The sequence below is a fragment of the Larus michahellis genome, chromosome 3 (genome assembly GCF_964199755.1).
Source record: "Larus michahellis chromosome 3, bLarMic1.1, whole genome shotgun sequence".
Taxonomy (NCBI): domain Eukaryota; kingdom Metazoa; phylum Chordata; class Aves; order Charadriiformes; family Laridae; genus Larus; species Larus michahellis.
The window spans coordinates 5,335,487-6,488,919 of NC_133898.1; the positions used below are offsets into that span (position 1 = coordinate 5,335,487).

The 1,153,433-nt window shown below is 40.5% G+C and overlaps 5 protein-coding genes and 1 non-coding gene across 16 annotated transcripts; 3 read left to right on the forward strand and 3 right to left on the reverse strand.

Moving 5' to 3' along the window:
- Positions 1 to 68,780: 68,780 nt before the first annotated feature.
- MACROD2 (mono-ADP ribosylhydrolase 2) lies at positions 68,781 to 959,406 on the reverse strand. Of its 6 annotated transcripts, none has more exons than XM_074578434.1 (19): positions 958,824 to 959,406; positions 954,134 to 954,250; positions 934,461 to 934,568; positions 766,673 to 766,702; positions 687,220 to 687,336; positions 439,648 to 439,769; positions 361,469 to 361,499; positions 333,018 to 333,091; positions 158,793 to 158,874; positions 144,409 to 144,450; positions 135,526 to 135,609; positions 123,024 to 123,086; positions 119,518 to 119,586; positions 109,945 to 110,022; positions 109,249 to 109,323; positions 108,543 to 108,632; positions 79,052 to 79,126; positions 72,362 to 72,430; positions 68,994 to 70,418 (listed from the first exon to the last, which is right to left on the reverse strand). In XM_074578434.1, the coding sequence occupies exons 1-18, from the start codon at positions 958,867 to 958,869 to the stop codon at positions 72,369 to 72,371; spliced, it is 1,365 nt and encodes a 454-aa protein (XP_074434535.1). In that variant the 5' UTR covers positions 958,870 to 959,406; the 3' UTR covers positions 68,994 to 70,418; positions 72,362 to 72,368. The 6 variants fall into 6 exon arrangements, with proteins under 6 accessions (XP_074434540.1, XP_074434538.1, XP_074434539.1 ...); XM_074578435.1 differs by having other exon boundaries at positions 135,526 to 135,606; positions 958,824 to 959,098; XM_074578436.1 differs by having other exon boundaries at positions 954,152 to 954,250; positions 958,824 to 959,073.
- Positions 554,363 to 554,552, reverse strand: LOC141741523 (U2 spliceosomal RNA). The gene has a single exon (XR_012586398.1). It is a non-coding gene; the product is annotated as a U2 spliceosomal RNA (small nuclear RNA).
- On the forward strand, positions 841,872 to 854,928 carry FLRT3 (fibronectin leucine rich transmembrane protein 3). Its single transcript, XM_074578432.1, has 3 exons — positions 841,872 to 842,079; positions 849,709 to 850,447; positions 851,571 to 854,928. The coding sequence occupies exon 3, from the start codon at positions 851,616 to 851,618 to the stop codon at positions 853,563 to 853,565; it is 1,950 nt and encodes a 649-aa protein (XP_074434533.1). The 5' UTR covers positions 841,872 to 842,079; positions 849,709 to 850,447; positions 851,571 to 851,615; the 3' UTR covers positions 853,566 to 854,928.
- A 50,191-nt stretch (positions 959,407 to 1,009,597) lies between the features above and the next one.
- Positions 1,009,598 to 1,017,495, reverse strand: NDUFAF5 (NADH:ubiquinone oxidoreductase complex assembly factor 5). Of its 5 annotated transcripts, none has more exons than XM_074578442.1 (11): positions 1,017,222 to 1,017,490; positions 1,017,057 to 1,017,097; positions 1,016,715 to 1,016,778; positions 1,016,004 to 1,016,051; positions 1,015,800 to 1,015,903; positions 1,015,270 to 1,015,309; positions 1,013,330 to 1,013,527; positions 1,012,744 to 1,012,804; positions 1,011,428 to 1,011,511; positions 1,010,989 to 1,011,071; positions 1,009,598 to 1,010,862 (listed from the first exon to the last, which is right to left on the reverse strand). In XM_074578442.1, the coding sequence occupies exons 1-11, from the start codon at positions 1,017,453 to 1,017,455 to the stop codon at positions 1,010,776 to 1,010,778; spliced, it is 1,044 nt and encodes a 347-aa protein (XP_074434543.1). In that variant the 5' UTR covers positions 1,017,456 to 1,017,490; the 3' UTR covers positions 1,009,598 to 1,010,775. The 5 variants fall into 5 exon arrangements, 2 of the variants coding, with proteins under 2 accessions (XP_074434543.1, XP_074434545.1); XR_012585908.1 differs by having other exon boundaries at positions 1,010,515 to 1,010,862; positions 1,011,428 to 1,011,528; XR_012585907.1 differs by having other exon boundaries at positions 1,010,515 to 1,010,862; positions 1,012,740 to 1,012,804.
- A 70-nt stretch (positions 1,017,496 to 1,017,565) lies between these two features.
- ESF1 (ESF1 nucleolar pre-rRNA processing protein homolog) lies at positions 1,017,566 to 1,049,488 on the forward strand. Of its 2 annotated transcripts, none has more exons than XM_074578440.1 (14): positions 1,017,566 to 1,017,639; positions 1,018,207 to 1,018,903; positions 1,019,642 to 1,019,979; positions 1,020,660 to 1,020,773; positions 1,021,336 to 1,021,436; positions 1,022,845 to 1,022,997; positions 1,024,470 to 1,024,584; positions 1,025,562 to 1,025,700; positions 1,032,629 to 1,032,790; positions 1,040,655 to 1,040,776; positions 1,042,148 to 1,042,238; positions 1,047,434 to 1,047,501; positions 1,047,743 to 1,047,889; positions 1,048,484 to 1,049,488. In XM_074578440.1, the coding sequence occupies exons 2-14, from the start codon at positions 1,018,207 to 1,018,209 to the stop codon at positions 1,048,781 to 1,048,783; spliced, it is 2,547 nt and encodes an 848-aa protein (XP_074434541.1). In that variant the 5' UTR covers positions 1,017,566 to 1,017,639; the 3' UTR covers positions 1,048,784 to 1,049,488. The 2 variants fall into 2 exon arrangements, with proteins under 2 accessions (XP_074434541.1, XP_074434542.1); XM_074578441.1 differs by lacking the exon at positions 1,017,566 to 1,017,639 and adding an exon at positions 1,017,860 to 1,017,877.
- An 11,362-nt stretch (positions 1,049,489 to 1,060,850) lies between these two features.
- Positions 1,060,851 to 1,145,818, forward strand: TASP1 (taspase 1). The gene is given in 16 exon segments (XM_074578445.1): positions 1,060,851 to 1,060,947; positions 1,063,324 to 1,063,541; positions 1,065,254 to 1,065,321; positions 1,066,894 to 1,066,962; positions 1,075,338 to 1,075,458; positions 1,076,807 to 1,076,891; positions 1,083,198 to 1,083,277; positions 1,095,199 to 1,095,305; positions 1,096,378 to 1,096,431; positions 1,096,433 to 1,096,468; positions 1,101,190 to 1,101,309; positions 1,102,224 to 1,102,302; positions 1,116,816 to 1,116,926; positions 1,127,238 to 1,127,348; positions 1,132,630 to 1,132,703; positions 1,144,308 to 1,145,818. Coding segments are annotated over 15 exon segments (1,353 nt in total). The 5' UTR covers positions 1,060,851 to 1,060,947; positions 1,063,324 to 1,063,396; the 3' UTR covers positions 1,144,401 to 1,145,818.
- Positions 1,145,819 to 1,153,433: the final 7,615 nt, after the last annotated feature.

Here is a 1,153,433-nt window from a genome sequence, read left to right on the forward strand (position 1 = left end):
ATCCGCAGGTTAGACTTTCCTGTCTGTACAGACGGTATCTGGCTGTGTCTGTAGCTGTATCTGATTCTGTCTTGCTTGGGCATCTGAACACCTTCGGTTGGGAGCCAGGTTTTTTAGCTAAGCGTTCCAGTCAAACCTGTTGATTCCCAAACTGGTTTTGCACCCTGTCCCAGCTGTTCCTGGTCTCCCTCATGCACTTCTGCACTGGAGTCATAACTTCACCTGCGCTTCGTCACCGACAGGGAGCTAGCCTCCTGATCCTTACCGTGACCTGTGCCTCTACTGCACCTCTCCGGTCTCTCCCAGGGCCTTTCTGTGCATGGATCATCCCCCGGCCCCAGAGGCTTTGTCCTCTCTCCCTTCTTCACCGCCAGTTGACTTTGCTCGTGCTTCCCAAATCAGCAAGTGGAGGCTGGGTGCTTGCTGGGTTCCTACGTTGAGCTGAGTAACGAGTTTGATGTCACTGCACAGGTTAACGGAAGATGGGTAACTTCACTGGGCTATATTTAGACCCACAGGGAAGCTTCAGAGGCAGAAGCTGGGCACAATACTGCTGGTTTTCATAGGGCGCTGGGAAATTTGACCCTAAATCTCACTTCAAAACCAGAAAATCTTTTCTGTCTCTCCTTCTCCCTTGGCCTGCTTCCCCTCCTGCCTCATTGCAGTGTAACATGATAAAGAATTAATACTGAAGAGTTTAAAAAAAAAAATGGATTTTACTTAACTGTAAAGCATTGTTTCCCGTGTGCCACTTCTATGAAAGGACCTGGCAGGCCAGGAAGCGGCAAGCTGCTTTACCTGCTCCACAAACCCAGTTTCTGCAGGTTTCCTTCCTGAAAAAACCCCTCAGTGGTGCCAGGTGCTTTGCCGTGACAAGCAGCGCGGAGCCTGATGAGCGAAACTCCATCACCGCCGTATGGCAAATGCCGCTCTGCGGGAAGGGTTGAGCGTGCAGCACTCCCGGAGGTAAGTCCCACGCTTTGTGTCACTTCGGAATTGGAGAATCTGTTGAAGAAAAACACAACTAGACAGGGAGTTAAGTCAAGTGAAAAATATGAATATTCGTATTTTTCACATGAATTTAAAAGAAGACTTGTACTCGGTTTCTGTCCACGGTACAAATTAATTCAGGGAGGACCAGATGCTCCAATGGCATAAACCTGCCAATAAGGTGGCTAATTTATGTTGGCTAGTTTATCTGGCCTGCAGCGTTAAATGTGTACATTGCAAATAACAAAGTAAAGGCTGATTAATCACTCCATTTAAAATGTCATCAAGTTAAAAGCTACAGAAATGCAAGTGTAAGCAGGCAATTAGGACCACAACCCCGGGCTACCAGCTTTTCCCACCTTCTTATATATCCTTCAGTGGTACCCAGAGTTTAATCAATGACTGCAAGCTTAGGCTAGAAAAAGAGGCATCTCTTAATAATTTCATGAGTAAAAATATGATTGCTCTTTATAACCTACAGCCTTTAAGCCCAGACTCCGTAAGAAGTTTTCAACAGAAGCTGAGCTGCATGTCGGAATTATTAACCATATTCAAGACGTTCAGACTGCATTTCTGTAGAGGTACCCTCAGGCTCTACAATTCTCCATGAATTTTACGTTTAAAATATTGGTACTTTCAAAAACATTGTGAAGGTCATCTCCAGGGCTCGTACAGTTTTTTTTTTTCAAAGCGCCTCTGTAATTAGGCTCTCATCAGCAAAGTCCTTAAGCAAAAGCTTGATTTCTGTATCAGGTCTATTTATATTTAAAGCGAAGTGTGTATTTAAGTAAGTGCTTCACTGAACTGGGGATGTCATTCCTACCCATGTAACCGAAGCTGTGCTTCCATTTAAGCCACCAAACCACTTGGCTCATCTCCTTGCTGACCCTACAGCAGTTTTTCATCAATAGGGATGCACAAAAAAGGCCAAAAGGCGTACTGGAGATAGTGCTGGGCTATTTTTCTGCATGATAACTTGGTCAAAATGCAAAAAGGCCTCCTTGTTGGTCTTGACCCCACACTCCTTTAATGGGAAGCGCTTTTCTTCTGAATATGCTGCCTCACATAGGGAAGAGGTAGAGCAGCCCCCAAAGCCCTGCTGCTAAATGGCTCCTGGCAGCCCCCCTCGCTCCACGAGCTGCCCTGTCCTCAGAGCCCACAGGGTCAGTCCGAAAACTGATGCTCAGCTGCTGCTGTTGGAGATGATGTTGGAGATGAGGGTCTTCAAAATTGCCCTAAAAATGTGAGGGGGGGGAACCCACCTGTGTAGAACTTGACTGGTTACCTCAAGGTTTTGCAGTTGTGTCAGATAAAATAAGGAACTGAAATACATAAATTAAAAATAAATAAACAAGTGGGACACTAAATGTGTCACTCTGGACAATCAGAGCAAATCATTGCAGTTTAACCAGTGATCCTTTAAAAGCTATCCCAAAATTTCCTATTTACTGTCGATGCGACCTCTCCTGTATGTGAGAAGTAAGAAACGCATTTGTAGTAGATTGTTATAAAGCTTGAAATGTTATATGCTGCGGGCTCACTGAAGCCCCCAAATTGGAAGAAAAGAATTACTCTTTACTTAGCAAGATTCTTATGTCCACCCCGGGGTTTGTTTTCTCTGTGTTTCGATAGATCCTGGGAGGGGGGCGGAAGTTTGATAAGCTGAAGAGCAAAAATTTGTTGGCTTCCAAACCTCATCATGGGAAACAGATGTTCCTTTGCAGGGAACTCTTCAAGAGCAATCGAGCTTTCTGGAGTTGCATAGGTCCTGAGATCCAGTTAAAGGGGTTGAAGCTGGATATATTTTTCTTGGCAGAGCTATGAAGTGAATTTTTGATATTCTGGATCCCGCCACTGTTGCTTTTTATTGCTGTTTCATTATATTAAGAGAGTGTTTGGTTGTCATTGGTTGCAGAGCAGAATGTTCTTGTGGATGCAATTTTGGCAAAACAAAGACAATAAGGTTGATCAGAAAAGAAACCCAAAACCAAAGCAGGTAGGGGAAGTGAGCTGTGACCCCAATATGCTTTTTTGTGGGAAATAGGTAGACTTCCATGATGCTGTTCTGTCTGCTGCGGTTAAATCGGTAAAAGAGCTTGTCCAACTGGATAAGAATACCAGATGACAAAAGATATACTTCTTTTGCCATCTCAAGATTGAGTTTTAAAACATTTTTAAAGGAGTGGGCGTGTGGGGAAGCCTTTTTAGGGGATCACATTAACATTTGATAAAAAGGAGGCGAGATTTTGGATCAGAGGCTTTAGCGTCATGTCTCAGCAAAAAATGCTAGGTCAGCATGGGAAGCCCTGTTTCCATTTTCTTCTTTATAATTTTATTTTCTTTCTAAACACTGACATTTTTCTCCCATGTCATGCTGACAGCTGAAGTGTCAGCTCCCTGTAGCACAGCTTGGGCACTCGCGCAGAGTTTCGGCAGCGTTTTTGTTGTTGTTTTTTTAAGAAAATGGTCTTAGAAAAAGAAATAGGTCTAAGAATAAAAGTCTACAGACTTTTTCAAAGCCCTTCTCCGTTTCTTTTGATAGCTTCTTCTGTCTTCTCGTAACAGTTTTGTCCAAATGGCTTGTTCTCATTCTTCCTAAGTTTTTGATTATTTCCTCTCTGTTTTCTTGTTTTACAGATGGTCTAGAAGAATGTGCTGGGAAGAGTTGAAGAAAAAGAAAACCCTTTATTATTTGAAAAGAGGTAGTTATCTCCTCATCTTCTGATCTAGCAAAGTGGAACACGACGTTTTGATCTTTTTACATATTTTGAACTTCTGAGCCTTCAAAGGTCTCGCATGCTACAGCTTTTTGGGGCATTATTGTACTTTTTCGTGATCATTCGTGTATTCCTTTCCATTGTAATTAACATTTGACATGAGCCTTTCTTCAAACGATGTGTTTGAGGAGAGGGAGCCTTCTGCTTAATGATATCTCCTTGTTTAGGTCAGGAGGTCTTTGTGAGACTCTGCCTTTTGTGACCATCCTTGCCCAACAGTATATTTTCTTTATGTTATCTCGTTTTAGTGTTGCCTTGGGACAGGGGTTGCCTCTGTGGTAATCTGTTTTTCTCCTTCCTTAAGAAATGGATTGGAGATCACAGATTAAAACCAGGTTTTAGTCGCGTTCTGCAAGAATCAGTGTTCTTGCTCTTTGGTATTGTGGATTACACCAGAAATCAGAATCTCAAAAATGAGGGGGGAGGGAGACTATTATTATTATGCTTAATAGTTATTACTATTATTGTGTGCCTTCTCAGTGTGTTTTCAGGATTTCTGCATCACGGTTGTCTTGTATTCCCAACAAAAGGATAGCTAGGAGATACACGGGTTGGAAATTATTCCTTTTCGTAGTGCAAATGAGCATACTAATAATGGGGGCTTCAAGAATTGTTCTATGGCAACTGCAACCATTTGTGTACCAAATCACCTGTTGTTCCCATCGAGTTCAACAGGAGCCAAGCCTGAAAAACCAAGCCATGGCATATTTCCATCCATAACAGTCTCTAATTCTCATCATTTTAGTAGCCAAGCAACAGGGGAAGAGTGCTGGACAATGTAGGAGCAATAAAGCCATCATAAAGGTTAGCATGAAGACTGTGTGAGCAATTAGATATGTATCTCCGTTTGTCCTGTATTCAAATCTGTCCAATTTTGAGCTTGGGAGTGTTCGTTAGTGCAGTGTGGATAAAAGAAATTGCCAGTTCTGGGAAGCAAGTGCTTCCAGGAGGTACAGCAAACGCCCTCTGTGCTCCGACACAAAAAAGGTTGCTCAACAGCGTGTGAAATCAGACTCTTGGCCAAGCTTCCAAGCTGCCCCAGCATATTGATTCTGGCACCTGCTTTCATAAGCAGGTGCTCAGGTTTATGTGTCCAGATGAAGTTACCTCTTAACATCTTAATTATATGCCAGACTTTGGCTTTATCTGCTGTGCGAGTAGCACTGGGTGTTGTTAGGAAAAGTGACGGAGAAGGGAAGTATGCCAAAAAAATTGCAAGAAAATTAAAAAAAAAAAAAAATCCAAACCAAACAAAACCAAGCGCTTGTTCTAAAAATACGTATATCACAATTTTCTTAATCTGTGGTAACAATAACATTTGCGTAGTGTTATGTACTGAAGGGAACCAGAATTGTTCAAATGTGGCAAGCCCACCGGCAAATGGGAGCATCCTTCAGCACAGCTCAGCTCCTACGCAAGAGGATTTCACTCCCCCTGTTCTCTTGCAGTGGTGGAGCCAGGTTTTAGTGTGGCAGTGAGAAACGCTGCGGGCTTCCCAGTCTTCACTGGGACCCTGTTAGGGTCTATTTGCAACATGTATTCCGTTCTGCGTGAGTTAAATCAAGGGTGGCACTTGAACGTTGTACGGGGTAGTCTGGCCTTTAAATTCGGGGCGGGGGGGGGTGGATTTTACAGGGTGAGTTTTGGCTGCTTTATTAACACCCATCTGGCATCCTGCACATGGCAGGACAAAAAAGCAGGCAATAATTTCCACTGGACCGTTACGAAGGCTGTTCTAGTACCTTTCCATCAAGAACTCGACAAGGCTGGTAAACGATGTTCTGGAAAATCAGTGAGAACAGGACTTTCTTGGGTTGAGTGATTTATTATCCAGGTAGGAGGCGTTGGGCTGTGGTTATTGAGGCTGCACAGAGCTCTCTGCTGGAAATTTCATGGTCAGTATCTCTCTCCTTGGAGATATGCTGAACTTAAAATAACTAATTTGTTTTGTGAGCCTGTGATCTCTCTGCACTTTTGGCCAATATTCACTTTTCAGGTAGAAACTTTTCTTCCTGTGGTAGGTGCCCATTCGAAATGCAAGAAACTAGTGGGGGCAAGAGGGTGGAGGCAGAAGGGGACCAAGAAAGGTGCTGGTGCCACTTGGGCACCTCGAGAGCTATGTCTAACGCCCTTCCCCAGATTAACCTGCCTGAAAAAGGTCAGGACTCACCGATTATTTCCTATGACTTCCCACAAGTTGCGGCAAAGGACCTGCCCTGTGGTTTCTCTGTGCGTTTCCAATGACATTCAATTCCTCTGGTTCCTTTGTCCAAGCCCTTTTTAAAGGAAATCACGTTTCAGTTGCAAGTTGTTTTGGAGATTAAATGCATGTGTTGCGTTGATCCTTTTTCACTCCCTTGGTGTAATTTGTTTACTGTCCCCTTAGATATTGCTGGGGATGTGGAAGAAAAAACCAAGCAAGCTGAAGTACCCATTTGTTTTTGTATTTCCTCCCTGTTCCTCCGGCTTTATGATGTTCAAACCCCCCTGTTTTCACCTTCACATAGAAATGCACCTTCAAGGACAATATTACCTCTGTTTGGTCTCCAGGTAACCTAAATTTTTCATTCCCTTATTATTAAACTTAAGCTTGTAACCGAAACTGAACTCTCATCCCTTTTCAAATTAACCCCTTGGTGCAAAATGTCAAGGGTTTTCCAACTCTATCAAATGGAAGTCACTGAAGCTGGGCACCTATTGACACCAAGGGGTTAACCCATTACCCGCTATTTAATGTCCTCAGCTTTAATCTACAGAATCACAGCTAGCGCTGTGACTTACTAACCCCGCCACAAAAATGTCCAAGAACTGGTGTTATTAGGTCTTTTATTCAGGGATAGACTTGGGAGAAAACCAAACAACTTCAGAGGTGTAAAGGAAAACGAATAAAGGGCCTGGGAGTGGAAACCAGCAGGAATGACAGAGAGAGGCATCCCATGTTAACCAGCCTTGAGGCAAAACCAACTGTTAATTATAAAAAATTCCTCCGTGTTTCTAATCTTGGTGCATGGCACGGCAGGGGCTGGGGCGGACTGGGCAGACTGGTCTGGAGTGGCTGCCCACAGGAGGGCCGTGTTGGGTTTGGCCAAGGTGTCCGCAAATCTCCCAGCTCCGGGCGCATTTCCAGCTGCGTGACCGCGTGTAGGTGAGACCGCTGGGATGGGCGCAGGCGCTGCTCTCGGTAAGGACACGTGGACGCTCCAGAGGGCCACGCCAGGACAGGAGAGCGGAGGAGGGCTCCAAGGCATCCCGCCACCCCTGCTCCCAGCGCTGGAGCTGTCGACAGGTGGTTTGCTTCTTTGAGAAATCAAAGCCAGGATTTATGCAGACGTGTGGGATACCCCGAAGGGCCCCTTCTCGGCAGCTCAGGTAACACAAATAGGCCAGCGAGCAAAAAACCCAAGCTTTTCCATCTGACTCCATCTCCAAATGCTCCTTGCCCATGGTGCGTGGGGTGGGAGCGAGAGCCGCATCCAGACAGCGAGGAGGACCCCAAGGGTGTGGGCATCCCCGGGATGAGCACTGCCCGGCCCTGCTCCCAGCTTCCCACAGCGATTTGGCTCATTCCCTGTGCCACACGGGTACGAACTGGGAACACAGCGTCGTTTTCTGGCCGCACAAACTGGGAGTTAATTTAAAAAGCAATATGTGAATGTGAGGCAACAGGGAGATGGGCAGGGGAGGGGAGGGAATGGGGCAGTGAGTTCGGATTGGCAGCGGATGGTACATCTTCAGGGATTCAGGTTTTTGGAGGAGTGGGCTCAAAAAAAGATTTACGTGTATTATTTCTTCTTTGGTGAAATGTTGATTACAGGTAATTCTAAGGTCCCTAAGGCTGGAGACTGGCAGTCTCGCCTTATGGTATTCAAAATGTGCTGTTTTCCTCTTACCGTCGCCTGGTTTTTCTTCTACAGAAATGCCTTGACAAGGTATCGCAGCAATTTTCTTGACAGACCTGGTAGTCCGTCTCTACCACGGAGGCTTTAGAAGGCATTTGCTGAACGAGAGCGCATTCCCGGTACCACCAATTCTGTGAAAGTACTAAATTAGGATATTAGTTATTAAATTCGACTACACAAATTATCATTTATATCAATATAAATCTGTCTCTCCTGAGCGACCGTTTTTATGGTGATGATCCTAGTATTTACATAAAAATTGCAGTACACAAGGTAAATTATGTATTCCAACCTGCAATTTTTGCCGAGGATTTACACATGCAGAATAAATTATTTTCTCCTTCTTAAGCAACAGTAATCATAAGTAATGTGCAGAAACATTCGTAACCGTGGTCTCACATGAAAGCTACATTTTTTTCCCTCCGTAACCTGCTGTAATTACAGTGTACATCAATTCCACCATAGGTAGATACACCAGGGGTTTTTTCCCCCCTTTTCCTCATACAATTTTAATGACTAGCCCTGCTTAGAATACAACATTTTAAATTAAAAAATTAAAAATTTAGAAGTAGATTGTTTCCCTGACAGCAGCGACGGCAACATTTAATTCCCCCCTGTGTCATTTGTAAATAAATACATACAGTTGCTGATACTAGTGAGATAATGTGCCTGAGGCTAATTGTGCCATTACAAATATTTTGAGCCTGCGCTTGATAATGCAGGTCGTGGTACTTAAATATGTATGAACTGCACTAATTTAACCTTCTTGCTGCTTACCAGCATATTGACAAAACCCTTCGTAACAAGGCTACATGGACATCACGAAGCAGCTGAGTTATGTTGGCTTGGGTTGAACGAGGTTTGGGTTTTTTGGGCTCCTGGTGGTAGCCCACGGGAAGATGCTCATGTGGGATCATGGAGGGTGCGGAGCAGATCCTGCCAGCTTCCTTCCGCCCCATGGATGTCTTCTCCTGGGGGTCTTGGGGTGGGATGTACTTGTGAGATGCCCCAGCCCTTTCAGCACATACGGTGTGTTCGGAGGAATGCCTGTAAGAGAGATTTGCCTTCTTAAGCCCGGCCTAAAGCTGGCAGGCTTGGCTCTTTGTTTTATTTATTAGTCTCTAGGACTGGTCCCAGGAGAGGAGGAGCTGGGTTTTTACTCAGAACCACGAGCCGTGTTTGGAGTCTGTGGCTCTGCAGAGCAGCTGCATGGTCGTGTGTGCTTAGCTCCCGATGGTGGGGCTGGCCGGGACGCGGCCGGAGGCAGGGTCCCCGCAGGGTGTCTGACAAAGGCCAGACGACCTTTTGGCACTGCGAGTTAATAAGTCATTACGGTAGAAAAAGATGAGGAGAGAAAATGCCAGGTTGTTTGGTCTAATCCCCACGTCTTGCCCTGTGGCTATATGAGAAGTCATTTACTTTTACAAGCTCCCTGTTTGCAAGATATTCCGCCTGCCGGGAACTCAGCTCTCTCGGTTTTGTCCTACTGAACATCAGGCTCAGCTTTAGTGGAAAAATTCCTTTTAAACCCCTCCGTGAGCTTTGCTCTTGGGCTCAGGGCTGCTGATTTAGCCTGTGAAGAGCTTTGGCTGGGCTCGGCGGTGCTGTGTCTCTCTGCAGAGCACAGCTGGAGGCGAGGAAAGCAGATTCCTCGTCTCTGCTCCTCTGATCTCCGGGTTGAGCCTGGCTGGGAAGGGAAGTGTCTCCTGCCGGGCTTTGGTTCCGTGCGTTCCCTTGGGCTGGTGGCAAACGAACTCCTGCAACACCGCTGGAATGTCGAGTTTGGCTACAGATAGAGTGAAATGTTTAAGGGACAGGTTCTCTTAGATTTCTAATCTCCACTTGTCGCGTTCTTTCATAGCTAATTAAGCAGGTGCTGAACCAAGTAAAAGTTTACCGATGGGGCGGTTAATGCTAATCCCAACTCCAGCATTAGGAAACCTCTGAGACCAAATTGTGGTCACCTCCCTCTTGGCTGGTGCATCCTCCCTGGGGCTTATGTGTGCCAGCTGAAGGTTGGAACCAGCACAGCATAGAGGAATTTGCTTGGGAAGGGTTATTAAACATTGGAACAGGCTGCCCAGGGAAGTGGTTGAGGCACCACCCCTGGAGGTATTTAAAAGATGGACAGGCATAGTGCTTAGAGATACGGTTTAGCGATGGTTTTTGTCAGAGTTAGGTTGATGGTTGGACTCGATGATCTGAAAGGTCCCTTCCAACCCGGGCAATTCTGTGATTCTATGGCCACTTTGGTAGCTGGACAGGTTTGTTGTCCTTGTTGCATCGGCAAAATCTTCAGCAGGACTGCGGAGGCTGGCTCAGATCCCCAGCCCATGCCTGCTGCTGGGGCTCAGCTGAAGTCAGCGGCATTCCAGTGTTTTATAGAGTCTGAGGCACTGGCTGTGTGCGGTGGGGAAATATAATCCTGAAAGTGGCGTATTTTAGGGGATGCAATTTCAGCAGAGCAGAGTGTTGCTCCTGCAGGGCTCTTAGTTGGGAAATGGGCTGCCACAAGTCACCTAATAAAGCTTGGGGCAACACGCCATGATGTACCATGATGGAGGGGAGGAAAAGCAGACATAAAGGGAGAAGAAGTAATGAGAGAGGAAAAGCTTGAAAACCAGACCATCGTGGTTCGAGTCACACTAAAAGGATTATTTGGTTGTGAATAACAGGGTCAGCAATTCTGTATCTAACTGGGAGAACTGTGCGCTGTCCCGTTACAGCAAACTCGGCTTAAAGCTTGTTAGATTTAATGTGTTGAAATAATGTTGCACACAGTCAGCCGTGGTCCGTGCCAGTAATTAACATGAGTGCAATTAATCTGCGTGGAGATGACACCTTTTGTCAGCAACAGGTAATCCTTTCTAGCAAAGGTAAAGCTGCGCAAGCAGTTGAAAGGGAAATCATTAGCAGTGTTCCTCTGCGATCGCAAAGTTGGTCGTCACACCTTGTTACTTCCCTAGATGGATGAGCTAAACGCAGAGAATAACAAAACAAGAAAAAGCCTTTCACGAGCTTCTGAAGCCCTTCTTGCTGGTTGAAAGGAAAGCTTTCCTTTGTATACATGGGTATTTTTTAAATGAGATGCTTTGATGGCCCCTGAGGGATTTAGCTCATCTCACAACAAATGTGGAAATTATAGGAAGTACGCAATTTGTAAGACAATCATATTGTTTGAACTAAGATTGGCTGCAAGTGCTTTTGCTCAGATTTAGCGCATTTAGGCATGTTTATACCCATTACTTCTTTGCTGGAGTCTCTGTCAGAAATACGGTCCCCATTTGGGTACCATGTGTTAGACTGCTTCCCATGGCCCGGCCAACCAGCGCCACCTGCCACTGTCGGGGGACCTCTGCAGAAATGTCAATTAGCAATAAAAGTTCTGCAAACAGGCATTATGCCACCTCCTTATGCCTCCCCTGCCGCTGCTCACGCTCGCACAGTGATGTCCAGAGCTAAAAAGTGGATGTCGTGGGCTTCTGCGGCTCCTCCGCTGCTCTGAGTTCAGGGTGGTGTTTTTCTGGATGCTCTCTCGTGTGCAAGTTGGGATGTAAATAGAGGGTTTAGCTGTTGGTATCCTTTCTTAAGGCATGCTTTTCAGATTGGAGTGCCTGTAGCTTGCATCTAATTTCTCTTGGGCTAAACCTCTTTGCTTTTGGTTTCTGTCTGTGCTTTTCTCTTGGGTGGCATTTCTGCAGGTGACTCGGGGATCTCTTAGCTCCTGGGTGTCACCCGCGCAGCTCAGAGGGGCACAACAGGCATTATTTACCATTTCTATCCTCAAATACCCTTGATTTTACAAAAGGAAAAGCCCATGTGTCTAAGCAGTGTCTGTCTTTTCTCCAGTGTAATTAATTATCTCTTCAGGGTGCTGCATAGATTGCCCCGTCAGGGGCTGTGTAACTCCAGGGAGGTTGTCCCAAGTGGAAATCCCTTCCCTGGTTGCCCCAAGGGGAATGAGCTATGGCTTTGCTCTACCTGCGTGGGGTGGAAGGAGAAGGCCGGAAGCCTTCCCAGGGCTGCCATCGCGCAGGCACAGAGCTGGCTGAGTGACGCACCGCCCGGAGAAAGGACACAACAGCAATCACCACATTGGTGACAGCCTTGATGAGATGAGAATTAACAGAGCGGTTAAATCAGGGACTGCAGAGCGTGCCTGTTTGCCACTCTGCGGCATCGCCTGGAAAAGCATGCCTTGAGGGACAGGAGAAGGGCTTGGGCTAAACCTTTCTTCCATTAGGCAAGTGCTTAGCTGCCAGATGTCATGATACTTCCCACGTAGCAACCACGAGGCTGAGGTGAGTCTTTAGGTGCCTTTTTCCTACCCAAACATGACGCGTCTCCTAGCCTTGGGCTACATGTCTGATGCATGTCATCCACCTGGCGCTGAGTTTGTCAGGCAGCGCTGCATTTTGGCTCCAAGCTGACATTTGAGATTTTGGAGCACCGTCAGCAGTCCGGTGCTGTGCAGATCTGGTTTTAGCACTTCTTTGCATGGAGGTGCTTCCTCCCGTTTGAAATAGTCTTGCGAAGCCAGTGTGCTCCAGAGGGGAAGGGTGCTGCGGGCGCACCCGTGCATTTTACTTGGCTTAACTCATTTGTTCTTTTAATTGTTCATTATCCAGTTGGGAGCAACTTCAAAGTGCTGTTTCCCAGCAGGACACGTTCACCCCTATCACTCAAATATGCTCAAAGCCAGTTTCCTGCAGGACTTAACTTTTTTTTTTTTTTTTAAATGTATAGTATTTCAAAATTGCTTTGTGATTAGACCAGGCTCGCTAGCAGTTGAATCTGTCACGATCCAAAAGTGTTTCAGGGCATATTTTTCCTAAGCCTGGGTGCAGGCAGAAAGGGCTCAGCTGCAGAGGGCCTCCAGGTGCTCCGCTGCTCCACATAAAAGAATAATAATGGATGTTTTCGTTAATAAAAGTGCAGACCATCGCTTATGCCCTCCTAATCCTGGAGTAACTAAATGGCTGGAGAGGAGGATGATTCATACCAACACTGGCTATGCTCAATGTGTGCTTTCGTTGCTGCGTGTTTGAGTATGTCTCTAAGAGGGAGTTTGCTTTGTTATATTTTGTAAATAATTTATTATGCTCTTGTTAAAGAGCTGCTTTCTGGTGAGAAAGAAAATAGATCACTGTATTTGGAAATCGCTGTATTCGGTTATGACAGTGTACCACACAAACCTAAGGCTGGCTAGCGAGCCTTCAGAGGGAATGGGATGAGATCTTGCAGAAGAGCATTTCTGGAAGAAGCAGTCCAAGGCAAGAGGGCTCTGCCTGCCAGCGGAGGCGCAGCCTTCTAAGGGTTTTACTGTTGTGAGCTCCTGCTGCATATCTCACGGTGTTTTAGGGGGGTTACAAAACACCCCGGTGCTGGGAATTCTTCATTTGTCTGCAAATATAGGCTTTCATCAAAAAAGCATTCTTTTTTTTTTTTCCTCTAGTCCTCATGACTGAAGAAAAATGGTCACAAATGTGACCCCGCAGGCTCAAAAACCCAACAAAAAGAACTCGGGTTGACTTAACATTTGTCTCATGATTAATATTTAGGGCTGACTGGCCAATTTATACTACTTGAATGGCCGACTTAAATAACCTGTAGCATTTATATACTACCCTTCAGATGTGGATTGAAAAGCCCTTTCAGATGTGAAACTCTGTCCCTTGTGATACACTTGTGATAGATTGTTACTGTGCATTTTGGCTAATTCGGTCTCATTTTTCTACGGTGATTTTTCTTAATTCTGTCTCACTTTTCCGTGAGTGATGGGTTGTACATACGCCTTGCTCTCGCTGGGATCTATAGAAGCCTGCAGCATCCAGTGATTTCACCGCAAAATTATCTGGCTGGGGACTTCACCTGCCCAAAAGTTAATCTGGAAAAGGGCATGTGTACAGGGAAGAACTGACAATTGAGAGGTGATATTGAGAAAACCTAGCAAGGAAATCCCCCGGGAAGCAGAGGAGCTCCACGTATTCCCCAGCTGAATTAGCTCACAGCTCTTGGAGAATATACCCAGCTTGGGAGCAAAACTGAGGGCCTTTCTTCTGCCAACTTTTAAAAATGATCCCTGCTTGAGTAATGCCAAGCTGCTTCAAGGCAAATGTATATAGGAGCAAAATGTTATTTGCGAGAGAAATTTGTGGAAATAGTGGCGGTAGGTGGCAGAGGGAGACACAGGATTGTCCTCGTCTTTGCCGTGAGCTTTCTCTGGGTGCGGAGGGGAGGAGTGGGCTCCACCGTCGAAGGACGCTCCAAGGACCAGCAGTGGCGCAACCAGTCGGTGTTGGTGAAAAGCCTCTGCAGTTCTTCCGCTGATGTGTCGGTATGGATGGGCAGTGCCATCCCTGCACCACACAGCATTTCGTCTGCAAGGACCCCCAACTCGCCTCTTGTCTTGATTGGGCTCGACAAACCCAAACTGCACAAAAACCCCCCTTTTCCTTTGCTGTCTTTTTCTGCGTAGACTCTAAGGAGAGCTTCCCTGTGTGCATCTGTGTATTCATAAACGCCTGTTAGGGGTGGCTGGGGTGGTAACTGTGAGTTAGCTGGCCCGGGAAGGCTTGGAAGCGAACAAACCCAACCTTGCAGCTAATCCCCTGGCCAGATTCTTAGTGTCTCCTCACGTAGCTTTGCTTCCCCCGCTTGCTCAGAAATTTTCCACTGAGAGATAATTTATAGGGCAGACGAGCTCTCAGCAGCAGTAAGAGCTAAGCAATACCCTCCAGAAATCTCACGGCTCTATGGCACATGTAGCACCAGTTGCTTCTAGGCTGGTACTGGCATCTCTGGCTCCACTGTAAATATTTTTACCCACTACCATTTAGGAGGAAATTTCCCTCCTGCGTAGCTGTGAGCTGTGGTGGCTCAGCAGAGCTCCCTCGCCAAACTCTTGTCGTTGTTTGCTTTGCATTACCACCCAGCAGCATATGATTTGCAGTTCATATCTTACTTCCCTATGCGTACGTCTTGTGGAGCAAACCCTGTTGCCTCCACCTGTCCCTCAAGTGTCCCAGATAAAGCACTGGGGAGGGGATAAGGGAAATAAGCCCCGGGAAGCTGCAGGGGGATTTATGCAGCAACGCTCTAGAGCATGTGTTTGCGAAGTATGAAGTACGTTTGTCACGTTTTAGGATTATGCTTAGCATCAACCCACCTCGGAGTATATGGGGGAAAAAAAAAAAGCCCACCCTGATTTATGAGACCAGGCACTTAACAAACGGAGCACCGCACGTGTGTATGTTTGGATATGTTGCCTGTGCTCCCAGGGCTCGGTTCGTGCCTGTATGTGTGCTCCACCGTGTAAAAGCAAGCCCGTTAATAACTCTGCCCATGAAAAGGAGCTGTGTGCGAAGGTTTTGCAGGAGCACCAGGCACTTCCCTGCGCAGCCCACTGTGAGCCGCGGCCGCCATGGGCTGCGCTCCCTCCCCGCGCCCACCTGGCAAACAGAGCCCAGGACGTGCTGCAGGGAAGGGGTGATGTTTAATTCATTAGCCAGCATAATTAAAGCAGATCCAGTCTGCAAAATCAGCTTGGGAGGGCGCTCCGATTGCTGCCTCTCTGCTCCTCTCTCAACCTCCTCCTGCATAAAAGGCAGGGATGGCGGGAGCCGGGCAAACCTCCCATCATCTGCTGAGATTAAGCTGTGATTTGCCCACGCATCTGAGGTGAACAATATCGCTCACCAAATCTGATTAGAGAAAACAGCGGAGAGACTGGCACAGCCGTGGGAAAGATGGGAGCAGGAGACTTTTGAAGGCTGGAGTTCTCCTCCCAGCGAATGAATGAGACAAGATGAAAGGATGAGATCAGTGAGCAGATGAAGTGCAGAAGTTGATAAAATCCTCAGACTTTGGAAGGTTTACCTGAATCTATTAAAATGCAGCAGGTTTTCCTCACCGGGACCACGTGAATGAAAAAGCAGCCGTGCCTTTCACCTAAAAGCAAAATTAGGAGGGCATGAAAAAATAAGCGATGCTGGTGCTTGGAACGCCCATGCAAATGACTCTAAGGCAAGAAAAGGAGAAGGGATCTGTCTGTGCAGGCAGTGTGAATGCCAAATCAGCGCTATTAACGGCGAGGGTTGTAAAAGGCTTTGTGGTCCTGCTAGAAGCAAAGCGCCGTGGTTGGCATCCACCTTGTCACACCAGGCTTGGCGCTGGGAGGCCTGCGGAGACGGGCCAATGTGTTCCGCTTAATATTTCCTAATAATTTGGTCAGAAACACACCTTAGGTTTATTGAGACGCTGCGCATCCCTTCTTCACCCTGCGCACAGGAGCCAGGATTTTCCACGGCTGTGCTGTTGGCGTTACTCACCTCCGGGGATGTAGCCGTGCCCTTGCTCCGTACGGCGGAACTGTAAATCACGGCAGCAGCATTCACACTGCCAGGATTGGAAACCATTGCGGACGTTTATATTTTCTCCTGTCCCGTTGTATCAGTTGGGCTTTCTTGAGATTGCCTTTGTTTTTGTTTTTGGTTGTTTTTTTTTTTTTTTTAATTTGTTAGATCATCTCCTTATTGCAGTATGTATGTTTAACTCCAAAATAATGCTTTGGAATTAGTGTCAAGAGAATTAACCAGGCTTTGGTGAGAAGACCATTAACATGCACAGCGAGGAATCCAGCATGGGGACTGATAAAAATCAGAAGTCAGAGAGCTCAGGAGGGGAGGCTTAATTAGCCTGTGAGGTTTTTCTTTCAAATTTTTTAAAAATTAGGGATCTTCTCCAGGAGTTTATTATGGGCTCTTAAATGACTTTCTGTTATGAGCTAAAGGCTTTGACCCAAATCTTGTCCTTGTTACACCTTAGAGAGATTGCAGCGTTAAGTGCGGGTAAGCCTGCAAGCTGAAGACAAATCTTCCGAGAAGTTGACCCAACTCCAAAGCCAACGTGGTCAAACTCTCCTCCCTTGAGAAATATGGAGGCTTTGAAGCCAAGTTCTTGGTGTAGGACAGGTACTTCTGGAAAAGGACTTCGTTCTGCTGCGTAGCTGAGCCTGCTGTGGAAAAACAAGGACGATAAGACTGCAGGCTGCTTTCCCAAGTTTACACGTTGAAGGCGATTTAACTGGAGGCTGCAGATGAAACACCGAATTTCTTTAGTTGTTATCTCCTGGGAAATTACCAGAGCCTTTGAGGAACACTGCAGACCTCTAGGCAGGCGCTTGCCGTCCCTCTTGGGCACTCAGCAAATCGGCTTGTTAGAATTTCAGCTTGTTCCCAAGAGCATAAGTAGGAGAAAACTGTGTTTGTGAGAAGGTAACCCTTCCCTGGAGCATGGGGGCAGCTGAGCTCATGGCTGAAGCATTGAACACCAGCCATGGTGGACAGCAGGCAAATACCTTGAGCCTCCTGAAACCCGGGATATAGGTAGCGTTTCCTTTATTATTTTGTGTTCGTGTGAAGAAATTAATTACTTAACCAAACCGTACTGCAATTTGATTCAGTCAGCTAATGGCCCTGAAATTCAAACAGGGGGCATGAATTTCTGCTTGCTGTGAGTCTTCAAGTCCTATTTCTTCACTATGTTTGGGTTTCCCAGTGTGGCATGGAGCAGCCAGAGGAACTGCTCGACCTTCGGCCCTTGCCAGGGGCTGACAGGTAAAAGGCTGTCATAACTATGCAACTGGAAGGTGTCAGAGGCCGAGTGAGAGGAGGAGAAAAGCCCGTTTGTGCCGGCAGAGGTGTGGGAAGGGGCTTGCAGACCTTTGCCTATTGCCCTGTCTCATCCCGAAGCGACGTTAGCCTGCGGTCTCTAGACTTACCTCCCTCTGGTTCAGGTTCTGATCACGCAGAGCGTCGGAAAGCCTTTTACCACTAGAAGCTTTACTTCAAGGCTCTGGCGGTGCAGCATCCTGGGCAGAAACCACCCCGGTACCTTCTCCCTTTTCCCTGCTGGTCCTGCTGCCGTCGAACCCACAGCGAAGAGCCTGGGGTGCCAGCCCAGTGCGTGGTGTTAGGTGACCCCTCTCTCGTACCACAATGCTTTCTCAGTTGCTGCTGTGTTTAGGCTGCTCCGCTCTGTTTTCCACCCTAAACACCTTGTTCAGAGTTTGGTTAATTAAGCGTCTGGGCGCAGCGAGCTCCTCAGTTAATTTGCTCCATGCTGAGGGGTGTTTATCGCTGGGTAGCGTATGCTCGAATTTCTGCATCAGCAGAGGCTTTACGTGTCCTTCGTGGTTTTCTGATTCTCCAGGCGTCTTTCTCAATATGGCATTTTTGGCTGAGGGAGGCTGCTTTCCTAGGCACCCCTGGTACCACGGTGATGTTACCATTTTCCCCCACTTTAACACGTGCTTTCTCATTTTGTTTGCTCCTCCCGCTTCTCTCTTTTTCCTGAATCTCTTTGGACGACATCCTTCGTTTTTTGCCCCGCAAACTTTGTCGTTTCTCTCCTCCTTCACACATAAGCTGACGGCAGCGAACCTTGCTGCCCCCTTCCCTCTTCCTATGTACACAGGTTGGGTTTCTTTTGATTCCAGTTGTAAAAACACAACAAGCAGGGACCAGAGTGACGTCACCCTCGCATTTATACCAAGAGGGAAAACCCCAGCCAATGTGGCAATTAGAGATCAGGGAGCTGATTGATTAATGCCTGATGCACGGGCATGTTTGCACTAAGCATGTACTGTTAATTACTCATCCTGCCCAGGCAGACCTTATCTTCGGCTCAATATCCAGGGAAGCTGCAGAGTCCCCTGTGGGCGGAGGAGACGGGGAGAGGTGCAGAATGAGGTAGCACCTCATGTTTTACTGTCTCCTGCTGCCACCGAGGAGCTTGACAGGGTCAAATTGCTGTTTTGCTTCTGCGCTGCTCTCGAGGCATTTTGTTGCAGGGAGAGATTTATTAGCTGGGCAAACATTTCACGTGGGCCGCCTCTGGCAGCAGTAATCACGAGTGGGCTTTGCTGGGATGCTCCCTCCTCCCGCCCCGTTAAGACACTGATCCCTGTAAGGATGCAGCTGTATATTAAACAGTATACTTAGGAAAGGCAGCATTCGTGTTGGAGGGGCCAGCAGGAGGAAGCGGGAATGGTGGATGGGGACCTAAACACATACAAAATAGATGTCGTTTGTTTTCTACTGCTCTAACCCTGAAGAAAGAGATGTTAATGGTGTCCCTTGTTGTTTTGCCCCATGTGTTTTGTGTCCTTTCTCCTGTTCACAGAGTTGGCCACTGTCCATGCGCCGACCAGAAGTGCTTTGGTATATAAAAGCCTGCAGCTGACAGCAATATCTTTGCATCATATATGAAGAGAAGATATATAGTTACTGCTTCACCTTGGCTTTAGGTACCTTCTTATGGAAATCTCTCCTGTTCCTCTCATGCCTGTTGTGCGCATTTGCTTCCAGAGCCCACGGTTATGTGAAGCAGTGCTGCACCAAGCTGAGCAAGGCTACAAAATCATGAAGAGGCGTCCAGTAGAGAGTCAGCAAAAGGGGAGCAGATCCTGAGGGCAGCGAAGGAGCCCAGCTCCAGCTCCCTTGCATCAACGGCACCTCTCAGCTCTTTGGAAGTCTCGGTTGGTCTATGGTACAGATTCCCTCTGGATATCCCCCAGGCTGATGGTACCTCACAATTTTTTTAGGTGTTACGTTTTAACCATCTTTATTAATAATCTTTGATCTTATCTCCTGGTCTGCTCTGTAAGAGTTTTTCAAAAAAAGTTTAAAACAGTTCAACCCATCTAATGGATGAGTTGGAAACTTCATTGACTGATTTACCCAGGAGAGATGTGTGAAGCTCATCACACCTAAATTAAATTTTATCTTGAGCACCTTTCCTTTGAGCGCTGTCATTTTCCTCCAAGAGGCTGTATAAATTGCTTTTTCTTTTTATTTGATGTGGCAAACAGCCAAGACTGGAATCTATCGTTCTCCAAATCCTGAGCAGTGGTGATGGGTCAAAGCAATCTAACATGAAGGTTATTATCACCGTGCGTGTGGGTTAGCACGGTTGAAGAAAATAATGTATTTGCCTGAATTAACACCTGAGTGCACCCTGACACAGAAATTCTGTTCTCTCAAGACTTTTCTTGATTCAGGAACTCCTCTGAACTTCATTGATTATCTCAGTCCTTGATTTCCCATGAGTGAAGCAGAAGGCAAATTAAGTTTATGGCAGAAAATCTTCTAAAGATTGTGTAAATCTTTATACTAATTCTGTTAATAAAATAGGTGGGATAAACTGAAGTGGTGCGTACTGGGCGAAAGTGGACTGCATAGTCAAACTATACAGGGGATGAATTCTGACTCACTTATGAAAAAATGAACACTAATATCAGAATTTGCTTTTTTTCCAGCCCAAGTTTGTTGAAAAAGGGTGCTGGTCCATCATTTCCGTGACGACCAGAGCTCTTACACCGCAGACTGCAGGTCAAGCGAGTCAATAGTGCCATGCTCCAGATCTGCTGTCCCACCAGCCTGGAGATCTCCCACTGCCAAAGGTTTGCAGGGCATCTCACTGCGGGCAATGGGGGTGTTAATTCTTACCTTACTGTAACCTTTTCGTTTTACCTACCTGGGGTGTACATCAGCCGGTGCATACAGCGTCTGTTCCCCTTGCAGAGCCTCTTTGTGCACGGCAACAGCTGCAGGAGCTGAAGTGACCCAGCGATGGGTGGTTGCCCTTCTTCTGTTCCTGCTGCATCCCAAACTGCTCTTCTCCGTCTTCCTAAGCCTGAGACAGGACAGAGCATAGAGCTGAGAGGCTGTGTGGCAGTGACAACGCTGTGAAGGAGGAAAAAGAAGCAGGAGATGAAACCATTTAGTTCTGCTCCCATCTGGATGCCTTCCAGATGCACACATGTGCACCTAGATTTGTGTGACATGGGTATCCCAGGACAGGCAATGAGATACACTCGGTGTGCAATCAGGGCTCACTCAATGAGTTGGGTGATTAGTAACTACTTGTCCTAGTGTAAATTGAGGAGGAAATTAAGCCATCATTTTTTAATACAAAGGAGGTTTGAATAGTTGGCTAGGACTTTAGTTTCTTTGGTAATATGTATATTTTCATACATGTGTATTCTCATCTATAAGTCTGAATGGCTCCTCTATGAATCTGACATAGTAAGGAGGGTGGAACTTTAGCATTTGAGCTGAAAGAGGTTAGAGTGATGCAAGTGCAAATTGTCTCCGATGCCCAAGTATTTTTACTACTAGTACTTTGTGGTTAAAACAGGGTTTGTGTCTTTCAGTGCACTGAAAATACTACTAGTCTCCACAACAGCTGTGAAGTCGGTAAGCATTACCACCCTGTTGTTGTCGAAGACTAATAGATTTCTCTTGGCTTTTTTATAGCTTTCTATATTGGCAAGAAATGAACAAGATACGTTATACAGTGATCAGGTCCAAAGGCTATTAGAAACAGCGAAAAGATGACCACTGACTGCTGAGCCTTGAATCAGACCCAAATATTTTCTTGGAGACAATTTTTGTGGCAGTTCAATCCCATTTATGTTATGTTCCTTCCTGGTTTATGGTTCTTTTTGAGTTTGATTCAGTAAAGGGCCAGATAAGGACCAGAGTTGAGCTAAGGCTGCTCTTCCCCAGCTCCTGGCCAAGGGTTTGCTTCTTGCAGGAGGAGGGTTTTCCTGAAGCTGGGAATCTACGCTGGCTGTGTGCCACTTCTCCCTTATGGATCCTTCCCACTCTCGGCAGAGGTTCCACCCTGCTCCAGCTCTTGGCTCATCAAAGGTATTCTCTATCCTCGCTGCTTTGCAACACCTCATGAACATTAGCAGAGCATAAATCTATGCAAGTTGTCTCCTATGATGTTAACAGCGCAGATGTGCTATTCATTTTCAGGCCATCACTGGCCACCTGCCACTGGGTTTTATCATTTGCATGAGGTTGATGGACAACCTGCAAGCTCTCTGGCCAGTTTTGAAGCATCGCTTTGAATCTGCGGGCTTGCTTTCCTTTCAGGTTTCTTCTGCCTCTCTCCTGGCAAGCTTTTCCAAGGCTGGCTGCAGAGTGGAATGAGTGGGGGGAGGTTTTTTCCCGGGTCTCTCTTAATTTTTAATTAATCAGTGAGGTTTCTTTCTGGCTTGGGTTCTTTCTAGCTTCAGTGCCGCTGTCTCATTAATTGCAGCCAGTTAGCGCAGTGGAGACGCAGCCAAGTGTCAGCTGGTATGTGCTTTTTGTCTCTTTTGTCGGCATAATTAGAGAGTATTCACTGACTATCGTGTTGCTCAAACACACTCCTTTGTGTTGTTTCCTCTGTTCTGTAGCTGTATCTCATGGACCTTTGGCTGAACTTTGGCTTCTGCAGTGGGGAAAGGTGGCTGGTGGTGGGGGGGGGTTGTTCATGATGCTAAATAAAAACATGGCTCAGGATATAAAAAAGCTGCTGGGAAGGATTTGCAGGCTGATGCCAGCGTGTTTCCTTGGCAATCCAGGACCCCATGCACAGCGCCCAGCTTCGTGACAGCAAGGCAAGCACGTTGCCCTGACGCGTCGAGCGGGGCCGGGGCATTTGGGGTACGTTATCGGTGCCCAGGGTGGCCTTCTCTGGCTGCTGCAAGGTATACGAAGGACCGCTTGAGGGTTAGGAGGTGCAGAAAGAGCCTCTGTGGGGCTGAGCACTTGCCTTGCTGGAGAAACCTCAAACCTTGGTGCTTCTCCCTTTGGCTTCATTGAGTAATGGCCTGGGAGTGGCCGGCTGGGAGGGACTGGATGGGAGCCTTTGCACGAAAGCACCAGGCTCCCAGTTCTGGTGAGTATTTTTCATAATGTTTCTCAAAGCCTCAAAACCAAATGGCTTCTTTCTGGTTGTATGAAACGTCTCACTCAAGTCAATTATGCAGCCAAATTAAACGAGAGTGGGGTTTCTTAGGTAGCCTGCGACCTACAAAAAATGCTGATACCTTATGCGTGGATTCAGCCTCGTTTATTCTCCCAGTCTGGTACCTAAGGCAAGAGCAACTGTAAACCAAAACCGAGGCAAGGGAAAACTCGAATCGTCCAAGCTCTTCTCTCCTCCAGCACCAAACCACCGAGCATGGCCCGCATGCCTCTGCCCCGCCGGGGCATCTGCTCACTGCGCCCAACTCTGCTGCTGGCATGCGGCCCTTTTTTTTTCCCCCCGCTCCCTTTTTTCCCCTAATTTGGAAGTGAAGCCTCATGCGAGGGTGGTAAGTTACAGTTCATCTCCACTACGTATTTCTCTCTCTGTCTTCTCTCTGTGATCAAAGGGAGCAGATGGAAAACTTTGCGAGGGGAACAGACATCTCTGCTCCCTGCTGCAAGTCGGGAGGGGGCTCAGGTGTTATCTCTCATACTTCGTGCTGCAGTTAACTGGATTTGTCCAGGGGATTTGGGTAGAAAAGATGCCATTGCCAGGCATCTGCGCACGGGTAATTTGTCTTGATATGTTTTCGGCGTTACTGATGAGAGAGGGAGAAGAATGCTTAATTAGGGAATTAACCGTCTTTTAAAAGATTAAGTTTTCTTTGAACTCATTTATCAAAAAGAGAGAGGGGGGGAAAAAAAAAAAGTGCCACAAACCGTCTGACAGAAATCTCTTTTCTCAATATGAATGAGAGGCTGAACAGCTAGAATAAAAGACCAGTGTAATTCCTAGATAAAGCTGGGACTAGGCTTGCCCTGCAGAAAACTCTGCTTTCCCTCGCGCTGGCGGTCTCGTGTGCTGGTCCTGTTTTCTTCCCTTCCCAGAGCTACTCCGTCCAGCCCCCCAGGAACGGGGGGCACCTGCAGGTAACGCCAATGCTGCAGGCACTGATCACCCCCCATCACACCACACAGCGCTTGGCTTTGCTCCCAAAGCCCTTCCGTATTATCTACTACCTGTTAACTGGAGTGAAGCAGATAATAATTTCCTGGCACCTGAGCGTTTTTGGGGGTGAAATTTGGGGAGCTCGAGCACAGGCAGCAGTGAGGGGTAGTTGCGGCTATCTCAGGGTGGCATAGAAAACGTTTCTCTGATGCAGTGCTGCTTCTCACAGCTGTACCCTAAATTACGCCTCCAATCTTTAAGTCAATCAAAAAGTTAATTCATCCCTCTCCCATCAACGAGGATGAATCCAGTTTGGTATGTGAGAGGGGAATAACTCTTATTCCCTGGGATGGGCACCAGGACCAGATGTGCGCACACCCCATGTTCCAGTGTGCATCCCTCTGGTTGAGACCTTTCACCTTTTTTGAGCAGAATGTTCACCTTTTATGAGCAGAAAGTAGCATCGTACAAACTGTGACAGAATTTTTTCCCCTCTATGAGCTAAAACCAGATATCGATGTTTTTCTCTCCTAAATTCCTGCCTGGCACTTTGTGGAGATTCTCTAATTCAAATTGACAGGTGCTTGTACAGCGGGCTGAAATGCCAAATAACTAGCTATGTTTTACATCTTTATGCACGTATGAGTAGAATATGAACTATTTCAAATGTATTGTGGGAATGGCAGGCAGTTAGACAATGTGGACTACCTTTTTTTCTAGTTTCTGATGGACTTCATCTGCCGCTCATGAACCTCAAAGAGCACACCGCTATTAGCTGTTTCCATTTGCAGCAAAGGAACATCTCAGAGGCTTCTCTAATATTTGCCAGCATTTGGCTGGAGCGGGGGAGGGCTGATTTTTGACTCTGAAATGCCACACTCAGACTCTGCCCCAGGTCTTGCTTCGAGGCTGCGTGTAGGAGCGGGCTGGCACACGGCCGCGCGTCTGCGGATGTCCGCTGGCCCTGGGGCGATCCCGCAGTCTCATCTCCTGTGCGTCTGGAGCAATGGTTTAATTTCACTCTTGGCAGTAAAGGCTGTTACTGGCTTCTTGTAGGAGCAGCAGCAAGACCCATCCCAATGCGGGTGATCCCTGGTGCTCCTGTGCAGGTGGGTCCGTCGCGAGTGGCTCACGGCTGGTGTCAGCGAGACACAGGGTCCCTGGGGGGCTGCAGGTGCTGTGCATCTTTTGGGTGCCCTGGGCATGGGGGCTTCCAAAGCAAACATGTTCGGAGGGGTCAGAGTGTAAGCAGACGCCCATCAGCCCAGGATTAACCTCACCATCAGGTGCTCCTTTGGGAAAGCGCTGTTTGAGTCCCCACCTCCAGGTGTCCCAGTCATGGGACATCCCATTGGAGCCCAGAAGAGAGGACCCGTGTGAACATCTGCGCCAGAGCTCCCTTCTCTCCTGCAAGCCCTTTTCAGGCAAAGAACCGTTCCCTGCACCACACGTGGCAACCAGGAGATATTTGCAGGACAAAACCCCCAAATGTTTGCAAGCATGCCGGGAGTTCTCTTTGGAGCTGTTGTCAGTTGTGTGCTGAGAAAAACAATGTAAAAAGAAAAATCAGCGCAGCTTCACTGAAAGCCAACAAAGCGGCTATGTTCCACTGGAAAACTGGAGCAATAATTGGCACCTCATTTGCTGTATATAGCTACAAGAAGAGCTTTTTAGCCTGATTCAGTGCTCGTTAACACCTTTATAAAATGAGGGTTATGACCATGAATTTACCTAGGGGTGGCACTGAAACAAATCCCTTTGTGTCTACTCCTTAAACTAATAGAGCATCCTTGGTAATCCTCGGTCATGCTAAGAGAGCTGAAAGCAGACTTGGCCCCCCAAAACGGGGGGGTGATGCTCCTGTAGAGCAGCTGGGCCTCATCTCTCAGGCAGGATTCTTGAAGGCCATACCCTTCAGGGCAGATGATTATTTTAGGATCGTTGCAGTCATAGGTGTTATTTACCATGAGTAGATAAAACCATTTCCGACCCGTATCCATCGGCACAGGATCACTGAAGGGTGCCAAAGCTGGGTTTTCTTCTTTAATGAAAGCTGCTAACAAGGTGTCCCCGTTGCATGAGGGCTGCTCTGCCGTTGGAAATCCCTCACCCTGGTGGGAATGACGCGTTCATCTCTCCTTCCCCTCAAAGGCACGGCTGCGACTGCATTTCCCGTGGAATAATTATGTGGAATCGTTTAAATACGCCATAAAATGAAAGGGCTGAGGGGGAGACACAATAGGCAGGCTCCTGTGTTGGCGGGGGCTGCCTTACCACTGGAAAATTGCTGCCTCTGGATGTAAAGCGGGGTTGAGTCAAGCCAGACCCTTTGTCCCTATCCGTAGACCAGAGCAGGCTGAAACTAAAGGTGTTTGAGTGATATCCGAGGGGTCCTTTTGAGCAAGCCCTCCGCACCGGCTGCGAGCTCATCCTCATGCCAGCCCCTGCAGAAGACTGACCCCAAGTCTTTTGCGCACTAAGGAAAACTGAAATCAATGGTGCGGGTTTATCAGACAGCTAAATCTATAGCGACGGTCCCCCCACCGAGCTTGGTATTCTCTGTGGGCAATACAATGATGATTAATTAAAACTCCCCGACCCTTTCAATGAAAACTTCCAAAGCCCTTGCTAAGCATGAAGTACAGTAATGCCATACGAGACGGACAACGTATGATCAGCCCCAATTTGCAGATGAGAAACCCCCAGTTTGGTAAAAGAGCCTGACTGAAAAGCCAGACCTAAAATCCTGTGCAAATCAGTGTTCCAAGTCCCTTGAAGTTCAGTAGCTCCGAGGTCCACTTCAGGGACCTCCTGTCCCCAATAACCCTCACAAGCAAATGTCTCGTTCAAAATGTGAAGTAGAAGAAAATTTGTTATGTTGTCCGCAGACTTCCTTCAACATTTTGAATAATTTTCCAATAACTTGTGATGAGGCACCTGTAATTACTGTGCCAGTTTAATTTAGAGTAGGTATTTACCAATCAAATTATATCTGACACAGTTCGTGAAGGGATGGAAGTTATCTTAGAAAAAAATCACTATGTGCATCAGTAATATTCCAAAAATCAATGTTGTTTAGCAAGCCATATTGACCACCTTAGAAGCTGAGATTTTTTTTAATTACATCTCTGAAATAAGATTAAAACCTTTCATTATACCTTTAGAATAGCCTTAAAATAAATAAATAAAAAGCACCAAAGCATTTCTTATTGATTTAAAAGTGTCTTGAGTCTCATAATAACAGTCTTTAAGTCCAAACAAATCAAAATGAAAAAAAACTCCGCAAAACAACCCTCCTCTATTATTTTCTGCATTGGAGGGAAGTTAAGCTTTGACATATATTTTGTAAATGTTTTATTAATGGTACCTTCCCTGGCTTTTTTTTTGTTGTTTCTCCTTTCGCTGTGCCAGCAGTAAAACCTACCTTTAAGCTCCTGAGCCCTCAGTAGAGATGGTTAATAAATGTTGTTATTTTAGCACCTGAAACTATGCAGCGAGTAATGCTGCTCTGTTAGTGCCGGCGTCGACATCTGCTGCTCATGAATCATCGCTCGTCCTTCGAATGCATAACTGAGGATTTGTTTAAATAAAAAAAGCTATTAGCAGTGGGAGAAAGGTATCTAGAAAGAAGGTTTCAGCTCTGCGAGGAAGAAGGAGCATCCACTTACTGAAACGTGCCTCAAGCTCCCATGAAAGCCCACCCTGGGACCCAAGGCTTGTGCAACTATGTTAGGAGGTGGCAGGCAAAAAGAAAATCAACACATCCAGGGAGTTTTAGCTGGTTTGCAGGTTTTCTTTTGGGGTTTTAGCTGCTCTGGACCAATCTGACCTTTTAGATTCTGACAGTGGCTGGGATGTCCCCAGGTGTTCCTGGGGCAGACCACAGCTGTGTGATGCTGCTGCCCTGTGCCAGGCACCGTGGCTGGTGATGCTACAAACACAAAAGAGATGATGTTAAAATAAGCAATACAAGCAGACAGATTTGTGGGGTGTATTTAAGCACTCTTCAGTGAACCCAATGCAATATTCATACCCCAGCTGGCGCCTGCAGGAGGACGAGCAGACTCTGTCCTCACAGGGAGGGCAGGCAGTGTCCTGGGGACACACCAGGGCCCGTCGCGGTGGCCGAGATGCACAGCTTCAATGGGTGGCACCACATGGGCAAAGTTCATCTGCAGACCAGCCAACTCGACCTCCGGGGCTGTGGGGTGAGATTACACCGGAGTGTCACCCCCCCGCCCCTGGACATCCCACCCTCTGCTCCCGGGACACAAGGCAGGTCCTTGGCTCACCTCTGTCATAAGCACAGAGCCACGCGTGCGCAGAAACGAACACAAATCTGCCAAAATGAATCCCGGGAGGAACAAGCAAGTGCCAAATGTTAGTGACAAATGTTGTTGATGTTATTGTGACCTTAATGGAGCTACATTATGTAAGCTAACAACTGATCCTTGTCCCATGTTTTTGTTTTGCCAATATTCAAATTTGCATAGCAGCAAATTTTGATCACATGGACAATGTAACAATTTTGGCTGTTCAGGCAGATCGTAAAGTTTAGCAGGTGCAGAAAGGGTGCACTCGTAGCCCTTTCTCACTGTGAGGCATGCCTTTGTCGTTAGATGTTCAGCAGTGATCATGGCAGTTGCCTCTACATATCCATCCTTCCAAATACATGTCTTCTCATCACCTCTCTCCTTTGCCCAGTTTGTCACAAATACCTCTGCCCCCAGCCCTGTACCTCTGGTTTCTCTGCAATTGCTGTAGCAGCTTGTTTTGAGCCTCCTTTTCCTCCCCCCAGTGGAATTCCATCAATTGCTGGAGACACCGCTGATATCTTCTGCTGTAGAGCAGCATATAATAAGAGCAGGGACCTGAAGCATACGGAACATGGTTTTTAAAAACTGATCCGTTGTCTGGCCTCGTGTCTTACTTGCACCCCTCAAGTCTACCTGGGTGTTTGATGGTTCCAGATGGGCCAAATGGGCACCAGGAACCCCTTTTGTTTTACTGGAGAACCCCAGTGGTTCAGAAAAGTCAACAGGTTTTTCTGAGAAAACTTACTGCGTCTTAAAGAAATTACATATTCGATGGAGATCTAAAAAAACGTGTAAAATTTGCAAACAGCTGTAGCAATTTTAGGAACTTCACAATATGTTGTTTTGCTTCCAAAGAGGGGCCCGTGTTAGTGTGAAAGGGGAGCCCGTAACTTGATTATTTCTGAGTAATTTTCCTGTCTTCCATTTCATACCTTTAAAGATGTCGGGGGATGCGAGCGAATGTGTTAATTTGCAGTTATGTTTTGTTTTGGTGGTTTAGTTTAAGCAGTACTGAAACTCAAATTGAAATTGGTGTGAAAATGCAGTAGCATGGTAGAGACAGTCCTGAAGGGGAAAAAAAACCCTTTCCATGTTGCTAACTTCACTAGGGAATTTCCCTTTGTGTTCTGAGCTAATCTTCTTTATATTATGCCTCCATTGTTAAACATTTAAGGACCCAGGCTGCGAAGAATTGATTAAAAATCTTGGCAATTGCTGTGTGCCATTAAACTTCATTTTTGCTCTAACATACTTTGCTAATTTGCTATGATGTGTTTGATTTAGTAGTTCATTTAGCCATTGCCAGGAGTGTTAGAGGAAAAGGTAAATTTTCAGCTTGTTGACTTGTTTAATAATTTGATTTAGTCCTTCCTCTTTGACAAGTTTATATCGATGGCAGCAAGAGCTGTAACCATTACTCAGTCAACGCTTGAGTTTCCCGTGCACTAAGAAATACTTCGGTCTATAACGGGGTCAGGCTTGTTCGTGACCGAGGCTTTCTGAACAAACAAATGTTGCAGCAGTATAACCAGTTCCTCCATTTTTTATTTGTTTTTTTAATGAATGCAGTACTTGTAAGCTACTTTGCAGAAACAATCGCACACATTAGGTCCGTATTAATGACTTTATTTTCCTTATTGTACACGTGCACAGCCTTAGGGTGGATTGCAGAGGCGAGGGTTATAGCGTTCCTCAAGAAGAACCCCGTGGGAAGGTGAGTTTACTGTGAACTTTGAGGGGAGAAGGACCTTTTCTTAGAGAGGTTAAGTTAGGTGAATACCGCTGGAAATTGTCTCTTTGCCTAAAAGTAAAAATAAATTTGTTTCCAGGCTTTTGGCGTTTGCTTACCATGAATATTAGAGCAATCAAGTTCGGGAAGGAGAAAATTTCAACCCTCAAATATTTATGAATTTTAAATACGCAGCTAGAAATGCTCCTAGTAGATGTGGTGGTTGGGTTTTTTCCCCCCAAAGAAGTGGTCACAAATTACTGGATGAGTGCATTTGTAAGTGCTATACAGAAGGCTAATGGTTGGTAGACATTTTATGCCACAGTTAATCAGCTGTTGCAAGCAAACTAGCCAAACGATTATCCAGTGTGGGGCAAAAAGCACCAAACCGCTCCGGATTGACGGGCAGTTCAATGAATCACTGTAGGATTCAGTAGATCCTGCAGAACTGCCAAGAAACCCGCCGTGTCATTTTGGTTTGCGCACAGGGTGCTGTTAGTGCCTATATCATACTTATCCATTGTATAACATTTGTATTTTATTATATTTTATATAATACTTATATTTTATGTATGTGTCTATTTAGCTTATCACGTAGCTATGTGCTTCACTATTTAGCAGTAATTATATCATAAACAGTAGAAAAGTGGACGTTGATAAATGCACTGGAGTCGATGGTGGGGAATACCGTGACTTGGAACTTATTCAGGCATCCAACTTGCGATTTGAAGTGCCTGTTGGGGAGACACCTTGGCGTTTTGGAGGTGCGTAGAGGGAGAGCCTCAGGTAGGCATTTAACCTAAAGATGACAAGCTGTCCCTCTGAGGCCCATATTTCTCTCCGTTGACTACCTAGGAAATTAAGGCCCTGCTTCTCTATGCCAAAGGAGGTTTTTCTCCACTGATGTGACTCTTCTCATCATTGGCTTTTCCACTTGCTGCTATAGCTTGCTGGTAGATTATGTAAACGAGTCCAAAAAAGGAAGAAATTGTGCTCTGCTGAAAATCTGTGTTAGCCAGGTGCTCCAGGGATGTCCCAATCCAGGGTGGGGGCAGATGCCCCTACAGATGCCAGGGTGTCTCGGATACCTCTGCAAGCAGGCCTTTTAATTATAGAAGGTTCATTAAGTTTATTTGCTTTAAAAGTCAAGCGTTGGGTGTCCAATTACAGATTTGGAGAACCTGTTCAGAAGAAAACCAGGAAAACAACCCAAGCTAAGCTTGCGTTATTTGCGATTTCCCCTGGTGTCCCACAATACCCATTTCACTCCACGGCTCCCATCTGTGGGCTCCTCTTTTCCATTTATATTCTGGAATTCAGTTGCTTCTTCAGGTTTGTTGCCATGTTTCAAACGTACCTTTCTTCATCTCCTGATTCAGGTGCTCTCTTCCTGGTGAGGCTTCTCTTTCCCATGTTGGAATCTGCAAAATATTGAAGACACCTCTGGGCATACAGGAGTACTCCTGTCATTAGCAAACTGAAGGGGTTTAGACTGGACAGTGGGAAGCATTTCTTTACCAAGAGGGTGGTCAAATACTGGAACAGGCTTCCTAGAGAGGTGTTCGATGCCCCAGCCTGTCAGTGTTTAAGAAGCATTTGGACAATGCCCTTAATAATATTCTTTAACTTGTGGTCAGCCCTGAATTGGTCAGACAGGTGGACTAGATGTTCGTTGTAGGTCATTTCCAAGCGAAAATATTCTAGTCTGTTCTAGTCTACTCTGTTCTGTTCTGCCCTACTCTATACGTTATGGCACATTCCAAAGCTGGATGCCCCAAGAGAATCGTGTAGTGGTTCCACCCTCCCTGGAAAACATGACTTGCAGCAGGCTCGTTATGACAAGCCTGCCGTGGAAGGCGCTATGGAAAAGCATTATTTACACAATCTTTTCCCAGTCTCTCAGTTCCAGCGCCGTTGCAGCGTTTCCAAATAGCGCGCATGTAATATTAATATCAGTTACTGACTTGGCGCATGAGTGCCTCATGTTTCCCATTTGCAGGATTTAGGGCACTCTGCCACCACCCATGGAGAAGCTTTGGGATGCAGAGTCCTTTCTAGAGCCGTTCTCTCAGGCTCTCCGAGAGAACTGAAAAATTATTATTACATTGATGACTCCTGGGCCACATTTTCAATTTTTTTTCGCTTTAGCGCAGTAAAGCCTGGAAAACCATTTTCTTTAACACTTCATCGAGTCTCCCTGACATTTTCTTTACTGCGATGTAATTATTACAGCTGCTTGTGTTTGGCTGATATTCATCTTTTCCCGTAGCTGTTCTACATCTTGATGTTCATCTGTGTGCATTCACCGTCATTGTACGATGACTGGGCACATCGCTGTCAACAACAGCTTTGCGCGTCCAGTTTTTCTCAAGCTTTTTCTAGAAAACGAAGCCTGAATGCAGGTTCAGATACACTTGAAAAGCTGAATGGGGTCCTCTATTTCCAGCATCTGAAGGGAGGAAGGGCGGTCTTTAAGTCTTTGTAAATAAACTGGGAGCAAATTAGCAAGATGCCGATGGAGAGGGTGGCGCTGAACAGGCTGTGCTAGGGCAAAGTGTGGTGCCGGGGCTGACAGCGAGGAAGGCTCCGGAGGAATGAAGGACTCTCGGAGGTGCTGGCTGCTGCCAGCAGCCTTTGCTAGACCTGGCGTTGGGGCAAAACTGCTTGGAGCAGCCGGACTGCAAGAGCCAATGGAAACTTTTACAAAGGACATCTTCTACCTGCCACCAAATGGGAACCTAAACCAGCCAAACCAGGTGAAACGCAAGCTGAGGGCATTCTGCCTCCACGGAATCCGCCCCGTAAATGAATACCGAGCGATGGAGGCCAGGGATACAGATCTCCAGCCCGAGTGTTGTTCTTGAGAGGATGCTCCCTGCAGACGGCTTTCTGCAGGAGGGCAGAGAGTCCCTTGGCTTCTCTGAAATTGAGAAAAGCTTTGGAAAAATAAACAGCTCCTCTTCACAGCACCTGAGCTGACCTGTCTCCAGCAAGCATTTAAAGAGTGCTGGCCTCGCTGCCGGCATGTGACTCCATGTCGCCAGAACCGAGCATCTTGCCCATGCGAAAAAACAGTTCGGAAAACATCCCAGATTTTGCATTTCGTCTTCTACCAGAGGCGATCGGCTGAAAGAGGAGGAAGGGTGGCAGAGAAATGCCTTCAAAATGCTAGAAAGCAGTGGCTACCTCGCCCCACAAAAGCCTGACTGCTGTCGATGTCTGACCACCAGAAGAGGAGCGCCCACATCTCCTGCACTTTCCTGCTTGCAGAGAAAAGCTTGGAAACATCACTCAAGTAAATCCTAAAATTCATAAACATAAACCTAAACCATGGGGCAACCTTAGTTCCTGTTGCCTTTTTTTCTTTTTTTACTCTTTTATAACTCGTCTTATGATGGTTTAAATGTCTGACTCGTGGGGGTTTTTGTGTGTGTGTTTGGGGTTGGCAGTACTCCGTAGGACACAGTGTAAAAGCAACCCACACGGAACAGGTCAGACTTTTCTTCTGCAGAAAGTATTTGTGAAAAAACATACCATGAAAACACCCAGTAATTTGTTTTAAAATAAAATTTCAGTGGGGAATGCTGTTTCTTTTATCCAAACTCAAGGCACGATTTTCCCTCACCGACAAAGTTTTTTCATAAACTGAGAACATCCTTCTGAAAACTAGATAAACCCATACCATGTTCCAGCATATTTTGGTTTAAAAGAAGAAAACAGCTTATCTCACGCTGACCTTGGGGAAATATGGCAAATCCGCTGGGGAATCTGGAAACTTCCTTTCCAATGATTTTTTTTTAAAATGGAGTATGTGTTATTGAAGGTTCTCAATTAAATTTATTGTCCGTGGCACCTTGTTTTGCAGCTCAGTGCCAGAGAAGCGTCACAGGGGCACAGAACAAGCAGCAGTGGCAATGACAGATCTCTCTGGAGAAAAGGGGAGCAAGGTAAGAAGCCCCAGGAGAACAACGAGCAGCATCCACTGCCCCAAACACTCGTGTAATGAGTTTGCCGACACCTTTTTTCTTGGGCTGCCAGTGTGCACAGCCTTTCATAGACCATCCTCAGAGCCTGGCTGGACCATCGCTCCAGTCCCACCTGCACAGGGCACTGCTGCAGCCACCTCTGCGGGACCAGGGTTACATTTCACTTGTGGTTTCCTCGATGAGCTGCCACTGTTGCTATGACAATTCTTCTGTAGCTTATTAATAAGGGAAGAGTAACTGTTAATTCAGGAAAAATGAAAACATGAAATATTTATGGCTGATTTCTGTTTTGTTATTGCTAGTTTTCTTTTTTTTATTTTTTCCCCTTATAAGCAGCAAAAAGAATGCCCAGTTTGTGAAAGGACAGATTGGGTTTCTGTTTCAGGACTGCTTTATGTAATTAATTCATAGTCATAAAACATAAAAAAAAAAAATAAAATCCAATCTCCAAAAAAAGAACAACACAGAGCATCAGCCAAAGCCAAACTTATATGATGTTTTTCATTACATAACTGTAAAATGCTCCTACTGAAAGGGTTTATTGAGCACCCAGTAATGAAGGAACAAGACTAAGCTTCCAAAAACGCAGCACCCAATCTATATGGACTGATAGACATAATTGATTCCTTTCAGCGTGGAGGTGTTAACGTAGGAAAAGATTAGGTTATCTGAGAGGAGCAGCCTGAATGTTTAGATTGCTATTCAATAAAGGCTTTGTATGGTAGCGGCACTTTGAGGGGGCTGTTTCATATTTTCAGTCTTATCTGTCAACAGCTGTGCATAATCCGCCACGGGTGGATCAATACGAGCCAAAGGTATTGCGTTACAGGGTGGTAATTCCTCAGAAAAGAGAGCGTGCGTTTAGGCGGCTTTGATAGCATTGATGTCAGTGGGCAAGCTAAAAGCTGGTAATTATCCCTCCCTCAAAAATTGATTATTTAGAAGTTACCATGGATTGGCAACAAGCGGAGCACAGACTGCGTGGAGGCAAGCAGCAGAGGACCCTTGCGTCCGACGTGCCCCATGGTGGCCAAAGGCACCTCTGATGTGCATCACGTCACCGGTCCATGTGCTGGTGGAAGAAACCTCACCCCACGCATCGCAGCGGGGTTTCAGCAGTGGGATCTGCGTCCTCCAGGCTCTGCCTTCTGACACAGCACGGCAGTGCCTCCTAGGAGAGATGGTTTTGATGCTTGGCGTCTCTTGCACGAGTGCTTTCGTGGGGCAGGAAACTCCGCTGACAGAGCTTTGCCATCCACCTGCCATCCTGTGCAATGGAGCAATTCAACCCCAAAAAGGGTGACGCGTCACCCCAGCTGCCCGCTGCGGGGCAGAGGAGGGGAAAGCAGCACTATTTTCATGCTGACTCTGAAGCAGCTGTATCTGAACTTGTCCCCCCATTAAGGCCAGTGAAAACAACCCATAAATGGATTTCGAACCCTCTCCTCTGTAAATCCTCACTCCAGCTACCTCTGCCGGCATCCTGGATCCCCCTCCCCAGCGGTCAGGGCACCATGAGCAGGGGTGGGTGATGCTTTGTGGCTCTGGCAGAGGTACAATATTCACTTGCATTGATCCATCCATCGATTTTTTGGGCTTGTCTCCAGCTCTACCCATGTAGAGTCATGTAATCCACATGCTCAGGCAGGAGCTCTAGTGCAAAGCACCAAGTTCACTGCTAAATTATAGGTATGTACTAAAGAGGACGCACATGTGAATGCATGTGTTTATTTTGCACCATGAGGTTTTATTTGTAAGATTTGTGGCGTTTTCCCCCCCTTTTATATAAGCAGAGGCGACAGCTTCCAAATAAAAATCTCTTTCTCAGCAGTAACCATAAAACATAATGAAACATAATGAAAACAGCAAAGCCGGCGTGTGAATTTTTTCAAACTGGGGCTCCACACTGGATCAAAGCAAGAGCGCTCGTCTTCAGAGGGCCAGCAAAGAAATGGCAGCAAAAATGCTGGTGCCAAGCAAATGCCACAACGGTACCCAGAAAAGCCCGGGGACAAAATTATACAGTCTGGGGGGAGAGCTGAGCTCCGCCGTCTGAAAGGAGACGGTCTAAAAAAAAAAAAAAAAAAATTAAAAAATCTGTTTCTGCAAGCTCCAAAATCCAAGACGGAGTGATTACTGGCTCCTTGTTCCCAGCCAGGGGCAAGGCAGCGCCGAAAGCCCTGGCCGTCGGCCAGCGCCGGAGTAATGAGAGGAAAGCCGGCCGCCGGGCCCTGCTGCGCTCCCTCTCCCAGCCCCCAGCGGGGGAAAACCCTTCTGGCAACCCGCTTCCTCATCCATCAGCTGGCCTGGCATCTCTGGCATCAGCTGCTTGGGGGGGATTAGGAGCTTTCTGCACCGGCGGGGAGAGGAGGGCATCCCCGGGGAGACGTCAGGTGAGAGTTTATGGTAATAACCCGTTGGCACCACACATTTTTTTATCCAGTTTTTCGCAATGTTGTTCCGCAAGCTGCTTAGTTTAATTAAAGCTCCCCAGCATGGGCTTCTCCCTGCACGTACTAAGTGCTGCCTTTAGGTCTTTCAATGCGCTAACTATTAATTTCTGTAAGTTAATCTGCGTGCCTGCCTGCTCTTTTGCCTGGGGGGACAGGAGGTTTCTGCGCTCCCCGCTGTCCCGTCAGCCACTTCGTATCCCTCTGCGGATGGATGTGGCATCATCAAACCTTCAGCTGTTAATTAGTGCCCGAGGGCTGCACTCGGCTTTGCCCAGAAGTGCTGGTGGAGAAGCTACGACCAAATTTTCCCACAGAGACAAGAGATCTTAACGTGCAAATCTCTTTCTTAAAGAGTCATGAGGTGGCCAAACACCCAACAATAATTTGGTTTGTCTACCCGTTGTTTTATAAAGCAAGCACATGAAGGAAAAGCCTTGCCCTGGTTACGTACATCTATTTACAGATTTAATACACCCATCAAAGCGAGCCAGTTGCTTGCACCGAGGTCAGAGCCAGCCTGTTTGCGTCTCCTGGCCTCTTGTTCCTGAATTTCCCTCGTATCCATATTTATAAATCCCACTGAAGAAGAACAGAGCTGTCTCCTCCTGTCGTCAAAATGCCAGAAAGAGCCTTTAGCTCCTCAAAAACTAATAACCAATATGCTGGGATTGTTTCGCTCTCCGTCCTTCCTCGACAGCACATTAAATAGATGTCACAGCCCGCACCAGCGAGAGGCAGGTGGATAAGCAACGACTGTCTGGAGTTCAACAAAACCGAGGGAGAAGGAAAAAGAAACATATGGAGGAGGAGCTAGTCAAAATCTGATTACCAGGACCTGGTGGGGATGCCTGCCCTCTCCACAGCAAAAAGAACCGAAGCCTCAGAGGAAGCGGATTCATTTCTGTTCACGGGGAGTTCAGCGCCCGCAGGAGCGGCTGCACCCGCAGCAATGTCTGCGCGTCTCCTGGGGAAACGCTGGGTACGGACACATCTCCAGGCGCTCCACTACTGCATTTCCCTTACAGCCGCATTTTCCTTAGGCTTCTGCCCAAGTCTGTGAGCATGCCACATCTGTGAGCAGCCGGAGGAGCAAAGATGATCTGAAAATACATCAGGTGAGGTCCCTGTGCTCAGCACTGCCCCTGCTGCAGTGAAGGGTCTTGAATTTAATCTTTGAAGCAAGCTGGTCCGCCACTTCCCCGATGCCCGAGGAATTCACCCTCTCTAGACCCAAATCCAGGGTGGGAGGGATGGCACCAGCTCATTGAAGGTGTCTCCAGTAGCAGTGCTGCTGGGCGATTTCCTTTTCTGGGAAACCAGTATGTATGGACCACGTTCAAAACTCAACACAGACCTCCTGCTCCCCTGGCCCTCACCCAGAGGATCTCAAAGCAACAAGTCCAACAAAAGGACATGATTGATGAATGAATGAGGGTATAACCAGGTTGTATCCTTGGCTAGAAAATATGTAGAGGCGTTGATTAGGGGTACATAGTTTGACTCGAGATGCCATGATTGTGATCTGATTGGGAGTTTGGGGATAAGACGTATTTCTGGCCAAGAGAAGAAGTCTTTTTCTTAAGTGACAATCATTCTGCTTGTGCCCTTGTGAGGTTATGGAGTTGATGTAACGAAGGTATAATACAGTAGGTCTAATCCACTCTATGGGTGCATTGCATTTAGCACTTCCCATTTCCGAGCCAGCTGTTCATGAACTCAAGCTCATCTCGAGAAATCCAGAAGTGGGCTTGGCTGTGGCACTCAACTAACAGTGGCAAGGCTATTGTCCTGATGAGATATCAGATCAAACGCTTTCAAGCTGCTTCAGGTGACCAGGCCATAAGGGGTGGCACAGAAGGCAAAAATAATTTACTGCTGGGGTCACGTACTTTGCAAGGGAAGGCTGTCCTGCTGACGGTGAGCTCCTGGTGGCCAGCTGACACCAAGCATCGTTGTGTTTGGTGGGGTCTTTGTTTGTTTAAGGACTTCGGCATTCACGTAGGGTTTTACCAGGAGAGCAAGGGTTTGCTAGAAGCTGTCTCCTCCTTCAGCTGTAGCATTTTGCTCTTGTGTCCACATAATGCAAATTCTGGAACGGTCCCGTGTATGCCTTTTCCTGAAGCCGTGATATGTAGCATCATTGTTGGCAGGCCGTTACTGTTTCGTGTAAGACCTTTACTGGTTCTTCTGCCACATAAAGAAAGGCTTGTGGTTATGCCTACAAGCCTCAAGGTTGCTTTGCCCAGCCCACAGGCACCTGCTAGCTGGAGCAATCTGTCTGCATGCTTTGCTTACTCTTAAATTTCTTTTTTTGGCCTAATTTAGACTGATGGCCCAAGTAATGAGCTTTCTCAGAAAACCTTGAAAAGCCCTGGAAGCAATGTCAGCGCCAGGAAGAGAGACCAAAAGAAAGGTACATACTACAGGCAATCTGAGAGCAAGAAGTGACACAGCTCAGCTTCTTTATAATGAAGAAAATGTTAATTAAAATCCTTGTAAGCCTAGAAAGAGCAGTTTCAAAAATTAAGCACCTATTTTGTCATATAATGAGGGGACATGAAGGAATATTTTGCAAAGGCTGAAGCACCTGCTTGCTGGGTTTGTGGCAGTCTCTTTTTGACCACAGAAAACCAATTCTTCTAATTCGCCCTGAAATGGGAACACTTTCTGCCTTCTTTTTTAATGCTGCTGCTGGACTGCCATTACTTTTACATATCCTGAGGTGAGGGAGAGAACGGCTCCGGTTTGTCAAGGCAGCGATGGCAAAGCCTGACATGGCTGCGCTGCAGCCTATTTGTGCTCCTCAATGCTTCGGAGGCTCACGAAGGGAGTGAATCACGCCAGAATAATAATGCCACATCTTGCAATTCATTCTCATCAGTTTTAATGAAGATAAAGGGGCTCACTTTATGAATCCACTTGGGCTTAACAAATTAAACATGCTGCTGAAAGGGTACATGTGAACAGAATATTTGTCCTTACAATGCTCATTTAGGTGGATGAAGTTAACTAACCTTATTCCATATATTTTTGTTTTCTTCTTGCTGCCTAAAGAAGGCCTCACAGCCACACAGTCAGCTCTGATCTTGTTCCCTGCTCGTTAAACACATTGTTTAATTATCATTTTACCACCGTTCCTGACGATTTAGCACAGTTTTGCTTTGAAAAAGTATTTTGTGTGTCCGTCATTCAGAAGAAAAGAGTGGCGGGGGGTAGGGGAGAGGTGACAGCAGCATGAGGAGATCTCCCTGGCTTTCAGCAGCAGCAAAATCAAGCACCGACCAACCCGGTCCCACCTGCAAGCAGTTCTCCAGCTCCTCCACGAAGCTTCATTTCATGGCCCCGTGTCTATCGACGGCTGTCGCACTGCAGCAGCCACCTGGAAGGGAAAGGGTAACCCTCCCGCCCTGCTGGGGAGCTTGGCTTCAATCTGCAAGTTGCTCAGATTTGCTACAAGCCAATGCTACAGGGAGATCTGATGGATAATACCAGCTTTGCCTCCAGAAACTCGGGGGCAAAGTAAGCAGTACCTATTCCATTGAACCCCTTTTTCTGTAAACCGTGGAGGAGAATAAGATAATAAACACTAGAAAGGAGGTCAGTTAACACCCTGACAAGATTTATTTTCAGCAATAAACAATCTCCTGCAAGTAGCCAGAGAGGGGCTGCCAATACTCGCTCGCCTGGAGCTGTGACCTTGGATGAAACACAGAGCAGAAGTGGAGCAGCCAATGGGAAGCATCGCCGGGCCGTGCTGGGGATTAGCATTTATTCCTGCCGGCTGGGCAGCAAGGCAGGAGCAACGTCAGGATGAGTCCCTACCAAAGCCGTGCCTTGGAGCAGGTACAGCCGCTTCCTGCCCGCAGCGTGCTTAAAACCACAGTGATGCCATTGACAACTTGCTTTTTCTGCCCTACTAATGGTAGGGAATAAATAGTTACAGGGAGTCGCAGGTGATAACTTGGCTTTGACACTTATGCCATGTAGCTAAACGAGATCCGTGATCAGCCTTGACCTCTCATAGACACTCACTGGCATTAAAATCTTATTTTACCTTTCTTTTTCTTTTAAGAAAAGGAGATGCCCCCGGGTTCAGCTGTCTGTTGAGACGAAGAGAGGGCCTGAATGTCTTCTGGGAGGACAGAGGGTCCAGGAGGGAAAGTTACTTGAGTTCTTGCAGTTGCTTTTGTTACGGAGAGCGGATCCTATTTTCTTGAAGGCAAAGCAGCACGTGCAAACGCCAAAAAGGAGAGACGAGAACACCGACTCCAGAAAATGACATTTTCCTCTCTGCTGTTGTCTTTTCCTTGCAGTTTCATTGCTGAAGAAAGATAAACACAGTATGTGGTATTATCAGTCACTCGAAACCTCGGTCAACGTGTACCAGCATCTGTCTGTTCAAAATATTTCAAGCTTTGTTTTTGGTCACGGACTCACAGCAGTTGTTAGAAAAAAACCCTCTGGCTTGGCTGGTGGCATCGGCCTGTTACTGGCAGGAGTCAGAGAGGGAGGAAGAGGAGGAGAAAGAAAAGGACACGCAGCAGGCGTCCCGCAAATTGACTTCGAAGATCAAAACACATTCAGTGGCGCTGACTTACACCAACTTACACTTATTCATAGGAGCTGCCTTGAAACACTTGCCCGTCACCAGCACAGGCAGCATCCGCAATTAGGATGCAGATGTGTGGCACCCCAGCCCCACAGAGTGAATTACCTTAAGATGTTCCAAAATAAAATCATCCCCCTGTGGAGCATGGACAGATTTGTGTGGCCACAACATTTAAGTCGACGCTATTAAAGTCAATAGCTCATAAAGGAGAAACTAGACCAAAAGTTAAAGTACTTATTAGCCTAGTGGTTATTTAGCTCGGTGATTTTCTTCTAGAAAGGAGCAAATATTTTGAGGCCGTTATTTAAGACAACCTCTCTGTGGCTTTTAAGAAGCAACATTTGAGAAGAGCTGCCAGTGATTATTTCTGAAGTATCTCTAATAATGATTTACCACCATCCATCCACTCATAAGGAAGAACAAAATCATCTTTTATTGTTGCCGGCCTTTTGCTTTTAATGATAAAATGCCTTTTTTTTTTTTCTTTTTCATGGTGAAAAGCCTTCGTTGGCAAGAATTCCTCATTAACCTGATAAGCAAGCTGTCCCCTTCCTGAACCTTTTCAAATGTGTCCCCCCAGGTTCTGAGGCGACTTCAATCTCTAGGTCATGCCACGGCATTTCATCTTGTAGGCAAGACCATCCAAGTCAGGAATAATAACATAAAAAATAATGAATAATAATAATAATAATAATAAAAAATAAAATCTGACTGAAGCCAGAAAAAAGCCCTCAGCACCTGTGCCTGGTGGGGTTAATCACAGTGCAGATCAACCTGGCCAACACTGCGCCTTCTTTCTCATTTTCCTGTCCCCAGCATCGTCTCTGAGAGTCCATCAGAAAAATACGGCACGGTTGTTTGCTTGCCGTGTGCTCTGGCTATCTTTGATTTGCTTAACACTCTTTGACCTTTCGATCCCTTGTGTCTGTGTCTGAATAGATTTTGCCCAGTGAACTGTTGTGGAAAGGAGTGGGATCGCGCAGCCCCCTCCGGCATTTCTGAGCCAGGATGGAGGCACTCTTATTGCCCTCCGTGGGGTGATAACACATTAAAAACCCTCTTTCGCCATCTCATTTATTACCTGAAATTGCATTGCACTGAAACATTAGAAAGATCCAGCATCCACCGAGATAGGCTAATTTTAATGATTAACTGAGGAACTGTTAAATTTTACTTCAGTGCTCCACTGTCATTATGGAATTAGTATTAACGGCCATGTACTGTGAGAGCTGTAATGAAGCTGGCTGGAAGTGACAGTGCCAGGGAGCTGGAGCTCTATAAATATAAACTTAGCACATATCATTAAAAAAGAAAAAAAAAGGTGAAAAAAAAACCCTCAAGGCCTCACTTTGTTGCCAAATTGCGCTTGAGTCCCTGGAACGTGAAGTCCAATAACTTTATTTTTCCCCCCCTCCTCCCCGCTCTGTCTCGCTTGCTCTCTCTAGTTGCTTTTAATTAAGCCTGGATGAAATTAGCAGACAGAAAATCAACACTTGTAAAAATGTCTCATTACAGGCTGATGGCGGGGCAGCTTCCTGAAAACTCCGGCAGTTTTTTCGCCGTGCTGGCCGTAAAGCCTGTGGTGACCCCAGGCCTCCCAGTGCTCCTGCTGCGGCCGCTGGGGAGAGCAGGTGAACAGGGGCACGCAGACACTAAATTCAAGACTTACGGTGTCGCCCTTTCCCCCCTCCCGACTGTACGTTGAGCCTTTAAAATTTGCTGCCGGTCAAACGGTCTATTTTATCACTGTTCTGATGCCTGCGTTCCCTCCCGTCTCTGCTCGTATCTGCCTTTTGTTAACGATCAGCCCGAATTTGCTGCCGGCAGAAATGCCCGTTGCCCCGAGGAGGTTGACATGCCGAGGCCGTGCCCCTTGCTTTGGTGGCGCTTCCCGCTGCCGCACACGGAACACGGGCTCCCTTTGGTCTCCGCCAGCGCCGCACTTCGTGTCATCTCTCTTTGGCCCTTGACTTCATCTCTGTCTCCTTCCCGCTCGGTCCCCACCCCCTTTTGAATACCTTCCTGACTGTATCCTTTGCTTCAAAGCTTCTCAGTCCTCCAGCGAATAGCCTGGCACTCTTTGAAGATCTAAGCTCCCCCTTCATCACTTGTTTTGACTGTTTTCACTTTTCTGTCATAAGCATCTGATCCACCCACTGGAGCTTCCTATTCTCTGACAGCCATTTATGCCTCATTATCTCCTTGACGGTTGCATTTTTCACTCTGTCTTTTCTTCTTGATCTTCCCAATCTTTTTCAAACATTTGTTTTCAAAGTTATTTCAACTTTCTCCATTTGTTTTCATGTGCTAATGTCTCGTGTCCTTACACCATCTTCAGGGCGATGCTCACCTTGACAGGCCTCCCTTCCACTGTGGATAATCTACCTCTCATCTGAAGTCCTGAAGAACCTCCTCATACAGTCTCTTGTACACCGAGCAAGTGACCCCTCTGGACAGATTAATCAGGTAGGAACAATGTTTCCATGATGAGTCCTGGTCCTCTTCTGCTGAGGGGAAGAACATCCTCTTGATGGCAGAGGATGTAAACTGGAGGCCCTTCCAGTACAAAGAGACGTCTCGGGGCTTTTTGCTTTTCTTTCCCATTCCTTTCCCCAGGAAGAGGGACGAATGCAGTCCTTGTTGTTACCTTCAGTTCGTAGTACCCAGAGGCGCTTGATGTGCAAGGCTGCCCACTTTCTGCGCAAAACTCCATTTTGTCTCTACTCCTGCATGTGTTTTTTTATCTTAATCACAGGAGTTATTTATCACTGACCTTGAATAGCAGCTCTCGCACCATAAAAGGTCTGCTGTTCCTTCCTGCAACCTTACTTAAATTTTTTTTTTCCTTTGTCACTGTTACAGTGCAAACACCTGTACACCACAAAACCAATTTTTTTTTTAAACACTCTTCCTTCTGCAAGGTGCAGCCTGTGCACCGTTCAGTTACCTGCAGGGGATGCCTTTGCGATGCTCTCCCTTTCCTAAGTGCCCCCACCAACCTTTACAACAACCATGTCTGATAGTGTCTTAAGCTATTGTTTTTCAGCTGAAAACATGGGGCAGTACTTGGCTCCAAAAGTTTTGTCAAGTTCTCTTCTGTGTCTCCTCTTTATGGAGAGAGGAGATCTCTTCTGGGAGGGTAGTGTCTATAGTGGTCCTGGAAGAGATGTCCTGAGATGTCCCAGAGCTTGCAGGACCTGCCCCTATCCATGCTTTAAGGCTGATTTCTAGACATGTCCTTCAGCACTCACATTTGCAAAGTTGTTGAAGGAAGGGCTGGGGAGCTGGCAGCAAACCAGCGCTCCAAACAGTGTACCCAAATCATGTTCAGTGTTAGAGGCCATTTCTGCATGAGCCACAAGAAATGAAATATCCGAAGGGGTTTCCACTGCCAGGAGGCAAAACAAAGGAGAAAAAATGTTTTGTGTTGAAACGCCACCTCTGAAAAATAAAACAATGCCAACCCAGTTAACCCAATGGCTCCCCATCTGACCTTAGACCTTCAGGCCACACCACATCCCATGTAACAAAAAAGTAAGGAATTTTTTTGCACAGCTGGAAGCCCTCTTTCTTTAACGTACCTCAAAATGCAGTGCTTTACCATGCTGGGGATTTGTTTAGGCCCAACCAAGTTGTGGGCAGTGGTTGATGTCTGGTCAGCACAAGATTTTCGTACTTTCTTTCTGCCGGTACAGGTGTTAGCATGGAGTGGGGGCTCAGAAGCAAGGTCCCGCTTTGTTAAGTATGTTACGGACAAACCCTTGGAGATAGCGCTGCCCTCCTGAAGAACTGCAGTGTAAACAGCGAGGAGGGCTCGCTGCGAAGGCAGAGCTGCGATCCCTGCCCTGTTGATAGGGAAAATCAACCTCACGGCATTCACGAGGCGGTGCTTGACGCTCCAGGATGGGGAGTGACGAATCTCCCAGGGGCTTCAACAGCGGCAGGATTTTTTCAAAGCAGTCTGCCCTGCCGCACTTACTCTGCTCACGATAAACCAAAACATCTATCTATATGTCCTTTTTTTAAATTGTTGTCAGAGTTTCTGTAACTCTTACAGAACCCCTAAATCAGAACAGAGGGAGAGCTGCACATGGCAACGCAGTTAAATAGCTGTGTACTTTATCTCTGGAGAAAGAATGGATTAATGGACTTTAGATGAATCTAACCTATGCCTCATCAGGGACAAAACAATGACAATTTTTCAGGTCACATAGCTCTGGGACTTAAACGACAGCAGAAAGCATCACGAGGACAGAGAGGCTGGTGCGCTCCATGGATTTGTGCCCCCCCTCCCCATTTTACCTAAGAACTAATTCCTTCCTTAGAAAAATTAAATAAATTAATACCTCTTTACCCTTTCCATAGAGATTCATTTCCTATCAAATGCATCTTAGATTTGTCCTGTTCCTGTGGTTCCTTGTAGAACCAGGATATCGCTGCGTTTAAACACTGCAATTCAACGGAAGCCAAGGATTCAAATGCCTTAAAGAAACTCTTTAAAACTAACTTGAAAACCCAGCTTTAGGTCACAGGCGTTTATTGATTTTTTTCTATATATCCTCCCTCTCATGTTCCTTCCGTTAGAAGAATTTTTCTGAAACAGTAGTAGCTCGCTGCCATAATTTAAGCAGGCCTTTAAATTTCTGCAGGTATTGCGAACTCTCAAAACAATCTCATGATAATCATTTATCTTAATAACCTGCTAACTTTCTGGGGTATTGATCTGGCTTCGTATCCTCGTGGGGCCTCTTGCATCTGTAGGTTTCTGCGGCACTCCGTTGTCTCTTTGACTTGCGTTCATATGTTCATTAAAACCTCTTCCCTTCAGAAAACTGTCACACCGGTGGATGCACTGCACCATTTTTCTCCTGAAGGTAGTGGCTATTACGTGCCACCAAGCATAAGCATTGCTGTAGCACTTCAGAATACCTTGGCCAGTCGAAAGGATGTGAGAAAGTTGGGGGGGGGGGGGAAAGAGAGCTAGGACCGAATCTGAGATTTTACCAAGTCACTAGAAAACTTTTATCCATGTACAACTGTGACATAGTTTATGACAACACTCTTCAAAGATTTAGCGTATTTATTTTACTGACAAGGTGACACCTCCCCCAGAGGTAGATCTGTGAGAATTGGCTTAGTGTTGATGAACTGCGGCAGTCTGAGCAAGGGACAGTGTTTGGGCCACATTTACCATTTCATGGATTATCTGATTTGCTCATTGAGCTCTCCAAAATCAATTCAAATGGGGTCCAACCCTCCCAAACGCTTCCTGTGTGATTTATCAGGCTGGTTATGCAGTGATCAAGTACATCATCTAGAATGAAGAAAAGCCCAGACCATTATGATCTAGGGCTCTATATACACAGGAGAGAAAAGATAAGAGAGGCAGATGTCTAGCTGAGATACTCTGACCGTCAAAAAAAAATGTGGAGGAAAGGAAGGGTGTCTTAGGAGTGACGTCCGCATCCTTAAGTGTTGCACCGTAGACAGATCGTGTGGGTCAGAAAGGAGCACAGTGGGAATAAAAAAATACATCCGTGCGAATGAAATAAGCAGTTCACTATTCTTGTGTGGCAATTCAGAAAAAAGTAAGAAGCGGGCTAGAGATATAAGACATCATAGCAGAGTGAAAGTGATGAAACGGTCTGCAGCAGGGAAATAAAGGAACATAAATGTTTGATAAGGATTACCCAAGTAGGGGATGGAACAAAGACAGAGGGATAAACAAAGGTAAAAGAAGATCTGAGCTCCTAAAGCATGCAAGAAGCAGGAACCCAGGCAGTGTCACTGGGGCTGTGGAGAGCTGAGCAGGGGAAGCTAGTGACAAACGAGCCCTGGGCAAATCAGCAACTGTCAAACACAACAGGGTCCTTGGAAATGACTAATAGAGTGGTTGTACATCCCATGACATTCCAAAAATCCAGGGATCTCCTACAGGACATCTGGCCTTACTGATGTCAGGCGTTGGTATGCCTTCAGCATCAAGAGAGCCAGATTTCTCCTCTGGACTTTGGGTGGTGTGTTCCTGAAGCAGGTACTTTCTTGACCACACTGTTTATGCTCAGACATCTTGACTCAATAACCAAATCTGGAGGAAAACATCATGACTCTGTCATTGGTTGGTGTATATTGGCTTGTACGCTTGTTGTCTCCAAGGACCTCTATCAATTCAGGCCATCCAAAGGGTCTACGTTGTTGGATCTGATATATTTTGCACAGAAGACAGCAGCAGAGATTAGAGTCAATTACTGTAATTGATCCAAACTAGATCACCAGATAGCTATTGTAATGCTTCGACAGCTTTTTGTCGGACCAGAGGAGACAGTTTCTAGTCTGAGGATTGATGTTTTTGTAATAAGGTACACACTGATGTCTTTGGGGTTCAGAGGAACCTGCCTACTCAGAGCTCCCATTAGAGAAGGCTCTGCAAGGCTTTCTCCAGCATTAACAATTAAGCGTGTTTTCTTGTGGGGTAAATTATTATAGCTTGTCCAAAATCAGGCGGTTAATGGAAGGATGAGAAATGAAATGGGAATCTCTTTGTAAAGGCCATGAAAAACAGAGCCTGTTTCACAATGTTGTAAATACGAACCTTACTTTTTCTTACTGTTGCATATTTTTATTTGAAGATTGACTTTTCCAACAGGAAGTTCACTAAATCATTGCAGGGTGTCTCATTTCAGCACACTAATAGCTTCTCCGTTTTCCCAATGAAACATCTAGAAGGGCTTTCTAAGAATTCAGAAGTTTTCTGGAACTAAGTGACATTTTCAAGACATTTTCTCGGGGACTTTATCCAGAATGGGTGAAGTCCAGGTGAGTCTTTCACTGGCTTTTAAGGTGCCTTGAATTAGGTCTGTCTGGCAGGTTACCTTCCAGTGCATCTCAAGCTTGGTGAGAATTTCTGGTCTGTGTAGGCAATGCATGCAAGAGCTTTCTTCCAAACCAAGCGCCTTTATCCAATTTCTGTTTCCTGTAGGTTTCTTGAATACAAGTTGCTTGGATCTCGCACTTGGTTAGCATCAAGGGCCTCTTCACTCCCCACTTCTCCAGCCATCGACTTTGCACTGGCAGATGCTCGCTAAGGCAAGCAGAAGGGCTCTTTAGAGAGGACTGTCTTTGGGGAGCTGCCATTTCACCATTTGGCCTTCTTGCTTCCTTATTCTGCTGCCGGCTCGCACGCCAAGTATTTGAGGACCCGCTTTGGCTGAAAAAGCAAGGCTTAAAAGTTAAAGAAAGCTGAGAATGCGTCCAATTTGCACCAGAGGGAGCCTCTGTGATTCATTCTGTTGGAAGACAGCATCCAATCGGCAGTACGCATATGGCATAAGTGTTTGAAAAGTTCGTGGCCTGGCAAGCGGAGTCACGCCGCTCTCATCCAGGCTAGAGGCAAAGAGACCGGCCCATCTGTGAGCTGGGGGCTGTTCTCCCCTTCCCTTTCTTTTTTCTTTGGTTGTTTGTTGGTTTTGGTTTTTTTTATAATCCTCTTTCATTGTCATTTTTTAAAGGAAGTAACAGCATTTCAGGAAGATGGTGCAGACAGTACAATTGGATTTATAGCATTTCCACTGTCTGCTTCTCATTAATATTGATTTTTTTATATTTCATCTCTGACAGCAAACATGACTCTTACCAAAAAAAAAAAAAAATCCTCTCTTCAGTTCCTAGCTTTTCATGAATGGGAGATAACGTGCCTTACTCACTCCGAGCAAAGCATGTACTGCTTCTCTACATGCTTCATTACAGTTTTTGGCTTTATTGTCTGGCACTCCTAAACAATCGCTGCAAGTTTCTCACCGAAGTCTGCAACTGAGGAAATAATTTCAGAGGTAAAATACAGAGAACGGTATTCACTAAGTTAAATCATAATGTGCCACTCATTTTTCTAGACTTCAAGTCTTGTGTAATGCTGAGGCGTTACAATGCGCTCTTGTCATTAATAAGATTGGAGATTGCTGGGAAATAAGCTGGAGAAAAGTTCCAAAGGGTAGATTATTTCTTGATGCCAGAAGGTGATTTTTTTTTTTTGTTATTACCGCTCACACATGTTCAGACTGAGGAGTTAATTCCCCTCCCCACCAAGTGAAGGCGACTGGCCTGAAGTAGTAAAGACAGATATGAGAGCATTTGGCTTTTTATTTTTTTTCCCCATCTGATATCTGCGCAGCTGGAACAGCTTGAAGCGCAAAGGAAACACCTTTTTCTCCACCAGCAAGGGTGACACAAGCTCTCCTGAAAGCTGGAAGCTGCTGTTGCTGCCCAGCCGGCTGCAGACGTGGCCGATGTGAGGACCGTCCCCTCACGTAACTGCTTTGGACCCCACACCAGGTAAACGGGGTTTGCTCACCACGTGCAGCGTGACCTCCTCTAGACAAGAAATGCTGTGATCTGCCTCCTTATTTAAACTTGAGCTGGAGGGGAAAGGGTGTGTGTGTGCCTTCTCTTAACCCTTTGTATATGTTTTTTTAAAGAATGGAGATTTGGGGAGGAAGGGGAAAATCTGTTAGATGAGCTTATCAGCCTGTTATTTCCCCATGCTGAGGCAGATGCCTGTGTCTCTGGGGAAGCGGGATGAGCCTGAGACCGTAGCCCCCTGGGAAATAAGGCCCAACGGACTGAAATGGAAACTCCCTTTTATAGACTATTTAAGACTCTCTGTTTTCCTGAAGGCAACTTGCTTGTCACAGGCAAAACAAAATAGGGACTAGGCCACCGTCAGCAAGCGAGTTAGTCCTTTTCTTACTCCAGACAAATCCCCGACCTGCCCAAATTAGGCAAACTGAGAAAGGTCAACCCTTCTTCACAGACCCTCCTCTGCCCGTAAGCCAGGGTGTCCTTCAGGGATGCTCTGTGCCGCCGCTCTGCTTGAGGGCTGGGGGTCAGGAGGTGTGCACTGCGCAAAGCAGATTAAAAAATAAATAAATCCCCTTTTGAGAGCTGATGCGCTGCTTACAGCGGTAGCTTTTCTTCCAATATTGAAAGAGACATTTAAGTTCCATTCAAGCATCCACACACAGCCCAGCAGTCATACTTGGGTTCTTCCCACCATGCTTGGGGCTGATTTCGCATTGCAAATCCCCCAAAATAAGGGGAGCGAGGAGGATAGGAAGAGTCATAGGGAAACTGGAAGGAGCACGTGGTGATGGAAGACTGGAATGATGGCATCGACACCTTTCTGGTCGCTGGGTGTTTGAAAGGGGTTCGAAACAGGGTGTGAAGTTATCAATAGCTGTCAGGAAGCGTTGCCCAGGTTTGCTGCTTCACTTGCGGCTCGCAACTTAAAACGGAAAGATTGATTGGTTTCAGAGCACGCCGTAATCGATACAGCACCTTTGGATGAATATTGCAGCTTTCCACTTAATTAGAGGTGACTCGGTTGTTTAGTATTTCAAATCAGTAAAATGATCGTGTCAACGCTGTAATTTCCTAAGAAGGGAAATATCGCCTTGTTTTCTGGTCTTCGCTTTGTGTTACGCGTATGCATCCTTTTTTCTGCGGTTGCTTATGCTCTACTGAATATTCTTTGGTGGTTTTGCAGGCTAAGATTGAGCAGAATTTGTCTTTGAGCAGAGCTTGACATAAAAGCTTAATCTGCAGCCGAAACGCTTCTTTTTCTCACAGGGACGTAATTGCATGGACCGTGGTCACCCTACTCTGGTGCTCAAGCCCCAGTGGCAGCAGCCTTGGAAGGGTTTGCGGAGCCTCCAGGATGGGCACCGGCTGTCACCACCCGCAGCGCTATAGAGACAACGTCTCCAAAAACAGCCTAAGACTTACTTAGGGCTTTCATTTGTACCGTGATGTTTTAATGCCACTATAAAATGCCAAGCGATGCCCTACAGCATCATGACTGATGAGCACATCCCCTGTGCCCCGCGTGGCCCCGGCAGCCCTGCGGCTGCGAGGTGAGCAAAGGGGGTCACGCGACCTCTCCAATTATCCATTTCTCCAGCACACACCGCGGCTGCCCGGAGGGGATCTGTCCCTGCAGGGACATGTGCTAATGAATTAATCATGCAGGACTGAAGTACACTGGTGTGAAGGAAGAGCAAAGGACCCTGCTGTCACAGGTGAATTTGGGGTTAGAGGCAGAGTTATGTTCCCCAAACCAGACCTTTAACAAATTTCAGGTGGCTAACGCCATAAAATCTGGATCAGGACAATGTCATCCAGGATCAGGATGCCTCTGACCCTCTTGACTGGAGGGTATTGGGTCCTTCCCAAGTGTTGTTTCCTTTTAAAGATGTGTCTGTCAGAGAAAGGGGCAAACCAGATTTTGCACGGGGGGAGAGTGAGATCCAAGTCACAGCCTTGGACCATCCAGGTTATCGTCTATCCCGTGGGAGCGAGGGGACAGGGAGAACGATCCCTGTCTTGCAGAGCTGAAACCAGAGGCCCGGGCAGCGTGGAGGGGGTGTATACGCCTGAGCAGAGCTTTGCTGCCACACCGAGAGCAACATGCTTAATAAATTCATCCCGGAGGCACCCGTGTCACCGTGCGGAGGAGCCCGTAGGTCCTGCCCTTTCACAGTTAGTGGCAACCAGCGAGTCATAGAATCATGGAAAGGTTTGGGTTGGAAGGGACCTTAAATGTCACCCAGTTCTAACCCCCTGCCCTGGGCAGGGACACCTCCCACCAGCCCAGGTTGCTCCAAGCCCTGTCCAGCCTGGCCTTGAACCCCTCCAGGGACGGGGCAGCCACAGCTTCTCTGGGCAACCTGGGCCAGGGGCTCACTGCCCTCACAGGAAAGAATTTCTTCTTGATATCCAACCTAAATCTACCCTCCTTCAGTTTGAAACTGTTACCCAGTGTCCTGTCATTACACTCCCTGATAAAGAGTCCCTCCCCATCCTTCCTGTAGGGTCCCGGCGTGGCCGGCAGTTGTCTCGCCCAGGTGCCAAGATGGATATGGCTTTGCCCTGCCCGAGTGCAGGGAGCATTTGCAGAGACACTCTCTGCAAGAGAGCAACTGATGAATGGACCCGGGGGGACATGCAAAGATAAATGAGCTCCATAACCCTTGGCTTTGTCCACTCTTCTAGTCTTTAATAACACCCCAGACGAGGTTAATCTGCATCAAATGCCTGCGGCAGCAACCCGAGCATGCTGAGACAGACTATTACAGAGGCTTTCAGCACGCTTCGTCGCAGTTTTTTTTTTTTTTTTTCCCCTGTCACAAGGCTATTTAAGCTTGATGCCTGGCAATCTGCTGCCAATCTGCTGCCTGGAGAACCGGTTCAAAACAGGACGTTGGGTTGGTGGTCAAAGAAGCCTTTTTTTTATATATGGCTACATTATATATATATATAAATACAGCCTTACCCCCTCCCGGCAGCTGGGTCTGTCCAGCCGTCCCCTGGCTGTGAGCGTTCGCAGGGTATCCCCCTGTGTCACCAAACCCCCGCAAAGGCATATTTCCTCTGAAGAGAATTAAAAAAGGGCCATAATCCATGGCTGAGCTGCAACAGGAGCCTGTCTGGGGGCACCCAGCAGCAGCCAGCACGGAACACCTAAGGAAGCAGCCGGAGCTGCCTGCCGACTTCTGCTGCCTTTGCTTTCACAGCTGAAGCTTCCAGTCCTCCCCAGATTGCACCCATGCCTGCGAGCAGGCACAGAAATGGAAAAGGGAAAGTAGGAAGAAAAGGACAAAAAAAAAAAAAAAAAAAAAAAAAGCTTTTGCCCATTTTGGTCTGGTTTTAATTGCTGACGTGTCAAAATTTGAAACACTCCAATTACCTCTCAGCGACGCGTCGGAGATTTCGAGTGGCTCCTGTTGGTATTTAAATGTGCCTCAGGGTGGTGGGGGATCTAATTAGGGGCTGTCTAATTGTGATGATGTGGTCCCGAGAAGCAGCGGTCTCTTGGAGAGCAGAACGGTCTCTGAGGTAAGCAGAGAGAGGGGCTTGCCAGCAGAAAGGGGCTGCCGTCATTCCCCGAAAAGAAAGAGATGAAATTGGACCCTCCCTCATTTCAAAATGGGATTTCTTCACCCATGGGTTACCAGGACCGAGCCTGCAAGCGGTGAGCAGTGGAGATGGGTGGTGATGAGACGGTGGCGACTTCCAAATGTTTCTTTCATTGTAATGGCTTGAAAAATCCTGTGAAGCCGTGAAAGCTTTTTTCTTTTTTTTCCTGACAGATTTGGACTTCAAACCAGCCTTTTCTAAGAGTGTTTTCTAACACAATTGTCCTCTTTTTCATCCCTCCGTTTCCTCTCTCTCTCTCTTCCCCTCTACAATCTCTCTCCTCTGCCTGTATTGTCCACCAGCGTGTTACACTTCCCCCACCACACGCTGCCTGCAAGGCGACTGGCAGGAGAGAGCGGGGGTCTTTCCAAGGGCAGGGTTTCCCAAGCATCGCCCGCCAGCAGGACCGGACCTCTGCGGGCTGTCCCTCCAGACACCCTCACCGTCACCATTCCTCCTGCCGAGGCTGGAGGAAATCATGCAAAGTCAAATGAAATGAAATTCGATTTTGCTTTCCCCCGCCCCTACCCCTGTAGTTCTGCTGGCCTTCCCCAAACCTTCCGGCCTCAGCTGCCATCTGCAAAAGCAAAAGTGTAAAAAAAAGGTCACAAAACGCCCCTCCAGAGTGCAGCGGGTGGGCCTGTGCTTGGCGTTCCTCTCCAGAGATCTTTCTGATCCCGGCGGTTTTGGTAAGAATTAAATCATCTCGGTTCCCGAGCGGTTTTATTTGCATGTTATCGATTCCCAGAGAGGCAGGAAGTTTAAATTGGAGTGATTGATCAGCGCAGCATTAGCGCTGGTCAATATGGCACCTTTAAATGAATACAGTCATCTTGCACTTAATTAGAGATGACTTGGTTATTTCACTGAGCGTTTCGCGTCAGGGTGGGTACAGACACGGCTCTTCAGCTCGCTGCAAGGTGGAACATGGCCGGAGAGTGGTTCTGGTTTGCCCATAGGTGTATAAAAGCAGATGGAGAGAGAGCAACAGAATTTTGGAAGGGGAGGTGTTAGCTCAGTACCGCCGAACCGCACTGCTTTCGCTGAGAGACAGCGAAAATGAAAAGGAAATTACCTTCTGGGCAAGTAACCAGTGCATGTGGCGGGTAACCAGTGCATGTGGCGGCGAGGTGGAGCACTGCGTCTTGGCTTCGTGCCACGGTGAATAGTCAGGTGTCCCCAGCATCTCCGCCAGGGCAGGGGATGCAGCAGGGCCCCAAATTCCTCTAGGAGGTAGCCGAGTCCCTTAAGGCAGGAGAGGAGGGGTGGGGAGGGTATGGCACCATGGCCCCTGTGCCACTGTCACTCAGTGGGGTAACCGCCGAGCCGGCCTCTGCCTCATTTGTCATGGAGAACGGCCGCAAAAGAAGGTGATGTGTTTCTCAATGAAACGAAAATCTATTTGGCCCCTAGGAAAATCTTTTTTTTAAGTGACACCCCCCCCCCCCCAAATAGACAAAAAAACATATAGGCATATTACTATTATTTATTTCCACTCGGTCTAGTTGACAGTGTTTATGAGAGCACCAGTTGCTCATCCTTGTGCTCCGAGGATTGTGAAGTCAGGGGCAAAAGTCCATGAGCTGCATGCCGGCGTGCAGCCAGACACGGCGAGAGATTCCCCTGGCACGCTGAAGCACGGCGGTCCCCGGGGCAGGGGACGGGGTTCCCCCGTCCATCCCTGCCCCGCGCAGGCACCCACCTGCTGGTCACCGCTTCCAAAGGAGCTTCCCGGGCGCCGGCATCCCCCATGTTGGGGGTTTGCCCCAGGCGACGGGAGGAAAGGCCAGGTCCAAGGCCAGCACCCGGGTCTGCCGGCACTCCCTCCTGCAGGAGCCGGTTTAACTCCCGTGCCACTCAGCGCTGGATGTTTAGTCACAGATTCCCCAGTTGCGCACGGCAAAGCACAGCTGAGCGCTCATCAGGCATCGCTATTAAAATTTTATTATGTAAATTAATTGCATACATAAGCACTGGCACAGCACACTGGAGCGCAGGCTTTGCAGGCTGAGAGAACGCCTGCAACTTCTCTGGATTTCCACAGTTTGAAAATGGTTCCTTTCCCTTCCAGAAAGACCAAAGCACACAAATGGGTTTTCCTTACCTGCGGGCAAAGAGGTAAATCGTCCAGCACAGAAAAAGGGCATCGGACCTACAGAAGGAAGGACGCAGCCCACAGCTCCTCGCTGCAGCGGCGTTACGTACCCCCACGCCACCGCCTTCCCCGGTGTGCTTTTCCAAGGTGTATTCCCCGATTTTGGTGCAAATTGCTAAAGGTTGGCCTGGATCCTCATTAACTGTTTCCAAACAAATGTTCACCGCAGCTCGGCTGTGTTTATTAATAGCAAATTGTTCCTCCCCCTCCCTCTGTTTGCTTGTGCCATTGGTCTTTGGCCACTGTCCCCCCGCAGTGGCTCGGGAGCCGTTCCTCTGCTGGCGCTGGGTGGGCAGCCCGTGTGTCGTAGGAAAAGGGTCAGTCTTGGAATCTGTTGGGCTGAAAAATTCTCAGAAACGAGCTCCACAGCATTTTTTTTTTTTTCCCCCTCCCCCTCTGCAGACGTAATCCCACGCCGGGTGGAAACAGAGTCTGACTGCACCATGGCATCTCCCGTGTAATGACACTTTGATGTTAATTTAACTCCCCGGGAGCCTTTTGTGAGCGTGAGGCCATGTGATGACACAGGCCCTCCAGTGGAGCAACTCTAACCTGTCTGTATCTTCCTCCTGCTCTATGTAAAAAAAAAATAATAATAAAAAAACTGTGGTTGGAGCATTCCTCATTAGTTCATGGAATTAATGAAGTTGCATCTGCTAAGCTGATTTAATAAAATAAAATAAAATAAAATAAAATAAAATAAAATAAAATAAAATAAAATAAAATAAAATAAAATAAAATAAAATAAAATAGAACAGTGGATGCGGAGGGCTCGTCTTGGTAGCAGGGGATGGGAGATGAGCTGAGGAGACATGGGTGCACTGGTGGGGCAGAAAAGAAGCCCCGTGTGGGTGCCACCGCAAAGAGCTGGAGATAGGAAATGAGGGACCCACGGATGCAGAGGAACCGGTTGTCAGGTAAATTAGCAGGCAAATTAAAACAAGCCACACTTCCTATCAGCTGCTTTCAGTAATGGAGTTTGACACTAAAAAAACCAGACTTTCAATTTTTTTTCACTCCTTCTGCTGGAGGAAAAGCTGTGGGAAGGCACCAGGAGCCAACGAGGGTCAGAACCGGCTCTGCGCATGGCGTCAAATTCCCCTCTCAGCTTTTGTGGTGGGATTTTTTTTTTTTTAACCATTTTATTTAATACATGGCACCCACCTGGCACAAGCCTTTTGTTGTCCTGTGCAACTCAGACACAAAGAAAAAAAAAAAAGGAGCACATACTCCGTGTCCATTGGGAATTTGCAATAAATAAATGTGGGAAAACTAGAATAAACGTAGGCATGTGTCCAGCACAGTGGGCTTGGGAGATGTCTTACAAAGCCACGTAGCCCTGTACCAGCAACTCTGCGGTGCCATAGAGGATGGCAGACGGCAAAGTGGCACAAGTTGTGTTTCCTCCGTGGCACATCCCTTCTTAAGCCCATCCGGGTCCCTCCGTGAGCCTGGAAAAAATGGAAAGGTTAACTGAAAATCCATGAGATTTTTTAAAAAAAAATAAATAAATTCAAAGCGTGTTAGGAGCCAGGCAATAAATAAACCACCAACATTGCTCCCGAGACTTGGCACGTGTATGCAGGGCTGTGAAAATCTTCCTGCACCGCCCCTTGCACACCATCACCCTTCAAGGTCAAGTATTCCCTCTTGGATGTATGGGATACTCAGATACACACACACACTCAGATACACACACACACACACACACACACACACAGAGCAGGTAACAGAAGAGTTTCCTATTGAAACTGTTCAATTTTTGGATAAATATAGTTTTTACTTCTAAAGCCATATTTAAATGTGTTCAGTGTGAGACTGGGAACTGAGAGGGCAGGAGGGGCAGCTGGGAAGGCCGTGGGGATCTCAGGAGAGATGTCTTGGGAGGAGAAAGCCATCTCATCACTCTGGTCAAGTGATCCCCTGCAGTGGCACCGCCACCACAGCTCCCCCGGCGTCTCTGGGTGGGTTAAGTAGCTGCAGGTGGACTCTTACAGAGATTAGAGTCAAGAGGATTTTTTTTTTTTTTTTCTCCAATATGCTTTTTTTTAAAATCTGCTCATAAGCAGACCCACTCAAAGCAAGACATAATTATTTTAATACCTTTTCCCCCCGCCTACTCTGCAAATACACTTGGCTTTGCCAGTCCTCAGAGGCAATTTTGTGGAAGAAAACATGCTCTTTTTTTTTTTTTTTTTTTTTTGTATTTATTTTAGATACATTCCTGACAATGTATTTTGGGTTTATCCTACTTTCTTACGAGAGATAAAAATGCTGGCACAGGCTACTATGGATCAATGCGGTCTGGCACACAGCCACAGCAGGCTCCCGACCGTGCCGTGCTCTTGGCCGCACACCCAGCGCGCAGCTCCACGCAACCCTCTCTGCCCTTGGCCTCAGCCGCCACGTGGACGGAGATCCCCATCCATCAGCCCTGCCTCCCTCGCTCCTTCGATGGCAGCCGCTCTGTCACCTGGCCGTAATTGCAGACTAAGCCATGCAGACTCGCCAGCAAACACTTCCCTTGTGCTTGGGTTTGGTGGTGGTTTTTTTGTTGAAATTTTATTTGTCCGTTGTGTAGTTACAAGTCAAAACTTTCAGCCCCCCCATCTTTCTGTGGGTTCCCTTTTATTAAAACCCAGAAGAGGGTTTCTGCAGGAGCCCACGCCCTTCCTGGAGCAACGTGACATTTGCGGAGGAGCCTGAGATCTCGCAGCCCCGAAAGGTGCACTTGCAGCCTACGCTGCCAGAGGTGTTTGCAGGAAATTTTTCCAGTTACCGTCAGGTAATGATGTGAAGGGAAGAGCTGCCTCCCAGAATAAAAAAAAAAACAAAAAACACCAACCAACCAACCAATCAACCAATCAACCAACCAAAAAAAAACCCCAAAAACCCCAACGAAACCAAAAGCACATTTTGGCTGGGAGATCTCATGCCCCACAGGTGCAATTTGTTCCATCAAACAAGGTAACACCTGGCAAGGCAGGGTGAGGCCGAGTGGCCACAGCTGAGGGAGACTTAGCACCAACAGGCATGGCACCTTAAAAGGCCCCGTGGGGTTAGATGGGAGCATCTCCTTTGTGGTGGGAGTACTGTTGGGGTTGTGTGTGGTACCCTAATGTGAGGCTTGGAGGAGGTGAACCTGGACCTGGGAGTCCGGGTTTGCTTGAGACTTGAGTTTAGGTTTGCTTGGGAATCCGGGTCCAACTCTGCTTTGCTGAGTTGGATCAGGAGCTGTGTTTAGGATGGGAGCTGTGATGCTGCATCTCCTGCCAGCCTCAGTTAAGTGGCCACTGACTGCTTCTCGGTGGCCTATGGATATTAAGATTATTTTGCTTTTGATTAAGCATATAGAAAGTATCTCTGTGCACAGCGAGTCTCTCTGCAGCTTGGCATGTCTACAGGCTGGTGTTAGATTTCTACTGAGGCTTTTAAAGTAAAGGGCTGCAAACCAGTTCCTCAGGGAAACTCACGTTCTTGGAGAACGCCTTTTGATCTTGTCTTCTCCCCCAAAGATGGGGGAAGAGAGGAAACAACAAGAGCTGATCTGTGTGTGACTTGTGTAAAAGTGCCTGCCAAACAGGCAGTGTAGCGCACTGAAGAGAAGCTGGTTTTACTGGTGTGACCTTCAGCTGTAGGGAATACATTGAAACCAAGACACAGGTCCTTTCCCACTTCTTTGCTGCTTGCCCTGATGAGGGGCAGCAGTGACCGGCCATGCTGCCGCAGCCCTGATGACACTACAAACCTGGCCAGAAGTTGCTGTCTTGTTTCAACAACTTATTAAACTCTGCCCTCAGTGTATGACTTTATTGAAGGGTGGCTTGTCGCAGTTGAAAAGCTGATGCTGTAATTAAAGCAGAAGCTGCTACAGATGAAGGAACCCAACCCCAAGGCTGCTGTGGGGCAGGGAGACCCTGCTTGGTTATATCTTCAAACCCAGGGAGGAGAATACATTGCGTACCAGGGCGAAGAAAAATGCAGCCTGTAAGATGCCTCATTCCAAGGAAGAAAAAAGACACCTTCAAGTTTTCCTCCCCTGCCAACAATTACGAATTCGGCCCAAGGTGTGGACGTCCAACCGAGTGGGAAGCTGGTGAATGCAACCAAAAGAAAACTCATTCTCTGGCAAGGCCTGCTGAGCCTGTGGCACTGCCTGCTCTGCAGAAGCAGTGAGGGCAAGAGCTTAGAGCTTAGCAGGATTTAAGGTAAATGCCTTAATTTATTTACATAGAGATAAGGAGCGTAAAGGGATGCAGTCATCCCCCCCCCCCAAAAAAAAAGGTAAAGCCAGATGTGGGAGTGTGGGAGGGAAGAACCACTTCCTGGCCCACCTGGGGTGTAGATGAGTACCTGAACTAGGGTCTAGCAGCACTCTATTCTGTCTCTGGAGCCAGATGCCAGGCTGTGGGACCTGTAACCCGGGTTGGGGCCAGCCAACCTCTTGGCCCTGCAAGCCCATGTCCTCCCAGTGACCTGGGCCTTCAGCTCAAAAGCCACGTGGCACTTGGCTGCTTGATGCCTGCAGCTGTGAACTGAGACTTCAGCTGGAGCGTCAGCCACAACCTTGGCAGTAACGCTTGTGGGCTTTCTGAGATTTTTTTTTTTTCTTTTGTTTTTTTTCTTTTTTCTCTTGTGTTCTCCCTTGTTTTCTTCCCCCTGGCTCCTGCCAGTGTTGGCGGACAACCTTTGACCTCCTCTCTTAGAGGTACCTGGCCCTGGGTCAATGTGTATATTGGGGTCATTTCAGCCGACTTTGGGACTGGTGTTTCCTGCTCCCCTCTTGGCTGTGCTGTGCTGCGTTGTGGAGGTAACTTTGGCCCCGGTGCTGCTCTCCATCTGGGTCAGCAGCAGTGGTGCTTATCCAGCCCACCCTGTGGAAAGGGGCTGTGGATGCACCTCACCCAACTCCGTCCCTCTGTGAGGCTGCAAATCACGGCACCTCTTTGCTCCCCACAGTCTTGCGTGAATGTGTGCTTTTTCACACCGCCTGCTCGTGTGTCTGTCCTTAACAAGGGTGTCTTTGGGTGGTTCGTTTAACAATTATGACACTGCTTCAACCATCTTTGTTTATGGTTTTTCAGAATGAAGAAGTGCTCCTTGTGTTTCCTGGATATTTCATGCCCTGGAAATACGCTGCAATACAGAAAGGACATAAAGGCACTATCAGGTAAATCAAAATATGGGACTGGGTCTTATTTTGGTGTAAGGTGCTGCAGCTTCACCGAGAGCAAAAGGTTTATGTTTGAGCTGACTGTAGACAGCAAGTATTAGGTTGTGTCAGATGAGTGTCTGCAAGACAGGCTTTGCCACCTTTTCGTGCCTCCCCCCCTCCAAGGCGGGGGAGTTTCGGGCTCAAGATGAGATGAGGGAGAGAGGATCACAGGAACCCAAGCATAACTGAGGCAGTCCAGCATTTGCAGGTGGCTTTGGGATATCATCTCACCCAAACAGGTGTTTGGGAATAAAGGGCTTGAGCAAGGGGCCTGCTCTGTAGCACCTCTGGACCAAAACTGGCATTTGCTGCCTTCAACTCTTTCCTAACTCTCCCTGGGAGATGCTGAGAGCTTCTGCTTTCTTGTGACATACCGTCTTTTTAGACATTTTAGCCACGGGTGCCAGAACTTAGGTAGCTGGTTGGTCTGCTAAGCATGTCTGGGTAGAACACAAGTTGGTGAAAGACATACAGCTCCTCGAAATTTTGGCTGTATTTTCGGGGCTAGTGGTGGTATAAGAGCAGCAGAGCTCCACAGCGGCTGTGTGGGAAGGGGAGGCCTCCCTATTTTGGGCAGGCTGGAGCTGAATATGCGCCAACAGTGTGCCCAGGTGGCCAAGAAGGCCAGTAGCATCCTGGCTTGTATCAGGAATAGCGTGGCCAGCAGGACTAGGGAAGTGATCGTCCCCTGTACTCAGCCCTGGTGAGGCCCCACCTCAAATACTGTGTCCAGTTTTGGGCCCCTCGCTACAAGACGGACTTTGAGGCACTGGAGCGTGTCCAGAGAAGGACAATGGAGCTGGTGAGGGGTCTGGAGCACAAGTCTTGTGAGGAGCGGCTGAGGGAGCTGGGGGTGTTCAGCCTGGAGAAAAGGAGGCCGAGGGGAGACCTTTTCGCTCTCTGCAACTGCCTGAAAGGAGGACGTAGAGAGGTAGGTTTCAGCCTCTTTGCCCAAGTAAGAAGTGAGAGAACAAGAGGAGATGGCCTCAAGTTGTGCCAGGGAGGTTTAGATTGGATATTAGGAAAAATTTCTTCACTGAAAGGGTTATCAACTATCGTAACAGGCTGCCCAGGGAAGAGGTTGAGTCGCCACCCCTGGAGGTATTTAAAAGACAGGTAGATGCGGTGTTGAGGGACATGGTTTAGTGGTGGGCTTGGCAGTGTTAGGTTAATGCTTGGACTCCATGATCCTAAAGGTCTTTTCCAACCTAAATGTTGGAACGGCTGTTGTACGGCTCGGGGACCAGGATTAGAATCATAACCCATCTCTAAATCTCCCTTTCCCAGGGGTTCAGCAACGCAAGTCAGAGCTTTAGAAAAATAATTTCAACTATGCTGCTGCCCTTGCCTGGCACAAGAGGTCAGCCGTTGTGGGAAGGGTCTAGGCTATTGTGCCCACCAGCGAGAGAAATTGCTGGTGAGCTGGGTACTTTCTTTGTAGGAAAGGAAGCAATGGTTCATCTCAGTCCTGTTTTCTCCAGCCCCAGCGAGGCTGAACAGCGGGAAGCATTTTCGTTGCTCATAGCTCCAAGTCTCTTTTCAGCTAATGGCTAGTGAAAAGCACAGCGCTTTTTCTTGGGGTCATGCCGCTGGGGCTGCCGTGCAACCTCCAAGGCTGGCTTGCTGTGCCTGTCTGCTGCTGTCATGTTCCCACCATCCCCTCTCCTTCCCAGGTGTGCAGCCATCTCCATCTGCCTCCCACCCAAGTTCTCCAGCCTCCTGCTGGGCCTTTGGCCTGAGTTTTGGGCAGTGGCTGCTGTCTGGGAGCCCTCGGCTCCGTGGTGGGACTAGTGGCTGGCTGGCCGGAGCTCAAGGGCTCCTGCGGTACCCACCAGCCTGAATAATTTCCTGCTCTCCCCAGGTCTGACTGTGCGTTGACCAACACAGCCCAGGGCAGGGGTGTGCTCCAGGGCCGCCTCTTCCCAGCAGGAAAAGAAACAAGTGTGCAGATTTGCCAGACAACTTTCTCTGTATTTAAGGTCATGTCAAACTTGCTCTCTGGATAAAACCAGAGAGGATTGCCAGCATTTTTTTATTATTTTATTTTCAAGTGAAACTCTAGTCCTGTCTTTTGTATTTGTCACTAGGTTTGACTGGGAAAAACAAAACAAAACAAAACAACAAACCCTCTAAAAAAAAAAAACCCAAACCCACCTTGCTAACAAGAAGCATTTTTTTAAAAACCGTGGTTTCTGTCTTCCAGGTCATGGTACAAATCAACTTAATCGCACAGAGGCAGACACGGATTTCAAATACAGAGATATAAAGCAACAACCCCCCGCCATGTCTAGTGGCTTTATTCAGCTCAAATATTGGCTATTCAAGTCACGGTGCCGAGGCAATCAGGTGGGGACTAGAGTTCACCTGCTGCCCAGCTTCACCCAGCCTCTCCTCCGCCATGCTCGCGCCTCTGTTTTCTGTGGTTTTCCTATGTGTTTTCTCTGTTTTCATCTTTTTTTCTTGGTTTTTATTAAACGGATATGCTGCAGAAAAAAAACAACCCATCAGCAACATAACATATGCTGCATTGATAATATACGCAATATGATCTGCATTGAATATAAGACGACAGTTGTATATCAGCACATGAGATGTGCTGATACTAAATTTTACATACAGTGTAAGATTTGATATATTAATATAATTTATTATGTCATTATATTACCTATTCTCTGTAATGTTAAGTCTCGAATCTTGCTAATGACACAGTATACAAAGAGGCAATTTAGTATGATGATGTAGTTACTATATAGCGCAATACCTTTTATATAGGAATAGTTCAAAAATCAGAGTATTATAGCATAGAGCTTATACAGTACATAACATATTCTGTTTTGTACAGATGTAGTGCCTAAGTTACATATATATTTCATAAAACACCACTTTGTGTTATAGATTATATTTTGTTACATATCATAAACAGTGTATAGTATATATTTTATCTATAATACCTGCCCTATAACACAGTATTTTAGTAGATAGTGGGTATATATTACCTCCATACTAGTTGATATCTGTAGGCTATAAGTTACATAGTATTTACATACAGGCCGTTGTTTACAGAGTGTATAAAAATTAGTTTAATCTAAAATACATTTTCTATAGAGTTAATAGTTTATCTAATTGAATTAGATATATGTACAGCACATAATAATATACATTATACTATCTAAAATGTATTAACTAGACATTATCTAATACACAGTAAATACAGAATATTTACCACATCATGTATTACGTAGCGTATGTCATACCTATACGTATGTAGTACATATATACTATTACAGAATGCACTATTTAAATCCTGTATTTTAGATGAATTGGTGCTCTTGGGGCACTCATCACTCAGATGCTGAACCCCCTCTTCGTGTAAAGTGCCCAGGGAGGGGGAGAGGTAATCACCCCCTCCTCAGCACCCGGCCTCTCCACGTTCACCTTTGGGTGCAAAAATAAACATAACCTCCCTCCGGTGCCGAGACGATGCGAGTTGCAGGGCTCAGGACGCCCGGTGGATTGCTACTTGGTTCGTGGGTCTTTGCTGCTCGTTTCAACTTGATCTTGCTGTGTTCCGTCGTTCTCTGAAAATCATGGTCTTTTTTTTTTCCAATACTAGTTTCCTGGCTTGCTGGGGGGGACGGACGGACATGGCAGGGGGAATAGAAATAAATAAATAAATAAAAAATTCAAGTTTAGGGCTTACATTTCCCCTCCAGAAGGGCGCTGCTTGCGAGCAGTGCTCAGCAGCTGGTGTTGGACATCCGCTGCACAGACCCAACTGGCTCCTCGGACTCTGCAAAACCCAGCAGCGGTGGTGGGGCTGCTTCCCAGGCTTGTGCTGAAAAACATTAATAAAAGCTTCCTGCATTCTTGCCCCCATTGCGCTAGTTTGGGACAGTGTGGTCGATCTCACTGGGCTTTGGCTTCCTTGCCCTTTTCCATGAACACTCATGTTGACTAAACACCATTTCTACGGGGTGGGAGGCGGGCTTTTCTCAATCGCTTCTACTGACCACCATATTTCTGATGAAAACCAAACTTGATGGCAATGTTGTCTTCTTGGTGGTACCGTTTCTAAGTCAGATGTGTCCAGACACAGCAGGAGGGAGTACAGCAACCTGTCCTGTAGCAGCATTTAGGTTGATCGAGTGCCGCTTCCCCTACAATCTCACAATGGTCCCAGGATCTTCTTGAGCACACTTGTCTGGTCTCACAAGAGTCCTGCAAAGCTCCTTGAGCACCGCCCTCTCCAAAATGTTGTTGAACTCATTGAGACAAGGCGTATTTCAGCCCAGAGCTCCTCTTCCACCGAGGAGAGGGTGATGCTCCATAGGTTTAAACCAGAGAGAAACCTCACCTGCCCCACACTCAGAAGGTGCCCCCAAAGCAACGAGCCCTCAGCTGCCACCAGACAGATCAGCGTCCCCGGATACCGCCTCCACCAGCTGTGTTTTCATCAGGACTGTTTATTTCCTTTTTTTTTTTTTTCTACAGGAATTCATTACGATAAATGTTTTATCAGTGAATTCCAAAGGAATTAACAGAGATTTGCCGCTTACTTTAAGGGTTTGCCGATAATTCTAATGGAATGAGAAATTAGTTTTTTTAAAATGTCTCCTGACGCTTATTGCAGGAAAAAAATAAAAAATACAACCCCCAAGACCAATTAAAATCCCAAAGCACAGATTTCACCCTACGAGATAGGATCAAGGTCATAAAGACCCTTCGGAAGCTGCTGTGCAAGAGAAGGGGGGCGGGGGGCAAGAAATCAAAGCCAATTTATTTAAAGCGTGTACAGAGTCCTCCGAGGAGTGGCAGTTCGCATGGAAATCCTGCAAGACAACCCAGTTCCTCCGGGAGAATCTCTTCAAGAAAGCAGAGCAGGAAAAGTGGCAACCAGGCCTCCGCTTCTGCAGCCTTAGAGTGACCTCCGATGTTTTCAGCTCAGAAGAAGTCTTCCCCAGGTGCAAGTCTACTACTTTTCCAAGCAAGATCTGGAAGGGGAGGTGTCAATCTGGCCAGCAGCAACAGGAGTGTAATCAAGGAATAGTTTATCGCTCATCTCATCCTATCAGACTCACTTGCTCTTTGCTTAATCCACATCATCCGGGCAAACACCCATCGCTGCGAGGGTCTGAGCAGCCTCAAACACGTGCCCTTCTTTGTCCTCCAAAACCACGGGGGTTTTCCTCTCAACCTTGTGCTATTCCAAAAGGGTGGGACAGAGAGTACTTGCTGCTAGATGAGAGATGAATTTCTTTTTCTCCTTTTGAACATGAACACCTGCCATGGACAAAAAGGTTCCCTTGCAGCAGAAACAGGCTACAGCATGGGGAAAGCGAGCGCCTCCTTCCAGGCAGTACAGTTGTTGAGATACAGTGAAAACCGAATTCCTGACGAACTACCTCCAACCCGGTGCTGTGTTACAGCTATTGCTGGTATTTCTCTCACTCGGGTTAGCTTGCTGCTGCCCCGTACATGACAGTTGGATCCTGTAAAAAGGCAGGCATTCCCCATACCCTGCCGTCTCCTGTGCCTTGTCCTCTTCCATTTGGCCGTCAAAGGGTTGCAGGCGAAGAAAGGTCCCATTTCAGAGAGGGAATCCATTCATCGGAGAGCTTTGAACACACAGAGCCAGCCCTCTAGCTTCGGTTATCAACGATTAAATCCTTGGCCTTGGATAAGAAGAGCAAGACAGCGTCGGTATATGCGTGTTTTCATCTATACTGGTGCCGTGGGAAGAAAAAAACCACCTTCCTGATCTTTGCAGTATCTTCTACCCTTTCAGTCTTGAAATCAGCGATAGCATAAAGGGCAAATAACATCTAGCGTATGTTGCATCTTCTCTATTATGCCTGTGGATTGCATATGCACGGGAGTATTCTTTGACAGATGATAGATGCCGAGGATTTTAGTACTGCTACAACTGCTGGGATGGATTTTGTAACATCTCTGGTGCAGCGATGGAACCAACCGAGCAACCTTTTCCCTTCTGAGCTGCAAAGACCCCAGTCTTTTGGTGATGCCGTCCAAAAAAATCCCTCCAAGGTATCCATGCGTCACAAGACTCCGCCATCAAGTGAACGATAAATTCAAATGGGGAGCCGGCTGCGTGCGCTGGCGATCGCATGTCCAAGCTGAAACATCGACAACTGAAGTGACCGTCGGTTGTCACCATCAGGAGGGAATAAACACAAATAATGATCAGCGTGGTTAGGAGGGAATAAACACACAGGCGGCATCGCCTTGTCTTCAGGACGAGCTTTATTAACATTTTGCTTTAACAAACATCATAGTATGAAGGCATTGATTCTAAGTTTTCCAAGGCAGGGCACAGACAAAAGGAAAAATAACAGACTTGGAGGCAAATTCAGCATGTAAACGGCAGAGTAACAGAAGAGCATGTGTTAACCGATACAGCTGCTGGACCATCTATGAGAAAACATTTTGCAAGCAACAGTCTACATTTCTTCGCATCACAGTAAAAACGTATTTTTGGATCAAGAAAGTTACCCTTTTAAATTTTTTAATTTTTTTTTTTAAAACATTCCTTTATATCACAGATGTTATGGTAAGGCAAATCTTTGACGAATCCTGCGATAATACACCCTATTCCCCATGAAAATAGATCCACGTACTCTGTTAAGTTTGTCATTTTAAAAGCAAAGCTGGCATGCACTGCATATAGAGAAAAGTCTCCTTTTTTTCTTTTTTAAATATATTTTTATTCAAGTGCCTAAAGCAGAATGGTGTTAATTCACAGAGAGGCTTTCTCAGTGCTTTATAGAAAGACTGACAATAAGCTGCAGCAAACGCGTGACCCATCGTTACAGACTATGTCTCAAATATCCCCTTTGGATGTCTGTATGGAAGCAAAGCCATTCGTCACCGGAGCAGCCACCACCCCGAGGAACATTGTGCCTAATGGTAGGGATGAGTGCTCTCTCAGACATAGAAGCAGAGCCCGATACTGTGTATGCGAACACCAGCACCAAAGGGCTGCTACTCCCTTTACGCCACCCACTGCAAACGCCTTTTGGGTTTAAACCAAAATCCTTGACACAAATCCCTGCGGAGTGATTCTTGGTCTGACATTTGCTCTTCTACAAAACCAGCTCCCCATATTTCCGCAGCTCCGGCAAGAGCTGTGGAGACCGCATCGAGGGACACGGGTCCGGCCTCGACTACTAATTCAGCTGAAGACCTCACGCTGCCAAACTATACTCGCTTTGTGACTGGTAAAAACCCCCAATTTGAACAAAAACCCACCTGAAGAAAGATGGATATAAGACGCAGCTGCAAATTGTCTTGTAAGGACTTAATCAACTCCTACGTTCCTTGCTTTACATCTCCTACCTGGGCTTCACGCTTTGCCGCTGCATCCTTGCACAAATGGTTCACGGTTTCAAAGACCCACTGCTGTTTGAGGACCAAGGTTAAATGAAAAGTGCAATAAAATAACTGTCGGGGGTTAGAGAGTGTCTAATGTGATGCACCTTTGTGGTTATTTTTTTTTTTAAACTATCGGTCAGTCTTCACAAGGAGTTTAAGGAATCTTTGTTTCCTTGCTGAACTGTCACGCCTTGGCAGCCAGCCTCCTGGGGGCTCCCCCTTTGGCTCCCTCGCCAAAACTGAGGCTGGCGATGGCGAGAGTAACAACCGATACACAGATCATGGCAGCCTACAGCTCCGTTAACGTTGCCTGTGGGTGAGCATGATGGAAACAAGAGCGGAGCTAGATTCAGGGGACTGGATACTCCATCAGCTGAAGTCACCACAGCTCAGCGGAGAATGGTTCACCTTGGCCGAAGACCTGGCCGCCTCAGGTCTCCTTGACATTTCATAGAATCACAGAATGGTTTGGGTTGGAAGGGACCTTAAAAATCACCTAGTCCCAACCCCACTGCCATGCACAGGGACACCTCCCATAGACCAGGTCCCTCAAAGCCCCATCCAACCTGCCCCTCTAGTTTGGGGCATCCACAACTTCCCTGGGCAACCTGTTCCAGTGTCTGACCATCCTCACAGTTTCTTCCTAATATCTACTCTAAATTTACCCTCTTTCAGTTTAAGACTGTTACCCCTCGTCCTATGGCTACACTCCCGGATAAAGAGTCCCTCTCCTTCTCTCCTGTAGGGCCCCTTTAAGCCGAGCTCACCGACCCTGCGGGGCCAGTTCCCTCACTTAGCTAGACGGAGGGAGCCCTTCAATCCTGGTCTTTTCACAGCAACCGCACAAAGGGGAAACAGAGAAGAGACACCTAATGCGTTCAAATTCCTCTTCCTCCCAAGGTTTTTCTCCACTCCTCCTCCATCTGTTATGACAGGCGATTTCAATCAAAATCACCCAGTTCAAAAAAAAAAAAAAAACATAGGGAATGCGCACTGTGTAGAGGTACTACCTGCAAGGCCTCCACTGCAAAACTGCAGTCGGCTGGAAACGAGGTGAAGGAACAGGAGAGGAAAAAAAAATAAAACCATGTCCCAAACGACACGGTCTGTTAAGCACGAGCCCAGGGATGGGAAAGAAAAGCAGCAGAGACACCTCAAAGGGAACAAGGAGTCCCTTCAAGGGTGCTCTGAGAAGAACAAAGCCTAGAGGAGTGGTATTTAGCAAATTTAGGTAGACTTATCAATATTATGAACCCAATTTATAGGCTTACGTCAGCTCATTTGCTCCTTCCACAGTTGATCCAATTCAGAGTTACGCATCCACCGATCTCCAGGAGAAAGAGGTGATGAAGAAGCTCCTTGAGATCTTCTCCGGTGCTAGTGTCTCCTGAGTTAAAATGCCACAGGAGCTGGCACATGAAAATATTCTGATTCTTCTGATCCCACCACAAGCAAACATGCTGGAGCCCCCCCATAGGGAGCCAGGGGGCTGCCTTTCCCACTCTCTGGGTGACATCTGGGGCTTTTCTTGTTTTCCTTACCAATCCTTATTTGTCCTGATACCCCTTTGAATCACCCTGCAGCTCAGGGCAGCCATCAACTGCTGTGGCCAGTGCTAGGTGTGTTAGGGCCACATTTGACTCGCTGTTACGTCAGTGGGTGATTTATCACCAAACCTACTCTATAGCTGGGATAAACCCAGATGGCAGAAGGATAGAGATATGCCTTACCTTGCTTTTTCCTTTTTTTTTTGGACAGCTAGTGAATAACTATTTTGGGATTCGTGCGTAATTGGGGGCAAAAAAAAAAAAAAAGAATCAATTACTTCGCTTTAAATGATCAATTATCAGCAGCATTTTAAAATACAGTTTGTAGCACATCACACCCTGGACACAGGTTGCGTGCTCTTCCATCGAGTGTATTGTCTATCGGTTTCAGTTACAACATGGTTAGGAAATGCATGTGAAACCCTTTTGTTCCTCTTCTAAAAAATTTCAGTGCAGCATTTGCTGGCAGAACAATTGACATATGGTGAGACATTCTTATCCGAATAACTGTTAATTGCTTTGTAAAAAAAAAAATTAAAAAAAAAAGAAACCATGCATATGCAGTAGAGAATATAATGAGGGCTCACACAAGATACGGTGTGAAGTTGTTAAAGCCGGGAGCCGTATTTAAAGATGCCTTGAATGCAGAGCGCCCGTCATCCTCTGTCACTCGCAGGCTTGAGGAAATATTTGTTGCCTACCTGTACCCAAAGGTCATACTTACGGCACTGATTTTGAGGTGCGCGGAGCTAACTGGAAAAGCGCAGGACTGATTCGGGGTGCTAGAGCTGTTATTTTGGTGTATAGGACCCAAAGAGAGACATGGCACAGCTTTCCCAGGCCAGAGAGAAAGGGGAAGGGCAGAGCCACGGATGATGCTGAGGCATCGGGATGATGGACTTAACTCACGAACTCTGCTTCCAGCATGCTCTCAAGGGAATCTGGCCAGTGCCTCTTCCAGCAGCCAGGGTTCGGCCACGGTGACCTGCCGGCGGGTGCTTGCAGGGGGTACCGAACGACAAACCTGGAGACAGGCAACATGCGGGGCTGTCGCTATCAATATTTGTGAGATTTTGGAGTATCTAGTCTTCCAAATGCCTAGCACAAGGAGGGCGGTGGTTTATCAGCGTGCGCGGATTATAATCCTTTGTGGCAGTCCATGCTCTCGAAGCAAATCTCCCTTTATAACCCGGGGAACAGTTTTGAAAAAAAAAGGTGGAGGAGGAGTATAAACTGGCTCCCACAGGTTGCCTGCAGACAACTGGGAACAGAGATAAAGATGACAGAAAAGGGGTGGGGGCCTGGGAACAGGCTACTGATGATACAATGCAGGAGCTAAAGAGACCCAATATAAGACAGGGACTCACGGTTCAGAAGAAACTGTTGTAATTGCAGGGATAATTGCAAAACATTGTTAGAACTGGGAAGTTATGTTTCTTTCCAACAGGCTTATAGAACGAAATGCAATGAAGAACAAAGAGAACTTAAAGCAAAGAGTCATTTCCCCAAAGCGCCCTCCCTCCCAACCCGCGGAGCATCTCTGCGTGCTCTTTTCTGCCAAGAATGATGCCGTAGGATGTCAGTGCCTGCCCGTCGGGTGTCCTCGGGTCTCTCCTCTCCCGCATCCTTCCTGTACCACAGTAAGAGAAAGAAAAGAAAAAAAAGAAAAAAAAAAAAAAGGCAAAATTTCAAACGTCTGCACAGAATCCAGGTCTCATCTTTTTTTTTTTTTTTTTTAGCACAGATGCCTATGGGTTCTCTTTCTGCTATGCACGCAGCACGCGTATGTGTCACACGGTTTATATATAACAGCCACTATTAACTCTATAGCAAATTGGCTGCGCTCATTAGGGTTTCTTCATTTTCCACAGCACCGTGCTACCTAGCTCGATATCAGAGGCTCCCAGCTCTGGTGGGTGCTTCGGTGCTAGACCACAGAACTTCTGTTAAAAACAACACGTTCAAAATGCTAACCATCGTAAGCAAAAGGATCTCCTCGGCTCTGCAAGACCCTTTGAAGTTTAACAGGCTGATCAGTCCTCCCTGGGTACCTGCTCCTTGCAATTAAAACAGCAGCAACAGCGTCGCGAGGACTTCGATAGAGAGCCACGAAGGATTTAATGACTTCTTCTAGTCAAGCGCATGCCGTTAAAATGCTGGGTGCGCCCCGGCTCAGGCCCCTTTGCTTCAGAAAGGTGCTGGCAGAGCCAGACCTTTCAGTGGAATTGAAGGGATTTATAAATCGATTGCTAATTGTGATATTATTCCTGTGAACTCTCCCTTAGTACAGCAAAAATGACTCCAGCCCAAAACATTCATAGATATTTTTTCCCCTAGGAAAAGGCAGCATGAAACACAGACTTCCTACAGGCCACGTGAAAGCAGGAATAACCATCAGATATATTTTTTTTAAACTGAGGAAAGGTACTAACCATTCCCTGTATTTTTCACAGCGAGGATTTCAATAGTCCCTCTTCCTTTTCTGACCGAACAGAACATACAACCTTCCCACTCCCACCAGGGAGTGGGAAGGAAGAGCCGTGGAAGCCACATTTTAGTGGCGAGGGTGCCTTCTAGTTTTGCTTCAGTACTTTTTACCAGGGACCCCATCAGGCCTATTCCTCACTCCAGCAGTACGGCAGCACATCGTCTGTACGCTGACAAGGACAAAGGGCTACGCTCAGTAATAAGGCCTTGTATTTTAAATCTCTGGTACAGCTGCCGCCATTGAAAGCCGCTATAAGTTGGTCTTGAGCTACGTGGAATCCTGTTACAAGCACAAATAACGCATCTTGTTTATGTGATGTTGGCGTCTCACGATAACCCCACGCCAAAGGAAGGAATGTGCATTAATGCTTAAACACTACTTTTGAGGGAGAAACGGCAACTGCTTCTTGTGATTGGGGGTAAGCCTCGGACTTTTGTTGTCCTGCCAAATTATTCATTTTTATCTAGGGGGGAGGCTGCTTATGCTTACGACAAGCTCTGCAGCAACAGCCACCATCGCACGCTCCTGCCACGCGCTGCCGTTTAGCGTATTAAATCCACAAAAAGCTCCAAAAGGCAACAGAGCTACAGAAGGCAGCCCGCTGACTTTGCCTTGTTTTTCAGCACTATCGCTACAAGTGACGTTAGACATCGAAGAGCCAAGGGCAATAAAGCCCTCATGACGCCAACCTGTTGTTCCCAGAATACAGAACTGAGCTCGGTTCCAACCGGTATAAATTGCCTGTCATTTTCCTAAGCAATGCCAAAAATTGTTCACTCGGTTACTCTTCTGTTCCTTATCTCGGTGCTGTCTTGCCTTCTGATGATCTAAGACCGTGCGCTGTCTAAATCCATTACAATTGCAGACTGCTACTCTAATATTTACTTGACAAATCAAGTCTACTGGATATTTCTATATTTTTTTGGTGTAACACGGGCCATATTAGACAATTTCTTTTCCTTTGTATTCTGTCTGTTTTGTTGGGGGTTTTTGTGCTGAAGTCTCATTAAGGTCATTTTTAAAGCAAGTTTTCAAATAGAAACTGAATAGGAAATGGGAGGAAAAAATAGCCATAAAGATCTTACCTGTTACTTAAGCTTCCCGCTCTGTTTCTGTAGGATCATCTATACTTTCAACTTGACTAGTCATTTCAGCTGAAAACAAAATGAGACAGTCATCAAATGCTATTCTTCATACTTGTTAAGTTTATTATAGAATCACAGAATGGTTTAGGTTGGAAGGGACCTTAAACACTGTCTAGTTCCAGACCTCCCATTGGACCAGGTCGCTCCAAGCCCCGTCCAGCCTGGCCTTGAACACCTCCAGGGATGGGGCAGCCGCAGCTTCTCTGGGCAACCTGGGCCAGGGGCCCATCACCCTCGTAGTAAATAATTTCTTCCTGATATCTAATCTAAATCTTCCAGTCTGTCAAACAATAACCACTTCTAACTCAACGGAGACATTTATTGTATTAAAAATTCTATGTCGTAAATCCGCAAAAGGGTCTCTCGGGTCAGCCATCCTAATCTGTGCTTCCATGAAAGCCCCGACGAGCAGTCCCGCCCGGATGCAGGCTTCAGCGTGGCTAGAAACTCAAGCCTCTAGATCTAGTTTTTCCCTTGGGTCCGCATCCACCCAGTTTGACTTTGGCGCCCAACTTCAGTGCCCAACTCAATGATCCTCCTCTGTCTCTGTAGGCCACAGGCAGAGATACAGGTATCTCCAAAGGGCAATTTAGGGTTTCGCTGGGCTAAGTGGTCTCGACCCTGCAATTCAAACATCTATGGGCTTCTGACAAAGTCCCTGGCAGGAGCCGGGGCTGAGCTGCGGGCTGAACGCGGATCCATCTCCAGTTACAGAGATGCTGCCGCTGCCTCCGGGTGTCCTTGAACTGCAAATTGCTGGAGCTTAGGAGAGGATTCAGGGGCAATATCACTATACTCCTACCCACAGTAGTTCGCTCGTGTACTATCCATTTACAAAACCAATCTTTTTTTTTTTTCCCATTTAAAATTCCTTAAAACATAAGAAATAATTTAAATAGAAGGCTTAAACTCATTTCAGCATCGCTTTTGTCAAAAATATCATGTAAACTATGGCATGTGTGATTGCTCCTATCTAGGCCAAATACAAAAGGGTTACATCAGCACGTGCATTTTTAAGATTAGAATTTAGTATTTGTTCTGCAATGAATTTGAATGAAGCCATTTATGTTAAGACTTTTTTTTTATTTATTTAACTTTCCTTTATGTTGCGGTATCAACTGCAGATGATGAGTCATTTGACATGGGTGATGGGGAAAAACCCTCCAACCTGAATGGGACATTTGGAAACTAAAGGAAGATGGGAGGGGGGAGGGGAAAAAAGACAAAAATCAATGCTATGCTACTTCCAGCCAAGCAGTATGATCTCTTTCTGAGTCAATATCATGTCGATACACCTGTTAGGGTCTTGATGAATTATTTGTAAATTATTCATCATCCATATGCAGAAGAGATACCGTAATGGCTTCCTGGATGTATGCAATGAATAATAAGAAAAGTATCCGCTCCTGATTAAGAAGCTCTGATGCACATCGCATTTAGCGATGTTGTGTTCTTTACCCACATTTGCATAGCAAAGACAGGATGCTTAATAAAAAATCATTAAGGGAAGGCTGCTGCGCACTGATGACAGCAGCCTTTCTCAGCCTCATTATGCCGGCCGGTTTCACTGGCTGGGTTTTCTGAAAATACCATAAGGCTTCACTCAAGTTCTACAGAGATCTCCTGCAAAAAATAAAGCTTGATTCGAAACCTGAGGTTAGGCTCCATCAGCATCTCAGATGACTACATCTCCTTTGCCTTCCTTTTTTTTTTTTTTTTTTTTCTTTATGAGCAGTAGACCACCATCTGTCATGCTGACAGTACGTCACATAGAGGGGGACAAATTGCAAACCACCTGGGAATGCTTTAAGGGCAACATGAAAGCACAGGGGGAGCCCCCGCCAGCGGGGAAGCGAGAGGAATCACCGAGTCCCACTGTTTTGCAGTGGAAACGGCAGCCAGGCATCCTGCATCAGCGGCACAAAAAGCATCCGCCATGCACACCGCAGCGGGGAGGGGGCTCACAAGCGCTAAGGCACCGGCAGGTTTCATCATTAGCGTTTTCCTATGTGTTTGTGATTAAGCTTGGCTCTTTGTATCAACGCTGGCAGGGACAGGGAGATCTACCTGAAGGATAAGCTTCTGCAGAGCCCTTGGTGAACCTCAACAACAGATGTCCCTACAAGGCCGCCTACAATATCCTCTATATTTAGCTGGAAAATAACGTGGCAGTGAAGTACCTACCGCAAGAGCAGATGGAAGAGCTGCCACCGGGTATGGTGGGGATGTGACTCACAGCCCTCGCTGCCTCCCAGCGCGAGTCAGCGTCAGATCGACGCCGTTAGCCCTGGGCATGCTAAACAGTTGCTAAACATCGTTAAACGATGTTTTTAGAGGTGTTTAACTGCTAACTTAGGTTACTGGTCTCTTTGCACCTACAATAGCCAGCAGGTCAGCTCAGCACCTGAAGTTCAAGGAGGGTGAGCACCTCCTAAATTCAGTTTTCTGCTCCTCCTTCTGCAGTTTCATGCGGCACTTTTTACACCAGAAATGGACATTTCCGTGCAACGGAAATGGACATTTCCCCACATTCTCCCTGTGTGTTTTCCCTTAAGTTTTGGCCTGTTGGGGAGGACCCATCTGCACCCCCTCTCTCAACCTGTGAGCTGCTCAGCAGCTCTCAAGTCATAACCAGGGAAGGATTTCCCCCCAAAAGCAAGCAAGTTCCCTGCAAGAGGAGGAGAAATAACCCAGCACGCAGTTCACATCCGTCAAAGCACTGCAGTTGCTGCTGACCCGGTGGATGTGCGTCAGCAGCAAGGCATCCTGCCTCTCCCCTGCAAGAAAGCTACCTGCTTAAAAGGTCAGCTAGCCAGGAGTCACCATGTAGCATCTAAGTAGAGAAGACAGGCAAACGGGACACTGGAAAACCAAGTTTAGAGTCACCTGTGAGAGGGCGAGTGCATTTCCCCACCCCCAGGATATTATGCTGTAGACCTGGACGGCAGAGAAAACGGTCTTGATTTAAATAGGAGCTCAGTCAGACTCTTGCAAACACAGCTTATTTCTTCAGCCGCTTCCTAAACAATGTTTCCTCCCTGCATCTACATAACTTGGGTATAGCACGTTCAGCTATAACTCCAGACTGCCTAGAAAAAAAACCCATATATTTTAAATTCTACCTGCGGTGTGGTGATGAAACATTTTACTGTTTACTTGATAGTTACTTATTTCTTGGATATTACATCAACACCATAAAAAGCATGAGAGTGTTAGTCGTTGAGATCTTGCTTTTATGTTGCTTTGGTGAATCACGTGAAGGTCAGGTTATGAAGTTCAACAAGGACAAGTGTAAGGTCTTGTACCTGGGAAAACACAATTCAGGAGTGCAGCACAGGCTGGATCTACCCAGCTGGGAGCAGCTCTGTGGAAAGGGACCTGGGGGTCCTCATGGACAAGCTCAACATGAGCGAACGGTGTGCTGCTGTGGCAAAGAAAGTCAACACGATGCTGGGTTGCATCAATGAGGGCATCACCAGCGGAGATAAAGCAGGCATTATTCCACTCTACTCAGCGCTTGTCAGGCCACGCCTGGAATACCACGTTCAGTTTTAGTCCCCGCTATGCAAAAGAGATACGGACAGGATGAAAAGAGTCCAGGGAAGGGCCACCAAGATGATCAAAGGACTGGAAAGCCTGCCATATGGGAAAGGCCGAGAGACCTGTGTTTGTTCAGCCTTGAGAAAAGAAGGTTTAGGGGAGACCTCATCACCATATTCCAGCATTTAAAGGGTGTCTACAAAGAACGTGGAGACTCCCTTTTACAAGGAGTCGCGCGGACAAGACAAGGGGTAATGGGTACAAGTCACACCTGGGGAGATTCCGACTGGACGCAAGAAGAAAATTTTTCACAATGAGAACAATCAGCCATCGGAATAATCTCCCCAGGGAAGTGGTGGATTCCCCATCGTTGGAGACTTCTAAGGTTCAGCTGGACAGGTTGTTGGGTCATCTTGTCACCATGGTCACCATGCTTTTGCCAAGAGAGGTTGGACCAGATGATTCTCGAGGTCCCTTCCAACCTGGTATTCTATGATTCAGGTTGCTGATCATTCATCAGCCTGCACAAGCATATAAAAAAAATAAAATATGAAATTTCAGGTTTGACACTGCCTTCACCTTTTTCTTTTCTCCTATTGTGTCAGCAAGTAAAGATGCAGCTTCCCATGGGCTTGAAATAAAAAAGGCGAATGCATAACCCCATTATGAAAGGAGTGAAGAGTTTCGCCCACCTAATACCAGCTGGAAACTCACATCTACCTTAGTAATCTTTAAAGCTTTGGTGGCGTTAAAAAAAGAAAAAGAAAAAAATAAGAATAAAAAAAAGTTGCCAGCAGGGAAACATCGTCTAGGACACCAATCAGCAAAGGTGGGTTTTGTCATCATTAAAAACTACTCATCAGCAAATTTGTCCTGGGTACGAAAAATTTAATATCCGGGGGTGTTCACCCTGGTGGCTGATGGAGATTGTCAGCAACAACCTGCATCTCTGTATACACATGCCTATTTCCAGGCTTATGCGCTCACCGTCTGACAGCTTTCCTGACGGAGAATCACGCCCAGCTTTCAAATAATAGTAATTTCTGAAATATATCGCTATTACGGCCCTGCCCACTAGATGAACCAATATCGAGATCCACCTAAGCTGTCTAAACTCTCTGCATTTCTAAAGCACGCTTCACTGTGATATGGTACATGAAATTAAAACACAATAGCTGGGCTGCCAAGGGGTACCTGGTGATATATGCTTGTGCTTTCAGCTGTGAAGTGATGAGCTCTCCTGGGGCAGAAGAAAGGGGACTAGAGAAAAAATAGGCAATTTACATAAAAATTACTGACAAAGGGAACCTTTTTTGGGTTTGTTTGTTTTTTGTTTTTTTTTTTTTAATCTCGACTAGTACCCAGTACATATAAAAATTTTAGGGCTTTTTTTCAGCAAAACTTAACCCTTCAGATAAAACAGAGCATAAGGAGTTTGATTCTTCTGCCGTTCCGATTTTTTTTTAAACACTTAATATATATGTCCCCAAGAAAAACCGCCACTATGATCCCAGTAGCAACTTAAGCTGCAGAGAAATGAAGACTTCCCTGAACAGCAGAGTACTTTTCTGCAGCCTTAGCAAACACCCTTTTCCTGTCCTTGTGGGATGGTTCACAGAAAAGGAAATTACAAGCTGAGTTATACGTAGACGACCTCACAAGATAAGCAAGATCTGAAACAAAGAAACCTATCATGATTGTAATTTCAGAAGCTGTCAGCCGATCCAGCTGTGCTGCACCATGGCACACATTCAACAGCCACACCATCGCTTTTCTTTCTAGCGGGAAATCTCTTAAGATATTCTTTTAGCAAATTTGGATTTGTTTTCACTAAGCAGCCCAGAGCATTCCAGGCATCCAAAATCCAAATATTGTAACGTGACCACAAGTTTTTGATTGGTTTGTTTGGAAGAGGAGAGAGAAAGCGTGTTTGGCTTTATTCTGCACACTTACTAGTAAGAGCATAATCTCTAGTATTTTTTTAAAAAGAAAAACCATTATGCACACTTTCTTTTCCTGTGTTTGCAAAAACTTCCCTACAGGCCAGTAGCTAAGTCGGCCACCAGTTCAAACGCTGCACCATGGTCTGACATCAGCGAAAGGAAATCAGCATCAGATTCTTTGTGTGTAACTAACATCAAAAAGAATAACATTGCTTTGTCTTTGAGATGTAAAAAAAGCACGCCTGAATTTACACTACGTCAACGCTGAAGAGGCTAAAGGAGAAATCCAAAAAATTGGTCTTTGCTACAGAGAGGTGCCCACTTATGATAATAAAACAGGGACTGGAACTCCAGTTCCAAAAGCACCGCCCTTTTGAGCAGTAAAGAGGGCCTTTTGGGTAAAACCCAAGAAAGCCCCTTATGTAGCTTTGTTAAGCTGTAAGAGCCTATCTAGAGGTGCAATAAAGGGTTTGCCTCACCAAAACCTAAGCACAGGGACAGCTAGGTCATCTGCTCACTGAGGTCAAGAACAAAAAAAATTTCATTTCCAAGTCAGGAGATTCGGGTTGATAATGTCCACAAACCTGGCCGCAACTGCTGTTGGGTCACCAAATCGCGACAGTTTTATCAACGGTAAATGTTCTAGGGAGAGAACTTCCATCTGCTACCAGACTGAGCTACACAGGGACTCCGAAAGAGGAGGAGGAAGAGAAATCAGCTCTGAGCTAGAAGGCGGCCAACATACGAGTTCAGAGTCCTTATACAGCCAACACTTGCCCTGTGATGGGAGTCAGGCGCTAGCATAGAAATTTTCAGCATATTATCTTCTGACTCCCATGTGAGACTACACATCTTGGCCAATTCGACATCCAGACCAAAATTACAGTGGGGCCTAAAATATCGTTTCGTTAAAAGGTAAGCGGAGCGAACATACCGATTGATCACATAAACCCAGTCAACTAGAAAAGCAGGGCTATGGCACTGAAAGGTACTTCCACCAGCCCTCCAAAACAGAAAACTCTCAAGAAGACTTGGTTGAAGAGATTCTAAATATAACTCCTATTCTGGGGGGGAAGCATACAAACAAACCCCAGAAAGCCATGTGACACAGCCACCTCAGGACAACTAAAATATCAGAACAACATACCATCCTTATTTGAAATGTCTGCTGCTTCACACGCAAGGTCAACTTTCATGGGCTCCACAGAAGTTTCCTCTTTCCCTATAAGACAAGCCAAAGAAAGAGAAAAAATCAATACTTACATTACCCAATTAACGTATAATTCTCAGACTCTGTACGCCTGGTTTTTCTTTTCTTTTTCTTCTGGCATGCTCTTACCTTTAAAAGCTCTGCTGCTGTATAGTGGCAGCCATGAGAGAAAAGGGTAGAGGATACAGGGGGAGGAACAGGGTTTGAAAATAATTGCTTGGATATTTGTAGCGACCTGCACTCTTTTCTAACTGGGATTGTTAAAACCACATCATCGTGTGTGCCTCTGCCTCCCTGCCATTCTTTTCGCATTGTTTTTGAAGAATCCCTTCTGCTCATAAAATGCAATATATGATGGGGACCTAATCGCACTTATAAAGTTTCTCTAGCTAGCAGAATAAAAATAGCTACAGTGAGAGTTCAAATATACCGGGTAGTCAGACACAAACTAGAATCTGAATTTAGGAAAATGCATTTTATCGCTGTAACTCAACATTTTTATCTCTTCTGCCTTGGGCTTATCTGGAAGCTTAGATTCAATCTCCTACCGATATTTGAAATGGAAAAAAAACCAAAACGGTTCTGCTGTTTCGTACACAGTTCTCCTAATATTCTGTCATTCAGAGTGCCAAGAAGCCAATTTTTAGTTAATTTTCATCACGCTGCTTCTCTACTTTTGCGGCCACTACAAAGCCTGTTGCACGTATCCTGTGGTTGAACTACAGGATGTCAAGCTATTGGTTGCTAAGCGATCCAGACATTTGGGTGGTTATTATGAGACAGCAAAGTGTAGCGAGGACTGAGACATCTCAAGAATGGTCTACTCTTAAAGCTGAAATCATTTACCTCTTCAGCAACAGAGATTAAACGTTCACGGTCCCACAAATGCCGCCGCCTCCTTTCTGTGGAAGTCTGGAGTGAGTTTTTTAAATGCACTTCGGCGCATTACAGTTGTTTTGTCCATAACCATGTATCTACTGCGGAAGTTTTCAGCCAGTTTTCCTTCTAATCATATCTGCAAGCCAATGCATTGTCACGGAGATTTCAGTCTCCTCTGTGCTCGCTATGTTGGCAGTGCTATTCTCACAGGCGACTTCCAGCGCACTATCTATGGTGCTCCCGAGCGCTGAAATGCTAAACCAAGGACCCAGCAAATACAGAAACCAACAAAAAACAGCAACCAGAAAGCTCAATTAGCCATTTTAGTGACTGGGGGGGGGAAAGCGCAATGGATGACTTCATAGTGATGGCGATGTCACCCGTCATTTTGATAGCTCTTACTTCTACTGCAGAAATCCTTCAGTGCATTGTTGTATCACCAGCTCCACCTCTTCCATGCTGGCGTAAATCATCTCCCCGTACAAACAATCAAAATGCCTGTAAACATCTGTGATGGTGAACTCCCTGTGCCAGCGAGTGCCCAAGACGGTCCCTTTGTGGGCACGTCAAATCCCTGACGCTTCTCCGGGGAATTCAGGAGAGTGAATGTGGTTTTCTCCTCAGGTTTCTTATGCACCGACAGGCCCAAACTTTCACAGAACTCATCTGTGGCACTTTTTCGCGCACACAAAGGATAAACACATGTCACTCCATTGTGGAAGCGCATGCATACGCCAGGAGCGTGTCAAGTAGGAGGCTGAGAAGGTATGTTCAAAATCCCTGCCTGGCTTCCTCTGGCAAAACCAGTATGAAATTTGGGTGACTATGAAAGCGCTAATTAATCAAGGAAGATCCACTGAAATTTGGGTTGCACTACATTTCCATTAGCTGGAGGAAGGAGCTCTAGGAAAAGCAAAATTCTGGAACACCAACCGTCCCGCCACGAGTGCCGCCAGCAGCAGACACAGCCTTTCCCGCCAAGACACTTGGATATCTGGTGTAGGGATTCAGCTGGTGCCTCTGAGTCCGACTTTGCCTCCTCTAAAACACTGCCTATTAACCAAATCAAGCAGATAGGATATGACAGGTTACGTCTTGGCTCCCAGCTTCTCTAACCTACTCGCTCGGCTGTTGTCAGCTCCTAAAGGCACCCATGTGAAGTTTCCAGGCCCTATCCCAAGATCTCCCATTAACTAGCCGGCATGCCTGGCTTCACCACGCTGCCAAAAGGCTTCTCGCTTTCCGTTTCAGAAATCCCTCGTGCAGCTGACAGGTGCAAAGGAGTATTGGCACAGCGCTAGGTGAAGACGGAGCCTAATTAAAGACAGGACATTTTGGGCATACGCATGCATACGAGCATGTGCACATGTGTGCACATGTGCTAATTAGGGCTGCCATTGCAGGGACAAAAGCAGAAGGCATCGAGAGCCCTCGGTACGAAAAGCCACAGGTTCACCCCTCGCCATGGGCCGCCCTAGAGCAGCAAATTTGCAAAATTACTTTGCGAGAAGTTTAGGGCCATGAGCTCAGAAGAGCCCTGATAGGCATTCTGCATTTTCGCCTTCTTTCCAAGTCGGAATGGCTGATTCCCCATCATTCTAGAAGGCGATTGTGCCCGCATTAAGGTTTTTTTATAGTGTATGTTAGTTGCTGGATATCGTCAGCAAGAAAATGATAGTGGGGAAAAAGCGTTCAGGAACAAACAAGGCAGAAAATATTTTAAATCTTAACAAAGCCGAGCACCACCACAAACCCTGGGAGGAGGCTTGCGCATTGTATCGTCCAATTTTTGGGAAGACTTTCAAACGCAGTTCATATAAATCTTCATTTCTTCCCTTGCTATTACTGTGGGTGGGGGACAGGAGCATTCACTATACTGCTATGCCCGTGGAAAGGGTATTCTCCAAAAAGCTTCTTCCCCCCCGCGCAGTAAATCCAAGTGCCACAAAGAAATGAGCCCATTTCACATAAACAGCAGAACCCGATCAATACCAGAACCACCTCAACAATCAATTTATTCCAGAGGCCTCCCCTCACCCCCTTGTTTTGATTGCTTCACGTTACAGCACAAACAAGCGAGGTATTTCGGGTCTCCGAGCAGGAGCAGAGAGTTACCGAAGGGAGGGAGCCTGAGCGATACCACTTTCAATTTCAATTACCATTTCCAACTGCACTCCTGACAGAGCTCGTTACCCCAACTCTTTGCAGGCTGGTTACACAACCAGCCTCGCGCTAAGTGACAACAGGCTTCTGGTGCAAGCAAGGATGGCTCCCAGCCTTTTGAAACGCAGAAGACAAATATATACCGGGAAGACAGAAAACTCTGCACACTCTTATTTCATCTGTTTTTTCTCCTTTATAGTCACACTCTGTCAATAGTTCCACGTGATTACAGCTAATACACTGTTCTTTCTCTAGAGAAACGCAGTTCCAGATTCACGTACGATTCATAAGATTAACATGAAGATGTGGTGGTTGTTGGTACATTAGCATTAATTTTAAAAGTGCCCGAGTACAGAAGTCAGACATCTGTTCTTCACACCCCTGATAAATCCTAATAAGTAAAAAGTGTAACCTTCCTCCTCCTCCTCCCTTTGCACGAGGTTTACATCTATTTCAAATGATAAAAGCAGGCAACTATGCTTAGAAGCTGTGACACAGAGCAATCCATAAAACTCATTTTTACCTGATCATCAGCAAGGCTTTGCTGTGTATTGAAGAGCGCCTTTGTGAGCAGGACAAGCTTTGTACACAGGCTCCTCTCCAAGGTAATTCAAAGCAAAATCCCAACATAGCCTCCCTAGAATCGATGAATTGTTCCTGGAAGGTGCCTGAGCTGGGTTTCTGCTCCGAGATGCCCACCGTAAGGGAGTTCATTTCTCTTTACCAATTCTTGAGGGAGCCTGGGAGACCGGGCTCCCTCAGCAGAGCCCAGCCTTCCAGAGCAGCCTTGCACCAGGTGTGGGTAAGGGACCGTCAACTGGGCTCTGAATCAGGAATCGGGATTTCAGCTGTTAGATCCTAGCTTGTTACAAGGTCATAGACTAGCTTTAAGACAGACAGAAAAACAGATTTCACGCACACATAAGTTCTGTCAGTGCAATCAGGCAACACCAAGATAACTTAAAAAGTTCACAATTTTAGAAGCCTTGCAACAGGAAATCCTGGCCCTCGGATCATTCTGAATATTTGAGAAATAATACAACAGTCTAGACAACTACTTCTATTTTCACAGAGAAAACGGCAAGGTCATTACTCCTGTAACACGTCTGCCCAGCGATTCTGGGTGATGCCACAGGAATTCCAACCAAACGCTATTCTGGCCACAGACAATTCGCAATCAGGGGAAATTCATTCATCGTAAATTATTTGTAGAGCAATTGTTTCTATTCATGTTATATACTTTGGAAAAAATCACCTCTGTCATACAATACGAAAACCACATTGCAGCTATTCTGAATGATCCATATTTTCCTGATTCATACCCAGTCCCAGTGAATAAAATTTATTAGGTTGAGTTTAGCTGTAAATATGCTTCCCCTAATTGGAAGACTCCGAGAGATGAAAGCTTGTTGAAATCCAAATTTCTCTGGTTAAAATTTGAAGGCGCCATTTTTCATCTGCAGCAACAAAAAAGACAGACGAAGCTCTTCTGACCCAGAGCCGCATTGTCTTATGTGTCAAAACCAGTTCCATTTTTCTTGCTCTGCAAATAGCCAGAGCTGTTTTTTCCTACTTCCCAGTCATTTCACTGGAGCTCTTTGCTAATGTGACTGTCAAGCCTTCACGTACTTTGTTTACCGCTGTATTTTAGTAGCATTATAAATGCTGCTTTGCTTAGGAACAGAAGCTGTCCGTGATACAAGGGCTCAGTTTGACTCCTGTTTGACACCTCCATCTGGGATGACTGACCCCTTTAACCACACCAGATTCTAACACGTAGAAGATTTCTGCTGTCTTTTTGTATGGCTCTACATGCAAAACACCCAGCCTGCTGCTCTCGGGGCTCTAAAACAAACACAGCAATCACGAATCACGATCCGTCTTTACTTTGGTATGTTGCAATCGGTGGGCGCTTTTTCCCCTCGCCATCCTTGCGCAACACGTAGGTCAAGCACGGCAGTGCTGAGTGTGCTGGAATGGCACCGCTGCAAAGGTGCCTCTTGCTCTTCAGCGCGGCTTCGTTAACAACAAAGGTCTCCATCTGTTAAATCAGGAATATTCTGCCTCAACCAAACCCCCCCAGCAATTCGTCACCAGAGAGATGAAAAGAAAACCCAAGGATGTAGATTTCAGAGGAGAGCGTGCTGGCCGGGACGCTGGCTTAGCTGAGCTTCTGAACGCGCCGAGCATCGTTTCTTAATGCCACACGTGGGCTGTCAGGCTTCACATCGCAGCCCTTTCATCGTTAAACGCAGTGTTTACCCTCCCTTTTGGCATTTTGGCTTTGTCTCCCAGAGTAACCCAGTGCAATGAAGCTCCCTGGCCCTCCAGTGTAGGGCCCATCATCTCAGCGCTCTGTGTTTGTGCACGCAACTGTACCTAAAGGCATCGCACTGCTTCCAGCCACTGTTATTTCCAGCTCAAGCTGAACCGCAATTTTTTTTTTAACGCGATTTAAAAGTGTCTAAGATCCGCTTATCCCTATCCCCTTCCAGCCCTTTATTAAACACACTGTTAGTAAATCTCATTATGCCTCCTTTTCCCTAAAGGTGGGAACGGGAGCGCAGTGAGGATTGTCTCTCAGCAATATTGTCCATAAGACCCATACAAATTGGGCGCCTCTAAAATCGCTAATGCCCATCAGGAGCTCTTTGTATCTTTTGTCTCTCTGTAACAACAGGATAAACCTGCAACGCAGCAGGCTCTTGATAAATACGAGGGCATATCGTTTTAAGGAAAGCTGGGTTTGAATTTTTTCATTCTGAAAAAGCCTTGGCTGCATAAGAGGCCACGGTGCTGCTTTCCAGACACTCTTTCTGTGAAACCTCTCATCAGAGAAAGAGCCTGCAGCACGGAACAGCTGAAGTGGAGCACCCAGAAGCTTTCATCACGTTCCTCAATCGCGGGCTGTTAACACAACTAAAATGTTGCTGGGTTGTATTCAGGCTAGTAGACCACCTGTCCTGAATGGCTTCCAAAACCCTTGTGCTCCATTTCCCTGCTTACAAATAAGGCAGATAGCATACTCAGTGGTATTATGAGAAGTGAAAGGTTTCTGAATGAATAGAAATGGCCTGACTATTTACCTTTCTTTCCCGTTCTGTCATTTTCCCCTGCCACCTTCAACCACTTATGAAACTCTGAAGTGAATTGGTTCAGTTCCCGATCACTGGCTTCCTAACCCTAAAAAGCCGTGTAGGGGTGAGGTGTTACAGCACGGGAGGACCCACAGGAAACGCCCAGGTCTCCAAAGGCTCAGCTTTCACCAGGGGGAACGATGTTGGATGTTCAAAAATGTTTTTCTGATTTCACGGCCATGGGAGCAAGCCTGCTGAACGACCGCCGGCTGCCAGAATGATACCGGCACCTCCCCTCCCACCACAGCATTGCTTTCTCCGCACACACACCATGCTCATTATCGCGTACCGAGTCTGTCTCCAGCTGTCCTCATACGGCAAGTTTAATTCCTCTCTGCACCACTAATCTGGGGTGAGCATTCGGTCGTTAATTTTGAGGACCCAATCCGGAAGCCCAACGGCTTTAAGAGGCCTTGCTTTCCCCTCCATCACGAACAATTTAATAGCTCGTGCTGCCGCTGGATTTTCCATCGGCACATCCTATATGCCCCTATTCCATTTCAATCTTGCATTCGCTGTATTTTCTGAGCGTTTCAAACAATCTCGAAGCAACTGCAGCAAAGCAATAGACTGTGAAAGCAAAGAGGTCCTGGATCTCCTAAATAGGCCAGATTTGTCAGAACGCCACACTATTTATTCCAGGAAATGGAAACGAACTTTCCGTTCCCCTCCAAAGGAGCTGCTCCAAACAGAAGAGACCATGCCAGTTGTCAGCCCTGAGCAGCTGCACAAGACTAGGGGGGTGCTGGGGAGTGAAGAGAAACTGTATTTATGAAATAAATTATAAGGAAAAGGTGGGGAGGGAGAGGGTGAGAATTTGAGAGGACACAAATAGCGAATTGTCTGAGAACTGGAAGTTAGAAAAGTTCCTTTCAGACAAGCACCCTCATGGTTTATGAAGTCCCCACTCCCTGGCTACAGCGGAGAGGACGATGAGGTGAAAAAGCACGCCACGGGCACAGGACAAACTTTGCCTGAGTTTCTGATAACATACAGGCGGGGCTGCTCACCCTTATGGCTGCACCCATTTATTTCTGGGGTCACTGCTTCCGAAAGACCCTGAGTCAAAGGAGTCCTGGAAAATATCCTGTGCCATTCCTTTTCAAGGCGACTACTGCCAGGTATATGAAGAATGAGCTCCAAAGTAGCAGGGAACAGCAGCAGAAGGGTAAATAAGGAGCGTTATACGGATCTACCTGAAAGGCAGCAACAATATACAGTGTGGGAGAAAAACTCTTCCCTGTTATTTATCCAGAGACCCCAACCTGAATTTTGCAGCTTAAAATAAAACAGAACAGTCACAACAAGGAGAGGCACGTGAAGTTCAACAAACTTCTGCTAATAGATGGGACCTTACAGGTACAGTGTAATTTTCGAAGATACGACAGCCAGCACGAAGACTAAAAATTAATAAAAAGCCCCCAAACACCAAAAAACCAAACCTCAATAAAAAACGTGGATAACCAGAGGGAGAGGATACAACGCACCCGACTGAAAAGTCTTGCTGGTTTTGGGAAGAGTACTTGAATTTCTCAAGGCTCATCACCCCCTGACCGAGAATTCCGTTTTAATTTTTAGAAACCTGTTATCTTCCTAAAACCAAGCTGAACATAATAAGAAACTCATTTGCTTCAAAAGAAGAGGTAATTGGCAGTACTCAATAACAAAGACCTTATAGATGATATTTATCGTTATCTTTTTCCCTTACTGAGACACATGTTCAATAATGATCATTTTTCAAAACCAATTAAAGAAATATACCTTTTTTTTTTTTAACTGAGCTCTGCTCTGACTCCATTAAAGCCAAAATTTTACAGCTCAGCTTTAACTATATGGCGATAAACACAAATCTGCTATAAAGGACTAATTTTGGTACTGAGCTCCTCATCTGTTCCAGTTCTCCAGGCTGTTGTTTCGGACCTGGATGGTGACGCATCAAAATATAACAGATGTTTAAATAAAACACACACAGAGGCACGCTTGTGTGTATATATTTACATTCAAGGGCAATAAGCAATAAATGGCTGGGAGTTGTTTTCCCTCTGGAAAGAAGGGAATAGCTGAGCGAGAGATGGCGGTGCTGGATGTGTTACCCAAGGCGATGCTCCCCATTCTGCTTGGGAAGCGCCATGCGCCCCGTGGAGAGAAGCCATCGCTGAAATCCGGAGATTTCATGCAGCCTTCGCCGTCAGAGGATGTCATTAACGCTGATTGCTGCCCCCATTTCTCCGGTGGAAGCCTGGCACCCTCCTCTACAGCAGTGAGCGAGCCAACACCAGCCAGCCTCAAAGGAACGGGAGGGAAAGCAAACATATTGCAAACGCTGTATTATCTCCTAAGCGCGGATGCCATTTTTAATTTCTACTGATAACTGGAAGACTATAAGAGCAAAATTTTACAACGATGATATGGAGTAAGGTGCTTCCCCCAGGGAATAAGAGAACTACATCAGAGCAAGGGGTGGTCTTAACCTTCAGCTGCCCTAGGCCAGCTGCCCTACCACATCCTCCTCTGAACAGAGCACATGGAAATTAGCCATGAGAGGACCAAAATCCCCAAATCACAGCCCTGCCAGAGGGAATCGCATGCTGCCTACTCCTGAAAGAACAAGCCAGCTACCACCACAGGCATTTCAGCTCCGTGGTGCCAATCACGCTCTCCGCGCATTGCAGTGGCATGTCTAAAAAGTCAGCTTTTACCACTGACATTTTGGGGAGTGAGGGAGGTGCGGAGCCAGACGGCTATAGCATAGCTGGTGTTTAACACCCGAAATACCCACCCATCCTCCTGCCACTCACCTCCTCCCACGAAGCCAGGAGCGTTTGCAAGACACTGAAAAGCACAACGGAAAGGATGACTCCCGTGGGTTGCTTTTAGGAAAAATTCACCCACCAGCCTGGGCGTTATCATCTGCACCTCAGGAGTGTATCGCCACACGATGATTGGCTGGGCCGGTATTTCCTGGCAAGGCTAACGACTGGATTTAGATTACCAAAGCAGCAAGGTTTATTCACTGTATTTTTTTTGGATAAAATTTTAAGGCCAAATTCAAAATGCACAGTGGGGGGTACAAAAATTTTGCCCACAACAGAGCTTCCAGAAAAGCAATTTTGCAGGCCAGGAAAAAGCAAGCGTCAGTACTGGCAGTCATACACTTGCTTCTCTTCCTTGCAGAGAGCCATTATGTAGTGTTTTCTAAAATTGTAAATGTTCTTTCTGGCTCACAATGGGAAACAACACTAACATGCATCACAGGGTGTGAGATAAAATGCGCGGCGCTATTGTTGCCTTTGATTTGTCTTCCATTTATATCAGGTCTCAGTAAGAATTACACAAAGACAGAGCTAAGATTTTTCTTCTCAACTTTTTCACATTTCATCCTTTGTTTGGTTCATAAACTCTAGGGTCTAACTAGGATGCTACATCAGAGACAGGGATTTACATTTAGATAACATAATGCAAAGAATACTAACAACCATAATCCTCCCTGCTCCGAACAGCTCCCGAGTTCTTCCCAGCTGACCTCAGCTTTGTAAAACAGGGATCTGGCTTATTTGCTTTAAGCTGAACACGTCTGTCTTTCTCCTGTAACCTAACATGCAGGGGGGGTTTGGCTGGTTTTCCTTTTTTGCCTCCCCCCTTTTTTTCTTGATTTTAGCAAGTCTCACTCCCCATGCTGCCCCTGGCTTAGTCTCTAGCTGTGGAGATGGCTCCGGTTTGTAGCCTGGGGAAAGGACCCTGAGCACGGTGGGGGAGTGTGGTAATTACAAGAGGAAGGCCGCTTTGTTTCTTGCAAGTTACCTAAAAAAAATAGGTATCGGACACCACCAAGAACAGCTTTCCGATTGCAGGACGCTTAAGAGAGACAACTTTTCTTCTTCAGGACCCCACTCACTAGTCGTGGGCAAGCAAAGAGACAGCAACGTGCATCAGAGCCCCAGCAAATCACTCTGGAGAAGTCCTGGGTCAGGTTCATCAACTCTAATCACTACCAACATTGACACTCAGGTTCAGCGATTTACCAGATTCACAGCTCAGTCTAGCTGTAGGGGGACAAGCACTAGGGGCTTTTTTGTCTCCCAAACAGCTTCTAACACCACTTCCCCCTATATGAGCTCGTACCCACTGTTTGAAGTGGTCCATCCTGCTGTTACCAGTCACTCTGGGAACCTTATAAGCAGAAGAACAAGGGGTGAGAAATTTACTCTAGATTTCACACATATCAGAGACTTACTTGAATCAAAAGAAAGTAAATACAAATAGCAAGTTAGACCAAGGCTGGCTTATGACTGGACTATTACCGTTACGTTGGGTAAAAATTGGAGCAACTCATTTGGAAAGCTTAAGCACATTATTTCCTCAATCACCTCGCCTACACTCCAAATTACTGAAGGTTCCTCAAAGTCCTTTTGTATCTCAAAGCACCAAATAGAAACCTGAGGTCAAAAATACAAACGACGTAACACAAAGTCTGAACAAAAGTCTTTAAGAAAAAAACAAAGGCGTGGGGGGGTGGGCGGAACTTTCCATTTTGTCTCAATATGTTTCTTATCAGAGAATGTGTTTTCAAAAAGACCAGGATTTTTTACTTTAGCACCAGAGATCATATCCCCTCTCCCCATCAAATGCTCTCTTTTAACACAGAGGTTGTTCTAGATGTCAGCAGGCACAGGTCAGTATTTTCAAAACTAGGTGACTAACATTAGGAGCAATTTAAAACAGAGTTTAGATCCTGATTTTCAAAAGGTCCAAGCGCCCAGCAGCTCCAGCTGGCTTCAAACAGTCTCCCTTCATAAGGTGTTTGGGATGTGCTCAGCATTTTTGAAAATCAGGCCACGTAATTTCGGATCCTAAACACGGACTAAAAATTCAATGCCAATTCTCACTGCTTTAGGGATGACACCACCTCTCTAACCCGTGCTTAGAAAGCTTGGTGACATTATAACTAACAACATGGCTTTTGCCTTCTTTTTTCCACAACAGAATTTACAGAACTGCCAAAAAACCCGGTGTCTATCATGAAAACTGGCAGACTCTTGAGTCTAACAAGATAACTATAATTTTCCTTGAAGCTATTGAGCAAGTCTATAACGTCTCCCCAAATCCTCTTAATAGCTGACGGCTAAGAAGGGTTCCTTACAACGAGGTGTCCTGTAGGTCAGCCAGAATACAGCGGCCAGTGCTGTGGGATACTCGGAAATGCCACATGTCATATAAAAGTACTGAAACCCAGGCTGGCACGCTGCAGTACTCAGCCCTTCCGTAATGCCATCCCTCTGCCATGGGGTGCCAGAAAACGTAAAGGCTTAGACTTGGGATCTTAGCACCGAAGTCAAGACCTCTACCAATTAAGCCAGAAGAGAATAATTGTATTAGCAGTTGATAGCAGCAGACTTTTGTTCTGCGAAAGGAGCATGATACGCACACGTTAAAAGCATTTCCTCAAGCTAAACTCCTTCGGACTGCTGGATCTGGACCACGTTTTACGATTTATTCATAACGAAGAGCTTCTTCGCTCACAAACTTGCAGATGCCCAAAGCCTTTTCATAATACAGCTTTCAGCTGTTCAGGGCGTAAAAAAAAGAAAGAAACTGATATAGTGGTTCCGCCCTGGGGTCAGCCAGCAGCAACGTCTCCCCTCTTCTCCCTGTGAGCACCCGCAGCTGGAGGACGACACAGAGCTTTTGCCAGCACCTAGCACGTGGGTCAGAAAGAGAGGCTACAGATGTGTGCTGTGCTCCGGGTCTGCAAGAATTTGCACACCGGTGCAAGGATTGCCGCTGCCCACAGTCTCCACAAATGCCTCGGCGTCTGTTACTTTCATGGGAACTAGTGAAGCTTTCAAAAGAATGCGAAGATTGCTAATCCCCTGGTGCAAGTGACTTCAGCCTTGACAGACGTTTTGCCAGAGTCACAGATAAAACTGAAGGATTCTGCCATAAAGGATTAGGAGTGGTGTCATCTAGAATTAAGTCACTGGCCTTGAACCATGTTTACGTTCAGCCTTGTCAATAGCAAATTTCGCAATCTTAAAAACAAGGTTTATTGAGTTTCTTTAAATATATATATAACTCTTGATTTCCTTAGGAGGTTTAAAAGTCTAGACAATTCACGTTATATTGTTTTATAGTTTCCATTTTTTACTACACTTCAGTGCGCTAAAAACCATCAATCTGACAGACTGAGAAGACTCAAATAACTTCTTTTCACAACTACGCAGAGGATGTTTCTTATGTATATAAGGAAAGCAAGGAAAGAAAATAAACACCTTGCATGGCTCTTTTCACATAGAATCTATTTTAAATAGCACAGACTCGAAAAGGGGAGGGCCTGAAACATCGAAAACAGGTGGTCTTTGCCTAGAGGGTTTATAGTTCACAGCAAATCTAGATAAATACCTTGCCTACTTAGCTACCCTGTTATTCTGATGTAAGCACCTAAAAGAGGTCCCTACAAGAGCTGTGCTTTAAGTTAAAAGTCTGTGGCCTTCCAGTTATCAGGTGTTGAGATTATTTGGGGTGGTGGGGGAGAAATAAGCCTTGTGCCTTCATGGGTTGTTTCAATTCACACCGAGTATCTGTGACAATGCCGAGCCCTGATTGCAAATCTTACGAGGCTCTTAAGCGCAGGGTATCACTGAGCCTCAGCCTGATAAATCCTGCTGAAATTTGGGAGTATTGTGCAAAGCTAACTGGGACTTATTGTGCAGTGAAGTTCATGAGGAATTTGCACAATGGAGGCTAGCCTGATTTTACACGATAGCCACAGGTTTTAGGCTCATTCAATGAATATGGTCTTGCAAAAAAAAACCTCAACAGCCGAATAAAACAAAACTTCACCTAAACCTCAAACGTACCTTAAGCATAGGGAAGGAGGAGGAGAGGGAAAGTCTCCATGTCATGTCGCTTCATGCGGCACCTCGCAGAGGTTTTGGCTGCTTTGCCTCCCACCATCAAAGCTTGGGAATGCGCCTGGCTTAGGCTGGAGCCTGGCCGGGCAGTCGGCAGCAGCCCCAACACCGCACCAAAGCCACCGCAGCTACTGCATCCCGCAGGCAGCGGGTGGTCCTGCTGCACAGGGAACCGACTGGAAAGGCACATGTGGAGTTGATCAAAATATTTCTAACAAAACCTTTTTCCTGAATCAAATTACTTTTTTTTTTTTTCTTTTAAAAGAACAGATAGTTTTAGGGGAAGTGTCATGTTTTCAAGGAGTTGTACAAACGCAGCCTGAGAAGCCCAACATTCCAGAGAAACATTGCTGGCTCTTGCCAAATTTATGAACTGAAGCTATCAGATTTCTGTTAAAAAAAAAAAAAAAGTAAAATATCTCCCAAATTTAAAAGAAAATCAGTATTTTTTTGCTTTTGTAAAACAAACTTTCACGGAGGGAGGAACAGGAGGGAAGTGCTTCACTAGCTAGCAGGAAGCACCGCTGAGCGTGTGCATTGGGCATTCATGCAACAAGTATTCCTAGCAGAGCTAAGCGAGCTGATTCTTCAACCAGCAGGAGCTGGAGGAAGCCTGCTGGTCACAGGTGGTACATGTATAAGACAGCAGTACAACTGCGTTGGAAAGCCATGAAACGGATGCTCCAGGTAGGCTGATAAGCGTGCAAAGCCATGAAATTTAGGCTGTGCACTCCTGAGGGAGAGACAACTGTGTACGGCACCTTGCAGGATATTATCAGCTCTAGTTCAGGAGCTGTGCTGCATGGCTACATGGCAGTAACGAACAACGATGGTAGTAACAATACTAATGGTTAAAAAGATCCTGCTTATCCTTCTGCATTTCCCCTGCCAGCAAAGCTCTTCACTCAAGTTTCATTTCCTTAATACAGTGGTATTTCATAACCCAAGAGATGACTTAAGAGTGTACCAATTATGGTACAATAGAAAGTATAATGAAAATAGACCCAAACTAAAGCTCGCTACGTTCAGTTTACCAGCTCTTCACTCTCGTGACACATTTCCTTTAGCAAGCTTAAAAGTTCAGATTCATTTTAGTTCTGCCTCTCCTCAGGTTTACTAACTCTGAATTAATGCAGCTCCTTCCGCAGTCCAAATACGAAAGAACTCTGCAAATAGCTGAAAGAAACGATAAGAACTCCGGGTGACACAGATCACGTACTGTACACAGAATTACTATCCCCAGAGTGAGCCCACGGAGCAGCGTTTTGTGACATTCATCATTAAAGTTCAGTCCTCGGAGTGCTACCGTTATGGTCACGCGCAGCCGGCTCTCTGCTGATAGAGCGGAGCTTGTAACCAAAGGCCACCCCTCCCGAGGGTAGCGCAAAAGCGATTTGAATATCAGGCCTCGGGAAAGGTGGGTTTCTATCCTTAGCTGCTTTTATTTCAAACAGTCTTTCAAGGGCTGCTAGCGGGCCAATCAGTTTAAGTGTGCGATGATTTATAACAACAAAACTGTGAAGTCTCCGGAAACTAGAAACCAGTGAAATGTGGAAAAAAGAGCTGCCTTCTTGCCAAAACAAAATTCCTGGTGATATATAGTGTTGGATGAAAGGCAAAGTATTTTGTAGGAACACAGAACTTGCACAAACCTTGTCATGAAGGCTCTGAGGGCTGCTGGGTGGCAGCCTCTCTGGTGTCCTCGGCCACCGTGGCTGAGCACAGCCAAGGCTGGACTGGCCTCCTGCCCTTCCTCCAGCTTCCCTACGGACATATCCTCCCAGCTCTGATTTAATCCCGCCGTGGGGACACACAGCAGCAGCACCAGGGCTGCTCAGTGAGTGACTGGGGAGCCCCGGCTGCTCCAGGCAATGCCTCCTCAGCGAGAGGACAAGGAAGACAGCAGGTGTGAAGTGTGCCCGGCAATTCGTACCTGCTGCAGCGGCTCTCAAACGGTTACAGCTCACTCCTCCATTTCCAAAGCCCGCAGCAGGTTTAACTACTTCAAGCTATCATCAGACAGGACAGGGATACAGTAAAGCATGGAGCAGCTTCAAGTGGTGCCGCTTCGTTCTGCATACGCGTCCTTTGGGTCCTGGGGTTTTGCCCAAAGACTCTTCCACCTCCCAGTCAATTAAGAGAAGGTGCAAAATACCAGAGAAATGGCATTTTCTAGCAATTGTGATAACCAAAGCATATATAACCAGCTACTTTAAAAGCAGACTTTGAAATGCCACTGGCTCGCTTCGTTCTGAACGCGTTCCCAGGGAGAATGTCAGGTCTCATAACTCATTTGTTATCTTTACACAGAGGAGCTCCACTAAGCACCAGCCATCATAAAAATACTAACATTCCTTTTTGTGCAAAACAAATATAAAAGAAAAAACGCAGCATCTCTCTTAAAAAAAGCCAGTTAGCACTTCCAAGATTACCACATGGTCTGTAAATAGCAATGTCAATACGCCGGGGAGCTGCACTCCTCTTTGTTTAACGACAGCCTCAGTTACTCAAATAGAGGTAGCAGTGTTCCAGGCCTTCGCTGTGACACAAAACTACATTGCGCATTCATTTAGACACACTCTTCCCATTTTATTTCCCTCAATGGCTTAAAAAATACCAAAAATTGCAATAGCATAAGAACAGCATTTCAATCTAGCCATATATAAAGCACTGCTCTCCTCTGGGCAGCACGTGCCCGTCAACATCTAGTTATATATACTTTACATATATGAAGGGAGGTGTCAGGGAGAAAACTGCAGTAACTGAGGTCACGTCCTCCATGTTTGCGAAGAAACCCCCTCCTACATTTGTCCGTCATCCACAGACCGTTTCGTGTATTTACAGCTAGCCATTTTAATTATATCTAAATATTTATCTCCAGAGTGGCTAAATTAGTAGGTATTTAATTCTAGTGATACAAACACCTGATGGCTGGGTGCTCTCATTTGCCTGTAAATGCAAAACACAAGACACTGAATTCAATTATGTGGCAAATGTCCACAGGTACCTCTGAGGTATCCGACATCCCACACAAAATCTGTGCTTCACATGCTTAAACAGCTCGCTCTCGTGCTTTATTGGGAGGGAGGGGAGAAGAGAAGGACTTGTGTTTTGTGTTTTTTTTTTTTTTTTTAAATCTTGTTTGCAGTCATACAGCTAAAGCTTGGAGATTAATAATAAAAGTGCATATGTGACAATGCAGAAACAAATATTGTTCAATGTCAAATACAAAGCAGGATGCAAATTTATTTTTCTGTTAATTAACCAAGCTTTCATCTCAACTGCTCTGATCTGTAACTAAAGCTCCCAAGCTAGTTTCAAACAAGCCTGGGAATTAAGCAAACAAAAAACCCCCAACCGCCCTAAACCAAAATGCCCCGACCCAACAGTCTCCTAGCACTGGTTAGCTAATTAAGTTTGCCATTTTTTATTCTGGGGGACCTAAACAGATTAAAACAGGTTAAAAGGAACAGTCCTCTGCCGCTGACCTAAGGGCGACGACAGTCCTCCTCGGAATACCACCAGCTATCAGCTGTTGGCAAACACTGCCAAGAACCGAGGGGCATCCCTGAATATTCTGAGAGAGAAGAAGGGGAAAGGAAAGATGGACAGAAGGATGGAGGGGAGGACAGACAGAAGGGAACGGAGAGAAGAAAGAACAAACCACTGGTCCCCAGCACTAAATAACATTACATTGCCCTGCAGTTATGCCTAGCCTCTAAGGATTTGCTTTCCAAGCTCTTTATTGAAATTGTTCAGGTCCTTAACTCACCTCCTGGGGGGTGAATCGGGGCGGGGGGCGGGGGTGGGGAGCGGGGTTGCAGGGAGGAGGGCTGAAAAGCCTTAAGCTAATTAAGCGTGGCTGAAACATGTTTGATGAGATGGGAAAAACATGATGCTTTTGAAAGGGCGAAAAATCTCCGACCATCTGGTAGTGGCACTGCAGAGAGAAAAAAGAAGGACAAAGGGGCAGCTCTCCGCAGCGAGGAGGTACAGGACTTCTGTAATTACCAGGTCACTGAGACCATTACCGCTCCCAATGCCCGCAAAAGCCCGCGAAACGAGCTTAGGAGGCTCAGCAAAAACAACAGCTCTTAGCAAGAAAAGCATCTGTAAGAAAGCGAATCGGAGCAGATTTCCCCAAGATACGTCCGCTAATTAGAAATGATAGGTAATAGATGGGGGCGGTGAGGCCTCCGGATCAGAAGGAGACTTTTCCCGGCAACCTTTCTCCTCTGATTGCTGTTCTCCAAGGCCCTGCAGATGGTGCTCTCTTTAAATTAATACCACCCTGCCAGCCAGAAAGAAGCTTCTGTTGTACTTGGCAATACAGGTGAACAGCCTGCGTTTAGGTTTCAAAATGAATGCCCCAGGTGCTTCATCAATATGGCAAGCAGCTGATGCGCTCCAGCCTCTTCAGGCCTGGTTAAGGCTCATCTGTGTTTTCCCATCTCTAAGACTGGCTAGAGAAAAATCGCAGCGTTCAGAGGGCAAACTTTGCACACCGGAGCAAAATCTGAGCTACCTTCGCTCTAAATGGCTTTGTCAGCCATGAGCTGCGAATGTGCCGGTGTGACCCAAACGAGGAGCCCCCCTGCCTTCTCCTCTCAGATGAGCTGGATGCGGCGACGGCTGCCTACAGGTGGAGGATAGCAAGGAGCAAGCTGGTTTCGACACCAGAAGCTGTGACCAAACCCCTGCCAAAAAGCAGAGTGACGCTAACTCTCGCTTCGGGATGCGAATACGTGCAGCTGATTTCCTGCCCTCCCACACGCAGATCCTTCTCCAATTACTTCAGCTGTGTGCTGTGATCCACTCAGATTCGCAAGCTGCGCCAGAGCAGGCTATATCCATCCTTGGATGGGAGACCTCATTAAAAGCAGGAAGCGGTACTGGCGATCTGATGCATCGCCCTGCGCTGCTGCCTCCAGGATCAGATACCGGCCAAGCCAGACCTTGGCTACCTGTGGTCATTAAACATCCCACAGCAGTCGCGATAAGCACAAATAGCGTTAACCCTATTCTTCGGCCAAAGCTCAATGTGAATTTCTCTCCACTAGGCTCCCCTTGAAGGTTCATTTGGAAAGAGCTCCTGTGTCTTAAACTGTCACACTTTTAATTCAGCACTGTTAAACATTGGCTGCATGTAACGCCAGAGGGAACAGTTTCACAAGCAGATTCTGCGATCTCTGTATATATCAGTTTCTAAGATAAGTTGCGTTCCTTCAGATAGGTACCAGATATATACGTATTTCTTATCATCTGCTTTTCACGCTCACACACTTCAAGAGCCAACTGGATCTGCAAGCAGAACTGCACGCCGAAAATCTATTCCTCTCCACGTCCTATGCAACACTGGAAGCAGGCAGTATTAGAAATATTGTTTGAGGACTTTTTCCTTTCTTTTCTTTTTCAAGCAAACTTGCCCCTGTTGCAGGGCGGGGAGATTCAAAACGAAGCTAAAAAAGCACCCAAGTTTTTGGACGCTTACCTGGAAAGCAGCTCTGCTCCAGCTGGCCCTTGATGCTGTGGGGGGCTGCAGTACCACCACGTGGTTACTGATTCATCCAGTGCGGATCGTGCAGTTCAAGACTCAGGTTTATGTGTGCAAGCAGGTTTATGATGAGACAGGCATTTAAAAAAATGACAATTGCATAAAGTGACCACAATAGCTCTACTTACTACACACTGGACAGTTACTACTTTGGAAGACGGAGAGGTAAGACAAACAAAGCCACAGAGGATGCCCATTTTGCCAGTCCAAGACCAGTGTGGGAGTTGTTAGCTCCATTCACATAAGAGGAACTGTAAAATAACTGCTGTCCCAAGAAGGAGGCCCCAGAAAATGAGACCACAACTCTCCAAAAGAGACCACAACGCTGGTCTCTCTTGGAGATCCAGCTTTGCAGACCGATGCAACCACCAGAGAGAGGAGGCTCCTGCTATCCAAAGGACGGACTGGGTGTGCTGGTAGAGACCATGCCAAGGCACTGTGTGAAAGCGCAAGGTGATATAACAAGAGTTAGGGACAGTGACTGAACAGAGACACAACTATAGCAGCCATGAGAGCCCACACCCAAGGGAGGGAGAGGGACCGTGCCAGTGCTTACCATTGCCCTTGTACCCTGCTGATGAGAGGACGCTGGAAATAAACCCCAGTTCAATTCCCTCTACATGCTGGAAGGGGTCAAATCCTTACCCTCACATCCTAGAGATGCCTGCAAGGCAGTTGTGAGAGAAAGCCCCTTCCATTCTTCCCATGCACGTTGAGCTACCAACCTGTGGAGCCCTTTCAACACTCAGGAATAAGCAAAACAAAAGCGTAGCTGCTGCACGCTCAAAAGAGCAAGTCCTGCTCAGTCTTCCATCCTCTCCAGACCATCTGGGTCCTAGGGCTGACAGAGGCTCCACACTCGGGTACCGGCACCCCAGAGAGGGGGAGATGCTAAGACACAGCCCTGCTGACTATCTCCCCGTTTAGTCTGTGAGCTTTTCTGCTAATCCTCCCTGTTGCCTGGAGAGCTGGAAGAATCAGCCAATTTAATTTCCTTGAATCGAGCTGCTGGAGTTAGGTACTGATTTTTCAGCACTGTGACATCTTATTTTGAAGCACCTGGGGTATCTCCATTTGCGCTCATTTGACGCTTTTGTGCTACATTTCAGGCTGACAGATCATACAAACACATCCAGCGAATGCGTTTTAACTGACGGAACACCTTGTAACCATGATAGCATCTGGCCACAAATTGGGAAGCTCAATTTTTTCCAGCCACTGAGACAGTGTCTTTGCCGCCCTGACCCCCTACCTACACACTGTTGTTAGCCGTGACCAGGGGGCAATGGAGAAAAGATTATTGACTTTTTCTCCTTAGAATCCAGAACATGGTTCAACTGATTTTCTATCCAGGTAAGAATGGTATATCCTGTAAGCGACTGCTTATTTCCTCCACAGAGAAAATGCTGAACGTGTAAACATGCCGTCTTTCAAGGGCTGTCAAGTAATGTAGGTATCGAGTGTTTTTTGACAGGATGCTGTAAATGGAATAAAGGCGGGTTTGGCCTCTGCTGTAGCTATGATTACTGGCAGAGCTATGCCCTTCACACTAGTGATGGGGGAACAAACAAACAAGGCTGCACATCCGCAAAGGGGAATAATGAGACAAAAGGCTTACGTGTCCCAACATTTCAGGGGAAAGACCCTGCGCCAGTGAAACAATAACAGAGGGCGTTTTGTGGTTGATATTTGCTGGCTGCAGAAAGCTGCAGAAAGATCTTTTTAAGAAAGATCTTAAAATTCAGGACAGCAGTCACAAGTAAATTCTGAACCTGGCAGAAAAATCCTTAATAAACATTTGAGCAAAGAACAGTGTCAATCAGGTATGGAACAATAACACTACAAGCACCCCAGTAAGTATATGGGCAAGTAAAAGACAAAGTTATTCTGTACTCTTCATATTTCTCTTAGATCTCTCAAACAAAACCAGGTATTTTTGCAGCTGCCTATAGACTCTCTGTAGCGGCAACCCAAAGTGCATGGTCCAGAGCACCTGCTTTGCAGGACTGGTTTAATTGCAGCTACAAACACAAGAATTCTCCAGGAAAGGATGCTCCAAAGGTCATGCAAGACCTCAAAAAGGAGATGCTGAACTTTTTGTTAAATAACAGGAAGTCCCAAAGAGCTGCACCAATGTGCTGAGATACCACGACTGCGTGATTAAGATATAGATGCAGTCACAGAGACGTAGGAGGCGATATTAAATGCTAGCTTGCTCCCTGGCAGACAATTCACGGTGACTAGAGACAGCGTCAGCTTGGGCTGTGGGGCTAACGCTATGGACCAGGTATACTGGTGGTGACCTCACACGCTCAATCTGGAGGTGAAATGTGATGAAAGCCAACCAAGTGGAGGAGAACTGTTCCAGATGGCAAGATCTGCTCAAGAGAACACTCACCTGTCAACTGCGTTAGAGAAAGGTGAGGGGACAGAAAACTTGGTGCCAAAAAATTATGAGTAACAAGCAGAAGAAAGGAAGAGGAGATCCAGAAGTATGAGGAAAGGGTAATGCTTCAAAGATCTGAATGAGATCGGGTGGGAATTTTCCTGCTCAGGGTCTGCAGTAGTGAGAAGCAGATTTAATCTCAGTCGGGGTCATGCCCTATTCAAGGCAACCTCCGCTTTACAAGCTGTAGACACATCTTCCCCCTCCCTGTGTAACAGTGCCTCCTTGTACAGCACTGGCCTTCCTCCCCAGGTGCCAAGAGCAACTGTACCCCCCCAGAAGAGCCAACACCGAGGGGATGCACAGAGCAGAGCTGAATCAAAAAGTGTGCCTCCTGACCCCCCTGATAGCATGCAGAGTGAGTAAATGCCGCCCTTCTCATATGAAAACAAGGTTAACTACTCACCCACACCATTGGGCACAACTACAGCAATGAAGCTACTGATGGCAAAGCAACAACATTGTTTTCCCGCTCCCCTAGAAGAACAAGCAAGGGAATCTTCTGATCCTAGGACATATGCTGCTTGCTTTGAATTCCTTCCTGTTCTGTACTTGAAATAAAAGACAGGTCTTCCAAAACGTTCCCTCCCCACTCCCAATGCTTGTGGGTTTTTTTCCACACTTAGTTACGACCGCACTCCACTCGCGTGCGATTCCACAAAAATCACTGGCTAAGTGCAGTTTCTTCCCCTGCTGCCCTAAGTGTGTGGCCATTTGCTTTTATGAAATAGCTATAAAATAATGCAACAAGCCAGGCAGCGTGGTACATCCGTACACAACGTAAACAAGGGGGAGCACAGAATTTCCAGTTCCCAGAGCCAGCTCGGTTGGATCTGTGCGTATGCCATCATAAACACACTTTATTACAGGAGGTAAGACTCCAAAATTAATCAGTGCGTACCAAAATGAAGCCTCCTTTTGCAGCAGACAGGGCACAAGAACACAAAATTTGTCCACAAGGGATCAAATTCTTTCCTTGTGTAGCTCCCTGCACTCCACTGGTCTGCTGGACCTATTCTAATTTAAGACCCAAGTTCTCGCTGTCGCAAACAGGAGTTAATCCCACTGTTCGGACGCCTCTGTAGCTGTATAGTATATTTAAAAATGGTGCCGTTTGTCTGGAGGTGCTAAAGCTAATTTCCAGATATACTGTTAACTATGATGCCATCTGTAACAGTGCAGTCCTTGGCCAGCGAGTCCTACTTTTTCAATATGTTACAGGAAAAAGTTTCTAAGATGTCAGTGTCTCTCCCATATTCCTTTCACTTATTCCTTGGGTGCTATTTGAGATGAGTTCAGAGAGATACGTGATTCCTTCGCACAAGGCACCGCTGCCACTCTGGAGATTTGAGCTCAAACCAAAGCCTAGTAGACGTGGACACCACCAGATGAAATATGGATTCCATTATCTTTCCAGTTTTCATATGCTAAAAGGGCGCTATCGGTATCTTAAAGCTCTTTAAGCCTTGCAGCTCACAAGTACAAAACACGTAACATCATGTAATACTATTATAAATATATGAGGACTCAGAATGACTTCATAGCATCTGCTTTTCAGTCGGGTTTCATGACTTTATATTTTTTGGCATTCCTGCCATGGAAAATAAAAATGAAAACGGCACTTCAAAATATCCCATTAAAAATATCCAGTTTCTCCTCCAGCTTCTCAGAGGAATTAATTTTTTTTTATTTCTTTTTATTTTCTAGATATGGAGAAGAGTTCTAAAAATTATTTTACTTGATTTAACGCTGCGTGTGTTTCAATTCAGTACTGTAACATGAGTTAATTAAACTAAACAAAGGCTGCATTGTCAACACTTTCAGCAAGAACAAAGACATGATATTTTTAAATGAAATAAAAATTGCCAATTCATAATAGTATTTCTATTCTGCTTACTGAAAATGAAATGAAGAAAGCAATCAAATATACACAATAAACCTTAAACACTATCATTGTTAAAGTATGCCTTTTTCTTGTTTCTTTTTTTCTTTGCTTTTGGCTTTTTGTCTTGTACCCTACCATCAAGCCTGAGAACATAAAGTGACTGTGACAGCAGACAAAATGTCTAAGCTGAAAAATTCCTTACATTTTCTACTTTTTAAGCACACAGAAAAAAATATATCGTTTGTCATTGAAATACAAATGAAAAATAATTAAAACTTAAAATTGATCTTGCGCCATCTAGTCTTTACATACATTCAGGCTAGAATCTGATATATGGAGAGTAAGGAAAAGAAACAGATTCCTTCTGTGTCAGGAAAAAAAAGATGACTTTTTTTCCCCCAGGAGATCGAAATCAATATCTGGAGCAGACTACTGACAGTATAATAACCGCCCCGTCCTGCCAAGGCACAGTGCTGCTCAGCACGGCCCGGGCAGCACCCTTAGGGAAGGCCTGCAGGGGGTCTGCAATCCATTTGCCGCGTCTCTCAGAGCCGGGGAGGAACATCGTTTTGGGCAGCTATGTGCTGCCTGATTGTGGTATGACTTCTGCACTGGCCCGTGCTTAGAAAATGAATGATCCTCATCACCTCCACGGTCCTGCTGGTGCATACCACTGCTCATGACAACCAGCAAGGGGATGTGGATCAGCTACGCTGGTCCACAGAAGCGATGCTGCCTCCTAATAATCTTGCTGATCCTTCGCCGCCAGCGAAGCGACTGCTGATAGGTGCTACCCTCTGCTGATATAGAGCCTGGAGACCTCCCACTTCAGAACTGACAAAGCCACCAAAAACGTAACCACAGGCACTGGGACCAAAAAACCCGCTCCTCTTCCGCAAGCTGCAGCATGGAAGTGGAGCACAGAAGGGCACAGAGCCACTCACAGGCAGGTCAGCCTCACCCGTCTTCAGCTTTTAACAAAGCCACCCCAATTCCATACCTACGCAGGACATTTTAAGTGCGTTCATTAAATTCAACATGCTGTTTGCAAACTCTGAAAAAAATGCTGCCTCCCCTTCCAAAAGTAAGCTTTTGCTAGGCTAAAATGTTTCTTTTCCCTGCCTACAGTTACGGCCTTTGCTATGTTCACAAGGCATAGAGATTACCTGGACATACTTTTCTGCCACGGCTATGATACCTTCGGAAGAGCAAAGTGCTTTGCACTGGGAGATATAGACCGAACAGCACTTGGACCACCACAGATCCACCACAGCAGGCTGGCAAGCAGAATTTGGTTGCAAAAGCTCCTCATCTGGCTGATATCGCAGCTGCAAGTTCATCCAAGTTTCATGAAGTTCTCGAGAAAATAAAAGCACGTAAAACGAGGCTTCTTAAAACCTAAAAGGTATCCCTTGGATAAAGGCACTTTTTGGCTTTCCAGTGATCATCTTGTTACTCTGTACCTCCAACTACTTCCAGCTACTTGCTTTGCAACAGTCCACCCCTCTGCGTAGCTTCGAGCTTGAGGCGTTTTGAGTTTGAATATCCTTTCGCAATTTTCTAGTTCCACCGCACTTCCAGCATTTCTGCAAAAGGTCCAAAAGGTGCACCTTTTTTTTTTTTTTCCTTTGCCAAATATTAATACCTGTCAGAAGCAGATTTTAAAGATACATTTCATATTTAGGGGCAGGGGCCAGACTAGACCGTAACAGCCCAAAAAACGTCATCTGACCCATTCAGTACGGATTGTTATCAAAGACCAAACACACTGTATTTTGATGTGGGATGTTTATTCCTTTCTTTTTTGGGCAACTGAACAAAAGAAGTTGGAGCCTTTATACTAGGTCTTCAGAAGCCACAACACTCCAAAATATCTCTGTATTCTTTTCTTTCCAAAGAAAAAGAAAGTATCTTTTTAAGGACAGATAAGGAAGATTTTTAAAATGTCTTTCCCCCCCCCCAAAAAAAACATCTCATCCATTTCCACTTGAAGCTGAAAAGAAGTTTGGTTAAGACATATAAGGTAGTTACAATTGCCATGACTCAAGAATAAAGATGTCAGGTTTGTCTGAAAAGATCTTTCTCAAGAAGAATTTCGTTTCTCTACAGCCACAATGTCATATGCAAGAAAGTCATTATTTTGACATTATTTATGGCTGTACCAATGCATGTAAAATCCTATAAACGCCTGAGACTGAAACTATAAAAAATTGAGAGCTCTTTTCCTCCAAGTTTTGGAATATTTAATTCCCTCCAAGATTATGCCATAAAATTATCTCTCTTGCTGAAGTACAGATGGGCAAATGACCTGAAAATCCAGCTGTCGAAGTGAAGAATGGATGAAATGATGGCTACAGAGTTACATAGCTACTCAGGTAACAAAGACTGTTAAGCAGAACTGGGCTTAGCTAAAATAAAAATGAGACAGAATTCAAATTTACAGTAAACAGGCACTGACCAGAAGATGGGCAAAGGAAATCACACAATACTGCAAATGATTTAAATCACGAAACCTGCCCCAGCCTGTTCCCAAACCTGCCTGAACATTGCATGGTTCATACAGAAAAAAAAGACAGTCGATACAGTCCCCTAAACACGGCATTCAAACAGCCTAAGATGCAACTGCACGGAAATACCAACTGTAAGGGCTGTGTCCTGCTCCAAGCTAAATCCCTGGACACTTCAATATCCTTTCATTAGGTGCTAATTATAGCATTTTGCTCCTTGATTGTGCTTCAGCAATAACCCGCTTCTGCATTTCTGGACTTGTCCAACGGAAAATGAACGTGCCCTCTGCCTAGGAAGGATGCTACCCAACCACTCTAAGGGTGGAGAAACATCTCAGGTCAAGCTCTAATTGTGTTCCAAACAGCACGAGAAGACAAAATATTTTAGCCCGAATACAGAATAGAGCCAACACAGAAGTAATGGCTACTTCTGTTCCTATTCCAGTGCTCCCACAGAAATCCTATCCTCCAAAAAGTTAAGCAACTTTCAGAGATGATGAACGAGGGAAATCATCGCACCTAATGCCTCTACGAAGGGAGATAGTAAGAAGTGGGAAACAAGAAGAGAGAGGGGAAAGCAGGCGCAGAAGAGGAAATGGCTACCTATTCACACAAATAAACATGGGTTTTATTTCCATGTGCTGCAAATCGTGTTGTGGAAAAACTGTCCTGATTAAAACTACAACTACAGCTGAATACACGGTCATTACAACACGACAGGACTACGTCCAAGTGTACGTATAAAGGGACTGCCGACTGGGCTATTAAAAGCGTGTACACTTACCTAGTCAGCAAATAGGGCAGTGATCACCCCTTGCTCTGCTTTTTAATAAAGGGATTTGAGAATATTCCCTAATCTTATAAGAAACATAGATTTTCATTATTCTTTTGTGAACTAGAATGAGTGCATTATAGTAGCTGGGAAAAAAATTAAAAAGCATCTTAGTTTGTCTTTTTTCTTCAGTTGCTCCCTGGTAATATATAACTTTAAGTTACGGTAGGGGAAAAAAGGGAATAAATTGGCACATGCTGTATTTTATTACTGATTTTGGAAAAAAGCAACAGCAGGTTTTTTATGAAACACACACAGTGCCTTACATTGTTAAATTCTTCAGGGTAATCTGGCTTGTTTCTTACTGTTGGCAATGGAAAACAGTAGTGAGACTGCCAAGACTTTGATTCTTCGTTCCCTTCGTTCCTCTGGGCTCCCAGTGCCCCAGAACCTCAAAAGTGCCAGGATCCATGACTCCTTGGTAATACGCACTTCGGCATGAACCTGGAGCTATGAAGCCAAATGAGCTACACAGAAAGGACCCTGCAAGCCCTAAAATCCCTCCAAACACATCGATGAGCGGGTAGTAAAACTTGCACAATTAAATGAGAAGCTTACCTACGGATTGACAGAGGTTTGCAATCTCAAAATTAACAACAAATAGTCACTGTTCCATGGAAAAACAGATCACTGAAAGAATTCCTAGCACGCTTCAAAGCCACAATCAGTAACTAAGCAGAAATCTAGCTTTAGGTTGGAAAAGGGACTTTGATCTTTGTTGGCCTTTTAGTGGCTTCCACAGCTCCAGAGCTGGGGACAGCACAGGTCGCAGATGACTCCCATTAATCAAATGGCTCCCAGTGAGAGAGAGAGGGAGGGAAGAGGCGGCTACGTGCTACCCTTTGCTCCGGGATAAGCTTGGTAACACAAAAAGAGTATCCGATATACAACAGAAAGACCAGGTAGTTTGCAGTATAGCTGCTACGTTTGGCTATGCATCTAGATCCGGTACAGGTCAAAACCACTTAAGATCCTTGTATTTCTATTTACTGAGACTAGCAGCTCCATGGAAGCTTTTTTTCACGTGGTCTTAGACCAAAATATGCCATTTCATCGTATGTCAAATTTACTGTGGATGCTGCTGGAAAACTATTTAACTGAATCAGTTTATGAGCTAGCACTTGGGCTACGTGAAATAATGTTACATATTAAAACTATGCCAGGCAATCTCTTCCCATTAAGAGGAGAATATATCTTATTTTATCAGCCTGAACTTCAGCTGATTGTATTTTTTTACCTCTCTGTGTCTAGATCCACCTCGCCTTGTGGTGAACTTTCAAAATTCACGTCAGGGTATGCGCCCACCAGAACTGGAAGCATCTAGCAAGACGAGCACTGAGGGTGCTCTACATGTTCTTATACCCATAAGAATGAAAATAAGCAAGGGAAAGCTTTCATTTCCTTCCCTTCTCAAAACCCTGAAAAAGCACTCATTTACTTTCCCTGACCCAAAGACAGTATGTTCAGAAGCGGCAGCTAAACAGAATATCTATGCAATTACCTAATGTGCTGTTATCCCGCATGTAGACGAAACACATCATCTCTTCTTATCACGGAACTGACCGAAAGCTCACTTAAATCAATGAGAATCCTTCTCTGGACTTCAACGAGCTTTGGATCAGACGAATCCTGCACAGGAGCAATACCTGAGCCCCCAAGTAGGAACACATTCCAAAATGTTTGGAAAGAACCTTTTACTTAGTACTTGAACCTTTTAAATCAGGGACAGGAAAAGGATAAGTTCCAAGAACAACCCTTTTCTGACATTTCCTTCTTTTCCTTAATGTTACTTATTTTAATAGCAGGTAGAACAGATGGTGAAATATAATCTCTCCACGGAGAACTAAATGACAGCGACTAGCTGTAGGGGACACTGAAGTATTAAAGAGAAGGAAATGTACAAATAATGGAAGTACATTTTGTCCAACTTGCTTTTGATGAGGCATAAAATAAAATGTAAATAATTTCTATTAGGAGGAAATTAACATAACTACTTTGGTATTTGCAATCAGAACGAGCTGGTATTACACAACCTGGATTTGCAACTGAGGTAGCGCAATACCATTCACCTGGATTTGAAGTAAGGATTATATCAATTCTATTTTCACCATCAGTAATAAAGTACAAAACCGACACCATTAATATGACTGATAATCAAGAGATATGATTAGTCTCAACCTGGATAGGCGATTAAAAAGAAAAAAAAAAAGGAGAGAGGAAATGTTGTTTAGCTGTATATGAACAAAGAGGTTCTATTAACCTGGGTTTCCAGTGAAGAAAAGTGTCAATATTACTAACACAGGTGTGCAATTAAGTTGGTGTCAATGTGGCTGGGAAAAGGAGTTCATAATTAGGACAACACAGTTAGTATTGACCTGAATTTTCAATAAAAATCATGTCTGCATTTTAATTTGGAACTGTAGAATTCATCCCTGTGTTCTACGAATGACCATATAATTGTTAACTTGCAGCTACTTTACAATTAGACAATTATTTACATAAAATGTTATTTTTTATATTACCACGTGCCTGTTACAAAGGCTGAGCTGAATGCCGGGTTCCCAGAAGTGTCCAACACTTAAAATTAAACTTCTACGTTTCTTTGCAAAAGCATTACAAAGGATTTAAATACTTTGCTTCAGGAAGACTCTGTGTTCCTGCTCCAAATATTGGTTTCTTTATTATAATTGCTAGTTTTATTTAATTAGTAGTTAAATCTCTATTAATGACCTCACAAATAATTATCATACCCATTTATTGTAAATACTCTCAATGCTTCTAGCGAACATGATCAAGAGGGTACTTAAATGGACATAAATTAGTTGTTTAATCAGCCTTATGCACTTTAATGCAGAAAAGCAACAATGAGAAGAGTGTTTATTTTAAAGTCACTTTAGAACCTGAGTGTGCACTTTTTTGCACTTATTTTCCTATGTAAATCTAAGTCCAATATATCAAAACAACACTCACGTATAGGCAAAAAAGGATTTTTCTTAGGGGAAAAAATCCCACCGAAAGCTTTTATGTGCTCTTTCCACGTTTCCTCACAATAGAAAAGGAGAACATAAGCCCAGCAGAATTCTCTGGCTCAATCTATTTTATAAGGAGCCTCACCTCCTTCTTCTTTTCCTTCTTCTTTTCCCTCTGCACCACGAATCAAAGGTATCTCAACTTGCGTCATGTCTTCTTGGTTCACCAACGGCTCTGAATAAATTTGATAAAAAGAAGATGAACAGTAAGACTTTTCAGGACAGACATAAAAGGATCAACATACGCTAGAGATTACCATTAAAAACACCGGCAGAGGAAAAGGATCCTCTTCCCCAAGAGCAGAGATACAAAAGAGATACAGGGAAATCCAAGGGGCTGCAGTTGAGAGCAAGGCCTTGATCCTCCAAGATGCTGAGCTTTCTGGGATTTTGCACGTGTGCCTAGCTCCAAGCATGGGCCTTCACCGGGACTCGTCACAAGCCCAGACACACACATACACATGCGTGTTTTGCTGGACCGGGGGCCGAGCATTCAGTGCTCCGAACATACAAAGCTGAAGTGCTTGTCATTAGCAATAAGAAATGTAACGTTCGCTTCTTTCTCCAACAGCCTCAGTCATTAAAAAGTCAGCTTTTATCACTGAGAATCCATAGACACTCCCCTGCTCAGGGCTGAATTCAGAGTTACCATAAGGAGATCCGTCTCCACAGATTTAGGTTAGTAGGCACGGAGAAAGAAAGGGAACTTAAACACTACTGATAATATCCGAGCAATAACTAGTGGTTTTGCCTGTTAATCTTGCTCTTTGGTTTCAAGGCGCATGCAGTACCTTCTATTTCCATGCAGGAGCTTTGGGAGTCTGCCCCAGTCTTCATCTCCTCCTCTGCAGAAACATCCTGTTGTCCTGTTAACGTGACAAATTGACAATGGCATCAGCGTGATGGCGGCACGCAGGCAACGGCAAGTCCATCCAAACAGGACACATATAGCACCGCATTTTTCAGAAAAGTACAGCTTCTTTTTCTCTTAAACGAACAACGTTGGGACTTATTTTATATATGAAAATATCACTTAAACTCTAAGCATTAAGTATGTTAAACAGCTCATCAGAACTGACGCTGGATCACTTTCCCCCCCCTCTTCTTTTGTAGCTCAGCCTTGACACACTGTTTCTCACAGGAGCCATTGCAAAACGCTCGCACTTGACAGTCAGTTCAGCAGAAGGAACAGAATCGCCCCACAGGCTTCTAGAACAACAACAACCACCAAGAAGGACAATAATAACAATGCCCTGCACCTGGGATCAATATGGTTAAACCCAAGTATTTGGAGACACGTGTCTTTTCCAGCAACACCAGAGATTACCGCACCACAACGGGTTGGCACACGACCTCTCCTAGCCGACAGCATTTTCTTCAGGTGGCAGAGATCAGGCTGAAACCCACTGGATGCTGAAACTGGAAGAACTAAGGTTCCCAACTGGTTCATTATCTCCCTCTCAAAGAATTTTGATACGAAACTTTACCTTGGGCTTGATCTTGTTCACACCCCACAGGCTGCACCGGGTCACTCTCCCGTGCACCTTTGGAGTCTTTCAGGGAATCTGAGGAAACAGCAAACAAACAAACCAACCAACCCTGCAGCGGTTGTTCATGCTGGAAAAGTCTGGTAGTTTCTTCAGACCCTTAGGTGCTAGCTTCACATTTGGCATTGTGATCCGCTGACAGATTTTCTATCTGATTAACCACAGTCTTATATACTACAAAAGTATACTCACGGGCTTCAGTTATTCAAATTGATTTCAGAATGTGTACACTTACCAAGCAGTTTTTTGCCTGCAGTACAAACCTTAAAGAAGGAGCTGGCAAGAAAGGACGTGTAGGAATAATCAGCAATGCTACCAAGAATTCTATTTCTAATGAATGGAGTGGCACAAAGCTATGAGAAATAGCACGAACCATAGCACTTGATAAATAAAGTGGTTTCTTATTTGTTTAGAACAACGCTTTTCATGGTTGGATTTCCACAAGCTTGACAAACATTAAATCCTATAAATCCCAGTGCAAATCCTAGCCTTATTTCACTTGATGTCGGAACTCCCAAGGTCATTATCACGGCCAAGACTGCATTTCCTTTTGGGGCAGACCATCAGAACGAACTGCCCAAAGCCGTAATCTGAACCAGTGGCACGGTGAGGTTTAAATCAGATGATGGAAGTCCAATGGCTATGCCATCTGCAGTCTTCAGAAACACAGGGCACTACTTTGTTGTGTCGAACGACATTTTCTGACAACAGCCACTCCTTAGTTTTTGCGCGGGGATGGAGAAATGCATCATTCCACCGCTGTCAGGAAATCCCAGCAACACCGCCACCCGTTTTAGCTCTGCTCGTTCCCGTAACGCACCGCTTTCACTGGATAAAGAGCTCTCTTTGAGCCTTGTTAAAAAACCCCGCTGATCTAACTGGACATTTCTGCAAACTACAGGGGTAAGCACACTTGAGGTCATAATGACCGTAACAGATAATCACTATTGGCGTTCCAGGGTGAAGCACTTTCTAAAATGCTGCTAGATGAAACCGTTAAGTAACAGTGCCAACAGATCTAAGGTGCATCATAATAAATTATGCTATGACAGTCTCATTACAGTTCTACTTCTGGAAGGTCCCTTTCTACACTATAGCAAAGCAAACCCTGCAATACACCAAAGGATGCCCCGGTAAAACTGTTCCTGAAAGTTGCCAAGAATAATCTCTGACGGATAAGTGAGAAAGCTGGGTTGTTAACACCCGATCCAAATTTAATAATCTGTAGAAAAGGTATGCACTGAAAGTGTGTGGCTTTAATTAACTGCAAATAATCCCCCAAGGCAAATATTTAATTACCTGCACAGCTTCTTACTTCTTTCGTAGCATGACAATAAGTTTATAAATCCAAGTTTGAAAGCGGAATATCTCACTGATGTACAATTTGCTAAAATTTGCCCTTGCTGTGCTTTTTTTCACCCTACTGTGGACTTAGAATATTACTCACTGCTATCAGCTGGACCATGGCACTGGCCTTTCATACTAGGATGCCGCGTTGTGCCATGAGTTACTCGGGATTACCCTATCAGCCCGAATCAGAGCAAAAATAAATTAGAATTCCATCAAATTCCAAGTTTAATCAAAAAGCGAGTGGAAGGACGTCTTGGTATAAATGGGAATGGCACTAAAAGTCTGTAGCGAATTCTTCAAGCAAACTTTAAACCCATTGAGTGAAATTCTGGCTTTGCTGAAGTTTTTGACAAAGCTTTCAGGATATCAAACAAGCCAAGATTTGTATCACCTGTAGCCCCATACCCGAAATTAATATAATCTTTTTCCTCTATGGTTTGGTTGCATGTTTGTAAAAGGAACTGTACTGAAGAAGCCGGAATCAGATGTCCTCTGCCTTAAGCACCGTGCAGCCAGGGCCCGAACACAGCCCTTCAAACAGCCAAAAGTGATGATAAAGTGTGGTGTTACCTGTTATGGGTGGGAGAGATGCACGTGGCTCGGTCCCGTCAGACCTTTAGAGCTGTTTTATCCCACACGTACTGCACAGTACTTCATACTCCCAGACCTGTGCCTTTAATCTCAGTTCACTTGTGCCAACTTTTCTCCTAGAATGAGGAATGACTCCAATTTCATGCAAAAATCAATCCCCAGCATCAGAGGAACAATTACGCTCTTTGGTCAATAGTAAGAAATGGAGTTTAAGGAGCCTCGTGCTTGGCTGATGTATGCGCCCCGTCCACGCTGCTGTTTGTCATGGAGCATCACGTAACTTACGGCAAACCATGGTTAGCGCAGGGCGCGGGGAGTTGTCGCTACCCCCACCCGTCAGCACAGCTGTGACCCCGCGGCGGTGCTGAGCGCCAGCATTAGGCACCGCTGCTGGAGACCACCTACGCTATTTGGCACATCTTCACACATTCCCAGAGCTGGCTCTGCACAGGTTGTTATTACGGGGCTGTAATCTTGTGTTAAACTTTTGTTTTCATCATAAACAGTTTTCTAATTGTTCCAGGGTTCGAGAAAGCAATTTAATCGCACAGAATTCCAAACTATCCCAGGCAACACACAATGATAATTTTGCACAAGTTATTTTTCGCAAAGCATGTTTCTGAAAAGAGCAGAGCGTGGACAGGAGTTACTGCCTAGCTGTAAGAGTCCACCGCTCTTATTTCAGCAGTAGAAATCAGCCTTTGCATTAGTATGCAGATTCTGAGTTTCAAAATCTTTAAGGTCAAGACCATGTCAAAGATTTCTTCTTTTCAAATGCAAATATTAGATCAAATATTCAAGCCAAAAGGTCCAAACACAGATTTACTTTTAGGATTAACAAGAATGAAATAAAGGAATAAACCCAGATTTATGAAGAAAATCTGAGCCACGGAAGAGTAAAAGTGTAAGACCAAATGCACCGGTAAATAAAAGGTGTTCCAAAATTGGATATGAGGCAAGAGTGCAACCTCCACTTCAGCTGGTGAGTAGCGGTGGGAAGCCCACAAATGCTGAAGATGTACTACTCTGCACGCAAGTTTTCAATAGGCTAGCGGTATTCCTCCAGCTCAGCTGGTCCTCTGCGCTCACTTACCCCTTCAGAGCCTTATGCAACTGGGCATAAGCCAGTGTCACGGTCCTAAATGATTCCGGGGTTTACAAAAGTTCTGGCCATGCCTAAAACCTTCCTTCACCTCTAATTGGCCAGGAAACTAACTCTGATTTTTTTTTAAATGGCATAAAGCAGTGTTAGTCTTTTCCTGACACAGGTGCTTATCTGTTAAGTCACAGCGGACAATCCAAGTCAGGATATTACTTTGCAGCACAGTACGCTCAGTGTTTTGCTAAAACAGGCTGGGCACTATTTACCTTGCGTAACCTCAAATTGGGACTGTAAGGGTTAACATTCCTCCAGGCAGGACCGAAAATAACCAGTGTTTCTGATACTACGCTGGAGCACAGTTCCTAATGTCATTATTGATCACACATGGACGAACCAAACATGACATTTAACGACATAAAAGAACCAAAGCTAGGCCCCTTTGACTTACTGCACATCAAGCACTGAAGTGCTCATTGAAGTCTGAGCATCCCTTAGTTCCTTCAAACCTGCTTTTACTTGGTGGCTACAGTGACAGTGCCCACGTCAGGAGCGCTCGGCTCCACTGTATTGAAACGACTGTCTCATGGGGCTGCATGGTTGAACGCGCCTGAGAATCAGCCCCAACCTTTAACAACCCCTGAGGAAAATAGGTGGATTTTAAGCGAGCCGATCAGAATACTCCCCGACTATATTCACTTTTCCAATATATCAACTGTACGTTGAATTCGGCTCCAAGAAAACCGTGTAGCTTACCGTAAACTACCGATCCTACCCTTCCTGCCAATAATCAGACACTATTTTGTCTAAATACCGCATAAACCCCCACGCTTTTCCACGCCATTCATATTTTTTGACTGTACGAAGCGACGCTGTTTAAACACAATTTTGCAAATGCTAAAGAAAAGGAGAAATGGTAAGATCTGCATGTTAAGTGGTTTTAATGATCTTTTAAAATTCACTTCCCCAGCTACTCTCTGTATGGCTTATTTACTGAGTCGTTTCTAATGTGCAACACACCTGGGTCCCGCATACAGCACAGATAAATCACCATGTTTTAGGGAGCCGTAAGAAGATTAAAGAGGGAAAAAGCTGGTCATTATGAAAGAAAGAGGTTCAGTGCGTTTTATTTTTTAAGCATGATACTGTGAAAAATGACTGGAGTATTTCCAGAGTGAAAGAAATCAAGCAGGCGTCTAAAATTACAGGTAATGGTGTGCACGGAGGCTGCCACATGATTAGGGTATTCTTTTGCCTCATAAACCGAGGAAAATGTGTTAAAATGAAGTACTATAAAATGGTGATTTATGAGAAGTTAGGGAGATATTCTTGAGCTTTGACTTTAAAATGTTATTTTTATATCCACTAAGATTTCATTTTAATCTATCTTTATGACAGATTAGATTTATTGGAGCCCAAGTTTATACGGCTTGGTAAAACAGACCTTTTTAGGTGCAACAACCTGTAGAGATGTTTTTGCAAGTGTTCGGGTAATAGACCAGGCAGTTCATCTCCACAGGTGGGGTCCACCGAGTCACGCTCCCACCCGCTAATGCTTTGAGCTGACAGAAGGGCATCTCCTCTAACCTCCCCCTCTCTCCACAAAACAAAATTTCAGGTGCAGCCGGTATCGTAACGGTGGGCATCCTGCTGCTGCCAGAAGGGGCAGGGCCTGTTGTACAGGGCTCTGGGAATGAAAAAAAGCGGAGAAAAACCTGTCTGCCTCGGTTAGAACCTTCCCAGGAGATGATGCCGCACAGCTGAAGGTAAGGGTTGAGGTGGGGGGGGAGATGGAAGGAGTAGGCACTCGCATCAGACCGACAGCAGCGCAGCTGGATGGCTCCAGGTCAGCTCGTATGTAAAAATAAGTAGGATCTAAATAAACCCGCTAAGGAGATTAGTGTCAGCTGTTGCGGCTGCCTGTACTGGCGAAGGGTAGAACAGAAATACCTCTTGAGTAGTTTATGGGCTGGACCCCCTTTGGATGCGTGATGCTACAGATAGGTCAGATTAAAAGGACAAGTAAATAAACTGCATTATGTACAGCTCAAAGTGACCATTAGGGAGAGCGTTAGGAGCGTCCACTTGGTTGGACAGTGACGTTTATGTACCTGGTTTAAAAAAAAAACCCAAACCACACCATTTAGCTTGCGTTAGCCAATTTGCTTTCATAGAAATCCTTCTAACCAAGGGAGAGAAAAGTATTATCACTGTACCCGGCATACAGAGCCACGGCTATGGTTGGGGGTGTTGAAACTCTTCTATTAAAAAGGTTCTTTTTCAGTTACCTATAATCGAAATTTTTCAGGCTGAAATTTTCCAGGTCTAATCATAGCCCAAGGGTGAAGTAAAAACATTTCACTGGGAGCTGCTGAGCGCTCAGCACTTCTGAAAATCAGGTCATTCATTTAGATGTCTTTATATATACTTAAGAGCTGATTTTAAACACCTCTTTTTGAACATATTGGCCTTTCAGTCAATCTTTTTCACCCACTTATCAATGTCTAATTTACGTCGATTTGCACAGCTGCACAGCATTTGAAATGCTCTATCTTTCAATTTATCCTTTCTCAATCATTTATGTCTTTAGAATATCAAGATTTTTCCACGGTGAGAACTACAGCTGGCCAAACAGGAATTTTATATCCAGTATGTTTTACAGGCGGGATACTTAACAGGCTTCTGGGTTACACAAAGTGAGTTTTTAGGGCTAACCCCTAGCCTTAATTCTGTTTCTGAGAACATAAGCCCTCCAGCTGACTGAATCTGACTCCATTTCAGAGCATGTAGAAAAACAGTGACTTGCTTTAAATGGCACTCCCACAGGAGCAGAGACTTTGGTGAACACCTGGAAATAATTAATCGCTACTTTATTTTTAAAATTAATTAGCATATGATTTAATTTAGTTGACCTTCAAATGAAAATTCAGTTCTTATTACGCGCTAACAAATTCAAATCAGCGTATTGTGCACAGAAACTTTGCCGTGATAGCATAATGGGGAGTTCATTCTTCACCCGTACTAAATCTAGTTCTTTTTTTTTTTTTGCATTTTTCTACCAGAAAGCCCTATCGTTAAATCAGGTTAAACAGTAATTGGTAGGATAGGTAACCGAGATGAAGAACACTCTCCTCTCTCGTAACCACGCACACGCACACATACTCCTCTTAAAAAAAAAATAAAATCCCATGTTCAAACCCATCCACAGCTAAACACAACGTGGTCCATTTAAAATGAGTTTCTAGTCCCAGCACAATCGTGTATGGACAGGCACACTAGACCGAGTGCAGCCTGTCTCATACGTTTTATCTGCTGCATAAACATTAATGACTTTAATCACTTTGTTCTGCCCTTACACTTCATAAAGAGAAGCATCTCTAACTTGAAATACGCTGCGTAGAAAGGATCTACTTCCATATGCACAGTAATGAAGCGCTACGAAGGTGCTGCCTAGAGATGTCAGCTCTCCCCCCAAGAGCTAACAGTTATGCGTGCAAGTTTTCAAGGGTAAAATTGCAACATTTCTTTGCGGTATTTCCAGACAGTGGAAACAGAAACTTGGCACAGCCTGGAATAAGTGGCTACCTTCACAGCATAACATCAAACATCTTGATATTCTTGGAATATGACTGTTCTGCTTTTATTTTTTTTTTTTTTTGGAGGACAGACACAGCACTCAAAAAATTCAGTCAGCTCAAAGGCCACACGCAAACTGGGCCCACGTGGACTTTTTTCCCCTGTACAGTGTCTCTTCTATTGTGAGTAACAGAAGAGAGAAACTTTCACATTAATATGAGATTTGTAATCTCACAGTAGGTTTTCACTCTAATCAGAGCCCCTCAAGACATGATTCCTGCACGGTTCCATGCACTTATCACAAAACACCCCCTTTCATGTTCCCAATCCTTCCCCTTTTCCTTTCAAAAAAACTGCCAAAGACTACTCAGGTAAGACAAAAAATACTGGAACTTCATGGTAGCAGAGATACGCGTGCTCGGTTTTTGAATACCACCACATTTTAGAGCAATAAATAACTATTTCAATGTGTTTGCTATATTCTAATCCCAGAAGTATGAGAAAAAATAAGCAGAAAAACTACTAGTCAACTCTAATTGGAGTCAAAATACTTGTTTTGGTGCACTCACCAGAACTGACATTTGAAAGACTGCTATACTTCCATGGTAGGCCTGGAAACCTCCTATTCCGAGTGATTTAAACTATGCATTTTGGGAATACGTAGCCTAGACTTACTTGCCACCAATCTCCTTTCACAGTAATCAGGTGGAAGGACTGGAAAAACATAATTTCTATAAATGCTTTGCATCCAGTTCATTTAGTTGAAGATAAACCGCAGAAATGAGTACACTCCAGAACCTGGCAGGTTTTAGCTGTGTTAACGCAGTGGGCAAACAATTTGAAGGCTGAAATTTATTTCAGGAGCAGCAGGTGTTTTCAGAAATGCCAGGATTTTGTAAAAGCGCCATTTCCCAAGCAGTAGCAAGTTTTTCGTAACACTGGTATTCACTTTAAAACACCTCAAACTCTAAAATCTGAAAAGTTGAAAGCCTGCTAATGGAAATAAAGATTAAAACCACGGCCTGGTGGATGCGGCAGCGTCACCGTTCAAAATTCTTGGTTACATTTAAAAAACTCGCAAGCAAATCCCCAAACGTGTTCTTTTCCCCACCATTCCTTTTTTCTACTGGTACGACTTTACAAATAAAATAAGTGGAGGAGAGTCTTTCTTGCTCCTTTTTCCCTTACCAGATGCTTTCCGTCTTACTTTTGAGGAGAAGGTAGGACCATCGAAGAGAAACCGCCCTTCGGATTTCTCAGGGCACTATCTCTTCCGTCAGCCTCTCAAGAGAAGAGGGGAAAACACTATGCTCAGAGTATTACAGGAAAAGCAAGACCTATAGCACCACAATGGCTACTTCCCTGAGACGAGACAATTAACACAATGGGTGAAAAAACTGGAGTGGTTACACACTGAGACGGTCACTGAAAAGCAAAGCAGAAGACACTGGCTTCATAGTCAGGAACAAGCATTCAAAGCAATACCAGAACGCTGGGATCTTCAGTAAGACTGCAGACAGAAAAAAAAAAAAAAATCCAAACCCAAAGCCTCACCATGACCCTCACATTATGAAATATAAAAAACGCATCTGTTGGGGGATCTTATAGATAGAGGATACATAAACAGGCCAAATGTCAGGGAAAAAAAAAAAAAAAGAGAAATGAATGACAGGCAATCACCAACTATGCTGGGGCTGAATTTCTGCCTTCCACTAGCCTTGCCACGGCTTCAATCCGTGAAGATATCAAAAGCAAAAGCCAGTGCTCCAGCAAGGGTTGGTGCTTTTTTTTTTTTCTTTTTTTTTTTCCCCCCGCAGGATCAATCAATCAGTTAAGAAAGCACTTAAATCAACCTGCACAAGGCTTTGAACTCATAATCAGGTAAGTATGTGGGCTCTCTCGCATGTGTCTTTGGAACAAAAGGGCAAGATCTCACACCCCGTCACACTTATCTAGAAAAATGAGAAGAGAGTCAAGCAGCGACGCTGAATTACACATTAAGTCTTTTAAAATAAATAAGTTAATGGATGTTAATAATTATGTTATCTCAGTAAAATGCATTAAAATTTTCTATTAGTCTTTCTTGAAGGCTGTACTGATGGACTGTATTTATTATAGATAGCATAACTGTTTTGAATTACCAGTAGCGAACGTTTTATAAATCACCCAGGCTTTTTCCTGACGTACCCCCAGAAAAATGCCAAAAACCATAGACCGGCACAAGCAATTAATAGCGTGATATCATAAAAGTATCAAAACCAATACGTCTGTGCACTGGTTCCTATCTGTAAACCAACAACTCCACAGGAAAAATCTCAGCTTGAAACATTTAAATTAGATCATCTCTCTTTCTTGTTTCCTAAACTCCCTGTCATTTGGCCCCGTGACACTTTTAAATATTTATCACAAACTAAATGATCTGAGTGCCCAGCACAGTCTGCACAAGATAAACACTACTTTCTCCCTCTCAATTATGACTTCATCTCCTCCTGTCTCCTCTTGATGTGTTTATAGCTATTGTGTTTTTCTTTTTCCCCATCAGGAGAGCACGGAATAGGCAGCTAATATTGCTGAGATAGATGTGCACGCTCAACTTTACGCCTGTGAGTCGCCCCAGCGAGCCCAAGCTTTGGGCTTATGTCTGATATGTCATGTATGATATTTTAGTATTAGCTCTATAACAAGAGGACTTAGGAATTCATAACATCTCTCCTACCAGCATAACAGCTGGTGCCAAGTACTTCATTACAAAGACTGTTGTAAATGAAAATCCAAGCATTTACCTATTCCTGTATCCTTTAACTGTGATTTTGGCAATTTCCAGACAAAGGAAAATAAGGCTTTACAAAATGGCCTCTTGGGAATGGGCATTTTGAAAGACAATTTACAATCTGTACCTTTATCCTCGCTCAGCTCTGTTTCTTCTGCTGGTGATAGGCTGGCTACAGCTGAAGGTTTTGTCTCATCTATAAGAACCAAGGAAATGAAAGAGAAGTTATTCATTAGATAGCAAACTGATGAACCACTTTACTGAAAAAAAGCGTTACGCCTTATTGAGGCCAGATACTAGGCCTGAATTTGATTTTCTGGGCTTCCATCCATTCACCGGCCATTACAGGTCTGATTGTCTTCCCCCTAAGCCAGGGGTAAACTTACATTACGATACTGCCAGATCAAGTCTATATTTCAATTTCTCATAATACAGCGAGAGGACCAGCTAGCAGTTTCATGGGTAGGCTGGTGTTGCTATTTGCTTAGAGATTCTTTTTTTTTTCATTTAATCCATCTATTTTGAGAAAAAAAACCAATTAAGCCATTCTTAACTTTAATCATGTGCATGAATCCCATTGGAATCAAAATGATTACATGCAAATGCTTTCCTGAAAATAGACGCTTTCATGAATCAGGCCTGAAATCTAGCAAGTCCCTGAAAATCTGTGGCTTGGATTTTTTTCATCGGCAGACCATGCAGGTAAAACTATTGGAGTTAACAGATAAAGCTAGTACCTGAATTTAATAGAATTTTTAAACTTTCACTGTTGCTTTTTCTTGGCAATTTCTATAGTTCTAAAACCTTTATAAGCCTTTGTTTTCATTTCTCTCCTTGTATTTCTTTCATACAGACTTGCCTCTGATGATTCTGACAAAATTTTTTTTCCTAATACAGTTATCGAGTGTTTTTAACTAGCTTGAAACAAGAGCTCTGAACCACCTGCCATTTTGTTGTTCCACGTGTTAACTGGGAAGTTCACTGATGATAGACCGGAGGCCAGACTTTAAAAAAAATCCCACGGTAATAGCTGAAAAATTTCAGGGCAGTCTTTGTGCACTATATCCGTTTTTTTTCCACTATTCTGTAATAAAAATATATAAATCTTTATGTAACAGACTGGGTAAGACTACAGCGTCCATTTTTATGTAACAGACTGGGTAAGAATACAGCGTCTATTTTTGCTCTTGCATTTTCTTTCACAATATCAAAGTATATTGTTTGTGATTTGTCACACTCAGGTGAAGGTTATGCCTTTTTGGTTTAGAAAATACAAATAAGAACTGTAACATTTGATGGGATTGCTCCTTAGAGTGATCATTCATAGTGATTAGAAACATTTTAGGCGTACAACTGCCTAGCTTAGAAAATCAGGCCATTTTCTACTACCAAGAAAGGGCACAGAAGCAGCAATCTAAAAGTTCCCGACGATGTTTTGCCTCCACAATGAGTAGAGTGGAAAGCAGCAGCAGCAACTCATTAGCTGAACGTAACTAACTCGAGGTAATTATACACCTCTCCCTTCTTGTCACTATGTGAACCAGTAGGGATAAACGTTAAGCCGAGTAATTTTTTCCCGTAACACTGCACGCCTGTGGTTTAGGAGGTGATTCATGGACTATGCGTAGGCACAACGCTATCTTTAGGCATGTACCTAAAACGTGATCCTGAAGTATGAGATTTTCTGGATCTGGGACCTAAAATGTCTGGATCTTTTCTTTGACGCTTTTCATGAAAGCAACAAAACACGACTACCGACATGAGATAGGAAAAGAATGTACATCATGGCTCTGATAAACCAGCTCTGACAGCTCGTAACATAACGAGTCATAATGACGGTTTTGGGAAAAACACAATGCATTTAAGACACCTCCAGTAGCAAAGTCGTAATTTAGAGAGGTACACATTCCTTAATTCTCTTGGGAAAAATGAAACGTATCTCATTCAATCGAACTGTTTTTCAAATCAAAATACCGGGGAAGTACGCACTCCATCAGAGTGAACAGAGCTGACAAGCACAACGGGCTGTATTTGGCACCTGCCGACAGTAGTATAACCGAGTTTAACGGGAACCTCTGCAGGCGGAGCTAGGAGCTCTTACGCGAGCTAGCAGCCAAGCAGTACCTGGCATGGTTAAAAGCTCAATATTGCTTGGGCAAAGCTACGCATCTGCCTAGTCAGAGATTCAGAACAGAGTCTAGAATCAGAGCAACTCATTCCTCCCTTCTCCCTGGTCCCCTTTGCCTGTTTAAAATGTGGCTAGCATAAAAGCGAAAAAAATCAGGAAAGGAAACGTGGTTGTCCTCCAGCACTTACAGAACACCACTGCATACTTATCTTGGGGAGGATAAAGGGCCTAGGTCCAAAGTTTGCGGAGGTCCATGGGAGTCTCTTTTATTCTGTAATACTATGCGCCTATCGCTTCACCTCCTACTGACTGCCCCGCAGAAGGACATGAAGAAGAGGTGACAAAGGGGCATGAAACATAGAAGGACTTCAAGCACTTGTGGACAGCACGAGCTGTTAACACCTAGTTGCAGAAGACTGACCTGTGGAGTGCAGGGAGCAATGCTGCACTTCCACATACGCGCTGCCCAACACGCAGGACAAAAAGAAAGACCCTTATCAAATGAGTTGCTCATCTGGAAACAGCCACAATGCGGTAAGCAAACCAGATATGTCAAGAATCTAGGCCTTCTAAATTTTTTTTGCTGCATTTACTGGTCGGCCTTCTTCAGCTCAACCTCCCCCATATTGAAAACCATCTTCAATTCCGATTAAAGAAAAAAAAGTTCTGAAGAAAGCTGTTTCGTGCTCTCTGGATTAAGTATGTATAGGCAACATCCTGCACTACAATGAGAAAGAAACCAACCAAACAAGAAAAGCATTGTGTTACATGTAACACCACAGTAAAATAAATCCTTAAGAAATGAGGGAATTTACAGACATTTTGATTGTCACTTCAGCTCTTTTGACAATTGATTAATTCTACTTGTCCTTTGCACTGAACAGAGTTGGACAGGATGAAAAATACAACCATAAACAGAAAAAAAAATCTATTGTGAACACAGACTGACATTATATTTTAAGATATTGAACTCACTATAATTTATAAGCATGCCATCTGCAAACCCCACTGCTCGTGAACTCTGACATTCTTTTGCAATATATGCAATATCTTTCTGTATGGATTTAAATCTTCATAACCCCTGAGCTTTGTGTAGACAATTGATTAAAATCCGAAAATACCCTTTAAAATCTTCTGAAGTACAGTTTTCATGAATGGAAGGCTGCTTCCTCCTCCTCCAAATTTCCTTTTCCCCCATTTCTAGTCTATGCAGAAAGCTATTTTGCTGTAGACGGAGGGAAAATTCAGTCTTTCTAGTTAGAGGATTAGCTAGGGGTAGAGTCCACCTTAAAAGGAGAACCTAGAGCTGGTAAGCTAAAGAGGGAAGTCTGCATTCCCATACATTCATTCATAATGAATGGAGTTGTGGTCTCTGATGGGAGAATTGCTCGAGACCCTGAGCTAATCTGGTGAAAATGCACAAACATTCAATAGCATTGACTAAAGCTATTGTTCACCAACGTGGCTAAAACCTGGGAAGGCCCTTTAAGGAACTCAGTACAAACCTGCTTCTCGGCTCTGGCCCTCGGTTTCTTCAGTGTTTTGCTTCTCCTCTGTGCCATCACCACCTATAGAGGAAAACACATAGAAATTATTTATGACGTGTCTTTTTATTGGTAACAGCAGCAGCAATATTAACTGTAACCAATGCAGCACAAACTGCTAATTTACAGCAAGATGCTGTGATAAAAGGGGAGGGATGTAAAGGTAAACTGAAAAAACCTGCAATCGTAACCTGTTACATTTAAAACAGTCACATTTTCACATCTCAAGCTCAGGAAGGGGGATTAGACTGAAGATTTTTATCTCAATAGGCACACTGGAAATATCTGTGTACCAAATAAAGGTATGTTTCCCTAAATACTGTCTGCAACAGATGAAATTGTTGCTTGAGCTTAATCTATGTACATTATGAAGATTTTTTTCCTAAGATTATTTTCCTTCAGTAACATTTCCACAAGATCCCCGAAGTGGCTGAGTTTCTGACTTGCAGAACCTACTGTTGATGCCTATGGAAGGTAAGATTAGGAGGGGAAGAATCGCCCGAAATTTATTTTAAAGGAAAAAGCATAACGCCACTTAGCTGAAGCATAAAAATGCATCACAAACGACTGCAAAGAAGGGAGCAAAACAAACCAAAGTAAGATTGCTAGGATTGAATGCGTTTTCCCCCTTTTTACATTCACATTCATTCCCAATTTTCTCCACTACTTTACATTCGCATTCATTATCCATTTTCTTCCCTCCAGCTCCCTCCTTGGAAGGCAGGTACCAAACAGCGAATCACCACCGAGAAAAGTAACACCCTGGGGAACATCTATGGACGCAAGGATCAAGCTCTCTTAACCTTTGCTTGGCCTGATTAGAAATATATCAGGAAGTCTGTATTTTCAGCGATGGAGAAGGCTCTTTTAGGTTCATAATAATCTCAGGGGCTGCAGTGCAGCACGCTGGATCAGCTGCGATGGCTCCACTCCCTCTTTTCCAGCATGGCGAGATAGACAGCGAGAACAGCTGAGTACCAGCCTTAATGAGGCATTTGAAAAACTGACTGCTGAGCAGATACACTGGGAGAAAAGAAATTCATTTCCCGGTCTGTAAATGGCTTGATAACGGTACACATATTTTTTGCTGTGATCTTTTCTGGCTTCTGGGTTTTTCTGATTATAGCTTCTCTAAAGCAATGCGGTTAAAGTTCCTCGCGCCTCCACCTTGCTTTTACTTAACACATGGAGTCTGCTGAAGAGAACAGCAGTAGCCCAAGTGCAATTAGGTGGATGGAAGAAAAACAGAGAAAGCATGTGTTTTTCAGAAACAAACGTACATCTGGTGGCACGCCGCACTCGGCTAATATTTAAAGGCTGAGGTATGACGCTCTCCCTCTTTCCAGCAGGCAATACATCCCGGCATCCAGCAGATGGGACTAGCGGAGAAGTATTTCCAGGCTGACCCTGCAAGAAAGCTGCTCTCAGGAGCAGATGAGACGAAGCAGGAGTTTGACACCCCACCTGAGAGAAGAGAGGTGGGCAGGGAGCAGCTGATGGCCATCAGCAGAGACTCGGGCCTCCTGCCCACTTGGTAACTCTTTGTACCGATTACCAGCCCTGATGGATGGCCAGCTACAGGGATTTCTTAGCACATTAGTGAGCTCTAACTTGTAAAAAATCGCATTACATGGATGACCAAAATGGCGTGATAGAACCAGCTGGATTTTTTCCCTTTCCCCCTTGAAATCAAAAAGTATTCTTTTCAAAATCAGCGTTCGGCCTGTCCATGCCCATCAGGAGAACTGCACGCAAAATAGGAAGTTAGCTGTACTAGAAGATAAACTTCTCCTTCCCCCTCCCCTTTTCTTCTAAAACGTGGGCTTGGGAATTTGAAAGCTTTGCAGCAAGCAATTAATAAATAAGGAAAAAAATAATCCTTTGTATCACCAGGATGTGTCTCAAAGGGATAAAGTCATCTAGCTCAGGAAGTGTGGCAGGGAACAGTACGTTCAAGGCAATCCTGTAGCCCAACAGTGCAGTGACACTTGAAAAATCCTCACCGTTAGGTCAGATCCAAAGAGAATATTGCATCACCGTGAAACAAGCGGTGCCAGAGCTGAAAGGATTTCATTATGGTCAAGCGCAACGTGTTTCTCTTTGCATAGAAGGACTTTACATTCAGAAAAAGCAGGACAGCCATAAATGGTAACTACCAATATATCATTGAAAATCATTTCAGCAATTACCTTCCTGCATTCACAACGTAAAACTGCATTTCCAGATGACACTTGTTTCTACATCCTTTATAACAAGTACAACCATAACCATGAGTTATTTGGCTAACATCAGGTATTTCAAGGATTCATTCATGTTTATTGCCAAGGGACTACTTCTCTCGCTAAAGTCACTTACTCAGAGCAAACTTCAGCTACAAAAGAAAGTTCAAGTGATCATCTGGTTCATTAGATTATCAGATAAAGCACATATTCATCATAACATTTTGTCAACCCTAAGTCTACTATTTCACTGGAGATTCACTGCTTAAGACTGGTATAACAGAATTATAATTACAGCACTATATATTGGATTCTCAACATGTTTTCCATCTAATGCTTCATTTTATTCCTTTAGAAAGAAAAATGTAAAAGACTTTAAGCAGAAGCTTCACCTCTTGTACTTTGACCCAGTCCAACAGACTGACTGGATCGTGACATGAAAATTAATCTTGATCATCACAATGAAAGTACGTGTTGTGCCTGCCAAGTGACTTCAACAGAAACAGAGAAAAGGGAACACTAAAAAATTAAGAGTGGACAAGTGATCCTCGAGTAAATGACTTGCAGAAGGAAGGGTTAAGCTCTACTTGGCCTGGAGAATCTCTTCATCTCAGGAGAAAGGGAAGAAGCGGGGTACGAATACACCGATAAGAAAGCAAACTATACAGGGTGGAGAAGTGACTAATTCCAAAGCATCTGACAAACAGTTTTTCCATGTTTTAAAAACCGTTCCAATAAGCCTCTCACCAAGTGTCTTCTACTGATGAAGAGTCTTTCTGTAATTATTGCTCTCCATTGGAGCTGGATGCAGAACAAATGGGAAGGCTTTAAGTAGCACACCCTCAAGGCTAAGAGCTGGAAATATATTTTACAAGAGCAGCAAGCCAGTTTTTCACCATATTTTTATTCACCCCTGGCTCTCCTTTTCTTCAGGCAGAAAAGCCAGACCCCGTGCATTTCCCTTGAGTCTTCCCCATGACATTATTAATAATAAAAATGTCTTTTCCACTGGATGGCTTGTACAGTATCTGCCATCCTTCTCTTTCCACTACTGCAGCAATTGGCGATTGCATTTCCTTTAGGTGAAAGCTGTCCCCACAATATCTGCTGTTCCATTATACTAGTAATTGAACAGCAATCTGTCACTCACTCCAAAGGAGACAGAAAAAGTGGCAAACGGCATGTCGTGTCATTTTAGGCCAGCAAATGTAAATGATTTTGATCCACATCAAAAGACAAATGGGAACATCTGTTTCTTTTCCCCGGCATGGCAGTCAGTTGAAAAAACAGGAGTTTGAGAATTACAGTAGCACCTTACAAACAAAATAAGCACATCAGGCACTGAAATACCTACTTCTGGCCATATATTTTCTTTTCCCTTGCCAAGCTGACTACTGCCTGATAGGCGCTTGCCCTCTCCGCTTGGCCTTTTTCTTTGGGATCAGCAAGAAAATTCCCTCCCCGCTCCCCCCGTAATGATATATACCCTCATTTATATTTGGTAGAAAACAGGCTAAACAGCGATCAATCGGCACACTCAGCAAGCTGGCAGAGCAAGCAGAACTTCTAACTAAACCAGAAAACCGGATATTTTGCGAGTGCCTGCCCACTTTATGTTAAGGAGAGGTATTTAGCATGCACAGTGATATGCCAGCTGCAGTAGCAGCCCCCAAATGAAGCAGATGAGACGATAAATAATAAGCTGGCAGTCAGATAGAAGAGGGCTGGGACAAGATCCCTATGAAAGTCCAGAGGGACAAACTCTCAGCCGCAGCGTGAGAGCAGGTTTTAATATTCTGCCCATTTTCTTTGCGAGAGCTCGGCCTGGAGGCACACGGCTTTTTACATCTTTCACTGTTCTTGCAACAAACATGGCAAGTCAAAAATATTAATAGCCTGCTGGCCTCTTGGCTTTTCCCATTTCAGAGCCGAATAAGCGCCAGGTCCGCTCATACACCTACTCCTCTTCAGCAGTACCTTTCTTCACAGGCAGTCAGCGACGTACTTAGAGCTGAGGCTAAAGTCAGCGTCTCAAGAACTGGCGCAAAAAAAGACATTTTCCAGAAGAATTGCAGATAACGTATTTTTACTTAAAGGAAGAAATTCTGCATGTAACCTATACAAACCAGCCTACTTCTACCTCTCCAACATAGATGTTATTAATAATAAAATTGTTTTCGCTACTGAGAATGTGTACTGTACTTATACCATCCATAGTGTGTCACAAGACTACGGTTCCTTCAAACAACCTCCTCCTTCCTGGAGTAGAAATAAAAGAGACAGAGGGCCAGCGCCTCAGGCCCACGTCTCGTTTGCCACTCCCACGTACCTGCGTACGCGCCAGGTCACTGAGCACCAGGTTTGACGCTGTTATATCCCCACATGGCACTTGCCATGCAAGTCTGGATGCACCCTCCGGTTCTCCGGGTGGCCAGGGACCCTGCGTCTCTGCCGGGGTCTGGCCTGGGAATCTCTCCCCAGGCTGGGCCGCGCTTCTATGACAAACACAAATGCAAAGCAAGATCTGGCAGATAAGGGATGCCAGTTGTGAATTATCTTTTTTACAGCACAAAAATATTGCCACGGTAATCATACTAATGATGTGAAGGTCCTTCTAGGATAACAGGGAAACTAATTAATGAGAAAATTAAAAATATAGGCCTTGATCTTACAGCTGTTACATTCTGCACACATGAGTAGATATGCTGACTTCGGTGAAACTCCTAATATGCAAGAAGAAAGCACACATATATCCATGTATACACTCAAGATCATACAGCCTGCAACCATTTTCAGACTATTCCAGTGGCAAAATGATATCAGACATAAAACAAAAAGCACATACACCCAAAGGCCATTATTGCAGAACTACAAACGCATTAAAATGAATCATTAGGGTGGTGGCCTGAGGTTACTGAACATTTTCAGTTTGCATTTTAATTTCTTTTAATTAAATTATGATTTAGGTCAGTTTTAATCACTACTTGTATATAACCCCTTTGGGGTAAATTTTAAGAAGGGTTAGTAAAGAGTTATCTGCAGTAATTGTTTAATGGAGTTATGAGACTTCTTCCCTCCACGCGGCTTCAACAATTTACCTCACTGCAGAGTCAGACCTGAACGCGCTGCTGTCGATGCACCCAGCCTAGCGAAGTTGTCAGCGTAATAAATAACAGGTTTTCATTTTCATGCAGCATTTTGTCAAGAATTGTCAAGGAGTGTGGGAAAAGAATGAGAAAACTGTAGCTCCTGGGGATTATCTCAGAGGTTAAAAATAACGCTATTGTATTTCACCTATTTAACGTCCTGAGAAACAGAGGAGCCTAATCTGAAGCCCACTGAAGTCATCAGGCGTGTTCCCCTGGCCTCACCCCTCCACGGGTCCCAAGGCAAGTAACTCAGCTTCGTTATACCTTTTCTGGCTAGGGAATTACCAGGGGACAAAGCATGGGCCAACAGCTACAGCATCAAATTAGGTGCTCGGAAGACACGAGCCCTCAGATTTGTCCCAGCCCACTTCATACATAACATTGCTGGGAACGTTGTGCTAGGCTGGGTGTAATTCTTCTGTCTGACATACAGTGGGACTCAGATTTTGTAATATAGGTGCACCTGGCAAGAGACATCTAAAATTTCATTGCCAAAGATGCTGATCATCGCTATTTCCGACCATCTGCAGCTGCGACTGTTCAAAACAAATGAAAGCAGACATCTCCTGGAAGCTTGAGCTCTCCAACATAACCAGAAGATGGACATCACAGCCTAGACGTCATATGCAGCCCACACAGAGGACAAAGACAGAATTGGCATTTTGATGCCAAAAATACACACACAGTGTTGCACAAGTATTATCGCAATTATCATAGTATATAAAAGTGGACAGAAATCGCTCATGTGCGCTGATGCATTGGAAGAGCAAGCCGAGGCAGAGCTCGGAGTAGGACGGAGGAAGCCCTGACTTCGAGCCTTACAGGCAGTCCTACCTAAGAGAGACAATAAAAGGGTCCCCATATGTGAAGCTGTACAATACGATCACGAATTTTATCGTTACTATGTCAACTTACTATTTCTTCATACTTCCCCGGTGTGCCTAAGAGACCAGGTAACTGCGCACCGTTAAGGACTGTGGCACAGCTTCTTTTCCAAGCCACAGTCAAAATAAATCATGAGACCTCTTCCAATTTTTTTTGCATACAGGTCACAAAATGACGCGGTGTGGCAATGTAACAAAGTGAAGGAATGGACAAGAAGCCACACAGCAGATCACGCTTGTTAAAAACAGCATTCAAAGTGAACAAAACCATGCACTATTTTGCATCAATATTTCAGAATTAAGGGATTAGCCCTGTCTTCTGCGCTGGACCTGAACAATCACGATGGTTTACTGTTACTCACATCACGGTTAGAAATGAGAAATGAATTCCTTGACAGATGAGTCCCCTGCAGGTATGCTGGTTTGTCACCGTGTATAATTCTCCTCTGACAACATTGCATTAGTCACTTTAGTAACTTGGTATTTTGCACCTTAGCTCGTCTCAGGAGAAAGAAAATCTACTCTGAAGCATCTAGGGTGAAAACAGGAATTACAACTGTTTGCCTGGTTTGGTTTACACACACATACATTCGGCTGCCAAAGGAAACCCAAACGGGTAAACGGTGAAAGCAACAGGATTGCACGTCACCTGCGGAGGCCAAAATGAGCTGCGTTTTCAAAGTTGTCTTGTGTGGCTGCTGCACGGCAATTTAATGAAATCGTAGAAGCCACTTCAGCAATGAAAGGACTCTTCTAAGAAAGGTTTGCTCGGAGAGCAAATACAAATAAAAATACAGATAACCTCCTGGTTTTCCCCTGGCTAAGTGGAAAGCGATCACCCGATATTCTGAGAGCCGTAATCAGTCAAGACAGATGGTGGACTTCAAAACAGAAATGAAAAAAGCAACTATCAACCAAAGCAGATAGGGGTTAATAGCATCACTTTAAATATAACCAATCTGCATTAAGGTGAAACATTTTACAGACGTGTTTGATACACACGCTTCCCAGGGCATTTCTTCTGTAGTATTTTATCTTAATTTAAAATTTTATTTAAGGATTTGGTTTGGTGGCAAAAAGAATACAGTAACTTCTAAGCTATCTTAATAAGAAGTAGCACTTTTAAGGCTGAATAAGAAAGTGTGTGTTTTTGAAGTATAATTATGTGTCTAGATGTTCATTTTGAGTAGATTATGAGTGGAGCAGAAATTTATTGAAGAATATTACTGCCCTGTGGGATGCAAAGAAGATATGTAGCTACAATTTCTCAAATTATAAAAAAAAAGTGCTTGCTATAAACCGAAGAACGTTTTAAAAATGATGAGAAGTCAAATCTACTTAATATTAATCCATACCTTGAAGAGAGAGACAATCAGGTCTGCACAGTATTAGAAGGCCATTAGAAAGACGCTTTGAACGTCCCCGTGTAACGGTAAGACGGTGACACCCAGCTGCACCAGCACGCACCCCCCAGACCCAGGGAGGCGTAAGCCCACCTCAGAGCAAAGCAGCAAAGCCAAGCACTGTTGACTTTTGTGGGTGCGTGCGCTATATCCCTCTCTACGAAGCTACGGAGTGAGCAGCAAAGCTGCAAAAGTTGTGATCTATAAAGGAGAACCAGGCAGGGGAAGCCTTACAGCAGTCTCACAATTAAAGGGCTAAGCTGTAAAATGAGTTTTATTTTCTAGTCCCAAGACTACGTACTTTTTGTCACTGGACAAAAACCTTGTGGGAGAAGGGATGAGGAGCCAGGGCGCCTCCCTCTTGGTGAGCATCCGACCTAATCATCGTGATCTGCAGCACCGGTGCATTGTTGAGTAAGATGTGACTCCATTTCGCCTCATTTCTGCTGCGTACTCCAATCACTAGACTGACATCTCTCATGGACAGAGAGTCCGCTGAGCGAGGCAGGAGCCTGCTGGTGAGCCCCAGACTCCTGACACTGCCAAGCAATGTTTCAGACATTCGATGTTGGCCTTGAAAGCCAAGGGGTCGACAGCGTGATGACCTCATCAGGCAAAGGAACCAACTCTACCAACTCTCTTAAAGGTGATTTGTGTTCATTTTGACCTTCCTGACTTGCCTTATCCATCAAACCGTTCTGCTTCCCATCAAGTGAATAGAAAGCAGACAAAGTTCATTCCGGACGAGCAATTCCAACAGACCAGCTCCTCGCACATACACTGAGCCTCAGCCAAGGTGATCGCGTGAGACCAACACCCTATCAGTCTATCAAGAAGAATCTAGACATTCGTTTTGCAAGACGCTTATGAGAAAAGCTGGAGCAAGACAACTTGCAGAGGTCCAGTTCTGCCTTCACATCCCTCGAGGAAGGAGGGCAAGGAGGATCCTGACCTCAGGAGGCACAGGAGCAGCTTTTGCTGCACGGATTGATTATCTTTCTCCTGGAGGAGGGGAAAGATCAGGCATTTGTGCTGCTGTTATTAGATGTATTAGTTGCCTTTGATACAATATTGATCACCTGCAGACTATGGTGGGAATGGCGCAGCTTTTGGGCAGGCTCCGTTTTCTACCTCGCTGAGAAATCCCATAAGGAAAGAAAGGGCAAGCAGTTTTGCTTCTCCCAGTATCAAGAAAATCTATTGCATACACCTCACCGTTCAGCACATATAGGAGGAACATTTGGGGAAGGCAGCTGAGAGAAATAAGCAACATTTTAAATTTTTGGTTTGTTTGACTTTTGTAAAAATTGTTTGCTTTTGCTTGGAGACCATCAGTAGGTTGAGAACAGGTGACCTGTGGCATCTGTGCTACCTCGTGGCTGCTACGCTGTGACAAGTACTGCCATTTTGGCTACGGAATTACTTCAGGATTGTGTTATGAAGCTAAGACGTGCTAAGTTTTGTTTAGTGCCGAACATATTTTTCTCACCTGAGACTTTACAATCACTCAATCACTGAATGCACCTGACCGAGGGGAAAGGCAAAATTACCACTGGCTGATTTTACTCTCCCAGGACCAAGGAAAGGGGGAGCGTAGAAAATTACGCTGCATGTTTGCACACGTCAAACCTGAAATACTGCAGGGAACCTGGGAGTAAAGAATGCTTCTCCATGTATCCAGTCTATCCATTTCCCCAGACAATAACCTGCGCTACAATGAAAAACTACTAAATACAACCATTGCCAGGAGAATCTGCTACGCAGTTCACACTTGCCTTTCTCTATCAATGGTCTGAAGACAGAGAACAATATATCTAATAGCATAATAACAGACACCATTAATACTGTAGAGGTTCACTATAAAATCGCTTTCATTAGCATGTCAAGTGTTTATTTTAGCTTACTGCAAAACAAGCTCCTTACATACAGCCACTTATTCGACTTCTCTTGATTGCAGAGAGGGTAATAATGAAGGAGCCTACTTTCCCTCGTCTTCTGTGGCGATTCTTACACGCGCTGAAAAGATATTGCTCCATTACCTCTAGCCAATGAACCAGCTTGGCGTGTGGGAGACAAATATTACAGCAGAAATATTACCCAGCTCAGTGGAATAGTTTTTACAGAGCGCCACAAGGGCATGCATGAGGCTGTTGCATCAGCAAGTTACCTCTATTCCCATCTTCAGCCTAAAAGGACACCGACAGCTAAGCAGAGGAAAAAATTCCTGGTTCTTCCTGTGCTTCAGTGTGTATTTGTTAAATATTTTATATCTGGTCACGTTACCAAGGGGAAAACAGTATCTTATGTTAAACATAAGTATCTTTAGACTTGCTTTTAGCACTCAAAGCTCTGGGTTGTTTTTTGTTTCGCTTTGTTGGCTGGTTTTTTTATGTTTTGTTTGCGTGCTTTTTTTAAACTCGGGATACCTGAAGCCTGTGAACTCTCCCAAAGTTAAAACATGCTGAACACAAAGCACTTCAGTTTTACCATGAGGAAAATTCACCAAAGTTGACCTCAGGCAGAGTTTGGCTTTATTGTGTTTTATCTGAGACTGGTTACATGCATTAGCTACTCAGAAGTTTTTTAAAAAGAATGAAAAAAAAAAAAAAAAAGAAAAAGGCATTTTTTTGGAAGTGAAGGCAAACTCCTACCTAAATAAAATTACTCAGACATGTAGTTCTGGTTCACGTCACATATTCACAGCTTTCATAATCTTCAAGACTCCACATTAAAAGTTCTTTTAATTAGTCAAACCCAACAGCTAATAATTAGAACAGCAGAAACTAAATCCTATTCTCAGACAAATGTGTGCAAATCCCATTTACGTAAATGGAAATGGCTCACAGGTGTGTTACATTAGACTCTAGCCACTCGGCAACTTTATAGGAATTCAGTGTCTGGAGCCTAACGGCTTGACTCCTCTTCACAACAGAGGCACAGGTAATGCCACAGAAACCGGATCCAGGTTTCTTCCCTGGCCCCCCTCAGCAAACTCTTTAATTACCTTCCCCCCACACCCCCTCCCATCACAACCACCCTCAAGTCTAAATTTAGACTTTCAATGCTAAACATTACAGGCCTGATTTCTGCCTAAGGAGAAGAGGACTCCCTCACCAGCTAGATTAAACTCTGCAGCAGTGATTATGTGTTACAGCATCAGCAAAATCTACTGTACGGCATCAAATTCAAGGAGTTCAGGCATTTTACAGCTCGAGGGTAATGCAATCATTCCATCGCCACGCTATTTACTTCACCCTTCCAATGCATTTGTTTGTGCTTCACAAAGTGAGCTGCAGGTCACCAGGAAACACGGACAGGCATAGCAAACTAGGAAACCGTATCTAGCAAGCCACAGAAACTGTGGAACATCATCGGTTATTCTTCCAATGGAAGGAAAACCTTACAGCTTTGCAACTCTTTTTTTTTTTTTTTTTTTTTTTTTGACGCTGATACAATGAAAGCTTTTAGCCACGCTCCAAATAAGAATACATAATAAAAACTATTATTGTTTCGGTTATTTAGGAATATGGAAAATGACACCACGCTCCCGCACACCGTTTAGCCTGCGTACAAAACGACATGCGGTTTGTCATCACTGAATTCTCTAATCCAAACATAAAATTGGTATTTTAATGTCAGCTGGGTTTAGTGCAGCGTGAAAGGAAAGACGACCAGTCAGGATGAGATTTCTTGGGGCCCCCCCCACACCTTCCAGGCGATGACAGCTATTGCTTTAAGTACTTGCCATTAACAAGCAGTCACAATGTTAGTGACAGGATGTTACTTGCAGTTACTTAAAGTGATAGATGTTAACATTTTTCTGCTCTTTATGACTCACACTATACCCCAGTCAGAATATTTCAGGAGCTGAATGCACAGCGCTGGGTCAAAACGATGAAGAGCGTGGAGCCACTGGTTGAGGTGCAGAATGAGACGTGCCACTTGAGGAACATTAGGTCAAAGAGAATCCATGATAAGGAATTGTCATGGTTTAAAGATTAAGGCTCATCCTTTTAACTATTTCGCGTAAGGGGAATTCTCCAACATTGGGGCATTTTGCTCTTTCACATGTACGTGAAACCCTGCACTCTAAAAATAAGCCTTTGATGTTAACATCTTTTAACAACTCTCTCAGTGAGATACAGATTAAGAAAAGAGACTTTGATCCAATTTCAGAACGCAGACCGCATTCACCTCCGTACACACGGACAAGCTGCCCTGTGAAGACTCGAGTGCAGGAAAGCACTCTTACAGGAACAAAACTATATGCATAATGTTAAGCACCTGTGACTTCTGACCACAGTTAGATGTAATACGCTGCATAAGGTTTAGAGCCATAAACACTGTAACTGGAGCGGAAAAGGATACAGCAAAAATTTCTTGTAGAAAATGAGAGCGAGAAGGTTATTGCTCCATGTTTTGCAGCAGGTAGCCCATTTACCTGGCCGACTTAACCAACCAGACTATGACCCAAGCCCTGCACAACACGCATTACATTTTGTACTATTCATTATATAAAGTCAGAACAGGTTAGAGACAAAACAGCAACGATTCCTCCTTATATATCAGCAATAATCAGCAGCCCATCACATAAAACCGGCATTTGTAATTCTGAATCTACCTTGAGATGAAATACACTTCAGAAGAACTACAATCTCATGATCTAGGCCAGAAGGAACTTTCCAAGTGTTTGCAAACAATATTCTGAAGTGAAAGTTTTCCAGTTCTTTCCCAAGAATTCAGAGTAAAGCCTTCCCCCCAAAATACAAAACTGATTAATAGCTCCGAAAAGCTGTCAGACCACCTACCTTCAGCATCATCTTTCAGGTCCTCAGGCTGCTCTGCTTTGCTCTTTGTGGGAGATGGAGGCTGGCCTTTTTGTTCCAATCCTCCTTTAAACATAAAAAAAAAAATAATTACCTATATTATTTTGAAATTGTTTTATTGTATCAAATATTACTGAGCATGATACCACAACTGTGAGTACATTTTATCGCAGCACTCCATGCAGTACCCGACGCCTATCTTTCTGTTGTTAAAATTAATTACTGTGTCATCTGTTACAAAAGTCATAACAGGCATCTTCCAGCTTAGACTGGACTTTCCCTAACTTTCACGTGACGGCAGTGAAGAAAGCTCACACTAAAATTACGTACTTCTTCACAAGCTCTTAATCTCCTCAGAAATAGAAAATTTAATACTGCTTTAATTTGCAGTTTTAAACATAATATATATTATACTGCATTACGGAACTGCGGAGAAATAATCTGAACAAAATGATTTTCCCCTCTCAGCTCAATTCTCCATTCACCGTTACAACACAGTAACAAATGAATATTGACTGAAATTAGTAATGAAATGAAAGGTAGGGAAGCAAGTTTGATAGTGAAGCAAAACTAAGGAAATGAAAGCTTTATGAGATAGAAATGTTCTGGTTGAAAAAAAAATCCATTCCAACCTTTTAGACAGAAAGCACCAGGAAGGTGGAGGAAAAGGAAAACCCTCTAAGTAACTGAGGCCAGTGAAGTTTAAGATCACCTTTCTTTGTGGGGACTGAAGTTCACAGTGTTTAATACCAGCTGGTTAAACTTTAAAAATCATGATCTTTTTCTACAACATTTTCAAAATACCCTGTCATCTTAACTTAAAGGATGAAATTACTGTTTGTTCGCTATGATAGATCCCAAGGCACAAACTGGTAGCACAGAAAGCCCGTTAATACAAAAGGAAGGCCAAGCTGGAAAGGAATCATAAAAGGTATTTGTAAATTAAGATATTTAATGAAGGCAGGTTCACTAATTAAAACATTCTTCAAACATTGTTGCTTAATCACGAAAGCAGAGAACGGCAGACAATTAAAACTCAATTCATTCACCTGTTTAATCTATTCAACCGTGACAGGAAAATGACTTTCCACCAAATCTCCCCGTTCCCCGTGGCCAACTGAGGGCTTGGGTGGAGGAGAAGCCTAAAGAAAACATACTTCTGTGCACGCTGGAAAGAAAGCTTGGCCACTTGTAATCAGGAAATTCAGGAAGACATATGACCTTGCCTGATTTACCCCTCTTGCTGTGCTGTGAGAAAATAAGAATCACGGTATTACCTCAAACTAATTAGCACCTGAGAAAAAAAAGCTATCTACATGTGTATTATAAGTCGCTTAAGTGTTCCAAAAATGCCCATCTCTTCTGCTGCCATACGTAGCTCACACCATCATCTACTCTGTACGTTGCTGGATTTCTAAAAAACTTGCAGCAATCAGATGCCCAGTTCTCATACAGGACTTGGCTCCACTAAGAGCTGTAGATACTACCCTTTTCATAGAATCATAGAATCATAGAATCATAGGGTTGGAAGGGACCTCTGGAGATCATCTAGTCCAACCCCCCTGCCAGAGCAGGGTCACCTAGAGCAGGTTACACAGGAACATGTCCAGGTGGGTTTAGAATGTCTCCAGAGACGGAGACTCCACCACCTCTCTGGGCAGCCTGTTCCAGTGCTCTGTCACCCTCAGGGTAAAGAAGTTCCTCCTCATGTTTAGGTGGAACTTCCTATGTTCAAGTTTGTGCCCATTGCCTCTTGTCCTGTCCCCGGGCACCACTGAAAAGAGCCTGGCCCCATCCTCCTGACACCCACCCTTTAAGTATTTATAAGCGTTGATAAGGTCCCCCCTCAGCCGTCTTTTTTCCAGACTGAAGAGACCCAAATCCCTCAGCCTTTCCTCATAAGAGAGGTGTTCCAGTCCCCCAGTCATCTTTGTAGCCCTCTGCTGCACCCTTTCCAGCAGTTCCCTGTCCCTCTTGAACCGGGGAGCCCAGAACTGGACACAGTACTCCAGGTGCGGCCTCACCTGGACTTTTGTCTTCTACCTTTCCACAACTACATATATGTAGAACCAAAACGCTGAAAGTTTCCAAACAGGAGGTATGAAAGAAGTAAGCGAGGATGTGGAAAGGGAACTCGCATGGTCAAGGGGAATATTTTGTTCATTCAACAGTGAAAAAGGGATTGAATCGTTGGCTTTGCACGGAGCCCAGGAAACTCAGAAACGTTCCCTGCCCGCTCTCCTGGGAAACTGGTTATTCTACTGTACTTACGTCCAAAAATAAAGAAGAGCCACGGATTGGGAAGCCGGCAGGAACGTATATCAAGCAATAGCTCAAAATGGCAACAACAATTGCAAAATGGAGATCTGTATTGGAGTAATTAAACCCCATCTCACTTGCGCAATTTTAAGGAATGAGCATTACCCCCCCAAAAAGCCAAACCGAATATTGTTCTTAAAAATTTCTTCTAGAATGGAATTTCTTTTTCATTGCAGAATTCCATATAGTTCGGAGCGTGAAGGGCCCTTAGCGATCAGTAAATACAGGGCGTTACTGCAAAGCAGAACACGCTTTGAGGTTTGGCTTAGGATCAGGAGGTAGAACTTTCCTGACAGCCCTTAACAGAGGACATGTCGTGTGTCATGTCATCGCATTTGCTCATCGGAATTTGAAATTCAAATACAATATTTTCAGGAAAACAAGAGTTTTCAAGTGCTAAGATGAATTTATTTCTGGAGTGGTGAGAACGTAGGAGTAACCACAAGAAATACTGTGGGGAAAAATAAGGACAAACCCCACCAAATAAAGACATGCTTTTTCAACCCTTTAAAGGGGTTACTCAGGAGCAATGGTGACAGAGTTCAACAAGAACTTCAATCCAAAAAAGAGATCCTGAAAATAACCAGGCTTTTAAGGGTTGATTCCTGCCAACACTCTTCCATTCTTTTAAAAAATAACTTGAATATTTATAGTGGACCATAGTGATGTATGGCTTCTTTGGTTCTAATGCCACTCTGAACTACCTGCTATGTTTCCTTTTTTGGTTGACAACGATTCACATCAGGGAACCGAATCAATAGGAGTGTTTCAATCAACACTCACCCCTCTAGTGATGAATTTTATCATCTAACCAATCTGTGAGGCTTCCTCCAGTCCCACAAGTCAAATGTCAATCAAGTTTAAGTGCAAATGTCCAGCCAGGTCTTTCAGGAGTATCTGAATACATTAGATAATATAACCAACATCTTAATTGACAGCACAAAGACAGAGCGGGAGGAGGCTCACATTCAGAGAAGTCAGAACTGTTACCATCTCAAAAGAAATGATCTTTTTGCACTCTATGAAGAACCTTAAAATGCTCACAAAAGGATGTAGAGGCACTGCCCCAGGAGAACAAGATTTCAATCACAATTTCACTGCTTTTTAGCAGATTTCCCTCATTCCAGAGACAGAAAAGAATTTGTGCAGGCTTCAAAATAATGTCTTTTTATTACAGTCAAAATACAACTCTTAACCCTTTCTGCTCTCCAACAGTATGTACGTCTTTCAGAACAGTTAGCCAAATACTACAGAAATGTTGCCTGCACATTTCTGTTTAAAAACAGCACACCTAGACAGGTGTCTGAATTGATTGTATTAAAAGCTTTTCTAATCGTGATCATCTGTGCAAAAAGGCTTCTGAGCTCTAACACTGGGAGAAATGATTCTTCTTTATAGGCTAATTGAGAGGGTCAACAAGTCACTTAAATCTCACGGTGTGTCTCCAAGTAAGCTATTCCCCAAATCCCTCGACACTTCCAAATCTCCCTGGTTACAAGTGATTGCTACTTTCATCTCAGAAAAAAAGAGAACGTCTCCCCCCCAAAAAAAGTGGCCAAGTATAACAGTGTTCACACAGTGGAACATACAAAGAAATCCTGTATTTATACAGCATTGTTTATAATAGGGCTTGCTCCTTAGCATGAACGAGATCCTTCCTCCTGCCATCCTAGCTGCCTGTGGCTTCTGAAGTAACGAATAGGTGGTTAATTAGGATACTCAGGATAGAAAAGGGATAACCAGCAGGTCGTTTATTACGAACAACTAATAGATGAGAAATGAGAAACAGTAGCGTGGCAACATTCATAGAGGTGAGGTCAAAAGGTTTTGGTACCAGGTGGAGAGTGAAGCTGAACAAGTTGAGGGATAATATAGATTCAGAACTGAAACTCTTTTTCTGTGTGTTTCTGGTTTTTTTTATTATTTTTGAATGGTAAGAGAATTAACTTATGTCAATGCATAATAATGCAATACTATTGTGTAGGAATCTGGCCCACGCTTCTCATAATAGCACATGCTTCTATAATTTCCACGTGCAATCACTGCAACTGCGCACACAATTATGGCAGTATTAGGGCTTATTTTGCACGCTTCTGTGCATGGCTATGTGAACCTACGGGTATAAAAGCGAAGTCCTTCAGAAGTTAAAGTTTAGAATAATCTTCCCTTAATGGAGCTTAAAACATTAAGCCTCATGACTCTGCAGTGTTAAATCGCTGAAGGTAAAGGTAGACAAGAATATTAGGTCATCTGGTCTTCTCTTTGCGTGTGTAGGAAATCATTCATAAAGGAAAGCTGAGCTGTAGAACTGCACAGGTCCGTACCCGCTATTACTATATCTGCCCTTTTGACTCAAGCCATTCTAACAGCAAGCCCTATGACATATGATAACATCAAAGCGCTTTGCACTAAATGGTGCCGTTAAGTCAGCAGCTGCTACAAGATACAGCATCCAGAATAACAAGCTAATGGGTTAAAATCCCACGAGTCAAATGCCATTAAAAGAGTGGTCTTGAGCGTGTGTATTTCATAAAAGCAGGTTACTTTTATTTTTAAATGTTTTTCTTCTTCTAGTACATCCAATACATGCGGTGACGTTACGTGATTAACTGGCTAAAATGATCATTCATGCTTGTTGATTTTATAGTATTAATGTAGGTATTAATGGAGATTATCTGGCAGAAGTAATTAAGATATTCCCTTATTTATTTTGAAGAGACATCATAGAAAGTAAGGCCTTTCTGTGTGTAACGAGATATTTGCACTTCAGGGTGGTAGAAACACAAGACAGATTACTTTCATAATGTATCCATCACTCAATAATACACGCATTTGGTCATCTGTTAGTCCTTACTCCCAGCTAATTCTCTAGCTGTTCCCAAGGCCTAATCTGGTGTGCGCTGAAGTCGATGGACATATTCCCACTGATTTCAGCTGACACCAGACCAGGACCAGGTTTTTTTCCTCTAATCTTGCCACCAGGTTTAAATTAGGAGCGATTCTGTAACCTGCACCTTATTCTACTACATTCTTCAAATGGAAATGGGTGCAGATACAATGAGTCTACATCTCATTTGTGTCCCTGTACTTCTACGTGTTTTCTCTTGGTTTGATATTGGCCCTCAGAAACACCTAGCCAATAGGAAGTTGGAGGCAGGGGATTTTAGGACAAATTTAGAATACGTGAATCTCTGCGAAAGGTCCTACGCATGTGCGTAGTCTGCAACATGTGCTCTCCAGGAATCCAACATTTCTTTTTTCCTCCCTTTTTTAAATTTTACTTATTTTTATTAAGGACAGGATGGGAGAAATAACCCCAAAGCACATTGGATATAGACAGCTCAAAAAACCAGGGTCATCAATACTGGTGCCAACTGCTGGCTCCATCTGCTGCAGTCATGACCCATGAAGTCAAGTGGAATGAAGAATGATTATTCAACTAGTATCTTGAAGTGGCGACTAGAAGTTGCTACTCTATTTTTCCCTTAGAGCAGTAAAAAGCAAACACCCTTCAATTCATAAAAATCTGTGTATTTACCGTTCCCACAAACGCCTCCTACAACCATTAAAAGGTCCACATACAAATAGGTCAAAAGGGCATACCTTTTGTATATCTGCCCCATTACTGGCGCAGATATACAAAATATACTTCTCTTTAGCCATGTAGATATTGATTGCTGGCAATCAATGCACTGATGCCCAAAATATCTCCAAGTGACAAAGAAATATCCAAGTACGTGCTGTTGAAGCTCGTAGCACCCTACAGGCAAACCTGTCAGGGCAGCTATGATCTCATCTACCTCACTTGCACAAAGAAACAGGCAGGCAGGGAAATATCTTCCTCAAATGACTTAATTCAGTGATAATTTCCCAGAGCAGCTATGTAGCTTCACCTAAATTAATGAAGCTGTGAAGGATATAAGGGAAGAAAGAAGAGACTGGCTATTAAGTGGAAATGCACTTCCTTTTAATTCTAATTTAAAATGCTTTAAAAAAAAAAATAAAATGTAATTTGCATAATCTCCATAAAAGCAACAAGACAAAAAATGTAAAATAATTTGGCTTATAAAGATATACATGCCATGATAACTGTAAAAAATGAAATTGGAAACATTACGTGAATACTGCAAATTGAACTGTACGATAATCTTTGGCAAATGTTTGTTGTATAATGACGGTCTTTATTTTTCTACTTTTACGTATGTATGTACAACTATATCAATCACACTAATTGTATTAAAATTTCTAAAAGTTCCTATCCAGTAATCTTGACACGGAAAAGTAATTATAATTATACGTAATAAAATCAAGAGGCCAGAACAGCCATAAAAGAATGCGCTAATCCGTCAGTGTAACACATATCTAGCCGCGTATACCCATGTTTTCACATCTATGCATATACACCATTCTTCAAGTATTTCTAATTTCTAAGCTAATTAACTGGTTGCATAAACCTTCATAATCCATTTGTCTTTAGGACAATCTTGCCAATTTAAGCAACCAACACACTGCTTCAAAAGCTTTTACCTCTGTTTTCTGGCTGGTATATCTCTGCCTTTCTTCATGTGGCTCTCCTTTCTGATCCTGCATCTTTTCATAAAGAGAAGAACTGGAAGCTCCTGCAGAGTCACTGGGCTACGATGGGATCTGGGTCACAGAGACCCGGGGGACGGTGCACACGCCTGGTGCAGTGTCACGGATGGGTACTAGCTGGTTAGGAAGGAGAGGCAGAGAAGAAGAGTAGGGGGAGCTACCCTGCATGTAAAAGGAGATCCTTCGCTGCACACAAGTCTCTTACAGAACAGGAGATGTCCACTGAAAATAGCGGACACTGAGATGTCCACTGAGAATAGTCAACTGAGAATAGGACAGAGTGCACCCTCAGCAAGTTTGCTGATGACACAAAGCTGGGGGGGAGTGGCTGACACACCAGAAGGCTGTGCTGCCATCCAGAGAGACCTGGACAGGCTGGAGATCTGGGCAGAGAGGAACCTTATGAAACTCAACAAGGGCAAGTGTAGGGTGCTGCACCTGGGGAGGAATAACCCCATGCACCAGTACAGGTTGGGGGCTGACCTACTGGAGAGCAGCTCAGTGGAAAGAGACCTGGGAGTCCTGACGGATGACCATGAGCCAGCAATGTGCCCTCGTGGCCAAGAAGGCCAATGGCATCCTGGGGGTGCATCAAGAAGAGTGCGGCCAGCAGGTCGAGGGAGGTCATCCTCCCCCTCTACTCTGCCTTGGTGAGGCCGCACCTGGAGTACTGTGTCCAGTTCTGGGCTCCCCGGTTCAAGAGGGACAGGGAACTGCTGGAGAGGGTGCAGCAAAGGGCTACAAAGATGATTAGGGGACTGGAACACCTCTCTTATGAGGAAAGGCTGAGGGATTTGGGTCTCTTCAGTCTGGAAAAAAGACAGCTGAGGGGGGACCTTATCAACACTTATAAATACTTAAAGGGTAGGTGTCAGGAGGATGGGGCCAGGCTCTTTTCAGTGGTGCTCAGTGACAGGACAAGAGGTAACGGGCACAAACTCGAGCATAGGAAGTTCCACCTAAACACGAGGAGGAACTTCTTTCCTCTGAGGGTGGCAGAGCACTGGAACACCAGAGTGAACCACCAGAGAGGTGGTGGAGTCTCCAACTCTGGAGACATTCAAACCCCACCTGGACACATTCCTGTGCAACTTGCTCTAGGTGACCCTGCTCTGGCAGGGGGGTTGGACTAGATGATCTCCAGAGGTCCCTTCCAACCCTATGATTCTATGAGAACCTCCAGGTGAACGTCAGCAGGTAAAGTAACCCAGGGTGCTGTGGCGAAAGCCTGTTACAAAAATCCTGACCAAGAAGATTACGTGGATGAAGCTCTCTACAAAAAAACCCTAGCAGAATTCTTCTCACTAGAAGCTTTTGTCCTCATGAGAGATACCTGATCCTCTGTCCTCTCCTTTTCTTGTTCTCCTCAGGCCTTTCTTTCTTTTATACCTATCAGTCATTTCCATTTCAAGTCTATCCACACATATCCACAAATCCTAAACGTTGGCACTTGTTTTAAACAGCATACTAGATGGGCCACGAAAAAAGTCCTGTGAAATATTGTCCAATCAAGTCCATTGAATTTAAGAGTTTGGGGGAGAGTTTTGCTACCATTTTCATCGCAAACAAATCATGGCCACTAATCAGAATTGCAAATGACTCTAGAATTGCCGTATTCACACCTTTTTACAGACAAAGAAACTGCAGAATTTTAATTATTTCCTATTCACATTCAAACTAGTTATTAATAAAAAGCAACCGAGTATCACCCAGAGGCTCATAACAGACGATGACATTAAAAAGGTAATCTCAGCCATTCTTACCGTGTGCTATTTAGTATCAGGGATGGTTTACCCTACATTATGTTAAGACACAGAGATGACTGTCGTAACATTGGTAATAAATGATTGGCACTGCTTATCACTACGAAGGCAATTAGTTTCAAGAATTCTTTTAGTTCGGTTGATGCTTCAGAGAAGTGATATATTTTAGCATAAAATATTGTTTACTCACCTGTCTCTCCACTCAGCTCAGCCCCTTCTTCATTAGCATCATCTGTCAAAAAAATAGAAAGAAAATCATTAATAAGAATACCAGAAAACATCTAAAATGAAATATTCCATGTTTCAAATTGCCCTTTCTTAGTTTGCCTCCTCCCATTTAACATTTTGCAGTGAAATCTGGAGGTGGATGGGAAAAGAGGGTTTTGATACTAATCTGCTACTACCAGATACAGCAAATGCAGGGAATAAAGACAGGGAATAAAACTGTGCAAAGTTTACAGAATTCGGCAAATTATGACTTGTATGAAATGAAATTGCATTCTCTTTTCTACCAGAGTTTTGGGTTTCCTTGTCAAGTTTCACAGTTTGCTTTGTTTGCCAGGAACAGCTGGCTATGTTAAGGAGAGAACTAGTTATCCAGAAATCGTACCACATAAAGAAGTGGCTATAAATTTGCCAGACGTGACTTTGGTTTAAGACCAAACTTGGGCTAGCCAAGAATTGAACAATTGTCATTATTAAGATGATATATGAAAGAAAGCAGATTCTTTATGCAAAAAGATGCACTTCAGTAACAAAAGAATTTCTTCCTACAAGTTGTTTCGATGAGGAAAAAAAAAAAATTATCAGCCTTAGTTAACATCTAGGTAATTGAACGTTCCAGAGCCTTAATCATCTAACGGAGAGCTCACTGATCACAGAAGTTCATGTCAACTGGTTAATGTCATATAGACTCCATTTACGCTCTTTTAAATGGATTTGGGCACGTGCAAATTCTGTAGCAAGCCTACAATTTCTGTCTAAAGCTTAACATCTTTCGAACTTGCATACGTGCATATTATGAGGAACATTTGAACCCAAAGAAGTCTTGCAATACTATGGTAACAGAAACTAACAGTAGTATTTAGGTCCTAATTTACAGGGTCAGATCTTTACACTATAAACTCCACTGAGATCCAAACGCTGTAATACACGCTATGAGGATTAAGCTCTGCTTTCATCAAGATTTGGAGCCTGAAACTTTATTTGACATAGTATGAGAACAGAACAATTGGTTAATATTAGAGGCCTCCACTGGGAATTGTGTTTGCTACAAGCACTAAAGCCACAAGCGTGAGAACTTTCATGGATGCTTGTGAACCTACAGTAGATGGATCTGTATCCATCCGCCTCCCCCTTCCATCTCATTCAGACGTGATCTGGAGGGCAGGACTTTCAGAAGCCACTAGACGACAGCAGGTTATGTTTCTCTTGAGTACACTTTAGTCCGGCCCAAAAGATCAGAACATTTTATTTCCTTTCTCCTTATTCTGCAAACAGTTGTTCTGGAGATCAAAAAGGTACGAGGACCCTGACTGTACAAATACAAATTTGTAAACAGAAACTTTAAGCAGCTTTGACAAGTAATTTTTGAGATAAGAAAATGAAAAGTCTTGTTAAAGCCAATGGGAATTCTGCCATTGACTTCAACAGAGCCAGGATTTTCAACTGGAGTCCTGACATTTTTCAACAAACCAGTCGGAAAACATTTGGGTAACACAGAGATTATTAATTATTCAGCTTCCAATAACATGTTCTTTCCATGGAAGCGTTTATAATGAAACCATTGTGATAAAATTTAAAATTAATCTAAGACTTGACACTAAATCAGCAGAATATAATATCTTAACATACTTATATCACCTGGTTTTCTGCAGAAGTTCTTAATTATAGTTCTGCAAGTGACTTGGAATTTGAAATTCCCAAAGCAACAGAATAGCTTCTAAGCTGGTGATAATGGACACAGACAAGAAATCTGATGTTATTGAAATGTAGTGAAGTCATTATGCAATATAATTATGAAGAGGTAAAGACTGCTTTTGTGAACTAATTGTGAATTGAAGGCCGTTTTTTTTTTTTGGGAAAAGGAACGTAAGTCTCACCGAGAGACAGTAAAGTCCTTACGTCAGTTCTGAAAACGGGAGCTTGGTGACATGATCCCTATGTCATTGTGGTGCCTTTGAAAATTCTGCCCCCATCTAGATCTGAATCTGAGTTTCAGCGTGGCACACAGCACTCCCTGCTCGCTTCACGTGCCTGTAATTCTTACTCTCACACTATTAACGCATCTGGTGGAAGTCCCTGTCAAATATAAAGCAGGCTCTTTCACCGACCTTGGTGTGGCTGGCTGAAGTGACAAACACCATGTTTAGTTGACAGAGCTCCATGTGCAAACAAAACTATTTGAGATAAAAACCAGTGTTTTAGAAATCGATATCCCAAATTCATTCATTTCCCCCCCCCCCCCAAAAAAAAAAAGATATTACAGGCAGTTTCTTGGTTACTGGTTCTGAAGAAGGAAAAGCAAGTAAAAATATTTTTTACTCTAGGCTCTACATGCCTAATATAAAGGAAAATCAGCGCCAAGACTGCTATAAACTACATTTGCAATACCTAGGGTTCGGGTTGTTTTGTTTGTTTGCTTGTTTTTTTTAATGTTCCCTATATATTTTTTTACTGCATCTAGAAGAAGCCTTCTAGAGGTCTGCTTTGGTTTGAAATACGTACCACAGTCAATCCCAGAGCAAAAGTTGAGCAAAAACCACAGGAGAACCCAAGAGTGAATCTGTGAGACCAGTTAACATTTCCTTAATGACATCCTGTTAATATTTCTTGCCCAAGCTCCCCCATTTGAAACACCTGAGGCAAGGTCCTCTGTAACTCTCACCTTTACTCAAGAACTGTTGAAAAATAATTAAAAATAATTGACTGGGAAAACACATTACAGTGTGTGCATGCATGTTCCAACTCTTGGTTACTCTTCTGTCTACAGAAGAAGAACAGTGACCTTTCCCATGGCTTCCCCATTAAAGCCCTGGATTTTGGGAAGCTCTACCAAGATGACCTTGCTGGAAAAGGAATGACAGACCTTGCAGCCTGGTGTGAGAAGAAAACTGACAGTGACTCCCTGCAAGGGTCAGTCCACCCCCAAGAAAACTCGCATCATTATTTAGAAGGCTTAGAATACAAGGAAGCCGTCTAATCCAAAACGTGCCATGTGGTTGAGAGCGCAAAGTTTTCCAGCTTATAAATTGGACTCTAGTGTATAAAATTAAGGTATTAGATCTGTGATGTATGGGACAACAGTTTCCAGTCAAGTATAAAGTAATTTACAGTTGAGAGTCAACCTATGACTGAAACTCGCCCTCTAACACTCATGCCATCTGGGGTAACTATATCTCTCAAGATCACAGAGCTTTGCATTTGAGAGCAAGATGCACGCACATTTGTGTAAGTCACAGGTTCCCTGGCAGAGTCATGTACCAAGCGATGCCTCTTACTCTTCCATTTCCTTCTCCCTTGTTACCTGCTGAGCCCTCTGAAACAGAATAATTGCACCATACCTGATCTCACTGACACTGGAGAAGATGCCTTCTTCTGTCATATACTTTTTTTTTTTTCCTTTTGCCTTGCTGGTCAGGTTCTTTCTCTGGCTCACTGATTGTTGCATACAAGCAAACACAAGCCAGATGGCTAAAACCATCAATCTGTGTTAAGATTTATGTTAGGAACAGAGAGGTGAAAGGCTCTAAATACTGCTGCTAATCCCCAAAGCCATTAAACCGCCTCCTCCTTGTTGCTCACGCTTCTATTTGCATTCTTCTTCATGTTAGCACGTGGAGAGTCAACGCTATACAAACACCTTTTATTTTTAACCGTGTATGCGTTGAAGAGCCCTTACACGAGAGCCAGCTCTCTGTTGCAGGAGGCTGCTGTTTCATCTGCATTCAGGGTCTGCATCCCGGGCTGCCGGCGCTCCCCCAACAGCACTGCATGCTGCTAGCTCCTCCCTGCCTTCCTCTAACCTTTCCTCAGCTTGTCTCATCCTTCAGGATTTGCTCCTTTTCTCAAGCATTTTCTGCTGTTTCCTGATTGCCAGGCATTTCCTTATTTCCAGCCTACCCATGTGTCTCAGCCTGCTCCTCCTTGCAAGCGCGGCTCCACGTACTGAGGCTGGTGAGGGGTCTGGAGCACGAGTCTTGTGAGGAGTGGCTGAGGGAGCTGGGGGTGTTCAGCCTGGGGAAAAGAAGGCTGAGGGGAGACCTTCTCGCTCTCTGCAGCTACCCAAAAGGAGGTTGTTGCAAGGGCGGGGGGTTGGTCTCTTCTCCCAAGTAACAGGCAATAGGACAAGAGGAACCGCCCTCAAGTTGTGCCAGGGGAGCTTTAGACTGGATATCAGGAAACATTTTTACACTGAAAGGGTTATTAAGGGTTGGAACAGGCTGCCCAGGGAAGTGGTTGAGGCACCATCCCCTGGAGGTATTTAAAATAGACGGGTAGACATAGTGCTTAGAGATACGGTTTAGTGATGGGTTTTTGTCAGAGTTAGGTTGATGGTTGGACTCGATGATCTGAAAGGTCCCTTCCAACCCGGGCAATTCTGTGATTCTATGCCCATAACCAGGGGCTGGGAGGGCACGGTGGGGCCGGACCAGCCTCCCCTCTGCAGCCTGTACACACACGGCACTGGCAAACAGAGCAATGAGCTGTACAGAAGGTTGAAGGGACAAGTTGGTGTTCATACTACTGATGCCTGAAGAGAAGCGCAAACCAAAAAAGCAACCACAAAACCTTTCAGCACCGACAGCTGCAGCCATCCTGTTGAGCTTATTTGCTATACAAAACCAGCTGTCCAGCTGACAAAGTTCCTGCCCTCAAGCATTTGCCTAGCAGGTATTCCATCATCTGCCTGTACAGTTTCCACTAGAAGAACAGAGGATGTGCGGCACAACAGTCTCGCAACATTGAGGAAAGCTGATCCTGTTTTGGGGTGGCCTCTGCTTGCTCAAACAAAAAGCTTCTCAAGTCCAATCTGGGAGTGGGTGGGAGCACGGGCCAGCGTACCTGCCTGATGCAAACTGTCTAAACCATGACAATATCAGGTTTCCAGGGCTCGAAAGGGCTAAGAGAGTTCTCGGTCTCCACATTTCTCTCTACCACGCTTGTCTTCCCAAAGCTTTGTCCCAAAGCTTCAGCCACTTATCTATGTGATCATCTTAACATCCTTAGGGAGTTTTCTAATCATGCGTCTCACATCCATTTTCAATCGTTAGTAACTGAAAAGATCACTTTTTGATTGCTTATGACCCCTGCTACTACCCAAGAGGAACTTCACAATAGCGTACAGGCTCTATGTCAACATTTTTGTAGCATAGTAAACCACACGAGAACACCACAGGATTCAGTGAAGCCTAAACACACACATGAGGCTCACAATAACCAAGGAGCTCAAGGGCTCTTTGGGTTGCTCTGATCCCTCCAACTCAGCTCTCCACTGGGAGAATACAACAGACTGACCAACAGCAGAGAAGGGAACGTTTTCTTTGAGGAAAAGCAGATTTGGAAATCTCTGCCAGATGAGATCAACTAAACCCAGGCCTGACTCTTTTCACATCTACTTGTAATAAATTATATTTTCCATAAAGCTTTTCCCTCGTCCTCAGTGCTTCTAAGAGGAAGAAGAAAAAAAGAAAAAGGAAAACCAAAAAGATCCTTCACAAAAAAAGCACGTTTTTCTGCTTTGGAAAAAGAAATGGGACTTCTTTTGGTTCTGAACATTTGTATCCTTTAATCATACAATCCTGCATACAGAGCAATAGGGACGATATAAACCTCCATCTGACACTAAGCGAGTTTAATCAAATTTTTTAGTCTGATTATAAAGAAACTTCCACTGATACACTCCGTACATCCTGGCCTTACTGCAGCACTGGTGCAGTTTTTCTTCCCGTGTTGCTTAGTTACACCAGTCCCACAACACCGGAGTCTCGCTGAATGTAAAATGTGTTTGTAGCTTTTGAAGCCGTATCAAATAGAAATCCTTAGTACCAACCTCCTAAGAAGTTAGGCGCTGGGTTTTTTTTTGTCGCCACATCGATGGCTTCTTTTATGTACCGTATCACTTGATCTGCTGTAAAATACATATACCCACACGAGCCTCAGCTGCATATAAAGGCTACGCGGTAGCTGCCGCTCCCACTGCGAGTGAACTGGACAACATTGTTCCAGTGCGGGAAATGGTGCTCACAGCCAGGATCAGATCTGGATTTCTCTTTCGCTGATGCTTCTACCTTACACAAAAGGAATGAGGCACTCCTTGGGAAAATATACATCAGTTTAAAAGAAAAAAAAAAAATTTATTGCAAAACTTCCTTATTTCCTCCCTGCCCTAAAATACTGAAAACAACCAAGTTTTGTTTACACAAGTGCTAAAGTGGATTTCTCACCCATATGTATGCTAATGTAGTAGTCACACACAAAATGGTATGTTTTGCATGTGGCGACACATTTCCAAATACAAGCTTCTAGCAAAATCTCATCAGCAACCTAAGGCAGAGGCAATCAAATGAGACAAACGCAAATTTAACTGCATCCTTTGCAATTAGAAGCACTCGAGCACATGAAGTGACTCAGTGTCAGCGACCAGATAGGACAGGATATTTTTGAGCATGACATAAAAAGCATTTGGAATGCTTTACATGGGATGCCACAATACGCGACACAGCAGGAAGAAAAGATCCCTGATCAAAGATGTATTCACGTAAGGTATTACACAGAAAAAGCTTCTGCTTGTTCACCTTCTGGTGCCAGGCACCCGTGTGTGAAGGACTGAGTACAGAACAGAACAGCAATACATTTCCCTCCCCCTATCAGTCTCTCCCTCAGTCCTAAGGTTATGTACAGACCGCGGTGATTAATAGCCACTGTTGGACCAGTCCTCTTTTGGTTGAGCTAATCCTGTTTTTAACTATATTTAAGACCTACAGGCTCCACAGCACCTCATAGCAAGCACTCTCATACCCTAACTACGCGTTGGGTGAAAAACTACTTCCTTTTGCTTGTTTTCATCCCGATTCATCATTTCCTGGGACACCTTACGCTTCTTGCGTTACAAGAGATGGTAAATGATTGCTCCATATTCACCTTTCTAATTACCTCACTCGTCATCTTCCCTGGGCTCTCCCACGCTGATAACACACACAGCAGCCTGGTCCTTGCCTCTGCATGACCCCGTCGTGCCTTCAAGGGCATCCTCATCGCCTGCCACTTTACTGTTTCAACACAGCCCTTACCCAGGCTGGAGAGCTCAGGGATTTGGAGAGAGTGGACAAATACATAGAAACAGCCATCTCCCCTGACTTCTGGGCTGACTGCAGGCTCCATCCTCAGTCTCACAAAAGGAGACAAAGAAAATGTCTACGAGATGCTACTGGAGCATCTTGTTACGGTCCCATTGTCTGTCCATGCTCCGAGCAGTGGTGCTGCTTGGAGCATCAGGAATGAGGAGGCAAACAATTTTCCAGGCCGTATAGCAGCCAATATCACAAGCCTCTGTCAAACCATGTACAACCAGAGGATCTAAGCCCGAATTTTGGGGCGACCAACACTTGCAAGACACAGCCAAAGTCTAGAGCAATGCTCTCTCAGCAGTCAGCCAGAAAATAATTCAGAAGGGATCGTACTAGGAAGTTTTATTACGATTCAAACTGAAGCAGGAAACTGCCCATTAACATTTTACTACGTAGTGGAAACCCACTGCCATTTTAGAAACTGCTAGGAACCCTCTCTTGATCTGCATATCTCTTGATCTGCTGAAGACAGTACCCGAGCCATCAATACCCAGAGCCCAACTCTGCCTCCCAAGCACCGCTCCTGAGCTGCTGCTTGTTCATCCTCCTGCACCGCTCCTGAGCTGCTGCTTGTTCATCCTCCTGCACTGCATTGAGACACCGGCAAAAGGGGCTAAGACAGACAACCCCAGTGAGTGGTAGGACTGGCACAGTCATTGCCTTGGCAAATGAAGACAAAAAGCCATAGAAAAATTTTGCTTCGCGGTTTTACGAACACCTTTAGCTTTTAGTTAGCTTGAGATTTTACGAGGTGAGTTGTTTCAGACAAATTTTGAAATGGACAGATCTTTAAGCATTACGGCTATATTAAACTTTTGGACTGAGAGCAATTTTTACGGCATCCTATTTACATTGGAGTGTACTTTTATCAGGGTCTGTTGGTGCTGTGAGCGAACTAGAAAGCAAAGCCAACATCCTAGTCCAGTGCACAGGCTCCTCCAGCTCCCCATATGGGTAGTCTTCCTTTGAAGCCTCTGCTACTGAGGGACAAGGATCCATCATGGGAAACAGTGGGGTTGTGCTTCTCCCCAGCTGCTTTGAATTAAGTTCTTCAGTGAGGGGTCCTGCAGAAGCCGTCTGAGGATGACATCCTCCAGTATAAAGACAGCTCAAAGGGGCGGAGAGAGCATTTCGCACCCATGTGAAATTGCCAGTGTGCCACCGATACACTCTCAATTGCTTGATACGTAGCCCTGGAAAGGAAAGGGATACGTGCTCACAGCCAAGCAGGATTTCCAAGTGACAAGTCAAAAGTTTCACAAGCCAGAGAAACCAGAGGGTCCCCTGAGCATCCCAATACAACAGCAGGGACTGCAGCTCCATCAGAGCTGTGGCGTCAGGGAAATGGGACTCGTTTTGCTCCTTTCAGCCAACAGGCCTGGGTTGCAGGTGATCCTGCCCATAACCAGGGCGCAGGCCAAGGACTGTGACACCACATCCCAATCTGCTGCTGCTGCTGTGGCTGGTCACTTCAGCTCTGTCCCAGCTTCTGCTCAGCCCCAGACGTGTTCGTGTACCCACAGCAGGTGTCTGGATGCAAGTTTAGGCTCCGTGTCATTGGCAGGGACCCAGCCCATCCACGGTGCCTTGAAAGCTTTGTGGGGGAAAGCAGTGAAGAAAGGGAGATGACAGTCTGACTGCCTCCAGTTTAAACCTGTGAAAACACAGGCGGTTATCAGCTGTGAACACGACAACCTGAAAAAATCTGCATGGAGACAGGAAAAGTAGCTGCAACCAAAACCTTCAGGGCGGCCCTCATTGATCAGGGGAGAATGGCAGAGGGGTTTCAAACTCCCCCAAATCTTACTCCCTAGCATCTGTTTTTGGGGGGCTCCAAGCCCTGGTGGCCTTTGCACGCCTGCCTGAACTGGTCAGAACAAACAGAGCTTCGTGACTTACGAGGCAAATCACTACCCAGGTGAAATTTCAGATAAAGGATATCGGGTACTTCCAGTAAACTGCTTGGCACTTATCCACGTAGTAAAATAAAGCCCATGAAAAATATTTTGTGGAATACATTCAGGCGATGAATTAAGGAAACGAATCGCCTCATGAACACTGCAAATGCAAATAAAGAGGCTAAATTTATCAAACGAATTACCCATTTGATACAGAATTACTTACTAAGGGCTAACTTATGCTTCCTTTGTGCACACCGAGGACCGCTTCAGCCCCAGTGAAGTCTGCCATGTTAAGCGAAGAGGGCAATGCTTCTCAATACCAGTACAGAAATTACAATCTCTGCTTAAGAGTTCACTCACGTATTAGTGCAGGGATGTGCCTTTTTAATACAAAGCCCTTCATTCAGCCATTTAGACAGTTTCCAATTTGATTCCAAGCCTGGTAGATCTCTTAACAATGAATTTCCTCTGTAATTGTAATATATTTGCACTTTTATGCGCAACTAGGACGCTATGCATCCTCCTGAAGTAACAAGAGGACTAATATAAGACAGTAGCTCTTATCCATATGCTTCGGGTGGGGGGGACAGTATTTTTGTCAACCAGGATAAAAGAAGAAAATGCATTAAATGTCATAACCTGGAATCGAGGGAGAGAAAAATTTATTGAAGATGAAGCAATTTCTCTCTCTTTTTCCTAACACCAACTGAGATGGCTCAAAAAAAAAAAAAAAAAAAAAGAACAAGCTCTTGGGCTCAGCATCCTTTCATTAGCTCTGAAAGGACACGGAGTCTAAAAGCCTGCATCTTCCATCTATCAATTGGTCTAATAAAAGTGCAAACCTGTCCTCTCTCTAACAATTTTAGGGATGCTTTAGTGAAGTAATTTTGTTACTCTGTTTCAAGTAGTAAGAATGTAATATAACCTTGAATGCCGCCGCTTCACAGTACATACCCTTTATAACATTACTTTTGTCTGAAGAACATTTTCAGAAAAAATGATCCCCTCTCCAATCCACCGATAACAGGTGGTAGATCTAGAAATATTTTAAGCATTGCAACTTAAGATAAACCTTTCATAATATACAACAGCCGCCATGAAAAATAAGCATTTGCCAAAGGTCCTTACAAGATTACCTATCTGACATGGGAAGTAGCTAGGTATACACAGTATACACGAGAGAAAAAAAAGGTATCTCTGTCTCCAGCTGGCAACTGTTTACCAATACGCTTAATTTTACTCCTATGAATAGCATCCTAGAAGTACGTATCACTGTAAGGTAAATGTTGGTAAATATAGCTTTTCAAGGGGAACTGTTTTTATACCACTCCCTGGTCAGTCTTACAAATACATATATATATATATATATATATAAAAGTAAAAGCAATGCCTAGTATCTAGGCTCCATGTAGAATTCTGTTGGAAGAAACAATGAATTCCAAGAGAAAAAATGGGACAAGTATCAGCTCCTTTCCCGGAAAGCTCCCTCATAACACTAGTAGCAATGAATCCAGCGATGTAAGAACTACGCATCTGAGCCAGGACTGCAGGCAAGGATGTTTTATTTGCAAGACATTCTCTTGGATTAAGCAGAGAGAATTTCCCAACACAGCTGAAAGGAGAATGGCTGGGCTATCTCATTCCGCGAGGAGACAGGACTCCATTGGTAAAAAGAAAAAACACATCACTGTTTGCTGCACCTAATGTGTTAAAACCATGATCCATCTTAAGCACAGAAGGTTGGTTGTTCTACAGAAACCGTCTTTCATCTTTGCTCTTTTTCTACCAGGACATACATAAACTTCTCAGCAAAACCCTAGAGGTTCAACAGAAAATTCGGCGTGGACCAGGACCCTTTACCTTCTAAACCAAGGCTTCTCTGGACAACCAATAGGATGAGATCCTAAGTCTGAGTTAAAGATAAAGTGGAGCACGCTGGCTTTGGCTCGGGTTCTGTACAGGCCAGTACTGATTACCGAGATTAAATACTGAGATTAAATCGGAAATTCTGAGACTGTGACAACTGGTCTGTTACTGAACAGCTTTGCTACACTCCTAAGATAGAAAATTGCTTAGAAGTCTGCCTCTTCCCTCTATATATTTAAAGTTTGCAAATGACAAGGCTCTTGGCAGTTGTCTTAATATCAGTACTATTACTCGACTAATTTCTTTGGCATTCCACTCGCAAAATAGGCCTAATGATATGTTCAAGTAATGGAACAATTTCCCTGTATCTATATTCCACTTACTCTAATGCACTGAGGTGTAACTCTAGCTTCATTTCATTATCACTTGACTAGCTCAAGCACTTGGATGTCTTTTTGGATTTATTAATGCACCGGGTTTAAAGTAATAACTATTTATGTATATAACTCCATGAATATATTCTTCTTTCTAAGCATTTTTGTCCACATCTATTAAAGTAGATGTATTTCAGAATGTTTCTGAATGCAAGACACGCTTTAAAAACGTCACGATGTTTCTTCTCTAAGCTTAAAGTAATATCTCAGTGTTATTCTCTCCTGTGAGTGTTCAGATAGTGTCCTATCAATTTAAATTTCGGGCAAGACTATCCTTAAAGACTTTTCATTTCACTACCTTAATAGATTCACCTAAAGCCAAACCAAAACCACCACAGTTTTGGCAATTCCTCCACAGTCTAAATATCAAGAAATTATTGCCAAAGGTAGAGACAGTTGCTAATTCCTTGACACAGAGCCATGTCGACTACGTCCTCTGTGCAGGAAACCAGAGAAATGGAATATCCCTGCAGTAGGAGAGTCTGCTGATAGTTTGTCAAAGTCTACTACGTTAAATGCAGATGGCAATTCATAATAGACCAGAAAAAGGGAACAAGGAGCAGACATGATGGTCATCTGGTGATGACCATCCAGACCTTCAGCTGATGTTCTCACCAGTAGGCTATAGGCAATTTAAGACGGGGCTTACTTCAGCTGACATCTGTTGAAGTGGTGGTACCCTGCGGAAAAACGTCAATTCAAGACGGCAAAGAAAGCCTGAGACTGTATATTAATCATGAGGGCACTCCTCCAGGAGAGAGACCCAGATACTGATCCTTTCTCCAGGGACACTAATGGAGAGTCACTTTGGTAGCACGTATCTTTCCTGCCTCTCCCTGTCTCCTCACAAGTTGAAGATCTAAGTGACTCCTGTAAGGGCATACCAAACATCCATGGCGATACAAGACATTAAAATGACATCTCCCAAATCACTGACTACTGACCTAACCACAGGAAATCCTTCGCTGAGTCAGGGATAAAGTTTTAGATGCTACAATGGTTCCTTTTAAAGCTCCAGCTCACTAGCCAGTAGGTGCTCAGGTCCTTCTGGAAACCAGCATCATTAAGGCACATCAAAACTGGTATTCAGAATCATTAGTTATGAGAAAATTGCATCAGGGAGCCTATCAAAATGGGTCCTAAGATCTTTTAGCAATCTGTATCAAATTGTAGCTGCTGAGGTCTAAAACCTCCTTCTCTGGACAGCTGTCTGCATAAGCATCGGATCGACCTTTTACATAGTCACATACCTGCAAACCACTGGATTTGCAGCACCTTAGAGGGTCCCCACCACAACCACCTCTCTATGGTCACGTATCAAATTCACGGGTTTAATTTCAAGCCAAAAAAAAATTGCAAAAACTTCCCATGCAGGAGAAAAACCATACTTTTAAAACTATGGTAAAACTGATCATCTCTGTAATGCGGCGTAATGCAATTACAAGTTTTTATATAATGTGACACCCAACCACACAGGTTCTCTGTAGACAAAGAGTCCAACAATATTAGGTTTTGAACACCCCCCCCCACCAAATAAATAAACCTCCCATCTTCCTCTCTTTTCCCCTTTGGGCTTGCCAGCTTTGAATCACCTTGTCTCTTGGGCTTTCAAATCCAAGTGAGCTTTACGTTTATAACAACAATACACCAGGCTTTAATCCGTGATTTCAAAGACGTTAACGATCAAGGTGAGTATTAATACTCTAATTTGCTGGCAAATTGACACGATAGTCTGCTCTCACTTAATCTGAAGGGCAGGGACAGACCCAGCAACAGGAGGCAGGGTAGTGCCACTTTATCCTATGTGTTGGGGTACACTGCCAAAAAAGCCATCATCACACAATGAACGGCTTAGACGTGAAATGCAGTCTTTGAAATGCATGTTCAATGTGCTTCAGACAAAAATATTATTAAGCAGTTAGACACCATTCTATGCTACCTGAATTATTCAATAGGTCTTTAAGTTTCAGCTGCCAATCATTGCAAACTGGAGATTACAAAGTCAGCTACAAAAAGCTTTGTTCTAGTGAGATGAGACAGAAACATCCCAATTTCCATACTACCAGGAAAGGAAAAAAACACTGCAGCTCCTGTGACAAGATAGTCCAGTAGAATTAATGGAGACCCACAACACACCAAAGCTCGGCTTCCTATTACTCAACGGCCCTTTCCACCAGATAGACAGACAGTGTGGGGAGCATTTAAGTGACTGCCACTTCTGAAATGGGTGATAAAACAAAATACTAAAATCTGGATCTTGTCACATATCATGGAACTGATGTCATAGAAAACAAAATAAAATGGGAGAAGCTTAGGGTTGATAAAAAAGCTGAACACAGATTTCTAATGATATACAATAAAAATAAATCACAGGCACATGGCGGGGAGGGGGATTAACAAATTTACTATCCACCAGGTTTTCTAAAATTCTTAAAAAGTAACCTCCTGTGTGAAACGTAAGATGAATGGCTAACATTTCCCAAGTGCTCCGGCGAGAGCCATCTTTCTCCCATTCATTCTTGCACAGGGACAGCTCAAGTTTAAAGTTCTCATTCAGACACAGCTGGGCTCTAACCCCTGCGGTATCTTTTCAGACCCAGAGAAACCCTACCAGCATCGTTAATGAAAGAGCAAAGCATGTACAAAGTGCATGGAAAAGCAATATACGCTAGGAGCTATATACATGAGTGCAAATCATTTTCTTCTCAGAGTCAAGAAGCTGGTGCCACGTACCAGGTTTTGGGAGGAGATATGGCTACAGCAGAGAACGGAGAAACTAGCTGTACTGAGCAGAAAAAAGCGGGCCTTAATTTTGCAAAAGCAGTATCACAAGTAGTTTTACCGGTTCACAAATTTTGAATGTCTGCATTTGCCCAGGATCAGAGCCTCTATGCGCAGCTGATCGTTAAAGAAAGTTCCCGTTTTAATATTTGGCTTAAGCGGGGGAAGCAGAAAGGACGCCAACTGTAGTCTTTTTGCTGCGTCATTTTTTAAAGTCAGATGGCACTCGATTACTATGCTTACCTAGAGGGAAAAACTCGCCCATTTTCTTCTTGAAAATTTTGTAGTCGACCTCCAAAAATACGCAGAAGATGATACGATCCACCTGTAAGAAACAGAATTGTTCACAGTGAAATGATCGCAATCATAAACATTGGCAGTAATAGTTAATAAAAGCAAAGAAACTTTTAAGCCAACACACTTTTATGCTCCAGGCAAGCAAGAAAACATCACAGGGATGCATGTTTTGACTTTATTGTGCATCTGTGTTGTAATTTACAAAATAACATTTGCAATCGCAGCTCGCAACTGTATTCTTTGTTAACTGCCTCCGGTTTATGCAAACCACTCTTGAGCACAGTATAAATGACTTTTGGCATTCTAGATGAGTACTGGGACGCAATGTTTGATGAAAGAGTCACATGGGGGGCCTCTAATAAGCATACAAAAGAGTAAATGGGTAAGCAAAGAGCTCTTTTTCCAATCCTTGTCCGACAAACCTATTTGCAAAACCATTCAGTATTTTAAAATGTCTTTAAAAGGTTTCATGCGGTTTTAATTTACATGAAACCACTTACTCTTGCTATAATACAAGCAGAATGCAGCAAAAACAAAAGCTGATTAGATGACAGGTAGCACACGGGGTAAATAAAACATTTAATATGCCATGTACTTAGGGAGGCCGAGCATACCAATGAAACCACAGCTCATAATGTATGCGCCACCCACCAATCATTTCAAATAAATTGTTTGGGAGATCACTGCATATGAAAGGCTTTTCTAAGAGAAACCAAAATAAAAGGCAAACAAAACAAAAACCAAACAGAATTCCAAAGCCTTTAAGACTGAAAAACACCCACCCTGGACTTCGCTCTAGCCTTGCTATTCCTTTGTTTTATCTGTTTGCATAGCCCAGCACAAATTGCCTCCACAGCCAAAACCCAGCCCCAGGAGGAAGCTGTGGAAGTCAGAAAGGCCCTCCCACAGCTGAGCTGAAGGGCCCGCAACCCACTAATCAAGTTTTTCTCTGAAGCACATGAGAGCTTAAGCAGAAAGGGATGAAGCCCAAGCAATAGGAAATTCAGCATCTTGGCTGGCATTATGCTGTCCTCGCGTCTGCACGGGCAATAAGCCGATCTGTCGTAGCAGAGCTCTTCAAGAGCGCCTTTGCACATGCTAGAAAAAGCTCCAGCCTCCTGCCCTCTGCAGGGAAACCAGCGGGAGGAAAGCTCTCCAAAAAAATGCCTTCGTTCCCGTATCTGCAGTAGAAAATGCTGTCCTTTCGCTAGAGCTCCTCTTCGAAGCAAAGTACAAGTCTTGGCTTCAAAGGTATCATTACGCTGAGCAGCTCAGGACGTCATTTTAGAGCTCATTTTGGAGCAGCCTGGTAAAATACAGACAGGAACGAGAGCAGGCAATAATTGGTTACGCTGGAAAATGCGAGTGGTTGCTAACAAGGATATCTCTGAGTCAAAGCCGACTACAAAACCTGAAAGAGCAAACTAGGTAGGAAATATGAGACTGAAGGCACAGGTTACATGGGCGTTAAGGAAGAAAGAGGTTGCGAGCAGGAGAGAAAGCAGCAGGGCAGAGCTTGAGCCGGCACTGCCGGCCGGGAAAGCGTATCGGCAGATTTGTGAGCAAGAAAACTGCCTGTTGCTGTCTGCTCGTATGATGTTCACCGAAACAAGCTGTTCTGTGCATCCCTTGTAAACAAACCAGGCTAGACCTTAAAGCTATGCTGGAGCGTATCACCAGCCACTCTTCACAAGGGACATAATAAACAACCCAAATACTGGTTAAGTGCTCAAGCCAAAAAGCCTTACTCATCTGTGTACTCACAAATTTATAACATAAAGCACTGGTGGCAAGTGATGTCTTATTTTACCTGCATGAGAGCTTCCAACCTAAATTGTGTGTTTTCAGGAGGGAAGATTTAGACAGCAAATGCTTAAATTACATTTATTGTGAAAATTGGTTTAGCATAGTGCTGGGGTGCCCCTAGATTGCCATCTCCTACCTCCGCCTACAGAACGGAGCAGATATTTAAGCATTAAAGCGATAGGCCCAATACAGAGAATCACAGAATTTCCCAGGTTGGAAGGGACCTTTCAGATCATCGAGTCCAACCATCAACCTAACTCTGACAAAAACCATCACTAAACCATATCTCTAAGCACTATGTCTGTCCATCTTTTAAATACCTCCAGGGGATGGTGCCTCAACCACTTCCCTGGGCAGCCTGTTCTGATGCTTAATAACCCTCGCAGTGTAAAAATGTTTCCTGATATCCAGTCTAAACCTCCCCTGGCACAACTTGATGAACAAGGACAGACAAAAGAGCAAAGATGGAAACTTATAAACCAGAGGAGGAATACTATTCCCACACAGAGAAGTTCTGAGTTGTCTTGCTCTCTATACGGTCTCATATTCTCTGCTATAAATGCTACAGATATGTCCCTCATTTTATATAGTTCCACTTCTCAAGGTGTTCCCTTTACTTTTATTTATTCTGTGCAGTTCACAATGATAAAACTTCTGCAATCCTGAGAATTTCTACTACTTCTAATATAGTTCCTTAATTTAAAGATAGGGAATCTCTCTAGAAACGGCAGACTATTTCAAAATTTCTAGCCTGCTAACTGTATACATCCTATATATAAACCTGTTCAATTTCTTTTTGGTGTGAGAAAAAGCGCTCTATTTTTAAGTATGCATAAGATATTGTGATGACAGCTGAAATCCTGTGTTTATCTGATTGAATGGCATGTGTTGGCAGATAGTAAATCTGAAATTAAACCATATTCTATCATCCTGCCAGTCATTGACTATTTTATCTAACATCCCCAGCTATAATAACTCGAAATTAGGTATGGAAAGTAACCTTGTCCTCACTGTTCCTGTTCCAGCTCCAATAAGGAAAGATTTAATCCAAGTGACTCCAAACGTGCCTTGCCTGCTGACTCACAAAAGCTCAGCAGGCCTTTTGGGATGCACACTTATGAAAGATTCTCCCTTGTTCAAAGAGGAAATCTCTCCTCTGATGTGGCTAGGAAACGCCAACTTGATTAGATGTTTCATGCCGCCCCTTTACAGAAGGAAGGGAGTAGCCCCCCAGGACTCCCCCGAGCGTGCCCAAGGAGCCCCCAGCGCCTTTTGTCAGTGCCTGGCTCCTCCACAGCTGACCAAGCACCACTCAACTGCAGCAGAAGTTTAAAGGAGCTGCAAGTTGAAGGTATTAAAGCTCATCCTTGATTGACAGCTCTTTTTTTGGAGGCCAGTATTAAAATCAACCATCCCCTGTCAGAGCCTGATTAAATTCTGCTCGCTTCACAGCTACGAATAGGTGGATCAAAGAACCCCAAAATTAAGAACGCTGCAACACAGGAAGAAGGGAGTTAAATTGCATGAGCTGTTCACTTAGTAGGCAGCTTCACAGCTCAAGGCTGAGAGTACATTGATTTTTTTTTTTTATTTTTAATTTTTTTCTTTTTTTTCTTGGGCCCTGCTCTCCTTGCCAGGCTCCATTTCATTTTGAGGGGGATACTTGCCTGGTGGTTTTGTTAGCTGCACTGGATAAGGATCAGTAAACTTCTGGGGCTCTGCGTGGCTCATGGGGCCGAGGCTGTTGTGCAGAGGACCGGACCCAGACTCGGTCATTAACGCCAGGATTTTACAAGGATACAGCCAAATCTCACAAAGTGAAAACCCCTCCTCTGGGTATAACAGCACTGTTGGTCTTAAGAGCAGCAGCATTGATCTTAATTCAAAGAAGCTCGCAAAAATATTTCCTCCTGCTTTTTGTTCAGTGGGGTTTTGGCTGGTTGGTTTTTCCCCAGTGAATTTGCGAGCACTTTACATCTAGTGTGTTTTAAGTTTAGTGGTGGGTTAATGCACCTTGGGTTGGTTCACTCATGGACCACTAATGGTCTAGAAGAGCTCCATGGGAGGTTGGGGTGGGAGGGTGCTCAGGGACTGCACCTGCACCGTCACCGCCAGCACGGGAACAACGAAAAGCCGCGGAAGGTCCCAAAAAGCACAGGGCAGAGCTGGGAGCTCACCCTTCTGCAGCAGCCGACCTCCACCGACACAGAGCCACCGCCAGCGCTACCCACAGAGGGCAAACACAGCAAGAAGATGGACGCACGCCACTTGGAGAAATGGCCACAAGCCTCGCCGCATGCAAAGCCACGATAATACAAGAGCCTGCTGATGCTTTCTGGTAACTTTTACACCCTTTTCTATGGATTCTTTGAGAAGGAGAAAAGCCCGGCCTCCCCAGCAAGCTAAAAGTAAACACCAAGTTGCCCCTAAAGGACCCTTCCCTCTACTGCAGCATGGGAGAGGACGCGGCATGTGGCACATGCAGCCATAGATACAGGAGGAGTTTATACTCTACAGCTGTACCTATATACATTTTAGGATTGAAGATGTCTCCGGTTTTATCTCAGCTCTTTTGCTGTGGCCTCCAGCAGGTCGTCCAGTTCCTCTGACTTAATTTCCCTATCCGTTTAAGGGACAGTAATACTCAGTCGTGCACTTATGCACTGCTACAAAGAGGTATTGCCAAGCGCAATCCGCAGGACATGCCAAATGTTGTCATACGTATAGCTGTATGTATAAGCCAGGTGCCAAGCTGTATATATCAAGCACAGCTTTGAAGCAGAAAACTGGTCAAAAGACACTCTAGACTATTTTATCCGATGAGTGTTTCCATGTCATTGCCACCTTGTGTCCTAACAAAACAACAACTCGCAACAAAAATAAACCCAACTGCGTTTCAGCACTCCCAAGTATTTCATGCGTATCCCCAGTACCAAGGCATTTACCCAGCAGGCAGCAACTGCTTTTTATTATACGCGACAACAAGTTTCATCATAATTTAAATCTCTACCAGAAAATACACAATAGAAAAACAATGCTAACTTGTAAAAAATATTTCCCAATCCCAAATCAAATTAATGGCAACAAACAACAAAGAGAATGAAGCGGCTTTCTGCTCTTTGTACGCGTAGCAAATCCCTTTTATGAACCGCCCCTGCCTGATCCCACCAGGACCTATTGTCGTAAGGCGATGGTGAACACCAGAAGCTTGCTGTAACATTTTTAGTTTATCAAACATTCTGTGGACTTAATCCAAAACTCAGTGAAGCCAAACGGAGGCTTTTTATTGACTTCAGCGTGCTTGGATCAGCGCCTGTACTCCGTAATGCCAGAAATAACATTTGCCTCCTTAAGAATTAAAGTTCTTCTGATATCCAAATTTCCTTACTCTAAATTTTCAGATACTTCTTCAAACGTATCCTTAACAGTCACAGTTCAGAGCTGTCTGTACCCATTAAGTCTCCCTGACTACAGTGCCTGTAAGGAAGAAGTCCTGAACCTACAACCGTGCCGCAATCCCACATTTTCCCTCCGCTTGGACCGTGGCTGCTGGGGCAGCCCTGTTGGCTTTCACTGCATGACAAAGACTTCCCTTACGGAGACCAGTGGGAACAAAGCCACCTAAGTCAGGTTTCCAAGGCATGCTCTCGTGGAGTCCAAATCTCAGTTGTGGGAAGTAAAGAAGGAGGAGGAAGAGATTTTTTAATGCACCACAGGATCAGACTAGAACTGTCCTCGCTGGTCCCTGCGCCCTGGGTAAAATTTCTTCTATCTCTATGGCAAAGGCTCAGTTTGCTGTTCTGAAGTCCACATCTCTCTCTCTCTCTTATCTTCAGGGACCTCATTTTCCATCTATCTCTTTTCTGGTTTTCTGACAGAGTTCCTCCCTGCCCGGCACCGAGCTGACGCGTTGAATTGGCTCCATGCAGAGGTACACTTCAAAGAGACCAACATCTGTTTCTGCCCCCTTAAACTACTGGTAAATGATGCTCTTGATGCTGACAGTCCCCCCTTCAGCCTACCCTCTGCCCGGTCTGATCCGCTGGTAATCCTATTGCAACCAACTAACAGATGGAAATACCAGCTTTGTAAAATAACACAGGCATCTGCCCTATCCCTCGCAGCAGCTGTGATCCACTTCGCCAGAGGCAGTGCCTTTCCCGAGCACCGTGCACATCTGGCCAGCTGTCCAGATAGTAGTCTGCCTGCCCAAAAAGAAAGAGGAGAGAGGACTGCAGTCCCACTTGGAAATGAGTCGTGGTCGAGGCCAGAAGTCTTCACACACTCCTTCGAAAGGTGAATAGCTTCAGGCCCTATAAAAACTACTCAATTCACAGCACTGTAAATTAAAATTCAGCCTCCTAGTATTATTACTAATTTCACAGAAACCGTTAAAGCGTAGAGCCTAGCTGACTGTCTGCTTCTTTCTGCATGACATCATGGTCTATAATTGCAGAATTACTCTCAAAAAGAACTTCAGTCAAGTATTTATGGCAAATACAAAGCTTCGCCGCCGCTTCCATCCTCGTAACAAGATTTAAGCAGGGCGGAGGTGCCAGACTGGTGATACGGTGAATTTGACAACCAACGAACTGTGTGATGATGTTCACAAAGCAATTCACCTAGCCTTAAGATCCTTCCACCTGGCCCAGCTTCAAATCCGCTGCAAACCTGAGCCAAAACACTATCCTACCCCCTGTTTACCTGAACTTGCAGCTACCGAAAGGAGCCCAGCTTCAGGCAAACAGACGATCTCTAGATCATCCTTCAGTCCTGCTGGTGGAGGAGGACAGACGAACTCTCTCAGGACGAAGCTCTTTGATTTTCATGGATTTGAGTTTTGAGATTCTTTGAATCCAAAACAAAAATCTAAATAAAAATCCACGTTACTGTAAACCTCCCGCAAGTAACGGTATTAATGGAGCGTTATGATATCACATCAAGAGCAAATACCCATTGAGGACCAGCTGTGAGGAAGCAACTCTTACTTAAACCATCATGTTACTTAGGCAGTCATTGAAAGAAAAAATAATACAAAACACATGAGTTATAAAATGATTTATGCTTTTCACAAAGAGAGTGGAATGTTTTCTATGGTGGTCTTACTGAAGTTAAAAGCCAGAAAGTTATTATTAGTGCTTTAATATCCTACTTCATGATAGAAAGCATACTTTGCTGGGAGTGAAAGATAATTAGAAGTCCAAAGGCAATTTAAAAAAAGCCCCAACCAAACACAGCAAAAAAACCCACCAGAAATTTATTACAAGTTTAAAATATTAACACAAACAACATCTCAAAGGAACGGTACCTAAGGCTTTGCAGCAATCCCTGCCTCTAAACCAAAATGCAGTAGCAACACGCTTAGCAATGAAACTCAAGATAAATTTAAAACGCAGTCGGAATGTCTCTGCCTGTCTATTGCTCCTGTTCCTACAGCTCTGCTCATATTCAACAGATGAGGGCAAATTCCTCCCCATATCACATAGGTACCACATACACCACTACAGTTATCACTATGGCACAAGTCTATCTCCGTATTACCGAAACCCATTAGAAACTATAATACTTTCCAGTGGGGAAGCACTTTTGCCCACGGATCTCACACACAGGTAAGCGTTACGGTCTTGTGACACTTCTGATAGATCTTTTGTCTCCCGGCTGAGATTTGATGTGCCCAAGGTCACAGAGAATAAGAGTAGCAGAACTAGACCAGGATCCTGGGATCTTTTTCTCCTGTTCTCTATCAAGCAAAGATGCTACAGGAAAAAGAAAATCCTATCAATGGTCACAAGCTTCACTGCCCACCACCTTTTTTCCTCTGGCATATCCTTTCAATGTATCCATGCATTGTGAGAATCAATAATGATAACTCTTTTTCCCCAATACGCTGGTTGTTTTTTAAAGGTTACTTATCCTCCTTGAGAGAATCCACTTTGTGGTTTCAATACCTTTTTAATACAGTGTATTATTCGAGGACAGGTAGAGCTTTTCCTTTTGGACCTGGTGACTCTTTGTGCTGGGCTGTTACTTTTTTGTATGAACAAAGCACCTGCCAGACAAGCACAGTGGCTGTCCTAAAGAAGCAATCTGGATCTAAAATGGGAAATTATGGCAACATTTTCTGAGGAATTTACAAATGGTCGGCAACAAAATTGTACGCGTCCCAGTTACTTATATATCGCATGATTATACGACAACTAAGACATGACAGTCCGGTAGTGCTAATGTAAACACAGACAGACTATAAAATAACCAGTTGTTAATAGTTCGCATGTGGTTTTTTGCTCAACAACTAAAAGTTCTTCAGTTTTCTAAAGGTGAAAAAACCTGTAAAATCAGCCTAGGATTTAAGGCAGTGTCTCAGTATATTTCTTTCGATGGTCACTAAAACTTGTCAGGGAAGGGGCAAGAGAGTACTTTAAAAATGCATTTGTTTTTACCAAGATATCCATCAATCTGCACAATTCACTTTTATGCCACACAAACACGATGACATAAAGCCCATTCATCTTTTCCAGCTTAATACCTACTGTCCTTTGAAGATACATGTTTGGAATATCTGAAGGCGACCTCCATTTTTCACAGTTACCAGTCATAGGGCAGCTGACACAGCCAAGATAATCCTGTATTCAGCGAAACCGGGGGAATGAATGGATTCTGATGAATGTAATTTGCTATCTCAGTGACAAATGGCAAATGTGAAGAGAGGGTATGCATGCAAATATAACTGCGTTAAATAAGGGCTTGTGAAGGATAGTACTCTGAAAATATCTGATCGGCAGTTTTACAACAACCATGCGTTTTTGAGGAGATAAATCATCAGCTTACTTGAAGTTATCATTACAGCCTTGTTGTGGATCTCCGCCGAATACGATGATATTGTGGCATGCAATCAAGCAGGGCGTTGTAATCCCACAGGCCAACTTTTTGCACCACATTTTACTTTACAACACACATTTTTCAATATGTTTTTAGTACAATTTGGATTTAAATACCCTAAAGTTCCCCATGATTATGAGCTTCCTAAGTCTGTTTGGGCATCCAAGCTGTGGCAGACTAATTCCCAGAAGATGCCGTGTTCCACTAACACCAAAAGCTCTTTGCTGGATCCCCTGAGCCTGAGGTGTCACTTCGGAAGTTTCTTGTATTCTTGATGATTGTACCGGTTTTGTTGTACTAGCACGTAGTGTCTACCAATACAATTTCCACCGCTTTCCAGGGCCAGCAGGAGAATCGGCGCGACTTGCTCAGAGTCCACCACTCAAGAAAAACAGAATAGGCTCAAAAACAGAAACGTAATCTCCTCCTTGCCGTCATCTTTGTGGCTGCTGCAAGATTCTGAATACAAAACAGCCCCAGGATTTAAAACCACACAAAGAGACCAAGGGATGGTACCTGCTACCCTTCGGACAGGTACTAGTAATTTAGGTTTGGATGCTAGAGCCAGTGCCAGGAGGGGACCGAGCTGCCTGAGGCTGGGGGCCAGAAGGGAGAGCAATGGGGACTGATGCCCTTGGAAAGCAAAGCTCCCTCCTGCTGTGCTGCCTGGGCAGGGGATGGCAGTGACGTCCAGCCGTTATGGGAAGTCACCAGGTCCCTGGGTAGTGGGAACCCCGTGTCTGTCAGTCTCCAAAAGCTCTGCCTCCCTCACTCTTCCCATGGCAGGGGTGGGTCCTCAGGCGAGGACCTACTGCCAAAGGAATAGGAGCGCGCTGGCATCTCGTGGCTAGGACGGAAACGTTTATTTATATATATTATACATTATTTATATATATATTCTCTATTCTTTATTTGAGGGAGAACATAGGTAGAGTTAATACCGGTGTGGAAAGTTAATAAGTACTCCCTGTTGAGGGTTCGAAAACTCCTGTAGCGGAAGCAAAGTGAAGGGGTGACATACCTGCTACCTAGGTTATAAAGGGACAACATACACACAGAGTTTGCAAAGCTCTTATTCAAAAAGTTTGTTGTAGATAAAAAAAGAGCCCTTCAAAAAAACTAAAAAATTGCTTTCCCAAGAATATAGGCCACATTGCATAACTTGAAACAGCTCTGAAATCATTGCTTGTACTAAAACCTGGACTGAATCTCATTTATGTAAATATTACCTTATCTCTCTCCTTGAAGAAAATTTTTTATGATTGAGTTATCTGTCAGTTATAGATCAAATTAAACTCATTAATGCAAGCTATTAAAGACCATTTTTAATGGACAAAGGCTGATTTTCTCAAATACTGTATGTCTCTCATTCTAATGCTAGCGATAATCTTTTTTGCCATCAGAAAAAGACAGAACCAGGCAGAAAAGGAAGCTATTAAATTTCCAGTACGGCTAGAAAAAAAACCACTTTCATTCCCAGGATGCTCACTCCAGTGTCTCTTCCAAAAAGGAGGTCAACTCAGGATCATTTGCTTACTGTGTGTCAGATAGATGCCAGGTAAAGGATATGTAATTTTTTTTAAAAAATGCCTCTTTTTCTCCTTCCTACACAAAAGTTCTTTCTTCTTTTTGTAGAAAGTGACTTCTTACAGGCACAATTACACCCTATTCATGCCCGAGACACTTAGGTAGGTACGACAAAATAATGTGTGGTTTTGTTAAATAAGAATGATTGTAGAGTGATGAGTTATTTTCACAAGATTTCACAATGGCTGACTCCCATCATCCCGAAAGAAACCAAGTCGGGAGTCTGTATGATCTAAACGCGTGTTTCTCTGCGTGTTTCTTGCTACTCAGATGGGAGATCAGGAGGAACAATGAGCAGCGAGACAAGAAAATTTGATGTAAAATACTTATTCCCCAAGAACTTGAGCCAGCAGCTGGGTCAACTCGGGGAACGGCTGCACTTCAGAGCCTGGTTTGGGGATATTTACACCTGTGAGAGTCTGGGACCAGTAAGGAAGATCTACGCTTGAGAGCAGACGTGATTATAGATTTGGCATGTGAGCTCGATCTGTGATTCAGCCAAAACGTCCTCATGTGAAAGGTCATTAAGCCCGCTTGATACAATTGACGAATGTCTTCCACAGAGGATATTGCAACTTTAATATAGGTTGTTTAGAAAAAGAAATATCCCCTGGGACTTAAATGTCAACTGTATGCCAACATTTTTCACAAGGATTGGGAGGGGAAAAAAGAGATTCATCTCTAAGGGATCGCTTATAAATTAATTTTAATAGATGGTAATAGCTGACGGCTCTCTGAAAATAGCCAGCAGATGTTCCAGCGCTTTACCAAGTCCCGATGTCTAACCTTGGGTACACCAATTCCACAAAATCCATCTCCCGGATGGAGCTCTGTTTCCGCAGCTGGAATGCTAATGATGGCTCTTAGTGGTTTCTGACTTCTACCAGTGTTTTTATTTCTGTGTCAGATCACGGCTCACAAGCCACAGAGACGAGTACGCGCAGACTTAGATTTTATTAGGAAGGACGAGAAGATACCTTATTTATGGCACGTTGCTATCCACAGATAACCTTCGCTCTATCTATCCGCTCATCATAAGACAAAAAGCATCTAAATTACTAAGATGTTGCTCAAATACAATTGAGAACATTAGCACAATTTATACAGGCTGCTCAAATGCACTGATGCATATAAAGTCACCAAAACCATTTATTGTCAAAATGTCAATGCTAAATGCACAAAAATGTAACTTATTTTATGCCATTAATTAACTAATGTTTGCACAGCACTTTGAAAATGTAAAAGCACTTCGAACACTGAGAGCTAAGCAGTATTATTTTTACTCGTGTGGACTCACTGTATGAATCATACATAATAATCACCTCTTGTGGAAAGTATTTTTGGTCCACGGCCAAAACCTAACCGAAGATTTGGCACTTCTGTTCAGTAAAGCATCTGTAAATGGTCCCATTCGGGTTTCGGCTGGAAATTTTCTGCAACGCATTCGTTAATGAGTTCTTCACAATACATACCAGGTATAAGGTGCCTTCGCAGCTTTGCAATTAACATGAAGACAGCAAACGTTTTTGCCCCAAACATTTGAGAATAGTGACTCACTAGCGTTAGCTGTGACTTAACTCCTTCTCTTTGATCTGTACAAGATGCAACAGGCTTAATGGATATCACACAGGACTGGGATTCCCTTTCACCTTTGTGAGAGCTGTAGCTCTCAGATTATTTTGTGATCTCCTGCTGAAAAGCATTACGTAAGAACTAGACGGTATCATCATTATCTAACCCCTCTCTGTGATTTCCTTCCCTCTGATCACCCTCTGTCTGGGCTTTTTTTCCCCTCTTACCCTTTGTGACTGAAGAGATGCCACCACCAAGAGTTTTCCTTCCCAAGTGAGAGTGCAGGGAGCTTTCACAAGGTCACATTTTATACTTACAAGCACATCTGCTGCATCAGCCTTGAAAAAGATATGCTTGGCTTTCCCATCTTTGACAAAATCGCTTCTCCGTGATCACGTTCATGGGGGAAATCTAAGTCTAAAACAACCAGAAACCAACAAAACTTCACCATTCTCCTGTTCTGATTAGCTAACAAGAACGGTGATGACTTACAGCTGGCCTAAGTACCACCTGCAGTCAGGTCAGCCCCGGGTTTCCAGAGGTTTTGGCTTCCTGGCTGACCTGGTGGTGATATGCTCCTTCATTGTTATAACTCTCAAATCAGGAGATATTTTATGCATGCCTCATATTTATTTAAACACATGTCTATCCATAACACAAATTAGTCAGTGTGGGATTAACCTAGCCAAGAATTTCTCTTCTACAATCTGTCCGGATGTTCAGATTTAAAGAGTTTTAAAAAAACCTCGTCTGTAATACACTCCACCCATCTCCTATTAACAACTACCCTACTATACCCTTGATAGCTGATAAGTATCGGTATCCAGTATCGGTTTTTTATTCTTGAACTAATGGAGAAAGAAAAACAAGAGTGGGAAACATCTGATGTGGTTAACATTGCTCTATAAAGCTTGGACCTATTTTCTCCACTTGAAATAGAGAAACTAATTTAGAGATTTTTAAAAAGAAAGAAAGGATATTTGAACCGACTGACTTTGAACAGATGAAACGTTTTACAGTGTTTACAGTGTAAGTTTACAAACCACTCCAGGGCAGCTCCACCGCATATCTTATCCATAAGGTAAACACAGGGAGATCATATATTGGCTCCCAGCATCATGCGGCCATGCAGGACTAGCACTCAATCCGGCGCAGCTGCCAAGCTGGGCTCCGGAGGGGCCCCGCGCTCAAAAGCGAGGGGGGTGCACCGAGCCTGTCGAGAGGGAGCCGAACGGCTGGAAACGCTGCTCAGCACCTGCTCTTATTCTGCCTGGCTTCGTGGCGAGCTCGCGGTCTTTCCCACTCACAAAGCAACATCTTTATCTCATTTTAGCTAGACAGAAAAAGGGAAAACGCAAGGGAGGGCAGAGGAGAGCTGGCCGCTGTGAAAGAAGCAGGCTGACCCTGGTGGAAGTCAGTGTAGTTGCCGGGGGCGGGGGGGAGGCCACAGCAATTTACATCAGCAAAGTCTCTCATCTGGCACCTCACTTTCATGGAGTTGCTCTCCAGGTTCAGTAATTCTTGGTGTTAAAACTCTGTATGGTACAGTCAAGATTCCAGATACATACATTAATCAACGAGAATAAGCTACGGACTTACGTAATACTCTCCACTGCCTTTTAACGTGCTGTAGGTGGAAGGGGAACAAAAGAAATAATAAAAGCACATCTCCTGCAAATGCTGTAAATAAACCATTTCAACTCAAACAACCAAGTCCCATAACAGACGCGAGTCTAGCTGGCACCTCTTTTCAATAACTACTACCGATTCCCAACCCTCTGCGACCTCGAGTGCCAAGAGGACGGCGAGCCCTTGATCTCGCAGTCGGGCTAATTTGTGGCACTTTTCCACTTTTCCCCATTACACAGCCAGGACTTGACTGTGACTCCTACAGAGATGAGCAGCTCTATTCAGATTCATTACTACTGACTTGTCTGCAAGTACTCACGGAGCATCTGCAAAGCTGATCTCCGAGACGACTCCAACTGATTTAGCTTCCGACTCCAACATTCAATAGTCCCATGTTAAAATCCACACAGCATGTCCCTGTATTTGCATTATTCATGATTATCGAAACCAAATTATTACTTGCTGTGGATCACATAACACCCGCCCAAAGCTCCACGTTCTTGTATCTGGTAACTCACTAACAAATTCCGCTTCTCTAAGTCTGATGTGCTGAGCGACAACTTGAACACGACTAAATCTCTGAAAAGCCAAACCAATTTCCTCACGTATTTTCTGTTATAAAAATATCTGCTCCAGGGCTGTGATTTTTATGCCAAGTTTCAAAGCAGAATGACTGTATACAGTTAAATTACAACCCTCTAAAATGTGGATTTATAATACATATAATGGAAGTCCTATAACTATAACATTTCAAATGTGACATTCCTACAACTACCAGTTTTCAAGGGATGTTATATGATGGTTGAACTCCATGGCAAGATGATGCTTTCTTGAGAGAGGAAGACTTTCATTATTTTCCAATTATTGTACAGAATGAAGATGGCATCTTCTTCCTTAGAAGGCAACTCTGCCTACTAATAAGAGATCCCGTTGGAGTGATAGATGTTTGAGCTTCTGTGGGACTAACGCCGCTTTCAGTTAGCACGTGCCTCATTCTGTCTGCAGAACTGAAAACATACTGTTGCTGTAAACGCCATATTTACATCCTTAACCATCCAAAATCATGACAACAGCTTAAAAATCATGGCATTTCACAAACTCATAATTGTGGGTATCTCTTCTGCCTTGTCAATTCTGCGCTTTTAGGAACTCAGGTCGTGTTTTCACCTGTGTTTTCCAACCAGAAAGACTAAAAATATATTAAAAGCACACACATGCGCTAGCTTGAAAATCTTGTATGCCTCCAAAGCTCAGGCTTTGAGAAAAACATCAAATATCGCAAGAGCTGCCAACAATGGAGACTGCACTATCCATTCTTCAGAAGTACAGGAAAATGAGACAACCACCGAGGCAGAGGTATGTGACCTAGTTGAAACTCCCTGATATGATTTGCAAGGTTGCTTTGGCTCCAACCTGTTCATACTGAACTCGGTCGGGCTCCTTTGATTATGAGGGGACTTGGGTCAGGCTTTCCGTGATGGCCCTTGAACACTTCTGCTTCCACGGAAGAGAACGATGGGTCACGTCCCTCCTGCCATTATCTCTATATAAGCATCTCCACATGGATATTTTCTCTTTACTGCGCTGAAAAGGGAGGCAGCATTTTTTTGTAGAGCAGGTCATCTCCTCCTGAAGCATCCAAGGGGCTCTGAGGATTTGAAGCAGCAGCAGAAGGAACAGCTCTGGGAATGAGCTTTTTTTTTCTGAGGCGCTTTTTCTTACCATGTGCCCCAGGACGTTTGAGCTTGGATCTGTATTTCTAGGCTTCATTTCCCTGCAGAGCTCTTCCACTGGAGCCTGAAATGCGGCACTAGGGAGTAACACCAATGGTATGGAGGACTTGGCAGCAGCAAGGCTGCCAGGCACAGAGCGAGCAACGCAGCAGCAATCGGCTGTAGCTCACACTCAAAAAGCTACCACTATCCGAACCCTTCCTTCGCTAAGAAGTAACAAGAAAACTCGGAAATAATCTTGAGAGGATCCTCCCTTTCGCCTTGGAGGCCGCCTGTGGGACTTTCCGTATGAGGTTTCAACCTGACGTAATAAGTTTACCTGGCAAGTTAATGACTTCAATAATCTTGCCTGTTGCGAGCTCCTGTGAGCGCGTGTTGCTTGATTTGAGAGTCCATGATTCGAGGCGGTGAGTGGGGAAGTGCTGCAGACAGGATTCCTTCAGTCAATAGCCGTACAGCTCCAAACAAAACCACTCGCTTTACAGTAAACAGTTTAGCCATGCGCAGGTTTTAAAGCCTGCTACTAAACATGTTCTGGCAACAGCAAGTAGCTATTAAAAATATTTTCAATCAGAGGAACTGAAACGTGCTCTCTTTTGAAATGAGGCAAGTCTAAAAATCACTGCGTTTAGGAGGGTTTATGGGGTTTTTTTACCCTGTTGTAACATTCAGAACCATCTACTTCCCTTTTATTCATGTTGTGTTTATTTAAAAGGTTCAATCTGCCTTAACTCAGAGCAATTTTGATTGCAAATTTTTTTTCATCATTCTTTTATGTGCTATTCTTTTTCTTTTCTTTTTTTCTTTTTTTCTTTTTTTTTTTTTTCCCCCACTGTGAAGCCAGGCTACAGCAGCTCATCAAAAGGAAGCAAGGCGGCCTGAATTTTATCTTTTTTATCTTACTGTTATTGTGATATAGCTGCAGTGGGCAATCTGATCTCATCAAGAAACAATTGCAGTAAAGATATCTAAGTGGATGTCACAGCTCTGCTGAAAGATAATAAAGTGAAATGAAGCAAAAAAACAATCTTTCCAATACAAATCACAGAGTTAAGTTGTAGTGATTTGCACGCGGAATGTAAGTGTGGGAGGAGGAAGATATAGTCAGAAATGCCCGACTAACACTTTTAAATGATTTTTAACACATTTGGTGAGCGCATAATTAAGGGATTTACAACATTAAAACCCGGAGCCGTTGTGCAGTACTACACTAAATGAGACAATCAGTAACAAGGGAAAGGGTGAATTACACCACCTTCCACGGCAGTTTGAACTACCGTCTCCTAAGATAAACACTATTGATTGCTTTTAAGCCTCCTCTCTATTAGAAAGAGACTTCTAATTTTGGGAAATCAATAATAAAAGATAGCAGAAAAACCCCAGATTCTCTCCACATAAGCCTGCAAAGAGGAAAGGGCAGAACCTCGCATGAAATTGGAATATCATCCCTGATTTGCTGGGTGGAGGATTTGCCCTTTGGGCCTCATTCTTCTGCAGCGCTGAATCTGCATCAGCATCCACAAACTTTCCGACAGAACAAAAGTGTCTTGCCACACAGGTTTTAACGGGTTTTTTTTATTATTTTTTGCATTTTAATGTCAACTCTGCCTTCAGTGCCTGAAAATTAACTCCTTAAGTAGTTTAACAAATATCTCTTCTTTTCCAAAGCAAAGACTTTTGTTAGAGACGAAAATAGCATCAGCTTCCAAGCTGTGGGGTCCTTTCTACTTCTTTTGTCTATTTAACAGCAAAGGAATGGTGTTGCAGTATTGAATTACCAATGCTGATGTGCTAGGAGGCTCTTTGGGTCTCTGCTTTCTGGTGGGGGTGGGTTTTTTGGGGGGGGAGGGTTGTTTTTAAAGGCACATACTATATAAGCTAAAGAGACAATGCCAAATCTCTAAGAATAGATATACACAGGACACTTCATAAACCACATTTGGGTAGACGTTGTGCGTTATATACCATGCGAGATGCCCGACGCGCCTTCCAAGAAAAACACCAACACGGACTGAACGCAGGCCAAGGATTTTCTCATTAACATGAACAGAGGTTGGGCAGGCACCCAGCCTTTCCCCCTTCTGTTTTCCATTTACAGAGGCGACCACTCCTAGGCATATTATACCTAATACGCAGCTGGATCTTCTACAAAGAAATAGTTGTGGTTTTTGCTTGACTTTTGCTGCTAAACTCCTGTCTGCTTGGAATTCACATGATTTCCTCTGAAACTGGTGAGGTTTACCATAATATGACACCGCTTTTCTTACAGACTAATAGGGAACGGTCATCCCAGGCTAGTATTAAAACAGCTATTTCACTGGTGACTCTCTTGTTAAAACAATTACCTGTGGCCATTATTTAAATGCATCACTTAGTCTTTGATGGCAAATTGTGTAAATAAATAAGAGGGAACAAAAATAGCCAGCAAACGCCAGGAGACAATTGTGTGGTTAACCCTCTAAATGACAGTCTTACAAGAACAGCGGAGGAATTTTTAATAAAGTAATCACAAACAGATTAATAGCTTGGAAAGCAACCGGGGATTTTCTCTTTCACAGCAACGGGATTTTCAGCAGACCCAAACCAGTCCTCGTCTAACTAGAAACGTGCTTATCTATATCCATCTCCCCTGATGTCCTCACTTCTCACCAGAAAGGGAAATCAATATGAGGACTTGTTATTCAGAAGAGCCTCAAGAGTCAGGCACTGTGATTGCACCTCTAATCCTGCAGGAATCTATTTCCAACATCTACATCAAATTGAATGCAACAGGCACATTGTTTACAGCTGCTTTGCACAGCCTACGATATAGGGAAGCAAATAAAAGGAGTTATGGGGTATCCAAGCCGACCTCCTGCCTCTGGGTCTGACTCTTAGCACCAAGAGTACTTGCTCTAAAATAATCCTTTCGATTACGTGCATTTCTAGCATCGAGACCTCTGCGACTAGAGAAAATACTTGGATGCCCTGTACAGTGCCTACGTATGGATTGCTCTTGCACTCATTTGGCTGACCAATTAGGAAAACACAGGCAGCGTAAGGGTTAAACATCGATCTCCATGTTCCCTTGGCATGCTTGAGGAGCTGCTGCTAACAACACTGGTGGCAGTTTCCTGAGCTGTAACTCACAGCGTGATGAGAACAACTTCTGATCTGATGAAAATTCCTCCCTCACTGCAGAAAAACACCCTATCGTTTAAAAGTTTTGAATGTGCTAACAGCTAATTTATTAAAGGAACTCCTGCAGTGTCCGTGTTTACAGGGCTCGGGCTGTGTACAAAGGAAAGGCCTATTCGATGCACGTAAGGGGAGCAGAGTCGAGCTGTATTTTTGGAAAGGCAGCACAGCGTGCCAGAAGAAGGGCTGGACTGATGAAAGGAACAGCTATGATGTTGTGCTGAGACTTCTTTTAGGCTTGACTAAAAAGAGCACAATTACGGTTTGGAAAGGAAGAACAAATAAGAGTACATTGTATTTTACAGATTTCAAAATAAAGTGAAAGGAGTTCAGGCCAGGTTACAAGTACCAAGAAATACAGAACTTTCCAAGATGCTCAGATACGGTAACTAAGGAAAACGTACACGAAGACAGGCAAACATTTTAACTGATTCCTTGTTGTAGAGTGTCTTCTCTTTCTAGGAAGGTTTATACTTTTCCCTATAAATCCCGAGCTAAAATTTCTCAGCCCAAAAGCTAGTCTCTGCCTCCAAACCAGGGGCATAAAAGGGATGGGGGGGTAGGGAGGTTGCGTTTTCCAAAGACTTTTGCTTTTAACCAAGAAAATAAGATACCTTCCACAAATTTTAAATGAGACCAAATCCCCCTATCTTCTGCACAAAAAAAACCCGCTGTAACAGACGTTTTCAGCCATCTCCAATAACAATCACATTCCAGATGTCTCTCTCTGACAAGCTGTTAGACTGCCAAAGCCGGAAAATGGAAGAAGTCCAAGAAAGAATTAGGTGTCCTCTACATCTAACAACATTACCTCATTACCTGCAAGTAAATATTAGGCATAGCCTGAGTTTAGAAAATAAGGCTAAGTGCACGGAGCACCTGGTTAACAAGCTAATGGGCTAAATAATTCTGTATAATTTTCAGACACTAACACTTATGTGTTAGATTTCCTTCTCCCAGCTGTGTCACTTTGCTGAGAAGTATTCATAAAATAATCTTAACAACTTTGCAGTATTCATTTAAATTAAATATATACACTTCGGCTTTCACTAAAATACCATTGTTAGGAGCCAACCACTTGATGTGTTGTCAAGTGACACTCTAATGAGCATGATTTTTAATGGGCTTTAAGTAGCTGAGGGGAAAGAAGTAAAACCATGGATCGAACACCATGCTGAAGGTATGCGCGTCTGTTTGAGGTACGGCGTTGTCCCTCAGCCTCTGATGTATGCAGTATGAAAATGCATATTTTTATAATGAGTTTGCATAAATAAATATGGTGACATTACCTTTTCCGTACTTAATTCGGCCTATTTTTAAAGCATCAACTGAAAATATATTCACAATATTTTTGGCTCTGGGAATAAATCTACATACTAAGTAGCACTAATTATAAGAAGCAATGTTCTGCTCCTTGCCATGCAGAGTCCATGCCATTCACAGATGTCTACATTCACAACTTCCTCGCCTTGGTGGCGCCCCAAAACAAATGGCGTGTGGCGCTTCCAGCACAGCGCAGTCACGTGTATGATGGGCTGGTCCGTGCACAATTTCTTCCTCATTCAACTTTCCCTTTTGCCTGTCCCTTACTATTTTTAGCCCCTGGAGTCTCCTTGAAAGACAAAACAACGTCCCTAAGTCCTCACGGCTCCATCCCCTGAAGTCTCCTTAACTCTCCACTCGCCCAAGCTGCTGTCCTACCACCGTCTCGTGGTAGGACACCTACCCCCCACCTTTCAAAGCAGTCATGTCACAGCGTGTTGGCTAGTTTTATCATCTGAATTACTGTGAATATCTCATTTTACCTCAAAAAGCATAACAGTTATCTACCATCTACGAATTTCCTACAAATGGGCTATCTCTGCGCCTCTGCCCCAGCCTGTTTCTGTGCGCGGCTGGCCAGTTCCGCCTCACTTGCCCTATAAACGGATTTATATCCAAGTTCTCCACCAAGGACTCATTAATCTCCTGAAGCTGGTCAGCAGGCTTTTTAGTGCTTTTGCTCCCTGCACCAGAAAGGTGCCTAAACAACATTTTCTGCCACCGTTCTTCTCAGGGAGGCACAGTGGGAGAGTTTTAAGATCACCTTAATGCCCTGCTTGGATGTCCTGCTTGCTAAGCTTCATTAGTGCCTGGCATGATGGACCACGGGCAGATGTGGCTCCAAGTTGCTCTCCGGAAAGCTGAGTGGCGATGCCCCACAGTGGGGATGTTGGAAAAAAAATAAATAATAATCAGGTACAAGAAAAAGGGGCAAAAAAAAAAAACACCAGCTTGGGAGAATGCACAGAGAGCCCACAGAAGAGGATTAAACCTTGGGGTTTAATCAGCAGGAGACCTGTATGCTTTTTATAGTGGTGCCAGGGCTGTGAAGTATCTTGAGGCGTTATTTTGATGCCAGTGGCTGCGCAGCCTATGGATCAGCGTGCTTTTGCAGCTATGGATGCATCTATACCTCTTATCTTCTCTGCACCTCATTCACTGTGATGCTGGCTGGTAGCGCTCTTGGGCTCATCATTTCCTTTAGTCACCACATTACTGTCTCTGTTAAAACGCATCCTCTATCACCCTTTCGAGGTTTCTTAGATCGCTCCAAACATTTTGCTTATAAACAAGTCCGTGACATTTGACATGAAGTCATCCGTAATTATAAGGTGCTGAAAACACATTAAAAAGAATCCGACATTTTTTGTGTGTGTATATACTCTTGCATTGGTGATAATAAACACACACTAGGCTGAAAGGCCAAAAATACTTCAATATTCATTTGCAAAGGGCCAGAAAGCTTCCCTTCTGAAGGTTAGGTATTAAATTAAGACAAGTTTCTTATTTATGGATGACAGTCCTGTAAAAGTCACCACAAGGCCAGAGGAAGAGGGCGAAAAGATATTTTATACATTGCCCTTCTAGAGCGTAACAAGGGAAAAAGTCTTGATGCCAGGAAGGACAATTTCATTGCAGAGGTAACAACCGTCCTGTTGAAACCCACACATCCAAGCGTGCAATCCGGCCTGAGGTCTCCCTGGAGCGCAGCAGGAGTGTTAGCAGACGTTAAAAAGACTCAGAAGCTATGATTCACAGAGGGGATATGAAAATGCCCGAGCTCTAAAAGCACACCGGAGGAGCGAGGGGGCCCAAAGGCAGCCCTTGGCATTTCTGGGCCGGGGGGTATCTGGTTGTGGGAGCGAGCAGCACCTTCAGGGGCTATGGGAAGTTTGGGAGGTTATCCAAGAGCACTGCAGAAATTCTGCTGTCCCTTCCTACTGCATCATCTTCTCAGAACCATCATAATTTTACCTGATAATGCATGCATCAATCTGAGATATTCAGAAGAGCCTGAATAATTTTGAAGCACCTATCTGACACGCTTTTAGAAGCTCTGGCACTAACAAGCTGCTTCCTTCGATGCTTTTGCTTATTTTTCCGAAGCTGCTGGAGATTTTGATAGCAATCATGAACCAGATTCCACAACAGATTTTAGTCCATAAAACCAAATCAGGCAGAGAAAAATTCTCTCTACTTATTTGTTCTGCATTTCCCTGTTTGTCCCATATATTCGAGGAAATCCCGGTCATCGCATGGATCATAAAGGCTAAGCCAGGCACTGCATGAGGACGTAGCCATCAGTCTCCAATGCCAATAAGGAGCCATAATACCAAATCAAAATTAGTTAAAGGATGCTGGTGAGGTATGGGTCTGTTGGGTTTTTGGTTTTGTGTTTTTTTTTTTTTTTTTTTTTTGGAGGGGGGGGAGGTGGTTTGGTTTGGTTTTTAAGTTCTACCTTTTATTGACCAAGAAAAGAAAAGCTCCATCAGAGATCAGTTATTTCTAAAAGTACATTTAAGGTCAAAAGTCAAAACACTGATTTTTGACAGCCTCAAAAAATGATACTGCAGCAGGATTTGCAAACAGAAACAGCAGAACCAATATCCAGGGCAGTGTCTCTGAAGAGCCATGACAAATTTGTTCACTGGCTAAGCCCAGCAAATTCTGTCATCATTTGGTACCACAGAAACGTCTGTCAGAAAACAAAGAAAAGCCTTCTCCCAACAGTTAAAGAATATTTAAAGATTCGTTACTTATGCTTCCTCTCTAATAGTCTGCCCTGAGCCTGTGGCTGGGGACTAATTACAGTAACTACTGAAAAAACAAAACATATATTATGCTGTGTATTTTACTCAAAATATGCTATAATGAATTTCAGCGGGAGAAGAAAAACAGGGTATTTAAATGTCCTGGCAGAAATGTGTACTTATGAAAATATCAGCCCCTAGGATGAGGCGACGAGAAGAAACTGTTGTTACCTATGCGCTAACAAGATTTCTGACATATGTACCCCTGTAGGTGAAAAAATAGACAAAAAAAACTTCCATTCTTGGGACTAAACTTGCCCTTTAACATTCAACGAATTGTAGACTAATTCTAACCTGACAAGAACAAGCTAGACGGGACAATTATTCTCAGAGAACAAACAGTAATTATGAAACTTAACACTGCTTTAAAGGACCCACTTGCAGATGAGACAGGGGTTTCTAACGTTTTCTCTATTTTTTTTTTCATTCCTTTTTCTTTTCCATTAAATAAAAGACATATTCCTCCCCATCCCTCTGTTTTTAGACAGCCATAGTTTTGTTTTGGACATGATTGAAGGAAGAGAACTTGTAATTCATAACATATTGTTGTCAAAATCTTTACGGGGTACCTGGCAGATGGCTCGATAAATAAACTAGGAAGATAAACACAGCAAAGAGCTGTTCTTTAAAGCGGAAAGGACGGTCCCAATCCTTGCTAACGTACACAGTGCAGCTCTGGCATATGCAGAGGACACCCGTGAGACGCTCTCGCTTGCCCCAGCGAGGAGCTTGGCTCGCTCACGGCTTCCTTGGCTTAGATCAGCCGAGCCGTTCCCGGTGCAGGCGAAGAGAAAACTACCACGAGAGCGGGAGTCCCGGGGTGCTTCGAACCCTCTCTTTCTGCACAGGGAGCGGGTCACGCCTGGGTCCCTAAAAGCACCTTGCTCCAGAGGCTGGGGACTCACCGACGTCCCGCACCGCCTCCGTTTCCCCATTTCATGGGGCAGCTTCTCCGCATGACCATGGTTTCTTTGCTTCTCTTCGGGCACCAAAATGGTCCTAACCCCTAAGGCCCTTTGGCCTCTCAAACCGGAGAAAAGCTTTTCCTCGGCCTCTGTGCCGAGCTGCACGGAAAGGAAGGAGAAGCTGCACCAGTGTCAGCCGGATGCGAACGTGAAAAGACAGGCGATTCTGAAGTGAGAAATTACAATCAGAAAAGTCCCTCCTTTTATCTTACACATTAGAGAAAAGGAAAAAAAGAAAACCTGAGAATAAAGAAGAAATCATCTCAGCTTTCCTGCATAAAAGGGCAAAAAGCAGCTTCAGCTACCAACTTCATTATTTTTGCAGTCTTACAACTTACAGCTCAAACAAACTGCTCTCAGTTCTAACATTTGTTTCTGGTTTCAGACTAGTAGAAATCTAATTTCCTTCTCCCCAAGAGCAAATGTCAGCACAAGCGGGATCTGAAATTTGTTGCTTGACACCTGCAGCAAAGAGCTAAATTGAGAGTAATATTTCAAAGAGGTACTTGGGAGGTATGCGCTTAAATTTGGTTAACAGACAAGCAGGCTTGTGTATGTTTCTCCTGCATACTGCCTCTAAAACATATCCCCCATCACCCTGGATTGACGTAAGACAAAGGAAAGGGAACTGCGACAACCACTCTGATGGGAACCTGCAGTTTTAGGAAACTTCGTAAGTCTGGCTTCAGAAATGAGTTTTATGACTTTACACTTCTAAACACGCAGGCCAAAAGAGCCTGCCTAGCTTTTACATCACTTGCTGGGCTCACAGTAAAAACAAATAAAATGAATGTCCAATTATTTGTGACTCAGGATAATTCCAGATTAAAACCCTGACAGCTATACGCAGTTAGCATCCTCTCTCCTCCTGACCTTGCTTCGGCATCTGGACTCCTACACCACTGCGGGCAATCTGCCTGTGAGTTTTGCAAGAAGAAATCAGCAACCAGGACTGGCTGTGAGCTACTAACTGCAACCCAGGGATTTCTGGAGAGTTTATGACATCCAGCATCCTGTGAACAGGTATTCAGAAAAAAATCAGTATTTCGAGGTAGCAAATCAGGACATCTCCGTAATGATATTTATTGATATTTATTCTAGCTGATCTGTAAAACGCACTATTCCAACACAACGGTTGGGCAGCGCAGCATGTGAACTACCTCTAGTTTGGTACCTCCCTCCAGCCTGAGAAAGCAGGCTCACTCCTATCCTATCCGGACCTGACTTGGTGGAACAGAAGCTCACAAATTCACTATATTTCATTGCTTAACTGGTATGGCTTGTACAATCCTTTCGGTACGAAGATTTCTCATTTGGGGAATGGGTTCCTGAGCTGGAAACTGATGATAATTTAAACTACACTGGCAACTTCTGTTCGAAAATGTCAAAGTGCATTTTCAGTTGTCACATGAGCCTGAACAGACACGTATCTTATTTATATACAAACAAATGCACACTCAGGACAACCGAGACATTGAAATGTAAGCAGGGAAGCAGGTAAGATTAAAAATCAAATTGCCTGCCTTTTTGTCCTCTGCTCCAAACACAGAAGTACAAGAACATCTACGGCATTTCAACTTAATAGAGCATAAATGATGTAAATTAACATCGCTTCCACAATGCGAAAGAACAAAGCAAACCTAAAAGGATGCGACAGATCTTAAATCGATCTAAATTGGCATAGCTCCATTAAAGCCATAGGGACCAAGGTTGCGATCCATTTGTCTTCAATATAGAAATGGCAATATTTGGGTAGGCGAACAGTTATTAGAAATTCGACTGGCATGGAGTTTCTTTAATCTTAAAATCAAGTGATGTCTCAAAGGCGCTAACTGGAAGATTGCCATTACTTTCAGCACCCTCTTCTAAAGCTGCTACAGAACCAATAATTAATGCAAAGGGCAGATTATGCACATGCAGTAGTACAAACATATTAAAAGTTCTGATTTAAGTAAGAAAAAAAGATTGCCTGTAGCCTGCCACCCACAGGGACCATTCTACTATTTTTAAGTCAATTAGTTCAACGACTCTCAAAAGTTAGCCCTCTCTACCCTTGTTAGTGGTGACAAACAGAGTTTACTGCACTTATTATTCCTTTAGCAGCTCGTTAGAACTGGAATACATTAGTGTCGACGGATCTAAAGGTCATTTATCATCAATTTCTTTAAATAAAAAAGACAAAAGCGATCTAAAATCTGCAGAAGGCTTGCGATTACTGTCAATAGGATGACTTAGAAAATGGAAACAAATCCCCAGCAACATCTGTATTTGTTGATCATTACTTCAGAATTAAAAGAAAGTGGGAATCACTGTTTCCCAGCTCACCCTGAAAAAACAAGATTATTACATTCTCGTAACTTTCAAAAGTGGAACACATTCAAAAACCAAGAGGACGATTCTCAGACACTGCATCGATGAGGAGCACTGATGGACCCAGAGCAGGAAGAGTCTGACTGACCGATGTTACGAAATGCAGTATAATCTTATAAGTGCCATGTTGACCGTTAAATCTGGTTGTTTTCCAGGATAGTGACTGCACAGATCTAGTAAATGTCCACAGAAACCATAAATTTCATTCTTACTCACTTGCACTGGGCTTTTCCAGAAGTGTTGTATTATGATAAAAATCACCAGATGCATTTTAGGAAAAATAGTTCAGCTTTCTGCATGAAAAATTAATCATTATGTATAATTACAACGTAATAATAGAAATTACCGGATAAATAGTCTCATCAATTCCTATAAGGAAAATGCCTCTAGATGCCTTTAGTTGAAACTAATTGAGTTGAACAGGAAAATAGTCTGAAAGGCTGAAGAATTTATCAGAGAATGACAAGCTTTTTATATATTTTTGAACTATTTTATGATTTCTGTCCCATGGGCATAACACTTTGTGCTTCATTTTTTAAAAAACCTCCACAGAAATATTATCATTACCTCTTAAATCTTACAGTAATTTTTCATAAGGGAAACACTTTTCACATTTGGGGAAATCTTTAGTACATAAAAAAAAAAAGAAGACTTAAGCATGTATGCATTAGACTGGAAAAATACAACAAAACATGTATTTAAAAACAGGAGAACGAAACCAAATGGAAGGTCTTAAAGCCTCAGTGCAACAAAGATCCTACCCAAAATGGATCAAGGAAAACTGTTTATAGCCTACACCTGAAAAAAGAGACTATTAAAAATATAGATATAAATAAAGACTGGATAAAAGACCCTTTTCGATATCCATGCAGACCAGCGCTAGCGTGGCTCTGCATCATGAGCCCTGCCAAGGTGAGAAGGGAGAGCTGAGAGAGGAATGCCAAATGCCCACCACCCTAAAGGGCACGAGTGCCCTCTCCCCTTGGTTAGCAGCAGCGGAGGGTAGCTCAAGGTTCACAGCCAGCGTGTGAAAAACTGGCAGAGGGCTGAAGTGAAGCAGAGACACGTCCTCTGAGAATCTGGGGACCTCCGAGAGCACCGCTGTGTCCCACCGAAAGCATCCTCTGCAGGCAGGAGGAGGCCAACAGGCAAGAGGTGATTTACTACCAAGTTCCTTTCAGTCATAAAACACGATGCTTTTTGCCAAGGCTGGGATTTTACACTTGACAATTTAGGTTAGAAGCAAAGAAAGGTGATCAAGTTAATGCAAGTTAACAATTTACAGTTCCTCACCCGAGCACGGTAACCTGTCACTCCCAGCACTCACCATTTATAAGGGAAACACTTTAACTTGCAGCACAACGCTTTAACCTCATAACTTTATTTCACGCAGACTTTTTAAGCAGCATCATAAGCCATTTAAAATGGAGCATTATGGAAACACCCGCAATTTTTTTTCTATATGGACAAATTAGAGCCATTGACAGTAGCTTCTAATTTTACTCAAACCTAGGCAGGTCAAAAAGACAGCTTTATAAAAGCATTAATGCTTTCATGCTCTGAATTAATGTAGAGAAGCCTCAATTAGTCAACTTCTTTCCTTAGGGAGAATCTCTCGTCTCTCTGTTTATTTTAATTAAATACCAAACAATGTCACTAAAACGCATTCCCGGCACAGTGCGGGAAACAAGGCAGTTAATCCCACTTTTTTTTTTCTTTTTGAGGATATAAAGACAAATGCATTCAGAGAAAGAGATAACTGCTTTTAAAATGCAGAATTCCTATTCCCTACCTAATATAATAAATTGGAAACCACCAATACATCTAATGCATATTTATGAAAGGCAGCATTTAACTGCTCTGTAATATCCAGAATAAAACCCCGTAGAAGGTGTGCGCAGCTTATTCTGAAGGTGGTCTCACAGGTACGCAAGAGCAAAGGCGCAGACATGGCAGGTCAGGTGTCGGGCGTGAACCACCAAACCTCTTTGCTTGTTATGGACTAATGATGAAGAATGGCGAAGGTCCCCACACGGGCACCCGCTCCCACGTGCACACGGCGGCTCAGTGCTCAACACCCCACACAGGCGAGACCATCGGCGTATACGGTAACAGGTATACTACGTTCTACTGTTCTTGAGTATTCCCTTTAATTTCATTTAAAAAAATAAATAAATAAATGTTTGTTGTTCTCAATAACGGTTTGAAAAGTCCGCTTTTCAAGACAAGTAGTCCGAGACATTTTACAGGGCCCAAGTGTTCAGCATTATTAATGTTCTATAAGCTTTTTCATCGTGTCATTACTAAATAAAACATCAGCTGAACCCTTCTAAAGTTCTACAGATATATGAGGCAGTTGTTAGCTATATTTATATGAGACATTTCTGCCTTGCTGCTATAAACTATCCTTACTGCAGTAGATTCTGATTCAGCACTTCGCGTTCAGGTGTAAACTTCATGCAAAAAGGAAAAAAAATCTGGTTTGTTCATTTCCTATAGAAACACTAGGGAAAGTTGTGCTTAATTAACTCGGGTGTTAATACATTAATATTGTAAAAGTATGCATCCATACCTGATAAATAGCTGTAAGCGATACGGGCCAACATAAGGAAATTAATAATAAGGGGTCCCCTGTAGTTAAGGCAAAATTACTGTAAGCGTTGCAAAGACAGGTACCATTTTTCCCTGTCCTTAAGCCACGTCTGGACACCGCAGGTGCTTGGGGAAACAAAGGCAATGCCTCCAGGCCATAGATACTCTGCAGCAGAGGCTTCCGCTGGAGGAGAGGGAGGTATAGGTCCTAATCTACCAAGCTGGTGGCAGGGGACAAGGTGTAGCTCCCCTCCTGCCTGTGTCATCTTTTCAAGGGCATCCTGCAAGGATTTCCTTCCCTTCCGCTTCCCTTCCCCAAAAGTACCAGCCACAAGAGGACAGAGATGAGGATACATGAAAACAAAACACTTGCCACCCATTTCAAAGGAGTGAGAGGGCCAAAAGGAGAATAAATATAGATCAAAAGAGGGATGAAAAAGAAAACAACAGCTGAAAGAACAAAAAAGAACAGCTAAGATGGCAAGGACAAATATTACTTATTTATATATGCTGAAGACCACTTTCAATAGCAAATAGAGAAAGCCATCATGGGTTATAATCCCTCCCCTCCAAATACACATTTTCTGATCTGGCCAACCAGCCACAGGGCTCTCCCCTTTCCTACCTCCCCTCCTCTGCCGGACCGCTGAGGAAAAGGGAGAGGAATTTTCTTTCTCTTACGGACTGCTGGTTTGGAGTAGAGACGGAAGACAAAGGGCAATGCTGGTAAATTCAAGACAGAAGGTGAGGTGCCCTAAGCTAATAAATTCAGAATTAAAGCTTTTTTCTTGTTTCAGATCATATTTGCAGAGCTCTGTGCAGCAGGAAATCTCCCAAGACACAGCTAAATGTGGCTCTGCAACGAGACATACACGTACGAGTTAACGGTAGTAAAATCCCCAACTCCGAATTCTTAAACGCCCCAAGTTTAGTTCGGACCAATTTTTGAATTAAAGCCTTTCTGCATTTCGCAGCAATCTTGCTAACGGAAGCCCACTGGCCACGGGCTCACATCCAAAGTACGTTAACTTCAGTTCTGAAACCCGGGAACTGCGATGTTAGAATAGAGCGAGGGTCCAGTATCCTTGGCAGTGCCAGATGCTTCAGAACAAGTTCGATTAAATTTTGCTGCTAGCAAGATTAATTCACATACTAATCAACTCGGCTGAAACCAAGATAGTGGTGAGTTCTAGACCAGATTTTGACCCTTACTGTACAATTTACAGCACGGGAAAATAAGAAAGATTTCTTCTGACCGCAACAGATGATGCCCTGGAGCAAAGCGACTGATAAAAGATTGGCACGCAGCGCTAATTTCATTTAAGCCAGTGTATCCAATTTGGTGTTTTGATCTTTGGGGATAATGTTACAGGATAACATTTTCAGAAGTGCCCAGGCAACTTTAGCCTTTTGGCTCCGCTTGCTTTCAGCTGGGTTTAGACACTACATCACCCAGGGACATTTGAAAACTTTGCCAATGCACTCAAAGCTCTAGCCACAAACAGAGGCAGCCAGGCTTTGCACTGTGGGCTCCACAGGGCTTTTTTTGAGGGAGGAGAAGCGGCTTTTCTTTCCATCCCTGGTTCGCACCGATTTTTCACAGTCAGCGGAGCAGCAGTTGTCACACCTCCATGGCTTCACCCCACTGCATCAGGAGAAACATAGGAAATGTCAGTCCTTGCTCCTCGTCAGACTCCTAAGTCCCCAGTTTCGCTCCTCTGTCCGGTTCCAGAATGGAGCAAACACACTCCCACTTCCCAAAACTTCCCAAAAGTTAGCGGGAACTTTCCCTAGGGCAGCCTGGCGTTTGTTTTTTCCAGCTCCTCTGCTGGCATGAAGAGCTTTTAATAGGCACATTGTAGAGGCAGAATATTTCGTGCTTAGTGCAAGTACAAGAAATACATCAGAAATGCAGGTCAGTTAATTTTGAGCACTATTTTTAATTACAGACACTTCATTATTTATTTTGTACTCTGATCAGGTTATCAGGATGATCCATCCCTCGTATAATTAATTAAATTCTGTTGGCATAATGTAACATTTCAAGTCTCTCTTACTGCTCATTGTGTGGCCATATATGTTACCTCATCTGTTTGAATCTTCATTTCCTTGGAATTATAGGCTGTTTATTGTCTTTAATTCTCCCAGATTCTGTTCTCTGACTTTTCTTTTTACACTGCATTCATCCCAGGGCGTTAAAATGGCACACCCAGAACACCGCCGCCGCGTGTGTCACTGATGCACTCCCGGTTTGGAAAGTACGTGCCCAGTTTCATGGATGGGGAAAAGCTCTCTTTTTCAGGTGGAAACAGACTGCTAAATCTATGCAGATGGACTGTTTTCTTCTGTGGTAGAGCAATATGAATATGGATATCCAGCTGCAGTGCTTAGGTGTAATCAGGGAGGGAGATGCAAAAACACAATGACAAGAAGGTCAATATATTTTGGTCTAATAACAGGTCCTATTGTTGGTGCAGCTGAAAAAAAGAGGTGAAGGGGAAAGGCAGGCATTAAGAGAAATATATGTCAATAATTATTTCATTCCAGGAAATGTGATAATTGCGTATGCACAGAGTAGCCACCGGAGACCAACTGTAGAAGATACGTTGATTGGAAATGCATTAAGCCAACAGATTAATACTCAGTAAATATTGAAAAGATGTATTAAATGATGCATCAATTAGAAGAAATACGTAATTTACGTGCACCGAAGTATTCCTAAAAGAGGGGAAAGCCTGCCACGTTCACACATGCGCACACCTCTGGTTGCAAGTATACTCACAGCCAGCCTGTGTATGTAGACGTGTTAAATACAAACCGAGGCACCAGAGGAAGCTCAGCACAGGAAGACTCAGCTGCAAACAGCCAAGACTTGGGATTGCGTGGCCAATGCCATGGTGTGGCTGTTGCTGTGAATGGCAGCAGTCCTGGGAACAGCCCCATCTTGCCACCGCCTTCGCTGAGATGTCGACAGCCAACTCTATGGCCTGCGGTGGACACAAGGAGCTCAGTCCTATGACCTTCTCTTTGGGCCATCGTACCCAGTCCCTCCGTTTCCTAGCAATCCCCCACTACGACCTCCTGCACGTGCACCACACATAGAGGTGTAGGGCATCTATGTTGTACTGCTGGTGAATACAGCTTTTTACATTGGCACTGAACACACTGTGGCTGCAAGGGAAGAGCGGGAGGCTTGAAAACAAGCAAACGTCTTTATTTGCCCCTTCACATGCCTATTGCCACAAGAGAAGTAAAAACCAAGGCACTCCAAGGTACAAAAAAGCCACAGTTCTTTTAAATGTAAAGTCTCTTCTCCGGGCCTGGATGGACAATTGAGAATGATATCGCCACAGCATGAGCCACCACATTCCGCATTTTACCAATTTCTATGCTGCATCTGAATCCTGATAGACAAGAAATATGAAAAGATCGTACCAAAAGCAGAACCTGTTTTAAAACACTGAAAGAATTAGCAGCATCGCTAGTCCATATGAATCTCCAGTGCTCATTCATGCACCACTACACATAAAATCTGCCTGCTAAGTGCTGCAAAAGGCTAAATTGTTGACAGCAATTTACAATAAATCAATTCATTGATCCTTCCACCGTTGAACCAACATACATTCCCATACAACTTCAATTAGCCCTGTGAACAAACTGACACCTGGCAAACAGAACCATAAATTACCCTTTGATGTTATCACATCCTAAGTCGAAGTACACAGGGGCTTGTTTATTTTACTAGCTGATCCACATTCCTGAGTATACTTTACAAGAAAAAAAAGGAACGAAATGCACTATTAACACCTTTGTCTACGGGACACTTCGCTTCGTAGCTGTTAAAAAGTCCCTAGTCCTTTCTTCCTTCGAAAGGAAGAGAGCAATAAGGAGGTGTCTGAAAGGACCGCCACTGGAAGAGGTGTGACAAATATTATAACATCATAAAATAACAGAAAACACTGAGGTGTTTTCTCAGCACCCCTTCTAGTCAGCAAATACATAATGAAATGCAAAAATGGAAAAAAAAAAAAAAAAACCAAAACGCTGAATGGGGGGGAACGTTTGAAATGATAACAGGCAACAAAGCACGCGATTCAGAGCCCACAGCCAGGAGAGTGCTGGAGTCTGCCACTAAATCATTCTTGGGGAAAGCAGCCCTTAAGGGTCCCTCTCTTTATCTGCAAACTCTCATAACAGCAATTCCACTGAGTTTGGAGTAAATCACTTAATATTCAAGAGATATAAAGTCCTTTAATAGTGTGAAGTAATACTATAAAATATCACGGTTGCACAAACAAATCAATAACCTGAATAAGCGAGAACAGCCAAAGACTGAATCAAGGAGATGAGAGATGGCAGTCCAACACAATGAAACAATCAAAATGTGCTATTGATATTTCTGAAGCTCTTATGTTCTGACAAACAAAGGCCCAGAAGGTCTAAAAGTTTGGAGTCGACATTTGAGGCTTTCACACTGAATGTTAAGTGAGCAAGTAAGTTATGAAGCCATGACTCAGCTTTCACAATGACAGAAAGTTTCATCTATGTTGAGTGCTCTCAAATCCGTTCCTAAATCATCCATGGTGATCGCTCCCTAACCAACATTTTGAACAAGTGCTGTTTAAAAAAAAAAAAAAAATAGAGTCATTTGGAGCAATTTTTTAAAAGCATTTAAGTGTTACAAATTCTTGACCTATACCCAGGATTTTATCCTTTCTCTGCTTTGTTTTCTCAAGTTCACTGTCAAGGAGCCTGAGACATCAGGGATCCCCATCATGCCCTGGGTAGATGTTGCAGGTTTTTCACTCTCAATCAAATCAGCTTCTGGCACAGTTTAGCATTAGATTAAGTGTATCTTGCAAGATAAACGTAATGCACTCAATAATTGGTAGCATATTATGCTAAATTTGTTAAGAGAAAAGCAAGCAACTAAAGCATTAAAACCCACGATATACATTGAAGATTAATAAATAGGGAGAGTAATTAACAGCATACGCTGCTAGATATATTCCAAGTCTAATTGACGGAGAGGACAAAGTGACAGACAGACACACTACTTCACCAACACTTCAGAACCAGAATTTCTCCTCCAGGACAGTGTGTTCTGCAAAACTCAGTGCCAATGAAAAGTACAACTTTAAAGATTTAGCTCAACTATACGATACCCTTGTTTTTTGAAAGCCCAACTCTCTTTTAGCTTCCAGCTGAAACAGTGCAGGCCAGACCCTCATCTGCAGTTAATCAGCGTGGCTCCACCAAAATCAACAAATCTGTGCTATTTAACACTAGTCCAAGAACTGACCCTTATGTTATTTCCCAGCGTATTGTCTTCAGTTGGGACTGCAGATGTAATTATTTTGATTCTGGCATCTGAAATATTTGATCAAGAGTGAGTTAATTAGGTTACTGCCAGTAGAGTGTCTTAAACTCCCATCATTTTTGATGTTCGCTAAAACAATACATATTCCGCAGCTGAGTAAATATTTCTGTGGGGAACGTAACGTATGAATTGGTTCTCACTCCAGATGTAGATCACATTTATACAAATTTGCACTGTGGCTTTGATGTGAATCCTGTCATCCTCTGGTCTGTAATAACTGAACGCCTGTAGACTCCCAGCTATACCAAGAGCGATATTCTAAACTTCTGTAGTGCCTTGTTCTATTTAATGCTTTATACACATTAATGAACTAAGCCACAAGGATCCCCGTGGGGTAAGAATTATTCCATTCATTTTACATATGGGAAATTTGTGATGGAGAAAGATAAAGCCACTTGGCAAGGCTGTGCGAGAAGTCTGGAGTAAAGCTGGAGAGAACTGCAATCAATACATAAGAAAAGTTCCACCCTTACTGAACACTGAGAAATGTTTGCAGAATTCAAGTGACATTTTTAAATGTTGATAGGTAAGACCAGTGTGATTCCATGTTAAGAGCAAGAAAGAAAAAGTTATTATGTTATTTTGCTGAACGAGAATTAAATGCAGTGCATAGTTATTGAATATGAGAAGATTTTTTTTCCCCCAGCAAATCATTTTCCCAAAAGACTTGAACTTATATGTATTGGAATTTCCTTTACTGGGGAAAAACGTCTCCCTTAGTGCATCCAGTAACAAAACAGCACAAGGAATAACTATTCTGGGTGGAACTTGCTGGCATTCATTAACAGTATTGGCTCAGATGTATGGCATTTCTGCAAGTGCTTGGAAAAAAAAGGGGCGTTTCATCACTGACAGCAAAGGTAGACCAATCCTGAGCTATTTTTAAAATCCTGCCCTCTGTCACGATATGCCGAAGTACAACAAAAGCATGATTCACCAATCGCCCCGTAAGAAATCCAATTTTGATACACAGATTGCATTTCCAAGTTAAATAGCGCAAAAGGATTGCAGACAGGTATTTAAGAAGATGCTACAGATCATGCGGCTGATGTCAGACAACGTTTTCAAATATCGATGGTTAACTTGACAGTCAGTAAGACAAATAACTATCCGTGCCATTAACAGCTGTGGCAGCAGAATGAAATGCTCGGGGAGCAAACCACCCTTGACTCCAGAATGGCTCTGACTTTAGAGATGAGTATGACAGTGCGTTTGAGAATTACTTTTGGAAGGACTACCCTATCATTAGCCATACAGGCCCAGGCTCGGCGCGTGTAAGGACGGCATTGCAGATGCTGATTCAGGAAAGCTTCCTCCTTTGGGAGGGAAAAAAAAAACCAACAAGCCGCACCAAGCCAAAGTCAATGGGCTTCACCTTGTGCCTTTGAAGAGTTTTTGATGGGTGATGTACTAAGTGCCAATGTCAGTGTTCCAACAACACAGAAGAAAATGGCAACATCATTTATTTAAGGAGCAATAAGATTAAGCAAAATAGACTTTCTAATAAATACCTTGCTCTACCATATACAAAAAACCCAGCCTGTATACCAGATTGAAGTAAAAAACTATTGAATGTTTTAATTACTAGGTAATAGTCTCTCTTTAGTATGGAACTGTCTCTTTTCCTGACTAATGTTCTGTATTTCCAGTGGAAATATGTCAATTTATTGAAAATGAGACTCTGGTCTTGTACATTTTCATATTTCAGAGGTCAATTTGCATATTAATCACGCACCTCTTCTCTTCTATATTCCACAATATGAACAAGTTCATTTGCAAAATGTGGTAGAAATTGACAATTGACATAATAGTTTCTGTTAAAAATACAAATACATGAACCCTGTCAAGTTACAGCGTAAAGCAGATCATCTTTCTTCTTGGCAATGCTAATTTGCAAATAGGGTAGTCATGAAACTGCCAGAATTCCTGGTACAGGCAGGTTTCAGAAGAGGAAAAATGGAAAAAGTGGAGAAATAAAGATGCTAGGTAACACTAGAAAGCAGGACAGGGCACAGAGAGTAAAAGATGGAGAAAAAAAGATGCGGAAGGATACACGTGCTAACGAGAGCGTGGCAAATGAAGGGGAAACGGTAACAGAAACAAGGCTGATGTTCAGCACAGAAGTAAGGACCTCAGAAATAAAAGCTATTCCTTGACTGCTAAATTTTGCTGTTATATAGAACCAAATAATTCACTAACGTTCCCTGCTCTGTAAATAACTACTTGCAAATGTGTGCTTTCATTTTATTTTTTTTTTACTAGCTCTTCCGCTGGTGATCAACATTGGACAGACCTGGCTTTTCTTCTAATGCTCTTTTCTGACAAAACCATAGAAAAATAAAATTTGGAGGTTTTTTTTTTTACTCATTCTTCAGTGACACACAAAAACACTAACTGCTCATAAAACACTAAAAAGAAAGCATCGCAGGAGAGTTCTTGCATGGCTGAAAATAAAACCTAAAATCACATCAAAAGTGTTGGCCCAAAGTCATTTTCAGTGAACCACAACTGTTATTTCTCATGCCAGCTGGGAACATAAAGAGATTTTATTAATGCATGATTTCTGCGTTTACCTCATATTTCTAACTCGGAATAAATTAGAAACAGACTTAAAGGCCCCATTCCACAGCATGAAGTAAACAAATGTGTTTTACTATATATGCTTTGCAGAATGAATTAAATTCACGCAGCATTTGTTCTACTTGCTCACAGCAGACAGCTTTCATTCTGTGCAAAAGCCTGGTAAGAACAACAGACAACGCAGTGAAGGCTGGCACTTAACCTTTAAACAAAGGCAGCCCCATCTACTTCTGCCTCCTCCCAACCACTGCTGGGTCACTGCACTGAACAGCAATGGAACTAACTGCATTTTTTGAACAGCGAATGTGCTTCTGTGACCGCCAACTCTAATGTCTATTCAGCATCGTGTTATCAGGCAAGAACACTGATATCTCAAAATTTAACAACAATTTAACGCGGGAAGAAACATGGGGATTAAACTCCACTCCAGGCAGAAAACAGAAGCGGTAGAAGAGTGGGGACGTGGTGGCTGCCCGCTGCCCAGAGCTGGTTATATCTCATCCTTAACAGTTTCATCTCATAGCTTGTTCAGAGAAGGACTGTCCCACAGGTCAACACATGTGATCTGTTAACATTACCTAATGAGAAGAGCTTCCACTTTTATAAGCAAGCTGAAATGCTCGTGACCTTTTTTGGGGGTCCTCTGTAAGTTGAAGTTGGGGGGGTGGGGGGGGAAGCACTGCTGTTCCCAAACTCAAACCCACCAGATTCTTTTTTCTTTGTTCAAAAAGGAGCACCAAATTCTGCTCCAAATTCAACCTCATGGATCTGAGGTCGAACTGAACTGAAAGTTGGGTCAGGATCAGGCTGAAGCTTCTGTCTTCTCTCTAAAGAGAAGGACCCAAAGAACCACTGCACATGCTTCTCAGGCCACTCTTAGCAGCCGCTAGATCCACCACTGGGACAAGTGCTGCAGGAAAGTATAGCTCAGAAATGCAATAACTACCTTATAATAACATGTGAATTGCTTCTGTGAATGATGAAAGTAAGTTACGCTACCATCAACCACATTTTTCCCAATCCAGACTTTCAAAACATATTTCTATCAAAGAGACTAACTGATGATGCCTCTCACTGTAATCAAAAGCAACCACCACAGTCCATATGCACAGGATGTCTAGCTATCAATCAGGTAAATAACTTCAAAAAAATTTCATCACCAGAATGGATTTCGGATGAAATCCCTAAAAGGGAGCTAGCAAGTCATTTTTACGCACACCGTTTTGGTATTTTTCCTGAGCAACACATCACTCTTCCAAAAGACCCAAAGAAGTCAATAAAGTTGAACTAAACAACTTGAAAAAAAATACACTCATTATCTTACACCTGGACCAAAATCACCGAGGGTAAGTAACTTCTCTGGAAGATTTACTTGAAAAGAAAGGCTAAAAGGACCATCAATGCTCAATTCTTTTCTCATTTGCTGTGGGGAATATCTTAAACGTCTTGGTGCATATCCAATGGAAATAAAAGCAAACTCTTACTTAAGCTAGAGCATGAGAATCAGTTTAAATTCAGAATTTCTCCATTAATTGTGGTTTACAGTGAGACCTTAAGAATATACGCAACGAACAATATGTCGCCTACATGGCAGTTACTATTAAGTAAAAAAACGTACGGAAGAATTAATAAATGTGAGAAACAGAGGTGTTTGAAGTTAAACACACAAACGGTCCTTACACAAAATACATTTCCCTAGATGTTTTAATGACAATTTTTACAGACATATGGGATTTTTAGTAGCATAAGCACTTTTCCATAAAGAAGTCCTTAATCAGATTTCCCACACCTTCATTTCTGTTTCATATCAGTTTTTAACATCAATGACAATAATCTGGCTAGACTGGTGAAAGACTAGATTTGTATACTGGGGTGTCTCAATACGAGTTATTAATTTACTGACAGCAATTTATGTTCCAAAGGAGATCACGGAATCACGGAATGCACAACACATAAGAAACATAATGACATGATATAAAATAAGACGAAACATTAAATCTTGAGTTAGCCCCTCTGGGATAAATATATTCAGATGTTCTGAACGATTAATGAATCGGGTCATCCATATAAATCTCTCATTTCTTAAGTGGAGTGTCTGTTTAGGTCCCATGTATGCTGCCTTTATGAATAATGGAAAGGATTGTATATCTTGTTCCTTCACACTGCGCCGGACCTGGTGTTTTCACTGACAGGGATTCTACTTGCAGCGCAAACAAAATACATCCTAAATGCAAAAGCAAGCACATAATAAAAAAAAAAAAAAAATCCATCTATAAGCACAAATTGGAAGGAAAGATAATCACATTTTTAGCAGGCACATCTTAAGGTCACTGAATTCAGGTGTTAAGCAAATGTTTTAAACAACCTTTCATTACCCTGTTACCCGTATCCCTCCTAATCATCACTGGCAAGCTCCTGAGAAGGGCTAACCTGCCCGTCCTGTTAAAAGTATTGTGAAAGCCTAATGCCACTCATTCAAATCAATATCAGGTTACTGCACATTTCGAAGGCAGCACTATTTTTCTTGGAGGAAAGGAGATGGCATCTTTCAGGTGTATGTAACCTTTTGACCGCTGCGTGTGTCCAACCAACAGGCTCAGCAATACAATTAAGTTAGTGAAATGCTGTCAATCAGAGAACGTTTCTATATACAACCGAGGGGCAAGAGGAACGAGGGGGCTTGGGTACAAATTCTGGCTCCAGTTCAGGAGAGCACTTTAGCATATTCCTGAGCTAAGCACTGAGGGTCTTTAAAGCCACTGGACCATAAGCGACTGCTTAATTACAGAATTAACTATGTTCAGAATTCACTCCAAACAGCTTGATCTTGCAGCAGATAAACACTCCCAGCTGCCATTATATTGAGAGTTGTTAATGCTCGGTGCTAAAGCGGCTGAGAAGTTTGGGAGTGCACGTGCTAGCTGGAAACCACATCTCCGGCGTTACGGAAGAGAGACGGAGCTGGGCTACGGCTGAAGGTCGGTTGTGCTCCTTCCCTTAAAAAAAAATTCAGCATTTTGAAATGTGGTACACCCCCTTTTATCCTGTCAAGATAAGAAATACAAATAACCTCCAGGGTAAACCTACAGAAAGGTGAAAAACGCCGACAGAAATCCAAAATGAGAAGAAAAGTTTAAGATCGTAAAGTAGATTTGAAAACATCATTCTCTGTGGCCAGGGTAGTTTCTGTGAAAAGTGGATTGTAAGTGTTTTAAGTGAATTCTAATGAAAGACGCCTTTTCAGCCCCACCTTGCTTTCAGCCGCATTATTTCATCATTATTAGCGTTCAAGTTTATTAATTGTCCATCGCATGCCTAAAAGTACTTTTGGGGAGCTATAATAGCAGCACTTTCTGTGACGGAGGGAAGACTTTGTTAGCACTTAGGCACTTGAAATGTGTTAAGTGGTTTGAGAGTGGTGCAACTTGAGCCCTGGGTGAAACTATAAGTAGATTCCAGAATATCTGACAAGTAGGATTTAGATACACAAGTGTAACAAGCGTACACTAATGCAGATGAATGTCAAAACAGAAAGGAGATATGTCACCCTCAAAATGGCAGAATTTTTTTTAACTGCTTAAAACTTTAAGAATGCATATTTGATTGCTCATTACAGTGATTATTGTTACAGAGTTTAAGTGCATTACACTGCCTCTTTGCAAGATTTTCCATCCAAACCATTCAACTGTCTTTGTTTTCTGTTTAAACAACATTTAAATTATTTAACAGAAAGCTAGTGCAGTCTGGCGACCGGAAGTTCAAAAAAACCAAGCAGAACTTCTAATGAATAAATTGTGGGAGCAACTGGAAAATTGTAGGGCTTAAAGAACATTACAAGTCTCATTTGAGGAAAAAAATCTCTTCAAAGAACACTATTTATCATTTCAAACACATTTCCTTGCCTGCTGAGGAAGGAAGGAAGGAAGAAGTCTGAGATCTTTAAGACTGAGCAAGTGGATAAGATTTTGTTATGAGAATAGATTGCACAATTGGAGTAGCCCCAGACTCAACCTTCGAAGCTCAAATGTTTCCTGTTGACAATTTACGTACATCAGAGAGCCCAAAAACTTAGTACACAACAGCAAAAAGTAGGACCAGAAATCCAATTTTTTTTGAGTACGTATACATCTTTCCCCCCTTCTTCATGTATATCCATTATGCCATAAATGCATTAACCTGCAAGAAGATGCAGTCTGTACCCTAATTAAAAAAAAAAAATAAAAAAAATCAAGAAGTTTGCCGATAGAAATAATGGCAGTAATGTGATACATAGGCATGAATCCCCAAATTAAAATTTTATTTTCCATAGCTTGCCTGAATAGGAATCCTTTTAAAAAAACCTGTCTTTAACTGTGCAAAATGAACTGTGAGAATCTGGCCCTCCATGCCTGTTAAATCACTGACACTAAGACAGGTCAAGGAAAAGGTAAGGCACAACTGAAAACGATCTGAGGATACTAATTTACAAAAGATGGTTTCCATCTATTTTCCCTCATGGATTTCTTGTTAATAATTTACAGGAACTATAGCTGAAGTTCTGTATGCAGTATATTCCACACAAGCGTACCACATTACAAAATCTGCTTCCATTCTAGGAAACATTAATGAATCCAACAAGGGTTGCTCATTTTACATGGAAAGATAAGCTCTCAAATTACTAGAAAGTTTCAAAATAGAGGAAACTTTTGCAGTATATGTCCACGTCTTCCTCCTAAAACCGTGGGATTACTTTTCCACAGAAGTATACCATCTTGAGTACCACTGTGAAATTCAGCCGCGGCGCTGAGATAGCTTTCCTAGTCAAGTAAAGGTTAGAAATTTTCCAAAAAAAATGGCATTCACACAGATGGCAAGATGTAAGAGATTTACTTTTAGATTCCTCGTTTTTCAGTTATTTTGAGTACCGCAGACTTGGGTTCACAAAGAGTACGACGCTTGACTTTTCCTAATATTTCCCAAGTATATACAAAGCAGGTAGTGCAGGTAGTGTAATGGCATCGTCGAGTTCTTTGCAATGATAAAATTTACTTTTTCTCTACTTGTAAGATCTAGTATTACTCCAAAGAGATGTTTATTCAAAACATTTCTGTTCTTCACGAGTAGAGATTTTTAATCTTTGTAATCACACAGTTTTTCAACTTAGGTTGCAAGGAAATCAAAGGAAATTTTATAAGTGTATCTATAGTCCCATAAGTTGACGAACAGCCAGGTGCTGAGCACAAATCCAATGGATACTGTAGTATCTTACTTGGCCCTTATTCTCAGCAGGCCTCTATGGATACAGCTTCAGGCAGGTTTGTAGGAACTAAGGATTTGTTGTTTACAAATTAATATTTACATTAAGTCTCTTCAATTTTTACTAGCTCATAATTTATAGGCTGGAAAACAAATGATCATCTGATTAAATTTAGAGACCGCAGTCGCCATTCTATTAGTGTCACTACTGCAGCCAGAAGGACATCATCACATTATTAGTAAAATGTAAATATTTTAAAATATTCATGACTGGAAAGAAGAGAATATAAATTAAGCTTTACTGTGTGTATGCAATGTGCAGGGCATTACTGTTTGTCAGTTTGCTGTTGACAAGCCAGGACACTGACAGGACAGGCCCTTGACTTGCAGCACGCGACTAACGGTGCCGAGTCTCCGTCCTCCTTGTTTCTACTCTTCACAAGACGGCCGTGCCATTAACGCCAGTCCTTCGGGAGTCTGACGAATATTTGACTTTGTGTCTTATTATTTGCTATTGGAGTTATTGCTGAGCTATTCGCTGTTTCGGTCATGTACTGGACTTCCTGAAACACTGGGGTGTGGGGCCCAGAGGACACGGCCTAGCCCGTACAGAGAATTTTGCACAGCCACACTACGTGTGTTCAGCACTTGGGCCGGGTTACTTTGCAAGGCAAGCCTAACACAAAGTACAGTAAAATGATATGAATGCGTCTTCAATGAAACAAAACATCTTTTCCTTTAAGGGGTTTTCCTGAGGAAAACAACTAGATTTAATGATGCTTCCGACGAGTCTGGGAAACAAAAAGGACCGAGAGCCTGAACATTGCTGAGGAAAGCCAAAGGTGGCAGTAACAAACCCACTGTTTCCACCATTTCTCCCTCTTGGCCACCACGATGAGTGCCACACTTGCCGGGACGGCAGCTGGCTGCGGCTTACCCCGAGGCAGGCTGCAGGGAGAGCTGCGGCTCCCGCCCGCAGCACCCACAGCTCAAAGGGACACCTTGGAGGCTGGTCCCGAAGCCTGGCCCTGCTGAAAGGCCATTTTTCGCATTTGGTGGCAGTGTTTGGCAAGTCTCTCACCATCCGCCTCACCACCCTCCGCAGCAAGCCCAGATGCCAAGCACAGCCAACGGCATTGGGGAACTGATCCATCACGAGACAGACGTGGGGAAAAACGATGCTTTTTCAGCTGTCAGGCATGCAAAATGGCTGTCACAAGAAGCTGTGCTGGCCAAATGGGTTTTCCCTTCAGTTTGAAAGGTGAGATCTCCGTCCAAAGCGGAGACCTTCTGCAGGGTATTCCCCGCAGACGGCTGGCTACAAACCCCGCTGCAAACGGCACAGCAGCTGCACGCAGCCTGCTCTTTCCCTTGGTAATACATGCAATCTGGGTAGCTGGCTTTGAAGGAATAAAGAAAAACTTGCCGAGCTACAACCTGGCCTTTTATTTCTTTATATGTACCGTGCACTGTACAGCAATAGCAGTTTTCACTATCGGCCTCCCTCAGTCAGGGCTTAAACCAGACGCAGCAGATCTTCCATTTCACTTCCACGGGAACTGCAGAAAGCAGCAATCCTACCCTGGGCTTGTCACACATTTCCGAATGTTAACCTGCGCGGTTCTGAACACGTGCAGAAATGGCGGGTGTGTATTTGAAAGGAGGCTGCAAGCCCACTGCCAGCCCCCCGCTGGGCCGCAGACAGCACGGCCGGCCCCACGAGGAGCTCTGCACACGCTCGGATCCCGACCTGATGCACGGAGGACGATGGGGCAGAAACACCACCGAAGCGGGAGTTGTCTTAGTTCTCTTTTATCCACCATGACTTCCTTTGCCTCTGTGCAGCCTGTTTGCTTTTCACAGCTGTAAAATTCAAGCAAGGGACAGATTTATTGAAACTTCAGATGTCTCTCTCAAACAAACCATTTAAAGACGTGTTCTGATATGGCATGGTATCAACTCAGTAACGTTCCTTCAGCTCCTAGAGCTTACCTACTTTGGGTAAATGAGACAGACTACCCACAGCTTCCCAACAAAAAATCCAAACTCTTTCAAAGCCTAGTGTTGCTATGATAAAATGCACATGATGCAGGGAAGCCTGTGGAGCCCCAGTTACTCGGATGAACCTTTATTTTAGAACCAGGCAGTAATCAACAGTTATCAGAAGTGACGTCTCCTTGTTATTGCTCTTTGCTTTTTTTTTTTTTTTTTCAGGCACCTGGGTTTGCCTTTTGTATGATACCGTCAGCTGTAGAGGAAGTCACAGTACTTACAGGCATCTTTACTCTCCCTGGACATGAATACATCCTAACAGTTTAAAAATTCTCAAATCCTAGGTAAACCTTAGTCCTTGGAGCATCCTTCTGTGCTCTTACCTATGGCCTATCATAGAACGAAAACCCGCTTCAAAGCGAGTACAACACTTCTCCACAACAACGTACTCCTGCTGCTTTTAAAAGTGGGTGATGTGAATTTGGGACCATGCTGAAGCCCGTGGGATGAGCCCCCAGGCCCAGGTGCAGTGGGATGCGGGGGATGCAGCGGAGCACATAGGGCTGTGGCAGCTCAGCTCCTTTCCTGCGCCAGAGCCTGGGGCTGACCCGGGTTGTGCTGTGGCTGTGGACTTCACGGGCCCTACAAGGCTGGGAAATCAGCTCTGGTATGACTGCGCATCCAGAAATGGAAAGTAACAAAAGCATATGAAAAAAAATGAGGAAAAAAGCAGCATCTGCAGCAATTCAAGTTCTCCTTAATGGTGACCTCAGGTAATAGTCCCAGGACGCTCGTACACAGAGATATAGGACTCTCCGGCACAAGAAAGTCTTCATTCACTGTTTGCTTCTGGGTTTGGTAGACTAGCGTTCTCCTGAGAAGAAAGGGCAGCTGTTTTTTACCTCATTCAAGAGAGCTGTGGCTGAATTACTGAACCACGATCCAGGGGTTTGTGTGAAGAGAGAGCTCCAGCCCACAAAGCAAGTTTAAAAGGGGTGGGGACCCCTGAAATCACGCATTCAAACCCTGGCAGGGCTGCCTCAAGCCTTCAGCTTTCTAAGCCAAGCAAATTGCAGAGGTTGCCTTTAGGGCATGGGGTCTCCCTCACCGAGATGAAAGCGAGAGAAAGGCGGGGGGGGGGGGGCTGCCAGCCGCTTCCGACACAGCCCTGTCAGACCAGCCGCATCCCACCCGCCCCGCACTCTCCAACTAGGAGCAAAGTCGATTCCTGTTCTCCTGGGTACTTCAAATGGAGATGGAGAAATCATTAAAAGATGAGAGGGATGGGGGGAAAGTAAATACATGTTATTCCCAAACTCTATTCAGCGGTAAAGAACAAAGATGAGTAAATCTGAAGGTTTTATGCTCTTTAAAGCCAACGCTGGTGTCCTCCAGACTCTCATAAGCTAACCCTGGTGTTCCAAACACAGTCATAATATACCTATACATTACCCCTTTTGTCACTTCATCTGAATCATTAATGTCACGATGAAGAAAACAGTCTTACTTCCTAGGTAATTACTGTATATCTATTAAAATGAATTAAGTCTCTATTGAAAATGCTTGTTTGTTCCATATCCATCCTGTTAATGTGCGTCTTTTCCTTCGTTATATCTGGTAAAATGTCAAGCCCGCTATGTTGGGGAAATCAATAATTAAATAGCTTTACAGTAATTACTCCAATAACACACATTCTTGCCACTTAACAACACAAATTAAATCCACTAAATTAAAATTTACACTAACAGACAATGATGGGCCTGTCAAGCACTAGCCCTCAAAGAGCGTCTAGACCGGTCAGAAAGTCAGTACACCGAGCTACAAGTCTCCCGCAAAATATTTCACAGAGTATTTTATTTGCTCATCTGTCTTTATCGTCAGCGTGTTTCAAGGTACAAGAGGCGAGTCAATACAAAAATACAGCAAGCAGCAGCTGTAAGGAAAAGAGTGTGCTTTTCTCATCTGGCACAAACAAATTGAAATCATTTGCAAATAATTTCCGTGTAGCTGACCTCCCTGCACCTGATCCAGTATTTACAGCAAATGTCTACAGAGAGACAGACGTAATATGAACATAATTTGTAATATATACCTACAAATAAAATATTTTCATATGCTTATTTATTTATAAATATACATTGACTGCTTTGACAACATTTATAATCAGATGCATAAGATACTAGGCATTTCTCTTATTTCAGGAGGTTTTTTTTTTAAAAAATGAACCAAACACCGCTCATTTCATTATTTATCTGAGACTTAATACTTTGGGGCATTCTAACTGAAGAAAACCAATGTGTGCAAATAGGTGCAGCTGCGGACAGGTAGGCAGATTCATCCTGGATTACGCTAAATGCTCAAATTACAATAGTTCACTCCACCATTATTAATTCCAGCCTATAGTGGAGATTGGTGGCAAATTTTTAATACCAGGGGTTGATGGACACAAGCCACAACGGAGTTGCACAGCTAAAACACGGAAGCCTGTGCTCTCCAGCCCACTTTGACTGGTTCCTTACTCCAGAGTCACCCCAATGCAGCCTCGCACTAAAATTGATTTGGGATCAGAAAAGCTAATTTTAACATCCATCGTTGCCGTCCTCTGTCTCCCCGGTGCCGGAGTGAGGAGAAAGGCGGGCAAGGAGCCAGGAGTGTCAAACCGCTGCTTTCCAGGGTGGCAGAGACAGAAACTATGATCTGGCAATCCAAAATATGAGGTATCTAGAGTTTTGGTGAAGGACCAGCTCCAGACATTGTTTTCCTTTAGGCCAAATTCTCTATCCAAGGAGTAATTTTAATGGCTTAGTCATATCTGATATATATATCTGCTGATATATGAACATTTTCAGATTCTCATTTTAGAATAACCAATATTTTGGCCTTGCCTACCTCAGGGAAAACTCATATAAAAAATAAATAAAGTCACAGCATAGGCAAGAATCCTGCAATTACTTCAAAAAAAATGTGACACAAGTATACCGTATTCAAACCTACTCTCATTTTAACTATCACTTCTTCACAGATTGTAATAGGTATCTGTGCCCCACACACAGAGCTAACCTGCAACCCCAAATTTCCCAGTTGCACTACGTTACGTAGTAACATTGTCTTGATTTTAATATTATCATATATATGGAACTATTTCATTTTTTGAGCATCATTACCCAGGCTCGAGCACGGAGCACAGACGGATGTAGGAGTGACTTCAAGTGCCCTGTTCAGCGCAACGCTGCTCGCAGGGAAGCTTTGCGACGCGTTCCTACAACGAACTGGAGATCTGAGCCCACAGTTATTTAGGCTTTTCTCTCATTTATAGCAAAGATTAGATACTCTCATTTTTTTTTAGTTCAGCTAAGCCACTGATATTCAATTTTTGCTGAGGAGTTTACAAAATAATCGCTTGACATTTCACAAAATATCACAGTATTCTTCTTTATTAAAAAAGCCTTGCTCAAGCCTTAGGTACAGTAAATGGATGTACTAGACCAGCGCCGCCTGAAGACCCAAGGCTTCGAACCCACACACCCTTTGGGGAGCCAACCACAATTCCTTCTAATCTTTTGACTGTACCTTCACCAACGATGACTGAGTTAATTTCAAGGCCGCTGGTTCATGCAAGCATATACCAGATCATTTTACATGTAGACACGTAAAAATTTTTAGGTGAGATCAAGTGGAACGCAGAGAGAGAAGGCAGAGCTGCTATCCTGTCTTTACCACTAGAACCTTGCTATCCCACATGTTTCTGGTTTCACTCCACGCAGGACCCCCGCTCAAACTTAACAAGTCTGTTTTGGCAGTGGGGAAGCGATTCCCCAGAAGAGTCGGAGTGGGCTCTGCTATCATTGAACCTGAAGAAAGCGCTCTGCATTAGGGTGACTGATCCTTGAGACGAGGGAGTTTCAGATGCTAAGTGTACTTTCAATATCACACGGGTCAGGAAAGGCTAAGAGGTGTGGAAGAGACCAGAGAGGAGAGTAAAGTGTAATCACAGGGACAAAGGGGGGGAAAAAAGAAGCAAAAAGATCAGAGATATCTGCTGTGAAAAGCACTGTGTTATCTACTGATGCTTAACATAGCTATCACACAGAGCACTGCTCATATCTTTTTTATAATACATGTCTTTTTTCTTTGTGTGCTCCAATTTATATTTAACAAGACCTTTCATTCACCCTCTCTGCACCCAAATACTAAAAATAAAAAAATCAGAAAGCAAGCCCCGCTGGGACTCAAGCTAACACTTATATACTTTTGATGTTAGGGTAAAGAGACCAACAAATTCATGGTCTCTTGACCTAGATGGGAAGCACTGCTATTACGCTGAGGCAGCATAGGAAAAAAAGATAAAATGCTTTCCCTTGAAACAGCCATGAAATAATGCCGACTTTGCTGTGTGCTAAGCGTACAGCTACTGCTGCTCTGGCAAATGCTGGCGTGTTTTTTTCCCCACATATTGCTTCACGAGATACAAATTAAAAAAAAAATCCAGGAAAACACTTGCAATGAAGCTGAAGTTGAATTTTTTTCTGCCTTTTGAGTTTCGTTGCTAGATAGATGTTCAAAATCTCCCTTGACTGCATCTGTGTTCATCTAATCCATTATTCTCACCCAGATTTTAAACTGTACATTAATTAAGAGGATATGGCAGCAGCTTCTGAACTGGTGCCCTGATTGTATTACAACTGGGAAATGGGATTGTATCAGCCTTCAAAAAATATAAACAGTGTGTGAGATTTGTGAGTTATGAATTATCCATGGATACTAAATTAACAACAGATAACCGAAATGTACACTTTTCATCATATTCATCCACAACAGAAAAAGAGAGTGCCAAACTGCCATCAGTTGCATGATATTCAAAACAAAAACATACTTTCTGGGTGTCTGATATTTGTGTAACATATCGTGCCAGTTGCAAGCTATCTGTCATTTTGGGTCATGCTCTCCCTTCTCCAGATAGAGCAGCCCTCTCTGCCCATCCGCACTTACTCCCAACAGAAACGGTCATTACTTCAGAAGGTGAGAGTGTCTTGCTGACTGTTGTTCTAGCCAAAAATATCAGAAGTAGTCACGGACAAGCACCTACAGCAGCAGAGAGGTGATAGTAAAGACTGCCATACCTGTATATGCATGTACAGGACAGAACTGAGACTCCTGGAATCATGATTTAGCCAACTTGAGAACAGTTTACTCAGTCACAGAAGAACTCTTTAATATTTATAGAAGCAATGGACAAAGACAACAATTGCATCTCATTAGCTCTTTAGATAATGTTTATTCCAGAGCTGGGAATAACCATATGTTATTGCCCTGCAAACGAGCAATGTAAACCCGAGGCGCTGAGTGCAAATTCCCTGGCTATTTAACTGAGCCAGTTCCCAAATCCTGGTCTCGTGTCGTTGCCCTGGGGAGCCCTCCTGACACATGGCCGAGAGGCCCATGTCCTCAGCTGTGGCTCGATGGGCTGGAGCATGGCATCAAAGCAAGTGGCAGGAACCTGGCTCAGCCTTCCCCAGCATTTGGCACAGCCAGAGTCCTACCTAAGCTCAGGATCGCCAGAGCTCAGCCCCGTTCTGGTGTCTGCATGCAAGATGCCAGTTGTTCGTGTCAGCCCATTTCCCAGCATTGTACCCAAATCCCAACCAGTATCACTGAGTGCTAGAGACCACAGTGCAGCTTCTTGCTTTGCCTAAAAAGAAAATTTTCCAGCAATTTTTGAAATACTATGGTTATACCAAAAATTAATATACCTAGAAACACAGAGAACATTAGTGAATGTTAAACTTCTAAAAAAAAAAAAAAAAACAAAAAACTTTTTTAAATTTTTCCATATTTTCTGTGCATTTATTTAGGGTACGCATTTTCCAAGTGTCAAAACAAATACTAAATATGAATCATAATTAAACCTTGTGATGGTCCTGCAAGACGTAAATATCTGACATGGCGTGCTCTCAGTTTTTATATTGGTAAAGAATACATTTATTTTTTAACTACACGACGTATTTATTTCAGATGCAAAGGAAGAAAAGAATAACGTGTGCTCACAAAAGCACGCCAAATCTATACATTTGCAGTCCGCAAGTTGGTGGTTATGGCCGGTTCCCAGTAAGGGGATTTGTGGGGTGATAGCCTCCCTAGCCACAGTGTAGGGTTATAAAGACCAATGAAAGAAATTCTTTGTTCAAGCCAGTTCTTAAAAATAACAATCACAGAAAATGCAATCTTGCTTCTTATATTATTAAGCGGTCCCTTCGAGCAGTGGGATGGAGCTGTAATTTTTTCTAATTAAAATATCATTATTACCCTACGCGTACTGTTTAAAGGAGCTTGAAAATGTCAAGATTTCTGAAGAGAATCCCTTATTCTTTCTGCCTACTTACCAACTGCAAACCACGCACAGCTTTTATATCGCCAGTGAACACCTAAGATTCATTCAGTCCTAGTGAGCAGCAGGCTTATACTGACTGTCCAATTTTTATAGTTAGATGAATATTTGGGTAATAGAGTTTGTCTGAAGCCAAATTAGAAATCAAATAAATGATAATATTACACGTAATCATTTTCTGTGGCTGATAGCTTAATAATAAGGACCCATTTTAATGCTATGCCAACTCCATAATGCCACAAAATTGAATACATCGAAATGCATACCTCCTCTATTATATTTAGTTAGCAACTTGCTAATACTGTTCATCTGTTCCGGTATTTTCCCAAAAGCCTCTGCTTGGAACAGGGCATTATTTTATGATTCAAAAACAGCAATAATAAAAGGAGCAGCTGTTAACCTCCGCAATCACAGACCAGATGCAGCTATAAATGCATAAAGTATACATTTTTTTCCAAATTACTTTTTTCATTTCTCTCCTTTTGTTGAAACCCAAGTTTGGATACACCAAGATGTTGCCAATTAATCTAACACACACAGCAGAATGATCACTTAGCTCTAAGCAGATTATTCATATTACACATTACATCCCCATTCATATTTACTCTACAGCTTTACATTTGGACGTAGCCAATAACCTCATTGGTAGCATTAACTGCTCTGATATTTATAAATCCAGATCAAACAGGATGGACTGCAGTGGGAATCCACTGAACCATCAAAACACCACCGGGCTTCACACTTCTACTTTGCTCGGTGGTTTTATCAAATCTCTGCCAAGAACATTACTTCTAAATGTCAATTACCGAAAAAGGTTTATCCAGTGTCAGAGTCACCGACACATAAGTCATTCTAAAATAACTACTTGCCTCTCATTTTAAACAGTGTTTAAAAAAATGCTGATGAGAAACTAAAATGGCATGTGGAAAATGAGTCTGTGAAAGAGGTGGGGGGGAGGCAGATCTGCCAGGGCAGCAGCTCTGAGGAGAGAGCTGACCTTGCTCCGCATAAATGGGTAAACCCTCCACAGGTAAAAGTAAGCTGGGAGAGGAGAACACTAACAGGTGAGGTGGGCTGGCATCACATTAAAACTGGGTGAAGGTGGCGGGTACAGACACGAGGCGGGAGAGCAAGGCTAGGACTGAGTCTGGGCACAAAGACCATGAAGAGAGTTGGGAGCCTCACAAGCAAAGACTAGGCTTGAGTAGGCAAGCCAACGGAGCAGGGATAATTAGGGGACACCAAAAAAGTCCAGGTTAGGGGACCGGGCAGTTTCTCCTGCAGAGTGCCCGGAGGAGAAGTCACCACGGCTTCTTGCCATGCTTGCCTACCAGCAAATATCCCTGAGATGCTTTATGATGCCTCTCCAGCCCTGCGGCACATCAAGGCTAACGCTGACTTCTGCCACCAGCTCCTCTTTTAGTGAAGTACAGAGGGCCCTGATGACTAACAAAAAGCATTGAGTGGATGCCTCATCACGGTTTCTTCTTTTAAAACCCTAGGCAGCTGCATTTAAAGACCTACACAAAAGAATACCAGAAAGGCTGTCATCACTAAAAGTTAAGAAATGCACGAAATAAACGGCCCATGCAACCTTCCTTCAGCTCCCTTCTGCATATGCAGATGTCATGGCAATCCCGAACATGAGCGACACAAGGCAGCTGGATTCATATTGGAGAAATGCTTTTAACATTGGCATTTCTTAATTTCTGACTGCTTCACAACCATAATAAAGCTTGCTTCTTTTAAACACTGAGTCCCATTTTAACGTTCTTGAGCAAGGGGCTTCTGAATGCTATAATTACAGTGTGGTGTGTGCAATACCACGTTCTTTGTAGCTGCTCTCCGAGGCTTGGTATTGAAATCGAAGCCCCTTGAGATTGCCAGCCTTTTTGTTCAATGTATGTAATCTTTACTAATATGAACTTATATGTAGGTTTTGTAGCATAAAATTCCTCAAGGCACACGCTAATGCTTTTTCCTCCTGGACTAAATTGCTGGAATGAGCTGCTTTGAAAGCTGTCACAATGACATAAAACACTTACTCTATCTGCCTCTTCCTTCACCGCCAGTGGGCAATACTATTTCATAAACAGTCCACTTCACGGCTGCTGTTGCCCACAGTGAAAAAAAAAAAAGCCACAAAGCCAAAAGGCAGCCTTTTCATAACATACATTTTAAGCATCCCATAAGGTCTAACCACATGTACAGTGTCACATAAAAATAAATGGGAATATTTTTACACTACGAATTAAGTAGCTGGTGGAAGCAGAGGAGAAACAGTGGCAGAACAGTTATGGCACCTTGCTAGAGACGCAGAGGGTTTTTCCAGACTCACGGCAAAAATACCCCCCTACCGACACAGCTGTAATGGGCACCCATGTCCATGGCCTCACATGTGCTTTAACCAAGTGAGAGGGTCTACTGCCACTTCAGAGGCTTTGACCTTCTGATCACGAAGGCACTCAGGGAGTATTTATATTTCAGGCTGGACCCATCCTCAAATATGAAAGGTAGTTTTCTGCCAAGTCAATGCTTCTCCAAAAGTAACCACTCTGTAGATATGCTCCACTTCTTGTGAAAAGGATTCTCTTAGAGCGAAAAGCGTCAACCCAAACCAGCCATGGAGCATCCACCACTCCAGTGCCTTAGGGGAAGAGCTGCTCATCATCTCCTGCTCTCTTTCTTGATGCTCTGCACTCCTAAACCAGGCTAAAGCAGCCCTGGCGCTTCAGAGAATTCCCTTTTTTCAAGCACAGTATGAAAATCATCAGGCCATGGGGTAAAGAGGCATCTAAAGGAAACTTGTTATGAAAAGCATCAGTGACTTTTCTGACACAAAGTCTTTTTCCCCGAGATGTTGCCTTTTTCCCCAGAGAAAAGGAACCAAAAAAAAAAAAAGAACAGAAAAAAACCCCCAAATAATACATATTTTCTCAGCAGCTTCTACAGATGGATCTTTAACCAGATCATCTGAAATGGTAAATCACAACCAATCTTTGAAAATATTTTTCCTTTATGATAACATACCTGTTTTCACCCCCTTGCTCATGAATGTAGTATCTACCTGCCTGCAGCTGCATAGAAACAACTTTGAAAGCCAGCAGTAGTATCTTGATCCTGCTTTACTCAAACGACTGCTGCAATCAAAAGGAAAGCCAGAAGCAGATGAAAACCTATTTTCACTAATGCAATAACAATAATTCTATAAACATATTAACAATTTCCTGCCTCACTCTTAATTTTATTTTCTCTCCCTTATATTCATTTAGAAGGATAATGATATCATTTGTTATTCTGTCTAATCTTTGCTGAGCGTACAGGCTAGGAGAAAAGACAAATGAGATTGTTGGCATTTAGACAAAAAGGCAGATACTGTGGGACATAATTTGGGTATAACAAATTATTAGGAAGGTACATACTTGTAATTGGTACTTAGTTCTGCAAGTTTATTACAAATGTGGTTGCATTTGTAATGGGTCCACAATGTGCCTCCAGCTATTACTTGAGAGAGTAAATCTTACTCAGGCAACAGAATTCAAGGTAAACTCTTCCACGATGAAAGCTCGCAGAAGCCAGGGCTGCTCAAGTTGGGATTGATCAACATGTTCGGTATCATTTATGGGGTTTTTTTGTTTGGTTTTGGTTTTGATTGGTGTTTGTTTGGGTTTTGTCTTTACTTTATTACTTCAAATTAAATTTATCTGTAATTTCATTTGTAGAAAGTGGAGACAAAACATTAAAACAGCAGGCTTTCAAATAAATCCTAATTACTTACAAACGCAAATGCATCAACCAGGCTTGGACATGCAATTAGATAGCTAATTATTATTAAAAAAGACAACTGCAGATTGTAACACACACTGTTAGGTCCTGCGTTCACAAAATATAATATCGTCTTTGAGTGGCCTGGGAAGAAGCTTCTGCTATTTTTCACGGCATACAAATGATGGATGGAGTCACTGGGGGGGATCGATAAGAGCCTGTCACAGCGGGAGGTGCCGCTGTGTCACTTCGCGCATTCCCTGGCAGGAGCTTACAAGAGAAACAGCAGGACTGGGGCGCTGGCTGGAAACGTTTCTAAGTTGTGGCCTTCTCCTGGCAAAGAAACTCCTCCATGAAATCTTTTCCGTCCAACAGTCTTATTCACATCACAGGCCTACCTGTAATCCTTCAACGGCCTCACATCTCTTTTACAGACACGCAGCCTGACCCAGCAACACCGCTCCAACCACCACCGGCCGCAAGCAAAGCTGGGAGAAAGGGAAACCAAAGCTCTCTGGGCTAAATTTCCATTCCTAGGCTGCTAAAAGACCGTAGAGCTGACACAAAGGTAATAAAGAAGAAACCTGCTCTGCATGAGCCACCAATCAGCAGAATACGGCTAAACTGAGATCATGATAAAAACAGATTTGCCCCCAAAAAAGATTCTGCAATGGCAGTAACTCGCTAACGATACACCTCACGAGCTGCTCACTTGCTGATGTAAGAGAGATCTTAATCCTCCTAGAAAAATCACCAGAGATGAATAAAAATCTGTGTTTATTTTATATGTTATTTTTAAGCATTTTTCTGTTGATAAAGTCTCCACATTTCCAGACGCTTTTGAGACCTTCTATATCACGGCTCTGATAGCAATTAAGCGAATGCTACACAAATCCATCTGACATAAGTTATCTTTTTGTGCCAGGATTTTGCCATGTAATATTTCCAGCTGCATTCTTTTTGAAATGCTACTACCGCTTTACAGAAATGTAAAACAAATCTGTCATTTACCTTTTTTTTTTCCCCACTGTACCAAACACACCAAAAGTACAAAAAGACTGAAAGCATTTTAAAGCATTCCTGATTCGCTTTGCCTACAAGAAGCTGAAAGAGTTTTTCCAGATCGGCCCGTGAATCGAGCATCAATATAAAATGCAGATGGCAGGGCTACTCGGTGTGCGTCCACACCAGCCAACCTCCCCGTCGCAGCAGTCCTTTCACTGAGCATCTTGTAGCCCGTGGCACTGGTGTGAGATCGCTTCGACCGATTGATTCAGCTCATTCCTCAAGTTACACGTTAGAAACGGCAACAACAGCAAAAAAACCACGAGCAGAGACAGGGGCAGGAGACGGCGGGAGCCAGACAATGAGCCTTGGTATAAGAGGAAGTTTAGCCCAGCAATCTCAGCAGAGGCAACTTCAGCAAGATGGGATTTGCCAGAAATCCCTTTAGATCCCCCGTACAGCCGGTGTGAGTGTGTTCGGGAGAGAGAAATGCTAACGTCATCTGCACGACAGAGGTCGCACTCCATGTACCTGACTCTTTCTGCCCTTTGGGAGTTTTTTTGAAAGTCTCTCAGGGATTTCTCTGTGTATAAACCCTTCACAACTCACCTGCCACTTTTAAGGCTGTGCTTTGAAGCAGGTACTCAAAACAAATAATATCCTACTGTGTGAGTAGCCCTGTTCCAAGTGAGGAGACGGTACGTAAGGTGAAGTAGATCATTGTGATTAAAGGATTGCAGCACTTTTTCCTTACTCAGCAATTCACAGTCCCTTTCTTTTCAGGTACACAGTACCATGGCTACTCGAACTACAGCGTGAGATACTTTTCCTCTCAACAGCTCCTTTACTTCTGCTTCCCCTTTTTATCCCCCTCGCTCACATGCTTTCATATTATTTCTGTTTTCACAAAGCTCAACGTGGCTTCAAGACGAACTTCTGTTCTTATTTCAATATTCTGGGGTGTCATATGATTTTTTTTTTGTTTTTCCAGGTAAGAACAAAGTCAACTCCTGCCAATTCCAGCCACCACAAACAGAGAGAAAAACACTTACAGTCAGGAGTCACGGGGGAAAAAAACCCCTCAAGGTGCTTGAAATGCTATATAGACAGGACGTAGACACTGTGCCCCATCCCTGCTGAAATCTTTGATTGTTTAGGCAGCAGTCTATGTCAAAATCCATTTCAATAAAACCCTAACTGGTTCAGCAGCCTCCTCTCATTTAGTAGAGTCAATCATTTCTTGCTGATGGAAGGCAGAAATCACAACTAAAAGATGCCATTTACAGTACATTTCTCCCATGACTGTAATGTTTTATCACTTACAATCTTTTGGACAAGATTCCGTATCTTGCTCAATGTGTCATGAAAAGGGAAAACAAACATGAGGCGGCAGCAGCAGCAGCTTTGTCACATCTTTACTGAACTCATTAATCAATGTTTGTACCGTTAGTGAACCAAGAACCAGGCAGGACGGCAAAGGCCCAGAATGCTGCCTGCAGCCCTGTGGCTTTTTTCCCCCCCGACGCGAATAATTCGCCTGTATTTCATACTGCTAGAAGTCACATCTCTTAATTCAATTATTCAAAATACTTCAGTGTAATTCATATTTTATGAGCCCGAAGTAAAACCAGGTTAATTGGTTTGTGTCAGATTACGAGTCTAATCCAGGAACTCCAAGAAGTCAAGTCAGATTAACAGTACTTCATTCCTTCCTCAGAAAAATCCATTACACTGAAAGGTCCTGATCCTGTACAGTTGAAAAGCGTGGGAAAACTGTCATTAAACCAAATGAGAACACTTTCAAACAATAATACCAATTCAATCTTTGTTGCAGTAGGACAGAAATATATCTAAACAAAAGTAATTTAAAATGTTTTGCATATCTCTTTTCTGAAAAAAACACTACTCACCCAACAAAAAACAACCAACCAAAAAAAAAACCACCACCACCCTAGAAATATTTGGAAAACATTCAATTTTAACAGAAAACATTAATTTTCAGAGTGCTTTGGGGCTATATATATTTCTGGCTGGATAAGTAGATTATTGGAACTAATTTTCTTTCCCTGCACATTCTGTACGCTAAATTAAGGAGGAGGGAGATCTGGTGAATTTTTGCAGTAAGAAGCATTCATTCAAGGAACGCCTTCTGATGTGTTTATGGCAACATCAGCTAATGACTATTCACTACATCAAGTGAACAGCTTTACAACTTGCTCCCCAGGTCTGCTAAAAAGAGCAACAACAAAGCCATTCGGAAGAGCCTGAAAATGATGCAAGTATAACCCCCCTGGAAAGCCCCAGATGATGTAGTCTTCCCAGACGGTCTCCTCATTTCTCACGGGGAAAGGCCCTGGTGGTTCGAGGTGTTGAGCACCTATAATTCAGTCAATAAAATTTCTGCTAGAGGTTTGAAATGGAGAACTGATTTTGTAAAACTATTAAAACCCCGTAATATTCACTTTGCAAAGATTGCTTTTCCTGTTCCTATGTTGTGTCTTCAATTTCCGTGACAAAAACGCGTACAAGACATAAAGGCCACAATGGATTTAGGCTCCATCTTCCAAGGACACCACCTGGCAATAAAACACATAGCTGGATATTGCTTATTCACCAAGCGGCCAAACTGGCTTGCGCTGGCTACCTTCGACCTCCCCTTTCCAATGTCACCTCAGCTTTGCTTTGCCGTTTTTGTAGCTGATTTCTCTCTTACCTTATCTTATCTTATTATCTTATATTATTATCTTATCTCTTATCTTATTTCTCTCTTACACTGACTTCATCCTTTGCACTAGGGTTGTAGCAGCCAAGAAGGGGGCGCTTTAAAGGAATCGTCTTCAACTTTTTCTTGGAAAAAAGATACGAGAACCCCGCATTCACCCCGCATAAAGACCATGAGTACTTATTCTGTGAGGGACTGGAAATCCCTAGAAAACTCACAGGAAAATAACAGATTCCCATTACTGCTGCAAACATTGTTCAAGCTCAGATTTAAATAAGTAATTAATTTAGAAAAAGCAATTATGGTCATCCATTTTTATACTCATATCTAAGGCAAAGGCCACTGGATCACAGATGATTCTCAGCATCCCCACCTCTTAGCCTGACTCAATGCCTAATTCTATTCTTCGCGTCACCAAAAGTCTCAGGGAATGTTACTTACCACTATTTCATCAATTGCACCTGCATTCTTATCATCTTCAGAGATCAGGTAAATCAAACAGTAAGTAACCAAAACTCGTCAAAGGCTGATGGTCACAAAATGACAGCCATTTCTGAAGAGGATCTTCCAGCATCGTTTATATTGTCAATCAACTTAAAGGAAGTCAAGAGCAAATGCTTGAGATACAGCCACTCTTTCAGAAGGGAAACAAAATGAGGGGCTTCTCGTCTTTACATTTTGGTGATGCCAGATGAAAGGGAACCTATGGTCAGTAATAGCTGACTACCCACCCTGTATTTGCTGTAAGCGAACAATTGACCTGCAGATGCGACACACTAAAATCAGTAACGTGTACCTGTAGGGATGCTGTAATTTACCCCGCTGCGAGACACGGAGTGCAGGGCAACTGGTTAACCACAGAAGATATGATTACCCAGCATGAAAGGGAATTTAATGACCTTGCAATGCCCTCTCTTTGATAGCCACTTGCTCTGTGTGATCAAAAGTATGAGGCTGCATACCACACCATAGAGTTAATAAACAGTTTCTCCAGGAAATCTCTTTCCGAGCACCAAGAGACTACGGATTTCTACACATACAGTTGACCTTTACATAACACTTAATTCCCAGGTGGTATCCGAAAATGACGGACCCATCTGTAATGTCATTCTTTCATCAAATTAAATGTTTGACAGGATCCAGCAGATTTAACTTTCATCTAAGCAGAGATATAGTAACTTGCCCTGTTTTCAACAGTCTGAAATTTGAAGGTGAACACACTGATTAATTACCTCTTTTCTTAAACCATTGCCATTTTTAAGATAGAGCTTCAGCTATCTAGCGGGGAATATGCCTATAAAGTAAGGATTAAAAAACCTCAGAATTGAGTAGATGCTTTATTCAAGATCAAAAGATAGGCAGGTGTCAAAATTCATCTTTGATAACAGACCATCCATCAGCTTTGAGTCTCTTCCTAAAGTTTAAGTTTTTCTTTCAGCTGCTACAGTAACGACATTTTGCACAACACATCATGCTACACTTTATATTCTCCTACAAAAGCGATTTTCATTCTTGTTTCTAAGCCTGTATCCAAGCTTAACTTAAGCTTTGCATTTTTGATAAAGTAAATCATATAAAAGGTACACAATTGGCAAAAATGCATTCTTTCCCATTTTAAACTCCCCGGTGATTACTAGCAAAAGGCAGCACATACCCCATTAAGAAGCGTTGTGCTTCTGTATACAAACTTTACTCCTAATGGCTTGTTCTTTCAGAATAAGATTACCTCATTAGCATGGTGGAATGAGTTTAGGTAAATGAATGGTACCTCTATTGTCAGTAAAGCTGAAATACTATTACGTACATACTTCTCTAGGGAGATTCAAGTAAGATTTAAATCAATTCACAGCGCATTTTTTATGATATAAAAAGGGGGAAGAAAACAGGTACATCTGGTGTGAGCTGACCTTCCCTTGGGACACAAAACTATTGATCCCATTTTCTCCCAGCATCTGTTAGATGTCACGGTAAATGCAATTAAATATGTGGTATACTGTAATCCTCATTTGTCATGCTTTCCTGAAGCAGAAAGCATCTTTCCAAATTCTAATATTTACCCCTTATAATACGTGTCCCCACTGTCAAGTAATAACAGCTGGACTTCACTAATCAGGAGGAAAGTTCACTTTACATTCCCTTCTGAACTCAGACCTCTGATGTTTCTCTAATGAAGAGACGACAAATTCCTCTCTTCTTCATCATCTGATTTCTTTATCATCTATAGAGCACTGACCTGCTCAACGGCACAGGTGCTAAATGAACAAGCACCTGTAAGTAAACCATTTACTACACACGTAACAGAGTATGTAGTACTCTGTACATACATACATATGTCCATATGTACTCAATTACAGAGTAATTTAAATAAAGTATTTTAACCCAGAGAAAAAGCTGTTGTTAAAATGGTGGAAGAATACCTGCATTCACTTACATTTCTTATGATGCCTTGCCACGGTTAGATGTGGTATCACAAATCCAAAGGATTTTAAATGCAAACTTTGTTCCACTAACCGATTCATACGTGCACATGATACATAAAATACTCAACCTTTTACCTGTATTCCAAACAGAGACCATGCTCCAGGTAATTACTTCATTATTAGCCAACCATACTCACCCTGAGCTTCCGATCTTTTATCCACAGATGAAAGACTGAGACCTGTGCTATACACCCATGGCATTCAGAGACCATAACCTCCTTTTAATCACGCAACTCCCCCCACATTTCTTAATATGTGGTAGCCATCCAGTCCTGAATGGACCGAAAATCTACCTAAACTTGTCCTGTAACAGCCACTTCATCACCAGTGAGTAAGTCTTTTATTGAATTTTTTTTTGTGTGCAGTTTTGAAGTCATTCACGTAACTGTAGAAAATCAAGTCAATAGGAGGAAGCTTTAAAAGGATCGGAATTTTGCCCGTTTTCGAAAGAGTTCTTAGTCACTGCGAAGAATCAGAGCTTACAAAAAGTCTGACTGCTTGTTTTCAAATTAAAAAAAAACACCTTTTTTGTCTATGTAACACACACATCACTTGCACGAGGATTTCAGCAAAGTCTCATTGAATTTTGACTGCAGTAATTACAAAGCAGGTTTTTGGGTTTTTTTACAGGTGACTTGCTTAAGATTAATGACTAAAAAAACCCTCCGAACAACTCCTCCCGCAAGCCCCCAGCTTTGAAAATGCCTTCACAGAAGGTCTATCAGTTGATGCCACCCCAGTGTTACAAGCTGAAAAGCAAACTCCACACCGCCAAACCAAATCACCCCACCTCTGACTTTCAGCAGGAACCTCAGTCTGCATTTCCATGAGCACTGGAACAAAAGGTGGAAAAGACTGGCCACAGAGGTGCCATAAGGAATCTTCCAAAATACACTGACCTGCTCTAGGGCAACCTCTGAGTAAAACACCGTAATTTTGTCTTAGCAAGAGCTGTTATTCACAAAAGGTTTGTTCAACTTCAGGATGAACTTTCAGAGAGATTTACCTACAGTGAAAATCTGAAGGTTGAAAGAAGCCAGACTTCAGCATAAAAATTCCAGTTTCCAAACATGCTGTATTTTAAGATGCACTCTTCCTTCATGTTTTAATGGGACCTCGGATAGATTTAATAAATCTCAGATAGATTTCAGAACGAGTGGCTCATGAAGTAGAGCACCACACAGCAGGAATAAAGCTCTGACAGTGAGCGATCTGTAATGTAAAAACTGTCAGATTTCACAGGTTTTTACTAAATCTTCAGCCTAAATTACTTTATTAGTCAGAGTTACAGAGAGATTAATATGGCCTTAGAGCCCTAGAGCCAACTTAATTTGGAACTGCCGTCTGCACAGGCTAGTTAAATGGTTTTGTGTAGCTCTTTTCCCATCCCTCTCAGATGCTCAGAGCTATGGGAGCCTGAGCAGGATCCCAACTTCTATCAATCCGAAGAGCAGAAGGCTTCTTTTGACGGCCATTAAAATCAGAATTCATCATTTGAGAAAACATCTCCATCACCCCAATTAGGGCTGGCCCCATTTCCCATTCTTTTTGGGACAAAGACAAAAAAGAAGTGGGGTAAAATCACTCCTTCCGGAGAGGGTTTGTGAGTAAACAATTTTGGCGCGAGGGCAGCTGAGTTTACCCATCTGACCAGTTCAATGCAACGACTGTACATTTAATACACGTGCTATAACTAATTTTCTCATATAAAGGGCCATCCCTCCTTCCACTCCGCTTTTACAGGGAAAAGGTTTGGGAAATTGCCACATTTGAAGCACACGTTGGAACAGGTTTGGAGATCCAAAATTTGAGATCCAATTTGAACGTGATGAAGGAGTAGTCCCTGACCCAGGAAAGCACTTAAATGTATGCTTTACTTCACAGTAACAATCCTAATAGTTCAGTTTTAGCGAGCTACCACTTTACTACTAAACCCCATCTAGTCTGAGTATGCAAAAATAGAGAAGGTGCCTTCATGAATCTGTGTTTTGCTTTGTGAGGGTTCGAGGAGTTTTTCCCTTTGCTGATTTCACAGCTCAGAAGTAGCAGAGGAAGAACCTTGCCTCTCGACTGAAAAAGACGACTGTCAACTTCGCAAATAGAAACACGCAATTTTCTCTTTGCAGTTCAAAAGTAGTTTTTGAAAGATTGGAAAAAGTTGGTTTGGTATAAAACATTAAGGCTTTATTCTCAATCACCAACTTGAGTTTTTGACAGGAGAGGGAAAGGGTAGACTAGCAGCCCCAGAAGCTATCTGTGTGATAAACAAGTGGGAAACTCCTCGGGACAACTGACTTTCTGTTTAAGTGGAAACACAGGCTCGCCTGTAAACTCTGGGGATCCTGATCAAAGCAGGTCACCCGCCTTTGCAAAACAGACCATCTGATCTCCATTTTATATCAACAATAGATGAACTGACGAACCAGCCACAAGTCTGACATAATGAAGGCAAAAAGCTTTCAGCCTACAATAAACTTACCTTGAGGCTACAAGAATGTCATCTTTGAATGTTTTCTGGCATTACTTGGTCTGTCTCACCCAATTAATACTAATACACTACCCAGCTAATACAAGGACTTCAAGGATTTGTTGCCCATCATCATGATGGTAATGAAGCATTCAGCACAACATAACAGTCGTAAGGTGGTTTTGTTCTGTTTTAAAAAACGTATTCAGTGAAGTGAAATTCCAATGTTATGCTGCAATACACTTTTATTATGTGGAGGTTTATAAATTCTTCTTCAGCATCCTGTGGCTCAAGGCTTCTTAAAGCTGTTATTTAAAAGACGTGAAAATTCACCTGCCATTCAGTCTCAATGTCTTTTCCTTTTTAGGAAACTCAGTTTTAGACACACACACGTAAGTATGTACACATAAAGAGACAGACCTGTAAATACATATTCAAAAGCATGGTTTATAATTCCCAGTATTTCTATCAGCGCTATCACAAGTTAAACATTCTGAACGGTTTCATTCTTGAAAGAAAAAGATCCGTATTTCTTCTGTATGAGAGAATGTGAGATTCAGATTTCTTCCAGAAATGTGCATGAGCTAGCAGGCCTAGCTACGTCAACGTGAAGGTTCATTTACCTTGACGAAAACCAGGGGAAGGGAACCTAAGCAGAGCCTCCATACACTTCCAGGGCTAAATAGCTCCTCTAAAGCTTTTATCTACACTGAACTCCCACTGGGAGCGTCAACATACCTTGATCTCTTTGTACTCTATTCCCCATCTATAAAATGGGGATATTAGTCAATGCCAAAAAGGAGCTCTGTAATATATTAAAGAGTGTCAGGTTCTTCAATCACATGAACCACAAATTCCTAAGCACCACTGTACAAATAAGCTCGACTTCTGATTCCAATACCAAAAGTTTTGGGCTTTAATTCAGTACTATAACATCTCTTTTTAAAACACAAAACCTATCTCTTTTGCAGAATCTGAACAAAAATAATCTCCTGAGATAGCTGCAATCTCAGCATGGTAATTACTGCATTTTTTAATATGCTGATTTTTAAAAGGCACACTTACTGAGAAAGAAACTATGTGATTCACAGCATTTGGCAATACCATAAACTAAAAAATAGTGAAAAGGAGTCTACAAATGCATTTTATGGGGGGAGAGCAACATATTCCATAAAAATTGATCTTATTATTTTGCATATCTCTAGGTATTATTGGATCCCCTCTGTCACAAATGCTCTTACTGCCAGTTAACCTTCGATTTTAACAGGCAGCCCATGCCTGACATTTAATTAGTGACCCAATTAAATCTTTTGCTGTTCTCAGCTTATTTTGTCATTTAGAAGCAAAAGAAAAAAATCAAGATAGGCTTCCGTGAGGAAGAAATTACAGCTGCCTTTATTAGCTGTTAGAATAGTCATTCCGGCAGTATAATGAGATAAGGACTTTGACCGTTTCCTTAATATTGGGATGTTTGTCTTAGATCCTCAAAACCATTCCCAGAGATTCTTTCAGTAGTTTCACGGGAATAAGGCAACTGTAAAAAAAGAAGTATCAACGCACTGTGTGCTGGCTACGCTGACGTTAAGAATACCAACACATGGTTCACCTGCCAAGGTGTGATAGAAAGATGTCCATGGGGATAGTGGGCTGCCATGAACGGATAATGAGTACCTAAAGGCTGATCTGTAGAGTTCTGCGTCCTCTCTCTTGAGTTTAATTTTACTCACCCTACCGAGATTTCACCATTAGCTCGCTATACATTGTGAAGTTGTTGTGGCATCTGCTCAGGGTGGTTTCATTACGTTTATACAGCAGTTAACTAATAATCCTGCATATCTGCAACGGTATTAAGCTCCTTTCCCTCTTCCCAGTTCGAAGAGGGGAAGGTTTTTGTCCAACTGTTCCCTTTTTAGATACCTTTTCCCTGGAGTTTTGTTTCTGCAAAGATGCTCCCATAGAGGAAAAGTTTTCGGAAAGTTACAGCTTTTACTGAGAAGTCATTAGGAAAGCACTGGTGCAGTGTCCATGCTAGCAGCAGTGTCCCTAGCTGGCTGCCTGCCGCCTGCCTGAATGCGCTCCTGCGACAGTCCTGGGAATTACTCCATGCAAATGAACAAATTGAAGCCTAATCCCATGAAATCTCTCCGATTGTTACTGTTCTTCCATCTTCCTTGTGTATCATCCTTCATCTGGATGCCATCGTATATGCCTGCCATTACAGTGCTACCACAGGGTCACCCCAAAACGCTGCGGACATCAAAGATCTCCAAGAACGGAACCCCTCTGCATCGTTGAGCTAATGGAGGCAAACCGAAGTCCCCCAAATCAGTTTACAAAATCCAGCAGGTCACATTGCAGAACTGCACTCTTAGCGCGTTATCAAGTGCGCTCACATGAGAGTTAAAGCAGAGTAGCTAATGTTCTGTTAAATCCCACCTTGAATTACTGCACACAACCATCCCACGCAGACAAACCCAATTAAGGGCAACTGAAATCAACCATTCCTCTCTTGCTAGTGGGGAGCTGGGATCTGAGACTGATGCTCCTCTTTAGCAGGGAGGGGATATCAAGGCAGGAAATCTTTGTACCCGAACGCGCTAACTTCAGGTTTTATTTATGCCATTGCATTTATTTAAAAATCAAAGAGAATTTTCTTTTTTTAATAATTAATTAGGGAATTGTTGAGGCAACAGCCAGAAATGTCATCAGTAAAAGTTTGTGCTAAGGATGTTTTATTAGCAGATCTGTTTATAGATTTTTGAAATTTATTCATCTTTCTTTAGATCAATTTGAAAGTGACTAGCGGCACATAATCTTCTATTTTTACTAATTACAACTAAAGACCAATATTAGGATGAGACAGTTATAAATAAAGCTTGTTGAGCAGCATGTTGTCATTATTTTCTAAAGCTTAAGATGTGCCAAGATAATAGATGGAACTTAGAGCACATGTGGAAAAATCATATTTTGTTAACCCTTGCTGTACTAGTAGCTGAAGACCATTGCTATTTTATTTAAAAATGCTGTGCTGCCTCAGTATTTACATCGCTCTTTTGGTGGTAGTCAAGGAGTTAACGAACATCTGGAACGTGCCTTTTTAAAGATCATGAACACACTGAAACTACTTTTATCTTGGAAGTGATCCGGTGCATCTGATCTACTGCCGTATAAAACTGGAGGAGCTGTCACATACAGCAACTGAACGGTTTGAAGGGAAAAACATTTCCAGCTGTAACATACAACGGTTTCCATATAACCACACATACATTTAGTAAATGATCTTCTTCATGAGAAAGGGGCTAAGTTGTAGCACAGAACTGAAGGACAGTCAATGAATATACACTAAAACTAGGATTTTAAGTTTATTATTGAGGATTTGACAACTGGAATTATGAGCTCCGTCCTCCAATTACTGAAATAACTCTTGTTCCTTTCTGTATCAGTGCAGTAACGAAGTTTTGGGTTTGAGTGGAAGAGTTTTGATCAATTACTTTTTCTGTTGCCAACGCCACCTATACTTAATAGGCTCTGAGCAGGTTCCAACAGGCAATTGGTTAAACGATGGTAAATTCATAAACCTACACAAGTTAACAAGATCTGACAGAAGAACAAAGGGTCCGGCACTGAAACGAATTGTATGATGCAGAAATACATCTGTAGACTCACAGCACTGGAGATCCCTTGAATCACAGCCCGGTGAAGTTCTGGCTGTCAAACTTCCACGCAGTTAAACTTTGCAGTCTTTGACAGAGTGTCAATGAATTCTGACTACATATTAGTCTGCGCACACGCTCTCCTTTGCCTACCAGGCAGATTTACAATCTGCAGTTGAGTTGCAAATCCAATAAATGATGCTGGAGTAGAAGAAGATGGTCCTGTCACTTCAGGTTGGACTAGTAACAAGGCAGTCATCAGGACGATGCAGAATCTTTGCCAATATGGGTTTGTGGGTTAAAGCAGATAGTGGTAAGCGAACGCTTTGCTGTGGGGAACACTGGGTTCTTCTAGCTACGCGCTTGGTGGGAAAGAGGGGTGACCTACTTGGTTGGTCTATCTTACGGTAGGGTATCACTGCAGCTGCTGTTCACAGTTAATTTACAAATAATTAATATTTGTGACATTCTACAATGTATAAGGAAGTCGTTTTCTACTGGACTTGCTTGCTTTCTCTATTCTGCATTTCAGGATATAAGAACAAACCGCACTGCAATGAAATTAAACTGTAAATAAACTGTCAGGTGGTTTCTACCTGAATGCTCGGATAAGACATACACAGCCAGAAAAGCTGTGTCCGCTTTATTTTCTTAATATTGAGGAACATAACCTCTGCAACAAAATAGTCTTACCTGAAGCTAATCTACTTTATCCTCCTGGATAACAATTGCGTATTATTTCCTCACAAATATTTTGGAACTGCTTACTGCCGGTCACACGGGCTTATGTCAGACCTGGAACTAGCAGGTTGGACAGCCCTCTTCTGCTCAGTTTTCAGGATATGACCATAGAGGTTCTTGAAAAGTGTTCCACCACCCTGATCCGACATCAGGCAACTAATGCATTTGAGTCTGTTCTCAACGGATAAAGAGCATTAACCCGAGGAGTTCTCAGTAAGAATACTAAACACCACCCGTTAAGCGGTTTTTGCAATATGGCTTTGTTTGTAACACACTTTCTTCTCCTGTACTGTACGTTGTGACCTGCTGTAAAGAGTCCTAACGTGTACTATTTCAATTGACTACATCGTATTTTTGCTTATTGATTCTCAGTTTTGTGCAGTTGGTAAAACCTGTCCATCTACTGTGATGAAACAGCTTTCTTCTAATACTTCATCCATGTGAGGAAAATAACACATAATTTTGTCACTAAAGACACTCTCATAACATTTCTTAGGACTAATCACTCTGCATTTTCTCCCATTCTTCATCTTTATTGTATGCCAAATTATTCCATTATTTACCACTTTTTCCTTCTGTCTACAGATCTCCTCCCCTTGATTTGCCATATTCTTTCTTTTCATTGTTCCTTCCTCCCTTCAAATCCCTGCTTGTCTGCATATTCAGAAATTCCTATTGTTCCTTTGTTCTCATCACTTAGTCTCTCACATCTGCGCAGTGACACACATCTGCCAGTCCCAATCCTGCCCCTTGCTCCACTGTTGCTCTCCAAATTTTCCTCCCTTTCTCAGATACTTCCTGCAGACTAGCAGGGCTCGCTTATGATTCCAACTCTCTGAGGAAAGATGTCTTCAATTCGAAACTAAGGTATCTATTACCTGAGCCAAATAATTTGCTTCTTCGCTGTCAGCAGCAGCACACAGCCCAACTGACAGACAGCAATATTGCATTTTTCTGCAATTAGCAGGGTCTATATTGAGCCCTGAGTTATACCCTTCCAAACTCTACTTCCAGAACCCAGAAAATAGAGTCATCGATTTCCTAGAACTTTACTTCATCATCCTCCTCCTCCTTACTGCAAGATTACTTCATCTCTCGCTGAAGAGGGATCGGGGTCAGGCTGTCAGTCCACATGTGCTGGGAAATTGGCAGCCACATGCATTTAAGCATTATAATGGGTTCTGGAGCTTTGCTCAGTTAATCAGGCACAGAAGCAGCTATGAAAAACCAACATGGCATCTGCCATATCTAGAGAAGATCCTTCTCTAGCAGACACGAAAGACAAGCTGCCAAGTCCACCAGAGCAACAAAAAAAGATCTTGACCAAGTTTTGGCCCCAATTTGGCCCTAATAATTAAAGTCATTGTGCAGCTTCCCCTTTGCGCACCACAATTATTAAGAAAGCAGCGGTATCATTTGTTGGTTCACAGGCTGCAAGATGCACAGAGAGGAAATAATAACTCCATCTTACCCAAAAGCAGCGTTTTTACCCCTTATTCCTCACTACAGGTAACAGCCTATTCTTTTAAACAGGAGCCCTTTGCGCTCTGCACACACAGAAGCAACAGAGAAACGATGTCCCAACGCACTTGAGGTTGGCAGGGCAAAGAGGCAGCCTCTGCTCCCACCAGCGTGCCAGCGCTGCGAAGAGCAGTATAGCCACCTACGCACTTCAGAGACTCTTCAACGTTTCAATTTTAAATACAAGATTAAAATGGTCCACACGCTTGTTCCAAATGTCTTTGAACGAAGAATGAACTCTATCTTTTAAAGATTATTTGTTTTCATGTCATTCTATAATAAAAATAATGTGATTTTTATAAATTTCCCCGACAAAGGAAAGAAAAAGAAATAGTTAATCATCTTTTAAAACATTCCCTTTTCTGGTTGCCCTGATTTCTAAATGGTGCTTCTACCACAAATGCACTTCAGTATTTGAATTCGGGCACAAAACCCACTCTCGCTCCTCCCAGGAACCAGCTGGCCTGTAGTCAATCACACAACTCCCTTTTACAGCCTTGAAAACCATTTCAGCCCAGATAGCAGTGGAGACGGGTTGCTCCCTTTTCTTCCTAATTATCCCGAAGGTACCAGCGCTCAGCTGAGGTCTGTCTAACGCCAAGGATCCATTCGCTAGCGGGTACACACTTCCTCCTCAAAGTTATAATCTGCCTTGATAACAGAACTATTGCTGAGGAATCAATAACACTGTCACAAATAGACAACTTTAATTACGTTTGGACCAACTTACAGGTACCAAGGAATTTAAAATTAAATGCAGACAGCCTAAAAATACGGACAGAAATGAATATCCAACAGAAAATACAACGGACACAAGATTTGCTCAGCACATGCCCACACTGCAGCTCTTTAGGTCAATTTTGCACCTAAATACTGACTGTTCACACCATTAAAATGGAAAACCAGGCAAGACAACAACGAGGACAATTAATCTGTATTTTAAAAATAAATAAATAAATTGAAGGTTTTGCATTAAAATAGCAATTTCTAAGCGCTTACTTCTAAGGATCAATCATAAAAATATACCGCTTTAAGGCAGACAGTGCCAAAAAATACTGACTGTTAGTCCCTTTTGGGAAACAGTTGATGTATAACTTGTCAGATGTCACAATCAATAAGATATCTTTTATTTTAACATGTAACACTAGTGTTTACAAATGTAATCTTTTGCTGTCTCTTTGGAAAAAGACTCAACAGAGATAGCATTACACTGTAACGCAGAAACCGGTATAAACTAGGTCTTCTGATCCAGCTGCAATGAAAACATTGGCAAAAATATCCTTTAAAAAAAATAGCAACGCGCAAGTCCACCCACAAGATAAATACTCTAATGCCTTATTGTCTTTGAGAGGAACGGAAAGTCTGCATATATAAAGCTAATGAAAGGATTGCTGAATTTATCCGAGCAGAAGTGCTTTTAAAACCTTGATAGAACGTGCAGATACTCATTAAACATTGCAAGTAGCTCACAGGCAAATGGGCATAACTTTCTCCCATAGGAATATGCAGCAGATGATCAAAGACAAGCAATGAAGAATAAAACTGGCTAATATGACAGTCAAGGCTGGAAGGATTTGCTGAGATAAGAAATGGTTCTCATCGCTCTGGCAAGTGTATTGTTGTCAGACGTTCAGCGCTTTCCCTTTACAGAGAGTTTCATTGCTCTTTTTTATTTCAAGAATTAGCATATCAGAAGATGAAGCCTGGAGCTTTGTGTTATTTGCTTATTAGCTAATCAAAAGCATGTGTTTCTATACCTTTTGATTTAGAGTACAAAGAAAAAATGAAGAAAATAATTCTATCCATCTTTCAAATTTCTTGCTTCCCTGAAAATACAGGCTACCTTGGCTAAGGAAATGACATAAATCCTGCTCAGGTAATCAGAGACCCCATAATGGTGAGCATGAGCTGAATGGAATTTCACAACTAATATTATACAGTCAATTTGTGATCATTTTTTCAATACAGCCATAAATTGTAGGAACAATTTCCTCAGAATTTCCAAAACCTGCAGGTCAAAATTCTGAAAGTTTATCCAAAGGCAAATTCAGCATTAGATATTATCGTGAAAAATAAAAATAGACTGACCACATTTAAAAGTCATGAGTGCCTTCATGGAAACGATCAAGATGTGATTATTTTTATTGTACAAAGAAAATAATCTGTAATATTTTGAGGTTTTTAAGGACAGTGACTTCACTAAAACAAAAAAAAAGTCAATGTACCAAGAAACAAAAATAAGGATTCTGAATAAGAAATGTGCCAGATAATTAAAAACTGTTTAAATATATACCACCAACTGCCTCACAACTCACAATCAAGAAAGGAGGCTATCTATATACAGGGAAAAAAAAACCCAAAACCAAACCAGCCCAAGGAAGAGAGAAAAAAGCCTTCCATAAATAAACAGGCACACATACTCAGAACGGCTTAAACAGGGGAAAAAAAGGGGTGGCCACTGAAAACATGGAGAAAAAAAAAAAAAAGATTCAGTTTACGGATATGAACAGGCCCTGCAACAACCTACAATGTACATGTGCATTGGAGATATGCATATAAATAAATTCTATTACTTTTGTTACATGATGTATCAGTAAGGCACTTAACAGAGGTGATAATGCACTGCAAGTAGGAATTAAAGGAAAAGTAAGAGGAGACAAGAAATTGGCAATTATTGGTGATGTGAGTAAAAAAAGGGTTTTTTTTAAAAAACACATTAGGAACAAAACGAGTCACAGCAATTTTGCTTGTTGATTCGCAAATGAAAATGATTAGCTGTCAATACTGATGCAAAAGGGTACAAGATCCAATAAATTTCTGTCTCCTGTACCTGGAAAATAAGGCAGAAGATAAAGTCATACCATTTAAGGATGATGACATTTATCTTTCATTCTCAAAGTAACCGAGGGTGATGTTAAAGGTTAAAGAGAAGCTCCTAAAACGAGAACTTTTTAAAGCAGCAAGCCTGCATAAGCTCAGGCCAACACCTTCAAAGAATATTTATGAAGGAGCAATTTTTGCCATCAACATCAATTTTGAATAACTGTTTGAACACTAAAGAAATTCAAAATTTTGGAAGAAAGTAAACATGCTAATACAGCAAAAAGCGTACTTAGTGATGTAAGTAGGTGGAGACCTGCCACCTGAAATCAGTCCCGGGCAAAATTATGGAACAAGCAACACAGCCGTAATTAAAGAAGGACTGTATCAATCGCAAGTGTTTATGGTCTTGCCAATCTAGCTCAAGATATGTACTTATGACATTATACACTGCAGGGTTAATAAAGGTGCTGAGATGATAAACTTCCATGAGGTATGCAATTTGGTGTTGTGTAATATTTTCTCTAAGAACACCAAGAATTTAATGTAATACATTAAATACATGAAAGATCAGCTAACTGACAGGTTTTAAGATTGAATTGGATATTTTCCAAGCAGAGGCCAAAAAGGACCAAACCTCTACCCTGCTGCTACCGAACATAAATACAGAAATAAAGAATAAAGACCATATTTAAGGAGTAAGGACTTTACCCTAGGAAGCAGCAAGCGAAAAGGACATGCTGGTCACAATGACGAAGGGTGCCAGGCAGCAACCTCATGCCACTGCAATATCACCTTCAAAAACTTATGACAATCGTGCCCACGTGTAAGAAGGAAGAGGAGAAGGATACGAGGAACTGCAGGGCAGTCAGCCTCCCCTCATTTCCTGGGGAAATCAGAGAGGAAATCCTCCCAAAGCTACCTCCAAGCACAGGAAGGACAAGAAGGGGACCGGCAAAACCACCAGGGATGCAGCAAGGGCAAATCCTGCCTGACAAACCTGGGTGCCTTCTATGACTCAGAGGACAAAGGAAGACTAGCAGATACTGGTGGCATTCATTTCAGCAGAGCTTTCTTTCATCACTGCACTCACTATAGTATCCGGTAGCCAAATTCTCGTGACATGGTTTGGACAAATGGTCTAGAACATTGAATCTTGATCCTTGGAGAGATTCAAAATTCCACTGACACAGCCCAGAGCAGAGAACTTTGACAGAGTGTCTCCTTTCCACCCTGAATTACTCTTTGAATCTGACTCTGTAATCAATCAAACTTGAGCTCCCAATACAACATTACAGAGTCTTTAACCTTGCAGATTAAAGAAAATGGATACAAAAAGAAGTTAGGTAAATTCAGGCTAGAAATAAAACGCAAAAGTTAACAGCAATGTAGCTAGAACTTTAGCGACCTTCCAAAACAGTGATGGGTTTTTATAAGATGCATTCCAGTTCAAAATCAAGACCTTAAAGTCAAAGTACTTCCATATCTTGTCTCTTCCAGAAGGCCTATAAGCTCACCACAATCCCCTTCTCCAACCTTATCATCTATGCATATCTGACAAGAAAACAAGATTGGGGTTTTTTTCCCATTCCAGTTCTTGGAGAAGTATATTATCCCAGTGATGGAAGGAAGAAATAATAAGGGAAGGTGAAACAACTGCAGCGCAAATAAACCGAGAGTAATGTTGCAGCATTCAAGAATCCAAACACTGAAAGTAGTCCCGGCGGAACATTAAATCACTGCTCCAGGATGCCATCAGAAGTATAAAGCTGGGTAAACTATTAGGAACTCTACAATTGCCAAGTATCACTTGGGGAGAAATTCTGACAAAGAGAAGTGATAGACACATCATGTTGTGAATATACAGCATTACTTCTTTAATGTTTATATGCCCACAGTGTTTCGAAAACAAATGCTTTGCGCATAAAGAGACATAATAAAAACTCTTACTACTTCACAGGATCTCATTTTTTGTGAAAATATTTTTCCCTATAAACATTTGATGTACACATCTGCTAGAGCTAAAAAAGTTAGAAACTGTAAAAAATAATCAAAAAATCACTAGCACTAAAACCTGCAAAATGTAGTCAGGGAGTAAAATGTTACCTGTTACGTTTCCATAGACCCAACATTAAAAGATTTACAGGATTCCTTTCGTAACCTTCTCCATTGGAAACAGTCTTTTGAAAATTTTATTTTTAATTGTGTAACATCCATCATGTTATTCAATGCACTGAAGTCCTTGGATGCAATTTTCAAAACAAAATTAATTATGATTGGTCATAGTTTCACAGGCAATTTGAAGAAGTTAATTACACATTCAAAGTGCTTCTTTCTCTTTTCAAATTAAAAACAGAACTGACACCAGCATTACTTAACAGCTTATATAACATAATTATATCCTTTTATTCATGCACAGGCTACATTTTTATATCACTGATTTTGTCCAGTGTGTAAGTTAGTTCCTGCGACCAAGACAGTTACATCGTAAGATTCTGTTGGGTTTTTTCCAAGTAACGAAAGCAAATCTCAATGGATTTAACGTACGAAACACCAAGATATTGCCAGATTTGCAGAAGAGTGTGTCACGAAAGCTGATGCAGCTTCACTATTTCACCCTTCTTTGGATCTGCTCTCTCCTACACTCGACTTAGGAACACACAGTTTTGGCTTTAAATATAGCTAAAGACTGAACTGTCATTTACACTTATCTTTTACCCTCTTCTCTCTGCCATCGGATCATCCTTTCATCTCTGACCACCCACACAGCCTGACGGTTTGGATTTCAATGGAACAGACATTCTGCAATGTCCACAATATGTATAGTTTTTGCCATATGCACTTTTCTTACCGCTTTCTTTTTAAGGACTTTCCTAATGTCACTTTCTGACAACAGGCCAAATGTTTCCCCTTCCATGGAGAAAAACAAAGAGGAGACAGGAGAACAACAAAGACAAAATCCCATTCCTAAATAAAACAGAGACGATTTCCCTGTAACAAGTAGCAAACTGGCAAACTGAAGAGGCGATGAACCCAAAGCACTGGTGGAAATGGTGGCCCAGAGATGTAAACACCTGAAACACCACAGAGAAAAACATGTATACGTTATGCTCCAGGTCCTCATGGGATTGTGTACGAGTGCAGCTGATGAGCACCCTCAAAACATGCAGAGCTTGATCCAAGCAGAGTTCTCCACAGAGTGACACTGCCAAAATTGCAAGTTTAGAAACATATTTTCCCTCCTCCTTTTGTGATTTTGTTTTGCCTTTGTTTTCTAGCGCACTTGTAGGCCAGAAAAAACACCAAGCCAACAAATAACAGAGAGGTAGAGCGCATCTTCTACGTGTCCATTTCAGATTTTCTTAACTAGCATGCAGAATACACACCAGTTACTGTTTGGTTACAGTTACTGAACTAATGGGTTATTAGCCTGACAGTCATTTTACAACATTCTGGTGTAAGGATATAAAATGCTGCAAGAAAAGATGCAGTAAGAAAAGGAAAGGCAAGGTGCTTTACTTATAAATACTAAAATAATGGTCAAAGGGAGATGACTGACGCCTTTTTTTTTCACTCTGCAAAAACGTTCCATTGTGATCAAATCCTTCACATAATTAATTTCAACAACAAAGAAAAGGGATGAAAAAACTAAGAAGGAATACATTTGAACATATTTAGGTAAAAGAATTGTCAGTGGAGCCTGATGAAATCACTCCAGAGAGTCCGGGGAAATATTGACCATTCTCCTGAAGAATTCATGGATGATGAGAGAAATCCAAAAGGACAGGCAGGAAAGCAAGGAAGGAAGAAAAATCCAGAGAATGAGGATTTAGGAAGTCACAGAGCAATAAAAGAAATTGAAGAAGTTTTCATCTAGAAAAAACATTTAACCATTCCTAAGCAAACACCTAGAGGCTAACAAAACGCCTGAGGATGGCCTGCGCGGAGCTGCTAAAAACAAATGCTGCCGAACCAACCTAATTTGCTATAGCGCTACCGTGGGCTAAAGAGAAAGGATCAGGTGGGATCTACCTTGACTTCAGTCATGCTCTTGACATATTCCACATGACATGCTCCTAAGCAAACCGCAGAAATGTAGGTTAACATGAAACCGCACCAGAACAGGTGCCGGGCTGTCTGAAAAACTGCTCTCAGGGACAATTACCAACGATTTCCTGGCAAAACTAGAATATATATCAACGCAGGCATCAGTGCCTCTGTTCAGGGCTCTGATGCTTGATTGCTGATACCATCCATGATGGAATAAATACGCATATAAAATTGGCCAATAAAAAAAAAACTGAGCGGAAGGGTAATTAGTTTGGAGGATGATATTAAAAAACAAATGTTGCTGGATTGGAGAAGCGGTCTGAAATCAAAGACAAGTGAGAAGCACTTCACCTACCTCGCGTAGGTCATACATACAAATGGTTAGTGCCAGACTACGAAAAAAAGATTTTGAGAAATTTAACATGCATCACAGAATAAGCGAATAAACAACGTCATGCAAAATTTGCCACAAAGGATAAAAAACATTATTCTAGGAATGCTAGAATCTATCTAAAACTAGATAGCTATCTACTAAAACTAGCTAAAACTACCAGGAGTTTTATTTGTAATACCCCAGAGCAATTAATCCACTGCTATCCAACAATGACGAGGTCTCAGGTGGATTACAGAACAGATAGCACTGGGCAAACTGGTGAGAAAAAATGTGCTTTTAGAAAGGCTTAGAGAAATATATATGCGCGCGTATGTGTGTTTAGCCTACAAAAAAGATGGCTGTGGAACATGTTCCAGCAACACACTCAAACATGGTTGAGTGGACAGTGATCATCAACTGCTCCATGAATCCGGTAATCCATGAATCTCATGAATCCGTGAATCTCATGGGGAAATGAGAATTCATCAGCCGAACTTGCAGCAACATAAATTTAAGGTACAAGATCAAATTACCTCACTGTATATTCAGTTAAGCATTGGAACAGAGCAACCAAAATATATAGCAGAATCCACGTTAGCGGAGGGCTGTTTCAAGATGCAGGTTAGACACGTCTCCCAAAGACGTAAGGATACTCAGCACTGACTCTGGTCATGAGGATTCTCTAGACGCCTTCGTGAGGGCCTTCACAGGCCTGTCTCTGTGATCCGCCTTTATGTTTGCTTATTACCCAGGCACACGTTTCTGAATTGCCAGCTGCTTTAATACGCACATTACTCAGTAACAACTACATTAGTCAAATGAACTTGAATCTAGCTTTAAGAGCAGTTCAAACTGAAGCACCAAGAATCCCAATTCTTCACTTTTTTTTTTTCAGCAGAATTATATTTTGTTGCATTGCGGCATGTATAAGCCTTCAATAACTATGTAAAAAGTGTTTGTGCACCCACCTACCATTCCCTCTGACAAGACGCCAACGAGATACAACCATACAACACACGGAGCTCCATGCTTTAATGGGACTCGTTTAAAGCAGCTCACTCATGAAGCGACAAATCCCAAACCCGTCCTCTTTCTTGCCCCTTCAGGCTAAAGGGAAACTCAGATCCGAGTTTTATGATTAAGCGCCATTTCTGAAGACTAACTAGGACTCAATGTTTACTAATCTGTGCTTTCTGCTTGAAGCCCTGCTACAGATGCAGCGGTCGGTATGTTCAAGTTTATTCCCTATTTCAACAGGACAAACACATTAATCACAAAACACACGGGGGCAAGTGCTCAACATCAACAAGGCTGATAAAAAGCAAAAGTCTGAAAAGAAGATGTGGGGCTACCGACATGAACGTGTGGCACCTTCAGTAACTACTGGATGCCTAAATTTTTTCGGCTGGAGTCACAAGTTCAGCCAGCAACATCTGCTTACAAATCTCAGTGTGTCCCCTAAGGGTGAGGGCCATTAACTGTGTCTGCTTGGGCAAAAAGCAGTAATATAAAACAACACGTGCATTTCTGCTCAAAACTTTCTAAGGCCTTTTTTTTTTTTTTTTTAAGACTAGGAAGCTAAAATGAGCATGTGTCTAAAGCAAGTACAGAAATAGGATCTCTCAACCAGTAATTTCATGCCAGTCTTCTGCAAGGGATATAAACAAAATATAAAGTGCTATTTTAGCATACGTGCAGCCTTTAGGGTTTGTTTGTAAAATGTTCTGGATCGGATTTTCAGTATCAAATGCCTAAGTTATGCCAGGAAAAAAACACAACCCAGAGTGCAAAGCAGACTTCGCTGCACGTAGCTGTCGCTTCCAGGCACGCAGCAGATTCTGCCCCACACAGCGACCTGTCTGCAGTGTGGCATTCTCTGCTTCTCACAATTAGCAGGACATCAGGCCAGAAAAAAAAAAAAAACAAAAACGTGTGCTTCATCCCATCACCTTTGTATTTTTGTATATTTGGCTGGTGAGTTTGAAAATACGCATGCTTAATTCTAAATGTATGCTGCCATAGATAAATTGGCCGAAGAATAAAATGCAAAATGAAAAAGCCAGCAATGCCAGAAGTGACAGAAAAGATGCACGCTTACTTTATCTTTCAGAAAGAAGAGCAATTGTAATTAGCCTTTTCCCTTGTTCTTCCTCCATGAAAAAATGTGTTTTAACAGATCTTAAACATCAAACAGCTCAGCCTCACAATAATTTGTGAGACAGGTAAGTATCCCGTTTCTTTTTATGGAAGCAAGCAGAGACAGATCAAGGTCCAGGCTGTAAGCATTTACTCACCAGAATCATCACATTGTTTCAGTACTAATTCTGTGAAATAGTTGCTCCAATATGGAAGTAAAGGTTCACAGGTGGGCTTTAAATGATTCTCTTAAGTTCACAGTGCAAATCATTATCAGAAATTCAATTTAATCACAGGAGTTCCCAGGGGTGTTTTATATGCTCAGTCCATTACAGTAAGCTACCAACAGGAACAATGATAAGGTAATAAAGCGGCTCCTGAAAAACTTATTAAATGTGCTTTTTGCATTACCGATACCCACAGAGATGACTGAGTTTTTCAAAATCATCATGCCATTCTACAGATTGCTTTACACAGAAAGGGTCACAAATCCACTTCAGCTCTTTAGCTTTGCGTCTATAAACAATTTAAAGTCAAAAGTTGCTTTCTGGTATTATGGTCATCCGGGACAAGGCTATACAGAACAAGTATCAGGTCTGCAGAGAGCAAACAACGAAGAAAATGTCACATGTGAGGGGCACAAGCTGAAAATATAAGGTGAAAAGGCTGGTTCATAGAGACCACATTAAATGCGTGCCCCATATGTAATCCATTTGGAAAACAGAGTAGGCTAAAGGAAGGCCAAATTGCAGCAGATGTGGAAAGACGCAAGAGAAGACTTCTGGACCAAAGAAAGTTCAGACATAATTCTGGTGCTAGCATTTAAATGAGAGGTAACGGCTCCTTCTGAGCCAGAAAGCCCTGAAGAGGTTATATGTGCACAATAGAAAGACCCGCTGCCTATACAAGTGATTGCTCTGCATTTTCATAGCCTTCAGAGATGCACGTGCCTAACGCCATCCCCAACCTTCATTGCTCCCACCAGGGAGGGACAGCCTCCCTTCTCCTCTCTCTTTAGCTGCTTTCCTCATTTCTGTCACCATCCTCACGTTAATTTCAGCTAATTACACTCTGGCCTGTGTTCAAAACCAAGAGCCTGGGTAACCAGGCAAGCTAATGGTTCCTGAGAGCCACCTGAATTCCCCAGTATATATACATGTATCTTTTTCCGCTAGGAAACCTGCTAGTTCTTTGGATGCAGCACTTGGCAATTCTCTTTCCAACATTGCTGCACCTGAGAAAAGGGCTTTCATTAGGCTGGGGTACACTACACAAATGAAAGCAGCTGCCAAAAATCTACTCAGTTTGCACATCTAACAAAAATATTGCTTAAAGTAATTAGTTACAAAGTTATTTAAGAAATTCTCACTACAACTCACGCATACTACCATTGCAGTAGTAAGTATAGTATGTCTTTGTCAGGTTTCTAGGTGGTTTACACTAGGCCTGCTCTCTACAGGAAAGCAAGCTAGCGGAAAATGAGTCCGGACAGTAGTTTACAACATGCTATTTCACACCAATCTCAGTATGGCTGTTTTCTGTCTCCACAACTAGGATCTTTCACAGGTGTAGCTTAATGTGTTTGAGAACAGGTCAAGCATTGGAAGTACCTGAATCTACACAGGTAATAGGATCTCAGGTGGTGAGGAGTCACAATAGCTGATTTTGGGCACCTGAAGTCTCTTCCAGCAATTTGTACTCATATGGGATGAGCAGGCATCCGCTGGAGAGCTCGGGGCAGGTCCTTGCTCTCTACTACCACAAAAGCCTCCCCCACCTGCTAAAAAAAGCACCGAGGCAAGCAGGTCCACACCACGAGGCGGCAGAGAGCTGCCAGCAATCTGTCCTTTCGCATTCCCAATCCTACCCTCTTTACACCCTTGAGCAGAAAAGTCCATTAGAATAAAACAGCTTTCAGGCAAATAAAAGTCCCTCACAGAGGGACTATTTGTATAAAGGATTTTCCCAGTGACTGATGTCTTACGTATTTCACGCTGTCTTGTCTGTGCTGCGCATAACCTACCTAAAGGCACCCATAGTATTTAAGTCTTGCAATAAAAGTTATGAAACAGGGATTCCAGTTGTTATTATTTCTTAAATCCTGGGTAGCGTACTCTCCCAAACCATTTGAACAATTCATTGCCGAGCTATATATGCACTAAAGCAACTTAAGTCTGTTGTCAACAATTACAATACAAAATTACTCTCCAAGAAGCTCTGCAATTTATGGTAAATGCTAAAAGGAGATTAAATATCTGTGCTGCAGCATCACTCCTGCCTGAAAAACCATGGAGAAAAACCATTCATTTATTCTTGGCATTCTAACTAATACTTATCCATGGTGTTCAAATAAATTCAAAACTAGTTTTCAAGGCAAGCAAAGCCAGTGACTTCTAAATATTATACAAGCTATCACTTAAAATATTGGAAGATAAACTCTTCATTAATGACAAGTTTTATTATTACACTCCAAAACCCACTAATTCGTATCTCCACTGGTCACTTTTAGAAGGAAAGATGCAGTGAGTTAGTAATAGGGCATCAAGATGATGACAAGAAAGCTCTGATTTATAGCTTTAAATAAGATGAATAATGTGAGTTAGCACCAGGATTTAGAACAGTTGGCAATGACAGAGCTTGCAAAATTTAATACCTTTCATTTTAGATGTGCTTATTATAAAATAATGATCTCTTCTGAAAACCCAGCTAGATACGAGTGCCAGTGAGCCCACCACTACACGCCGCTGCAACACAAACAGGAAAGGCTACAGAAGAGAGGTTTCTGACAGTAAAATATGATGAGCAAATTTTTCAGCGTATTGTTTACAGTAACTCAAAACTGTCATGGACAGCGAAGTCCCAGGAGGAATTAATGAGGCGTCAGTCCTTGGACTGCAAACGGTAAATGTCAGACAGGCACTTGCAGTTTCTTACAAATTTGTTACAGGTAAAGCAGACATCTTATGGACAGGTGGCAGAGTTTAGACAACTCCTTTTACTGTGTTGCTACTAGCAACACCATATATCTATATGTTCTTGAATCCTGTCCCATATGAATACAGAAGATTTAGTCAATAAATTTTTATGAATCCCAAAGCATTATGCTGTACGTGATACAACTAAATCTTATGTTCCTCCCTAAACCAGACTATGAGATACTGTAATAACTGTTGGGAATGCCAAGCTGATAACATAAAATACTTTTTGTTGCCAAAATATCAAAACCCCAAAACAGACAACATTCCTCCCTGTCATTAATCTAATCCGCCTGCACGAATCATGCAGAATGAGATTTTATTAATTTTCCCTATTTCTGACCCTTCCCCAAACTCAGTACATTTACATGCCTGCAAAAAATTCATTGTTTGTATCAATATCAGATGATTTTCTGATTGCTTTGTACTTTTCTGTATTCACCCATCTTTATTTAAAACAAAATAAAGGCATCGTTTCCAGTCATTATACCCTGGAAACCTCTGGGTGGGAAATATTGGTTGGAAACATTATTTTTGTGATACAAATCACAGCTGCTTACTATTGTCAGTTATTTTCCTTCTCCTCCCTTTCTTCAAACTGCACTTAATCCTCCACATCATTTCCTACACCCATCCGTTCCCTCTTCCCGCCCTAAGGATAAATCTCTCAATCTACTTCTAATTATCCATCACCAAACTCCTCCGCTTGGTTATTTTGTACCAAACCGTCCCCTACCCAAAATGATTTTATCAAAATTCTCTCTCTTACTCCATACTTCATGGACATCAATCTCTATTTCTCTGTCTATATTTGATAGGTCCAAGCAAAGCTAGGGACCCACCAAAATTAAATTCTGCTTTGTTCTCTCAATTTACTACGCAAAACGGTAAGCATAACTTTGAAGTAAGCAAACTCAATGGTTTAGGGTTTTTTTTCCTCCATCTCTAAAACCTCTGCTGGTGTCAGAAATGGCGGCAGACACTCACGTATGGGAAAATCAGGGAAAAAATACAAATAATGCAGCTCTAGAGAGAACGATAAGCGATGGTGAAATGAGATCAAAAGGGCTTTCGCTGAGATCCTAAAATTGCACTGAGGTTCCGCTGACCTTCTGTGCAGCAGAGTTAAGAGCGGATTGCTGAGGGTAACGGATGAACTCTGCACCCATTTCGCAAACGCCCTCCTGTCAGCTAAATGGCAGCGGCGACAAAGCTATTTCACTTCTCCCAATCTGCCATGTCTATCAACGAGCACCTCCAGTAACGTTCCCAGTAAATTCACCTCCAGTTACATTTTTTTTCTCTCTTTCAGATACTCAAAAATTATGAATCGACTTTAGGCAGTAGAACGTTTTCCATATAAACTGTATCCATGACCACTTTGTGAAACTAGTACAATCCAATGACCAATCCACGGCCCTGCCCAAATTGCCGAAAACAGTAGAAAGAGACATGGCCATATCATGCCATCGATTTTCAAAATGAACTCCCAATTGGACTCAATAATGAAATATGCTTAAAAATCAATGACATGCCTACTGCATGGTGATTAGGTCTGGAAAATGAAGAAAATCCATTCTGACTTTGATACTTAAAAACACTCCCAAGTCACTAACATCCCTGTTTCTGAAATTAATCTTGACTGCGCATCAAGACAATATACTTGACTCAACTGCAGCTCTAAGAATTAATCTCACAACTCTCAAAAAATCCCCCAAAGCAATTTTTTTCAAAAGCTGCAACATAGAAAGGCAGTGCGTAAGTGGCCTCAAAGTGCCTCAAGTCCACCAATGATACTTAAAAACAAAACTCTTGTTGCAATGTTAAAATGCAAGGGCAGATGATGTCGGCCATGATTTCTCAGGATGAAAGTGTTGACTGAGTAACATTAGTTGCAGCTTCTGTCTAATCATCCATTTTTCATTTCATCACAACAAAAATTCCCAGCCCTCCCCCAGGAGGTTGTTAGTACAAATTGTTGATGTTACACTGAAATGGTACACAAAAATCTTGTCACTGCCACCGAGATAAAACCAGGTCCCTGGCTACATCACCTGCAGGAAAGCAGCACTGAGAAACACTGAATGTTAGCCAAAATTAGGGGTGGAGTGATCAGTTTGCATTGATGTCCCCATGCTTAAAAAGAAAAAGAATCTTTAGTTTTGGGTTCTGCAGCTCTGAGGGATGAAAGCGACATAAACTGGACTACTAGCTTGGTCCAGATGGCAATCTCTGTTCCTACGGTTTTCTGAATTTCACCGAAAACAATACTGTGTTGTTTTCTTGTTAATAAAAATGCAGGTAAAAAGCATGACATAATAGTGATTTACTGTACACAAGTGTGCAGCAACCATTAATTACCATTATCTTTGGTTGTTCCAGGTGCAGTCAGTAGCAAAAAGAGACATTTTTAATTATCCAGGGATTCTTCCTTAAAAGTTAAATACCACCATCCAAGTCCTCACCCAGAAACGCGGGAAAAATTGATAGCTTCCCTTGAGCAATCTTTATAGGTAATACTACTTTACTGAATTATATGGTTGCTTTACTGAATTGTGGGCTTTAAAACACAGAGAATTCTGTTGGTAGGTGGAAAAGGAAGAACCATCAGGAAAAAGTTGGAAAATTAGTACGTAATAAATCAGCACGAATCTTTCAAGTGAGATTCCAATCCCCAAGGGCATCTGGCAATTGTCTTTGCTTTAGCTCTCCTCCCACAAATTTGGGTGGTTAATGATGCAGAACTTATCAGCGTTAGTTGCTTTCCACCACTCTTTCCATGCCCAGGTGCGTTTACAGGTGGACAGAAGCCAAGACTGCTGGAAGAGCCCAGAATTTCAGCAGATAACTCTGGCCCTAAGGGATGTGCAGCTTGGGCAGCTCGTTTGCCACCTCACCTAGGGAAGCAGCTACAGGATTAAGCAGCCCATGCCAGAACAGTTCAGATACACATCTGTTTGTAGCTCCATTCCTGTACTTCAGAGAATACTTCAGTGTTTTACTGTACTTTGCCCGAAGCTCAAAGCTACCTGTCCACTATGTCAACACCTGCCCGGGCTGAAAACACAGCAGAGTTTCTGGGAAAAAATGCAACAGGCAAGAGCGCTGACAGTGGTACCCTTTGCCACCACAGAAACCACGTCAAAAAGAAGAAAGCATGTGCCCTTGTAGTCAATCATTTTCTTGCCACCTTTCTGGCTTGCAGTGGTTATAGTCATGGACATCCCATCTCCGCTGTCTCTGACCTTCACCTACACACACTACGTACTCTCTAGGGTTTGATTCCTCCAGCTGAACTTTTGTCCGCTCAACCAAGAACACCAAAACCTGATTCTTCAACTTACGTAGCCAATGGACACATTGGATCCTTTCCAGGTCATACACAATCGGAGAGACGGAAAACTAAGCCCTGAGTTAATTTTCATTCAAACACTACAGATTTGTGTATTGCTATAGACAGTAATCCTACAGATACCACATTCTTAACCAACGGGCATGAGAGCCCAGCCACTGAAAATATTGCTACCACAGAGCACAATTTGACTTGGCTACAATGGTTTCTTCGCAAGTTCTTTGCTTGAAAGAAAGAGAGCTTGTATTTCACAGAGTATTTTCTCTCTCTTCGCAGTTATCTGCTGGATGATCTTCCTTTCACAGCTTTAAAGTCACAGAAAAGGATAGTTTTTCGTCAAGTTTACCATGAAGCAACGCGGCAGGAAATGAAAGTTTACCTTTTTAATGGATTTTATTCCAGCATTTACATGTATGCATCATAACCATCTAAAAGCATGCATATAAACTGCAACAACAATTCAGATGCCGTTTCAAGAACCACTAGAGAATGTGCTTAAATCCAGGCCCTGTGACTAACAGCACGCCCGAAGCTAAGCAGCGTTGAAGTGTTTGTGAAAGAGCACCGTGTGCAGGTACAGACAAAAGACTCGTCTCCTCCTCTTCCAGTCGGCAGACACATCTACTTACCACCGGTGGCCCTGAAAAGAAATGAGCCTTCGCAATGTGCCCCGAAGGGCACCGTAGCAGATAACAGAAGGCGTATTTTAAACTACATGCTTTACAGTGAGCTATTAAAGCACCTGTTCAGCATTCACTTCTCCTAACTTTGTTTAAACGATTTGCAAGGCCTCTAATGTTTTAGTATATACATTCAAAACTCCGTTAACATCAAACTTTGGGGATGGTACTGATACCGTGCTTTTCACTCAGACCACTCTAGAAGCTCGGGACAAATTAATAGTTCAATTATACAAATACCGTGTGGAGCTTTGGTATTTAAGGTATTTTGCTCCCGATCTTTGTAAGACAGATTTATATTTGGGATGCATCAGCTGACTTAAAAAACAACCGGAGTTAGGCAGTTTTGTTGGCATTAACCAAAAGACTGGGTAAATTATGGAACCAATAAAATTGCCAAGATTTGTACTTTTCAAAACTAGTTGCTGCATTCCTGATTTATTAGCTAGAACTTCAAAGGTTTGTCATAAAGATAAATAAAAGAGCATGGATGGGAGCATAAATACACGGACTCGACAGCTCTAAAATACACTGTTTACAGTGAACGGGGAAAGAGCAGCATTTCAGGTCATATTTTATATCTAGCAGAGCGAAACATCAGAACTGATATAACTGATAACTGCTGTAAAGAGTGCAAAACCATTTTCCCAAAGATGGAAAACCTTTAGATATGGCTGACCAGTGTCCAACTTTAAAAACTAAAAGCAGCCAAAGTGTTAGAAACGGACTCATGTTCACTGCGATCCCAGACCCTTCGCAACAAAGATCGATAGCCCTTTGGGAAAGGGAAGAAAGCGAGGTATCTCTCTTGCATATGATAAACAGAATGTAAAAAATGCAAAAAGTAGCACAGTTAATTGATTACGAAGATTCATGTGTCAGAAAAAAAAATGCCATTTGTCCACCACCTCGATAAATTCCAGACAATAAAAATTATGATACTTTATCCTTCAAAATTCTCTATACTTGGTTCATATGCTGTAATAGATAGTACTTACAGAGCCATGTGAGCAAGTACCAGACGTATGAAACAAGCGCAGCAGTGCAACCAATTTCACTCCGCGCAGAAAAGAATCAAAGCAGACAATGGCTCAGAAATGACATCCTGGTACTCTGGTAAGGTCAATGCCAATTCTGCCATTCAATTTGCTGAGGTCAGGCTTTCACGATGTCCCCTCACATTGTTTCTTGGCCACACATGCCAAATACTTTTTCACTTTGAGGACCAAGCTGTCATTTTTCACTTTGTTACCCTGCCCTTTAACTGTCAGTAAAGTGACACTGATGTATAACCCAGGAAACAGGAGGACAATTTTTTAAATTATTACGTGCCAGGAACTCATCCCCTTTTAAATATTACAGTTGCTGAGTTGCTATTGCCTTGTGCCTTATTAAGACTAATATTTACAACGTTGGCGTGTACACACTACACTCATTAACTGGTTTTGCAGTTACCAAGTCTGGAGTTAGTATTTAATTGCCTGGAAACACTTCTTTATTTTTTTTCATTCAAGTTCTTCTCTATTCATGGTATTCCTCTTAAAAATGAATAAGTTCAGCATCTATGTCCAGTTTTACAAACATGAGGTTTTGGGTTGGTTTGGTTTTGGTGTTTTTTCTAAGATAACAATAAGCAATTAACTGGGAATATATAAACCAATAGTGAATTTTCAAATTACTGTTTAAAAGTGAAACTTCCCCAATCTTAAAAAAAAAAGCATCTCGAGAAACACATCTGTGATTTAACAGAAAAACTACAGCTAAACATAGTTAAGATTTGTCATACCCCAGTTGATTTCTGGACAGAAATAAAAATAATCATCCTGAAACAACAAGAATCATTGGCTGCAAAAATACATATCGATGAATTCAGTGAAGGTTTATCCTTCAAGGGATCAGATTCCAACAGGGACAACCTTATCTTGGGAGATGAGAGCCCCGCACGGCTCTTGCGGGCAGCCCAGCCAGGGTCGGGCTGGGGAAGGCAGCAGCTGTGTCGGCGGCTGCAGGGCACGCTCTTCGGCAGCAGCCACACAGCACTTCCGACTGGCATCCGCACAGACCCAGATTTTCTCCAACTCTCTAAGAACAATCCCCAGTTAGCCATTTTCTGCCAGGTGTGAGACACCGTTAATGAAGATCTTAGTAAGGCAGCAAAGGTCAGTTCCCGGAATTCATGCTCTAGGGGATCCAATCTCTAAACTCCTTGGCGCACCACTAGGTATTTTCTTTGAGAAAGGTGCTCCCCACCTGGTTTACACATCAGCAAAGCATCTTATACTTTTCACAGAAGGATGAACAGCTGTCAACTTGGTGATGTTTCAAACAACATTTTTATTCTCTCCAAAGTCTTTTTGTGCACCTACTTTTCAAATCAGTACTTGTCCTTTTTTTTTAACCTAAAGGCATACCCGCAATACTTAACGCATGCAGAATTTTTATGCCTATTAGTGCCATACACCAGCAAAAAATCTGGTAGACTGAGTTACTCTCCCCAGTGGCCCCGTTGCATGGCCTCCTGCGCATGGCATGGATCTTCAGCATCACATGGCATAGCAAAAAGGGATCCCTGCCACGCAGAAAAACGCGCTCCCAAGCATGATCCCAAGATCCCCGCTCCTGGGAAGGCCAGTTTCTTTCAGCTCCTCCAGTCAGAGCCATGGGATTTGGGGGCACCCACAGGAATTGGGAACATTCCTGAGGAAATTCAGTCCCTCCCCATACTGTAGGCATTGAGGACTCACCAAAGAGCGACACTCCCTCAGGCTTCCTCCTCATTTCCCCCTTACATCAAGTACATTTTGGCCTCTAGGAAGGAAAACCGACTTCCTGGCTCCGATGCATGTTCTAACAGTTCGTTTCAACGTGAGTTTTGACAATTCACAAGGAGATGTGGAATCCGCTTCTGCACGCTTCTTATATTCTCCATATTTTAGTTTAATTGAGATGTCTTTTTTAAAAAAAAAAAAAAAAACCAACAAAAAACCAACAAACCTCTCAATGGCTCTTTTATTTGAATAACGATGGAAATGGCATGTTATCATTCTCGCTAACATTTGGAATGAACAATGGTGCATTTACTTGGCCAGAGCCTCACCGTAACCCAGTGATCTGATGTTTTCAAACCTCAGAGTCCATAAATATGCGTGGAGGTTCTCAAAGGCTGCGAGTGCAGCCAGGCTGAGCTCACGACGCAAACAAAGCGAGCAAAAAAGCCAGTGCTCAAAATGAAGTTTTATGTAACTGTTCAGAGACTGAAAAATATATAAAAACCCCCAAGCTCCTTTTAGAGTAATGCCGCAAATTGAAGAGTTTAACCAATGACAAATTCAGTGAAAACTAAAACAAACGCTTCCAGCTGTCTTAGCCTTGCTTTTCCCCCTCCTTTTCCTAAATACTTTTAAAATGGCATTGCTCAAAAAGCCAAATTAACGGCCCTAGATCCTGAAATCCTCTGCCCAAACTTTCTAACAACGCCACTACATTTCAGAGCAAAGAGGGTTATCAGATTTTCTACCCATTTCACCACTGACCTCTCCCAAACCTGTGCAGAAGGGAAACACAGAAGAGCAGAAAAAAGCATGTGCCCACTCTCCAGATTGTTCACTTCATAAAATTGGCCATCCAACAATATCACAGTTTTCTCTAATTACCTGCCTGCACTCAAAGCGGTCGAGTCTAAAGCCTCTAAACTTTTCGTATTTCCCTTGCGTGTCTGAGACCAAACGTACCATATAAAACAAAATTCTAGTATTCAAAGCTGAAGTTATTCTTTGGCTGTGATTAATAAAACAAAAAAACTATTTTCTGAACAGCCTGATATAGTAAGTGTAGCAATCCCAACTGAAGTTTTAATTAAAAAATCTGAAACGTCTCTTTGTAAGAGTTTTTTTCACATACCAGCGCAAACTACAATGACCAGTTCTTTGCTACAATAAAATTAACGCTCTCCAGAAACATAACAATTTTGCTTAACTTCTGCCAGCGTCCTCACCAGCCTGAGGTGTTCTGTGACACAGGAACAGGGCGCGGCTCCCACCCGAATGCTGAGGACCACAGGCAGTTTTGAAAAAGCAGAAAAGGAACCGAACTAAACAACGAGACATACTCCAATTTGAAAACTTGTACTTTCGCATTTGATTAAACAAAAGACAGAAGCAGATAGTGAGAGGAAACCCAGTGCTGAGAAATCAGAATATGCAATACCCAATTTGCAGGCACATCTAAGCTTCAAATAGACTTCTAATACTTTTATCTCTTGGTGTATATAGTCCTATATTCTGAAGCTTATAATTGACACAATTCCACTCAAAAAGCCAGAAACAGAAAAAATAAAAGAAAAAATCTCTGATAATTGCAGAGAAGCACCAGATAGTTTCCTCCTGTAGCTGTGTGCTCAGGTAATGAAGTGGGATGACACCACAATGATTTTCTGCCTGTCACTATTGCCGAGCAACACGTTGTCTTCTAATGGCTAATGTGCCTGTGTCCTTACAGAAAGGGAACATACTGACACTCATTGCAGAAATATATATTTTCTTGAAATTGAGCCATTTTGCTGTCTCTCAACCTTACAAGCTATATCATTAGTTATTTTCAAAGCCACAGGATTTAGGGATGTAGGTAACTTGGAGAAACTTGAACTCCAGATGATGCATATTTCTAGGGAATTGCACAGCGCGCTGTTCTCCTCTCGGTGAGCAATACTCATAAAAGTTCTATTTCATGACATCTCAAACACATTCCCTCTAGTAGGTTGGAAGATTGAAATCTTCCTAAATATCCAATTCTCAGCAAAAAATTATATCCTGCCTCAAAGTTAAATGTAGTAAAAATATGGTATGAAGAAGTTGCAAACATTTATGAATCTATTCTCAGTTATATGCGCCAAAGACACTTTGACTTCAGATCAGCTAAAGCCATCTGACAATGCAGAAAGCTTTTCTTGTTGCTTCCTCAGACGGCAATCCTGTCTCTAACAATGCTACACAATCAAGTTGCCTATGCAAATTAGCACATCCTAACTGGCAGCAGCTGAGCTTAACTTCTAATGAGGCAATCCAATTGTATATGTAAATGTCTTCTGGGATTGATTATTGGAGCTAATAGCATTTGGAGTTTGGGTGGCTTGTTTGCCTCCCCCCGCCCACAGAGTTTTAAGATAGCCCCAACGTAAGCAACAGCATCTCAATTAGGCTACAAGTTATTTGGTCACGAACGTTGATTTTAGAAATATTTTATTTGAACAGTTCTGAATTCTGATTTAAGTGCATATAAAATAGTGTGGCAGCACTTTACAATTATATTTGTAAAATATACTAATGCCCTTCTCAAGAATCACTTGCTCCTACAACCAAATTGACTATCTGTCCTTGTTCACGATCTATCTCATTTTTCCTGAAACAGTTTAAAGAAAGCAGCAAAATTGCTGTCTTCTATTTACACGGCCCACAGTCTAGCCTGGCCTAGAGCACACAGCTTCTGTACCCAACGCCACTGCAGTGAACAACGCAATTACTATCCTTTGTGGCAACTTTGGCCTTTTAACCTGTACTGACCAGGTAGTTATCAATACCTAGCTGGGAGTGGGGTCAGCCTTCAGCACAAATCGACAACTGCTTTGTCAGAGTGCCTTCAAATAGGACCTTTTTAACGTAATAACCTTTTTATATATGCTCTTTGCTCTTTTATATATATAAAAATAAAACTCGTATAAACAATGCAGAATGTTGAACTTCGACTTTACCCATTTGAGCATAATCCCGCACTGAAGTCTTTACAAATAAACTTACAATTGCAAGGTAAAAGCAGTTACGCTGGGGCGAGACAAAGGTCTACCTGAGATCCGGCTAATTGCCTTTATCACCAGTTGATAATGGATGCTCAGATAAGAGAGGCTGAACTGGGCATACAAACAGTGGTACCTCTCCCATGAACGCCATTTCATTATCAGGGAGAAAGCGTTTCCGAAGGCCAACAACTCTCAGCGTAAAACCACTCTGCACCGAGACCGCAAGGTGACTTGGCAGCAGCAGCAGCTGAATGTGCTGGCAAAGTGGCGATGACTCATCCGTGGAAACGTCCCTCATCTGTAACCACATCTTGAGGCCACCAAACCTTGACTGCTTCTTTACAGGACACACTGCATGCCACAATCTGCGCTCAGATCTTTCCACTAAATAGCATTTCACTGCTTCCCCAGGACCCAAACGGAACCTGTTCCCACGCGCTTCCCCACAACTGGGAAGGATTTTGCAATCTGCCGGGCACCATTGCATCAATCCAAATAATGTCACCTACACAGTGCCTGTAAACTGAACAGTGAAAGGAGTCATTCGTTCTTTCAGGGAAGAATTTCACAGTCTGTAAGTAAAAAGCTCTGTTTTTTAGGAACATTTGCTTGCTGATGCTAAGAATTTGGAATCATGGAAAATTCAGATTGACTGGTCCCTGGAAGAAAAAAATGTCTGATGTAACACTGGTAAATGGACCGTGGGTATGGGCAGAAACATCTGTTTCTTGAGCAACTTGGGCTTTATTTTTCTTTCAACATGGTAATAGGAAGCACCAAAGAGAAATGACATCTGGCACAGAGTATTTCATTGTCAGCTAGACCTTTTGTGACTTGTAAATGCACTTAAACTGGGGATGCAGAAAACAAAACTAACAAATATATTCTGGAGTAAAAGCATTGAGTGGAAAACAGTTTAACAGATATTTCATTCGGTTTTATTTTTCCCCTTTAAAAAGAAGAATGGCTTTCTCCTTTCATACTCTAAATGCAAACATAAAAATGTTCTGGAAATCAAAACATTCCTGATGAATTTGTTTGTATAAGTAGAGTAGGCAAACCTCAAGTGACAGCTGGCACCTGAAATTTGGTAGGAAATACCAATACTATCACTCTTCTGTATTGTTACTGACCAGACGGTTATTTATGGGCCTCATGACCTCAATTTCTTTTAAGCTGGGAGTAGTAGAGTTGAACTGAATATAAGATAAGGGTAATTATTTTTAAAGAACTGCAATGTAAAACCAAAGCATTATTTTTTTCCAGACTGACATCAACTTCAATACAAACCAAAGGCAAATTGTCTGGCAGGAAATGAGACCATTTCAGCTGCTGATTCCAACTTTTACTTCACATTTTTTATTTCCCTAGGTAGAATATATCAACCATAGAAATCATCACCAAATTTTGCTAGAAATTACCCCAGAGAGTACTCAGTCTATATAGAGAAGTAAAAGATTTATCTTGATATCATTTTGAAACCACATGGAAGTGATATCTTTTAAATGCAACTCCTGTTAAAGGTGGGTTTTAAATCACATCCATGCAGTAGATAGCCAAACAACAGAGTGTGAGTAACTATGTTTTCTCTTTAAACAAAGGCAGCATAGAGGTTATAATCTTTCTAAAATCACCTTTTCAGACACACTCAAAACCTGGTGCATTTAAAAAAAAAAAAAAAAAGCTCAAAACAGAACTAGATAATAAAGTCTGCTTGGATATCTTACCTCTTTAAGCAAGAGAGGAAAAATCTGGTTCTGAACACACACTGCCGCTACAATTAGAAATACAAACACCTACACAGCTACAGCTCCACCAAAACCATGCATATTTTTACTAGAAGTAAATGTAGCTTGTGATATTTCACCTTTTCTTTCGAAGAATTCCAGACTTCACCGTAACCCCTACAGCCTTAGCCCAGAGTCTTTTCAGTTTTGTCTACAATGGTATTTCGTTATTTGTTCTGTAAATCCAGCACAGAAGACCTGTTAGCTTCCAGCTCCCTGCACATGTTACTTTGGATGACCATATTCTTAAAAAGCTGATATTCATTTATACTGAGACATGCCTATTTTAAAGGAGGCCACAACTGTCATTTCTGGTTCGTTCAGAGAGAGGAGGGGCTAAAACTGTTTTAATGATCTCATTCCAAAATTTAGTTACAAGAGTTTAGTATTAAGCCCTTTAAAGATGTATGGGAACAACCACTTGATGGATGAAGGTATGGAATAAAAGTAGCGATTTGTGCCATTAGAATATGTATTATTCTAATGCGCTATCTGGGCTCTGCAGAAGGCAGGGATGCAGTACACGTTCTCACGTACCTTTATAGGTCACACACATTTATGTTTTCCGTTTGAAAGTGACAGTGTACAACAGTATCCAAAGAGCGCATAGAATTGGTATGGCACTACTCTCCCACAACCTGCCTTATGAGCAGAGATAGACAGATGTGGGAAAAGTTACCCGGTATTTCACTGGCAGAAATAACAGCAAAGCAGCTAAGGAAAGGATAACCCCAGATGTGCTACCCATTGCCCACGTCTACAGAGCGGTTTGTTGCGAGAACTGGTGCACTGGAGCTGGAACGGCAATTACAACAAACACACATCCACTGAAACAATCTGGGACTGTTATTCTGCTTTATGGGGGCTCCATTCCCTATTTTGTTAGGGAGGAAGAAAGTGCTCTGTCTGACATGCCATAAAGAAGAAGAGAGGACACAATATGAGGAAATAATGCACTGTGTGCCTTATAAATAGGTGCCCCTCCAGATTTTGTCAGTATTGAAAAACCCTACTGAAAGCAAACATAAAATAAAATAGGTGGAGGACACAGAATCACAGAGAGGCATGGATAAAACACAGGAAACTTGTTTGTATGACAAGTAATGAAACCAACCTCCAGAGACAAGAAAGGAGAGCCGTGAAAGAAACACCGCAACAAAAAAAATGCACAATATAAGACCACAAATTCTTGCTCCCCCATAAAACTGCCATAGCTAACTTTATCATGTTTACATGGGATGTTGGCTTGAGTTTAAAGGAAACACTCACTATACTATATATAGTTGGCAAGAAAAAAGGTTCTCTCCAAAGCTTCTGGGAGCATATGTTTTTCTGAATACATGGAATAAAAGTAGCGATTTGTGCCATTAGAATATATATTATTCTAAAATGCGTCTGCGTGGCTCAATCAGATTTCTTCATTTAAAAATATAATGCAATGTAATTTTATTCAACTTTTTAGAAGTGAAATACAACCCATGAATAACCTCTTTCAAAACTCTGCCATGAGAGCAAGTTCTCCAAATGTTATTCTGAAGCACCAGATAATGACTCCCAGCATCTAAACCCCAAACCACTTGTGAAAATTCAGCCTTTCAAAGTGCTCTAACTCTATTACTTCCAGCTGCTTGCATCTGCCCAAATGTACTGAATCTCACACACAAAGCCAGTAAATCAAAGGAGGAAAGTGGAGGAAAACGAGAGTAACAGAACTCTAAACGACGCGGACCGAAAAACAATTTGCTGCTATTAGGGTCTACTGAATTCTACATATTTTCAAAAACACCACCAGCACTGAAGTTCCTAGACAGCTCTTTCCACAAAAGGAGTCGTTTCAATCTTAAACATGCCTTTATACTTCAAAGTCATTTTTCCTCTAAAACCTGCCCCTTACCGCAGTCAAGAATGAATCTCACAGTAAACATATATCCTAGTGCATGACGTTTTAAATATCTACGTATATATAGCAAGCAGCGTAAGACAGCTGAAACTGTCTTTCCTTTACACTACAAAGACAATCCGTTTTATAGAGGAAGCCTAAATACACATGTAGCCAGTTCAAGCGACCTGCACGTTCCTCATCAAATGCAAAGGGGCCAGTAAAAGTTAATGTCAGATTTCAGTAACTTTCAAAACAAACAGCTTAACAAATGGATACAATTTTTGATGCTTTATGATTTTAAGTACCAGACAATAGACCAACAAATGCTCTTGATTCTATTAAAGTGCTTAACAAAGGTTTTTTTAAACGTTAAAGCACTTTTGACTTAATTTTTTAAAATACTTTTCTAGCCTTCCTGGTTGGTTGTGATTGCAGTATTTCCTCACTCCCTTTGGATGGTTCATTTTTAACAAATATCTAACCGAGGCTCACATGCAAATGCACTCACTAACGAAGTCACCAGAACTGAACTCTTTACCCTTTACCTCTAAAACATTTGTCTTTCCATCAGCAGAGCTAAAGGACGCTTGTTTCATTTGGTACTAATAGCAGTATTCTCATCCTTCCCCTTTCTCCCCAACCACTGGAGAACCACCTCTCTCACACGCCTATAAAAAGACTGACATTTGACATGTGTCTCCGTACCATAAAACAGTTCAGTCCTTTTCATATTCCTTTTCAGTTTTCCAATTGAACTTCATCTTCAGTCCCAGGAAAACCTCAAATACAGTAAAACGCAAGGCTGGAAACATCTTTTTAAGGTAAGTACCTCCATAGGTCTAATTTTTTTAAAAATATCTAATTGTACCTTTTATTAGCCTAAATTAATTAGTCATTTTGATCTTATAATCATCAGGTGGGAGGTATGTATGTGCATTACCTAAATAAATCATATAAGATGGTATAGTTTCCCTTTGTTTTTAATTTCCCTGTGGTTTGCCAAATCTGGCAAAATGCTTTGAAGTACCGCTAAACACAGGAAATAAAACGAGTTTCACTGAAACGAGAGAATTTGCTATAAAATTCAATGGGAATAAGATTTCAGTTTAAGGACAGGCCTTGAACTAAGAAGAAATTAAAGCTGCAGAGAGATTTAAGACTAAACCAAGCTGAGAACGGAACAGAATGTCCCTAACATGACCAACCTGCTTCGAAAATATACCAGCAGACTTTGCCAGACCTCTTTGCTACCTCCTGCGCCTCTATACACCGTGGGTATACATGAGCAAACAGTCATTCTCTGAGATGCTCATCCCAGTTAGAAATGGGATCGTTTCACACAACAGGTGGTTGGTGAGGCGCTCAGACCTGACATATTCCTCACCTCACTCTTAATTGTTGCAGGTTTTCCCAAATTAACTACTAACATGTGCCCACGTAGAGATGCTCTATTATCTTGGAATCTAAACAGTAGGTAATGACAAAAACACTGAGTCTTAGGACAGTTATTAAATATTTGTGACGATTCTTTCCTTGTTAAAACTGAATGTATCAATGGAGTTGTGGTTACAGAATCCATTTCAACCTGAAGTAAGACTGTAATCTATGAGCATCTAACTCAATGAAATAATTGACCTCAGTGAATCAAGTGTCACAAGTATGGGTACCTCTCCAAGCTACTTGCGCATGCCAGCCACAGGCATTATGGAAAATGACCCATCCTTCCCTTTGCTTCTGTGTGGTCTTTTCACAAAAGGACCACTTTAAAAACCTGTGCGCTTGAAGAAAGCAAAATACAGACACGACTTACACCATTTGTCCTTTTTTTCCCTCATGTTAATATTTTAGGTTGTCTTTTACATAAAGTAATTACTGTTTCTGTAGTTAAAAAAAAAAATTTAAAAAATCCCTGTCATCCCTATCCCAAGCATTACATATTTCGTTGTACAGCTTTGAACTGTAGAAAGTAGGGCTTTGTTATCTTACTAGTCCCATTAGTAAGGGCTAGCGGTTACAGTAATTAGGAGACTAACATTCTGAGGAAGAAAAAATTATCCACTTCACCCTGTTACCTCAGTGAAATACAGAGAGACAAGCTCTTGCACTTTCCTCCCAAGAGTTCTGTCAAAGGAATCTGTATGGTTTTGAGCCTTAGAAGGAACCTGGAATGAAAGAAGGTGGTACACCACAACGTTTCCCAAATCCATCCTGTGTGCAGAGCCACCCATTCAAACTCCCACCGGAGGCTTCAGCAGACTCTCAGAGCACAGCTAACCCCCACCAGCGAGGATGATGATTTGTACCAAACATGGTCAAAATTTCAGTGATTCGTATTGATTGAACTGGAGAATGAGCCAAATCCACAGCACAGTTGAGCTGAAGGGGTCTGGGATGAGACCCGTTTCTTTGACAGCCTGAACCTGGTGTTGAATTGGCACTACTGCTCCCACCCAGGCAGGACAAAGAGAAGATATCACACTGCCAGTATGCTCGGTGTACGTGCTGCTAGCGAGAAGACTCTTGGGTAGCCACATTAGGCACGCTAACCACGCGTCACACTTTATTACAGACACTCACAACAAATACTCATGTGGCGTAAAGCAAGTACTTAGAGAAGCCAGCCCAAATGATATCCACTACAAATTGCTCAACATTGAAGAAAAGACACACTAAAACAACAGTAATGTATCTCAAAAACTATCAGGCCACTGGGTTAAATTTGAAATTTTATGGTGAGATACAGAAAAGGTGCACTGCATCTTGTCAGGTTGTATCTTCTCCTTGCTAACGCTCAAAAAAAAAATAGAAGTCCTGTCTAAAAAAAAAAAAAAAAAAAGGCATCAAATGAGGCCTAAAATGTCGGCACAAAACACGAAGGCAACGTCTTTTTCATGCAACTTTGACCGTAAGATATCAACACTTACAAAGCTTGCCAGTTCAAATACAAAAGGAAGGATTAGAGCCACAAGATAGCCAACTGAATGCGTTCATTTGCAATCTGCTTCCGTGCTCAGGGTCTCAGGTTTTAAGAGTCTATGTGGGCAACATAAACAAGCTCCTACAGGGAAAAGCCCATACTGCACTGCAAAGCGTGATAAGGAAATGTTCTTTATTTAGCTCCAAATGTAAGGCAGATAAATATTTACAAGATTAGCTCAGCACAGTTAACACAAGACTTCTGGGAATTTTGTAAATTTAAAGTTGCAGTTGTCACTCAGGACAAACAATTCCTCAAGCGGAGGCAAATTAAGAGAGTCTTTTCACCCTTATTAGCAAAGTTCATGGTGTGATGACGGCACACTTGCTTCAAGTTTCAGAGTCACTCTAAGAGTTAAACTACTGCTTTATTCAGATTCAGTTGCAGCCTCTTTCAAAATACTAAATCCTTTTCAACCATATACATATGCAGCCAAACATCTAATTATATTTTGCCATACAAAGTAGTATGAAATAAACATTCACTTTAAATATCATTATCTTAATTATGGTAATGGCTTCAGGAGAAACCCACAGAATTATGGCTGATGATATTAGTCTGCTCAGTCTTAGAAAATAATACACACCCAACAGCTATGTAGATCTAATAATGAGAAACAGCAGAGCAGAAGGGTAACTATAGCTGAAGCCATCCTGCCAATTTAGGGAATGCTGCTAAAATCGGTGGATAAAGATGGATAAAGACGTCCTGCTTTCAAAGGAACCAGACTTCAGCCTTGCTTTTTAAGTTTAGTCAATAGAAGAAGAGTTCTTATTTTTATCCTGATGGATACATGTTGGTTTCCTAGCTAATAACACGCTCCCTGCCTAATTGGGACAGCTCATTACTGAATGAGGTAAGACTCCCATAGACTAGAAATCCAGAAATACTTTCCAAGAGTTTTCCAGCCTGTACGCAATAGGCTGCACTCCACCATGAAAGACGATGGAGGGAGAAATAAAAACAGGACAGCAAGGAGGTGGACAAATCTGGCGTATGGATAAACATAAAGGATGCATGACTAGAGGAAAGATGGGGGCAAAGAGAATTCGGAATGCCTTTACTCTGTGTAGATGATGTTGCTTTACCCCTAATCTAATGCCATTGTACTGCGCCTCTGGCAAATGTCACTATGGGATAATAAAGCATAAACAGCATGAATGATGATACACAACCACATCTCTTATTTCAGACTTCAGCTTAAGAGTCGCTTTCTGTTCTTATAATAACTGCGACAGGAACTGAATTGGCTGCAGTAGGTCTTAACAAATAAGACCTACTGTAATTTCAGTTCACTTCAAACTCACGACGGTTTCTTTGCTGCTGCAGCAGCACAGGACCAGGACCACTGTCTGTGTGCTGTGCACTGCTGAGGGACATGCATCGGACAATCAGGGGATGCCAGCCCGTTTGTCCCACACTTACCGAATAATTCTGACATTCTCAGGATGCCTCAGAGGAGCTTTACCGTTCATGCAAAACTCCCTCAAATGTGTGCTGTTATTGGAAATTAACAAAAAGATGCAGATGTGACTCCTGCTAGAAAAAGGAGAAGGCCTTTGGTCATACTGTACAAATGGCTGGCACTGTTGTCACTTAGATTTCAGAGACAGCGATGTGCAGTTTTCATGCCATATGGTTTTCTGAATCTGAGAGAATCACCATCATTCTGTAAACACCTTGATTTTGGTGTCACCTGCAACTGACAAATGCCTGCTTACTATAAAAAGGGCACAATCGCTGCTAACTAATGATTAATTTTTTTTTCTTTTTGTTTACTGAATGATGAATATCCACCAAGAACACATTTTTTTCCCTCTCTTCCTTCCAAGGTCTTACAATGAATTGCAGAAAGTAGACTAGACTGTGCCTCATACAGATAACGACGAGATTTTACACTTCCAGCAGCAAATCTCAGCCTGTTGTTTTTAGAATGAAGAGCAGCTGGTTACCTACGAGGTGTATTTTCTGGATTGCCAGGGATGCTATGTATAGTATACTTTAGCAAAACATAAGGAGATACAGAGTCTTCTCACCATCTGGGAACATCCCCCTGGTGTCATTCAAAAATAGGTTATATAAAGGGGATGCTAATGGCAAAGACCATGATAACAATGCACAGGCAGAAACCCCTTCAGTTATCAACAGCCTGTCTGGGCCTGACAACAATAGCTGCTGCAGTACTCCAGGGGTCATCAGCACGGGCAAGGCTCACTTAAGAAATACTGTGCGAACACACACAAAAAATTAGTCCTGAATTTTACAGCCTCATTATAAATTAAGAGAGAACAGATGGATGCAGAGAGATGTCAACTATTTTGCGAGTATTCTGCCAAAGGATATTTCAAGGAAGGACTTCAAGGGTTTAACAAATTTAAACAAATGTTTTCAGGGAGAATGAGGGGAATAATTTGCAGGACGCATAAAAAGTCTTATCTCGGAACATAAAAGAGAGGGGCTGTCCCAGCTGAGGAGCTGACTTCTCAGTGTGGGATCATACAGAAAAAAGGCTGCAGAAGCGAACACGTCCATCTGTTGTGCTAGAAATAGGCAGTGCAAAAAAAAGGAGTAAGATGGCCAAGGCAAGAGATAAGGATATGACCTTTAAAGCAGCATCCCAAACAGATAAGAAGAGGCCACAACTGAATTTGGGAGAGCCAGAGAAAAAATAAAGATAGCTGGAAACCAAATGGGAGATGATGTTTGGACCAGAGTGTCAGTTCTGTGGCTAGCTAAAAAGAAAAAGTGTTTATCTTAAAAACCTCTGAGTGTTAGACACAGCATGGATGTGAGGCCCTAGAGAGAATTTTGCAGTGGCCCCTCAGAACAGGATGAGAGGCGGCAATTTCGGTTGCAGTAACCAGCAAAGGAGACAGTAAGAATTATTTTGGGCAATGTGTTAATGACTGTCAGGAGCTGAGGCAAGGATTTATGACCAGTAAACCTCAAGCTCAGGTAAGAGAGAGCCCACCCTCATGTATGTGCTTTAAACAGGTTTCTGAGTAACAGACAAAAAAACCCCACAGCAATTTAAAAATCATTGTTCTCTCTCCCTCAAAAAATAATTGGGGTGACAGCACTGGTGCAGTTTTCTAACTATACGGAACTGTAGTACTTTATTCTTATGAGAAATGGTTTCCTGAAAGAAACTCCCTAAATGCATTAAGCCTTATGTGCTTCAATCATAAAGATGCACTAAGAAAGTGAGGGGAGAGGGATGTATTTCAGGCAATTAGATACAAGATGATATCGCTGTCATTGCTCATTGACTTCCTTTGACAATATCTATTGCAAATGGCACAGATCCCTATGGGTGTCTTTCAAAAGCTCCCACTATTTAATCTGCAGGCATTTTAATTAGAAATAAAAGTGATATTTTCTTCAAACAGTCTGAGAAGAGGGTGAACAACAACGATCCAGACAGTCTTAAAGCACTTGAGGATAAGGCTTTCAACAAGTGATACGCCTCGCGCACGCTCACAAACCGTGTACGCAGCTTGGCATTTCAGAAGACTGAATGGCAAAATCAGGAATATGTTTTCAGTGGCATGAGAAGTGGGTGTTGTTTCATTCGTTCTCCAAAGGATCTGAATATCTTGTTTAGGTCAGAAGCAAAAACTAGAGATGAAAAAAAACCACCACCGCCAAAGAAAAAAACCCAACCAAAAAAAAAAAAAAAGCCCTAATCCAAGATGTGACTAGAACATCAAATCCTGTCTGGCGTACGTTATGGCATGTTATTGAACAAAAACATGCTCTGCCTACATACTGCTTATAAAGAGATGACCCTACCAGTCATTTTGTGAGAATGCCTCCTCTCCTGCCATCCCATGGAAAAGCTCCAAAAAGCCAGCTTTGGGCAAACGTCAACAGGAGGGGAGGACACGACCAACAGCGAAAAGCTCTAACCTACAGCACTTGATAATCAGCAAGTGGGTTTTCCAGGCTGAAGATGAAACAAGCCCCCATCTTCCTCCCACACTGGTAGCCACGGTTCAGCATTGTGGTGTTTACAATACAGAGCACATGCCTCGGGCATTCAGCCACGCTCCTGCCTTTCTGCTCAGTCAGCCCTCATGCCTGCAGAAATCAGCTGCCAGCGATTTCTGAAGTGGGACGTACTGACTGCGTTCAATGGGCACGTTTATCCAGGTTTTGCTTTATCCAGGCTATCCCATCCTGCCAACACCCCTGCAGAGCCCAGAGTTGATTGTCTCGGGCAGGTTCTCCCAACAACTCGCAGCTTCGACAGCAGTTGGCCATTGCCAGCCCAGGCAGCAAGCACAAGGGGTGCTACTCTGCCAAACTGCAGCATTAGCCCTTTATCATTAGTTGCCACTTTCCTCCCATTTTGTGTCAAATTCCAGACAATCAAAACCATATCAAGCAGAGACACAATTTACGGAAGTCACTATGTTTATTCCAGCTGTGTACCTCCTGGAGGAGAGGAAATACCTTGCTTATGAGCAAGGCATCAGGCGAACACAGAGCTACTGACAGTGTTACGGTTACAGAAGTAAACATTAATGCATGAAACCAGAAAGCTATCATAGGATTGATTTTGCACCAAATTTCCATCTGCAATCACCTGCGCACTGCAAGATGAACCAAGGGAACCACATAGTTTTCATAAATAGGTGATTTTCAATAAAGCCACAAGGCTGCTGTACTTCCTCTGGTTTGGTACTCCAAGATATAACCTCTAAGCAATTATTTTGTAACTTAAGTATTGAGAAAGTGGGACATATGGGTAAGCCAAAGGCCAAGCAGCTGTGAAGTTTTGTGGTAGACTAAAAGTTAAATAAAAATATGACCAGGTTGTTCCTGTAACAGGCCCAGTTCTAAGTTTCGCAGACTCCACTTCTAGCCCAGCAGACTATTCCTTTTTAGCAGAGAGGGATGCAGGCTGAATGGAAGAATTGCAGGCACAGCAGAACTCTCCAGGATCTGTTTTTGTCTTAAGCCCAGTATAGGTTCTGCTTCTTCAACAATTTTCAGTTCGCCACTCTGTGCCGTGTTTCTCAGCAGCACAAGTCTCAAGATTTTTCCTCTGGAGAAATCTTGCACAGATTGCTTGTACCAGTCCAGCCACAGGCTGAGCAATCTGTTCCTGGGTTTCTGTTTTGGTTTGGTTTTTCTTTTTTTTTCTTTTTTCTTGGCTTCACCGCAATGAGCTCTTTAAAGGGACCGCAAGCTGTTTCCTTCTACACCAGAAAACAAAAAATTGTCCTGAAATTTTAAGTTCACCCTTTGAATTCTTATGTTTCCCACTAAGAAGTACATGCTCTAAGAGGACGTTTAGCTGAGCAGGAATACAAAAGCAGACATAGATTGCTACCAGCAATTTGAGCATTTATCATTTTTGACACAAGACCTTGCAAAAGTTACAGCCGTATAGGAGTATAATTTTGATAATAAATTGCAAGGTGAATTTCTGAAAGCATCGTTTCCTCTGTTACGGACCCCAGACTTTTTAGGAGTTTTAGACACTTGTACCAGGCATCTTAAGGCAATGCAATGACACGCTTAGCTCATGTGTTTTCTTAGATCTACCAAAAGAAGTCTGGAAGCTTCTTGCTACTGTTATGGGATCAACAAAGAGGTTTGCCGTACTGTTAGCAGCCCAAACCATCGACCCATTGCATTACGCGTGATGCAGAGAACTTCCCATTCATTCCCATAAGAGAGACAAAAACGGCTGTCAAAAATTGCCTCAGAGTCTTTTAGAAAAAAAACCTTGAAACTCCATGCATCCCAGTTTTCTAATGCACAATCGACACAACATTGTTGAGAGATGAAAGGATTCTGACCCCCTTTGGTTTGTGTAAGTCTATACTATTTCCCCCTTTTACAGACAACAGTGAATCAGAGATTATCTGCTTTAGAAACCCAAACAAATCTGGGAGAGCGCCCGAAAGGACCTCAGCCTGCTGCAGTCACTGTCCCACGCACTGACCATGAAACTTCTCCTGTTATCAGCTGCCATCTCTCAGGACTGAGCTCTTAATACACACTCACAGAATCTTGTTTCATGACCAATAAAAAGTATATTGTTGTTGCCAGGGATTAACTGCTCTTGAAAAGTGGAAGGATGAATAACTAGGTAGCGAGAGAACAAACAACATTTCTAAGTATAGATGGCTTGTTCCTAATCCCACGTACCTTAGGACATCTAACTGTCTTTACTGATCTGTGTCAAAAATAGGGAGGAAGCTGCTCCAATATTGCTGAAAATAAGCATGAGCTGGTTTTTAACGCAGAACCACAGAAACAAACAAACAAAAAAAAGACAGTCGTCTTGACGAAATTACATTAACTTCAGATAACCACATGTGCTCATCAGGCAATCCTCAAAGCCACAAATAATGCCCTCTTTAACTCTTTATAAGTTCATTGATAGATCTCTGAGCATGCAGTTAAGCACTTTTTATGCTGTACGTTGCAAATGGCAGATTACTTCCCAAGACAAAATTTTCTTTCTGTCCTGCAAGAGGGGAGGGCCAGTGATCCAGCATTGTTCCAGAACAGAAGGATAAGTTATCAAGCTCACTTGTTCATCGGGGTTTTCTTGGTGGGCTTTTTTTTGTGGTTTCTTTTTTTTTTTTGTTCCCTCCCCAGGGCAGAAAAATATATGCTTTTAATGGAAATGAAATGAAAAGGAACATGGATTTAATAATGAGAAAGAGCAGGGGGAGAAATTCACATAATTCAAAACTCATTTTGTGATATCCAAAACGTTTGGAAAATGTTTTATCTGCATTACAGAACTTCAAGCTGTACTAACTTCCCCTATCCCTAGCTTCAATTGTTAGCTCACTAAATATTTTCCCAGAAGGAAAATGAATTAAACATGAAAGGAAAAATTCCACTAAATACAGCCTAGAGAAAGCAGGTGCAGCTCTTAGAGAAGTGCCTGGCCCCAGTTCAATTTGATGGTGTAAATTACATCTCCAACGTCCATGTTGTTGGCATTAGATTAAATTAGGAGTGGATCCTACGAAATCCAAAGAGTTATGGTGATGTAAAAATATGATAAGAGAAGGGAGAACTGGGAGTGGGGAAAGAATGATGAGAAAAAGTGACAGAGCGTGGCAGAGTAATGTAACGTATATGAACAAACTAAACCAGTATGAGTTATCGTCTCCATTAATTCCTTTCCTTTCTATATTTACTTTTTTACCTAGAGGGAATGTAACATAAAGGAGAATTCCTTGTTTTAGATTATACTTCTCCTATCCAAAAAAAAAAATAAAATTTCCAGAACCAACATGAGTCTGGAGACCTCAGTAATTGGACCCATACATCACAGCGGGTTGTCAAAATAAACTTTTGTTCCGCTTTGCAGAGCTGGTTATTTCATACGTGAAGACCTAGGAAGGGACCAATGCTAAACAGCGCTGAAGGCCTCCTGCAAGGTGCTAAGTGCCTTGAATGTCCATTAAAGTAAGTGAGAATTGAGAGCAGCCAGCACTTCACAAGAGATGCTAAAATGCTTTGCAACACTGAGCTACGGGTATGTCAGATTCCGAACCCTTTTTTTGTTGTTTTTTTTTTTCCTTTTTAACAAGGTCTGTGTGATGCCACTTTCATCCGTGTTCTTTAGAGGTGAAGACAGCACTGGAAATGTGCTTGTACGCAGCAATCTACCATCTTACAATCCCCTCCGGTTTTGTTTTATCCGGCTCATACTGACATGAAGGAGCAGGGCTCCCCGCACTGCCGATCGGCACCACGGGAACCCACTGAGCCGCAATGGCAGCCGAAACAGAGTCAGGAACCTCGGAGCTCCCCAGCAGCAGTATTTGGCCTTTTCAAGGAGCAAGGGCTCCTGCTGAGCTCAGGCATGTTTCTTTGCCCTCAAATGCCGGAGTGGGCAGCAGGCACCCTGCGGGAGCCAAGCTAGAGCCAAGTGCACCCTCCACACTGCAAACGCACCCTCTCCCTCTCCCCGCACAAGCAGCAGGCAGGCGATGACCCGCTTCACCCATCCACCAGCGCCAGGCTGGGGGACACTTTATTCAAACACATCCGGGACATACCTATCATCCTATTTACACAATGGCAAACAGCATGGAAAAGGTGAACTGCATTAAAAAACCTAGATATCCAGGCACTTCCAACAAGGGAATAGGTCCCCATTTGTGACATGGTACAACTTGAATTGCTGGACGGTGGTTCCTGACTAGCCCAAACATACAGATCAGCAAACAAATGAATCTGCTATAATCTGAGGGTATAAGCGCCCAGCTGTAATGGAGCGGGGGCTTTTTACAAGGAAATGCAGAAACAGACATTGGCTGTGGTGTACAGCACAATGCAAGGCACTTTCATCTTGTATTATCACAGCTTGTCACATTAACAGAAGTACTTATTTCAATTTCCATGGTTTGGAACAGCCAAAGGGAAACTTGCAGCTAATATAAAACCATGAAGCAGTCTGAGTAGCTTTGGAGCAGGCACAGTATTTTCACAAAGCAAGTACGAATGCTTTCTGTGAATATAAAAAATACTGCCGTGACATGACAGACCTGATCTTTAATTACCTCTATTCAGTACACGAGCATTTGTCTGACATAACGAACATCAGGAATAAAGCAAAGAGGAGATCCTGTGAAACAAGGGGTAGACACAAAAACTATTTCAAAGGGAATAAACTGACTCTAAACAATTTATTGTCCGCTGCTATTTTGACAATCAATTATACATTTCCTGTAGGATGCCATAATACACAAAACAAAGGCAGCGGCAGACTCACTAAAAGAAACAGACATTTAAAAAAAGAAGCCACACAATCCATTCCCTGAAAAAACAGGAGGAGGGGGAAGGAAGAGAAAGGAAAAAGGAGGGGGGGGAAGAGAATCATCTCTCTTCAATTTGACAACATTTCATTTATATTAGGTTAGATTTAAACAAAATTTAGAATTACATGATTTCAGCCTACAATTTAAAATCATAGGCTGCCTGATATAACGTGATGAGGCACTGAAAATATCCCTTTCTAAAGCATTGGTTCTAATTAATTGATTTCCATTTAGTGCTTGCCGATATAAAGCTTTGTTAAATCTTTTCCACCTTCAAATATCTGTCGAAGAACATAAAACCACTCCTGTGCTTTTATTTCTCTTTAGAAAATTTCTGACTTAGAGTGGTAAATGGGAATTGGTGAGACAAGTGCAAAAATAATTGGGACCTGCATGATCTCTGTTGGTATGAACATCCCAAACCACAACCCAGCCATTAATAATGTAAACTGCAAGGCTTTGGGAGGCCGAGAGCGTCTCCTAGGATACGTCCCAGCATCCAATCACGACCGTTTTGGAGATGAGCACCACTGGGAACGTGTGGATTCGGGAGGTGTATGAGTGCCGCGGCTGCATGAGTCTGCTTGCGATTGCCAGTGACATTAGGCAAGTGCAAACTTGCAAATAGAAGAGACGGTGCAAGCAGAGAGAAGCTGCACATGATTGGACGGGAACGGGATTATAATGGATCATTGTCGTAACAAAAAGACACGCCAGAAAAAGGATTTGTTAAAACATATAAGGAGGACGACTACATTTCCAACACTGAAACACAGTCCTAACCTCTTTTGGATTGAAAACAAAACCAGCAGTGACATCACCCTGCAAGCAAGACCCTGATCCAGGAAAGCAATTCAAACGTGCCACAGATGTTCTGGCTGTTCACAGCCTAAGACAGATATAACCCATTTAAATAGCCAGAATGAAATAACTTACAACACAGCAACCCTAAGAGTTCACCTGTAGTACTCTATGAAAAGTCCTAGGGTACTTTTAGAAACCTTTTGCTACTGAAATCAATTCCCTGATTCTCTTTAAGTCAGAATGTAATACCTGGCATCGCACCTGTAATTGCCCGGGAACCCTCAGAAAGGCACGTGCAGCTCTGCAGCTCCAAGGGCACAGCTCAGCTGTTACTTCTTTTTCCCCCTGCAGCTCAGGGAAGACAGGCACATCTCTCCGTAAACCTATGGTATCAGATTAAATTAAAGCTCTAGAGGGCAATTCTGCAGCCAGATCCTGACTAGGTGGCTGGAGACAGACGGATGATGGAAAAAAAAGGCCCTGACCTTACTGTTTGACTTTCTCCACTACCTCAAAGTAGGATGTGGAGAGTTCTGATAAATAAAATAAAAACCAGAGAAAAATAATCTGGCTGCATGGGTTTAAAAATTGTATTTTGCAGACCACTCAGACTGCTTTACCAGGCACTGGCCTTGAGCACTGGGAGCTGAAGAAACAGGAGGGATTTGTAGGAGTAAATACACTGCAGTGCTGTGGAAGGGGAGGAGGTGTTCTGAAAAACTGACGGCATTAGCTATGGCTTTAAGAGCAACTGTTAATCGGCTGCCTAAATGTACAGTATCCAGGGGCTCATATTCCATCTCAGCCACAACGTAGCACCCCCTGGACTCCAGATATGAACTAATACAAATGAAAGCACAACCCCCCCCACCCCCCCACGTTTTTCTCTTTGTAATTTTTTTTAATTATTGTAAAGGCAAGCTATCTCCAAATGCATGAAAGTAAAATCCAGGTATAAGACACAATGAATAGCAGGATGAATGTCAGGAACCCTCAACACACAAAGTCGGTTTATGATAAGTAGCAGAAGAAAAAAAGCATTTTAACAATTGCTGCCATACCCAAATACACAAATAGATCAGAGACTGCATTTACTAACATGGGGCAGGTGTCCTCATATGAACATGGCAGATATAAGTTATGACCTCACACCTACAGCAGAAGCGTATACACGTCTACATATTGGTATAGTGTTATTGAGATTACACTGGTAATCAGGGGTTCTACAACATAGGATGCGATTTGTCAAGACAACAAAAATAGTAAAGGTTACGCAGTAAATCCTGACCTACAGGAGCCAATGACACAATTCCCATTGGTGTCGACAGAGCGGGAGTCAGCCCACGGTCCCTGCTGCAAGAAGCCTGTGAATTAGATTCTTAGCAACAGCGTAGATGGAGTGGCATAAAAATGGCTGGACGCTAAGGATTAGTTGAATGTGAAATGAGTATGTCTGCATAATAAGTGGGAATCTAAATAGACTGAATTAGCAATTTTCAGAGTACTAGTATTTTATAAATCTTCTAGGTGAGTTGAGTTCAATGGGTGTATTTTACCTCCTAAGCGATGAAAGATAAGTAATGGATTATGACGATACAAGAAATTTTCAATTCACTTAAGTTCTTCATGTGATAAGGTTAAAGAAAGAGTTCAATTACAGTGCAACATTCAAGTTAACATGGAGATAACAATAGGCAGGTACTTGTTACGTGATTAACTGAACAAAAGAAAAATGAATATTTGCAAGGAAAAAAAAGATTGGCTAAAAATAATTAATCTTGAGTACCTACGCAAGTGTAGGTGACACTTGATAAGCTCATTCATTAGAATTGCAGAAGCATTCTTTTTTTAAGGAATTTATTTCACTAGGATTTCTAGGCTCTCGCATTCTCCCTTTCCATTAAACAAACGTGAGATCTTTCCCAAAAACCTACTCACTGATGAGAACTTAATGATTTATTATTATTTTTTGCTTAAGACAACTCTAATAAAGCTAAGGACAGCAGTGAATCTAATGTAGAAAATACAAAGAAAATAGTTCCTTTGCACATTACCTGTCAGTCTTTACTTTGATTAGTAGACAGTAAGAAAATGTAATTAATTCTCACAATCTATACCTACCTACATATAAATGACACATTGCCTAGGGCAAATAAAGAGATAATTCATCAGCGGTGTTCATATTTCTCTGTTCACACAAAAGGCAAACGTCTCTATCCAGAATGGCTATGCAGCAGTGAACCAGAGTAATCACTATTATTTATCACAAATACTAGAAATAGCTCTTACATAGAATTACATTGTTCCTAGTGAACAGTAGTTTCATTTCTCAAGTGTCACATTCTTCTGGATACTTGCAGAAATGTACGTTACATGTAAGCAAAAGCACTGTTGTTAAATACGCTTCTACAGAAAAGGGTATTTCTAGGAAAATATTTTACTCAAACCATCATCTCTGCCACTGTAAACCTGAATGGGAGATAATAATGATAATGCAGTATGAGCTAAGTATTTTAGCTGAGAGGAATGCTCCAAACCCAGTATAATAATATACAATCTCCCACTAAAGCATGTAAAGCCATGTACTAGTACTCGGGGTCTTTCAAGGCTCTACATATTTCCACATTTACAAGTTGCCGGATTCTTAAAATCGCATGCTCTTGGCAAATGACTTAGTGTTATCAGGTAGAGCTGGAGAGAAGGAAACTATGCGAACTATTGGGTTATCATTACAGAAAAAACCTCGTGTGTTTTGTTCACAGTGAGGCAGTGTTCCCTATTGCCTCCACAGGCTTCTGTTTGGCTTAAAAGCTGTTACAGATTTTCAGTGTCCACTGATTTATTCCTCTTCTTAAAAAGGAGGGCAATTATCTTCTAGCCTCAGACTCATCACCTAACAGATTTGTTAAAATGGCGATTTCAGGAGCAGCTATTTCTGGGAATAACACCAAAGAGCACAACTGCCTGAAGTATCTTAGGATTTGGCATGCTCTGCTTTGGGTGTTGGAGTGCCGCATTTCAGAAGCCCAGTGACTGGAGAGACTTTGACTACCTACCAGTTATTAAAACCTTTGCTTTTGTGCGTTTCATCTTTCTTTGTTAAGTTTTGGGGTAGACCAATCACATTTAGTGTTGCTGCCCCTCATCAGGAATGGAAAATCAGATACTAAAAGAAGGTCACTTCTAATGGCTTGACCTGGGAGAAATCTCCTCAAGGTTAGTGGCCCTATACTGATGTAAAACATCTTAAATATTAAGGGTCACTCCTGAATAAGTATCTGGAAAACCATTCCGGCTTAGGTGCTATGATAATCAGCTGAAAAGTATTTGATATCAGCTTCTCAGTTCTTGGTGCTGCTAAGGGTGCCTTTGACAGGAGCTGCTGAGCTAACTCAGCATACCAAATTAACTGATAATTCTATACACGGGTAGGATAGAGAGCTAATTGGAAAGTCCCCTCGCATTAAATAATGCCCATCTGTCTTCAAAAACACAGTATCAATCACAGCGACTGTTGCTCTGGCCTTCCTTTTTCTGGCGTTCTCCAAAGAGGAAATGGGAAAAGAAGAGAACGTATAAATCATTTTGATATAAAAAGAAAGTGCTTAGGCAGCCATGTAATGAATCCCCGGCACTGTCATCTAGGTTAAAGGCCAAGAAAAGTTTTGTACAGTCTTGGGTATAAACAGCATAGCATAATGGAAACCTGGTTTATAGCCTCACGCAGCGATATGAAACTCTATCTTAAACAAACACACAAGCTAAATTCTAAATAATCCCCCAAACCACAGAGTAAGATAAGGACTAAGCTGTAACTCTTACTCTGAATCTTTGGTTTTTTGGGGTTTTTTTGCATTTTAGTAGCAAATATTGGATTGCCAATGAGATTAGCTGCTTGCAATTATTTCCATATTGTGAAAAACGTCTGGGTTGTTTTCAAACAGTCCTTCTTTCTCTCCCACTGATTAGAAAGCAGGAACTCAAGCATTCAGTGGAACTCAAAATCCAAAGGTGATGCTATCTCACGCAGTACAGAAAGACTGCAGGTTAGCATTAATCATGAAAACCATACAGAACAATTATCAGATAAAGAATAAAATGGCTTGTGCCTTGTTCAGAACAGAACCATAATCCACTCTGTCAAAAAAAAAGAGAGAAAGAAAAAAAAACAGGTAGGGCTATTTTTAGAAATGAACAGGTTTTCTCCATCCTACTCAACACATGCCATCCTGGACAACTTCTAAGTCATGTCAGCAAATGTTTGCTGTGGACTCTGCAACACACTGTCTGTGTCCGCGATTGCATTCTGATTATCTGTATATTTGTGTTTCATGTACTTCTGTTTATCTAGAACCAGCGGCTCTCAATGTGAAATCAAAGATAATAGATACATTAAAATACACGTGCCCTTGAAGAAAAAAATAGCAAAATCATTTAGGTTTCGGTTGAGGTTTTTGTAAAGAAAAAAAGTTGACGCCAAAGGAGATTCTGCAGAGATCTGCAGACCTGAGATGGGTTGTGCCCTCTCATCATGGCCCTTCGCTGCTACGCCTGCCCCCGCTAAAGGGACCAAAGAAATGGCTGAGCACGGTGCTTGGGCCCCCACTGCCAATATCAGCCTCTTCCTTCTTACATTTAAGTGGGCATCTTAAACAGCTCAGTCTGGTGGTTTACTCCTGTATGCACGGAGCTGGATATAATGAGATATATGCATATATATGCACGTATGATGTCCTTTGTAATAACGGTTTGATATTTGCCAATGAAAATTAAAATATAAAGTTTGCATATTATTAATAAGTAATGTAAAAGAATAATTGAATGGTGGCTTGTAGGACTTGGAAGACTCCTTGGCCGAAGTATGATGCAGAACAATAGGCAATTTCAATAAGCATGGATATATTAAGCAGAGCATTTTAAGAGATACAAGAGTTTGACTTCACATAAAATTATCATGAGACTAAGTACTGATTAATTTTTTTAAAGTTAATTAATATAACGACACTGATTTCTAATATACTTTCTATCAAGCTGATAAATATTCATGTTACTTTAACGCTGTCACGCAGAGACGAATGAACATGACATACAGCTCACCAAGAAGCAAAATCTGAGCATTAAATGTATGCATTAGAGAAAGGATATTCAAGTATGACTATATAACTCTAAGCTCCATTTAGTGTGGTTTAATAAGCAATAGGCAAAAAGCCAAGGATATTTAATAACAACATTAACAAGGGTAACAAATTTTACTTCCATTTTCCGCAAGCTAGCAGCCAATTCCATATTTTAGAAGTTATAAAGACTCCCCTAAGCTGCAAACAACAACGTAGTGCTTACAGATCCGCAGATTACTCACATTACCTTGTAAAACTTACCTTATGCTTTCATCAGGCACCATTAGTCCTTCTGAAACTTTAGATGTTTTTACATACCTAGTCTCCTCTCCTCGTTCCTCCCTGTAGGATTTCCAGTAATTTACCTTTAGCACATATACTTCCATAGTACACTAAGCAGACTTCTTTTCCCAGCTTTTCAGGAACTTCTTTGCTCCTTCACCAGACACGTGAAAAAAGACTTAAAGCACTTCTGGTACTGACCGAATACTGACATTCAAATGGGACAATTTCATTGAGGTCCTTTACACGCCTAATAAACCTAGAAATCTTGGTACCTCCATTACTATAGCACTAGAAGCCCACATTTGCTTAATTTAATAATTTTCAGTTATATGGCGCAATTCTACCAAATGTGTGGGGGTCACGTTCAACTAAATATGGTGTACAGACCTTGTCCCAAGATAGACAACCCTGCAACAGAGCCCATCTGACAATGAGTTTGGGAAGATAGACCCCCAAGAGCTGTGGGGTAAATAATACAGAAAGACCCAGTTTTGGTTACCCAGCATTAAGTTAAGAAAGTCTCCAATTCCATGATGCAAAGACTGACTGAAATAAATTCAATCTACAAGATCACACAAGCCAAAAATTGTTTTGATGGATTAACAGTCCCTCAGAAGGCATTAAGCCGTATTAGGGATTATCTGTGTTTTCACCCTCATTCCTAATAATTTAAGCTATCATAAACTCCATATTCACATGCTTCAGGTAATTTGATCATACATCTACATCAGATCAGATAAAATCTGTACTTCTATTTGATGTATTAATGCATAGATCTAGTATTTATAGGCATAAAATTATGGTCTAAATTTCTAGTTCCAATTGTTATTTACACAGCCAGCAATTTATCTTGTCTTTTCCTTATTTCTTCAGAAACTCATTGATGATTTCCATCCACATCAGCAGTAATGATTTGGAACTCCATCAGACACTCATCTAATGCAAGCGTCCATATAGACAGTCTCAGAGAGGCTCAGTGTCAGGTAATCCTTTAATACAGAGAGGCAGGTCCACATATAATTCCTATTCTAAACTCTCAGGCTGAGGGTCACTGAACTAAATGCATGTAAGTATGTGGAAGAAATGGTATTTATGATAATTTTTAGTCAGGTGGTGTGGTGACACACAGCATGCATTTCAAAGTCAAAGGCTAAAAATACTATACCTCACTTGGAGGGGACTTTCCAAAGAATAAGCAATAACTTTTACTATTAAATAAAGCCTCTAGTCTATAAAGCTTTTGTTATACCTTTCAAAATGTAATTTTTCCATGAGTGTGCTGCATCAGTAGTTACCCATTGTTGTGGTTTCTTTTATTTAGCTGAAAGTGGTACAGGCCTCCTCTGCCAGTATTAAAGGCGCCACAGTAATTGCTGTAGCTATCTAGGATAAACATGAGAATTGTCCTCAATTTTCATAGCTTCTTACTTGCATTCACTTTTAAATTTGGCCTTTGATCAGAGCATCGCTAGCTACACTTTCCACTATTGCTGGAAACTTTTAAAATAACTACATTTTCTTTTATTTTCATTATAATTTTCACTATGAATTTAAATTTTGCGATTGATGAGACTCAAAAAGATGCAGTCCCAATCCTGAAACTGCCAGATTGGAATGAACAGAACTGTTAGCCCACTTTAAGTCATGGACACATTTCACTATGCACGTGGCTGTGGACCATGATGGTTTTGCAAACAGGGGCATTTGTCTGGTCAGGAAAGGAACACAGATTTTGGACTGTCACAGGGTGGGTTGTTATTCTCCTTCTGATACTCAAGATCCCAGAAAAGAGGTGACCAGGTGGAAAGGAGACAAGCAGAAGGGCTTGTAACTCACCTGGAGACTAGCTGAGCATCAGCAGCCTTTTGTCTGTTCTTGACAATGTTGAGGGAAAGCTGGAGATTGGAACTGTCTAACTCTTTCCTCGAGGCTCCTAAAGGGACCATAGAATTTGATTTCTCTCTGTTATGGAGCACATACTAAGCCCTTCCAAGCCCTGTAGTGGACAAAACCTATGCCAAGTTATAGATGTGTAATATACAATCTAGCCTGACATTTAATCCTATATGAGACACTCATATAGGCCTTTACCCGAGCACCCAAGCCAATGGTCTCATAACATCTGGCTGCAGTCTGGCTTACGTTATCACAATCCACACAAACTAAGAGCAAAGCTTATTTCATTCGGATGATGGGGTCACTGGCATTTGGCAAATGCTAGGCTAAGTGTTATTGATCGTACACAAGGGAAGCGGTAGAAAACTGCTATAGTCTATAGGATGATGTCTCAAACTTTTTGGCAACTTGACAAGTGCACTGCTTTTTTTAGTTGGGCCCCTCATCCATTGGTGACCACTACACGCACCAATACCCGAAGAAATGGATTATGACAGGATGGTAACAGTCTTGTAAAGGATGCTACCGGTATTTTTGCCCGATCTTTTCTTTCTCCAAAAACATATCCAACATACAAGAAACACTGAAACTCCAATGACCGCATTAAAAGTCTGCTTCTGCAAATTCCTACCGTATAAACGCTTTCTCACGGTTTTTCATATCTATTAGTTTAACTCATTTAAAACCCATGTTTAAAATATTCTGAAATAGGCAAGCAGCACTATGCATTTCAGTTGTCCAATTGAATGTGTTACTTGAAGAATGTCTTCCTACTTACATTGTTCATTTTTGTACTAGTGTAAGAAACAACCAGTCTTAACAGTTTATTTTAAGATGTAGACGTTTGGTGTAAAGCGATGCTGGGTTTAGAAAATGAGAAAGTTATTGAAGAAGTTTATAAAATACGTGTAAGCAATTATTAGGCAAACAATTTCTGTTTACTATAGTACTTCTGACAATAATCAGGAATAGGGGAAAACCACCTGAAACCATAAAGTCATTAAATTGTCATCTTGCTATAAATCCTCATTCTCAAGTATGTTTTTCAATTGCCACTTTGCCAAGTAGAAGATGTATTATTTGTTCTCACAGCTGGATGAGAGAGCTATATCAAAACACTTACTTTCTGTGGGGTTTCTTAGCCACATTCTTTTACTGTACCTTAGAACATTAGCTTGTACCAAGTGGTTGTGGCTTAAAATTAAGTCCCTGCACACCATGACAATTTGGGGTTTCTTGTTGCTAGCTGGAAATTCAGATCCTGTTACTGTAACACATACAGACATACTAAAAATATTTAGATAAATCAGAGTCACTAAAAACAAGCTTGGCAATAACGAGGGGCATTCACCATTTCATGAATCCTCATTGGTTTGGGATCTTAAGGGAAGAACTACCCTAAGGTTCATTTTGCATGTGCAATGCTTAAAGAACGGTGGGATTTATACAGGCTTGAGAATTGTATATGCCCCAAGGCACCGCTAGATGCTTACGTAGTCACTGAATAGAGAAACGCAAGTCCGGCTGCTCATCCTAGAGATCCAGCCATTTGTAACACAAGCACCGTACTAGCTGTCTTACAATCATTTTACCAAGCACACTTCAGTAAGAGCTTCTTAAAAATCTTAGTGCCTCTCACTGGGACTTCCAGCAATCCTTTAATACTCAGTGGGAAACGTAGGTGCTTACCCCCTCCGAAAACTAGGCTGTTCCTATAGATGTCCAACTTCAGACACCCACATCAAAAAAAGTCTGTAATCTCTCCCAAAGAGAACAGCAAAATGTTTATCATAAATCTTCTATTAATGTGTTACGTGTTTACTAAAAGTTTGAACTATTTTAAATTTGCACAAATGCTCAGAAAGATTTTCAAAATTTTGTCACTGATCTCCATTGAACAAGATTAGCAGCTTCATACAAGCTTTTGTCGCAAAGAACACGATTACAAGGATATTTTTAAGACAAAATTTCATTCCTGATCCTAAACTTCTCATAGCACTACATTAGCTCTGTGATCCTGAAGAGAAGCGCATATTTCTATGTTACATCTGTCGCCCGAGCGTAGCTTTAAGTCATTTCATCTTCCACAAAGTTACAGTCACACAGATGACTGAGGGAAGCCCAGGTAGGTGCAATGAGGTGCCAGCACCTGCGGGCCAGCCTGCCCCACTGTCCCCTTTGGTGCTCGGATTTCTTGGCCTTCAGCACAGCCTGAGCATGGGCTTCCCGCGCTGCCTTCCCAGGCTGGTAGCAGCGGATACTGCTCACTGTAGGCTCACGGTCCTAAATAGCACAGAGACAACTGCGCTGCTGCTTGCAGCAAGGCAGTAATGAACAGCTGAAGAGGCACAACTATTTCAAGAAACCTGACTGGAAGGAAAGGGGGAGGGTTTCTTCCCTGCTTCATTGACAGCAACTTGCACTTTTGTTCCTCCGCTTGACTCTTGATGTGACAGAGAAAGTGTTATGAGAGGAACAGCACGTGAGAAGTACTTTCTACCAATAAAAGAGAAACAGCAAACACTTCCTGAAGAAAAAAAGCTTTTCTTCTCAGTAATGAAACGATGACACAACTAGTGCAACTTAGCTTGGTGGCTTCTCTAACTAGAGTCCTGCTGCCACAGAAATCAGGGCACAAATCAATCTTGTGAATGACGGGACAAAAGTCTCATCAGGACACGCATTTAACAACGGCTGTAAATATCAGAGGTTCTCTTTCTAACACAGTGAAAATTAAAACAAGCCTTTATTATCAATCTGCCTGAGAGACTTAGGTGGTGCTATCTCACTGCATGAGATGATGATAACGTGCAAAAATAGTATGGGCATCGATATTAAAAAAAAAAAAAAAAAAAATAGGGTGATGAGGAACACCAGACTAATCCTAGAGGAACTCAAGTTACTTGGTGCTTGCCCTTGTACCCTGCCTTACAGGAAAGGCAGATGGACCCACAAACCCTGGGCACTGGGACGCAGGAGACCCCACCGCAGCTCCCAAATCCCTCCCTGAGCTGCTAAACTGTCACAGATGTAGCAGGACAAAGAGAAGGAGATGTGCTCTTTTCTCATTCTATTTTTTTTTTTTTCCTTTCTTAAGTTTGAGATGTCCAGGACAGGATTTATGCTATAAAGGGTGTCTATGCAGTGTCCAACGCTTTTGGTAGGCATTGCACATACTACTGGAAACTGAATAATAAGCAAATACATAAATGTACCCTTAGAAACCCCACAGCCTGGCTTGCTGATTTGGCCCTGAGGATCCAATCCATTACACGATCTCCTCCTCTTTTGCCTTGCAAGTACCCATTTAATAGTAGTCGCAATCTATTTTTTACTGCAAAAATAGAACAGAAAAATTTGTCACAGATTCAACTGAAAACTGTGTTTTAATATGAATCATACATATTCTATGCCACCACCACCCCCCCCAAAATTATTCTCTGGAAAACGAATCAGATATTCTTTTATTAGCATATTTCATTTCTAAGTCTTTCAATACATAGAAATAATATTTTTTAGCAAGAGACAGCTCTTAGACAATGAAAAGATATTAAATTGTAGGTTTAAAAATTTCCTTTCTACTGGAAGTCCATATATATTGGGAGGGCAACAGAACAATTGTGCTACCTCAAGATTCATTAACTGCTGATCTCACTAACAGACAGGCAAGAGAGAAAACTAGGAAGGGAACCTTTTGAATATTTCATTAACTCTGATATTCAATTATTATAACAATGCCGCTCAGGAGGGCTTGCACTGAATTTCTGTTAGAGATTGTTATTTTAAGAAAACGGTAACTGGTCAATTTGAACACTCACAGAATTGTTTTTCAGTGTTATTAGTAACATATATTGCTCATCCTTCTTTAGGAAACAGGAAAAAACCTGTTTATATTGCACTAAAATTCTTAGAATTTGAAGGAAAGTCACTTAAAAACAAAATTTGAAACTTCTGTATTATTCATGTAAAATACGTATGTATATACAATTTCTGTATTTTACATAACGGAACACATACAACAAGAGGACTAGTACTTTTTTTTTTTCTTTCTTTAACCTCAACAGAGCCTACTTATATGATACAGTGGCTTTTCTCAAATTCTTCCTATTTTTCACATTTTTACATTTCTTCTCAAAAATTTCAGCATTTCTCAACTATTCTCCTGCAGGTTTTGGTAGCTTGCAGCAAGTCTTTTCCTTTTAATAACCAATAGGCACATTTTTATTTTTCATTAACCAGACAACCGCAATATAAACGGGTCCCATGAAATACTTGCCATGTCATTAAAAGCCCTTAGCAGAAGTTATCTTTAAATGGCTGGTGTATGGAAGAGACGTAGCACTGTTTCCCCTGCTCTACTTCCCACCCTCCTTCGATATCTAGAACTGCAAAGGAAAAAAAATCTTGTTTTAATGCCTTTCAATTAAGCTAATTAGAAGCAAAACTGCTTCTGAAGGTAAATTAGCAATAACAGCTACACCGTTAGACCCAATGAAAGAAATCTTGTATCTCAGCTTATGGAAAACTGAGTAGAAGAAAATTACACGTTTATTTCCGAAAGTATGTTAAGTGAGCACCAGTGAGATGTTTTCAAAGGATGAACAGCCCTAACACCCACTGGAATCAGCAACTGTTTGGTACTTCATTGCCTGTGGAGGGGGCGATGGAGCAGCATCTCCCTCTACGTACCAGCGAGACTCTCCCGTCTCTGCAGATGACGCAGAGGCCTCTGCACCTCTTTGCATCTCACTGTTCAAACAATGGAAACTTTGCACATGCGTCACCTGAAAAACTCCAGCTTTGGGACCTATTTTACTGAAATCAATACCAAGATGTGATTCACGCACTAATTTTGAGGCTAGTTTGTAATACATGAATACTCTATAGCTCGTCACAATTACATTTCTGCAGTTATATTCAGAGTTCAATATGCATGAGAAGAGACAGGAGGTTACTGTTCTCCATGTTAATCTTTATTTTTTAAATGCTAGTTATTTTGCACTCTCATGATACATCTTGGATAAAAAAATCAGATGTCACAGCTGCAAGTGCTGGTTATCTAATTACACACAAACAAAGCACATATCTATATTTTGAAAAATACAGTTAATGCACACATTGTTTCTCATGCTGAAAGCCAATTTCCTTTAAATTCATTGACTTCAGCAATAGTGGATGAGCCAAACCATCCCTGAAACACAAGCAGACAAAACCATCCCAAGACAATCCTTTTATCTGCAGCTAACAATTATGTGCCATTAATGTTCTCTGAAAAAAATCCACACAAAACCCACACTGAAGCTAACGTAAGACATCAATTACGTTCAGCAGAAGCTAACCCCCGTATGAAAAAATGTATCTCTCCTGCACATAGCTCTAGCCTCAACCCAAGCTGTTGCAGTGTGGTCACACAGACAGCCATTTGTACAACTACTGCTAATGCTTAGAAGGTTTTAGAACAAGCTTTATGCCAAGAGTCAGGAATTCTGGTAATACTTTTGAAGTCCAACAAAAAAAACACTCCCCCCCTCCAAAGAAAAAAAAGCACATGTGAGTTCAGATACTTCAGTTAAAGCTGTTTGAGCCTTATGTTCCCCATTTGTAAAACTTAGATGATAATACCAATGTCACCTACCGGGGCTGTCTGACGTTCGTTGACTAATATTTGTGAAGAGCTTTGTGGTACAGAAGCCGAGTCCCAAAGTTGCTCTTTGATGCTGACTTTGTCAAGACTCTTACTGTCTAAGCCTATAGTCAAATAAGGCTTGAAAACAAGCCGATCACTACCAGATAAGTCACAATATGATAGACTGCATGTTAAAAATAGCTTTAAAAAACAATTATGTTTGCTGTTAACAGGATGTCTCTATATAGAATGATTGTACTTAATTACTGTTAAATATAATACATGTACACAGAGAGTTAAACAAACACGTTTAACTTCAGCTGCTTTTGCCACAGGAAAGGACTTTGTTCATATAACATTGAGAAAGACTATTTTTTTATTTTCCTCAACACCATTATTGGAAAAGATACTTAGTGTGAAAATTAGATACGCGTTCAAATTTTTTCTCTCAATAGATAAAACTGACATAAACATATAAATTCCCTTTATTTTCAATATAACCATTTTACTTCAGCTAAAAACATGTTTATTAAAGGTTCAATGATCGAAGATAAACTAATCTTTAACTACTGTTGACAAACGATTGCCTGGGGACGCCTGCTCATCTAATAAAGTGAATCTGCGCTCCCCACTTTTCTCCTTGCTATCACACCATAAACTATTTTTATAGCATCTTCCATGCAATGCATCACCAGGCACTTTACATTATAAGACTAATCAGCAGATAAAACACCACTGGAGCTTATAACACTGACGTAAAATTCAACATCTAGTAAAGTCTAAATCAGAAAGATAAGTTTTCTACATCGATTTGCAAACTAAGAGAAACACGCACTCCCTGCACTTGAGGATGGGAGAGAAGTCCAATGATGTGGAGCACAGCAATTCAAAGCTTACACTGAATAAAGCTTGCACACAAGCCTTAGAAGTTACTTTCAGAGATTTCAATGGGCCTAACACACACAGAATGAAAATGTCAGATGCTAAACCCACATAACACACATTCAGTTTTCTAAGAACACAGGTTTTTAAATGTGCATTACAGCCTTGGCCAAAGGCAATTCCAATTCTTTCAAAATTGTCTGATGATTGCTTGTATTATCTCCATTTTGGAAAGTAATAAGCAGCTGCTTCTCTCGCTACAGAAGCAGTCAAATTATTTTATTGAACCACTGAGAAGGTAGAGACGTAGAAATAGTTTGGAAGGTAAACTAACTCAGCCAAAACCTGAAGAGAAACAAAATGATTCAACACTTCAGATATTTTGAAAGTAGCAATCTAATCTGTTTATTTCAGAAATATTTGTCGGGAACACAGTACTCCCATCTTCACTTATCAGAATTTGTGCATATAATTACACAAAGTTAAACCAATCATAGACATCAATGAAGCACGGAGAAAAAAATAATTAACTGTGTTAACTTAGAGTTGAAAGAGATTGCAATACTTATCTAAGTCTTAGTAAAAATACTCATCTATAGCAATAGCACTCCTGCAATAGTGATTATGAACCAGATTATATGGACAGAATTCAAAACCCATATAAATCGATCTTCAGGGAAGAAGGAGCTTTAAGAGGCTCTGAAAAAAAAACAGCAATGAAATAAAAGTCAGGACTTGGTGCAAATCCAGGTCTCAGATGCAAAAAGCTCTATTCCATAGTGAGCTGAAAAAAGAATGGACCTTTCGCTAAAATGTGCTGAACTATACAACATCTTAAAATAAACAGTGGCAAAAGACACACTTCATGTTGGAAAACAACAAGTGTAGCAAGTTCTGCAATGTGGGATGAGGATACATCACACGCATCTCGGTAGGACTTTATATAGAGAAAACACCATTAGGTGGGCCGTACGTGTTAACAAAACTAGCCTGAAGAGTTTTCATACAAATCATCACATGGAAATATTTTAACTTACAAAATCAAATTAGAAGACACTCCCTACAGGAACAACTAATAAAGCATCAGAGAGGGAAAAGGGGTTTGAGACAGTATGGCTAATGAGTCCAAAGGATGGCCAAGCCTATTAGCAATGCTAGAGCTTGTAATAATAAAACAAGATCTTCTGAGATCTACGTACAATTCTATGTATTATAATTGGATTTGCAACTTAACAGTAATCATCTATTCAGTCATATACTGTGAAAGCAAAAACCTTCTATAATTTTCTTCTTCTAAATCCAACCAGTTAAGTCCCAGTGCAGTAAGTTTGTTATTGCTGCAGTTCTTTGCTTTTAATAAAAGCCCAAACTATACATCCTGTTACTTCCCACACAAAACAAAATCAAAATGTATTAGCCCACCTGATACATATCACTTGGATTTTAAAAAAACAAATTTTTGCACTCGAAAAATAAAAAGAAGCTGGATGCACATCACGGCTCACAAGCCCCAACCCCACCCGGAGCACTGGCCTCCCAGCAGAGGTAACGTTGGCACTATCCCACATGGGGTACACCAGCACATCACCGCAGCGAGGCCAGGTATCGTACCTCTGCAACAACCGAAACAGGCAGAGAGAACAGTCTGCCTTGACCATGCTTCCCTTTCCTCTGGCGGAAAGAGGCGATACGTTAACACACAGCAGTGGGTAAGGGAGGATGGCACCCGAGATTAACCTTTGAGCGTTTGACTGGAAGACAGAGAATCTGACTCCTTTCTGGGCAGCTGCTCCATAAGTACACTCAGAAATGAGAAACAAGAAGGTGTTAAAAAAAAAAGTATACCTTGATATGTAGCTTAAAATCCTTGCAAAATAATCCCCAATCCTCTTATATTTCCTAGATCTAATCCACTCCAATCACGAAGGCTATAACACACAGGGAGTAACCTTCAATATGGCCAAATGGCCTTGCGAGATACGGCAATGACATTCACACTGTTGCTTGCAGCCTCACAAGGTCAAAAATGAAGTGCTCCAAGGTGCTCGTGTGGCTCCTCACTGATCTCAAACTATCGAGGCAACAGACATAGCAACTGCAGTATCATCTGCAACAGATGCGGTAATACTGTATACTCGGCCAAATTCCCTCCCAAAGAGCCAAAACAGGGCTGTGAATAATTATAGGGGAACAAGTAACTATTACAGGGAGCGTGGCCTGCAAGTTGAACACCAATAACAAAGAGCTAGATTGCGAGGCTTTGTGATGAAGAGCGACTGAAAACCCCTGCTCAGTGGATTATGGTTTGAAAAGCTCTGCCTGAATTGGCCAGAAATTTACATGATGATCAAAGGTAAAATAAGTTTAGATGAAGAATAGCAGTAACGCGTTTCCATTTTTATAGGCAGGATAGGAGACGGCACACTGCAGGCAAAAAGATGGAAAGTAGCCTGAGTGATGCAAATCAAGGTTGAGACATTTGTCATTAGAACAAAAATTCAGCTGCACTCAAGATTTTTACTGATATGCAGGTGTTCGATCACTGTCACATTAAGGCTTGGGATGCCAAGCAATATGCACCCCCAACGGTCTGACGGGACACAAGTGTGATCATGACCCTTATTTACGGGGGATGTAGGGTGCAGAGGCAGCAGAAGCAATGAACTGAAGATCCCAGTTACAGAATTGGAGGGTGAGGGGTCCCAAGAGTAATTCTCCTTCGTAACTCCCTGTATTATCGCTACCACAAAAATCAACCTAATTGGTGCCCGAGCATTATAAATACAGATAGCTGTACAAGCATGAACGTGCAAATGTGAAGAGTCTAGAATAGAGCTGCTCGAACACCAGCCACTCCTGTCCCACTCCTCTCTGCATTCAGGACTTGCCTTGTTATGTTAGTAGGACATTTCTATTAATGGGCGGATATATCACCTTCGAGAATTCACTGTACCTTTCATCAAATAGACAAGAATTTTAATACCTAAGGGACAGCCTCGACCTTAAGTACCGCTTTGGTAACGTAGAATGAAAATAAGAATCTGTTGCTGACACAGAACTGGTCACCTTTTATGAATTCCATATGTTAAGTTCGCTGTCTTATTAATTAAGCAGTGAACTTTTGATAAAGCTGGTGTTCAATTCTGTTAGGTTAACTAGTAATAGGTAGTCACTTAGCTCACCCGTGCTCCATAAACTGAACTCTAGCAGAAGACAGAACAGATATATGCAACCACGTGTCAAGAATATAATGGAAGGCATTAATGGCACTATTGAGAGGCGCCGAGGATGCCAAGAGATTAACAGATTGTCATAAACTTAGTGTCCTCGAACAGCTTTCAATTAAAAGGCCTTAGACAAGTTTACAAGTGCAAATAGTAAATCATTACATATCTGAGCAGCGTAAGTAACTAAACACACTTGCTTCCTGGCTTAATTATGATCTAGTCAGAGAAGTACATTTTTATATATCAAAAAAGTCTATAATCAGAAGAATCATTATCCGGAAGTACACTGTTAAATGGGAGATGGCAGCCAATAGCTACATACATAATTCAAATAGTGAGCTGGGATTACTCACTGGTTCACATCCTCCTGGGTCTGCAACATTAGCTCCAACAGTCATCAAAACAGCAATGCAACAATACAAGTTGATGAACTCACAAAGGAAAATCATCTCACGACTGTGAATAGACATTTACTAATAATAAAACACAAAGAAATGAAAACTCAGGACAGTGTTAAGTCTAAAATTTGTACGGAACATAGATATGGGAGAGGAAGCATCTCCAACAGTTTTATTTCTCACAGAAGAAAAATTTCCGGACAAAGGTTGCTTCTAATTTCAGCTGCTACCTTGTTCCCAATATTTGGCATGCTCTGAGCAGATGATGAGGAACAGACACAGAGCCCTATGTCAGTACTGGAGAATTCATCAGTTGCAAAAAAACCCCCACGTTCTCTGCAAAAACCTGCTTGCAAACCTGCAAATTTTTTGACAGAGTGAAAACGTCTTTCCAATGTAGACAGATGAGCTCTGACCTACGACTAGCAAACATAACATTTCTCTACTCTGATGAAGTCTGGTCCTCTGAGGCCAGAAATAAAACCTGATAACAGAATCTCAATCATTCTTCTGAAAATCATAGTCTTGGTCTCTTTAAGTGAGCCAATGCTGACTAAAGCATGAGGTCAAAGAGGACCACCAGTGGTGTGACACTGGTTACATCAGATTTTCCGATGGGTCCTGATGGAAACGTGATGCACCTAATGGAAAGTCCTCTACCTGCATGGAGCATTCACATAGACAGCAACATGCTGTGCAAGGCATTTGGGTTCTCGGAATTACCTAGGAATATGAGAAAGAATGCTAGAAAGCTGTAAAAGAACACCTGGAAAACAAAGTGTAATCTTAATGAAAGAACAGAAGCAACCTTTGAAACAATCAATGGCGAGCAGTTACAAAAAGCGCTGGAGAGAAATACAAACTAAAGCCGTCAGTGCAACGTGAGCTGCCTCTCAGCTGCATTAGCACACTATGAAGAAGAAGAATCAACTTCCAAATTACAATGCAATTATTTCACCAGGTTCTTCCTCAGAAAGGATAATTATACTCTTGCAAATACTGAAAGGATATATAAGAATGTCTGAGCTGTTGTGTTTCAAGACGCAATTCATTGTCCAGATCTACACCTTCACCTGAGATCAGAAAAATATTTACAGGCAAAGTAAAGAGAAAAAAAAAAGCACCTCATGTTAGCGAAACCCTGATTCAACCAACATTTCATTTTAGGAGCATGGGGTTTAATTACATGCTAGGCTGAAGGAAGTTTAAAATAAGTTACTATACGAACTTAATGAAGAAAACAAGCCTGGTTCAATGGCTAACAGTTCCATTCTTCCATGCCCTTTAGCTGCACTTGCCAGTAATAAAAATAATCTCATTCCAGATTTTAAGCATGACATCCTGGAGAGGTCGGTCTGTCCCTCACAAGAAGTTAAATTCTAGTAACTGTATCATGTATGCAACATTAGGCAAAATGCAGAAGGAAAAAAAAATGTAGACTCAGGGTAGTTCACAACTCCTTTAGCTTCAGATGCTTCCAAGCAGAAACGATGCAAATAATAATAAAAAAGTCCCCTGTAGATTTTTAGGATCATATTTTGAAGTCATGTCTTTCACTCTTTCCATTACTTGAGGCATATGTTGATACGTTCCTGTGAAATCCACTTAAAAATCCATGCTCTGCACCCAAAACCTGCCAGAGGTTAGGGAGACTAATCTTCAAAAAATAGATAAAAATTTAAAAAATAAGCCCCCTCTGTACAACTCCTTATAAAAGAAAACAGACTTAAAAATGAATTTCTGAGATTTCCTTTAAAAAGTAGGAAAATTATGGTCTTTCCTTACTTCAGCCTTTGCTACTTCACGGGCTTTCTGCACCGTTTGACTTTGCTGCCTTGGGGGGAACAGTAACTATGATTATACAGTGCAAAATAAGTAGCATTAGCCTTAAGGTCAGATGAAACACCTAAAAATTTCTGACTCCTTTCAGGGTTATGAAAATGTACGCTGACTTTCCCCCTCCTCCCTTAATAAGATGAGTAAGTTGTGCCCGGGGCCAGTCGAGTTCCAAGCAGCTTAGCGAAGGAGCCCTGGTACAAGTGCCCATTGGCTTCTTCTGGATGACCATTTTGAGTTCCCTCTGCACATATCAAATATGCTTTAAAAATGTACACGTTTGTTGTTTTTTGTGGTTTTTTTTTTTTTCTTTTTCTTTTTTCTTTTCTTCACCAATAAACTTGCCTTTAAGGTAACATCGCGACAGTGCAGGTGCAAATTTGCCAGACCACATCACTTTTTTCGGGAAAGACTGACCTTTTATATTTTTTCAAACATCCTCAATATCCTCCAGTAAGAACAGGAAAAGAGACAAAAAGCTGCCTTCCCTTCCCCAGCTAGCACCGTGGATCTACGTAACAATGAACGCTGACTGCCCTTTTTAAAAACGAAACATGGAGAAAAGCAAAAAGACTCAATAAAGCGTTTGGCTGCACAGGCTGATAAAAGATTAATATTATAAAGAAACACTAGGAGTTGATCAAAATACTACTAATTTGGTCTAAATGCTTAGGATTTATAGCTGTGCCTGTATCGATTTATGTAAGTGGTTTTGGCAAGCACTCATTGCTACAACAAAAATATAGCGCTATTGTCTCCTCCTACAACTTAGCGTCACGCTGCAGTGAATATCTGCACAGTAGAAGCCCCCATCCCTACCTGTTTTACTGCCATAAAAGACCGTTTTAGCAGAAAAGATGTTTACGATCTTATCTCATACGTATCTGTTACAAACCTAGGGATGCATGGCGCAATAAGGACAATAGATATTTGCAAGTCCCATCATAGTTTCACTGTATCCAGAGGCACTTAATAACGTTGCTCACCCTTCTTTGGATATTGTACACTATCATCCTGGCACCCAAACAAATAGGTGAGGACAGTCCACTTAATGCTGTATGTAAAGCAGTATTTATCATTTCACAGATCTGCTATTTCACTTTAAATTAAGGGCTGGTTTCAATGACATTACTGTTTGCCCTAGGGAGGAAACTCGTAGCATTTTCAGGAGGTTATCAGAAGAACTAAAAATTAAATATTAGGGTTTGACAGGCAATTAGCACAAACACCTTTTCCAATAAAACTAAAAATGCCCTTTAAGTAAAAAAGAAAACATGCTTTCTTACGTTAATTCTTACCGCTTCACAAGATAATACTTGAATCAAAGCAGCAAAAGTGTAAATTCTGACTAATCCTGTTAAAACTAGGAAAGGACAATTGTTTTTGGCAATTCGGGGAAAGCAAGCAAGGCTTGCAAATCCTAAAAGCTTCTAAGAGAATGACATTGCACACATGCAAAGTGAGGTTTGACAAGGCAGACTAGAAAACCATCAGCAGCTTGTCTCAGCCTTTCTAGGCTGGATGAATTCAAACAGAAAACAGCACGATAGATTCTACCCGTGTACATATTTTTCAGTTCAAGGTCCTACCAAACCCTTTCTAACAAACTGTGAATTGTAGGTTATGGCTCTCTCCGCACAACAAGGCTCCTAGGTAAAAGCAGAGCTTGCCTTTTACTACGTTCAATTCAAACTTCTGTAATGAAACGATAATAGAATCAGGCCAAAAGCTCAGTCCATTTAATCATCTTTAAGTCACACTTGCTGGAACCAAATCCAGATAAATCACAGAATATCCCCCAGCTCAGTGGTTCGGCCACACCGTGCTCCTAAAGTACAAGAAAAAGATGAGTAAAATAATGTTTAGGTTTGCAGTATGTGCAGCATGCTCCCTGAAGACTTTGGTTTCATGCAGGCACCCTGATATTTTACAAACACTTGCCAGGCTCATTGCGCGACACTCCTCCCTCTCCTGACCCCCGCGGTGCCAAGCTTTCCCACCTGGCTCACGTAGCTAAAACGGTCCTACAGCTTGTTAAAGCCAATTTAAGATGAACAAAAATAAAAGCACTTTATTTGGAATATTCAAAATAAGCAGCACAGTTACACAACTTTATAAAAGACATAGGTGAAGAAATGAAAGGAAAGCAATGCTTTAATTATACCGTCTCCTTTATACATCTCTGCTATTGTACAGTTTCACTCTCTGTGCATAGTTTATGCCTGAGGTTGTATCTGCTAGACAGCACCTACATCTGAGTTTTGTCAGAAAATTTCCCTCTAAGGGAGAGTTCCCCCATGGAGAGCTTCCAATAAAAAGAAAACCCTTGGAAGCACCTGTCAGAGCTCACCCTCACGTGGCTCCATCTTCCCTGAGCATGCAAGCTTTTATAGCTAATCTCTCCTTTGAAGTTTCCCAGGTGTCCAGACAGATCTGATCTTTCATTCCAAAATGCACTCTAATCTCTCCTTATCCAGAAGACGGCCTTACTATTTTTTTCTAATAAAATAATCATTGCTTTCCTCCCTTAGAGATGCAAATGGCTCTGTAAGACACAATGCCAGTACGGAGTGGTTACTGAGCAACTCTCTCCTTGCTTTCACAAAAGGAGGAAACCTCTCCTGGCTTCCCTTCCCTGACTTACCGCAGTGCTCCTGCATCAATCACTACAAATCCATTAGATATAAACACGTGTAACTCCTGACTTGACTCTGGACAAACACGATGCTAATAAATTTCTCTGGGGTTATAAAGGGCTTGTGGTGACTTGACTTTTTTTTTTTTAGATTAAAAATACTACATTATATCTTTATTCTCATATTTAGAATCATGATGGTGTTATGGTGGTCAGAAATGTATCCTCTCACATCCTACCGTGTATCCCCCATTGCCTTTCTCAACTTTTGGGAACAGCACTAAAATATACCCCACCCATCTCGGGACTAATCCGCTTTTTCCTTCTGAACAAAACAAACTTTTGCAGTACACACCCTACAAATACATCACATCTTTCAGACACTTCTCCAAGTGTTTCCAGGGACTGAATACAAGAAGTTTCGGAGCAGAGAGTGGGTATGGATGTTTAACTAACTGTATAGTCAATGCTGATCTGATTGGGAGTAAAGCATGATACTTCTATTCTACTTCCCTTGTATCAGATCAGTCCTTTCCCTGGAGCCTGGGAAACAGGACTCAATGCTTATGCAGCACCCAGGAAAAGTCTTCTGTAGTTGAATAGACAAAAGGTAATTGGAGCCATTCAGAACTCAGATCAGGAAAAGCGACAATAGGTATTAAACGCACAAATCCCTTTCTATTGTCCTCGTGTGTAAGCACAAGCTTTGCCATGCTGTTAACAAATTCCCACGTGTCATACGGACTCTCCCCAAGGTAAGTGAATGAATGTCTCATTCTCGTAGCCAGTCAGTTTGATAGCCTGGAAGTTTTAATGCAGCCACACGGTTCTTGTGCGTGCCCTGTCATTCAGTAAGACCGTAACATTTATTTGGCAGCCCACACTACACAGTGAAGCAAGATAATCCACCCCTTGCCTGCAAGAATGCACCAACGCAAACCCTTGGTAACTTGCTCTTGACATTGTCCTCCATATGCTATACCCACATGTAGGAAATGTAAAGTTTCCTGTTTGCTCTGTTTACTGCCTTAAACGCACACAAAGTCTGCTAAAGCACTCAGATGGAAAGAGCTAAGTAAGCTGAATCATACAAGTATATGATCATATACTATATTTTTCCATGTTGTTCATTATTAACCAGTACTCAGACTACTAACACTCAGAAAACAAGCACAGGTTTAATATTCTTTACCTCTGAACAAGAGAAGGAACTAAAGAGGTAGGAACTCTTTCCCTACATCCCCATTTTGCTAACTGCATGCTATTAAACATATTCTTAAACGACGTTAACTTTTCCCTAGTATCCAAGTATGGTGTTTCTCCAAGCTTTACAGACATTTACGGATTTACGCCAGCAGGGTGAACAAGCAATATTGCAATACAACTTACAGACAGGGAACTGGGGACAACAGGAAGGATGAGCTAAAGAAATTATCCACTATTTATGAGCATCCTATTCGAGGTAACTCAGCTTTATCACTAATGCTGACTCTAGTCCTTTAGCTGTTGAAAGCCACATCTTAATGTTTCTCCTCGGACACGTAAAGAAGTTCTGTTAAAGTCATGCAGGCCCAGACAGGCCCTAGTTCTCAAGGCAGCTTTCTTGGCCACCATATGATCCTTTCTCTCTTTTACAAGCATCCATCATTTTTTTCCATCTTCTCAATTCTGCCACATATGGTGTGACACAACATCCTTATGAAGCTCCTTGAAACAACAGCATCTTTTTTCTACTTAGCTGTGATTTGTCCAAAGCACATGCCATCTGTGCATCCTGGAGAAAAAAAAAACCTGTAGCTAGCAAACGCTTGGCAAACTTTTCAGCAATGGAAAGCAGGTCATAAAATGGGACATAATGGGCTGTGTCAACTACAGATCTTGAAATCAGCCCTCCCTAAATTATATGCACTAGGACATTATATGTTAATTTTGCTGTTGCACATTGATGTGATGCACAAATCTAAACCACAGATCTTACACAACAAACCACTACCATCGTTACTAGTTATTGCGCTGTTGGAGATTTGGAGGGGCATAAGAATAAACTCCAAAGCCTTTCTTTCACATGACAGCAACACCCAAACTTCCATCACCACAGATCTCAAAGACCTGGCCCTTCTTCCTTAATGGGTACGGAGGGACTTCCATGTAAAATCACAAGTAATTTCACTCACTAAGAATAGAGAAGGCGGGGAAAAAAAGAATCCCCCTTACACTGAAAGTTAGAGACAGGCTTTCAGGATGCAAATGGACCCTGATTAACACTTATTAATGCTATCTCAAGCTTTTTATTTTCTATGCATTTTAAGAAATTAAAATAGCTAAAGTAAACGACAAAAGCCTGAAAAGGAAGCACTGTTCATCCACTTTTACGACATGGAGCTTAATGCTCTGCCAACACACTTCTCCACAGAGACCTCAAGGGGTGACCGTCCCCCCCGGACCATTCAATCCTTCACATCTCCTGCGAGGCTGCCAACAAGCACACTAATTACTGCCAATGACGATAACGCTTTCTGTGTGGTGAAATGGATACCTGGCACTGGACTATTCAGCTGATTTCACAGAGGCGAACAGTTGTCAAATGATAACGATTTCTGGCCACTACAGGAAGAGCCTCTATGGGTAACCCTAGGAAAAAAGTCTTAAGACAACGACACAGAGGAAAAGAGAACATTGTAAGATGTGACATCTTGTCACAATGTTACTTCTCTTTTCTCCTTTCCTCTTTTAAATATGCAGCACCACAAAAAGCCAATCACTCTTATCATTTTGCTCTGCTACTTGCTGGGGCTCACAAGAACACAACCGGGTGTGCTGCCACCTCAGCTAAAAGTAGAGGTGCTGGAAGGAGCAGCCTTGAGACCCTCCCACACCCCTGACCATCTCTATTTGTGTTCCTGATGCCAGTCCTGGAAGTGAAACGGGAAGGGATGGGAGAACATAGCTCAGAAAATGAACTATAAGACCCATGAGGATTTTTGGAATACCTGTGGTCCTCTCTGTTGGTGTTTTGTGTTTTGTTTTTCTTTTTTTATTTTTATTTTATTATATTGACATATTTTATTTGGGGTGGCTCCATAAGAACCAAGGAAAAGAGTGGAACATACATCCCTAAGGTGAAAAGCGCTGTATTTTTACCACCAGACTTAAGAGATTCAGTTCTTTTCCAACCTTCTTTTTATTTCATTTTAAGCTACAATGGTTTAAACCCAATGACTTTTCAAATTTTTACTTTATCAAAAAAACCCTGCATATGAGCAAAGTTCATCCTCATTAATGCTGCTTAAGTGTACATATGTCCTTGACATTTTGCCATATCTGTGCAATAACATTTATTTTTTATTAAAGCCTCGATGCCATTTTTCAAATACTTGAGCCAGTTCTGTTCAGATTCACAAGAAAGCCCTTTTCAGCATTATCATGCAAGATGATTCACTTACAATGCTGTCTTCTGTTAAAATTACTCAATTCTGCCAAAACAAAACAAGCAAATAAAATCCCTCTAGAACACCACCCAAGCTATTAGCCTACATAATAGAAACGTTTTAATGAGAACATCTCCATTTTTCTTCTGAAAGAGTTGATTATAAAATCCCACATACAGTTATGCTATAACATTTAGCAGATTTACAAGTTGTCCTTGGAAGCATCTTTTATGATTGTTTCAGTTTTCACCTATAGGCAACCTCTCTTGGGAATTCGGAAAGGAAATTTGCATTTGTTAAGCCTTCTGCTCAGAAACCTTTAAGGAGGTTAGAGGTTAAGCGTCAGGTTAAGTGGAGCTGCTGACAACTGGAAAACATTGAATCATTTATAAAAAGAACTGTAAAAATACCATGTGTAAATAAAGATTTTATTACAGACTATAGAGCAATCATCTCTTTGTTCCTGTGATCTGTAGCTCTGCTAACCGTGGCTTATGGTACCATCTACCTGCCTTGTACCAGCTATATCAACAGTACAACATCCTCAACAGGACGTGAAGTGGTTTAGAGCTTCATTCTGTGCAACGCCCCTGCATGGTGTGCGCAATCAGCCGCTGAAGGAGTAGAAGTAGTCTAAAATAAAAATATCGTTCAATATGCAGAGGGCAAAACGGTACTGAGGAAAAGAAAGCAGACTCATTTATATTCCCTCATGGGATAAGATACATCCTCTTCATAATTTCTAATTTTTTTTACATATTCTACAGCCTGTAACAAAAGATGACCTGCAGGCACTTTCTGTCAAATGCCTGTCAGAGTTATGTTGTGTATAACAACCTCGAAGGATAGCAACTAAAATGTGCTAACACTTCTTAATGCAGTATTTGAAACAGTTACTGGTTTGGGGCTGTATTGTAATATACTCACTGAATATCGTTATTGCTACGATTTAAAGTGATAGCAACTGACAGAGCAACTGGTGTAGCGAATACTCTTCCAGTGTCACTCACCGTTGATATTAAATTGGGAATATGTAAACCATCTGGAATAACCGTACACACAAGGAATTTTAGGGGGATCCAGCCCAAGCACAAGTTTTGGCTGATTTAAATGAACTTATTCAAATCTCTTTTTTAATACCAAGAAATAATATAGAAACAAAAGGAAAGAGGAAAAAATGCTGCCCTTTGTTTCAGCAATGCTAAAATCAGACCACATGAGCAGAAGATTGCATAGACTTCTGTTCTTGCCACGATGAGCCCAGGAGGCAGCGCACTCTTTTTCTAGCTAAATAGTTGATTGAGATTTTGTTCCAGTCCAGTATAAAGCTAATTTTTAAACTCTGGAAAATGACAAAGTATATTACCTTATCTGTATAATCCCTTCCTTATTTCTTCCACTCTGGGAGGAAAAATTCTATTTCTGGGAGCTGGTTTTTGGGGGTGTTTTTTGTGGGTTTGGGGTTTTTTTTGGGGGTGGAAGTGTTTGGGTTTTTTTATGGGAAGTGGTGGGAGAGTGATGAAAAATATTTTGATTTATCAGTTAGATGTTATTTTACTGTCAGAGGAATTAATACTGTCAAGATTTTACAGTTGTGTTCTGCTGCTTGAAATACATTTCTAAGTATTCCTAAAGGATGGGAGCCTCACCCATTACATGCATTTAAAAAACCCACAAATATCAAGAATGTGGAATATGGCCATTCAGAAATGTCAATGTGTACTTGCAGTAAGTCCACATAAAAATTACAAGCCTGTATCAGCATCACGTATAGACTGGAACAACACAGGGAATATGACATACCCGTTTTAGTAATTCCATGCAGATCCTAGTGAAGCACTTACTTACAAATATTAACTAAAGAAACATAGTCAATAGAACATTTTTATTTCTGTTAAAACACTGAGGTCAGACTCTGAAACCTCACATCTGGCTTCTGTAGATTTACGATGATCAAATATTTTGCTGCAGCAGCAGCAGCTCTTCTTGGTGTTAACTTCTGCAATGTGTTTAAATACCAAAGTAACTATGTGAAAGCCCAAGTTCTACAGATCTCACTAAATCCAAGCAGATGCCAGTACTTCCTGGAGAAACCAAAACCTAAAAAACCTAAACTATTTCTGTTCAGCTGCTTAAATACAGACTTAACACTGTAGCATTAGGTGTTCCTGTTTGAAAATTTAGACAAAGATCAACTTGGACTCTACAACTCCACCTCTCTGAATTCAGCCTCCTTTTGCCACTGGCAACAAACTCACGAATCCCATTTCCATAAAGTGATTAAGGTCTGTCTTAAAACTAATGGAGCTATTTTGTCCCCTGCTGGACAGGTTGCTCACAATTTCTCCATTCTGATAGTTAAACACCTTCTTGCCAGCTTCAAGTCATTTGTGGCCAGTTTATCTCCATTTGCTCCTGTGCTAGCATTACCCTCTAGCTTCAGCAGCCACTTTTGCTGTTTACCTGCCTGATGTATTTACAGAACGCAATGACATCTTCTCTCTCAGCTTACTTTTGCTAGGTTTAATAAGCCAAATTTTTTTATCCTCCCCTCAATAAGTAAGCTCTACCTGCTGTTTTCCAGTTCCAGTCTGTGTTCATCCTTCTTAAACACAAGTGATCCACAATGGCAAACTGATTTCAAGACCAGACCAGGTTTCTCTAGTGTCTTTCACATGACAACTGTGCCCCTCTTTGTACTAGAATATTTCACACCACACCTCCCTAAGACTGCATTTGCCTTAGCCATGGCTTCATCACTTTCCTCATTCTCAGTCATTTAATAATCTCAGTGATTTAATAAACCTGAGTCTTTTTCCTCTGTCATTTCCAGCTGATGAACCTACATGATACAGCAGAAATCTTTATTAACCACAGTGTGTATTACCTTATAACTGCCCTGAAAGCTTAATCGTGTTTCTGTTACTCAGTCTTCAATGTTACCCGTTATTGTTATGGATAGCAAACGCCCCACAACTGTCATCAACAAATTCCTTCGGTTTCTTCTAACTCTCACACCAAAGCCGTCAGTGGAAATAAAGAAAATCAAAAACACAGCTTAAGTTTGAGAATTGTGACCTTTCTCTAGCCCACTACTTGTTGTAGGCATCTCATCACCTCCACAGCCTTGGCCAGTCATCATACAATTTTCTACAGGTCTTCACCTTCTTCAGCTAATGAAAATTTCCTACACAGTGTGCTTTATCAAAATGCAGGTAAGATCTAATTTTTTCACTTCAAATAGGAAGTTAAGCCAATTATCAAAGAAAAGTATTAGGTAATATCTGAAACAATGTCTTTGGCAAAGTTATGGTTGCATTTTATGCCGGTTCCCCATTAACCTCTGTACCTTTAATTATTCTTTATTTCCTTTCTTGCTCAAAAAAATCTACATATTGTTCAGAACAGATTAACAAGTTTGTAGTGGGCCAGATCACTTTGTCTTCCTCTTTTGACTGGTCATCCCTGATTTGAAAGATTTATCACCAACCCTTGCTATTAGAAAAGTCATTTCATATTATCAGGTCTTTCTGAATTCTGGAAAGGAGATTATGTTGGCTCCCATGACTTCAGGCCGTTTATGTAAAGACTTTAGAGCTTGGCTTCCACCTTCATTATGATAATATTCATTTCCATATACTAATTCCTGTGAGGCACCCTGTCTCTGCCCTACCTTCTCAGTGAATGTCTTTATTTGAACCGTTATCTGTGCTAGCTTTAATTTTTCAGAGAAGCATACTTCCATGATGTAGTCAATATTAATGAGTACGATGATGCTATGCATGTGCACACTGACAATGTGTTACTTTGAAAGTGATGCGGAAATCAGCGGGGTTTCTCACAGAAGAGAAATTACTTGGTATGAACAGAGATGGCATGAGGCTTTTAAGACTTACTCTGAGGAACAGACCAGCTGAAAAGCATTTGTAGGATTAATCTGGAAGGAAAAAAAAAAATCAGTCTCCGGGAGAAAAAAAAAGCAGAAGTGTAATTGCCTCCACACCTCTGAGACAAGCGCAAGCAGAAATGGGGAGCCTTCTGCCAGGTTATTTGAAGGAAGGGTCAGGACAAGAGACACTTAACTAAATCAAAGCCTGCACCTCTCAGAGATAGGAAATAGCACAGGGCAACTGTCAGACTGCATAGCTCAGGAGGAAGGAAAAAAAAAGAACCATCGCCAGCACTGCCTTTGCCTTCTTGTGGTCACCCTTTTTTCTCCCAGGAGAGCGGAGAACAAGAGAGCGTGACAGCAGTCGAGGACAGGCAGCGTCTTGCTGGGTCAGAAATTTGAAACTAATCTCTACTAAGCTGAGAATATGAAACTAACCTATACCAGGAGGAGAGCTGCCGACTTGGGTAGCTAAAATTGACGGTTTGAGATAGCTTCTGAATGTGTGAACTAAGCCGGGATGAGAACCACTTTTATAGTGAAAGGTGTGATCAGCCATTGCTGGGAAAGGAAGGCTGAAATAAAAAAAACAGGAAACACCAACTCCATTACGGCAAGAAAAAGCTGTTTAAGATGTAGGAGGGCTCTGAGCTACTGCTATTGGAGTAGGAGTGCAAAGCCTGGCGATGGCAGCGAGGAGAGCGAACGAGAAGAAAAAAAAAGTGAAGTAACAAAGGCAGGAAGTCAGGAAGTTGCTCCTACTAAATAAGGCAGTATTGCCACATCTAGCAACAGTGTTGTGAGATGAAGCCTATCTGGAACACAAGAGGGGCAGTCAAATGAAACAAATTCCTGAAGAGGGTTTATTATCCTGGCCTTGGTCAATAAGTAGCCCTTCCCAGGGACAATCATGTTCTTACCACAGGAAAACCAAAGTACTTTTCCCAATTTGCTGTCAGAGTTTCATGTGTCAAAGACATACAAAAGGATAATTGCATCTATATTCCAACCTACTGTCCCAGCACGCAGCAAATAGCGATGCCATGGTCCAGCACAGATCTCTTTCCAAAGAATTGCTGGCCAGAAGACAAAATTGCCTCTAAACTGAATCAAGCTGCACTGACTCTCTCCCACTTCAAATCCATCCCCAAGATTCACCTCTACTTTGAAGCTGTAAAAAAAACAACAAACCAAAACAAACAAAAAGCAACTAACCAATTATGGCTAAGTAGTAGCTGGGGATAACTGATTAAAGAAATAAATAAGCTTTTTGCAAATAATGATGCAAAAAATAGCCAGCGTAACAGGGCAATATTAGTTTACGCTATTCTTTGTTTTGTTCATTTCATTAGTCACATTTGGACTTCAAATTTGACTGTTACTTCTTTAGAACAGGGACTTCTACCTACATGGCTCAATGATCTAAACGGTGATCATACTCAAACAATACATGACAATATGTGCTCAGAGCATTAAACAGGTACTTGTTTAACATCAGGAAGATGTCAGGAAGAGATTCTGCAGTATCTCTTACGACACCATGGTTTGTCTTGATATTTCTTTTAATTCCCTCAAAATCCCTCTAGGTTTATATTGTTACAAAGGAAAAAGCATCTCAAAGTCACTGTATGTGCCGGTTTAATGATAACTTCTGCTAAATAATTTACTGCAAACAACAAAGGCTAAAGAGTTATCTGAAGATGCCATGGGAGCATTCTGTGCACTTTCGCCACCTTAATTTCAGTGCCAAATGATTTTGTTTGATTTTTATCCAAAGGCAAAACCCCGTCACCGACAACGAGGTGCAAAAAGCATTGATTTCAGAAAACAAAGCAATCGTGGTGATGACAGCATTTAACTTTGGTCTACTGGTGGCAGATATGTCACTTTTATGCAACTTCATATAGAATACACTAATAAAACATGATAAAAGTCTGCTCTACTTATGGAGGCATGCAGCTCCACCCACAGTGGAAAGTCAATTTTAAAAAGTTCACATTTTAATTCTGCTAGTAAACTTTAATTCTCCATTTTAAAGAGTACATCTTCCTAAAAATATATTTGATTAGTGAAACTACATAGTCTGTCTTGTTATTTGAGCTGAGGTTCTAAAATATACTGTCATTTACAGCCAAGCACTCTGCAATTAAAACTTCCTGAACATTGTCAAGTGTATTAAGGTTTATTTTTTAAAGTACTAGTTTTTGAAAAAGCAGCTTACACTGAAATGAGGGAAAGTTTGTGTTTGAATACAGTTTAGTGTATCCTGCCTGACACAATACATAAGCACCAAAACATTCCAAACTTCTTCAGAGAAAATGCCCAGAAGTTGTAACTTACACCATTTTCTGAAGTGAATGGAACAGGCTTGATAATCTCACTAGAACAGCTCCTCTTATGTAGTTTGTGCCTCCTGCTCTGAGCTCTAGTTGGATCCCAGAAATGAAGAAATTCAAGACATGTAGGATAATGACATACTTTGAAAGTGAGACCGACTGCATGTTTTTCCAGTTCCCCCGATGTTCCTTTTTATTTCAGGGATTAAATTTAAAGACTACTCTCATTCTATGTGAATCACATCTCTAACATTTGCCTATCCACAGGAGGGGGGGGGGGAAAGGTAATAACATCTAGTAGTTTGGGGACCACTATCTGGCAGAATACTGGCAATCAAAAGTGGATCATGCACACTACATCTTATATAAAAAAGCCCACATGCCTCTTCGCACTAAAATAACAGCTATGCTATTCTAAGCACAGTGTTTGTCGTTGTCTTTTTCAGCGAAGCCATGACTGCAGAAGAAAGCTGAGCGTGGGGTGTTTTTATTGATTTATATGGAGTAAACATTTTTTTGGTCACAGCATCAGAGAAAACTTTCTTGTAATACATCTGAGTAAATGCTTTAAACAAATAAATAGCTTGCCAAAGTCTTTAGACCACCACAAATATCAACTCTGACTTGAAAACAATGGAACAAACTGCAGATTTCTTAAAGGTGAACAGGTATTTGTGATCATTATAAATACGGCACTTCATATTTTTTTCATTCGCTTCTGTGGTGTTTCTTTCCCTAGATCTAATCCAATTTCCCAGAAAAGTTCTTCTTTTTCTGTCTCATTCACATCCACACCCCAGCATTCAGAAGCTAGGAACATACACTATAGAGCATATGCTGATACTTGCAAATACCGGCATTGAAAGCAGTGTACTACAGTGCACGTCTCTGAAAAGAGGCCACAATGAATCACTTCAGCATGCTGATTAGCATTTTTACTACTTTTAAACTTCCAACTTTCATTTTTTTTACTCCATCTTAATGCACTGCTCTTTCCCTCTTTGGCTGCCTGCAACTCACTGTTTGCAACAGTCTTTTTCTAGTTTATCTCTGACTGCAAAGTAGTTTATGATGTTCTGCATGGTGAACAGCACATATAAGAGAGATTGTATGCTAAATATGCTCAGAAGGTAATATGATAGCAAATCAAGAAACAGGAAGATTTAAACCTCCCTCGCTGCCCAAAAGAGAAGTAGCTTAGCAGAGACGAGGGCTATCAGCTTTGGTTCAATATTCTGCTTCTCCTATAGAATATGTATTTATATTACATACATGTATATTATGTTTTATAACAATAAATAGAGGTTCATGCCACTCCAGAATACCAAATAAGATAAAAGGCTGGACAGGCAGCTGAATTTCAATTCTCCATACAAAGCAACTGCATTTGATTTCAGCTCGTATTGCCATTCCACATCTAAAGGAACGATGCGAGCCTGAAATGACATCGTGCAAGGTACTCCATCCCATGTTCAAAGGGGTGAGCAAGGCATCGAGGCATATACTAGTTATACACATGCTTTAGTGCTTTGCTGAGTGGGGGGCATGACTGTGGAGCAACGCCACTGAAAACACTGACTTTCCGTTAATTATTCCTGGTGCACGCACAGCTCGATGAGTGCTCACTGGAGCAAAGAGCTCTCCCCACGCTGCCCCATCCTCTCCCAGAACCAAACCAACTCTCCACCCCTCAGAAACAACTTTCTAGAGTGCATAACATATACTCCAAAAGGTTAGAAAGTGTTTGTGTATCTGTATACGTACTATTTATCAAATTAATTACATTTAAAAAAAAAAGAGGCTTAGCTTTGAACCAGGTCTTCAGAAGTTAAAAATAGCTATTACACTGTGCTACACACTTCACTACTCAAGATCACTGAGGAGGAAACATATAACCATAAATAACATACTACATTTAATAGGGAAACTATAAGAGGGCAGTATATCAAAACCTGCTATTTACTTGACACAACTCACACAGTAAGCTCATTTTTGTTGTAAGTAAATCACCTCAATATAAACAAGGACTTCAGAAAAACAAGCGAGAATTCATAGTCTAGCTCAGGAGAACCATAAATCTGAATGTTGCCATATGAAAAAAAAATGACACAAATCCACTACTTGCATCACATTTTCAGCATCCAAGAAATTTATCTTGTTAGTGTGCATCATATCATTACAGCGCTATTCATTGAGATGCCAGAACTGAAAGACTCCCCAGTCAGTCTGAAATGGACAGATGGGTAAAGCTTTTATGATGTTCCCAGAATGGCTGTTTTCATGACATGCCTGAAAGAAAACACAGACTTATATGACCCTTTTTAATTTTCCTCCTCCGAGTCAGTATGCTTCACTGAACAAGATGTAGTTCAGCAGCAGGCCTCAAAGAGTGACAGAAGTGAGCGCTCCATTTATGACTCCCAAGAAATAAAGATCGGGCACTGGATCCCAAGGAAACTGCCTTCAGTCAGAAACAGATACTTGTTCTCCATCTGAACACTCTGCAGAGCTGTAAATATCACACTTGTACACCCAAATTAATTTGCAGAATTGCTTCGGGTGAAGAATTCCCGTCGAACAAGATAAGCATAGGCCATAAACCTGAAGTGTCATCAGTTCTCATCAGCATCTCACTGGACTTTTGATGCTTACAGTAATTTATTTTTAGCTAACTAAGAGCAAACCTTCCTAGTTATAATACCATCTTCATACCACCATACAGTAAGCAACTTCACTGTAATGACTTTTAGATTAAATTGTATTGATAAAACATGAAATTGTTAATAGGATCACACAATGAATTTATATTTTGAATAGCTGAAACTATAGAAGCAGAAAACTCTAACTATAAATCTGCATTATATAATTTTACTTATCTTTCCACGGTTGGAAATGTAAATCACAGTGATCCAACCAATTCTCACAAAGTTGGAAACAAGTAACAGTGGAAAACATTCTCTGCAAATATCCATTCCACCATACATTTCTGAACATCTATTTTGTGCTCATTAACCACAAAAATCCAAGGCACACGAGTTTACTCACTGTGCTGCTCACCAACAGCACATTTTGATCTTACTAAAAGATTCAGAAGGAAATCATCTACAGTTTGTTCATGTGCTGACTTTCTGATTCATGCTGAGATGGCTGTTCATTCAACCCTGTAACATCAACATCACCATGTGACTTATAAGACTAATTAGCACTCCACAAATTATGAATGGCAAATATTCCCAGTGAACTGTTCCTAAATACTCTGGAGACTTAGAAATAAATACAGGAGAAGATTTTTATGACTTTTCATATTTAAGAAATTGGCCATTTTATTATTAAAAGTATTCTCTGCTATTTCTCAACGGAGCAATAGACCTGGCTACATTAACAAGTACAAAAATAAATAATAAACAAGAAGAGGAAGAGATTTCTGTTTAGATTTGTGACTGTATCTCACTTTGCCTTCATAGCTAGTGAGAGGTTAGCATCCTGTTGGGCATCAAAGAAAGGCATGTCAGAGGAGTAAGACTTAGAGTTGAAGGTTTTATAATGTCTAAGGACGCTATACAGGAGTAACTACTTCCCATGCAGAAGAACTCCATATATAACCACCATTCCCCAGACTTACTGGCTGATGGGATTAGCATTTGTTTTTTACTTAAATTGTATCAGCACTCGCTCTCTCCTCTTGTCATCGGTGCTCCTTAAGCAAAACTTGAAGGGTAAGAAATTTGAGTGAGGGCTGTTCTTCCGATGCTGAATCAGCTGATACATAACTAAGAGTCTAGTTCTCAGGAGTGAAGTATGAGCAGCGTCAGTGCGGCATTTGATCATTTCATAACAACAATAAACAAACAAAAAATAACGTATTGAGTAAACCAGAATAAAATTCTATTTACTCATGTAAGTGCAAAAACTCATATACAGATCCAGTTGAGGTTGGAGGATCTATTAGTGTGAAGGGCTGCTTGTGAAAATAAACATTCATAGTCAGATGCTCTTGGCACCACCCGGTATTCACTGAGTAAAATCCCCTAAAATTAGAGTAAGGGATAGCAGGAGACCCTCAGTTACACTGTGTGTGAAGTGTTTATTTCCCAATGCTTATCCAAGCTCACATCTAGCTTGCCTATGTCAAAACTCCATGATTGCTCTGGCACATACACAAATAAATACTTAATATTCTGTTTACATCAAAGAAGCTTCATTAGTGGCATCGATCAGCAACAAATAAATTTCATGCTGCCAACACAATCCAAATACATATTTATCTCTGATTTCTGCAGGCACGATTGGGCCACGACAAAAGACTCAAGGACAATCTTAAATCTAACATGGCACATCTACTACTTTCCTAAAAGTTAATTATCTTGTGATGCCAGACCAACAAAAATAAATCTGAGAAAGTACCAAAAATAACGACCGCTACAATCTGGCAGAAACGAACAGGGAGGTGAGGGAGAACACTTTGTATTTCACATATTATTTCTTATTTCACCTCGCATTGGTTACTCAGAGAAACAGAGCAGAGGCCAGCCTAACATTTGGTTTTAGTCATTGTGACCATTTCTACATTCTTATGTCACATTTTTGTAAGACTGGGGTTTCTTTTCTCTGTCTCCAGGTTTGTTAGACTTTTACACTGGGTCTTCAGTTTCCTCTATAGCCACCCAGAAGAGGAGAACTCTTGCCTTTTCAATGAAAGCTAAGATTCTTAAGTGATTCCAAGACCTCAGGCTTTAAGACGAGCAAGCAATGCAAAATTCACAATAAAATCATGCTAGAAAAAAAGCAAAATTATCACAAGCAACAATTACAAAGTATTTTTCCTAAGGCATCAAGGTCATTTGGCATATATCTTCTGCGTGTGCATACCGGGTAAAATTCATTTCTGTGCAGAAGGACGGCATAAAACCCGTGAACCACTTCAGTCTCATTTAAGACTTTAAATTAGGACGTAAGTGATGCATAGGCCTTCAACTGGACGCTAGCACGGAGCTGAATTTTATCCACAATGGATATTGATCTCATCACAACTGGTACTGCTCTTACATTAGGTGCAAATTCATGCATAATTCATTTTAGATAAACAAAATGATTCTACAGCTACCAGACATTAACTCTCTTGCCGAATAAGCCATATGAAAATTTCATAAAAAATGGAACCGATTTTTCAAACTCATCCTCATATAGAGAAAACAAAGAACTCCGTACTACATTAGTTTCATCTTGTGATTCCTTAAAAATACCTGCCCGTTAGCACGTGCCAAGGCAATAAACCCAGAGCTGGAATTCAGTAAAACAGTAAGATATTTCCCATCGATATGTCTGTAAGAACTAAGCAAGTATTTCATAATAAAAAGCCTTTGCTACTACAAGGAACACTGATGTGTGTATTGCTAAGGTTAGTTAGGGATATCAAATGGAGTGGTTCGAGACCCTTTGCGCATATTCTACAGCAGTAGATCACTTCAGGATGAACTGGGGGCAGCAGAGAAAAAAAGCACTGTTTTTATCAGGAAGTAACACCGTGTAAAAGCAATGCAGAAATTCTGACGGCGTTACCGTGGTTCTGCATAGATCCTTCCATTTACTTTGCACAAGGACGTGTGACCTGAACTCCTGCGCAGTGCAAGGCAATAGATGAAGAGAGGATCCCCCCCGAAAGTCAGACTCTCAAAAACTCACATTACAGAGGCTACAATTTAGTGAAAATTTAAAGGTTGCCTTTGGAAACTGCCAACCAAGTGCACAGCAGCCGAGAAGGCTAATGGAAGATAGTGACATGTTAACTGTGTGATATATGCAGAGGCAAGTTCAAAGCTGCAAATATAGTGCCTGAGGAGAGTGGCGAAGAGCCAGATGCTGCTTCTGGCAAAATGTCTAGGAATCATTGTACTGACATCCATCAGAAGAGGATGGCATGTCAGGAGATGGCGGATGTAAGCTGCATCTCCTCACATCAAACACCTAAAGCTGATTCTGCTTTCAGAAAGATTAATTAAGGAAAGGCTGATATTTGGACAAGGAAAAAGATAGGCAGAGCAAAATGTGATATCAAATTCAACAAAAAGGCACTGTAAACAATGGCACAGGGCATGCTCATGGCAATGGATCCCACCAGTACATCTTGTGGTGGCCAACCTCACCTGAGGAGTGAAGACAGGCTTCATAAAACAAGGTAACCAGATAACACCTGCAGAGATATTGAAACAATACAGTTGCTTGCCACTGAATTAGGATTCAGCAAAGAAATAGCCATGGAGGAAAGCTCACACATTACCGTGATGCAGAAAGAAGTTGTGCTGTATTATTCAGAGATTTTCTGTAAAGAGATTGATTCTAATGGGCTCCTGATGAGAAATATCTGGTTATTTCCTTGCTGGGCCAGGATAGTATTTCCATTGACACTTCCACTTTCTTGCTTGCAATGTGTAGGAGGGACGCTAAAAGTGTTGCTGACTCCCTTCAGCAACGGGGGGTGGGCAGGAAAAGGCACCAAGGTGGTAGCATCTTGTGGTGCAGCTCTGCTAGCTGACTCTGCAGGGGACTAGGGACGGCAGGGTGTTGAGCTAAAGCATTATTGGAATATATTTTGCATTTATTCTAAAAAGAATGGACACATTTTAAAAGTGTTTTTTCTGGCTCAAGCTAAGAATTTCTGGGTTCTTCCATCCAAGAATCTGACTCATTTTGCAGTCTGGCGAAAGACACAAGTAGGAACATTTGTAGTTCCCTTTTCTCTGTGGCACGATCTGTAGTTGAGTCCTCCTTTGTGGCAAGAAACATTTGGCTGGAAGTCTGCCTGGGAGGAAGGAAGTGAACATTACCTAGCCAGAGCTTTCTGCACCATGCCTTAAAAGCAGCATCTAGATAGAAGAAAAAAAAAAAAACAAAACCCAAAACATACAGGGTTGGTTCAAGACTCTAGAAGCCAATTAAATGCTGTGGATTTTTTTTTTTTTTATGCCATAAGTTAAAATTCAGTTCAAGATCTGCTATGACTTAGAGGTAGCAAAGGAAAAGGAACTCGATACCAAAATATAAGATCTATTCTGAAAACGTCCAGCTAGAAGAAAAACAGAGCGAGAGAAACAACCTTAGATGAAGACAGGAATGCAGCTATCCTAAACCAAAGCAAATTCAATATCAAAAAGTCATTTACTGAATAGGACAGGTAGAATACCTTCTAAGAAACAATACTCAGAAATGCAAGGGAGGAGGAAAGTTAGAAGATAAAGCCTAATGCAAAAAACTACTTCATCATATTTTGAAAACAATCATTTATATAATTACTAAGGATGGTATGGGATTATATATTCCAAGACTGAGGACGTAAATACTAACAAATTCATGAGAAATGGGAAGTCTATATCTTAGGTCCAGTAGTAACATACAGTTTGGTATGAACCCTCAGAAAGAAAAAGGAACAGTTTCTGACAGTTTGTTAACAGCAAAATGCGGGAGATGGTCATACTTTGATTCAGAAACTGCTAGTGCAGCTAGTAAGCTTATAGAGCTCTACAGCTATAGATGTTGTAGCTACAAGCTACAGCTTACTTATCTCCCAAGGTATCTTCCATAATTTCACTTCTACTGACAATGTTTAAGACTGTGGACAGTTCTTTAATAAAGTATTCATTAAAGAAAAATATAACTTTGCCTTTTACTTTGTATGTTAACATTTTTGAACTGGTGGTGTACGCTAGAGAATCGGTTACTCAGTGTGAATCTTTATGACAGTGACATCACAAATCAATCGAATCCTTTCTATGCCAAATCCATAGAAGCTATCAGTTTGAAAGCACACATAATATACAAAGGCATAATCCAAATAATTCACAAACACACATCTCAGTTACAAGCACATTAACAAAGACTCACAAACCATTTTTTTTTTTTACTTTAGTGCAGCCGATGGGGCACAGATTGCTAAATCATGACTTTTCATCATTTCTTCTGTTGCTAACTCCCAAAAGAGGGCTAATCCACATTTACTATCAAATATGAGGAAAAAAAATAATAACTCTATAAAATGTTTATCCATCTATACACATACATACACACACATACACACCCCTTTCTCTCTTCTGTGAAACACATTCAGCAGATGGCTTCATCTAAGCTTAAAGGACCACTGCAGTGCAATGGACTTAAATAAAAGATTAGAGAAGTAAGAGTTAAACAGATGTAAAAGGCTGGCCGCTTCCACCTGCCTGAGGGGCTTGATCCTGATGAGAAAAAGTGACAAGTGCTTAATGGATTCATAAAGGCAAGAGATTTATTCCCCCAAGCTGTTGTGCATGTGCCCAGCAATCCTGAGGGGTCAACTCTCTGAGCAACCAAACTTAAGCGAAAATACCTTATTATTTTCTTTCTTCTTAAAACTCAGGAAGAAGAGGAGCTCGGTTGACAGTCTAGGAGAGAGATCTGCCTAAAACAGAGAACTAAACAGTTTATCAGGATTACATTAGACGATCAACAGGGGTCTCATATAGCTGATTTGCAGCTTAATATTTACCTTGTACCACTGATTTACGGGCACACAGGTATTAACTGGCCTGTGAGCATACCATGCAATTCTTTCATCTTTCAATGTGCTTCTTGTACCTTTGCCAAAAGTCATAATTTTCCAGCATCCTGGACAGTTGCATAGCCAAATGATAAATGCTTTCTCAATGAAGAGAACATCATTTGATTGGATTTCTCCTTAAGCTCAAGCCTCCCTAATAATAAATATATTGATTAAAATTCTGCCTCCTTGGAAACAAAGGCCAAATTAAATAACTGCTTCACTGTAAGAATACGTGTGTGGGAATCTCCAGTTCTATACACAGCTTCATTGAATTTGGTGAGACTCGGTTTAAAAAAGATTTACAACATCCATAGACTGATGCCTCTGCAATTCAGGAAACCATAAATCAAGTAAAGAAACCTGGAAGAGGCAGAGTGCAATGGCAATACACTGTAGTTGGTTTAAAGGCATATCAGCTGTCAACTATTTTGCATATATTCTGCTGAAAACACGCTGTTTCACAATAAGAAGGTTTTTATATATAGTTCAGTGAGCTGTCCTGCTCTGTAAGTCATTTAAACAGTTCATTTTGGTTGAGTCGAATCTCCAGTCGCATTTCATTGTTATGCAAAAAAAAGATACAATATGCTACTTCAGAGGGTCTTTACTTTAAAAATAAAACATATTTGAATGAGTTGCTTCACATAAACAACGTTTATTGTTCCAGTACTGGAAATGGGCTGTGGGTAACCTGGAAACAAACCTAACATAACAGATTTACACCAGGGATTCCAGTGAGACCATCCATAATTCAGTCACATCTGTTAGTGCAGCCTTATCTGCTAATGGAAGCAGTCAAAAATGGTGAAATAATGCCAGCTTCAATGCCACCCCAAAGCTCTTATCCATGGCAAGGGACCTGACAGCTGCCAACTATGGACATCAACCATTACAATGGCCAGAGAGGCCCAACAGGGCAACACATACCTGTCACCACAAAACCTTCTCTGTAAGTTACAACCGTTTTAGGAAAAGCACTTACTAGACTCAAACGGAAGTTGAAAGATTTGGAAAAATCTGCCTTGGGAGTGCCACAAAGTAGCGACTGCCAACCTGTCTTTAGTCAAAGGCCTGAATTTCTGACTGATGGTTTCATAATATCAGGTCTTAAATGTCACTGATCCCACAGAAAAGCACTGACGTGCTTTGGCATTGGTGCAGCTCTGTATGGGTATGTACCGGGCCGGTTTAGCTTTCATTACCTGAAATGTCATTTTGAAGGGTTCCCCATTTAATATATAAATGCCAGATGCCAAAAAGATGTTCAGTGACCTTCTACAATAATAGTGCTATCATTTTCCTTTAAGGTACGCTGGTTTTCTCCTAGGCACAGTGCCAACAAACCAGCCTACGATGTAGCAGCACCATCATAGGACGATACTGGTGGGAGCAACCTTAGACTAGAAGTGACAGTGGACATACGGCAACAATTACTCTGAGGCAGAGTCTTGGCAGTTCAGGCATGTTTGTATTTCCATGTGAGGTATCCAAGTCCAGCTGAAGTAAAACCATCAGAGGTACTTCACTGTCTAGGAGCTTCAGTTGCATTTCCAAAGGTTACTTAGTCATTCCGGACACCGACTCTCATGGAAAGCTTTTGAGATTTCTCACTGAAAGTTAATGTGACTTTGGCTCCTAGGTGTAAGAGATATGCTTGGCATAAGACTTAGAAACTTGAGTACATAAGAATATGTAAAATATTTACCTGTATGCACCACATTCACCCTGAACTTAAGGGCTAACAGCAAAGTTTCAAAACCTCTGGTAATAAATCCAAGTTTCAGTCAGTTTCATTGGGTCACTGAATCATTTTATTTTTATAGATGTTACTCCCTACCCTTTGCATCCTGGAAGATGCTGACAGTATTATAAAAGCATCAGAAACTGATAAGAGAATTAATAGAGTAAAACCAGTAGGGATTCCACTAAGCATAAGGGTAGCATCGACACTAGATGCTACCTGAATCTCTACCTAAGAGACTCCTCTCTGACTCATATTTCCTTCTAGAGTTCATGTTAGTCTCAACATAGGGATGATAAAAGTGGGAAAAAAAAAAATCTGGCAAGGGAAGAAAACAGACAGTATTTTAAAGTAAATCATCCATGGCAAGATAACCACACATTGCTTCTAAACAGACGTGAAAGAAGCTGCTGCAGGAACACTTTTGATTATCCTCCAACAGCTTGCAAGCCCATGTTACGCAGCTCAATTCAGGAAAACTTCTATGGTGGCCACAGTCTTGCAGTTCACCTGTTCAGGAAAAAGGGAGTCTCTCCTGCACAGTGTCACTCAGTACAATCTTCCCCAGCAACAGGGAACGCTCTGAGACAAGTGAAAATTGAATCCTCTGCAACAGAATATTTGAAGTGTGAACATCACCTGCAACTTTCTTCTCAGATGCGGGCAATCACCCCTTCTGCTGTTCTACCTGTGCAAACAGCGTCTTTAGCTACAGGAAAGGGAGAGGTGTGTATATTTGGCCAATACTAGTAAAAAGGCAACTAAGTGAGTGTTTTGGGGAAGACCTTGAACTAGTGGGGAAAAAATAACACTGAAACAGCTACTGATTTCAATGAAACTATGTCTATTAAAACCACCCTCTATCTTTGGTGAATCATGCCTATACACATACATTCTAAGAACAGACAATTTTCAGAGTTATCAAAACATATACGCGACACACTCAGATCCATGGAGACTTTCAGCACAGAAAAATAAACCATTTTTAAACAAAGAACTGAAACCACAACATCCTCCACCCCATAACAATCCAGATGTAAGTTTTATCTGTATTTTTCAGATGGAGTTACAAGCTGTATCCGCCTAAACCAATGCAGAAAAAAGGGATAGAAAACTATCCCAAAACTTCAGCAGTTTCCTCTAGGTCTCAACAGAGGTTTTAATAATCCTTCAGGAAATTATAAAAATAGCGTGACATACTTGTAGCTAAAAAAGAATCACTCACTCGTGACTCTACTCTATTGTCCATTTATGACCTTTTGTTATGCTGCGGGGATATAAGTACCAAGAGGAAGAAAATATTTGCAGACAACATCCTCCTTATCGTTAGCTTAGTAGTGCAAAAGGTCTTGCATGCCTTGTCTGGAAGCATGGAGAAATTCCTACAATATAACAGTAATACCTACAGCAAATGTATCAGTGTTATGTCCAGATTCAAGGGGCTTTCTCTCCAAACCATGCTCTTAAACAATGTTCACCACCATCACCAAAAAAGAGAAAAAGTGCTAAGCTGCACATATTTGCATTATTTATTATTTTTAATTTATTCAGCTTTTTATTAGCTTAAAATCAAAGCCACGTTTCTTTTGAACTCTAACTTTTTGATTAGGAAAACTCATTAAGGAATATAAAATGAATCAGGTGAAATTCATAAACCTTATTCAGGAATGGCCCTGAACACCTAAATATGTCTCGTTACAAGTAAAAGGAAAAATTTTACAAGATTATAAAAAGAAAAAACACTAGACTGTTCATTCAAGTTGTATTCACTCTGAGAAGTGAAATGCTAAATTACCTGTGCCTGGGCTGAGATGGTTAAACTGGGGGGGGTAGGGGGGAAGGAAAAACTAGAAAAAGTAGCAAATCTCCACCCGGTCTTTAAAGGAAATTTAATTTCCAAGACACAACCCAACATCACGGTCCAGCTCTCTCATGAAATTTAGTTCTACACAGTTCTACAACGGGAAACTGCAGAGATATAGACACTACCGTACTCTGACAGGGTATAAAAGCCTCTAGCCCTATGTACAGGCTATATATTAGGTGACACATAGGGCCAGGTCTTCATGTACGATAAAGCTTCCAGGCTTCACTGACACAAGCTGGGAAGGGGCACTGATGTTGTAATGTTGTTCAGTGGCGAGAAACTTTCTTTATTTGTGTGTTGGCTCCACGTATTTTATTAAAATTATACTTTCACATTTTTTAGTCTATAGTTAAAGTCAAATTCTTCCCCTGCTTGGAAAACCTACTTTTCTAATACAACAAGTAGATTGCATATGTCTAGATTTAAGCAGCTTCCCTGTCAACATAACTCTAGAAGTCTCTGATGTTACTCAAAAAGACATATCCAACATCACGTTTTTTCACAGTAGGGCTTGGTTTCTAGGTATGATTTTAAATTGGCATCTGCTAGAAATATTTTCTGTGTTGCTTCTAAAAGAATCAGTATGTAAATTAAATTATAAATCTGCACGGACAAGTAATTATCAGTTTGCTGTAGCATCCGTCCATAATAATGACAGTCCAGGAGGACTTCATTTAGGATTTCTTCAGAAAGGGAGATGGCATTTAGGTCCCTTACAACTAACACATTTGTTAAAGCTTTTATTATGCAAGTGTTGCTACTGCAAAATGTTGATGGTATCTTGTCCTACATCAAAAAATAATTAGAATTATACAGAGTCAATAGGCTAACTCATAACTTTGCACTGCACGAATCATGGTTTGTTCCCCAAAATAACTTTTAATTCGAGATTGAAAAGATTTTGCCTTGCTTAGCCCAGAAAAGGAAGTTTTGAGATAAAGACATAGCCACTACATGCTCCCCAGATATATTCACCCCTAAGTAATTGGCTGCTTTATGAAATAAAATATTTATTCCAAAATCAAATGAACGCTCTTGATGTGTACTTCCCCTTACTTGCTGACCCAGTACCCCTACTTAACCATATTAATAATGAACCATTTTCAAAAAGCCAAAATGGTTAATACATTCCTCATAATCTCCTAGTCCTGGGAGCCAAAGATAGTAGTATAATTAATGTTCATGATTAAATGTCAGAAAGCTGCTGCTTTGTTTCTTTACTTCTATGGGGGGAAACGGGAGAGGAGGGAGATATAGGAAAACACTGAATAAAAGTCATTGAGCCCTTTAATATGTAGCTGTTTTCTTTTTTAAGTGTTCTTACAGAAGAGCAGTCTCTGAAGCATTGGAAATAATTGACCCTTTTCACTGTTTCACAAAATGAGAAACGAACGCCCAGTCTTGCAGTGCTGCCGTTGTACAGTAAAGACAACCCACGTGGAAGAGATAAAAAGCCTACACATTCCCAGTTCACCTCCACATGGATGGGGAAGAACAAAACCAGAGGGTGATGCATCTTTATCAACAACTGCCAGTCACTACTGTTTTGCCGCATGCAAATACATTAGCGTTCATTTGCTGAATTTGTTCATCAAAGAAAAATGCTTCTGGAAACAGCACAGCTGACAAATAAGGAGCTGTCACGTGGAGCACTTCGGCAGACCTGCCTTAAACTTGTTGCCTATTGTCATTTTTATTGTGCTTATAATTGCAATAAAAACAATACCTCGTGTTTTTCCACTTTCATTCTGAAGACGCGAATTCCTATTAAAATCCTAAATTCCCAAGAACAGCTTTTGATCGCATTTTCTGGGCCTGCCTTGTCTTAAGCATTAAAGGTCTTGCCATATTGTGCATATAGTAAATTGTATTATTTTTTTTTCCATTTAGGATGCAAAATTTGTAGGTGGTTTGGCAATAATCACACCTCAAATCTCAAAATCATCACCCAAAGGCTTAGCACAACAAAAAAATATTACATATTTGTGTGTGTTCATCCAAATTCACCCAAAACTGTAGGCCGCTGACTCCCTCCCCAAAAGTCTTTACCAAATGTAATCGCCAACGCTTCACTATGAACAAGCCCATGACCTCTCTACTGAGGTATTTTCATTGAAAGTAAAGCTATAAAACAGCTAATCTACTGTATTCCAAATAACAGCTGAATATCACTGACCTCAGAAAACACAGATAAAGAAGTTCACAGAAAAAAAGCTATGGAAATAATTACCCTTTAATATTATATTACTTATAGTCTTTTCTGTTTGCCACTCATTTCTCTAGTCATTCAAACATATATCTAGAACTGGTACTTGCAGACTAATCATCTAGCGCTGCTTGATTGATTCTTATTGCCCCAGAGACAATATAATCTGCAAAATGTATTGACAAATACTCTATAAAGACACCAATCTCATGTACGACTGGTACTACAATGATGGAGTATAAATTCATGTCATTATTAAGAACTGGGTCAGTTTAGTCCAACAGGTATTACTGAAGTCATGTAGATAAATCACGTTATGATTAGTGAACCCATAAGTCACAAAAAAGCTGATTTAACACATACATAGCAACTGTTTCAGCCTTGCCAAGGCCAAGATGAGCTGCTGTTTACTTTGGTGTATGCAAGTCTCTCAAAGCACCTTAGTCACACAATCATTTGTATACATTCGCCAGCATGATTTTCACTGGAGTTTCACTTCCACTAAATTTGTTCCCTTCCAAAGACAGCACGATCTCCTCATATTTCTTCTTCCACGTGATAAGCTCAGTCAATAGCTGAAAGATCCATATGCTCACAAGAAAGGTGAAATATGTTTAACTGCGTGCTTGCAATGGAAGTTACAGATGGCTGATTTTTTGTAATTACCTGGAAAACGTTTAGGTCAAATTTTTTTTTGCTTTCTTAATACAACTCCATGTTTTGTGATTTATTTTTTTATCAGGACCCACAAATAAACAATATAATTTGGCTTTTTTCTTCTTTTTGAGAAAATCCTTTTCTACACCCTTGTGAAATAGGAAGAGTCTATTAGGCATTGAGATGCAACGGACCCAAATATCCACGTGGCACCTTTACACAAAAAGTGTGATGGACGATCACAGAGAACACAGGTCTGACACTAACTGAGAGTACAACACCCTACACACAAAAAATTAATTTCCCTCTTAGTATAGTACAAAAATCATAATTTCAGTCCTTGCTCCCCTCAAAGAACTGTATCATAGAATATATACTTAACAATATTTTACCCCCAAGTGCTTGCTAAGGTTGCTGAAATTTTAATTGCTATTTAGGGGTAAGGAGGGAGTGTGCTTCATGACATATTCACAAGTCATCAATTTTAACTCTTTACATATAAGCACAAAACTTACACAGATGTCTACAAAGTGTGAACAACTCTTCCCTGATTTTTAAAACAGCATATATAGTGAAAATAAAAGAGAGGAAACAAGAGGACCTTCTTCACCCGAACTTTGTATATATTGTGTAGGTATGTGGAAGGCAGCTAAGCTAGGGAGAAGCAGAAAAAAAAGCAATAATACATACAGAGCAAAGAATTAACCATAACCTGGAGGCATGGAAATGCTTCCCTACCTTCAGGACACAGTGCTGTCATCCTTGCAGCAGTAGCTGCCTCTTGGGAGGCTCAGCTCTAATACCTTGCCTTAAGCCTGGAATATTACCCAGTCTTACAGGGACGCAGATTCCCTGCAGGGGACCGCATGGGCAGGGATGCTCATGGAGAGCTGGCAAACAGTCTGCAAGGCAAGGATGGTTGTAAAGCTGGCAACCTCATTTTCTCTTGGCAAACAAATGTCTACAATGGAGGGATCTAAACAAAATCCTTATTTGAGGTGTCAAATATCATTCATCTAAGGAAAGGAGGATAACTGCTTTTACTCAGTAATACACAGAGCATCTCTCCGCACATCTCCTAGACCTTCTAAGCAGCCAATCTCATAAAGACAGCCAAATAGCAACAACCATATTTTAAAAATACTTCAACTGAGAGGTTGCATACAATCCTTTTGAAACGAAAGAAAAGATGTATTTCTAACCCACCAGAACAGATTCATTTATACTGCCTTTCAGAGTGAATCTAACAAAGTAACTAGGTTCCCAGAAAACACTTCCGTGCACCACTGAAAAACCCTGGCTTAGCTGCCGAGGTGGACAATCTCAGTAGCACGTGGCCCCAGGCTAGCAACCCACAGCTCTCAACACACAAAAGTACTTCGAAGCTGAACTAGAAAGAGGGAGCAGGAAAAGATCACGCTACTGCTGAAACACAGAACTATGATCTCAGCTTATAATTTTATATCCAGCTTTTCAACTAAACAAACAAATCATTAGCAAAGAGATAAGACATAAACAAAAGATTTAAGTCAAGAACAAACTTCAACTTGGATCTTGATCTGCATTTTATATATGTTACAGTGGCACTTCCTGAACTTTTGAAGGTTAAACCAAATGTCCTGAAGACATTGTTTTAAGCCCAACTTGATATGATTTGAAACAAAATGACAAGAAATAGAACAAGCCAAGGGACCAAGCTAGACAACCAATTTTTTTACATGCCACTTCCTGCATTGCTTTTGTTTTTAACTGAAACGTGACCTGCCAGTGAATGAACAGCCAAGCGTTTATTGTCACCAGATCTGTGAAGTGACAAGTTTTTAATAAGGCTGCCTTCTGCAATAAACCCTTTTTGTAAGAAGAGATGAAAATTGTCCCTCAAAATATATTAGCTAGACTGGATTGATTTATATCACAGCACAATACAATAGCAAGTCATGAAGGATAAAATAATTATCTTAATAATGTCCACTACAATGATGAACTGGAGCAGTTTGTACATTAGTAGGCTATTTATGTACACTTTGAGTGCATTAGGTTTCTTTCCATACAGTCACCTCAGAAGCGCACCAACAGCTCTGTAATTCACATCACTTTGTGGTTTATTACTGAGAGTACAGCAACTAATATTTCACTTTCTTCCCAATTTTTAAAGCAAACATTTTTGCCTTTTTAGTAGTTGCCAGTGGAAGAATGACAGAAGGAAGAGGGTAACGTATACCATTTTTTGTATAATATTTTGATATTTATGATAAAATAATTCTTTGTGGTTTGATTTTTTTAACCCTTCCCAGATGGGTCATTTCCAGACACAGCTAGATCACATCCCCTTTTCTGTTGTCAAAAATACAATCCAAAAGTAATTCCTAGTAAAGAGAGATCATGTCTGGACTCACGGCATTACTAAAACAAGGAAATGCCACGTTGTCCATTCTCCAAAAATACTGCTTACATCCAGTCTTAGCCTGGGTGGCCAAGAATCTGAAATAAGGGGAACACTGTCAAAATCCCACAGCAAAGGGCAGTTCCCAACCGAATGATTCTTCCAGCACTGATAACAGCTGAATACAGGCAGCAAAGATGATCAGTCCTTTCCATTCGAAACCACGCCTCAGCAAGAGAAGTAAGAGCAGAAATAATTGTTTCCTCTCCTGGTCATCTGCAGCACGAAAAGAGCAGAAGATCAACAGAGAAATGTACTGTGGTCCGCAGGAGGATGAAAGACACACAAGAGGAACTGTTGGATTCACACAGGCTTTTGGTGGGGTTTTGTGGGGGGTTGGTGTTTTATGGGGGGGTTTTTGGTTTGTTTGGGGTTTTGTTGTTGTTGTTGTTTCTTAACAAAGAAAAGCATTGCTATCCAAAACTGCAAACTGGAAACAGACCTGCGTACCAGTGCAGATGACGCATATGGAGCGGTTTGCAGAAATGGAGCTATTATGAAGGTATAATCGAGTTACACTGAAACCACTGAATATATTTTTCCGTGGTCATTCAAGATTGCCTGTTGCAACTTCAGTTTTTCCACTGTATCTCATTCAGCATCCAAAATGAACTGTCTTTCTTTACAGACCACAAACCAACCTCAGTGCACAGGAGTCTCTTGTATGTAGGAACACATGTAAGGTACAGTTAGTAACACAATATTTTTATCTATTTATTATGGCATCTTGTATTACCTTGACACTTCAGAAAAACAAAGTGATACGTTTTGTTTAAAATAAACAGACATACCTTCTTTGTCATGGTTTTATGATGATTTCCACCTCCGTTTTCATTAAAATGGTATTAAACGTGTTTAGTTTTAAACAGCCTTAGAGAAATGATTAGTGCTAAAAACATTTAGATAATGGTTCATCTGTTTTTGTTCAGACTGACATATCAGATATGCCACTCTTCGCTGGATTCTGAAAGGACAGAAGCAGCGTTACACAATATCCACCACCCCCTAGTCTTTTTGTTAATCATCCCTAATCAGCTGTTGCTTCACAAATCAAATTTTTAGTCCTTTTAGGCATGCAGTGTGATGCTAATGTGTGGCAACAGAATGTTGATTATAGACCACTGGGTAGCACTAGCTGCCCCATTAGTGGCATCCAGCTGTCCAGATTCATGCATGAGTGAGAAGGATTTAATAAGTTAAGACGAGGAGCAGTGAAATGCCTGTGATGCAAATAAGGACAATCCAGAAATAATTAGTGTGAGGCAAACCACCTTTTCAAAGCAGAATTAGTTCTCAGGTAAATGAGTGTAACTTCATTAATCACTAGGTGTATTGTAAACTTTCAAACTAAACTGCTTTGACACCACAGAGAAATGCAGAGCGTTACAGAATTCCCATACACAATTATGAAAGTGAAATTAAATTATTTCAAAAGTGCATGAGAATACAATTCTGACAATCATGTGACTATTCTGAGATTATTAAAGAGCATCCCCATTTAAGAGCTAACAAAAGAATTGATTACTTATGCCACAAGGAATGATATTTCTTCTTGAAATATCATATTCTGAATGGAATGAAATGAGTACAGCCATTATTTGTGGATGCATGAACCCCACCACACAGTGCCAGACCAAGCACTGACCACAGTCTGCAGTTCTTGTCCCGCTCAGAAAAGCAGCCACTCATCGGGTGCAGAGTGCTGAGAAAACAGTCACACACATTCTTCGCAGAAACACTACCTCATCTTTATCGATGACAAAGTCAAGCGTTTCAGCCAAAGGAAGTCTACAATTCTTAAATTAAGGTCTCTCCAAGACGGGACAGCCAAGTTTGTTTCAATTCAACAAAACAGGACTTTGGCTCCGGATGATTTAGACATTGGTATTTTCTAAAATATTTTTAATGCTTCTGTTAACCCTCTTTCTGGCAATGGTGAACAGAAAAGCAGAGTGCAAGAAACTGGGCATTCCAAGGCCTTCAGTGGTAAAAATATCCATGAACAGCTTGAGCAGAATTTGAAGGATTAACTGTTTTAAAATCATTTAATTAATACAGAAGACTGCTACTCTTTTGGGATCTGCGTGTTTTCAACTCTAGGAAGCATTAGACTATCAGTGCCTCAAACTTACATTCTGATAACATGGGAAAGTTATTTTTAGTGTCATCTTTAAAATCAGGATCTGGAAGCTTGCACATGGAGAGTTTCTGTATTTTTCAAATGTAAAACAGTTCTAAAAGAACAGACATGAGCATTCAGAGTGCCGTCACTGTACCCTAGTTGTTCATTATCAAATACCATTTCTTCATTTACTACTTTGTTCCCCTGTTACTCAGTGATAAAAGACTTTTCCAGAGGTCAGTCTTCCCTTCCCCCTCAACCCCTGCAAAAACCCCACAACTTTCCCACGCCTGATATTTTTTGCCTTCTGATCGCAGCCTACAAAGATTGAAATCCCCTACCACAAGTTTCCTTCTAAATTGCAAGTACATCCCCAAAACATCATGGTAGTTCTTTAGTTCTATATCAAATTGCTATAAATTCTAACAAGCTTCAAATAAAAGTTCTGAAGGTTGAGATTAGCCCATCAGTACTTTAAAAATTAACACAGTACCATTTTTCTTACTTTATACATCTTGGCCTAAATTTCCTTAGGGTACAGAGCTTGGCCATGTGTTACTCTGGTATAATAAACAGTCAATGGTTCCATAAATACCAGGGCCCAGCTTCTCAGCTGATGCAAATTGACTTAAATAGAGCTAAGCAGACTGACACTAGCTGAGGAAACAGCTCTGTATATCTAATTATACACACAGAAAAAAGTCACTAAGAGCTCTATCTCAGTTCAGCCTATTTTACGTAATTAACTGTACAATAAAATGTTCTATGATCAAATAGCTCAGTTCCTTTGAAGTACTCACTTTCCCTTTCCTTCAATACGCACATCCAAGAATATATACGTCCATGAACATTTGAAACTATCAGCACTAGAGGCTGCCGTTTTCTATTTTGTGCCTAATCCCAGATACTCTGGAGAGAAAAGCAAAATCTCCAGCTGGGTGCTGTGACTGCAGAAACAGACTCTTTAAATACATAATGTTCATCAGTACAACCAGAGTCACGTCAGTTGTGATAGGGACCAAAGCCACATTCTCCGTTTCAGTCTTCACAGGCCGGACTAGTGCAAAGGCTGAAAAGCTCTCAGACATGAACAAAATGGTCTGGATTTGAATCGGTGACCTGGAGGTGAAAGGCTGGCTACGTAACCACCCCGGCTTCACTCTGGCTCTCTTCTTTAGACCTCACTCTAAAAACAAAGATGCATTCATTTTAAGCTCCGTTAACTTTGGGAGCAGGGGAAGACTGTAATTAGCATGCCTCAGTTACATATATGGCTCATTTCTTAAACTCCTTGTCAATTCATTACTCCAATTTTTGACAAAGCAGCCTGGATTAAATCCATAAGTAAATGGATTTATGTTGTTTAGTGACTCAGATTTTAAAACGCTACAAAGGCTCAGTGCATTGCCCTACTCCTACAGGAGCTTATGTGCTATTCCACAGACAAAATGTATTAAGTTGATTACATCATTATTTTCTAAATCAAAATTCTCTACATATTTTAGTAAGTTGCCTCCTAGAATCACGGTATACAGAGTCTAAGAACTGTTAAGTTAAAATAACTTCTCTTTGGTTATCTCTGCTTTATTTCTGCCTAGAAGCCTTTAAGCCACTCACAGCAGTCCCTGACAGAACATGCTGGAATACAAAAATATGTCAATTAACTACAGTCAACCAGCTGCTAATACTATTTCTCCAAAATGTCTTCATTATTAATGGAAGGCACTGTGGTGCGCCAACGTGCTGGAAGACTAACTGAAAAAGAAATTATGACCCAGTTCCATGAATAATTATATTGTATTTCCTAACATTTTCCTACCACGTTAACTAGTACAGTTGTGGTTTTAAGTTCACAGATCCAATTTGACCTCTTTTAGCAACAGCCCACAGAGGCCACCCAGCCAGCAAAACCCTATATTTGTCATATATTTTCATTTGATGAAGCTTTATAAATTATACACCATATACTATGGCTTTACATTCATAGATATTTTCAGTAACCACTGAACATTTCTTCCAAACCACTTTCTAGAGCGTTTAGAAGAAAACAATCTGGAATAAAGGTAACAGCTCTCAATGACTGTGTATATAATTACTCACACAGGTGCTAATTAATCTAGTCTAAAACTGGGACGTGACGGCTCTGGAGACTATTATAAAATATAAAGCCTTTTTTGCTCATACATCATTGGGTCAAACACAGCCCAGGTGATGCGTGTCTGAAAGCAGATAGCAGCTGGGACTCCTTGGTGGCTTGTGTGAAATGCACCAATTGTCTCGATCCAGTTCCAAAGCAACACGCGTCATCAACACAAAAAAAATGCTGCAGGAGCTGGCACAAATTGACACCCTTGTTGGCAGCCTCAGCGGTGGTGCCAAAGGCTGAAGAGGGTTTGTGATTGCTCTGTTCTTTTGCTCACAGACTTTGTCATTTCTGATAACGCTGACATCTCAGCACATCCACGGCCCAACACCCTTCAAACCCTTCCTTTTCACATCCTGCTGGGCAGTGTCATGGCCTTGGGTGGCAAAATCAGTATATTACCAAAATACCTTAGCTGGCACATATAGGCTATTTCTAGAGATACACTGTAATTATGTTTAAATCTCATTACTTTTCTAAACGAATGTAAGTTCGAGCAGTAATGCAGTGCATAATAAACAACAATACATCATTAAAACAGAGGACTGCTGCGTTATAGTTCAGAGATAGTAAATGGTTTCATAGCATTTCGTGTCCAATTTTGTTTTAAATAACAGCTGTCTGTGCATGCTTCTCTGTGTCCCTCCAGAAGGAAAAATCTAATCTAAAGCTAATACAGAAATCTAAAGCTAATACAGAAAAAAAAATACTACCCGCTTCCTCTTTTCCAAAAGGAATTCTTCAACTATTCAGTCAATTGAAATCTAAAAATAACTGTAAAAAAAATACTTGGAAAGAAAAAAGAATGCCTTCCTAATTGCATATTAATTGCTATACCCAATTGTAACTTTCTTTTGCACTAGCAAGTAACATCATTTGTGCCATTATAAGGCTCTCGAGAATCCTGCCAACAGAGAATGTGCATGTCAAATAATTGATTCAACCTGCCACTTCCCACAGGGTCAATAAGGAGCAGCTGGACTTGCAATCCCTACCTAAAAACAACAGCTGCCACACACAAGATAGACTCAGAGCAGAGGTACAGTCTTTGTTTCCTCTCTCCTGCTCCAAAGCACTTAGTTAAATGCCCAGGCAATAGAGCAGAATATAAAGAGACAAGTTCACCACTCATGCAGGGGGCAGAACAGGGATGACAAAGGGAAAAACTGCAAAGGGAAAGAAGGTAAAAAATGAGGGGAGAGCAAGACGTACTGAACCTGCCAGATCCCTGATTCAGGAGTTCATTTTTACTTTATGCAACTGCTCCGGATATGTAGGACATCCAAAATCAACTTTTTCCACCAGCAAGCTTCAGAAAACCCAGTAGCTAACGCTGCACTTTCAAGGTCTATGGCAGCTTTCCCTTTCAACTAGGCTATCTGGGAACTAAGAAACCGGATCAAATAGCTCCTCAGCACTTCACTCCTAAAGTTCCCGCAATACTCTACGTAAAAGGCAGTGTCAGCCTACCTTGCTCCTCTCTACTCCCAGTCCTGATCAAAGGGAAAACGCATACACGCTCTTCATGGCTATCCACAGCTTGACATCTGCCCTCTTTTGCCAGGCAACATCATCACCACATTTGCTCATCGGACCACAGCAGGATCCCTTTTTCCCCACATACAAAACATAAAAGGTAATCACAAATTGTCAATAAAGACAGGTTACTGACCATTTACATGGAAATCCCAGTGCATTGAAGCAATATTTATACTTTTTATTATCTGCCCATAAAGAATTCTTTATTTTCTTAATAGTCTCGGAAAAATCAGCTACTTATTTCCCTCAGCTTCTGCTATTTGGAGGCATCATACAAGCTAGATTTATTTTTGTAATACGATGGCTATAAATTGCATGTGATGGGATTCTCCCTCAAATACATCTCTGTCTCAAAGTGAGCATTGCAGAATCTGAAACATTACGCTCACAACAAAACAAGCGCTAGTAAATATACAACTATATTTTCTGTAAATACTTGCATGTTCAATGTGGGAGCAAATTTCATGTACGCCCTGTAACAAACATTAACACTACCATCATTAAAGATACTAAATACCCGCCGTTCCTCATTAGCAACTGTGATTCAAAAATTCTTTCACTGCAAAAATGCTCACTCTGCTGAAATTTAAGAGAGCTTTGAGGACTAGTGTTGGTCTATAGGAGTTTTATCCTCTGGATTTACACTCAGAGCTTTGAATTACAAGTGTCTTTGATCATCTGTGATATTGCAGTTTCTTATATATGCAAGTCCACCTTGGTAATAGGAGCTTCAGTACCAACAGCATCCCAGGCACTTTCCAAATTCCCATGAAGACTCAGACGGCATCCTGAAGGCCATAGACACACAATCCACCTGTAGTTACAATGAAATTTTATTCTCATATGCCCCGCAAAAATCACACTGGAAAAAAAATGCCTAGGGTATTCTACAAATATAAATATGCATATTAATTAAATATTGCACTTATGCTACATAAAGCTGTGTCAACACTCATATAATCCAACAAAAAAAATCAAGGGCAGTTGTGCCTCAAATGTCCGAAGGGAAATATATTTGCTTTGTAAATATTAATGAATTTAATATGATGTCCGTAGGGAGAGATTTTAACAGGGAACACAGAGCAGTGGGGCAACAGTCACAGTGAAAGCCAGCAGGACTTAAGCATGTCATTTCTATTGTGCCTTCTGAAACATTTCCCCCATCATGAGGTTATCATCGTACAGATCGTATATTATTAGTATGCAGTCCCCAAAGGAAGATGTTTGTTTAAATGTCCGCAGGGAAGAGGTTATCGTCTGACAGGTATCAAGATTAAATTCAGGGGATTCAAAGTGCTATGTGATACGTTTCTTTCATATTAGGGCAAGGTTTGTGCATTCACAACTTCAAAACAGTAAGCAGCAGTGCAAGTTCAAAGACTTCTTCCACGTCTAATGTCTTTTCCACGTACTCTTGCAAAACAAGGTTAAAGTAAAAAGAATTAATTAAATTAATCAAATATGCTGTATTTTAGCAATAAAACAACAGTTATTAATTAATATCTCAACTAAAGCATAAGACTATGAATATGCAAATAGAAGACTAAGGCTTTTTAACCTTTTGGCTTACAAAACCCAAAGGGACTTTAAATGAAAGGTGAGATTTCCAGCAGAAGAGGATGAAAGTCGCATATAAAACCCTTTCCCCCAACCTGAGAACACGTAGCTGGATTGAGGCTTAAAAACACAGTCCCTGGCAAGTGTGCAGAAAAGCTGGATGGAAGAGTGCAGAAAAGAATATGGAACCTGAAAATCCCTTCCTTGTACCTCATTCAAATCCAGGACATTTGGAGACGGGCTCATGAAAGACCCTAGTTTCTTGCAAGGGGGAGAAATCAGAAAGACACTTATCCCCCTGGATTTATTGTGCGTTGATCATGTGGATGACCACGTAGGAACTGGTTCTTGGGATTTTATTTCAGATTGCAGTACTAGAGAGTACAGCCGTGTATTAGCATGTGGTATTTTTAGTCTAATAGCAAAGAGAAGACAAATACACTGGCTCAGAAAAGTTCAATACTTCTGGTTCTGAAGAGTACCCCAAATTCAGTTCTGTTAATATTAAAATGCACTCCTGAATCAGGACGAAGACAGACAGAAAAGCAGAGAGACATGGGCAACAGCAACCTGGTTATTTATAAGGCATAGTTGCAAGTTACATCTATGCTCTGTGCCACAGTGACTTTCAGTTCAACTATAAAACGATGCTGCTTTTAAACCTTCTTAATTCTGCTTTAACCCTCAGTCAGTATTTGTCTTCTTAACCACTGATCGTTTTCCAGTTATTTTACTAGTCCCAAAGTACATTCTTTTTTTTTAATGTAGAAAAAAAAATAAGACTGCAATAAATTAATCCAATTCAGATTTAGTAGTTGTAAACAGCCTATGCTAGTAAAAATTAACCTGTGCTCTGTCATCTCATGAGAGATGGAGCAAGGTGAGAACCTGAACCAGTCTCTTTGTAGCCTTCGCTCAAAAACTCTTCTCAGGAAGCACTGTTTATTCCTACTGAAATAAAGAATTTTATAGCTCATCTAATAATTCTCCATTTTTTCATTAATCCCGAAAAATGAAAGAATCACACAACCTGTCCTGAAGTCTAAGTAGGAAGGTGATGCACACCCTTAAACTGTGCTAGCATTCGAATTTAAGCAGTTGTTCTGTATTAATTATCAGGTATTTTATCTTGGAAGCCCGTCAGTCATTCCCATGTTTCCACAGGTCCCTACCGTCAATGCTCCCCTACATCCACAGTGCTCTTCTCATCTGTTCTGTTATTTCATATTTAATAGGCAGACCCATTTTTCACCTTCCCAGGAATACAGTATGATACAGAACCTATGAAGTATGTGACCAATATAATCTAACCTATTAAATGTCAGAATCGTATATCTCACACTATATGTCAACATGCTGTAGTCTAGCAGCAATAAACTCATTTTGTTCCTCATAGGGAATGCACTCCGGCTCTAAGAATCCACGCGGGTTTCATTCTGTATAGATTTGATTGTGATCTACTGTTGATGGCTAACATGCTCGGAGATGATGGTGGGAGCTGGCCAGATAAAATCTCAGATGGGAAGACAGAATAAAACTTAACAAAATATCCCCTTTTTCGTTAGCTAGCTTCTACCAGTTTGGTCCCTTGCAGGGTGATCCAATGCGTGCTCCAGTGTGAGACTTGCCTAATTGTAGCTTTGTATTTTACTATTATTTCACCCTCACATGCCATACTGGACATTCTGCTTTGGGGAAAACTGTAGGCAACAGACCTGAATTTAAATTGAACAGAAGCAGCAGCTTTCCAGAAGCAAACCAGCTACGTGAATTTATTTGAAACAGAACACCAAAAAGCAGACATCGTACGCTCTGCAGGATACCAGGAAAGCGCCAACAAAACAAAGCATGTGCTCTTGGCTCGTGTGGAAGGGCCGCTGCCCATGCCAGCAGAGTGGCTTCACTTAGCACCGCATTGTGCGCTGCAGCTGGTCATGCAGCACAGCCGTCAGCTGGTAACCGTCCGCCCCAACCACATGTGCTTCCAGCACATGCTGGGCTGCACAGCTAAAGCACCTCCAGAGCACTCGCAGAAGCCCAAGTCACATGGACAGACATTTCTCATCTGCAAAGACCGGCAAACACGTCACCTGAGAGTCAATTCAGAGAACTGAAAACTCTGTGGTTGAAGGAAACCCTGTCTGCACACTGTGGCTGTGGAGCAAGAGGCTGGGCATTGGGCTCCCTGTCCTGAGGCCGAGCCAAAGGGACCCTCCCGTGGTTTCTGCCAGCACCCTAATGAAGTCTGGTGGCTGAAATGGCATCAGGGCCAGACTTCATCTGGCCACCTGGTTTATATGCTGCTGGCAGCTGCCTGGCCATACCCATCCTCGGCAGACAGCTTCGACTGTGAGTCTCCCAAAACTCTGTCTTCATGATGGGAGCCTCCTTGCAAACCTCCACAAAGCCAAAGGCAGACCTTCTCCTTCCTCTCACCCCGTCTCAGCTCAATTCCTGCTAAGATCCAGCTGTAAGCCACAAATACAGTTCAGTTGGACATGAATATATAACAACACATAAATCACAGGTTTATTAATATGAAGAGCTCAGAAGCAAAACAAAGATTGTAACAGCAATTCCTCTTTTACTCATAAAGTATTTTATCCATGTATCTCACTAGAGCTACATGGATGGCTACTCCTCATTTAATTGTCTGTTTATTCCTATGTACCCACAAGGTGAGTTTAGAGGAAAGTGTGTCCAGTAGGGCAACAACAATAACGGAATCTTTCCAAAATGAAGGCTGGAGCTCTTCTGCATTGGGCTTATTTCACAAGCCAGTTGAAATGATCGTGATTTCTGGCTGAAAACCAGTACTGAAAAACAGGGATGCTATCATGATCTTTTTTGTCATGCAAGAAGTAACAGGAAAGGAAAAAAAAAAAGTAATTTTGTTTCTATTTATTTTTAAGGTCTTTTCACACAGCTCACCACAGTACCCGGGCCCCTCAATGTACAGAAATCAGGAGGGGAAAAAAAAAATCATAGAAACAAGACAAAATCTCAACCCTGAACTAGTAACAATTTTGTTAACATAGCTACATGCCTGTACAATGCTCAAGCTATTCAGGTTCCTGCTATCATAACTGCCATCAAATTGTAAGGATAAAAAGAATAAATGCTCTGACAAAATTCAATTATTAGATAGTTAGCTACTGTAAACACAAAAGAACCCATGCAGAGACCTGTCTTGTATTAGTGACACTCATTAGCTGTAATGGAGTTACAGGAGTCATTATTTATGCAATACACTAATTGTATATAAATCTTTACAAAGATGTATTCACTGAAAACATCTACACTATGCATAGAAGTGGATTTCCTTGATCTTCAACAAATTTGAGGGGGAAAAGGTGACAGGAAACCATGTTACCAACTCTCCCCCCGCCTTTTATTGGCGTCACAAGTGAGTAACTTGGATATCAGTCACATGGGACGTCGGTCACATGGGACATTCACAGCAATCACGAGCTCTAACATTTTTTACCAAGAGGGATGCCTTCCTGCCTCGATCTCTCAATAGCTGTATCAAAACCAAAAAAGCTTCTGAACTTTAATAAACAAAGTATCATGTGTAATGAATATGGCCTTTGTCTGCTTCGCTTTATCAGCCTCCTACCTGAATGGCAGTCTGAAGAACATACAAGGAAGCATCACTGCCTTGGCAGCTTACTTATTTCAGAAAATAACTTGTCTGTTGGGACGGTAGTTAGGTTTGGGCTTTGGGGACAGCACTGAATCTCTTTGAGCCCAGTGAGAGAGCAGCTACACAGAGCAAGTAAATCATTTTAATTTTGTACAAGTTGAAAAGCATTTTTTCCTCGACTTCAGCTAGATGACAGTGGCATGATGGCTGATTTTCATTTCAATCAGAGCAGCATATGATTACCACCTAATTAGAATGTAGAAATAGAAAGGAGATCATTTTTTAACCTACCCAAGAGAACTGTGCTGGGGGAGGGGAGGGGATTATGTTAATCAAATGATACTGGCATATAAGAGCTACCAAAATAGCCGCCTGAATTTTTATTGGCACCCTTACTGTCCTTGAGGATCTGTCAGTGGCCTCAATTGAAACCTGTGTTTCAGAGCTTTATTTATGAGTAATAAACATACTTTAAAATAAATACATGTCACTGCAGGCCCAAACTTGTCATAGAAAATATCACCTTAGGCGTAAATACATTTATTTTTTTCAAAATTACGTACAGTTTTGTTGACAACTGTAAAACTGTAAGCATAAAAACTACCCAAGCAAACTCAAAAGTAATACTATCTAGGGGGAGCTGTTTGCATTATATTTTTAAAAAAAAAAATTAACTATATTTGCTTTCATTAAATATTGTCAGCCAGCTACTCCACTCCTTTTTGGAATAAACATAGAAACTTAATTGCTCAGCCTAGGGGAATATAACTGAGGTTACATTAAAGGAAACTGCATCAGACAACATTTTCCAAGACACACTGTCTCCATATCCATCCTTCTATAGAGATAAAGACAAGACCTCATCTCAAGATGCCACTTTGTTTAATTGTCTCTAAGGTCTAAAGGGCCAAAATCAGGTTGCCAAGACCACCAAAGGGAGGGGGAAAGAGAAAGTTTGTTTGTTTTTTTTTTTAAAAAAAGGCAGTCTGCAGAAATAATGAAATCAGGTTGCCCTGATGTTTTCGGAGGTAAAAGCAGCTTTTTGTTAGCTGCCTGACCCAATTTTGAAAGGCGAGACAAGAGAAATGTTCGTACCCTGCTGTTTTACACCTCCTAGGTATATGCCTACGTAACGTAACACTGCACAGCACAGATACTCCCAGACTAACGTGGTACCCAAATGGATAGCATGGGGTGCCATGCTTACCTGCAGAGTGCTGCACATAACACAAAGTTGTGATGTTAGCTTACCCCCAAAATAAAGCTCTAGTGCTTTTAAAAGCTCACTGAGACACACCTGTACTACCCTGCCTTGTGCAATTGAGAACAGATGGCAACACCCTTTGCTCTGTCCTCCCATGCAGTGGCTGTCCAGGAGGAGCATGTACTGCTCTCCAAACTAGGCACCGGTACCTAGCACCATTTTAGGTGCTTGGGATGTCCTGCCTGGCACACAGATATCCCTCTGGAGGCCAACGGCTCTCCTGTGGGTGCTGTGCCATATCTGCCAGCCCATGCAGCAGTCATGCCCTCCCTCGAGCACCTAAGAGCAGTGCTCTTTTTGTTACAGCAACAACAACTCTTTTGAGCTGAGATGCTTCAAGCAGGCTTAGGCCTGTGTGGCCAATACACAGCGCAGCTGGTTTAAGTCCTGCTGACACTGTCAGCTGTGTCTTCCTCTTGAGGAAGCTGCTCCCTCACCGCACTACTCTGGCCCTTCCTGACCAAGAGGAGACACCTGCTATAACATCAGGGTGACAAGCTCTGTGAGGACAAGGAAAACAGCATAATCCCTGAAGCTCTGCCTTCTCATCACAGCCCGTCCCCCTTCCTCGAATTCCTACACACCCTCTGCATCCTTAGAAATTCAATTGCTCATGCAACTTTTGTGAGCAGGATAAAAGTCCCTCCAGTCACATCCATGGTCCCCACTGCAGGGAGCATTTCCTCTGCTCTCATACGCCCACAGCTCCTGCTGGCGAGGCCACCAAGGTGCAAATGCATATGGGAATCGGTGCACAGGAAAGGTAATTCCGCTTAAACTATCTCAGTAGTGGAAAATGTCATTGTGATTTGGATGAAACACAGCACAAAACGAAGCACAGGTGCAGGGCACCCGTGTTGTGGTGTGCCTAGCTTGACAAACCAGGTGTTTCCTCCTGAAACTTTTTTGTAATGAGAAGTATAGCAACTGTGATCCTGCCACCTCACTGAAAACAGTTCCACTAATTTCAGCTGTACCAGGATTTGCTCATCCTGTTTTGCTGGAAATGTACATTTATTTATTTTAGCAGTAGGATGATGCATAACTACTTCCTAAAACATAGGGACCTAAATACCATACACTTCAGGCAAAATAAAAAAAAAAAAATCTCCCTTCAGTAGTGATTCTAATGAAAAGGAATCAGGAGTGTGTTGATTTATTTCCCATCTATGTGCTTTTAATCTGCATCAGTTATTTCAATGGAACATATATTGCAATCGCACTTTCCTGGTTGTTGTTCTACTGGGGTGAGTAATAAATGTTGTGAGATATCGTGCAAGAGAAAGAACAATACTTTGAACTAAATGTGCTGTTAAATTAAAGTCTTTTCTTGAGCAGTGAAAAAGTCCTGAGGCTTTTCATGTCAGTGACATAAGGTAAGGCAAACACTGAGCATTTTTTATTTTTCACCCTTCTGAGAAACATAGCATGGTACTGAAGTAAAAGCAAATAACAATTTCTAACATTGCAAATGTTCAAAGATACCCGACTGCAAAAAAACAAACATAACCTTCTCCCCACCGCCCCCCAAAATATAGGGGTGCAGTATTTAAAGGTGTCACAACTCTTTTGCGATACCATTATGGGAAATCAGGTGGCAATATCTCAAATCTTGCCAAATTATCCCAGAAAGAAACATTCTGAACTGTTCAAAGAGCATAATGTGCATTCTTAAATGAATCCCAGTATATAATTTCCTAAAGGATGGGATCCAATTCTATTTTGTGCTCTGAAGAATTCTATTAAACCTTTAGTGCACTTTGTGAAATGTGAAAATGCAGTTTGCTAAAGAGATAGCCTAGGTGGTCTGCAGTAAATTAACCCAGTACTGCTGACTGTGGCCATTCTTGTGAGTTTGCTCCAAGGGATTTCTACGCTTACGGTATAACACCATTTACCAGCTTCTAAACTAGATTTGCCCTCTGGCTGCCAGTCAGCAGACCTTGGTGTAAAACATGTCCCAAAATTAGTTTGACTGAGTTGCATTTCAAGACCAGAACAGTTCTGTGTTACATACAACTAAGTCTAAACCATTACTTACAATACCGTTGTTTTTCCCTAGTGGACTTTATGTAGTTAAGTTTTAGGCTGCTAGACTATGATGGCTGGGGCCCTGCCTAGCTGGTGTTCCCTGTTCAGTAAATTACAATAGATCTCTCTCTGTGTTGCTTTGTAACAATTAACCTCAGAAAGGAGCTAACTCCATTTGCATGGTAATGAGACATTCATCTGCGCAACACTGGAGTTAAGCATGCTAATAAGTTTTTACGCAAACACCTGAGGGGTCAAGCACAACAACGGACTTGGATAAGAAAACCTTTTATTAAATGCAAATCACTTTTCTTGTAAATACTATGACAGAGAACTTCATGGGACTCTAACGGTTTGCAAGAATGGAGTCATTTAGGTTGTATTTTCAGGCCCCAAGGCTCACTAAGGAATATAGCCACTGCTTTATATATATTTTGAATTAATATCAGTGTGCATAAAATCTTCATTATAGCATCAAAGGAGAGAAGTACTACAGGAAGGCAGAGAGGAGGAAAACAACAATATTGCCTTATCTTTCACAAATTTGTCACAGTTTCTTGGGATGCAGGAAGGCAGATAAGACACTGCTGCTGTAGAGCACAACAAAAGACTTACAAATGTTTTAAGTTTCCATCTTATTCACCTATCTGTTTTTGCCAGGTGTATTGTTCTGTAGGCAAATTTCCTAGTGAGCCGGCTATCATTTTGGTCTCTCTCTTGCACTAAAACTTCTCGAATTCATTCAATCAATTCACATTCTACACTCAAAGAGTTTGAGATTTTAGGACAACCAGCACCAAACATTACCAAGGGGATAACTAGCTGCCAAACGTCTTCGGGACTAAAGGAGCAGAACCTTTTCAAAGGCAAGGCAGGTTGCACAAGAAGGAATGAAGGAAAGAAGCTGCCTTTGGTAACATTTAACTCTGGCAGAGCCAAGTGCGGTAACCTCTTTCGCTCAGGAGAGGCTGTTAGCAGGACACACTGACTACATTTCGACAGCGCAGCCAGTGTCAGGGGAGTGGTTCTGGTTAGCGATCACAGGAGTGAAACATGGGCAGCCCTCTGAAAAGATGCCTCGTGGCAAATCGTTAGAGATTTTGCTCCCAGACTAGAACATGTGAATTTAAATATCCAGTGGGTGTAGTGGGAGTTGCTCTACCTTTATGACAGGAGTTTATAGAAAGGACTATATAATACGGTTTTCTGCAATAAGAGGAGACTATATTGTTGAAACCCAGAAAGCCCCTATCATTTCTGTTGCTGTATGGTAAGCTACTTTTTGGAAGAGTTTGGGCGATATATAATGTTACTACTCAAAGCCTAAAATTGAATCAGAGGGAGTAAGTGTACACAACATAAAATGGATCAGATTGACACCTATCACAGAGCTACATCCGTTCATTTAAAAAAGGTGAACTACGCTTACCTTGCTATATGCATTAAACAACAGACCCAACAACAGCATCCTTTGCAAAGACTCCCTTTCACTGTGTAAGTTACTTCTATTTTCAACAAAATTGTTGAGTATTGTTATTTTGCTGCTGACTGATTTATGACATGTAAAACCTCCTAGTATGCCATAGTCTAAAGTCCAAGCCAGTAGATCACAGAAAAACCTTATGGGAAAACTTTGTACAAGAAACTACAAAGCTATGAATAGCTGGACCCTCAAAATGTATCTTGACTAAAATCTAGTACTCCCTTTGAAAATGAACAAAAGCTCTTGGGATTAGCTCTGAATTGTGATATTAAACTGATATGTAATAATTGCATCAAATGCATCCCATGTACATCTTCAAGTGCATCAAACAGCATGAGCTCTCAATTTGGTGAGTCTGGGATTCGGGGTGTTAGGAAACATTTAATATAAAAGCTAGCAGCTATACTAGTCCAAATTCAGAAAACAGCAGTGACATGAACTCAGTAAGATAATTTTTAACAATTATCTTGTAGTCAGGAAAGCCTGGGCTCCCTTCACTGTCCAAACACTGTAAACTACAGCTACTTATTTACGAAGAGTTCAGATTAAATTGGAGTTTGTGGGGAGGAAGACAGAACGTTTAGAGTTAGGCAGCTAAGGATTAGAAGGGAACATGTTACAGAGAGTAAGTAAGGCGGAATCACGCATATTCAGTGTTCATAGTTTACAGTAATCTGTTTGGACCATAAATACAGTAGTATTTTGCAGACATGGGTCAAAATACATAAAAAATTATAACTCAGATAAGAGTCATGAATGTATATGGCAAACACTGTCACTTCAATCACTATCTACTATGAACCTTAAGTCCTCTTCTGAAACAGACCTGGAGGCTTTCAGATGACAAGGGGAGGAACTCGCTTGAAGTCTATGGAGGCAACCAGAAAAATGTGGAATCAACACACTAACTAAAAGAAAGATGGAAAGGTGACACGCAGGGCACACGGGAGTTTCCAGACCAGAAGCATAAGGTGAAAAAAGGGAAGACTCAAAGTGTACTGAAAGTTGTCTTACAGCTGAGAAGCGATGGCTGAACCACAGCAAAATACTTCAGAAAATAGTTTTTATTGAGAAAACTTCTACACTTTTGATAGGCAGGCTACCAAATGAAGTCAGGTTTCCTGTAATACCCCTGTAATTAAGGGGTGTATATACAATACATGCCCATCTTTTGAGGGACAAAAGCTTACTTCTGGAGCCAAAAATTATTTTTAGCCTATTTTTTAAATTATGTGGTAAAAATGCAATTAAGAGAAATTATAAAATGGCAAAGCAGCGCAAATGTAGGAGTTCTAGCTTTACACTTAAGGGTTAAAATTACACATTAACAGACCAGACTGCCAAAAATATATGTCTAGAGCTAGGCTGATAAGCTAACACCTAGGCACCATAGCGTTAACAAAGACTGTCCATCCAAAACTCCTGCTTCACCACTAAGTCACAGGAAGCTACCAAGAGCTCAGTGCTACAAAGAACCAGTGTCCAAACACATACACACTCGTGAGTGTACTTACTGGAAATCAGGTTTGGAAACTTCAATTTACTATTCACGTCTCAACAGAGTATTTCCTTTCAATTCCAAGTTGTTAAAAAAACCAAGCAAACCACAAAAATCTGCTAAATTCATACTCTCATGTATCACATTCTCTTGATAAAAAGGCCCCCTGAATATATTGCTAGAGGAAAAATACTAATTATGTCCCTGTATCCAGTGCTTCTCCACTGGATGCTTTGTTAAATATTTTCAGACAAAAATACTGAACTCTAGCTGTCTGAAATCTGTTGGCTGTCATCATGAGGAAACAGGCATATCTTCAGTTTAAGACATCATGATTATTTTATTTGTTCTGCCATTTCTATGTTGCATTTCTCCAATTCAACACTAGGAACTATCAGCCTGCTAAGAACTCAAACCAGAGAAAGACAAAAACTAGAAAGAGGAGATATGGAGATAGTTCTGTTGAAAGCATTTTTTTTGTCTTGTAAAAGTAATCACCATCGTGTTGCCAATGGAAGACGGCCAGTCCTGTCAAAAATTCACAGTTGTATCACGTATTTAATGAGCGTTCTGGGGAAAATGAACACTTAACTGTAAGCAAACCAAAAATTAAAGAAAATAGAAAATACTATCACACAGCTCTTTATTGTAAGGTGACCCCTGGAACACCACTGGCCTTTGGTGGCTGTTTCCACTGACAACTATTATATACATTTCCTTTCCAAGAATCTCTTCATTATTACATGAAAACTCTGACGCTCAGAAACAGATTAAGAAGAGAATAGTCTTTTACTTTGCCAGGAAAGATTAAAATGCACAGGAAATGCACAGTACGGTTTCAAACAAAGGTACTTCCCTTCAACTCCAGTGTACCTTTTAAATATAACAATCTTCCTCTGGCTATATTGTCCTGACCTGATTTCATTGGTCTTAGACTAAATAATAAATAATAAAAGACTTCAAAGCTCAAGTCTATGTTTACTCTTCACAGTTTTGGACTCAAAGACCATAACCTTGAAGAGAAATTTGGGAAATTTATGTTTTATTCCATACCTCATTATGATTCTTGCTCAACCATTCCTTAATAGTGTTAAGGGCAATGACAGCAGCAGGCTCATTTGGAAAACCTAAAGACAGAAGAAATGAGAGATAAATAAAAGGCACGCATTTTTCTACACATATCCAGTTTTTTATTTTCTCATATTTCCCTACCTCTCATCCTCCCCCCCATTTTTTGGACTATTTTGGGATTACAATTGGTAAACTCCCTTCTTCACAGATTCGTATAAAGGGTTTAGGTAACATCAATTACTTTTTTCCCCCAGATAAACAAATTGAAAATAGGAGCAGTCATGTTTTATTGGATTTTTTTTTTTTTTTTAAAACTCTAGCTAGGAAAGCTCCACAGCTCACAAGAAGTAGAAACAATAGAGCGCTATACACACGTCATACTAGGCAGGCAACAATATAACACACACATCACAGTAACAAATATTAGGCTTACATTTCATGGCATGAAAGAAAAATTCAGACGTTTCTTAAAGCATAAGAGCTTTCTTAAGGCTTTCCTTCTTTAATCCATCTGTCTGCAAAACTATACAACACTATGATTCCCAATGCCATAGGCCTTATAAGGATAGAAATTTTTGAGTTAGAAATCTCTTAATTTATGACGTAAAACATAACGAACAACTTTGGAAATTAACGAATTCATGAAGCATAAGCATATGAATTTAAGGCCTGATGCTGCATGATATACTAGCAATAATAACTCCCCCCAGCACTAAACAATACCAGAAATCTTTCCAGGGATACAGACTTTTTGCTTTGATGGTCTCTATCTATCAAGTCTAAACATGCTTTCATTACTTAGGCAGCCTTAATTTAATTTTCCTTTAGATTCCTAACTTGAGGGCAGCAAATCACTTTTGTGAGGATTTAAAAATAAAAACCCATAAGCTGTATGAATAGCTCTCAGGAGGTTAGATTAATAGAAGTCTTTGAAGAGGTGGAGCTGCAGGCACGGTGTACAAGCAAGCACCGGGGCTAGACAAAAAGTGTCATGAAATTTGGCATACAGCAGCATACATATAGCCTTTCTTACATCATACATCACCCTAGCACCATAAACTGAAATGCAGACGCTGCAAAAATTAGTAGATACGTCCAGCTTTTTGACCTAGCACGTTATCCTCCAAACTCGTATCTCCTTTAACCCTTTTTCAGAACTTGCACACTGCTAGATTAAAATAAAAAAAGGAACAAAATCCCTCCACCCTCTTTGAATCACATCCCCAAAACATTACTCCCTGTAACTGGACTCCACAAAGATTTTAGTACGCATGCTGCTGGACGTTTCAAAGTGACAGATGACAACTATCCAGCAAGAGTAGCAAGTAAAGTCAATGTTTGGGTAATACTGACATTTAGCACGTGCTTCCTTTGCATGCGTTTCTCAGTAAAGCGTATTTTTAATTTCTTAGAAATCTTTTTTCCAGGTCCAAGATAGAAAATTAGCTAAGATCCTACAAGTGTTACTGTGGATACTTCCACTGCTGCTGAGAAAACATATTCTTATGACATTTAATAATGCTGCTGATATCATCAAGGCATATGTCTTATGACACAAACTAATGAACACGAACAGAACCCAAAGCAGGGACTTCCAACAGCCTCATTTTCATCATATAAAAGAACAGACCTCTAAGCAGACCGGCTGCTCAAATTAGTAATATCCTCTCTAACAAACCAGGACTTTGTAACATAGAAATTCTGTACCCTGAGTATGGTGTATCTGCCCGGAAACACAACGAACACCATGCAGAGGGAGAAATGCCTATTTCAGACAACTGATATACCATTGTTTATGCACTGAATGGTTTCTTTTCAGAACAATTCTCTCTCCAGCAAGATTCACTTTTCAGGCTTGTTTTTCACTCCTTTGGAGCAGGGTATTTGCCCAAAACTGTGATAAAGCACTGGCAATTTTAAAGAAGCATAAATCTCTCCATAAATTGTACGTTATTTAGAAAACCGCTGCCATGCTAACCAATCTTAAGTAGAACCTTATCTAGAAAACTGGTGTTCAATTACTCTTAAGTAACCACAATGTCAAAGAAATAGTTCAACCACCAAAATAAAAAGCCTTGAATTCTGCATATGATTTCAGAAAGTATCTTGGAATCCATAGAAGCCTTTTATGACCAGTTACCAAAAAAAAAATACCTAATTAATATTTTACACACATTTCTGGTAATTTTAATGAAAGGATTACCTTATTGGCTTTATGCAGAAGCAGAATGGAATTAGCCTCCTGTTCCATAACCTGCACCAGCACAGAAGACTGTGTCTCTGTTTCTCAAACAGAAAAACATTTTGTTTTATAGGACTGGGTTAAAGGGAGATAAAGTGAGATGGGATCTTTTTTAACACGTTTTTGCGTTGTTTTTATCTCTAAGCTATATTTGTCTGCCATAACATTTCTGGTCTGCTCTCATACACGCACCCATCCCCCTTCCCCACTTTCCTTTCAGCGAAAAAGCAATCTCAGTGAGCACGTGGGAATCAAATTACTTGAGAGAAATGAGCTCAAGGAGCCTCACAGTTAACCGACTGCGGGAGCAGCAGCTCAGGCAATTCTGGCTAAAGGCTCAATTTCACAAAAGATAAAACAGGTAAAGTAATAAGAGTGACACTGGCCCATGTTACTGCAGTGAGTGCTCCTCCAGAATACTGAAAAGGACAAGGGCACAAAAAGGCAAAGAAGCATTAGCCATAAGGTGTGGGCAAGCGGTGCTTCCGTAGGACTTCACTGGGTTTACCTGGCTGGAGAAAAAGGGATGGCTGGCAGGTTGTACGTCATGGACTGGCGTGGGGTGAAGCATGTACCTACCCACACACAGAGGCCTCTAATTTGGGCCGCCTTCCTACATACTCCAGTGGCAAATCTGACATTTTGTCAACAAGTCTCGCTACACCACAAAATGGGCACAGGCTGCCTTTGGTTCCTGAAGAGCTGCTTCAGCAAGTGGGAATTGTACTGCAGCCCTCTGCATTTTGCAGTGCCTGCTAATCACATCTCACCATCTATTACCAGGGTCCACTCCCCTCCCTTCAAGTACAGCAAATCCTAGAAGCGAGCAGTCACTATCTCTTGTGCCCTTCTTGGTTCAAGAGCCTTCTTTTAAAGTGGTTTTATTCATTACAGCTGATGCTACAGCGGGTGCAAGCCTAGTAAGACAGCAGAAACCAGGGTCTACGGAAAGTCCTTCAGGGTGCAAAAGACATGGTGGGTGAAGGAGATCCCACATGCATGCATGGCCACAGCTGAGCTTTCCTCTGGTCGTTCAACGCTGCCAACTCTGGAAAGTATGTCCATGTTAAGCATCTCCACATGCCTGTCCCTCTGGCCATATGGGAAAGGGCTGTATCACAGCTGTGTCTCCAGAAACACTTGTTACTCCAAAATCTTTGTCATTTGCTTGGAAACTTATGAAAGCTTTCCATGTCTCTGCCCAGTTGCTCCACAGCTAAAATGACACTCTAGACAGGACAGCTGCCTTTGTATACACCTGTAGAGAAGCGAGTGCCAGCTTTAACACTGATTTAGGTACCAGCATCAGTCTGGCTACAGCCAAACTCCAAAACCTCCTCTCCCCTGTTGTTAGTAGATGTACCTAGCACTACAGTCACTCCCTAAAACGAATGACTATGCATTCCTACTCCCCACTACAAAAACTCCATCCTACTACCATCACATAAAATATACCTCATCTGAACTCTATGCTTTCGGTATGTCCTTGCACAGATATTACCACGGTGACAGCCTATGAAAGCTTTTAAAGGTCTTCAAACTTATGAGCTTCTGCACCTCTTTCCAGGACTTTACCACCTTATTCCTGGAAATTGTAACACTGACCTGAGAAATGGCTGCTGAAACAAGCTGTACACTGTGCAAGTTCTTGCAGTCATCATGGACATAATTTTCCAGAGAAGGCATGGTAAGATCTGGTAGAATTATTTTGAAATATTTGATATTAAATAAATGTGCCGTTTTAGACGAGGAGAGTGCGGAGGAGAACTGAGAAAGACAGTTACTGTAGAGAGACATGTTGAAGTTTCCCTTATATTTTGTATTTATTCCCTGGAAAGCAACCAGTAAGAACATAAGTCCCCCTGTTTCATCAATGTACAGAAAATATGCGATGAATTCCCTGTTGTTAGACACTCTAGTGTAAATGCTCGGCCTTTTGTGCTTGAGCGATTTAGCAGAGAAGCATTCACACTATTGTGAATATCTGTTACTGTATGCCTAATTTGTCTGTGCAGTAACTGAAAAATGTATACTAGAAGTTCTTCAATGAATAACAGTGCAACAAGAATGTTGTGAGATAAAATTAATAGAAATCTATTTAAGGGACTCCCAAATTGTATGGAGATGCTGGTAGCTTTATCTCTTTTACTGTGCTCAATCCAATGCTGCATCTTATTAAAAACGTCCAACTTACAATCAGGTAATGTCACCTCCCCACGAAAAGCCCATTAACAAAACATAAGTACTAAATAATCAACTTTTAGTATGATACAGCTGAAGATGACGATAACAGATTATAACAGCTAGGTTGTAATACTAACAAGCAAATGTCAATCCAGAAAATCACTTTAGTAGCTCCAGGGGCAAGTGTTACAATTTGTCAGTTTAAGTGAGATGCCTAATGTTTTCCCTAAATCAACTCATCCTGGTAAAAAAAGTTCTGCGTGGTTTTTTTTGTTAGCACAGCCTAAATGCTAGACAGGTTTTTATTCATTTAAGAGTGCTCCCTTCTCTATGGTTTCTGAAAGGCCCATCACAATCTTAATATTCTTATTTGCCAGTTTTAATGGTTTAGTTTTGAATCATGGAAAGAGCCAAATGCACACCAACACAAATATGCCTTATGTGTTCCTCATACTTCCTCAGAGGAATATGTACACTGGCATGTTTGTGCCTGTATCAAGATGCAATAGATTACGGACTGTTCTCATATTCTAAAATCAAATCTGAGTCCCATTGTTTAATCAACGTGACTGTCAAAATGTAATAACTTCCATTTATTTACTTTAGATATTTGTCAATGATATTTAATAATATCTAAAGGAAGCTCTTCAAATAGTAGCTCAACTGTCACATTTTGACACTGTGCAAGTATACTGAAGGCCATCTCTGCAGTACAACAAGGTACTTCCACCACACATCAAGTATTTGCTATGTGGGAATCATCAGCACCAGATGGTGTGGAAAATAAAGACTTTTCCCAGGTTTGTTTAAAAAAGAAAAAACAAAAAGAGGCACTAAGCATTTATTCCATATACTTTCCAAAACTCAATATTATTATCGGGAGCTAAAAATGCTTTCTGAATCACAACAGACATGTGAAGAACTGAGCTTCATTATGGTCATGTGGGTTAAGGCTAGCTATTGACAACACACTAATCGTACCACTTCAGCCTTATCGCTTTATGACAATAAAAGGAAACAAACGAGATGCACAGCCCAGCATGCCTGAGGTGGGGTTACTCAGTACACTCACTTGTCCTTCACTTGTGAAACTCGCAGTATAATCTTGCAACCAATCCCATATAATCATCTTGTCAAAGATATATTTTAGCAGCCAAAATGAAATCACTCGTGCTAGGTTGATTCCCATACCATGGTAAATCTGCTCTGCTCGGAAGCAGAGAGGGTAGTATTCTACCTACATGCTTAGGTTGTTGCTAATGTCGAGCTTTATTTCTTTTTTTTTAAATAACTATGGTCACATGACAAGCTGACAAGTTGATGTCTTTTTTGACAAGCTGATCATTTTTGTGGACACTCGCAACCTGGAAAGGAAGTGCCCTCATTTGGGTCAGCTGCATTGAAGACTAAACAGAAGAGCCATGAATCTTCTGCTAAATAACCTACCTTGCCTTATTGAACTCATTCAGACAGAGAAAACCTTATTTGCTGTCCTCTCAAAAAGTAACTCTCAGAAAGACGGTGAAATTAAATACCGTGAAAAGCCAGTAACCTTTCTGTTACCCCATTTACCCCCAAAAGCAAAGTTGCATGTGTTCACGGTATCCCTTATAGACTATGCTAGAAAAATTAATTAGCCTGCATATAAAACCTCAAGGGAAAATGAGAAATTTTCAAAATGCATAAAACAAAAAATTCTTCTGAAGAAATCATTATATGTATCTCGATTCGTCTCAAGCAAGGAACATGCCTTTTCATTTTCCTTGAGTGAGAAAATTCAGCAGCAACAGGAAAAGACACACAGCTCCTGAAGAATGATTGCCAATTGCATTCAATCGCTGACATGATAAAAAGGCAGCTGGCAGAAGATAGTTAATAAAGAAACCCAAAATAAGCATCTAGCAGCTAATGCCAGAAACCAAATGTCTCTGCTCTGATGCAGTGACACAAAGCCGGCAGAGTATTGAAATGATGGAGAGCCCTTCATCCACAGCAGCGCACTGGGTAACTCAGTGATCCCTGGTTAAGTCAACCAGTGTCAATGCTGGCACCAGGGCACATTGTAAACCTCGTGCAAGTCAGCAAAACCAGGACAAGTTGCAGGCCGAGATGCACTGGATCTCTTGACAAGAGGGCTGGCTCAGCCTTGGCTCGTCAGAAAAGATGCCCAGTGTGCGCTGTGCTGTCCCGACTGACAGTGGTCTCTTGTCTCATCAGCACAGCAACCCACCTCCATCTACAAGTCAGCCGCTTTTTTCCGTACAAGTTGCAAACCTGGACTCAGCTTACGGCCGCAGTCAAAGAGAGCTCAGTTACAAGAAGGTGGCTAAGATGCAAGAAAAACCACGTCATTGCTGTTTCTCAAACACACAGTATCACACCATGCTTCACTTCACGCTCTACTACATTCATATCATCAGGAAAATACCTGCCATGTAATGGTCTTAAAAGCATGAGCTGAGTATACGTGTAGACTATAATTATTTAGGTCATGTGAGCAGATAGAGAGGCTTGCACTAACAAGGCCCTAGGATTCCACTAAAAAACTAGATTTTAAGTTTACCAAGTGGTTTGATATTTGTTAGCATTGGGAGGAAAAAAAAAAGGAAAAAAGGAGAAAAGATAAAAACTTTTACTAAAAATACATTTACACTTGGGCTGCTGAAGAGGAATAGAGTTTCCCTACGAGTACCTTACTGCAGGACAAATTATACCAGGATTCTGCATGAGAGCTGCATATTTGCAAGAATTTAACTTCTCTGCAGCAGTCAGTAGATTTAAGTTAAGATTTTGGTTTCATTCTTTTTCCAGCATTTATAGGGAGTATGCTTGCAGGGGGACCGCATCATGGATAAATGGGTTCTCTAACAGTCTTGTAAAAAAATATAGTGAGCAATACTCAGAGACTCTCTGGGAAGCAAACTGCTTCAGAGCTGTGCTGTTTACTGTGCTATGAGATGGAGCTCTTCTGCCTGTCAGAGTATTTCTAATGCCCATGTGGAACATTAAGCTTTCAAGCTGAGCATAATAGGGGAAACAGCAGAAAAATACCACAACACTGAAAGGGAGAAGATCTCGCTACTCTGGCAATTAGCATTCTCATATGGTAAGAGAATGTATATACAATGCAAATGCAAGCAAGAGATACCCTTACGCAGGTAGTTTCACAATTATAAAATCTACCTATAAGAGCGTATATGCAATGTTTGCATAAATTACACAGCCCTTTAGACACATGTATGCAGCTGCTCATGAGCTCAAGTACATCGTTCTTCTTAAAACACTCTACGTCATATCCAGAATTGCTATTCCAGAAGCAAGTGCTGTACAGAGAAACGTTAATTGAAAGAGGTTTCAAAGTGTACATGAGCTCCTCAATGCTGAGTATTTAATCTTCTACTTATCCATACATAGTAAGCAAGTTGTTTTTTTAGGGTGGCAAGGTAACACAGGAAAAGTAATTTGAAACAAAGTATAAAGCACTAGTCAACTGTGAAATCTCCCATCATACACTGAATTGAACAGCAATGGGATATTGGCTTCACTGTAGTTACAATTCCAATAAGGTCAAACATTTATTCTACCCACTGATTTAAATAAAAATGCCTTGTTCTCTTCTGAAGCAATGTGTAGGGAATCAATCCTACCTTCCTCAAGTGCCTTGCTAATGCTGCAAGAGATAAAAACAAACAAAAACGCCCACACCCTCTGAATTCCACTTCAAACTGGTAGTTTTCTAAAAAAACCGCGGTCCGATGTGGCGACTCTTAACCTTTACTGACACTATTCCAGGCCCTCCTTAACATACAGTGCCTCTAATCATAAAGGGAAGCATAAGCACCCAGAGATCTGCTGTTCAGCAGTAGGAATGAAGTAACTATCCTGGACTTTGCAAAGCCCGGTTCCCTATGGAAATGCATCCTGCAATTGATTGCAAACTCTAATTGAAGTCTCTCGTGAAGCTGAGATATTCTCGACGTGCCTCTTCTTACTGGAGTCCCTGATGTCTACTAATGCATCTGCCACTACAAGCTGGGCAGGGGAAGAAGGAGGAGAAATTGCTATGAGAGGCTCACTCTTCTTTCTCCTTGCTGGCAGGATCTTTGTGCAGACAGTGGGAGCCGGGAAAGCGCACTGAAGTGCGGCAGAGGTTGGGGCAGAGGAAGAGGAGGAGAGGGAGGGAGCACAGGAGCTTTTCCTGCAAGACGAGGTGCAGGGTTTTGGGGAGGAGGGCTGAATTCAGCAGAATCAGGGCTGTCGGCTTCGCTGGAGCTCTCAGTATTTTGACTGGAACAGGCAGCACATTGTGACAGGAGTTACAAGTACAACTACTTGAGGATACACGTGTATATAAAGGACGTGAGGGAAGACAAGCTACCGCAGCAAAATGAAGGGACATGACAGTATAAAAAGTCTGAGAAACTTCATAGGAATAAAACATACACAGGCAATGGACAAAAATACAAAGACACATAAAGAAAACAGCCAGCGTTGCCAGCCCAGCTCTATCCTTTAAATCACTTCCACCACATTCAATTGCTCTGACAGATGCAACCCAAAGACCTAGCTGGATTATCTAAAACCAACAGAGTACTTGGTGAAGGCCATACGCGTACAAGAACAAACAAAACAATCTGACATTATTTCTACTGAAGCACCATTCTTATCTCCTCTCCAAGGGAAATAAAAGATTTCCGAAGAGCACATAAAGAAAATCAGCTGAAACTACATATACTCACTCCTTGTGAAAAAAAGTGGAAAAAACATAAAAAAAAGGGGAAACAAAGATGTTCTTTTATCTTTTTCCCCAAAAGACGTTTATGGAAAAAAGTTATAGGGCAGGTTGGGTGAAAAAGCAAGATACCGTGCGAGGCATATTTAATCTACTTAGTTTACACTTTTTAACAAATACATTATTGATTTTTGGTTTGTGTATATTATTCACACTGTGTATTTTTTTTTTCCCATTCTTGCCTCAGGCAGTGATAAACCATACTAAAGTGTCACACAGGCCAGCAGCTATTGTATTCAGGAAGTCTCCAACAGCTCCAAACTGAAATATATCCAGCTAATCTGGAATTCAAAAATGCCAGTACGTTTTGGAGGAACAGAGAGGGAGGTGCTTTTTATATGTGATGTTTAATGGCATCAGTTCTTCACCGTACAGTAGAGCACTTCATACTACTTCAACACCAGCTATGTGAATGCTACCAAAAAAAGTGCTTGTGCTGGATGTTTGACTTGACACATCATTGCACTACCTCGACATTTTACGCGGTAATTTTTTTAAGAGGAAGCATTTTTTCCTCCTTGCCTAGATACCGCTTCATTTCTGTAGAAGTCATTTGCCTGCCAAGAGATGAGCTCCATCTGAAAATACATATCCTTCTTTTTGTCCAGCAAGGGTCACAGTATGCCTTATTTGGTTTTACACCACTGTATGTATCAGCAACCAGCCCATCTACTCTAAGTGCATAACTTAATTTCAGGCTGTATTGCAGCAACTCGATGAACAAAAAGTACACGGAAGCCACCAACAGCCATTCTACCCTTCCTCCCAATGCTGCATTGAAAACTTTTTTGCTTGTTCTGTTACCTGAGGTTGCAGCAATATACACAAAAGGAGACACGCAATTAGAAAGAGTTTTAGGGATTGGATTAACGGGAAAACTGGTTTAAAGCAAGGAAAAGGAAAACTTGACATTTAAAACCCTGATTCTGCAAACCTGGACTGGTTACAACTGTGCATCTCATACTCCCAATGCTCTTAGCGAGTCCCTATATGCTAAAGAGAATAGAACAAATGATTAAAGGGTAAAATAAAAAAAAAAATACAATCTCTTGGAAAAGCCTGACTCTTCTTCTACCTTCTTTCTGTTTTTTAGGATTCAATCACTTACCTGCTAATTAAATATACCCACGTTAGCATCCCCTTATTGCAACACTTCTCTTGACTGACAATCAGCCCCTCCATCAGCTGCCTTTTAAATCTAACAATAGCAGTTGATCAACAAAATATCCCAGATCTCATCAGGTTCTTCAGCGTGTCAAAAGATCACAGCATTAACTGTCAAACCAGTATTTTTTTAAAAAATATGATTTCTGATAATATCTCTAATTTGCATTTCACTCACAATTATGCATTTACTGAGTCTTGCATACTTCAATCAAAAAGGAAATTAAATAACTAGTTAGTGGCACTTCCAATCCCACAAACTCAAATCCAATTTAGTCTTGATATGAACTTTAGGTCTTATTAAGACTTGTTTTAAATAACATTTTCAGCATGTGTTCTGACAAGTTGTCAGTATGATTTTTTATTTTTTTTTAATCATTATACAAGCAAATGTGTTCTGCTTTAGCAGGTAATGGAAATCCCTAATGTTTAGAAACGTTTAACAACTGTCAACGTTTCTGGTTAGACCAATATTGGTAAATCCAGCTTTTAAAGTAAAATGATTTCATTTTGTGAGATGCCATTCTCCAGGGGAAAAAAAACCCAAACATATTTTCCATGTCATTTTGAACAACATTCAAACTGTTATAGGAGAAAGAGAAAAACCAATGCAAATGACAATTACTGTAGTCAGAAGCAATGTGTCCATATTTGAAAAGAAGGAGCCTATGCTATGGCTGGTTAGATCAAGCAGCAAAGGATATGGAAGACTAAGAAGTTTCTTTTGTCCAACAACCCAGTACAAATAAAGAAGATGATCTAGACAATTTAAATGTAAATTTCTTACCACCTGTCAGACAAGTGAGATTAAAAGACCTCCACTTAAAAACCATACATCTCCAATCTGAGTCTTTAAGTGAAAATTGACCTCCCACCTCAATTTCCTTGTAAATGCGGCCACGGGGCAGCAAAAGGGGTGGTTCATTCCAGCACTTTATTAAATTTAGCTTGTGTGGATGCTCAGCATGAGATGACCCACACTATGCCTAGGGAAAACGACACTTTCGAGGCAGATCTCCACGCTGCAGGCAAACACCACCAGTCCTCGTGGAAACATGGCATCCCAGGTAGATTAGCGGCCAGCATACGGAAGAGCATTTAAACTTATTGGATGGAGAAATATCATTGATTATTAAGCAATGAAGCAAACTAAGGAAAATAAAAGACCTTTAATTAGGGCAAACGTAAAAAGAAGGTGTGTCAGTTCAAAAGAGCTTTTTACATAACCGAAACTGAATGGAAGCGTTAAGAGTCGAGCTTATGGAGCTGCTTTAGCAAATGTGATTTCTATTAATTTTATCAAAGGGTCCTCTCTATATACACAATTACATTCAAGATCGCTTGCATCAACATGATAGGTGCACATCTCCAGATTGTAAAAAAAAAAAATACCCCTGCAATACTGAGTTGGATGAGGATTATTTCAGTGGATTATCATTATGCAGACATCACCCTCCACAGCACAGTCTTCCCCACATCTAGTGGGGAAGTTTCACAGAAACTAGTGAAAAAAAACCTGCAAGGAGGAGGGAAAACTGTTACTGTATAGGATGAAATCTGGAGAAGTCAGGGGAATTCAGGCAGATTTACAGAGGTTTTACCTCAGCTTTCCTCGCAAGACTTACCCCGGAAGGGGAAAAGAGCACCTCCCAGCTCTAGGCCTTAAAACTGAAAAAAGGCATTTCACAAACTCACCTCCTCGCACTGCAGAGATCATGGAGAAGACGGCAAAGAATGCGTCTAAGCTAAAATAAAGCACTGTAATATTTCCTAGTCCATAGCTAAGTTTTTGCTCTCGTACTGCGTGCGAGCGCCGAGGTGCCGGCGGGAGGGGGCTGCGGGGCCTCTGTGAGGAGAGGCCGGGGCTGCCCTGAGCCGGACGCAGCCGGTTCCAGCCGGTTCCAGGCAGCTCCAGCAGCCCCACAGCGGGGTGCGGCCCAGACCCTCCGCAACGCCTGCCCTGCGGCGCCTCAGGGGAGGCTGGTTTTATAAAGGGCAAAACAGCACCCAGCTGCGAGGAAAAGAAAATAAAACGTGAGAAACAGCCCTCGAGCCCCCCTGGCAGGAGGGGGTGGGGAGGTTTTGGGTTGACTCAGCCTGGGAGAGAGGGGGCACAGGGAAGGCCTCCGTCTCTCATCCAATCCTATTTTAACTGTCAATAAATTAAATTAATTCTCCTCAAGACAAGTCTGTTTTGCCCATGATAGCACTTGGCAAGCAATTTCCCTGTCTTCCTCTCGATCCGCGAGCTTTTTCATCTTATTTCCCCGTCCCTGCCCCCCCCAGTCCTGCTGAGGAAGGGGAGAGTAAGAGAGTGGCTCGAGGCAGCCAAAGTCAAGCCACCATGCACCACAGATTTCTCTGTTGTAAAATATCCTAACTATTCTATTTTCTTTTCACCAAAACACACAATTTGAAAGACTGCAAAATTAAGTCACAATAACATGCAGAAAAAACTATAAAAGGCAGAGAAGGGAAATTCAAGGCATAAGAGTACTCATGCTGGTGAGACCAGCATAAGAGTTTGTCCAAAACCAAAGAACTATTTTGTGGGAATAAGGGAGCAATTCTAGTTAGACTTCTCTAGTTAGATTTAAAAAACTGACAGACTGCCATTCTACAAGAAACAAGGTTGATTTTTATGAATGAATTGCTAAAGAAAGGACCTCCTCAACAAAGCAAGAAAACTTACAGTACCGAAGACTCAAAACCAATGGGAACAATATCTATGATTATTTGAATTATACATATTTATATGAGCTTTGCAAAATAATCTCTTGCAGCTTGATGCTTATGCAGATAAAAGCTACTGAATTTACAGTAACTACCTAGAGACAGGAAAAGAGTAACAAACTTTGTAGCGTTGTGCCACTGAAAGTCTGAACATTATTACTTTAATTTCAAAAAGCAAACAAAGGTGCAGTTGCTATCTAAAATAGTTAAGCAAACTCAAACCAAAACAAATTATACTAACACTGTAATAGATACTAATCAAGCCATGTTAAAACCACCATACGTCCAGCACTCAGTTTTTTAATAACTTAAAAGTATTCTAGGAATAGAGAAAAAGAAGTAGCAGAAATCCAAATGAAAAAAGGATCTCCAAAATTCAGAAGGGTTAAAGAAGGAGGTTTTGTATCCCTTAGAAAATAGGAGATTACAACTAAACCTCTAAGACACAAATGAATTTGAACAAACAGAAAGACTAATTGCTACAAGGTATCTGAGTTCATGTAAACACCAAAAGAAGGGACATTAATTAAGAAATCCCTTCCCCAGTAGAAATTTGGGAAAAATTTCCCTGTACAGAGAGCAGAAAGGAGAAAAAAAAATGCTGAGGATAGCATTTGTAGAGACTAGCTTATGTAAACAGTTTCAAAACTGCTCAGAACACTATTTGAAGAAAGAGGTAGCGTGCAATAATAGTACTAAGTCAACGGAGGAAACAATGAGAGTGTGAACTTCTGGGACGTTTCTTTGGCTGAAATTTTAACATGGATCTGATGGTTCCAATCAGATTCTACATACACCTTTCTCATGTTCTGTGTATATACGAGTGGGATAATACCATCAGCTGAAAATAACTGATGATTCAAAAGGATTGAGGTACTTTTGAAAATTCAGTAAACAAATTAAAAAAGCCCACACGCTAATTTTAACAAAGCGAGTTCAGAGTGTGGAAAAATATCACCTTCTAAATCCAGTTTTAACAAATAAAGATGCTACTGCCTCAAGCAGCTCATCTCTGTTCCACAGGAGTTACTCCACACTCAGACCTGCTGGCCGAAATGTTTGTGTGAACATCCTTTGCTTTGGTCCAAATCAAGCAGGATGGGTTAGCTTCAATCTAGGTTGCCGGAGTTTTGTTTTCTTTTCCAGCCACGTTTATTGGGATTGGAATGGATTAGCAGTCAGTCACGCAGTCAAGTAGACAGACTGACAGACCTGAGGAGGTTGTGACTCCTGACACGGGGTGACTGAGGGAGCTGTTGGAGGGCAGGCACCCTCACAGCAGGTGGAACTGGAATAGCCAAATAGTGCTTAGATAGGATTGCTTGGATGTTTTGGTGGTGGTGGCTTTGGGTTTTTTTTAAAAAGCAAAGTATCTTTTCAGTAAGTACAGCCAGCGAGTATTAATGTGATATTGTCTTAAGCGCTGAAAATTATAGAGAGATAATTCAGAACTGGATTGAAGCATGTGATTACCTCCTAACATTTACTAAATGGATATTTAGATCTGTTGTGAAGGAAAAGGAAGAGAGTTTCATCACCAGTTCTGACATTTTAGGGGAAGAGAGGAGCCTTATAATTTAGAGATCCACAGACATTAATGTATTTAGTAGGCAGTGACAGAAACAAGCAATAAATACAGAGTAACCTAAATAGCAGGGATCATACATTAAAAGTTATAAAATTAAAACTACACGTGAAATTCAGGCAGAACCATTTTGTTTAGTAAGTAGAAAACCAGTGAAATATGTTGACAGTAAGAGTCATAAAAACAAATAATAAAAATAAGTAGATTAAAAAAAATTGTGGAGGTAAGAGAAAACTTAAGACACCAAGAATGATGAAGTGTGGAGCCAAGGCTGAAATATATTCAGTGCAAATATCAAGGTGACCTCTCCCTAGCTGGAAGCTTTGATACTGTGAAACTTCAATAATTTGTGAAAATTGGTCTATTAAGTAAACATAATTCATTATCCAATGTATTTTTTTTAAAGTATATAACCTCTTGAAATCATACGTAATTTAAACATAATATATGTTCATGAACTACAAGTCTATGTTTTATTGGCATAAGTGCTGGTGGAGAAACATTTCTATCTATTCCTTTTCAGAAAGTGTTTGGCTCAGTTAAGGTCAGCACAAATGCCATGTAATCAACACGGGAAACTCAGAAGAAGGTCAGCCACTAGGAAAAAGAAAGCTTGAAAACACGCAACAAGCTGAGAAAGGATTTGGATGTTAATTCTTTACCATCAAATGCATGAAATTACACAACTAGAACGTCACTGTCTGCCTTGGTAAGACAGTTTTGAATATATTTGCATTATTAAAGAAATTCAATAGTAGAGAAGTTAAATATTTCCAGTGTCGCTTCTGCACAAGTTTGAAAAACATCAACTGAAAAGATACATGGGAAGTTGCTAAAGCCTTGTGTGTGCACATAAATTAAACAGCTAGAGATTCTTGGACATTCAAGTTTGTCAATAGCATATTTTCTACTTCTTGGTTGCCAAGCATGGCAAATAAAATCACTGCTTCCGATTACCTATATTCAATAAAACGGTGACAATTAAACAGGCCATACAAAAGCAAGACTGGTATAAGATTCCACAACCCAAAATCCTCATTAGGGGTGACACAGAAGCACTGCCAATATGCACCCTCATTACCTTCATCACGGCTGAGAGCTTCGACTACAAAGGAGCTTTAAATCTCACATCTTCCTTTGTGAAGATCCTACTATACATCAGTAAACTATTGCTTTACTGAAACTAGTAAATTATACCTTATGAAGTAAACAGCAAAATAAAACTAGATTCCTAGAGCACTGACCAGCATGGTCAGCATTTAGGTAGCAGCACTGTTTTCTTCTATGTTGTATTTAGTACTGTGGAAAATGCAGGAACTTTTCCTTTCTTTCTCACATTGGGAACTAGGCTTTGTTTCTCTAAAAGGGACAAAAATCATCTTCTCTTAAATAAGTAATGCCTGTTTAGCAACTGAATTGTTCTTTTCTCTCATTCCTAAAGCCAGGAAAAAAAAAAACAAACAAGAAAACAAAACAGAAGACAACAATCAGCTAGCAAATAAAGCTCAAAATGTTGTTGGCCTTACAGCAGTAATGTTCCTAATGGCACTCGGCTAAGAAAAAAAAAGTTCTGAACTCATAATGGTCTGCTATATTGTGTTTACTAGCTACAACAAAAAGAATGGTTAAAAACCTATCAGTGGCATAATGTTTAGCACCTATTATGGACACAAATATAACTACCTTACAGTAATTAAAGGCATAAGAAAATGATTAATGTTCTGAAGCCATAAAACTGCATCAGTTGAAAAGCTATTATGATTGCACCGTCTACAGCTCACAGCCTACACTGGGCAATTTTCACCGATACGCATTCTGCATAAAACTGATGCTCATTTTTTTCCAACGTTGGATAAATGAACTGGAACATAAAGTTTACGCTACGCACCACACACTGGTCACTGCTGGTACAATCGATTCGCTCTTATCCTAAGGATGCAACTATATTTTGGGGTTTTTTTTGTGTTTGGGTTTTTTAAGATTAGGTTTTAGATCGCCCTATTCTGTATTATTCTTATCAGAATGCCCAACAATTCACACTCATCTTCTCCATTTTAGAAATATGTTTTTGATCATAAAAACTGAGAAACAGGAAAACGTATACAGAAAACATGTTACCCGCTTGCCAGCTGGAATAATGTGCTGACAGTTGTACTGGCTCTTCTTTAGCTCAGCGATGTCTGAACCAGGCTCTCCTCATGCAGGATCAGCATAACATTACTCACATTGAACAGTACCTTCCTCAACAAGAAACCTGTAAGTGCTACTCAATTTGACTAAGCAAACCAGAACTTGTTTTTTGACAGAACAAGTCACAATATGTGATGAAAGATGGTGTTTTCCACATGGGATACTTCCAGCTCCTTGACAGTGAAGGTTTAATGTTCTTATTCCAGAGGGAAATGAAAATAGAAGGGGACAGAAAGTCTTCCACTGCCACAGCATCACATACAGTAAGTTATTACCCTATAAATAGCATTATACATTATTTCTGTTAAAGGGTTCTTTCAAACGTCCCAGAGAGAAGGGAAAGGGGGGGGGGGGGGGAAGTGACATGCTGCATTGTCCAAAACTAAATTGGAAAATGATAGATACAGTTTATCATCTAGTAATATATAGGAAAGCAAGCACTCCGCATATAAGTAATGTTTTGAAAGGAATAAAAAAAGATAGAGACACAAATCATTTAAAAATCAGACTTTAAAGTAATGTTGCTTACAACGGGGTAGATACTCTTTCAAGAAAAGTAAGATAACAAAGTCATTTCTGCTCAAAATGAACATTATAAGAAAGGACATTGGACAGATTTCTTCTCTGCTGAAGTCAATGAAGTTAGAGTCAAAGCGAATAGGGTCAATTACAAAAAGCTACATCTATATTCCTCTAAATGCAATGGAATATTTCACAGCTAGTGCAAACCACTATAAGCTTCTCTGAAACCAAGGCATATTGATTTACTCCAGCATGAATTTAGCTGTTTCCACTTTAGTTACCAGATGAAAACCTAAAGTCATAGCAGTAGATAGTATAAAGAACATTATTATGAGTAGGTCCGTTAAAGTAGGGTCTCATATTCCAAATATAACCCTAGAACTGCACACATGCCGCGCCGTTCCAAGAATTGCGTAAGAAGGAAACTCACTAAAACATCTACCAAAAGATCTCAAGTTTTTTCCATAGCTGACAATCTGGTTCTTTAGACTGATGTTCTTTCCTTCCCATCTGGAACCAGCCTAGGTCCTATTCCCTGGGACAACTTCACAGGCTAGTTATCATTACTCAGACCTGCTAGCAACAATCACTGCTGTGACAGGCTTCTTGTGCAGTAGCCATAACACATCCACCCAAACCAAGGAGCTGTTTCGGTTCCTGTGGGATCAGACAAAAAAAAAATAAAAATAATCACTCCTCACAACACAATTTAGGTTGGGCTCTCTCCAGGCATCTTGTAAGCCACGGCACAGTGACTCTTCCTCCTCAGGACTAATCCAGGTGATCCCCATCCCACAGCAGTGATCGACGAGGTGCCGGGTGGCACTCAATAACCTTTATCATACCCGCCAAACCCTCGCGCTGAGAGTGAACAGTTTGTTTATGGGTGCTGCTGGTGACAGGCACACCAACAAGTCCTCTCGTTCAGTCTAACAGGGTGAATTGAAAGATTAGTCTGTCATGCCAGCATGAGGCCTCATTTTTCTTCCGTGCTACATAGGTCGCCCCCTTCCCGCAGCCTGTATTTGATTGTGATTAATTTGTCAAGGCTGGCTATAGCATGGAAATGAAGAAATGGATTGCCAATTACAGTTAGTCTTCTCACAGAATACCCCTCGAACCAGTGCTATTCTGCTGTAGTGACAGCTCAGAAATAAACTGAATTCAGCTCTATTGAGCAGAAACCTAACTCAGTGTATTTTAAAGCAGAAGGTGACTTTTCCCACCCTCCCTCTCTAACCAGCTCTATCAGTAAATGGTTGACTTCTATCCTGCCTGGCAGGTACACAAAAAGGCCATCCACATTTATTTTTGTAGTCACCTTGTTAAGACATACTGAACTTCTGACTTAACACTCTTCAACAAGGTGCACGTTTGTTTCTGAACGTCTCACCCTGAGTAAGCCTGAAGGGGAATTTAATATGTATACCATTACTGCTAAGTAAACAGAACCAGCAACGATTCTGCTCTGTAGAGAAGCTCTTAAAAGCATTCAAACTTTCTCCTGAACGGTACTCACAGAAAGGTAGATTTTTACCTCTTGCTGTATTTCCTCTGCTGTAAACCTCATGTGTTCTCACAAGATGTTTAATATTTCATTGATACATACAACTAGCTTAAATTGAATAATCAGATTCTGATAGATTCATCAAATAGGAAACAATTCCACAACCACCTGATTTTTATTAAAAATTATTAATATGGAATTTGAGAAATAATGCCTCATTCCCAACAATGCACGCATACAATTAATTCTATGCCCTGGTACAACCACCAGAAAATTACTCAAGCTGTATAAATTCACGTATACAAACCTACCATTCTATTACCTTAGAAATTCAGCTTAAAAAAAATAGATCTTTTTTCCCCTCAAGAAAATTCAGACCACTGCAATAGATGCTTCCTTCCATTGTTGTAATTCATTGTATTTTATACTATTGTCTTGGGTATCGCATCTTCAGACAGAAGAAAGGTGAACGTGTTTCCAGCAGTCAGCAGCGCACAATGGCTTTAAACACATTCTGAAGACAAAAAGGCACCACTCTCTTCCAGACCCAAGGTGGCCTTCCATTACCACCACCAAGACCTGTGGTGTGCAGAACTGCAGAATACGTCTTTGTAAATAGGATCCTGGCTTAGAAACGGGATTAGTCATTCATTACACTGAATCATCCGACTTTGCTATTCTTCTTCTGCCTCAGCGGCAGTTGCCCTTTCCAATGATATATGGTAGCATTCCTGTCTAACAAAGATGCAGAAAAAAGGACAACACAGTGAGCGACCCCTTGGAGGCAGACACACCTTTAAATTGTCTTTCAGGTACTTCGGGGAGACTCTCAATAGCAAGTCTATTTGGTTGATCTTTTCTTTCATTTCAGAAGAAAGAGAAAGTACTTCCCCTAACAGCAATACATTTTTACCTTTCACAGGCTGCCTAAAAGCCCCAATATTCTCACACATACTTCTTCCACACTCCTTGAAGCAACCTTCAGACACCAAGCATATGAATGAGAGATGATTTTGGTAACATAGAGAAAATTTATGTATATGGTGACTTTCTGTATTTGTACTGAGGTAGTATTTAGGGTCTCCCACACTGACTAGGCGCATTATGATAAGTATTGTATAATTACACAGTAAGATACAACGTCTGCTACGGAGAACAAAAAAAACAGGACAAATAAGGGGCAGGTCCACAATATTCTGTGGCCAGGCCAGACCAGAATATCGCTGTGTGCTAGCAATAACGAAAGAATAATAGGAGCTGTCTTCCCAAGTCATTTACTAGCTAACGCAGGCACAGAATTTCAATAAGATACAGTTAATACCTTTGCGTTACAACTAATTTATATACATCAGACTACAAATATTATTCCCAGTCAACTTTACTGTCTCAGGGCTTTTACAAACTAAGGACATACAAATACAGACTAGTATGCGCTTTCTGTTCTCAAGGAATAAGTTTTAAGTTGTGAGTGGGATTCATTTTTAACTGAATATACTTCAAAGTTTTCATTTGTAAATGTCAGATAAAACAACTGTTCGATATTAAAATGACTGTGAGTGACGATCTAGGACTGAAAATCTTACCCTAGACGCTTTTTAGATCTTTTTCTAGCTGCTGAAGTGTAGAGAATTTGTGAGAATTTGTGTTGTGTAACTAAGATTACATACAAGACTAGTTATGCCACAGTGCACGGGTAAATGAAATCACTGCTAATACGACACACATCAGCTCTAGTGCAAGTTTTCAAACCCAGGAGTAGTTTTACAGCTGTCAAGATGATATCTATTCTTCTTTAACTAGATTAATTTTATATTAACTTCCTCCTTTCAAGGAAGCTCAGTTGCATCATGAAATTTGACTGAAACCATTAAACTAGCTGTCTGTCTTTTTACAACGTGTTTAAAACTCAGAGGTAACATACTTCATATACAACATTTTCTGTAGAAACGGGGAAGGCATGAAAAAGATGTTCTTATAATTACCAAGTTGTCACACTACATTTAATCACGAATATGTTTAAAAGACACCCACAAGAACACAGTGTTTTCCTTTTGGAAAGAAAACCTGCTTTGCTATAGCACCAGATAAGATCTCACCAAGGAATCTAAGGTAATGGTGTGATTCCCTGATACGAATCTCACTTGCCAATGAAGAAAACACGTAAGGAGCTTGGAATCACAGAAAAACCCCAGTTGGAAGGGCCATGGCACCTCTGGAGGTCACCTGGTCCAACCTTCTGCTCAAAGCAGGAACAATTTCAAACTTGCATGATGTTACTCAGGGCCCCGGAGAACCCCAAGGGAGCGCATCTTTGTCTTTACTTCTGAATGCTGACTTCTCAGGATGAAATATAAATGTAGAAAAGTAGTCATGAATAGCAATTTACACACTTAACTGGTTGATTTAATTATCTGAATAGGTATCCAAATGCTTAGACTAGTTGCGAGGACCCTGTTAACTCTTTGAGACAGTTATTTTTAAGTTACCTTGGGCCAGTTCATTCCTTTATATACATTTAAAGCTAAATAAAGTGAAACTGCATAATTTTGAACTTGGGCATCGTTCTGCTGCTGGCTTCTTTTGCGCTGTGGGACATTCCATTCTTGTTAAAGCCAATGCAAATAGAGGAACTCACTAACTGACTGGGCTCCAAGTTTAGTTTGACAGACATGCTTTCTTTCTGGGGGAAGGGGCAAAATTACATCAAAGTAAGTTTTTGGACAGTGGTAATTGGGCCTTTTACCAAGAATTATTTTGTACTTCATGTATCATGTTAATTTAACGTCTCTAGGACCAGGTCCGTATATCTTTATTTTCTTACCTAAATTCATTCCTTAACAAATTAGCTTCTAAGAGCTTTAGCTTTTCCTGATTTGTAAAGCCAGAGAACAAACACATAGATTATCTTATTGACATTAGCCAGGAAAATTTAGAAAAGGGAATTAAGTGATACTGTTGGTATGTAACAATGTGGAGTTTTAACTTTCATCGTGGTAACGGAGACATTCTTAATCCTTTGAACAGAAAACCACAAATACCAAAACAAACATCATATCTGACCAGCTGAAGCCCTGTTTGTGATATCAGCAATATGTTTTCTGAATACCAGAGATTTTTTCCAACTCTTTTGTGCTTTGCAGAGTAGTTTGCCTCAGAAAAAAAAAAAAATACAAAAAGTGAAAGGAAAAAAGAGGAAAAGCACCCAAAGCGCAAAGTGTTTTTGATGCCTTTGGAGAGGCCACTGGCTTTTCTTCAACAGTCTGCAGATATCTATATAGTCCACTGCAGGAGCAACGAGACATGAGCCATGCTAGGAGCTTCGAGATGTAAGCCACCATGAAAGAAGAGCAAGAGAGCACACAAACAATTGTTTCTTGTAGAGTAGAACCAGGACAGTGAGGGTTAAAGACTGTGGGCAGAAGTTGCAAAATTGAAGGGGGCAATTAATATATGCAAATATAAACTCAGTCAGTGAGCCTAACAAAGGAGCCAGGCTTTTCAGGATTTACAAAGCCTTAAATTCTTCATAATTCTGCCCATTTTGAAAGAAAAAAAAAAAGTAACTACGTAGACTCTCTATCTCTTCCTAAAAAAAAAAGGAAGAAGACAAAAAGCAAGGCCATGAGGCAACTGAGTATTCAGTGTTCAGTCTAAGCTCTCAAATGGAAATTTTTAGAGACAGTCACTAAACCATTTTAATGAAGGACAAGATTTGTCCTCTAGTATTCAGGGGAAAGGCTGTAAAGTTGGACCAGTCAGCAAGAACTTCAGAATAGACAGAATTCTAGACAGTCTAACTACAATACCCATAAAATGCGAATTTGCACTGAAGAAGTGAGCTTATTAAGTCTCTCGTCTGGAATCGAGTTTGAGCTTCTCCCTGCTAAGTATGTCATAGGAATGTTAATTTTAGACTGTTGAGAGCTCATCGATTTACACTTTCCAGTAATAATTTTTTTAGTATTTAAAATATGGGAAGAGACCACTTAGTATCATGGACACTGCACTGTCTGAAATAAGAACACTGTTAAATAATGCATGCAACAAATTTTTATACAAGTAGTAATTAGATTTCTAGGATTATTTGAATATTATAATAGTCATTTCATAGCTGTTACTATTATTAATTTTAATAATAATCTCAGTTAACTGGTGATCAGTCCCAAAAGAAGCAACAAAAAATGACCTATTATACATCTTAATTTTTGCTAAAACATTACATTACACAAATTACAGAGTAAATAACAAAATGAAATTAACTTCCCAATGAGTTACAAAAAATGACTGTTAAAACCACACAGTGGTGTCAAAAAAGTTGATGTAGTCTGAGTTGAGGGATGAGGAGCTGCTGATCAGGTTAAAAAAATTAGCCTAGTAATAAGAGACAATCTCCTTAATGGGAACTTTCCTTGTGTGACCTACTGAATTTTTTTTCTTCCCTCCCTCATCACAGAGAATTTATATGATAATATCTATTTTCCTGGGTCACCACAGACATCATGATATTCAAATGCTGATGATTACATACAGCGTCAGGTCATCGTGATGGTTACAGGGACTCAAAGGACCAGAATTAGAGATAAATACAAGACTTCCCCATGGTTACTTATTATAGATTTGTGTACAGTGCCTCTGAAAAATCTGCAGCTAACTCCTTCCTTGGAAAGATGACAGTGCAACTCTTATTAGAATTGCTCATTAAAGAAATACGTATCTTAGGAATGAAACACCAACAGAAAATGAGAAGAAACAGATCGGAAAGATGGAAATAGATCGCCTCAACCTTTAGCCCTGTGTCAGGAATTTATTCTGCCTTTGAAAACATTTGGTTTAGTCCTCTGACTCAGATTTTCAGAGGGCTTTTATAATCCTTCAGTAGCGCACCTGTCGGTTAATCCCTTGTTTTAATCTATCTTGGATCACCTCACGGGGGGAAGAGCTGATGGATACGCTCCCAGCCCTCTGCGGACTGGCAGGATGAATTGTTCTTTGGATACTGAGGAGGACGTGCTGGAGGTCAGGACAGCTGTGACATGAGCCGGCACTCAACCAGGGGACCTCTCTCCCCAGATAAAGACAAAGCAGAGCAGAGGATCTGCGATACCTCCCCTGCATCCTGCTTTGAGCACGTATTATATGCTTCTATACACACTGCATACTTTGCCTTTTTTTTTTTTTCCTTTCCTTGCTTTCTAAGCTTGTATTTCAGACTCTCCTTTAGCAACACGTAATAAATTTAACCTTGCAATGTTTTGCCACAACCTGGCCAAAAGCTACAAGTAAGCGTAAGTGGCCTGATTCTAAAAGAAACAAGTCTCATTCCAATGTAATAAAGGTGTTAGAAATGCGGTGAACCTGTGTGCTTCCACTGCCTAAATCACCACAGACATTCTGCGCTCTCACAGGTTTTAGTCTTTTTCTTTCCCTTTCTGTCCCTGCGTTTTTAGCAGAAATGCAAACACCCATTCATAACAAAACCTAAGAGCTGCCATTATTTTTTCTTTCTCACAAAGGATAGATGATAGCGTTTTAGTGAAAGTCAAGCTAAGGTAAAATATACAGCTACACTCACGTAGAGACAAAAAGAAATACCAACTCGAGATTTCTCTTTTAAGTTTTATCTTTCCCCCCCGCCCCTTTCCTTTTTTCCCCCCTTAAGTTTAAAATAACATTTAAATACTTGCTTATGTTGCCAGAGAGCAGCTTATGTTGCCAACATAAGTCTCTAGGAACAGAAGCCAAACCCTGTATTACTGTAAAATAACAGTAAGAAGAAGAACAAATAGGTGTGCATAGACCGTAACATCTTCAACTCCTTCCAGATGTAGTCCACCCCATAATTATCTCTCAACAGAGTATTGTGACAAACATTGGAATTCCTGTCTTCTCATATCCATCGGCAGAGCCTTGTTTTAATTTTGCAGCTCATAAGGTTTGTAACACTATATCAGACATCCCTGTTCACTTTGCAGGCTGCAAACACCAGAATTGTGGATAGCTTCTTAAAGACACGATAATGAGGTGCTCTTCCATAAAACCTACTGAAGAAAGTCACTTTTTTTTCCTTCTGGCAGTACCTCAGACATAACAAGATGGTAATTATGGGGAAAGTGGATGTGTAAATGGTGATTCACTGTGTATAAGGTGAACGTTTGACACACTACAGCCTAAAATAACACTTTTTACCCTCTGGACTACAGATTTATCTGTAGATTATTGTTACCACTTTTTAATTTTTTTTTTTTTTTTTTTTTTTTAAACAGAGTAAAATTGCTTTGAAAAGGGAAAGAGACAAAACGTAAGAAACTCCCTAAAAATCTAGCTGGCCTACAGAAAAGCTGTGACAAGGCTAGGATTTCACTCTTGCTCATGTTTGAGTATTACTGAACAGCTACTGAGGATCCATGGCTTGATACTCCGATACCTCCCCAACGATATGGGAGTGACGCGAGTCCTCTGTACTCCTCCTGAAGCAGTTTTGTTTATGAAAACTTTGTGCTCGTGTTACAAAGGAAAGCATTTATGACAACAGAAGAGAGTAACCCAGGGGTCCATGTGGATATAAGTCTTCGCAACCTTTGTTTTCTTAGTCTGATTATCAGTTTATAAGCATATTAGAGGTGACAGTGATCTCTTAGGAAAACATAACGCCTCTTTTCCTTTCTTCTCTAAAATGCCTGTGGGTAGACCCTTACTTGTTTTGCACTCCTTACAAACATTCAGCATTGGTTCCTTTCTACTTCATTTTTTAAAGATTTCATCCCTCATTTGAAGCTATCAGACTTCTAAAAGAAAGGTCCCTCATGAGTGAATTTGTTGCCAGCGCTCTTTAAATAGGAGCACATTAAAATCAAAGTTTTGACTCCTGGCACAGCGTCTTAATGGCAAATGGCCTTCTCGGGGCTTTAACTCGTTCAAGCTGGAACATCCGCAGTGCTATGGGTGGAGATGGAGCGTCAGGGAAGTGTTTGGGAAGGAAAGGCAGACCTTTTCTCTATCCAACACCCTCTTATGAAATGCAATCTGCCCTCGGCCAAAACCTCTGGAAGGAGGTTTGCTTGCTTGTGTCTTCCCAGTTTCCTTTTTATGGGAGAAAAGGAGTGCTCTGCAGCGATGCGAACAGGAAAGGATTGCTCTCCAGAGAAGCGTGACTACTCTCTCCTGATAACAATAGAACAGGGAAGCAATCTAAGCATTTACAAGAATTTGGAGCAGAAAGCGATCCAGATTCTTAAATCGGACACACTCAGTTGATCTCTTGCAAATTTGTCCACTTCCATTTGGAGGTGAAACCCAGTTTTTAGCCAAGCGTTTCTGAAGGGAGAGCATTTGTTCGTATAGATCTGAGGTGAGAAATCAAGGCTGCGTGTTCATTCAATAACATTTTATTGGGATAGCCCAGTGCTAACCGCACAATGCATAACGCAATACTAATCAGCTAGGCCACCAGGAATGAAGCTGATCCACTTGCTTGTCTAGACACTGACTTTAGATAAAGGAATGTGCATGTGTAGAGTGGGAAAATCCCAACGAACCAGAAAGATGAAAGCATAGCTTTGCAGGTTTTGGGTGTGCTTTACACGTCAAACACGTCACGTTGCCTAATTTTAGCACTGCAATTGCTATCAAACATTCTTGAAAATATTGACACCTGATGCGGGGTTGACTGTTTAATTACTACTCTCAGGCAGTACATCAGAGTCTGGAAAGAAGGTTCTTCCTCCTTTCCCCCAAGCTAAGTATTTTTTTTTCACTGAGGAATAGAAAGTATTTATCAAAACATAAACAGTAAAATCAATTAGAGATTATATCCTCAAAACAAACAAACAAAAAGCGGCCTCAGAAAACCAGAGTATTTTAGCAGAAATGTGCCTTAATTCACTTCCAAAGGTGAAAACAGCAAACAATTACTAAAATAGCACCTGCCACAGCATATAATGTTTCAGGAATGCCACAACTTTCCAGTTAAAAATCAATGCTACCTTCAAGAAAAGCATCCATTGCCTCAGGAAAAGAAAACTCAAGATTCCTACCAGAGATCCTTTCCAATTTTCTTTATTGACTTCAGGGAACCATATTCCTCACCTGCTGAGACTTTTTCTATTAACTAGGCCAATTCTAAAATAAAACGAACTATTATTATTTGTACATTCCACTTCCTAGTAATTTCCATGTACCATGTCTTGCCTGTTTTCGTAATCTAATACCAAAATTGTGCCTATGTTAAAGAGCAAGATTTAAGCCGAAGAGTCAAGAACTAAAATGCAGAGCTCCCCCGAGAGTTCAAGAGGGCGACCTGAACTGAGGACCAAGGCCGAGCTTTATCTGAAACCTGATTCATATTCAGTGGCATCTAGTGTTTGTGGAAACGGCATCTGCATGTTCTTCTGCAATAATGAAATTGCAGTTTAAGTAGAAAAGGATGCAGCACCCGAAGTAATTTAGATTCTACCTTCTGAAGCCTAATTCAGATTTACAATCATCAAACAATCAATTTTAAATAAGAGGTCCTTGAAAAAGAAGAAACAACTCTAAATATTCCTGTCACTGTTTTTTCCCCTACATCTGCAGTACCTGATTAGTCAAAACTCAAATTAACTTAACTAAAAGTTGCTGTATGTTATTTTCACACAGCAGCAGCACCATCATACTATGGTGGTACGTGATGACTGCATTTTTTTTTTATTTACTGCTGCTTAGCTTTTTTCTCTGAAACCCTTGAATTGTACAATAATTCAACCCACCACCATTTGTATGCATTTATTGAATATGAATGAAAGAAAAATCAGCCTATGCTATTTTTAAACGAATTTTTTTTAAAATTTGCATGTTCTCTCATAAATTTCTCCATATTTTTTCTAAATATTGAACAGCTTATCTTTTTCTTCCTTCAAATGTCATGCCCACTTTTTCCACAATGTCAACCATAAAGCAGCTGACTATTAGTGATGAATTGCCTTAAGATTACAACAAAGCAAGTGACAAACTTTTATAATAACCCTTTCCCTCCAGCTCTTCAGGCGGTATTAATTTGCATGTAAATTAATAAACTAAAAATGTGGAAGCGCAACTCAAGGGAGCTAAGACAATTTCATGTTATTCTAGCAAGTTTGCTGGAGGAAAACGTACTTTTTGCCCATCTTGGGCATTGAGGAGTCTTGCTTACTTGCCTCCTGGATAGAAAATTTTGCCAAAACTCTATTTTTCCCTGTTGAAGTCACAGCAGCGTGTTTAAGAGTCACCAGAGCTGCAGAAGTGTGATCCTACTTGCGGGCCTCGGCTCACAGGCTAAGGGTTGTGCTAAGGGCTGCACAGCAGTATTCCACTTAGCAGCACACCAGTATCCAGTCACAGTCAAAAGCTTTGGGTCTCCGTTATTTAACACAGTATAAATAGATTTGCAAGCCGAAATGACTGAGGAGACATCTGATATGAAATATCACCATTTAAAATAGTAGTAATAGCAAAAACAAAAACTGAGTTAGCAATAAGTGACATCTAAGGTCTTACTCACCATAAATTCCTGTTGAAATACAGGGAAATGCCTGTAAAACAAAAGAAAGAAAAAAAATAATCAGTGGGATTTCGGTTTGCTGAACTTTTTATCAAAAGCAAAGGTATTTTTAAATGCCCGTTTTTCAACACCTAGAGATTACATGTTGTAGCCTTCACTGTTACGGCATTGAATTCACAGGCGCTTTTGTGTCATTATATGAAACATATTCCATATGTTTTCCTTGCTGCCACGTTAATAAAGCCACATTCTTTTTCTCATCTTGAACTATGAGCAACGTTTGAACCCAGAATCATTATTAAAACTGCCTTTTGAGCTAAAAATTAATGCCATGAGCTAAAAATTAATGCCGTTAAGTTAGTATGGTAGAAAAAAGTCATATTCTCTGGGTAGAGTGAGACAATGTTTCTTCAAGTAGTAAAATAAGCTTGGCCAACTTAAACTCTGCCCTGCCCTCCCCTGCCTCTTTGCCATGCCCTCCTTCACTACAACCTCCTTTTTTGTTCCAGAGCCTTTCATTTTTAACCTCAGTTCTTGCAGACGTGTGGTTTGCGGTGTGACCCAACACAGCCGTATTGGTACAAGTCAAAGGCTTGCAAACTGGTGCAGGGAGAGGAACTAAAAAGTGCTGCGTGAAAAGAAAGGGAACATTTTTTGGGTCATCTTGGACACCAAAGGAAACACATTGAGCAACAAAAAGATGGTTATATACACTGTGCCAGCAAGAACGACAATTTACATTTCTCCTAGCTGTACGTGTTGTCTAGAGATTTGCCTTTCTGTGAGCCGGAATCAGTTTTCCACCAGGAGAAACCAAAGCCGTACTAGCGACGTGGTTTCACAAGAGAGAGGATTTTCTTTGTGCGCAGTTGATATGTGATATCACCTCTGCCTCCCACCTCTGGACTGACAGCGAACACAGCTCAAAGGTACAAGAGCACCTGGGACCAAAGTCTCAAATATCCACCGTCAGGCTCCCTCCAGATCTCCTGGCGATGAGTCATCACACAAAAGAAAGGAATTCTTCTTTACTTAATCACACAGGAAAACATTATTCAAAGCTAATGCTTGCTTTATATTTAACCAGGGAATTAATTAGGGAATGGTGATTAAGAAAGGAGAGGTCTAATGGAAAGAATACATCCTCCCCTCCCCTCTGAAAATACTTAAGTAAAATAAAGTGGGGGAGAATTATAGTCTTATTCCTTCTCACAACCACTACAACTTACATCCTGAAAAATACTTAGCTTTGTAGTTTGTACCCAATAAATCAATGAATCAGCTCTTTAAGGAAATGAGGAATGGAGCAGAAAAAAACCCGAACACACACGGTTACAGAGCTCAGGCTGAGGTGGCAACAGATGCTCCAGCAATAAGAGCAGTATAAAGGCTGATTTTGTCCAGTTTAGCAAGAGATTTTAAAATTGACCACTGCTGAAGTTTCACATATTAAGGTAATTGCTCCAAACCAGTGTTTTGTTTTCCCTTTTTTTTCCACGACTCAAGAAACAGCATGCGCTTTAGATACTCTTATCGGCCACAGAACAAATTACGGAGGATTCTGGTTCCTTCTGTTACTGGCCCTACTACTCCAGGCAAGGGGAAACAATCCTCCAAGCACCACAATGACTTCAGATCCCCACAGGGGTGGCAAAGCCACCCGCCTGGGGGACCACGGGTTGGGGAGGCTCTTGGTGACCTTGAAGGGATGTACAGGACCGCTGCACTACGGGACAGGCTCAGCACACACTGGCTCCGGTGTTTACCGAGGCCACTGGAGTCCAGTGCCTGAAGGGAACCTGCAGCTCCAGGGGACTGGGCTGCTTCTGCAGCTCTGCTCAGAGAGAAGGTGGTTAGCCAACGGCATTTTCAGCATTGCAGACCCTTGTCGCATTTGTTCATCTCCATTCACAGAACACACTGCTCTGGGGCTGTTCAGCAAGCTTCAGGTAGCAATCTGCGCTAGCAATCTGCGCGTCGTGCGTGTTTCTTAATACCTACTTTGAAATTACTGCATAGACACATCCTCATCATTACCTTGCTTTCAGTTTCTGTCACGCACCTGAAACATATCTGTATGGAGCTACAAGAGTCTGTAAAATCCCATCAGGCTCCTTCCGAATAGCAGTCTGTGCCATAATTTAGATGAGCTCTGCCCTCTCCCTCATTCAGAGATGATCACGGCCTATAACCAGCAGATGTAATTTTGTAAAATGTGACAGTGCTTTTATTCATTCAAGAAAGGCCCGTGCCCGAGATCACATATCAACTGTGTTTCCTCTTGGCTCCTAGGGAGGCAATTTAGTCTAGATGCCAGGTTGAAATTACTGGCAGAGCAGTAATGGGGAACTCACAGCATGGATATCAACATACTACAATATTTGGCGTATGGACAAAAGATGTTAAGGTTTCTAACCTTTTCTGTGCATAATAATATCTTAATTATATATTTGATTTCAATAAAAAATTCAATTTCACAGTAGGAAACATTCATGCCTATTTCCACAATAAAACGTTTCTCATCTTAATTTGTTACCGGTAACTGCTATTTATTGACTAACCTTTAATTTCTTTGCTACTGAAATAGCGTGTTTGCTTCACTCCGGGGCTAATAAGAAATGCCGCCCTGACAGCACTCAAAACACATACAACTCTGGAGTAAAGCACAAGTAATAATGGCAAGAGCTTCCTACTACGCTGCTGCCATCATCTTGAGAAAGAGGGCAAATTAAATCAATTGCGTGAATACTGTAAGCCTGAAATGGATTTAATTCCTGTAGGAGAGGATGCGGGCACTCAGCCTCTGGTACTTTTTAATCTAATGCTTCTTTACTACGGCTACGGCAGCAGTGCTAATTAGGATGAAATGTAATGCGGTTTCATGAGGAAAATTTACAATAGTCACCACGCGGAGGCCAAGTTGGACTCTTACGACATTTCAATAAGAGGGACCTGAGTATTTAAATACTTAAGGGCTTGTCTACAACAAGGGGTTCTGGTTCACACTGAGCTGCAATGTATTAACTGCTATATATTACATGAATACAATTGCCACGTCTACGTGACCAGATGCCTCCTACTGCAGTCCCAATAACGGCATCCACAGAGCAAGGACTTCCTTCAAATTAAGTGCTCGGCATTCTGCACCGGCATCCCAGTGTCATTTCTGCCACAACCAAGCCACATCCAAGGTAAGCACTTTCCTTCCAGCACATAACACAGCAGACAAAAATAACATCAAACACAAATTGAGCTTTCTCTTATTTCACCGCATCACCTCATGAAAGCGGACTATCTAACTAATACTCGTGTTTGAGCACCATTCCTTTACGCAACTTCCATTACTGAATCTTCACAAAGAACTCACAGACTTTTAAAAAAAAAAGTCTTTGTTTTCACTAAAATTTAAAGTAGAAGCTCCTGAGCTACCTGCTTTTTTCCCTTTGACATTACTAGGAGTTACCTGTTCACAGCCTTTCTTTCTCACCTTCTCCCGGGTATTTGCCAGCAAGCGGGAAGCAGCCCTGGGTCTTGGCTTTGAGCACTGCACCAGCGCCACTGTATTTTCCATAGCGGCCAAGAAAACGACAGGCGGTTATTTCTCTTTGCCTGGTTTTTATGGACCAAAAAAAAAAAATCAACTTGCCTTCCGCTTTGAAAGACTATCCCTACAGCACCTTAGCCGCATTAAGAAATTGCAGAAGCACTAATGCCCAGACCAAAGAAAGACCTGGAGCTCCAAAAGCTTAAGTGCCAGAACACTCTCCATGTCGGATACGTAGAAACTTGAATCCTTGCTTCAGCAAGAGAAGGCCTCTCTCCTGCCACTCAGAGGACCTGATCCAAAACTCAGCCGAACTCTGCTCTAAGTTTATTATTTTTAAAGTAGGACCCAAGTTTTTGGTTTTTTTTCAGCTTCCTCCATTTATATCAAAATGTTACAGTAAGATGAGTTTCTCTGTGCAGTAGGCATTTTTGTCTTAAAAGTAGTATAGTGAGCACCTTTGCTAGATTGTTTGTCTTACAGTTGGTGATTGCCTCGTGAACTGGAGTGGCAGGTGAGTGGGCAGGGAGAAAATTGCTTGTTTAAGAGCAGCCCTGACAACACTGCTCTGCAGTGATTCACGAGGGCGAATGCCAGAGGGACTCTGCTGAGGTAAAGCACAGGGTTACGAGGGAAAGCTGCCTGTGCTGGAGCGAGCTCTGCTGTGTAGGGCTGAAGTACAAGTTGGGGCTTTTCGCACCTTAAGTTCCCATGCGTGCTTTCAAAAAGTTCACTGTGATGCAAATACGTATTTGTAATAACCTTATAGAACATCACAGATTAATAACGTTCTGATTTCCTTGGCACTTTACTACCTCTATGATTTGATGTGTCCGACTTCATTTACTGCCTAAAGCCTATGCTTTTGTCCAGAAAAAAAATCCATGTTTAGATGGCATGCTATGAGTATCTTTTACCATGCAACACCAAAAAGCTGTGGCATGTACATCATGGCATTATGAAGTGCTGTTATCAAAACTGTGGCACAGCGCTATGAAAGCTAAGTTTCAGCTAAACCACACAGTAAACTAAATTAAACGGTGTCAATTGTTGGAATAACAAATAATTTATTTTCACAACAAGATTTTATGATTTGAATCTAGTGGGTGGTGAAAGAGGTGTGGTGGGGAATATAGCAGTGTACATTTATCGGTTGGAGCACGTGGTTAAGACGCTACGGTGGCAGGGAATGTACAGGACCTCGGCCAGGAAACGTGAGGATGGGAGAGAGCTCGGTGTCGTTCAACATAAGGTGTTTTTCATTGCCCTTGTTTGGCTGGCGATGTGCATTTTGTAGTCCTTACTCCCTCTAGGTACGGCTGACATTTTGAGATGAATTACGGTTGTCAAGATGGAATATGAAACGGCAGAGAACGCATGGTCCTAGATGAACTTAAAGAAAACCTTTCAATTCTTTTAGTGGCGGAAAATTACATTTAACCATCAGTTGCACATGCTCCAAACCCATTGCAATCATTGTTTTCAACGTACAAGCAGAGGGATTCAAAACTGGAAACTCTTCAAAGCTCATCCATGCCCACAAACGTAACACCAGGTGTGCACAACGGCACTACTTAGCAGTGTGGCACACTCCCCACGGCATTTCAGTACGGCACTTAACAGCCAGTGCTCCTGTACCCACTTTATATTAAATCATCTCCCTTGTGCAGACCCTGACTTGTGGTTTGCAACCACAAATAGCACCATCTACGCCCGCAGTTCATCGGGAGGATGATCTGTAGATCTCAGGGACAGCGAGAGGGATGGAAGTGCAGTACCCATCCACCCCTACATCCAGCGTCAAGCAGTGCGAGTTAGCACCAGGAGAACCAGCTCCTTTCACCTTGCCATGGCCATTAGTCTGCCGTAACTTGATTTCTGTCAGCCTAAACAGTCTGAACCCACTTGTGGCAGCATTTTTCAGCGTGCACCACCTAACTTCAGTATCACTACACTGATATTGCCATTGATCAGCCAAAGCTCCTAAAAGAATTGGGTGCCTTAGATACTTTTCAAAATAATATGCTCTATAAAGCCACCTAACTCCAAAAAAGCACATAAACCTTTTATAAACTTCAGGGCCTATTGTGCCTCTTAAGCTGCACAAAATATTAACAGGGTACATACATACATTTTATGATATCAATAACATCAAACATTCAGAGTCAAGTTTCGCTACTTTTACTAGATTAAACTTATAAAGCAAACCATTTCATAAACCACTAACTATAATCCTAGCCCGTTGCCTTTTAAAAATCCTTATACTACTATTTGGAAGAAAAATAAAATAAAAACTTATGTTATTGCCACATCAATCTCCTGCCATAAATTCTATATTTATCATCATTCTGAACTTTAATTTAGCGGACAACAAATTTTGCAAATAACTATCATTCAAAGAAAACTTATTCATAGAAAACTCCAATGCAATGCCCTGTACTGAAAATGAAGAGAAAAAAACTAAATGGAAGAATTGAATATGAGAATGTTTAAACTCAAGTTTCATTACGGACCATATTAGCGGGTTTATTAATCTGTCTTTAAATAATACAAAGGTAATTATTACCTCAAAAGCGAGTCTCTGCAACACAGCAGATCACACACAGACCTTCAGGCATTCATATGAACTTGCTCATTCCCACACTGGCAGGGTCAGGAGCTACACCATCCATCTGTTCGGCACCGGCAGAAACACCTGGCACGCAAGTGCCAAAACCAGTTGAGGGCAATTTCCTTGTAGAAACACAAGCGTCCGGCTATTTTACATGCCTAAAGGTTTACATGCCAGCCATCCGAAAGCTCTAAAAGGATGCTGATAGCTGACAAAATACCTGTCAAGCAACTGCAGCTGAAGTTCAGCTTCAGACCCCATGTGAAACATCCTTTCTATATTGTGGCTCAAGACTTTGCTATACACCTTCATTTCCCAAAATCTAAGTTAATATGGCACAATGAAAGGACAACAGGTTTAGAAAATTATACACAGCAGTAACTAAATGTAAATAAAAATCTAACAGCTGGGTGGCAAATGGTTATTGAGAGACAGAAACTGTCGCAAAGCTACTGAAAGCTGCTTAAAGGACTCCTATTTAGTCAAAAAAAGATTTGCAACAAGTGCATAGAGAACTTCATCGTAACTCAGCCAACACAGAAATCCAAACCAACCATATGCCAGTTTTTCAGAGGATCTCCACAAGTTTCCCCTGCTGGTCACACTTAAAGACTTCTCTGGATAAATATTTACCACAAAGACTGCAGTTTTTCTTTAAGTCTGTTTATTTATACAAAAGGGCAGTTACTGAAAGAGGCCACCTGAGAGGTTAAAAGGACCAAAAGAACATCTTTAATATTTCCTGTTAACCAAACTAAATAGATCAAGGGGCAGCGGGGGAGGTTCTTCCTTTGATGACCTGTTTGCTACAAAAGCCGCAGCCTTCTCATTAGCAAACTGCATGTCTCACCTCACACAACGAGTGACGATTTTGTTTAATTTTTACTGAAATAATTAAAAACTTCAAGCAAAGAACATCCATTCAACAATAAGAAAGCAGGGGGAAAAAAAACCACTGAGGAATCACTACCAAGATTTACAAATTATTTTTAGCAGCTGCGTATTCTAACTTTACATGAATTTAAAATAGAATTTTGAAGACACTGAAACCAGCTGCTACAATGAACTACGCAAGACAGTAAATAGAGCACTGTAATATGGAATTAAATGAAGATTCACTACTTGAGGCATATCTCACAAAATTTTTATTTTAAAATTTTCAAATTTTTTATCTTTCAGTAATTTAAAATAATAGCTCAATTAACTGGACCTGGACTGAAAGTTGGTCAAATAATTTACTTATTTTCCCCAAGTATAAACTCAGTTGTGGGGTGGGAGTTGTCTGGGGTTTTTTTCTAAGCTATTTGGACATTCGTAATTAGAACAAAAAGCTTGTAGGGGACCTACAGACTTAACAGTTTGGTACACGTTTTTAAAAATCATAAACCCTTTACATTTAGAAATCCTCAGAAATGAAATCGTATGTTTCAAACAGCCACAGAACAGCTAAGATTGGAAAGCACCTCCAGAGATTGCCTAGTCTAACCTATCTGCTCAAGGCAGGTATGCCTAATGCCTGTTACCCAGGACCATGGCCACTCAGGCTGGAGTATCTCCAAGGATGGAGACTCCACAACCTCTGCTGTTTGACCGACCTCAGAGTAAATAAGTGACTTCTGTTTTTCAGTTTGTACCCATTGCCTCTGGTCCACACAATGGGCAGCACTGAGAAGAGGCGCTCATCTTTACTCCCACCCATCAGGCATTGATACGCGTTGACAACAACTTGCTGCTGAGCCTTTTCCTCTCCAGGCTGAACAGTCTCTCAGCATCTCCTCCTGTGAAATACAGTCCAAGTCCTTCATCACCTTTGTGGACCTTCATTGGAGTTGCTCTAGCATGTCTGTGTCTCTCTTGTACTGGGGAGTCCAGAGCTGAGTAGAGAGGAAGGATCACCTCCCTTGACCTGCTGGCAGCAGTCTTCCTAACACAGCCCAGGAGGCTGGTGGCTTTCTTTGCCTCAAGGATAGCACTGTTGGCTCATGGTCAGCTTGTTGCCCACTGGGACCCCCAGGACCTCTGCAGAGCCGTTTTCCATCTGGTTGCCCCCCAGCACGCACTAGTGCACGGGGCTATTTGTTGCCAGGGGCAGGACTTTGCATTTCCCTCTGCTGAACTTCATGAGGTCCCCTCTGCCCAATTCTCCTGCCTGCCGGGGCGCCTCTGGAAAGGCAGCACAACCATCTGGTGTATCAGACGCTCCTCACAGCTCTGTATCGCCTGAAAATTCCCCGGGGTGCTTTCTGCCCCACCAACTAAGTCACTAATGAAGATCTTTAATAGTATCAGCCCCACTATTGGCCCCTGGGGTCCACTACTAGTGACTGACCTCCAGCTGGACTTCGTGCCACTGACCACCACCTTTATTCCCAGCAGCTCAGTGAGTTTTCAGTCCACCTCTCACACAGCAAAAAATATAGACAGAAACATAATAATTGGGTATATAAGACAGCATCTGCCAAGGATGTTCAGAAGCCATTGCAGTTGAGACACCAATTAAAGCAGCAAAAGCACAGATGATGATGAGGAAAGAATAAAATATCAAATGAGAACTTAGAACAGATTTAAATTTTTTTTTTTTTCCTTTTTATGCCAACCCATGCCAAAACAGGATTGAAGTTAATGACAAACTGATTTTGAACCACACCTGTGCTGCGCTTTTAGCCCCAGTGGAGAACAGTTACAAGTTTCCTTTGTACCAAAGAGCAAGAAATTAAAAATCCCTTTGCCTTTTTCTAAAGAGAAAGGGACATTCACCTACGCATCAGCCTCTCGGCACTGCAGAGCATGGAGTGGTTGCTAGGTTTGCCTCTAGAGTCCCTGAACTATCAGCATCTAATTATTGTGTGAAGAGCAGCTTGAATATGCACCTTCCTTCACAAGAACAACACAGATACAGCCCTTATTACTTTTTAAAATGAAAGGTATCGACTATTTTCAGAAGACTAATCATACCCTTTAATCATACTCACATCAAAAAAAACCCCGGTTGTATTAAGGAATTCCAATTCTTTAGCCTCAGAGGCCACGTTCACAACAGCGTTTGGGCATCTCACCCCCACGGGCGTATTTCCACTCACAAGATCCTGCAGGATCCGCTGACCTCATCTTATGTGCATAGCACTAAGTGGAAGGCGAGGATCCAGCTGCATCCCAGTTAAGCCATTTTGAGGGTGGACTTCTGGTCGAAGGTTCTCTCTACAGTTAATAAAGAGGGTAATTCAGCTGTTTCAGGTCAAATGAATGGCTCTCGTGGGGAACCGCTGACTACAGAGTGAAGCTAGATACCTAAGCTAAATTTAGGTGAAACAAATCTCTCCCCAAGTACAGGAAATCATACGTGTTTGCCAGAAAGTATATTCAGGAACTCTCTTTCTCTTGAGTCCTAACCACAGGAATATTCTTTCCATTGATTCAATACAAAATTACTTCTAATGAAAAATGATGGGCCAGACTTCTCCAGCTTCATGAGATCATCCTGTATGGTAGTCAGCCCCACGGGTGCGATGGCAAAAGGAGACCTTAAAACAGTCCAGGAAAAGGTCTGTCTGGCACAATCCTGCCTCAGACAGAAACACACACACGCCTGCACTGAGCAGGCACCTCCGGGCCAGCGAGTACGCTCTGTTTCTCACAAGGGCTAATTAAGAACTACGCAGCATCCTCAGTCCTGTGCACTGGTCCCATTTGCAGGAGCACAGCTGTGAAAGTCAGGTCTGCTGGCCACAGCACAGGCTTCTGAGAGTCCAGGGCAATTTCCACCTCAGGGGATGCAAATGCCGCGACGTACGTTGTGCTCAGAAGACATGGACATTGCAAGTCTGGCCGGCGCCCACGCAGGAGAGGACATACCTACTGCAGCATTAGCATTTCCTGCATACTGGTCGTTACACTTACTAATCCATTCTGAACATGCTCAAATTTAGCGTGCAAGGCCCTGATCCAAATCAATATCGTGCCACATCTACAGATCAATACTGGCTTCACATTTATAATATTCTTCAAATGAAAAGGAAAAGGAATAAGAACCCACAAGACTATAGTAATGTAAAAAACATTCGAAAGGAGACGTTCAGCAACAAAATTATTTACCGACTGCAGTGACGATAACTGCTTCATCCTTAACACTAGGCTAGCCTGTCCTTACTGCTTCATCTAAACCAACATACCCAAGGAAACACCGCTGCACCTTTACTGTGGTCTGATTCAGATCTGAGCCAACCTTGCAAGAAAAATCCATTAAATGACATTAACGTAGTACTGAGATCATTCTCTGACAACCAAGAATAATGAGGTAAATTAAGGGCAGATGGAGGTTGAGGCTTTCCTCTAAATGTCCTTAATTTTGTAGGTTTTAGACATACTGTCTCCTCAACCTCGGTGCAATTTTAGTTTTACTATTTGTGGTATTTATAGCTCCCATTTATATAAGTAATATGTAATTTTAATGCAGGTCTAATAGTTCCAACTGCCATTGACACAGATTGTAAAATGAAAAAGGGAGGATACCTTGTTGAATAAAGCGCTGTTTTATTTCCTTCCTGCCACCTCAGCCACTGCGATACAGCGGGTTAATGTCTTATTTGGATTCCAACTTTGTCAACACATCAAAGATCCTCCCAGGTGAAGAGGAGCAGGGCTATGCAATTGATGTCCCCTAACCTGTAACGTCTGTGTCACTCTGGTCCAGGGTGAGCGACTGAAACGCATGTTTCTTTTTGAGAGAGGCAAGAGAGGCGCTGATTGCCTTGAAGAAGTACATGATGATGAAAGGTATGAGACAGGAGTAGACCTTGGGAAATGTCAAGGGAGATCACAGTCAAAATTGCCTTCTTTATCCAGAATAAACAACAGCAGTTGTGGATTACGCGACTGTAATTCTGTTGAGGAGGTCTGGTAACATAAATCATGATAAAGACGACTTGAGACTCTTTTTAAAGACCAAGGAGGTTATTTGTATTTTTCAACTTACTTTCTACTGTTCCCAGGCACAGTTCTCTACAGATGTTTCTATGGCTATCGTGAGTCCCCTCAATGCAGTGTTTTTCCCCTCCCTATTTATTCTCTGCTGTCACCCTACTCTAGCTTTTTCCCTTCCGTCCTTCCACCCTGCCCCAGATGACAGATTGCTGCCATCCGCCCCGTTCGGAATTCACTGCTTCCATTATCGCTTCCCGTACAGCTGTGGCACATCTGCTTTCAGATCCTCTTTACAATTTTTCCTCAGGCCCTTCCTTGCATTCGGCTTTGCTGGAGCGCCTGAGCAACAGGAGCAGCAGCTACAGGAACCTCGTCACCATCTGTGGCTTGATGCGGAGCCATTGCAGGCAGCAAGAAAACCTCCACTTCAACTGCAATCCAAACCCTATTTCTGCCGTTTTCCCTCTTTCAAACTGCTGTCGAATGACACAAATAAACAAGCTAAGCTGCACCATTACTGCCAAAAATGGGTCAACAACTCTGGATACCTCATTTCTGGTTTAGTGGGGTTAGTTCAGAAAACGGAAAACACCACACCGTCTGAAAGAGGTTTTGGAAAAATCAGTGGCAACGTGTTCAAAAAGGCACTCGGAAAATGAGGAGTCCTGAAGAAAGGCCAATCCCGGTTCGCAGGTTCTGACGCTCATTCTGAGTAACCCCAACAGTGTTTCTGCCGAGTTGAAGGAATTTGCATAATGCTTCACTTGGCACCAGTAAACTTGTCAGGATACGTCTCAATAAAACTTCAATGTCAATGCAAGAAAGGCTATCACACACATTGGAAAAGTAAAAAAAAAGAAAAGGCAAAAACCAAAAAACCCACAAGTGAGAAAAATATGTATATTTTGCCATTTTCTCTAAATTCTTCCAGCTTTCGTTCTCCTACAGACATTTACTCTTTCTCTCGATAGGTGCTGCCGCAGAAATGCAAGGTTAGCAATTTGAAATGGAATTGTGACTTTACTTTTCTATGTCCTCCTCTTTAATATAATGATCCAGGCAGATTTTTGTACTGGATTCAAGTAACACTTAATGCCTTTTCAAATTCTTCCTATTTTCAAGTGGTTTGTATGGAAATAACTGGTATGCATATTTTTAAAATGGCAGGAGCGGCAAAACTAGAGAAAAGACAAAGATTTCTCTCTTTTTTTAAAATACTTATTTCCCAAATGAAGAAAACTGAAGAAACAAAATGGAACAGAAAAATATAGCTATCGCTTTGATTTCCGTGTCTTTTCTGTTTGAGTTGCCCCAAGATGCCCTTTTCATTTTTTTTTAAAAAAAGCATATTGAGATCCTTGTGCTGTGGCTTTGAATTTTTTTTTTTGTTGAAGACAGACAGCCATGAAAAGGTCTGAACCAGAGACGCATTATTATTCAAGAAACGTTATAAGGAACAACCGCTTGCATTACTAATACTTTATCATTCATGCAAACCATTTAGCGTGAGACACAAAAGCAGCATATATACATCTAAACAGCTATGTATGCCAAATAGACACCACTTCTGGAGAACAAATACAGCACAAGGGGGGGTGGGAACACACAAAAAAAAGTCCCAAAGCAGTAAGGGAAATGAATGAAATGAACTTGCATCTGTGGATGGTAAAGGTTTTTAAAGGTTTAAGAGACTGGTTTCTTGTTGTCAAATGAAGAGAATCAAGAAATAATTGAAAGGTTGTATACCATGTGCTACGGTAAGGACGGCATAAAAGAAAAAGGGAGATGCTAGTAGTAAGGCCCCAGTTCTTCTTTCTGTCTTTTCTCCAAGCTCCCATTGATTTCAGCGAGAGTTCCGTGCATGCAGTGACTCCAAAACGGGGCTCTAATTGCTTGTGTTTTCAGACTGATGCAAAGGCATTAACACGGAGAAATTTCCATTTGTGCTAATGGGATCTGTACGGCCAACGATACTTGTTTTTCTTCCTGAGCATATTCCCCTGGTTCTTGTTCTTTTGAGATCTGCTTCAACAGAACACTTCTGTCTTGCATTAAAATACAGTTACGAAATTCATAACTAAACAGTACTTTAAACCATATTGTTTAATCTATGACTTTTCCTCTGACAAGTGTGAAAACGTGTGCAATATGACAGAAGGTTTGCTATAGTAATTGCATGTTGTGATTGAATGATAGAGTAACAACCACGGAAATAACTGTCTTGCTGAAATTGCCGCAGAAGGTAAGTTGCTCCTGTACAGTTTTAACTTATGCACCATCTGTTTTACCAGTCCTTTAAACGTTCCTTTAACTAGTTAAGGGATTTTATTGTCGTTCGTATAGGCATTGCCACACTTTCTCTAACCTTCTGCACATTTTACTTTGGAAAGAGTGTCTTTCTGTCCCTTTCTGTCCCTCTCCCCACCTGGGAACTCATTCATCCCGCCACCCACGTCTCACAGACCTACCACCCATGTTTTCTGAATTGTTGCCACGTTAGCTAGCAAAGAGGAGATTATATATGGGCAAAATCTGTAGGTCCTTTTGAGTATTTTTCCAGTAGATGGAGACACATCCACAAACTGTTTATTTCTCTAAAAAGCTGACATGATTAACCATCAGTTCGAGAATAAAGTGATATTCCAAAATTACTAGTATAGTCAAGACTTACCCAGTTGTGAGAGAAGAAATATACTTGGATAATAATCATGTTCTAGACTTGAATTAAAATGCTAAATCATTTGCAATATAGCACTAAGTAACACTACATTAAACTTAACAGATTATCAAGACACTAATTCTATATTAAAAAACCAACAGCTGAAGTTAAAAAAAAAATTGAACAAAAAGCCCCTTCAGCTAAAGTGTATGCATTGTCCCCTTTACACATCAGCAAAACCCTACAATGAAATAACCAACACAATAAAGCTGGGTTATTATAGCGTGGCACACAGTGACAGTATATTACGTTACAACAATAAGAACTAAGGTTCCTTCAAATCAAACTTTCGGTTGAACAAAAAAATAGGAGGTACCAAACAAAACCAGAGCATTGCAAGTTCAAAACAAACAAAAGGAGATGCTGCTTCTCATAAAGCAGAGCGGATGCCACACGACAGAAAAACGTTTATGGGAGCTGAAAATCAATATTACAAATTCACCTAAGAAAAAGCCAATGAGGGATTTTAAAGCATGAAGATAAAATTTGTGGACCATAAAGCCCCTGAGCAATGAAAAACCAGGGCTGGGGAAAGGTTCTGACAACTGCCATCAAACGCTTGCCCTGTCCTTACACTCCTCACTAAGCATCAGCTCTTGGCCATGGCAAAGGCGGGACACCAAACAAGACGGACATTTGCTCTGACCCAGCGTGGCCGTTCATACAGTCTTCAACAAACTTTCTGCATAACTATCGAGAAAAGCATGGACAGGCTGGCAAGAGGAGGGCTTTTTTGTAGGCTACAATCTGTGAAAATAAAAAATTGCATCAGGACAACAACAATTGCCAAATAGGAGGAGAGCCACTAAAGCAGCAACCAGCAGACATGGATCATTAAGCCAAGCGCTGGCTCAGGCGAACGCAGCTCCCGGAACCACTGGCGTGACACTGACCGTCGAGGAGAACGGCGCACACACACCGGATGGACACCAGCCAGCGGTCACTGCACCCTCCATCTCCAGCGACGTGAGACTCTTCCTACTCAGTGAACAACTCCTTGTGCTTTTACCAAGACTCCGCAGGGTCAGCAAAGGTCAGAACCAGAAACACCCTAAAAAAAGACCTATATAAGAGGCCTTGCAAAGGGGAAGGAATGTCTCCATCACACAGAAGCAGCCCACGAGCATCCTCTGCCCTGCCTGAGACACGGGGTTATGGAGGGCAAGTCTTTCATCCCATTTTCTGCCATGGATGGCCTTTAGAACAAACCCTCACCTGGAAAGAGGGCGGCAGGCAGAGGAGTTTGCTGTGCAACGTGCTCTTGCTTCCCCATGGCGTGAGCAAGGAACACGGATGTGCTAATCCTAAAAGGGACTATTTTGCAAACCCTTATCCTTGCTGGACTTGCCTCCAGCCACAAGGAAGCTTTTTCACTTCCCCTGTGAGGAGTTTTGTCTCTCTGGCCTTCGCTCCTTCTTCCCAACGTGCTGCTGCAGGAGGCTTTAGGAAGGACTTCATCCCCGCACAGAGAACAGCCCTCTGAATCAGAAAAGTAAAACCCTACATCGTCTTATGTTATTATAGCCCTCTTGCTTTATGACAAAATAAACATGAAGATGAGGTATGGTTTAGACTCCCCTTTCCTGAACATATTGAACGCACTGACTGTCATAATATTTTAAATATTTGACAGATCTTTACTATTCCTGCTCTATCCTTTTTTGGTAACTCACTGTACCACCTGATCGCAGCATTCACGTTATACACCCCCTAAAAAAATATCATCCCTAGTCACGTCTTAAGAGCTGAGCATTTTATTTGCCTTTCCAGCCAGCGCTGTTTCCAAGAAGTCATCCAAAATCACTTTCAGAAAATTTTTCCCCCAAGGAGTTACAACTAATTAAGAACCCATACGTGGTTTAGTCATTTACATGATTCCATTGTGAATTCTGCAATTTTTATTTAAAGTCTTTGAAGTTTATATATAACGTCAGTCATTCTGAGTCATCAGCAAATTATAGCCCTCTTTACTGCACTGCTGGAAACGCTGTCAAATATATAGAGCAAAACTGGTCCTGACCTGACACTGCTCCCCCTAATACTACTGTTAACTTCTTTCATCAAGCGAATGGCTTTTTTATTCTTTGTTTTCGCTCCTCATCCACTAATTGATTTTTAATCCATAACTTCCAAAGGCTATCAACTTCCCCATCTTGTGACTATTTATTTTTTTTGTCTACTGTCAATAAACAACGCTGCTTATTTTCTCAACAATAGCTGGCAGTGAAAGGGAAGCTGTCACTGCAGCACAAGCCTTCCTAGCCTAGATGCTGCCGGGAATAAAGCAGGAGACTGTCTCTGGGGCTGCCAGACAGACAGTCAAGACTTCCATCCTTAGCTCGGTGAAGGGGGGGCACGCACCACCCAGGACAGACAGGTAAAGCTGGGCAAAAAACAGCCATACCAAGCACAAGTGGAAGCAAACGGAAAAGAGGGAGGCCAATACACCTAACATTTCAGTCGAGTTTTGACCTGTTCTAATAATAAACGAGGGAAACAGCTTGAACGCTACCCATCATTGAGCAGTGGTCCCTGACCTTTGTTACTCCACACACCGCAAGCAACATCAGCCACTGCCTTCCCCGGTGCCTGGACCACTGTGACAGCAGCCCTGGCCGCAGCTACGTTCCCGTAGCCACAGGATGGAGAGCGCTGGTAAAGGTCTTTGGATTTTCTTCTTAAGAAGAAAAAAAAAAAATTTTATTTGATAAATGTTATGACAGTAAGCACCACTCAGAAAAACAGTGGTAACACTGATTAATGCTATATCAAAATATTGTGGTTGAAGCCGTACATGAAGTATATGTCGGGTAATTTGGCTGACTACCAAAGTACCACAAGTGAGGCACAAAGCTCTCCCATTTCTCTCCTTCAAATTATTCCTTAAAAACCTTTTCCTTTTACATCAGTGTCTAAAAACCTTAACAAAATGTAACCTGGTGTTACACTGAGCCTACTTCAAATCATGACAGCTAACACTACCTCTTCTGTGGGCTCCTGGTCTTTAAACAGCACTCTTAAATACACCAGCAATAAAAAGGCATCAGCTGTGACTGATTTGGTCTCTTCAGCTGCTGGGGTCAGTAAAGACAACCCATAAATTCTTTACGGACTAAAAAGCAGAACATTAAAACATACAGATTAAGCTAAACCCACTTTAATATAATTCAGGATTTTGGCTGCCACTTCACCCCTAATTAACATCCACGCTAATATGTTTTACTGTATTAGAACAAGGATAGCCATAAGTCTAGCATTACGGTACAGAACAGAAAGTGTCCAACTCCATAATGTGACTCCAGGAAAAAAAAATAATAAAAAAAATGTATGTGATCTGGCAAATTGTAGTCCCTTCTCCTGTGTCCATCCCTGCAGCTGCAGTACTCCTTCACGGGGTCCCAAGCCTTGAGAATTTCTGGGACGTGTCTGCATCATCCTTCAGGACAGCGAAGGGTCGGTTACAGGACATCTGTAACAGATTGCCATTTACAGAAAAGCCTGGTCTGGGAATTGCAATATTATGCCCAATTAAGGAAAATTGGGGGATGATGAAGGGTAGAAAGGGAAAGCTGACGAGGATACAAGTCTTACTCTAAGAACACTTGTCAGATCAAAGAGATTCAGAGAGCATTTGGCTGCAATCGCAGACACCATAAATCTATTGGTATTCTCTTTTAACATAAAGACTCCAAGAATAAACAAGTAGCAAACCTACTTCATAAAATACTAGCACGTCCCTCCTGAAAAATAATTTACCTCACTGCATGTAGCAGTGTGGACAAATAAGAAGAGGAGGAGGAGGAGGAGGGAAATGGTCCATCCCCAGCTCAAAGCTTTATCGGCAATTCCCAGAAAGCAATATAATTTGTAGCACGTAAGGTCAAAAGATGACTTGTTTCAAGTTTAACTTGTTCCTTGTGCAAACTTCAGTCTGAGCCACATAATTTCCTTTTTAACTATCATAAACGCTTGTTCTCTCAAAACACCATTAATTATTGTGAAATTCTGCAACCCAGAGTATTTGATACTTTTAAGAACTTCCAAATCACACTGAATGGGCACCAGCTGTACCCTCCCTCTTGTGCTTTGACCATCTCACTCCTGGCGATACACAAATCCCGTTGAACTACTGTATTATGCAACTGAAGTTGCCAAAATTCTTTACAACGATGGTTATTCCAGAACAGTTTGAACTTCCTAGAGTGTTTGGTATGTTCTTCTCCACATGTCGCTTATACAAAGAATGAGCATCAAAGCCTGCTTGTGCCTAAACGCTTATGGCTCAGTCCATGAGGGTAGTCTTTGCTCCCTTGAAGTTGATGGGAGGAGGTCTTTGGGCTTTTTTGTTCTTTCTTTGAAAAATTACCTTCAAAGCCGAGCCTGCAGCTCCCGCAGACCAGCCCAACGCTCCCCACGGCTTTCCACATGTGACAGCTGGTCAAACTTACCCAGCGTCGCAAACTCTCCTCTGCAGTTATAAAGCACCTCCAAGACACGCGGGCATTTGCTGTGTCACCGGTTTCCATGAAAAAAATAACACAAGCTCTTTCTAAGGTAATTAATAGCTTCTCCCGATCATTTTAAGTTAATTCTCAAGAAGTGAATTAAATCAAAAAAGCAATGGCCAAAATCAATAGTTTCACTATTTTTCAGCACTGTCATAAAATAACTGCTCCCCTAAAGACATATGATGTACATTAGCACAGATTTAGTAGACAGTTGTATACAAAACTGAAATTAATTTTTTTTCTTCTCAGTATCCTCTCTAAATTTTTACTGCCAATGAATAATTCAAGTTACAGCACAACTTCAATGCTGTTCTACTGCAAAATAATTTACCTCATTTCTTGAAGGGCAGGAAGGTCCATTCTTTTGTATTTTGAGCCAAAAAAGGACAACATATACCGACTTCTGTTTCTAATTAGTTAAGTGAAAAAGGAAACTATTAAATAAATTTTAATCCACAAAAAAACTCGACGGGTAATACTTTTCACCACAATCTACCTGCCACACTTTGCCATGAAATCCACATGTAACAGTCTAAATCCCGAGTCCAGGCTATGAATTACTATGAGAAACACAGCCTAAACTGATCAAGTTTTGTCATCGTTAACTAGAATAAGGCAACTCTTTGCCTTAAAAAAAAAACAAAACAAGAAGCCCCAACAAGCTCTTATTGCACCAGCCAGGAAGGGAAGGGATCCACATGTGACAGGGATCTGCTACTGGCAGTATGTTTTACACAGACACTGCTCGGAGCCGTAGCGCTGGAAGGCACTAGGACACCCGGAGAGGGACCCCAGAGCTTTGCCAAACTGGAAGAGGCTGCAGGATCGGCACCGCAATGACTGGGGATGCAGGCAGGCAGCATCCCCACTACTCGCCTCTCCCGACATTGAGCCTGCTGTGTTGAAGCCTTGAGCGCTCAAGTTTTGCAATATTGGCCTTTATGTAGTAGAAATAGTGATCTGCTCAAATAAAAATAATAAAGAGTAGTATTATACACTTCTCTGTAACTGTTCCTGCTGTGGGGACGAAGTCAATCCTGTCACACATGGGACTGCCAATGGCTGCACCTACGCGGGGTATTCAGTTTTTGTGAAACATTTTACTTTAGCTGCCCTTGTGTTGATACCATGTTTGTTTCACATTTATTGAATATACAGAGGTAGTTTAGCCACAGAAAATATGATTTCCAGCCTCGCCAGTATTTTCACTTCTTTCCCGACAGACAATAACTGAGGAAGAAACTATGTGGAAAGTGGATTATGCGTACTATGTGAAATTCAGCTTCACATAAGCATTGTTCTCTATTCAGCCAAAATTTAAGAACAGCCAGCTGACATATTGTTAAAACTCAACGGGATAATAAACACACCAAGCTTGCCAGGCATTTGGAAACCCTACAGAAAAAGAGCACACAAAAGCCATCGCCCCAAGTAATTCCAGCAGAGGTGCCGCAGTACAGACGTCGCATATCTTGTTTCAACACAGATACATAAAAAAGCTGAACCTGACCCAAGATGTAGGCCTTGAATAGCTCATTATCTTTCACATTTTAAGAAAAACATATTCTGGGTGCTGCCAGAACTGCAGCACTAGGCTTAGCTGAACATACCCTAATGTAGGAGCAGTTTCCCGGCGAGTTACTGTCTCGAGTAGTCCCTTGTTGCTGGGGGCGGGGAGAAAGGGAGGGGGAAGTCAACATTTGCAAGGATTTAAATATTACAAATATGCCACTCAAATTACACTATCTGCAGCGTATCATGATAAGAGATTTTATTGGCCCTGTGAAACCCGCAAGCCCTGGGAAGGCTGCTGCGTATTTTCTTGACTAAGCCGATTTCTCCATCAAGGAACTATTTACATATAAACAGGCATTGCAACAGAGCATGCCGTGACATTAAAGATAGAGGGGGAAAACAAGTATCTGAGAGACTGTTACCAAACACGAATGTATTTGAGGCTTGCAAAGCATTTCCTTCAGCACACAAAACAATTTTTCTTCAGCCATCTCCATCCCATGTACATTTTCAGAGAGATAAGCTCTCTGAGCTACCAATTAGCCCGTTTAGTTCCTGAGAACGAATGTAATAAGGCTCTGCATATAAAAATAGGTTTAAAAATCTTTAAGGCTGCCAATGCAAGGCATTCAAAAAAAAAAATCACAAACCTCTTGAAGTAAGATTGTTCATACAGTTTTTCATTCATTTAACTCTTCCTTAGATTTTATTTTATTTTTACCAATTCGGTGATTAGCACATTTCTTTCTGATGAGCCCAGAACTCGTTCAGTTCATAAAAGCACAATTCAAGTCACCAGCGTGAACTAGGTTATTTTTAAGCATCTTCTGAAACGTCTTTAAGCATCTTGCCTCAACTTCCTGGCCTTCCTGACTCTCCAAACCATGCACGTGGCCGTGCAGCACTCACTAGAAAGGTTTTGTGAACGTCTGGATCCAGCAGCAGTATAAACTGGACCGGGATTCAGATGGACTCATGACTGCCTTTCAGATGAAGGAGCCAGAACGCCATATACAAAGTTTATGTTGGCTTTAAGCTGGCTATACCATAGCAGACGGACTCTAATCCAGTATAAAATTAGTGAGGTGCAGAGAGGTAACACCTAATATGACCAGGTTTTCAAAACTGAGCCAGCGCGCTGATTTTATGCCAGAACAGTGTTGTTGAGCACATGGCTGTGGCAGCCCTACCACAGCAGTGAGAGCCCCCAAACAGATTTTACTGTATCATCAAACCGTAGTGGAAACAGGAGCAACTTGATTTCCTAGTGTGGGGTATTCACATGTGAAAAAGAAATCAGTATCAGAGCTAGACATACGGCTGACTCGCCTCCCTTTTTTTTTTTTTTTTTTTTTTTTTTTTAGAGATTTGTTACTGCTGTTTCTTTTGATCACTGATGAGCTCCCCTCACACCCAGCCTTTTAGAGCTAGATCAGAAGAACACATTTTGGAAGGAGCGCACCCCTGTCCCTCAGTTTGGCCAACCTAGAAGGCAACCCCGCAGCGTATCACACCACCGCACCGCGCGATGGCTGGTCCAGCCAACTCCTCTGCTCCCAGCAGCGATGAAACGAAATCTGTGCTCGTGTACCCACAGCGGCGACATGGAGGAAACACGCTTCTTGCCGACCTCCAGGTTTTGTTTCCAGACTTGCGGCCTGAGCACTGACCCGAGGCTGCCCGGCTCACGAAGCCGCGACGTATCACACAGCCTGAGATGCTCCGGCTGCCGGCAGCCCTCAAATCACCGCAGCGCTGCTCGGGCTCTCAGCTCTGCCCAACTGCCTTGTACAGCTGCCTCCTACCAAACAGCCAGTTTTCCCATTTTCTGCCGTCGAAATGAATTATTTCGTTACAATTTTGAAATGTTTATTTCTAAACTATTTTTCCACAGAATACAATTTCCAGAGAAAAAAATAAATTTACGAGATGGACAAATATCTAAGAAACAAGAGAGCACAAGAAACAAGTCACCCTGGTGAACCTTCTCCTAAAACCAACGGTTTTTCTCTAACAGCTTAAGGAGAATTTCAGCGGCGCACGCACACGTGCTTCATACATGCTACCTCCTGAAGGATTTGTTTCTCTGCTGGTGTGAAGTCCCGCTTACAGATTCCCAATTCCCGTTGCTTGTCAAGCAGCAGCTTGCGCGGCATGGGCTGGAATTCTGGTGACTTCAGACACCAGTAAACCCGTTTATCACATACCTCTTCCACAGTATCTGTGAAGCTCTACGACTTCCCTGTTTCTTCAATAGTAAAACGATGTCCATCAGCTGCTCAGCGATGGGAGTCACATTGCCTGCCTTCTATGTTGAACAGTGTGATACAAGCAGCCCTCACAGTGAGAAACACTTTTGATCAGACAGTGTCTCGTTACAGACCATAGGAGAAAGCATCCAGCTATATTTACACCCACCTGTAGGCTGAATCTTCCCACCTGTAGGCTGAATACAGAGGGCAAGACACTTTAGGATTAATTTCCATTTTGGTACGCTCCCAAGTGCAATGCTTGTAGATCTTCTCCTTCGCTGTTTCTGTCTGGAAAAGCCCTCTAAAACCCTTTTGGAAGTTTCCCGTACCGGCTGTGCTCTTGCCTTGTGTGCTCCACACAAGTTTTTTCTGAAAACTCCACTAAGACTTTTTTGAGTCTATATATTTTCAAAGTATCAAGCCGAGTAGCTTTTCCAGAGAGCCGTCGTTCTCAGGAGCCTGCCCTCACAGATCAGCCCACGGCTGGGGCTTCGCAGGGTCGTTTTCGGGATGTAATAAGTCAGCAACATGAATCAGGTACATCATTAACATAATCTTGTTAGCTTACAAAAAAAAAAAATCCCCACACATTAAAATCCTGTTTCCCTAACAAAGCAGAAACAAACAGCCGCAGGCAACTTCTCAGCTCGGCAGTCGCCGTGCCTGCGAAGAGTCAGCCAAGGCTAGGAGGCTGAGCCGGGGACTGGCTCTTACCCCGCAGCAGATGGGGGCTCCTGTCCTGAAGATGCAGCCAGAGCCACGGGCCAAGGACTAAAAGGTGATGCAGCGATGGAGCACGATGGCATCTGCCAGAGAGATGACTACGAGATGTTCTCCACAGAACCTTGATGCCACCCCGGTAAACCAAGAAGTGCCATCTGCCTGTTTCCGCTTTCCGTCACACCCACCAGTTTTCATTTCCAGCTCTCCTCACTGAGCACGTCCAAGTCTACCACCACTACAGTCACCACCTCCATTTGCAAATAGCACTTCTCTGGTTTTAACAGTATTAAGTAAAGGCAAAATAAGGTTTTGGGAGAACACAATCTCTGCAGGATTAAACTCACCGGCAACATCTCTTTTCCCCCTCTGGTTGTGAAGCCCTGTGGTATAAAGCTTCCCCGCCTCTACCCTGGGGAGGCATTAAGCAATTCTCCCAGGCTTTGCTGCGTCCTGAACTACACCATCGAGTGTCACCAGTGCTCCGGAGTCACCCAACTCCAGTTACTCCTCCTTGCAGGAGTTGGGGTCAGTGGAAAGACGAGTAAGAGAGCTTTCTTATCAGAGATGCGCTCTTCAGTTCTAGATGTGGGAACAATACATAACTGTATACAGTTATGTACCTAACTGTACAATACCTAACAAGCCTTTGCCAGGTAGGTGCACCGCAGCCAGTTGACAAAGCAAAGCCAAAGCTGATGTGCTGCTGGATGGATCACAGTAAAAACCAGAAGATCTCAATAAAAACACGCTGAGAAAAAAAAAATATTGCCAAGATGATTATTTATCTCCTGCTGTTCCCCTCTTTCCTTTGAGCTCAGCCAGGTTGGGCTGTCTGGGCTCAACGGTACTGCACTTCCCTCATCTGACCTGCTACTCGTGGGTTCAAATAGAACGACAGGAGTAAAAATCACTGATCTTATACCAGCAGTTGAAGTTTACAGGCTTCATATCCATCAGCATCCTCCAGCTCCAACCATTAAAAGCAAAATACCTCAGAAAAACTAACAATGAATAGGGTAAAGTGGGAATAACTCCAAATTGTTGACGTTCCTCCTGAAGTGTTTTCCCATTGTTTTGAGTTACAGACACAGCAGGCTTCACCAGCCCCATCTTCGTAACGTGACTGTTGTATGACATTACTTCCCGTATAACAACACATATATCCATTTTTAAAATTACGACAGTGCTTAGAAGTTCTGTCCTGGTTCCTACAATTATAATTGTGCAATGCACTATTATTAAAAAATTATATATATATATATCTACATGCACACACACAGATACCATTGCAAAAGACTTTGTGCTGAGGAGTGGAGGGGGATAGGGATTCACGTCAGCTGAATTATCATTTTTTAACCTTGGGGTGGGGGATGAATTCTGCTACTGAATAAATTTAGCATAGAGTCAACTTAATGATCACATTAGTCCCTGTCTGTTCTCCCAATACCCGTTCACTATTTAATTAACCTATTTTTGTAGGTTACTCTTGGAGCTATTTTTAGGTAGTTTAATCTAAGTTGTCCCTTCTCTAAAAGACAGTTACACAAGTTACCTTTCTTCTCTCAACCGTGTCAGCGCCATTTGGATGTTAGCAAGGAAATGGCTATGCCAAAGCTTGCTCTGACTTAATTTGCCAGTGTACTGCTGCCCAAAATTCATGAGGTGGGTTGTTTTTTTTTTCCTGGTTCATACCCTAGGACAACAGAAATCATTCCTGCTACCTTACCAACCTGCTAGAAGATGGATTTTCTCCATCCAGGCCAATAACGCAATCATCATCATGGGCCGATTTAATTAGGGAGGGGGAATAAAAGACCCCATACGTCATTTTCCTGGAAGCAAGACCCGCACACCAGAGACCTTATGACAAAGCCCTGGCGTGCCTGCCCGCACAGATTGCGGCTGTAGCAGCCAGAGGGGTGTCTGGTGGTGAATACGCTGACAGAAAAACCTCATTATACAAAATGGGGAAGTGACGTGTATATTCCTTTTGTCTGCAAAGGGTGCAGGATGGACGCCACTAACAAGCGAGGGTGGTTTGTTTGCCGCAGCTCATAGTCAACTGTAAAGCTAGAAAATAGGCAGCTAAAAAGCTACCAAAAAAACTACTAGGACAGAAGCCCAGCAAGGTTTTAAAAATGTACACAATTGCAGTTTAGAGCCTGGGATTTGCCTGAACTGCTTGAAAAGGGAACCTCAAAAAAGATCCCGTTTCCCCAAGCTGATCCACAGAGAGACTGGGCATCTTTTGGAAGGAATTTATAATTACCAGGGTAACATTTTGAGCGATTGTGATACTGGCTGTCAAGATGCCACGCGTCTTTAGCTGTAACAGATTGCTGTAGACCAGTCTTTCCCTTTGCTGGAAGTATCATGTCTGAGATTTTATCTGGAAATAACAAACCTGGTTTTTTCCATATTCTTAGGGCATCTTTGATTAATCTGCTAACATAGCGGCCTTTCCATTCTCAATCTCTGCCTATTGAAAACACATCAAACAATTCCTTACCCCCCTAAAGGGTAAGAGATGATGTCTCAGGCCTTCAAGTTCCTATTCCAAAGGATTCCACTGTTTTGTTTTAGTGAAAAAGCAAGCTTTTTGGAGTTGGGGGAAGAGGGTCATCTCCGCAGAAGACCTTAGCTGCCTCTATTATTTTAATAAAGTCAGCTGAAGTCCCTTAAAACTAAGGGGGAGATACAATGCAATCTCTGTAGCGGAGAATCTAACTCCATATTCTCTATGCTCTTCCAGCAAGTAGTCGAAGAAAGAAGCAGAAAATAAAGGATCGTCTTTAAAAAGTTAAGGGGATTAAAGAAGTTTTCAAGTAAAAGTCAGAAGCGCATTTGACAAACACAAAAAAAAAAATAACATGGAGAAGAAAGAGAACAATAACAAAAAGACTAAGTAATCACAGAGATTATTAGTGATCACAAAGCCTCACCTGTAACTAGATGCCTTCAAATTAACTCAGCGTAAACATCAAACATTTGCCTTTTCTAGCCTTCATCTTACAAAAATAAAGTTCTCTGCTTCTGAAGCATTCCCATATGTATAATAATTATATAGCATTGTTAATAATATAATCGTTAATTTATATTACAGTTGCTGATTACATATCGTTGCTAATATGTTATTTTATATAAAATGTTACGTATCATGTTAGGAAGAAAACAGTTATGGTAAATCTTTCTCTGATTTAATTTACCAGTATACCACTTCCCATTAATAATGAAATCACATAAATTGCTAGATAAAATAACAATTACGTATGATATTATTAACAATGATATATAATTACGTTTTTTTTATACGTGTGTGTATAAGATCATGCTTCTCATATAGCACATTTTTCATGTTATGTATATGTTCAACAACACTGGAGATCTGCAAGATAAACAATTCTACAACACAATCTTATCAAGTAAGGATATAATCAGCTATTAGATTTTCTTTCAATATCAGCAATGTTTCGGTTAACACAAAAAAGCTAAATACAAGATAAATGTAGTATAAGTAATTAAAATGTACAGTTTACTCAGGCTGGGAAGTTCACGGGAGAAAGACAAGAGTGTGCATACCACAAGTATCCATTCTTTTTGTATCAACTTTAACTTCGTGTTCTGCTGGGATCTTTTTAGACTGCCACCCTAATTCATCTTAGGAGACGACATATTCATTAATATCAACAACGGATCCAGGATTTGCTATTCGGTTGGCATGCTTAGTAACGGCAGAAAGCAAGAACTGGTGCACAACCTGTAAAGCTCTTGCTGGATAATTGCTCCAAGTTACTATTATTTTTTTTTTTCCAAGAGTACCGTGGAACGCGTGGCTGCAGCTTCTCAGGCATCTGACTGCGCCAGTAACGTTCTGCAGCAGCGAACACCCTTATTAATGCAAGATCTGCCAGCAGATACAATCTCAGTTTCTTTCTTGCTAGGTCTAGGAATAAAATTAGCTCTTCAAAAGGATGCCTGCAAGAATGAAGAAAAGTTGATGCAAACCAGAAGCTGAAACCAATAATGAAAAATGGAAGGAAGTTCTGGACTTCGGGGGTCTTAAACTTCCTGTTAGCTTACCAACAGAGTGTTGTCTCCAAGGATTCCTATCTCCCCCCTCTCCAAAAACCATCAGATTGAATTTGATGAAGACACCTGGTTAAGGAAAGTTAACTAGCATCTAGTTAAGGAGCACAGATCAGTTTTTGTCTTCCGATTTTTGTCCTTGAACACCTGTTCTCTTTTAATATACCTCTTCCTGATAACTGCCTAAAAATATTGTAAATATCTCGTAAAATCCCCATTGAGCTGTAAGATTACCTTTCAGCTCTGCTGCAAGTTGATATGCTAACAGCCAGCAAGCAGTAAGCTTTCTTGACCTTGATGGGACAAGCTACTGCAGTAAAGCGGAAGACCGTTATTTCCCCAGAACTGCAAAAACAACTCCAAATCTCCATTTTCCCATCCCCGAACCCAGATTTGAGGTGTTGTCCCAATGAAATTTGGAAATTGCATGTCAAAGGAAGCTTGCTAAGCTCAACGCAAAGACAAATTTCTCTTTTGTAGGAACTGACAGAGAAAAGATCCGGTGTCTGCAGTGCCAAAACTGCTATGTGCATTCACCATCAAGAAAATCAGTTAATAACTACTTGTTGCTTATATTTTCTGAGCTCTTCCAAAGGCACTTATTGAACACAGATCTTTATGAAGGGGGAGGGGAAATCTGAAAACAAGTATTTGGAGGTCCAACTGAGAACTGCAGCGATGACAAAGAAATCTTTCATTACTCTTACTATAACGCACATAAGTGTTGATCAAAATCCTCTATTCAGGGTCAACGTAATGACTGTGACTATTTGTTTTCCAGCCATCAATCTAGCCTGTGGAGAAGGTTAACAGGATTAGGACTAGATTTGTCATAGTCATGACAAAGTCATATTCAGTATGCTTCCAGAGGCACTGGGAGAGCTCTGGCCTTGTTAGGTGCTAGCTCCTTGTGGCCAGGAGAAACTTTAAGGGGATTACTGGGGCTATTGGTGCTTGATTGAAAATATAGATGCCTTTCTATGAGGCAGAAGTTGATGGACGTATAATTGTTTGGTCCTTACTCAAAATGTAGTATTCTGGAGTCCATACCCTCACCAATTTGTATTCCTACTGCTACTGCCTCCTTTTTTGATTCAAACTATGGAGAAAGGCTGCAGAGAGAAAAGAAAGGCTTCACATCCTCATCTGATACCGTGTGGCTCCTTACCTCTGCCCACGCACAGATAACACCGTTTCTCTTTCCTCCTGGCAACACCCAGGTGCTAGAAGTTTTTACTTTATTGCTCACTGAGAAATGTCTGCCATGCCTGACATTATTATTATTATCCTTTGTTTTATGAAGTTAAGCAAAACTTGCTGCCACGCTGAAGAGCTGGATGGGTATCACCATTGCCGCGATGATTCTGTACACTCCCCTGACAAAACAGGACCGGGCACCTCCGCGATCTTTGAGGCTCCTCTCTGCGGAGCTCCCTGGAGCCTGCTCCACCACGCCGCGGTTCAGCAGGGACATGGGACACCAGAAGGCAGCTCTGAGATACTTTGGGCGCTGATCCGTACAGCATCCACAGCATGAAATAAACCATGGAGTTTCACGGGGGAAAACACCATAGTTGCTAAAGTAACCACACGTTTGAATTTCTTCCTTTTTCCATGCCCTCAAGGCAAATTACTTTTATGAAGTTTACAGCTGTCCAAACCCAGAAATAACCGCTATAGTAATGTATTCTGACCACACTGCAACACATCCACAGTACTTTGTCGAGTAATATTTATTACTTACTCAGTAATTGTAGCTTACCCAAAGACAGTTCTGCAAAGATACTGAATCTCACTTTAAAAACTTCAACGGTTAGAGCTTAGAGAAACCCAAAACTTAATTTGAAAACAAAACAGAAAACAGTTTTGGCAGGGAGCCATCCAAGTTCATTTTATACCATTTTTCCTTCTGTTTCCCTGCCTCCACATCTGAGACTCCTCTCCCGTCCTCTCCCTACCCACCAGCCTGGGGCTTCCCATTATTCTAGCTCTTCACGTTGCAAAGGCCTGGCGTAAAATCCCACAATCGGGCAGTTGAAGCAGCATCAATTCCATTCCGCAAGTTTTCTTGCTTTAAGAATTGTTCTTAAAGAAAAGTTGAGGACAGCATCCAATTTTTTCCACACTGTTGCCTCCAGTGATTCCGGCTCATGTAATGAATGAGGGTTTAGTTTATAAAAATCTATCAAAACAATTTGCAATCTCTATGTCAACCAATTTGCCCTATCTTCTAAAAAAATCAGCACAGAGGTTAGAATGATATTGTGCTATTACAGCAACGAGAGTTTTGCCGCTAACTTTAAGAGGGACAGATTGTACCTCTTTTTCCTCATTTTTCCCAGCTTCCCCAAGGGGAAAACCTCAAAGCCATGTAAAATTTCAGACAACTGGCTTACATAGACAGCTAAAGGAGAGAAACACAGAGAATACAGATGTTCGCAGCAAAATTCACCCTTAGTAATGCAGCAGCAAACTTATCCCTTAAATTTAATAACAGGTGGGTAAAAATAATTAATTCAATTGTAAGGATTTCCAGTACTCTGTTGAGTTGAAAACTTTTACATTTAACGAATTTTAAAAAAAATACTCTAGTTGCAAAAAGATGAAAAGCAAAGTATGTCCACAGGATGCGTGCATGACCCATGCATTGAATCCCAAGAACCATTCATAACAGGACAAAACAAAATTACGGTGCCTTTTATTCTGTTTGAGTAAGGCTTTACTGCACCAACAGTCCTTCCAATGTCCAAAAGAGGCAGAGAGATGACGGAATGAGTACCCCAAACGGCACGTAAGGCATTGAATTTCTAGTCTGAATAGCTCACTGCATACATTGTCTATTCTGTAAGATAATTGCCGCAGGACCTCTCCATAAGATCACTGCAAGAAGCCTTTAGAAAACTTACCAACTCCGACCAATACATTAGCTACAGTTTCAATTACCCTGTTAATGTGAAATGTTTTTCAGCATGCAGCCTCACAGAAGCCAGTTAGCAATACTATTAACTTCACACTTAGTGGGCGAAGAATTGAGAAAGATTAACATTCAAGCAAAGAAATGCTTAGCTGACTTACACAGGTAATAATCATGAGCACATAATTATGCCAAAAGGAAAAGAAAAAAAAAACAACCAACAAACCCCCACAAAAAATAGTGAAAATGCCAAATCTTAAAAACAATCCTATAATGAATAGTAAGGCACAAGATACAGTACTTGTAAGCAATGCTGGCATACAAATGAAACGCACTGAAAGAGAACTGCCCGATACGTAGTGCGATTGGGAATGTTGGTAAAGTGCACTCCATAAATCCATGCAAACAAACGAAATCGTTAAGAACAACTCTGTCAAAATCAGCATACGATAATATGTCTCCTTTTACGCAAATTCTCCTTTGGTGTAACGAATAACTACATTAGCCAGCAATACAATGAGGAAAAGAACACGGTAATCTCTGCAACCCAAACCGCACTGGTTCTTGCAGAAGTAAATGTCCCTATAGAATATATCTTATTTGCTCTCCATATTTAAAATATAAGGTGCTTTTTATCAACTACGATATTCTTGTAATAAGTCTTTGGAAATGGCTATATTTACCATGAGTAACCGCGAATTAACAGAAGTGGCTGTTGGTGTTTTTCTTCTTTTGGTAAGAAACAACATGAGCTCCGATTGTGAAAATGGCTTAAATTCCTGCACTACGGACCCACCGCTGAACAAAGTGTTAAGGTTCTTACGCGATTTGCTAAGTTGCGATAAAGTTTAGCGCCTACTTAAATACTTTGCTGAGTCCGAATACAATGTTTTGCTAAGCCCAACTGCACAAGATTGTATACTCTGCCAAGCTAGTACAGGCTGGCGTAAAGAACTTTGGTTCCTGTGCCAAAGAAGGTTTGCTACAGCGCGAGCCTGAGACATCTATTTAGAAAACTTCAAGTACCAAAGCCTAGGCCTGGCCAGCTGCAGAAGGCCTTTGGCTCTGTCCAACGTAAAGAGGAACCGGAGATGTTTGAAATGCAGCCAGTAGCCTGCAGATTACTAGTACCGAATCACACAGGCTCAAGAACCTCTCAAGGGAGAGGGGAGACGTTTCACCCGAAAGCCAGAGCACCATTCAGTTCAGGAGGCCTCGATGCAAATTCACGGTTCTGCCTGGACACTTCACCTTTCTTGGCTGCCATCATCCTCTTTCTTTTATAGGTGGGAAATGTCCCTTGAGCTATTGCTTTGATGTCAAGGGATGAACAACAAAATACAAGACATCGGTAGGGTTACTTACTCCAAGGCATTGACTGCCTAGGATTTGCTAGAAGACATCTCCTCTAAAAAACGTTCTGGACTCACGGCACCACCAGGACAAAATCCCTGACATTTAAAGAGAATGCAGGACTGAACTCCCTTCACCACTGAAGCCAGAACTTGAAAACCTGAAGCCAGTCCTTGCCCTCCTGGGATCCCCTGGTTTTCAAGAAGAATTCAGTTTCTGTGGCACACTCTGGCTGCATGATGCTACGGTTGCCATCTTACACATCATTTCTTACTTATCTCTCTACATCCACTTTCTCTTTACCCCAGTTTCTTAGCTCATCTGTCTGGCAAAAATGCTCAATTCATCCGGAATTCAATCTGCTCTCCCGTTAATTAATATACAACTCTTAAGTCGCACAATCTCGGCAAGCCCAAGCTTGGCATACTGTGGAAACCTGCTGCCCATACGGCTGGGGACAGACAGACTCCAGAGGAAGGAGGGCCACCTACCAAACCATCCAACCCACTCTTCATGTGCCTGCAAGTACACAGGTTTTTTTCCTTGGAGGACTTCCATCAAGGCCTCCTTCGGCTCAGATTGCTTAAATCACTGCTTTGCACTCCTGCTGCAGGCCATACGCTGTGCAGGAAACTACTGCGCGTTTCTAGGAGGCAGAAATCAAACAGAATTGTATTCCTCGGGGAAAAAAAAAAGTAAAATACATCTTTTCCTGTCAGTGAAACAGTTTCAAAATGCCTTCAATGCTCCTCTCCTCCTGCCTGCAGCTCTGTTTTTTTTGAATTGGACTTTCCAGATAATTTGGATGCCAGCACAAATTATTTGGCAACGGCTGGACTGCTGGCAGGTGGGCTGCTACTTTGGCAATTTCCAGTTAAAAAAAAAAAAAAGAAGAAGAAAAAAAAAATCAATCTACAGAACACAAAACAGCCAAACAGATTACTCATTGGCTGGTAAGCCATATCCCCTTGAGGCTGTTGATCAAGCTCTACCCCTGGCTGCCAGCCTGCTGTAGTACAGATGGAAAAACTGGCTGCTAAAATGCTTCTCTCGCCCACAGCTCAGCAGGAGAAGGGATCCCAAACCCTACTGGAGCACATTTCCTTGGTAACTTATCTTGTAACTCATCAGTGCCTTTCCACTGCAGAAGCTTTATTTCTTTTCCTTATGCAAGATCTGGAGGAGATTATTAGTAATTTTCAGGTATTTCATTCAAATCACTTACTCCTTGCAGAACACTGAACACAGTTAATTGAAACTGTTTCCTTGCTCAAAGATTTCATTTTCACTGCAACACAACTGGAGACATTAAAGATAAAAACTTTGCAGCTGTTATTCTGTGGGCTGAACTTCTTGATTTCCAAACATCATGTCATTCTCTTTCAGTAGTTTTGACAAGGTCTTACCTATGTTTATACTGAATTTGCGGTGTTTATATCTTACACACTACCTGTATATTTCTGTAATAAACAATGAGCTCAAACCCAGACAGGTTCTATATTACATCACAACGAATCAATGCATTCAAATGTAATTTTCTTCCACAATTCCCTAGGTGTATTTAGGAAGTGCGATACGGTTGGTTTCAATCACAAAGCCTTTGTTACTAAAACCTTGGTATCGTATCGCATGCGCTCTTGCTGATGCCCAGGAATGGAGGAAAACCAATCCCTAGTTATGTGTCCCTGACGTTATGACATGGGTATGACTGTGACGTGTAGACACAGATTAATCAGTATTTTTTCAATTTTATGAAATCCTGCAGATTTAAACTACAAGTGAAAGAGAAAGTTGGAAGTGGCCAGAATTAATGCAAATGAAAATAACATTCAAATGAAAATAACATTCAAATGAAAATAACATTCAAATGAAAATAACATTCAAATGAAAATAACATTCAAATGAAAATAACATTCAAATGAAATACAAGCCGGTAAGTGAATCCTGCAAACACCAAAATCTCATAGACTTCGAGAGTTAGATGTGATATTGCTTTGGTTTTTTACTTCATTTGTATCGTCCCTTCCATTTCCTTAGCACACAGTATATAACACACAAAATGCAAACAAGAGTTTGTTTTTAATTTTCCAGTCTAGTGAGTTCTCCTGACAATCTCCCCATCTCTCATCCCCACAAACTTGTTTTCTCATCTGCTGACAGTGTCCCCTGGAACCAGCGGATCAGCACAAAGGGAGCGTTATGCAGGTCAAAAAATCTCTTCTCCCAGCCCCATCATTTGTTCCAGTCAACTGTCACATTTTATCTCTGTGCACTGCCAAGGGCGTGATATTAATCAGCTGTTTGCATAACTCTTGCTTCTTAAATTATATTCTCTGCTTTACCCGGACCTGCTCAGAGCTGGCAGTTTGATTAGATGGCAGCTGGGGGCCCCTCGTGAGCGATGTGACTCCATGAGCCCTTCAGCCCACGGTTTGGCAGTGGGGACACGCCAGCAAAGCAGCGGGATGCTCTCGAGAGCCTGTAAGGGACTTGCCAGTCACTGAGCTGACAGCAACAGCACCTCACGTTAACGTCGTCTTGTAACTTTATTTCCCATCTCCTACCAAGTATTTCATTCTTACCGCAATCAAATCAACTTCATTTGTCTTTACTTGCAAATCCTGAATAACAACAAAGATGTCCAGGAGGAGGGACAGGTGGAGAGACCTGAAATCCCACTGGAGTTGTCACGGCTCCTCTTATTTGAGGACGACCGGGCAGCGCCTGGTGCGGCCGCCACTCTGCACATGTCGCGGGGCTGCCCAGAGCCCCGGGCACAGCGTCCCCACGAGCTGCCAGGCTGAACCTGGGGACTGCTGTCACCGAGAGCCAAGCGGACGAAGAAGAGCATCCCCACGCAGATGTCAGGCTGGGCCCCTCTGGCAAAGAGCCAGGGAAAGGCACTTTACAGATCCAGGAGTATTCACATTTGGGACCAGTTTCTCCCTGCCAAGAGTGACAAAGTGGAAGGACAGTCGCTAGCAAAGGGGAAAACGCTTTGATTTCCTGGCTAGCACCGGCACGGCAGAAGAAAACAAGCAAACCTACCAGAAATTGCTGAGGCAGTGATATTGGAGAAAGTAACAATCCATATTTTCAAAGGGCAAGTAGAAGGGGGCGGAAATGGGGGACCGTCATAACCAGAAAGGTGAGGGAGATCATAAAACACAGGAGAAAGCTGTTTCTGTACTACAGCCAAAACTGAACCCAGGCTGTAATAAATCTTTGGGGAAGGTGCCCAGGAACAGAAAGGAAAAAAAATACTTCCTCAATCGCTTTCATTAGGAAAGGCGACATCAGGACTGGATAAGGGCATTTTTAATATTATTTTTAGCCAAACGGAATCAATTGTAAGGAGTAGGGGGAAAAGTAATATAAGAAAGGAAAAAATAAAATTCCTTACAACAGTAAGGAAGTGCCAACAAGAGACCAAACGATCAGCACGAGAAGAGCTTGGAGTTCACACTGAAGCAGAAGGTCAAGCCTGAAAACCATTAATTTCCTGTTTAATATTTTTAAAGGTTCAAAACCACCATAAACAGAGGGTCCATCGATACAATTTGATCCCTTTCTAAGTGGCAGCTTCACACTGAACTACCAAAGTGGGTTTCTTCCTCCTTGATATTTTTCTCCAGCACGCACACTTGACTCGAGTCATTGCAGTAAATACATGGCAAGCTGGGGAAAGTATTTTTGGCACATAATGTAACTCGTAGGTACTTGGCAGGCACAGCAGACAGTTGCACTGATTGCCTCGGTGTTGCCTCTGTCACTTAGTAAAGTCAGTGATAGATTTGGCCGAGCTGCTACATCCTCCTAATGCCATGTTCGGCTCGCTCGCTCTCCATTCATTCTTAAAAACAACATATTCAAAACCGATGTGTGAGACAAAACATATCACCTAAGATCTACACACAATGTACTTCTGCTACCGAGCATAAATGTATTCCGCCATAAAACAGCAACTAACAACAATTCTCGGTGCACCACGCAATTGAAATGCTGGAGCTGAAAATGAAGTGGTGGAGGAGAAGCAGTTATAGAACAGACAGAAATGAAATGGGGCTATTATTATGAAGGTCTTTTAAAATAACTTGTAAACCATAAATAATAAAGAACCAAGCTGGTTTAGCAACAGCACGCTGTTACTGCCGATTAGGAAGCTGGAAATATGTCTGTTAAGTCTGTCCTCCTCTTCTGCTCCAGACACCAAAGGCTTTTCCTCCCCAACTATTTTCAAAGCTTTAGAGTTTTCCAGGTTACCCATTTAACCCTTACTGCATGGTCACTCAGACGCAGCGGAGGCAGGGCATAAACAGTTGTAAAAAAAACCCAACCAAACCTCTCAATAAACTGTTCAGTATACTGTCATTTCCCCTCCATTTTTTTTTACAGAGTAGGAGAAAGGCCTGGAGAAGCATTACACAAACACGTGCTGAGATGTACCCAGGGCAGCAGAGCTCAAGAATAGGCTCTTTCAGCGTTTTAACACCTTTAACGAGAACAAAACATAGCTGGCCACCACAGGCTTGACTCTTGGAAAATACATGCAGAGGATATTGCAGAATTTAATAGTGGCAAGTTGGGGTAAGCAGGAACGTTGAGTTCAAAAAGAAAAAAAAAAAAGATTTATGTTCATACTAATGTATAGCAGCATTCCAACAGGGCTCAATATGTACCATAAATCAAACTGAGCTATAAGAAAATAGCAGTGAAGCTCGACAATATAGGTGCTTTATGGTATAAAATAATTACAGCAACTGCATGACTGTACTTTCATAACAGTAATAGAAACACTCTGCGCTTAACTTTATTTTCCCTTGCCAACAGCAATTATTTGTAATACACTATTGAAGAGAAAGATACTACTTAAAAGAAAGATCCACACGAGGCACACATCTATTCTGCAACTAGGAAATGCATAGGCAATGTCATCGTCCCGCTCCTGTTTATGGGAAGTGGCACCACCATGCAGGAAGGGGTTTTGCAGGTTTTGCATCTCAAAACCAGCACACGCCACAAAATATGATGCAGGGAATAGGCAGAACGGTCTGTTTTAATTGAACTGAACAGAGCACAAGCATTTTCTTGCCTTAGAGATCTGTCTGAGAGTGACTCCTGCTGTTGGCTTTGACTTGCGTATGTGATGTCAGTCCCATGCCAGGAGAGGAATCGTTTTCACTGCCCCGATGTGGTATGACCCCTCTTCTGATGGCTATGCGGCTGGGCAGCACGGGAGGCAGAGAGGAAGATGAAAGCACGCAAACCGCAAGATGATATAAGAATAAATTACATAAGAAATATGTACTTGGAATGTCTAGTCCCTCTCAGAGACCAAAGTGACAGTGAATGAAACCGAAAAATAGTTGAAAATGCAAACGGAATATCTGCTGCTTTGTTTTTACGCAACACAATTAACTATGGAACTAACTGAAAGAGAATTAATAAACAGTATACAAAAATATCAAACAATACGTTTGAATGCAAGATGTTTGGCATTATAAGCATTCCGGAAGAGATGCAACGTCTTCTTGCACGAGAGCTGAAATTAAGCCTCTGCTAACAAGGGATTACCAGCAGGTAACGGGCAGGATGTCCCTTAACTGTGTGCCACGGGCTTTTTTCCTCGCTCTTCTGAAGAAGCTGTCAGAAAGCAAACTTTGAGTTAGATGGACTCCCGCTCTGATCTGTAAGGGCAATTCCTACACAGCCCTAGGCAGAGCGCCAGCAGCTATGGCTGAACTCTTTGTAGAGCCTTGCTCATACATATAAATCTTGATCTAAAGCACACCCGTTATTTCAGCTCTAAATTGCTCCCAAATCAGGCAAGCAAGAAGTGTCAAACTAGGTGGTTGTTCTGCAATGTCGACAAATGCCAGCCCAGGCTGACATTACTGAATTAATTTTCTCTTCTGATCAAAAGAAGATCTCGTTTCTTGGGGCGAAAGACTAACAACTAACCTAAAGTTGCTGGAAAACCTGGCAGTACCGTGTATCATCTTGGTAGCTTCATCCCCTCAAAATTAGGTGAAACAAAATGGGAGCAAACTGGCAAAATTATTACAGGCAATAATTTTAAATGTACAGCAGAAACCTGAACTAGGTTATTTCTGTATATTGCACAAGTCTCACTATAATTCTACACTAAATGTTCTTCTATACATATATTTATATACAATATAAATCTATCCATAGATAAAACCCACGTATGTGTGGATTTATAGCTCCACAGTAACTGGAAAGCCTTGGATTGAGGCAAGTGAGGAATGCAGTAGTTATTTTAATAATGTGCAGCTCCCCGGCTGACTGCAACAGATTAAGCCTTTAAAAAAAAAAAAAAGTATAATTCTTTAACCAACGCTTAACAAAATTGTCTCTTTTGCCCACAAAAAAGCCATTAAAACTCTTCTTCTAATTCAATCAAAAATTTCAGCACTGACAATGCTAAGAACAGCACATTCTTCAGATCTTTTCCAATTTCCTAAGCTATCACAATCAATTTCTTTAAGACCTGGAACTTATCCTAATTAAGATCTTTGCTTTGATATGCTGGGAATGACCTCAAGGATTCATTCTAATAAACAGAAATGATTCTTGGTAGTCTGCGGTCCTCATAAGCCTTGCATCAGAAATTAGTTAACTCATTCCATGACAAAATAACTTGTGGTTGATCGTTGTGTCCCAAACAGTATCTGCAACACGCTGATACAGAATTGAAAAGCAAGACCTGGGTTGCTTGTCCAAAAGGGAAGTTTCTCAGAAATAACTGTTTTGATGATTTCTTCTTAAAATGCAATATTGACCAATAAAAATAATCAGCCTCATCAGCGGAGAGCAAAAGAATTTATTCTAAATTAATTGACACCTTGCTGAAGTAGGTAACGTGATTCACGCCCCCCCAAAGACTACAATGACTCAGTTATCTCCACAGGCTCAAAACTCCGGGTCTCGCCCAAGCGTCCACCCAAGCTGGCAGTATGCTTTTCACAGATTTCAGCTGGAGCTAGCTTAGAGTAAGTGACCACAGTGGAGATGTTATACAGGTCTGAAGAGTTATTTATAAATGTCCTGGGGTTTTTTTGATTATCGTTTTTAAATAAAGTTTACCTTGTCTTCCCACCCTAAATTAACGCTTTCCTAAAAAAAATGTAGACTTTGCATAAAAATTCACTGGTTGCCTGTTATAACAACACTCACCTACTGTGAGGGTGGTCGGACACCAGAACGGGTTGCCCAGCAAGATTGTGGGGTCTCCATCCTTCAATATATTCCAACCCCAACTGGACATGGTCCCATGCAACCCGCTCCAGGTGGCCATGCTTTGAATAGGGAGGTTGGACAACATGATCTCCAGAGACCCTTGTCCAACCTCAGCTATTCCGTGATTATGTGAAAAATATTCACGAATTAGAGAGCAGGAGATAACTACGCTGTAGTCTGCAGAAGATCACATTAATTTTAGTCTGCATGTGGCTCATTAAAAACTAACTGCAATTACCATATGTAGACAGATTTCATATGGATGAACCCGCCATCGTCACAGAAACATCTTTCCCCCTCACCACAAAACAATTCTTTATATCAAGAAGCTACTCCATGCAGTTAAAACTTCAGTTTGCTTCTTATGCGTGTAGGAAAAAAGTCAACACTGAACAAGGCTTTGTCAAACATCTTTCATATGCCACTGGAAAGGATAAGGTCATATTATTAAATAATAAATCTTATATGCTTTTACAGATTCCAATGTATTACTGAGAACTGATACCAAAATGGGAGTACTTTGAGCCTCTGTTAATGAACCACGTTACTGTGCCAAGTCAGCACAGTTCTGCTATGCTTTACTGAGGTGATTTCCCCCCCCGCTTTCTAAAAATAAAACTCAAACAGTCTTATTTTAGAAAAGACAGACAAGACAGCGCTGAGGAATCAGGCTTCTATGTAATTCCCAACCCCCCATATTATCATCAGGGGAGCATACAAATGTGCTAATATGAAAAATCACCTCCATTTTCTACTGCCTCACAGAGAAACACAATTTTACTCTGAATACTCACTCAACTCTTGGACATGTCCAAGTGCACAAACGGGCCATGGTATATTCATCGATTGAGTGAAAGCGCCAGAACTGCTTCCGGATGGTAACAGGAATCTTACAGTTATAACGTACCGGGGAACAAGGGGAATGCAAGTCTTTTACTCTTGCTTATTCTTGCTGCTTATTTCTTACGTCTATTGCTTATTTCTTATGTCTATCTCAACAAACGTATTCTTTTCCCCAACTCTGTGTTTGGTCACTGAATTCCCTTGTATAATCCTCCATCTTCATTAGCGACAGTTACAGAAATATTTTAAAAATAACTAATTTAATGGTCCCTTAGAGAGACAGATAGTTCAAACAGCTCTACAGATAGTTTTTCAAACTTTCAAGCCACTGACCTCAATAATGATCTGTAGCAAATCTGTTGCAAAGTGGAGAAATCATTCCACTTTCGTAATGGCTCATAACATAAGCCTCTAATGAACACAAACCCCCACCAATTCTGCGCAAGCATTTGAGGTAGTTTATCCAGAGGTCAGGGCTGTGATCTTCAAGCTCATTTGGCACGGTAATATATATTAAGACACAAACCACATATTTATCATTGAGTTAGGGTGCTATGCAAGTCCGTTCGTGCTTGGGTCTCTGTGGGACGGTTCACTTCTCGCAGCTTTACCACGTACATGTAGGTGAGCCTGACAGTAGGAACAGAAGAAACTGGCACCCGCTTAGATAATAAAAAGCTCAAACCACCAACCAAGCCAAAAAATGGAAGTACAGATTTCCTTCCCACACTCCAACAGACTAAAACTCAGATTTGCTGAAATCCATTTTGAGATTTCAGCAAATCCAGTTATCTCCATTATGCACCCTGCTGTCTTCCTATCTTTCTTACTCCGAGGTCTAAGGTTAGGATGGGGAAAGGACGGACGTCTTTAGATCTCCACAGAGTAGACGGTGGAGCATGTAGAAGACCCCAGCCCTGCAAGAAACACTGCAGAACTGTATGCCCAGCTGCAACATCTAAGAGAGCATTACTTTCATAGCCATAAGGGAATTTCTGAAGCACACCATATTCCCCATTGACCATAAAAACATTCAGAGAAGGATTTTCAGTAACTTCAGAGCACCACTCTATCCGTTTGTTATGAAGTCAGGGTAGAATTGCAATGGACTTCAGTGAGTTTAACATACTTGAAAACCTTCAACCAGACTCTTGACTAAAATTATTTTCTAATACTGATCTAAGGTAAATTAAAATCTACTCATAGTAGAACAAAACGTGCAACATGCAATGTTCATGCATATTTTTCCCCAGTTCCAGGTACATTATTTTTTATTTTTGAGCTTCTTTCTCTGCATCTGTAGTGTGTACGACAGTTTGACCAAACCAGTTATGCAGAAGTTAATTAACTGTGCTTGCATCAAACATGGCTGAAGTATTTGGGGATGGATACGTGCCAAGCATGAAGTGTAAATGCCATTTATTGTCACTACTACAGTCACAGCTACATCAAATGGAAAACAGCGATACGGTGCTATGACATCTGCAAGGTAAAATTTCACCAGCACCCTTCCCCCGCCCCGCCATTTGCTATAAACACTTCTCTCGCACACAGACTACACATGCATCTCCTAACCTTATTTCAAAGGAAAGTGCACTGTTCATTAAAATACCAGTATTTTCACTTTCAACACCACCACCACAAACAGTCAACCAACTAGTACTAGACTAGCAGTAGCACAGCATGTGCAAACCTCTAAGGTAAGTGTTTCTCTTCTACAAGACTGTTTAGACGATGCTTAGATATTACTTGATGGGAGTTGGACATCTTTGAAAATGTAGAGGAAAGTACTGAGAAAGCTACCACCAAAACCAGAGAGGAAGATGGTAGGTTGTGGGTGGAACTGCCGTGACTGCACAGGAACAGTGTGTGTGTGTCTCCACCAGCCATTTCCAAAGGAGTTTTGAAACACAAAGGTATTTCTTTTTCCAACCCAGTCTACCCTATTGTATGTAGTGATGAGATAGCTTAAAATCCATATGGAAGAAATATTAAAAGTTTAATTCATCTGAATTGAGCATAAATATTCCTCTTTGACTGGCTCTCTCTCTACCAAAAATAATATTGCAATCACTCACATATTTTGGCCACATAGAAGGAATCTGCTCATGTTATATAGGTAAAAGATAAACACAAAAAGCCAGAAAATATTTCTTGTCCTGAATGCTTCGCGAAAAGGAACCCAAGTCAACCAAACTCGCTAAGCTTCTTCCACATGTTTTATTCCATTTCTGTTTGCTTCCAAATGATGCCAACACACACCCTTTGTCTAAACAGGGAGAGGGAGGTAAGTTCAAAAAACCAATAATAGGCAAGAAACTTGCTCCAAGTACGCAATGAAACATTTCCGTACCTTACACGGCATTGTGTTACAGGACTAGGATATTCTTTTTTATGTAATAGTGTTTTAATACTTCAGTAGTTACCTTTCATTTGTCAGAATGGCACATTAGTAAAACACTGGTTCAAAAAAAAAATCAATCCGTCAGGCACAATCTTATTCATGTTATATATAACATTCATACTCATACATCACACATAATGATGCACAGATTCGTAGACATCTTTTCAGCCTGAGAAGACTAAAGGAAGAGAGAAAATGTAGCCTTTGCTGATTTGGGGTTCACATTAGGTTTCACAAGTGGAAAGGAACAGAATAAAAGTTACAGCAACCTTGGCAGAGAAATTCTCAAAATGGGCAAGAAAGATTTGGAACCAATTTTACTTCTGCAACGTTCTGCTTAAAATAGCATCCACGTCCACCCGCAGCATTAACACAGATAAATTTATGGGTAGTCCTTACGCAAATTTTAGCTCACCTCTTCTTCAGGTTATTTGGTCAAGATTTGTCTTATTAGATAATGGCTAATAATAAAAGGTCTTGTCGTGGCAAAAAAAAAGTCTTTGTAGTTAACAGAGATTGGTGATTTACGTAATGAGATACAATTATGTATCTGATTCATAGTGTTAAGGTCGGAGCTATGATATACAGTAAGTGAAGACAAAGAAAAAGATGCTTGGCCTTAGAAACAGGTACAGCAACATCAGCAAGGTTGCCTCTGCAAGCAGAACATCGTCAAATGAAACAGCCAGCCCAAGCACAATCAAGCTAGAGGGGGAAAAAAAATAAAGTGACTTATCATTTGCCAAAGGCTAACTTCAGGCATACAATTGTTAAACATTTCTTAGCTATTGGAATCGTTATTTCTTTGGGCATAAAATACAAAGAGAACTGAAGAACGTATAATCACTAATTCCATCTCTGAGTTACGGTAACTAATTTCACAAAGAAATGCATCAAAGAGACCCAGTGAAATTGAGGATACGAAGAGACAAAGGCACTGGCAGAGAGAAGCATTGAACATACACTGTATCAGCTACATCTTCATCTTTAAAGGACACCATGCAGGACCTCCCTCTGTCCTCAGAGCTCCTCACGTGCTGGGGCAGCGGTTCCCAGCCGATGGCCGGCGAGGCACAGCCAGTACTCGCAGCTGCTCCAGCAAATCACAGTGACCAGTAAAACTGCCACATCTCAGCTCTAAAACATTCAACAATGAGGAACGATGATGTTTTTCTTCACATGCCGAGACCCTGAAAGCAGCCATTTCCTCCAAAAAGTTTGTGAATCGCCATCTTGGGTGTCTGTTATATGAGTTAAGTCAAAAGCAGAGGGAATTAATGTACTTGCTTCAGTTTATTCTCAGCTCCAGTGCTAGTAACACTCTAAATTCGAACTATAGCACTTCAGCCTAACAAAACCTTTGTTCCAAAACAAAGGTTTAATGCCTCAAATGAAGGTCATAACTATTTGCCCGTCTCTAACCTAGATTCAATATTTCCTCCATGTGATTTGAAAAGATCAGAACAAAGGTTCTAGGGTATATTGTAAAAAAACCGCCAGACATCACTAAGACATCTGCCCTTTACCCAAACCTATCTAATCTTCACTTGTGTACAATAATATCTTAGGGAATTAATATTCTGTGATAACCAAAACAGAATCCTACCTTAATTGTTTGACAATAATCTGAAAATATTTGCCCAGAACCAAAAGCAAACGAAAGAATAAACGAAAATTGGATTCATTCTTTCCCTGAAGAAAAGGTTTTCTTAAATGTCATCAAAACTGCTTACTGCAGTCAAGATAAAACACCAGCTCCTCCCAAATTAGTAAAACAATCAAGCATCACATAATTTTTAGTAATTAGACTCATTAACATTCCTTAGAGGCTGATTTGATTCACTATATGAAACACACTTTCTTCTTACGAAGCTTGTTTTTTAACCCCCAAGGAAAATTCTAAACAAGTACCAGAGATAGTGAATACTCCATTTTAGCATCTTAAAACTAACTTCCAGTGAGACAGCAAAACGGTGCCATTAATACGCAACAGTCTTCAATTAAAAAGCAACTCAACTCTAACAAAAAGCCTTATGCATGCTTGATGAACACTGTATTGAACTCAGGAAACTAAAGAAAGAGAAGCTATCATGGAGCAATCATATTATATCCACCTTTGACAAAAAATAGATGTTTTTTTCAGCCATAGACATAGCCATAAGGTAGCATACAGCAGGTGGTTTACTGAGGTGGACCAGTTCCAGAGGTGGCCTATCTGACATCTCTTTGCAACTCCTATGTGTTTTTTTAATTTTCTGTCACATTAATTTTCTGCTATGATTCACTAGAAGCTTAAGATACACAAATCAAATAAGGCAAAGGAAGGGTCTTCTAAAACCTGGTGAGAACCAACAGCTGTTTCTTCCATATTTGCTTCATAAATGTTCCTTCAGTGTGATAGAAAACCACAACGTGGTATACGGTGACGAAAGCAGTTAAATTCCTTTTTCCACATATTTCAAGAGCAGTTCCCCACCTAGCAGGTTGAGGAGTTGGGCTCTCAATCCGCTCTCAGTCCGTTGAAGGTGCTCCAGTTTATATAGACGACCCAATATTCACTTGCTCAGAGAGGCCTGGACAGACTGTTACAGGGAACCTGGATCTCCCACACGATGAAAAAACCCCTACTCTTTAGCATCAGTCTCCCTCTCCATATCTGTATCAAATATTCATCTAAATGAATATTTAATTACCCATAATAAGTAAAACGGGGACATCAGGAGAAGCTGAGGAAGAGGCTGACAAAACCACCTGAGGTTTAGAGAAAAGCTGCAGCACCAGGGAAGCACGCGTTTTTCCCAGCTCAGGGACTGCCCTACCCACGAGGCTCTTGCTTAGCCTAAAGCAGGGTTCCTACACCTTGCTTTGTTTGGGGGACACGGTTTGTTTGGTCATAAAAATATTTTTGTTTCATTCCAAACAGACCGAGAAATTCTTTGAAAAAACTGGTCTTTCGAGCAGTTCAAATATTAACATTTCGTTATCCATGTGTTTTAATTAACCAACCTTCAAAATTAGAGAAAAAAAAGTAGTAACATCCCAACCCTAGAGCTAGAGATTGTTGGCAAAGAGGCTTAGACAAATTGTTAATAGATTTGTTAGCAGGAGTTTATCAGAGATCAGCTGCCCAGTTATCTACACATTAAATAGTGTCAGCTTTGAAGAAAATGCCCCTGCTACTCTGTTTAAGAATAAAACGTAAAGAAGCATCAATATCCAACTCGATCTCCCAAATCATTAGCAAAGGCTTTTGCCTTGTTCTCAGTAGCTCAATACTAGAATGGCCTCCCTGAAGCACCCAGACTCGCCAAGTGTTAGCACTGGGGATGGAAGGACATCGTGTCTGATGCAGTTCAGGTAAGTCCTATTTCATTACTGAATCTAGAGTGAGGGACAACAGCTGAGCTGTGACAGCCTGGTTGGACTCTAGGAATAAAAACAATTTTTAAAATCTCTCAGGCATTACACTGTTGAAGGTTGTTGAAAAGAGAAATAAGATTAGGAAGAAGTTAAAGTATGAGAGAAAAGATGTTAAACGGTACGGGCTGGAAGACTGCCTCAAACGTCAACCCCAAGACATCTGCAAGTTATGCCGAGACTGGTTTAGTGAAGTATCAGCAGGTTAATGCTGAAGAGCTACAATGCATTTCTGGTACCAGGAGTCCATGAAATTTGGCATCCTCTGCTGAGACTCTGGAAACGTGCCTTTGTGAGGACAAGTCTACAAATACCAAAAACACAGGGGTTGACTAAACAGGCTCTCATTCATTTCAAATGGGTTTTACAGTAACATCTACAGTGAGGTAACGATTCTGCACTGAGACCGTGTGGCTAGAAGAGTGAGATGCATCCCATAAATGTACTCGTATCATAATCCACCGGGTAGCAAAGCCGCAGCTCTTGCTCCTAGAAGCCAGTCACTGCACCAGAAAGTCAGCCTCACTTTTTTTCCTAAAGAAAAGCTGCTTGCAGCTGTGCAGGGAAGTGGTCCGACTGTAACCGACAAAGCAATTACCTGCTTGTGAATGCAGATCTCCCAGGAAAATATTTCTGAGGTTCAACCTACTTCACGTATGTCAATAGGTTAGTAATACCACAACCTACTGCTCAGATGGTCCTTTGCTAATCGCGTGTCAGGGAGCAGCAAAGTATATTCAGGACGAATTACTCACTGAAGTGAGAAATCTCTACATATCTCTGAAGGTGGGGATAAGAGGTGGAGGCTCCTTTTGTTAAACATAAACACCCCAGAAGTGAGAACCTCTCTTGCAGACCTGAGTAGAAAACAGAGTATTTTGGTTTTCTAGCGATTAAAGAGTTTTCAGGGTGTAAAAATCTATGTGCACCCGTGAAGTTTCAGCTTTTGAGATGGAGGATCCCTCCACCCTCGTGAGACCCCACCTGGAGTACTGCAGCCAGCTCTGGGGCCCCCAACAGAAGAAGGACATGGACTGTTGGAGCAGGTCCAGAGGAGGCCACGAAGATTATCAGAGGGCTGGAACACCTCTCCTATGGGAACAGGCTGAGAGAGTTGGGCTTGTTCAGCCTGGAGAGGAGAAGGCTCCAAGGAGACCTTATAGTGGCCTTCCAGAACCTAAAGGAGGGCTACAGGAAAGATGGGGAGAGGAACTCTCTATCAACGACTATAGTGACAGGATGAGGGGTAACAGTTTTAAACTGAAAGAGGGGAGATTTAGATGAGATATGAGGAAGAAATTCTTTCCTGTGAGGGTGGTGAGCCCCTGGCCCAGGTTGCCCAGAGAAGCTGTGGCTGCCCCGTCCCTGGAGGGGTTCAAGGCCAGGCTGGACGGGGCTTGGAGCAACCTCGTCTATGGGAGGTGTCCCTGCCCAGGGCAGGGGGGTTGGAACTGGGTGATCTTTAAGGTCCCTTCCAACTCCAACCGTTCTATGATTACAAGATACAGAAATCATACTAGTGACAGCAAGAAACTATCAGCTACAAAATAGGCTGTAAAAATTTAGACCACTTAAACAAGTAGAATGTGTATTGCCCACAGAACTACTGTATCAGAGTGATATTGGCAGTTACATGGCAGGCTGCAACTGGCGGAAAGGGAAGAGGGCAAAAAGCATTAAAAATCTGAGCTCAAGAGTTTACCCTACCGCCTTTGTTCGTTTTTACAGATTTAAGTTAAAAGAGCTAGTTTTACTTAAATGTTTGAGTCCCTGATTCAGCAAGTTATTTAGCTTAATACAATCCCTTCACAGGCCTACGCTCTTGCTAGATGGATCTTTACAGATTAATATTACACCAAATTCTCTCAGACTTTTTATAATAGATGGAGGAGCATGCAGAGAAGTAGCTTGAAGACTGTCTAAAAAACTAGCATTTCTATTTGAGACTATTTCAGCTCCAATACGGTCTGAAGTTTCCACCTATCCGGCTGCATTCTAAGCTGAATTTTTCCAGGTACTCTGAAGAAACCAATTCAACCATTTTTTGCATGAAAAGTCAAAACACATTTTTCATAAAAATATAATTTTAAAAGTCCTTTTGTTCGACTTCTTCAGTACTGAAACAACTGGGAGTTGAAAAATGACTTTTTTTTCTGGAAAGCACCCTTCAGTAATAAGTAATTAAGTTTTCACTTATTTTGATTTCAGTAAGCTTTTTGAAATTACTCATAGAGGATGTACAAAACTCTTAAGAACAAAACTGACAAATTAGGTGAAGTGTTTTTTCTCAAGGAAGGAGTAGTATACTGCGCAGGTAGGTATGATATGATAACCAAAAGCAGTTTTTGCTACCTTGTACCTCCAGCCTCATTTTCTCCACTCCTTGTACGCAGGCAAGAGGTCACTTGCTGGAAATCATGCAGCACCCAACTTAGAGAAAAAAAATTTCACCAGGAACATGAAGGAAAAAAAACAATAAATAAATCTGTATTTCTCCTTGATCCCACCCATGGTTTTTTATAGTTCCCAGTCAATTTAGAAATCTGGTTTATCCTTCAAGAAGAGAAACTTCCGCAGTGCAGCCATTCAGGCTTTCTAGATTAGCAGTAAATAACGTGTAATTTTATGTCTCTAATCACTTTATTTTGCTTACTGCGTTTGTATTTCTATGCATTACGTAGGAAGGAGCTTCCACTCTTCCTCTTCTTCACCCCCTCCAAAAGACAGAGGGGAAATGAACATACCTACCTAGGAAGAATTTATCCATCGTATGTCCAGATGCACCAACTGTGCTGAAAAGCAGACACACAACAGCCACATGACTTCGTTCATATCCAAATGTGTCACTGTGGAACAGTTACCAGATATGCCTACAGCAAACAACTATGAATTTAAGAACTTATTTATGAATTAATAAATACAAAACGTTAGAGGAAGCGTCCCCAAGAGTGTAAATCGTTGTATGCTTCCCAAAAGCACTACAACCGTTTCAGCACTTACTATTTATTTTAAGCAAGGCTTTGAGGTGCAACAAGGAGACATGCCACTACCTCAGCCTCAGCTTCCTGCTACTCTTCCCCCACCAGCTTTTTTCAGCTCTCACTGTTTTTCTTCCTGCAGACTGCCTAGGGTATTTGCCTTTGTGAAAATCCAAAATGAAACCGAGAGATAACAAGAATTTTCCCCCTGGCTCCCGGTTTCAGGATAGCTACTCTACATGGCAAAACTAACAACAATCATCAGCTGCCTCAAAGAGACAAAAAAAACTAGAACAGGCCAAAAAAAAAGCTTGAGAAAGGAGAAAAACCCCTAACACGTATAGAAACTTTTGTGGTTTGGCCCGCTCCCAGAACGAATCGTCTCTGCAATTCCTATGGACTACAGCAGCTTCTTCAGAAGTCCTCCCGTGTTACAGCAACCAGTCATTCTGTTCTACTCTGTCATCTTAAGCTGTGCCGTGTTGGTATAACTAATGAAGAGAATGATCTATTCCTTCTAACGTGTATCATCAATAACATCATGCCGATGCAACTCTTATGTTTCTCATATTGTTAAGTGGCCACAAATCACAATTACAAGTGTAATTCTTCCAAACTATCTATTCGTACAGAACACACTGCAACTTCAAACAAACAATCCTTCAAACCTACGTATTAACATTTTACATTGTTCTTTTACATTTTTGAAAGGTTCTGAATAGAAAAATCCATAAAATGTTTGGTCATGGGATATGCTTACAGCATTTTAAATAACCTCATCTTCCGTGCTTTCAAAGTAGTTAGAATGTTGAAACAACTCGGACAAGTATTCTCCACCTCTCCATGAAAAAAGCTCTCTGATAATTTAACTGTAGTATCATAACTCTAAAATAACACGGTATTTTCCGAGTAACAATCAATATATTGTAATACCTACACACAAAGGAAGGAAGCTGGTGGACCATCTACTTACTTACTCTTGCTGTACCTCTCCCCCTCCCAGTGCAACACACGGTCATTACATTTTAAGTACATTTAAATATATGTCTGAACAGAAAGTTAATGTGTGCTATGATTTTTGAGGGACAAGGGAGATCAACGACATCCGCCACCACTGTACAAAGCAAGAGGGACGGTATTTTTGAAACAGAGTTTTGTTTTGGCAATTTTGTCCTCAATTAAAATCATAGTTTCACCTTTTGCACATTGGAAAACTCCCATTCTAGAAATACAGCAAATTGCGACAAAGGCTTCCTCTGTATTTCAAATTTCTCTAAATCTTAAAAACCCCTAACTTGATAAAGATCTTCCCTTTGTTTCCAGTCCTACCCTGCAGACTTTTGTGCATGTGTGAGTGCACACTGACATCGGAGCATAGGAGAGTATCAGCTTTTCCAAACAATTTTTTGAACACAGCAGAATAGGAAAGAAAGTATCTTTAGCCTTAAGGAAGGGTGAGAAAGTAGAGGGGAAAAAAAACAAACCCCAACTATCTGAGGATATTAGACCACATTAAGCATTCGACTAAAGTTCATGGTCTGACATTAATAAAATCAAGTTAACCCAGAGTTAAAGATAACAAATATTTCATAACAGTTCCTACGTATTTTCATATTGCAAGAGTGTTAACTGGGATCGCTGCCATAAGGAAAGCCCAAGATACTGGAAACACTGGGGCACGCAGCAGACAGGTGGCAGCACGGATGATTTGAGAGGTTACGAGCGCACCGAGTACCACCAAATCTATTTTGTAGAATTAGAGAGGGTTCAAAGACTCCTGAACTGCTTAAAACAGCCCTCACGAAAAGCAACTGAAAAGATTGGAATCGTTTACCTTAGGCTGCATCTGCATGGCACAGGGTTATGTGCAACGGAGCAGAGCAAATCAGCCTCTGCCGCTGCCCAGACGGCACGGCTGTGCTGCGGTGGCCGCCCCAGCTGGCTCTTTTTCAACTGATTTAGATATTCCATGTGCTCATATGTTGGAAGGAAGATGCATAACAATGGAGAAGGCTGAAGTACAACAGTGGTTAATATACAGAAAAAGCAAACTATGACTTTGTTTTCCCTTTTTTTTTTTTTTCATATCGCCACAAGCACTGTGAATAACGTAAGATGGAAGCACGTAACTCACTGCCACAGGACAGTTTGGAAATAAATTTACACGACTTAACTGCCTTGCCGCCAATGGTTTCAATAAAGCTTGAATTTTCTTAATATTAAATAAGAGACAACACGTACATCAGATTTGAAGTTTAGATGGGAGCCCTGAGAACGAAGCAGGGATGGGGTCTCTGTTGGAGGCCAAGGAATTAGAAATCTCTCAAGTTGTATTTGCAACATTTGCCTCAAAATGGCAAGGAATAATAAACCCTGTGACATTTCTGAATGGAAACAGGATAGAGTGCTGACTGTTCCTCTGTCGCACGTGAATGAGAGAGAAACACATCCAGACGGGCCTCCCCATTATTAGTAGAGAAGATTATTTTTTCTGTGATGCTTATTCATGAAATAGCACTATGTAGTATTTTCATTATGTCTTTCTTACTCTGCTTGACAACCACTTTCATTCTCCATATTTTTTCAGTAAGAGACCTCAAAGGACTAGCATGACATTTTCAATCACCATTTTTTCTCCTTCCCAAAACTAAATTAGAACTTGAAATAGTTGATTTTAAAAAATAATGAGGCTTGCATAAACCTACCCCTCCCAAATCTTTCAACACAGAATTGCAAATCTATCCATCACTAGAATCCCGGCGCAGTTAAAACTCCCAACGCTTTCAGCTGGACCAAAACGTTAACTGTTAACACTCGAGTCCAGCGAAAGGGGAGCCTGTAACACAAAACCAGCGAGACCCCTCTAACTCTCCTAGTTCCAGTGGGTAAAGCAGCAGTAAAGTGTGATTAATAAGGCAGTTAAACTGCTGCATCTTTCTGTGGTCCTTCAAAAATCATTCAGAAATAAAGAACAGCTTTTCCCTGCCTGTGAGATCAGATTTTGAGATTTTAATGAATCTTCCAAAATCCAATATTCCTGCCAACTGCTTTGTCACAACCTGTTTCTACTTCAAAACCTTCTGTCTATCGCTTTCCGGCAGTGAGCAAGGATTTATATGCATCTTAGAAAGCCGCCCAATCACCGGTTTTGCAAGATTTCTAAGACACAGACAGATTTAAAACAATGTGTCCTTGACTGTGAGCATTACACCAACCCCCTAATTCTCTCACATCATTGCAGGACAAATTAAAAGTGGTAAGATTATGAAGTTTGCATTTAATTATCAGGACACATAACTGCTAATGATTAAAAGTCTTTATTAAAAGTTCCCCGTAACAGGAATAAAACCCGGAAAATTATTAAAACTATTATTTAAAACTGACATTTAAATTGTGTTTTCTGGCAAAAGATAAATTGTCAAAAAAAATAAAGTGTAACAATTATTGAGAAAATAAGCGGTCCCACGGCAGTGACTTAAATGACTAAAGCACTCATTAACTTTTCTCTCCCAAGCAAATCCTCTGTTAAAACTGTCTTTGTATTTCTTTAAACAACTTACATATAAAAACCTCATACAACACCTTGACAGTGTTTTACAGCATCCCTTAGTCTGGGAAGCGGGAGGACAGGGCTCTGGTTTACATTCGTAGTTAGTTGTTTAAGAGCAAGACATCATCAGTTTGACACAGTCCCAATGTCTCAGTCACATCCTTTCTTATTTGTTTGTATTTTATATCCTGTCACCATTCATACGCTTTCCTAAGCGCTCTGTACGATACTCCTTTAGGAGAAAGTTTATTTGGAAGGCCCATAATAAAATAATCAAAAATACAAACACTCCTCACAATCCTCAGACTAAAAGAATTTTCTCTAGGGGAGATAAAACGGCGCTGCTTCTCCCCAGGCACACATTGCTCGAAACAGCCGTATCCCGGCAGAAGATTGACGCAAAACATCCAGACCATCTACTGGGTCATATTTAAAATTAATTCAAAAAACCAAAAACAAGCACCCAAAACCAACACTCCTCCCTCTGCTCCCCTCCCCCCCCAAAAAACCCAACTCAAATTAACTATGTTGCCTAAGGCATGGAGTTCCATTCCCCGCCCCCCCCCCAAGAATACACCACCATTAACATGTGGCATTTCTTCTCAGGAGACAAATAATCTTTTGACAGTAATGTTCTTAAGAGAGCAATGAAAGACAAAGAAGTAAACGTTAAGCAGAACCCCTTATTATCTTCACACCAGCGCTCAGTCGTTGTCTCGCACTCACCGCTGGGAGCCAGGCACCCCAATGGCTCTCAGCAGCATCTCAGAAAAGCTGACAGCAGTTTACTTTAGTTTCCTGCTACCAAAATCCACAGCCCATTTGCTATAAGCAGCTCACCAAAGACTCCTCCAGCCAGTGCCATGGAAGGATGTGCCAAGAAACACTTTTTTTTTTTGCAATCCAATGAGAAGAGACCATTTATGAAAAAGGCATAGACAACAATAACAGCACAAACATTAATAAGAGCGGAAAAGGCATGCTCATCTTTCAGAGCCAACAGCAGTGTGGCTGGGAGTACAGCTTCTGGAAGAAGTGTTAAATCCTAAAACGTGGCAGATTTGGACTATGACCTGTCAAAAGGAGCATCTGATATCAGAAGCCTTTACCCGAACAAAACCACCCACGACACCTGCAAGGCTGCACTGTTTCTGATCCTAAACATGTTTCCTATGAAAGCAAAATGAGACTAAGGCAGCAGTAAATTCAGATGGGAATGTCAAGTGACAAGGATCTTGAGAAGCCAGTGATCCACCTCTAACCACCGTAAGGAAGTTCTGATGAACTACCTCAAAAACCGAAGCCAAGAAATGAAAGCAAGCAAAGGAACCTTGACCAAAGCTCAAAAGCATTTCTAACAGTGCTAGATGCAGTCCAGCCCTTACTGAAATATTCTGGAGCATTACAACCCTTAAGACTAATGTCTCAGGACAGCCCCACCACCACCCATCACCTCCACTTGCCGATTCCTCTAAAGCTCGGCACAGATGGCCGGTAGCCACCCAGAAAGTGTCTATATGCCCACCACCAACCCTGTCCTTTGGCAGGGACCTGCGCCTGGGCAAAGCTATTCAAGACAGCTGAAAAACAAATCCCGCTGCAAACAGCTGCAGAAAGATGCCACAATAATTGACTGCTTAGGTGATGAAATGGCAGATGCAATACTATGTTGACAAATGTAAATTAACATGCATTGAAAAAAACATTCCTGACTTTACTTACACAATGATAAGCTGTAATTTAGCTATTAGAACTCAGAAACAAGAGCTCAGAGTTTTATGTAATTCTACAAAAACAGCAGCTCAGTGCTCAGCAGAGATTACGAAAAACAAACAAAGATCAAAAATATTCATATCGCTGCACGCTTCTGCTTTGCTCATACTTTTCGCCAAGTATTTGCGGTCGGCCGCTCTTGGAGAGCGGACAGCGAGCATCAGCTAGATCTCTGGTCTGACTCAGTAACACCTTCCTGGTGCTCCCGCTACGAGAACAGTGCAATTTGATAAAGGGACTATGAATTCAAACATTATTAAATTTACAAGAATTTCAGTGTAATAGCATCAACACTACATAGGCTATAAATGCCTTCCCGATTGTTACATATTTTATTTACAGGATGAGCCAGATAGCTCAACAAAAACTGATACAAATTTGGAAAGGTTTATTATTGTATATCGCCACTGCAGGTCTAAAGGAAGCGAAATAAAGCGTGTTGAGTTTCAAGATGCCTCAACACCCTATCTAACACTGTGCTTATGAATTGTGACCAAAATAAGGAATAAATATATAAAGAGGACAACTGCAGATCTCTTTAAAAGGACTTTTAGCTTAATATGGCCTGAAATCAAATCCCACTGAAGTCAACAGCAAAATCCCATTAATGAAATGGGCTTCTACCCCAGTGTTGACATTTGTTTAGTCAATAGTAGTGACATACAGGCGACAGGCAACTTCAGTCCATCTCAGAAAAGTCATCCATCCCGTACTACACAATAACGTGGCACCTAAGAACATCTGGAGGGGAACACATAGTATTTTGGTGCCAATCTCCTGATCCGAGTACGAGTTGCAAAATTTCACATCTACAAGTCAAGTTCCAGAGAACATCACTGTTTCTGAGCACCAACACTGTGGTCATCCTGGAGGAATAGCTCATGAACTGCCTACAAAGGAAAAAAAAAAAAGCCAACCAAACAAAAAAAGCACAAACAAAAAAAACCCCAACCAAGCAAAAAACAGAAAAACCCATCAACAACAAAAGAAGAAAAATACAAAAACACCCCACCAAAAAGGGAGGTGGGGAAACTCTTCTACCGGTAAAAAATTCAAAACATCCAAAATGTTGTTACAGAGGACTAAACTAACACCCCAGTAAAATAAGTGGCTCCCCAGCGTACCAACTGACTACGGTATGTCACTGCCAGCTTAATGGCTTCAATTCTGACCTTAGGCATTGAGACAACTGCAGCGAGACCATGTATGCTTCCTTGTAAATGTTCTGGCTACCAACTCAAACCAAAAGCTAATTGCACATCAAGCATGCTGAATTCTAATTGCGGTAGCTGTAAAACTAATTTTTTTCCTCTACTGTAGCCACTCTACCGGAAGACCCTCGGATCAATTCTGTGGATTCCAGACCTCAGATACATTGAGGGGCAAAAAAAAAAAAAAAAAGACAAAGTAAAATAACAACACTACAACTGAGACACTAAATCAAAGTAAAACATAACCAGGAAAAGAAAATTTTAAAAATGAAAGAGGAAGGATTTCAAATCCATTTAAACTCCATTTAAACTCCTTAGTGCTCAAGAAAAGAGCATGAAGACCAACTCCAGGTCCCATGAAAACATTTGATTGCTGTCTTTCAGTAGAAATAATTTTGCAAGTAGAAATAGGAGCACCGTCTTCACAAGAGAAATTTGATCAAAGTTTCCCTTCAGAAAATATCTACTCTGTATCTTTAATATTATTTTGAATATGAAAAAAAAATATTATTGCAATTATTTGACTTAATTGTAATACTAAGAGAATTTTCCTTACGTTTACCTGTTCCCCAAATATTTTACATCAGGATTATACAAGAAAATACTTAGGAACCAAGGAAGCCCTCTTGGAAACATTCACATCGACAACTGATCTGATTAAAAAAAAATAAAAAAAAAATCTTTTGGGGACTGAGGTTTTGCTGGATCTCTGAAAATCAGCATTTTAAAGATAACATGGGAAACAGCTTGCTGTCATCCTGTTGCTACAGGTGCTGCCGCGTTATTTGTTCGCTCAAGAAATTATTTTCTTGCTTCCAATGTTACAGGACACAAATCTCAAATTACGAATCTGAGATTCAAATTTCTAATGTAATAAGAACAAAGACTCTGCAACATCCCATGAACATTTTGACTGGCTGTCGTGGTTTTTTTCCTTCGCCACATCCAACCAGACGTATCGAGAATGGCAACTAAAGCGTATTAAGGAGCTACAATTGTCAAGACTGAACAAAATGGAGAAAGACAGGTTTAGTCCTGCAATATTGTCCAGGAAAAAAAAAAAATAAAAAAGGTCATGGAAATCCTATCACATTTTTTAACAGCAGAGTTTTTCTGAAAAGCTATTAGTTTTGATAATCTTCCATAAAACCGCAAAACTGTTTTTCTTACAATATATGAGAAATCAAGCAAAATTGCTAGGCAGAAGTTAGTCAAAGAGTGTGACTAAGCTTGATTAGTTTCTGCTGAAGTCATTTCAAAACGTACACGTTTTCTTGATAAGCAATACTGCCAATGGATTATTAAAACTGATCGCTTAGCTGTGTTACTATTTATGAGCTCAGGAATTCCATTACAGCCTTTACTAAACATGGAATTGGTCTAAAAAGTCAAAATCATTTCAAACAAAAATGATGGAGACCTACGGGTTAGGACAATTTTTTGAAAACTTACAAGTTCTCAGATTTGTAAAGCCAATATTTTTCCTTTTTTTTTTTAAAAAAAAAAAAAGAAACATACCAATTGCCTGGGGGTTGGTATATTAAAACATTTTGATGCTGAGGGAGTCAGTCACATGCGAGCTCTATATTCAAATCTCACATACTGCAAACCATACAGGAGACGAGAAGGTACCGCAGTCAGTCGCGCAAAGACAAAACAGGCGACTTCCCCGCCTGAGTGTGGGTGATCCAATATCCATATGGGGTGGTCCATTTTGTCTTGGAAGGGGCTGTTTCTTTGCAGCCTTTCTCAGTTTCACTGTCTCGCCCAGCTACATCTGCAAAGCTAATTGCCCTTCCATGACGCAGAAATCAGCCGGCCGGCCAGCCAGCGCCGCGTTAATCAAAAAGGGAATTTTCTAGCAGGGTTTTTGGTCTTGCTCTAGACGAAAGAATCAGAGCCGGGGTAACATAATATCCTGGCAGCCCAAACAGACACCCCATCTCCCAGATTTGGATTTACAACTAGACTTGACTGGAACCATCCCTTGCTGAGTGCAGAAAACAGAGTTCCTTAAATAGCTGATCTGGCAAGCGCCACTCATTCAGGCTCATCTGGCAGAAATAGCATCTGCAAAATCACTGGGAGTTAATACCACATTCATCGACGCTGAAAATGACTGAAAATTCCCTTTTCACTTATTATCCTACCTCTCTAATAAGTTTTAAAAGGAACTGTAATTACCATTGTGCACTGTTGTTAGGAAAGAGAAGATCAAAGGCGCTCTAAAGCAGCCGCACGGTCCCATCTCTCTTTTGCTCTCTGCTAAATAACAAATGCGTGCCTTGAAGTGATAGCTCCGCGGCGAGAAGCGACTTGCGGGAATGAATTGCAATGACCTTGGGTTGTTTACTGGGGAACTTATCAGAGCTACCACTTAGGCGAGCGCAAAAGAGATTTGATGTAAGCAAAGCCAAAGAGTTGTATCTAGAACAAATAATACCGTATCTCCTAAAACGCCGATGGCGCCCCAGCAAATGCATTCCCAGCTTCCAAACTTTATTATGTTCAGAGTGATGATTGTTTGATATGGTTCACGTCTGATCAGAGAGCAGGCAAAATCTTTCCCAAGAGAAATGTTAATGTTAAGCCTATTTCCAAATAAAATAATATATAATAAAAAAAAATAATCCCCAAACCTCCCCCCTTCCAGGTTCCTGCCACCAAGACTACAAAAGTACAAATAAAGCGGGTGAAACATGAGAACGAACCAACACACCAACAAAAAATGCTGCCGCGGGAAGGCTTTAAGAAATGTTAAATGTGTCACCTATTTGCAAAATTTTAACGAAACTGTTGCTGACAAATGGCTATAAATATGAAAGAGTACTGGGACACAAACAAGATCCCTAAACAACAACAGAAACGTTGCCCGACTGGATGAGTAACTACAGCTTAACATGGTTTTGTTTCACTGGTAATTTATGGGTCTTTTATCTTTATGAATATAGCAACTAATAGGAGCCATAAATAAAGATAAGAAATGTTAAATATGTATTACTACACGTTCTGCTGTACAGAAAAAATAATATATAATAATGCTAAGTGGTCTGCATGCCAAAAATACTTTAAAAGCTTAGCAGCATTTAAAAACAACAACCACCCGCCCAGGCGCCCCCCCGGTTTCTCCTTTTCTTGTAACCACATATAACCTTCATCACAAATTAGGGCAAGACTAAATCACAGTTTCCTAGCTGAAAATCATGGGGATAACAAACCTTTGAAGAATGCACACTGGATGTCATTTAGGTACTGAAAAGTGCACACGGTATTATTATAAAATTAATTGCAGGGAAAGTATCAATAAGGAAATGATACATGCAGCAATTTTTTCATTTCCTCTTACGCCAGCGGGTAAGGGGCAAAATGGATCCCATTTTCACTGTTGAATAATAAATGGGCAAAGCACAGCTCAAACAAGCCTCATTAAGGTGAGTAACTTATGTGCTGTCTTTTATCCTTTAGTAGCCTGTGTGGTCTGTTGCTTAAATCAAATTACCAGACACTGTGTGAATTATAGATTACTATTATATACGATTATGCCCAAATTGGCCCCGCCATGGACAATCTGAGCAGTGACTCAAAGGCCAGAAGTGGAAGGGTGATGATTTGAGAGTAGTAATTAATGGCTTCTAATTAGCCAGCTAGATTACTTATTTGATGATCCCTAACTCGCCTTTTCCCAAAGACGAAATTGCTAAGAATATCGTAATACAGAACATTTCCTATATGACATGGCTGCATAACAAACCAAGATAATATAAACAACTGATTGCCTACGTGATGCAGCGTTAGTCCCTTAACCTCAACTCTGTTCACCTATCAAATGAATTTAAAAGCACATGGCTTAGAAGCCGTGTTTTCCTGGAGGAATAAATCGGTACTAGCATCTCCGTATCTGATTCAGAATTCTGCTCCATCTAGCTCCAGCCGGCCGACTCTGAATTACAAACCACTGAGATGCAGCGTGTTGTTCTCCCCACAGTATTTAGCTGTCTGAGATACTGATCTAGAACATGCATTGTTATTAAGCCTTTTAAAGCTTTCTATAGTTGTCCTTTGCCCTGAAAAACAGGGCTTTCTTTTCCAATAGGATCCTTCCAACGCTGAGGGCATCACCAGGCTTTGTCTTGTGAGTGGCAGCCGGTCTGGAGCCGCACAGGGACAGGAGGGAACCACAATCCACAGCAGAAGGAAAAAGCCACCCTGCAGCGAGGGCAGCAGCCCCCGTCCACACAAGAAACCAAACACACTTCCCGATGGCGGGGCAGGACCTCCCCAAAAGATGCTTCCACCCTTGCCCTAACCCATTCCCGGAGCTCAGCTTTCAAACGTGGGGCTGTTCAATAGCACCCCATAACATGATGTTCTGTAAAGCGCTCCCATCTCTGTTGAAATACTAGAGATTGTAGGTTTTATTTCAACACACACGTGACTAACACGGCATTTCACGCCCCGGTGGTCAGCGGTTCAGACGGCATTTCATTGTCATTCAATACTGTCAAGCTTTTTACATCCCCAGGAACACCAACAGATGCTCAAAACATCTTTGGTGGTTTTGTTTCAGCCTCACTTGTCAGAGCACAAGAAAGTTCACAACCATACATTGCTGTCTATCGATCTACAATAAAAAATTACAAATACAAAGCGTCTATTATACGTAACATTGTTAATGTACTTTATGTATAAAGTATCTACTCCAATTGCTCAAAAGCTTGTAGAAGGGAGAATCGTTTCAGAAAGAAATAGTCCAAAAATAGAAAACTCTCAACAGTGTCTACCAAAAGTACTAACTTTAAGTGACATTTTCTGATTTTTTTTTCCCTCTACATAGATCTTCTGTGGAAACTTTTTACTGCTTTGACACAAAAGCTGCTTTTTTCCAAAAAAAAAAAAAAAAACCAACCATTAAAGAGCAGCAACAGAAGTCACTAACGGTTAGTGCTTCCATTACAACAAGAGTGAAATAAAAAGCATTTAAGGGGCTAGGCACTATAAGCTTTTTCTCTTTTCCTTACATATCTCTTGTTCTCCTGTACTAAAACCAGAATGTGAATGGAAGTATCTAACTCCATCACATAAGAGGAGACATCAGCTAATTTTGTGAGGAAATTCATCAGCCAACAGTTATTGTCAGCTGTATTATTCGGACATCAAGCGACTAAACTTTATATTGCAACCGTATAACTGCTCTTAGAACCATTTATTTTTAAAAAAATTATTGGTAACGTACGCCTTAAAAGAAATTCTCTCATATATTCTCAAACCATCAATGCAGAAAATAGCAGCTATACAAATTTGTAAGGACTTCAGTCTTTCCGATGACTGAACCCACGAAATGTACGGCATACTAAATGAAATGGTGCTGCTTGACGAAGGCGGCGAGTTCTTTGAACGGTGAACCAACTGGGATTCAATATTCTAATTCTCAATCATATAAAACACCGTGATGGACAGCTCTGTCAAGCTCATTAATACTAAAGCAACCGCTGATAATTGCTCCAGGTTTCAACCTCTAATTAAAGCTAAGTAGTTAGATTTGCATATAGTAAACAATTGAAGTTTCTTGCAACCACACTCCCAGAGGCCTTATCAGCTTCACAAATACAATATCATTAAAACCTGAATGCTAATTACAGTTAATTTCTCAATGCAAATAGGGGTAATTCATTAGATATTTAGGCCTTTCTTGCTCAGACTTAGCACTGTAGTTTATCTAAGTGCACCCTAGACACTTACCAAAAATAACACGTCAGGAAGAACAAAACATTCCACTGCTCTCCCTTCTCCATCACGTTTAATAAAATGATGTCAAACGTTATCAAAAGCATTCCGATAAATTGAGCAAGGTAAGTCAATTAGCCTTTCTCGATTTGTTCGGTTTATCTGGGTAACAATGTTGAAAAAAAAAAAGCCCTAATTAAAAATACTTCAGGCTAAGCTACTGCGCTCACATTACAAACTCTGGTAATATCATAAGACGACTTTTCAAGCCTATCCTTATTTTAAACATTGTCTGTCTAATGACAAAAATAACAACAATGTGGAAATCTGCATCTGTTGGGAAAACACAGAAGATGCATTAAGCCGTCTTACAATAACACACCCCTCACGCATTTGCAATCTCTCCTTCAACCTCCTGGATGTCGACTACAAGGAAAGAGGGAGGAGGGGAATGAGGAAGTAGGAAACAGTTTTCCTCTCGTGAAATAGCAGCCAGCACTCCAGCAGCATCAAGAACAGGCGCAGAAACGAGCCCCGCGGCACCGGCAGCCTCTGACACCGCCGGGATGTTGGGCTGGGGCTTGTATGAGCAGCACCAAGAAGAATCCTCCTCACTCAAAGGAAGAGCCCAGCTGCTCAGCAGCGCGCGCAGTAGTTGATGCTCGGGATGCGCCATCCCCTTCGCTCAGGCTTTTCCCATCCATCTGCTTCAGAGAAGTTTAGGATTTTCTCCCAGCTGCTTCATCTCAAAACTCCGTGTGGACTAAAGTGCAAGTTTCTACAATGGAACGACGAGTCACCCAAGAACAGCTCATCAGTAGCTACTATAAAAATACCAGTGCAACGCTGACAGTGTCACTGGCTAATTACTGGATCCCAGTGTACCAGGGAAAAGTTACAGTTTTCTTCCCGCTGCTACGGAGGCTGCATTAATGAGTCGGGTTATGATTTCCATTGACAGTCCCTACTATTTTTACATGCATCCCACGTGTAAAAGAACTTCCACACTCCCTCAGCCCACACCAGTTAAGTTACAGGTGGAAAGTGAGTAATTAGGATTCAGAGATACCTATTTCACAACAGCTGCAACACGCACAGAGGAGTAAACTCCACTTTCCATGTAAATATTTACGTATTTATGTACGTGGCCTGTACATGGTCACCAAGGCACTCCTGCCACTGCGTTGCGTGGAACCATCTTCTCCTCCAGCCTGCCTCTGTCCACACCTGCCTATCTGCTTTTCCAAGGAAAAAAACCAAACTTCGAAGTAGTACCACAAAAATATTTACTTGGTAAAACCATATTGTCTTTTCCCCCTTCCTTTTCAGAAAGGCTCAGTTTTAATTCTTTCTTCACTAGCCCCACATCCTGGCCTTTTTCATAGAGGCTGCACCCTTCAGGTCACCTCCCAGGGCTTCTCACAAAACAGCCAAGCTTTTGTTTTATGTTGACCCAGAATTCATTTTAAAAAAAAAGAAATAATAAATTAACAACTGCAATCTATTCTGCCTTCTTCCAGTTCCAAGGTACTGTGACTCAAACCACATTCTGCAACCAGATCATCTAATCTGATAACCTAATTTATTTTATTTTTTTAAAAAATTACACTATTTTTTCACTCTTCCTGTTTCTGTCAGTGATCTCATAATCAGAGCCCCTCTAGATTTAATTTCCTATCCCCTTAAGTGTGCCTTCTTCCATGCTAGACATTACTAGACAAATGTCTCCAAGTTCACAGTGTGACAAGGTTTTTAACCCTCTTCTCAGTCAATCAAAATAGGGCACAAAACTTCCTCCATGAAGCTCTCAGATGCTAACCTTTCAACCAAGCATATATGCTTTCATGTTACTCGGCTAGGAAAAAAAAAAAATGTTAAAACCAAGGCAAGCAAAATAAAGCAAAGATAAAAGCAGCCTTGCTTCTCCGTGTGCACCGTATTACCTGCTGCAGATGATGAATCTGAAATCTACCCGTGTCAAACACTTCCCTGCAGACCCAGCATCACGCTGAACCAGGCAGGCTCGCTCCTGCCGTTAGCCCTCAGTACACCATCCAATTATTTGCAACTCTTCCACTGCTGGGGCTTTGCCCGTCCCTACTCCTTATGGCAAAAATTGCCTATTAGCTTTCAAAGTATACCAGTGGTTTTGTCTTTTAAATTATTACATTCCATAAGCCTTTAATCATTTTTGTTACATTGAACTGATTGGGAGCCAGGGAGCATGAGCTGCAATAAGCATATTTAAATGGCTTGGAGCAACAGCTGAGCGCTTCTGCGGCGAAACCCCAAGTATACAATGATTCATGTCACATTAGAAATGAAAATTTACAGGAAATCATACAAATCTTTTTGCAGAAACTTATGTTTTTGATACAACTCTGATGCAGAATATTGCCTCCCTTTGATCATTTCCACTGATGCCGTTGTCTGACATCAACGCGGTGACGCAAGACGTACCAGGACATTTAGAGAACCTTCCCTCCTCCAGTCTGAGATTTGATTATTACTTATGGATTGAAGTCATTACGGCAACCACAGTTGTTTTAGGTGCTGAGAGTTTATGAGATTTACTACAGAGACAGAACATGGGAGCTTGACTCCAATAGCTTCAGCCAAGTCCAAATTTTTCGTCCACGATGGTTGGGGAAAGGCACACTTACCATCAGTCAATTTGAAAGTCAAACAATTTCATATTTTTTGGTTTTGTAAAAACAAACATTTCCTAATGTGTACCCAGCAATTGCTCAACGTCGTTGTGTTCAAGAGCCCTTGAAAGGTTTTATTATTCCTGATAATGCCTTAGAAGAGGATAGTGGTATAGCTGCAAGCCTACTCTTCACCATTAAGAGAGCCTCCTGCATTAAAGGGGTTTGAGTTATTTATTCTTCAGTATGAAACACCAGAACAATGTATTCTGGAAAAGCTTAATAAATACACTAGAAACACACTAGAAAACCCTTGGGAAAAACAGGAGAGTGGCCCATTGGACGTGTATCCTTTACCTACAGATTTCGTGTCTTCCAAAATTTTACAGATAAAAAAAATAATTCTTATTCCAAGCGAGCTATCATTTGACATGAACTCAGCTTGACTGTAATTCGAAGTCACTAAGGACATTGCTTTCCTTGATGCCCCCAGAACCCACAGGATTTACAAAAAGATCTCCTGAGCCATTCAAAGAAAGAAAAAAAAAAACAAAAACCCAACAACTTACAGTCTAGAGGCACAGAAGGTTTCCAGAGACATTTTTAAGGCAAAGGTCTGGACGTGCATTTGTAACAGTTAATGTTTTTTTTGTCAATATATGGTGGAGAGATCCTAGGGCTCCTAAAGGTACTACGATTGCTTACTAATTTTTGGAGGAGCACTTAATCTTGATCAGCTGCCATTTCTCTAATGAAATTCAACCTCTTTTGCAGACCAGAAGACCCTAAGACGAGACACACAAACATCCCCGTGAAAACTTCACTGCTGACCTTGGCGCTCTCACCCCCTCAGCACACACCAAGGCGAAAACACACATTCACACACATGAAGCACCCAGTAACTCCTTCTAGGAGCAGTTTAATTAAACGTCATCACCTGTATGTTCACAAGGTAACAACACAGGGAACGGTTACATGGCCGATGTATTACATACCTGCTTTTAGGAAGTCTTTGACTTCAGTCTTCCCAACGCGCGCCCCCAGCCCCACTGTAACTCCAAAGAACGAAGCATCTGCTTCTAATTAGCCCTCTCCACAAGCGTTTGCAGGTTCGCCTTGGGTAGGATTTTTCAAGCTCTTCCTGACCTATGCTTATGTCACATTCACGCCCGAGTATTCCTGCCGATTTGCTATTCTCCCTTTTGGATTTAAGCATTGAAATAGGTACTATTCACAAGCCAGAATTACAAGGGAATTGTTATCTTTAACTAACAAAATCTTTCACGATTCAGCCCAAACTATCTAATGTTTTATGTGGCTGGAAATGCTCTTATTAAGTTCAGGCTGTTATTTAGCTACTGGTGAGAATTTAACTTTGTATTTTATGCTCCAAAGGCTTTTCTGGAGCCCGTCAGTTAACCAAAGTCTCCCTGACACTTGCGTAGCATTCCATTATTCTCCCCAAACTACCTCATAAAGACTTGCAAGGTGCAGGCATTTGTTTTATAAACCATCCCAGCTCTCCCTCCTCTGGCAGGACTAAGTACAAAGGGATTCAGCAGAATGTCATTTTGTGAAATGATACTTTGCATATTTATTCAGAGAAGCCCTACGCTTGGGGAAAATGCAAGGGCTGGTTTTCTTAACAAGGAGATAATAAAGAAAAATGGTTTCATTTACTTAAAGTACGTCTGCACCGCAAAGGAAAGGCACGATGATAAATCGTACTAATGCACCCAAGCTACTCAGTTCAGGGATTACAGGTGGTGCAGCTACGACAGAGCTCTTTTTGGTTGAGATTCGCGAGTATTTAGCCAGAATGGGATAAGTTATTTCAATTGCCTCCGGTACCTACAGAAATCCTTTAAATGATGTTGACAGCACTGGACTAAGGTCTTCCAAAAAGGAATCTAGCTTGGGCCAAATACACAGGAAAAAGGCAAAATACTCCCCTCAACTATAAATGGAGGAAACAGACATGCCACCGAAATGATGCACAATAAATGGCGATGAAGAACACCAGCAGTTCCTGTTTTTAAAAACATCGATCACCAGCAATTTTAATTAAAGTCAACAGTGCAGTAGGTGATTTGGCTCAGCATCCTCGAATTTATCAAGTGGGTTGTTTCTAGCGCCTGATTACAAGCTGTAGTCACCACCACCATCAGGCCTAAGTAGAATTAGCTGTCATTAACGTCATTAGCTTCTGGGGGTGAAGTCCTAAAATGAAATATGATGGGTATACATCCTCTCAGACTGCAGCTTATTTGAATGAACCAATCTCAGCCAGCGCTCGCTACCTTGCGGTTTTTTAGTAATATACTACTTATAGAATCATAGAACGTGTTTGGTTGGAAGGGACCTTTAAAGGTCATCTAGTCCAACCCCCCTGCAGTAAGCAGGGACATCTTTAACTAGATCAGGTTGCTCAGAGCCTCATCAAGCCGGGCCTTGAACGTCTCCAGGAATGGGGCCTCCACCACCTCTCTGGGCAACCTGTTCCAGTGTCTCACCACCCTCAGCGTAAAGAACTTCTTCCTAATGTCTAATCTAAACCTGCCCTGCTCCAGTTTAAAGCCATTGCCCTCGTCCTATCGCTACATGCCCTTACAGTCAGCCCCTCCCCAGCTTTCTTGTAGGCCCCCTGCAGGTACTGGAAGGCCGCTATCAGGTCTCCCCGGAGCCTTCTCTTCTCTAGGCTGAACAACCCCAACTCCCTCAGCCTGTCTTCGTGGGAGAGGTGCTCCAGCCCTTTGATCATCTTCAAATCATAGAATCGTTAGGGTTGGAAGGGACCTTAAAGATCGTCTAGTTCCAACCCCCCTGCCATGGGAAGGGACACCTCCCGCTAGACTTCTTGGCTCACCAAATGATTGGTGGCCTAATGAAACTATTTTTTAGGACTCTCATCTTTCAGCAAAATTTTTATATTTCGTTTTGAACACGCCTGCGTACGGTACTACAGGCTTGCTTTCCTAAGAGAACTGGGAGCTGCATTTTCTGAACTGGTGAATTACAAACATTCAGATATAAATACCACATCAAAAATTCAGCTTATACGCCACACTTCTCATCTCTGTGCCAGGGCCACAGAGAAAAGACATGTTTGTGAGATAAATTATAATCTTTCTGTATCTACTGTCTTAGGTCTGGATACAACCTTGCTTTTATATAATGCAACTCAGCAGCTCTGATAGTCAAAGACCCTCGTAATTTTGCAGATGATTCAAAAGAGGTGAAATAATGAAGACATGAGAATACGGAACAAAAGGGAAATGGGGAGAAATCAGGGAAACTGATACATAAATGTCCTATGGAATTCAAACATTATGAAACACACTTTGAGGCATCAAAGAAGGGATGTACGTAAACACTTAAAAGGAACAGAGCTACAGACAACAAACATAATGACTCAAGATTGCAGCAAGTAATAAAAATGTGATGCTTGGAACACTGTTTCTCTGTTAAAGAAAGAAAATATGGCACCACAGTACGTAAACAAGGGAATTAGAATGCAAGGGAGACATTAATTCAGCAGAAAGAAAGAAAAAAAAAATGACAGTTTGATGACTTACATTTGTCTTGCGCTTGTCCTTGTCACCAAACTTAGTCTTGGTGTATTTGAGAATGGAAGAATAGATAAGAAAAGGTCAAACAGGAATGCCTGCATGTGACAGATGCATGAAGAAATGCTTTGCACCACTGTGTGTTTTGCTTTGAAAAACAAAATTCTGATCTGCAATGATCCGGGTGGAAAAGATGCTCACACAAGGACTTAGAAAGGACATAAATGAGAACTCAATAGGAGATGGAGGTTCAATATCAAAAACATTTTGGTAATCCAGAATCATTAATGGCAACATCCCCTCCTCCTGCAGGAGACGGGCAGGTACAAAGCTTTCTGTTTAATGGAAACACTCAGACGTTCAGCTGCAGGGATGTGATGAGGAGGGGCCACGTTTAGGTTCCAACACGCCAAAACACAAAGAAGCTCATTTACAAGGGTGGCCTGAGATGAATCCAGGGCAGGGAAAAACAAAGAGCACAGAGAGGTCACATGGAAAGCGCATCAGTTGCTTACAAACTAGGAGGATTAATCCCATCACTACTATACCAGCAAAATTCCCTGCACAAAGCCTGACTGTCTATGCCTGACTCAGGGAGGGATGCATTCCACAGCAGGGAATATCAACAGGTAATAAACATAAAACTTGTTGGGCTTATGCTCTCTCACCTTTTATACAGGCCCTGGCACACTTGCAGTTTTCCTCTTTTCTGCACAAGCAGGGGAAAGAACTGCACTGCGTTTATGCAAGTGCAGAGCCGGGACATGTTAGCGGATAATTCTGCCCCAACACCATCTAAGTTTTCTCAAATTGAGATCATCTTCCAAGGTTTCTGTCCAAACTATGTTGTTTGGTATGAACAAAAACCATGGTGTCACGTCTGCTCCTCTTCCGCGGTTGCGTGGAACAGACACAGGTCAAGATATAATTCATCGAGATATAATCCAGCCAGTGTATGTCACAAAGTTTAGAAAGGTACGGCAACTCAAAAACTAGTAATGCACTGATTTCTTTTCTTAGAAAAAGAAAAGATTTGCAGTGTAAGACTTTTCTATGTTCCAATCTGAAAAGAATAAATACTAGTTTTTAATAAGACCACTAAGTAACGGAAACGCTCAAGCAAACTGCGGTCTACAGAAATGCGTGCTATTGGCTTATAGCTTTAACTTAGGTACTCATCTTTTGGGAAGGAAAGGCATAACAAGGTAAAATTAAAAAAAAATAATCTACCTGTAATTATCGCAATTTAAAAATATTCTCTCCCCCTTGCAGTGATGTCTCAATGGCAAACCACGGGAAGCCATGCTACAACACACGTCTTTTCATTCATGGTTTTCTTTACCAAAGCTACTAAATCCATGTGCTATATTTGCTTTCATCTGTGCTATGAACCAACCTCTAAATCCTAATTGCAGGCATCACTAGGAGTTGATTAAGCAAGTCAGCTTTGAAAACATAAGGCTGCTAAACTGTTTACTTGAGTATGGACGGCATGTAGTTTATATTTGGTGAGAACAGTTTTTCAGATGAAGGAAATGAATTTTTCACCAGAATACAATACTGAAGAACCAGCCATATACTACTTTGATTAGATTGTTCAAATTACATCGGTTTTACTCTGTACAGGCCTTAAAAGACAGTGTGACATCATCATTTGGAACAACATTAAATACCTCTCAGGAAAGGGTATAAATTTTCTATCTAACTATTCGTAATTGCTGTTTCTTATAGGTAGCTATGACATAATATATCATTTCTGTATAATGTAGATGGCTCCAAGCAACTAGTAGCAATTCAGGGAAAACATATTTAACGACCTGCAAACAAGGCTCATCAAAGCATGCCCTTTCTGTTTATTTTTCAGAACTGCTTTTCAATATGTTTACGCTGATCCTAAGTAGATATTATGCTGTAATAAAATACTTTTTTTAAACATAGTTAAGTGCTATCATGCCCATCTGATATACAGAATAATTTATGCTCTTTTTATTTGCTTTTTATTAGCCATGTAAATATCAAAAACAACATTCAAAATATTTTTTTTACTTCGCTAATTGAAAAATGGACTGATTTCAGGTAAAAAGCAGATAGAAATTTCACCATAGCTCTTTCTTTGTACACATAAATTAAGGCAATGTTTAAACAAACAAACAGGATGTACAGAAGATGTCTCAGAATTACCAGATGAAAAATGCCAAGTGACAGGGACCTTGTGAGCACCATGCAGTGCTAAAATGCCGCATCACCCATTCTTTTCCCCACCATTAAATTGCAAGGAAAAAAGACTGGTAGTGACAAGTCACTATCTGCCAGACAGCCCTGCGTACATTTCTAGGCATCACGGAGGGCACCTCCAGCATGAAAACCTGTGAATAAGCAATGTCTTGACTCCAGCAGAATTTGACTCCACTTCTGGTGATGGAGAGAGCCAGTGTCAAAAAAAAAAAATTGACCCTGTTGCAACTATTATTTTCCATTACTGCTATTGCTGTAAATCCCATAAGTCTTAACAGGGATTGCACCTTCGTAGCACACAGACTGTCTTTACAGAGCAAATACAAGCCTTCCTGAAGAGCCTACAAACTGCAAACAAGATGTCGGGGAACTGAGGTCAGTGGAAGCAAAGTAGACGGACAACGATGCCTTTGCACAGAGCCTGATGGCCACAGCCCATCACCAATAGGAGCTTTGTTAGGACTTTGTAGTTGCCATCAACTTTTACTATGAATTTCCATTTCAAGAACTTGTTATTCAAATAACGACAAGCATCTTACACCCTTGACTCCAGATAGCCAAGATTTGCATGCAAATAAGAATTCCTCTAGTCTATTTTTTACAATTTTTTTCTTTTTCCAATCAAAATGAAGATTATTTTTTTTCCAGTACAATTTCCTCTGTATGGAAACATAAGTCATTCTCTCTTCCCCTGCACTTTATGGTGTAGACTTTGCAGCCATCTCTAGTTTTTATGAGCTGTCTCTTACAACTAGCGTCTTGGTCCACCGTCTGATAGATTTGTACTTTGTCCTTCCCTAATGAGACAGTTCCCCAATTATTAGGCCAACAGGCAGTGTTCTAGAAAGTTTCATCCTTTTAAGCACAGGATTCCCCACAGGGTGATGGGAAAATTGTCACACGTTAAACCCATCACATACACAAGCTTGCAGAATTTATTCATACTTCATACTTATTCATACTTTAAAAAAAGGAAGAATGACATCAGGTCACACCATCATCCTTACCACAAATAATTTCTATATGGTCTGTTACCATCAAACATATTCACAACTGATCCACGTATCCCTCTGAGCTGCTCCTGCCACTCTTGGCCATAAAAAAAAACCCCTGCAAATACACTTCAAGCATTAAATAAAACAAATGTGCTTCCTCCATGGAAATTTATACTGAATACATAACTGCGTAGTAGCAGAAACAAAATTTAAATAGATTATTAAAAAAAAACAGAAGCGTACACAAGCCGCAACATTATTGCCTGTGCACCCTAAGCTGGTTATCTTCTTGGTGTCTGCACAAAACCCTCCATGGTGAGAATGAAGGGCAGCCAGATAGCAGGAGAAACAGAAAACAACGGCATTTATCTCAAGAGGAAAACCATTCCCAGTGACGCACCGGCAAGGCAGCAAAAACAGATTGGCCAGGAGAAAAAAAAAATTAAAAAAAAATTAAAAAAAAAATGGGCAACTGTGTGACCAAAACAATAAAACGACAACAGCATTAAAACCAATTTTTTTTTCAGGAAAATCTGTTTGCAACATAAAACAATCCTCCAGAGTCTGCACTGTCGAGCCAGTTGCCGCAGTGAAGAGGCTACCTGCCGATTTGCCCAAGGCTGCAGCTGCCAGAGCTCAACCTTTGGGCTTTTGGCAACGCTTCATGCATTAAGAACCCAAGTTTCAACAAGTGCTAGTGATGGGCCCACATCCAGCCCCTGATGGAGCCATAACTTTCCTAAACAATTTTCACAATGCTTTACCATCCTTCCATCTAGGAAATTGCTCGTAATCTCTAACCTAAAACCCCATTCCTAAAAATTGAGGCTGTTACTTCTTGTCCTGTCTCCAGGAACAAACAATTTATGAACTTTTACTCTTCAATACTTTTATTTTTTACACGTGAAATTTTTTCTCTGTCTTCCTCTCCTCACCTTTAGTCTTCTCTTCTCTAGACCTAAACTTTGTTCTTTCACTCTACTCTTGGTGCCATTTCTAACTCCCTCACCATCCCTGGCTCCAGTTCCCCGCACTGGACACAACAGTCTCCTTCACTCTACTCAAGTAGTGCAATAGGTAACTCACAGATCTTTCCTGTTTAATTGTCACTCTACAGCTGCTCCTCTCTTGAGTTTCCCCACAACAGGGTGATGTTGTCAACTCACTTCCAGTGCGTGATCCAACTGCAAACTCCAGCTTTTTCTCCGAGGAACCTCTGCCTCCCGCTACAATCAGTCCTCAGCCTTTCTTGGTTGAATGAGCGTCTCTGTTTAAGTGTAACAATTTACACTTGATCTTGCCGAATACATCTCATTTAATGAAATCTTTATTGAAGAAACAGGATTGCGATTCAATCTGCCAAGGTCATTTGGGAAGAAATGGTTGGGAGCACGTGCAACACAGCAGCAGGCTCACCTTGGGATAACAAAAGCATGGCCAGCTATAGCAATTTCTGTAACCAAAAGGAAATATCACAACCTCCTCATCCGATGCAGATGTAAAAAGCCAACGTGGTAATTAAGCAAACTTAAAAACTTAATGTAGTGGCTTAATTTTTAAAGATATTATCTGGAAAATTCCTAGGAAAAGAAAAAAGTTAATAAGAAAAAAAAAGAGGAAGGCTAAATGGGAGAGAAAACTCATTTTGAAAATGTAAGGTCAGTCATATCATAGCTTACATGTTAAACAAGTGTTTCAAAGAAACAAACTAAATGGATTTATGATACTGCAGAAATTCCCTTGCAAAGCAACTCTTCTGATTGATGGATATGAATCTATATCAGAAAACCAGATGATAGAATAAAAGTCAATCTTTAGGAATTTCAGACTTATAACTCACTGCTATGGTAACATTTTCAGCAGGAAATAAGTTTGCTTAAAAATAATAAAAAAAAAAGCTTTATTTTTTCCCTAAAACATAACTGTGCCTCATGAGAGAACAAGGCAGGTAACAGCAAGACTGTAAAACAATCTGTTAGGCCCATTCGTTAGAGTACACCGTTCTATGTGCCTTTCTACCATTCAAGCAAAATTCCTCTGATGAATTTTAACATTTAGAAGAGGAGGAGCTGCCAACACTCTGAGTTTGAAATGGATATTAAAAATTTAAGTCCGTGAGTTACAATTGAAGACTCAGGCATCATAGAGGCTAAATATAAATATGTCTCCACTTAAACGAAGCGCAAAGAAACAGTGCAGCCTATCAGAAGCACACCTTCCTTTTAAAGGTAAATACAAATACCAAGAATACCAGTGCATAGCTGCAAGGTCTATTTTTAAAATCCACAATTACAGGTGGGGACAAATATTTAAGCCAATTAAAAAAAAAATCGGTTATTTCTCAAGTGCTATAAATGGATAAAGTGGCAGATGCCTCTCGATGTATTTTTATATCCTGCTCTGAATAATTAATAGGTTGTGTTTCTGTACAAATGAGTTATATTAGTATTAACTTTGCCAACACAACGAATAAAATTAAGTGACCCTTGTTTGTGAAAAACACCTACGAGTTGAAAATCCCTGTAGACTAATTTAATATTTATATGTAAGGAATATTTATCTAACAAAGTCTCAAATTCTCAGATAGTACTTTAACTTAAAAACACCACATATGCACAGCCAGTAATATGCATTGCGTACGCTCACTTAAGACCCCAGAAATGGAGGAACAATGTGGATTTCAAAAAGCGTGTCCTAACCTTATTTAGCATACTTTTCTAATAACGCTAGCCAAAGTGCAGCATGAGCTGCGTGCACGGGAGAGACCCACTTTGTCCAGAGTCAAGAGACTATCCACTCTCCCAGAAATATCCCATCATTACAGGTCACCAGCCACCCCCACTGCCAAATGATGGCTTTTCCACTCGACCTGAAGATGAGCAAGTCAGTCCTTGAATAGTTCCTCTTACTTCTGAGATATTTCTAGACGGCCTCTTTTGCCTTTGTAGCCTTTAGACAGAAGGAGCAGGGTGGCGGTGTTGAGAAGCAAAGTCCAGCTAAGAGGCTTTCCCTGGAGCGGGACAAGCTTTTGCATTCATAGCACAAACATCCAGGCAGAAAGTAAGACTGATATTTTTGGTGTGTAGGGTGTTTTGGTTTTTTTTTTTTTTATGCAACAGCAAACTAATCTAGTAAAGCTCTAGAACAGCATGAACTCTTCCCTACCTGACTCTAGGGATCCGACAGAAAAATGTCTGTATTTTGTATTCCTCCCTGCTAATATATTGGTTGGTGGTAAGCAGGCCTCCTTCTGCAACTCACAAAGCCCCATTCTTCGAGGATTTCCTCCAGCCCCCACACATTAGCCATAATTCTCCCTAGAGGTGGAAGGTCAGAGAGCACGGTCTGAAGAAATGCTCCTTGTTAAAGCTTTACAATTCACCCCCCGCCAACATGAAGCGATCGTGAAGACTGCGATACCGAACGCAGTCCTGAACAACAGCAGAGCTGTAGTCCCAGATAAAACTTCTCCGTTTCTGTAATCACCGCAGGGGAAGCCTGCCTTGCCCTTCTGGCTGAAGCATCAGCACCAGCTTCCCTCTCTGCAAACACACTACAGCCCTTTTGACTTGCATCCTAGCCACAACAATGCACAGCATTTTTTTTTTTTTCTTTCTTTTTTTAATCACAGAATTATAGGAGTTGGAAGGGACCTCTGGAGATCATCTCGTCCAACCGCCCAGCCAAAGCAGGTTCACCTAGAGCAGGTTGGACACGAACACGTCCAGGCGGGTTTATTTTCCGTGTAGTTGAAAAAGTGTCTGTTCAACTGCAATCCCGGCTTTGACTGACATCAATCAATAGAGAATTTTTTCAACCACAACCAAAGCACGTGGCAGGGAAGTGCTTGAAGTTCAGAAAAGTTTCCAGGGTATCAGATGGCTTCAAAGCAGCGTATGCAAAGCAAAGCAGGACGGGAGGTCCTCCAAAAAAAGCCAGAGCACACAGAGTAAATAATTTCAAACAATGTGTAAACAGGGGACCAATTTAATCCCTCAAAACAGTGATTACAACTCCCCCAGCCTGCCTGATAACCTAACAATTAATTGGCCTGTAGAACTCTTATTTAGAAAACCACACGAAAACAGCAAAAACATCTAGTGGAATATTTTTACCATTTCTTCTTTCAGTGAAGATTTGGTGCCTGGGATGTATTGCCCAGTGTTTCAGACAGCAGACATTTAATTGTCACAGGATAGCAATCACTACAAGCGTGTTAGAGACCAACACCAAAATACAATTTTTTCCATAAGGAAATCATTCTGAACATTTGAGAAACTTAATTTGCTTAAATACCAACTATTTAGTGCAAAAATAAACTCCTTGTATTACCTTAAATATTTTTTTCTCCACTTGATCTGTACCAACTGAAGGGGAGATAAACAGAAACAATGTCTCAAGTATCCTCTTAACCAGACAGAGGATTTTGTAAATAATAGACTCATCCAACACAAAGGGCTCACCCGGCGCCCGTGGCCACACAAATAGTCAGGGAGCAGCTCAAGCATCCGACAGTGGGCACAGCTACATAAACAAGCGCAAAGGAGAGAGCGACGAGTGCTTTTGGGAATGACAGATAATAAGCACCAACATAAACTTTACTTTGGTAACCCAAAAGGTAGATGGAGCAGATGATCCGAGAGAGACAAACTCCTGCATGAAAAACAGCCGATAGGGCATTCAAAACCTCGTATCGAGCATAAAAGGTTTGAGAAAACGGGAGACAAGTGTCAGGGACTGTTTCATTTCTCTGAACAATCCCGCGGACGATCACATTTGTTCCTGAGGCTTTTCTTTCTGCCGTAATGGCTATGCAAATCCTCGCCCGTGGCTGGGCTGCTGGTGAATTATGAACCTTGGCAATCAGGCTGACTGGCATTTCATTATATTCCCTCATCTCATTTCTGGTTTTACCCATCACATCTTTTTTTTATATACTGAGATTATAACGTTTTCAGATGAGATTTCAGTGCTCCCCCAAGAGTTAGCACAGAGTTGCTCTCATCCATGCCTGGACACTTTGGATGCGAACACAACCCAAATTAATATCAGCTGCAACATTTAATTGCTATTTTGTCATATACACAATGAGATTCTTCTCTTCCCCCCTCCATAAAGCTGCATCTCGCAATTTACACAGTATTTCAAGATCGTTGCTTCCCTTGCTCAGTATGTAAAACATCCACATACACATACGGATAAGTGAGTTTTGATCTATTCCGAATCTTATTCCTGTTCTCCCTAGTCCATTTTGAACAGAAACCGCAATCTCTATGGCATCCATCATTTCTCTATAGGCAGCTTGACAATATGTAATACTGAAACAAAACAAGTGACTGCCGCGAGTATATCTAATTTGAGGCTTATTATTCAACACCATTTCCTCATTATTCTGGTTTTCCAGCACGCTGCCGCCTTTGACTATTTGCGAACTGGGTTATTTTTCCCCACCATATGCTACTTCATCTTTTCCCTTGCTGAGGTAGCTGTCAGCTCCGGTTCTGACCTCTCTTCCACTCAAGTGGAGGCAAAAAACCTCCCTTCTGGTGCTGCAGCGGATGCTGGATCGGGTTTTATTCGCAGTCTCTGTAATCAATTGTCATCATACATCTCTGTCCTTTTCTAGTGTTTGCAACACCGCCTAATGTAGCATCATTTGTAAATGTAATTAATGAGCTGTTTATGTACTCCTCAAAAAATCATTAATAAAGATGTTAAATTAAACTGCGTTTAGCGGTGCACCCTGAGTCACCCCCCCCCACTTCTGTCCAACTTGATACACTGCCATTCGTCATTACTCCTCATTCATAATGCCTCCAGCAACTCGAATTCCTATGACACAATTCGTGTTCAAAACAATCTGAACCATGGTGGGGTTTCTTCCCCTCTTCTTGCATTAATTCCTAGACTTTCTGTTCTGAAGATAAGTAACACGTTCATGTTGTTACAATCCTTTCATGCCTTCTTGCTTCCTTCTCACTTGCTACTACTGCTCGTGCTCTGATGCCTTCTGGTTTAGTTAATTCTTTTAGTATACTACAACTTGTTATCATCAATACCTATTTATTTATATGTCATAAGTATACCGCTTTTCCTGCTTTTACTCAGTAACTATTTGAAAATTTCTTATTTTCCTCTTTCCCAAGCTCATTTCACCTTCTTGTTAAAAAGGCCACCAAAATATGCTGTCAATCAGTACAGCTGATTTTCTCTTCCTTATTTTACACCAGTAACCTTTTTCCCCCCCCAGTTTCTGTTTATCTTCTCCCTATTGCACATGTATCTGTTGCCATAATCCAGTCCACACTTGCATGTTGCTTAGCTGAGTACTTCTGTTCTCCCAGGTCTCTGCAAGCCACAGAAGTCTGTAGGGTTATTTTTATTCATTTTCTTTCTTTTCCCTCTATGTCTACCGTACTGGATCGTGTGAAACCCACTTGCACTTTGTATTCTTTTTTTTTTTTCCAGACTCACAGTAATCTACTGCTCCTTAATTGAATGAATTATACATTTTACTTTGCTCCAGGCTTGATTTGTTCATTAGGGTAGACACTCAAGTTGTCTTCACTTCCCAAAGCATCACTGAAATCACTGGACTTAGGGCTTTTCAGAACAGTCCATGATCTGTCATGTAGACTTTAAAATCCATATTGCTTTGCTAAGCTTCTTAATGCCGGTATGAATGAATGGCTCTTGGCTCCTGTTCAGCTTGTGCAGCTGTGTTCTGCAAGTCTGGGTGTTGACTTTTTTTTTTTATCTCAAACAGGTGCACAGTCACCAGCTTTTAATCAGCAAAGAAATAATCCATGGATGATTTCTCCTGCAGTCATCTTTTCTTACTAAAATATCAGGCTAGTTTTCACGAAAGCCATGAGTATGACCGCTCTTTATTATTCCACGTTAAATACCAACCTACCACCTAGAACGTCCTGAAATTACAGAATCCCTGTGGATGCGAGTATTACCAGCATTGACCAATGCCCACTACAGTTTCTACTTTGTTATTTCAATAGTCTTTTTTACACCATTTCATATTTTTTTCTTGTATTTTTTTTCCACCCCCTCACATTGGGAACTTTATTCTCACTAACCTGAATTCCCAAGAAGCAGCATGTTATTACCCAGAGCCTAAAGGCAGGAACAAGAAAGAATGTAGGAGCAACAGCACAGAGATCTTGCTGCCTCCAATGGGAAACACAGCAGGACAGAAATATCCTCGTATGTTTAAACAATCACAGAGGGAAGTTCAAAACATGTCCCCCCACCCAAAGGTTGCTTTCAGTTCTAACTTACATGCCTAGCATTAAAAAAAAATTAAAACATCAAGTAACAACTAAATTGGGTATCACCTCTCTTTTGTGGCTGGATAATGGCAAAAAGGGGACTCACTGGACACCATTTGGAGAAGTACAGAGAGGATTTAACTAGCAGAAAAAGTGTGAAGAGCACAGTTTACACCAAAAAAGACAGACGCAACATTCATCAGGTTTCACTCTGTAGGGGACATCTAACTCGGGCTCAAAGCCCTAAGCCTGTCCTACCCCTCACCTCGAAAAGCTTTATTTTCCATTTGTGACTTCTCAATGTTAATAACTTTCCCTTACTGAATATTTCACTCTGCTGTAACTCCATTGGTCCAACTAGCATTTATTATATTAAACGTGTGTGTCCTAAGTTGCCAAATAAACGTGCGATCACACAACAAGCCAAAATGACCCAAAAGGTGTGAAGTCGGGCCCAGGTGATAACTCGGCTAAACATATAGGGAACTAACCTATGGATATCTAAAGACTTCAGCTGCAACGGTTTGAGCTACAGAGTCAAAGGTCCAGGCCTGTAGAAGGAACGGCTCCTTTTCTCTGTGGACTTTGAAAATCTAGCCTTTGGAGGCAGAAAAATGTAACGTGTATTTCAAGCAACCAAAGCACCTTTATCATTCAATGGAATATCACATAATAGGCTATTTTGTGATGGATTCTGGTAAGGGAGTGCTTTAACAGTGACAGTTGACCAACACCTTTATTTTTAGGAAGAAACATTAATGGACAAAATAAGCACCACATTAATCACTTCTCAGCTATTTAGGAAGCAATATTGCATACAGTTGTCCTCCTGACCAGTGGCTTCCTAGGTCTTTTTAAATAAATAATAACAGTCTAAGAACAGGCCACAGGAACCGCTCCCTCCCTTTCATAAGGCGGCACTTGTTTGTACCCCTACTGCCAGGACAACTTTCCCCAACTCCTAAAATAAGCTTATCCCTTTCCTCTAGCAACTATTTTGGCAAAACGATATCCAATTTCTTGCTTTTTCACATCACGTACAGCAAGAAATCCTTCTGGAAGCCTACTTTTATATATATAATTATTCTACAGCAAGGAAACAAAGATCCAAATTAGAAAAAATAACGTGTTCTCATAGAGTACTCACAATTGATCTGACGTTGTTTTCTTTTGCCAGTTTCAGAGAGGATTTATAGCAGTTTGCCAAGTTTTCTTTATGAGCGTCGGTGAGATGGCCTCTTGCAATCGGCCCAACAGTATGGATCACATCTGCAAGAAATAAAATATAAAGAAGTTGGAGATCTTAAGGTGGTTTATTTATTTATCACAAGTCAATCCCTTCTGGCATTGTATCTAGCCACAAAGGTAGGAATAATATTGTAAGAAAATGTTTATAACTGTAAGACATGTAATAAGACTCAACTTTGATAATTAAATAAAAATGAAAAACAGTAAAGGCTAAATTTTGAAGTATTTGCACCGAAGGAGAAATTAGGAAAATGCACTAAACACTTGTTATACGTGTACTGCAATCCACATGCAGGATAGGTGAAATGTTTTCATAGAACGCCCTAATCTTTAGGGCTGTACAACTGTAAATATTGGACAATTGTTTGAAAGCCTCAGTTGTTTTCACCCCTCGAAGGTCCTCTCACTGGGAAAGTTCACGACACAAAACCTCAGAACTTCGACACAGGGTCATCTTTTTTTGTCTAATACTTTAAGTCTTTTCTCAGCAGCCATTTTAAGAGGAGAAAAGTTGTGACCTACGAACATGTTAGCTATTCAAAGAATGTGCTTTCCTCTCACATCAGACCAGATGGAGACACCATGCAATAAAAACAAAATACAATGAAAAAACTGAATGAAGAGAAAAGTACAGTCAGGGAATATCTTAGGTATGACACCCCTGGACTCATCAAAATCAGATGCCTCAAAGTCTCTAAAGAACTGTAAGAAAAATGAAGTAAAAAAAAACTTGAGAAGAAAACCACAAACTAAAAGGTGTCATCATTTTTTTTAATTCATTCCCACACACACAGTTGACTAGTAGGGAAGCACATTCAGTTTTCAACCATCATTCTTCTACAGCACATGTGAACACACAAGAATGAGTTGTGGTGGCAGGTAGATCTTTCTTCCCCACCCCCCCCTTCCTTATCATCCCCTACAATATACAACAGCAGCAATAAACAGTGGCGCTATTTTTTGCAACGTTGCCACAAAAAGGGATTAGGCCAATGCTTTCAATTCTGGTACTGCTGGTCCCACTGGTTAGGTTGTGTTTCTGTCCCATACGGGACAAGGTTTCCAAGCAACACCTGCTGTTGTTACACTCCAGAATATTTCAATTTACTCACAAATCCTACAGAATTCACACCGTTGTTCTTTGTCCAAGCTGTCTTTGATTATTCCCCTCCAACCTATACCAAAGCGCAAGTGAAAATGGTCAAACATTAAAATACATGCTTTTTTATTTATCTAGGCATCATCTGTCAAGTCTTGGTCTCTACCAAAAAAGGTGGCTTATGTTCTGAGACATGTTTTGAACATTTCCAAAACTTCTTCTTGACATCAGCCAGAAAGTATCTCTATTCAAGCAAATAAAAGCACGCCAGAGAATCCCAGTGCCCAGAAAACACAGAGGAATCAGGCGTGGATGGAAACTGAAACCCGCAAGAGCTGAACTTCCGAAGTGATACAGAAAAACACCCTACTGAGAAGTAAATAAAAGGTTAACTATTCTTCTTCCCATTTCAATCACAGTAATTTTCCCCCCAGTTGCGGGAACAAGATAAACAGATTGGATAATTTCTGTTGAATGTCACAGCTGCCAGACAGTGACTCCAGCGAACCCTCCCTACAGCATTTCAGGCAACCGAACCATCACGTCGGTGTGGAGTCTTCATCCACTGATGAGCAGGATGATAGCAGGCGATTGAAACAAGCAGAATAGCTTCACCCGGGAGTTCAGGAAAGAGTTTTTTGGTTTTTTTTTTTCACATGTGCTTTAGCTACTATAATAAACTGAGAACTATTAAGACCTCGAAGAAAAAGAAATAGCATAGCTAGTTTAGAATTTGCTTCTGCTTGCGGAGATAAGGTTGTGCAAGTACTTCCATTAGGAAATACCATCATTTCAGACCATGACTACAGCAGTTTCCTTCAGGTTCAAACTTTCCAAGGAAGGTTTCTGTTTGAAAGTGCTGGCACTTGGCAACTTCAGAGAAAGAAAAAGCTTCTCTTTTCTTTTCTTCCTTGTTTTTTTTTTTTTTTTTTGGTTTTGTTTTGACAGAGGTAAGCTGCAATTACTGAGCAAGGGGGAAGGAATATACCAGTAAATCTGATCTCAATCAAGGTCATTCCACATTTGTAGACACTAAGATCAGAGCTATGGTGACGCATTTTAGATTCACAACACCCAGAAACCAACAAGCAAATAAGGGAATGACTATAAAACAAACTTCAAAAGAAAGTGTAAAAGATGAATAAGAGAAAGAATCATAAAAGATTTCCTTCTTTCTACTAAGGCTGAATTAACGTGCATTTCAAGGAGCAGCTGCTTAGAAGGTGAAGCCTAATGGCTTGAATTATTAATTTATTACTTAACAACAAGACAGAGTTTTAGGGAACAGCCCAAGTACCGAGTTCTTGCTTGGGTCCTTCTGTATGAAACTCCCCTTGGTATAATTTCTAGATGCATTTCACTCATTATATGTTTAACTCTGTTCCTTTAGTCTTCCATTATTAAACACTAATTTTAAAAATTCTCAGCTTAATGAATGGGAAATGTTTTTCTTGTCATTTTTTTTCAGAACTTCCTGATTTAGCATCTTCATGGTGCCTCGTTAGCAACCCTCTATCGCTCACCAGACATTTCACGTAAATAGGTAACCTTTAGTACAGTTATTAGCTTTTATGTTTTAATTTTTTACAAGCCCAGAATAGGCTGCTCTTTAGACAGGACACTAAAGATAGCTGTGAATTGGTTTATAAAACATCAAAACTATTATAATTGTTTACAGAGTTTATCATTAGCACGTTATTATTCTGAAACGTATGAGTGTAAGATTTTACTAGCAGAGCAGCATTAGTAATGTGCCAGTCTGTTTCACAGTCGGCAGACCAACAGGGAAGTAATAATTTTTTTGTTGCACGTTGTCAATAAAATCAATGTATCCATACATTGCCTAAACTATACATTATTCTGCCCAAGCTATCCCCCAATACGGTAAGGTTTGCAGGCAGGTAAAACCCTTCGAGATTATACAAGCGTAAAGCAAACAAACCAGAAAATAAAACAGCTCTCCCCCCGCCCAACCCATGCAGTTATATATGAGGATCAGGCTTCACAGGCTGAAGCAGAGCCATTTATTTTTAATGTATCTATGAAGACTGTGTCAATTTTCCAGCTTGTCTGTCACAATAAAGTTCCCTTCTGGATTGTACATTCCCGCCTCACCCAGCTGCACAGAGCCGGAGAAACACGCGTGCTATGGAGCTGGAGGACGGAGGAGGGCGGATGTGCCGGAGGGGGAAAGTCTAGAGGCATTTTCTCTACCAGAAAACGAAGGGGCAGAACTGCTGCCCCTGCCACCCGCTACAGCAGCCAGCCCCAAACACAAACCTCCAGCACCCCTGGAGAGGACAAACACGGACACGCAAGCCCTACTTGACCATCTTCCACACCAACCTACCCACGGCCAAAACGAGCATCCACCCTAAAGAGGCACACGGCCTTTCTGAAGCAAACACAACTTCCAGGTGGGACTTCGACAACGGTAAAGGTCCATCGCAGGACTGTGCAGGGATGAGTTTCACTGGAGAAGGCAAACCAACCGCAGAGGGCAATGCAGACGGGAGCGCCAGCCACAGGGACAAGCGTGACAACAGGCTGAAGGTACACTGCGCGCGCAGAGGCACAACGGCATGAAATAAATGGTCTCATCACCTAGAAGTTTTTAAACTGGAGAAAAAAGACTTAATTTGGCTGGAAAAGCCTGGTAGAGATCCCTGCTACCAAACAGGCTCCTGTTCGTTTTTGGAGCTCCTGCAGCCCTTCGGGGCCTGAGCATTTCTTAATGAGGTCAGACGGGAGCAAGGGATAGAAACATTTCCCTGAACTATCCCCCAATGTGTTTTTTTTGTTTTTCAAAACCAGGTAAGCAGAGTAAAACTGGGAACAGTCAGCTCTCGGAGAACGCCACACTCGCCATTTGTAGTATTTTAATTTTCCTGTCAAATGAAGCTGCCAGCACTGCTTTGAAGCTTCTGATTTACTACGGTCAGTCTTCCAGCCAAGTACATTGATAAGAAACTTCATTAAAAAGAAAGCTGCAATCCATGTGTTCGTAAATCACTTTCTCTGTGTACACAGAGCAGAGATGTTTGCTTACAGCTTTAACAGTACACAGAGGCAGAGAGCCCCAGAGGAAAGTATATTCTCATCTGGGATCAGGCCACAGCAATGGATCAAACTGCTTTTAATGCTAATGAAGCTGCTTAATTTAAAGTGATATTTATAAGGGATGAGAGATTTTTATTATTTTTTTTTCCCCCTCAGAAAGCCTTCCAAAAGAGAAGGTAGGGGTGGTCAAAAGAAAGCAGCAGCACAGATCTGCTCTGTACAACCGGGTTTTGAAGCTCCTTTAGGGCCAGCACAACGTTTTATTGTTACGCTGGCTTTTTCTGAGATTTGCGTTGCAACACGTGGTTGATCCAAGAAGAGTTTACAGGTTCACAGAATGGTTCGGGTTGGAAGGGACCATAAAGGTCACTCAGTTCCACCCCCCCTGCCCTGGGCAGGGACACCTCCCATAAACCAGGCTGCTCAAAGCCCCGTCCAGCCTGGCCTTGGATCTACTGCTCCCGTTTTGGTCATTTGACTTCCAGGCATTTGGTTAGAAATTCCGGTGGCCAAAGCAAGGCCCGTGACAATCACACACCGATCTGCACGCGTTCTCTGTATCATCTCTGCCTGTTTTCATTCAGTGTTTTCTTCTTTTTCCCCTCAAGAATGAAAGCAGACAACTGAATCTCATGCAAACCACAAACTAATCTGGAGACATAAGAGGCGCTTGAGCATTTAAAAACATCCCCGTCACTACTTAGCCACCAGTGAAAATAAATATAATTTGCACATTTAATCAACACTTCAAAAGCACAGCGACTTCTCCCCTCAAACTCCCATATGGGCCAGTCAAAAATGACGCTATGTCTGCTGTAGCACACAAACTCTGCGTGTAAAAAGGCCAACGAGGCTTGTTTTCTCTGGTCTTTTTTATCGAAGAAGTCAGTCCATACGCATTACCACGCCGTTTGTCACACAAGTTTTTCCTCTACACTGCTACGGAGAAACAGGCAAAGGCAAAACACAACTTCCAGTTGCAAAAGGATGAAGAGAAGTGACCGTGCCTCACAAACAAACCTGGAAGACTGATGTAATTTACTTTTGATGCAATTTACTTTTCCCTTGTTCTTTGTAAGAGTGACACAAGATGGCAAAAATATTAGCATAATGAATTTTTTCCCAACAACAGAAAAAGTACAAATAAGTTTTTCTCATTTCTTCCCTTACAGACGGGAGCGCGGCACATTCACACCGTTAATGAACCAGCCGAGGACGGCTAGAATCAATTACACATTTCTCTCCTTCATCCCATTCACACATTCATAGCCATAATCGGCCCATCTAGCCAACTGCATAATGAAGCTGTAGCCTGTCAATCACAGCAGGAACCATATGAATGTTAAGAAGGAAGCTACCACGCTGCGTGTGCCACTGAATTAAAAAAAAAAACAACCCACCCCAAAACAAAACCTGACAAAATGTCAGCGTATTTAGGGCTCCATTTGTAAATCTTATCAGTTGATTTATGCAATAAACGCCCACCATATTGGCGATGAAAAGGGACAGCCAAGGTTCAATTGATGGGAAATGGAACTGCCTCCAGATACTTACACTGAATATCCCTGTTATTAAGGAATGCATGTACCTAATGCTTTGGTACACAAATTTGCTCAGCTTGTTCATTTTCTAAGTACATGCACTTGCACGTAAAATGCGCATTTTCAGTGTGTAACAAACAACTGTTACTTTAAGTTCAACTTAAATCAATCCCCACAGGACTACAGCCTAATTTAAGTTATTTACTAATACGAATCTCTAAAACTAGATTAGCTGAGCTGAATACTTTAAATGCATGGCAACGTCTTTTCTAGATCATGCAATGCTAAACTTGACCGCGTATGACACAGCTCCTCAGTTCAGAAGTATTTCTTTCCTTTATACAGATATATATTGCATTTATCAGCGGTTAAAGACACAGTGTCAGTTTTTTAGGCTTGAAACAATAAACACTACTCAATCTGAAGTTTGTACCTTTTATAGCTGCCTTCAGTGATTAAATAGCTGATTTGGGGGAATTAAAAAGTGTTCCATTAGCTGCAAAAGCTATGATATCTAGAAGCCATTTGTGTAAAATATTTAAGCTGTTTTTCACCTAAATAGCACTGTCTACCCAAGAAAAGGTAAAGAATGTTTATTGTAAACGATTAACCAGCATCCCTCTTTGTGGGTTGGGTGTATATTTTAAGTACGAGACAGTGGAGACAGTCAGAAAACAATATTCCCAAAGGGAGAGGGGCGAAGGATTTGCCGAGCCCGAGGGATCCTTTGGGGAGCCGCAGAAGTCTGCGCTCAATAGCTGGCATTTAGCAGAAAGCGATTGCTCGGCATCTGTGGGAAGCTAAAAAACACAGAGAGCTTGTTCGCAATGGTTATACCACCGCCTCAACAGCCGGCCGGAGAATTAAGTCACACAAGTGAAAAAACCCAAGCCTTTTTGGCACTCGTGCTCGTCGTAAACTACAAGGCCCAAGTACGCCCATGTAATCCCAGAGCCGTTCCCCTCCCATCAACGAACTCGCAGCATCGCTCTGCCATCAGGGCCTCGCCATTAACATCGGAAACAAAAGTAGGCTCTGTTCAGGCAGGAGAAGAAAGTGGCGCAATTAAGAGACACTATACCATATCCCAAAGTAATAGGTTTTACAAAGCAATTTGGTACTACGATGACAGATGTCAAAGCAGCGACTAGACAGACGGCCCCACAACTTCGATGGAAATAATTGCCTTCATGTAAAGCTAAAAGGGAATGGCTCCATTTGGGATATTCATAACGTGATGCAATACGAATGAACACGAAATAACACGACACGACTTAACGTGAAATTATGACATCCATGACTTGCTATTTCTGTTTTCTTTCTTAACCTGGACTTAAAGCAGTTGCAGCAGAAATGCTCAAATATTATCCTCCTTCCCCTCTACAAATCATCGAGCCAAATAAAGACCTTAATATACCTAGGAAAACTGAACAGGCGAAATTATGTGGCCCCAAGCACATTTTGTCCTCATCACACTACAGCACATCTCATTTTGCCACAGCGGCAGAGGAGCTCGGCCAAGCACCCTCCTCGTTGAGTGGCTCAGGAAACACGTACCAAGTGACCCCCTTGACCCAAGTAATGCTCTCCACCTTTCTCCTACTATTATTCTTCACAAGTGGACAAGGCTGTAGACAAAGATGCTTAATCTGTCTTTTGGTTTATGTTTGCTACATGTAGGAAAGCCCGAGCCACAAAGATTCTCTCTTTATTGAGCAGCAAAAGATGTTTGGGAAGGAGTTTGTTTTTAACTCGTTTAATAATTCAAGTCAGTCAGCTTTTCAGCACTCAAAAATAAACTTGTTTGCCCCTAAATTGAGAGCGCTTATTCTTAAGGCTCTAAGTAATAGAGAATTTCAGTCTGCCATTCCACAAAATTTTCAAACCAAAACACACAGCACAGTGAAGGATATAAACACTAGCTGCATAAATTCAAGGTATATTTAACTACACTCGATTCAAAAGAGAAGCCTGCAAATATTACACAAACCAAGTCATAAAATATGCAAAAAATATGTTAAATACGTTGGGGTTTCAGTTAGCCTCCGGTCTAATTTTGGAATTGGATTAATTACAGGGACACAGAAATTGGGAACAAGGTTAACGCCCTCAGCTTCTTACAGCACGGTCCACTGCCACACTTGGGCAGTTTTCAGTGTCCACGCCAGTTCCATTAAAGCTGATGTAGTTACCTCTGCTGGTGTATCACACAGTTAAAGCGCAGACATGCCTTTTAGAAGGGCACAAAACTATCACTGCACCCACCTCCCCACCCCCCAAAAAACACCCCACCCAGCCTCACTACAAAACTTAGCAGCAGAGTAATTTTATCCAGAGAATATTTACTCAAAACTGAAATTCTTCTTTCTTCCTCTGAGTGCCAAACAGTGCTACAAGAGTGCTCTAGTAATTTAACAACAAGCTATAGGAAAAGCCCTTTATTTCCTTTTTTAAGGATTTTTTTTTTTGCATGCAAATTTTGTTTTGATGACTTTACTAACGTTTCTTATTAAACCATCTTTTATTATTCGGTTGAGATCTTTGCAGGGATGCAGAAACAAAGGAAGGCAGCTCAAGGGAACTACAGGAAAAGGGTTAACAAAAATACCCCCAACGTACAATGTTTGCCATGGGAAAATTTGAACTGGGTGGTGAATACGAGCAGGTCCCCAAATTGTTTGCAGGGTGAGTGCCAAGCAACAGGGCTCGCTGTGCCAATACTTCAAGGCTTTCTTTCCCTTTATGAAATTATTGAATCACTCAAAATATTTGTCCTTCACACGTGATTTAAGAATATCAGCATAGTCATTTAACAAAACACTGATCTTCGCTTGAAAGGACCAGTGATTATAGCACGAAGCTTTCAGAAGACCAAACTAAACAGCCCTTAGTCACACATCAGCAGCAGAATAACCTCAGGCGCAAGGAGGGGAAGCTGCCAGCACTGGTTTGATCTGCCTAGTGGAGGGATACAGATTTTTAAAATCAGATCACTTCAGGTAAAAAGATTTAAAAAAAAAAAAGACTGAAAGAATTGTTTCCTTAATAGGAATTTTTATGGGCTTCTTAAAGCAGCAATAAAGTATGATTTAAAGTTTTAAGGAAAATTTTATTATAATTCATAGCTTCACCGTGGTGCATCTATTCCTTGACGGTAGCATATTACAAAAAGTTACCACTTTTTCTACACAATTTCTTGAGAATAAACCAACTTCTTCCACCTCCAAAAATTAGAGCACATCTTTTCATGTGACATTTCTCTAATCTAGATAACCTTCACAGTAGAAAATACATGCTTTGCTAAGAATTTTCAGCGTCTTCCTTAAGAAAAAGGTGGCAAAATTACAGGCTCTCACGTATCTCCTAAAGAAACCAGCGGTAGCTAAATCAGCCTGATTAACTTCAAAGTTTGCACACTTAAAACTCAGGAAACCACACTAGGGAAGTTAATATTCCCCTTGCCACAAGCACACTGCTCCTGGAATGCAGATAGGAGAGCCTCAGACAGCCTGTTGGTACTGTCCATCGCCTCTCAAAGCAAAGTGGATGCAGAGGGAGGAGAAAGTTAGAAATGAAAAGACTGAAACCATTAAATATTTTTTTTTAAATATACGTCCACAGTTCAAAAAGACAGAGCCGAGGAGACATGTGAACCATGCTACAGGACTGCATTTTATACAGGGAATGCCATATTTTCCTCATAACCTATAAATATAGTGTTTATAGCTCTGGATTTGCAAACTACTTTCAAGCCTGGGAGCAGTCCCGCTGAAATCAGTGAGAACATTGCAAGGATTCCAGAACAGGAAAATGACGGCACACCTTCTCCATGATGAAGGAATGCATCTTTATCACAAAGTGTCATCACTGGAAAAAAACCCAAAAAAACCCCAACCAAAACAACCAACTCACTTTTACGACTTTTTTATTGTAACAAGAAAAATAGATAGTCCCTTCAATTTACTTCACCTTAACTATTCATCTTCTGTACTTTTAGCAAGTTGCATTTCACAGACCTTTGTGTGCAGTCAGTTCCTTTAGAGATAGTTTCCCCTGCTGTGCCTATGAGCCCATCACAAAACAATGAAAAAAGGAAAAAATTAAACTTGCTATCGCCACAGTCAATAGAAACAGGGACATATGCAGTACCCAAAACTAAGTTCAACTCATTTTTAAAAGCTGACTAGATTTCAGATTGGCAGTGCCACTTTAATTGCTTCATGTGAGTGTGATAAGTGAAATAACTGGACAGCTCTTTGAACCGTAACATGAGACTTCATGCCTAGAAGAGGAATCTCACTTTCTATCATCAATTTTAATTTTAGGTGGCTGAAACCATGCTAAAGCACTCTCCTGATATCAACATATTCCAGATACCAACTTGTGGGAATGCAGTGCATGCCAAGCATCCCTGATAAATTGCTTTCACCGTTTCCTCCCAGTCTCTTCCCCAGAGATGCTCTCTAGTTTGAAGGATAGTTTCATCGGCTGGCAACGAAACAAACATTAGCACTTGGTATTCACTGCTCTGCAACCCATCTTAAAAGCAAACCCAGCAGATGATGGGGGCATGAGCAAGCCTGAACCTAAGGGGGGGAGGGAAAATGGAAAGACACGTATCTACACAGACTATGCTGTACTGTAGAGATGCAGACTAAAAAAAAAATAACAGATTTAGAGAAGAACTTCAGTACCTCAACCCTGCTACCTGCATGCTTTGGTAATAAACCGCTATTACTTCTCCTAATACTTCAAACAAAATGAGCAAGCAGACTAATTTATATTAATAAAACCAGCAACTCTTTTATCAGAACCAAGTAAACATTAATGGAGACCGAGAGCAGATCCTCTACCCTTCGCCCACATGAGCGAGGGTACGGTCGAGGTACAGTTGCCCTGCAGCAAACAGGACGCAGCCCCTGAATTTCCAGCTACACCTTGCTCAGTCTCGGACTCCTTAAGTGTGAGCCCAAGCTGACAATTTGCACTTCAGTCCGTACCTCCCCAGACGGGGCAGCAGGATGCGCCTCACAGCAGGCAAGGGGAAAAAGAAACCTTTGTTCTGGCTGATCCGGCTGCTTCTGAACATGGTGCTCTCTCCCTAATGCTGGCCCTGCTTTTATTAGTTTTCTTTCAGAACCTCCGAAGAACTGAGCTTTACAGATATCACAGAAACACCGCATAGAAATCTTCTGATCTCTACTCCCTTCTAGCTGGGAGAGATACAGGGACCAGAGGAGAGGAATAGCAAAATACAAACCAAGCGCTGACAAGGAAATACCACCCATCTTTATTCCATGTGCTGTCCAAGATTCCTTCTGGGTCGCAACATTTAACTTGGCAATATTGCACATGAAGGCATATATACACCCTCTCACGGGTTGTGATCAACTCAGCCACATCCCAGCCCACGGTGGGACAGAAGCTGCCTGCTTCCATCGCAGCTCAGCTCTCCGACGACACAGGTCAGCGTCACCGGGGTGGAGAGGAGCCAAGAGTCTCCAGCAAATGTGCACAGAAGCCCTGGCAGATACAAAAGCTGAGCAGAGAAATGAAATGCATCCAACGAGGATATTTAGCAAAAATTGTGGTATGGTATTTTGTACAATATGTAATGCTCGTGTGGATTCAAGTGAAAAACAAGCTTTGACAAACATCTTGAGAGTGTTTTGCATCAGTGGAAGTTGTAAACAGTTGAATTTGCAGCAGAAGCAAACGTACCAAAACAAAAAGCAGAGAAACAATTTTCCTTTATTTTTTTTTTGCTACCATAAAAAAAACCCCAACAAAACACCACATATTGCAAAGCAAACTGTTAGCAACTTGCAGAGGCTTATTACACTGCTAATGTTCTCCATGTCAATGTCACTAGGAACAGCCCTTGGAAAAACACTGGTGTCATATCTTGTTCAGCTCAATCGAGAAAATGTACTTAAACAACCTTCTGGAAAGTCATGTAACGACCTAAAAGAGCTGCTGAAGGAAAGTCTTGAGCTTAGCCTTGCTGTAGAAGAAACACAGATGTAAATACAGTCAACTCAGGCTCTAAGTAACATCGCAGCGTCCCGCTAGCCTGTCACAAGCATTTCACAATATGCCCAAGTGGGGAGTTTCAAACTCAAGTCTCTTAAATAGGCTATTCGTGGCTTAGGAACTGGAAACCAGAAAGAGCGGGGCTAGAAATGGTAGTAGTAAGTTGTAAACACAGTAATGCCTTTGAAAAAAAAACCTTAATGTGGCAATGGCAAAGCTTACAAGGGTGATGAGTGTCAGAACAACGTGCCATTTCCAAATGCGAGGCTGCGCCTCGTGGAGGGGAACCACTCAATTTCTGGGAAACCTTATCGAGAAAAATATTTGTAAATTTTATTGCACTTGTTATTGAAGCAAAATGGTTATTTTGCCGCCCGCAGCGCCCACAAGCTCAATGCATCATTGTATTGAAAGAGGAAACGTCTGCAAACTCACATTATCTACTTTAACACCAGCCTGAGGATTAGGTGGAATTTCTAGAAGTCTGTGTGCAAAGTTGTACTTCACAGCATCGTACCCCCTCGCGTGGGTTGTCGGAAAGACATACTGATATTTTCACAATGAAAGCAATTGCTTCAAGAATAATATCAGCCCTTATTGTTTACAGAAAGCCAGAAATCAGAGCACTTGACGCAGCAAACAATTTGGCCAACCTTGCCAGCTCAACAACACACAGTCAAACAAGCAAAAACATGTTGGGCAAGACAGAAGAAAACAAAACACAGACATGATGTGCTTTCACGTGTTTTCGTGAAACCACTGCTATTATTTTTTTCCAAGGCAAGCCAAACACTTGATACTAATCATGGTAAGCATCCCGACCTTACGCGCATGAACGTTTTCCATGTAGTTGCCATGTCTGAAGGCAATGCGTTGGAAAAAGCTGAATCCAATGGCTTCACCCATGCCATTGCCAGGGTAAAGTGCTTAACCACGCCTGGGCTGCGGTACAAGCCAGACGATCGCTTTGCAGCAATGGCCACCAGTGCTTTGAGAGCTCTGTAGATGCTCCTGGCGCCGCAGCAGCAGACAGAAAAGGCAAAGCATGAGGAGTCTAGGACAACGACTTCACTACGCTCGTGAAAGTTTAGAAAAAGGCAAAGCTTCCGCATAAGCACAAGAGCGTCTTTCTAATGTTAAGAAAACTCTGAAGGAAACATTTTAAAATTTAAATATTTGTAATGCTTTGGCTTAGTAGAAACTTTATCTTTGGGAGAAGGTAGGATTTTTCTGCAGGTTTGCAGTAAAATCTCTTAAAAATTAGTAATCCAGAACCTTGTAACCTTTAGTTACAAGACTGTGGTTTCCTCTATAGCTATCTTCAGCTGCCTTCAAGATAACTTTTTCTAAACTGATACCCTTGCTTTAAGGGTCAAAAAAGCAAAGGGAGAAAGAAAAGGACACCCAACAAAACCAATCCCCCTTCCCGATTTTGGACTAGATGATCTCCAAAGGCCCCTTTCAGCCCCTACAATTCTGTGATTTCCCACAGAATTCAATTCTAATATATCTGAGTGCTCCTTTTCTCCTGCTTCTCAACCAATAAAGTCTTTGTTGAGAGCTTCACCTCAGAGCCCTCATCGTCTAAATAATGTTCACCAATAACAAAGAACCCTGTCATAAAGCTTTTGATAGATGTTTTGCAGCCAACACATTACAGTCAGGATTTATGGGAACGATTTGTAAAAGTAAGAAATCGGACTATCATTTAGCAGAGAAATTAAAAATGCAAATTCAGAGGAAGACAGTATCCTTTTCTTGTCTTATGGAGACAAATTTTTAAACTAGTTTTTGGAAAGGGGGACCGTACAATAAACTTTTAATTCAATAGTAACACATTAGGTAAGGAAGGAAAATTACAATAGGCCAGGTACCACGTCAGCCCTGATATACTACTACACTTCTTTACGAGCGCATTACAATTCAGAGAGCTAATAATAAAAAGAAGTGATGCTGAGATGATGAATTGATGCTACGCAATTAGACCTATTAGAATTCACAAGAGTCGACAGGCAATAATCAAACCACTTTCATGCTGCCCATTGCAATTATCTTTGCACTTAAGAATCAACAAAGCACATAATGACTTGCTCTCGATTAAGGAATTCATGAGAAATGGAATTTTAATTAGCGTGTAGAAAATTTGGGCCATTTATTATTTTACAGGACAACAGATTGTGAAAACTAGTTGAGTAGTCAGAAGTGTTCAACAGTGGTTCAGGTCCAAGAAGAACACACTGACGCTTCCAAAAAGAAGTTCTTAGTAACATCCCTTAAAATGGGATGGCCGAAGTAACGCACGTTCACATCTGCTAAATTCTGAAAACCCACAAAAAAAAACTGTTGGAGCTTGAGACTAAAATGGAAACCATTGCTGATGTTTTCAATTACCAGCTGAGGAACAAGTCAGGTAGACTTACATTTATTTGTGGTACGAACCACAGATACCAGAAGGTCTAATTTTACATTCTCATCACGAGTAGGACAAGACAACAATGAAAATGCATCATCAGTTAAAATAAACAGAGTCTGAATGGTAACTTAAATGCTGATTTAAGTTTTCTTTTAAAAGCTCTTGAATAGGAAGATTACTTAGTTTCAAACAAAATTGCTTCTCATCGTTTGCTGCTCTTAGTACAAAACAATTTACTAATAATTAGAACAAAAGCAGCAGTTAAATTCTGGAAGTGGAGCTACTTGTTAATCTGAAATAGAGGTTGATGGCGAAGTTGAACAGTTATGCTGAACTCAAGTGCTACAAAACACACTTTTCTAAAAATGCAAACAAAAATCCATAATTCAAGTGCAAATCCTGGCAGTATAGAGACGAATATACTACTACCTGCACAAGGAAGTGAATGGTAAGTCAGTAAGATATTAAATGACAAATCAAGTTGTTAAAAAGACAGTATTTATTTTTAAAAAAATATTACTAGAGGTTCAAAAATAGCTAAAGAATAGTAAATACTAGGGCAATTTGGATTATTCGCAATCAAATAATAAACAATTTGGATTGTTATCTGAAAAACTGTAACCCGTGCTTTGAGCCTTCTGAATTTCCTGTTTTTCTACGGATAAGCCATTGGGTATTTAGTGCTTAAAGTCTGCCAGAATGATCTTCTTTTTTCCCCCCCCATTGCCAGGCAACTATTTCAACATTTCTGGTTCTTGGTTCTGTGGGGGAGCCCTGTCCTTCTAATAGCCCCATTAAAATAATGTTCACAAAAACCTGAATGGCTTCTTGCAAGTGATGATGCTGGGGGGGGGCGGGGGGGGGGAGGGAAAAGAAAAAAAAAAGGAAAAAATAAGTCACACAGGGATTCACTCTTAAATTCACCACCGTGCTCCGGGAAAGAGCAGGGCAGGCAGCAGGCGCTGCTGCCCCAGGGCCATCCCTCCCACCAAGGGAACATTTCCGCACTGCTGCGGAGCCACCATCTTCACCCCACGCAGCATTTTCAGGGAAAGGGCTCTCGCGGATACATGGTTCTGTCCCCAGCGTCTCCAGCACTGCTGGAAATCACCCCTTCGGAGTGGGGAGAGCTCGTCGCAGGTTAAAGCAGCTCAACGTGCCGCTGTCACATGCGATCAGCCGAGGACTGGCGACCGGCTGGCTCAGACGCCAGGACAGAGAAAGCTGGCACCAAACCCTCCCTGCCTCACCTCCCACCTGCTGGTCCCGCGTCAAGCGCAGCATGTTCAAAGCAGCACATCTCAGCCAGGGTAGAAAATGCCGCTGAGAACTGCCCTTTCTCCCTACCCAGCTCTCATTCCTGCAGTTGCAAGACGAGGAGGGTCGGGGCAGCGGCATAACCTGTTTACTTTGCTGCAGTTGTTAAACATGAGTGGTTTCCGTGACGATAATGGAATTGGACTGGCCTAGGTGTTGCAGCAAAGATGCTTTTGGAAGTGATTTGAGAGCGGTGAATCCCCTTGGAGTCCTGGGGGGGACACAGGGTGAATAGTTCAGACACAGCAGAAGTTTTTTTTCAGAAGTAACAGTATCATTGCTTGAAAAACATAACACCATTAATTTAAAATATGCTTACAAGGTAAAAAAAACAGTTACTCCAAAAAGGGCTCCTAGATTAACATCAAAATCTGTTAAACAATGTCATAAAAAGCACCGCGCTGTAGAGGATTGTTACAAGTGAACCTGAACTAAGTGATTCTCTGTGCCGCAGAATTTACAAGATCATGGCTCAGTACCTCATTAAAATTAGGGTTCCGTTAATTAAAGCTTGCTTTCAAGTGATAGATGGCTACTGTGGATGTAAGCTGCATATACCGTTGAAGCTTCACATTAGGAGCAGATAACGCTCAAAGTGTATAGCTTTGGGTGGAAATAAGTTTGGAGGACTGCTCCTATGGAAGCAATGCTTCCTTATACTGCAATACAGAAAGGAGGGGGCAGGCAGGTGGTTCTGTAAAATTCACGAAAAGACTTATTAGTACCCAGCTTCCTCTGAAAGTCTCCGAACTAACAATATCCTTTCCACAGGTTTCCAGTCTTGCTAAAAGCCGCAGACAGGTTTACAGGGAGATTTGATAGCCTTAGGAGTGAACTTTTTTGTGCCCTTGCCCCCATCCTTTCCTTCGAGAATTTAGAAACTACATATTTCATTAAAAAGCATAACAATAAAGAAAAACAATGGCTAGATGTGTGCTTGATATACTTATCAAGACACAGAACGATTTATTTTAGCCTGAAAATTTCTCACCTAGAAATTCCTCAATTCCTAGGAAAACATAACACTACATTTTAATGCTAGAAAGGACTTCCGAGAGAGAGAGGAGGGATATCTCCTTCAGGGAACGAAACCCCTTAAAAAGAGCAGAGAAAGGCAAAGGATTTTGAGAGATTCAGAGATGACGTGGAAGGTCCATTGACTGCAAGAAAGTCAATGAGGCACCTCTAACGTCATGTAAAGGGGGATGCATCAGCTGGGCTATAGAGTGAGAAAACAGGTAGCATGCTTTAAACACTATTCTAATTTAACCAGTAAGTAATAAAATGGCCAAATATAACTTCCCATTAAAGGAGGCTTCCCTCCCCCCTCCCGCACCCCTTTGGTAAGCTCTTAAAGAAGAGAGTGTTTGAGAAGAGCATTCAGTGTTATTTGGATATTCAAGTGTAGTCTTTATACAGCTGACCCTTCCAAATGCTTTATTTTCTTCTTTAATATTATCTGTGGTTTCAGCAAATTCAAATTCCTTCCTTATTTCCATAACTAACAGGTAAGTTCAAAGCCCAAAGATTTGGATTACCGATAAATTAAGCATGTGTAGAGTGTAGGTTTTGTTGCAACAAAATATAGGGAAACGCCTTTCTTTTTCTCCCCCATATCAGAAAGAGCGAAGAACAAACTGTTAACTGTATTGATAGTCGCTAATAGCTCTGAACCAAGAGAAACAGGGACATCAGATCCACGAGCACCTTCTGCAAATACTGCAAGTGGTATGTTTGGATGAAGTTTCCAGAATTAGCTACAGCTGAGGAGACTCAAAACCATGGGTCTTCCTCCCAGTTTTGACCCAGTAAATAGTAGAGGTGGAAAATGGTAAGCACCTGCATTCAGCGTGCGCTCAATTTTAAGTGTCAGCACTATCCTATTTCTGTGCAGTGTTTCTGCGATGTCAATGGGAATAAGCTAGCAGGCAAAAAGACAAGTGCAGCATATCCTTAGCACTTACTTGCTCTTGACCCCTGAGAGGCTCAGCACTGGCCTACGGAGTAACTAACACAGCCATCACAATAATTAGCATAGCCAAAAAGTAGCAAACAAACTGATGAAACAGCGTTATGTGAATTTTCTGCCTGTATTGGAGGGAGCTCTTCCCAGATGGGTCTTAGAAGTTTCTCTACCTTCACCTGGTATCATCTTGATGAGAAGCTGTTCCTCCCCTGCTTCCCCCCAAAGGAAAGCATCCTCGCTCCGGGGAGCTAATTCCCTGCCATAGCTCAGGGCTGTGCAGAAAGACACTCTCGGCAATTAGGCACAGCTACACGAGCCTTTTCAAAGGGATGATGCTTTCAAGAAAGTAAAGAGGCAATTGGGCCTTGTTGACCAGAAACCAGGACAGTAAAAGCCTGGAGAGCTTGTACTGATTGGCTTTTTATTTTTGCATTTCATCGCAAGGAAACTAGATGAATGAAATGCAGCCAGACATGTTTTGACTGCACAGCAAATTCATTTAAACCCAAAATTTCTACCTTGTATTCATCTCTCTCCCATATAACGGCGCCTCTCCCTTTTTCACTCTGCCCCTACCCTTCTTCACTAACGTGCTTATGTATGATAATGATTTTCTGAAATACAGAATTAAATCAAGCCATGTTTTAATAAAAACAAATGGACCAAAGATAAACAAATCAATATTGAGTAGCATTTTTTTACAGCTTTCCCAGAAATAAAACAATTAGCACATTAGCAGTGAATGTAATAATAAAATTAGCCAATTAGGGTATTTAAGTGATTACCACATTGAATCAAAAGATTAGCTGAAATAAATATGGATAAGCTCTGCCGAGACAGAGAAGAGAGAGTCTGCACTGTCCTCATCTGTGTCAAATAGTGTTCATGCAACACAGTAGATTTATTGCCATACACAACCTAATCTAATCTGTTACTCTCACTGTAATAGTGTTTGAAGAAGACACCTTAAAAAGCAAATAAGATTATAGTTCTGCCCATGTTAATTGCTGCTGTAACACTATTTGCAGCATTCTTTGCCACTAAGATTTACTACACAGTTATAATGTTTTTTTAGGAATGCTACCAACTCTAAAAAATAAAAATCTAAAAGGTTTAAATATTAATAGCACTTCAATGCTTCTCTCCCAGATGGCAACACAGCTGACTGCCGTTCCCTCCTATAACCAGCGCTGTTTATCCTCTGAATGTCCCCAATATAAAACCGTTTTATCTTTTGTTGCTGTTGTAAAACTTGATCTACTGTGGGACAACATAATTAAGTGTCAACTTTTGGATATACGGTACAAAACGTAGATAGAATAATCCAGCCTGTACGTCACCAATAATTCAGTTTACGGCTCAGTGATAATGGGATCCCAGATTATTAGCTGAAAGGCACAGTATTTTACCCCTCGCAGCACTGGACTAAGGTGTACTTCTGTTGCACTCGATGCGTTTTCGGCACGTTGTCTTGCTGCTCCCTTTTCCCTTCCATCGGCCCGTTAAAAGCTTTACGACACTCACGCTGTATGACTGCACTGTGTAGCCAACTGGAAAGAAAGAGCACTTTGATTTCAAATGTCTGATGATCCGTTAGTTCTTGTAAAAGTTATGGAGCGGTTATGAAATCTAATACAGGGTGTGTAAGGAGATTAGCAGAGGAATGGAGTTTTGTATTAGGAAGATGAATGAAGGAGAGTGAGCAATTAAAGCCATTCTCTTCTGGGGTTTGAACACACACACGCAAATCTGGACCATCTACCTATGCCTCTCTGCAAACATGCAGGCAGAGGACTGAGTGTCACCAACAAGCCATTATTTGACACCTATCCTTGCTATCCCTACAATAGAGAGTGGGAAATGCCGACGTACTGTGTTAGGAAACATTAGAGAATATCTACTACATGTCTATTACTAGATGGTTATAAACATATGCGACTCTCAAAGCTTCACAAGAGAACAAGGGGATTGGGAGATGAAGGAGGAGCAGAAGAATTAAAAGTTAACATTAACACAGAATAACGTAATTGTTGAACTCTTTGTTGGCTTGAAGTAAGCTATTACATACTTCAAGCAAATAATTCAGAAACTACGCAGCGTGCTGAAAAAGCACGTGGCCATCAGAATAGTCACCACCTACCCAAACAAGTGAGAAGTGACAGTAAGAGAAAAGAAGAAACTCATTCTTCTGTAGCCACAATTAATCTGTGGCTCCTGATCCTTCAAAGCCGATTATAGTAAGGCAAGGTTTGCCTTGCTGGGTCCTGTGCTGGTGTACTCAGTAATACCAGCTGAGCAAACAACACGGCCTTCGGCACACCAACAGGCATCCGATACAAACCAAGATCCACGTGCCATCCGAAATATGGGATGCTGTTACAGACAGACAAGTCCCTGACAAATAGAGCAGCTGCCCACTCTGGCTACCTCCTCTGAAAGACTTGCCCAAACCGCCCCGTTTCCATCATTACAGCTCCACCACCATCGTCCTACGACCTGCGAGAGGGACCGCATGGGCACAGTCACTATTTTTCTTCCTTTTTAACTTGGAAGATGAATCCCTGCTCCTGAGGGCTGAACAGGGCCCTGTGAAGTAACACTGCGAGATTGCATCCGTGAGGCGCTGCCATGTAAATGAGTTACGCGAAGGACAGAAGGGTTTGCTTCATTGGCACATAACCTCTATCTACAACAGTTAACCTAATGGGTTTACTTTATTACCCACAATATGCATCCGTCGAAAGATGCTGCAGTGTGTTATTTAAACACAAGCCATTATGAATATTTTTATATGGCTGCTATTTCCCCCTAGCACATATTATTTCCATTTTAGCTCGCTGGTTTTCTCAACGAAGGCTCCTTGGCGTAGGTCCACGTGGGAACATCAACTGATAAGACTTTAAATCAACCTCCTTGTTAGTGGAAGCACACAATACTATTATCCAGCGACTTGATATTCCTGCTAAAGAGCAGGAGGTCAATTCTCTTCCCTGAGTTAATAGCTCCACAGAATAATTCCCCGGCTGGTGCATCAAGAGAAAAATCGCCTCAGCGCGGGGCACGGCCCGGGCCACCAGGACCTCAGCAATGACCCCGGGCATGACCAACCCTCTGGCAGCCACCACCATATTCAGATCTGGGCCCGATCCTCCACCACGTCTCACCAGCTCTTTACCCACATTAGCCTAAAAAGCTGTTGCAGAGAAAATAAAGCTAACTATGGCAGGGTAAAAACAGGGTAGTCTACCAGGGAATCAGGCGTGATATTGTTTTTCTTTGATGCTGTGAAGCCAGCAGGGTTATGCATTTTAAAACGTTGTTTCTTTGTGTAGATCTAATATTCAAAAAATAAATTCAACTAGTTTAAAGAGCATCTGTATGCCAAAATAACCAAATGGAAAAAATCCTTTACTACTTCTTTTTGCTTATGTCTAAGAACAACCAAAATCAGACACTGCGAGAAACATGGAAACCAGTCAGCTCCCCACATTTCACCCACACACTGAAATAGGTGCTCAACTGTAAATACACCCCCCTAAGCCCGGCAGAGCATGTAACCCCGTCTTTTCATTTGAATTCTACCGGAGTCAAACAGATGCAAGTCTGAGCATCCGCCAGTGACATCGTTCAGTACTGAACCGGATTTTAAACTTAACAGAGAATTTCTTTTCAACATCAGTTTCATACAATTTAGAAAATAAAATAAACCACACCCCACACCTTTGCGGACTACATATTAATAAAAATGAGTTTCTGGAGAGAAGCATTTCTGTACCAGCTCCTAAGCAGTTCGACAGCAGCAAAATAAGAGTAAACCATTCAAAAACATCTAGTAATTTAATACTCATTCTTGAACCATTGTCTTTTTGACTAGTTAAAACAAGCTTTACATCAAAAAAGCATGACACTGAAGGCAAATCACAGAAGCTTGACATGATTAACAGAACTGGACCAGCAGCCCTGGACAGAAGGCGAACTGCCATTATTAAACCCAGTGAGGAACGATACAGTTTTCCTCTTCTCAGGCACTAACCAGTATTATAGCATTCCCACGACTTACCAAGAATCAGAATCTCAATTTTCAACTGAATGAACTGAGCACAACCCGATACCCACCATCTGATTTATTGGACTACATATACTGAGGGTGTTTATAAAAACCCTTTTTTTAAACTCTTGGGCATTTATGCTCACTTCAAAACAATACTGTAGAATACTATTATTATAAATAATTACATGGTAATTTCACCACGAGAAACAGAACTATGCAGTTACAAGAATGAGGTTTAAAGATAAAACATTTAGAGCACATGGAAAAGAATGCCATCCTAGAGACGATTACATGGTTACAGGGTTGACAGATGCTTAACTATAGGGTTCAAACATCAGGAACTGACCATATAACACATAAAAGGTTGCCAGTATGGTAAACACATAAAACATTTGAAAACACCATCATATAAAATGTTGCTACACCCAAAAACAAAAGAGAAAAAGCGTTTCTTTCCCTCATTTTTCAGTAAGATTTGCATTTGTGAACTTCAGTGCTCGCAAAAGGACTGAGACATTTTGCTGAATCACAGCAAAATGAATGACCAGTGACAGAAGATGTTTTGCTTTATTATCATGCCCACGTCCCAGCTGGGATCACTTCGAGCACCAGAGTCTCGGCTCAATTCTGTACCAGTTACTCCTTGGCTTTCTGGCAGCAATTTTGCCAGATGTCATTGGCTTTGAGGGCTCTCTGCAGGAGTTCACGTGCTGACATGTTGTGAACATGTGCCACTTGGAAACCGAGCCGGATTTGTCCCTCTCTGACTTCAGTGAGGCATTTGCAAAAACATCTGGTATTGGGGAAAAGCTAAACATCTGTTGACTTTCAGTAGAAACAGGTATTAGTGCTCTCATGTCTTTGAAGATATCCTCCATTCATTTCCCACTCCCCCCATCATTTGGCCATCCCTTTGAAAGAACCTGAAAAGTTACTTCTTTTCCTTATTATGGGAAAATAAATAATATTTTTACTACAAAAATAACCCAAACGAGATAATTCTTCAGTGCAAGATTTCTTAGAGCAGTAGTTAGTGACTGGTTTTATATTATATGACTTAAGTAAACCACTGCACCAGCAGCATCGATTTTAGCAGAACCATTTAAAAACATCCACACACCACGTCCAGCCACGTCTGTAGACTCCAGAACTTTAAGCCATTACCAGAGAATACATCCGCCTGCTGTCAGGAGCAGACTTTTTATTTTCATTTCAAAACTCAAAGCGCTGCAATGAAAGGCAAATTTAGAGGACCAGCTGCCTCGGTGCAAATGCAGAGCTTGTTGTTCTGTTCACATTGGAGAAAGTTTTGTGGACATTTCCAGCACAGATGGATTGAAGCTAAGACTTCAATAATAAGTGGAACAAATAATGACTATATAGCAAGTCCGTGTCAGCAGTGCCACCAGTTAGATGCAAGGCGCTCTGGATGGCGCACAGTTCCAGACTATTCGTGTCTCGCACTATGCTTCTGCTCAGTACCGAGCCCTGCTCAACGCCAAAATTACTGGAAAGAGTTCGACAGCAGATGTTAAGATCCCCCAAACCCTGTCACTGGAGCTAGAGGGATGATTATGATCTTTGATTATAATGCTGTTTTACTCTGAAGGATCCCAACATGCAGAGAGGAGTGTTGTTCCATGCTTCAAAATGGCAAAAGCTTCGTTGAAAGTTTGCCAGTTACTCTCTGTGCTGAAGCACAGCATAAACTGAAATCCAAGGAGAGCCTGCAAATCCAACCATAACAACGTACTCATACGGAGAATAATGTCAAGAGTCTCTCAAAGCCAAAGAGAGGGACTCCAGTTCAGACATCATGTAAAAGACTGTCTTTGCAAGTTCAGTACATGATGGCATTCTGACAGCGCTGTAGATTTAGTGGAAACTCCAGTAAGTCCCAGCACGCTTCAAAATGAAATAATATCACCATATTTATGAGCTCTGCATCAAAGTCCCGACCCCATCCTAGGCTTCTCTTAACAAACTCCATGCCACATGACAGCTGGCTTGTAAACATCACATTATGAACAATCTAGATCCAAAATTAGGACTTAACAGTCAAAGGAAATCTGTCTAACCAAATTTATATTCAATGTAAATAGCTATTCTAGCACAGTCTGCAATTATTTCATTTTTTAAATTTTTTTAAATGGAATACTGAAGCATTGCATGAGACTGTTGCCTGCAAATATGTCTCATACTTGCAGATTTCACGAATTCATGTATATTATCAGCAAAAAGTATAATTTGCAGGCATAAAGTCAATACAATAGATGAATAAAATCTTTTCAATAGAAAAGAATGTGAATGACAATTACAATGCTTAAGGCAAACCATGGTTAATGTTTTTGAATACCTAATGATATGTTTATTCTCCTCTTTCTCATCAGTTAGTATCTTCATACCTTTTTTTTTTTTTGAGACAGCCAGCCTGACGTATTTTGAACAAAGAACAATTTCATTTCAAGCACAAGGAGCCAAAAAAGCCATCTTGCTATAAGCTGGAAATAAAAAAAATAAACAGTATTTTTTTTGGTTTAAACCATCCCAAGTTAAGCATGCCAGGAGTGGAAGGTTAAACTATAGTCAATACCAATTTGTCAATCCGTATGAAGTCTTTATTAAGTTTTGTTTCTCTAACAAGAACAAAAGTACATTTACCAAATTTACCAATTATATACATACCAATTTTGGTATATTTACCAATATAGCAAAAGTATATTTACCAACAGTAAATAGCAATTTGCAAACAAAGCAGCAAGGTAATCTGTAGAAAATATATCTTGCAAAAGAGATTTGTAGAGAGGCTGATGACCACTGAAAGCTAAACTATAGTCCCTTAAGATAAATCGTGCTGTTCTGTGTTCTTCATTCAAGGAAAGATTGAAATACTTGGCTTCCCACTAACAAATACTTCAGTTTCGCCTTTATATTACCTCTGGTTATGCCAAACCACCTGATTCTATCCTGTACTCATTATCTCTTATGCTACATGGCCAAATGCAAAGCAGAGAATTGAAATACTATGTTCAATTCCTACATATCTTACAACAGAAACTTCATTTGCATTTATAGTAAATTCAGCTGTACTAACTTGATAACACATGAACCAAAAAAGAGTTAATTATGTCTTACAAATTGAAAGTAAACCCAAAATTTCAAAGCTTGCTCAAAATAAGTGCTATTTAGTGAACAAAACTTGAGTATATCTTGCATATGTCCAAGTACAGTAAGACACGAGAAGTTTTGCAAGGGTGCAAAGGTATCACACTGAATGGCAGACCTTCATCTGCAACACACACTGCATTCGGAGTTACAACAAGGGGGCAAAAAAAATCAAAATCAGAAGAGGGATTGGTGCAGAACACAAACCACATGAAATTTATCAACAAACAATTTCACAAAAGAGCTTCTCCCTCTGGCAGACCCTACAGTAGACTTGTAATGAGGAATGTGCTATTTCTGCGGTGACGGAGCATGACGGTCTTGCTGCAGAATCAGAAACTGAGGGGGTGGTCACACACCAGCAGACGCCAGTAGTTAAGCAGACTCATTTAAAAAAAAATAATAAAATAATCACCAATAAGATAAACTGGAAGCCCTGTCTCCCCACAGATTAGGCTTGAGAGGTCCTGACAACTACTTGCCATGCAACATCTGATAGAAGCAGGAATAGCGGGAACCAGAACGTGGGGCTGGAAGGGTCTGGAGAAATTCAGACTGGTGTTCACACAGCTGGAGGGGAAAGGAGGGAGCTGCAAGCTACACACCGACAACCTACCCCCGCTCCACCGTGTTATTTCTTTAATTTGTTCTACCTGTCTGCTCGTATTATCTAATGTGAATCTCAAACTGCAATTGCACTGCTGGCCAAGCCATTGGATAAATTACTTTTGATGGAATTAGGAAATTTGTGCTGTAATTGGGCGTTCCTCAGTGACCGACATGGGGCTTTGCCTGATCACCACGCTGAGCTGGAAAGGAGATTTCAGGCCTGGTGGGTTTCCCGTGCCAAGAAGAGAAGATTTCTGCAGCTCCTTGAAGGCTGGAAGCAGAATTCCTTTCTCACACCGTTAACTAAGCTGCTTACAACACTTCCTAGAAAATAGACCTAGCACTGCCTACAAATGTTGGGAATCTTTGTCAAAGGCTTCAGTGGAGGAAAAAAGAGATCATTTTAAGAGTGGAGCTTAGCCTGATGTAAGACTACATACCTGCAGAGACCACAGAGGGTAAAGGTGTTCCCCAGCCTGGGGGTGCCCAGGAGCCAGAAGGGAGAGGAAGATGCCAACCACTGCAGCTTGTTCACATCCCGACACTGCTTTCCCCACTACAGGAACTGAGTCCCGTCCAGGAAATTCACATCAGAATGTATTTTCCCAGCCAGTTACTATATGAATTTTAGAGAAATATGCTTCCCCAGATAGCATCTGAGCTCCCACAGGCCAGAGCAGAGTTTGGGCCAAGACTTCCCTATAGAGGAACACTAACAATATTGGAGTGTTATATAAAGTGAGCAGATCTGTGCTACCATCGAGCATGTGCACACCAGATCTACTTTTTCCTTCCAATTAGCGCGATATTGGAGGTGGGGGCAGGGGAAACACAACACAGTTTCAAGCGCACAGAGCCTGCGAGTGGACTCTTGAGTTTTTCGGGTGATTTGTAGCTGATCTCCTGAAGGAACAGAAACTAATGAGAAAAACAAAGTCCCTCTAATCTGTCTTTGCTTGCAAATTCTTTCCTATAATCCCTGCCTTTGTTCCCTCCTGGTAGGCTGTTCACCAAATTTACATTTCAGAGTCTTCCCAAACATTCCTTCCCTGCCACTGCTGACACAACATATAATCACCCTACCTGAGCCTACTACCTATAAATAAACAAAAGGACTGCCAGCTTTTTTTGTGTGCCTTTGAAAAAAAAAAAAAACAAACCCTAAGTGATTAAATATTGAGAACATTCAAATATTTAACAATACACTCAAGCCCACAGAAAGAAACCTGGAATTTACTTTTCCAACAGGGAGTGTCACCCATTTAAAGTGAATAGGATGGTGAAGAGCTACAAGTGGATTTTAGTATCTTAAATTATATTTAGAGTAAAGAGGAAGCAGTAGGAGGTGACAAAAACGTTAACTACCATATAAGTATTAAAAAGTAAAGAGAATAACCAGATCTGCCCAGAGCAGACACAATGAGATCAGTTAAAAAAGGGAGGAGACCCAAAGGTGAACATAAAACTCAACCATTTACATTCTTGCATCAGTTCTGAAATTCCAGGTTTGTTACAGGGGGAAAAGTCATATGAGACAATATAGCAAACTTGGATATGCATGGAGGACAAAAAGCAGCAAGATGTTTCGGTATTAAGGCATTATTGCTGCCATCACTTGAGCTAAACATTGCTATTAAATTCCATTACCTTATCTCACAAATTAAAGAGCTCAAATCACTATAGTCCGTAAAAGAGCTATACGCATCAGTTAAGGAACAGACTTATTTTCATACGTATAAATACCGGAAGAAAAATTAACCCATCTGTAGTCAGATCCCAGCTGAAAAGGGGCAAAGAATACAGTCTTCACTCAGCTGGGCTCCTTACAGGGACAGGTCACTGAACAAATCTATCCCCAAAGCCCCGCAGGGACCATCTGAAAACACAGGCCAGAAAAAGATTTCCTCAAAATAGCGACACTCAGCAAACAGCTTGTGTCCTTTTGTCTCCCCTGTGCTTCAGCATCAGGGTTTAAAAACCAGAGAGGGGGAAAAATAAAAAAAATAAAAATCACATTTCTCTGCATTGTAATGGTATTGCAGAGCTGCATTTCAAATTCTTCCTGAGATACCTTTAAGATTGAGGGGGCTGGAAGAGGTCACGGAGATATAACGAATATGTAAGTCCATATAACCATTTCAATCACAAAGCTGAGGTGGATGAATCTCAAAACCTGACCCTTGCCAAAAAAGAACTTCTCCTCTTTCTATGACTGCATTAATTTTCTAAATTCCCTATTCAGGATTTTCACCCTCCTCTGGGGAGTCAGGTGCCTGCTAGGGCCAGAGGGAAGAGTTTTCCAAACTCACAGCCCAGCAGAAGTCACAGACGCGGTATAAATTACTTCACCTTTTGGGACACAAATAACTACACTGACAGCATCTTTTTTGGCGTCTAAGTGTCTCTGTATAAGAGCCATTAACAACAAAGTTACTGATTAAAAGAATCTATAAAAGATATAATTATCTTCTAGAGTTGACTTATTAATGGAAACTGTTAATTGTAACAAGATAGAAAATCAGACTTCTGCGGAAAGCTGCTGTTCTTTTAAATATATTGTTTTGAGGGAAATGTTCAACATACACTAGAGGTTCGTTTCTTTTTGTTGGGAAGCCGGGAGAAGCGATCACTAGGGAATAAACATCGTATCTAAGAGCACTACGGACTGCTGGGGTCGTGCCACAGCCCTGCGTTAAACCTATTAAATCTTTATAGCAACAGGCACTAGCAGAAGCATTTGATTAACAGCCTAATGAATACACTGGTACTGTCTGGTACTCTGGTTTTAATCATCAAAAGGTATTTCTTACCCCAATTCCCAAACTTGCGGATACATCTATGTTTGAACATTAGTGCTGGTGATCACAGCCATACGAAACAAAATCAGACAGCACCGTAAGCTTACAGAAAAACCAGAATATCAGTGAGATTTATGTCAGTAGTTCTCACAACAGTTTCAATTAAAAGTATGGAGCGGTGATACCATCAAACTAAAAATCGGTTCTGCATGACTGAAACGAAGGCCTACAGCACTGACTGTATTCATACTCAATTATTGAGCAGTGACCCTTGACTTTTTGAGGAGGCAAGCAGCCAAAAAGTTGCATTAAAACATAGCTTGAAATCCAGCCAGTTTCCAGAATTCTCCTGAAAGGGAATGAACTTTACGTTGTGCAGAATTAGATTCATTTGATGACATTCTTTTCACCCATACTCAGTAATTTGGCCCTTTTTTCTACTGGAAGATCATTTTCTGAGTTGCCAGCTCTAGTAACGTACTGCCTTGTTCATAATAAGTAGAAAACACACAAAAAAATGTTGATCTCAAAGCACCCCATCCCATCCACCCTGTTACTTGACAACATTTTGCCCCCTTCTCCCTCCCCAGACTTGAGGGATTTTGGCAGGCTCTCAGTTTACTGAGCAGGTTACTCTTAGGTGTAAAAAAAGCCACACGTACAGAATCCATTTTTATCACTACAAAGGTGTGATTCAGGAGTTAATATCCAGGTTCCCCGCACAGCAAGAGTCCAACAAAGATTTAACGCACAAAGCATACGCTTTATTTGTTATTGCCATCCTGACAATTCATACCTGAACTAGGGTTTTAACCGAGACGTAATTAACATGAATTGTGTCCTAGCTTTACAGTTTAGCTGTTACAATGTGAATGAAATTAGCACCCACCACTAATAACGTCTTTGACTAAGGAAACACACGCAGGCTGCATATTCCTGTCAAAGCCTATCACACATTTAACCACCCTTAAAGTTTACAAACCCTAACAAGAAACTTGGTTGCATTTTCCAAAGCCTCCCATAGCTCTGAAATGTTTCACCTTCAAATGTTTCAGATTTTTGTTGATGCCAGAAATACAGTATTTCTGGTGGTAGCAAATACACTTAATATTTTAAGATCACCAAGAACTTACACATGTTAAGAAAAACTGCTACAAAGCATTGCAAGCCAATGGAAATGTGCTTATCTATTACTTACAAAGACAAGAGCTTGAATTAGCATCTGACTTAAATGATTTTGTCATATTCATATTTAATTCTCACACTGAACATGGGCATTGGATGCTCGTATTTCATTAGAAATTACCAACTGAAATCAGTGGGAGCATCTAGAAAAACCCCACATTTCTAATATTAACAGATATTGAATTTACTTTTTTATTTTTTAAGTCCTCTTTTTTCTTGAAACGGAATAGCGAAGCACCTAGATTTGGAAAACTGTCGTTAAAATATTCTAGCATATAAAAAGCCAGTAAACATAGAAATACCTAAATATAATTTAAAAGCATAGTTTGGTGGCTACATTTATAAATATGCTTAGGACATTGATAAAAACTAACGAAGAATTTAGTCCAGAACCATGCAAGTCTATCTCATCCCAAACCATATCATGACAGTATCAGAACATAAAAGAGAGGATATATATGCATATAAATATATGCCTGGGCGCTTGCCTCAAACAAGTGCATTTATTCTTCATCACGCACACAAACACGTATTTATTACGAAGATACACAAAAACTTTCCTTCCTAAAAGCCTCGCCGCATATGACTGAGCAAACATCATGCCAGAAGTTCACACTAAATGTTTCCCATTAAAGTTCTGCACAAACAGTAATAAAACATCAGGCTGCCAAAATTTCTGAGCAGTGACTGCAGCTGCCCAGGGCGCTGGAAGGATTTAACTGTTGCAGGTGAAACCTGCGCTGGGCTTTAAGGGAGACGACAGTGTTATACCTGGCCGGAGGCGACTGAGTCTCAGCTAAGTTCCCCCTTTGATGCAAGGCTGTGTTTGGGGCCATAAATCTGCAGTTTCGACAGGATAAATAACCTAAAAGCTTTGTGATGGAGAGCGCTCAGTGTGGCTGGGGGCTAACAGTTAAACTGGGACCACGCAGAATCCAGGGATGCCACATCCAAAAAAAAAAATAACAGGATATTTCTTTCCTCCTTCCCTGTGATTCTCACACGGACATGGGCTGTGTTTTACACGGGACTTTGGGCACGGTGTGGCCATGCCTGCTAGGCTGGGTACCAGAAGCGACTAAGATACAGAAACGCCGGATTTGGGGCTCTGCAGTGAGCTGAGCTGCGGGAGAGACCCGAAGTTACTAAGAACAGCTACACAGGGGCTGCCTCCAGACAACATACGAGCAAGTACGCAACTTCATGCATCACCTACCCTGTCAAAAAAAAAAAAAGATTTGTTTACAGAAACTACCTTACATTAATTATTTCAATGTTTGTGAAATCCTGATACTCTGAGCTCCTTCAAACTATGTCTAAAGCTGCAAGATGCAAGAATACCCCAGGCTTTACAGCTAAGATTTGAGGGATATTTCTCAAATGAACGTGCAAGTTATCCAAACTTGAATTACCACCGCACTGGCAGTTTATTGCTTTGAGTCACTCCAATACTGTAGTTGGCCTGGCATCAAAAGAGAGCATGACTACAGCTGCTTTCTTCTCATTTAACTCCCATCGTTAAACATTCAACTGAATGGCAGCCTGCTTGGTCTTGCAATAGAGAAAGGGCTAGAAATATCTCTCTCTCTCCCAAAACAGAGAAAATTCTTGCCAAAATAAGGTGGGTGAAGCTTTCATCTATAGCCCCTAAAGTTCCCCGGCACTGTTCACTTTGCAATACCGAAGAGTGGGTTTGATATCGCTGGTGGTAGGCATAGGGCACCTCGGCAAAGCAAGTCCAGCTACCAGGGTCACCAGGGGGTGGGTTAAGTCTGCTCGAGCACCTGTTGGCAGAAGCAGCTCTCACCCAGTCAACCTTAAAATGGAAACACCCACTTAAATTATGCTACTGGTAATGTTCTAATATTTTTTCATATATTTCAAAACAGATACGTTTATCCTATTAGTGCTGATCCAGCTTTTTTTTTAACATACATCAGCAAAAATAAATCTTTTTTTCCTGTAAGCGCAGTACAGAGGCAATATTAGAAGAATCACAACTACATTATTGATAACGATACAAGTCTTATTAAATCTTTTTAACTGTATATTATCTTATTCAAAGAAATACAGAGGTATTTCAACAGCAGACATAGCTATCCCTGTTAACCTTGCACCTTACTGGTGTCTGGTTTATATCCTCTTCCCCATCTGCTTTTTGTTTCTGTGAAATAAAGCAGATGTCTCCCACAAAGTTTAAATCTTCTTAGCCAAAATACAGAAGCCAATCAAGTCTAGCCCTTTCTCCCTCCCTCCTGCTTCACCCCAATCCCCTAAGAATAGCTGCAGGTGAAGCCCACACATATAAAACACCAGACGCTAGTCCAAATTACTTGTGGTTACCTGACCACGATGGAGTTTGTTCACGTATATTCTTCTTCGATATGAAGCCATCTATGCCCCCTGCCCCAGGCACACTTTATTTGAACAATTTATTCTAATATTTGCGTGTGGAAGGGGAGGGAAAGGAGAAAACTGCAGACCTCTTTGGAGACTTCCAGTACAAGCTTTGAAGAGACTATTTTTGATCTTCTGTTATTGTTGTATCTTGTTACACTTGTCACATCTTATTCAATAAGGTCAGGTTGTGTTCGACTAGGAGGCAAAACAGTGTGCTGCTAAATAATACAGCTGCGCTCTTAAAAACACAGGATTTGGCCAAATTTGGCTCAGTCTGGACATCAAGACCACAACAGAGTTTTCCTGTGACAAGCGGACATCCATGACTCCTCTCCCACAGCCACAGGACAAATCTTGCATGCAAAGATTCTTGTCCAAAATCATCCCACCGTTGAGGGTTACGTCTTTCCTTGCACGTACAGTTTCTAAGTTGTTTTGTGAAGTTTATAAATGGTTAAAACATGTAGAAAAAAATGCACACCGAACCATTCAAAAGGCTAAATCTAAATATTTGAGTTCTAAATTGCCTGTGCAAAATCAAAATCCATGTAATACTTCAGAGACGAATTAAGGAACCAAAAATATTGTAACCGCTGCACATTTTACCACACGTCAGCTAAAACTGCTCTCCGATTTGCCCCGAGTGTGGTGTAAATTACCACGTAACATCCTTTTGACCACTGATACATTGTAATTTCGTCAAACAAGCATTCAAGTTGAATGGCCTCCGGACTTTCTCAGTATTGATGAAAAAGCATTTGTTTCCAGGCACATACAGTATTAACTTATTAGTATTAACAGCGCAACATGTAAGTGACAGTTGAGTCTAAGAAAAGCTTAGATCTCTAAAAACCTTCAATTTTCTTTAAAGCTTTAAAGAAAGCCCCTGTGCTCTGTGGCGACATTGATAAGGAAAATGCTTTGCCTGTGAGGCTAAGCCCTCCATAGGCAGCAATTAGCAGTGACTGACAGACCTGAAATACTGAGGAGCCCAAGACGGGCATTTCTTTTTCTTTTCAACCTGTCCTGGGGTTGAATTTTAACTTCTTTCACATCGCTTTGTGGGGAGGGTGGTGTCTAGTGTGAATGATGCATTACTAGATCCCAGGCAATGCTGACCCACCAAACTGGATCCGATTGAAGCGCCAGCCACATGTACAAAGATTTCAGATACAAGGGACAGAAACACAGTGGTTCACCACCAGAAAAAGGGTGTTTCTGTAGGGCGATCGCTATCAACACGCAGAGAGAGAGCTAACAAACACTCATGCTGCAAGCAGAAAGCATCCTTCCTGTTACACATTCAGGGAGTTGGGATTGCAGATGTTTTCTCAGTGTCACAAAAGCAATCCAAAAAACATCCAATTAAACTAAAACGAAGCCTGGGCAACAACCCCCTACAGAACACCACACACAAATCTAAGCACTGATGCGGACTCCAGCAATAACATATCATAATTAATTTAGCACAAAGCATCCTATATACTGGGAGCAAGAGGGTACGGATCTCATTCTTTCTGTTCATGCCCTTCGGCTCCATTCCCTGGATGGAAAGGGGGGCTGCAGGGCACTGATCTGAACCCATCTGTGGCACGGCCTGATAAGCCATGTCCAGCCATCCCAGCTGGTGAGCTCACTCCCTCCGCCGCCGCGCTCTCCCGTGATCCTCCGCATCTTCATTCACAGCGCGCCCTGCAACTGAAAGACCTTTCACTGCCTGCCCCAGCTGGCCTCTCTCTTTTGAATGCCCAACAAAACATCCCCCCCCACCCCCCAAGAAGATTGTCATGGTTAATCCTCCACTTGCAGAACTGCATTTTCTCTTCAACGAAATAGCAAAATTTCTTCCAGCCCGAATCATGATGTGATTGTTTCATTTCCTGTTCACTCAACGCTGATTTTCACAGGTCCTGAGCATATGATCTAATTGGAAATCTTAATGAAAATACCACATTTCATTAGAGCTGAATCATTTCATAGACACAGACTTCCCCCCGACCCCGGCCCCAAACTAGCTTTCAAGGACCCAGACATAAAGTATTTAAGTCAACAGGTCAGCAGCTAAGAAGATGGGAGGGCTCGACTCAATTCTATACATTGTCCAATTTTGCAACTTGCAATGAAAAAGCTTGCCCTGCTTGCCACAGAGCAGGGACTTGAATTTTTATTTCCCAGCTCAGTAACGTAACTGTCCGTCTGTAGGGCTTATACATCTTCTGCACACAAAGAGACTTCTGTAGTTCACCGGAGGATGAAAGCCAATTGTGAAAGTCGGAGAGGCACTGTAAGGAATTCTCCTCTCACATTGGGTTTTGTGGAGCACCTCGAACTCCAGGTGTATTGCTTTACAGCCGGAAGGGTTACATTACCATCTTGTGTGACCTCCCACATGATGCGGGTCACAGCGTTTCTCCCTGCCGAGCCTCTCTGTCTAGCCCAAATACTTGTGATTGCAATAGAGCATAAGATGCTATTTAAACGCTTGCAGTGATGGACAGTTTCGCCACATCCACTGGCAAGTTGTTCCAAGGACTAATTACCTTCACTTGAAAATATGTCTTGCATTTCCTGTTTGATCTTTGCTGACTTCAACTCACAGCCGCTGGATCTCGTGTTTTTGCCTGCTAGCTTAAAGAGTCCTTTGCTCCAGACATCTTATCCCTCAGTGGGTACTTACAGACCATGATTAAATAGCCACTTAACCTTCTCTTCAGTAAGGTGAGTCCTATGAGAGCAGATGGTGCTGAGCACCTCTAAAAATTAGCACCGCAGCTATTTATGTCTGCAAATTGCCAGCCGATTGTTTCGTAAAGCCGGTTATGGAGAGCTGCTGCCACCATCGACAGAAATTACAGGTGCTCAGCGTGGTCCGGCATTTGTTTTTCATACCCCAGTTCCTAAAGGCAAAGGACACAGCCTCCTGTGTCAGCTAGCCCTGATCAAATACAGCGAGAACCAACCTCTGCCACAGGAGACACACATTTGACAGGGCAAAGTTCCTCAGGACTGAGACAGTGTGACAGATGCGCTCAAAACCTTAACCACACCAGCAGCAGTTTGGTACAGGCTCTAAAAGAGGTAAAGGCCTGAGCTGTAGCCGGGCCAAGAACTCCTCTAGTTCAGCCTGTTCTCCAAAAACCCACAAAGGACAGTAAGCATCAATACAGATGAGTTTGGAACTGTTCATGCAATTAACACAGAAATAATAGGTGGCTTTCCCAAACTTCATTTATCAAAACCACCAAAGAAAGTTGCGGGTACAAGGAGTCTCACGCATACTTTTTCCATCACGTATAATCTGACTAGGAGTCAATTACTTTATCCCATAAACACGACAGCCTCAGTGAGCCGCCTTTGAGCTCTCCCTGCTCGGCAGCGTGGCCGCACAGCAGTGATCTCCCCTGGAGCTGGGACACATCAAGGGTGCTCCTCAAGGCAGATTTTTTTTTTTTTTTTTTTTACCAACAGCAGATGTCAGGTTAAGTGACTAATACCACTCATAACACTGCAGTACAACAATTTTGATTTTGCTTGTGTAACACGGATTGTTTGATGAATTCATGCTAATGCCTAAGTCTAGGACTACGTCTGGATCCAGCCGCATTGAGACTCCTCTGTGAGGGGTTTAGAAAGCAAGGGGGTCCGTTCTGCACCTCGCGACTCAACAGGAGGGCCTCCCTTACCCTTTGTGTCCCCAGTCTCCCCGTGAATCTTTCTAAATCCAGCGTAACTCAGTTTTCCTTTGTATGTTTTCCCCACGCAGTAGTGAATAGAGTGAACCTTGCCATTGAACTTCAAGTCCCACTTTTGCAACATCATATTAAAATCACTTTGCGATTTCTTCCATAAACAGGCTGGGGATATCCGTATCAAATAAACAAATAAAAAAAGTGTCCAAGTTCCTTTGTTACTTGTGCTGGCCCGTACACATTTTGCAGCTGCAAGGTATTCCCAAATAAGACCTCAAAAGCTCCTACAGAGGAATAAGTAGATGGCCCTGAGGAAAATCTTCTCATTCACACAGTACTAAAAAGGTGGCCTTCTTACTAGGTAGTGAAGGAAACGGTATGAACTCCTAGACACACGGGGACAGGACCTGGGAAGATTTTTGGGGTGTCAGAACCTACAGCTTTGTACCAGATGGAATATGTAACTTCCCCGTCACAGCAAACTCCGTCCTTGAAAAATTGTAATCGATCAATGAAACCAAAACCACCAGACCAATTCCCCAGTTATTTTTCCCTCTGTTATTTTTACTGCCTTGTGGGAAACAAGCCCAACGCTTACAGTTTTCTGACAAGTGCCTTAATAAACGCTGGGGAAATCGAGGAGAGAGGACACCAATATTGCCTACTTTAAACTGAGAACTTCCCTCCTGCCCCTGCCCTTTAAACCACAGATAACCAAAGGCACATGAAATGTACAAATACGACCCGTATTATTCTCATAATTGATAATGACTTCCAATGAACTGAAGTCAGTTCTAACCTGAAAGTAACGTCTTCTTACATCCCATGAAAGGAGAAAGAGGGCTGCAGCTTAAACCCACCCCGCCGAGAGAATATGCATACAAGTGTGCATGCATGAAAGGGATAAATGAGACCAGAAGACAGAGAAGAGACACAGGAAGAAAATGTGAATAAGGAGGAGGCAAGCTACAGGCCTGTGAAATACTCTCCAGATTTTCTGCCAGTAAACATCAATTGAATACGAAGCTACTGAAGTATAATTACCTCCTTGTCAATCCTGACATTCACATTTTTCTAACTCTACAATGACAATCACTTCTTTCGACACTCCTTAATAACAATTCATTTACCTACCCTTTTGCGGATGTGTAGGATTGTCAATAACTTCACGTCCTTACAGCAAAACTGGAAAGCTACGGATCAGACACAGCTACTGAAACCAAAGCGGATTTCTGAACAGCCAGAATTTTTCAGAGGATGCTTTCCACGTTTTTCAAACACAGGAACATTTTTTAAAAAGTTACTCTATTCATTATTTTCTCTCGGATTAATGAGAATTGGAAAAATTAGTCCTCGAAAGGCAAAGGTCATTATGGATAAAAAAAGTCCGAAAGACCCCTTCCCCTGCATTTAATTTCAAGCAGCTTAGGCAGAACTTTTCACATATATATGCACACATAAAGAATACGAGACAATCCAGTTATTGTCCCAGTCTTTAGCACTGACAGGTTGCATGTCTTGGGCAAGTCACTTAGCATAGACCTGCTTATTTTTCTAATAAATGAAACACTATAATGGTATTCACCTTCTTCAAAATACCAGCAAGAGTAAGGAAAGAAAAACCCAACACGGTGCTTTACATAGCATCAAGTCCTACTGATCAAGTCACAGCAGCAATAGGATATAACGCTTGCTGATACTTTCTACAGTCCTTCTGAGCTATGACAAACATGATTAAAAGCAAACTACTTGGAATAGCACAGTTCTGTGACCTGCTGCCCGCCCCCCCCCCCCCCTTTTCTTTTTTTTGGTTGAAATCAAGTTCTAGTCCTTCTGACAAGGCACCTTCAAAATACAAACCCTGTGAATAGACCGCATGGGACAGAGTTGGCTTTTCCTCGTTTTTCTTACTCCTTAAAGACTGTAGAAGCTCCTGCGTTCGCACAGCACAAAAGCGTATTTGACCACAGAAGATGGTTGTTCACTGAGGAGCTACCCAAGTCGGATGCGAAGGCAAAGGAAGGGGCACACCAAGTAACCAAATGAGACAAAAGTTAAGCCAGATACAGAGGAGAGTACATATCAAACCTTGGTTTTTTTTTTTCGCATGATCACCATGAACTCAGAAAGCGAGTCTGGATGCAGACAAATAAAGACAAAATATGAAAATACGAATTGCACCTTAAAAAACCCAATCTTGTGATCCAAACAATATCTGGTCCTCAGTCCGCGAATTAGTCACACACGGCCCCATGCTCTAGCAGCGGGATAAGGACCTAGGATGAATCGTGATCTCATTATAATTATTGCGCTCTCAATTCTATCAAGTCTCAGGTGGCATATTTAGACCCTTAATGAACAACTGTCAGTACAGCTAGAGAAATACTAAAACACCTAGCCAGCTCTCAACGGACCATATCTCTGCCAGTGGTTTATCGGGGAAAAAACCAACCCAATCTTTGTTCTTGCTGCTAAACAGGCCCCTGGCAGGGTCATACAAGAGACTCCCCATGTTAAAAGTTTAAGAAGTTTCCAGAGGACTGCAGGGAAAAATCCCTGGGAGTAGCCTGTCCTCATAACCTGAAAAAAAAATACATAATCTTTAAAACGCCCTTCAGAAAATGATTTCTGCTCTTGATGCATAGCTCCAGAACTTGTTTGCCATAGAGATGGGCCTGATTGTTGGGAATACTAAGCAACCATCAGTGCTCAGCATCTTCAGAAACACAATACTACATTGTTGGGAAAAAAGCTTTCAATAAATCTCACAATTTCTCTGCATCCTTCATTTATAACACCTAAAATAATAATGCCAATTAATAAAATCCTTATGAGAGCAGCCGAGCAACGTTGTGCAACAGTACGTAATTTCAACTTTAGTCTTGCAGTGAACTCCCACAGGGAAGAACTCTCTTTTCTGTGTAGATATCAGAGAGAGAAACCTAAACAGTTAAGTATTACCCAAAAGAAATAAGAAATGTTAGGCTTTTTCTATTAAAGATCTGCAAACAGTTCTCTCACCTTGGACTCGTGCTCTTGTTGAAGTCAACAGCAAAACTCCCATTGACTTCTGCAAGAACAAGGTCACGGTCCTTCTGTGCTGCTGACTGGCTGATAGCACGGTCATAGGTCCTGGATTTAAAGAAGAAAGAAATCAATAAAAGCAGCCTACAGCTGTCTGGTTACATCTCCCCAGCTACCTACAGGCTCGCATTGGGGACTTTCAGTAGTTTTTTTACTTTCTGGACAAAAGGTTCATATAAGAGTAGGTCATATGTTTGGCTTTATCTGGACTCTCGGAGGGGTTGTAGCCAAAGCACCACTGAGATAGACGCGACTCACCAGTCTCTGGGTGCCCCGCTGATGAGGCTGTTCCTTGTATATTAAATGCAACCCACTGTGAACATGCAGACAAATATAATGCTCTCTTTTATGGAGCAGCTCATGTCAACAGTGGTGCCCCTGCACCACATGATTTTATACATCAGGGAAACCCAGCCCAAACACTTCCTATGTTGCACAGAAGAGGCATAAAAAGTCAGACCAGATGACTACAGTGATTTTGGTATCTGCTTCCATTCATGCAAAACTAAGCACAAAGCTTGCCCTCAATATGTCCAAATACAAAACTACCTTATCTTTTAAAAGACAAAAAAGAAACAAAGGCCATCTGCATGAGCATTCACAGAAAAAAATGCAGGTCCTCTCAATAAATATACAGGTGCCTTACGTTCACACATATCCAAACATTCATAGATATGGGAATCTTTATCTTCTGCCTTACACAGAATTTAATTTAATTTATGGGAATTTCTCTTTCATTCAAACACTTTTAAAAATCCCTCATTACATTTAGTGTTTCCTTTGCTTGGCATCAAAAGGAAATATTACAAAACCAACAACTAAGAACGGTGCGGACTGCAATCTAGAGAAACAAACGAATCTTTTATATTACCAGCATTAACTATCCCTCACCTAAAAAAACCAACCATTTAACAAATGAGTGCTTAAATGTGCTTTTACTAAGCTTTAGCATAAACCGCATTGTGTGCATTCAGTAAACTTTGCACTTGGATTTTAATTAAAGCCACCAGCCTTTAAACTGCATTGTTTCTCCTCCCCCCCCCCCCCAATATTTGTCAGCTTCCTCTCTCCTCGGCTTGAAGCGAAGAGGCAGATTTGTCTGAAGCTACAGCCAAAGCCAAAAACCAAAGCCAGTTCCATTTCCTAGGATGGCTGTGAACAGAATTTACAGCGAGGAAATACACCCACACGCATTATGGATGACCTTGGGAGCATCAGTTCATTGACTACACTTCTGGCAGCGGAGAGCTGGATCATCAAAAATCCTCCTGAACATGGAAACACACGCAGTGTTGGCAGCAAGACAGCGATCCAATACACTCAGCAAAGCAAGGTTCAGGGAAGGAAAAAAAAAGCTCATGCATACAGTCAAAAGCAGCCAATCGTCTCTCATTCAGCTTTACAAACTGGCAAAAACCATACCACATTTACCTGCTGGATTTTTCCTTTCCAAGAAAACCTTCCCCAGAAGTACTGCAGGTATAGACACAATTATATAAACCACGACAGATGACGGAGGGTAGTTTCACAGAAATGTATTGGCTTATCTGGAGAACTTTTGCCCCCCAAAAGTGCCTTTTTTCTAACCATAACAATGACATTCTTATAGCATTAAAAAATATGACAATACTATATAAGTGTTTACAAAACATTACCCCCCAGATAATTCATAGCAGACAAACAGAGAAGCAAAACTTAAGTGACTTGGACAACACTAACTGCAAAAGCTATCCACATTCAAGACAGCATTCAGAATTTCAAATAAACAGTTACAGAAGCACTTTGGGAAAAATCTATCACGTTGGGATGCACTAAGAATACAATCCTTTAACTAATTAGAAACAACACACTTGATTCTTTTGCAAAGCTATTAATTAAATGTTAATCATCCAAGTAACAAACTGTTTGCATTTTTGTCAAAAACTGTAGCATACTGCACAAAACTTCAGAAATTCCATATTAGCAATACCCATCAAAAGACTCGAACTTTCAATCAAACACTGTCTACAGAGGAGTGATGAGGCAAATTATGCAACGGTAATTTAATGATCAATCCTTGTCATTTTGGGATGACAGTACTATTTGGAAAAAAAGCAAAAGGAAAATGGATTAAAGTGCTAAAATAAAGACGCTTTGTTCATCTGAATAAAACATTTGTAACTCTGGTCTGAGAGGTTACTTTCATTTGCAGCCAGTTTGATTTGCCACTCATCTTCCTTTGGGAATCATTCTGCTTCAAGTGCATTAAGAGATGATTTATTTGCATAAGCCAACAGAGGGTTATTCTTTCCTCAAAAAAAAACAGAGAATGACATTGCTGTACAAATGAAAGAAAATGTTAACAACTCCTGAAAGTTCTCATAGGTGATTAAAGGAATCATGCCACATATCACAAAATGATTAGCGCCAACGTGGCATATGTTACATTTTAAGCATAGTTGAGCTTTTTGCACTGTTTCCCCAGCTACTAATAAACTTTTTTTTTTGAAGTCACATTAGAAATATTTGATCTTCAGAAGCATGTTTCAGACTAAAAGCAGAAATTACTATGCCTCATTTAAACCCTTTTTTATATATAATTAGGAAATAAGTAGCATCCCTACGCATTTATTTTGTCATCCACCTTAAGCGAAAGCAAAGCTGAAGATGGTCTTCGGTATTTTGTCATTCCTTATTTCTGGGGGCAGAGTTGCCTCACGGCAAGGCACAAAGGTACTTTTCACAAATCTACTGTTGCCATGCCTCCTGTCTGTGGATGTCACTATTGCACTTTGTAATTACAAATATTAAGGGTGACATTCCATCTCCTGTGGCGGAGGATACTTCCGCAGCAGCCCCCAGCGCAATCTGGTTTCCCAGAGCAGACTTGGGCACACTCCCATTCACATAATGGGAACATCAGGTATTTGCCCCGTGCCAAATAGGCTTTGAAAGTCAATTTAACAAAAACATCGGCCCAGAGCCTTCTGCCCCTCTTCCTCTCACCTCCCTGTACCATCGCTTCTTCAAAATATTTTCATGAGCTTCAGTTCCATACGTTTCACCCTTGCAGCTTACAATCACGTGTTTGCAAACTGCACAGCTGGAGCACAGTGTGACCATTAGCTTTACCGCGGTGCCATCCATTCCCCTATTCCTATATCCCACACCCCTCCAAAAAACCTCACCTTACCAAACAAACCCTCGGCAGCGGCAGAGAAGGCGGCTTTTCAAGCACATCCGGAAGGACTACGTAGGGAATGAGCTCCAAAACCAAACGTCTCGATAGAGCAACACGTTACAGAGCCCTCACACGCTCAGAACAAAAATCAAAACCCAAACATCCTCCAGCTCACGTGCTTCTGCTGGATAACGTAATAAATGTAGTAATTTTTGGAGGTAAAGGGAGGGATTACAAGAAAGTTGCAGCACTACCTAACTGTTAGAAGCTGAGACCAGCTCCTTGAACTTCATTGGGAAGTCTATGAGTGGCAGAATACAACGCTGTGCAACGCAGTACTATTAATTGTCAACCAATAATCAAACCCCTCATTTCTAAAGGCGCTGGTAATTTTTTTTTTCGTTTTTCTGTACCACCCAGGCTACCACTCCTTTCCTGGTAAGCCCAAGGAATTGGGCTCCTCCTTTCAAGTAAGGATTTCTTTATGGTATAAACCTCAAGGTAACACCCCCTCACTTTTGGGTCCCCGACCAGAGAGGTACCATTGCTGGCTTTCTTTGGGTTTTATAAGGAAAAGACTGTCCGTCACCCACTAGTTTCTCTAGGGCTGTTTTCCACACTGAAGAACAAATTGTATATTTTGTATTGTTTCCCCTCCCTCACCAGGCCACACTACAATCAAAAAAAAAATGGGAGACTGTAGGGAACAAGTAAGAGCTTAGCCTAAAAAATTTTTAAAGCCCAATTTCTTAGCAACAAAGAAGAAAAAAAAAAAAGGGGCGGGGATGAGAATATTAAAAGTCACAGTTGCCACCTCCTAATTCACCCGAGGCACAAGCCAAAACAATTATGGAGAGACATATGTTGATGGCAATAAAACAATTACTTACATTCTGTGCCTATTTTAAATATTAAGTGCTAGCAGCATGTTGCTTAGAAATTTAAAAGCCCCCAAAATTTAGTTTCCCAATGTGTGAACAAAGCAGTGCATGTGGAGGAAAACAGAACGCAAACGTTTCTTTGTTTTCGTATTTCATACCTATAATATTATGTAATCAGAAAGTTATGGTTTAGAGCTAGTTCAACACTGCAACCAATAAGTAAAATTTGGCATTGAGGATGACCATTTACTTGCTAAAGTCTGATTGTACGCTAAGATACATAGATGCATAACAGCTTATCTTTTAAAGATAATATACTGCACACATAAATGCAAGTGCCGGATCTAATTTAACAAGATTTGTGGTTACAAACACATGGACACCAAAAATCCGGAATGAATGCTAAGTTACAGTCCAACGCAGTTCCAGCTGGCTAAGATATCAACGTTTCTTCCCCAAAGTGCAGTTGCTAGTAAAATCAGTATAGAAAGTTTGATCATAACTACAGCAAATGCTTGTTTTATATTTTACTCTTTCCTGAAGTAGCGCAAGGAACTCTCTCAAAAACGGATCAGCTCAGCAGCATCCTTTCAGCTTTCCTCGCTCAGCTACAGGGGCAATTTGCCTATCAAAATACAACCAGTGGAGCACGCAGCCAGTCAGTCTGCAGGTGAAGTCTGTGGCTGAATTTGATCTCATTTTTATTCTTCAACACAGCACATACGTACGTAAAACAACGAGGCGAAAAACTACTGCAACAGGAACTCACGTAAGAGAAAAATGCATTCTTGTAGCAGTAAAAGCGCATTCAGGCAGTAATGAAAGAAGCACCAATTACTCATGTAAGAGGCATAACACACTAACTTGTCTTAGTGTAATGAATAATAATTGATTTGCACATTGGGGTCCATATTGAAGCAAAACTCCAAGCATTACAAAAGACACACTGCCCAGCAAAACTGATGTCACATTGGTCTTCTATTAATTCTTCTACTGCTTTAAGGAGCTATTCTTCTATTGCTTTGAGAAAAGCAATAACTTACCAGTTCACAATTAAGGTTTCTTACTTTGTGGGTATCACTATAGCTGTAAATTGCAGCACGCCTAACATTAAATGAATCACAGCAACACAAGCCAAGTCGCAATGGCTGATCTTTGGTATTGCCTTCTGGCTGTTTTAATACATTTAAAAAAAAAAAAAAAACACCTTATTTTAGAAGCATTATGATACTATTGCAAGACATCCATATTGCTAAAAACCACCAACAACTCAGGGATTTAGTACCTATAAAACAAATTAATTACATTTCACGCTTACAAAAGAGACCCTTGTGAAATATGGCCTAACCCAAAGTTAACAAAAGTTAAATATTTATAAACAAGACACATTGAAAGCCCAGGAAATCCTTAGAAAAGATATACTCCAGTATGATTGACTATTCACGTATAGAGTATGACATACGATGGAAATGAATAAAAAGTAAACAACATACTCCATTACTCCCAACATCTGCAAAGCCTATTTTAAACTTCCTAAATTACACAGATGTAACAGCATGGAGCTCTTAAGTCTCAAGTGCATATTGATGAGATCACATTTCGGTTTCTGTGATCCTGAAGTGAACAATTAAAGAACATACATTTCTCTACCGCAGCTGAACCAACCCAGAAGGTTAGTATTTCTATTTGCAAGGCCGTCTGACATGCGTCTCAGAGACAAATGAGCAGCTTGCCAGCAGTTCACAAAGAATACCTCATTTTATTTTTTTCGATAAAACAAAGCAGACCGTGGCTAATTTGAGTATTACAGAGGTGTTATGACAAATGCTGAGATTTTTCTTCTTTATAACACACATCACCTCACATTAACAAGGGTAAGAAAAGTCTACATAAACAATAAGGAAGAGCCGGAACTAAACAAATGACACCAGTTTCAGCTCTGGAAAAGATACCAAGAGTTACCATCTCATTTTAACCCCAGGTTTCTCTCTCACCACAGCCTGTGTTCTGGACTGTCCTGTCCACGGTCCTCCAAGACCAAATCTCCCATTCCTGCCCAAACACTGCAACATGGCAGGAGATGAATAGGAATGGACGATCTCCGTAAGCTCTAACATCATACCTGCACAGGTGAAAGAGTAAATCCTGCAGCTAAAAACCAGGGCAGACCCTGATCAAAAGTCACCAACAAAAAGCATGCAAATGCACTGACCCCTACATCACTGACCTGCATCTTCTGATTGGGGTCACTAAAAGCTGAGGACTCCAAAAAAACCCACTGCTGTTCTGACAAGGACACTACCACAGAGCAATAACTTTGTTTTATTGCTTTATTTTTAAAGAAAAAACAAACCCAAAAAACAAAACCCAGAACTTTTGGTCTTAATGTTCAAATGAGAGCAAAGCATGGCTTTCACTGCAAGTACATTCCCTCCTCTTTTGCAATTCCCCTGATGTGAAGTCTAAAAGAAAATGAGCTGCTGAAAGAGAGGGTGACATGAAAGCAAATCAATAAGAAAAAGAAAGAGAAAACACTGTCAACTTATGTGTTCCTTTGTAATAGAGTCCAGAGCCGAGCACTGCACACGCTGTCCTGCTAGGAATAGAAGCAATGGTAAGCAGGATCTTGGAGGAGGAGGGAAAATCCTTAGTGGAAACAATTTTTTGGAAAGCCAAGGGTTCAATACCATGCACTAAGATCACTGAAGTTAAAACGCGCCTGGAGGCCTTGGTGAAACAAAATCCTACTGAAAAGGCAAAAATTCCCTATTTGTCTGTAGTTTGAGGCTCTTGGTTTTTTTATTGTTTTGAGAAAGCAGCAGAGTAGCTGATATATTGGCATCAACAGTCCCAGAGCCAAATTAAGTGACTACATTAATACTATTACAAATAAGTGATATTATACATTACAGTTAGAGATCAGCGCAACAGCTTTTTAATAGTTCTATAACTGAGATCCAATGACAACTTTGATTGGCAACACAACTGAATCAATATTTTTTTTTATCTAAATAATCCCTTTTCCATCATAATCATTGATTCAGCTCAACATTGCTCCAAAGACAGATCATACCAACATTAACAGATGATGACGGCACTTTTGCTTATCAAGTACTTACCTCTGCAAGCCTTTTCACTTAAAAGGAAACAAAAAAAGCAAAAAAAAAACAAAAACCAAAAGCTAATCCTCTTTTTCTGTAAGAATCACTCCAAAATGAAATGTCCAAATATAAGAAAATTCCATATGTTTTTAATATAAAAACCAAGACCGGAATCTAAAGTTGTTTACTAACAATCACTAATATTCTTCATTATAACAGATATTTTAGCACTACAGAGGACTCAGTGCCCACGGAATGCTACAGGACTCAGCAATCAAAGTCCACAGCAGTAAACATCATCAAACACCCTTTTAAACCAGTGAAAGTGGGCTCCTCTCTCTGTGCGAGAGTCTTTGTTCAGTGCTTCTGCGCGCTGTTTGTGTCTAAAGTGTAATGCTGTTATGATGTCATTGTTAGCATCAGAGCTCTAATAGCCTGACAGAAACACTGTTTTCGATGTCATCGTGGATTATTATTTGGAAAACATTTAGGCAAATATAATGAGCCCAACAGGTGGCTCAAAATCTAACAGATCTTGTCACCTGCCTTTTCAAACGACCTCAAAATCTTTCGCTCAAAGCTACTTGGTGTTACACTTTTCACTCCTCTTTTTTTTTTTGGAATGGTTACTCATTTTCTGTACCCCATTTCTATCGATAGATTTTTCCATTTGTAAACAAGGAAGCTGCTGCTTCCTTAGAAAGTGACCTTCAAGGCTAACAAGAAAACCTACAGCTACTAGACACAAAGAAGTGACACTCATCCAAGTATACGAGTACACACAAGATCTTTTTTCTAAGAGACATCTCAATACTGTAAACACCAATCACAGTTATGACAAGGCTTAACAGAAGCCAACACAGATTGACAAACCCTTCCAGAGAATCCCATACTGTATTATTCCTGCTCTAGATCCTGTGGGAAGAGGCACACCAGTATCATCATAGAACGGTTTGGGTTGGAAGGGACCTTGAAGATCATCTAGTTCCAACCCCCCTGCCCTGGGCAGGGACACCTCCCACCAGCCCAGGTTACTCCAAGCCCCATCCAGCCTGGCCTTGAACCCCTCCAGGGATGGGGCAGCCACAGCTCCTCTGGGCAACCTGGGCCAGGGGCTCACAACCCACACAGAATTTCTTCTTAAATAATTTCTTCTTCATGACCCCAGTCATCAGGTTCATGTTTGACACTTCAAGTGTTTTTGATCTGTTCTCAACTAGAGAACAGGCCACCATGTCACAAACAGGTGAAGGTCAGGAGCCAAGGACCAACGCAAAGAGAATGCGTCTGTGAAGCTTCTCAGGTGAAAAACATGATTGTGAAATGTAACAGCTTTTTTGTTCTCACAACTAGTTCATGAAAGTTCTTGCTAAATATTTTCTGGCTTGATATCAAGTACACTGTTTTAAGGCATGCATGAAGGCAGCATGATCCTTCTGCTTCACAAACCCACCGTGTGTATGTGTTCCAGAGTACCAACGAACTCTGACATACCCGAGAACAGCGCTGGTTTTATTTCCAAGGCCTGTAAGAAGCTGATGAACAGCAAGTTCACTAGTAACAACAGGGAAGTGAAAATGCAAGAATGATTCGATATACAGGACTAATAGTCAGTGTTGAGAAAATGTCGTTAGCCTTATAACATTACTGTCAAGGGAAACTATGAAAAAAAATCAAGAGATACAAGTGGACTTGCTAATTTAAAAGGAATTAAAATTGCTGAATAGAGCGCAGGGAGAAGAGACATTTTATTTGTCTTCTTTTTATTTATTTTACATATTTGATTACACCAGTGGGAGCCTATAATTGAAATAGTTTCATGGGCAAATAAGAGACTAACATTTTGTTCTATAAATCAAGCATCTCACATTAGTGTGGAAATTACTTTTATATTTTAATACAATCTGTACTGCAAAAGAAACACCATCTTGCAAGAAATTCAGGGGCTACAGAGTCAGTGCTGCTTTTGCAAAAAGTAACTTCCTGGTAATCTTCAGGAATTAGTTACATATGTAAATACCACTTCAAAAACCCCAAACCTAAAACTTGTAACACAGGATGTCCACTGGAAATATCTGCCAGAAACAGCAAACAATTAGTTTAAAAGGCATAGTAGTGACCAGGAATTAGAAAACCTAAAAATTTAAACAGGGATGGTAGTGTCCTGCGTTGTGATGACATAATGTGCCACAGTGATTTTTTTAAATGAGGGTAATGTATTACTATGGATTCTTAGAAAAAACACACTTAAGACAGACATCCAATTATGCTTTCAAAAATGTAATTACAGGATTTCCACCTGTAACAAGACAGGTGGTATTCCTTCCAAAAATGAAGGTAGCTTTGGCGCACTCATTTCTACTCCCCTGTAAGCACAGTTATTGGAATTAAACCAAAATGAGGACATCGGAAACATCAGTCTTGAAGTGCCACCAACACGACCGGTTCCTGTGAGCTACGGGAGCTCCCCAGGCCAGGCAGGAACCCCTGGCAGGGCTCACCCACAGGACAGGGACCACGTGCGGGCTCGGCCAGCCCAGCCGTCGCCACGCTTTCACCCCGGGGCTGCCGCTGCGTTCCCCTCTTTACCTTTCCTGCTGAGCTGTGGCGCAAGTACGACACTACTAGTTCGTTTACAATGCATCTGTCATGGAACCAAGCCTAAAATGCAAGCAACAGCAACTTTATTAGCACTTACTGATCCCAGGGGTGATAAATACGTTTGTTTACCTCTGCGCGAACAAAGCTGGTGGTAAAAGGGAAACCGATCAGACTGTTAAGTGGCTGAAACTCGCATTAAAAATCAAATGATAATGTAATCCCAGGAAATTGCCAGGATATAGAGATTGAAAGTGCTGGAGTACCCAGGACCACGTTGGCATCCTACCAACAGCCTGAGGGTCAAAGCTATTCTGCCTGCATATTTACATAAATTTACATCTCTTTTGCATAACAAGTAAACATAGTATTAAATGCACCTTGTAGAGGGACTGTCCTGAACTAGCTCATCCACTCCTGCCAGAGCACAAGGCTAGCAGTCCCCTGCTTTATTTTTAACTTCCCATATAATAACTAATTTGGTTTTACAATGCAATCACATGAGAAGACTCAGGTCCTCGTCACAGGGAAGTTACTCCTCGGCTAACAGGGTTGCGTGCAAGCGGCTCAGTGCAATGAACAGGGATACACTAGTTATTTCTTTTACTAGGAGCGCAGATCCCTTTCTCCTACACACGGCATTAAGGAAATTCTTAACTGCTTTTCTCCCTTACTCTTTCCTAGGGCTCTTCCCAAATTCAAGTTGTGGATTTAGACTTTCCCTTCTTTTTTTATAGGAGGGGTCAAGAATCTTCTTATCAACATTCAGGATGAAAGGAAGAAAAAAAAAAATATGGAAAAACTTTTTATCCATCCCGCTACGAGCGGAAACACAAACCTTACTATGGTATTGATGGTCATAGACAACCATATACATGTGTGCTGGGACAGCCAGAAAGCATTTCCACAGCGAGAGATGGAAAAAAAAGTAATCAGAAACACACTTTCCTGGAAGAAAGATGTGGCTGTCCCCTCACGTTATGACACACAAGCACAATCAGCTCCTCTGCAGCTACAATCTGAGTAATCGCTTTCAACTGGTTTTGTGGGATGTTTTACTTTATGAAACTACCAGAGTCCAAGTACGTCAAACTGCAAACTATGCAAAACTGTGAGTTCTATTATTGTTTGCAAAATGTTGTACCATATTTCAGAAAGGAACTAAACCTGAGCTATGCATAATATTTTGTTTAAAAAAAAAAGTTACTTTGTGACACATTTTAGACTTTCCTCTCAATTCATCTCTCATATTATACCCTTCAGCCGTAGATTCAGGATTGGGTGTTTCGTAAAGCTGTCCAACTAAGTCAGATGGAAATGTCAAACCTATAAAAGTAACCCAATGCTTTCTGACATTATTGCAAAATAGGAGCTAATTATCTGGAATGAGAGAGCGCAAGCTTGCACAAACAGCGAAGGACAGCAGGGGATCTACAGTAAATACACTTTGGACTATGCACACCAAAATCTGGACTTCAACTAGTATTTCTTTCAGTTTGTGTGTTTGGGAAAGATCTCCAAATTCTAGTATTTCAGAAACTTTTAGGTACGATTAAAAATTGTAATCCTGGAGAAGGATCAGACTACCATTACAGTACAGAAGTCAGATTTCCCAGTGCCAGGTCTGCCCTCTCTGAACCCATTCTGCCTTCTGTCCCAGAAAAACAGGCACCAAATGCCAAACAAGCGTTATAGCCTTCAGGATATTAAGCCCAGACTATAATTTCTGCCTTCTTACTTCCCCCGCCCCGGAATTCTGTCTGATTTTGTTTACAGATTCTTTTGAAAAGCTGATGTTTTCACACCGCCTTCCACTTTGCAAAACAGTCGAGCGACTGAGTCAAATCTCTTCAGAAACCCTACAATAACAAACTATGGATACAGGACAGAGGCTGGGAAACTTTGTAGAGTAACAGATTTCACATTTAAGCTTCCAGAGAGTTTGACTAAACCAATTGGTTTTGTTTTTATTTATTTTTTTTATTTTTCTTAATTTTTTTAAAGACAGTTTCAGAAGTCATCTGCAATAGAGTAACTGAAATACTTTGCTTCTCTGAACTGATTGCTGCTGGGAAACGAAACCAACACATCTCCGTACAAAACCACATGCTCTGCCATACATTTCCCTCATCCCTCTACTCATTCTCTTCTCATCTGTCCAGCTATACAGCTCATCAGCATCAACTGCCAATTTGTACCATCATAAACTCAAGCTGTATTACTTCAGCAAAGTTTATGAATTCCTTATGCTTCCTTATAATCTCTGCAAAGAATTAAAATGAGATTTGTCTGGACAACTATCACATTTACCATGTTAGCACAGTTCTGCACGAGACAGCAGCTCATCGTTTCACTTCCAGTCTTGTATTTTAAACCAGAGAAGATGTCTTAATGCGACTGCATAGCCTCACAAATGCAGCAGCGGCTTTATTTTCCTTTATGTCAATCTAGGTAAATAACATATAATCTGGGTACTTAGTTTCCTTCTGAATGCAATGCAAGGAAAGGAAGGTGGGGAGAGATAAATCCTTGAAAGGTGATGGCTTGTGATTTTCTTCTGCTACTTGTATGTACATGGCAAGAGACACAAAAGGCAAGCTCACTGGAATTTAATCTTATTATGATCCGTTTCCACCCATACTTCGTATGCCTGGATGTTAAACAGACACTTATCTGAGCCGTGTCAGTGCCCTGCAGTCCCTCTGCACTTCCAGAAGCAGCAAATAAAAGAGGCCGGGCCCCCCGAGAAGCCAGACTGGCCATGCCATTGTCACCAACAGCAAAGGCGACGCTGGCTGAACTATACCGATGTAACGTGGACAACCTTATTCTTCCATCACCCAAGCTGCTGAAGTGCTCAAGATCTACCTGAAGTATTTTTATCACTGTCTTGGGGGAGTTATCGCAGAATTACAGATCGTATTCAAGAATTAAATATGGCACAGCCTGATTGGCATAAAAGCCCAACAGAGTGTTTGGGGAATAGTTTGTTCTTCTAATGTTGGTATTATATTATTTGTTTTTGGCAGCTCAACACCACCGACAAGTTTCATCTTATTCAAATTGTCTTGAGAAGCTTAATAACTCTCTTTATTTGGCATATCTTTTAGAAGAAAAAGAAAATAGATACATCATTTGTAAAGCAACATATGTCTGATGACTTTGATCTGTGCTGATGCAATACCCTTCAAGGATAAAAGCAGAGCTGTTTAAGAGGAGGAGTCATCATAGGAATATACACTTTCTAGCAGCTTTTTGAAAATACATTTCTACTCAATTAGCACTTGCAGTGATATCTAATTTTAGATATTAAAGCACTGAACTTTCTGCTGTCATGCTTTCATGCCACAATCATCTCCAATTAAAAGAGAATTTATTCAAAATATTTCCCTAACGTGTTTTATGTATTTTCTCTGCTTAAAGCTACTGGCTTGACAACATAAATACACAACAGAGAGGCTGAAACATAGGTTAAATTCCTACAGAAAAGTGAAATCACAGAATGGTGTGGGTTAAATGTACACTATAGAGCTCTAACACAATAGGAGACACATTATTGCTACCAATTTGGTCATCTTGAGCCAGGAACTAGTTATGCGATTCAGCCCTAGGATGGCTGTTTCAGGAGTTCTGACTATCCTTAATCCGACATCAACTTTGAATTCTTCATTATGCAGCTGTATTTATATTAGTCAAAATGAGATATTTAGGGTTAAGGTTTTCTGGGGTGTTTTTTAAATGCTGTAAAACCGCATGCTAAACAACACATATTTCTGTGGAGGATAGAATCCAGCCACACGTGTGCTTGGCATTCAAGTTTACACAGATGCTGACCCTTCATGTGGGTTATGCTTTGTCTTTCAGTTTGATCACGCAGACTGTTTATATGAAAAGCAAAAAGCATTTTTAAAAATAAATAAATAAATCCCGACACATTTCTCCACTCTCTGTGGCTATGTAGTTTATATACGGTGCAAATGAAGTTCATTGTGAATACATACAAGATCAAGAAGCGCTTATGAAAAACAGAAGGAGATCAGCGCTTGAAAAATCCTGGGGCCCCAGGGGGCTTTTGTGCTGGTCAGAGGACTGGTGAATTGAAACACTTCAGAACAATCACTTCTTCCCCAACTGCAATTAAGTTTTCCCCTTAAAATTCAAACTTCAGTCATAAAACCTCCTAAAGCCCATGTAAGAGTAAATTGAAATCACAACTACAGGACATATAGGAATACGTCCTTAACTGTTTACAAAAGAACTGGTTTATATCACATTCTTTTTTCATACAGTGTGTACGTAGGCACACAATTTTACAAGTGTGTCATGCTACCCTTCTAGTAACTGGGTAGAGACACAACATTTTTTGTTGCTAACTCTGGGTATCATCTTTCCTATCTCTTTTTATCTCCATACTTTGTTACCTGCCATATTGAAGACAGAGAATTCAGTAGCGTTACGGGAGACAAGCTATGACGCATGATCAATTTGAAAGAGAACGAAAGCATCGTTTTTTTTAGTTTTTATGCTGATGACAAAAAGGCTCCTCCGACAGTTCCTTGCACTTTGCCACCTTTTTCTGACAGGCTGCCGTAGAGTTTCCCCATGTGGCATCTCTTGGTTGATGGACATCTTCCCTAATCAACTTCAAGCACTGTTCTCAGAATTATCCTCTGATTGTTCAGTCAAGTTTGCAAGAAAACTACTCCATCCTTTTGCATATACAGTGAGACTATAAACTCAGAAGCACATCTCTGAGAAAGCACGCCTGATTCACTCGTCAGTATAACTGACTTGCCTGGAACTGGTAGATGCCATGTCAGTTTTTCCTGTATTTCACTCCAGGAAAGTCAATTATCTTTCTAAAGGGCATCCTTCCCATAGTCAAATTCTTTACGTTCCATAAGCCACATGTTCACAGGTGCGTAACAAATAGCAGAAATTTGCATCCTCTCTACAGCTGCCTTTTAGCTATTTTCAAAATTTTTTTGTAGTTGACATTGTTTTACTGTACGCAGTGAAACACTATAATGGACTTTGATTGCATTTGCCTTTCAATACACATTATGATCAAGTAGCACTTTCACATTGCTGGTCTGGAAGTTTTGGGTTTCTGGTCATTACATGCTCAAGCCTGTTTGTTGCAGAGCAACCTTAAGTATTCAGTTCCTGCTTTCACAGACATCCCAGAACACTTGAGTTTGACTCACCACTAACACTTCATTTTCCATAAGAAAACATGTCTTACGTATACTCGAGAAGTCACAATACTGGGTGGCATTTTTTTTTCCCCATTATGCTTTCATCTTCTGCATTCTTTGCATTAGCATTTCTTTCACATGGATGTTCACAGCCAGCCAGTTCATCGGTTGTGCAGCTTGTCTTTTTGTGCTCTGTTACTTTTTCCATCAGCTTTTCCACCGAACTTTCATTTCAAGATCAACAGACAGTTTACTGCAATGCAAGACTTTCCTGCTATCGCCCACTGTCATTTTAGCCACCTTTAACGGCTTACAAATTCAGTTTCATTTGCTGAAACTCAAATGGCTTAGCACGTAAGATATGAATACAGTGGTATTTTCTTTTTAACGATATATTATGAATACCAGTCTTAAAAAGGGGCAGAGTTAGTAGCTGTGCCCTACCGTAGGAAAACGGATTAATCTCATGCATTACACTATGCATCACAGCTCCAACACAGTAGCCTTGAGTGTATTTGACCAAATCTAATCAGGACTGATGCTACGACCTGAAAAGCAGTAAAATTCAAATATAAAATTTGAAACCGTTCTTCTCCTATGCTTTATATGAGCTCTCTGTGCATCACTAAAATGATACAGGGGAATTTTCCATGAAGCCAATCTGATTATAGCATAAACTTCTCAAGAAACCCAAACCTAATCATGAAAAGCAATGGCACTGGGAAAAAAAAAAAAGTCAACGTATTAGAAAAGTCATCTGTAACAATGGCATAACAGAAAAATTCAGCCTTCACCTGGGACTAGAAAAAGACTTTTTTCTTTTCTCCATTCCACCTACTCGTGCCCCTCCCCCCCCCCCCCCATTCCTTGTGTGGAACATAACATAACATGCTTGGTAAATCATTGACAGTTAAAAATCTAATTGGAAATACCACCCCACACACAGCAAAAGAACAGCTAACATATACAAATGCCTACTAAAAATCAATTGCCTGAAAACTAATAGGGATCCATTCAGTTACTGGAATGGTATTGCATTGATTTCTTCCCTTATCTTTTGTGTGTTAGTGTGTGAGCAAAACCACACTGAAGACAGCACTGCATACTCAAAATTGCTATTTCTACCATTATCTTAAAAAACCTGCTCATCAAATTCTTTTTGTAAATGAAAACACCAGACTGAATTCTAGCCTTGGATATGGATAGGTTTAGGGGTTTTGTTTGGAGTTGTTTTGGTGTTTTTTTTGTTTTTTTTTAAGGAATATATCAGTGAGGAAAAAAACCCCAACCTACACAAACACACACCAAAAAAAAAAAGCCCTGGCTTCTTTCACATGAGTTTCCATTAAAGCTGATGTTTGGTGGCTTAAAATACAAAGCCGTTGTCATTTCTACACAGTGCGATTTAATTTGGTAGCTGTAACACTACAGGTGGAGTGGCACACATGACTGACTAATCAGCTGCCACCATCCCCTGTCTGAGTCAGCACAGAGGGGGATTTAACCTTGCAGGCGCAAGGTCAGCGGACCAACATTCCCCTCTTCCCCCTCAACGCAGCAGCAATAATTGCACAAATACGTTGAGCAACTGAACTCGCTAGAACATCAAAACTGCAGCCTTTTTTGACATGCGCCAGATTTGGCGTACATTGCACAGACATGACATTTCTGCGCTTTCCCCAGCAATTCTATTTCAACAATGATCAAGAAACAGAAAAAAAAAAACCCCAACCACACAATAATGTGTTGTTAAGGCTTTCCTTTAACTCGTCAGCATAAGACAAGGTGATGTATTTAACCAAAACTGCAAAAAAGCCTTCCCTGAACAGTGGAATGTGTCAATTGCACAATGAATAACATTTTGATGAAAGTGAGAAACAGAAAATTTTCCTATTTAAAAAAAAAAAAGTCAGGAAAAATCTCTGATTCAACATAGCTGTTCTGGCCTATCCACCTTAAATTCCAAAAGAAAATAAAAACATCAGCTGGGAAGGAAGAACCAGAAGCTATCAACTCCCAAGTACTATAACCCCTCAGGATGCACAATTACTTTATCCCTATTACCATAAACAGAATTCCCGGCTGAAAAGCATGATGGGGACCATGATTGAATACAGCACGTTGCACAGTTAAGCAATCACAGATCACACTGAATTTTGATTTTAGTGGGATGTCTTGAAAATAGAAATTAAGTATCTACAGCTCTGGAGACTTACAGCCAGATTTCATTTCGAATAATGTCCGCAGCTAAAGAAAACAGTAAGATAACAAATGTCATTTCACAGAAAAAGTATCTCAAAATTTTTAAGTTTTAAGCAGCTGTATATCTGTCAGTAGATTTCAGACACCTTCTATAGTCATAAAAAAAGCAAAAATCTCACCGCAAAAAGGCCCTGGGTTTGCTGTTCTCATTGTATTTGAGTTAGAAGTAAGTTACATGCTGTGTTCTAGATAGCAGATAATTGTGAAATTTCAGTGTCTTAATTCAGAATTAAAATAGGAGAATGATTCACAGTAGGACTGGGCAAAATAAGGCTTAAGGGACTCTGAACCTGAAGCCCTCCCCAAACTCTCTCCCCTAAGCTCCATTTTTGAGCTGCTTCTGATACTTTCCTCCAGACTCCCCTGAGGCAGCCAACTGCTCCCTGCAAACACCCTACTTTTCTTTGTAGACCTCAACCAGTCATGTCACTAACTTCATAGGCTCAGACCCGCTCAGTGCCAGAAACCACCCAGAGTTTCTTCCTAAGTAGCAACTGCAACGGTTCCCTACCAAGCCCTTGCAAAATAAGGAATATTCAGCTGTAAAACAGACCAGGACAAAAAAAACCATCCAACTTAAGAGCAACCCATGGCCACTGCATTTGAGGATTTCCAACTGTGTGGTTTTAATACCAGCTCACAGGTGTAACAGAATGCCATTTAACATCAGTTGGCTCAAGTCTCAGAACCATTCATTGGATTTCGCTTCCTCCCCACCCCACCTTATGTACTGGATCCATCACACTGGATGGGTTCCCCTTGTGTTAGAAGCTCTCGGAAATCAGCCACCTTAACAACACATTATAGTCCACAAAGCTTAGACCTGCCAGGGCAGCGAACTAAGGAAAAACACTGTAAGAAGTATATTGTGAGCTCTCACCCTTAATCCACCAACCACTAGAACTACAAGGAAACAGAAACCTGGAACCATGAAATCCCACTGCCCTGAGTCAGCCCATACAACTATCTTCCCCTGGCGCTTGCACACAGCTGCGAGCACAGTCTGTTCTTCTGATCACCTCCCACTCTGTGACCTTTGAAGATCTTTGCATACTTTCCCTCCCTACAGAAAGTGGCTTAATCTAACCTATAACTGACTTAAACTTCAGTACAAAAGTGTGTTCACGGTTTGAAATCCTACTGGAATTTAGCACTGTTAGATACAGGGGAGATAAAAGTTGTGGAGCTGGAAAGTTGTGCATCTAACCCACCCACTGTGGACATAATCCCTAAACTATGGATAAAGAGCTGACCGCTTCAAAATCCCTTTCCCATTCTCCCTCGGCTCTCGTAGGGGGCCTACGCTCAAGATGGTAACTCATGCATACAGAATGGCAAGCAAACAGCAGCTTCTGTACCCAAAACGTCCCTTCTGGATTCACACAGCAGCTGCAAAAACACATGTTGGCCAACCCCAGTGGATGTCCTGCACTTGGCAAACAATCACAAACACATGAGAGCCGCTGGGGAGTAAGGAACAGCCAAGGGAGACACAACAAAACAGGGGAAAAAAAGTCCCAAAAAAGACAAAAGAACAATAGAAAAGGGTGAGGGGAGAAGATGAGGAGGTCGTCGCAAGGCAAAGAAAGAAAAGGGCAAGAGAGTCTGGGAAAGCGGTGAGATAAGTGAAGCATATGAGGAAACAGGCTGTGAGGAAGATGTCCCGCCATCAGCACATAAAACAAGGCTCCTGCTGGAAGATAGTTGGGAACAAATGACCAGCAGAAACAAAAAAAATAATTCTGCAAGACACAAAGAGAGCTCAGTCACACGTTAGTAACCAGAAAGGCTTTGCAGCCCTCAGCTACTTCTGTGCTGATAACTGAGAAAGTAACACACTAAAAGGTTTGGGTGTTGTCACTGGATGAGTAAGTAGGTTAGGCTCGAGAAGAGATGATGCATATCAAATGCAAAATGGATAAAATTAAACATTTATTGACAACAGAAACAAACTTGGGCTAAGCTTCCAAAAATACTGAGCACTACCAAAATACAAGTCGAGCGCTGAGATGGAGAGACAGCCAATTGAGCCTCCTACAGCTTTTAGCTTAAATGGCTTGCAGCTATTCCTTCAGGTCTTTCATATAGCAAAATTAGTGCTTCGGTTCCTGCTGGCTGCTTTAACTGCTGCACCTGTGACTCTTTAAATTTGACACAGCTGGGCTGCTCACTGCATAATGGCAGCCTTCGTCAGGGAGGGGCTCGGCACATAACATGCCAGATCACCTCGGGGTCGGGGAGGAGAGAAAGCTCAATGTTGTTTCTCAGTCAGGTAGGATAGCATTTACGTCCACATGTTCCTGTTCAGAAGTGGCAAATAAATGAAAGCTTTTCTCTCTTTCAGTAAGAGACACCCATCTGCCTTCCTAAGCGCAGCAAGCTTCAAGCTAAACAGGGCAAAATAAAAAAAAAAAAAGAAATGAGGAGAAGGCAGAGAAAAGAGCCACTTCTTTTCTCTGCTGGAGAGGGAGAGGAGATGCTTTATAGCAAGGTAGAGAACAGGTAAAAAGACTCATTTATAAGTTGCACTCTCACACTATTCATATTACATTCCCTTCTACATTTATAGCAACTTGGAGTCACAAACTGTAGCCTCAAATCGCACGTTTCCCAGGCCCAAGAGAACAGCAATTAAGCTGTTCCCCGGCCTCCACAGCGCGGCATTGTTCCTGCTCCGAAGGCACACAGCACTTACGGACACGCAAAGCCATTCTGGATCCCAGGCAGCACTGCATTTTTCTGTGCTGCTGGTTGTTGGGTTTGGGCTAGAAGGTATTTTGCTGTTGTGCTGGGGTTTTTTTTCCCCACCAGAAATGGTTTTGTCTTTATCTCCAGAATAATGGATGCAGTATTGTGAAGACACATTACACTGACACAGCTTACTCACCTTCCTGCCAGCACAGGAACATCCATACTGCAGAAGTCTGGAATGGTGACATGGTTGTCACCTCACTTAGCTAACACATACACCTTTTTTTCATTTTTACGTAGACAGGCTTCAACTCTAAAGAGAAAAATAACCTGCTCACAAAACCAAATTTATTTTTATTTTAATTTGCGAGAGAGGATTTCCTGCTACACAATCTTTTAAACTGTGTGATTTAAGCTTACTTACAGTTAATCCATTTTTCTAATTACATTGTTTCTCTCACTATAGATCAACACTTGATTAATCAGACTCTTCAGTGAAGCAGCGAGGTGTCTGACCTTCTTACTTCCTGTATTTGTAGTGAACTTCATCTCATATTCTTCAATGAAATAAAACCACAATCCATTGCAAGCTATCTTTGGAATATCTGACTGACTATGGGGAGCCCATCAGGAGCTCACCTATGGGCAAGACTATTAAATTTATTGTCAGCACTTCTTCACAACTCTTGTAGCTTACTATACTCCTGGTGTTCACAAAGAGATATTTCAAAAGCCAGTTTTTCATAATTTAACCTGCATTTGCATGTGACAGTTTTGTAGTTCCTCAGGATGACTAGCAGCAGAAGGCTCTCCTACGAAGGTACAAAAAACCTCCTTTAGCTGTGCAAAAAGCTGTTACCACTTACAAGAGCTGCAAGCACTTGCACTTCTCCTGCATCTAACCTGCAAAGTGACTAAATACACAAACTCTCAGCAAGTCTACATCCAGTCCTTTGCTCACATTCCCAGGTGTTTGCCAATGCATAAATCCCATTTGCACAAGACAGGGGCAGCATACAGCACCCAGCCTGGGAGTAGGGCTGCCAGGGACTTTGGGAAGTTATCTTCTAGCTTTAAAAGACGATCAACTAAACAAGATGTTTTTCTAACTGTCCTTGAAGATTCCCAAAGCTGGAAACTCCGCCATCTTCCCATGTTGCTTTATTCCACTAGTCTGCTATTTTTATAAACAGGCGGCTTTTCCTAGGCTTTAACGTTCTAGCTTTTACCCTGTTGCTGCTCATCTTGTTATTCACAGATAATTCCCTTTTTCTTTACTGTAAGACTACATATTTATAAAATTATTATATCTCATTTATTATTTTCTTCAGTCTTAGCACCTCCTGTTCATACCTTGTGGAGTCATGTTTCCTTTGGGTTTTCTTCAAATGGTTATTCTCTTTCCAAACTGGTACAGTATCCTAAGATGAGACTTTGCCAAAGCTGAAGATAGTTTGGGAGAACTACTTGCTACCTCTGGCAGGCCATTACCCTCTTTATACCTTCAAATCAGGTGTCTTTTTTTGTAACAACAGGATTTCATTGACTCCTCAACAGCTTGTGATGTTCTATAATCCCAAGATCCCTGCCAGCAGCCCTCCTGCTTACCTACTCTTTGGTTGGCTGATTTCTGCTAAAGCTGGTAGCACAACACCCATCCACACTGAATGTCGTCCAGCTTTTGGGGTTTGTTTCCCTAATTTAAGATGACTTTGAATTCCACTCCTTCCCTTCGCTGTGCTCATGGTCCAGCCTGAAACATTTGCAGATTTAATAAGCACACGGTTCATTCCATCATCAAGGTCATTAAGGGAAATACTGAACAGGTTTATGCACGATGATACACATTCACCAGAGATCAACGGGGACCAAGCTGTGCCCAACCCTTGACTCTGACAAGTTCGTACAGTCCAACTGGAGTACATCTTTCAACCCTTCTCACATAAGCAGAATTTGGGGTATCATAACCAATACTCTGTCATGCTTACACTATATAGCCCCATAAAACAATAAGGAAATGCAGTATTGGTCCAGTATCTACCCCAAAGATGCTATGCCAAGCATAGACCCTCAAAAAAGTCACGTGGAATTCAAATCCCTTTTCCCCAACCTTAGAAACGTTTCAGAATTCATAAATACCAACCCAAAGTAGGGCTAAGTTCCTGTAAAATTCCACAGTGTGAACTGACAGCTGAGGTTATGAGTACTGTAAGTTAAAAAGCCTACAGTTGGAGTGAAGTACCTTAATTCTACTTTTAGAAAAAGCTATATTAAAATTGAACTTTGTTTTGGCAGACTTATTTCTCAACATACTAAAGGAGTACTATAACTGCATATATTATTTCAAACAGAAGAATTTAGATTTCTGCCCCGCACCCCCAAAAAAAAAAGAACAAGCACACTGAAATAGTCTGGGCTAGCCTGCTGCTTCATTTGTAAAAGCTGTTTTAGTTTAAAACTCTGTTCTTCCGAGGGCTCCCCACTAATATTTGACTAGCTGACTCACAGAATGTTCCCTTTAAACTAACATGCTATCAATTAGTAGATTACAGGAGCCATTGATTTACCTTTAAAGTTCTAGTTTATGATCTCCGATCCTTTGGGAAGTGCGTGGGTACCCATGTAGTGACAGCGTGCATCCTCAGCGGCCTACAGCAAAGGCTTCCTTTACAGTCACTGAGATAAGACTGAATAGGGCAGGGAAAACACTACGTGAGCTTCAAATACCTGGGTTTCTAGCAAGGAGTTTGGCTCACCTAAAAACCACTTGACCACAGGCTTTTGGTTTAGGAAGGCCAGAAACTACAGAGAGACATTACTGCTGAGGCATATGTATAAATGACACAAATATTTATTTCTGTTGGCTCAATATTTCAAATTCAAATTCATGAAAGTGTAAGAATGTTCTGCAAATAAACTAAGACACCACTAAATGGAACAATTGGTGGACTAAGTCCAAATTGGACCCAGGTTCAAACCAAAGGCTTCCTGAGACATCCAGTCTCACTGAATGTACTCCAGTACGATCACACTACTTCCCAGTCATCGCCTGACTGTGGGACGACCAGACGTTCTTCATCTGGACCTTCGTAGTCCCATAGATGCCTGTGCTACCTCCAAGACTCATTAACAGATACCAAGCTTCGCTAACATATCAAGAACAAAATCTCAGTGCCCTTTGCCAGACTCATTACAGGACAAAATAACATTTGAAAATTACAGAATGGCCATTTGGAAGTGGGGGCAATATGAATGCTAAGACGTAAAACAATTAAGTGGGTATTCTCAATGATGCTCTTCATTGCTCTTCTTCGCTTACTAAGCGCCTGTACAATTTGCACATTGGCCTTCATCCAACCTTACAACTTCAACTTCTTGGGCCAGGCTTGGCAACGGCATACTGAAAGCACAAGTTTGCACCAAATCCAACTAAGGCACAAAGCAATGCATCTTATATTCTTATATTTTTAGTCACTTATTATACAGCTTAAATCATCACTCCAGCTCACATGCCATGGTTTCCTCCCATAACAGTGAGCATTCTCTAATTGGAGTCTCCTGATAAAACTTCAAAATTACCATGTTTATTAATTGGAAGATTAATTGTCGTGGTTTAGCCTCAGATGGCAACAAAGAACCACGTGCCGCTCGCACGTGCCTTCCTGATACAGGAAGGATCCTAAGAAAAGGCAAGACTCTTGGGTTGGGACACAGGCAGTTTAACAGAACAGCAAAGGGAACAGGCAAACAACAACAACAACACGGACAGGGGAATATACAAACGCGATTACGGAACCGCCGCTCCCCGCCGCTCGCCGACCGGCCGGACCCGGTACGCCCCCGCCCGCTTTTAAGCAGCAGCTTCCTGCCCCCTCCCCCGGCAGCTCAGGGTGGGCGTGGCTCACATGGCATGGAATACCAGGAAAAGTTAACCCTATCCCCACCGGAACCAGGACATTAATATTTTTCAAAAGCTTTGTCCTTTAACTTCAAGTTAGAAAACTCAGCGAAGCATCTAAAGGGATGCTATATAGAAGGGAAGTGCAACACCATCATCTTAGCGTACCAGCTGAAGGAACCTTACTGGACTGAGTGTTATTCAAGTCACTTTTTTAAAATTCTTGAAAGATACAGAAAGGGTGATTATCCTTTCCTTCAAAATCCCATCTGCTTTGAATTCTTACAGCTTCAAAATAAGCACACAGTTCTAATTAATTTTAATGATCCATGCTGAATTACTTACCATCTAAAAACTATTTAATTTGTTAGTGTTTTTGAATTTTGTTGTTCATCTTTGCTAATTTATAAACGCTTTTCATGAACAGAAGCTACAGTTCACCTTGAAGGAGATACTTTCAAATGTGATGTATGGCTGCACAGGACTGCTGTGCTTAGGCACGCTGGCAGGACAATGCCGAATCCAAATTAATATGCAGAATTTAAATACAGATCACTTGGTGCTCTCTTTTTGAGGAGGTTCCCAAATGAATGCAGATCTCAAAGTCAGAGCAGGCATATCACAGTTAAATATCCACATTCAAGAGAATTGAGGGCAAGGAAGGAGAAAATCGCCATTCAGAAAACTTGCACATCTTTCTCAGTTAATTTAATCATTTATCATCAAGCAAAGCCTGCACAGTAAAATCTTTTGCAATAGTTTTAAGACACACTGTATTTACAGCCTAGTTTTCTATGGCTGTCGAAGGATACAAGAAAAAAATGAAAATAAAAAAAAACGAGGGTGAAATTCTGACTCCAGATTCACTTGACATGAATTTTGCCATTTTACTCAATGGGACCAGGATTTTCCCCTGAATACGCCTGGTAAAACAAGGAAGTAGCCTGGGAACTTTAAAAAGTTTAATTTATATCCCTGAGCTTAAATAGCCTAAATACTGCTAAACTCCAAAGTTTTTCCCCATTCAAGTTAATACGGGGAATATTATAAGCAGAATACTGGCAATGTAATCACCAACAAAACGCTGTCTTTTTGGCCTGGACAAACATCGGATTTTGACCTAAATTTCCATTCCCCAGAACAGTTATTAGGTCAGGTCTGTGAAATTTGGGTTGAGAAAAGGTATATAACACTGAGATCCCAAATCAACATTTCTATTCTGCCCCGGCCTTGCATCACTCCCTTCCCATCCCCACCCCACCCCCAGTACCCTCTTTTGCATCTGCACTAAAAAAAACATCGCAGGGCATAACTCAATTCTATGAATTAATTTAATGTCAAAACACTATCAAACAATGCTTTTTTTTTTCCCCCCTACTCCCTTTCAACTCAGGGTTAACTTTGAAACATCTGTCATGTCCTGCTTTGTGTTTTATATTAGAATCTTGTTTCTCTTACAGTCTTAGAGTTTGCAGCAATGACAACTGGCATTTAATAATTAGTTTCCCAATTTCCACAAAAGCACTCAGATTTCAGAGAATATGACCTGTGGGTAGTTTGCATACAGACACTTTACCCTCACTGACACTTTCTGGAAAAGGAATGGCTCATTACAATGCAAATTAAGCTAACCCATGTCATGGGCTATAATAAATTTTTAAAAAAAAACAAAAAAAAACAAAACACACAACCAAAACATCCTCCTCATGGGTCTCCAAGATTCACTGTAATGGACATATTACAGTGGAGTGTTGTGTATTACAAGATCATCATGTATTTTCTGGCCCCAAAATCTAAAGGTTTCCAAGCCTTACTAGCACTTAACCTTCCCCCCTCCCCCAAGCAAACCCGTTTAGCTTTCAAAAATACTTCTTCTCCCAAAATCAGCTTCAGTGTTTGATCCACACATACTAGAAAACGTAGACATTCCTTCACTGAAAAGGCAGCAGAAACCCTAACACGGGTAACACATCTCTCATTTCTCCAAGTGTATTTGTATGCTGCAAAGGGAAAGTCATCTACATACTAAATTAAGACCATCGGAATACTGGGGGAAGAGGTTATGTTTGTATAATAAAATGTTCCTCTGCTTTCAAAATATGCTATGTTAATAATACATCATTCTATTAATAATATATTAATGACACTCCTCCTCCCTCTCATGGAAGCTTCAGTCACTGAAGACAACAGTCAGAACATGGCAGGAATTCGCAATGTGTTTTCCATAATTTCAGTCGGCTATGCGGAGAATAGCGTACACGTGGGTGATCTCTTATTCACAAGAGTTATTCTTTAGCATTTTACAGGGGGGAAAAAAAAAAGATTTGTTAAAATTTGTTTGTTGTCAGGACAACCTCCCCCCAGCTACGCAGACAGGATTTATCCTACCTCAAATCAGCTAAAACTTACAGTATTTTTAGAAAACCAATTTAAATTGTTAGTTAAAAAAAACGTGAATAAACACTGGGTAAAAAACTGGCTGGATGGCCGTGCCCAGAGAGTGGTGGTAAATGAAGTTAAATCCAGTTGGTGTCCAGTCACAAGTGGTGTCCCCCAGGGTTCGGTGCTGGGGCCGGTTCTCTTTAATATCTTTATCAATGATCTGGATGAAGGGATCGAATGGCACCCTCAGTAAGTTCGCAGATGACACTAAACTGGGCGGGCGTGTTGATCTGCTTGAGGGTAGGTTGGCTCTGCAGAGGGATCTGGACAGGCTGGACCGATGGGCTGAGACCAATGGTATGAGGTTCAACAAGGCCAAGTGCCGGGTCCTGCACTTGGGTCACAACAACCCCATGCAGCGCTACAGGATTGGGGCAGAGTGGCTCGAAAGCAGCTCGACAGAAAAGGACCTGGGGGTGTTGGTTGACAGCCGGCTGAATATGAGCCAGCAGTGTGCCCAGGTGGCCAAGAAGGCCAACAGCATCCTAGCCTGTATCAGGAACAGTGTGGTGAGCCGGACTAGGGAAGTGATCATCCCCCTGTACTCGGCACTGGTGAGGCCCCACCTCGAGTACTGCGTTCAGTTTTGGGCCCCTCGCTACAAGAGGGACATTGAGGTGTTGGAGCGTGTCCAGAGAAGGGCTACAAAGCTGGTGAGGGGCCTGGAGGACAAACCTTATGAAGAACGACTGAGGGAGCTGGGGTTGTTTAGCCTGGAGAAGAGGAGGCTGAGGGGAGACCTTATCACCCTCTACAACTACCTGAAAGGACGTTGTAGAGAGATGGGGGCTGACCTCTTCTCCCTGGTGACAGAACGAGGGGAAACGGGTTCAAGTTATGTCAGGGGAGGTTTAGATTGGATGTTAGGAAACATTTTTTCACTGAAAGGGTTATTAAACATTGGAATAGGCTGCCCAGGGAGGTGGTGGATTCACCATCCCTGGAGGTGTTTAAAAAAAGGGTAGATGGGGCACTGAGGGACATGGTTTAGAAGTGGCTCTTGTCAGGGTAGGTTAAAGGTTGGACTCGATCTTAGAGGTCCCTTCCAACCTCAGCAATTCTATGATTCTATGATTCTCTGCAACAGTCATTTGACAAGACAGACCATCATTACTTATCTTCTCCCTTACAGGTGCTGAGGCCACGAGACTTGATGAGAAAGATTTCGGACTTCACACTCAAACATTAGATATTACACAATAAGTCTATTACTGGCCTACGTTTTCTATTTTCCAAATGACTATGAAGTAGCTCTGAAAACATATTCAGGGCCAACAACCAAAAGTCTGAAAAGTAAAGAACTGCACGCTGTATTCAGTGAACTTAACTCACAAAGTGTGTGCTCATTCCAGCATCTAATGTATCACATATCACTATCTGAGTTTCTTCCTCACGCTTTTTTGGTGAGGTTTTCCCCCCCCACCACCACCACCCCCTTTTGGTTTTTAAAAAGCTTCTCAAGCTGGAGCCATGATCAATTGACTATTATTTCTCTGGTGACTTGTGCTGCTCCATTATGACATTTCATTTCATCCTTACTCTCCCAACACCTTGCATTAATCCACCCAAATAACTACTGGAGACATTTTTGAGATGATTGATTTTTCACATCTGAAAGACATTTGTTCTGGTATGCTAACAGTAATAAATGAGAGAGGGGCCTTCAAGAGTACAGAATGAAACTGAATGCCAAGATAAACGTAACATTTCAAAGTATAATGACTGAAAAATTTCACAATAAACATCCTGCTTTTCTTGAAGAGACTTCTTATTTTCTTCCGCAAATGTATATATCTATCTGTTTGTCATCAAGGATTTGAATACTACATTATCAGCATGATTAGAAACACAAATTGACCTATTTGTCATATCAATAGCAGCTATAGCCAGAGGATCAAATATCCAAATTCGCCCTTGCGCTTCAGAGAAACCCCAAGAAAGCAAACTAATATTTCAAGAAGTCAGCAGGGAATACATGACAAATTAAGTCTCCAAAATAATTATGACATCCCAAAGGGAACACGTACTTCACTTGCAAATTACTCCTAGACTTTTACATATCTTTTAAAACACATTTTTGAAGGGCAGCACTGTCGTAGTTTGTAATAGGTTATGTTTCCAGGATCTAAGGACTCATGTTTTGCAGACCTGAAATAGATCCCCAACACAGGACATACGTGGAAGTAAGATCAGGATTCTTTGCTCTGAAAGGCCATCTGCCTTCCCAAGAAGGATATTTTCTAGGGGGTTTATTTTAAATGCCATAGTCTTGATATTTATAGCCTTTTATACTTGTGTTTATAATTAATTATTATTATAATTTTATAATAATAATTATTAATTAATAATACCAGGGACCTGAAAAATACAGGGTTCGGAAATGTGCGTATCCACGTGTACACACGCAGTTCACACCACTGGGTAGACAGCAGCACGAGCAGTTCCCGCAGAAGAACTAACTGTGGAGAACAGGAAAAGAGGTGGTGGCCAGGAAGGGAAGATAAGGGTACAGAAAATACTGACATAATAGGTGAAATTCCTAGAAATCACTCCTACTTCAGAGGGTGGCAGAGCCGCATAAAGTGATGTTAAGCTCTCTCTTCCCAGCCCTCCGGTGGCATAGATCTGACTCTTAATATTCACTCATGGGCATTGTACACATTTTTCAAAAGAGAACCATTAATTTCCCTGCAAGACAGGTCAAGCAGTATCCTCATTTCTTCAAAATGGATCCAGAATAAAGCACAGAGAAACACCAAATAACACATTTTTTTGAAACCAATACCATAAACTTAACGCAACAAACACAACTACATACTGTTTCCTCTTACTCAAGCTGCAGAGATCTCTATTGTCTGAACCCGAATCAAAAGTCTGAAATGTTAGCAACTTCTCAGTCAATCACTTTTCTAGCTTTATACTACTTTTTACTTCAATATAGAAAAGAAAAAAAAAAATCATTTGGCAATGCCAGGGGCACCTTCAAATCTAAAAATAGTTAGATCTGAAAACATCTTTTTCTACAAGTCAAGAAAGAAAAGCTAAAGAAAAACCTCTGTAAATCCCACTGGCAAAATACTAAAAGCAATGGGGTAGGCTAAAGTACATTAGTTGTAAGTAGGAATGCCCGGCCAGACAAAAGGTTGCGGTAGCTTTCATATGTTCTTCTATTAAGAGACTTTAAACACTGGGTTGCGGTGCCAGCTTATAAAGAGCAGTGAAACTGAATTTTTGGAAGCTATAAAAGTGAAGTAGGTGAAGCAAGGAAACCGTTATTGCATCTGTCAAGCTTTTTAATACAAAGGGATCTAATGACTGCCAGGAAAAAAAAAAGACACACTATATATGTAACTAAAAAAAATTCCAATTTTTCCATATAATTCTAGGGCTTGTTATGCTCATCTCTCTCCCCATTCCCTTTAACGTTTTCTGAGAGCACTTTTCACAGAAGGATTAAGTATAAACACAACACCCAGCAAAAGTAGCAGTCTTATGAATGGATTGTTTGGTTATCACAACTAGGTGCATGTTTTATGAAGGCCTGAGAAGCTTCTGTATAGCTTCTGCGTGATAACGAAGTCTTTAAGGAAATCAGAATAGATATCAACATATCCCAGTATCCAAATTCAGTATCACAAAGTTAATCCAGAGAGGCATCCCGAGCACCTTAGAGTACATCCCTGGTGTTCGGGCCAGGAAACGGGCAGCTTCTGAACCGGACTGAGACTTGTTTTCCCGGAGGACGACGTGCAGAGTTTCCACACAACTCAATCCAGAGCACTGCCTGCAAAGCAAAATTTTATACCTACTAGCTAAACCCAAGCAGTTCAAGTAGGAATTCAGGAAAGCCTCCTAATTCAATCACAAGTGCATCTTCCCAAAAAAGACACTCAGAGCCGTTACAACCTGAATCAGAATACATTTTGGCATGCATTTTAATATGTTTAAATGAAAAAATGCTATAAAACACAAAGTGAAAATTCACCATTTGTACCATTTAAATACCCTTTAAAATTTTGAAACTGAACTTCAGCATATTTTCAATGCTCTCAGCACAGGAGTATTTTCTAACTACTCTCAAGCTACAGCCATCCAAGTTTCTTACAGCTTCTATTGTCTTGACAACCCTACAGACCTGTTAAAGTTATATTACAAAGCAATCAAATGAGAGTGAATATTGTGTAGAAGGCTGAAAGAGTCAAGCGTCTCAACTAACGCTGTTCCATCTGCTATTCATAGCTCAAAGCAAGGTTCTTGTGTTTCTTTTATATAGGCCTAATTTCATTCATTCAAGCACGTATGGAAAAACAGCATCCAATAGCATATGTGCAAGAAACAGCAGGCCGCATATTTGAACTACCTTTTATTACAAGTTAAAAGCCACTTCTGCACGCAGACATCACTTCATTGGAACAGACTTAAGCATTTGAGAATGGCAGGACCGAATCCAGTTGTTACAGCAGTGCTTTTAGATAAGCTTTTTATTTTTGTGGTCATGAAACACACATACAGTCAGCAGCAAAGCCCAGCCTGACTGAGACACAAGAGAAGCACTCGGATACGTGCTTGTATTTCACAGTTCTGCGACATAACTGCTATCACGCCCTAGGCAGGTGAGCTATCCTTTACCTTAACTTCTACTCTATAAACAAATGAAATAGGAAGTTATGCTTATACACTTCCCAATCCTTCTTTGAGAATGTATGTCCTAAGTTTTTCTCCTAGATGCCACATCTTCAGGGCCATAAAATTGAGACGAAAGAGCAAGAACTTGTAACACTGAAACTGCTTGCTGCACTCATTCTGAGCTTATAAACCTCCTAATGCTACTATAAATACTGCTTTGTTTGTCATGATGTGTGCTCCTACCAAACAGTTCAGTCAGCCGGGAGCGGGGGGGGGGGGAAGTATCACCAAGGAACATCTATTTTGTTTGTGAAAGAGTTTGTTGCAGGCTCAGAGGTCTGTTCTTTACCATACACGCGCTTAATTCCCATCAGCATTAGTGAAGCTTAACACAGACTTCATGGAGAAAAATGAAGGGTTTATATTAGCCCAAGTAAATGGTTCGCTTTATCTTTTGGTCCCTCTTAATCAAAAATAGCAGTTGCTTTTAAGCACGCTTTGTAGTTAGACAAGCCTTTGTTTCTGCAGAGAAATGTAAATTTATGAGAGTAACAAAACAAATTGATTAGTGACATGGAAACCACTTAATTCTTGCTTCCCATATGGGAGACAGTTAAGCAACCATTTTGTAAGGAAGATACTGCAAGCCTTCAGCTGAGATGCTGAAAATTCAAAATTATCACCTTTTTATTTTAACCTGCCTGCAAAACTACAGTCTCCTTACAGCCCTACATGGAGCTAACCGACCGACTCTAAGTTTTTTAGAGCACAACTAGGTTGTGCTAGGAAAGCAGGAAGAAGTGCCAAGATTCTGATTTAAAACAGCCACTAATTGTTGCTGTACATCATCTAGTCAGCTCAAGGCAGACGAAAAGATCTTTTTGAGAACAGTTTATGCAAGCCCAAACAGTTAAAGAGTCCAAAAAGCAGACTTATGTATGCAAGCCATGCATATCTCTAGCTATTGCATTACACAGTTTTGTACAGTAACATACACCGTTACCTGGTTCCCATTTTTAGATTAAAAAAATTGGAGCCACACCCTAAATGCCACCTACGTGTAATTCCTTAGTTCTAACACAAACACAACCTGCAGTGATCAAAAAGGCTTAATTCACATTCAGATACACTTCCAAACACTTCCCAACACAGCTAAGCGTGATAAACACGTATCAGCCACTTTGCTTCCTCAATTCCTACAAAAAGCTCAGTGTTTTAAAACAGAAATACAATAGAATATTGAATTGACACTTATGATAAAATGCATTTGATTAAGACTTAATAAAGTAGTCTGTATATTACCAATGAATAATGCATCATAAGATAAAGCTAGACATAAAGCAAATAGAGTGTCAAAGCTAATTCCAATGTGCATTTTTCAGCCATATTACTTATTTTATTACTGGATTTTAAAATGCACACTGAGATTGAATAGCTTTTTTCTTTTAAGCAAATAACAATAAATCCCTTGACGAAATTTACCCGATATAGTCACATTGCTAAATTAAAATCAATGCAAACTTCCCAGGAAACTAGTTAGTTCCTTGTCTGTCTTCACACTCTGGAAGACATGGTTTAGAAGCAGAACACTTCAACAAAACTTTCAGAAATAAAGGGGTTGGGTATTTTTTTCCCCCTCCTGTGCATCAGGAAAAACAGAATGTCATGAAAGAGCATCATAAGATGTGACTGACTAAATGTTTTAGCTGAAATGAATTTTCCTAAAATATTTTCTTAATATTCAACATGAGCTTTCCCAAACTGACGAGCCATAAATTGTCTCGATAAATGATATTGCACACACTAGACGTCAAAGCACAGAAGCAAACACTTGAGGCTTATGTAAATGTATCTTTTTCCATATTGGTAGCAGGCTGGCCTTAACTGAACCACAACAGTAAATCCAAAAAATACCTTTCCAATAATTAAAGTTTAAAGATATTTGCAGAGGCAAATATTTATATGCAAAGCCAACAGCACATTGCTTGGAAAATACACTTTGTATTCACATTGGAAGTTTCAGAAGTGAGGTGCCCAGAACATCTCTAATTTTATCATGTCCCTGATACAATTCACTACTAAAATTTTCACTAAAACTTCAACCCAAAGTTTACAATAGTATATGGAAAAGTAATTGTTAAATTGTATGATTACAAGCAATACAGCGGGCTCAGAAACCACCCCCAAGGCGCCAAAGCAGCGCTGCAGCACAGAAGAGGTGAAAAAGGACCTGTCTGGCCCAAACGCCGCCCTGCTGCTTTCCCTGGTTTCCAAACCCCACACAAGGCAGGATCTCCGGGGCACGTAAATCTCCTTTTGGTCCTCAGGGTCTGTGGACTGGGGTGAGATAAACACGCCAGAGAGGGAACTCACCCTTAGATCAGGTATCAGAGAAAAACCAAGACAAGAGCACTGACGCTCTCAAACATTAACACCAGTACAAGGCTTCAATTGCTTCCCAATGTTTTCACTCTGGAGATTTGCTCCCTTGGATTTTCCAGCCCAGCAGGCTTCCTCCCCGTGATTTTCAATCGGTGAAATCCCATCCCTGCCTTTCATCTCCCTTTTCATTTGGTAAGTTAAAGTTTTACTCTCCCTCTCCCACGTGAGATAAACGTAGACAGTAACTGTAAACCACCATTTCGCTTGCATGTTAAAGCCCTTTCTTCCACCCTGCATTTATCCTGCTTACTACAGAGATACTGTCGTCTTACACATTATTACCGTCCTGAAGCCACGTTCAAGAAACAGAAGACAGGAGCAGCAGTTTAAAAACATTTAGAATTCAAAAAAAGTCCCAAAGTTTCTGGATAAGCCACAACGCCCATTTATATTTCCACTGAACTGATAGTGACTCTTTCCACTTATTTTAAAACCTTAATAATTGAATTTGATATTATGTTAGAAGAAGTTCTGATGCACAGCAGTATGTAATTTCTAAAAAAATCTCACTTGTAACAACTCTTGAAGAGCTTTAAAAATAGAACATTTTAAATATTTAAGCATTGTTCAGTAACTTTTTGTGAGACAACATAAGCCAACTTCCTTTTCCTCTGAATAAATCTCACAATGCTAAATGCAGATTATTGGAAGATAATTATCAGGGTGGCTGCCTTTTTTTTTTTTAAAAGCATTCTTTAATACAATGTGTAGTCTTTCCTGGTAAAAGGAAGTACTGTCTTATATCTAGAATGGTACTAGTTAAGAGAAAAATGGAAAATGTTTTTATTAAGAGACTGAGGCTTCCAGAGAAGGGGCCTCTTGACCTAGATGGGCACGGGCCACTCATCCCCAAGCTCTCTGCCTGCCACATGCTGCAAATTTGCATTTGATTCCGCATACAACCGCAGAGAAAGCCCCAACACAACACTTTTTCCCTGCACTGTATGGAAACGGAGCCTTCTAAGTGATGAGCAAAGCTCATTTAGGATATTTACATATTTTACTGAGGAAAACTTTCTATTGGTTCTCTCTATATAATGGAGGACTAAGAACAGCCCAAAAGTGTGATTTATGAACTGTGTAAAATGACCGCTAGTCCCGTAAAACTTCTAAGAAGCCACAAAAGCGTCATTGTTTAGAATGATTAGCTCTGTAGCAGGTAGAGGGAAGATTCACTTCCGACTGGTTTGCAGGGGATGCCGCGTGCTACGCACACTTCTAGCCCAACCAGTGACTGAGCCACCTCCTGGGAAGTCCCACTGAAGTGGATATTGCCCGATTTTAACGAAAATTTAAAACCACTATCTGAAAAACAGACCAAAAAAAAAGGCTCTTTTTCAGAAAGCTCCTATAAAAGTAAGACTCGCTCTGAAGAAAAAATAGGATATCAAAAGAGCTGCACAAGAAGCTGCAGAGGTCAACTAAATTTGGTTGCTGTATGTTAATCATAGAATGGTTTGGGTTGGAAGGGACCTTAAAGATCTTCTAGTTCCAACCCTCCTGCACAGGCAGGTGTACCTCCCATGAGACCAGGTATCTTCCTTCCACTATTTTTCCCAAGTACACAGATATGTTTTGAAATGCAATGAGATGTTATGTTTTGATCACTAAACCCAGTCTATGAACCAGTAAATACAGTCTATGAAAACAGCCTTCTTCCCCTCACCCCAAGTGCCACGATTGCCAGCCTAGGAGAGCAGTCAGGTATAGCCTGAGGCTTCCATTTCCATACACAGCCCTTTGCACTACTTCAATCTCCAAGTTACCACGTCCTGGGAATTTTAACATCTCAAAAGGCAAAAACTACAGCTCAAAAGCTGTAGTTGTAGTAGGAGCTCCCTCCTACTAAGTTTTCAGAACTTAAAAAGAAAAAAAATATTCCAATTAAGTCAATGAATAAGAACATCTGTTAAAAATAAAATCCCATTTAACAGTGTCCTAACCCTGCAGCCTTCAGGATTTACATTCTAAAAATGTTCTTTCCAGTTGGGAAGATGAGAAACTTTTTGCTCTAAACGACTAGTGAAAAAAAGCTTTTTTTGTACAGGTGAGCTCACTCTTCACGCCAAGTAATGACTGCTCTCCTTGCTTCGTCTCCAAGTCAAGCTGACTTCCCAAGGAAAGAAGAAAAGGATGTCAGACCAGGCCCTAGCAGCAAACTAGCACTGTCGGAAAGCTTCTAGCCGACTCAGTAGAGCTTCTTCAAGTTTGCTTGCAAATGACCATGAAGACATACCCTCAATAATAAAGACCCCAGACCGCTCTGTCCTGACAGCAGCGCTCAGAAGATCTGCAGAAAACATCTGTGGCCCAACTCCACCTGCGGCAGAACTGAGTGCAGCACAGCCCAGAATGATCCAACCAGATATATTTAACTCGCATTATGTTAATTGTTGCCAAGGTTCTCCATGAAATATCAGGGTCTTCCTAGTATTTTAGGCACGAGAAACATTTTAAGGTATGTTATTCACCAACTGTCTCCCTCCCAGATTTATTAGGGAGCAGAAGACTCGCATAACTGGAAGATGATAGCTTACCAGAGAAGGAGAAAACAGAAGACTGCCAGGAAAAGGACACCTGCCTAGAAAACACCATGCATGGGAGTCAAGGCAAACACACATCATAAATGCTTAGAGCAATGCTCATTTACACAGCAGCGAGGACACTGTCAATTTTCCTTTCTATTATTAAAAACCACTTTTAAAGTTTTATTATTTACTCAGGTAATCTTAGTCAATCTGAAGACTAGAAAGTGAGTTCGGGAGTAAATTTCTTGGAAGAAGATTGGTTTGCTTCATTACAATTTTGTCTTTTCAAACAGTCTGTTTAACCGGTTCTTTATTAGGATACAGCAAAAATTACAATAGACTTACAAATTGCTGATTGTAGTACCTGCAGCTTAAAATGAATTTCAGTACCTTTTCTCAAGAACCTACCACAAGAAATAACTACTAATGCACATTTCAAGTAGCTCTCTTGGTCAAAGCAAGAAAAATAAAAATCACCAGAGGATCAGAGAAATACAGAGCTGGAAGAGATTATATAGTCCCAAGCCTTCTAAGGAAATACATTTCCATATAACTTCTACAGAAATACATTTGCATATCTACAAGGCTGTTTTAGATAGATAGATAAGTACATAAGAATTCTCTTCTATAAAGGAAATTCCATTAAAAAATGATTTTAAGCCTATGACTTAGAAAAGGTTTTCTGACATCCAAGGAAGACCGTCTTTGATTCAAATTAAACCAACTTGCTTTTTGAGCTTCTCCAACAAGACATAGAAAATGAATTATTACTATATTTTTAAATAGAAACGTTTTAAAATGAAAGGGCTGTCCCCCTGCCCTTGTCTTACTTTTTTTTTTTAAACAGAAACAATTACTACTTTTTTCCCCCCCCCTCTTAAGTCATGATTTCTACATCTCACACTCTCGTTTCTTCTGTGGAATAGGCAGTGCAGTTCTGAGCGAGTAGACTCGGAAGCACTGAAACAGAACTGTTGGTCCCCTCCCCACATTTAGGCATGCAATTCCTAGTTATTTCCTCATGTTGTGGACTTTTTTGCATCTTCATCACACTGTTGACATTGGGGTCAGTCAAAAAATAATGCCAACAATACCATTCATTTTAGAAGCCTTTACACACTGGCTCCCTGACTACGGGCTGTCACGACAACTTCACGCCACGGGAACCAGCTGAAGAGAGATGGACATTTCTGTACTTCACATCTGTTGCTTTTGTCCTTGTAGCAGCTGCTATGCAGTTCAGCAGCTCAGACAAAAATTACTTCTTAACAAATTTTACTTCATAGTTACAAAAAATTCACAAAGGAGATCATATTTCGATCCCAAGTCAAAGGAAGCAGCCTTGATGTTTTCCAAGTTTTAACTTATTTACGTGTAGCTCTTCACATAACACAGTCTGAACATAACATACCACTTGCTGGACAAGACGTATGCTAACCAATATGTAATTCCATCAATCTAGACCTTTTATTCCCAAGAGCAAGCCTCGTAACTTGCCACTACCATAGAAGACTACTAACACCCATCACGGCTCATCTAGCTCACTGACCTTAGAAAGCCAACAAAGAAAAGTTATCCTAATAGAAGTATCTGAACTCCACAAAAATAGGTTGTACTTATTTGGTCCACCTCAAATCTGCAGTTCTTTCCAATAGTCCAACCAATCTGTTTAGCAGAAACCTAACAGGAAATTATATACTATTTCCCTCTCAACCTTACACATAAGTATGAGAAAATAAACCTGGCACTTTTAGCCTCACCCACTTTCATCACAAAAAAAGTAATTTTTCAAACATAGGTCATTAATCTCTTTAACCAAACTCTACAGTACCGTCCCAGAAGCACGTGCTGCAGAGCTGCTTCAACTCACATTAGTTTAACAATGGAACTGGACATGGCAGGGTGTGTGGAGACCCCCAAGCTCTTCAAGAGATGTAGTCTGGAAGGTAAAGCTTGCCATTGATTTAAAACTCTGTAGTATAATTTACACTTAATATTTCAAACCTTCACTAACGCAATCAGATAAACAGAATATTTAATTAATCCCATTCCTAGCACAATTTCTTCTGAGCTGTCAGGAACAATCAGCAAATGACAAGTTCTACATCATTAGTCTTTCTTGTGATTGTTTTCAAAACAACTAAATTGTGATCACCAGAGGCCGAAAATACTGCTGGTCTTATTGATTATCGCTGTGCAAAGACATTTTTCTTTCCTGTGTTCTCTTTCCAGCTTTGCACACAAAGATAATTAAGCAGCAAGACAGAGTAGTGCTGATAATGCACATCTCCCCAGTTGGGCAGCGAGGCGCCCGGGTGAAGCCAAGCACCTTCGGTATGCACAAGTGGATGTTAATCAGCACTCGGCTACCACACAGTCCAGCACATCTCCTCTCGGATTGCAACACCTTATTCTGAATAATAAGGACACAAACCTGTATTCCTATGCCAAAAAACCCCAACAGATTAAATGGCTACTACTGGAAACAGCACCCTATGCCTCCGAAGTGTTTTATGAGCATTAGTTTGTCAGGTTCTGTCAAGTAGATTTTTTTTTTAATTTAATTATAATTTTCTAACAAACATTATTTGAAACAGGAAAGAACTGGGTTTTAATATTCTGGGAACTTGCAGTTTTCTTCCTGAAATACAATTTCTGTCTAGAGCCAGCCATGTCCCTACTCCGTTGACTGACACAAAAAAAGTTGAGTACCTACACAGAAATGTCACTGGGACATTCCTTACACACAAAAAATAAAAAGACAAGAATTACAGTGCAATAAGCCAGGCTTTCTATGAGCTGAGAGGGGGCAAGGAGTCCCAAGATGAAAGAACAGCTTTTTGCAGGAAACATTTTGGTGTTTTGTTTTGGTTTTTCTCTTCTGTTTTGATAATGAGTTGTGGCTACATTCGTACAACTTCTCCTTTGTTCTCCATCGCAAGTTTATGTGGGAGCTGCTTAATGTCACTGCAGCCCACAGCGCAGAAATGGACAGGCCACCTCACGTTTAGGAGTGACACCACGCTCACCCACAGGTACTTCTTCTGAAGGCAAAACAACCGCTTATTTTCCGTAATCAGAGAGCTAATTAAGAGTAACGCCAGTAAGATGACCAAGAAGGGTTCTTGTCCAAACCTGGCGTTATAGAAAGCATTAATAGGTTTTGTATACCATGTCAACTGCACAAAAAATAATAATGCTTTAAACAATTCCACTTGTCTTTGCAAACGCAGACCCAAAACAGATGGAAAATCTCTTATCCAATTCAATGCACACTGATCAGGGGACCTTAACAGCTCACAGATCTGCTACAGGGGACATTTCTATAGTATACATCAAATAACCGCCTGACCTCTATACCCATACATTTCCACTAGCAGTCCATCTACAATGTATTTGTGTTGGCAGTGCTAATTTTCTTTAGTATCTGTGTGTGCATAAGCTATTAGAAGTGCATATAACTTACCAAAAATATTCTCCTGTGCATTTAACAAGCAAATGATGTGGCTGAACGGGGAATAGATGTGACTAAATGTAAAACTGAAAAAGACCCAGCAACTTAGTAGACCCAATTTGTAATTTTCCAACCTCTACAACTAAACACATTTCAGTACAATTTCAACTCTGTTTTATTTCAATTTCATACCAGCTTTAGTAAGTTAATAGCATGATTGTATGCACAAATGCTCTCCAGTATGGCATGACACCACCAGAAGAAAATCTGCCTCTTTCAGATTGCTGTAAACATCATTAAATTGCAGCTTCCTATAATGTAATATGCAAATATCACTCATGATACTATCACTGAAAGATTCATACCATGTATGAATCAGTAAAAGCATTTGACTTTCCCTGTTAAGGGTAACAACTTGTTAATATGCCATCATACAGCATTAAAAATTAAGGAAATGTATGTTTTACAAGACTTGCTCAACTATAAAATAAGTTCATATCTGGCTGTTTCAGAACAAATTCTTCAATGGAAGACTTATTCACAATATTTTAACTCATGACAAAGAACACTTCCCACCTAATGCATTTTTCCAAATACAATCACCGATTTGGTAGAACATACATGAAAACTGACAAAACCAAGAGAAATCCAGAAAAAAACCATTATGCATCTATTGCAAATGAAATATATACCAGATATTTTACATACTTCTGCATACTTTTGTCACTAAACGTCAAAACCAACCAGAACACAGTATATCCTATATTACACGGTAATAAGCCAATCCAATGTAATAATTCCTGTTGTCTGAAGGATGACTGTGATAATTAACATTTGCACATGGATATTTTGCAACAGGACCAATGCGCGAGCCTCCTCCATTTGAATCACAGAGGCAGTGATGAAAAAATGCTAGCTCAACGATAGATGTGAAGGGAACATACACAAGATAAAATACTTAATACTACATGAGGCTCTGCTAAAATGGCCGAGAACATCTGCAACAGAATGAGACCTTGTTTAGCAGATGATCCAAAAATTAGGCACATTCTCTGCCTCCCTTTTAGCTATTTGTTTTCTTCCTTGGCTTAATACCATCTCCATATGAAAAGGCCTGAAAACACAGAACTAAGATGATACACGTACAATCTTTCAACAGCTGGTTGCAAGGAAACCCAAGCATTCTTCTTGGTTTTACTATGTAGAAATAACTACCCGTACACAGCTCATCTTTTGATGGACGTACACACAGATACACTTTAAGTGTTGAAACACCATCCTGAAAAAAGAACAACCACAAACCCATAAACCACACAACGGCAAACTGAAAGGATGAAGAAACATGAAACAATGCTTTGATGTAAAAGGGAAAACAAGATCATTCACTAGGGGGAAGACCAACATACCAGGGCATAGAAAATGAATGCAGAGAAGGGAAAGTGGAAAACAAGTCAGCGAAGGAGGAAACAGAATTCTCCTAGGTAACAGAGCAAATGCACAGGGATCAGGTGAAGTCAGCCAGACTACTTTCTACCACACAACCAACACGCTTGATATGCTCCACAACCCATACACCTGGACTAGTTAACAAAAAAACTATAGGAAAAGCAAGAAATACCTCAGAAGAGAACCTGATCTTGAGTTCTTGCTCAAAGAGGGAGATACAAGAAACAATTCATGCAGTGCATTGGATAACATTAGTGACAAAAAGTTACACAGCAATTTTTGTTATCGTCTATTTAAAATATTTACTGTATTTTTCAGAGCCTTAAATGAAGGCTGAGTATTTTACTCCTGAAACAGGATCTTCTAACATAGTAAAAAGTAATCTGCAAACAATTGACTCAAATTCATATGCAAGGAAGCCAGGAGCCATGTGCAGACTGTATCCCATTGCCACACTGCCAGTCAGTACACTGCAATTATTACGTACACTTCAATTATTATGCCTGCCCAGAAAGCACAACTAAGAGGACAAAGAAGGAAAAAGCAGCGAAGAGAAGAAAAGGGATGAAATTCATTTGTTGTCTGTCAATAAGCCTATAAAGCCAGCAGCCTTGTTAGTGTCTGTTTAAAAGTGCATTTGGAAGCAATAGAGCTGATATCACCTGCTTTTAATTTTCTTTCCTTATGCAAGCAACTAAAATAAAAGTCTTCCTTGTAACCAAAGAATATAAAAGATGTTACAAATAAATTTTATTAACTCCATTTCATTTTCCTATGATAAAAAACACCAAGAAGCAAGAAACAAAACACTCAAGACTTGAAAAAGTAATAATCAACAACTCGAAGCTCCTTACTTCAAGGTTAATGTGAATGAGTTTTACTCAAGTTGAACATTACACCAATTACAAGAGCAAAAAACCTGTAAGCTCTGATTTCTAACAGTAGAGGTAGGCGCAATGTTTCCAGAATGCTCATTATATATAGATTTAAGTTTCTCCAGGGACTGATTAAGGCTAGAGAAGTTCTATCAATACCATTAGGCTCACTAAGATGCAGTTCTCCCCTCTCAATGCATTTATACCTTCGAAAATGAGAATGCAACTACAAACGGTTTAAAGGATCATATAATGTCATGGTTGCTCTTTCTTCTTAAACTATAAGATAAACTGTTTTAACTATCAGCTACAACAGACACAAAATGATCTAATCTAGATAAAAAACAGCAATACATAGAAGCAAGCCCTTCAAGAAGTTGCCAGTGTACCTGGTCCGTTATTTTAAACATTGGGTCAGAAATTGAGAAAAGTGTAACAAGTTGAACAGTGTCTTAAAATAGCATAATCCAGCTGAAGACCATGATAGTTTTGCTGGTGTCAAAAAGTTTTGAAAGACAAACCCAACACACCCAACTTCCATTCAGCGGTGACATTGATGAGTCAGAGTATCATCCCAACTGCCTTCTTCCCAGCCACATGTTGCACTGAAAAATTGGGTAAAACCTGTTTGCCAGGAACTATTGCATTTATTCATGTATTTTTTCTTTTTTAACAGTAGAGAAAGTAACTTATATACTTGTGAACAGAGTTTTCTTGATAAAAAAATTCTAGTCCCTCTTCAAAAGGACCTACAGACCTTTTATACAGACCTATATATGTGCAGATGCAAAAGTCACTAGTTCAAGTTACTTTTTGCATTTACCAGATCATACTATTAGGATTGCTAAATTTGGACCTACTTCTTTGCACCCCAACGCAAAGACGCTGCTACCAATTTAGGAGTAACAGGAAAAGTTATTTGCACTCATCACCTTTGAGAGATGATCTCTCCAGAGCGTTTGCTTCACTCATCTCCAGGTGCCAGCAGAGGCAACAGCAACAAATTACATGCTTATTTGTTAATCAGCCACAAACTATTATCCACCTACATAAAGTTCAGAAACACCCTGAATTGATGCAGCAGGCATTGCTAGGTAAGGATTTTTAATTTACACGATTGGATACATCTGTAGCTTTGAGTTGATGTATATATGTCTCTCAAAAGCTGTGTTTGCAGACTACCAGAAGCCAACATCCAAAGGAAACCAGACGGTGCTGGAAAATCTCTTTAATTTCTAGTCAGATGACACTTCAGTCCTTCGAGCTGGACTGTTTAAGCAGTGGTGAGGAGCCACCAGTAGCTTCCCTCTTGCAGAGCGCTCTACTAGAACAAACCAACTCTCCAATGGAACGTGACACACGGGGAAATCATTCCTGTTTGCTGGGAGCTGCTGGACAAGGCGCTACCATGAGTCTTGTAGAACAAGATCAGCTAGGTGCTAGATGATCTGAGAGGCACGATCAATGCATAAGCCGGCAAGTTACCTCCTACTCAAAAAATACAGAAGATTTTTCTGCTCATACCCATGTCACAAGCAGAACTGAGTCAAAGTAAACTTCACTCTTGCAAAACTTGAATCTTTACGAATACCAAGCCATCAGCTATCCATAAGCTGGAAAGAGACAGTAAGAGTCGAAACATCTCGCTGCAAAATAATGATATCAGGCAACCACAAAGTTATTTTTCACAAGTCTAAAAAACACACTCAATGTTTGACCTCAGTCTGACCAGAAAAGAGCACTGCAGTATTTTCAGTAGTGATATTTACCCTTACTGGGCGCAGTTAATTGTTTTTTATTTGGAACATGATTTCCCTGTTATTCTTCCAAACAACAATGTCATTTTAATCTTTATAGCACACATGTGAGAAAAATACGTAGGTGCAATAAGGCTAACTGTACAAAAAGCAACGCTGCCCTGGGACCCATTCCAAGCCAAAATGTATGAGTGCCTAGAGAAAAAGCAGAAGGGAAAATTCATTAAAGAAAATTAAAATATCTTAAGCCCAGAAAATGGTGCAGTTAAGTCTTCCAGTTTCAGCAAATTGTGTCTATTCTTAGAGAAAACAGAAGCTCTCTCAGATGAGCTGTTTCCCATTATCCTCGAGAAAAGTAAAATAGGATCACCTTTTAGCTCCCGATATTACTACTATCTTCTTGGGAATGTTTAGTTTCTTTAGTGAAATCAGATGTCTTCTTGGATCTGAAATCACTTTAAAGACGTACAGATGGTCGAAATGCTTGCTTTTCTTTTCATCTTCTTGTCAACTAAGAAATGTCAGCCCTGTGACGGCCAGACCATTATTGACTGTATCAAGCACTTAATTCCCCTGCATTTAGATAGGCTTTCCTGGCTAGCAGGCTTTTTGGTGTGGGGTTTTTTGGTTATTTTTTTTGTTTTGTTTTTTAATAGCCACAGGGTTTAGATATTCATTTGCTAAATGATTTGTTCACAAATAATGGGCGGGCAGGCAGTGGGGAGAAAGAGCAACAATTTAACATCAAACAGGTTTGGCCAGAATTGTGACTACCTATAGGAAAAAAGATGATTAAAAATCTTGTATCGCCAGCTCCCTACTTTCCTTCAGACTCTCAGGTTGCCATTACCTAAAGAAGGGCAGTAGTTGGAAAATAGCAGAGTTTAATATATTTAAATAAAAATTACAAGAATTTTAAGTTGTATACAGCAAATGTACTCATTTTCTTAGAATTATGCACTTAACTGATTAGAAGACGGCCGCCTAGCACATCAGGAGGGGCCATTCCCATTAAGAATAAAAAAAATCTGGTCCATTAACTACTTGTGTAAACAACCAACACCAAATTCCTAAAAATCTTGGAAAATAAATACAAACGAATACATATATTCTGAGCAGTACTCAATGCCTCAGACATTACAAAAACATCAGCTATTAGGTTTTTTGCGCCCCCCGCACAACTTTCCCCACCGAAAGAGGAAAGATTATTCTTCTGCAAGAGATTATCATTAGCTAGTAAGAAAAATACTGCAAAATGCTGATGTAGTCAAAGGAAATTGCACAATAATTATTTTCTTATTAATAAACAAATGCATTGGCCTCTTACCAAAAATACTAATTAATGTAGAGACTACATTTTCTTCGCATTACAAAAACTGGAGCAGCAACTAAGCCTTGCAGAAGTATTAAGAGCTGCTCAGGCTGGATGAACAGATGAATTAACTGCTTCTAGATGTTTCCTGTTCTTCATGTCTGTATCTGCTGACTAATATGAAGCAAGCCATTAGTCATCCGACAGTTAGTCCGAACAACATGCTAAATGAATACACACTGGGCATTTACATGCAGTTACCTTAATTTAATATATCAGTGGCTGCACTCCTGCATTTTTTAACAGCGAAAACGTCGCTTTTACATTTTTAACTTGCCAGAATCATTGAGCTCTCATGACTTAAATATAATCAAGGCAACTGTTCTTTCAGAGCAATAAAACTGCAAAAGCACAGCCAATGATGCATACCTAAAAATGTGTGGCCCACAGTCTCATCTCGCATTCTGCATTTATTTAAAATCTGACTGCCTAAACCAGGCACACACATGCACCCTTTGCACTTCAGAACTGAAATTCTTCTGAATTTCCATGGCCTCGAGGGAAGGGGCAAGGAAAAATATTCTTATGACTTCACCTCCAAAATGCATCCCTTTTACCATACGATAATTACAGTTACATCGAACAATTGGATGCAGATGACAAACAGATTTTCTCAAGCATGTTACATACAATACATTTTACTGCATAATTCAGCATTTTATTACCATATATAAGTGAAACACACTAAAAAAAATAATCAGAATTTCTGTTTTCACATTCTAATAGCAATCTATTCCATTAGTCACACATAGACATTTTGTCAAATGGGGAGCTTCGACAAAGTATGACAGTATCCTGAAAATATTCTCCATGCTTGTTAAATATTTTCATCCTTTTAAATCTTTAGAAGAATGTAGAATGCAATTAGTCTGACAGTTTATGAGTGGTACATTACTGTATGTGAATTACAGCTATCATGAACTGATTAAAAAAAGGAGGGGAAAAATCAGAAAAAAATTATAGTCAAAAGCCCCCATTTGGGGAGACATTCATATTCGGGTATTTGTCTTAAGCAACTATGAGTAGACTGGGACCACAGGTCTTGGTAACTGAGATACATACCGAGGATTTTTTAAGATATGATCCCACAAATTCTTCTTTTGTAAATACCCCAGAAGTTACTGGTGACGCCAGCTGAAAGTATTACTCCCGCTTAGATAACAAAGAGCAACAACAAAAAAGGACATTAAGCTGAAGCTGCACTCTTGTGCTTCTACTCTCCTACTGTTTTGTAGAAAACAGCTGTATTTCAGAATATACACATTTCTTGTTTCCATTACTTTAGGATTAAAAAAGTCTGAGCTTTAAAGGATTTTTAGTTCTCCTTTCTATTTTGGTGTTTTTAGGAAGACAACCACATGTGAAGCTGAAACCTAAACATACTATCACAGGAGGAGCACATACTTTCTAAGTTTTCGCAGAACGAGAACTGTTTCATCTATCACCACACTGGAAGGTGGTCAAGCTCAAAAAATAAAGTGAGTATGTTCTGACTGAAGTACTTAATTTTATCTTCTGATACATCCTCACAGGAAAACAATCAATGAACATATGTATCAAGCCTCTACCATTACTTGTCTTCACAAATATCTACAGTTTTAAATATATTACAGGACATGGAAAAGTAAATAATTCAAACACATTCCCGTCATAACCCAACTGTGACTGTGGAAATGTTCCAAAGCCCTGTGAATTCAATTAAAAAAAGTTAGAAACGATCACCAGCTTCCAATGGACTTCATATATCACGCCAAAGAATCATTAGTACGGGATATTATCAAGTCAAATGGAAACACTCTGAAGTTATTACTTCTGAGACATGCTTTGTATCTTCTCACTCCTGGGAGCTCATTGCCTCCCATCCTCAAAGTCTTCTTCCCCTTTTTACCTCCCACTGCAAAGGGAGGCAGAAGAGATGTCGAATCTGATCCTTTCCCTCCAACCACAAGCAAGCACAAGCCTTACGACTGCTTGCCTTCCAGTGCTTTTCACAACTACGAAGGCAACTCCAACACTTCACAAGCAATCTCCGCGAGATCTATAACTCTGATCCCAAGAGCTGCTTGATAGCAGACAACCCTCAACCAAGCAACATTCCCAGCAGGCACAATTAATCAAGAGGATGAGTGGCAAGCAAGCACATTCAGCTGTGTTCAAAAGCTTATTTCAGAATATCTGATCACACAACAGAAGCAAGGCACAGCTTGGGGCCTGAGCTGGAAGAGCCAGAGCTGCCATCAGCATCATGGAAATAGAACAGATAAAAGACACTAAATTCCCCTTAGAAAATTAAGTTCTCCCCTGCTATGCAGTGTCAGCCCACCAAGTTGACTTGGCCCTTGGTAAAGAAAAAGGTGGAGGTACTAGCTAGGAGAAGGAAGGTGGCAGGACAGTTTATGAAGGCCCACGCATTACCTTCTCCCACACTGAAAAACATACTTTACTTTTAGCTTTCCCCTGCCTTCACTATTGCAGTTTATCTTCATCTCAACTTTATTCTGCCTCCCTCTGCATATTCCTTCGGTTTTCCGCCTCTTAATTTAAACATACTCCTTCCTCTTCTTTCTTCTTTTTCTAATTACTGACCTTCTCCTGTTAACCCTAAACAACAGTAATGAAACAATCAAGCAACCACCTGCCTCATCCTTCAGTCAAAAGCACTTTGGGGGAAAGCTCAGCCTTTACTTGTTCACTTCCATTGATCACCATTAAACAAGCCAATGAGCAAACACACATGCATACATGTGTATTTATAGATTAAATACTACCTAGCTTTCCATAAACTTCAGAATATTTAGCTGTATTTTTAGCCAATGCTGTTTTTAAAGACAGTAATTCCATTTGGAATGGGACTGGTGATGCACAAAACTCTGAGTGGTCACATGATGCAAAAAGTTTTGCCCTTTTTTAAAAAGCCACATGGATTCTTAAACAGAAAACCAGCTTACATTCAGCTTCAACATAACATTTTTCCATAGAACCCCTGGGAATTCTCACTCCACTTTTGAAATAAATAGTTTGACATATTTTAAGGAGCAGCATCATCCTAAGGGGAATATGTCTTGTGTTCTAAAAATACAACCTTCAAAATCAGTAATTGAGAAATTCATACTTATATCAAAATTTTCCTTACAACAGCATAGGAAAAGTATTACTAAGGTACAGTGTGTTCGCAAAGCAATAACACTGCTAACACGAGGCACAAACTTTTCTGAAAGAAATGAGCAGCATAATGGAAAAGCACATGCTCGATCATATACTGAGAGCCATATATGTGATCATATACTGAAAGCCACTATATAAAGTAATTTGGAATAATTAAAGATATAATAACCTCTGACAGCTGTGCTGCTCTGTCTCTGGATTTAAAACAGAAATAGGCTTGTAATTTTGGGGGGGCTTTGCTTCCCTGTAGGAAGGAGTGTTACAGAGCAGCTGCTTTACAGCACCCTTTGGTTGGATGACACGGGACAGCACTGGGGACACACAGACACACTGAAAAGCCACTGCACACTGAGCACAGCCAACACACTTATTGCATGTTGAACCACAGTGCCCAACTTTAATAAGCATTCACTTAAAAAAAAAAAAAAACAAAACAGTCCAGGAGCATTTTAAACACTTCCTTCTCCACCTCCCCATGGGAGGCTTGAGAAACTACATCTGGAAAAAGCCTCTTGGCAGGACAGTGATGTAGTTCAGCCACCTTGCTGTGATCAACAGAGCAGGGGTGGCCCTGGCACAGCTCTCCCTGTCTGCCAAGACACAGCCAAAGGAACCGATCTGACATCTTCGTTAGCGCGAACTTTTCAAAGAGGAACTAAAGACTATTTTTTCCTCTTCTTTCACAAATTTGGGTTAGCCTGACTTCTCCCAGCTGTTATCTCAAGAAAATAGCAGCTTTTTTCATGGGAGCTCCTCTCTCCATTACAGGAGCAAAACAAAAAAAGCCCAAGTATTGTGGTTTAGATTCTAACAGCTTATGAAAGCTGTATTTTTTTAGCTGTCTCCTCTATTTATCCTTCATCTCTTCCCATACGCCTGAAGAGGACCTTTGTGATCCCAACTAACTGAATCGCTTGTGCTGACACTCCCTTTATCCTGAGATACTCCCTACACATACGAAATGGAGATGGTGGAAGTTAGAAGAGGTAAAAAGATGCAGAAAAAGAAAAGACCTAACAAGTCAATATGCCACCCTTCTCCACCTTCCCACGCAAGCCAAGTAACTCTGAATGCATCAGAGCCTCCTTGCCAGACTACTGAGCTGTGATGGACTCAGTTCTCTTTGGCGTGGCCAACAAAGACACAACATTGAAAACAAGCTTAACGTCTTCTTATAAACTTTAAAAAAATATATATCTTTTTGAGTTTCAAATACCAGTAACATCTAAGACTTAAAGAATGCACTCTACTTGCATGATAATGACCATAATTAGTGCCAGCAATCATTTACTGTCAGAAACTAATATCTCCAAGTATATTAAATTCAATATATTTTCATTAGTTATAATAGACAGAGACTTGGCTTTTAACTGACATTCACAATATATTCCTTGTTATTACTAGCACTATACAAGATAATGGAAAAGTGGGTGGGGAGAAATGGAAGATTTAAAAACACACCATGAAAGGAAGGTCTCGGTTTTCTCTGTAGAAAGCTGCCCAAAAGCTGTATAAATCACCTCTCACAGTCTGACAGACCCTCTGCATTTTCAATCAGGCCTCCTATTAGGTACTACAGAACGTACAAGGAACTCGAATATACTGTAAGCCAGAAGGCTTATGTTTTAATGAAAAAAATGTTATATTCAGCAGCTTACATAAGTAAACTTACTTCAAAGAATACTCATGAACTGTGATTTCAGTGAGGTGAAAAAAATAAAGTCAAATTCTTCTGTGACTTGGACCCAGTAAGCTCCAAACCCATAAATAAAAGGATACCTTGACCCAAGGCATGAGTTCTTTCACACGCCTAATAAAGACCTGCTGAAAGAAGCCCCGCGCTGCTTCCTCAAAGAGCATGCAACGTTTCATCTCCATTATTCCCCCTGCGAGAAGCCATTTCTGTATGGATCTATTCTCTTTAAAGAGCTGAAGAATTAGCCATTTATATTTTCCAACTACCATCCAGAGTATTTATCTTCTCGTGTGATATGATATTACATAGTAATGCAATTATTGGAAATTAATTATATGAAATGGCTCCCAAAAGAATTACTCCATGCATTGCACATTTAGTTATGAATATTTTTGTAGTGCCACTAAATATGGAAGATACTCTATCTGTGTATGCTGATGTATTTCAGATAATAATCCCCTGGCACAACCCATTTCTTTCTAAAAATCTCTCTATAAAGACAACTCTGTGCTTCGAGTGTTCCAGCTCACTTCCATTACACATAATGATTGCCAAATAATAGAAATGATTGCAGGCAGAAAGAAAAATACAGAATTAAGGGCATAACAACACACTTAACTCTGCTGGAGTGGTTCATGTTGTTGGTTTTCTGGTTTGTTTTTTTTTTTTTTTAATCAACGCTTGTTATATTCCATGATTTGTTTAGAACTCTAAGTACGGTATGAAAAAGCAGATGAATCTGCATAACTGCACTGAGCTAGATTATATATAATTTACTTACACTGCTGTATCAGACAACAATAAACAATACCTACAAAAATAAATAAATCACCATTTGTTATTTTTAGAATATATTTTTCACCTTACCTTCTGCTCACTAAACTCAAGCCATCTTGCTACACTATCCAAACCAATTCAAGCTTAAGTTTTTGATGGGGCCAGGCTCTTTTCAGTGGTCAGTTCAGACAGAACAAGAGGTAACGGGCACAAACTTGAGCATAGGAAGTTCCACCTAAACACGAGGAGGAACTTCTTTCCTCTGAGGGTGGCAGAGCACTGGCACAGGCTGCCCAGAGAGGTGGTGGAGTCTCCAATGCTGTAGACATTCCAAACCCGCCTGGACACATTCCTGTGCAACCTGCTCTAAGGTGACCCTGCTCTGGCAGGGGGGTTGGACTAGATGATCTCCAGAGGTCCCTTCCAACCCTATGATTCCTCAGCAAAAGTAACAGCAGAAAAACACACATGAAGAACACATTCATTAAATATTTTGCAGTACGTACAAAAGGCCTCTCACATGACTTCCTCACTCTTAACAACATGGTAACTGATAGTAGTAGAGAGTACTAATATCAGTTATAGAAGAGGGGCCTCTAAAGATCTGCTAGTTCAAGGACAATATCACATAAACTCTTCCATAAACTTTTCAAGTTCCATCTTCACTCCCTCCCCAACACCCCAAATCAACACCAGAACCTAATTTTTTGAGTCTTTTCCAGCTTCACACAAACAGAACCGGCTCATACTCAGGACTTCTCTTCCATCTCCCTACCTCATGTATGTCCATCCTGTACTGAGGGAGAGCTCTCATTTCTCCAAGGCAGCAACGCTTTCTCTTCTCCAATAGTCCAATAATTCTTTACCTTTCCCAGAGGGATCTCTCTTGAGGGCAGAAGAGCAGACTCGTACACGATGTTCCAGGAACTCACCTCCCCTCAGACTTTTCCATTGCTCTCTGAGGCACTGCTCTTCTCTTTTCTTCACAGCTGCCCACTATCAGCTGCTGATTATCATCTTCTCCCTGCCCAGCTAATCACCTGTGAAGCTAGCACACCTGGGTCCCTTCTCCTCACCACTCTCCAAGTAGCCCACTCCCCACAAAATGGCAGCAGCTTTTATTATTCCTCCATTCCACAGAAGACCTATTTCCCCCCCCTCCCTTTAGCTCTTCTTACTCGCACAACTGCAGAACTCTGTAACAGATTTTGCCAAGTTGCCCCCGTAATTAGCTCGTCTCTTGTAACTCATGACACTCCCAGGCTCCTGCACACACCTTCCAAAACTTCCAGGGAGCTCAGCTGCATAGATATTATGCAAAGGGTTTACAAGCCCAAAGTAACAGAATAAAATCTGGGGTTTTCCCTGATTTTTTTTTTCTATTAATGGAAAAGCCCCGTGGTAAATACCAAAAACCCCTCAGCACTCTCTGATTTCACAAGATATACTACGCCATTCTTTTCATCATTGCACATAAGGAGAAAAACTTAATGCTGATTTTTAAAGAAACACTGAAAATAAGTCCATCTAATTACCTTAAGAAGTGGGACTTCCACAATCAAAGTCTTAAAATTCTTCACAACTCTTCTTCCCTCATAAGAAAGGCAGAGATTGCACTAACTGAACGGTCACACAATGAAGAAATCAGACTCCTTTACACGCTAGTAGTTAAACCACCTTCCTCTAAATTAGTCAAAGTGAAAAACGTGCAAGCTCAAAAAGGAAGGACTTTCATTATCTTGAATGCAACATGATAAACTATGGTATATCTCTAGTCTCCAAACAATGTCCCGGTCGGATGCATTTCTGGGGCAAACCAAAACCAGCCCCCAAAATACCAATGTTAAGGCCACAAATGAAACAACCTGGGCCGCCGCTCAGGAGGGTGCTGGTTTGGACGTGGCCCAGACTGTACCTGTGGACCCCAGAAAGCAGCCCCAAGAGACAGTACAGAGCCTCGGTGTCCAGAGCAGATACCACATTCTGAAACTGTGATGCTGAAAAAAACAGTCCACAGTTCTGTTCTGAAAAGCAATTCTTCATACCACCTCTGTCTTTTGGATCAATGACCTCCTTTGGGTATGGGGGGTCCACAGCCAACAAAATATCCCTACTCAAAAACCATCGGAACATGAAGTTAAGCAGAGACACACTTACATGCTATTGCTGACTGGAAGCCATTGCTCAATTTAGCAACGCAATTAAATACATGATTATTCAGAATGAACTTATATTCGAACCATCTGAACCTTCCTTATGCTTATCGTTAAGCAGATTCTAAAAAAGTTGTCTGAAAGAAGTCATATGGATCTGATTTTTTTTAAATTATTTACGAGCAAATGTGTAGGGCTAGCTGTCAAAACAAAGGAAACAAATATGTCACATGTAAATAAATCTAACCAGTCCCCAATTTGCAAAATCTTTGCAGTTTTTGCATTTCTGAACATAACAAAATTCTAATCACGAGCCTGGACGATATGTTTCACATGAACATCGAGAGCATCTTTTGTCATTCACAAAGTTGTCATCTACATAAGATTTTATTTTCAGTCTACTAAGGATTTTGCTATACCCCGAGTAGTACACACAACGTGCAGTACCACCAGGTGGCAATTTAAAGCACTAATGTTTGGATCTTCTTCAGGTGCACATTATCATTCTACCATCAAGCTACACCAAAAACCCCTCACACCAGCAACAAATCAGCTACTTACTGCTAGAAGTAGTAACTAATAAAAACCTGTATTTCTATTTTAGATAACATTTTCTATACAGGAACTTTTATTACTTCATTACCATTAGTGAAAGTTTCTTACTAACATAGCAAAATGGGTGCAAAAAATGTTCAAAATTTGTTATATATGGAGAGTTTGAGAGATGAGGAACCTAGTTTGAACCTAACAGAAAAAGGATTCTGCTACTAAAAAAGCCTCTTTTTTGAAGATGCAGAGAAGCAGGATAAAGAGACCACTGTGGAAAATCTGTTTACAGCCCTACCCCTGGATGTATTTTTCTACCAAACAGAAATTATAAGAATTACAAAGAAGTTGTGAGAGATAGAAGAGAGTATCGCTATTTGGGTGAAGGTTGAAAGCGTCATTGGTGGGGAATATGGGCACAGGAGAAATTTTAGGACGTTAGGCTGGGTATGGGCAGGAAGAGTCGTCATAAAGGGAAGGAGCAGCATAATTTTGCAGACTCTGTAGGTTCTAGATCGAATCAGTTTGGACAGAAAAGCTGGAGAGTTTAAAGAGGCTTCTTAAGTCCTGAATATTTACCTGTAGAAAACCTTCTGTCATTTTCTTATCACAGATTTCAGGCCTGTGTTGTCTGTTATCAGGTAATTTTACAGTCCTAATGGCCTGAGTCAGTTGGAAGCTTTAGTAACACATTGATACAAAATGATAACAACAACAGGCTCCTTGTTTTGCTGTTACACTTCGTCTCAAAGGCAGAGAAAACCTATTCGCATTAGAAATTCCACTACATCAAGCAAAAAACCACATAGGATTTATGCTGCGTGCCTCCTGAAATTAAAGACAGCTCTACAGGGAGGTCAGTTTAAAAAGAACCAAGAAAGGTAAGTTAAAAAACTCTCTTTACCCCCATTCCAAAAGCCTTTGTGGTAATTTAGTCAGGAGAGTTACCCAGAACACCATCAATTGGCATAAACTGAGAGAAGATATTTAACTTCAAGGCCTGGTCATCTTAATTGGGAGAAAGAATTAAAAGGCCAAAGTCACTTGAATTTAAAAAGCGCCACGTAAATGTTAGATGTCAAATAGGGTCAACACAACAGAGCGGACTCGGCCATCACCCTGTAACTGAGGCCTCCTCAAAACTCAAAACCTTCTTTTAAGTTCATTTATTGCACTTGGTACCACTCGAACAGACTGGAACCAGGGACTGCACTGGAAAAAAAGGCAACTTTGCAATTCCCTCCTTCGACATCTTCGCTCCACATGAAGGAGGACCCTGAAATACCCTTGTAGGGATGGCTAGTGAGCGGGGAGGGGCAGGGAGTCCCGCGGCCCACTGGTTTGGGGATGTCTGTTGCAGGTCTTCACATCTCTCCTTTAAAGTATTAAAAGCACCTTAAAAATATCCAAGTTAATAACACGTGAAAACCTTTGTTATGCTGCATAAGCCCACGCCAGTCTCTTGAAAACCACTTGTCATTTTGATTTTACAAAGGTCTTTACAGCACTAGCAAGGGAAGAGCAGTTCTGCCGCTAGTACCCCGTCTGATGTCAGGGAAGCTCTGGCATCTTCCTCACTCCCCCAACAACCCACCAGAGCAGACCACCAGCAACGCTGCTCACCCCCTGGCAAGGAAACCCAGAACAGTTTATTGAGCGTGGTACTTTCCCACTGCATTACTTACAGCCTGCGCTAGGCAAATTTTTTCAAGCAAAATTTTCACAGGCAGGATGAATGGATGCAGGGAGGAATCTTAGTGGGAAAACCACAGGAAATTATCACCTAAAAATCTTGTGTCATGAACAGTCTCTCCCTTTATCTGTGCTTCTCCATCCAGAAAACAAGAATACTGCTAGTTGCTTAACTATCTGCTTAAGTATATTTAATGATGCTTTAACAATTAATGCATTATAGTGCCATTTAAGTCTTACTAGAGATAACTATAGGCCTTTGAAAGACAACGGAGTACGGCTGAATATGTGGAGACCAGATTAACCGAATCATTCAAAAAGGAATCATTTTGAACATGTAAGTTTAAACCTGGCAGAGCAAAAGCCCTACAGAAGGCTGAGCAAATAAACCACTAAAATACTTGGACAAAAAGCAAAAGACAACCGAGAGTACACAGGCGAGCAGAAGAATAGCAGCAAGAGAGATGCAGCTACTTTTCGAAGAAGTGAAAAAATGGAGAATAGGAAAGATGGGAGAAAAATAAAAAAGTCAATTAAGGCAAGAAAAGTCAAATGTAAGGAAATTAATAAATTGTATTAGAAATTTGGGAAAAAATATGATGGAGATAAAAACACAACTAAGCAAGCCACGCTGCAAACAGAATTAAGTATAAATACGCTTCCATTTTGCTGAACTTCCCGGGGCCACAAACCCAGGGATTTTTACCTTGAATCTAGATGTGGTAATAGAGGAATGCAGCAGAACTCTCCAGCCTAAACGATGCTGTCTACGTCTATGAGGTAGACGCTCTCCCTGTGAAACTTTTGCTGCATCTGACTGAGGTTAGGAAATGGCTTTACATCCAATCTGAAGTTAAAAGCAGGAAAGGCAAATCCGAACTTCCAATTTTTAGATTTTTCTAACATACACCTCTTTCTGAGGCAGAAGCATAGCTATTAAAATCCAAGTCAGTTAACAGGCTGTTAATGACTCAGTAGAGTCTCTTTCATAAAAACTTGGGAGCTAAATGTTAAAAGTTTATATTTAATCAAAATCATAATCAGTAATCAAAAGATGAGTACTTTGTCCTGGGACTGGAAAGAATGGCCTACCTTCCTTCATCCTTTCAACCTCTCTTACAAGGAAATACGACATATATTTAATTCTTTAACCACCACAGATTTTCTGTGTAGATTTCTTGACAAACAACTGTGCTCTATTCCGAGATTATCTTCCAGTACCTATGTATGCAAGGAAAATATCTGTATTTGCCTCTGAGGTCTTTGAACTTTAGATTATTTAATTTTATTCATTTTTATTAGACTGAAATTTTAAAGGAGCTTTACAACACTTCAGATTGCATAGCACAATTTGCGTTACACGGGTCAGGAAGCCATACGGGGAGCTTTTGTATAGAGCCACGGTGGACCAGTACTGAATATTACCTGAATTTTGGCACCTTTTTGGTTGGCTGGCATACTTTAAAGGAGCAATGGCACACTTTAACCCCTGCATTCTGGCTTACTTCGGATCCTTACCCAGTTCACCCATGTAACCAACATTTCGTTTAGCACACTTCAGTTGATAGCACCCTTCAGTTGATAGCACCCTTCAGTTTACAGAGGGGCTAACGACATTAGGATATGCAAGCTATCTGCTACAAGACACGTAGGTCACAGAAACACAGTGTCAGACAAAAGGAGCTAAGCCTGATCTCCCCTTTGTCTCACAGATTACGAGCCGTTCCAGAGTCTAAAAGGAGGTGTGTAAATCCTGATTATTCAGGACTGCCAGGAGTATCAGTTTCTTGCACAAAGGAACACCTGGCACAAAATAAACCTGAGCAAGGCTGATGCGAATATTTTTTTAGAGGACTTCCTGGGGAACGTCTTCCCTTTCCAGCTAGTACCTTCCCCACCCTTCCCTTCCAGTGCGATGGGAAGCTTAGAATCGTGCTTAAATCATAATTTAATTAAGACGATTGACTAAAATTGCCTACAGAAAGCTATTCTCCAGCCTGCACATGGCTTAAAGCTCAATCCTTAGCTCATAGACGGTGTCCTCTCAATGGTGATTCAGACAGGCACCATATTGATTCTCCTGCCGTATATACAGGCATACCTACAAGTAATACAAAGGCTTAAGCTTGTGCAAAATGTGGCTGTTCAGAAGCATTCATTAGCATTTCTGCAAATAGAAGGGATTAATTTGTTTCACTCATGGATGTTATCTTATGCTTCTAGTACATTCCAGCCCACATCTATTCAAGCTGAAAACCTTGATCCTGATCTCCAGGGCCGTTCAACAGAACAAGTCCTACCTATATCAACCGGGGATAATACATCCCTTTCTACGTGCCAGGCTGCTGCAGTCCCTGGGGACTGTGCGGTCTGTAAAGCCCATGGATGACTGCACATACCATTCTTGTTCGGAAGGATTTGTCAAATGATTTTTTTGAGCCTGAACACCTTTGCAGCTTTCCTATCCAAAACAACACTTTCACAATACGTGGCAGGTACAAAATTATTATTCTCCAAGCTTGGATTTCCTTACCAAGGGGATTGACATTGCCTCCAATGCTAATAGCAGTGAGGAAATGTAATTTCCTTAAATACTGTTTTGGTAAGAATAAAAGAAAATTGTGATATTCAAACTTAGATGAAAATAATCAACCTATTTACATATTTACTTTACAGAAAAAGCTTGTAACTTATGTGGCTCTATTTCATGTACCTGGATATACGGATCTAAAAAGCCTTGACATCAAAAGTTCATTTCCAATAGAACATTGTTTACCAAACAATAAAAGCTGCTAAATTAAAAGGGAACATCAACTACATGATTGGCTTAAATACACTATGCAATTTCCCCTCCTAAATTTTGGCTTGAATACTGTTTGACATATTTCCAGCAAAACGCAACAAATTTAATTCTCTACTTGTACCCTGTGCAAGCTATGTGATTTACTTAGAGGAAATCAAAGTTCTCACAAAGCGTTTGATAATGGACCACCTTCATCAATCACTATGGCATTCTCCTCCCGCGACTTCCTGCGAAGTCTCTGAATGAACCTGCTTCCCCTTCATCCAAAAGGCAACATGGGTTTTGTTTAACCTCCCTAGCCATAAAACACAGCTCTTCTGTTAATCTGTCATCTACTAATCAAGACTCCATCCGGAAGGACCCTGAAGATCCATTAACAGCTGGAATGCTGCATTCAAATCCTGGTCCTTAGCAGAAAAATGACAGATTTTGGAGCTATTACTGGTCTAGGATAATTCTTCTTCCACAGATGCAGGTGTTTGTGTGAGTAATTTTTAACAGTTGTAGTGCAAAATACAGCATAAATGCCAGAAGTGCTAGTGTAGAACCATCCCATCCGCTACTCTAAGAGGAGAAATTTCCAAAACGCATCCCTCTATTAAAGCCAAAGCTTTTCAATAAGTATAAACTGTATACATAACAATGGACGTCTCTCCAGAGACATATACAATTGAAACTGTTGTACCCTTTAGTTACCAACATAATGAAAATATTAGTTTTGACAATGAAAATCAGCTTGTTTTCTGATGCTTACAGATAAACTATTGTGGGAAGCATGCTGCTGTTCCTATGTAAAATGACAGATAAACATTAGTATGATAAATTATAGCTCAGCATGTACTTAAGATGATTTACCCATATTTTCTAGCAGAAGAAAGTGCCATTTCTTAGGGTGGCTAGGCAACTACTATGTTTCTGAGAGTTTGCACAAATTAATAAATCTTATATAATTTTTATTATCAGTATCTTATTCATAAGTGACCAATTTTGCTCTGACCTGGCATACAATACACAAGGTAGGTAGTGGGACAAGTTTTGCTCAATTCAGATTTTTTTCATCATCTCTCAAATGAATTCAGAATTTCTCTGCTCTAAGTGTTTTACAGAGGGAGCAATGAAATTTTGCACCAAACTCAATCTCAAAATAACTTGTGCTTTCTACACATTTTAAATCCAGTTTTTGACAGTATCATTTTTTCCAAACCTGTTTCACATAGCTATCCTAACAGTTCATGCTACTTTAAAATGGAGAAGCAGTTGGGAACAAACATATTTTACTACCTTACACGGGTTACCATGAAATGATGGCGTATACTAAAATGACATTGATGAATTAAATGTCTTTTAACTTCCAGAACATAAAAAATCCACCCAAAATCCCCCACTTCCCCTCCCAAATGCCTGCAATTTCATCAGCAGGCAACAGGCTGAAGTACAGAATATATAATAAAGTGCATGTAGCGACTACATTTCAGGAATTTTACCAATATGAAGATTTATGACCGTCACTTTACTCCAAAATTCTCCAACATCAAAGAGTGGTGTTAAAGCACGAGCACTAGCCAAGACAACAGCTGTACGGATAAAATGTGGTTTCTGTAACACCTACCCTCTTGGTGTAAAAAAGGTCAAGGGATGCTACTTTCATACCAAGGTGTTCTGGATGAGCACAAGCTCATCCGTAAAGCCTACCTTCGGGCAGCGAGTTTCTTAACGGTGACTGTTAACTGTTAACCGTGAAGAAAAAAGTATTTTAGGGGTGACACAAGGGGCAAAAAAAAAAAATATCTGAGCTCGCCTTCACTGACATTGTGAAGGTTAAATATTGGGAAAGGCTGCTGTCAGAAGTTCCTGCTCATTGGAATTCCACACATCAAAATCAGGAGCTTTCTGGAAGTATGGAAACTTACTCCCGAATTCATAGAGAAGCACACAATATCGCAGATGAAAGACTGCTGACTGCTGTGCAGTCAGAGCTACTAATTTACTTAGCATATTCTCTCTTTCTGAGATCTCCTTGCAGCTGTTCATCGCAAATGATCCAAGGCAACATTCGCACGCCTGAGACAAGCATAGCAAATGCGAACTAAGGAAGCCCTTTTAGGAAGAGGTGAAAAAGGATCTGAGCTCAAGAGAAAAATATGAATACCTCCTGGTATGCACTGATTTTGTGTTTTCGACAAAGGCTAAAAGTTTGTACGTGAAACTTAAAATAAGAAGGATTAAAGGGTAAAGAAATTATGCACTGGTTTTAGAAATAAAGGCAAATGTCAGCCAGTGAACTTACACATGTTATTTTGTCCTTGTTGCATTTGCGTTACACTGTTCAGAGTTCAAATTTACTTTGGGAAATAATATTAAGTACAGGTAAATGAAATTATGAAATGGTGGACCAATTATGGAATCTAGTCTAGAGAAAGTGGATTAAGAGCATTTTGATAAAAAGCCCAAATTAAAGGAATATGAGAGAGGGGGAAATGGGGACACTAGGAAGTCACCTGGGAGCACGCTCTTTTTTGCAGCTGCTAGTCAAAGGCTTGGAGACGTCCACGCAGACAGCTCTGTACAACGCACTGAGGCCCACCTGGGACCAGGGATCTCATTTTGTGAAGTGGGACTGGGGCACAGTCATATCAATGGAGCAGGACTTTAATGAACTACAGTTGGTGGACTTCACTGATCTACAAGGGGTTGAAGGGTGCTGTTTTCTGGCACTCCTTTAACCTCTGCACATTCTGTTTGGATTGATAAATTAAAGTTTGGTAACAGAGTTTTGTTTCATTTTGCTTTTGTAAGCTACGATTCTGAGACTCAAGAGGTGATGTAATTAATAACTGAGATTCTAAGGCTTGAATCTCTTTGGATTTTGCTCATTTCATACCGTATAATTTACCTTCTTTCCTCAAATAAAAACAGTTTGCGCCTTCTTGCTTCCAACTAATCCTGTCTGCCTGTTAACAGGAACGAAATGTGAAATGAAACATAGTGAGCTGAATATCAGAGGTTGAAAATCTGGGCATGCTTCAGGTAGAGTTTGATACTGATCATTTTATTTAAATAAAATTCCTAGAAATTTTTAGAAGAAACAGCTGTTATTGTTAACGACACCTCACAAGACTTGTACGTGCCACCATATGCGTATACATGCTCCATATCCTTCGTGCATCTCTCATGGTGAAGACTTACTGACATAAAGGCACTGATGCAATCAGCCATGCAGTTCTTTGTACAATATTTCTTTCCACTCTTTTCATAAGTCTCCCACTGTTATTTCAACCTGTCAAGTTTTCAGGGAAATAGTGTCAGCTGCAGTTCTTATGTTATAACTAGGCATGGTATGCACCCAGGTGCTCTCAAGTTTCCTTTGGTGTAAGTTAGTACCAGCTCAGTCTCTTTCTTCTGGCAAGAGTTACCGAGAGACATAATCCCCAGCTTCCCTAGCTCTTCGCAACACCTCTCATAAAAAATTAACAACCTGATAGCTTAAATCTACCCTTTTCTCACAGCTCGTTCCTTCTGGGCACCCTGGGTTACAGTGCCTCTCTCTCTCTCCACTGACCAGGGCTGGATGACATATGTAACATACAGCTTTGTAAAGAGCTCCTATGAACCTCTACTTCAGATACACTGACAGATAAAAGAATCTAGAAAAAAATAAAACAAACATCCCTTCATCCCACAGCCTCACTTTCTTCACTCCTGAATGCTCCTTTTGGAATTTAGCAGGACCCTCCGTGATGTCCTTTGGCACACGGTTTTCCTTCTACATTATGCTATCCCTCTGTCCTCCAGCCAGAGCACTCCACCTCTCCAAATACTTCTGAACTGTTTTGCTTCTACCACTAATCCTGATTTCTTTGCTCTGCTCCTGTCTAAATTCCCTTTCTTCTCAAGACTCCCAGACGGGAATCTCAGGTTTTAAGCAGAGCCCACATTTTCTTTTGTTCTAAGTAAATTATTACCAGCGATTGAGAAGACATCTGATAACAGTAAACAGATCAGAGGCTGACAGCTTGGCCCCGCTCTCTAAATGAGCAGCTAACACTGAACTCAGTTAAAAAGCAGTCACTCAGCCAAAATTAATTATAGACAAGGCAAGGAGCAAAAAGAAGAATGATCTACTGGGAGCTCCTGAAGGAAGCTTGGCTGACCCAAAAAGCAGCACTGGTGAATTTTCCCCTGCCCTTGCCCTTTCTTTCTCACCAGGCCATAATTGCCAATGTAGCAATGCAACTGAATGCTAAGCACCTACTCAGTGCCATTGTAAATACCTAAGGGAGAGGGAAGATACAGGTTTCTAAACTTGTCCCCACGTTCACTCCCCCAGAAGCAGCGGCCCTACTCTTTCTGTGTAAAATCATCCTATAAAAACAAAATTCCAACCTTTTAAACATCATGCTATTGCAAAAAAAAATTAAAAATTCTATGCAAAACAAACGTCCTCAGAGAGGCCAATGGAAAAAAGTAGGCACCACAGGATAACTGATTCTTTCAGATTTTCATGATACTCTGCTGTTGAATGCTGTACCTAAAAGTGGTATCGTTCAAATTTATACAAAAGCTAACACTGCAGGCTACCTCCCCACCCCGCAGATGCTGTAAGATGCACATAAGACTTATTTTCATGTTATGGCTTTCATAACCTTTTAAAAAGAATTCTCTTAAATCTCACAAGTCTTATAGAGATATCAGGTCATTATACAGTAAGTCAACTGCCTATTGAAAATATGATTCATTCACAATATTGAGCAATCCCCTGCTCTCTTATAAAATTCAAAAACAGAAGAAAAAGAGGTACCCTAAAAGCTCCCACCACCACCACCATAATATACAACCTGTTTTCTCTGTAGCTGTCATGTAGGCTGTGAAGTCTTTGGACAGGACAGTTTTGCATTCACCTCTTGCACAGCCCCATGTATATGGTAGGCACACATCTAAAAACATCTAATTATTGGTAATAATTTATTAACAGCAGATACTTAACTAAAGATGCCCAATCTCTTGCCAACATTTGGCCTGAAGGAAAAGTCTCCGAGAGAAACCTAGCCGCCCTCCAACTAGTAAAAGAAGCTCCAAAAGTTGCCAAAAAGAGGTACTTCTGGTGATTCGTAAATTTCTGAACTTTTGATGTGTTTTTTGTGCTAACTGCTCTTCCACTTAGCAGATCCTCTTTACTTTCCCTCCCTGCCTCTACCATTCACCTCAGTTTCACTGTTTATACATTTCTCCCTTTTCAGTGTCACGTTTCCTTTCAACTATCTTGCCTCTTCATAACCAATTTTTCTTCTCCCTTTCTCTTCTCTCTCCCATATTCAAACAGGAACTAGTCTGATATTTGCTGACATCAACTCTTCATGGATTTTACCACAAACTTCTACCAGTATCATTCACCCCTGTCTACTACAAGAGATTATGAACCCATCCCCACGTGTTTCTACATTACCAAGCAAAGCTGGTTTTAGGCATTACCAAAATAAACAGTATTAGCAACAATTAAATCTGCTTGATTCAAATCCCACGACATATGGTTAGACCATAGATTTGCTTAAATCATACATGCAAAAGAGCATATAAATTTTCATTGCTTTTACTGATTTAAAGCCTTACACGTTTTTAAATGCCATGGAGGAAAAAAATCCACAAACACATTTCTGAGGTTAAATACTACAGTTAAAGTAAACCAGGCTTAAAATAAAAAGTTGGCATTTTAAAGGCCTGCAAATAGGATTAGATCTACCCAGTCTGTATAAACATTAATAAGTGGAGCTCCATTCAGATGTAATGTAAGATGTATGCATCTGTGAGTCACATGAGCACCGGTGTGAACGCTCTTTAATTTGCAACCAGAAGGTTGAGAGAGGTAAAATAACTCAACAGAAAGGTTCACTAGGAGATAGATTAGGATCTTAGGCTTTCAAACCTCTGTTTCTGTTGGCTGCAGCTCTGTCTGATCACTGCTGAGCTTGAGCACTCGCCCACTTTACATCTTTAGCACTCTAAAGATACAAAAAAATGGAATTCTTTATTCAAGCTGCTTTTCAGTCGAGCAGATCCTAAGTAGCAGGTTTCTGGGCTAGGATATTTCTCCCTCCCCACCTACTCAAAACCCCATCAGTGCTAAAAAATGACATGACAGTAATGAATTAAATAATACTCACGTTCAACTGTTCCTATTTTTCAGTACTACACTTCTATTTCTGAGTAGTCCTGGCTAATGCTTTCTACAATTCCCCGCTGATGCTCTGCGGAGTGTTATCCTGCTGTAAGCTACTTGTATGAGGAGCCTCTGCTCCTCTGCGCAAGCCTTTGGCAGGATAGGTCACTGGATGCTGGGAAGAAAGCAGTTCTTGGTGGAGAGCTTTGCCTTTCCCATCTCACTGAAGGACACTACAGAGTGGATGCATTTCAGACACATCTCTGCCCCTTAGCACAGCAAAGCAGAGATAAAAATCAAGAACATGAAAAGTTTCTTTTGGATTTCGGGTTTGTTTGTCTGGGAGTTTGGCTTTTTTCATGCTAACCTATGAGAAAACCTGCAGTAAGGACCAAAATCCCATTGCTTGCTTTCAGTACAGTTCCCGTGCTGCCCTTTGGGCAGCCTAACACCGTGCTTTACACATAAGGCAAAATGCAAGGCTGCAGTCTAGACTTACAGCAACATTCCCGAAGTGTATAAGACCAAAAGAAATGAACTATCAAAACTGAAAAATTAAACTCAGCATTTGCTCAGTTGTGTGTGCAGCCATGCAAAGGATACAACATACAACCTTCCATATCCTATAATCTTTAGTCAGATGAGCCTATCGTAAAATGAGGATTCACCCTTAGAAAAGAAGAGCAAAAGTTTAGGATTTAACAGTTTATAAAAGAAAAGTCTAAGTGTAGCCTGCAATATATAATGTGAAAACTGACAAAGCGATGGTAGCAATATACCATCAAATCCTTTGCCAAAGCAAATGAAGAAGTCACCCGGGCAGATAACATCTGGATATGTGCAATCTCAATTTAGTCAAAATCCCAATGTAAACAAGTCCACTGATAGCAGAAGGGTAGTTAAACATTCCACTAGCTTTGGATAATTGAAACCATCTTCCTTTTCTAAAAAAATAACAAACCTTTCAATTATCAAACTCTGAGGAAGAAACTGACAGCTATTGGAAGGATTCCATTAAAATTTCAGTTTTTCACTTTGCAGGCAAACATCTCTGCAAACAATATTTTTGTTTATACAGGTTAGAAATTGCCATAGCTCTCAAATGGCTTAATACTTGTAAATACTAGTAATATACAGTATACAGATTATATATAGGATAAACACAATATATTTTGATCTGATTTATTAGACTTAGACAGAGATATATGTTCTGCTAATTCTATAATAGTACTCTTATTATTTTCAGTGATAGCAATATTAACAAGAAAATTTGAAAGAAAATGTATTTGTAGCTGTATAACGGGGACTTTCTTTTACATACTCACATCACTCTGCAAGAATCCTTAAAAAAATGGTAGCAGTCACTCTGGGAAAGGTAACAATGCAGCAAGGGAATTCAGTCTCAAACAGATTTCATTTAAAGGCTGTGTAGGATTAGTGGAAATGTATCATATTACACCAACCTAATTATATATTGCAATAGTCATTCAGTCAACCCCTATGTCAACTTACTGCATTAGTATATTCTCACTGATAATGAAGTTTTGACAGTAATCTGAAACATCTGCAACAAGTACCATCAAAGCCATTGAATACAGAATAGCATTAAGAAAATACTTCTTTTTTTCCAAGGCTAACAACTTAATACAGTTCTGGGGTAAATGTCACATTAGAAATAACTGTAATCATATATGAATCAACTTTTCACACCTATTGCCTGAATGCACACGAAATGGAATAATTTGTACATTCTAGCAGTATCCAAGCAATTTTTATACAACAAAGCTGAAGCTGGTACAGCAGGTCAAAGCCAAACACTGAGGAGCACTAAGAAGGTTAGGAAGCGCTAGGGGGTTACGAGAAGAAAAAAATTCCACTAAGTTCCACTGCAAAAGGTAACAATTAAAAGGAAAATACCATCCACGTCTGCCACAGGAAATCCTAATGGCAACTGACTAATCAAAAAATAAATTCTAAAAATTCTAAAATTCTGCATTCCTATAGCTAACAAAGCTAAAAAGCTCATTTTTAAATATAGGTCAAGTCTCTCATCTCCATGTAACAGTGACAGAAGCAAGTATTAAACTGTTGATTTAAAAAAGAAAGGGATTATCGGAACACTTATTTGCACACAGTTATGCAGAAAAAATCACTTCAAATGAAATTCATAGAGACATATTACGTTGAGTAAAATACACAAGTAAACCTGATAAACAACCGAGACAACTTGAAAATAAGCTATGAAGTTTCCAAAAAAAGAAATCAAAGAGGAAACCGCATATTTAAAAAGTTAACACAAGCAAAACTGAAAAGCTTGCTCACTGAAAACTATCTAGTTTACAGGAAAATAAAAGCTTTACATAGTGCGTGCAAAGTTCATTGGTAACTTCATTTTAAGATATGCCACATCCTGACTAAGGGATCAACTGACATGCTCAACTCTCATGTACAGAAGAAGGTAAAACAAATATGAACTAGCTTTTGGGTTAGGGCTGGAGATGAATTTCAAAATGTGAAACTCCTGAATGGATCTGCACAGTAAAAATGACATTCCAGTGCTATTTAATAATGAAGGAATCTGGAAGAGATTATCTGTCTTTTCTTGAGCACACCATGCCCAAATATCTGCGGACAACATTTTCATAAGTGCAAAGATACAGGGATTTAACTTGCAAGACAGTCACCAAGACAGCCTCAAAATTAACCATTTTGTAGGTGTTATTCTATTGCCTTGCACTTTGTATTAACACAGCCCGGATGCATTCTGTATTACTGCATCAATTAGATATGGGCGTGTTAACAGTGATGCATTAGACATGAAGGACATAGTTCCATCAATCTAAGTCTTTGTGCTCAGATCCCATTTTTCTGTTTTCTTGAACGTTGGGATCCTTAAATATTATCATTCTAACCACAAACAGATACATGGAAAGAGGTCTCAAAGTGTATCTTTCAATCGTTCACAATCCTGCTACATTTTGGCAAGATTTGACGCGTCAGCTGCTGTGTATCGTGGCTACACTTGGGGAATGTTTTGTTAATTTTAAATGACTTTTCTTCGACTGAAGAAAATAAAACTCATTCTAAAGTTATCCAATTGTCCAAAACGATACTGCCTATCAAAAAAGGAGTGACTTATTTCTGCTGGAACATGAATTTCCAAATAGAAAAACTGAAACTGGAAACAGTAGCTCAGAATTACCCTATTACTAGACCTATCAATCTCCTGAATCAAGTGTTGAGAAAGAGAGCGTGTGCAGAGTTCGTGCTTTTTTCCAGATATTACAATTCAAATATTTCAATTACATTAGTGTGCGTATTCATTCTTAATTTGATGTTAATACAAAAGCATGCTGGGCTAATTAACCTGCTGCATCCTGTCGTAATTCAGCCAGCCAACAAAGACTTTCATTTAAGTGGCACCCACAAAACAGCACTGCCGCGTGCCCCTCTAGGGGCGCCGTCTTTGGGGAACGCTCAGTGTCCTCTTTTGAATGTACACTGTGAAAAAAATACTTCACAACTTCACCCAAATGACATGCTTCCAGCTTAGAGATTCAACACTCCAGAACTGGAACTTCGGATCTCACGGCTGGACTCTCCTTTCCTCCCTCCCCAAATTCTTACAGGAAAAAACCAAACCAAAGCACGTGTCATATCTGAGATACACCAGTCTGGAGGATACTCGTGTACCGCAGAACTCATTAACATCTCTATGATATTCTTCAATACTTGCACTGCTGCATTTCAGAAATAACTTATCTGGAAATCATTTATACTATGTTAAACTTAAATCCCCCATGCAGCGTGTTGAAGGTAATCACCAGTACATCTGTTTCTGTCATATTTAAATTCATAGCCTAATTCAATTGCAAATAATTAGCTATTTATCACCATGAAGTTCACATTATAAAATCAGAAAGGGCCAACATGATCCTAAACTATTTAACAAAAGACACAGGCCTTAAAAGGAGGAAAGGGGAGAAACAATAAACCCTAGCAACCAATCCCCCAGTAAATCAAACACAATCAGTTCTGCTTGCCCATCTCACCCCTGCACAACCCAAACCCCCTTGTTTTTTCCACAGACTTACAGAATATATCGCCATACGTATCAGTTAAGTCCATCTTTCATTTTTGGAGCCTGAAGAGGAGAATTATTTAGCCAAAATAACATGAGTACACAGCTCTTGTAATACTATTGTGACCTCAGTTTCTAACACCTACTGCAGAACATTCCTATAACTCAAGAACTTTTTTCACTTGCAAGGACATCTTAATTATCCCGTCCGTGACATGAATGTTTTTGGAAGATAAAGTCTGTAATTAACTTGTTGCCAAACAATATGTTTACTGTCCCTGAAGGTCAGTTCTTGAATAAAGACATAAGGACACTCAACTTCAGGAGGTGTGCGTTGTAACTGCCGTCAAATATTAACCAAGTGGTCATCCATTATCTATAGCAGCAGCAATCCAGAGTACAAAGATATTCCAAGCACCATAAAACGGCTGCATTAAAATAAACCTCTACTGAGGCTTGCAACAAATAAGTACAACTAGAGAGACAGTGCTTGACCCATTGTAACAGGATTTGTTAGAAATTCCACTTAATCTCCGTAGTCAGTCAGTAGTGGGAGAATTTGCTCATGACGGTCAAACAAGATTGCTTCTGTACTACAGAAATCTGTCTTTGCTGATTGCCCTCGTCAGGAGAAATTAAATTTTGAAACTGTTTTTAAAGATTTTAACAAAACAACTGTAAGGGCTCCTTGCCTTGTTTAGTTCTGAATTTACACTAGAAATTTGCATACACCAGTTTGTCTAAGGAATCTGTGCTGGGCAAAGGGCAACGGGGAGGGGGACTATGGGTATAACAAAAGGTTTCATTAGCCCTGCGAAGCCATGAAGGGCAGCTTAGCACTCCCGGTGCAATTCCTACACCTAAGGAGCTCCCTGTTCCCAGCAAATGAGAAGGTAACCATGTTTGATTAAAGATCCCTTATTATAAGTCAGTTAGTCGTACACATGAGCTAGGAACCATACAAAGAGGAAAAAAGGAATGACAAATAATGGAATAAAAAAAGGGAAAATTACAATAAATAAATATATGTAAAGTACTACTATGCTGTTGTGCCCAGCGTTGCTCAGTCTGACTCACGTCCTCATCATTATTCTGTATTTCAAGAGGAAACCTAACAGACACTTGGCCCTTCCTTTGCCTTACACTCTGCTTACAGCCAGAGACAGATGGAAGGAATGAAGGGCAAAGAAAAGCAGCTAAGAAAATCAAGGACGAATAAAATAATCTTTGTCCAACAAGACAGGCTCTTCTGCTTCTAAGCTCACAGCACGTACTCTTTCACGTAGAGCAACAGGTAACAACTGAGAACGCGTGTTTCCCTCAAAGTGTTGGAACTACTTGTGAAAAAATGGCATATGGAAGAACATGGCAAACAGGCAAGAGTGAAAAAAGTAAACAGGAAAAAGAAATTCAGATGAGAAAAAAGGAAAAAATGGAAATTATGAATATTCAAATAAGGGAGAGAAAGATTCAGCTACAGAAGGGAAAATATTAAGAATTTAGAAAGTGAAAGAAATGAGAAATCAGGAATGCCAAAATCACCGAACATAAGAACCGGAGGAGGCAGGGGAGTCTGGAGACATTCACATACAGGTGTGCCCATTAGCACTGCAGTGAACTGGTAAACAAGAAGTTCTTTTGGCATACCGCAGTCCATTAAAGAAGATACTTTGTATTTGTACCTTTCACGAAAAAGTAGTTGATTCACAGTCTCAGTTATTTGAAAAACTCATGTATGTCAGCACTTTAGATACTGCAATAGCTTGTTCGTGTTGAAACACGGACTATTTGCTGTTTTTCCGTTGAGAATAGATTAGATTTCAAATTCCCCCGCTTGGTTACCAAAAGCATTTCCATCAGCTGGAAACACTTTTCAATCCATCTTGCCAACTTTTGACCTATGCTAGTTTCTTTTGGAAGGTGAAACCAGTCAGGATCAGGCATGGATAAGCAATTCTCCACTGAGAGCGTGTCAAATAGACACATGGCCTTCCCCGAGCCAGAATGCAGCAAATGTGCATTTCTTGAGAATGGACACTTACTCAGAGCCGTTCATATGGAAGCAAATAACAAGAACCTATGTCGCTCTGCAGTTTCTCTTGTAGATGAGCGTGAGCATCACACGTGCTATTCATTTTCTGAAATAATATTGGAGAGCGCTGTTTATATGCTGCCTATAGACCATCTAATTTAAAGAATGTAGCATATTAAAGCAATTGAAAAAGGCATTTGTTTCTGCAGCGCAAAATGAAGAGTCTGATTACTAGACAAAATAATTGACATACTGTTACACTATACACATTTGCCTGAATACTACAGTATAATAAGCCATTATATGATAAGAGAAGCCTTTAGCTAATCTCAGCCCAGAAACATTCAGTCTTATTCCTTCACTGCTGTCAGTGATCCCCCTGAAGTGCCAGCCAGCTGCAAGCTGATTTTTGACTGAGCTCTCCCCTTTGTACGTGAAATGGAAGACAAAGCTCTGCTGCTACGGCTGGCTGGCAGCTCGTGGCACCTGATACCATAGCAGTATTATCTTTACAATACTGCAGATGGAAGTATACCTAAGTCCTTCCTCGCGTTCTTCCCATCATTCCCCTTCACCATCGGCCCACACTTTAATTTTTTTTTTCAAAACAGGTCATCACAAGTCCAGCTCTGATGTCTCTTTAATTTCCCAGATGATCTGCTGACTTCTGGTTTGCAGGAGTGAAAGCTGGTTGCACCCAGCAGAGAGTACAGATGCCTTGTTGCAGCAGGAAGAAGAAAATCAGAGCTGAAGTCGTTACCCCTTCACCACCACCACTCTGCATCCTCTGTGTAAACTCTATGACAGCATTCCCCCCCTTATCTTCTTCTAGAGCATCAAGTGAAATTAAAAGGTTAAACTTGAAGGCTTGGACGTGGCCTTTGGGTTAGATATCCACTTTTTAAAAATAAAAGCCCTACATGCAGCAAAATATCTTTAAAATCACAGAAACATTAAGGTTCAAGGACTACATTTGCTACCTTAGCTGAATTACATGTGAAGTCTAATACTGGTCCACAGAGAAATACTTAATACATGCTTCCCAAACCGACTATTGGAAGCCAACTTCAGAACCAAAATCCTGCTCCAGTATCCAACAGCAAGTCACAGATGCAAATCCCCACGCTTTGAAACACCATTCTCCTTTGCGTTGCTCTCCGTACAAAAATATAGGGCTACTAAAACGGGAACGGGTAAGTATTCTTAACTTCAACCTGGTCAAGGTTTCCCTTTTTATTTTCTGTATTTAGGATCTCCCTGTTTGATCCTCTTTCCCTCTTTCACATACCCACATTTCCTTTTCTTGCTCTAATGGAGGATTATTTGGATAATCCAGCAGACAGTAGGCAGTGCACACATAGTGCCGGGAAACCCTCTAACTAAAAAGCCTGCTGTGGATCAGGCTCACTTGCGCTCACCGCAAAAGCCACAGGTAAAGCTTCACATGAAAAAACCAAACCAAACCAAAAAACCTAAATATTCAGCTTCCAGTGGTACGTGCCAGCAAACGTCCACTGTGTGACGGACTGCCCTGCGGTCTCCCTCCGCACACAGTCACCCATGGCTCACCAGTGGTTTGTCACCCCAGGCTGAAGCCTACTGAATGGAGCAACTTTTAGAGTAGTTTATAAGTCTTTGCAAAACATCAGCTTTTAGGCTTTCAGACTTTTACAGTTAGTGCAGAGGTACAGGGTCACAATAGATGAGCCTTGGTTTTGCATTAACACCACAAATGATCAAAACAACTCCTTAGCTATGATTCATCTCTTTGTCTAGAAACAAGGAAACGTCTGTACTGTCAGGAAAGGGAAAAGTTTATGATTAAGCTCTGGCTATGTTCATTCCTCATAATATCTGCTTGAAGATAGCATTCAAAAGCATTTTTAAAAGATTCAGCAATTCAGCACTTGATTTCCCATCCACCTCATTGAGATAATACTGCATAGAATTCAAACAAAAGAACATTTATGTAGAAAAACATACCTTTACATTCAATACTGCTATATGAAACTGTTTTGCAATTAGCTTAGTTTTAGGGCAGAAAAATAATTAAACAGAAAATGACACAAGATGACTGGAGTAAGCATAGAAAGCAATCGTGTTTAAATGCATTTAGACATCAAGTCAAGGATATCCTACAAGGCAAAGGGAAGTTCATGTGCAGTTCTTTGTTGTCTTAATGACTGTTTCAAACACTGGTAGTCTTAACATTTCTGCTGCATGAGTTTTTGATCTCTCCTCAAAAGAGAAACAAGGAAATCACCCAGTTTTCCAGCAGGTACAGTGCAACTAAGCAATTTGTATCATGGTCCCACTGATAAAACCTCCAAATATGTCCTGCCCATCAGTGAAGATCACTGAGGGAACCCCAAACTGAGAGTCATTTGATTTACATTATGTTCATCTTTATTTGTTCAAGTCATAGCGTGGATAAAGTAGTACGCCAGGTAGGGCACGGTGCACAGCAACCACGTTCCTGTCGCATGAGATAAGGCTCTCAAATGAGGAAAGAGCTGTTACACTAATGCAATCTAAGTTAACAATAACAATAATAAAAAACTATACCTTTGGGTATTTCGAACATAGAACTAAGTCATTTATTTAAAGTATCACATAGCAGGTCTATAATCAAGAGGCACAGGCACATCATTTATTTTTTTGATGTATATAAATGTTTTGCATGTAGATACCTAGTGTCTTGCCATGTCATGACTGATGAACAACAGCAAATAGTTATCAGCTTAGGCTTAATTAATTTATTCCCAAATGAGTACAGCATTTAGAAGGAAACAAACTGTAATTTTATCCTCGAAGACCACTTCACACAAATGGGACAAACAGTGACCTTATCTGATTTGTATCTATTCTCCAATCAGGCAGAGACTTACTATAAAGGAATTTAAAATAATTCTAAAAATACCCAGCTGCTGTTGCACATAAATATTGCATCTTCCTCTCTGGATAAAATCCTTCTGAGGGACACAGCTAAGTTGCTTAAGGCTTGTTTCTCTTACATCTCATGTGGACATGCCTCAAACACTCATATCACTGTTCCATCAAATTTTAAATCACCTGTGTGGAAATATCTACAAGTTCAACAACGTTCCACTGCTTGTGTTCTGCTATTTTGGTGTTTTAATTGTGTTACTCGATACAGCAGAACAAAGTTTGGCATTAGTACTGAATCTCATAAATCGTCACTTTAACAAATGCATTCCTTTGAGGAAAGATAACATGGGCCATATGAAAGTCCCCATTTTAGCTTAAAACCTTCTCAAACAATACTAACTGCTTTCAAAGAGTCAATGGCAGGATTATGCTCTGCCTGAGGCACAGAAGAAGTGAGTGAGTTATAGTTATATGGTAGCTCATTTTTGGTGGTTTGGGTTTTTTCTATAGTGGTGGAGGTTTTCTTAAGGAAAAAAAAAAGTTAAAAATAAAAAATGAAATTAAATGTGAATTGAACATTAACTCAATAGTACCGACTGGAACGAAAACATAACATCGTGCTGGAGATGTATAGTTAACATTGTGCTACAGATGTACAATCCTTATCATTTTTCTTCATCTCTTCAAAACATTTTACGAAGGAAATGGCCAATGCTATAATACAAGTACCAGTGTACAGCACATAAACATAAAAGTTTCACAATAATATTCAGTGATCCAGCATGTCAGAAGCTTACATAGACTTTACACAAAGCTTATTGTGTTGCAACAAATTCCACTAAACTATTTTCTTAGAATGCCAATTGTTGCTTTTATAATGGCAAAATCAAGACACCATAGGTATCACTCTCTAAAGGGAACCCAGCAATCTGGTCTAATTGTTAACTGACTAATGAAAGTTAATTTTTAAGTTGGGGCAGCGGAAATTTCATGCTTGCACAACGTAATTTTTATAGTAACACTGGCTTTGGCTCTGATAGGGGTGCACATGGACAGAGACTGCTATCAGGCACTAGGATAGCAACGGGCACACATTGTCATCTGCAAAGGCTCAGATGTTTCTCACAGCATCTTGTTAAGAGAGCTGCAAAGAGAAGGAACTGGAAGCGTGCAATTCTTTAAAGAAATCTCTCCAACTCTTCCCATTGCTGTTGCTTATTCTTTCAATTTGTGTATCAAGAATATGCCATTGAGTCCCTCTCCAAGGACGAGCATGTCCCCTGTCAGCTGAAGAGTAGTCATAGCAATAAATGCTCAGCTTCATAAACATATTCCCATGCATTATCTCAAAACCCTGCATTCTCTCTTCCATGTTTTCAGCCTATTTACAAAGACAAAACTTGACTATAGCCAACCTCTCTACTTTTCTCCCAATGCACAGTGGGAAGGATTTCTGAGGGCTAAAAATCAGCATAGCAACATGCAGATCTTTATGTTTCTCCAAAGGCTGCCTCTGGAAAGTACAATGCATGAGTGCCCTTGGTTTCACCTACACCACCTGGGTTTACGGTACAGAACCACTCAGAAATGGGGGAGGAGGACACGAACGAAGGCAGACAGATTCTACTACTTTTTGGCTAGAAAAAAGAAAGTCTGCAGTCCTATTGCTACAGACAAGTGGCCCACTAATCCTGCCTTGCTCTGCCCCAGGAGACGCTCTTCAAAAGAAGTAGCATGTACGTGCTGGTCCAGGGGTAATGAAGACACTGCTTGAATGCCAGCCCATGTCACAGGTTTAAGTAGCCTGTGGGGTCCTGAGCTGCCCTTACCTCACCTGGGTGAATATAACTCACACTAAATTAATTTTCTCAAAGAGAGAAAAGAGAGAATCAATATTTATTCCAGGATCAAAACGCTTTTCGCTTAAAGAACTCAGCAGTCAAGAAAAATGAGGAGCAATCATTTTGTTCCCATGACAAACAAAAGCTTCCTTGCCAGTAGACACTGTATATTGACAATAACCTGTAAGCATCGTAGTACGCATAGTAATAAGATGGTATTTTGCTGCAGTGGATTTCTATCTTGTAGTTTTTGGTTCTAAACAGAAATCTTAAAGAATCAAAATATTGTTTATTTTCCATTAAATAGCAACACTAAAACGGTTACAGTTCATAAGCATTTAATTCCCTCCCCCCAACATCAGCTTTACTTAACACGTCCTAATTTAAATACTGAGACCATAAATAACAACTAAAAAATCATCAACCAATTCAAAATGCAAGAAACAGGAAGTTTGGGGTTTTTTTTGGGAAACTACTATTTTATTTTATTGCAATTAATTTGGTAGTGCACCAAGCTACCACCAAAAATGTCACACCAGATTAACTTTCTTTTTATTAACCATGGCAGGTCAAATAATTAAAAAACTGAAGGTGTCTTGGTAATGAGGCTTAACTCAAGGACATTAATTTACAATGACACAGGTTCCTCCTTTCTGTGTTACCTCACATACTTAGTAAGAAATCCTTGAAGGGTCAAATTCTTATGTCATCTAGAAATTATTTTGATCACACTCTCTCTCTCAACTGTATTCATTTTGCTTCTAATACAACTTCCAGTTTTCACTCTGCCACATCAACTTGGCATTTAGGCGCTTGATTCTGTTTCAAAAGATGTCATAAACCACGCTTGTCATCACCTGCTGCCTTACATAGACCTCAGCGGTAACTATGTCACAGGCCAAGTAAAACCAGCTTTTGTTAGCCACCCACTGATCGTGACATGTATGAACAGTTCTGGGCCTCCGCTTTATAAAATGGCATGAGCTGGTATTTAATCAATCAAAAACGTTCGAGCGAACACCAACTCTCCATAGTTTTTGGCATATTTCTGAATGTATTTTAAACACTTGTGACAGCAGTGTTTCCTCAAATATTTTGATCGCACCTATTTCTTTCCAGTGCTCCCTAATCAAACCAAATCAAATCCTGTATGTACCATTACCACGATGCAGTATATTTCTTCTCTTTTGGATTTTGCGGTTATTTCTGATTGCTATTTTATCTCATTTTTCAGAAAAAACGGCACCTGTAAGAGTGGGCAGTGAAAATAAACAGCAACAGTGATGCAATAACATGTTCTTCAACAAGGATGAGACTGAGTGTAGGCTCACTGTATCGGGTAAGTACAAAGTAATGCCCAGTCCTGAAGGTGATAATCTGATGTTATAATACTGGACATAACAAAACATACATTAATATGGATTGAGAAGACAGTGAAAACAAGATTAAAATGCAATCAGAAGTTCTATTTCATTTTACTTTTACAGGGGTTGTATTGAGGCTCAGGAAAACCGCTGAGCTGAAAATGGGTGGAGATTCAGAGAATGCTTTAAAGAAGCACAATCTATGCTCGCTCTGTTCCCGCTCTTCCCTTCGCACTCATTTATGGTCATTAGGGGACTTGTTACTCTTTTTTTTTTTTTTTCTTTTCCCACCATTCTAGAAACACAGCAATAGCCGGCTTCACGCATGGAGAGGATGGCATAAGCTCCTAGTACATTTCCCAGTCCCTAAACTCATTTAATATAAAATCCTCAAGTTGAGGACATAACAGATATTAAACTGATAAAAACATATGCTACACCTGATCTTTGCCAAAAGGTCAAGAAGCAAACGCGAGTCAGCATTTGATGGTTTCTTGGTCTGGCTCAGGGAGCACACTGAGACTGAATCGTCCTAAGATTTTAACACCACAGTAGGAACAATTATGTAGCTTTGTCACTCAGATTTATTTCAAGAAGCTGCAGACAGACTACAGACCTCAAATAACTGATGCCAGGATTTCAATGAGCTCATGATTTTGCACACACAGTAACTGTTCCAGGACAGGAACTTGGGGAAGATAACAATGCCATGTCCAGCCTCCCAAAATATTCCAGTCTTGGCCTGATTATTTCCTCTATGATCAACTGAAAAAAACAAAACAAAATAAAACGAAACAAAAAAACCCAACAACCTTCCCTCTAACCTCGTGCTGCCCCCTTACCCCCTGCCCCAAACACTTTAGCAATCTTCTGGTTTCCGAATCATTACGGGCTTATTTTAGAACCTTCTCCCCATGGATTCGATTTCTTCTACAGAAAATATTTCACAAAATTCTAAAAAGTTGAGGGACTTTTTAATAAACAACATACTAAGGACACAACTGCATACTGCAGTGCATTTTCCTAATGCTTGCTGGACTCATTAGAGCATCTTACACGCTAATTCAAAGACTACATCTCAGTCTTGACATAGCATGATTTTTAATTACGCTGTATCAAACTCCACAATAAATTAACACAGAAAATGTCCACACACAAAGAACACTAAGACAATACTGCTAAAGCTTCAAAAAAATCATCCCTGCACGTGGAAAGTAAAAATGTCTTTTGAAGTTAATGACTAATAACACGAGACATTTGAGTATCTTGGAACAAGACAACAATTTCTTAAAAATTATTTTCATTTTCAAGAACGCTTTGTAAAGAAGCTTGGAAAGCTTTTTATTTCCCATTATATTTTCAATCACTCATTATAATCACTAATTATTTATAAGAATAGAACAGCAGGTCAAAAGTAAAAGGAAATGTATTGTCACAGCAGAAATACCCAGCTAATATACTGACGCTGGTGTTCCAAGCTGTGCAAGAGAGCCAGCCAACTAGAAGGTAATTGGTTTACTTTCAACACAGAGTATTCAGTGAATCGGTATCTGCAAATCTACTGGATTTTAATGAGTTAAAATATTTTAATAGGATAGCTTTGTTCTTTAATCACCTTTCCCTAAGGCTCTGAACAACATTTAAGCGTGTGCTTAATTTGCTATTGAAGTCAACAGAACTTTCAGTGAATACTGGAAGTTAAACATGTGCTTAATGAGATTTACTGAATCAGAATGCGTAAAACCCGATGTGAACAGAATCAAAGCCCAGAGGCATTGGTCAAGTCCACCCTGAGTTTCCCTAAAGATACAGGGCCTCCAAAATGAGATTGAAAATTTTATAATTATTATGACCCATCTACTGTATGTCTGCATTTCTAAAATACTTCTATAGCAAAACACGTACCAGACTCCATAGGTCTTTAAAGTAGGAAGAGTAAAAAACCTTTGAGTTTACCCAAAAATACTAGCTTTTGTGGAATTTTGCTTGGTATCAGTAGGTAAGCAATGCCCTTTGACAGGAGACAACCGTTGATTTGTCTCATGTTTCCTCCAAAAAGAAAATGTAGTACAACTAAAATGTTTTGACTGGGGGCAGGAGGGAATGGAGGGATGGAGTTAACATACATATTTCAGCTATCGGCTCCTCTGCGAAAAAGAAGGAATGTAATCCAATATTAGTATCCCACTTCCTCAATCATTCAGGGAAACTGCATAATCCTCTCAAACCTGCATATGAACATCTGCATTATACCAGATGATACTCATTCTCAGATTAAATTAAATTAAATTACCTGCATGCCTTTAAGCCCCCTTTTTTATTACCAAAGACTACCATTTCTTCCTAGCGTGGAGGAGTTTAGTTTAACAAATAACAACTCAGTGATCTTTGAATGCAGCATATAAAATATAAAACTGTTCTTTACTATTTTGTGTGACATTTAAATGGCTTACGTGAACATTTAATTGAATTGCAACTAATAAATATTTTCCTTGACGGTAAATATTAAAAAGAGTTCGACTCCAAGAGAAATAGTCATCAGATTCCACAAAGAGAAATATTCTTCAGATTCCACACTTGCTATAAATGTTCCAATCTGACTTAGCAATATTTTAATTCTTTCCCTTCTAGCTTACACTGAGGATCTGTTTCTGACATCAAATGTCAGAGATTTTTTTTTTGTTTCTGCCCAGAAAAACTACCAGTGTATTGGAAAAATGTTTAGCAATTTCTCTTAACAATATTCTGTCACCAATCCTTTCTCTAATATACTGTCAAAATCAGCAAATCTGCTGAAGACAAATATTTGCAAATTTAAATTTTGAACACTGCAGTTGTTACTCCAATATGGCAGTCATTAGCATGGAAGGAGTTAATCTTCCCCGCTCTTTTTAAGAGTAAAAAAGGCTAGGAACAGCTGTCACTCAGGTGATGAATACAAGCTGCCAGCCTTTTAAACAGCAGGTACAGCATTTGAGCTCTGAATTAATTAGCATTCAGAAAGCCTAAACACCGCTTGATAACTCTGCAAGATAATTTTTGTCCCTTCCTGCAAATTAATACTGCTATTAAGATGAGCAAGGACACAATGCAGATCGTAATTGTACCCATTAAACAAAGTTTCACAAATAACAAATTAGAGGGTCTAGCCAAGAATGCATTGAGTCAAATAAAGCATTCCTGCAAATAACACACAGGAATCCATCTTCGCATTTCCACGGCATTCACAAAACACATACAATATGAATTCCTGTGTAAATGCATGAAATGTTTGCTGCGTATGAGCACAGGCTTCTCAAAAGTTCAAGTTTCTAAATGTTTAAATAGTGGCTTTGTCTCAAAAGCACTCGGGCTACTTCCATACAAGAGCCCCTTTTAACGTATGCACGTACACTGAAATGACAAGTTCGCAAGGCCTCGGAGATTATACTTCGAACGTCTGAAAAAACAAGGCCTCCACCAAATGCTGTTTCAGCACTGCACCAAAGTCTAAACACCCCGGTGTGAAAAACCTGCCTCCTTTATATATCATTTCATTTAAATGACAAACATATTTTAAAAAGCACAAAAATGATTGATGTCGGAATTTAATGGTGTTTAATAAGCGGCCATCTGTCAGCAGTCAAGGAGTAAAAAAGCAGCACATTACTATTTCCCAAAAGATTAGAAATATTGATGCTAATTAAAAGGCACATTATCATTATCTGAAAGAAATGTCTAAACACTAATCAGGCTTCAAGTCCAGTGAAGGGGAAGGGGGAGACCCATGGATACCAGCGTTCCCCAAGTGGGTCGTTTGAGCTGGTAATCTCTGAACTGGTGTTGTGATGATAGTGGACAGATCGGAACTCAGCAAGTAGCAGATAACTCCTGACTGGGTGGGCAAGCAATTAAAACCTGACCTGACGTATGAAAAGACTATTTATTTTTAACTCAAGTCTTTAGAATAAATCTTTGGCACATTTTTACAAAGAAGAGAACTACGCTAAACATGGCATTTGACTATTTATTTTTTCCACTTTTCCACACACGGTATTTCAAAACAAAATAAAACTTGGCATCACGGTGCCCAAACATATGATTAATTGCACTAAACTGCAGCGTACTCGGCGTTTTTAGCCGCAAAATGGATTGACGTCACATGCGCATAAGGGACTTGTGTGGTTAAGTATGACTGAAACCCCCACATATAGGAACAAAACCCATGAACATGGTGCCTGGGGAACACTTTTGACTATTTGGGCCTTTAAGAACTCCCTTCTGGGGTCCAGGGCTGGGGAGTGCTATGGAGGAAGAAGGTACATAAAGATAGGTGGTTCAGGCTGCTGCTAATGTTTGCCTGGAGCTCTGCCTTCAACATTAATAGTCAGTTTATTGCCTTTTAAAATGTGGTATTTATTGACATTTTCATAATTCATCTCCATCAGAACCTCTTTTAAGCAAACAGACCTCTACTAACCTCAAAATCCATGCTTCATGTTTGAACAGAAGCAGCCAGCAGCCCGTAACATGCTTTTTGTCTTAGTATGTAAAAACCTGACAAGACTTTTGGCGTTTATTGCTTGCAGAGAGGCAAAGTTATAGGCCATGAGCAAACGTTTCCCTGCCCTTGGGATACAAGAGATATGTAAGCAATATATGACTGATCCCACCTCCCATGTGGTGGACACTATACATATAGGTACAACAATATGATTCTACGGGCCTTGCTCATCAGTCTGCCAACTTAATGAGGCCAGTTGAACAGTTTTGTGGTGCCAAAGGAAAGAGGCAGGTGAGTGGTGCAGAACACTCCAGCGTTGAAGATAAGTGAAGCATAGACAAGCACCAAGTAAAAAGTGTACTGGGAACAGAGGGAGAAAACAGGGATGGGAGAATCACATTGAAACATTGAAAGGATGGAAAAAAGGCAAACTGAAAGTGCCACAGCCATGGCTGCAGAAAAGCACAGCTACCCTGGCAACTGAGGCCCAGGGGCACAAGGATCCATACATAATTAAGACCAGTCATTTTTTCCACCGCATTTTTAACAGCAAACTTTTTCACCTGTAACTGCCACTATCAAATTACCACCTCCACAGTGCAAAGCCACCTCTAGTCTTCCTCCTCAGGTCAAGGAACCCATTCATCACCGTCAAGTGGAGCATATTTCTATTTTTACTTGTCATTTTCAAACCACCGCTTCACACAGGTGTGACCTCTGATCCTGCTTTTCCTTCCAACACTCCCTTGCCATACTCTCACAGTCCTCCATTATCTCCTCCCTGAGAAATATTAAAAAACTTAAGAAAGATGTCCCTGGTTTTGATTACCCTATTTCAATCTAACTCCTTGATCTTCAGCATAAACACTTCAATCATTCTGGCATTTTCATTGACTCAAATTAAACGCAGAGCCAGTAATTATTTCACAATCCCCTTGCCCTTTCATACACAGGTCTTCTGCCTTACACGATGACAAAGTATTACCTCCCAGATCCTTAAACGCTTCAGACACTTCAGATACGCTTTGGATATGAATCTGACACGAGAGGACTCTTAAGTAAACCTTGTGAGGCTTACCCAGTACTAATTATTAGCTATTACAGGGCTTTTCTAATGTTGTGCTCCAATGCTCAAACATGACGCAAGCCATAGAACCACACAATTGTTCCACTGATTAACAGGTTCCTCAGGGTGATCGTGAGCACTAAGTACAAGATCCCCTGTATTTCTGCAGCCTGCTAAATGTAAATTCAGTGGAGCTGACACCAAAAGGGAAATTCCCAGTACTGTGTAGGCACATTCCAGACAGGAGGTTTAGGCAGACATACAGAAATGAAAAAATACCATCAGTATCCTGTTTTGCTCATGTTATTTACTTCGATATTCACTACATTTGTTTTAAACTGTCACCAAATTCTTTATTCTTTGTGCTTCACAGATTTGCTTTCTGACTGTGCAACTGTTGTACATTGTATGGATGTCAGAGCAGAAGTGGAATGTATTAAAAGCTGGATAATTGTAAGTTGGGGCATGTGGCGCTAAGGAGAATGTAGGAGTTAGTGGGAAGAAGGGGGTTTTGTTTTGATTTTTTCAAGAGTCCGGATATGACTAAAGCTTTTTCCGGTGGGCAAAGAAAATATCCCTTGTTTCTCTGTTTCTCCACATTTTGAAAAGTTGCTTGCTTTTTTTTTCCTCCTTATTTTTACTTTTATTTTTTTAACATTAATTCTAAGTTACATGAAAAATAATAAACCTTCCTTCTGGTTCTCTTCTTCTGTCCCAAGAAAATCCGTTCTCAAACAGCATGCATTACATTGAGGATTTTGAAAGAAAAAAAAAAAAAAAAAAAGGCACAGAAATGAGCTAGCTGCTGTGTAAACATGTCAGACTTCATAGCTCACATGCATTGAAATGACCAGCGCAGTTTGCTCTTCTCAAAGGTATTGCTTCAAGCTGATTGCTGACTCAAGACAAGAACACAACTCTGGTCACAGTGAGTTTCTGAGTATTTTCTCTGCAGCTGCAGGGTATAGAGGGTTTTCTGTTTGTTTTGCTTTTTTCCCCCCTTTTTCATATGAAACCTCGGATTCTGAAGTACAGTTTGGCAGCACCAGGCTGAATCCGCTGCCAGTTTCCTAGGGTACAGAATCTCTAAAAACACAAAGCCCTGACTATCTTCTTGCCCAATAAATAATCAAAATTTTGCACCACGATCTCCCTTAAAAAATATGACTTCTTGTTTTTCCCTCTCGGTTGCAGCTAATCCTTTCTGCCAACAGGGTTTCACCTGTAACAAGTCTGCCTGTGACACGTTAGGTCCCCACGCATCTCCTAACAAATCCCCCATGCACGGCGCGGTTTGCAGAGTGCACAGGTTGCAAAAAGGACCGCAGAGACAGAGCCTCTCTCCTCTAATGGGATCAGAAAGGCTGCGCTTTCACATGGAAGATGCTCATCAAACGAGAGGAGAGGAAGAGACAGCGCTCTGACAGGGAAGTCCAGGCTTACGGATTGCATTTCGAGTGCATAAGCAGAACAGAGCATTCATGATATTTGTATTCTTGAACGCCTCTTCTGTCGGGTTGAATTATTGGTCACGTGTTCATAGCTGTCAAGCTGGAAAGCTGACCCAGGCGATGTTTGCTTCGTACTCAGCAATTTTAAACAGCTTTTTTCTAGGCTTTAAGGGCTAGCATTGTATAACTTGCTGTCTAGGACTGGTCCTTCCTTTTCTCATCCCCTCTTCTGGCCCGGCTTCAATTTTATGCTTGTTCACTTTGCCCAACATATCAAAAGAAAACACACGAGGCAGTAAGAAGTGGACAAACATTTTTGCCAGTAGTAAAGTATCAGAAGCTTCTCCTGGTTTCGCAGAAGGAATAAAGGGAATGAACTCCGTGAGAGCTATTTTCTCTCCCCACTTATTTGGTTCTTTTTAAAACCTGCCTGCCCCTCTATCAATGGCTGCCTACATTTAATGCGCGATTGTGGAGGGGAGGAAGGTGACAGACACCAGCATCCTCACCAACCTCTCTCGCAAAATGCTATTGCACTGTGTGGCTGCTTTCTCCCACTTTCTCAGGGAAACACCTCTACTTTCATCTCATTGACAAGGAAACGAAAAGCATGCTTAAATTTGCTATAGGGACCCTTGACACCTCGTGGGGTGTCATTTCTTCCAGTTATCTGGGATTTGAAACCAGTTCCCACACGGCTCTCTGGGCTTCTCCAAAATCTTCTGTCAAGCCAAGAGTTTCAGTTCAATCAGTGGGCTGCAAAAGCTGCTTTTGATGGGTGCCAAACTGCTAATAACTGAGAGATTACAATGGCCATGTAATCAAAAAAATTACCAGTATTCCAGTTTCATCTTTTGAGATGTCTGAGAAAACGAGCATGCCTGTGGCCGTACACACACAACCACACATTCTCCAGCAGAGTGGAATCATGTATCTGAGGGTTCTTTGAAAGGGAGATGTCTATATATTCTGTTCTTGGATCAATTAGATGGTGCAGCCGAACCAACAGAGCTAATTACAGTGACAACGTTTGCTCACATACTGCATCATTTTTGTATCTTTTCAAATAATTCCATTATTTACATTATGTTCTAGTTATTTAATGTTATAATCAGATGAGACGCCCCAAGTACACTCCATAAAATTTCACCCTGGGCTTTCTGCTGAAATGCTGGTATTGCAAAACCTCCACTGGACGTTTACACTTTAGTAAATACTGTTGCAGACACTTCAGAAAAATTCACGCACACAAGTCTCTCAATATTGTTTCCTATATACAAAAATCCCAAACAAACCAGAGGCATTCATTCATAACATGCGTTAATGGGCAGAAATTTCTTGACATGGACTCTGTAAACCTTCAAATACTTGCAAGGTAAATACTTCACTTTTGTGTAATAAGAAATGACAAAACTTTGGTTTTGATGAAACACTTGGACTTAATTTTCATTATACCAGCACTTGTACCAAGCACAGATGGGAAGAAGTATGAATTTATTTTATGCTCCCTTTCATATATTCATAGCAATATAAATTTAGATTTATTGTATTATTGCTAACTAAACTTGAGATCCATTCATCTGGGGAAAACATGCGAGGAACACCCAGATTCCTGAATGGATGATACTTATTTGGGTAAGAGGAATTAGGCCACAGGCACTCTACACACCTTATAATTAGGTGAGATCCTGAGGACTTAAAAAAAGACGAAAAAGAAAAAAAAGGGGCATCTGAACAAATTTTCCCATCTGCTTTCAGAATGGCTGGTCAATCAGTTGTCAGCTAAAGAACTCAAAAAAAAAAAAAGTTAATTGACATTATTTACTAACTGTTCAAAAAGAGCACAAGAGTAGCAAAACCACACAAATCTTCCTCTTGTCCAAGTAGAGAAGCCAACGTACACATTATTTCAGGGGGACACTTGTCTCTCTGCACAGTAATGCTGCTTCACCTAATAAATTGGTTTTATGTGCTTACACCCAGTAACTTTAGGTACCTGTTTAACTCTTTGGTTTTGGTTTGGTTTTTTTTTTAAACTGAATATGAAAGTAAAAAGACCTACTTAAAGGCATCTTGCAAGTGAATCAGATCCCCTGAAAGAAGATAATACTACAAAGGATAAACAGAAAAATTACACAAATTCCTTATAACGGCCGAAGACTTTGGCTTTTCAAGGCATCTGGTGATCTAAACAAGTCCACTGGGACAACATGGCATGTAAACAAATTAACATTTTGTTTAAACGTCCATCAACAAAATCTTTCCATTCAAACCCAGGTCAGCTGCACTGGCAGCTGTTAAAAGCAGTGACACTCCTGTCTTACACGGAAGCTAAGGAGTGGGTGGAAACACCATTTTACTTTTAAAACATCTCCCTAAAATCTTACACTTCGCATTTTTCTAAATTTATACAAATACATGTTACATGACAATTCCTAGGGAGAACCTCCCAAATTCCTTCCTCCACCCTTCTCTCATTCAAAATGTTGGAGGTTAAAACCCCAAACCATTCACTCCAAACAGCAGCCAGTGCAATTTTCGTACGTTGCTCTATGTTGCTCATCCTCATTGCCATAATATATTTTAGAGCCAGTTTTACAGGGTAGTGACATAATGCAAACTCTTTGAGAAAAACACTAAAGGAAAAATGCTGGCACAAAGCGTCAATCAGCAGACTGACCAAAGAATTCTGTCGGATTACCCTCTTAAATTCATGGAATTTGCACCTTGCCACTTGGGCAGCACAGTGTGAGCCCAGGAAGCCAGGCAGACAACACCACATGATTCCGGCAGAACAGCACGGCCCGTCAGAGTGAATCTTCAAAATCCTTCATTGAAGGTGGCACAAACACAGGCTGAAACACACTATGAGGGCACACCTGGGAGGAAGGTGGGGAAAGGTGGTGGGGCAAAACCAGGGAGAAATGAAAGCAGCTCACAAAACCAGAGAAATAATTTTCTCGGTTTCCTCTTTAACTGTGTGTCAAAATTTTATGTAGCTTTCTTTAACGAGTTTTCTCTCAGTATGAAGAGTCAACACTGAATTTTGCTAAAACCTGTCTCAATTTGTTAAATAGGTTATGAACTACAACGGACACACACAAGACACAGACATTCTTCCTCTTAGCCATGTAAAAACACAGGACCAAGCTGCAGGTGATAAACAGTCAAGAATAACAAAATCCGGTCTACTTCACTGCGAGTGAACAAGATACACACATAATCCCTTTCCTAGATATTTCTAGCACACTGTACAAGAATTTTAAAATGTGTCGCACATGACGGTTCTCCTAATACCTTTAATTAAAACACTACCAGAAGTTATAATGAAAAAGGATTACTTTTTTTTTTTTTTTAATACACTAAAACCTCGGGCTCCTGTTATTTTACATTCTGGTAAGAAGGAAATGAACAATGAAGCCACATTTTGGGATTTAAGATAATCGTAAGATTTTAAGTTGAAGGGCAGGAAAGAGGCTTCATTTTTAAATTTGCTTTTAGCACATACAAGCCTTATGTTCCTTTATTATTACAAAGACTACCATTTAAAATTTCACCCTTTTAAACCCCCACCATTTGTTCACAAGCTGCATCTTCCCCCTGCCCCAATATAAATGACAAACATGGGCTCTCACTGAATGAATGGAAGCTAGCTGATAATTGGCTTTATTGTCATTTCTGGCTGTCTTGTAACACCCTCTGGATTTTGCTCTGACTGCAAAATTCTTAACATCATCCCGGTTTTCATGGTGCTCAGCACACTAGCGTGTCACTACTTAAAATAGAACGAGGCTATTTGCCAACCCTCCTGCTCCCATCTGACAAAAGGCATTTTATCCTCTCCTGGATAATAGCTGGGATAGGGGATAAAAGCTGGGATACGGGGACACAGCAAGATGAAGGTCAATTGACTCCAAGATCCTTGCATGCCCGTGTGAAAAGCCAGCACGTCCACCCACTACGGGTATTCAGCACTTCTTTGTGTTTTATGGGGTTCAGAGCGTGTATTTCAGCGGCAGCTGTAAGAACTTCAGTTGCCCAGCCTCTGTTTCTTTGCTCCAGGAATGGGGCCATCGGCAGGTGCTGTCTGCTTGATGCAGTGATGCCAGGTCCTCCACGGAGGAGAGAATGATGGTGGCCATGCAACGAGACAAGTAACGGTCTTGTCTCCTCTCCTTCACAAGACTCCCACCTCATGATTGGCAACAAAATGAGGCAGGGAGCTCTTTCACAACACAAGCCTGATTCCCAGAGCTGTATCATCTTCTACAATCAAAAAATCTTTTGGGGTCTATGATCACATCGTTAATAACTGAATGATGATGACCATACACAAAGGGAGAAGACTTAAGCAAAAGTGTGCAAGTGACTATAACTCTCTGACCTTCTTTTAACGCATCTCCTCTGTGTGTAATTTCTGGGATTTTGAGGCTGGGAAAAAAGATTGAAATTGGTTTGTTTGAGTATTATTTTTTAATGTAGACTGGTTGTTTGGATTTTTTTTACTTTTTTTTTTTTAAATTTAAATTGGAAAGCCAAACTGATCTGCCATTATGGAGCAGCGTGTTGATGCCGACAGGCACATCATCAATTCCAAAGATCCGCTTACCAAAAATCTGGTACCTAAGCAATTGAAGCAAAAGACAGAGGTAGCAGATTATCTTCTGTGATAACAGGATGATAACATATATATCTGCTACTGCGTTTCATAAAGTATTTGCTAACAGCAGAGAAAAATCCTGAGTTCAATTCCAGATTTTTGATAAAGGTGCTCCACTTATTACAGGTCCTTTCCATCCAGCTCCCTTCCTTTTGCAGAACACAGCTCTGAAACGTTAACACCTCTGCTGAGCATGAGACAACAGGGGGTTTCAGTGCCCTGTAACTTTGAACAACTTAGATGTTTTACAAAAAAAACAAAAAAAAACCCCAAAACCATAATCCCTTAAGAATTTTCAACCCTTGCTCAAAGCATGAGCTCTGCTTCCTAATAAAAAACTTTTTTTTTCTTAATATAGACAAAACAGCATTCTACTTTACTCAGTGTCATAAATGCTTCTACTGTTTTCAAATGGACTTTTTGGGGAAACAAAAAAACATTCTGGGGCACACAATGGGTATAAAAATGTCTCTAATTCAAACAAATGAAATATGAAGAACTTATAAGTAGCTGACTAAAAGAATTTAAAATGAAAAATAATAAACAATGTAAGGTAAAAACGCTACTTGCTCCGCCCACAATTACTTACATCACTGGAGTGCTTGGAGACCCAAACTGGCACACAGCTCCCCAACGGCAACTGTGGGACAGGCAAGTCCCTGTTCTGAAAGGATTTAATGAATGTTGGCCTTAAAATCACACCCTGGCAATACTGCAGTGCAACTCCAGTGAGAGCTTAAGTGTAACCCTGCCGCATGAAGAATTATGTCCCACTTACAAAAACAAAACCTGATTTAAGATTTAACAGATTGGAATAAATTTAGGATCTAAATATAATATGATGTAAGACAGAATATAAATTCATTGCTGCTGCCAATACATTTTGCCCAATCGCTCTGCCAGGTCATACCGACCTGGAAAAAGAAGTACGCATATGTGTGCAAATCTGAGTGCACTACACATGCACCTCTTTGAGAAAGAATACCTATGCAGGATTGATGGCTACGGACAGTATTTCTAATGGCCTTTTTAATTGGCACTATGATGATTAATTGGTGCCTTCACAGAACTCCAGGAGTTCTCGTTACCAAACAGCATGGTGTCCTGGCACACTGTGTGGGTCACCGTTATTACTAAATAGTCACCAGATCATGAGACAAAGGTAAGATAAATTTTATACAAGTCTACAAACCCCACAAATTGAGGACTACTACTGAGACAGCAGGGAAATTCTATTTCCTTCTTAATACATTATTTCAGCAGTGCCCATATGCTCAAAGAAAACAGAAAAGGCCTTGCGAAAGATACTGAAAACAGGCTACGTATGTGCTAAGGATGAAATACTCCATGCGGTATTTCTTGCCATTGCAGAAGTTTACATTTGCTCATGGCTACACACAAGATATTGCAATTACCCCACAGAAAAGAGCAGGAGTTAACCAAGCTCGGCCTGGTTACTAGACATCAGCAATTGCTGGGGGAAGAGCAGGTATCTGCAGGAACAGCTGTCAGCACAAATTCCTTAATTATACAGGCTGAGAGAGTTGAGGTTGTTCAGCCTCGAGAAGACAAGGCTCTGGGAAGACCTTATAGTGGCCTTCCAGCATCTGAAGGGAGCCCAGAAGAAAGCTGGGGAGGGACTTTTTACAAGGGCATGTAGTGATAGGACGAGGGGTAATGGCTTCAAACTGGAAGCAGGGAGATTAGATGAGATATCAGGAAGAAATTCTTGACTGTGAGGGTGGTGAGCCCCCAGCCCAGGTTGCCCAGAGAAGCTGTGGCTGCCCCATCCCTGGAGGGGTTCAAGGCCAGGCTGGATGGGGCTTGGAGCAACCTGGGCTGGTGGGAGGTGTCCCTGCCCAGGGCAGGGGGGTTGGAACTGGGTGATCTTTAAGTTCCCTTCCAAACTAAGCCATTCTATGATTCTATGATACCTAGCTGCTGCCTTTCACTGAGAGAAACCGCCTCATGCGCTGCTTTTGGCACCCAATTTATGGGTGCTGGCAGCCATCGCCGAGCGGCCGCGCCACCACGGGCAGCTGGCTTGTGGGGCCAGGCGGGGGCTGCCAACGGGGGGATGACCTCGAGGGTTTCTGCTTTTGCTTTTTGGGTTCAGAAAACTCTCATCCGGCTTCCGTGACCTGTCCTCCGGCCATTTCTCGGCAGGGCACGGCATCCAGCGCTCGCCTCCGCGCTCCCCACTGCCCGCCTCGGCTCCTGACAGCTTCCTCGGACTCCTCCCTCAGACAAAGGCGCGTTTCCCGCCTCAAGGGCTTCCCGCGGGGCGGAAGGTGCCCGGCAGTGCCGGCGGGAGGAGGCGAGGGGCGGCCCCAGCTGAGGGACCCGGCAGGGGCGGCGCTGGGGCCGCAGCACCCGCCGGCCCCTTGAGGGGAAGGCGGCAGGGCGAGCGGCTGAAGGAGAGCCCGGGCAGCCCCCCGTGTGGCAGCGAGGGACAGCTGAGGGGAGCCTTCCCCGGTGCTCACGCTGCCGGGGCGGGCGCCCGCTTTTACTTCTCGATAGCAGAATCGGTGATTAAAAGCTTCTCAACTGACAAAAAAAATTAAAAATTCTCCCGAATCGAAGCTGTTTCTAGCCGGTGGCGGCGCCTGCACACAAGTTCAGAAGTCCGCCACTTTGCTTCCTTGCTGACTAACAATAATTAATGCTGTGGTGGCTGAAGGCTGAAGGGCTCGGCCCCGTTCACAAACCCGATGGGCAAGGCGGCATGGAGCCCGTGAATGTCTCCAGTAGGTTGTAAAGAAACGTTTAGGCATTTAAAAATATTCTGTAAATAATCTTGGATAACATTAACACCATCTTAAATTCTGTGAATGATGTAGGATTTTGTCGCGTGCTGACAAAGGGCTCAGATTCCCATTAGAATTACATGAAATCTTCTTACACAAATCTCCTGTCAGCTTCAATCCATTAAAAATAATACAGGTATGCTCAAAATTAGGGACCAAAGCAAATTTTGTTTAGACTTAACAGATTCAATTTACTATGCTGTTAATTGGATAGCACCGATACACTTTTCACTTTGCCTCGACAGAGTGATCTAATACGACATTTGCCTCCATTTGCTTCACACCGTGAATCTGTAAAATGATGGTCACAACTTGACATGGATTCAACCCCAGCTGCGGCTCAAAATGAAGCCCCTGGGCAGCCATCAGGCGAGCTGGTGCTCCCAAAGCATGGTCGGAGCATCCTGTGCTCCTACCTTTGCAATATCTCCTCCAAAAAACAGAGATCTGCAATAACGACGGCCCACCAGCCGGCACAGGAGAAAAGCTTAGGTCATCTCTTGCCCGATGAACCGAATTTTCATGTTCTTCCTTTCTTCTTCCCGCTCCAAGAAAATGGAGGCTTTGCTGCATCTGAAAAGGCTCTCAGCCTAACAGGAAGAAGAAAGACATGGAATAGATGCGATGACCAGCAGAATGCAAGGCCCGTGAAGAGATGGGAGTAGCCTCCAAGAGTACATTCCTTTAAAAAACAATGATAATTTTAAAAAAATTACTCTCCTGATGAGGACGAAGTTCAGGACTGCTAGAAAGCCAGCCAGGGACTGGTTGGGGGTGAAGCACTATTGGGGCAGTTGGCCGCACACCCCACATACCCGCGTGGCACGCAGTTGTGTACAGGCTAGTTTGGGGGGTTGCTTTTAGTTGCAGCCTTCTGTTAAGAAGCACACCTGTTTTCTGAGAAATGCCTCTTCCCAAGTGCATCTCCAGCTGACTTGCACCGAAAGGATATATTGTAGTAATGTATTTTCCTGTCTCATTTTGTGAGCTAAGGAAAGGCAATGCCAAGAAAAAACAAGCCGACTCGTTGTGGTCAAGAAAGCGTGCTTTTTTAGCCATGACAGCAATGCTGGAGTAAACTGGCTTTGAAAGGTTTCTGAGTTTTGTGTTTTTGAGGAGTTTATGAACCAGTTTTAAATGCATTTGGATCATTAAGAGTTAGTTTAAGTTGCACTTGCCTGGGAAAGAAACTACTGTAAATCAATCTTATTTTAAATACACATGAACAGCTTAAAATTGCATCGTATGCCATCGCTAACATGCATTAGCTTCCAACTCCAAAGTAGATTTAAGTTTCACTAGAGAGCTGAAGATATCATTCAGAAACAGATGTTAAAGTGTCATGAAAAGCAACTATCTTACTGAATAAATGAACTTCTTTACAGCATTAAGAAAAAATTAGACAGGTAAAATAATAGATGCCCTATTCAACATTTTTAGACGGTGTAAATAGCCACCTCTATGAATCACAAATCATGAGAAATTGCCATGTTTCTGGAAACGGATATTAATCTCCTTGGAACACGTGCACTTGCACTCATGACGCATGGCAAGCTTGCCTAGTAGCAGCTCATGGAAAAAAAAGAAAAAAAAACAGAAGAACTGACACACATGACATGTTCGTAAGAATAATTGAGCTGGTGAATCACAAAGTCCCAGCCTTTTTCCCGGGAGCACTGCTTCTACAGAAAGAAAAAAAAAGCAGAAAAAAACCCCAAACACAAACCACAAAAAGCCTCCCCAACAAAATATGGCTCTGTTTTGAAGCGATCTAGACTTTTTAGACTATTTTTAAATTTCAAAATAATTCTGTTTAGCCACTCTAAACAAATAAGCGTAATAGCACACTGACTGTTGTTAAAACGAACCTTTACTTCAAGTTTGATTTAATAAGGAGTTTGTAAAAATACTGTGACACAAATGAACTCAATATGTTCTCTTCCCTGGCCTCCAGTAGACAGAAAATTATATTTTCAAAATCCGTTGACATGAGTCAAATTGTCTTGCCTGTAGAATTTTTATGGTTTCAGATATATCTGACATATCGTTTTTGCTACCCTCTTGTTAACTCTCTTGAATCATTAGCGGCATTTCAGTGTACAGGCGGAGAACGCTAAATTAAAGAGTAGATTTCAGTTTTTAAGCCCCAGGGCAGAAAAGGTTGAGCACATCACAGAGAAAATGTATTTTACTTCCAACTCGGATTGCCTGTGCTCTCATTACATTACCTCAGCACCCCTTCAGCTTCTGTGTGAAGCAGAGGTATATTAAGCTCTGAAGGGAGCTCATTCTTCTGTCCTGTAAGCTAAAGACAGACATTTCTGGAGTGATGAGAAGTGCTTGAGTTGGATGGAGAAGATACTTGAAAATGCCTCGTGGGGTTCCAGCCGTACAAGCCTAAGCATAATAGCACTGAATTGGGGGTGTGTCACAGCAGAAATTTGTAACTGCTGGTGGACAAAGCTTTTATTGCCTTTAGAAACAGTAAGATGAAAGGGAAAAACAACTCCATATTGGGGGGGGGGGGGGGGGACGGGCAGTGAATGCACACAATGTTTTTTTTATATATTACCCAGACAGGCTTCTATTGCTATGGGACTGTGCTCATTCATTGAGCTAAGAGGATAATTTTGTGGTGCGTCAGCAGACCAACTGAAGGACTTAACTGCAGCGAGGAGGCCGGCTGGGTCATGCACACCTTGACAAATGGCTAATTGCAGCTGTGGGCTGTTTTGAAATTCTGAGCATTCATATGTCAGCTAAAGAAATCACAAGCGAAATCTGGTAGAAAAGGAGAAAGGGAAAGCGCAGCACGGAGGTGGGGAGAGAGGGAGGGTCCATTACACACAGCAGCAGAGTAGCTACAAAAGGACGTGCAGGAAGAGCACCAGTGTGTGACTGGGGCTAGTCAGGAGAGATGTCTAGAGGAATTTGTCATAGAGAGCAAAAATACAGCAGAAAAATTAAAGTGAATGTGTGTCTTTTTCCCACAGTTCCTAAAACTACAGACTTCAGTTCCAAGAAAATGGGGAGTAGGAAAAAAAGAAAAGAAAATAACCAAACCCCAACCAAAAATGCCACAGCAAAAAAAGGTCACATACCAAACCAAACAACCTCCTTTCCACCTCCGTCTCTCTCTCCCTTTTCTAAAACCAGCAACTTTAGAATGAAAGAAAAAAAAAATCGGTTCAGTTACGTGAAGGCAGGGACAGAGGAAGCAGCTTTAACCATGGTGAAAATCAGGGACAGTACTGCATAGAAAGCAAAAGACAGGAGCACCAGCAGAGTAAAAACTGTAACTAAGCGTAAAAAATGTGACTATTGGCAGAAACCTCACTGTTACTGCCTTAGTCATGAAGGACACCCTCTCGTAGGGCCTAAGCCACCAACGGGAGACCGTTGACCTGCCTTTCCTTGGGCCAGGCCCTCCATGGGCACCTTCATCAACGTCTTTCAGATCTGCACATAATCACTCCTTCTGTAACGGCTGAAGATGCGCTGCGTAATTTCTTTGGGAACTGGTACATTATAAGAGGTGGTTGTGAAAGAAGGCTGCCCAAAATATTTTAAATTAGTTTCAAAAAAATCCACTCAATACACCCCGCTTTTCAAAATGCTGGCTTTTCATACAGCATTTTCCAGTCTAACTCCTCTGAAGAAATAAATTCAATTTAAGAGGGGGAAAAAAAAAAAAAGTACAATTTTCTATAACTGGAAAAGGGAAATCAATACTTCATAAGTACGGTATGCGCTAAGATAATTAATTTTCCACAATATGCTCAAATCTCAGCAGTGAAAACAGTATAAAAGCAAATTAATGACTAAATATTCTACATACTAAGAGTAAGAAAACACTCTTTCATTCTTGTTAAATAGATTAAATGGGAAATAGTTTCTATGGCTGTCAAGCTGCAGCCAGTCTGAACACCTTGAATCCTGAACCCTATGGATGGTACCATAATTGTCTTTTCTTAAGGGTTTGTTAGAAGCTTCATATTGTATCAAAAACCTTTTTGAAGGGAAAGGCAACCTTTAAAGGTCTCATTCATTTGGACTGTGCCTCATTTCCATTATTCCCAAAGCTCATGTAGATTTGATCCCTCTCGTTCTTTGCAAGGTCATATTCTTCTGTCATTTTACTCGTTACATCCCGAGCTTCAAGATCAGCAAACACAGCCTTAAATGCACTTCACCCTCACATTAAAAAAAAAAAAAAAAAAAATCCTTTAGAAAAGGCGATTTTGACATTGGCTGCCTGCAGTTTGACTCCCTACTGCTTCGCAGTAAGATCAAGAATAATACTTCACTTTATAATGCTCACCTCGAGATTGCATCAGTAATGAAACACTCCAAGCAGGGATCAGTTAGAACGGCAAATGGCTTTAACATTTCCAGAGAGTAAAGGAATTGAAACATAGCACACTCCACATTTTCAGAACAAAGAGGGGACTAAAAGACACAGAAATAAAATATATATATATATAAAAAAAAGTCTTCTTGATGGAATGTCTTGAAAGAGTGAATGAGTATGGCTGAAGTAGCTGCTGTGCTGTATATAAGGCACTATGGTTCTGTTAACCCCAACTTAAAGTGCTAGATAAATTCTCACTAGAATATTTTCTACAAGTATTTCAACCTATTTCCACTTTTTCATAAAAGAAATATGTGACCAGAAAGCCTTCCTGAAGAAAAGCTTTGCACTGCAATGGTTTCATCAAGATTAGTTGTAAATTTATTCCCAAATTTCTAACACCAAACACAGATATACGTAGGAAGTTCAAAAATATAGACAGCAAATGCACAAGCAGAAGCAATAAGATAAAATCCAGTCATAAAATCTGCCCCCCTCTGAGTGGGATTTCACAGAATCTCAACCGGAGGAAAGCAGGCAATAAAAGCAGATCTGTGGGTGTTCGCACTATATGCAAAGAATGTATGCGGGCGTATCTCACTGCATGATATATACAGGTTATTTCACTGTAAATTTCACATCTTCTGACATGTCATCCCTACAGACCAAGAATCTGATCTAATTTTGATCACTTCTGACAAGGTATTTTTATATAGTGATGCATGGACAGAATCCAATGCCAGCCTTGCCCCGTTAGGGAGCGGCAAAAAAATTCTTACCTGCACCTCTTTTGGGGCCAGGTTCTCCGTAACAGACAGAGGGCTTCTCCCCTTGTTTCAATCAAAGCAGAAACGTTAATTTGATTCTCAGTTTTGAAAAACTTATAAGTGCAATTTTATCCTGAGGGGTGACAATTTGAAGATCGCTCTTCCTACTTTTAGGTCTTCTCCATGTGCCTTCGGTATTTAGTCTGAAGCGAGATGGGGAGATGACAGTTACCTGGTTAGAAAGCATGAAGCCTGACTTACAAATTCTTGGGAAAACAGCCGGCTTACTGACAAGTGTTTTTATTTGTACACATGACATTTAGTGGTTGGTCATTGAGACCAATGAAATGCAAAAATTTTGCATCTACGATTGTATCCCCTACATTCACTTTTCAGAGCATGAGTATGCCCCTGAAATACAAAGGCTTAGAACTGTGCTTTCCGATGCAGTGAATTGTTACTAAGCTAAAATGGGGCTCCAAGGATGACAGTCCGGCTGTGCGAAACGGCCGCTCGATGGGATGAGGCCTAAGGAGATCATAAAAGGCTGCCGGTGATGCCGGTTAATGAAGTTACCCCTTCAGCTCAAGGGCTTCGGTACTGTCAGTCTTGCACTCAGTCCTTGTGGAATAAGTATCTGTGTCGGTTTAAACTTTAAATCTTCCATGTGTTTTTTAAGCCTACTTAAGAAGAAAACTCTAGTATTAAGGGTTTTTTTATGTCACAGTAGCACTGAGGAAATAAAACCAACAACCCATTTTCTGAGAAACTCTGAGTTCCAAGTAATTCAGAGTGATCGCTGGAAACTGAAAAAAACCTTTTTCTTGATTTTGGTGTTTGCAAACTTGAGCAGGCACTGCTATATATTGTCGGCCACTAAGACTTGCCAGTATTCTTAAAAGGCATGTAAATATGTTAAATCATAGCATAATGATGTAATATAGGTATATTTTCACTCTTCTGTATATCTCTGTTTTGTAGTTACAGTAAATATTTTGCCATATTTTAATTTTAAGACATGACTGAATATATACTAGGCAGGAGGGAAAGTTTTCCATTAAAGAATATAATACTGGAAAATCTAATAAAAACAAAAACCTTCAGAAAGTCCACAAGGATTTTAGTTCAAGGCTTTCTTATTATACTATTAAATGATTTAATGTCCACTCTGTGTATGAAGCAGCGTTATTTATTGCATACCTTCTTCCAGAAGAGCACTTGAATATTTGCAGAGAAGTACAAATACACCATAAATTTTCCTGTAACTAACATTAAAAATGAAAACAACTGTTTTGTATTAAAGAATTACACGGTGCCAAACAATGAATTTGGAAGAAAAACATCAAAACTGCTTAAACTGGATCTTGACTGGTACACTTCAATTGCTTTTTGTCCCAGGGTTAGTGTCAACCACCTTAGATTATTTAAAAGCGAAAAGCTGCATTATTTTCCACTCATGTTGTGTTTCAGTTCTCATCATCGTACACAGACACCAGAAGTTTCTCTGTCTATTGCAGACAGTGTGCCACGCTCCCATCCCACCCGTTTGGGGCAGGTTACTGGAAAATCTAATATTTATCTAATCCTTCTCCGCTGATGTAGCGGTGTGAAACAGCTCCCAAGTGCGTCAGACCTGGACCACCGAAGGGGCAGAGCCACATGCCTGGGAGGGTGTCAGCCAAGAGCGGGGCTGCCTTCGGCTGCCATGAGATCAAAGCCCCAAACAGAGGACGTGTAATTGAGCAAGAGCAGCTCATTTTTCTCTTTTAGTTGGGTTTCAGAACCCCTCGCTTTCTCCTCAAGTTAGGTGGCAAGAGCTCAGATGGCTCAATGACACCTTCTGAACATGAACGGTGCTTCCGGGTGTATAAAAGGAACAAAGAGGACATTCTAAGCAACAAAACATTTTCAAGGAATTTAGTAGAATTCCTTCAAACGCCCTTGGGAGTTTGGTTTCCACACCAAAAGTGAACAACATAATAAAACCTACCAGTTAATATATTAGGGCACTGCTGAATCACCCCAGCTACATTTCAGAGTTGGAACTCAGCTTTCTACAACTCAGATATGGGTTAGCTGAGTTATCTTATCCTACAATTCAAGAAGTAGGAATAAGAGAAGTAGAAACAGTAGAAAAAGCTCAGAATGGTACAAAAGAACAATTACTACCAAAAAACCTAATGTGAATGTCCTAAATGACAGAACTGTGTATGCCAGTATCAAAATCTAAAGCATCACTTTCAACCTTGTAAGGGTGAGGAGCACCTTCACGCAGAACCCTCCCCATATGAAATAACTTTTTGCTAATTGCCCAACACTGTACTAATTGTCCAACACTGGGAAAGAGGATGGGATGAAGAGCAGCCCCAGCGAGCAGAGGTGGGATGGCAGCTACCGGGGACTTCAGTGAAAGACATCAGTCTTCCAAAACCGAGGGGAATGCCTGGGTGTTACCAGAGTTTTTCCATCACACCAGACGGTCTTCTGGGGAGGTTTGGAAGGGAAAAACCTGCTGTGCGAGGAGTTGGATTTTGGGGCTGAGCAGGAACCCGAGCCGATCCCCAGTGATGCAGTTTGAGTTGACTCAACTTGGAAGTGCAAAGCAGTTGGCAAGAGGCACGGTTCAAGCAACAGGAGCCTGAAGTGAGACTTTCCAGCGTACAAATGAAAACCAGGGACCGCAGCAAATGGTTCTCAAGAAAGCAGATTAAGGAAAGCCATAGCCCTTGCCCAGCCTCTGTGGTCAGAGACCAATAAACTGTATAATGATACTAGGGGAACTGTGAATGTTGTGTTATTGTTGGGGAATGTATAACTATAACTTCCTAAAAGGGCTCTGCCTGGACTCAGGGCTTATCCTGCTTAGCTAAAGGGATTATTTTACCACTCAAAACAGTCTCCATTCGTAGAGTTAACTCCTGATTTCTTAAGAGGGTCAGGTACTTGACTACGGGAGGTTATCTCTGGGGTGGGCAATTACAAGCCGGGATCACTTAACCAGCCTGCTGAGCCTCCTACCTGAGAGAGGTGTCAGCACACAAAACTGTTGTCAAACGCATGCTGAAGAATAATATTCACTAACAGATGGAAAAACTTAGCAATAAGGACTGGACACCCTTGACATTGTTCAACTACTAAAACTTTTAAAATGAAAATTTTGGGGCAGTTGGAGTTTTTGCTAAGTTTACTACCTTTTACTCTGATTTTCAGGAAGACAAATTATAAGCAAAGTTTCTGAAAAACTCTCAGAATACACCGAGTCACTGGAAGGAATCACTTTAAAAATAATAATTAAAAAAAAAGTCACGAAACTTAACCTGAGGATTTGATTGGGCTGTAATTATCCTCTTGAAACTCAATTTCGCTGGCATCCCACCTCAAAGATGAGCAAAACACAACATGATTCTGTGATTGAAACCTGTCTGCCGTCAATCCATATAACTGCCTTATACTTCACATGGACCTGCTCATCTTGTCAAGCAAAGAAAAATCTCATAATCAGTTTTAGCACCCCGGAGCCCTTCCAATTCTCAAAGTAATATTCCAAACAGCTCAAGTAGAGCACGGTAACGCACAACTCGGCAGCCAACCTATTGTAATGCTATGAAAGAGCAGAACTTCAGATGATAGAGGCCATAAATTTATAAGATCCTTTTAAGACCATCCGTACCGCAGTATGAAACTCAAATGAGTACTTCTGCCATCTCTTTGTTATGTTGCCTTTTTTTCCTGGAAGAACTGGGAAGGAACAAAAGGACAGTCAGTTACCTAGCACTGTAAATCCATATGTTAAAAAAAATATATCGTGTACTCCTTCAGTCTGTGCAGGATGTTACAGAATGGGCTATAAACAAATATAAACAGCTCTCGAATCCCACCTTACCTGTGTGTGAGGACATAGCTGAGCACAAAGGTGACCTTGGAGTGGGGATACACCTGATTTCCTACTAACTAATCCCTCAACAGCATCAAAAGGAGGAATTCACGCTCCCTAATTAGGCTGGAGCAGGCAATATATTTCCATTGTTTTGGGGAAAAACTTCTGGGTAAAAAATGCTAATTTACAGCAATCTAATATATTTACTATTAAATATAAGTACCCCTAAAACTTAATAATAATTCAGAGTTATTAATAAAATTACAGCCTGCAAATTAAACTGGAATCAAATACATACAATGAACAACTTGTCCACAGGTTTGGTAGCACCTTCATCTAGGAAAACTTCAAAATATCTGTTTTCTAATGCTTCTGATACTTCGTAAATCGGCCTGTACTGCATTTTTTTTAATCGATCTTCCAAAGCATTACTATGCCAGAAGTAGTAAAGGCACCTGTTAGAGAAAAAAAATGAGTTCAAATTGCTAAAGAATTGTTAGTTCTGTGTATAAATACAATCGTATCAAAATTAGGATGCTGGGGCAGGGCATTGCTTACTACTGATGAGGTTCACGAATCAACAAATCGTATCTTACAGGAGATGAAGTTCAAAACAGAAGAGAAAGAAATGGAACTCAGAGGGATGGAAAAAAGGCAGCACTGTTTTAACACATTATCTTCCACATCTGGAATCCAGCCCTGGGAGCCTGAGGAAGGGATTAGGAATTCATAATTCTAGATCAATATTTCAGCATAACAAGGAGCTAAAGAATGCCTAATTTAGGTGAAGCTTAAACATCTGTCGCTAATATTAATTTCTGCACAAATCTTGTAAAGCTCCTTTGAACTTTCATCTAGAAGGAAGTTTAGCACCAAATACTTTAGATACTTTTCTAGAAAATAAGTTAGCAGCTCTCAGGCAGAGGGAGATAAGGGTTTGGGGGTTGGGGTTTTGTGAGGGATTTTTTTGTTTGGTGGGGTTTTTTTAAAAAAAAAAAAAAAAGGCCATAAAGAGGTGCCAGACTCTGGCCCAGGTGATGAATACTCTGGCCTTCACGTCACACTTGGGTTTCTCTGTTTCTCAGCTCAACCCTGCCAGCTCTTTGCGTGCCGAGTCTGCTGCAGAGAAATGGATTTGCCAAGTCCGTTTCTCTCGGCAGGAGGTTGTGTGAGCTTTGCATGAAAGGGTTGCTGAGCAGAACCCACTGAAGTGGCACTCTGTGGCCTTCCCCGGGCCTTTTCATGTGTAGAGCCACTTCTGCTGCGCGTCGGAGGCCAGTAACGGATGATGTTGGACGTCAGAGTGTAAACGTGCAAGCTGCAGAACGGGGTGGAAAATAGTGCAAAAGGAGGTTCACTGCTCAATGATTCCCAGTTATGAAACTTCTGCAATCAAGGAAGCGAATTCAAGAGACAGCAGGAAAGGAAAAGGGCAAAAGAGAGACAAGAAAAAGTCAACAAAACAGAAAGAAAGGGGGGAAAAAAAAAAGAAAATGGAAAAAAAAAAATCCCATTTCTTGAGGACACGCAGTTAATAAGATGTAAAAACACTTCCAGAGATTAAGTTGCCCATTTGCCAGGCATCTTAGTCTCCTAGAAATCTGCATTTCATTTCCTAGTAAGATACAGTAAATCTGACTCAAAACTTTACACAGTCTTGAAAAAGGAGATTCAATGGGGAAACGAAAGCTGAAAATTCCTGTGGTCCTCATAGGGGGGCCACAGCATTTTCCTATGGAATAACATTGAAAGCACGGGTTATCTTTATACAAATAATTCAGCATGTGCTCAGTGTTTAATTTAGGTGCCATTTGGTAAATAATTACGCTTCACCTTTGTTAGCAGCGCCAAACTGTAGATTAAACCCTCAATCAAGGTACTTGCCAAAGAATGAATTTGAATCACATGCTCCGAAACAATTCCCACCACTAACTTTTCTCTTAGTAAAATCAAAGACGAGGACTCAATTCAAATACCCGGAAGGCAATGTTTCAACTGACTTTTATAGTTCAAATTAAAAGCATGCTTCTGCCTTTACAACACAATGCTAAATTTAAGTTTACCACAATAAAACAAGAATGACACTAATATTACATAGCAGTGGTATCTCTCCAAACAATTACTGTTTACATGTTAAATTAATTGTCTGAACTTTTAAAATGAAAAGTCTTTTGCAGTATTTCAGAGCTGAGTTCCTAAATGAATCCTACCGAGTCTTGCAGGTATGTCATTTAGTGACAACATAATTGTATTTTAAAATGCGTGTGCAAAAGACTCCTGAGTCCAGTTTATACTGAGGCTTTACTTAGATGATTGTATCAACCAGTAAGGCAAACCTGTCCTGACTGGAGACAAGACCTCATTAGGTTGTGCTGTAAATTCATAAATAGTTCCTAATGAAACACTTGCCATCCAGCAAAGTAAGGCGATTAAGTAAACAGCGCTGCAGCGTGACACCATGTGGTAAAATGCCATGGGGAAGGGTTTAATTGCCAAAGCTTGCATTAAATGCTGAGCTCCAAGCGAGCTGATCTGAATTTGAAGCAATAGGAGAAGAAATAGAGCGCTTTTAAGTATTTCTGGACTGTACATCTAATTACTTGTGGACAGAGGCTAATGAAGTCCAAAATACACACAGCAAAGCAGGAAACATGACAGTGTGTCTATGTGCATGTGCTTGTAAATTTTTTAACCTCTATAAAATTCACATCCCAAGGTTGCACACAGATTGCATACAGTAGGTGTATTTTCTCAGTCGTTACCAGTCAGGTCTTTCCGTTCGCATAAGCAAGTGTTGAAAGACGGATATGATCAAAACCACCACCCAAATAAATACTAGGTGAGCCCTGCTCATCAGGCACCACGTTTTGAGGTAGGAAGTTCATGTCACCTTCAGGTGCGCACTGGTGCAACGGAAGTGAAGCTTTTTGATTCCTGGCAGAAAGCAGACGAATCGTTGCCTTCCCACCCCGTTCTCCATCCTGCAGTAGGTCTCTGTAGGCCAGTGCAAACCGAAGCTTCCATGTGAAATTTTCATAAGGGCTAAATAACTTAGTCCCATCTCCCAAAGTCATACAACTTATTATGGCAAGCCAAGAGGACCTCGGATTCTATGAGCACAGGTCACTTCATACCTTGAAAGATTTGATCGTTTTTTTCTCACAGAAAAGAAGAATCTTCTCATTTTCAAGTAATTTGATGACTTGAAAACCTGAGAGTCCATTGAGCTCCCCAACAAACTTCCTCCTAGCACAGCAAAACATCAGAGCATCTGCGATCTGATGAAACTTTGCAGAACACGGTTCAGAAATGACGGCTCGGCTCCTGTAGGTGCTGCACGCCAGCAGCCAAGCCCTGATGTTGTTTTCCCTGAAACATAGAGCCAGACTTCCAGAGAGACTTGGCCCTTGATAGGTGGAAATACTAGACAGAAAGGAAACTGCTCTTTGTTAAACAGAACAACACAGCTTGAGAGGGATGTTTTAAAAAATAAACAAAAGGCTGAAGACCCAAAGAAGCGCTGTGGTTTTGCAGGCTGGGTTATCCTCTTAAGTTTGGATAATGAGAAGTCAGAATATCTGCCTGCCCGGCTGGACAGTCCACTTCAGCATCCCCAGCCGGGGTGAGCTGAAGGGTTTTCAAACATGGGCTTTAGCAAGCATCTGAGAAGGATCTGCGGAAGAGTCCTCGCAAGACGGGTGAACTGACCACCCATCAGAGCATGCAAACAGGGCCTGGTGAGATAAATCTGCGCTGCCCAGGCTCCTCTGCCCCCGTTTCCAGCACGGACGGCCAGCGCCACGGACATCGCACAGTTATCGCAGGGGAGCAGGGTCCGGGTTGCCTGGGCTCTGTTTATTTTTAAGCGTAGCCAGGGAGAATAAAACATGCCATAAGCTAAATAATTAGCCTTCCAAGACAAATGGTATGGGTCGGACAGATATTACAGTGTAGCTTCTGCTCTGCCAATGAAGTGGGCTGCAGCTGCAAGTCATTACACTGGAGTGAAAATAGATTAACTGAATACATAAACTGCCTGAGCCTTCTGTAAAACTGAGCCGAGGATTTGTGGGATCTGTAATCCTGGTATTCAGGTCTTCCCTTATGCTCGGCACAGACGTCTGAATCTGTTTCAGGCATGTCACACAGCTATTTTCAGCTGAGTCCTCCAATATTGGAGATTTTTAAAAAGGTCTTTGCAACAATATTCAGCTGCGCTAGACGTTAACCATCATGGAGTTTTAAGCAAATGCGTATTGCCATTCCCCTTGGAGGGGAATATTTATAATGCAGTATATACAGTATTACGTACTGTCTGGAGATTGTACTGCTGTGACATTACTGTTTTCTGAAATTGTCACTTTCTCATTTCAATTCTCAAGTGTTTGTCTCTATAAATTAAAACTATTAAAAATTAAACTAAAATTAAAACTAATCAAAATTATACAAGAAAAGCTGTATTTTAGGGCCATTACTACTTTGATGTTAAAAATACAGGTATCTCCCTATAGAAGGCAATGTGAAGATACATGGTGTTTGTGCGTGTGTGTACACAGATAAAACCAAGTATGAAGGCACACATGTAAAAAGTCACCAAAATAACGCTCTTGTCCTAGAAATTAGAATGGAATTTTTGCAAATATTTCACTAAATCTAACCAGCCAGTCTACAAATACATAGAAAAGAACAAAAAGCCACCATCACAAAACTCTCTGGATAGTAAAGATGCTTGAGGGACCTACAACTTGGGGCTCAAACTGGAACCCAAAGCAGGTTTTCAGTTAATCCTGCAAAGAGGGCAGCAAGGACTGCGAGAGGCTTCCCAGAACATGACATCCTTAGTCTGGATAAGTTCTAAAATATATATTCTTTTATATTGTCACTGAAGCAGAGAACAGTATTAAAATAAAAAGTATTCTTGAAGAGAACTACCTCATCAAAATGGTTACCTGTCCAGGTGTTGCTGCTACCAAGTGTTACACGTAACTAACCTGAGATCTTGGAAAAAATGTGATTAAAACAACACTTAAGCCACGTTAAGCCTATCTGTATTTCTATCAAAACTCTCTCTTAATAGTCCCAACTGTGCGCTCCAGGACCATAGAAAAGAAGTAAAGCCGTCCACACAATAAAAATTATTTTACAATAAAAAACCTATTTTCTTGAAACACATAATTTGATGAAGTACAACGTTGTATTTTACAAAATTATAACCTAGCATGTTATTATTAGTATTCGTGAATATGCTATACATGAATATGTAGGCTATACAATTTATATTGTTAAATGGCTATTTGACAGTTTCAATGCAAAAATCAGCATTTTGGTCAGATTTTACTATTTCTTTTTGATTTAAAAAACTGCACACTTGTAATACCAAAATCTACATTTGTGAGCGACAACCTCTAGATTTTTCTTACACTGTTAGCTTTTAGTAATATTACGCTCCCAATTCCAAAAGCAGTAAGAAAAAAATGTGCATGAGAAGCTGCAAATAGATTGAAGTTTCCTTTGAAGAAAAAAGGAATAATTAAATTATCATAAGGAAGTGACAGTTTCGAAAGTATCTTTGTCAAGGTATTTTGAAAAGTGTCACTTCCAGCTCACCGTCAAGAGAGGGAGCATATACTTAGGTGCCAACGAGGGAGAACGAGGGAATGCAAACTATTAAAATATTTCATGAGAGAACTTAGACCTCCTGCCTCTTTGTGCCTAAAAATCGGTGCATCAGAGAAGCCAGTATTAGTCCATAATGTAACGTCAGTATTGTTTTGGCAAGTAATTATTAATCCATTCAGGAATAAGAGAGTTAAAATCTAGCTGCCACTGTGGATGTTAAAGAGCCTGACTTCTAAAAGACAGAGATACCAAAACTATTGGCATGTGTCTTGACTGAGGTATAAAATTAGCCACTCTTAATGGGTTTTGCGTGAGTATAATAAAGAACTCCTTTAAGCCAGTTTCCTTTGCTTCTCCATCAAACTTTCAGTTTTAGTCATTTTGTTACACAGAATAACAGTTTTCTGATTCAAAAAAGAATTGTAGACAAGTATGTTTTAGCAATTCAGAGTTCTGCCATGCCATAGGAACATTTGTTCTTTCTTTAAAGAGATATCAAATTAAAAGAAAATATATTTAAAAAATAAAAAAAATAATAATCACAATTTATATTTTTATCTCCACCACCAGCAAGGTCATGGAAAGATGAAACCAAAACTATATTTTCCCCTCTATGCTCAGTTAATGTTGTGCTCTTGACAGGCTTATGCAGATGATCAGTTGTGGAACTTGCAATAAAATACTGTGTATGGACTTTGCACGAAAGGCAGATACACACAAAATAAGTGTATCTGTAGGTATCCCTCCTGGGTTGGTTTTCATCATTGAGAAAAAGTAAATAATTTTTGGACCAAACCAGATCCTTTGTTTTCTTCTTCTATTTGTTCTTCACCATAACTCGTGGAGTGTTTCTTTCTCTCCCTGTTCCATGATTTTGCCGGTACATTCAAACATTTTGCTACGAAAAAGGACCCGTTTCCTTTTTTCCACCTGATGCCTCACCCTACCTCACCCAAACCATTTTCTACACTTTTGCCAATGAGGCTTTTCCACTCTTCTGAAATCCCTGCCTTCAGACAGGACTGCAGCGCCTACTCACAAGAATTATTTGATCAACCACAGTCATAAGTTATTTGATCTGCCATGGATGTTAAAGTAAATACATTCCCTTTGCTTTGTTCTGGAAGATTTACGTCTCGGAGGCAACAGCAAGATGGTGGATCCCACGTATACTGTAGCCTCCTGTAAGACATATCCAAAGCCCTAACCAAAATCCCTCTGGCATACAGACTCTCCAGTTTCATGTACGGGTCCGTAACTGAAGCACCCTACTACACGATCTTTAAGGTCCCTTCTGCCTTCTAACCCAAACCATTCTATGATTCCCTACAATTGCCCGTGGACATTTCAAATGAATGAAAGGTTTCATTTTCATGTATTTATCTTTCATTCTGGAGGGGGCAAAAAAAACCCCCACAACCTATCTTTATTGCAAATTATTTTATGACTTAATTGAGTGTATTTCCTCATACTCTTTACTTTCTCATAAAAACAAAACAAAAAACCCCACCAAATTTATAAACCCAACCCTACGAGCAACTTCCCATCTGCAAGCACAATCCAGTCTCTCTCAGATCTGTTAACTTTGGCGAGGAAGCATAATGCAGTCCAAAAGCGGCGGGGGGAGAAAGTCAATACAACTCAAGAGACAATCAAGTCCTGTACAAAATATTAATATGGTTTTCAAAATCTTTTGGGGCCTACCTAAACCAAAAATCATTTGAGATTATGAATAATATGGGATTTTTTTCCCCTTACCAGGAGGATTCAGATAGTCAAACACAGGAAAAGCTCTGATTCCTAGAGCCTAAGTAAAATTGTAAATAAAATGCAGTGTGAAAGCTGCATTGTAGTACAGCAAAACTACGGGCAGGAATCACGGACATAGACGTGAAAATTAACACAACAGAAAGAAATACGTTTAACCACTCTTGGGCTGAAATGGATCCTGTTCTTTTCTAAGGGTGATACCGATGACACAAGTCCACCTGCATCCTGAAGGACTTACATGTCAAACTAAAATAAAAAGTGTTCTGTGAAACTGGTGCACATTTCTGCTGGAAGACTCAAAGTGAAAACAGCACTTGTGCATTCAGATGTTTTTCAGTCTCCTTTCGTGTTTCTCAAACTATTTTTTGGTTGTTCATTTGAACGACATGCAAGAACAGTGTGTGCATCTACATATATGTACCAGAAATGGCAAAGTATTAAAAAAAAAAAAAAAATCCTCAGTTTTTAGCAAGCCTGCAGTAACTACAGTAAATAAAATCTTATTACTTGTGAAATATCAGGTCAACAGCTCTGGTCTTAAACAGTTGCTCTCCATTTTCAGTCTACTTTAATAAAACTGAACATGTCAGTTCCTAAAATATAAATGGCCACCAAGAGACTAGGTGCACAGAAAATACGTAGAGTTTCACAGATGGCAGATTTTGTTTTTAAACATTCCTTCTAATGCCAATAAAAAGAAATGAAATAAGCCAGTGGAGTGCGTCTACCTGATGCAGCCTCTGGAAGCTGCCCCAGGCAGGGGGAGAGGAGCACGCTTTGGATACCATCAATTAAAGGGAGGTGGGTCATTAATCTTTGCTGTCAAAGCCAGAGTTCTGCTCGGTTGGCTTCTGCCGTATACAACTTGTTGGATATGCTTTAAACCAGATCAGCGCCGTTCACCTTGATTCTGTTTCAGAACTTCCGAATACTCTGATTAATTATTATCTATACTACAGGAACAATTAGAGAAGCAACTTTGCCATAGATACGTATCTTGACCCTTTTATCCACACACAACTTCTATGTTCAAAAAGCCAAGTTGCCGAAACACTTCCCATCACAGCTGGTAGCAGTTATTGTAAGGGTTCTCCTCGCTGCTTCACCCAGCCTAACCTCTGAGGCCATTCTTCTTGCATACAACATTTGCTAAACAGTTTTGCAAAATCTCTTTATACTATGTTGTGGTTTTTTTTTTAATTAATGCTAATTTATACAATTCTTGCTACTCAGAAGTCAATTCCTCAATAACAAGATGCTTCCTTGTAACCAGAACAGCTTATTTATCTGACCCAAAGTTCACTGGAAGCCCAGCTTTCAATAACCGACCTTCAGTAGACAGCAAAACAGTTCAGAAGGAGTTGCCTACCGTGCACGGGACGTGCTCTTACACTGCTAAGTCTTGAGTCTACAGCAGTTGTCTTCAAATTGTGAAGTCATAAGACAAAAGTTTCAACTCATACTGTTGGAGAGGGAAGTGTTTGCAAAGGACCCATCCCTAGATGAAACACAAAGCCTAGATAATTCTTACAATGCACATATGGGCTCTGGTTTGATCCTGGCTCCCTAAAATAAACAAGGCCCAGGCGATTTCCTCCCCTCTACCTGCCTCTCCATCCTTTTCTATGGAAGTTGTCTTCTAACGCATGTGGAAACCATTAGTCAGCTTTCAACCAGACCTGGAAGAGGGGTGGAAAATGGTAGGCAATTAATTTCCCTTCAGTTTGGGAAATCAACCGATGGGCAGAGGGAAGGCCCCTGAATTCAAGCCCACACAAAAGAAGAGGTCCCTGCCGGGCAGATCCCGTAAATGCCTGACAGCTGTTCAGATGGTTCCTACCTTTGAGCTAGTTGCAGAACATCAAAGGGGTTCAGGAAACAGTAGAAATTTTGATAAAACTCAATTTTTTTTTGCCCTGCTATCTAGAGGACTCTTCTTCACTGGTTGTCATGATTAAGGATGCTTTCTGAAGTTTGAGGTTATGGATCAAACTGAGCACAAGCAAGCACTTCATCTGCCCATGCCCACCATTCATCACAGTCATTCGGAAAGGAGCTGTATGCCCTCCTCTATGTGACACGCCAATCCATTTCCAGTTATTTCATTAGCTTACTTTATATGTCTTCCCCTGTAAGTTACACACAAAACAAAAAGCAGGTTATTAGAAGAAAATCCACCTTGCTTCTCACAACGCGTCCTACCTGCAATACGCAGACAAGGGGTTTTGTCGCTGCCTAGTTTAACAAAATGAGGAATGGTGAATAACTAAAATTGTAAAACCATTTTTGATAAAAATCTTTCTAAATTATGGTGTGGTAGTGGTTTGTTGCCTTCATTCTAAATGGGAAAAAAAAATTTAATTCTAATTTGGCATGTATGGCTTGGGGTTGGATTCCAAGTTTTATAGTTAAATAACTCTCTGTTCCATTGCACATGTGTGCATCTGTGAAAAAGAGCATTTGTAGATCTGAAGAGATATTAATAACAGATAACAGACTAACTTTCACACTAAAAGGCAAAAGACAGATTAAATATTTGAAAACACGTTGAGTCATAAATAAAATTATTAAAAGGGCATTTTGACAGTATTCTAATATATTCTTTACAATATTAAAGCATGAATTTTGGCTGTAAAAAAACCCCACAAAATCCAAGTCTCTACATATTGTACACATTTGTCAACGGAAACTTCAGCCTTTGCCAGTGGGCACAGAATCAGTTTAGTTTTGCAGTTGAGAACACAGAGTTCTTTAATAGGCTTCTAGCTGTATTTGAGTGATATAGATGCAGTCCTTATGATAAAGAGCAAATCTGTGTAATGACATAATCAAATATATTGTCAGCTATTACCTCCAGACAGAAGATGCCGAAGAACCATTCGCATTTCTTCCTTTTTATCACATTATGTTGTGATGCAAGCTTATTTAGAAAGTTGCAATCTCAGCACAGTACTTAAAAACTCAGAAATTTTTTGAAAGGAAATCTCAAGTCTCTGCATGTTGCGTGTAGCACCGTGTGGGCGTTTTTAAACATGATATGAAGCGACATTAGAACCAGTGAAAAACATGCATTACTTGGCGTTCCCTTATTCCTATGTAAAAGCAATTTTAAAAAAAAACAAAACACCTTTAAAAATTCAAAGAATTGCTTAAAAAAAAAGAAAAACCAAAACAAAAAAACCCGACCCACAGCATTCATACTGCAGCAAACCAACGTATCACATTCCACAGTCTTTCCAACAGCTTCACTGCGATTAGCTTGGTTTGTGTAATTACTGTTATTTTAGTAAACACTTCACATTCCAACTACTTAATACATTATACACTGCAAATGGCTCCATTCAGCTCTTGTTAAATCAGTAGCAATACTCAGCAGCTCTTCTGGATTGAGATTAAACTCAAATAACATTTTCATATTGTTTTATAAAAGATATGTTTCTCTTGCTGTTCTTCTCTCTACACATTTTTTTTTTTTTTAAACACAGAAAACATCATGTGTCAGTTTGGGGGCATTTCCTAAATTTGGTTGCCCAACAGGAAGATCTCCATTCTCAGAACGTAGACGACCACAGCAAGTGAGATCTGCCGTCCCAGATCCTAGTGATTCCCAAATCAGGATTGCATTTCAAGCATGGTGAAACGCGTAATAACATAGGTTTAGAAAATGAGAGAAGCTTCATCTTTCTACTAGATTTAAGATACATTTTTTTCCCTTGATCTGAACTCTTTCAAAATTATCATACCCTGTATGCTTCAGGGAAACCAACGCATCACATCTTTCTTTGCAAAGCTTACAGGGCATTTTTTGGATCAATACCTCAATGCATTAGACTGCTCTCCAGTACCAGCTTTTATCCTTCAAAATGTGTTAACTTTAAATGTTCTTCCATTACTTTTTCTTCCACCGTTTCTTTTTTTTACCAAACTGACATTCTTGGTCAGTGCTTGCCTCCGCTCTGCCTTGCCTTCAATCTTTATTTTCTGTCCTGGTCACACCCGTCTCAGGACTGGGTAGTTTTGAAGGGAAATTCTCTTTCCATGCGTTTGTGAATGCAAACGTAGGATTATTTGAATTCTTCCATTTTCTCTCTGCCACCTCCAGCTGTTCGCACTGAATTGCAGTAGTGAATGCTATTTGATCTTAGCTTTTTTTCTTTTCCCTTTCCCCACTTAAAAATGCAGGTTCCGTTTGTCTGGCCTATCCGTAGTGTTTCTGGCTTTGTGGAAGTGAAAGCATGGGATGAAGAGAGAGGGAGGGTTCGAGCACTCCCAAATGTCTACTTAGCACCACCTGAGAGCAAATACAAACCCTTCACTTGTAAAACTCCTGCCTCCCCAAACATAAATCAAATTCAGCATCTGTGGGAAAAGATTGAACCTTGGCTTAGAAAGAATTCATTTTCAATAGAACTAGATATTTTTGAAATTTTGCTCATGGTAGCAAGTGCTTTAAAAGGAATACGGGAACACGCGTGACAGGAACGTTCTGGGGAAAGAGCAGAGCGATCCTGAAATGGAGAACTTCACAGCTTTCCCAAGCTCCTCCAGACTAGACCGCAGCACTTACCGCTTAAACATACATACAAAAATTATTTACTCAGCTTCTTTAACGATAGCTTCCAGAATATTAACTTTTTTCGAGTATCAAATACCAAGCACTGAGCTGCTCTCAATATTCTCTTCCCTCATCACAACGGAGGTAAAATGAAATCACTATAAGTATCCTTGGTTGGCAGTACTGTTCCAGGGAGTTGTTTTGATTTTACAGAGAGGCTGAGGTTTTTTCTGGGATGGAGAGGGTGTGTGTGTTTGGTTTTTTAAGGAAAAAGAAAAAGAAAAAAGAACGCCACCCCCCCCCTCTGACTTTTCCAATAGAAAAAAGTAGCTTTTGGTGAAAAAGGTATGTCATTGGGACGAACCAGTTTAACTTGCTGACTTTAGCTGAGAACTGTTTTCACCCCACCTGGTTTTTTCCACCAGGTCTTTCTCTCCATGAATAACTCCAATAGTTCTGAGCAGCAGAACCCCACTTACAGATACACACCTGAGTCTTGTCTCCACAGCTCCCAAACAAGACTCCAGTAGTACTGATTATTTTTTTTTTTTCACCTCTGCTTGGGTAGGTTAGAAGTAAAGAAGCATGGGAGCCATCTGTTTGTGGATGTTTGATGATAATCTACCAAATGTAAGCCTCTACAGGCCTATCTCTAGGAAGATAAATTAATTTTATTTTAATTGAAAACTTAATTTCCTAAGAAATTGATGCAATGGATCCCACTTCCTACCATGCCCTTCCAGATGCAATTTCCTACTCACCAGTGGCAAACTGATCTTCCAGTGCTGTCATTAGCCCAGATATAAGTCCCACTGAAAAATTAATCTCGGTGATTCATGGAGGAAACTAATTGGAGGGGTTTATTTTGCTTACCAAAATCTATTCTTAACATGAATTTACTATCCATCACTGTTCAATATATCCCAGCTTTCCTGTAACTTTAGGATCAAACTCATGACCATACTTTCATTGCTTTCTTCCCCCTTTGGTCTAGCTACTGCCTTCATTTAATCGATCCCCATCTGGCTCTGGTAAAGGCACGGCCAGGGTAAATAAGGCATTTCAGATCATTTTTGGTGTCATGATAGGAATACGACAACATCTGTCTTCTCCTTCCCACCAGTCACAAGTTGGACTAGAATTCAGTCGCCTGCAAAGGACACAGTCCCCTGGGTCTTGGGCCAACCTCTGTTGCAGTATCAGACACATGGGGTATAATATTGGGAATATATGGGAACTGTTTGACTTTCCTTAGTCTTTATACCTGGAAGCAAAGCAATGCTCACAGGAGGACACCTAACACATATAAAATCAGTCCTGTTTTTGAACATCTAAATTTCTGAAATTTCACCTTCATTAAACAATATGTGCACAATTTTGAATGTTTTTCAACATCAGAATGAAAGAAAAAGAGAAAGAAAAGTAATTGGAAACTTAAAGTGATGGCAAAAAAGAAGGACGGTTTCTGCTCCATGACTGACAAAGGGCACTGGGCTTTTTTCATTTCCACAGAAATGGTCTCTGTTTTTCTTTACTCACTGAAGATTTCTTTAAAATAAGCGGTATGACCAAACTATTGCTGAAAGGCGGATGTTAATAACCTGGGTAAGATACTGTCCTCTCAAGTCTAAATTAAAACTTACCATATTTACATAGTTTCCTTTTATTTTCCACTCCATACAAGTAGCAAGCCACTCAGAGTCAAGTTCCGAACATAGAATCATAGAATCATTTAGGTTGGAAAAGACCCTTGGGATCATCGAGTCCAACCACCAACCCCACTCTACAAAGTTCTCCCTTACACCATATCCCCTAACACCACATCTAAATGATTCTTAAACACGTTCAGGGACGGTGACTCCACCACCTCCCTGGGAAGCCTATTCCAGTGTCTGACCACTCTTTCTGTGAAGAATTTTTTCCTAATGTCCAGCCTAAACCTCCCCTGTTGCAGCTTGAACCCATTCCTTCTTTTTCTATCGCTAATTACCTGTGAGAAGAGACCAGCACCAACCTCTCTACGACCTCTCTACAATGTCCTTTCAAGTAGTTGTAGAGAGTGATGAGGTCTCCCCTCAGCCTCCTCTTCCTCAAACTAAACAGTCCCAGCTCCTTCAGTCGCTCCTCATAAGATTCATTCTGCAGGCCCTTCACCAGCTTCGTTGCCCTCCTCTGCACTCGCTCCAGCACCTCGATATCTCTCTGGTATTGAGGTCTAATAAGAATTCAGACTTTGAATATGTTGAGTGCTTCTCAGTTTATCAGGCTCCATGCTGATCATCTCTTGGTTCTCCAATGGCTTTAAGAGGAGCTAGGAAAACTTCTCAGCTCTGACTCTCAGCAACACTGTCATCACTTTATAGCAGGTTCCTGACTTAATTAATTTTTGTTAAAATAAATTACTGCAACAACCTAAGAAAAAGTGAAGTTGATTTTTCACTTTATTACAACTAGCCGTGCTAGCATTCTAGCTGCTCTTCTCTGATTACATTGTATTGAGTCTGGCTTGTGATATGGAAAAAGCTCCCATTAGGAACTGACCTAATCCAATCACGCAAAGAGCCCACAGGCTTAACGGAGAGGTTGGCCCCGTATCATCCATCTATCAAGAGTCCTACGTAATTGTTGTCAAGTAATACAGGGCATCAATAGAGCCACAGACCCTGAAAGTATTTCAGGTATAAAGCATTTCACGATCAATAGTAACTGCAATTATTTATCTCTTTAAAAAATAAATTTTAAAAATCTTTATTTATTTTCCCATGTTGGAGAGCTGGCCAGATACCTGACAAGACATGTAGCTGTTACGTTTCAAGTAAAAGGACAGGCAAGAGCAGAAGCTACATCACTGCTCCTTCGAGGTCAGGCAGTGGAGATGCTGTGGTGGCCGGGCAGTCCTCCCTTCCCAACCTCATACTCTGAGCTACCTCATCCTCACAGAGCTTTTTCAGCTCTTTTGCCTTCATGTGGATGACTGTGCAACCCTGTTTCCACTGAGCAAATGCATTCCACTGTCAACTCAGTAAAGGATCAAAATTTTGGCATTGGCAGTGCTCATCTGTAACGTAACTGTTGACAGAGCAGCATAAAGGCTGAGTCTGCTGCCTATGGCCCAAGAGAACCTTCATAATGGAGCTGCTGGAGGCAGTGGCAGAGAACAAACACAACAAATGGGGGGTTAGGGAAGCCGCGCAGTGCGTCCTCTCGCTTCGTCCTCTCATTTTGTCTTGCGAGGTAGGGCCCTGCGAAAAGTACAGCAGGTCTTTCCCAACAGACTGGAGATCGCTCGGTGCTCCAGTCCAGGTGGGCCTGGAAACCCCCCCAGTGCTGAGGCTGGGCCCTGCTGAGGAAGCTGAGGTCATGCTGACACGGCCCCCTGTCTCTGCATTTGGAGCTGCGTTCTGGAGGCCCAGCTTGGAGAAGAGGTTAAGCGAGCAGGTCAGCTTGCGAAAGAGAGAGAAAAAAGCCAGAGAGGATGAGATCCTGGCAAGTTCAATATCCTGCAAAGAGCACTTCCAGTAGTGAGCGTCTGAGGCCAGGCAGGCATTTTTATGAAATGCAGAAACAGTTCATGCACTTACAATATCTTTCTGATCAAAAAACAGATTGCTTCTGTAGGCATAAAAAAATTAAAACACCAGTTCCCTTCCATTAGTGTCAGAGCTCTGAGGTGAAGGGGGGATGTGTGTGTGTCTACACATCCTGTCCTCTTTCCAGAAGACACTCACAGTTAAAGTAATTCCCTCCCAGCACCTCTCGCTGCGATAGTCATGACCCAATACAATTCCAGCTGAAAAGGCCAGAGATGCCAGTAGTTGTAGAGGAGAGATGAGTTATGGACCAGCTAAACAAACCGGACGTATATAACTCCATAAACAGCTCTGCTGTAAAGCACGTGGAGGTCCTGGCAGACGGCAAGGTCAGTGTGAGTCGGCAGAGCACCTTTGAGGCAATGAAGACAAACCGTGTCCCGGACTGCAGCGGGTCAAGGGATGCGATTACTGCGCTCTATTCAGCGCTTGCTAGGGCATGCCTGGAATACTGTGTCCAGTCTTGGTCCCCCCACACTTCAAGAATGACACCAAAAAATTGGATAGGGTCCAGCAAAGGGCCACCAGGATGATTAGCGAATTGGAGAACTTATCATGCGAAGAAAAGTTGAAGGAACAGGGCTTGAAAAGAAAAGGCTCAGAAGATCTAGTTATAATCTTCTCATACCTAAAAAAGTAGTTACAGAGAAAGCAGAGGTGCTTTTCTCATCAGGATGCATTTTGACAGAAGATGAGGTCATTGGCACAAGTTGCTTCAGTATGTCTGGATAGGACAAAAAAAAGCTTCGCTGTGAGAGCAACTGAGTATTGGAATAGATTGCTCGAAGTGGCGGAATCTCCTTGCTGGAAATAATTAAAGCTCAGCTCAGTCATGTCCTGGATAACCTAAACTGAAGCCTGAAATCTAAGGCTTGCAACATAATTTCAGACCAGATGATCTCCAGAAGTCCCTTCCAACATACTCTTCTGTGGTTCCAATTCAAAACCAAAAACAAAGAAGAAGGGAGAAAAAAAAAAGCAACCTTTTTCTCTAAATGATTTTTCCACAAATTAATTTCCTTCACTCAATTCATTTAGCAACAATCTTTTTCAAATAATACAACTCTCTCAAATCAAATAAAAAAAAAAAAGAGGGGAGCAAAAGCCATCCATGTAACTCGCCACACACAAACTAAAGTGCTGGACTGTACAACCGTGCAGCTTGTTGGAGCTACATTTATTTTTAAAACAGTTAAGATCCAAGTCAACATCAACAGCAGAAAGCTTAAGCAATCATCAATAGCGCGAATCATTGTTTTATGCTAAATGCCAGATTTAAGCGGTTCCGTTACTGAAAACGGAGAATTCCGCACGACTTCCTACAGTATTGAAAGGGAAATCAGAGGATGGAGCTGCCTGGCATGCTGCAAGCCTTGGCTTGATTGCTGAGCAGTAATCCACAACCAGATAAAATGACAAGTGGTTGTCTGAGACAGAAGGCCTAAGAAATGGCTAATAACAGACTTTTGATGAATTACCTAATCAAAATCAACACACATGAAAGGAAGAAGATTATCAAGATGATTTACTAACAAAGACGAGACTCCAGGACCATCTTAATAATAGGAAATGTTATACATTATTTCTACATTCGAATTTGGAGAAAAAAAAAATCCTGCTTGGAATCTTAGAAGAAACAAGATGTTGAGTTATGTTAGGTAGTTACACAGCCTGATCACAATGATCCAGCTCCATGCCAGAAACCACTAGGAAGGCAGCGTTGAGACACAAAAATTAGAACAGATTAAAGTAACCCTAATTCAGCGCTTCTCCAGGGACATAAGGAGTTTCAGTTCTTCCAAGGTCAGGCTGGACGGGGCTCTGGGCAACCCGATCTAGTTGAAGATGTCCCTGCTCATTGCAGGGGGGTTGGACTGGATGATCTTTGAAGGTCCCTTCCAACCTTAACTATTCTAGGATTCTATTATTCCATGGCTTTTACATTTCCAGTTTCAGTTGTGCAATCTGAGTGTGTATCACACGTTGCCCGTATTATTTAAATACCATCCCTGAAAACTCGGTTTGTTGTTGCCTTATGCAGTTAGGAGAAGAAATGTGACCAGTAAAGCGATGCTCACCTGGAATCAAAACTGGGTAGAGACTGATGCTCACCAACTGCTCTTACTGATGCTCTGAACTTAAAGCTCACACAATGTCACTCCCATCTCTCCTCTAAAATCAAAGCAGCACAACAAGCATTTCATTCTCTGAAGTCTCTTTAATGGGAACAAAAAAGGGCAACAGAAGCTCCTCACGGGTGTCTAGCAGGGGAGGAAAGATGCACCCGGTGAGGAGTGTGAGATAGCTTGTTGGGCCTCCCATTGGGAAACAACGGAGAAAATGGAGAATAAAAAACACACACTGGGGGAACGCAAGATTTGGGAGATAAGGAAGAGCATAAATTATTTCAAAAATGAAATAAAAGACAAGAGGGAACAGGAGGAAGCTGTGGCAATTAAAAAGGCGATGACAAAAAATAATTAGGAAAAAGCCTAAATGACACATAGAAAGGAGAACGCCGTTCGTTTGCTCAAGTCGCTGTGTCGCCGTGCCTCCTCCCTTGCAGAAGGCAGGGAAGCAGAGGAGAGCAAAGCCCGTTTCGGGAATACTCTGATGCAGTCTGTGGGAGGAACTGCACAGCAGCTCTGTATTTCCCCTGGTTTGATCTCTGAAAAACAGCGCTAAAGTAAATATATGCTCCCGTGGAAGTTCAGCGCTGTCCCTGGAGCTCATTCATTCTCTAACCTTTTACCAGCTGCTGGCCTGACATGGTAGGAGTTCGCTTTAAGCCAGACTGGATTTCAAAGGAAAGGTCCCAGAGGTGACAAGCTGCTCATTAATTCCCTGTAATGCTCCTAGTGCTGGAGGAACTGTTTTAAACGCACAATCTGAAACTATTTAGAGCCACCAAATAATTATATCACGAGAAGACACCACACACTTCACATTTACTAACGTTAAAATCTAGCTATGTGATCTGCTGATAGAATTAATGAAGAAAAAGGAGGAGACTGGCATTTTATTAAGAAATGCTAATCAACCTGTTTTTGAAGTGTCCCTCATTTGCATTACAAACATTATTATGAAAATTCAGCATTACGCTTCTCTGTGCAGCATTGTACTGCTCTACTGAACATCAAAAATATTCACTTCCTTAGAGCAGGGAAAAAAAGGGAATGAAAAATCATGATCAAAGATAACTTCAATTACTTGTTAATTTCACCTTAATTCTACTCTTGGGATAATAAGCCTTCCTCATAAGTTTCCTTCCCTGTAACAAATTCTGATATATGCTTATAGGTCCCTAAATGTATTCCCACAAGAAGTACATGAATAAATATGCATCAGTGTAATTTACATAGCCTTCACCGTAAGCATGGTAGGACTGTTCATAAACTCACTACTGTTTACTGTGTGAAAAACTCATTAAACTCCCCTTTGAATACAGGAATGAAACTTATTTTTTAATTTATTACATGTATTCTCATAGGTCTTCTATTCAACAACATCGTGAGGGATGCACAGAGACACTTTTATTCTCCAGTAAAAACAAAATAACAGTGTAGAAAAAAATCAGAAGTGTGTACTTTTGATGGCGTATCAAAACTTCACACACTAAATAAAATACTTCTTTTGCTGTTGTATATATTTGATAAGTTGATACGAAGAAAAACTAAGTAATTTTTAAAGTCAGTTTATCTATCAAGTATTTATCCACAATTTATTACGGAGTATATATTCTTCCCTCTCACAGAGCTCTGAAATGTTAACTGCAGAGATCCAGGGAAACAGACCTGCCTCGCTGATCACCCTATTAAACTATCTCACTATTAAACAGGCAGAAAATTAAGAAGTTATGAAATTTGAAAAAGCAGGCACCAAATTGGTACATGTCACTTATTTAGCTCCATCAGCTGCATATAAAATACATTTCTTAAAAACATTTCCGTTTTGAGGAACTGGTGAGCTCTGAAGAAAAAAAAAACTTTATCTCGGAAAATTCTTGACCAGCTCTGCCTAAAAACGCAGGCTATAAAATGCGATGCCCAAAATTTTCAGTGAGGCCAGACAAACTCAAACCAAAAGAACATTTTTAAAAGATACCTGACCATCAACATCTTCTCTGGCTATGACTCTGAAACGGAATTGATCAGATGCAATGATAAAACAGCTAAAAACCAGCAAACACACACAACTGCTTCTTAAAACACAAATCTTTTGAAAGGAAAGGGGAGCTCGTCTCAACTTCTGAACAGAAAAACACCGATTAATCTTTGGGTTTTGTGTGTGTGCTCGTTTAGAAAGCAGAACCTGAGGACCAAAGGTTGCCACAGTCTTTTCAGAAATGGAAGGCAGCAAACGTTGACGGGTATCAAAAGGGTGAAAAGAGACCCCTTTTACAAACGTATTAGATAACACGAGCAAGCTCTCTCAGGAAAAAGGCGGACTGACTGAAATCGTAAAACGCAAGGCTTCCGGAGACGCCGCAGGAATTGCCATGCCATGTAGAAGGAGCGCAGCCTGCTGCAGTCTTGCACACGTGTCTTTTTGGAGCAGCCCCTGAAGCAGGTTAGCTCTCCAGCCTGCCCCAGACCTGGTCTTTGAGAGAGCGAGTGGGAGCGATGCAGCCCAGAGCGGAGGGAATGCTCAAGGTTGCCGCATCACCCTCTCTGTTTGGCAGCATGGATGCACCCAGTGAGACAGCTTTGGCGTCTGTCTCTCTATTATTAGTCGCATATTTTTCTCGTTTCTTTGGAAATAAGGTTAATCTCAGGGATAGGAAAGTAAATCTTTATTAAACTGCCTTTTATCTATTTGGGAGAGCTTATGATTATGTCTCCGTTAAGCCAAAATGTGGATGTTTCTGTAGGGGTACCAGGACCCACACTTAGTGATGGGTTTCATAATTTGTTAAGCATATACAATAGTAAAATAGTGCCTCACGTTGGCCCTTCACGTGAGCAGGACTGAACTTTAAGCCTATAAAATGCATTTTGAAGATAGTGATTTGAGAATGACTAAACCATAGGGTACGTAGGGGTACATAACTCTTCCCTCTTCTCCTCTGTTTGTCCCCAAATGCTATTTCCCCATCATTTTAATTTCACCAGTGTAGCAGCTGACCTAATGAAAAGCCAAAATAGATGGTCTTCTGCTGTTACAGGTGTTTTCTCTGCACAGTGAGAGTCTTCAAAATTTCCTCCCTGCCTGAACACCAGGCCAAGGATCATTTGGGCGCAGCGTGTTAAGAAGAGCTCTCACTTGCAGCCTAATAAAGTGCCGGATCCAGCAGCAGCCTGCTTCTCTGCCAACAGGGCTAGAGATTTTCCTGACACAGTGGGTCTGCCAAAGGAAAAAGTTACACAGGGAAAAGGCCACGTGTAGGAGACGGAGAGCTAACCACGATCAAAAGTACATCTCTGAAATGCATTCTTCTCTTCTGTATTTCTGCCTGTAGATAAAAAACTACCCTATCCCCAGTGAGCAGCGCTGTGATGAATAATACGTTCGTTACTCTTCTTTCTACCTGGACTGCAATTTTAGATGGCCTTCAAATATGCTTTTATTTTACAAATCTGGATGGTTGAAATGTCAAACACCTTAAGGGATATATAAAACATTATTTACTCAACCGAAATTTAGTTTCTAAACCACAAGCACTGGTTGTCCAATCAACGTGGCTTGAAACACAGCATGCTTGCGCAACAAAGTTCTGCAATATGTTTTCTGGATTTATATTATTTTTCAGTTGTTTTCTCTGCCGCATAATCCTCCCAGGGATATCAAAACCCACGTTAAATCAGCATATGATTTGTCAAACAGACATTGCATTCATTTTATTCAGCAATTTCCATTCACAGTATTTAGATATGGCAGACCTTAGGGAGCTGTTTGAGAAGCTACTCGAGTCTGTTTTCCCTTTTCTTTCCTTTTAAAAACATGCATTTGTATTATTGAGGACTGTGATTTAGGAAAGGCAAGACTACAGCAGACACGGTGAACCATCCTGACTTTTCCTCTCTTAGGCTACTGCCGTGACAACACTGGTTCTTCCAGCGGGCACTTCATCTTTTATTGGGGTACTGGACAACCTTCCCTACTACAGTATTTTGTCTTCTAAGGTTCAACAGCTCTAGCAGTCCTTAATTAAACCTCTCCTGTTAATTTTTTTTTATTTTTTTTGCTGCATAGCAATCTAATACTAGGAAAACAAAATCTATTAAACAGCGGAGTTATTAGAAAAAGAATAAAGAGGAAGAAAAAAAGCATTTGGGTAGGTACAGGCAAAGCCACTACTTAGATGACTTTTGAATCAGCACCGGGAACCAGATTCATCAAATCAAAGGAACAAATTACATTTGTGGATGCAATCTTTTGGGAGCTGCTTTTTTTTTTTTTTTTCCCTTTCGCTAATTCACTGCGTTCACTGTATTAATTCTCTTGGCTTCCCATTCATATTGAGTTTCTCTTTTAATCAATACTTTAAACCAAGGGCTTGATCCAAAGCCAAAGGGGACCAATGAAAAGTTTCTTCATTTCTTCAACTTCAGTAGAGTGCAAGCACCAGACTTACATTAAGTAAGTAGTCATCATTATAGGTTGGCTATATACGTAACAAAGCATTAAATATTTGAAATTACAGCTTTTTTAATAATGCTTCAATACCACTTTAATCACATAGACATTTGCTCTGGGACTTTGACTTCATATATCGAAATTCAAACAGAAGCTATCATTTTTGTCTCATTTACCCAACAGTGTAAACAGAAAAACATACATTATGGGAACTATATTAAAACTATTCTACAGCACTTCAAAAGACAAGTCTCAATTTAAACCTCCATTTCTTCTAGTCTGGATTTCAACCAGGATACCTGGGGCTAATAATTAAACTCCACAGAAATTACAGAAAGGGAACACAGGAAAAAAAAAAAGTCAATAAAGAAACCTTTTAGCGGAATATATCTCTGGAACAAATGGTTGCAGTGTTCATTCTATTAAACTGTACCTGAAGGAGAGAAGACCTTAAGCCAGTCCTTAGCATAAATGCTGCAGGTGCTGCAGAACAGCTTCCTATCACTCGGGAGATGTAGTTTCATCGCAGGGGGTTTTACTGCCTTTTAAGTGACAAAAATAATAAGACGAAGCTCAAGTTTACTGAAAATCATGGCATTAACTTTCATTCACAACATTGCACTGCAGTAACCAGCAGTGATGGACAGTGAAGATGAAACATCAAGACTGTCGTGTGCTGTATGCCCGGGAAAGTCCCGTTATATTGGCATTTAGGGGATCTAACACATGGCAAGTGCTACCTCGCTTTATTCTTTTTTTTTTGTTCTAGGAATAACTCTTCAAATGATAATCTCAGAGTGGTACCTCAAACTTGCATGAAACTGCATGGAGCCAGGAGAACTATTCACCCCATTTATCACTCCTTTGTTTCTTATTTGACAGCGATGATAGCCTAATTTTTCCTCTGCATTAATAGAACATTCACGTCACATCAAATTCCAAAGTCATTAGTTAGTATATTCACCAGATCTACATTAATAAAGCAATAACTTGATCACTGGCTTTTAAAGTGCCAATTCAGAATAGAAAAACAGGTGCTGTTTAAACAGCATAATCATTACTCTAATTGATACCTTATAGTTAACGCTACAGAAGAGGGAGTAACGACGAGCGCTGAACTCCCACATGCATTTTAGTTCAAGCGTCTCTCACACAGCGCTTAAGGCACAAGAGTTACTGGCATGCGAACAAGAACTGCTCCCACTAATGCTTGTGGCTCTCTGTCCTCATGAACGTATGCTATTGATTTAGCTTCCCAACGCTAAACCATCAGACTTCCTTGCTGTGGGAGAGGTGTAGAGGAACAGGAACTCCAGCCAGAGACAGGATCATTAAATGAACCACCTCCGAACGGACCTGTTGCTAAAAATAAAAGCGCCTGCCGTCATTCTGTACTCCGTAGGTCTAAATCTGCTCCATGAGATTCAAACCCCTTTGAAACTGTAAGGTATGTTGATCTAAATCCCCAAGCCTGCGAAGCAGAGAGACAGAGGGAACCGGAGTTAAGAAGAGGCTCCGCCGCATGCCCTGGAAACTAAGGATTGCAGAAAATGTCTAAACCTTGAGAAAAGACCTTAAATCGCTTCTCTAGTAATCTCTCACGAAGTCTGCCGATTAGGCCTGCAACTTGTAACAGGCTCTGGACTTGAAGGGAATGTTTCTCTAAGTTATATCAGGGACAGTATGAAGTGCAAACCAAAAAAATGAAGGCTGAAGGTGTCTAGCAGTGGGGAGAGATGAAAAAAAAACCCAGGCAGCCTATTTCACAGTATCGGCCTGACTGCGCGCCCCGTTTACTGAATGACCGGGAACAAGGAAGTCTTGACCTGCAATTCTGATTAATCTGGTCTCTAGGTATCGTTAATACATTTTAAATAGGCATAACCCTCATTTAAAATGCAGCGTTGGTTAATCTCCTTAAAACTTACAAATATTTGGAATATTTTATTACAAAAACAAATGCAGGGAGAAGAGCACCAGATTTACTGTGAAATACCCTCGAAAGATTGCAGTTCACGTCGCAAGTAAAACGAACAAAAAGAAGCAGAAAAATCTCACGGGTTCGTTATTTTAACAATTATGCAAAATAAATGTGCAAATAACAATAGTACTCAAGTTTCAAGCATATTCATTTTCACACCATTGTTTATTCATCTGTCTTTTACATAATCCCCATGACAGGCACTCACGGAGGAACATAAAATATGTGTTCACTGGCGATACAACTGCACAAACAGGCACATTTTGAAGTCGTTAAGGCACGCAGGCATCTCTGCTTTACCGCAGAGTTTACGGAGTTTTTACCTGGTTTAAGAACACAGCTGTAGTTGTAAGAAGGTAATTACTCCTGAGCAATTTACTGTTCCCTAACTGAGAATATAGTTCAGTTTCCTAGCGATGCTTCTTACACCAACATGAAAAGGTGAAGTAAAAGAAGAAAGCACAAGCAGAATATAGGAACGGGCACCGTCTCTCTGAACCTTTATACGAAAACTTAACTAAAACCGATGAGATGGTAGTAACAAAGCAGAAACACATTACAAAGCTATAATTTTGCAAAAGCTTGGACAAAAACCACCAAAAAATTGCAGCATAACAAAACGTTCTAGAAGATTTTCCAAGAGGAGAGCTTCAAGATGACCCACGCAGTGACAGATCGCGAGTCAGAGTATTACCCTCCACTACAGAGGAAATACGGTAGAAAACGGGTAGTGGCCATTGAGGGGAAAAAAACGGGGGGAAACACCAAAGACAAAGTTCAATATGGAAGTGGATAAAGATAAAAGATACACAAGTAGCCAAAAAAATAGGTAGAGGAGCTTTCAAACGTTTTAACTTTACAGTGCCTCTGAGGTAAGTAAATATTACCTCTTTTTGCTCCATAATTGAGGCAATAAGGGTAAATGATTTATCAAGATCACACGGGAAGTCTGAGCCAGAGCCAGGAACCCAGATTTATTACCTAACCTCTACACCACGCTGACTCCCGACAACGAAGTAGACAAACTGCAGGGAGTCCAGAAAGAAAAAACCCTCAAGACTCCAGGCTGGCAAGACTAAGATACAAAATGAGATTTTAAAAAAAGGAGTGGGGTTGGCACAGGTTTTCATGACACAGTGAACAAACTCATAACTGCACACCAAACCTAGCACTTAATTAGATACACAGCGGCTCACGCACGCTACGGAAAAGCAGCAAAAGACCCAGCAGAAACAAAATTCTGTCCTGCACACATTTCTCCCAGGGGTAACAGAGTAAGGGAACAAACAAGAGTGACAGGAATTAGTCCGATTGCTCAGTTCAGTTCTCTATGAAATGCTGGACATTTCTGACATACTTTGGTGTAGCACAAGACCTACAGAGAATAGTGCATCTAACAACACTGGAAAAAATTCAACCCATTCCTTGGCTAAGGAAGAATTAGTCATGGGGTTTAACCATTTCCATACTGTAAAGGCTATCAAGGGAAAGAACAAAGCTAAGTTACTGGGTTTATCTGTATTATTTGATGTAATGGGTTGAACAACATTAAATATAGGCCTAACAAGAAGTAACGAATCACCTATGAAGAGAAGTACTCATGTAACTTTTGAGGAAAAAAATAAACATAGTGGGCAGATATCCTGTTTTACTAAGTAGTCTAAACACCTATTCCAGATTTAAAATGTACATTTGCTGGGAAATGGATCAATGGATTATTTAGGGGGACCCAGTTTGACTTCTCCAGAAGCTGGAAGTGAACAGTCCCGTAATTCCCACTTTGAACGTAGTATTTTTATGAGGCGGGTGAGGGTTATACAGAAGTGGGACCTTCATTTGAGCAGCACTTGAAGCAGCGGCCTTCACTTGAGAGGACTTGTCAACACATGAAAGATTTGAACATCAAATGAGTTTAAGGTCAATTTTAGCTGTAACCTTTTAACTGTTCCTTTAGCTTTAACATACATAACTGAGATCACGGAATTGACATCTATCCTCCATGTCCTCCAGGAAAATTGATGAAAACAAGCCTAACTTTAGCAAAATACCCTGAAGAATTCTGTTCCTGGGATACCACTTCTGAGGAGTCATTTTACCTATTTATTTTTAATTAAAACAACATTTAACACAATACAAAGCTGAAATGAGAATGTATAATTAGCGCAGCCTCAGAGACAGGGCAGCACTTGCTGGTCAAGCAGGATGAAAGAGGTCACGGACCTTTTCTGGTTTACGGCTCGTGTCCTCAGGTCCTATTTAAGTTAGTTGGTTCTGAAAGAGGTCTCTCTCAGCAAGGCAGGTCATCATCTGTCCTAGCTGACAATGTATACGGTACGCATATGTATTTTTTCAAGTGCAATCCATTTTTGTAGCCACAGGCTCACAATAAGATACAATTTCATTGTGCTTGGTGGGCTTGCCAGGATAGGGAATGATTCTCTCTTGCATATTCAAATTCCTTTCCCCACCAGCACCACCACCACCCCTTTCAGCATCTACGCAGGCAGATCAGGATGTTGCTGCTTAAACTAAATCAATTAGCAAGCGGCAGCTGTCCAGGGGGACTGCCTTTTCCCTGGAAGTCTGGTTCCTTGATAACAGCTGAAAGGTGAAGACAACAAAAGTTAAAGACTCCGGCTGGTCTCTACTGCCTGTCACAGGGATGAGACCAGCCACAGAGAGATAACAGATGAGGAAGGGAGAGCAGGGGAAGGCAGCCCGACTCAAATTGCCAGAGACGAATAGGAACCTATAGTGTGCTACGCAACTTTTTGCCAGATACATCTCTAAACAAATTAGCTTAGCAAAGCTGACATCTAATTAAATCCACTCTTTAGAGTGTATCATTCTTCTTGCAAGTCCATGCAAAAATAGTTATAGGGGACTTTTTGATGACATTAAACATTAATTGCCGGCTGTAATCTTACATCCTCATTCCAACTTACCAACTTCTAAATCAAAATTTATGCCACGCATAAGAAAACACTGTGCAGCACGTGTGAACACATCAGGATCTCGTGCTGTAAGTAAATCTAAGAGCAAATCCATAAAGATCTGGCATGTATTGAGGAAAACATTATTTAAAATTAAAGGGGGGAGGGATCGAGACCCATTCTTTTACCGAGTGATGTGTGGGTACGGAGGGATTTGAAACCATTCTGTGTGATGCTCCACGCACACTGCTGACAGCCAAAACTCGTAAGGAAACCTGTCCTAGTGCTATTTGATGACTGACAATCTCCATGTGGCAATATTTTCATTGGTAGAAAAGGAACATAAAAAGGACAGAAAAGACAACTTTAAATTTCCATTGTTGTGTCAGACTAAGTTAGAATCCTCATCTTAGCAAGTAGATTTTTTTCAAAGCTGAACATGAAATAAAAAGGAGACTTCAAACTTCACAGGACCTAAATCCATTCACAGTGAGAACATTTTAACAAATGGTTCTTGACATCCCACAACGAAGACATGATATAACGGGAAATTGTCACCTTAAACCATCATTATACATCTCTGTACATCTATCTTTTAATCTGTAAGCTTTGTCAAAATTTTTTTAAAGTGCAATTTAAAAGGGACTGGAAATACAAGGCTATGAAGATGAATACTCAGCTGGAATTTCTTCATATCAACAGAGGGGAAAAGGACTCAAGTTTTGCAGTGGTTTATTTTGACAGCGTGTGACTAGTCTTCCTTGAAACAGATGTCCGTACAAGGTAACAAAAAATAAATATATCTGAGCAAACGAGACTGGTACAGCCTTCATAATTGCAGACGTGACTGCATGTCATACACACTTCAGGTAGCTGAGTGTGCACTGAGTGCTTGCCGCTTATTTGACTGAGTTTATAACATTCATGTCCCTCTTGCTGTTGCGTCTTTCTTTAATTTACAAACATTTATTGGTCAAAAAGCACTGTGAACACCCTTAATTGCATCATGGTTATCTTCTCAGTGGGCTGCCGTTATCGTATATTGTGACAGCTTTATGTTTTGCTTTAGTTATGGTTTTCAAACATCACTAAAAAGAAAATTCTGAAATTGCCTATCATTACGTAGACAAGCAATCAGACTGCCATGTTTGTGCTGTTTATGGCGCTGACTGTAACTGGTACACGTGTTTATCCAGCCACAGGTAATGTGGCACCTAAATATTCCCAACATTGGAAAATGCTTAAGTAGTGGACAATAAAAAATTATTTCTTTAAAAAAGCCTTTCGAGAAACCTCAAAACCTCTACAGGATCACATATTTAAAGTCAGTGACTTCACTGATGTTAGACAGATCTGCTACGGTGTAGAATAATTTGATGGCACACCATGAACTTCACCTGTTTTCATCTGTTCTCCAAAATACCACTTAAAGCCACGAAAAAAAAAAAGTACAAATCAGAATCTCAGTTTGTTTCAAATGCATTTTAAAATATACCCCAGAATATGTCTTTATATGGTGCATGACAGAGAATCATTTTCCAGGCAATACAGTCTCAGGACTTGGGCATCTCTCTGAGTGAAGGCTGAGGAGCCTGTTGGGTAGCTGTGGCTGACGGACAGAAATCCGCTTCCGATGCTAAAACTGACCGAGAATCTCTTTCCCAACCTCGCTGTTTCCATACGATACCAAGAAAATACAACTCTTTTCCTCCGGTTCTGTATTTCTTTAGGTTGTTTTCATAAAAAACAGGGGGCTGTACGATATGTACTATAGGGGCTGTCAGAAGCCCCAGTTTGCTGCTATCTCCTTGGGAAATCTATAGGCCATGATGGGGTCCAGGAATGCCGCCGCCCCACTCATAGCCCAGCGTAACCTCTTAGTGCCCGGACGTATCAATTAGACCTGCTCAATGCAGGTTTCAACAACAGAGTGTTTAATAAGACGCGGCAGCAGACAGTCCATCTTTATTGCTGTTTTCTATGCTATTAGCACTAGGGAAATGGAAAGGAAGCTAGCAAGACCAAATTCACAGCGCTGCAAATGTATTCTGCTATTTCTCCTCTCCGTGGGTTAACACAGGAGTTTCTCATTCCTTCAACAAAAGCAGACTGAAGAAAACAGAAGTAATTCCTAGCTGTCTCTCCCTTCTTTTGTTTAAATCACTTTTTCTTTTTTTCCCATTTCATTTTCCTGACAATTATCTTCTCACTTTTATTACTCCATTTATTTTCTTCCCTTTGCGAATGTCCCCATAGAAATGTGAAAATGCTTGTGTTGCTAGTAAAAAATGGGTTTGGCTGAAATAAATGGAAGGATTCCTCTGACTCATGAAGTTGGCCATAGCGGTAAAGAAGTAACTGGGTCCCAGTTGAATGTCACGAGATATGAAGGTAGTGTATCTCAAACAAGGTAAATTCAGACAAAGAGTCTAAGTCAGCGTGTCAAAAGTTCACCCTTCACTCTGCAAAAAGCAAGAGCCGTAAGTTTTCCTGGCTGCTTCCCGCTTCTTATGTAACCTCCAATTTAAAATGTTATGGTCTTTGGGGAATATCTTTTTTTTTTTGTCCTCATACTTCTCTACTTACTACCTTAGTTACACAAGTCACATTTAAAACTGCTGCTGTTGATGGAAATAATCACAGCTCCAGATGACACACTTCTTATTTTTGCTGCTCTGATTGTGAAATTGATTAATGAGCTCTGAATTTAGAAGCATCTATACTAATAATCTTGGTTTTTAGATTGTCTCACCTTCTTCAGCTAAGACAGAATATGTTGTTACTTCCTGATGGTGAAATGTGTACTTACAGTTTTAGTAGATAGAGATTTTATGTCTACAAGCACATCTTGTTTAGTAAGACCAATGTAACCTCCTGTCACACAATGAAGGTAAATATGTTGGTCTGCAGAAACACTGTCTAATATGCAGAACATCCAGAAAAAACCCTCACAATGGTTAAGCCCAAGGTCAAAAGTAAGCGCGTGATGCTCAAAACTTGAGAAGTGGAACTAATTTAAATTCTTATTCAGGAGATGTCGGTCTTGTTCATGTAATAACACTTATGCTGGCTCCAGCTGCTGTCACAGTGAATTGTTTCCTATCAAGAACATGTACTTTTTTTATGTTATCCCAAAAGCCACATCAACAGGTATCAAAAATATGACAAATCTTTGATGAAATAAAGGTGGAAGAGCTCATATATATTTATCAAAATATTCTAAGTTTCTTCTGCAGATTGACTCCTCTTACAACTGAAAATCAAATAATTACTTTATTTACATACAGATGTAATGGTCCATACGTGCAAAGTAAACTCATTAGTTTTAAAACCATTCCGTTAAAAGCAAAAATTGAATATACCAGCGCTCAACCAGCATCTCTTTAGGCAGAATTTTGTCACTAGGGAACGCAACCGCAGGAAGCCGTGAACTTTCATTTACTTGACTGCTCAGCCATGAGCACTGGCATCTCTCAGCATTAATAAGGAAAGAGAAAGTTCATCGTGGGGAGATGGGGTTCTTGTAACATAACTGACATCAGGAACTGAAGAGGGTTGATCAATATTAATCATAACTAATAAATATAATTAATAATTAAGAACCAACATGAGGAGAGAAACACTCCCTTCCAGAGCAGCAAGACTCAGAAAGTCATGTTCAAAAAAAGAAAGTGTGTTTCTGACTGAACAAACGTATTGACACCTCAGTACCACCAGACCAAGGTACACCGCAATGCAGTATTTTCGGGAAGAAAAACAAAAAGTCACCCCGGCAGCTTTGGAAGTCACTCATGAGGCAGCACAGATGAAACCAGAAATTCAATATCTTGTTTTGCCCCTAACTGGGGACTGTGCAAAGAAGGATTTCTTCCTTTTTCATGAGGCGAGCGGTTGCAAAGAGGGCTGACCCTTCACCCCCGCTGAAGTCTGCAGGAATGGGAATCTTTAAGACTGGACATGATTTATTAAAAGGGCAGGATCAATTAAAAACTCATATTTCTAGCTGAACATTTTATTACCACTAAGTCTTAAGACATTATCATTACCAAAGGGTAATAAAAATTTCTCCTGCTGTGGTTGTTTTTCTCCAGTTCTCTGACTACATGCGCATGCGGGTTTGGCCAGGTAGCTCGCAATAGCTCATATGAGTATTTCGAATTTCAGAGGGATAAAACCAGGCCACAACCATGTGATTTGAAGGCTAGAAATTTTCCAGAAGATCCTGCCAGTGAAATATCTGAAACTGCTCAGACTCCCTCTTTAGCAAATTCAAAATATACAGTGAGTATTTAAAGAGATTAAATATGCAGGAAATCTGAATGCTACCTAATTACAGAGATTATCTACACCATAATATATGGCATGCAAAAACTGTAGTTACTTATCAGAGTTTTAAGTATAGCAGGCTTCTCTTCAAATATTAGTATCTTTTAAATCTATTTCAAATTGTACATTTTAAACGCATCTCTCCTGTCTACCGTGCGTTATTTCCAATGCGTCAGACCCCTGTAGTGAGGAAGATCTTTAATAAATAAGTGAAAATTTTGCTGCCAATCTCTACAGCTCAGAAGGCGATGAAGGTGACATCTTAGAGGCAGTTCTCAGAAGGTGACATGGTATTTTTTTCCACACACACACTTGTAGGCGGTTTGAAACTAAGTAAAAATTCCCTCAAGAACTTTGTACACAGACAAGTTTCTTCAAGTCTTACCTCCAGTGCAATCAGCATGGTACCAATAGCAAATATGAATCGGAGGATTGTGACTTTGGTATTAACACTGCCTGGCCCAAGCTGGAACTGGCAGAGAAGTCACAGCCGTATCATCATCCTTCATCTAGCCTACACCTACCACAGATCAAGAGAATGGGAAAAGGGATCTTTGCTGCATTAATATTTCCATTCAACACAAATTAATGCAAGAAACAAGGCTCAGCTCCCACCCGCCCAGTGCCAGCCAAGCATTGCTTGCTCCAGAGGGAAACGCATCGCTGAGTCTGGAGGTATCCAGCTAAAGGTTACCAACATCCCACCCATCAGCGCTGAGTAAGCAGAAAGGACAATATGCTTCCAATCACACCTGCACCCTCGAGACACTTTTGTGTAGTTCCAAAGTTGGAACGTCAGTTTGTGCCCCATCGATAAAAGGTGAAAACGTTATAACTCTCTCAGGCTATCAAACAGCATAAACTTCTCAGGTGTCTCGTGCACAAACTGAGAAATGTGCATGCTCCGAGAGAACAGAGAGCTTGAGTGTGTGGATTTGCAGTTACGCCTAGTATTTTCTTAGTCAGATTCCTTGAATTTGGAAAGTATTCACCTTCAGAAGACTCTGCAGCGGTTATGCTGTGGAGGCCAAACATCTATTTAAAACTACACCAAGCACAGAGCAGTTTGGTGAAGACCAAGTATGTGCAAATAGTAGCAATAAAGTAGAGCCTGAGAGCTAGTCTTAGCATTTTACTGATTTATAGTATTTTCACTTTTTTTTTGATGCCTCATTCTAATTCCTAAAAACAAAACAAAAATCCACTTGAGTCAGTACAGAGGTCAGCAGTCACCATTTGAACTTAAAATATCTCCATTTAAATGCAAATACTAGCCTTTCTTCCTGACCTTTAAATGCTCATTTCATAGAAATGGAATAGAAAGTGTAAATTCTGTGTCTTGATATCTCTAAGCAGTCACCATGTCATTTAGTCACATTTTTTGTCACATAATTCCTTCTTATTAAATGTATTCCTTCTGATCAAATATATGCCATTGTATTAGTGTGCTCTTCCCCCTCAGAGACAAAAAAACCCAGTAATTTTGCATGATGTTTCATTTCAGAGTACACAGATTAAAACGGAGATTATCATTGCTTCTTGCTCTTTATAGAGATAAACCCGAGTTTATGCGATCCTGACAATAATGCTACAATATTATTTCTGAGGGTTGATAATAACAAATTTAAACAATACCGATACTTACAACAGAGGCTTGCAAGCTCTTCTGGAACCAGTTCAGACTCAAAAACTCACTCCCCAGTTTATCTACAGCTATGTATTATCCTTAAATTTCTTGGAAATTAACAGATTACTATATGTATAAAACCAAGAAAATAAATGAATGAATATTTCTTTTCATATCAAGGAGGAAAATCTGGCCATTACCCATTAAGTTACTGTGGCAAAGAGCTACCAGGTAGGGCGGGACAAGGTCTAGCAACTAGTAAAGAAGCGTGGAATGTAATATTGAGCTATTGATGTCAGCCCTGCTGGACACTGTGTGGCTTGATTGCCTTCATTACCAGTACCGCAGTGACATCTGAGTCAAGCTCTGGACTGGTGGCACATTCAGCCAGGTCCCACACAAACCAACAGACCAACAAGATTCCTCCTGGCTCCTAGGAAGGAGCCATCCCATGTTTCTCTTCCACTGAAGGTCTGCAGAGGTCCTCTGCACCTCCAAAGCAAGGCAGGGAAGACCTTGTTCCTTGAAAGAACGTTTTTCTGCCTGTTCAAAAATCCCTGACACTGCTGTTTCAAGGAGCAATAACATCAGATAATGTCAGATTTTTAGCTGGAGCGCAAAAAGGAACCAGTTCCTAGGTCAAATACAGTCACATCATCATCACTCCGGAGCAAAGGTCCATTATTATCTGTACCATCGTCTCACATGTCATGGCCTCCCCTCCCTGTTTCACCAGCAAACTATGTTTATAGGCACAACTGTCCTCTTGGGGAGGCAAATAGGATTCTCTGTGCCTCTGTTGTTGCTGTTTTCACCAATTGAGTCATTAGTTTCTTAAATTAGATCCCATCCCATTCCATATATTTTACTTCACGATTCAAATCAGGACAGACTTAATTTTACTGTCAATGAATTACACATGCAGAATCACATTGGTGCTCTGGCAAATGTGACACTAACTTTGATTAAAAAAACATAATTATGCTTTATTATTCTGTTTATTGGAGGATGGGGAGAAAAGTTTTAAAGATTGATTTCTCATGATGGCATTTGTTCCTCTGACTATCAGTCTGGCTAATGGCAGTAGCAAGTCTAAGGAATTGTCAGATTCTCATCTCTCAAATGAAAAAATAATGGAAGAAAGCCCAAGTGTGAAAATTAGTGTTTTGTACAGATTATCAGAGCAATTTCCGAAAAATACTTCATAATGAAAGATCATTGCTTATATTTTTTGACATCGTATAAAGAATTTCTCTGACGATTCTGCAATTCAGATCTTAACTATTAAACAAATTAACTCTTTAAGAAACCGCATGGAATTTAGAAAAACTTACACATGCACAGGACACAGCATAACGTCAGGCGATTACTAATCACAGCAACTGGAGAATCAAAGCACAGTCAATTCAATTTTCAGTGATGCCTCTTTTAAGCTCTAATGAACCATGGTGGCCTAATGAGAGGTTTCAGTGAATCCTAGCCCATCAAGCAGAAATTTTATGGAGAGAAGGGAAAAGCTAAGAAGCAAAACCACTCAATAGCTATATTTCACAGCAATGTATTCAATCACGGTTTAACAGTTACCCTTTAAGTCTGTAAAAAAAGTTCGTGATAGAATTTTAACTCTGCAGTGTAGGTTTGGCTTGTTTCTTCCCCCTTCGTGCCCATCTCCCTCCCCCTGAAGTGGTAGACAGTGAGCTGTATGGAGAGAAGAAATAAATGCTGAAAACCAGTGAAAGAAATCATGACACCCTGGTTTGTCGGACATTGTGACAGTATCTTCGTCTGCCCTCATAACTTGAACCACTTTGATTTATTGGGCCATTAAAGTTCTAGTCATAATTCCAGCACACTTGCACAACTAATGGTTACTGACAGGAAGAGTTTCTGTCTTTGCACTTAACAGCGTTAAAAAATAACGGATGCAATCCTGACCTCGCTGAAGTCAATAGCAAAACTTCCACTCAGTTCTGACTGATGGAGGTTTACACAGAGAAGTCTTCCAAACTGTAAAATGGTTTTCTAAAAGAGTAGTTAAAGTATGCCAAATGACTGTTGTCAGCTGGCGAATTCTGTGCCAAAATGAAAACTTTGATCAGAGGGATGGGTAGTCTTTTACAATGTAAAGGACAAAAATGGGTGAGCTGCTAAGTGTTCATCTTTCAAAATATTCTTGGGTTTGACTAGGTTGTAAGATGAGATACATTTCCACAGTAAGCATCTGAGCCTGCTGAGGAAACGTGAGCCTTAGCAACAGATTTAACTTTTGTCTTACGAAAGCAAATCAGAAGAAAAAGAAAGGAAGATGAGGAATCAATATCTCTGAATGGTTTCTTGTTGAAGGGAAAGAATTTGGATGTTGCTGACTTAGCAAAGGTTGTTCTCCTTAAAAGAGTTCAAGTTGGGATAGAGGAATAGCTCTTCATGAGTTTCAAGACTATATAAGCTTTCTCTTCAAAGGATGATGGTGAAGGACAACAAAGAGAAAAATAAATCTTTCCTTTCTGGCTTTAAGAATTACAGTAAAGATTAGTGTGTCAGCAGATCTCTCCCTTACTTCCTCCCGAAGAAGCAGAAGTGGGACATGTCAAACTTACTCAAGCTCAAGAGCAAATTAATGGATTTTGGGCCTTACTCTTGGAAGACTCCAAGAAAAACCCTGTGTTACAGGGAAAATAACGTCTACAAAGCACTTAACTGAGGTTCCGTGGGCAAACTGGCACAGGAGATTCTCTGAGAAAAGGATACAAGAAACTCATCTAGTTTGCTTGGCATTGGAATAAATCAAGAAAGGTCATGTCGTGGTCACCAATATGCTGCCTTTCACCTTTACGATATGTCCAGTAGGTCAACCTTGCTTTCCATTCTTCATCTGTAAGACGGGAATGATATCAACAGAGTAATATCATGGAATAATAGTGTAATAATATCAAGGAACTTCTGATCCTCTAGGTTCAGCCTCTCATACAAGGATGGTAGATCATTTCTGGGTATTAGTACATCCCTTCAGTCTTAAAACATGAAGCTACGATTGCTCTGTTTATAAGAAGAGACTGTCATATGGCTGTGACGCTTCTAAACCACATAACCTCACATTTTAAAATGTGCATAAAAAGATTCTAGTTCTTCAAATTCTAGACTAACTAGAGACAAATGTGTGAACCAGAGGAGCAAAAAATTATTCCACTGCTTTTATATGAGGAGCTAATGAAAATTTAACTGAAAAAATATTGTTTCATAAAGGTCCTGAAAATTAATTGTATCAATGAATTTTAACAGACAAATGTAATTATATGTCTGGGAGCATCAAAATTAGGAACTGAATCAAGAGCTGCTTTCTTGGGTTTTGTGCCAGAAAGACATCTACCAGATACTTCCCTTTTCAAAGCAGTGTTGCCAGTTTCCCAGTTTTTTGTTTTCATTTCTAGGAGTTTTGTTTAAGAGATAAGAATGTCATATAGATGTTCCGTGTAAGTCAATGATTTTCTCTCAAAAGCTTGGTGGCTTTGTGGACACCTAAGTCCCCATACCCTGAAGAAAATACAGGATTTAGCAGCGGTTCAGTTTAGTGTGGTCTAGACAGTATAAAGCATTGACATCAAAATACAGAATTTTTCCCTGCTATACCTTCATCCCGACTCTGACCCGAGCTCATAATTACCTTCATGTCAGTGAATCAATTCAGCTGTGCTGCTAGAATTCATAAGTACTGACCTTTGATAAATGTGAAAGCAGATGGCTTTGTTGGATCACTGGAAATTTGGCACATATCACACACCACAAAAACTATGCTGGCCTGTCAGCATCTTTTTTAGCCCCCCCCCCTTTTTTATAAGGGGAGAGAGCGGGATCCACACAGAACACATGTTACGTTCAAACGTCATTGACTGCTGTTCCAATTTGCTCTTCAGGCACGTTTAAGAAGGAAGGCATGAAGGCAGCACTTTCCCATCCCGTCACAAGCCATTCCTGCTCTCAAATGCAAGAGCATTTTGGTCTGAAATTTACCTTTTAGCATTTTTTGGAAGGAATAAAAACAAATAAACAACACATACAACAAAACTGCTTAGAAAAAGAAGAGTATTTCTAAGCTGTATTAATCGGGATAACTAAGGACAAAGTGGCAGATGAAATGACTTAGCAGTCTAGGAATTGCCAGACAAGATCACCTCCGTGATTCAACTTCTTCGGTACCGTTTCACCAACTGTGGCCAATACCAGATGTTTCTGAGGAAGATACAAGAAATCCAGATGGACACAGTTAAGGGACAACATTATGCTTAAAGATAAACGTTTTCTTCACATTGTGAATGTAATCTGAGTTTGTCTTTTGCCCTGAAGCATGGTCGTTTAAATTACTTCCAAGACCCAGGTTTTCTCATTTAGGTCTGGTTTCACAGAGCAAGAAGGCTTATGTGACTGCTTTGGCCATGACAGTTTCCCTTCTTCCACCACCAAAACGTGACTTTTGAACCTTTTGGCCAACTTAAAAAACTAAACTTACTTAAAACTAAAATGAAAGGGCACGAAAGTCTAAGAGACAATTATATTCCCAGAGTATCATGAAAGCCAGCTGACACGCCTAAAGAAATGCCTAAATTCACGCATCTGCTGAGGGGAAGACAGGCCATCGCCTGCAGCTATACATCGCGTTTGGCAGCACCCCGCCAATCAATCACATCACACTTACAGGCTGATCAACCAAATCATGCCGAACCCAAGCCAAAGCCTTTTGACCCAGGAGAGGTAAGGGTCTCCTGTGCAATCCACGGGCGGAGAAAGAAAGGAGCTGCTGTTGATTCATTAGGATATTCAGGTGATGAAGGACGCGTACCCAGAGGAAATGTGGTTTCAGTCCTTTGACTGAACACCGAGTAACTTGAGAAGCTTTTCCCTCCACGTCTAACTATTGACCCTACAAAGGTCTAATCCCAGCACCTCCTCTCCCACCTTTTGCTTTTACTTCATTTAAAGGCTTGGCCTAATATTTTAGAGCTGTAACTAATCAAACTATGTATTTTTTATATCAGCTCTTGCATTCTGTAGCTTTTTTAGTTTCATTAAAATTCTCCCACCTTTTTCCTCATGCGCCACAAGCAAACCAAATTCTCACCTCCGTGTTGTATATAGCAACTATTCAATGTTTTCTACGCCTTCCTCTACAGAGAAAACAATCTTTTGAGCCTTTCTGTAGAAGATTATTTCAGCGCCCCTAAATTATTTTCTCTGCCTAAATGTGGATCATTTTAAAGTTCTGTGACAGTGTTTCTCTGAGAAAACACGGCTAGAAGCATCCAAAGTGCAAACACGCAATTAATTCATCATTACAGTGGCTTCTGCGCACACTTGCAAGTCCATGCCTTAAACAAGCTAACATTTGGTTCAGTTTTTTTAGCTACAATCATACACTGACCAACAGTCCGTGATAACAAACATTTTTAAAAAGGGGGATGTCTGGCGTTCAGTCTGCGTTTACATAGAAAGGCACTATATCAGCAATACAAACCTGTACAGCATAAGGAATTTAGAAATGCTGGAATTCTGAGATTAATTTCATCTGCGTTCCCTTGTAGGTGTTACCGTGACAGACATAATACTATACTCTGACACCAGTAATACATACTGTCTGTTAACAAGCACAATAAAAATATTAACTAAAAATTTGAGTAAACTTTCAAGGATGAAACAATCATCACAAACCAGTTTTATGGTAGAAGATATGCACGCGCAGAGTTTGCACAGCAAGAGACAGTAAGAAAAAGCAAATTAAAAAGTAAAACCGGAAGCGAACAATGCCAGAGCGTTTCACTCTCTCTGATTCTACTGAATAAAATGGCTACTAACAGACCTACAAGCAGAAAAAGGCCTGGAAGTGGAGGAAACTGTTCACCCATACCAGAAGATAAGCCCAGGGCACAGGGATCAACTTTACGTAGCATCTGAATGGTACATGCCACTGCGACACGGCCAAACAGGGATCACTGAAAACACAGCATAATTCATAGCGCAGGGGAAGCGCTACTGCACCCCCTGACCATAAAACAAAGGGCTGATGAATATGTCCTAGGAAAAAAAAAAAAACAACCCCAAACTTTTGGCAACCTTCAGCTTTGACATTATTTTATCCTTAAAAGGCTAAATAAAGAGCATTGATGCCTTAATTTGTTCACTCGAACATTAGAGGCTTCCAGATCTATTAATTTGATGCTCTATTTAAATAGTCTACTGAGTTACTAAACTTGACTACATTAAATCTGAATTTTAAGTGATTAATTTAAAACAACTTTTCTCCTGGAACAGCAATTGGTATTTAAGCTTTTAAACTGCTGTCAACATTTAAATTAGTCATATATAAGTGTTTCAACCTGAAGGGGCAATAAATTAATTAGGATTCACTTACTATGCCTTATCATGAGCACATGTCACAAATGTAACCTGGCAGTCCAAGGGCAGTGTTTTAATATTTTAAGAGAGGAAAAGGAGTGGCTACAAAGCAGCACATGGTGGAGGCTGTCGTGGTTCACAAGGCAGCACAACCTAAGAGAGACCCCAATTCTGCCCAAACCAGAATAAACTGTTAGAATAACGAGGAGAAGGACAGTAAAGTCTGTGAGAGTGTGTGTGTGGTAAGACTGAGGTGGACGCAGCGTGCAGGCAGTGCTCTGTAACAAACAGAAAATGAAATCGATGGAGCAAAACCCCTTTCCCCTGAGAGGATCCAGACTCTTGGATCTTTGTGGAGGTGGTCTGGAAGTCTTTTAAAATGCCTCTTTATGCATCCTTCCTTTCATAAGATTTTTGAAAGCAAATACCTTACTTCTCTATCAGATTGTACGTGATTCACATTCACTGGGATGAAGCTACAGGACAATAATTTGCTCTTGTAATGGCTGTCCCCTCAGGCCAAAATGTAACTCAAACATGTCTGATTAGAGTAGTCTGACTTCGTGGTGTCACCACGGAAGGGCAGGTCAGAAGCCAGCTCCGTGACTTACACGTGGGGACCAACCTGCCCCCTCCCTGCCTCTCAGCGTTTGATCCAGCAGCAGCAAAGAGAGGTCAAGGGATGCACTAAATCCATTCACTCCCGGACCCGTCCCCATCACTACCTACAGAGAGGGAGTTTCTAGACAGCAGGGATCCAGGTTACTTACCTTTTTATCTAGTCAACCGAGTATCTAGTGTTTACTGTGGGACCTGGACACTCAGCACAAAAGTATCATCTCTAAATTATATCCCACCCCACATTAAAAAACTAGTAATATGCAGATCAGCAATAATTAGTGATGTAATGTACTTAAACGATGACCATTGCTTATGAGTCCATGCACAAAACTTAACAAGCTTCGATATCTCATCTGTTATTCTCTGTCGCTGGACTTATTTTATATGAAACAGAGAGAGGTGATACTGCAGCTTCTAGTCATACAAGGAAACAGTGCTAATAATTTTAGTATGTCCGGGAATAGGTTCTGACAGTTCTTTTTCTGTTCCTGAAGCCCTGATGACAGAAGTCACTGACCTCTCGGTGACTGGGCAGGCTTTTGCAACCAACCCCGCTCTGGTGTTACTTGCAATAGAAAACTGGTTTAAAAAAAATAGCAATTTTTAAAAAACCAAACAGACATAACCAAAAAACAAATAGAAGAAAAATGAAGACTGATAAGCAAAATAAGTTCACACAGCAAATACTAGGAAGCCAAACCAACCACAGCTAGTATCCCAAAATTCATCTCAATTTTATTTTTTTCTGTCAGGAAATAATTGAGAGCGCCACCTCCCAAAGTAGTACTAAAACCCTCTTCACGTTACTGCCATTTCTACAGGAAATTTATTTAGCAATATTAAGGGAAAACAAATGTTCTCTCAGAGTAAGAAAACAGTGCAGACAAAAAGCAATTGAGGGAGGAATGAGTGACACCACCAGATTTGGGCTGGCTGGTCTGAACGAACACCTTCTAGGCAACAGGATGGAATATCCAAAGGTCACAAAAGGAGCGGGTGGAATGGAAAATCTGATTTTCTCTAATCAAATTTTGTGCATACAGGTATGTGTAATCTAATTCCAGGCTGCCAGATTAAGATATTAACCCAATTATGTTCATTTTATCACCTTGTAAAAATGAACCATCATTTTATTTAAATTTGTTCAACTGTTAAAGGCTAAGAGAGTAATATATTCCAATGTCAATGCAGTGCCAAAATACATTTCATATAGAAAGCATCTATTTATATGAATCTTAATCAGTCTGGACAAGTGCAGAAGCACTTCTTAGTGCAGACCCAGAGGCACAGCGGACAGTAAATTGAGTGGGCATAGAGAAGATTTACATTAGCGAAGCTGAAAACTCATTTCCTAGGCCCATTCATAATGGGGAAATTATTGTCCCATTCCCTACAGACTTTCCATTATCCCATTATAGGAAAGCCAGAACTTCTATCTGTGCTTCCACGCCCATGCACATATTCCATCAGGAGAATATGTGAGCTTAATTTGGCCGAGGGCCATAAATTCACTGTGAAAGGCAAATGAAGATCCTCTCATTCTGGTCACCAAGGCATGACATCCTAAAACCCAAGTAAGAGAGAGCTCAAAAGCCTTGTTGAATACAACACGTTCTACCTAGGTGGTAAAGACCGACTGTGCTCTAACAATGTGGGTATCCCAAAATTAACAGAGGAAATATATATCCTCCGGGCCCAATGACCAATTTTCAAACTGCTAAACACAAGCAAATTGAGAAGGAAAGTGCACAGCGCTGCAGCTTAGCGGCACTAAATTCTCCCAAACCGTATCCCGCAAAGCCAGCCCAAACACCAATTCTCCCAATGCTACAACGTTACATTGAAGGCAAGGGAACGTGAGTGGTAAAAGATGGCACTTAGCAGGAAAATGGAATACCAGCAGAAGAGAAAATGGATTTTTAAAAAAGACCACTAGAGAACTGCCCTTATCGGCCATTTGTTCTCCAGGACTCTTCAGCCCGTGCTTAAACGCTTTGGTGAACTGGGGCCACCCACATCACCTTAACAATCACATTCACGTTAAAAAAAAAATCTTAAAAATACATAGTGGCAATTTTGAAAAAAGTTTATCTATAAAATAAGTCGCCATATCCTTGTCAGGAGCAATCTGTTATGAGAAGAAAAGTATCACAGGATGAGGAAGACAACTATGAGAACTTCTGAGGTCCGTGTCACGAACCATAGACTTGCATTCCCTTTGCTCAGTGTTTTTTCCCCCTTTCCTGTTTTGCCTGCCATCCTTCTCAAATAAACCATCATCACCTGCTATGAAGATTTTATGAAAACCACTGTTTTTATCCTGTCCTGTTGCTCGTTTCCATTCTTTACAAAACCAGCCAGATCGAGTCACCTACAGGTGATTAAAGTTTACTCTTCAGAGAGGGATTCTGAGAAGGTTTTGAAGTTTGTATCAACACTGTCTAAACATGCCAGGCAGGACACGGATGAAGCATACAGGTCAGAAAAAGGCACGCACGTGGCACTGACCTCTCTGCTACAACTACTGACTAATGTGCTATTTATGAAGGCAGGTTCTTGTGCCAATTATTTAACGTCAGCTGGAAAGAACAGCTTATCCAGTAATGGAGGTTTCAGTATGTCTCTACCAGTCCTCACAACTACCCCCATCCCACACAGCACGTAACGGTAACTATTAGGGTTTACTACCCCAAGAGATACGACATAATCACATTAAGAAGGACGCCTGCCTCTCTTACAGCCACCATATTAAGGCAAACGTAAAGCAAATTACAGACGTAAAGCAAAACGTGCATGATGTAAAATGGATGTGAATAAACTATAGTGTACTGCCCCTTGAAAAATGAGTTACCTGACCACATAAGCAGCAGCACTGCTTTAAGAAAAAAGGGTGCTTGCTATGTAGATGATGGACCTCTCTCCTAGGAGCAGCAGAGGTACAACTCACCCTGGAGAACAGGCTGCTTCCCGGGTGCAACATAAACCACAAGAGCAGATCAAAGGTATTACCTTGGAGTTGTAAAAAAAAGACAAATCAAAACAAAGAAAATGCAGCTCTACACACCCCTTTGGCAGCCTAGTAATTACCTGTGTTTATATGAACCCGTGGACACCACCCTCTTCTCATTACAGAGAACTCCAGTAGGTTTTCCTTCAGACTCCACTAAGGGCTGCAGGAACTCCGCACACAGCCCGGGCCAATACGCAGGAACCATTAAGTATACAAAATCCCCCACTCTCATTAATTAACATAAAATATTTTAAAATATCAACTATAATAATTATTATTTTAAAAAATTGTGATGAAGGATCGTAGAGTGGCCCGGAGAAGGTGATTAAGTAGCAGCTGTTCATCCCCTCTTCACATGCAAGAGCCGGAGTCAAACATAACAGGCAGCAGGGAGGTTATAAAAAAACCCAAACAGAAGAAAAACAAGGGGACACAGTTCTTCATTAAAGGTCCAATAAAACAGTGGAAAAACGTGACAGAATATTGCAAATGTGAAGCATTATGGGAGTTCAAAAGCAACAAGAGACATTCAGGAAAGTAAAATCTTGTAAGAGTTATTAAAAGAATAATAAAATAACACTACTGTTGGCTGAGGAAGTCCCTGTTACAAATAGCTGGAAGATGGGAGAATATTCTGAGATTTGCGAATAGTCTCATTGGCCCCTGACATGACACTGGGCTAAACACATCTCCAGTCTGATCCAGTACAGCCAGTACCGTTTTCTTTTTCCAAAACAGGTAAGATTCATAGATGGTTGTGGGGGACAACCTTTGAACTCTGCTTCCAGATTTGTGACCCGAGCACTTTGATACAAAAGGCTATAGACTCCTGGTGAGCTCTTACCTTCTATCCGTCAGTTTTTCAGGCTCCTTCGAAATTAAAGGTGGTTTCTTTTCGCAGCCTTTCAGTAAACTGGATGTCCTCTTCTCAAATATCTTAAAGTAAAAGCCTATTCAACTTTGTGGATTTTCTGTTTTATTTATTTAACCATTCAAAGGCACTTTTTTCTTCTTGTTTACACACTGCAATTATTCATTTGTTTTATCATTTTACACAACTCACATGCAATTTTGTTTTATCAGAAGGCCTAATAGAAAGATCACTTTAAGGCCAGCACCCCATATAATGTAATTTACCTCCATTACCCAGTTTGCTTAAAACATTTTGCCTGGGAACAGTCAGTAATAAAAAGCACTTCAATCCATCTCATCCTTGAGCTATGCTATAACTTTCAATTCAGGGTGTTAGCACCACCAAAAGAAAGGGAAGCTAGAGTCTGTTATAAAAATATCAAGCATATGAAAAAAGAAATTGGTGAAAGAACTTGAGAGATCATTTTTCCCCCACTACTTCAATCATTCTAACAATTTCAATCTGAATCCAACTTAAATATATTAATACATGCATTTACAACATCTACACTATTTCATTATATACTATATACAATTTTAAAGGTATCTTTTTCAAATGCACACGTCCAATTGACTTGCAACAAAATTCATATTCTAACCTCGTAGAGAACTTTTGCGTTGGGGGTTTTTAAAGGCTTGACCTCAGGGATGAGAGTGTTCAAAAGTTTCCCTTTTCTCTTAGCTGCTCTCGCGTGGATCTTAACTGTTTTACTAACAGAGTTACTCAGATTTCATACCACCACAGACAGTTTTATTTGACATACCAAGAATTCTAAAACATAACATTTGCCCTTTCCCATTTTCTGACAAACTTAGGTTTTCTTACAAGGTGAAAACTACAGCTGTATATAAATGGGAGATGTAGACATACATCCCTCTTTTATTTAAAAATTACTTTAATGAGCAAAACAAGGAGATAAGGGTACTACTGCAAACTCTTAAAAGCACCGTGCAAATCTACGACCTAATTATATGCTTGCAAAATCTTTCTCACGTTGTAAAAACACTAAGCGCCGAGGCAGCGGGCTTAACTACAAGCACCAATTACTGTGGATTGCTGAATAACATTGTACGATAGCAGATTCACCCTCCTTTATCAGAGACTGAACTGACCACATCCACCTGTGATACTCACACAGCACCTTCCTACCACCAAAACTGAACATTCTGGATCCAAGAGATGGATGAGACGTGAGGATACTCAAAGCAGATTAAAAAAAAATAATAAATCACTTTTTTTGCCAGTGTAGGGAGACTCACAGCATTCCTCACCCTCAGGAAATAATGAATAGCGGCTTCACTGGTGTCTGATCAAAATAATGTATTTTAGAACAAGAAATTGTAAAATAAAACTGTAGAAACAAACAACAGGTAAACAACAAAGCAACGAAGTGCAAGACAGACAAAAATGAGAAAAGGCCACATTTGCTACGTATTATACATGTCAACTAGTCCCTATTATCCACCCTTCTCCTTCCCGTCTGTAGAAGACAGCTCGTAGGGTAGAAAGTTACATGAGCAGATGTAAGAAAATCCAAACATGGATTGGTTATTTTTCTACACAGACCTAAACTCACACAAAGACCATCCAAGATTGTAAACAAACATTCTTTCAAAGCAGATAATAAGAAAAAACTCAAAATTAAAGTACTGTGTTGCCTCTGCGAAAGAAAGGCTTGATTAAGCAAATGTTTAAGAGGCACATACCTGTAAAGATTGACTTCAATAGCATATTCCATGTCCTTTAAATAATAAACTTAGAATGTTTTCTTAAGCAGGCCAGTATTTTCCTCTAGTTTATCTAGTTTCTTTTTTTTCCACTTGTTTTCCTTTCTTGAGGTGAGAGCTCTCGCAATTAATTTAAAAATATATTTAAAACCAACTTACAGACAGTAATAATAACAGCTCCATATCTGATAAGCCCCTCGTGAGAGTCACAGTTAAATCCAAAGAAAGAGTTTTGTAACAAAAACAAATTTTCTAAGAAACGTTTGATGGACTTCTGAGAGCCAACCCAACCAGCAGAAAAACTCTTGCAGATCTGCAAAGAAGTCATTAGTTACTTGAAAGTGGATTATTCATTACTAAGTTGTTTGCTCTGCTCCTCTCTTTTTCCAAAAGTCAATACATCGTATTTCACTCAAGAAGCCATTCTCTTTTCCTCTAATTCTTCCTATGTCTCTAATAATTAATTCATTTTGCTTACACTGCAGCAGCCTCAAAATCATGGTTTCAGTTTCTCAGTAATAGAACTCTGCCAAAGGCAATATGCCGTGCCATAACCTCAATTACAACTTACACAGGAGAAGGCTCCACTTATTTTCTGCTGGAGTCACTATTTTGTCTTAAACGAAATTCTCTATGGGTTATTGGGTGCCACAGATGTACGGCAAAAAAGCATACCAGATAATACGAAAAAAATCATTTCAGAGACAAGATAAAAGGTCCATGTCAGAAAACACAGATTAGAGAAGTGCATGACTATTAGTAGTTATCCTGACAGATGCTTTCACAGCTACAAAATACAGCATCTTCAAAATATCTGTGATTTAGCCTGTGACAAAGACTAAAAATAGTACGGGTAATAAAAAATTATTTCCAAACCATATGATTCTCCTACAAGAACAACTGACAACTTTGTGTGAAAGGGTTTATTCACAAGCTAAACATTTAAAAATACGTAACGTAGTAAAGGTTCATTCTGATTTTCCTGAGGTTTTAAAAATTCCATTTCAGCATTTAAAGAGCAGTGTATTTAAAAAAAAAAAAAAAGTAATTTACTCCACCCCTGCCTAATCTTGCAATCCCCTCCACAGCATTTTAAGGGACACTATCTTCTACTTCTTGCTGCAAAAAGCTAACTAGATGCTCCGCCACATCCTTGGCCCCTCTTCCACGGCTGTTGACAGGTATCGACATGCAAGTGCACGTCGTAGGCTACGGCTCATCCTCCAGGAGCCCCTGCTCCACCAGTACATCTTCATGGGGCTACAAAAGCACAACGCTCTGATCCACCTCGCTGACAGACATTCGCCGCAGCTGCCTCAGCGCCGGCCTTTACAATCCCCAGTTCTCTCTCTCATTTTCGCCAAGAAAGGTCCTCTTTGGCGGCCACACACAAATACTTGTGGCAGACTTCATGTGTGTTGTTCCTTCACTTATGCATCAGTCAAAAAGGTCACCCGCTCGCCATGAAAGAGAAGGCAAGTTACTGGAGACTCGTGGCCAGTACAACTGAAGTAGGTAGAATTAGCTGTACAGTTTTCGGAGACAGGCCTAAAAATCATTTATTGCCCTGAAGTAGGGCAAAAAAAAATTGGGTTGCCTGAATGAAGTCTTTTGAGAGATCTGACATTCCAACAGAAGTTCAAAGACTTTCCACAAAGTGAAAAATCAGATAGAAGACTTTGAAACGTGAATGAAGAAATGCTTTGTCCAATTAACCTCCAACCTTAAAAAAAGACAAAGTTCCGCTGGTTTAAGATCACGGAAGCCAAAATAAGTGAGAAAGGATCTTTTACAGGGGAACGAAGGAAATGTTTAAAATCTTTTAAAGAGTCAAGAATGACTTGGTGTGGATTTTATTTTGAAATCACCAACACAGTGACATGAAATGAATTTTTCTTCCCTTGCAATGAATAACAGTGAGTTAATTGTTTATCTTAGTGAACAGTATTTATTCACCTGAAAAGACAGAAAACGATTTTGTTAGTTAAGTTTATGCAACTCCGATTGGACAGGCAGAGCACGAAGTAACTCAGGGATGGGAATATGACAGGAAAACTTCAAGTCTGTTTTCCCTTGAACAATTAAACTCAACAGTTATTAGAAGTTATGTGTTTTCGTTCACAAGCTGTATGTAATTTCCTGTCACAAGAAGCATTATGAATCAAAATACTGAAAGAAAGAGAGCAGCATTCAGTTATAAATAAAACAAGAAAACAACAACGGCAACTAAAAAAAGGAAGCTGTTGTAAAGACTTCACAGCAACTTTTTAAAAACGCACAGTTGTTGAACGGGACTTCTCACAAATTTTAGTTTAGTGCAATGAAGTAAGAAACCATATGATGAGGGTCAAACTGAAGGCAGAGTTTTCAACAACTGTTTAAATTTTACAAGTTTAGTCTTCTCTCTCCATTGCCATTGGGAACGCTCTAATGCTTTTCCCCAAAGTGTCTTCTGTGCTTAGCATAAGTTTAACATGTGCGGCATGTCCCTTTTATCACCATATTCATTGTGCAGGAATGAAACAGTCAAGGCACTTGCAATTTTAAGGACTGAGGTGTTTAATATATGGAAAGTGATGCATTGGAAAAGAAATGGTGTAATTTGAAAGGAAACTGAAAAAAAAACAAAACCACCTGACAGGTGAGAAAGACAATAGCAGAATTTTGCCAAATATTTTCCACAGCGGGGCTTTTACAAACATGAGGGTGGTCCTGGTCACTAATGCATCTTACTGTATCGGAGATGAAAAAAATAAATGGAAAACTGAATTACTATATGATGCAAAATAACTGAAGCCAAAGGGGAAAAGGATAGAGCCGCCTGGGATAACGTTAAAGACGAGAGCAATTCTTCTTCCCTTTGTTTTATCTGAACCTGGTTCTCTTGTCAGAATTAGTGAAATCAAGTGACAGCAGTAACTGACGCTGTCAACAACCTCAAGCTACCTTCAAAATCACACGGTCTGGGGATGAACAACACAGCTACGCAGTTGGCCAGAATATATATAATGCCTTGGGCGTAATGCTGGTATTTGGTTTGTAACAGATTGATGCACATAAAGTATTTTTAGCCAGAAGTATCAAAAGGATACTAGTACTTCATTCAACTTAGAATACAGTTTTGCGAACAACATCATCAGCGCTGACTCCAACCTGGGTTAGGCTCAAAAAGACCAAAGGACGCTCCTCTTTTAGACTCCCCTTGGAAATACGCTTTAGGTAAACTCACTTTGCATAGACATATGTGCATATATGTAGTTTTAATCAATGCATTATCATCCACTTTTGCATATGCATTCTAAACTGAAATTGCAATCAGTTAATTTTCCCCCAAATTCAGTTCTAAGCCAACTTTAAAATAAAACGGAGAAAAATACAGGAAATGTAGTTCGGAAGCTGAACTGAGGCTATCAAGGCTATCTTGATGTTTAGCCCAGCATTAAAAATTCCATTAAAAAGTGCTACTTGTATCCTTTGGACCAAGAAACTTAAACTTCATGCATCGATTCAACTTTTCACATCCACACTGAAGCTCTCTCATGTGGCTAATAAGTCAGTTCACATCGGCTTTCACAAGCCCAATCTAATTTACGAGCCTAAAACTAAAGAAGGAAAAAAACCCCGAGCCATGAGCGTATCAGTTCTTTAAACCTTCAGTCTGGGCTCTCCTCTTATTCTTTTTGGCTTTGGACACCTCTGTCATTCTCCCTCACAACTGTTATATGGGTATCTAGAATTGATACCAAATGCAATGCAGATGTGAAAAAGTGAACATAATCTTTCTCACATAGCATCTTCTCCAGTTTTCTGATATAATGCCACCTTAGTTATGTTCTGCTCTATCAATGAGTGACCTTCTTATACAATGTATCATGGACTACCTTTATGATTCTGCTTTCCCAAAGACAAACCAAGCATCATAACTGAGGTTATAAGAAGCATTAATAATTAATAAAAGAATTTATAACACATAAAAAAGCTTCATGAGATTTCAGAACAGAAATCCTCCAAAGAGACAAGATATACATATTCCTGTCTACTTAAAGAACCATGTGTGTATCTTGGAGAAAGCTACACATTTTGGTTTTAAGGCTTTCAAGTATTTGTCAAGCATTTTTAAACACTCTGGAAAATTATTTAGTCGGTCAGTATATCACTGATATGTTACTAAGCTGAAGTTTTCCTTTTATCTGTCTCTTTGTTCTATCTTCCACATACCCAAGTCCCAGAGAGAGCAAGTGCTCTTCTCCTGGAGTACATGAAAGGATAACAACAGTGCGTACAAAGAGAAAGTTTGGCAATTAAGCAATACAATCTCTATGACCTTTACTCATCTAAGAAGAATTTGACCTGATGCTACCAAAGTGGTCATTTAATGGAGCATGGCCCTCCGCTAGCAGTTTGAGCAAGTTCATTTCTGTTGGCCTCTGTATTTGCATTTAATCTTTTATTTAGTCACAGAAGAGTGAGGTCACCTTTTTAGAAACCACCTACAGAAACAGGGGAGCAAGTGTTATCTTTCCCCCGTTCCCGCAGAACGTTGCAAGATAATGGCAAGCGGAGACTATTTCTTCCATTAACCCTTTGACCCTTCCAGTTAATGGCCTTTTGGTTCATAGAGATACAACAAACAGAGCTCGGCTCCCTCTGAGATCCTAAGCTATAGGTAAGCTAAGCAAGTAAGGGCTCCATATTACTTGAAAAACGTCCTAGGTCTATATGCTGAGCACAGACCACGCTTCACCACAAGGTGAAGGTTCACAAGTTGTCCCGTCAGTTTAATCATCTCGTGCAACAGATTATTCCTAAAAAAAAGGTATACACCAGGAACATTTTAATTTTGTAGATTGCAAAGCACCAACAGTCAGATCAACAAAACTTTCAATGAAAACAGTCTCCTTCAAAACAGTGGTTAAAAAATGGTGGTGGTCCCTTTTCACTCAAAAAGAATGCATGGTTAATTACCTGCAGAATACATTTCAAAGTTAAAAACAATGCCCTTGTGATAAACAAGTACTTAGAGCAAGTCAAATTAAGGTGACAGAGGTGATAGAAGCAATTTTTCACTGATTTCATGCATTCTTCTGACTGCTTTGCAATGGACCGAACAGGAAATCTTTCACACAGCGAGAATACCTTAAACCACAATAAACGGCATCACTGGAAGAGGAAGGCATTTCCAAGGCCAGTAATACTGTTATCATTTGGTGCTGAATACTGTGTTAAGGTATGCTGAAATTTCGGCTACCACTTTCCCTAAAATCCAACTCATGACACTAAGACCACGCACGAGTCCAAGAACTTGGCTGCAACTGCAATCTTGCATATTTTGCACAGGAATTCTGAGGTGCACTGGGATTTCATAACCCAAGTGCTGGCTGCCCTTGGGATTTCACAACCCCAGAAGCTGGAATTCCTGTGATTTGGAATTTAAAAAAAAAATATATATATATATATATAATTGATTTCCAATTTTAAAGAAATCTGTTGAAGTCTGTAACATTTCAGCTTCTATAAAAATTATAAAAATAATAATAGCCTATTTTAAAACAAAGCTACACAAACCCATTAGACACATATACAGCCACAGAAGGAGCGCCAGAGCAGCCAGAGTGGGCTGCAAGTAAAAGAGTGTGACAGAGATGTAGAGATGGCTCATTCTGTCACCTAAGAAAGGGAAGAGACCTTCCAAGTTTCAGATTTAAGGGCTACAGAAGCACAGGGAAGACAAAGTACAGATACTCCCATTCTGATTCCCTTTTTCCCTTATACAACCCCGTCTTCCTACTCTTTTCCAGCTCTTACCACGTCATCACTAGATGATTTTATTTTTTCCACACGCGAGTGATGTGTAGAATTTGTGATCACAGGTACACCCAGCTTTGCTGGCCTGCCTCATACATCTAATTCCACCTACGTAACCTTTGGAGGCATCAGGATGTGGCACATGGACCTATTCCCACACTCCAATCTTAGGCTCACCTCATGGGAATGGGAAGGTCCCATGGAAGACAAAGCTGAGAAAAACAACACAGAATTCCTAATTAAAATGTTTTTCTGTGGTATGCAAGGAAGTGAATTTCACCCCCAATAATCCTCATTAAAAACCAGTAAAATAAGATGGATATCAGATCCAAATTTCACAATTCGGTTAAGGCTTCTGTGGGCTTTGGATCAGTTTCTGCATGAGGACAAAACAGATGCTGAGGCCCAGTATTATGCCTGGGAACGAATCAGGGCAGAATATCTGTCTAAGTGGACAGAAAAACACATTAAAGCTCAGTAGCATTTTCAACATTAAAGTTGATGACAGTGTTTATGTACAAGTTCATTTATATTTTAATTTGTGCAGAAATGGTTATTATTTGTAGACATTCCCATGGTGATGTTCAAAATAGCATCAGGGTTCTGATTAGCCGCACACTCTGAAATTAAAGTCCTTGGGACTGCCTTTCGAATAGAGAGGGATACCACACATGAAGTCACACTATATTTAAAATTGTTCGCTTTTTCAGTGAAAAACTGCTTTGGTAACAGATTTGGATTTTTTGCCATTCCCTATTCTTAAATGTTATGAAGGAGAGTAAATTTTATTGTCCATAAGTACACTGGTAAAGCTGAGATCTGCGGTACAGACAGCGTGGCCCTAAACAAACTCTGTTTGGGACAGACAGCTGTCGGGGTTCGTTCTGTCGGACACATGAGAGCTTAACCACTCCGGTGCTACTGATACTTTATTCGATTATCATTTTCTCAATGAAAAGCACTTGTGAGACACATTGCCTCCCAAGTTTTAAAACCGGATCAATTTTCTCTTACGGATTCCAGTTGTTTCAGGATCAGAATGCTCCCCAGAGCTCCGCGGATCAAACACTGCACTTAAACCAAAGATGAGGCAGGCTAGCAGATGATTCACCCTATCCAGAAATATGGGTTATTTTTATTCTTTTTTGGTTTTGTTTTGGCAACTGGCACTCATAAAATATCCGAGAAGACCACAGCTAGGTATCGTTTAAAAAGAAAAAAAACAAAAAACCACCAAAAAAACAACCCACTTATAAAGAATTAGACCTTTAGGAGACAGCAAATTCCTCCTAGAGCCAAGAGAAAAGCAGACTGCCTCAGGCAATATGTCATCTTCTTAGTTAACACACTGTTCTTTTTCCCCACCCTTTTAAGTGAACTGTTGGAAACGTTTAAGATCTTGTCTAGAGATAAAAGTTAATTTTACATGGTGCATCAAAGACGCAGCATAAACTCATAAACGAAATAATTTTTTTCCAGTAACTGGCAAACCAAGAGCCTGGCTTTGCACAGTTGCAGAACCTTCCTATAAGAGCAAGTTTCTACATATAAAGGTTTTACTCACTTGTCTATCAGCAGTATTCAATAAAACAAGTTCAGATTTATTAAGTGAGGCTTATCACTGTTTAATATCAAATGCTCTCTTCCTCCGCTAAAAAGGCATTTAAAGTTTTAAAACTATCAAAATCATCTCCCATTGCATGAGTAGAGCACATATATTCCTCTCTTGTACTGAGAACAAAACAGACACAAAACCAAAATGAACTATTAAATAATAGCCATTGTCTTGAGTATTAATTTAGTTATTATTTAATTATACACATTATACACATTAATTCGTTATTATATTTATTTTTTCCTTGCCTCACTAGAGTGTTGGTAATTCTTCGCTTTCCCTCGCACAAAAAAGATGAATGCACTGCATGCATTATGGATTTATTTTGATTTAAACTATACTTTTGGGTAACCCATGAAGTTCCAGAAGATGAAGAACAGCTCTACATACGCGTGGCTCCTGTTTTACAACCAAGAAGAGCTACTAGTTCCAATGCACTGAATGAGCTGTTCTTGTCAAGAGACTCATTTATCAACTGAAGAGGAAAATCATGAAAAGAAAAGTCCAAAACAACCTCTGATGATGTATTTGCAATATGATAAGAAAGAATGTTAACATGACCTCAAGGATTAAAATACGAACGTTTAATACGTCAGCACAAGTATCTGATGCAGCCCAGGTAACCCAAGTGTTTTGAGATACAGGTGTCCTAAGCTAATGGCTCCACGCACCGAAGATAGCTGCACTGAAAGCCCGTTTATCCGAGTGGTTCTTCAGTTTGACAGGCAAACCTCCCCTCACAACAAGAGTGCTCTGGCAGATTACCAAATGATTCTTTCATACCCAGATAAACAGTTTTAATCCTTAGAGGCTATCCCAGCCAATCCTCTGCCAAATATAATGAATGCAATTAAAGTCTTACCCTACAGTACTAAAGTGATAACCTGTCCTTGTGAGAAAAAGCCAGCTGAATACACGTAATAAATATCTTCATCTGCACATATTAAAAACTGAGGCAAACAACCTTCCCAAACAACAGTCAGGCTTTCTGCTCTCTTCTTTTTTTTTTGAGAAAAACAAAACCAAAAGAATATGCTAAATGAAATCATTTCAAAGAAACGCACAGAAACTAGATTGTATTAGTTATTATAAATACAGAGCAATATGAGAGGGCCTGGTGATGAACTCACCAGTATGACATAATAATACCAGTAAATTGAGCATAGAAAACATCATGACAGTAGTACTTAAGTATCTCCCATGTGCCTGAACAATTTGTGCATTAGCAGTCTATTGCCTCACCACTTACCCACAAAACAATCCGGACTGATAACTCTTTCTGACAAAGACTGCCATTTATTATCCGCTCTTAACGGTGCCTAGAATAGTGGTATTCAATTTATATCAGTAACAATACAAAAGAAAGCATCCCGTTTGTAGCAGGGAGCTGGTGTCCAAGAGGGGTTGCAATTTGTAGCCCATCTGCCAAAAAAGACATACAGAAGAACCTATGCTGGGAACCACAGCTTCACACAGCCATCACGGGGCACGTGAAAAGGCACATAGAGAAGAAGCCCGGTGCACATTGGACCATGAAGATGATGTTCTTCCCTTTGTTGGTGGAGTCCCTCTGTTATTTAACTTCTTGACCTAAGGCTAGTAAGCAGGTAAGAAGCCCCAGAAGAGGTCGCAGCAGTGGGGTAGAGCAGGCCGGAGAGATTTGCTGACGTTTGCAGTAAACTCAGATCAAGGCAGGGGAAAAAAAAATTGTACAAGGTTTTGCTTGTGCCCCAACTCTGCTCCCCTTGCCCTGAGTGCTGTACAAGACAACAAAGAAGGAAGAGAACATCACAGCGTGATCAGTATGGCCAAGACACAGACATACATGCAGGGGTCGACTTTCCCATCAGCGCCTAGGAGTAGTCGTTTTTACCCATCTCTCTCTTTTTATGCTCATCTTTACATTACAAAATGGTAGCAACTGACACACGACCTTCTTCCAAAAGGGATTTTAGACACGGCATTTTTCCAAACATATGTTTTCTTTTTTAGAGTAGATACAGGTTGGCAATATAGACTGATATAAAGGAGCTATAAATACAATTATACAACCAAGGATGGCCCCCTGACAAGAAGACTGAACCAGGCCGCTAAGAAAATAAATACCTTGACAAAAATATGAAAAATACTCTGCCATTAACAAAGTCTGAAGTGAACCACTTACACAAAACGCCGCTAAGTCAATTAATTGACAATCCTGGTTCTACTTTGAAGCATCTCAAATTCACGTTTAATTATGCTTAATGCATCATTTTATTCTCCCAACATAACTGGTTAGCATAAGCAGACAAAGTGCTGACAGTGACCTTTCTGTCTCAAATATGTTATTCACAGCTATTTAATTAATCCCTTACGTGTAGCAGGACATACAGCCTAATGTCCTACAGAAGGGCACTGAATTGGCCTTATTGTCACCATATGAGATGGCATTCATCTCCAAATGCCAAAGCGCAGCATAAGGAATGCAGAATAAGAATAGAAAGTATTCAAAAGAACAAGAGGAGAAGAAACTCTTAAATAGCTTGCTCTTTGATTATCATTTACAGATCAACTTTTTCAATGCAAGATATCCAAGAGGTTGTTTTCCCACTTGTGCAGTCCAAGTCTTTAAAACACAGTGACGGCTTTTGTACTTCAAAGGAGTGTTCCTTCACTAACCAGCAATTAAGAGTCCAAGGTCAATCAAGGCAAAATTCATCTTCTCCAGTTTTGCAATTTTCCCTCTTATCAAACTCCGTATTTGCATAAAGCACAGACTGCGATGGCTGTCGTAAAACAGCTTGAAAGTTTCAGAAGCAAAGAGAAAGTGAACTGTATTTAGCCGCTACGGCTCAAGCATTACTGGCAATGAAATTTTAAGAGATTCTACTTCTCTGTTTTCTGACCCCCAAGCCTCAAAATGGCAGAGATTTTCAGTTTGGGGATTTTGTTAGTTTTGGTCTGAATAATGCATTTTAAAGAGTCCCAAGCACAATTTGAAGGAAGTAAACGAACCTGTAAGTTACTAAAAATATAGAATGTGCTTAAGGTTAATAATGTTACATTTAGGACAAAATTTTGTTTCCCAATGTGTGTAGATGTCCAGGTATTTTGCTTCAAAAGCACAATCTCTAAATAACGGATAAAAGTGCTGTTTCTTGCCCCACCAAACCTTTTGCAGCCTGTCCTCCCGGGGCACTCAGGCTTAAAATTCACATCGTACCTCACACGCTGAACTGTCAACTTCAAACTTTATCAAGCGAAACAACTTACAGTAGGTTACGTATTTCTTAATAATGACAGCCATGTACCACTGCAGATCTCTCTAGACAAATCAGCAGTTATTCTAATTCTTATTGAAGAGAGACTGTTCCTGTTTCTTGTTTTGCTCTGTGAAGTCTTAAGCAAGCTTTGTTCCGTGGGGCGCTAGCAAAACACAATTAAAACCAAATAAGTCAAATGTCTCTTTTACACTGGAAATTTAAAGCGTCTCAGAAAACATCATGAGATTTACAAAACTGTAATTGTATAATCTTTAAACAGTTCTGCTGAAGTACTTTTACCAAGCACCGTTCCCCAGATCTCTTTTACTTCATTGTTATTTTCAACAGCACGTGCTCCTTATACACACAGACTAAGCCATTAAAACAAATGTATGCCGTATGCAAAATCAATTTTTATTGATTGATTTTGAAAAGCAAAAATACTCCTAATGTTTATATTACCTTCTTCTTTGTAGAAGGAAAAAAAAACCACCCTTCATTTCTCACAGCAAGAATCCATGCTACATTCCTAAGAGGAATTCTCTTTCCTGAGTATGTTTGTCTGCTCTGTACCTAGAGGAAGCTGCAGGTGGGAAGAAGGGTGAGAGGCTGGGGTTTTTTTTTTAGTTTGGAGATATTTTTAATCATGATAGATACTTAGGTTAGTCCCAATGTTTATTTTGAGTCAAAGATACCTACATACCTGTTTCAGCCCCTCAAGGAAAGGGATGTCTATTTACTCTGCAATCTTTTCAGGCTCCCTTTTAGCTTAGCAGGACCTGTTAAATCTGCAGCTCTGAAGTTTACATCGAACGTCACAAGTACGATACTTACTACACCATCCGACTCCTAGTCAAGAAATCAATAGGAAAACACTCTGGCTAATCCCATTGTTTAGGCTTCAGAGGTTATGCACTGAAAAATTATGGGATAAATAATTAGGGAAAGGTTAGCACAACTTTATCCTTCTGCACACCCACAGTGCAAATTAGGCTACTAACACCAGCTTACGTAAATTTGAAGAGTACAGAAAGAAATACTTCTTGGCACTTCTTATATCCTTGTGTACTTGCCTGGCATAGTCCCTACTTAGTCTTTTGCTGTTCTTTTGTGAAACACCTGCTGATGCTGCCAGCCCCTTTCACTGCAGCATAAATTTAAATTCAGAATTGTGCTATTCAGAAAGGACATTCTGTTCCTAAAATGGAGGGAGATTCTGAAAACCCAAACAGTTCTTTCAAAAAGCTACACGAAAAGTGGTGAGGTACCAAAAAAGATGCGTGTACCAGGCCTTTGTTTTAAAGGCAGAAGGAAGAATTACAAGGTAGGAGGCTCGCTAGGACAACTGATAAGTCATGAAATGTATTCAGTCAGTACTATGTGCTGTAGGGATGCACCATCACACGCTTTGTCAAGAACAACTTGAAAAACAATGTCACATTAAAACACAGGACTACACTGCATTAAGCCTTACACTATTATTATTATTATTATTATGATTAGAAACATTACAAGCAGCTCACGTGCATTCACACTCTGTGTGTCAGAGGGATCTTCCTGGCATTTCTGGATAGCTGCCTTTCAGATCTGACAGTTCATACTCTATTAATCAACATTGTAAATCCCAACAGTCCCTCGTCGCCCCTTGAGGGCCTTAAAAGCAATTTTTTAGTTATTTTATCAGAAATGACTGCAGAAACTTGAGTCAGAAAAAAAGCAGAGCTGTGTTACTGAGAATTGCAATCTACTCCATGTAATAAAATTGAGATTCTGTTTCAGAGCAGCTAGGCTTCGTCAACTCCCTTTTCTCTTCTGAATCAATTATCTTTTAATTTTCCTTCTTCAAACTCCATGCTAACGCTAGTCTCTTGTTTGGACCATTTTCACCTTTAAAGGGTCATGACACCTGGTTGGCAAGAGCATGCAAGGGGACAGTGTGAAAGCCCTCAGGGTAGCTGGGGAGAAAAATATATAGCATAATTCTTGACAAATTGAACAGCCCTTCGAAGCCTGCCATTCCCTGCTTACACATCCTTTTAGTACTAGTCTTTCTGCTCCATCCTGGATTTTAACAGTAATTAAAGCCCCTTCTCAAAGGCTACGGATATTGATTCTAGATCAGTCTTCTATTCCCAAATACCCCCATAATCTCTATTTACTTTCCTAAATTAAAACCGGCATGCTTTTCTCAGAGTTGCTATGCTTTCGTTGTTTCCGGTGGAAATTGCGAGTGCCCAGCTTCTCTAGATTCTGCCTGTACAGCGTGAAAGGCCCGGCTTGGGCGACTCTGATAATGCTACAAAAAGAAGCCCCACATCAGAGACAGAAGCAGTCCTTTGTTGAGTCCGCCAGATCACACAGCTTCACGTTATCAAGTCTCCTCTTGCTGCGAGAGAGATTACACTGGTGTTTTCCAAGGAAAATTGCCCAGTTCCAAACTGTTGAGTTGTAAGAAACTTGAAGCAGCTCCTGGACCACGATCAATCAATAATGGTCCGTTCACCTTCAACGTGGCCAGCAGGGAAAAGTGGGAAAAGCGGAGCAGGTATCCTGCATCGCTGCGAGGTGGCTGCCAGCAACCGGTCCCTTCAAGAAAATGAACTCTGAACGCCAACAACCACCCTGTATTTATTTCTTACCCCAAGGGCTAGCAAACTAATGAAAGGATGAAACTTCCCCTGCTTTTTTTGTTTTAAAATATGCGCGCATAGGTAACAGATGCTCCTTGATATTTCCTGTGTTGTCTCAATTAGTGGTGCAGAAACGCTGGGATTTAGATTCCGGCTGAATTCCCCCTCTACTAGACTGGCAATCTGGCACACGGCAGGCACCAAAGAAAATAACTAGTGCGGATGGGCATGCAGCAGAGATCCGAAGCGTGGATACGGTATACCTGTCCATTCAAGCAACGTGTGTTTTCAATATCCAGGCATTCAAGTCTCACATTCATCACGTTCAGTGCAAGACAGAATACTTGCTTTTACCTGCAACCTATTCAGTGTACAGAGAATCTATATCCACATCCATCACATTCAGTGAAATAGACTCTATCTGCAAATGTTGAGCTTCAATTTCCCTGCAGTGATCTGAATTACAATATGCTGCAGGTGAACATGTTAAATTTCTGAATTGGTAGATGGGAAAAAAGTTCTGCCAGAGTCATTAATAAACGTGGCTAATGTGGAAAAAGACTCATTTCGGAATGTAGCTGTGCACCATTAAGGTGCTGGAAAAAGCTCTTTTTCAGTGAGCAAATATAATACTTATGGCAGATGTCAGTGTGTGTAATAGAGATAAAGATGGAGCATCTGTATTTATTACTATAACATGTAAAACACTGGTATCCACAGTGTGATCTACCCAGGAGAAACTGCTTCTAAAGCTTCTAAGGCAACATCATGCACTTCCAAATTCATTTATCACGTCCATGTTGAACTCTTTTTTTCCCCACTGACAACCTATCAGCAATGCCAAGTACCAATGATGAAAACCTGGTTTTGGAGGAAAAGTCTATACAACGTATAAAACAGTGAACACCTCTCAGACTCTTGAAATATTGTTATTGGTCACTGCTACGGTACACAAAAAAGAAGGAGGGCTTCAAGTGAAGCACACTGTCACCGCACCCTTGCCATAAGTTATGCAAATACAGATCAGGAAATAAGAAAAATGGAACTCCACATAAAGACTAATTCATTTCACGAGTCACGATAATGCCCATAAGCATCTGGATATGTGAATATCTTCTAACTGCAACCTTGAAGAAAGAGATTTTGTTTTCCGGAAATGAACAGAACTAATGGTTGAATACTGATTAGTTAGGTAAGAGCACCTTGGTCCCTCAGCAACGTACTGGTTTGTTTTCTTTTTAATCTCTCCTGTTATACTGTTGGGAAATACAGTAGCTAATGGTTTCAACAGCTGAAATTAGTTTTCAGATGAAAGTGAAAACTCCTAATGTATAGAGCATTATAAACAAATGAATCTACAAATATGAGAATCAAAATAATCTTTGGACAATTGGCAGAGAGCTCAGTGAAAAAAATCCCGTCCTTGCTGCCATAACCACAGCACATGTGCTATTCTTGAACAAAGGACAGAGAAAGGGCAAGATGAATTGACTAAGAAATCGGAAGAATCTCTATTATAGCCAAAAAATCCCCAAACAAATCCAACTAACCAAAGCCAAAACTCAAAACTGAGCAACAAAAGAGAGGATTCAGGGATGACTTCAGTTTCAATCTGCTTCCCCCAGAATCCTTCGTAGCCAGGTCCCCCGCAAAAGCTACCATCACTTTTCCCTAAGCCGCAGATTTCTGCTGGAGCCATCCTGATCCACACCCTTGGCTCTTGAATAAAACTTGACGGCCTTCATGAGGGATGGCACAAACGCGCTTCATTCTGCTGATTATTCCCAGCTGAGAAGTTGCTAATCACTCAGAGGTGGGAATTGGCCCTCTACCAACTCTCCGTGCGTGAAGTTAAAAAAATATAGCTTTATTCTGCCTTGTTCCAGGCCAGAAGCTAGATGGTTAAATAAAACATACTATCTATTACAGCAAAACTATCTGATGCAAGATATTAGATGTTTGTCTAACTGCTAGAGACAGAAAAAAAAATAATAATTTGTAACAGTCCTTTTCCATGATGGCCTGAGAATTTGGTAAGTTCAAGTCTACTGGTCCTGCGGAAAAGTACAGGCACACCCAACTTTTACTGGGTGTGAGAACCCTCTTAACCATGAAATAATGAAACTAAGATAGAGCAGTACTGAAATTGTATCAAATGGAGTGTGGAATGAGTATTATATAAGAACAATTTTCTTGTAATAACAAATCTTACTTATTTTTATGGGACTCTAAATAATTTCTTCCTAGACTTTCTATATGGCTTTTCGGCACTGCATAAATGAATATCAAACAGCTATTTAAGGTCTTTCCCATTTCTTTTCTAGTTGCCTCTTGGCGACTAGACTTCTTTAATAGAAAAATATTTGGTATTTATAGCCAATACGGCATTTCTGTGATACAAAAATAACTGAAAGCCATCCGCCTAACAAGAGAATGGGGTGTGAAAACACAGACGCTCCTAAAACAACCTCTTCTAGGCTTTCATACAAGTTTTTCTCATTAAGTTTTTATGTTTGGAAGAGGCATTATTAAATATTGTGGTTTAGTCCACAAGCTACCCAATAAGAACGTCCCTTTTATATTTTCTGAACTCCCACTGGTGCCACTTTATTTAGTCGTCCTGTTAGCCAAGATGTTCTTCATACTTGTGTGGTCTGAATAAGCCACTTCCTTTTTTTTTTTTTTTTTTTAATTCATTACTAATGCTGCTTTTTTTTCATTTTATTTTAAGTATGCAGCTGTCACAGGCTAGCATTAAAACATCACCTGGAAACCAGCAGTAGAAATGGATCACTTAGTATCTGCTTCAGCAAATAACTACGCAGACAGTATTTCTCATGGTCCCCTGGAATTCATGGCAAGTCCCATTTGTTAGTGGTTTATTATTACAAAGCTGACATTTCTGTCGTGAGGAACAAAAGATTTCTACCCTTCAAAGGAAACAGAAGGGAACATCCTTTCTGCGTTAGGTCTTCAAGCTGAAGATGGAAGATTTCAAGTTTTTCTCTAATTCATCACTATGCAATTTTTAACTTGTACTTGTGAGATCACACGTTTGGGCACGCACGCTATGCTGTCCCCTGCACTCATCCACTGGGTCTGGTTTTTTGTTCAGTGGCGCTATATTTCACTAAACGTTTCTTCAGTCTCTGCAGGAATTTGATATTTATTTTAGCATATCGGATGCTACAATTTGACAGATTCGTGCTTGGATGTTTTTATTCTTCAGAAACAGTTAAGGTTTCCATCTAGTGTTTGTTTAAGACACTCGGTGTCATGACTGACAAATCAAAGACTGCAGGTAGCCTTAAGAAAACCGGGCATTTTCCATCAAAAGAGTTTTGCTATCTTTTCCTTCCCGCCTTGGTCCCCTCCATCTCGCCCTTTCCCCTCCTCCTTCGGACCTTAACTGAATCCTCTCAGCCACTACCATACCACTACATGCACAAACCGATGGCATTATTTTTTTGGATATACTCCCAAATTAACTGTTTGGTGCTACTCACCGAATGCGCTGTAACATTTTCAACCTTTCGTTATTTTCAGTTTTGAAGAAGAGGCTTACAAGGAAAATTGCTGGTCTCATTTAAGGAGAAAAAGAAGTTTTTTTGTTCACTAACAGAACTGTATATTCTTCCATAGGCTCCACTACCTAACCTGCCATTTTCATCAATATTTGTACTACAGAGATGCCTTTCACTTTGGTATTGCTGCATCCTTTCACTTACACCATTTCCTCTTCCCATTCTTCACTGAAAGTGTGACATCTTCTAACTAGTTTCTTCCCCTGCCTTTAGATCAAATACTTCTGTGGATAACACAGAGAGGTACATCCCTAACGTTCGTGTAGCCTCCTTTCCTCCATCGCTTCCCGAGGTTTCCGTCTGAACTCTACCACTGAAGCTGAATTTTTGATTAATTGTACACTACCTCTTCATTCCTGCATCTAGTTGCCTGTCTTTCCCTCTCCTTTCTTCAGACTGCCTTCCTATTTAAAAAACAAGGACTTCATCCAGGTTTCTCTACCTGCCCAACACACGTTATCTGAATTTCTGGTTCTCATGCACTGGCTGTTTGACTTTTCCCACGCACTGCACAGGAGAGCTCTGCCCCTCATTTACACTCAGCTGCAGTCGAAGTTGGGAGGTGCTCTTTACGCCCTCAAATGAACGGCTTTTCTTCCATTGCTGGCGGAAAGCCATGTGTTTCCTCAAAATCCCTCCCTGCTGCAACCATAGCCACCAACAGTGTTCGGTCACTTCTGCTTCCTTAGTTCTATTTCACCTGCCCACTCAAAAGGGAAAGCAATCAGTGAAAAACACAATTGAGAAAACACCCTTCGGAAGATCATTACTCCCAAAGGACTAGTGGAGTTGGTTTATGCTAAAACTGTGAGAGTGCATGAGTATTTCTTAAAAGTCACTAGTTGTGAGAGAGAATTAAAATATTTATTTGAGGGCCTAAGACAAGTAAACCTCAGAGGCTTAAAACCCCAATCCAACAACTTAAGATGTCACCTACATTTCACTACAAAATTTTGCATTACCACTTTGTTTTGGGTGTTGTTTTTTTAACTACCATTCTTCCTTCCTTCCTTAAAGTATTCATAGCATATGTAAAACATGTTACAATCGCATCCTTATTCTTTATTCTATTTAGAAGAGATACAAATCTAAACAGAAACATTATTATGCAGGCATTAAAATACAAATTATCGGATCAGATATGAAAATCTGATGAAGAAAGATGCTACTTGCATGAGAAAGCAAATAAATGCCGGTTCCTTATAATACAGAAGGAAATTCCATGCTTTTCTGCAATAAAAAACAACACTTAATGATCCAGCGCATAAGTATAATTTGTACAATGAATAATAAGTGAACCTCAACTGTATACACGCTTTGAAAAATTCATAGTCATTTGAAACTTTTCATCACGAGCATTACTCTGTATAGATGTGAATGTAATTTGAATTTTAGGTTCAAGGAGGATGTTAAGGCACATTAATTGCAGAAATATCTGTACCTTACTTAACACACAGTAAAATAGTACAAACGTATAAAAAATCCAATGCTTTACAAAAGAGTATCTGCTTAATTTCTAGGATGGAAATTAATAGAAAGGAGAAGCTTGAAAACTAAAGAGAAGGTCATATCACAGGACATAGCGGCATAATTGGTGTGAAGACAGTGTGCCGTGTTTGAACGTTAAAAGTGTGAAAACGTTTCTCTCTTCTCAGATGTCAAACAGCTTTTCAAAATTATGCACAATTAGACCTAATAAACATTGCACTTCTTTTTCAAGCTAGTGCACTTTGACTGTAGACTACACACATCCTAAGGCTGGAAGTGTTGGAGAGACATTTTATAATGCCATTGCATGCAGAGGCAAAATCATTATGAACTGACATCTCTGAAAGTTACAGGTAGTTGGAAGATACTCTTAACTGTATATGCCTTATTAATAAACTGCTTTAATCTGAAATACAGACAGTCATCCCTGACAAGAATTCTACTTTCATTTACATATCGGTGGTGCACTTTACTCTGTCATGTATACAGAGTTTCTATTGGATCTCTGATAGATGGAGTTATTTACGCCCTTAACTGACACATGTGGTGCGTTCATGGCTGGTTAGAGCAGTTTTTTTCACTAGACACTCACTCTGTTTTATTCATGAGATACTAACACATCAGATTTATACCAGAGAGAGCACTCAGCTCCTGCAAGGAAACTTTTCTTTCTCTCTTTCCATTTCTGAAGAACATTTGGAGAGGTAGAAGTAGACACCCCCCCAAAAAAGATCACTCCTATTCACTTAAAATTGTTAACAGAACAAAGAATGTGTTTTGTGCCAATGTTTAAAATCAATTCACTTTCCTTTGTTGTTTAAGATATTTTTTTTAGATCCATATTTAATGATATATCAGGGACTTGAAGAAATCAAACAAAAAACCCTCGTGAACGCGTTTAGCAGAAGTACTCCTCCATGTGCAACAAGTGAAGCAGCAGATGGCGAACAGGTAAGTCCAGCTCTCTAATTCATTCCAAGGAGCAAATGTGATGCACATGAGGTTGTGATCCGACCCCATTTGTAGCTAACTCAGTTCAAAGAATACTATAAAAAGCCGCCAAGGTGTGGGAATTAAAAGGAGAAGAGACACCACAGAAATGGAGAGATTAAGATAAACTCCTGATAGCAGCAACTGAAGCTGATACCTCTTGAGTTTTGTCTGAGTGAACTATTGCCTTGTGCCAGCACATACAGATGCTCCCGTGAACTGGATCCACGGGGACAGACTTTCTGGCGACAAGCACAACTATCATGCACTTCCTTTCCAGTCTAGGAGACGGTTGTATAAACAATATTCATAAATGACAATTTGTATAACATTCCAAGTCATGAAAATTATTAAAATGTAGGTAAATTCATCTTGATCAGTGAAAAAAACAACACACCTTGTTTTTAAAAGACCACAGTGTAGCAGCACATGGTATGGATTTGGTTAATACCAAATATTCATAATACTTCATAGATGAAGTTTAATGCTTCTTTGTAAGAAATATTTGAGCATTATTTTTTTCTGCCAAAAATGGTTTCACACTTTCAAATAGGTGACAAAGTAAGAACCACATTGCCAATTTACTGAAGCTGTGAATTTTGTTTTCTACCCGAGCAGAGAAAGAGCCCTAAATCACAGGTACATTATAAAAATAAAGCACTGTAGATCTTCAAAAACAACAAAAAGTGAAGTCATCCAGTTTTCCTGTGAAACCACAGAAGTACAAACACCCACTGTGTCTTTGATTGCATTGAACATTTGGTTTTTGAACCGAGCTGGGCAAAGCATTTCTGGAAAATATCACAATCAAAAATTCTGAAATTTTCCATTGGAAATTTTAGTTTCAAAAATGGAGCACTAATGCCAAAGAATGAAGCTCAGTTGATACGGGATATTGTCATTAAAACCACCTAGCTATTTTCCATTCAGGAATGTGGCAAAACGTCTCAAAGACAAAGTCCTCAGCTTTACAAAGCCAAGTATACGCAACATTTGCTTGGCTGTGTAGAGCCAAGAGTGTACTAGTGGAAAGCACAAACAGTACTTATTTTGTGATTAAGTTAGGATGGTAGAAATAGGAAAAAAAGTCACCGCCTACATTTCAAAATTTTATTTGAATACCATATACTATCCAAGCGGGGCTTGAGCAGACTCAGGGCACTGTGGTGGGAAATAGCCACACCTTCTCCTCTCCTTCACGTTCCCCCGGGGAACGGCGACCCAGAAAAGGCAAGGAGCTGGGACAGCGAGCCAGCTGACGTGCAATCAAGCAAGTCACATGTGTTATTGAGGCATAAAGTTAAGAGGCACAGGCTCCTCTGATCGTAAGGATAACAGACAATTTGGCAGGTGTCCATTTATGCTGGAGATAATGTCTGTGGCATGGGAAAGAAGAGTTGTATCTGAGGAACCCTTTTTATTTTCCTGGAACTAAAATTATAGAGGACATCCGTGAGCCTCCAAAGACCACTTTCTCAGACAACTCACCCTATGCAAGGAAGCTGTTACATAGCAAAATGGAATGAATGTATATATAGCATATAGGGTCCTAATTGCAGTTGCTAGGGCTTAGACTACCTTTGCAAAGTAAAGCTACCTCATTCTGAAAAGATTATTGTTGAGCAACACGCTACATACATACATTTGCTTTCTAGTTCATTATGTTCTACTTTGGAAGAAGCTACTAACATTGGTTTACCATGGAAGGAAAATGAGCGTATATCAAAAAGAAAAATCAGTCCAAATCTTTATTTTAATATCCAGGTCTCAGCCAACACTAACAGTAGAAGACAATAGCAAACCAGATGTGCATTCTGGGTGCGGACGCACAAACAGCATAGCAAATGATCTCCGATTCCTTCAGATTGTTATACCTGGGTCTGCCACGAGAAGTAGCTTTTGAACTAGAAAATGTGCAACCATGGGAGCACATATTTTATATTCTTTGGAGGCTCATTAGCACATTTCAACAATCTGCCTGGGAAAATAAGGCTTGCTACAGAGAATAACAGTCAAGCCAAGAATGGGAGATACTTCCACAATTCTGGCTTGCAAAACAGACAGGAACGAACCATGTCATTCACATGCATGCCCAAACCTGTTTGTTCCCAGAGCTGAGACAGCAGCACTGCTCATAAACAGCTGTGAGCGGGGTAATGACATGCAAACGCTGAGCAGGTTAGATTTCTTTATGAAGCGAAGGAAATATTTACTGTATAATACATACTGCCTTCATGTTTTAGGGTATCACAGCCTCAGTGAAGCAGCGATCCTGTGAAAAACCATTATAGAGGGTAAGTTTTGTGAAATTTATGTTCATACACAGAGCTGATTAGTGAATGACCAAATTTATGGCAGCACATCAAATTCATAGAAGATATACTCTCTTTCAGAAAATCTCAAAGGTCTCTGTTGGGAAAATGGCAATTTCTGATTCACTCAATCATTCCACTTTGAAACATTTAATAATAACCAAGAAGCTTTATGTTTCAATAGAGAAGGTTCTTTAAGCAGAGGATGATAGGAAATCTTTTCTAAAGTCCTGCAACATTTCATAAGACTTAGTGACTAACAAGCCAGGACAGCATAATTGGGCATCCTTCTTCACCGCTCAAAAAATATTTTCATGTTTTATCCTAAAGGGGAGAAATAAAGAAAACTTTTGTCTGTGCTTTACAGTAGGCTTGCAATAATGTATTCTGAATCCTGATACTCGTGCTCTAGACTTCTACTCGTGCTACTGCCCCAGAGAGGGGGGAAGCCCACATGAGGGAAGATCTCCTTGACTGTAATATATGCAAGCCGTGATGTTGACACGCATATGGCATCTACCTCTTTAAACAACGAGTTGCACTATGTGATGAAATTTAGTCCCCATTATGGCAGAAGTTGGCCATATCTGCCAAATAAGATAAAAGATTGCTTTTGAAAATATTTTTTTTTCCATTTCAGTGAAGCAAGAAAGCAGAAATGACAGGATTTCCCCACAGCTGATAAAACTTGAGTTGCGTTTTGTTGAGTCGAAGATAGGTGGTGCAGAGCGCCCCTTCCTTTCAGAGACTCAGATGGGACCCTGCTGTGCTCCATTCCTTGCCCACAAGCCGTGTTCAGAGATCAGTCCAACATGCTGTACGCTTACACCAAATACTTTGGAGGCAGCAAAACAGAGGGGGTCTCAGCAAACAAGTTAAGTCAAGGTATCACCCACCAGAGAGCCTTCCCAAAACTCTTTCTGTGCAAAATTGTTTTGCATAAGCAGATAGGTACACTTTGCAAAAAAATCTCACATCATGCCTTTAACTGAACATGCTCAGTAGTCTGAGTAACTCGAGGTTGGCATGGTTTTGTTGTCTTGACCATACAGAAGATTCTTTGTTATGTTTTAAACTAGGAACACGTGCAATTATAAAATTAACACAGGCAAAATGTTTTTTTGATATAAGTTCACGCCTTTGATGACTTTAGACAGCCAAATAGATTACAAAGGCATCTGCTCAGCTACTCAACGGGTGTCTCCTCAGTAAATGATCTCATGATTGGATCTGAAAGAAAATGTGTGGGTAGTCTTCAAGGAAAAGAGTCCCAAGTGATATCCGTTCAATTAGAAAGGATCTGACGCTGCAGCTAAATCCCTTTGTAATGCTATCTTGATGTAGGTGACATGAGGTGCATATAATTTCAGGGCCATCCCCATTCAACTGCAGCATAAGGCTTATTTATGGAACACATCTCATTTGCCCTCTACCCCAAAAATACCACAAGAGGGCATGTCATAGGGTAGGAACTTAAATACTTGGTAGTGTCTGTGCTTGGCAGAGTTGAAAGAAAAGGTAGTAAGACTAAGATAATCATACCCAGTCATAAGTCAGACGCAGTCTGCAACACCCTGAAGAAATGTGATGACTATGACCCGGTCTGAAAATAGGTAACAGGCATCTGAAGAGGCCAGAATGGATCAGCGCTCAGAAGGCAACAACCCTCTGGACATGCTAGAACAGACTAGTTCTGACCTATGAAAAGAGGACATGATCCTTTAGATGAGACTGGTCCCGATGCGTGGAAAAAGTGTATATAAACATCAGTAACGGACAGTGGAGGTTGGGGAAGAAAGGTGACACCCACTAGCTCTCCTCGTCAAAGAGCTCTCATGCTGAGCCAGCTCAGCCTCAGGGATGAAGAGCCATCACGGTTTGCAGCCAGCAGACCCAACAATACAGCATCAGATGTGTGGTACTGTTCAGCTACAGCTTGACTAATATATTTGATTAATGCTTGATTTTTATTTGTTAAGTGATAAATAGCATAGTAGTTTAGCATAAATAAATGCTTCTTTGTGGTTCCTGAAATTTGCCAGCATATTCCCATCACAGTGATCCCCGATTTCCTAATCAAAATAGCTGCTACACTTCCTAAATCACCCATATCTGAGCCACTCATTTGCATACTAGCTCTAACAAATCACAAAAATGTATTGGATTATTTCCAAAGTTGAACCCAATGTACCATTTCAGAAATTCCACATTCCTAGTTGCTGAAGAGAAATGAAAAGCAGTCCATTTACTTTGGAGACAGGCAGGATCGGCTAACTATCCCTGGCAAACACGCTTGAACGTTGGATACCGACTCTATCTACAAACCTACTATCTCTCCCAGGCAATCAGACAAACACATCCACCAAGAACACAAACATACCTGCTAGTCTGGATTGTACTAAAGGACAAGCTTTCCAACTCTTGTATTCTCTCAGAGCAACTATGTGCACAGATAAAGACTATGGATCAATGCCCACGGGATCTCATGAGTGCAAAGAATCCCTTTCATGTGGTAAGATCACAAAACTGAAGCAAGCACAGAAAAGCTTTCTATTTAATGCATGAATTAAACACCCAAGACACAGAGGTCATTACTGCAGATGGCTATGATTTCCAACTGCACAACACACAAGCAGCAGTCAACCTAGCTGCTTAAGCAGAAGTTCATGCTATCTACGATAAGGAGCGTAAACACTTCTTTTCTCAAGAGGCTGGAAGCAACCCAGGGGATGGCAAGGCAAAGAAAGCTGTGTCACAAAGACACAGATAGGTCTGCAGAATGCTAGGCTGTGCAGAAGCATATAGAAAAAGAGTCTATGGAGAGAATGGAGTTGTAAACACAAAGAAACACAACGATATGCACAAGGCAGGTAAAACCGAGATCTTGGTGTACTGAAAACAGGAATGTTACTTTTCCATGCGGGTGGCATTGCATTTCTCTCGGTACCGGAATATCATCCCCAGAGGTACTGGTATGACCATCCCCAAAGTGTGGGGGGGTATCTCTTTTTTCTAGTAATGCAACATGTTAAGGGTGTAAAAAACAAATGAGAAAAACTGAGACAAACTATACCGGCTCGTGTTGCATCTTTCCAAATGAAGACTAAGTGATGCAGTTGGTTGACTACAGGGAAGCAAGACGTTATGCAGCACATGTTCTTTGATAATGCCCTACTTTAGAACCAAAGAGCAGGTTGATTATATTTTGAAAGCTACATGATCAAAAGAATTCAGAAAAAGCCTTTTGAATCATTTTAGTAGATGCTTCTATCAAACTGTATTAGGCCAAATCCTCCCTTTCAGTTTGAACAGTTTGAGCCATAGCATTAGTCTTCTGCTCTTTAAATCTATTCAAAAACAAAAAATAAAATCCTTCCTCAAAGAAATGACCACACTAACCCATTATCTTGTGTAACCAAGTGCAATCAAAGAGCTTCATTTACTTTATGTAAATGTCCTCTCCCTTTCCCAGGCCTAATGTTTTTTTATTCTCTGTTGTGTCACCTCATATCTAACCTAGATACCAAGATCATCTGGGTGGAGACTCTGGGTAAAAAAGTCACTACTGACTAAAAAAATCTAGCACCTTAGTAACTTAAGATAGTTTTGAAGTAAATGCCCTGGTTCCTCCTTTATTTACAACATTAAAAAAAAAAGTGTGCATGCAATATACCCAAATATTTCCATATTAACCACAATCTATTTTTTGTCAATAAAAACTTGACAATTCTTTGTGATCTAAAATCAAGACTGATTTTCAGTAGCCTTAAGACTTTAAATAAAGCAGAAGTGTATACAGTATGGTATTATTAAATATAGAATTCCTTAATGCTTACAGTATTTCCTCTGTTAATGTTAATAAACCAGGCGTGGAATTTTGAACCAGTCAGAATTTTTTTCCTCCAAACAGCACCACTCAGTCTGCCATCGTTTCCAATTACATTTCTGATTCAAAGACCAGTAGCAGAGAGCCAGCAAATGACAGCTGCTCCATTGTCACGGCATCCTACGGTACAAAACCACAAGTCATGGCATAAAAGGGTTAAAGGGTGTGATGGCAATGACAGGATTTTGGGGGGCTCTCTGAAGCCTGGCGGTTTATCGCCAAAGTAGAACGCGTTCCCGTTACTTACTTGTATGGCCATTCTTACTTCCACTCTGCTGCTCTCCTGAAAACTCCAGTATAGTATTGGCAAAAATAAAGGGTGATGACATTTTGTGGGCCAAGGTCTCCTCTAAGATTCAAACACTAACATTCACTACCCAAAAGCGGGAGGAAGACTCGCCTTATATGCTTTGATACAATAGAGTTTGATGGATGAGATTTTATCGCCGTTTTCCCTTGTTCTGTTTTCGCTTAACAGGAAATCTTTATGCATTGGCAGTCAGATTTCACAGCTAAAAAATAATACCTGCCTTGAAAATTTGAGAGTCTTTCATCTATTTTCTTTTAGCGCACATCAATGAGTGTTTCATCTGAGACACATCAGGACATACACTAAGCTCTTAAACACATTAAACCAACTGGATCAGGTCCTTTAAATGTGTTAACTTGCGTCTGCCTTGCCTTTCATTTTATGTCATGATTTCCTTTTCGTTTATTAATTCTACGTGTACCATACTAAAGCAGAATAAACTAGAATTAATTTTTTTTCTCCGGACATTTTATATCCCTTTCCCCTTCATCTCCTTGCCACTTTACATATTTCCAATTATGATACCCTGGATAGGCGACGAGCAGGAAAAAATTCAATTGTTCCTCTTGTTGAATCCCTTCTGGTTCCAACTATCAGTGACATTGACACTGCTCCACTATCAACTGAAGGTCAAACTTTCTTGTTTTTCAGTACTGTTTTCCTTCCCAACAGTCTCTTCAACAGTTTTTTCTGTATTTACCTGTTGCAAAATTTTTAATGGCTGTCTCTTCAACCCTTTTAATTGTTAAGTTCCCCATTCAGATCCTAAGTATCTTTTATTAAGATGAAAGGATCCTCCTGTTCTTGAGCTTCCACATATCTGCTACAATTCCTTTTATATTGCTACTCAAGTCATGTCACCTCTCCTATCACTTTGGCTGTGTCCAGCATATGCTTATCCACATTTAGCTATTAACTTGTAACAAAGTTAACAAAGTTACTTTATTTAAACAAAGTACAACTAATCATTTTACTCATCTATCTAATATTACATTAACCTGTACTATCATTATAGCCGAAAGACAGAGATTAACTGTGTCATCGACCTAAGCACCATTGTAGCATTCAAGCATTGTACTGGAAGTTGATATTCTTATTATTTTACTCTGGCATCCAGCAAACATTGTGCTAGAGCAGCAGCATGTGTACTGATTACAACAGGGTACGGGAGGTCATAACCTACATCTAATCCATGGCAAAGATCTGCTGACTTTGGGGAAATGCTTCTTTCCTGCTCTAAATTCGAGTAAAGGTGATGCAACATATGTTTCCAACGAAAAGGAAGCTGTGAATCCAAACAAACAGAAAGAAGATGGAGGTTAAGTTCGTATTGTAATTCACGCTGGTAGCTTCCAGAGGCTTGCAGTTTCCAACATTATAAAAGGCCATAGATCTGGCTTTCACAGCGAGCTAGGTCACATATTTTTCATTTATCTTTGTTTCACGGATGCATACTGCACACAACCAAAATAAGCCGAAAGAGGAGGCACAGCCTCCGTGGCCGTGGCACAGCCATGCTTTCCACAAGTCGGAAGCTAGCATTGAAACAGCCAGGAGAACAAACAATCTGCAGAATTTCCAAAGCTATTTCAACACCATCTCCTTTAGTAGCATTGCAGTAGGGCGCCAACAGCCAGAGACATTTTATATAAGTGTTTCACGTAAACGTTGGTGGACCTTTTCTACCCAAAAGCACTTGAAAGAAGTAGGAGGCGGCAATTTCTTTATAGACATTGATTATATAATTTGGTCTATTTGTTGAAAGAGAGGAGGAGTTGATGACAAAGCCGTCATTGGCGCGACTCTCTACATATATAACTCACCTTGGAACCTCTTCATCTCTTTGGCTCTCTGCTAGCTTCAGCCATGCCAACAAAAAAGGGAACGGGTAGAATCTTAAACCCCTAGGCATCAAACAAGAACCCCGATGAACTGAAACAGTAAGACAACACACACGTGCATGGCCAAACTTCAGACTTCACTGCAATAGCCCTGTGCTCCACTGTGGGTCATCTGCAACAGAGGGAGAATCGGAATCTCACATTTATTCCTGATTTCATCATTAAATGCTATGTCAGCAGATACAGGCTGCACGAGCCCAGAGGATGTAAAGCTTGTGCTTAATACTTCTTAAAAATTATTTCCTTCTAGGGACGACTTCTACAAATTTATATGTCAGGTCAGCATATATAACATACAAACATTTTTTTTACTACACACACACTATATATGTATATTCACTTTCCCCCACAATCAGTTCTTCAAGACCCCTCACTCCACTGCAGTTCTAGATGTGACGAGGGACAAATCACCGCATTTTCCGTTCCCAAGGCCATACTCAAAATAAGGAACCGGAAGGACAAGAAACTATCTGAATTTGAAACCTTTGTTTCTGCTATAATTAGCTTTCCTAGAAATGGTGTTAGAAACTTAAAAGTATGGCAAAAAACTGGAACACGGCTTTCTGCGTAACAATTTCCAAATCGCGTGCAGTCTATGGTGCGCAGCAACAGGTGAGACCGGGATTTTAAAGGCCATTCCCCCTCTGCCCCAAAGAAAGCCACTGACGGGTCTAAGCTGTAAAAATGACAGCACGCATATATGTTACTCAAACAGGAATATGTAATATGAATGCAAATTGCACATGGTGGAAAATGGTAAAAAAGACAGGGGAAGGGTAAATCTCTAAAAGGGAAATACATTATTAAAAGATATCTCTGTAATATATGCAAAGCTGTCTTTTTGACTAAGCTATTGACCAGGGAAAAAGGACTACAGGTCTTTGCTATTATAGTGTGCTGCCAGCTTTCAGCTTTATATACTCACTTCTCCAGTGAGATTTGAATATCCTCGTCCTTTGCCATTTTTACCCTCTCTCCCCAGCATTTGACTGAATTTTAAATGTCTAACACATTGAAATTCAGTGAATGAGATGGAATAAAAGTGTGCAGTGAATAATCAGCAGTGAATAACATCCGGAAAGCACTTGTGTATTTCTTTCCTACTGAGAAAAATGTCCTAAACAACATTTGATTTATTTACCCCGATGTTCTCCTTACAGGGACTGACATTGCTGTTGACTGGGCATTTATTTATGATCAGATGGTACCAGGCTCTGTGGGTTTCGTAGCAGGAAATGTGAAATTCATTACTCTTATCACACTACACAGTTCATCTTTTATGTATTATATAGTGTACCAATTTACCGCAGGTGTAGCCTTGAAAACCTGAAAAATGAATATTTAATGATTATAACATTATATATGCCTGTATTTTGTTTCAAGGAAAATGTATCAGTGTGTTTTGCTGCATATATTCCGTTATGTTTTTCTAACGGGTCAGTATTGACAATGGTTTTGTCCAGCTGCTGGTACCAGGTGCTTATTTTTGCTTTACCCGGCATCACTTCTACCAAATTCTTTCTAGTAAAAGAGGTTCTACTAAAAATAGGAAGAGCAAGATGGCATCTCTTCAATGAGAAAAATGATTAAATCCGATAAAACAAAAGCAACTTCCTCTGAATCAGAATTAGTCTATTTTCATATCTGTGCCTAGGACCCAAGCTGTCGTCTAGCTCAAATTAGATGACCATTGGATTCAGAATATGAATTTAACAGCTGAGCTCTGAAGTAAATCTTTTTCAATAAGAAGCATTCCAACAGAAGTATTTGGGGGGGGGGAACCCAACCAAAAAACACAAACTCATTAAATTTTCCTTCATAATATAATTAACATATAATGCAATATTGTGGTTGTCGACCTCAAATGCAACTTGCATATATTTCTATTCATAAGCTAAATAACTATGACACACAAATAAATACTTCAGCTTATACTCTAAACCTTGAAAGCACATAGTCCATCGTATTAACTCTGCTTCATTCACTTGTTTGTGTGTTATCACATGTTATTAAGATACATAAAACTTCTGTAACAAAAGTGAGCAGACTAACACTTCACATACCAGACTTGATGTCAAGCATATAATGGCTCAGCCAACTTAGCATTCTTAATTTGCTAATCTATAGCAATGAAATGAAGCATAAAGGGAAAAAAAAAAGGGGGGGGAAAGGGGAAGAACACAAAAAACCTCAAAAGAAAATAGCAATTCAGTTAAAAGATTTTCTATGAAACCATGAATATTTATGAAAAAGCTAGGAGGTTGGGTTTTTTCCCACTTAGCTTTAAATGTCTCCTTTTAAAACTCTTCTCAAATATTAAGACACATATTAAAAAAAAAAAATAAACTGTGCATATAAAAGAAGGCCAGAATGAAAGACATGCAGCTTTTAAGACAAGCACGCTTTCAGTGCAAGCATCTGCACTCAGAAGAGCATTTACACAAATTAACATATTTTATCCACTGTAAGGACCATAAAGCATTTCCAATTCAGCATATAATTCTTATTTGAATTGGTATGACAAAATCTTTAAGTGTAGCACTAGTAGAAGATATAAGAAGCTGCAATGACCAAAGGCAACAGTGGATTCCCCTGCATAAAGAAATGAATAACAATAATTAAAAAAAAAAAAAAGAAGATTTGGATATTTGGGGCAGAGGAAGGATGTTATTCTTAAATTTACAGAATCAGCTTCTTGTTACCATGATGTTTTAAAGCAAATATAATCTCTTTCTGAGCAGAGACAGAGAAAAAGATTACATGATGGAGTGCAATCCCTTTCTAGAAACATGGCAATTTTGTCATCGATACACGGGGGAGAGATGTCTTTACTCTTGGAAAATAAAAGAATTAGAAATCTACTATACAGCTAACAGGCACGGTGCTCTGCCTAGCAAACAAGGTCACTCCACATTCAAAGCTCTATGCCATTTGCAGATTAAGGTCTGCTAATACTACAGCGAGTTCCTTCATCTACCAGAATTCAAATTGCAATGCTTTGGTACGTGCCACTGATAGGGTTGCTATGGTACAGCACTCACAAAGGCAATGAATGCTTCCAGCACTTTATTTCATGGCTGCAAGGACTTGTCTTCCTTGATCAATTTTAAGTTAGTGATGAAAATACTAATAAGACTGAAATAGGAAAAGCAAATTTAGGGCGCTACACTGGCTCTAGTACTGTTCCGTGATGTACTTCTCTGCAGTAAAACTTTCAAAAGAGATCATTACTTCTCGGGTATATGCAGCAAAAATACTAAACTACCTTCTAAATATAGAGTATGTTTATTTGTATGTATAAAATTTCAATACAGGTTGCCCAGAGAGGTGGTGGAAGCCCCATCCCTGGAAGTTTTTAAGGCCAGGCTGGATGGGGCTCTGAGCAACCTGATCTAGTGGGAGATGTCCCTGCCCAGGGCAGGGGGGTTGGAACTAGATGAGCTTTAAGGTCCCTTCCAACCCTAACGATTCTATGATTCTAATATAGTGGAAAATAAGTTACTTGTAAATCAGCTTTTTCCACTTTACCCGCACTTCGATGAAGGTAAGATGTCTTTCCAAGCTGGGTTATGTATCAGAGAAGATATTTCACTCTACATTAATGATTACAGAAAACAAGCTTGGTTAAATACATAATGTCCAACATGTAGTGCCGTCCTCAAAAAAGACTTTTCCAATAACAAACAGTCTTTTGCCCAGTTTGTGGATGGCATTTATCCTGTCCTACCATCACATAATAAATATGCCTAAATTATCAACTCGGCTGTCCTGCTTTGGGAGGGAGGGAGGGAGGGGGAAGCGGACCTCCTTCACTTATAACCGCAGATACCTGAACTCAAATCCCCCAGATGAGCACCCCAAGACAGGCAGCACAACTCTGGGCCTTACCAGGCCACAGACTCCCCAGCAGAGTCCGTGTCCTCACCTGATGATTTTTAGGGAATCGAGATTTTTTTTTTTTTTTTTTTTTTTTTTGCCTGAGGCAGACTATGGCATAGCTCCCTTTCGTAACCCTGTTTTTCAAAGGGTTCTTAGTAAAACAGAATTATTATATTTTTAATAACACAGGTGCATATAGTATGACATCTGCACAGTAATCTATCTAAAATCTATTTCAAATTATTCTAATGTATATTGCTTTTAGTGTACTTCATTGCTTCATGAGCACCACAGTCTTACAGATTTAGAAATTGTTATTTTAATTTAAAAACTGAGAGTCAAGATCCAAAGTAAAAGTAAAATCTGCCCCAAAACAGGTGAAAATACTGTGAAACACCTGCCAATACTACCACATTTGAGCCCTCAAAACTAAAACCCCCATCTTGGAGGTCAGAAACCATGGTCTGGACTTACGCAAGAACTCTTGGCAGCTGCACTGTCAAATAAAAAACTCACTGAAATACATCTGAAATCATACCAGTAATTTGTTACCCTTGCTTAAACAATGTGTAGGAGAGAGAAGGCTCCCAGTGTCTCAACATGCAGGCGAACTGGCACTGTATTTACCTGTTGTCACTATCTGGAACTCCAGAGTAATAAATGGATGAAATGCAGCTCATAAAAATATTCATATGATGAAATTTATGGCTTACATTAAAGCATGTTTAACTTGAAAAATGACTATGTAAAGCTCAACTGATCTGTTCCCTGTGTATATTCACAGACATATCTGTTTACTTTGGAGCTGCATGTTTAAATTTATTTCCACTTGTGCACATCCAAACGATGTGCCCGTCCCACACAGCTGAAACTTTTTTTTTTTTTTTAATAAAAAAATTACATGCAGGTACTACATTTAAAACAGAGCCTGGTGCAACTCAATCTTCTGGACCATAGACACAGCCAAACGCCGAGATGGACAGTGCAAAACTCCTGTCCCCTTCCTCTCTGCAAAGCCAAGGCAGAAAGGATGGGCGAGCTTCACTGCTCGTGGTGGGAATAACCAGCCCTGCAAAGCCCGGCACAACACAGCTGTCTGGGACCACGGAGGCAAAGAGGTCTAATATCGAGCCATCTTTGCCCACCTCAAAGGCTGCTGGGGGAAGGAGGCAGCGGGAGGAGGCTGCCCACATGAATCGACCTGCGCGGGCAGAGCCGGCTGGCTGCCGGTTAGGCAACCCAGCCTAAAGCTTCCACCAGAGAGCTGTTGCACAGATGCCAGTATAGATTACATAGGTTCTTCTTATTTATACCTCTATTAGCATAACTCAGAAGGAGTAAGCAGGATTCTCTCCCAGACCATACTTAAAACACGTATCTCCTTCAAGTGTTTTCTCACTGTAGATAAAGAGCAAAAGAAATCTTTCACATGCTCTTAAGCTTCTCAATTTTCCAGTAGCAACAACACACTTTTTCTTTTTTGGGGGGCAGCAGAAACACACTGCTAGTACTTTTCAATTTAACATCCCCCTATGGTTTTATTCTGTGATCTTTACTGTGCTATCTAAATTTGTAATATACTGAGGGGAAAATAAATACAAAACTTCCAGAATGCAGTCTGCATGGTCTTCATCAACACGCCACGTTCACAACATGACCGAGTACCATCAGGGAGTCATCCCAAATTCCTTACCAACATACCAATAAAAGCAGCTAGTAATGAAACACCTATGGACAACGCTACTCTTTGGACATACTACAATGTATATGGGGAAAATGAAAAATTACCATTCTAAAAATATTGATGAGGTGTTTTGCAAGTGGACTTGCACTCAAAAGGACAGTACCGAACCAGAATGTTTTCAGTACAGAAATATCTTTCCTTTGTTTCATTCACAAATACCTTATGGTCAGCCTTATGGAAGTAATACATTGAAGACAGAAGTACGATTTCCAGTACATACAGATCAATTCATGCTCCGGTGCAATTCATGCTACTCATGTATCAAACTTCTTTTAGTTGATCTGTTTTCTGTAAAGAACTGTTTTTCCTTCTGCCTCAAAAAGAACCTAACCCTCTCCCCAAATATATATGTAACAACTTGAGTGCAGTTTCTTTTTCTCTTCCCTTTTTTTGAGACAAAAAACCCCAACATATTGAAAGCCAAACCACCACGTGCAGAGTGGAACCATCAGCCAGGGAGACCTGGGAGCAACCGGATGACTTCACAAAACTATTGCGTATTTAGATATGAGTATTTGCAATTAAATGCTATTATAAGTGAATAGTATGTACAAGCTTTTGAAAACCAGCATCTATTCCTAATTCTATCACATCCAGTTTGCTAAAGAACAGTCCCTGTCACTTGTCATTTACGGAATGAGTATTCCTCAGAGACAGACGCATTTAATTGGGGGGAGACATAATTCAGATGAGACATGTGGACTGAGAACCAAACTCTTCTTAAATCTTTTCTGAACTGTCTTTTATTGCTCAGTTGAAAGGAATTTGCAGCGCAAAATGATAAGAAATACAAACCACCTTCTTAATACATATGCCAAAACATTTACTTTTCTTTTTAATGCCACTTTAATTTCTGGTAAAATTCCAAACCAAGGGTTTATATTTCATGATATTGTCAACTTTGCATAAAACTACTGGTACTACTCATGACTTATACAGCCTCAGGGAGACTATTGATTTTTTTCCCCTTCATAAATCTGAAAATGCTCTGTCTCTTCCCAGTGGACCCATTATATTTATTGGTATCTATCCCAAAACAACTGCTCAAGGTTATAGCTATGAAAACATTTGGGGTTTTAATTTGCTATACAGAGTCCAGAGTAGCCCGCAGATTTTGGCTCAGAACCCAAAATTTGCCCTGACGGCAAAAGATTTTTTTATTTATTTTTTTATTCATTGCGTGTCAGGACCACAGGGTAAAACTTCTTCTCTGGACAGGGCTTATACCCTCTCTAATGGAACAGTAAGCAAATTTTAAAGGAAGGTGAAAAGTGAAACAAGCCCTTCTTTAGAGGCAGAGAAGATCAGACAATGACAGTTACATATAAATATTGGTATAAATAGACATTTCATAAATATTTATTGCATAAATATTTTTCCTAAAACTCAGTTTTTCTTACAGAATAGCTAAAATAAAGAAATTATTCTGGCCCTCAAGAATAGGTGTCCAACTTCTGAAAACTATTTGAATGTCTGACATTCTCAGATGGAAATAAAATATGTGGAGGTGCGGTCAAAGATGAAAAGAAGATTTAAGCTCTTCGGGTCATTAAAATACAGTGTGCTGTAATGACTGATTGTGTTGCCTTAATTGGCGTTTGAATCTTCAAAGATAACTTTGCATCAACTTTTAAGCTAATTTATGAAGGAAGAAGGGCTGGCATCATGCAATAATCTTCTACTCCCTCTACTTGTACTGAATCCAAATGGAAGATTGGTATGTGAATTTTTTAAGAATTATACTAAGCCACATTCCTATGCTATAACGATCTTCCAAGAGAGTAATGCTGACTATACCCACGCCTGTGGGATGTTCCTCTCAACACAAGAAAACTGGTGCCAGTGTACACCAAGGCACTTTAACCTGCGTCATGGGACTACTTGTGAAGGTATCCATGGCCACCCCTGGAGCAGGTGCTAGAAATATGTAGAAGAGCATTAGAGTAATGATTTTGATTTCTTTCCCTGTGTCATTAATATGGACTTGAAACGTGGGAGTACCATCACCCTTGGCACGTTATCTGTTTCACGAAGCCGCTGTGCACCGCGCTGCAAGGAAAAGAACGCTGCCTCCCGAAGCGGCAGCTACAGCAATGTCATTTAGTTTTAAGACATGTAAAAATATAGTCATCACAATAAAAACTGTAGCCTTTGCCAACAGATTTCACTAAGTGGTATGTGAGATACCATAATTTTGATTACATTTAGAACAAAAGCATATGCCTACTGTGCAGTTAAAGTACGCAAATGCTGACTATATATTGCTTTGCGCTGTACTTTAATAAATTAAACACAGAAATTGCAGTATGTTATCCATATTCTACATGCAAATACCTACAGCATAATTTATAACTGGCAGCTGACCAGTTGGCAAGGCAGACCTAGACTTTGCATATCACATGAACACATAGTCTTTCATTTGTAATCTAGCTTTCACAAAATGAGCAGTAGCAAATTCTGAAGTTTGTAAATTCTCTGCTGAACCAACACACTCAACTATAAAATCTTGTGTCCCAAGAGTATGACCTGTTCCAGAAAAAAAAATGGGTTTACTGTAGATCATTTTACAGTCTCAGCTTTTATAAAAATGTTTGGTAAACACTTATCATGGCACATACTTCTGTTCAGCTATAAACCTTTGAAAGAAAACAGCTTTCGACAACGGTCCAAAAATGAGGGGTATTTCCAATAACCTGAGATTGCCAAACGTTAGCACCACGGGTTTACTTGCTTTCATAATGCGCTGGTTATTTGTTTAATGGCAACATTTTGTAACATTGCTCTTTTCCTTTACTCCTCACAATATTAAAGTTATTATCACCCGATTGTTGTAGAATTATCATCAATTTTTTCTGCTTCGCTCAAGTTACGTTTTACAAATTCAAAATGAGAAAAACGCTCCATGTGTACGTACCGCTAAATGTACATGGAGCTTGTTATAGATACACGGTAACGACAGAAACAGTAACTTTCAGAAATTATTTTCTAAAATATTATTATTAAAAGATGTCATACCTACAACTTAGAAAATGGTTGTACGAGTAGGAAACATTCTTAGCCTACGCTTACAATAAAATTGTACTTCCTCAAATTTATTGAGAAATGTACACACTGTATTTTGACCCACTGACATGTAGAATTAGTTTTTATGTGACAATTTGTGAGAGGAAAATGTGGAATGTAAATTTACAGATAATCCAAATCTCTCAATATTTAACAATAAAATCTTTACATAAATTACTGAGGCTGTGGGTAGGGAGAAAGCACAGATAGAATCCAGGCTTGTTTCAGGAATCAGGCAAGTTACTTCAAAGTAAATAAAAACACCCAGATCTGACAAGTACAAACCACGATAAAATGGCACCTTTTTTCTTTTCTAAACAGGGCTCAGTAAATAACACCCCTCTCTCCTGGGGAAAGCAACCATGTTGCATGTTAAAAAAAAGCACTGGAAAGCACCGCACTAGGGCTTAGAGCCACGAACGCTGTGCTGCAGCTTTTTTCCTTGGCGTAAGGAAAAGCCTCACTCAAAGGACTGAGCTGACACCATGCCCAGGGCAGGTTTCAGTGCCGACCTCTCGCACCACCTTTAGGGACAAAGGGGTGTGATTTGGGACTGGAGCTACGTTTGGAACCTGCCTTTGGCTGTCCAAGAGATCACCACACCAACAGAAAAAGTCACAAGGTAAGAAATGACAAAATATATTTGGTGTTATCTCGGTATCGAGGTGCCAGTGAATATGGCATGATTCACTTGGTCCCTACAACCTGGTTTCTCCCAGTACAACTCAGGTTCCTGCTGCTTTCCCCTTTTCCTTCTGAGCATAAACCCAAAAATGATGCCTATCATTTCCCATGATTTCCCACCGTTCCCAGCCTACCCTCCGCTGTCCCCAACATAAGAAGTCATCGAGCAGTTTATGCAGAATTCCACATTAAGAATTTTTTTATATACCTGTAGGGCAAAAGGAACATGTGATTTAGCATTTGCTAGATGTAGTCTATGCGTTAGAGAAGTTACACTATTCTTTCGTTTCCTTTCCTAAGCAACGAAATAATGAGCAGTGGGGCTAACCATGATAGCATCTACCTTTTGAAATCACACGCACTGAAATAAATATGACATTCCCAGTTACAAATATCTAAAATTTCAAACAGAAGTGACCACACATGTTGTATTGCCTTCACATTTACTATGTCTTCTTTCCAACTGGAGAGACAGACTCTTTCACCCCCCTCTTTAAGTGACCGTTACGGCTCTGAGCAAGAAGCAGTGAGCCTAGTACACGCTTTAGGATGAATTACCACTACATACTAAACTCTTCTTTAGTGAATACTAGCCTGTGTATTATTATTTGAGGAAAGGATGCAGCTGCATCTTCTTTAGATCACTAAGAAATTGTACCTGTCGTAAGAAAGTGCCCCAAGAGGGCAAGACGCAAGTCATGGCACTGTGGTTTTGCATCCATTTTACAGAGAGGATGTCCAAATACTGCAATGGTGCGAGACATCTTCATATCCTCAAGCCCACAAAACAAAATAGAAATGGGTTAGTTAGTGAAAGTAATTAACTGTAAAAAGACAATTTGAAAATAGAATTTAAAAAACAAGATGTGTGAGGAGAAATGTAAGATTTCTAGCAAAGTTGGCACACCAAAGTTACTTTTCTAGAGGTAAGGTTAAGGTCTTTCTGCGAATTAAATTTCCTACTCTCCTGTCTTCTGTGTTTAGTGCAGTTTCAAAGGAACGTGTACGAGTACTAAATGAACAGCAGCAGGAAATAAAATCTATTTTCAATGGGAACTACTTAAAAAAAGTTTAAAAATAAAGTACTTATTTTCAAAACTAGATTGCTTAATTTTTTAAGGGCTTCAGCTCTGCAATGTACAAGGGTGCTCTAAGATGCATATACCCAAAACCCCGATTCACTTTAAAATTAGTGCTCTCTTAGAAGCATGAATTGCTCCATCTGGAAGTGATTAGGGTTCCAAGGATGTGCAGCATTAAGTAATTTAACTTACTGAAGTACTTCTTTTTTAATAAGCTCTTCAATTTAAAAATAAGAATAGTTTAAAAAAAAAACAACAAACCCTCCTAGTACAGCTGCTCAAGTCACATGAACCACTTTATTCATTTAATATACTGAAAGAGATGGGGGAAGGAATTATTTGAAGCCAACAGTAACAATTATAATAGCAACGACCTAGACGTATAACTGTACAGGAAAAAAAAAGTCAAATACTTGACCTAAAATGTTTGTCTGTGATAGTCACCAGGCTATCCCTCCCACAGCTATCACCTGGATACTTCGTATTTTCATTGCAAGATCTTGCTGGAAAAAAGTAGGGACAACAAAATACCTACCCGTGGGTGTTTGCTCCATCATCTATACCTTACACACAATAAATAGTAAACATAATTGTTGCGAGTATAATGCAAAGGCTAATATTTTGAGCACAGAAATCGAAGCGTGTTGCGTAGGGGCAGCGGCACGCTAACAGAGATGATTCTTTTTTCCCCTCTCTTAAAGGGCAGGGGAGTAAAAAAGGGACTCTTCTGTTTGCTTTCATCAGTCTTGCTAGATTGTTATTTGAAGTCAGACCCAAAAACGTGTTGTGTATATTCCAACTGGAAGAACCCAGTGAAGCACCAAGGACTGCACACCCCCGACGACAAAGGGCACGTGTGAAAAAGCAACAGGTCGCACACAACTGAAGAAGGCAGTCTGGATGGAGCACTTATTCTAGAGCTCAAGTCTTCCTCCGTCAGAAGTGTATAGTCTATTTTCATGACTTCCCGCTTGTGCCACGATTAGTTTCCTGAAAAGTATCACTACAGAAACGATTCTCTGCAGCACCTAAAAACTCTTTTGGGAATATGCCCAAATTGGCGTTTTAAGGTTCAATATCTCAGGCCACAGATTAAAACAAAAGTAGGCGTTTTATCTTCCGCTAGGAACTTCTTCCTGACTTTCCAGCCGTCTTTGACATTTTTTGATGGATATTTCTTAGATGTTTTCAGGGGGCTTTAACAGAAGGGAAGTTAAAAGTTGGTATTTGACAATGGTAATTTTGGCATTTTTCAGGTTAAAATCTCCTTGTAATTTTGAAGGGTTGAAATGTTAAAGTAAGAGATGCTAATTTCTCTGGGGAACATGAAAATTAAAATATATTTCTAACTTGAATGAACTGACATGCATCATCAGTTGTATTTTCAATTAAGGTTCTGCAATGTTGATTAATTCACTCGTTTGAAAACAATTTACATACAAGATGGTCAGGAAGTGGAATGCTGCCCTGGGGGAACTCAAGAGTAGAGTCAGGGATCAAAGTTGGAAAGCAAACTGACATATTTGGGGAGCTTTCAATAGAGTGATAGCGGCGGTTGAAGATCATAGCAGTCCGGTGAGGGGTTTTTGCTTAGAAGATGGTTACTGCCCTCACTGCAGACTTAAACCTTCAGGTTTTTCATAAAACACACAGCCTTGTACCTTCAGACTATCAAGAAAATGCCAGCCATCAGTCTAGGGAAATATTTGAATACTGAAATGGAAATTAGCTTTAAAATTTGCATGCAGGAATGTGTAAGCGTGCGGATGGGCTTTTACATTATGAAATTATTTCTTTGTTTAAAAGAACTGTACAACCTTTGCCAGCTGACTCCAGAAAAACACTGACTTTCCCCTCTATGTTCAGTTGTTAGGATTAACCATGAATATTAAAGAAAAGTTGATCTGTTTATAGAGAAATTTGCAGAGAAAGATTACCAATAGTTGCTATAGTATTTCAATGGGACGCCCCAAGTTAGATTTCCATTTGCTATGCTTAAATTGCAAAAACAATTTGAATTGCAATCAACTGCATGGCCTCTTTGAATTGTATAGAAAAATCAAAGATGCAGCATCTGAGGAAATTAACACAGCTAACATTTTAAAAGCAATTCAACCAATTATAAAATTTACTCACAATGCTGAAATACCACGCCAACACTGTTGGTTTCACACTTCCCATGTAAGGAAATGTTTAGTATAGTAAAAAGCGCATATTATATATAAGCTAAATCAATGTCAAGCAGATACCAAAAAAATCAGTAAATATTAGTTTGAACTTAGAGACAAACTACGAAATATGAAACCATGTGCTTTTCTTAAAAATCCATTTCATAATGAACAGCTGAAAGTGCCCTTTACCAGCTGTTGTTGGAAAGCTGTCAGTTCATTTTTAAATAGAGATGTCAAAGGTCTGCAAACCTGCTATTGAACAAGACTGAGAAGCATATGACTACGAACAATTGAAAACGACTGGGGTGACGGGGTTAGGTGCAGGAACATATGATTTTAGGCAACCTTTTGGCTCGCCATGTTCTTTGAAACTCCGTTCTCTGGAGCTTTCAAGGTTCTACTGTTACACCAGTGATACTTAAATTCAGGACAGCAAAGCATACTTCAGCCTCTCTGCTACAGGGGCTCCTAATCAGTTAAAAATGAGAATGTCAGCACAAATGATCTTTCAGAAGTGAAAACTTATGCTATACACATCTAGAGGTAAAAAGTAGACCTAAGTCTAAACTCAAATGCAACAACTTCTGCTCTGATAATACATTCTGCAAACAGAAACATCCATGTAAAATAAAGTCCAGTTAGTACCAGATACACAGAAAGACGTTTAAAACTCTTACCCTTTGTGACGAAAAATACCGTTCTTTATTGTTTAAGTATTTTTTCCTATGAAATGGAAAGATACATCTTTTTACTGATGTAATTGTTTAATCTAACTCTGATGTGGACGCTCGAAGCCAAAAGCTGCATTCATGTAAAAGTTCCACCTGTACCAGTATTATGTCACGGGAACAAAAACTCCTCTATAGCTTCAAACATCTAGTGCCACAAACGTGATTGTACTTGGGCAAAACTGAGCACCCAGCCTGAAGGAAATACATATATATATATATATATACACAAATATATCAACGGATCCTCTTTAAATGAGAAATGAGTACTACTGCGTGTAATCATTAACAGAAATCAAGGATGAGTTTCGCCCACCTGCTACATTTAGCAATGGCATCAAAGGCTCATTAATGCAAACAGCGAGGAACATATGCTCCCTTTTGCAGTGGGGAAAAAAAGTGTGAAAGAGACAAATGCAGGAAATGCAGAAACACGTTGTAACGTCTCATACCACCGGTAAAATGCAGATAAACCAATGAAGCAAAACCAGAGAGAGGGGTGGCTGAGCTGGGTGTCAGCCCGGGGTCCTTCTGCATGGTCCTTGGATTAGTGCCATCGTGTTCTTTACGCAGCGTTCGTGCATGGACCAATACACAGGGCATATGGAAGATGGTATTACGCTTTTAAAGATACAAACCCAGCGTATGGCCAAACACAAGACACAGTGTTGCAAGAAAGTAATGCAGTCCGATATGTTTATTTAACCAATGAAAACTCCACCACTTAATGCACGCACAAAGACCAGCAGATTACCCAAAGGACTAACTGGACAGTCAGGAAAAGTGCACAGATTAGGAAAAACACTTTCTAGAGATGGCAGGTAGAAGTAATAAACTATACTGGCGTTATCAGTGTCTTGCACATTCTCAGCATCTCCACTGGCGCAGCAGAGTCCTTCCTCTGCAGAGTGATGGATGACTACACGTAAGCCGTGCAGAAGGGATGCTGTTACAGATGCTGTCAGGAGGACCTTGGTTGCTGAGCTTAAACTGCGGGAACTCAGGACATTAGCTCTTGAACTGCCTCGTTCAAATCAGAGCGTGCCAGCTGAAAAGGCAGCCATCCCGCTTCCGTACAACCCACCTCCCTCTGTGGGCCACTCGTCACTGGCCTCCCATGCAAGCGAAGGGCTGGATGAGCTGACAAAACCAATTCAGCAGAAACCCGAAAGCAAAACATTTTTCTTATTTTTAAAAAATAGGAGTTGACGGAGGTGTCCATCCCCTGGCAGCTCTGACTCTGGAACCTGTGAATGCTTCATTTTTAATGCTGTTTACTTCAAGCAGTTGACAGCACCAGCAATAATCGTTGCTACTGTCTTTCTGCAGGCAGCTTTGCGGGATCCGGATCTATGCTAGTCGTGCCGCCCAGGCACACGGATCTTTCCCACAGCAGGAATTTAAAAGAAAAGAAGCAATGGACAGTTTTAGAAGAAAAATGAGGGGAGGTGGGAGGCACTACAGTTGAAGATATTTTAACCTTTCTTATTTAATGAAGGCAAGATGACTCTAAAAGACAGAATCGAAAGACAGCAGACTGCAAATTTGTATGTAAATGAAAAGGGGAGAGCAAGCAGTTGTATACCTGGATATAAAACTTAAGGAAGGCAATGAAACAGGGCTATGTTTTCAATTTTGCTAACGCTATTGTCAGATTATTTATTTTCAGGGAAACATAACAAAGAGTTAAATCCCATGTAACAAAAAATCTTGTGTAACTCTGTAACTGTAAGGATTCTTCTGTAAAAACATCAAAACCATCCAACTACTTGAAGAACATAGGCTTTTAAAAGTTGCATTAGGCACTGAAAAGAATACGTCCTTTTCCCTTCAGCGGGCCTATTTATATGCCTAAAATTAAACACATGCCTAATAATTAAGCGTGATTAGGTTCCAATTACTTCGTTTGTGTTTCTTTAGTGCTTCTTTCATTTCATTCTAGCTGCATCGAAACGTGAAAGCCAGAGATGTGAATGGCTGAGATTGACTGCCATCGGTTTCAGACACATTTCAGCCCACCCTGAAAAACGTAAGCTTCCTGTCAGACGCTGTCAGTAAAACTCATGTCTTCCAAACAAAGGGTCTGAGAACCGAGCTTACACGGCACCTTTAGATTTTACATTTTGTTTGACATCTACCATTTGTGAGAAATGGCATTTTATAACCACTTTCCATCCTGTCTGTCCCCATCACCACCACCCCCACCAAACATAATTGCTTTTACTATAAATATCCGACAGTGCTAGTGAAAGTAATAGAGAGTAAGATTTAGAAAGCTCTTTTTGACTGACTAATAGATTTGTTACATAAGTGCAAATCTTCTTCTAGTGTTAGTGTTAAGTAGTTTCTTTTCTACCAAAAAGAAAAAAAGGAAAGAATAAATCATCTTTCACAAGTGGATAACACAGTCTGACCAGGAAAAAAACAATTCTTGTACTTGAAGCACATTCGAACAGTTAGCTTACCATCAGGCAGCGCACTACATACCTTCGAGTTTCATCTCAGAGATTCAATATTAATGTCCTTTTTATCAGTTTCTTATTTGGACATATCCTACGTTTGGTAGGTACAGTACATTCGCTAAGCAAGAGGAAAAGGAATCAGATTTGCCCAGGTAAATCCCATTATTTTCTGACTCAAATACTCATTAAAGTAGGAAATAACTGATATAACACACTGTATCAGCTGCTATGGAAAACGACCCTCGATGAACGTTCCATTTACTGAGCTGATCTAAAAGTGTTCCAGAGCTGCCAATAACAACTGAGCAGCGAGCCTTGACAACAAAAACGCAAATCCATCGATCTAAAATGACAGACACAGAAATCAATGTTGTATTAAAAAGAAACTTGAGCAAATCGATCAGATGTTCCCTTTCAAAGACAATCATTCCAACACCGTTATAATTTAGAGGTATAATTCAGATTATATGTGTTATTCAGAGCACCAAAGAGCTTCCAAATTAAAATTGCAGGATTGTCTCCCTACAGAAATCATTCTGCTCACAGGAGATGAGGATCTAAGTAATTTTTTGCACTTCTCTTACCACTCAAGTAATTCTGTAAACTAAGAAAGCAAATCTAGGTAAGAGGTATTGTGAAGACATAACCCTTAAATACCAAGACCAAAAGACTTTTCTGAAAGTGTCTTCACGTGTTGCTTTCATGGAGCAAAAGGCCTGGGTTTCAGAATGGCTGCTCACAAATAGCTATCACTTGCACCTTTGTGCTTTTGCAAAATTTCACCTATGTAAAACGTATTTTGCTAAACTCCGTGAAGAAGGATCACAGCCGGAAGGTTCCACCTTATCGCCGAGATCTTGGGAAATTATGAAGTCCCGAAGCAGCACTAGGACTGATACATATCTAGCGATTTCTCACATGATTACGCAAAAATGTAAGGAGGAGGAAATACGATTTCACAATTGGCACCAAAGTTCAGGAATAGATTACGGCAACCACAGCCCATGGAAAAACCACCCTTCCAGCAGTGCCCCTAAGTGGAATTAACCCCCCCGCCCCAGGCTACCCCTTCACAGCCCAGACCTTGTTCTCTGCCTGGTATCTACTCCCTGCCCCAAGCAGCATCCTCCGATAAGCTCATAGGTTCTGGGATGGTCCAAGCTGGCAAGTTACCAGAGGAACTAGCCTGAACGTGATGGTAATTTGCCTCTGAAGCACATGGGACAGCTTGTACCTCTCAGAGCTGCCGTTTCCTAACATCAAAAAGTAATTAATCTAAGCTGACTTCCATCATGGAGTGAACAGTTTGCCAACAGTTACCACACAGTATTACGTTAGAAATTATACATGTTCACTACACTGGAGATATGCCTAAGGCATTAACTGTAAATGGTATTTTCGGCAGGGATGTATATGTGGGCATGCGTACGGGAGTAAGAAAAGCCGTGGCAGTCATGGATTGCACAACGGTTTCCATAAACAGAATCTTCTGTTGAGAGCTTTTGAGACACAACTTGTCCACGTTTGGCCTCGGAAAAAAGCAAAGTTGCTCTACTTTGGGAATGAAAGAACTGCTCCCATCTCAAATGGGAGAGAAACAGGAGTCTGATTTCACTGTGTTTCTTCTCTTCCAAGATTTATTTCAACAAGTGGTACTTTCTCCATTTTCATCTTTAATTTTTTGGTTCTTCCATTCAGTAAACAGAAACTGAGGCAAGGCGTACTCAGATGGCTAAACACATCTGAGCAGAAGGAAGCCCTGTCAGTGCTTTAAATCAAGCGGTACATCTTGGGATGGAGGGCTCATCAACTGAGCCTCACAAAGCGCGGACCCGTTAGAAAAGGCTGGACAGCAGCTTATGCCCTGATTTCTGTACTTTGGAGCCTGGAAAGGTACCGAAAAGTTGTAGTAGGCCTTAAACTACACCGTATGTAGACCCATTAGGGAGAACCGGAGAGTGGCAATGGCAAAATTCAATTACAAGTATGTAAAAATCATGCTAAAATGTCTAAAGCGTCACTAGTTAAATTCAGTGCAATGGATGAAATTGATCCATGGAACTAATTCCTGCCCTACGTATCATTTAAGGTGTTATTTCCTCAGGTGGTGCATAAACCCTACGAAGGCATTTTAAGCAGGGCGATTTCACACTGAACCATTTCCAGAAGTCCTGGGAGATATGAAGATCTTCTGGGTTGTTTACATTTGTTATGTTCAAAAGGCGGCTTTCTCCAGAAAGACTCACAGCATAAGGTAGATAAGCCGCAAGCAAAGGAAGGTATCAGTCACACACGCAGACTGAAGTTCTCCCTTTACAATCTGACATTCTCTGCCTAGGTTGAAATATAATCTATGTTTTCTTCTAGACATTAGAGAAACAAAGCTAAAGCCCAACCATACACATTAAATTGCTATCAAGAGGAAAATCCATACTATGCAGGTGACAGGTTCCTCTAACAAAAGCATTTAAAATAGCAAAATACGGGGAATACCGCTGCCTGCCTTCAAATACCTGCAGAACAAGGTACGGAATACAAAAGGCAACAGAGGAAGAAATATTAGCACACAACAGCATAAGCTATGAGTGCAAAATGTGTTAATTAGTGTATTATAATGACTTCTGACGGCTTCACATAATGCCTTTTCATCATCATACTGTTTCAATTATGCATTCTCCACTTCCTGCATTAAAACCAGCTTCACTACTATTTTTCACCTGCTGTTCCAGTATTAGGTTTAAGCACTTATGTCTTTCAAGAAAATAATTTTATTTTCCGGAAGTTAATCACCAATTCCCTCAATAAACGCGAGGGAAAAAAAAATTCCTCTGCTCTGTGAAAGCATAAAAGGCAAAGAAAGGGAGATGTTATAATGTGGTATGCTTTGTTACCTCCAATACACCATGATCCTCCACGCTTCACAAAACCCTTGGTTAGAAGCCTATCATGCAGCTCAGAGTTGGAGCACGTTGGTACAGAAACCTTAAAGCTGGACTAACTTTCCCCTAACGCTGAAAGAATAATGAAACAACCCATTTTTTTTTAACCTTTAGCTCAGCTATTAAACACGGAAACAGGCATTAAGACAAATGTCTGGAAGTTTGATCTACTAACAATATAAATTAAAATATAAAGTTCGCTATTTCATTACTAATGACTCACTGGGGAAATATGTACCTTCTGATTTTTTATTTTTTTTTAACTTTGCGCCTTGAATAATCACAAATAAAGAAATCCAAAATGAGTGCATAAATGGGCCTAAACCCTTTCCAATGTTTAAAATACTGGATTATTTCATTATTCCCATTGGAATGAGGCATAACAAAGACTGGAAGACTCCCTCGCTCCTCTCCTTGAAAGGCCAAGCAGTACACCATGATGTCAAAGGCAAAGGATGAGTACCACGGGGCAGAGTGTGGACACATTAAAGAAGCACAACTCCACGGCAGATCCCTACAGCCACTCATAAAAGCTGGCTCCAACAACAGACCTGAGACATAATGAATGGGTCTCCTCCTACGCACGCCTCTGAGCTCACTCTGGGGAGGGGCAGCGGTGCAAGGACAAGGATTGCCTCCGGGAGACAATCTTTCCCATCCCAAACTTTGTGGGACACACCCCTATCTCCAGTCATGGTATGGGTGGAAGAATTTTTTCCATGCGCTCACAGACCGCTCTGTTCCAACAAGTTTGGTACATTCTTCCTCCATCTACTCCTGAAAGGTGCCAAGAACCTGTAAAGCAAGTTGAGATTTTTAGCAGTGCTCTAGAGGTACCCAGAGCCTGACAAGATTTGGTGTTCAGAAAACCACCACAAACAGAGAAGTGTTACACAGGGCAAACGATCTTGATCATTTAATAACAGTTTACTGTAGTAAACTTCAATATACCCACATTTTCAACCACTCCTCCACTCGTTTTATGAAACAGTCACTTAGTAAGAAAACTCTTGACACAGAGCCACAAAACAGAAACTCCTCCTTGAAATTTTCATGCAGCAACTCACCACTCAATTATTCCTCTTCCTTCTGCTTCTCACTAAATTTTAACACTGAAAATGGCATGGAGCTAAGAGGCAACTTTTTGGCCTAAATTCTATATTTGGTCTTCTCTGTCACCTCTTCCCCCACAACTTAATGCTTTAAGCTCTTAATTGAAGTTTATACGGGTAGGGTGACGCTCCCAGGCAATACAGATGTATACTTGGAGGTCTGACAGCAATATCTTCCACCAAGCAATGCACCACATTAAGTAGCTGCAACCTTTTTTAAAAGCGTTTTGATGCCTGTAGCAATCATGGATATTGCTGGATTGAATTTTCAACCCGGGGCACCTTTTAGGCTCTTTAGGCTCCACAGCGCCTTTTTTTTTTTCTTTTTTTTTTTTTAATCTGAAGAATTATTTAGTGGCCAGATTTTCCCGTGTGCCTGTACCCACGCACTCATTCTGCAATCTCTCTGAAAAGGCGTCTAAGTAAGATCTTAAATCAGCACTGGAGTGCTTAGAATTAGTATGTAGTAACAGATTTAGGCAATAAAACGTTGAGCTACTGAAGCTTATTATTTTCATCCTTAAAATCTATTCATGTAAGTGCAGCCACCTTCTAATTCAGAGCAAAAGATTTGAGATTTAAATGTAGGTTCACTTGAAGTGAATTTAACACACAAAAAGTGACAGGAATTGGAATATGGCTCTTTTGTGAATTGAAGAAAAAGAAACGAAAGAATAGAAGCAGCAAACAAATTACAAGACCTGTCAACCTTGTTAGATACCGTGTTGAGAGCAGTAGAGATGAATGGGGACTTCCCACTTCTATGCCTATCACAAACAAATGAAAATATATGCATGGTTTTGAATAAGGTATTTAGGAAGTGACAGATAAGTCTTGGGAAGGCAAGTTTGCTTTCCCTGCTGTGAACATAACATATCTCAGTAACACTACTGCCTTTCAAATTCCTTAGGACAACGCAATTTTCATTTATTTTGACTGTTCACTCTGTGTTGACAATCTGAATTGGTAACTTCCGATAAACCTACTGCAGGAAGCAGTCTTAAGTGTGACAGCTCAAGCTTTAAAGAATTAGTATCTTCAAAAATATACATCTCTTAACAAACATATCTTGGTCTTAGAATCTCAAACAACAAGCACCATTCCTCTCAAGCAGGACACTATTTTTATTTTTTGAATTGTTCCATTCCTGTAAGTAGGAAAAGTAGACCCTGCTATTTGCTCACTATTGTCAAGTAATCTGAAAAGTATAGGAACGTAAAATTAAAGCTCTAACAAAACTGACATAAGCTTCAGAAATCATTCCACATCATTTGAAGTTTCCTGCTTCACTAAGTTTTATTGTTCTCTAGTTTAGTTAATCTTCTGATATGTAAAGGTCATTGTTCCATGTATTTTGAAGGTTTATACTTATGCAGGAATGTAGGAGAATGGTTGGGTAGGTAACTCCAAAATCAATCCCATTAGTGTAGAAAAAAGAATAGATGCCAAAACTCCTCTCTTACAAAGATAAGATGTAAATGCTCTACAGAAAGTGAAAACAGCTCCTGAGGGAATTGTTAGGAACTGGGCAAAAGAGCAATGCAAACGTTTCGTTAGTCAAGTAGAAACTTGAAGAAAGAGAACTGGGAGTGCTTGTGAGAACAGAACAGCACTGCCAGCATGGTGCAGTCATAGAGAAAGCCCACTGCTAGTTCACTGACCTTGCATGCTGATGTAATGTTACTAAAAGAAAAGGAAATAGATAAAAATCTGTACATATAAAGTATATCCCATTTATTCCTTAAAGGATTTAGTAAATTCCACAAGTCTTAAGAAACATAAAGATAAGCTAGCTACTCATGAAGGGCAAACTGCTGTCAGTTTTCAAGCCAACTTCACTGATTTTAGCAAGGACTTCAAGGGGAGCAGTGTTTAATAACATCTCTTGCTGCTCTAAAAAAAAAAAAAAAAAAAAAAAAAAAAAAAGAGAGAGCTACCTAAACGGTACCCACAATTTAACCTTCCTCCCTTCAGAAAATTGTTCTCAAGAAAACACCTCAAAATGAAGAAGGAAAACCAATTTACTTGTCTCTTTGTCAGCTTGTTAGTTAAGATTGAATTCTCCATACATCGCAATTATGTTCTGAATGCATTAAGTATGACTGATAGTCAGGAAAAAAATAGCAGGATGTATTAATGATCCACCTCAATTTCTTTTAATTTTTAAAAAATTTTAATGTAATTTAACAAAATATGAAAATGTTAAAGAGTGTTCAGATAGAAGAGAAAAACAGAATGATAAATATATCACAGTCTCTTTAACCCGAATATTTTTCTTTAAAATAAATTCCACTTTCAACCTTCATTTACAATCTCATTTGCACAGAGTTGCCAATCCTGATTAGCCTGGATGAACTCCCTAAACATGAAGGTGAAATCTCCCAGACAGCGATATAGCAGGAGATTAGAACACCTGCAGACATCCACTGTGCCTCAAGACACTTTCTTTTTACTTGGAATTACCCTCAAATGAATACCTTCAAACATAAATGTACAAAAGAAAGGACCTCACAATCCTTGGTTACACAGAGACCTCACATTTTAAAGACTGAAGAAATGCATGCTGTTTCAGACTAAAAGCTAAGAAACAAGGAAGTCTCTCCAGCTTTCAAAAACCAAAGGGAGAAAAGCATAATTTTTACCAAAGTGTCAAGACATTTATAATAGGATAACTAGTCATGAGTGATGTTACAGTAGGCAAGGGAAAGAAATATTTGTTCAGCCCATCAGTTCAATGCATAATTCTCCATGAAGGCCCAAAACACAACAATGTGAAAAGCCACGGTTTATTTAAAAAACAAAGCATAACAAAACAAAACTGATAATTTCATTGATACTATCCATATTATGAGACTGATCACAGATGAAACTCATGTCATGAAAGTAAGTAACAAATGCCTTAATAAAGGAGGATTTTCACACCCAGCAAATCATCGCATGCCATCTATTCCTGTTGATTATGGCATTTATTTGGTCAAGTATTCACAAGTTAAAACTCTGTTTAATCACAGAGTCTAGCCTGTTATAAAGCATTATGTCTTAAGACTTTATTTGATCAGAAGACAAGCTTAGACTAGTTCTTGCAACTTTGAGAAATTGCAATCAACCGTTTCTCAACATCTGATAGGAAGGAAGCAGAAGGAATGCATTTTAAAATGTGTATGGTTTGATCAATGATATACAAGCAGTGTTTCAACAGCTGCAATTGTTAAAAATGAAGGGGTATTCCCTGTATGTATAGAAGAGACTATGGCACGTATCACACCTCATGTGGTAAAAAAGAAATGTCAATCATCTTTTTAATGCATTCATCAAAACAAGGTGCATAACCGAGACGAAAAATAACTTATCTTTAGTTATTGAACTCGTACTGTGAATTAACTATGGCCTAAATTAACTTATTGGTTTAGGTGAGAAAATAATATTTCCAGATCAACTGGAAATGCCTGAGCCTAGCTACACAGACACCTGATGAAAGAGGACTGGTTTGCTTCTGAGATGGTAGCACTCTCATCTCCCCATAGCCCAAGCTCAGATGCTTCCCTTACATTTAGCAGGAATGAACCCTAAACCTTAATTCAAACTATCCTGACTTTAATGAAACACAAGATTTAGACCCAACCTTGCACCAAGAGGAAGTGTTCCTTTCATTAGGTGGAAGGAAGAAATAGAGGTAAACACTAAAATCAAAAAAATTGAAAAAGAGTTCACATCAAACAGAAGCAAGCTGGACAATGGGGAAGGAAAGACAGCTGAAAAAGGGTGTGAGATGGTTGGGAAGACACTAAACTGATCAAGGATGCTCTGCCGGTCTAGGAAGAGACACAATAACAATAAGGAGAGATCACCACTAAAAGTGACTGCCCAAGAAAGTGCTGGAAAGAGGGGGGAGTTTGAAGAACTAGAAAAATGCAAGGGTAAAGGAGGGATAATGTACTCGCCAGGCACAGCATTTAGATAAGAGACACTGTAGTTAAATCTGTTAATCGTACGCCTGCCATTTTATCAATTTGGAGGCTAAAGGTGCAAGATATAATGGATGCTGGGCTTGGAGCCAAATCACAGCTCCTGCTGTTGAAAAGCCAATAGGGGTGATTTTATTTTTTAAAACACTGGTAGGTAAATACAGTGTTTTCCAAATATCAACTGCACATCTCCATTACAATTTCTCCAATAAAATACACAATAATCCAAATGAGCATTACCACTGGTTTGTATTAAGGATAGCCTGGAGGTAATAGTTAAATGCAGTATCAAAGAAACACACTGAATTCCTCTGCTATAGGCAGGGAGATAAGTGTTGCTGGCTGGGTAATGCGGAAAAGTGAGGGAAGTGTGAGAAGAGAACAAACGTGTACCATGTGTGGCCAAAAATGACAGCTTGAGACGGGACCAGAGTCCAGAGGCTTCAGAGAAGGGCTCAGTGCAATCGGCCCTGCCCAAAGCTTTCCCAGTTTTAAAGCCACTGAATTCACCTCCCAAAAGACTGGGCAGATTAGGAAACAGTTCATTCACTTCACAGTGATACATGGAAATCTCAGGCTGCTCACACTGGCAGGCTGCTGGAAAAACACCAGACAGTGACTTCCCACACCTGCGTCTAATATGAATCTCCATTTATTTAATAAAATAGGATTCTTATGAGGAACTAGATTAGATAATGGGCTTCAGAGACATTTGCCTATACGCTTCTGCTTCAGATCTGCCACTGAATAGCAGTGACAGAAAATTAGTACCAACTGATGCTGGTTCAACGGATTACTGGAAATGCGCTGATACCCTCAGTTTGTTCTCAGTGGGTAAGATACTCTGATATAAAATTCACGTCCACAGTTAGAACTAATTTAAAGAATATTTTTTAAGCACAGAATATTCCAAGCCCTGAAAAAATTATGTTAACTCTCTTGTTAAAAGACAGTCAGCCTAGGTCAGATTCAGAAACCTTCTCTTTCCCATCGCTGTCATGCCGACCTACCTGTCTAATGGGGTTACACACAGGGGAGTTTTGTTTTTTATTTTTAAACAGGCACTTAAAGTCTTCATCCCTGCAGGCATGTGCTGTCTGGGAGAAGGAGAGCAACAGCAGCGGAAGGGGCTCTGCAGCTACAATTTCTTCATACAGCACAGAACACACGACACCCCAAACAGCATCATGTCTGAAAAAGGCCAGAGTCCCCCAAGCTCTTTGGTGCACGAGGTGAGGACTTGACCCACCTTAGAGGATTTCCTTTCAAAACACACTGTGTCTGCCATATGGGGGATTTACTCATTTGTGCCACCCTGATTTCTTATTCATAGTCATTGTGCCCCCTAAAATATTGTTGCCAACAACAACAAAAAAAAAAAAAAAAAAAAAAGAGATACCAAAAAAAGTCCTCTCTCATTTTCAGCCTCACCCTCTATGTATGATCACAAGAGATTCTCTGACCCATGAACTAACTGCTCTTTTTGATAAAACCATCTGGTGGAAAAGCTAAATAAAGCATTGTCTAAAATCAACAACAAAAAGACAGGGGAAAAAATAAAATGAAATCTTACTGTGCTTTTAGAGACCTTTAAGTGTTACAAATTACATTAATTCAACAAAAAGTATCTGGGGAACTTATATACTTCCATATTTAATTTTTTTATAAAGGAGAAAAACCCAGATATCCCAATTGCATAATTAAACTTCTATGAAGAAAGAGGACTCGTGGATCTGTAGCTGCGATAGGACATTCAAGCATCTGTAAGATTCACAGACCTCTGACACAGGTCTTGTGCCTTTTCTCTGAGGCCTTTGAATTCCCCATGGGGGGAAACCTGTACACAAGTTTTCTTTACTGCTACCCTAATTATTCCCATGCTAACACGGTGGCATTCCAGTTTATCAGACATAATTTAGATTTTCTTTCACATCCCAGTTTGGGCTGTCAGATACGTCCCTTCCCTTACCAAAAGCAGCGAATCCAAAAAAGCCCAAAGCGGTGGCAGTGCCACACCACAGCTAATTCAACTCAGGAGCAGGCAAGTACAACACTGGAAGCGTTTTAAAACGACACCACTGTAAAAATTTTAACCCAACAAGGGGTTTTTTTGTTGTTTGGTGGGTGAAGGGGGAGGGGAGGCGGGTTATTTTGGTTTTCTTTTGTAATCTAGAGAGAAACATCAGTCTTGGCTAAGACTAATTTTTATCTTGAACGCAGTCTCTATTTACAGACAGTCCCCTAAGCAAGACAGGTAATAAATATTCTTTACCTATAAATGACAAGAGCTGGGGAGTTTTTATGCCCTTCAAAAAACATGCAATAAGGGGATCCTGGCTGTGATGGGGAAGAAGTTTTAGTCTTAAGTTCTAGCCAATAATTCAAAGCCAACACTCATTTTCTGAAGTTGTCTTTCATTGCCAAATGTAAGATTCTAATTTAAAATGACTTGTTTTGCGTCTTTGTTTATGTTCAACTCTCTAAACTGAAAGAAATCCAACAATATTTAAGGCTCCCCGGTCAATTTTGCGTTAACTTCACTTTCAGCTTCTCATGAATAGGGCTGTATTACAACAAATGAACAGTCTTTCTTGGAAACGTTTCTGCTACATTTTGTGAACAAAAAGTTGTTTTAAACAAGATTACACCTCTGACAGGATTACACCTGACACAAATGCAATCTTTTACTTGAATGAATTGTGATTTTCAAAACTGCAGGCTTTCAGAGCATATTACGCGACATTATTTGCTATCCATGACACCTCTCAAAGTCTCAGGGCTTTTTTTCCCCTCTTTGTTTCACATGTAACATGTAGAGAGTTCCCCCAGTCCTACTGGAGAATTAAAAACGCATAATGCAACTGTTAAAACAAAAAGCTTCAATGAGAAACCATTTTCTTCTTTGTGTTCAAGGGTGCTTTAAGCAGTTTACAGTCTTGATGATCTGCTGTTTATAGCCCACGCAGGCTACGAGATGTTAAACAATATTCTTACTGTATTCTTACTTTCTCAAAACCAACCCACATGTTTTAATTCTAGCACGCACTGTATAAAATTATACTGAAAGCATAGTAAGAAAGTTGTAAAAAACCAAATGTGATCCAGACAGACATACGTATAATTAGATATCAAAAGGGTTATTCTTAGTGTTGCAAAGCATTTCTCGTTTATGTATTTATTTATTTATAAGCCTAGAAAAGCCTTGGAAAGCTACCAACTGTTTTTATCGAAAACTAAATAGGAAGCATACTTAGGAGCACGCAGGGATTTGCCACGTTGAAACATGAAAATGATCAGACGTTTCTCTGTGATACATCAGTAGAAAATAAAAGAATTCAGACCACTGTGGCTGAGGTTAAAGGGAATTCAGCGTAACTCAGTTTCCCCAGGAGCCAGAAGAGAGATCTGTAGCATGACAAATAGCTAAGGAAGAGTATGTAAGAAGCTGTAACTCAGCGTTGGTGACAGTTGTTTAATTAACACTTTCTTCTGGCTTCTTACTGTGTAAATTATTTTATACAAATTATACTCACCTACAAACCAGCATGTGAGCAGAAACAGCTATAAAAAAAAGTTTACAATAAAAGTACCATATCTTGCATTAATACATTTTCCTCCTAAACCTGGTCATAGAACTATTATCAGTCACTTGGAGTACCGCTGGGTCTTTTTTGGTTTGTTTTTTGTTTCTTTTTTTTTTTTTTGTTAATACTCAAAGACATCCAGAAAGGTGCAAAGCCCAGATCAGAGTGACTGCTGTGCCCTGGAGATGATACATGTCAAAGTTCCTCTGTATTCCCACAGTGAAACTTCACTCCAAATCCAGCAAGATGAGCCCCGTGCTGAAACCACTAAAAACTAACAACGTTTATTCTCCAGCATTCTGAAAATGGCCAAAAATCAATGACATCCAGAACCTATTTTTTCTCATCAGCTAATCAAACTAAAAGATGCTGCCATCCGTCCAGAAGAGAATAAGTGGTAGAACATTTGCGAGTCACACAATAGTGGAAATAATCTGCAAAACTGACTAGCATGCACAGAGAAAATATAAATACATGTATAGCTATAGATACATAGTGATGTAAATGTATCCCCTCCATCACTTGGTTATCTTTTCTTTTTCTTTTTTTTTTTTTTTTGGTAAAATGGTACGAGATCACTGATGATAACTCAACAGTCTTCACAAACATCATCGAAAATTCACAAATACCAAGAAAGGAAAGAAAGAACCTGAGAAGCCCAAGAAGAAATGAAAAAATAAAACCTAATGTATCCTCTTCAACTTGTAAGAAATATTTCAAACAAAACTAGAAAAAAAAGAGACGTTTTAGTGCGAAGACAATGTTAAGAAAAGGGGGATGCTAACAGAAACCAAAAAAAAAAAAGAGGAACTAATTTCTCATAAATTTCTAGTGCTGCACAACAACAAAAATCCATGTGATTTTGATCCCCATACTTGAAGGCAAAACATCCTGGATGATGGTTTCTTTTCACCAGTAGTAAAACAGCATCTTCAGCATGTAAAATAATACCAACTTTCCCCCCCCCCCTTTTTTTTTTAAACTATCTGGTTAATCAGTATTTCGATTCTTTCCTACAGCAATTAAAACATTATTTACGCCCTGCAGTCTCACACCTGATGTCTTCTTCCTGAAGAGAAATGTTTCGAATGCTTGACCTCAGTTTTCACTAATGAAACATGTTTTGGTCTGTGCACTTGGTTTACGTGAAAGAGCCTCAAGATTCCTCTGCTCAGGGAGACAAAAATATTTTTAAAACCATTTTACAAAACCTTCCCATCCTATCCACTTTAGACTGGTCTAAAGGAAGTAGATTACAAGTAAACTCCTCCTCTCAAAACAGTCCCGCTTTTCATCTGTAAGATTCTTTCAAAATATATTCAGAAAATATAAAATTAGCAGTTTTAACCTCAAGTAAACGGCGAGGTTTGTGGGTGAGTGAAGGATAACTCAAAAGAATCACAGCACCTTTCACGTCCGTGTTATTCCTTCTGCTTTATTTCAAAATAATAGAACAAAAATACCTATGTCCTTATTTATTACCTATGGTCTGATTATTTCCATTTGCAAATAATTTGCCATATTTTTGGCTGAGGAATACGCAGATTCAGCACAAAAAGGAACCCTATACTTTGCTTGCAAGAAAGAAAACTAGGCTGTACGTTTTTAAAACATTCCAGCTACAATAATATAATTATTATTAATCTGAAGAAATGATATGAAGTTAACGACCTCCGAGAGGCTACAATTTTAAACCTTTTTCCTACCCTAGGGAGACGGAGGATCAGCATTCCAATTCAAGCCCCAAGCCTGTGCCAACATATTTTATAAGCTAAATCCAGGCTTGGGAGACAGGCTGCGTATTTTTCAGCGACTAAACCAGTATAAATCACAAAGTGCCAACACACTATGAGGTTAATGTTGTGTTTTACTAAAGTAAGCAATTTCTATCACCATTTAAAAATGAGACAAGCAAAATTCAGGCAGACAAAATCTCATGCATCAAAGATTAATTTTTCAAGTACTGAGTGTAGGCTTTGGCTACCGAGAGAAGGCATTAGAGTGGGAGCAGCAGCAACCGCTGCAGTTAAAGGAGCATAAACATCTCCCTTATAACCCCTTCTCCTTGTCAGCTGACCGTAGCGATCAGAATCTGGTTTCTTTTTCTGCTACACATTGGACTTCTTATTTTTTTCTATTATTATTTGAGTAAAAATGACCAACTACATCCAAGTATGAAGGAAAGAAAATATATTAGCCTTAAGGGGCACAACGCCCTGCTGCAGCGCCAACATGCCTGAAGAATGACTATACGCCACCAGTGTGGAAAGGCGTATTCCGGTGCAAATTATTTTTCACCAAATTAGGAGACATTTTAAATAGCGCCTTACACATAAATGAAGCATTAGGAAAGTGTTTACCCCTTGTAACTTACTCTCTGTTTCACCAAGGGGGTATCCAGAGGATAAACCCCAGCATGTCAGATGCTGACGCCAGGGAACTGCGTGGGCTCCCGTCACCGCCACACTACGCTGCAAACTCAGTTCTGGAACTGCTCTCAGGAACATCAGAATTAGACCTTTGCCGAAATTTTACATGTCCAAAATTACAGAAATAAGGCCAGGGAGGGAAATTCAGGGCATCGAGTTTCTACCGCCCACCATTACATCATATTAATACACGCATTATTAAGCCAATGGTGGCCCCAATCACTGAGCACACGGTTCGGTTCTCCTCTTAGATTGTCTGTGCCTGCTCCTGTCTTGGAGTTCAGTGTTCAATGACCAGATTGTAAAAAGCGATGCCCAGAAGAGTAATATTTAGATTTAGCAGTGAGGATCAATAGTAAAACATTTCCTTTAGCCACAACGCATACATCTGTTAACTGAACAATTTGATGTGAAATGAGGATTTCCAGCAGTACATGCCGCAAGTTAACCACAGCGTGACACTACACAGAGCGCTGACAAATGCGCACTCCAGACCATTCACAAATTAAATTTTAAAGAATCTATCCATTAAAAAATGTATATGAGCTGGGCTCGCATCCAAAGACAAAGACCATATACTCTGGTGGTGGAAGATTCTTCCTGATACATATCCACACATTTTAACTGGTAGCTACAGCACTTGTCCTTTTCCTACCCAAACTGATGACAGACCCTGAGCAGACTTGGAAGAGAATTAGATGTTTGAACTTGTTTAGCTGAAGTTGATAAATGCATTCCCCGTTATTCCCCGTGAGTCCTAACTTCTCCCTTTGTGTGTATATGTGGGGGGGGGTGTACATAAGGGAAAGATAAGCCATAAAACCTTACAATATATCGTAAAACCCTCTCTAAAATATAAGCAGGTTTTAGGATCGAAGAAGTAATCATTAATATTTCCATTCCAACACATTTACAGCATATGCAATGTATACTATTGTTAACGGTGAATATAGCAGGTCATTAAGATGACTGGAGTCAATTAGAGCGAATTAAAACACAATAAAGACATCACTGCAATTATTTTCAAAATGGTTATAAAATACATAAACAGAGCTTATAAAAAACAGCTTTGAAATTTAGACACAACTCAGAAGAAAAACGCACAAATACGTAGTAGGTGGTTTTGTTAACCATAAAAATCCTTTCCCAAAGATACCTAAACAGCAAAAACATCACTCAAGAGCAAGGGGTCCTGGACCTTTGATTAATATTAACTTCCTCTACTTCATTTTAAATTTAGTTTTCAATATTTAAACAACAATAAAGATTTAAGAGATAAAAAAAAGGGATGGCAAACAGCGGCTGCAGCTCAGCGGTGTTTCAGGAAATACCCAACTAGGGCTTCTTCCAGCTAGATTATTTTTTCCAGTATGTGTCACACAGTTTGGGCACAATGCTGACAATAAAGTGATGCTATTCAGCTATGACAAAGAGTACAAAAACATCCCTCCTGGAAAACTATCATAACATTTATGAAGCTTCAATTATATTAATGTTTTTGTCACCCTATACTTATCAGCAGCCTTTTTCAACTGAAATTTCATCCACTTTCAGTCTATTTACGCATCTGGTGGCACAACTGTTTTCACTTAAATATTTAAAAGCAACTATGAGAGACGACCAAGGACCTTGACCAACAGGGAGGTATTAACCAAGTTAATCTTCTCTAAGCAATCCTCTCTCTTCGCCACACATTCCTCACTTTTAATGCTTTCCTTTGAAATTCCCAGACTTATTTTCCAATTCCCAGACTTACCTTTTTCCAGAAGGAACAGGAAGGCAGCAAACTGAACAATCATGAAAAGATAATGTTCTGTACATCAGAACCACGTGGAAGAAAGCATCTCTCTGACTCTCACATGTCAGAAATTTAGAATAATTTGTAACAAAATTCATGTATTATTAAAATCAAGCAAGGTTTTAAAAGAAAGTAAGCAAACAGAGTTCTTTGGGGAATCCTGGAAATTCGGACAATATTCTTGAATATTATTGCCCCATTTTTCCAATTGATCAGTTTTGCAGTATGGAGCAGAGTTTTGGAGTTCCATTTCTGCATAATCAACCTTTTAATTACAGCTCTGTAAGCAATCTCCAAGCAAATACGGAGAGATTTAAAATCCCTACCTTTACAGCCTTACTTTAAAATAATACCCTCCAAATATTCATCTTCTAAATCCAGAAAATTATGTCTATATAATGGAAGCACACTTTTTAGTCTCTACTTTTTAATCTCCACTTTTTAATCTGATTAAACAAATTTAAAGGATGATTCCTCCTACTGCGTTTAATACTAGCACTCCTCCTAACTACTTATTTCACAGCAGGAATTGTCTTCGAGAGCACGCTCACATTATTACTCCACATTGATCTACACAGTGATTTTGGATGAGAAGACTATGTCTTATATAGTATTTCCTAAAGGGCATTGCTTAACGTACTAGAAATATCAAGCAAACAGAGAAATTTATCCTAAATATTATATCTTTATTAACAACATAAAACAATCTATTAGAAACTGCCTAGCATTACCACCGACGTACCTCCACTGAAAGTCCACCTTTCAGATGGTTTGCTCTATCCCATATTAGAGGCTGTAAGATTTTATTTTCCCAGGTTTAGGGGTTTTATTATCAAACATTTCTCAGGAAAAGAAAGAAATTATTACTAGACATATAAACAATAGAAAAAAGTTAGTTTGGTGGTCCTTTCCTGCCAAGGTCAGGTACCAATTCCTTGCATTGGATGCTGTCACCACATCTTCAATTGGTTTGAAGCCCGTTAAATACCCTGAAGAACAGGACTGTATTTTTTAATATGTTCCGACAGGGTCTTTTTTTTTTTATGGTGAACCTCTGCAAGCAGATAACAAGCCACGAGGCTGTTACGGACCCTTGGTTCCAGCCATAAACACAATTTACATTCAGACCATTTTCTGCCAGTAGAGCCAACTGAGACTATTAATCAAATGAGAAAGAAAACAAGCATTTGTAGAGCTTTAAACAGATACTGTTCATCTGTTATTTAAAGCATGACGGTATCAGAGTACTGCTCAATGTTTGAAGACCAGTTGTACAATATTTAGAATGAACTTTTCTTTAAAAGGAACAACAATATGAAGTACAGAAGCTAAATAATTGATGATCGGTCTGGGAGAGCATTAAAGGCAAGTATCTCAGAGCAAAAAGCACTGCCTTTTCCAGCCCTCCAAAGCACTATGAAGATGTGGGCGCCCGCATAGGTGTTTGCTGAAAAACAACAATAGATGACATCAACCAAATTATGTATTCAGCAAATAACTCACTTGGCATTTGGGGGGGCTTTGTGTAGGCTTTTGCAGCACAGAAGGCAGATGGTGATTACACTGACTTCTGTAAAACTGTACTGAACATTACATTAACTGGCAATTAGAAAACTCAATTTGATTTCACTTCTATTTTCATACCGACTATTTTTTGGCATTCAAAACTATAGATCTTGAAAAGTTCATAAAGCAACATCTCTAGGCTATACACATGCTAATGTTGGTCTGTTCACGCTATTAGGATAAAAAGATGAGGAAAAAATGAACTATTTTATGTATTCTCTCCCTGAACATTTACTGTTACTTGTGTATTTCAGAAACTAATTCTCTGACTCAGATGCAACACGAACAAATCACAGAAAGCTAGTCTGTACCCTAAATCTTTGCATTTTTCAGTCAGACATTATTTTTCCATTTTTCCTTTGTGAAGAAATCGTTTATCAGGCCTGATCTTATTTAACGTAAGTAAATACAGCAAAGTATTCATAAAAATGCAATAGGTCGTAAAGGAGATTGCCAGAGTGGTTTTTATTTACCAACTACCAGCTTCCTAACAAAGCATACCTTCCCTTCAAACACCAAATTTAACTCCAGCTTCCTCCAAGCTGTCTACAAAACAAAGCAATACGTTGCGTGATCTTTGAATACTAAACCGTCTTTAATATGGAGTCCTCAGCTTAAGCCCAAGTCCTGCATCACAGGGCGCACGTGCAGGCTGCTCCGGCCCAGAGCAGCTTTGCTGATTTCAGCAAACTGCTTCCAAGCAACGCATTTCAGGATCAAGAACTAGAGACGGGAAAATCCCAGGGGTAGGAAACGCGACTATAACATTTTGCAGTTCTGTTAAATAACAAAAAAATAACAATTCCTCATGCTAGGAAATAAGTTTCACATTTAATATCATTATTCATCCAACGACAATCATGAGAAGAGCAGAGGCAAAATAATCACTGCACGACTCAAACTGTTAATGGATTATTGTATTTGGTCTCCTATTTACAAATAGGTAAGTGAAAAGCAAACTCATTGTGAAAGCTGGCGGTTATCCATTCACCTATAACCTTCAACAAATTGCCGACACACAAACTTCATCACAGCGCATCTGGATGGGGAAGTCATGTTGCTGCTCTCACCAGAAAAATCAGATGTAAAATAGTTTCCACAGTTAAATTGTAAGTACTATTATGACAAAGTGACACAGAATGACAAAGATATCCGGTGGCTCTACAGCTTTTTAAAATATGAAAACAGTCTCTCAATTGTTTGGTAACTTTCAGATGAATGGTCGACAAGGTACAGTAATTTAATGAGCCTACAACTAAAAGCTTCTTAAGGGAAAAGTAAAAGAAAACAACAGTTGGTGAATACAAAAAAAAAATACCTAAGAAATCATGAGTATCTAATTCTGAGCCTCTGCATGCAAACTGTACATTTCCCTCCCTGTGCCTGTCAGTTAATGTATCCTTTCCCCATCTCATGCTGATGCATGATCAAATAGAAATGCACGTGTCTTTGATGCAATTTCAATTTCTAAGAATACTGATTAGGCAGAATATTGACTTTTCTCTGTGTCTGGTTACAGGCTTTATTTCCAACTGCAAGTGATAACAGGTTTTCTCATTGTTTTGTTTTGTTAGTCCTACATAAAGACTAAAACAAAAAAAATTTCCTATAGTCTTCAAACAGGATCCCGTTCTACAAACCTAACTTAAGCAAGACCCATTTATCTGCTATAAAATTTAAAGGGAAGCCACACCTCAGACTTGACCCTTTCTCTTTCTAGCACAGTTCAGTGCTCGTTGCTTTGGTACCCTGTGTTTAATTTCTCTCATTAAAATACATGGGACGAGTCATGCACCTATGCATGAGCAGTTTTTCTGTCCCTTCCAAGATATTTTTTTTTTTTAAAGGGGAAGAACTAAACATCAAAAATCCCCAGTAGAGTAAATTATAACGTGTTATCAAACAATCCTTTCAGTTTTATAGGAATCTTGTGAAAATTTTGGCCATATACAAACTCAGCATTACTACAGCATTGAATCTTCCCCAACAATTTCGCTGACCTCTAGGCAAATTAACCTTCCATAAATAACCATTAACGTGTGGTAAAACTATGTATAAAACATAGCAAAGCCAACAAATGACTGGGAACTCAATCTTTTTCTTTACCTAAGGCATTAATGGCCACAGGAACCTAAAAAGATACCTGCTACTGCAGTAAGCATTTGATTTTACATGAAAAAACGTAGAACAAATTAAGAAAGCAGATCTAAATATATCTGAATGAGCCACGTTCCTAGTACAAACTGTGTATAAAAAGAAAAGAGATCTTGAATTCTAGTTATATGCTGTTTGTAATGCTGTCTTGCTATTTGTATCATCGTATCTTAATATACTATTATGTAAGATCCTAACTTGCAGAGATTTCACGCTTTTTATTCTTATGTAATAGACTGGCTGACCAATGTGCTGTCAACATGTTAGGTTTTTTCCCCAAGACAAACTCAACATCTATGCAACAAGGTCAAATACCCATCTTCCTATTTTAAATAAGATGGGGATTTTGATGACAATTCCACTTTTAACGTGCAAAAACATTCCAGCACTGAGCTGCACTCTGTTGAAAGCTAGTGTGGCAGATGCCTTCACAGTAATTGCCAATCAGCCTCTACGTAGCAGCTGAAAACACAATACATCGCTTTGATCTCCTCGGCTTTCAAACTATTCACAATCAAGGAATCTGCATGAAAAGTATGAAATATGCAACATTTCCAAAAATTGTCTCCATGGAACTTAAATATGATAATGTATATTTTGTTCATACTTCATAAAGCATTTCCAATCCTTTATTATGCATATGAAAGGATATGTTTTAGCTTGCAAAAAATAAACATGAAAGATGCTTTATATTTTAGAGACATCTAGGTTTTCATCGGATAACATAGGTGAAATAATCGTTTAGAAAAGCCTGAATTGCTTTGAGGGGAAGACATTATTACAGAACATGCTTAATTAAGTCCCACTGCTAATTTTGTAAAATGAATACCTTGTTGAATTAGACTAGAGGGAAATAAAGTATGCATACCAGCTCCACGTGCTTAAAACAAAAAGAAAACGCTAAGAGAGGGTTGACTTACATTTTGCAGGTAGGTCATATCCACACGTAATTTTGGCTTGCCCCGTCTCACAGCCACTCAGGTTGCGACATTCAGCAACTAAGCAGGGTCCAGCAGCTCTGTGTATACAGCCATCCACTACAAAAGCAAAGCCAGAAATTTTAATTTATTAAAAGCCAGTCTTCGTGTTGCCTTCACACAAATATGCCGTCACAAACATTTACTGCTCATTTTTACATTCGCAGCGCAGACCCGCTGATCCATAAGTAGATATCCAAATGCATACAAACATTTTTTCTGCCAGCATTAGTCAATGTGTTTATCCAAAAAATAATATTTAGTCAACTTCTGCTAACCAAAAACAGCTAGAAAAGGTAAGGGAGAATTCAATTTTCAGTATTAAAAAGGGTCTTATTCAAGGTTCTAAGAAATTCTCACTACAAATTATGAAAACAAATTTGATCCCCTGTTAAATGCCAAACTCTCTTTTACCACACGCCTCTGACGCTTCTACAATTGTGCAGACCATGTAATGTCACCGTCCTATTAATGCCTTATACAAACATTCCAAGGAATAATGCTGGTGGATTTGAAATATAAGAAATACCTTGTTTTGACCTTTTTTCTTTTTTACATTTTAAAATTTTGCATTATTTATGCAATACTTTGGAGTTAATTAAATAATTACTAAAGGTTGCAATTGCAGCTACGTATGCAAGAAAATTAGTAGAGTCCATAGATCTTGTAACCCTCGGGGGGCAGCGAAAGAATGGTAACAGCAGCAAAGAATAAAAAAAAAAGGCTGCTGGCACAGCATTTCTGCCCTCTCAACATGCAATCAAAGAAATCATTTACTGTAATTACGGCAAAAAGTTTAAGAAAAAGGAAACAAAAAAAAAAAGGGAAAATTGTGTGCATGAACATATTAGCTACACTAAGGCCCTAAGTCAGCAGCAACGATGAAGTTCAACTATGAGAAATAATCATCATATAAACTACAATATCAATTCAAAAAAGGTAAAATAAGCTGAAGTATAAAGGCTAAACAAATTACTTATAGAGATAAGAAAGGAAGATTCTGATGCCTGTCATTCAATATTTTCTTTCAGGTTTAACCAGTTCGAAACTAAAGCAGTTCCCAATAGCATTTTTGAAGCAATTAAACCACAAAAGGTTTGAAAAGCCAAGCGGAGATGGGTTTCCAAGAGACGCACGTGATCTGTTCATAGCATAACCTGTGTAGCTTTCTACAGGCTCGCATCGCAAGATTTGGGCAATATGAGACTTGGGCACCCAGCACACCTACCTACCATCCACTGCCCACTGGGATGCAGGGAGACCAAATAACTCCCTCACCCATGATGTTCTTTGAAGCTGGAATGGAAATGGCGATGGGTCTTTCTGCATTAAGAGCACAGTTGGTTTTGCAAGGTGTTAAATATTTCCCTGACGCCACGCATCCCCAAGTGGAGGGGAAGATAACATTGTTATCTGAATGAAGCCGCCTTCTACTAAGTGTTAAAAACTCAATTGCCTTTTTCGAGGTGTTCTATGCCAGCGTTAATATTGAGATGACACAGTAAAATTGTGTAAGCGGTTCCTTGTAATACTCCAATACTCATCCTGGACACAGTGCCATTTATTTTTAAAAAGTCATTTTGAAATACTTTATATTAGACAGATAATTACAGAATCGTGTAATGTTGCACTTTCAATTACAAAACTTTCATATTGGAAAGAATGTGGATGCCAAGCCACCAGTCAGAAGCTCGTTGTGCATTGTCTATGCCAAGACGCCAAGTCTTCTTACTCTACCTTAGCTGAACTTGTGCTTTTAACTTACCCAAAATCTCTGCTCAACAAGACTGCAAGATTCTAATGCAAGAATAATATTTTGTAACCTCGAGGGGAAAAAAAGAATGCTTGAAATCTATCCTGTGCTCATAATATCCGATTTAATTATTTTAACTTAATTACTAAATGCTTTTCCAAACCAAGCAGGATAAGTAAACCAGTATGTGTTGAAACCTCAAGTATATTTTTATAAGCACCACCACCACAATCTTTACCAACATTAATATTTCCTGAGACATTAACATAAAAACAGCACTGATGCTTAGGACTAGCACTTTCTGCACAATTCTTTACAGAGGAAGAATTCTTTCACCTCATGAGTACTGGACAAGGGCTCAAGTCCATGGCACTGGATTAACCATTTCCACCCCTGACATCCTTCTGATCTAGGGACAAGTAGGCACTCTCCCTTGAGCAGTGTCTGTACAATGATTTGTTCAGCTACTCTCTTCTCAACCAACTCAGCTGGATAAATCAACCTCTTTTTCCCTAAACTCCATTGATTTTAACCCAAGTCCAGCTCAGAGCACAGCCAAACAACAGAGCCTGCAAAAAGAAACCACCGCCTCTGGCAGGGAAGTGGAAGCACAGATTTGCCACTTCTAAATCTGCAATGTATTAACGTACCCGTTATGTTAACACACCACGTGCCAGATCAGCTATGACGGCCAACACACAGGCTCCCCATCCATAAACCATCTCATGATGGAAGAAGCATGCCCGTAATGCTCATACAGCTATGGTACGGATGGTCTATCACTAGTTTCCTGGAGCTGGTTCCACACAGGTCCATGTCCAGTCTTTAAAATTGAAGCAGCCTCCAGAAATATGAAAACATAATTGAAAAAAACTAAATTCTTAACGGAGGAAAATCAATTCTATCATAACCAATTTTGACATATGACAAGGAAAATGGAAGAGATCTGCCGAAACCAAACAAGTAGACATGCACACTTCTCTTCTAAGGGTGGCATAACAGAAAATGATTGAATGCTCCAGACAGGCATAGACAGAAACATAGACATTAGCATTTGATATACTTCAGTGACTGATGACATAGAAGAATGAAGGAGGGGGGGGACAACCACCAGCAAAAAAAGACCAACCCAAAACCCAAACACCAGACCGCCCACAATTTTCTGAATAATGTCTTTTTTCTACCATACTTTATTAAATACTTGAGCAGAGATGACATCTGATCTACGTACACATTTTCTATTTAATATGATAACTCAATAAATCATGACAGAAATACTCTATGTTTCCAATAACATACACAACCTATGACACAAGTTTGATAATTCTGAAAGCAAAAACCCAAGCAGTAAAATTTCTTGCAAAATACGAGCACCCTGCCTAACATAAAGAAAAAAAATTGGCAAAGGTAGAGTAGATTAGCAAATCTAAACGTGATAACTTCAGTCTCTGCTAAAACATGTCTTAGCTGTAGTAATTCAAAAAAACATGGAACGGGCACGCACAAAACATTTACGTGAGATATTTTGTTTTCTGGGAGCGTGCACTGACTAGTAATGTAAGAGTCCAGAGAAGTAAGCATTGTTAACATGGAAACTCTATGGAAATTACAGATAACGGCAACAACCTCACGAGGGAAAAATGATGGCCAAAGATATATTGTTATTGTGGAGTAAGGAGGAAGAGATTTACATGATAATAATGGCATGCTGCCAAATTGCTTTTATAGGAAAGTGAAGAATCTTTGATTTATTGGTTTCAGATACTTCATCTGTATCATCAGTTTGATATACAGATGCTCATCTGCATTTTTCAAACCAGATCTGGAAAATGACAAAACATATCCTACTGTTCCTTCCCTGGAATTTCTTTGTGCAACTGGCTGAAAAACCCAGGCATTTATGGTCGAATCTGACTTGCGTCATGTGACAGTGATAAGGAATTATGCATTATCACTGTTTTCTACAATCAAGGAAAAATGTCATCTTACTTCAAAGCTATCGCTCTGCTTCACAGTATGCCTTTTTTCTACAGGCCACCTTCCTGTCCAGGTTTATGGAAATCACATATATGTACTTTGGGTCATTTATATACACAAGTGACCTGCCATTTCACAGCTACGGGAAAGATGTAGGAAAATCCCACAGAAAAAGCTATCAATTGTAACTTACAAGAAATCCCATCTCTGGTTTGCATGATGATTAATTGGCATTTATATGTACTGGTAACACTTGAATGTACTAAAGACAGGGCTGCTAACTGTCCTTATTGATACTGTGCTCCTTGATATGAGTTTCATCCATATAAACCAAGCTATTTCTAAGGATTTTTGACAGCATTAATACTAAATGAGTCCTGCTCGGGGCCACCAGTGAGGTGGCAAACATCCACAGGATGGTCCCTCTTCTCATCTGCATTCCCCTTCGCAAAAAGCAGGCTGCCAGGCTGACGAATGTTCCCCACAATCTGCCTTGAGGCAAAATAAATGCTTTGAGAAAGCACGTAACACTTTTTGCTTTCAGATGACTGCAACAACTTAGGTGGCTCAACTTGTCTTTTGAAGTGTGATCCCCTTATTCACTGTGCCGTCGTGCGTGGAGACGCCATACAAATGGGGTTTCTATATTTACTGCTTCACCATGGTTTGGCTGGACGAGCGTGTGAAAGGGGTTTCTTAGTTTTGAAGACCTGGGTAACATGAACTTTATTCTGAGGGCTGAAGAAAGGCTCCAGGAGCCTGCGATTTAGCTCTATAGTTCAAGTCGTTCATGTTTGCGTAAAGCTATGAAAAGCACTGCTCCAACATTTTTTCATTAAAAACAATATTAGCAATCTCATTGCACGCATCCCTAAGTTTTAGGAGCCACTAGGGACAGCACTTTGTTCTCCCAACTATTCAGCAGAAGCTGTTAATGAAGAAAAACTCTTTTCAAAGCTACTGCAGTCAATGGTATTGGTTGCACACAGAAGTCACCTGAAAATAATTGCTTAAAATACATGGGCAAAATCAAGTGTGAAAATAAAACTCCTAGGCAAAATGACAGTGTACTAAAAAATGTCTTAAACAAAAATACATAAATCTTTGACATCTTTCTCACTGCACACTAAAGGATGCTAAAAGGTTAAATCCTTTCTTATTCGGTTTATCGTAAACAAACTGAATTTGTTCTCCAGAATTAAAGGGTTAAAGTTATATAGTAAAAACTAGATAATTTACTGATGTACAATACAGAATAAATCTATTTCTTATAGAAAATCTCTTAAAATTGCAAATGAAGCAAAAGCGCAGCAAACACAGAATTAAGGGTATCATGGGATGCTGCTTAAAAAAAAATAAATAACCTCAGCAAAACTAGCCTTGTAGTGCAGATGGTAATAAAAAAGGGTAAGGTAATCAAACACCACAGCGAAAAAATACAAATTCCCCTGGGAATAATAAGGCCCAAACTTCTTTTGTGACCTTGTGTGCAAGCCTGAATAAATTGAAGTTACAATGTATACAACATATGCAGATTTATCACGTTACATTTCAAGAATCTATATATTCTTTTTCCATAGTAATTCCTGTTCTCTGGTGCTTTTCCATATTTTCATTTCTCATTTTCACATGGAAATTCAGGAGATTTACTTATCTAAGGAAGTTAACCATGCATGATTTATCTATGAAGCGGTACTGTTCTCCCACATGGCAAATGCCAGGAGTGAATAAAAACAGAAAACTGTCGTTTTATGAGATACTTGGCTAGGGACACACAAGAGGAACTGGTTTGCCCAGACTGTAGCACACCTCTGGTATACATGCCCTCAGTCCTTGTGGACCTCTCAAAAATGTACGTTGCAAGGACGTGTGTGGAAACCAAAAAAAAAAAAAAAAAAGAAAAACAAACAAAACAAAACACCCCCAGACCTTCTCCCCCCACCAAGCCCCCCCCCCATGCCCCCCCCCCCCAAAAAAAACAAACAAACTCACAAACAAAAGCAACCTCATTCTGCAAAACTGGTAAAGCACCTCGAGGAAGTTCATTGGTATCAAGTGCTGCCAAAGCTGCAACTGCACCTCTGAGACCGATGTCGAGGGGAAATAAATCCTGCCCAGCAAGAGACAACAGCTGCTGGTCTAATGAACAAAGGTGGGGATCTTAAAAAGATTACAATACAGATGCCAGGCGGCCGCCGCTGCTGGAAACAGCAATTTATATTACTGAGATGGCCTCTGCCATTGGGAAGTTTAATGAACTGAAGATTTTTAATCAATGCACTGGTTTATAGGCCTCCAACATAATTAATTTTAAATACTTAGCATTTATACGGTACTTTCCGGCCAAGATCTCAAGGAGTTTTAAGAGCACGATCTGATTTAGCCTTAAAATTCTCCATTCTAAAAACGAAAAGCACACATGAACTATTCATTTTGAGATGGCTATTTCACTGAATTAGGTTCACGATTCATCACAGACAATCTAAATTTATAGTTCCTTAAATAGTCTTATTTTAAGAAACTCTTAGTGCCTACACCTGAGTTAAATCAAGACAAAACGGTGAGTTTAAAGTCTTGATGCTCAAGACACTCATTACCTAATGTGTCAATTCCCATTCTCTGTATAGTGCCTATCTTTATTTAAGAATCAACATTTTGAGATTGCACAAGAGGCCTCACCGCAGCCAAAATTAAAATTCTGGGTCCTCCCAGCTCCAACCACTAACCCATGTTACAGAGTGACTTTAATGAAAAGTAATAATAAGATGTAATAATACCATTATTCCAGTACAAACTGCAAGGAACAAACCTACTCATGACAATGGCATGTGCAAGTCTTATTGTAAAGTCATACATGGGAAACTTGTATTTTAGAATATTGTTTAGCTGAAGTCCTCCAAATTTAGCCAGTTACTGCCTGCTATGGTGAAAAGTGTTGGAAATTAAATTTTAAAGCCAACTGGTGGTTTTAAGAGAAGGCTGCCCTTAATCTGGATGCTGTTCACATGCCAGCACAACAAAAGCAGATGAAAGATCCAACATAATCGATGTGTGTGCTATAAACTGGCAAAAAGACATATGGAAATAAAGAAGTCAACAACGGTTCAAAATAAAGCTCACTTACCCGTGGACCTGTTAAATTTTAAGTGCTCTACATTTATTGCACACAAACAATCACTCTCACTTTGACAAAAACACAAAACAATAGTAAACTTGCAAGTTTTGGCAGACTTTTTATTTTAGTCAAATATCTTGGGATATCAGAAACTCATATTAAAAATATATGAAAAGCCAAGAAAAAGTTGTCCTGTCACGTTAGCAATAATGATTGGTAAATTACTTCCATAAACGACTAAGCAATAAAGAAAGCATTTGTTTTATCTCACACTTAGGACGTCATCTTTCTTAGTCTCCAAGTGCTCCAGTCCAATTTTGTAGACAGAGTTATAATGTCAATAGGATTCACACTTTTGTCAGCCCACTCAAGCAGCATAAGGCCTCAGAGAAACATGGGTCTGATAAACCTGTCTGAATGTCACACTTTTGGCAGGAAAAAAAGAACTAGGAAAGGCTCCAATAGTGTTTTCCCAGTTTTTCCCAGTCCAAAACGCTGACATTAAGGCATGTGTGAAGGAACCATTCACTTCCTTTTAATTGTGTTAGTGTTGAGACACCTGACACACCACACTCTTCTACAGATGGAAATGGGACAGCTAAGCCTTAAATACCTCACTGCAGCAAGCAGAAACAAAACGCATGTTGTTGTTTATCGAGAAGCGAAGCGATAAGCTGAAGTCTGGTGAAATTTCAGGCTATTCTACGCTATTAAACCAAACTCAGCTCATGTTCATCTCAACTTGCTCCCCCAGCTTCCCAAACTGACTATTAAGAAGCTCTAAGTTTTTTTTAACGTGGCATCACCCTGAAGAAATGGGTTTGGTGACTCCAAAATCCTTTCCTCAGCCTCCTGGGTGGGCAGTCACAGGACCTCATTTCCAGCTGGATACTGCACAGATTGGAAGGACAAAAAGGCTTGACAACATTTTATTGCCAGGGTGCCTACTTTGTCCTGGATTTCCATTCATGTTAGTGTGCTATAATTACAGGACTCCCATTCTTCATCAGGAAAACAACTCTGAAGTTGAACTTCATGCATCACAGCTTCTTCTTATGCCCACTAAAAAAATTAAAAGTGTGTGGAACAGATTAAGACCGTGTGAAAAAAATTATAGCTGTGTCCCTCTGAAAAGGCAGGAAATTGGGAGGGTGAGTTACACTCTTTGCACATACAAATAAAGTTCTAGTCATTAAGCTTTAACCTACCATTTTGGGGTTTGCACCACCTTGACCTTAAATGATGTAAATGTCTAAGGAGATGATATCGGAACTTTTTTGCCCCCACTGTCACAAATTAGGCTCTGCTTAACACTTACTCTTAATTGCACGCAGAGAAGTCAACACCCACCTTCACCTGGACCAAGACACCGGCTGCCTTCAGCCCCTCACTTGCTTCTTTCCTTTAAACAAGCACCTTCGTGCTTCCTCCCTCAAGCACAGGAGAAATTCACAGTAAATACCCCCGTTATTGTTTCTGAAATCTCGCTGAAACTCTCTTTTGCTATGATGGCTATTAAGCTATTGATGACTTTAGGCTATTACCTTCGTATCAATCTCTGTCTTGTGCATAGAACTATGGAGCCTGTTTTTCCTCCTGCACTGTTTGGAAACATTAAGTTAAACTCTGAGAAACAGTAAAAAAACCAAGTATCTAAAAAGATAAAAAATATGTTTGAAAGGGCAACGAAACTCAGGTTTTATTTAAAAAAATGATCTACTAATGTTCTGATGCTGCATGTAAATGAAATAAAGAACACAGAAACGGACAAACTGGTAAAATACACCGTCCATCCGCCTCAGCAACCTATCTCACATGATGGCCAAAGGCAAATGCTTAAAAGAAGAGGTCAAGATCAGAGAAAGAAATTACCAGTGCTTCCACAGAATATTCTTCCAGCCCTTCAGTACCGGCAACTCACAAGCCTGAGCAAGATGTCTTTTCTGTATCACTCTGGACATGCTTTTTCCTTGGGTTTTTTGTGAGCATTTTGTGAGAGCATCTCAGACACATACAAGCATTTGGATTGCTATCTGCCAATTTTATGTAGTCCTCTCAGTAAGGGGGACAGCAGCATTAGCAGGGAAATAAATCCTGCAGATCATGCTGAGTAAAAGCATGCTACTAACCTAGAAAAAGAGAGTGAAAGTAGAAAGAACTACTTCAAAGTTTTTAAGAAAGTTTTTTTGTTTGGTTGGTTTTTTTGCCCCCATTTACAACACACACAGACAAGCACTTCCTCTCTGTTGTTTGATAAATATTTTGCTTTGGGTTTTTGGTAATGCATCTTTTCCTTCTCTGTGGGTTTCAGCACTTTAGGGCTCCGCATGAAAAGGCAGGAGACTGCAATGGCATGCTCCATTACTTGAAAACGTTTCAAAAATACTAAGTGCATGGGCCAGTCATGTAGATAAATTGTATTAAGCCAGAATAGGTATTTGCATATTTGGAGCACAGTTATTAAGCAGTCATCTCACAGTGATTATACATATTTATTCACTATGATCAGCTAGCAGTTATCAGGCACAGGTCAAGGATTTAGACAGAGCAGGCTACCAAGTAATAATTGTAAAATGACTGTGTAAAAGGGAGCCTTATAACTGTGGTGCATCCTCACAGCCCAACAGGCTGTTAGCCTGCCACTTCTAAGAGTTTTAAAGGTATACTGAAAATAAATTTTTTTGAAACGTTGAAAGTTAACCACTTTTTCCCCACTGAAATGCAAGGGGATGTGATCTAAGACCTTCTCTTCACAGAGACCACAGAAGCAAAGGCATTCTTACATAGGTCTTTGGGGATTTGACGCCTGAAGAGTTCTGTAGCGAAATATGACTTCTAACTAAATATAACTAAACCAGACATGGGAGAACGTGATGTTTCTCTTCAGCTATAGGGTGCACCAAGCCCCAGAACACTATACATCACTGCTAGAATAAAAGAATACATCAAAGCTTTGGAGAAAACCTGGAAGAAGACACTGAGCCTCAGCCAGACGAAGGAGGTATATGATGCAAGGTGAATAGCTCCACTTCCCTGAAAAATCTTGCAAAAGAAAGATGGGCAGGTCTGCCGAGAAAAAAGCTTTTGCGACTTACGACCTCAAAGATTACTTTCTAAACACTTTTTATAAGCAATTTGTTTGTTTGTTTTCAGGAGTCATCTCCTCCCTTCCTCTCTAACCCATACGGGTTCAGCTTGACTGTGCGACAGCACGGAATCTTCCTGCAGGTTTAAGTGATGCGTTATCTACAGGAGAGAGAGAAGATGAAGAAAGTCACAGAGGACAGGCTTGTTACAGAAGCAAAGTGTGTCCAGTTGTGCACATACTTCAAAAGGGACTTAAAAAAACCACAAGGATGTAGGAACTCTGAATTAGGGCAGCAGCTGGAATATACAAAGGAATAAGACTAAGTATCAACAAGGAGATGTTCTCTTGCTTGCAGTAAGGCTTAACAGGCTATAGGAATACTAGGAATTAATTACTGAGTAGCGGTTGGTTTGCTTATTTCCTGGACCATTTTCACTTGTGCTAATTTACTTTTATCATGAACCACTGAAGGGAGAAAACTTGGTTGAGATACTTCTCAGTCTGCAATCACAGAAACATCCTCTCAATTTGGAGTGCTGTTTCAAGCCAGATTAATTAACAGTATTAATTATAAAAAAATTGCCTTGCAATAGGTAAATCCAATTGAACACATTACAATGTATTCAAATGGAATAAATACAAGGGAAGAAAAAGGTAAACACTAGATTAACTGGAAAATTATGTATGAACATGGTTCTTTCAGATAATGTTTTAACACAAGCCTGAGAACTAATTACCCATAAAAAGTCTCAAATATTCTTTCCTTTTGTTGAGATGCTATGACAAATCATACATGCAACACGTCTAAGACGAATGCTTGCCAAAAGATAACTTAAAAGATCTAGGACATAATCAACATTCGGCAATGTTGAAACACCAAGTGTTTTCCGGCAGCCCGTACAAAATATCACATACGCTAAGTACAACTTCCCCTATAAAAACAGTATCTTTTCCAGATACAGACTCATACTGCAAATCAAATAGAGAGGAGAAACTATTTCCTCTCACTAATATGTCAGACTGCATTGCAGAATCTGACAAATCTATAAAAATATTAGAGGCATCAGCACAACCTTCGCACATAATTAACCGTATATGGAGTAAAGGGGGTAAGCTGCCATCATCAGATCCTACCTTCCATTTCCACTTTCCTCAGCAGATTGTGTCTGACAGTAAAGTTCTGTTTCCAAGGGAAATAGAAGAGCATTATAACTAATCTAAGATTATTAAATACATTCATAACGATCAAGTGGAATTTAAGTGACTGCATACCCATGAATAAAAAGAAAAAGAATAAAAACTCTTAAGTGTTTATTTATTTACGGTCAGAAGATAAAACAAGACAATGGAAAGAGCGTTAGATAAAAAATGCCTTCCACGTTGCCCACTGTGCTTGGGGCTTTTGTGCAGTGTAATCACCTTGGATAAAAATAATTTTAAAAAGGAGGAGGACACGAAGCCTGATAATAGCAAGTGATCTTTAGAGTTAATGGAAGACTCGGAAGCCAAAAGTTGCCGGGGGACCTCCTCTGAGTGGTTCACCATCCAGCCCTCCACAGGGTCGTACCCCAGCAGCCTGTTTAATCAAGTCCCACACAAGCTTCTTTAACCTACAGGAAAGGTAAGCCTGTAATTAATGAACTTATTACTTATCTGAGCTGGCTGCAACCCTCCTTATGCTCCGTGAGTTGTGGGAAGGGAAATTAAAGTACTAAGCACAGCTTAAAATTACAATCTAATAGTTTTCGAGCAAGAAACAAGACATCCCACTCGGGTGGCTATATTTACCAGTTCGGTAATTCTGGTAATTCCCTCCCAAATAACTTTATGTTTGTCCTAAAACACTATTAAAAGAGAGATAAGGAACAGAAGAACTAAAGAGCTGGTTAATCTGTGCAGCATCATTATGTATTATTTAGTTTAATATCTTCTTGTAGTAAATACAAAATCATTATGTGCCATTTTCTTCAAGAGAACATTGTAGTAAATTTGGTGTTGCAACAGAACCATTAAAGTATAATAGTGTACACAGAAAAATTCTACTGATTAGCAAGCAAAAATATGTAATTATAGCCACAGTGTAGGACTCAGTTGGCTGGTGTTTTATTGCATACTGCTTTCTAAGACTACTTCGCTGCCAAAACTAATGAGGAAAATACTGAGTTGTTACTTCCAGTTGTACTAGAGGTTTTTGTCTTGATTTTATTGACATTTTTAAAGTGATCATCACATGTAACAAACAAGCCACAGTGCCAACACTGTGAGCTGCAGTCTACAATAATTAACAAGTAAACAGCATTAATTCCATAGCAATGTTCCACAGATACATAATGTATTAACTGAATCTTTAAGAGCTAATTCCAAACAATAATTTACCCAAAGCATCTCAAGTTCTCTGCAGTTTGAGCAGTATTAATGAAATGATACAACAGCACCAAGACATGACTTTAAAAGGAAAAACCAGCTCAACATTAGCCCATAAAAGTTGCAGTAAACATATTCAAATGTGCATATGTCCAATATATAAAAATACAGTTTTTAAAGAAAACACATATGATCATAAGTAGACAGATTGAACAATACATATCCTATGGTATTTGGTATTATACTTAAGCCTCCAGATTTTCCTTTCCAGCTCTCATTGTGTGGATGAGGGGGTGTGCGGGTGAGGTGTATTTCCAGCATTGTACAAAAAAAGATGGAAAGTTCCAGTTTAAAAAGCTTGCAGAGAAATAACAAAACCAAAGAATTCATCTGTTTCTGAAAAGTTATGTCAGAACCTTTAAGCCAGACTCATTAAATTTACTGGATTTTTAACCATATGTGGTTCATACCTAAAATGCAGCCTGATACCATTAGAAAGAAGTCATCGTTCTCATTTCACTTCCAAATCGGCATCCTTTCCAGAAACATTTATGGAACACAATCCTTACCCATATTTCAAAAAAAAAAAAAAAAAAAAAAACAAAAAAAACACAACAAAAAAAAAAAACACCAAACAAACCAACAGCTTATGCCAATGGTGGCAAATGCAGAATAAATTTTGACATAATTCCTAACCCTATAATTCTTAATATTACTCCACCCTCTCTCAGAAAATTCTACTTTTAAATATAGTTTTGCATGCCTACTTTCGTATTATTCAAAGGCCTGCAAATACGAAGTCATACACAGGATTATGAGAAGAAATTACAGTGAATTTGGGAAGGAAGCTCGGAGAGGCATCATGAACTGCTATCTATACAAAGGGCATAAAAAGCCCCATCTACATTTTTCTACTAAAATTTAGCACTTTAGGTACATCTTCATTAGCAAATACAGAGGACCGATAAGAGTACATCTGTGGAGTAAAACAACTGGTATTGAGAACCTGTGGTATAAATACCATACACGTTTCAGGGGTTTCTTTGGTGGTACAGAGGGGTTTTGTTGTTTGGGTTGTTGGGTTTTTTTGCTTTTGTTGATTTTTATTTTGGACTAGGTCTTGACTGGTCCATGGACTGAATGTCAGTTTTCTGACGGAATGCTTTAGGGACACGTCCTCCAGTCTAGTTTTACTGGAAAGAGACCTAGCTCACGTGCTCCAAGATATTTGATGATACTATATACCAAAGCAGTGAGGAGAGTCAGGGGATTTCCTTCACAAGCATGTTCTAGGCCCCCACTATAAACAACAAGGTAAATGCACCCTTTAAGTATTGTTTTTAGTTGACATTTATTTGATTTTTTTCAGCATTTTTAGCAACGCCTGAGTCAGTGCACCTGCAAATAAAAAGGAACAGCCCCCATTCTTACACCCAAGTGAAACAAATTTCTGCATTATAAGAGGCCGGCAGTTTTGCTACTGAGCCCTAACAACCTGTGTAAATCAAAGTTCAAAAGATCAAAGTAACTATTCACATCAAACCCAAACTCTGCACCAGCCACACACAGAAGTCAGCACGATAGGATATTCATCCCTTAAGGTTTTAGTTGTAAACAGGCACTAACAAACAACAGAGCAATGGCAGAACAAAAACATTCAGCAGTCACCCTAGGGTACAAGCATAAACAAGCCTTGTCTTAGAATGACTAATACGTTCTGCTTGCAGTGGTGATGTTAAGGATGAAGCATCAGGAAGCATCAAGACTGAGGGAATGATGGAGAACCTTTTTCACAGCATCGAGACCACTTACACAAATAATCTAATGCCATAGTTCTAGTAACTTCTGGTGGGAAGCTGATTGAGAAAAGTCATCCTCCCCGCCTTCACAATATTATACAGAAAATTTTACACAGCTAAGTACTTGTGAAGTACACATCTCGGTTCAAACTGAATAAGCAAAAGGTGTGAATATGATGGTGAAACACTTTATAAAACAGTCTCCAGAAGACCTCTGGTTAACTTACAATCCCATACCACAAATATTTCGCATGTTTCAGTATTACCAGCATCACACTGCGAAGACAAGCTCATCACAGTCCTATGGAAAGATGATGCTATTCACTCCAATAAATGGACATCTTAGATTTACTGGCTTTAATAGTATTAATGTATTTTATTTTCAGCATGTATCCTTTGATAGAATCAGAGAATAACTTAGGCTGGATTGGACCCTGGAGTTTATGCAGTCCTACCCCCCCGCTCAACTTTCCTTTACAAAACAAAAGCATGGTTGAAATAGATCAGTCTTCCAACCCTTCTGAAGTGAAGAAAATCTACAGAAAATGTTGAGAAGCTGCTCTACCATCTAAAAATCTTTTTATTGTTATTATTTTTAATAATTATGTTTATGCTCCAGGGTGAAACAACACCCAACACCTACATGTTATTGAAAATAAATATTTTTCAATTACTAAGATGGAAGAATGAAAGCTAAACAATAATTGGCACAAAAGGCTCACTCGAAAACAGTCCCAAGACGACACCTATTCAGTTTGGCCAGGCACCTATTTGTGGTGATAGCAAGAACCACAAAAAATAGGTGTAGCTAAAGTATTAAGGAGGATGAAAGGCCTAAACTGACAGCAAATGCAAACCAGATCTGAATACTCCCATCAGACCTCCATTTGTGGAGGCCAGGCTATTATTTGTTATCTGCAGATTGAGGTATGCATAACATGGGCAGGCACTGCAGGCAGAGGGATGAGCGCAGAGATCCAGACAATCTGAAGTCTCAAATCTCTCAATACGTAACATAGTGTGACTCAAAACAGAAAGGGCTGACTTTTAAGACCACTTTCAGCGGAGAACTGGGGCTCTGATTTTCCTTCTTCATGTCCAGATTATTTTTCTTAATTTTGCTCTTCCTTTTCAACAAGAACAAGTTTTTTATAACTACCTCTGCTAATTAGATGGCCAACTTCCTGATCTATTGACCTATTGCACAATATGATTTTAATTAGTTCACACTGGCATGCGATGCCTGGAGTTTAAGTATTATTTTGCCTGAACAAATCTATTTGCCCGTTGAAAGCATTTACATAAACAACCCAACAAAACCATTTTAAAAAAATATTACTGTATAAAATCCAGTGGGATAGAGTTCATTACTGGTCCAACTGTCATAAAAAGGCGAGAGTGACATTCACGACCTTCTCATAGGCAGTTTTTTCTATTAAACTACGCTTCCTACTTGATTTTTTTTTTTATTTAAAATTAATAGGATTTTTTTTTTTGTCAGGTACTAATATATATTGTTCCTTTTCCATTAATGCCTTATGTGCATGTCAGCACAGATACAGATATTACAAGATTTTTTTGTTTTGAATAGAAATCTCATTGAGCAATGTTTTACAGACCAGATATAATTTGAATGCAAGAGCTTTTATCACATCAAAACAACTCCTAAAGGCTTTACGCAGCTGTTTTATTAGAAGATTTTATGTACTTCACAAAGGAGACAGACACCAAATGTGAAAATACAGAGAGGGAGGCTGAGGGTAAAGTGAAATGTAGTATTTTCAATACTTTTCAAGACCCTCCCTCTACCTCCGGAAAGCCCCACGTCTCTGGTCTCTCTTCACTTAGTCTACTCTCAGTTCTTCCATGCCTCCAACCTGGACCTTTTTGGTTTGCCAGCAGGATAAAACCCGCGTGTGCTATAGTGAATCTGAAATACTGTCCAGGAACACAATGGCAACAAAATCTATAATGGCTGAGTCTCCCTGGATTTCACCCCCTTAAGAGAGGCTTCAGTTTCTCTCTGGACATCAGTTTTCAGAAATGTGCAGAAACTCGCTTGTTTTGAAACTTGCAATCCTCTGTCAAACACATCTGCAAATAACCAGTAGATTAAATAACATGTTGGGAATAAATAGTAGGCAAGAGACAGCACAAGGAAACCAGAATAAGAACGTTTCATTATCTGCAGACTACTCATAAAAGATGGGGCATAACCAAAGCACAAACGGATACTATCACATATTTCCTTTCCAGTTTGACAAGAAATCCCTGACAAAACTGTCTTGGGCTTCAAGGAGCCCCAGGTTTCACTACACCAATCTGCCCATCTGTGAATGAGTAAGTGAAGCGTGTGCGCCTGTGGTCACAACATTTATGAAATACAACGAAGATCACGGACGAGACTGACAAGATGACTCAGTGAATATCAGGGTTTGAACTTCCACCTCCAGCACTTATTGGTGGAATATTGACTGAGAAGTCATTCAGTCTGGACATTTTCTCATGTTCAGCAGATTCCCTATCAAATGTGAGACGAGTTAGTGTTGCAAGCCTACTTGAAAGCAACAAAATAGCTCCACGAGACAGCATCTTCACTTTGTTTAGATGACATAGAGTTAATCATTGTGAAACTAATAACGTTCTGTTGATACTTCAAATAGACGCCCCGGGAAAGCACAGAATAAAAAGTTAGGAGAAAAAAAGTTCAGATAGCCACGTTCAATCTTTCCCTTCTATTATTCATAAACCTGCACGTTTTAAAGGAGAACGCAATAATTAGGGGTTTGCGGAGAAACCTGGCCTCATTAAGTTTTAATGCCTACAGATCAGGAGGTATACTTCTCCCCTGCAAACACAGAGGCACATTTTAGTAGCGCTTCTCAAAAAAAGAAAACATTTTTCAGAAACTACATAATGGATTTAATCTGAAATTTGGCACCATCTGTATATATCATAATAGGCCTTTGTGATTCAGGAGTCCACCAGCCTGCTTGTCTACAGGACTCCAGATAGTCACCTTGGCCACCTCCAGCCACAGCGACCTCCAGAATCCTGTGAGGAATTAAAAATCATTGCAGAATAGCTCCAAAAAAAGCTCCTTCGTTCCTCTTAAAACCTCTTTCTACTTACTGGTCTCAGGGTATGCTTAAACTTAAACTGATGTAGAAGTATTTTAATAGTAAAATTACATTACCCAGGGATCGATCCCTTCAAAAACAACAACTAAACAGCAAAATAAGTCAGAGGGAGTGCAATAGAGGGAAGGAAGAAGAGTAGGGATTAATATATAAAGTTTTTTGTAGAGTATAGATGCTAGGATGAGCCAGAATACTCAACAGTCACTGTCAATATTCTCTTTTTCATCGACACATGGCTACATTAATCTCAAGGACAAAATAAACTGTTCCTATGATACAATATGCAAGAATCCTCGATTGGGATGAAAACTTCACCCATGTTCCCATCAGTCTAGCATACCCTTTAATGGCACTTTCTGAACACATTCTGGTCTTGAGCTTTGTGCAAGAGTTAAAACCGAAGCGCTGTTAAAACACACTCCAAAACAATCTCCGTACAGGGCCGAGTTATCACTCCAGTCAATTAGGTATTCATGGCTCTGCTCCCATTTCTGCTGCAGTAGGTGTGACTGTTGTACTTACCGTTTCCCCAATTCTTGCGCTTCATTTAGTTACACTGGTTTAGGTACCGCTTCACTACACATCAAAACACAACCCGCTCCAAAGCAAAGCGGAAACACATTTACAACGTACAAAACGAGGCATAATTTTTCGAAAGCCCCAAAACTGGATGCAGTACCACAATGGTACAGTGCAGAGGGTAAATGTGAATACCCGAAAGGTCTCTTTGGAAATAAGGATTTTGCAAGCATTCTCTCCCGAACGCCGAGACACTTGGGCGAACACACAAAAGCACCATGCTAACTGCAGCACATGCTTGTCCTTGGCATAGGTACGGGAAAACAACAATTAAGCTTCTGTCAAACCTATCCTTTTTCCAACAAACAAACAAATTCTTCCTAAATACCTGTGCTGCCAGTGCCTCTCTCATATATATGGTTATATAGTCTTTCTTAAAAGACTACAGTCAAATGGCATTGTTAAGTAACCAGTTGTGTTTTCGCTATCTTACTTTCGATTATTCAACATTAGCACATAAATTGATAGTTATTAAGCAAATGATAAATGTTATCTGTTCATAAAAAGAGTGCTTTAGTGAATCAAAACCATTAACAGCTCCCAAGAGCATAAATGTAATTTTTTTATAATACTGAAAGGAAAGCTTAAAAAAAAAAAAGTGTAGATGTTATTACACTCAGGAACATATGCAGAGATTCCCCAGAAAAGGAACATAGCTGACCTAAAACAGTACAGCTTAAAAATCATTGTAAAACAAATTTAATGTGTGTAAGATTAGAACACATGAAATTTGATTTCTTTTCCTTATGCCTCAGAGCTTCTGTTATATCTCTAGTCGATTTTACCAAGCTGAAGAAACACTACAAATTTGAGGCATGTATTTCCCTTGTACAATTTTTTTGCTACACAATAAAATAAATATCCTTTGTCAAGCACAATGACCACATTAAAGAATGAGAACTTAACAGTCAATTGGATCTTTACAAATACCCTTCCTTCAAACTCAGAAGACTCGGAAACACTGCAGAAACTTGAGGGACAGATTTTGAAGATTCTTCCAGGACAGGCAATGGTGACAAATAATTGAAGTTACAACCTAGTAAATGTCACACACCCTTCTGTCTTTTCAAACACGGTATTATGATGATACTCTGACGTCTGCCAGGGAACAAAATTAGAAATATGCCATAAAAGAATCAGCATGGTTTTTCTGCTTGGAGAAAAGTGTATCTCCTCATAGCTATAAGATATCCCTCGCCCTTCGTATGACTTCTTGACCCATCGGCACCAAAGTTTACAAAAGGCCCATCAACAAAAATCAGCAAAGCCAAAGAGAAAACCCTTTCTGTTAGTTCTGCTCTGTCACACCTTTGATACAAATGAGTGATACGAGGTCTCAGACCGTAAAGTGAATATCCTACAAGAGAGTTACAATATGGTTTTCCCGAAGAAAGGGAGCAGAGGTACTTCTGGATAATGAGACAGGAAATGTGTAAATCCCATCCCACTTTCTCGTTCAGAGAGTTTAATAAAGCAGCACTATGTTGTGGCACACCAATATATTTTGGCAGCATTTGGAAAGATAGCACCTCCTGAGCTGTGAGTACCGTATTTTACTGCACCCTGTCAGGTTAGATAGAAGCTGTCTGCAATTTTTATATTTTTCCTAGACAGAAGAGTCACACAATATTGCCAAGAAGCTTTAGAACCATACACGCTAGCCTATCGCTACTGCCAAACAGTTTTTTAAAATTATATTTCCCCCTCTGTCTAAAAGGCGCTCTGGCAACTCTACGAACATTCAAGAAAGTACCATATTCTCCAGCTACTCTGCAACACGCATTGAGACAGGGCCTTAGAGAGCCTGACTTTGGAGACTGAAGTCTTACAAATTCTTAAACTATTTATAAAACAACCTTCCTAAGAAGTGATTTTTTTTTTCCAGTTTCACATTTAGAGAATAAACATTCTTTAAAAATTAAGTTCCACCTCCAAAACTAGCCCTAAAGGAGTACGGCACAAAGTAAAAGGAACAGGGAAAATAAGGGAATAAGAGCACGCAGTAAATACGTCAATTATTTTAGCAGCACGTTAAATATGAATGGAGAGGAGAGAAACTTCAGTTAATAGCAGCCTGATTATTCCAGTAGGGCCACTTAGTAGTAGTGATGGAAAGATAACACTTACTTAACGAATGTTTGTAAAGTACTTTACATTCCTCAGATAGAAGGACTATAGATACGCAAAGCGGCAGCATCATTACACAGGCTGCTGCTATGACTTTTGTAAATAATTAAAGGCTGTGACATTACTCCTGGTAAGCATATCATAATATAACATCTGGGGGGGCGGGAGGAACAGACATGACCAATTCCTCTGTCCTATATTTTATGCATGAGGAGTGATACTTCATTGTGTGGTCGGAGCATGACCGCTCCGATCACTTGTAGCTGGTAATGTTTCCTGGAGAGACGGCAGAGTTCCTTTTGTTAAGACAATAAGTGATCAATAAGCTCGAGAGGTAAGCTGCAATAATACAGGTCGAATTTCAAAGCAGTCTTTTCTTTTAAAGAAATTTGTTTTGTTTACTTTGTTGGAAGCTCTTAAAAAACATCTTCCAGTCCAGTGCGCGATACCTTTAGGGGACAATTACTCTTTTACCAGAAGCATTAATTAATTTTAATTACTCCTTCTGACAAATATTTTGTAGAGAGCGTAATGTAGGTATTTTTTATTAACGAACTAGGAATTTAAGTTTTTTACATTAGAAAAAAAACTTCTGTTTTATTATTATAACAACAATCATTAAAGTAGGAAAGATATAAAACACGCAACACAAAATGCATAAAATTCTGACTTTCAAACTAGGGAGGTAACTTTGTGAAACTCTTTTTTTTTCAGACCATTTACAGTACATATAATTTAGATTGACTTGTTTCTGCCCAAATGATTTTTGCTACTTATCTATCAAATACTGGGCAGCAGTAGCATACAGTAGCAACAGATAATGGTGCAGTGAAGACGGAAAGGCACGAAGTAAGAACAAGCCTATTCTAGCCCAGAGAAGAAACCCAGAGAAGTTAGAGACACGCGTTACGAGAGACTGCCATTATTTTCACTGGTAAGGTGATTCATTAAATGATCTTGGGCAGACTCATCTGTCACTACTGGAACAAAGCTACATACAAAAACATCATTTTAATTAAGGTCTTAGAGGATGTCCAGTGAGTTAACTGATATTAAATCACGTACAAAGAATGTTCTTATTTCATCTGACGTGCGTGTTTTCTTCCAGACATTTATCTCACAGGAGGAATGCTAAACGCAATGATAAAATGTTTTCTGTCTTTCCGTGTAGGAGAAGATTACCAGCAAGCTAGAAATTAACTTCCACTGGATAATCACTGCACAGTAGCTAATTTTATATGGTACACATGTGGTCATATTCCAATTAAATAGAATTTCCAGATGAATTAAATATATAACATCAAGATGCTGCTTTAAAACATCTAAAAACACACATGCTATGAAAATGGGAAAACACCACCAAAATAGCACCTTGTTTATTGTATCGCAATCTGAAGTTAATTAAGTTGGTGACACTCAGTGGGTCAAAAAGCATCTCTTTTTGCCTAACGTGACCCTAAGTCATGGCTGGAGTTTGAAGGGGAATTACTAAAAGAAAAGAGAACAATCTCCACTGCATGCCACAACACTGCAGAAAACTGGTTTTATTCCACAGCCCAAGAGCAAAAGAGAAGCAAACTGAAATATGTTAGACGGCAATCAGAAATATCGGTGAGAAGAAACCTCTGGAGGTCCTGTAGTCCTGCCCCTCACCCAGGGCAGGACAATCCCCAGACACCAGCCCTGGCCAACCTGCAAATGACATTTCAGGTGTGGGGAAGGGAAGGGAAGTCTGGAAGGGAACTTGTTGGAAACCCACTGTTTCAGAAGAACGCAGTTCCTATAATCTCTCTGCTGTTTCTCTGTCTTACTTCACGTCAGAGGTACCTGCATGGCGAGCTCTCACGGTCACCTGGGAGAGCAGGAAAGCTTCTAGGAGGGGACAAGCCGGCTACTCAAAGCCAAGGCAGGGAAATTCTTACCCACTGCTTCTGGCAGATGACCTCCACCATGCTCCCTCCATGCACACCTAATTAGCAATGTGTTTCAGGTACTGTACTTTCAACTTAGGTAATGAGGAATATTTATCAAAAATTTCATCTTATTTTGTCCAGTACACTACAGACTTTATAAAACTGATGGTCTTTCTGCAAATACATTTTCCTCACCTTACCATAACGTTTGTGCGTTATTTATGAACATTTTGCAGAAAGTTTTCCTATTGAATGAGAAATATCTGACTACCAGCATTGCATTAAATGTAATAAGAGAAGAGTTTTCCACATATTTGGGTTAGTTTTTAAATGCCTGTTTCAGTGCTCTTCTGATTCAAGGCCAAACTCTTTCTTGTACACACATCCTTCAGTATTACTCACGAGCTAATTTAAACGCAAGTATCACCTAGTTTCATTGAAAGACTGAAATGAAAACGAATACAATAATTTAATACAAACTGCTATAATATGATGAATAGTGCATTTTCGAAGAGCATGCTAGGAAAATAATTTATATTGTATACTAAATAAAAAGGATCGTACTCTCAAGAGCTTTTGAAACGTTACTTTCTCTCCCCTTGATGAATTACAATGCAATTTTCTAGCCAACTAATTTCACTAAAGAAGATAATGACTTGAGCAAAGGGCTAATCAACTGCCAGTCAGGATTCCTTGAAGCACAAAATGTCAAATATTGAAGCATTTTTATTTTTTTTTTTACAAATCATAAAAGCACTTAAGTTACATGATATGTCATAAAACCTGTGATGAAAATCCGAAGTTGATGAAGCATTCTTATTTCTCCAGTGATATTCCTAAACAAACAAGTTTCGACTTTAACCAAATCTTGCATTAATATTCAGATCTACTAAAGAAGGATCATCATTACACAATTAGCTGTGTAAATGTCAGTCAGAGAACTAAACAGATTAGTCAGGGAACTAAACAAACGTTTTCTCTACCAAGCGTCTGAATTGTCAATGCTATTTAATTTCTTCAGGAGCAGACGGTGACAAGGGAAATATTTTTTTTTTTAAATCTTCACTTATTAGAGTAGATTTTTAACATGATAGGAAGCACTAATTGATCATGACAATTTATTGTTAATTTAAATTCACTTTGTTTTTGTGTTCTGTAATATTCCACTTACACTTTTTTTTTTTTTTTTGTAATTCAGCAGAAAACATTTCAGAACTAAAGCTTTGTAGAAAAACATTAACTGCCATAGTCTTTTCTTCATGAGAAACACAGGTCACTACTCTTTTATGTGTGGATAAATAGTATTCTCTGAAGGCAGGACTTAATTATTTTTATGTAGCTTGTCTCTTCCTTTCTATTTTTAAAGTCAATAATTAATTATTTGTCTGGGCTTTTATTTCACCATCTTGTATATTTTTCTGGGAAGAAATCAAGTCAGCTGGAACCTCTATTACCCACTTGATCTTGTTATGAAGTTTTAAGTTGAATACGTATTACACCAGCAGAATATTAACAGTGATGAGTACTGGAGAACAGAAAAGAATATCTTGAAGCAATCTAAATCTCAGTCCAATCTACTATCCTAAAAAACTATATCTGAAAATGGAGTACACTGCATAATCCCAAAGACACTGGAAAAAGGGTTATAGATTATAGATTAAATAGAACATTCTGAAACAGGACACTGTGTGCCAGCTAAAACTATTACATTAATTTTTGGTCCTTACACAATTAAGGACCATACCTGTATATAAGAAATTAAAGTCATCGAATGTTTCATTAGACTACCATATTTCACTCTGCTTCCAAAATCTGCGTACAGCACAATGCCTGCTTTGATTTACGGGAACAGAATAGGTGCGATTCCTGTGATGAGCTTAAAACAAGAGCGGATATGAGGTATGTTTAACACGTACCTGAAGCCCGCATTAAGAACAGATAACTCCCCTACCACGGCACCAGTTCTTCTTGCCGTTCCCCACCCTCATGTGGCACGCTGCTCCTCACACAAGTCCCCTCTCCTCTGCTGGGCTTGGCAGATCCAGAGAAAACTTTTTCCCCTCCTTTCTCGCACTAATAACTCTTATATACTTAAGATTCATGTGGTCTTACTACTATTGGTATTAGGTGTTCGATCCTGCTCCCTTCCCTGGATATGGACTGCACACAAATGAAGACCTACAGCAGCCTGCTCCAACAAGCTTGCTGCTTCCAGCTGCTGGCATGAAGAACTCCTCAACACTGCCTTGGTAGCCGCTATGCTCTTACTATTGCCTAACCCAAAATTCACGATCACCTCTCCATTGTGCTGGGCTTTCCAGGCCTGCTTTCTACATCTGCTTGTTGTCTCTTGCCCTCCACTTACACAGTGAGCTCTTCAGGGTGGGGATGGTCTTTTACTGTTCCACGTTGGTCCTGAGAAAGTACAGCAGTGCCGCAGTCAATAATTAGAGCCACCTGCAGCTATAGCAATTTTAAAAAGAATTTTAAATCCTTATCAGACATGGGAGACAGCAGAGCAGCAGGATATAAGAACTCACCAGCAAAGCAAGGACCCTTGACAGAATAAAGCAACAGGTAAGAAGCAGCCTTGCATGAGGAACAGCTGCAGCCCCTGCTTATCGGGCTCGCCATCGCTGACCCTCACTTTTCTACAAAGTGGGGATGAGTGCTAGAAGAGGCCAAACATTCTTCAATGGAACAAAAACCAAAAAAAAAAGATCAGGAAAATTTGGGGCTTTCTAAGGCAATGGGCCAACTCCTCAGCCAATACAGCAGGGACAAGAAAACTTCATTCCCTTTTTTCAAGGGAGATTTTTATATACATGTGTGTGTGTGTGTGTATATATAAGTGTGTATGTACACGCACACAAAATCCAGGAAGGAAAATGCATGGAAACAAGTCCTTTCTTAGGCCTCCATCTGTTCCTAGAAAAATTATCTCTCAACAAACCCACTTCATGTCTTGTTAAGATCTTTGCCTCCTTTCTATCAGTCATTTTGGAACCGATGAGTTCATTTCACGGAGGGAGAAGGAAGAATTAAGCTTAGGTTTGCTGAACAGCCGTTCCACCCTCCGACTGGCCTCCCCAAATCCCCCAGGTCTGCCGAAAGCTATCAGGTGATGACAGAGTCAATCAGCTAGGCATCCAGTTCAAGTAAATGTATGAGTACAAATTCTCACTGGCCAAACAAGCACCGACAGCGTAGAGCTGGAGAAAGCCACTTCTGAACGTTGACCTGCCCAATGCACATACTTGCACCTCAGGAATTAAGATCACAGACGAGGGAAAAAAAAGACAAGACTGGGAAAAAAAAAATAACCTACAGGCAGCAAAATATAAAATGAGTTACAGCACTGTGAGCACAGTAAGACGCTACGTGTTCTATATTCTTTGGATATTAACTCCAAGAACATCCTTCTGTCTCGCCAAACACTTGTTGAATGCTTAAGTATTTTAACATATCAGATTTATTAGATCACTGTTTGGAAGTCTTTCCAAGAAAACTGATCTGGTAAAGCAATCACTATTTCAGGGAGCATAGCCGAGCCGCGGAAAGCCACATGTGCTAGAAAAGCTTGACTTGTTTTAAAGCAGTCAGTGGAAGGGCAGGGTGGAAGAATAAGATAGATAGAACTTACATAAAAATCCAGCTTTAAGGAAATCAGGAGAGAAGTAAAAACGCTCACAAAGGCCTATCAGACCTAATAAAATGAGACTTCATAAGACTTGAGTCATTTTCTAATCATGTATATGGACACTTTTGTAGACAAAACCCATAGCTGGGATGGCCCCAGACTTTCCAGTGTGGTGCACTGTTTCCAGATGCTTGGATACTTTTCCGGTGTTTTGCTTTTCTGACTCAAGTGAGACCGGCTTGTTCTTTGATGGGAACATTTAAAAAAAAAATGTTTGAACCAAACAGCTACCCTGTGTCTGCACAGAGGTAAAACACATGTAATTTTTGCAGAGGTAAAAAAATATCTAATTTTTACACTGTAAATAGCTGTCTCCTTCCTCACAAACTTCCAGGTTTATATTACTTATGAAGGATTAGCCCTAACTGGTCTGCTATCCTGTTCAGGTATGTCCCTGGTTGGCAGGGAAGGAGTCGGAGCAAAACAAGAACGCCAAATCTTTCCTGATAGACAAAAGCGTATCGAGAAAGAGAGAATGCAACACAATTTTGCAGATGATTGTCAGAATGTACTGAACCCCAGCGCAGACTTTCCAACAGCACCACTGAAAATTACTTGCACAGAAACAAATTAAAAAGACTGTGACGAGACTTGTGATGGAGATATTAGGGAATCACCGAGGATTACTTTTTTCTTTATATATACGTGTGTGTATATATATATATAAACTGCTCTGCTCCTGGATTATTTTATGAAAAAATGAATCTCAGACGAAATCATACTAGGGAGTGTCGGAGTGGAAAACAGTGGCGAAGACTGTGAAGGGGTGGATGAGGCAGCAGGCTGGGGGGGTAAGAGCCAGGCAGGTACTGGGGCAGGTACTGTGCCCCCCAGTACAGCTGGGGGCCATACTGACTGCGGGATCCTTCACATCCGTGGCACGCCGCAGGGCAATGAAGCACCACCTGTCCGAGGGGAGGGAAGCGACAAAGGGACTTGCTAACCCGGTGACCTGCGAATCAGTTTTCCACGATGACAGAAAAACTAGTACAGATGTAATTTGCGTGAGTTTATATACTGCATCTCATTTATTAACGTGGTCTCTGACTGTGTTTCCCATTTCTGAGGAAAATGCTTTGGACTCCCTAGAAAACTGAAGGCTGATGCTGGAGCAACCTTTATGCACCAGAGATCGGTATCTTTACTTGCAGGAAATTTTAGCTCTCAAGGCTAGAAAGAAATACAGATGGTGAGAATATTAAGACTAGGTCACCTGCCTTCAAATAGACTAAGAAAAACTATTTGCAACAGAGATCTTCTGAAATCAATGGGGTACATTAACCAAGAAATGGGACACCGATATTTCCTGAAATAAATATATTTCCTATATTTAACCCCTCTATACTGTAATTTTCTGTCCTTCCTGGTTTCCCCGTTGTATGCATTTATATTGATACTTTCTCCTTCCATTTTCCTGTCTCCACCTCAGCTTTTCTGACGAAAGAATGGCTTTTGCCATCTGTCTCGCTCCGCTTCTGCCACCAGGGAACAATGTCACTGACTAAGCCTCATATAAAACGCCATAAAGATGCAGTGAGCCATGGGACCTTGATGATTCAGGTACGATGGAGCAGCATGCACCCTATTAGCATGATACCGCTGCCTGGCCTTGCAATAAAAACACAGAAAGGAAACGTATGCCCCAAAGACACATCGCTGTATGTCCTCAGACTCTTTTGAAAATAACAAGCTTCCACAGTAGCGTGGAGTGCCGGGGCTGTCATAAATAAAGGCTATTCAAGTGAACCAGTTGGATTTTAGGCCTACTTTCAGTTTGTTACTGATCTGCGAGGCTCTTTACTCTTGAACGTGACGTTGCGCAGAAGTCACGGCCATGGTGCAAACACAGGCCCTGTTCTGAAAAAGCCTGGGCTGTCCCTCGTCGTTGCCCCAGGGCTCTCAGAACCACCACTGCAACTTCGGCTTTGCTCACAACCACAAGTGGACACCGGCACGTTTTGTAAACAAATTGGAGATAGGCCTAATAACGCCTCCATCAGCAATACTAGAAGAGCCATATTCAATATCAGACACTAAAAGCTACCCAAAATAATTTCAATTTATTACTTACAGTAATTTGCTTTTTTCCTACAGTTTTCCTTGCTACAACTTACCAACTTCTCACATTTCAATGTATAAGTTAACCGTCTATTTAATCAATACCTAACTGTATTGTACAGAGACACAAAACTCGTTGTATTGGCCCACCACTGAGAATTAAATACTTAATAACTGAGCACTGCATTAATTTGTGCTTAAACGGGCTTCCTCTTGATGATCAGACATCTGGGTACATAATTTTCACCAAAAAGCTCTACAAAAAAGGTGCCACGCTGAACAAACCTAATAGATGTTTTTGAATTTAGTTTCATAGGTATAAAAGCAAGAGATCCACATGCTGCTGCCAGGAGCCCACAAGCACAATTCTTTCTGCAGATAATGTTCTCTTTTCTGCTTTCAAAAAAAAAAAAAAAACCAGAAATCATTGATCTAGTTTACGATTCAAAGTCTAGATAAGTGCCTGAATATTCTGTCTTACAACCCCACACCTCATTTTAAGATGTAGGCAATTTAGGAATAATGAAAATCTGTATGTAGTCAAAACATACGGCGTATAACAAACAGTGAAACTTGGGATCAGTGATGGGTATGTTATGAGAAGCTATATAGTACTGTCTCATAACGTAATAGGAGAGAAAAGCTCTATAAGGCCAAGCAGAGGCCAATACAAGGCAATAGTTAAATTCTGAATTTACAATAAGTAGAAATGTCAAAATTCCTCTCTCTCCCCCTTTTACAGCCCTTCCACCTTCAGCTCACTTGCAGAAATCCTTCAGTCACATTATTAGCACTTTGGGGAAGCTGCATCTATGAAATATATCAGTATGGTGATGCTTTTTAATAGTCCTCAACAAGGCACAGCGCTGGAATTTTAATTTGGATGTCATCCATAAGGGGTAGCAGAAGATATAATGTCCATTATATGCTTTGGGGCAAAACTCCTACTGACTACAGATGTAACAAAGCAGTCAGACACAGAAATTAACAGTGAAGTAATGAATTTCCATCTCTCCGCTAAAGTAAAAGTCTGTTTTGGTAAGGATTAGCCTTGTGCAACATATAACAAAACAGTAAAACAACCAAAGGAAACTCATTATTTGAGGTACTTTAGGAGAAATGTCTGCCTCCCCGCAACACACACAGCCAACGACATGGCCAAGAAAACTCTGAAATTGCACGCATTCACTTGGCACGTCATGAGTACGTGAAGAACAGACCCTAGATGTGGAAACTAGAATTCACAGCACTGAATTCACTCGAAATCACGTAGGTTGAAACTACTGAAATTAGGGCAGGCGGGCAGTGAAACGGTGCTAGGTTTGCAGAAGGCTCTTGCAGGAGGACACTTGTGATAGAAGGGAGCTGCAAATAGAAACGTGGTACAGTCAAAGCTGCTTGTTTTCTGAAACAACCAAGTAACACAGAGATTTGGACATAATTTAGTAGCCAACTTGTGCTGCTGTACCTGTGCTGCAGTGCAGTGTACAGATACCTGTGCTAGCCTTAAAAACGCTACAGCAGCACAGAGGTAGGCATACGTTAACCACTTTGGTGATTATTCTTCAGTGGATTTCACAGGCTACGCTGGACTCCAGGCACCGGCGGCTCTCGGTTACTGCTAATGCTCAGACAAGATCTGCAGTGACCACAGTCCACATGCATCCTCGGAAACAGGCAAGACAGCAGATTTAACGTAGAAAAAGGAACACACAAAAACTGTGTTATAAGAAGAAACCGATTTTTCCAGAAATTTTAGTATCTAACCTAAATTTTAAGAGCAATCCTACTGCAGAACAATTCTGATAAACTGTTGCAAACTGAAAGCAGTTTTATACCAAAAAGTGGCATTTTCCTGATCTTTTATTTGAGTTGAAAGAAATCTCCTTTGAGAGGCAGTATTTTATTTTTACTTCGTCATTTACAGTTACGGTGTGCTGCCTTAAAAGGCTACGAAGGGGCAGGGGGAGAGGGGGAGACCAGCTCTCTGCTGGAAGGAGCTGGTCCTTCCCGGCAGCAGAAGGCAGACAGGAAAGGGGGGACCCCCAGCAAGAGGTGGGAGCCCGCAGGAGGCTCGGGGCCAGCAGTCTGCTCTCCTAAAGCTTCTTCCCATCACCCTGCTGCTATCCAAGGGCACCGAGTTGACCAGAACAGAGCCTGAAAGCAGGAAGCCGCCTGCCGGGACAAAGGGGGAGATTGTCTATAAACCCTTTTTATTTTTGTTCTGTCTTGCCTAATCGCTTCAAGTTTTTTCTGTTTAAGATGCAAGATATTATAGTTTGCATCCAAATACAATGTGGCTTTTTGAGTCTAAAGGCTCTGCCACTGGGCAGATCCCCTTCCCAGCTCTGGTCAATTCAAGGTCTTGCAACAACTTCAACTCTCCCTTCCCCCAGTGTAACCCAATTTATATGACTACAGAATTATTTAGGCTATCTTACCACCCTTAAATGCACTATTCTTTCTGTAACTTTTCTTCTATTCCAGAAAGTGCTTAGTTCTTGCAAGCCAGCGTCTTTCTAATGCGTTACTGGGCACGACATGAGAGCCAGCACGTGCTATTTGCCACCAGTCTGGAAATTCATAGCGGGTCCAGGAGGTGGGCTGTGTTTGTAATGCAAAGGGCAACTTCACACTAAATGTTAGCCAGAAGTCTCACCCACTGGCGAACAGGAAAATGAAAAGCTGCCAGGAGCAAAGCATCTTTCCAACCCAAGAAAACCTGCTTTGCGTCTATACTTTGGTGTCCAAAGAACCTTGGAAACTGGAAAAGAAAAGGAGCTTCACCCTATGAGGGGAAGGGAGACCTGGGAGAAGGACCACAACACCAGACGCGACAAATCCCCCTGACATCCTACCCCTGGAAAAAAAAAAGCCCAAACAACACTGAGAATAGACTGGGAGTGGAAGATCAGCAGTCTGGGAAAAGGAAATACATTTTCCATCTTTCAAAGTAAAGACATTAATAAAAAACTACATTTTTCAGTTTGAAAAAAGACACTGTAAAAAACATTAATCTCTACAAAAATTTATGTAAACCCCACTTCAAATAAATAGCAATCACCACCCATTTTGATTTTATTGTTAAGAGTAAAAATGTCAGTGGCAGTCAGCATAACAATATTTAAATGCTGTAACATACGCAGAAGAATTCTGCAAATATTATATTTATAAGTTGGAGCTAACCTCATTAACTGCCTGCGGCATTGCTTCAGTTCATTACATGACACAAACAGACCAAATTTATATAACTGCATCTAAAATTACAAACAGGTAGTGCTATACTTCTGTGACTATGTCTTAGCAGTGGTATTCATGCAGCCATGAATAAAGTCCCGCCAGCATTTTGATTATAAAACTGTATTTGCAGGATTATTGCTTTTTCTTTTTTTTTTTAAGTTGGTTGGAAAAATGGGATTTGAATTCAAAGTCACTTTTAAGATTTTGTCTTTAGTGACCTTTCACAACGAATCGGTCCTTAATATCGTGAATAATTTTACCGGAAAAAAAAAAAACATAAACCTAAATTAAAGGAATTCAGTAGTAGGGGAAGAGATTATTTCTTGAAGACATATTAACAAGTTCACTAGGACAGAAATTCAACCTAATCACAGCTTTTCCAAATCTAAAATGGTCTGCAGCGAGGCTGAGCATCCTTTTCCGAAATCACAATGTATGTCTGTAAGGGTGAGAATCCTTACAGAAATAACTTAAAAATCTAAATAAATGCTATTAAAATGCCAAGAGGTTAAAGGCTAAGGTTATATACACATGCAAAAAATATTTGTATCTGCAGATGTTGACATCACATCAGTTCACAGCTGTACTCCTTTGTTGTCTTAAAAAAAAAAAAAGAAATAAAAAAAAAATCAGAACATAAGACAACTTTTTTCTTCCATAACAACAATCTCTTTTGTCTTGGACACAGAAGCAGCAGCAGGGGGTATGGTTTAGTTAGGTTGCAATTCATCTCCACTAAGAGTTATCTGACAAACACAGTGTGAAGTGTCATTCTTCCCTTCATCTGGGAGCCAGTGGAAGTGGTTTTGTCTTGTTTTTTTCTGTCCCTCACAATATAAGGTGTCAGGAGCTTCCACTCTATTCCTCAGGTTTTTCTGGCATCTTTTGTCCATTTTTATCGCTTGGCATCGTACCCTCCCACGAGTTTATAAATCTTTGATGAGATCATATGCCACTATTCGCTGGAGGTCTATATCTGGAAGGTGCCATGGGTGCGGCATTGTGCGATACCCGTGTGTCAAGAGTTACCCAAGCATCACTTAACTCTGAAGCCACTGCCATTTACTAACTCCTTAGGGGCTGGATCGACACCTTGTGATAAAAGCATTGAATTAAGTGCTATGAACGCATACCTAGGAACCTCACTGCCCCTTCTCTCTCTCCTAATCATAATTTAAATGTTTCAGGTAAACGTTCACATACATACTAGGTAGTTTTCTGCTATCTTTTCAAAGGAAAAAAACACCCAAACATTAAAAATATATTAAAAAAAAAAAAAAGGAACATATACCTGATTAAAAGCAAACCAACTAGCAGCTGAGGCTATGACTCTAGGATAGGCTCAGATGTCCAGTGCTATGTATCAGTCGTTACAGCTTGGGATGTAACAAACCAAGACCTTGGAGCGTGGCTTCCCGGCCCCACGCAAGACAGAGGATCCATCAACCTAAGCATGAGTCAACCAAGAGCCCACTGTCTGGAAACCACCATATCTGAAGCTAGGAGGAGAAAGGGGTAACAATCGAATAAACTTTTTTCCCTAATGGATGTGAAAATTATAAAGAAATAGAGAGCACACTGCCTTCCCACCAGTCCCTGCAACACACGCAGAGATACCTGACATTAAAAGACTCTTTGATATAACAAAGGAAAGGCCCAGTGGTTAAAATCTGAGTCCAGAAAGTTCAGACAGAAATAAGGTTCATAATTAACATATGTAATTAACCAGCTGGAACAGCTTCTGACACAGGATGCTGTAAATTACTTAGGAGCATATAAAACAGATTTTTTTGGTAAATTTTCATTTAAAACTTTCTAACAGAAAAGGTATTTTGACGCCAAAAAAGTGAAAAAAATAGCTACCAATCGAAACAGGTAAGCGTTAAGAGGGGAATTTTTATAAACATGGCTGCTAGATTATTTCTTTTCTAATATGAATTAAAGAGACACAAACCTCAGAATCTTTGCAAACAAACAAATTGTGCCATTTAAGCATTGCAGAATCTCTAAGGGAAACCGAACAAAACCAGTCCTGATTCCATTAATCTGTTCATGCCCTGGAAACTGTCCTAACGAGACACACAAAAACAGATTATTAAAGATGGTTGTTTTGGATTTTTTACATTTTTAATTCTTATTACTCATACGGGTAAAGTATTATCTTTACTTTAAATATGAATCACATGCTGACACAGTGCATTAAAAAAATCCAGGCATTTTTATGGCATGTCTCACAAAGTAGCTGCCACTGAGATGCATTAGACTATCATCTGAAGTCTGGTCTCCAGGGGGAAGCGGGGCACTAAATTGGACAAAAAGCTATTGCTGCTTCTGCGGGACAATCCTGAATGTTCCAGGAGATCGAAGAGATGACCCAACAAGTTTCATCTTCAAAGTGAGAACCTCCAGGATTTAAAAAAAAAAAAAAAAAAAAAAAAAAATCTTTAAATTTACTGCTTGAAAACTGTAAAAAGTATTTGTTTGCAGAAGGAAAAGCCTAATGGGAGAAACTTGTTAGTAGCTGCTTCCAAGCAAGGCGATGAACAGATTTATCAGGAAATTACGGTTTCTTCACATTAACCTTCCTCGTCACAACAGGGGAGGGAGCACAGCTGCCAGGGACTGCCTGGGGCAGGAGGGCTTGCTCTTTCTCCCAGAGAGACTCCCAGCTGAGGAGAAAAATGTGCAGTCCCCTGCTTCTGCCCACGGTGGAGATCACCCAGAAGAAAAAAAAGAAAAAGACAAAGATACTGTAGAGGAGGTTTCCATTCGCACCCTCGGTAACCCTTGCCTTTTCCAAATTTCCACTGAAGGGAGCCCTATATCTCAAATTAATTTTAAAACTTACGTCTAATGGCAACGTGACATAAGTGGGCATCCATCATCAATAGAGAGCACACCTCCCAGGAAATGTACAGTGTCAAGGTAAAATGCCGTCCTCAACAGTCACAAATATTGCAAGAAGCTGCAATATTAACACATTTAAAACATCAAAAGTTTAAAACAAAACAAAGCCTAAAGCCTAAGTAACACGCCATCTGGGGTTAGTTTGTGTGCATATGAAGTTTCAGAGCAGAGCTAGTTAAGCAAGTGCCAGGGATAAGTCCACATTTCTCATCTTCAGGCGTTTTCAAAACATAATTGTCATTTGCCTGGGAGGGAAATTTTTTCTCCATCCCAGTCTATTATCTATACCCTGAAGCTGTAACAAGGGCCCGTAACAGAGTTTTCTGGCTACAGTTTCTCTTCTAAACGCAAAGGACGTTTTCATGCTGCTGTGGGCTCCGTTATCAGAAGCTCTGATTTACTGAATACAAAGTCAATGATATTTTAATTTTTCCAGGCTTACACGAGAGGCAGCATTCAGCTTGATTTAACAAAGCCTTTTCAACAATGAGGCAGCATTTGGCTCTAAGTCTGCCATTCAAACAACAGCTTACCTTCGGGAATGAAGAGTACATTTCTTTCCCAGAGCCGGATTTTTGTGATGATGAAAAAGCTCCTGTTAAGCATTGATGCATAGAACTAATTTAGACAAGTTAGGAAACGCACTCTTTGCTCATTACCTGAAATTTACAGTATCTGTGGGAAAAATACCAGTTATGGAATGGATTCTCATAATGTCATCTATGGATCTCCAGTGCTTAGCAAAGAAGTTTCTAGATAAGCTTGCTATTATCTGATAGTGATGGGTCCTCTCCAACTGTTGAACTGCATTAAAAGGCACAAAATACTCCTGAAATATTTATTGTCATTCTGAGCAACTGCTTAAGTATTGATAAAGCAGAAGGGCTGTATATAAAGTCAGAAGTGGAACGCACAGAATCCGCACCCTAAATTACAGCTAAAACGTGGTCCACCCTATGAAAACATTCGCAAACCCTTGACTTGAAGCACTTGGAGAGTAACAGGACATTCACAGACGTGCTTTATGAGGGTAAACACTTACATATAGAGTGTTAACAGAAAAAAAAAAGGATTGACGTTATGAACGGGGCAAAGCAGCTGAAGATGTGTAATAACAGCAAATTATACCACACCCTTTCAGATATGGATCTCCTCAGCACACACTTCGATAGAGATATCACTAGCTGCATAGAAAATGTTTATCTTTTACATCAAAATCATGTTTTAAGATAATTATTGTATGGAGAACCACTTGAGAGTGTGGATAGCCTTAATTCGGTCCGTTGTGTTATACTACATGGGTGGCTGCTCTTCTCCCAGTAACATCTGCCTGACTCAGTACAAAGAACGGAGGACGCTCCAACTACTCAGAAATTTTAATTCTTGCTGTTCAGCTTGAGGCCACTGCTTGTTTACTTTCCAGTTTGCTTTTTGCTCAGATGCTTCTCAAGACCAGCCCTGAAAACCAATTTATAAAAATATCTTGGTAGGAGTCATGACATCTGACATGGAATTATCTGTGTGCTTAATAACATTCCTCAGCTTATTTTCATACTAATGAAATAGCACTATTATTTGCATTTGTGAACTGCATAGAAACACAGTTGCCTAAAAAGCCTCTTTCATCTCTGAAGCAGACAATGTTCCACATGGATGCACTCTTCACTGAATATATTTGTTAAAATCTTAAGAAGTCTGAAAATTCAACTATTGTTTAAAACCCGTCCAAGTGATAAACTACTATCAGAAGAGTGGGCAAATGCTCATCCTATAGCCAAATATCAATTTTTTACTCTCAAACTCAGAAGTACTAGAGCTATTTAAGGAAAAGAACGATTCTAGTCTTATTCTTGGGAACTGGAAAGCCATTTCACCTGAAAAATATGAAAAATGAATAAGCTTGGCAAACGTCCAGCAATGAATATTTCATTTTGAACAAATAAGCGGGTAAATTTACAAGCTATAAGAGGGTTGTATGCAAAGGATCAAGCTGTGTTAGAAGTACATAGCTTTGCCTATAAAAATACTGCAAACATTTTAACCATTTTCCCTTTGGTATCGCATAAGTAGGTAGGGCCGTTGTGTAGCAATGAGAGAATCGATTGTCAGTCCCCTGGTCTTAGGCCATCATTGGCCTTGTCCTTCAGTTCCCGGTGCAAAAGAGATTAATACATCCGAGGCAATAACATGCTTCCATTTGTCTGGGATGGGAACCACCAGAGTACCTAAGGTAGTTAGAGATTCCCTGTGCTAACAGTAAATTTCAACAAATCTATTTTTAAAATAATTCTTATTACAGCAAGAAGAACGTCTTCCTTTAAAGAGAATATGAATGATTTAATGCTCCCCAAAATCCATTACTTTCAGGCACTGTAGCAAAATAAATATTTTACAAACAATGAACTTCCACCTCTCTGCCTCTGAATTCCTTTTCATCTCCAGTTCCAAACTGTTTAAGACTTGTTTCCTCGCTTACAGAGCTATACCATCCCGAAAAGCCAGAAAGTTTCAGCACAAATGAAGTGCTTTTCACAGTACGCTTCCTGTTTAAACTCACTTAACTGAATATGTAAATCTAATGATTTGTCTCAAAAGTTTCTGAATACGCATTTTAAAAAATGCAATATACAGCAGGAGTCTATTTAAGATCATAACACTGGAGTCAAAACCTATACTCCCACAGAAGAGCCCAAAACCAAATAAATTGACATGTGGAACAACTAATTCAGAGAATGAGATCTGTTTAATTAGTCCATTAAAACAACGTATACAGTTGTGAAATCTGTGTCATTAGAAGCCTTTTTCTTTAATCTCTTCCAAACGCTTTTTCAACTCTTTTCCACAGGTCTTTAAGATCAAGTATTGTTAGCAAATGTTCTCCTGATGCAACCCATCTGTTAGGTGTTAGTGTTGATCTTTTCTCAACATTCATAAAACAGTCTCTTCTCTATTGTAGATTATAAATACCAGCAACTGCGCAGAAACAGCTTTGCTCAGGTCTGCCAAGACCCTCAGTCCTGCAAAATGTTGAGTATTTATTTCCAGTGAAACCAAATTTCACAAGATTTTAAATTGTATTTTTTTTTAATTAGTGCTTGCTTTTTCCTATCATTAGAAGCACAATCAGCAGATCATTTGTTAGGTAAAAATTTCAATTTCTGTACATTGAGAACAAAACATTACATTTTTATTTTATAGTATTAATCTATTTTGATGATGTTCAATTTAGCAAAAAGCTGCCAATTTACATTTTAGTCACTTGCAGTCTTACAGAGAATCTACTTGGACAGAAACAGTTACACATTGAAAGATGAGGCGAAAATAGCCATAAAAAGGACAAAGGAGGAGGAAGCACATTTTCTACATCTGAGGCAAAGCAAACAATTGCAGCAGTAATTATAGCCTTTTCCTTTAAAGGAGACTTTAGACCAATCATCCTGAGGCCACTGAAGGAAGAACAAGATTTAGTTACAGTAGCCATTCGATACTGCAATTTATTGCTTGCTGTATTTTCCTTGAAACAAGATATCTGAGAGAGCCAGTTGCTTGGTGTTAAAAGCTTAATTTTCAAAGCAAATTTGAAGAATGATTCCAGATTTTGACATGGCCAGTCTTCTTATTACCGCTCACATATTTTCCTTTGGCTATGAAAACAATTCCAGATTCTTCTTTCATTTTGACCGTAGCAAATGAATAATGTGTCCATGCAAGTGATACAGTTAAAAAAATGAAGGTCAGGCAATTCTGCCTCTATGTTCTTTACTTATATCCCATATTAACATTGTATTATTATTAAATTACATGCTGAAATAAGCTTATTTTAAAGCCGCTATATGCTTCATAAAATATTATATTTAGAATACTTTTCCATTATTAATTCCTCAAACAGTAACTTAGAATGCCCCAGAAGCATTTTTTTAAAAAAATATTCTGTTTATGTAATGAACAGACAAAAGAAGTTCAGGTCAGGACTATCTATAGGTATACCCACACACTCACATACATTTTTAAAGACTCAGTATGTACACATGAGACTAACCAAGTTCAACTTTGGGAACCTGAGCTACTAAAAAAAAAAAAAATACATTTAAAACTTTACAGTTGAGAGATTTTTCAAACATTCTATGCTGATTTGACTTTAAACGCATTGAAATAAGTTGTCACAGTGAAGTGATCTGATGTGGGCAAGTCCAACCTGCTGCCCGCCCTCGAGTTGGGGAGAGCTGGCAGAGCTGGGAGCCTTTGGAGGAACGGCTTGGCACTGCACGGGATTGCATTTTTCAACTGCTTGCGAGATAGCCAGTTATGAATACTCAGATGCGTACTGACGGATAAAACCTTTTTTGAAACGATAGCTGCCTTTGCTAAATGGTCGATATACAGTAGTCAGTCCTGGCTCCCAAGGGCTGACAAAACAGACAAGGATTTGCTAATACAACATGCAAGCAGCGGGAATACGATGGTCGGTAAATCTTGAGCGAGCTGTGTGTGCTCCTTCCCTACAGCTAGGAGGGGCCTCTGCAAGGAAATTATCAGGCAAGTAGAACAATGAAGATGACATAAGAAAGGGCATAATCAGAAGGCCAGATTAAATGAAAAGAAAATAAAGAAACAAAGGCAGAAAGAGTGTAAAGGAAAATAGCGATAAAGTTCATATGAGACTAAAAAAGAGCGCTTGAGAAAGGATGCATGAAAGGGAGCATGTCCAACACACAGCTGTGGATCAGATAGGCTGGAATATAAAATGGTGGGAATGGGGAGACCAGGAACGTATGCAGCATGAGAGCTTCACATGCAACTGGTTTTACAGGCTCCTGCCAACTCAATCTCTCTTCTGAGCCTGTTTCATCTCAGTGACGTTCTTCTTTCCTAAACCCACATCACACAGAGGAAAGCAGCATGCAAAGCGTCCAAGCTCCCTCTTCTCCTGCGTTATCTCTGCGCTAACTGGTCCCACGCAGCTGCTTGCCCACCACCCATTCACCCCCAACAGCCCACCCCGGTGTTAGCCAATACGTGCGCTGAAGTGCTGCATCTTTTCCCATCCATCAATCTCTGTTCTGCAACCACAACTGGGGGAAACTGAAAAATCCCTGTATGTGCAGCTGCCAGAGGAACATGCGGGAAATAAGCAAATTGATGAATCTAAGGCTAGCTCCTCAAACATCTCACCATTAAAGACACACCAAAATTATTTTGCTTAGTTTTTCTTATCTGTACACTGGGAGTAACATTTCCAATCTGTTTGTGCCTAGTCCTTTGAGATATGATGATAAAAATTCCTTCAGCAATGCTAAATATTAGTACCATTAATGTCACGGCATGGTTGAGAGTAAAGGTATTATTTTATAAACGGTTATGAGCATTTGCCAAGTTCCCATCCCACCCCAAATTTTTGAAATACTAGAATGGAAGAAGCCCTGAAAAATGGAGAGAAATGCTGATGCTACTCATTCGAATAATACGAAGAGCTAAGTATCAGTGATCTCAGCTCAGTTTCCAATAGATGGTTCCTCAGAATGTGCAGCTGCTCTTGATTTTCCCTATCATTTATTAATAGTAAATGCCTTGAATGTATCAGATGGAGACATTAAATAAATTAAAATCTAATTTTCCCATCAAAAGTAATTAGCACATTTTTTTGCATCCTTGCCAGGTACTTCTCTCATTACTGGTTATTCTCTTTGGCACATACATTGGATAGTGTGAAGTTTATATTTTCCACTGTCCGACATGACAGATTTATTTTTCAAGGACTACTAGCTAAACCAGTTCATATATTTGTTAAGAAAAAAGTCAGCAAAAATAAATATGCAAAGTAATCATATAGCTGGCCATGAGAAACTCCAACGTAACTATTTTTGGCAGAATCACCACTATCTGAAATGAAGAGATTAAAATACATTGCTAACATTAATACTACCCATAAAAAAATGAAATAAATTTGCCAAGTGATGCTGTAATTAACATGGCCCTTGGGGTCTTAAGCTGATGTTCTGTCGAACTGCAGAGAAGAGGTGAGAAACTTAAAAGGCACCCAAATGCAATTCCAGTCTGCCACAGCACCACTATCTACCACAGCAATAATTTGTGTCAATGGCTTCAGAATTACTGTCGCTGCGATGTACTTTATTATGTTTCACCCCTCCTTCAGCATACTTTCAGTGCTATAGAGCAGAAGAGGAGCTAGATCAGAAGCAATAACTCACTACACAGTGAAGTCTTCATCTTGATAAAAAAAAACAAAACCCCGCTAGTTACCATTTTCGGTCAGAAGGCTGCCACTTTATACCACATAAACAACAGAAAAAAAATAATCAAAGAATATTGTGGTATATCTAGATTTAGTCATCCTAATATCCTTAAGACAGAAAGGCAGATAATACATCGTTAATGATGCAGTTCCTATTTCGAGTTCCTGAATCATACAAGGCTTTTTGTCTCGGGTAGTATTCCGGCTTTCTCCAAATTTTTTCTCAGCTTCTACAGCTCAGTTGTTTTTTCGGCTTTATTCATCCATCCATCCATCCAAACCAGCTATGCCCCAGACTGATAGCAAGCTAGTTATAAATATTTGTTTACTCTTGCCTCCTTCCTCTATACTTAATTTATGTTACATTTTAGAAGCTTTTAATTAGGGAACATCTACTGATAACAGGAAGGAAATGGTTTAAAAGTGCAAGAACAAACTCATAGATAGGAATCAAGTTAAAGTAAAAAGAACACATGAAAATGTTTTCCATTCTAACTCACAGCTGGGAAGCATGGCAGTGACTTCCTTGTACCTTTTATCACTGACTACAATTTCTGCTTTAGAGAAATGTGCACTACCCAGAGATACAATCTTTTATTCTATCAAACAAAGCCTTTGTTTCGTATATTAGAAAATATTAATATTGCAAATTAATTTGTATGCTAAAAGGTTTTTCCAAATTGCTTTAGCATTGCTCAAAACATTTGCCGAAAATGACAGTCACCAGGTTTTGCCATCCAAGTTTTTTAAACATCGTTTGGGTACGGCATATTTCACAGACAATAATGGGAGAAATAAAAAATAAATACATAATTTTAAAAGACCATTTGTGTACAGATCAGAGCCAGCAGAGCAAATCTCCTGGGTTGGAGCAAGGGCTGTGAGACCTGCAGCTCCCACATGGCAGGCTGGGGAAGCTCCTCTCCGTAGCTCTGGATCAAGTGGCCACTCTACTCTGAACGCATCCCAGAAAACTGCTTCTTACCATTAGATGCAGAGCTGGTCCACAGCCCAGAATAATCACTTGGAAAAGACCCAAAGCTCTTGGCTCTCACATCTGCTTTCTAGATAGTGGTCTTGCCCTTGTTCGGCTATATTTATGACCTTCGTAAATTAAAGATAAGGTTAAGAACATACCACCCTTAATAATGGGCTTTAATAATTAATCTTTAGAATAGATTATTATAAAATTGGTATTACTTCCACAACACAATAAACCAAACACCCTTAAAACAGAAAATATACAGATCAGTAGAAAACTGGCCATCAGTACTTGTGAGAATTTCTCTGACCTTTCCAGATGTATTTTTCTGTCCTTGTCCTCCCTCCTCCCCGCGACGATTTCTGTTCTGTAACACGGCCTTTCTTTGTCTGAGCCTCATAAGCTCCTGGGACTCAATCTGACCTCTCAAATGAGATTCCCAGAACATAGCCATCACAAGAAATCAAAATGGTCCATCCATAACCAACTAGTTTGAAAGTTGTGTTTATCACAAGCCGTTTTAATTATCTTACATAGCTTTGGTTCCTTTCCTTGGGGATACTAATTACATGCATGTGCTTTGTTTCTTTTACTTCCATAACATTCACTTTTTCTACATTTTCAAGCAATATTTGAGTGCACGCTACTCTAAAATGGCACAACATTCAATTCAAGCCTTAACGGTAGATAGGCTTTAATCATCTGAAACATGCTATGCCATCCCTCTGGTGTCAGAGAGGAGCCTGACTTAACGGATAACCAAAATCATACTACTAGCAGGTTTGGCACATCAATTCCTACTTACTTATCACTATTGCTATAAAAATGTGAAATGATGCACCAAGGGTTACAAAATGCAAAGTAAGTGTAAGGCGTAATTTGAGTTTTCAGATTAGTTTACATAATTTGTCATTATTTTTTGTCTGGCAAATCAATGATTAACTGAACCAAATCAGCCAACAGCAAGTGTTTTACTGGAGACAGATATCCTTCACTGTCAAAAGTGAAAGTGTTATAAATGATTTTTGGTACATAGATTTTTATTTTATTTAGGAACGCTCAGATTTATTTACAAGAGAACAGGGAAGTTTCTGTTCAGCTCATAACCATAAAATAAGCCAGTACTAGACTGTCAAAACCTACAGGTGCAAAGTGATAAAACCAACAAGATTAAGGAGTTATCACGTATTACTCTCAAGAATATAACTTCTCCTCCACCCTCCCCATTCTTCTTTCTTCTCTGTCTGCAAAACAACGTAAGTCCAACACTAACAACTGTTCAAACCAAGTCTAGCTAATTTTTTTCATCTTATATCCAATATAAGTCAGAAAAGAGATGTAATATTAGCAAGCACATCAACTGGAACATGTATTTAAACTAAAAAGAGGTTTCCTCGCATTAGCTAACTTTATGTCGGATGCTTTGCAATGCCAGGTTTTACCCCCACAGAAATGTTTACAGCCTTGCCTGGGTAACTGAATGCAACTCAGATATAAGAGACAGCAGAAATTATCCTTGGCTTTTCCCGATTTAATCCAGATACTTTACACATAATTTATGTAGGCTATGTATATGAAGGATCCGCTTTTATCAAAATTAGTATTTTCACTTAGAAAATACAAACCAACTTTGTCTTTATTATTCTTCTCAAACCCTTCTTCAAATGACAGGCAAATCAACACATTTGCCAAGCACTAAGCACATAAAAAATTTTGGGTTTATACTGAAAGCACGGTGTGCCCCCAATAAATACATACTCTCCATTTTCCTGTGACTTATTATATTCTCCAGTCAATGTTGTGTAGGAGCAAATATGTCTTCCCGAAGCATATCTCACAAAACCAATGAAAGAAAATTAATGTCTTGGATTAAGTGTTTTTCTTTAACCACCATTGGTAAAAAGGGAGGAGAGGTGTCCCCCACCCTGTTTATACTTCAGTCAACAAACAAAAAAAAGGCTTTAAATGCAGGAAGAAGTAGGAATTAAACAAAGTTGTGTCATATCTACATTCCACTGAAAACATTTATAGGCAAGTTAAATGATAGCTTTGCAGGTAGAAGTCCTCCAACACACAGCCACAAATGAGGGAAAGACAGAAGGATTTAAAATTGGGAAAAGCCCAAGGCAGGAAGAGGTTCAAGTGTGGTATTACATGAAAGTTGATGAGTCACTGACTTAGGAGGAGGTTCCCACTTGAGTTGGAGTCACCCAAGACAAAGTCTCTGTGCAGACTCTGATTTTCCCTGAATTGAGCACGGAATGAGGCAGGAGCCACCATCAAAGCGGTCAGTTCTGAAGAGGACTTTCAACTCCCAGTATTTACAGTCCAAGCATTCAGGGGTTTTTGAATTAGCCTATGTATTTTGGTCTTCAAAAACACTAAGACAACTTTTTTACTTATTCAGGGTTCAGATTTTCAGGATTTGCTGGAAATTGGTAAAGCCCATGCAGAGAAGGACGACGCTATAGATGTTCTATTCACATCTAGTCTTAAAATAAAAGTCCCCTGTTACAGCCCATTTTGAGAAAGCCATTCTCTCTGACATAAGCAGCAGTAACTTTGCAAATGGAAGATGAGATTTTCACGTCATCATTTGATTCCAAATGTCATACTTTTAAAACAGATCCTCATTTACCATCACGCTTAGGATCTAACTGCAAATTAAAATACTACTCAAATCAAAAACCTTTGCAAAGCTAGAAGCAAGCCACATACTACAGTCTTGTCAAACACAAACGCGCCAGTTTCCCTAACAGCAAGGGGTAGGGAGGAAGCATATTTAAAAAAAAAATAATCAAATGTATCTCCCTGGCTTCCCAGAGAAGAGACCTCAGGTAGAAGCACAGTGTTCAAAAGAGAATCCACTGTTTAACCCATCAGTGGCAATGTCTTCTCAGCTTTCCTCCTTTGATTGCTGAGCAAGGAATCAGGGCACAGAGTTTCTATGGAATAGTTTCTTTCTCAAAAAGACGACATGAAAATAACTTACGAAATGAAACTGGACACAGAGAACAGGAAAGGAATCAGATCTACAAGGTGTTGAATGCCCTCATCTCACGACGTACTAATAACTGTCACAGGAATCCAATAACTTACCAAACTGGACACAAAAAGAATGAAACAGAACACCTCAGTATCACTTATTTTTCATTAAAAATAAATGAATAAACACCCTGAAATCATATCAATGGATACGTGCAAGCAGAAGCAACAGAACAATCTTTCTAGCCCTTGTACAATGTCAGAATGCACCTACAGTTTCAAAGCTTTATACTTCTCACTACAAGCACAAGCGCTACCTAAAGAGATAATTTTTCATGGAGCAACTAAATGTAGGAACATGGATTTCTCACATAATGTACATGGTTCGTTTACCTCAGAAAAGAAATAGATTTTCACGGACATTAAATACAAACTACCTAAATGCATTGCATAGTTAGATACAATTGCCATTCCTATTCTCTCATAAGCAATGCCATCTAAAAGGATAGAGCCAGGGTTAAGACCTTCATTTAAACTAATCAGAATAAATGTCAACATAAGCATCAGCAGAGGAAGGCATGCCAAAAATAATAGCAAGATAGTAAAGACACAACAAACAATAAAGCTAGTTAAAATCTTGGATACTGATTTATCCTAAGATGCAGCACAAAACACTAGAAGGCAAAAAAAAAAAAGTTCACTCAATTTCCATTTATTTAAAGTATATAAACATAAACACTGTCCTTGTGATTTCTGCAAACAAATAATTTTGAAATAAGTTCTTTGCATTTCTTTTAAGGAGCCATCTGTGCTAAGCTGGGACATTTCTGAAAACAGAAACACGTTCAGTCAGTGTAAAATAGAGAAATGATACCAGAGGAAAGGTTCTTCATGCCCACCTCCTCCTGGGCACCAAGGCAGGGGTGTCTGCATGGACACAAATTAGCTGATGACAATGTGGGGAAAGGGACATATATGTAACAGAATTTAGATGACATGCTCACAAAAATTATGGCTCCTAACTGCTGCTTCCAAAACCAGCAAGTTAGCATTCTCTAATAGTTGTTATTTGTCTTAAATATTCAGAGCTATGAAGACACCACCATGCCTGGCAAACTGGTAAAATTATAACTCCCAAAACTACAAGCCAAAATTAGGCAACCGATAAGGGAAGCATTGCCCAGCTCAAATTGTTCAAAACTCTGTCTGGCACCTGTAAACGTTACTGTCAGGATTGTTAGGCCAGGCCTCAGAGCTGGGCCCACTCACTAACTCCATTGCCCAGGTGCTGACCTTTGCTAAAGTCATCTTCTGTGTCTGGATACCAAGCCAGACACAGGTCAGTAGTCCAAAGCATTATGGGCTGCGTAATGTATTTTTTTTTCTCTCCAAGAAAAGCAACTGAAACACTAAAAGGCAGTTAAGTAAAGAAGGGAGGGGAGGGGGGAAGACAAAAAAAAGAGGATGATTCTAAGATGATTATGAAGTATGATCAATAAATGATGCTTTTTTCCCCCCAAAGTCTGAAGTATTGACAAACAGCTGTCCTGTATGCATGACTGCATCAGCTGTCAGTAATCACTGATCAGATCTAGAATGTTGTGACTCATTTATTCAGTTCCTTTAGATACCTGGCACTCATTATTTAATACGATGACACAAACCCAGACCGTAAAATGACCTACTGCAGTCTCAGTCATTTTCCTCTTTTGCTCAAAAACGCAACGAGAATGTATCTGCAGATAGACTGAAGCAGATTGCTTTTAGGTAACTGCCTAGTACATCGTAAAGTCTTTTCCTCTCTGCTTTCATGGCTAACAGCAGTCTTGCCATCCTTTAACAAAATGAACCTTGATCTAAGGCATTTGTTGCTACTACGAGTGACTTAACTGAACATTACTATCATACGCAAGATGTATAAAAAACATTGCATCCGTTCTGCTAATGGTAAACTTACGCTTGCAAGACATTTTCTCTCTTTCTGTAATAACAGAATAAAGTTGAATTAAATGAAGCAAAAGACATGAAGCCTCTAACCTATTTCTGTAAACCGCACAAAGGCATTCAACTCTCTAAACCACAAGGATATTTTTTTATGGACTTTGATTCCAAATCTATGACAAATTTCAGAAGAAGACCATTGCATCTGGTGAGAAAGTCCCTCTGTTTGGGAATATTCAATTGCAGGATCAATACCTCAATCTACCAACCTGAAAAGCCAGCAGTTTTCCATTTTCTTTAGAAGTTACGCATATTAGTAGTAATGCACGGAACAATAAAAGACGACTGTCTTTGGAATTCTCATGACTTCGAAATAACTGTGTTCTGACCAAATAAGAAAGATTTTTGGACATGCATCTACGCTCGCATACTTTCCTCTATTTACTACCACGTTGAATGACTTGAAGAGAGGCACATACCGTTTTGTAACTGGAAGGCCAATTTTAGTGCACAGGATTTTAAGAGCACAACAAAGGGTTAACACATCCCATCACCAAGGGAAATCAAGGAAGGCAATCTCCAATGACCAAATATTTCCCCAAGAAGGAAAAAGGACCGAGTACAACTTCAGTAAATAGCTACAAATTATAAAATAATCATCTAGCGCTTTTAAAAGTAAAGCGGGGGAAGTGAGAATAAAGGGGTTTCAGTAGTCTAATGCTGATCATCCACTAGCACCTCCAGTGACTTTTGGCAATTACAGAGATTTCATATATGAACAAACACCTTTTTTCTAAACTGCTGAGCACATACAAATGTGAATTAACCATTTAGTGAGACAAGCAATTAAGACAAATTAGAAAACAGTTTCATGTGCTTTCTGCATCACAAATACCTTATAAATGCCTTTCAGTGACCCAAAAAGTGAACAATAAGGACTATGTTAAAGGCTACTGTCAGAGAGACAAAGAGCAAAGACATGCAAGCTTTGTCTACACTCATCCAGAGAAACTCAGCAAATTGCTCTGTCATGCATCTTGTACCCTCCCCAGCAATCATGCGAACCTTTGCCCTTTTGCCCTGACAGATTAAATCGAAGCATGAAGGAGTGGGATCTTAGCCAAAGAATATTACATTTTAAAAGCTGACCTAAGCTCTTTTTATTTGCCCTTTCATTTTGATCTCATGATGATGTTTGAGTACTTTCCTTAGATATTGAGTTCATCAATCTCTAACCCTCTCCTGATGTATTTTAGGTTTCTGCATTTCTTCCATTTCAGGGAAGGGTAAGGTGTTTTGCACTTTACAGATCAACTTAAATAAAAGTGCCTATATGACACAAGATATCTAGAATACTTAGTCATAAAGAAGATTTGTAATCTGGATTTTTTTTTACCTCTCAAATTATCAATATTTTCATGCACTAAGACTTGAAATAGTAAAAGAATTATCACTTGTTTAAATGCTTATTTTGTACTCGCACATAATTTCTCACTAGTGAAGGGATCTGCGCAAGCATCCCTTTCGGTCGCTCACCCACCCGCCCACCATCACCCTTCCTTAAACAGTTGCAGTAAGTACCTTGTAAGTACTTTGTAATTGGGTGTTCGGCTTTTCTTAAACCTCTAAAACTGACATAAAGATTAATGACATTTGACACCGTGAGTGAATAACAGCATAAACTATCATACTATTTTATTTGAAACTAGAATTCTCTAGTCTGCTACAGTTACCTTTTAAATGCGCCTCCGGCATAAAGCTTTCAGACACGAAAGCCAAGGGTGCAATCTGCACGGCTTGGGACTTAACTAATGAAACACTGAATCTTCTACCTCAGTGAGTCCCAAATTTTTGAAAGGCTTAAGCACCTTACAGATTTTAAAACAAACTGGTTGCCTCAGTCTAGCTTTGAAATGGATGTATCACCCCAACTGTTATTAATAGGAATAAAGACTCCTGGCCATTTGAACTACCTTTGTGTTTTAAAAAAATATACTTCTAAGTTAAGAACGAAGTTTCTAACACCATTGTATGAGCTACGAAAATACTTGCTTGGGCAATTTTACTTGTGGAAACATGTTCAATTCATATAAAGCAAATGAAAACGCTATTATAGAGAACAGCATTATAACATTTAAAAAAAAAAAATCAATTTATGAAGCAGCACAGTAGAGCCAAAGATAGAGTGTACCAACTCTGAATTTTTATGTGAGGCACATGCCATACAAAGCACACAGACTGAATTTATGTAATTCCTGATGACTAAGAAGCTAATGTCTCCTCTTTGTACACAATGATCTAATATTACACACAATCATTCTAGTCTTCCTGACAACATACTAGAAAAAGCATGCATATTTGTACACAAAGGATCAATATTCGGAGACTGCATAATTTGTCCTCTCTTTAGATTGGACATCCTAGAAATTAGTCATCTTTAAAAGTGATATTCCCAGAGATAAAGCTTTTTTTTTTTTTTTGCAGTGTGCAGATTGTTGTGATGGATACAGAACATTCAAGTCCTCTAAATACACTATGCTTTCTCTTTTTTAATTAGAAAACTCATCTTTTCTATTCCATTTTTCAGAGAGAACAGTACAGAAAGGTGGTAAAGTAATATTCCAGATAAGAGGAGTTAAATTTGATTCTGAGAAAAACAACATTCATTCAGATTAAAACTCTGCTTAGTGGTATTTTACAACAAAATCTCTCTAAATTCCAATATTCAATGAAAGCTGCAAGACATTACTCTGCTATTAATGAGCCCTTATTCCTTGATTTAAAGTCTGAGAAAGTTCACAACAGATATCTGCAAATCCCAGTAAATACAGCGAAGATAACACTAACGCATACAATTTTTTAATCGTAAACTGGAAACTCAAAAACGAAAGATGAAAAGATGGAGGGAAGAATATTACAGCAGACAAAGCAAAACAGAGAAGTTTTGAAACCTTCCGCTTTTTGACATAAGTATATCTTTAGCATATCAGTTTTCCTGTATAAGAAAAATATTTCTGTGGCACCTAAATCTGACACCATTTAATCAACCGTGGAACACATCATCAGCCTGTTGTTGATACACCCCAAGAAAAAGGATTTTCAGGGCACTGTTTAGATGGGCTTGACTTTGTTCTGTCGATAACAAGACGCCCCTGTTATGAACGCAAATTCAAAACTGTTATAACATAACAATCCCAGCATATTATGGCTAGCAACATTAATTTCTCCCTTGTTTAAAGGTAACTGTTTACCTTAAAGAACTTCCCAGAAGTATTTTACGTACAAGTGACTATCTGTTAACTGACAGTAATTAGGAAAGTTATAGTCTATTATCAGACTATGTGTCTTTTATTCTTATGCATGTATTAGCACTTCATACTTACCAGAGGACTACGGAAAATGTTTCTAATATTCATTGAAATCAAACCATTTCAATTCCACAGAGAACATATACGTACTTCGACAGAAACTAAAACTGTTAATTATAGGCATACTTAGAACAATGATCGAGACATCAGCCACTTCCATTATACGGAGTGGACAGCTTAAGAAGAGAAACATTTCTTGAAATATTTCTCTGGTCCTACATACTGCTGAAGAGAATGAGATTATGTGTTTGTGGTCTCACATGCTTAATACCTTAAGAACGATTTATATAGGAAAAAATAGCTAGCTGGTATTCTATGAGAACAGATTTGGTAGGGGTCTACCAAATCTGTTGGTGTTTTATTCAATTTCACTGGAAAATCATGCTGAAGATGTGGATGGCTCTAGGGATGTTCCAAACAAAGCACTCTGAGAAGGCTACACTTTAAATGGTTAATGCAATTCTGGCAATCTCTTAATTTCTCTCTTTATCTGGCAGCAATAAAGCTCAATTATATAATCTGACACTTCCTATGCTCAGATGCCCGATTAGATAAATTGAAGTAAAGTGAAGGACTCCTCAAAAACTGTGGGTTTTCTACCCAAAAAAGAAGCTCACTCTTGATATGCTGATGTATATACGGAGATATTTCTACAGACAGAATTCACAGAAATTAAGAACAGTCCTCAAGACGACACGCAGTCCATCATCTCCAGCTCTCTGATGCTACTGAAATATCTATGGCATCCCTGCCAAATCTTTATCTATCCAATGTTTAAAAAGCCTTTCTACCTATTCAGTATTTAGCTGCTATGTAGCTGAGATTTCCTCCTATTAAAACCCCCTTGCTACAACTTTAAGCTGTTATTTCTTCTCACGTAGCCACCAGGCAGGGAAAACAATTGATCGTTACTCTCTTTCAAATAACACAAATCCAAGTCTGTCACAGCCTTTTCTCAAAGACCAGGTTTTAAATATATTTGGTTTTCACACGTTTCTATGGACATGTTCTGTCTCTAAAACTTACTGTTATGCATGAGAAGCAACCTGAGAAATAAGTGGTGTTAAAAAGGCATCTTGAATCCTTTTCCAGCATGAGGAAGGTATTTCACTTTAATCACTCAGACTCCCGTGTTGTGGTTTAGCCTCAGATGGCAACAAAGAACCACGTGCCGCTCGCACGTGCCTTCCTAATACAGGAAGGATCCTAAGAAAAGGCAAGACTCTTGGGTTGGGACAAAGGCAGTTTAACAGAACAGCAAAGGGAACAGGCAAACAACAACAACACGGATACGGGAATATACAAACGCGATTACGGAACCGCCGCTCCCCGCCGCTCGCCGACCGGCCGGACCCGGTACGCCCCCGCCCGCTTTTAAGCAGCAACTTCCTGCCCCCTCCCCCGGCAGCTCAGGGTGGGCGTGGCTCACATGGCATGGAATACCAGGAAAAGTTAACCCTATCCCCACCGGAACCAGGACACTCCCGTTATCTTCAAAAACCCGGGGCCAATCTTCACAAAACCCTTTGTACCCGCTAGATGTGTGCAAGTTCTTAGATATTCAAGACTACAGGAAAACCTTCAAAAGCCAATTAAGCTCTCTTGTACTGGGAAGCCCAGAACTGCACACAGCATTCCAGATCTATATATACTATTTATCATTCCTAAGCAAAGACATGAACTAGATTGCATAGCACTAATTCTGGTTGGTTGGGTGTTTTTAAAAGTCTGCTTGTCAGTGTAGGTGAAATTTCTAAAATGACAAGTATTTTATTTACTTTGCCCTAGTTTATACATTTAGCAAGGGCAGAGGAAGCTTCTTAATTGTCACTAAGAGACCAAAGGCAACTCCTGCAAAGCCGTCTCTTGTCATCTAAAGATGACACACACTAAACACGTTACAAATATTTCCTTCTGTTAGGATTATGAAGCCAATCTAAATATGCTACTCACTGATTACATCTAGGCCACTTTATTAGATTTGAAACCAAAGAGAATATTTCTTCTATTATTCACCATAAAATGCAAGAACTGAAAATAAAAGTGAGGCTGACAGGCATTTGCTTGAGTGAACAGGCTCTTTAGTTATCAAACCCCAACCCACAGAACTGCCCAAAGGAAGAGGGATAAAAACTTGAAACCATTGTCATTCTGGAATCGCAGTTTTGTATGATAACATAAACAGATAGATGGCGGTCAACACTGACAGGAATTAAGTACTCAAAACAAGATATACAAACCTCTCTTCAGTTCTGCAACTTGTAATGCAAAGAAGGACGAAATGCATCAGTACAAAGAAAAAAAAAAAAAGATTTAAATCTGTTACAAGGTCCAGACTTTAGTTCATAACATCACCAGATCTTAAATGTTACGCCTCGATTTTTTTTTATTTTATTTTAAAAGATTCAGCCAAGAAGTTTAAATATTTCAAGAACATGTCTGGACTATTTAATCTAAGGACTGAATCACAACAGCTTGAGGGCAGGAGAAGGAAGCTAGACAGAAAAAAGAACTTGGTAGAACTCCTAGTTGAAAGGATGGGAAAATAATCCTGGACAAAAGAGCTAAGAATTAGAGACAAGGGTACAACTGGGGAGGCCTGTGCACTGATTTGTAATTTTTTGTGTTATGTTTAAGCTATTTTATTCCCAACTCTCAGTTTATTTTACTTACATGCAGCATGCGTAATGAGAACATACTGCACAATGAAATCTGAAGTACCATGAATTAAATTGCCCCTATCTCTAAGTTAATGAACATCAAGAGACTGAGGTGAAAACCCTTTTTCCTTTTTTTTAAGCACGTAAAAGACAGCAGAGAATTAGGCACCTTAGTATTTACCATATGAAATACTATATTTCATAAAACCTGATGCCTGAAATAATGGAGGCACAACAGGCTTGGCCAGGCCAGAGTTAAGAGTCTGAATGCATGGAAGGTATAGCAGTAATTACATTTTTATAAAACAAAGTGTTAATTTCACTTCAGTTAAACCACAGAAATGGTGTGTTTACATTATCTACTCCAAAGTCTCATTTCCTTTTCACTTACCACATATACGAGACAGGAACTTCAAATAAGAGAGCTGAGGTGCATTAATGAAATGGAGAATGACTTGCTCTTTGTTATTTACCGCACTTATGGAAGAGATACAGGTATGTGCCAAAGAAACCTGGGTGAGCATCAGTACTTTCTTTACCTTTTAGGATTCAAAATAAACAACTCCAACACAGATTATCATATGTATTATGAAGTGTTATACACTAAGGTAAGGAAATAGATGGATAACTCTAATGAAAAACAAAACACACCAGAATTCTGCATCTGATTTGGTCATCAAAATATCCGTATGGAGGAAAGGAACAAATTATGTTCCCCACCTGGGATATTTTTATTTTTGCAAGTTAAGAGACATTTCTTTCCATTTTAAAAACTGCACATTCCAGACTGGCACTGAAGATACGTCTGACATCCTCTTAATACACTGTATTTGTTAAACAAAATTTACTACAATACACAAGAGAAGTTATCTGTTGGTTCTGTTTTATCTCAAACCAGGACATTAGCACACAACCAATGCAGAAAGAAATTCTACACACATAGGAACTGACCGGCAGAGACTGGTTTTGGTTTGCTTACAATCATGCCTGTTACTGTTTAGGAATGTCATTAGAGAGCTATAGATTTCTTAAAATGTACCACATTTCAGCCAGTTGCAGGTTTGCGTGACAGGCTTGCCTTCACTGCAAGAACATACTCTTAAATAAACAGTTTGTCAACAAAATGAAATGAAAACGTTGGTCGCTTCAACATGTCAGCAATGTTTAAAAGAATTTTAAAAATTGCTTCCTGAAATATAGTTCCAGAGATCATTCCAGACACAAGACGATGATCTTGTGCCCAGAAAGGCTGTATTGTCTTGCAGCTTCCTCCCAAAAGGCCTCCCTTTCATTCCAGGATCCAGCAGCAACCCAGATAACATTCAAGTACCACACATACTCCCTTTCATCTTATTCATGCCTTTCTTCTAATAAGAATCCCATTTCCTCTCAGACCATGCAAATATCTCCCCTTTTCCCTGCTCTATCCATGGAGCAGGAGAGGGAATACACACCGTCCTCCCTCGCTCCCTCTTGGGGAAATGAGAGCAACAATATATCCTTTAGTATTTTCTGGTATTCACGTATGAATTATCCTCGCCTCCTAAATAACATACATTGACATATGGACACCACCATATCCATCTGGAAAGAATCTCAGTGTTTTATATTACCATTGGTATTTCATGAGGTACTGGGTGAGATGCAAAGAGTACAAAATGCAAGTAGAACAGAAGAGGATTCTGCTTTCTAAGTGGGTTCCCTGCCAGCACTGAGAAGACAACACACTGAGGATGGATGTAATTTTGCCCTGAGAGGAGTTTAAAGTAGCCTTTTGACCTCTTGGAGAAACCCAGAACTTGGCTTCTAGAGATGAAATAAACAACCCAGAAGGTCCCATCCCAAAAGCTATACTGTTCTGAGACTTCAAAAGATCAGGCCCATGCCGAGTGGCTTGTCAATCATTTTAGTGTCCATCCATCACCTCAAACCACTCCAAAACTGTTTTAACCAACAGTTCTCAAATATTTTTTCAATGTTGTGTAACATCTTTGTGGTAACCCATCTTTCATCCAGGACTGTAAATACAGCAACATCCTTTTGCAACTATAAAAAGGGAGAGCACGAAAAATGAAATTAAATCTACTAAGTTCGTAACTTTGTATCTATATTCATTTTTATATATATATATATATACACATGCACACACAAACACATTTAGATAGATAAACAGATACACACACGCCCCTAACATGAGGAAAGCCAGTACCAAGGGATTAGCTAAGCCTTAGGCCACTACCACAGAGTGAATCCCAGACAATCGAGAGATTCAGACTCACTACAGCTTAGCAGCCGTGTTTTTAATTTACACCACTTCAACCACGCTCTTTGTTGATGTTTCTATGAATACAGGGAACAAACTCGAGCTCATATTTAATATTTTTGCCTTTGGCTTATCAATCCCCATCTCTCGGCTTAAAACCGTGCATTCTTTGCTCCATTTACAGACCCAGAAGTTTCAGTCTGGTAATATCTAGTCAGGTCTCTGACAAACAAATAATTAGTAATTATTTCTCACATTTCAGATGCTCAAACTGCAAGAGAAAGAGGCTTGGTTGAGCTCAGAGTCAACTCAGAGCCACAACTTCAAAGGAACTCAAGCTTTTATTAGTTCTAATATTCCTAAAATACCTTGGTTTTACTAGTGGTTTGATAGCAATAAAACTTATAAAACTATTATTTCTGTTCTGGAAAAGCAATGTCCTTAATCAGAGTCACTTCTTGGTAACATGTGTGACTAATGTACAAGACCAAAAAAAACCCATTCCCACTCCCTGCTTTCACCAAAGTCAAGAGCTGCTACTTAGTAAATGCAACTGCTACATAAGAATTGTTTTAAATAGCCTCAGCTTCTTAATTTCTACAATAGACTCCAAGATTAGCTCAGAAATCACAACTTAATATATTCACTTCACATCATAACAATTGCTTCTTAGGATTCTCTTATACAAAAATCCCCTTCTGAATTTTTTAAAAAAAATAATGACTCGTAGTATGTTATGCCTCAAATATTGAGAACTACTGCTCCAGAAACACATGTACATTAGTAATCAGTCACAGCAGTAAATAGCACACAGGTATTGCCTAAAAACTGTGCAAAATGCCATCTTTTTTTAGGTTTCAAAGCTTAAAATTGTGGAAAGGAGCCTTGTCTTAAAGGCGCTTACAGATTGCCCAACAGTGTAGATCTGGCCCTGTAAATACGTTGTGACGAAGTGAGGGGGCAGAGAGAGGATGGCAGCACAAAAGGGCCAGCCAAGAACGAAATAGGGATAGTTGGGTCTTGGATGGGTTTATTTTGAGAGTGCGAGCAAGCACTTGTGTAGAAAGACGACCTTTGAGGATTCATATTCACAGAAGCAACATCTTCCATAGTATAAATGTGACAACCAACCAAAGTATTTGTTTAAATACTTTGAGTATTTAAACATTGAGTACTATGATACTAAACATAGTACATTGAGTACTGTGATGAGTTGAAACCACCTCACGGCTTAGGTACATATTACCACATCTGAGTTTAGAAAGGACAGATATAGCCTCAAAAGGCAATTAACTTCAGTGCACTTCGGTATTGTTTATTTAGAAACGGGTCCTTCTGGCCAACATTTAAACTGCAGCATTCTGTTTCTGCAAGTGCAAGGTCAGAAAATTCCGCAAAAGGAAAACAAACTGAAAGATACGATGCTGAATAAGGTTCTAAAAGACATTCAGAAAGGTGATTTCTATGTACGCTTTCCTACAATGACTACAATCTTCATTGTACTATATGAAGCTACTCCTGGGCATTGCCGTGGTACTGAATACGAACCAAACTACACATTCCAGTGTCTCATCTGAGCATGTAATCACTTGACAAATCAATCAGCGCTCACTTCACTCAAAAATACAAAAGGACAGATTCACCCTCTGGTTCCAGGGGGATCTGCAATCAGAGATTGAGAAGAAAAGAGCCCAGGGCTTCTCCTGCTTCTCTGCTCTGCCTCTTCTGTTTCAGGCACTTCCAGCAGGAAAGAGACCATATCAACACTGTTCGCCAATTAAAAGGAGTCCCACCTTTCCCTCATCTGGCTTTTGAAAAAGTCCAAAAGCCAACACGGGAATGGGAGATGAACTGGCATGAAACTTGGTGCTTGGGCTTCTCGTCAGGTCCCTGTCCTGATGAGTGACATAGCCCGTAGCCAGGCAGGGAGGCAGTGTATTCCTTCCCAGAGAGCGTACAGGAGGTACAGAAGAGAAGTAGGACAGAAACAGTCTACCAAAGGGAGAAATAATTTTTCCACAGGCGGTCTTGAGGGAAGAATCTGCCTTATGGATGAACCAGACATGAGGGAAAACTTACAAAAACATGAAACGGTGCTGGGGAAGAAAGACGAGTAAAAAAATCCTGTATAACGGAGATAGAGCTTTCTATTTGTGCTACGCAGAATTAAGGGGGAAGCCCTCGACCAAGAGATCGGTTAAACCTTGCTGCACAATTCATTGCAGCAGACTGCACATCTAAATCCTGTGAAACACAAGTATTTAAGAAATTCATTTAAAATTAATATATTTTACATTGAAATGGGAGAAACAGTGTTTATATCCTTAATAATACATTTTCACAGTGTGAAGTTGTAAAACTGGCTTATAACAAAACCAAAGTAGTCGTTACAGTATCTGCAGAGATTGTGCCATTTTCCTGCATATTTCAAAGTCAGTGCTCGAATCCAAAGCACTCTGGTCCTTCCCAAAGGAATTTTGTAGCAGGTGGTGTTAATAATCCTTGAAACAGGATTCTCTTTGCTGCACCAGCTAAAAGTTAGGGGAAAAGGGATTATGACAAAGACTTCACCTGACCCAGTAATGCCCCTGTCATTTGTCACCTATCATGTCAGTTTTAGAATAAGCAGGTATAACATTTCAATCATAATACTGCAGATTTACTTCTACACCTGCCAAGGTTGAAGGCTAATGTGCTGTTAGAGAGCCATTCTCCTGCAGGAAAATATATGGAAATTAGAAAGAGATACATTCTACAAGGAACTGTCAGTTTTCTTGAGGGCTCTTGCAAACCCCTCATCCTCTGTTTAATCATAAAATAAAATAAATTAAAAAAAAAAAAAAAAGAGAGAAGGAATGGTGAGGTAGAGGTCAAACCAGAATGTCTCCAGTGAAATATCTGTGTGACAGTTTTCTGAAGTCACCTTATTGAAAGTAAAACCGCTTCTTGTCTTAACATGAATGCTTTCTAGTTTTCATTTATGTTGATTGCTCATGCAGTAAAAAAATGTCTGGGGCAGCAATGTCACATCACATAAGGAAGAGTTGAAAGATATGATACTTTTCTAATATCTAACCCCAAAGTTACAGATACGTCAGAGCCATTATTTTGTCATTAAAGTCCTATCTTTATAATAAATTAAAGACCTTTGGACCCATATTATACACTGGAGTTATATAAGTACATAAGCAAAGCATTTCACTATTAAATATGTACTTTTCGAAAATGCAATAAAAATAATTTATTTCACATGGGACATTCACCAGACATTTTAAATACGCCATACAAATTCTTGGATGCTTTCCACAAATATTTGAGGTGTAGAGGAAAAATGATAACAAACATTAAATAACTTTAATTGGAATATTTAATTTATTTTAAACTAGTCAATAAATTTCCAGACTTCTTTCATCTCTCCAATGGCAATTTCGCACTTTAAAATGCTACAAGATAGGTATATCCACATATTTGAAACCAACTCCAAAAGGCAAAATCACTGTATTAACAGCAAATCTAGAAAAAAGTGCTTTGAGATCTAATTTAATGATTTTTTTTTTTTTTTTAAAAAGGAAAACCAAAATTTTAAGAAGCTAGGTGGTTTCAGAAAGAGATTTCATCTTTTAGTGCTACTGGCCAGAAGCAGAAACATTAATCCAAAATACCCTTACTTTGATTTGTCAACTTTGATGCATTCAGATATAACTGGACAGAGCTGCTATACGGATTAGGTTTACGAATAAAACGGTAATTTTCAAAAATGGTTATTGCTATGAAATTCATGTCTGTGGTTGCTACAGTGTCATCAGATCTGTTGATTTTCAATCAGCTTTTCAATTCAGAGCAGGCTATCATGACCTCCTTAATCACTAAAACCAAATTTTACCCCCAGTGGCAATTCACATTCCCATTTGCAGACCATACGCTATTTTCAACTCAACTAAAGTAGGTGGTACGATACCCTGCTAGAAAATCAGGGCACTGCTCTTTACACGCGCAAAGAAGAAACAACCAGCATATACTCAGTTTAAATAAGAGTAAAATGACCAGGAAGATGTCAACTACACAAATTACATACAATTGTATAAGATTTTAAAACCCTTAATCCTTCAGCATTTGAGAGATGTTTTTTTAAAAATATTAAGCTATCAAGGAAGTATCTTTTGGTGCTTAGCTCTTCATTAAAAAAGCATTAATGTATTTTATTACTTGTTTTAAGCAGATAGTGTCAAGATCTAGTCCTCAGTAAGTAAAGTGGAGGCTATCTTACTGTAATAAGGCTAACATCTTTAAAGAAAACAACATGTTTCAGGAGTTTTCTTCCCCCGTCCAGTTTATTCCTGCCCACGATTCCCAGTGCTCTCAATCCCACACTCAGATTTCCTGTTCTTCCCACTCCCTTTCACACACTTGTAACCATTCTTTTCCCCTTCCTTTTCAGTCCATCTCCCTTTGTCCTTCCAGCTTCATTGCTCCTATGAATCCACCTCTCCTCCCACTCCTGGGATTTCCATATTTCTTTTAAAACAAAACAAACAAAAAAAAACCAGAGAGAGGGAGAGAGAAGCCGCCAAAGAAACTCCCTCTTAAAGAAGGAAAAATAACCCACAAACAAAAACTCAGAGAAAACAATGAATAACCCTGCAACTTTACAGAGCTCTGTTGTTCTTGTATGCAACGTTAGACTCTGTTATCCTTTGCCTTTTTATTTATTTAGACTATAGACCAAACAAGTTAAGAGCAGAGATTTAATTCAGTAGGTCACTCGTTTGATTTCAGGAGGCAAAGATGGAAGGCTGGGAGAGTTCACGTGGTTTAGGCAACTACTGCAAAAAATAGTCAAAATTAAGCTTCCATCCAGGACATGCAAGATTCTTCCTACACTCATCGTCTTCGCAGCATCCAAGCTGCATCACCAGGATTACTTACATCTTGCACTGCAACCAGTAGCAATCTGGAGGGCTCTGCAGTGTCTGGTTGCCATGTAACTATCATCTACATCCGAAGATACATTCATGTCTGGAATAAGAACTAAGCTTTTCCCATGTTACTGGCTTTAACTGGAGTGTGGCTTCCCCTGTATCCTCCCTGCTCTGACTCCTTTACTTCTTTTCTCCAGGCGCTGAGATTAAGTGCCTATATATCAAAGAATGATTGCCAAGGAAAGCAGAAGTTAGACTATAATAACACAGAGCTTGAGCCTCAGTCCTTCCACTCCTCATATGGCTGGCGTCAAAACCATAAGTGCTCCATATGCCTTTAGACACATTCAGCCTCACGTACTCTTGTCCCTTCACGAGGCATGTGTCACCAGCCTGCAATGAATTGTGCAAATGCACCTGCACAGATCTAAAAATTTAACCTGAAGTTCACATTAATAATGAAGCACTCCAGGTGGTCTGCGAGCTGGGACCATAATGAGGAACTTTCAGTGACACACTAGTTATCAAATGTTGAGCCAGGTCACTACACATGAATAAAGTGATCTCCCTAGAAAGATGAAAGGGGAATTATTTTTTTTCTTTTTAAGAGAGATTACACTTGCCTTCTGTAAAAAGTCTGAAGACAGACAATGTGCTAAAACATTTAACTTGATTAGACTGGAACTGAAGAAAACACATCAAGAGCTACGAAAGGAACAGAAAATTATTCTGAACTGTATACGCAACAGTGGCTAAATCCCCCCTGGTGCCCTCTCAACCCCTGCTGACAGCAGACCTCTTAACTGCAGTTGCACCGCTTGCAAAACTGGTGGAGGAACGACGCTGATCATTCTTGTTGCTGGTGGGGGAAGGAAGCAGGGGCGCAAGGAACGTCAGAGGTGACAGCACTGGCCCTGGGAACCAGGAGCACCTTTCTCACTCCCTGACGCCTGTCTTTGCTCACAACTTACCAATTCCAGGGAGCAGGCTGCCCCCGAGCTCTGCAGGGACAGCCTTCAGGAAGAGGCATGACAAGCATTTGAAGGGAAATTAGGGTCTCCTACCATCTGCTCTGCTTCACACCTGCTCTGTCCCCTGGCAAGTAGGAGGGATATGAAAACACTCTGAGACTCTTTAGCACATCTTGTACAAACCACTTTGTGCTCTTGGCTGAAACAAGGCTTTGCCCTTGCGAAGGAATGGCAGGAGGAAGCAACAGCCTAGAGAAGGCAGCTCATTCACACAGCCACCTCGGGCATCCCCTTTCATCCCACTAGGAGAAAACAGAATCGAATCCAGAAATGAGAAAGCTGAAAAGGTCTTAAGCTTTACAGCCTTTTCTAAATTTTTAGCCCAGTGGCTTGCCCTAAGGGAAAATTACTGTTAAAGCTTTGCCTACTGAGAAAGAAATGCCAGTTATTGTAACAGGGAGCAAAGAAATATTGGATTGCACACTCACTAACATGTATAGTGACTGTATAGGAATAGGTTGATGAAACCTGGAAATAGGGAAGGAATGAAAGAGAGCAGGATGGTCCCCTAAAAACTTAGCAACACTGGGCTAGGTCTGTTTGAATTCCCCTACATATATTTCGATAACTAAGCACTAGAACAATACAATTATAAATCAAGTTCAGTTCAGAGTAGAAATGTTCTTCATATCATACAATCACAGAATGGTTTAGGTTGGAAGGGATCTTAAAGATCACCCAGTTCCAAGCCCCCTGCCCTGGGCAGGGACACCTCCCATAGACCAGGCTGCTCCAAGCCCCGTCCAACCTGGCCTCGGACACCTGCAGGGATGGGGCAGCCACAGCTTCTCTGGGCAACCTGGGCCAGGGGCTCACCACCCTCACAGTCAAGAATTTCTCCCTAATATCTAATCTAAATCTCCCCTATTTCAGTTTAAAACTGTTACCCCTCATCCTGTCACTACACTCCCTGATCCAGAGTCCCTCCCCATCTTTCCTGTAGCCCCCTTTAGGTGCTGGAAAGCTGCTGTAAGGCCTCCCCGGAGCCTTCTCTTCTCCAGGCTGAGCAACCCCAACTCTCTCAGCCTGTCTTCACAGAAGAGGGGCTCCAGCCTTCTGATCATCTTCACGGCCCCCCTCTGGACCCATTCCAACAGGTCCAGGTCCTTCTCATGTTGGGGGCCCCAGAGCTGGACACAGTACTCCACGTGGGGTCTCACTAGAGTGGAGCAGAAGGAGAGAATCACCTCCCTTGCCCTGCTGGCCATGCTACTTTTGATGCAGCCCAGGATACGGTTGGCTTTCTCGGCTGAGAGTGCACATTGCTGGCTCATGTTGAGCTTCTCACCAACCAACACTCCGAAGTCGTCCTCCTCAGGGCTGCTCTCAATCCATTCTCCACCCAGCCTTTATTTGTGCTTAGAATTGCCCTGACCCATGTGCGGGACCTCGCACTTGGTCTTGCTGAACTTGACGAGGTTCTCATGGGCTCACCTCTCAGGCCTGTCCAGGTCCCTCTGGATGGCATCCCCTCCCTCCAGTGTGTCAACTGCTCCACAAAGCTCGGTGTCATTAGCAAACTCACTGATGGTGCACTCAATCCCACTGTCCATGTCACTGACACAAATAGAGGACTGTATCTGCTCGGTCTTCCTGGTCAGGTGGTCTGTAGGAGACCTCCACTACATTTCATAGATGGGTATGGTATAAGGACACAGAAAAATACCAAGGAGCAAAGCCTCGGAATTTTGTTTGTACCTGATCTTGCAATCAAAGGCAAACAAGCTTTTACGGTTTTCTACTGTAATTCTTCACAAAAAAGGTATTTCAGTGAGATACCCAAAGATATAATAAAAAATATCCCCAAAGATATAATAAATCAGTTAGTTTTTCTTCTCATAAAGATAATTAAAGCACTATACAGAAATTATGGGTAAGCTTCCTCACCAATATGCACAATTCAAAGTCAACAGTATTCAAACCTCTTCAGAAAGATGAACACATATGCAATCATACCAGCTTGAAAAAACAAAAATAAGTCTATTTACTGCATGACTCTAGAAACTAAATGTAAAGCTTTCCCTGAGAGAACGCCAGCTCCAAATCTTATGAAGCTGTTTTAGCTTAATTGTTTTGAGATGTAAATGTAAACAATGTAGAGTGACATTCTTCATTTGGGAGAAAAACCAAAACCAAAGAATAAACACAGTTGCTGGATCTGAAGCAAGCTGTTCACTGTCCTGAAATAATATAACTTACTTAGACATGTTTTCATGCTGAGAAGCTGGAGAAGCCAAAGTGTTGCTTAAGGGCCATTTGAGACACTTTTGCACCTAATGAGGCCAGCATATTTTTTGCAGGATAGCCTTATTTTCTTTTCTTCCAAGCATCCCTACATGGAAACAGATATCAATTTCTGAAATATTGCAGCCTGTGTATTATCACCCAAATAAATCATCATACTTCCGGGGGGGGAGAAAAAAAAAAAAAACAACAAACCAACAAAACACAACACCACCTGGAACAGGAATAATGGAAAACTGAATCCAAAAGCAAAAAAGAGTATAGCAACTAAGTGACAAGTTATTATTCCCATCAGCGTGAAGGCCTTGTTGCCAGAAAGAATTAATCCTGGTATTAACTTGAAGACTTCTATGAACTAATACTAAACAGATCTATTTTAATCTTTTTAGAATTCATCTTTAGTAAAACCTGACCACTAACTCTGGCAAGCTGTTCTCATTTTTCGTATCACCTTAAACGTTCTCCTCTGTCCCTAAAGGGCTCTTTCTGAAGAAACAGTAGGTTAGCATTCATTACTGTAACCCATTGATGTATATTTTATTTGTGGTTTTACAGTTTTCAACCACTTTTCTCTGATGCAATGCATAATCAGTAGTAGTTAAAAGACTACCTTAAAAAATGGAAGCCTCTGAACAAATTTTGTGATAAACCATCAAAGGAGTGGAGTTGGAATTAAAAGCCTGAAGGGTAAGAAACAAACCAAACTTGAAACAACCGAGTTCTCTACGAACAATGGCAGGGATGGGGGAAATCTCTACCATTAACAACACTGGAAAGCTTAATTCAAAACAACTATCAGACACAGCTGCTTTGTTTACCCGGATCTAGAATTAAAACAACGGATGCTGTCAGTCTTACACCAGTGTAAATATGAACCTTCATGTTTCTACACTGAAAATGGTTCAACAGTCAACCATAAAACCATACTTGACAGCCCAATGAAAAACGATCACACAAGATCCTGAAATGAAAAGTAATATATTTCAGGTCACTACTACTGACTTGTGGTCCATGGAGGGCTTAAAATCCTACTTTAAAAGGAATCCACGAAAGATAACTAAGAGAAGAATGCGTGCTGGCAGCAGGCTTAAACTCACAGTACGTACAGGCCGTACTTCTACTACAAAATGTATAGTCACTCACAAATTAGAAACGGCTGAAAAATGCTTCTGGAGACAATTCTCAGTCACTAGTAATGGCAATGTTTTATGGGTACCTTACACTTTAGAACAAACACGCATCAATCATTTATCTAATTTTTCTATTATAGTCAATGCCAAATTTACATAAATATAGATTACTAATGAATAACTAGAAAATACAAGGTTTACTTATTTTCACTTAATAGATAAAAACAATTACCAATCTGCAGGTGGAAAAGTTTACTGCAACTCCCATTCACTTAATTTAAAAATTAACATTATAATTGCAAAATCTTTTGAGAGTCACTTGCCTCCGAGCAGTCTTTTACATCATTTCAAAGCTCAGGTTCTTGAGCTTTAAAAATAATGCCCGAGTTTATTATTCCAGGCAAAGAATTCTACTGAAAACTCTCTTTCAATGTTTGAACAAGCATCGATAAAATGGTGGCAAAAAGTTCACAGCCAGGCTGGCAGTGACAGATGCAGTTTTACCGGTGCTCCACGAAATTCAGATTCAGACAACAGACCCCTACGTAGTTCAGACCTTTTCAAACAGACTGGGTCAGATCTGTCGTGGAGTGCGGGAAGTCTGCCAACCCTCAAAATCAGCAGTATATCTGGGAGAAGGAGTCTGAACTATTGCGACACCTGAAACCAAGCCTGTAGAGCTCCTAAATAGTTCTAAACACACTTAAACGACGAGTAATATAAACTTTTAGGCCTCATTAGCGCTTCCTATGTATATCAATCAGAAAAGTTAATGCAACTCCTTGGAACAACCAAATACTGTATGCATTTTTTTAACAGCAAAATTAAAGATAGAGAAAAAAAGGTCTTGCATAACACAAAGATAAAAGGTTTCCTTCTGAATTCAGCTCCTGTTAACATTTGCACCTGGTGCTTACATAATTAAGTACAGAAAACAACAATTGCACCCTAAGAAAAACTTAATTAGATTAGGCATGTAGTAACAAATGCAAAATTACCATCATTAGTATGTCAGTGCTCTACAAATGGAAATGCTTAACTGCCAAGCCTACGACTCTCATGTCTGATTTATTCCCACAGATGAGGAGGAGACAGCCGTTTGCACCTTTCTGTAATTTCAGGGCACCCAGGGAAGATTTACTCACAAAGGAGCAGGCAGGAGCACTGCTGTCATCTTGTCTCTCTCCCCCGAAACTCAGGTGGTGTACTTTCCTTTACAGACACTTTGCACTACTAAAGCAAAACCAGGTTGGGCAGCCTGGAACAAACTGAGTCTACAAATTTACGTGTCCTGATCCTTCATCATAAGCCTTGTGGGCTGCTTCACAGGCACCTGCTCTTCTCACGGATGAGACGTTATGAATGACATGATAGCCCCCCTCTCCCCCAAAGAAACAGGAATCCTATAATTTTAGGCTTAAAGCTGTAAAAAAAAGAGAATTAAGATTCCAGGGGAAAATGTTCCAATGGCATAATGGTATAGATAGTGATGCGCTGGAAAAGGCTGCCTACAGTAGTTGCAGAGTCACAAGCAAGAGCACAAGGAAGAGTTTGACAAGTATCCACCAGGAGTGACCTACGCAAAAGTGATACTGTCTGATCCAGCCTTGCTTTCCTCCAATTATATATAAAATGTTTTGAAATAGTTGGGATACTCTTACGCAGAACTGCTAACGATCATCAGCTCTGATGTCTGCGTGCAAAGTCACACGAGGGAAAGAAAATATCCCCGTGGTTATAATAAGAAAAGAACTTTTCCAGTTGTCTTCTACCATCTTAGTTAGGGGAATGGTACTCACAAATCCTCACATCCCATCACCACGAGAGATCAGGCTCAGTATGACTAAATACAACCGTGTACATCACAGCCTTGTGAACCCAAAGGTTGTATTTCACGTGAAATGGGCCCTGTAAGGCTGTAATGAGTTGCTGTAAGGCCCAAACTTACTGCTAGAAGTTTGTAATTCTCCCCATGCCAAGATACTTCAATTTGTTAGGAACTAATGTGAGCTTAAAATGGCTATTTAAATGCTTTGTATATTTAATCAACTTTCCTCAATTATTAAATTGTAAATATTCCCTGAGTATTAGGGCATTAATTCATTCCAAGAAGCTCCTAGAGACTGCAGCAGCTTTCCTGGGTATTTCATGCCTGCAAAGTTATTTAACCATTACCACTGAAATTGTAAAGCTAAACAAGTCTTCCTCACAGTGTCTCCCCTGGCAGGGCAGATATTTAACTAAAGCTAGCACCTAAAGCTAGATAATATTTAAACTGCTATTTGATAACCATTCCAGAGGAGACCCGATACAATTTGTTCAGTAAGAAGTATTAGGTTTTAAATAACATAAATGAAAGAAAAACACATCATTAAGAATTCAGATTGTTTCTTAAAAAACATAAAACCATATACTTGATGGCAAACCTGTCACAGCCACCAGTGTGGACTCTCTGCCTTCCTTGTGCTGCAAGACTTAAAGCCTGAAATCACATTTGGCCTTGTAAAAGGAAGAAAACCTTCCCTTTATCAAGAAAAGCCAGAGAAGCACTATGCAAAACTGGGGTCTGACCTAAAACTTTACCGTGTAGTCAAGAAATTAAAAAAAAGGAGTCTGGTTTACGGATTTTTGAAGCAAAATTCACATTAAGATAGTATGGCGCATAGATAGGATTGTTTCTTGAGAAAACTGTAGATACATAAGGTTACCCAGCTGTGCAGCCATGAAGCATTTTTTTTTTCTTGATTAAATAAGGAACTATGGCAACCAAAGGTATTATGGCCTCACATATGCTGTAATAATGAGACATAATGAAGGGTCTTCTGGGAGCTCTCCCACAACTGTTAAAATTTTATAGCATCAAACGTGGGAACTAATTTTGAAAAAGAGAGAATTCTATTTAATATTTGATGTGCACTGCTACTTTTTTCCTTTATAATGAAACAATCTCCTCTAAACGTTCACATTCTTTATGTTTAAAAAAATTCAACTGCTCCTGCCGAATCAAGTCTCAAGAGAGAAGAAGATAATAATATCGCATATGAACTTTACAGTATTTGCTTAGTATATCCTATTTGCAGATATCATCTTATTTGAATAATCATATGTTTGCAATTTTCCAGCACCTGATGAAAAACTGACCTGTCATCAGAGCAAATTTCCTTCAAAACTCACATATGACTGTTATCCGTACCTTATGTTATTAAGAATATCCATTTTTTTGACACTCGCTCCACTAGTTATCTACATATAAACTTATACATAGAAGAGGTCTCGGTCCATGGTGAGGTCATGCTACTTTACTTTGCTGTAAAAAGTGACTCGAAATAATTGTCTGATAAATCTGCCGACTCTTTGTCCGGCTGTCATTTCAGGGGACAAGTTTTCTACTCAATCTTTTGTTCTCTGGGAGGGCAGGCAGCCTGGCTGAAGCGCTAATTGCTTGTAAACCCAGAGGAGAGGCTAAATTCCACCGCAGCTGGGTTATATCTGGATTGAACAGAGGCCCCACCCTTGAACAAATAATCCCCATGGAGAAATTATTGCCGATCATCAAGGGTGAAGAAATACAAAGACGGTAGTAACACCAGGGGTTTTATCCCTTTACACCGACAATAATGCCTTCATTCCTAAAAGCAATGGAACAGCAGATGGGGTGACCACTGCAGTACGGATAGGTTGGGCTAACTGTTTTAAATCAAAATTGTGATTAAAAGATACACAGAGATAACAACCGTAACTGTAGGCTTTCGTAAACTTTTTCTTCACTTACAGCAACTCCAAAATTGGCAGTTCTCTTTCATTTGCTTGAATAATGAATTCATTTGGCTCAACAAATCACTGCCTGGTCAGAACACTTTTTCCCTTCGTCACAGTACAAACTGGTGAAAGGAAGGAGACGGAGCACCACCTGCGTTTAGGGTTGGACGGTAGGATTCAAGACGAAAGGGACTGGTGGCTAAAGCTGTGATTAGGACAGGGCATAAGAATGAAGCTGGCAGTGAAAGGGCACAGGCACTCAAATTCAAAGAGAGGGAATCTGGGAAATTGGCCTGGGACTAAAACTGAACTATTTCCCACTAAAAAAAAAAATCAGACTGTGAGCCAGAAGCAGAGAGAAACTGTGACTGGCTAGACATGGAGACTACTTTTCAGAAGTGAACATTATGGTAAGAAGCAAGAAAGGGGACGTTCACTCCCCGCACCCCAAATGTTTGAGAACAGGGTCTCACATTACGATCTGCCCAGCAGCGGAGGAAGTTATCACTCATCTCTTCCCCTTTGCACTTGTTTCCACACCCATCACTCCTCCCCTCAGCCAGCTCTCTGCTCCTTAATCACCCCAAAGCAAACTTTTTTAAGACCACAGTGTGAATTGCCCAAGTAAAACCCCTCCCTAAACCAACCCCTCTTTAATATGTAAATTTAGGCCAACAGACTTCTGGATGGATGGGATTAAGGGAGCAGTAAACTCTAAAATGCAGGTAGTGGGACTGGGAACAAGAAGTAGAGAAGAAGATGGGAATCTCAAGGTGAATTTCAGTCTGAAAATTTATAATGTTGCATTACATCCTGAGTTGATGTACAAGTTCCAGTTTGCAGAACTGCTTGGAATTTACTAGACCGATTTTTTGAAATGTAAGGACTTCCACTTCTTTACAGAAAATAGTCCCCTGTTGCATAGAATTGTGACCTTAATCTCTCCTTTTTTTTTCTTTTAATAAAGATAACACCAAATAACATTTGGGGAAGACAAATATATTACCTATGAAATCTTTAATTTTCTTATGATATCATATACCAATGATAAGTACCATAACAAATACTGGTTTGCAGACCAGAGTTTAAGCACACAAAAAGCCGAAAGGCGGTTTATGCTTGGAAGAAAGAGGATGACTGAGACAAGGTTCCACCTGGAAAAACAGTGCAATTGTACAGTTAGAGGCAATACCATAGCGCATATATGCATGGAGACTGTGAGCCTGCAGGCAACTTTAATTTTGGCTCTTCCTAACTTTAAGTGCTTGGGTTCACACCTTAATAACATTCTTTAAACTTTGTGTGTGTATAATACAGTCATAGATCACTCAGCCAAGACATAATTGATTTAATCGTCCACATTTGTGAATGATTTCTGAAGCTTACATGAGTTTGCTAAGTTACAGCCCTGCCCAATAAAAATTAAAACAGATGCCTCTACGAAGCCCAGAGAAGCAAGCTGATAATGTAAAAGGAACAGACTGAACTGTAACAGTAGAAGTGTGACAAAAAATATTTTGTTCTTTGCTACTGTGTATGTAGCCAAAACTACAACACTACAGATCTGTCAGTCCAAATGGCAAAAATACGCTTTCAAATTTTAAAAAGATAAATCAAGTTCAAAGAAACTTGAATGATAAACCCTATACATTACACGGCATTTACATAAGAACAAGGAAAAAGATGTAAATAAGGCAACTTTATAAAGAAAAGAAAACTATTTTACACATAATTATAAGGTAGCATTTTTAATGGGAGAATCATTGAAATTCTTCTGCTGTTGGAAGAGGCTCGATTTGGTAGATAATAAAATTAGATACTTTCTTAATCCAGAAGAGTCTGTCTTTTTATCATCAAAAAGATATTCAAATGCTTTGTTATTAATACTATACAAATTCAAAATAAAAGTAAACAGCCGTTCTCTAACTCAATGTAGAAAGGCCCCAAATAAGAACAGTGAATTGCTGTTTATTTAGAATTACTAATGGTGGCAGCCTCAAATACATCACATTTTTCCCATATTCAGTTTTATCTGCATTAGTGTAATACTGGTTATCTAGCAGTATCTTATTTCCAGTTGGAGGTCCTTCTGCTCTATAACCAATTAAGGCCTAATCGTCAGAAAGTTGCTCTCAGTAGAGTATGTTTTCTCTTTTTCCAAATATCATCCTGTTTCTACCCATGAAACTGGTACTAAAATTAAAATTCCTCTTCCTTCCAGATAGGAATCAAAATCCCTATTCACAGAACTGATACAGGCATTATGAAACCCCAGCGAGTTATGCTTTGCCTTCAGAGAGCTGATTCTTGCTCTTTTCTGTCTGGACCTTTTGCAAAACATACGGTTTCCTTGTCTCGTTTTCCCAACTGTAAAATGGAGAAAACATTACTTCTCTGTTTACAGAGCAATTAGGATAAATGCACCAAAGGTCTGTGGAGAATTTAGATTCTGTGATAATAATGCTCATACGGATGAGACTCATCATGTGTTTTCTTTCATAGCAAAGCCATCTTCAGCAGCTCCTGTCCTCGCTTACTTCGCATCTCAGTTTACTGTTCCCCCACTACAACTGATTTTAAAAATAAAGTCTAAATTGAATGTATAAAGTCATTCAGGCTAAACTTGAAGCCCTCAAAAGGGCAGGGAGCTTTTTTATTTGTTTCTTAAATCATAGGGGCTGTCTACTTTGCAGTTTGCCGTATGGCATTAGAATGAAAATTAGCAACTGGAAGCTGCGTTACCGTCCAATATTACCCACTAGAAGAGATGAGTAACTGCAGAGACAGACTTGTACACGCAGGTTTTCCATTAACGTCTCTTAAAAATCAGTTCCACCTATGTAAGAGTTTCAATCCTTCGTTAGCAATCACCACATTTCTCTCTCTCTTTTTTTTTTTTTATTATGCCAAAAGTTCATTCCACTTTATACTGTCTGTTTGATAGACGGTTCTCAAAACGGAAGGAAGAGAATTGGAAAGACAGGCACACAGAAAACGAAGAAGGACAGATCTTTCCAAGACTCTACCATCTTGCCAGCTGCTCTGCTGGAGACTTTCTTGGCTTTCGAAAAGCTGCACGTTATTATCTGTAAGCATTTTGCACAGAACAAAGGAACTTTGGAAAAATGTGATCAGCAACGAGCAACTCATAAACGAGTAGTGAAGCTCTAGGGAAAGAGCAGAAAATTTGAAATAGAAGGTGAGAGGTGAATGCAGGCCTGATTTCATAATCCTTCATTCTATGCGGCAAGAACAGAGTTGTAAACTCTTTCTATAATATCAGTAATTTCGATACTTGCTTTTTGCTTGCCTCTGTAGTTAATCCTGGGTTTTATTCAAGATTTTCTTTGAAAATATAGTGACTAACAACTAATTGCTTTAAGAAACTACTGTAAATTCTTCCCATTATGTGAGGTGGGGCGTTAAGGACAACGAGAACCTCCAGTCTCTGACCTTTGGGGAATGCTGGTTTTCCAAGTGTCCAAGTACCTCAGCAGAAATAGTTACAGCGATCTTCTCCCTCCTTCTGGGGACGCGCTAGCATTATGCAATGTCCATCTTTTCATTTTATTGGACGCTCACGCATTTTAAAAAGAATAGCCAACAACGATCAGCAAATCAGCAGGTTGTTGCCATTTTTCTATGCCTTTTCCCTGCCTTGCTGCTCACACCTGTATACACATTTGATGTAGAAAGTAACGAGCCTGAGGCTTAGGAGATACTTTTAAGGAACTCTCGACTGATTAAAGTCTTTGTTTTGTATTTAGGCATACCAGCATGAAAGCGTCATTAAGTGGGCTGATATTCAAAAGTGCCTCTGTGCCTACAAGTCAAGTACCGCCATCATCCCTTTATTTCATTTTTTCTATTTCTTTTAATATCAGCTGAAAAAATAAATAAATAAATGTGTTAAATCGCCTTTTCCTCCTACTGAATAGTCAGTACTTCTGTTACAGATCCAGGAAAATAGCTGTAGACCTTAAATCTGAAAAACAGATTTAAGAACGCCACCACCCCTGTTTGAGCCTAACAAAACATGTCTTCACCGCAGCGCTCGCTTCATTCTTACCTCAGCAAAAGGGACACTGTCGAGATTGTTGGGCGTGAAACTGAACAACTTTGACAGGTGTCCCAATTTACAGATTTTTCTTTCAGGAAACCAACCAAATGCTTAATTTTAAAAACTGTCTTCCGTAGAGTGGCACATATATACACTCCAATGTCTGACTTACTCTATTCTTGTCGTAGCACACAGCCACACGTGTCGCTTCCTGCACTCCCAGACTATTTTCATCCTGGGAGCTGTGCTCTTCACCTTCAGCTACAGAGGGAGAGTCTCAACCAAAGTATCCTAAGATGCCCGAGCAGCACTTTGGTAAATGAAAAAATAACTGTATTTTCTGCTTACAAGACAAACATGAGAGACATATACGTATTTGTCTATATATGGAAAAAGCGTTTAACATTTTTAGAGCATATATCCAATTCACGTAACAAACGTACCGTGAATTGCCTTATACATCATGTGATAACTGCGGATTAGGGAAGGGTTGTGATCTCTCATCCTGATTTGCAGCTCTGTCCCATAGCACGAAACAAAAAGGAAAAAAGAAAGGAATACATTCCTTACATAACTGCCTGCCTTTTCGGCTTGGATTTTTATCAAAAGCACCTTAAATTTTCAGCAACCATGAACTAAAGGCCTTTCCCAGTCTAACAAAATTAATGCCATATTTTTATCTATGCACATGCACATGTGTGCACACACACACAAAGTTTGACTTTCTGAAAAGACTGCAAGATTCAGTCACAAAAACATGTACATATATACACGCATGTCACCATATATGAAAGCCATGTATATGGCAGAAGCTGTATACGTTCATTTTTTAGTTGTGGGTAAGTAACACTCTAATTACCTCATAACAAAATTAAACAAAATGAGACTGTCACACTGACTCCCTTATCTGAGCAAGAAAAAGACCTCACAATTAAGCAAGAGCTGAGAGTGTTGTGGATTCAGCATTCAGTAAGTGATGAGTGAAAAATAAAACATCACCTTCTAACGCCTAATTAAGTCAACACAGCAGCAATAATAAAAGGCTAAGGACAGCAGTGAGTAAGTATGCCTGGAAACACTAAATTTTAGATTACTTTCATGACAGCAACATACAGTCATGTTCCCACACAACTGGCTGGAACAGGAGCACCACTTTAAAGGATCACAGGCTGAATGTGTGTTTTAAACAAAAGTCAATGTTAGGGAAGTCATTAATGTGCACCAACAAATATATGTACATGTTTGAAACCTAACATCTGATCACATACCTGTGTCAGTTCCTGTAAATAGCAAAACATAATTTATTTTTTTTTTTAAATAACTGCTGGGAAACTGTAATTAACAGGATACAATTATGGAACAACTGAGAAATACTTAAAATCAACCCAGAAACTTCCTGTTTATGATTATTACCTATAAGTATAAGAATGTATAAAACAACTGGAGAAAGCAAGTTAGCATCCTATCTAGTCAAAGAGCAAAATACATATCATAATTTAAACAAACAAAAAAATAAACCGCAAACCACATAAAGCCCAACAATTCTAGACAACAGAGCATACACTTTAAATACACTCATGGCAGTTTGGGTTTAAGGTCTTTTGAAATAAACTGTGCTTATTTATTTATAGAGCTATCATCACTATGTCTCTAGATGCACTACAAAATGAGAAAACCCACTAATTTTAATTAAAGCTGAACTAAAACTCACATGGAAATATCCATTGCAATGACAGAAGGCAAAAAGCAAACATACACACACAGATTGAAGAAAGAAAGAAAAAAACATATCCAGAATAAATGACCTGTAAAGAAAGACTTTGCTTACACAGGAAGTTTGAATAAATTCTATAAAAGCAGTTAAATTACAGAGAAATCTATTTGCTTTGATCTAATCCAACAAAACGCTCATAAATAATAACAAGATTTTGGGATGAACCAAACACCTTGAAAGGGTTGCAGTCTAGCCTGAGCTACCGGGCTACCAATGGAACTAGTATTACAGCCGCACAGAAAGAAATACATAAATGCATAAATATTAAACTTTTAATTGGCTGATGTACTGTCACAGTGGGGGAACTGGTGGATACAGCCCTCTCAAACCCACTCTATTTACAGAGATGAAAAAGAACAGCATGCAAATAGTAAAAAGAGATAAAACACTTTAACAACCCTACAGAATTGCAGCAGCAATCTTCTAGCAGAAACGGATTAATTAGCAACAAAGGCAAACGGCCATTTGCCTTAAATTATCAGTTCTTCTACATGATCATTATTATTCGCTAGGAAAATCTTTGTACCTTCCTAGCCATTATCTAAATACCTAAGATAGGACGGCGCAGTGTACAAAGCAACTGAAAGCTTTGAAGCTAGCTGAAATCCCAGACGAAGCACATTTGTTCCATGAAGCCATTTGTTGCAAGCACACCCCAATCTGACAAACGCATTTGACATGATACAAGAAAATGCCAACAGACTGACACACAAAAAAAATACAAAATAATAATGCTTATTTTCTTGATGAAAGAATCCTGTCAGTGCTCCTTTCCCAAACTCACTCTTTTCCTCTCAAGGGATGCATTCATGTTATGGGCACGTCATGCACAAATTTGAACTTTGGATTTAAACCCTTGCTTCACTTGCATTTAAATTATGTAAATATCAAGCCCAAGCCCTGTGAAATCCAAAACAGAGAGCATCTCAGCCTGGTTCAGGAAAAAACAGGCTTGTCTTCTTCCTCCTATACATTTTGAACGGGCTAGTGTAGGGCCAGTCTAATATTTATTCTCCTTTTAGATTGTTATGTGGTGCTTTGAAACTTGTCTCATTCCTGCCTCCAATTTTCTCTTGTACAACTTTTACTTCTCAGCATCATGAATAATCATTTGCCATGTAAGTCGATGTCAAGTTACGATTCAGACAGTGCAAAACCTGCCTTCTTTTGGTAAAGATTTCACTATCAGAAGGTGGCTGGAAATGGTTAGTAGTGAATCTAAGCCACAGCCGTGCAAATAAAAACTTTATCCCTGGCCAAGGGGAGGGATGTCAAGAAAAGATATTTGTGTCAGCTGTTCCTTCCTGCCACTACTGACAGGATAATCACTGGCTTTTTGAACTCATTAGCCTGCAATTAATTGACAAATAGACAGGGTGGCTGGCAAACACCATTGACTTTGCAGCAGCACCCCATCAGCAGTTATCCTCCATTTCTACAGCATTAGCAGCAGCCAAGATGGTTGCGCTACAGACCTGCTATACCTATCTTTGAAGATGAACAACCGCACCACCAATTTGGAACTAAGTGGTGCAATACAGATGCTCAAACACAGGTACCTACTGGTACCTCAGCTGTCCCAGAGTGACCTATGCGACCATCAGTTGGCGCAGAACGCCACCCAACCTCGTGTCCTATCTGCCAGACCCACGCCTGTACCTCAGAGAGCCCACTGGGATGATGTGGCACTAGATGCTCGTAGGCAAGCATAGCTGCCCGCATTTTGACGTGGCATACCGACCCTCACACAAAGTCCATCTCCTCCGTCATGTGATTTTGTGCCCGGGCTCAGCAAAAGACTCCAGGCACTGCATAGCTCATTTCCCTCCCGATAAACCCATTTTCCAGGATAGAAGTCAGTCTGTGGTAATTTCTTCCTAGCAGGAGAAAACACTTCTTTTGCCACGATTATAATCTAACACAGAGCTAGAGACGAACAAAGGCAGTAAGTAAATCCCACTTTCAAAATGGAGTCTACTCGATAACATGCAGAGAAAGCCAGTTCCCTGCTGTGATCATGAACACAATACAAGTTCCCCATGCCATAACAGTTGCTTAAAATGACATGCCTACAAACCGTATCTTGGCAGACTGGAGAGGTAGGTCTGGTCTACATTTAAGATATGCTAACATACTTATGGCTATATAGGAATTAACTTTTTCCATGCCAGCAAAAGCCCTAGAAAAGATATAGTTACACTGGCCAAAAAAAGGAGAGAGATGGAAAGAAAGAGGAAACCAGACAGACCTTTTGGGGCAACCAACTTAAACAGGGTCCAAACAATGCTTTCAAAAAACTGCGAACATAACCTGTCTCCTCTCAAAGTTTTTTAAAGACAAAATTACAGTTTTCAAGTACAGAGCAGGCAAAAATTACGTTCATAACAGGACACTAAATGATGATGTCTCCTCCTCCGGCTCCAGCATAGGCAATAAAATCCTATGAAGAAAAAAAATAATAAAAATCCCTAGCTTGCTATTTTAAATAGACCCTCAAATTAAGGTCAAAGAAAGCAAGCCAATCAGGGAATCGGCACGCAACAAGAACTCGAATACCCCAAGGAAAAGAGCCCCACAGATTATCCAAAACCATAAGAGGGAAGGAGAAGTCTCAGCTCTTGCTCACTTTGCATTAACAAAGTGCCTGAAATCACATACTTTCATTCCTTGACACAGCTATAAAAGAATGTAAAGAAAAAAACTGCCATGCAAAATAGGGCACTTCGATTTCTCAACAGCCAAAACTTCACGATACATTTTTAAAAGGGGTCACTTTCTCAAAATATCAGATGTTTTTTCCTCACTCCTGCCAAATGCAGGCAATTTTCTTAATAATTTTCACCTTTGCACTGTTGAACATAATGGGACAAATAATACACGATGCACAAATAAGTCATAATGCTCTGTGCAAGTTAATAGGAGCAGTCAAATGCTGAATGCATGATAAATCTAGACCTGAAAGTGAAATATGCCTTCTAATTAAAAATCAATTATTAAAACCAGTAAAGAATGAAAAGAAAAAAAGGTTCACTCACCAAACTCATAATGAAATCCTGGAAACTTCAGAGTTATTTGAAAAGCAGAAAGAAACATCTTCAACATCTATATTTAACTAAAGATTCTTCTAAGACTCTATCGTGGGTTTTTCGATTCTATGATTAAACAGTTCTGTGAAAAATTGTTTCTGGTGTCTTTTGTGCTTTTATCTCTTCATTCCAAATGGTCATGAAAATGAAAAGACAGCATTTAAATGGGGAAAGCAAGAACAAATCATTACTCTGGCTCTGGGAAATCAAAGTACGCGGATGCCCTGATGTGGCTCCAAGGTGACGCAGGGATGACAGGCAGCTGCCCAAAACCACCAGCACCTGAACTTATATCCAAATGCGCTACATTTACTGACAACATCGCCCACTGGGGTCCTCAACAGTTCTCCTCCGGAAGATGGTTTTAACAAACATATCGAGTCATTCGCAAACGTTACATCAGGGTGTTCAAATAACTATTTCCAACTAATTTGTGTTCAATTCTGGAAAGATTTCTAACAGAGAACAACTCAAGAGCAGCTCAAAATCACAAAACCTGTTGCATGAGCTTAGACAAGTGGAAATTTCTGGTTTTCATTTTCTGTAAAACTAAGATATGTATTCATACCCCCAGCAGTGACAAAGAGATTAAATTAATGAGTGTTACTGAAGAGATCTGAATCCCATTATTGGATAAACTACACTGGTATTATGCATTATCATAAATATTCAGCATCTGCAATCAAAAGAAGGCTTTGGTGTTTACGTATATAATAAAGTTTTAATAATTCACTAGCAATATTTCATGCGGAGCGCTGCTGCCACTTCCTTCTGGAAAAAGGGGAAAAAAAAAATGTATCCAGAATTTTAAATCCAAAATCCTTCAGTTGGAAACAAAACAATCCTTTCTACAGAGAAATGCACATTGTCAGTGACGAGTCATTTTGCCAAGAAGCAGGGGCTCCGGTTTTCGTCTGCCTGCGGCAGGCGGGCGGGTCGGTCAGGGGCGCCTCCATCTTGTGCTCCCCCTGGGCAAGCTCCAGCCCCCAGGCCCGCGCACCCTTCCCCTCCTCCGAAAGGGCACAGGCAGTGCATGCACCCAAGGATGGAGACACGGACACCCCAAGGTGGCTGCCCAAACTTGGGAGTACTTTGGCAACAAAATTCTCACAATTTTTCCTCAAAAGACTTGGAAAAACCTAAGCAAGTGCACTGCGAGGACACGTCAGCCATCCTACACAAGGGCACCCCCAGAGCACAAATGCAGCCCCTCAACCATCAGCCGTCAAACTCTAAGCCATAAAATAGTCAAATTTAGTATTTTACCTGCATCACAAGCAACGGGGCATGTTGTCATCCTTCCACCGGAGATCCAAAGGATCCGGCATCATGTTTTGTGGAGTTCTGGCCAGGGGCAGTCTGCAGGGAGCCCTCCTCTGTGGGAGGACCCAAGGGACCTACTGTGTGCCAAAACTCAACCTGCCACAGAAGCTTCCCAATGCCACTGAGGAAAATTGTTCCAGATGGTGGGTACAAGCCCAAAATGCTGCCAGGGCAGGAGGAGGGAGGGGAGAAGCAGGAGAGAAGGTGCAGCAGCCCACTGCCCCAGCCTCCTGCGCTGCCATCACCTCAGCCCGCCCTGAGGGGACAGGAGACCAGGAAGTTGGGGGGGGGGGGGGCAGGTGTTTTTCATTGCCAATACCTTAACTTGAGTGAGTACTCCCCCACTTCAAGCACAAAAAATACAGGAAAAATCCCCCCTTGACTGGCAGTGTGGGCTCATCCCATCTGCCACAGAAGGAGAGCCACGTTATCTTGTGCCACGCTGATCGGACATCAGCTTTTGAAGTATGGTCCAGCTGAATAAATACCACAGAAAGTCAATAGCCAAATCCTTTCAGCAGCAGCAGTGCTCTGGGAACCTGATTGGAATTTGAACATTTGCATTGATTTATATTTTTCTATTTTTTTTGACTTTACCAGCTGGGAGCAAGCACTGGAGAGAAGGTACATGGATGGCTCCGCAGGAACATGAACGGCTAGCAAAGGATTACCTTTTAAAGGATTATCTCTTAAATAAAGAAAAATTCGGTATACTGCAAACAACTAACTCGCATCAAAAGAAACAGATTAATCCAACAGGATTACCAGGTAAGGCTTCCCTGTACTTTAATGTCCAGACACACAGCTGAGAAATATGAACTCTTTTATTTAGAGCGGGTGCAGTTGTCCAGCACCTTTTCCTTGTCCAGAAATAAGAGAGGCCCGTTCAGTTAAGGCTGTTAAAACAAAAGCTTTGAGGACTTGTCCTCAAGCCTCACAAGCAACAGGGATCTTCTGTCTTTTTACAGAGGCCTTTCCTTTAACCTTGCATATGTAAGCTCTGATCATCAAGTCCTTTTAACTCCAGCCAGGAAGGAAGATTAGTCCCTACCCGTACTGCTCCTGCACTGTGAAATTTCCAGAACTGAGCTCTTTTGCTTCCCTCTGGGAGGGAGGGGAAGTCACAGAAAACTGAGATCAAGCTTTTCATGTGTTTTGGTGGTTTTGGGGTTTTGATTTTTTTTTTTTTTCCTGAGTTGTTAACACTCATGTAAGCTGCTACAGCCACAGTACTACAAAAAGCAAAATAGCATCGATCTACAGCACCCACGTATTTGGAAACAATACCCACTACGTGCGCTTACGCTTCTCTGTCTTACTAATGTACATGTTGTTAGCATCTCTTACATGCACCAAAGATTTGTATTGAAATCTACTTAAGTATTCCAGAAAGCAAAAGGGGGTAAGCAACCAGGGTTTTTAAAAAAGTGAAAATAAAACCTCATGAACTTACTAAAATGAGTTTTTACCATGCTTTAATTATTTAACTTTTTTTAAAAAAAAGCTATTTACTTAACATGCATTCAGGGTTCCCTTGAAGTAAATTAAACAAAAATCCTAACTACTTAAACACAACATAACATAAGGCAGTTCAGTTCCTTCATGTTTCAGTTAGCCCCATATACGGGTCAGCCCCAGCCTAATTGAGAGGGGAACCCAGATTCAGCAGCAGGCACACACCCTGCCCCTTGATGATAGGAAATGTTATTGACTTGGGTGAGTTTTTCCATCTAATAATTTTACTTTTCTACCTTTTGAGCCTACCATACATAGTTTCACAACCAACTAAACACCACATTTGCTCAGCATATACGTCACATTTATTTAAGAATAAGTACAGCATTAAGCAAAGACTCACCTCCCCCACCTCCAAGAAGGCTGGAATTGGCTGCAAGAAGAACAAAAAGAGAATTGTTAGCATTGAGCTTCCTAAACATAGATGGAACCAAAACAGAAGATGTTTCATAAGAGACTTTCCAGTGTTTCAGTAACTTTGCTACTCTCCAATTATCCAAAAACATTTACTGCAAAACCAAACATTTATGTAAATCATAATTGCAATCTTTATCTTTGCACTCTTTTGCAATATCTTTAAACATGTAGTCTAATAAATAAAACAGTAATACAGTTATTAATGCTTAATGTGTTGAATAGCTTCTGAAATTACAATCTTGAATTTATAATTCTATAAACCACATTCCTTTTTGATTCCCAAATGAAGTAAAAGTCTTTCATTTTAAAGAAACTTAAATAGACTTTGATGCAACTTTTGGTTAGCTCTCCTTGTTTTCTATGACATGGGACCTTTGAGAATAAGGGTGAGAAACCTTGGTCCCATTGGTATCAAAGGGTGTTTTACCATTGTATGCAATTAAGTTGGGATTTCACTCAGTATGCTTAATTGCCTCTGTAGTGTAACCATCCAGCTATCCATGCCAGAAACAGATAAATCACTTATGGAAAGCAATTTTCAGAGCATGGTGATACAAGATGGTCCTTCAAATTAAGCTAGCACAATTGGAGCCATGCCAAACATTTTCCTTTCACTGCCTAGGGAAAAACAGAAGGAAAGCCTAGGCTTCTCAGCCTGTCTCGAGTAAAGTATTCACCCTTTGCACGTGTGGGAAACAAATCCCTGTCCTATTGTAATATAGATAAAACACAGTATAAAAGCAAGAATATAACGGATGGCCACAGATATTTCTTATTGCTTGCTGATGAGTGAAGGAGCAGCAAGGCATCAAACCATTTCCTGCTCCAGGACGACGGTAGATGGCAAGATACACAGAATAAACTAGGTATTTTCCAGTATAAAAACTTTCTACTGTTATACATTATTGTTTCTATGATACCCCTCTGCTTTCTAAACAGAAGACTGTAAACAGCAAAATCCCTGGCTGTTGTTTTTTTCCATCAACTTCTTGAGACTTCTACAAAAAAATCAACAGTTACCTTGGTCTTCCTCATTCCTTTTTCAGAAATTCTACAAACATCTTTGACTTAACATCCACTTTCAGCTCAACCATTTGCAGCCAGCTTTCCCTGACACTGCAGTGAAACTGTCGTCATCAAAAAGCTAGATTTTCCATCAAAGTATCATACCCAAGATCTCCAATTTTAAAAGCAACATATACCATTAATAGTATTATCTTACAGTGACTCAAGAAGTAGCTCTAGATTATCCAAAATGCAATGCTCTTTAAAGAAATAAATATGCAGCTTTATATCCAGCATAGCTGACAAAATCAAATCAAAATAAACAGTAAACGACAGGGACAGTTATCCACACTTGGACTAGTTGCTCCTACACTCATTGAGTGAGTGAATTGTTGAGACCAAGACCTAGAGGGATGTTCTTCTGCATCTTTCTGGTCCAAGTCTGGGTCTAATACTCTGGAAGACTACATAAGAAGAGGAAAAGGACTTGGGGGTGCTGGCGGACGAGAGGCTCAACGTGAGCCGTCAGTGTGCACGAGCAGCCCAGAAAGCCAATCGTATCCTGGGCTGCATCAGGAGAAGCATGGCCAGCAGGTCGAGGGAGGTGATTCTCCCCCTCTACTCCACTCTCGTGAGACCCCACCTGGAGTACTGCGCCCAATTCCAGAGCCCCTACTATAAGAAAGATATGGACGTGCTGGAACGTGTCCAGAGAAGGGCCATGAGGATGATCAGAAGCACCTCTCCTATGAGGACAGACTGAGAGAGTTGGGGTTGTTCAGTCTGGAGAAAAGAAGGCTCCAAGAAGCCCTTATAGTGGCCTACGAGTATCTTAAGGGGGCCTACAAGAAACTTGGTGAGGGACTTCTTAGGATGTCGGGTAATGGTAGGACTAGAGGGAATGGATTAAAACTAGAGATGGGTCAATTCAGACTGGACGTTAGGAAGAAGTTCTTCACCATGAGGGTGGTGAGACACTGGAACAGGTTGCCCAGAGAGGTGGTGGAAGCCCCATCCCTGGAAGTTTTTAAGGCCAGGCTGGATGGGGCTCTGAGCAACCTGATCTAGTGGGAGATGTCCCTGCCCAGGGCAGGGGGGTTGGAACTAGATGGTCTTTAAGGTCCCTTCCAACCCTAACAATTCTGTGATTCTATAAAGGAAAATGGGGTAAATAATCTTTTCTTCTAAAACAAAGCCACTTGTAGCCATTTTCAAAGAAGTGCCTGACTTCCTTTTTGCTGGCTGGATTCTTCCCTCAGATGCAACTCAGAAACCATCTGAAAACTATCCACTATTGTTTTCATTCAGATTTCTGACACGTCACTGAGGTGAACTGGCTCATGGAGAGACACCCAAGTGGCAGAACGGTGTGGCTGGAAAAGAGAAGATGGGGCAACACAGTTTGGAGAAGACAGAACAAATCCTCCCTTTTGGCTGTCACATACCGTTATATTAGCTCAAGATCCTTAAAACTTTCATGTGTCTATACCCCATGGATCAACTACACTGCTAGGACATCACTGTCACAGTTACTTTGCTTTTACAGAGCATAAAAAGACCGCTTCAGACTTCGGGCTATCTTCTACAAAGTGCTAGCAGGGAACAAATATTGCCATATATAAATTGCCTTTGAAAAAGATACAATGATAGTAATAATAAATGCGTGCAGATTTATATTGCAAAGAGTGCCACTGAACTTCAGTCTTTCTATATTTGCCTGCTCTTGCCCTCACTGAAACTTAACAGTAAAGAAAGACACAAATTAAAAACAGCCCCACACATTTCCACAGCAGCTTCCAAAGGACTCCTGTAACAAGTAACATCACCTTCCCTGCAGTAAAGCAAGCAGATCTGAGACAAAATTCACCATACTTCATATCAGAAGAAAATAAGAGTAACAAAATGTCATCTACTGCCATAAATCTGCTATTCAAGATTATTCTTTTTGGCACTGCAGAATGCACCTACAATTACCATTCTAGTTCTCGAATGAGTCAAATTCTAGGATTTCAGTTATTATGTTTGAAAGACTTAAGAGACACAGCTAAGACCTGCTATACCTCACTGTAACCAAAGTTTCCACTGCTAAAAAAGTCTCTTCTGATACCCAGCCAACATCCCCATTGCAAACTCTCATTTGCTGGCTTCTCAGAGAATTATGTTTCTCTCATTAACTTTTCCTGACAACGTTCATCTTTCCAATACTTTCTAAAAATTGTTAATAATGTACAGTATAACTCAGGATAACACACTTCTCTATAGAAACAGCAAAAACAGCTCAAACAGATTTTTGGCTGCAATGCATCTATTACAGCTATTGAAATTGCAGTAATAATTCATAGGCACTTTTTTTTTTAAGCATTATGCTTGACTATTAGGAGGAAAATCAAATCATTTTCCTATGACGACAAGAAAGAACATGACTGAATTATATTTACAGCACCCTTTCCAGAAAGATAATATGTCACTCAAAAAGCAAGAACATTTTTATTTTCAGATTTTTCAGACTGTGCCTAAAAGGTTGAATAAAATATAACTCTCTTTCCATCTTTGGGAAAGCCTCACCACTAAAGAAGAAACTTCTTGTCACTTAGCACTAAAGAACACTTTTCCCCAGCCAGAGGTGGGGATTTTCACCCAGATGCAGAGAGCAGGTCGGCACAGCCCCATGGCTGTCATCACATCACACAATGTTGGAGCAAGTATTGTCTCTCTTCTCGGTCCCCCGGTGTTAATCTACAGCTGCATTTTGTCCATCCATGCTCCCAAATGACCAAGTCTTGCCGAACACTTTGAAAGCAGCTCCTGCTGCAGAGGTTCAGCTGTGGGTAGGTGTGAGCAACCAGCGGTGGGACTCTGAGACCTTCCAACCTGCAAACTCGGTGCAGACCAAATTGCTCCCCAGGTTGCACCACAACACTGTGTGCACATACAACTCCCCCACCTGACTCGGGGCCTGCCCAGCCGTAGGTAGTACACGTTAACACATTTGTAGACAACTAGTAAATCCATCTTCGCTATCCTCTTGTCCTTATTTCTCTATTGCACAGCTGCACAAGATTCTCAAGTTGTAGGAGACTTGGGGTGGGAGGAAGGAGGAAGACTGAATTGCTACCAAGTTACCAAGGCAAAGAACCGTAAAAGAAAACAAACAAGCATAAGGGAGGCTTCCAAAGAAATCTGAGGTAAAGACTTCTCGCACCTCATTTCATTCCCCGCGTCACCCCTTCAAGTCGACCTGCCCAACCTTTCTAAAATTGCCTCCTTACGAACTACAGTCTGCAATAGATTCCTGGGCATTAATTCTGAAAATCCACTCACGATACAAACCTTGAAACACGTACTCATTTATACTAAGAGGAGTGATGACACAGAGCGCTCAGGCAGCCAGCAGACTACGTACTTTCTTCTCAAACTGAAATGTAACACGCATTGATAAAGCCCCATCCAAAACATCTCACTTGGCGATGGCCCGCAAGTGGCAGCAGAGGTGAGAACTCATCTAATTTTAAATATTTTTCCCAGCACCAGTAACATAGGCTTCAATTAAAAAAAAAAAAAATAAAAAAAAACAACTCCTGACATATTTGGGGATCAGTTCCTGTGGTGTATTTTAAATAGCTGCTTCAGGATGAGGCAAATCACAGCACAGGAGATGCTGCGCATCGCCACGACTTTAAACGGAGTCGTGAACTCTGCATTTTGAGAAGCAGATCTCACCTTCACAGTCTGCCTCAGTACAGCAAACAGAAATACATCTAGAAGTAGTAATATGGCTTTCAGCCCTTTAGTTCTAGGTTTCTTTTTATTCGATACATTAGAAGGATTAGCAGAAAAAAGTGTTCCTACAAAGTTCAGGCTCATCTCTCAGAAAAAATCCACTTAAAAGAAAAAAACAGTGTCTAATCACTGAGTATAACGATTCAGCCCTTAATGAGATGTTTATGACCCCAGATGCAACTGGAAATTCAGTACTTCAAATGACTTGGCACCTCAAAGGACTAGACTTTTATGCATTTTAACACAGAGCAGCAGCACCAGGACAGTGCTACCAAATAAACTCCATGAACCCTATTCAGCTCTACCACCAAAACTCCACTCTTGCTCTGAGAAACAAAATTTCTTCCAAAACACTTCTGTTGGGAGAAAGGAAAAAAAGAAAAGAAAACAGAAGACCTGGAAGGAAAGAATTTAAAGGAAGCTTAGTTTCTCATTATGGAATACCCACAATGAAACACGAGGTTACTAAAATGTACAAATTTGAATCATGAATATACCAGCATATTTGACAAAAAAGAACTGGACACGAATGTTTTAAATCTCAGCCCTCTTAATGAGTTAAGTCATACAGCTTTCCAACACTTTTTTTGACTGAATAAGCAGACCAGAAACTCTAGCACAGGTCTCGACGTTTTCCTCAATGTTCCTTTACAACAGCATCCTTGCCAAGAAGCAGGATTATTTGAAATTTTGTGGAAAGCAAATGAATGCTGAAGAAGTCCACCTCAAATGAAACTGAAAATCTTTCTGCTCTGCAAGCCAAAAGGTATGAAAAGTGAGAAAGGATGTATGCATGCGTTGCTTAAACAGACATTTGCAGACACGGAATTATTTTTTCTGCTGTCAATTCTGTGGAATTTAGAGAATAGAAAAGATGCGAATACCAATTTTCGTGATGTCTCTGGAGATAACATGCTTTTAGCTTTGTTAACAACATAGCTGAATAACTCTGGTTACTTTTTGTTGGCATATACTCATCTGACAACATTTTAAAAACGTAAATTCTTCTGGGAGCATGTCTTTGTCAAGTATTAATGGCACTAGTAACTTAAATTGACATCTATGTCATGCAGCCATGCATCTGTCAGTATAATAAAAATATACTTTTAAAAGATTACTTGATATTGTCTGACTTTGGCAGCAGATGTTTGAGCTTATTTTGATGTAAAAAAGATTAAATATTTTTGTCAATACTTTCTAATTGTGAAATTTATTCAAGCCGACATCTTTATAACTGGCAGCGTTGTAAGATGCAAGACATTCTATTGCCTCAGACACCATTTTTATTCATCAATAAAACATCATAACAGGCAGCTGGTGAGCAGAGTACCAGTAATTTATGGAACGGGAAGCTACATTTCTTCTACGTGTTTTGTGAGACATCCTTACCTGTCACTACATTTTGTTTGATCTTTTCTCAAGGAAGCAGAGAGAACAAGGCAGAGTGAGCTAACAACTGCACCTTGTGCATTCAATCATTTTTAACACGAGATGTGCCTCGGTGCCTTCAAGTAAAAATGCGTTAGGCTTAAAGATCATGAGGTATATATCGTAAATAAAATACAGCCATATACAGTATACTACAGTAGAGTCACCACTGTAATTAACTTTACTCAAAATACTTCCTTGCACACAAGGCCATGGCAATCCGGAGAGGTAAAATAAAATTATAGTAACAGACTGGGCCAGATTTGCAAACTTATCTGAGTGCCTAATGGTGCAAAGCAGAGACTACTGGAAATTAGAAAACCACCCAGCCTACAAAATAAGATCGACTTGAAACGTTTAGGCACATCAGTAAGTACCGCTATTAGCATCTTCAGATGCCTATACGCCTTCTCTGAACACAGCCTTCAGATACTTACTCAACACGGAGGGTGTGATGATAACCTGCATGCAGCCATGCACCAGAAACAGCTTTGTCATTCAGGTACCAGTGATTTACTCAACTGTTTTCTATGGGGCAGAAGATTTCTACAGACAAGTTGCTTCTCTCTGTGCTTGGAAAGGGCTTTTGCCCCTCTGGACTAACACTGAAGAGCCAAACTGGGATTGAATCCTTTGGCTCATGCACGAGCTGGAGCCTCATGTAGACGGTTGCACCCTGAGTCCAAGGGCAGCGGGCCAGTGCCCGTGGAGGGCTCCTTGGAGCCGCAGCTCCTTGGAGCAACCCCTGCGTTGGCCAAAGGCCTGGCCTCGATCCACTCTGCTCCAACACGCTCCTAAGACGCTTCTGAGTTTAGCCCAATAGTTTGATTGCTTGTAATGGGTGATGGAGGGCACATCATATTCTCAATACACGCTTAAAGACTTGAGCTTCCATGTATTAAGCAATCTTCTCCTTTTCTGCCCACAAAAAACCTCTGTAAATAGAAGCAAAAGTCTACCCAGTCCTATTTTATTGTTAGTAAAAAGTACCAATTTCAAGCTCTCTTTCTAAAAAGCCAAGATGCCCAGAAGCATGACCTAATGGGTCCAAACAATTCAGCTTAAGAAGTTCCCATCAATTGTGATAGCAAAGCAGATGATGCGGGAGACAAAAGAAAGAGACTGAATTTTCTCTGCCTTACTTTTTTCCCAGATACTGAAAGTGCACACTACAAATTTGTCCTGCTTTAAAGATAAATAAAATCTAACGGAAGGCTTTCTACAATTAAAAGTACAGGTTTTGTATTTGAAACAAATAAAATGGCTTTGTGGTTTACTTGTCACACAACCTGTGCTATTCTATTTCTCCCTCACAAATTCTGTATAGAGAACAAATCGTTAAAACTAAGTCTTGCCATCTTTGCAAATAAAGTAGTCATTAACTCCAATTTCAAGCTTGTAAAGGGTATTTCATAGGTAGATTAAGGGGAAAAAAAAATCAGCATACTAGTAAGTGCTCTGGAGTTGATCCTGTCAAGGAAATTGCCTTCACAACATTCTGAATTCAATAAGGAAACAATAACTGTCATAACTTTTCAGTTATTTTTCTTCTTCTAATACATTACCAACTCAATACATAATGTGCATTTATGCAAGAAAGCTATTTTTAAATTTATATATTACACCCATTAAACTTAATCAGTCATATGCAAAGCGCCTCTGAAATCTGATATGCAGAGTAAAGAGAAAAAAAAAAAAACAAACCAGCACCAAACCCACAAACCCCAATGTAGGCAAGGCGGCAGCAGCAGCAGCGTACTGCCAACGCAGTATAGAAATAAGCACACAGCTATCGGTCTGACATTTAAAATTTAGAGTACGTCGGAGGCATACCTTCAAAGTAGAAGGAGCAAAATGACAGGTTTTTACCTTACAGTGAAATACACTAATTGCTTTAATGCAGAGTGAGGGAAAATGAACAGAAATTGAAGCTGACTAACACATACTGAGAAAAACGCAGGAGAGAAAGTGCTTGGCCTAAAGTACTTCCTAAGCACTGCTGTAGAAACTTCCATATGGACTGAAGATTAGGCTCCAACTTTAAAAGGAGCCTAAACTTTCCAGTAGCCTGAGGACTCCAAATCACTGCAATTGCTTCTTGGTGGGGAAGTCAGTCAACCGCAGCAAAAAAAACGTAAGTTAAAAGAATATCCAGAAAACCAGATGAACTTGTTTTTAAGAATGGTATTCACCAGGAGATCTTCAGTCCCAAACACAACTCAGCAAAACAGTTCCAGGTGAAATCCCGCAAAACCAGCAGTTCGCACATTCATACCGATTAAATTCCTACCCTTCATACCCATCCACAGGTATTATTTTCAGCTAGAGAGAAACACCTATTCCAAACCAAAGGAAAGCAAGCAATGAAAAAGGAAAAGGTTTCCCACCAGTGCCTGGTGAAGGACAGTTAGAAGAACCTGTTTGATGAGGCTGATCTCACCCTCGGGAGGGAGAAGACGACAGACTTGTGGAATCAGAAGCTGCCATTTGAAGAGAAAGAGCTAGAAAGGCAAGCACAGGAACGACCATCGTCACGTTTTGCATGAACCCCTGTGCAGAAGGCACGCTCATTTTTCACGTTCCTCTCATTTTTCCTGGCAAAGGTGAGAAAGGCGCAAAGCAGGAATAATTTCATTCTAAAACACAGGCTGATAAATTGTCACACACACACTGCCAGATGCTAAAGGGAAAGCTGTGAATTAAGATTTCATCCATTTTGTGTGTCAATTTGTGGTTTGCTCAACTACTTAAAGTTGCCTTCTAGATTATCAAGGTATTTTAAAATATAGTCGAGCTGAAGCGTAAAGCAACAGGAACTTATTTCAGGGCAGAATAATGAGGAAAAAAATATTCAGGTCTACTGCAGCCACTTCTTCATCTCATAATTTGGGACATTTGTGTGGTTTGTAAATGTAACATTAAAGGGAATCAAAGTGCTGCAGTATATAATTAATCCATTTAAGTAGAGTCATCATCAATATTTAACAGCCTACGCAAAATAGGATAAGAGGTAGTCCTAGGTTCTACCTGCACAATTAGAAAAGCAGTTTTGGTAGCAATTATTTCAAAATAATTAGTGAAATTTATATAATCGTCACATCTTTCCAATATCTCAAAGGTACTGGAACATGTTATCTGGAAAACAGAAAGAAAATGAGAGTGAAGTTCTTTGTGCTTTCTTTGCTTTTGTCTTTTCAAGATTACAACCAGGCCTGAACCTCCCCAACTCCACCTGTGCACAAGAACACTCCAGGAGAGTTTTCTTCTTTTTTTCTTTTTTTTTTTTTTTTTTTTTTAACAGTGGTGTGGTACTTACAGTGTAACTAATCATAAGATTTCATTTCAATTTCCTTCGCAAGGAAATAATTGCATAATACTTGATTTCAAGAAGGAAAATGTCTGATTGCAAAAAGTTTGAATAAAGCCACAGAATCAAAAAGAAATCAAAAGGCGATAAAAACCAACATATTTCAGTCTTGAAACATTCATATTCAACATTCAGGCTTCAAAACAATAAAAAAACCAAACCCTAACTTGTTATGAAATCAAAGGCCACTGCTGAAAAGCAGCTACCCGGGGCCTTGCGCCGACAGCCGCGCAGGGCGTTTTTCCGTCGGTTCAGCAGGAGCAAAAAAGTACCCTGGGGTGCAGGAACAGCCCGTGGGGCTTCCCATTTACTCCAAGGCGGTCGAAAGCAAGGTCAACCCTGGCTGCAGCTGGAGGGCTGGCCTCAGCATTCTGAAGTAAAATAGTAAGTGCCCACACCGCTGCTTTTTCTGAGGGTATTAACGCTCATGAACAACATTCACTTTAAAAAACAAACAAACAAACTTGCCCTACCAAAACATCCCTTGCACTTTTTTTTTCCAGCTATGCAGACAAGACTTCACTTGCAAATTTTGCTGCAAAGTTAGAGGTGTTATTGCACTGGTTTTTGCAAGAGCAGCCTGGAAGGAAGATTTTGACAACGAATTACAAGCTCCTGCAAGCAACTAGCGCAGACATGTAGGATTTGAAGAGCCTGCAAGTAAAGCACTGAAGTAAGGTCTACTTTAAAATATATCCAACTGTGCAAATGTAACATGCTCTGCATATGAAGGTGTTGTGTAACCTCTCCAACGATCCGTCCTTTACAGAGCCTGAAATTGGGAGCTGCTCCCACTGTGGTCAGTGTGAGCCACATTACAGAAGCAGCAGAGAATCCGGTTATGTATTTTACTGTACTTTTTGTGTTTTCAAACACGGGCCCAAACTGTTGCTATAGGGCTAAATATTTGTCTAACGACGGTCATGTATTCCTTTATAAGGGAAAGTGGAACTTAATAACCTGGGTATTTCAGTCAAACCAGGAATAACGCATTACAGTAAGATACAGACTGGACATCCTACACTGTCCATAAGAATATTGTCTCAAATCTTTCTGTGTACTGTTGACAAATATACTATCCATACTTTACCTTATTGTTTCAAAAGGTTACCACCTATAAGCTAAAAAAAAAAAAAAAAAATCCTGAGAAGACCAGAAAAGATTTTAAGAATAACGTGTAGCCATCAACTTACTCTATCAGAGAAATCAGAAATTGCGCCTTTTGTGATAAAATTAAGTCAGCGTAGTCAGAGGGAGATTGATTATCCTCTCCATTTTACTGTTCCTGGAACATACAATCCATAACATGTTTTAAAACGAAGAAACATAATCTAAAGTTCGAAAAAATACAGGAAAAATAGATATTTTTACCGTTAGCATACCATTTTCACATGCCCTGAAAACTCCATTCAGGAACTTTAAAGAAAAGGGAGATCACAAGTAATCAGAATGATGTGAAGGCCTGTAGATATTTTCAAAGGCGTGACAAAGCCAAGAGCCCAGCTGAAATCCCCAGCAGTGACAGTATTTCAGATTGCGTGGGACAATTCCTTGTTCCTGTCAGGTTGTTGGGGGTTTCTTATCTTTCCTAGCTGCGGACCCTCGCGTTTCATGATTGATCTCAACGATCGTCAGGTTGGAGCTGTACTGCTCAGTTACCTGCCTACCAAAAATTGCCCTGCACTTTATCTGCCTGCGTATCAGCTGCGCACCTGCTCCTTGGGTACCCCATGGCTGCCTGAGAAGTAAAGCAGTTTTGTTATCCTCTCAAGATACCTCTTCAACACTAAGATTACAGGCACTTCTTAATGATGAAGGAGATTAAAGCTATTATCAAAAAAAAAAAAAAAAGGCAGTAAATAGGCACTGTTGTTATAAGACTGTGCACTCAAGCAGATAATATCTGGCAGAAGCAGTATTAAGGCTTTGATGAAATATTTATTGAGGTTAGGCTGGACAAGAATCTTTCATTTTCTCTGAAGCGCAACAGGAGGGTAGGCTGGCTGCAGTGCCACACGCCGATAATGCCATGCAGAAAGGGAAATCGTCAAGATGCAACACCTAATCAATAACTTCATTGTATATGCACCAGCGTCATCCCTAAGATTTCCCATCCTTGCTTCCTGCTAATTCCACTGGTCAAGTTTAGATACGGAAATGTCACCCCTTTCAAGCAGGACTATTCCAGTTAGACAATATATTTGAGCTGCCTACAGCAGCCACGTCTTTTGGATGCAAACCAGAAGACCGCATGTGGAAGACTGATTTCCCCAAACGGCCAATGAGGAGATGCAGGCACTATCAGGCAGCAAGGGAGGACATCTGTGTTTTGGGAACCCAAGACGGATGACGTGAATTCACCCTCTTGTGGCAGAGACGCTTGTGGTTAATTTACCATCATCACCACGAGCACTTCCACCACAAATCCTTTCAGCTATAACCGCTACCCAAAACCGCAAGAACTGCTTGTACTTGCTATTTTTGCTAACATTTGCTTTCGTTGCTTCTAGTAACAGTTTGTCCATTGACTCAAGAGTAGTACCACTGGGTAAAGCAAATAAGCGAACCAGTTTGACCCTTTGTCTGGGCCACAGCTCAGTCGCAAGCTTTTTTGTACGCCGCACCACCTAATTGTCAGAGGTATTCTCACTTGAAAGCTTCAATAAAAAGAACTGTGGCTCGCTAATCAGAGCTTAAGGCAGAGGAAATAAAGCCAAAGAAATAATCCTACAAACAATTTCTACAGACAATTAAACTGAAGATAAATTTGGGAAAGCTGATTAATCACTCCAAAATATGCTGCTCCTTTTTTTCCTATTCCTGTGTTTTTAAAGTGTTGATCAAACAAGCACTCCTCTGGTTTTGGTTTTCCCTGTCTTTCTGTAAGGCGAAAAGGGAAACAAACACATGTAGCACAAAAACCACACGAGGATGAATGCGTGCGGTCCGAGTTCAGTCATTTTTCTCCCCAATGCTACAACACACACAGATCAACTATCTCGAGCAACTTTCTAAAAAAACTGTTCTCATTAAGATTGTATTTTAATGAGCTGTCATTCCTTTTCTACCTTATATCAGGAAAATTCAAAATCTTAAGAAGCTCCAAGCTTTCATGCAGACCTTCTACATCCAAGATTAGTGTGTAACTCACAGAGATCTATTGAACTTCTAGGAAACACAAACAGGGACACTATCATCTAATTTGTGCACAGCGAACACTTCATTTCATTATTCTAATACTGCTGGCGGGATTTATGAGTCAGCTGAGTACTTTCAAAAAATGTATTAGAGAAAACAAAGACAGAATTAGGCAAAGCACAAATGCTGCTTATACAAACACAGAGGCCACTAATGTCAAAGGATATTACAGACACCTTATGCCATATATAAGCACATCCGTAAGGCAGGTAAAGTATGTTTTTATAGCTGCTCAGAAAAGAAAAAGATGAATCATCTGTTAGCTCTATATAAAATTACTTCTCTAGTGGCAATTGAGAGGCCCCAAAACACCAGTCACACGCTCTAATCATCAGGGAGAAAGAAATGAAATGACAATTTAAAAAACCTCCAACTTTCTTGAATATGGAAAATTCTGTTTTCTCTTGGAAAGCAATGACAGCCTCCCAAAGACTCCCATATTCTACAACCATATCAGCAAAGAAGCGGTTCAGCGGATAGCTAGAAAAGATCTTACGTCCCTGAAGGATCAGGTGGACAGATTACTATATGAAACCTACACTACTAAATACATAGCGGAAGTTTATGGTCATGATTTGCAGGAAAAGATGTCCTGTAAATTTATCTCTAATCATGTTGTGATCTAAGAATATCACTCCTACTGACACATATAAACCCCACAACAGTCCAAAAATTTTGCCAGAATTTCTTAATGGGCAGGAAAAAAACATTATTCCAGCTCTTTTCCTTCCCTAAAGTCTCAGGCAGTCTTTTCTTTATACTTCAAACAAATTAAATCTACCGCAATTAATGATCATAGTTTTTCCTTCAATCAGCCCATATTCCTCTAGGAAATTAACTTAGCTATTAAAAGCCTAAAGGCTGGAAAGAAACCTACTTAGATGAGTTTTACCTCCTCTGTATTGCCTGTGTAATCAAATGCAGTTTCCCCACCAGTTTAATTCTAATCAATTTAATTACTGAAAATTACAACCAAAAAAACCCCTTGCTTCTTACACCAGAACAAAGGAGAAAAGCTACACGTGGTAGCACAAGAGTCCTGGGTGGCAACAGTTTGATACGGCACGTGAGGGAAAGGAAATGACCGAAAATAACGACAAATTCTAATATTCCTTAGACAACAGTTATCAGACTGAGGAGGTGGAAACGGCAAGCCACCAGCCAAGAATAAAACTCAGCGCCAGACTACTTCCAAGGTGTGAAACGGGAGGAAGAGTTTATTACTTCAGTATTGCAAAGCCCTGATTAAGCTGCCTTTCCTACTCAGTCTTTTGGTCAAATGCTTGCGGCGCAGAGCAATGGAAAAGCAAAACATGCACCACCCGAGATGCCTTAATTCTCTTTTTCCCAGCAAAAGAAAGAAGCTAATAATTCAAGCACAGGAGAGCTGTCCATGCACATGGACAGAGATCTACGCTAGGAGCCACGCTCTTCTCTTGCCACGTTTCTCAAACAAAATTGTTCTAAGAAAGGAGAAACCATGGAATAATATGGAGATAAATGTCTTCTGTTTAGAAAAACACTCTGGTGGAAACCAAACTGAAGGATAACACCAGGAGGAGAACGGATCCTAACAAAGAAGTCCAGGAGTGAGACACAAAGGAAAGAATCCCTAAAACAGAAAAGGAGTGAAAGAAAAAGTATAAGCTCCTAATTGAAATGCTCTATTTTATATGTTATGAAAATACTGAGATGAAAGGTCTCTTGAACAAGTCTGTTAGACACACACAGAGTTACACAGAAATATCTGGAGAGATTAAGTATGCATGTTTTCCTCCACTTGATTTCCACAACAGAAGTACTTCTTAGTGTTATGAAACTCCTTTTTTAAAAAGTAATTATTTCATGGTATTTTTCTCTCGTCTCTTGCCACAAGGAAATTTCTATGCTGATCAGAAAAATACAAGGTAATATCAAGCCTTTATTTCTTTTGAAATACACAAACCATAAACCAAATCCATTCTTTCCCTGCATCTTAATTTCTTTTTATCATTTTTCCTCTTTGACCATAATGGCTTTACTGTCTACTTCATAATTTTAAGGGCCTCAAGCGAGGCCACTGTAAATCTGCTCCGTCCAGGTGACTAATCCCAGTAATCTCATTTAAACTGCTCGTTTACATTCTACTAATACTGCAAAGACATCTCGGCTGTACATGAAGGGGTAGGAGTATGCTGCTGACTCTTACGGGAACACATCGTTATCGCTGCAGAGACTGGAAAACCAACTGCCCTAATGCAAGGATTGGTGCTAGTAAAAGAGATATCAGCTCTTAAAAGTCTAAAAATATTGGAACAAATTATTTTATTTTTGCTGAATTCACCAATCAGCCGGCTTTGTCTTCCGTAATGTGCATGGTGGAAAAATCTGGCTTGCCGCAGACAAATACTGTAATCCTCCTTCAAAAAGGAAACTTTTGAAATCCAAAACAAGTTTTTAACTAATTATTTTCACCAATCTCTTAATAATGACAATTGGGCAGGGGAATACCCTAGTAGTACTTAGCATCCTGGAACCGGCACAGAAACATGGGAAGAAATACTAGATAAACTTTACCAAAAGGCAAACTATGCATTTTCTTCAAGAAATATGTCATGTCTTATAAAAAAAGACCACTTTATTGCAAGATAACACACATGCTTTTCACAAGGCCTCCTGTGCAAAGATGTCTGTAGCCACGAAGTCTTTAAGAACTCCCTTAGTTTGTAAATAACTGCAGAAAGCGGCAGTATCTCAAGGAGCAAACACACCAGGCCTGTACCTAGTCTGCAGAGCTCCCCTGAAGGGACAATCTGATCAAGGATATCAAGAAACAAACTCCCAGGGTGGAGAATGCAAGTCACTTATTCACAACCTTTGTTCAAAAATACCCAGCTTTGAACATTTAAAAGGCTGCAGGGTTCAAGGGATCAACTATATCTACTAGGACAACAGACCTCAATCAAAGCTTTTAAAAGTGACAGACTTAGATAAAACGTCCTCATGTATCCTTACCCGCTCCCAATTGCTTTATCAGAAACACTTTAGAGGATATTTTATCCAGTCGTTTCCCAAGTTCCTCCTAGACTTTTCTTCTCTTCAAAGACAGGGAAAGCCGCAGAGAAGTACCACACAAATCCCGAAGGTTCTGACTGTAGAAGCACTACTAAAAGCCCCACTGAACAAAATAGGGAAAGAATTTTAATATTCCAGAAGCATAGGTCTACTAGCAGTAACTAACTTCTTCATAGCTGATGCCTTTTTTGCCTGCTCCATTTGTGATAAAATTTGCTTTTCCTCTGCAAGATCAACAATTAGAAAACAGTAAGAAGAGAGGACCAGAGAAAAAAAAATACAAATGTAACCGTATTTTCAATCCATATTACAAACTTCAAGTACACCTCTTGAAATGTATCTATGAGACACTTTTTAAAAGAACAACGGTTATAAAAGCTGCAAGAGGTCCTACAAGAAACAACACAAAAAACAGTTGTAGGTGTTAGTAGGGGATACCACTATCATTATCACAGGTCCCTTTCCCGTAACAAATTGAACAAAACTTCCATCGAGACCCACTAACTGCATCTCATGCGGCAGGATGAAGTCAACTTATTAATGCAACCAGATATTAGGAAAAAATTTTACGCTGCAAGGGTTATTAAGAGTTGGAACAGGCTGCCCAGGGAAGTGGTTGAGGCACCATTCCTGGAGGTATTTAAAAGACAGGCGGACATAGTGCTTAGAGATATGGTTTAGCGATGGTTTTTGTCAGAGTTAGGTTGATGGTTGGACTCGATGATCTGAAAGGTCCCTTCCAACCAAGGCGATTCTATGATTATGTGTTCTACCATTACAGTTTCCAAATTAATCTTTAAAAGAACAAAACCACATTTGTTTGAAGCACCCGAGATAGTTCTCTAAAACAAAGAAAAAAAAGTTGAACTAGATAGATAGAAATTAAATAGTCCGTGTTAGTTTTATAACAGAGGATATTACGATATACTCTCTATCACTGCCATGTCAATGAAGGTGAGATTTGAAACGCATTATGTCCGGTGCACAGAACTTCCTTTCATAAAGATAAATTCAACCATTGGTGGACCGAAAGGACTCTTGAGAAAAATAAATGCACTTAACCTGTATTTCCTGTTCTTCAAAATCAATAATTCCAGAGGACGTCCATTTGGAGGTTCAAGCCCCTTTCGTGCAACCTACAGACCTCCTCCCATGGGACCCAGCCAAACTCAGAGCTGTGGAAAGCTCTCGTGCCACAACCACCACGAGGGTCAGTACTGACTAAACAGCCAGGCTTAAAAAGATTAAATTCCCTAATCTGAGAAATACCGCAGAAGCAGAAGAGTGGATATGTCCTAAGCACAGTTTCAGAAAACAAATCTTGCCGCTCAGCAATTTCACTTTTAAGTGTAAGGGATGTTATGACAGCTTCACAGTGGATTCATATTTAAATATAACTTTAGTCCCCTCTTGCATCCTTCGAAACATCCATCACTGTAACTTTAGCCTTTTCATAATTTAAATGAATAATCTTCAGCTCCTAAATACTGCTTTAGTCTGTTTTGACAGACAAAATTAATACCTCTTGCAGTTACTGTTGGAAAGGACTAGAAGCCCCAGTTATCAGACGCTTTGACCTTCCCCCTCCAGCCAGTTATTCACGCTGCCAGCTAACTTCCACGGGTCTCTGTACCCAGCACCGGAGCCGGGAAGGGACACGCAATGGCCAAGATCTGCTGTGACAGCCTGGTGCGGGACTCTGCAAACACCGATCTGCCCCAAAGCGCGCCTGTAGAAACCAGGCTTCCAGTTACACTTTTGACTCCAGAGAATGAGAGGTTTTATGCTTCTAGAAATGGCATCTATCATTAAAGTAGGTGTTTTCACAACCTTTACAGGGAAAAACGTGCCAATGACCCCAGCGGGCTCAATTTAAGCTGCTACGAGAGAGACCTGTAGAGCTACTATTGAGGAGAAAAAAGTTCTACGTCTCTTTCTGTCAAAGCTGGGCTACTTGGGGGCTTTGCTTATTTATTTCAGAAGAGTTCTAGTTTATTTTAATATATGCATACTTTCTATCTTGGGACTTTTGACCTACACTGAGCCTATAGATCAAGTGAAGAAAAAAAAACCCAACGCAACAAAAATCTCCACTTTCAAAAATCTCCGAGAGTCCCCAGTCACAAACCACTTCTCCAGCCAGTAAAAAAAGAAAATGAGCGCAGGAGGAGCAGTAATGTTTTGATACCGTTGCCGTGGTGTAAAATTATTATTCCATATATGAACTTTCATTACATTTGTCATCAAAATCATATTCAGCAGGTAAACCCTAAGTACAGGCATGGGAGGCATGAGACCCTGACGGCCAGCAGCTTTAAGCGGGGTTGATAAAGAGCCAACAAGCTGGAACCAAATCCTGCATCATTTCCCAAGATATAAGCCAGGTTTTACCAGTATTAATTAAGATGGTTGGTGAATGCATTAAGAATCTGCTGTTAACGACATCAATTCAATAATGGACGAGGACCATTTATGAACAGCATTGTACTCACATATGAAAACATTCTATTAAAAAAATGCAGTGGAAAAGGATCACACATTCCACTTTAACACATCATTTTAAAAGTTCATCAGAAGGAACAAAGCCCACGATAAAAGATGCAAAATATTGTTTATTCACGGGACATCTTCTGAAAGACTAGAAACTAAAAGAAAACTCTCTACGTCTCGAAGGAATATTTTTTTAAAGCTAAATTATCAGCTTCTCTTTTGCTAAGCAAGAAATACTTTGAGCATTTACTCAGCTGCAGCTAAAAAAAAAAGCTGCTACTAAAAATTCTTTATAGTATCACCTACTTATTAAATTCATTAAATTGAAAAAAAGTTTCTTTTTCAACAAAAGAAACTACTAAAACTTACAGCAGCTTTAAAAACTGCCAGAAACACATAAGATTTTTCCCAACTGATATTCCTTTCTTCTTTCTTCCATGTTATTCTCCTTTTGTAAATGGCTGTATATATCTCATCTCTAGAACATCAAGTTGAGGTATTTTTATTACTACTCAACTGCTTAATGTTTTTACTTTTCCATGATTTACACTTGAAGAATGTAATAGCAAATATACGTAATGACAAAAAATGTTTGCTAAACCAGCCAACTTTAACTAATGCTGCTGAAGCCACATGAGCGGAAAGCAAATTGGGAATTTGTAAATGACAGTGTTTGGACTATTATATTTCAGATAGTGTTCACAAATAATCATTTTAGCATAATGTACTGCCCTCCTTGGATCCCTGTGCAGTCAGCAGTCCTCCTAGGAAGCAAGTTGGGGCACACAGTGGACGTAGCCACCAAACTTCCCACCCTGCGGAGCAAACTCCGTCTTTCCACCAATTGTATGATGGACCTAGTCAGCTCTTGCAAATATCCTCCTTTAGGTTCAGAAACAGCATTTGACCTACAAGCTTTACAGCATCCACATCGTGCGTATTCAGAGATGGAAACGTGCACCCAGGAGGAGAATAAAGGACAGCCGATACCAGCTTTCAAAATTTTGAAGAGTGAGAGGTTACTGCAGTTTGGGGGCACATCAGCATTTTTGTTTTGGTAGAATACAGTCAAACAACACAGTAGAAAAGTCCAGCTTTTCACCCACAGTAATACTCTTAGGCAGAAATCCACAGTTAGAAATGAAGCGAGCCCTTAGCAGAAACGCAGAGGCAGGTAGAGGGGGAGAACTCGAGCGCTCAGCAGATGCTGTCACAAGTAAGCGGGAATCCACCACAGACTGATTCAGACCAGGTTTTCATCCACAAACACAAGTTTAAGTCCCGTTGTACGAACGTGAAGTTAGCAGCTGTACTTTCACATTACTCATTACTTCTAGCTGGCCCGAGACTCCTGCGAGGGATTGTCTTATATGACCATTTCATCCTTCCATGCCTGCACATATGTTTAAATAAAGACAGTTGCACCCAAAATACCACAATCTGCAGTACTTAATTGAAAGCAACCCCTTGGGAACTGCTTCTCCCAAGCAAAGAAATAACCTTGAGCCCAAACGAGATGCTGTTATCGGGCCAACGAGCACTATTTGTCTCCAAGATTGTATTTCAGATTGTCCCATCTCAGCGTCCGTGCTTCTCAAGTTTCCCTCGTGGTTTCCTCCCCCTGACCTAATCCCTACGTTTCTCCTCTCGTTCCAAGGCTCTACGCATGACATTTGCTCACAAACCCGGCCTCTACCAGGTACTTCTTTCTTCTTCAGTTCCTCTCCCAGCTGCTTTCTCCCCCCACAGGTCTACGTTGCCAAACCAGTTTGTTTTTCTACACCCCTCTGCTCCATCTGCTTCTCTGTCAAGCTGCCCTCTTACCGTTTGCTATCCAGCTTTCCACTGCAGTATGACATTTTGCCTTTCGGTTTCACCACATACGGTTTCCAGTAACCGGATTAAAGTGACTTAAGTTAGAAAGAAGGCAAATATATCAACAAGCAGCTATTAGATGTAAATGCCTAAAGCAGGCTTCATCCCAGCGACATTCACATTTGAGAAAATAACCCTTTTTTCACTGCCCTGATACATGTTGCCTGCAACTTCCCAACTGCTTTCCATCTTTCAGAGTCATCCTTCACGAAAGACACCTACAACACATCCCTGGGTAGTCAAGAAAAAAAGTCAGATTCAAATTAATTTATCAGGGCTTTCTCTTGAGAGGGAGATGTAGCTGCTAACTAGAAAACCTTATCTGACAGCTTGGTAGTTAGAAGGTCACATGAGACCGGGAAGTATCTTGACTGAAGAATAGCCATTATCTTTTCATATGCATTATGGTAATTTTTTTTCTCTCAAAAACAAAGCTCTTAAGAACGTTTTCCCGGACACCACATAGATCACTTAAAGTTTGTCCCTCGGTGTCTCATAAATGTTAGCAATATAATTATGAAACTGTAAACAAACATGTGTTGCAGAATCATACCATTTATTGAAAAACAGAAGTATGGAAGGTATAAATGTATATATGCACTATTAAGATTAGATATTAAGCCATTTTTCAACTACAACCCAGATGTATATGCAAAAAGTTTCACTTACCAGGATTCATCACGAATATTGAATTATTAAACAAACAACCTAAATTGGATATTGAATACCAATCATTATCACTATGTGAAAAAAAAAACTTTCTCCCTTGAGACCAGAAAATTTAATCAGCCTACCGGAAATAAATACTGAAAAAGTTAAATTTAGTGCTCAGTGAGTACTATTTTAACCTCCCTGTTCAGCAAGATTTAAGATTTGTCTCGTAAGAGTTATCTCTTCTCAAATTAACTTTACTCTCCCCATCCTTTCTTCCACTTGGTCATGCGATTAACAACAAATAAACCAACAAAATCCTATATCGCAATTGCATTTCAGCTGTAGCAGGTCAAACAACAACCCTTCTCCTGCCATTAACTGAAAACTAATATTTAGATTAAAGCCCCAAGTTTTTTTACTTAGGACCATTTGTCTGATTTTTATCTGTATTTTCATGAAGGAATACCGATGGCAACATCTACTTTCTACCCACATTTTCATGAAGAAATACGGATGGCAACATCTAGTTTCTAGACAGTAGAAACCTGAATTAACGACTGAATTGGAGGCTTTACGACATAAATTCAACTGCCAGTCTCCTGCCACCTGCTCTACAGGAACTCCTCAGGGTGAAGTTGGGCCCTGCGACGGTACGTGGTTAAGCTTGTAAAGCGACATTTAAACCAAAAATTTAACACCATAATACGTCATCTGGAAAACACAGACTGAGCCATCGTATTAGAAAAATAATTCCATCTGACAGTTCTTAAACATGAAGGAAGGTAAAGAAAATACTGAGCACTTCATAGTGCAGATCACTCTGCAGAAAACGGCACGTACGGTTTAGCTCCAGGTAGGAATATGGTACCGTCAAGCCCCTCTCGTCTGCCTCCAAATGCCACAGCAGATCTGCTTTGTGGATGTCAGTAGAGGTTGGGTGTTCAAGAGCCCAGAAGCTCTTTTGAGGGAAAACATGAGCAGCTTTTAGTAAGAGGAGCTTATGAATCATGACTATGGGAGAGGCAGTCTATCTTGAAAGGAAAGTCCTCAGGAGGCCCAGTTCAAATCCACCAAAGTAGTTTTATTTTGAGCATGTGGGTACGTATCAGCTATTCTTTCTACAATCGGTAGAATAAAGACGTTTTTCCTTTAAATAAACCATCCAGAAATAAAAGTGTTCAGATACTTTTCACAAAACACAATGCTTTCAAAAACGCCAAATGAGAGAAAAACGAGACAGAATGGCAACAGCTTACACAAACAGAGTAAAACTCAGTATTTTGGGACATGTGCCACACCTTTCGAGACGCCGACAGTCAAGTCACAGCACAGCACGCGCTAACTCCTGCTTTCCACGGCACTGTCAACTCCCACCAGTCAATATGATGGAGGATACAGAAGTTGTGTTTGGCATGTTTGCCCCACGAAGGATTCTGCAGCCCCACGTAATTCTCCTACCAGAGTTTGGTCCCTCCTCAGCATTACTCTCTAGCAGTAATTTGTTCCATCAATATGGTTTCCAGTGCTGCTTATCAGGGAGCAAGACATGGAAAAGGTGATCAGAGCATCTCAAAACTAAAAAGAGAAATTACTGGCAAACTCATTTATTCATCCTGTTTCCTCCTTCTTGATTCTATTAATTTTTAAGTAGCAAAACGCGGCAATCTCAAGCACCCTTGCCACTGAAACACCAACACGTTCAGAGCCAGAAAGAGCCATAATGAGGACTAAGGCATGAACAAAAATGCAAGCAAAAAGTCCACCCAAGCTTCAACTCCACCTCCTGCTCCCAAAAGCACAACGTTTAGCAGATATACAGACCAAATAATAGCTTTAATTATTTTCACCTGAGTGCTAAGACTGCTAGAAAAAGGCTTAAAAAGTTCAGCTGTAGCTATTTTTTTGTTATTGTTGTCCTCTTACATAATTAAAAGGGGAAACCCTTTGGAGCACTTAAAGCACTTCATCACTGCCCATTTAACAAACACAAAAAGATGCCTCTTGCATCTGGCAACAGCAAGGAAACAGCCCCATTCGTTTGAAACAAAGGTTAAGCAACTGGGAAGCTAAAGCAAAGCACTAACTCCACACGGTGCTTCCCAACTACAACCATACACAATAGAAAGCATTAGCTGGATGCATTCCTGGCTCATACCTCGATTCTCAGGAAGCATGACTTTCAAGGCTATGGATTTCAAAACCACTACCTCTGAAAGGATTAGAAGGTTAATGACCATTTCTCTTAATACTATCTCACTGTCTCATCCCTTTGTCAATGAAAAACCCACTTGTTCACCACCTCAGGCTAAGGAAGAGACGCTCAGGTGCAGAACCGCCTAGGCCCACCAGTCCAGTAAAAAGAAAAAACTAATGGTCAAAAATCATAATTTCGTTTAATTTAAATGAGGGATTTAGACGAAAATACAGTGAAGGCCAGTTTGTTCGGGTTGCTTAACTGAATAAGGATCTTATCACAAATCACAGGTGGTTCAAAAGTGAATATAATTTCAAGGAACTGGCAAGCATCTTTATCTCAGCAGCCTTCCTAGGAAACTGCCCACTGCCTGTGTTGGATTTTTTGTTTGTTGGGGTTGTTTGTTTTTCTGTTTCCTTTTTTTAATTCGTGTCTTTCCTTTTTCCTTGGATGTGGAGAGAGAAAACTTCTTGCTCCAAGGTAGGTACTCTTCCCTTCATCCACACCTGGGATACTGGACACAATGAAGGATATATTCCAGAAGTTATGCCCATAACACTGCTCAAAATCTAGCTATTTAAAAGTATTTGCAATGTTATTTAAGAAGTATTCTGTTCTTATTAACAGACTGTATATACATGAAACTAGACAGTGAAATCCGACTTGGGTGCCTAAAGAACCACTTAACTTCAAGTGACTCGGTATTTATGAGTCGCAAAACGAGTGATCAACTAAGTCTCGTCACATTCAGTGGAAACTTTGTTGAGGAAATCTCAGGATTATAAAAAATGAAGTTCAGAAATCAGATAGAAATTAAAAAGTGTTACTTATAAGCATAAACAGTTAAGATTTTTCTAAACTTAACATATGATATGGAAAATATGCCAGTCAATCTTAAGTTCTCGCTCATTAAAATGAGTAAACACTGATTGCCAGAGAATGAGCAATTTTTATAAACAGATATTCCCCCATAGTTTCACCGCCACCGAGGATGATTATTCACACACACACAATTCTAGGAAGTCTATTTCACCACCTTTTATTACGGACTAAAAACTGAATCCTTTCTGCAACAATGAAAAAATTGTTAACAATATTGCCTCTAGAGAGGGTTTGGTTTTGGTTTTTGTAAGACACTAATTACTTGTTTTTACACTATATTTTGCTGTTGGCTTCAGTGCTATCAGTTGTAATTAAAACCATAAAGTATTATAACCCTGCTTATAACCCGCCTCTACAAACAATCATAAATTCACAAATCATTGCAATACAAGTCCTTGTTCAAGCATATATATTTTAAACATTACAAGTGTTATCCAGGCTTCACTGGTAATCATATTTCTCCTCTGATTTTTCTTTCTAAAGCAACCCCGCCTTTGCGATCCTGAAAATAAAATACTTAATTGCCTGTGTCAGACTGAATGCCGCTGCTTCCTCTGTCACTAACTAGAGGTCTAAACAACTTAATGGTCCTCAGACTGCCAAAAATTCATGTGGAAAAAAACTCGGCCAAAACTAATGCTTACAATTAAAAGAATCACAGCCTTCTAAGTGCAACTGTATTGCCTACTTCTCCACCAAGAAGAGAGATCCCTGTGACAGCATCTACGGGCAAAGCAGAAGACGTTTTCATCCCCAGCAAGTGCCACTGGAGCACTAGATGACGCCTCCACGCCGCAGTGGTGCCGAATAGGCGGCTTCTTCACATGATTCAATATGGTGAGGACCTGCATAAAATCTGTGGTCTACTTCCCACCCTCTCCCCATCCTGCTTATTTAGACACGCATTTCTCCGATGGAACGACCGGATCACACTACTGTGCTTATATAATGAAGTATGGATTCCACGCAGGTTCTGTAAAAATTCGTACGTAATACGACCTAAAAATTTGCAAAGCCGTATCAATGCAATACCTTAACATGGAAAGTTTGATAGGGTTTTTCCTAATCATACTGTTTCAATACTCCAGTGGCTGGACAAATGGAAGTTAAAGACCTCTGCACTTCCAGTTCCAGACAACACTTCTCTGATTTACAGCCTCAGGAACTGAAAAACAGAAAGATCCCAAATACAGCCTATTCTTGCAAGAAGACGTCTTGCAAGAAGGAAAGGACATCAATACGTAGCCTGCCTCTAGAAATTCAGGTCCTCCGAGACAGAGGGCCAGTATCATGAGGTAACTGACTGAAGTAAAACTAAGGCTACGTGTGCCATTTATTCCCAAAAGAATGACCCGGTATGCATACTTCTTACTTTTCAGTGAGGCTTATTGTGTAGTAATATGGAGGCTAATGGAGAGTTTGAAGTCCACGTTGCCTTCTATATACAGCTTCTTACTGGATCTTGTTTTATCCTGCCCCCTGCAATCGCCTTTTCCACATCCTGCTTCCAGGAAAGGAGCACTCCTGCTGACAAGCCCGTGCCCGCACGTCTCAGCAAAAAAAAAAAGACAGCCTGCCACTTCGTATGGAAGCAGCAAAACAAGATGTGAAAGGTCCTCCCCTTGGGAGAAGCACCTCTTCCTCCCCTTTCCGTACACCAGCCTGGGAGCCCAGCAGAGAGTAACGCCGACCCCAAGGAAAGAGCTGATGCTGCTCCGAGGGCACAGAGAGCAGCGATGCACAGACTCGGGGGGGCTAACGAGAGGTAATCAGGAGCAAGGAATGCAAGTCACTAAACACAACCAAATACCATTATTCGACCTCCCACTCCCCTCCAGACGTTTCCGCCCATGCCTTTCCTACCATAAACCAGAGCACGGGATAGGAAACAGACTGTGCCGTCCCTTTCAGCCCTCCAGACCCGCACAGGCCCTGCCCTCATCTTCCTTCGAGCATTTCTTTGCCCTCTTGCTGGTAACTCAGCATCGTTCTGCAGAGAGAAGGAGAGGAGCACAATGAGACAACATGATGGATACGTTGACTGGTCTACTGACCTCTTCCTGCAAACCGCCACGGGAATTTTCTAATAGACTGTATTTTTCTGCCATTTGCTGGTTTATTTTTGTAACCAGCCTTTCATACATGGCAGATGGTGTTCTGGAAGAAAAGACCACGGGAAGTACAGTACTATTTCAAAGCAAAGATCCACCTAGCCTGAGATCCTACTTCTATACTTCTAACAGATGTCATGAAAAGATGACCAAAAAATAGTACGAAAACACGATAATAAAGCACAATATTCCCAAATACGGTTACTCTTGCTAATAGTCCATATGCTTTCAGCTCAGGGAATTCCTCAGTTGGCTGTAGTTTCTAAATAATCCTGAGTGGCTTTCTTGTCTGTGACCTTATCTTTAAACTGTAAGCATCTGCAATACCCTTTGGCAAAAAGTTTCGTACGCCTGGTAGACACTGTGTAGAAAGCCCAGCTTTTGCACACTCTGAACCTGGCGCTGGCTATATTTATGCAGGTGTTGGGAGTTTTATTTTTTTATTACGCTTTTTAATAACTTGCTCAGAACACACAAAGCTTGCAGGCTTGCAGTCCTCAGCTTTCCCAAGCTGTGTTCAAGACGATGACGTTACATCTGCCACCTTACACACCAAAGCCCTTCCAGCCAACCGTTTCCACCATTAGTAATTCACCTTTTTCATTCTTGAGCACCTTCTCCACGTTTGAGAAACAGCACCTCATCCTGGAAACGTCCTGCTGCCGCTCTTGTCCGTTTGCTTCGTAACCTGTTTCACACTTGTTTTATCTTCAGACCCAAGCCTCTAAGTCTCCAACAAGAAAGTATTCCGGAGCATGAATCCCTCCAGTTTCTTCCAGAGACACAGAGAATTCACTCGCCCTGGCTGGTGGAGCTTCCACGTTCCCCACTCCACCTCTCCTAGGCTGCATGTTGTTTCCATCAGCAGCCACGCGAGACAGCAGCAGCCACCTCTAGTCCAGGCAACGCAATTTTGCTAAACCTGAGGTTACCATCTGTGATAGTTAGAAGCAAATGGATTTTTCTTTGGGCCAGGAAAAAGAAAAGCTGGGTTGTTTTTAAAGAATACAATCATCTCCTCTGACCCTTGTCTCTTTGTTTTGCCAAGTGAAGTCAGCGAAAACCAGTTTTGTACTTTGCACAACTTTAAATAAAGTCTCACACCCCACCCCCCCAAATCCTTAAAATCACTCACAAACAAATATTCAAATCACTGATTTTTGCCCATGGTTCACAAACGCATGACTGATTTTAAGTGATCAATTTTAGACCCCTTCAAAAGGTTTGAGGGGGACCGTAAAGAGGGATTTCCACAATATATTATCATTCAGGACCAAAATAAGATACAAAGGCAATAGAAAAACGCAACTCGGTGGGGAGCATTCACATCAATTTTTATATCCCCATTCAAAATTACACAGGAATGAGCAAGTCACTGACCTTCTGCAAATAAGACTTTTTTGCCACGGCCCTTATTTATAGGAAATACATTAGAGATCTTTTTACATCCTTTCCAGCTTCAGCTTTGACATAAGAGTTTGCTTTTTCTTTACTAATCCGACAAATCTTCAGTGGCAGGGGCCTTATCCTGGGAGGCATCACCTGCAACGTGTGCAAATGGAAAACCCTCCAGAAATGCTCGACTTAAAGAAAGACAAGTGAGCCTGAGTCACCTACGGAAGAAAAAGGCACTGAATGTAATCAGCTTAAATTCTGCTTTCGGTATTTTCAAATTTAGCAGTATTTTTAGGTAATGTTAAAAGTAATGCTGAAGGGCTCTCGAGGAACAGAGGATCTTGGGTAAAGCAAGTATTTGCTATAATTTGATTCTAATGAGAATAAACTAGATGGATTTGTCTGGAATATATTTATAACCAAAAAATAAAATTGGCATACAGGTATGCAGCTTGCCTCTACAAGCTCTTCTTTAACTGATGGCGGAATGAAAACAAATGAATTTGAATAAGAATGTATTCCAACAAAACGTTACTTAATTAAGAAAACTCCTGTTATTTTCCTATTGCAGGAAACAAATTTCAGCTGACAAATATGAGGTAAGACTTTTATATACACATAATTTTAACATATTAAAGAACCTTACTTGAATATTCATACCAAATTTTAAACATGAGACTCGCAGAATAACATATAAAGACAATTACTTTTCATTAGAAAATACCACTTTTTATAAATAACTTTTACTCTGTCCAGCTCTTTTTCATGCATTGCTGCTGTTATCAATATGCCATTTATTTAGATTGCATTAAATATTCTGTATATTAATCTGTAACAAATCAAGATTCTTTCTCTTTTGTGGGGGGGGAAGCTCTAATGATTTGTCTTCCCAGAGTGTTTATGGGCTAGCAGCCTCTCTGGCAAAGACAAGGTGAAGAACCCAACTAAAAGATACATTCCTATCGGCAGCGTCTACATTCTTTTGCAAAGCAAAAATATTCCAATTACTGATTGGACAAATAAGAAACAGAAAGAAACAGGCTAACTATTAAAATGAGTATTACGAGTCAAATCAATAAGATCAGTCTAATCAACCAGCAAGAAGTAAGTAAGAATGACGCAAAGGACTACGCTAGTTTAAAACACAGTTTTCTACTTTCACATTAGTGTTACGTTCAGAAAAAAAAACCCCACGGTGGTCATACCCCAACCCTTCAGTTGTTTGCACAATGCCGAAACTCAGACAAACCCAAGATCAAGATGGCAAAGAAGCAGATTTCTCCTCCGCTGTCAACACTTTTGTATTTGTGTTGGTTGGTTTGCCTCCCTGATCTCCAAGGAATCGTCCCGAAGATCACAGGCAGATACAGAACCAGAAGAGCAAAGAATATTTAAGCAGCAGAATTACTCAGTGGGAATATGCAGGTGTTTGTCTGCAAGTACATTAGGATTCAGATGTTGTTTTATTTTCAAGTTCCCTTCTAGCCTAAACAGGTTAGATTTAAAAAGCAGGCCTTCAAACAGCATGCTATTTCAACTGAACTGATTATTCTGATCGCTAAGCGATCAACCGTTTAAAGTTTTACTTTTGGCGTTCACCTGAAAGTAAACAAAGCAAACCAGATAATTTTATACTGCACTATTATGGTTTTTTGCAATATCTATTTCTTGAGGCCAAGAGAGACGTTGATTTGATCTTGAGCCACAAAGGCCAAAAGCAAAACTCAGCTTGTATCGTGTCGAGCAGGCGCTTCTCCCCCAAAATCCATGTTGGACCATCCCTGACAATGGAAATTGGAGAGGAAAATTCTCTGCTCTTTGTGATTACCAGCATTTCAGTGCAAATCCCTTCTGGTATGTGTATTATACTACAGCAATATCATTCTTCATGTTCTACCAAAACTCCCCATGACACATCCTAGAACTGAAGAGCAGACAAGCTTTGGGACCAGAATACTCACCTGACAACTGATTCCCGATAACCAGTGCAATTTATATAACATAAACTTCCCCTGTAACGTTTGGGACTTCATAAACAAATATGAAAAATATAATGAATCACTTTGGAAACGATCCTAGCTCTGTGTCAGGGTCTCTTACTACAGATGTAATAGTGCCTTTTTGTAAATGAAGTCCGGTCTGATCCTATTGCATGTCCTTTCTGGTTGGCGTAAAGGGTTGCTGTGTCACAGTGGCAGCAACCAGCCCATTTTCACCACCGCAGAGCGCGCAGATGGGGCTCAGATGCAGGTGACTATGCCAAGAACGCAAAAGAGAATTCAGCATTACACTCATTTAATTACGGACCTGTGGAGTCTTTACTGGTGGTAGATTCAATGTCCAGTTAAGTGCAAGGACGTCTTCCGGCTGAAGAGCAAACCTTGTCAGAACCTTTATCGGCCTAATGAATGATATTATGCACCTACAAAATTTGGACAGATGTTATCAACATGATTTTTTTTCTTTCCTCCTTGAGTCAGTTCCGTCATTAAAAATAACTCTGAAAGATTGACTGTTTCCTAAAATAATTCTTCGAAAGACTCACCGCAACAGACAGCTCATTCACTCGCAAACACCAGCTTCATGCAAAGCAAAGACGAACGGCAGCAGTTGCAGTAGCAATAGTTATAACGTCTTGGAGTAACTCCTAACTCAGGAAATGGGGACAGACAAAGTACTCTTCAATGTTAACAGTGGTGAACCAATGTCGGTAGAAGCCAGCAAACCTGTCATGTCATCTTACAAATACATTATTTTCCTTAGAATCCAAAACTTCTTTAGGCAGCGCAATTTATTGCCTCGAATCCTAATTATAACACCCAATCAGCAGACACTTCTGTGACATTTTGTAAGGTGCACCTCACAAAGTCTGAAATTAAAAAAAATTACAATCAAATTACAATTGTTTATCTGCCTGCTTTGCAACGACTAGATTTCCGTTGGAATTATATTTTGTTATGCCAAATATTCTCCATTTGAACCCCTTCGTACTCTGAAGCAGAAAAAAGCCAAAAGACAGTCACAAGCTTCTGCAATCCATTTCTGGAAAAAGAAAAAAACTTCTTACTTTTTTAGTTTCAGTGCAACATTTTGTTCTAGATATATGTGTGTATTTTTAATACAAGCTTATGTTAGCAAAAATCAGAACTAGGGAGCTGTTTCAGATCCAAACATTTCATCCTAAAAAGAGAAAATTTTTTTCCCCCTAGGAGCAAAAATTCCCCATCAGCTCCAATTTATTTTTTTTTTTCCCATCAGAACTTCAAGTTTTTGCTCACACAACATTTTCCTAAAGGAAAAGTAGTCCTTCAGTCTTTTAAATTGCAAACAGGCTTCCAGGCCACTGGAAAACCTGTTGATGTTACTACTGAAGAAAAAAAATAATCACTTTTCCTGTCTAACGTAACCTTATTTGTTGGATTTCTATGCAGAGCATTCTGGAATTCAGTAGAATAATTTCCACGTAAATGCCAGCACTGGAATGAGTAGGGCCTCGAAACGATACCTGCACGTACTTAGGATGTAGACATTTCAAAGATAGTGCAGCCTGGTCCCAACAGGATCGGCCATTATACTTGTATTAAGCCACTACAGCATTCCTTTCCGTCCGTAATTCAATGCATCAGGTAATGAGCTCTGGCAATTTGCAAAATGTTTTTTAAAACTTTGCTCTAAATCACATCAGAGACTACAGACAAAACTGAGTAACGTGGTTATTATTTTACAAAGCATTTCCATAAAATTATGAGACCAGCAACCATTTCATAGCTTTGGTAAAAATGAAGAATAACAAATGATGCAGCCACAGAATAAAGCCCAAGACTGTTATATTTCACTGCATTTTATAATGGTTTTTCAGAGAGATTAACAAGATCTACACAATCTAAAGCTACTTAAACACAACTATCACTGCATAAATAGTCAACATCAGTGTTTCACACCGCTGACAATAATTTCTGTCACAAAAGAGATAGGATACAATCTGCCAGTATTTGCCGTTCAAATGATTTGGCATCTCACTATGTTTAAAATGATCCTGAAAAAAACCCAACAAACTAAAACCGTTTGGTTTTTTTACAAAGCTGAGACAAGTTCTGAGTTTACGAAGTATTTTCAAAGCAAACCATCACACAGTACTTCTTTCTACAATGCCATCTGGAAAAATCTCTTCCATACAGAAGAGACATCCCTGTGCTGCCCGTGTCAATTGTTCAGAGCACATAAACTCCCCGCCACCAGATTTCAAAGCAGACACTTGTTTTCATGACGGGAAGGCACCAGCAGGTCACAAGACGGAGACTCCTGAGGATTTGTTGGCTCCATGTACAGTCCCAGGGAATCCTGGTGGATGCTGAGCAGCAGCAGAGCCCCACGAGTGCGGGAAAGGGCTTCTTAAGATACTTCTGCCTGCGAAAATGGCCACGCACCCCATCTTCTACAGGCCTTCACCTTCACTTTGCGTGGCTGCAGCCCTCAGAAAAGCTCCTCAGAACCCAGACCCCCACCGCACTCAGTTGCATGCAAGTAAAGGAAAAGCCAGTGAGGCTTTAAAAGAGTTTAAATCTGGATAAAACCCAAGAGGTGACTGCAGCCTGAGCCCAGCCTCTGAGCCCATGCCAGCAATGATGCCTCCAAGCAACTGAAAACCCTCCCGGCTCCCTGAATTCTCCTTGTCCCCATCACTCCTCCTTGGTTTTCTCCAGAATATACAACCCAACAGCCTTCTAGGCAACAGCCCTTCGTCCAGTGTGTCCACAGACGCGTCACCTACAGGAACACGAACAACCTAAACAGAGGTTATACAGAATTTCTGTTCACAATTATTTTTCCCTCACAGCATTCAGGATTTTTGGAATTGCTGAAGTTGCTTTTTATAACCTAGTTTATCTCTGATCAACCTTTCTCCTCTGTTACAGGGAATTTGTCCAACAGCGTAGTCAGAGTATCACCGCAGGGTAAATCTGAGCTATCACTCTTATTCCTGGTTTTAGATCTCGGTGAGACGCAACCAATGGGATGCTCACTCACAGCACACACCAGAAATTTTACATTAATTTATGCTGGGGAACCAGTTTTTAACAATCCTATAATGATTTGAAAACTCCCTTTGTGCCAAGATCCTTCACACAGAATGAAAGTTCCTTTCTGTATATGCAAGAGCCCTGGTTTTTATTTGTACAGTAATTGTGCCTGAATTTTAATGCTTTATAAGCCTTGCTAAGAAGTGCCTGTTCATCTGTATTGAAAACTGTTTCCCCCCCGCTTTTTGGAAACCACACTCCCGCTCATCTGCAGCAACGAAGACACCTGTTTGAATTCCTCTCTCCCCCCAGCCTCCACAATGCAGCTTTCCAACATCCCGCCTCGCGTTTCTTCAGTTCTGTAAGAAGGTGACAGTCTCTGCAATAACCATGTGCAAGCTCAAACTTTGGATTTTCTGTAACCTTCAACAACTTTCTAAAAGCTGTAAGTGCTAAGGGTTCCTCAGATAAGTAAATACCAATATAAAATTAACCTTCAGTTAAAATGCTCCTTGTTCCAATGCTTCTGTTTGCAATCTATCCTGAAGACCTGGCCACCATATCCAACAGCAAAATTACAGCATGTAAAAGGCTCGAGGTACCTGAAATTTTTGGATGGCACTCACCGCTACTTCAGACAGACACAGGTTTAGAAAAAACATGGAAAAGTGGCAAAAGGGCCTCCCATTGTGGAGTTAACCTCCTTGCAACCAATCTTTTCCGCTCAGCTCACTCTGGTACCTAATGCTTGGGGTAGTTGTCACAGGTCAGTGTTCCCCCTGCCAGACCGGCGCGCGGAGACTTTCCATGGCAAGATCCATACAAAACACGATGAACCTTCAGCAGCTCCTCCCTCCTCTCCCCTCTGTTCTCATCAGGTGAGATACAGAGATGATATGAGTTGTCCATCCTTGCCGCACAGGGGCGATGATGAGTTCTCTCTTCCAGTTCAACGTTTTCCACTACAACTTCCCACTACTGAGCAAAGTTTTCCAATTCTGAAGGAGCTCCCCCTTCTCCTCTTCCTCCTCTCCCTCCAAGAAAAGGGAAGAAAAACTTGGTAGATCCTGCAGCCAGAGGCACCCTTTTGAAACATCTTATTTTACAGAAATATGTTATTTCCAACCAACCCATTCTTATTGTTCATTAGTATACAACTAGCTTTCTTATTGCAAAATAACACTTAGCAAGAAATAGTTCTTTTGCAGATTTCATTCTTTTGCTATTTTTCGCCCAGCTCAAATGTATACACACAATAAATAAGCTATAATTTGGGTTCTAAAACAGCTGTCATCTCTTATGAAAACTTGCGGCTCACAAGCACTGTTTGTTGCACATTCAATTCCATAAAGATATAATACCCATAATTATGCTATTGTTATTAAGGCAATCATAACAGATACCATATGGACTTTAAAGTGGCTTGGAGTACAATTTTTTAATAAACGCAACGTCGCTAACACATTTTGCAAGAAAAATCCATGCCACAAACTGCACACTATTGGTAACATGTATAGCTGACTCTGTTTGGGGGTTTTTTATGCTGTATGTACCGAGAATAACAATGCAACTCATAGCTTCTATTGATATCTCACTTTCAAAGGCTCTCCAGACTCGCTGCACACCATGTTTTTAATACAACAGCGACTGCGTGCCAGAATTCAATGCTCCTGCAAATATGCCAACTTGTAGCTACTTTCAAAATGAGCTACTCGCTAGGAATTAGTGCCAGGATAAATCAATGGCACATTCAGCGAGATGTTCTAGCTCTACAAAATGAATTATACGCTATATACAGTCCTTTTGTACATGTCTGTCTTTTTTGCATCTTTATCAACGAAAGCTGAAAAGGCTAGAAATGAAGATCCAGAAGGCTGTCAATTATCCAGCCAAGGATTAGCAGAACAGGAAGCAAGTGTTTTTTCCTACCTGCACGTTAAATACTGGATTCATGTATCAGAATAAATTCCGCACTGTCTAAACTATTTCACCCTGCCTCAAAAAGCACCGCTTTCTTTCGATCATTATTGCCGTAACACACGCGGAGCGGCTGGATGCTCATAGCTGCACAAGCAGGCTAATAGCTGAGGGTGTCGCTGGCAAAAAACAAAGTAACTTAAATTGCGAAAGCTAAAGAGCGGCAGATAATCAGAGGGGAGAAAAATTGAACTTCTGAATGCTCAACCGCAACCCTGCTACTTGTTAGCCGCAGCTGGTACGGATATGAGACAGAACCACAAACTAGGAGGCAGATCACACGTTGTGGTTCTGCACGTGGGACAGTTAGGTGGGACAACGGGGGGGCTTGGGAAGCAGGAAGAAGGAGGTCAGGAGGCTGGCTGGAGGACAGATCCTAGAAATCAGGGTTATGTATGGAGGCAAATATCAGGGGCCACCCAAAGACCTTGGTCAGTGATGTCCGAGACGGGAACAGCGAGTGGTGGCACAGCACGGATCAACCCGATGTTCGATCCCACCTCCCGTGGCCAGCATCCTCCCTGCTGGGGGGTCCCATCTCCCATGGCCAGCATCCTCCCTGCTGGGCAGGGGAGCAGAGACCCAGGGACGGTGGTGCTGGGAGGGTACGATGTGACTGGGAGATCGTCAAACAGGGTGAGCCTCTCATCTCGCTGGTCCTTAAATAAACCGCAACATCCAGATGCACTGTGAAGGTTTCTTCCTTCCTTTTTTTTTTTTCATGTTCTTCATTCATGACGTGGAGTTAGTTTCATTTTTTGTAAAGGAAGACACTGCCAAGTTGCACGCTTTACCAATGCACAGTGCTCCTATTGCAAAATGTGTTAAGCCTGAGGGCTGTCCACTCCTACAGGCAATACCCATGAGCAAACAGCAGGTAAATTTTAGTAGTAATTGAAGCTCACAGAGTTGTAGTTGTGATAGAGGAGACGATAGCGTTCTCCACAGAGCTAAACATTAATTTGTGCAAGAAATTTCCATGGCCCGATTGTGTCTCATTTATAAAACCCTCTTATTCACCATCCTTTCAGTCCCTTCAGACATTCAATCAATTTTCCATTCACATCTCAAAAGTGCGACTGCCTTACGAGTTGTGTGCATTTGTACCACGTGTTAATCATCTCCTCCTACAGAACCAGAGTCCTTTATCTCCCACAACCTCAGAGGCACATGTCTAATTTCACCTGACTTCACAATTCAGAGATAGTATATCGTATTTATTTTAGCATGGATTATGCACAGTGCCTTAGGTGCTTACACTATGGGCATTTTATAAGTGTAAACTTGATTGATTGGCCACAAGACTGTTTTGGATAGCTGTAAAATGGATTTGGCCCCCAGCCACGGTTTGCTCGGCACAGATATACTGTAGGACAGAGATAACTTAACACTTTGAGAATTCATAATGAATGTGCTAAGAAGTATTACAAACCCGTATTTGTACGGTTGATACTACGCATGCATTTCTAAACATTTCTCAATAGCAATGCATACTACAACATATAAGGGAATTCTGGTTGGATATTTATCAGCAAAGAAGCCTTATGAAAATGTGTTTTCAATAACTGGTGTGAAGTCAGCCCACTCTCTGCTGATTAGATACAGTCGCAGTTCAGAAACAGCCCTATTCAGCAGAGTAGGAAGCAATCACTCGCTGTTTGGAGGCTTGAATTGAGAGCTTCATGCTTATGCTGAATGACTAAACGCAAATAGATCAAGAAGGCTGCATTAATTGCCATCTTCAACTCGAACGGCAAAAAGAAACCCAAAACTTAACACAGCCTCTTCACCTGGATTGTCTTTACGTGGCTTTTACAAGTGCTGTTTCAAAAAGTCCACCTTGTACGATTAACTCACTGTAGTAACGCTGTTTTAGCAAAGCGCAAAAGCAGCAATATCCTAAGAAGCCACGGTTTTTATATAAACCGTACAAGCTTAATACCAAGATTGATTCTTATATGCAGAATAGTCTCTTCATACCATTTTACGCTTCCCTTTCAGGTTACTGACTGGACTTTTCAGTCTTAGTAGTTATAAAGGCGCCTTCGCGTAAGCTGATGCACCTCTTCCTCAAATCTGGTCTTTAAGAGTCTTAGTCTTGAGAGAAGAACTGGGGAATCTTCAAAGCGGTGAAGTCATCAGCATAACCGTTTCACATACGAGATTAAAGCAAGACAAAACACTCTGGTTCTCCTAAAGCGGTAACTTTCTAGGACTCCGCAGTTTCCCAATACTGAACTGATAACGAAAAAGAATGCAGCAATTAAAGCCAACCAGGCGATGGATCACCCGTTATTCTGTATCTGCACTACTTTCAAATAATATTCAAAGAATAAACTTCAGTTTCAAAGTGTAATTCTCTTTTTCTTATGTATTTGCACACTAACATCTGTAGTATGTGGCAACATTGCAGCTATCCTGATTCAAACATTTCAATTTTGCATTTTTAAAAAGCTACACAGTTGCGCTAACACTAATTTTTTTAAACAAAAGAAATCAGGCTAATCCTGATTTATTTAAAAATTCTCTTACAAAGGGGGCATATTGTGTAAAATATGTGTGGTCTGGGTTCTTAAAAACGTTTGAGAAGGAATTTATTTTTAATCCTTATGCCTTGAATAATTCTTTTGCTATCAGCTCACACATATAACTTTATTGCTAGTATAAAGCACAATCAGACAACTTAGGCAATACTAATAAGGTATCCATGACATTTATAAAAGAAAACTATATTAAATAATTTAACTTAACGCATATTTTTAGAATGCTCTGTGATACTAGAGTTTTAACTTCATATCCACAATAAACTAAAGACTGAAGTGATACCGATACGATGAGCACCATTTTTCCTCCGCTGGCGTTTAATGAATCTGCGTATTTTATTTCACGAACGGCGTTACATCTAAGCACACAGCTGAACTCTAACATATTCACAGTGCAGCCAGGAAGGCAATGAGAACAGGCGATTGTTTTCCCACAACCTTCTCTAGCCTCAAGAAGAAACACACATTTTGACAGTAGAAGAGCCGGGTGGCCTACCCCGATCACCACAAAAAGTTTAGAAACACCAACCCCAACCTTTAAACGGGAGAATACTTCCTTTTAACAAACACGCCATGAGCAGATAGAAAATATTTTGTGTTACATTACAAGAACATAAAAATGAAATTTGGTAACATGAGGAATATTTATTTCAGAGGAGGACTAGCTACGTACTTTGGAGAGAGTCTTACTTCTCTTCACAGAAGAAGCACGGGTCCAACCACAAACAGCACGAAACTCTCTCATGGGCCTCTGAACTTTTGACATAATTTGACAAACCTCAACCAAGGACAAAGTGGCATCTGTCCAAGCCCTATACAGGCACCTCTTCCTAAGTTTTGCGTCAAGTCAGGCTGGAATCATGAATCTTATCTGCAAGAAAATATGTCAGATTTTTTCCCCATAGTAAAACCTGGAATTATTTCCAGGCAGTGTCTCCAAAAAGCTCTGCTGAACCCCACTGAAGAAGCGCTGCTAAGGAAAAGCCACCTTTTTTCCTCCTTATGACAGTCCTGACATTAACTTACAAATATCATTGCAGCCTGATTCACTGAAGCACCACAGCGTATGTTCACCTTGAAGAACACATATAGTCATGCCTGACGTCGATGAAACGAGGTCCATGCTTAATGGTTTGCTGGATCAGGTCCTAACCCACAGTTGGTTACCCATAAGCAGCACTGCTGCTGATCATCTGTGTGCGAACACGGCCTTAGAAGATGGCATGGGAAAACAGGAAAAAAAGGTACAGAGACAAGACGGACCGTTATGACAGTTCACTGAATCATCAAAAGAGCGGCTTACCAACCACAGACAACAGTTCCATAAAAACAGGGTTTGGGGAACAATAAAATCATTTTGTCGAGATCATGCTGTTAACTGGCACCTAAATACAAACTAACACGATCCAGCTACCACCGTCCAGGCTACCATTCAAGTTAAATTTCACTCTGTGGACTGCGAAGCTTTCAGGACTGCTTTATTTTCAACTTCTTTTATTTAAGTTGATTTTTAAGGTAATCCATTACATCATTAAGGTCAGAAAGCATAATTTTTCTCTCCTCAACAGAGGACATCCTTTAGTGGCACGGCAATGTCGGTTCTCCAACAATTAAACAGGCATCATTTATACAGTCTTTAGTATCAGTGCGCGGGACAATGAAATGCTTCCAGAAAATTGCAGGATTTTGCATTTTCTATCTCAAGGGAAAGCCAACGAGACATGGGCCATCGTAGTTATATGTCATTTACAAAATGAAACATGGCAGTTGACAAAGGGAAGAATATCTTCTGGGTAGGATGCTTGCTAAGTAGGTCCCAGCTCTCGAAGCATCAAAAACAATCACCTTTCCCTCCCGTCATTCAGAGTATCATACTAAGAGATACACTACTGAATTTAAAAGAAACCTACACCAAGACTGGAATCTTTCGGCTTGTGCACGACATAGGAGTCCATCAAGGCGAGCACAAGAAGGTTCACTTTCTTACTTGTGAAACTAAAACTAAGAAAACGTTTTTAAAAAATTCAAATGGGACATACCCCTGCACTGATTTCCCCAATTAAGTAGTCTTCAATAGCTTGGCAACTACCAGGTTTCAAATGGTTAAGTAATGCCTTCTTAAAATGTGTGCGCATATTAATGAAATGTTACAATATTTACATCCATTTTAAAAACTGTATAAAAGTCTAGTCTTTATTGAACTAGGATCAGGGTGGGTTTTTTCTCTTCCCGTTTTTATCACTTTGGTGTTCTCAGGTGACCTTAAATCCAGCAGAAGGAGTACGTCTGAGAATCGAGTGGGCACTCGTGGCATACTGGTGCACCGTCCTTGGGGTAGGACACATCCGTGAGACAACTGATGCATGAACGCCGAAGAAGTGTGCTTGCCCCCAAAAAATCACCCGATGACGTTTTTGAGTTTTTCACTGGAAATCACGAGAGATGAGCGTGGGGAGGGAAGGCTTGGAGCTCATGGAAGAGAAACAAGGTGAGATCAGCAGTGCAGCAGCAGCAGGTGACGGAGCAGCAGAGCTCATCACATTGAGGAGCACCAAGAACTGTGGGAGACATGTTTGCGGTGGCCTGCACCGCCACGTATATGCTACGGCTGGTTCCACCACCCGCTGCCATGGCACTCTCATCTGCAACTTGGAAGGGCTGACGATAGCCACAGCATCCAGGGGAGCTGGATTTTTTTCTGAACAAAAGCTTTGCCCTGTCCATTCACTCAAGACACATACTAATAGTCTAAACAGAAACACATCCCACCGTGGCATACGGCTGCTGAATAAAGATTGAAACCGAAGCTGATGCAGCTCCGCACGCATTTCTCATCACAGTTGTACTCAGCTGGCAAAATTGTGTGCTGGGGAAAAAACAAGAGGGTTTGAGAGTAAAGACCCACACTGTTCTGTCCAAAGGGTATTTAGGGGGAAAGAAGGAAACCATAATCTTAAACCTGCCATGTTTTCTTCCCCAGCCAAGCTACTCTCTTGCCTCTGCCAGACACCTCTCCTCTTTACGCCCACAGCAAGAATCTTACAGGCCTCAAAATGCTCTTCTGCCTTTTGAAAATGAATCTTCTGTAGATCTTAAAACGTGTGCTCCAATTGACCTAGGGCGGTTAATGAAGTTAAATCCCACAGCCTGGAGGGAAGCAGCTGCCCTGGAGCAGAGGAAGAGACTGCAGTCTCTCTTCCCTCACCTCACGGTTCACCTTAGCTCCTACGTGTGTTTTGGCCCAATACCATCCCCTTTGGTACAAGTAAGTCCAGGCCGGCTGCTCTGGCTTGGCCTGCGGTTGCAATTCAGATTTCTTTTTTAAACTTGGGCTAAAACCTGTCATCTTTGCAAGGAGCACGGCGGCAAACGCATCGAAGTGTTCATGGTCTTCCAATAACTTTCCCGCTATTTGCCCTAAAGGACATGCTTGCTCCAAAACTGTCACCGTTAAATTAGGCAAGAGGGAGAGCTGAAGACCGCAGAAGCATCTCAGAAGAAAGAAACACACGATATGTCCCAAGATGCTCTCGTGGGAGCAGGGAGATAGTGTGCAGACAATAACAAGGGTGTAGGTCTGCTCCCAGCGCCAGCAGGCAGGCGCTCAGCCCCGGCTTCCTCCGGGGAAGCAAATACACCCGCTTGCTCCTTCAGGCAGCTCCTGTAAGGCAAATCCACGCCTGCCTCAGCTGCAATAAACCCACGCTGCTCGGCAGCACCAACACGGCAGTTTAGCCTAAATTAGGAGCCAGTTTAGGATTTCAGTTCAGCTTTATTAGCGAAGTCGGCGGACTGAGGAGGACTTGCGCAAAGCCACCGTCTCCAAGCCATCGCCCTTGGAGGCTGGAGGTAATCTTATTGACAAAATTGTACCACGAGCCGAGCAAACTGTGGTTCAGGTAAGCATTGCTTACTGCTGCTGTTTCCTCCTCCCGGATCATCCGAGAGAGAGACACGTACCCCCTGTGATAAGCATTTTAATGGCAGCCTCTGAATGCTGTAGCCATCGTGGTAGGCCAAGGAAACCCACTCCCAAAAAGCCATCATCTAAGACAAGAGATGAAAATACATATATATATGGAAGGTTGCTAGCTGATAATAAAACCCAAATATATTTACAAAAGGATTTTCCAAAGCAAGTAATTGAATACAAGTGCGAGCAAAATAGATCGCCTGGAGGGGAAAAAAAAAAAGGGAGGGTGGGAAGAGAGGGCATCAGGCACGGAGTGGCAGGGACGACACAGAAGGATGTTAAGGATTTTAAAAACAACTGGTGGGACAAACAGTAACGCAGCTAATCCTTGGTACTGGCACCCTGCCTATTTAGAGAGAGCAGCAGCTGGTGAATCTGACGTAAGTCTCTGCATCCAAAGCAGGAACTTACTGTAATGAAACCACAACCCACATTGGAAAAAAGACTGTAAACTCGACCAAAAAAATCAGGATCTCAATACGTTATGTGCTGCATTAAATTATTTCCATCCAAATAAAACTAACCACATAGTATCACAATTAAGCTGATTCCAAAAAAAAATCCCCCAAAATCAAAACCATCACTTGGACTGAACCTAGTATTTACAAGAAAAAAAAAGGAGGGGAGGATGAAGAAATTACAAAACTTGCATCTTCTTTGGTTTGAAAAGTACAAATCTGAGACCTTAAGTGGCATAAAAGCACGGTTCCAGCAGCCCGAGGCGCTCGGCAGAACTCCGTGGACTGGAAAAAATACGCACATTAGCGAAGCACCTAATTCAGGATCCAGTTACTCTTCCACCCCCATTAGAGCGCTGTGGGAATGTCAGTCCCTTTATCTTGGGCACCGTGAGAAAAGCACCTTCCGATGAAAACATCCACACCTCTCTTTCCCCCTCCCTCCCTCCCTCTCCAAGGAGAAGGAGGAGGAGGAGGAGGGCTAGCTTCACACCCAGCTCTCAGCATCAATAGATACTAACCCTCTGCATCTCCCTGACCAACTGTTTTCCAGGATTTATCTTCTTTCTTTCTTTCAGAGAATGTAAGGGGGGAAAAAAAAGGCTTTGAGGCACACGGTACCTTTTAATCTTTCTTTTAGCTTATATTACTCAGCACGGGAAGAAATGACCATCTGCATAACAGCGGCAGCGGTCACACGACACCCTTGAATCTCATTTCAGGAATTCCAGTTGCGGCACCTGGCAAGGGTAACGGAAGGTGCAGATTTCACAGACAAAATCCTTTAAGGGTTTTTGGGTGAAGGGACGGGCTGAGAGGCGCACCAAAGGGCGAAGAGGGTTATATTTCATTTAGGGAAGACAGAAGAAGTCATCAGGTCATTACATCGTTTCATTTGCTCCATAAGCAACTGTGTGAATAAACATCAGAGTTCTGGTCGCATTATCTCTCATTGACCTTCGATGTCAGAGATGCTCAGTTTAGAAAGAAAATGTTTTCTTTTGTTTGTCTTTAACAGCCAGCCTTGTAAAAATAGCTCTGGAGTTGAAAGTCAAGCTCTGTTCTTTTTTGTGCATGCATCACCATAGAAATTGGTGGTGGAAAACTTAATAGAAATTGTCACCGGAGTCAGCAGATACAGGCTTTCAATAATCTTTAGCAGAGCCACCAAATAAGAAAGCGGACATTTTCCAGAGCAGAACTCCCCTGGAAACAACTAGACGGTGCCTCCAGGGCTGCCTTGAAGCACAGGAGCGGAGAGGGGCTGTGCAAGATTGTAAGGGGGACGCAGGACTAAAATGATTCACTTTTTCCCCCCCCCGTGACTAGCAGATCTTTAATGCAACGCCCGTATCTCATCCCCCTCGCCCCCACCCCCATTCGCCGCACGGAGTTTGGTGACACTGTGAATAGCTGTGATTTGCTGTCTCCCTGCCAGGGGCTCCCTGCCTTCTCCCGCGCCAGCGTTAAGCGCTGGATACGTGGCTCCAAAAACACGAGAAGAGCGATGAAAAATTGTAGCTATTCCGATCAGCCCCTCCGGCTTCTTAACCCTTTGCTAATTCCCTCCCGTATCACAGGCTGTGCTGCAACGTTTCAGGGAGCCGAACCTCCATTTGCGGCGGGGAACTTCGCTGAAACAAGATCAGCGTTGCTCGAGTCAAACTCCAGACTGCCTTGACGCCAAGCCCAATTCTGCTAAATGTTCAAAATCTTCACAGATTTCTCTGTGCAGCCAGGAGAGCCAAGTTCAACACTGAAACGAAATCTGTTCCACTTTCTCAAGATTAAGATCTTTCATTTCCAGCATTTAATTCACAGCTTTTAATGCATAAGAAATAACACTTATCTGAATTAGCTTCTCCACTGCTTTTACAGACCGTATCGCATCGATCCAGGCTTCCCCAATGTAATTTGCTTTGGGATCGCCACCATCCAAAAGAGGAAGTTTGCTGCAGGATGGTGGTGGTGGAACCAGCTCTCGCTGTGTGTTGGGCAAAAAGGAGTTTCAGGAGGCATTACAGACCCGGCCCAGGTCCTTCTCCTCCCATGTAACGTAGTAATTTGCTCTGGTTAAGGAAAATTTACGCAGCTGCAAAAGGAGACACTCTTCTTTCTCCCGGAGAAAAGGCAGTTGGATGTCTCCATTTAATTTCTACGGCGCTTTACATACCATAGCATTATGCATCTCACATCGCGACTTCAGCAAGCTATTACACCGCCGTGGAACAACATTATAAACAACACGCTGAAAACAAACTTAGAAGTATAAATTATATTCACCGACTCAAAAATAGTTCCTTGGGAAGTCTCATGCCATGGGGCCACTTGCCTCTTAATTACAGGCTGCTGACCGTCTCATTAACTTTGTCTCCCACAAGTGTCGTAACAGGGGAAGTGGTGAGATACCAAGTATGGATCATAGTTAATGAAGTTGTTTAGCACAGATGAAATTATTTCGTATCCTATTCATTACAGTAATCTTGCATAAAATAATTTCTTGGCTTAATATTCACAGAATTTCGGCATTCTTCACACAGGCTTTGCTTTAATTATCTATAATGATTAAGTCTACCATTTAAATGGTAATTTGAAACATTTCTGGCGCTACGAGAACAGAGGAAGCTTTGCTATGATGTGATACAAATACAATAAGACACAAATAGGTCAATGAAACATAGGAAATGTAACATATCGGACTAAAAGTTTTCATTATCTTATTCAAATATTTAAGTCTTCTTTATAGATTGATAGGAAGATGCATTGAAATAACATTTGGTGTCGTCCCATCCATGAGGACTAGAAGACAAGTTACCTGCCTGGTCTAGAACACAAACTGGAAGATGCTCTGGTGGCTTCACATGCCAGGAATACTTAAAAGTATTCTGTATTTTGGACTTCTGAGGCTAAGGAGTAGATTGCTAAATATTACTGTTGATGGTAACGGGTAGCCTCCTGCTGTTGCTGGTTTTTAATCCAGTGATTTTTCTTCCAAGATGTCTGCTGGGCATGGCTTCCTGGAAGGCAGCAGAAGTGGTCTGCGCTTTCTTTTCTGCAGTGGGCTTTGAGGGCACTCATTTTAGAAATAGAATCTGGAGACAAAACTTCCTTTTCAATGAAAAGTTTGGGGTGGGGCAAAGGGGAGTATGTCTGGGGTTTTGAAGGTATTTAAGTGATCCCCGCATTTTTAAAGATGTTTTACCTCATGCTGAAAAACAAGAGCTCATCTCCGAATGGAAACAGAAGATGTTTAACACGCCAAAAAAAGCACACGTTTATAACGGCATAGCAAAGAGAGGGTGGCATTTCGGCAGAAACACTCTGCTCCTTCTCTTTCACAGGGCTTTCACGGAGCCGGTCCACAGGCTTCCCGCGGCAGCAGGAATTTCCCAGGACGTCAGCTCAGCCCCGTGCTGGGCACAGAAGAGCAGAGACTCCACGCGCCGTCGCATCCTTCAGACTCATCCTCCTTCCAAACACGTCCCCCCCATCACTGCTGAGTCAGTCGGAGGAGTCAAGCTGGGCGTCCGGCAGCACAAATTGTCGGCGTTAGGCCGGCGCTTGCACAGCTCGCACCAGCTGACGGAGGAAGGGAACGGCTTCAGCACTAGGAGATAATTCGCCAAGCTGTTTCGCTGCTCCTGAAGCTAATCTGTAATTTTACAGCATTGTTAGTTGATTTTTATAGGAAGGCTTCTGTTAAAACAGAAAACTCTATGCTCCAGCCTGGAAGAAACTCATCCACACACTCAGGAAAGGAAAACCTCGGGCTTAAACACGCTGGGCCAGCTTTTTTTTTCCCTGGGAGCATTTTAAAGTAGTTTATGAAATCAGCCCCAAAATGTATACAGAAAGAAGTTCATAACATTTGAAACGGTATTGTATTTCACCCCAATTTCACAGTTTTCCTCTTCCCACAGCGTAATGAATTAAGTTTCCAATCTTGCCGACGGGTTGTTTTTTTTCTTCCGTATAGTACAAACACAGGTTTCTTCCTAATAGGCCACTTAGGATCTGTATAGCGAGAGTATTTCCAAAAGATCTGAAATTCGTTCATCAAAATAGGTTAAGTCCCTGGTAGACTAAACGCTAACTTGAGAAGTCTAAACAGATGCTGTACGAGAAATAAAATGTTGGAGGCACATGGTGAAATAGCAGCACTGCTTGTAACCAATTGATCCTGTGACATTACAGCGCGAAGATGCTGCAGCTAAGAAAAACGTCAACTTCAGCTCAGCCCCAAACAAGTTATAATAGAAGCAACATTGGCTCAGGGCATTTTTAAGGAATTAATAACCAGCCAGGGTTAGTAGCTGGAGGCAAAGTCAAGGATTAAGCACTATGAGGATAAACACATACAGCAGCTTCAAATAATGTAGTTGACTTCAGTTTAATCATTTTGTTTCACTTTCAAAAAAACTTATGATCTCTAGACAGAAAATATAATTCATATCTGCAAAAGGATATACACATACACACCCCCCCCCAGGCAAGAGCTGAAGAGATAAATGGGAACACTGTAAAAAGTAAACATTCTCCTCTTACCAGCAGAAGGGGAAAGCTTCCACTGGTTACAATAAAAACAAACAAACAAAACCTCCAGAAAATAGGCAAACACCACCAAAAAATAACCAAACGATATTAGCGACTGTATGGAAGAGAAAAGGTGACTTAGGTGGTCCCAGAACTCGTCGTTTTCCCCCAAGAAGAATCATGGAGCACTCTTCTAACACAGCCCTCACCGCCCAGAAGGGTTTACAAAACCGAGCTAATATACCCGACTGTATATGCTTTCTTTCTTGCAAAACCAGTAAATAAAAAAGTATCTTTGCTACGTGTGTTGTTTCAAAGGATTACATACTTCTTTTCTTTAAAATAAATTGGGCCAATAAACTTCAGACTAATCTGGAAATGCGTAGTTAGAACGAAAGTCAGATTTTGCTAATACGTAAATTAAAAGCATCTCTACAGCACTGTCGTGAGCTATAAGTTTACAAGACAAACTCCAATAAAGAAATTAAAAAAACAAAAGCAACACTTCAATTTTTAATAAAAATATTTCCTTCCATCGTTCAAAGTCAAGAAGGAATAAACGTAAAGTAATATGCTTCAGCATCTTTTTCTTTGAGAAGGACTAACCAGCCTAACTCAGAGAGCCTGCTGTTGGAAGGTTTAACATCTCTTTACCTTTGCAGACCAAGAGGAGAACGGAGGCTGTTCTACCTGGATGTCTTTTTAACATTTACATCTAAATACAGCAGATGGCATTTGCTCTCCTGTGGCAGATACCTTTTTTTTTTTCCTTTTTTTTTTTTTAAGCAGTGAAAGGTCACTCGCTTACCAATGCAAAACTCTGATACTCCTTAAAAAATACTTCAGGATTTTTCTTCCAATATTAAACACGGTATAGCAAATTTACAACGAGTAACTACAAAGATTCCAAGCTGAATCTCTCAGACACCGCCTTTCATTTATTATATATACAAAAATCTCGCTCAAATATTAACATGCAACAGAAACACTATCCGTCTTTTTAATCTCTAATTTATATTGATACGGTGATAGAAATGCATTTATTATTAACAATTGACTTTCTAAAAGGTATAAAATGGTAGGGATTTTTAAGACAGCTTTTCAATAACTGAAATGTAAGCTGTCCTCAGTGAAGTCAGAGGATGCTTTGTCATGGACCAAATTAAGACTTCGCCGTAATCTTTTATTCAATCATTCTTCGTTCAGAAGCACAACAGTTAGATCCTTAGAGATTTGTTTGATTGGAGCTGTTTCTAGTCAAAACGCTTCTCATGCGACCAGCACTTCTTGACTCACCCAAAAGAGCCTGTCACTGCAGAGAAAAGCATCATCTGCCTCCCCGAGCACCAGCTTTACAACAAGGGACTCGAGAGCTTTGGTCCAAATTCTTACATCTTCCTGTAGCTCCAGGGGGAAAACGTCCCTGGGGACTGAGACAATATTCGTGCATGAATATCACACAGGGACACTGGAAAGGTTAACGTCTTGAGAGCACAACACTTCCTTCTCGGTGAAAGAAAACATGCGCGAGGAAAAGAAAAAGAACTCACTCCTTGGAAGTTACTGAAGACAGAATGGAAAACTCAAAAAAAAAAAATAAAATGAAAGCAACATAAAACTTTAAGAGGCCTTATATCCAATACGGAAAAAAATCAGAGTATTTTAGCAAAATTTACTTTCGCAATTGCTGGTGATGAACTATGAATGAAGGCAATTCTGAGCACCGAGACATGTTTTCATTGCCTCTTATAGATGGTATACTTCTGAATATTGAGCTATATTCTCACAATGCTTTTCTATCTATAAATTCTACACTTAACGTAGGGTTATCCATTTGGTGAATTGCAAAAGCACATCATAAAATGCATTTTATCATGTATATGTGACAGCCTCACTTGCTATTAAAGTATCTTCCAAATACTATCGTGCTCTTGAAGAGCTCTAAAATAAACATCAAATTCCAGCCACAAGTCAGAATCTCTTTCCTCTTGAACAGTCGAGCGTTGCTGCAACTTTACCCCAATTTCAAAGTACAGGTATTGAGTTCCAGTCCAGAGTTTGCAGGGAATTATCTCATAAATTATCAGCGTCAGGTGCATCTTTCTACCCCTGAGGAACAACTGGTCATCTAATTTTTTTTACTCTTTAGACAAAACGGATTCCCTGCTATCAATCCTCTTCACCAAGCACAAAGTCGACAATGTTATGGGGAAAAAAAAAACCGCAAAAAAAACCAAACCAAAAAACCCAAACCCAACCAACTTGTAATAGATTCAGCCTTCTACATTAAGTTTTTTTTCTGCCTTTATTCATAACTCAAAAATACTGGCCGGTCTCCACGTTTCAAACAAGTAGTTTTTTGACAGCTAGTGCCAGCAGTTCAGAAGGTTAGCCGCCTAAAAAGAGAGAAGCAAAAGGCACCAAACAAACAAAAAAGCCCCACATCTTCTCTTTGCAGGTCACCTAGTGTCTTCCTGGATGCTGAGTGCTGGCCTCCAGTGGGAAAAGCTTGGCTAAAATCCAGCCTTATTACTATCCAGACCAAGTACAATATTTCACAAGTACTTATTTTTATGTCTCGTCAACATTTGCATAGCCTTTGTGTCTGGAAATTTCAGACCACCATGCACGGGCTGTCAGCTACCTTTACGCAGCGCTAGGGTTTGTCCTTCCTCAGAATATTTTTCCTCAGAACTCAGAAAATACTGATTTCTAGTTAGACAACGTATGTGTCACATCAAAATACATTCAATCGCTTAAATCGTAACACGTCGCTCACCCCAAAATCTCTTTGCAAAGCAGATCTGTCACTGAATTTGTGACATTAAACAGACAGAACTGCCGTCTGCTAAAAGCAGCATCCATAATTAAGCAAGCAGAATATATGAAGTGCCGTACGATAACAGGAAGGCGGAATTTCAGTCGCCTAAAGTAAGGTTTTCCACGAGTTAATGTAACTGGCTCACATTTAACTGTCAAAGTTTCCTATAGACAATGGAAAGGAATAAATGGCTTAGACAGCAATTACTTCTAACTTATCTTCCATTCGTAATTTGATGAAGCTGAATCACTTTCTGTGATTTATTTCTCTCCAACGACTGTAATAGAAAGCTGAGAGACATGTAGCTCACATTCAGGTGTTTAAAGGTTAGGCACATAAGAGGAGGTAAGATGGATCTTACCTTGAACTAAAATGTTTCATCCAAAAGCATGAGTTTGAGATTAGAGGTATCCTCCACAGCAAACCCAAGCTATTTAAGAACCGTGGGAATGCAGTTTCATGAAAACACACAGTGAGAAAAACCAAGGTCTTGTTATAAACACACACCCAGAGATCATCTAGGTTTAAAAAACGACAGCGTGCAGAAGAGGCATCTACAGCAGAAACACGATCTGATCTGACAACTGATAACTGTCACAGACAATGCAGGCAGCAAAAATCACTTGGACCGCTCAAAAGCCAAAATTCTTGCAGGCACGTGTCAAGGACCTGATGCAGGATTCCCAAGTCCCGGCGGCCATGCCTTCAGGAATAAAAAGGACATTACATTTCTGGTCAACTTAGCTGGAGTCCAACCAATCTCCTCCCCATAACAAAGCAGCCAAAAGAGCGGATGCTGAACATGGAATGTCAAACCATTTACCTCATTGCTCTGACAAGAAACCTCACAGTCTGCACAGAATATGACTGGACCAGTAAGAAACACCCTAGCGTGCATTTATCCATCCTCTGCACGACATCCTGGCACCTGCCACCTTAGATTTCCAGTAACTGGAAACTCCAATGAGACAGAAGGCAAAACTTTCCAACACTTGGGCAGTTAAGTATCAGAAAAGGTTGCCCAGAAAAGTTGTAAAACCGCCATCCTTAGAGACATGGGAAGCTGAGCTGGACACAGCTCTGAGCAACGCGATCTGACTGGACCTGCTTTGAAGGTGGGGTTGGACTGGAAGAGTCCAGAAGTCCCTTTCAACCATACGTATTCCATGCCTGTCCTTTCAGAAAACAGCATCACATATCGTAAAACCGTCACCTGCAGTCACGTACTGGAAAGCAATCCCAGTGATACGTCATCCTGGTTTTGACAATTTAGATTCAGAGAGAAAAAACTCACTTTACTCACAAATAAACATGCTAGAAAAAAAAATTGCAGAACTACCACACTTCTGGTGAAACTACCATTTTGATTATATTTTTGAAGGTGTGAACATCTTTCATTATTTGCTTTATAAACCTGCATTTAGCACCTCTCCTCCTCCCCACCATCACACCACCCCCAGAAGAAAAAAAAAGTCACCGATACACACAGATCAACCACAAACAAAATCATTTAGATGAACACTGAAAATTCATCTTTTATCATCTGTGCCACCTAGCAACCCACAGTACCAGATCCGAGACATTTGCAAATCTGACACAGAGGAGTGCCTAAGCGTGAGAACAGGAGGAGAGACAAAATCTCCTTTCCCACCTCAAAGATTCCAAAGGCACAAGAGTCTTCTGTTAATTTTGAAATATTGTCACGCTTATAACAGAATACTTAAATTATTTTAAAACTGCATACTCAACTTTGGGGCAAATACGGGGGCTTTTGTGTGGCTGAGAATTTCATCTTCTATAAAACAGAACCTGGCCAGGTGTTTCAGATATACTGAAAATTATTCTCAACTTCAAAATTAAATGTAGGGCAACTATGCTTTGCCTGATCTGTTGTGTGCCGCAATAGAAAGGGCAGCCTTTTCTCTTTAAATTATTTCAAATAAAATGGACAGACTTTAAGGCAGTAACTAAAAGGTGACGGCCCAGTCCCCCTTCTTGGTAACATGCAAATTTCATCCGGGATAGCGAGTAAAGTATTACAAAAAAATTAACATCATTACTAGCACACATAATTACTAGCGTGCTACTCATTTAATAAAATTTCTCAATTAGGTACGTAAATTCCTTACCTACCCACACGTTCCTGAGCCAGGGAAATAAACGTTAACAGACTGCACGCAATAGGTCACAAAATTACAGCACAGCTGGGGAGGGACTCGAGGCCTCCTGGCTTCAGTGTTCTAGTGCTGGACCAAATTTATTCCTGTTTTACAATTTATTTAATATTTCAGTAGTGTTATCTATACAAACAATGCATGGGACACTCAGTTCAATAAATGGCATGATGTATGTCATTTGAGTTCTTTTAAAAAATTGCAAGATTAATCTACTACAGTACCTCGAGAGTCATTCTAAAAAAAAATTAAGTATTAAACATCTTTAATTTCAGTCAATAGTCTGGAAAGTATTGTAGCTTTTCACTTTTTAGGCACTCCCATTCATAAATCACAAGTGGATACAACAAACCCAATACTTTATTTATAAGCTGCAGAGCAGTTTCTGTGATTTGTGCGTACAAAAATTGCAATTCAGGCTACGTCTCAGGGAAACTTTCAAAGACATCCCTCTCCTGCTTTTTTTTCCTTAAAAAAAATATTCAGTGAAATTCAGTTTATGTGATGGTCAAAGTGCATTTAAAAAATTGCTTGGACAGATACATACATATTCATTCTGACAATTTCATCTTGATTTTCGGCCAGCCATTTCCCAACTGAGGTATCTTTTATATATATATATATATACTTAGCTACCTTATATTAGCCATTCTGGACAAAGGGAACTTCATTATTCATCTTTAGACGGTTTTTTCAGATTTGAAAATTTATCAGCTTTCCTGCAGATTCTGTATTTTTAAAAGAAATCAGACCTGAAAAACAGCAGCCTACTTATATCTTTGCATGTGGAGGGGACTCCAGGAAAGCAATGTAAGCTTTGCCACCCAAAAGGAAGAGGCAACACGGAGACCAGAACTTGAAGGAGCAAAGGAGACGACGCAAAAAAAAGAAAAAATTGTAAAGAAAAATCAGAGATGAAGATCACTGAGGCAAAACAGAGGTTGAGAGCAACCATCAAGATTGGCAGCTGTCAAGAGCTGAGTCACCCATTCAATCAACTAAGCAGCTCACCATGGGCAGAAATAAGCTCCTCCAGAAGACTTCCTTGAATATCACAGAATCATAGAATTGCCCGGGTTGGAAGGGACCTTCCAGGTCATCGAGTCCAACCATCAACCTAACTCTGACAAAAACCATCGCTAAACCGTATCTCTAAGCACTATGTCCACCCGTCTTTTAAATACCTCCAGGGGTGGTGCCTCAACCGCTTCCAACGCAGCTCGCATCTCACTGTTAAAGAAACTCCGCCTTCGCACTCTTTCTTCTTAAAATTCTGCACTGCAAAGCAACCATCAGCAGTGACTGGTGATCCAGTATAATTTGAAAACCCATGAAAACCAGGCAAATCATGGCTTCATTCCACAAACTGTCACACAGTAGCAATTACTGTTGTGAACTAGCACTTAAATGATCTACAACAGCATCTTGTCACCGCAACCAGGAGGAATATTTGTTTCTGTTTAAACAGGGAGGAAAAAGTCAGCCAAATGGCTGTGTGAAATTGCGTCCTTAGCTCTGTTACAAGTTCACATGACAATTACAAAGGTAAAGCCGAAAACAGGAGCAGCGCGTGAGCCCTGCACAGGGCAGTGGGGTCAAGCAAGCCCAGCAGAGCATCAAGGACCTCACAGAAAGCTCCTCCAAACGCAGCTTCAGAAGAGAGGGGAAAACATTATTGCATTTTTAAAGGCTTCTTAAAAGCAGTCTTAAGACTGTAAGAGGAGATATGCACAGATTAGTCACTTAAAAAACATCAGTTCGCTTATCAAAACCGAGGAAATGCGGCCTATTCATTTTTGGTTCTTTGGGATATGCAAATAATTGCACATCAAATCAGAAAGGCGTGAGAACCACGAAACTCCTGGTCAGGTTTTGCTTCCACGTACACAGCCACAGTCTCCACGCCTGCACACTGCTAAATATCCTTATGCACCGAAAGAAGGGAACCTAAAAATCGGAAACATTTTTTCACTTTAGTCTTTCTATTGCAATCGACTTAATCAGTATTTACTCCGGCACAGGGGAAAAAATTATCCGTCCTTTTCTTTGTATAGATAGCAGATTCTTAGATATCAATTATCAACAGATCTGCGCTGGCTAAAGAACTCAGAGACGATTTTAATACAGTGCGGCAGTAACGCAAGTCATAAACCAGAAAGCCCAGCATTACGCATGAGTTCATTTCAAAGCAAACATAGAAAATAAATTATTTCTCTTACAAACTGCAAAACAACGATAAAATGGTAACTACCACACTGAAGTAAATGTTTTTATAGGATCCAATTAAGACACCGCATTGTTGTTTTGCCTTTTACGTTCTGTTCAATACTTTTTCTTTATCCGTGTCCAACATCCTTCACCCTCTCCCTTCTAAAGGAAAATTCATCCTCGCTCACGTTTAGTTCTTGGCACAAGAACTTTAGCTCTCAACTTGAGGTAAAGAGTCAAGAGCTGAAGCCGGTTTTCCAAGAGGGCTCCAGTTAGCAGTTTTCCATTCGTATGTTACTTTCCGACCATCTTCCTCTGCGGAGAGGTGGGGGAAGAGACAAGATGGTAGAGCAGATCTCGGGGCGACGGTTGAATTTCCTGGTGTTTGGAGTGTGAGGGAGAGGATGCCGCGGAGATTTTGCCTGGTTAGGGAGGGCAACCCCTCTCTGCATTTCAGTAGCCCACCTCAGCACAGCAAGTGGCTGCTAGGCTTGTATAACGACTATCTGCCTTTTATTTCCTACTAGGGGGAAAAAATCCAACTTCTAATTCTTCACAGAACAACCAAGTTGTGGTTACTCCCATCATTTTTACTATTTACTACCTAAGTCCCTTTTCACCATAACCACTTGCTGCCCTATTTTTTTATTTACTGGGCACTTTTCCCCCCCACAGACACACAAAACACTTTCCACAAAGGAAAATAATTTCCTTTTTTTTTTTTTCCTTAACTTCTCCTATCACATTGGGTTTTTTTGAACTCTTCGAACTAAGTATTATCTTCAAAGTAACCAAGTTTACTTATCACCCATCTATTTTAGCCTGATGCAATGAAAGGGCACGTATACTGATAATCTCGGTAAAATGCAAATGACCAATTGATTCATCGACTGACCGCATTGTTTTGACCTAGCCTGCTCGTGATTCTTTAACGAGATTTCAATACATTGGGGAGTGTCAAACCGCACCTAACTAATTTAGTTTTCAGGATGCTTATTTCATCTGACACATGCAAAAGGCTCGGATTCACCGAGACAATCCTATATCCTTTGTGCAAAACTTTTGTAGTAATCTCAAAATGTATTTTTTTCCAACAACACTTAATTATTTCAAGCTCATCCCACTCACTGCTCACAGCTGCATTATTCTCTAGTTTCTTGGTTCTTCCTTCCCAAAAGCTTCTATATTTACTTGGAAACTAAAGACAGTTTTTACTAGATAAAAAACATTAAGGCTATTTTCTTCACAGTTAATAAAACCCGAAATCCTAATCTCCTTCACTCCCTTTGCTTTCCTCCAACAGAATCAGCGTACAGTGCGGTTGTGAAGATAACTGCCAAAATTGCATGAAACGGTGAACTAATTTCTTACAAAGTTGGTGATATTTTGTGACCCAAATATTTCACTTACTACACAAGAATCATTTTTCCACCCAGCAAAGCCTTCTACAGGCGCATCGACAGGCTCTTCAGCCCTTGCTAATTGCCTGTGCTTCCTTCTCGCTCCGAGCTGATCGAATTAAATTCTAATCTCAGCTCCATACCGGGCCGTTCTGGAGCGCTGGGTGAAGCGTCTTTGCTCCTTCAGCTGGGAAATGAGGATAAAATATACCACGTAGGCGCGACCCTGTGTCTGTGTGTGTGCCCGCACGCTGTGTTAAGGGCGAAGCGTTACGAAACAATTAAGGACCGCATCCCCGCCTGCCATCGTCACTGAGCCGGCCTCCTGCTTCATTCCTGACGCTACTTCTTTATTTGTGTTTTGCTTCAAAAATCCTTTTCTGCTCTCCTTGGGTTTTTTCTTTCCTTCGCATTAATTTGTTTTGCTTCTAAAATGGAATGTAACAGCTGGTTAGTAGTTCATTGCTCATTTATAGTTTATTCACCTTTTGTTGCTCTACGTTTTAGTTCTCCTTATTCAAATGAGCATTACATGCTGGGATTTTAGCATTAAATAAATGCTTTTCTGCTCAGTTTCACCTCTTCCTAGCTCCAAACCCATCAAACATGTTATAAACAAAGACCTACAACACAACATAGAAAGCAGCACTTAGAAATCCAGTTTAGCAGTGATGGATTAAGGATTTACATTCCCAAACTAGCAAATACAGTGGTCTCCTTGACCACCCAAATACAGTGATTTATACCCAGTGACAGATTAAGCAGTCTTCCTGGTTACATATCATTAGTGGAAATCAAAGTCATGTCAGATATTGATGGTAATACCTTTCAAAGGTACATTACTAGCCAAGCTTTACGAGCAGCTTTCACATGAATTATTCAGCGAACAACAATGCTTAAGATATATGCATATATATATATATACTCGCGGATCCCTCGACTATATTCATCACTGATGATTTTAAAAGAACGGAAAAGGTACTCAAACTCAAAGCTAACCTGTACACAGAAACAGCAAGTTCAGGCTATTCAATTTATAGATTTACTATTGTAAATGCATTACATTAAAGTGCAACAAGATATCTCAACTGCAAAAGCAAAAAAAACCTCCTAAATATCTAACTTCCAGCATTCAACAAACACAACTCTTTCTTACGTGTGCTGCAAATCTATTAAAATCACTGACCAAACTAAAAAAATTAAACTTTCAAACGTCCATTTAAAAGCATGCAGTCATTCTGGGTTACGTTACTGTGGATTAAAACTAATCTATTATAGGAACAGAGTAATCCAGTGTTGATGCTTATTTTAAAATTGAGAAGTGATGAAAGCAATTTTCATAGCCCATTTTAAACTTTCACTCAAAACATGTAGGTTAATGGAAGTTAATATAAACAGCATGAAACAGAAGGACTAAAATCTGATGAGGAACAATCAGAATAATTTGGTCTACCAGCTGAAAGCATACACATGTACAACTAAATTGAACTTTGTTTATGCATTTTGATTTTCAAGCCTCCTCTACGATGATTACCCTATCTCCAGTTCTATCAAGGGAAAATGCCTCCCTCTTTCTTACACTGCTTCTAAATCAACTTTTTAAATATCGGTTTTTTAATACTAGCTATGTCACACTGTTTAGTTTCCACGTTAAACATCTGCAAAGAAAAGCACCTACTGCAGTTCCTTGCCAGCTCCTGACTTTCTCTAAATCCTCTAGTACTATTTTTACAGGCTCTGGTTTGTTTTTGCCCTTCTGAAACGTAAGCAGGGTTAGGGGAAGCCCCCTTTTGTTTCTCCCCGTGTATACCTTTGAGAAACAGGATCATAATTACAGTGCAAAACCATTTCTGCAGCTGCAAGGAGTACTCCCGGGCACTTCAAAAGGGTTCTTGACCAAAAAGAAATCTCAGATGCTTTACAAAAATGAAGACGTGGGCTATGAATGGAATTAAAATGAAACATTACCTAAGTAGCGGCGCAGAGTAAATGATGAGATTTAATATAGAGCAAAGAGAGGCCTCAACAAGCAGCCTGCATTATGCTTGTGTTTATATTAAAAAAGCGGCAGTACTCTCTACCCTTAAGCGCTCGTTTCATTTTTGTACACAAATTACATCCACTCTGCCAGACACCATTTATAATGGCAGACAATCAGATCAGACATGACACTCAAGGGGTTTTTTAAACTTTGTATTAAAAAAGCAGCACGTCCGTGTGTTTGGATACTACAAGTCTTCCCCCATCATTTCACTCACATTTGTCTTAAATTGGTAAACAGCTTAAAAGTTGCTGTACGTGGCTGTCCACGTAAGCACACCTCACGTGCAATGGCACAAACTTCATTTTTTAGGAAATCACTGTGAAAAATCTACTTTTGTGCCACTTTCAAAGTCCAGGGCAATTACAAAGGGCTTCAAATTGAAAAGCGTGCATTTCGAGCTTCCCAAATAAACTTCTTGAGACACACAAATCATGAAACCTTTAGTTCAACAGGTTTATTTTTAAGCAGGGATGAGGATAGCAGCGGTTTGTTACATAAAAAGCGGAGATAACCGGCTTCACTGTGGTGAAAAAAAAGTCACGGTACTTGATAATACGGAGATATCAGAAGTTACTTAATTACAACACATTAAAATTGTTCTTCAGAAGTAGACTGAAATTCACTGGAAGTTGTGCTGGAGCAATCCCATTTCATCTAGTAAGCTTGGTATAAAACCAAATATCCTGAAAAAACAATTACAATATTCAGTATTTTTTTAACAGTTCCCTTTCGGAATCTTCATGTTGAGCCCCTTCTCCAAGTTTTTTAGTAAGAAAATGGATACCTAATCTAATAATACCCTGGACACCAGCGACTTCACGAATTGCAAAACTTAAAACTAGAAGAACTGTATCTCACATAAATCAGAGCTCCGCTACTAACATCAGGAAAGGATTGTGGAAATTTCCATCCTGCTCGACCGTTTCCCTGAAAGAAACCAGACCTTTGAAGTGACTAGCACGGCCTGTCCTACAGACCATAAGGAAGAAGAATTATTTTCAGACAGGGGAAGACATGGGCCAGTGACAGCGCCTCGAGTTTCGCTGTAAATGAAAACTCGGACACAGGGACTACCGACGGGGCAACCTGAGAGAGCGTGAGAAAAACAGGGGCTTCGTGGAGCTATAATAAAAGTAGCTGCAAAAGAAAGGACTGTGATTTTGCTCACAGGCTATAGGGGAAAGCACGCTCTGCTGTCAGTCATTTCAAGGGATGATTTCAAGCCAGTGAAGGATACGGCTGTTTAATGTAGACCAAAAAAAATCCATCAGAACATGTGGCTACAACATCTGTCAAAACACATGAATTAAAATCTAACAAACAAAATCACTATTAAGTTAGCAAATTTCCTTGATTTGTAGCCAGAGATCCCTAACGCTTTTTTTCCTCTTACAGTATTTGTTTTATCAGGTTTACAATTCTTTTATTGTATCCCAGTAGTCTGCCTCCAGCAGAGAATCACTCTTCATCAATGAAGGCGATGCAAACCCCTTTAATACACTTCATCACTGGGACGCAGAAACTAAGTCTTACCTTTTTCTTTTCCAGTGTTACAGAATCATAATATGATTTTAGACATAGTTCCTAATGATACTAATAGGCTATCTAGTGAAGCATATAGTGTAAGGCTCTAGAAATCAAGGGGTCTTAGGTTTTATTTTCAATGTCTAAATCAATCCGTATACAAAAGGCTGTGATGCCTACATTTTCCCACATCACAAGCGCATTACGGCAGCTGGTTAGTGTTTAAAGTTTAGGGTTGTAGGTTTTTTTCTTTCTTAATTATGTGATTCTGTCAATCACGTAGAATTGATTCAAAATAATGACCATAAAGAATAGTGTCGCTACTGATCATCAAATGATCACAGCCAAATCAAACTCCAGCAACAGTATTTGACAACTCCCAGAGGACAGAAGTGCCGCAAGCTCAGTACTTGCTGCGTTAAGAAATACCTCAGTCGAGCTGTTCTGTCGATAAAGCATCGAAAAGTGCACAGAGCTGTAGAGAAACAAGCGCAAGAGTTTGCAACAGCTGCTTTTTCCTCATCTTGCAAGAGAGTATCTTTGCGTTAAGAGGTCAACGCCGAAAGCAATTCTCCCTGTCCCAGGATGGCACCAGTGCAAGGACCAGCAGTGGTACGTAGTGCTCTATCAACGCCAATTGGTTTTCTGTCTTAGCAGTGTGGCCCCGCGTCTCCTGCACGCAGCCATCCTCTCCCACGTTGGGTGTATGTCACGGGCTAAATCACAGTATTTAGAACATCCAGGTATGTCACATAGGGGAAACTGCAGTTTTTCCTTCCCCAGGCCAAGACAAACCAAATTACTCTTTAAGAGAAATACTCTTTAAAAATATCAGTTAACCCCTTAAACTCCACTGACACATGAAAGCCTCCGAAATACAAATAAGGTTGCAAGAATTTCTACAACAGAAGCATTGAGGGAATTGAAACTCAGCTTCCCAAGCAGGCTGAAGAAACAGATGCTAAACCAGAACGCTTTCACAGGGGAGGACGTGAAACAATTTGAAGGGCGCTGCGAGCACAAGAAACAGGGGGCAGCACTTACCTCTGAAGTGCTACATTAGTCTTCTGCAGAAGAAAAGGAAACTTTGCACTGGGCCAATTCAATGAGCGGGCTATAAATAAAGAGGCTGTAATATATCCTACAGGGCTGGAAAAGTAATACCGGAACATAAGGAGTCCCTTCTTTCCCCTTACAGCAACAACAAAAAAAATATTTAAACCTGATTAGAGTGGTCTATTCTTCATTAGTATTAGAATAAAGACAACTTTGCATTCACGAAACTTCAGATTGAAAGGAACAGAACCCGTTAAATACCAAATGTTTAGACAAAAAGCTTTCAGGAAAACTACCCAAAAAGCTAACAACTCACCTTTCAGAGGCAGAAGTAACATTTTAATTACTCTTATTTTAAACCACATATATGTTTGTTATTCCCCTAATATAGCGCAATGGAATAAGCCCTGACAGATCAGCATTTATTTTGCTGCTCATCAGGTTTCCAAATTCTTCCGCTACAATTAATTCCAGGGGGTTGAAAAGGAAATACATAGTGCCCAGTTCTGCCAATGGCAAGAAAAGGCTGTGAAACAGCCCCAGGTAAACCAGGCGCTGCCAGGAGCAACGCTGCTCTTCCGCCCACCAGCATCAGCACCCTCACTTAGGGAGAGGCTTTCACCCCACTCTTCGTTAGTTTTAAATCAACAGTTCCTACTTTCCTGCTGTCAACCATCCCAATGATGAACTGATAACGCGTTTTGATGAAGGGCAATATACATAAGTAATGAAAAGTACTGATTTTCCTTACATACTTGACAATAAGCTTTTTTATTTCCCTTCATTCCTTTTGGTGGCTTACACATGCCATTAGTTGGATTTCCGTGTCAAGAATAAATTCAACGTTCCGGCAGACTGTGTTTCCAAATCAGGGGTTCGCTGAAGATACTCGGATACAGGGCACGTGAAAGTACTTTGCTTGGCTTTGGCGACAGGGGGGTTGGTTTGTGGGGTTTTTTTAAAACTAACATAGCAATGACATAAGGTCAGCCCACAGCTTCTCATTTTTGCGCAACATGCATCACGCTCTTAAGAAAGCGCAATGGCACAGGTGTGCGAGTAGTAAGATCTTATACAGGAAAAAGCTTCTTGCTTGTAAATTAAAACGATGATATAGCTGCTTAGTCTTGTTGAATTCTGATATCAATGTGCTACGTTACACCAAACCGCCAAGGCCCATTCCACTAGGAACCCATATAATTCATCAAGCGAGCCGTATTTCCTTTTTTAATTTAAAAAGTCTTATTATCTAGAGGAAGAGCCTAGATATGTTTTTAATATATATGTGCAACTATTACGTGTATGAAGAAAGGCTTTTATTAATAACTAACGGAACGCAGGCACATAAACCACATTACTCTTGGCTTGCGCGTCACCTCAGCGCTGCGAAGGAGAGGGCACGTCTTTCATCAAGAATGCTAATATATTCTTCCAGCTTCCTATTTTACATCCTCTCTGGGGCTTTTAACCACTGGACTGAATCCTAGACAAAGGAATGGGATGCCCAGAAAGAAAAGCGCAGGGGAGCAGCGGCTATTTATCCGCTCTTTGCAATATTCTTCCGACAGTGTGAAGCGACACAGCCCGCCACCGATGCCTACCGCCGCTCGATATTGAACGCCGGCGCCCAGCGGAAAGGACCTTTCCATCAGATGTCTCCAAAGATCCTCCTATTAGCAAGACTTAAGAAGGCCTTTGTCATATCAAATATGCTCAGCTGCTTACCGCATGGCGAAGCGGTGTAAGAACCATTTAAAGATGTGTCTGACATCATTAATCTATTTGCCCTCTGACCTGCGGAGCTGAACTGTAACTATGGCGACCAAAGCTTGACCTTACAACGCTGAGAAACTTTCAAGCTCGGGAGTATTTTGGGTCACATTGTTAGGCTGAACAAAGGAATAAAGAAGAAATGTGACAGTTTCCTGGGAATTAAGGTCAGCAGGTCAATTGCCCTAAAGCTTTATTGTTATATGATAAGCAAGACTAGCTGAAATAATTTTTCAGCTATTAGGATAAAAAAATAATAAATCCTAGAGCTTTTGTTGTCTAAAGTAGGAAATTGGTCTCCGCAAAAGCAATATATAACCCATCATTGAGCAAAATTACTCAATAGCCTTCCCTGCACCATTTACAGCACAAACACAGGGAAAAAATGGGCAGCAGGTATCAATTTCATATTCTCACATCAGGTTTATTGTTAATTCAAGCTTTTGGGGGCGTGCAGAAAGTATTTATTAATGTGTTTCTGCAATTGCATTTGGTGAAATTGTCAGTGGTTTCCATCCTCCCTTTTCAAATGATTCATGAAAGTGAGTGGGAATAAGCAGCCTGAATATACTGATTTTGAGCATCTGTGCAAAAGCAGCATATGCCTTAGACTTAGAATAAATACAGTATAGGAACTTGCCCTAACAAAATGCTACGACAAATACCAATCCAAATATTTACAGTCTTAATAATTAGGCTTATTAACATTGTTTATACAATTGTGTACTGTGAAGCTAGCCATGTTCACTTTAAGGATGTGTCAGCAAAATTCATAGGCGCCTCCATTTTCAAGTGGTTTATAATTTAGTCAAGGAAATTAATTCTAGATTAAAATTAGCTAATTTACAATCCTATTTTTTTAAGCCCGAAAGCTTTTCAAATTTTAGGTATACCCAACCCATACCATGTAGGACCATAAGCGTAACCTATAATACCAGCTAAAATGCAAATAGATACAAACGATCTAATTTGTGTATTGATCTATTACGCTGTTGATTTTTTTTAATTTTTCACATCATTGCTGAAACACTACTGTAATGCCTACCTACAGCACAGCACTTACGCAACACAACAGTTTTACCGAGTGTATTACCCACAAAAGTATAAAGGGAAAGTTTGTGAAGCGGTGTCCTCTTTCATGGCAGGTAAATTAAATATATATCAATAAAGTGCTTTGGGGTTCTCAAAAATTAGTATATTTCATTTCATTATCTAATAAATATCATGCCCCATGAAGCAGATGCTGAAACAGCGGTGCTTGTTCATGAATAAACACAAGGGAGTACCAGTTCAAGATACTAAGATATTCTTGCGATTATTAAGGAATACAAAAGCAAAATTCCACACCGCCTGTCAGACAGCCCGTTTTGCTTTTCACTTTTTAATACTCTGGCTGCGTCACAGAATTCTACAGAACTGGTTAAAAAAGGTCTGTAGACTGCCAGCCTGACAAGAAAGCACGGCAAAAATTATGCAAAAGTGGGGACGTTATCAGTAAAGAATTCAGACGGTCTGTTGGTAGAGCACTTTCTGAAGCTATCACTGCTGCAGCTGTAGCCACCCTGGGGAAAAAAATGTTAATGGCTCTAGAAAAGCACTAGAAAAGCTCTACAAGGAGGAATTACAAAGCTAGAAAATTTGCTTCCATGGGGGCAAGCAGAGGAATGCAATCAATATATATATCCAACAGTGAGTTGAGAGTGATTTACCTGCAGCCATTAAAGCCCAGAACGTATGAGAACTCTTATCAAGCAGATTACTCATCTTGCAGAGAATGTCCAAAGCCGCTGAAGCCAGACAAATCACAAACTAGAGAGAACGGATTTGAATCGAGAGGACAGCTTGGAGGGCAATCATGCAACAGTTAATACTTAAGATACGCAGTAGATTCTTCATTTCACCTTGGAAGATCAGATGCCTTTTGAAGTGGTGCCTGTGACAGCTCTGATGCAAAAACATAATGTTGAGAGGTTATTTGGGCTCTGTTATACAGAAGGTCACGGTAAATGTCATAATGGCACACCAGGTTACCCTCATCCTCTGTGAACCTGACACAAAACATTTAAGAGTCAAAAAGCACTGGCTCTTAATAAACTATCCTTTGGAAATCACTATATTTTAAGTTTATTTAAGAAACAAGGACAAACTAACAAGCTTGCCAACTTACTGTATGACCACACAGTGCTGACGCTCGGCAGGGAAGGGGGGCATTACCAGGTGCCACGCTCCCATTACCCACCCAAGAACAAATACCTCCTCTGGAAGTCAAAAGAGACTCTTTGAAAAACTCCTAAACCCTCAACAGTTATTACTTTCTATACAAGTGAATCCCATCTGCAGTCATACATTTAAGTACTACTGAGTTGGCACAGAAATGGATAAAAGCCAGGAAATTCTAAGTTTAAGCTGACTCGCCATCCTTAGCACACGCTATTGTCCTTTATCCCTAAAATTTAATTAAAACCCAGTCCTGACCAGTTGTAATAAGTAGTACAGAAAACTGATTATTGGAATTGCTTTCCTCCAACGGTCTATTGTGCTACACTTCCTCTCTGCAAAACACAAAAGACTCTATGTACATTTTTCTTTCTCTGTGAAAAGAGGGCTGGGGGAAAAAAAAAAATCCAGTCTGAACTTTTATTTAGTTGCCAATTGTGCTGCGGAATGAAACTAAGCATTTTCTTTTAAAAGCTGATTCAAATTCAGTACTTAATCATGCCGTAGCGGAGCAAGAGCAGCAGCAAATTATGTTACAATTACATTAGAAATTCTTTTACAAGATTTTGTTTTCAGTCACTTCTAATCTTTCAATAGCTGCCATTTTCAGGGTTGCTGTTTTCCTAACAACATTTTTGCCTGAAACTAGCTGCTCTGATCGGAAACATTTGGAATGTAAGGAAAATATGTATGTGCACATGTGTGCGGAGCACAGACAGGGAGGAACGCAGTCACACTCGATCAACAAAAAAAGTTCTAGAAGCCGTAAAATATTTCCTTTATTCTTCTAAATGTGGTGTTTTGCCCTTATTCTAGCAGCTTATTTGCTCCTGTACTCCTAACCAATGCGCTTTCTGTGCTGCAGAGCGGTGCAATACACTATTATGAAGTAATTGTTTTAAAATTTGAAAAGGGGTATTCTATTAACTCCATTTGAAATTAGAGACCCAAAACACAGGCCTCAAGTACCTACATTAAAGGAGAGGCACCACTAACTACGCGGATGACTCAGCCATCCAGAAGAGGTAAAGGAGCCGGTAGGCAACAGGACACACAAATTGACAGCACAGGTTTTAAAAGTCCTCTTTGTCAGCAGCGTTCTCCCTCTTCGCCCAGAAAAAGTCAGATGATTTGGAGATATCAAATAACGCCTGTTTCCTAAACACCACGCTAATGCCTGCATGTACAACACCCACTTTTGAAACAACCTCGAAAAGGCTTAGCTCAGTCTGCAAACCCAAAAGCTTTAAAGGAACCTTAATTTGCAATTTCAAAAAGATGCCTGTAATCCAGGCAACGTATTCCCGCCACAAGATGAAATAAAAAAAAAATATATATATGTAAATCCGCCTTCGGTATTAAAGGATATCCAGCAGAATTAGAAAGTTTTCAGATAAAAACTATTAAACTTGTGTAGCTTCAAAGAGGAAAGGTGCAATCCTTCGCAGGCCAGCAACAGGTCAGTGCCTGTTACAGCGATGCCTCATCATTATTCTTGTAAATGACTTACGGTTTGGCTGCCTTCGTTCTCATCTACCTCTGCTTTTTGCCGCAAACACAACACAGCAACATGTTTGCTCGCTGAAATGAGAATGCAAAACCATCCCATATCCTCCCAGCTCTCTGGCCCAGCGTGTATGAATGTGCTTCTCTGGTGTACAGTCTTCTACAGAGTGGGATCTCAGAGCCAAGGACAAACTGCCAGCTCCCTGCCTTTCTCCACAGCACTCCCGGGTTTACAGTCATGGTTTTCCAGGAGTTGCTCCAAAAGCGACTAATGGTCAACGCTAACAACTCCTCTTCGTCTCTAAGAGGGAAAAGAACCCAAAACACCCTTGGACGAGAAGGTCCAAGGTTTCACAGCTGGCTACGTGGGATTAAGGAACTGTACTGTCCTTGGTGGCTACCAAGCAGCATCCCCCACTGCTCAGGTGACCACCAGAATCGACGCTGCACATTCCGTCAATACTTTCAAGAGACTGTTTCTACTCAAAATCATAAGTAACATAAGCACCACATTGCGAGAGAGCAAAGGGTTGCTAGTCATGACAAAATGAACAGCTGCCACACAATTTGACGAGAGTGCCAGTTTCCATGCCAATACCACAATCCCTTCGAGAAGGCATTTTGCCAACATACTAAAATCCTTAGGACCGTCAGGAAAACAACAAAGTAATTCCACAGTGACAGCCCCAGCATGTTGTGGTCTGCATCGTTTTAAAAAATATAGTAGACATAGCATTACAGGTTACAGAAGAACCAATTTTTTTTTAGTTTCAGAAATGAAACAGCAAGGAAGAAAACTGTTTTTGTAGTAATATGACAGGCGACATAAACCATAAGAAAGTTGATAGCTGCATATGCCAAACTCGCACCGTTTACTAAGAACAAGTTTATACGAGAGCTTTAAGGCAGAAGTTCACAGATGCAGCGCTGAAGTCAGCGTTGCATGGTGATGGTGGGTGGAAGACCACAGCTAACGAGCAGGCAGCAGGGCTTTGCAGTAGTTTTGCAGGCAGCACAGAACGGTGAAGTAAATAAACAAATAAGTGAAAGTGAGCCAGCAGCAATTTGTGACGTGCACTGTCACTGGCTGTCATTCAGCGCTGGATCATCTGCTCTTCCAGCTGATGTATTCTACTTGAAACTGCTCCACGCACACACACGCACAGAGAGTTTCCACTAAATCTGCGGGTACTAAGCAGAGCTCCTATCGAGGCTTAAAACCTGACTTTTCGTCTTTCTGAAAAGCAAACCTGCAGTACTGTTAGAGCCGACCACGAAAGGCAACTTCAGCTCCAGAGCGCAGCGTTGCCTGACCCGACCGCCAAGCCGCAGGGAAAGAGGATGCTCCCGCTCCCTTTTTGCAGTGGCGCAGGCACCAGCACTTGTCTAGCTCCATCATGAGCTGGATGGAAAAGCAGCACCATATTTTATTTTTGGAGGGAAGTGTGATTTTCTGGCAGCTGAGCCGACTAAAGGACTGGCCAAACACAAGTGCTTGATGCAAAAGCGGAGACGGGACTGCCCTCTGTGGTAGCAGCCAGCCATTCAAACAGCCCAGCTGTATTGTTAAAACCCATTTTTAGATGCTCTCGCCCGGAGTACCATGGAACTGAACTCAGTAACCTGAATCCCTTCTGTTATACGCTTTTAGGCTTCACTGTGTGCAAGGGTACAGCGCTGACCCAGCACAGGCCTGAAATGATTGTGGTTGAACAATCCATAGCAATCATGACTTGTTTGCTAAAGGATTTACAATTGCAATCAGAGCCTCTTGACGTCCCCCGGGAAAAATGATCAAGAAGAAACGAAATAGGCTTTGTTATATCCACGAACAATAATGTAAAATAACACAAACTGGAAATAAAGACAAATGCTAGGCAAGTTAACAACAAATAGAGTTTTCATTTCTCATTGGGGTTATTTTTAGATGTGTTCATATTTAAATACGAAGGTAATTTCCCAGTGCAGCTGTTAACAGCTCTTCCTGAGCTTCTCTTGGAGTTTGGGTGTTGCATCTGCTGGCATTTGCAAGGCAAACTTCTGGTTTTAGTGCTTGGAAACTACAAAAGCAAATGTTTCAAGCGTTACTTCCCAAAATCATGCTTTGTATCTCAGGGGAAACTATGGTTATTTTATTTGTAAAAAGTTTGAAGTTTTATATATAAAACTACGCTGCTGTTCTAACAAGCATCTTGCATGTTTTTTACTCTATCGAAAGACATACTGAGACGCGTATCAGGTGAACAACAACTACAAATAATGTGCTAGTTCAGGCACTGCTGGTGGCTTTAGAAATGCGTGATTTTAAAGAACCATTGCTAAGGTCAAGAACTACTCCAGTTTTAATTAGGGGACTTACTCTATTTCTCTTATTCAAGTGAAGATTATTTTTTTTGGTCAATAAGTGGAAATTAAATATTTCTCACACATGCTACTGTATCTGAAAGCCTCCTTATCTAGAAATAGATAAATTATTGCTTTAATGAGGACCACAAACAGACCGTATTTGATTCAGATCACAGGTCCAACCAGCCCTGTCATGCCACCAACTAGTTTTTGCTTTCATAGCAACGTGCAAAACTGAGTTTTACACCTACAAGCTTTGCCGTAACACCTGAAAATTAGAAATTGATTTATATTCTGGTTTTATAACCTGTCTAGACTACCAAGCAAAGAAATGAAAAGCCAAAAGCGTATATCACTGATCTCTCTATTCCGTGGCATCACTTATACTGCAACGACTGTACTACAGGCCTTTCGCTTTACCTGCTGGGCTGGCAGACCTAAGCCTGCCTTTGACCTTCAGCTCCTCTCCAAAGGGAATGAAGATGAAGACTCTGGCATTGATGCCACAAGCCTTTGGTGGAGACTTGTGGCTTCTAGGGTGGAGAAGCAGCTGCGAGAGTGACTGTGAAGCAGCTTTGAAAATCTTTTTCCCCATCAATTAATTTGATACAAAGCTACTATAGCGTATACCACTCTTAGGGGAGAGAAAAACATGCTCAACGATGGATGTGAAAGACAGGAGTTTGTTTTTTTCACTTTTACAGTGAGAGGAAAACCAAGGAACTCAAAGAAAATACAAGACCTTGATGAAAGTGATCGTCTGATGCACAGCTGCCATACCTCAAAATTTCCATCCTGCCTTCTGCAATCTCCTACTTCTCTGAACCATCCAGAGTCGGAAAGACTCTGTTCTTCAGTTACAAGGCCACTGTTGTCACCTTCTCAGACAAGACGTCTCTCTTATGCTGCACATCATTCACGGCCACATCCATCCTAAGCTCAGACAAAATGCTTTTGTTTTCCTGAGTCACAGAGCTGAAGGCCTCCTTATGGGTTTCTACAGGTTGCTTCTCTTCAGGATTCCCAACATTTCCCCCAAGACCTTGGGATTGGCAGAAGCAATTAGTGCGTGTTCACAAAAGGCCAAAGAACAAAAACTTTGAGGAAGGAGATTAAAGATGGATTAAGGAAGAGAAAAAAAAAAAAGTAAACCACTGCTCCAGATACTAAGCTTCAAATGGCTTTCAGATCCCGTTTCCCATGAAACTTCAGTCTTTTACCACTTCAAGAAACTTCATCCTCAGTAGCGGCAAGGCATACCAACCAAATAATGCGTGCCCATCACCTGTGCAAAGTAATTCCCAGGTCTCAGGCCTTCTCCTCACTTCCATGCTTACCAGCAAGCTCTGGGCAGACACCCAGCAGGGGAGAGCTTCTCTCCACTCATCAGTGTTCCCAGTCATTCTCTCCAGGTGTTGCAACTGGGACACGGGTGAAAACTGAAGAGGGATCGCTCCAGGAATACCCGGGAAACCCTCCAACATGAATATGCTTCTGAGACTCGAAGGAAACAGTATTCCCCCACTGAGCAAGCCAACACTTTAGAAATGAGATCTCCTTTACATTCCAGGTAAACTCTAGACAAAACGTCACTGGTAAAAAGTAAAATCAGTATTAATAACGTATACCTAGGAAAAGCAAATGTGAAAGAAGACGCATATGCCTCACAACTACTTTTTTTTCTTTTCCTGTTTAGCTTCAAGGAGCTTTCCACAGCCAGCAGACGCTGAAGACAAGCCAGCTTCCACACTGATTCACACAGATGGTGCTGGTGGAGTTGATTCTCGTACAAGAGCGGCTTGTCTTCTCAACTGAGATAAAGTTTCTGCATATATATCCTTCTTCTGAGTCAGAATCTCATCAAATGTAACTATACTCCTCATGGCCAGGGAAATTTCAAAATTCCTGTTAACTCATTTTTAATCGCCGTATCAACTTGTAACTTTCTGCCAACGGCATTAACTGCTGTCGTGCAAAGCCATTTCTGGAACGCCCTCTCTTGCCGAATAGACAAAGACAGAATAATCACCCCTACTTACGACTAAACAAATCTGTTCAGACAATGTAAACTTAGCCCTTCCTTTTGAGTTATTCATATATTCCACACTGGCACATAGCCTTTCATAATTTCAAACCCAGGTATTACACAAGCAAATCAGCAAATGCACAGACTCCAGCTTATTGCTAGATGTTAACACAGACTAGACACAAACAAGGCAAACAACTAGGGTGGTGCATATTTGGCCAAAATAGCATGCGAATGCTTTGATTTGATTTGCATGCGAAGCAGCGGGTGTACATTTTTTTAGAGATAACAGATCACCACCTAAAGCCTTCACCAGCACTACATCCACGCAATTAGTTTAAGTTTACAAAGAACGCTAAATATTCAAATCAGGTAACTAATACATTATAGATCTGCACAGAACTTGGCCACTGTAATTTTACATGATTACATGATCTACATGAAACTGCTCACCTAATTTGGAACCAGTAGGAGAAGGAAAGAAAAGAGGAAACTCTTTAACACATAAAGGGGGCCAAAGGAGAAGGACAAAGAGGGAGAGAAGAGAGTTCAGAAGAAGCAGCTTCTCGTGGCAGAAGATCAATGCATAAAGAGCTGGAATGTAAAGGCTGCCGTGTGGGTTTGATGTGCAGAAGAACAGCTATTGGGCCTTGCAGGAGGAGGAGAGGAGATGGGTAAGAGGCAGGGCGTACACAGAAAGCCTGGCAGAGAGAAGCTGACAACGGCGAGAGGAGAGAGAGAGGCGGCGAAAACTCTGGGGCTGTCAGGAAGTAAAACAAAACAAAGAGAAAGGACCAGGAGAAGAACCATTTTGGGGGCCTGAAAATAAACTTGTGAGAAAGAATGTGAATTTCAAGCTTTCAGTATATAGTATGAAGAACTGAGATTTATGAAAACTGCATGTAGAAATATGACTGTTCTTTTAGCTACAGGCATTGTTTAAACTTCTACCTCCGAAGAGGGGAAATTCCACCATAAAAAACATCACCAGGGGAACGTTAACTCCTCCGTGAAAATATTTCTTTGTCTGAGAGAATCTCATTTTGAGTCAAGAGATTTAATGTGAGAACTGGTCTTAAGTTTGTAAAGTGAAGTCACGCTCAGTCAAATAACCCTCACATCTAGATAACTAACATTTCAAGATAGCTTGTGATCTAAGTGCACTTACAATAACTTTTTCATATTTTGGTATTTAATTCCCAGCATTTTTCATCCAAAAAGTCTCCTGAAAACCGCCAAATTCCTCAAGTAATGGAGAAAGCAGATTTAACCTTCAAATGGATATACACCCGCTAGACCCAAAGAATCCAACAAAAAACATGACTTTTCACAGAACGTATACCTGCTTGGTACCTAAAGGGTCAACAGAAGGAGCAGCAAAGAGTTCCCAAACACCAACAGGCAAAACAGGACCAGGGACACGGACAGAAAGGAGCCAACCATCGCAAGTCCCTCCTTAGCAAGCCACAAATCACCACTGCCTTCCATATCTCTCTGTTCTTGAAGGCTACCTTTGGGCAGCGGGCGCATAAGCAGGTATTAAAGCTCCGAGAAGAAGAGTCCAAGACCAAAACGGCATTAGAATTTTTAATTTTTTTTTGCCATTTCAGGACATTTAAATTTTATTTTATTTTATTTTATTTAGTATTTTTCTACTACCGAGAGCCTGTACATAGAGGCAGGCGTAAAAATGCATTTACTGCTTTGTTCAGCTCAGTATAGGCTGCATCCATAAAAAAACTTGAATCTGCTAATACAAGAGCTGCCCTCAGGGAAGAACAGCGGTTTTGTCCTCTACAGGATTCTTTCTCACACATACTAGACGTTGGTAACAATCCCTAAGTTTTCAAGGTTGTTTTCAGGGAACACTATTTTCCCTTCCTTTAACACACTTTCAAGCCACATCAAGCGTACGGAAAGTCTGTCGCTCACTTGGTCAAGCCTGCAATCAAAAACTCCATATTCTTCACAGCTGTGAAGGAGTTAGCTCTGTTTCTCCTAAAAACTTTGCCGTGGTGGCTTCATGGCTTGAGAACTAACAAACAGAGGAAATTACTTTCTAAGTACAAAAAGCAATTGGCCTTAAGCATTAGGAGCAAACTTTCTTGGTATGGACTTCACCCAGTGAGCTCACTTTATCCATTTCTGTATGTTCTGTAAATAAAAAAAGATAAATACCTTACTCATAGCCTTTGCAATTTCAAGTACCCCATTAAGTTACTTAATTTTGCTATCAATAGCACATGATCTGATAAGCAAAACTGTTTATTTGCCTTAGGAAAAATAGAGACGTGGTTGCATCAGGGGTGTTTCTGAGTTGACAGATCTTTTCCCTGGGGCTGTTTAGGAGAGTTGGAAAGAAGAACAGGAAGACAGCATGGACAGAAGGGAGAGGAATGGCCGAAAACACAGGTGCAGCGGTCTAATCTCCCAGCCCTTACAGACAGGACAAAAGAATAATCACTATTACAACTATTACCTCTCAAACATTCCTCTGTCAGGGGAAAATAAGCAGTACTCTTGAGCCCACATAATTTTAAGCAAGTATTTAGTTTTAGACTCTGCATACCTTTTCAGCTGTAGCGTGGACTGTGTCGTGCGTGATTACATTCTCATTTTTGTTACATTTGATACAGAGCTGCCACACTAACTTTGACAAGGTACTCTACGTACATGCACAATGCTGAAAGCTGAATTTGACAGGCATTTATTTTTGACGGAACGTATCCAAAATTGGATTCTAATGTTGAAATGGTTCAGATCATTGAGAGATTAAACTCTAATACAGACTGCAATACGTATTTGCTGAGAAACTGTACTTAAGTCAATATCAGAAAACCTTAGAGGACATGTATCATGCAAAAGTTCATATATTATAGTGTTTTCTTTTCTTAGATGTCTCTACAAATCAGCCAATGCCTAGCTTGGATTTGGGACAGCCTGCTTTGAAAAATCAATATAATCTGATAAAAGCCTGAAGCTGAAAACCACTAACGTTCATTTCACGGTATTTCATTGAATATCAAACCTATTACTCTCAGCTTTATCTAGAAGAAATCTGTCCTTGGGAAGCTCAAAGAAGCAATGGTTCAGTTTCAATGCTTGAAGACAGCTCTCTCTCCTCTGCACTGAGGATGAGTGATCTCAGATTCAATTTCACTTCCCGGTCAATGTGTTTGGTTTCTTAACATTTCATAAATGTCCTGCCCAGAAACGTTTATGACTGGAACCTGATTTACAGCAGGACAAAGTAGATCCAAACAGCCTATTCAAGTCATAGCGAGAGTCATTCAGGTCAACCTTTGGCTGAGGGAGTTCCCAGAACTGGGATTCTTATCATACCGTCAGGGTGCTCGGGAAAAAAAAAAAACCCAAGCATCATCATTATCATGTTGACCTCATAGCACTTTGCAAGCTTATGTTATGAACTTGCATTAAAACTCTTTAGAACACATTATGTAATGTAAGTACTCTGAATTTCCCATCTACCACCTTTTAAACTCTCTCAGCCTGTTAAAGGTTAACAAGATTGCCATATCTTCGAAAGGTAATTTCCCTATAGGTCTGACGAGAACTTTAATCTCCATGTCACGAGCGTTAATTACTTTTATAAACAAAATACAGGTAAAAGACTATTTTAACTTAGAAATTCAATTAAAATATCTCATTATATTCTTAAGACTTGATACATCTGTGTTACATATGCGTATTTTTATTCCCCACATACGAGTAACTCCATCCGTATTAACAGAGGTCTTCCATTCTCTGGAATTCAAAAGGCCTTGAACTGCTACATTTTAAGAAAGTGGAGAACGTGGTCCAGTTCTCAACAAACAAGATTTCCGTGGAGAGTATTTTAAAGGCTACCCATGTTCTTAAAAAGTATATTTAAGGACTTTTCAAAAAAAGAATGCAGTCAGAGATCTGCTTGCAACAGCACATTAAAGACCCTTCAGTACTCCAGCGCAGCTGTGACCTGGTAAAATCTAATTATTTCTCACATGCCCATTGAAATTCTCCAGGAATATTTACTGCAATTTCTAACTGGTGCCACAAGCACTGGGCCAGCCTTGGAATACAACTGAAAGATGACTGAATGCATACCATATACATCTTTTATGAATATCCCACAGATATACATTAAGGCTTAGCGACATGGCACAGCAACAAAAAACTGGAATCTGTTAACTCATACAACTAAGTCAGGCAGAAGAAATACCAAATACGCCACGTTTTTGAAAAACGCTACTATAACCTGAACAGAACCTCAGTTACAAAAAAATTCTACAGGATATTCACTGCGTCTCAAAAGGCTTTCTGCATTACGATAGCCCACTGTTCTGTCCCACATGAGAGACACAGACACACTGTAACACCAAGCGTACCTATATTTGTATAGTGCATGTACATACGTATCCATACAGCCATGCAAATAACACGTTATGCATACATTAAGATGTATATGTAATACAGTGGTATATACTGAACTGATTGGGGCACAGCTCACTCTACCAGGACTATCAGTACAGACAATCGTACCTTAATTTAAAGTGAATTTGTTATGAGGTTTTACTCTCCTCGGAGAAAGACTAGAATTGAAGTGATAAGAGAGAAAAAAATCCTTTTCCCTCGTTGTCAAGGAAAATCAATCTAGGATTTTTTTTAATTAGTTGAATAAATACAGCATGTATATAACATTTCAAACATCTAAATACCCAATGCATCAAGCACCGTTCAAAAATCTATTAAAATTCCTCTCCAGAAAGGATGAGGTTTGACACTTTCTAGTTTGTCTATTTGCTTTTGCCAAAAAGTAAACAAAGGGAATTTAAGTATTCAAACTTTATGCAGAAAATGCAACTCTCTGGTGGTTTCTGTAGGCCTTAAAGAAATCAAGCTCTCTTTAGGCTTAATGAAGCTTGGCCTTGCTGCCTTCTGATACCAGCAAAAAGTGCTACCGCAGGACAACTAGAGCCAGCAGAGATGGTTTTCGGGAGCCTGCCTTGCCCTGGACGTCAGCTCCTTGTGGAGATGGCAAAGATCACCTGCACGCTGCTAACAAGAACAGGATACTGGTGGAGGCAGCAGCTGTCTGCCTTGAAAGAAACCCCCATTTCAATGGAAAATTAAAGAAAAAACAACAGCGGACATATCAACTGCATCTGCCAAATCCAATGCTACTTGAGTAAGTTAGTAAGTTATGAGTAAAAGCAAACCAGGTTTTATGAAAAAACATCCAGGGAACATATCTTCTAGCGCATCCTGTAACTACTGTAAATTTTTGGTTTTGTTAAAAGAGTAGAAAGTTTGTTTTCCAACAAAAAATCCCTGAGGGCTGCAGACCGGCCCGGCCTCACTTGTCCTCCATCTCAGTCTCGCTAGGCACCATAAGGCACCTCCAAGCGAGTACCATCCCGGGTGCAGCACGAAAACCAAGCAGCCCTTATCGACTGGCTGACTTTAAACAGCATTAAGTGCTAACACCTCGAGAAAACCTCGAAACCCCTGGAAGCGGCCGCCCGCGATGCCTCAGGTGAGGCGCCACGGCTCGGCCCTTGCTTTTGGGGAACGATGCTCACTGACGTTCACGTGTGCTGCCTGAGGAAAGCGACAGCGATTTATGAGTATTTTCCTTTTAAAAGCGCTTGTGCCACTCGCAACCATCCCCAATCTTTGGGCCAAAACCACGGGGAAGGCGGTGGTGGCCGGCCTTAACTTCCCAGAGCCGTTGTCTGTCCCCTTAGGAGCCCGACCGACATTGGCGAACCCAGAACGGTGGCTCGGGGTTGAACCGAAGGGACCGGAGGGCACCCATCTCCCTTCCCCACACCGCCACCACCGCCGTTCCGCCGGAAAAAAAAGAGGGAAAATACTAAAAAAACAGCCAAAGGCGGCGCGCGCACGCACACACACACACGCGCCCCCCGGCTCCACACAGGGATGAGGCACCGCCGCCCCTCCCCCGCGCCGCCCGGGCCATGGCGCCGCCTGCTGCGCCCCCTAGCGGCGCCGCCGGGCGCCCCCTCCGCGCCACGCCACGCCCCCTTCCCGCCTCGCCCCGCCCCCCTGGCGGTGACGTCGGGCCCCGCCCCCGCGGGCTCGCCGCTGCCGCCGCGACTTGAGGGCGCGCGCCGAGCTCCGCGCCAGCGCAGCGCTCACCGCAACGCACCGCTCCGCACCCCCTCGGCCGCCCGGGCCTCCCCCCTCCCGCCCCAGCCACTCAGTGGGATTTACCGACCGCGGCCGCGCTGTAAATGCCGGGATCGCCCCTTTCCGCGCGTCCTTCCCCCCCCCTCCCCGCAGGTAAGCGCGGTTTCTCCGCGGGAGTTGCGCGGTCGGGGGATGGAGATGATGGAATGGGGGGAGTACGGAGGTAGAGGAGGAGGATGCGGCGGGAAGTTTGGGTACTCCCCCCGCCGCCCAGCCCCGGGGTGCGGGCACGGCGCTGCGGCGGGGAGCGCCCCGCTGGGTGCGCGGCAGGGCGCGCAGGAGCTCCGCGGACATCCCCCCTTCCCCCGCGGCTGCAGCCGGCCTCTGCCCACCATATACTTGGGGGGGTGCAAAGCCGGCTGCTCCCGAAACCGGCCGTGCGGTGCGCGCCAGCCTCGCACCGGCCCCGGGAGAAAGAGCGCAAAACCGCCTTCCGCGGGGGCGGAGGGACCCGCGGAGCAATTCCGCCGGGCTCCCCGCCTGTGCTGGGACCCCAGTCCCTCAATTTTAACCGAGGGGGTGGGGGGGAATCTTCCTTGCCCGGACCCCGCATTTCTCCCCTGGGTTTGGAAACTCCCCCCCCCCCCCCCGCTGCATATATTAAAGAAAATTAAAAAATAAAAGGGGGGCGCGTTTGTGCCCCCTCCTCACCCTCCCCCACACGTCTGCGGGAGAGGAGATGGGGAACAAAATGGTTGCACACACGTTGAGAAAGAACGCAACAGGCCCAAATTCCCTCAAAACCGCCCCACTTTCTCTGGGGAGAAGAACCGGCCGGGCCCCCTCCCGCCGGGCTGTGAGGTCCTCGCCTAGTTTTAATCAACTTTTCTGCTGTTTTCACTTGATTAAGCGATTGTCTGCCCTAGTAGAAGCGCAGCAGCAGCTGCCTTTAATATGAACGGCTCGCAAATAAATTATTTCCTTCGCACACCTCAGATCCCGATCTTCTCGCCCCGAAAGCGGTTTCGCGACGGCTCGATGTGCTTTTGTTTCACCCACCCCCTCCGAGGCAAGTAAGAGCCGCAACTTAGTTGCCCAGGCGAAGCTCGCCTGGCCCCGTAGTCCCCAGTCGTAGTCCCCGCAGTCCCCAGTCGTAGTCCCCGCATCTGCCATCCCATTTTGGGGGTTTTGTTTTGGTTTTGTTTTTTTTTTTTTTTTTTGGTTCCTGCCCAATTTTCCAATTCAGCCCTGTTGGCGAACACAAGCCCTGCCTTTTTGGCTCCATCCTTCTCTTGGAGGGAGCCTCAATTTTCATCTTTTTGAGCCCAAAGTTATGAGGAGCGTTGGGAGGGCGGCGACGAGTGCGTGTAATTAACTAATTCGTGGAGGGCACTTAGCCCCGGGTTCCTGATTTGGACTGAGCTCAAGTGGCTCCCCTTCTTCGAGGGATCAATTCCGGTCAGCTCACAGAGTCCAGAGGAGCCTTTCGTACACCGAAAATGCAGAATTACTTTAAAATTAAATCATATTCCTGCCAAAGAGCACCTCAGCTGAAAGCATCTTCCTTATTGCCACTTAGAAAAAGAAGATTCGCGATTTGCATTTCCATGTAAATCCCCTACGCAGAGAAAAAAGTATAGAAAGGAGAGGCTGAAAATGTTCAGACTTTAAAACAATTCACTATCCTGACCCCAATTTCCTTGCCTAAAATACACTGCCCAAAAAAGATAGGAGCATCAGTTATGCTCCCCCATCTATTGCCTGGGGATATGGCGTCTTAATGAACGTTTCTTTGAATTCGAGAGAAAAATGCATTTGTCAATTCAAGTGTACAAAGAAAAGAATTATCTGCTACGAAACAGGGAGATCAGTATGTGTTTTCCTTGTCAATATATGCCCCGCGTTAGATCATATTTAGGAGATTTCAGTGCCCTTCCCTCCCTCCAAGAAAAACCCTTCAAGTTTCCTTTAATTTATTCCAAACCCATACAATACAGCCCTGTTTAAGATCGGTTTTCCAATATTTCATAAACAAACGGTATACCTGGCTTTACAGAAAGCCAATTATCTTCAGATACACTGAGGTTATTCTAATCCTTCTATTCATACTGTTACCAACCTTTTCTATTTTTCCATCTACGTTTAATCACTTCTAAAAGCTGCATTTTTTTTCCTGCCTTCTGTGCTCTTCCTATACTATAATACCAGGAAGGGTGACAACCCTTGGCATATATTTAAAATGCTTTTTTTGTTGTTGTTTGTACATTCATACCATTTTAACTGGAGAACGACTAGATAAATGCCGTAGTTAATACAATCAGGATGGGAAATAAGATTCTGTAAACTCTCTGAAAGAGTAAATTTTATTTTTTTTTTTTTTAAATTCCCTCCTTCGGAGGCTGCCTCTGTTTTTCTCAACGGGAGACTTTGTTGTAATTAAAGCAGAGAAAACTGGACAGCAGCAAAAACCATCTGACTTGTGGCTCTTAAAAGCACAGTTTTTGTAGTATGTACCACCCCCCAGTGGGCAAAAAAACTCTGTAGTAAACTCACAGCGAGCTCTAATCTTCAGAAATAAAGTGTACATGTTTTACAGCAAGAACAAAATCGAGATGCGTTTCTGGGGTTTGGTTTTGGGGGGGTGCGTTGTTTTTTCTTTCTTTTTTCGTTTTTCCTTTGTAACCAGTAGCTTAAAAGTTGAAAGATATTATGTCAGGCGACGGTGACTAATCAAAGCAATTGCTGGAGTTTGCAAACTTTGCCTTGCAATGATTTGAAGTGGCTTCAGTTGGTAGATGGCCATCTTTGTCTCCTTCTAGCAGGAAGCATGGATGCTAATGGCTAGTTAATTCTGAAGGTGGTTGGGGTTTTTTTTTTTTCCCTTAATCACTTCAAAGCAGAAGAACGCGTAGAAGACTTAATCTGTGATTGCTTGCATTTATTTTTAATAAGGGACTGAAAAAAAAAAATCACTTAGGGCAGGCATCTTGAAAAGCATTCAGTAAATATATTACATCATCACAAACTCTCTTCTTCCTTTCCTGAGCTGTAAGAATTCGAGCAATCTTTCAACTTCACGTTTCTTAAAGGCCTACATTTTGAGGAGCAAATTTAGTAAATCGGGAGATGAGCAAACAACTGTTTTAAAAGGGAAAGAAACAAAACTACTGAAACTTTATCCAGTGTTTCAGTAATATTTTTACACGCCTGACGTTTTGGGCCAGGAACTCCCTTATCAGGTATAATTCCACCTAAACTTGTCAAGAGGGGAGAAAAAAATTTTAGATTTTACCTTGAAACAATGGCTGCATTTGTTCTCTATTCTTTTATTTTAAGCAGGGGCGAGTTACCTCAGCAGCAGCTCTGCAAAGAAAACCTAGAAGCCATAATTGGCTAAACTCAAAGAGCACTAAAACACCAAACAAAAAGCCATTTCAAAACACTCCCCCCTCAAAGTGTTTTGTGGTTTTGAATTTTTTTTTTTGTTTGGTTTTTTTTAACGTGTGACCTTTGCAGGAGCAGAGTAGTCAAAACAAGAGAGCGAGGGGGAACAGCATTAATAGTCTGGATCTTTTCAACCCGGCATCTTCAAAACCAGGCAAGGTTTTAGAAGTAAACTTCAGAAGAGAACAACTTATTTCATTTCCATCCTCTACAGCAAATACTGGTTTGGCTCATCTTAGGCGTGGAGTCAAGCTCTTACTCAGAATCCATTTCTAAGGCAGATTCACTTGCATTTAAGGGAAGATCACATTAAAATTTGCATTTTTGTTTTTAAAGACACTTTCAGTTAGAACTAGGAAGACAAAAAGCAATATTCTATTCAACTAATATACAAGAAGAGGGGGGAAAGGACATTTTCTACCAGTAAATAAAACCCCCAACAGAAGGAAAACCTCCAAATTTCACCAAACCACAGAGCTACAACCTGACTGAAGGGCTCACTCTCACTTTTAACCAAATCCTTTGCATTCTTTTCCCCTTGGAAAGCCAGCCAGAGGACCTTCTGCTTGCCTAGCACCAAAACAAAAGACTGGGGGGCACCTTCTTGAAATATGATGATCGTGGAAATCGCAGCTCCTAGACAGGGTGCTTAGAAAGCATTTTGCTGTCACTATCAACTAACCCTGAGTAATACACTTAAAGAAAACAAAGTATGGGCATTGTTTTAAGTGTAGATTAGCACTGTGGATTTTTGTTGTTGTTGTTTTAAAGAAAAAAAAAAAGTTGGTTGAAGCTATTTAAGAGGCAGCATGACCTTTGTAAGGGGAGCTGGCAATATACACAGTAGATAAACTTCACAAGTATCTTAAAAGATGATAAGCACATTTTACAGTCCTGATATATTTCAGATTATAAACAAATACAGAGGTAGTTCTGGAATGTGGGTACGCTGATTAGGCAAAATTGTTAGGCTTCTCAAATATATTTATATTCTAATGTTAACTTTAAATGTTACTCTTGTCATTTATAACCTAAAAATACCGAGCTCTTTCCCTTCCCCCTGATACTTTGATGGTTAGAAAGAAGCCACTGAACTACCAGAGCTCCTGCCGGAGAACACAGAGGTAGATTAGAAATTCAAATAAGCATTGTGTGACCTCGAGAGAGGCAGGTCTTGATTTTATTCATGTTTTATCACAGCTTGGAAAGGAAAAAAAAAAAAAATCTCTTTGGCACCGTTTTGAGAAAAACACCCAACTTTTCATATATACCAAAACCTTTGTTTGTTTGTTTGTTTTATTTTGGGGTGGTTTTTTTTGCTTTTGTGGTTCTTCTTTGGGGTTTTTTTTTTGCTGTTGCCTGCCTACAGGACAGGGAGTGCAGCTGGACTCTGTATCTCATAGTAAATATAATGTTCCTTTTCAGTACATTTTTCTTGTATAGTGCAAATTGCTTTGAATTTTTTAAAATAAGATGTCCCCCTGCCTAGCTGTACCACAGCGATAAGTAGACGCACGAGGCTCCCGCATTACCGCTATCTGTAGTAATACTCTTGCTTACACAATGTCCCAGGAAAAGTAATTTAACCATGCAGTTCAGCAAAGTTCATGAAAACATTCAACTCGGAATAAAGATAAGCCAAAAAGCTGCTCTTCGGTTGCTCCAATGTTACTTTTGTTACCCACCCCCCGCCAAAAAAAAAAAGCAATTTTTGCATTTAAAAATGAGTTTTAGCACCTACTTTCTAAAATCTGCTCTGTTCAGAAGTAATGGCTTCTTTCAAAACCATGTGTCCATGACGCCTCCCAATTTGATGTTGCAGAAACCTGGACACAGTGTCTGTACCAGTGGGGGTCACTTTTCCTTTCATCCCGCCGGATCAGCTATAATGACTTGATGTCAGGGAATATTTAGAGACGGCTCAAGAAGGGGAAAGTTTGAGCGTGGCAGCAGGATTCCCTTCTTCTCTTTCTCGACAGATCACTGGAGCCTTTGATATGCAAAAACATTGTTTTCAGCGATGGCTTCAGATATAAAAGGGAAGTGCGAGATATCAAACAATCCAGACCTGAAGAAAACTATTCTAAGTTTAGAAAAGGGAGTGGGGGGTATAGTCTTAATCCACATTTTTGAAACAGTGTCGTCTTCTCCAAAGAGACCTCCTTTTCTTTTTCTCTCCCTTGTTTTCATGTAATTTTGAGAGAAGGGATAAAAAAAAAAAAAAATAAATTCCAAGAACTTAATGAGCTTTAGTGCTTTCACTTTAATCCTACACATTACTGCTATTATAATAGTGGCAATAAATGAAGGGATGACTACCAAATGGAGCGGAGAGGAAACAGTTTATATGCTAGAAAGGTACAACAAATGGACTTACTTTCTCTCGTGTGTATGTATATATTAATGTATGCATACTACAGCCTCTGTTTTGCTGAATACTAACATATTTTTTACAGCTTTGAAAGTTCTAAAGAAGATTTATGATTTTTATTTTTTTTTTAAGGAAGTACTTAAACATTATTGTAGCCTTCAAAGGCCTATTTAAGAAATTTATATTCCCACTTCAAAATATACTTGTGGAAAATACCCTCTCTCAGAACTTCACATTAGTTCCTAAGAGATACCATTTTTTCTAGAGCTGTTAAGGAACTGTTTTAAGTTTCAGGAGTAGAGCCTGGACTTTTTTCCCCAAACACTTCAGTAATACAGACCAGGCGATCCAGACACGGCAAGAATATGGAGCATTTTTGTTCCATTTTATACCGATCGCATAACTTACCCAAATTACATAAATTACCAAAAAAAATATGCATTCCCTTATATTCTTAAAGTGTGGCCACGCAAATTGAGTTTTCACCTTAAACAAAGCGTATGTTAAAATACTTATATATGCCATAGTGGAGAGTCTCTCATTTTAAGTTACTATTTTCATTACACAACTGCTGAAACAAGGTGCAAAACCAAAGCTCAGATGAGCACGAAAGCAGCATCAGGAGAGAAAAGGCTTTACCATTCGTTCACTAGCCAGCCACACCATCTCTAAAAGTGGGCGGCTTTTTGTTTTTTAAAAAAAAAAATAATTTTATTTAATGGTCACTATTTTTCTATGAAAAAGAGCAGCATAATTTGTATCTATGTCGATAAGTTTGTATCAGTGCATACCTCGTGCTGCTATTGGAGTGTTACTCATCTATTTCATGATGGACCTGCTTCAAATTGCAAAACCCACTTACAAACCAGAAACAGTTTCTTTTTTAGATCTAATATTTTCTGAAGGCCCAGAAGCTACCGTAGTGAAGCCCATGGGAAGGGAGCTAAGCGAGCATTACTCAGCACGCTGTTTCTTCCCAGCCTTTCAGTTCTGAGGATTGTGCTCCCTTCTCTGGACAAGATACGTTTCCTCACAAAAACGAGAGGCGACTAAACATCAAGGATTTTTGTAATTTCAGATTTAACCGTTTCTATCCCAGACAGATACCACCCGCATGCTCTTGGGGAAAACAAAGTTGGTATCTAAGTGGATACTTTCTGCAGTAGTGGTACAAAGTAACCCAAGTTAAAAATAACATTCAAAAATAACCGAATAATTAGAGTTCTTCAAGACACAGGAACAGCCAAGACTGAAAATATTATTTTTTTTTTTAAATTAGATAAAAAAAATCAGTTAAAATGCTAATCTAAACACCAGTTCCACCTTGCAAAGTGACAAATACAATAGCTTAAAAGTTCAGACCGCAAAAATTGAGCACATTTCACGAAGAAAACCCATATACGTATCTCTGTTGTCAGAGAGTCGATAGGGATGCCCAGCTAGTCCCCAGTTCAGAACAGGCATGTTGCAAATACGAAATATGAATACAGTATTTTAGCAAAACCGCTTCCCCTTTCATCCACTAACTACTGAAGGGTAATTAGCTCCCTTTACGTTTAAAACCAAGGAGAGGATCATCATCTATTTCAGTTTAGCAAGCACACAAAGCAAGCAAGCAATCATTCTGGTCTCCTCCAAGGAGGCAGGACTGGCATTTCTAATCAGGTGGGAAACATCATTTACCAATATTTTGTTAACCTCTGTCAGTTCTGGATAACTTTATTTTCTACTGAAAGAAAGAAAAATACAGTTCCGGCAAAAATGCCCTAACACCAAACTAAACAGCAAAATGTTTTCTTGAAGAGCTCTGTACTTTGCTGAAATACCAATATTTTGGGGAAACAAGATGTCCTAGTCAAGTATACAATAAACAGAGCATGATTTCTACAAGGAATGCAACAAAACTCTGAATACTAGTCTCTACCCGTTGTTATTAATTCCAAATTTTTTTGTTTTTACTTTTGCAGGAAATTGAGAGTTCAAGGAAAGCTTTAAAAAGGGAGTTTTCTGGGGAGGAAATCGTATTTTTGTGGTTTTTTTTTTAAATGAAGAAAACCATCTGATTTGCCTAACGTTTCTATGGCAGAGTAACTTGCGTTCTTGCAGTGCAGGAGGAATTCTTTTCCTGCATTACAAATGTGGAAGAAGCGTTAAAAAGCGAGAGTCGGAAAATGGTTCTCTCCAAGAAGTGTGGATGTATCAGGATGTAGCTGCTGTACAAAGTTGATACTTGGATAATTGCGGACAGGAAAAAAGCAGCCCCGTTCCTGACCTCCTGAAGAGGCTGCCGTCCTTCAAGCCTCAGCATAATGAATGGCCTCCATCACGCGGCGCTGAAGTTGCCACCTCCAACCACCACGCTGCACGGAAGAGTTTGTAAGAGTTACAAAGAACGTCATTCCTGCTAAAGGCATTAAACCGAACAAAAGGGGCTCTTCATTCACAAGACTTTACACGAGGACAAAAATAGAGGGAAGCCTGAAGCTGGGCCTGGTGTGCTTATGTACCATGATAAATCTTGGTTGGAATGCTCATTGAGAATCGTGCCAGGAGCCAGGAAACATACACCACCGAGAAGGACCGTCTGAGGAAACACCGCTGAGGAAAACAGGGCTCCATGGAGTAAACCGTAAGAGTGACTCGCGAGAAAGACATTCCTTTACTGGATATCCTCAAGCACAAAATTTACTTGTACCTTTAAATACGGTAGGATCAATATTAATTTATTTTCCTTTTTGTGCCTCAGAGAATAAAGTTCAATTAATATATGAACCCACAAGAGAAAAGGTCATGACACCGCTTAATGCATAGGTCATCTTGCAGAAGTTCTCACAACCCTAATTACAATGGTAATTGAATTATGTTGTCTTAAAAGCTATAAAAATGCTAATTACCTGAGCTCAATGTACAAACACACTACTGATGCAAAGTACAATTTCAGTCTCAAGAGTTAATTTATATTATCCTACCCTGCACAGTTTGACCTAATAAGATGGGAAAATGTGGTTAAACCTGCCAAGTAGTCTCTTATTAGCGTACTGCTTAGTGAGAAGACTTTTGAGAATGACAAATATTTAAATGTGAAATGAAGCATATAATGAAATATTCTATCCAGTCAACTAGAAAGCCGTAGCTCTACCACCTACTTCAGGTTGTTAGCTACCTACCCATCGTAACGTTCACCTTTCTAAACATTCCAGTTCAAAACCCAGGAAAAGTAGGCTGTAATATCTCTAAGATACGCAACATGATGTATAGTGCTTGGAAAAACTTGGAAAAAAGTCTTTAGCTGGCCTTTGACCTTCTGTCTGCGTTTTCTGCTTTGCCACTAGGACTTTTTTGAACCTCCAAAATAGCTGCCGCTAAACTTGTGGGTTCGGTAAGGGGTTTATAGTTCACTTAAGGGCTCCTGGGTAGTTAGCTGGCTTAGGAATTACTTCTTATCTTTCAGATATAGAATGATTTACTTGAACTCTGGCGTGACTTCAGCTCTGTACTTATCTGGTATCTGTGAACAAAGATTGTCTCTACCCATGAAACGTGAAGGAATCCTTAGAAAGAGCCTTCTTGCTTAAGCAAGACAAGTCACAGATCAGACATACTTGATTATATTAGTTTCAATTACTATGCAGAATAACCTATTAACGTAATTGAATTAGTACAAGTAGTAGTACAATTACTGATGTAAGGAAAAAAGTAAACGTGTCTATGAGCTTGAATTTTAGTTTAATATGCATGTTTCAGATGTCTTCTGTAATGTTGAAGTTGAATTTTCACTGCAGTTTCTTCACTGATGATCTGGATAATTTTGTTTGTTTGGTTTTTTTAGATTGTTGAAGATCAGAACTGTATACAAATCTCATCATTCCTGACCATGATTAGTGTAACCTGGAGCATCTTCCTAGTTTGGACTAAAATAGGGCTGTTACTTGACATGGCACCTTACCCTGTTAGTGCCAAACCGTGCCCTTCAGTATGTCGCTGTGATATGGGTTTCATATATTGTAATGATCGCGATTTGACGTCTATTCCTACAGGAATCCCAGAGGATGCTACTACCCTCTTCCTTCAGAACAATCAAATAAATAATGCTGGGATTCCTTCAGAACTGAAGAACTTGCTTAGGGTGGAAAGAATATATTTATACCACAACAGCCTAGATGAATTCCCCACTAACCTCCCTAAGTACGTTAAGGAACTGCATTTGCAGGAGAATAATATCAGGACCATTACTTATGATTCACTTTCACAAATTCCTTATCTGGAAGAACTGCATTTGGATGATAATTCCGTTTCCGCTGTTAGCATCGAGGATGGAGCTTTCCGGGACAACATCTATCTCAGACTGCTTTTTCTCTCCCGAAATCACCTTAGCACCATTCCCTGGGGTTTGCCTAAAACGATAGAAGAGCTACGCTTGGATGATAATCGTATTTCCACGATTTCAGAGCTGTCCCTTCAAGACCTTACAAATCTAAAACGCCTTGTTTTAGACGGAAATCTTCTAAATAATCATGGATTAGGAGACAAAGTCTTCATGAATCTAGTCAATCTTACAGAACTGTCACTGGTCCGCAATTCGCTCACAGCCGCACCGGTAAATTTGCCGGGAACAAACCTAAGAAAGCTTTATCTTCAAGAAAACCACATCAACCGTGTGCCACCCAATGCTTTCTCTTACTTAAGGCAGTTGTATCGACTAGACATGTCCAATAACAATCTTAGCAATTTACCTCAGGGTGTCTTTGATGATCTGGACAACATAACTCAACTTTTTCTTCGCAACAACCCTTGGCACTGCGGGTGCAAAATGAAATGGGTACGCGACTGGTTACAGTCATTGCCTTTGAAAGTTAACGTACGTGGACTGATGTGTCAGGCACCAGAAAAAGTACGTGGAATGGCTATCAAAGACCTCAACGCGGAACTATTTGATTGTAAGGATGATGGCATGATAAGCACCATCCAAATCACTACTGCGGTACCAAACACGTTGTACCCAGCCCAGGGACACTGGCCGGTTTCTGTGACCAAACAACCAGACATCAAGACTCCCAACCTAAATAAGAACTACAGAACCACAGCAAGCCCGGTACGCAAAATCATTACAATATTTGTGAAATCCGTAAGCACGGAGACTATTCACATCTCCTGGAAAGTTGCACTACCAATGACTGCTTTAAGGCTCAGCTGGCTCAAGATGGGTCACAGCCCTGCCTTTGGATCTATAACTGAAACGATAGTTACGGGCGACAGGAACGACTATTTGCTGACGGCTCTCGAACCAGAATCGCCATACCGCGTATGCATGGTTCCCATGGAAACCAGCAACATCTATCTGTCCGACGAAACGCCCGAATGCATCGAGACCGAGACGGCGCCCCTTAAGATGTACAACCCTACCACAACCCTCAACCGGGAGCAGGAGAAAGAACCTTACAAAAACTCTAGCTTGCCCTTGGCCGCCATCATCGGCGGTGCGGTGGCGCTGGTGGCCATAGCGCTGCTGGCCCTGGTCTGCTGGTACGTCCACAGAAACGGGTCCCTGTTCTCCCGGAACTGCGCCTACAGCAAGGGACGACGGAGAAAAGATGACTACGCCGAAGCGGGAACCAAGAAGGACAACTCCATCCTAGAAATCAGGGAGACTTCTTTCCAGATGATACCAATAACCAACGACCAAGTGTCCAAGGAGGAATTTGTAATACACACCATTTTCCCACCTAACGGCATGAATCTGTACAAGAACAGCCACAGTGAAAGCAGTAGTAACAGGAGCTACAGAGACAGTGGTATTCCAGATTCAGATCATTCACACTCATGATACTGAAGGACACGAAAGACTGGTTTGGGTTTTGTTGGGTTTTTTGGTTTTGTTTTGTTTTTTAAAGAAAACGAGAAAAGACTGACTTAACGGTTGCTGTTCTACTGCAAAACACTGGATTAAAAGACTGACAAAGCAATGTACTGTACATTTGCCATATAATTTATATTTAAGAACTTTTTATTAAAAGTTTCAAATTTCAGGCTACTGCTGCGATTAATGTAGTGGGGATACCTGACCACAATTCTATATTTTAGTATTTTTTAGTAATTTGTACTGTATTTTCCTTGCTAATATTGAAGTTACAGACCATTTAACTTTTATGTTCTACTGAGTAAGATGACTTGTTGACTGTGAAAGTGAATTTTCTTGCCGTGTTGAACAGTCAGAACATTCATCTGAGATCCTTGTAAGTGTAAGCACAGGCCATTTTTCACTTTGGTATCAATAAAATAATGTTGAACCTGGCAAATCAGGAAGATCAAGAAGTGGTTGCAAAAACTCACAGAACTTCCAATGTTGGGTCTATTAAACCTGTAAACCACAACAATATTCAATAAACAAAAATGTGTGTAGTAATGGGCAATATCAGCTGTCTGGATATATCCATTCAACAATGGTGAAATCCAACTTAGATGAAAATAATCAAATCAATGACATGCACGAGACTGAAGCTCTTGACACGTGTGAAAAAAAAGAATGAAATTCCTAACAAGGAATTTAAAAAAATGCGCTAGGCTCTACAAATGAAGTGGGTAGAGGCAGTTTAAGGGTAGATTTCTGGTTATCAAAACCAGTCGTCTGCTTATTACAGAGACAACAGCGATGGACGGTCACAGGCATTTGGGGGGCGAGGGCAGGAGGACAGAGACAATGCTTAGAACCTGGTTTTTGAACAGAAAAAGAGTTGAAAGTGCAGTTTCGTAAGAAAAAAAGAGCAGGACAAAAAATCCAGGCAATGCAAGCAAGGTCTCAAAAACTTTAGTCACAAAGGTAAACAGACAATTGGGGAATACAGCTATTTTTAAGTGTATACTCAACAGTATACAGGTATGTGTTCGGTATACCGCTGTTACAGTCAGGAATACTGCCCATTACTGTCACAGTTTTCCAGAAATTCCTTGGTAAATCTGTAAGGTAACATGTTTCTTTCTGCCTTCCTACTGAACTATGAGCTATTTCATGTTTAATCCCCAAGCCACTCTTTGTTGCCATAATCATTTGTTTCTTCAACTAAAAACCAAAGTGCTTTGTACGCCCTTTGGCCAGTCTTGTATGTGCCTTGATCCAACGCTACATGTATCAAGCTTTTAAAAATTAAAAAAAGGGAAAAAAAATAATAAAATACCCACTTTTTCATATGTAACTTAACCATGAAAAATATTGGTCTTATTGATGAATAAAGTTGAAAAATTAGTTCAAAATAATGCTGCACCTGTGCAGTGCACTGATAGGAAACCCACTCAAAAGCTACCGCTGTTCAGGTCACGAGCTTCACCTTCTTCTTTGTTCAATTTGACAGTATCACACTTGCAGGGTTTCTTTATTATTAATCACCTGGAAAATAAGTTTTCACAACTTTGAAGCATGTGAACAATGAAAGGGAGGGAAGGCATGGAATTACAGCCCTCTGAGATATGATTTTTTTTCAACAGAAACAGCAAATAAGAAGAAAAAATACTGAACATTTTGGACAGTATCTCAGATAAGAAGGAATCTATACCAAATGCAATTCAATTTTAAGAGAATTTTAGCAGTGCTTGGCCTGTCTGTTTCCCTAAGAGTGGTAAAGGATGAAGAAAAAACAGTGATGGTTTCAGCACACCATTCTGCCAGGCATCCAACTGCGGAGATCCCAAACTTCCAGTAATACACAGCTCTTTTCAGCCTCGTTTTCCAGATGTGCCCAGGGAAGTTCCCTTCCAAACTCCCTGAGCCATGGTAACTGTTTCCTCAACCTCACCTTCACAAACGCCTCCTGCAGTTCCTGAGCAGCAGAGGGGTCCCTGGTGGAGGAACAGCACTGTGCTTCCTTAAGGACCTTGCACAAATCACCTCTTCTCCTTCACATGGAGCGCTGATGGATCCACAATGCCAAAAATGACAAGGAAGGGGCACGTTATGCTAAACAACTACATGCTCAGCTCAGTGTAACGTGCTAAGAAAGACTATTTTGCTCTGTTTTCCCATCAGGTACGAATCTAGGGAAGGGTGAGAAAGCCAAGCATGGGGAGCCTCATCACGTTCTTGTGCAAAAGGCTTCCCAAGCGGCAAGTGGGAAAGGAAAACCAACACAGATGGAGAAGATGGACCTGTTTTTCATCTCAGCTAGTGATATAGGGACCCCTTATATCAGAGATTTAATGGCTGGGACACCAGCAATAGATTACTGGTTCTTTGCGATTGGCTCTCCCATAACAAAATTAAATAGGTTTTGCTGTATTTTCAAGCTATTTACATGAAAACCTCTCTCTGTCGACTCCAAATTTGTGTTGTGAAAAGGGTAAAAGAACACTCAATGAGTACTGTCCCATGCCTCTTCTGAAGCACCTCAGCTAGAGGTAGCCTGGAAGTGGTCCATAGCATCTACTGCACGTCTCGGGTGATGCCATTCAAACGTCATACGTGCCATAAAAAAGTTGCCACTTGAGGAGGAGATATTTGCACGTGAATCTGAAGTACAAGGACTTTTCATGTGAAATTTACGTACTGCGAGAGAAATCCAAGAGCAACTTCCGCAGGTTGGCCCAGTCGCTGCCGGTTCACCTCCACTAGAAAGAGGGTGAAAACCTGGAGAAGCGGCTCAGTCGCCGGCGGGGAACCAGGCCAGGTTTGCAGGGAGAGCGGGTATCCCTACCGCAATCCACGTCCGTGGGAAAAAACAGCACACCACGCATACGAGATCTTCCTTAGGTTCTACAGCAACTTTTATGCAACGCGTGTAGTATTAACGTGTGCTGACTTGGCAAGAGAAAGATTAATTTTAAACTAGACTCTTGAGGGTTGTTTTTTTCTTCTGATATTTATACAAATTTCTATTTCGCTCCATGTCATGCCCATCTCTTCAAGACTCTTGTACTTACGATAGCGCTGCAGTTATAGCATGCAATGCTCTCTAGCACCGTGCATAAATCCCTTCTATTAGACAGTTACATACATAGGCAAATCGGATTACTGCATTGAGCAGTTTACTCAACACATTTATCAAAATAACATTAATCCACATTAAACTTATCTCGAATAATTTTGAATTCCATGTTATTTCAGTGTACTGTTCAACATGTAATTGTGGAGCAAGGAGTGGAATTTCTTTCAGCGTTTCCTAAACCTACCTGCAGGGTTAATTTAATCAGCATTCTCCATATTAAAATACTATGCCAAGTATCTTTTACATTCTTTATTACTGTCCTTTTTTTATATTTATATTGGTACCCTGAATTGCTCACAGTTCTGTTTTAACCTGAAAGCTGACTCTAAAAAAACCCAACCCTGGTACTTTGAAAACCATATTAATTTTGTCTCATCTCGGTACCTTCCAGAACTAAATTTGCTTCATTTATAAACTATTATTTCCTAGCTTTGTACAACAGCCTGAAATGCAACAACTGGTGGGTTTTTCGGTTGTTTTTTTTCTTTTTTTTTTTTTTTTTTCTCCTGGCTTTAACACTTTAACAGTACCAATCTCAAAGTATTATGGTCTTGGAACACAGTTACCATTTCTTCTGCTAATGCACTAGCTAGCATGCAAGCTATATTGTGCCAATGCTGTACATATTGAATGTAGAGCAGCAAATGCAATAAAGCAAAAAGTAATAAAGCCTTATTTGCTATTAAAATAATTTACTGATGACAGAACGCACTAAAGCACATATACAGACTTCTCCGCTGAGTAAGAGGATACAGTTTTGCATATTCACCTGCAGCTCAAGTTGGATGAGATCTTCAAACGTGAGCTGGCAGATGCCATCTGCCTGGATTTCTCCAAACCGCGTTTGTTTGGGATGTTTTTGGATGAAACCCAAATTTGCACAGATACCCTCTGCTTTCAAAACACCTTAACCTTGCTTCCAAATCCATATAGGCACACTAACCGTTCCGTGTTTCAGCATCACCTTCAGCCTGATCTTTGTTTAATTTTCTTCGCTGACACCAGAACAAGAATAAAAGCCTCGAGCCACAACCCAGCACTTACAATCAGTGAATTTTTTTTTTTTTTTTTTTTTTAAACAAAGGACAAAGTTAATCCATAACCGGGGAGTTTCTTCTTCCAAACTAGCCGGCAGTGGTTTAACCAGAAAGGAAAAGCCCATTGACTGAATTCAGATGTGAAAATTTTATACTTGAAAGCATTTTTCTTTTTTCTTTGCAAATGAATTTAGTTTTGGGGCTGGTGGAGAGGTCTCGCTCTTGTGATGAAATTAGAGCCTTTTCAAACACTCTGAAGGTGTAAACATGTGAGACCCCACAGGTATCACATTCTGGACACCACTGCTTTAAAAGATGCATTTTTATTATTTTTTTTTAAAAGATGCACGTTTGATTTAATTTTAATAGTTATTTCATCAAATAATTTCCTGCTCCTCTCAAAAAACTCTAGATAAAACCACATGAAGTACATGGATGTCACTAAAACAGTGAAAGAGCATTTAGCTCAAAACAAGCATCACCTGCATTTTACCAGCACTGGACATCAAGCAAGATGCTCATTTTACGGTAGTCCTTAAAAAATGATGGCTGGGGAACATTCCTGCCCTAGGGGGAAACCAAAACACTTCAACAAAATGAGTGTTAAAAGAAATAACCATCCTCTGGATTACCAGTGGTCTAAGGCAAAGGCGTACAACGCACGTTTTGGAAACCGAGCAAATGTCCATCATCGTGCGTGGGCGCCATAAGTGTCCTACACCTGAAACCTGCAGGCTGGGATTGCAGAAATGCTTTACCCAACTTCAACTGTTTTCCAGAGCCCCTGTGTTCTTCCTTAGGATGAAAGTGTTGTGGAGCCACGGTATAAAACCCCTCAAGACTATGAACAATACCACAAGCTGAAAACGCTTTCTTTCTGAAATCTGAAGCTGGACCTTTGAAGCTTAGCAAAAGCACTCATAAATAAGTTATAAAAATAGAAGCTTCTTAATAGGGCTAATTAAATAATCTGACTTGTTCAAGCTGGTTGATAGTATTCATATAGGCTGATACTCTGTCCTGAACAGCCCTCTTAAGTAATCAAAAAGAGGGAGTGGACCACAGCCAAGTGCTGGTGCGCGCTCCGCTCCCCTCGCCCAGCTTAAGGAATATCTATCTATAGACACAGCCATAAAAGGTTTAATTGCTCAAAACCAAGGGACCGCGCGATGTTCTTTAATCATTAACTGCGGCAACATCATTTACAAATGGATGAAATTATGCGTATTATGCATAATTTAACTCTTCAATTTATGCAAAATATTTTAAAAATTATTTAGGTCAGAAACGCACATCTGATTTATTTAAAACAGATTTCCTCCAGTGGTCTTAGACCCTGGTAAGTGCCTACTAGGCAACTGGCTTTCTACACGAAAACAGGTATTTTTGGGGGACGTGGGGATTGGTTTTGTTTAGTTTGGGTTTTGTCTTGTCTCTTTTTTTTTAATTAGGAGGCATAAATAATTTCACTCCAAATCTTTCCATTTTCATTGGATAGAACAGTGAATTGTTGACTATTTTAAGTGAACACCTATCACTCACCAACACACATTTAGGGCAGGTGCCGGTGGGGTAAAAGAGCTCCCCTTTCCTTTCCCGTCTCTCCTCACAATAAGGCTTTCCAGGATTCTAAGCTGAAGTCTTGCTTTTATTGCAAGAATTGCAGTAGGGTAATGCCACCAGTTTGCACCACTGTACGATCCTATTCAAAACGTGGGACACTTTAGTTTTGAGCAGCACACGAGCAGCTGTAGTTACGTACGCAGTTATGGACTAGAAGCAGAAATCTTTCGGGCTGAGGAACACACCGCATGCCACGTCAAACCTAAGCCTTCGCCCAACTCTGAGCCTGCTACATTACCATTGTTTCCTAAATTACTAGAACAAGCATTAACAGCTCGAACAGAGAGTAAGAGAAAGCATCCTCACCTTGCACATCATCTTAAGCTATTGCTCTGTATGTGTAAAGCGGAGTTAATTTGGCTTTCTTAAATCAAAGTGTTGTTTTTCCATGGATTCAAGGGTAAAATAAATAAATAACATTTTTTTAAAAAGGTAAAGCCTTCTGCCCAGGAATGCTGCTGTTCTGACAAAGCAGAGGATTTAAGAAGTCACGTTTTAACTCTTACTCCAGAAGTACACACAAAACCCAAGCCTTTATAAACCCTATGCGCTTTTTGATTGTGTTTATTATATGCTTAAGCCCTATTTAAACTACATTACTGGGAAACAAGAGCTATGTGCGTTGCAGTCCTCTAACAGGAAATAAACTAGAACTCACTGAATTTTCATTTTCTACACATTTTGAACGCCACGACAAGAACGTGGACAACTACAGAACCCGGGCTTTTTTTGTTTGTTTGCCTGGTTTCAATAATCTTCACAAGAGAGATTGAAGACACTTACTTCTGAAGCCTGACAGAATAATTTACTGCCCATAAGGATCATGAGCTCATTAACAGATAGAAAGCCATCTACAGGGAAAGTGCTAACCTAGCGAGTAAACATAATGTTAGGATATTAGCTGATAATGCGGAACCTCTGCGCCTAATGTCTTTAAAGCAATTCTTTTACTCTAAGAACTCCTTAATGGCGTGTTACCTACTTCATCCGCTAAAAACCTTTTCATTTCTCCCCGGTATGGAAATGACATACAGCACACTAAAAAAAAAAAATTAAGAAAAAAATCTCACATTATTCCTAGATCTCGGAAGTTGTTTTGGTCACTGAAATCCCCCACTTAGCAGCCAAATGAAGTGAAAAGTCAGGTACAGGAGAATACTGCTGGGGGAGCTAAATTGCTGACCTCGTGCTGTTTCCTTGGATAAATGAGAAGAGGCAGCGATGGAACTGCAGGTAGGACATAAGCAGCTCATCCACAACTGTCCCAGACAGACCCCTCAGCTCTCCCAGTTCTGTATCTTCCTGCTTTTGACTACAAGAAAATTTTTATCAGTACCTTGAAGGGTCAAGAAGGTTGAGCACCAGCAGGACCATAACTACCTCTTAAGCTCTTCTTTCTCTTTTTTTTTTTTTAAATAAAGCTTATTAAGAGAGTTTGTTCAGTAAACATGACTGATTTGCATGGAAAAAAACCCTCTTCGTTGCTCATTGTACTTGTTGATACACAGTGGAATGATGGTAAACTTTCCTTAAAAGTGTTTGCAATTAAATCCAAGGTAAGCGCATCACAAAATATTTCCTCTGGAAATCTCCGCTATTACCTGAGCTTAAAAATAACAAGATCTTAAGGGGAAAAGAAAAATAAATAATGTATTCCTAAGAAGCTGCTCTCAAACGCTGCTTTCCTCTGGCCCATATTTGTATGGACAAAATCCAAATAAACAAGGTCAATTAAAGAGAATTTCAGGGGAGAGAGAGATGGAACACCACAAAGTAACATTTTTACTACTGAAACTTGACTTATACTGAAAATGAGAATAACTACTTGGTTTATCATGGTTTATCTGTGTCAGTAAGAGCTCGGGTCTTTTTCAACATCTGCTGGACCCAACGGATGACGGGGCTGCACTGATCAGTGCTTCCCTTGGGTGGGGACAGAGATGTTAAGAGGAGCCAAATGCACCCAGATCTCTGAAAACAACAGTAATGGCGACTGGGTTTCCCACAAAAATTTGTCCCAAATTTTTGGGTTTGTCCAAAAAATTTTGTCCCAAACTCTGAAATCTAGTACTATCCTATGTTACATTTAAAAAAACCCAAACGAACAAAACCCAAACCCAAACAAAACTAAAGAACAGATGACGTAGCTTTCAAGCAGGAATGATCTGACATCATGCCCAGTTTTATCTGTAAAACAAATTGGTTTGGTCTATTTGAATTCATACCCATATTAACGATCACGAGCACGTTTTAATTAAGGCCCTTCCCCTTCCCCCCCAGGATATTTTTCAGTACATATTCTGCGTAGAAGTAAACGGAAGTTTGTGCAACACGGTTCATCAACATCTTCCCATTTTCCCTGTGTTATCAACTGAGTTTTTTAACATTTGTATCATTTTAGTCATTAAATATTAAAAGCACAAAAAACGCTTTGTCGATTTAGTTTTTAAGGCAGTAGAGATGGGAGAGGACAAGGAAGGAGAGACATTACACTAAGATGCTAATTAGGGGATGTCCTGGTTTGAGGTAGGACAGAACCAACTTTCTGCTCTTTCTTAGCTAAAGAAAAAAGTGCTACAATACGCTGCAGGTAGATTCTTTGTTTTACTGATTAAAAAACAAAACAAAACAAAAAAAAACAAAACAAAACCCAAAAACTTTCACAAGCCCAGCTATATTGACAAAAGGACCCGTGGAGCTGCTCATGCAAGAAATGCATCTTGTTCCCAAAGCAACCACATCGTGTTGGGAAGGGAGGGGAAGGGACTCTCTCTCTTGGATATTGATTTGAAGGTGATATTCTGCACCCCGTGAAGGAGCAACCCTGCTGATACGGTAAGTATAGGCTTGATTGTCTCCATGTCCACGTTAAACTCGATACTAGTCTTGCTGCAAACCTAGAGGGCACGCAACCCAGCGTATAGTTCCAGAGACTTCAAGAAAAATCCCTAAACAAACAAAAAAAAAAACCAAACCAAGCAATGCTGCAAAATCCTCACAAAGCACCTATCAAAGTGATTTCAATCCAGTGATCCGGTACAAAGTCAAAGGATGTAAGCTCTTCTAATCCCACGCTTTCAGCTGCTCCAGGCTCCATCCGGCGTTGCCGGGGTCCGGCTGAGACTTCCCTCCAAAGGACTGGAGCCCCGCAGCTCGGCCGTGCCTCGGCACGTAGCTCCTTCAGCCGTTTGCGACCCTGACAGCTGTTGGCTCTGGATTTACACGCTGCAAAAACAACTCAAGAGGCAAATAGCATGAACGGCACCCCGTTCCGGCCCAGGAGGTTTTATTCCAATGAATTTAGCTCCAGGCAAGATGCTGTAATCAGCACTTTTTTGACAGGTATTTTAGTTTTCTGCTACAGAACAGCTAACACTACCGAAGGCTTTCACTGCCACATTAAACACTCCTGTTTTATTTATTAAAAAAAGAAAAAAATTAAAATTACCTATTGTTCTCCTCCTGCTAACAAAGACTAACTTTATCCTCCAATATAATCCCTCCAAATCAATTAAAACGCATTCAGCGGGCTGAAAGGATACTAGTGAAGTATTAACAAAAGCCTGGTTTGGATTATGCAAAACTTCTGCAGCATTTGGCTGATGCAAAGATTTCAGCAGCAAAATATTTTCAAGAGAAGCAAAATACGGCTAACACTTAAAAATATCTCTTCATCTGTTTCGCTCGCTAGTTCTAGCAAGACATTAGGTCAAATCCCCAAGTCACAGACCTCTTTTCTAAGGTGTGCAAGTCAATCTGTAAATAAAACGTGCAGTCTCTCATTCATAGAAATCTCCACAGTGCTGCTATAAACTGGTGCTTAAAGACAGCAAACACAGAAATGCCCAAATACAGAAGCAGCTCGCGCCTGCATGTGCTGGGGTCCGTCACCATCAACTGATGAACCCACGTAGGACATGCTCGAACCTTCACTGGACTGAAGCAGCATTCCTGAAGACAGGGAAATAACCGTGCCAGGCGCCAACGGGTGTTGGAGACCTGCCAAGGCATTTGTTCGCATGTCTCACAACCTGCTGAAATGCCGGGATGGAGGGAGAAAAGATATTCCCCCCCCTCCCCGCCCCCTGCCCAGAAGCAGCTCCAGCAGGTGCCATCACCTGTGCTTGGCCTGGTCAACGGACAGCCATACTTACTCCTCCCTTTGCGAAAAAATAAAAATTAGCATGAGCTTTCATGTGACAAACGAGGCCAGGATCACGGTTTTTACTGCTTTGGCACTTGTAGGGAGCCGCCTCTGATGCCTCACCCTGGGGCTTGATCAAACAAGGAGGAAAAAGTAGGGAATTTTAAAGACACTGGCAAGCGTCTGGTCTTTCAAAATGTCACTACTAATCTTCACATCACCCAGCCTGTTCAGTAATCAAGACAGAAGAACTATGCAAGTGCAAATTAGTGTCACTTACGTCCTGAAAACAAGTAAGAAAGAAGATAGGGAATAAGTATAAGTACGCCTAAAAGCAACATCAAATTCATTCTCCATGATCAGATGAGGGATTACTGAAGTTTGCCTCACCTCACACAAAAAAAACCCAAACAAACACGGAGATATCTCCATGACATTTACCATTTGGCTGAGCAGGTTAGTGCTATATTAAAAGGACCACAGGCAGTGAGAACAGGAAGGCAAGGAGTGGCCCTCAGCTCTTCCAGAAGATAGAAGACACAACTCCTACAAGACTAAATTTTTTATGATTTTTTTTAGGTCTGTTCACAGAAAAATTAAGAGGAGCACCAAGGTTATTTTAGGGCATTATGCATCCCAATGACCCAATATGAGTAAACAGTATAAATTTATGGCACGTCGCCCATTCCAGGCACACGATACACATCTGAAGAAGAGCCCCATCATCAATCATAAGGCACCACATGCCAACCTGAAGCATCTCTCTCTCTTCCGACTCAAAAGAGGACAGTGGCACCAGGAGCCTGCAAATGAGTGACCTCAGCACAGGACTCGGCGAACATGAAAAACTTCCAGCGTTTCCTTGAACCGCTGAAGCACAACAGGGAGATGGCCGATTGATACGCGGGCACCAGGAAGCTGTCCAAGACCTTTAAACTCTTATTCTCCTGGGGGCTAACCCAGATTTGCCTGTTTCTCTAATGGTAAAAGAATTGCTCGCTGCTTAATAACCTGTGGTACATCATTAGATGCTGATGATGCAGGTTCCTTGAACACTGGAAAGTGCTGGGGGGGTTGTTGTTAAATTGACAGTTTTGCAGGAGTAATCATTCTACTTGCCTACAAGAAACGTTCCCTGTATGGTGAAAAGCAAGGATGATAATAGCAGGTGTTTCATATTAAGACTAAAACTAGCAGGAAATTAGAAGAAAATAAAAAAACACTCCTGCCCACCATAGTGACCAACTTCCACATTCCAACTTGATTTCAAGACCCTGCAGGTATTTACTCTCTGTGTCCAGAAAAATCTTTTTAAAAAATAAGCTGTTTTAAGACCTTTTTGTAATATTGTTTCTTCACTAGTGATTTTTAAAAGTAATCAGCTTGAAAGCAATCTTACAATTTGACCTTACAATTCTTAGCTCAACTGAAGCAGCAACAGAAGAAATTAGCACGATATGCCAGAGGAGCATAAAACGCACTAACCAGATATGAAAACAGCTATAAGATACTGAAATCCATGCAAGTACATATCAGATCATCTGTTTAACACTGCAAAATTTGTGACATTTACTTTTCCATTCAAGAATGCTCTTCAGATGACACTTACCCTGAACTCTCAAAAGCATGTATTATGCACAGCCACAGTGCAAATGAGAAAATTACGGCTCTAAATCCATCTATTCTCCATTTTCTTCGGAAGTATAATGTACAGTAATAATTTATTTTTTCCCTTTACATTAAATTTCATCAGTCATTGTCCTTTAAAATAAAGATACAAACATACGGTCAGATATTTTTCTGTATATAGCATCATCATTCTTATGGTAAAATTAATAGCTCTTAGAAGCAATTTTTGCTAAGTAGCCAAAATCCAAAAGTAAACACTGAGCAAATTAAAATACTAACACTAATTTATAAAGCTACTTTCAAATGTGTTCAGCTTCCCCTTTTCTTTGTTTGCAGCATTATACGACTACTTGATAAAGCAAAATTGCAGATGTTCAATTTTTTGTTTACTAAGATAATGTGGCTGAAAACGAAATGGAAGTGACAGCACCAGGGCTACCTCGGCTTACCACGAGTAACGCTGTGCTGCGGTGGTTGCTGCTGGAGGAAATTAAATAGCAGAAGCTCTGAAGGACGACGTTACTGGGGTGCTCTGCAATCCAGACAGCCAAGAAGGCAGGAGCGAGAGCCTTGGAGAGCCGCTACCACCTCCCCTTTATGAACCACCAGTGTACCTTCCCCACTACTCTGTTTTCTGGGCTTACGCCATGTGTTTTCTTACACCTGCCATCCATAACGGAGAGTTGGGGACGTCACACCGAGTCAAACACGCTGGCCGCTCTTGGTATAAGCCAAGCCCGCCACATCTGCATCTCCATCAGCACTAATGCTGCTGCCTTTCGAGGCGGTGATAAAGCTCACGTTGCTCTGCTGCAAACAGAGGTTCACCACGGCCCAGGCACTTCTGAACATGCTGCGGGTTCCCAAGACAAATAAAAGCTCTCAACTTTTACTTGCAGCTTGTCCTGTAAAATTCTCATTACGGGCACACCTATCTCACAGCAAGTTCTTTTTTTTTTTAAATTTTCCTAAAGCAGCTGCTTTTGAAGGCAAGTGCCACCACGTTTAGTCTTTAGGATTGCATTTTAAATGACAAAAGCTAAAAGGCTCTGATTAATCAAAGAGATTCTTTTTTTTTTTCCTATCAGAAGGTCAACTCTTTCACACATCTACTGTTGGAAAGAACAAATCCAGGCAATATTTTCTATTCCCCGCTCCTACTCTAAGAAACGTGTGTGACATTTATAACCACGGTATAAAAGCTCATTAATACTATACGCTGACCTATATAAAAAGGGTTATTGGCTTAACACAATAGGAGACACTCTCGTGGAAAACAGGCAAGGAAAGGAGAGAACGGCTCAAGATAAGCCATCTCTCCACAAACACTGGCTCAAAGGATGAGATCATTAAATGACAGTATTAAAAGTGGCCAACATTTTTCACCTCCTCTCTGCTCATTTAAAACCTATTTTAAAACCGCAGAATAAAAGCCCAGCGAACAGCCCGGTACATTTTAAAAGGTAATTCTCTCTCAAAAGGCCGATAGCAGGCAGGGAGTGGGAGAAAGGTTTATTTTAGTTGAGCTAATCTGACAGACTGGCACCTACTCAGAGGTGTTGGAAGAAGTCTGGCACGTCCACACAACCACCAAGAGCAGCAGTAAATCCTTAAGGAAGACAGGGCTGCCTATGCGTTATGTTCGCTTTTTAAACACTTCTCCTCTAGAAGCTTTGTTCTTTTTTTTCAATGGAATGGTTGAAAGCAAGCTCCCCAATGTGCTCTGAAGAGAGTTACTTCCAACGCTTGACCTTGGGGCTTGCCAAGACTAGTTAATGCTCAAGGCATCCTGCCCACGGGGAAGCACCAAACAGGGGGTGAGAAATAACCTGCCTGCCTAAGTGGATTCCATATTTGCACCCGATGCCTCCTTCTAAAACCATCCTTTAGCTTAAATAACTGTGCTTTTTTTTTTTTTTTTTTTGTCTTCCATATACGTATGGAGAGCAATCCTATCTCCCCCTCAGGTTTTGTTTTTCTAGGCTGAAGCCAAGCTCTTCCAGGCTACTCATACAAAGGCTGGCCAATCCTTCCACCATCATCCGAATTACCCTTCCTCGACCTGGGGCAGCTTAAACTCATCCGCCTAAATACAAGCAGGACACCTTCATTCTTCGCTGCTCCCAAATGATGAGGCTGAGCTTATAGAAGAAATTAGTATCATCCGCCCTTAAGCACATGACATTTTCCTGAAACCAATTAACAGCAGAGGAAAGCGGTTCTTCTCACATAATAATCCACTCCTCCCCTGGCCTTGCCAGTGTCTCTTGGCTTGGGCGTCGGTAAATTTATTCAGCGTGCTTCCAATTCTTCTGGAAAGGCTGCTAATGAAAATATTAAATAAGGCGTGATTTGATCCTTGAGGAACTCCAGCAGCAACTTCGTACGTTCAGCCGAATGAAAAAAATAAACTCGCGGCGATACAACGTTACCAAGAATGAGAGTGTGAAAGACCTCAGACTATAAAGGTACTTTAACCATCTTAAAAACCCTTCTTGCGGGATACAGGATTGCCATGATGCAATCAAATTATACCCAATTACCTCAAGTATTTTTGAGCATTTGTGCCAGCCAGCCAGCCACCCTGAAGAAAAACAGAAACTGGAGTAAGACTGTTTGACACACACAGATGCAGCGAGACCGGCAGCTACTTTTATTCAAACTAAACCGAAAAGACGGCCATCATCTGCTTCTTCCGAGAGGTCCCCAGCATCCACATGAAGATGCCTTTTTAGCATCACAAAACAGCTTGCAAAGCACAGATCCCCTATGATATCGCAATTAACTCATTTCCTATACCGAAATCTCTTATACAGTGAACAGCATTTTAATTAATTCTTTAAATATATATTCCTCCAATAGGTTAAACCTTAATTAAAATTAAAAGTGCCTGATAGCATCTTATCTGGTTACAGATGCATTTTTTAAAAATTTGCGGTGGTGATGTAGCAACCACATTAAAAGGGATACATATTTAATTTTACATTTTTTTCAGTTCAGCAGAACACTAAGAAGATTTATTCAATCTGCATTTACACTCACGGAATCTGTCTCCTGTTTCTGTAAGAACTGTTTCTGCTTTGTTTCAAACACAAATTTTACAATTTGGACTTTGCCCTGGGCACGCCTCTGACCATCAGAGATTTGCTGATGCTTAACCTCATATTTCATTAGTTATTGCTTAATTAGAACCCCATTTGAAAGAAGCTGAATAAAACCGGACCGTTTAATTATTGCGAGACATGAAAGAGGCAAAAAGTTCTTTGCTCCTCAGCAAGTTTTTATCGTGTTTATCACGTAGTCATCATACGTGACTGTACCTCCTATCTGTATTTCAGCTCTTCATCTCCTGATGCAGCTCTTCAGTCAGCACATCTGCCACTACTCCTACATGCATCTTCACACAACTTTCCTGGCACTGAGGAACACCTCCATCCCGCTGTTGGGAGACGGGCTCACGCAGTCCATAAACACCACCACCAGACACTTCCCAGGCTCCACCTCACGCTTTATCTTACATGTTACCCAAAAGACCAGCCCAGCAACCACAGGAAAAGCTCCAGCAATATGTTTTAGTCACGTCGAGTACGCGCAGAAGTCCTTTTTAAACCTACCAGAGTTTCTTACAGCTTCTGTAGGTCTACCAAGACCTCCTTACAGCAGGGCTTCTCCCATACTAGCACTACTCTTAAACACTAGCCAAAAAAAGAAAAAAAAAAAAAGAAAAGGTTTATCCTGATTGACTCTTCTCACCTGCAGCCTTTTCTCTTTATAGCCACCTGATTGAAGAAACAGATACATTTACAATGCAAGCACAGAATAACCAAGTTTACCTATTACATGCACAACTAAATACGGAATTGTTTCAGTACTTCCCCACCATCCTTCTTCAGGAACCATTTATGCACAAATGCCAAATTACATTCTGTTTTCGGGCTTGGGCATCCGAGTATAATTTCAGCTTCCCGATAAATAACAAAATGTGCTCAAAACCAGCAATTTACTTGAGAAGCATTCACAAATTTCAGTCGTGTCGGAAACCACCGTCTGAAAGGCTTATGCATGAATTGTAAATTAAAGTGTTACTGCTCTATATTATGCAAATAGCCAAATTCTAGCATTGTAACAGAAGCAATGAGCTTGTTATCCTGTCAGTCCTGCAAGCAGACAGACACCTTCTTAATGCATGATTTCCAAAAGTGCTTGTGTGTTGTCTTCACTGTACTAGTTTTGATACTAATGAAGGATTTACCACCGACTTAAATGAGACGAGATTCACCCAACAATGAGCACTTCTGAAAAGCCGACCATTCATCTGTAACTCGGTATGCAAACAGTATTGTCATATTTAATAAAAATTCCCGTAAGACCATTTATGTTAACAAACGCAAGATAGCCAATGAAATCGAGCGACAGAAAAATAAGATAACAGTTATCAGGATCTTCCTTTACAAAAAAAGCCACATGATGCATTTTCAAAACGTAACAAATAGGCTCGTTCAGGTGTTCAATGATTAGCTTTGGTTAGATAAATTATATAGCTGAACAGTTGCATGTGAAAAATAAGAGTACGTGCAACTGCCTTAACTTCAGATGGTTGTACATCCCAACAGTCATCCTTTATGGAAAAATTATGCATATGGTGCGTGTGGGTGGACTGAGACCACGAAGGGATGAGCACTACCTCCTTGCATCTCCGTAACGCAGGCCAGGGTGGAGGGTTCAAAGGAAGCCGGGTGGTTGTCATATACATCAGCACGTAAATCAGTGTATCGCTATCAGCAACTCAAGTCATGTGGCTCCCATTAAAATCCTACCTCATCCCTGCACCGTTCAAGGAGGCATCTTCTGACAGACACTGCCTCCCACCTGCTCCTGTTGGGACGGCGGGCGCCGTGAGGACAGGCCGTGCCAGGACATGCCCATCGGCACGCCATGCCAGCCGGCGTGCTGGGGCTCGACATCCTCACCTCCCGCGACTCCGATACTTGCTCCATTTAAGATGTGGCCTGAAAAAATACACTACGGATGTGCCTTCTGCAACAGGCAATGGGATTACAGACGTACCGTGTCACCAGGGACAATCGCTCTGCTGCCACCACTCAGTTCCCTGGCCTGCCTGGAGAGCAAGGCATAAATAAATCCAAGAACAGTTCTGCAAGCAAACAGGATTCTGACAGCAGGAACACATCCGAGACCCCAGTACAACCTATTTCATCCCGCAGCAGGCAGCATTATGTTCATTTATAGTCAATCCTTCTACCCTCCTCCATTTAAATTGATTACATTTACAAAGAAGTATTCCGTTTTAATATATTTCTTGTTTAATCTTTTTCACTGCATTATGCTACTTTCTCTATAACTCGCATTATAGAGCGCCTTCCAACATTCCATGTGCTTTTGTTCAGAACAGAGGTTTCAAACGTATCTGTCATATCGAATCAAAATAGGAAAGAGCTAAGATATAGTGTCTTGGGATACTAAAACATCGACAGTATTTGCACGCTACAGCTGAAAACAACATACTGATAAAGCACCAAGTGGTATTTCTATCAGCAGACACAGGGAGCAGAAATCAGGCTCAGACACAAGTCAAGGAACCGGTATGGAACTTGATAAACCCCTTCTGTTTCCTCTCATTTTTCACAGCTATAAATTAAATATTCATCTCTATAACTCGTTTTTGGGTTTGTTTTAAAAACAGCTAACGGGGTTTGCACACCTTGCAGGCTTCTGCCCATTATGCGTGAACAAAGCAGTCGCCACCATCATTAGAACCACAGCAGCAGCAGAGGTGCCATCAGAAACGATGCCGGGGAAAAAAAAAGGCATTTGCATGTATTTTGTTTTCTGAAATACCAACACACGCAGAGCTCTGGCCGGCAATCTAAATGACACCAGGGAATTGCTTCCTCTTAAAATGCATTGATACTGCTCAAGTGAAAAGTTTTCTGCTGATGGGTTTTATGTGCATCTAAGCTGAGCCAAGTGAGCTCAAGACAATCTAGCGATTCCATCATTTACCATGTTACAGTAAAATATGGCTTTTTGCTTGTCCCTAATTATATTCTCAGACTGCACAACAGATTTATCTATTCCCCGTACCCTATAATTGCCAATGCTGTTATAATATTTAGTAATGTATTTCCAGACCCTTAAAAAAAAAAAGTACAGAAAAGGAGGAGCGACTGCAGAGCGAGAGGATACTGCCCGTGCTTCCACACACACTCGAGCTGAGTGTACTTACAGACCAGCATAAATCAAACAGGCACAATCCAATTTAAATACGAGTCCTGCAAGGCTTTTTCATTAGTGCATTGTTTATGCTTTTGTCATTTTTTGACTAATTTTATTACATAATGCTGAGAGATTTACTATATTACATTACAGCTCAGCTAGTCATAACAGAATTAAAAAAGTTAATTTTGTTTCTCTGTTTTAGAAGCTTGAGAGTATATTACGTCTTGCTGGTTTTCCATCAGTGCATTTTTCTCACATTCCTCTTCTGTTCCCTCTCCCCACTTTGGATTATGAAATACATCTCCTATGTACTATCGCTACTCTAAAAAGCATGCCCAAGAATGCTTCCATTCTTGTGTACGCTGCCTCTTCAAAAAAAAAAAAAATCATATAGTTTTAAATTTTTTAGCTGCTTCTCTCTTTTGCCCCAACCTATTTTTTCAGGGTCTCTGGTCAAGCAGTAATAGCTCAGCAGTTCAGCACTGACCACACAGAAAAGAGATATAGAGCTGCTGCCTTCATATTTCCCTGACTCAAACCAGCACAAATAATTCCACTTAAATTGGTGAGATACATTTATGGCCCATTTTTGAAGATGAGAACATAATTCTGGTGAGCTATTACTAGCTTTATGTCTTTTTTTTTTTTTTTTTGTCTTCCTTAAACAGCTGCTGCTGAACACTGTCAGAGGCAGGATGATGCTCTGCCCTGGAATGAATCACAACGCGTCCCGTCGCAAGGAGAGGAGCAGCGCAAGGAATAAACCTGCTGCTGAACATTACGTACACATTTACCTCCATTTCACCATTTAACTGGGGTTTTTTCTTTTATTCATGAGTGTTTTGTTCATATTTCTTAGTTCCTCAGCAGCAATACGCGAAAGGGCCCAGCTGGGGTCCAGAAAATTGTCCAGAGCAAAGCAAAGGTTCCTGTGCCCGTATCACCAATCTCGAGTCTTGCCTAGAAATTCAGGTCTGGTGTCCCATCTACTAACGTAAAATAAAGGTTTGGGCCCAGAATACTGCATAACATGCAGAAGAACAGAATAACACAGAACGTTAGGAAGACAACCATCACTGTACAATGTGTTGACGCACACAAAAAAGCACATTAAAAAAAACCCTAGAAGCCAATTTACTGATAAAAACACCTTCCACGGTACACCACAGATGATATACCTTGGTCTTAAGGATTTTTTTTAGCTTTTTTATTTGTAACTCGTTTAAAAAGGACTGCTCAGAGGGGCTGGTGGTTCCAGACTAATTACTTCCAGATTGTGGCAGATTTTCCCACATACAGAAACAAGTGGCATGCTGAATTTTGGTCAGATCAAGGCGTTTCCACCAGCTGCTTCACAACCACTTAGAGAAACCCATCTGGATGCAATTATGACTTTACAGCAAAGTTTTTGTTGGTGTTTCTTTTTGGGTTTTTTTTTTTTTTTTTAAGCACCGGACCACAGAAATCATGTTCCTTATTCAATTCCCATTGAAATAAATAGGGTGGTTTCCATAGACTTTGATGACTTTTGGATCAGGTCCCGTAAAAAGACGAAAAATAAGAACTCTTTGTCTACGAGGGAAGGAGGTTAATCTCTTATCCTTAAAGGCTGCACATCAAAGAGCTCTGAAGCTGCACAGGATTGCTGTACATCAGCATTGTTTTCTAGGTGGTGTATTACAATGTTCCGGTCATAGTTTAAAATGAAAAATATTTATATAGAACACATTTCCAAGACTAAGGACTTGGATTCAAAAAGACTAAGCTCTTCTCAGTGAGGTACCAAGTTGTCAATTCAGAGAGATTAGCCTTTAAGTTAGAAAAAAAATACAAACCCACTAACTTCATTCATGAATTTTTTTTTTCTTTTCATTTCCCTGCAACAGGGAACCATACGGCAAACCATTATCTGAGTTGGCTTTACTTTTATACCTTCAGTTTGTCACAAAGCAGAGTAAGATGTATTCATACATATTTTATATCCAGTTGATGTAGTCAAAGGCAAAACTGTTTAAAAGCCCCTAGGGACGGGGGAATCCATTAAGCCCTTTTCCCAAGGTGTGAGTTACAGCCACCACGCAGAAGGTTTTCAGCAGGGTCCTCTTCTCGGGAGAGGCTAATCCCAAGAGGTATTTTGAAAGAAAATACTTGTTTGCCTGAAAGGCCTCTACAGAAACCTCACTCCCGAATTCAGACGCAAGTTGTGCCATCTGTGGTAGAAGCGTCTTTGCAACAGTCAGGCCCTGTAAGCTCTTTAACAGAGAGCACAGCTTGTAAGTCATGTGCATAACGACTGCAGATGCCTATTAAAAAAATATATTTCTTCTTTGCTCAAGCATCTACAAGCAACAAAACCATTAAGGAAAGTGAGAAAGTTCTAGTTTTGGAGTAGTTGTTAACTATCAGGGATATCAATAATCTACAGACTTTGCAGTTTTGCTTTTACCCAGAAACATTTGAGGCATCTTTTGCTTCAAAAGCAAATGCTGAAGCATCAAGGCCAGGCTGGACGGGGCTTTGAGCAACCTGGTCTAGTGGGAGGTGTCCCTGCCCAGGGCAGAGGGGTTGGAACTGGGTGACCTTTAAGGTCCCTTCCAACTCGAACCATTCTGTGATTCCAGGTAGGAAAGCAGCTGCTTTAATGAACCACATAAAGCGCGCTGGCAAAAGAGGCTGGGGGTGAGACCGTGTTCTGCCTACTAAGATGTTTCTCTGCCGCTACTTTTCCTCCTTCTCGCACACCCAATCTCCGAAGTAAACACACATTTCACCTATTCAAGATACTTACAATGAAGTATGTAACAACACTATATTCTACCTTTTGTTAAAACTGGGTTGGCAGTGTTGATTTTAACTTTATTATGCTATAAAAATAAAGACTGAGTAGGTTCAAACAAATATTCTTGGCAAAGCAGTTTTTCTTCAAAGTTTAAAAATCAACAAGTGGGAGAAGATTGCCTTAGCAACCTTTTAATAAAACTAGAATCCAGCCCACTTCTTTCATTAGTGAGGGACCGATTCTTAACATATTATTATTCTGAAATCCAAACTGCCGGCATTCTTCTCGGGCACGCCAGCAATGATGCGGCTGTTTCATTCTAAATATGACAACTGATGTTTTGCATAGGCTGGCTGAAAAAGAAAAGCAAAAACCAGTATAAAGGAAAAAAAATATGCTCAGTGAAACATTTCAAGAGCACACACGTAATCGAGAATGAAATGAACTCCACAACCGACAGTAAGTAAATTAACATATTAGTAAAGGCACCATATATGAAATATTACACAGGAATTTGTAAAACCTGTCAACTTGCATAGTTTTAAGTATCTGTAATTCTCATGTAATTCTATAATGTGAAATAGCAAATTAAATAAAGGACTAGAGCAAACTAAGATTGCAATACTGAATAATCCTATATGTAATTGTTCACTTTTATGTGGCTTGTTTCAAACCAGGCCATAGTTCGCCGTAACTGAAAGTTACCAGATTATGGGAAATGAGATGATGGTTTTGCTCCTTTGTAACAATTAACATGTTTTTTCTCACTCTAAAAATTGGGAGAGTGGTACCTTCAAACCTCTCCTCTCTACCCGTTCTTCCAACTCTGTGGGAAGCAAAAACTACATTTTACATACTGTAAAATTTAGCTAGAGCCTAGAAACAGACGGGTAACAGCAGGAGAAAGACCAGTTGGACTTGCATGGACTGCAGTGCAGGGAAGGAAAAGATGGGGTTTATTTATAAATTCATATAAGCTGCTGTTAAGATTAACCTAAAGCAAAGCTCCACCCTCCTCCACCAGCTTCCATAGCCGTTTATTGGGTATGCCTTAATTTGGGGAACCGAAGTCTGCTGTTTACCCATGCCGTATTCTGGAAATACTTGTACAGAAATTAGAATGTATTACAGCGGATTTTTTTTTTTTGATAGCTGGTAAGAGTCATTATGTACTTACAGCATTAAGTAATTTACGTGGATTTCCTAAAAAAAAATGTTTCGGCAGGTGTGGGTTGTTTTGTTGTTTTTTTTTTTTTTTTAGTGAGCAAAAGACAGCATCACACAAGTACAATTAAGTTGGGTGTGCAAATACCACCTGCCCATTTGTCAGAAAACAAATGTTTTAAAGTGTAACAAGTGAATAAAATGTCGTTAAAACAACGGATTTTAAGAAGTGGCAATGAGGAAATGCAGAATTGCTCAATAACCAAGGAAAGCATCAGTGTAGAGAAAGCCCTAACACGCACAGCCACAATAGGTTTTATTTGCTTGTTTCTCCGCTGGTAGCGGTGTAATGATGTTGATGATGTTCAATATGATATAATTTTTTCACAAGTGTATCGTATCTGAAAAAAACCACAACAAACTGCAGAGGATGAAACCAGGTTCCACCGAAACCAAGAGAAGTTTACCTTTGGTTTAATGAAAACAGTATTTCACTCCGAGTTGAAGTGATTCGTCCCACGTGGCACAAGTTGGAAGCAGAGCTGCTGGTTGTAATCAAAGTCCCTCGACTCATCTTCTCCTAACTTACTCTACCAGATCACTTACCTGCCTGCTTTTGTACAGAACAAGGCATGTGATACAGCCCAGATTAGCTCTGCTCCACTGTCACTCATCCGTCCTCCTCTGAATTTAGTCCAATACTCCATGTAACTAAGAAATGACTGCAGCTTTCATATTTCACATGGGGAGCAGGAAATCAATACACACTGCAAAGAGCGCAGAAAATCCTTTGGCCTGACCGTGTTCGGCTCCAATTGGGAAACCTTTCGCAGATTTCGCAAGAATTGAAGCCTTCAGTTCTCTCCCAAGCATCGCCGTAACTGATCAGAGCATTGCTGAAGCTTCAGCAGAATAAAAATCAACTCATCCCAAATGCCCCGTAGGAAACGCATTGACAATATCACGCAAATGCCGTGCCTTTCCCACCCAAATCTGCACCCAACGGTTTTCATTGCACTTGTCCATACAGCACACGCGTTTTGCTAAGGCTGAGTCATTTTAGGTTTTCGTGGTTATCCATAACAGACCAAATTCCGTTTGCGTTTTTCTCTGGAGAAGCAGCTCCAGTCACTGCAAGGAATTACTGACGGAAGAATGCAAGCAAAACTTGCCTCAGTTTCCTTAACTGGCCAGATTGAAAATCTGTCCAATTAACCTTCTTAAAAAAAAAAAAGCAGTCTACTAATGCACGGAAAATTATAGCTCTACTGCACGTAGCACTGAAAGCCTGCCAGCCAAAGACTGCAAAAGATCCTTTAGAGAACAGCACTGGGAGTTTGGGTTTTGCCATTTACCTTTGGTCACTGTGGGGAGGCCCTTTATTCACAGCAGTGGGGGTCTGGGGGTTTTGTTTTGGGTTTTTTGGTTTTTTTGTTTGGTTTTGTTTTGTTTTTTTTTAAAGAATAGTTGTGAATATTAATAGCTGTATACCTTCAAGATAAAAAAAAAAAACCTGCTGGGAAAATTCACACCAAAGGACAAAACTTACTGTTAAAGAACGTAACTTACTGTTACGCATAAATTTATCTGCTATGTTAACTGCAACATGAGCTTTGCAACACAGAAATAAAGTATTGAGACTAGCCAGTGCAAAACCCCAGTAACACTCATCTCAAACGAGTCCCTTCCCTGCAGGAGATGGGGTCCGGCGTCCAAACATCCTTACTGATACGTCTGGGGTACAGAAGATCCTGTTTTCTGTTAGCAAGCAGAAGCCACAGAACAATTATCTTCCCTTCCCTGCAGCATCTCCATCATCCAAATTCTCTAATGGCAGGGGGCTGCTTTCCACTAGATTCACAAAGGGCGTTTGGTTGCTGCCTCTTAAAAAAAGACAAACTGGTAAACTAATAAGAAAGTTTTAAGTAGAGAATGCAAGAAACGCTGTATTCTTGAAGATCGATCGAGCCCCACAAAACCGACTCTAAGAGACTGTCAAGAAGATAATAAAAGCTGGCAAGCGTCTTCTCGACTTCAGCTGCCCCTTGGTGACATGAGAGAGAGTTTTCATTTTTTCTCAAGACAGCGCCAGTTACACTTCAATGCTTTTGAGTGCCAGCGTTATTAAAGTCTACGTTGTTACCAGGTCCTATAGCTGACGCAAAATTAATATTCAAACTTCGACTGAGAAGACTGTCACAGTTGCTCCACCAGAGTTTGCATACAAGGAAAACAAGTGTTACAGAACACAAATTACATTAACTGTGTTTTCAAATTGCTGCTCTGAACACTGCATACTAATGCATTAATATTTGTTTTTAAAATAAGCATCTGCTACTGGAGGAGAGCATAGAGGTGGATGCTCCCTAAAGCGACAGGGAAAGAAAGGCTGCAGGTCACCGGCATCTGTCCCTCCGCTGTAAGGTAACAAGGACATTAAAACCAAACCTAGTTAGGGCAAGACCGGAAGAAGACCTTTCACAAGTGACTGGAAAGAAACAAAACTTGGAAATTGTTTCTGAGAGAAACTTGTGCACAAGTATTTAAAATACAGGTCGAAACCAACTTAATTTCACAGCAACCAACAGATCTTGAGCGTACAGAGGAAAAAAAAAAAAAAACAAAACATTTTCCTTCTTACCAGCAACCAAAAGATGTTTGGCCACCTGAAGTCAGGCAGCAGCTGATACTAGAATTTGAGACGGATGAATTAATTGATATTTTAAGGGCCTTCTCGTCCTCTCTCCCCCATCCCAGATAACCTCCCAGGCCTTACTGCGCCTCTAGCCCAGTAGTGAAAGCAGCAAACACGCACACTGAGGCTGCGCGAGCATAAGCTGGTAAAAAGCTGCTAAGGTAACTGATGGCATATTTGACCTCCCTAAACAGCTCAACAGGAATTTAAGAAGGTAAATACTATTACTTCAAGGAGTAGGATTCTCACAGATACCCCATTAAATTTTAGGACTCAAAAACCACGCCAGGGTGCAACCAGAACAGAGAGCAGGAGAGTGATGGGCACCTGTAACATCAACGACGGAATTATCCAGGGGGAATAGGTACATACAAAATATAAACCAGCTTCTGTACTTTTTTTAATAACATGCCAAATGCTCCCAAGTTGTCTGAGTAAAAAGCACTTCAAGATCGTTGTACCTCACTCCTCTTAGTGTTTCCCTTAACTACATTATTAGTTTTTTGTGCCAAGACACATCCCAGCACCGCTTCCAGACTTGACACCACCTCCATCACAAAACTTAAAGTTCAGAGCCAATATAACGAGGTAAAGGCAATCTTATTTTCGCATGAGAAGGTTCTATTCTATGTTGTATTTCTTTTAGAAGCCTCTTTTTTAAATGAGCGAAATTACACGAGCAATACAATAGTTTACACAGAGCAGCAGGAGATTCCTGACCACCACCTTTCCTGTCTTCAGGACAGCCCTATGATTCAGCTGGGGTCCAACTAAAAATTACCTGATTCAGTTCTATTATAACACTAAGTCCTAATATTTATATATTTTTAAGTAAGTAATTTTTGACTAAGTGGAACAAGAGACTGAAAGGACCCAAGCATGGCTAATTTGAATGATCCACATATACTTCTGTGTATTATTCAATATAGTAATATTTTATGTAAAAATAGGTTAAAAATTATATTCCAGAATTCTAAGCTAAATACTTAAATTTGCTCAATTTCCCCCTTGTAAGAAATATAATTCAGTTGCTCTTTCCATTTTATTTAAAAGTTATAATTAATATTTAGCAAGCCCAAAAGCAATTTTATCACTTAGAGCAGCAGGACTGAAAATTTATGTGTTGTCCCGAAAAGAATCGTTCCAACATGCTAAATTCTTTTATTGATAAAGCCTGGCAGAGCTTTTTTTTAATGCCAAGCGACCAGGTCAGTAAACCGCTACCACAGACACCATTATTCTCACCTAATGCCACTGGACAAATGGAGAACAGCAATAGAAGTTAGAACTCCATGGCCATACTCAGGGAATTTATAGTAGCACAAGTCAGTCATTTTACATTATTCTGAATCAATTCTGTTTTTCTTAGGGACAATTTTGTATAAAAAAAATCCTGCAACAGAAAAGCCAGGCCCGTAATTACGCTCTCCAAGGGAATGAACGCTTTGTAACGCAGAGACAGATGGCTTCGTTTCATGTGCTGCACTCCCCCTTTTTTTAAAAGTTCTGCTGCGATCTTATTGTATGGGCTTTTTAACTTGCTTGTTTGCATCTGTCGTTGTATTACGTGAGCTGTGTGGCTGCTGAATAGAAAAAAAAACACATTTTTTGTGATGGGAGCAGATTTTGCCCATTTATCATAATAATCCTCTCAATTGGGATATGGCTATTTTCTCATTAAGAAAAATTTAAAGTGTAACATGATTTTATTGCTCTGCAGTCAACAAAAGCACAATGGAGCATTTTTAAAAAATGGAATAATGCCTCTGAATCAATAAAGGTCACAGCTACACACGTAAACTACCTCTAAAATGTGCTAGGTGGCCTTTTGTCGCTGAATAAACCTGTCCACACTCACAGTTAATTGGAATAACCTGGTCTCAGCCAAATAAAACAACCTTTTAACACTGCGCAAAAGCTACAAGACCCAAGCTGAACATCACATTCGTATTTCCCATAACAGTCTGACCACGTAGCTCACCTTTATTTGCTTTAAAATGATCACATACAGGTTATTTTGTACTTGCACTCTGTTTATGTCATTGGTTTCCACATGCCCATGAGCCATTAAAGACTCTTATTAGATGCAAAAATATAAATAAATAAAAAAACAAACAAACACAACAGAAATTAAATACCAGGAAGAGTTTTGCTATCAGTTTCAAGGCAGAGCAGTTCCTTTTAGAGAATCCGTAACAGTTTTGTCTCTGCAAACCTCTCTCCTCCCCTCGCACCCATCTGTCGAGCCCTGGCAATCCTGCAGGAATGCACCCTTTGGCTACCAGAGCCAAACTGCCCCTTACAATTTATTTTTGGGGCTCAAAACTCTGCTTCTCCCCTTGCCCCACGATACGCAAACCCCCCCGATTTCCTTCCCCAATAGCTCACGCTGACATGATGCCTGGACGCCAAGTTTGCTGGGATAGATACGATAGAAACATTTAGACAGTTTCTCCCTTCTTTCCCCTCGTCTGATCCCAAATCCCAGGAAAGCCAGCACGTTTCTATTAGCACAAAGTGCCTCCCGGAGCTACCAGCAGTGATTTATTTGGAGCAACTATGAAATGCGTATTCCGTGTGTGCATGCATGGGCACAAATCTCTTGCCGGCAACAAGGAGGAAAGGTTTCACACCGACCACTCCACAGAAAATGCCTGTTTGCTTTGAATAAAAATTTGCATTAACAACTGAAAAGCCGTCTTCTCCCTTCACCCAAATTTATGTGCCTGTTTTTATGATGTTAAAACAGAGTGTTTTGAAATATCGTTAGATCCCACAATCTCCACCCCCTCATCGTGACTCAAGGTAAGCTCCATGAATAGTTTCAACTTCAACAAAGATAAATATTGACAAAGATAAACATTTGGGAGCCCAGAGAGGCGTAGAAAACTCACTAGGTGTGACACCAGGCAAGAAGTCACCTGGTGCAAGAGGCATAACCCACGCGAGCTGCGGCAGCACCTCGCCTTCTCAAATCAAGTATAGCAAAGGGGAGAGCCCGACAACCTGACACAGCTTGTAAATAGAGATGTTACTCAGCTATATTAAGTAAATAATATAAAAAAGTATCATTGCATATCATGCAATAGAAATATTTCCTTAGCAACTGTAAAACGTTTATTTATTGCAAACAGGGAGGAAAACTTTCATTTTACAGCAAGTCCTGCAGCAACTGGGTATTAAGCTTATGCAGATTACACAATAATATTCAGATTTGTAGTCGGTATTTCAGCTACTATGACAAAAAGCAATGGAAGGATTGCTAAATCACACGTGCCTTTCTCTCTACATATATATCTATCTATATAAAAATTTTGTGCACAGTATAAAGTTTCCAGTAATGCTGAAAGACCCACTTTGATAATATTATTTTTAATCTCTTTCCACCTTACTCTCTCAAATCGAATAGAGGACATGTCAACTACCAGGCTTAATTTCTGTTCTCATTAGCTTCCACATTATGCAGATGTCAGGTCAGGAAAAACTGTATCAGATAACCAAAAATTAGTAATAATTAACCAATAGCAGTGCAGATTGCCCAAAGAGACCTAAATCCTTCCAAGTGGTAAATTATTTTTTAATTATCCCATCGAGATGGAGACTTCTAATTGCAAATACTCTAAGCAAGCAAAAATATACACTGGGGAAATTCCAGATTATTAGCAACTGTGCAACTTTCTACATCGGTTTTGCAAGTAACAATAGATCTTTTTCAATTAAAAAAAAAGAATTTCCTGGAACACTTCTTCATCAACGCAGATCAGCCTGAAATTGAAGTGCACAAGGAGGATAATGGAATTGACAATTCAATTTTTAATGTCCAAATAAACAATTTTTTTCTAACTCAACAAAATAAATTGAGGCCAGACCTATTTAGAAGGTGCAGATGTAAAAAAATGAAACGGGTTTTGAGCAGCAGATATACTTTATTAGCTTAACAGTAGATGACGTCAATATACACCTATTTATTTTGCACTTGAGAGGCACTTCATTTGTTCCAATACAATTTTACAGATCCAGAATCACTCCTGAGCCCTTTACCCCGTGCCTTTCCATTACGGGGAGAAAAGATGTTATTTAATACCTGGAAACTTCAAGCTTTTTCCAGTATCCACAACTGCTGGACTAACAGCTCCTCACACACCAAAAGAAAGGAAGTACAAAGTTCCCAAATTACCACTGGATCTCCAACAGCACCACAGTAATAAGCATTTTGGAAATCACATGTTTGCGACCACTATTGGGCATGGCAGCCTTAAATATCCACATAGTTTTGCTTTCAGTGGTCAGCAAAGCACAGTAGAGCCATCTACTGCCATCCCCTCACCTCGTCCAGCCCACAGGACGAAACAGAGGGGAAAAGCGGCTCTGAAACTTGTTTTTTCTGGTTCAGCCACAGAATGGATGATCAACATCCCTCACCCCATGCCCTGACAGTCCTTTAACTTGATCTTGCAGGGCAAGACACGAGTTTCCCACCTCTGTCTCCTAAACAAACCCTCTACAGGGGACAGGCTGTAACCGTCCCTCACACTGGGCAAAATTACAAGTATACATTGATATCCTGAGCATCACTTTTAAGACGTTGCATTAAATTAGAAGATCACGGATTTCCCCCCCCCAGAATAACACTCTCGGGTGGCAGAAGGTAGAAGTACAACTATACCCTCAGCACATCGATTTGAGGCCAAAACGCCTCGCAACAAGCATTTAATAAAAACATCGGCTATAAAATCCTAATGGCTAATTTGTCACTTCAACATTTCATAACAAGCATTATCAACCTCTCCCAGGATCACAACAAGCGAGGTTAGTACTAATGCGGTTCAGCCACAAACATTTCTATTAATAAGGCTCATATACACATTTTCTACCTAATCAGCCATCTGTCACCGACTGGAGACTTTCTTCAAAGTTTGAAGGGTAGAGGAGAATGTTACGCACTAAAGTTAGAAAAAGCAAGTGTTATTTCATGGCTGCATTTTTTTAAAACCAATGCCTTCGCTGCTGAAAGCTGGAAACGGTACCTAGGTGCAGAAGGTGCACAGATTTCAGCTCTGTGGGTGCAAAATATAGTTTATAGGCCAAGTGAAAACTATAGTCAGCATCCAGCGAAGTGAATTGCTGGCCTTGCAAACAGCCACGCTGCAGGAAAAAGAGTCAAATACACCTCCTGAGACCAAGCTTTGGGGGAGACAAGGCATACAAGAAGCACGTAAAGATTAATAGCCTTTACTTTGGGCTCCCAAACAGTTTGGGAGGACCACAGGTTTTGAAAGAAACCCAATAAGACACAGAAAGGTTTTTTTTTTTTGAATATTCAGCCTTTCTTACCACCTTCATTCACGTTATTTTAAAATTTCACATACAAACTCAGGCTGAAATGGCTGACGGTAAACCCCATACCTCCAAAAGAAGTTGGGATTCTTTTCTAAATCTGTAGACAATATTATCAAAGCTCAGCTACTCTTGAGGTTGCAATAGGCAGGGCAGAACGAGTGCTACATCCGTTTGGCAACTCTCACTCAAAAGTTAAGTTACTGTAACAAAAAAAAGCTCAAAAATATACAATTTTCAGTTAGAAGAAATAATAAGTAATTACCCTTGCAGTATTTTCTAATAATCACTTTAACATGCAGATTTTTACCTATCCTAATTCCCTCAGTGCCACCCTTGCTTTTCCAAGGACCTTTGTCCAGAAGAAAAACAAGGTTATTGCAAAAGAAGTCACCATACGGCAAAAACCCTCCCGTTTTAGCCCAAAACTGCAAGCGTGACATTTAGATCCAGGCTGTCAGCTACTAACTTACCCCCGCTCTCGCTGGAGTGCTTATTTTCTCATTAGGCTATTATAGAGGAGAAAAAGAAAAACTATCAAGAGGCATGAGCCACGTCTATGATCTGACCTAAAACCACACAAGCTGAAACATCTGTAATTAATTGGCTATTCAGTGTATTGTCCGACACACGAGAAGACGACATGTTAATTGGAGAGGTCCTTTCAACTCCAATTTGTCCAGCTCCCATGGTTAGAAAAGACCCCTGAAGTCAGAGCAATTTTTTTGATTGTCATTACTGTTATTCCAGTTCAAAAGCAGCCCCCAGAAAGCCTACAAAATGAAAAGAAAATTTGATTTTATCTCCGTCCGATTCTTCCTCTTCTATATAAGCTTTAATGTAGCTCATAATTAGGCACCACTATTTGAGGGAAAATTAATGAAATAAGAACAAGCCTCCAGATGAAGATTTTTAAAGCTTGTGTCAGCGACACAAAGTTTTTTGCCATGTTAACATATTTAATTGAGAGAAGAGTGGCAGAAACTGGCAATAAACACAGATGACCTCTTATTCTGCTTCAATGCATCTGATATTTGTGATCAGATATACTGATATATTGAAGAGATCAGTGTGCTTTTTCTTCCCTTTCCCAAACACGAATCAGAGGAAAAAAAAAAGAGCCTATAGATTGGCATTTTGTTGTTATTTCTTTTAACAGAAAAATAACATGTTATCTGTTGCCCTTTTAAAATGTATCCTTCTACTTGAAAAGACAAACACTTCTCTCCAGGTGAAAGAAGATTTAAAACACACATTTAAAGTGCCAAAGTCAGTGAGTCCGTATCAGAATAGGGAAGGCTGTATTTATATTTACTAAGGATACAACCTATTTCCCATGTAAAAAAAAAAAAAAACAAACAAAAAACAAACAAAAAACAAACCACACACAAAAAACACCCAACAACAAAAGAGTTATTCCCTCCAAAATTTCAAAAAACAAACAGAAATTTAATCAGAGAAAGACATTTCTTTTCCCCTAGCATTTTAAGATTCAAATATTCACTAAAACCCTTTTGATAAAGTTTAAAATTATGTTCATTTAATAAATTCTTTATTCAGTGCTACAGTTATCCTTTGAATACACCAATTATATGATTAAGCACTTCTCATACTGCTTTGGACAAAAAGGCACATTACAGTATTGTCAGGCCAATAAACGCAACAAAATACATATTCTTTCTGAATCCGGACTAATCTGTAATTGCAAAGCTGACTATAAGGCTGCCATTTCACCAAAAAAGTTGGTAAACACACAATTATTTTAACAAGAATAAAATACCTCAATGCAAATATATACAGCAGCCTGCATTTGACAGAGAAGGGATCAAGTATCTCAGAGAAGTCTCGTAATTTCTTATTAGATTTGTGCCATTTGCATTGTCGCTGGGACACCAGATGCCTTTCCCATTTGGAATTATACTTTGACGTAGTTATTTAGAAAAAATAATAATTTTCACCAATTAGTTTTCCTGCTTTCTAGTGCTGCTGCCCTACTTCTACATTGTTATTGCAATTTACCACTGAAGTAGAAACCTGAGTCAAGGAGGAGAAGAAATAGATTTCATTCTCCTTCCTTTCTGTCTCAATGTATTAAGTTTTCTCAATTTTCAATCTTTTTAAAATGGCTGCGTTTCCCGATCAACTGATGCTAAATGCGCACTGAAAACAAAGTGCCTTTCAAAAGTTTAAGAGCTAAGCAGAGAAAGATCTAGCAGAAGAAAATAAACCAAAGCCTCAAAAGGCATACAATTAGATACGTCTACTAATATTTACTCTTTTCTCAGCTGATTGGTAAAAACTGGTATAAAGCAAGAACTTTGTTTCTGGATACAGGAAATTCCATCTCAACATGAGAAAAAAAATTCTTTCCTTTGAGGGTGGCAGAGCCCTGGCACAGGCTGCCCAGAGAGGTGGTGGAGTCTCCAATGCTGGACACGTTCCAAACCCGCCTGGATGAGTTCCTGTGCAACCTGCTCTAAGGTGACCCTGCTCTGGCAGGGGGTTGGACTAGATGATCTCCACAGGTCCCTTCCAACCCCCGCCATTCTGGGATAACACAATATCTTGTTTTATTAATTGAATTCGAAGAAGTGGCTGTGGGATAGAGAAGGTCCTCACATGTGCATCAAAGTAGTTAAAAAGAGGGGGTGCAGACAGAAGTACAGAGCACCTGGCCAGTTCTCAAGGGCAAAGTAGTAACATCAGTGAAATCCTAAAGGTGTGAGAACTAGGGCTTGTCACCTTTGCCATTCATAGATGACCCGGGGAGGAGGTAAAACAGGGACGGGATGAAGTTCACTGACTGTTTCCAGCACACAGCACTAGAAATCTTCCACCTGCAATGGTGAAGGTCTTATAGGTGAGAGCAGCACAGAGGAAATTGCTAGGGACTGCTTTTCCCCACCTTTTCCAATGCAACAATTAGGCAAAATTCAATGAAAGCAGCAAGGAGCCAGTTCAAAAGAAACCAGTGTATATATAGTTAAGCTATAGTACGGTTTGAATGGGCTCAAGAAGTGACTGGTTAAATTCACAGCAGAAAAAATGACAAATACTAAAACCAGAGAGACCACCTGTACTCCAGCCGTCTCTCAGCGACCCGTCAGAGGCAGCTGAAAGAGGACTCTAGGAAAATATATTCCTGCATGCCCACTGCTCAGCATCCCACTGCAATCAATCACAGATGGACCAGTATAACCTTGTATCACATCCTCATTAAAAACTAGAAGACCAAAATGAGCGAACAACTCACCTTGAGGTAAGGGCTTGCCACCACAGAGTCAGCGAGCAGTTGGAATCAAGGCTGGGAGAATGAATCCACTCGCCGGGACAACGGTCAAGGAAGGATTTGTATGCGAACCTCTTGATTTCTTTTACACCTTCCCATATCATTTGACTTCTGTCTGAACAGTCAATTATTCTAGTTTATAGTATAATAAAACTTGCCTTTTTTTTTCCTGTTTCGAAGCCTTCCAACATTGATTGGAGCCTGTGCAGACCCACCTCGAAGCTCTGCCCAACAGCAGGACCCTAAAACCTGCTTCTAAAACCAACATGCTCACAGCTTCAGCTACAAACTGCCCAAACAACAAGAAAAACAACAACGAAAAATCAAACATTAACAGTAACGTTTAAATTAACCTCAACTTCCCCTTAATGGGTTTTCCAAAAGAAGAAAATCAGTGCTAGTCCCTGCCAAGTGCAACTTAGCCTGTCCCTCAGTATCACTGGCTCCAAAAATCTGAAGGGTGGATTTTCATGAATGAAAATTTATGACGAAACACTGCAACAAAAAGAGAGGAAAAGGGAGAGAAGCAACTTTAAAACTTGATTACTTAGTGATGAATACATAAAGTTTACTTAGATCCATGAGTAATTTCTATCCCATCTTAAAACAAGGATAACAAAAGGCAGCAGAGTTATTCTCAAGCTTTTGTTTTACTTTGATGCAAAACACCTAGAACCTATCTTCATATCCATTACGTACAATAAGTTTTCAGGGAAAAGTGTATCACATTTTCCTATGTCAAGCATGTTTGGAAAAAGCTTCACTTGACACACCAAGTGAGGTACCGGGCAAGGCTCCCCATTTGGGGCATCAGCAACACCTTCATAACAAGTCCTGAAGCTGAACTGTTTTTTCCACAGTCGCGGAGGTTCCTGGAGAGGTTGGACTCTGTTTCTGCTCTTCCCCACTTCTCTTGGGAAGAGATCAGAGAAAGGAGCTGGCATGAAAAGCCAATCTAACATCACTCCTCCGTAAGATTAGGGAGAAGTGGAGCGGAGCAATGGGGAACCAGTGCGAAACAGAGTATTTGGAGCTAGAAAATCGAAAGCATGAGAGAATGCATGCGCGTTCAAGACTGATGAACAGTGAAAGGAGCACAGGCGATGGTGGCAGGTTAGCAAACACGTATTTTGGGAAAGGTTTAGAACGTGTGAAGTATCAACTGCAAGATTATAAAGAAACAGAGAATGAAGAGTATGATTAAAATAACTTGGAAGGCAGAAAAATGGAAGATGTCACTGACAAAGAAAAATACCATGAAGGGGGAGTAGGTACACAGCAAGACAAGAGCTGAAGTAAAGAGAGATAAACAGAAGATGGTTTAAGATAGAAGAAGAGTATAAGAAACAAGGAGTAGATACAAAAAGTTAAGATACTTGTTAAACTGCTCAGATCCAACATTATTGTGAAAACTAATGCACCACAACGGTAACCCCCAAAGACCGGAGTCGCAACTCTGGGACTCTGCTAGAAGTGGAGGAGATACTGACTTGGATGACACACACACGAGCCTCAATCAAATCAGCCGAGACCCCTGTCCCAGTGACCTGCCAACTCTCCTCATGCAGCCTACCTGGTTACAGTCACTGGCCACCTGGTTATTGGGATACAGTAGAGATAAATTTAACAAAACAAACAAAAAAATAAAGCAGTTTTTACAAAAGGAGAAAAAAAAATATGCAATTCTCAAAAAAACCCCAGCTATTTGTAAGAATTGATGGAAAACTGTTCAAAAGGCAGGCGTGATTCAGATCAAACCAAAAATGATTGTTTAAATCCCAGTTGTGCAGCTGGCTGGGAATGAGAGACGCGCTTGCACAGGCTGCCTGCCTTCAGCACACCGCAGGAAAACGGCCGCAAAAGCTTCCCGGCTTCTCCTGTGCACATCATAATGCAACGTCTGGTATGTGAGGGACGTAATGCTTGGGTGGCAAAGCTGGTGTGGAGAAAATGATAGAGATGCCCAATGGTTTAATGTCAAACCCAACCACTTCCATGAATTTGGGGGGTGTTTTCTAAGAACTCTAGTGCCACAGAAGAGTTTTTTCAGAATAACTCAAGAAACACACACACAGAGTGGCTCAGCTTCACTCTTACGTTATGTTTTCATCATCTGAAATCTGTTGAGATTTTTCATTAAAAGCACTTTTTAATTCTTTACAGATCTCTAAAGTATAGCTCTACAAGAACATTTATTCTCTTAGGTGAAAAGGTTTATAGTCTGACTGCTGCTTATCTCCCAGCAAACACTGACTGTAAATGCTGCCAAAGTCCTGTACGTTACATAGCAAGCTATAATTTAAAAACCACGTGGCTGAAAACACACACTCACGCAGCCACATTAGGACTGGGAAGGCTGGGACTCTCCAGACCAGAAAGGAAAAGGTGGAGGGGAGACACAATCCAGATTTACAAAGCAGCACCGGCAGTGGAGAGGCTGAAAACCCAACACAAAACAAAAGGGATTTAGAACTAGGGAAAAGGCAATTTATAAGAGGTAAAATAATTTTTCACCCAGCGGGCAGAGGCCCCCCAGAGCTTGCTGTCATGGGGGTAGCGGAGCCAGTCTGTGACACCGGGTCAGAGATGGTCTCAGCTACCTTTGTGCAATCTTCTCCCTTAACTTGCTAAAAAACAAAAAAAAAAAAACAAAAACCAAAAAAAAGAGCAACTGAGGAATTCAAGTTAAAGATTTCCCCGTGAAGGTGCGGGGAAAGAAAGAGCCATCAGGGGTGCAGTTTGCAATTCCCTTTGCACATCCAGAGCTTGCCACCTATCCCCAGCTAACACCCAGGCACGGAGTCCTGCGAGAGCCATATGTCCCACCGTATGTCCAGGGAAACGCTGACTTGAGGGAGGAATTGACCCATCCTCACTACGACACGCTACGGCTGCTAACAATCAAGGCTCCCTGATAAAGGTATTTGCACTGATCAATTAGGAATACCGGGATTTAAACTTTAATTTCCAGTGCAGCAATAGAATAGGTTGCTTTAATTTGATTCAGACTAAGATTTCTACCAGCTTTCTGGCTGCTTACATTTGTATTTCCTAGACATAGCATGCTAAACAAAGACGCCAGGTTAACAGATGGGAGGGAATAAAATTGATGGTCTTGGATCCATTTCTGCTAAATTGACAAGCCCATTTCTACAGACTAGATATTATATACATCATACAGCCAACAAATTAAGTATTTTAGTCCCTAGACTACGTAACAGACAGAACTACCCAGAGAAATTAGACATACTGTTATCTTTGAATGCCTCAGGGGGAAAAAAAAAGTAAATTCATAAGCTGATTCATAACCACCTATTTTACAGCATTACAGATGCAAGACCTCAGATTTTTATGGTCTCAGTCAGTACTTCTCATAGGTAATAAATCAGCTTGAACAGTTTGGTAAAGGAGTTAATTCATAAAGCCAAGAGTTCCCAGAGCACACGAACATGCTGCAGCTGTTTTATATTCAGGGTTTCGTGCAATATTGTCAATTTTCCTCTGCTTTGTTTCTTCTACCTTTTCCCCCTCAGAAGAATAAAACGAACTCTGAAGTGAAAAAAAATAAATCATACCTTAACTACCTTGAGGAATACATTGGCGTGACTACGAAAGCCAAGCAAGCTTGAGGGATATAAGGTCTGGAGATACACAAATTGACACAGCTATTGAAAAAACCTCGCAGATTCTCCTCAGGAATATCTGAGGAGAGAAGATTCCATGAGATTTGATGACACTGGTGAAAACAATCTGGTGTATTAAGTATCAGAAATTTTCCCAAATGAATACAGAAAACATCTGATAAACTTTGCCCTCAGAAAGGGAAATGGAAATGTTTATGCACGAGCAGGAACGAGACCCAGGGCCACAGCCAGTGCCATTGCCCCTATTCCCAAAGGAATTACAGAACATTAGAGAGAAATGAGAAATCTTGATGAATGACAAAACGTACGAGTGAAAGCCTGGAAACCACGAGGACAGATCATGAACTTTACAGCATTAAGCTTTTTAAAAATCTCATCTTCCTGCACACACACAGAATATCAAGCATTCAGCAGATTTTTAATAACACACATTTTGTAACACATTTTCAACTGTGATGACTTTTTCCTCCAGAAATAATTTGCACAGTGACCGTGTTCCTAAATGTACTAACAATTATTAGTAATGACCTGGTTTTGCTTTTAAAAAGTAAAATATGAAACCCGTATTATTTTTGCGTTTTCTAGAACTCTAGCTACTGGTAGTCTTTGGGAGTCCCATCCTCTACAGTTACTCCAAGGTAAGAAGTGAAAGATACCGGCCAAGACCGCTCAGGAGCCAAAACCAGCTGGTTTTCATCATGCTTTTGAAAACGGTTGTATCAAGAGACAGAAGACAGGCCTAAGAAACAACCTGCTTTGGTTTATTCCATTTGGAAGCAAGCACACCATACAAGAGCAGTAGCAATCAATGCTAGTCCAAACTGAAACAAACCTTCACATTCAGAAGTTCAGCTGCAACCAGGGTCAAGAAGAGCAGAAAAAGAGTATTTGAATAGCACAGTGATCCATGAAACTAAAATCAAGGCAGTAAATAACATCTGTGCCTGAGCGAGCTATAGCAATTTATAAAACAATAGCGAACGGTTACACCTCTGATTGATAAAAAAGTATTAGAACATAGAACAGGCAAAACTGTTGCCAGCGTAAAATTTTTTCCTAAGGAAAGGGACTTTTGTGACCAACTCTCCCTGTACTAACTTTCAAGCTTGTTAAGCAACTTCAGAAGCAGAGAGATTAAAGGTATTTAGTTAAATGTTTGGCAATATATCAGTGAGTAGGTGTGGATTACACAATCCTAGATTAACATCTTGCCTGAAAAAAGCACCAGCCTTACAAAGCTGCAACACACACCAGCATCAGCCAGGGCACAGACACATCTTGCTCAGTCAGTAGCCAGGGGACAAAGAAAAGAAGGGTGTAAAGGTGGCACGTGGGGACACAAGAAGGGAAAAACGCATTCTGACATCTGGGTATAAGAACATATTTATCTTAATGCGCATCTACATCAACACTCCAGAGAAATTCCTGGACACTTTAGACCATTAAGAATTGGAAAACTGTTTTCACTATTCCAACAAAGCATGGACTACAGTGAACACCAGTGACAAGTGGCATTCCTCTGGGGTCAGTACTGGGACCAGCACTATTTAACACCTGTGTCAGCAACATCGACAGTGGGATTGAGTGCACCCTCAGCAAGTTCGCCAATGACACCAAGCTGTGTGGCACAGTCAACACGCTGGAGGGAAGGGATGCCATCCCAAGGGACCTGGACAGACTTGAGAGTTAGGCTCCTATGAGCCTCATGAAGTTCAACCAGGCCAAGTGCAAGGTCCTGCATCTGGGTTGGAGCAACCCCAGGTACAAATACAGGTTGGGCAGAGAATGGCTTGAAAGCAGCCCTAAGGAGAAGGGCTTGGAGGTGTTGGTGGATGAGAAGCCCAACATGACCCAGCAATGCAGGCTCACAGTCCAGAAAGCATGAGAAGGACATGGACCTGTTGGCATGGGTCCAGAGGAGGCCACGAAGATGATCAGGGGATGAAGCACCTCTCCTATGAGGACAGGCTGAGAGACTTGGGGTTGTTCAGCTTGGAGAAGAGAAGGCTCCAGGGAGACCTTATAGCAGCCTTCTAGTACCTAAAGGGCGCCTACAAGAAAGCTGGAGAGGCACTCTTTATGAAGGAGTGTAGCGACAGGATGAGGGGTAACGGTTTTAAATTGAAAGAGGGCAGATTTAGATGAGATATGAAGAAGAACTTCTTTACTGTGAGGGTGGCGAGCCCCTGGCCCAGGCTGCACAGAGAAGCTGTGGCTGCCCCATCCCTGGAGGTGTTCAAGGCCAGGCTGGATGGGGCTTGGAGCAACCTGGTCTATGGGAGGTGTCCCTGCCCAGGGCAGGGGGGCTGGAACTGGGTGATCTTTAAAGGTCCCTTCCAACCCAAACCATTCTGTGATTCTATAACTAAACTTGTCAGGCCAAGACACAGTTCTACTGAGTCTATTAAAGACAGACATTTTCCTCTTGGTCAGTGTCTATTGAAGGGGATGAAAAGCAATCAGTGAAAAAACATCTGGTGACCCTCTTGTGCTATGTAAAGCACGAAATACACAGGTTTCCTCTTGTTTTGTGACACAATGAAACTAGAAAAAAGATACTATTTTTCATGCTTGAGGGATTTTTCCCTCCAGTGAGTAGTAAAATAGAAGCTTTACATAGGTTCAAACAATTTAGCCAAGATCATTATTGAAATTTTTTTCATCTAATCAGGATCCAGTTTGCACAACGTTTTTCACTAAGTTTTCATACAGAGTACCATGAGAACTAATCCATTTCAGGCTTGGCCATCAAAAGCTCAATCCAAGCTTAGTGACTACAGGAGCAAGAGGAAAAAAAACAAACCAAATCAATCTTCTGATTTTTCCCCTTCCTTTCTCTCAGAGAAGAAGCATTTTATATTACCCATTACACCTTGATTTTACCATCTTTTTACACACTGAAAGCTTTCGACCGTCTAACTCCAAATGTTTATAGAACAAGCTGACTTTATATATAGAAATCCCAAACCATCTGAAAATGAAAACTATCCACGCAATTAACATCTCTCTCATGTTTAAGAGTCCAGGATATATCAAACAAGCATGAACTCCAGGTGCTACCACCTACAACCCTGTAACACAGATAAAAGAATAATTCCAACGCAATTGCTGAGAAAGTTAAAGTATCCCAGGTTTCTAGGATGGTTTTTATGAATTGAAACATTATTTTTACAAGATAACTGATTTTTCTCCAACTTCTGAGCGGTCCCTAGGGGTAGTATTCCCTGTGCAAAGATGCAAGAGCAGTGCCCCAGGAGCAATGTCGCACACGACCACCGTGCATTACTTGCAGCTAAGGAACTTACTACAGAGAATTTGTTAGTTTAGAACAGTAACAGACATCACAGTAAAAAGAAGCTATTGTACACATGGCTTCGATAATGCTTATTATGCGAGTGTTATCAAATGCCTCACTTAATTGAGATCGTCAGCGTGTGCTCTCGCAGGGGGGGAAGCGCTGCAACGAGCTGCTGGTAATTTTGGTACCCTACGGATATCACAGGCAAGAGTTCTGACTAGTCATCCGATCGTTACTTACCCAATTAATAAACTCTAAAACAAACTTTCACTGTCTGTAAGGCATAAGTGCAGTCTAAGAAAATTTTAACATTTTTATCACAGAAAATTATTTGCTTTGATTTTAGAAAATAGTACTATGCTTGTAAAAAAAAAAAAGAGGTGATATATGTCTATCATTATTGCTGATTAGATGTGTAACAGAAGTTACATGTAGTAGAAAAAGCTACTACTCTTCACGTGATGCACGTCCATGGAGTAATTGGGCTTAACAAGACAATAGCAATCACAGATTTATAGTATTGCCTTAGACGTGAATTCTGACATCATATAAACAGTTCTCTGCAAGTTTGCTATTCTAATCAGTACTCCTGCACTCTGTGTGAAAAAGAACATTCCAGCAACTTACTTTAAATTTATAAATTTATATTGAAAAAGCAATAATATAAAATAATTAAGAAGTTCGTACCCATCATGCCCTTCCTGGTTATTACAACTATTAGGTTATATTTTTTATATATATACACACACATATATATACGAATAATTAATTTTGAGATAAACACTCCATAAGCTGTCATTTGTGTGTCACTGATTTAAATTACTTTTCCTCTAAGAGTTTCATTTTATTCTAGTCATCCGTTTTATACAACTATTTCATGCTAAATTCCGTATTTAAGCATTTGTACTGCAAGTGTAACATCACCTATTGCACAACACATTCAATTGTTTTTTTCTGAATCAATTTCTTTCGGAAAATAACTTTCCCTCATGTATTTTTCAATTCTGGTATGGTAATAATTTCATTATTGTCAAAGTATTCTTTATTGACTGACGCTTTAGACGCAATTGTATGCCATTAGGCTGCACTTGAAAAGCTGCATCGAGGGCTGTTTCATAAGAGAGAAGAGTTACAACTTGGTACTGCACATCCCGACTTGTTTGCTCCAGCCTTGTAATTTCTTTTCTTGTTTTGAAATACAGCATCCTAAATTTCAATATACTTTTGAAGCAGCTTGTTGCCTTTTAATGATCGTGACCATTTTGAAACTAAAGCTGAACAGTGCCTTCAGGGCACCGTTATTAAGGGAGGAGGAATTCACTGACCCAGCCACCAGCAAATGCTGACTCTCAGCCTCTACTTTTATAGACATTAGAAATCTGCCATGTTTTGTCACATTCTCAAGATGTGGCACTTCAGGGCTTTGCTAGCGCCTGCCTTACGTGGGATTATTCTGTCAAAGTCTTATGAATCCCTCCTTGAGTCTTTGGGGATTGTGATCAAATTCAATTCTAACTTCAGAACGCTCCCTGTCCGCCCCCATAAAGACAGCCATTACATCCAACCTTTCTTGTACCTGTTTGTAAAAACTCTAAGAAACTTTGAGTTAAAGCAATGAGTTTCTTAACAGAGAACAGCAAGTCACATATGCCTGTAATGGCATTTGGCGTCACCACATGTAAACTGGGTCCCTAAAGCTCAAACGGTTTGGCCAAGGAATTTTTAATATTACACAGTCTTACCCCCTTCAGAGACAAATACCGCATCCACCGCGGGCACTAAACCCTACGGGTTGCCAACAAAAGCTGAACACTATTAAGGTATTTCTCGGGGATCAGCATCACCGTACCATGTGGAACATCCCTGCCTGAAAACATTCTCGCCCAACTTTGGGAGAGTTGCTTTTCCTTTTTATTACTATTGTAACTTCTTCATTGCTATGAATCATCCTTTCTCTCCCCTACTGTTTTTGTTCAATAGGATTTTCTGGAACTTCTCTTTGGCACCAAGCTCTCTGGCATCAAGCAGTACCAGCTGCTTTTATGCAAAAGCAATGACTACTTTTATATTTCTATTAATACACAAATCAAACATTTTCATAAAAAATGTTTTAGTCACCGATACTTTAATTTCTTCAATCCCCCTTGTTATTTCTTTAAAAAAAAAAATAGAAAAACCTCACTAATAGTCTTTAACCAAAGTTTAAACATTAGATAGTCTGGGATGTTCCTCTTCCTTCCTCTGTACTCGATCACCAACAGGACCATTTATCCAGTTCCTACAAACCAATAGAGTACGATGCTCTACAACCAGCAAGCAGGTTTTTCTAACACAAATTCTATCTGAAGAAGGTTCAAAGAGGATTATAACCACGACCCCCTGGCTGGTAGCGGCACCATTAGGGACATCAGGAAGAGCTCTCGGAAAAGCAGAGGTTTTTTGCCAAAAAATAACACAGGACTTTGAAGTTTTGTAAGTGCCACAATTGCCAATGAAAAGCTCTAGCAGCTCCTGATGATGGCTTCTGCTCAGGCTCACCAAGAGAAAAGATGTCGGCTCCAAAAATTGTTTACTAACTTTTCTGCTTACTTGGCAACATAACAAGATACATAAGAGAACTTAGTTTCCTTATAGCTCTAGGAAAAAACTATTCAAACAATCTGAAATTCAACCAGTGAAAATTACCATGACTATGTAAAACACCATTAAAAAAGCACCAAAATACAAAGCAAGTGGCTAACAAATTCCTATTTCACATCTGATACCGAATCCCGTATAAATCAGTGGGGGCACGTCCATGTGGCAAAGTGCTTCCACAAGAACCCTGAAGCCCTGATTCCTGGTGTCCTCCAAGGTCTGTCTTTTTGCTGTGTGACGCTGTATTTGAGAGCTGTTGAAAACAAGCATGAGTAAGTTATGGAGACGGAGCAGGGGAAAAAATCATTCATATGGTTTTTGAATACTCGGAACAAATGCCTACTCGTTGTATGAATTTATTTAAAGCTTATACAAGCTTTATCAGATTTTATTACAAGACTGAAAACTTGGCCATGAGAAGGTATGGGAAAGGTCACAAATATCAGGCCTGGCAATGCACATATATACACTGGCAGAAACCAGCAGGATTAAGACCACTGGTATCCAGGGGAAAAAAAAAAAAATAAATAAACTGGAATGAGGGGAGGCAGAGACAGGGAAGCTGTCCACCCTCTCCATCACCTTGGATCTCTCACCTCCACCACATTCACTCTAAAACCCCGAACAAGTGAGAGAGCTCTGCCATCCAGCACTGAATAGTTATGTTCCAGAAAAGAGCTAACCTGGCAGAAGAAAAGTACTCCCTGCAACAAGCCTCTCATTTCTTTGGATAATCCTTTCCAGTTCCAGGGTTTGGTGCTTTTCAGTTCTTTATAAACAAGTGTTCCATATGCTTAATGCAACGCACACAGTAGGAGAGAAAAATAAAAGCCACGCCAGAAACCTCATGCTCTTTTGCAACACTGCATGAAAGTAACATGGAGAACAGATTCATCTTATTTGAATTTGCAAGTGCATACAATGGTTTAACAGAGGTAACCGAAAACTTAGAGATGATGTTTTTTCTGCCTGATAACTGGCAGCCCTAATTTAATTCTAACTATCATACCTAGGAATTACAGGCAGATTTGGGCTCTTAATAATCTGGAATAGCAATTAAGTCAGTGCTGCCAATAACCAGCATATATGCATCTGGAGAAACCACTATATGCACAGCAAGAGAACGGAATTTGGTGCCAGCATCCGTGTACGAGCAGAGCATATATGAAGTTACATTTCAAATCATCCTAAAAATGTGCTGGTTTTCTGACCTGCTTCACGGGACACAAGAAGCCACAGCAGGTCAAAACTCAGCCCCACAGCCGGGCTTTCAACATGAAACCATCAGTTGCTCACAGGCATTTTGAGCAGGATGCCACTGCACGAAGTTGCAACAAAGCCAAGCTGACCGTGAGCATTACAGGTTCAAGGGAGAAAAATCTAAGATGGTGAATGTTACGCGTGGCACTCGTGGCAAAGGGCAGCAGCACGACACAGCACTGGGAAGCAGAAGCGCAGCCTGAGCCTGCAACAGGCACGGAGTCAGGGATCCGGAGCGTGGAAGCATGGCTGCCTGGCAAGAGGAACAAGGACCCATCCCTGACAAACACCAGCAGCAAGTTCAGAAGCAGCTCCAACGAGCCAGCCGGCCAGACCGCTGTGAGCTTTGATTCTGAGCTGCCAGTGAAGCCCAACATAGAAGAAGGTTTTATGGTTATGAAAGTTTTAAAGAGTTTCCTAATAATAGGAGTAACAGCAAGAATAACAAAAGCCAAACAAACTGAAGCTGAAGAATGGAAGTAAATCTACAGAAGGAAAAAAGAGTCCTATTTTTTCCAGTGTTTTCACCTTTCCAGAAAAAAAAAATATTTCCATTTTAACTACGTCAAAACAAATTTTAGTTTCTTGTATAGAAAATGCAAACTTAATTATACTGACATGCTTTCCTGTTCTGAACACTTACTTACCCAGATTTGGGTTATAAAAGCAGAGATATACAAGCTTTTTGTTGCCTTTTCATAAATCATTGCAACCCAATCTTTCATTCTGCAATATATTAGAGATACATGTTACTGCTATACTGTTTTTTCCCCTTTAAAAAAAAAAAGATTACAGGCAAAAAAATTGTCTCTTGCATCATTTCATTTGCACAGTAACACTACGCATGAAGCATTTTAATGAAACGGAAAAAACTTTTTACACAACCACTCACAGCACCAATATATATGAATTAAGTTAATTCAATGGCAGAAAGGTTTTTTTAAGAGCACCCACCAGCACTGATTACTCTTGAGGGTTTCAAAGTGAGACTACTGTCCGTTTCAAAGAAGTGGCTCTGACATCAACGCTCATTTAAGAGGGAAGCTACGTTAAAACAACAGAACATATTTCTGGACAGGAAAAAAGAAAGGAATGCATTTAAAAAGAAACATGTCACAAATTCAAGTTACTAGAAGCTAAATGAAGACCTAAAGTGTTTTTAAACTATCCGTAGTGTCTATAACCCAGTATTTTTAAAATGCAATGTTATCTGTTACTGTGGCATTACGTTACAGAAATAAAATTCATTTAAAACATAAATCTTGCAAAAGTGAAGTTTGTTACTTCTTAAGAAGCAAATAGCGCAGTGCTCGCTACCAAGCGAAAAACACGGGAGGTGAGGCAGGCCCTCACCTGGCAGCGCTGAGCATCCTCAGATGCTCTTTTACAGCTTTAAAGAACTTCAGCAACAGGAACGACTGCAATGCAAGTATGATAAGATACAGTGAAGACTTGCCCCTAAAGGTAAGTGAAAGGAGCTGTTACTGCTCTCACTAGTTGTGCGTCTGCACTGCTTTGCTCACGTGTGTGTGTCTGCTGTACCTGACCTCAGGACTTAGCACTTTTGGGGCAGCACAAGCTCCTACAGCATCCTTGGGGGGAAAAATACAGCACAGAGGCATTTGGTTCTCCACCCATCCCCTTTCTTCACTACTTTTTCATCTGACTAGTAAAAAAAAAAATAAATAAAATAAAAGAGACAGACACAGCTATCAACATAGGTCAGAAGAGATTAAGTATACTGATCTTTTGAAGTGTTAGATAATGATTAGCACTATAATGAGTTTCTAAGTAAGGCTGCATGTCACTAATTTCACATTAATTCAAATGCAGGCTTTTAGCAAAAAAAAAAAAATAATCATACTGGCATATTTGTTAGCCCACATTGTTCAGCCATGCTTCAAAGTCAGAGACTGACATTTATGTTTTGCTGTCACAGAGGTGTAGTTTACAATTCCATAGTTAATAGCTGAGAATGTTTTCACTTAGCAATAAACCCAGCATTTACTATAGTCGTAGAATCAAGATTACACCCAGCTTTTGATGGCTGCGTCAAGGAGGAGGTTCAACACTTCTGCAAGATGAGAAGGTCATCGTCTGCTTCCCCGCATTACTATACTCACTCCACAAGCTCCCAAAGGATAAAGTTCAGAGCTGCACAGCCTGTAAGTTTTGCACACCAGAAACCAGGGAGCCTCCACACACAAGATGGGTCGCAACCAATTATCGCAGATTCATGCTATATATGCATTTCCTCTAGGAAGTCAAGGCAAAAATGCAAGTTAGACTGCAATTACAGACAAACATTCAGCATAAGATACAGGCGTTGCAAATGCTGGCATTCTCTTGACAGCGAACAAGTAATACTTTTGACCTGCAACTTGACAAAATCACCAAGACCAAGCAGATGGCAGACTATAAATTAACATCTGGGATTCAGTCTCAAGGAAACAGAAGCACTGAAGGCATTTTTGTAACATTATGGCAACAGCAGCATTAGTTGTTCTAATGATGTGAAATACCAGGTAACTATTTCCAGAGTATCCGTCATTTATATTCTGCCGACTCCTCAAGAAGGTGGAAAAAAAAAAACCAAACGCCAAACAAATTATACTGCTGGTAAAATTAAGCCTTCTTCAAGCTCATTAAAAAGACAAGTATAATGGCCAACTTGCCCTTCGGCTTAACAGTTTTATCTCATTCAAGAAGGAATATGGTCCGTTCAAAAATTTAAATGTAAAATACTTCACACAAAGTACAAAAAAAGGAAGCAATTTTTGTTTTACACTACAAACTGATATTAATGGGTCAACACTCAAAAGGAACCCACTGCTGGTCCAGTTATGGCTCTAAATCCATTTATTTGGTGGCTTTTCTTCCTGCGTGATACGTTCTAAGATGTATTTAAATAGCCTTAGCTGCTGCATGAACTCTTTTATTTAATAGGAAATAAAGAAAGATGTTATTTTACAGGGTATTGGGTTTTTGTACTTCCTGCTTAAAGGAAGGCAAGAGAAAAGGTGACAAAATCATTAAGCTTAATCTAAGCTACAGAAAAAAAGACTTTTATGTCAGCAATCACAAGAGCTAAGTTGGCTCACACAGAGCTAGCGGCAAAACTACCCTGCACCAGCACATTACCAGGACGGAGCATCACATGCTTGCCCCAAATGCACGTCAACAAAGACTTCCAGACTAAAAACAAAAAACCCACAAGCCTCATGAGCCCATGGACTCAAGTTCTCCAAAATCCTGCTGTGTCAGACAGCTTTCCTGGTTACCACCAGCCACATCACAGAATCACGGAATTGCCTAGGTTGGAAGGGACCTTTCAGATCATCTAGTCCAACCAGCAACCTAAGGTGTTTGAGCCCCTCTGTGACCCTTCGGTATCTGCTCAGCCAAGTCCACCCGGCTTATCTGGGGACACCACTGTTGTTACCCTCTGGATACTTGGAGAATGTGCTGGGAAGCACCTTGCTAAAGCGTCCCAGTTCAAAGGCTTCCCACACTCCTGAACAAGAAGCCACTTGTCTCCATGTAAACAGGTGGTAACATCCACTAAAGCCCAGTTTAACAGTCTGAAACAGACAGTTGTTAAACTTCCATTAAAGGTGATGGAGTGGAAGAAGCTACATCTAATGTATTTAGACAAAGACAAAGGTCTAAATTAGGTATTTTTCTTAGGTTAAACACTTTCTATCTCTGTCTACAGGGAATGGAGAGATATCAGTAACCCCAGAAGAGAAGCTACCTCAGCTGTGAGGCACCTAATTTAGGAAAGGCTGGATTACCATTTGGAGATGCTCCACTACCTACAGAAGCAGCAGAGGGACAACTTGGACAGTTGAAATCAAGGCAAATTCCATCCACACTATTTTGTCTACAGAAGAAATACGTTATTACAGAAACATCTTGCCTTTGGCTCATTTAAATAAAAAAGGAAATGAAAATGTGAAATTGAGAAACTTTCTTTCCTACACGCAGACAACTGAAATTCAGCAACTCTATGTGTTTATTTTAAGTCAACAAGGTTTTTCCTCAGAATTCAAAATGCAGACTTGTAAGTGTGGACAAAGTGGACAAGAAGTTGCACGCTTTCGCAACGCTACTTACAATCTCAGTACTCTCCGATGACTTGCTGAACTACAAGATTGCATAATTACGTGGGTATATTAAATCTGAGAACTACAAGCCCAGAGCATCTTGTAGGAGAAAAGAAAAATCAATTTTGTTATTACTTGGTTAGTTATGGCATAGTATAATTAGGCTAGCTCATTAAACCTAAGACAATGAGTACAGAGCATCCTGTATAAACTTTATTGGTAATACTGCATATAATTTGCATCTTGCTGAAAGGAAAAATAACTGCATCAATTTTCTTTTTAAAAGGATAAGCTTCATATTGCTTAATGCTAAAAGAAATTAAGATTTCTACAGAAACTGAAGTTTCCAGTTCCTATTCCCTGAAACAGAAGTCATAGCAAAAATGGGCTTTTTCATCTTCGGCTGGAGTAATCTGAAGAATCAAGTAAACTTCATCAACCTCTTTTTTTCCTCTAAACCTCATCACCAACATTCACCCTTCAGCTGCCCCCTTCACTTCTGCTAATTTCGCACTTCGCCATTTCACCTCATCGTACCCACCACCACCCCACCACTGTTTGTTTGTGGGGATTTTTTTCCCCTATTCACTTACATCTTCTCAACAAAACTACCCTCTCCTTACCAAGGGAAAAACTAGTACAAAATTACTCTCTGCTGTCATCACACTATTTTTCCCCTCTATTTCGAAATTTCTTTATAGAGGTTCCTTCTCTCTGCTATTTAAACTATGCTTTTGAGAAAGGAGCTGCCTGCTACCTGCAGCTCTGTGTGGAGTGTATTTCTAAGCACTTCCCCCCAGTACTCCTTCTCCACCCCCGTTTTTCACTTTTAAATAAACTCTTCCTCTACTAGTGAAAAAAAATGAGCATAAAAAGAGTGGTAAGTAACTACCTTAAGTCCCACGCTGCTTATATGTAAGAGCGAAAGACTGGGTTTACAGCTACTACCCAGATACTCTGTATGGAAGAAGCCTTCCTTCACTATTGGAGATTTACTAATTACTGGCCGTAAATATTTTATCCAGCAATCGCAGCACAGAAGGTCCTGGTTACTGAAGGAGAACATCAGTCTCAGATTTCCAGAGTGGGGAGTTCAACCAGTGATTTAAGGCGTCCCTGAAAGAACTGTGAAGTAACTAGTATGACTTCTGAAAAACAAATAACACGCAAGCGGCGTTCAGAAGAGCGGTTAGAGCTGCAAATGGGAATTGTTAGTTTATTAAAAATAAATTGTATCTTAGACATTAACAGTCTGTGTGTCCTATCATGCATAAAATTTCAATCCTGTTTTATTTGTCTCACAGTTATATGAATTGTTTACAATATTCACTGATTACAGTTATATTAGAAAACAATAAAACAAGGCGTATGAAAAACAAGTCCATTATTTAAACCTAATGTTTAATTTTGCTTTGCATCGATATTCAGCAATATCAATTGGGAGCAAATAGGTTTTGTGCACGCTATTTAAATAGTAAGAACAAAGAAACTTGATCAACAGCAGGAAAGGCATACAGAAGTGAAAGAATGAAGTGACTACATTAAAAGCCATAAAGCATTTTTAAAAGCATCATTAGATTTAGAAATGTATCAAAAAAATTACCTCTTCTGGAAAAATCTATAAAAATCACACAATTGAACTTACAAAGCATGAGATCGCCTATAATGGGGGAGAAGAACGGAATCTGAAACTTCCCTTTGCAGTTCAAAAAGCCCAACCCTTATGGAAGCGCACAGCTGCGTCTGAGTGAAAGAGATAGGCAGCTCAACATCTTGTATCAGTAACATATGGCTTAAGGCAGGTACAAAGAGATTTACTTCCCGTGTGATCCATTAAAGTCTCCAGATATGTTTAAAGCTCACGCTGTGGAATTACAGTAATGGAACCGTCCTGGGACCTCAGAGCTCCAGACCACAAGTGTCTTTTGTTAAGAAAGTCGCCAAGGGTTGAATTTCCATTTAATATCAGTTTTCTACAAAAATATAGATAGCTTATCTAAAACATATGGACAAATATGCTTTTTACATAAAGATTTTCAAAAAATGATATTTTTTTTACTAACACTTCTAACATATCTCAAAGTCCTTTGCTTGTCCCAATGGGACAGGACTTCAGGAGAACATTTCCTATGACTTTTTGAGGTTGGGCACTACCATTTACAAGTCCTAATACCTGGTTTCCTAGAACATGAAACATACGCAAATAAAATCACTTTCCCATGCAAACTAAAGAAATAGCAGCTAGATCATCTAAGACTGATAATCGATATTGCAAGGGATTTTTTTTTTAAAAGTATTTGCATATGGATATAAAATGCAAATAACTTGTCCCATAATTCTACAGTGTACTATAAAAGCTAAAGTTTGCTGAGGTATTGACATAAAGATTCTGCTTCTCAATCTTTTATCTGAATAGAGTCAACACAATGAATGAAACATTGTCCTTAAGTGACTGTTAAAGACGGAGACCAAGCGTCTTACAATCACATGAGCTGCTCCGGTTGCCCTCCCGCTCTCTTCCAGGCCCTTAAATGAGTGGCTCCCATGCCTCAAACACAGGAACCTTAAAAGCACATTAAAATAAAAAAGTTTTCAGCAAAAGAGAACTCAACAGCTCTTGGTTTCCTTTGTATCCTATCTGCGGGATTTCAGACGAGCTCTCCTGCTTTATAAGCTAAGTTTTACCATAACCGAGGACCAAGCTTAGCTGTATTTAGGCCAAGCTGACGGATTTGGAAGTCGACCTCTGTGTAAGTCACCTGTAACAACCACTGTGCTTTTGTCCAAGTCCACAAAAACGTTGCCAGTATAAACTGTGATTACCACTTGCCCAGTGGCAGTTGTGGAGGTTTTTTGTTTTCTTCTGTTTTAAAAATCACCACATTCCATTACTTAAAACAAAGTTGGGTTGTTTTATTCTTTTATATATGTGTACATATAGATATAAAAATATCCATAACCTCTGCAAATCTCAGGATTGCCTGTGATGAGAAGGAAGGTAATGGCTACGGGAGCATTGCTTTACTTCCATGCAAACTTGCCCTAAATGCTCTCCCCCAGATGTTACCTTCCTCATGAGTCTCTAAAGAGACTTTCATTAAAGCCAAACAGCTGGAAAAAATTACAGCAGAGACAAGCAGCAAAGATGCTACATTAATTAAATTATCAGTTGATTATAAACCTATCCCACAAATTGCTTTAGCACTGCCCTGTTTCAAGACTCATTTAAGAACCTGGTGACTCACAAGAAATCTGGCAAGTTAGCCTGAAAGGGATATTATTCCCGTTTACAATACGCAAACCTTCACTTGCCATTATGCTTTATGAAGGCGTGGCTAGCGAACATCTCATCTGTTGAATCAAGTGAGAGCTCAATTTGGTAACAGTTAAATTGATGAATGAATCCGAAGTCTTGCATTTTGAATTTCCTTCCTTAGAACAGCAGCACTTCATTGCAAATTTCGCTCCGTGAAGTAGTTTCGACTCCATTGCTATTAAGCACTCCAAAATTACAAGTGTGTGTGTTGAATAACTTGCTATTCAAGGCAGAAAATGCAAATCCCCTCAGATTTCCTGGCTGCTTGAGAGGCAGAAGCTGTACGAGGTCGGGCCATGCCTCGGCTCGGAGCTGGTGCAGGCAGTGCGTTGACTTTTCTTTTGCATTACCGAGCTCAGCTGCTACGATTATTTTGCTCAGGAGGAAGCTCCAAAGTCTTCTCTATAAATTCAGTTGACGTTTTTGCTCTCTCAAATTTATTCCAATTGCCAAACCGTAACTTCCCTTTGCAGGCACGCTCCTCAGAAACGAGTGGATGCGCACCCCGGCTTCGTTCCAGCCCCAGCACACCTTCACCCTCCTCCCGTCATGGAAGGGTCGCCTCTCCGGGCTGTCACCCAGACAACTGCGTATTTTAGGAATAAAACTACCACTGTGATTTCCAAACACTTGCAATTGAAAACACAGGTATTACTAAAGAATTTGGCTACTTGTATGAAATAGTAAAGATACAAAGAGGTAAGGAAAACCTGACAGAGGGAAATTTGTGACCCGCCAAGGCAACAGGGAACGTAATCCTGGGGCTTACTACTGATGCAGACCACCGAGCACAGAGCCTCAGCAAACAGCTAACACACACCTGAAAGCCACGGTTTTGCTGTTATCAGCTAACCAAACGCTAGTTAACAAAAGCTTTTCAGGAGCTCAGTAGGAGATTTCAAGGACAATCAAGGGGCACCTTTAGCTTCATTTTAATCAAGCTAAAGTGTTTAAGCACGAAGGAGTTACAAGAGAAATTAATGTCATAAAAAAAAAGACCAAGCTCTACCCACTATTCCTGTCTCTCTTCATTACATTGCAATCCCAAACCTAAATTCAGTTTTAAAGGATTTTTTTCCTTTATATTTACATGCCAATGCAATCTTGGCTGTATATAAATCACTTCATTTCTGCATCAAGGAAAAGAGACCAAGAAAAAAAACCTCTAGATCTACAAATGAAGACAAAAACCTGGTCTGTATACAGCTGTCAAACAAGCTCAATAAAACACTGCTCTATCAAGTTATTTATGTTTGAAATGCAAACAGATATTTTCCTTAGTATAGTAAGATAAAATAAGATATTGAATTTCTTAACTCCAATAGGGAAGTTTCCAGGGTTGCTCGAGATGGGAACCTAGGACTCCTGGGCTTTCAATGGAATGTAACCTCATCCCAACTTTCTTCATAGGAATAACTTCTTTTTTTCCTCCCTTCACCTGGATTTTAATATCTTTAGAGAAGTGAAAACAAATACATTAAGGAAAAAGCAAGTGTTCTGATTTACAGTAAGCTATAAGGCTTTTCAGTAGACTCCCAAAAGAAAAACGAAGATGCCCATATGGCCCAAATGCGCAGAACACCAGAAGAACAGATTCAGTGTAACTCAGATCCCACGTGTCTGGATTCAGTTCGTGTACAATGCTTAAGAAGGCTGGGGGTGGGGGGAAGAGTTACAGTGAGTTAAAAGCAATTAAGAAGAGCCTGATACAAAGGTAAGGTTCAAGAAGTAGTCATTATATCAGAAGTAAGTTTTAAATAATTCTTCAATTAAATGATGAGTTTAATGCATAAAAATGCATGCCATTTGTCTTCTTGCCTGTCAACTTCATTAGCAATCCAAGGGAAGTTATTTATGCATATTCAAATTTCTTACTTGTACATCTGGCATAACCACATACACTCTTGAATTTGTTGATAAATTTTTCGTTCTCAAGGAAAACAATTTATTCAAAATAACTGGCAATGATATTCTGATGACTAGTTGAGCATTACTATTGTGAGGCAAGGAAAAATAAGAGTTTCCATTAGAGAGAACAGGAAATACTTCTGTAACTTTCAATAGCATCACTACCAAAGCACTAGCCGGTGCTACCTTTCTGTTAACATATGCTGTAGACAGCATCTTGACATCCTACTGAACTTCTGCATTACAGTTCTAAGAGAATGATCTTGCCTTGCTACAGAAATTTTGAAAAGGAAATTGTCGCAACACATATTGCTTTAAAGAGGGTTTTAAATTATTCAGACATTTCTGTTGTTGATTTCCTGCAAAAGTTGAATTTGAAAAGATACGATTTGACTAAGAGAAGCCCAAGCATGTGTATTCACAAATCCTGTTCTCATTTGGAAATATTAAATTCCTTGTTAAGTCATGTGAAACTTTAAGAAAAAAAAGTCTTCAAAATTATCATGGCCCTGAAATGGCTCTGGTTGGATGAAACTGGATTGCTTAGGCAGAAAACAAATTTTAGGCTTTCCTTCTCCAGAAAAGTCACCAGACCCAGCTCCCCATTTTCCCAAGGAGGCAGAAACACAAGGGGAGCTGAGGTTTAAATCACATTTTTCCCCTCATTTTATGCAGCAGCCTGCACTGGAAGGGAAGCAGAGAGCAGCTCTAGCAGAAAGAAAAGTGTTAAGAACTACAGCAGATGCTTCCGCTACTACATTTCTCCTTGTCTCTGTCTCATTAACTTCTCCCCTACAAAGGATTTCTGCTTCCAGAACCCTGGCTACCTGTCTCACTCCCAGAGAAATCCCATTAATTATGACATTCGACAACACCAAGAAATCATTCCAAGGAATTCTGCTGAGCTAAAGTTACCACCACCAAAAAAAAAAAAAAATGCTTTAAGGGCCTTCAGGAAAACGTACAGTACTACTTGGAGCGTTTGTTGGTTGGTTGTTTTTTTTGTTTGGTTTTTTTTTTTTTTAAATGAAGTGACTGAAAGGAGGAAAGAAAGGTGAGAAAGTTAACTCTCACATGCATACACATGAATTCACGCATGGCTAGATATAACCCTTTCCTTTACTTTTCCCCTTCTTTACCCCCATGCTGAAAGTTATATACATAAAAAGGAGTGCAGCACCTGTCCTGAAGGACAGATGTCCTGTCCAGGACTGATCAAAACCACACTGCAGCCTGATATGGATACCTGAAAGAGTCCGCAAGGCTAGAAAGAAGAGGGACCCGGGGGACGGGAGGTAGCCGGAGCAAATGCGTTTTCTCATAGAGTAAGTAAATAAGCTATAGAGGTAAGAAAAAAAAGTAGATAATGCTCTATTAAACCATTTCTATTTAAAAAAAAAATCAGGTTAGATTTGCATTATCTCAGGTGTCCTTGTTGCCATGACAATATAAGTATACTGTTAATGGCTCTAATACAATTAAACTGTTTATTCTATAGTTTAAACTGAAGATTTAGCAACAAAGCCCATTTTTCCTACTCGTTAATACATGTACAGCACAGTTATGTTTGCATGTTCGTCGTTGGGGAGGCAGGGAACAGTTATTGTGCCACATGTGCTGCCATAGCAATCAATCAATCCCTCCGACGCTGCTGCAGGAAGCAGGCCCTCTGTTTGACCAGTCTTAGCAAGAACAACAATACGAAGAACACCTTTGAGCTGGTAATGCTACTGTGCAAAGTCCAAAACCAGAACAAACCCTAAAATAACACACACTAGCAGCTGAAACGGAATGTATTTCATTGCTTTCTCGTGTCAAAATTGGAAAAAGTTCCATTTACAAACATGTAACAACACAGGTCCTACAACCAGGTGGGCATAAAGGCAGCAAATAAAGCCTCAATCCAAAGCCTTCTTAGGGCTCACTCTGCCAATCCCTTAAGTCTACATTCCACCAGTTAAAAGAAAGCAAATGATGGGGGATGATGTTAAAACAAGGTCCATACTTCAACACATGCAAGAACCACTTTCTCAGCTACCCCCCCTCCAAAGCCTCCTAAATTACGCTTCTTCCCTTCACAAAGTACCAAACATGATTTGAGCCTTGACCATATTTACTGAAATTCCTGTGGCAAACCTACTTTTTTTTTTTTTTTTTTAAATACCAACAAGTGAGAGGTGCTGACATCTCTCCATTCTTCAGCCCAGGTAACAGTGTGTGAAACACCAACCTGAAGAACAAAATCCATGTGAAAGGGGGGAGGGAGGATGAGATCAAACCTAAAACCCACTAAGTTAATGTTTTGTTTTTTAAATATAGTCTCTAAAACTACATTTTATCTTTTGGCGTCATTAGAACAATGCTGGTAGGAACTATGGTACAGCCTGCCATGTCAGTACATTATCTGTTAAGGTTATGTATTTAAAGAGTTATTGGTTTAATTCAACCACTTGCTTGCCATCTGCTACTTACTTGTGGTTTATGCATTTTAATTATTCTGGAGACTTTCAAGATCTCTACTTTTTAATAACCTTCTGTCACATTCTCAGTTATCAAAACACTCAGAAAACAGCTTAGGTTTTGGGCAAACGTTACATAAGACACAGATAACAAAAATAACGCGTGAGGTTACTGTCCATTTTCAGCATAAAGGCACTACTGGTTACAGCCAAGAAAACAATGCTCAGGTGGTTGAAACCGTTCCCTGTCTCCTCTCTGCCAGTCTTTTTTTCTTTCTAAGTCAGCGATAAAGACATTACCATACTTCTGCCCTTATGTTCAGTTTTTTCCAGCAGCGCCCAAGACTGGTTTCTTCTTATTTGTGCTTTCATAATCTGTTCTTAAAAAACGACAAAAGTTTATGTAATGAAAAGATCAAACCAAAAATCAAGTTACATAACTAAAAAGATGCAGACAGAACAGCTGAAGGGTGCAATATTGATAGCCAAAATCAGAGACCTCGGCTCAGTCTTCCAGTAGTAACTGTTTGGGTTATAAAAACGTATTCTAACTATTAGGAAGAACCACCACCAACATTGATTACTTCATAATGTTATAGAAAGTACGTTAGCTTCTAGTGATACTGAGTTTTCTGAGGCGGTACGGGAAAGCAAAATCCATATCCAACATACAGACAGAGGGAAGCAGATGCACTTGCGAGAACACTCTTTTTTTCTACAGGCAGCCCACATGAAGAGCACCTTCGGCAAACAGCGCTCCAGGCAAGACACAGGTATTTGTGAAACCCAGTTCGAGACAACTAGCGAGGCCACATCGCTTCCAATACTTTCCCACACTATATCGGCAGAGTTCTATAAGGTGATCATTCATCATTTTATATATGCATAATAAAGAAGATTATTGAATTGTGGAAGAAAGCCACAAGCAAAAAGGTGGACAAGAGTCTAGTCATTATAAGAAGTATAGATTGTACATTCATATATAGCATGACTATGCAAGATAAACTTTTTAAAAAGCACTTTGTCTCTGGCTTCATCCATAATGCATCCAAAGGCCTTTTTCAAAAGAAGCAAGGGCTACATACAGATGCATCTCCTGCTAAAGTCCTAAAATAATGCAGAAAATAGAGGTACCTGCTGCAGATTCCCCACAGTTAAATGAGTTCTGTGTAGCTTCATGTTTTAAAACCAAATGCTGCACTTAGAACAACCATACAAAACACAAAGATCTTTAAACACAAAAGGAGGGGTGAAGAATTGTATCAAAAGTAACTACAAACCGGTTGAAGTCCTGAATTCTCAGAGATTATAGCACACAATACACAACACATTTCACAGAGGAGCCGGAGAAAGACGAACCAGCTGACAATTAGGAGAGCACAAACACCAAGATTTAAAACTAGGTTTAATTCCATGCCGTACCCGGGAATACTTAAAGTCTCGAAGAAATCTCTCTATGCATTTCCCCATGTAGTCCCCCAAACAATACTACTCCTTCCTCCGCACCCTTCACGCAGGGAGGCTGTGACCCCACTCCGTGAGTCCCAGAGAAACAGTCAGAAAGTTGCCTGGGCACTTTGCGGTGAATTATGCAAGCTGTGTGTGCTGACCCATCCTTGTCATGGGAAAAGCATACCTGAAGAGGGAGGTCCAAATGTTTTTAAAAAAAGTAAAAAAAAATGCTTCTGTATGCTAACAGCATTTTTTCCCAAGGTTGTGACTGGCTATATTGTAAAATGTATAAATTGCGACAGTATCTTCATGTATTATCAAAGAGAAAAGGGACGTGATTTTTTCAGTCATTCAAGGAGTGAAGAAGTATTTTAAACTTATGTCGTGGTTTAGCCTCAGATGGCAACAAAGAACCACGTGCCGCTCGCACGTGCCTTCCTAACACAGGAAGGATCGTAAGAAAAGGCAAGACTCTTGGGTTGGGACAAAAGCAGTTTAACAGAACAGCAAAGGGAACAGGCAAACAACAACAACAACACGGATAGGGGAATATACAAACGCGATTACGGGACCGCCGCTCCGCCGCTCCCCGCCGCTCGCCGACCGGCCGGACCCGGGACGCCCCAGCCCGCTTTTAAGCAGCAAGTGCCTGCCCCCTCCCCCGGCAGCTCAGGGTGGGCGTGGCTCACATGGCATGGAATACCAGGAAAAGTTAACCCTATCCCCACCGGAACCAGGACAACTTACTAAACTACCTTTCCTGTGAGCACAGCCACACGGAAGGTATTTCCAACGCTGGTTGAGAGAGACCTTTGCAACATCTTTTGCAGGTCACCAGATAAGTTTCTCCCATACAACAGAACAACAAGATACCTTCAGAAAAATCTTAACTCTTATTTTCTCATGGTACCCAGTGTTCCAGCACAAAGTAACCGAGCAGCAAGTTCTCCGCGCTTTTGTCTTTCAAGTGGCTTTACTATAGAGAGATGTGGCTCTGCAGCACGTAGAGGTATGTGTGACTACAGACCGCTCTTCATGGAAACAAGTAGAGAGGGGGAAGCTGTGTTTCAGCTCAGGCAAGACAGTGAACAAAACTCGAGACAACTTTTGTTCCTAAAGGAGTCCAGAAGGTAGCACAGGCACATCTCATCCACCACCAGCAACCTGGACAATTGAGAAAGGGGAGGGAAGTTTCTGATGCACAACGAAAGCATCTGCCCCCGACCTTCATTAAAAGTCAATGGGATTTCAGGGCTTGCTTCTCATTACGGCTTTTGAAAGCCTCCCCTTTTTGTCCTTCCACTGCAGACCCCAGACGAAAGCAAAAGCATTTCTGTTGGAGACAGGCAGCAGCCACTTCAGATAAGGCTGAGTGAGGAAAAGCGCGACTTTCACTTCTGCCTCAGCCCGAGGTTTTTCTATCTGTGCAGTATTGATCAGCCGACAGGTAATAACCGAATTATAGCAGAGCCGGCATCTGCAATCAATCTGTTCTCCGGTACAAACACGACCTCTCCCACCAGCGGCAACCTGGAAGCTTTGGGGCTCTTTTTTCATTGTAAAGCAGTAGATATTTATTTGTTCAAGCACTGGTATGAAACACGGAGAGCGCATTTACTCTTTACCAGTAGTAAACAGAAAAACTCCACTGTATTTCTCAGTGTGAAATACTCAATACTTACACTGAGGTACTCGGTGATAAAAACCATCATGTATGCGTACATAATATCACTCAAAGATTATCTTTTGACATATGAGCACCTAAAGTCCAAGAATTTTACTGACGAAACAAGACATGTAATTTAAACACTACAGTTACTGCTCTGGCACCATTTGAAGGCCTGTCTCCTTTATATATAATCATATTTTAATCCTAAAATTCCAACAAAACAAACAAAAAAGTTACATAAACCCAAGCATGCAGCTTCTGCTTCAAAAGTCTTATTTCCCACCTGGCATTGGTAGCCCTCAAAAACCCTAAATAAACCCCAACGCAAGCAAAAAAAGCTTTTACAAGCTTTAGTGCCTTCATAAACAGATATTCACACTCACTTTAATTGTTCCATGATAAACAATAAAGACAGATCTTCTGTTTTAGAAAAAAAGAGATTTAGTAGCTTTTTCCACCAAATTTCCTTGCTAAAAACAGGATTAAATAACTGGAGGGCAGCAGAAACCAATCCCCGTAAGCATACTGAAAAACAAGTCATCCAGGACAGCGTAACAAGCTAATCCATGACTTCTTTGATTTGTTTGCTTGTTCAGGGTTTTGTGGGTTTTAGTGATTAACGTAAGGCTTCTCGATATTGTTAGCAACTCAGACTGGCAAGTGCAGTTTGTCATGGTGTAGGTTTGAAAGCGAATTTGAAGAAAAAAAATAAATCTGGCAATCCACTGTGAACTTTGCAAATAAATATTCTAGTCCTAACTGTGCCGCGTACACAGAAACAATGTAATACTTTCCTCTACGTACCCTGTACTTGATTAAAACGCTGTGTTAAAAAAAGCATGTGTGTGCATGTCGATGCACATCTCTATTTTAATAGTTATTGCTTATTAATGCACCCAACACCAAATCCCCAACAGGTACAACGTTCAGCTCAAAGCCATTTGGATATTCCTGTTTCTAGGAATACAGCACACAGCTTCACCACACTGCCTTGGTTGGCCTTAACTACTTGAATGCATATATATATACACGTGTGTATATATATGTGTGTGTGCACACGTATATATAAATATACATGCCACTCCATGACATCCCAAACAGCTACATGTTGCTTAAATAATTGAACTGTCAGTCATTACAAGACAACCTGTGAACATAAAAGAAAAAACCACACACACATTTAGAGAAGGGTGGGCTTAGCTTACGACATTTATTCTTACAAGGGAAGAATGGCTCCAAACTTCAGTGCCATCAGAAATAAGCGCAGAAGCTTTTCTTCCATATTTTGTGCTAATTTAAACTTATTCCTGATGACAGAGGCAAAGGGGGGAAACGAAGCTGTCCTGAGAAGCCCCAGCAGTTTAGTTTTTAAGAGCAAGAGGTACCTACTCCAAAATACCATTAAGAGGAAGAAATGGTTTACTGGGAAGGCTAATGGTCTGTCTAAACCAGGATCTTCTCCCTGATGGAAGCAACAGGAGACAAAGTTCAGGGAGAACACATCAGCCTGGCAACCGCCTGCGGTCCCTTCCCCTTGGATTCTCCCCCTGCATCCTTAACTGCTCCATTAAGGATGTTAGAGCGTACATTTATGTCCAGTCCTTTTACTGTCCATTTATGACCCGTTGACTATGAATCTGTCTAATCACTTTTACAAGAAGAAGATTTAGAGGTTGAGAAGTTTAACACTGAAGCGTTCTTCCGAAAGGCTAAGGACAGCCAGCCCTCCCTCCCGCGGGGCATGAGATGGCTAAAACAGAGCAGTTTGGTAAAAAAGTTGGTGCAGGAATTTTACATCAATAGCAGCAAACCCTTTAAAATACATTTTGCACTAAGAAAGTTGGCATATAGGTGCTAGAGCCCAAGCTCCCCACATCCCCAAACACGACAGACAAAGGGTGCCTTTCTCCTGCAAAGGCCAGGGGAGCTCCAAACAGAGACAGAGGAACCATCACTACCGAGCAGAGGGTAACTCTCTTGGTAGGGCAACATGTAGTATCCAGCCTAATATGCTTAAAACATAAACTGTTTTTATTGTTAATAAATACTTTTAAGATTACTTTACTGAAAAAATTAAGTACAGCAATTGCACTTCCTCGCTTTCTCAACGTGCTCATCCTAAGTATGTTGTTCCCTTTTTAACGAAAAAGTTTTGTTAGTTTTTAACATTACGCGTTGACCACTCTGGAGTCATCTCCATGGAAGTTTCATAAACTGACATTCTGGTCAGGCAGGTTGCCTTCCTCACAGTTTGAGGCAACAAATTGCTAAACCCCAGTTTAGTGAGCACCTGCTCTGACTACAAATTACCCCGATCCCACAGGGTTCGTTAGCGTCGCTTTAGATTGCCATTCCAGTCTGGTTAAATGAGTCTCCTCTGTAGCTGGTGTTGAAAGCTTCATGTGAACAGTTAGAAATATATAAGCTTGCTATAAGGGTAAACTGCACAACAACAAAATTCACGGGAAACAGTATTATTTCATAGCTGTGCTTAATTATTACTAAAATTATATATAGACGCTACAAAGTCAAAGAAAGTCTTACACAACCTGTTTGATCTCATGTATACAATTTTCCTATATGAAAAATATCTCAGCAACATAATTAATAGCCGTAAAAGCACCTCTTGGCAACCTGCAATATCCAGATTTTATTTTTTTTTTTGCTTCCTAAAACTTATACGCAAAGTCAATTTAACCCAAACCTGTCACGAAATAGCAGGGTTGAGGCACTCAAAAGCACAGAAAGTCAACTGACATCCAATCCCAATTCATTCTTTTCAAGCTTGTCTCCTCAATACTCCTCATTATACTCACGCACAATAGATATCACATAGTAAAATACACGCACACAGAGAGTATACCTAGAAGCAACAATTCAAAGCTACTCAGGGGGAGGAATAAAAAAAAAAGTCCAAATGAATTTGCAAGAGCCTATTATTAATTATCCCAGTTGGAATTTAGCCAGTCAAGCCTGACATCTAAATTTCATGGTATGTCTGCAGTAGAGCTAGGTGAAACTTTAGAGGTAAAAGTTTATTTATTACAAGTATGTAAAAGTGAAATATATCCGGCATTTCAGCAAGTAGCTCTGGCTGACATCAGCCTCTTCACTCCATGTCTTCTCAGATCTTTTTCGTCCCCACTTACTCATCCAGCTAAACTTAATAATAAAACTTTGATGAGTTTTTAAAAGTTAACACGATTTTTTCTTTTTGGAAGGAAAAGAGTTGGACTAGTTAGTAATGCAAACAAATCTATTTCTAGATAATTCTTCAGAAAAAAAACACGAATTTCACTCAGATACTTGCCCAGCGCCGATCCTGAGCCCTACTAGAACAAACAGACAGTACCTAAATTTTATATCTCATCCATAAGAAAAGCACGAAAGAATGACCTGCGTCGTCATGTTTTTTTCAACCCTGTGTGCGCACGTGTGCTTAAGTGAAGCAGCTTCCAAAGTTTCACGATGGTTTGTGTTACAAAAAACCAGAATTGGGTATGTAAATACAGCAAATTAGGCACCAGAAAACACATTTTTCAAAACTTTCCACCTTCAAACTACAAAATACAAGATTGCAAAATTCAATTTTAACATCCTGAGATCAAACCTTGAGTATATACACCTACCTCCACACCAATGCGCACGTGATAGCGAAACACCCCAATAATCCCAACTCCATTCTTTTTAACCACTTCAGATAATGTATCCTCATTATATGTAGTGTTATCCCCTAACACAGATTCTCATGGAAACCTACTGTCGACAATGAGTATAGGCTGTCCATTCTTGAAAGTGCCAATAAGCATTTTTTGAATTATTAAATATCAGCATTTGCATGAGGGAGGAATACGTTTAGCGTGATTTAAAACAAACAAACAAAAAAACCACACAGATTTTCAGGACAGTTACACCACTTAAAACTGGCAAACTCATGACTATCTTAGTGACCAACAGCTCAGTCAAGAGAATTTGACGTCAACTGTATTTAGCATATGACATTTGAAAAATTAAAAATATTTTCAAAAGTTTAATATTCTATCAGACTTTACATTCTAGGAATCCATATTTGTTCTCCTGAATCTTGTACAACTGTTTTAAATACATAGAATGACGCAAAGCAGCTTTTCTGAAAAAGAAAGCCTTAAAGCAGCCTCCTGATGAAGTTTCTTCCTAAGAATTCCTCCCCACAAATGAAATAAAGTAACAAAGGAAGAGGCAGGCATAGACAAAAAGACTAATGGGTAGAGCTGGCAAGATAGGTAACTCCATATTGTGGCCAGAATATACCACTTGTCATGTTAAAAGACATACGCAAAGGTAAACATACATACAAGAACTAGAAGGTTCTTGGAGCTTTTTATTATGAAGACAGCTGCAAACACGTAGCTGCTAGCGTTACCGATTAGGTAAGATTCATTTATTTCAAGTAGCAGCTAAGCAACCTTTGACCACTGTAAGACCTGACAACTTTAATTAGTTTTAGCTTAAAATGGAACCAAACTTGGCTTTGGCGCCTCTCCAAATAATTTTATCCCAGACTGCTCTCTGTTACTAGTGGAGCATTGCAGTATAATTACTTTAATCTCTTCATAGGCATGTTCCATTTGCTAGCTTTCCAAGGAAATTTACAACCTTAACATACAGCTCAAAAATAATAGGAAAAAAAAATTATTTCTCACATTAGTGAAGCAAAAATTAACAAGAAGGATTCATCCCTCACTGGCTTGAAAAGAGATATTTTTTTTTTTTTTTTTTTTTTTTTTTTTTTTACTTTTCAGGAGTTGGTGTGCCAAACCTACGTTCATCACGTTCAATTAAAGACGCCGGACAAAACAGCTCCATGTGTTGTATGAACAGTGAAGCTGCTAGACCTGTTTGTAGGGTTGGGCTGGGGTTTTTTTAGGTTTAGCTTGTATCATTCTAGACAAGAAAATGACCATCTGGCACAAATTCCAGACATATTAGCAGCCGTAACTACTTCCAGATTAAACAACGTTATCACATTGCCATAAAACACTAACCCCACTTAAAGATTCTGCCAGTCTGACTTGGCCACTTCATCCACATGCTCAATGGAGACAGAAAATAGCCGGACAACCTGTTTTTGCGTAAAGTCAAAATTATCTGAGGGGGCAGGAAAGGGGACCCTTTAGCAGAGTATTTTTTCCTAGTTGTCCTATTTTGCGCTCCTGTTTTACGTAGTTTTCTGTTAAATTGCACAAGATGGCCTGCCTGCTTCACAGAAGGAGTTACGAGATTAATACCGGAGTGTGCAACAGCACACGCTGCTGCCAATAAAAGGAAAGAGCTTGCCCTGACAGTAGCCCGATGCCAGTAACTGCTGGTCATCCTGTTGTGTATATAGGGGTGCTCAGACACACTTCGCCTTTGCATTAAATTGCCTTCCAGTAGGGCATTAAGCAACGAGTAGAAGTTTATCATTTGTTTCACTCTTTGCAGAATGTATAGCTATAGAAATGTATACTTAAGAGCACTTTTTCTAAGCAGGCATTTGGTTTCAGAAAGTGACAACTTCAAAAAAAAAAGAAAAAATCCGCATTTCCTGATGTGGGAGACAGGTTAATCTCCCACTTCAGATGGAAGGCGGTTGTCCTTCATTTCTGTACAAAGTCTCACAACTTGAGCCCTGTCCCTAGGAAAACTGCTCCCTGCGCAGCTGAGCTCACAGCAGAAACTCGCAGTATGCCCGAAGAGGAGAACTGTCAGCCGTGATCTTCATCCAAGGAGAAGAGAAGACATTATGGATTTCCCACTATATTTCAGAGTGCAATTTTCATCAGAGGATGAACTTAATTAAAATAAGACAGGACAGCAGAAGTAATAAAAGAATCTTTTAATTACATTTTTACAGTTTGGATTTGTCCTCAAGCTAGAGATCCAGACTGCCTCAGCCTTCACCAAAAATATGAAAAGAATTCAACTGTACAAAGTTTTCCTGACCAAGCAGAAAAGCTCTGAGTGTCAAAAAAAATTACTACTTTCAATTTGTGCAGCTCTATCAAAGAATAACTTGCAGGAACACGGAAAACAGACCACATTTATTCTAAAGAGGCAGAACTAAGACTTTTTGATAAAGAAAATCAACAAGTTTCCAAGTACAGTGTACACCATGCACTTTCTTCCATGCACAGCCCCATGCAGCCAGTCTGCACTTTCTTCCCCACCACAAAGCCCAAAAGCCCAACTCCATAAATATTACTATGCAGCACCTATAAACGGTTTAATTAAATGCTGTTGATACCAACTCCTTATAAGCCATCAGCGTGGCAACCTCATATGGGCTCCTTATTCGGCAAAATAAAGGCGGCCGTAGGGAACGTTACAATGCTTAACGACACGATGCTCTCCCGGGGCACCCAGGTACCAGGCTAATGAGCCACCAGGTCATTCACTGGCAGGGAAGCAGGGTGTAACACAAAGAAAATAGCAGGGGAATTCGTTCAAGTTGCCCAGGCGACAGCAGCAAAGCAACACGATGAAAAAATTCACTGTCGCCCAGCGGCAGGGAAAGCACTGGGGCGAACTCAAAGCCAGCCCTGGCCAAGCAGGGCTGGGATTGCAGCACACTCTAGCGACCTGAAGCCTCCACAATAACAACTAAATAAATTCAGCGCTACACTCACAAAAAAAAAAAAAAAAACAGCAGTAATTTGAACTCTGCCTCCATTTATAAAGCATTCGATGCTTGTTAGACAGCAAAGGATAGACCAGCGTTGGTTTGGAATCACCGACCTTTTTGCTCTCAACACAACGTGAAGGCGACTGTCATTACACAGCTCGCCATTTCTTTGGATCAGATTGAAACACTGATAGTGAATCATTTACAAGCTATGGCGTTGCACTTTGTCTTACCAGCTGAGAACCGATGCGCAGCAGACAAGGGTGTCGCACCTGCGTGCAAAAGCCAGGGCAGGGCTGTACCAGGACGCCCCGTCCCAAAAAAACCCCACCAGATTCAAGAGATTTTTGCATGCTCTGGCATCTTCTTGCACAGTTTCTGCGTTACAAGTACAGTCTGCATTCTAAAACGTAATTGAACATCAGTAGCTTTTTTTACAGGTGGTTCGGTTTCATAGATGGAGAATAGTTATGGTAACAAACAGTCCATTTGCAAACCAAAAATAGCAAAAAAAGACCCAAACAAAAACTACCACAGGCTGCTTCTCTCCCTCACCCCCAGTGTAAGCATTTCATAATTGCCTTGCACACACTATCAACAGAAACTACTTACATACAGTCCTTCACTAAAGTTGGAAAGGTGAAAGAAATTTCACCAAGTGGCTGACTTCCAAAGTTTCATGCACTTGCCCAGGATGGTCTTGGGTTGGCACTTTCCAGGGGAGGAGTTCAAGCACAGACAGAATAAAGTGTTAATTGTTTTTACTGCCAAGAAGCTTCCAAATTGCCGTATAATTACAGCCCCAACCCACAACACCCTGGTCAAGTGACCCTCTCCTGCTCCCTCCCACTCACATCTTTAGCACATCTAAACACTCTCATCTTCTCACAAATTAAAAGCATCCATTTCTTTACGCCCTCCTTTATTGATCAAACTTCACCATCTGTAGGTGGTGTCTTAATCATTGAGTTGGGCCCGTGGAGTTGCAAGATGAGCTTCAATAATTCAAACCCATCAAGTCACTAATAATTTCTTCTGCATGTGCCCACCTGTATTTCAGTGCCAACTCCTTTCTCCCACCGATTTGCAACACTTCAGTTTTATTCCTCCCCTTTCTCTGTTTTCCTCAGGGTTTGCTGTGCCTTTGCTTCTCCTTCTCTTTTTTCAAATTCTTCAAGGGTGTTTAATTTAAAGAAGCTTTTCCAATCATCCTGCCATGTCTATAGCTGATCTTGCTCTTAGTGCAAGCATGAATTATTGGTAAATCCAAAGCCACGTACACATGCATGCACACATTATGTACACAATTTCCAATATTCTTCCCATAATGACTCCGCAGAACAGTTATCATTAAGCCAAGACACATGGAATTGCATTTGGTACACCTGGTAGTACTGTTCCAGTCAGGAATATATATTTTAATTAAAAAAAAAAAATCATTCTGGAGAGTTTAAGTTTCAGACTGTTAAGAACATCATGACTACAGCAAGTACTTACAATGGATCATTGTACTTACTAATGAACAAAGCCTGTTGAAACACCAAACTACATGATTATTGCTTAATTTCTAGATGTGGATACACCTCATTGCCTCTCTGTACAGACTACACTTTGAAGCTGAAATAATGAACTACAGTGATTAGAGAGCAGCTTTTAAAGAGAACAAAACTTTGTGCCTTTTTATTAAATACCGGGGGGAAAGAAACTTCAATGAGAAATAGCCCTTTAACACACCATTTTTCAAGACTTGTATATGTACTTAAATTATATATGAACAATCCTGCCAAAGTGAACGTGACTATGCCTACACTAGAATTTAAGAACCTGTGCAGCTTTTTCCAGGCTCAAGACTTAAGCTCAAATCTATCCAGTAACAACTGCCTTAAAAAATCAGCATTTTCATAAAACCTGCAGGTATTAAGCTTCAGAAGAATAACGCGTTAGTACGAAAAAGAATCACCCTTGCACTCTGAAAAGCAAGCGTTTTGGACAAAGAAGAAAGATGCTTTGGAAGTACCGACTCAGATTCGCAATTCTTAAGATTAAATAGTTCACATAACTTCGCATAGACCAGTTTGTACAAAAGCCGAATTAAAAGCCTAGGGCTGTTCAGCAACCAATTTTATTTCCAGTTTATACGCACATTTTGTTTCTTACCTAATTGATAGATTCATTATATGCACTCACAAGAGGTATATTGCAAGGGAACAGAATTCAGGATCACAACTTAAAACTCTTCAGTCTTGCTAATTATATAGGATTTATCTTCTATCATATCTTTATTTTGATACAATGCCAAACAGACTGCTGATGGTGCAGACTAGTCTAGAAGAAACACTTCAAACTGCAGATAAATAATTAAAAAAAAAATCAAAATACAAGGAGTGCAAAAATACAGACATGTTACATGTTGCAGTATAGGCCTTGAGAAATACCTACAATGCTAAAAGTGTATAAACACCAACTAGAAAGATCCTGTGCCTAAACAAAAATAAGTCCCAAGAAAAAAAAAAAGAGTAAGCCAATTCATGAACTGATTTCACATGAAAGCACCCGAAGTTCCACTTAACATTAAATTATCCTCCATTTCACCAGACTAACTCTGAATTTGCAGCACTGTATTCATGCCAGTCTGAAGAAAAATTAGAGCTGCCGAAGTAGAACAAGAAAATACGTACCAATTTATATGTTTACCAAGACTATGTAAGAAAATGTTGTTTAACACACACACTAAATATATATATCAAAGCAAAAGCAATATTTCTAGCAAGAGGAACGTTGCATTTGGCCAGGGAATTTAAAAAAAAAAAAAAGTCCCTTGATCGAGTTAGAGACCACATTGGGCAAGAGAGAGGCCACTTAGTTTGCACGGATCCAAAGCGCTTGTCCCCTTTTCCTAAAGCCCTGGATCCTGAAGGCCCTGTCCTTCCCCCACTCCCACAAGCAGGTCCTTCGCTGGAGCTCCAGGCTCTCCAGCTCACAGCTAGATCCTTTCTTGCTGCAGAGTGATGCTTTACCATCTCCTGCACCAAACTCAATGCACGCCTGCCTTGATTCCTCCTCCCCTTAAACAAAAAAAGGGCAATAAATTCATTAATAAGAAGTCCAGCAAGGGTGGCAATGCTACTGATAAATCTGATCCATGTTCCAAGACAGGGACAGGTAACGATATGCTTCAGTTTTCAATTCGATCAAAGCAGAAGAGGAAGCTTTTCACTCCATAGCCAGGCTAAAAAAGGAACATGTCCCAGCTTAGCTCCATCACGCCTGCACCAGCAAATTGACTTAATTGTCAGCAGGGGATTATGAAATATGAAGTGACTCCAGCAGCGCTCAGGGGAGACTCCCGAGGCACGGTGTCTATAGCAAAGACACCAAGGAGCCATCCATCTCACTCTCACCCCCAGGCAAAGCAGAACAGCCCTGAATCTCTAGAAGAGGCCAACAAGAAAGAATAACAAAGCTCGGCTTTCCTGGATGATTAGCACTGGCCCAAATGAGAAAAAGTGGTTTTAAATACACAAGCACTGCTCCCCTGAGTTGCCCATGCAACCAAAGGCTGAAGGTCATGATTTGAGACCCCAGGCTGCAGTTATGAAGCCACATCTGACAGCAGCTCACAGGGGCCTTTCTAAGGGAGAAAAGGCAACACTCCCCTCTCACATCCTTCTCCCCGTGAAGGATACGGGTGGAAAGGGTAGGAAGGGAGGCTGCAGTCAACACAAGCTGCTCTGCTGGGTGCTACCACTAGAGAACAGGAGAGAAGAGGAAGGCAGCAGAGATACTGCTAAGCCATACTTTCTGCATCAAATCTCCTTGGGAGTCCGATGATGTCAGCATGAAGGAAGAGAAGGCAGATATAAGTCAACCCCTGGGACATGGGCACTAAGAAAGAAGTAAGAAACTGAAACCTGACACTGTGCCTTTGATAACAGTATACAACAGAGAAATGCTCCCACCTGAAAACACTCCTTGTGCTGTCACAGGATTTACTTTGAATTTAAGAAACAGTCTTTATTTTAATTTAATCTATTACTGGTGTCGGGGACTAGTCTGAACTGGAGTTGCAGCCTCTGAGGCTGTAAACTCCTGACCGAAAGAGCCTTTGGGCTCTAAGCCCTACCAACACACCAAGTCTGAGCCTCCTAAGCAGGTTCATTTTTGTCAGCAAGGAGGTGCCAGGTAGAGAAATCACTCTGTGGCAAAACAGACCTAATGCTGATCACTCAGCTCTCTGAAACACTGGGTTTTGTCATCTAGTATTAAAAAAAAAAAACAAAACAAAAAACCCAACTATAATTAGCTGGGTCATGGCCAAGGTTAGAACTGCTGATAGGAAAAGCTCTGCTGTGACACAAGGCAAAAATCATCTGGCCTCCAGCATTTGGAGATGCCTTCATCCAAGGAATCAAAGGATAATGAAGAACTGCTATATTTGTCCTACTCCACCCTTCCCCCAAGGTAGATTCAGTTGTTTTATTTTTTAAGGTAATGGCCAGCCTAAAATGAAAATTGTTGTAGAACCTCTGAAATAAGAGCTCATGCATAAATTCTCAATTCCTGTTACTTTTCCGAATATAGTTCAGTGAACTCTGCAGGTAAAATCCACCATTTTCTCACTGACTGACTGTTCTGGAAGCCATTATAAAATGTGATTTTAATTTCAGAAAGGGTGATATCAGGACTCAGATTTGCAGAAATTCAGAATTAGTCAAGTAGTTACATGGACCACATTGCTCAACGCAATCACTTCAGAGCGGACCAAAACCGACACGATGAAAAAACAGAGCTTCTCTGAAATAGGCTATACACCAGAAATTCTTAGAAACGTAAAGGAAATGGGTTGCCAGTTAATATTATCTAGCATATCAAGTCACTGGGAAGACTTACATTCCTCTATAACCTGGTTTGATGGAGTTGAAAGCAATACCATCACTTTCTTAAATAAAAAGTTATTTCACATGACAAGAGCACAGTTCTCTTGAAAAAGCAATATGGTTCACACTTTAAAAGCATTTCTAACGTGGATTTGCAATGCAAAACGTTATAAATACAAATCAAATATAGCTGACAGAACCATCTTTTTCAGACAGCCTACAACAGGCATACCAGATATTAACTATTTCTATTTATTACTCTACAGGAACCAACTTTAAACCATAAAGCGAAGGTGCCACAGAGACATACTTAAGTGGTTCATGTTGTACGCCAGATTAAAGTTACTGCAGCATAGACACACAAGTGACAAAAGGGAGAAGGAGCAGTAATCCTAAGAAGTTCTCCAAATCAGTATTTTTCCCACAAATTTCAACTAGTTAAACACAACAGGCAATAAAAGCCCCGGGCTTCAAGGCATCACTGCTGAAACCGTCTAAGAACAAGGGCAATTACAACATAGCTCCTACAAGAGCCAAGTAATCTCTGCTTTATGAGACAGCCTGCCCTCCAGCACAGCTCAGGGAAGAAGTTGCACAGCTCGGAATAGCTCCTCTGCAGCCAAGGGGACAGTATTCAGGACAGGGTACCCCAAAAGAGGAAGGAATGGGACCACCATGTCCTCTCTGGGCCATTCGAGCACCCTGTGCAAGCGACAGCCCAGGCGGGAGGTATTAAAGCGAACCTTGAATGTTCCTGTCACCTCTGAGTGAATCAGAGATGTGTGGGAGCGGCGGTAGCTCATCACCCCGCTGTTGTGAAGAAAGCATAGGGCTTTGCAGCATCTTCAGTACTATAATTAAAACAATTCCCACATGCATCCAAACAATAGAGTATGTTTCAGAAACAACAGCATATAAACGTACAAGTGTCTATTACTTGCACAAGATGCAAACAACACTTGCTATTGTGCTTGGATTAACAAGCAAATACAGCTTTCACAAGCCTCCACCCATGCTTTGATGTATATTTAGCTGCCATTACTAATTTCTATGATTGTGACAGCAGGTCACACAAAGGGGTTTGGAGTCCACGTTTTTAAAGCCAAGCCGTACCCTCAATACTAATTTTTAAGCAAGAGACAATATGAATTCCTAAAGAAAGCAACTATTGGTTTTGCAACATAAATGTTTTCCTTTTGTCAGAAAAGGCCATTTCCAACAGCCACAGGTAAAACCAAAACATAAACTTCATTTCACAGCCCATAATTATTTACATAACAGGCAATTGAAACTGTATTTCAAGCGACTAACATTTCTGAAAAGCTTCTCCAAGATCTGCAGCAAATGGCAAAACACCAGGGCAAATCTGAAATCGTAACAAAGGGTGGAAGACACAGCTGCTCAGTAAAAGACTGATGCTAAGAGAATTAAGCAAATGCAAGACCTCCCTGCCAAAGGAGAAGGAAGAGGAGACAGACAGGGTCAGCCAGACAGCTACGCAACAGCATTTTTGGACATCAACTCTCATTACCATTTTGGTGAGTAGTTGCCCCATTTTTTTTGCATCTAGTGAGTTAGATGAGATAAACCTAAAGTTTACTCGCTCCGATCAAAGTAGACCTTCCCCTATTCAATACTTAACTGCATATATTTAATGGGATTACGTTACGCATAGAAATACTAATCCCCATGCTAACCGTACTGCATTACTTACGCTTGCCAGGATCATGTTGAGCTAATACCTCTGCAAACCCAGAACAACCTAGTCTATCCCAATGTGTCTGGGATAGTTAACACCACAAAGGCAGGAAAGAGCAAACATATATCTGGACAGAGAAGTATGAGGGGGCAATATTAACACTATATGGATAATCTCAGCCTCCTGGTTGACCACCCACTGCCAAGAGTTTGTGGGTATTGCAGAGAGAGGAGAATGCAAAGAGTTTTCTCTTGTGTCCTAACACTTTGCAATTACTAGAAGCTAGAAGTTTGGGCTTTTTTTAAATGCAGAAGCTTGAAAATACACCACGTTGCATGCCTATCTTGACTGAGAACACACTGTTGCAACTACTGGCTTAAAAAACCCACAATCCTTTAGATAATCCCCCACAAGTCCTGATTAAAATTGGATTTAATGTTATGAAATGAAGCATAATTGTTCAAGACGACCTTGAGCAGTTTCTTACACCACACTGCTCCATCAGTGCACTCAAGATGACAGCTGCACTGTCAAATGTAGGATGAGACAGGCTGATAGCAGGGTCCTTCCTAAATATTTTCCTCTATGAAGTAGAACAGATGCTTACAGTTCTTCCAAACCATGTCTGTCTCCTGTTTCATTTCAAACACACAGCAAACACACATAATGAAATGGAGTAGACATTTAATAAGTACGAGCCGTATCGATGGCCTATCCAACAAGCAGTCCTAGAATACAAGCATTTTGTTTCCTCTGCTTAAGTCATTTCTGATTTTATGTCCAGGAAAATTAACGTATGCAGGCAAAAAGTGATTTCGCGATAACAGTGGCACTATTGCCACCTGCTGTCAGAAAGCATCCATGGCATCCCACACCACCTCGCACTCCACAACTGCGGGTAAAGACATTTAAGAAATACAACTTTGCAGGTGTTTTGCCCGTATGTTGCTAGTTTTCTCTAGAAAAGCACGTACAGAAAAGGGTCCAAGGTAATCCTGGCATGAAGGATCAATAACCACATTGGTCTGATGGTTAGTAAAGTCCACCTTACAGTGCTGGAATACCAGCAAGAAGTTCTACAAACAGGAGCAAGGATTTTAAGTTACCACCCCCTCAAACCAAAAAGGATAAAATAAAGCAGTGTCAGAGGATAGAAAACCTAAAAGAGAAGATGATACAGTGAAAGGTCTGGCATTTCCCAGCCTTTTTCTATTCCCCTTAATTACCAAACACTGCTAGAAACCTGCATCTCCAGCAGAGCCTACACAGCTCCCATGCCCTGTTTGCAACACATACAGTCCCTCATTTTAGGAAGATAAAATGTGCTAAGTTTGAGTGGCCGAGTGCAAACCTGAGAAGCTAAGAGGTCAAATGAAAGCACAAACACTGCATTACAATGAGTTACTTTTAAACCTGACAAGTCACAAACGATGCGAGTAGTGTCCTCTACTCCCACACATTCTTTCTCTACTCCAGAAAGTGTCAAAGTTACTTGAAATGTTTTATTTGTATTCATAAAGCTCCTAAACGTTTTTTATTTGGGTTTTTTTATGAACAAAAGTATCAGCAACACATGGTTTATACAGTTAATTATTGCCCCAGCGAGCCTAGAAATAATCAGAGACAGTAAATGGGTTCAACAATGGATGCATAAAGAAATAAAGAGAATGTGTTGGTCTAGGAAAAACAGATAGTGGCCTGAAAGCATCAACACAGATGAAGGCTAGATTGTTAAAAAAAAAAAAATAATCCACGTACCATAGACCATCAGGTTAGATTAGGCTAGTGAAATGTCTACCTTGTCCATTTAACATTACATTCTCAAAAGACTAACAGACTATGCTGAATCCTGTCAGAGGAGAGAGCTGGCCATATAACTTTGTGCCAGGGTATTTCACAGAATGGTTTGGATTGGAAGGGACCTTCAAAGGACCATCTAGTTCAACCCCTTTGCCCTGGTCAGGGATGTCTTTCACCACATCAGGTTGTTCAAAGCCCCATCCAACCTGGTCTTGAACACTTCCAGCGATGGGACATCCACAACTTCCCTGGGCAACCTGTTTGAGATATTCAGATATTAAATACTTTGATATCCTGCACCCTCATCTCATTCTACTCAGACTTCTGTGCTAGCATGGAATAACATGGGAAGTCGAATAGCATTGCCCTGAACCTCGACCTGCTGTGCGTCTGGTGCCTCAGTCCACTATCTGTTAGTTTAAGGAGCCTTTTGAGTGCATTGTTCCAATGAAAAGTACATTTTCTTCTCTACTGTTTTTTTTTTTTTTTTGTTTTTTGTTTTTTTTTTTTTTTTTACGGTTTCTCAGTAAGTCAGTGAACTCTCACATCCCACTACTTGTTAACATGAAGTGCCTATCTGTTTGTGGTATCTGGCCATATGGCAGGCTGATGGGCAAAGCTTTCCTTGCCGGCATGTGAGGTTTAGGTCTTCATTCCATCACCTGAGACTCTCAGCTCACAGTCACAAGACATGATTTGGCAGGATAATGCCCAGGACCACGTCTGAGGCACAGAAGCCATCTCTGTTAGCCAAACGACACAGCTGTAAGCACACCGGTGGAATATACTGGCCTCCTGACAACATTTCACCACAATAAGTTTCCCCCCTTCCCAAATCACCCCAGAACAAGAAAAAAAGTTCATTCCTGCCATGTGTCTGCTGCACTGCCAATCCTTTCTTTTTTTTTTTTTGTTCTTAAGTTTTGAGTTATACTAATTATACGTGGAATATTTTCAAAGTATATTGTGACCAACCTTGCTGCAGTACAATTCTGAGTTAGTCTCCTCCATTTCAAGCCTTTGCCCCATCCTCAGAGCAGCTAAAGTAATCCCCCTAAATTAAACTCCACCTCTAGCTGTAGTTTTCTTTGGTTTCATTCTCTTTGATCACTACCACTTTACATAGATTTTTAGTTTTCATCCAAATGAGCATTACGCTAAAGGGAAGAGCAACACTGACATCAGATTAGACCAAAAGCAGAGGGCAAGTTAAACCATGCCTTATTCACCAGCTGCATTTAAGGTATTTTCCACAGAAAAGCAGTAATAAACTCACTCACAGATGTCATGATTGAGAATGACCGATTCCCTCAACTATCAACATTGACTTTTCTGATGAGTAAGTGGGGACTATATATAAATTAGTCTGAGGCTCTACACACAAGTGTAATTGCACCAACTGTAATTTAACTCAAGAAACCTTTGATTAACACCACAGTCTGCTCACGCTAAAGATGAAAACTAAATTAACAACAATTTGTTACCATTATTGGTTCTATTCCTTGAGGAAATTAGAACAGCGTAAGTTATAGGCAGATGCCAGATGACTCTATGCAAGAGATTTCCATGCAAGTTTTCAGTTTCCCTATCTGTATACTAGAGATAAAACATTTAAAACATGCTTACAAAACATGCTACTAGACATCAAACTCACTAAGACACTCCCAACATAAGCAATCATTTGTGTTTAGCTCAGCTGGGAAAAAGAAGTCCAACACCCCACCCCCCCCGCCCCAAAATAATCAATGTTAATAAATGCAAACATCCCACGCAAAAATCCTGTAAGCAACTTAAGGGCAGGTTTTATGTTTTGTTGATTCCACTTTCAATAGCAGGAACATTTGAGTTAAGGGACTCATAGTGAAAGAGCTGAAGAATAATTTCCAATAAACTCCAGAGTAAGAACTAATGGTCACTGTAAAACAAAAAGGGAGAAAGCACCTCTATAGACAATACTGGTTCAGGCCCAGCAGCTGACTCGAATACCTTCATAATATTTAGACAGGCCACTTCTGAAGTAATTTCTCCTTCAGAAGCGACAAGATGAAAATTTTGTGTGATAAATTAAGTTGCCAAATGAAATGGATTAGCAATCAGTGAAATTGCCTGATGTCAGATCTGTTCCAGATTAGAATCCATCCTTTTTCCCCACCTGTTCATTAAGCACCAAGTTAAAGGCAACTGCAATGACTGATTGCGCATTAACAAGCTGTTTATGTGGAAAGCCACAGTTCAGCCACTATCTATACTTACACTCTCATTTAAGCATAATTCACTGATAATATATTCAGTTCCCAGTTTCAATACATAGTACTTCTACCTTGATGTGTAATTTTGGACTTGAGAAAAATGGGATGCCTCATGAAATTAAACAATCCGATTATACTTCAAGGTCAAGGCCAGGAAAAGAAGAGTCTAGAAGAAAGTCTGTTGCTATCTCCAGTTAAGAAAACCAGAGAAAGATACTGCTGTTACACTAAAATACTTAAGCATGGTTGTGAAGTCAGAAGCCTGAGGGAGGAAAGGCATATTTATGGGAAATTGAGACTTAATATGAAAACGGCTGTTTCATCCTCCAAGTCAAGTCATGCAGAGACTCCAGGTGAAACCAATCTTGCAACAAGCAAAGCAAAAGCCATGTATTCAAAACCGAGTATTTTCCAATTCCACAACTTCCAGTACCAGGACAGGGAGGTACAGCAGGACAAGCGTTTCAAACTCCTAGAAATTTGTTAAAAAGACTCAGATGTAACTCACTCCCTGAAAACATGCAACCGAGAGATCCTTCCCTCTGCGTACCTTCACTCACTGGCTCTGCACAACACGCAGCGCGTGTCTGCCAAACCAGCATCCCCAGCTGCAGTGACCCACTGCAGGCACACAGATGGTTTCCCGTAGAGGAAAACTCTTCTTAAGCAGCATGAGGTTTAGTAACTAAATTCCAGCATCAGAGGTTAGTAAAAAAACAACTTAAGTTTATTTTGGGTTTTGTTTTTGTTTTGTTGTTGTTTTTTGGAGTTTTGGTGTTTTGTTTTTTTTTTTTTACTAATTTTCTTCACTAACTCTTTTCACTACCTATCAGAGTAAGATTTTTACTTCCCATTTGTTTTCTCATATGGAAAAAATATTCCCCTTAAAAAGTGATAGCCTCTCCCCAGATTTGGGAGGATTAGAGATGATTCCAGCTCTCAAGTACAGCTTAAAGGAAGGCACCCAGTTGCTATAACTGTAGCAACCATGTAATTGGTTATACATACAGTTATAATTGCTACAGCAACACTATAGACCTATTACCAGAAATATCTACTTGAATAGAACCGATCACCTTCCGTTTTCCTGCAGATTAGACATTTCTGTTCTCAGTACCATACTTTTGTACAGATATCCGCAAATACTTTTCAAAACTACGAAGAAATAACATTTCTTCTAGTGTTCTGCAAGTAATCCTCTTCCCCTCAACCAAATAAAAATAAGGAAATCCCTTCCCCCCCAATATCATTTCTCCCTCCTAATAAAAGAAAAAAAAAAATCACTCACAAGAACATTAGTACACACCTTCTTATCTTAGAACTGGGCCAGTAACAGGTAAAAAGTGAATGAATAGGTCAGTAGTGATGAACTGGTGCTTATGGTATATCAGGTACATAGACACACATATCACACCCACTCTGAAAATGCAACTCCTTTATTCACTTCAGATTTAAAAAGTTGCTGCATACAATATAAATAGTGACATATTTTTCACCTATATTTATTAAAAATGCAGAGGAAATGTAGTATTTACTGCTTAACTGATACTATAAGTATTGCACAATTTATTTTTCAAGCCTTACTGAGGCTTTTACCGCTTATTTCTGTCTTTGGGATTAGTGACTCTATAAAAACAACATAGCTGAAAAAGCCTAAAAGTGAGTAGAATAAGCTCCATGACTGGTAGACTAATCCTCCTTTTTTGTTTTTCCAATAGACCCTGAAAACTTCAGTCAGGACCTGTGTTACTACATCAGACCCACCTAAGCCATGAGACCATCACGTCATACCGTCCAGACTTTCAAAAAGCAGAGGCAGACACAGAGGGAAACTTTTTTTTTTTTTTTTTTTTTTTTTTTTAGAGTCACAACTCAGGACACACACCACTTGTTTTTGGACTGCTGCTAACTTAACCTCCAGCAGAAAGACTTGCTCCCTAAATCCGTATCGTATGTTGGAGAAAGCAGCTCAAAAACACGAAGGTAGAGGGAACTGGCGAGGTGGTATTACACATTTTGTAGCTTTTGTGTTCCAATATTATCTGAAACTATTTTTCTTACATAGCTCATTCGGTCCACAAAATGGTTTCTATCAGGAAATGCCTGCAGTATGAACAAAACGTGTTAAAAGAGCTGCACGGAAAGGGGCAGAGGGACTAAACGAACGCCCTTCCTCTCCCTCCCCTAAACACAAACACCCCCACCACCCCCAAGCTCAGTTCTCACAGGTTATTTGGAAGCCAGCTAATTGTGGTTGTCTGACTTCCAGGTGCTTGAAGCACTTTTGGCAGCAGGATGAAGTGACATCTAGGAATAGTTAGTTTGTTAAAAAGGCCAGTGATTGTGGATTTACACAGTAAGTACATGCCTCAGGGACAGCCTGATTGCATTCTTAGAGCATAATACCTAAAGAGCCAAAAAGCATATAGGAGTAAAAATAAGATTTTTCTAGAAATCATAGCCGAATCCTTAAAAAAGGGAGGAAAGAAATCAACATAACAGGCTTAGGCAAAACATCAAGTTAAACTAATAGCTGTTGCAATGCAATCAGTAGCAAGAAAGTTTTAGGGAGCTATCCTGGAAGGATAACACATTTACAGGGGTAGATAACTGACATTGATTTTTGGCAAAATTACTTCTCCCCCAACACACTGCATCTCAGGTTAACTCTCACTCTCTTCAGAAGGCCAAAAGAAGATTCTCACTCTGATCATGAATGATTTCAAAGTGGCTGTTTTGACATGGTTGTTTTGATAATGAGCAAAGACACAAACTTTTACTTCCACTGTTTCCATAGTTGTCCTCTTTTAGCACAAAATATTTGTAAAACATTTTGGAAAGCAACTAACATTCAGTTTGTCTGTTAAAGCCAAGGAGAAAAGGGGATCCTTTTGTAGCAGAGCTCCTCAATGATATCTTGGTATTTAGCTACAGAAGATCACCGTTAACACCTTTGTTAGCCTAACGAAATAAACTCAATTAGCATTTTAACTGGCTCATATATAAATGAGAAACTGAAAGGGGAAACAGAATTCAGAGCATAAGGTAAGCTACTAAATTTAACAGACGGGTTTGTGTAGTATAGCTCAGAAATAAACTTGGCTATACTCTGAACAGTCACGCTGTCAGCTGCATGCCCGAAGGAGGACATCACTGTATCGAGTCAGCGCTACAGGCAACTTACCGCACGTATTCTCACACCCCTGTTTAATCAAGTAAATCCATTTATGTCTCATTTGCCCCTCACAGGCAGCTATTAGAAAATATAAGAGTTTTTATAAGAGTCTAATTCTGAAGCTAATCCGCAACCAGTTCCAGCCTGCAATTCAAGGGAGGCCTATGAACAAAGAGAATCTAAATATAAATCGAGAGAAATATGCTAATATTGACTTACTGTAGAGTAATAAAGCTAGGAAGCCAACGAGAGCACTACTGGAAATGTCATCTTGAAAGAATCAGGGGAGAAAAATTAAAAGATTAATACTTCAGAGACCTTGCCGACACAGCGAGGAGAAGATTGCGTTACTACATGGATGCTACCCATATTGTTTGTCCGTAATGTAGAAAGGCTTCTGTGCATCAGTAAACTAGAAGATTAATTAAAAACTTTTGCATGGAAATACCATCCTTGTTACTTGTTGGAGTGCAAAAATGCATTTTGAGATAAGTAAGGGTTCTTCTACCTGTACTCCATGAAATCTAGTAGCATGTCTCCGCTGTAAAGTAGGGAGTTAAGCAGACAGAAACAACATCAAACAATCCAAGAGCCTTTGTTTCCCAGCTTCCACACTCTGAGCGAACATTTCTGTACTCTTTACAGACACGAGCCAGCATCTCCACACAGCTTTTTACTGTGGTAAGCAAACACATCAGTTTTGGCCAACACAACCTTGGGAATTTCTGCACTTTATTCCATCACAGAGAAGATACTGCAGTATGTTTCCTTCCAATAAACGAATACCACCATAAATTAGTTCTTGAAAATTAATCAATACACATAGCAACTAAGGACAATGTCAGCCAAATACCAGGGTGGGGAAATTTCCAGCCTCAAGAAAAAAAAAATCGTATTTTTTGTGGGGCAAGGAGTGCAGGCAAGATTTGGGTGGGGCACATGCGTAGCAGGAAACCTTCCCATAGTCTGTCCCAGCCAGCCAAATTAGCTCATTATGCACAAATAAATTAATAGCACAGGCATTTCCCCCCTCCCTTTTTTTTTGTCACATGAAGATGCTATGTGCAGTTCTTCACCTCAGTTGCATGCAGTCACTAAGCAAGAAGAGGTATCAAAACATTTAAAACTCTGTAGCTCATGACCCAAAATTTGAAAGATACAATCTCCCTACAAGAAAGCAAATATTCATGCCGCATAAAACAGAAACTGATTTTTCCTATCACCTTATTGTTAATGTTTTCACGTTACCTAGCCCACGAATGGCTTGATTTATGAAAACAGAGAAGAACGTACTGCAGTAGTTTAGTGTAAGAGTTCAGCCTTCTACCAGATCAAGTGTGAAGTCTCAGCTGCTCAAACTAAGTCAAAAGATGGATGCAAGATAATTATTTTTTTCCTTGGCGACTATGCTATTACAGTTTCACAATACTCCTTCTCACAGTAAAGGCACACAGGATGAACAGACGCAATATAGAGAAATTGGGAAAAAAATCATGTAGTTTCCGTGAGACATCCACAGGACATGCCAATTTTATGCAACTTCTCAAAGTTCAAACCTGCAACGTGGCACTAAGAAGGACTGTTGAGACATAGCGATGTAAAACATTTAATCACCTACCAGCATTAACGATGGCATCAACCTCAAGCAGTGTAATGTCACCTCTATAGAGAGAAACTTTCTCGCTCAGACTTTTCTTCCCCTGCAGATCTTCTTTAGTGTTTTCACCTACAAAACAAGAAAGCAGTAAAACCAGATTACAAACGTGGATCTGAGATCACTATTTAGAAGTCCAGAGCAGGTATCAGCAGTTTTCAGTTACACTACTGCTGTCAGACTGCGGCATCTTTCGGTTTTGCCTCGAGAGGGCACCGGTAACCCAAAGATACCAGCATTTCCCTCAAGTCACACTAGTTGCTTTTTATTTGTTTTCAAATACAAGCTCCTAGGAAGCACTGATTCCTTGCCCACATGCCATTTGATTAAAAAACTGTATATGCATACACATTTTTTGGAGCTAGAGCCATCAAATAATTTCTTTGGTAACCATAAGGGTGCAAATTATGAAAAATGAGAAGAATTAGTTAAGATAATCCTCCCACTGAAGCAATAATTTATCCAAATTAAAAGTTATTCAGAACAGATACAACAACACACAAGCACGCCATTTGCCAAGAGCCCCAAAATTCAGAACTAGCCCTGGCAGCAGCTAGTGGGGAAAAGAAAAACTTGAACAAAAACACCTGCAAATTTAAACTTGGAGCTTTGGTATCTTAAATTGCTCAACTAGAAGATAAGGGGGTGAAGACACAACATACATTAGCTTTCAAAAGATTCATTACTAAACAATGTTATAATAGGTCCCTTATTCTGGTAAACTCTTAATTTTTGCGTCACCAATTCACTGAATTTGCATCATCATCTATGTAACTGTTCGGTTACCTCAAACATTTCTACAAACACATATTGGCGAAAAGCTCACCACTGTCTTGCGTTGTTAGACATCCACATCATTAGCAAAGAACTAATGAGAGAAAGATTGCTTTATTTTATTATTATTATTGAAAATTAATGATTTCCAACACAAGCCAAGTCTAAAGAGGCTTGGGTTCATATCTTGGCCAGAAACAGAACTGAATTGCTAAAGTCACAATTTAAGTGGAAAACAGTTCTCAGTCTTCCAAACAGGTGATTTTTTTTTTTTGTTAGAAAAAAAACCTCAAGAGAAGATTTAGCAAGAAGGTAGAGGGGAGTGCAAACAAATCTGGCCCTGTAGTTTCACATCAGCCTTTGTTTTAACCAATTTCCACAAATTTGAGCATATCTGTTCAAGTTTGTCAGCATTCCAAACAACTATAAGTAGAAATAAGAAAGACGCCTTTATTTTAGGTGTTCCTCTTCCAACATCAGCACAAAGGACTGGTACCAGAAATCACTGTTTACCTCAACCACCCCAAGGTAGCCAGCCTCACTCAATTCTACTTTAGAGCAGTTATCACACGCCCAGCACAAAATCCACACCACCTCCAGCAAAAGATACATTGCTGCTGTGATTTACGCTAGCATAAAGGGAGTCTTGTATTCAAGGTGTGTATTCAGGAGTTTGATTTCTGTATTTGGCTGCTAAGGCGACTGTTCCATCGCCACCAGATCACCCTCAGTGTCTTAGCCAAAGTGAAGGAAGAGTTTCTGTGGAAATGTATCAAGCTTTTATTTATTATATTAAGAAACTTCTATTACTCTAACCTAAAAGTTATACGCTGTTCATCCATTTTTCCACAGAAAGGTAACAATTGCAGTTAGCTGTTGAATTGTATTAAAATAAAAATCAGTCTCTGTGACTGATTTACAGAGTCTGATTTATTATCTGCTTTCATTTCAACTGCATTCTACCAGCAAGGACGACAGTTGTTTTCCCCACCCCTCCCCAGTGAGCGTCCTACCGGAGCTGCCAAATTTAAAATGCACACCCCCACCACCATCTTCCCCCTCCACCCTTCTGCCCAAGTTACTGCAATAATACTTAACATCAAACCAAATACAGCAAATGCTTTAAACTAAAACCATTTAACTAGAAAGTACAGTATGGATACACTACAGTATTTTTATCAATACAACACTAAAACAAAAAAAAAACCTACCAGAAAGAGCCACGAGGAGAAGAGATACCACACAAATAAAAAAAATAAAATTCTCCTTATCACTAATTTGAGTCAGAGGGAAAGCAGAGATGTCCCTTAGTCCAGTCACCAGCAAGGTCATCTAACTCTTTCCGCAGGGTGTGACACAACACGACGTTGCACATGCTGGTGCTGCCTCTTTTCTATCCTCCACAGCCTTCACAACTCTGCCTCCAGTTCTCACCCTGTGCAAGGACTGAGTATATTTGAGTGTGGTTCTCCTGAGACTCCCTCCCCATGACAGTGGATTAATAAATTCACTGCCTCATAAGAAAAAAAAAAAAAAACAAACACAAAAAAAACAACAAACACCACACCAAAAAAACCCAAAACCCTCCCACGTGATTCTCACAACCTCTTGAGCAAGCCCCTTCCCTGACCCACAGTTATTGGAAGAGCCGCCCTTATAACCTCTGTCTTTAGAGTTCAGCAGTAAAAGCATATGCTGCCTTGAACATCTTTGATAGACTATCCTCATTTCTTTCAATAAAAGCCTGATTTAAACAGACGATTTGAGCTTGCACTTATTTTATTTTGCTCTGGTTTTTACAGAAGGAAGCTCAACACTGATGGAAGTTGTGGGGAGCCAAGGCTTGTTCGCAAAGACACTCAACAGGTCTACTAGTATGCTGCTGATTACAAAAGTAATCCCAATAGCATACAAATAGTTGTAGGAGAGACGACTGTTTCTCTTTCGCCATCTGTTCGATCTCTGGGGCTGGCAGACAACATTTCCTAACAAAGTCAAAACTGATATCTGATTTGGGTTATTTTCTTCTCCTGTAATCAATTTAGTCATCTTGGCAGGGACAGCAAAGTCACTTCTGGCCCTTACAAATAACTCACTTCCCACCTTTGTCTCCCATTTCTTCCTCCACCAAGCATTTTTGCCTGCTTCTCAGATTAAAAGAAAACCTGCACTCATTTACTTCAAAGTCTGTTCCCAAGGTAATGATGGACCTCAGATCTGTGAATAAGTATGATCAGTCCTCAAACATGCCCATGGAACTCAAATGCTGTAGGTATTATCCTGTCATTCATGGCACCGTAACTCAGCAAGGACAAACCAGCAATTCCAGGGCATTGCCTGTTTCACAAAGCACACGCACCATGTTTACATATCAGCACATTAATAAAAATCTTAGCAGTGACAGATTTACCTTGCACTTGTAGCATAACGAGACTATTTCTTGCTCTCATTAATGAAAAAGCTCTACAGATATCCTCAAGAAATAAATCCTCTGAAGTGGTTGCTATGTAACCTCATCTTCAACACAAGCTACAAAACAGGAGTTGAGTCCCTAGACTTAAAGGCCTACGTCTTTAAAGAAAAGAAAGCCTGCTTGCCAAGGAAATCAAGCTTTCAAGTCTGTCTCCACATTGGTTGTCCAGAATGCACCTTAAAGGCAAAACAGCTGAAAAGCCAGGAAAATTCAGATATATTCCAGTCCCAAAAACCAAAAAAACAATACAACACAACACACACCACCAAACAAAGAAGTCCCACCAACTAAACCCACACTACATCAAGGTCATGACAAAGTCCATCTCAGTTTTAGATGGAGGCATCACAGACTCCAAGATAAGAAAACATGTTGTTTGGACTACGGCTGTGAATATGAGAAGTTTTCAGGACAAAGCAGCAAGCAGAATAAGAGAGACTGAATTTTCTGAAGTACCTCCACAGGAATGCCAGCATAGCTACAGTAAAATTTAAGAGGCACTAGAAGATTTTTAAGATCATCCAGCTGGGCAGCAAAGATTGCCTTGGAAGGAAGGCTTCCTCCCTGCTGGAAGAACTGCTCCCGTCTCCATCATAGCTCTCCTAGCTCACAAGCAAAACCAAAACACGTACTGAGCACCTGCGCAAGACGCCTGGATGCCTTCAGATCATCACTTTTAATCAAGCCATGGCTAGTAAAATGCCAAAATAACTGTTCAAATGGGACTGTGGCAGTATTAAGTATGAGCAATAGCTTCTGCTTTATTTGGGGTTTTATCCTTGTGTACTCCCAAGGAGACTGTTTCTGGGGCTTCCCTTCCCTCTGCAGTAAGACTTTGCCCCCACCTCTACCCCATGCCCATCTCCATTGAAAAAGTAAAAATAAAGGCTTTATTGGAGGTGCTCCTCAAAACTAACTAAATATATATATATATACACACACACACACACAAAAGGTGAGCTCTCATAGCAATGATAACCAGCATTAGTTTGACCATTTTGTTCCCCAGCTCCCCCCAGTCAGTTTTCTTACTCATTTTTCTTCCTTAATCTCAGAATTTGTGCAAACAGTTATTTGTGTGGCCAGTAAGGATTATGAATAGACTCAAGCTGCAGTTTAAACACATTAACATTTCACGTATTTCATTACAATTATGTGTGCATAACAAAAGCAAATAAGCCGTTTTGTTTAACGTGAATTTTACAGGGTACATTTGTGTAAAGTCTGCCTATCCGATTTCTGAGAAAGTGCAAGCCCAGGGTCTTCATCCCTGATGACTTCCTGGGACCAGCTAATGCCAGCCCTGCCTCTGGAATAAAAGGCCCTACTTAATTCAAGACCAGTGACTAAAAGCATCAGCAAAGCAATGCTCACCCATACAGATAGATTTCACAACCATTTAGAGCTTTCAGGTTCAGATGAATGAAAAAAAATTAACTGGCACAAAGAAAACTATTAAGGAGGAGGGTAAATGGAATATTCACAAACTTTTGAAGTGACTTTCTAAATTCCACTCACTTCACACAATAGAAACTGTATCGTAAAGTGACTGTAGGCATAACTACAGTCTGTTCAAGTCTATTCATTTGAAAGAAATGAAATTAAATTTGCAAAGTGAGACACTGAGATGTAAAGCAACCCCACGCGCATGCCAAAAATCCGCATATTCACAAGCAGGTGAGGATCTAACAGAACCCTAAGGAAACACCCAATATGAAAGCAATTCCTAAGACTAAGTTTTGAATTTTTTCCGCAAGTGCCTATTCAGTCTCTCTGACAGTTTTCTGACCTAAAAAATTCTCAAACTTTACTCCTCTGCCTAACTAGCCCTAATTCAGATCTTATCCATCCCTTCTCTGGGGTGATTTTGACAGGAAAAAACAAATACATCAAGAAACAATATCTGCTAGGGAAGCATAGCAATATACTGAAAAATATCAAATACAGAAACAAAGCAAAAACACAGACAGGTGTGTGGGGTTTTTTTTAAACTTCAGTATTGTGAACATGCTGACCATAGCTCCTATCGGAAAGCAAAGCCAATGGTCATTAAATCATCTGTGTACCCACACACACGAAGTACAGAGTTGATCCTGTCACATTCTTACTGAAATCTATCTACCTAAACCTAACAGTTTAGGCTGTTTTTAAAGACACACAACAGTGGGGACACTACAAACGCTCTAGGTCCTCCCCTCCACCCCCAGAAATATATTGGAGTTGAAAATCTTCACCATAAAAAGCTGAAAACTTTTTGTCCCACCACCATTTGTCCCCTCCAGATCCAAACCATCATCTTCCATCCCTCTGTCTACACAACCCAACTTGGCTTCTGCCAAGTCACACCCTTTGGGCCTTTAGCCATGCTCCCAGCACCTCTGACTTCCTTCTAGCCACATCTTTCTTAAGCGTGAAGTTCATCAGCTGCGCTCTTAACACTAAGTACAGCAAACAGGTAGTCCTGTCCCTCAGCTTTACTTTACAATTCCTTCTAACTCGCATCAAAGGAAAAGGACCCTTACATCTTACACATATGCAGAGAAACACATTAGATTTAGTGAACAAAAACGCACCTAGAAAGAAAACACGGAAAGTTCTTCAGAACGAAGAGGAAAAAGGACTTTCAGAACAGCTCACTAGAGGGAGCCCCCATAAAGGGCATGAATACGCTCGGCTCGTGCAATGGAAGAGTATAGCACAAACCTAACTTCATTGTAAAATCAACTCTGAAACTCAGCCACTGCTAAAATATCCAGAATTTTAAAGTCTAGTACACTTTAAAGGATCTTAATTTTTTAAAGAGGTCTCAGACATCCAATTACAGAAATCCCTACAGCAATACCAAAGAGCTTGCAATCAAAGGGAGGAGAAAAACCAACAGCTGGAAGAGCTTCTGTTAAAAAACACATCTTCGTTTTTAAACTATTTGATAATTAAAGAGTGGAGCACACACGAAGTAGTAAAAATAGTTATTGAAACCCCATAGTATAAAGCGATACCTGTGGCAAAGAAAAAGGCTCTTGGCACTCCATGAGCAAAAGCAGATAAGAGAAGAAATCAAAGAAAGAACAAGTGAAAAGGATTTACAGCAGCTAGGCTCACAGGCTTGCACTAAGAAAATGAGATTTTCTATAACAAGTCAGATGACTTGATTTTTTTTTCCCCCTCTAGTTCACAAAAACAAGAGTAACAGACTGAATGGCAAGAAACAAAGCTGAAAATGGGAGAGTTTCATCACTTATAGACTTTGGAATCCTAAGCTGAAGGAAATAAATTAATTTCAAGTTAAAAATAAATAGAGTAAGTCTGTCCACTATCTCATCCCTGCTACGACAGCTACTAATAGAAACATGTATTCCCACAAGGAAGGCTTCTCCAACAGCAGTCTATAACACCATCTGGACAAAGCGCTGGGAAAAGAGCCTGAGCAAGGGACAAGAGTCCCACTATCAATGCCAGACAAGAGCCAGCCCTTCCTCTCCTAGGAGAATCCTCAACAAAGGCTGGATCGGGACACTGCTCCACTTTTCTTGGGCTGCTGAAAAAACAAAGGATTTGAGCGAACTTTAAGAGTGCATCTGACCGCAGAGAAAGCTACAGCAACTATTCTGCTACATATTCTGTGCACTCTTCCCTTCAGTGCTTTTTTTTTTCCTTAATGCTTTGTTTTCACAAGCGTCTTGTACAGTTTAAAAATGACAAACTATTAGCAATTACTACCCTCGCATTTAACACAGCTTTCCATTCCATTTGTTTCTGCATAGGCTTACAGAGGGTTAGAAAAGACAGCTTGTAAAATCTGTTACATTACGTGCCTGCTTTTACTCCTACTAACTGTGGATGATTGTACAGGAAAGGCAATTGCTTATCTAAATCAAGATAAGCATTATTTCCATATGTTCCATCACCAGGGGGGAAAGCATTCACAGATGCACTCTAGTACTTCAGATTTGTAGTACAGATTTGCTCTATCACTTCTTGGACTTAAACGAGATCAGAACCTGAGCACAAGGAAGAAACATCTGTTGCCAACAAATCACTTTCTACCTAGCCAAAAATGCAGCACATCACACAAGTCAAAGGCACTTGAGGATGAACACCAACACCTTCTCCCTGGCTACACACTCTGCCAATATGCTCTGTTTCAGCTAATTACAAACTGGCATAATTGGATTAACCAAGAACTACAGCCAAGTACAAAGCTTACCAGGCATACAGACACCATGAATCACAGAATGGATGAGGTTGGGTGGGACCCTCTAGAGATCATCAAGTCCAACCTCCGCACTCAAAGCAAGGTCACCCAGAACAAGTTGCCCAGGACCCCATCCCAGTTGGATTTTTACTGTCTCCAAAGACAGAGATTCCACACAAGTAACGCGGTTCCAGTGTTCAGCCACCCTCGCAGTAACTGTGTGGTTTTGTTTGCTTATGCCCAGATAGAATTTCCTCTTTCAACATGTGCTCATTGCCTCTTGCCCTGTCACTGTGTACCACTGAGAAGAGTCTGGAGCCATCTTCTTTACACCCTCCCAACATATGTTTGTAAACATTGATCAGGTCCTCTCTGGGCATCTTTTCTTCAGACTAAACCCCAGCGCTCTCAGCCTCTCCTTGCAGAAGAGATGCTCCAGTCCCTTAATCATCTTTGTGGCTCATCTGGCGCACCAACTACACTTCCAACTTTTGTACAAAAAGTTGTTGTCACAAATTTGCTGAGTGAGCACTCTGTCCCATCTTCCAGGTCAGGCGGTCACAGTATCTCCCATTCAAGGTTTTTCAGAGGTACGAAATACCCCCAGTGGAGGGCGCGAGCATCACTTGACATCCACTGGTTAGCATCCAACGAACCACAACATAATTGAGTTCAACAGTGCTGTAACACAACCCTCTAAAGCTACTGCAAGAAGCCCAGAACTAAATCACTCAGTTTAAGTTAAATGCAGTGATATGGCAATCAGCAGCCCACAAAAAGGGTTGTAAATATGAGCTTCTACTTTTCAGCCACATGACTGAATTGGAGCCATTCAAGACTCTGTTACATGTTAAAGAGAGAAATAGCGGTATACCATGAGAATTGATAGAAAATACCCAGTCGGTCCTAACAGCCCACAGAACGCTTATGCAAAATGCAGTTATTCTTGTGTTACGAAGGTCTTGCCTAGTCCTTACAAGTGTTCCAACCTTTTCCTCAGTCTATCCCACACAGCTCTGTATGTCCCCCAAAAACAAAACAGAGAGGCAAAAAACCCCTTTAAATCTGGGAGCAGAAGGAGAGAGAATTGAGAAGCTTGCCCTTTTTCTGAAGTTTTTGTAAAATGAGAGAAGACTTGGTATGGAGTGCAAAAGTACCAAAGACCAAAGTTTGAGAAAGCAGTAACAACAAACAAGGAGAACAAGAAAAGGAATACATTCTCAGTTCTTATTTGTCATGCAACCTGGTCTGCAGGGACACGCAATTGTCAATTCATAAATCAAAGTCTTCTCACTTCAGTGGCATGCACAGTGACAGCAAAGACACAACATTAAGTAGGCTGAGGCCCTAGGGTATTTGTGTGTTTACTCGGAGAGTCAGCATCCAGCTGCTACGGTTGCTACGCTTGCTTCTGCTGGTTTGAGATTTCATGATTTAGGGTGCATAGGAACGGCTGCTGGCTTAGCTCTAGCCCAGAAGGAGCTGTGCTTTGTGTATTTGAAGAAACTCATTCAATCACTGTCTTGTTTGGTTGTTGGGTTTTTTTGGTTGGTTGTTTTGTTGTGGGTGTTTTTTTTTTTTTTTTTGAAGTGAGCCTTCAGAGGTATTCAAAACTTTGTGATAATATATTGGAATAAAAAAAAAAAAAGCAGCAGCTGTTGGACAGCATATTTACTAAGTTCTTGCCCAAGCCTGATTATCAGTACCTCACTCTGAGGGATACCAAGAATTGGTATTGCCATTCCAGAATGGCAGCATGAGTTGCACTAAAGTATGTTAAATGGTCAACGAAGGTCACACGGAGGCAAGAACTAAACCACATCATCTCCAATTCAATACTTTATAACCTCCCTCTACCACAGAGAGCTTATAATTAACAATACAAGTTCAAAAATTGAGACAAAAATATATTACACTCTTTTAGACCACTGTTCATTGCCTCACAGAAATACGTTGATACTTTTCTATTAAGCTAGAAGACTACAGGCGATGCTACTTCGCTAGATTCCTTCAAAAACAGAGTGGATCACCTTCACTGCAAGAGTTGTGTCTTGGTAATATCTCAGCATTCATACAACTATTCCTGGTGTGTTCAGATCAATCCAGTGCCTCCTGGAATAACTATGAGCCTTCATCCAAGACTTACACTACCCGTAGCACAGTATTCCTTCACCCAGCTGTAGAAACTAGCGGGGGGGGGGCGGGGAGGGGAAGGTGTTTGGTCTTCTGCAGCATCTGTTTTATCTACCAAGAAGTGAAAACTCATTTCTAATACGTGTGAACAGCACATACAGCATCAAGCAAAATTAAAGTAAGTTTATAGTGCAAAACCGCAAATTCATTAGCTTTCATTCATTAGCTTACTAAGCAGTCAGACAATTTTTACTCTACTCTACGTTCTCTGCTTTTTGAATTTTCTACACCATTGCTAAGCAACAGCTTCTCTACTTGAGCATTACCAGCCTTTTGTAGTACTTACTACATAGCTTGGAAATAAAAAGTTACTACCAGCAAGCTATGAAACTTCTGCAAAACTGTCGGCAAATAGCTCATGGCATTGTTATTCAAGAACATCTCTGCGTTAGATACAGCTACAACTGCTTACCAGATGGGAGCAGGAACTCCAGTCTTCCAGTACCAGGGGACAGGTAGGTAAGTTTCTATGCAAGCACAAAAGATAACGTTTTCTGCATGAAGACATTAGGCTTGGGTAGCACTTACCTTGCAGCCTTTCCCCTTCCCTACTCCCCAAGATACCATATGTAATTTGCTACCACAAGAAACAATAAGGCTTCAATCCAAACAGCAAGGTACAGAAGAAAATCTTCAATATTTGAAGAGGACTCTACCAAGACCCATCAGTGTTGCACGTCAGGCTTGCTTACTTTAAGGACTCGAAAAATAGGAAGTGTTACAAAGTCACCAGCAGATAGGAGAAAGGTTTAGCTCTATCTTCCTCTGCACGTTTACCTGGAAATAAAAGACACGCCAAACCTCAAAGCCCTTAAGATAATATAGGCATCTGTTGGTGAGCACTGCCTATCCTGGCTGGATTTAGTTATTCGCAATACACTTACAAATCTTCTCCTGTAAGAAATATGGTAGCAAAGAAGAAAGGGGAAAAAAAGAAAACAACAACACAACAACATGGAACTCTACTTTTTCTTTAAATATAACTGATCCATACCCTCAGTAATAGTTACATAAAATCTGGGGTTTGCTTTCAGTTGGTGCAGATTCATTAAGTATTCCCACAAAAGGACAGCACTGCAACACATAATATGTTTGTATAACAGCAGTGTCTTTTTCAAAAGAATATCTTATTCATGCAGAAAAAAGTGACATTAAGCATACAGGGATGAAACCAATGCATGCTGAGCTTCAACTACAAGTCCTATTCGTGCAGCAAACAAGTGACTTACACCGCCTTTACAGACTAACCATCAGTACCAAAGAAGCAATCAAAAAGGCCCATGTCTGCATAAAACACGCCTCTGTGAAAAAGCAAAGTGCAGGACAAGGCAGGTAAATGTTTTAAAGCAAGACAGATGTGCAACCACTTCTACACTTTCTTCCTATCTGCATTATAGATACGGATAGTCTTTTGGACAGGATCCTTTTGGTAAACTATACGGCAGTCTTTTCTAACTCTGTGTCTGATCATGAACTCCTAAAGATGCTATTAGTGCAAAGGTGCATGTAGAGAACTACTTCCACTTTCAGAAATAAACATATTGGCTATACCAGCACAAGGTTTAATTTTGCAAAAGTATACGTTCTATAGCATCCTGTCCACAAAAAACATCTGGAAACTTTGGTAAAGGCCCTTGTGACACACACTTCTGCAAACATGTCAAGTCAACACACAACAGCTGCAAGTCTCCGTACCTTTTCTGTGCACAAACACTATGCTTCCCCCCCATTTAAATAAGAAATATTTCTTAATGTAATGGAGCCACACATGAAATCGCAATTTCAAAGGTTTTTAAAGCTGTGCAAAATAGATGTTCGTATTTAAACCAGATTGTTAAGCTTTCTCTCCAGCACAGAAGAGAATTTTCTGTGCACTGTAAAAGACATGTCTGTATGCTGCACTTCCTACAGGGCTGAGGAATTCTCTGTCAGCTGGATTTTCCAATGGCACATCAGCTAGATGGCCTCTCACAGAGAGAGACACATATCACTTCACATAGGAAGTGCTACAACATCTTTTTCGGACATTAGTTGGTTTGTTAGAGACATTTCTACATGGTGAGCAGTTTGGCTCTAGTGAACCAAAAAAGGGAAACCAAGCTTCTCTGATTTCCAGTGATTGGGTTCTTAACACATGTGTAATCAAGTGTTTAATTGTGCATGAAGCAAATGCAGCTGTGCATGAAAGTTGGTTAATATGATCCAACATCAGTGATCCCTCTACCTTATCAAGGGAGTTAAACCAGTATCCTTACGTGGTGGTTAATTTTCAGACTCGATGCGAGCCTCCCACATCCAGACAACAGCAGCTGACAGGCCTGTCCTGTGTGATCACTAATTATTACTAGCCCCAGGCAGCAAATCCCACTTGAAGCAATAGTTCAGCACCTTCATAAATGTCTGTCACCTCTAAGCTACAGTGAATTAAGACAAGCCATACCACTCTCTTGCAGTCTTATCAAAATAGGCTCACGGTCTTCTGCAGGAGGACATCAGCTTTGTCCACCTACGCTTGAAGATATCCAAAAGTCATGTAGCCAGTTGGCAGGGCAACAGATCTACACTAGTAAGCCATGACAAGGGTACAATTTAACAGCTTGATCTTGGCCTCAACCTAATCACAGCTTCTAGTCAGGCTGGCTCACATCTGTCTGCAAAAGACTGTGAGGACATATGCCACAATCCATCATAAATTATGGGTTATGGCTTTAGCCAAGCTACCGTACTGAGCAAAACTAGACGACTTACTGAAACTGTCTTTGTAGAGCAAAGAATTGTTTTGCTTATTTGATCTTGCAATCCCCCATGCTCAAAAGGAGCTCATCCTTTATACACAAAAAAGGGGAGGGGAAAAAGTAATAAAAGGAAAAAAAGATAGACATATACATAAACACAAATTACTGGAAACCAAGACCTATAACCTATTACTTTTCTCTGCATATATTAAACTACCTCACTCAAAATGTTACTATTCCTCTTCTTTTCCTTAGTAGTCTTGAACATGAGACAAGTCAGCCACTGAAACACTCCAGGCTGGAACTTGAGAAACCCTACGCTTTTCTCAGCAATTCCTGAGGAACGGCACATACCGACTTACACACAGCATCACTGCTGCAAAAGCCATCCTTCCTCACAACCTGAACAAGCCCACCCGCTGACGGCACACTGCATCATCTGGACTTTCTAACTCTGGGTAGTACAGAGGTCCCTAAGGAAGTACAAAACTTCAGTGCACAGTGACGTTCAGTAGCTACAAAAAAAGGATTGCTCCTCATATTGCGGGGGACAGAAGCTTGGAAGTTATTAATCTGGTCAAAGACTCATGTCATCAGCACTTAAACATTAGAAATACTCTTTCTGGCAAAGATGTGCTTAACTTCCCTTTGGATCTCCACCCACTACGACTCTCTAAAACACACGGAGAGCTTTCAGAGCTTCAATAAAGATACTAGTTTACTGTTGAGAGCAGCATCCGTTCCTACAGTTCACTCTTGCCCCTTGAGGAGCTGGCTGACACTGGAGATAAAAGCATTCTCTCAGCTGCATGCAAAAGGACCACAAAATCCTAATTCTATCAAGGACCTGTATAAGCTTAACGCTGTGTGGAAGTTAACTTGTTAAAAAAAAAAAAAAATCATGGAATAGCAGCTTAAGAAGAAGTCATCGTCTTAATTACATCAAAGACAAGTGATTTACTTTCTTAGAGAGAGGATTTGCCACACTGGATTATGTGTTCTTAATCTATATAAACAGAGCTGATTTTTTGCTTTTTTAATAATCATCTCTCACACTTGCTGAAAGCAAGAATTTTTTGTTTTTCCCCAAAACATCTTAAAGAAAACTGTAAGCCAAGCATCATTTCTTTGACAGCTAATCCATCCTATAAAGGTTATATGCATGCAGCTCACCAGGGAATTACAAGGTCAATTGAATACATATTGGTTCTTCTTGTTTGCTGCAGTTTTTCCCCCCCCCCCCACCATAGTAAACGGACTGCTTTATCCACTTGTATCAAGGATATCACTAACTAGATAGGAATACTTGCCTCTCAAAACAAACTAAACCCTGCTCCCCAGGTTATTTCTCAGTTTACACTCAAGTAAGTTTGCACCTGAAGAGTTTTTGCCATCTCTGCGCTGTGCAAGGCTATCTTTGGAAAAAGAATATCTGAGGTGGGAGTTCAGGAAGACAGAAAGGTGTGTGCGGTCAGTAGACCACATGGCTGGATTTTTACCACTCTGCAGCTCTGTGTCTGTTCAGGACAGATCCCCAAAAGGGCAGCCAAGAGCCTGGGAGCAGCAGAGCACACAGGGCTCCGGTTACTCCCTGTTTCTCTGCCAGCCTTTAATATCCATTGCAGCCAAACATGAACCACTTCAGCCTTAAGGTCACTCCATGTTATGCCATGGGCACAGAGACTCCTGGACACCTTCAGAACAGGCTAATATGCTGCAAACATGGTTTGCTGTTGTCACCACTCCAATGCCTTTGTTGCTTCCTTAATATATGCATAACAAAGACAATCAAAATCAGCAAGCAGATTTATAGCCCCTTCCGTAAAAAGTGCATCATTTCCTAAGTAGTCAAAATACTTCATTACCACAATCTTCACACAATTCATGAAGCCACAGATGTTAATCTTCTAGTGGAGCTCCCCCAAGCTATTATACACAGCAATTAATAAGCAGTGATCTCCACATGCATCTAAATGACACAGCTTTCTAACCCGAACACGCTAGTCTTCAGGAGACTTTGTGATAGAGTGTTTAGCATGAGTAACAGAGCGGCACTCCAACATATGAAAAGTAAGGACAAAACCAAGTGCAGCACTGAGTTTAAGTGAAGCCGGAACTCACGTTCAAGACCACAGCTAGTTGGAGGAGATCCTGAACTGTGGCCTGCAAGTTGTTGTGGTTTTGTATGTGAACTCAATAGAAAAACTGCCGTAGTGTGAACTTAACCAAACAGTTTCAGTAGCAAAAGCGCCATTTTCTTTGACAGACAGATAGCAAGCATCACATTGAGCTAAGATGTCTCAATTTACTTTCATCCTTGTCACTCAGCTAGAAATCTGTTCTAAAGACAGTTGCTAAAGTCACTATAAGAAAAAAAGATAACGCAAGCTGATGGACTTGTTTTTTGGTGGGGGATGGTCTTGAAGCATACTGGTTTCGCGTAGCTGTTACAGACTGAACTTGTTGATTGCCGGGCAACTTTTGATGATATTAATGGTCTACTAGAACATAATTTCTTTTTCCTGTATAACTCTCTGAAAGTAACGAGTGGTTTAGAGAGATGCTATTTCTCACTTGTAAATGTCTGGCTGAATTTCACTGCAGCTTAGTAATGGCATTACTTTCCAAAGGCTGTTTGATGATCATCACCTTGATTCCTGGTTCCCGCAGGACAGATACTCACATCAAATGGGGCCACACAGAGATGCTCTGAAGAGCCCAATATTGCTTGTGGTTAGTTAACCGTCTCAAGAAATGCTGGTCAATGGAGCTCAGTATTACCGCACATTTTTCTTTTCAGCAATGAAGCCTTTTGAGTGGCTCATCTAGATGCTTTGTCTCTATAATTTTGTGTCAACTCACTGTTAATATTTAGAAAGCTACAGATTCATAGTACAAAGATGCTTTTATTAAATCCAAACCTTACTATTATACATAAACCCTTCAGTGTTAAAGTAGATTAACTTGAATACAGTTTGAACTACATAATTTTCTAAAAATATGGCAGATTAAGACAATCCAGAGGCCAACAAAACATCTAAACATACTTCAAGACTTGCTTAAGAAAAAGACCGCAGACCTTTCATGCCATTTAATTGTAAACAAAAATTAAAAAAAAAAAATCACCATGTCCTTCCTTTTTAACTTCATCCAATCAAAAATAGTTCTTACCATTAGAAAAGATCTTTAAACCATCACCTGAATTTGCTGTTTTCTTGGCACTGCTGCTATACTAATAAATCCCAGAGGCTGTGAGAGTCAGCAGGACTGTCAGCTGCCATGAGTTAAACTACAGAATTTATTCCATTTTCTGAATTATCTCAGTAATGCAACACAACATTTTGCTACACAAAACTCAGTAACAGAACTCCCGACACCCTGATTTTTCAAAAAAAGCTTTCAAGAAAAAGTTTTCTGAAGTTATCTCTGCCTTTTCCCCATTGAAAAGTAAAGACATCTTTGGGAATAACTGTGTACCCAAGAAAAAGCTAATATGCGTATTTAACTTCAAAAAACACTCTAGTTATTCATCTACATGGTGGCATTTTATTCACCAAGCATCACAAAAGATAAGCTACCATTGCTGTACAGCATGAGTGCCTAGCATAAAGTGGTATATAATAAAGAGCACTGAAATAAAGGTATACAAAACTCCGAGCTTCAGAAAACAAGTCCATTATTTGCATGTTGTCAGGAAGGAACTCTACTTCAAAGTACATAACAGATGAGATGTGCTTGCCTTTGGTGTATCTGAAGGATAAGAAGTGGGAGGAACGATGGATTACAGTATATATGTACTATCCAGCCCCATATGACAGGCTTATTCTTCATTTCTGAAGTGGCCAGCTACTCATTTCCTTAACAAGTGCAGTTAAAACTAAGAAAACTTACATTTACAGAACTACTTCAAGAACAAGAATTTTTTTTCCCTTCCTACCATCTCCTCTGACATTAAAGACGACCATTTGTCAACAGCAGCAGTGAAAGGAAAAGGGACAGCGTTATGGTACTTGATCTCTGAGGCCCACTTGTGCAGCCCAGCAAGCATCACACCAAAACCCAGGGCTGTTGGCAACATAGTCCTTCTGGAAGCGCACGTACCCACCTCAGCTTGCTTCCCTCAGTTCAGAGCAGTGGGCACCGGGCTTAGTCCCTGCATTCCACACTGCACACCCCCTTACCCCCAAATCAAAGCGTATGAGAAAATTGACCAAATTCCACACCAAAACATGCACCAACTTGATTTCTTACGGCTAGTCATATCCATATGAGGAGACCTGCAAAAATCTTAGGTTTTTGTTTAAGTCACAGAAGAGCAAGTCAAAGACAAAAAACTATACACAGCTGCTTTCAACTTCCAAATGTTTTCAAACACCTTTGCTGCTATAAAAAAAAAAAGACAAAGCCCTTGTCAGCTGCCATTCAGAATTCCCAAATTCCACTCCTCAGAAGCCTTTACGTTGTTAAACATCCCTGTGTTATAAAGGCTTCCAGCCTTGCCAAAATTTACCTTAACATCAACTTATTATAAGCTTTACCAGTTTTCGTCAGAATTAATTCTGAACACAGCTTCACACCAAGGGGTGGAGGAGGAGGGGTGAGGAAGAAGCACTTCCTTCCACAAACCAAAGTATACTCTCCAAACTGGTCAATAAAGAGCACACAGAGGTATAAGGAGGTCAGGCTGGTGCCTTTCCAACATGAACCTTTTGGGTCATTTCAGTTTCAGCAGTTCCACAGACAGACTTTTCAATAATCTTCCCTTTAAGTCCCATATAACAAAAACGTGTGCCTAACTGGAATATCCTTAGACCCCATCCAACGTGTCATTTGCATTTAAAAACGGGTGCCATAAAGCTTTTGTAGTGTTCACACAATTTTTCCTAACAGACAGTACAAAAATTTGCGCAGTACTTCATCTCCTTAATCTCCAGTTGAGTATCTACAGGGACTACTGCCAGCCCAGATGCTCTCCCCTTCTCCTACAGCTTCTTACTCCAGTGACTGATTGATTGCACCTGCCTCACTTTATTTGTTCTTGGTTCCTTTCTTGATTTCCCCTCATCACTCTTCCTGAGCAGGCACTCCACACTTTACTAATCAATCTGTCATTTTTTTCACTGTATACAGTGTTGGAAGTAAATGGTAAAGAACTTTTTCCACATTTCCCATCAACTACTGTTTTGGCTTGTCAAACATACGAAGAATTCTGTCCGTTCCACCCCCCAGCTTCAAACCTCCCAGTATACGGAGCAGTTGTTCTCATTAGCAAGACTACTTAAATTCTAATTTTTCCAGTATTTCAGCTCAGAAAGACAGTCCTTACTCACTGTCTTGATACCGTCAGAGTGGGGTTAACGTTTAAGGGAATTAACGTTTGAAACAGATGCAGTAATAGTCACACTAATATATTATATTTCATCACATTAATATATATTTGTTTTAATTGTACTGATAGTAGAAATGTGGAAGCATTTCAGCAGTCTAACCTTCTAGAAGTTCACTATTCCACATGGCTTATTTACAACAAATACATCAAAGAAAACAAGTGACTATGGATATTTTCTCCTGAATGTACAGTATAACAAAAGCTTCAAGTAGCAGAGAAGTGTTTCAGCACAACTTTTGCCTTCCAGCATTTTTTACAGTGTACTAGGAACTAACAGAAAGAACGCAGGAGCAGCTACAAGAAAATAAATTCACCGCTGCCATGATTCAATACCCGCGTATTAGACACTGACATTTTGCTTATGTGAAGTGTAACAGCAATCACAACGTAAATCCACACCTTGTCACGTTCAGCAGTCCAACTAATACAAGATCTGTGAATTTTAGCACGTTGTACAGACTGAGAGCAGTTAGAATAAAAACCATAGTTTAGGCTAGAATGGATGAAGTATCCCCCAGTTAAACCACAATATACTGCATATCCCCATCTACCACAGGCCTCCAAAATTAACTTTTGAGAAGCCCACTAATATTTTTTATTTTTATGCAGCCTTTGTTTTTCAGATGGATAGGCTCCTGGATGTTGTAAGCTACAACAGACCTACTCTAATGGGAGAAAGAGGTCTACGTGTACTGTCATACTACAACTACTGATCAGTATTGAAGAGCTCAGCAACTTCGGATGGATTTTCTCTTCAAGAGTCATTAAAGATGCTTTTAGGAGTAGATGATAGCGTTAGTTGTTTATGACAATGGCATCTGCAAATCTGTCAGCTCCTACAGATTGTACTAAAAAGTGTTACAGCTTTCCCATTTTATTAAAACATCTGATCAGTTTGAGGCCTCATCTCACCTGGAGTATTATCATAAAGACCACATTCACCTGCAGCCACAAAATTACTCTACACACCTGTTCACACAGGCCAGTATTTGCTCTTAATGGTAACAAAAGTGTCAGAAAACTAGTCCTATATGTGCAGAAGCAGGAAACACTTTAGGTCTCAGAGCCAAATCCCCCTCCAAAACACACAAGCTTCAACCAAGTAAGATAACAAAACATAGAAAGAAAAAAGGAGGGGGAAACCAGCTCAGAAAGAGTCCCTCTTCTTCCACATATTTGTGTGGATGAGAGAGAACTATACAAAGAACAAGACACTGTCGCGGAATTACATACAGAACTCTCTATGTAAGTGAATTGGATTCTCATTTTTGGTCAGCCTCTACTGCATGTATTTAGAGAACTCTACTGGTTATCATAACCATGATAACACTGCACACGCTAAGAGAAGGAGAGTTAATCCAGGACAGGCTCATGTTCCTCAGCCCAAGAAAGCAGGCAGGACCACAAATAAGTAAGAGAGGCTTCAAACCCAATCTTCTCCCATTTCTGGATTTTCAGGAAACACAAACTTGTGCAATTCCCCTCTGCTTTTCAGCTACCTACAAGAACAACGCTATTTTGCCCAGATTCCCCATACCGCTGTGCTCCTTAAGTTTCAAAGCCAAAGTTCATTAGGCATGGCTGACTGCTGGAGCATCTGGAAAACAACACTCATGCAGAGAACAGCTATTTTACACACTTAAGGGTATCAGTATTACAATGACTCTGTCTGGGGATACTTGCAGAATTAGTGGACACCAGTGAGGCTTTAAGGAACTTTGTTGAGGTTTCCTCCCTGCTCCTGAAGTGCCTTGTCCCCATATTAGGCTGCCGCCGTTAGTAACAACATGGGTTCTAAGTCTTGGCCTTCCTAAAAGTAGCTTCAGATTGAGCAAACAGCATGGTCTACATTTAAAAAGATTCTCCTGTTTTACTTACCATCACTTTCGCTCTTACTTTTTAAGTCTTCCATCCATGTTGGAATAGTTTTCAAGGCAACGTAATCCCTTAAGTACTCTTTGCGTCTTTCTTCCAAGGTCATCTTCAGCAAACGCTCTGTTTAGGGGAAAAGAGAAATAAATAAGGTTTTGCAAGCTTTCATATATTCTTGTACATTGGCCAAGTAGCAACCAATTCAGTGTCCCCGCTGCAATTAAAATCCATTTGACAGAACCAAGCGCAAGTGATTCAATGAGTTACAAGTAACAGAAGCTAAACACAGCACATCTAAACAACTGCATGCGCCTATTTCTGGATATCCCAGTTCAGCAAAAATGCCTTTTCACTGCTCACTCAACTGTCCAGACTACTTCCCCCCCCATCGCTACTGTGCTGCTTCTTCCTGCCACTTTAATTCAAGGATCAGAGAACTAACAGCAAGTTTAAGTAGGGAATTGTTGATTTATAGAGAGTTTTCAGGTATTGAAATCTATTCTTCCGGTTCTGCATCTGTAAACCAAAATTTAAAAAAAGTTAGGAAGATCAAAATTGAAACATTTTTACTGAAACAGGCTTATCAATGCCAGCAAGTAAAGGCAGGGGACATGACCCAAAATGAACAGAGTGCTACTACCTTACAAAAGAAATTAGAACTAATGCAAATGATCTGTCACTTTCTAGATGGCTGAGGTGACAAGAAAGGCATTTTTGTTTGGTTGGGTTTTTTTTGCTCTGCAAACCATGTAATTTTCAGCCTGAGAAAACTGATGTCATCTGCTTTAGACACATCCAGCAGCATTTAATCCCATTTTGGGCCAAAAAAAAAAAATAAAAATCAATCAGTAGCTGTAGAAAATACTAGGATATCTATGGAAGAGTAAGCAATATAAGTAAGTTTGTCAAACTCTGGTTGAACATAATCCCAAGCACTAGGAAAGCCCACTGCCATCCAGCAGCTAAACATGTTCCTGAAAAGCAGCCCAGGACCAGCATGAACTGCATCTGCTGGTTTTTAAATGCTGTGAAACAGAACCTGGGTTTAAAGTGAGCAGCAGGGGTTAAGCTTTAGAGATTTTTCTTTGAGCATTAATATGACACACTCGGTTACCACACCACGACACATATGGATGGCTGTTTTCTCCCGAGAAAGTCACCGTGTCTTTTTTCAGACATTTAGTGAAAAGTAAAGCTTCAAAGATTGTACAATTATGACGGCTACTGCCAAATTCACTCTTCTTCAGACCTTGCTATAAATGGACTAAGTTCTAAGATAAGAAAAAAAAACATCCCAATGACCCAGCGCTGCAAACAACCCCGGCACTTCAGCAAGACCCTGTATCTGATTTTTGCAGGCACGTCCTCTTCTCCCTCCCCACCTCAGCAATGCTTAGTATTAGCTAGCACAAGATGCAGAGCTTTTCCCCTTCCAAAATTTGGGGGTGGGGGGGAAACAGGACAAAAACAACTGTAGAGCACATCGTGACACCCACAGGCTATGCAAATTCCTGCATCTGTTTTTACCAGTGGCACTGTACTACTATTACTAATAGTTTTTCTTGACATGTTAATCAGCAATAAATGCTCTGATGATTCAAGAGTTTTTAGAGGTGTAGGGGAGGGTCTAGACCCATATTATTTGCCTTCGGCATAGAGGACTAGATGGACACGAAAAGAATATTTTCATCTGAAGTTGAAGGAGCAGTCAGCAAACTGAACATGGAAACTGCTTCTCAGATCAATCCTTGAAAAAAAAAAAAATAGATCAATCCTTGGGGAAAAAAAGAGAAATATTATCACTCTCATTGCGTTTTATTTACAAAATAAAGTTTCTTAATTACACAGGCCACAATCAGCGCACTCTAATAACCAAAGGCAGTTTTTAAAAACAGACTCCCTCATCAAACTACGTTTATTTTGATATTTTTTGACAGTATTACCAGTTTCTTCAATTGACAAAAACATTTCTCTCCCATTATTCAGGCTCTGTATCTTAATTGTATATTTACAAACACAAAAGTAAAACTAACGTGATTAGGATCGCCATTATGCACAACAGATATGCACTTAACTCCATTACTTGACCTTGAAGCATACAAAACAGCAACTATTTAACATGCACGCTGAAAGTACTACAGAAAGGCAAATCTGAGAGAGCATATGTGTGTGCATGTCAGGTTTGAGGGACTGACAAGCAGAGGAAGTTTTACTGCCTTCTGCTGAAGAGGTTACAGAGCCAGTTCTGCGCCGTCAATATAACAAGATCCTCTCTATAGGAAGGTTTTATAAAACTTCACTCTTGCAAGTCGGCCTCAAGAACTTAAACTGAGTTTTAATTATACACAAACCTCCTGGAAAATACTTCCAATAGCTTTAGCTGCAAGTACAGTTTTCTGCCTGTAGCTTTATGAAGCACCTTGAAAGTTTGCAGGCAGACCAATCCTGTGCCTTAAGACTCCGAAATCAACTCCAGTCCCGCTCCTACTCTGTTCCATCAGTCCTCGAGCAAGATCCACCCTGGGAGAACGTGGACCAACCCTTAATTACCAAGAAAGTAATTAAGAAAAGCAAGCGTATTGTCAGTGGGTTTGAACTGAATATTTAGCAATCAGTGCTTTTTCTTTTCAAAAAGTTCTTCAGAACATAAAAGGGCTGAGAACAATTACACTCAGAGCTTCATGGAAAGAGCAGAACTGGGGAGCACAGACAGCTTTACAGGGGTTCAGGAGTACCTGGGAAAGGCGAAAGCAGACCTAACAGAAGACTCGACTTCAAAAGTACAATCGGGGTAGGAAGGAAAGAAGTTGGGCCTCTATAGTTTTCCTCTCTAGAAGAGAAGGTACATGGTAAGAACAGTCACACAGGGCTACAAGCTGAAAAGCAATGCCAGCAATGAACGCGGACGTTTTTTTCTGCCCTCCTCACTCAAAACGTCATCAGCATGGTACTGGAAAGCAGTCACTGGAGCAGAAGACTGGCAAATGCTGTTCATTCTCACACAGCAAAGAGACACAGAGTTCCGGCCAGCTAGCACTCACAAACACGATTCCCTGGATGGAAAAAAAAAATCTCACCAGCAGTCGTGAGCTCTGGTTTGCATTCAGTAACATCACCATACTGATGGGGACCACCATCCTCACGGCTGACTAAGACAACGAAAGCTTGCCTGCATCTCAGGTTGCCAGCTTACCCTCCAGCCCCTCCGCTCCACAACCCTTACCAAGGGCTGGAGTTCACGTGCCAGGCTATGAATTCGCACAGACAGCAACAAGAGCTGGAAGAGTCAAGTAGGAATAACGGGAACACTCACCAGAGCCTACCAGAAACCTTTCCCCACCTGCCCCCAGCTCAGAAACAGCATTTTTTTGAAGGTAATAACATAGCAACATTAAGGACTTGCACAGGGGAAGTCAGTTATAGTTGATCACACATAAGCAACACCTGAGAAGATTTAACTCTATCTTCTCTGTTAAAAACAGAAACTTAAAACACCTGGTAGAAATTTGTTGCCTCACCTTACCTACAGAAACAAGCTTTCTAAGATAGTTTTGAAAGAAAAAAAAAAAGTACGCAACAAAACTCACTTCCTTTGAGAAGAGTTTGCCAGAAGCAACTAACCTACAGAGAGATCAGTTTATTTGTGTTTTAACAATATTTCCTCAGAAACGTGCATTTGATTTCTGCCACAGACAAAAAAAAGGATGAATCCTATCCTTCGAAACGGTCTTCTGCTGCCTTGGCTTGAAACATACACACAGCCATAGGGGTGATGGAAGACAGGAAAGAAAACTTAAAATATGATCCGCTGGTTTGCTTTTGTTTTCCTCCTTCTCCTCCTTATATATTTCTAGGTTGTTTGTAAACACACCCGGGAAGAAGCATTTCCTCCTAGACGATGTAGGCATTATACTTCCACTGTGTGAGCTTCTCTGCTAATTTTCACATCGCTCCCCAGGCGGTCAATATAAAGTATCAAAATAGCAAGGTCCCTGCATAAAGTGCTTGGCCCCACAGTTTCCATGCTCCGGAGCTTGACGTTGGGGTTTCATGAACTGAGACTACACAGGGTGTGTGGGGGGGTGTCCTTAAAAAAATATAAAAGGAATAAATATTTGGGGGGGGGGGGGGGAGGGGAGAGGGGCCCATACCCCAAAACATTTCCCCCCGGCTGATCACACGCTATTAGCCAAACTCAAGCCATACCGACAAACCATCGTTTCCCCTGGAAAACACACACAAGAAGGAAAAGCACGTTTTTGACGGCGTGTGCCTAACTTTTCGGCCTGAAAGACTTACACAAGGTGACTTGGGGCGGAGGGGGGGGGGTTGAGGGGGGGTGTAGGAAGCCCTCAGGAGACGGGCTGGTTTCCCCCCACGCCCCCCGCCCGCCAGACCCCACAGCTCCCCTCAGCCCAGGGCCCCTCTCCCCATGGGTGAAGTCGGCGGTAACCGAGGTGGGGGGGGGGGGGGGCGAACGACCCCGGGTCCGCGGGATTTTGGGGGTGTTTCAGGTGGGAGACCCGGGGGTAACGACAGAGAACACGGAGCACACCCCGCACACCCCCCGTCACCTCAGCCCCGGGCGGCGGCGGCTGCGAGGGGACAGGACCGCCCCCGCTCCCCCCCACAGGTGAGGCTGAGGTAAAGGCGGGAGAAGCGGGCCCGGGCCCGGGCCGGGGAAGGGCGGCAATACCTTTCTCCTCCCGCCAGAGCTTTTTCCGCTTGTTGCCGGGGTACATGGTGGTGTGGCTGGCGGCGGCTTTGAGCTGCAGGTTCCCCAGGCTCACGAGGGGGTGGAGGAGACGCCGCGCCAGAGCCGACCGCTACCGACGCCGTGCGCCGCCGCCGCCGCCAACCGTCTACCGCTGCTCCCCCGCCGGCTCCGCGCCCGCCGCCCGGCTCCGCACGGCGCCCGTCAGCTGGGTCACGCCTCGCTCTAACCCGACACCCCCGCAGCGCCCGCCCCCCTCCCCGCCGCCTGTTGGCTCCGCCAGACGCCGCTCAGCAGAGCACCCTCCCTCTTCGCCCGCCGACGACGGACCGGGCCCGGCGAACGCACCGGCCAGGAGGGGCCTGAGCGCGGCGGCGGAGGGGGCTGGGTTGTGTTAACGGGGCGGGGGTGGATTACGGACGGGACGCCGGGGCGGGCGGGTGTGGTGGGTGCTTGGGTGCCACAGCGGCCGCGCTGCGCGGCGGCGCCGCTCGGTGTCCCCCGCCGGGAGGGAGGGAGGGAGGGAGGGAACGGGCGGCCGCCCCCCCCCCGCGCGCCGCTCCCCGTCCCGCCCGCCTCCTCCTCTGCTTCCGGGTTGCCGGCCGTTACCGAGCGCGCCGCCGATTGGCCGGGAGGGCGGGAGCCGTTGCTAAGCGACGGCGTCGGGGCCGCGGCCTGGCCCAGCGAGTCCCGCCGCCCCCCGGAAACAGGAGCCCCGGCGCCGCGGGACGAGGGGGAACGGCCGCCGCCGCCCGTTTGAACGTAGGTGCTTGTTACGGTTTGAGGAACCCACCGCGATTTATTGCCGTTCAGAGCATGCTGTGCCGGGTCCAGAAGAGGCCACAGAGGTGATCAGGGGGCTGGAGCCCCTCTGCTGTGAGTACAGACTGAGAGAGCTGGGGTTGTTCAGCCTGGAGAAGAGAAGGCTCCGGGGAGACCTTATAGTGGCCTTCCAGTCCCCAAAGGGAGTCTACAGGAAAGCTGGAGAGGGACTCCTTATGAGGGAGTATAGTGATAGGATGAGGGGGAATGGTTTTAAACTGGAAGCGGGGAGATTTAGATGAGATATCAGGAAGAAATTCTTTCCTGTGAGGGCGGTGAGCCCCCGGCCCGGGTTGCCCAGAGAAGCTGTGGCTGCCCCATCCCTGGAGGGGTTCAAGGCCAGGCTGGACGGGGCTTGGAGCAGCCTGGTCTATGGGGGGTGTCCCTGCCCAGGGCAGGGGGGTTGGAACTAGATGGTCTTTAAGGTCCCTTCTAACCCTAACACTCTCTGATTCTATCACACAATGAGCCCTCCCAACCCGGGAACGGGAATCGGGAAAAAACAAGGAAACCCGAGGAAACAAAACAGATTTAATAGAATATGACTAATTAATTAACATAATTGATCCCAATACCAGTATAAAATACACAAGGATTCTACCTAGCCTATTCTATCCGCAGGAAGCTGTGCACTCCCAGACAGGGACAGCAAATGTCGGACACTGCGAGTGCTGCGGCTTCAGGAGGAAGGGAAGGGCTGAGGGCTCTGGCAACAGGGCAAGAAGTTCTCAGGATGGCAGCCATCAAGGGAGAGAGAGACTCCTCCAAAAACTTTTTAATTTATATTGAATGTGACATTCATGGTATGAAATAATCCTGTTGGCCAGCTTGGGTCAAGTGCCCGGGTCTCGCTCCTCCTCATCCCCGCACCTGGCTAACTTAAAAACTCAGAGAACTTGAAACCCACACACCATAGCTGGCTATAAAGTAAATATTTTCACAAATTCAGACACTAGAGTCTTCTAAAAGTGCAGTTTTCCCAAGCATTAGAAAAGACTTCAGTCAAAACTGAAATTACTGAAAGATAAATTAGTCTGGTGATGCTCTGACCAGGAAGGACAGCACTGTAGCCATAGGTGACATTACAGGAAGCCAGGGGGACTTTGGTCTCCCCTCTCCGTGGCTGTGACAAATGTCGCTTGCTGCTGCAGAGCCAAACCTCCAGCGAGGTCAGTGTCCACCCGGGGATGGGAGGTCAGCGAAGGCAAGCCCCGGTGCATCTGTCACTCAGTTTTCCTTACTGAGATTAATTTTTTCCTTGGCTAAATAACCACACAAACTTCCGTAGCCTAAATAAAAAAGCCTTCCGTACCCTAAATCAAAGCTTCCCTGTGGCTGTATGGATCCTCTTAGCTTCACTTGCTATGTGGAGGTAAAGGTCTTTGCTCGAGCAGGTGAATGGATTTGGCCCTGGAACACAGCAGGTGCTGGCAGGTGCTGATTTGGAGCTTCACAGGAGTTACGGGGGATCGGGGCAACAAATTACATCCTCCCGGCCTTCGTCTGTCACATAACGCTCATGAACCAACACAACTTTACCTCTAAAGAGTAGTTCACGGTGAGATGTAGATGCCTGGTTGAAGTCAGGCATAGGAAGGTGTCCCCATCTGTCCGTATGAAAAAGATATCATTTCAGGTAAACCATCTAGAGAGTATCTTACGTACACCTTCTAATCAAGAACAGGCTTTGCTTGGGTGACACGCTCTTTCGTTTGACCTGTAACAAAGCAAGGTGAGGCCCAATGTAGCAACGTTTCCACTTCTTTTCTTTACAGTTTCTGATAAACAAACACGTTAGCACCTCTACTGTTACCATTAATCTTAGGTCACAGAACAATATCTTAAAACAAAATCCTTAGTCTTACCACGCTCACTGATGCGAGGGAGCACTCAGAGCCAGTTAGCTTTTAACCAGCGAAAAATTAGACTAAGCTTCCTCTTTACAATGCATATTTTAATATTCAGATTAGATCAGCTACTAAGGGTACATTATCATCTTCTGTCTTTACCTGATTTCTTCTCTTTGCCCAGGTGATGTGTTTGGCAGCCCAAGCACAGTTTTCTCACCTTGATAAAATAAGAGAGAAGCCAACAGGTAAACGGGCATTAAAGAATAGATCTTAGTTTAAATGATGCTTGCTTGCATGACGTCGAGCAAATATTTGAACCCATATCCTAGATCACTGCATATTTATCAAGCTACTGAATATTCTAGTGTCCTGTGGGATCTGCTCCACATTTTATAAATCAACGTTTATTGGACCAGAAGGAGAGAGAGAGAAAACTTAACTCCCTTCCTGTAAAGGGCATCAGCACGCATTCTTCAGTTTCATTTGCAAAAGCCGCTACAATAGACATAATTTGGGAAAATACGTAAAGAAAGTATGTACCTATATAAAACGAAAAAAAATATTAAGCCTGATGTTTACACCAGCACCAAAACGGAAGACCAGATAAAAGACAGGAGTAAAACTTTCTTCAACTCAAAACCAGAAACGTTTAAGTGTTCCAATCCCGGTTAGAAAATTATTGCAGTTTAGGGGGTTTTTTCCCCTCAGTTGCTGGTGGTACAATTGATTCTACTGAAGGGGTAAGGAATTATGCCACTGACTTCAATACGAGCATGACCTGTCCTTTGCTTCTTACACTTGGTGATTCTGGAGGCCCTAAACCTTCCAAAGGTCGCTGATCCTCCAGGTCAAGTGAAATCGTAAGTCATTTCCCAGCTAACTTGGGCTAGGTCTTCCACGCTGTTCCTGAACAGGAACAAAACGTTCAGCTTTGTAGATACGAAACATGAATAATCATTCCACAGCTGTCTGCAAGCATGCAATTCCCACAGCCAGAGCTAGAATAATATATGGGAAATGGGCTGTTAGAAACACTGTTTGGGGAACACACCTAATTTCTTTATAAAGGAAGACGCTTTTCCCTGGTTGACTACGTGTAACAACCTGCCGTGAATGAATTTTAAAGGGACAAAGGTACAAATATATCAGACTTTCTCTTTGACAAGTTTGTGGCTTTCAGTCAGCAGAGGAAAGAAAATGTCCACACGACGAGAATAATAATCCTGCTCCCTGGGTGCTGGCAGCAGACAAACACGCTGCAATGCACTGTAAGGAAAGCAGGGAACAAAACATAGATTATGTCTTTTTCTTCCTGCGACAGACTAGCAGGCACAGGGGCATAACATTAAATATAAATACATTTTATTTTCTTTTTCATAACATCGCTGATCAGAGATGTTATGTTCCACTTAGCCTGAAGTGGAAAGTTTGCCCGTTGTTACCAAGCAAGGAATGTCTCCCAACAGATAGCATCCTAAAAGCGGAGTGGTGCTTAGACACAATACTAATTTGTGTAACACACAATACAGTAATTAACTTCTGCCTCTAGGCAGACACTTCACTGTCCATGTAAATGGATGAGATTGTTCAAGGATGACACTAGATTTACAGCAAAGACATAGAGTGAGCATGAACAGAAATCCCAGGAGATGCTAACGGAGAAGAATGGAGGACAAGTCCACACAAACACCAACAGCGCGACGGCCAGAAAAGTACAAGCAAAACCAGTAGGATGGAAGCATGGAAGTCAAAGGCAGTGATCTTTGAGAGAACCTATCGAGAGAAGCGATTGGAAGTATCAGACGTAGTGGGAAAATTTATCTAAAAAGCAGCATTTCAGTACTTGTATGAAAACCAATCACCCTGCAAAATAGGAGATTATTTTTCTGAGAAAACTGTAGTAAGCTGTATACATGGCAGGCTAAAGCAATGCTCAGAAGGCTTAAAAACATTCTGATGAAACAATGAGTATGAAAATAACATTGATTGATAGGAAATGGGTATTTGTCTAATGATCTGGGTGTATTTAGTCCATCAAAGGCCTAGTGAACACACTGGTGACATTCTACAGAGGAGACAGGAAAACAGGGAAAATGTGCAAAAATAACCTTTACAATAATTTATAGCGTGGGCAGAATGTAGGGTTCTACTAATAGCTGTAAAATGAACATTTAACATATGGATGAAGTAACGACTGGTTAGGGAGTTCCTGTTAGAGATATAATAGGAAATGTAAATTAATACAGGAGTGAATACTGTACTATATAAGTGAATAAAGGTACCAAAGGAGAGCCAGAGCTTCAATTCAGACCACTGGATCATCCTACCAAACCAGTATTAAGGCACCTGCACACAGCATTACAATTGCCATCAACTATCTTGGCCAAAATCCAGGCAGTATCATGGCAGAACCCACGCCGAGCCCTTCGCGGAGTGAAGCCGAGCAGATTTAGGTCCCCGGAGGAGGCGGGTCATGCCCACGGGATGGACAGTGGCTCCATGGGGGTCAGTTGTGGTGTGGGGTGCCTGGCACAGCAGAAGAGAGGAAGGAGAGGGGCAGTCTGAGACGCAGATCTTAAGGGAAGAATAAAAATATCAGTTGCTGGAGAAATGGAGAGGAGGGGAATGGAGGTTGGCTCTTCCAGATCTTGATAGTCTTAAAAACAGGTGAAAAATTCTGTGCCAAAAGAGGGAAGGGCACTTAGACGTGGCAAACCCATGCCACCTTCACGAACACACCACGACGCAGGGCCAGGGCCTGCGTTTGTGGACGTTGAACTGAGGGCAGCAAAACTGAGCAGCTTTGGGAGAAAAGCACTAGTGTTTAACGAGAAGAAAACTTATATCCTCATCACGGAAGACACTGTCAGAAGCCGCTGCCCCATAAAACAATTTAAAATATGCCTGTGAACTACACATAGTGTGTGAAGTAGGTTATGTTCATTTCAAAGGTCATGTAACATGAGTTACCTGGAATAAATTCTTACTTCCTTACACTTCACTTCGAAAAGCATATTTATACAGATAATAAAACTCTTCTATTTGCAGTAAATGCTATTACCACAGTAAAGTGTGGGTTTTTTTGGTTGGCTTACAGGTTTTTGTGGTTGGCTTGTGTGTTTGTTTTTTAATTATGAGCGATAATGATTATATGGCCAGTTTTTCAGATTTTACGTCTTTATTTTCTTTATTATTTTATAAAAATCTAAGCCAACAAAATAGTCCACAAACTGCAAACAGAATCCATAGATGAACTAATTTTTCAATCTTTACCTAAAAGATTTTTTAATCTCATCTAACACAAAATATTTGAGTTTTTCTTCTCCCTCTCTCTTTTTTTTAAAAAAAAAAAAAAACCTAAAAACTGTCTTGGTTATGAATTCATTTCAAGAGCTTCTTGTACTGCTACAAAGTTAAATGCTGGGGCATGAAACAAAAAAAAAAGAAATTAAGAGAAATGAAAATGACAGTAAGCAGTCCTTTTCACTGTGTACAATGGAAAGCAGTCTTTATTTCATCAGTATTTACACTTTTTATTCAAGTTTTCATTGAATACAGTGAAAAAGGTAAAGATGAAATTAAGGTGGCTTTAGAAATCTTAAATACGTTTTTGAATTTTTATAATATAAATATAATTTTAAGTAATTGATAAAAAAATGCAAATTTAAATTCAGATTAAGATTATTTCCTCAATTTCTACCTCACTAAAAAAAAAAAAGCAACAGAATATTATGGACAGTTTCACATGTTAGGAGAAAATTCTTTCCTCATGTATGTGAAGGTACGTTTTTAAGTGTATAATTGCAGTAGCTATTAAACAAAATTGATTTATTATACCAATAACAGAGCCATATAAAAAACCAAAATGGGTTTATAAATTTATATTTATAAATATAAATATTTAATAAAAATGTATTTCAACTGTCATTATTCTTACTTATCAAAGCTTGCTCGTGTGGCAAACTCTGTGTTACGCCTGGTCTTGTTGATTTGGATTAAATCCTGTGCCGATGCACGCTTCCACTGCAGGGAATTCAAATGCAAACTTACAGCCCCTGTACATTAACCATGAAGTCTTTCCTCCTGTCCCTTCATAGCGCATGCTAAGACTGTTCTGAGTTCCTTTCACAAGGCTTCTACAATATCGCTTATAAAATGTCACCTCGGATTAGCACGTTCACTCTCGGATAGGCTAACGTGCGTTTAACACAAAATGCACATCGTCCATCTTTTATTTGCCAGTTGCATCGTACCTTCTGAACTTTCAAGCTACTGGCCCACCTGGGTCAAGGTTCTGTGAACACAAGGATGCCTAGTGCCAGGTAGAGAGGGAGTTAACTGACTACAAGCGTTTGATCAACAGTTACCTGTAAGTTCTCTGGTTTGTTGCCTTGGGCAAGTGAGCTGAAGAGAAGGCAAGTAACTACAAGCCCCATTTCTCCAACTGGGTGATTAGAGGGAAAGATGAAAGGCAATAGACTCACGTGTTTCTTACAGCTTTATGATTTTAATCCGTGGTGTCAGGGAAATACATTTTGGTCTATCAAATAATGTGATAGTTAAACTGTTCAAACAAAGAGAAGAAGAATGTTTCTGTACTGTTGATATGCTTCTTAACATGATTTACTAGAGGTACTATTTCATGAGTAGTCAGATGCACAGTATTTCAGTTTAACTACTGAGGTTATACTTTTATCTAGAAATGGTCGTTTTTTATAGTACAAAATAAAATATTAAACATAAAACAAACAGATAATTATTAAAAAAACTAATATACACATGTTATTAAGTGACTCTTCTGACAATTAAGAATCTTATTTTCTAGTATTTATATATACACTTGTTTTAATTTGATCACAAACATTTAGAAGAGAAATTTGTAGATCCTTTGAAGTCAGACCTATTTTAAGTCAACTATTTCGGAAAACATTGTTTCAACATAGCAGTATCCTAACGCAGTTCAGTCTTGCAACGTAAATGAGCGTAACGTGTTCCCAAGCTTTGCAGAAGTCCCAAAACCTAATTAGAGTTCAGAAATATCAGGTGTGATTATGTATACCACGTGTGAGTGATGCATGTTTTAATTATTGCAACGGCTGCCATGTTGTACCTGACGTGTGTGGTGAGCGCTGCTGTTCACACCAGCCGTGGCCTGTGATCAAAATCCACGTTTGCAAAGGCAAAGGAGGGAGGAGCCTTTCGGAGTTTCCAAAAGAACCTCAAACACCTGAATTTTTATGTGCAGCAGAAGACCCAGAAAAAAAGACAGAAATGTTCATCTTGGGCTTCTCTCTGGGATCGGCATCATACGATCCAGATCATCAGCAGTTGATCCAGACTGAAACTGCCTTCTGCTCCTAGAACTATTCCTGGCTCAGAGAGGAAAAGAGGAAGAAAACAGAAGCGTCCCACCTTGGAGCTAGCTCAATGGAGCGGAGAGCGGAATGCCAAACTGGCGCCCTGGGCCCAGCTGCCGAGGAGTCTGCCGAGGAGTTCAGGTGTTTGTAGTTGTGATGGAGGTGCTTGCACAAGGCTTCTCAGGCCTCTGCCAGTGGCTGCTGGAAACAGAACTACCTTTCAGTCTCAGTCAGTCTGTATCAGAATGAACTAAGTTGTACTCCAGAAAGTACTTAATAAAAAGGAAAACTTTTAAGCAGGAAATCACTTTTCAGTATGCCCCTTGAAAATGTGGAATTCCTGCTCAGCCTGCAGTGTCCTCAGTAAAAAATGGAGATTGAAAGCACAAATAGAATGAAACAGTCAAAGTGACCTCAATACAGAAGAACAGAGAAAAAAAGAAAAAAAACAGGGCTTAACCATGTGCTCAAAAGTACATAAAAGTAATTCTATTGACTTCAACTGGCACCACTGACGTACTACGCGACCGTTGGGAACTTGACCTCTGCTGGCTGTGTACAACCTCCTTATAATCAAGAGAGTCACATCATCAAGTGGCTTTGCAAGGACAGTAGATAATTAAACGCGATCAGCTCTAGCAGAGGAAAGCATAGTATTAATCTGCAGCAGTAGTAGAAATATTTCCTAATTATAAAATCCCTTAAATGACTGCTTCTTTTCTTTCGAGAAAAACAGCATCTGGCATTAGAGAGGTTTATGTGGGGTCACTATAAGAAGAGGTAAACAGATGAATTTGTTGTTTTGGTTCTTCCATTATCACCGCATACATCTACATCTATGCTTTGATTTGTATTTTAAGACCGCAAGGTGCAGAAGGCGAGTGATTTATTCCAACATGCTATGCCAAATGCCCACTATACAGCAGAGCAACTGGGACTAGTTGGGCTGGGAATTAATTGGTTGCTATAAACAATAAAAGATGGGAGAACTTTTAAAAGACATCTAACACGCTGACTGTATAAAATTAGACTGAAATGACATTATTAAAGAAAGCTTTCAAGTGTCAAAAATGAAAGAAGGTCATATATACTCCACTGAGGAAATCTAGATCTCACCAGAGGGGACACATCCACTTTCATTATTCTGCTATTTTATCTGTTTTGTCTTTTACAACAACTTTGTAGCCAGACAGAATACAAAGCTAAGAGATATGGTTGAGAGTTGAAAGAATATGCACAGAGAACAGATAAAACATGTACGAATTGGAAAGAGAACTCAAAATTTTAAAATTATATATAGTGCAAAGCTAGTACAAAATAGTTATTGGTGAGAAGCTAGGCTATTTTAAATGAAAATGTTATGCATCTTACTATTTTTGTTTTAAGAGATATCATGCATCATCACGATCGGTAAAATTATACCACTATAAATATATGTTTAGTTCATACGTTACAAGAAATAACTGAATGAATTTTTCAACTGATTGCTGTTCCATCTCTCTTCTTTGGTTGTTTTGGCTTTTATCCCCACTCCAAACGATGCAGTCTATTGATAGCTATCATCTATTCTCACCATTTCTGATTGATCTGTTCTTTTAAATTCATCAATTCCTATGCACCTTTTGTAGATTGGAGGCAAAGCTCAAGGCACGTTTCGGTTACAAAAGTGCATCTGCTAATTCACATTAGTGAGATGGTGCTTGCGATACATACAGAATCACAGCTGTACAGAACTAAGGAACCACAAACTCACCGTGGCTGGAGTGTCCGTGGGAGGTCTCTAGTCCAAGTTTTTCCTAAAGCAAGGTTGCACATTGGGGCGCTCAGGGCTTTTACAAGTTGGGTGCTAAAACCTCTGGGGGTAGCGGATCCACAGCCTCTCTGGGCAACCTGTCCCAACCCCTGCTGGATTTGCTGAAGTTTATCATCATCATCATCCTTCTTGCATTTGCACCTACAGTCAAGTTTTTAAAAAATAGTTTAAACAATTTCAGTTCAATCAACTGATGTACCACAATGCATAAAACTATATGAGCATACCACCTATACTCTATACGCTTCTTGCGCTACGTTCATTTTGCGCTTCGTGCTGGATTGCAAGGCTTTCAGGCAAAAACCTGTATCTTTTTACTTGTATAGAGTCCGACACAGAAAAAATAAAAAGGGGGGGATGTCTTTCAACTTGGTTGAAGCAATGGCAGTGTTACTATCAAGGTTATTTTCCTTTCTAATTTTACTTTACTCTTTTGTCTTCCCTTGCATTTTGTTTACTTCACCTAACCTTTCATGTTGTTTATTGCTCACCTTTCCATTAGTAGTACTTTCTATTTTTACAGAAATACAATGCATAATCCTGTTGCTTTTCTTATAATGCTTCCAGCATTGCAAAAGCATATCTACATTTTCCCTATATTTTTCTTTTATCTCAATGCAATATACTCCATATCCATTTCAGTACTTTCCTCTCAACTAAATTGTTCTAAATTGTTTGTTTGGTGTAAGGGGAGAACACTAATGTAATGTAAATAAGTGCTTTACCTTTGATCACCTGGGTATCATAACAGTTTGTGTGTACTGGTTTTAGTTTAATTATATTACCTGGCAAAAATTAGTTCATACAGGTTTTATAGGAGATTCACAATAATACTCAGCCTGAATGATGGTAATTAAGATTTCCTCCCCATCAATTGTATTTTATTGATTTGTGTTACTAAATAGTATGTTAATGCACCATTGATATGATACTGTGAGATATACTAGGAAAGCAGGATATTTACATCCCAATTCTCACAAAATGCTTTAATTCTGACTTTCATTTTTTATAGTACCCATCACTTTTAGCTTCAATGTATGTTTTACCTCATTACAACATTTTTTGTTGCTAGTGTATTAATGGCTTTTCCTAATGTGCCCAAATCAGTGCAATTCTTTTTATTAGTAATCCATAATCCACAAGTATTTCTGGAATCAGGTTTGTTTTTATTCCCCTCCCCTCAAGTTGGTCAAGAACTGTATTATAAGCTTTATTCTACTCCTATTGAACTCACCAGGAGACCCTCTTTTTACTTTCACTGAGAGTGGATTATTTACTGGAGATAAGGAATTTCATTTACTACAGTGAATCCGAAGCCTAGGTGCTAACAGCATGAGAGGAAGCAGGGAGTATAAAATGCTTCACTCCTGCTATGAGCTGGGTAGGACTACAGTGACGGTCACTGCCCATTCTCCTCTGAGGATCTCCTTGATCTGGTGGCCTTATCCCCATGGCTCTACAATGCCATCTTCCTCCCAGACCATCGTCTGTACAGTAATGCAGGAGGCATTTGCATTGTGTATCCTCTTCCATGGGTTACAAGCTTGACAAAGGTCCTGATATCTTCTTTGTTTTAAAAATAGTACTTGTCTACAAGAAGTAGTACAGTTACACACAGCAGAAAATGCAGACTTTCTGCCTGCGCATCCATAGGGACAAACGGCTGGCTAACCAGCAAAACACCACTTAATTTATGATTATTCATGGAGGTCGTTACAGCTATGTACTACACTCTGCCTTTCGTTATAGGTTGGAAAATTAATTTAATCTTTTTTTCTCTTACAGTGATCCCTTCCTAGAAGCCCTTTCAAGAAGAGGCCTGTAGTGTGCTCATTAGAATTTAATCTCTTCTATTTTAATAAGTATCCTACAGGGTTATTAGGTGTTAGAATTATCTCTAAAGAAAAAGAATGACATTGTTAGTTAGCAAATTAAGAAAATTTGTCTCCCAAATACATTCTGTTTGAATAGAAACAAAACAGTTTTATAACAAAATGTACCCTCTTACTGATAACTTGTTTATTTTCAGAAGCAGAAAACATTTTTTTTTAAAACCACAGAGAAATAATGTTTCAAAACATGTAAACGCGTTTCAAAGTATAGTTTATCAGGATGAAGGTTTAGTACCTCCAACACAGTCACAAACCGTGTTGCATAGTCATTATAAATGGGGACATTATCTCTGCTAATAAATTTGAAAAATTGTCTTAAATACCATTATTTTTTTACTAACATCCAGACTGCATCCACCCAGTTATTTAAAGGCAGCACGGATAAGCAGCAGTCCCACGCATTCATTCGTAAGGGAACCTTCAGAGCTGGAGCATTAAGTGACTACCTGGGAAGCAGCTTTCAGGAGGCTCAAGGCAGGCTGTCGCGGAATCTGGAGCGACAGCAATGCCGTGGAGGCCAGCAGGAGCTGAGAACCTGGTTTAATTGTCCTCTGGGTGCCACGGTCACGAGGTTGGCCAAGCTTACATACACCATCCACATAACTGAACAGTACCAGGAAGCGAAGGTCAGTCACTGCGTGCATCCCGAGTTTCCTGGATGGGGGCATCCTTCAGCAAACAGCGTGGTTGATATTTGACTGTATGAACAACCCGCAGAGTCTGACAGGGCAATGGCGGTAATTCTAGTTACTCTCTGGGGCACACTGTAGGGACGCGCATTTCTTTTCGAGCCCTGACTTAGAGGGTTACTGTTCCGTCTGGACCCTGAGGTAATACTTGGGGAAACAGCGGACAGGAGCAAGAGAGAGATCAGATGACAGCCTTGGAGGCACCCACAGTGGTTATAAATGATTGCATATAAATCACCAGAGGCAATTTAAAGAAGTCTCCAGAGGGCAGCTCCCACTGAGAAGCTTACACGTGCAGAAGGCAAAAGAAATATGTCTATGCACTTAAGAGTGCAGCCACCTGTATTCACAAATTGGCTGTCCAACCCTGGCCACCACAAATGGCGAGAGCCGCATGTTCCCAAGTGGCTCATCACCAGAAGGAGCAGGAGATGTCAGGTCTACACTTCGCAGCAGCAAAGTCCAGCCACCCTGTCGTGTGCTCAGGGAGGAGCAGGACTGTCCGCGGGATACATTGCCTGGCATTCGTCCCCAGGACCTCACAGAAATCATGTTTGTCTTACTGGAGATGGATTCGCTAGTAATTAGTTGATCCACAAACATCTCGCATCTTCTTTCCACCTTTCTGGTAGCTGGTCACCAGTACCTAAGTAGTCAATGACATACATTTGAACATGGAGCATCTGAAATGGGGAGAACAAATGAGAGAGAATTTCTAAGTCCTGAGTCTTAAAAACTTTCTTACAGTAAGTCTTCTCTCATGTGATGGTTGGAAATTTTCAATAAAATTCTTTTAAATTATGATATAATATCATTCTGGTGGTGAAACATCATTAGTATTGGAAAAATTAAATAGCAACAAGCTGCTGTTATTTATAATAGCAAATAATGTCAGTGTCTTGTCTCTTGCTGCTGACAGAGCAAGAAACTGAAAAGTCCTTCCAAGGCTGATAAATCAGTCCTGGTTCTTAAACGAGCAATCAGGTGGAAATGGAAATTCACCAAACACAGCTAGAGTTGCCCCACAATATTTGAGTACCACTACATTTTGCAAAGTGGTCATTAATTTTGGATCTGCTCATTTTTAGTATCCAAATCAATATCCCATAGATGTGATTTGTGAAGATGCCACTTAGTAAATGAGTTCAATTTCAAGTGTTGAGCTATAGCTGTGATGTATGTAAGAAGCGCTTATCAAATATTTGCTTCCAGATGTAATTATTTTAGTAGTGAGTTTTGGAAATACTATCTCATTTTATGCCTAAATCCAGTTGCATTTCAATGTTTTTATTTGAAATAAGAAGCTATATCAAAGAAGGTTCTTATCTGTGAACAGTATTATCATAGGCTGCTCTCCATAAGCTTTTTATTGCTAATCTTTTTCTGCTGGAGACTTGCGCATATTTTAGACTGAACCTTTTTTTGCCGATGCTTTGCATGGGGAGTAATAAACAGGTTTATCAATACACAATCCACCTGAAACCAGTGTGGATTTATTAAATAATTCAGTTAGTTCTTTGGACATTGCTTAAGTTGCATTTGAAAACAGCGTTAACTTTCCTGGAGAGGTAAATACCATGGTAAACAGAAAGAGAGATACTATATTCATCGTGAAGGACTTCTGCAGTTCCTTAACAGTAACAGCTTTCTGTGTACGACACATGTATTCTAATTTTTAAAAAGAGTTGTCATTATAGACTGCCTCCGTAAAGGTAGCAAAACAATTTTTATGGTGATTTCTGGTTTTGACACTCATCTCATTTGTTGATCATTTCCCATATTTAACTTCACCCTAAAAATTAAGTAACATGAAATGTTGCAAAAAAAAAATAATATCGTTTAATCATAACAGATTTAAAAACACAAAAGAAACACCTCAAACGTGCCTTCTCAAACCTTAATAATGAAATGCTCCTTCTGACAATTTAATTGGGCAACTTAGTGAGTTTCCTGCATAAAAAAAGCCAGCTACCCGGATTAAAAAAAAAAAAAGAGAGAGAAAAGAAAAAAAGAGTGAGATAAATTAGTAGCTCATGTCATAGACTCAATTCTCTGCAAAACTTCAGTGCCTTCATGTTGCTCTAGTTGTACAAAATGGGGTAGAAATAGCCTCAGGGAAGAATCCAAGAGTAATGAGGTTAGTTCAAGTGGAGCTGACAGACCAACTCTCTATCGGTCCCCTAGCACGAAGCCATGTATCTAGATGCAGCAGGTAACATTCACCTTAAACAATCACACGATCAGCTACAATTTACCGGTAGATAAATTGCGTTTCCTGTTTTCCTGGTTAAACATACCGCTTAAGATAGCATCAAAAGTTATACACCGCAATGTTTATGAGAAGTTAAAATTCTAGATTAACAGTTGACTTAGAAATATATGACCACATCTGCCTTAGCAGAGTTTGGCCGTAACTTTTCACTATTTTCTCCTTTCTATAATAACAATAGCTCCTTAACTTTAAAATAGTTTCAGTATGAAATATGGAATAACAGAATGCATTTAAGTTCGCCCTGTCCATTTGATGGCAATGTACATGCCAGACGTACAATGTCACAAGAATAATTAATTGTGACATTGACAAAGGGACACAACGCTTTTTCTGATAAGTGCTTTACATCTTTCCAAAGGGTCACAGTCAGTATTTCAGCTTTAGGCTGGTTTATTGCCTAGAGCAAATTTGATTTTAATAGACTTACACAAGCTGTGGAAAAGGTGATCTAGAATGGTTACATGTTTAAAATGTGAAAAACGTTCCAGGGAAAATAGAAAAGCTGCTGCACTTGAACTTCTTCATGCAAATAAAGTCTTACCTGAATATAAATGATGTACACTCTTGAACAAGACTGCCAAGCTGAAAACAACAAAGCATATTAATATTATAATACCAAGATGAGAGAGTTTGATCTTGGTATGATAGAAATGATTTAAAACCTAGATTAAGGAGGCCAGCAGAATGCAAATCATGAATAGGAGGTAATGAAAGCCCAGAAAACAGAAATCCTAGCAGGAGTCATTTACTGAAAAATCAGTTTAAAGCCACTCTAAAAAAAGTTCCAACTTAGAAACGCTAGTGAATTTTATTTTTATTTATTAATTCTCCACTATCCTTCCAGAATAGACACGATAAAGCTGATAATACACGTAAGGGACGGACTGTAAATTCCCTGACGAGGGGCAGAAGGCCCTCCAAGCCTTCAATGGAATGCCTCAAACACTCGCAAGGTGATACATAATGCAGGCCTGGCCTTCAAAGAACTGATAAGGCTCACGCTTCTGGCGCCTGGAAGTGTTGGAGAACTGTCTTGTGAAGACAGGATAGTTCTGCCACTCCTCTGGTGAGCTCGCTAGTTCTCAGTTCTCGAGGCCATTGTGTCCCATGAGTGACCTTTGCTTCATTATCCACGAAATGCATATGAAAACACACACCCTGCATATGCTAATGAAGATTATAGAGATCATGCTAAACATGTATGACTGTGGCACTCGTCTCTCCACCCAAATCATGCTACACGTCACCTGGGAGAAGGGAGAAACCTGAGACGAGGCTGTCCTCAGCAAGGGGGGTGGACCATGCTAATTCAGCAAACGTAAAAAGGGAAAATAAGTGCCCCTAGGGGGGGAACAAAGAAGAAACAAAAGAAGAAGATAGTGCCTGGGAAGATTCTTCCCAAGAAAGACCGTGCCTGGGAAGATTTTTCCAAGAAAGAAGATTATGCCTGAGAAGATTCCCTGAAAAAGACGCTGGAACCGGGACCGGTGATCTCTTTATCTCCGTCTTTTTCTCTGTGTTTTCCTTTCTCTATCCCTCAGTTTCTCTTTTCCCTTAGAATTGTTAAGTAACAGTTAGTTGTTAAGTAACGACGTTAAGCACGACCTTGAGTACCTCTTGCCATAAGTTGTCCTATCCCTGTTGTTAAGTAACACGCTGCATACCTCACCCTTTGCCGTAATTTGTTATACACCTAACCGATTATCGTGGACTTGTTAAGACCTATACTAACCATTTTGGGAAGCTAATAAATGTTTGTGTATGGACCTTGAGATTTATCTCACCTTAGTCCGCGCTGCTGAGAATTTACGAATCTGAAGTCATTTACCCCCCCTCTTTACTGAGAGTGGGACGTGACAATACAGTGCTTTTGGTAGTACAACTGACTTTACTTGATTAACCAAACCCATAAATTCTTGCCAAAATGTTCATTTACTGATATAACTCTGCCAGCAGACTTTTTCATATGTATTACCCAGCCTCATACAAGATCTGTCTCTACCTTTCTTCCTATGTTTAATTGGCCATCATCTTCTATATGCAGTTTCACATTATGCTATTCAAACGAAATACAGCAGTGATATCTACAGGTTTAGGACGTTTGCATTAACCTGACTTTTTTTTTTTTTTCTCCTATGCTAGCCTAATATAAGTAAACCGTATTACACTGTCAAAACTGGTCTGATGTTAGAGTCTTGTCAGATTCTCACGGTACATTCCTGCGTCCGAGCAGGATTAGAGAGAAGTCTGAACAGGTTTTCAGTCCCAAAGGGTAGCTGCTGCAGCCAAAAGTGCCCACTGCCTTTAATGATGGCTGAATACCGCCCATGGTCGTAAATGCCATTTCAAGAGCGATGTCAAGTTCCAACTGAAAAAGCAATACCTTGAAAAGGAAAACTAAAATGGGATAAGGAACTACCTGAACACAATAAGTTGCACTGCGAATGTTGACGAAATGATAATGAGGATGCTGAAATTTTGTTTCTTTGAAGAATTACAAGATTCTCCCTTTATAGAAAAGATTTTTTTGTAAGAGTTTCCTTCTGGAAGATAAAGTATATCAAGAATAGCTCCAAAGACAAAGTAACAACGAGGGGCATTAACACAATTTATATCAGTAGTCATGGACAGTATTTCAGTGGGTAGAGGAGGGAAATTGTGTGTATTTTGTTTTTAATAAAGAAAAAAAACAGTATGCTTTTCAGAAACTACAGAAATATTTCAGTAGCCAGCTTATATATAAGAAAGAAAAGAACTATAGGGAAAAAACAGAATTTGGGTTCCTTGGTTTAAGAAACAGCATCCGCAGAATAAAAACTGAAGCAAGGTTTCTTCTTACAGGTCAAATTCCAGCAATCCTAACCCAAGGCATAGAGCTACTTTCACTAGATGTGTACGTAGCCCTGGGCTATCTGCAGACACTACACTGATTGACAGTGAATGAAACCTGACACGACCTTTCAGATGTGGGTAAGTCAGGTCAGGCTAACGTGAAATACAGTCGGGCAAACGTTTAGAAAAAAGGTTAAAGCGATTGTGGTGCCCATGGCACTTTCACTAAATCAAACAATAGTTGGAGAGAATTTCAGTGGGTGTGTGTGCGCTTTAATCAGGAACGTAAGACTCTTCAAAGTATATAATGAAGGACATCACCAAATGTGGGCAACGTTAGCATAAGATGGAACAGTCATCCCTATGAAAAAAGAGCTTTCACGCTGCGCCTGCCATGCTTGTAAGGACTGATACAAGTCAAGAACAACAGACTAGACCTCAGTTATCCTGTCTTAAAAAATTGCCTACCTAAGAAATTTTAATTCACAACCATATGGTGGCTCAAAATGAGACCTCTTCGGCTTTAAGCCAGAAACTCGTGACAGTACTGAAAAGAAGATACACAGTACTTTTTAGTAGAAGCAAACAGTTCATGACAAAAGCGATCTTTGCTTTTAAACCCGCTATTTTTATACAGTGTTTAGCAAAATCAATAATTGCCAAAGAAATCCTGGACACTACTCTAAAACAAACTCTTGCTCTGAAAAGAGGGCGTTTCACATCATACATTGAGCTGAGTGGTCAACAGCAAAGTCCTCTAGATCTGCAAACATTAGCCACAAGCACCTGGGCCAGAAGTCTGGTTTGCTGTGAGTGGCCAGGGCAAATGAGCCTCCACGGTGGCCCACCTACGACGAGATGGTGAACAGCTTCCCCTGGGGCTTAGAATTTAGGTGGAGAGATGGTAACATTTCACAAATAGTAAACTCTGACCAACCCACCTCCTCCGAGAAAGCCCCCACGAAATAATTGTATTTGCATTACATTTGACAGCTATTGTACTTGGGAAGAGTCTATCAGATTTACTTATTATTGAGACACGTGCTTTGGTTGCAGGTTTGCAAATTCCAGAAACATGTTGACTTGGGTGAAGTAACTGTGGTGCATAAATATAAGCAAATGCATTAGTCTGGAAAAAGCAGGCTCCCTGAATGACAACAATTAAAGGAAAAAAAAGAGAAAAAAAAAAAAGAAGCACAGATGCAAAATTATTAACAATAACAAATGGAAGACGTAAATGTTCGCTACACAACCGTTCCTTCTTTTGCTTTTTGTCTTAGGTGAAATCTAACAAATATTAAATATCATTAAATACGAGATTTCACAGGTGACACTCACTGGAGTTCTCACCTGTTATTACTAAATTCCTAGAGCTAACAAAGCAGAATCTTTAAATACTTATTGAAGCGTCTTCTGCTAAACAGAGAACGGGCCATTACTTCTGATTGTGAAAAGTCAATACATACACTGCGCATTTTCTTGATGATCACACTATTTGCTGCTACCTATTATAACCTATTTTTCTTCAATCTAAGAAGCCCAGATTCATTCAGCTCATACAATATGTGAACATATTCGTGCCATCTCAAAAGTAGATAAGTTCTTAGATGTTTTACATCTGAGTTCTTAGATGTTTTATTTATGGGATTTCAGTCTTAACAAATGTTGCAAATACAGCTCAGTTGCTCACAGAACAGCATAACAAGACTGTTTAACTTATACCCTATATATTAAGAATAAAAGTAGAGAACTGAGTGACATTTTATTTCAGTTATTGCTAATGTGAATGATGTATGATATCTAGAAATACACATAAATGTATGTATACCTCAAAAATAAAAACGCTTGTGAAAGAAATAGTGCATAGTTTCTTTTCCTCTCATATCCAGGACACACCGAATGAAATTCAAAGATAAAGAATGTAAGACGTAACCTCCCTGCGAGTTAACAGCCGTGGCTGCAAGTACTTGTTTTCCCCACATGCTGCTTGCCTTGTATAAAGCACGCTGACAGTGTAGGACAATGGAATTGCAAAGCTTTTCTAAAACAGATACCTCTAAAAAATTTAAAGCACAATCTTTACCAAAGTTTCGCTTTCTCCTACTTTCACTTGTCATATCATGTCCGCTCCAGATGTCCCTTGTAGTTAATTCAATATTAATGAACAGTTTAATGACACCAAAGTGAGGACTGTCACCATGGAAATCGTAGTAAAAGGTCATTTCTGCCTCTCATTTCACACATATGGTATACACATTTTTTTTTAATGCACGCATCAGAAAACTACAAGTTGCAAGTAAAGCATATGTATAGACGGGAATACCTCTTTGCCTGCAGATCAAGCGTGGAGGGCTGCACTACTCCCCAATCTCATCTTCCTTACTGTCGCTATAAAAGAGGACGACGAATCAGTCAATAAATAGAACTGTTACACTTGGCTTCTGGAGGCTCACATTTTTGTCCTACAAACGTGACGTGCTTTCCCAGTTCAGCACGTTAATCCCATACAGGGTTAATTCTGAATTCATGCTTAAAGGTACTTCCATATGGTAAAATGTTTGAGCATTTGCTTAAACTTTTCATTGAGTGGCTTTTTTTTTTTGAATGTGGGCCCAATTCATCACTGTTTACTTAATTTGCATTTGGGAGTAGATTATATATTTTCCTGTATTAAAAAAATAAGATTATAGATTGTTTCATGATACAAGTGACTTAGTGGGGGAAAATGTGCAGTCAGCACATCGAAATCAAGAAATAGTCAGTTAGAGGAAACGCATTAAGAGTTCTTAAACTTTTAAAAGTTTCATGTATTTTAAAAGTGAAATACACGGACTTTAGATCCATACTGTGGTCAACAGTCATTTTCAGTGCTGTAGTCTGTCATAGGGATTTGTGAGGCAAAGGAATTTTCTGACCTAGCACTTCCAGAGCACTGAACCATCCATACAAAATATTTTTTTTACTGCCTACTCAGAAATCAATTAAATATTTATAGTTAGCAAAGTTTATATTGATTATAAGCTAATTCTAATAAGCTACCTGTTTCACATACGCTCCAGCTAAGTTGAGCGACAGTAACATTTTGTCTCCTCAGGAAGTATTATGCATTCTTTTAAGGGCAAATTACAGAGAAGGGTAAAAACCAAAAGCAGAGAGTTTGAATAATATAACAAGTTACTTCTGTTTTATGGGTCGTTCCATTTCTAAGTGCTTTGTCAGCTATACCAGGTCCAGGAGAGTCCGATTTGCTTTGCTGGCAAAAATGAATTTGAAAAGAAATGGATTTCCTACATTTCAGGAAACTGAGGTCCAAAGCAAGAATTGTGTTGGTTAGGAAATTGCAATTTTACTTTTCTTAAACTCCTGGTTCTTCAAGTAGCATCTGTAAAACTCAGTCTTGAAACCGCTGCCCGAGCCAGACTGATTTGCAAGAGGCTTTGGAATTAGCTAAACCTATCTAAAATCATCTGTTACATTTAAACTGAGGCCCATCTGGAGTTGATTCTGTTGAAGGATGTGAAGTGCAAAAAGAAGGGTTTCTACAAGTAGATCAGCAGCAAAAAGAAGTCTAGGGAAAATGAGCCTGCTGCTGAATGGGAGGGGGACCTGATGACAAAAGACACAGAAAGGACCGTGGTACTCCATGCCTTCTTCACTCCAGTCTTTCCTGTTACAACTGACCTTCAGCAAAGAAAACTGCCACACTCTTCTCAGTTGGTATCTAGACAGGACGCATTAAAATATAATGCATATTAAAATATAGGAAGCTGGAGCTGAATATAAAGAAACGTTTATTTATGTGAAGGTGTTCAATGCCCAGAGAGGTTGTGGAGGCTCCGTCCTTGGACATATTCAAAATCTGATGGGACAGGGTCCCGGGGAACGTGCTCCGGGTGACCCCGCCTGAGCAGGGGCATTGGAATAGGTGACCTCCACAGGTCCCACCCAACCTCTTCCATTTCTGTGATTCTATGATTAAACTAAGCAAAAAAAGTCAATTGCCTGTATGACAAGAGACAAAAGCCAGAATCATGGTATTTTTCCCATAATGTAATCTATTCTATACTGAAGTGCCCAAAAAGAATAATCATCTCTTAATTAACTGCTGGATTTTTCCAAGTAGTGAATTGCCAGTGCAATTCTTCTGATTATGTCAAGTTGATGTTGCCTCTCTGCTTGTTTCTTTTTTACTGTCATGTGCTGAGACTGTAGATTCGTTCCAAGTTCGGCAAAGGCTCCTATTTTGTGTCTACAAGAAGATTCAAGGAACATGTCCTTTTCTGAACAGTAACTACAGAGAGCAGATAGAATGATATTACTTCCATTGCAACTGACAGTCTTTTTAAAATGCATTGAAAAGTCTGTTTCTGTTAACTATTTATTACCAAAGCTGGGAAGAAGAAAATGTCTCTTACCTATTATTGGTGCTGTAATTTATTTGGGTGGTTCTGTTTGCCTGCAGAACTGCCTCGTTACAGTACGGATTATGAACCTCATTATGGTATGGATTATTATCACCCAAGTAAAGGGACAGTCCCCTGCTAGTGATGATAAAGACATTTCCAAACAGAAAAGCGGATAGCTCAACCATCTATTAATCATGGAGCAAAGCAGAATACTGCCCATCATTCTACAGAATGGATGGCATCTTTCATAAGCAGTAGTGTTTTCCGAAAGTCTTTAAAATGTTTTTATAAGTTTGGGGGTTTTTTTAATAAAAAAACCAAAACACCAAACTTGTCAAATACCTATTTTTCTCTAGTCTGAAAAAGCGATGACTAAAAAGAGGTGTGACAAAGACCTGCAAAATCATGAGTGGTATAGGGAGGTTGGATAGAGACCAAGTATTCATTGCCTCTTTCAAAACAAAACCTGTGGGGGATCAAATTAAGCTATTAGGAGCTACGCTGGAAACAAATGAAGGAGTTTTCTTCGTGTAGCAGAGAGCAGATTTAAGGAACTACTTGCCGAAAGGTATGGTGAGAGCCAAAAGCTTACAGGAGCGCTAAGAGAGACTGGACAACTTCATAGCAAATAAAACCACTGAGGGTTATTAAATACTCAGGCACTATATCTAGGTCAAGAAGTCTCTCAGCTCCTCAGCAGATGGAGGTTAGAAAGTATCCTATGTACTCACCCCGTTTTTAATCTTTCAGAAACGTTCTCATTTGGCCACCATTCCTTTAAGTCTCCTCTTAAAGATGAGCAGAAATCAGCTCGCGAGGCTGAAGTGTCCTCCCTATGCAATGCAGGAAGAAACAAATAATTGCAGACAACAGGAAACAGAAAAAGTGAAGGGAAAGATCAGAAAGTAAGAAAAAAGTAAACCAAGAGGAACTGGAAGAGATTCAAACCACCCTTGACAGCACTCACTGCTCTCTCCAGGTATACATGAGCTGGTGAACACCGGACGGTGCTCTGGGCCCACGCCATCTGTGCTCTGAACTGTCTGACCACTGTCAGATGCCAAACAGAGTATTAACTGCCCAGTAAACGTGATAATAAGATGTACCATTTTACAATATTATTGCAATAAGACAATGTTACTTTATGCAGTTATATTAACGCGATTGCCCAAATTAGGAAGAAAGCTATTAATTTGTATCACATCAATGCGCTACTATTACAAGTTAAATAGCTCTATAAAAATAAGATATTATATATGTCAAAGATGATACGTATTGAAATAAAGCTTTTAAAAACTAGTGACATTACTTTAGAATGCAGCTTAACTAAAAACAAGCACAGCAATACCTGAATAAAATGCTACATCCAGCTTTAATAGTTTTTGTAAGTACTAATCTTTGATATAAGCACCTCCTTCAAGAAGTTGTAGGTTTTAACATAACAAAAACAAAGGAAGGTATATGCAAGATAGCGTTAACTTTTAATCCTTAAAAACACAGACAAAAATAGCTGAAAATCTCATTTAGAACTTGAAGATGAGGGAAGGTAGATTGAGAAGGCAGAGCGTTCCTCATAATAAGGCAGCAATTTGTACGTCTCCAGCAGCCATTCACAGCACAAACAACTACTAAAATATGCAAGAAATAACTTGTGGTGGCATACCCTCGCTCACCTTTATTATGGAAAAACAAGCATCCAGCATGCTCAATAAGAATATAAGACGTGCACTGAAAGATTCCAGTACCTAAGCCACCTTCCTATAAAGAGCTGCTCTCTGATGCACAGTGCTCCAACAGCGAGAGCACGCGTGGCTGTAGCACCCTACAGGAGGAAGAGTACTCCTCCACTTGCCGAATGTCACCTTTATCACGTAATAACAACACTGAGCAATTTTATTTTAGCTAGTGACATTTAGCCAATGACAAACATTCAAAACCACTAGTTTCAGGGCACGTATTTTTCCTTTTTAAGGAATTACATCCCCGTTTATTCCCCAGAACAGCCCAACCGACTACCAAGGTGCAAAGCAGTTGTGTAGCATACAGAGACACATGTACATACTCTGCTCCTCTTCTTTCTCCTTAGAGGAAAACTCCATGGGACTGGTAGAAACAAGGCCTCCAAAACCACATACTTTCTACCCAGAATTCAAGGTACAGAACAATTCATTTCCCAACAGAGCAATTACTGGTCATAGAATGGGGGGAAATGTTTTGGTTTTTTTTTCTCTTCTGCTTAATCCTCAAGCAGAATTTCCTTTATACCAAAGACAAGTACCTTATAGTTCCACACACAGTTTAAGTTTGCAGCGCTGGTATTACCAAGAGCATTGGCGCCAAAAGAGGGAATCGCCTCTACCTCGGTCCCTTGTTCTTACCCCATGCCATCCTCCCCTCGCACTGGCCACAAGGGTTGATCTGGGAGAAGAAACTGCTCTGGGTTACCAGTAACCTGACAGTACTTTACTGGCCCTTGTCTTCTGGTGGCTTCCTTTAGGTTTCTGCAGCTTTCAGTGTAAACCCAACTCTGGCTTTAATGAATGTATGTAAAGGGCTGTAGAAGCCCTCTCTCTCACCAGAGGCTTTATGTAAGCCTGAACCAGACATTTTATCTCTAAAAGTTAGCTTCCAGTTCATCTTTTTTTATTCCTTTAATATTACCTAACTCTAACCTGATGTTAATATTAATGTTACCAAGTAATAGTCACATTATGTTGAAACTACTGCTCCGAGAGTGTAGGTGGAGAAACAGAAATTGAAAAATCTCGATTGCCAAAAAAAAAAAACTATTGTAATTAGCTCACAGACAGTGGGATAACAGCTATTGGTGTTCTGACCAGTGCTCTACACTCACCATGACTACTCTTAAAGGCCTTGGGAAACATTCAAATGAAATAATCAGATTTGAACCCCAAGATTCTGAATTAGACTCTACCAATGCCAACAAAGCAAGTTGTGGGAAATTTGAAGGCAATGGCAATAGTAGCTCCTGAGGTACTCTTCTGTTACAATGGCCTTCTGCACTAACGCCGCTGCAGCTGTGCTGCTCTATGACATCTTGGAAAAGAAAAGGATTTCATAAAAGCCAAGCTAAAAGTACTAGTTTAAATTTTCTTTTTAAGCATATAAAGCTTTAATTAGCACCGCTCAGCTGGAAAGCTTACAAATATTTGAATAGCAGTAAGATGTAGTTTACTTTTACATACATCTTAGCATAAATTGGGGTCACGTGTAATTATGAAAATGACAGTATCCTCTTTGAGATCGCTTTAAGAGGATCACATTTCCTGATCAGTCTTGGGAATAACTAATTTTAATGAGAGCCACTGAACCTTTAATGTACTTCCTTTTTATTCTTTAAAAGGATTATTTATGTTCAGAGCTTCATTCATATTGGAATAGGCTGTTCCACGTCACTTTGACAAGTACTAGAATTCTGTTTTATTCTGTGGTTCCAGAGATAATTGGCAATGCTTAACTAAATATTAAATATGATTCCCCATGAAGGTTTTAAACCTGAATTTTGAGTGAGCGTATAATGTGAGAGTTGTTTTGACTGTTTTATTTCAAGATGTTCTACACTACCACTGAAAACTACATTCAGCTGCTGAAGTTATAGGTTTGTCTTTAAATGCTACCAAGGTCAAAAAGTCTTCCTGTGGGAAATGTTTTCCAGTGGAAAAACATTAGCTATAATTAAAAAATGGAAAATGTTTTAACTTATGAGACAATGCAATCTTTCTGATTTGCTTAAACTTCTTTACATACCAGAGGTCATTGGGAAGAATTCTGGGCTGAGTAAAACTCCTTTGTGACTACATATGCACTAACTACATGAGTTATAGGGATTCCCTTAAAAATACTGCGTTATTCCCAGTTGCTGTTTTCTGGTGATTCATACAAGATTCATGTCCCATTACAACTCACTATAATTTAATGTACCTTTAACTCCAGAGCCAGCCAACATTACCACCGTGGACACCCCATTGGGGATCTCATTACAAAAAGAAATCAGGTACTCCAGATTTTGATAATTTCATTCATAATTATCAGTGGATGAGATCCTCAACCTTGTACATCTGTTAACAGCTTCCTGGATGTTTCTCACTGTACTGTTTTGTACAGACTAATACTTAGTCCAGCGTAAGCTAAAATGTTTTAATTGATGCCTGATTTCAAGTAAAGGGGTATCTCCAGATGCCAAAGACTTACTTGTATAATGATGCTTATTTGATGTAAGCACGTAACCATGCTTTCACTTGTATAACCGTGCAAAACACACAGTAAAGTAAATGTGAATTAAACTTATCAGAATTCCCTGTCACTCAAGATGGTATTTATTTGACATTACTATATTCCTGTTATGCCTTGATATTGCTCTTATCAAGGTTTTGCATTTTGGTTGCATGAATTTCCTCATGAAGAATACTTTTGTTTAATTTGCTTCAGATCCCATGGCAACAATAGGATGAGTAGACAGGGTTTCCATTCAAACTAAGCACCAAACACAATCTCAAATTTGTTATACATCTGGAAGGTAGATATTTGAAACAAAAGCTTCATGTAGAGGGACTATATCCTACACAGGACAACTTCCAACTTCTATTGAGGTAACACATCTGTATTCTTCAACAAAAATATTCAAGAAATACCAGACTGATCCAGAGGAATTCACTACGCAGACGCTGAGATCTTACATTATCGGTCTAGAGAAACTGCTGTAACATAAAGTTCACTATAGACATTAACATAATTGCATATTGCAGATACCCTCCCCTCCTGCTTTCTGTGATATCTTCACACCTCCAACATTGCACTGAAAGTCAGTAAAGTTCAGTAACTAAAAACCTACTCCAAATGCTCTATCAGAATTTCCATATTTCTAAGTAATGATAATTGTTTAAATAAAAAGAAACAGTTAGGAACTGTAAGCAACTCGATATATTAGAAGTCCTTCAAAATGGTAGGTAAATGCCACACTACAGTTGTTGTTCACATCTCTTGGCTGAAGACAGTTGAATTTAGATTGAAAGTAATACTGAAGCACAAAGACAAGCCGTATACCCATTTTGACCGCTGATGCCTTGCTTTTGACTCCAGTAGCTTCATAAGCCTTAGCTAAGCTCGCTATACGTTGTCTGTTTTGCCTTTTTTGTTTGTTTGTTTGTTTTGTTTGAAATGTATGCTTTCCTGTTTGGGAAAAAGGAAAGGACTGGCATATGTGATATGCTGCAACTTGTTGCCATCCTCCAGGGTTTAGGATGGAGGGTCTTGCACTGAGAAAGCACCCGTGCTGTGCTCTTATCAGAGTGCAAGCTTTCTCATTTGGATTTAAACAGCGTATTTCTCAATGTTGCTACTGGGTACAGTGTCCTGCGAGCAGCGTCCTGAGAGTTGAATACAAGTCCCAGCCTCGTAACACTTACTTTGCTGTAACTTCTGGTGCTGTCGCATACACGTATTTCCATTTATATTGCATCCATGCCAATGTTAGCGCTTCGCTTACAAATCTCGACACCATGAAGCATCACTGATTTAATTCCAGCCTATTGGAAGCAGACAGTTGACATCAGTAGCTCCTATCTAGGCCTCCATTCCAAAACCACCACTTCCTATACGGTGCAATCTGGAAAGTGATTTATGAGAGAGACACCAAACCCGGGGACAGAACCCTCCTTCCAGCAGGCATGGGTTATACTATTAGCTGAAGAGCTGTCACTCTTCAATGTGGATCCCAGCACTTAAATGAGACTCTTGATCCCACTGGAATCTTATTCAGGATGGATTAATTTAAATGTTTTTCTTTTTGTTTAATTTCTGTCACGGTAACCATGGTGATAAGCTCTGCAGGAATTAACAGAATCATTTGAAATATATTAAATAGATAATGTCACCCAATATCCATTCTAATGTGTGCCATCCTTCAGATATTAGCTCGGAATACTGTTAGTGTTGAGGTCCAATGGACTTCCATAAATACTATTCAACTAATTGATCCATCCACTAACAGCATCAGAAGACATCTACTATCACTTAAAGTACAGTATTTCACTTTTTTGGATCATTTCCAAGGTGTAGCATTGCATATGGGCAAGTCCCATAGCTTTCCATTTATTTATTTAAGGGGAGAATTAAATCATAGAACTAGAGCATTATCCACAGTTACAGCAACGCACTTCTGCTGAAAAGGTTTTAAGGATTTATTTGGCAGTATCAGTACTCCATTTTGTGTTCTTTGCATTACTGTACAGTGTGGGGTTTTTTTCATAATACTATTGTGCTATTTGCATTCACTCGAGTAAGTGACTGTGGTGAACTTTAAATATAAAATTATTCAAGGAATGCATACATACCTTGCTATATTTGGAACGAAAAATGAGGCACAGAGTTTGCAAACAAGCAAACAAGTAAGCTAGATATATCATAAACAGAATATAGGAAAAAAACATTCTTTAATCACAGGCAGCAAGGCATCATTATCTTGGAGTTAAGGTTGCTAAGCAACTTAACTGTTATAAAACCTACACAGCAAAAACGATCCTGTTAATGAACTATAAGTATGGTGATGTCCAAAGTAACATAGATTAAACTGATAACATTGTATTTCATACACTCCCTTATCTCTACAAACCAGGCAAGTCATAGCAAAAGTACACGATCTTATTCCCATTTTTCATTACAGTAATTTTTAATTTTGTTGCACCATTTATTGCTGTGCATTAATACGATATAGAAAATATAGTCCTAAAGACAACGCATAACGGATAGTAGCATAAATATCAAGTGAGATCAAGCAGGTACCAAGCAGAATTTTCAAGACACGTTTTCACTTATACACATACTATGGGAAGCGCCTTACCTGAAGACCTCCTGTGTGCTGCTCATTTCATTAATAAAAATCCTGTAGCTGTAGAACTTGAAGACCTTTTAGGAATTTTGTTCTTTAGAACTAAACCCTACTTTTCAACCCAGGTTCATGAGTTAATTTGTCTTAGAGGCATCAAAATCACTCCAGAAACTATTAGCAGAAAGACAAAACAAATAGATTACAATAAATCCCCTTAAAACATTCTGTGGACATGTTGAATTTATCCCAGTAGTTACAAATTGTGTTCCATTATATTTACTAAATAAGCACTTGATAAGAAAAGAGCTAAACACACCAAAATGATGACTAGAGAAGTTCATCATGTAGCTCTTAGTTATAATAAAATAAGTCAGGATATGTGAATCACAGAACAGGAGTGGGAGAGAAAGGAGACTACACTTTTTTTTTTTTTTTTCTCCAGGAAAGGCAAAAACTGAAATCTTCCTCATTCCCATCAAAGCAAAATCCTGCAATTTCAGGAAGTACGTCCCTGGCTTCCTTCAGCATTGCCCACATCCTTGCACATTTAAGTTTGTATGGAGCTGACACTGGTGCCCCCAGGGCTTGAATCTCACCGCTCAGAGGCTACGGCGTTGAGCTCTTCCCAATGAGCAAGCTGCTAAGACAACCGTTACTCGTCCTGGACCGGAGCTGGGTGGGCTGCAGCTGGACACAGCCTTTCTTGTATCATGTGCTCCTCCTGCTTCCCTTCCTCACCTACAGACTCTATTCTAGGTTATTATTATCCAGTCTTGTGGGAAAATAAGGCAAATTCAGGACAGTGTTATCTAATGAAGGTTATGTCTCAGGCAAAGAATTCCAGAAATTCAAACGATGGCACTTACAACTTCTAAATTCAATTGCTTTACCAATGAAATATGAAGGTGAATTGGGTCAGTGTTCAGATTCTTGGGCACTCTGTCCTGCAGTTCAGACTATGAGGATAAGTGTAATAAAAGTAAGAATAAATACGTTAAGTTGATTTAGAACTTAAACAACCTTATTTCCCTTATACCTTTGAACCACCATGGATGCAACAGTACTTACGCTAACACTGTCTTTTAACTGTAGGGCTACGATTACATTTAAGCTATGAACCATGTAACTCTTCAGATTAATTTTTCTGGATCCTTGTTGCCTCAATACTCATCCCAAGGGCTTTTACTCTCGAGCATTCTTCCTTAGCTGGGCCAGTGACCATAAAGCATCACAGAAAGACAGGGAGAGGAAGACATTAAACATTCAGTGAAAGATTTCTGCTGACTTCAGTAAACATTAGACCAAACAAATAACCATGCATCAAACCATGCTTTGATTAATGGCTTTCAATGAGAACATATTTCATAGGCAAAGCTTACAGAAAGGAAACATCCATCCTTGTTTCTCTGAACTATCTTTTAGAGGATGGAGCATGGAGTTAGAGCACCTTAGCAGTGACTTCTTCGATTGGTTACCAGCACATGACCATGAGCAAGAGAACTATCACACCAATTTCTCATATAGGAACCACAGAAGAGGTCAAGTAACTAACTGTCCAGGGAACACGGGCTGTCTTTATAAAACCTGAAACTGAATACAAGTCTTCTCCGTTCCAGCTGAATGTCTAAGCAAACAGATTAGCCTTATCAACACAGGAACAGCTCTCTCTTTAATGGGTATCAACTGTCTGGCCTCTCTAACCTATTCTCTTTAACCATGCAGCTTTGAATAACTTGTTTTGACTGTTGTGCCAGGTGGTGTCTCAGGCACTTTGAACTTCCAGATTTCTTTGGCAGGAGTCTACCCTTCATCAGATGACACTGATTTGAATGCCCATCTTCTTCTTCTTTTACTCCTGTGCTCAAAAGGAAAGACTGTCAATCTCTTGAGATATTAGTCACTCAAATGTAGGAAGTTCAGTTAATTTGGACTAAGAACTTTCCAAACACATGAGTGGAAGTCATTTGTGTTAATAGCTGTAGACTGTCCTCTGTGGATTTTTTTTTTTTCTTCTTCAGTACCATTTATAAAAACTACTTATAACCAAGCTCATTGTTCCACCTTATTTAAGAGCTATTTAATATAATGACTTTCCTGGTTTGCTCTGTATATGCTCAAGGAACGAAGCCCATGAAAAGAAGGAAAAAAGAGAACCATCATTTTGATAGCTCTGCAGTAATGAATAGTTATTGCTACCTCTAGACTACTTAGGTAAATGACCCATCTAGTGATTACCGCATCTCTGGCACTGATTGAACCTGTGATCCCTGTGTGGTCTCCCCTCAAGGGCACCTGTTTAACTTTCAGGCAGAAGCAGTTATCTTTCTCTGATCAGAACCTGTTCCTTCTCTTCCTCAGCAGGGTATTGACCTGAAGCCTCCTTGTAAATCATAGTGATCGTTCTCCACTGTTCTGATTGCAATTCAGCACCTGCAGAACTCCTCCCTCAGAGGATAACAGAAAAGCAGATGATTGCTGCCTCACTTTTACAGAGAAAAATAACAAGTTTAGGACAAAAGCACTAGGGGAAAAACACAGATAAATGGCTAAATGACTCATATACATGCTAATCAAATCAAGATTTGTATCAACTTTGCCCACTCCTGGATTAAGCAAGAATTTCTTTTCCAAAGCGAGGGCTCACTCGCTCTCCTCTCATTTTGCCTCTTTTTCCTTCCTTCTTAAGATGGAAGAAACAAGTATTCGGGTCTGAACTGAATCAACCGCGTACCCTGGCAGGATCTCTGTTTGCTCTTCCCCATGAAGTTTGCGTTTCAAAGCAGTGGGATACCACCACTTGGCACAGTTTGATACCTACCCTGTGACTGCATCCCACTGCAGAGAAGCTGATGCAAACTGCCTTGAATGGCATCAGGTGGAGAGAAGAAAAGGCATCTGTTGGCACAGAACCATTTGCCTCCTTCCCTTGTCCCTACAAGTCAGACCTGCTCATTCCACCTTCTGTGCGTGATTTTTTTTTTGTCAGTAAAATAACTTCACTCACCTACATTTCATTCTATGCACCCCACAGACACACACCTGGGGCAGCAGCTCCTCTTGGGTTCATCCTGTCAGAGCTCTGATACTGGACGTTTTTTTCCACTTCGCTGTGACACTTCTTTGTCACACATATTAGGGATTTGCATCTGCTCACAATTTCAGTTTCTACAAGAAATCTGTCTTGTTCAGCCGGGAACTAGAAGGTTTGTATAATGGTAATTCTCTGTTCCTCAGCTGCTCTATGCTCCCGTAGCATCTCACATAGCAAGACTTCTTTTGAAACTTCTGCCTGGCAGCCTGCTCCAGTCTCCTGCAGAGAACCTGAAAAATATGTTTCTTTCCCTGAAATTCCTTTGAGACACTTCCTGTGGTTCTACAGTAGACAAGATTAAAAAGAAACAAAATGCCATGACCAACACGGAGTTCTGTACGAGGTAACAGTTTAAGCTGCAATTGTACAATTAAAGATTGTCAGGACAGCAGTTGAAAAATAACCATTGTGCTATGTTGCAGTTGTGTTTAGATATTGTCACTCTTAACTATGAAGCCCTCACCGCCTTGGTCAAAAGTCTCTCAAGTGCTTTAGCATGCTTCTTCTTTATACTTAACATTTCAGAGTTCAAACTGTGAAAGTTCTCTTCCTCATCTCTATTTCTTTCTCATTTAACATCCCAGCATCACCTTTTAAACTGTACAGGTGTTTTTTGGGTTTTTTTCCCCCTCTGAACCTTCCCTCTTGCGCAGGATGTGGGCTGCAAAGGGCACAGGAATTATGCACTCATCTTTTCCCTTCATCCATTTTAAAGGCTCTGAAGAACTCTTTCTTTCTTACAAAAAAATACATTACATGCATAAAATGAAAATCAATTAAATAATAATTAAAAAATTATCTATGAGAATATTTTACACAGTACTATTTCCTTGGGTACATGGAAGGAGCTTTACAATAATATCTGCAGGAGCTGTTGTAGCTTTTTATCATCTCATCTCATAATCATCACCATTAACGTTTTTAATTCCAGATGGTAGCTACTGAAAAACTTGGAATACACAGCAAAAATGACATACCCCAGATTCCATAACAGGCTTGATCTGTGAGTTCCCAGCCTTTATGATTATGTGCTTACGTCCATTTCTGAGCCATTGCCACCAGTTTACTGGACTACATCTCGTTCAAGGTAGCCCACACAGGAAATAATGGCAATGTTTTTGAGATATCAAAAATATTTTTATTCTAGACTATATCCAAAACTTGAGGTTTTGGGGTTGGATTTTTTTTTGGTTGGTTGGTTTTTAATGAAAAAGATAACTTACACAGAGGAGAAACTTGGATTTCACCACCAACCTATTAATTCTTTTCTCATTCTTCATCAGAATTTCCTAACTGTGCCTATGAAATCTTTACTAAATCAAATAGCTATACTTCTTCCTGAAAAATGTTTCTGTTTTGAGTAGCTGACGTATTCTAAGAAAAAAAATTTGCAGAGCTTCCACAAGATACAGTTTGATGCATTTTGTGCCACTGTGGACTTGCATCTCAAATTTCAAGTGTGCACTAGTGCTTTAAGCCAAGAAATGAAGCTGGCTGTAGAACTTTGCAGCCTTAATGGCTTCACATTTGATTATACTTACACCATATTTAGTCTTGCAAAGCATGAGAGAACTACGTTTAAGATTTCATAGAAATCGAGCTCAGCCAGCAGAGCCATAGCTCATGAGACCCGCACTGCTTCACTGGCATTGTAAGCAAAATCTGCTCAGCCATTTGAGTTATGAGTTCCCCAAATACTTTTTTCTTTGCAAGTGACTGTACCCTACATTAGCTGCAAGAGTAGGTGTTAAATTTCATCATGCAATTTAAAGCCATACTATTGCGATTTCTTTAACAGAGCTGACTAAGCTTCCTGGGGGAACCGGTGATGAGCTCCATCCTGCAAATGGCAGGTGGGTAGAGATAGGAGCAACGTTGACCCTGATACTAAAGTATTAACTAGAATTTTCCCTAATCACAAGATTATACTGTACTTTAAAAACAATAATGTAGCCATGTTGTATCTTGTCGTATATTTTTACTTTCAACTTTGCTTCTGAAGTACAGTGAGCTTCATAAGAAATTGTATTTGTGATGGCTGAAACCATATTTTACCGTTTGAAGTTAATACAATCAACTTGATTTTTCTTATATTATTCTGTTTTCGTAGAAGATAATTTTATCCTTAATGCAACATCAGTAGAACGTCAAGTTTACATGAGTGATGATAAAATGAAAGTATCATATTTTGCAAGCCAACAGTCCTGAAATAGTTCCATTAATGTAGCAACAGGAAATACAGAGCTTACAGAAATACCCTGCGTTTTGATAAATACGATCATTATTTCTCACTCCTTTTTGGCCTTGTATCTGCAGCCACACAAAGGGCAAACTGTTGATAATTTGCAGTGTAAGCCCTGGCGCTGACTGTTTTTCCAACTTTTAGTTCTTACTTATTGCCTCACAGGGGACAAAAGAGTGGAAGCTCTTTCTGCTTCTCTTATTCTTAGATCCAGCTTCTGTTGAGCCATTAGCAAAACAATCAGTACGATGATTTGTTAGGGGCCTTTTGGTAGCTTTTCATATTGCACCAATATACTTGGGTACACAGGACGAGGAGGCAGGCCAGCTCTCCTGAATCATGCTACAACAATAATAGTAAAGCCAAGGCATTATTTCTTAACAAGGAAACCTATTTACGTATTTTACAAAACCTATTTACATATCTTTCCCCATCCCCCCAAACCAACCCACTCTGTGCTGACTCGTTCAGGAATTTTGCCATCAGTAAGAAGTGATCTTACACAAAGATACTGTTCTTGCTTTTCTGAAGCATCCAATAATTACTAAAAGCAGAAATGAAGGGCATTGGAAATATTTTCTTGTGCGTGTTTATTCTGGTTACGTGACAAGTTTATGCACAGTTTCATTATGTTTAACATAAGCTGGCTGTTTTGATATCTTTGTTTTATCACATACTGCTATTTCATCTCAACTTCAAACCAAGGAATCAGTGGAAGGTATTAAGCCATTGGTTTCAACTGGATCTCATTCAGATACACGGATTCATTAGACACTCAGGATATGAACTTATTGGGCACGGATAAATGCGTTTGCACTACTGCAACAGCATCTGTCACAGAAAAAGTCATGGGTGTGTTAAGTTTGCTTAAGAATGCACTTTCAAAGTAAATCTCCTGCTTGTCCCCACTTACCTGCTTTGGTTCACATTGTGGACCATCTTTGGTGTGCCCTAACTAGACTAGTTTCAGACGAAACTAAGTTGCAAGTGCACTTCAAAGAATTAACAGGCATTTAATTCACAGAATGAGATCTTAATTAGTCAGATGCAGCCCTCCCCACCCTTCAAAGCACATACAGTGAGCACACTGCGCCTGCAATGCCACCTCTTTGATTCTGCAGATCCACATCCACTGTCCCACAATATTTGCTAACACAGATACAGCCTACAGAACCGAAGAGCTCACAGAAGAGCAGACTGCATTTTAAGACTTCTTGGGGTGGAAGCTAGTTCTTGTACTCGTTTTCACTGTGCTCAGAATAATGAGACTCCAACCTAGATCCTAAGAATTGCTAATGTTTTAATAGTTATAAAATAGAAATATGACAAAAAGATAATAACCTGCAAATCTGGAATCCAAGTAGATTCTAGGTCTCCAACTAAAGGGGCACTAAGGCTGCCAGTCAGAACGAAAGTAGGAGCAAGTTCTTTCTCACTTCCGTGCCGTAGGAAAAGCAATTAAATCAGAAAGTGAGTCTCTCTTCTTTCTATTCCTGCTGTCAGAAGAGAAGATGGAACAACTTCTGACTTACTAGGTCAGCACAGTCCTCAAGGCTTTGCAAAATAACAAAGATGCAAGTACTTCCTTATGCCTAAGGCTTGCCCTCTCAAAAAGACATAAATATAAATCATACACACATAAATATATATATTGATTATATTTTATACTTTGCTGAGCACTTTCGGAGATACTATCATCAGCCAGGCAGAGCAGGGAATGTATTTTAAGTGGTAATACTTATGAATACTAATGCGTGTTTTCACAAAAAGTAATGCATCTTCCATATATACACCAATTCACTGCAACAAGCATTTCAGATTGCTGGTTTGTATGGTTCTAGCAGAGTTAACCTGACCTTGTTCTTTAGAGAGAAGCCTTTTCAGCTGAAATATGTAACTGTTCTCATATGACCTCAAATTCTGCCCCTTTCCACCTCCCACATTAAACTACGGCTATGTTGTCTTCACGAATCTCTGCTGAATGGGACTGCATGTGCAATAATCACTTTTTGCAAGAAATTACAGATTAAGAACCTAATCAGGGTGATCCATATTTGTGCATTTTATTTTTTTTCCAATCCATATGAAACAAAGCGAAAATGTACAATATATCAAGCTTGTTTCAGCTTTTGGGGGTGGGTGGGAAGACTGTTGTATTTTTAAGAAACCTTTCTACCATTTCACAAAGACAGCCAAAATAGGGCATGCTAATGATACGGCATTTGGGAAAAGGTACATATTATTTTAAGGCTAATTTGATAAATTGCCATAATTAAGGACTTCATAATGGCTAGGTCTAATGCAGGTAAATAAGAGTAGCATGATGCCTGCTCTTTGTTCTTTTAGAGAAAATGCAGTAGCTTGACTCAAGCACTGGTGACAGAATGGGCTGATTGCCACTACATCACAACCATGTGGGATGGAAAAAGGTACAAAAGAGTAAAGGGCAGAGTTGAGCAGAACTGAGCCAGCACGCATGCATTATGGGAATTGCTTTCTTACACATGCAGTAGTAAACAAGCCTTCTTCTCACCTCTACTTACCCTTAGAGCTGGGAAACAGAATTTATCTCTTGGAAATCATGTAATTAGTGACTCAGTTTGAAACCAGATAAATCAGAATTATTGAGAGTATTATCCAAACAAATCTCTCTAGTATACAGATTGGGATAACTAACAACATACATTTAGTTTATACTTAAATCATACCTGAACCAAACTCGGAGAAAGGCTATTTGCCCACTATCTAACTCCAAAGGTACAGGACACCAAGTTACACTGAGCAGTTTGGTTACAGTGAGCTCAGCGGAGACCACTTCGCTTATATCCCCCAACTTTAGGCATTAACAGGGGCACTGAGATCAGGAGCATGGCTACCTTGTGTTGCCTTATGGTCAATAAAGGGACAGAGGTGCTTTCAAGGGTGATGCAAATCTTAGGTGGGGATCAAACCTCCAGAACAACTAATCCCTCTCTTTGTTCTATAGAGTCTTCACTGAAGAACCTCAGTTATGTGATTGATGTTACATGGGCTGAATTTAGATCTGGGACTCCGAAAGTTCATATGAAGAAAGGTTTGGGTCCACAGTGGTTGCCTTGATCAAATTTTAAAACATGCAAGAGAGTTTTTGTGAGTACTTCTCATAGATTGATTTGTCCCTGAGCAGCTAGTGGTAATAGCAATGTTATTTTGTTATCAAATAAAACAAATACTTACCAAATTAACAGATAAGTCCCTACTAGATTTACTTCTTTTTTCCCCCCTCTGTTCCCTGAGCTCTACTAATATTTACGTTTTCTGGTGGCCAGATAACCCATATCCAACAGAAATCTTTGAAGGAAGTCATTACTCAGAGACTGAAAGGATAAAATAGGCAAAGAAACAATTACCTTTAAATGGAACTCAAGTGGGAAAGAACAGAGCGCATTTCATCTGTGATATTTCTGACTCTACTCTCACATCTATAAGGGGAAGATATACTTTATATATTGACCAGATGTTTCTGGAAAAAAATCATCAGCATCAAAGTAGTGCTTCTGCCTTTAAGTAGTTCAGAATTGCAGCTGAAAAGCTGTAATTTCTTACGGTTTTAATATAATATTGCAGTATATTTGATCTGCACTTAATTACAAGAGGAAACCATGTAATCCACTTAATGAGCGAGACTTAAATATAGCAGAAAGGGGTAATATTATATATAATTAATTTTGGCAGCTGCTTATATTTAGGGAAATAATAAATTCTATCCAAGGAGTTGAAGAATTGAAGGAGGAAGCAAATTCTCATTGTACGCCTGAAGACTGAAGGGCTATTCACCAGGGTACTAACAATCTTCAGAGCCAATAGCTCAAGATCTCATTAAACCATAGAATAGATTATGCATATTAAAACACTAAGTTCTGGCTGATTGCTCAGATGTGCTGCAGAAGTGTAAAATCTCACCTAGTTCTACTGCTAGTTTTCTGTCCAGCTTTACCAAAAGTGCTTTTGAACCGGAAAGCTGCTCCAACAACTTCTGTACTGCATATTTTCTTTCCCAAATTGGTGAAATCAATCCACGCTTGGTTTGGTACTGTGAACTGAAGTTATTCTACTATCAAAGGATTTACTCTTGCATCAGTTCTCAAAGTAAGATGAACTATAAGGCCTTAAGCATATTAAAAATGATGGACAGGTAAGTTTTCACATCCTCAGGTTGTACAACCATGCTACTCATTTACATAATCATCACACGTGAATATTCTTTGCATCAAAAAACTATCTGCCATGTCCAGTCTGTATATCTACAATCAGTATACCTGTAAAACAAAAAAGTTGTCTTTAGCTAAATTAATCTTTTCCAGAAAAAAAGGTCATCTTTTTCCATCAAAAAATTGAGGGAAGTTAAGCATAAAAATTGAGGGAAACATATAAAAAGATATTCCTCATTAAATATATAGTACTTAGTTCAATGAAATACTATTTCAAGAATAAGCCATTCTAAAAACGCTTACTTGATTCTTCACCCAAGTGTGTTAAAATATAATTTGATCACCATCCACTCTTGGATAACTTTTGACTCTGAAGGGCTACAGTCTAATATAGCAAGCCACAATCAATTCAACAACTGGAAGCTCAAGATTTAAGGCTAAAGGGAAGGGTCATCTTTGCAAAAAGTGAAAATAATTAACCATTGCAAACAAGGTCTGTAGTGGGTTCTCTGGCATTTGAGCTCTCATATCAGGATTAAAGGTCTTTTGAGTCCTTTACTGAAGTCATTCAGGCTTCTTTGGTATTAAGAATGATGCCTCTGAATAGGTTATCACGAAGATGGTTATCACACCCCTGAAGCAGTCAAGACCCTAGGCACAAAAAAATACCAATCAACATGAAAAACTTTAAGATATTTTCCAGCAAACAGGACTCCAGTGGAGCCTTCAAAAACTAACGTATCACGTGACGCTGCCAACATGAAGCAAACAGATATCCTTAAGTACTTTCTCACCTGTATCCTTAAAAGCAATCCATAATAACAACTCTTACTGCCGGACTTAACTTTTTCTTCTAGGTAGTAACATATTTACTCCAAAAATATAAACACGCCTTCTCACCTGTCCATTAAAAACAGCCAACATTGTTGTTGATGACTTCTCAAGTTTCATCCCTGTGTGCGTTCTTACCTTTGTCTAGCAATTTGTATAACATCTTTCCTCATTTTTATTCACTTATTAGCAAAGCAAGCAATTACCGGGGCTGGGGGGAGAGAGGAAAGAAAATAATCTTTCAGACCAATGGGATGGAAAAAGCATAACACCAGAAGGCAAAAAGAGACAGACTTGCTAGGTCTCATAGCAGCTGCCATGGCACTCTCTCTGACTTTGTGTCTACAACGGCTGCCGACTTACTCTCTCTCAGGCAGGCAGAAGCAGCCACAGGAGTCACTTTTCATCCTCTGTGGGAGAGGAAATTTACTTTCCCCTCACCTCTCGGGCACTAAACTCAACTTTGTTCACAGCGCTGAGAAATACTGAGCTTACCCTGAGTTTCACATATAGTAGTCACCCTACACCACTCTCCGCATTGACTCTTCTCTCATTTTCAGTCTCTCATCTTCACTACCGAGCCTGTTCCAGTGAACCTCTCTCCAGAACTCAGTGTTTTGTATAGCAAAGTTATTCCTGTTGCTCCACTAAGTTTTAAACATTTTGAATCTACAGCATACTTTTCCCTTCACTGAAATTTCACTTATCCAAGCAACCAGGAAGACACTGACAAAGTCCAAATCTTATCTTCATAATATATTTTTTTTAATCTTTTCGATGATTGCACCTATCAATCTCTATAACGTCAAAGAAGAAAGGAGAAGCAATAACTCCTCCTCCTACAACTTAATCTCATTGAATAAGCTGATAAAAGACAGATTTCCTTTTCCTGCAGCCTGAAGGGGAGTTCACTTTGTCTCCTTCACCTAAGTGACATCACCTAGCCTCAGAATTTCCAAAAGTCATTTTTGCCTTTGAGTGATCTAAATCTCTGCTGGCTGTACTCCCAGCTCCCATTTTTAGCAGTAGAATGGACAGTGTGCCTTGTCTCCTCCAGCTAACTAACAATAAAAAAGGTGTTTCAAGTTTGTTAGATCTCTCTCCCTTCTCTCAAACTTTTTCATTTCTTCCATCACCAGAACACTCAAACCTATTTCTCCTTTAGCTAAGCTACTGCTAAATCCTATCTGCTTTCCTTTCACGTTGTTCTTTCAATCTATTTTCCTCTCTCTCTGATCCTGAAACCATAGTAGATACTTTTGACATTACCCCTTTTCCTGCTTGTCACCCTGCGTTCTTTGGTTTATTGGGAACACAGCAGCTAACCACCCCCGCCCTCGGCACCTGGTTTTGTCATTCCTTTATCTTCCACATCACATTCAGGCTTTTCATTTTCAGCTGCAGAACTCTCCGACTCCTACCTAAACTGACATCTCCAGCTTTAGTTTAACCTGTGGTGCCATCTGGGTTCTGCACTCCAAATGCCCTGTTTCTTAGTCCTTTTCACTGTGTTCTGGCTGTACTTTGACACCTTTATCTAATGCTATTCTTCTCTTTGGAATAACCTCTATAGATTTTAGGTTAAGGCTTTTTTTCTTTCTTCGTCTCTCTCCTATTGATTGTAAATCATAGGATTCCTATCATAGAAAGCGCAATTCCTTATGTATCTTCATCTTAACACCAGATAAAAGGAAGAAAACTTTGGTAGGTTCTGCAGAAAAGAGTTTAAAACTTTTTTTTTCTCTCAGAAATACTTTCTAAATTTGAAATCAGCAATTATCACTCCTACTTTTGCAGAATAGATTATATTACAGCTAATCACAGCAGCACTCAATCCACGTTCAGTTTGGTGCGTATCAATGAACATGGTTTAGGTCCTTCCAAGAATAATATGAGACCATGGTGAAGCTGAACATACATAAAATTAACAAGGACAAAACCAATAATTGATAATTTGAATTTTTACAGCTGATTTATTATGATGATTAAAAAGGGTGAGAGAAGCACAGTCTCCCATACAAGGAAAAAATAAAAAGGGAAGATAAAGTGGCTACAACAGACAGGTACACACTGAAATACATGTCATAAGGAAAGTCAGTTGTGTCAGTCTTTTGGCTCTTTGGTTGTCTGATGGTCCATGGACTGTCCTCTCCCTTTGACAGTTCTCACTTAGCATTTCCCTAAGAAATGAGGCAATTGAGTCAGTATTAAATAATTAAGGTAAAAGGGGATTAGATGGTTTCAGAGTAACCTCTGTATCATCAACTAAGTAAAGTCTAGCCTAGTTGCCTTCCTCTAGGGAACATGGGAAAAATGGCCATATCTTTAGTATGTCTCAACCATCTGTCCCCTCAAACTTTTTTACTACTCCATTTCCAAGACCTATTCGCAAGGGCAGAGAAGTCATGTTAAACCCAGAAAATTTGAATTCAGTGTTGTGCTCCGGATACTTTTATAGCATTCTGGCTCTTACCTACCATTCAGCAATGAAAGGGAATTTTCTCATTCCTCACTCCAGTTAGCCTTCTGGAGCGAATGTAATTATGATAAATTCAGTGGGAGTCCACCCACTTTTAGTTTTTACCCCTGAGTTGAAAGTAGCTACGCATGTGTAATCCCATGAAAGCAATACAGTTTCCCTGACATAGCTGCAAACATTACTAGTTAATAATACCTTTTATTTTTGGTAACAAGAAGAGGAAGCAAAAATGTTATCTTGAGTCACGTGTGAAGACAAAGGCTTTCCCTCAGAAGCCCCTCTACTTTCAAACTGAATACACAACTATAACAAATATGCTGCTCCGGACAGCTTTCATTCCATTTGGGGGGAAAAAAAAAAAAAAAAAAAGAAAAGAGATCGCAGAAACTTCCAAGTCACTTCGCAAACTTTGCACTTCAGAGGCTGCACAACAAGGGGCAAACAGAAAACTATGAGTAAGATTCATTGTTCCAATTCTTTGCGCTTCCTGTTCTTCCTTTGCAGAGGCACGGTCATCAGGAGCCGGCTGCCTTAAACTGGAACTTCCAGCCCTATAACTATCTAGGACCACTTAGAACAATGGCGCTGTTTATATAACGGCCATAAATGCCAGCTCCACTGTTTGTAGTTAAACCCTTTACTCCCTTTCAGAGTAGCATGTGGTAATAATCGCCAGCTTTATAAAACGGTAACAAATTCATTTAGCGAAGGAAAACATAGATTGTGATAACTCGGTAAACTGGAGGTCAAAGTTCCAGACCTGCTCTAGCCAGGCTCCTGTGCGACCTACTGTCAGATTTCACACGCAACTGTGCAACTCATTTCTGCAGATGTAACAAAAAAAGCTGAGGTCAAGCAAGCTACAGGGCTTATTTCCACGTCTAATCACATTCCAATTCTATGGCCACACATCTTCAGTTTTATCTTTCTTCTTGTCATTATCCATTCATTTTTGAATTAGAAAACGAACACAGATCACAGTTGTGTTACCAGTTCAGGAAATCCTGGTTTGCTGTTAGTTCTGTCTGTTGCAGAAAGTACTGTAAGACATCTACAGACTTACATTTTTCAGCAAATTTGCTTTAGTCATACTGGGGCACTTCTTGCATTTACTTTCCACGAGCGCTCAAACAATTGAGTTTTCCTGACATAAATGCCTGTGGAGAGGGAATGAATGTCAAGGTCTTAAGCCAAAGCATTTGTGGCAACCAAACTTATCATCCAATCCAGAAATGATGCGCACTCTTTCATTTAGTAAATGGAAAGAAACACACACACCATTGTGATTTATGATTGAGTGCCTCTAAGCAACACAGCTTGAAAATGAAAAACTAGCAGAGTTGCCTACAGTGCATAAAGGGAAAGGCAGGGCATGAAAAGGTGAAATGGAAAAATACATATGGAAATCTAAATTATTAAATAAGGTTAAGGAGAAATACAACTTTTTACTGTTTTTAATCTTGAGTTGGTAATACCTTTAAGTCTTTGCCATTAGTTTTGAATGTGAACTTCAATACTGAAGTTGTGATCCATCTTTCTTTCCTTCGTTTCCTTCTCTTGTCTTTGCTATTCTAGTTCTTGGTGAAAGAGGCAAGTCTTCATGGTTATCACACCTTCATCTACCACAGCTCTACCTTTTCAAATTACACTTATCTTCCATCACAAACTTCATTCTCCTGTAGTCAATTTGTACTGCACTGTTGAGTAAGATTTACCAGAACAGGGATTTTCATACTTTGTTTTATAAATAATTATGCCTTTCTGCCTTTTGAGGAAAAAAGTTAAATATAATCAGAAATATACCGTCAGCTGTATTCCACAGAGCTGGACAAGCTGCAAAACAACTTAAAGCAAGTGACAGTAACTACAAATATAGACACTAAAAAAAAGAGTAACCACATTCTATACTTCTGCAAAATACATTATTAGAAAAACGAGATGCCTGTTTACTGAAATACAAACTGTATGTGGCCCACAGAATACCAATTTTAAATTTCCTCATTACTGTTAAATGATTTTCTTCTAATGTGTACCGTTAGTAAAAATATTGTCAGTTAATGGCTCTGTATTAGAGTGTTGTGGGTTTTTTTATTTATATCAAGTACACTCATAAAGTCTGCTCCATAAAAACACTGCTGAAAACATGATTAGTAGGAAAACAGTAAGAACAGATTTATGCAGCACTTTCTTTCAATGGGCGGCTGATGGGGGTCACTGTAGGTCCCTATTCTGAACGCTGCCTGTGTCACGAAGAGGACTGCATACATGTACAGCAGCGGGCCAGGGTTTACGTTGCAAATCTTGAGCTGTAACTCTCATGCAACCCAAAAACTGGGAGAATGACTACAGAAAAACTCTGACCTAAATTACGTGAACGTAGACTCTTTTAATGCTCCCGTCACTGCAACGCTGAAGCATCTTTCCCAAGCAGTATCTCCTTAACATCACATTCTCATTTTCACTTACAACTTAAAGCTGTGTATGGAATTTAGTAACTTTTCCCCCCTTCAGTTTTAATTCCTCTGTTCTGTAAGAGAAGGCAAGTGGAAGATAGGACTGACACAGCACAGACCTATGACATATATTTCAACAGATATTTACATGTATTACAGGTTCTACTCCCAATAGACGATGAAAACCTGTGCTAAAAAAAACACAAAAAAAAAAAACAGAAGAGAAAAATCAAGTATTGGACTGCAACACAAATAGTCTTACAAACAATAATGTTGCTTTACTTACCTGGCCCTGCAGCCAGGTTCCAAACGTACCCATGTGTCCATTTTTTACATCTGAAACTTCGTGGGCAAAAGGGCTTTGTTTTGTGCTTACACCTACTTATATGTTGTCAGTCCCAAAGCATTTTACAAGAGGAATACACGTTTTAATTTCCACTTCATTAAGATCTTTACTCTTTAGCTACTAGTGAAGAGAGATGCACTGATTTAGTGGATGTGATATGCTCTCTAAAGAGATTTATTTAAAACTTTGACCTACCTTTTCAGTGACCCTCTCTGAACAAAAGACCCGAGTACACTTCTCCTGCATAAGAATTTCTATTTTAGAAGAGTACAGCTCACTCTGAGGGAAGCCAGCAATGAACTGCTCCATACTTTTCTCCCCTCACTGAAAGGGTTCACACTGAGTTCAAGAACTAAAAACACCAGTTTTTTTTTAATTTTAATACCTGCTTTTAAATACTATTTCTTGAATAAACTAAAGCTAGAAGTCCCACAGGATTGAAATTCTCAGGGTCTAACCTGGAACGTGATTGCTAATCTGAGACAAAGATGAACATCCAACATTATGTACTTAGGAAACTGAAAGGTCAGCTTTCTATAATGTACATAAATACTACATTTTAATAAAATAATTGACATTGCCCTGAGTTAAACCCTAGAAATGTAAAGATACATCTCTTAATGGACCTACGAACCAGTAAATTGAACACACTGCCTGTTTTGTTTGGCAGGCTGCTAGCCACAGAGTACACTTCATGGCCCACCAGTCCACAATAGCAGCCCAGGATCAGCCACACTATTCCATTTGCTCAGTTGGCATTATAAGGGAAACGAAGCAGGCAGGGAAGTGCGCTGTACAAAATTATCAGGTAGGAAAAAGTATGGCAAGGCATAAATGCCTAGGAAAGCTGGTGCCACTAAGTCGGTGTTCTAATGGAGGAGAAATAACTTGCTGCTACTTTCACAGTCGCAGTTATGATTTTATTCATTGTACTTAACAGAATGATGTAATAAAAGTACTTTTAAAATGGATGCACTATTGAAGTAATTAAAGCATTTTCATGATCAAGAAGTCAGTGATAAAGTCTTTTACATTCATCCCTCTTTCCAGCAATGCCCGCTTGCATATAAGAAGTGAAATCAAAAGTCCATCATGAAAAAATATTTCTGAAAACTTACTTCTATTCTTCAAGCCTTATGTTTTTTTCTTTGTTTATTCACTCTCCAGGGAACAGGCAAAGTAGAAGAAACTTCATGTTTTACCAAGTATGTTTTCTTACGGCCCACAATTTTCACTTTAGTCTCAGCAGGTCACTGCAACTTAGCTATGCCCTCCTCAGTTTTCTTTACTGTACTGTATGAAAATATGGTCACAAAGAGAATCTCCCATCATACACCTAAGCTCCAGAAGGGAGGGAAAAGTGTCCTTTGCATTCTATCAGCTAGAAATTCTGAAGTGCCCCACACCTGGTTTCATCCAATGAACTGCACAACTGCCAGCACCTGTGTGGGGCAGCAGCTGTCTGAATCCTGGTTTAAAAATCAGCAGCAGGACTCCAGCACACCTTCCCCTTTCAGTAGAGTATTAACATGTATTTTTTTATCTTTACCATCTATGTGTATATTCTACATTTAGAAGAACTGATCCAACTGTTCTTATGAGGCTGCACATACAGAACTGGCCCGATACTAGCCACATCCTGACATATATTACAAGTTTGAATATATGGTCATAACACCATGTTAAAAAAGGAGAAAACCCTACTGCTAACCCAGATTAAAAAAGGAAGTTTTTTTCTTGAAGGAACTTTCAACTCTACTGCCATCCCTGTTTGAGCCAGTATTTTAAAAACTCCTTGTACTGAACAGATTTGATCAATATTTTACAGTAATGCATTTGTCAAGGAAGCATCCAATGGGAGCGAGTTACTATATAGACTCTAACATGGCTTGCCACATTTTTGCTAGTGTTTTCAATGTCCACATAACAAGAAATTGCCCATTAAATTTATAGACCAATTTTATGCTAACTGTACTCATTACAGTCTGTGAGGAAACTAGGTAATTGGGTTGTTATACTTCTATCTTTAGAAATGAATTAGAATTACTGCTTAGTTAGAATAATTTAAAATGCCTGCCTGCGCCTGTTCTAAGCATCCATTAACAAACGCTGGCTTCTACTCGACTTCCCACCGCATTAAACAGGCCATTTCTGTACACAAGACAAAGCAGCTAATCAACTGGAAGTTGAAAATAAATATGCAGGGAGCAGGCACACAAACTGTAGTGTTAAAATACATTTGTCTTATGCCAAGATTCATTTGTAAATTCATCTCAAGTGCTATACTTACGAAGTCGTGTTGATGTGTTTTCAAGATGGTTAACTGCTAGAAAACAAATAATATTTACAGTACAGTTAAGTGGAGTGAGTTATTCAGCAGTACCCAAAAGCAGAATCTGAAAAGATAGGTGTAAAGACGGGTGTTACCCATCAGATTTCCTTAGTAAATTGTTCATTTTGGATAGTATTTCCACAGAATAATTCACTTCACCTTAGAAGTAAGAAGTTTAAGATTAGAGCTTCAAATCATTTAAATTACTGCATACACTAAGTAGAATAGTAACTTTTCTTAGGGTGTTCATTTAGCTAAAAAGGTGGTATTATATAAAACAAAAATGCATCCAACACGTTTCTGTCCCTGTATTTTTGTCATCCACGAAACCAAAGATTATATTTGATCAAAACTATAGAAATCTCCAAGGTAAATAAATTTGTTCATAAGGGTAGTTTTATTCTTTATTTTCTTAGTGTACTCACACACACTCCAGGTGCAATATTAAAAGAATAAGTCAACGATCAAAAGTCACACAAAACGTGCAGATCCCAACTTCAAGTTGCACTTCTACTTGTGCAAACTGTAAGGAATCCCTACAGAATGCAGAAAACCAAATGCATGAATTGGGATTCATCAGCGCGGTAAAAATGAAACCTCCTTATTTTACGCATTATCATTAGAAAACTGCTATATTGTGATACATTTAAGCCTATCATGAACACTTTGAGGCCAAATAAGATTCCCCACTATTCATCATCACTGCTTCAACGTAAGGTTTCAAACAGAAACATTTTTTCTGAAAAGGACTTTTACTTTATGAATGTACCTTGTACCCCAAGACACAGCTCCAAATCATGGGGGACATCTACATAGCCACCTCTTGGCAAAAGAGTGTGGACAACATCAGCTGCTAAGATAGAAATACAAGTGCAATGTGTCTGAACAGAATATACAAAACTGAGAAGGTGTTGGCTCAAAATCTGGTAAGGCTGTAAGTGAAGACAACCATCAGCCGCATTGAACACTAACCAGGCAACTACCAAGAGACCTTGGCGGGGGCAGGGGGGCAGCAGGCAGGGCAGGGGAGGGAAAGAGTCAGCTTAAGATCAAGTATAAAAAGCACTAAAATTCCTAAGAGTGAGAAGAGAGAAGCTGTCAAAACCTGGTCTGACACCGAAAAGATGCCCTCCTGGCATCTCCAGCTGCTGAGGCCTGAGGGAGTACCCTCCCCAGCAGCAGCCTGTATTCTGGCCAGCGGGCTGACAGTACAGGGGACAAGCAGCAGTGACCACTCCTGGGGTGTCTGCACAGCACCTTGTGGGGTGCTATCCCAGCAGGCGGGTGGATTAGTGGAGCATAGGGAACAGCACAGGTATGCATGCAGCTACAGCACCCATGTCTCCAAAGGAGACACACGTAAATAGGGTAATGTACTCCTCAAAGGGTGGGCTCTTATAACCCAAACCACCTGTTAAAGGATAGAGGTGAGCACGTAACCGCAAACTTGTCGGGAAATTGATGCAGAAGAGCATTTAGATGTCTGAAGGTGTTTACTAAGGTTTTGCAAGGGTCTAGGACAGTCATTTATCTGTTATATTGCTGCTATTAATCCTGCATGTATAGTTCATGGATAACAGTTAATTACAAGCTATTAACGAGTCAACAAACCACTCTAATTCTAACTTGATTTAAGCCAAGAGTTGTTTTCCCCTACAACAAGCACATCCACTCTCTTCAGTGTTTTCTATTTCATACTGATATGCAGCCTTCAGCTAAAACTTAACTGTCTCAGGTTTTTCTTTTTTTAATTCTCTTTTTCCTTTTCCTTCACCTGAGAGTACGTAAGACATTCAGGAAATCAACCAACCAGCTATACAGGTCACATTTGCTTCAGTACTCAGACTGATTCCAATCAAACTACTACAATATCCGTACTCCCCCAAAATAATGGCTTCAAAACAGATCATCTTTCAAAAGCGGATATTAAGGTCTTGGGTTAGACAAATGAAAATTTAAAAGGTTTAACACATATCCTAGCTTTCCTTATGTGGCCTCTTGAACAAGATGTCTAGTGAATTTAACTGACTAGATCAGATCTTTGCATCATGAAATTCCAAATAAACACCATATGAAAGACTGGTGTGTTTCTCTCCCCTGCAACTGACAAATTTTAGTTTTAGTTCACTTGAAGACAACACTGAGAAAAGTGTCATTCATATTTATCTTCCTTAAGCAGAGTAAAACAACACACTTTACATTTAATTTTGTATGGTTCACTTCTGAACTTCCGCTGATGACATTTTTATACATTAGAGGTAATCAAGAATCCTTTCCCCATTTTAACTTCATAAATTCTCAGTCTTTTGAAAGTATAGAAACTGCAAAATCTAATGCTTGGGTTCCAAAATGTAGGGCCTCATTATTATCCCTATATCCTAAGTAAAAACTCTTTGCATAAAACTCTACATTGACAGATCTTATAATCAAACACACTGAACAAGCACACTCATTGATTCGTCACTCGGACCCTCAGAACCTTTTGAAGGCTCAAAAATACTGATGTTCATCAAGTACACATAAGCTGCTTCTAAAATTTGGGGTTTTGTTATTTATGGGCTCCTGACTTCTGATTAGTCAAAATAATTATCTCCCAGAATTCTCTTTCTTCTGTATTCAAGATTAAAGCATTCCGTATTATGCATCAGGATTTTTAAAACTAAGCTTACAAGAGACATTATGTCACCTTAGCAACTACTTTTAAAAAGTCACTTACCCTGCAAAAGCTGATTTTTAACATGCACTTAAGAGTTCTAAACTAGCAACTGGCAACCACATTCTTCGTTACAATTTCAGAAAGCCATGAACACTTAATGCTAAAAAGACAAGCAAAATATATAACACGGTCTTATGTGACAGAAACATCTGTTCATAGTAAACTAACTTTTTTCAAATCTATTCATACAAGTGCGATACAAAGAAAGTGGCTAGAGGAAACCAGAGTGACCTAGAATTCCAAGAACAAATACTACAGAAAAAAAATGCAGTTACAAACACACAGAAAAGGCAGTTACTCAAATGTAGTCAGCGAGGGAAATGAATCCTTTTCCCATCAGTTGCATGCCCCCTAATTCCAACCAACACTGCTCCAATGCCATATTTACTCCCCATTTCTGTTACTCCCCAGCCCTTTTCCAAGTTAACTGAAAATCTATACTTTTTTTTCTTCCAAGTGCTAGGAAGAAAACTAGTCTTCCATTTCTCCCTGTCCAGAAGGTACCTTCCCCCATTAACAGCAAAATCCTTACCTACTTCACTGTTTACATACTCCATCCGTGGAATAGGGAATCAAAGAACTGAAAATTCATCCTTTTCTCCGTAACTTGAGTGCTTGAAACAAGCACAGTAGGAGCACCTCTCCAATTAACATTTACCCAGCACATTCCACCTCCTCATTCCCTTAACACATCTGAGTCACAACGACCAGCTCAAGTAACTGGAAACCAACCTACTAAAGCAAAAATGCATTGTTACACACTCATTTGACACATAACTTCATAGAAACCTACATTTGGGAAAGGAGAGGGTTTCCCCTTTAAATAAGTAAATTTTATCAAAGGTGGAGAAGACTTGTAAAGACATGCAGCGCCTTGCATTAAGTCCACTGATGTACTATGAAGAAATTGAAGGCCTTCAGAGAGACAAGCTCTTCTTTTAAATTTAATGTCAAGGGTTATAAAGGTTTTCAGGCCACTTATAGCCTCTCCCCCTTTTTCCAGGAGGGTTCCTCTTCTTTTCCAAGGAAAATGAAAGATGAACTAATTTTCCTTGAATTAATAATACATTAGGCGTGTAAGCAAATGCAGGACAGAAGATTCCTTCCCCCCTTATCAGGATGTTTTGTACATCCTCTGCCCATTTCTTATTTAAATCAAAGCCTGGTAAACTCAATAAACCCCAAAATTAGACCCTTAAATTGATCTTCTAGTCAGCTGAATACTGGATGAATAGTTTCTTTTTACACAGCATTTCTGTTATGTTGAAAATTGAGTATTGGTTAAGCACTAGGAGGTAACCTTAATATCTGTATTTATTTTAGAATCATAATTCAATAATCCCTGACAGAATACAAAGGCTTCTTCCTACCTTGCCTATTTGGTCTGTGCCTCACCATTCTGTCAAACTCCACCTGCTGGATAATCTTCTTACAACAAGCCTAAAGAAGCTTTCCTTTCACCAGCATTGATAAAACACCTAGGTACAATGACAAAACTGATTGAGCAGTAAACCTGACTATATATTCTTCATGCTTTTCCTCTCTACTGTTCTCTATCAAGAGAAATCACTGGGTAGATTATTTTTTCTAAACACCTCAGGTTAATGGGCCATATTTGTAACTACTATCAATTTCTGGTAATGCAGTTAGATACAGGAAAAGTCATAGCTCCATGGCACAGCTAAGGAGAAAAAAAAGTATACTTCATGCTTTTCAGACTCTGATGGTAGAAACATAGAAAGTAACGCACGAGTGTTATTTTAATAGTTTTGATGTTTTAAATGCTATTAAAAAAAACAGGTTAAAAAATGCCTTGGAACTCTTTTGGAACTCCAAAAGAGTAGCAACTCCAAAGAATGCCAATTCTAAGCTAACTAGTTAATTTGAAACGTATCCACCCAAGTACTAGGTGATTCTTCTGCTTGCTGCTTCTTTCAGTAAATTAAGTCAAATCACGATACGTACATTCTGTTAAAGCTACAACAAAGCAGCCAACATTGCAACCCACAAAAACATACTAAGTTAGATCTGTGTATTTGCTGATATTTTCTCTTACAGTATGTCTTATAACACACTTGCCACCAAGTACTATTCTTTACTACGATCTACCACCCTTAAGGAATAATTCAAAAGCAACGCAGGGTGATATACACACTCAACACCTGCAAATCATACCTGGAGCGGTCTGTGATACTGAAATACTGGAAGAGGCATTACATTTGAGAATAGCAATTTAATCAAAAGTTGGGAAAGCATATATTCACTTAGAATACTGCTGACATATTTCTCTAGAAACAAAAAAACCCCAGCATTTTACACAGCTGATATAGCACAGGCAGTAAAAAAGAAAACAAAATCCTCTTGCATGAAGATTATCACCACTTCAGAATGTCATCACAAAATAAGGGCAAGTGAAGACTATCTGCAATGAGAAGCTTTATGGCAGCTTCAAGACAACTATTATTTCTGAAGAACTATTTTTTTCCTCTTGAAAGAAGTCCATCTATTTTTGCCAGATCTCCAAGTGAAACTGTTGCAGAACCTCTCTGGGCTGGTCTTGCCTAAGAGAAAACAAAGAGAAAAAAAATAGGGCTAATTTTAACTTAAAATATTTTGTAAAAAGCTTTTAAAAACATCAGTAATTTTAAAAGTACCTTCAAACAGAAAATAGTTCAGCTTCACATTACCTGTGATTCATGGAATTTCCATCCAATCATGTAGTAGATCTGAAACGTGGCAGGTACTGAGCCATCGCTATTTCCGTACATTTCTGGCAGGGCAGGAAGAGAGAGGAGAAAAAAAGCAAGAGGTACATAGAACATCAGTTCTAAGAAATACTTAGTGCTCAGAACATTACAGCTAAGTATGACATATTCATCATAACGACTCTTGGTGAAAGATTTGGGACAATAAAAATATCTCATACCGGTGCATCAAAATAGTTCAAACCCTATCATTATAAATTAAGGTTAAAAATATCTGCACAATAATGGCATTTTGGTTTATTCCTTTTTTTTTTTTTTTTTTTTTTTTTTTTTTTTTTTTACACAGACATCAGAGAAAAAGACATAGAAAACAGTTCCTTAAAGTCATTTCAGATTAACTCATTACACCTCAAATACTTACCTTGGTATATTGCAGCAGCTGCCAACATTGTCTCCCTGTGTAGTAGAGGTTTTCTATTCCAAGAGCAATTACTCTCCCCCATACCTAAAAATATGTTTTAGCTTTAAGAAAAAGAAGATATAGCATACGCCATGAGTTAAGTGTCATGCACTAATGACAGATTTTTCTTAAACCAGAGTAAGTATAGAATCTTCTGAATCTCACTGTAAGAGAGGACAACATACCACAAATAATGAGGTGAATTTCTTACCTAGAAGAGTCTAAGCCTTTTAACGCAACTGCTTTGCAATTTACAGTTTGTATCGCTAGGAATGATTTCAACTTATTACTTCTTCAGCCCGAGTCTTCAAACATACAGGTTTTCTAGTATAATTTATTTTAAGCACGAGTACATTGTTTATTCAGACACACCACTCATATGTTTGGGTTTTGTAACCAGATAAGCATCAAAATCACTATCCCAAGAGATTTTTAATAAGAAATAAAATAACCACAATTCTAATATCTTTAATCACTTTCTGCAGAGAATGAAAGTTGTATTTTCATTCAGCAGCTGATCCAGAGTAAGAAGATGCCCTGAATTGCTCTGTAAGTAACAACTGACTGCACACAAATAACTACTTTACAATCCATGACAAATGCAATCAGAATACTAAATCAATTGTTAAGTATCTCAATTGTTTTTTGCATTCCTCAGCAGACTTCAATTTGAGGGTCTATTTATTCTCATTCCAAATCAGTTTCCTCAATGTCTTGATACTTAGGAAGGCTCACAGGAAAAAGTTAGTATGTGGGATATATGCTTCTGTCTCCCTTTCAGGGCTTTTCAGAGGTTTACACTGAACAGGCTCACAAAAAATAGGAATACATGGGAAGCAGAAAATTCATAGCAGGCCAGAAAGTAGCAAATCTTTGACTTCTGCTTCTCAACACAAATCTGCTGACAGGTATGATCTCCTGAATCACTAGAGATCAGGAAAAACATAATCCTTCCACTGTTACAATAAGCTTTATTTATTTATATTTCAGGAAGAAATTTTTTACAATGAAGGTGGTGAAACACTGGCCCAGGTCGCCCAGAGAGGTGGTAAATGTCCCACCCCCGGAAACATTCAAGGTCAGGTTGGATGGGGCTCTGAGCAACCTGATGGAGTTGAAGATGTCCCTGCTTACTGCAGGGGGGTTGGACTAGATGACCTTTAAAGGTCCCTTCCAACCCTAGCTATTCTATGATTCGGAGTTAAGAAACACACAGTGAAACTCTTCTGTGCCTGCACCACTGATATACAAAATGTTTCCACAAAGTACATACTTGCCTTGCAAGTCTTCCATAACCTCAAACAACCCTGGGTAGTTGACCTGAATTTCATCGGTATCCTAAAAGAATTAAGAAGCTTATATTTAGAGCATATCGAGCTAAAACAGTAACATCACGCTAGCCTCCAGAGCTGCTAACAGACAATTCATCTGCCACTTCTGTTCAAACTGCGTATTTCTCAGAAGAATATACTGTCTTAACACTTCTTACAAGTTTTGTTTAGTAGCTCAAATGCAATCAAATTTTAATTGAAATGCCATTATTTTCTTCTTTGTTTAGAAGAAACAGCAAGAGTGTCTAAAGTTTTTTCAAGCAGGTCTAACATTCTCTGACATTTCACTAAGAAGACCGTCCAAATTCTACCGGGCCAGTAGCCAAAGACACACTTCAGTTGGTTTCATTAATCACAGTAAAGCCAAGAACAGAGGCAGTCCATGCTCTTTCAGAAACTTACTCAGCAAGGCGCATGACATGTAGAAGGAAGCACTACATTACTAATGCATTCATAAATAGTATTTTTTTATATACCAGCAGCTCTGATGTGCTGGATTGTTCTATCTGATTGTTCTCTTATTTCTAATTACCACAGTCAGGGTGTTAAAGCCAGCTCTCGACAGCAGATGTCCCAAATCAGAGACAGCAGTGAATGGTGATACATGAGGAGAAAATCCCCCTTCTCTCTCCAATTCTGCTAGCTGCAAAGAGCAGCGAAGCTCATACAGAGTGTCTCCCCCAAACATTGCACCAATGAATACTCCATCTGGTTTAAGAACTCGGTGAATCTACAACACAGAAAAAAAAAAGTAAAGTTTTTTGTTATTAAGCCTATGTAACTAAGAAGTTCTTAAGACTTTTTTTTTTTTAATGCAAAGCAATCATTATAATAGTTGTAGCAGATTTTTAATATTGACTGTATTCCACAAGGCAAGCTGCGCCACAGCTTTTCATAACACTGCAAGATAAATAATCTGTTTGAAAAGAGACTATTTGTTCTGAAGAAAGTGTGAATCCCCAGAAATTACACTTACAGTCAAGAAACACAACGTACACTGTGGAATTTTGGGTAAAACTATTTTCAATGGGATACTCCTAAAACAATATCCTCAATTACTTTACTGACGAAAATAAGGTAGATTAAGATAGCTTCTGCTTACTTTTACTTTCTCAGTATTTTTCTCAGCAAAAATACTTTTTAATGGCTTGATTTAAGAGAAATGGAAGCCTTTGTTTCCAGTAGTGATCTTTGCACTTCTTAACGCACAATAGAGTAATGCAATTCTTATTAGGCCTACCCCCACTTATTTTTTACTAGACAGAAGAGTGATATCATGACTCAAAGACCAAGGCTGACAAACTGCTTGCTTGTCTAGTAAGTCCTAGCCTCCTTCCTACTGAGGAGGCCAATAAACGCAGGCTTTCTTTTTTCCTTAAAAATTGGCAATGATTTCTGGTTTAGATACCCAGAAGAGTCATATTCCGTGATCAGGCTAATAAGACAGCAAAAGCTTCAAACTGCTTACCTTACTGATTTGAAACAAAATTCTTTTAAAGTGTTTTTAAATTATTAATCAAGCTACCTTTTCTATGCTAATAAAGAAGCCTTTAATTGAAATTTAAGCAGTTGAAGGCAGTTCCGTTAAAGCCAGTGGTCCCAAAGTAGGAAATGAACATTCACAATGAAAGCTGGCCAAGAACCCCAGTCCCCTCCCCTTTGTGGGTCATTATAATGCCTCGGTTATTTTTACTGTGGCAGTAAAAATATTTGACACTCCATAAACCACTTAAATTCTAGTGAAAATGATATATTTCTTTCCAAGATTTTTTTTTAAGCACTGAAGCCATTCTGATTTCTATTATTATTTCCATAACAGCAGCATACTCCTATTCATACCAAAAGGTGATAGAATTGCACTGTAATGACTGACCAATTCGAAGTAAATGAAAAAACAGCAAACTGGTTAAAATATCCCTTGCTCTTGCTCCAAAGTTAGCTGATTTGAAGAAAGTTTTCACCTGCAGGAAGAGCCTGAAATAATCCAAAATCAGATTTTTCCAGTAACAGTTTCAGTTTTCTGTCCTCAACAAGCATTTGCTTCATTTCAAAAACCACAAAGCCTTTACCTGATTAAAGTTGCATTTCAAAATAAATAGCCGAGACACAAAAATAACGCATGTTCCATAAACCAGTTCTGGAGATTTAGAAAATTCTTGTACTAGAAGCAGGAAGAGCTAACACACAATAAAAATCAATACCATTGCCTCAGTTTACATTAATTACCTTGATCTCAGCTGTTGAGACTATAAAATATTATACAAACATGTTTCACAGTCATTTATTCCAAATTTATTTGAGACAGTAAATTAGTAGAAATATCAACTGATGCTCCTCGAACTTCCAAAAATACTTGTGTGCAACATGAGCAAGTTCTGTGCCTCCTATTTAAAGAAGACCTGGAAATGTAGAGCACTCTCAATACAAGTAATGGCAAGTGTTGACTTTTAGTATTAAAAAACGGTTTCTTACCTCTCTAAAAGCTCTAGGAAGGTCATTCACCCAATGTAAACTGAAATAACAGAAGTGCACATTTTATAATTGCACATTAGGTAAAATTTAGGGAATGCAAATAACTGTTACATCATCCAAGTATGTTTCAGAAGCCAAAGCAAAAAACTAATTTCTCAAGCTGCGAGAGTCCTGAAGTGCTTGCCTAAAAGTGATACCAAATAAAAATTAGAGTTTATATAAATAGGTTTTTGAGTTTGGTGGGGTTTTTTTTGAAGCTGAGAAGATGCAAGTCCTGGAAACTAGTTAGTCAAACTGCAGGAAAGAGAGAAGCTACATGTGTTTTGAAGAAAAACAAACAAAACATAAGAACCATCAGAACAGCAGTTTTTCCCCGCGTATACTCATACTAAATAAGCAAGTACATGACTTACTGCTGTTTAATGGATTATTTATCTTTCTCTCTTTTTTCTCCTTAAAGTTACTCTCAAGTAACATTATTTAACATTTTTAACGAAAAAATAAAAAGTAAGTAAACAATTAATGCATACCTTAAGCTGCTAAGAACAAGATCAAATGTATCTTCTTTGAAAGGAAGGAATTCCTCATCAGCTACGACATTGAATGTAGGGATTTCAGATTCTACAGTATTTTTCTAATGTTGGGTCAGAAGAAAAATAACATCAGAAATGTTGCCTTCCTCTGGAATTCCAATTATGGAATTGAAGCACATTAGCATGCAGAAAGCTACTTACTAAAGCATTCTCTGCAATATCAACTTGAATAAGTTTTTCAACTGTTTCCTGAAATAAAATTTTAAAAGTCTATCAAATATTTAAGTTGTTTTATAAGTTAACATTAAGTCATTTTTTGGAATGCTTACACACATTTATATTAAGTTGGACGCAATCTCCTTAACACTTGATAAAACTTTACATAAAGCAGAAAGCATTTTACCCCCAGCATAATACTTGGTAATTGCTCCCAGGGAGAACAGCTGAGGTAGGAACACTAACAAAAAACACATTCTGCATTTTTAGGTATAAATTCAGTCAGCTTATAAACCATGGATTAATAGCCAATGAAGTACCTTTATTTACGGCATGGTTTACGAAGGGTAGATTGTTCACTGTTTAGAAGTCTCCATAAAGATACTGGTCTTTAACAACTAAGTGCATCCAACAAAGGCTGATCAAAAAAGATGCATCTCCCTACTCAAGACTGAAGGTTAACTGCAACATAACAGATAGCCTCCCTTGCGCTACTATGTGTCTAGTCTTCAGGGACAACATGGAGTAACAGCCTGCACAACACATGTCTTTGGGCTGTGGCTACAGATTTTAGGAAAAGAGATTCACCTCACTAAGATTCAGAGGACTGTTTTAAGTTATAATAGAGCCCTATTTGAAAACACAGGAATAAATACATGCTTATTTTAAACACTTTTAACTATAAAGAGCCAGTACCTTGGTTAAATGTTGAGCTATGTAACCTCTTCCAGAGCCAACATCCAAAGCAATAGGAAACGTTCTAAAGGGTAAGTTTAGCAACATAAAACATAATTAAGACTTAAGCTGCTTTAAGGTTTAGATGACGTTAAGTTTTGTCTGCTCGTTTCTAAAAGTCTTTTCGAACTAAACACATCGAGCATCCTTCTGTGGTCACCGCTAGTGGAAAGCGCAGAGAAAGGCGCTCGCAAACCAGCGTTTCCTCCCGAGGGTCGCCTCCCCTGCCCATGACCCTGCAAGCCGCTGAGAAGCGTGTGGGATAGGGAGCGGTGCCCCGCTCCCCCTCGCGGCGAGGCTTACCTGGGGATGTCAAACACCCTGTCCGCCATCCTGCTGCCGACCTAGGGGAAAAGCCCGCCGGTCAGCGCCGCGGGGCATCGCCATCACTCCCCTCCCCTGCCGGCGGTTCCCCCACAGTCTCCTCGCCAAGGGGGCCCACCCCGGGCCGCCAGCCACCGCCCCCACCTCCTCCCGCAGGTAGTCGCACTTGGCGGGCTCGGCCTGCAGCGCTGCCCAGTTCTTCTGTTTCCGCTTCAGCCGCCGGTCGAAGGGGCTCAGCGCACCCGAGCCCGACGAAGCGTCGGCCGCTGGGGATCGTCCTGAGGGGGCCCATAACCGACGACACCCCCCGCCCCAGCCCGCCCACAGGAGGGAGCGGACAGGTCCCCTCAGGGCTCCCGCCCCAACGGCCGCCGCCATCGCCTCAGGCGCGCGCCCGGCGCACGCGCGGGAAGTCCCCCGACCTTCCGCCGACCGCACCGTCTAATTGGCCAGGAGCGGTTTGTCCTGCCGCGGCCGCCGTCGCGCCGCCGGAAGTGGGTTGTGGGGCCTCCGCGTGAGGGAGCGCAGCCGGGCGGTGGGGAGGAGGTGGTCGCCATTAACGGTCGGTGGGCTCGGCGCGGCTGGGTATTGCGGGCGGGGCTCCTCGCTAGGGCCTTGTCCGCCTCCGGGAGCGGGGAAGGCTGTGGTGCGGCTGGGCCGCGCTTGGCCTCCGCCTGTGGCGGAGCTGCCGGTAGTGCTGGCCTGAGCCGGCCGGAACGCTCGCGGCCTTGCTGAATTCCTTCCTAAGCGGTGCTTTAAAACGTGAAATACCCTAGTCCTGTGGGAAGTGCGGGTCTGAGGTCTGGCTGATGGTGAAACTCTTCAAAGTTCTGCTCGGGATTGATATGTGATCATTGAAGGCGGTATCTGCAGCCGGTGTGGTCTTTATAGCTGTATATGCTTATCGTAGGAAGCTAAGATGTATAGTTAAGACTGGGATAGCTATAGGATTATTTGTAGCTCATTCAAATTGCCATATGTGCTTTTGGAAAGAACTTTTTAGGTGTAAGTCAGAAATCTAGCTTTGTGTAATTCTTTAATTTTTCTCAATTATTTGTCTCAGTCTATGTTAATCAGTTGATTTTTAATCAGAAGTCTGGGTTTTTTTGGTTCTTTTTCCATATTGTAGATGGCCAAGTCTTCAACAGCATCAAAAATGTCATCTCAAGAGGAAATACTGAGCGATGGGCGGTTTAGCCGCATTACGAGGGATCCCAGATTTTGGGAGATGCCGGAAAAAGAACGTAAAGTCAAGATTGACAAACGATTCCGAGCTATGTTTCATGACAAGAAGTTTAAGCTGAAATATACAGTGGATAAAAGAGGTCGCCCTGTTAACTATACTTCTACAGAGAACCTCAGGAAATTTTATGCCCTGTCAGAATCTGACTCTGATCTTTCAGAAAGTGATAGTAAAGAGCATACTGAAAAGAAAAAAAAGAAAAAAAAAGGTAAACCTAAAGGACAAGCAGATTCTGCAAAACTGCTTTCTGATGGTGTCCCTAGGGACAAGAGCAAAATAAACAAACAAGAGGTGGACCAAACATGTGAAGTGGTGACAAAACTAGATGACCTTAAAAATGAAGGACAAAAAGCTACATCTAAATTCAACTTGAAAGAGGCCTCTAAGAAAACTGCAACGGAAATTGATCGCTCTCAGAGAAACAAGGGCCTTTTACACAAAGAGAATAACAAGCAAGAAGATGCATCAGGAGGAAGATCAATTTTAATTCAAAACAAGCAAAAGTCTTCACAACCAAGTGGTACTAAATCAGCTAAAGCTCCCGGGAGGGATGGCTCCACAGGAGGAAAAATAAAAGAATCAGGTTAGTTGTTGAAATAACAGCTAGCACTTGGTGTGTTTACTTGGATGTTGTTGCTTTTATTTAATTCATGGAAAATCTTTCACAAGATCGGTCATAAAATAGCTGACTGACTCAGATTCAGCATTGCTGAAGAATTGGAGTTGGTCAGCTCTTACGGAATCAGGGCTGATTCTTCAGTAGGATTGTGAGCATCCATGTCCTTTTAATTGTTGGAGCTGAAATTGTTAGTAGGGTGGTTAGAAAAGTAAAACGTATGGTAGCGTATGCATTATTTATCAAACTGAATATCAAATATAAGGTCTGATACCATGAAGGCTTCAGCATTTGTTGACTGAAAGTGTAAGGGTGGCAGCGCCAAGCCATTAATATGAGGGCATTAGAGGGAACAGGTGACTTGAAGAAAAATTTTCTTTATAGTGCTTATGCATGCTTATAGTCCACATTACTGAAATCTGATTTCTGCCTGTTGATTCTAAACATATAAATAGAATAACAAAATAACGTGTTCTCAGAGTTTGAGGTTGATAATACAATTGGGCCTAAAGAGCAATAGATTAGACAACCCAATACTGATGATTTATGTTTTTTGCACTTTCCTCATGTAATTTGTTCCTGCATCGTTCTTTGTTTCAGATGTTCTGTAAATCTGAGGGTTTTTTCATATTTGTGAAGGATCATATGTAATTATAACATAAAAATAGATACCTGATGTTTGTCTTTCGCTGACTGTATATGCAGACACCTGTGATCAACATGACATCAGTAAAAGCCAATTAGAGGAAGAAATTTCTGCAAGTGATGATTCTGAGTGTGCAGAATTGGAAGAAGAGGAGCCAGAAGATGATGGGGAAACAGGCGAGGAAGAGGAGCCAGAAGATGACGGGGAAACAGGCGAAGATGAGAGTGATTCAGAAGATGATGAAGAAAGCGATAGTGGGCCCGATCTAGCTAGAGGCATTGGGAACGTTGAAACGAGCTCAGATGATGATGAGGATTTAAATGAACTATTTCCAAAGGAGCCAGAGATAGAGCATTCATGGCGCGAGCTGGATAAAGATGCCCCTCGTGGAGATGAGGTAACAATACTTCTGCATGTGAAAAGTTGCTACATGACAAACTCGGAAATGTACGCTGTTGTGAGTTCATTACAGACCTTCATCTATGAAATGTTTTTTGGAAGTGTTTTCCATAAAGGTTTTTCAGCCTTTTGATTCGAGAGTGCACATGATGATGAAATTGGCAGAGAATGAGGCTTGCAGTTTTCACTAGTGTCTCCTTTTCCCTCTTAAGTAGACGCTTACCTGTAGATAGATAAGCTGTCCGTAAGTGAAAGAACAAGCAGAATTTAAATAGCGCTGCTTTTGTTCATTAATGATCTTTTCACTTTTTTAGTTTAATTTTTTAACTTGTACTTTAAGAAATCATTAGACAGTGAATTAGGACTTCAAAACTGAGCACAACTAGTAAACAAGAAATCACAGTACTTGCACAAATCTGTGACTGGTGCAGTCCACTCTGTGGTGCTTCACTATTTATGTCCTTTTTATCTGCTCTGGTGATTGCTGCTTCTGACCTTAAGTGGAACAAAGTCTTGAGGAAAATGCTTCTTTTATTTTTTCAGCAGAGTTTGTTGATGACTTTGATTTTTGCCAAGGATAGTTGCAAGGGAATTGCATATTCCCCGTAGCAGTCAGGAATTAAACCTATGAACTTTTATGTCCTTCTTTTTTTTTTCTTTTTTCCTCTCTCTATTCAGATTACAAGTAGATTGGCAGTTTGTAATATGGATTGGGATAGATTGAAGGCTAAGGATTTGCTGGCTCTATTTAATTCTTTCACACCCAAAGGAGGAACAATATTTTCAGTTAAGGTAAGACCTGATTTCTAAAAGAAGTACTGGATTTTACTGGAAAAAAAAAAATAAAAATTCCAAAAGACTACAAAATAAGAACAGAGACAGACATTTCTGTAGAAGAACCAAAAGAGATATTAACATAAGTGTGAAACTATGTTGCAATTTAATTTGCTGTGTTAGAAAAAAACACCTGCTGCTTTTCAGCAAGGGGCATGTGTGTGGTGGAGTTAAATCCCCAAGATACTAACTTCTCGTTTTTATGAGGTTGGCTCTAAGTGCTAGTAGGGAGAGACCGCGTTGTTAGAGAAATGTTAGGCAAATAATCCTTTCTGAAAAGGGCCATGTGAAATGAATGAAGTCAGGGCTCTTGTTCTTCATCTGTCTCAAAAATATTCCTAACAGGCAGTTTGTTTATTCTACTGTCTTTTCCGTAAATTAAAATTAAGAGGGTATTAAAGTTTATGGAATTGATCCCTTTACTGATTTTAGAGAAAAAAGATAAAGTCTAAAAGGCTTGGTGAGATATTTTTTTCTTAGTTGGTACAGCTAAAAATTTACTTCTGTGTTGCATTTGTAGATTTATCCTTCAGAGTTTGGAAAAGAGAGATTGAAAGAGGAAGAACAAAAAGGACCTGTGGAACTATTTGATCTTCCAGAGGATACCACAGAGAATGATGGGTACTAACTTAATCTTCAAATGAGAGAGATAACACCTAGTGAAAGCGTAATTCTCAGTGAAAGTCCCAATCAACTCTTGTTTTCAGAATTTTGTATGTGGAAGGCTCCGGTGGATGCCTTAATTTTATAGCTTTTTCAAAGGATGTTTTACAGCTGACCCTGCTTCATTGTCAATGCATTGAATAAATGCATTATAATGAAACTTGAGAAAATCAGCTTGTTGATAATTGAGTTCAAAATTGTTATTGTGTAGCTCATTGGAATAATAAATGGAACAAATGCCTGACACTTGTTGAGCTTGACGTGGCATTTCTCCTCTATGAATTGCCATCCCTGCAGTAAACTCCCTTTGTTGCTTACTGTCAAAATTTTTATCTGCGTAACCAACAGGGACCTTAATTTAGGCCAAGAATTCCCAGATTGAGATTTCTTGAATGCCACCAGCAGCAGCCCTGGCTTACCAGGCTGAGCTCATCAGGCCTACCATTGTCCAGGCTTCTTCAGGCATGTCTTTTTTTCTTTTTTTGCCTTTTGTTCTGCTTGAAAGCGTTGTCTGTATGGAACTTGAGAGGTTTTGCTTTTATAGTTTTCCAGAATTTCCAGATGTTTGTCAGGCTGACTGGGGCTACTTTTGTATAATGCATCCCACTAGACTGCCTTACATTTAGAAAATCTGTATGCTTCTAAAATAAGTGTAGATCCCTTTGAAGAAAGTCTTTAGTGCATCAGGGAAGCGTATGATGAACTTACAGTGCATTCTGAAGTCAGCTTCACTGTGTGCACCAAGGTGCATCCTGAAGTGTTAGATTTACTGCTCGGTGGGCTCTAGAGCACCTGTAATACAACAGACAGAAATCCGGATGTCCCGGAGATACCTCAGTGGTACCTGTGTACGTAGCCTTTAAATTCACAGGACACGACCTCAGCTCTGTGATCTCTCTTTGGCATCCTACACTGCCTCTTTCTTGCATAACCATCTGCAATGCTGTCCTTACAGTCTCCCAGTTTCTTTTACGTTCTTAACACGTACTTTTATGTATGAACATCCTTTTCATCGGCCTTGTTAGGAGCCAGGATAATTGCAAACATTAAATACTACTTTCTGTGGCTTGCACAGGGGCATATAAATACGCTGTTCTGTGCCCTGCTCTAACCTTAAAACGCCTGTGGAAAGCAGAGTCAGATACAGAAAGTGTGCACTTAATAAAACTGTGTGAATTAGTCTTTTGACTTGAGTAAAACCAAATAGATACTGGTGGAACTTCATGCTGTTTAACATCTGATCTTATTTTAAGATTAGGAGGGTGTTTGAATGGTGCATATTTTTAATGAGTTGAATTAAAATATTTTGCAATTGAAAAGTTGTTAAAGCCAGCTTACCTCGTTGTGGTGTTTTCTACTTTTGCAGGCTTTATAGGGAAAAACTGAGGGAGTATCAATTTAAGCGACTGAAGTACTTCTATGCGGTTGTAGAATGTGATTCTCCTGAAACAGCTAATAAAATTTATGAGGAATGCGACGGATTGGAATTTGAAAGTAGCTGCTCTTTTATAGACCTGAGGTAACTCCAGTGGTGACTTTCTTACTTGTTGAGCCAGGGATGGGAGGGAGAATTAAAGCCAATTTAAAATAACGTGGAGTAATATTGTCTTTATTCTGTAAGCAAAATGAGATATGTAAATAAATCAGGCATCCGGTGAGTTGTTACGTTTCCCTTTGATTCTTTTTTTTTTTTTTTCCTTTTGAACATTTTTACTGGACTATGAAAAGTTTGAGGGGATCTCTGCATAGAGAGATTATTCTCAGAGAAGTCAGGTGAAATGTTCTGGTTGCATCTTCAACCTTTTGGTGCGATTAAGTAAAGTTGTATGAATTAGAAAACAAAACAACATACTGCTACTCGTCCCATCTTCCCCAGGGGTCCAGAAGTGACTTTTTTTCAGGATTGTTTACCACCGGGCAAGAATATTGCTGCTGTTGTCAAGAAGCTGCAATAGATTACTATGCTAGCCCCTATGAATGGGCTGGAAGCTCTAATGTTTCAAAAGTCACGTTTGGGAAAGAAAGAATTTTAAATTATAGTTTATTGTTAGTCTTTCCTTTTGTTACAAAAAAGCCGCCTGGTCTGAGCAGAAGAGAGGTTACTAAATCATAACGAGTTTTGACAGAAGCTGGCTTTGTCTGCTGGGTCTCGTGTTACGGGCACTGTTGGAAGTCAGTGAAAGATAAGTTTTTTTGCTTTTAGTCGTTTTCTGGAGGAGCTTCATTAATTTGCTTTGAACCCTTCTGGAGAAGATGATCTCTGCCAAATGAACATGTAACTTTTCATGCTTTTAAACATAGAAAGATAATGTTTTACAACAGACACAGCTGTTTAAAATTCTCCAGTGCTTTTCCTAATCTTCTACTTTATTAAATTTTAATGTTGAATAGTATTCATCAGATTACATTTGTAGTGATTAAAAAAAAAAAACACATACAAAAACCCCAAGCAATTTCTCATGTAGTGTTCAAAGGGTTTGGTTTTTTTAATCTAACTTCTTCTGTTGTTACACGTGAATTTGCTCTTTTAATATTTTTTTTCCCTACTAATTGTAATGTTAAAGATGTATCAGGCTTTCCTAAAATGTTTTGAATTTTTTTATCTGTTTCCAAATTCTATTTTATTCACTTTTTTCTTTTGAATTTTTAACGTTAAGCTTCCTGAATAGGTGATTCTTAAAACAAACAAAAACACCCAAAAAACCACCTCTGACGCTGCTAATACTAGACTTAAAGTCATTTAGTTTAGTTGCCCAACATGATGGTGTTATAGATCAAAAACCTGTGGAGTGGATGTGCAGAAGCTCGACAGTTAGTCTTTCATGTGTGGAGTACTTGTCCATGTCTTTTCTTTCCTTTTTGGGCTTACCAACTTTTTATTTTAGTGAATTCTTTTGTGCTGATGTACGATATTCATGAAAAGCTTAGACTGTTTATACTATGAAATTTCCCAGTGTATTTGAATAATAACATGTTTTATTTGCCTTTAAGATTTATTCCAGATAATGTTACATTTGATGATAAGCCAAAAGATGTAGCCTCAGAAGTGAACGTAGCTGCATATAAGCCAAAGTACTTCACATCTGCTGCTATGGGGACATCAAAGGTATCTTTACAATGTTTTTGTGATGTTTTTCTAATTCATTTAGTTTTATTGTCAGCTTATAAATTATATAAGCCGTAGGGGAAAGATTCCTGATTATCTTCACCATTTCAAAATAAAGACATCAAGCATATTCAAAGATTTTAAGCATGTTACAGAGACCCAAGTTGCAACCCCATAAATAAGCTTGAGTTCTAGATTTTAAAAGAGATTCGGCTTCTTTGTTACACTACATTTTGACCTCATTATACCTCTATTACAAGTTGCACATGGAATTACTTTGTTATTCACAGTTAAATCTTCTAATTTGCCTAAAATGGGTATTTATGTGTAGCTCAACAACAGCCTTTCTGGTGGTCGTGCCAGGCTTAAACAGTTGCTTCGCCTCCTTGTAGCTATTCATTCCTGCGCCGTCTTATGTGACGGCCAGAACTTTCATCTGGCCATGAAGTGAACCAGATTGGAGTGGTGATTAGTTGAGAAATAAGTAGTTTCTGCTGGATCATTTTTCAGTCGGATCTGCTTCATCTTCCGGTTGAGGGTACAGTTGCGCAAACACTTTCATTGTCCCCATTGCAATTCACTTGTGATTCCAGGAATGAGTTCCTGCTGGAAGAGGAAAGGAGAGCAGTTGGTGGCTGCTTCAACACCAGTATCTGCTGCCACAAAGGAAATTTGGCTTATAGAGGTTTCACGTTGTGTGACCTGCTGTTACAGAACCCTTCAATGCATGAGGAGACTTCTTCATTCTTTTGTATAGTTAAAGCTCCTTGAAACTCATTGTAGAACAAATTCCAAAAAGTTGTAATTACATTTATTTTAGGAAACGGTTATTATAGCTAACTGTTGTGGAGAACATTAGTAACAGTTTTACATTGCTTCATAAATGGAAGGTATCAAATAATTTTCCCTAAAAAGACAGACTTATAGTGTTTAATTTTAGTGTTTCAGCTTCTACAAGTGGCATTCTTATTTTTAAGGTAGATATCACATGGGATGAGACAGATCATGAACGAGTAACATCACTTAGCAGAACTTTCAAAAAAGAGGAACTCCTTGACATGGATTTTCAAGCTTATTTGGCTTCATCTAGTGAAGAAGAGGAAGAAGAGCAGCAAGGTACTTACGTTAATAAATGTCCACAAAGTCATTAGCTACAGTATTTTGAAAACAGGTTATTTAAATATGTAAATTTCTTATCTGTAGAAAATGCTTTGAATGTAATCTTTTACAGGGATAATATTATGCTCGATGTATAAAAGCTGTAGTCGGGTTCTACTATGAAAATAACCTACCTTTCCTCCAGAGCTCAACATCTCTGAAAGCAGCATATACTTACTTTTTGTGTGTGTGACCTAAAGGTGTAAAGAAATTGGTGATGACATGATTGGTTATGGTGATTGGTATTTTATGTTTGTTCTTTTCAACTAGGAAATAAACGGATTGATGACGAAACATTGACAGATGCTAAAAACATTTTTTTGAAAGATGCGTAAGTTAGGCATGTTGACATGAAAACTGTACAATTCTTTAAATTTACTGGAACTTGGCATTCCTTTTTGCTTTGTTTCCTTTTTTGTTTGAGTTAAATAGGCTTTTCCAGTGTTCTTTATACATGATAAGAAAACACATGTACAAGTATTTAAATTGGTGTCTCTAACCCCATAGATGAGATTCATTATGCAAACCTGATTCTGATTCTCCAAATAAATCATGGCACTAGTGTGACCCCAAAATTGCAACGTTCTTTTTGAAGACAAAGTATGTCAGCTGAATTTGGAGTTACAGCTTACTTAGGGTATTTGTTAGTGAGAGTTTGACTTATGTATTATCACCCTGGCTTTAAAACAGCTTTCTGGTTTTCACTTCTGTACTGCAAAATATCTTTACCTGATGTAATTAATGTTTGATTAAGCCAAGTGTAATGATTATAATTTGTGTGATTTCAAGTAGCAAGATCACAGGTGACCTAAACCATGGTGTCGTGGAGTCCTTCCTCAAACCAGGACACATGGCATATTGTCTTTATTGTTGATATGATAATTCTGTTAAGGAAGAGTTGTTTTTCATCGTACATTTGAATGATCTATGTAGAAAATGTGGTAGCTATTATGTTCATTCAGTGCTGAATGAAGATCTGCTGCCTTTCTGAGAAGTCTGAGTAACGCTGATCAAAAATTACCAAATGGTAGGTGATTAGGAATTATCCTAATGATGGAGCCCCTGAATAGCTGCTTTCTGAATAGGAGCTTGCACCTCTGAGTGTAAAATTATTTTCTTCACCTTATTTTTGTCTTCCTACCCCTTTCTGGTTTTTTCTTTTTTTTGACTTTTTTTTTGACATTTTTTACTTCTTTTTTTTTTTTTGACATTTCTTTGTCAAGTTTGGCAATACCTATCTTCAGTTCTGAGATAAAATTATTTTCAATAGAACTGAAGGTGCTTCCTTTTCAGAGGAAAAGTCCGAGTTTGAAATGTGAAGTGGTTAATGACTAAATGAGTTCGGTGCAATGGTCACTGGACAAATCTATTTATAGGTTAATACTGTGTTTTGTCCTCTTCATGATCCTGTATATGCATACTAAAGTCTCTGCAGGGCAAGGAGATACTGAAGAAGCTGCCCCAAGACTGTCCTTGTTGGGATGGTCTAGACAGGACACTGAATGCACTCCAGACCTTAGAAGGTCCTGAGGGAGATGAAGATTGCCCAGAGCTTCTTCATTCCACCAGTAGCTCTTGGGTAACCGGGAGGGCATGCATGGCACTGGAGAAAAGCTGTGCTATGGGCCTTCTGGTACTCCTAAGCTGTAGGTCTTACACACTGAGGGGAAGGGTAAGCAGCAAAACATATTTAAGGGAACTTTAGAAGAGTGTAGTAGTAACATTTTTCCAATGCTTTTTGATTCACGTACTTCTTAAGAATATAAGGAGAATGTCATCTAACTTTGTGTAAGGTGTGTAAATCTTACGTGTATGGTGCACCAATGTGTAAATTCCTGAATTACCTTGTTTGTTTTCACTCTAAATTCAGTCTGCTCTTAATTAGTAATATATATAGCCTGAATTACAAGGCAAAGAAAATGTCATTAAGCCTTAGTCAGGTCTTTCAAACAGATGTTAAAATTGATTTATGCTGCATTAAAGCAGGTTGTTGCAATCAGAGATGAGTTTGGAGCATGCAAAACAACATTACAGATTTTTCTGGTTATAGAGTTGGGAAACATTCTGGCAGCAAACTTAGCTTGGCAATTTCTTGGCAGGGTTAATGTCCAGTTGTTCCTCATCTCACATAAAAACCCACTTGTAAACTTGCACCTCTGTGAGCTTTATTTTCTCTAGTAATGTGTAGTGAAGTATCTAAACGGGAGCAGTAGGTGAAAAGGAAAGCATTTCCATCTTCTTATTATGTACAAGACTACCGCTGTGTTAAAGAATAGCATCTGTAATAGGGTGGTGATGAAAGCGAACATCTATAAGTGAGCAACGCTTCCGAAATTTTAAAAAGTAATCTTCTGTTGCTGGGAAGGAAAAGAAATTGACCTTAAGTAATCTTATCACAATAATAAATTTTAAACCTGGAAATGTCTAGATGCTAATGATGTTCTGAAAAGTAAGTTATTAATAGAGGAATTGTGTTGCCGTGTCTTTAACGTGCTCCTGACCTTTTATGCGTTCAGTTGTGTGATACAAAACAGGATTCCACCCAGCAGAATTATGTGGAATGGGACACAATGGGAAATGCGCAAATGGGAAAAATCAATGTCAGCTGTTTGAATGGAAATGTAGGAGTGTGATAAGAAGGAAAAAAATGTTCTGGACTTTTATTTGTATTTTTTTTAACTTATTAAAATGCTTTATTTATAAACAGGTTTTTGCTGGCCTGCTCTAATCCGTTTTTTATGGAATTTTTCAAGTTAAAATATGTGTGTCATGAATGTTAGTATTACTATTATACAACAGTTTTGTAATGTTGAGTATTTCAGTGACCTGGTATATTGTGGTTCATAGCACAAGCTATCTCCTTTGCATTGCTTCTGAATTTTCTGTTACTTGCATGAATTTGTTCCAGTTCGGAAGCATTTGGGATGTGCCTCAAATCCAGCCTGTAATCGCTATTTTGACCATAAGCACCCTGGTGGCTTAGTGTATGGCATTTTAAATGATGCTTCAAATTAAGCATTATGCTTTTTATGCCTAAGCTTTTGTTCTATTATCTTTGCAAGAAAAACATCTTTTCTGCTGTTGTGCTTTGCACAGCCACGCAGAATACCTGAATAGACTACATGATACAATACTTTTATCAGTGTGTTTTGGATTAGCTGTTTCTAATGGTATAATCATAGAATATCCTGAGTTGGAAGGGATCCACAAGGATCATCGAGTCCAAGTCCTGACTCCATACAAGGCAAGCTGGAAGTTAAACTGTGAATGTAAGAGCTGTTCAAATGCTTCTTGAACACGGACAGGCTTGTAGGGAGCTCTCTGTAGAGCCCTGCTCTCCACAGTAGGAGTCTGAGCAGGGAGCACGGTCTCTTGTGGCATTGGGCTTCCAATACAAGGCTCTACAAAGACAGCTGATGTTTTATTTTGTGCTGCTGCACCAATGCTGGAAGTGCACGAGTATAGAGAAAGAAAATGTAGTTGTATGGAAGGGGGAGTTGCTGGGTGGAGTTTTACTTTTTTGTTTGTTTGTTTTTAATAATGTGCAAATCTTATTTGTAGTGATTAATGTTAAATCAGACCATTTATTCAATCTTTTTTCAATTTTGAAATCTATTTGGTGCAATAACTCCGACTACATATATAGATTTAAATGCATCTTTAACACTTTATCCCATGATACTATAAGTCCTGCTTGCTGTCTTAAAAATTCACAGTATTCACGTGTGTGTATATGTGCTAGAACTATTATGGAAGGCTAAGAAGTGGAAGGTGGCAGAAGTAGAACATGCAATTATTTAATATTGTCCCTGAATCCAGTGGGTGTTTATAAAATGCATTGAATCGAATATTATTTGGCTTAGCTTCCGTCCCTTATTCCTGTCTAGCTGCTTTGGACACTCTCAGGCATTACTGCCGCTTCGACAGTAACAAGGATCTGACTTTTTAGAATATTCCTGCTGGGTTAGTTTTAGCATATTGTTAAAATATGTCTTAAGTAAATAGGCTAGCAGCAGGAGTTAGCAGTTTATGACTTACCCAAGCTTGGGTGGAATTTCATGGGACAGAACAGAAATTGACAACCTGGTTATTTTCTTTCTGTGAAGCATCAAGAGCTTGATACAACCGATGCAGGTGTTGGAGACTTTTCCAAAGCATGTTTGCAGGAGCATTTGTGTTGGGTTGGTTTGTTGTTTAAGGTGGTTGGAAGGCCAGGAGCAAGGATCATCTCAGCCTTCCTTCTAAAAAGTTCATACAAGCTGGTGGAGGCTAATAACTGAGAATTGAAGAAGACATCTGTCTGTGCTTTTGCAGGCCAGCGTGTCCCTACTCAGGAATGACTATAGACAGGGGCCAGCTCTGATTGCGAGCACGTTAATCGTGGCTTACATCTGTCTGGCTGAGAAGCGGGCCCCTAGGAATGTCCAGTCACCTCGTGCACAGCCAGGTCCTTAAAGGCTGCAAAAAACCCAAAGCCAGAACGTAATGCTGCCATTCATTTATTCTTATCTGTCTGTTTGAATTCTCTTCTTCCATTATCTTCTCCCTGAAAAATAGTTTACAAAAAGATGTCTACTGCGATACCCTTTGAATAAGCTTATTTTGATTACTTTGAATTCTAAATTTGTCCCTTTTTTTATTATCATTTGTATGAACTACTGGGATTTGCACAACTTCTTGCTGAGAATGTGGGGAAAGTGGGGTTAAACCCCAAAGTGTTTGTCACTATTTTCTGGCTCAAGACTAAGGTCAATGGAATTCATTGTTCATATCACGCTGTAGTACCCTGCAATAACCTCTACCTCAGACTTGCTTCTTGAATGCTGGAGCGTAGAGCTTTTTATTTTTCATTCTGTGGGTTAGCATGCGTTGTAGGTTTTGGTTTTTTTTATTTCTGTCTGAATTTGAGTTTCTACCCTGGATAAAATTGAGACATTTAGTACGTTTTTATGGTATAGCCGTCGGTGTCCAGATCAGTAGCTGAATTTTCTGGTGTGCCATTACAACATGAGGGGGAATTTTATCTTTCCATCTTTAAAAGAAACTCAGCTTTGCAACAGAGCTCTTGTCAAATGTTGTGTATGATATAATTTTTCTACTCTCTTTAGTTTCTAAGGCTGAGTTAAAAAAAAAAATATTATCTACTCAGCCATTGCAAGATAATCTTAAACTAAGAATATGATCTCTTCAAAACACGGGTGACGAGAGTGTCATCTCAGCTAACACAGCTGCCAATCAGCAATTTAGTGTATTGAGCCTCTGCATTTGTTTATATTTTTGATGAATTACAGCTTTTAAAAACAAACAAAAAAACCCCTACAAACTATTGTATTGGAATGTTTCTGACCTGCCTCACGATTTAAACTTTTTCCTTTTAATTCTTTTAGCACTTCTGTTACTACTCTCCTTTGAAAACAAGAATATACTTGTATTTTATCCCCTAAATTTCATCAGCTTTTGCCTTTTTTTTTCCTCCACAGGTTAAGCTTTTTTCTCTTAATTGTATTTTCCTTGCTGTGCAGCTGTTAATGCACCAGAACTTTTTGTTTTGTTTGTGTATTTTGTTCAAAAAGGCTTTGAACAAGCTATTGGCAGAAAGCGTTACTGCCTTAATATCCGTCAGAAAGTGGTTCCTCATGTTGTGCAATAGAGCGTGATACTTGAAGGCTAGTGACAAGGTTATTTGAACTCTGAACAAACTTTGAGAACATATTCAGCCCATTTTCCTTTCTTACAGCTGTTGTCAAGTGTTCTTTATTTGCTTAGCAGAATGAAGAGGCTCTTAAGGGTTTTTTGAAGGCAACATTGAACATTTGACAAAAGAAATGCATATTTTATTTAAATGAGAAAGTATGACAATACGCATTACCACTTAAAATTTTCCTAGCAAAATTAGCAAAAAAAATCGTAAATAGAAATCAGTGGCCCCTTACTTATCCAATTTCAAGGGGGCGTGAGGATTTCTTCAGTTCCCATCCAGTGTAGCTTTGCATCTCATTTCACGTGATACCAGGAAGAAGAAACAATGAAATGGCTTATTTTTCTTCTCAGTCTTCAAAACCGAATGCCTTTTGCCTGCTGCTTGAGCAGATTCTTTCCTCCGAGGAGATCCCGGCTGCTGCTGAGGAAAGTGGCAAAGCAGCTGCCGTTAACTGAACAGTAAAGCTTTCTGCTCCCAGCCAATGACCAGCTTCTTGTGATGATGGGGATGTGGAAGGGGACAGCAGTGTCACACCTGAGTTTTAACTAGAGACCAGAGGTGTGACGTTGCATCTGCGGTCTGTCTCTCTAGATGCCACTTATGCTTTCCACGCAACTTGGTACTGGAAGGAGCACAGTTTACTGCTAAACCAGAGAATAAGAAAAAAGAAGCCTGCCCCAAACCTAGTTTTCTACATTTCAAGGTGCTGCAGCATCTCATTGTGCTACAAAGTCACAATGTAATTGTTAATTCAGCAAGTCACTGAAGATTAAGGTCCTGAATAATTATCTCTGTTACAGAATCTTGCAAGTTTTCTTTTTTAAAATGTAGCGCTCTATTTGCAAAATGCTTTACACAACTGTTTTTTGAGATTTAGCTACTAGTCTGCTTTAAGGGACTTTGAAACTAGTAACTTTAAAATGCAGTAAGGGATGCCATGTCCGATCAGTGATTTCCTTTGCTGGACAAATTTCCTTTTGTCCAAATAGTCTTCTTGTACTATTTTTATTTCATCTTAGTAGGGGAATTCTAAAACTGGTTACTCGTTGGGGGAATAATAGTTGAAATTATATTGGATTGGCTTTTAGAAACAATGTATGTGCCTTCGGCGTGTTTTCCTAAACATTAACTTCAATGGATCACTTTTTTGAGGCTCTCTGTGATAGCTTTACTCTCTCTTTCCAGGTGGTGATGTAGCTCATGAAATGGAAGATGACAAACCCAGGAAAAGCCAAAAAGATGATGAAGAGCAAATTGCCAAGTATAGAGAACTCTTGCAAAGTATCCAAGAAAAAGAGAAAAAACAGGAAGAAAAGGATATAGAAATGGAGATTAAATGGGTTCCAGGTAAGCTTTATTTTTTTTTTTTTCTTTTACTAGCTTGGAGGATAAGTAATATTGGCCTGCTAATAGGGATATAGTATAAGGTGTCAAATTTATAGTGGTAGAAGCTGACTTTTTTCCCTCCCCATAAATTGAAAGCCAGATGGATTACAATGAGGGAAATGAAAGAAATAATATGACTGAACTCAGTTCATCAGCTGTAAGCTTCTCTTTGTAGCTTATTATTTCAACAGGGGTTTTTTTGTGCTTTCATTATTTTTTTTCTTGGAATAGAATTCATGTGTTTGCCATAGAGTCATAAAACATACCTACACTTTTAAAAATTAAAATCAGTACAATTTGGAAACAGCAGAAAACTAGAGGAGATTGGTTTGAAATTCTTGCTTGCATAATGCCGAAGATTTGGGGGAAGAGGAGAGGGACAAGTCTGACCTTCCACTGAGACTGCTCCATGGGAAAGAAAGCTACCAGGAAGAAAACTTGAGGGATATTTGGTTGTATTTAGTGACATCCAGATTTTCATCTGGAAATTAAGAAAAGATAACTTTGCCATAGAGCATCGCAGCAGTACTCATCCTGAGACCTGAAAACCAATATCTAGGGTTTTTTCCTGTATGATGAAAGGACATTCAGACCAATGTTTATATTTTGTTTATGGGTGTGCACTTTCCCTGAGGTGTAATGAACCAGTTTAACAACTCCCTACATCCAAAAAGGGAAACGTTTTCATTGTGGCCGTTCCTCCTTCTCATTCTGACTGCCTGTACCAGCCCTAGCACTTGTTAGATTACTTTGCGAGCTTAATTTCATTTGCTAAAATGGCAGAACTACTCTGGAAAAAAGAAAAAAAGAATTTGGATCTTTTCTGCTGGATTAGTGAGTCAGGCAAATGGAAGAAGCATTTGGAGAATGCTCAGAAGGTTGAATTATGCAGTCTAAAGACTAGGGAGGTGCGACATTACCTTTTTGGGGGCAGCTAGGTGCTGTATTGGCCCAGTAGGTGTAGGACTGCAGGCTACGTAAGGATGCAGCCCGATCCGTTATTGTCAGTATGGAGACTAGAGACATACTAGAGTACAGCCCCTTCACCTCGGATGTGGTAATTCCAGCTAGGAATGCATATCTAATTACCTGATTTACACTAGTATTATTCTGAGTTCACTCGGGTAACTTCTGTTGAATATAAAACCTTGCTTTTAAAATCTTGTTGTGGTCTGTACTGAGTGAGTGAAATTGATTGAACTGAATGGAATAGTTATCTGTATGTGAAAGTATACGCTGGCATTAAAAATAGTTGTTGTGTGTTTTCGGTTGCGCTCATATAATTCCAATCACTTCTGCCATGAATTCTCCCAAACCTTGTTAGAGAAAGGACGTGTCAGGCACTGTAGGTCAGGGCTTGCTAACACAGCTCTCGTCATGTTTTACTTCATCTGCCCACAGCGTGTCAGTATTTGCATTCTTGAAGTTGCTCACTTAGAATCTTTAATTCATCATGTCACTGAGCATTCAAGGCAAATGAGTTTTCATACGTGGGTAGCTATTAGAAGATTTTTACAAAGATTTGTTGTTGCCACCTTTCAGTCTGAAGGGTGGAAACCGCAGTCGAAACAATTGCTGCTAGGAACGTGGTCTGTATTTGTATAGGCCAAGCATTGCTTAACAGTTAGAAAAGCTGCCATTTTTTGTGTTGATTTGGAAAACACCTTTGGGGTATTTTTTTTTTTTGTTTGCTATACAGTCTATCTTCTGAAGAATCTTTCAAATTGCGTGAATGAAGTTCTGTAAATCAAAAAAGTCTCAGCAACATAATGTGACATAATTAGGAATCTAGAGCAAACCATTCATTGGAGGAGATGGAAAATTGTTTGAAGAGAGACTAAAGGAAACTCTTTTTAGTCTCTCTTGCATAGGGAGAGCAAGAAGTTTTCTGAAAGGCTCTGCCTCTTAAAACTGTGCCTTGCATATTACAAGTAAATCCTGTTAACATTTAGGAACTGTAGTAGAGTTGGAATCCAGTTCCCCAATACGCAGGCTCCCTGTTTCTGTGCAACTGAACTTGACTTTAGAAAATTGGATTTGGTCCGGATTACATCTAGTCCAACTCCTTCCTTACTGCAACTTCTCACAGGGAGTCCCAGGACTTTTGCTATATCCTCACCTCTTTTGAGGGAGCAATGTGGAAAAAAAACCAACACAACACCAAAAAACCAAACCCAAACGAAAAAACCCTGTCCTGATGAATGTGACTGACTTTGTCTGATGTCAGCTGGGTGTCTTTGTACTGGGTCAGATTTGTTGATGTAGTCATGGGTTGAATGTACGCAATGAAGTTTACATTGGTAGTTTATAGTATTTGATGTCAGTTTAACAACTATGATTTTGCTGAAAAAGTTAGAGTATTATCAATGAGCAGATAATCTGGAAATCATGGAAGTGTTCGCTTGCCTTTGCTAGTTGGACTGTTCACCTCCGTGATGCCAGTCAATACCACTACTAGTTATTAGCCCCTGGAATATGGTTTTTGTCAAAAACAGAAGTCCTGAAAGTGAAGACGAGTGTCGTGTCTTTGAGTGTAACGCATGGGAACCCTTTAGCCATTACTGATTTTAGGCAGCATTTGGAGCGGAGGACCTGCACACCTGAAAGGAAAGATTTTTTTTCTTATTTTTTTTATGGTGGAGCACGGTCAGCACGTGCTGAACAGTAGTTTATAGCTCTGGCAATATATACGCAGTTAAGGCTGTGTTTTCTTACGGGAGAGAAGTACATTAGTTGTTATTTTTTTCTTGAGCAAATGTGCTTATTTAAACTCCAAAACAATTTAATTATGTTCAGTTGGAGCATTCTGGGAATTCAAAAATAGTTTTTCTTGTAATCTCTTAAGACTCCTTAATTTTTTCAGAACTAGTTTATGTCTGTTGAAATATTTTTATTATCGAGCTCTGCCTTAATGTGCTTGACTTATTGCAAAATCTTTTTCCTGCCCAAATGTTTAATATACAGAGAGTTACAACAGTTAAATCTAGGGAGCTTTTCAATTGAAAAGCAGAGATTTGAATTAATTTAAAAATTTGAGTTTTGGCACAAATATTTACACATGGTTATAGAAAGCATACTTTGTGAATGATTCAGTTATTCTTGAATCATAATAGTTTTAAATAAACCGCAGCGCCAGCATAAATAAATTAGATGTAGTTCCAACTCTCTTTAGTCTGTTTCTTTTAGGCACAAAATCAGTGTTTTATTTAAGCATCCATCTGTTTTCTTAATCGTATCTGACTTGAGCCACAATTACTATGCATCCTTATCCAGCTCCCAAAGCTCCTTTTAGAAGGTGAAGAGGGAGAAGACCGCAACTGCATTTCTTGATGGTATTCAGCCAGTTTTTCTTACTTTTTTTTTTTTTTAATTGGACTTCAAAATTCTTCCTTCAGGAAGAACGAGATGTAAATATTTAGCTAGGCTTAAAGGAAACTTGAATATTTGTTTTCATCAGAAGTAGACTAGCAGGCAGTCGTGTCTCTGTAAGTGCATGGTGAACCCCAACTGTATGTTGTTACAGATTATATGGAGCATGAAAATGCTCATATGGAACGTGTATTTCAATCTCTATCATAGTTTAACGTGTTCTCTGACCGAAGCAGTCTGACCCCTTGCAGCACGAAGCAGTGTACGCTCCGCTATGTGTGGGCTCAGCACTACAGTTCTTCACGCTTGACATCTCAGCTGCCAAGGATTTTTTCAGGCAATTACATACACCACGTTAGGAAACCTGTCTTAAGATGTCATATCTTTGGGGGTGACAAATTCAGAAGTTATCAGAATATGTCTGTCTGCCATTCCTTTTAGCTATTTGCAACAAGGTGTTTCTTTTTTCTGGCAAAGTATTACATGCCAGATGAACCTGCTCCTTTAGATTTCCTGAGAATTGAGAAGTATCTTCTTAGCTTCTAATAGTTGTGACGGTTGCATGCTGTTAGACTTCCAAAAGTTTTTGAAACCAAGTGTTTAGAGAAGTAAAAATTCTGGCCTGCCCACCCTCCCTCAATGTCCTACCAGTGTTAAGAAGCACTATTCTTAGGTTTGTTATAGTATCTATCACACTTTTAATCCTTTAGCTCAGGTATGATGTAGTTGTATGGTAATATAGATTGCCTTTTTCCTCTCTTTTCCTTGCCTTTATTTGTGAAGATTAAATGAGACTAGTGTGATTCATTTATTAATTGTTCTAAAAAAATTTGTATAAGTAAGGGTATAAAATAGCCTTTTCTATTGCCAGTTAATAAATTCTACCTAAAGTAGACAATTCCTTTCCCCCTCACAATCAAAAGCCTTTTGACCACTTAAATACACTCTTATTCTCGGGAAGTGGTCTGGACAGTAGTTTCTAAGCCATTCTAATCTGTGGAGAAACTCTAATGCCTTTCATGAGACTGCCAAATACCACAAGAAAGGGCTGCATTTTCCTCCAAGTCCTTCTGTGCCAGATGGATCAAATGATTCCATTTTCCAGGCAAATAAATCAGAAATCTTGTAACCTCCTTTGAGATTTTGGGGGTCTCTTTTTTTCTGGAGATGTGACATACATTTTTTTTTTATTTTTTTTTTATTCCAATATTTACTGACTTCAGAGAGAATCTGCAAGGTTACTACCTGACCAGTAACTTTTTCCACAAAAGTAGTGCAAAATAGTATCTAAAGCCATAGTAGTTCGTTTTCGGGGAAGCTGATGGCTCTGCTTTCATTGACTTTGGAGATGAAGAGATGTACGGTTGGAAATAACCAAATACTAGTTCTTGTTGTATGAGAGGGTTTCTTAGTGAACCTATACAGTATCCTTCAATTATCATGGCTCTGCATTTATTTGCTGGTTTAGGACACAATTTTTGTGGCTGTAATGATTTGCCACTTACTATTAATTCTAGCTTCTTCCCAGGATAGTAGAAGGACGTTATATCTTATTTTGCTCTGCTCTTTTCTTTCTCCAAGGCATGGTTTAATAAGATTTTAGATCTTGTCCACACTTTGTGTTTCAGACATGTTGTAACCAGCTCTCCAGCCTTTGAATTATTTTTGGAGCATAGACAAACGCAAGAACAGGAATTGGTGTTTGCAGTTCTTCAGAAAAACGTTCTGCTTGCTTTTCTGAGGACGGGTAGAACTGTCCGTGAAGGCTGCCCGTTTTTTCCATGATGAACTTTGTTTTCGGTTCCTTGTTACTGAGGAGAGCTGGAAGGAATGATGAGGAGTAGGGACTGGCCAACCGAAAAACCTGGGAGTTGGGAGAAAGAATGGGATCTAGTCTAGGACATCTGGAGAGGTCTGAGTGTGATTTCCAAGCAACAAAACTGGTATGAGGGGCGGGAGAGTAGGGTTTGGTTAGGTGAGGGCTGGACTGGGATGACGAGAAGGGGATGCCAAAGAGAGACCATTAAAACAAGTGGAACTGGGGAAGAGACAGCAAGTGTCAGATTTGGAGGGGGAAGCAGAAACATGATTCCTACGCACTCCCAAGATCTATCCGTCACATCGTAAAAGAGGATGTTAACTATAGGATATCTGACTCATTTGTTACAGAAGTATTAAAAAAAAAAAAAATTATGTAGTGAACAAAGCAAGGAATTGCGGGTAGGAGAAAAATACTTCATTGCTCAGGCTGTTACCTCCTGCCAAGGAAGTGGATTCTATCTTTCTGTCACTGAATTCTGCTCCAGTGTGTTGCAAGGCAAGTCAGTTAATCTCTTTACATCATGAAGCTTTGATTTTGCAAGTGCCCATCTTGTGAAGAAGGGCTGGAAGTGTATTAGCTGCAGCTGAAATGGGTTGTTGTCCTCATAACGCGCAAGTGCTGTGTGATGTAAAGACGTTGCAAAAAGCATTCCTGGAGTGTGTGGAATTTTTCACCAAAAAATGAAGATTGCTTTTAAATTTGGTGCATATTCTGGATTTAAGTACTCTAGAGGTAAAATGGAGATGCTCCAGTTATTTACTGGATTCTTTTTTTAAAGTGATGGTTCTGCAGCCCTGAGTACTGTAACGATATGCGTTATAGAAAACTCCGTTCTGTTTCTAGAGTAGACTTCAATTATGTTTGGTCATTTTGCTGTGCATTATTATGTTCCGTAACTTAGCTATCTATTGAACAGTAACACAAAATATCGACTAGCTACATGTTCGTGATCAAAGGGTTAAGATCCTCTGGAAAAGGTATAATGTGATGATGTGATGAGAAGCTATCAGAATGTATATTTACATAAATTAAAGATTAGGACATACTTGTGCATGCAGCTTCAAGTGCTAGGCTTTGAAACAGCAGCAGTCTGTGCTGAATTATGGAATTTAATGTAAAACGAATTGACACATCCAAACTTGCAGTCCAATTCTGTTATGCTAGAATTATTTGGAGCCAGGTATGTTGCACTCCTTTGGGGTATACTTTTCTAGGACCCTCGGAAAACTGTCATACTCTGAAAGTAAGAGGAAAATTCCTTCAACAAAGCATTTAGCTCCCTTTCCCAAGTGCTGACAGGTCAGGAAACACAAACTTGAGAACTTGAGGGCTTCTCTTACACCATACCCGTACCAAAAAGATACAGAAGAGGTGCAGATCTGAGTTACTTTTCTCCTTTGTCAGTTCATACAGCTGCTAAATACAAAAATTACTTTTGATAACTTGGTGTGGCTAACCAAATAAGAGGATGGTTTATTTCTCTTGCTGCTTTTTTTTTTTTTTTTATCTTGAGTTATTACAATTTGCACTGGTAATCAGTGATAACAGAAAACATTCCTTCAAATATTTTTTGTTTCTTTGAGAGGCTGATCTGTTTCAAGCAGTCTATGCTCTTAATTTCTGCTTCTTTTTAACAAATACTTTTGAAAAAGAAAAACAAGCTATTTACCTCAAGCACTGAATCTGAATCTTGGTTTACTGTTGTACTGGGTGTGTACTGTTTTTTGATTTAAGATAGTCTTCTGTTGTTAAAGCAGGCTGGTACTAGGTAGCTTTAAAAGGCTAGATGACTTGGAAATTTAACTTAAATGCATGTCATGTTACGACATTAGCATATAATAATTAGCATATAAAATCTTTGAGGTTTCATTTACATTTTTCTGTGCTTTCTAGCAGTGGATTTATTTTAACTTTAAATTTATTCAAATAATAGCTTAGTGTTCTTTTCTACACTGGTCATCAGAGATGCCGCGGCATTGTCTTAGTATGATGACAGAGGCCAGGTTTCAGCAGTGGAGCTGCTATATATAGCAGCTTTATCATGTGATACAGCAACGACCAGATAATACGTCTGGGTGAATAGAGAGCACCAGTTTAGAGGTTCAGGCCACCTGTGAGATGGGTGATGCTATATTCTGATAGTGATTTAACATTTCAGAATCGTTGTCAAGTCACCTCATCTTTTGTACTTTGTTTTGCCATGCACCCGAAATGGGAATGACTGGACTGTATTCAAAATGGTTTTATGAATCTTAACTAATTATAGTAAGGTACATAAAATATAAGGGCTCTGTATTTGTCTGTTGTTATTTTTATTGTGTTAATGCCTTAAAAAGTGCACAGTCTGGAGAAGAGACCTTTCTGAGGAATAGCAAGAGCGCTGGGAGTCGGATATTGCGTGAGCAAGCTCTTCTGACTCCTGTACAGTTTATTACTGAAGAAATATTTTATTTGGAAAAACACATACTGTAAACTGATCTTATTTTTCAAGATGTTGTTTTAAACAATATTTACATTGTTTTCACAGCCTTGTTAAAGAAAAGCTAGATGATTCCTTTACAAAGGAGAAAGCAGTTGATTTTAAAAAAAGTTCAGATTCATGTAACTTCTTTAACTTACTATTTTTTATTCTAGGCCTCAAAGAAACTGCTGAAGAAATGGTCAAAAGCAGGTTGGAAGGAAAGGATAACCTAACTCCATGGCAAAAATATCTAGAGAAGAGGAAAGAAAAAAGAATGCTTAAAAAAAAGAGAAAGGTAATGTTTGCATTGGCCACTTGGGGGGGAGTTGTTGTTTGTTTGTTTTCTTAGGTTGCTGTTATTGTTTGTTTTGGATAAACTGAATTAAAAAAAAAATTGTATAGCTTCCAGTGCTATTTTAAGGTTTGAACGTGCGGTGGTCACTCACGTGGAAAGACCGAGAGTGCGTCAGCTAACTTACAGAGCAAAAGGGTATTCTGATCGTACAGAATATGCTTACAGAAAATTTTGTTTATCTACTTGTGTTGCTTTGAAAATAAACAAGTCATAATAAGGGTTGTTTTTTAATTTATATTTTTTGAATGCATTAGGAAGGGTCTTTTTGCTACAGTATGCATACCAGTTCAAAGTAATGGTCATGAACAATGTAGATTTTGGGAATTTTCAGCCTAAGATAATACAGACTTATTTCACAAAGCTGCAACAGTGAAGAATTACTAGCCATGAAGAGTTATTCAGATTTCAAATTGCAAGAGCAAATTTGGTAAATAGTTCTGTGTATGAATAACAAAATGGTCCTATAGTAATATGAAAATTTCTGTAGCTTCATCTTTCCACGTGCAGAAAGTAATTCTGAAGTAACTGACTCCTGTGGCAGTAATGTGCAGAAATAGGCAGATAAATTAAATGTTTGTGCATACGCTGGGAAAAAAGCATGTGGCGCACAAAGTTTGGCTTCCCGAAATTCTTAAATCACTCTGAATATAATTCATGTTGTGGAATAATGTTTTTAAGAATAATCTCTACAACTTGCGTTGCGCTGTGTGTTCCAGTTAGTTTTAACTGGCATTTGATGAGTAACTTCTGAAATTTTACAGAAGATGAGTGTTTTGAGTAGAGGAAGTAGCACTGTTAGGTAGTAGAGCAACTTTTGCTGGCATAATATTCTTGTTCAGTCTGATAAATTAAGTCAAGGGGCAAGGTGTATTATATTACTTCAGTAATCAGATTTGTTCTTTCAAATCTGAACTCAGTCGTTTTGAATTTCAGAGCACAAAATGAAGCTCCTTGCTCAAGTTTTTCCCCAAGTAGAGTTTTTGTGGAACATAAAGTCAGGACATAGCAATGCTGCGATCCTGTCATTTGTTGGTATGGCTAGCTAATGCATCACAGTTTATGGGTACATATAATAAAGATTCTTGAAATACATAAATAGCCCTTCTTCAGGTACACAAAAAGCTTTCAATCCATGAGACAGATTTTAAATTGTTGATTTGTCTTTACTAGCAGTTTTTAGCATATTTGAGTTTTATGATGTTCAGCATACGATATTTCAGTTTTCATGTTCATAGAAGGAACATCTAATTCCAGTGAAACTTTAGTGGTTGTTTATATGTTGATTGAAATAATGTTTGTGCTTTGTTACAGGCTACTGCTGAGAGAGAACTGAGTGAAGATGAACTTCCATCTGATGTTGATCTCAATGACCCATATTTTGCTGAAGAACTTGAGAAAACAGGTAGGTCAAGAGGGGTGACTTGTGGAATAAATCTGCCCTTTAAGTAACAAGCTTTAGAAACAAAGTTGAGGTAGAGTAAATGCAGGGATAGCATGTTCAGAATGAAATAAAATAGGTGTCATTTGCCTAAAATTGCAGGTGCTGTTCTTGTAAAATGATGCATATTGTGATACGTGGAATGGCAGGAACATTTTTCTCTTAGCTTTCACCAGAGACCGTTATTTAGCCAGTTTCTGGGGATGGCTGTTAGAAACAAGCTGACCATCTGCTCCCCTCAATATTCCAGAGGAAAGAACTTCATTGCCTTCAAAGCCTGTTTCCTTTTATATAGGAGAGCCCAATATGTATAGGTCCCTTTGAAGTTTGGGTCCATTACATAAATGTCAAATGTTCTTGCATCATAAACAAAGTTGTCTTTCAGAAGAAATCAATTTTTTTTTTCTCCTGGTCTGATATACATTTTTACTAGTGTACTCTGGCTGCCTAAAAACCCAAGTTGTGAAATGTAATATTTTAGGAAATAACTTATGTCTAGTTTAGATTTTTAGGATACCTTTTACAAGCTTTTTAGTCTGATGGTTAAGTTAGCTTTTGCTGTGGTAACAGCAAATTGATTTTGAGTATGGTTTTGCTGGTTAAAATTTTAAGGTGGGGTAATCAGCAAGTGTGAGTTCCTGGCTTTCCGTGCTTTTGGGAGCTGAAACCTAAGGGTGGCTCATGCTATTGTACATTAAAAGAAAAAAAAAAAAGAAAGGGGGGGGGGAATAAGAGAACAACAACAAACAAGAAGATAGCAATAGGTTTACAAATATTGCCAGTCTGTTGTTCTGATTGGATTTTTTTTTTTTGAGTATAGCAGTGCAGATTCAAGTTCCATTTAAAATGAGTAAATTAATTTTATTTTGGTACTGGCCAGCATAGGCTTCTGTCCTGATTGCTTGAAGTTTATAATAGGAGAAAGTAAATAATTAAAAAACAAATCCTGGACGACTTTGTGTCTTAATGTAACAGTAGGATGAGTCCTATCTATGTTTTATAAAAAATACCACAGTTTAAGGTGTCATGCAATGCTGTTTCCTCCCATGCTTTCCTGGTGAGTGGTGTATAGGTTATTGCAGAACTCATTGTAAAGATGCCATCCCTTCCATCCCTTTTTTTAAAATTTTTCTTTAATAGCAAGCTTATGTAGATATTCTCATACTAACGTTTAATGTTTCAATGTTCTATGTGAAATCTCTGCAAAAAATGTTTTCTTCTGCACAATGTAAGGAGTTCTTTGTGTCACGGAGGGGCTCAGCAGAGAAGGGTCGTATCTGCAGGTTCTTAAGCCTTCTTCTCCATAATACAGAGAATAGACTTTTAGCGTTCGTTGGAGTCTTTGAGGATAGTAAAATAGACATAAAGGTTAAGAAAGCGAAGCTTTTGTCTGCAAGATTACTGATAATTTACTGAGAAACAGGAGAAAAACAGAATGTGGCCAGCCCTGGAGAAGTTTTAAAGGGAGAGCACAGTGGTTGGCTGCAAGCCAGCTGACATTTTAACGATGATTACACAGCACAACTTTGTCTGGCTTTCTCTGAGTTTACCCAGGACAGCCTCTGTCTCATTGCCGGGGTCGCTTTTCAGTGCAGCTGATTTACCCAGTTGGGGACAGTGGGTTACAATCTTCTTGGAACTAGGCTGTAGCTCTGCCAACGTTGTATTTAGTGTACAGGCAGCAATCACTTAATGATCATCGTTTTTCATAAGCCTTCCACAATTCCCCTGAAAGATTGAAATTTCTCCCTTGAACTGGCTGTCAGATGATCTTTGGTTATGCTGAAAAAGCATGTGACAGAGTATGTTTGCAGACTCAGGTGGGCTGGCCGGGGCAGAAACTGAGGATACAGCAGTGCTGTTAGGTGGTGTATTTGCTCCTCTGCTGGGTTCAAGACCTGTACACGTTACAGTCCACAAATGCATCTGTCAGTTTTTGACAAGCTGAGGCAGTTGAAGGGAAGCAAGACTATTAGGAGCTGTTACGAAAAGGGCCTGACAAATTTGAGTGCTGCGGCAGGAAGACTGGAAGTTACGAGAAGCCTGCTTAAGCATGTATTCATCAGGTTTGTCTTTTTTTCCTGAAAACCGTTTGTATAACCAGCTGTGATTCTCACAGTGTGGGTACCTCATCTTGGGAGAGGAAAGGCAGAGCAAATTCTTTGTGCCTGCTGTACCCAAAGAGTGTCAGTGCAGGTGTGTGCAAATTAGCGTTCCTGAAAGTCATGACGGTGCTTGCTTTGCGCAAAGCTTTCACACGCACATAATCCCTACGTGGTTTCTCATTAGTACCACAGGCTAAAATGTAAAATGCTGCATATATCTGAGCTGTGGTGTTGCATTTCAGAAGCTTGATTCTAGTTTGATGTTGTCAAGAAAAAAAGAAAAAATCGCTCGTCACTTTCAGTTTATGTTGTTTCAGAAAAGTGTTGTAAATGTCTAGTTTGGCTTGGCCAATTTCAGTCTTACTGCATCTGTTGCTGTGGGGTCTCAGAAAAAGTTCATGTAGGACAGAATGACCTTTGTAGCTTAAACTGTTGGAAGACTAATAGCTGAATAGTGTAATTGCTTATTAACAAGAGAGCAATGTCCTGCTTTTGGAGATCACTGAATAGTTCCAGAACACTTCAGACTATTAAACATAGTTTCTATCGACCCTTCTTTGAGGAAAAGGGCTACATGTCATTACACATTATTACAAATTCCATAGGTGCCAAGCCATTTAGATGTTTTCTCATGATCTAATTTATAATATATGTAGAAATCGATGGGTTTTTTAATGCTAGAAAAGTAGCAGTATGACTGTGGGGATGTAAGAGGTTAACAGCAAAATCTGAGTATAGTTGTAGAACCTGTACTACTTGGAAGATAAAGGTCTCAGCTGTATTACTGATTTATTTACTGTGCATCTTTGCAAAGCTTTTGAGATGGACTTTCAAGCTTCTGAGTAAGACAGATGAGAGGTCTTGTGGGAGGAGTTTTTGGGTTGGGGTCGGTCTCTGCGGTCACAAAATGATGATTATCCTTTTACTGTTGGCATTGGAAAGTTGGCGATGTGCAAAATTAATGTTGCAAACTAAATTCTTGAGCTGAGAAAGAGCCAAAGGGCAGCTTGAGGGGGGGGCTTGCAGCAGAGATCAGAAGCTTTTCTCACTGGCTGGTGGCATCTATCAGTTCTAGATAGCATTGGAGATGACTATCTGCTGCTGTAGGGTGGACCAAATCTGATTAAAAGATGGCAGTGGGGATTAGGTGGTAGGTAAAATCTGAGGGTTTGGAATCAGTTGGAGAGGACTCTTACCATAGGTTTTACATTCACACGTGTGCAAAAGGTGAGGGTGGGCTTCCAGAATGTATGTGGGGAGAGGGACGAAGTCAGGAGAAAGAGAATATTACCTATTTGTGAGTTTTGAAACCAAATTATTTTCAGCATGATGCAAAGTGTTTAGTGCTCAGAGTGCTTTCGGGTACTAAGCTGGTTTTTTATTAGCTGCATAGGGTCATAGTGAGAAATAAACAGTTTTATACTAGTGCCTGGTTCACCCCCATCTGCAGCAACAGAGGTCTCTGAAGGCATGAATATAAGCTATCTTTATTTCTATAACTCTACATATAGTGAAAGACAAGGGAAGATGACTCGGGCCCTGGTTTGCATGGGTGGAAAGTCTGAGATTTACTCATTTAACTTTGAGAATAATTGTCTTCATATCTCTGTGCCTGGTTTCCTTTTCTGTAGCTTAGCCAGTTCTGTGAAGATACAAAAGATTTCACAGTTGTTGAAGCCTTACAGAAGACATTTATTTCTCCCTTCAACACGTTAACATAAATTACGTAGGTTAGGTAACAATATTATATCTGAATCTGATTTTCCTGCACATTTTCTGGAACTACTAAATCAACAATTTAGTCCTTGAGCTGGTGACATTGCGCGTCTGCATAGTTTATTTTTTGGTGGTGGTGGTTTCTTTCTTCTAGAAATCCATTTCCAGCTTGGAATCCATTTAGAAATAGTCAAGGGAGGAAAAATTGTTCTTCAAGAAATGTGTCCTGTTCCAGAGTATACTTAGTGATATAACTTGACATTTTTCTGGCATGTTTGTATTTCTAGTCTGACTCCAAATCTGGCTTAACAAAATGGAGCCAAATATCTTCCTTAAGAGTACCCCCAGTGGACTGTAATAAATTGCCTGGGAATGTAATTCCAAGCCCAAAGGTCAGAGTATGTGGTTCAGGTCAGGAAACCTTCTGCTTTCCTGCTCCTTCTTGATCGAGGTCTACAGGCATTCCAAAGAGAATAACTTCATCTTGTAGGATTTATAAATGGGTCTGTTTTCATTAAAGTTTATGTGACTAATGTTTTATGCTGTTACTGTTCATTATGTCTCTCTAATCAGCACCGTGTATCTAAAGTAAATTCTAAGAGAGTAAGAAAGCTTCTTCAGAAGAACATTTAATTCATTCTGAACCCTGCCAATCATATTTTCATTCCTGTGATTCTGTTCAGGTCTTTTTTTGCGAGGGTTTTTTGCGCTGGCATGGCTAACACCACAATATGGTCTTTTAGCCTTGCATATAAATTTTAAAAAGTGTTTGTTTTTTGGTTTTGGTTGGGTTTTTTTTGTATTTGTTTGACTGATGTACTCATTCAGCTGGCAGACTTGTATTCTGGATACGGAGGAGAGATGCGCATTTGCTTTTTATTCTAAGTATTTACTACAGTGCCTACTTAAATAGAAAGAATTTGAGAATTGCAGGGCACTTCAATTACATTTATGACTATATAAACTAATTTCTCTTTAAAACACCCTGGGAGAGGAGTAATGTCATATGTTTGCCTGCACTGTTGTGATACTTCTCTCTACTGCTCTACGAAAAATACAGCAAAACCATTTTTTTTCTAACTGTTCTTTTTTGTTGGCTTGTTTATGCCATTTGAATATTGCTGCCTCCTTAAGTTAAACAAATATTCAGCGGATTTTTATTGATTTAATTCTACCTGGGCTTTTTCTTGATTTTTTTTCAGCCTTTTTCCACATCTGACATTTAAGTATTGATTACAAGAAAATGAGATGCGTTTAAGAGGTTCTGTTCATAGGTAGAGATGATGCTCTCGTGCATAAGCTTGAATAAATGTGTGCATATCCTATATTTGCACTTAGGTTTAAAGAAGAAGCCGGAATCGGTTGAAAGTGCCTCAGAAGATGAAGATGAAGTTGAAAAACAGAAGGTAAAGTGGTTTAAAATGTTAAGAACTACAGATGTTGCATTGCTTGCATTCTGCAAATATTTATGTTACGTGTTTGTGAGTGGAACCATTAAATTCCGTAGGACAGCAATAGAAGAACTACGGCCCTATTTCAACTCATGTATATGTATGTAGAATCATACAGACTTTATTAATAGGTTGTTATATTTTTTCATAAAAACTTAATTTCATTGTGTACGTGGACCTTCTTATTTTGCAACAGGCTGAGATGGCCCTGCTTATGATGGATGATGAGGATGATGCCAGAAAACATTTTAATTATAAGAAGATTGTAGAACAACAGAATTTGAGCAAGAGGAAAAAGAAACTCTTGATGAAAAAGAAAGAATTGCTAGAAGATGACTTCCAGGTAATGGTATACTCTTGATTTTGAGGCTCAGCGAGAACCCTTAGTAATATCAGTTATTTTCAGGACAAATTTGGTGGCCTCATATGGTTCTCCTGATTTGGTGGCCTCATATGGTTCTTGTATCTGAAGGAGAAAACCTAGATCTACCTTTTTAGAGAGGTACGGGCTGCTTTCAAAAAGCAAGAAATGTTCTCGTACAAGGTTGTAGGGGGACAAACTCAAGCTCTGTTTAAGATAACAAGACAACTATTTATGCAAGACCTTGTACAACTCATAGCCTAAAATGCTCATTCCTGTGTGTGTTCTGGTTCTTACCCACTGCTGCTTTCATCTTGGTCGGTTCTCAACAACAAACCTTTCCTTGGTCTGCCGATAGAGGAATATACGGGATTTGTACAAGCATTCACTTGTCTGTTTAACCAATAGTATCTTCTGGCTCTCTGCTTCGCGCTCACTGGGATTTTGTGACTGGAGCAGTTCCAGGAATGCTGAACGATCTCCTGACTCCTTAAGCAACTTATATTTTATTGTGTATAAAAGTTTTGCTGTCGTGGGTAAAGGTTACCTAAATAAATACTCCCTTTCTGCCTTCAGGTAAATGTTGCCGATTCAAGATTCCAAGCCATGTTTACTTCTCCCCTGTTTAATTTGGATCCTTCAGATCCAAATTTCAAGAAGACAAAAGCAGTAGAAAAGATCTTGGAAGAGAAAGCTCGCCGAAGAGAAGAAAAGGAGCAAGATCTTAAGGCAGCAAGCAAGGGGACAGAGAACAAGATGGCAAAGAAAGGAGAGCTTGCAAGGAAAACCATAGATCCTGCCTTGTCAATGCTAATAAAATCTGTCAAAAATAAAACCGAAGAGTTTCAGGCAAGGAAAAAGCAGAAATTCAAATAACTGAACTTTGTTTTTACTCAGACTTTACTTTAGTCTTAGTTCTTCTAACTCGTGACACCTATGAAAGTTCTGATGCCTGTCCACCTAATGCTTCCTGAAAAGGCACCTGACTGGGGGGGTGAGTTTTGAAGTAACTAGAGTAATAATTACTCTTTCCTTCCGCCACAACAAATACTGTTTTGTACTATAATTGAAAAACTACACCTTGAAAACATGTAAGGAAGGAATTGATGGCTTTGGGGCCGTTTGTTACCTCTTAGGGATAATGCAAGTGCTGAAGATGGCTACAAAAAGTAGTCATAATTATGGTTGTATTTGTAAGTAAGAACACTTCTGCAGAGGTGTAGAGCTGAGACTAAGCAGTCTTAATGTTTTTAATTCCACAGAAGTCTGTAAAACGTATCTCTCTTGATAAGGAAGATAATAATATAACTAAAAATTGAAGAAATTTTGTATACAGGTTTTTTGTATATTTTTAAAAGACTTTGTGTGCTTCATTAATTTCTCGTTTAAATACTTGAAGACTTCTGGATGATATTAGATCTAATTAATGAAAAAAAATGTCATTTAGAAGTGTTTCATTAATATATAATGGAAATAAATGGTTTAAATTGGCCCAAAAGAATTTTGGGCGCTTAGCTGTGTTTTCTTCTTCTGCGCCTAAATGAAACTGTCAAAATTAAACTTTCTCCTGTCAATACTGTATTCCCATTAACACAGTTCCACTTGTACAAAGTCTTTCAGCATTGCCAGTGTTTAAAAAACAAAAAGTCAAAGGTGGATCTAGGTGATACAATTTTAGAAACTGTTTTTTGTTTGGCCATGTTCGTATCGGTGTCGGTGGTGAAAGTATCAACAGTGCAGGGAAAAGGCAGTAGGCAGACAATGATCATTCTTCCCTGGAGTGTGGGAATTGATTTGTCTAAGGTTTGGCGTTTTTTTGGCTTTTGGTTTGTGGTTTATGGTTTGGTTGGGGTTCTTGGGGTTTGTTGGGTTTTTTTAAGTGTTCGCTATGTTAGCTCTAATGGAAATAAAACATTGTATCAAAAAAGAACAAAAATATTAGAAACAAGGAGCTGAAGGTAATCTGAAAGTGTGAAGAAGCATCATTAATTTTTAAGACATTCTACTCATTTAAACAAAGGATTATATTAAAAGAGGTGGAAACTAGGTAACCAAGGTAGTGTTTATATGAAGTAAATATATGTCAATAGGTAAAGGAGATGAGTGAGTGAGATTTAGCTCGTGAGAGGCTGTACATCTAATGGCCGTAACGGGCAAAGTAATTCAGGGGCACAATCTAGACATACGGATGGAGATGGGTTTTGCAGGAGTGCTTTGCAATCGTGTGCCTGAAGAACACTTGCAGACCTTGAACATTTTACATGTAACTGCTCTTCATGACCATTTGAACATCCTCAGATTCATTTTCAAGAAGCTAACAGAAAAAGTTGAGATATTACGGTGTCTTTCATACGTAACTTCGATCCAGCTTTTTTGGCTGTTTTGCCTTTCAAGCGAAGCGGCAGAACCCATCAGACCCATTTTGTAGTTTGAACTGACCGACTGTGACGGAGAACGAGGAAAATTTGTCCCACTGAAAGCGGTGGGAAACTTCTGAAGATGGGCGTACAGTGGGGAACGGCATAATAATATTTACAATATAACATATTACAATAATAATATTTACAAAGAAAGAAAGATGCTTTGGGAAACAGAGTTTTTCCCCAAGGGAAGTGTCCCTGCATCAAACAGGAGAGCTGGTGGTTACTACTTAAGACAATGTTAAGCGTCATACAAAAGTGACAGAAGTGTACACATGCGCATCTGATACAGCTGGTGGATAAGGAGACGAGCTTCTCCCATAATAAAAGATCATATTAATTTTGTAATAAAATTGTCAGCATGGAAAACTTAAGTAGTTGTCTGTAATCCAGTTTCTTAAGACTGGCACATACAACTTCCAGGCACAAAGTAGCGACACCAAGCTGAAAGGGTATAATTTAGACGTACCGTGTAGTTGTACAGGTTTTTTTCTAAGTGTGATTCATTGTATGGCTTATACATTGTAGGCTTATGAATGGCACTAGGGAGTGTAGCTTAAACTGAATGAGGTTTAGAGATCGGATATACTAATGTTAGCGAGGACAGAAAGGCAAGTGTTTATTTATAAAGCGCGTGGAAAATTGGACAGCTGAGAACAAAAGCAAAAGGTCTGAACAGAAACATAAGTCAAATGAGGGATTGCCCTCGCCCGGTGTCTGCTCTCTGACAGCAGCCAGTAACAGGAGATAATAACGGTGCACTTGCACGATTGCACCTTGTCAATGAGGAAGTGGGGGAGTTCATAATCGGTTTAACTGTTTCTTTCAGAAATACAACTTTGGTAGGAATAATTGTTGTAGGTACTTTGTAACAGCACCCTTTTATAGCTGTAGGAACAACAGTGAGTTTCATTCTGTGTTGGTGCGCTTACAAGTTCTGGTTTAACACTGGGTCCACAGGCGGTCTCCCTTAACTTTAATAATTTGTAGGGAAAAGCAAATTTGGTGAGGGATAAGGGCAACACGCTGCAGTGTCTCTTGAATCCTCTAACCCTGGCAAGTTCTACCAAATACCGCTGTTGCGGTGCGTTTGATGTGTGTGCTCTTACAAAGGAGCATCCCTTGTTTGTGCGCTAGCAGTGGGCATGGCCTGCTGAGTTTGAGTGCCTGGCAGTAGTTGAGTAGAGTCACTCAAATGATGGGTGCTTTTGTCTTTGGCTCAGTGCTTTTATAACTTTATTGCTAGAAAGCAACGCGTGGCATTGGTGAATGTCTGCTCTTCCAGAACACCCAGATGTGCTGGATGACTCGCTGGTACAAAACTCTCCAACAGAACTTCTCTACCTCTGCAATGCATCTGTCCTTTACGGTGACTTTGCTGGAGGACTAATTTGAAAAAAAAAAATAAAGGGTTATGAAATTAAAAAGTCATAAATAGCGACAGCTTCTTTTTGAAATTAGATGGTGTCAGTTATGTTGTGTCTCTCCTTCGCATACGTGTGCTGGCTACCTTCTCCCAGTTAGGAAGCCAAGTGTGTACGTGGAAGTCGTAGCAAGACAAAATGCACAAAAATATGAAGGTAGACTTGAGAGTGATTTTTAACTATTGGTTGCAAAAAATTTCGCTGCGTGATAATGTATATTTGGGTGTCATGTAAATGCTTAATGGATGGCAATTTTATCTAATCAGATGTTCTTGTCTTTGTTGTTCTCAAGTTGCTGAGTCCTGAGGGGCATCTTGGTTGGGAAGAACTGCAGGGTCTGTCCCAGCATGCATCTTAGATGGGAAATTTTTGGTCTGTTTATAAAATTATTAGGTCTAAATCATCTCCCACCCCACACCGCCCCATTTTTTTAAATCAGGTTATTAATTACTAATTGCTAATGGCTCAAAGCCCCATCATCCAATCTCCGTGATTCCAGCATAATGCTAACAAAATCTGAAGTGATTCCTTTCTGTGTTTTCAGCAGAAGCACATCCGAGAAGCCTGGTAAGAAGTGGTCACGTCTCATCTTGAATTCCTTGCAATTCATTACCCTTGGTGCAAACAAAACAAAGGATGTTTTTGACCATCTCATCCTTTTAAATGTGAAAATAGCATCTAGAAGTTCTAACTTCTGAACTTTAAAATGTGATTTTATTTTTCCCTTTCACTAAATGTCATGCAACCAGCAAAAGTGACGGCAATTAAGTAAAATAACACATTAAAAAACAGGACTGTTAAAAGTGAGACAGAACTAATTTTTCTAGCAACTTACGGAGGTCTGGTATAAAGTGGTTTGTCTCCAAGTTGGCAGCCATCAGAGCTCATGCTCGAGTGTAAGCCAGACGTTTAAAGATCTAATATTACAAGTGGAAATCACAAGAGGGTTTGATTTATTTAAAAATCGAGAAAGATCAGACAACCAGAGATGAAGAGCCACGTATGTTTTCTATTATTCCTTCCTTCTAAAAATTAAATGTATGATTTCCAATTAATAGCAAGTTGGGTTTTTGTTCTTTTCATATTTCAGTAGTGTCCAAAAATAACAGTAAGTTGTGCTTACACAAAAATATGTCACATACGGTTTTTTAGCAAACAACCAACCAAAACACTGTTTAGGTTTTTTTTAAATGAAGTCTTAAAAACTTGAAGTTATATATAATATATATTTAAACTACTAGGGTGATTAGGTTGTTTTGTACTTGTCTTAAATCATGAGTTAAATACCTCAACCTCAGTTTTGTAGCTATGACAAGAACAAGAGGGGTAGTTCTGATGGCACAGGAATTTTCATTATTCTTTACTTCATTGAATACCTTAAAAAAACTGCAGCCTTCTGAATGTAAAAATGTACCTTTTCATGCACAGGCCTGTGTTACTGTATTCCTGTAAAAAAGCAAGACAAGGTGGCAGAAAGGCCTATTGGCCTGTGTATTTTTCTGTGCTTGATGTATGGTGTTATAAATGGGAATATTTTTGTCTGGGCTCTGGATCCAATCTAGATTAATGTCACTTAAGGTCATTATTACTTTATATCCTCCTCATCCCTAGCATATGAGTAATCCCTGCTCAGAACTGTTCCAGCTCTGTATTTCAGCCATGCGAGACTATGCAAGTTTTAAACCAAATTGCTTCTAACCTCCAGTGAGTGCCCTGGCAAACCTCACTCCTGTCCCATTCTCAAAGAGACACCCGATCCAAAGGCTGGTTGCCACGTTTTCATGGGCAAATTGCTCTTGGACTGCATCCCACGCGCTCCTTGGCGCTGCACGGGTCCCTTGGCGTCGCACTGAAATCCTGCCCAATGCACTTAGACCTTTCTCTCTTCATATTTCTGGGGCAAGGAAGGAGGGAAAGGACTACTGAGGCAGACTGGGGTTGTATCAACTTCCGACAGCGTGAGTCAAAGATTGGCAATGTAAGTCTGAACCAGAACAGAAAAACTGCCCTTTGCAGGCCTGCAACGTGTGTGGCTGAACTGCGGCTCAGATGGGTTGGCAGTTTCTACATGGAAAATATAAGTCTTAACAGAAGTGGTTACCAAAAGGACTAAGAATAGCGAAGTGACTGTTTTAGGATGGCTGTGATTTCTACAGGTGATTAAGAGTTAAAACCACTTCTGTGGAGCGCAAAACCCATAAGCGTTAGCTTCTTCCTGTCCTCATTCCCCCATCTGCTTTCCCCCTTAGGTTAATGCCCAGGCAACCAAAGAGGGAGTGGGTGCGTGAGCTCTCCCCAGAATGGATGCCCTGGGCTTGAGCAGGATTTTGGGGCAGGACAGGACACCCTGAGCCACTGGTCCTTTTTCTTAAAGACTTCTGCAAAAGGACCGAGCAGCACCAGCACAGAGAGAGCCTGAGAAGATATGCGGTGATGAATGACGCCTCTGGTTTTGACCTGAAGGGCCTCCCGACAGCCGGAGGTGGGACAAAGGTTAGTAATTCCCAAATCAACTGCAAGTGATGCTGGTTTTTTTTCGCGTGTTTCTCATTTGGTGAATTTTAGAGCTCTGTGTGAGGAAACTAAATACAAATGCCTAGGAACCAAAATCGTATCAGAGAGAAAGTCAAGCATGGTAGATGTGAAATCAGCTCTGGCATTTGTTTCAGCTACATAAATGGATGCTTTTCTATGAGCTGTGCTCTGATGGGAAAATGCCATGAAGGGAAGCAGTCTTCATTATTCTATATTTTGGTGTCCAAGCTCTTGACTTTGCAAAATACCTGTTTTGTTAGCAGGTTTTGAATTTTAATTTATTCTAATGGCTCCCAACCATTATGCTTCATAGAAGCCCATCTGCCTCACGTTTGGATCATCATCACCTCAATCCAGAAGATCGGACTGACCTCTTCAATGCATGTCCCAACTGGGGTGAACAGTAGAGTGCTGCGTGTCGCCCTTACCGAGTCAAAGGGATGCCGCGCGAGATGACAGCTACAGATCTTATTGCAACGCTCTTGTATTAGCGTCAAAACAGGTGTAGCAGATCCGTGACACCTAAAAGGAACAGAAATGTATCACTAAATTTAGTTAGCCGGCTTTCTGAAGGGCCCCAAAATTCACATTTGACAGCAAAGCAAGTTGCCTCGGTGAGCAAAGATGCATTTGTTACAGAATGGCTGCCTTACGTTGCTGTAAGTCAAATTTTTGAAAGGTGAAAGGTACAATATACACAAGAGGGGTAACAGTAATGAAGTTAAAAGCACACGTTAAAAGAGCTGTAGACTAAAAGTGCAAATTCTATCCTGAAATAAACTTGCACCAATTTTTGTACCGATCTCAACCTCTCCAGAACATGAATTTGCAGATAGAGCTCATGAGCTAGTTGGAGGGATGAGAATGGATTTTTATTTTTTTTTTTCTCCTCATTTTACATCCTGAAGATCAGAACTTCCCCAATAAGAGACTGATTCTGCCGATTATTCTCATACCTTCACAGTGAATTTAAGTATCCTGAACTCTCCTTGTTGCACTTGGATCAGTATCACAGAATTTGGAGAGGAGGCTGTTGCGAAGACTGCCCTACTGAAATTGTATCACACCTTGAGGGCAATAAAACTTTGTCCAACTTTGGTTTGGACTAAATCATTGCCTATGGAGAGCTGCAGAAAGCAACCACGCAGGTCAAACCCCATAAAAATACTGAGATGATAAAACCTGTAGAGAAAATCTAGCCTCGGATTTACTTAGTCACCGGCTTGGCTCGTTTTGCCAAAATATGTACTTTCAAATTGTCATATTTAAATCTGCACCATGCTTTGTGTGGGCGTGAAGAGAAATGACCTCTGACTCTGAAAACCACTATTCTGTGAGTCCTGGCTTCCTGATCTCCCATAGCAGTGGATGGGGAGATGACTATCCTGCTACAATGGCCAGTACGTACCCAGGACGCATATAACTCACTTTCCATCTTTAAGGAATAAAGGCAAAACCTTGCAGGATTTACTGCTAGTGGTTATTTTGGCAACGGCCGGTGAATGCATATTTGAAGTTTCATTTCTCAAAAGTCCTCTGTCTTATGATTTGGCCCCCATCTAGTTACAACTGTGAAAGCTGGCTGAGAAAGGATCGCGATCACATCGAGTTAGAGTTTTTTTTGAGATGCGATGGAATGAGCTTTGGAAATAACCGTGTGTGGGTGTTGAGCAGCCGGGAGTACGTGGAATGCTATTTAGAAAGGTCCAGGATGCTAGAGTATTTTCCTCATATAAAGTGGCTCATTATCTGGAAAAAACATTATTTTACTGGCTGGAAGTCAAAGAAGGGGCCTCTTCATGTGCAGAGGAAACAACAAGCATGCCTGGAGAAGACTGCAGGCTTATTTATGCTACCTGCAAAGATCTGCCAGTCTTTCAGGGCGATTAATAATGTGTTATCTCAGTGGATTGACTCCAGCCTTTACAATGGCCTTCAGATGCTATTCTCCTTTCGCGTGCAATCATTCGGATAACATTTCTTGTTCCTATTTGTTGGTGCATTCAGCTTCTTTTTCTGTTTACTGCAGACACGAGTTGCAAAGTTCCAAAACTAATCTGGAATGGTCAATGGAGGGCTGTATTTCTATGTGCTTGCCTTTTTTTTTTTTTTCTACGTGGCCACTTCCCGGACATACTCTTTGTTAAAACGTTAAAGTTGTCTTGAAATTATGGTTTAAGGGTGTCTTCTCATCCGGGTCAAAAGGGATAGGACATGGATATGAGTCTTCCCCTCTTCTACTGCCTTTTCTCAGCACCGCTGTCCTTTAACAGGTCCAAAAGCACGGAAACCTCCCAATCCAAAGGTTCAGCTATTTGTGGCCTGGAATGCCTCCTTTTGTAAAGGAGGGATAAAGTGGATCTCTATTCAAAGCAGCTCTCCTGTTGCTGCACAAAAAAGCTAAAGAATTATTAGAAAGGAGATCTAAACTGTGACGAAAATCCTGCCTTTCTTGTCTTCGACTATTAACTATTCTCCTTCATTGTGCCTGAAGGCTACAGCTTAGCATCTCCAACTTCAAATTATAGTCTACCTTGAAGTGAAGTAGCTAAATTACTTTGCTATAGGTTTGAAGAAACCTGTAAAAATCAGCAGTCCTAGCGGGTTGTAACTAGCAGAGGTATCAAATGGTTTCTCCCATTTCTTTGTACTTTGTCCACATCATTGTAACAAACCTGTGTGATACCTGAATGTATGTTGTCAGACACGTGGGCCTGATTTGACAGAACCTCACAGAGGCATGCTGTGTTGCCCAGACTTACTCAAAGAAGCTCCAAAACTTATCCCTGCGAGGAATTTCCTTGGTGGAGGAACCATAGGACATGTATAGGGCATCCACCCTAACCCTGTTTGACAAGAGTTTATACTGCTGAGTCTGAAACGGGAGTTGTGAGGCAGCAGAGAGAGGCTGGACTTCCCCTTGTTCCCCTGAGCTGAGGGAAATGATTTTGCTTGGCGTGATATTAAGCAACTCCCTGAGTTGAACAGCAAACGCGTAGCCCTGGCACACAGCTCCTAACCGAATGTTGCTCATGCCTCCGGAGAAGAACGCTTCTTAAAATCCTGGTCAAAGGAGAAGTTTCCAGCTGCATTGTGTAGGGATGTGCTTGTACCTGCGTGAACATCCATGGGTCTGCTGGGCTGCAAATGCATTTAAATTTCTTCTTACTGAGCACATGGGGTCACCCCACTCAACATCGGGTCAAAAAAAAACCCAACCCCAAAAGTATCCACTCTCGGAGCTTTTCTTTTAGGAAATGAGGGTGTCAGTATTAAAACAATATGAAGTTCCAAGAATCAATTAAGCAGCAGCATCCATGTCTGAATTCTTACCTCAGATTTTATTTAACTAATGGTTTCATTATAGTACAGCAAGTGAGATGAAGCCTCACTGAAGCCTCTGGGCTGGAACAGCCCCTTTTATTCAGAATAAATTAAAGCAGCAGATAAGCTCTTTATCCAATTAGGAAGTAAAACTAGTAGTCTCTGCTTCAAAACACAGACCAAGTGCAAGAAGAAATTTAAGATAATCAACAAGAACTAGAACAAAACCAGGCATTAAAACACAGCTGGAAACTTTGTAAAAGGAATAAAGGAAGCCTTTCACTTCAAACTTGTACGCTGAGGAATGATTTACAGAATGAGATCACCTTTTTATTGGAGCAGCACCACAAATCTAGAGAATAGCAAGGACCAGAAAATAGGAAAAACCAAGAAATATTTGGCCGGTTTGGAAACTGTCACCGGCAGCAAGGGACAAGTTAAGTAAAAGCATCAAAAAACCAAGTGAAACCAGACATTTGGATTTGAAATCCAGTTTTCCTGGAGAATGGAGTAGGACCAAACATCAAGGATGTTTTTAGCTTCCCCCCAAAAGAAAGAAAAGTTCCGTGATCATGCTGTCCATCCATCAGTCTGTCAGCCTGCCTTCCTAATTTGAACCTGCTGGCCAACTTCAAGGAGATTTGACAGAAGGGTCAAGTCAAAATATGTGTAGCTCAGAGTCAGCCACATGTTGTGCTGCCTCTCTCTTAGCCAACAGACAGGAGAGGTGGACAGAGAAAGGGAGAATGGGGGGCAGAAGGTGTGTAGGACCTTATGCAAGACAGAGGTGAATGCACAAGGTCAAACCGAAGCTGCTCTGGTAGCGACCAACGCTGTGTGTTGAAGAAAGGCTGCAGCCAGAAGGCAACGCTTCCACACAACACCCTCCCTTTCCCCCCATATCAGACTGTCCTAGCTCAAGTGTAACTATTGCCATCTGAGAGGCAAAAAAAAGTACTTTGTGGAGTCTCCTCGGTTCACTTCAGCACCACTATCAAGAATAATGAGGACTTTTTGACAAAAAAATTGGCAGCAGAGCAACTCGCAACTGGGATTTGGACCTCACGTTGAAATCTGTGAACGGAGGCCAAAGATTTTCTAAGGATTTGTGGAGTTCACATTATTTCCTTATAGTTTTATCCAACAGAAGAGGAAGCACCTGGTAATGTGGAAGACAAAAGCTGATTTCCATAAGCCACAGAGTTCTGTGTGCCAAAAACGTGTGTTGAAAAAGGAGACTTGCATTTGTTCTTGACATTTTTTTTTGCATCGTTAAAAAAATTTAAAGCTGGTCTTTGAAAACAAAATGTCAATAATACAAAAATTAATGGAAGCACGTTGTTATTCTTTGGGGAAAAAAGCCATAAAAGGGGTTTCTGTGATTATAAGGCAGGCCAGGAAGGAGCCTCCTGAATGCCTGGGGAAAATCCTACATAGGATTAGGACACTGGAGATGGAATGAAGTCTGAGGGTGAAAAGGTTAGCTTCCAGATTTTTTGTTTGGTTCTCCACAGTTCAATGCTCAAGTTTCTGTTAAATATACGATATAACCTGTCTACAACATGGTGGCCACAGGCTGAAATGTATTCCCTACAAATGCGAGATCAAATTATATTTGTCTTACGTGGTAATGATGGTAAGAAGCCTAAGTAACCTATTACTAGTTAATATTTGCTTTGAAATGTGTTTTGGCTAGTGAATTAAATCGGTGTCAGAGGAAGTTCTGTAGAAACTTGATTTGTAAAAGTTCCCTTTAAAGATGTAGTTTGGCCGAAGCAGGTGATTTCCTGACACCTGGTTTGCAGGCAATGAGTGATATGAGTGTGGCACGAACCACTGCAGCAGCTACATGCCGTACTCACTTTTAGGGAAAGAAAAATGGAGAAGAGTTGAAATCTGTTTAAACTAGAGGGCTCAGGAGCATCTTTTATATAGAGTATATCCTATTGCTTCTCACGTTGGAGCTTGAGCAAAACATTGGGGAAAGGGGGCCGAAGGCCCAGCACCCCGGGAGAGGGCCGGGAAGCAGCCCGGGTGAGCAGAGCTGCTCCACAGGCAGGTGCGTAGGTCGCCCCCATCTCCCACCTCACAGTCCCGGGCCCGACTCCCCCCTGCCCAGGCTACGCCATCCTCCCGGGGAAGCCGCGGCCGCCATTTTCCCCCACCCCGCGGAGCAGCCACCGGCCGCTCCATCTCGCAGGCACCCCCTGAGCGCCCCCCGGCCATCGGAGGAGCCCCCTGAGCCGAACCCCGTCCCCGGCCAGCGGCAGCCGCCTCACAAGCGGCAACCACTCACCAAACCCGCCCGGCCTCGGCCCACCCCGCCTGAGGGGACACGCGCCCCGCCCCCCCGCCTCCGCGATTGGCTCTCCCGCGGCAGCTGGGAGCGGCATTCGGCTTCCCGCCCGCCAATCGGCTTCGCGCCATTTCCGGTCTCTCGGCTGGCCTGGCCCAATGGGAGGGAGGCGGTGGGCGGGACGCCTCATCCTCACCGAGGCAACGGGCGGGCGGGCCGTTCCGGGTGTGCGCGAGGCGGAACCGCGGCGGTGGCGGGTGAGTGCTCGGTGCCTGGTTCCGCCCTGCCCCGCCTCAGCCCGCCGATCCCCGCCACTTCCCGGCCTGCCCTCTCCCGCCTCCCCGTGCCCGCTTACTCCCCCCACCTCAGGGCTCCGGGATGGGGCGGGGGGCGGGGAGGGGGGACGGTAGGGCATAACGGCCGCGCCGCGAGGCGGCCGCGCGGGCTCCCGTGGGTGACGTCACCCCCGCCGCTGGGGCCCCACCCACCTCCCCGGGGGGCGGGGGCGACCCCGGGAGTTGCCATGGCGATGGCGGCCGTTGGCCTCCCTGAGGGGGGCCGGGCAGAGCCTCCTTCAGGCCTCGAACTGTCAAACCCCCAGGGCTCTTAGAACCGAACTCTTCCTGGCGGCCGCCCGGGAGACGGGGGCCTCGGTGTGTCCGCCCCTTCGTCCCGCTGCGGTACTGGATTCTGTGCAGGGAGCACTGGGCAGAGCTTTGGGCCTCGGGGGCAGCGCTGGGGGGCACCTCCCGGCTGGTAGGGTAGCGTCTATGGCAAGCATGCTGCAAGACCGGGTAACTCTTTCTATCCTGGGTGTGAGGCTCCGATTATTTACGTTTTTCTGAGTGCCCGTGTAGGATTTCAGCACTAGTTTTTCAGTGCAATAAGTGCTTTGGGCTACTGTGGTAAAATCATTACGATTCGTCTTCTTCAGGAGTCGAACTAGAGTATATTCTTCCATGTAGCTGTACAGATGAACTATGTAATGAGGAAGGATAAGATTGAAAGTGATGAATGCGTGAGAGCCAGGACAGAGAACAGGTAAATCATAGAAGAAGCGAGAAAGGGAAAGGTTGGGTCCAACGGCAGCTTAGCAAGTGGAAGCAGCAGGTTTCTGAGTGAAATTGGAAAGGATTCGTAGAACAGTTTGAGATGGGAGGGGTTTGACAAAATTGAGTTGATGTGAAGGAAGCGTTATGAACTGAGGTAAACTGAGATAGGTTGGCTGTACATTGGCTGGTAAAAATAAACACATCCTCAGACCTAAGTGTATGTAAAGGCCTAAACAGAGTCTTCAGTCTGGAGTTACTCTATGAGTTTAAGTGTCACTTGTATCTTCATTTTCAAAAGCAACTTAACTACTATTGTTATTACTTTCCTGAGCAGCACACTATTTTTTCAGTTTCTGCAAGAATATATGTTCCTTATCTGCTCCTCTATCGTCTTACTTAAGTCTTTGTCATGCGTCTTGCTGTAATGACACTCTGTGTGGTAATAAGATTCAGGAAAGCAGAGTTCATAGCAGACAGACTGTGTTTCAGCTTGTGACCTGGAGCTTTCTTAGTTATTATTAGCAAAAAAGAAGTAAAAGTAAAAAGACTTCAATTTTACCTCTGAAGTTTATGCAGGAGATCATTACAGTTAGATGTAGTCCATAAACGCTTTTTCTCTCTGTAGAGTCTGTATGTTGCAGTAGTGTTTCATTTTCTATAAATATATATATTTATAATTATAACAATAATAAGAAGTTAATATTTAATTTTAAAATATAAATCTAAAAACATATGAAGATACCTGTATATGTTTAGCATTGAAGAAAAAATGAGCGGAAATAAGTAACTTCCTAGAAAGCTGTGCTAATTTTCATTATTGAAAGGATGGTTGCGGTAAACCAGCAAGTTTATTCTGTGCCAGTGCTGAATCTTGCTAAACATCATTTGCATTGTTTTGGTTGTTTAAATAAAGTGGTATTTAATTACTGAAGTAAGCCATATAGCATTTGCAAAATCTGTGGTTTGAATCCTATGTATTAAACATCTCATTTTTTTCACTTCTATTCACTTTCTAGTATTCTTAGGTTACAAGTCGTCCTTTTCGAGGTGGTAGGAGTGACAGACATCATAGTGGAATATCTTAATATGTTACAGAGGTTTTCTCCATTCATGCTTTATATGCGTTTTCTCTTCCTGAATTAATTCAACATGTAGATTATCTCTGGTTTTAATTTTACCTGCTGAACTAGAGAAACAGTATTGTGTCAGGATTAACATGTATTAGGCCGTGGGTAAGAGGAACAGCAAATACACCAAATTTGTTTTCTGACTCCTGAAAAATATGTTGTTCTGTACTTTAACTTGGGAGCTTTTTTGTTTCCTATACTAGAAAACACTGACAATTTTCCCATTAACTTTCTATAAACATTCTATAAACACTTCAGGGTTAAGATCAAAGCCAAATAGGGTTACTAAATTATTTGAGATCAACTTAAGCATGTTATGGTTCACTAATAATCTTGGTAGTGATCCTTACACTTATGTAGGCAAGCTTTCTTTCGTTGCTTTAGGCTTATTTGCCATTTTTTTAGAAATACTTTGTCATAAAAAAGCTAATTTCTTTTTTTTCTTTCCCCCTTGCAAATTAATGGAGAATAATAAGGGTAAGGGATGAAAAGGTATGTAAGAGTAGGAGTTCATTATAGGATCTTAAACAGCTATTTCCTGCAAAGAAAGGAAAAGGTATGGCATCTTTAAATGTTACTCATGTGCTACGATTCTCTGGAGCACATGTTCATAACTTATATGACTGTTGAACTTGTGTTCAGGCAGGGTTTCTATACCCCCTACATAAAACGTAGACACAAAATCACACAGGCAGATGCCAGTACGTGATTTGAGGACAGGAGATTCTGCCATGCAAAAATATATAGCACCTTCCAGCTTTTGCCAGCATGGCTACGGTGCTGCTTAGGACTTTCCACACAAGCAGGGAATGACACTTTCAAGAAGGAAAGATTGTGGCTGTGGAGCACCATCACATTAAAAAGTAGTTAGGCATGAGGTATAATGGGTGGAGAAGTAAGTTGTACTGTTGAATAAAAGGAGACCATGGAAAGCAGCTTCCTCTCATTCATGAGCAATCTTTAGAATAACTATTCCCTGCAATGTCTGAAAGATTATTAGGATCAAGTTAAGTCGTAATGAAAAGGCTGATTTCAACTTGCAACATGGACTTTGATTATTTTACTTCTCATTAATACTGTTAGCTAGGGAAGAGGAAGAACTTAGAAGCCTTTCTTTCAAGAGGCATGCTCTCCTTGTTCCAAACCTCTTTTCCAGAAGTTCTTTCTGAAGTCATTTGTATGAAATTTGTCTTTTGAAATCACTATCTATCTAATGTATGTATGTGATTTGGTTTTAGGATGATTCCTCTCCAGAGTTTATTTTTGAATGGAAGGATGCTCTTTTCCAGTAGAAGATGGTGATCCTAATGTATGATCATGGAGAAGGGGATAAGTTCAGTAGAAGTGTTACCTTCCAAATCGTCTCAGGTTACAGCTGTAAAAGTGGTGGTCAAAGAGCCCGAAACAAAGCAAACCCAAAGAGGGAAACGAGTGGGATTTGTGCTTGTCCATGCAGGTAAGATGCAGAAGCACAACAGCTGGAATGGAAATAGTGCATATGCAAACTAAATAACAACTAAAATTTCATACTGAACTATTATGTTAATGAAGTGACATTAAGTTTGGATGTAAATCTGGCAGTGGAGAGTTTGACTGGAAGTTGGATCTTGGAAACTGTTAATCAAAATGTAAGTTTTTGGATGTTCTGAATCGTGTGGGGTTTTTTTTCTCCTCGACAAAGAAAACCCCAAACAAGAACCCTAAATTTAAATGGTTGTAAGATGTCAAATTCTTTAATTACCTGCTAAGCTTGGGAAATCTACAAAATGTGAGAGATCTTTGAAGCTATTTCCTTACCCTACAGAAAGATCAAACATAGCTGTTTCATTACTGATGGTTTCTTGTCTAGCTTGTCTGTAAGGACTGTCTAGTTAAGACTTTTTGAAACCTCTTTAGGCAGTTTGTTGCAGAACTTCACTTTTTTTATCCTTTTTGACAGTTTTCCTTCAAGTCTATATTTTTATATTGTTCATATTTAAGTGATTACTATTGATTTTTTCCAGGTGTAATGAAGAGGTCATCTACTCAAATGTAATACAAAAATGATGTGTCTTGTTCATAAAGTCTTTTCTAATAAGCTCTTCTTAAATACTGTTAATCTTGAAAATAATAGTGATGCTTATATCTGGCCATACATTTGTTTTTAGCATGTATGTGATGACATGAGGTGAAATTGAGCAAAGTAGCCTGGTGACACCTAAAATATTTGAAAAACCAACATGCTACTTGGTTTATAAAATCCTGAAGGTAAAAAAACCCCAAAGCCTCAAAGAACTTATTCTGGGTTGATATTTGACAACCCTAGTCTTCTGTTTTAAGAGCAAATAGAATTGTTCAACATGTTGTCCTTTACTGGGTTACTTTACTCTGTTTAAAATTCTTTTTTCTTTCACTTGCAGTGTTAAAACTTAATTTATTAGGATTTGTCAAAGCTAACTTTTCTAGAGGTGAGGAAAGGGAAGGTGAGATAAATACAAGCACATTTTTCAAGTTCAGAAAATAGGCAAATGGAAGAAGCTAGAATGTAAATATCAGTGTGCTATTTTTCTGATGCTGTATTTGGTTGAATAGTGGGCACTGATAAAATAGGGGGCAATGGCTGAAAAACAGGGCAAAATGGTTAGGTGGAGCAGGATAGACATAAAGACTGAAAATGAGAAAAAGATGAAAAAAAATGTACGATCTTTATTGCCAGGAACTCTCCTGGTTCTAAAACAGGAGTAATGAGCTCCAAAAACGTAGCATAAACAGGAGAAGATGAATGGTAATTGCAAACTTGCGAATCGGTGGTAAGAGGAAAATTGGAGTTTGATTTAAATCCAAGGCTGTTGCCCAATAATGGGCAATACATAAAAAGCCATGCTGAAAATCCTCCCAGAATGAGGAAAACTGGAATCTCTTGCAGAGTGTTTATACAAAGAGATTGTATGATGTTAAGATTTTTACCTGTATGCTTCTGCATGTATGCTCTATATCCTATATTTTGCTGAGTGTATTTGAATCAATGTTGGAATGCATAATATTGTCAGTCATTGATATCAAGAATGAAATGCCACTGTAATCTAGAATAAGGAAGGCTGTATCTGTCTGTATCTTAGTCCTTTGTGCGAACTATAGTATGTAGTTTGACAGTTAGTATAATCTCTCTTCCTTTTGCCTTGATTGTAGGTGCAGGTTATCATTCTGAATCCAAAGCTAAAGAATACAAGCATGTGTGCAAAAGAGCCTGTCAGAAGGTATGTCTTACCAGATCCCCAGGCTTGTACTGGTACAGAAGAAATATAGTGTTATCCCTTCAGTATGAATGGGCATATCTGGGTTTAGCTACCCAGGCTGTATGCATTTCTAGAGCTAAAATGGAGCAGCAACAGTTAACATGATACAGAGTCAATGGAGTGCATGGCCATGAGGTGCAGCAACGTTCTCATCAGCGCTGGCAAATAGCAGACACCAAAGGAAGAGCAGGGGAACAGGAGATGGTCACAGTTGTACCTACGTGGTATTCCTACGGCTTCCTGCATGCTGCCGAGGCTCTGGGGTTTCTGGAGCTAAATATGGTGTCTGGATTTTTCTTTCATCAATGTCCATTCTCTTTGGATTTGTTTAAACTCTAGCATCCAGATTGCTGTGAATACAGGGATTTCTAGAATTCTTTTCTTCTTGATAGCTCTTAACTTCTTAATAGGAGGGGAGGTAGAAACAGGAAAAACAAAACAAAAAATCAAAACCCTCTTCCCAAAGCTGGAAAGGGAGAAATGGCAAGACTTTTATTTCCATTTAAATTAATTTTTCTCTTTATCTCCTCCAAGAACTTAGCTCTGGAACTGGCAAGTCCTGTCTACTAAGTGTTGAATGAGAAGCTGGAAGACTTCTCTCCAGAATTTCTAATGCCTTTTGCTTTCTCCAGGGAGAAGGATCTGGGGAGCTTGGCAGGCTTTTTAGAAGAGTCTCAGAGTTGGGCCTCTGATAATTATCACTTAATTTTACAGTTACGTTATGTTGCTCAATCCTAATACCGATTTAATTTTGTAATGAGAAGCCTCAAAAATCATCCAAACTTAACACTAACTTCATTAAAGTTGAGCATTAGCCCTGATGGTATTAATTTTCCAGCTAGTTATGTGTGAAAAAAGGTTGTTCGCTGATGAATTTAAGTCTAATTTGAGGTTCTTTAAGCTAGGTAGCCAACATAAATAACTTGTACGAACAACAAACAGTTGCAGGTTTGTCTTGCAACTGAAGATGCAGCTATAGTCATTTTCTGGGGTTCCCTGCGAGAACCTGACTGTAAGGTCTTGTCCAGTATCAATCTAAGAAATAATATTAGACTCTAGAAGTTCATTTTTTGTGTGTGTATATAATTTGAAGATAACGTTGTCTAGGTTTATTTGGTTTTGCCTGTTGGCTTTTAAATGAGCTTACTTGTAGATTCTATTCAATTTCGTGACAATTGCCATATATGGTACTAGGGGTTTTTATTGAATCTTGGAAGAAAAATTAGAAACTTCTTGACTGAAACGTTAAGTGTTTGAGGACACTTGGGGTATAAGAATTTATTTTGCTATAAATTTGACTCTGTGGGAATCTGCTACTAAATGCAGCGTCCCAATGTCTGAGTAGTAAAATCATGCCTTCAGATCTGCCCTCGCATGGTGCATGCTGACTGTTTCCAGTGCCTCTTTTTATGTCCTCTTACATTTTAAACTAATTTGGTGAAGAGTTTGTTTTCTGTAGGACTAGGAAAATGTAGGGCTCAGTTGTAGAATATTAGAATTTCCTCATCATCAATTAAACATTCTGTTTTACAGGCAATTGAAAAGCTACAGGCTGGTGCTCTTGCAACAGATGCAGTGACTGCAGCACTTATAGAATTAGAGGTACGAATTTCTGACTAGTAGTAATTACATCTCTCAAGCACATTGCTGGATTTTTCTGTGGGAAGGTATAGATTCGACTTGCAAATCTACTGAGGTTTCCATTTTTGTGTCTTATATTTAGTTACCTGTGCAGACATAGACATGTAAGCTATGCTAATTTTATCTTTTGCTTTTCCACTGTATTTTGGAGTAAATTTATTTAAAGACTTGCTAAAAATGCAAGCTGAATAAAAGTTGCCTAGTTGGTGCAATTGTGGTTGTCACCTTAGGTATACCTTATCAGATAGTCTTTAACCTTCAAGAATAGATAGAGTCATTAAAGACTTATTGAACACTTTGTAGGGAACATTATTTATGACTTATGGAGCTACAGGCAGACTGCACTGGCTCTGCTTTTAAGATGGGGGAAAAAATCCTGCTACTGGTCGCTTATGTTAACTAGAAATTCTAGAATAAGTCCTCATTCCTTTTGTTTGCATTAATATCTCACACTGAGTTATGTTTTATTTCTTGAAATAACAATCCAAAGAATTTAGATGTAGTTAATTAGTCCTATTAATACTCTCCTGTACTAATTAAATTGAGATAACTGTCTCTGAGTATGCTTTCTTGAGTTGTGTTGTTCATGCCTTTTTTAGTTCTTTGGGATAATTCTATAAAAGTGAGATCATTCTACAAAAGTGATCGCATAAATTTAAGGCTGTTTGTCTCTCCATCCAGTTAAAGTACTATAGGAAAATGGAGTGGGAATTCTAAGTTATTATTTGTCCCACAACATACTTTTGCTAAGTGCTTAAATTAATGCAGTTCCCAAAGGCGCTTTTTCTTACATTTTTTTACTTTGTTTCTGTGTCATCTCTGGTAGGATGAGATACTAGAAGCAGGCTGTTCAGAGAAATGTAATTTAAGTGTAAGATAATGCTTTGTTTTCCTGATTTTTATGACAAACTGTGTAGAAGAATAGGACAAGCAATGCTTTTATTTCAAAATGGTACTTGTTAATTAAGGTAGAAAGTCTTGATAATCACAAGGAGATGAGCAGCTGTGTCTGAGGTTTTTGGAAAAGTGTCTTTGGAGTGGTGAAATTTTTACAGCATTTGACTTTAGTGGAGGGTCCCTATGAAATAACGTAGAAGAGTGTAAAGCTAAGAGAATGTCTGGGATATAAATGAGGCAGTTCGGTTATTGTCCCAGATCCACTAATCCCTCATGGCAGTAATGACTGAAACAGGTATTCCTCTTCTCCTGTAAGGAATAATTGCTTCTTCCTCTCCAACTTTAATAGTGAAGAAGGAAGGCAAGGTAAGCATTGTGCTGTAAAAATAATTTCCTGGGTTTGGAATTTATGGTAGTATTCAGAGAGGATTAGCAGTGGATTTGCTTACACATACGTTGGGAAAGTGTTAATTAACATACTTGATAGGGGTAGTGTAAGGCAGGAGGTACATTAATATGTGTTAGACATGCTGACTAGGAACCAAGACTTTGGTCATACTTTTAACTTGGCAAGCTTCCTGGCTTTAAACAGTACTTTCAGGCCTCACTGAAGTGTTCAAATATGCTTTCATGTGTTATCTTACCTTTTGTTTCCACCTAGCTATATTCTAATGTGTATCTCTCTAATGGAAGTATGTATAATGCACTTCCATAAACTAACTGAGGCTGCTGTTATTCCACAAGATTGTTTAGTGTGTCAATTCCCTCCTCAGTGGAAAAAAAAATAAAAATCTACTTCATGTTGTGACTTTATCATGTTTCTGAGCTACACAGAAGAAAACATATTTTAAGAAGCTTAACAGCTATGTATCTCTTGGCAGCTATGCCTGGGGTAAATATTTTCACTGTTTTTGGCATCCCCAAGAGACTTTTCTTTTACTTTAGTAGATTTAAATACTCTGAAGTGACATCTGTGTAATAAGTTATGGCTTTAAGATGAAATTAAAACCTTTTTATGAGATTACTCCAATCAGCAACCTTTTTTTTCTCATCTGTCTTGGTGATGCGTGCCATCATTACACTTTTTGGTTTTATAATTGTCTTGGGTAGTATTTTTATGTGTGCTGTTGCGCAAACTCTATATTTTTTCCTTTTTGCTGTTTTTAAGATTAAATATTATTTTGTTCAGTTTATTTTGCTGTCATTAATTATTTGCTTCCATTTATTCATTAAGTGATTTATATAACCTCTGAATTGCGGATTGTTCTTTCTGCTACTGGGATAAAGAATATTAGGTTTACGATTTGGGCTTTTTTTAAATTTAAGTATGTAGCTATTCAGTTACATTGAGGAAAAATCAAAGTGTGTTCAAAACAGAAAATGGTGTGTTTTGCAGTGGCAGTTTTTTGGATCTGCTATGAGAAATTCCAAAGTGTTAGACTGTCAGCTTTCAAAATGTTGAAAGATTTGTATCTACTCATATCTCATTCTGAACACCACCTCCAGACATCTCTGTCATTTCTGGAGCTGCATCTTCTGTTTTAATTCTGATGTTTGTCTTATTGCTCTATGGAAAACAGAAACTGCATGTGACAAGTCAACAAAGCAAACAGAACGTTTTTTCTCATCAATTGCAAAATTTTATTGGTAAAAATATAGGTTTGTGTGTTGACTGTCTCTCTAATAAGCTATCACTACCCTTTTTGTTTATGCAGGAAAAAATAGGGACTTTTTGTTAACTACTTTCTTATTTTTAGTTGGCAAATACATAGCAAAAATCTGTATGAAAACAATGGTTGTTTACGTGTGTCACTGTAATACAGATTAAGATACAGAACAACAAAAGTTTGTATAATGTGGCAACAGGTTCCATTGTGGAGTACTGTCTGTAACTTTTTGATATTTTGGGTACTGTAGAACACCTTGTTGTGAATTTATCTGAAATATTTAATCACTTTTACAGTTCTCTAGGATTTTCAGTGCTGTATTCCAAAAAATCTGTAGTTTTTGCAAGGCACAAATATCTTTTCGTGGAAGTGTCACAAAAGATGAATTTTCTTCCTCAGTTCCGCTCAATTACACAACTCCTATTACACAGAATTTTAGCTAATCCAAGAGGCATCACTTCAAAGACTTGTTGAGGCGCAAGACTTGCTCTTGATCTTTTATGAGCAAACTGACAGTTTGCTTGTGGTATGCTGTCTGTTTTTTGTTTTATTTTTGCAGGCTCTAAATGGAGAAAGAGCAGCCTTTTTTTGTTGGACTATATGAATCTCAAGTGAATGACTGTTCTGTGATTAAGATAGTAGTGCTAATAGTTAACTAGAGAAAAGGTAGATTTCTTTTGCAAAGTAACAAGCAGCTGACCCAGAATCCTGTTAAAATAACCGTGCTGGTCTTCATAAGCATCAGCTGTATTTGCTAAGTTGATTAAAGGCAGTTACTTTTTCCAGTTTGTGAACTCTGTCATTGCAGAGGAACAAATGAACATACTGCCTCTTTCAGCTTTTGGTAACAAAATGAGTCTGGACAAGGTGCTTCGTCAGGCTTATCATTTACACTGGGTGCTTCTACATAGACATTATCGCAGTAGCATTTCTTTTTGCACTCTTACTGTCAGCCACCATATGAAGTCTGAGTTTCTCTTGAAACACAAAGGGATTTGGGCAGCTTTTTTTGGGAGAGGAGGAGGTCCCCCTCTATGCATCCCCCTTAAAACTTGCAGCTTTCAACAAAACTACATGCTGATTACATTTGTGGCTGGCTGTGAGAACAATGTGCAATTTCAAGCTTTTCTCTGAGTATAGAGCACTTCAGAAAGTCTACTCTTCAGGTAGAGACAAGACTTGGAGACAAGAACATAAGTTTCTTGTGAAAAATGCTGAAGATTTCAAACTTTTTCTAAGTTTAGTCTAAGTTTATTAATGCTGTGTGTAGATCACTTGTTTCTTTAATCTGACTTTAGTAGAATGTTCTTTATGAACATCATTTAAATTGGAAATTTATATGATTGGTGGGGAAGCAGGTATCACATTTCGAGTTTCAATATCCTTGCAACTGAAATTGCTCCATTTACTTTGTCTACGTTTCTCTTTGTTGTTGTTGTGGATCAATGCAAAGAATATTTTGAGCTTGTTAGAATACTCAAGCAGTGGGTTTGTGTGGCTGTCAGCAAAATTATGCATTGAAAGAACGTGTTTCTTGTTGAATTGTTTTTTGGTTTTGTCTGTTTATTAATTTTATAGTAACTAAGTTTTTTGAAAAAAACAACTTAGTCCCAGGGACTTCTCTTTAAAGAAGAAAGCACAATGCCAGCAGCCTTGTTGTATTAATGGAGTCACCGTAGATGAATTTTTAATGGGTAATGAACTGGAAGTTGTTCATTCTAGTTAAAAGCAATACTATGATGTTTTGCAGCAGAGTGGCTAACAGTAATCTGTGACAAAAGTGTTCTTTAAAAATGTTTTTGCTGGTTTAATTGAAAGGGACATGACTCATCCTTGTAGACTATTGCTTCTTGTCACTTAAATTCCCTCAGAAAAATGAATTTTAAAATTTCAGTGTGTAAAAAGAAATGCCTGTAGACTTGTAATCCCTTTTAAAAGTTGCAAATAAGCCATGGCCAAAACTGTATCAAAGATAGATCTTTAACGATGCTGAAAATAGAGCATTTTAACTATTTGCCTAGATGTAATTCAGGACTATTAGTGTTATAGTGTTGAGTAACTTCTTCAAGCATTCCAACTTTGACCACAGCTAGAAACTTCAGCATGCCTGTATTTGCTGCCACAACATTTATAAATACATCTTGAAGTAAAAAGGATTCTAAATATAAAAATTATACCTCGGTAGCTTGAGAGTTTTTACAAGGTGTGCTAACTTGAGAGAATGAAACTCCTGTTTCACGTCTTAAAGCCTTGTATTATCTCCTTTGCTACAGGTTTACGCTGTAAGTTAGAGATACTTCAGTGGTGGAGTAATTGCCAGGTAGTCTAGTATTTTTCACACAATTGAAAGCTTATGTTTTGTTAAAATGCTTTGAATAGACATTTGTTTCTTTTCCCTTTTCTTTTTTACTTTTCTATGGTAGTAGGGCTTGCTGTTAACATGCAAAGCTCATGCTTAGTTTGCTTTCTTGTCTTTTTTCAGTCTCCTTAGAAATATAAAGGCTGATCTCTGCTTGTCTTTTTAAACAAAAGTGTATTCCTGTAGTTACTTTCTGTATTATCAATCTTTTCCTCCTTTCCCTTCCTCCCTCTTCTTGGATACGTGCTTTGGTTGGGTTCTTACCCGTCCTATGGTAGTCATATAGTTGCAGTACCGCATTTTTCTGGCTTAAGTGTTTGAAGAGACTACTTCAATTAGCTCAGTTTATTTTCTTCTCCCTTTGAAAGAATGCACACATCTGTTTTAATGATGTTTCTGCATTCCTTGAAGGTTTTGCATTTTCATGTCAAAATGCACCTTAATTTTCATAAGTTGTATTTCTCCATTTGTATATCAGAGTCTTGAAATCTTTTGGTCAGACTTTGCAGAGATTCATGTTTTCAAAGAGAGATGTATTTATGTGGTGTATTTCATGTGCTTGCCTATTCAAAAAGTAGGTGTGAATTTCTGTTTCCATTTTTTATAAAGGTTTTTCCCTGCCTCATTTCAAAGGCTTTATATCTCATCTCAGAGACACTCAGGTAGGTATCAGAAATTCCGTGCATTCACACCCTGTTCCTGCACTGTCTAAAGCTGTTATCAGATCATCTTTCAGAGCTGTGAAGTTAGAGTAGACCATCTTCCTCTTGGCAATTCTGAAACCATCTTCTTAATTGAGTGCAGTCTGATTGTAAAGCTCCACAGAAATTTTGAACAAGTGCTTGGAATTTGGTATTTATTTCTCTTTACTGGAGGATTTACTCGTATTGCAACTGATTGTACTGGTATGATTCCTTCTGAGTCCCAAAATGAGGGAGTTATGCCACCAAAGAGACATCTGCAGTTTTGTTGGTGTAGATTTCTTATTTATCCAATATTCCGTAGTATTCTGATAAATATTCTGTAGGGAAAAACAGGTGGCATTCCCTTTGTCTTGAGATTCTCCCAATAAGTTGTCTCTTGGTGCATCCTTGATGTTGTACCAGTGAAGGTGCTATGACAAAGCATCAGGCACATCCAGATTTTTAGAAATAAAGTGAACTAGTGCCATCCACTCTGTATTCTGTATTTTTTTCCCTACCCTCTCTTGATTATTATGTTTATCAGATGGTAGAGAGCTTTATGTCTTGACTGCAGAAGGATTCTGGACAGTATTACTAGGACTTCTGTTCTGATGGGTCCTTCTTACTCCCTTTATTTGGCCATGACATCTGCTTTTAAGATAACAGCTGTCTTTGCTTTGTGGCAGTGACAGATCTGTAGAGCACAAAATTCTTCCTCTTTGCTAATGCTTTTGAATATAGTGCTCTGAGCAAATGTTTTTGGAACAGAACGTTAGAAATTTGTCTCCAGTCTTGCAGGTCTATGCAGACTGATTACCCATGGGCAAGGAACTTGGACAGCACTAGCAGAAAGCTCATCCTAATGCATTCCTGTTTTTACTTTTTCCTCCAAGTACCTTTCACCATTCACATTCAGATTCCTTCCATCACTTCTCTGCTCCTTTTGTTCTAAACTTCAGTGACTTAATTTTCTTCGTACTTGTAGAGCCTGGGGAGCAATGAAGTCGGTTAAGCCAGCAGCTGCTCTGCAGTCTTCCACCTTTTCAAGGCCATCATCTTGGTAGCCTTTTAAAAATCAAATTCCCCCCCAGCCCTTACTTATTCTCTGTGCACTAAACCCTGTGCAAAAGCTCTGTACGCAAACCTAAAATCTTTTCAAATTTACTTATTTTCTGTGAGCCATAGCTGTCAAAATGAACACAATGACTATACACAGTGAATTTGAGGATCTGTTGTGGTATGGGATGAAGTGGGATAAAATTTGTGCTATTTCTTGGATGCAGAAGGAAAAAGCAGAAAATAAAGATGAATAGTATAGAATGAATATGGAGAGATTACAGTCTGTTTCATGATTATGTATTAATCATATATTCATGATTCTTCCAGAAGATAGCATTTTGATGACTCAAACGCTAAGAACACTTTAAGTGTCTCGGTGAATTAGAATCAACATCCTGCAAAACAAGTTGTGAATTTACTCACTACTTGCTCATTTGAAAGTTAACAAAACTTTCTGCTAACTGACTTACTGACATCAAATTTATTTTTCATTTCTGTTTTCTCTGTCTTTCGTTTCCCTGTATTCATTACAAATTAATATATACAAAAAAGGAACCGGTTCACTTAACATTTAAGACAGAACTTTGAGCTGTTTCCAGTAGATTGCCCGCTTGCTTATGTTACATGTAATTGTATGACCATCTAATTTCATTGACATGTTCACCTGTGGTCTAGAGAATCGTTTTCTTTGTCACATCAGGTTTTTATGCTGTTGTACTAAAAACAGGTATGAAACTCTGAAAGCATGCAGCATCTCTCTGAAATTTTACTGTTTGGCTGTTCTTAGCTGTTCTCTTTCCTTGTGCTGTACTCCATTCGTGCTTGCATCTAGAAAGGGGGGGGGTTACATAGAGCTGCCAGTGAGACTCCTGAACTGTGCTACTTTAAAACTTTGTGTTTTTAAAGTCATGGGGATGCTCTGATGAAATGGGGGGGCAAAAATGGGTGTTTTTAATTCTAACATGCAAAACTTGTTTGAGGACCTTGACTTTCCAAAAAGCTACGGAAGGTGCTTATAAAAGAGAAGTTAGTTTTTAATTACTTTATTGAATGTTGTTCTGTACTTTCTGTGAAATATGTCTTTGTTCAACTTCCTGATCACAGTAATGATTGGCCTTATGCTAATCTAATAGATATTTTCCAAAGTAAGTTGTTACTGTTGCAAATTCTTAGTTTCTGTGTGCTGAGCTGCAATCAAAGGCTTAGAATGTTGAGGAAATGTGTGGTTCTTTTTTGCTGCTGTGTCATACTTAAAGAGTTTCAAAGGTAGACTGTGGTCTATGCAGTGGTTATTAGATGCTACTTAAATTAACTGACAGGTTAGGGACCAAATGAAGTGTGTATTTTGGGGGAGGGAGGAAGAGATTTTCACTTGTGTTGTAAGGCTTTTGCTTGCATGTAATTGATCATCTTAGATTGTTGAGTGATTGGTTTTTATATTAGCTCATTATTACACTTGAGATATATCGCACCGTATAGAGGATGTAAGGTATCCCTGATAGTAGTTTGAGGTACCCTGTTCAAATTGCTATTGTTTTTGTTGTGAAAGATTAAACTACTAGAATAAGAAAATACACTGTACCAAGATCCATGTCGTCAGATCGGTTATATAAAGGTTTTCATTTAGTCTGTTATGGATGTGGCCTTATAGTGTCTTGTTCTTATTTTTAGGATTCTCCTTTTACAAATGCAGGATTGGGGTCTAACCTGAACCTTCTGGGTGAGATAGAATGTGATGCCAGTATAATGGATGGAAAGTCATTAAATTTTGGAGCAGTTGGAGCACTGAGTGGTATGTTAACTATGTATTTTAAAGCTAACTAGTGATTTAAGTGCAAAGATCAATTTTGCTCTTTTTTTGTTACTTTTTCAGAGGGGGAAGGGGCATTGTAAATACAGCCCCGTTTAAATAAATTCTGCCCCCTTTAAAAGAGAAGGAGGCATTCTTGCTCCCAGAAACACTGTTTTGTGTTAATTTGCTTTGTGTTACATGCTGTCTTATTAGTTCACTGGTAATCCTTTGATGCAGAACAATTGCGTGATACTATACAGTATTCACAACGGGAGTGGGATTGCTCGGGTGGATTTGTAGAATGACATTTTTCTAATGAAATGCAACTATTAAAAAAAAAAAAAGAGTACAAGCATTTAAATTAGGCTTTATATTTGTTTTTGTTTTCTGTCTCCTTGAAGAACTTACTGGTATATCATTCAATCATAAGGCGAATTGATATTTTGGTCACTTAGTTAAGTTGGCCAAATTAGGATCCTAAGGGACCGAAATTCCCTTTGTATTATCAAAAGGCTATGCAGGGTGCTGGCCTGCAAACCGAAGCCTCTCATGTATTCTGGAGAATGGGCACAGCTGCTCATTTGTCAAGCTGTTTGCTTGGGACATAAAATTTCTGTATATTCTAGATTTTTTTCATTATAATATAATTATAAAACAAATACGGTTATACAGTCCCAAATAGCAATTGTTGAGGTTTATCATAAATATATTGAACAGCCTTAACTGTTATTATTGAATAGCTTTTCTGACATTTCAACCTTTGTTCTTTATCCTAGAATAGTTCTAAACCGTGATAATAACTTCCTCATGTAGTTATAAATCTAAATCTAAAATAAATAGTAAAATTAAGTATTTCAAGGCTTGTTTGTTGCAAAATGCATCCTTCCAACCGTGGTGAAGGAGGAAATGAGGGAATGAGAGAAAGCTAAGCCTGAATCCTATAATTCCTGTTCTGGAAAGCTCTTTCCGTCTTGAAAAATTAATGCTCATAAAACAGCTTTGGCCTGTAGAATACCACAGATTTAATTTGAGATTTATGTGGTGGGAGGTGACTTCTAATATTTCAATATGGTTCTTTCTTTTTTTTTTTTTTTTTTTAAAAAAAAAAAGAAGGGGGAGGGAGGTTGTTGATTAGAAGGCCTTGTAACCACTGATAGAACATGTGAAAGAAAAACTGATGAAGTCTTTACTAAATTGAAGCATAAGACCACAAGGTGTCTCTTAATGAATTGGCAAAGCCGTGGACATTAAAGGAAGCTGACTTCCACTGCGAAAATGAACACTGCAATGCTACGTGGAAAAATATTTTAATGTTTTGTTCCCAATTTTTGCTAATTTTTCTTTTCAGGAATCAAGAATCCAGTTTCAGTTGCAAATAGATTGTTGTGTGAAGGGCAGAAGGGAAAACTCTCTGCTGGCAGAATTCCACCTTGGTAATTGCTTTGTTCTGCTTGACTTTGCTTTGGTCTTTTGTCTCTACTGCATGCACTATTTGAAGGTTGTATCTTATCCCAAGAAGGCTGGTGCTGTTTTACGTAGCAGCGATAGTGTGCCTTTAAAAAGAAGATAAGCGTTCTTCTCTGATCTTGAAACATCTTGTGCACTTGATGAAGCTGTGGGCAGAATGAAGTATTGTGAATAGATAGTGACATCATCTTGTGATAATTTCCATCTGTGCGATTATTTCCAGTTATGTCATGCTGAATTCTTAACTTTTTTTTTACGGTAGCATATTGAAAAATCCCTAAATACATCAAGATTAAAATGTAATTCTACCACCTTTGCCTCTGTCTACCTTTAAAAAAAGCAACATAGTTTTTAACCAGTATATAAAAGAATCCTACTTTACTGCCTGTCTTTGTGGCTTTATTTTGTAGCTATAGTGTGGAAATGTACAGTGTTCAGTAACTTCCTCTTATCTCAGCCAAAATGGGAAGTTATTTTTAAAGATAAATTTAATAGCATTTCCAACAACGATGAAAACATGCGCTCCTTTATTGAGATGGGTGTAATACTTAGATGGAAGAGCTCTCTATTAAATGCATAACAACTTTACATATTATTCCATCATTTTGGAAAGAATCTAATAAATGTGTCAGAAGTGATTGATCTTAAAACCATCTTATTTTCATTAGCAGTTTAAATTGACAAGTAGAGAACTTGAATGATTCATTCATATTAATTGACTGCTATCCAGTTATCATACCCGTTGCAGAAGTTTACTACCATTTGCTAACTAAAGGACTGTAGTATTTCCTGATGTATTAAACTATCAGTTATGTAGTTTAAAATATGTATATTTAGATTCACAAATTTTACTTTCCTTACTATGTTATTCTTACTCTGTAAAATTAGCCAAACAGTACCTGGATGGTGTAGTATTCCAGTTTAAACAGTGAAGAAAAGCACTATTTCAGTGTTTTGTCATGCTGCAAAGGAAGGTCGTAGATCAAAAAAGGCCACCCTAAAACCAAACCATTAATAAGCAAATTTTGCTTTTAAAACTCTCTCTCTTTTAAGAAAGAAAAGAGTAATTGTAGTTAGTAGTTAATGTGATAACTACTTTTTTCCCAGAGGATGTTTACTAAGGAATAGGAACTTGAATTTCAATTGCTGTTAGTACCTCATTTCTTTAGATGTCAGGAGAAAGGCAAGGCTTAGCTGAGTTGCATGAAAGACAGTGTCGAATGAGGTGGGCTATTTTTGGTGTTCCAGAACTACCACTGAAGGCAGCTATGGGAGCAAGCACTTGTGATTTAGTTTTGTCTGTATTGTCACAGTGTTTTCTTGAATCGTTGTAAGGAAGAGCACTTGGGCATTTTAGCGTGTTTACTGTAACTTCATGACCTAGTCTATGCTGCTATTATTTTAAAAATAATTGAATGGAAAAGAAACTATATTCTCTTGTCCTCAAAGGACAAGACTAAATCTTTCAAACACCGTACAAGATCTTGGCTAACAGATGCTTTTAAAGAAAAGGGAGCTCAAACTCTGGAGGCAAGAGGTGAACTGTCTTCAGAGCTAACACATACAGTTTAACTCGAGTCTACAACATTTGCATGATATCTAATACATATTTTAATTTCTTTTTTACCATTCTGGATTTTGAACGTGTATTTTATTAGAGCAAATTAGTTACCAGGGGAACAATCTATAGTAGTAGGACATGATGGGTTGTGCTTTAGAGTTGCTTTGGTGGATGCTCTTGTATGTACGGGGTATCCCAAGTTCAGAATGTTAGAGCTCATGTTCATTATAGGTGAATGGCTAGTGACAATCTCAAGCCTTGCCTTTCTGGCAGGGTTTGACGTGACACATTGTTGTTTTGGGACTGAAATATATTCCTGCACAAGCCGGGAATATATATAGTCAAATACTAAGAGACCAGCTGTATTTTTGTCATTCCCACTGAGTGTGAGGATTTTAGTAACTGATTTTTATGTGTAAAGATATGCAAGTTTCATCTTGTTTCTCATGGGCAAATAGTGTATTGGGGAATCTTCCACATACTGCTTAGCCTAAGAACATGTCTTGTTAAAGAGGCTAGTGGTAGAGGCTGTTTCTATAGCATGATTTAGGCTAGCTTAATATTTTCTGGCCAGAACGTTTGGCACATGACCGTACAAGGAAAATTCAGGAACTGTGAGATCAGTAGAAGTGACATTATGGAGATTCGTGTCTATAAAAGAACACATGGAGGTAGTTAGTTTGGCCTCTTGAACCCTGTTCAGCACCTGTTTTTATAGTGACAATTCAAAACCAATTCAAAGCGGTACATTTCAGATTTTCAGTAGAAGAAATTCTAATGAGAAGAAATTTATTCTGAGATGATAAGGTTATTAGGAAGGAGTGATCAAGTGTCATAACTGATGTATCCAATTTGCTGTAAATAGCTCTGTGGAGTGTGTCATTCTGGATCAATATCCTGTCATCTTGTTTAAAACACAGAATCCCACTATCCAAATTAAAATTTACAAAGGTTAAAGTAGAAAATCCCTGAATGCCTGAGTGCATTTGTTGAAACTTATAAGGTCCTTAAATATTTTATTTGGGTCCCTGTCATATTTTATTGAGCTTGATGTTGTCAGGATTTTCTTTGCCTATGTATGCAGGAACAGAAAATAGTGAACTTGTAAATGTTACATACTATCATATAAGATATTCCTGTTCGTTGTGTAACTTTACAAAAGGAAAGCACTATTATAATTGTGCAAGTAAGTATTGGAGGGATCTTTGGAAGTGGTCTTTGGTCACAGAATAATGGATTAGAAGTTTTGTAGTAATAAGTTTGAAGATTTTCTATTTTTTATGCTGAAACCTTGACCTTCCTAAGCGGAAAGGCTGATTTACATCTGTTTACAATGAAGTGTAGATACATAAGAATTGCGGGATGGTACAAATACACCTAAATGTCTCCTTTCTTAGAACTCCTTAGTACTACTGATATCTAAGTTTGTGTCTGTATCCCTTTTTCATTATTAATAGTAACCCATATGGGAAAGAATCCCTTCTTAGGGTGGGTTTTTATCCCCCCTTGGGTATACGGGGATTTGTAATTGCTTCAGTTTTACAGTGCTGTAGGCAGGATCTGGACATTGTGTAACTAGTAGGGCAGCGCGTAATCAAGAGAGTGCCGGGAGTGAAGATTTCCACCACTTTTATCTCTGGTCTGTATTTCTTCAGAACAATTCCTTCTTTGCAACAGTGATGTCAGAGCGATTGCTGCATTTTTATAATAAATGTTACAAAGTGAGTTTGTTACATTCAGGACTGCCTTGACCATCTTTAGTGGATCTAACCTTCTTCTGCCACTTCTGTTTACCTTGGTGTGGCCTGTCTCCTTACGGCCCATATTAAGTGGACCTGTTTGGAGCAAATAGCACCAGGATAACCATGTTCTTGGAGAAAATTGCCTAAAAAGACCATTTTTGGAGACCTTTACTTGCATTTTCCATTAATATGGTCTAGTTTGCCTGGAACTAGAAAGTGTCTCCAAGCATTGGCTCCTTGCTGGGAGGACGTTTTTATCTTCTGTGTGTTCTGAGCCTGTAGCACCTACAGAGTACTCTGCGTTCGATATATTTGCAAGAAAGATCTTTTTATCTTGTTTGTGCAGAACCAGGTTTTGGAGTAGCAGAGCACAAACTCATTCATCCTTTGGTTTCGTGTTTGTTTTCCCCCCTCCCCCCCTTTGGAAAATTATATTTTGAATTAGCCATAAAGGCTTTTGAGACTTGGTGGGGTTTTGGCTGCTTTCTATAGCCCACTGGCTTTATTTCCTATTTCTCCTCTCCCCCAGTAAATCAGGCTCAGTGGTAGCTGTTTAGAGGTAGTTTTGGTTTTATGTCAGCTTAAAATATTGCCCTGTTCATTCTTGCCCACTGCAGCTTTTCTGCATTGGCTACATGGATGATTCTCATGGCAACTAAAACAGTACCCTAGTGCCAGACTGCTGGTTCCCACCCTCTCGCAGCCCTGTCATCTGTGGCTGGTACGGTTGTGTGTGTGGCTGTGCGCTGAACCGGATCACAGAACTTGCTTTTTGGGATGGTGTAAACACTGTCTAGTCTTGCTTAGATTATACGCATTTGGCTACCTGCAGAGCTGAGTTCACACCATATGTCCTGTAGGAGTCTCTTACCAGCTAATTTCGTATCAATTCATTGGAGATAGCGTAGTACAGATAACCAAGCACGTAGATCTTGATTATTTTGTTTTATTTTTTTATTTTTTGGTGAACTGTTCATTATAACTTTCCTGTGATTATACTGTCCTTTCAAGACATCCTAACTGAAAAGTTTTTTAAAAAAGTGAATGATCTCTGTGGTGTTATGGGGCCTCAATTAGATGTCAGCAGGAGATATCTGCTTCGACTAATCTAACCATTCTTTAGGACCAGAACTGGAAAATACTTTGTGCCCATCTTATAGGAGGGAGAGGAAACTATAGGATGCAAGTGTGAGCAAAGTAAAAGTCGTGTTACTTAAGTTTTGAGACATTCTTGGGTGCTTTTTTTTTTTTTTTTGCACTCTTCATAAATAGTAGTGGCTGTTTCTGTATTTTTAAGTATTAAAAAAAGCAATTGTGAGACTGCTTGTAAAATGCAGTGTTTCTGACTGATCTGTGTCTTTCAAGTTATCGTATATAAAACTCCTCATACGTGAGCTTGATGCTTTTTCCACCTACTCTTCCTTTCTGTGTAAATTGTTTTATTGAACAGGAAGTGCTTCTTCATTTCCTGAGAATGTATTGTTGATAGAAAACTTTTCTTTTAAAGACCAAAACTAGCTTATTTAAGTCAATGGAGAATACTGCGTAATTAGGTTTGACTACGGTTTGTGTTTCTCTCTTATGTTAATGAAAGTGACAGGTTGTTTCTTGAGCACTAGCTTTCCTAATAGAGATGCTTGAGTTCTCCCAAAGTGCCTAGTAACTTATTCTGCAGTATTTTGCAGCATGAATAGTATTTATCTGGAGCTGCACTAACGATGGTAAGAAATAGGTATTTAACAATTCAAATTCTTATCTAGATAAACTTTTTTTTGGAGACTTTTGCAAAGAAAGAGCGGACACACCTCTTGTATTGGTTAAGTCGTAGAGAAGACAGAAAGGACCAAAGCAAAATACTACTTGCTGAAAGCTGCAGGTGTCAGATATAGCGCGCTCAAGAAAATTTCCAACGGCATTAATGCCAGCAAATTTGCTGTATCAATAATGTACTCAAAAATTGTAGTACTATGTTGTCCCAGGGACTTCTTTGTAGCAAAAATAACTTCTTTAGCCTCATGTTCCTAATTCTGGTATTTCTGTAAAACTTCTTGATATTTCCGTAAATACTCAGTCTTTACTTCTTGAGTCCATTAGGCAGTTGTTTTATTCTTACTTCAAAAGGGGGATATGAAGCTAAAATTGGAAATAGTTGTCCTTTACTGTGTTGCTGTTGTTGGTACTGTTGTGCAGCAGCTTTCTGAAAATGTATGCTTCCCAACTACCACATTCCCCTTTTCGGGGAATCAGATTTATTAAGGGGAAACATATTTCCTTACAGATAATGGAAGTTTTGTTTGACACACGCACCCCCCCGCCAAGTTACATGTCTATGTATAACGTTTTACTGTCATTCATTGTCGTGGCAGTGTGTACTGTCTCTGTACTGTAAAGTGTTCAGTACTGACTAGGAAACAACTCAAATGTTTGGGTTTTTTTTGCAAATATAGTAAAAGTTCAGTAGACTTGACTCATTTGCAAATGCTTGATAAAACTCCATGAGACAGACCTTTATCCTTCTAAATAAGGCTTATTTTTAGCTTGTGTTGTACTTCTCAAAGGACTTCTTGATATTTTTGTGGCATTGGCTGACTTTACTGGAAATATCTTACCATTCTTGCCGCATTCATCCCATGTTGTTGTTCTACAGGATCTTACTAAGTTGTTATAGAGAGCAAGACTCTAGACAGCTTTGTCCTGGTTTAGCTGCAATGAAAAGCTGGTGCTATTTGGTAATTAATTTCAAATTTAATAGCACATGTTTTTGTCCAATACTAAACTTAATGTCAGAGCTGCATCGTCGTTTTAATGAAACTACGTAAGGTTGCCGAATGTAATTATAGCTGACATTTCTGTGCAAAGGTAGACAGCTTACAATTTGAAAATGACCAAACCAAATAGAAAAAATAATTGCAAGAAAAGGGGGATTTGTTATATGGTTTTGTTTAAACTCCCTCTTCTGTGTCTCCTAGCTTTTTAGTTGGTGAAGGAGCTTACAGATGGGCAGTTGATCACGGGATACCAGCATGTCCTCCAGGTATCATGGCTACAAGTGAGTAAACTGGTGGTGTCAGTAGGAAGAACAGGACAGAGTAATTTTAAATGGTGCCTCGTGTTTTGAGGTGTACATCACTTTGCTGTTCTTAACATTCAACTAGCTTATGGTATTATGGTATATAAGGGTGGTTTAAGCTTCCTCATTTTCTATTAAGTAAATAGAAAAAATAAATATAAACTTACTTCAGCTGCATTTTAGCAACATCTAATTCAAGTGACTTTGTGATTCTAGGATTAAATCCAATGAAGGACATTTCACTGAAATGTAGACGCTTCGACAGCTCAGTCCTGCAAGTTTCCAGTTGTGATCCATCTTGGATCCTAAAAGCACCAGCTAGCCATGTATCTAAATTCAGCAGGTGCCAGTTTGATTCTCAGATTCTACAGTCACACCCATCTCTAAGTCTCTGTCCAGAACTTCTCTGGTCTAAATAGGCTGTCAAAATCATTTGCCTTTTTTTTTTCTTTTTCTTTTTTTTTTTTTAACCTAGGTAGGCTTTGCTTCATCTAATATGGTGGAACAATCCAACCCAGAAAATGGACTTGGATTATCCTGTATATTAGTAGTAGTCAGGTTTCTTACAAATTTTTTTTTTCTTAAAGTAAGTTATATATAATTACATTATACTGATACACCATCTATAAAGTAGGATAAAAATTAGTGCATTTACCCATGGAAATGAGGATGTGGTTCCCCTTGCTTCTCTTCTTTAGTCCCCCTCCCTTCTGGAAAGTGCCATTACTACTAGTCTGTAGTTTGCTATAGGCGAGAGCATGCCCTACGCTTCCTGTTGAACTTATGCAGGAAAGAAATCAGAGATCATTACCCAAAGAAGAAGAACACAGAAGATTACAGAATGTTTCTTCATGTTACAGTAAACAGTATTACTGCATAAAATATATGAGTAGTCCCTAAACCAGAGACTGAAACTGAGGGTTCCCATTAAGGCTTTTATTTGGTCTAGTTCTAAATTTAGATAAACATTCAGAAATTGCAGTTCAAAGTTGCTACTACTCAGTGCCTAAATGTAACCCCCAAAACAGGGGCAGCATATTACTTGGTCATGCCAATTTTCATGCATACTCATGATACATTTCATTTTGAACAGAAAGTTTTGATTTCTAGTTCCGCATGACTGAAACTTTTGCCCTATCCATCTGCTATCCAAAACAGCATTTGCAGGACAATTTTTTGCCTTAGTTAAGCAGAGCACCTTTATTTCTGTGACTCTAGAAAGAGTAAAAAGAGGGTTTTTTTTTCTTTTGGTTGTTTTTTTTTTTTTCTTCAAGAAAGTAGTTGCTACTTATGTGTAGGAGATACTCCAGAAGGAAGGTTTCATGACTAATTCTGTTCGCATGCACAAAAGTTCCTGTTGTTTCTAGTACCAGTGTGTTTTTGTTGTGACACAGTTGATTAGATTGTAACATTAGTTGTCAGATGATATTTTACTAGCTAAAATGTATCCTGGTCAGAGCAAATCTACATGTTATGGCTTAAAAATAAGGATGACTACTGCTAGTTTGGTTTACCTAACCCAGAATATGAATTTACATTGGAGAAACATCAGAAGAATAATCCCAGCCAATATATTTTCCCTAATGTGCTCCAAAACACCAGTGACTTCTTTTTGTCTCCTCAGTACGTTCAGCATACTTCTATTTAGCAAAACAACTTGTTTTAAAACAATTAAAACAACCAGGACTGGGAAATTAATCCTATTGCAAAGTCAATGCAGAAATGCCATTTGGTGTTGCAATGTCAATGAAAGTAATATTGATATATCACAGTTGTCAGCCCCCCTCTGCTCCCCACACCCTCTGCTTTCACCCAGGTTTATCCGTACCGAAACACAGCCATGTATGATTATATGCTTGAGCCCTGTCACGGGACGGACCTGCTGTAGGATTGAACTGATGCTGTGAAGCAGGCTGTGACTGTTAAGAACTTGAGTGTAGACTATGTGAGTGTTTTGCTGGAAGAATGATTTCGGATCAGGGTAGTTGAAGGATATGCAGAAAAAACCAGCAGAGACTGAGGGTCAATCAGATATTCTGTGTAATACTGAGAAAATTACTTAAACCTGAATTCTTCACAGATGTTCTCTAATTCTGTTGCTTGACCTTAGCATGGGGTCTATGATAGTCTCTGTCTAACTGGATTTACAGAAAGGAGGTATTTGACTATTACAGTCTTGTGCTTCAGTTTCCTTTTCAAAGAAGATGAGATGGCAGTGTCTGCTATTTAAGTGCCTAAAAAGGATGCGCAGGAAAACAATACTAGCTTACATATTAAGACTGCATTATTAGCCATTCTAAGAGGCATCTGGGAAAAGATTGCTTGAGCAACATAAAATTTGTCATTTTTCCTAAGATTTGAGAACACCTAATATAATCATTGCAGTATAATCATTAATGGTAGCATACCTTATTTTTTCTTTAAAAAAACCCCACCACAACAGCAAGAAAGAGCAAACAAAAAACATTTCCAGAACATGTTATGCTGATTTCCATAACAGTTCTTAGCAAAGCTGGTCTTGTAACATGTAGACTTCTGGTCAGTGAAGCTAGAAAGTAACTATTAACATCACGTGTGTCAACATGGGATTGTTATAGCTGAAAAGAAATTGGAAACTGTCTCACAGGTAACATCTAAGAAAGCCAAAGTGTTACCAGGGGAGGGAAAGTTAGAGGTGCTTCAGAAACAATTACAGAGAATGTTGTTTCCAAGGAAACAGAAAAGATCTCATCTGAAGCAAGCTATTGCATTAAATAATGTAACGAACTTCAAAAAAATGGGAGACTTTCTGATTATGCTTGCTACAATTGCTGTGATAGAGTTTGCATGGAGAATTGGGGGTAAATTAACTTGAAATTACATGACTGTTGAATAGCCCTGTAAAATAAAGAACTGAAATAATTGCCAAACACGAGGAAAATACGTTTAGCAACTTAATTACAAAAAACCAAGCACAACTGCCCCCAAAACCCTAATCCAAATCTTAGACATGTACTTGTAATAAGTATTAGCAGGGGGAAATGGGTGCATATGTTTTGGCTTCTCTGTGCTACACATGGAAAATACATTCTTGAAGTTGCGTTATTCTGTCTCCCTTTTCCTGGAGCTGAGATGGCAAGAGTAATGTTACACATTGTATAAGGCTGGGGGATTGTGCGGTTGGTTTTGCACGGATGGAGCTCTCTGTATGATCAGTTACAAAGAAAGTTGCACGATCAGCTTTGTGGTCACACTCCATAATTCTCTCTGAACTATCAGAGTATCTAAGCACCAAACTGAAACGATGTTTTAAACCATGTTACTTGTTAAATTACATCAAGGTTATGTCAAGGCTCACCTGCTTTGTCTTCTTCAGTTTGCCAAGTGTGCGAGGAAATGGGATTTCTACTGTTTGTAGAAATCTGGTGGTTTTCCAGTGTAGTGTGTGGGTCTTTTTTTTTTTAAAAAAATGAAATGTGATCTGCCTGTATTGCCTACAGTCTGCAAGAAAGCTGAATTTATTAATTCCTGCCCGTATTAGAGCTTAATTCCTGCCAATACTAGAGCCCATACTAGCTTATGCTAGAGCTTTGCTACCCTGTGCTAGGGAGACTGCTTTGAAAGTGTGATCAAAGTGTTAAGAGTGTAATTACAGCTTAGAAATGCTAATTTACTGTACCATGCAACTTCTTATAAATGTTAAAAGTATACTTTACTCAAAATAGGCAATGTAAATTCGAGGTACGTCTTCAGCTGTCAGTATCTGTGCCTGCACTAGTAATAACTGAACCGCTTTTATCTGAATTTTTCAGATTGGGCTATAGTAGATGTAAAGTAGTTGATTTGGCAAAGATAACGTGGTGTGAGACAGCATCTCAACTCACAGTTGCTTACAATGTTAAGTCTTCAAAGGGAAAGAGAAGGAAGGTAACTACTCATGGAGCAATCTTGTACCTCTAACAATGTGGAAGTGGCCATAAGGACTTCAGTCAGTTACAGTGCATAAGAACAAAAGCAGCTGCAGTGTATCCATACAACTTGATAACCGGAATCCAAGAGTAGCGACAAAAGATGTTTAAGGAAGACTATAAGAACAGAGCAGATATATACTTGCCTTTCCCTACCACCATTTGCTATCCCAGACGACATTCCTGAGTCATGACTGTTCCTGCATACGTGGAGGTAATCGGTGGCATTTTTTGCCATGAAATTGTTGTTTCCTCTTGAGCCCATATTAATTTCTAGCATCTGCAAAAACCTTTACAACTATGGGCTGTGTGAAGAACTACCTCTTTTTCATTATTGTGAGACTTGCTGAATAAAATCTGCTGTTTTACTGTCAGGTCACTCAGAATCCTTCTTCAGTCAAGTACTCTTATTACCTTGAATAACTTAGTGTAATCAGCAAAGTCACATCTTCTTGTTGAACGGCCTAAGCGCTACTATAGCTCGGTTTGGCATTCCATTTGTAACAGGCCATTTATTTACTTGTATTTTGTTTTGCCTTTTTTAGCCAATTTTCTGTATGCAAGGAAATTCCCTTTTATCTTACGGCTGCTTGGATTCTTTAAGGAGGGAGAGCCTTTTCTACATAAGTGTCACGCAGATTGTCACGCTTCTACTGATACCATACGTCCATATGGCCAGACCGTACTGGCCACCAGTATTATCTACCGAGCCTGCTTCTCCTCCAACCCCCAAACCTCACCCCACTCCCAGTTCTCTCCACCACTTCCCTATTGTTGCATTAAGACAAACATTTGCCATATTACGAGAACTGTGCTTTGAGGTTCAGTCAGTGGCTCAGGGCAGTGGCTTAGACCATGTTTGTTCCTTTGTTTTTAGGTGAGAACGAAAGAGATCTGGAGAGAAGCTCAAGGGTTTGGGGCATTTGATTAGGAAACTTGGTTAATCTGAATACGTGCCTGGTTTTGGGAAACTAAGAGGTATCTCTCTGAAGAGGCTTGTCTTTTAACAGTAAAAGTTGCTACCTCTGTACCATAATATGCAGAGTAAATGACCTCTCTTAAGTGCGTGTTTTTCACTGTCAATAAAAAACAAAAAAAAAAGGAGGGGGGGAGGGAAGAGGCCAGACATGATGTAAATCCTCCCTGGAATTGGACATAATATTGTAGGTTCACTTGCTGTTCTGAAATCTGAGCAGTTAATTGTAGCCAATAGAGTGGCCATAAGTTAGTCAGGAAGAATGTTGGGCTGAAGTAGAAGATGCTTTGAATGAAAATCTTCCTGTAACCAGAAGGTGCTTTGAATGAAAACCTTCTAGGGAGCAGGAAAAGCTGCTTGATGGGGAAAAAGAGATTTCTTCCAGGAATTAGTAAGAAATAGTATCTCCAGCAACAGTTTACCCTGAGTTCCTGTTATACGAAGAACGGATCTACATAGTAGTGCTCTGAGAAAGATGGGGGGGTTTTTTTATGTGTTTTTGATGCTAAGTTTTGTGTTTTTTTCCCATTTGTGTCGCTGTCTGTCAAAGTATGGCAACATGAGAAGTAGCACTAGTGGTCTTTGATCCCAACACAAGCATAAGTGGTGTTAATTTGTCATTTAAAATAGCTTTGTTAAAACAAAATTTATTTTCATCTGTCTGTTTTCATTTGAGCCATTTATTTTAGCAACTGCTCAACAGAATTCTTCACTGGATCATTTTAATTCCTGTGGGTTAACTAATTTGCTAGTATATTCCTTTTTAATTCGCTTCCCTCCAATAGTTGCATTCTCTTTTAATATGGAATAGAAAGATAAAATGTAGAAAGTTCTCCATTCTGGTTCTTTTCAGTGGAGTATAAGAAATGTCTGCCAGGGGGTGCTATATGATTGGTCAGAGCTTGATCTGTCCTCTGAAGATTTAAAAATATTCTTTGACTTTTCTTAGTATTTTCAATTTACAGTTTGCTTTTAAACAACGAATGCTGAGCAGTCGTAGGTTGCATAATGTTTTGTTGCAGAATAATTTGTTATGACTGTAATAGGAACATTGCAATTTGTGTTTGTGTTCCCAGCTTGCTCTTCCACCACTGTAAATAGGAAGGTTTGAGTATTGTCCTGAACTTGATTTGTTATTTAGTGGTGTTAGAAATTTGTATTTCTTAACTTCTATTTGAAAACTTAATTGTTTACTTAAATATTTTTTCACCTGGCCTGAAAATATGGAAGGGAATAGACGTGGCTTGTAAAAGCGTGGGAATTTTAAGGAAACATGGGCTTTTTACTAAAAAGTTTTTGCATTAACTTTGGACAAGAAATGTTAGTCTGCTCTAATAAACAGCCTGTCAGCTGTAGGCTTACTTAAAGTGCACAGATCTAGAATTAATAAGTAGATAGGTGTGAATGTTACCATTATTAAAAGAAAAAAAAAAAGCCTTAATCTTGCATTTTGTTCTGTGTGTACAGTTCAGTAGTTTCAAGGAGTCCATGAATAGGACAATTCTAAATTTCTCTCTAATTATTTTTCTCTTGCCTCTGTTCTCTGGATCATTTCTAATGGGCTGTGAAAGGTGACTGAGAAGAGCTGTGTAAAATAGGGAATACAGTTGTCTTTCACCTACTGAGTAGCTGTATCATTATGAAATAGAAATGTCAAGATTTTTGGTTAAATTTTCACTTGTTCCATAGCATAATGGCAAAAGGAGTTACGGGAATGATGAGGCTGCCAGGGTGCCAACAGGGTTAGTACCAGAGATGAGTAAATGATGTGGAAGTCTTATGGCAAACAAGTGGCACATAGATGACATCTCTGAAGTGACTTTGAGACCAACGCTCTGTTTCTTTTCCGTCCACCGACCTGCTTGCTGAAAATTACTTTCTCATTCTGTTAAGTGGTGATAACGATGTAAAAAGCCTGTTTAAAAGTTTTATTTATTACCTAGCTGTGATAATGTAGGAGATGGATCTTGTGCTAATGAATTATGTAATGAAGGTCTTGTGGTCCTTTTTCAGCAGGGTACCCAGTAACACTGGAACCTTTTGAAAATCGGAAAATCTATGACAGTCTTAACTTTGAGATTTTTCTTCTGCATTTATTGATAATATATCGTACTATCAAGCACATGTTCTGACACCACATCCACTAATACCAACTTCTCATGCAGGCGAGTGGTGTTGAGCAGGAGCTACTTCTGCCTGTTCTGTGCTCAGCCACTGACCCTTCTCCACAGCAAACCCCTGCACTTGTCTCAACTTCTACAACTCTGCCATGACCAAGTATTCCACCCAGTGCTTCCACCGTCTAGCACAGTTAGACCCAAAATGCAGTGCATTTAAGTACAGAGTACGTGTAAGTAGCTCCTGTTGGTACCTTGCGGGGTTGAAGGGAGAATGTGGAGGTCTGGGAAGATGTTTTCAGGTCCTTGAAGATTATTCATTCTTAAAAAGGTACCCATGCTGCATTGCAGGGACATGTGATGATTATCGTAAATGTGAGACTGAAGTCCTGACCTTTTAATAATATTCTAGTTCTGATACGCTTCTGTTGTCGGTCGTTACGTGTCTTTAATCTGGATGAGGCCTGAGCATGGCACTTAAACACTAACAGACCATCATTTTGTAAAGCTGTGGGGTTTTTTTGTTCTTTTTTTTTTTTTTTCTTCCTCTCCCAGTAGCTCTGAAGTAGTTTCATTTATGACAGTATGTACATAAATGAGAAAGCAAAACAGAACGGCTGGTTGTACTCTGTGGCTTCCGAGATGCAATTCTTTTAAGAATGAGTTTCAGCGTGCAGGCTATTACTGCGTAGGGTAGGAATTGTCAGGGACTTTTATCTGAAAGCACATATTTGATTTTCATCTAAACTTTTAAATTCTTGAGCAAAATCAAAGGATGTTGTACTAAATACCTTTCCATAGATTCCAACAACAATACCTCTGAGCTGTGATCCAAGAATTTTTCAAACTAAAATTCCATCTGCTCCCTTACCTCTCTTTTTGTAGCTTCCTCCCCTCCCCAGGCACTCAGCTCTACCTCTCTTGCTTCCCTTTCTCCTCGAACCAGGCAACATCAGGCTGATGTAGCTATATTGCATTTGTTTTAGGAAAACACGCCTGTCTTCAACACTGTGTTGTGTCCTTTTCCTCTTCTCAAGCTTGGAATATGCTGTCTTGTTGGAGAAGGTGAGAGTGTTTTTTGTACTGTCATTTAGGACCAATGAAATTTCTTAGCATCCTTCCACCACAAAGTGGAGTTTTTGTTTTAGATTTATGTGAATTACGAACCTAAGCTGTGTGTAGGCAATTTCCTTCTGTGTACAGTGCCTGTTTTCAAAATAATTTTTGAGTGGGTTATTTTTCCATGTTATATGTGCATCATTAAATAAGCACATTTGAATCCTGGCATTTTTTTTTAGTTCATAAAATGTTTTCTTGAACTTAAACCCCATAATATATTCTTTGACAAGGACCAAACTTACAGGATGTTTTCAGAAAAAAGCTTTAATTTCATCTTTCATTTGTTTAGCATGAAGCTCACTTGTGTTTTCTGGTTTCTTTTGTCACTTGTAGAGCAAGACAAAGCAACCAGAGTAGTAGGCAGTTTAATGGCATTTATAGTGGTTTTATATAGATAGAACATCGCAAAGGCAGGAATAAACCAAGGGCAGGCAGCCTTTCACTTGCTGTTAGTCATTATTCACTTATGTTTTGGGGGGGAAAAAAAATCAAATTTAAGATTCAAGACATTTTGTTTTTAAGTGGTCATTTGAAGTTGTGCATAAATCTACGTCAAAGGAAAAAAGGGAAATTGCTAGGTTTTGTTTTACAGACTGGTCCTTTATTTCACAATTCTTTGGTCGCTTTGGAGGTATTAGCCATTTTATCCTGCTAAGAGGAATTGATAATCACTGATAATAATTATTTTCCCTAAATAATGAAAGGCAATTATTCATCAGGCCTTGCTAAAACAAAATCTTCAATTTTCAGATGAAAGTTAATCCTAAGAACTATTCTGAAGTTGAATGTAGCCTGAGTGCAAGAATTTCCGCTCTAGGGGAAGTCTGAATAGACTTTCTTTCCCTCACAGCATGGATAGGTATGACATTTCATGCCAAACTGAATAAAACTTAGGAGTTATTGAATTAATACGCCATGACTGGCATCTCTCTAATCGCTCTATCTGGTGTAAGAGTATGAACTTTCCAATGTGACAAATATCACATTATCTGTCACAAATCGGAGGTGATGAATAGTATGTTGTAGATATTGTGATGGGGGAAGCTGGGAAAGTTTGTGTATCTTACTAGGCAAACGTGCAAGCTTCCTTAAACACACAGACAGAACAGTCCAGGTTAAGTAGTATGTTAGTTACGGGGGGGTGTGATGCACAGGGCTAGGATCATAGAGGACTGATATGAAAGAGAATACGTGAGGTTTTGACTAATTTAAAAGTTCCTGTGCAGCCCTTTTGAATTGGACTTACTTTTCTTAGGAGGTTGGACTACATGACCTCCTAAGAGCCCTTCCAACCCGCATCATGGTATGTTACTAGAAAACTTTCTTCATCTCTCTGTCTGACATGGATAGAGTCATCCATTCCGTAAACATGGACGAGGCGGTACATTGCTAGCCTAATTTCATACATAGTGTTCGTTTTCAATTTCATACGTAGTACAGTAAAATGTATATTTCTTTGTTAATAATGACTTGTTTTCTGTCCTGTATTTCCTAGCTTACCGATACCACTTTGAGTTAACAATGCAGATAAGAAGTTACTGTTAACAATTAGATCCTTCAAAGCAAATCTTCGTGTTTTTTCTTCTTTTGAAGACAAATACAGTTTTAAAGCACAAGGTGCTTTAAATTGTTTAATTGCTTGGCTAGAGACTGAGGACTTAAGTGAATGAAACATCTCTCTTGAGCTTGGAGAATTTCATATGTTGTGGGGAAAATTAGCAGGATAAGTGGCAACCAAGGTATAGCTGGAGTGGTGATGCTGAGAGGCCATATAGCAGCACTGTGTTGCTGGCAGGGCGTCTTGGAACTAGCCCACATGTCCTCTAGTTTCGATGTGATCTTTGTGCATATATTTGAACTGGTGAACATGCAAATATTGCGGAAGGTTTTAGAACACCACTAGCATTAGATTCTGGAGGGCCCGGGAAACTTCTTGTGTTCAAATTTTCACGTATGAGTTCCTGCACTCTCCTGTTTGTCTTTCTTCTCTAGTTTTTTTCTGAATATCTAGCTTTTTTCTGAATTGATGGGAGGCAATGGCAGCAGCAGATACCAGGGATATTTATCCCGGTGCAATATCTACTTGTGATGAGTACCAAGGCCAGACACTATTCTTACTCACCCAGATTGTGGCTCTGCCCATAGACATTTGCTGTATTTATTGAAGTCATGCAACTTACAAGTCTCCTGTTTAAAAATTCTGTTAGAAACAATGTGCTGGCTTAGTTTAATTTGGGACACTTCGGTTTAACAAATTCTTGATCTTTGTGGGATTTTTTTTTGTTTGTTTATTCATTCCCACCCCAATTAGTGCTAAACTAAAATGATTCCTTGCCTGCCCCCCCCTTATCAAGTGTTTGGTTTTTACTTCTTGGATCTCTTTTCAGACATAGAAATATGTTGTCCAAACTAGCTGCATTAATCAGCTCTGTATGGTAGAAAGAGTTCCTTTCGTGGTGATGGCAGATTAATATGTGTTTACAGTTTTAAGAAACTGGTATTCATTAGGTTTTTGGAGAGAAATGCCAGCTTTCTCATTACTCTTAGGTTATATACTTGAATAACTGTGGTATTTTAAGGTCCAGTTTTATATACTTAAAAACAGGTTTAAAGGAGAGTTCACTAGGTGATTTTGGCACCTGCATGGGGAAATTTCAAAGAAGTAAAATGCTCACTGTCTGTGTACTTTGTGAGAATTGTAAATGAAAGCTTTGTGTTCTGTTGGCTCTGCAATATTGATTTTATTCATAGTCTGTTCTTGCAGCTGTTCCAGTCTTCTGAATAATAGTGATGTAGCTATATTCAGAATTTCACTTTAAATGACATTTTTAAGGCTTATAGATTCAATAGGAAACCTGTGATTTTTAACTTCCATTGAATTTGTGACTTACCTGTGTATACCTCTGCCTTCCTAATAGCTTGCTTTTTGCATGATTTAAGTGACAGAAGGCATTTTTTCCCCCCTCCTCTTTTCTCTACATTTCAATGGGGATGTTAAGACAATCTGTGGATAATATTAAGTCAAAACTAATTTGAACTAAATATGTCAATATCTGCAATTTTTTCATGAACTGAAAGTTCTAAAACGGAAACATGTCCTTTTGGTATCTTAAATGTAACAGTTTTTCTTCTTTTCTAGTCCACTTTAGAGAACACTTCCTTTCTGAATGTGGGACTTAGATGTGGAAAAAATATATTTGTCTTTTCAATACCTAGGTGGTCTTTAGACTGTGTTGGATTATGAAACATAAAAATATTGCTAGACTATTGTGTGGCTTTAAATATATGGGTAAACATACAGATATGCAATTAAGGTAATAAAATAGTAGCCTAATTTTATGGATATCAAAATGAGCTCACATGGAATCTATTTACTTGTCAGCAGTCAAAAACAATAATTTTAACACAAGCTGCTTATTCCATTCTCTTCTGTACGGTGCTGCTTCTTTGCCAAACAGAGAGATATTTAGACCAACATAGCTTCCATATGTGTTCAGCGACTTGTTTCTAATAGATATTTTACCCATCGCTGTTGCTGAACAATGGAACTTTTTTCACTTAGGAAAAGATGTAAACATCTTGTACTGAAGCTTAAATATTTAGTTGTTGGCTTTTTTTATTGATGCTTCCTGCATCACTAAAAATACGTTAGAGATGAGACCTCCAAAATGTAAACTTATCAATATTTGTTTAAATTAAGTAAATTTTACTTAGTTAAATGCTTTTGAATTATTTTTATAGGGTTTAGTTTAGCAGCTTTTAAGAGGAACAAGAGGAAGCTGGAGTTGGCTGAAAAGGTGGAAACAGATATCATTCAACTAAAGAAAAGAAGACAATCAAATGAAAAGGTTAGTTCCTGTTTAAAATTTGATTGTGCCATCCTAAACTTGCAGCTGATTACTAATAAACTTCTTGTCGTATATATACAGTGAGACTAATGTAGCATCAGAAAGTCACTTCTTGACTAGCATAACATTTAGATGGTATAATGATAACTTAAATACAAACTACCTGCCTTGCTATTTAAAAACCAGACTCTCACTTTGTATCTTGTTTGTGCTATGAAAAATATTTTGCTCGTTTTGAACTGGAAATACAACAAATGTCAACACAAACAGATAATTATTTACTGAAACGTTTTCTTTAGCTTGGGATCTCTGTCACTGTTTCCCACTTTTTAATGTTTCCTGAGCGCACTGCATTATGGAGCTGGAATTGGTGAAATTTGAAATCTCAGGTAGGTAACCATGTGCATCTGTGCATGCATCTAGCATTGACCTGGCCCATATTACTTGTACTGCAAAACTATTAGGATTCCCTCTGTTCCTCTCACCCTTAGTTTGAATTCAGAGCCTTTGTTACCATTTGAGAATGTCAATCACACTATTTGTGTTTAGTGCTGAATATCAAAGTATAGCTCATTAAATTAAACGCCTATGCTTTATTTGGGGCCTGTGGGCTTTCAGATTGGCCATTTCTCTTTGCTTTGGTAAGCTGGCTGACCACTGCCTTATGTAGTTGCATATGTTGATATAAATAATGTCTAAATCCCAGAGAATTGGCAAAAAAGTTTGTTCTCTGTAGGCTGTGCAAATGAAAACGAGTGATAAATTAGGCATTTTTCTTCTGTGTTCTGAGACAAGAAGTTGTCCCTAGCAGGGTGCTAAGTTTTTATTTTCAAGGAGGTAAGACTTGTAAAGAAAGTAAGGATAGAAGGGGGGGAAAAAGTGGTTCTTCATTTTGGAACTTTTCCTGTTTACAGAACTTCATGTACCTCCTTGTGAAACTAACGGTGGTAAGGTATAACTGAGGGAGGAGGGATCTCTGTACAGTATTGATGTTCATGTAATAAGGGGCAAGTCAATGCTTGAAACATACGCCAATGCATGAGCTTACCGACCTGCAATTTGAAATTTCAAGGGCTCCAGAGTCATGTGCAGCGCTTGTGGGAGACCCCCAAAGGCCAATGAGGGTAGGTAAAGGAGGTGATCAAATAAAGCTCTACTCACTGGTAAGTAATCCAGTAACAACACATCGGTTTTGTCAACTTTCTGGGCACATCCTGTCCACGGAGGGGGGATGAAAACCAAACCATGCCAACAATGTGCACTGCTTGTGTTATCCACAGAGTGTAAGATAATTGCAGCCTTACAGGAAGGTTAGTTTTTCAAAATGAAACAGAAAAAAAAAAAAAGGCAGAATAAGTCTCTAAGCTATTAGAAAAGGGTCATTTAGCAAGGGTGAGGCACGTGTTCTGTCATCCCCAAACCTGTACTGTCACAGCTGAGCTCTCATAAAAGCTTTAAAAATAATTGTTTAAAAACCATTTAAATACTTGAATAATTAAAAGTTAATCTTCTTGTCACAGTTAAGCTTTAATTCACAAATACTCATTTAATTTTTGTATTTGCTGTCCTTCTCTGGAGCTGCAGACCTGTCCCTTCATAGCTGTTTCATGCTTTAGTTTGATTTACCTGCGTCAGCCCTGTGCTGCAGCTTAGCTTATGTGCTTCTGTTGCCAGTACTGCACACTTGTTATAAATTCTGGTCATTTTCTTCTCTATGAAACTTTAAAAGTTGGGAGAAGAGCAAGGTAGAAAGGATGTTAACGAAACTGAAATTGAATGGAAATCATAACTAAAAGGCCTGTGTGAAATGATAGTATTGCAGACCAAACCAGGCTGAAATTACTTGAAAATTTTTAGCTGCTGATAAATTTCACCAGCTAAAAATAAACATACCGTTTTAAAAATTACTTTTCAATAAAAGTTAAATTATCCCAAGCTTGAAAAGAATGAGAGGCAGTTGAAATTTAATAAACATTCCATGGAAAAACTAGGCAGGGTGAGTTACTAAAGGACTTGTATTTCCCAAGTAAATGGAATTTTCTCTTTGCTGTATTTTTCATTGTTTACCCAATGTAGGATTTGTAGAGGGTTATACAGTTCCATACAGGAAGACCTGTTAACACGTGTTAATAATTCACCAAATTTTGAAGGTGAGAAAATCGAGATTTTTTTTTTTTTTTAGATTGTAGTGATTTATATATTGATTTACTTAATTAAGAAATAATTTTTGTTTGTGTGTGAGGACTGGCTATGATTTGTTAATTCAGCCAGACGTCATTCTGAAGTTCTCACTTCAGTCACCGGTAAACTTCAGAAGCAAATGTTTGTCTTACTGTTAACCTGTTTTTTACCAGAGGCAGTTGTCATTGAAAATAGCGTAGTAGAGTTTGGCTAAAAGCCCTATTTTTAATTTGTCTTCTGCTATTACAAACTTTTTTTACAGCTACGCTGAAGTTACTTGTGAGAGGAGTTGTCCTCTCCTTGATTTGAATAAGTGGCACTAAGAATTTCCAGTGCACATGAATTTTCTTAATAGGTTAGTGTTTATAAGTTAGTTTTTTATAGGCTAGTTATTTAACTCCATATATAACGTTATTTAGTTTGACTTTTATTAAAACTGATTGGGTTTTTATGTAGTTTAACATGTGTACTCAAGTATGTGTACAACAGTTTGAATTATTTGTATGGAATCAGCAGTTTCATATTCTTCAGCTACTGTATTGAGATGTATTTAGACAAGAAAAATACGTCTGTCTTTGTTCAACAGAAAAGCATTGTTTTCTTTGAAGTATTTTGTGCATTATGTTTTTGTCATTGATCGTCTTGAACGTACCACGTGAACTTTTATCCAGTTCCAGCTTGAACGCTTTGGGTGAGCACCAGTCAATGCATCAGTCAATGAGAATGGCAATGCATCATTCCCATTATAAAAGATGAGTTTTAATCACTTAACTTTTTCCTCAAATCAGATTTTTTATGGCTGTGTGAAGGTAATTGCAAGTGTAGCAGTCCACTATGGCAATCCTAGTGTCTGTGTTATTTATTATTGTAGTTTGAACAGGAATTTGAATTTTATGCATTTCTTCTTCCTTAAAAAAGAAATAAACTTTCTGTCCCACATCCATACTGTAATGGTCTTTGATGATAATAATACTTCTTAATAAAGCCTCTTAAGTTGCCCCATCTCAAAATAAAATAAGCCAAAGCAAGCAAACTATACTACTGAATTGACGGCAAGTACTGATGTGAAATACATCCTTTAAAAGAAATAACGGTGAAGAAAGTTTCCGTGTAACATATACTTGTAAATGTTTGTGGTTTTTTGATTAAAATATCTTTTTAAAAAATAAATTAGTCGTATAGTTACTGAAGGCAAATATTTTATGCATGTGAGAGCTAAAGTGGAAGATGGATGGCAGATTGAGACACGAGTTTTACAGCTGCCACAAAGAAGGCTTGCAAGCATTTTTTCTTTGCTGTCAGATGATATGGAAAACATCCTGATCCATTCTGAGCCTCAGCCTTCTAAAATGTAGTTCTGTTCATTATGGGAGCCCCAAGTGTTTGATTTAATGTGAATTAAGATTACACAGGTGGCCTTAATTCTGGCATTTCCTAACTTTGACGGGCTCGATTTTCCTATCTGTAGTTGTCTATTCATCAAGTTTTTTGTTGTGGGTATAATTTCCTTTGATAAAAGGGGGCAGGGGATGAACAACAAAACCTGCATCATATTAGTAGTTCTTCTCTGTATAGAAGTCATAGGATCATAGGAAAATTCATGTTGGGAAGAGCTTTATCCAGTCTGATCTTGAAAACCTCCAAGGATGGGAGCCTGCACCTCCAGTGAGCAGCCTTCTCTGCTGCTTAAGGTCTTTTCAATCCACTGAATGGTTTTGTTCTAACTGCGTTAATAATACCTGAATTAGGTGGTGGCTGTCAGTCCTGGGAGATGTGAAATACATTTGCCCATGAGATATTACGGGAAGGGTTCCTTAACTTTCTTTTATTTTTACAACTTGGAAGGGAACTTGCTCTTTCTTATCCCCTTTGCTCCAGTCCTCGAAAGTTCCTTTTGCCTCTCATTCTCCTGCTTTCCCCGATCCTGTTTTTTTGCCTTCCTCTGCATTTCAGTTTACTCTTCTTCCCAATGCTAGTTGAGACCCTAGATCTATAATTTTTCATTTGTATTTTTCTAAGCAGATATTCTTCTTTACTCTTAGGGCATCCGTCTGTTTGTTTTAATATTAAATATGGCTAGTGCCAGCTTCTGAGTGTAGAACTTGTTCAAGAAGATGTAGGTGAAGAGAAGAAACTTACTGTTACTGTGGGTAAAAGCCAAGGAGATGACACCCCTGCTTAGGGAGGAGTGCTTCCTCCTGCTTCCAGTTGCTTGAAAAATGCTTTGGAACACTGTAGTGCTGCATTGCATGGTTTTCCTTTTTAGACTGGTACAGTATTAAGAGTTATCTCTCAAATTAAGTGTGGCCAGAGTATCATCAGCATGAGTTTCCTAAGCATTCTGCTTGACAAGTGACACCGTATGGCCAAGGAAATTTTAATTGATGATAGGAACTTGATAACTTGAAGTTGAATAGTTGGGTGTAGGTTTGGGGCTTTTTTTTTTCTTCTTCTTCCTACCTCTGGATCCTAGTCCAGAAAATAGGCATTTATATGAAAAGCTTAATATCCTTTGAGATTATTTTCTTGGGTAAGTTTATGTGGGATTTTTTAAATTCAGGTAAGTTTTTGTACAGGAAAGACTGATCAGCTAAAGCCTTGAGGGCTTGTGCAACAGCGGCATTCATCTTTGGAGTATGTGATGGATGATGTATCCGTTTAGTTTATTGATTTTATTTTCTGTACACTGCATGCTGTGTCCCATCAAAAGTGTGTGACAGGGCATGAAGTCAGAATGCCTTGGCCTGGGTTCTGCAGAGAAGGGAGTCTAGGGCAAGCCTAGACACAGTGGGGAAAACTGCTCTTTTTTTCAGAGCGACTGAATGTGATGTATTGAGGAAGGGGGGAAGGATGGAAAGATCCGAGGTGAGAAAGCTGAAGTGTTTGTGGGGCAGCACGCAGAGACCTTACATCAGGAATGGATGCTTAAAGACCCCTGCTCTTAGGAGATCAAATCTGCCTCAGAAGCAGTGGAAGTAAGGATGCTTTTCTGGTGACCCAGAGGGAGCGAAGGGTAATGTGTTTCAACCAGGAAGCCACTAAATTGCTGAACTGAGACGAAGTCTGGGAGGAAGAATCTGTCCCGGGGGAGATTTCTTCTCAAGGCTTCCATTTATTGTCTCGCTCAGAATATCAGAATTTTCTCTTTACATGGTAAGCTCCTTCAAGTGGAGTGGCTTTTGTTTTCTTTTTTTTGTTAATCATACATGTATCATATAATCATACAAATTCATAATTCATAATATATTCATTCATAATATATAATCATATAAATTCATACAAATTCAAATCATAAACATCAGAGTCTCTGAAAATGCCACCTCGAAGCTTTTGGGAAAGGCCTTTTGATATGGCATCTTTGGAATGCGCTGCTGAATCATTTCTTAGGGGGCAAGTGCCCAACACTAAGAAAACAGCATTTTTGGCACTTCTGTGAGTGAAGGCAGGTAATCTAAGCATTGGAGGAGTTCTGAGGTGTTTTTCACCTTCTTGTTTCCAGAGAAGTTTTCTTCAGGTCCTGTCTGAGGCAAGAGAGCATTTTGGGGAGCTTTATGGCAGCACAGTTGGTACAATATGCATGAATATGTTTTATTGATCGGCCTGCCAATTGGGTTTGTGCGCGTTAGTTTGCACACTGCTAAGAAGTATAATCTGACTTTAATATACTACTTTTAGCAGTTGTTTCTGTTTGTGTGTCCTGCAGGAGAATGACTCAGGAACATTGGATACAGTGGGTGCAGTTGTTGTTGACCAAGAAGGAAATGTTGCTGCTGCTGTCTCCAGTGGAGGTTTAGCACTAAAGCATCCTGGAAGAGTTGGTCAGGTGATGATATCTTTTCAGTTGGGAATGATTGTTCAGCAATTGTGACACTAAGCAAAAGCTGTGAGAGCAAAGTGATGTTCTCCCTTCCTTCCCATTAAACTCGGAAGGCGTTACACTGCATTGGAATGCAAGTTTTCTTTTTAGTGTCCTCCATCAGTGTTATGAAGCGTATAAACATAGGTAAGGAGTTGTTCTGTAGTTAGTTACCTTTTGTCAGAGCTATTGATAAGCTAATTTCATGGCCTTAAATACCTCCTTAGTACCACAAATAGTCTCTTAAATGCTTAGAGTGTTTTTAAATAAGATTTTCATCAATATTTAGGGAAGCTGTCCTATTTAATTTCTAAATGATCTTGTGAATTGGTAGAAGCGACAAAGGCATTAAAAGAGCACATCAGTTATAGGCATTCCTTATTGTTATTAGGTTGAGGGAATTTTGAGGTGCATCAGAAATGTCATACTCCGTTGCTGTATAGCTGAATTTTTGGTTGACTTTTGCCACTGTCCTAAAAGCAGTTCTCCGTTGAAATGTATTTAAGATTTTCTTTTGGAATAGCAGAGTGAAAGGGACTTTATATAAGTAGGGAAAAGCTGGAATTATTTTTTTCTTTTGATATCTGTGCCCTCGTTTTCTGTAAAGTGAGGTTAGAATATCAGATGCCTATGATAATCACTCAGTTCTGAAGAGCAGTAAAAGAAGATATAGCCAAATGGATTGGGATTATAATTTGGACTGTTAAGATTTTCTTGTTTATCTTTTGTATTAATATTTGGATTTTCTTGTGTTGGTCTTTGTTGGTTCTTTTTGCTTTGGGGTTTTTTGAGGGTGGTTTTGTTTTGTTTCTTTTAAGGGAAGGGGACAAACCAAAAACCTTGTATACTTAAATTGATGAAAGATGCGCTTCTTTCCTTAGGCAGCTCTTTATGGTTGTGGCTGCTGGGCTGAAAACACAGGAGCTCATACCCCTTACTCCACTGCTGTGAGTACTTCAGGTATTTACTACTTTTATAAATATTTCAAAAAGTTGCTGTCTTTCTCTGTAATTAGTTTACAAATTCCAAGTGAAGCATTTCTATGAACGGTGAATTAAAATATTAACATTATTTCTAGACTATATGTGTATCATTTATTTACATATAAATATATATTATATATTATAATATATTATATATTATATATAATCAGCGAGTATAAGTCCAATATTAGAGATTGTTTGTGGAAAAGCTGAGAACGCCACCTTTATTTAATTTTTTTAAACTGTTCTTTACAAAGTCAGCTGGATTTGAAGTCTATGCAAGTACCGGCAAGCATCCTGATACCCTTAAAGGAGGTGTCTGGGTATAATGATGGCCTTAAATAGAAGCCTTCTTCCTTTTTGCTGGTACCAATTTTATATGGTGGTAAATACTTTAATGTTATACTATTTATAACTATTACACACACACACGTATATATATGTATGTTTCTTTGGTTCAAATCTTCTCGCTTCCATGACATTACATTAATACCAATCCCAGTTAATTGAAATAGTCTGCTAGCGGTTTATGAAGCATGGCCATCTGTTTATTCAGTGATTTGAAATTCAGACTAGCAGTGTTTAATTAAACTCTTGTTTCTGGTTTTCCTTTAAAGTGTGTGTGTGAGAGAGAGAGAGGGAGGGAGATAGAAATGTTTACAGGAAGTGAGAACTCTTCTGTAATCAACACCATTCTTTTTTCCATTTTCAGAAGCTCATAATGTTTTATTTTATAATGTAATTTACATTTAGTGCAGTTTTAAAATATATTGATGCCTGACTCTTGTTTAAAATATGAGCATCCAACAGTCTGAACCATGAAGTTAATTAAGGGGTAGAGGGATGGAAAAATTAAATTATAGGAAAGATTGAAAGAATGAAACTTACAACTTGGCTGGATCACAACAGGAGATGGGAATGGGGCATAAACATCTGCAAATATTCAAAAGGTGAAATTGCTGAGGCTAGGCAAGAAAATGATATGTTAACATACACCGTTGTTGGATGACATTTTTAGAAAATGAAGGTCCTACCTGAACTCTAGAAGATGCCCTGATTTGGAAAGCTCTAAGAATGACAGTTCTTCCTAAGAGAAGATAAGGTTATCGCTTGGTGTACCTAAAATCAGACTAGGCTGTATCTGTAATAGTGATTATAACCCCCTCTTGTAGGTTTCTAAATTGGTTTTGTGTGGACATACATTTTTAAAAAAAAAAAAAAGGGCAACAAATGAAACTTGCGTGTTATGTATAAGTAAAAACAGTGTGCATGCACGTTAGTTTCACGTTTCATTTTACATACAGACATATATACTTGTATGTAAAAGCACTTAAAATCTGTACATAAAGTAACTGAAATTTAGAATCGGTTTAGATTTCAGTAGTTTTCACAATATAACATTGTATTGTTTTAATTTCATGAGTCTCTTCATTTTAATTTGTCTTTAAGTGGTAAATTTGGCATAAATTTATCCTAACATTTTCTACAGGGAATTTTTTTTTTCTGTTGTATGGCGGGGGGCGGGGCTGGGAGAGAAGAAAATTAGGCTTTGGTTGCTGTGTGTATTGCGTACTGTATCTGTAGACTTTAATATTTATTGTTAAATGACTTTACAGAATAGCTGATTCATCAAATTGCATTTGGAATTTAAAAAAAATCTTAAATGAAGAGAAAAGTTTAACTATGATTCCCTTAAACCTTTATCTAAACTATGCTCAAAATTATTAAGTATTAATATATGTTAAACCATATAATTTTAACTTAAGGATTCTATGTGAAATAAGAGGTTTCACATTTGTGCTGGTTTAGACTTTTTAATTTTTTAGTGATAGCTGGGGAAAGAAAGTCAAGCCTTGAGAGTTTATTGTATCAGGCTCTATATTCAGTCTTGAAGAAGGATGTTCTTTGGCAATTTTTAAGGGCTAGGTTTTGTAAACTATTTTGATTCCATACTTATGAAATTGCTCATGTCTTTGGGTTTTGGAGGCTATGATCAGCAAAACATTGAATGGGTCGGGGAAAATCTGTGGTGTGGGGAAAAAGAGTTTGGAATAGTAATTCCAAGTATACAGAATACAAACTCTTGCATGTTGAAATCCATGCAGAATTGACAGGAACATAAGAATGAACACATTGGGTCAAACCAGAGCTCCAGCTAATTTGGTGTCCTGCTTCGGATAGACAGTCTTTACAGGTCTCCAAGGAAAAGTACAGGACTGGGAAAGGCACCTCCAGCTTGTTATCCAAGTTTCTAGCAATTTGTGATACTGGGACTTTAGAAGCTGGAGATATCTTTGGTTTTAATAGGTCAGGATGACTTTCTCAAGATTTCTTGTTTCTTTTTGGTACTTAGAAGACCAGTTATTTAAATTTCGCTGGGAATGTTTTTCTTATTTTGTGATGGTTCACCTTTGTAGAAGCTTTCTTGGAAAAAAAAGTGTTAGTTCCAATGCCACAGTTAGTACCACAGTAGGTTTTAGTCTTGAATTTTTATTAATTTTGTTCTAAAATCCTTCTATCAAAGCTTCAATTTGAGACACATCTTTCAATACCTTCCTCATAAATAAAAAAAAAAAGGCATTTCCATGACAGTACTTCCAAATTCATGTAGCTTTCTTTCGGTGGGCATGTATTATTTGAAGACATGCTTTGACATCTTGATATTCTCTTGGCCCTGTGGATGCTGGCAGGCTTCCTGCTTCTGCGTGTTCAGGAAGGACTTGGTATTAGTTCTAATGCCTTTAGCAAGTTGTTTCTCAAATATTTTTGGCCATTTTTATTGTGATTCTGTATTGAATGTGCCAAAGGTGGTTGTTCTGAATTTGTTCGGGCATGACTTCAACTTTTTGAACTTTTTTTTTTCTTACCTCTAACAGTCTCTTGGCCTTCTTGTTTAGCCACAGTGTCTTTGGTTTTATTTTTTTTGGCTTTTCAAAAGTTACTTCATGGTTTATAAAATATAGGATATTGTAAAACTCACATTTTATGGCTATAGTTTAAGAGGGGGTGGGACAACTGAAATCAAAAGATGAAAACTTTCTAAGGACAGGAATGGAGGAGACAGTGGAACTTAGGAATAGCTGTGAATATAAATTCAAGGTTTGTTCTGTAACTCTCAGTCTAAAATTCAGTTTCCGTGTAAACAAGTAAAATCTTTCTAGGTTTTTTTTGTATCAATTTTTGGAGACATTTCAACATATGAACTCTGAATTATATTAAAAGTAATAATTTTTTGGGGGGGGAAGAAAGGGTTGTGGGACTTTATTGGCAATTGAAGGATAAACATTACAGGAATTCTGTAAAAATATCTCAAAACCAGTATTAAAATTCAAGAAATCCAGAGAATGTTGCAAGTGCAAGCATAGCTAAAATACGTGGGCAACCTCAACTGTGATATCTACCAACATAATGCAAGTGCCATTCCACGCAAGAGTGATGGTAGAGACTGAGTGAAAGCTTGTAAAATGAGATGAGCATTACCAGTGGCCTTTATTTAGTATAAATGTAATTAACAGCTAAACTGTTTTTTGGATCAACATAGTAGAAGCCAAATCTTTGCTCTTTTAAAAGCTTGTGCATGTACGTGGGCACACATTTGCGCACACACACAGAGACACAAACGAAACAGCCTCCCCTTTAAGCATCCCCTCCCACTTCTCCCAAAAAAGAGTCCAAAACCACACTCGTAAGGCCACTTGGAACTCCTTAGTGCATGTTTTTTGTTGGTATATGAATGTAAACACAGGAAGATGGGTATTATTTGGAGGGAAAACATTTGTGAACAAAACCCAACCGCAGAAGAAACAATAGTCTGGTTTTTTGGCTGTACTTTAAGAAAACATTTCCTATTTTTTCCTGAACATAATAAGAATCAAAGACTTTGTGTATATTCTTTTCATTCAAAATAATATCAAGCGTGACATTGAATCTCCTCCACAGTTGGAATATCTATGATGATTGTGAATATTCATGTGCAAACTGTGCCAAAAGTAATACTACCGGGGTGAGAGGCCGGCTGTGTTTTTCCTGGGAGATAAGTTGAAAAGTAATAATCCTCTTTGGATATACAGAACCTTAAACATAAATTTTATAGATAAATACAAAATTCACAGTAACAGCTAACACAGGAGGCTTTGACAATGCAGCTGTAAGTGGAATTTTTGAGTGGAAACCTCGAGGCTGAGAATAATGCGTTGCATTCCTCTTTACATCTTTACAACAGTAGGTAGTCGAAAGCGTACTTACCCATTCTTGGTGCATGGGTGCTGTGTTTTGTGTGTGTGCAGCAGCCACTGAAGCCAGCAAACCTTTTAATAGTGTATTTCTGGAGACAAACAGAAGGTTTTGCGTTATTTACAAAATGCCAAATTCCATAACACAAAGCTGGAAAGTCTCAGCTTTCACTAGAAGCCATTTGAGGAGAATATTTGATACAAGAAAGGTACAGTGATGTGATGTCTTACGGAGAATTTAAATGGGACCTGATTATGGTTTATAATCCTAAAGAGAAAGGAGCTTATAATTAGGCTTCAAGACTGAGCCCAAAGTTGTGTTTTGCTGAGAAAGTAGCAGGGATATCAGATTTCTGGGCCCAAACTGAGGTGTAGTTGAGGATTCTGTCTGGGAACAGTCTTTCAATGATGTCTTGCTCTTCTCTCTTGCCCGGAGTCTATTCCTCACTGAATGAAAATCAGACACAGGTAACGATGTTTTAGAAATACTTACACAGACTGGATGTATTCTGTGTAAATAGGCAGAATGTGCCTGAATCCCTTAACAATTTCTTGTGTTGGTGAATTCGCCAAGATCCTAAAGGTCTGGCTCTTAAGGTCACTGGTCAAAAGCAGCAGCCTCTGTTCTCATAACGGCATTTTAGGGATTACATCAAAATACTTTAAAAGCTGTGTTGGATATACATACTTATATACGATGCATCATTCCATGAAGTGAAAAATAGCATATTCTGTGTTGTGAAGAATTGTTTGACTTGGAAGGAACCGCTGGACATCATATAGTCCAGGCCCCCTGCTGAAGGAGGGTTCTCTCATTTTCGTCATTTTCGAAATCCTTATCAATAAGGAAATAAGTGTATTCACTCTTCCTCCCCCTTGCCTTTTCCTGCTCAAACTTTTACTTTTTGTTCATATCTGTTCTTCTTTCCAGTCCATTATGTGCCCCATGAATGCTTTTGCTGGCAAAATGGAATAGGTAATGTGGAATAGGAAATGGCACCTATGGAGAGATGGCTTGTGCTTACTAAGTTTGTTGCTGAGCTGTGTCCTCAGCCAGCATTTCGGTCTCTCCTTATGGAAGCCAATGAACTGTAAATTCTTATTTGAAAACCCATTTTCGACAGGAACCACAGTGATGTGTAAATCTGTATAGTAAATATTTTTCAAGGAAGCTTTAATGCCAATGAATTGGCTTGTGATGTGGGACTTTGGCTTTGGGGACTTTGCCCATGTGTGAGGGCAGTAGTGGCTGCGCTGGAATCCAGGGATTGCTGATACCTGGGCAGGTGCCACTTGTCTGTCTGGCCTGTGTCCTTCTGAGTCCATGCTCAAATTTCGCACGCAAATCTTGTATCCTGTATAGATGTTTGAGCTACACTATGTGAGACAGATATTACGGTACAGTTCGTCTCCTTGTAGAAATATGTATTATCTCTGAAAATCAGTCTGGTCCTGTAAGATTTGGGGAATAATAGGTAATGTAATGCATCACAGATGAAGCAGCTGCATATGGAGAAGAGTTATGTCATTGTTCCAGTGAACCAGAGGGTAGAGGAAGAAAGAGGTCTATCTCCAGACACATCAGTATTTACCTCTGAAGTGAATGCTTCTGTCAAGAGTTCAGGCTTTGTGTCCAGATGCCGTTTGGAGGCTTCAGTTGCTGTAGCATGTGGTGTCTGAGCTAACTTACTCCCACCACGAGGCTGTGTGAAGAGAGAGGAAGCAAGAGGCAGAGATGATTTGTGGGAATGGTAGCGTTAAGAAGCAGTCAATTAAACACGGCACCACAGCGTTCAAAGCCGAGGGGTTTGTCCACAAAATCATCGGGATGGTTGTTTGAATTGCCTTCGGAGGGGTTGTTTTGAAGCACAACTGGAAGGATGCAGCAGTCAAAGAGTGCTTATTGCCTCTTGAAATTTGAATTGGACTTAACGTAATAATATATTGTAAGCATGAACTTACACGGGCATTTTAGAAGTGGTAGTCTGCTTCAGAAGGCCCGCTGCACACCAAGCGGTGTCTTCATAGCCCGGGGCAGCAGCCAGCCGTGCAGCACCGTCTCCTTCTCTGGACACTGTTAGTCCCATTCCTATTTGCCGTACCTTGCCCAAATGGCTTCAAATAGATGCAATGATACAAAGCGAAATGGAGACGGCAGCAAACCGAGCTCTCTTTTTATGTCTTAAACATTTTTCTGTGATTGGGAGAAAATGGTTGTATACATTTAGTTAGCTAACAGATAAGCTACTGTCTTCTTTCCTTTCCTGTAAATTTAGTTTGACAAAAGTGATGTACTTGGAAAGGTGTAGTATTTTTACAAAGAAATCAATCGCAACAAAGCTTCTCATCAAAGACTAGGCAAAAAGTAATTTGCTTTTTCCTTTTCAGTTTAACTGAAGTTAATCTTTCAAAATATATTAAATGGAAAGGGGAATGTAAAATACACATCCACTTTAATGGAACTATTTATTCTTCATTCTAACCTCTCTTGGAGGTATATCTGAAATTCTTCTTGTTCATGATAATTGAAACAAATAGCTTTTTTAATAGTTAAAGTTATCTGGCATTTCCCAGTATTTAGAAGTGAAGGATTAATACATTTGGCATGTTTTAACGCTTCAGCCTTTTTTTTTTTTCCCCTTCTCTGTAAAATTGTAGAAAAGCTGGATGAGTTGTTCTTCAGAGCGATTTTAGTTTATTTTGCCCATATTATAAAATTAAAGATATAGAAAGTGTTTTCCCAGCTTTCTTTAGAGAAGATACTTGAAACACGGTTTGTCTGGATGTTGAAGTTGTCTTTTGTTATCTTTGAAACCTACCCAAATTTACTGAAGTTACAACCTTTTGGGAAAATTTCCATTTGCGTATTCTTTGTAGGTGTTCGTTAGTTTGGAACTTAAATCATCTAAGGCTTTTTCTCTCTCCAGTAAGAATGTGCTCCATTGATCTCTCCAGGATCAATGCTTTAGGAATTGGACAGGACTTTGTTTGCAGGTGTTCTTCCTGGCAGCAGGTCAGTAAGTTAAAAATTTCCCCTGCTAGTTTGAAGGCAAGATGCAGCAGCTGATAGGAGTACAAAAAGCTATAAGTTATGCAATTTTAATTGAGTACTCTCATGCATTATGCTAGACTGTAGCATTTAATGTCTTTTCAGAATTCGACTTTAAATTTTTATTTTAATACGTATCAGTAACTTACCAGCCAGATATTTTTATTGTACTGTATTTTGTTTTTTAAAATCATTGGCTTGCAAGCTTTTGGTCAGCTCTTTCTGGAGATGCTGGTAATGACAACCAGAGCTTACCAAAATACAGGTTGCACTGTCTTTCCGTTAGGCATAATTAGAAGCTATTTGGCAAATAAAGCAGAAATAGTTGGTTTTTAAGTTGTTAACTGACACTTCTATTCTGGGCGCTGCTATTGAACTGAAAATAACAACATAAGAGTTGAAACAACTTAACAGGCCCAGGTTCAGACTCTGCTGTATGGAATAGATAATAAGATACAGAAAACCTGTAACTTCTATCTTTAACTTCTGAAAAGAGAAGAGTCATACTTTGGCAGGGGAGTAAACTAGATTAATTTTTCCATTCTCGCATGAATGTGAGTAATGCAAGTTTCCATTTTGTACTCCTTTAAAACAAGTTCCAGCACTTTGTGTTGAGGTGCTGTATGTTTCAACAGCTAGACAGGCTCCGGCAGCTTGTCAAAGCTCCATAAGCTCTCTTCTTATGGCTTGCAGAAAGCAAGCAAGATTTTCATTTCTCCTTCCATTCAACAGGAGTCTCTTTCATGTCTGAAAATTGAAAACGCCTGTTTTTCAGTGTGGTGCATGGATGTGTGTGTGCCCTCTGGCACACCTGTTTCTAATTTCCTGACTTGAAAGCATCTCCCATCAAAAGAAGCAGAAAAACAATTTCTTTCTGACACGCTGCTCGGAGGCCCTTGCTTTGCAGAAGGCCTTCCTTTCGCTTGCCATCCTGGGTCTATTGGTAGAACATTATAAGATGCAGAGCACGCATTGTATGGGATGTTCAGCTTACATTGTGCTGGGTTCTTCCCCTTCTTCTTGTGGTTATTTCAAGCATTAGAAATCTAATGGAGAAGTCACTAGGCTGAGGAAAACGCAGTGATTTCATCCTTAGTTTCTTGCACGAAGCTCAAATTAAGGACCAAGGTCTATAGCAAGTTAAGGTTTGTATAACCTATGAATTGATTAGTTACTGTTTGGTACAGAGGGCTAGATTAAAATTTAAATATTATAGCTTGGATTTCTTACCTTCCTTCAAAATAGTATGCAGCGTAAAATAGTGTCCAGTGTAATAGCTGAAAATCAAAGATGTTAACAATTGTAAAAAAAAAACAAAACAAAACCAACCACAAACCAGCAACCAAACCCGCAAAAAAGCCCTAGTAGCTCGGTTGTTGTGAAAGTTGTGCATAGGCTAACTAGCAACTTACTACAGAATAGAGCTATTAAAGATCACTTAGGCAGGAAAAATACGAAATTTTAAGCTCTAGCTTTTACGTTACTGACTTGTCTGTTTTCTCAGTTCAGCAACTTGACGCTTTCACAAGCAGCATCTGGATTGTCTCTGTGGCTACCGTGCTGCAGTGTGTACCTATCCGGTGCTATGCTATTGCATTCCATTGGTTTCATTTACTGACAAGCTGAACAGAACAAAACGTTCAAAAAGAGCTTAAAGACCGATATATGCATCCAGCTAAACAGTACTTGAAATGCAAAGACTGGGCCTGGCTCTGTGGCATTAATGGCTGGTGGTTCATATGCTCATAAAACTCGCTGAGCTTTGTTCATTACTGAGGTGATCAGGTATATGCAGAAAACATTGAAATTGTGAATCGGGGTATGTACGTCTATGTAACTTTACGGACTGTAACAAAAAAATTCTTAAATCTTTAAATAGGTCAGTAAGGTGTACAGTTCACATTTATTCTGGCTAAGATATACAACTTTGATACATTTCTTGTCTTGTGCCTATACTGATATTCGGGTACCAAAGAGTTGCTTTATAGAGAATCTGCTCGCTACTAGAATTGTGAATGACAGCGGAAAAATTTATTGTCGTTTGTCAGCATAGTAACAGGTTTCCGTGATGGGTTCCTGTCTCTCATTCCTCTGGAGGAAGGCGTGTATCTCGCTTGTTGTACAGCTCTGTACAACATAACAGGTACTTCTGGTTTGCCTGATCTGTGATTCACTAATCGGCAACATCTGGTGCATGGGGTGTGGAGCGCAGGAACGACCATCTTGTGGTGCTTGAAGCTCAAAAAATGCCTGTTCAGGGCTTTGTGCTTCTCTATGCTATTTTTGGCTGAAATAGTAACTTGAGAGGACTACTGATACATATATAACTGTTAAGTTATAATAGGATAACAGAAGAAAAACGAGATTATAGAAAAAAAAAGGTTTATAGATTCCCAGATTGTTCTTGTGGGGATCTTGTATGAATCGATGAGTGCCTGAATAGGAAAAGTGGTATAATTTTCAAAAATTACACATATAAATACTCACAGAAAAGGGAAGTCATATTTCACTGTTGGTCAGCTTTGCACTTTGAAAGAAACACTGCGTTAAAAGCATGATCCAAGATGATATGTGTCTCTGAAAATCAGTCCTGATGCTTTCTGTATGATCTCCAGAGGTTTTCTGTATGATCTCCAAGTGGTTTTCAGACAAGGTTTTGAACTTCTAGTTGAAGACAGGTGTGGGGTTTGGTGGTTCTCACCAAACCTATTAGTTCGAGGGCAAGATAAATGTGCTATGACTGTTGAGCCGTATCCTTCTTTGCTTCCCTTGTCATAGGTGCTTGGTGGTGCCATGTGCCTTTAGGAATCTGGGTTTTAAACTTAGTTCCCTTTAACCTAGGAGGCGAGAAACTTGCATCAAAATGGTAATCTTTATCTGTCTTTGTATTTATCTATTTATTTATCAAAGTAGAATATACATTTCCTGTAGATACGTTGCCAGCAGCGATCCCAGAGGAGGACAACTAACTGTACTTACCCCTGCAAACATAGACAACAGTAGTTCCAACAGTAGTATTTTTTGTCAGCAGCTGGGTTATGAGTAGGCAGCGTGGTGTTTGCACAAAAATAATTTGTTTACTATGTGAAACAGTGAGAAGCACTAATTTAACCCAGTTTTCCAGATAGTCATCTCCATTTGAGTCACTCTTGTGCGAAGGCTTATGGAAGCTTTGATCTGTCATTGCAAAACCTTTGTCTCTGAGATATAATGAGCTTCAGGTTACCGAAGGAGTCATCATCTTAACTGGGAAAGGATAATGAAATGATTTAAACTCTGTTTACAGGAAATTTACTAAAACAAGTGCGTTTGAGACTTCAATTTAGAATTGAAAAATTCTTATTAGGAGTCCCAGTTGGTTTGGTTTCATTCTCATTCAGTGAAAAACCTCGAAATATAATAACACATACAGTTAAATGTGGTATGATGTGAGATAGTTAAGCAAATGAACCAGATTTACATTTTCATCAGCTTATGTGCATGACTTGGAAATGCGTTAAAGTAGCTTTGACTGTAGTTGCTGTCTTGAGTCACGTTAATAAAACCTTTTCGGAAGTCGGCTAATGCCGGTGGTTAGATTACAAGTGAATGGAACTATAAATTTGAGCCCACAACTTTACACTGTAAGTTATAAATTAGGTTTTGATTACAGTAATTCTGTATACATTTATTTTGTGTCTAGCCCTAATATTATCTAGAGAGTTTTCCCAGTTTGAGACTATAGAGACATACAGGTCGGCTAAACCTACAAAGCAGTTCATGCTCTAGTGTTTGCTTCTAACTTGAGATAATAGGAAGGGCAAGTCTATTGGAATAATTAGGGTAATTCTTTTTCCCAGCCTTTATCTGGTCAAAATATGTGAAACGCTGCTTAGTTGTTTTTCTTATTCAAAAATAGATGTTCCTACATCAAAAACTGCAGTAACATTTTTTTCTTTTTGAAACGAGGGGATTATTTTCATTAGTTATCTGTCCCTGCAGATTGCTGGCATGTGATGTGTTGAAAGATTTTTACATACACTGCCAGCAGTGGTCTGTAAGTTCGCTGCCTTATAGGTTGACATAAATATGACAAAAAGAAATGACTTTGTCTGTGGGGATGTAGAGATGTGTGATGTGTTGGTAGAATTGCAAGGCTGCTTTCGTTGTGGTTGATCCTGGATCACATCAGTGGGCTGCAGCTGTTCTTAACCCATATTAAGTTTTCTCTCTGTTAATTTTTTTTGCGTAGCAGACTTGATGTTATGGGAACTCTTCAATAAAGTCATTCTCTTGGGGGGGAAAATAACATTATACATCATGCTAAAAAATGGCTATTGTCTTTTTTATGCCAATTTAGGAATTACTTAAAAATTGTGAAGTTGTAACATCTGGTTTTATTACTTGATGCATACGAGAGGCATAGGCTCACTCTGATTTTTGTGTCTCATTTGCTCGATTTGCATTCTAAGTCAGTCCCATGCTTTTTACCTCACATAGGGCCTAAATATTATATTTAAAGGTGTTAACAGGTTCTTTTCAAGAAAAAAATCAAGTTGCTAAGTTTTTGCTGGAGCATATGCTTGTTTAGTTTTATTCTTTACAGCAAAACTTCATAATGATTACATTTTCTTAGTGTAAAAAAACCGAAACGTGATAGCCATGTTCTATGGGCAAAATATAGCCGTGTTCTATGGGTAAAATGCATCTTGCCGTTTCTGCGTGTTCTTTGTACATTACTTTGTCTTCAATAAATATTAGATAACTCTCAATTCTATTGTGGACAAAAGCTTTGGAGCATGGAAGTAATGAGGCAATGAATGGAGAGACCCTCCTGTAAGCAGGTGTTGAGGACACTGGAGCGTGTGAGCCTCTTGAAGATAATATCCTGACCAGGACACTTCTCTCAATAACTCCAGAGCTTGGAAGTCTCAATGAAAACACTTTTTTTCTTGTGCTTTCAAGAGCTGCCTCCCTTTGCTGTGTAATTGTTGTAGCATTTCAGGTCTTTCATTTTCCTCTAGATTTATAACTGGTTTATTACACAATGTTTGCTGTACAGAGAATTTGGTGTCTTTCTGCAGTGCCAATTATATGTAGATTCAATGGCCCAGTACCTCGCTTCAAACAATTCAGTTTAACTGAATAAAATCAATAAGGAGACGTTGCGCATTAGGAGTACATAACTGAAGACTAAGGTGTAATTTTGATGATTGAAGATACCAGGCTTTTAGGACACGTGTACACAATTTTTCTGCAATCTGGTCCCTGGGCTTATTCTCTAATACCTAATGCGTATATAATGCTCCATAGGGGTTTTTTTGTTGCTTTTTTTTAATCCTGGAAATGCTGGGTTGAGGGGTCCTTTTCCACCACCCCACCCCCCGCCCATTAGCAGTGTTTGAAGAACAGCATTTGTAAACTCACTTTGCCTTTAAGGGGAAGGATGTAATTGTGTGAGAAGTGACCAGAAAGAGACGTTCTTGGAGTAGGCTGCCATGTTAATTAGGTCTTACATACGGTGGCAAGAACAAGAAGCCAGTCTGTGAGTAGCTCCGAGACACGGCGCTAGACCTGCCGATGCGAATTCATGCAACGTTGTGCCCAAACCGGTCAGGGCTCTGAGCTCAGCGTACCGGAAAGCGCAGCATTGAGACGCTCAGCAGGCTGCACCGGAGCCAGTTTGGGTTGGGTTTATTTATTAGTTCTTTCTTTGTGCCAGATCTAGGCTGGCTTCAGCCAGAGCCGCTCAGTTTTCTCTGTTCCGGGCTTGTTAGTGGTTCCAGTAAAGTGAATGTTATCCGTGGAGACTGAGCTGCCTTTGTCTGAAGCCAGCTTAGGTCTGCTGTCTTACCAGCTCCGGCTCTCTGCCATGTGAAAGCAGCTAGATTGTTTCCAGCCATAAACTGTCTCTGCAAGCTGCGCAGGTGTATTTCTGTTGTTCTGCACCTAAGCTAATAAGTCCAACTGGATTATAGCTGACTTTTGTATGGACCCAGCACAGTGCTTGCGTCTTGTCATGGTTAATGAGAAATTTGCTAGAAATATATATAGATAATGGGTAATTGACTATATTTGACCTCTGTATATATTCTGGTGTCTAATGCAGTTTTAGGCCCTGATATGTGCTGAAGTTACAAACCTGATCCAACTATAATCAAGTCAATTTAGATAATTAAAATCATATTACAGCTGTTAAATTAGTTAATTGTGTTTTTTCCTTTTTTCCTAACTGGGATAACACGTTTCAGTTTAACTGGTGCTTGGTTAGCCCTCTTCTAGCTGGTTCATCTGCTCCTTTACCTTAGAGGAAAAGCGTCAACAAATGGGAGGCACCGTGGTATAATGATTTTTGTATGTGTGCAGAAGGTATCACCAACGTGTTTCCCTGTCCAGGAAAACTTTCATCCAATAAACATGCACTGTACCATTTGGCGACAGCTCTATGTCCCAAAGGACATTACAGGAATGGAAAAGAGCGTGGGAGAAACACAGCAGGTGTGAAAGCCCTCCTACAGAGTAAGAGTAGCACTAATGACCAATTTGTCTGCGTCATCAACAGGTTTCAGGGGATAGTTACAGAAAGCACTGATGCAATAAGTGGTTGTTTGCTAGAGCTTTTTAGTTTCTTAAAGAAAAACCTTTAAAGATTACGTGAATTTTTATTAGGAGTCCAATGAGCAGCCACCCTGACAAAAAAGCATAAGTAAATTCACGTATTCCTTTGTTGACAAAAGGCTAAAATCAGATGGTCTAAATAGAAGATTACGTGGTGCAAAGGAGTTACTGTGGCGTTCACTAAAGGTGTTCTTGGTTTGAAGAGAGTTGCATCCAAGGATCATTCCTGTGAGAACGATTATTAAGTGGATTCTTTGAGAGAGAATTGCAGGATCTGGATAAAGATGAAAAGTCAGACACAGTCTCGCTCTTTGTTCTCACTATTTCTGTTTCTTCTTTCTGCACTTAACCTGTTTTGGTTTATGACTTCATCCAGTAGAAATTTCAGGGAAGTTGTGAGAAAAACTGCTGACGTCATTGAATTTTCGTGTGACTCAGGATCACTCTCTAAAAAATAAAAATATGTCAGAAACCTGTCATGGGCATCTCTTTTATTTTTTTTTTTTTTAATTTTTTTTAAAATTTGGCTAGGATGATGTAAAGTAATGACAGAGTTTTTTTTCATAAGTGGTACCTGAATTTTGACTATTCCCAATCTTAATATTTCTTTAGGTTGTGGAGAGCACCTTGTCCGAACCATACTGGCCAGAGAATGTTCGTGTGCTTTGCAAACAGAAGATGCCCACCAAGCTCTCCTAGAGACTATGCAAAACAAGTTTATTGGTAAGTATATGGTGCTAATTGCCTAAACATTGCATAACATCCCTTAAAATGCAATTAACCCTATTAAATAAAATAAAGATACTTATTTTTGTGATTTTTGCTAAAGCCTTATGTTGCAGTTGGCTTCAAATTTAGCGTCGCGTTACATCTAAAAAATGTTAAATCAAACTACAGAAGAATATTTTAGGAAATCTAAAGGAAAACCCTTGGAAATATCTCAATTGTTATGTGAGTCATAGAATACCCGGAGAGGTTTGAAGAAAGAATTTCCTGCCTGAGTCACTGCCTGTGGTGTACAATTGCATATTTTAGAATTGGTGGTTTAGGAGCATTAATAAGAATTATTCATCATGTTAACCCTTTTAAATATAATAGGCCTCAAAACCACTGCATGTTCGAATTAAATGCTTTGGACAGACAGATTCTGGTTTGCTAATTACATGATGAAATTAATTTCTTGAAAAACTGAAGTAGACTTCATTCAAGACTATTGTAAGGTAAAGAAATTTTTTTTCCTTGATTTGAGAGGATTATACATGACTATTTATACATGTTTAATGTCTTGTGAATATAGATCTTCAAGTCATAACCCAAACATAAATATGGAATTTTAAAATATCTATATAAGCTTGAACTTTTGAAGATAGCATGGATTCCAATGATGTTTCTGGCATGTATGTTGACTTGCATTGACTTATAGCCCCTAAAACTCTTGAAGCTTTAGAATCCACAGCCAGCTTTCGGAATTTCTTGGGGACAGGATAACACTTCTTGTACATTGCATTGCCAAAGTTCATTTTTATGGTATTTTAATTAGAACTGAAAGAGGGACGTATGCGTACCTTTTTGGGACCCAGGAACCGTTGCCCTTGGTCTTGGCAAGCGACGTCTTGCCGTTTCTTTATTTCTCTTTATAATGTTGAATCCATATTAAACTCTGCTTCTGACAACGTGACATTTGAGTGTCTGAGGGGAAGTCACCTTGGCACTGGAAGGCTGCACTTGATAATCTGCTACTCTATTGCAGTCGCTGCAGTCATTTCTAGGTGCTCTGATAATGCAGAACAAAGTAACCCCAGTATGTTCCCCAAAGAGATTATAATCCAAGCAGCACACATGCAACTCTTTGTATTTAATCACTTATTCCAGTGCATAGTGGTACAACATGAGGGGATTTATTTACCCAAGAGAAGCCTTTAGGAGGGGTGCTTGTGATAGCTTCACTAATTCGTAACGCTGCTCTGAAGGTGTTGCATGGAAGTGGCCTATCTTCAGGAAAGACAGATCTTTAGTCCATACTCTCAAAATTGATTGTGCTGTTTGTGACAGCAGTACTAAAAGCAAGCACAAATTGTACATATCCTTATGCAATTTCATGTTAGTGTATGCGCACACACACGAAATGGAAAGCTACTGCCAAAGTAATTCGTAGAAACTGGCCGACTAAAAACCAGAAAATTCAAGAACTTTTTAGTTGAGGTATCTTCTTTAAGTTGCTTTGAATTTTCTGGGTTTTCTTTTTTCTTTTTGGTAACTTTGTGCAAAAATGCAATTCTTCTCTTGCTGTTTGGTCCAAACGTATTTTGCCACAAGTTTGCATAGCAGATTTTTTTATTTTAAATGTTAACTGGTTAGTGTGTGATACATACATTACATACTTTACTGAAAATGTGAAAATGTTTCTGTGGGACTTAACGACATATCGAATGTTCCTAAAGTTTTTGTTATACCTGAAACTGTCCAATGCTGAGAAAGAGGAGCTGCACAGACGGAGATACCAGGCTAACAGTGTGGTGGTGTATTGCCTTGGGAAAACAGACTAAAACCAATAAAGCAAGGGAAGGTGCAAAGAACGACAGTACCAAATTAATGTTTTTCATGATAAGAAAATTTGAAAAAAAGTGTTTTATAATTCCTTTTTAAAGTTTCACGTTTTAATGAGGAATAAATCTGACTTGTATTTTCAGAAACTTATCACTGCAAGTTTTTGTTGCCTGTCAGGATGTGTGTGTATTATCTTCTTAGTTGTACTTTGGGGCAGTGCTGATGTGGGGGGAAAAAAAATAAAGATACATCTGTGGGGTTTTTTTTTGTGTAGGTGAAGTGCTTGGGTTCTGTGTTTTGATTAGAAAGCATAAAATCTAGTTTGCCCTCAGCTGTCTTATGAGTGAAGACTGATGGAGGAAAACCTCACAAACCAGATACATCTTACTGTTTACGTGTGACGTAAAGCTAAGTTTGTAGCCAGCCGTGTAATCTGGGGGGGATCTTGGCAATTCTGAAGATGGAATGCAAAGTTACGTCTTGCTAATATAGTGTAACAGTTGAAAAGATGCATTACGCTTAAAACATTAGGCTTATACTAAATAGTTTTTTTTTCCTCTGAATTTTCATAGGTGCTGATAAGCTAGTTGATGTCTCAGGATATATGGTGGGATGCGGGTTTTCTTACCGGTGTGAAACAATAGGATAAAAGGGGCTAATAGCCTCCTTGCTGATGGCATGGATTCTTTCCCTGCTACTCTTTCTAAAAGCCCTATTTTGTGGTCGTGTCAAACTTTCACCAGAATTATAATGGAGCAAGGCCAAAAAAAAAAAAACCAACCCAAAACTTTAAGAAAGCAGAGCTAAAATGTTTAGAATGTTTTGTCAGAAGTCAAAATGTGCGTTACTTGTGTTGGAGTGATGAACAGCTGATTTTGGCAGTTGCCATCGGATTGGTGCTTCCTGTTTACAGAACTCTTCGAGTCTCCGCAGAGGCCCTGGGAATCCTTCCAGCTAGGGAATGCCTGGCTTAAACAGTGAGTGCTGTTTAAACAGCAGGTGATGAACAAACTAATGGCAGATGTGCTTCTCTCCTCCTTTCTCAGAGCCAACTTACTATGGATAATGCGCAATTGATGGTTGAATTGGAGGTGAGAGAAATTTAAATTTAAACTTTTTGAAATCGAATGGGCTATCCAGATATCCATCTTTAGTTGAAGAGCGCTAAAGGCTTGGGACGGTCGAAGAATGGTGTTCTGTAAACACAGATACCTTCCAAACAGAAGAACAGAGGATCTTGTTACTCATCATTCCTTTCAAATGTGGCCAAGTTTGTGGAATGCAGACTTAGAGTAAATGTTTGTGTCACCTCACTGGCAGGAAATCTGGGCTTTTAACAATGGCAGCGTTACGAATTGTACCTTAAAGCTTCTTATAAAGTATTAGAAAATAATGAGCTGAAAGACATACATGGAATCTGATATTTGTTCTTTCCGTAGTGGAAATGTGTTTGTCTATTTTTGTATTTAAGTTGTGCTTCAGCTCACAAATGAGCAGTGTCTGCAGAAAGGTAATAGCAGAAGGATAATGCTGATGCATTTTCTCTTTTAGAAATTTTTTGTCACATACCTCTCTTGGGAGAAAGAGTTTGGACAGTTAGGAATCATAGAACACGAATTTCCCAAGTATGAGTTATGCTGGTTGGTGGGGATAAAAGCATCATGCTTAAAAGCAGTTACAAGACCGCCAGTGACTGTCGTTACACAGTGGTGGTGTTGCTTTATACTGACGTGCTGCGGTGCTGCCTCGCACTAAGCTTTGTGGCATCCTTTGTGGTTTCGTAGCGGAGGAAGGATGCTGTGGAAGCATTATTGTGTCTTCTCCATGACACAGAGGAAAAGATTTGGGAAGAGAATGAAGTGATCCTGAAGCTTCACGTATTTCATCTGCCGCAAGTTTACAATTTCACAAGTTTGTATTGATGGTAGACACAATTGAATAGGCTTATTCATTACCTGTGCAATAAAACCAGCTGAAAAACGAACACAACACGGTGCTGTTACACGAGGATTTGTCTAGGTCCTGACTGTGCTTCACCTTATCAAAAGCATTGTGATTTTATTGGATGGCGGTATTCTTAGTTATTTAATTTCTTATAATCTGACCTGTAAATCTTGAAAGTACAGGTGCTTTTCCATGCACCTTCTTTAAAAATTCTAAACAGATGTTTTAAATTAAGCTTACTTATCATAAAATATAAAGATCTCTGGTTTCAGACAGCATGCGCTTAAACATTTAACAAATAATGGTGCATGAAATTAAAAGCAGGCTTCCTTTAGTGCTTATATACTCCTCTAATGTTCATTTAAATTGTTCGCTTGAAGTTTAGTGGAATATGAGGCAGAAGCAAGAGTGGCAAACGGCTTCACTTTAAACACGTTCTGTACACAAGCTGACAATGGCCAGTGGTGATCTATATATTGGCCTGAAAAAATCTGAATTTCACTCACATTACGGCATGAGAAGATTTAGAACTGTTTAGCTGCGCTCTGTTAAAACTTGGGGATGCTAAAGCACTTAATTGGTTACACCACGCCGCAGTCAGTGTTTAGAGCAAAGTTCTGAAGACTTTGAAAGCTAATGTAAACAACGAAGCTGGTAATGGTTTCTCCACTATGAAAGAGTATGAATGTAAAACATCTGATGAACAGCTGGTTAGTCCTTCGGCTGGGGAAGTGTAAATAAAACACTTCTTTTACAGTTTAATATCAAATCTGTGCTGGGCTGGATCCATCCAGTAGCTACAAATGGGGGGAAAAAAGCACAGGATCAGAAATGAAATCTTATCAACCACATGCTTTGGAGTAGGCAACCTTCAGCATGGGAGTGGTTTAATTTACAAGAGATCTAGAAGAAAGAATGTTGGTCACTTGTAGCTGTAGTTCCTCCAGGGCAAGGAGGAACGTTGAGGCCATTGTTTGCCTTAACACTTGTGAAATCTGCTTGCTCTGTCCCCGGTCTGAGGCTGAACCCGGGTCTTGGTGTTTGATCGCGGTTGCTCTTGCAGAACGCGGTGGGATCTGTGAACGTGGAGCTGCTATGAGGGCCTGTTTGCTTATTTTGAAGAAACCATTACTGCAGATCAATAACATACAAAATCTATAAATAAAATGTTGATAATGCTTTCTGTACGGCAGCTAGCAATAACAGAATAGTTGAGCTTTGAAGGAGGGAAATGCGTGTTGTAAAATATAATTTTCTGACTGGGAGAGGTGAGGATTAAACAAAAACCATTGAAAGATGTTTCTTCTTTGTTATTTCCATCCCCTTCTTTCTGGTGTGGGCAGTGAGTGCTAACATTATTAGTTCATGCTGTAGTTGAAGTTTTGCTTTGGATTTTTTCATGCCAAATTCTTCAGTGTTACACCATTGTAACTGGGAAGGAATGATGAGTTTCGTGAGACTTAAAATGATATTAAAAGTCCCAGGTTTTTGTAGTTTTGTCGTTAGCAAGCTATTAGATCAAAGATTTGTCTAGCAATTCTATTTTATCGCAGTAAAAAATTGTATTTTTGGCTAGTAGGCATATTTTGTTTTACTTTTACTGAATTTTTAATTGTACAGCAAGATTTATCATTCCTAAGAGTACAGAGAGAACAAAAATGATGTAGGAATGTGGGAGACAGATTACTTTTTCCTTTTAATGAGAAACCATTATGGCTTTAATATATATAGCCATATTTCAGTTGCACCTTTTCCTGTTTAAATACCAATCCATTATAACGTATATGAAAAAATGCTGTTACTTATATTGTGGTTTTTTTTACAGAAGCCTCCTCTTTTATTTCTTTTTCTCAAGCAAAATGATTTTTAGAACTAAATTAATGAAATATGTTCCTAACCTTTGAATTCACAGTGTTTTGAGAACACTTAAAAGTCATTCCTGTGCACAGTGCATGGATTTTGTTTAGAAATATGGTATAATACTACTTTTTACCATTATTTTTACAGATTTAGTAATGGGTGCATAGCGTTCAGCTGTCTGGAATTTTGCTTGACGTAAACCTACTCATTTGCACTGTATTGCTGTGTTAAAATACACTCTTTAGCATAATTGTAATCCTAGTAACAAGCCTGTATATCCAGAAATATCTTTGTTTAAAAAGATACTATATATTTGAATCCCTCTTTTAAGTTTGTTTTTTTTTTAAATTGCTTTAATTGGAAAATAAAATAAGTTCTCTGTTTTAAAGAATGTGCTGTTCAGTGTGTATTTAACTTGGCTTAGAGTCTGTTTTTTAGGGGAGGAGAAACAATCTCTCTGAATTTACTGAGGTGTAGAATACTGTAATGTTATTACTATAGGCAGTTGTTTTGTACTGCCACTATTTAGAGGTTGCTTCCCCACGTCTTCACCAGTGCAGTGAATTGGAGGCACCTACTACGGTGTTGCCGATTTTGCACTGAGACATTTTAGCTGAAATTGCTGGTGAAAGCAATTGGAACGGATGAGGGTGTAGCCACGCAAATTGCTTCTGACAGCTCTGTGGATGGCAACTTCCAGCAGGAGTGGGAAACTGGACAGCCCGTGGAAGTGGTGTGGGCGAGAAGATCATGAACCATTGCAGCGGTTTTGCAAGTGGCTATGTGTTTGTTTCTTCATTTTCTGTTTGTGTTTGGAGGTGAGAAGAAGGGAAATGTTCTTGTTTCAGACTTTCTCCTTTCCAGAATAATGTTCATTCTGCAGCTGATGATAAAATGGTGTAGAAGATTAAAAGTTGGCTCTGCATTGTTCTTTAAAAAATAATTTAAAATCTTCGGTAGCTCAGCTGACAATACTAAATCCCAGCAATTTCTTGAGTTGCAACTGTATTTTGGCTCAATCTGTATCGCTATGGCTCCGAACCATGACTGGCTGCAGCAAGAAAGCCAACGTGATCCCATTGTTTTCATCGTTGTGTTGTAGTATATTGGTCGAGGTGCTACAGATGAGGGTGGCCTGTAGGTTCTGGGTTTTGATTTTTGTGCACCGCTGGGCAAATTCTGTCTGTAGGAGAGATCGTGCATCCCATCTTCTTTGCTTTGTTTGCATAACACAAACTTGTTAGACATCTAAAGGGTGGGTTTAAGGAGGACGGAGCCAGGCTCTTTTCAATGGTTCCCAGTGACAGGACAAGGGGCAATGGGCACAAGCTGGAACATAGGAAGTTCCGTTCAAATACACGGAAAAACTTCTTTACGGTGAGGGTGACAGAGCACTGGAACAGGCTGCCCAGGGAGGTTGTGGAGTCCCCTACTCTGGAGATTTTCAAGACCCGCCTGGATGCAGCCCTGAGGGATGTGCTTTAGGTAATCCTGCTCTAGCCAGGGGAGTTGGACTAGATGATCTCTAGAGGTCCCTTCCAACTCTGAAGATTCCGTGATTCCGTGATCTCCTGGTTTAATACTCCATACAAACTACCCACCGCAAGTCACTCTAAGCCATTTCACTCCTCTCTGTATCGCCCCAGTAATACCGTTATGGTCAATTCTTACAAGGTTAGTGCAGTGAGACCTGCTCTTGTTTGGCATAACCAACGTTTGTCCTTATTCCAAGGGCCCAACTTGTGCTTTTCTTAAAGAAGTCAGCTTCTTGCTTATCTATCTGGTGTGTTTTCTGAGTCCTGAAGTTAAAATTGGACTTTATCACGCTTTTATCATGTGCCGTGCTATTAAATTAATCTTCCTCTTGAGTTTTCTAGTTGAGATAACAGTAGAGTGACAATGTACTTCAGCAAAGGCTGAATTAATATGGTCAGTATTCCAGCTTTTGAGTGTTTAGCATGGACTTCAAAGCCTTTAATTTTGTGGACTAGTAACAAAGCTCCTATGGTGCATAATCATTGGAGGAAGTAACTTGGTTCAGAAAACAATTGTGTACGTGTTTAGGGCAATAGGAAGGACAGCATGTTTAAAGAAATAAATGCATGCTATTTAAGCTGTCAGAACAGGGATCTCCGTGCGCCTAGTGGTGCGCGTATAGGTAGAGCATCTCTTTGGATGAAATTGTAAGCTTAAGAGTTTGTCTTATGTGCTTGAAGCTCAAGTTTTACATTATTTTTTTTCAAACCCCTTTTAAAAAAAAGTCTCGCAAAACACAGACTTTGAGTGATTACTTTTCTCATTCTGTACTCCATTGAAGACGACGGATGTTTTGTTCTTGCAAAGAAATCCCTGTACAAATGAAAGGATTCTGACGAAAATGGAGTGTTACACGTTTTGCTGCAGACTCTTTACACGGAAAGAAATGTACTGCCAGGTTTTCTCTTAAAGTTTAAAAAGGGAGAGCCTAGCATGTTCAAGTTATTCAGATTATTGAAAATCTGATCAGTGATGAGGGCACATAGTTGACAAAAATACTAGGAAAATGAAGAAACGTGATTGGTTTATTTACAGACTTTTCTTTCATCTACTATTTCCTGAGTGTGCGAGAAAGAAAAACACTAAAGGAAAAAAAAGTGAGCGATAAACCCAATGTAAGCATTTCTAAAACCAGACGTTAGTGACATCAAGTCTATCATCAGTAGTTGCTGTCTGTTTTTATACACGTTCATCCAGTCTTAGTGTTTTAGAATGGCCTTAAATATGCTGTCTGCTTTAAATACTGTTTGCTGGCTGTGTTCTGCGGCGGTAGAACACTTTAAACCCTTCTGATTAAAGAGATTATTAGTATTTTTTGCTAAAACTTTGAAAGAAGCTTTCACAGGCCTTGAAAGAGGAGAAGAAACGCTGCTTATTAAAAAAAAAAAAAAAAAGCCAAAAGAAAATATAAGAAACCCCCCAAAAACACAAACAGACCCAAACTGTTTTCTGTCTGTTTGCAATGCCTTTTCACTGCAGTGTGGCTTATAGCCTGAATAATTTTTGCAATTGAGTATAAGATCGGGTCTGCAGACCAAGTTCAAGACATTGTCTTCGAAATACCTGAGTTTCTGAAATAAAGATTAAAGGATGTGTGTACCCTGTGGAGAAAACCACTTTTTCTGTTCGTTTGCTTGCAGAAATCATACCGTGTACTTTGCCAGCATTTGGTTAATGCAGTAAAAGCAGAAGAGATAAACTTAACATCTTGGAGTAAAAGATTTTGATTTGGGTGGTAAAACTCTTTCCAACTACCGAAGCCTTGCACTTCTATTTTAACCAAACCTATTTGCCTGTTTTCTTGTCTATTATGTTATGAGTGACTGGATTCTTGGTTCACAGGGATTTGTTCGCCGTTGATGAGTAATACAGTAGGTGTAATTAGTACATAGTAATAGTTCTTGCACAAAGAAGGTGGCGCTTTAAGATAATATCTGTTTGTATTAGGTCAAGTAAGATATTACTGTTTATTAAGCATATCACATATATTATCTTCCTGCAATGTGGGCTTTTACTGTAATGACCACCTTGTAGCTGCTCTTCGGTTGGGAGAGAACATGGTAAAACTTACAGCTTCCCTTACAGTAAAGCTTGAAGTTGGTTCTTACTGGGGTTTTTTTTGTTGTTATTTGTGTTAAAGGTGTAATTTCAATCATATGAATAGCTGTGGGCAAAGTGAAGGAGACTGATGAGTAGATCTGCTCTAAAGTTCTTGTGGCCAACAAATCCTTTTACAGTGTCCGTACACTAGACATAGTATACTAACTTATTTAAAAGAAAATAATTGAAATGCTTGCGGCAATTGTGTGTTCAGCTTTAAATCACAGTGTATTGCAAATGTGTGAGTAGGGTCTATTTGGGCTTAAGTGCAAGAACTTGGTTAATTTTGTGGCTCAAGACATTTTAACTCACATGTAAATCATACCATTGTTTCCACATTTAAAACTGTAGGAATCTCATTTCAAATTACAAACCAGAAAACGAGTACTTAGACGTGATTCAGCTAACTTAAAACTTTTCCAGCTTCTGATAGAAGATGGTTTATATCATGTGTCTTAAATTAACAACAGAAAAGCCACTTTAAAAAGTAGGATGTGTTTTGGCTTTTCTGCTAATATTCATAAAACAGCGAGAAAGACAGGCTATAGCAGTTTGATGATGTCTCTGTACAAAGTGCTTTAAATTGGGAAAAATGAATAAACTGTAAAAGTGACCCAAATTTGCTTGATTCTTTTCATATGTGGCCATCTTTATATTAATTATAGTACAGAAAGAACTAAATATTAAGACATGATTTTTTTCAACTTGACGCTCCATTTTTTCATTGTTATGTCTTCCTTGATCCAAGAACAAATGGTTTTGCATTCACAAATGTAATTTCCAATATATTTTTTTTTATTCCATATAGTTCTCTTTCCTTTTTTGATTACTGGTAGATTAGTGGATTGCTGTTTAGAAAGTTAAACATTAGAAAAAATAAACTGATGCCTTTGTAAAAGCACTGGTTGACCTGACAGTCTTTTCAACACAGTGACAAGATTAAAGGGGGAAGGCAGGAAAGTGAAATAAAAAAAATAAAAATAAAAATAAAACAAGCCTAAGGAACTACTCCTATTGCAAGTAATTCTCCCCAACAATTTTACCCAGGTTCACCTTTTCTAGCCAATGAAGATGGTGTGCTCGGAGGTGTGATAGTTCTTCGGTCTTGCAGGTGTTCAGCAGAGCCTGAATCATCACAGGAAAAGCCGACTTTACTAGGTAAGAAATTCTTACTCGTTTTTACTTGAGCGAGGTGCTAACTCAAAGTGCAAGATGAACTAAAAACTGTCTGTGCACATTTGCCATTGTTCAGAGTCCACAGAGAAAACAAAAAGGAATTGAAATTGTTTGAGATGATAAAACTCTAGAAAGTGAAATAAGTAGTATTAGTCTTGTTTGTTCTCCAAAACTGCGGAAAAGAGCATTGTTTCTGCCTTATTATTTCTAAGGGGAAATGTGATTCAGAGGGTTATGTGGGATCCTTCTAAAACCATGGCATAGAAATAACGGTTGCTTGTGGCGAGGCAGGGTATGTTCCTTATAGAAAAAAAAATCACACTTTGAGCGAGGGGTAATGCTGGAGGGGTGTGACTGTTTACTGCTTCTCAGTGGTTTATTTGCTGAAAACGCTATCTATAAAGTTCTTTGTTCCTCCTTTTTGCAGGACAAAATATGAAAATTTGGAGGATACATTCAAAATTTGGAAGGGAAGTTGTTTCATGGTTAATTTTTATTTTTTTTTCTGTTATGCCCAGGAAAATCTGTTCAGATAAGTCACAGTTACTATTTGCATATGCGGACGACAGGAGTACTTGCTGGTTTTATTGACATCAGCAAAAAACTGTACTTCACCTCCATCAGTAAGGAGGCTCTGCGTTAAAAAGGCTCTGAGCTTTGCGGCCCTTCGGCCCTGTTTGTGTTCTGAAATCAAGATCCTCATCTGTCTCGCTGCTTTATAGCAGAACGAGTATTATAGTAAACTGTCATGTGGTCAAACTGTCATGCCCCCATGACTGGGGGCATATGAATTACTTCAGCATGACACTTGTACCATCTCCTTTCCTGTGGTGCTCCTCAGATGTGGGCATGTGTGTCTGGTCATGCCATGTGCTTACGTATTCGGTCACATGGATCTGTCTAATATATATGTTATGCTACCAGAATTAAAGTTTTTTTCCTTTGTGTAATCCTCTGCTTTGTTATTGTTTCCCCAAGTTTTTCACGAATCACTGTCAGTAGCGTTACAGGTTTGAAGTAGCTTTCATATCTTTTAAGCTCTGCCATGACAAATTTGATCACCTAATTTAACTTTGTGTATTATGGCGGGTCATAGCATCTCACCTGGTAATTCTTGAAATGCGTAATTTTTTTTTTCTATCAGCTGTTGTTTAGAAAGACACCTTACCTTTTGTTTTAATTCATTACTGCTTTTGTCACGCTAAATCTGACCATTGTGTCACCAGAGTTTGCCTGCTTACAGCCAGGCTGGAGTAGCAGGCAGAGCGGGTGCTAAAGGTGAGCCAGCAGATAGAATCTTAATGATGGGTTAACCCACACAAGCTCTGGTATTTATTGCTGTCTCTTCAGTGACTTCCAGGATGCTAGGGTCAAGTTATTATAGTTGCACAGGATGAGGTGTATGTTATCTCTCAGTTTTGTTCTCATACGACACCTTGCTAGTCTGCATGCCAAGAATCTTTAAATCTTATGTACTACTTCGTGTTAGTCGACTTGATCCCCCCTTCAGTCATTCCCTCCAATAAGTAGTTTTGCTCAATACAGTCGATAACATTCATGTTTCTCTACCCAACAGTTGAAGTTTATGAGTGTTTTATGGTTTTGGTCAACATCTCATCTTGTTGTCATCTCAGTTTCATGTACGTTTAGTTTGCTGTTACGAAGAACCAGAGATTTGGGAGGGGAAGCCTTACAATTCTGATGATGGTTCTGGGATTATTCTGATGGACAGCAAAGGAATTTTGGGAAAAGGTTTTAGAAATAGCTTTTGTATGTTATATTTTTTTGAGCTAGTACTTGAAGAGCTTGTCTTTTTGAAGTAGACTGTAAAATAGACTTTTACAATCATTTTATTCTTGTCTTTCAGTTATTTGAAAGCCAAGGCTGTCTAATCCTGACTCCAGAATCAGGGCAGGGCTTGCTAAACATACAGAGAACGTTGCAAGTTTGATTGACAGTTTTCAGATTTAAGAATGGAATAATTATGACGTTATTGATCTAGTGAAATAGCATCCTACAACAAAAATTTTATCCCTAAAAGGGAGTTAAGAAAATGGAAATACAAATTTGATTAAATGAGAACAAACAACATCAACTTAACTTTCAATTTTTTTTTTGTTTGGAAGTGAGAGAAATCTTTCTATTCACTTAATGTTTGTCGTTCATGTAAGAACAGATGTTCCTATTACGGAAGATTTAGTATTTTTTCCTCAAAATTAATAAAGAAAAACCCCATATATCATACATAAGTAATGACTATTTGTCCGTTGATTTTTGGTTTTCTTTCCACTGAAATAAGATTAATGTAGCACAGTTTATTCTAAAGATATTTTATTTTCTAAAGATATAAAGAAATTTCTAAAGAAATTTCTGTACCACAGAAATTTCCCGCCTTATAGTGTATGCTGAGTTAATGTGTAATTTAACGTGTCTAGTATTTGGGTTGTTTGGGTTGAAAATAAGTTGTATAATACTGAAGAACTCAGTGTATAGAATAACCACATCTCATGTCTTTATTGCAGGGGTGATCTTATTTATTTTTTTTAAACTATTGAAACAAATCACAAGAAAGCGATTTATTAAATGGGTGAAAATATGTAAAATTAGTGTCTTCAGATAAGTATGTAGTTTAGGATTTTCGTTGTAGTTCCGCTACTTGTCATAGCTAGCAATAACCACGTTTCACACTAGTACATGCTGTCTTTGGTCGACAACGTAGAAGGAAAAAAGTATTAAAAACTTGAAAGAATATGTCTAGAGTTATCAAAGGCAAAGAAATAATATGTTGAGGATATTTGGCCTGAACTGTTTCCCAGCTTCTCAAAATGGAAAGATAAGATTAAATTTGTCTCCAAAAAATAGATGCTTTCACTGACAGTTGAACCTTTAGGGTGTTAGGGAGGGGTTGGGCTCATCGAGTGCAGTTACATTGCACTAAATATGTTTCAGTCTAAAAGTTTTTGACTGACCTTTGGCGATATCAGTCACGAATCTATTACGGGGGGAGGAAATCACATACCTAAATGAAGTTCATTTTTCTTTTATGATGTTATCTACGTATCCGTCAGAATCTTCAAGTCTTGCCGGGATTGTCTAAACTTTGATCTTCTACTGCAGGTTAATTGCTATGCAGGGATAAATGGTTCAAAGGATAAGTGTACTCAGCACGCTGTGACCTTCATCAACCATGTTAAAACAACCTGAGGAATAGGAATGAATAAGAGTTTTAGAACCGCCTAATGATGCTTTTTGCAGTATGTGAAAGTCTCTCTCAAAAGAAGTATCTGGAAATAGCTTTTTATGGCATCTTGTATAATTCATGTAAGACTCCTCCTGTAATCCAAAGGAATAATATATACTTCAGTGCTATTTTATAAAAAATATAAAAAATATTTTACAATATTTTATGAAACACTGAATTCTGATCAGCTACTCTTTCTTTCTTTTTCCCCCCTTCCAAATTACGTCCTTAATGAACACAAAGAAAAAAGGCTGTGACATAGAGCAGGAAGAATACAGTGTGGCAATTTATAAAGCTCTACTGGATGGGAGCTAAACATATAAATAATGTGCTCTTTTTCTGAATTTTGTGTTGTAGCTTAGTAGGCGTGTGTATGTGTATAAAAATACCAGTGTATATATGTAATTAAAGATCACTGTAATGCACTGTTTAAAGAATTGATAAAGCAGGCCACTTTCAGACTACAGAACAGCACCTTGCTGGATGAACATGCACTAATAATACATGTTAGCAGCGGTTAAAGAAATTAGCTGTAAGTATACAGTACCAGGAAGCTGATGCTGTATAGCTAGTGCTAGAAGTCAAGGTGATCAGATCTGAGAGCACTTTGATCGTAGAATAGAATCATAGAATCGTTTAGGTTGGAAAAGAGCTTTAAGATCACTGAGTCCAACCATTAACCTAGCACTGCCAAGTCCACCACTAAACCATGGCCCTCAGCACCACGTCTACACATCTTCTGTGTACCTCCAGAGCTGGCGACTCAACCACTTCCCTGGGCAGCATGTTCCAACGTTTGATAACCCTTTCTATGAAGAAATTCTTCTTAATGTCCGGTCTAAACCTCCCTTAGTGCAACTTGAGGCCATCTCCTCTTGTCTTATCATTTGTTACTTGGGAAAAGAGACTGACCCACTACACCCTCCTTTCAGGCAGTTGTAGAGAGCGAGAAGGTCTCCCCTCAGCCTCCTTTTCCCCAGGCTGAACACCCCCAGCTCCCTCAGCCGCTCCTCACAAGACTCGTGCTCCAGACCCCTCACCAGCTCCGTTGCCCTTCTCTGGACACGCTCCAGCACCTCAAAGTCTGTCTTGTAGCGAGGGGCCCAAAACTGGACACAGTATTTGAGGTGGGGCCTCACCAGGGCTGAGTACAGAGGGATGATCACTTCCCCAGTCCTGCTGGCCACGCTATTCCTGATACAAGCCATTCAACATCCTTTCGGAACTTTTCAGGACTTCAAACATACTTTTTGAGACTTCAAATTAGGTCTTGCTCTAATTTTGCCAGGCATCTTTCTTGCAGTGTTACCTTGCTTCCATCGGACATCTCTCCTGCTTTTTCTGCAGGATTATTTTGCTTTTACCAGATGCCTTCCCTGCCTGCTCTATATCTTCAGTTCTCATCTTGCAGACTTTACTACTACTTCTGCATGTTTTCCTGTATCCTACTTGTGCAGCTAAACCATGAATGTCCATTTACCCATTGGTAGTTACATACGATGTATATATTTATGCTCAGTTCTGTGAAACAATGTTTGTTTCTGGTTATTCGGTTGATAGCGTTACAATTCTACAGAATCCTTGTATGCCATTCGGGTTAATGCTATTGTAGTGTGCTCCCGTCTGAGTTCAAGGCAAGCAAATGCAAATTGTATCTGATTTTACTTCATGGGTGCAACAGGCCTCTGCTTTAAAAGTTGATCCTATGGTTGAACTGCAGTTGCAGTTGATACACTTCTCATCTTGGAGGCTCTATCTCATTGAAGCAACATTCTCATTCTGGGTGTTAGTTCTGTAGTTTGTGACTGCAAATAGCGCAGGAAAATCTTGTTTATTTGATAGCTGTTTCTTTTGAGATTGAATTATTCTGGTAAGTAGGTTTTGGTTTTTAAGTTTGGTTTTTGTCCTTTCCCAAACTATATTTTAAGCTTTATTTGTTTCTCAAGATTCCAGTCTTGTTAAATTACATCTTATATTTTAAACCAACGCATTTTTTATGACTTCTTGCATTTTCCTTTATAGTGGAATTTCTGTGGAGCCATACAACAGAGAGCATGTGTGTAGGATATATGTCTGCACAGGATGGCAAAGCTAAGGTAAGCCATGAAGAATAGGTTGTAATACAGTAGAACGAGTGCGGAAGCTAAGGAGACTACAAAATAATGGTAATGAAATACGTAAGAAATTTCTGCCATTAAGAGAATGGAGAAAGTAATAGGTGCATAAGCAGTTAAATGTATCTGTTGATTGGGCATTTTTTTTTCATTGCAGCAGTTAACAAACCTACACTAACATACGTATTATGTCGGGAAAAGGTGCCACAAACATCTTTCCACTTCCTCTGCTGACAGCAATTGTATTTGAATAACTTTAGCTTGACTGAATTACACTGGCTGTTTAGGGTTGCACAGTATTTTTCTACAGGCATGTCTTCCTTCAGATAAAGCATCTGCACCAAGGAAGAAGGGAGAGGATATAAAGCAAACTTTGAGGTAGTTCCTAAAATAGCCTCTGTGGTAAGCAATTTGGATATTAACATCCGTGGTTCTTTTAGTTTCTTGGGGTCTAATTTTTTTTTTTTTTTCCTGGAATGAGAGAAATGAAATGTTAAAACTAAGTTTAGCGATGGAAACTGGAAAAATCCTTAACATGAAATAGTAGGGATTAACCAAGAGGATGAGAGCCACCTACTCTTATGAATATAGCATTGAAAGGAGAAAAAGGCAGGTTTTGCAATGCAGCAACTAGAGCATTTAGGAGAGGTGTTTGGCCAACGAGAATGAACAAGTGAGGAGCTGCGAGCGAGGCAAAATCATAACTTCTGTAGACATTTATAAATGTACAGCCATCAGTATTCGAGACTAAAAGTGAACAGTCAGAACTAGTTAAAGGAAGTGACAAAAGTGAGGGAAAAATGTAGAGTAAGAAGGCTCCCCGAAATGGTTAAACTCATGGGGGAGGTGGGGGTGTTTGCTGGAATATTTGCATGTATTAGAGGAGGAGATGACAGCCAGGAAGTTTATACCAGCAGATAAGAGCAAGAAAGACATGCAGCATTTTGATGGTAGAATTTAAAGAAGGATGAATTTTTAAGCCTTGAAAAGGAAAGAATTTGAAGGCCTAGATATGTTGGCTCTCTCCAGAAATGGCTGCTTGTGGATCTGCTGAGAGGAGTAAAAAACCCAAATCTATCTTTTTTTTTTTTTTTTTTCTTTCCCCCCCCTGTACTTCATTTGAGCAATAGATACAGAGGAGGATGTGAGTGAGATAATAAAAGAACATACAAAAGAAGGAAATTGACCTCAGATATTTTAAACAGCAAGAATGGTGTAACGTGCTCGTTGAAGCATTGGGAATTGAGTGAGTTCATCCTCAAGGAGTAAAATGTATAGAAAAAAAGACAAGAATGCCTCAGGAGGCGGAAGATAAAAAAAGCAGCTGGTAAAGGAAGTGCTGGTAGAGGTGTTATTGAATTACTTGCTTTCATGGCTTATGTAGAGTTCTTTCCAGTTCATTGTCCATGGAATAAGATATGTTTTTACTTGTTTTCTTAATATTTATTTTAGATTTATTAGAAAAGAATCCAAACTCAAGCTAAAAGCTCAGGCTGAACTGAGTGGAGCTAAAGCAAGCTCAGCTGCAGATGTTCTAGTATTCACTAGTTAGTTTAGAAGTAATTATATTGTGTTCACAGTGAAATAAGAAGAATGGTTAGAATGCGCAATGTTAAATTATTACAGTGTGCACACCTGCCTCTGGCTTACACTGTAAGCTCAGAATATTCTTGTTTCTTCCTGGTAGTGTCTGTCTAATTAATAAATAAATGCTAAATATGGAATCGGTCTGGTAATGAGTACTAGCATGACAGTGCCATGCCCAGAGATGTTTTCCTACTCACAGTTGCAACATTTGACATCTGGTGTGCATTGTTTTCATACTGCTGGTAAATTCTCCAGCTGGTAATCTTGATTGCGCTGACAGACACAGCTGCTCTTCTTGGTTCACTTTTAAATTATGTTTTTGACCTTCATTGAAGAGTTAATCCCCCTCCCTTTCTTCCTCCTTTGAGTCTGTGGCCACAAATGCTTTCCAGAGAAAAACCACAAATGCTTTTGCTGCTGACTTCTATTGATCAAAAAAAGCCTTCTGTCATAAAAGCTGGAATTTTATTCTGCTACAACTAGGGCTAAGTTATAGATGGAAAACTGGGCTTGAAATAGAACACAATGCATTGCAAGTAAAAAAAAAAAATCCCTTTTCTTTAATAGAGTAACTGTTTTGGTACAATTAATTTTGAGTGCTTGCCATGAAAGAATAATGGTATAAGAATTCATAAAAGCATAAAATATCACTTGTTTATGAGCAACATAGGAAAATGATCAGGCGGCAGCTTGTAGGGAAACATCTTGCTTTCCTGTTTTTCTAGGCTGGTAAAGAGCCTCAGTTTTTATTTCTTTAATCAATCTAGGACTCAAGTTTTATTCTTAAACCAAGGGATTGTCACAGTGGCTGATCTTGTGCTGGTTCAATTAATGAACATGAAAACATATTTTTATAGCAAGACTTTTAGAAAGTGAGAAGGTTTTTAAGTGTCTACTGTTATGAATTAGACTAATATTAGAATCATAATTATATGAAGGGGCACATACTAAGGGAAAAAAAAAACAACGTCCTGCTTTATAATGTTAGTGTGATTCTTTTTGCATTGGTGATTAATGCATTTCTTAATAGGACCTACCTCTTGAACCCCACATGAAGATCGTGGCGATATAGGAGGCTTTTCTCATAAGGCACTTAGAGGCTTGATACCAGCTCACCTGCAGACCCTGCTATCGAAAAAAATTAACCATCAGTAACTCCTGAAAAGACAAGCGGGACTAGAAAGTGGGATCGGAGACATGAGGTGCTTTGTACACCCTCACCTGCCGGTGCTTCTGGCTGCTAACACCGTGAGCTCTCCAAATACCGATTTGGGAGTAGCCTTGAAACAGGGGTTTATTTCCTCCCAATTTAAAAAAGACCTAGACTGCCTGAATGCTCACGCACCAGCATAAAATGGCTGAGCCTGCAAAAGCTGTGGAACACTTTTGCACTGTGACTAATAATTGTTTGATTTAGAGCATGCTTTCTGGAAAGGTGTCGAGTCTTTTTTTGGAAAACCAGTTGCCTGGAAAAGTCACTGTTTCCTGTTGAACGTTGGTTTAAAATGTTTGGTTGAATGTTACTTTAAAAATACTGTGGAGGCTTGCCAGATGAACTGAGTTCACACCTTACTGCTGACACAGTCATCTCTGGTTGCATGTCCTGTTATTTGCCTTCAGCTCTCTCTCAACACTGAAAGTATTTCAGCTCCTCCACCGCTGATAGCACTGGTAATGTCATCCGCACTACCTGCATAGCGGATGTCTCATTGGATTCCCTCTGATTCTTCTGCCCTTCAACCCTTGCGTCACTGCCACAAGCAGCTGATCCAAACATATCCTTGCTGGTTCAACTGTACTCTTCTTTGTTTCTTGTCATCCTTCTTGACACGGGCAGTTTCATGATCGCTCTGTGCCAGTGTTTGTCACATATTGGATGTGGAAGTAAACTTTTTTTTGTATACTTCTTGGAACTAACCTATACCGCCTATTGCTACAACTTACCCAGGCTGGTGCCTGTGAGCCTCAGGGACAGATATATTCTGTTTTAGAAGTTTCCAGTCGCAGACTTCTTTCCTGAAGCAATACCATGACAGATTGTCAACATTAGTCTTGTTCTTTGGAAAGATGAATGGATTTCCCGACATCTCCTGAAACAAGTTCCTGCATTGCCATCTATATGATGGCAGAATTGTCCCATAAGCTGACACTCAACTATTTTTAGCCATTAGTGAGACTGTAAGAATGTTCTAGGCTGCTGTGAAAGTTTCTGGCTGCAGCCATGAGGATAAATAGGAAATATTAGTCTATTGACTTCCTCTGCACTTATCCGGCTCCTTTTGTAGCAGTAATTGCCACATCAGCAAAAGTTAAGACTTCTAGATTGAAGGTCTGGAAGATTTAAACACCTTCATAAACTGAGGAGGTATGTTTTTTTCTTTTTTGTTATTGTGATGTTGAATCATGAATTACTTGATAGGAATTCAAAATCTTTGATAAGCAGTTTTCTCTCTTAGATTTCCTGACCAAACTTTCTTCTCTCTCTGAGACACTAATCTTCAGAATAACCTTCCAGATATTTTTCATGGATCCGTAATAGATACAACAGCTGATCATAGCATCAGCTAAGAAGGTCGTCCTGTTACCGGAGCTGTGACCTCTTTAAAGATACTCTGGCAGCTTTCAATTAATAAGTTCCAATTTTCCTGAACTGATTAGGTTACATTCTGAGAGCTTAAGCAATTGCATTGTCACCATTGGGAAAACAGCTGTATTCTGATGACTGCAGCATTGCTTCCTGGAGTTCTGTCCGTACTAGCACAGGCGATGTGCAATATTTAAGGTCTTAACGGTTGGTGTAGCATTTGGTAGAGCAGTTTAAGTGTCAGTTCGCATGAAGGGCTTTGAGACCTTCTGCCATGTAATTTGGGAGGGGGAGAAATAACTCCTTGAATTCACTCATACTGTGATTTTTAGATGTAAATGGAGAATGAGAAGGAAAGGAGGTTAGTGGGTAGGTTACAAGTTAATTGACTCCTCTTAGTTACATAGTCTTCATATCTTCGTGTTCCTTGTCTGCTTCCCTGATGGAGAACGCTGCAAAGGAAAAGAACTTCTTCAATCTTAAATGACTGTGCGGCGTATGCCTGCAATGTGAATTCACATACCAACTGCATCTCTTGAAGGTTCTGGTTGTGGGTAGGCAGCCTTTCTTTGATTCAGTGTTGTGTATCTGTGCATAATCAAGCAGGAGCCCTTTTATCACAGGCAGGGTCTGCAGAGTATTTGTTCACTCGAGGCCCACGGTATTCTGTGGGAAGAAAATATAAGTGGGCAGGATGTGCCACAGAACTACTTTTTTCCTGGATCTCCCAAGTTTCTTATGTTATCTTAGTTGGTGGTGGATGATGTTTTTGCTTGAAAAAAGGTACTTCCTCACTGTGTTTTCAGTAGCGTTTGAAGTCAGTGCTTTCTTTGCAGTGAAAGATCTAATCTCAATACCAACAATGTGCAGTTTTGGTCCTGTGTTATGTGTAGGTATTTGAAATAATTTGTCAGCTCACTATGGTTCTTAGGATGTATAAATTTACTATATGATCTGTTTATAAATGTTGCTAACTTTTACAGTTGTAAATGTCCCAGTACTTTTGAGATATCCTTGTAGTTCAGCTTCCTAGGTTTTAGTTTTTGTAACAGCTAGATGACCTAGACAGCGAATTTCTAAAAATCTAGTTCTAATATTGAATGTAATCCAATTCAGTTGCCAGTTTAAATCTCTCTTTGGCAGATATTCAGTTCTTATAACATGAATTACTAAGCTTTATGTTGTGGCAGTTTTTAATGTTGCAAAGCTACATATGCCGCTCTTTCCATTTTCTAACGAACCAAATTCAAGTTGCTTTGCAAGACATGGGGTAACAGTGGTGGAGAGTGTCGCGTATTGCTGTGCTTGAAAATATCCGTCAGCAACAACTGCTGCCTACACCAAATGTTGTGGTTGCAATATACAAACAGAAACTTTATGTTTGGCAGTTAATTTAATTTTCCAGTGTGAGAAAACATAGTGGACAGGGAGACCATTTCCAGTTCACTTTTCCTGTTGAGATGTTAGGTGGTGTAATCACATTTATCCACCTTTACTAACACTGTACAAGTCAGCAAAATTACTTCCTTCTACGTTTGAAGGGATACATATGACAAACGCTGATTGTCGTGACTGTTGTTTTTCTGATGATGGGCTTCTGTATCGTACTCTGGGAGTAAAGGGTCTGTGAAAGGCCTTTTTCAGGAGAAGGACAGTTATCCAGTGCTCTTTGGGTGAAGAAACACATCTTGGAAGAGTCCTAATTTCTAATTTGAAAATCAGTGGAAATATTTACTGAGCCTGTTTAGTTAACAGACATATTAAGTCAAATAATTCAGTCATTCATTTCAGACTACAGAGACAGTCTTTTAATTTCATGAAACAGGAAAAGTATATGTCACACACTTTTTTTTTTTTTCCTTTAATCTGCACTCTTGTCTGGAGACTGGGGAATCAGTCAGAAATTTTCACTTGAAAAGAACTCTGTGCATAAAGTAGAGCATCCAGTTCTCTCATAAAAATAAGGTATTTATATTTGCTGGAAATAACCTTCAGTGCTAAGACACCAGTTAAAATATTTGGCTTGCAGACCTTCATGGAAATTAAGGGCTCTGAGATGGGAAGAAAAGTTCAATTTTTTGGGTTGAGTTCTTGCATAAAGCCAGTAGTTCTGGAACTCTGCTCGTATTTGTCTGACGTATTGTAGATTGGAGCAGAGAAGATGGGATTGCGTATCCAGGTATGCAAATATAAATGCAATAACCTGACTTAGCACCTGTAATTCAGAATGGTAAAAATCACATTTTAAGATGTATGGCAGCATTTTAGAAATACCTCTAGAAAAACCTGGAACACTGAGCTGAATAGATGATTGGTTGGTACATGGCTTTAGACTGTCTACATACATGTATGAATGATTTAGAGAGATAAAATGTTTTCATTTTCAACTTTCTTAAAGTACGATTATTTTTTTTTTGATGCATGATATTAGTGTTTCTAGATACATAAATAGGGTATGGGAATATACTTAACCCACAGAATAAATTGGAGCTTGGAAAACCATTAGCTCCCTAAGCAACCTGTATGTAGTAGGATCAGTATTGTCAGTGCGTGAGAGCCAGAAGCCTGCCACCAGAACATCTGCCTTTCTGACAACAAGGACAATCATTCTGGGGCCCCTCTTTTTTTTTTCCTTTCTTCTTCTTTCCCTTCTTTAAGATTTCACCAAACAAGTTGCACATGGGATATTCTGATGGCAGCGGTTGCCAGTATTTTGCGGGACACCCTCTCCTGTCAAGTGGCGGGTGTACACAAACGGTGTTGGAAGAGAGTTTCCCAGGAGACAGGGCGGTAGAGGATAGCTGTTGCTGCCAAAATGGGCTATGGCTGCCTAGAAAATAAAATGAGAATGCATGGCCAGATGGTTCTCACGGTGGAAGCGTGTACCCAGCTAGGAAGCTCAGCATTTCTAAAGAATACATGGGTTTGGTGGTACTTTTCTTTAAGGAGTAAAGTTGTAGAAAGCAATTTCATTCAGTATATGATGTCCTTGCTCTTTCATTATATTCCATCTCAATAGGGTAATGAATGGAAAAAGTTTGTTTTATAAATTATTCTGTCCAAAGCATATCCTGAGCATGTAATAAGAAAGCTAAACACATGAAGTACTCCCTAGATTTGCTTAAGAACTGAATGTGCTGCCATCTGGTAGTTGTACTCTGTCCTCTTGGCACCATTTGATTGACTTTAGTTTTCTCATGCAGCACTGTCTGGCTTTTGGCTTAAACTTTATATTCATTTTACATTGTATTTATGCTTTTAATGAAAAAAAAAAAGGATCTGTTGTGACAAACTAATGCTTTTATGTGAATAAAAGCAGAGTAGCTCTTTAAAGACTAAAAAAAATATCTTTTTGACGCTACTTGGTCTCAAGGTTTTTTCAGAATCTTTGTCTATGAGACCTGAAGTAAAGTAAGTCTTGGCACAGTTTTTAGTTTTTTGTTGTTTTTTTTTTTTTTAAAAAAGGTGTACTAAATATACTTAACTTGAAAAATAGATCAAACGTTCATGACAAAAAGATGAAACCATATATTGTCCCTGCAGAAGTTAACGCTTGCTCCAGCGCAGAAAGACCTATTAGTTTTGGACTTGAAGGGTATTGTGAAAGTTTCCAGTGTGCATCAAAAGGGACTGAGAGATGATAACGTTCCACGGACGGTGTCTGCAGCACTGGGGTTAGGGAAGATGGTTGTTCCCTGGTTTGGGGAAACATTGTGTGTTTGGATGGCAAGTACGCGGAGCAAGAATCAGTGTCTGAAGGTTGGTTATCTTGTTTGTGCTTTATGGAGAGGTGGGAAGCAAAATCAAGTATTTCATCTGGTGTTTACCTTTATTTCCTTTTGAACTGTGGGCATGAGGTTCCTCCTTTAAGCTGCAGACAAAGGTCTGTGACTAACTGGTTTCCTAGCTGTCGGGACCCCTGCTCCTGCTAGGCCCTCGCCAATCTCACTTTTCTCTAGGAAAGCAAATCAAATCAGAATATTCTCAGAGACAGTAAAATTTCTATTTATGGAGCTGAAGATACGGATAGCCCCATCGTTCTTAATCTACCTTTCCTTGGCGTATGGTTTCCTCAAAGAGAGGCTTCCATGAAGCTGAGTGGAGGATTAATTCAGGAAAACTTTTTCTTTTCCTGTTTTTGTGCTCCCAGGCACAATTTTCCCCAGATGTGAGTTCATTCAACTTGTAAAGCTGACGGACTAATCAAATTCAATTAAAAGCTTTCCAGTGTTGTTCTTTTTTGTTTGCTTTTTATTTTTATGTTTTTAAAATGTAAACCTAATCCACTGTACAATCTGGACTTAATGTAAAATATGATGTTGGGATATAAAAATGTAGCAAACTGTACAAATAAGTTCTGTGGTTATGTTTAAAAATATTAAATGTTCTTTGATCTTTCTTTTTATTTACTAGAGTTTGTTCCTAAGGCCAAGAACAAGGGAGATATAATTCTAAGAATTCACTTGGGAGTTTATCTGAAGTTGTCTTGACATGGCAATCTTACCCTTTTGTGTTACTTATTAGGTAACATATTTTAAAGACTCATCTTAGATCTGTCTCGGTTTTGTTCTCTGTAAGGCAGCTGTTGGTGAAAGCAATAAGTAGTCAGTATAAAACAGCATCTGTATTTGCTCCGTCGTATAAAGTATGCAAATAAACAGGATGCAAGTAAAGGCTTTAAGAAAGGTTTTGTTATATGTGGTTTGGGTGTTTCTGTAAATGGAAATGTGCAGATGCTAGTGTGTAGTGGTTTGGGGGCTTTTGTATGGGAAACATGTTTTTCCTTTTATAGGAAATAACTTTTTGTATAGGAAATGTGTTTCGACAGTGATACTACTACTTGATAATGTATTGATAGATATTGGCTATACGCTTATCCCCTCTTGTATATTTTCCTTTCCTTGCTTGAAGACTTAGTAGGATATTATGCTTAGCTGACTTTTTATGTGGATTCAGTGAAGCCTCACATTTGCTCCTGCAATTACATAAGGGTCTGTTAGGCATTTAACTGTGGGTCGTGGGCTAAGTCAAGCCTATGCAAAAAGTTCATTCATAACTTGGGTCAGAAAACTAATTTACACAATTCAAGTCTGTTGTAGTTATAATGAAAAAAATTGATTATAAGATTCATGATAATCGTGATATTGCTAATATTTCTTCTGTTTCAGTAACGAGCTTCCTCTCTTGTGTCTCTTGGCAGCATCCTCGGGCCTCTGTGCTTTTTATTGTATTGCTGCAATGATCTGCTCATAATTCTGACTGCTGACTGCATAAGTGATCTCGCTTGCAAACGATGCCTGCCTTACAGTGCGCTGCTGGGTTGCTTTGATTGCAGTATCTCACTAAACCATCAGTGGCATTCTTCCACTGAGGAAATTTGCTACTGTGCCCATCGAACAATGCAGCTTTTACACTATCATCCTGTCGCACTTTTCATTTAGAAATTTTCACAGACCTGAAAAAATGTCCTGGGTCTGTCGGTCATAAAATAAAAAATACCCTTCTTCCACTCGTTTTTCTTCCTTTTTCTTTTTTTTTTTTATTTTCTTTAAACTTATGAAGTAACATCTCCAAAAATCGTCAGTTACATTTTGGGGGAAACTGTAACAGATTTGAAAGGAATCTTTTCTTCTTGAAGTGGTAAATCAGGGTCGTAACCAAAATTGTTCTGAAAATAGGGAGATGTTCATATATCAAGCAGGAAGGCCAGAGATCAAAGTTTTAGCAGTAAAATGAAAACTTTAAAATGTTTTTAATTAAATCTCATTCTGTAATTTAACTGAAAACAAGACCACCTCAGAGCAGACACCAGGATGCCCTTATCAAGAAAGGAATTAAAAGAAGCTGCCTCTGAGATACAAATTGTCTCTTCAATGCAATGTATTGTGGTTACAGTCTCAAATCACTTTCTGCTCAATTGACACAAGTTATTCTTACTGAACTTTTACATCTATGCTTTTTGTCACAACCCATTGCCTTATGGCAAGTTATACATTTTGCAGCACTTAAATCTTTTAAATGGGATAATGTATTTACAAAAACTTAAATATGTAGTTGGCTGCGCCTACAGGAAGCTGTAATTTCTAAATGCTAGCAACTCTATGTTGTGAGCTTTGCATTGTAGTAGGAATCATTTCTAGTTCCTAATTTTATAATTGTTTAAGCGTTGTATCGTCTGTGCATTAATGAATCACTCGGTGAAACTTGTAACTCATGTGGGAGGTGGGATGGCTGGAGTGTGGCTTGAGCTGGTGAGGCCCTGCCATGGCCGGGTCCTGCCTCGAGCCCGTGGAAGTGCTGTTACCAGCCTTACTGCATTTTAGAGTTCCACAGAGGCTCTTTTTTATATTTTACCACAGCTGCTCTGCAGCTCCAAAAGTAGGAAACAGTAAGGTTTGTAGATACATGCTCCTGACTCCTTTTTGTTTTCCCTTTAACGCTGCTTTAGCCACTCGGCCCTGTATGAAAGCAATCGATGTATCTGTAAATGGCTCTTGCTGTAGCTCAAAATCAACAGTGTGGATGAAAACATAAGCAGTTTCCACAGTATAAAAATGTGTGCAAAGGGGGGAAAAAGTCTTTATAACAATAAGTCAAACTATCTTTTAATAAGCGAATGCTTTTGTCCATCAGTAATAAAATACGCCTCAGAATATAAGGGAACTTTCACAGATTTTTAGTGTCACTGAGTTACAATAGAGTTATAAGCTGAAGTTTCGTGTACACAAACACACGCACCCACTTTCTGGCTTTTACTTTGTGGCCGAAATATTACGGAGCCGTCTCAAAGGCCTGCTTTTAAAACTTCTCGGTTGAAAAGACGCCTGTTGACAGAAACACAATTGCTTTTTAGGGTCCATTTATTTGACAGTTGGCAACAAATATTTTGGAGGAAGTCTTTGGGTTTTTTTAGTTGGACAAGTAGGTATTTTATGCAGAGAAATTTCTTCTTTGCATTCTGATCATGGCAGTTGTCTTATGCTCTGAAGTGTTAGTTTATCTCTGTCACATAGTTTATTGTGTCTAAGATTTCTGTAAGGTGTATTTCCGTATGCAGGACTACACTTTTTTGAATCTCCCGAAGAAATAGATGTATAAACCATAGAATGCCACAGTTATTTTTCTTTTGTCTTCATGCTGGATATTGCTTTCTTCTACTTTCCGTGCACTGGGTCATCCAGTTTACCTTTTCTACGCATCTGCCCTGGTCCTTCTCTTCAGGTGTTAAACATTAGCATTAGCAAACAAAATAAAAAAAGAATCCCAGTTGTTTGCAGCTTTTCAAGTTGCTTTGTAGTTTGCCCTCAGACTTCAGTGATGGAGCAGCTTAATTGTTCAACACTTACAAGCCTGCTTTGTGTCCTGCATAATTTTGCCTCTCTTCTCACTCGGTAATACTCTCTTAACTTTTCCAGACTCACATTTCAAGACTTCCTCCTGGAGCCGTGGCAGGACAGTCCGTGGCGATAGAAGGAGGAGTTTGCCGGCTGGAGAGTCCAGAAAGCTGAACCAACAGCTGATTCCTCACTTCATTGCAAAGAATGTGAATGACTTTTTGTACAATAAGTTTTTTGTGTTTTAACAGATGTTGGAAAATCTACTCTTGTTTTATACCCCGTATTGCAACCATGTGCACCATAACTTGAGACAAGTGCTGCTGTAGTTTATGTTCTCACTCTGTGAATGGGGGTGTGTGCATGTTCATTTTTTTCCTTAATAAAATAGGAACTCTTCCCAGTTGTGCAAAGATTATGTATGAATAATGATTGCGTTTTCATTGTTTCATGTTTGAAAAATAACCGAAAGTTCAAAACAAAGAAATTGATTTAAAGATATGGTCACAATTGTCATTCATGTTCTAAATTTAAAAGTAATAGGCCTTTGAAGTGGCTATATAATTATGCAAAAATTATTATGGTTTCTAAGTTTCTCAGTGGTTTAAGGAAATCCAGAGGTGGTTTAAACATGGGTTGTTTTTTTCCTCCCCAATAAGGAGGATTTTTTTTTTTTTTGTCAAAGAATGGTTTCAGTGAAACAAAGTAGAGCAAAATTAAGGCTAGAATTGTTTTTAAATAGTCTTATAGGTAATATCTCAGTTCCCAAACTAAAATGTTAATAGCTTCAAGCTGTATGTATTACAAAAAGCTATATGAAGATAATGTATCGTAACGCAGTCTTTATGTATAATGGAATATTACAATGTAAATAAGAAAACAAAGTTTATGGAAAGATTCGATATTATTCTTCGCTTCTGTTTTAAATCTATTTTTAAGAGAGGTACAGAAATGAACATATTACTGGATGCGAAGTGCAATGTGTATTAAATGGATGTTGGGAGGTCTGATACTAGCTTTCTTATTGATAAAGCAACTTCCTAAAGTCCAGCCACAGCATGGGTATTTATATAACTGTGTGTAATATGTATGTACTGTGCATAAATTTACTGTAATTCTTTTTATACCTTCAACAAAACTGCATTATAAAACAATGTAATCCTTGTCTGCCTTGTGAAGCATCGGCAGCTGAACTGTCGTTTGTCACCAGTTCTGATACGTAAGCCAGATCGCCTGAGTCCTAAAAGTGAGTTCGGACACACAATCTTCCATTCAGTAGGTTTTTCCTCACAGCACTGGCAGCAATAGAAGACTTTTGTAATTAATTCATTGTCCTGATAAGTATGCCAAAGAGAAACTAAAATAGTTCATTTTTTTTTTTTTCCCTGGTGGATATCTGATAATTCTGTTTTCAGAAGCAGTGGATGAATAGATATTCAGACTGTATTTGCTTAAACGGGCGTTGTACTTGCCTGTTTTGTAATGTTGTGCCTGCCTATAACAGACATACTTGACTGATTAAATGGTTACATTGATTGTAGTACCAAGCTTTCATGGAAAAAAATCTTAATAAATTTTTTTTAATAGCCTGAGTTCCTTTTCACTATTACGTTACAGCATACACTGAGATCCTGTCATCTTTGTGTGTTTTTTTCATTTGTGACATCGGTGTAGTCCTATAGTTGAAGATATTTCTATACAGTTCTATAAATAGAGGCTTTCCAGGTTGCAGACGGAAACAAAAAAGCGGAATGCATCTATCGAAATGGTCTGCTGAGGTACCAGCCTGGATCCTTAGTGATATGCTCATGGTCTGCTGAAATGAAGAACTATACTACAAAACTTCAGACATCTTCCAACAAAGAAGCTGTGCTGTCACAGCCACTAAAATTGTTCGAACGTGCAGCATTAAGTGATTGCCTGAGCGCTCCACTATGTAGTGGGTGAAAAATTGAAGATCATATGTATGGGTTTGTACATACCCACATTTGAAAATGGCATTGCTTTTGGAAAAGCTAAAGTAACAGTCTTAGTCTGCTTTCATTCTAAAAGTGCTTTTCAGTGTTGACTTCATAGAAACTTTGGCATAAATTCACTCTTCTGTGGAATAAATGTGGCAGAATGGCTTATAAAAATGTAAATCGATAGTTGCTTTCGCATAGTTGCTTAATATCTCTTTATGGAGATTTGGATTCCAGCATATGATTTTTTACCCCACACTATCTCAGAATCTTATTTATGTGTATACATACATACATAACTCAGCAGATAACGTGTTTTGCTTTTACTTTTGTGCCTATATAAAACTCCAATCAAATATAATTTTATTTTTTTTGGTCAAAAAAGCCAGGCTTCTTCAGGAAGCTAACTTAGGAATCATTGTTTGAAATTGTATTGTATTTTCATTGTCCAATATTTCCTCCTTCTGTCTAGGTAGAGAAAAAAGGAAAAAGACGATTCTCTTGTCTTGAGAATCACAAGCACAAACCAGGTACAGAGCTGATCACCTACATAAGGTACTTGTGAGAAGAAAACTCGTAGCACACAGGAATTTCTGTATCAGAAATCATGAAGACTGGCAGGAGCAGAATTTCCTATCATCCAACTCCCACTTCAGTCAATGAAAGATCCTACGCTACTTTAATTATGGGTCTAATTCTGCTACTAGTTCTATTTTGAACTTAAAAGGGGCTTATGAAAAATAAATGGCGAGGACAGACGTGCTTTGTAATGACGTCTGTAAACTCTTCCACGTGATGAGTAACCATTGCCACTGGCATAAGCAGATATAGTCCAAGAGGAAATTATACAGTTGACGGCAATAGCTGGCTAAAATTATAAAGGAAGGGCAACCAGATGAAATGCACATAAATACAAACAATTTGAATAATGTTGATTTTATACTCAAACACGCAATTATGTGTCCTAGAGTATTTTACAGCAGACAGGTTGGTGCCAGAGTAGTCAGTCTTCTGGCATAATAAATTTTGCTGCTAAAAGCTTGTAATAGCCTAAACCAAACCTAACATATTTTTTTGTCTTCCTTTGTTCTTATACCTTTGTCTTTGCTTCTGTACCTTGACAGTGTGGCCCTGCAATGAGTGACTTCAGAGGGCTGCAGCTGGGCAAGTCACGGAGAGGTCTGTTACACAAAAAAGAAGTTTAAAGGTGATTTGAATTCCATTTTGTGTATTCCGTAGGTACGAAGAGGATGCCTCTCTGCTTGTGCGTTAACCGCTGGGAACGCTGTGAAATACAAGAGATTTGACTGAGGAGGAAACTGCAGCCATTCACCTGTAAAGGACAATATGGAAGATGCTGTGAAAGAAGGAAGCCTAAAGGGAAGGAAAGTCGGTAATAAATCCAGGGGTATTAGCAAGGCTGTGGTAACTGCTATCGTTAAAATGTAAGTTAATAGCAGAGCCTAGAAAAAGCAGCCAAAACTATTGGTGGTTATGGTATTACAGGTGAAACAGGTGCAACATTTCACAGCGGCGTGTGGTTAATGGTGCAGCTGGACAGTCTTTATAGCTCGGTTTTGGGCAGAATGATGCAGAATTCGATGGAGTCTATATCTACACGTTTTGAAAATGAAAACTTGGAGTTCCCCCACACTTTCTTCTGGCTGTTATGCAAATAACTACTTTGAGTCAACAAGAAATACTAAGAGTTCCAGTCACTCAGTGGTAGCAGGATTAGTTTCTTCAAAGTCATTGCATTGCATGGAAAGTTTTTATGGTGTTAACATTTGCAAATAACTGACCACCATCTGTAGGCTACAGGCAGCCCTATTTCAAAAGCATCTCCTGAATCTCAAAAGGTTTGCCACTCTAGCAGTATTTGGCCCTATGTAATTCTAGGTGAGTGCAATCCCATCCTCTCATTCAGTAGAGAGGCACTTTTCAGGTTAAAATATAACTTGGGAAAGAATCTGGTTTTCAGGTTAGCTTGATTGGCAGGAGAAGGCTTAGAAGAGAACTGGAGAGTTGAAGGGAAAGTTTATAATGTGGCTAGGTAAGGGAATAAAGGATCTTGTTAGAAAGCAGAGTATACAAAGAAACTTCTCTAACAGGGGAGAACAGGAATCAATGTAAAGTGGGTAAAGGGAAAACAATATTATTTTTAAGGAAAGAAGAGAAAGAATAAGAGGAAAGACTAGTGAGAACTTCCAAGAAACCTGGGTAAGAATTGATATATCCTTCACAGTGCTAATAAGGCTTATCTTCCAAGGGATATTTGAAGAGACGCAGTATGTTACCTTATACCTGATGGGGATTTTCATGTGAAATACTCATTTTTGTTTACGGAAAAGTGAGGATAAGCACAGAATTTCTGTGGCTTTTAGCATGGTGTGTCAGCAGAGGTTTTTGTAGATGCCTTACAGGTGAGTTGAGAAAGTGCCACTGCCTCATATCAGAGTCCAGAGCTGCCAAGAGATGCTGAGAACCTACAACTTGCAGGAAATTGTATTGAGATTCTATATGGCAGCTGACATCACTGATAGCTTGTGGTAAAGGACTTCTGTACTGCGTCTAAAGATAGCACTACTGATTAATAAAGCTTACCTTTTTTCTTATTGCTCATTTTTTACAGGAAAGCTTGTGGGAGGTGGTTCTGCTCTAATAGCCCTATGCTTGATTATTCGCTCCATTATGAGATAAGAGGTAAGAAGGACGTGTACACTAACTTTTATTGTTTTAGACTGTATCGTAATACAGCATTTATCTTCCACATAACCTGGGCAATAAATCCCCATGAAGACCATTAGCATCACTTAATGGTGATTTGAACACAATAAATGCCTGTCTTGTTACCCACTCCCGTCTGCCTAATGAACCAAATAAAATATGGTAGCGAACACATGAGCAACAGCTGCAGTGAGACCTGCTTTCCTATGGCTTTGTGCCTTAACCATAATACCCTCGCTTGCCTTAGAAGTCTACTGTGTGACGGCGATGCAATACACTTAATTTTATGTCCTGTGCTGCTTTACCAACTCTTGAGTTCACAGCTCCTTGCAAGGTAATATTTTGCTCTTCCCATTCTCCTTATCCTAGTACAGAAGTGTTGGTTACCCCAGCTCCGCTGCCTCCACCCCCTGAAAGACTTTTAGCCAACCCTTGCGTCCCCGGGGTCCACAGGCATCTGTTACACAGGAGACAGCGTGTGCGAGTGGTGACTCTCTGAGTGGCTCCTGCCTCTCGGCTGGTGGTCTCACGGGCCGCCTGTAGCCCCCGCGGGCAACGAGCGTCTGTCAGAACTGGAGTGCTCCTCACGCTTGTAGAAATCGGACACAGGAATTGCTGAAACATGCCAATAAACCACGATACCAGCCCGGATTGTAACATCTTCTGTATGTACTGTACCTGCACTAGAAATGCTGTCAAACATATTTTTTAGAATTGTTTCCTTCAAATGTGAGTTGTATCTGATGGATACAGCCCGGGCAGCGTGACGCAGTGCCAGAAACCTCCTGGCCCCGCTGCCCTTGGGCCTGAGGAGATTCGATTTAAAGTTGGCATCGAACTGTCCATATTTGAAAATGTTGCTTTTTTATGTTTTTTGTGGCTAAAAGTAAGCTCCTCTGTCGCCGGTGCTGCGTTGTGTGGCGGGGCGGGCAGGCGGGCTGTGAGGAGAGGCCGGGGCTGCCCCGCGCCGGGTGCGGGCGCTTCCGGCCGGTTCCAGCCGGTTCCTCAGGGCACAGCCCGGCCCCTCCACGACACCAGCAGCACCTCGGGGGTGGAAACGGCTTTAAGAAAAGAGACAAAACGGCGCCTGGCAGCAAGGAGTGAGGAAAATAAATGTGAGAAACAGCCCCCGAGCCCCTCTTGCAGGAGGGGGGGAGGATTTGGGGGCGAGAGGGTGACTCAGCCTGGCAAAGAGGGTGTGCGGGGGAAGGCCTTTGTCTCTCACTCTTCAAAACCCTTTTTAACTGGCAATAAATTAAATTAGTTTTCCCCAGGTCAAGTCTGTTTTGCCCATGATGGCACTTGGCAAGAGATCTCCCTCTCTTTATCTCAATCTGTAAGTTTTTTAAATCTTAATTTCTCCCCCCTGCCGTCCTTCTGAGGAGGGGGAGGGAGAGGGCGGCTGCGTGCTCACCGGCCGCCGTCCGAGACCAACACGCCACAGATATCAATTACAACTGCGCCCGGAACGCTCTTCAGGACCAAATCCCAGAGTAAAATTTTGCAGGAGAGAAGCTTTTTTTCTTCTGGTACGTTAGTTTTCTCTTGGATCAGTGAACGGACTATTTGTGCCCTGCTGCTGCATGATTGCTAGAGCTAACATAAACACGGGATCGTGCGGCTGGAAGAGGGATGGGGAGGATGGGATACATCCTTTTTACTGACATTAAATCAGATTAGGTATGAAATGAAACTGCCCCTCATCACGGTCACTGTGATTATTCCTCTTGTTGGTTGTTGCTCTTACTCTGTTCCAGTCCACCTCTGGAAGTAACTGCTACAATGCACTGTGGATGTTGTTGGGAAAAATCTGCCATGTTTAGAAAATCGCATTTGTATCTAATTTTGCAGGAATCAACTCTAGTTAAGTGCAACTGTCAATCTGATGAAGAAACAGTTTCTTAAGTTTGGAGGCTAGTCCTTTCGAAAGGCGGTGAACTCCTCTGGGGAGATAAGAGCACGCCAAGTCTTGAGGTAATTAACGGTCAATGTTGTGACATGATGGCCTTTGAAACTAATACTGTGTGTGTCTGAGGAGGGAAGGGAGATTGTTTCAAACCCCATGTTTATTGTATTAATGTGTCACGTAACGTCCATGAAAGAAAATTAGCAAACCGAAAGACACGTGATGCCATGGCACAGCAGAAAGTGCTTTATGATGCATGATTTGCAAAATGTTACAATTTGAGAACTGCAATCCGGTTCATTCCTCAGGGAAAAGAATGAATGGATAGAAAAAGCAAAATTTTGAGTGTTGTATTTGCACATCAAAAAGAGTTATTCCCAGGTAAGTTTCAAGAATCTTGACCAACACAAGGGAGGTACCCAAGTTAGAAGAGAACTCAAAAATAAGGAAACTCCCAACTATAAATGATGAACAGAAACCCAGAATAAAGTTCAGTGTTAAAAACAATATGCAAGGGGTAGAGGCAACCGAATTATCCTGATGTCCAAAACGTGACTCAGAGTTTTAAGTTCAGGTATGAGCTAATGCTGTTTTCTTACTTCTCTATTTTATTTGTTTTCAATTTTGAAACTAAGATGCTTTTTTTTTTTTCTTTTGCCTTGCTAGGGTAAAAGTATTTTCACGTTATTTATCTCTAAAGTCACATAAACTCATTTAAAACAAAGTTGTTTTTACTTCTCTGGATATCATAGAATCATAGATGATAAGCCCAGATAAGGCGATCTTATCTGGGGATAGGGAAGAGGCACCAAAAAGTGTTCAGATGCGTGAGGAAACGGGGTGAGTTTCAGCACTCAAGTAACCCCTGTTCTTTGTCTTCAACCTAGTTCAAGTTCTAGTCCTTCATCTATATACTGCAATAGAATGAGCCACAGACATAAATGAGATATACAAAGAGGTAAAAGGCTTCCTTTTCAATGAAGAAAACATGACCTGTTGATTTCCCCCCCAATAAAAAAAAAACCCTGCACTCTACCACTTACCCTTGCTTAAACCCTGCCCTGAGGATATGTCACACTTTCTTCAGGACGCTTTCTGAATGCTACAGCATGGCAGTTTGCAGTCACGGTACTAGGAGTACTAAAGTCTGTTTCCACCACCCTGACGCTATTGCTCCTTTTAGCAGTGAATTACTGTTAAGGGTCATTAGAATAATTTGGTGTCTGAGAAAACCCTTGAAGCCTTCATTTTAAATCAGTCAAAGAGTATTCTCCATAAACTACATTTTAACATTTATTTAGTAATAATGGTGGCCAGGCTGGCTAGTAAGTGTGATTACCTATTTATTTGGCAATTATTTGGGTTTTTTTCAGGTTAGTGTGCTCCTGTTAATAAGGTTTTTGTATGAGTGTGTCTTTACATACATCCACCTTTATGTCCTGTTCTCTCCACTCTTCTCTGTTCCTCTTTCTTCTCTTCCCCCAACGGCAGCAGTTGTCCAATACTATTAACAGAGGGTAAACAATTAAGTTTCCCCAGTTAAATTAATGTATGTGGCCAGAAAGAATAAAGAACTACAGTAAGTTCCTGAATTGAAAGGAGACTGATGAGTCCCTTGAGGATCCCTGCAGGATTTTTTCCCAGTTAATGTTAAAATGTAGGTTGCTGTGAGCTCCAGTTGGCACAAATCTGGAAGAAACCAGGCATTGTTTGTTCCAGTGACTACAGAATAGCTTGATTCATGATTTAGAACTTTTTAGGCTGGTGCAAAAGGGTTTTTTTTCCCCCCAACAATTTATTTGCCTTTTTTATTGCTCGGATTTTTCACAACCGGTAAAAATCAACTGTGCCAGGCTTACACTGAATATCACCTGAAGAAGCCAGTGCATCCCTGCTGGCAACAGTGGAGCTGGTGAAGGTGACGAAGGATCCGTATCTGCTTTCTGTACTGATTAAGTTTATTTTTTCTGCCCTGCAAATTCTCCGTCAGAGAGGTCCTTCCATTAGTGCACATGCAGTCCTTTTGCTAAGAATAATGCAACGTTCAGGTAATTTTGCCATGAGAAATGCTGTACCCATTATATAAAAGGAGATACAGTGGCTTTTTGGAGCAAGGGTTAGAAAGACCACATAATCTTGTGTTTCTTCTTTGCTGAAACCTTTCATGTGGGTGGAGAGAACACACAAGCCCTTTTCCCATGCCTGGTAACTAATCAATTCTCCTTACCCAAAAATAATAAAAAGGCCAAAGTCTTTCAAGTGAGAGCCGACATCTCCTCATCTGAAATTTTCTAATTATTTGTATTTCACTTAGCAGACAGTCTGCAAGACCTTATTCTTTATCAGTCGTGTGCCAATGAGGATACCAAATACATTTTGTTTTGGTGAATCGTGCCAGGAAAAAAAAAAAAAGCAACAACATTTGACTGGATTTTTCCTCCCAGTTTGCTCCCTGGTGAAACAATGCAGCCCTCAATTTCGCTGTCCACACACATGCATGCACAAATACAAGAAGGGTCACCTGTTGTTTACTCTTTCCTGTCCTCCTGATGGCCTGTAACATGTCCCTGGTTGCTGGTGAGCTGTGGAGGCTTCATGCTGCACTTGCGGCCT

Coding starts and splice junctions, on each gene's coding strand:
- MACROD2 (XM_074578434.1), bottom strand. CDS start 958,869: ATGTACCCCGGCAACAAGCGGAAAAAGCTCTGGCGGGAGGAGAAAG. Junction 333,092..361,468: donor TATTTCAACAGGAATTTATG/GTGAGTAAGACC, acceptor TTCTGTCTTTAG/GTTTTCCAAATGAGCCTGCT. Junction 110,023..119,517: donor AGAGCTGAGCGAGGATAAAG/GTACAGATTGTA, acceptor CTGTTTCCTCAG/ATTCCCTGAAAGACTCCAAA.
- ESF1 (XM_074578440.1), top strand. CDS start 1,018,207: ATGGCCAAGTCTTCAACAGCATCAAAAATGTCATCTCAAGAGGAAATA. Junction 1,021,437..1,022,844: donor GATACCACAGAGAATGATGG/GTACTAACTTAA, acceptor CTACTTTTGCAG/GCTTTATAGGGAAAAACTGA. Junction 1,024,585..1,025,561: donor CTGCTATGGGGACATCAAAG/GTATCTTTACAA, acceptor CTTATTTTTAAG/GTAGATATCACATGGGATGA.
- FLRT3 (XM_074578432.1), top strand. CDS start 851,616: ATGATTAGTGTAACCTGGAGCATCTTCCTAGTTTGGACTAAAATAGGG.
- NDUFAF5 (XM_074578442.1), bottom strand. CDS start 1,017,455: ATGGCGGCGGCCGTTGGGGCGGGAGCCCTGAGGGGACCTGTCCGCTCC. Junction 1,015,310..1,015,799: donor CTTGTTCTTAGCAGCTTAAG/GTATGCATTAAT, acceptor CTGTTATTTCAG/TTTACATTGGGTGAATGACC. Junction 1,011,072..1,011,427: donor AGCTGCTGCAATATACCAAG/GTAAGTATTTGA, acceptor CTGCCCTGCCAG/AAATGTACGGAAATAGCGAT.